Source organism: Anomaloglossus baeobatrachus, chromosome 2 (assembly GCF_048569485.1).
Source record: "Anomaloglossus baeobatrachus isolate aAnoBae1 chromosome 2, aAnoBae1.hap1, whole genome shotgun sequence".
In the NCBI taxonomy this organism is placed as follows: domain Eukaryota; kingdom Metazoa; phylum Chordata; class Amphibia; order Anura; family Aromobatidae; genus Anomaloglossus; species Anomaloglossus baeobatrachus.
Genome location: NC_134354.1, coordinates 710801943 through 711851058, shown reverse-complemented (window position 1 = coordinate 711851058; position 1049116 = coordinate 710801943). Strand labels below are relative to the sequence as shown.

General features: G+C 45.7%; 1 protein-coding gene across 1 annotated transcript; it reads right to left on the bottom strand.

The window, feature by feature from the left end:
- Positions 1–79282: 79282 nt before the first annotated feature.
- TRPC4 (transient receptor potential cation channel subfamily C member 4) lies at positions 79283–604839 on the bottom strand. The gene is made up of 11 exons (XM_075337313.1): positions 604313–604839; positions 429547–429951; positions 331612–332130; positions 213382–213712; positions 104325–104464; positions 99594–99916; positions 92538–92733; positions 88927–89121; positions 87440–87481; positions 83049–83138; positions 79283–80065 (listed from the first exon to the last, which is right to left on the bottom strand). Exons 2-11 carry the CDS (start codon positions 429925–429927, stop codon positions 79379–79381), a joined length of 2904 nt encoding a protein of 967 aa, XP_075193428.1. The 5' UTR covers positions 429928–429951; positions 604313–604839; the 3' UTR covers positions 79283–79378.
- Positions 604840–1049116: the final 444277 nt, after the last annotated feature.

Here is a 1049116-nt window from a genome sequence, read left to right as displayed (position 1 = left end):
CAAAATTATGTCGTTACAGTGACAACCGTCGCATTAGCCGCTTGCCTCGCCTCGGCTCCGCCCCCGCACGGATTGGCCGCTCGCCCCGGCCCCCAGTACGCATTGGCCAGGCCCCGCCCCCTCACGCATTGGACGCTCGCCCTGGCGCCGCCCCCGCACGCATTCCCCGAACCCACACGGAGCCCCAACTCCCAGGTGACTGCTGCAGCCCGGAAGGCCACACCGGCAAGACAAAGCGGAGAAAAGCCAGATGTGTGAAACCACTAGCTTATCCGGCTCCCGGCACACGTGTGCCGGAGCCGGCGTAGGCTGGTAACCATGGTACACATTGGGTAACTATAGAAACCACTTTCCTTAGTTACCCGATGTGTAACATGGTTACTAGTTTACCCCGGCTCCCGGCACACGTCAGCACTGTCGCTTTCAATAGTTACTTACCTTTTCTCCACTTTGTCGGATCCAGCGCGCTCCCGTGCACTGTGTACACAACAGTGGCCGCGCGACTAGCTACAATCATGTGTTGTCATGTGACCGGAGCATGTGACCAGGACGTTGCGGTGCGGCCACTGTACTGTACACAGTGTATGGCTTCTTTTAGACGTCTGTGTTTAATCAGGTACCATATGTCATACCTGTGACATCCGTGTTTGCATGCGTGTGACAGGTACTGGAGAAAACACGGGTCTGTGAAATAAAAATATTTTTTTAGATTTACCTGCTTTCTCTGGCTCTGCTGCCTCCCGCTCCTGACCGCCTATCAACACACACACACACACACACACACACACACAAACACACTGAGCACATATACACACATAGCAGACACACATGGATACACTGAGCGCATACACACATAGCGCACATGTATATACACACACACTGAGCACATATACACACTGAGCACACACACATAGCAGACAGACACACACACACACACACACACAGCAGACACACATGGATACACCGAGCGCATACACACATAGCGCACATGCATGTATACACACACACACACACACTGAACACATATACACACATAGCAGACACACATGGATACACCGAGCGCATACGCACATAGCGCACATGCATGTATACACACACACACTGAGCACATATACACACATAGCAGACACACATGGATACACCGAACGCATACACACATAGCGCACATGCATGTACACACACACTCTGCTGTATACTCACTCAGCGATGCGGTCCCCGGCACTGAAGTCCCCAGTGCTGTTCCCGCTTACAGCTCCACAGGGCACTGAATATTCAGTGAGTATAATGAGCGGCGATAAAGAACAAGAGGCAGCAGAGCCGGAGACAGCATCGCTGGAGAGAACTAAATATAGAAAATATTTTTATTAAAAAGATCCGTTATGTTTTACACTGATGTCACACGGATCACATCAGTGTGCGATCCGTGTGACATCCATGCTGCCGGAGATGCCTGCGTGTGTGCGGGCGGGGTCATGAAAAGTCACACGGTCCGTGTGCAAACACGGACGTGTGAGGCACATCATAGAATAACATAGGTATGTGTGACATCCGTGTTAAAAACAGATGTCACACGTACCTAAAACACGGACGTCTGAAACAGCCTATGGCAGCTCGCCGGATCCGATAAAGTGGAGAAAAGCCGGATGTGTGTAACAACTAGCTTACCCTGGCTTCTGGCACACGTAGGCTGGTAACCATGGTACACATCGGGTAACTATAGAAACCGCTTTGCTTAGTTGCCCAATGTGTAACATGGTTACTAGCTTACCCCGGCTCTCGGCACACGTGTACCAGAGCCGGCGTATGCTGTTAACAAGCGTACACATCGGGGAGCTATGGAAAACGCTTTGCATAGTTACCCGATGTGTACCATGGTTACTAGCATACCCCGGCTCCCTGCCCAATCAGATTGTTGGTCTCCCACTGTCAAACACGCCAATGCGTGCTGCACAACAAGAGACCAACGAGCAAAACATGAACCATCATTATTCAAGACTTACTGATTATATTATTATTCAATCTGCTAACCTACATACACATTCTAGAATACCCGATACGTTAGAATCGGGCCACCTTCTAGTATATATATATATATATATATATATATATATATATATATATATATACATAAGATATATATATATATATATATATATATATATATACAGTTAGGTCCAGAAATATTTGGACAGTGACACAAGTTTTGTTATTTTAGTTGTTTACAAAAACATGTTCAGAAATACAATTATATATATAATATGGGCTGAAAGTGCACACTCCCAGCTGCAATATGAGAGTTTTCACATCCAAATCGGAGAAAGGGTTTAGGAATCATAGATCTGTAATGCATAGCCTCCTCTTTTTCAAGGGACCAAAAGTAATTGGACAAGAGACTCTAAGGGCTGCAATTAACTCTGAAGGCGTCTCCCTCGTTAACCTGTAATCAATGAAGTAGCTAAAAGGTCTGGGGTTGATTACAGCTGTGTGGTTTTGCATTTGGAAGCTGTTGCTGTGACCAGACAACATGCGGTCTAAGGAACTCTCAATTGAGGTGAAGCAGAACATCCTGAGGCTGAAAAAAAAGAAAAAATCCATCAGAGAGATAGCAGACATGCTTGGAGTAGCAAAATCAACAGTCGGGTACATTCTGAGAAAAAAGGAATTGACTGGTGAGCTTGGGAACTCAAAAAGGCCTGGGCGTCCACGGATGACAACAGTGGTGGATGATCGCCGCATACTTTCTTTGGTGAAGAAGAACCCGTTCACAACATCAACTGAAGTCCAGAACACTCTCAGTGAAGTAGGTGTATCTGTCTCTAAAGCCCACTTTACACGTTGCAATTAGTTGTACAATCGCATTTGCGATGTGACACGCCCAGGTTGCATATGGGATCTTATGAGATTTCACGTTGGTCGTTCATTTCCTGTCACACGAGCGTTAGTAGTCTATGTTAAATTGATCAATGTTATGTGCGATCCTTTAGATCATGTGATCTGTGACGTATGCATTGGACACCTTTTTTTTTTTTATTTATTGACTTGCCAAGCGTGTGTAATGTGTAGGGATGTGTTTTTACTATGTCATCTGCCATTCAGCTCTGCTACATGGCCGCTAACAGCAGACACAGACAGCCATGTAGCAGAGCTGAATGGCAGATGACAGCAGACACAGACAGAGCCGCACTGTCAGAATGAACTCGGGTGAACTTCACCCGACTTCATTGTCATGCTGCGGCTCTGTCTGTGTCGCGTCCTGATTAGCGGTCACCAGTGAAGGGCTCACCGGTGACCGCTAATCTCCTAAGTTACTGAAGTTAGCAGCCCTCTCTGATACTCACCAATCCCCGGCACTGCACGGCGTTCACACTGCTCCGGCGGCTTTTACTGTTTTGAAAAAGCCGGCCGCCCATTAAACAATTTCGTATTCCCTGCTTTCCCAGCCCACCGGCGCCTATGATTGGTTACAGTGAGACACGCCCCCACTCTGAGTGACAGGTGTCACACTGCACCCAATCACAGCAGCCGGTGGGCGGGTCTATACTGTGTAGTGAAATAAATAATTAAATAATTAAAAAAAAACGGCGTGCGGTCCCCCCCAATTTTAAAACCAGCCAGATAAAGCCATACGGCTGAAGGCTGGTATTCTCAGGATGGGGAGCTCCACGTTATGGGGAGCCCCCCAGCCTAACAATATCAGCCAACAGCCGCCCAGAATTGCCGCATACATTATATGCGACAGTTCTGGGACTGTACCCGGCTCTTCCCGATTTGCCCTGGTGCGTTGGCAAATCAGGGTAATAAGGAGTTATTGGCAGCCCATAGCTGCCAATAAGTCCTAGATTAATCATGTCAGGCGTCTATGAGACACCCTCCATGATTAATCTGTAAATTACAGTAAATAAACACACACACCTGAAAAAATCCTTTATTAGAAATAAAAACACAAACATATACCCTGGTTCACCACTTTAATCAGCCCCAAAAAGTCCTCCTTGTCCGGCGTAATCCAGGATGCTCCAGCGTCGCTTCCAGCGCTGCTGCATGGAGGTGACAGGTAATGAAGACAGGCGCGCGATCAGCTGCTGTCACTGAGGTTACCCGCGGCCACCGCTGGATCCAGTGACAGCGGGTAACCTCAGTGACAGCTCAGCTGATCGCGCGCCTGTCTTCATTTGCTGTGTGGAGGTGACCGGAGCGGCTGTGTCTGCTGCAGCTCCGGTCACCTCCATGCAGCAGCGCTGGAAGCGACGCTGGAGCATCCTGGATTACGCCGGACAAGGAGGGCTTTTTGGGGCTGATTAAAGTGGTTAACCAGGGTATATGTTTGTGTTTTTATTTCTAATAAAGGATTTTTTCGGGTGTGTGTGTTTATTTACTGTAATTTACAGATTAATCATGGAGGGTGTCTCATAGACGCTTAACATGATTAATCTAGGACTTATTGGCAGCTATGGGCTGCCAATAACTCCTTATTACCCCGATTTGCCAACGCACCAGGGTAAATCGGGAAGAGCCGGGTACAGTCCCAGAACTGTCGCATATAATGTATGCGGCAATTCTGGGCGGCTGTTGGCTGATATTGTTAGGCTGGGGGGCTCCCCATAACGTGGAGCTCCCCATCCTGAGAATACCAGCCTTCAGCCGTATGGCTTTATCTGTCTGGTATTAAAATTGGGGGGAACCGCACGCCGTTTTTTTTAATTATTTAATTATTTATTTCACTACACAGTATAGACCCGCCCACCGGCTGCTGTGATTGGGTGCAGTGTGACACCTGTCACTCAGAGTGGGGGCGTGTCTCACTGTAACCAATCATAGGCGCCGGTGGGCGGGGAAAGCAGGGAATACGAAATTGTTTAATGGGCGGCCGGCTTTTTCAAAACAGTAAAAGCCGCCGGAGCAGTGTGAACGCCGTGCAGCGCCGGGGATCGGGGATCGGTGAGTATATGAGAGAGGGGGATAGACTGACATGGACAGAGAGTGAGGGACAGAGATAGTGACCGACTGACAGAGATTAGTGACTGACAGACATTGTGAGGCGCTTCAGAACGCAGCTTTTCAGCTGCGCTCTGAAGCGGACCTTTTTTAAGCTGCGGTGCAGAGCGCACACCTGCGCACATAGCATCAGACACCAAAATCGTATGAGGGATGTCACACGTTACAATTGACTAGGTTCGTGCAACAAAACGCTCAATTCTAGAGAATGATACGATGTGTTTGCGATCAACGGTTTTGCGTTCAATCCTGATCGCAAGTAGATGTCACACGCAGATACCTCACAAACGATGCCGGATGTGCGTCACTTACAACTTGACCCCAACGACGGATTGTGAGATATATTGAAGCGTGTGTAGCGGGCTTAAGTCAACAGTAAAGAGAAGACTCCATGAAAGTAAATACAAAGGGTTCACATCTAGATGCAAACCATTCATCAATTCCAAAAATAGACAGGCCAGAGTTAAATTTGCTGAAAAACACCTCATGAAGCCAGCTCAGTTCTGGAAAAATATTCTATGGACAGATGAGACAAAGATCAACCTGTACCAGAATGATGGGAAGAAAAAAGTTTGGAGAAGAAAGGGAACGGCACATGATCCAAGGCACACCACATCCTCTGTAAAACATGGTGGAGGCAACGTGATGGCATGGGCATGCATGGCTTTCAATGGCACTGGGTCACTTGTGTTTATTGATGTCAAAACAGCAGACAAGAGTAGCCGGATGAATTCTGAAGTGTACCGGGATATACTTTCAGCCCAGATTCAGCCAAATGCCGCAAAGTTGATCGGACGGCGCTTCATAGTACACATGGACAATGACCCCAAGCATACAGCCAAAGCTACCCAGGAGTTCATGAGTGCAAAAAAGTGGAACATTCTGCAATTGTCAAGTCAATTACCAGATCTTAACCCAATTGAGCATGCATTTCACTTGCTCAAATCCAGACTTAAGACGGAAAGACCCACAAACAAGCAAGACCTGAAGGCTGCGGCTGTAAAGGCCTGGCAAAGCATTAAGAAGGAGGAAACCCAGCGTTTGGTGATGTCCATGGGTTCCAGACTTAAGGCAGTGATTGCCTCCAAAGGATTCGCAACAAAATATTGAAAATAAAAATATTTTGTTTGGGTTTGGTTTATTTGTCCAATTACTTTTGACCTCCTAAAATGTGGAGTGTTTGTAAAGAAATGTGTACAATTCCTACAATTTCTATCAGATATTTTTGTTCAAACCTTCAAATTAAACGTTACAATCTGCACTTGAATTCTGTTGTAGAGGTTTCATTTCAAATCCAATGTGGTGGCATGCAGAGCCCAACTCGCGAAAATTGTGTCACTGTCCAAATATTTCTGGACCTAACTGTATATATATTGGGAAAACTTTGAAAGTGTCCCCAAGTGCAGTGGCAAAAACCATCAAATGCTACAAAGAAACTGGCTCACATGAGGACCGCGCCAGGAAAGGAAGACCAAGAGTCACCTCTGCTGCAGAGGATAAGTTTATCCGAGTCACCAGCCTCAGAAATCACAGGTAAACAACAGCTCAGATTAGAGACCAGGTCAATGCCACACAGAGTTCTAGCAGCAGACACATCTCTAGAACAATTGTTAAGAGGAGACTTTGTGCAGCAGGCCTTCATGGTAAAATAGCTGCTAGGAAACCACTGCTAAGGACAGGCAACAAGCAGAAGAGACTTGTTTGGGCTAAAGAACACAAGGAATGGACATTAGACCAGTGGAAATCTCTGCTTTGGTCTGATGAGTCCAAATTTGAGATCTTTCGATCCAACCACCGTGTCTTTGTGCGACGCAAAAAAGGTGAACGGATGCATTCTACATGCCTGGTTTCATGAAGCATGGAGAAGGAGGTGTGATAGTGTGGGGGTGCTTTGCTGGTGACACTGTTGGGGATTTATTCAAAATTGAAGGCATACTGAGCCAGCATGGCTCCCACAGCATCTTGCAGCGGCATGCTAGTCTATCTGGTTTGCATTTAGTTGGACCATCATTTTTTTTTCAACAGGACAATGACCCCAAACAAACCTTCAGGCTGTGTAAGGGCCATTTGACTAAGAAGGGGAGTGATGGGGTGCTACGCCAGATGACCTGGCCTCCACAGTCACCAGACCTGTACCCAATCAAGATGGTTTGGGGTGAGTTGGACCGCAGAGTGAAGGCAAAAGGGCCAACAAGTGCTAAGCATCTCTGGGAACTCCTTCAAGACTGTTGGAAGACCATTTCCGGTGACTACCTCTTGATGCTCATAAGAGAATGCCAAGAGTGTGCAAAGCAGTAATCAAAGCAAAAGGTGGCTACTTTGAAGAACCTAGAATATAAGACATATTTTCAGTTTTTTCACACTTTTTTATTAAGTATTTCATTCCACATGTGTTATTTCATAGTTGTGATGCCTTCAATGTGAATCTACAATTTTCAGAGTCATGAAAATAAAGAAACCTCTTTGAATGAGCCAAACTTTTGGTCTGTACTGTGTATATATATATATATATATATATATATATATATATATATATATATATTTATGGTATATATATATATATATATATATATATATATATATATATATAGCATATACTATATATAGATGCACACACATAACCAGGTGTGAAAAAAATACAGCCAAGAAAGAAAACATAAGTTTTACTTTGTAAAGCTTGTCTTTATAAAGTAAAATGAAAGACTTCATTTTGCAAATGCAAAGCGAATGAACAAAATAAAAATGAAGAAAAACTCCAAAAATGGGTGCAAACAAAATTTTTGCCACTTTCCAAAATTGTGGGTAAACCAGTCTGTTTCATGAAAGTGATTCTCGTTCAAACCTGCCTGTGGCAAGTAACAGGTGTGGGCAATATGAAAATCACACCAGAAACCAGGCAAAAAGGGAAGAAGTTGACTTAATCTTTGCTTTGTGTGTCTGTGTGTGTCACACTAAGCATGAAAAACAGAAGGAACATAAGATAACTGTCTCAGGACTTGAGAACAAAAAATGTTGAAAAATGTCAACAATCTCAAAGTCAAAAGTTTATCTCCAGAGATCTTGATGTTTCTTTGTCCAAGGTGCACGACATAATCAAGAAGTTTACAATCCATGGCACTATAGCTAACCTCCATGGACGTGTACAGCAGATAAATATTGATAAATTGTTGCAACAAAGGATAGTCTGGATGGTGAATAATCAACCCCAATCACACTCCAAAGAAATTCAAGCTGTCCTGCAGGTTAAGGGTGCAGTAATGTCAGCGTAAACTATCTGTCACCATTTGCATGAAATTAAATGCGATGGAGGAGACCCAGGAGGACCCCACTGCTGACACAGAGACATAAAAAAAACAGACTGCAGTTTGCCAAAATATACATGAGTTAGCCAAAATCCTTCTGCGAGAGTGTCTTCTGGGCAAATGACACAAAGATAGAGCTTTTTGGTAAAGCACAGCATTCTAATGTTTACCCAAAATGGAATGAGGTATACAAAGAAAATAACACAGTACCTACGGTTAAGTATGGTGGAAGTTCAAAAATGTTTTAGATCTATTTTGTTGCTTTTGGCACTGAGTGCCTTGTCTGTGTGCAAGGTATCATGAAATCTGAAGATTGTCAAGTGATTTTGGGTTGCAAAGTAGTGCCCAGTGTAAGAAAGCTGGTTTTGCGTCTTAGGTCATGGGTCTTCCAGCAAGACAATGAGCCCAAACATACTTCACGAAAGCCCCCAGAATTGGATGGAAACAAAGCACTGGACAGTTTTGAAGTGGCAGCAGTGAGTCCGTATATAAATCCCATTGAACACCTATGATCTGAGATCTTAAAATTGCTGCTGGGAGAAGGCGCCTTTAACTATGAGAGACCTGGAGCAGGTTGCAAAAGAAGAGTGGTCCGAAATTCTAGCTGAGAAATTTAGGAAGCTTGTTGATTGTAATAGGAAGCCATTGATTCCAGTTTTTTATTCCAAAGAGTGCTCAACTAAATATTAAGTTGAGGATCCGGACCACGTTTGGGGTTTTGTGTAAAATTATCAAATTTGCCTTTTTTTACTCTGTTTTTTTTTTTTGTTGCTCCAATACAGACAAAGGAACTAAAAATGTGTATGATCAAACATATGTAATTGCGATCATTTTCTGGGGGACATTCTTTTCTGCAATAATATGAAGGGTTCCAATACTTTGCACCATGAATGTATCAAAACATCAATTTTTTAAGGTACACAAGTGTGGAGGTTTTGAAAGAACTTGGCAGGGAGGTTGTTCTAAACATTTTTGGAGAACTAAAAACAAATTTTCACTTCGCGCTTCCACTGCTGAGGTCAATTGCTGCACTTGATTAACAACGGACACTTCTAAATTTACATAGCTAAAGATTACTGCTCATCGCTACTAAAGATCATATGTACTTAAAATCACTACATGTCCTGTACATTTATCGGAAGATTTAAGAAATATTAATAAAGCGTTGTGAATCATCCTTCATCACACCATTTTACCGAAAGCTGTAAGGGAAATATAGGGGGAATAAACTTGTTTGGTTTGGAGCTAACATGATACCCCAAGTTTGTGGAAGAGGGAATTATATAAAAAAAAAAAAAAATATATATATATATATATATATATATATATATATAGAGAGAGAGAGAGAGAGAGAGAGAGAGAGAGAAGAAAGTAAATGGATTTTTATCTAAACACACCTGCCCCTACAGGTCTCAATCAAGAAAAACAAATATTGTTTTTTAAATGGTAAATATGCAATAATGCAGGTGCTTCTCAATAAATTAGAATATCATCAAAAAGTTAATTTATTTCAGTAATTCAATACAAAAAGGGAAACACATATATTATATAGAGTCATTAATAGGGATGATCGAATACCAAAATATCCGACTTCGCAAATATTCAACGAATAAGTCGCCGCTATTCGACTATTCGCGAATATTCGAGGCGCAATGTAAGTCTATGGGAAACCAGAATAATTTCATGTTGGACCTAATGGCGAGCTGGAAAAGGCTAAAAAGGCACAAACAGTATGGGCACAGCCTGTAGAAGGTTGGAAATCATCTGAATTCTCTCTCTCTCTCTCTCCTAGGCGCCAGGAAGTCAGAAACGAAAATGAAAGTATCGGAGCGGATGTTGTTTTATTCGTCAGATACCGAATGATGTGAATAGCCTGTTATCCGTTAGATATCGAATAGTGGTGAATACATTCACTCATCCCTAGTCATTAAACACAGAGTAATCTATTTCAAGTGTTTATTTCTGTTCATGTTGATGATAATTGCTTCTTTAGCAATGGCCTTTTGTGGCTTACCCTCCTTGTGGAGTGTGTCAATGACTCCCTTCTGGACATCTGTCAAGTCAACACTCTTCCCCATGCTTGTGTAGCCTACTGAACCAGACTAAGGAACCATTTTAAATGCTTCGGAACCTTTGCAGGTGTTTTATGGTAATTATTCTAATTTTCTGAGATAATGACTTTTGGGTTTTCATTGGCTGTAAGCCATAATCATCAACATTAACAGAAATAAACACTTGAAATAGATCCCTCTGTGTATATGCATTTCCCTTTTTGTATTGAGTTACTGAAATAAATTCACTTTTTGATGATATTCTAATTTGTAGAGATGCACCTGTATTTAACAATATTCACTTAAAATGATTAAGCACTAATTATTTTTACTATTTATTATTATAGCACCATTTATTCCATGGGGATTTTATAAAATATAGTTTATGTATGATATGTTTTTATAATTAGATTGATATATTATTGTATTCACTTAGTCCTCAGTCTTATATTCAAGGATTTTAGCTTTAATTATTAATAAAGTATGGAGACAATGATACAAAGTAAATCTGACAAAGAATGTTCACATGTCAGTGTTTCCAATATGTGTGACAGCCATGTTTTTCACGGATACCACACATACCCATTAAAATCTATAATGATCTTCACATGTCATGTTTTCACACAGATCATATGTTCATGTGAACCACACGTGGGTCCTTGTGAACCACATGGGGATATGTTAACTTTTTCCCGGCAGCATAGATCACACGACTCGTACAAGTCAATGGGTCAGTAAAATACATATAGAGCACAAGTATGACACACAGATGACACAGGTGCACATGGATGGCAACATGGAGGGTCAAAATGGAACATGACACAAGTGCGTTTTTTTATGCGCACAAGTGAATGGGGCCTAATGAAGTGCATATCGACATCTACACATGTGCAGGAATAAGTATGTAAAGCACCATTATAGCGTTTTTTTCAGTGCTGAAGGGGTACTTTAAATGTAAATCCCCTGCCCCCTGTCTTATACGTTTCTGCTGCCATCTTCATCTTTTTTTCAGCAGTGCTTTAGTCGGTCTCCAGCAATTTGTAATCTGCCAACTGCTCCAGTGTTTCATGTAGGGAGGGCACAGTCTTGCTTTGTTACAGGGGTCACATCAGACATTTGCAATACGGTCTTTGCTAAACACTCCAATCCGCTACTACCATTGTTGCTATTAGCAACCAGGGTCACATTCAATTTACTGGCCAGCCACTTCCCTGGTACTCGGGCCCCCATTGGGGTCCCCAAGCTCTTCATCCTGTCCTTCAGCTTCATTGATCACGGCAGAAATAACATTTTTTCAGTCAGTTAGGCCCTACTTTTCTCTCATGATCTCACTGACCTTCCGCTGACTAAGGGGGTTCATTAGGTCTCCACCAGGGAATGACCACCACCCGGGACGCATTGCATGTCCAGCACCTGGATTTGACCCACAAGGTCACACAAATTAAAGTTATTGGGGTTTTCCTCTACCACGTCTCTCAAGGCTGCTTTACACCAGACAATCTATCGTGCGATAAATCGTCGGGGTCACGGTTTTTGTGATGCACATCCGGCATCGCTGGCGCTGTGTGACACCTCCTAGCGACGCAGTATCGCTCACAAATCGTGAGTCGTGTACTGCTCGCTAGGTTCCATAATATCGTTTAATTTAGTTGTTCATCGTTTCCGGGGTAGCACACGTCGCTCCGTGTGACACCCCGGGAACGATGAACAGCAGCTCACCTGCGTCACGCGGCCGCCGCCGGCTATGTGAAGGAAGGAGGTGGGCGGGATGTTTACAACCCGCTCATCTCCGCCCCTCCACTTCCATTGGCCGGCGGCCGTGTGACGTCGCTGTGACGCCGAACGTCCCTCCCACTCCAGGAAGTGGACGTTCGCCGCCCACAGCGAGGTCGCACGAGAGGTAAGTATGTGTGACGGGGGTTACTGACTTTGTGCGACACGGGCAGTGATTGACGCAAAAAGGACGGGGGCGGGTACGATCGATTGTGAAATCGCACAATCGGTCGTACCATGTAAAGCAGCCTTCACAGACGCAGTCTGTTCCTCTCCCTCAGGGACTCTCCTCACACTAACTGACTTCTTAGCTGTCATTTTTTAAACTAAGCCCCTCCCCTTTCATAACCCACTCTAGCCCGGGAGCACCAGCGAAGTAGCTAATACATGGTGGCCAACTAGTGGCTGCTTAAACACATTACACCATAAGATAAGCTTTAAACATTACATTTTACACACAGTAGACATGCATGTCTGGGACGGCTGAGCCCTACACCCCCTCACAAGGTCGCTTGCATTCAGTTGTGATTAGCTATGAGCTCTTCTTCTAACCCAGTGGTGTTACAGCTGCCCATCAGTGCAAGAGCAAAACTTCAGCAAGCCCTATATGTGGGTGAAGCAATGGACATCCAGAGGATTTGTTCTGTGCATATTATACAGGATGCTACCAGCACATTTGCACCTTAATATGAGACTTTTCATCTGAAAAACTGAATATGGACACTGAAGCCCAGGTTAGACCACTTATGACATTTAAAGAAATTGACTGATACCACTGCATATACAATTGTGTACTCATCATTTTCCATATTGACTTGTGTTTGTATTATGATTATTTGTATGGTATTTTACGTGCACGGATTAGACGTACATATGGAATCCTGTGAAAAAACTGATCCGTCGCGTCAGTTACATCTGTTGTGCGTCCGTTTTACGATGGATCCGTCGTGATCCGTTTGTTTTTGGGACAGCCCAATAGAAGTGCCAGACATGCTGGGCATGCTCAGTAGAACATGACGGAATCCAGCACTGGATTCTGTCCTTTGACGGACTATGGTGGAATCCTGCACTATAGACAACCATTATACCTCTTGAAGGACTGCGACGGAATCCTGCGCAGTGCGATTTTTTGACTCTCCAAAAAAAAGTTACAGTGTCAGTTGCTTCCGCTCGATGGTCAGTCATTCCACGACTGATCCATCACGCGGTGGATGCAACGCAAGACCATCAGTCGCAATCCGTCGTTAATACAAGTCAATGGGGAAAAAACTGAATACTGCAAAATATTTTGCAGGATACCGTATTTTCTCAAGGCAACGAATTGTGACTGATGGAAAAAGACTGAAGTGTGAAAGTAGCCTTATGGTGGAAGAAAGTGTAGTTTTTCTTTAATTTGGTGGCACAGTATTAATTGAATAAATTATATGGCCTTAAATTTACACACTTCTATGTGCTAAAGCTAAATTGTACTGCCAAGCCAACTAAAAGCCACTTAAAACTTGACCAGACAGAGCTCTGGGAAATGAAATTCCCTTTAATTTCCATTCAGTGGATACGATATGGCAGCTCACATATTAATATGAAATTCAGGGGGTGGACAAAATCTGTCCTTGGCCTATGGTTGGGTGCCCCTCATGTCCTGAATGTTAGCATGATAGTTATTGGACGGACAATTAGTTACATAATACATCTGTCATGAAGGTGTCAGAGCCTGATGTGATCTTGAGGGGATTTGTGATCAAAGGGTTGCAGCGTATAATCGACTGCAGATCCTCTTTATTGCCCGTATGTCATCCTGAGTTGGAGCTTATTTAATTCCATCCAGTGCTGAAGGGGTTTAGGTTCCTTTCTATCCTGCTGTGATTTAACAAGTAGTTGTAACCTCAGCTGCATCAACTCCCTTCTGCTATAACTATCATTTATCATATCTCCCTATCTCATTTATAGTTCATTCTATACTGTCTAGTTTGAAGGAGCCTGTCTCTGGAGAAGCTCAGGCGTTTGCTTCTGTTGCAGCTGAGACGTTTCATGCTGAAGAAGCTGTGGAGTGCTATTTGTTGTGTTTTTCCCTACCTGTTTGCCTTACCTTCCTTGTGCTGTCTTATTGCAGTGGCGAGACTATCAGCTCACTGGCTGTCATTAATCAGGGTGCGTTCAGGTCCAGCGAAGGCCTAGGCAAGTGACAGTACACAGAGGGAAGGACCCATCTGGGGACATTAGGGATCAGACTCAGGTGAGTGTTAGGAGGTGACCCCACTCCCTCTCCTTAGCACCAGGGCTGTCTGTTGTATTGCTTCCCTGGTTTTCTCTTTTGTATAGTGTTGCTCGCAGGGAGTCCTCTCACTCCCAGCGTGACAAGATTCTTGCCAACACTACTGCTATGAGAGTTTTGAGGACCAGGTCAGAAAGTGAGCGGTCTTATGAAAAACTCACACCTAAAATGGGCATTTTGTGGGCATTCCTAGACATTTGGGAGGAAATTAAATGTTTTGATTATTCTACATGTTGGCAAATATGCCATTGTCCTGTTTAATCATGACCACCAGTTGTAGATTGTTTATTAATTGGTAGAAATAATGAGTGGTAATTGTTTTGAAATACATGAATTACACCCCTCCTTCAATAGAGCCCTAGATGACCTAGGTGCTGCCCTAACTCTAATCCTGCCCGTAAAACTAACAGATATGACAATATATTGTTTTTTTTTTAGTTTTTATACATGATGGAATTGATAGTTTTACAACTATAGAGCAACAGGATGGAGTCTATGGATTGAATGTAACATTGAAAATGTGTGTTTTCAAAACCTTTAATGGCTCATCCGATTAGGGGCATAAAATAGCAGAAAAGGGCCATGAATAAAGATGCAGGAAAAAAAGGTCAAAAGTAAAGGCCCAGTCACACTAAACAACTTACCAGCGATCCCAAAAATGATCCAACCTGATAGGGATCGCTGGTAAGTTGCTAGGAGGTTGCTGGTGAGATGTTACACTGCGACGCTCCAGCGATCCCACCAGCAACCTGACCTGGCAGGGATCGCTGGAGCGTGGCTACACGAGTTACTGGTGAGCTCACCAGCAACCAGTGTCCCAGCCCCCAGCCAGCAGCGCCGCGTGGAAGATGCTGCGCTTGGTAACTAAGGTAAATATCGAGTAACCAACCCGATATTTACCTTGGTTACCAGCGCACGCAGCTACACGTGCAGAGAGCAGGGAGCAGCGCACACCGCTTAGCGCTGGCTCCCTGCTCTCCTAATTACAGCACACATCGGGTTAATTACCCGATGTGTGCTGCAGCTACATGTGCACAGAGCACGGAGCAGCGCACAATGCTTAGTGCTGTCTCCCTGCTCTCCTAGCTACAGTACACATGGGGTTAATTACCGATGTGTACTCTGCTACACGTGCAAGAAGCAGGAGCCGACACTGACAGTGAGAGCGGAGGAGGCTGGTAACGAAGGTAAATATCGGGTAACCAAGGACAGGGCTTCTTGGTTACCCGATGTTTACCGTGGTTACCAGTGTCCGCAGAAGCCGGCTCCTGCTGCCTGCACATTTAGTTGTTGCTGTCTCGCTGTCACACACAGCGATCTGCCCTTCACAGCGGGACAGCAACAACTAAAAAATGGCCCAGGACATTCAGCAACAACCAACGACCTCACAGCAGGGGCCAGGTTGTTGCTGGATGTCACACTAAGCAACATCACTAGCAACATCGCTGCTACGTCACAAAAGTTGTTCGTTAGCAGCGATTTTGCTAGCGATGTTGCTTAGTGTGATGGGGCCTTAAGTCAACGAGAAGGTGGAGAAACTTTAGAAAAATGTCATCCATAAACCACAGGGATAAATTTGTTGCATCCAATCTAATTCTGAGCTGCCTAAAAGTATAACTGTATTAGTAAATCTGGAAGACCAGTGACCAGTGATCTACAGCTTGACTTACTAGTTGTTACTGGGAATTATATATAAAATACATTTCCCTACATACAACTTTATTGATGATGTGATTTAGATTTTGACCTCTGGCAGTAAATAAGACCTGTCACTATGAGTGAATTATTTCCAAGTGATGGAAAATGGTTTGCAGTCTGGCAAGTAGGGACATGTGAGGGATTGACTTCGATAATAATAGGTCATAGACAAAACTCATACAATACTGCATATGATTGTCCTCAACATAGACAAGTATGTTGAATGTATGGGATATATTTTTCCATTAGTATTTGTCGTATACTCTCAATCTTTATACTTATTAATATACTACATATTATTCCATCAAAGCCATCTATTATGTATTGGCTGGATTTTAATGCTGTTAGGCCACGAGCACACATTCAGTATTTGGTGAGTTTTTTACCTCAGTATTTGTAGCCAAAACCAGGAGTGGGTGATAATTACAGAAGTGGTGTCCGTGTTTTTATTCTACTTTTCACTCCTGGTTTTGGCTACAAATACTGAGGTAAAAAACTCACCAAATACTCCATTTGTATACACGACCTAAGTGTCTAATTTCAACGAATCGAGTCTAAACATTTGACAAGTAGATGAAAGATTTCTAAAAAAAACCATAGTATGATATTGAAATATCTGCCACATTAACATATGCCAGCTTGCCATTAGTGTCTGTGGATCATATAGAAACAGCCACATGACTCCCATCAATATAATGGCTCCTGTGTTGGCCACCTTTAGTATTGCTTTCATTTTTGGCATTTAGATAGCTATTGACAGAACAATATTTGGGGTGATTATTTGACTAGCAGCTATCTTACCTGACTCTCCCATATACAGAAATGCTTGTTCTGCCGAGCACGCCTGTGTTTTCTGAGGAAGCCACTGCCAGACATTATTGGCGGTGGCAATCTTTTGGTCCGAAGTTGGATTGCAATGCATTGACTGGCCACTGCTCTCCTGACATGAATGTTACAGCTTTATAGAAATACAGTATATCAAGCTTTTCACACTACGCACACTACGGTCATGAGACCTGCAGCCAGCCCTTGTATTGGGGTCCGAGATTGGACTAATGAACACTGAAATCTAAAAGAGCCCTAAGAGAGTTTGGGGACCTACATTTCTGTCATGGTAATCACTCTCAGGCACATTGCCTGACAACCTGCCCTGAAGCATGTGTGTGCAGTGTGTATGTGTGCTCTGCTGTCAATGTCAATGTCAATGTCGGTGAATGAGTACAGCATGCTAACTGTGCAGTAAGCAGTGACTGTAACCACTACCTGCGCTTCCACAATACATCAGGGGGAGCAGCTGTAGGGTGGATATAGCCCCCTGAATAAGCCCATGCGAAACACGCCACAGGGCTAGAGGTTAAGTGTCACAACTAAGGACAAATGAGTAGGTGTTATGGATTATTTGCACTTATGCTTTTGTGCCGCCCCGTGCTCAGCTGCAACCGAGCCGCTTGGGTCCGGACCTTCAGTGGGTGGCTCGAGGGTCTCCGGACCCGGGGGTCCTGCGGTCACTCCGACCAAAAAGGGGTTGGCGGTTTGGGGACGTAGGTGTATGGCCGGAGCCGTGTTTTACGTTTGTGACGCCACCCCCGGGATGTGGTGAAGGTGGACACCACCGCTGCAGTTACGGGGCACCCGGAGGAGATGGTATGCAGCAAGTTGTTAACCCCTCCGTGGGCAGGGATGGTGGCCCCGGGACCCGTTGGGGGTGTTTTGGCGGTGCAGGAAGATGGGCGGCGGGAGGGCACTGGTGTACTCACTATTAGAATGAAACACTCGAGTCTCTGGTAAACCAAGATGATGATGGTTGGTGCCCGCAGCCGGCTGCAGTCGGGTTCCCCCACCCGGTTTGTGGTCTCTGCCTTTCTCCTGCACCTGTTTGAGTTGTTGGACTACCTGCGCTTGCAGCGTCAGGAGTCCGCTCCCCGGCTTGTGGATGTCGGAAGAGCCCGTTTGCCCAAAGACGCTGGCCCGTGGGATCTCTGAGCCTTGGCGGTGGCTTTCTATGCCCCTCATTAGGCTGTTGTCTTCTATGAGGGACTTTGGGTGGGAAAGGACCTAAAGTCCAGACCACAATCAGTTAATTAACTCAGTCCAGTAGTTTCTAGACCTTGTTTCAGGGTCTGAGTACCCCCTCTTGTGCTCCGGTTTCCGAGTCGGTTCCTGGGACTACCCTGTCCTGGTCCACCATGGTTCCACCGAGCCGACTTCCCGGCTCCTGCAGACAGAGGCCTCCATATGCCTCCTAGCCAAAGGTGCCCGGGCTCCAACCCTGGCACCTGTCAGTCTGTCACAGGCCTGACCTACAGGCCTGACCTCCTCCACTCCACTCTCAAACTGAACTGTAACTGAACTGTTTGTGTTTTTTCTGCCTCAGGCTCTCTGAACTCCTTGGTGGGCGCGGCCAACCGCCTGGCTCTGCCCCCTGGTGTGTCTATCTGTGGCGCCCTGGACTAGCCAGGGGCCACAGGTAACAACACACACCCCCACCCCCAGCAGGTCACAGCAGTCATCTCTAGTGAGACCTGATTTCCTCCTTCGGGTTCAGACAGACACACCAGGTGGGTGGAGTCAGGCAGATGGACACGCCCACTGAGGAGTCTAGCTGGTCTGAGGCAGGAAACAACAGAGACAAGTCCAGGCAGAGGAAGGGAGAGGAGGTGTGCAGAGTGGCAGAAGCAGATAGGGGCCTAGGTTGGAGCCTAGGACCCTCTTGTAGTAAGTCAGGCAGACGCTAGTGGCCGTCTGCAGGGGCCGGGAAGACAGCCCTGGTGGAACCGTAGGTAGCCGGGACAGGGTGGTGGCCCGTCCAGTACCGAACCGGGGAGCCAGCTGGAAACCGGAGCACAGGAGGAGCATATAAAGAAAGTGCAGGGAAGGACGCACACTATTAGCCTGGAGTCAGGGGAGAAACCACAGCAGCCGACTGCGGGACCCGTCCATCCAGCCGTTTGTTTTAACAGAGACTCTGTATATGTTTTTGGCTGAGTGAGTACCACCGTGCCATCTGCCCCCACGACCCTGCACCCCACCAAACCCTTCCATCCACTTTCCAGTCACCATCATCGAGCCCCGGGACCACCAAAACCTTTTACCCACGGAGGGGAGAGAAACATCTCGGCTGCTCCCTGTCATCGCTCCCGGGATCCCCGTCCAGAGCAGCAGTGGTGTCCCAACCTCACCACAACCGTGTGTGGCATCACGGACTGACTTCCCAAACCCCAAAACTATTCCCCTTTCACTCATGGGCGAGGAGCGCCGCTCGAGTCCCCGGATCCGGCCCACCGCTCGAGCCACCGAGCAGCAGCAGCGCCGGACCCGAGCGTGGTGAGCGCAGCGTCCCCTCCCCGCCCGCGACACATCAAGCATTGAGGAAGGGGACTAGGGTTTAATGTGGTTGGCTGGTGTTACCTAATGAGGGGACTGGTGTTATGCGGGGCTCTATCTGTGGCTACCTGGCTTGTCCAGGGCGTCACACTTTATTTTACCTGGGAGTATGTTAGCATATAGATTTAACACTGCTAGTTTATATTCAAGTCACTTTTGCCCCTGGAACATTGAACTATATTGGGACTGTGCAATGCTTTTTTCTACAATACTCTGCTACCAAGAGCAATAAAATGATTATATAGCTGTCTTTCCAATAAATACAAGTAATGTCATACAAATGAAAAATACAAGTCACATATGCAATGCTTTAATTTACAGAAACTACTACCAGCTTTCTTTGTACAATTAATATCAATATGTCCAGTAATTAACCTAAAGTGGCTCATGGCTACAGAGAAAAATGTATCCTAACTCTTGTGGAATTTGCATAATTACGTCTATGAAATTGGGTGATGACTGATACATCACAAGCATTCTCTTACACCAGACACAGGTGCTTGTGCTCCAGGAGGGGGTAATGTACTGACCTTGTAGTAATAAGGTACAATACGGAATCACTATGGAATGTAGAGCCTGGAGACAGAGCACATTCCTGAGTACAGTCCTGGCTTATACCAAAGGTTTGTAACCGGCACATTGACGAGGTCAAGTCTAAGGAACCACCAATGACTAAACGAACATGAATAATGACTACACGAACATGAATAATGACTACACGTGGATTTTCATTGGAAGGTGTCTATGTGCGTATGATGCTGACTTGTACCCTAGATGTGGACAATTGGAAGTGTTTGGGGAATATACACTAATGATCAACATTTAAATTTCCACTTGTGAAGATTCCGAATTCTGTGGTTCAGACATCCATATAGAGGAATTATATCAACCATCTTGATACGCCTCTTACCACTTTTCAAAAAGTAGCTGAAGTTGGTGAGGACATCTACATAGTGACAAATTTACTATGATTTTCAACAAAATTATGCAAATTATAGAGGAAATTAATTTTAGCTCATAGTTAGCAATATCTCTGCATAGAAGTAAAGTCTGGCTACTTGCAGCCACCACCAGGTTGAGCTTACTAAATATGGATATGATTGAATTTTTTGACCATTAGTCCTTTAGTACGATAGTTAAATAGCATTTCCCTTCTGCATACTGCGCCAACAGCACAACTGGCCCTACATACTGATTTCAGGATTTTAACTTCCTGTCACTAAAATCCATGAACACTCTCAATGATTTCCTGTGCAGAAGGGTTTGGAGGCCTGCAGAGAAAATGTGATCTAATTTTTTTTATGTATCTGAATACAAGGTGGCTCAGTGGTTAGCATAGCAGTACTGTTGTTTTCCAGTGCTGGGGTCCTGGGTTCTAATCCCAAGAAAGATGACGTCCGCAAAGAGTTTGTATGTTTTCCCAGTATTTGTGGGTTATTTTGTGTCCTCTAACACTCCAAAAACATATTGATATGATGATATTTGTAAAGTGGCACTATATAAGCAAGAAAAATAAGTAAATACAGATCCACGATAATGGATGGTACTCTTAGATACTTGCTGGTGTAGCTTCAGTCACCACTTTGGGCACAGTGATGGCAGCTGTAACCCCCCTCATTCCCCCTGCACTGTCTTACAGCTGGCACTAATATTAAGCCTGCTTTCAGTCAGTGCCAGAGGTGTGGTTACAGCCGCTGCTCAATGTGCCTAGAGCGGTTATTACCTTGAAGACTGAAAACCTGAGGCTACTGGGAGAAATAAAGTTTATTTCCTCCCAGCAATGGTCATGAAAAAGATCAAAGGCGCAGTTCACATCTCAATACACAACTGGGGTGAATATAAAAACAATTTTATGTACATGGAATTTTATTTGATAAAATATATTTCTATAATGCTAGTAGACATGTACACTTTAAAAGAAACTTGCCACTCGCAGTAACGCTATTTACTTGCAGGTACAGTAGGTATTACTCTGTAGTGAAATAGTATGTAAATCCTATCTTGCTGACTTACTGGATCGGCGGCCACTGGGAAGAAATGAAGTTTGCAGTACGCTGTTATAGTCATTGCCTGCTATATAGTGAGCCCACTATAGTAATTGCACAGCACTTTGATTGACAGCTTGCTCTGCGCACACTGCTGCACATACGCTCTGCAGAGCAGGCTGTCAATCAGTGTGATGGGGTGTGATTACAGGCACTCGCTGTGCAGACAAAGGTGTCTGTAACCACTCACTGCACCGCACCTGATGATCAGAAGTCAACAGTTACACCAAGAATAAATTGTATTCTCTCCTTTTAGTTGTTACAACAATAAATAAGATGGCTACTCAGGATTTAAATGCTATTTACCTAAAAATTACCGCTTTTTCTGAAGTTAAATAATGTTTCTTGATGTGACAGGCTAGTTTTTAGTATGCATTTTTCTCTCACTACATTGCAGAAAAATTAGACCTTTTACAGTAAATGATCTGTGAATCGTAATTCTCTAGAGACCTCTAGTGGAAAAGTTGGATATTGTTTCAGCCTAAATGGTTTCTACAGTTTTAACTTAATATGTTAATAGAAATAAATAGTAGCCAAAATAAAAAGCCACTTCACTGACTAGAGAAATATCTCACCTTATCAATAGCTGAACTGATTAAATATTATTATTTTTTTTTCATGTTTTATAAAAGAAAAATCTTGCAACTTTTTTTCTTTAAAGAAGCTCTGCCAATAAGCTTTTTTAATAATTAAATGTGCATATCTGTGTATGTAATGCAGTGTGAGTGTATTAATATACTCAGCCCACTCTCTCCGTTGTTCAGCTCTAGTTTTCCCCTCTTATGTCTGATGTCACCTCTCTGCAGACTGTACAGGTTGCACTGCGCTCTGCGTGATTCAGAAGTGACTTTAAGGCCTCGGTTCCACTTGCGTATAGATTCCGTTGCGAGAGCATCTGAAGCAATATGCTAATGACCCTCTGCTGTGAGCGTCAGCCGAGGGTCATGCGACTATGATCTGATCTTGCAATCGGATCAAAGCTGCGGAAAAGAGGGAGGGAGCACGTTCTCCCCATCTCCTCTGCTACCTGTCTCTTCGAATATCGTACTGCAGTCAGATGACATACGAGTGCAGTGCGATGTTTCACACGCTCCCATACACTTTTATGGGGGTGAGTGAGTCAAGACTCGCTGCCAAACGCATACCGCTATGGCATGAGAAATCAATCGCAGATGGACACTGCCCCATAGTTTTGCACTGGTGCGAGTGCAGTCCGATGTTTTATCAGATTGCACTTGTCTGTTTTTAGATGACTAAATACTTATTTGCAAAAAAAAAGCTTGCCATGTCAAAAAAGGTGATTTTTTGGATTTGTTTTCTCATTGTGTCTTTCATGGCTGTGGTCTACCTATGATGTAAATTACAGGTCTCTCTCATCTTTTTAAGTGGGAGAACTTGCACAATTGGTGGCTGACTAAATACTTTTTTCCCCACTGTACATTAAAAAAGAAAAACTTTTCAGAAAAACTCACCGCATGTATGAAAATTCCAGACTCCATAAGTGAAACGGTTCTCATATGTAGTCGCCACCCCAAGCAGTATAAATAGACAAAAAAGGATCCTCCGAAATGAAAAAATATATGAAAAACCATATAAAATCCTTGATGCTTATTAGGACAAAGTTAAAAGAAATCCATCGGCTGGAGTGCTGTCTCTGATGTGTTTCCGGTGTCTCTTGCATCCTTAAGTCATAGAAGACTAAAGCGGGCTTTACACGCTGCAATATTGGTTCCGATATCGCTAGCGTGCGTACCCGCCCCCATCGTTTGTGCGACACGGGCATATCGCTGCCCGTCGCACACAAAATCGCGCACCCCCGTCACACGGACTTACCTGTCCTGCGATGTCGCTCTGGCCAGCATTCCGCCTTCTTTCTAAGGGGGCTGGTCGTGCAGCGTCACAGCGACGTCACACGGCAGGCATCCAATAGAAGCGGAGGGGCGAAGATGAGCGGGACGTAACATCCCGCCCACCTCCTTCATTCCGCATTGGCGGTGGACGCAGGTAAGGAGATGTTCCTCACTCCTGCGGTGTCACACACAGCGATGTATGCTGCCGCAGGAACGAGGAACAACATCGTTATTTAGAAAAAAACGATTTTTTGTTTTAGGACGACCTCTCCGCGGCAAACGATTTTGGCCGCTTTTGCGATCGTTTTAGGTTGCACATAAGTGTCACAAGCTGCGATATTGTTAATGACGCCGGATGTGCGTCACTAACGACGTGACCCCGACGATAAATCATTAATGATATCGTAGCGTGTAAAGCCCCTTTTAGGACGCAAGAGATGCTGGAAACGCATCAGAGACGGCACTCCAGCCTGAGTTTCTCAAGGAAGCGGTGATGTTCTGTGCGACATGCTGGTGTAGCGCAGACACACCTTTCTTGGAGAAGTAGTGGCGACTTGGCATCTGGTACTGGGGCATTGCGATTGACATAAGGTCTCGAAAATCCTCTGTGTCCACCAGGCGGAAAGACAGCATTTTGGTAGCCAAGAGCTTACAGAGGGTGAAAGTCAACCTTTTAGCTTTGTCATGGCTCAGAGGAAATGGCCTTTTATTGGTCCACAAATGAGGGACCGATATCTGGCTGGTGTTTTCAAATGGTGTGGAGTAGGGTGTCCCTGGAAAACTGCAGGTCTGTGAGGAAAGTGCAGGCAGAGACATGATGTTGCCTTCATCCAAAGTTGGTGCTCTTGATGTCTGAGAGAGCTGTACACCAGCACTTGTTTCACCTTCCAAACCAACTGACGACCTGCCAAGCAAACTGCCTGTTGCGGTTAAAGAGGTGGAAGGTCTGCGTGGAAAAACATGTGTGAGAGCTGTCCCCACAGTCATAGAGGATGAAAAGTGCGCGGATGCACTTGAAGGGGCAGACGGTGGTTGGCCCGCTCCGCTAGCCCGCATTGTATCACGGTGAGCTTCCCACTGGGACTTATGCTTGTTATTCATGTGACAATTCATGGAAGAAGTTGTCAAACTGGTGAGGTTTTGGCCTCTACTTATGGATTGGCAACAAATCTTACAGATCACATGATTTGATAGATCCTTTGCGATGTCAAAAAAGGACCAGGCTAGGCAAGGCTTAGAGCCCATGTGAAACTGCAGAGCCACCCCGACTTATGCTCAGAGGCAGAGTTATGGCTGAGGATGCAGTTGTTGACGTGCTACCAGTACTCAGACTCTGTCCAGGAAGGCGCAAGGTAACTTCGTCGTCAGTCGCATCCTCCTCCACCGCCTCTGGTGACCTCCTCGAGTGCCTGACTTAACAGTAAGTGGGATCTAGAACTTCATCATCAAGCGTTGTGTTTGCACTCCCCTCGCCCTCAGACCTAACCTCTTCCTTCCCTGACTGAATAGTTAAGTTGTCATCCCAATCAGGTATCTGCGTCTCATCGTCATCAGTAGGTTCCTCATTGTCTCCACCAACAGGTGTTACAGTTTGTGAGTGAGGGTGTACATTATGCTCAGAAACTTGGTCATCAGGGCCTGAATTGGACTCACAAAGCTTCTGGGCATCACTGCAGACCATTTCCTGGTCTGTACTCACTGTAGCTTGGGAGCAGACCTCTGATTTCCAGCCTATATTGTGACTGAACAGCTCTGCAGACTCAGCCATCTCTGTTACACCATACTCTGCAGGGTGGGTGGAGACTTGAGAGCTTGGAGAAAGCAAGTGTGATTGGGGTGACAACTCAGAGGACTGTTGTTTTTTGGATGTTGAAGTTGAGGTGGAGGAGAGGGCACTTGTTGGAGCACTTGAAATCCATTCTAGCATGTTCTTTTTTTGTGCATCATCTACCTTTGTTACAGTTGTTCGGTTTCGTAAAAAGGGTAGCACATCCGATTGTCCATGGAAAGTTGTAGACATCTTACTTTTGCTGGAAGATGGCCTTTCTTCAGCAGATGTTAATGTAGCTTTCCCACCTACCCCACGGACACAATCTTTTTTTTCCTTTTCCAACACGCCTCTTCCCCTTTCCATCAGCATCTGTCCTTTTGCCACTCATTTTGTTAGCAACAAGATTGGCCACTTAAAATGTGGTAGCAAAAATGGAGAGGTGGTGTACAATGCAGAGGTGGTCTAGCTTTATTGACATCTGAAGAACCAACACTGACTATCCCAGTCAATTTTAGTATGCCCCTAACAGTGGCAGCACAGTTTGCAATTAGAATTGCGTAGCAAAAATGGACAGGTGTGTACCATGCACAGGTGCTGTACCGTGATTGCCAGCAAAGGAAAATTTAAGTAGTATCCCAGTCAATTTTAGTATACCCCTAACAGTGGCAGCACAGTTTGAAATTAGAATTGCGTAGCAAAAATGGAGACGTTGGAGTACAATGCAGAGGTGGTCTAGCTTTATTGACATCTGAAGAACCAACACTGACTATCCCAGTCAATTTTAGTATGTCCCCAACAGTGGCAGCACAGTTTGCAATTAGAATTGCGTAGCAAAAGTGGGCAAGTGTGTACTATGCACAGGTGCTATACCATAATTGCCAGCAAAGGAACACTAAGGTAGTATCCCAGTCAATTTTAGTATGCCCCTAACAGTGGCAGCACAGTTTGCAATTAGAATCGCGTAGCAAAAATTGACAGGTGTGTACCATGCACAGGTGCTGTACCGTGATTGCCAGCAAAGGAACACTAAGGTAGTATTCCAGACACTTTTAGGATGGCAGAAAAAGTTTCAGTTTTTTGGGCAAATAAAATAGCATGGCAAAAATGGGCAGGTGGGTATAATGCACGGGTGCTGTGGGTCAGTGGACAGCAAAGGAACACTAAACACTAAGTTAGTATTCCAGACACTTTTAGGATGGCACAAAAGTGTCAGCTCTTTGGGCAAATAAAATAGCGTGGCAAAAATGGGCAGATGGGTACAATGCATGGGTGCTGTAGGTAGCAGGACAGCAAATGAAGCCTCACTTTCTATCTCTGCTAATGAAATAATGCAGCAAGGAATTGCCTGAGCTGAGGTAGGCAGACTCTGTTATCTAAAGCGTTTGCATGGACCTGCCTAGCAGCTATGGCTATGAACGCATGTAAATCTGCCCTGAAAAGGGCTGAAATATCCAGCAGTCCCTAATCCCTAAAGCGCTGTGTAGATTGCACTGTATCTTTAAAGCGCACACAGCAGAAGCATGGGCGGTGAGTGTCATCCACACGCAGAAGACAGATAATGGTGGCGACAGGGAAAATGGCCGGACAATAAGGCAAGAACATGTGACATGCACAGCCTATGACACATGCCCTTGCTTGTCTGGCAAAAATCCACTTAGCTGTGTGTGTGTCTGTGATTGGCTGACATCCTGGCCCGCCTTACTGCACGCGCGGTTAGGGAAAAAAAAAAATAGCGATTGCCATTATCTCAGCACTCAGCAGCAGCAAAGATCTAAACCCCGTCCCCCCGCACACTAATAGCGTGATTCACAGTGACTCACACTATTACAGTAAAAAGCCAGCTAGTAACTAGCTAGGCTTTTTGTTGATCGAACCGTTCTCGAACGTAACTCGAACTGTCGAGCTTTTAGCAAAAAGCTCGAGTTCGAACTTGATCTCGAACACCCCCAAAATCACTCGAACATGAAATTGGCGAACCTCGAACCTCGAACATTGCTCATGTCTATTCAGGGCCAGGTTTGAAACAGCTCAGGACTTAAACAGACACACAACAATAAGGAGGCCTCATAACTCTCATATCTGGAAATCCCAACTGCCACCTGACTATCCGGACTGTACCCTGTGTGTGAAATCTCAATCTTTTCCAATGGTTCCGGGGTCCCGCTCCACCTGTGGGGAGCAATAATACCTCAGCTGTGCCATCACCATCTGCCCTGGGAAACACGCAGCGCAGCAGTGGCCAACTTAGCTGCAAAACCACAGGTGGCGTCACAGACTTTATTCCACTGTAAATATAATCATCATCCCCTTTATTTATAAGACACCGCCAGGGTCACGGAGCCGGCCCCCGTCACCGCTGACATCCCCGGACTAGTCCGGCCCGGTTTCAAGTACCCCCCGGCCCTGGAGTTGGTGTGCCGCCCCCACGACAGCCGACAGGCTGCTTGGATCCGGATCCGCAGTGGCTCGAGGGGTTTCCAGACCCAAGGCGGGGTCGCGCGGCCTCTCGAAAATAGAAAGGGGGGGGAAAGAAAGGGTGGATTGGATAGTGTTCGTGACGCCACCCACGGGTCATGGTGGCGTCACGAACACTGACGCCAGGTAAACCAAAGTCTTGAATGCCTTGCAGCCTTGGTCCGAACATGTTGGGTCCATGCCCTTTTGGTGTTGCTGGTTGGACTGAAGTCTTGTCCCTTGGCGCTGTGTTTACACTTGGTGGATCCCTTTCACCTAAAACTACTTGGGTCCCGCTCACCTGCTTGGCTAGCAGAGTGAGCTTGCTCTCAGGGTTCACGCTTGGGATTTTCTGGACAGTTTTGGGAAGTCCTATCCCTCTTGTTGTGTTAGTACCTCGATTTTGGAGTGGGTAAAGAGCGGTTCATGAAGATTCCATCCTTGTCGGGTGAATTACTGGGCTGCATAATGCTACTTCCCAGCCCATGGTCCGCGTATGCCGTGATGCCCTGGCCCCTGCCCGGTTGTAGCACAAGGCCGCCGAACTGCCCTCCGTGGCAGTACCATGCCCCCTGTCACTACCCCCTGCGGCCAGGGTTCCAGCTCCTTCCAGGCCAGGCCAACGTCTGGCACCTTGGATGGTTACAGGAGCCCAGCTCCGCATCGTGACCTTTCTTGTCACTGCTCACTGGCACTTCTCTATAACAACTACTGACACTTCTGGCCCTCCTTCTACCATCCCTCCATCTGGGCAGCCCTATTCCTCTCAGGCTGCCCAATGGGTGTCTGGTGGGTGTGGTGGAGAGTGTTCCTCAGGATTTGTGTATACCTGTTCTTAGCAACACCAAAAGGGACAGGACCTGCAACCAAGGAGAAGCAGGTAACATGCAGAAGGGCAGATTGCACGGCACCCTTGTGACGACCTGATAGGCCAGGGCGTCTCATTGGGCATGTCCCAAACACACATAGAAAGAGGGACGCTGTGCAGCTTCAGGCCACAGCACCTACACTTGCGCAAAGAATGAGGCTTACAACTACCAGGCAGAGAGAAACTTCCCTTGCTGCTTCCAGGCTGACCGGGTCAATAACTCCTGGAATACACCGAGTACCAGTAAAAGTTAAAAGGAGACTCCGATCTGTGTCGTCCAGTTCTTGTCATCGCCCTCAGTCCTGCAGCCCCAATGTATCGCTTCATTCTACCATCATCATATCCTTGTTGCCCAGCTTCAACTGCGGGAAGCAAGACCACTCTAGCTGCACATCTGCCCCAGGGGACAGCGACAGCTGTGGCGGCTTTTACTTGGCCGCGTACAGCAGGTGGCGTCACGATAAAAGACTTTCCTCATCCTCACCCCATCCTCCACCACCCCCATCCTTCCTACCACCTTTCCATCTCTGTACACCTCGGGATCACGAAACAGGGCCCGGCCACTCCGTGATCGCACAGAGGATCTGCATCCCCGGCCTGGCAACGATTCGGGTTAACCCCCTCGACCCCAGGGTGTTACATCTACCCTGCTGATTTACATTATAATTTTTGGTAGACATTGATTCCAAACGCTGGTTTATTTATTTATTAATTACTGCCCCCCCTTGACTAGCTATCCCTACAGTGAATACAGGTAACAGCGGTTTTACTAGAGAAAAAACATTACATAGCCCTGAAAAGGACTTTTGTTTTGAAGGTGCAGCAGAAGTATACAATTAATTACTGAAATAACAATTAAACATGGCCTATATGCCTGCTCCAATCTAAGCTCTCCCTCTTATATCAAAGCTCCCTGAACTGCTTCCAGAGGAATATATGTTGATTGTTGAGCATCAAGTCACCAAGTCCCATATAAGACCCAATGATGTGATGCAGCTGACCAATCACAGTGATGCCAGTAAACAACATGGCTACAATATTACTATGTAACAGGCAATCCCTGCATGTTGATTGATTGTCTAACAGCTGCGAACCATGTGGGGTGGGGACTTAAGTACGCAGCTCAACCACCTGCGAAACTCGATCCAGTAACAAGTTTACACGAGCAACTTGATGCTCGATCGAGTACCGAGCAGTGCCAACCATGCTTGCTCATCACTACCGTGCACGACTTAATGAATTAGGAGCATTTGATTCCAGAAAACCTCCTTATCAAGACAGATATGAAAAATGGCAGTCTGGATGAACTGGGCCATTGTCTTTACAGTATAACTAGTGATGGGCGAGCACTAAAATACTCGGATGCTCGTTACTCGAGCTGAGCAATTTCTAATGCTCGGGTGCTCATCTTAAGAAGTGAGCTTAATGGAAGTCAATGAGAATCTCGTGCATATTTTCGGCAAACCCCCCAGGAGATCTGAGGAGGGCCTGGAAATCACTGAAATGGATGGAAACACTAATGAAATGGAATGGTAACAGCATGCGGAAGATGCCTGGATGCATCTCTGACTCCCAAGTTGCTGCTAAAAGAAATATTATCAGACTTTTACACCACTTTAATGGACTGACAGTAAAAGTACAAAACTGATGATGAAAAAGATTTTAATGGGCAAAACGTTAGGAAAGATTCATTCCTGTATAATTATATGTTTCTAAGGCAATTTTAACTAGAGATAAAACCTGCCTGCTCCACCCCTTTGGCTATAGTCACACTAAAGGGGGCTTTACACGCTGCGACATCGCTAATGCGGAGTCGTTGGGGTCACGGAATTTGTGACGCACATCCGGCCGCATTAGCAATGCCGTTGCGTGTGACACCGATGAGCGATTTTGCATCGTTGCAAAAACGTGCAAAATCGCTCATCGGTGACAATGGGGTCCATTCTCAAAAATCGTTACTGCAGCAGTAACGAGGTTGTTCCTCGTTCCTGCGGCAGCACACATCGCTATGTGTGACGCCGCAGGAACGAGGAACATCTCCTTACCTGCCTCCCGGCCGCTATGCGGAAGGAAGGAGGTGGGCGGGATGTTATGTCCCGCTCAGCTCCGCCCCTCCGCTGCTATTGGGTGGCCGCTCAATGACGTCGCTGTGACGCCACACGGACCGCCCCCTTAGAAAGGAGGCGGTTCGCCGGTCACAGCAATGTTGCCGGGCAGGTAAGTATGTGTGACGGGTCTGGGCGATGTTGTGCGGCACGGGCAGCGATTTGCCCGTGTCGCGCAACAGATGGGGGCGGGTACCCACACTAGCGATATCGGGACCGATATCGCAGTGTGTAAAGTAGCCTTTACAGTATGTGCGCACGTTGAGTATTTGGTTGCTGAAATTTCTGCACCATTTCTGCATCACTTGGCAGTAAAACTGCAGTGCAAAAATGTGCATTAGGTGCGGAGATCTCGCAGCCGCACCTAATTGCATTTCAATTATTCATGCGGATTTACTTGCGGAGATCCCGGCCCTCCGCTATGGAGATAGAGGCCGGGACGTCCGCAGGTAAATCGCGTGAATCTCCGCATGTTTCCCGCAGCTATTCCGCTGGAAACTCGCAGCTAAAAATAGCTGCGGCTGCCGGCGGGCAGCTGCGGGAAACATGCGGCCGTACCTGCGAATATATCCGCAGGTACGAGCGTCCCGTGGGCACATAGCCTTTAGGTTGAGTTCACATGTTCTGTATAGAGATGAGCGAACCAGCCGCGGTTCGGCTCGAGCTCGGTTCGCCGAGCCGAGGTCCCGTTCGAGTTCGGTTCGGCGACCGTTCGACGAACCGAACTCGAACCAATAGGAAAGAATGGGAGGCAATCACAAACTCAAAAAAACGCATTATAAATGTACACATACAGTTAATAAACATTGCCATAACACTTACCAGTGCCCGCGATGCGTCCTGCACTCTGTCTCCTGTCATTATTCCTTCCGATGATCGCTGCGTCCTCCCAATAACCAGCACTGACAGGACCTTCCGTGACATCGTCAAAATAGCCATGTGACCAGTCACGTGGCTATTATCTCATTGGCTACAGACTGGTCACATGGCTTTGACGTCATGTCCTGTCCTAGGTCCTGTCATTGCACTCTCCGGTACACGGTGCACATTTGTGTATCGCCGTGTACCGGCGACATGCTCTAGCACACGGTCGACTCCCCATTCCGTTAGGGACCGGCTGACACAGCCGGTCATTAACGGAGATCACCGTTGCCATAGCAACGCAGTTAGCGGTGAAGTCACTGCTAACCGCGGCTCCGGGAATCACATGATTGGAGCACCGTTGCTATGGTAACGCGTCTGTCAGCGTTACCGCTGTTACCGCTAACAGCCAGCAGCACTGATCTCTCACGGAGTGAAGGCTGCACGGGAAGCAGCATCTTCCCCCATGCAGCAGTGATGGAGCAGAGCTGCATTTGTTGAACGAGAAAGACAGAAGACCATGGATCGTGGAGGGGTGACAGGGGGTAATAAAGATGGAGTCTCTAATGTGTCTGTGTATTTATTTCTATTAAAGTATTTTTTCTCTGTGTGGTGTCTTTTTTTTAACCCTTTATTGGAGATTCTTAATGGCCGGGTCAAATGTGCCTGACATTAAGAATCTCTGGCTTAATACTAGCTAGTAAAACAAAGCTAGTATTAACTCATTATTACCCAGCAAGCCACCCGGCTTCAGGGCTGTTGGAAGAGTAAGATACAGCGCCAGATGATGGCGCTTCTATGAAAGCACCAATTTCTTGGGCGGCTGCAGACTGCAATTCGCAGCAGAGGCGCCCAGAAACCTCGGGCTAACCTGTGCTGCGGATTCCAATCCCCAGCTGCCTAGTTGTACCTGGCTGGACACAAAAATGGGGGGAAGCCCACGTCATTTGTTTTTTAATTATTTCATGAAATAAGTGAAATAATTAAAAAAAAACGGGTTTCCCTATATTTTTGGTTCCCAGCCGGGTACAAGTAGGCAACTGGGGGTTGGAGGCAGCCCGTGGCTGCCTGCTGTACCTGGCTAGCATACAAAAATATGGCGAAGCCCACGTCATTTTTTTGGTGGGCAAAAAACTTCTGCATAGAGTCCTGGATGGAGTATGCTGAGCCTTGTAGTTCTGCAGCTGCTGTCTGCTCTTCTCCATACAGACAGCAGCTGCAGAACTACAAGGCTCAGCATACTCCATCCAGGACTGTATGCAGAAGTTTTTTGCCCCCTGAAAAAATTATGTGGGTTTCGCCATTATTTTTGTATGCTAGCCAGGTACAGCAGGCAGGTACGGCTGCCCCCAACCCCCAGTTGCCTATTTGTACCCGGGTGGGAACCAAAAATAAAGGGAAGCCCTTTTTTTATTATTTCATGAATTTCATGAAATAATTAGAAAACAAGTGACGTAGGCTTCGCCCCATTTTTGTGTCCAGCCAGGTACAACTAGGCAGCTGGGGATTGGAATCCGCAGCACAGGTTGGCCTGAGCTTTCTGGGCCCCACTGCTGCGAATTGCAGTCTGCAGCCGCCTCAGAAAATGGCACTTTCATAGAAGCGCCATCTTCTGGCGCTGTATCCAACTCTTCCAGCACCTGCCTGCTATACCTGGCTAGCATACAAAAATATGGCGAAGCTCAAGTTTTTTGGCAAAAAAAATAAAAAATGCTTCCCTGGATTTTCCATTGCCAGTGAAGGTAACACCAAGCAGTGGGGGTTAGCAGCCAGTAGCTGCTTGGATTACCCTTAGCTAGCAATACAAAAAATGCAGCGGGAGCCCATATATATTTTTTTTAATTATTTATTGAAATAACTAAAAACAAAATGGGCTTCCCTGTATTTTGATTGCTGGACATCACAGTGCTGTAAAAATAAATCTTTAAAAAAAATGACGTAGCGCTCCACGGTATTTTTGATTCTCAGCGCAGATAAAGCAGACAGCTATGGGTTGCCACCCCCATCTGCCTGCCGTTACCTTGGTTGGCAATTAAAATACAGGAAAGCCCATTAATTTTTTCTATTTAAAAAATAGTTACAAAAAAAATGACGTTGGGTCCCCCATTTTTGATAGCCAGCTAGGGTAAAGCAGACGGCTGTAGCCTGAAAACCACAGCTGGCAGCTTTACCGTGGTTCGGGATCCAATGTGGAGGTCCCCCCAGGCTCTTTTTTTATAATTATTTTATAAATATTAATAATTACACAAAAAAAGTAGGGTCCCCCCCAAATTGGATCACCAGCCAAGGTAAAGCGGACAGCTGTGGTCTGGTATTCTCAGGGTGGGAAGGTCCACAGTTTTTGGGCCTTCACAGCCTAAAATTAGCAGGCCGCAGGCACCCCAGACGTGGCGCATACACTAGATGCGCCAATCCTGGCGCTTCACCCCAGCTCATCCCGTGCCCTGTTGCAGTGGCAAACGGGGTAATAAATCGGGTTGATACTAGCTGTAAAGTCACCTGAGATCAAGCCCAGAAGTTTGTGATGTCATGGCGTCTATTAGATACCCAACATCATAAACTGTCAGTACTAACAAAAAAATCGACAAAAGAAATTTATTTGAAAAAACAGTCCCCAAAACATTCCCTCTTTCACCAATTTATTGTAAGAAAAAAAATAAAGGGGTCCCACGACGACTCTGGACCGTCTAGAATATGGGGGAGACACTCAGGGAACGTATCCCCCATTTTCTAGGAGTGCAGACCCTTCATGTGAGGAGTGTGGGTGCAATGAATCTGCACTCACTCTCCCCGTGTCCACAGCAGCAGAGTCCATGTCGTAATGGTTGCTACCAAAGCTGCAATGCCCTGCACATGAGGTAAGGGCATGCCTAATCAGGAGAACTATTCTACATTTCCAAATATTGGTATTTGCTGATATTATTGCTATTCCACCTACTATATATTGGGGATAGGATCTTGGAGATGGATTACCCCTTTAAGTCCAGTTATCCAGCTGAATGAATACTTAACAGCAGAGCTCGCTATTTAGATGTGTTTTCTTGTGGCGTATAACGGACTCTCATGTTTGGTAGTCGTTCAGCAGGGAAACTATAAAAGCAAATCCCTCCATTTGGAAATGTAGTATATAGCTCTCCTGATCAATTATGTTCCTTACCTCATGAGCAGGGCATTGCAGTAATCATAATAATTTTTCATTTATATACCGTTATTAATTCCCTAGCGCTGTATGTCTTTGGAGTGTGGGAGGAAACCGGAGTACCCAGAGGAAACCCACGCAAACACAGGGAGAATATACAAACTCTTTGCAGATGGTGTCCTTGGTGGGAATTGAACCCAGGACCTCAGCGCTGCAAGACTGCAGTGCTAACCACTGAACCACCGTGCCACCCATTAAGCTTACAGATGCATAACCACCACTCACTGTGTCTGAACACAGGAACTTGAGCTGCCAGCTGCTCTGTGCATGCGGCAGTGTCTATTGTGAAGGAGAAGGCCGCGGGGGATCAACGCTGCACAGGTACCGTGGGACACCGGGGAACACCGGTGGGGTTATAGGGGGTGACCTAGAAGGGCCTGGCGAGGAGTTTTCTGTCGCATGTGTCATGGCACATGCGACAGATATCAGAAGAGTAGGGTGAATGCGGCCGGCGCGCTGCTGTGCGCGCGGCCATCTTGGATTTCTGGGAGGGCATCAGGGGGGGCACTTTGGCGACACCGGGGTACCGGAGGGGACCGGGTAGGAGATTTATCATGTTTGTTTATGCCAGATGGGAGATAAATAATTTTTTACCGACACTGTCATTTACTGTAACGTGATCATCGGTGTACGGTGTATACCTGTGATCACGTGAGCGGGGACCGGAAAAACCGTCCTGAATCATGATCTCCAGGGTCTCAGCTAGCCCTGAAACCCCGGAGATTTTCTGATGCTGGGGGGCGTTATTCACTTATTTCTGCCTGCTGTTTATAAACGGCAGATCAGAATAAGACTACATTAACACGACCGATCCATTTTTGCGGTCTGCAAAAAACAGTCCGTTTTTTTTCTCGGGTGCATCCGTGTGGCATCCGTTTCCGTTCCGTAGACGTTCCGTATGTCATCTGTTTGTCATCCGTGTGCCTTCTGTTTTTTTTGCGTACTGCAAAAAAACTGATGGAGGGAAAATACATAAATTTACCCAGGATCCATAGCTTCAACCTACATGAGACGGTCACATGTTCACTCCAGTGCCATTTTCTACTGCTTTTCACAGCGTAGAGCGCTCTGGTGATTTTCTTGTGCTTGTACACTTCATATCAGTCTTTTCTGTCATTATAATGGCAGAAAGACACATAATGTCCCACTCTCCTGCATTTTGTAATTTTGCACCCTTTGGTGCCTTTCATGTGGCACTAAGGGGTGCTTAGCTTTGTATTTAGCCAAAAAAATGAAAAAAAAAAATGACGTAGGGTTCCCCCTATTTTTGTAGCCTGCTAGGGTAAAGCAGACGGCTGCAGCCTGCAGACCACAGCTGGCAGCTTCACCTTGGCTGGTAATCCAAAACTGAGGCACCCCACGCTGTTATTTTAAATTAAATAAATAATTTAAAAAAAAAAAAACACGTAGGGGTCCCCCCAAAATTGGATCACAAGCCAAGGTAAAGCAGACAGCTAGGGTCTGATATTTTCAGACTAGGGAGGTCCATGGTTATTGGACTCTCCCCAGCCTAAAAATAGCAGGCCGCAGCCGCCCCAGAAGTGGCGCATCCATTAGATGTGCCATCCTGGTGCTTCGCCCCAGCTCATCCCGTGCCCTGGTGCGGTGGCAAATGGGGTAATATATGGGGTTAATACCAGATGTGTAATGTCATCTGGCACCAAGCCTTGGGGTTGGTGAGGTCAGGCGTCTATCAGATACCCGACATCACCAACCCAGTCAGTAATAAAAAAAAATAGACGACAAACACATTTTTATTTGAAAAAAACACTCCCCAATACATTCCCTCTTTAACCAATTTATTAGAAAGAAAAACAAATCCAGGTCTGGTGTAATCCAAGGGGTTCCCATGTCGATCCACACTGTCCCAGTCAATGAAGAGCAGGATTTTCCCCATTGGCTGGGAGAGCAGTGCAGTGACCTGAGCTAACATCAATGGGTCAGCCCAGATCACTGCAGGGCATGACAAGTGCGGCTGTATGCTAGGTACATTACCTGCGCTGATCTCCTGCACACTGACTTCAATCACACTTCAACACAGCCAAGTATCGCGAACAGCCAGTGACGTCACCGCTAGTCAGTCTCGGGTCGGAAGCGAGAGAAGGTGATGTGACAAGCGGCAGCCATGGAGGACAGGGACAGCGCTGAGGTCGGGACTTCATCACCGCAGGTAAACCGAGTGGGACGATGTGTGCAGAGTGCCAGGTGGGCGGAGCCTAGCGGTACCATGTGTGCAGAGTGCCAGGTGGGCGGAGCCTAGCGGGGTAATGTGTGCAGAGTGTCAGGTGGGCGGAGCCTAGCGGGGCAATGTGTGCAGAGTGCCAGGTGGGCGGAGCCTAGCGGGACCATGTGTGCAGAGTGCCAGGTGGGCAGAGCCTAGCGGGACCATGTGTGCAGAGTGCCAGGTGGGCGGAGCCTAGCGGGGTAATGTGTGCAGAGTGACAGGTGGGCGGAGCCTAGCGGGACCATGTGTGCAGAGTGACAGGTGGGCGGAGCCTAGCGGGGTGATGTGTGCAGAGTGTCAGGTGGGCGGAGCCTAGCGGTACCATGTGTGCAGAGTGCCAGGTGGGCGGAGCCTAGCGGGGTAATGTGTGCAGAGTGTCAGGTGGGCGGAGCCTAGCGCGGCAATGTGTGCAGAGTGCCAGGTGGGCGGAGCCTAGCGGGACCATGTGTGCAGAGTGCCAGGTGGGCAGAGCCTAGCGGGACCATGTGTGCAGAGTGCCAGGTGGGCAGAGCCTAGCGGGGTAATGTGTGCAGAGTGACACGTGGGCGGAGCCTAGCGGGACCATGTGTGCAGAGTGACAGGTGGGCGGAGCCTAGCGGGGTAATGTGTGCAGAGTGTCAGGTGGGTGGAGCCTAGCGGGACGTAATGTGCAGAGTGCCAGGTGGGCGGAGCCTAGCGGGGTAATGTGTGCAGAGTGCCAGGTGGGCGGAGCCTAGCGGGACGATGTGTGCAGAGTGACAGGTGGGCGGAGCCTAGCGGGACCATGTGTGCAGAGTGCCAAGTGGGCGGAGCCATGTGTGCTGGCGGCGGAGTGCGACGTGGGTGGAGCCTAGGAGGGTCATGTGGCGCTGAGGACGTCAGTGTCGTGGACTGCTTGGCTGGGGACAGGTGAGTGTGAGTGTGTGTGTGTGTGTGTGTGTGTGTGTGTAAATGCCGCGTGCAGGAGGGGGCGGAGTGAGCTGAGCGGGGAAGTGTGGGCTTCCTGCACGTAACTAGGATAAACATCAGGTTACTAACCAAAGCACTTTGCTTGGATACCCGATGTTTATCTTGGTTACCAGCTTCTGGCAAGCTGCCAGCGATGGCTCCTGCACACTGTAGCTGTAAAAAGCCCTGCTTTTTGCTGCTAGAACCGTTCTCGACCGTAACTAGAACTATCGAACTTTAGCAAAAATCTCGAGATCTAGTTTGATCTAGAACACCCCCCAAAATCACTCGAACCGCGAACTGGAGAACCGCGAACCACGCTCAACTGTAGTCCTGTAATCATCCTTGAGAATGGATCCAGCAGAGATCTGTGGAGTGGAGTGGAGCAAACACCACTTTTTGTCCATTGTTAAATAACTGAACACTGCCGGATCTGTTTTTTTTTTTAACACTGAAGTCTATGGAGAATGGATCCGTTACAAATTGCTATTTAGCCATACATTGTTCTTGCATTTGTAATTGATCATTTTTTTCTTACAGGATCCGTTTCAAATGGAAGATAAATAGCAATCCATTAATGGATCCGTTCTACATAGACTGCGTTGTTAAAAACACGGATCCAGCAGAAATGTTTTTGGCAACGGATGTCTGTAGGATCCATTCTAATGGATGATTACAGGACATGTGAACTCAGCCTTATTCTATACCCGGCGGCCGGCTGCAGTGCTCTCCAGCAAGTGATGTGAAGTGTAGAGCCTTCACATCAGATGCTGCTGCTGACTTCTATTTATCTGCACCACTGCTGAGAGCTCCCTGCATCTCCAGCTCCTCTATCCTGGGTTACAAAGCCCTGGACAGCACTGGATTAGTCTAACACTGATTGGTTGCAGTGCAGCCAATCAGCATTAGTTTCATATGTGTGGTAGGCAAGGAGCTGAGTTGTGATTGGTCAAGTGCCAAGCATCAGCTGCAAATTTTAGAGCAGCAGCCGGATATTGCTGGCTGTAGTGTGTGTGACAGTGTGAGTACATAAAATATGTCTGACTAGTTTGCAACCCACTGAGGCAGTGAGGGGAGGAGGTCCTCATGCAATGTGCAGGTGACACAGGGGAGAGGGGCCTTACAGTAAATTCCTAATTTACTGTGACCCTCCTCCCCCTCGTGTCACCTCTAATTTCCTTTTGGCCTCTCCCCATTGTGTCACCTCTAATGTATTGTGGTCCCTTCTCCCCAGTGTCACCTCTAATTTATTGTGCCCCTGCCCTTGTCACCTCTAATCTATTGTGTCCCCCTTGTCACCTCTAATTTATTGTGCCCCCCATGTCTCCTCTAATTTATTGTGGGCTCCCTTCCCCACTGTGTCACTTCTAATTTTTTGTGAGTCCCCTCCCTCCGTATAACCTCTAATTTTTTGTGCCCCCAGTGTCACCTCTAATTTATTGTGCCCCTTTGTCAATTCTACTTTATTGTACCCCCTTGTAACCTCTAATTTATTGTGGGCCATCTCCCCCATTATGTTTCCTCTAATTTATTGTGAGTCCCCTCCCCGTGTGACACCTCTAATTTATTGTGGGCTCCCTTCTCCACTGTGTAACCTCTAATTTACTGTGGACCCCTTCACTCACTGTATCACCTTTTATTTATTGTGGGCCTCCATTGTGTCACCTTTAATTTATTGTGGAGCCCTAACCTCACTGTGGTGGAGGGGCCCTTATGTAATCAGGGGTGATATGAGTAGTCAATCACGTGTAAGTGATTGAGGTCCCCCCAGCCCTGTGAAAAATATAAAATTTTCAATCATACTCATGCATGGGCACTACAATACTGTGACCTGGCTTCAGCAGGGCAGAGAGAAGTGTGCAGGAGCGCAATGGAGGAGATAGTATGGATGAAATAGAATATGTTATATACACAAAGTAGGGAAAGCGGACGGAGACCTGAAGCAAAGAGGAGGTGCCGGACAGAGACCAATGACGCCCATATGACCGGACTACCCTGCAGGTGATAGGTTCCCATTACAGATAATTTTAAAAAAAAACAAACATATCTGGTATCGCCATGTTTAGAAAAGTCAGATCTATCAAAATATAAAAGTAATTGGCATGATTGAAAGAAATGGTGCCCGGAGTCGTTGCGTGCGCAGATTGACACGCCGAGATCTCATCTGCGTATGCACCACCTCCAGGCGCCATTTTCCTTAAGTCCACTGCTGGGAGATCAATGAGATGGAGGCGGCACATGGGCAGATGAGATCTTGAGCCGAGAGCTCCATCTGCGCACACGCCGACTCCGGTCGCCATTATTTGAAGCCCACAGTGCCGACATAACATCTCACCTGCCGCACCGTCCTGCTCCACACAGCCTCCACCACAGCGAGCACAGCCCCCAGCACATCTAGCACAGCCCCCACTGCAGCCAGCACAGCACCCCGCAGCCAGCACAGTGCCCATTCTCCATCTCCTGGTAAGCTACATTCGCATCATTTTCCTCCCAAATTTTTTGGAGAAAATTTTTTGCTTTCTATTTCTATTTTTATCTTACCACAGTTAGTCTACAGGTACAGTTCCACTTAAGGTTTTGACGGACGAGTGCAATTTGATAAAACACTGGATTGCACTCACACCAGTGGTAATCAATCAGGCAGTTTCCTTCTGCTAATTTTTCCTCAGCTCTAATCGTACAGAGGATCAAATCGCAGCATGCTTGCGTATGGCTGCATAGATTGCACTAGACTTGCTAATGCAAGTCTATGGGTGCAAGAAAAATATTGCACGGTATTACATATAGGCCGCCCCTAGGCAGGCGAGCTGCTCGGATCCAGGATTACTGTGGATCGAGGGTCCCCGGACCCGAGGCTTAGAGGACACTCGATGAAGGGGGTCATTTACAAGGAGAAGTGTTCATGACGCCACCTGTGGGTTGCGGTAACGGGTATACCGTCGCTGTTGTGTAAGGGGGCCGGGGCTGATGAAATGGAGCAGCTAGATGTGAGTCCCTCCACAGGTAGGGAAGGCCCCGGTGCCCTCGTGGTGTTGGATGAGGTGGCTAGTGCAGGAACAGTCTATGAGACCTTTTGGTTTTGGATGAGGTGCACAATGCAGGAAACAGGGGCACAAACTGCTGGTTATTGTGGTGCTGGATAGGGTTGATAATGCAGGAAAACAGGAAAACACACTGCTGGTTATTGTGGTGATGGATGAGGGGGATGGTGTAGGAGACGGGGACCACACACAGTTTGTAAACCAAGTCCTTACTCACTCAGAGCTCTGGGACGCCCATTCTGGTCCCAGTACTATCAGTGCCATGTAGTGATCCAGTTGCTCTACCTTTGCACTTTGTGTTGAAGTATGTGGTGAGATTCCAAGCCTGAAACTTTAAGTTCTCCGGCTGTTTTACAGCCCCTTTGTCCGTCCGGCTTGCAGCGTGGACCTTGTAGGGCCGGTACTTGGAATCTCCGGGCCCTGGTCCGTAATTGGTGCTGCTATTGCCGCCGGATCTTTTGGGTCAAAGAGGGTTGTGAAGATCCCTCCCTGGGCAAGTTAATTATCAAGGCGCCTGAAGCTCTTCCCTGATCTAAGGCCCTGTGCTCCGTCCGTACACAGTTCCAGAGGGATTTGGGACATTGTCTTGGCGTCCACTGCCCCTCCTAGGCAGTGTCCTTGGCAAACTTCAGGTACAGGTCACCCCTGTCTGGCAATTGTCCACCTCTGCTCCTGGGTCACCGCTACACACCCAGCTGGCAGGATCCCCTCCTAGCTCCCCACTCCTGGGAGCTCTGTACTCCACTTCCACCTCCTCTCCCTTTGGAGCCCTACACTACACTCACTTGTCCCCACCCACCAGTCTATCTAGTCTAGGTAGCTAGGATTTTCTGTGTTGTGGTGGTAGTGGCACTGAGTTCCGTGGGACCTTGGGGGTAGGCCCTGCACCCTAGGTTAGAATGCAGTTCCCCTTGGTTAAGCATAGCTCGTCCGCGAGCTAACAAGCAGGCAAGGTTTTTATTAAACTGGAAACTAAAAAGTAAAGTTCCATAAATAGTCTTCCCACACAGGGGAGGCAATTCACTTAAACGTTACAATACCCCATCAACCCACCACCCAAAAAGGTCCTGGTTCCCCAAAACCCCTTTTCCTGGAGGAAAGTCACCAGTGACCAGGTCTGGGCCATCTCTATCCCAGACGTTTCCTCCAACCTTCCTCTCCTTGGTGACGGTAAGTAGTCCACTGGGTTAAGGTATACTCAGAATGGCACAACATAATTACAAGACAGTTTGTGGCTGCTGCCAGTCCTGCAGCCTAGGTCCATTTTTAAATTAACTTTTCTCAAATGTTAGATTTTTAGCATTTGGCAACTTTTCAAAATCAGGTTACTTATTAAGAAATTATTCATTAGCAGCTTATTCAATCAACATTTTCAATTATGCAGCCTGTTCAAGAAAAATAACAAACACAAACATAAAACAACAACAACTGCTGGGGTAGCTTGGTTCCGCTACCACAGCTGCATCTGGGAACCGATCCCGGTTCCCTGGCTGGCTTGGCGCAGGCTCTGCTTCTCATGCAGTTTATGGGCCTCCACCTGCCTTCTCCTGGTTGCCCGCACTTGGCGCTCCCGCGCCAGCTGGCGAATGGTAGCCTGACAGGCTGCATCATTAACATCGCCCACAGTCCCTATGCAGGATCGAACACCAGGCTCCCCATACCCGAGCAGTTCACGCTTGGATCTCCAATGGAGGGTACCTGCTGAGCTGATCATCGGCGACTTTGCTGTCGGCCGCCGGGTTTCCCGGAGCTGCCTCCTGCAGCACAGCCTGGATCGATCAAGTTGCTGAGTAAGGAACCACTGGGACCTTCTCCTCCAGAGAAGGTGATGTGGCCGGATCTGGTCGGGCCAGGAAGATGGGTAACACTTTACCCTTCCCCAGCGGACAAGGTGATGTGACTGCTTCTGGTCTGGTCAGGGGAATTGGTTCCACTTTGCCCTTCTCCAGGGAAGAAGGTGATGCGACCACTTCTGGTCTCGCCGTGGACGGTGGCGTTGCGGCCTGGTCTGGTCTGGCCATGGACGGAGGGGTTGCGGCCTGGTCATTGGCCGGGTCTGGTACCGGTAGTGCTGTAGGGTCAGCAGACAGGGATGGCATGGGTCTCGCTATGGTGGCAACCAGTGCGGCCAGGGAGGATTCAATTCCTACCTCTTCCTGCAGAGCCCATTCCTCGTGAGCTTGCACGGTTGACACAATCTCCCGCATTTCAGCACACCATTCCTCGATCTGCTCAATCATTTGCAGCTGCATCTGGAGGCACAGACAGTCGATCTCCTCTTCCAACCTGGCGGTGGTCCCGCCTCTGGGTTGCACCGGTGTCCGATCCCTCAGAGCAGACATATTCTCTCACTGGTGCCCAGAGACTTTTTGGCTGGGTTCTGGTGTCGCTGCGCCAGCTTCCGCCCTCACATCCTGGACACTCCCCAGGGGGCGGGGTTCTGGTTTCGCACCGTGGGACATTGATTTTGAGCCCTTTTTCTCTCAGTGATGGCGCAGTTGTCTTTTTGCATGAAAAATGGCGGCAAATTTTCAAACAAACAGTCACAATTCAGATAACACAGTTTGCTAAGGCGCACGTCACCCGGATTAGCGGGCCCAGTCCTTATCCTGTTCGTGACACCAGAAATTGAGGTGTGCCACCCCTAGGCAGGCGAGCTGCTCAGATCCGGGATTACTGTGGCTCGATGGTCCCCGGACTCAGGGTTTAGCGGACACTCGATGAAGGGGGTTATTTACAAGGGAGAAGTGTTCCTGAAGCCACCTGCAAGTTGTAGTAACGGGTATACCGCCGCTGCTGTGTAAGGGGGCCGGGGCTGATGGAATGGAGCATCTAGATGTGAGTCCCTCTGCAGGTAGGGAAGGCCCCCATGCCCTCGTGGTGTTGGATGAGGTGGCTAGTGCAGGAACAGTCTATGAGACCTCTTGGTGTTGGATGAGGTGCACAATGCAGGAAACAGGGACACAAACTGCTGGTTATCGTGGTGCTTGATGAGGGGGGACGGTGTAGGAGACGGGGACCACACACAGTTTGCAATACAAGTCCTTACTCACTCAGAGCTCTTGGACGCCCGTTCTGGTCCCGGTACTATCAGTGTCATGTAGTGATCCACTTGCTCTATCTTTGCACTTTGTGTTGAAGTCTGTGATGAGATTCCAAGCCTGAAACTTTAAGTTCTCCGGCTATTTTATAGCCCCTTTGTCCATCCGGCTGGCAGCGTGGATCCTGTAGGGCCGGTACTTGGAGTCTCCGGACCCTGGTCCGGAATCGGTGCTGCTGTTGCCACCGGATCTTTTGGGTCAAAGAGGGTCGTGAAGATCCCTCCCTGGGCAGGTTAATTATCAAGGCACCTGAAGCTCTTCCCTGATCTAGGGCCCGGGCCCCGTCCGTACACAGTTCCAGAGGGATTTGCTGCACCGTTTTGGCGTCCACTGCCCCCTCTAGGCAGTGTTCTTGGCAAACCTCAGGTACAGGTCACCCCTGACTGGCAATTGTCCACCTCTGCTCCTGGGTCACCGCTACACACCCAGCTGGCTGGTTCCCCTCCTAGCTCCCCACTCCTGGGAGCTCTGCATTGCACTTCCAGCTCCTCTCCCTTTGGAGCCCTACAATATACTGACTTGTCCCCACCCACCAATCTGTCTAGTCACCCACGGGCTGGTCCTGGGGCATGGGACCCTCCCCCCGCGGTCTGTGACTGTCAGCACTGGTGTGGATGGTAGTTGGAATTTTCTGTGTTGTGGTGGTAGTGGCACTGAGTTATGTGGGACCTTGGGGGTAGGCCCTGCACCCTAGGATAGGATGCAGTTCCCTGTAGCACCCTGAAACCTTCAGGGGCGCTACACATATGCATGGCATATGGATGGCATACACATGGCATATGTATGTCACACAGATGCTAGTTGAGAAAAACCTACATACTCGCAAAGCACTTGCATGGCACTCGCATGTCATACGGATGTTAGGCGAGAAAAAAACGTGCACTCGCATGACATACGCAAGACCATACGCATGACACTTATCCCACTTTTCGGGACGAGTGTCGGAGTGAATATTTGTACGCAAGTGGAACAGTACCCTACACCAAACAATCGGAAGTAGTACTCCTGTTTTCATTATTAATAATATTCATTCATGTTTTATTATATATGTGATGTCATTGTTTTTGTAAAGATCAGGCTTGATGTTCAGATGTAAGGGCTCCTCCACACCACTGTATAACTTATGAGTGCTGTCTGATGTTTTATCACACAGCACTTGTCCTAATGTTATACTGTGGTGATCCTGCGGCTGCAGGCACCACAGGGTACTGCACCTCACCCGAGGTGCGTTATTCATCTCGGATACGGAGGAGGTCATCACCGGTAAATCACCACCAACACATTCATCCAACACATTACATGGAAGCGCAGTCACTGGGACTGGGCTAGTGTAGGTGCTGGGGTGGCCATCGCAAAGTATGGGACCTCTTGCCCACTAGTTCAGCAACTCAGGAGGCGGGGCGCCAACAGGGGAGTTAGGAGCCATCTCACAGACACATAGCAGTTATCACCAGGCAGCGTCCGTGCAAGGTCGGACTCAGGAACAGACAAACAAGCAAAGACAAGCACAGAAAGGGGCCCGTGGTCTGAAGCTGGAGGCTCAACCCGGGTTCCTAGCAAGAAATGGGATCCCAGGGTTCGCAGGGAGTGTAGCAGACACCCTTGAACCGTTCCATGGCTCAGGAGCTGGGGTGGAGGGAAACCATCGAAAGGAGACACACAGAAGGAAACATTGGACTTGACCTCCGAAGTATCTGGGATCGGCTAAGCCCAACACAGCAGGACATGGCACTCCAAGGCAGAGTGACTTCAGTGAGTAAAAAGAAATTTAACTGCGTACTCTGTGTTGTTTCATCTTTACCGGCGCCCTCACCATCGTGCCCCGGCGCCGTAGGCGACTACTACTCCCAACATCCTCCCTGGGTCCTGAGCTCTGCCTGTGGAAAGCTGTACCATCCAAGCTGCATTATTATCCGCCCCAGAGAAGATTCCCCGCAGCGGCAGCTAATAACTGACTTCACACCATAGGTGGCATCACGATGACATTCTCCACATCCCCATCCCCTCTATTATTGACACCACCATGGTCACGGAATCAGGCCAGGCCACTGTGACTTTCCTCCTCCACTGTGACCACCCTCTCCTACACCGGCCTGATGACGAGTAACCCCCAAGACCCCGCGGGCGCGTCGATACTATAGGACTCTAATGGTCTGTGCATGTATATGGAAGTCCAGCAATATAATAGTTTGTGTGAATAAGCTTAACTTCAATAAGCTTTGCACACTAAAGCATAAGAACATTATGTCAAACTGCAATACTTTAAGAAATCAGCTCTCTTAAAATATCACAATAAGGTATTTTTTATTTCACCACCAGACAGGTATCAGTAATGGAATTTCCCTGTGTGTAATAAAATACATAGCAGTTGCTGTCTTCTGCTGCTGTGTCATTGCTTCGGCCCTCTTCATTAACAAAAGGAGTAAAATACAGTCACCAATAAGTATTTAACTACACACACAGACTCACTCTGATGGGTAGATAAAAAATGTCTGTCCTGTGAGGTGCAGTATATAGATCTGTCCTGTGTGGTGTACTATATAGAGCAGAGGTCTCAAACCTGGTGGAGTATAAAAGCCGCACATAGAAAAATTATTTGGGGGGCTGCATTCTTTGCAGGACATAGTGACATTTTTAGTGATACAGAATTTATTTTTCTATACACCTTTTGGATCACATTTTTTTAACGTTATTTGCTTGTTTACTATAGTAAACGTGTTATTTTTTTTTATTTATTTCGCTTTATAAATATATTGCACAAAAAAATAAAGGGAACACTTACACAAGGATTGTGTATTTTGGTGGTCCCTTTATTTTTTTGAGCACTACATACATATATTTAAAAGCATTTTTAGTGGTAAAAAAAAGTCATGCTTTATTTTTATTTTTATTTTTTTTACATTTTATCCCATTCTTGTAAGTAAAAAAATAACTTTTATTATGCCATTAAATCTTGTTAGTTGTACTCCGGCAATTCCATATTGACTGAAGAGGAGTCAAGACCTGAGGAAGGCGACAGAAGGCCGAAACGTGCTGTCCTCTATAACCTTGCCTCCTCTTCAGTCAACATGAAATTGCCAGTGTACTACTAACAATTTTTAATGGTATAATAAAAGTTATTTTTTACTTTCATTCTGAAGATTCTCAGCTGGATTATTTCTTTTTTCTCTTTGACAAATTGTGCGGTAGGCTGCCACTAGTCCTTTGCTTGGATCTTGGATACTGAATAGCAGGTTTATCCAGACAAACCCAACACATGGTGAGTGGTTCCTTTGTTTTTCTTTTTTTTGCCTTCTTGTAAGTAATATTATTTTACAACTAGAAGGTTGCCCAATTCTAACGTATCGGGTAGTCTAGAATGTGTATGTAGGTTAGCAGATTGAATATTAATATAATCATCAATTCTTGAATAATGATGGTTCATTTCTTGCTCGTTGGTCTCCCGCTGTGCAGCACGCATCGGCGTGTTTGACAGTGGGAGACCATCGATCTGAATGGGCAGGGAGCCGGCGTACACTGGTAACCATGTTACACAATCGGGTAAGTATGCAAAGTGCTTTGCTTAGTTACCCGATGTGTACCATGGTTACCAGCGTACGCCGGCTCAAGCACACATTTGCCAGGAGCCAGGGGTAAGGTGGTAACCATGGTACACATTGGGTAACTAATGAAAGCGCTTTCCATAGTTACAGGATTGTGTACCATTTGTTACCAGCGTACGTCAGTAAGCTGATAACTATGGTACACATTGGGTAACTATGCAAAGCGACAGTGCTGGTTTATTTTTGCTTGTTGGTCTCCTGCTGTGCAACACGCATCGGCGTGTTTGACAGTGGGGGACCAACGATCTGAATGGGCAGGGAGCCGGGGTAAGCTAGTAACCATGGTACACATCGGGTAACTATGCAAAGCGGTTTCCATAGTTACCCAATGTGTACACTGGTTAACAGCGTACGCCGGCTCTGGCACACGTGTGCCGAGAGCCGGGGTAAGCTAGTAACCATGTTACACATTGGGTAACTAAGCAAAGCGGTTTCTATAGTTACCCGATGTGTACCATGTTACCAGCCTACACTGGCTCCGGCACACGTGTGCCGGGAGCCGGGGTAAGCTAGTGGTTTCACACATCCAGCTTTTCTCCACTTTGTCGGATCCGGCGCGCTGCCGTAGGCTGGTTTCAGACGTCGGTGTTTTAGGTACGTGTGATATGCGTTTTGTAACACGGATGTCACACGTACCCATGTTTTTCTCTGATGTGCCTCACACGTCCGTGTTTGCACACGGTCCATGTGACTTTTCATGACCCCGCACGCACACACGCAGGCATCTCCGGCAGCACGGATGTCACATGGATCGCACACTGATGTGATCCGTGCGACATCAGTGTAAAACATACCGGAGAAAATATGGGTCTGTTTAATGAAAATATTTTCTATATTTACCTCTCTACAGAGATGCTCTCACCGGCTCTGCTGCCTCCCGCTCCTTATCGCCGCTTTTTATACTCACTGATTATTCAGTGCCCTGAGGAGCTGGAAGCAGGAACAGCGCTGGGGACTTCACTGCCGGGGACCGCATCGCTGGGTGAGTGTACAGCAGAGTGTGTGTGTATGTGTATGTGTGTACATGCATGTGCGGTATGTGTGTATGCGCTCGGTGTATCCATGTGTGTCTGCTGTGTGTGTATATACATACATGTGTGCTATGTTTGACACGGACGTCTGAAGGCAGCCGTACACTGTGTACAGGACAGTGGCTGCACCGCAACTTCCTGGTCACATGACAACATGTGATCGGAGCTTGTCGCGCGGCAACTGTAGTATACACAGTGCACGGGAGTGTGCCGACAAAGTGGAGAAAAGGTAACTATTAAAAGCGACAGTGCCGACGTGTGCGGGACCTGGGGTAAGCTAGTTACATCGGGTAACTAAGGAAAGCGGTTTCTATAGTTACCCGATGTGTACTATAGTTACCAGCCTACGCCGGCTCCGGCATACGTGTGCTAGCAGGCGGGGTAAGCTAGTGGCTTTTCTCCACTTAGTCCTGCCGGTGTGGGCTTCCGGGGCTGCAGCAGTCACCTAGGAGTCGGGCGTCTCCGTGTGGGTTCGGGAAATGCGTGCGGGGGCGGGGCCAGGGCAAGCATCCAATGCGTGAGGGGGCGGGGCCTGGCCGAGCGCCCAATACGTGCAGGGGGCCGGGGCGAGAGGCCAATCCGTGCAGGGGGCGGGGCCAGGCCGAGCGGCCAATCCGTGGGGGGGGGCTCGGCACCTGGGAGTCGGGCGTCTCCGTGTGGGTTCAGGGAATGCGTGCGGGGGGCGGGGCCAGGGCAAGCATCCAATGCGTGAGGGGGCGGGGCCTGGCCGAGCGCCCAATACGTGCAGGGGGCCGGGGCAAGAGGCCAATCCGTGCGGGGGGCGGGGCCAGGCCGAGCGTCCAATCCGTGCGGGGGGTGGGGCCAGGCCAAGCCCAGCGGCCAATCTGCTGTTTGTCACTGTAACGACACAATTTTGGAGCAAGACAGACAGACAGACAGACAGACCGACAGAATAAGGCAATTATATATATAGATTAGCACCATATTTCATTTTGGCCAATATAGTGTCACCATCCCACTTCTGTGTGTACTCAAATGCTCACTGCTCACAATTAAAGACAAAGTATTGCATATGGATTTTGTGGAGATGAAGTAAGTACACAGAGTGTTAAGGGTACTTTACACACTGCGACATCGCTAGCGATCTCGTTAGCGATGTGAAATTCTAGATCGCAAGTGCAATCTTTCGGGATCCCACATAAGTGATTTTACGCATGTGCGATCTTGAAAGATCGCACTTGCGATCTAGAATTTCACATCGCTATTGAGATCGCTAGCGATGTCGCAGCATGTAAAGTACCCTTTACACCTGCATTTCTGCCATAACATCACTCATGCCCTGACCAATGCAGTTTGATTGCAGCAGCAGTATATTTATAGAAGGACTGTAAAGTAATATACCCTGACTATATATCTATGATCCAAAACTATCCCTCCTCCAGCAGCCATCCCTACACTGAAGCAGCTAATAGCAATATTAATAGGGAAAAGAATAGATGTAGGTCTGAAAAAGACTTTTGGTTTTAGATAGCACCAGCAGGTTTGTAAGGCTAGAATCCCTGCCTACAGGCCTCTAATACATTAACCCTTCTCCAGAAACTCACCCTACACTAAATGCAGAATAAGAGCGGTATTATTAGATAATAGAATAGATATTTTAGGTAGCACAAGCACGGTCTGTAAGGCTAGAATCCCTGTCTACATGCCTCCAATACACTAAAGGCTGCTTTACATGCTACGATTTATCTGATGATATGTCGTCGGGGTCACGGTTTTCGTGACGCACTTCCATCATCGTTAGAGACGTCGTTGCGTGTGACACCTACGTGCGACTCCGAACGATCGCACATAGGTTGAAAATCGTTGATCGTTGACATGTCGTTCAGTTTCAAAATATTTTTCGTCGTTTGGAACGCAGCAGACATATTGTTACGCTTGACACCCTGCCAACGACGAACAAGTTCCACATGACCGCCTTGGTCAAACAATATATCGCTGAACGATGGAGCGTCGTTTGTGAGATGTGTACGTGTGACCGCTACAAAACGACCTAGGAGCGATCTCGGCAAATCATATCAACGATCTGGGCGTGTCACATCACTAACGAGATCGCTAGCGATATCGTTGTGTGTAAAGCAGCCTTAACTCTTCTACAGAAACTCACCCTACATTAAATGCAGAAAAAGACAAGTATTATTTGATAATAGATTTTTTTTAAGGTAGCACAAGTAAGGTCTATAACACTAGAATCCCTGCTCACAAGCCTCTAATACAATAACCTTTCTCCAGAAACGCATCCTACACTAATGGCAGAATAAGAACAGTATTATTAAAGAATAGAGTAGCTTTCAATTAACCCGGAAAAGTACTGTTGTATCAGCAGGTACTGTCCCTTTTCCAACAGAATATTTCCTTAAGCCCTACACTATTTCCAGGTAGAGATCAGCAAACATGGCGTCTCCGGGTCTTCTATAGACCCGATGACACTATGCAGCCAACCAATCACAATAATGCCAGTGCCCAAGATGGCTACGTCATTGCCATGTTTGATAGGCAATCCCTGGCTGATAAAAAGCTGGGAAATGTGGGCCCAGGGCTCAAGCATGGCATTCGAGCAGCAAAATGCTCCATCAAGTATTGAGCACATCAAGCACACTAATGCTTGATCATGTACTGAGCACGGTCGCCGATCACTATTTATAACCCATACTGGTAAAGGGATTGCAGAACAGAAAAACATGTGCTGCTATTGTCCAGAGTGTAGCATTGCAGCTCAAACATATGCAGAATTCACTTATTGGGAACCCGTCATGTCCCCAAAGGTCCTGAACTGATTAAGAAATTGACAATGTTTCTTTAGTAAAGAAGATAAAATTGCTCATTTTTATTACTTGTGTGATTTACAGATTAAATATTACCATATTTATGCACCATTCATTTTAAATAATGTTTCTTTATTAACGGCAAGTGATTAATTTTTCAAATTTTAAATGTATGTAAATGCATCCATATTAATGTTCTTAAAGTAAATATTTAATTTGTGATATTCTGAGAAGTTACCACTAGAGGGCACTGTGGCATAATAGGTAAAATCTTGATGATCTCTATTATCTGGTGCAGCGGTTGATCACATGCTTTGATTTGAAGCCTATTAAAAATAAAGTTACAGTATATTTGTTACATAAACAAACATAATTAGTGGCGATAGTATAAATATATACATATTACTTTATTCTTTTAAATTTGCTGGTTAGTTAGGGAATATTAACAGCTATTTAGTTTCTTTAAACCCTTCACCCCCCAGCGATTTTCTGTTTTTCGTTTTTGTTTTTTCCTCCATTCTTCCAAGAGTCATATCAGCTTGCGCATCGCTCTGATCAGCAGAAATGCTGTGCTCCTATGAATGCCGGCGCTCTGCCAGCATTCACTGGAAGTGAGTCGTGACTGCGAAAGGGGTCAGTAGCTAACCTCACGCTGTCATGGCAAGACATTGGCGCCCTGTGATCATGTCATGAGGCCGCCAATGGCTGGCGGGGAAAAGCGATCTCTGCCAGAGATCTCCGCGTTAGATTTTGACAGCACAATCTAACAGGATAACAGGTGCTGTTAGTCGCACATGTCTGCTGATCAGATTAGCAGGCATGTGCGGGGATGTGAACCCGCAGTAATGGGAGGGAGACAACCTTTGACAAATATATACATCTTCGGTTATGAAGAGCTTAATATTACTGCCAAGTAGTGATGGACGTGTGTGCTTAGCACTAGAGTTGAGCGCGGTTCGTGGTTCTCCAGTTCGCGGCTCGAGTGATTTTGGGGGCTGTTCTAGATAGAACTAGAACTCGAGCTTTTTGCTAAAGCTCGATAGTTCTAGATACATTCGAGAACGGTTCTAGCAGCAAAAAGACCAGCTAATTACTAGCTGGCTTTCCGCTGTAATAGTGTAAGTCACTCTGTGACTCACACTATTATGAAATTTCAGTGTATAGTGTGCGGGAACAGCGCATTCCGATCACTGCTGTATGATTTTTTTTTTTCCCTTGTCTTCCTTCCCTAAGCGCGCGCGTGTAGTGGGGCGGGCCAGCATGTCAGCCAATCCCAGACACACACACAGCTAAGTGGACTTTTAGCCAGAGAAGCAACGGCATGTGTGATAGGATGTCCATGTCACATGTCCCTGCATTATAAAACCGGACATTTTCCTCCAGCACGCCATTATCTGCCTTCTGCGTCCTTGGTGTCAGTCATCACTGGCGCAGCTCCTATCGCCGATACTGCTGTGTACGTTCCATACACAGCGCTGTACAGCTTAGGGATAGCACTTTCTATCAGTCCTTTTAAGGGCTCATACCGGCAGGGTCAGAGCCATAGGTGACAGGTCCGTGAAAACAGAGTTTAACAGCTACACAAGATGACAGCGTCTGTGTAGCTAAGGTCAGGGATTTCCTCGCTGCATTTCCCCATTAGGAGAGATAGAAAGGCAGGCTTCCTTTCCTCTACCCAGAGACCCACAACCCTGCCACTGTAGCCTCCTGCCCTTTGCACACTCAAGCTTATTGTTACTAAGCCACTATACTAGCAAACACTGAGTGAACTTAGTGGCATCCTAAACGTGGCTGTTGGACTTCTGTATCGTCCCACAAGTACAAAGATATTTGCAGCACGTTTGCCTGCATTGCACACTCAAACTCATTGTTACTTACTAAGACATTATAATACCAAAAATTGAGTAAACTTAGTGGCATACAAGAAGGGGCTGTTGTACTACATTAGTGCCCCACTGGTGCAAATCTATGTGCAGCACCTCTGCATGACACCCACCTGCCCTGTTTTTAATAAGCTATAATGATAGCAAAAAATACTGCCATTTAGTGGCATCATAGAACTGCCTGTTGTATTTCATTAGTGCCCCACTGGTGCCAAGCTATTTCTAGCACCTGTGCAGGACACCCTCATGCACATTTTGCTACTCTAATGTTATAGCAAACTCAGGGAATTCATTGCTGCATTTGATAATTCGGAGGGATAGAAAGTGAGGCTTCTTTTAGCTTTTCCTTCTGTTCATAGACAGCATCTCCAAGTCCACACCCGAAGAGCAATTTCTCCTCCACATGTAAGTGTGGAGAGGCAGCTAGTGCGCATGCGTGTGCCGATTTACCCCAGCCGCAGCCTAACTACAGTGTTTCGCCTAGTGAGTATGCTCAGCCTGACTGTGCCATTCCTGAGGCTAAGTCTTCATTCCGGGATACAGCGCATGCTCCCACACTTAGTGCGAAAAGCCTCTTTGCACAGGTACTTGCATTCCGTGCCGGGTCTAAGTCCTGTTTTGTGTCTAGACACCATGCTAAAGCTGATAGTCTTTTTTCAGAGACTCTATTTCATGCAACTGAGCATGCTCAGGCACTTACTGCATCAGAGACTAGGTCCGGTAATGAACTCTTTGGCCCTGTCCCTGATGTGGGGGGGCCCATATAGACCACAGGGCATCAGGTGTCCTGACGATGTGGCCAGGCCACTCCCAAATGGCTTGCAGAGGCCCACCCCTATGACTTGTCACCTCATTATTGATGGTCAGACGATGACTGGTGAGGTGTTTGTGTCGTGGCAGCCGTGAGGTCATTATTGAAGTTGCGGTTCCAAATAGGACGCTAGTAATGCCACTCATGACGTGTCACTCTGCTTTTGTCTCCAGGAGGTGCATTATGGTCCACCCTGGTTTGGGGCGGACCCAGGTTATAAAACGGGCTGGAGCCAACAAGGAGGTGCGCAGTCTTCTATTATGCTCCGAAAAAGCACACCACCATGTGTTGAACACATTGCGGCTTTAGGCCAGAGATAGGCAGGGATAGGGCGTCGATGCAGGCTGCCACCACAGTTGGTAACGCAGAACGGTTAAGACCAGCTCCTGTCCTACAAGTCCTGCTTGTGCAGCCCAGTGGCATTAACAGGCCTGCTTCTGCTGATGCGCCTGCTGTCCACAGGTGTGGCCCCAATGCACACGGTCAGCGTACTGAATGGCCCCTGTGATGTTAACAGGGAGTTCCTGGGCTGGGTGGGCGTGTGGACCCTGTGACGCTAACAGGGCTCCCAGTCTCCAGATCCGAGTGGCGTCTAACTCGGTTCAGGCAACTATTAGTTTCATAGCCACACAGATCTGTATCCTCCACCTAACCTTCCAGTTTCCAACCTCTCCTTTTCCATCTGGGAGCACGGTGGACATTGACTGCTGATGGGGATATATACCTTTCTCTTTCTTTTCATATTAATTTTCGTTATATAGCGGTAACATAGTATATACCACCTTATCCAAATCTGCCAGTCCCACCATAACAGATGGTGTTTCTTCATCAAATGTTACTTTTGCTTAACCAACAAACCCACGGACAAAAACTTTTTTCCCCTTTCCAACACACCTGTTCCCCTTTCCACCAGCATTTGTCATTTTTCAACTCATTTGGTATATGACCAAAAGTGCAACTCTGCAGGGACACCATACTCAATGCCATCTCAGCACAGCAGCCAGCCCTCGGTCCCTCAGATGTGGACAAGTGAAAGAGCATTTCCTCCTATCCATGACAAAGCGTTGAGATTCACTCTGTGCAGCACTGGTGTTTACTGGAAAAGCAGATCTAAGAATCCGTACCACCTTCTGCAGATACTCCTGTATACGTGCATCCCTTTCTATGGCAGGAATTATTTCGCCAAATTTTGTCTTGTACCGGGGATCTAACAGTGTGGCAACCCAGTAGTTAACATTACTTCGAATTCGTACAATCCGAGGGTCATGTTGTAGGTAGTACAGCAAGAAGGCGCTCATATGTCTTGTGCATCCAGGAGGACCAAGTCCTTGGTGTGTTGGTGGCAGAGAGGTGAGAATCGTGCCTTCTTCCTCTGCCCTCTCCCCCCAACCTCGCACAACCGAAATGTGAGCAAGCTCTCACTCATCTGCTGAGTCTTCTATGCTCACCGCACGTTCGTCCTCCATTTCTTCATGGGCTCCTGCACCTTCCTCAACAATTTTTGCTGATACTATGCGCCCTTGTTAATCCCTCTCCTTCACCATAACTGCCGCCTAGGTGCCACTCACCGTATGGACCTTGTAGATCTTATTATCCCTTCTGCATATGACTCCTCCTGTACTTCCTCACCTTCCTCTTGGACCAACACCTGACTCCGAATAATGCTTACAGTGTGCTCCATCTTGTAGATGACAAGAATTGTCACGCTGAGAATGGCATCGCCAGTGCTAAACATCTTCGTCGACATTTGTAAACTGTGTAGAAGGGTGCATAGGTCCTTGATCTGACACCACTCCAGCAGCGTGATCTGCACCACCTCTGGATCAAGTTAGCCCAGGGTATACGTCATACCGTATTTCAGCAGGGCTCTGCGGTGCTGCCACACACGCTGCAACATGTGCAGATTCCAATTCCTGCGTGTCGGAACATCGCATTTCCGACGTTTAACCGCCAGACCCTAAGACTTCCGGAGCGATGAAAGTTGTTGAGCTGCTGGGTGCGAAGGATGAAAGTGAGCACATAGCAGCGTGCCCGCTGCACAAGGCCATGTAGGCCGGGATGGTATTTTAAAAATTGCTGGAGAATCAGATTCAAGACGTGAGCCATACAAGGCACGTGTGTCACATTGCCCTGACGAAGGGCCGCAGACAGGTTTTTATCATTGCCGCACATGGCTGTTAAGTCACCAATGTAGTCCACTCAATCAATTTGTACTCCGGTCGCCAGGTGACAACATGTTTCTTTCGTGCATAGTGCTGATGATGGGAAAGGAGTCGATGCCTGCGGCGCAGGTGGACGCAGGTTATGGTCACCCACTGGGTTGCGTTACCTTGACAGATACAGAACCACAGGCTGAATGTAGGTGGTGGGTATCTCACAGATGAAGTACCATCATTCAGCTACAACCAATGGGAAGACACCACACCCTTTTTTAGGCCCCTCCTTTCTGCAGACCACTGCCAGACAAAGCTATGAACCTCTTGTTACTGTTACCCCCAGTTCAGTTTTATGAGTTTGTGTGCTTGTTACCTGACTACTTTTCCTGCTTGCTGTTTATGTATCTCGTTGGCCGATCCGCATTTCACCTCTGCTTGTTTTCTGATTAAGTCCTGGCCATCCCATTCTGTTCCTCTTCCTCAATTAATGTTTTTGACCCTGCATGACTACTATTCTCTGGAACTGCAGCCTTCCACAGGTATTGATCAACTTGGGCCCTGTGTAATTCCAAATCACTGTATAGGGGTTAAAGGGTTTCAGGGTTCTGGTTGTCCAGCTTGGTGAGTGGCTTGCCTCTAGCCTATCCTTTACAGCCCATCTGAGTGTGTTGATCCAGGCAGGCGTTACAACCGTGCCCTCTGCAGAAGGCCATGTAGGCCGGGATAGTGTTTTAAAAATTGCTGGACAACCAGGTTCAACACGTGAGCCATACAAGGCATGTGTGTCACATTGCCCTGAAGAAGGGTTGCAGACTGGTTTGCATCATTGTCGCACCCGACCTTCCCTGACTGCTGGTTGAGTGTAGACAACCATTGATGAAACTCGGTCTCACTCTCCAGAGCTAATTGTCCACAATTCCTCAGCGGTGTCTCACATTTCCCCTACATTTCAAAGTAAACATTTGACCGCCTGATGGCCTTGAGCTCTGCTGCCAGCATAGTAAGGAAGTGTGTGGGATTCCTTGGGCGCAGTTACAAGGAAGGGTGGCCTGACCACACAGGGTTTGGGCCGAGGTGGAGGACCCACACGAGGTTGAGGAGGCAGAAGCAGTGGAGGAACTTGTACATACAGAGGAAGGATTGACACACAAGTCGTGGGGACGGCAAGACTTGTACAGCAAACCCTTCTCCATCTCTCACCATAGTTACCCAGTGCCCAGTCAGCAACATGTAACTCCCCTGTCCATGCTTACTGGTCCAAGTATCTGTGGTGAAATGCACCCTGTCACACACTGAGTTTCTCAAGGAATCGGTGAGGTTGTGTGCGACCTGCTGTCGTAGCACGGGCATGCCTTTCTTGGAGAAGGAGTGACGACTGGCCATCAGCTCTTGGGGCACTGCAATGGGCATAAGGTCTCGAAAATCCTCGGTCTCAAAAGGGTGTAAAGGCAGCCTTTCTGTTGCCAACAAGTTGCAGATGATGAAACTCAACCTCTTAGGCATGTCATGCCCTTCGAAAATCATGTAAAACACAGCGAGGGGACTCCAACGACAGTCTCCCTCGTTTCCACTAATTGGGCCACACACACCCCACTTGACTGGCATCACTTGATCCCCCTTTTCAAAATGAAACAGATGCTTTGCATGAAGCACTCTCAAAAATACGCGTGCCTTTCGCGTCCCCTGGCTGAGCCAGGGGAAGAAAAGTCCTCTGAGAGCCATGACTTGTTCATCTTGGTTCTTTTTTCAAAAGCGAGGGGACTCCAACCACAGTCTCCCTCGTTTCCACTAATTGGGCCACACACACCCCACTTGACTGGCATCACTTGATCCCCCTTTTCAAAATGAAACAGATGCTTTGCATGAAGCACTCTCAAAAATACGCGTGCCTTTCGCGTCCCCTGGCTGAGCCAGGGGAAGAAAAGTCCTCTGAGAGCCATGACTTGTTCATCTTGGTTCTTTTTTCAAAAGCGAGGGGACTCCAACCACAGTCTCCCTCGTTTCCACTAATTGGGCCACACACACCCCACTTGACTGGCATCACTTGATCCCCCTTTTCAAAATGAAACAGATGCTTTGCATGAAGCACTCTCAAAAATACGCGTGCCTTTCGCCTCCCCTGGATGACCCAGGGGAAGAAAAGTCCTCTGAGAGCCATGATTTGTTCATTTTGGTTCTTTTAGAAACACAGCGAGGGGACTCCAACCACAGTCTCACTCGTTTCCACTAATTGGGCCACACACACCCCACTTGACTAGCATCACTTGATCCCCCTGTTCAAAATGAAACAGATGCTTTGCATGAAGCACTCTCAAAAATACGCGTGCCTTTCGCCTCCCCTGGATGACCCAGGGGAAGAAAAGTCCTCTGAGAGTCATGTCCACATTGTCAGTGGACAGACACATGTGCTTATCTGCCAGCAGACCCCCAGCAGCACTGAAGACAGGTTCTGAGAGAACACTGGCTGCAGGACACGACAAGATCCCCAGGGCGTATGTGGCATGCTCAGGCAATTTATCCAGATTGGAAGCCTAAAATGAGCAGGGCTCAAGTTGCACAATAATGGCATCGACAATTCCTTGCATATACTCATGTATCTGTGTGTCCTCCTCTTTTTCCTTGTCCAGCTCTTTTGTTTTCGCATGAGTATATGTCCTTGTCACTTTCCCATGTGTTTGTGTTGTGTTATGAGTTGTTTGTCACCTTTTGGACACCTTTGAGGGTGTTTTCTAGGTGTTTTTATGTGTTTGTGAATGCCTGCTGTCGAATGTTCGACGAACCTAACTCGAACGGGACCTCCGTTCGACGAACCGAACTCGAGCCGAACCACGACCGGTTCGCTCATCTCTACTTAGCACTTCTCAGTACTCGATCAAGCAATGGGGTGCTTGAGACACTCGATAATGGATCGAGTATCCCACATGTTTTGTGGCTTTTTTTTCAACCACTAAACATGCGGGGATTGTTTGTCAATGGTCACAGTAAGGCCATAGCCATATTTACAAGCTGGATCTCATTATCGGGTCTATTTAAGATCCAGTGATGCCATGCTCGGCTCACTGTACCCAGAAATAGTCTAGGGAGAGGTTTTGCTGGAGAAGGGACAGTGTGTTATAGTGGGACAGGATCTCCTGGTGCAACATTAAACTAAGTGTTCTTTTCAGGGCTAATTCAAGTAGATTCTATTCTATACTAATCCTGATGTAAATATTGTAAGTAAAAAGCAATTGTGCAAATAAATAAAAATATGGTACTTGCTAAACAGTATTTTTAATAAAAAAAAAAAAAAAAAAAAAGGTAAAGCCATCCCACTGCAACCAGGTGTGCCCAAAACGGGACAGTACCTAACACCTGCGTACTCAGTATCTGCGTACTCAGGAGAAATTGCACAATACATTTTATGGTGCATTTTTTTCCTGATACCCTTGTGAAAAAAAAGCTACCTGGTTCAAGTAACAGTTTTGGGGTAAAAAAAAAATATGTATTCATGGCTCAACATTATCAACTTCTGTGGAGCCCCTGGGGGCTCAAGGGGCTCAACAAATATCTAGATAAATTCCTTGAGGAGTCTAGTTTCCAAAATGGGGTCACTTGTGGGGGAGCTTCATTGTTAAGGCACCTCAGGGGGTCTCCAAATGCAACAAAACGTTCGCTAATGATTCCAACCAATTTTGCTGTCAAATGGCGCTCCTTCTTTTCTGAGCCCTGCCATGCGCTCAAACAATTACTTTCCACCACATATGAGGTATCTGCATAAATTAGATGGTTCATTTTTTCCTGATACCCTTGTGAAAAAAGCTACCTGGTTGAAGCAACAGTTTTGTGGTAATTTTTTTTTTTTTTCTTTTTGTGGCTCCACATTATAAACTTCTGCGAAGCCCCCAGGGGTTCAAAGTGCTCAACAAACATCTAGATAAATTCCTTGAGGGGTCTAGTTTCAAAAATGGAGTCATTTGTGGGGGAGCTCTATTGTTTAGGCACCTCAAGGGGTCTCCAAACCCGACATGGCATCCGCTAATGAGTCCAGCTAATTTTGCGTTCAATAATTCAAATGGCGCTCCTTACCTTCCGAGCTCTACTGTGCGCCCAAACAATTGATTTTTACCACATATGAGGTATCGGCGTACTCAGGAGAAATTGCACAATAAATTGTATGGTGCAATTTCTCTTTTTTACCTTGTGAAAATTAAAGTTTTATGGCTAAAGTAACATTTTTCTGTAAAAAAGTAAAATTTTCATTTTTTCCTTCCACATGGCTTTGGTTCCTGTGAATCACCTAAAGGATTAATAAACTTCTTGGATGTGGTTTTGAGCAGTGTGAGGGGTGCAGTTTTTAAAATGGGGTCACTTTTGGGTATTTTCTGTCCCTTAGGCTTCTCAAAGTCACTTCAAATGTGATGTGGTCCCTAAAAAATGGTTTTGTAACTTTTGTTGGAAAAATGGGAAATTCCTGATAAACTTTGACCCCTTCTAACTGCCTAACGAAAAAAAAAATTGTTTCGAAAATTGTGCTGGTGTAAAGTAGGCATATTGGACATTTTATTTAGCAACTATTTTGTGTGACATATCTCTCAGATTTATAGGCATACAATTTCAAAGTTTAAAAATTGCTAAATTTTCAAAACTTTCGTCAAATTTCTGAAATTTCCACAAATAAACGCAAAAAGTATCGGCCTAAATTTACCACTATCCTGAAGTACAATATGTCACGAAAAAAAAAAAAGTTAGAATCGCCGGGATCCGTTGAAGCGTTCCAGAATTATAACTTTTCAAAGTGACACTGGTCAGAATTGCAAAAAATGGCCCGGTCATTAGGGTGTTTTAGTGGCCGGGGGTGAAGGGGTTAAAGGCATGTAGGGATTTTAGCTTTACAGACCTTGTTGCTACTACTTAAAAAAAATCTATTCTACTCTTTCATAATACTGCTCTTATCTGCATTTAGTGTAAGTCAGGTTGCTGGAGAATGGATACTGTACTAGGTTCATGTAGGCAAAAACTCTAGAGTTACAGACCTTGCTACTGATATTTAAAAAATGTATTCTATGCAATAATAAAGCCAATCTTACCTATATTTAGTGTAGGGCAAGCTGCTGGATAAGGGGTGGTATATTAGAGGCATTTTGTCATGCTGTACAAAGGGCTGGTAAGACGTAGCAGCAGAGTAGTGAAGGAGAGTCAAAGTAACACTGTAACAGAAAGGAGGCTGAAGTACAGTAGAGTAACTTCAGCAGGCAGTTCACAGGCGAACTACCAGGGGGCAATACAATAGTCAAGCAGTCAGGGTCTAGCAAGGAAAGTCAAGTCACTGCAAAGGGAGGATCAAAATCAGGTCAGAAAACAGAACCAAAAAAGGGATGTCAGGAGATCAGGTATGCAGAGGGAAACACATGGAACAGAAGACAAGACAGGAGCGTGAGGAGACACAAACATGGGAAGGCGGAAGAACTAGGATGGGTAAACAACTGACAAGAGCAGAACGTCAGGGAATGGGATAGATAGACGAACAGGGGAGGGTACAGGTCAAGGCACGATAACAAGGAGTCAGATCAAACAGGAAATCTCCCAAGAGTCAGTCACATGCAGCAGAGTAAAACTATAGCCAGCACAGGAATGCAAGTGCAGCGACCAGATATAGTGTCTCCTGAGACCAGAATGAGGATGATGGGAATTAACTAGTAATGAGCCACCCTCCTAGCATTTGAGTTCGGTTCGTCAAACGGAGGCTCCGTTCGACGAACGTTCGACGAACCGTTCAACTAACCACTCGAACCCCATTGAAAACAATGGGAGGCAAACACAAACACATAAAAACACATTATACATGTACACATACAGTTAATAAACATTGCCATAACACTTACACGTCCCTGCGACGCGTCCTGCACTCTGTCTCCCGCTGCTTTTCCTTCTGATAATCACTGCATCCTCCCGGTAACCAGCACTGATGATAGGACCTATCGTGATGTCAAAATAGCATGTGACCAGTCACGTGTCTATTATCTCATTGGCTACAGACTGGTCACATGGCTATGACATCATGGTAGGTCCTGTCAGTGCAAGTCTCCGGTACGCAGTGATCGTACCAGCATCTCCGTGTACTGGTAAAATGCTCTGGCACATGGTCGGCTTCCCCGTCCATGCATGTGGGTGCTCTTTACAGAGTCAGCCACATGCAAGGACTGGATGCCACAGCCGATAAATAACGGAGATCACCGTTGCTATAGCAACCCGCCTGTTAGCGGTGACGTCACCGCTTACAGCACGCAGCTTCTGCTCACTCATTGAGTGAATAGACTGCATGCGAGCAGCAGCGTTCTTCCTCCCATACTGTGCTGTCTGATGTAGCAGAGCTGCATGGGTTGAAGGAGAAAGAAGACAGAAGACCATGGATCATGGAGGGCTGATAGGGAGTAATAAACATGGAGTCTCTAAGTGTGTCTGTGTATTTATTTCTATTAAAGTATTTTTTCTCTGTGTGGTGTCTTTTTTTTAACCCTTTATTGGAGATTCTTAATGACTGGGTCAAACTTGCCTGACATTAAAAATCTCTGGCTAAATACTAGCTAATAAAACAAAGCTAATATTAACTCATTATTACCCAGCAAGCCACTCGGCTTCAGGGCTGCTGGAAGAGTTGGATACAGCGCCAGATGATGGCGCTTCTATGAAAGCGCCATTTTCTGGGGCGGCTGCGGACTGCAATTCGCAGCAGAGGCGCCCAGAAACCTCGGGCTAACCTGTGCTGCGGATTCCAATCCCCAGCTGCCTATTTGTACCTGGCTGGACACAAAAATGTGGCAAAGCCTATGTTGATTTTTTTATAATTATTTCATGAAATTCCTGAAATAATTAAAAAAAAGGCTTCCCTATTTTTTTAGTTCCCAGCCGGGTACAAATAGGCAGCTGGGGGCTGGGGGTAGACACACCTGCCTGCTGTACCTGGCTAGCATACAAAAATATGGCGAAGCCCACGTAATTTTTTTGGTGGGCAAAAAACTTCTGCATACAGTCCTGGATGGAGTATGCTGAGCCTTGTAGTTCTACAGCTGCTGTCTGCTCTCCTCCATACAGATAGGCAGCAAACAGCAGCTGCAGAACTACGAGGCTCAGCATACTCCATCCAGGACTGTATGCAGGAGTATTTTGCCCCCCCAAAAAAATTACGTGGGCTTTGCCATGTTTTTGTATGCTAGCCAGGTACAGCAGGCAGCTATGGGCTGCCCCCAACCCCCAGCTGCCTATTTGTACCCGGTTGGGAACCAAAAATATAGGGAAGCCCTTTTTTTTTTATTTATTTCATGAATTTCATGAAATAATTAAAAAAAAAATGACGTGGGCTTCACCCAATTTTTGTGTCCAGCCAGGTACAACTAAACAGCTGGTGATTGGAATCCGCAGCTCAGGGTGCCCAAGCTTTCTGAGCAACCCTGCTTTGAATTGCAGTCCGCAGCCGCCCCAGAAAATGGCGCTTTCATAGAAGCATCATCTTCTGGGGCTGTATCCAACTCTTCCAGCTGCCCTGGTGACGGGTGGCTTTCTGGGTAATAATGGGGTTAGGGCTCGCTTTATATTATCAACTAAGCCCTAAATTCATGGTGTCACACCAATATTAGATATGGCTACCATGAATTTCTAGTACAGATAAAAAAAACACAACACACAGAAAAATATTTTTATTAGAAATAAAACACAGCACAATTAGTGACTCCATCTTTATTAAAATAAACAACCCCCCTCCGCAGTAATCCTGGGTCAAGGGTCCCGCGCCGTCCAATCCGGATCCAATATCATCTGATCGGTTTGCAGGAAGGCAAAGCGATCAGATGATGTGTCAAGTTCAAGGGCCTGAATCACATGACACAGCAGCTGATTGTATAAATGGCTTTTATACAATCAGCTGATGCATCAGTGCAAAAAAACCAAACAAACAAACTACACACTTCAGTGCAGACTCCTGTCTGACAGCATCAGCTGATAGTTTAGCTGGCTAGGCAGTAAAAAGCCAGCCTCACCGCTCGACTTATAGTGTCAGCTGATTCCGTCAGGTGACCACATCAGCTGATCATTGCAAGGTCTGAGAGAGAGAGAGAAAGAAGAGAGAGAGAAGATAGAGAAGAGAGAGAGAAAAAAGAGAGAAAAGAGAGAGAAAAATGAAGAGAGAGAGGGAGAGAGAGAGAAGAGAGAGAAGAGGAGAGAAGAGAGAGAGGAGAGAGAGAAGAGGGAGAAGAGAGAGGAGAGAAAGAGATAAGAGAGAAAGGAGAGAGAAAAGAGAGAGAGGAGAGAGAAGAGAGAGAGGAGAGAGAGAGAGAGAAGAGAGAGAGAACAGAGAGAGAAGAGAGAGAGAAGAGAGAGGGAAGAGAGGAGAGAGAGAGAGTGAGGGAAAAAGAGAGACTGAAAAAAAGAGAGAGAGAAAAAGAGAGAGAGAGAAAGAGAGAAAAAGAGAGAGGAGAGGGAGAGAGAAAAAGAGAGAAAAAGAGAGAGTGAGAAAGAGAGAGAGAGAAAGAGAGAGAGAAAAAAAGAGAGAGAGATGGAGAGAGAGAGAAGAGATAGATGAGAGAGAAGAAAGAGAGGAGAGAGAGAAGAGAGAGAGAAGAGAGGAGAGAGAGAGGGAAAAAGAGAAAAAGAGAGACTGAGAAAAAGAGAGAGAGAGAAAAAGAGAGAAAAAGAGAGAGAAAGAGAGAGAGAGAGAAAAAGAAAGAGAGGAAGGGAGAGAGAGAGGAAAAAGAGAGAGAAAAAGAGAGAAAAAGAGAGAGAAAAAGAAAGAAAGAAACAGAAAAAGAGAGAGGGAGAGAGAGAGAGAGAAGAAAGAGCAATGCAGCCTCATTCCGTTAACTGCTCCGATTTTAGAGGTGTGTCCCGCGGCTCACAGCTTATGTCCGGCTCCTCCCCTCAGTGCATAATTAAATGTAATTATAAATATAATTAAATAATAATAATTATAATTTAAAAATAAATTAAATTCTTTACCAGAACGGCTGGGACTTGAACTTGGGAACTAATGCTTCTTAGGCGGTAGCTCTATCCATTGAACCATTGCCTCTAATGAGAAGCATAGGCAGATTTGGTAATCTTTAGCTCTATACTGCAGGAGATAATCTAGAATGGATGGGCGGATGGGCGGCCAAACATCGGCAGTACCGCACTCATCACCGCAGACATGCAGGCACCACAACCCTCATCATCCTCCCCTCAGTGCATAATTACATTAAATTATAATTATAAATAAATAAAGTAATGTAACCCCTTCTCATGTACAGCACCATGGAATTAATGGTGCTCTATAAATAATAATAATAATAATAATAATAATAATATAATTAAAAATAATTTAATTTATTTCTTGGGACGGTCAGGACTAGAACTTGTGAACTAATGCTTCTTAGGTGAGTGATCTATCCATTGAGCCACTGGCTCTAATGATAAACATAGGAAGATTTGGTAATCTTGACGTCTGCATTGCAGACTGAAGTCTCTGGTGACAGCGATTGTGTTCTATGGTACTCCTGCATCTTCATGTAGCAGAGCTGACAGTGTCGTGTGGATTACGTCGGACCTGGAGGCGTATTTGGGGATTTTAATAAAATGGTGAAAGAGGGTGTTTTTTTGTCTTTTATTCCAAATAAAGGATTTTTCGCTGTATGTGTTTCTTTACTTTCAATTACAGTTTAATCATGGAAGGTGTCGCGGGGAGACGCCGGCCATGATTAACTCATTATTACCCCGATTGCCACCACACCAGGGCAATTCGGGATGAGCTGGGTAGAGTCCCGGGACTGCCGCATCTAATGGATGCGGCAATTCCGGGTGGCTGCTGGGTGATATTGTTAGGGTGGTGAGCTCCACATGTTGTGGCATTCCCCATCCTGATAATACCAGCCTCCAGCCGTGTGGCTTTATCCTGGCTGGTTTCAAATATGGGGGGAACCGCATTTTTTTTTTTATTTTTTTTTATTATTTATTTAGTTATTTTACTGCACGATATAGAGCCACCCGCCGGCGGCTGTGATTGGTGGCAGTGAGACAGCTGTCACTCATCGTGGGGGCGTGTCTGACTGCAACCAATCATGGGCGCTGGTGGGTGGGGAAAGCACGGAATAACTGATTGAATAATGAAGCGGCAGCCAATTTTAAAAGAGGAAAAGACGCCGCAGATTTCTGACAGCTGTGCAGCGAGACGCCCATGATCGGTGAGTAGGAAAGAGAGAGGGATTGTGCTGGGGACGCGCGACGCAGGACGCATGCAGATAGCAACGTGTGCACATAGCCTTACTGTGAAAAGCCACGCTTTTGGTGCTCGAACGTAACTCGAACTGCCGAACTTTTAGCAAATCGTTCGAGTTCGTCGAACGACTCGAACACCCCCCAAAATCACTTGAACATGAAATTGGCGAACCTCGAACCTCGAACATCGCTCATCTCTAGAATAAACCCCTGACATGACCAGGCCGGATCTGGGAAACTCTGGAGTAGAGAATACCGTTCCTGGATTATGACACATTTAATCAGTGATTCTAGCCTTACAGACTTTTTCTCTACTACGTAAATAATCTATTTGATAATATTACTGCTCCTAGCTGCATTTAGTGTAGGACAAGCTGCTGGAGAAGGGATAGTGTACTAGAGGCATGTAGGCAGGTATTCTAGCCTTAGAAACCTTGCTGCTGCTACAGAAAAAAAATCTATTCCACCTTTTCTTTATTTAAATATCACGCCACACCACCATTGCTGCTGTTTGCATGCAATACAAGACACAGAAGGAGGAATATACACAGAGGACGTTACCCATAAAGGCGCCCCCGTTTCACATGTCAATCAAAGTACAATGCATTTGTGAAACTTTCATCAAAGATATTTCAGCAATCAAGCATCGGATCTTTCTACAACAGACATGCCTGGATTCAGCATCTTACTGTCTGTATAGCACTGCATTTATCTCATATAGCAAAATCCTGATGCTTGGTTCCCTTTAAGCAATGGCAGGAGTAACAGTAACATTAGGTAATTTAGGACAAAGCCTGAATCTAATCTATTATAATTACTCTATATAAATGTTGATGACAGGAGCACAAGATAATGCAGAGAAGATTATTTTGTAAAGAAATACAGTTTGCCATGTGGCCACATAATTATAAGTGATTCTAGCAATGGTAATTCTAGCTGCCATTGTGGATTGATAGTCCACCCTCGCTCTATTACAGTTTGTCATTAGAAATAAAATATCCATGTTAGTGTGGGCACAAGTGTTCCCCATTAATATTTCATGTAAGAATATTAGAAAGCATTAATTTTCATGGCTACGTTTTGCTTAAAGTACCGTAAATATTCTGCTACAGCACAAAACTGTAAAAATCATTAAAATTAGTTAAATAGATAGGTACTACTGTATCATTAATGATTGCTCATTTAGGCCCAAGAACTTATAGTAAATAAATCTTGGAAATCATAACGTGAAGTAACCTCAGTTTTCCATGATTGCTCTGTAAAGTGCCAGCGATCGAGGGCGAGGGTCTTTGCAGAGGTCCTCAACCCACCCCAACACAGTACAGACACGGGGGGCAGAGTGGAGTAGGTGTTATGCCGTGATGTGGAGGTAATAGCTTCTGTCAGCTGCTGTCATTCACTCTCTGGTTTCCGTTCATTCAAAGGGGCCTCAGGCCCCATGCTCTCAGTAAAGAATGGGACGCAGGGTACAACTTGAATGCTTTTATTGCACAACATTCCAACAGTCATTTTCCATCTTTTCAGTACATTAAGATTGTCATCCTCCTTATCTTTCAGACACTTCAGTTCCAACAACCGGTTCGACCTTGCAGAGATGATGGGGTTACTGACCCTTCCTCTTCAGACCCACTCTCAACAAGGTGGTGGGACACTCGGCTCACGGACGGATAGACCACTTGCCTTACTGCCGCAACTGGTTTACCTCAGGTATCGGCAGATGACACCTCAGGTAGGAGCACCCCTTGGCTTAGGTCCCGCTGCACTAGATCCCTGTCTATCACTTTGCTATGTGAGCAAGGATGGTTGACCTTAGGGAGATCAACATCCACCACTGTGGAGACACCATCACGTGTTTCTCAACGCAGTGATTCTAGAGCAATGCCCCCTGGGAAATATTCAAAGCAAGAAGGCCTGCGGAGACACCATCACAATGGTCTCAACGCTGGCAGGAAACTAGCCAGGTCTTTCACCGAATGTTGAGAACATTGTGATGGTGTCTCCGCAGGCCTTCTTGCTTTGAATATTTCCCAGGGGGCATTGCTCTAGAATCACTGCGTTGAGAAACACGTGATGGTGTCTCCGCAGTGGTGGATGTTGATCTCCCTAAGGTCAACCATCCTTGCTCACATAGTCTTTTACTAGGCAATGTCCCACTAGCCAGATTCCTACTCCACACTGATGAGGAGCAAATACCCCGAAATGGCTGTCTGTGGATGGATACCATGTTTGGCATAGGTGGTCTCCTTGACTGTAGACTGCCCTTCCCGTGGTTGTTCCTTCCTGGTGAAAGACCTGGCTAGTTTCCTGCCAGCGTTGAGAACATTGTGATGGTGTCTCCGCAGACCTTCTTGCTTTTATCACTTTGCTATGACAAGGGGAATACCTTTTTTGATTTGCATACTTCCCAGGGGTCAATGCACCTAGGATTTCACTGTGTTGAGTGCCTTCACTGGCTGCCGGCAGTGTTTTCTTAGGCTGGTCTCCCCGAGATCAGTGATTGTTGTCTTGCTGGTCTACTAGACATTGCTCCCACCTGACCAGAATCCTACTCCACACTGATGAGGGGCAATACCCCGAAACAGCTGTCTGTGGAAGGATACCTGGCCTTGGTATTTCCCTTGTCATATCTTTAAACTCGTCAAGAGCTGGATATGGACTAAAAGGGCCACTTAATATGGTGGTTATGGTGGTCCCTAAAAAGAGCCACTCCTTGGCTAGATCCTTCCCGGAGGGATATCTGGCTAATTTCTGTGTCGAGACCCCTAACAGAGGCTCCACGGACCTTTTTGGATTTGGTGGCTGGAGGAATTTGTCCAAGGACCCGGAGGAGGGGAACAGATGCACACAGACAGGCAGCGGTCAAACAAACCGGAAAACAAGTGAGACGTAGGAGAACACGGTTGCTGAAGGGAGAGCTGATAGCTCCCTCAGGACCGGCGCACACCTCAGGGTGCGGAGCCCTAGGCTGATGTGCACTGCAAGTCCGACCATCAGACTCAATCGGACATAGGATTTCAAGTCTTCTGGCCCACACACAGAAGGGCGGCACAAGTAGCAGACTCGTGCTGCCTGCTATACGGGACCGGAATGGAACCATTCCCAGGACTCGGGTCCCAGCGAAGCTTCAGCCGTAGGGACTTACACAATACAGCGCAAGGAGGAAGGACTCACTGAAAGAAACACCGATTCTGGCCTCTGAACTATCCGGGATCGGCTGGAGCCCATGACAGCGAAGTCCGGCAGTCCAAAGGTGGGGACAACTCAGTGAGTAAAGAACTTTAACTGCAACCCCTGTGTCATCCAATCCTTCCTGTGCCGCAGCTGCACAGCAGTAGGGGACTATCACTCCACACATCCTCCCTGGGGCCAGAGCTCGGCCTCTGGAGAGCTGTACCATCTGAGCTGCATTATCATCCACCCCAGAAAAAGCACCCGCGGTGGCAGCTAATACTTAGCCGCACACCACAGGTGGCATAGTCACGAACCTAACATCATCCCCTACACCTTATTTGATGACACTGCCGAGTCACAGAACCAGCCCTGTCCGCTACGACGTCCTGTCCCAACCCCCCGAACCGCAGCTTGGTAATGAGTCACTTAACGGCCCCAGGGCGGGTATGTCAACTTGGCGTAGTCGGCAGGAACCCATACCCATCCTAACAGGTACTGTGTGCCTTAAACAGACTGTGCAAATGGCGTCCCTTAGAAAACAGCGGCCGCCATTAACCACGCGGCGCGCGGGAAACAAGGGGGCATGTCATTGTGAGCTGGGTTGTAGCATGGTGCAAGAAGCTGTGCCCGCCCCTACAGCTACAGAAGAAAAACGAAACTTACCGAAGTCCCTACCAGAATGAACATGACCCAAAAACCTGTTGTGCATGCTGAAGAAATAAAGCAGGGTCTGGAATGCTCTGAGCACGCCCAGAGCCTACGTTGGGAATTCAGGGCAGGTCCCCCATGTTGTTTCTCCTGATTTATTGCACTTGGTCGGAGTGATGCAAGGTGAAAATTGAAAAGTTTAATGTAAAGTGAAACGTGTTTTGCAAAGTGAAAAGTTTAATGCAAAGTGAAAAGTTTTATGTTTGAGAAAAATGTTTTTGGCAAAAGGGAATGTTTATTGCCCAAAGTGAATGTCCACTAGTTCAGCAACCAGGGAGGCGGGGCACCATCTAGCTGAAGATAGGAGTGATCACACACAACAGAGTGGAAGGAGAGGAGTGAGCGCCAGGCAGCATCTGTGCCAGGTCGGATTCAGGAACCGACAAGCAAGCAAGGACAAGAGTAGCAAGGGGCCCGAGGTCTGGAGCTGGAGGCTCGACCTGGGTTCTTAAGAAGAAGGGGGATCCTAGGGCTTGCGGGGAGTGCACCAGGCACCCGTGACCCATTCCACAGCCCAGGAGCTGGGGTGGAGGGAGACCATTGAAAAAAGACGTACAGAAGGAAATGCCAGCCTTGCTCTCCAAAGTATCTGGGATCAGCTGAGTCCCATCATAGCGAGACATGGCACATGGCACTCCAAGGGCAGAATGACTTCAGTGAGTAAAAAGAATTTGAACTGCTCCCTCCGTGTTGTCCCATCATTGCCGGCACCCTCACCATCGCGCCCCTGTGCCATAGGCAACTACTACTCCCAACATCCTCCCTGGCGCTTGAGCTATGCCTGTGGAGAGCTGTTCAATCCGAGCTGCGTTATCATCCGCCCCAGAGAGAAGACATCCTGCAGCGGCGACTCCTATATTAGCCGCATACCACAGGTGGCGTCACGAATAAGTACTCCCAGCATCCCCATCCCCATTTTTATTGACACCACCGGGGCCACAGAATCAGGCTTGGCCACTGCGGCATCCCAGAAGCAGAACCGCGACCCAGTAACGGTAAGCCCCAGACCCCGTAGGCGCGTCACTGAGATTTTGTTTATAGGCAGCAATCAGGCTGGGATCGGGACCTCTAATAAGACTTCTGCAAGCAACATCATTGGAGCAGGTCCGGATCAGCTTATCCCAATGCTATATTCTTGATGCCGCAAACAATAACAATTGCAGAATTTAGATTTTTGTAAGAGGGAGTGTATCGCTTCTCTCACCTCTCCGGCACCCCGGCAACATGATCACGCGGGAGCTGAGGGTTGTTATGGAAGCCAGAAGTGAAATGATGACCTCTGGGTATGTCAGGTACACTGGCCTATTAGACCCAGCCAGAAGCAGTGTCTAACAGGCGTTCCGTCAGTGAAAAACTTACATGTGTAATGCATTGCCATGCTTGCGCATAGCAATGCATTACCCCAGTGATCAAAGAAATAAAACTTAAAGTTCCATTAAGAGGCTAAGTAAAAATGATAAAAATGATTAAAAAATATAAACATATTTTTTTTTAAAAATCACAAAATAAAGAACAAAAAAATGTTAAAAATAAAAAGTGGACCCCCCCTACTTTATCATCATACTGCCGAAAAAAAAGTGGAATAAAATTTGATCAATAATTCGAATATAAATAATAATGGCATTGCTGAAAACATCATATTATCCTGCAAAAAAAGCCACCACACAGTGCAGTCAGCAAAATTAAAAATAATTACTCTCAGAATAGAGCGATGCAAAAACATTTTTTTTTTAGAAAATTGTTTTAATGCACAAAACATAACAAAAGATAGATTTAGTGCCTCTGTAATTGTAGTGAGCCAAAGTATAAAACTGTCTGATTATTTATACCACACGGTGAATAGTGTAAAAAAATAATCCCTGAATTGCTGTATTTTCTTCATTCTGCCTCCCAAAAATCAGAACAGAAAGCGATCAAAAAATATGTGCCTGAAAATAACACAAATAAAAACTTTGACTCATCCTTCAAAAATCAAACACTCACCTGACTGTTGGCAGAAAAATAGAAACATTATAGCTCTCAAAATATGGCTATGCAAAAAGATTTTAAAACTTTTTTTAGTGTGAGATATTTGTCAAACATAAAATCCTGATATAAATCTGGAATTGCTGTGATCGCTCTGACCCCAAAAATAAAGCTGTCTTTTAAACTAATCATGGTGAACGGTGTAAAACATAAATAAAACTAGTGAAGAAGAAAGGAGGAGGCACTCACCGAGTAAAAATCTTTGTTTATTCTTTAAATATAGACATAAAAAGGCTGGGAGGGATGCGGAGGGCGTTAGAGACGACGGCGGCTGTTTTGCGCTCACGCCCATGAGCGCTCGTCCCCTGCATCCCTCCCTGCTTTTTGATGTCTATTTTTAAATAAACAAAGATTTTTACTTGGTGAGTACCACCTCTTTTCTTCTTCTATTCTAGAGTTTTTACATGTGTTATAATGGAGAGTGCTGCACCACAAGTGTTTTTTTCAGTCTGCGTTACTTAAAAATGGATGAGGAGCAGTGAATATGGTTTTAGTGCCGCACTGTCTTCGTTATGGATAAATAAAACTAATTTTTCACTTGGTTTTGATTTGTTCATTCTTCCTCCCAAATATCGTAGTAAGGCTCAGTTCACATTTATCCTGCGCTCTATGTTGAGCACTTACACCAGGGTTTATATGTAAATTTCTAAAAGAACTGCTTCAGTCAGGACCTCCAATTGAACATTTACTATAATGACACAGATGGAGGCACTTTGGACTCTCTCTGGCTTATGTTCCAATGGTGTCTGTCTGTTTAGATATTATTATTATTCATAAAAGCGCGGTCACAGTTTTGTGCAGTTCTGAAAAGACAAGCACCGTCGAACAGAGATCAGAGTCCAAAGTATCCCTGCTGCCTCATTATAGTGAATTGATTAGTCATAGGTTTAATCTGAATCATATAATTCGAAGGTTTACATGTAAACCCTTGACATAAGTGGCCAGTGTAGCACACAGAATAAATATGATCCAAAATGTAATTTAAATTGTTCCCAGTAAAAGCTTCAACCCATTCCATAAAGACAAAAGAAGTCACCTATCTGTTATCTGTTAACGAAAATAAAGGGGGTTTACACGGTACTGGTAGCACAAAGACTATGGAAAAGTACAATCACTCCTCTATCTCCAGCAGCCAAAAGAAATCCAGCCAAATCTGTTGTGTCAAATCTAAAGTGCTCCTTTCCATTCTGAACCTCACAGTATGCCTAAAACGCAGTAAGTGTCAACATGTTTTTCAGTACAGTAGGAAGGACAGACACTTAATTACTGGGTATATTTCTCCAGATGCACAAGCTGGGCACAATATACAGGCACTACAATGTATGAGAACTACAATATATCAGCACTACAATTACAATTTTCATTCTGCAGCATCCCCTGCTTGTTTCTGGAAATCACCCATAGAGTCAAAATTGGCACTACACCCATAGATGAATTTCCTGAGGGGTGTCATTTCCTATTGGCACTTTGCTGCCCTTCCAATTGAGTCTGAAAACCTTTCAAGGAAAATCTGCACTCCAAAAGTCAAATAGTACTCCTTCCCTCCCAAACCCTGTTGTGAGGCCAATCAGTATTATAGAGACACATTTAATCAAATCAAAATTGTTTAACAAATTATTGTGCCATTTTTACTTATCCTGCCTGTGAAAATGTAAAAACTAGGCCTCAAATAACATTTTAGCGGAAAAAAAAATAATTATTAGTGATGAGCCAGTGTGTTCACTGCTTCTTATTTGGGCACGACATGAGTACCGAGTATAGTGGAAGTCAATGGGAAAACTTGAGCATTTTTAGATTCCAATGCTCAATTGAGTAACGAGCACTGGCGAGCACACTCACTCATCACTAGTAATTATGTTTTCTTTACCGCACAATTGCCTAAAATTCTGAGAAGCACCTGTGATGTCAATTTGTTCACCGCACTCCTAGATTAATTCACTGAAAGGTGTAGTTCATAATATAGGGTCACTTAAGGGGCTTCTGCTTTTCTGGCACCTCAGGCGCTTTGTCAATGTGACATGGCATCTGCAAACCATTCAACCAAATCTGCGTTATAACAGGGTACTCAATCCCTTCTGAGCTTTTCACTGTGCCTGCAAAGTTGTTTATGACCACATTGGGATACTGGTATATTGAGCAAAAACTACACAACAAAACTGTGCAGTCCATTTATTCTGATCATACCACAGCTCCTGATAGTTGCATTTGATGCTGCCAGTTTGGCACAAATCTGTGCACCCATTGACCCTCCTGCAATTCAATTGTGAGGTGTGACTTAATTTGCTATGGCAGCCAAGGGTCTGTTGAAGACCCCTGTGCCTGCCATTATGGTGCTCCTCTGACAACAAGCTTTTCGTTGGCATTCATTAGAGACCATGGTTTTTATACCCTAACCCTGACACTACAAAATTGCAGTATATAGTATTAGCGAACAGATGAAATTGAAGAATAAAAGTAAAATAAATGTTTTTTAAAAATATAGAAAAGAAAAAATCTAAAAATTATAATAAGCCCCTTTTCTATTATTTAGAAAATATACATAATAATAAAAAAAACCCGCATCGCTGAGCCCATAAAAGCCTGCTCTATCAAAATATAAAATTAATTAACCTGATGAGTAAATAAGAGAAAACAAAAAAACAACAATAAAACACTGGAATTGCAGTTTGGGGGGTCACTGCAACACAGCAAAAATGACAATAAAAGCAAACAAAATATATCTAACCCAAAATAATATTAATAAAGCGAATCAGCCCAGGACAAAACAAAACAAACCCTAACTCCACTAACCAAAAAGTGAAAACTAATTTACATTCCTTCTAAAGCTAGTGTGGATGATGCGTTCTACATCATCTACACTAGCCAACAGTGAGGTCCTGAGCAGGTGCACTTGGTGTGCCCTGCTCAGGGCAGATCAAAGTGCACCTGTGCAGGACCTCACTGTCGGCTAGTGTAGATGACGTAGAACGCGTCATCCACACTAACTTCAGAAGGAAGACGAAGATGGCCAAAAGAGGAGGCGCGTGACCCGGGGAAAGGAGACACCCATCCGACCAGCCTGCTCCGCACCGACCGTTAGGTAAGTATTATGAACATCCGGTGACAGGTTCCCTTTTAACATAATTTTTTTTCCCTTCCTATTTTCTAGCTATAAATTTGTGGTGCGTTTCACAATCCGGTGCGTCTTATACTCCAAAAATACAGTAATTGTTTTTTGATTTTGCAAACATTCACATAGTCACAACACTGCCACATTTTATTATATTATAGAGGAGAAGCTAAGCATAATAATATATAGATTTGTTGGAAAAGATTTAATATAACTTGAATTTGTGTGCGGTCCTACTAGTGATTCACAGCTATCTCTGTGTGTACAATGAAGACTGTCACTGATTAGAACCACCCACAGGACTCATCCAGACAAACACCAGAGATTTCAAAAATGCAAATTTACAGAATGATATCCCATAAAACTGTACATGAATCGGCTGCTTCTGCTCTATACACTCCTACTGGCAGATCAGACACCATTTTCAACATGACAGATTCACCTCTTTAAGTTCAGTTTCAGCAGCATTCGTGTATGTATTGCTAAATTCCCTGTCTAACCAGCCCTTTTAGTCACTTAAATCCATGTTTTAAAAAAGTATTTATCAGCTCCGTTTTTTCCTATGTTAATAAAGCTTTTGAGTAGTCAATGGGGTGCTAGATTTCTAAGACTAGTGGCCCTCTATGCGTGTTATCACGCTCCTGTGGGTGTGACTGCATGATTTGCAAGAGCAGATGTCTTCTCCAGCAGCCTGCCAATCTCGCGCATGCGCTCAGCTCTATTCAGCACCGTTAAGTGTATGCTTCCCAGCTTCAGAGGTGCACTGCGCATGACTAGAAGTGCAGAAGGTGACACCCACAAAGGAACAAAAAAACAGCTGGTTTCAGAAATTATGGTAATATTCTGCTGGGGTGGAGGTCATGGAAGACAATACAAGCTCTCTTTAAGTTACAGCCTGTAACAAGTCCAATCCATTGTGTACCATGTGCTTCATTTTAACCTAGTTTGTATAGCAGTAATGCAGTTCCAAATTTGTTATATTCAATGTTTACATAGTATAGCATTTCAGTGTGCAGCTGTGTTCGCTTTGTTTTTGACTAGTTCTTTCAGTATGCACCTGTTCACATTTGGCTGTTTCATGGATGTGCTGGTCAGGTATTTTATATTTATAGTATCTACGATCAGACTGAGCATTTTGCTCATCAGCCAAGGGCGTTTCAATAATAATAATTATAGCTTGATCCTACACAACCTTTAAATTGTAGATTTTTAGCCCAGGCATTGAAGGATAGGGTATCAACAATGGGGTATGGCTTGTCACTGTCTGTTTATCACTAATTGACCAAATTGTTTACCAATTTAACCTAGTTTCTAAAGGTATTTCTAAATTTCTTATATTCAGGGTGTACCTAGTATACCATTTCAGCGTGCAACTGTATACGCTTTAATTGTAACAAAATGCAAAGTTCAATTCACAAGGCTTTGAGTCTGAATCTCATCACAACATGAGCTGGCTCAATGTTTGCCAGACATTCGCAAAATGATTTGCAAGATAGGGAGGTGGGTAAAAAAATCACGGTGTCTGCTGCGCTGCTAGGAAATGATGGTAGTGTTGTAAATGAAGAGATTTTATTTAAAGATAGATATATATGCCATATCTATCTTTAAATAAAATCTCTTCATTTACAACACTACCATCATTTCCTAGCAGCGCAGCCGACACCGTGATTTTTTTACCCACCTCCCTATCTTGCTTCTCTCTATGGGAGCTCACGGGGCTGCTGCAGCTATTACAGGACTTGTTCATTAATGGTAATCTGAAGGGCTGGTGGGCCACCGACATTGTGTTCATGGGACCTTCCAAACCCAGAGGAGGAGCTGTAAACTGATGCTGGTTCGACGGCTGGGATTATCGATCGCATGAGCGGCCACCTAAGCCAGGACTCCTGGGGGTTTGAGAGCACGGAACCCCCGCTGGTGAGCAGCAGTCCACCCGACAATCTCCTTTAGTTATCCTCCAGTGTTGTACCTGTCGTACAACATTACTAGGTGAGTGTGACCATCACACTATTACCATTTGTGTTTTAAGTTTCCACACAGGAGCGCCCTTTTCTTTTTTCTAGCAAAATGATTTGCCTTCTGAGAAGAGTCATCTACTGTATATACCAAGCACCGAATAGTAATCTGATGCTTGACAATGAACAGTCCCACTTGATTAATGGGATCCAGTAAGCTGTTGGGAATGAGGCTTTACACAAGCTTCTTAACCTTTTCTGATAACAACCAGAACATTTTTGAATGCACCTGTGAAGTATAATTCTAGCTGAAATTCATAATATGTACATGATAACTAATGCAGTGTATTTTACCAAGTTAGTCTGTCATGTGTACAAATTATTTTTTTTCTGGCGTGAATGTATCAGGTATGGTATGGTATGGTATGGTATAGTATATTTGGTATGATCACCAAAGGTTGAAAAAATAATGATTTAACAGAAAACATTTTATTGGAAATTCTTAAAATTAGTACATAGAAAAGAGAGAGTGACTATCATGGTTGTCCTCTATAGGGTTTCCTTTTTCCATTGCCAACTATTTGAAAGATAACATTTCTACAGTTTCCATCCCAATCTGCAGAAGAGGCCAAAGCCAACACAGTCATAAAATTCCAATGATACAAACCATTTATTAAGGTCTTTTTACCACCACATTGTTTTCTCTTCCTCGAGAAGTCCGGTGAGAACTATATAACGTGAAGCATCACCTTATTTATAGTTCATACTTTTGGCTCCCATGTGGTTTTGTGCAATACACAATGAAACACCCTGTACATAGAAGAACATATTCTCTAATATTCCCTGAGCTTCATGTCCAATTCCATCTGGAGAACCATCTCACCATTAAAGTGAACCTGTCAGGTGCAATATGCACCCCAAGCCTTGAGCAGTTCTAGTTGCATATTACTAATCCCTGCCTAATTGTCCCTGTATACACTAGCATAGATAAAGAGATCTTTAGAAAACGTATTTGTAAACATCCTTTATGATATGCTAATGAGTGAGGGGACTAGTCACAAGGGCGGTATTTCCTGCACTTATTCCGCTCTCTTAGCATGTTAGCACGCCCACAGGGCCAGCATGTTATTCAATGTCCTTTGCCTAGCATCATCAGCGATGACGCATGTACCTGTGTTCATTGTCATCGCTTCAGAATGTCGGGTTTATGGTCAGTGTGCATGATCAGAATGCCCAGCACTTCCAGTCAAATGCACTAGACGTCTCTGAAGCTGGGATGTGTACACTCGGCTTCATAGTCTGCATGACTGGAAGTGCAGGGTATTCTGATCATGCGCACTGACCCTAAGCCTGGCATTCTGAAACAATGACAATGAACAAAAGTACGTGCATCACCACTGAAGGTGCTGGGCAATGGGCATTAAATATCATGTTAGCATGCACCTGTGGGTGTGCTAACATGCTAAGAGGGCAGAATGAGCGCAGGAACTATCTAGCAACTCATAAAGGATCTTTTGAAATACTTTTTCTAAAAATCTCTTTATCGATGCTAGGGTATACAGGGACAGTTAGGCAGGGATAAGCAATATGCACCCAGAATTGCTTGTGGCTCTGGGTGCATATTGCATCTGACAGGTTCCCTTTAATACATTGCAGTAGTTGCTTTTAATTACATCCTAACAAGAAAAATAATGTATAATAGTGTTAACAGTATTTTTTCATTGCGTTCGATAAGTATTTTGCATAGTCTAACATATGAAGGTATTTATATATGGATATATTTATATACTGATAGTGACTGTAAAGTTTCTGCAAAAAAATATATATAAATGCTAAATCCTTTTGCAAACTCTACAATCTCTATTGTGCATTCAAAACCCTATAGTCATATCTTTATAAATGGTCGTCATGCCCCAAAGTGACAATGCTTTAATCAGTCATGTAAGGAATTATTAAACATTCCAAATGCACTTATAATATCATATGTCTTATGTACAGATGATCACAGTTTAGTAATAGTATCTTCTTCTGTAGAGGATTTTTCTTGTGTGCTCTTTGTATCTGACAGTAATTCTTTACCCGATAAGTGGTCGATATCTTGGTGTTGCATTTCGTCTATGAAACTTAAGTCACCGGTAGAAGGCTCTAATGGTTGACATTCCGAGGTATCCTTGCTACCTTGAGTTACGGTGCATTGTTCATCCAGTTTGTGAACATTTAATTCAATGGTAAGTTCTTGGCTATTTACGGAGTTACATATTTTGTCTGTTGGGCTAGATATTTCTGGCTCTAGGATTTCCTCAGAAACTGAGTAGATTTTACTAGAACTCTGTTCTGTGTTAGTGGTCTTTACATGTGTGTGAAAAAGCCAATGGCTTTTCATGTCTTTGGCAAAATGAATTTTCTTCGGCTTTTCCTTAGCAGTCTCTGAAGCTCGGAGAGCAGTGCCATTGCTCACATTGTTATGCTTATCGGCTCTTATCTCTCCCGTTCTGGGATGAATCATCGTGGTTATGTCAAAGAAGCTGAAGTTTTTCTTCTCTGCTCTGCTTCTATTTTCAATGGGTTTACTTTTCTCTTCTGCCTCCTCTGATACATTGTTCATTTTAGTGTTGTGACCATGCAACTTATTTCCTTTTAATAATCCCAAGACTTCATAACGGAAGCTGGAAATATCTTGCTTTAGTTCCTGTGATAAATGAGAAAAAAAATCAGTGTCAACACCATGGTCATAATATAACCAAGTGTGTAGATCTTTATAAAACTGCCTCTAGTCTTTTATGCCTTCTCTAGAGACAGTCAAGCCTTAAAGCACCACTCCAGCGTTTTTTTTTGGGGTTTTTTTTTCAGCACTGGAGTGGTACTTTAAACCTAAGGGGTACTTTGCACGTTGCGACATCGCTACTGCGATGTCGGGGTCAAATCAACATTGACACACATAACGACGTCGCAACGTGTAAAGCCTAGATGCGCCGATAAACGATCGCAAAAGCGACGAAAATCGGTGATCTATGTAGCGTCGGTCATTGTCATAATGTCGCACCAATAGGAGATACAATGTTGTTCCTCGTTCCTGCGGCAGCACACATCGCTGTGTGTGAAGCCGCAGGAGCGAGGAACATATCCTTACCTGCGTCCACCGGCTATGCGGAAGAAAGGAGGTGGGCAGGATGTTTACGTCCCGCTCATCTCCGCCCCTCCGCTTCTATTGGCCGCCTGCCGTGTGATGTGGCTGTGACGCCGCACGACACGCCCCCTTAGGAAGGAGGCAGGTCGCCGGCCAAAGTGACGTCGCAGGGCAGGTAAGTGCGTATGATGCTGCCGTAGCAATAATGTTCGCTACGGCAGTTATCACAAGATATCGCATTTGCGACGGGGGCGGGTACTATCGCGCTCGGCATCACTAGCCGATGCTAGCGATGTCACAACATGCAAAGTACCCCTAAGTTCCTTGACCCATACTTACCCTCCGGGGTTTTCATCTCTTTTCTGCGTCTCTCCATCTTGTGCCTGTAACTTCTGACTGTTCGGTCAGTAGTTACTTCACAAGCTCTGAATACAAGTCTATAAGAGCCAGAATAAGGCCAGAACGAGGCTTTCATAGACTTTTATTGAAGAGTGACCTCCAACGCCCTCCATGAAACAGTGGAACAGCCGACAGGTCACAAACTACCGAAGACTGACTGGAATGGCGGTGATAAAACATGAAGACACCAAAGGGTGAGTATAAAGGCCGCTTTACACGCAACGACATTGCTAACAAGATATCACTGGGGTCACGGAATTTGTGACGCACATCCGGCCTCGTTAGTGATGTTGTTGCGTGTGACACGTACGAGCGACCGATAACGATCCCAAATACTCACAAAATCGTTGATTGTTGACACGTCGTTGATTTTCCAAATATTGTTGCTCGTTCTGGACGCAGGTTGTTCGTCATTCCTGAGGCAGCACACATCGCTACGTGTGACACCCCGGGAATGACGAACAACAGCGTACCTTCGTCCTCCGGCAACGAGGTGGGAGTGACGTTAATGTGGCTGCCCTCCACTTCTATTGGTGGCCCGCTGTGTGACGTCTCCGTGATGCCGCACGAATGTCCCCTTAAACAAGAGGCAGTTCGCCGGCCACAGTGACGTCGCTAGGAAGGTAAGTATGTGTGACGTGTACCTGCGATAATGTTCACCATGGGCAGCGATTTGCCCATGACGCACGCACAACGGGGGCGGGTGCGATCGCTAGCAATGTCGCAGCGTGTAAAGTGGCCTTAAGTGTAGAGTCCGGGAACTTAGATTTAAAGCATCACTCCAGAGGTGATATAAGAAAAAACTCTGGAGATGTGCTTTAAAAAGGATTAAAAATCTAATCATGTTATTATTTCTTTCATCAGCATAAATGTATGAACTTAAATTTATTGTCAGATACCGCAAGTATTACTATAAGACAAGACCCTGATGTCAACCGAGGCACCATACTATGATCTAAAAAAGTCTTCAGCTCACCTGCTGCCCGGACTGCTCAGCCTTGCGGGTGCCAGGATCCCACGGTCTATCCTGACCGGTAGCAGAGATGTGGGAAGGAGAGGGAGAGGGAGTGATCCAGCACAATTCCTCCTTGGTTTAAAACATTTAGGATCTTTATTGAAACTTCTTTAAAAACATGGTGAAGACCGAAAATAAACTTGCATAGTAAAGGCGCAATTCATGAGGGCTTTACGCGTTTCGGACTGAAAATAAAACCAACTAGTCCTTAGTCATTGACTAAGGACTAGTTGGTTTTATTTTCAGTCCGAAACGCGTAAAGCCCTCATGAATTGCGCCTTTACTATGCAAGTTTATTTTCGGTCTTCACCATGTTCGGTCTTCTCCCTCTCCTTCCCACACCATACTATGATCTGCACACTCTTTCAAAATTTCCTCCTTTTTGCAGGGATTGCTATCTTACAGAGGAACTTGCAAGAGCAGAATAGGGTAATATATCTCCATAGTACAGTATTGAAGTTGTATATACTATAGGCACATAGAGTATCTACTGTAAAACCATCTGTGTTACTAGATGAGACATTCGCCCTCCTCTCCCCCCATCTCCCCTTGGGCTGACTTCTCTGGAATCTTACAATCCTTCCATGGTCTATCACAGATAGGCACTCCGGCAGTGTGGCCCACTCTGACTTGCTGTGATGAGGTGGTACTGCAGTAGGGACTAACTGTGATAAGCGAGAAGGGGTTGTTCAGAGTGAGAGTCAGTGCAAGGGGGCCCGGTTTTAATGTTCAGATGTGTTCTTCTTGCCTGAATGACAGCTCATGCCACCCTTGCAATTGTAGGCCAAGTAGTAGATGCTACAGCTGCTATGGCCACAGTTCCCCTCCCCCACCCAAGGATCAAAACCATTAAATATGTAAATGTTAAAGTATGTTCTAGCTAATATTAACAGTTATACCATAAAGTCAGGGGAAAATTCAGCGCACTATATTGGATAAAATACTGCATGAATATAAGAAGGAACAAACACCTCACCCCCCTCACTCACATCATTGGTGCACAGTTATTATGTAAATGTTATTTATCAGTCTATTATTTACACTAAAGAATGATCATTTCACATTGGCTAATCTAAAGATGGAAACAACATATCTACAAATAAAGAAATTACAAAATCGTAGACCTGATACCTTAAAGTTTTCTTCTGTTAACCCTTCTTCGGTCTTCGCATCCCTGATCATTGCAGCAACATATCTCTTAACAAGATTTCTCATAACCTCCTGAGACAAAATAATGAGAAACTTGAAATGTTTCATTCTCCAGCATAATTAATAATTAAATTAAAGAAGATAATGATGCCATGAAACTAGTACAAAAGTGTCATTATGTAATGACAATAGAGGAACAATCTATTAAACCATGACTTCACCATAATTTGGCAAGAAAAGAAGAGCTAGCATTCTAAACACCATCTGACCAATGTTCAATTAGGACCCCCTGGTATGAACAGGTAAATAAACTCCTAAATCTGCTGGATAGCAGACACAAAGTCTAGGATTTGCATATACTGCTTTCTTTTCTTGCCTTTATATCATCTTTTGTATATTTTCATAAACAATGCCTACTTTTCGGATTATATAATTGAGATTTAATAGCTTAGTTCCTCTTGCTCTATAAACCACATCTTTAAAAGGCTAAATGTTACCAGTAACATGTGTCTATTTAGCCTGTATAAACGATTGGTGATGGCAGCTAATTTTTGTTGTATTATTGTGAAGCTTGGCAGTGACGGAACCAAGGTATGTGCTGTATATTCATGTGTTGGAATAAGATGTGTATATAGTATACATTCATTATGAAAGTGCCCGATATTCAGTATAGTAGCAAAAGCAGCCATTGCCTCTTCCATCAATTGTCGATCAATTGGGTATTGTCCTGAAGATTAGAGGCAGTGAAGTGCTGTTCATGGCAAATTGATGGCAGCAGTGGGAAATCTGTAGAGCAATAGGCAGCATTGGCAATACCACATCTACAGCCTGTGCAAATGCACCTGGGTACTGTAGGCAAGATAATATGGTAATAGTGCAGGAATAAATCAGGGTAAAGCTCCTTTAAAGCAGATATGCAGATGAGGTTGTACAATGATTTTTAAATCTAGCTTTATGTGACATCTATACATTTTCTTTTGAATTGCCTATGTTTTAGCTTTGCTTTATTGTATCAAATTATCTGTGACTAGGGATGAGTGGACCCATGGAAGTTCAGGTCCACCAAGTTTGACCGGACTTTAGTTAAAAGATTGGTTCGGGACCCCAGACCCCGAACCCCATATGAGTCAGTCAATGGGGACCTGAACTTTGGTGCTGTAAAATGTCAGTAAAATGGTTGTAGTAAGGATTTCAGGGCTGCAAAAAGATATCCAGTACTTTTTTTTTACACTGTGCCTAAGAATTTACAGGCAGGTAGTTGCTAACTATTTGCCTGTTGTGCCCGTCGCCATTCTCCACCGGCACAAACTAGTTGATCCTTCAGGCAATTCAGCAACTTAAGCTGACATCACATCAACAGAGCAGTAGCTTATTTTCTGCTCTGTGGATGGCGCTTGTCTGCTAACGTCATGCTGATTGACAGCTGGTTGCCCACTGTCTAACTGCATGAAGCTAGCTGTCAACAAGCATGATGTCAGCAGTCGCGCCCCGTCGGCAGAGCATCCTGGAAGAGGAAGAACTCCTCTGTTGACATGCATCACCGCCAGGAACTGTCAATGACATATCAGAGCCTCCATGGGTACAACAGGCAGGTACAAGGGAATGCTGATAAGTCTTTGGTTTTACCCAGAAAGAAACAAGATAGGATGCTGAAACTTTACATTTATTCCACATACTCTCCACTGATGTCAATACGCTTCTTACATCACTATTCAAAGTTCAGTAAGCCTAGCAAAAAGAAGGATTTCGGTTGTGCCTCAAACTAGGCATCTGTAGCATCCATGGCATCAGAAATGGTGTGAAATTTGGTACCCTTGAGGTGTTTCTTCAGGTTTGGAAACAGATGATAGTCGGAGGGAGCTAGAGCTGGTGAATAAGGTGGGTGGTCAACCAGCTTGAAGTCCAGCTCTGCCAGTTTTGCCATGGTCGCTTGTGCAGTGTGAGCGGAGGCATTTTCTTGCAGGAGCAAGATTCCTTTGGACAGCTTGCCGCACCTTTTGGCCTTCAGAGCTGCCTTCAATTGGTCCAAAAGTTCAATGTAATACCTTGCATTGATGGTGGAACCCTTTTGAATTTAGTCCACCAGCAGCACGCCCTCCTTATCCCCGAACACAGGCACAATCACCTTAGTGGTTGATTTCTGCTCCCTGAACTTCTTTGGACAAGGAGAACCACTGTGCCTCCACTCTTTTGACTGTTCCTTGTTTTCAGGGTCATACAAATAAATCCAGGTCTCATCCATAATGACCAGTCGATCCAGGAAGCTTTCATCAGTTCGGAAATGCTGTCAAATAATGACACAAACACGTTGACAGGAAATCCCCATGATGTCTGCTATTGCTTTAGCTGAAGTTCATCGATTCTCCAGTATGAGGTTGTGCACAGTATCAATGATCTCCGGAACAACAACCACTCTCGGTCGTCCAGGACGTTCCTCATCATTGGTGCTGAAGTGGCTTGTTTTAAATTTGGCAACCCAGTTCTTAACTGTGGAATATGAAGGGCATTGATCCCCCAATGTCTGCGACATATCACTATGAATATCTTTTGCGGACTTATCTTGCAGAAACAAGAATTTTATCACTCCTCTGCTCTCAGTTGCTGTGAATATCGCATTAGACTCCGCCATTTTTTTTCCTCGCATGCATAAAACACTGTTGCCATAAGCAACAAACACAAAATTTTGAAAACATGTATTAGACACATAAGGCTTTCATGTGATGTAACATTCGTTATCATAGAAAGAAAAAAAGATCACAAAGCCAAACACTTATCAGCAGCACCTTGTAGTAGCAACTGCCTACCTGTTATTTTTTAGGTACATAGTAAAAAAAAGGCAAGGACCATCCCTTTAAAAGCACGAGCTAACCAGGAAACCACATATAAATAACCCAGAACAGAATGCATACAATGATCTACATTTGAGAAAAAAAAAATAATAATTCTGCTGACATATGTATTTTTGTTGATTTTACCCAAATGAAAGGTGCTGATTCTAGATATGAATTAAAAAATATATGTAATACAACATTTTTTTCACAAATGTTTGACTAAAGGTTTTAAAGTCGAATATCTGGAGTAATAAGAAATTTTGAAGAAGCGATAGCCCATAAGGGTATTTTCACACTTGCATTTTTTTCCTTCAGTCGCAATCCGCCGTTTTGGAAAACAGCACAATCCGTTATCGGATTCCGCTGCTTCCAATAGACTTGTATGGACGGCGCATTGCGACTGATGGTCCTACGTTGCATCCGCCGGCCAGCGCTGCGTTGTATCCGCCGGGCGGAAAGAACGCAGCATGTAGCGTTTTTCTGCGCTTCCCAGAGGGTCAAAAAAAGCAATGTGCTGGATTCTGTCGGCGTCCGTCATTTTTATAATGGAAGCCTTTGGCGGCGGAATCTATCATTTGACGGATTCCTGTGACGGATCCATTTTTACACAACTGCACATGCTCAGTTGAGTAAATTGCTGAAAAAAAAGCTACAACGGATTCTGTTGTTTTGAAGTATCCGTCGCATCAGTTGTGCCACTATATGCAACGCATCCGTTACATCCGTCACACAACGCAATGCGACGGATGCCGCACAACGCAAGTGTGAAACTAGCCTTATATTTATGTTTCATGCGAAACACAAATCTAACCAAGAGAGCAATAGTTGTATAAATTTTAATTGATAAGGAGAATTTTTCTTTTTTTGAATAATTTGAAATTGTTACGATATAATAGTTAATAGTTGGGTGTTGTAAAACAACCACAAAAGTAAAAAGGACATATCAGGATCATTCTTGCACCGGCCACAACTGTTTGCATGCTGGATAACATACTCAAAAAAACCTTTTTAACAGTGTTAAATTTGCTTTGATGTATAAGCCTCTTGAAACACTATATGCACCCATCAGTTTACACGCTGCCTATATAGTCATAAAATTCCAACCACAGCAGGTTTTAGCTGCATATTAAGCAGTCTTCCTATTAGTTATACTGACCATATTCAATATTTCATTTTGCCCATTCAACATATCTAAATAATATAATTAAAATTATACAGTATATATTGTTACATTATTACCGTAAAAGTTCATAAATGTAAACAGTGTTTTGCGGAAAAAATGGACGTGACTGGAGGAAATGGATGTGATTCTTGGATTTAGCACACCAACATTCATAAAGATCACACGTTATCTTGCAGTCAATTGATGGAGAGCAATGTAATACATTACCCCCACCAATAATAACAAGCAAGAAAAAGAAGGTGATCAGAGGAATGTACACATACACAAACTACTTGGCCACAATATAGCTTACTGTTCTATAGTAGTACGTTTAATGTTATTAATTTAACTCGTGACTGTTTATGAAAAAGTTACATAACCTGGTATTGATTGTGTCTCCGAACATTGTCAGCAGCTCGTCTCTGTAAAGAAAAAAACAAAGACAAAATAAATAATTAAAATCATCTAAATAGGCCAACCGTGTTGTTTTTTAAAATGCCCCTTGCATTAGCCAACTGGCATCACAGGCAAAGAGGAGAGAAAGGGTCATAGGTCACTTAAAGGAGGATCATATCAAACTCCATGTATCACAATAGACAAATGCTGATTTAATGTTGCTCGCCTATTGTTAATATGAATATATACCGTGTTTTCCAGTTTATAAGACGTACTTTTTTCCCTCAAAACTGGGGGAAAAATGGGGGTGCATCTTACAAACTGCATATGGCTTACCGGGGTGGCAGTGGTGGCACAGGGTCAGCAATACAGAGGGCTCGGAGGGAGTGTCACTGCAGTGGAGCAGCTCAGGAGGGTCAGTGTGTGGCATTGGAGGGTCGGCAATACTGCGTGTTTGTGGGGTGTCACCGCGGCAGGCGCCATGGATCTGCCAGCAGGCTCGGAGGAGGTGGTGTGGCCGCTCAAGAGGGTCAGTGTGCGGCAGTGTAGGATTAGTGATACTGCTGGCTCCTGGCGTGTCGTGGTGGTGGCGGGTGCCATTGATTTGCAGGCTGCATTGAATCACCGGTGGTTGACGCAATGGACTTCAATAAAATGGCCGAAGGTCAATCTGCGCACGCAACACCTCCGTGGCAATTTTCTTGATGTCCATCTCGTCAACTGATTGCGATTCAAATCAGCTTACAATCTGTCGGCAGATCAATGGTGCCCGCCGCTGCAACACCCCGCATGCCCGCAGTATCGCCGACCCTCCGTTACCACACACTCAACCTCTTGAGTAGCAAAACCCCTTCCTCTGAGCCTGCCAGCAGATCAATGGCACCCACCTCCATGAAACCCGACAAACCTGTAGTATCACCAACCCTCCACACATTGACCCTCTTGAGCCATGACACCCCCTCCTCCGAGCCCACAGCATCACCTACCCTGCCTCCTGGGACCTTCCTTAGCTGCTCCACCACTGCCGCTCCCCCTTGGTGAGCTAATATAGGAGGCACTAAGATTTTAAAATGGACCCTCATTTTAACAGTAAAAGTTATTTTTTCCTATTTTCCTCCTTCAAATTTGGGGTGCGTTTTATAATCCGGTGCATCTTATAAAAAAAAAAAATATGGAACTTCTATCTATAATTACTTATTACCAATTTCAGCATAGGTAGTTTTTATCTATAATGGGGCAATTTATAAGTACACTCTTTGCAGAAGATGAGGTAGAAAAAGACAGGAAGAGTCTCTGAGATTTACATATTTTATGACTTGTAGCAAGCAACATTTTAGGGACTGGAAGAATGAATTGGGATCAAATCCTTATCAAAAACAAAAAACAATTCAGCGCAACAAGTATGAATATAATCTGAATAAGGTCTCATGTGTTTTTCTTTTTCTTTTTTTTTTTTTTTTTAAGTACTTACCCCTAATGCTCCAAAACTTTCAGGCTTTTTTCTTGAATACTTCTTGCATATTTGTTTCCGAATCCATTTACAAAAGTACCACAGTGATTTAGGACTTGGAATTATATTGAAAGGGGTAGGAAGTGTCCCTCCTTCTTCAAAGTAACTCATCCACAGTCTTGTTCTTGCGAACTTCCATTCAATATCTGCATGATCCTAGGGAGGTGATTTAAAAGAATTTTAGTGTAGGGACTTTCAAGACATGGGTTTCGAGCTTGCGCATTTTGGCTAAAATATCACCCAATACGTCACGGATATCATATATATAATGTTGCTGCACATGTTTTTTATACAAGATGCAGCTAAGCCCATTTTTGTTGCCCTTGCAAACTAGGGTGCTTGTCCAGTTGGGATGCAATTATATAGTGCTGCGCAGTCCACCGGATCTAATAGTGTCATCATCACTAACAGACTATAAGCCAGAAACTGTGCACTATATCTGCGTGACTGGCGCACTATGCAAGCCTTATCTGTATGCACTTCTAATACTAGGCAACCATCCGATCCATGAATTAATAGATGTCTGAGTGGATTTTTCATCAGTATTTTGCACTTGTGCAAAATAAAATTATCTATAATAACGAAGAGTGACAAGAGAAAGGGAAGTCATAATCAAACAGATACTATCACAATATAAAAGTCAAAAACTAAAAGGGCATTTCCATGGAAATACATTCATTATCTAAATTCTACCCTAGGAACAAGCAGTAATCAATGGAGGTGTCACCAACAAAGCAATGATAGGGAATTGAGAACTCCAACCATGGACGTAAGGCCTTCTGATCATAAGAATAAGGCCACCCCCGCCTTTATCATTCATTTTGTAACTTATTTTGGTAAATACAGACCCTTTCTACCTTTTTCATTTGTTTTGTGGCTTGTGTTGGTAAATATGACTGCCTTTTTTTCTGCTATGTTTTGTGATTTAAAAAGGAGGTTTACCGCAGTTTAGGATTTTACAAATTTATTTTTCCTAATTTATGATACCCTGATATCTGGACACACCATCAGACAATATTGATTGCTTCTTTTTGCTAAGCAGTGAGCACAGTCTTAAGGCCGCTTTACACGCTACAACATCGCTAGCAATTGCTAGCGATGTCGATCGCTAAAGCACCCACCCCCATCGTAAATGCGATTTCATGTGATCGCTGCCGTAGCGAAGATTATCGCTACGGCAGCGTCACACGCACATACCTGCTCTGCGACGTCGCTGTGACTGTCGAACCGCCTCCTTTCTAAGGGGGCGGTTCGTTCAACGTCACAGCGACGTCACAGCAGCGTCACCGAACCGCTGCCAAATAGAAGCGGAGGGGCGGAGATTAGCGGGACGTAACATCCCGCCCACCTCCTTCCTTCCTCATTGCGGCCGGACGCAGGTAAGGTGAGGTTCCTCGTTCTTGCGGTGTCACACATAGTGATGTGTGCTGCCGCAGGAGCGACGAACAACTTCGTACACCGAGCAGCAGCGATATTCGAGAATAGGGGGCCATGTCACCGATGAGCGATTTTGACCATTTTTGCGACGATTCAAAATCGCTCATAGGTGTCACACGCAAACACATCGCTAAAGCGACCGGATGTGCGTCACAAATATCCCTTACCCCAACGAGATCGCTTGAGCGATGTCGCAGTGTGTAAAGCACCCTTTATACGATTGTCTTATGAAGACAATCATTATCCATGTGTCTTCGTAGACCTCCCTGACTCTCTTTGTAAGATTGGCATCAATTCTGGTGTTCTTGATCCACCCATGAAAAACATGAACGACCAGTTATCTAAATGACCGCAATGTAATATACGATATCCCCTGCAACAGGCACCTCAATCCTGCTATCCGTAGCATCCATTATTGTTACAGCATTACATGATATGAATGTGCCATCCAAGTGCAGTATTTTACAAATATGAGTACACCCCTCACGTCTGTAAATATTTAATTATATCTTTTCATGTAACAATACTAAAGATCTGACACTTTAATGGAATGTAAACTAGTCAGTGTCCAGCTTGTATAACAGTGTAAATTTGGTGTATCCTCTAAAAAACTCAGGTCCCACCACAGTCGACGCTCGTGTTGCAAGTGAAACGAGCGTCGAGTGTGGTGGGACCTGGCCCTTACACATGGCTTGCTGGACTGGTAATTACATGTGCACTGCGGCACTTACGCTGTTGAATTCATAACTTGCTATTTTTGACACACTGATGTCTGTTATATCATTTGTTATGTACTCACTATTATTTATTGATAGTTTGCTACGGTAATTTTTATTGTTCGCACTGATGAATTTATTTATTGATTAGCAATTGTTACTTCTTTTGATATATGTTACAACGTACTTTCGTGTGCCATCCCAGCTGAATTTGCCAGGTGTCTCCCCCCCTTTTCCTTCCTTGTACCTGTTGTAGTTTTGTATTTATTCTTGTACCTTTTTATTATTCTTTGAATAAAATATATTTTTTATGGTGATTGGCATAGGCTTGCTTCTCTCTTTGGTGTTTAGATGAAGAATCTAAAAGAAAAGACCACTGCCTACTTCACCACCATAGGACCAACAGGAGTTAAAGAGCCTGGAGTTATAAGAACTCTTCACATCTATTACACGGAGTTTATAGCTGCATGATATCAGATAGTATAACTAGCTTTTACGCTATGTGCGCGCACTGTGGATTTACTGCGGATTTTACCGCGGATTTGCTGCAGAAAATGTTTCTAACATTTCTGCAGTTATTCCCCAGCAAAACCTATGGGTATAAAAAAATCCTGTGCGCACAATGCGTTTTTTTATACCTGCGGATTTACCTGCGGAATTTCCGCTGCGGAACTAATGAGCATGTCACTTCTTTTCTGCAGTTACCTGCGTTTTTTGCCATAGATAATGGTAAAAATCCACAGGGACCAACCTGCGGAAAAACAGTGGCAAATCCACACCAAAACTGCACCGAACCGCCACAAAACTGCATGCGGATTTCGTTGCGGTTTTGGTGCGGGTTTTTGCCACAAGTGCGGGATTCTTTCAGAGGGTCCGGATTTTCCTTAAAAAAAGTCAATTTCTAGTGCGCACATGGCCTCAAGGTATATTATTTCAACAACAAAAACAAACTTTAATGCCCCACTCCACCATTTTTTTTAATTTCAGCTCTGGAGTGGTAATTTAAATGTAAGTCCCCTGCCCCCTGTCTTATACTTACCTGCCGTCAACTTCATCTGTTTTCAGCTCATCTCAGTTGGTCTCTGGGGATGATTTGTGACCTGCTGGCAGCTCCAATGCTTCATGGAGAGAGCAGGAGGTCACAATTCAATACATCTCTATGAGAGCCTCGTTCTGGCTCTCATAGATTTGCATTGCTTGTGATGTAACTTCTAACTTCAGTCAGAAATTAAAGGAGCAAAATGATGCAGTGGGACCGGAGTGGCACCGAAAGGATGAAATCACCAGAGAGTGAGTATAAGACAGAGGGCAGAAGAATTCAATTTAAAGCTCCACTCCAGCGCTGAAAAATCAAAACACTGGATTGGTGCTTTAAGAATACCTAATAAAAGCAGCCAAGTATTACAAAACATGTCTTACAGCGATGAGCTGGTAGGAATTGTTCATCATGGCAATCAGCATGTTCAGAAGAACAACCAGGGAGATTACATTGTAGGTTCCAAACATGGTCGCACCAACAATTTCGGTGAACGTGTGATTAGGTTGTAATTTCGTGACATAAAGATTGATGAGTCCAAAAGCTGACCAAAATAGTGACTGCACTGTTTCAAATAATCTATAACAACGAAAAGTGACAGGAAAAAAGAAATCAAAGTCAAACAGATATTTTCACAATATAAAGGTTAAAAAGTAAAGGGCAATTCCATGGAAATATACATTTATTATCTAAATTCTACAATAGGAACAAGAAGTAATCAATGGAGGTTTCATCAACATAGGGGGAATTGAGTACTCCAACCATGGACATAAGACCCACTGAGGAGGCCCTGTGACATGGTGTGGGGCAATAGTTGTGGGCGAGGTCTGCGATTTTTTACGCTCCGGCACGCTACATAAAAGAGGGGGTTCTGGCAGGGTATATGGACTTCTGCTGCGAAAAAAATACACTTTTGCAGGCCACATGATGTTGATGGTTAGAGATGAGTGAACCTTAAAAGGTTTGTTTCGCTAGCAGCAAATGTACCAAGCCTACACATGTCCGAACCTTGCGCAAGGAGGTTTGGAAACACTGATTGGCAGTTTAAGACTCCGCCCACAACAGTCAGCAAAGAGCAGATCCCTTCCTGGGGAGGGTGGGTTCGGATTTTCAAACTTTTTTTTTGGTTGCACACTACATCTGATCATGCTGTTGTTCCCCCCAGTGTGAGCCAATCAAACACTGCAAGAGGCTCGCACAGGGCTGAGCACCGAGCGTACATGAGCACAATGATGCTCGTGCAAGTTACGTTCGCACATAAAGCATTCGTACTCTGAACCCCGAGCCCTGTTTTTTTAGGTGGTGTTTGTTCCGAAAACCGAACCTCAGGTTCACTCATCTCTAATGATGGTTTTGACTGGCCAGGACCACATGTTAACCAGTTCATCAATGGAGACCACTAGTTCTTTAAAACCAGTGCCTTATTCATCAACAGTTTGAGGGCATCTATGTAGATTAGATAGTGGGCACATATCTTTTAGTACATTTCATTAACAGAGATAATTTCTATACAGTCTTTTTACTTCCTCCACTTCACTTATTCCAGTCTCCACTAATTTCATTTTTTTTTCCATAGTTCGAGAACTATGACTTTTTTTATTATTTTGCATTCAGAGTTGTGTTAAGGCTTACTTTTTGTCAAATCGCCAATTTCAGGAAATTTTACTCGACCTAGATTCACCATGGATTGATCTGCTCATCTCTACTGCTCCATGATTGATTGCTTTAGGCAGTTGAAATATTTTTGAGCCACTAAACATGCGGGGATTGCCTGCTAATCACGTTAATTACTGGTATTATTGTGATTGGCCAGGCCACATCGCATCATTAGGTCTCTATACGACACTGTGATGCCAGGCTTGGCACACTGTACCCCTTAAATAGTGTAGGGAGAGTTTGTGCTGGAGAACAGATAGTGTATTAAAGTGATTCTAGCCTTACAGTCCTTCCTGCTGCAACATAACAAACCTATTCTAATCCAAAACTATCCCTCCTCCACCAGCTCTAACTACACTGATTGCAGTTAACAGTGCTATTAATAGGGAATATAATAGATGTAGGCCTGAAAAGGGCTTTTGGTTTTTGGTTGCAGCAACAGGAACTGTAACGCTATAATTCCTGCCTAGATGCCTCTAATGCACTCTTGCTTTACCAGCAGCTAGACCTACACTAAATGTAGCTAAGTGTGGTATTATTACAGAATAGAATACATTTTTACTTTGCAGCAGCAAGGTCTGTATTCAATCCTTGCCTAGATGCCTCCTGTACACTATGTTTTCTCCAGCAGTTCTCCTTACACTAAATGTAGCTGAGAGTGGTATTATTAGAGAATAGAATAAATTTGAATTAGCCCTGAAAAGTATTTTTGGGTTAAAGAAGAAGCAGCAAGGAATGTAAGGCAATTATCACTGCCTAGATGAGAGTAAAAGCTCCTGATATGGTAGGGTGGTAGTAACAAGGTTATTTTGATCTCTGTTATCATTTTTTAAGAGGTGAGTTTTCAGGTTATGTTTGACACCATTCAATGTCAAAAAGTTCAATTGCTTGGGGTAGTCAGTTCTGGAGAAACATACGAGAAATCTAGGAGATGATTATCTGAGGAGATCTTGTGAGAACTGAAGATTATGTGCGTCGAAGTGCTGAGAAAATAGGTCAGAAGTCTTTGGAGGTACGAGGTTATGAATGGTATTGTAAGTCATTGGAAGTATTTTGAACTGAATTCTCACAGTAGCCACTGCCCGTGAACGGACTGGCAAAGAGGAGAGTGGTGGATTAATTGAGTTAACAGCATGGTTATGGTGTCATGAAGTAGTTTGACTCTGACGGATTTAAGTTAGACTTGAGGGGTCTGCTCTGTTATGCCTCATTTCAGGATTCATTATGATGTGGAGACCTTCGGAACACCACCAGTAATAGTTCCTGCTCTGCAGTGGGTGCAACTGGTTCTTGTGAGTTAGCCCTGATCCATCCCAATACTCAACTTACCTCTCCCTGACCTCCTTTCCCTTGTACTGTTGTCTGCCCTGTCTCCCAGACCCCGGTCTTGTTCTGTGTCTCGGTCCCCTCCCGCTCTTTTGCACTTACTTGCTCTCCCAGCCTCTGACCTTAGGAACGTTTCCCCTTTTTGGCTTCTAACGAGACATTTTGGCTCCTGAGTCCTGACCCTTGTTCTTCCACCTGTTTACGGCTTGCTTACTCCCTTGTTTAGATGTGACTTCCTAGCTAAGACTTAGGCTTGCTGACTAGCCTTTCACTGGTGCGTGTGCCCCCTTGTGGGCTTTAGTCTAACTGCTCTTTGGAGTTCTATGTCCATTCTGCTTCTGCGCCCCCTGGTGGAAGACTGACATATGGATGGATTTAAGGGGCACATGAGAGCTAGAAACCAGATAAAATGTTTATGAGGTAAGTGGAATTTAGACCATATCTTTAAGTATGTTTAAAAAAAATAAATGCCAATATTGGCTAGTTTTAGCAAAGTCTAGTGATACCAGCCCCTTTACGATTCATGAATTTAACTGCTTAGTAAAATTTGTAGAGTTTATAGTTTAATCAGATAGGAGTATATGTGAGAATCTCAATACTCAGTAACCATGCTTCAAGTAATAGTAAAAAAAAAATGCTGGAGCTAGAAGAGATTAGGCTTTTAGCATATGTAACAGTGAGGTTTCCCCAGCTGCTGATGTTGGAGTGTAACCCGTCGTCAGAGTTGCCCCAACCCTCTGAAACTCTCTTCTGTGAGGCAATTAAACATAGCTGAGTTTCTGAAATTATTCACCCTCTATGACACAGATTTTATTATTAGTTTCTATGGAGCATTTAGAAAATCTTTTTACCCTTGACAGGTAAACTTTAAAATAATCGCCTTTTCAATTTCAGAAGGATAAAAAGAAATCCACTCTTATTTCAGATCCCGACTATATATTTTCACCGGAGTTCAGAGGACCCGCCCGAAGCTGGACAGAAATATGTTAATCATCTTCCAGCTTGCAATTGTAGCTGCGGGGATCCTTCATCTTGTGCTACATTAATAGTAGGCTGTTATTTATATCTATATCAATTATCCTGAGCATTAATTATATGACAGTTTTCTGAATCTATTTTTTTTAAATACTGGCTGACATCTTTCTGTGCCCTTGTTGAAATATTCCACACTTGACATAAGTTTAAAGGGAACCAACCAGCAGTTTTTTCACATATAAAGACAGGCAGTGCCATACTGACACTAGGATGCTGATACAATTCATACATTTAGTGTAGAGATTGGATGCTTGATTGCTGAAAAATCCTTTATTATCAAACCTTTAAAAATTACATCATTGGGGCAGTGACTTGAGCACCGGAGTGGGACTTTGTGGGCTGGGTCTCCATGAATGCTTCCTCCCCCTTGGCTCCCATCCTCTTCTTTATTTCATTTTTCAGAGTCAACTGCTGCCATTGGCGGCGCCTGCACGCGCATTGATAATGTGGCTTTTTTTCAATAAAATGGCGCCGGGATCGGCGCATGCACATACTGCTATCTCTGGAGCCATTTTATCGAAGACATTGTGGAGATGAATATGAGCGGTGGCACATGGGCAGATTGATTTTCTTCAGCAGCGTATGCGCCACTGCCGCTCATAGTTATCTTCGTACTGTCTTCAGTAAAATGGCAGCAGAGATCGGGTTACAAGCATGCGCCAATTCCTGTGCCATTTTATTGAAGAAAACATCACACTAGCAATGCGCATACGCCGCCAATAGCATCAATTTCGGTGGCGGTGCAAAATTTAAATAAAGAAGAGGAGGGGAGTGAAGAGGAGTAATCATTCCTGAGGACCAGACCACAAAGCGCCATCCCAATGTTCAAGCCACTGCACCAATGACATCATTTCTGAAAGATTGATGCAGGATTTTTCAGCAACCAGGCATCGAATCTCTAAACTGAAGGTATCATTTGAATAAGCCTCCTACTGCCTGTATGGCAGTGCTTGTACTTTATATGTGAAAAACCTGCTGGTTGGTTCCCTTTAACAACAGATTCTCAGGAAAGATGGATGGATAATAAAATTGATTGTTAAATAAATTGATAGATATAGATAAGATAGATGTTCAATGATAGTATTATTGTTTTGCAGCACAGGGGTTCTGGCTTCAAACCAAACCAAAGAAAACATCTGTAAAGGGTGCTTGACACGCTGCGACATCGCAAGCGATTGCTAGCGATGTCGCTGGTGAAAGCACCCGCCCCCGTCGGTTGTGCGTCACGGGCAAATCGCTGCCCGTGGCGCACAACATCGCTAAGAAGGGTCACACGTACTTACCTGCCTAGCGACGTCGCTGTGACCGGCGAACCACCTCCTTTCTAAGGAGGGGCGGAGATGAGCGGGCGGAACATCCCGCCAACCTCCTTCCTTCCTCATTGCCGGCGGCCAGAGGTACGGTGATGTTCCTCGTTCCTGCGGTGTCACACGTAGCGATGTGTGCTGCCACAGCAAAGACAACAACCTGCGTCCTGCAACAGCAACGATAATTGGGAAAGGAATGATGCATTAACGATCAACGATAAGGTAAGTAATTTTGATCGTTAACGGTTGTTCATGTGTTTAACACGCAATGACGTCGCTAACGAGGCCGGATGTGCGTCATGGATTCCGTGACCCCAACAACATCTCGTTAGCGATGTCATTGCGTGTAAAGTGGCCTTAAGGAGTTTGTATGTTTTCCCCATATTAGTTAGCGTTTCCTTCTTTTCACACTCCATAGACATATTGATAGGTATGATTCCAAAAGAACCCTATTTATTCAGCTATGCTTTTTTTTATACAGAAGGTCACTGCAAAACATATGCCATACAATATATATTTTGGGTTGGGACATAGATGTATTTGACTTCAAGACTATACAGTGGTGTTAGTGGAGCCTTCTGTCATAAATGTTTGGTTCATTCATTCTGTAGGAGCCAGAACTCTTAATGGTTGGTAGGGAATCAAATACTTATCTCTCTCTGCAAAATGTAAATAAATTTATATTATTTATTCAATGTGATTTTTTGGATTTTATTTTTGATATTCTACCTCTCATTGTTAAAATTAACCTACCTTTAAAATTATAGACTTCATGTCTTTGTCAGTCGGCAAACTAACAAAATCAGCAAGGATCAAATACTTATTTCCTTCACTGTATATGTGCATCCTATACTATGTATAAATCCATAAGATAAAATAATTGGGACTTGTTTCATTCCATGCCACCTTATTTTTCCCAAAAATATATCCTAAAAACACAGTATAGTGCCTCATGAGGATGACCAATGACTGCACCAAGAGTGCCTACAGGTGTATAATACAGAATCTTTGGCATTGTGCCTGATCTACAGTAAATATATGGATTTTCCATCTGCATAAGTCCTAAGTAAAAACAATGTAGTTTACTACAGTATAATAACAATATAGAGATATAGCCATTTTTAAAATGTCAAAAATATCCTGATACAGAATGATATGGTAATACATAAAATTATAACTTGACAACTTCCATGACTTTTGTTGTATTTAGTGTTAAAGGGAATCTGTCATATTCCCCAATGTTTAACCTGTAGATATAGGGTTAATCTGCAAGTAATAGCATTACAATGCTGTCCAAGTGCTATACTGATTACTGTCTGGCTACAGGGAGAAAATGTACTTTATTCCTCCACAGACCTGCCTGCCTTTAGAGGTGTTGCTGGAGCGGTTACAGTCACCGCTCAGTACACAATGAATGACTGCTGTAAGCACACCCCAACCCATTGACTAACAGCTTGCTCTGCAGCGCATCTATGCAGAGTGAGCTGTCAGTCAAAGTGCCACTGCTTTGCCATTATAACTAAAAGCCGGAGGCTTTCAGTGAGCACCTCAACAGCATTGCAACACTATTACAAGCATTATCCGGGACTAAGTACACTAATAGCTAGATAATTGCTGACTACCTGCCTGTACTGCCCGGCACTGACTCAGAGCACTCACAGACTGTTGATGTCAATTTTACAGAGCAGTGTCTTCTCTTATGCTCTGCTCTGTTGAAGGGACATCATGTTGATGTCACGATGCTTGACAACCGGCTCCCTGCTGTCTAACTGCCCAATCAACAGAGTAGAAGCGGAAGAGCTGCTTTCTTGATGAGAGGTGACATGAAGCAGGGGAATTACTGGCTAGACTGGCAGGGATTGTTCCCATGCAGGACAGGCAGGTAGTCAGAGCAACTACCTATCTGTAAAATAATACAAGTCTTAGATAACCCCTTAAAGCAGCAGAATAACCCTATATCTGCAGGTTAATAGAGTGAGGTGTTCCCTCTAACTTTCCTCATCGTGACATGTTTTTTGTGTGTTAGTGTAAGAAATGCTACATTTATACAGCATAACATTCTACAAAAAATCATAATAACAGTTTTTAAAAAAGGACATTTAATGTACAACTTACGTGGAGAAGGCATTATTTTGCTTTTCACAACGAATACCAGTACAATTCAAGCTAGTATCGTTATTGGTATCATAATTGAAGTATAGCTGATTTAATCCATTTGCGAAGGCCACTAATACAACACAGTAAATAAAGAGAAACTTTACAATGTCCAAAAGAATTCTTCCTAATGAGATCTGCAGAGGACCCAGGTGAGAATTGGCTGTGAACAATGAGATTAATCTCAGCGAGCTAAAAATATTTGCTATGGCAAATAATGCTTCTGCTACCAAGGTTGGATGCCACATGTCCCAGTGGCTACGTTCACAATGATCTTGACTGTACTAAAACAAGAGAAAATAGTAATAATGTTATTTTCAGACCAATCCATCCATTCATTCATTCATTATTAGTGATGAGCGGACTCACAGATAACTGAGACTGGTGGGTCCTTGTTATCTGGTTTTTAAAATCCGATTCTGGACTGGATGTCAGTCCCCATATAAGTCTATGGGAACCAGAGTACAGCAATTAAAAATGTTCATAGAAGGGATACGGGTATAGGAGCAAGTGCACTGTACTTAACAAGGCTCCATCGCGGCTCTACCCTGCTTCCAGGCCGCACATTCACTTCCAGGACCATGAATTAGCCTTCATTGCACATGCGCTCCCTTGCCTGCCCACCGGCCATTCTGGCGTCTGTGATTGGTTGCAGTCAGCCTGTGTGACAGCGTCTGCCTACAACCAATCACAGCAGCTGTCTGCAGGTCACTATCGTACAGTAAAAATAAAGCATGGGTCTCCCCAGTCTGAGAACACCAGACTGTCGGGCTTTATCTTGGCTGGGTATCAAATTTTGGGGAGGGAACCACACGCTGTTTTTTTAAATTATTTACTTAACTAATAAAAAAAAAAAGCCGCAAGCAGTTAATCTTATTTTTATACACAGCCAAGTTAAGCACACGGCTGGGGGCTGCAGCCTGTAGCTGTGTGCATCATCTGTGCTGGTATCATAATGTGGGGGGGACTCTATGCCAAATATTTTATTTATTTTTACTGTACAATTTAGACCCACAGACAGCGCCTGTGATTGGTTGCAGGCAGAAGCTGTCACACAGGCTGGGGGCGGTGGGTGGGGAAAGCAGTGCATATGCAATTAAGGTAATGAGCGGCCCTGGAAGTGAATGAGCGGCCACAAGATGGTACAGCCGATCTGCAGCTCCGGTAAGTATGAATTGCTTGCTTCATTCTTGTTTTCTTTATTTTTCTTTTTTTTTTTACATTCTGAGTTGCTGGATCCAGATCAACACCCGGAATCCCAAGCCTGGATTCCGGTACTTGGGTAGTTTGAAACCTCATGAATCCGGTTTTTTACAGTCCGGGTCTGCTCATCACTATTCATAACATATACATGTATATAGTAACAGGTTTTTTTTTTATACCTTCAAGTAATACTAAATCAAAGAATCATAGTATCAGCAATCTAAAATTGGCCATACATTTCCTAACAATTATAAGTCAGGAAATTCTTACTGGTTGTCACTTTTACATGTCATTTGTTAAGTAATGTATGTTCAATCAATGACGGCATATTTATTTTATAACTATGCACTCATCTTCATTACAGTGGGAGAGTATGAGGTCTGTCGTGACACCTATTGGGGGTCACAATTAGGGATGAGCAGACTCGGTGTTGGGGTTTGCTGGGTTCAGACAAAAAGTAGTTTGGTTTGGTACCAGAACTTGACCCAAAATTGACCCTGGACCCCAAACCCATAGACGTAAATGGGGACCTTAACTTTTGGGCTATAGACTGGCTGTAAAATGGTCAGAGTAAGGTCTACAAAAGGAAGAAAAATGGAGGTAAGGGCAGGACAGTTGCCCTGCAAACAAATGTGGATAGAGAAATTACTTAAAGGGGTTCTATCTCATAACAATCATAGAAAGTAAATGAATAAAATTAATTGTGCCACCACAGAGCCTGTTTTCAGAGTTTCCCCTTGAGACAAAATTTTAAGAGTGCCCCCACAGAGCACACAGAACCCCTTTAAATTATCAAACAATAAAAAACAAACAAAAAGAAAAACCACTTGAACCAGGAGGCAAGGTCCAAGTGAAGGAGGAGATTGAGGAGAAGGTGGAGGTTGAGGAGGAGGAGGTGGAGATGGACATGGCAGTGGAGGTGGAAGAGGCAGAGGAGGAGGAGGTGAGCAATATTTTTTAATTTTTTTTAAATTTGAGAAGGCCCCAAAACATTGGGAATGGCAAATAGAATAGACAAGGAATATGCTTAAATATTCAACACACAGAATGACTGCAGACTTATCATTTTAGACTGGACAACTCCTTTAATGGAGAGTCCAAGCTTAAAATTTTCTCCTTAAAGGGGTTTTCTGCTTGAAAACAACAAGTCTAGAGTTGGTCTGTGTTTCACAGTGTGTGACTGAAGAGTTGTGCATCGTCACATCACACATTTTTGAGTAAAAAATAAGGTTCCATTTGAAAAATGCCGTTAAAGTGGCACCTAATGAGTTAACATTTGTTACGTCCAACTGGGTATTACCAGATAGCAACTCCTACAGGGAGAAGAAGACCCCAGTGAAAACTATTTAATAACACCCTCTTGGACTTAAAAATAAAGTTAGCACATTAGGTGCCAAATATTTTGATTGCTGATATGTTCAGTTTACAACGTAGAGGTAAAATAGAAAAAAACAACAACACATTTTATACTCTCTGCAGCCGCTTTACATCGTATGTCCCAAAGTACCGCTACACTGAAAGACCGGATAACTGGAGGAGATGAACTCTATTATCCCTGGCAGCCTCCATATGTCACAGAGCCATGCCCGGCATGGCTTCAGTCATCATTCAGTACATAGTGAGCGCTACTGCAACCATGTACTGAGCCGACTGTCATCAGTGCTGGGGTGTGCTTAGCTTACAGCCGCCACTCACTACATACTGAGCGGTGCAGTAGCTACGCTGGCCCTATATCTACAACTGAAACACAGAGGCTGCCAAGAGGAATAAAGTTAATTTCTTCCTGGTAGCTGGGTTTTCAGTGCTGTGGCTGTGTGATTTTAGAATGTTATTAACCTGCAGATTAACACCATGTCTGTATTACAAAGAATACCATTGTAGTGTAAAAAAAAGTTATTGATAGCTAGTGATAAGCAAGCACTCAACTGAGAGAAAGACACTCAGAAAGCACCAATGAGTTCAACAGCTCTATAAGACTCCAGCTAAGGCTGGGGCCACACAGGGATTACTGTGATCCCCTCGCACGACACTCGGCTCACGCTGGCAGTACAGCAGAGCCAAGTATCATGCGAGTGTCCCTGCGACTGAGGTCCGATTGTGCGAGTAGACCTCAGCTGCGGGGGGCAGGCCGGCACTGAGGAGGGGCAGGCCGGCTCTGAGGAGGGGAGGGAGGGATTTATCTCCCTCTCTCCTCCGTAGCTGGCAATTGCCATTCTCGCCCTGCACCAGTGTACCGAGAGTGCAGTGCGATTTTTTTTCTCACCCCATAGACTTGAATGGGTGCGAGAGAAAACAGGACCGCATTACAGTCACAGCATGCTGCGATTGTTTTCTCAGTCTGATTAGGGCTGAGAAAATAATCGCTCAAGGGTGCTGACACATAGGTTAATATTGGTCTGAGTGAAATGTGATGTTTTATCGCACTCCACTCACACCGATTTTCATGCCGTGTGGCTTAGGCCTAAGTGAGGAGTCCATGCACTCAGCTGCATAAATCCCTGGTAGCTCAAATCATTGAAATTGTGTTCAGCCTGATTCTTCTAGTGCCTATACTTCTGTTCAGCCTGATCATTCTCATGCCTATACTTCTGTTCAGCTTGATCCTTCTGGTACTTATACTTCTGTTCAGCCTATTTCTCCTGGTGCCTATCCTTCTGTTTAGCCTGCCTATAATTCTGTTCAGCCTTAGCATCCTAATGCCTATACTTCTGTTTAGCCTGATCCTCCTAGTGCCTATACGTCCATACAGCCTACTCCTCCTGGTGCCAATACTTCTGATCAGCCTACTCCTCCTGGTGCCTATAATTCTGTTTAGCCTGATCCTCCTAGTGCCTATACATTGAGCCTTCTCCTCCTTGTGCCTATAATTCTTTTTAGCCTGATCATCCTAGTGCCTATACATTGTGCCTACTTCTCCTGGTGCCTATACTTCTGTTCAGCCTACTCCTCCTGGTGCCTATACTTCTGTTCAGCCTACTCCTCCTGGTGCCTATACTTCTGTTCAGCCTACTCCTCCTGGTGCCTATACTTCTGTTCAGCCTACTCCTCCTGCTGCCTATACTTCTGTTCAGCCTACTACTCATGGTGCCTATACTTCTGTTCAGTCTGATTTTCCCGGTGCTGAGAGAGAAAGAGATCCTGGTACTGATGCCGGGAGTTCTAAAGCTCTAAAGAGTCCAGCTAAGCGAAGAGTCCTTGCGCTCAGCTGGAGAAATCCCCAGCGGCTCAGATAATTGAAAGGAGCTGTATTGTACATTAACCTGAGTGCTCGAGCACTTCACTGTTCTTTACACAATCGAGCAGCCCAGTGCTCCACCCTAATGTTCAATCGAGTAACGAGCAGTGCAAGCACCCTCGCTCATTACTACTGATACCTATTATTTATATAACAGTAAAATATCAATATTGAAAAACCTTTTTAATTTCATATGTTATACAAGAAGTACATAATAAATTGTAAAATGTGTTTATATTATATCTTAACCGTACCTTAGCATATGCAACAATTTTTAATGAAATAGTTGCTAAATATAATGAATTCATTACAAAATCCATTAAGTTCCACCAGTCATGGATGTAATCCTGAAGTCCTCCGTCCCACATCTGTTTAATTTCAGCCCATATGATGCCTATTCATTGGAAACCAAAACACAAGAAATTGCAGATATTTATTATAATGAATTAAAATGGGACATAAATGCAATTTAATAATTCAGTGCATTATTTTCTAAACATTAACATTACAATATCTATCAGATAAAAAGTATATTATGCACAGAAGTAGTAAATCCCCATATGACCCTGTATGTGATTATTTCTTGTCTTTAAAGTGGTTTACAAACAATAGAAAATAAACATAGGTTGGTAGAACATGGTATAAACAGGGGTGCACAACCGGTGACCCAGGGGCCACATGGTAATACCCTTCTTTGTAACCCTCACCCATCTGCTCACAGATTTGCTTCATAGGTAGCTGCTAACACGTATTTTCCATGTCAGGTAGAGTAGTGGGTACGCAGCACCATAGGGACAAGTACTAATGGCCTAATAGAAGAAAAAAATAGTTCCTTCTACTCCAGAGAAGTTAGATAAAAACTTTCATTTTATTCAATTTACGTATATAAAAAATTCAACTCAAACATGGGGGGATGAATAGGAAACCGGTGAAGCGTTTTGAATGCAACTGCATTCTTTCTCAAAGCCTTCCTAAAGGCCTAATGTTGTGCACCTTGATCGGGGATTCTCATATATTGCTAATTAGGGGAGTCCTGTAGCACAGAAAGCAGTTAATAAGGTGAAGAAGTGGCCAAACATGAGTGCTGCTTGATTTATTGTGGTTTATGGAAGAAGGGAAACACTAGACTGAAGCATCGTCTCAACCTACAATGAAAGCTGAGTCCATGGTCCCCATCAGTGATTGACATCTATCTTTTCATGGACACTTCTACAAAGATAACTGTCAGTCACTGATAGGACCACCTACTGGACTACTGAATATTTTCTCATACAACTTTATACTAATGTGCTCAGTTCGCCCTGCTCTATAACATGATACAGATCAGACTGTATTTTCCTAGTGACTGGTTTGGACCGTATTTTCGGTCCGAGTGCAATCCGACAAAACATCGGATTGCACTTGGACCAATATTATTCAATGAGGTTGTGCACGTCAGATTTTTTTTATTTTGAAGAAACAAAAAAAAATCACAAAATGCATCCAAGAATCAGATGACACTCACTCAGCCATTCAAGTCTATGAGTCGGTGAAAAGAAATCGAGCCACACTCAGAGGCATTCGAGTGGTGTCCGATTTTCATGGACTGACAGAATAGAAAAGATAGAGAAACCCTTTTTTTATTCTTTTCCTTATCCAATAAAAACAGATCCCACTCTGATCACAGTCTGATTAGCATTATTGACTGATTTATTGGATGTACAAAATATGGAACCCAGTCATAAAGTATAGTATAGCAATTTACACATCTTTTAGTAGTGATACACAACAGTGACAGTTTTTTGGTAATATTTTGTATTTATTGTCCATTTCTTATTAGCTTTCTTCATATTTAGAGCAAAAATAAGAAAAAAATAAAATAAACAAACAGAGAAAGTTACTGGTTTTACTCTGTCTAGTGGACTTTTCAACAGGGATGCTATCAGTTGAGCAGCCTTACATGTTGTAGAACAGACTTCTGCACATAGGAGGGGTCTGACTACAATAACATACAATACAAGGTATAATCATTACAAAAGAACTATATTCAGGGATGAGCGAACTCGAATTGTACAGTTCAGAATTCATGCAGAACATCTAGAGTCCGGTGCTCAAATCCAAACACCGAAATTTCACGGAAGATCATAGTTCGATGCTAAATAAAGCTTGATGAAAGGATGTAGCGCAGCCAATCAACAAGCTTTTTGGCTCCGGGCGCTTCCACAGCCATCACAGCTATGCCAAGTATTGCCATGGCTGTGATTGATGGGAGCACCAAGTGACCCCACCTGTATAAACACCAGACCATTGGTGGTGCCACTATTTTGTACTAACTAGCATAGGGATAGGAAACTACTTGAGAAAGGGACAGTGAAAAGTTATAGTGGGCAGGGACGCAGTGGCGTAGCTACTGCTTTTGCCGCCCCCCTCCGTTGGCCGTTGATAATCCAGAAATTTTCAAAAATTTGGAAAACCATCAAAATATTTATTTTTCATGGAACTACAATCAAATATCTAATTGTAGACTGCTGCTATTAGTCCTAGACTTTCACCTTTTTACACACATGCAGGCCTATTATACACACACACAGCTCTGCTGCATACATACAGACACACACAGCTCTGCTGCATACAGACACACACAACTGTGCTGCATACATACAGACACAAAACTCTGCTGCATACAGACACACACAGCTCTGCTGCATACAGACAGACACACACAGCTCTGCTGCATACATACAGACAGACACACACAACTCTGCTGCATACAGACACACACAACTGCATACATACAGACAGACACACAACTCTGCAGCATACATACAGACACACACAACTCTGCAGCTGCTGCATACATACGGACACACACAACTCTGTAGCTGCTGCATACATGAATACATACAGACACACACAACTCTGCTGCATACATACAGACACACACAGCTCTGCTGCATACATACAGACACACACAGCTCTACTGCATATATACAGACACACACAGCTCTACTGCATACAGACAACGCTGCAGCATACATAGACACACAAGTCTGCTGCATACAGACACACAACTGCATACAGACAGACACACAACTCTGCAGCATACTTACAGACACACACAGCTCTACTGCATACAGACAGACACAAAACTCTGCAGCATACATACAGACACAAAACTCTGCAGCTGCTGCATACATATATATACATACATACAGGCACACACAACTCTGTAGCTGCTGCATACATGCATACATACAGACAACTCTGTAGCTGCTGCATAAATGCATACATACAGACACACACAACTCTGTAGCTGCTGCATACATGCATACATACAGACACACACAACTCTGTAGCTGCTGCATACATGCATACATACAGACACACAACTCTGTAGCTGCTGCATACATGCATACATACAGACACACAACTCTGTAGTTGCTGCATACATGCATACAGACACAACTCTGCTACATACAGACAGACACACACAGCTCTACTGCATACATACATACACACACACACACAACTCTGCTGCACATATAGACACACACGCGGCTTTTGGGGGCCCGCACACGTGGCTGCTGCAGAGCTGAGGCTGCACCAAGCACAGGGCAGATGTAGCAGAGCTGAGCCTGCACCAAGCACAGGGCAGATGTAGAGGAGCTGAGCCCACACCAGACACAGGGCAGATGTAGCAGAGCTGAGCCCACACCAGACACAGGGCAGATGTAGGGGAGCTGAGCCCACACCAGACACAGGGCAGATGTAGCGGAGCTGAGCCCGCACCAGACACAGGGCAGATGTAGCAGAGCTGAGTCTACACCAAGCACAGGGAAGATGTAGCAGAGCTGTGCCTGCACCAAGCACAGGGCAGATGTAGCAGAGCTGTGCCTGCACAAAGCACAGGGCAGATGTAGCGGAGCTGAGCCTACACCAAGCACAGGGCAGATGTAGCAGAGCTGTGTCTGCATCAAACACAGGGCAGATGTAGCAGAGCTGAGCCTGCACCAATACACGCGGCTCCTGGGGGCCCGCACACGCAGCTCCTGTGGTGGGGAAAGCCCATGCAGCTCAATGGGGTCCATAAACCGGGTGGCCGGAGGCCAGCGCTCTGCTGGGGGTTGCTGGCTGGCACTCCTTCATCTCTCTGGGACAGAGCAGGACGCTGAATGGTAGCTCCGCCCACAGATGAAGCTCAATCCAGCAGGGCACTGTGGTCTGCGTGCCTTAAAGAGACAGCAGCCACAGTTTCCTGCTGAGGACTCCGGTCCCCGGAACTCGGCCCGGGGGCAGCAGAACTTAAGGCGAGTGGCCAAAATGCCGCCCCCCTGACACGTGCCGCCCGGGGCGGACCACCCCCTCCGCCCCCCCTTTGCTACGCCACTGCAGGGACGGAACAATCACGGTCGCAGGTCACATATACCACGATGGGGGACAAATTTACCAGGATGGCAGACATATTTACCAGGAAGGAGCCCTTAATGCGGTACATTAGAACAGGATGGGGGACATTACTACATAATGGGAGGAGGGTAACTTGTATGTCTTTATAGGATTTAGAACGCTATATACTGTATATCCATACATATACATACATCTGACCTAGGTCTAAATTTTGCACCAGAGCCCATCGAACACTAGTTATGCCACTGACAGTGGGGTGGCTCTTAAAAAAACTGCTGTGTGGTCTTCCAGTGGGTGCAGGGTTGAGAAATGGGTAGAAGATGATGCAGGGATTATTATTATTATTATTTATTATTATAGCGCCATTTATTCCATGGCGCTTTACAGTGAAAGAGGGTATACATACAACACTCATTAACAGTACAAAACAGACTGGTATAGGAGGAGAGAGGACCCTGCCTGTGAGGGCTCACAGGAATGGGTGATGGTACAGTAGGTAAGGATAGAGCTGGTTGTACAGTGGTGTACTGGACTGAGGGTTAATGTAGGTTGTAGGCTTGTTGGAAGAGATGGGTCTTGAGGTTCCTCTTGAAGCTTTCCACGGTAGGGGAGAGTCTGATATGCTGAGGTAGAGCGTTCCAGAGTATGGGAGAGGCACGAGAGAAATCTTGTACGCGATTGTGGGAAGAGGAGATAAGAGAGGAGAAGAGAAGGAGATCTTGTGAGGATCTGAGGTTGCGTGCGGGTAGGTACCGGGAGATGTGATGAGGTCCTAGACCACACATTGAATCAAGGCCATTTGAGTGACATACCTAATTTGGAGAAAGAGGTGGTGTGGTCATGCTGCCCCAGCTGCACAGCAAAAGAGAGAACTGGGTATAAAACACCTGGTCATTAGTCAGTCCGTTGGCTGCTACTACCCACCATGCTGATTGACTGAACACACAAAAGGCAGTTCCCTTGAAGGCCATTACTTCAGGCTGTCTGCCGATAGCACGCTGTGCCATCAGAGCCTTAAGTGAGACATAATTGTTCTTAACCTAAGCACACCTGCATGATGAGGCATCTGAATGCAAAGCTGGAGCTGCAGTGGAGTACACTCCTGAAAAAAACATTAAAATCTGAGGCTCTTCCTACTCCCTCTACTGCTGCAATCTCAGCCTCTTTCTCCTCTTTCCAAGCAACAGGCCCACCTGGCTGATTGCAAAGAAGGAATGCAACAGCACCATGATCACCAGTGTCACCGAGCATCCACACACTTTCCCATGATAGCGTTCAGCTTTTGATCCATTAAACACTGGAGAGAAAGAGTACCAACGAGAATTGCTGGACCTTTCTCTGTAGGTGTTGCCTCCTCTTCCTACTCCGCTTCCTCCATCTCCTTCTCATCCATCAGCGTCACACCTGCACTACCAACGTAAGCATGTCCAAGGGGAAATGACAGAAGGTTGATCTGAAATTCATCTGTTTGGGGGGAAAATATTCACACCACGTCGGAGCTGTGAATGGGGATCGCACAACAGTCCGATGAGTAGCCTGATGGTGTTCGATAATGGGCAAAATCTCATAGCAGCTCTGGGTCTAGCTGGTTTGTCTCACATCACCTCGCACATCGCCTGCTGCATGTATTGAAATTGATGGTGGAGAGGTTCCAGAAAAATCAGCAGAGAGGTCAGAGCTCTACAGAAAGTGCGGGTCATCTGTACACACTTTCGGCATTCTCACCTTTCTGCAGCTCACTTGTCTGCACTGCAATGTAGTCTGTACCTGTCTACCTTCCCACACACTTCCTCATATGCAATGTACTGACAACTACAGCTGGTATATGCTGGAGAGACTATGCAAATGTGGTGCCCCTGACCAGCTCAGGCACCACTGAGTACTGCACCCATGCTGGCTGAGTACAAATAGGTAATCCCAAAGGCTGAGTAGGGTGTGTACGCACAGGCACACTTTAACCAGGTCACACACATACATTAGAGGGGACCCCTGGGCAGACCCAGGAGGGGGCGTGGCCTCCATATCTCAGCTAGTGGTTCTGTAGTGAAGCTGGGAGAAGGAGTTGTGCAGTGGCAGTCAGAGGAGAAGGAGTGGAGCAGCCGAGTCTGAGGTGTAGGGTTGAAGAGCGGAACACTGTCAGACCCTGCACGTGCAGTGGCTGCTGGCGGGGGAGAACATTACTACCAAGTCAGAGTGAAAGATGCCCGAAAAAAGAGAGCAATAAGAAGTTGAGTACGAGGACTCCTGGTAATGAATGCACACACGGGGTACAGGTCCCTAGAGCCATACATCCATTTAGTGGTCTGCTAAATCCTGCAGGTGGTGGGACTAGAGGTTCCACACCAACCATCACAGAACCCGAGCATCAACAGCAACGAGGGGGGCCCATAAGAAGGATCGAGCCTGGAGCCATCTTTTCCTTGGTCCACCCTGTCAGCAAATGGGTCAGAAAGGGGAGAAAAGGCAGCTGCAACTTCCCTGGATGAATCCCACGGTACTTTATGTCAGGGGTTGTCCGAAACAAAGGTGCTAGGAAGGCGAGTCAGCAGTCACCCCTATTTCAGCCTGAAGGAAACCTGGTTCTCCCTGGTTCATCCCAGCATCGCCTGGGTTGCCTCACTCCACCAGCAAAAAAGTGAGTAAACAGCTTGAAAGACACTTTGGACTGAGACTGCTTATTCCTGCAACCTGTGGTACTACACACATACACCCGAGCCCCTGGGGCCGGCCTCACTCTCGGGAGGCCACACCATCTAACTGCAAATACCATCAGCCCCAGACTCTCGTTAAACTGCAGTGGCGGTTCCCTATCACCCTGACCGCAAAACCGAGAGTGGCGTCACGACCCCTATGAAAGTGAACCTGACATATCTGTGGCCAGAAGGGCCCCTACAGAGAAGTCCCCGCAGTGTCATGCTGCAGCACTCTGGTGGGCGACTCATCTGGCATCACGAACAGGATAAGGACTAGACCTGTTAAGACAGGTGACCGTCTGCCTTTGGAGGTCCGAATGAAAAGCTTGAAATGCCGCCATATTGCCACCGTAGAAAGCGTGCCAAAGAAACAACACCAGCCCGCGCAAAAAGAAGTAACCGCCCACGAAGAGGCGGGCTATCCTGGAACCCTTGGACCTCTCTGACCACGCGAAAGGAAGAGATGAGGGTGGATCTGGCCTTGAACGCCAGGAATGTTGCAGTCGGGTGCAGGAAATGAAACTGAGAGGGTGTGGAAAGAGAACCTGGTTGAGCGGCAACGGAGAGAGGATGACATCTGCAGGCGGTGAGCCCGAGCCAGGCACTGCTGCCTGGTGGGACTGGGAGCTCGCCCAGTTCTGTGACCGGGTGCAGGCTCGGTCCCTCCAGCAAGTGATGGAGTGGCGCTCAGAGCTGCGGGAGAGGGCTGTGGTGATTTGGGCCCACGAGAGGCGGGACGCGCGACCAGTGCCGTGCCGAGAAGTGACCACCCAGACCCCCTTGCTGCTGTCCCTGGGTGAGTCCCACACAGCCCCTGCCCCACCTGGTGCGACACCCAGCGCAACACCCGGTGCGACGTCCCGTGCGGCGTTCGGTGCAACGCTGCGCCCGGCCAGACCAGACCAGGCCGCAACGCCTTCCACCACGGCCAGACCATACCAGGCCGCAATGATTTCTACCCCGGCCGGACCAGGCCAGGCCGCAGTGCCTTCTGCCCCTACCTGCAGACCAGAAGCGGTCACAGCGCCCCAGTCGCTGACTGGGGATGCCGCCCACAGGTTCCTGCCAGAAGCGGCCGAAGAGGCGGCTCAACTAAAAAGGGACTTGAAAACGCGGTTCCCGGCGCACCTGATGAACATGTACCTGGTCCTCAGGCTGCCATCCAGACCCAGTGCAGTTCCAGCAACCTCCATGTCAGAGAGGGGTCCACCACCCTGGCCCTCTGATGAAAGTTCATCCCCAGAGCTGCTGCCAGAGCAACCGGAGAAGTATCCAGCATGACTAAGGGGGAGGAGGGGAAGCATGTAGGCTGAACCAATGATCCCCGAACAGGCGGAGGAGGACACAGCACCCTTTGCAAGTGAGGGAGGCCCTGAGGTTGCGCTGTCGTCCCCCCACTGCTGGGAAGAGGTTACAACACCCTATGCTGAGGAAGAGGAGTTAACAGCCTACATGCCGAGCATGTACGTGACCTGGGAGCCGGCTGAAGACCAAGTGATGGTTATGAGAAGGCCATCCCACAGAGGACAGCGGCATGTGAGGGCAAGACGCCCCCTTGTGCAGCATACTCCAGAAAAAAAAGAGTGGAGGCCAGGGATTTGCAAGAGAAGAAGTCGCTGCGGCAAACCGGGATTCAGGCCCGAGGTCCTCTCCACTGTGGGGTGGCAGAAGAGTTCAATCTGCGTACAGGCTATGGCTTTATCATGGAGGCTGGCGTCAAGGAAGGCATATTCATCTCAAGGAGAGATGTGCTGTCACACCTGCCAAGAGGACACCCTGGTCGAGACCTGCATATGGGAGACATCATTGAGTACACCAGACACAAGGGTGAAAGGGGTTGGTTTGCCCTAGATGGAGTACCGCGCCCGTAGGGCTCAAGCTACAGCGCTGCAGTCTCCACCAGGTACCCAAAGTCACTACCACAAGAGAATGCATTAGAGACCGCACAAGAGAACGCATTAGAGACCACACAAGCTAACATTCCAAAAACAGATATACAAGATGAAGCTCAATATACACAAAACCTTGTAAATAGAATACATAGCCTGTCAAACTGAACAGATATTGCAACACATAAGAACACCAAAGTATTAGGCTAAAAAATTGAATTTTATTAAATACACTTTAAAAGACAAAAAGCGGAAAAATAAATAACACTGCATAAAAAACCCAGACCTGGTGCAAACAGAATATATGTATATATCAAAGTTGGTTAAAGGTAATTTAATAGAGGGTGGATCTAGATGACAAAAAGGTGAGCCCCAAGAAAAATAATAACAAACAGCAGGCAAAAAAGCCAAACATGCAAAAAAGCTAAAAAGACCTTTGTAAAGTGCCAAATGCTGGAAAAAAATTGCACTGCTTTAAACCAAAAGGTTTTGGTATTTATGTTTGGTCACAATAAGAGGGTCCCGACCAGTACATTGTGCAAACAGGTGGGTCCAAATAAGGTAAAGTGACCAGTGCAATTAATATATGCAGACAAAAGTATACATGGAAAGGGCAGACTTAATCAAAAGGATCCATTACCTCAAGAGAGTAAAGCACCAGGACAGGCAACCTCAACATATGTTTCCAAATGAGTCTTCGTCAGGAGGTGTGGCTTATTAGTGCAACGCAGGTTTATTTATACAGATAAGTGACCAATCCAGAAATCAAGGAGCTATCATATGACCCAATTCATTAAAGACCATCTAGAGCGGACAGAAAGTGTCAAAAGAGCCAATAGTAGCAGCTAATAGTGCCTGCGTTTCATTAACAGCGGGGGTGAGCCGCATACGTCATATAGAAGGGGGAATCCTGTTTGATCCGATCACGTCACTGGCGCATGCGCACTGGACCGCAAACCATAAAACAGGAAGTGCCATGCTTCGGGTAGTGCAGCCTCTGCGTCCCATGTCGCTAAGCAACCGGTGGGCGTGCACCTGTATAGAGCCGGAGCACAGACAATTCCATGGATGGCAGGCCAGCTAGACGCGCTCTGTGATCGGACAAAAGGCATAGCTAAGTGGGAAGTAACGGTGGTGAAAATCAAGGAGTCCCAGGTGACTGTCTAAAGCACACAATGTTGTATTGTGTGAACACCGGATCGCAGACAGCTATATACAAAAAAACTGCACCCAGAATACTCATAGATAATAAAGGGACAGACATGGCTTTAAAGAATACGGCCCTAGGAGATATGTTTAGGCATATACAACCATGTATAAAATATACAGAATAGAAGAAGAAACAGAAAAAACAGAGGGACGAATAATTGTGAACCGCAAGCAAGAAGAATTTTTTCTCCTCTTTTTTTCTTCTTTTTCTTTTTCTTTCTTGAAACAGGGAAGGGCAAAATACAGAGTACTCCTGCGCAGGCCATAGGATGACATCGTACAATCCAAAGGTCACAGATCAAGCACGTTAAATGATGGAAATGGTACTAAAAAGATAAATAAACATAAGAGAAATTACAAACAAAAAATGCACAAAACAGTATAAAAACCTGCAAAAAGAAAGCAGCCTAGCAGATCTTGTGGAACCCAAAAATATGAATTACAGAAAGGAAGCAAACCCAAAATTTTCGTTTAGACCTTTCGGAGAAACTGTATCCAGCCTATAAATCCAACGGCTTTCCACCTGGGATAGAGACCTGAACAAATCCCCACCCCTACTACCCAGCGTAACCTGGTCAATCCCCCTTATCTGTAGTAAACTCGAGTCACTGTTGTGATATGTCCTAAAATGTTTTGCCAAAGTTTTAAGTTGTTCAAAAGATTCCGCTGTCTTAGCCTTATCTATATCGCGGACATGCTCCCGCACAAGTCTAGCCAACGAGGAAGGCGGTAATGTGGTGAGTGATCTTCCTCCCCTTTTGGGTTTAAGATCAAATAATTTTCCAAATTTAAGTACATGTCCTGCTGTGGACATTTTTGTTAAACTGGTTACAGATGAGCTTGAAAATTTATCATTCACCTCAGGGGCCAAATCTAATATGTCTAACCAGGAGAGGAGAGTTTTGGAGGACATGGCAGCCTGGTCTGATGTAGTCTTCAAGCCTGCTGACAAGGGGGGGAATTTGGTCATTTGGCCGAAGGCCCTCTATGAGAGGCAGGCTTTTAGACTACTATCCGACCGGGTGTGCTATAAAAAGCTCTCCTCTGACCCCCTACCCAGGTTCCAACAGGAGCTGAATGACATTATCCTCGAGGCATTTAACAGGGGGATCATATCCAAGAAAATTTGTGATGCCATTACTTCGGTCAAGCCAAGGTTACCAACCTTTTACCTTTTACCAAAGGTGCATAAACACCCTTTGGACCCCCCTGGTAGACCCATAGTCTCGGGCAATGGGGGTTTGTGCGAAAGTGTCTGTCAATTCATCGATTTTTATTTGAAGCCAATTGTGTCCACCCTTCCGTCGTATCTCAAAGATACTACAGCTGCTTTAGCCAATTTCGATAATATATATCTGCAGGACAATATGCTTATGGTCACTGCAGATATAGAAAGCTTGTACACCTCAATTCGTCATTCTGATGGTCTAAAAGCAGTTTCTTGGTTCCTGAAAAATAGCAACTTGGAACCATCCCTTTCAGAACTTTTATTGATGTTATTGGAATATATTTTAACACATAACTGCTTTACTTTTAAAGACCAGACATACCTCCAGCTCCAAGGAACAGCAATGGGGGCGGCTTGTGCCCCCTCCTATGCTAATCTTTTCCTTGGAGCTTGGGAGAGGGAAATCTTTGTATGCAATCCTTTACAACAGACGGAACGGGTGCACAATTGGCTTCGATATATCGATGATGTGTGGTTTCTTTGGGAGGGCACTATACAGGAACTGCAAGCCTTTATGGACTGTCTTAATTCCAACACGATTAATTTAAAACTGACCTACCAGTTTGGTACCAGGCTCAGTTTCTTGGATATTGATATCCAGAGGACAGAATGGGGCTACCTAGATACATGTGTTTACCGTAAACCTACCTCTAGCAATGCCCTATTACGTGCCGATTCTGCTCATCCACCTGGAACAATTAGAGGGATTCCATCCAGTCAATTTTTAAGACTAAGGAGAATTTGCTCATCAGATGAGCAATTCCGGCAGCAATCAAGAGATCTTTATGATCGCTTTAGGGCTAGGGGCTATAGCCATAGGACGATACGTCATGGCTTTAACATCGCTAAAAAGTCATCCAGAAACGATCTACTTTATCGGGAACAGTCTAATATTTCAACAAATAAGGACACGGTTAGACTTATAACCACTTTCCACAGTCAATGGAAGGGTTTTCAAGCAATTATACACAGACATTGGAAAACTCTGTTCACTGATCCAGTTCTCAGAAAGATTCTTCCCCAAAGACCGTCGATCACTGCAAGACGATCTAAAAATCTGGGTGATATCCTTGTAAGAAGCCACTATCAGGCAGTCCCTACTAAAAGAACACCTGCCAATAATCAAGGCTTTTTTCCTTGCAGGATATGTAAAGCCTGCTGGAATTTAGTTAAATGTAAGGACTTTACAAACTCTACTTCTACCCGCACTTACCAAATTCTTCATCATCTCACATGTTCTTCGAAGGGCGTAATTTATTACGCCACCTGCCCGTGTAAAAAAATCTATGTAGGCATGACTACTCGTGAACTGAAGATAAGAGTGCGGGAGCATGTCCGCGATATAGATAAGGCTAAGACAGCGGAATCTTTTGAACAACTTAAAACTTTGGCAAAACATTTTAGGACATATCACAACAGTGACTCGAGTTTACTACAGATAAGGGGGATTGACCAGGTTACGCTGGGTAGTAGGGGTGGGGATTTGTTCAGGTCTCTATCCCAGGTGGAAAGCCGTTGGATTTATAGGCTGGATACAGTTTCTCCGAAAGGTCTAAACGAAAATTTTGGGTTTGCTTCCTTTCTGTAATTCATATTTTTGGGTTCCACAAGATCTGCTAGGCTGCTTTCTTTTTGCAGGTTTTTATACTGTTTTGTGCATTTTTTGTTTGTAATTTCTCTTATGTTTATTTATCTTTTTAGTACCATTTCCATCATTAACGTGCTTGATCTGTGACCTTTGGATTGTACGATGTCATCCTATGGCCTGCGCAGGAGTACTCTGTATTTTGCCCTTCCCTGTTTCAAGAAAGAAAAAGAAAAAGAAGAAAAAAAGAGGAGAAAAAATTCTTCTTGCTTGCGGTTCACAATTATTCGTCCCTCTATTTTTTCTGTTTCTTCTTCTATTCTGTATATTTCATACATGGTTGTATATGCCTAAACATATCTCCTAGGGCCGTATTCTTTAAAGCCATGTCTGTCCCTTTATTATCTATGAGTATTCTGGGTGCAGTTTTTTTGTATAAAGCTGTCTGCGATCCGGTGTTCACACAATACAACATTGTGTGCTTTAGACAGTCACCTGGGACTCCTTGATTTTCACCACCGTTACTTCCCACTTAGCTATGCCTTTTGTCCGATCACAGAGCGCGTCTAGCTGGCCTGCCATCCATGGAATTGTCTGTGCTCCGGCTCTATACAGGTGCACGCCCACCGGTTGCTTAGCGACATGGGACGCAGAGGCTGCACTACCCGAAGCATGGCACTTCCTGTTTTATGGTTTGCGGTCCAGTGCGCATGCGCCAGTGACGTGATCGGATCAAACAGGATTCCCCCTTCTATATGACGTATGCGGCTCACCCCCGCTGTTAATGAAACGCAGGCACTATTAGCTGCTACTATTGGCTCTTTTGACACTTTCTGTCCGCCCTAGATGGTCTTTAATGAATTGGGTCATATGATAGCTCCTTGATTTCTGGATTGGTCACTTATCTGTACAAATAAACCTGCGTTGCACTAATAAGCCACACCTCCTGACGAAGACTCATTTTGAAACATATGTTGAGGTTGCCTGTCCTGGTGCTTTACTCTCTTGAGGTAATGGATCCTTTTGATTAAGTCTGCCCTTTCCATGTATACTTTTGTCTGCATATATTAATTGCACTGGTCACTTTACCTTATTTGGACCCACCTGTTTGCACAATGTACTGGTCGGGACCCTCTTATTGTGACCAAACATAAATACCAAAACCTTTTGGTTTAAAGCAGTGCAATTTTTTCCAGCATTTGGCACTTTACAAAGGTCTTTTTAGCTTTTTTGCATGTTTGGCTTTTTTGCCTGCTGTTTGTTATTATTTTTCTTGGGGCTCACCTTTTTGTCATCTAGATCCACCCTCTATTAAATTACCTTTAACCAACTTTGATATATACATATATTCTGTTTGCACCAGGTCTGGGTTTTTTATGCAGTGTTATTTATTTTTCCGCTTTTTGTCTTTTAAAGTGTATTTAATAAAATTTAATTTTTTAGCCTAATACTTTGGTGTTCTTATGTGTTGCAAGATGAAGCTCAAGCAGAAACATCAGATGACAACACAAGTACAGTTCCAGATGACAACGCAATTACAGTTCCAGATGACAACGCAAGTACAGTATAAGACACCACTTTCCAGGAGCAGAGCACCGCCATGCCAAGCACCAGTGAGAGGAGGAAGTCCATTTAAGTCTGCAATGTTAAGTCTGCAATGTTAGTTACTAGTTGAAGCAACGTTAAAGTTCAAGAATGCGCCCACAAGAACTATTGTGAGAACTGTTTCCTTTTCATGCACCTGGTTTTTGTGCACTTTCAACAAATGGACCATAAGGTTATGAACTGGCTATAGCCACAAACTCTCACAGTGTATATAGTTACCCCAGAGGTACCAACCCAGGGCACGCCTGTTTATGGGGCGTGGCTCTGCACCACCAGGAAGCACGCCTGGATGGGGCCTGTTGTCCAAAAAGCCAATAGCATGCCTGTTTATGGGGCCTGGCTCACCAACGACAAGGGAGCACACCTGTTTATGGGGCCTGGCTCTCCACCACGCGGAAGCGGGTACGCCTGTTTATGGGGCCTACCTTAACCTCCATCCCCAGGAGAGGAAGATTGGAGGAAAGGTTGGGATAGAGCTGGCCCAGACCTGGTTACCAAAAGGACCGGTGACCTGCCTCCTGAGAGGTTTTGGGTGGGATACGGACTTGTGGGTGGTGGGTGGTGAAAAATGGTACCTGGTATAATGTTTTAAATTTTTAAATGTTTTTATGTGCATGCATTCCCTGTGTGGGAACTGTTGTATTAAAAAGAAAATGTTGTTGTCTTTGCAGCCCAAGGATGTGCTGAGGATAACTAAGGGGGAATGTGGCACCCCTGACCAGGTCAGGCACCACTGAGTACTGCACCCATGCTGGGTGGGTACAAACAGGTAATCCCAAAGGCTGAGTAGGGTGTGTACGCACAGGCACACTTTAACCAGGTCACACACATACGTTAGAGGGGACCCCTGGGCAGACACATCTCAGACATCTCAGCTAGTGGTGCTGTAGTGAAGCTGGGAGAAGGAGTTGTGCAGTGGCAGTCAGAGGAGTAGGAGTGGAGCAGCCGAGTCTGAGGTGTAGGGCTGAAGAGCGAAACACTGTCAGACCCTGCACGTGCCGTGGCTGCTGGCGGGGGAGAACATTACCACCCAGTCAGACTGAAAGACGCCCGAAGAAAGAGAGCAGTAAGGAGTTGAGTTCGAGGACTCCCGGTAATGAATGCACACACACGGGGTACAGGTCCCTAGAGCTAGACATCCATTTAGTGGTCTGCTAAATCCTGCAGGTGGTGGGATTAGAGGTTCCACACCAACCATCACAGAACCCGAGCATCAACAGCAACGAGGGGGCCCATAAGGAGGATCATCCTGGAGCCATCTTTTCCTTGGTCCACGCTGTCAGCAAACGGGTCAGAAATGGGAGAAAAGACAGCTGCGACTTCCCTGGATGAATCCCACAGTACTTTATGTCAGGGGTTGTCCGAAACAAAGGTGCTAGGAAGGCGAGTCAGCAGTCACCCCTGGTTCATCGCAGCATCGCCCGGGTTGCCTCACTCCACCAGCAAAAAGTGAGTAAACAGCTTGAAAGACACTTTGGACTGAGACTGCTTATTCCTGTGACCTATACCCGAGCCCCTGGGGCCGGCCTCTCTCTCGGGAGGCCACACCATCTAACTGCAAATACCATCAACCCCAGACGCTCGTTAAACTGTAGTGGTGGTCCCCTATCACCCTGACCGCAAAACCGAGAGTGGCGTCACGACCCCTATGAAAGTGAACCTGACATACCTGTGGCCAGAAGGGTCCCTACAGAGAAGTCCCCGCAGTGTCACGCTGCAGCGCTGTGGTGGGCAACTCACAAGCAGCAGGCTATAGTGGCATTTTAGCTGCAGCACGCATGGGTGAGTTGCTTTGCAGAACAACTCCCCTTTCTGACCAAGTGGGCTTTCATGCAGGACATGTGTGTAGTATTGCACTGATTCGAGTACTCCATGAACATGGCCAGTGCTAATGATTCTATCATCAGCATTACTATCCCACTTCAATGCCTCCTGTAAAAAATGCTGAGGGATGGTGGATAAGGTGTCATCCACACATAGTTTGCAGGGTGGGTTCCTAAACCAACAGCAGCAAGGTACACAACTGTGCAGCAAGGGGACATTTTTGGAGGAGGAGGGGAAACCGTGTTCACAGCAGGGTGGCAACAAAATCAGCTTACATTCATCACTGTAGCATGGCTGGGGGAAACAGAGGAGAGGACACAGACAACACACCTCTCACTAAGGACAGCTTGTTGCTGCCTCTGGGCAGCCTGGCATACTTGAGCGAATAGATGCTGCAGTGGCTGCATAATTACCGTTGAGTTGCCCTGATTTTTACCAGTGAGAATTACTGGGTGTCCACACTGCTGGATCACTGCTACAAGGAAAATATGCTATCCTTTCTTCCATCTCTGGAGCATGATTGTAAAATGCGGAAATACAAGCACATTCTGGTAGATGCACCACTGATGGCATTCCCACCTGACAGTTTGGGCTCAGTGAAACTACAAGATATAGGGTGAAGAGGAGGTCGTCAACATAGCTGGAGCACCAGCTCCACCTCGGAAGGGAAGGATAAGCTGGCTGAAATGTGGAAAAACATCCTCAGCATGCCACAACATCCAGCATTACTATCTGATACTGTCCGTATTAGCAGGAAGCAGCGTTTCAACACACATGGTAGAAGAGTATGCGTCCACACATCTCCACAAACTGAGTGATTGGTCTGCCCCATGTACCTTCTGGGTCTCCAAATTGGATACATGGTCTGAGTTGTGTACTGTTGGAACGTGTGTTTAGCAAGGCGGGGATGTGATCACAGACAGGTTTATCCGCCTGTCCACAGCCAATGTGGACAAACTCACATTCATTAAAATGAACCAGGTGTGGACCCCACAGGAATTGTCCACACCTTTGGCTTGTTAGAGAAGTATACCAGCCACACCCAGCCATTGTTATACCCCACCTCAGTTTGCTCATTCTATTTGCTATTCCAAATATTTTGGGGCCTCCCCAAATTAAGTAAAGAAAAGTGTTAGCTACATCCTCTTCGACCTGAACTGCCACATCCACCCCCTACTCAACCTCCTCCTCCATTTTGACCTCCACCTCCTGGTTCAAGTTTTGTTTCTTTTTATTCTATGTTAATTTAAAGGGGTTCATGTGTGCTCTGTGGGGAAACTTTGAACACAGGCTCTTTTGGTGCACTCTTAAAATGTTGGCTTTGTGGGGAACTTGGAAAACAGGCTCTGCGCCAGGCATTGTGGGGCCACTCTAAAAACAGACTCTGTGGGGGAACTTTGAAAACAAGCTTTATAGGGGCACTCTGAAAACAGGCTCTGTGGGGGCAGTTTGAAAACAGGCTTTGTGGGGGCAGTTTGAAAACAGGCTCTGTTGGGGAAGTTGGAACACAGGCTCTGTGGGAGCATTCGGAAAACAGGCTCTGTGGGGCTACTCTGAAAACAGGCTCTGTGGGGCTACTCTGAAAAACAGGCTCTGTGGGGGCACTCTGAAAATAGGCTCTGTGGGTGCATTCGGAAAACAGGCTCTGTGGGGCTACTCTGAAAACAGGCTCTGTTGGGGCACTCTAAAAACAGGTTCTGTAGGTGCATTTTGCAAACATGCTCTTTGGGGGCATTCTGAAAACAGGCCCTAAATACTCAGGCTGTGTGTAGAAACTCTGAAAACAGACTTTGTAGGGGCTCTCTTTAATTTTTAGCTCTGTGGCGGCACTCTAAATTAACCATGATGGCTAAAGTGATAGAATCCCTTTAAGTTATTTCTCTGTCAGCATTTGTTTGCAGGGCAATTGTCCTACTCTTATCCCCATTTTGCTTCCTTTTGCAGCCCCTTTTAGCCCTTAGGGCGGCTTTGCACACTACGACATCGCAGGTGCGATGTCGGTGGGGTCAAATCGAAAGTGACGCACATCCGGCGTCACTTGCGATGTCGTAGTGTGTAAATCCTAGATGATACGATGAACGAGCGCAAAAGCGTTGTTATCGTATCATCGGTGCAGGCTCCGACATTTTCCGCGACAGGTACGATGTTGTTTCTCGTTCCTGTGGCAGCACACATCGCTGTGTGTGAAGCCGCAGGAGCGAGGAACATCTCCTTACCTGCCGCCAGCGGCTATACGGAAGGAAGGAGGTGGGCGCCATTGGCTGCCTGCCGTGTGACGTCGCTGTGACACCGCACAACCCGCCCCCTTAGGAAGGAGGCGGGTCGCCGGCCAGAGTGACGGTCGCAGGGCAGGTGAGTGCATGTGAAGCTGGCGTAGTGATAATTATCGCTACGCCAGCTATCACAAGATATCGTACCTGCGACGGGGGCGGGGACTATCGCGTGCGACATTGCAGCATCGGCTTGCGATGTCGCAACGTGCAAAGCCGCCCATACTGTGTCCATTTTACAGCCATGTTACAGCACTTAAGTTCAGGTCCCCATTGACTTCTATGAGGTTCGGGGTCAAGTTCGAGTACTGAACCGAACTTTTAACTACAGTTCGGCATAAGCAGAACATCCACGGGTCTGCTCTTCCCTAACCATATTTTGAATGTCAAGAATTTCTTGCTGTGAATTTGTAATTTAAAACTTTCAACATGACCCATTTAAGATAAAATGAATTATAATTACACTTATTTTAGCATAACTAATATATATGTAATAAAATTTACAACAAAAAAATGTCTTTTATTATTATTATTATTATTATTATTATTATTTATTTATAGAGCACCATTTTATAAAACAATACAAGGTATATACAGTACATTTTGGACCTCGTCACCAAATATCAGTGTAGACAAAAAAAGGAGCAATCATCTGTATAAAATAATATGTGACCACTTCTTTCCTTCTCTATCAAAAGCTGATGTTCTCATTCTCTTGCCTTTTGAATGCAGTAATTTTTTGATAATATCTAAGTAGTTATGAGATACATGGTTTAATTCAAAAACATCAGAAAATCTTTTTTTCTGGATTATTACAAAGTGATGCTCAGAGCAGATTACCAGCGCTTTAACTATTGTATTTTTAGAATTGTGGGAAAGGAAAAAAAAATGAGCTGAACAACACAGGGAAAAGTTATTCCAAGTCTTCTTACAAGTGTCTCACAGTATATTACTCCATCTATTTTTAAAGACCAGATAAAAAAAAATACCACAGCTATAAAATATGCAGATAAAGATAAAAATGTACATTATTTATCATGTAAGTATTATTCATTGTGATCGTCATGTATATTAATAGCATTTTTTCATAAATTGTATGTCATTGTGATCTTTGGGAGTTTGGCTGCTAGGTCACCCAATAATAGCTATTGTCTTATATTATACTAATAAAATGTAGCAAGAGACAAGTATTTGCCTTAGTAGAAGATTCATCAGATCTCCTGACATATATGTATTATCAAACACTTAATATCAGGACATAAAACATCTCACTTACATCTTTTGTAGAATTTTATGTTGAACTGTTCTTTTGTTCTTTTGTTATTCCTACATTTTTTTTTTAAATTTTGACAATTGGGTGTTATCCGTTGTGGGGTGTCATACGCTCACACTAACACTGTCCAATCACAGCTGACAGTGTCAGATTATACAAGGACACACCCCTTTGACAAAGAGGATGTTAGCACAAAATTGCCAATTCATTTGCATTTCTCGGAAGAATAAAAATTGAGCAGTATAATATAGAATAACAGGAAGATATACTCCAGAATGCAAGTATTTACTGCAAGATATGTCAGAACAGGAGACAGGTCTCATGTGTGATACAGTCCCCTGAGCAGTGCATCCAATCCCATCATGTATGATATAGTCCACTCAGCTGTGCATCTCATCCCATTATGTATGATATAGTCTGCTGACCCATGCATCCAATCCCATCATGTGTGATATAGTCCACTCAGCTGTGCATCTCATCCCATTATGTATGATATAGTCTGCTGACCCATGCATCCAATCCCATCATGTGTGATATAGTCCACTCAGCTGTGCATCTCATCCCATTATGTATGATATAGTCTGCTGACCCATGCATCTAATCCCATCATGTGTGATACAGTCTGCTGAGCTGTGTATCTAATCCTCATCATGTGTAATATTTGGTAGTCTGCTGAGTCATGCATCTAATCCCATCATGTGTGATATAGTCTGCTGAGCCATGCATCTAATCCCATCATGTGTGATACGATCCTTTGAGCTATGCATCTAATCCCATTATGTGTGATATACACTGTGTGCAGAATTATTAGGCAAATGAGTATTTTGATCACATGATAATTTTTATACATGTTGTCCTAATCGAAGCTGTATAGGCTTGAGAGTCAACTACCAATTAAGTAAATCAGGTGATGTGCATCTCTGTAATGAGGAGAGGTGTGGTGTAATGACATCAACACCCTATATAAGGTGTGCATAATTATTAGGCAACTTCCTTTCTTTTGGAAAAATGGGTCAGAAAAGACATTTGACGGGCTCTGAAAAGTCCAGATGTCTTGCAGAGGGATGCAGCAGTCTTTAAATTGCCAAACGTTTGAAGCGTGATCACCGACAATCAAGCATTTCATGGCAAATAGCCAACAGAGTCGCAAGAAGCGTGTTGGGCAGAAAAGGCGCAAAATAACTGCCCATGAATTGAGGAAAATCAAGCGTGAAGCTGCCATGATGCAATTTGCCACCAGTTTGTCCATATTTCAGAGCTGCAACGTTACTGGAGTATCAAAAAGCACAAGGTGTGCCATACTTAGGGACATGGAAGGCTGAAAAACGACCACCTTTGAACAAGAAACATGAGATAAAACGTCAAGACTGGGACAAGAAATATATTATGACTGATTTTTCAAAGGTTTTATGGACTGATGAAATGAGAGTGACTCTTGATGGGCCAGAGGCTGATCAGTAAAGGGCAGAGAGCTCCACTCCAACTCAGATGCCAGCAAGGTGAAGGTGGGGTACTGGTATGGGCTGGTATCATCAAAGATGAACTTGTGGGACCTTTTTGGGTTTAGGATGGAGAGAAGCTCAACTCCCAGACCTACTGCCAGTTTCTGGAAGACAACTTCTTCAAGCAGTGGCACAGGAAGAAGTCGGTATCATTCAAGAAAAACATGATTTTCATGCAGGACAATGCTCCATCACATGCATCCAACTACTCCACAGCGTGGCTGGCCAGTTAAGGTCTAAAAGATGAAAAATAATGACATGGCCCCCTTGTTCACCTGATCTGAACACCATAGAGAACCTGTGGTACCTCATAAAAAGTAAGATCTACAGGGAGGGAAAACAGTACACCTCTCAGAACAGTGTCTGGGAGGCTGTGGTGGCTGCTACACACAATGTTGATCATAAACAGATCAAGCAACTGACAGAATCTATGGATGGTCGGCTGTTGAGTGTCATCATAAAGAAAGGTGGCTATATTGGTCACTAATTTTTTGGGGTTTTGCTTTTGCATGTCAGAAATGTTTATTTCTAAATTTTGTGCAGTTATATTGGTTTAGCTGGTGAAAATAAAGAAGTGAGATGGGAATATATTTGGTTTTTATTAAGTTGCCTAATACTTCTGCACAGTAATAGTTACCTGCACAAACAGATATCCTCCCAAGATAGCCAAATCTAAAAAACCCCACTTCAACTTCCAAAAATATTAAGCTTTGATATTTATGAGTCTTTTGGGTTGATTGAGAACATAGTTGTTGATCAATGATAAAAAAAATCCTCTAAAATACAACTTGCCTAATAATTCTGCACACAGTGTATTCCGCTGAGCCATGCATCTAATCCCATCATGTATTTATAAACTTTGTGTATCTAACTGTGTTATACATTCTGTGTATCTAACACTATCCTGTGTAATACACTTAGTGTATCTAATCCCATCCTATGTGATATATTCCATATATTTACCCCAGCATGGGGAGAGTCTGCTGAGAGGTGTATTTAATTTCATCGTGTAATACAGTCTAAATGTGTAATCCCAGCCCATGATGAACTCCACTGAGTCATGTATCCAATAACTGTACAAGATGCAGTCCGTGTATCAAATTCCTGCTTTTGATACAGTCTGTCTATCTAATTGCTGTGCATGATACAGTCCGCGTTTCTAATCCCTGCGCATGATACAATCTGTGTTTGTAGTCACTGCGCTTTTACTGCAGCTGTAATGTGAGCTAGCTCTACAATAGGCAAAGTTCAGCAGCTGCTCCCACTAGTGTTTAAATGTGGCAAGTATCAAAAAAGTGTTTATATTATTTTTTAGATTTTATACCATTAAAAAAGAGATTTTTTAAAAATTAAAACATTAATACTTTTTAGTTTATGAATTGCTGATTTTTTTTTTTAAAAAAAATTGATGACATATTTCCTTTAAGTAGGAGCCTCTGGGCGTCCTGCTTGCTGGTGGACTGAGCACTCCTGCACAAATGACAGATTGGAGGACTGGAATCGTTGGACCCCAGGCCCAAACTGTGTACTCTCTAATGTTGCTATATGAATCAGCTTTTCTTCTGAAGCATTATTGGGGAGGAGAGGCACTGAGAGTCTGAGCAGGGATTACAAGCTCCTATATAGAGCTTGTAAGTGCTGCGCTTATTCAGTCACTGCTTCTGGGTTGCATAGGAGGCCAATTCAAATTCATAGGCAAATTAATCATAAACAAGAAAATGAAAAATGAGTTGGTTCTGGAGAAAGGAGGGAATTTTCAATAAATACATAAATTGCAAATTGCTTGTTTTTACAAGCGTTGCGCAATTTTCAAGACCAAAAAAGTATTCTCTAAAATATAGATGATAATTTTTTGTTCTTCAGGAACATTTCCTCTCATTGTTACTTTTTATACAGTCTTTAATAGTTGTGCAATTTTGCTCATGTAAGAACATGGGAATAAGCGAATGTTTTGTCTTACTCTGCGACAGCTGCTCATAGATTTAGTATTTGAGGTTACGTTCTTATATTCACATGTTGCTATAAATATAGGTCTGTATCTGTGTACTTGTTATTGTACAAGGACTTTTGTGCCTAATGTTATTATCTGATTTTGTATAGGAAAAAAAGAAAAAAGAAATCCCCTTCCCAAATGCCATCCGTGTTGCCAAGGAAGTGAGAGAACTATTAAACATTTTATAAGGGAAGATACAAATTTAGCCAACATTAAATATTTATACTCAATGTTTCCTTCTTGGCATCACTTAAACTTTAAACTTCAGTGATAAAAATCATATTAATAATTGAGTTTTTAATCTGATTATGTTCAGTGTATGACACATTGTAATATTTTTTTACATCTAATCCAAAGGGCTGGTTTGAGAGTAATATAAGAAAATATCAACCATCATGTAATACCATCAGGGAGGTTTCTGATTGGCTCCAAATTTATTCTACAGCAGCACAATGACTCCAAACAATCAGCAAATGTCATTAAAGGGGTTGCCCACTACTAGGACAACCTCCTCTCATTCCCCATGTTTGGTGCCATTAAAATAAAAAGCTTACACTCGCCATCAATGCATGGTTCCAGCGGTGTTGGTGCTCAAGTTCCCGTGGCTCATGTGAGGTTGTGATGCCACAGGTGCCCCGCGGCCAATCACCACCGCCTTACATTTCCTCACCTTTGGACAAATGAGTAAACAACGAGCAGTGAGCGTTACGGCTAACCACTCCATTGTTCCACTGAACAATCACTTCCTGTTGAATAATTGTTGAGGATAAGAATTGAGTAACCAAAAGTACTTAATTCAGCCATTTCATAGACTCAGGTATATAGTTTAGTAGATGTAAACTAACACACATATTTATGAATGCTTTTGTTTCTTACTAACACGTATATATGTATATTGCATATTTAGTAATTTTCCTTAACACAGTATATACCAGCACATGTAATTTGAAGATGGCTGCCACATCCTGTATACACCCAAGATGATGAACAAAGGAGAATTCCTAAAGTTTAGACTGACCAATCCAACAGAGATTATGCAAATTCCTATACGTCCTGAGTCCAGCCGGCGATACTTGATTGGACTATACTTTGTCTACACCCCTTACTTCTCCTGAACTGTATAAAGTTTCAAACAATAAAGAGAGCAAGTTGCTCAGCGTCTATCATGGAGAAGGTTCATAACTGATATAGTGTCTGTTATTGTTCTTTCTTGCGTGCACTCATGACATTATAATTTGGAACAGCAGTCAGATCCCGAGAGACCGCTTGAGTCTCATTCTCAACATAATCATTCTTCCAAAAGTGTGGAGAAGGAAGTCGGTGGTGATTGGGCGCTGGGCTCCCGTGATGTCACACTCTGACATGAGGAAGTGACCACCAACACTACAGGAAATACGCCGGCACCGGGTCCAACTAGCAAGGGGAACTAAGGCCCAGGGGACTAGCCCCCTCACTCATTAGAATATGGTAAAAGATCTTTAGAAATACTTTTACTAAAGATCTCTTTATCTATGCTAGTGTTTACAGTGTGTCCACCCATATCTGATCCACCGCCATAAACTTGAACATCAATACGAATTGACACCTTGCATACAGAAATGCTATGATTAGATCGTAAATACTAGAGGTGGGGAGACAAAAAGGCGCAATAGGGTCTTACCCGATATAACCAGGGTGATGAGAAAGAAAGTAGGTACACTCACCTGATGGTGTTGTGCCAGTCACAACTCCTTTAAGCGCATGTGAGTGTCCGCGTGGTTAAAGCAGCAGCCCCGTAAATGCGTGGTGAAAAATGTATATACATACAGGAGGAAACGGGTATTTGCCGTGCTAAAAACCACTGAGGTAGAACTGATATTAAAATTTCTTTTTTCTTTTTTTTTTTTTTATTTATTTTTTATTGGAATGCTGAAATAAAAAAGAAATTTTAATATCAGTTCTACCTCAGTGGTTTTTAGCACGGCATATACCCGTTTCCTCCTGTATGTATATACATTTTTCACCATGATTAGATCGTGTAAAACTCACAAGGCTGCGGACGTGAAGCGATACCTCATGGAGACCTTCCTACAAGTCATTGGGTATGGTGGCTGCCTGAAGTGGCCTCCATGCTCACCTGACCTGACCCCACTGGACTTCTTTCTGTGAGGTCACATCAAACAGCAGGTGTATGCGACCCCTCCAAGAACATTGCAGGACCTACAATGACGTATTACAGATGCTTGTGCAAACGTATCACCTACTATATTGCACAACGTGCAGCAAGATACAGTATGCTGCCCAGGGTCCAGATGTGCATTGCAGCTGACTGTGGCCACTTTGAACATCAAAGATAAATGAGCGCCATATGCGTGACCAGCATTCAATGTTTTGTGTGGGTCATGGGTTTCCTATCATAGCATTTCTGTATGCAAGGTGTCGATTCGTATGGAATTGATGATGCCCTACAACTTTGTTATTCACTTTTTTTCTCTATCTCATTCCATTTTCGAGATAAACATGCTAACTCCGTTGTTTTCCACCAGGTGGTGCTATAGATGGTTTCATTGCATAGTGCATGGATACTTTACTATACCTAGACACAACTTCTATGCCTATAGCTGCCGCCATTCTCAAGTTAATGGTGGTGGACAGGATATGGTTGGATACACTGTATACAAGGACAGTTAGGCAGGGATTAGCAATATGCACCAGAACTGCTCGTGGCTCTGGGTGCATATTGGACCTGACCGGTTCTCTTTAAAATGTAAAGGTTTTTGTTATGCATTAACTGGTCCCCCACTCCCTCACTAGCTAGAAGTTCTATCACAAGTACTCAATGAATCTATGAGAGCCAGAACAAGGCACTTATAGACTTGTATTAAAAATGACCTCCGACGAGCTCCATGAAACTCTGAAGCTGCCGATAGGTTACTTTTCACCACAGACAAACTGCTGGATGAGAAGAAAAGGCTGTAAAAGGTGAATATAACACTAAGGGGTACTTTACACGCTGCGACATCGCTACTGATATATCGTCGGGGTCACATCGTTAGTGACGCACATCCGGCGCCGGTAGCGACATCGTAGCTTGTAACACTAATGAGCGATGATCAACGATCGCAAAATCATTCAAAAACGGTGATCGTTGACACATTGTTCATTTCCTTAATATCGCTGCAGCCACCGGTACGATGTTGTTCGTCATTCCTGCGACATCACAGATCGCTGTGTGTGACACCGCGGGAGCGACGGACATCTCTTTACCTGCTTCCACCGGCAATGAGGAAGGAAGGAGGTGGGCGAGATGTTACGTCCCGCTCATCTCTGCCCCTCCGCTTCTATTGGCCGGCCGCTTAGTGACGCCGCAGTGACGTCGCTATGACGCCAAACGCACCTTCCCCTTGAGGGAGGGATTGTTCAGCGGTCACAGCGACGTCGCTGACCAGGTATGTGCGTGTGACGCTGCCGTAGCGATAATGTTCGCTATGGCAGCGAGCACCAGATGTCGCACAAGCGACGGGGGCGGGAGCTATCGCGCTCGACATTGCTAGCAATCGCTAGCAATGTCGCAGCGTGTAAAGTACCCCTAAGAGCAGGGCACTTACAAAAGAAACACTCAAATGGTGCAATTAAAAAAACTCTAGAGCGGTGCTTTAAATCAATGTCTTTTATATGGGGAAAGATTTTAATACTTTTCAAAGTTTGCTTTCTCCTCTTTAGCATGAGGTCTCCACAGTTATTTTTTCTTCCCATGCTGGCCTTTATATCAGAATTGCAAAGGCATGAACTCAATTTATTTCTAACAATTTAAAGATTTGGATTAGAGAACTGGAAAAAATAATGCTTACTTCAGCACTGTCACATTTAACCTTCACATTTTACATAGTGCAAGTATTTTGAGTGAAACCCGTTATAAAAAAAGAAGCAAAAAAAAGCAAATGTTATTTTGATACAGAATAGCTAAGCACTAGAGGTGAGCGAACCGGCCGTGGTTCGCTCATCTCTAGTGCTTAGCTGAGCGAACCGGCCGTGGTTCGGCTCGAGTTCGGTTCGCCGAACGGAGATCTTGTTCGAGTTCGGTTCGGTGAACCAGTTCGGCAAATCACTCGAAACGCCTAGGAAACAATGGGAGGCAATCACAAACACATAAAAACACCTAGAAAACACCCTCAAAGGTGTCCAAAAGGTGACAAACAACTCACAACACAACACAAACACATGGGAAAGTGACAAGGACATATACTCATGCGAAAACAAAAGAGCTGGACAATGAAAAAGAGGAGGAGACACAGATATATGAGTATATGCAAGGGAACATCGATGCCATTACTGTGCAACTTGAGCCTTGTTCATTTTAAGCTTCCAATCTGGATAAATTGCCTGAGCTCGCCACGTACGCCTTGGGGATCTTGTCGTGTACTGCAGCCAGCGTTCTCTCGGAACCTGTCTTCAGTGCTGCTGGAGGTCTGCTGACAGATAAGCACACGCGTCTGTCCACTGACAATGTGGACACGGCTTACGGAGGACTTTTCTTCCCCTGGGTCATCCAGAGGAGGCGAAAGGCACGCGTATTTTTGAGAGTGCTTCATGCAAAGCATCTTTTTCATTTTGAAAAGGGGGGTCAACTGATGCCAGTCAAGTGGGATGTGTGTGGCCCAATTAGTGGCAACGAGGGAGACTGTGGTTGGAGGCCCCTCACTGTGTTTCTCAAAGAACCAAGATGAACAAGTCATGGCTCTCGGAGGACTTTTCTTCCCCTGGGTCATCCAGGGGAGGCGAAAGGCAGGCGTATTTTCGAGAGTGCTTCATGCAAAGCATAAAGGGGGTCAACTGATGCCAGTCAAGTGGGGTGTGTGTGGCCCAATTAGTGGCAACGAGGGAGACTATGGTTGGAGTGCCCTCGCTGTGTTTCTAAAAGAACCAAAATGAACAAGTCATGGCTCTCAGAGGACTTTTCTTCCCCTGGGTCATCCAGGGGAGGCGAAAGGCAGGCGTATTTTTGAGAGTGCTTCATGCAAAGCATCTTTTTCATTTTGAAAAGGGGGGTCAACTGGTGCCAGTCAAGTGGGGTGTGTGTGGCCCAATTAGTGGCAACGAGGGAGACTATGGTTGGAGGCCCCTCACTGTGTTTCTCAAAGAACCAAGATGAACAAGTCATGGCTCTCGGAGGACTTTTCTTCCCCTGGGTCATCCAGGGGAGGCGAAAGGCAGGCATATTTTTGAGAGTGCTTCATGCAAAGCATAAAGGGGGTCAACTGATGCCAGTCAAGCGGGGTGTGTGTGGCCCAATTAGTGGCAACGAGGGAGACTATGGTTGGAGTGCCCTCGCTGTGTTTCTAAAAGAACCAAAATGAACAAGTCATGGCTCTCAGAGGACTTTTCTTCCCCTGGGTCATCCAGGGGAGGCGAAAGGCAGGCGTACTTTTGAGAGTGCTTCATGCAAAGCATCTTTTTCATTTTGAAAAGGGGGGTCAACTGGTGCCAGTCAAGTGGGGTGTGTGTGGCCCAATTAGTGGCAACGAGGGAGACTGTGGTTGGAGGCCCCTCGCTGTTTTTTACATGATTTTCGAAGTGCATGACATGCCTAAGAGGTTTAGTTTCAGCATCTCAAACTTGTTGGCTACAGAAAGGCTGCCTTTACACCCTTTTGTCACCAAGGATTTTCGAGACATTATGCCCATTGCAGTGCCCCAAGAGTCGATGGCCATTTGCCACTCTTTCTAAAAGAAAGGGGTGCCCGTGCTAACACAGCAGGTCGCACACAACATCACCGCTTCCTTGAGAAACTCTGTGTGTGACAGGGTGCATTTCACCACAGATACTTGGAACAGTAAGCATGGACAGGGGCGTTACATGTCGCTGACTGGGCACTGGGTAACTATGGTGATAGATGGAGAAGTGTCTGCTGTACAAGTCTTTCCGTCCCCACGAGTTGTGTGTTTCAATCCTTCCTCTGTATGTACAAGTTCCTCCACTGCTTCTGCCTCATCAACCTCATATTGTTCCTGCAGCTCAGCCCAAACCCTGTGTGGTCAGGCCACCCTTCCTTGTAACTGCGCCCAAGGAATCCCACACACCTCCTTACTATGCTGGCAGCAGAAGTCAAGGCCATCAGGCGGTCAAATGTTTACTTTGAAATGTAGGGGAAATGTGAGACACTGCTGAGGAGTTGTGGACGGTTAGCTCTGTAGAGTGAGACCGAGTTTCATCAATGGTTGTCTCCACTCAATCAGCAGCCAGGGAATGCCGGGTGCGACAATGATGCTAAACAGTCTGCGGCCCTTCTTCAGGGAAATGTGACACACGTGCCTTGTATGGCTCACGTGTTGAATCCGAATCTCCAGCAATTTTTAAAACACTATCCCGGCCTACATGTCCTTCTGTCGAGGGCACGGTGTAACGCCTGCCTGGATCGACACACTCAGACGGGCTGTAAAGGATAGGCCAGAGGGAACCCACTCACCAAGCTGGACCCCCAGAACCCTGAAACCCTTTAACCCCTAAACAGTGATTTTGAATGACACAGGGCCCACGTTGATCAATACCTGTGGAAGGCTGCAGTTCCAGAGAATAGTAGTCATGCAGGGTCAAAACATTAATTGAGGAAGAGGAACAGAATGGGAGGGACAGGACTTAATCAGAAAACAAGCAGAGGTGAAATGCAAATCGGCCAACGAGGTACCTAAACAGCAAGCAGGAAAAGTAGTCAGTAACAAGCACACAAACTCATAAAACTAAACTGGGGGTAACAGTAACCAGAGGTTCATAGCTATGTCTGGCAGTGGTCTTCAGACAGGAGGGGCCTAAAAAAGGGTGTTGTGTCTTCCCATTGGTTGTAGATGAATGATGGTACTTCATCTGTGAGATACCCACCACCTGCATTCAGCCATTGGTTTTGCATATGTCAAGGTAACGCAGCCCAGTGGGTGAGCAAAACCTGCGTCCACCTGCGCCGCTGGCATCGACTCCTCTCCCATCATCAGCACTATGCACGAAAGGAACACGTTGTCACCTTGCGACAGGAGTACAAATTGACGTAGCGGACTACGGTGGTGACTTAACAGCCGTGTGCGGCAATGATGCAAATATGGCAGCGTGCCTTCGTCAGGCCAATGTGACACACGTGACTTGTATGGCTCAAGTGTTTAATCTGATTCTCCAGCAATTTTTAAAACAAAATCCCGGCCTACATGTCCTTGTACAGCGGGCACGCGTGCTATGTGCTCACTTCTATCGTTCGCACCCAGTAGCTCAACAACTTTCATCGCTCCTGAAGTCTTAAGGTTTGGCGGTTAAACGTCTGAAATGCGATGTTCCAACACGCAGGAAATTGAATCTGCACATGTTGCAGCGTCTGTGGCAGCACCGCAGAGCCCTGCTGAAATACGTTATGATGTATACCCTGGGCTAACTTGATCCAGAGGTGGTGCAGATCACGCTGCTGGAGTGGTGTCAGATCAAGGACATATGCACCGTTCTACACAGTTTACAAATGTCGACACAGATTTTTAACACTGGCGATGACATTCTCAGCGTGACAATTTTGGTCATCTACATGATGGAGCACACTGTAAGCATTATTTAGAGTCAGGTGTTGGTCCAAGAGGAAGGGAGGAAGTACTGGAGGAGTCATATGCGAAAGGGATAACAAGATCTACAAAGTCCAGACGGTCAGTGGCACCTTGGCGGCAGTCATGGTACGGTGGGGGAGAGGGATTATCAAGGGCGCATAGTATCAGCAAAACTGTTGGGGAAGGTGCAGGAGCCCAGGAAGAAATGGAGGACGAACTGGCGATGGGCATGGAAAACTCAGCAGATTAATGAGAGCTTGCTCACATTTCGGTTGTGCGAGGTTGTGGGGAGAGGGCAGAGGAAGGAGGCATGATTCTCACCTCTCCGCCACTAACACACCAAGGACTTGGTCCTCCTGGATTCTCAAGACACATGAGCGCCTTCTTGCTGCACTACCTACAACATGACCCTCGGATTGTACGAATTCCAAGTCATGCTGACTACTGGGTTGCCACACTGTTAGATCCCCGGTACAACACAAAATTTTGCGAAATAACTCCTGCCATAGAAAGGGACGCACGTATGCAGGAGTATCAGCAGAAGGTGTTACGCAATCTTACATCTGCTTTTCCACTAAACACGAGTGGTGCACAGAGTGAATCTCAACGCTTTTTCATCGATAGGAGGAAATGGTCTTACTTGTCCACATCTGAGGGACTGAGGGCTCGCTGCTGTGCTGAGACGGCATTGAGTACGGTGTCTCTGCAGAGTTGAATTTTTTGGTCATATACAAACTGAGTTGAAAAAGGACAGATGCTGGTGGAAAGGGGAACAGGTGTGTTGGAAAGGGTAAAAAAGTTTTTGTCCGTGGGTTTGGTGGTTAAGCAACATTAACATTTGCTGAAGAAGCAACATCTGGTATGGTGGGACTGGCAGATTTGGATAAGGTGCTATATACTATGTTACCGCTATATAAAAAATATTAAGAAGAAAAGAAAGAGAAAGGTAGATATCCCAATCGCCATTCGGTATCCACCATGCTCACAGATGGAAAAGGAGAGGTTGGCAACTGGAAGGTTAGGTGGAGGATACAGAGCAGGTTGACTCTCAAACAAATAGTAGCCTGAACCGAGTTAGACGCAACTCGGATCTGGAGACTGGGAGCCCTGTTAGCGTGACAGGGTGGACACGACGAGCCAGCCCCGGAACTCCCTGTTAACAACACAGGGGCCATTGGTTACGCTGTCCGTGTGCGTAGGGGACACACCTGTGGACAGCAGGTGCATCAGCAGCAGCAGGCCTGTTTATGCCACTGGGCTGCACTAGCAGGACTGGTAGGACAGGAGCTGTTCTTAAACGTTCTGCGTTACCAACTGTGGTGGCGACCTGCATCGATGGCCTATCCCTGCCTACCTCTGGCCTAAAGCCACAATGGGTTCAACACATTGAGGTGTGCTCTTTCGGAGCATAATAGAAGGCTGGGCACCTTCTTGTTGGCTCCAGCCCCTTTTATAACCTGGGTCCGCCCCAAACCAGGGTGGACCACAATGCACCTCCTGGAGACAAAAGCAGAGTGACACGTCATGAGTGGCATAACTAGGGTCCTATTTTGAACCGCCACTTGAATGATGACCTCATGGCTGCCACAACCAAAACACCTCAACAGTCATCGTCTGACCAACAACAATGAGGTGACAAGTCATAGGGGCGGGCCTCTGCAAGCCAGTTGGGAGTGGCCTGGCCAAATTGTCAGGACACCTGATGCCCTGTGGTCTATATGGGCCCCCCACATCAGGGGCAGGGCCAAAGAGTTCATTACCCGACCTAGCCTCTGATGCAGAAAGTGCCTGAGCATGCTCAGTAGCATGAAATACAGTTTCTGAAAAAAAGACTATCCGCTTCAGCATGCTGTCTAGGCACAACACAGGACTTAGACCCGGCACGGAGTGCAAGTACCTGTGCAAAGAGGCTTTTCTCAGTCAGTGTGAAGCCCCACAGGTGTTGTGTTGGTGCATTACCTTCAGGGACTCCACGTGGAGGAAGAGTCTGGTCACACTTAGGTTGCTTCTTTATATGTATTTTCGTGACTCCACTCTCAGTTATGCGGTCAGTGGGGACCGCCACTGCAGTGTAAGGTGACACCTGGGGCTGATGTTGGGTGCAGTTAGTTTAAGTGGCCTCCCGACAGTGAGTCAAGCCCCAGGGCCCTGTGTAAGTGTGTTGAGCTGCAGGTCGCAGAATGACTCAGGCACAGTCCAAACGAGCATGCGTTGTAGCCCAAAATTAAGACTTTGCCTCAGGAGTGACACAGTCAGGCAGAGCATACTCAGTTGGCGAAACACTGGAGTTAGGCTGCGGCTGGGGTAAATCGGCACACAAGAAGGAGCAACCGCGGAAACACTTCGTTCAATTGTGAGGGGAGTCATTTTGGAGTTTGGTGAGGAGTACCGTAACACCAGTGAGCAGCATCCTGTGCCACAGACCAACATTCTTCCGGTGCTGTCTATACTGTTAACAATGATAGGAGCATAAAGTCTGTATTTATGGCAACTGAACATCACAGTACCCGGGTACGGTAGGCTGTGCCCAGACAGTAATGCGTGCACGCAACACTTTGTTTTATTATGAAAACACATATCTGTTCTGGGTAGGACGACTATATAGACAATCACACTTGCTGCCTCTGCACTGTCAAATTGTCACGTACAGTTTAAATCATAGAGGGACAGCAACACATGTTTGTATTGAATGTTGATTTTCGTGATTTACATGACTGTGTTGCAGAGCTGTGTGGTTTGCATTCACACTGTTATCATCTGCCTTATCTGTGAGGCTTCAGCTAAAGGTCCAGTCACACTAAGCAACTTACCAGCGATCCCAACAACGATAGGGATCGCTGGTAAGTTGCTAGGAAGTTGCTGGTGAGATGTCACACTGCAACGCTCCAGCGATCCCACCAGCAACCTGACCTGGCAGGGATCGCTGGAGTGTGGCTACACGAGTTGCTGGTGAGCTCACCAGCAACCAGTGACCAGCCCCCAGCGCCGCGTGGAAGATGCTGCGCTTGGTAACTAAGGTAAATATCGGGTAACCAACCCGATATTTACCTTGGTTACCAGCTCACGCAGCTACACATGCAGAGAGCAGGGAGCAGCGCACACTGAGCGCTGGCTCCCTGCTCTCCTAGTACAGCACACATCGGGTTAATTACCCGATGTGTGCTGCAGCTAAATGTGCACAGAGCAGGGAGCAGCGCACACTGAGCGCTGGCTCCCTGCTCTCCTAGTACAGCACACATCGGGTTAATTACCCGATGTGTGCTGCAGCTAAATGTGCACAGAGCAGGGAGCAGCGCACAATGCTTAGCGCTGGCTCCCTGCTTTCCTAGCTACAGCACACATCGGGTTAATTAACCCGATGTGTCCTGCAGCTAAATGTGCACAGAGCAGGAGCCGACACTGACAGTGAGAGCGGCGGAGGCTGGTAACAAAGGTAAATATCGGGTAACCAAGGACAGGGCTTCTTGGTTACCCGATGTTTACATTGGTTACCAGCCTCCGCAGAAGCCGGCTCCTGCTGCCTGCACATTTAGTTGTTGCTGTCTCGCTGTCACACACAGCGATCTGTGCTTCACAACAACTAAAAAATGGCCCAGGACATTCAGCAACAACCAACGACCTCACAGCAGGGGCCAGGTTGTTGCTGGATGTCACACACAGCAACATCGCTAGCAACGTCACAAAAGTTGTTTGTTAGCAGCGATGTTGCTAGCGATGTTGCTTAGTGTGACGGGGCCTTAACAAGGGTATTCATGGTGGGTGATGTGTTTTGTCTATGTTTAGGAAGATAACTGGGAAGCTGTTGTGATGCGCCACTAGTAAGTTGTCTTCACACACACACACACAAACACACAATTACTGCTGCTACGCAGAGGGCTTAGCAAGCAGTAGGCAACTGAATAGATTGTTCTATTATTTCAATTATTTCAATTTAATTCATGGTTCTTATTGTTTGTTTTGGGAAAGTGAAACAATCATTTATGAACCCAACTGCAAACAGTGCTTTTCATGTTGCGTGGTTTTGCTGCATACTGTGGATCCCACCAAATACAAGACTTAAAATGAAGCATAAGTCGCAAAGGGAATTTTACTGTGCTACAATGCGGCCTAGCAGGGCTGTGCAACCACTGCCTGCATCATCACGTGCATCTGTGTGCTCTTCATCCTCTGTGACTGTGGGGACAGCAGTCACACATGTTTTTTCACACTGAACTTCCACCCCATTACCCGTAAGCGGGAGTGTGATTGGCAGGTCGTCACTTGTTTTTTAAGTGCAAACAGATGGTATTGTTGAGCTGTCAGACATCGAGAGAACCACCATTGGATGAAGGAAACATTATATCCACACCTGCACCTTCGTGAAAGATTGGCTGGACTACCTGCAGTTAATTATTGAGTTCCACAAATGGAAAGGAGTGTAGAATGCACAGGTGTTGTACCTTGCTTGGCAGCAAAGGAACACTAACTTAGTATTCCAGACAATTTTAGGATGGCAGAAAAAGTGTCAGCTCTTTGGGCAAATTAAATAGCTTGGCAAAAGTGGCCAGGTGGGTACAGTGCCCGTGTTCTGTGTGTACCAGGACAGTAAAGGAAGCCTCACTTTCTATCCCTCCTAATGAGGAAATGCAGCAAGGAATTCCCTGAGTTTGCTATAAAAATAGCGTAGCTAAATGTGAATGAGGGTTGAATGCAGAGGTGCTAGAAATAGCTTGGCACCAGTGGGGCAGAAATGGAGTACAACAGCCACTTTTTCGATGCCACTAACTGGCAGCATTTTTTGCTATTATTATAGCTTATTAAAAACAGAGCAGGAGGGTGTCATGCAGAGGTGCTAGAAATAGCTTGGCACCAGTGTGGCACAAATGGAGTAAAACAGCCACTTTTTGGATGCCACTAGCTGGCAGTACTCTTTTAAATTAAAATGGCTTTACAAAACTGTGCAGGAGGGTGTAATGCAGAGGTGCTAGAAATAGCTTGGCACCAGTGTGGCACAAATGGAGTTCAACAGCCACTTTTTGGATGCCACTAACTGGCAGCATTTTTTGCTATTATTGTAGCTTATTAAAAACAGAGCAGGAGGGTGTAATGTAGAGGTGCTAGAAATAGCTTGGCACCAGTGTGGCACAAATGGAGTACAACAGCCACTTTTTGGATGCCACTAACTGGCAGCACTCTTTTAAATTAAAATGGATTTACAAAATGTGCAGGAGGGTGTAATGCAGAGGTGCTAGAAATAGCTTGGCACCAGTGGGGCAGAAATGGAGTACAACAGCCACTTTTTGGATGCCACTAACTGGCAGCATTTTTTGCTATTATTGTAGCTTATTAAAAACAGAGCAGGAGGGTGTAATGTAGAGGTGCTAGAAATAGCTTGGCACCAGTGTGGCACAAATGGAGTACAACAGCCACTTTGTGGATGCCACTAACTGGCAGCACTCTTTTAAATTAAAATGGCTTTACAATAATATGCAGGAGGGTGTAATGCAGAGGTGCTAGAAATAGCTTGGCACCAGTGTGGCACAAATGGAGTACAACAGCCACTTTTTGGATGCCACTAACTGGCAGCACTCTTTTAAATTAAAATGGCTTTACAAAACTGTGCAGGAGGGTGTAATGTAGAGGTGCTAGAAATAGCTTGGCACCAGTGTGGCACAAATGGAGTTCAACAGCCACTTTTTGGATGCCACTAACTGGCAGCATTTTTTGCTATTATTATAGCTTATTAAAAACAGAGCAGGAGGGTGTAATGTAGAGGTGCTAGAAATAGCTTGGCACCAGTGTGGCACAAATGGAGTACAACAGCCACTTTTTGGATGCCACTAACTGGCAGCACTCTTTTAAATTAAAATGGCTTTACAAAATGTGCAGGAGGGTGTAATGCAGAGGTGCTAGAAATAGCTTGGCACCAGTGTGGCACAAATGGAGTACAACAGCCACTTTTTGGATGCCACTAACTGGCAGCACTCTTTTAAATTAAAATGGCTTTACAATAATATGCAGGAGGGTGTAATGCAGAGGTGCTAGAAATAGCTTGGCACCAGTGTGGCACAAATGGAGTTCAACAGCCACTTTTTGGATGCCACTAACTGGCAGCATTTTTTGCTATTATTATAGCTTATTAAAAACAGAGCAGGAAGGTGTAATGTAGAGGTGCTAGAAATAGCTTGGCACCAGTGGGGCAGAAATGGAGTACAACAGCCACTTTTTGGATGCCACTAACTGGCAGCATTTTTTGCTATTATGATAGCTTATTAAAAACAGAGCAGGATGGTGTAATGTAGAGCTGCTAGAAATAGCTTGGCACCAGTGTGGCACAAATGGAGTAGAACAGCCACTTTTTGGATGCCACTAACTGGCAGCACTCTTTTAAATTAAAATGGCTTTACAAAACTGTGCAGGAGGGTGTAATGCAGAGGTGCTAGAAATAGCTTGGCACCAGTGTGGCACAAATGGAGTTCAACAGCCACTTTTTGGATGCCACTAACTGGCAGCATTTTTTGCTATTATTGTAGCTTATTAAAAACAGAGCAGGAGGGTGTAATGCAGAGGTGCTAGAAATAGCTTGGCACCAGTGTGGCACAAATGGAGTACAACAGCCACTTTTTGGATGCCACTAACTGGCAGCACTCTTTTAAATTAAAATGGCTTTACAATAATATGCAGGAGGGTGTAATGCAGAGGTGCTAGAAATAGCTTGGCACCAGTGTGGCACAAATGGAGTTCAATAGCCACTTTTTGGATGCCACTAACTGGCAGCATTTTTTGCTATTATTGTAGCTTATTAAAAACAGAGCAGGAGGGTGTAATGTAGAGGTGCTAGAAATAGCTTGGCACCAGTGTGGCACAAATGGAGTACAATAGCCACTTTTTGGATGCCACTAACTGGCAGCACTCTTTTAAATTAAAATGGCTTTACAATAATATGCAGAAGGGTGTAATGCAGAGGTGCTAGAAATAGCTTGGCACCAGTGTGGCACAAATGGAGTTCAACAGCCACTTCTTGGATGCCACTAACTGGCAGCATTTTTTGCTATTATTATAGCTTATTAAAAACAGAGCAGGAGGGTGTAATGTAGAGGTGCTAGAAATAGCTTGGCACCAGTGTGGCACAAATGGAGTTCAACAGCCACTTTTTGGATGCCACTAACTGGCAGCATTTTTTGCTATTATTATAGCTTATTAAAAACAGAGCAGGAGGGTGTAATATAGAGGTGCTAGAAAAGCTTGGCACCAGGTTGGCACAAATGGAGTACAACAGCAACTTTTTGGATGCCACTAACTGGCAGCACTCTTTTAAATTAAAATGGCTTTACAAAAATGTGCAGGAGGGTGTAATGCAGAGGTGCTAGAAATAGCTTGGCACCAGTGTGGCACAAATGGAGTTCAACAGCCACTTTTTGGATGCCACTAACTGGCAGCATTTTTTGCTATTATTATAGCTTATTAAAAACAGAGCAGGATGGTGTAATGTAGAGCTGCTAGAAATAGCTTGGCACCAGTGTGGCATAAATGGAGTAGAACAGCCACTTTTTGGATGCCACTAACTGGCAGCACTCTTTTAAATTAAAATGGCTTTACAAAACTGTGCAGGAGGGTGTAATGCAGAGGTGCTAGAAATAGCTTGGCACCAGTGTGGCACAAATGGAGTTCAACAGCCACTTTTTGGATGCCACTAACTGGCAGCATTTTTTGCTATTATTGTAGCTTATTAAAAACAGAGCAGGAGGGTGTAATGTAGAGGTGCTAGAAATAGCTTGGCACCAGTGTGGCACAAATGGAGTACAACAGCCACTTTTTGGATGCCACTAACTGGCAGCACTCTTTTAAATTAAAATGGCTTTACAATAATATGCAGGAGGGTGTAATGCAGAGGTGCTAGAAATAGCTTGGCACCAGTGTGGCACAAATGGAGTTCAACAGCCACTTTTTGGATGCCACTAACTGGCAGCATTTTTTGCTATTATTATAGCTTATTAAAAACAGAGCAGGAGGGTGTAATGTAGAGGTGCTAGAAATAGCTTGGCACCAGTGTGGCACAAATGGAGTTCAACAGCCACTTTTTGGATGCCACTAACTGGCAGCATTTTTTGCTATTATTATAGCTTATTAAAAACAGAGCAGGAGGGTGTAATATAGAGGTGCTAGAAAAGCTTGGCACCAGTGTGGCACAAATGGAGTACAACAGCAAATTTTTGGATGCCACTAACTGGCAGCACTCTTTTAAATTAAAATGGCTTTACACAAATGTGCAGGAGGGTGTAATGCAGAGGTGCTAGAAATAGCTTGGCACCAGTGTGGCACAAATGGAGTTCAACAGCCACTTTTTGGATGCCACTAACTGGCAGCATTTTTTGCTAATATTATAGCTTATTAAAAACAGAGCAGGAGGGTGTAATATAGAGGTGCTAGAAAAGCTTGGCACCAGTGTGGCACAAATGGAGTACAACAGCAACTTTTTGGATGCCACTAACTGGCAGCACTCTTTTAAATTAAAATGGCTTTACAAAAGTGTGCAGGAGGGTGTAATGCAGAGGTGCTAGAAATAGTCTGGCACCAGTGTGGCACAAATGGAGTACAGCAGCCACTTTTTGGATGCCACTAACTGTCAGCACTCTTTTAAATTAAGATGGCTTTACAAAAATGTGCAGGAGGGTGTAATGCAGAGGTGTTAGAAATAGCTTTGCACCAGTGTGGCACAAATGGAGTACAACAGCCACTTTTAGGATGCCACTAAGTTTCCTCAGTGTTTGCTAGTATAATGGCTTAGTAACAATGAGCTTGAGTGTGCAAAGGGCAGGAGGGTACAGTGGCAGGGTTGTGAGTCAGTGTAGAGGAAAGGAAGCCTCACTTTCTATCCCTCCTAATGGGGAAATGCAGTGATGAAGTCCCTGAGCTTAGCTACACAGACACTGTTATCTGTAGCTGTTAAAATCTGTTTCCACGGACCTGACTATCTTCTATGGATTTGAACCTGCTGTAATTAGCCCTTACAAGGGCTAAAAGAAACTTCTATCCCTATTCTGTATAGCGCTATTTATAGAGCATACACAGCAGTATCGGAGGCAGGAGCAACGCCAGCGGTGACTGACACCCAGACGCAGAAGGCAGATAATGGCGTCCAGACGGGCAGATACCCGTTTTTATAATGCAGGGACATGTGACATGGAGATCCTATCAAACATGCCGTTGCTTCTCTGGCTAAAAGACCACTTAGCTGTGTGTGTGTCTGGGATTGGCTGACATGCTGGCCCGCCCCACTACACGGGCGCGCTTAGGGAAGGAAGACAAGCAAAAAAAAAAAAAATGGTGATCGCCATTATCTCAGCAGCTGTGATCTGAATGCGCAGTCCACGCACACTATACGCTGAAATTTCATAACAGTGGGAGTTACCGAGTTACTTACACTGTTAGAGCGAAAAGCCAGCTAGTAATTAGCTTGGCTTTTTGCTGCTAGAACCGTTCTCGAACGTAACTAGAACTATCGAGCTTTTAGCAAAAAGCTTGAGTTCTAGTTCGATCTAGAACAGTCCCCAAAATCACTCGAACCACGAACTGGAGAACCACGAACCACGAACCGCGCTCTACTCTACTAAGCACTAATTTATTGGGAAACTATTACACAGGTGCAAATCATAAATCCGGGGGAAAAACTAAAGTTCTGTGGAGTCAAAGGAAAATGTACTCACATCAATGCCGCCCTTTGTGCCCCCAAACAATAATGATATGCTAATTTGTGCCTCTACATAATAGCATAACTCCCAAATCCAGATACGTCAAGGCTTTGTCCCGACTTCCCAGACTTCTGACTGTAGTGCCTTCTCCTCGGAGGGCAGGGCCAGCATCGGAATGAACAAAGTCAAAATAAATAACTCTCTTCTCCTTTAATCTTCCCAAGACTATACTTCACAACCTCCATGTTTTCAGGCATCAGCTCTAGCTATGAGCCACAGCCCAGACTGATGAAGATATGCAGAAGCGGACAGCCTACCGGAGGAACCTCCAGTAATACCAGTCCTGGCTGCATTGAATTCCGGAGCTCTCACCTGAGCTCCAAGGTTCAGCCTGGACTGAACTCGGGGGTTTGCAGGACTGAACCGCGAGCGTCGACTGATTCCCCAGCGATTGCGGTTCAGTTCACGTCACAGCTGCAGACAAGCCGGGCTGAACTCCGGATGTTAGGAGGTCTATTGCCAATCATCTGTTGTCGATTGTCTGTCACTAGGTTATAGAATGAGCTATTGAAATTCATGGCTCACATTTACTGGGGTATTATTAAAGATGAATGAAAGGGTCCTCTATGCTTGGACAATAGCACGCAATAGACCACCAACCTTATTTTTTGAGTAGGGCATTAGAATTATTTTGCCTTAATTTGTACTATTGGGAATAACCCTTTATCACTCACTTAGGCCTAAAACACACGTCCTTGATAACCATGCACGTGTAATACGGGCCGTTTTTCATGTCTGTAATCCGTTTTTTGGTCCGTAAATAACGCACGTGTGGTGGCTGTGTGTCCGGCGTATGGTAACTAGAGTTGAGCGCGGTTCGTGGTTCGTGGTTCTCCAGTTCGCGGCTCGAGTGATTTTGGGGCATGTTCTAGATCGAACTAGAACTCGAGCTTTTTGCAAAAGCTCGGTAGTTCTAGAAACGTTCGAGAACGGTTCTAGCAGCCAAAAAACAGCTAAATCATAGCTTGGTTTCTGCTGTAATAGTGTAAGTCACTCTGTGAATCAAACTATTATCACATTTCAGTGTATAGTGTGCGTGAACAGCGCCTTCAGATCACTGCTGTTTCTATAATGGCGATCGCCATTTTTTTTTTTTTTTTTTCTTGTCTTCCTTCCCTAAGTGCGCGCGTCTTGTGGGGCGGGCCAGCATGTCAGCCAATCCCAGACACACACACAGCTAAGTGGACTTTGAGCCAGAGAAGCAACGGCATGTGTGATAGGATCTGCATGTCACATGTCCCTGCATTATAAAACCGGACATTTTCTTCACGGACGCCATTATCTGCCTTCTGCGTCTTTGGTGTCAGACATCACTGTCGCAGCTCCGTCTTCCTGAGTCCTATAGCCGATACAGCTGTATGCGCTGCATACACAGCGTTAGACAGCTTAGGGAGAGCACTTTATAGCAGTCCTTTTAAGGGCTCCAACCGGCAGGGTCAGAGAGCCATAGGTGACAGGTCCTGCAAACAGCAACAGCGTCTGTGTAGCCCAGGTCAGGGATTTCCTACCTGCATTTCACCATTAGGAGGGAATAGAAAGGCAGGCTTCCATTCCTCTACCCAGAGCACCACAATCCTGCCACTGTACCCTCTTGTCCTCTGCACACTCCAACTGATAACTAAGCCATTATACTAGCAAACACTCAGTGTACCTAGTGGCATCCTATACGTGGCTATTGGACTTTGCTATAGTCCCACTAGTGCAAAGACATTTGCAGAGCGCGTCTGCCTGCATTGCACACTACAACTCATTCTAAACAAGCCATTATACTAGCAAACACTCAGTGTACCTAGTGGCATCCTATACGTGGCTATTGGACTTTGCTATAGTCCCACTAGTGCAAAGACATTTGCAGAGCGCGTCTGCCTGCATTGCACACTACAACTCATTCTAACCAAGCCATTATACTAGCAAACACTCAGTGTACCTAGTGGCATCCTATACGTGGCTATTGGACTTTGCTATAGTCCCACTAGTGCAAAGACATTTGCAGAGCGCGTCTGCCTGCATTGCACACTACAACTCATTCTAACCAAGCCATTATACTAGCAAACACTCAGTGTACCTAGTGGCATCCTATACGTGGCTATTGGACTTTGCTATAGTCCCACTAGTGCAAAGACATTTGCAGAGCGCGTCTGCCTGCATTGCACACTCCAACTCATTAAAACCAAGCCATTATACTAGCAAACACTCAGTGTACCTAGTGGCATCCTATACGTGGCTATTGGACTTTGCTATAGTCCCACTAGTGCAAAGACATTAGCAGAGCACATCTGCCTGCATTGCACACTACAACTCATTCTAACCAAGCCATTATACTAGCAAACACTCAGTGTACCTAGTGGCATCCTATACGTGGCTATTGGACTTTGCTATAGTCCCACTAGTGCAAAGACATTTGCATAGCGCGTCTGCCTGCATTGCACACTCAAACTCATTTTAACTAAGCCATTATACTAGCAAACACTCAGTGTACCTAGTGGCATCCTATACGTGGCTATTGGACTTTGCTATAGTCCCACTAGTGCAAAGACATTAGCAGAGCACATCTGCCTGCATTGCACACTACAACTCATTCTAACCAAGCCATTATACTAGCAAACACTCAGTGTACCTAGTGGCATCCTATACGTGGCTATTGGACTTTGCTATAGTCCCACTAGTGCAAAGACATTTGCAGAGCGCGTCTGCCTGCATTGCACACTCCAACTCATTAAAACCAAGCCATTATACTAGCAAACACTCAGTGTACCTAGTGGCATCCTATACGTGGCTATTGGACTTTGCTATAGTCCCACTAGTGCAAAGACATTTGCATAGCGCGTCTGCCTGCATTGCACACTCAAACTCATTTTAACTAAGCCATTATACTAGCAAACACTCAGTGTACCTAGTGGCATCCTATACGTGGCTATTGGACTTTGCTATAGTCCCACTAGTGCAAAGATATTAGCAGAGCACATCTGCCTGCATTGCACACTCCAACTTTTTTAAACTAAGCAATTTTACTAGCAAACACTCAGTGTACCTAGTGGCATCCTAAACGTGGCTATTGGACTTTGCTATAGTCCCACTAGTGCAAAGACATTTGCAGAGCACGTCTGCCTGCATTGCACACTACAACTCATTGTTACTAAGCCATTATACTAGCAAACACTCAGTGTACCTAGTTGTATCCTAAACGTGGCTATTGTACTTTTGTCTATTCACAGTATTGGAACGATATTTGCAGCACGTCTGCCTGCATTGCACACTCTAACTTTTTTAAACTCAGCCATTTATAGTAGCAAACACTCAGTGTACCTAGTTGTATCCTAAACGTGGCTATTGTACTTTTGTCAATTCACAGTATTGGAACGTTATTTGCAGCACGTCTGCCTGCATTGCACACTCAAACTTTTTTAAACTCAGCCATTTATAGTAGCAAACACTCAGTGTACCTAGTTGTATCCTAAACGTGGCTATTGTACTTTTGTCTATTCACAGTATTGGAACGTTATTTGCAGCACGTCTGCCTGCATTGCACACTCTAACTTTTTTAAACTCAGCCATTATACTAGCAAACACTCACTGTACCTAGTTGTATCCTAAACGTGGCTATTGTACTTTTGTCAATTCACAGTATTGGAACGTTATTTGCAGCACGTCTGCCTGCATTGCACACTCAAACTTTTTTAAACTCAGCCATTATACTAGCAAACACTCACTGTACCTAGTTGTATCCTAAACGTGGCTATTGTACTTTTGTCAATTCACAGTATTGGAACGTTATTTGCAGCACGTCTGCCTGCATTGCACACTCAAACTTTTTTAAACTCAGCCATTATACTAGCAAACACTCACTGTACCTAGTTGTATCCTAAACGTGGCTATTGTACTTTTGTCAATTCACAGTATTGGAACGTTATTTGCAGCACGTCTGCCTGCATTGCACACTCAAACTTTTTTAAACTCAGCCATTTATAGTAGCAAACACTCAGTGTACCTAGTTGTATCCTAAACGTGGCTATTGTACTTTTGTCTATTCACAGTATTGGAACGATATTTGCAGCACGTCTGCCTGCATTGCACACTCTAACTTTTTTAAACTCAGCCATTATACTAGCAAACACTCAGTGTACCTAGTTGTATCCTAAACGTGGCTATTGTACTTTTGTCAATTCACAGTATTGGAACGTTATTTGCAGCACGTCTGCCTGCATTGCACACTCAAACTTTTTTAAACTCAGCCATTTATAGTAGCAAACACTCAGTGTACCTAGTTGTATCCTAAACGTGGCTATTGTACTTTTGTCTATTCACAGTATTGGAACGATATTTGCAGCACGTCTGCCTGCATTGCACACTCTAACTTTTTTAAACTCAGCCATTTATAGTAGCAAACACTCAGTGTACCTAGTTGTATCCTAAACGTGGCTATTGTACTTTTGTCAATTCACAGTATTGGAACGTTATTTGCAGCACGTCTGCCTGCATTGCACACTCAAACTTTTTTAAACTCAGCCATTTATAGTAGCAAACACTCAGTGTACCTAGTTGTATCCTAAACGTGGCTATTGTACTTTTGTCAATTCACAGTATTGGAACGTTATTTGCAGCACGTCTGCCTGCATTGCACACTCAAACTTTTTTAAACTCAGCCATTTATAGTAGCAAACACTCAGTGTACCTAGTTGTATCCTAAACGTGGCTATTGTACTTTTGTCAATTCACAGTATTGGAACGTTATTTGCAGCACGTCTGCCTGCATTGCACACTCAAACTTTTTTAAACTCAGCCATTTATAGTAGCAAACACTCAGTGTACCTAGTTGTATCCTAAACGTGGCTATTGTACTTTTGTCAATTCACAGTATTGGAACGTTATTTGCAGCACGTCTGCCTGCATTGCACACTCAAACTTTTTTAAACTCAGCCATTTATAGTAGCAAACACTCAGTGTACCTAGTTGTATCCTAAACGTGGCTATTGTACTTTTGTCTATTCACAGTATTGGAACGATATTTGCAGCACGTCTGCCTGCATTGCACACTCTAACTTTTTTAAACTCAGCCATTTATAGTAGCAAACACTCAGTGTACCTAGTTGTATCCTAAACGTGGCTATTGTACTTTTGTCTATTCACAGTATTGGAACGATATTTGCAGCACGTCTGCCTGCATTGCACACTCTAACTTTTTTAAACTCAGCCATTTATAGTAGCAAACACTCAGTGTACCTAGTTGTATCCTAAACGTGGCTATTGTACTTTTGTCAATTCACAGTATTGGAACGTTATTTGCAGCACGTCTGCCTGCATTGCACACTCAAACTTTTTTAAACTCAGCCATTTATAGTAGCAAACACTCAGTGTACCTAGTTGTATCCTAAACGTGGCTATTGTACTTTTGTCTATTCACACTACTGCAAATCTATGTGCAGCACCTCTGCATGACAACCTCGTGCTCTGTTTTTAATAAGCTATAATGATAGCACAAAATACTGCCATTTTGTGGCATCATAGAACTGGCTGTTGTATTCCATTAGTGCCCCACTGGTGACAAGCTATTTCTAGCACCTCTACATCACACCCTCATGCACATTTAGCTACGCTAATGTTATAGCAAACTCATGGAATTCATTGCTGCATTTCATAATTCGGAGGGATAGAAAGTCAGGCTTCCTTTAGCTTTTCCTTCTGTTCATAGACAGCATCTCCAAGACAAATTTCCCCTCCACGTCTAAGTGTGGAGAGGCAGCTAGTGCGCATGCGTGTGCCGATGTACCCCAGCTGCAGCATAATTACAGTGTTTCGCCTAGTGAGTATGCTCAGCCTGACTGTGCCATTCCTGACGCTAAGTCTTCATTTCGGGATACAGCGCATGCTCCCACACTAAGTGTGAAAAGCCTCTTTGCACAGGTGCTTGCATTCTGTGCCGGGTCTAAGTCCTGTTTTGTGCCTAGACACCATGCTAAAGCTGATAGTCTTTTTTCAGAGACTGTATTTCATGCTACTGAGCATGCTCAGGCACTTCCTGCATCAGAGACTAGGTCCGGTAATGAACTCTTTGGCCCTGGCCCTGATGTGGGGGTCCCATATAGACCACAGGGCATCAGGTGTCCTCCCAAATGGCTTGCAGAGGCCCACACCTATGACTTGTCACCGCATTATTGATGGTCAGACGATGACTGGTGAGGTGTTTGGGTCATGGCAGCCATGAGGTCATCATTGAAGTTGCGTTTCCAAATAGGACGCTAGTTATGCCACTCATGACGTGTCACTCTGCTTTTGTCTCCAGGAGGTGCATTGTGGTTCACCCTGGTTTGGGGCGGACCCAGGTTATAAAAGGGGCTGGAGCCAACAAGGAGGTGCGCAGTCTTCTATTATGCTCCGAAAGAGCACACCTCCATGTGTTGAACCCATTGCGGCTTTAGGCCAGAGGTAGGCAGGGATAGGGTGGTGGATGCAGGCCACCACCACAGTTGGTAACGCAGAACGGTTAAGACCAGCTCCTGTCCTAACAGTCCTGCTTGTGCAGCCCAGTGGCATTAACAGGCCTGCTGCTGCTGATGCGCCTGCTGTCCACAGGTGTGGCCCCTACGCACACGGTCAGCGTACTCAATGGCCCCTGTGTTGTTAACAGGGAGTTCCTGGGCTGGGTGGGCATGTGGACCCTGTGACGCTAACAGGGCTCACAGTCTCCAGATCCGAATGGCGTCTAACTCGGTTCAGGCTACTATTAGTTTCATAGCCACACAGCTCTGTATCCTCCACCAAACCTTCAAGTTGCCAACCTCTCCTTTTCCAACTGGGAGCACGGTGGACACTGACTGCTGAAGGTGATATATACCTTTCTCTTTCTTTTCTTATTAATTTTTGTTATATAGCGGTCACAGATTATATACCACTTTATCCAAATCTGCCAGTCCCACTGTAACAGATGTTGTTTCTTCAGCAAATGTTACAGTTGTTTAACCACCAAATCCACGGACCCAAATTTTTTTCCCCTTTCCAACACACCTGTTCCCCTTTCCAACAGCATCTGTCCTTTTTCAACTCATTTTGGGATATGACCAAAAGTGCAACTGTGCAGGGACACCGTACTCAACGCCATCTCAGCACAGCAGCCATCCCTCGGTCCCTCCGATGTGGACAAGTAAAAGACCATTTCCTCCTATCCATGACAAAGTGTTGAGATTCACTCTGTGCAGCACTGGTGTTTAGTGGAAAAGTAGATCTAAGATTGCGTACCACATTCTGCAGATACTCCTGTATACGTGCGTCTATTTCTATGGCAGGAATTAGTTCGCCAAATTTTGTCTTGTACCGGGGATCTAACAGTGTGGCTGGCAACCCAGTATTCAGGATTACTTCAAATTCATACAATCCGAGGGTCATGTAGGTAGTGCAGCAAGAAGGCGCTCATGTGTCTTGTGCATCCAGGAGGACCAAGTCCTTGGTGTGTTGGTGGCAGAGAGGTGAGAATCGTGCATCCTTCCTCTGCCCTCTACCCACAACCTCGCACAACCGAAATGTGAGCAAGCTCTCACTCATCTGCTGAGTCTTCCATGCCCATCGCCAGTTCGTCCTCCATTTCTTCATGGGCTCCTGCACTTTCATCAACACTTTTTGCTGATACTATGCGCCCTTGTTAATCCCTCTCCCTCACCATGACTGCCGCATAGGTGCCGCTGACCATCTGGACCTCGTAGATCTTGTTATCCCTTCCGCATATGACTCCTCCTGTACTTCCTCCCCTTCCTCTTGTCCCAACACCTGACTCCGAATAATAATTACAGTGTGCTCCATCATGTAGATGACCAGAATTGTCACGCTGAGAATGACATTGCCAGTGCTAAACATCTTCGTCGACATTTCAAAACTGTGTAGCAGGGTGCATAGGTCCTTGATCTGACACCACTCCAGCAGCGTGATCTGCACCACCTCTGGATCAACTTATCCCAGGCTATATGTCTTACCGTATTTCAGCAGGGCTCTGCGGTGCTGCCACACACGCTGCAACATGTGCAGATTCCAATTCCTGCGTGTCGGAACATCGCATTTCCGGCGTTTAACTGCCAGACCCTAAGACTTCCGGAGTGATGAAAGTTGTTGAGCTGCTGTGTGCGCACGATGGAAGTGAGCACATAGCGAGCGTGCCCGCTGCACAAGGACATGTAGGCCGTGATGGTGTTTTAAAAATTGCTGGAGAATTCGGATCAACACGTGAGCCATAAAAGGCACGTGTGTCACATTGCCCTGAGGATGGCCCGCAGCCAGGTTTGCATCATTGCCGCACACGGCTGTTAAGTCACCAACGGAGTCCGCTCCGTCAATTTGTACTCCGGTCGCCAGGTGACAACGTGTTCCTTTCATGAATAGTGCTGATGATGGGAGAGTAGTCGATGCCAGCGGCGCAGGTGGACGCAGGTTATGCTCACCCACTGGGCTGCATTACCTTGACAGATGCAGAATCTCTGGCTGAATGTAGCTGGTGGGTATCTCACAGATGAAATACCATCATTCAGCTACAACCAATGGGAAGACACCACACCCTTTTTTATGCCCATCCTGTCTGCAGACCACTGCCAGACATAGCTATGAACCTCTGGTTAATTTTACCCCCAGTTCAGTTTTATGATTTTGTGTGCTTGTTACCTGACTACTTTTCCTGCTTGCTGTTTATGTACCTTGTTGGCCGATACGCATTTCACCTCTGCTTGTTTTCTGATTAAGTCCTGGCCGTCCCATTCTGTTCCTGTTCCTCAATTAATGTTTTGACCCTGCCTGACTACTATTCTCTGTAATAGCGGTGTGACTCACATTTCCCATACATTTCAAAGTAAAACTTTGACCGCCTGATGGCATTGAGCTCTGCTGCCAGCATAGTAAGGAGGTGTGTGGTAGTCCTTGTGCGCAGTTGCAAGGAAGGGTGGCCTGACCACACAGGGTTTGCGCAAAGGTAGAGGACCCACACGAGGTTGAAGAGGCAGAAGCAGTGTATTAACTTCTACATACAGAACAAGGATTGAAACAACTCGTGGGGACGGCAAGACTTGTACAGCAGACCCTTCTCCATCTCTCACCATAGTTTGCCAGTGCCCAGTCAGTGACATGTAATGACCCTGTCTATGCTTACTGGTCCAAGTATCTGTGTTGAAATGCACCCTGTCGCACACAGATTTTCTCAAGGAAGTGGTGATGTTGTGTGCGACATGCCGGTGTAGCGCGGGCATGCTTTTCTTGGAGAAGCAGTGGTGATTGGGCATCTGGTACTGGGGCACAGCGACAGACATAAGGTCTGTAAAATCCTGTGTGTCCACTACGCGTAAAGGCAGCATTTCGGTAGCCAACAGCTTACAGAGGGATAGAGTCAACCACTTAGCTTTGTCATGGGTCGCAGTAAGTGGCCTTTTATTTGACCACATCTGAGGGACAGAGATCTGGCTGCTGTCTGTAGACGGTGTTGAGTAGGGTGTCCCTGGAAAAATGCAGGTTTGTGAGAAAAGTGCAGGCGGAGACATGATGTTGGCTTCATCTTGCCTTCAGATCTGTTCATCTTGTATCATTTTTAAAAAACACAGCAAGCAAGGGTTACTCCAAGCGGAGTCTCCCTTTTTTTCCAAAAATTGGGCCCCACACAGACACCTTATCAGTGGCAGCACTTGTGCCCTAGTTGCAAACAGGATGTTTTGATTTGCATCAAGCACATTCCAAATCCACAAGCATTTACTCTCCCCAGGATGACACAGGGGTAGTAAATTCCTTCTGGATCCATGACTTGTTCATTTTGATGAACGTCAGTCTGTCCACATTGTCACTGGACAGACGCGTGCGCTTATCTGTCAGCACACACCCAGCAGCACTGAAGACACGTTCAGAGACAACGCTGGCAGCTGGACACGACAAAATCTTCGAGGCGTAACTGGAGAGCTCTTGACATTTTTCTAGATTTGAAGCACAAAAGGAGCAAGGCTCCATTTGCAAAGTCATTGCATCGATGTTCATTTGGAGATACTCCTGTATCATCCTCTCCATCCGTTGACTATGTGTCAGACTTGTTGTCTCTGGTGGCCTTGCAAAGGAGGGTCTAAAAAAATTATGAAAAGATTCCATAAAATTGCTGTTACCAGCACCAGATACGGTCCTACTGGTACGGGTAGACTGTTGAAGATGACGAGGCCGTCCCATGTTTGTCAAGTTACAACTGGGAGAATCACTCCCTTCACCTGCACGGTTGTTTGGTGGAAAAGCCGAGCTAAGATCGAGTAACAGCTTCTGCTGATACTCCTGCATACGTGCGTCCCTTTCTATGGGTGGAATTATGTCACAAAATTTGGACTTGTCCCGGGGATCTAATAGTGTGGCAAGCCAGTAGTCATCATCACTTCTAATTTTGACAATACGAGGGTCATGTTGGAGGTAGTGCAACAAGAAGGCACTCATGTGTCTTGCGCAGCCATGCGCACCAAGTCCACGCTGTGTTTGTGGCATAGAGGTGCTAACCGTTCTTTCTTCCTCTGTCATCTCCCCCCAACCTCTTTCAACTGAAATTTGACCAAGGTCCCCCTCATCTGCTGAGTCTTCCATGTCCATGGACAGTTCGTCCTCCATATCTTCATGTCCTCCTGCACCTTCCTCAACATCTCACCTGCTACCATGCGCCCTTGTTGATCCCTGTCCCCCATGGTCCCATGCCTGCCGCGTTGGTGATGATGAACGTCTGGACCTTGGTGATGTTGTTGTGTCTTGCGCATATGAATCCTCCTGTAGTTCCTCCCCTTCCTGTTGTCCCACCCCCTGACTACGAATAGTGTTTAGCGTGTGCTCCAGCATGTAAATGACTGTAATCGTCATGCTGATAATGGCATTGTCAGCGCTAAACATATTCGTCGCCATGTCGAAACTGTGCAGAAGGGTGCATAGGTCCTTGATCTGAGATCACTCCATCAGGGTGATCTGCCCCACTTCTGCATCTCGTTGGCCCAGGCTATACATCATGACGTATTGCACCAGGGCTCGCCGGTGCTGCCACAGTCGCTGTAACATGTGGAGAGTTGAATTCCAGCGTGTCGCCACATCGCATTTCAGGCGATGAACCGGCAGGCCGAAAGACTTCTGGAGCGATGCAAGTCGCTCAGGTGCGGCGGTTGAACGGCGGAAGTGAGCACTGCAGACAGTTTCCGTGCCCTGGTCAGAAGGCCATCTAGGCCGGGATAGTGTGTTAAAAATTGCTGGACAACAAGGTTAAACACGTGAGCCATACAAGGCACGTGTGTCACCTTGCCCAGGCGAAGGGCCGCACCCAGGTTTGCAGCATTGTCGCACACGGCCTTACCAGGCTGCAGGTTGAGTGGAGACAACCATTTATCAAAATCAGTCTCCAGAGCTGCCCACAACTCAGTCGCTGTGTGACTCCTATTTCAAAGACATGTCAAGCTAAAGACCGCCTGATGCCGTTGCGCTCTGCTACCAGCATAGTAATGAGGGGTGCGTGATTCCTTCTGCGCAGTGAGAACGCTGGTGGCCTGACCAGGCAGGCTTGGGGCGGAGGTGGAGGACCCAGATGAGGTGGAGGATGCAGAAGCAGTGGCGGAACTTGGACAGACAGAGGATTGACACACAAGTCGTGGGGACGGCAAGACTTGTGCAGCAGACCCTTCACCATCTATCACCATAGTTACCCAGTGGCCAGTCAGCGACATGTAACGTCCCTGTCCATGCTTACTGGTCCAAGTATCGGTGGTGAAATGCACCCGTTCACACACAGAGTTTCTCAAGGAAGCGGTGATGTTGTGTGCGACATGCTGGTGTAGCGCGGGCACACCTTTCTTAGAGAAGTAGTGGCGACTAGGCATCTGGTACAGGGGCACAGCGACAGACATAAGGTCTCTAAAATCCTGTGTGTCCACTAGGCGGAAAGGCAGCATTTCTGTAGTCAACAGCTTACAGAGGGATAGAGTCAACCTCTTCGCTTTGTCATGGGTCGCAGGAAGTGGCCTTTTATTTGACCACATCTGAGGGACAGAGATCTGGCTGCTGTGTGTAGACGGTGTTGAGTCGGGTGTCCCTGGAAAAATGCAGCTTTGTGAGGAAAGTGCAGGCGGAGACATGATGTTGCCTTCATCCAAAGTTGGTGCTATCGATGTCTGAGAGAGCTGTACACACTCACTTGTTTCCCCTTCCAAACCAACTGACGACCTACCAAGCAAACTGCCTGTTGCGGTTACAGTGGTGGAAGTTGTGGGTGGAAAAACAGGTGTGACAGCTGTCCCCACAGTCCTAGAAGATGACGAGCGCGCGGATGCACTGGAAGGGGCAGGCGGTGGATGGTTCGCTCCGCTAGGCCGCATTGCAGCACGGTGAGCTTCCCATCGGGCCATATGATATTTATTCATGTGACGATTCATGGAAGAAGTTGTCAAACTGCTGAGGTTTTGACCTCTACTAAGAGAACCATGACAAATTTTACAGATCACATAATTTGGGCGATCTTTTTCTATGTCAAAAAAGGACCTGGCTAGGCAAGGCTTAGAGGCCATGCGACCTGTTGATCCACCCCGAATAATGCTCAGAGGCAGAGTGGTGGCTGAGGATGCAGTTGTAGACGTGCTACCAGTGCTCCGACTGTGTCCAGGAAGGCGCCAGGTTACTTCGACGTCGGTTGCATCCTCCTCCACCGCCTCTGTTGACCTCCTCGAGTGTCTGACTGTGGGTTGACAGTAGGTGTGATCTAGAACTTAATCATCAATTGTTGTGTTTGCACTCCCCTACCCCTCAGACCGAGTTTCTTCTTGCCCTGACCGAATATTTAAGTTGTCATCCCAATCGGGTATCTGCGTCTCATCTTCATCAGTATGTTCCTCATTGCCTATAACCACAGTTGTTGGAAAGGCAGCATTTTGGTAGCCAACAGTTTGCATATGATGAAAGTCAACCTCCAAGCCATTTCATGCCCTTCTAAAAGCATGTAAAACACAGCGAGGGGACTCCAACCACAGTCTCCCTCGTTGCCACTAACTGGGCCACACACACCCCACTTGACTGGCATCGGTTGACCCCCCCTTTTGACAAAGAAAAAGATGCTTTGCATGAAGCACTCTCAAAAATACGCGTGCCTTTCCCGTCCCCTGGCTGACCCAGGGGAAGAAAAGTCCTCTGAGAGCCATGACTTGTTCATCTTGGTTCTTTTAGAGACACAGCGAGGGGACTCCAACCACAGTCTCCCTCGTTGCCACTAACTGGGCCACACACACCCCACTTGACTGGCATCGGTTGAGCCCCCTTTTGAAAAAGAAAAAGATGCTTTGCATGAAGCACTCTCAAAAATACGCGTGCCTTTCCCGTCCCCTGGCTGACCCAGGGGAAGAAAAGTCCTCTGAGAGCCATGACTTGTTCATCTTGGTTCTTTTAGAGACACAGCGAGGGGACTCCAACCACAGTCTCCCTCGTTGCCACTAACTGGGCCACACACACCCCACTTGACTGGCATCGGTTGAGCACCCTTTTGAAAAAGAAAAAGATGCTTTGCATGAAGCACTCTCAAAAATACGCGTGCCTTTCCCGTCCCCTGGCTGACCCAGGGGAAGAAAAGTCCTCTGAGAGCCATGACTTGTTCATCTTGGTTCTTTTAGAGACACAGCGAGGGGACTCCAACCACAGTCTCCCTCGTTGCCACTAACTGGGCCACACACACCCCACTTGACTGGCATCGGTTGAGCCCCCTTTTGAAAAAGAAAAAGATGCTTTGCATGAAGCACTCTCAAAAATACGCGTGCCTTTCCCGTCCCCTGGCTGACCCAGGGGAAGAAAAGTCCTCTGAGAGCCATGACTTGTTCATCTTGGTTCTTTTAGAGACACAGCGAGGGGACTCCAACCACAGTCTCCCTCGTTGCCACTAACTGGGCCACACACACCCCACTTGACTGGCATCGGTTGAGCACCCTTTTGAAAAAGAAAAAGATGCTTTGCATGAAGCACTCTCAAAAATACGCGTGCCTTTCCCGTCCCCTGGCTGACCCAGGGGAAGAAAAGTCCTCTGAGAGCCATGACTTGTTCATCTTGGTTCTTTTAGAGACACAGCGAGGGGACTCCAACCACAGTCTCCCTCGTTGCCACTAACTGGGCCACACACACCCCACTTGACTGGCATCGGTTGACCCCCCCTTTTGACAAAGAAAAAGATGCTTTGCATGAAGCACTCTCAAAAATACGCGTGCCTTTCCCGTCCCCTGGCTGACCCAGGGGAAGAAAAGTCCTCTGAGAGCCATGACTTGTTCATCTTGGTTCTTTTAGAGACACAGCGAGGGGACTCCAACCACAGTCTCCCTCGTTGCCACTAACTGGGCCACACACACCCCACTTGACTGGCATCGGTTGAGCCCCCTTTTGAAAAAGAAAAAGATGCTTTGCATGAAGCACTCTCAAAAATACGCGTGCCTTTCCCGTCCCCTGGCTGACCCAGGGGAAGAAAAGTCCTCTGAGAGCCATGACTTGTTCATCTTGGTTCTTTTAGAGACACAGCGAGGGGACTCCAACCACAGTCTCCCTCGTTGCCACTAACTGGGCCACACACACCCCACTTGACTGGCATCGGTTGAGCCCCCTTTTGAAAAAGAAAAAGATGCTTTGCATGAAGCACTCTCAAAAATACGCGTGCCTTTCCCGTCCCCTGGCTGACCCAGGGGAAGAAAAGTCCTCTGAGAGCCATGACTTGTTCATCTTGGTTCTTTTAGAGACACAGCGAGGGGACTCCAACCACAGTCTCCCTCGTTGCCACTAACTGGGCCACACACACCCCACTTGACTGGCATCGGTTGAGCCCCCCTTTTGACAAAGAAAAAGATGCTTTGCATGAAGCACTCTCAAAAATACGCGTGCCTTTCGCCTCCCCTGGCTGACCCAGGGGAAGAAAAGTCCTCTGAGAGCCAGGTCCACATTGTCAGTGGACAGACACGTGTGCTTATCTGCCAGCAGACCCCCAGCAGCACTGAAGACAGGTTCCGAGAGAACGCTGGCTGCAGGACACGACAAGATCCTCAAGGCGTACGTGGCGAGCTCAGGCAATTTATCCAGATTGGAAGCCTAAAATGAGCAGGGCTCAAGTTGCACAATAATGGAATCGATGTTTCTTTGCATATACTCATATATCTGTGTGTCTCCCTCTTTTTCCTTGTCCAGCTGTTTTGTTTTCACATGAGTATATGTCCTTGTCACTTTCCCATGTGTTTGTGTTATGTTGTGAGTTGTTTGTCACCTTTTGGACACCTTTCAGGGTGTTTTCTAGGTGTTTTACTGTGTTTGTGATTGCCTGCCATTGTTTCCTATGGGCTCGAGTTCGGTTCGTCGAACGTTCGACGAGCCGAACTCGAGCCAGACCCCCCGTTCGGCGAACCGCCTCGAGCCGAACCGGGACCGGTTCGCTCATCTCTAATGGTAACCACGTGTGCGTGTGGAATGGCCGTGTGTGCGTGTGAAACTTAACTGACGTGTGTGTGTGTGTGTTGTCCGTGTGAAATGTCCGTATGTGATGTTAAATGTCGTTGATATATGCCGGCTGACAGCAGACAGAGTCGCGCGCTGAGAATGAACTCGGGTGAACTTCACCCGACTTCATTGTCATACCGCGGCTCTGTCTGTGTCAGGTCCTGATTAGCGGTCACCCGTGAAGGACTCACCGGTGACCACTAATCACCAGAGTGACTGAATGGAGTACCCCTCTCTCATACTCACCGTTCCCCGATCACCGGCGCTGCACGGCTGTTCTCTAAACTCCGGCGGCTTTTCCTCTTTTGAAAAGGCCGGCCGCTCATTAATCAATCTCGTATTCCCTGCTTTCCCCGCCCACCGGCAAATATGATTGGTTGCAGTGAGACACGCCCACACGTTGAGTGACAGCTGTGTCACTGCACCCAATCACAGCAGCCGGTGGGTGTGTCTATACTGTACAGTAAAATAAATTAATAAATAATTTAAAAAAACGGCGCGCGGTCCCCCCAATTTTAATACCAGCCAGATAAAGCCATACGGCTGAAGGCTGGTATTCTCAGGATGGGGAGCCCCACGTTATGGGGAGCCCCCCAGCCTAACAATATGAGTCAGCAGCCACCCAGAATGGCCTCATACATTAGATGTGACTGTTCTGGTACAGTACCCGGCTCTTCCCGATTTGCCCTGGTGCGTTGGCAAATCGGAGTAATAAGGAGTTAATGGTAGCCCATAGCTGCCACTAAATCCTAGATTAATCATGTCATGCGTCTCCCCGAGATACCTTCCATGATTTATCTGTAAATTACAGTAAATAAACACACACACACCTGAAAAATCCTTTATTAGAAATAAAAAACACAAACACATTCCCTGGTTCACCAATTTAATCAGCCCCAAAAAGCCCTCCATGTCCGGCGTAATCCAGGATGGTCCAGCGTCGCTTCCAGCTCTGCTGCATTAAGGTGACCGGAGCTGCAGAAGACACCGCCGCTCCTGTCAGCTCCATGCAGCAACTGAAGACAGCCGCGCGATCAGCTGAGCTGTCACTGAGGTTACTCGCTTCCACCGCTGGATGCAGCGGTGGCCGCCGGTAACCTCAGTGACAGCTCAGCTGATCTCGCTACTCAGCTGACCGGAGTGGCGGTGAGTAGCGCGATCAGCTGAGCTGTCACTGAGGTTACCCCCGGCCACCGCTGCATCCAGCGGTGGCCGCGAGTAACCTCAGTGACAGCTCAGCTGATCACGCGGCTCTATTCATTTGCTGCGTGGAGCTGACCGGAGCGGCAGTGTATTCTGCTGCTCCAGTCACCTCCATGCAGCAGAGCTGGAAGTGACGTTGGACCATCCTGGATTACGCCGGACATGGAGGGCTTTTTCGGGCTTATTAAAGTGGTGAAGTTTTTATTTCTAATAAAGGATTTTTCAGGTGTGTGTGTTTATTTACTGTAATTTACAGATCAATCATGGAAGGTATCTCGGGGAGACGCATGACATGATTAATCTAGGATATAGTGGCAGCTATGGGCTGCCATTAACTCCTTATTACCCCGATTTGCCAATGCACCAGGGCAAATCGGGAAGAGCCGGGTACTGTTCCAGAACAGTCGCATCTAATGTATGCGGCCATTCTGGGCGGCTGCTGACTGATATTGTTAGGCTGGGGGGCTCCCCATAACGTGGAGCTCCCCATCCTGAGAATACCAGCCTTCAGCCGTATGGCTTTATCTGGCTGGTATTAAATTTGGGGGGACCGCACGCCGTTTTTTTTAATTATTTATTTATTTTTATACTCCATAGTGACACGCCTACCGGCTGCTGTGATTGGGTGCAGTGAGACACCTGTCACTCAGCGTGGGGGCGTATCTAACTGCAACCAATCATAGGCGCCGGTGGGCGGGAAAAGCAGGGAATACGAGATTGTTTAATGAGCGTCCGGCTTTTTCAAATTAGAAAAAGCCGCAGGAGCAGTGTGAACGCCGTGCAGCGCCGGTGATCAGGGATTGGTGGGTATGAGAGAGGAGGGAACACTTCAGTCAATCGGGGGATAAGCGGTCACCGGTGAATCCTTCACAGGTGACCGCTAATCAGTACACGGCACACAGACAGAGCCGCGGCATGATAATGAAGTCGGGTGAAGTTCACCCGAATTCATTCTCATCCCGTTACTCTGTCTTCCGACATGTAGTAACAACATTTTCCATCACACACGGACATTTCTCATGGACAACATAACCACACATCCGTGCAAGGAACGTTTTATTTGGACTCCCATAGGCTAACATTATGTCCGTGTGTGCGTGCTCCGTCCCAAAAACGAACATGCTTCCGTGCCAAACGGAGCAAAAAACGTGGGACGCACATGAACACACGGAAGATCAAATAACACGCACGTGTGCCTTTAAACATAAAAAAACATATGTGCACGTTTGGTCGTATCTCCGGTATGTACGGAAACGGACCAAACACGCACGTTTTAAACGGATGTGTGTTGCAGGCCTTATGCATAGGATAGGTGAAAATGTGTTGATCAAGGGGGATCTGTCCACTGCGCTCACACAAGCGTATAAATTGGATCAGTACAATTTAATTTAAAAAAGGGATTACACTTGGACCAATCATATTCATTGAGGCATTCAATGTTTATTGATACAATGAATTATGTAAGATGGGAAACTCTAAATGGTCCTGTACAAAGATTAATAGCTGCTGAATAAAAAAAAAAAACAGATTGCATATGGACTGCGCACAGATAACAAGTGAGAAAAAATTGTCACACTTTTCTGGATTAGAATGGGATTTTTTTTTTATATGCTCGTGTGACACCAGCTTGATCCTAAGGAACGGACTCTGAAGTGTCCTGTTGGAGTGAATCAGTAGTCGCGCATGCGCACTTCTACTCTATTCTTTGACCATAAGGCAGCACAAAAGAGCCAAGTGCGGTGTATACACAGAGTAATCCTTGTTTCATCATTACCTACTATTTAGAGTTATTTTTAGCTTTATAAATGACTAAATCTTCTTCTATCTAACCAGTTTTCAAGTGAACACACTAAGTGTTATATACATCAGTGTTATTTGCATAAATTAAGACTTAGATGCATCTTTGCAACTAAATATAGAAGCGTTATTGCTTATCACTTCTTTCTTTGTGAAGCTTTTTCCTTAGGTTTTGTAAAAGCGTACAATGCTTTTATGCTGAACTCCACTGTTCTTTGACCAGTATAGTATAATGTTTGTTAAAGGAACTACAATCTATTGCGCATGTTTAACTTACAAAACATACCCTCAATATAAAAAAATTCCAAGATGAACTGAAATCACCACAAGACTTTCTTAACAGTTCTCATGGGGTATCTACGGAAATATACTTAAAGGGAACCTGTCAGGTCCCGATGCCCTCAGACAAGGCAGCATTCATATCTATATGAATAAATTCCCCCCTAACCATCCCTGTATAATGCTATTCACTAATATGCATGTGCAAAAAAAGGATTTACAAGCTCCGCTTTCCCTATGCTAATTAAGCCTGTGACTAGTCGATAGGTTATTAGATTAGTTCCCCCAGACTAGTCTGTCCGCCATCGTCAGGTTCTGGAAATCTCGCACATAGTCGCTGCTCATTTCAGCAGCGTCACTGCACCTCTGAAGCCAAGTTTAACACCTGCCTGGATCAACAGACTCAGGTAGGATGTAATGGACAGACTAGAGGGAAGCCCCTCACCAAGCAGGACCCCAGAACCCTGAAACCCTTTAACCCCTATACAGGGATTTGGAATTACACAGGGCCCTGGAGATCTCTACCCATGGAAGGCTGCAGTCCGATGAGAGTAGTCGTCAGGCAGGGTCAAACCAGGAACAGCAGAACAGGGAGAGAATCGGCAGGCAGAGGCGTAAACAGAAAACGTAGCAGTGGTCAGATCCGGGTCGGGCAGCGAGGTACAAAACAGCAGGCAGAAGGGTAGTCAACAACAAGCAAGTCAGCGCACAGGAATCACAAAACAAACAGCACATGAGCCAGAATCAGAACTATCTCTGGCAGAGGTCAGCAGACAGGAGGGGGAATAAGAAGGGTGTGGTGTCTTCCCATTAGCTGTAGCTGAATGATGGTACTTCAGCTGGGAAACATCCGCCACCTACAGTCAGCCAGCAGTACTGCAAATCCCAAGATAACCCAGCCCAGTGGATGATCGGAGTCTGCGCCCACCGGTGCTGCTGGCATCGACTCCTCTCCCATCACCAGCACCATCCACGGCAGGAACACGGCGTCGCCTGGCGATCGGAGCAGAAGTCGCTGGAGCAGACTCCGGCGGTGACGTAACATCAAGTGTACATGTCCTAGCTTCAGAGAGGCGCACTGTGCATGATCGGAAGTGCAAAAACTGTATTTTTTGTAATGCACCTCTCTGAAGGAGACACAGTGATGCTGCTGAAATTAGCTGCACGCATGCACGAGATTTCCAGAAGCTGGTGGTGATACCAGCTCATAGAAATAATGTTATCATGCTTGATAACATGGGAAGAGGGCCGACTAGTCTGGTTAAAGTGATGCACGACAACTAGTCAAAGCCCTAATTAGCATAGGAACAGCGGAGCTTATAAATTCTTTTTTAAAACATTCAGTTAAGTGAATAATAATATACAGCGCTGGTTAGGCAGGGAATTTAGTCATACAGATGTGAATCCTGCTAGGTTGGAAGGCATAGGGGATCTGATAAGTTCACTTTAAAACAAGTCAGTTCTTGAAAAAAAATAAATTGTGAACTAAATATAATGTAACATGACTAGTGATGAACGAGCACTAAAATGCTTGGTACTCAGATTGATAAATTCGGACTGCTTGGGTGCTCGTTAACGAGTATAATGGAAGTCAATGGGAACTTTGATCATTTTTCCAGAAGACCCTCCCGGGATGTCTAGGGGCTGGAAAATTGCTGAAATGGATAGAAACAGTGCTCAAATGGAATGGTAACAGCACATATAAGATGCCTGGACACATCTTTGACTCCATGATAGCTGCTGGGAAAGATATTGTCAAAGTATTATGCCATTTTTACAGACTGACAATAAAACATACAAAACCAAGGATAAAATATATTTTACAGGAAAAATGTTAGGAAACTGTATAATGACTTTTATATAATTCAAATTAAAAAAGAGGAAAAGAAAACCCCAAATGCTAAGATCTGCCAAAAATTTGATGGAAGACGCACTCCTTTATGTTTAATACAGAGTGTATCGGAGGGCCTGATTTACATTCCATTAAATTTATTAGGTAGTGGGACACTAAGTGGAAGGGCTGCCAAAAATTAGAAAAAGGGACTGCAATACTCACTGGAAGACACGTAGAGGAGGGCCCTAGGCAAACAATGTTTTTACCAATTTTAAGGAGTGGGACTTCTAGACTGGTCGAGCCTATGCTCTAAGTGCAAGGCATGTCCAAAATTACTAGGAGGAATTGCAATCCAGCCAGCAAGAGACGTAGAGGAGAGACTTCCCAAACGTACACCTCAAACACCCCGCCTATTCACCCTTCCACCAAAACTTCATCATGATTTACCACTTATGGTTCATGTAACCTTTTCCTTTCAAACAGATGTTTCGCAACTTTACGCCCCCACCTGTCAGACACCTGACACAAAATACAAATTATTTATTTACTGCCTGAGTTGGCAATATTGTGAAGGCACTAAAAAGTACCAATAACTAGAAATGTGGTTCACTGTGTAATTCAGAGCAGACACTGAAAAGTGCCAAGACGTTTTTAGCTAGTTCACTACAGCAAGCGCTACTAACTAACACTACCTACAAATGTGGTTGACTGTGTAATTTTCAGCAGACAATGAAAACTGCCAAGACCTTTTTAGCTAGTTCACTATCACCTTTACAGCAGGCAATACTAACAATACCTAGAAATATGGCTGAGTACCTAATTTTGAGTGGGCAATGAAAACTGACAAGACCTTTTTAGCTCCTTTACTAGCAAATTTACAACAGGCAGTACTAAATAACAATACCCAGAAATTTGGTTGACTGCGTAATTTTGAGCAGGCAATGAAAAGTGCCAAGATCTTTTTAGCTCTTTCACTAGCAAATTTATAGCAAGCAGTCCAACTAACAATATCTAGAAATGTGCTTTACTGCGTAAATTTGAGCAGGTAATGAAAACTGCCAGGACATTTTAGCTAGTTGACTAGAAAATTTACAGCAGGCAGTACTAACAATACCTAGAAATTTGGTTGACTGTCTATTTTTCAGCAGGAAATGAAAAGTGTCAAGACCTTTTTACCTAGTTCACTAGCAAATTTAAAGCAGGCAGTACTAACTAACAATACCTAGAAATGGGGTTGACTGCCTAATTTTGTGCAGGCAATGAAAACTGCCAAGACCTTTTTAGCTACTTCACAAGCAAATTTACAGCAGGCAGTACTAATTAACAATACCAAGAAATGTGTTTCACTGCCTAATTTGGAGCAGACAGTAATAAGTAGCAATACCTATTTACATCATTCATTGGCAACTCTTTAGCAGGCACTCACAAGTATCAATCCCTATTTCTATCATGAAATGCCGATTTTTGGCACACACCTTTCCCTACATGGCACGTCCCTATTCTACATTATCACTCTCCTATATTTCTCAACTACCTATCATTATACCCCTAGCTAAGCTATCTGTCTAGAAGCCCTGGTGGCAAAATCTTCCTTAATGTTTCACATTCACAAAATGGCGCCAATGCTGTATGTCTAAATTTTAGATGCAGACAGACATGTGACTTAACCAACCAATGACACAAGTCCTTGTGTCTGTCTGAACCTTGTGGATGTGATTGGCTGCAAGAACAACCATAAATAAAGTTAAGAAAATGCCTCTGCCTTCTCCTGAGTCCCCACCCCCTCCACTCATTAAACACATTCCCCTATCAGGGCACTACTAGGTACTGCATCCTGACCAAGATGCAGGTCCTACCCCCAGGGATTTGGAAGATCAGTGCCGGTACCACCAAGCACATAAACATCCCCAGTTTCCCTCTCCCAATCATGGGTGAGTGACTAGTCTGGGACCCAATGGATGGCCACCCAGAGGTGGAGCCAGTCCAGTCCACTAGCCAACAACCAGCTGGGAGGGGACAAAGACAGAAAGACAGAAGAGGAGTTTGGTAGTGACAGTTGGAGGGGACGGACGTGTCTCCAGATGGGGTCATGTAGCAGTGACCTAGGAGAGTGGTTGCCAGGAAGGATATAGCCAGATACCCCTGGACCCAGAGCACCAACGGGGCACAGGGCCCTAGGTCAGGCGACAACTTCAGGCAACCTGATTGAGCCAGGCACCGGAACAGAAAACCGACCCTACAGGGTTCATACTGCCCGCTGTACGGACGAGAGACTGCCGACAGACAGTAGGCGACCCCCAGATGCTTCAAGCCACGGAGTTCAACCAACCAGGGAGAGGTGCCAGGGAAAGAAGCTGTCAGGTCACCACACCGGCACTGGGACTACAGGGACCAGGGGTCTGAACCAGCCGTCCTCAGTGCCTCAGCTCAACACCGCTGTGCGTAAACAAAAGTTGCACTGCATCCGCAACGTGTGGTCTCCCTTCTTTCTGTGCCAGATCCCACCATCCATTCCCTGGGGCCCAGCCCTACTTGCGGAGGGCCTGTCATCCAGGCTGCCATCACCATCAGCCCCAGTGGTAACAAACTGTGCAGTGGCGATTCCATCACTATAACCGCAACCCGCAAGTGGCATCACAATATAAACTCTTCCATCTCCCCTGTACATATTCCCCATTAAAAAGCAACCCCCAGGGTCACGGAACCGGACATTGGCTGCTACACAACCATGACACAGCATCCCCTTACATATACGGGCCCAAAACCGAGTACCCCATAGTTCTGGGGCATCACACATACAGCACCACAATCCTATCCAAAAACATGTTGTTAGAAAAGCATTTTTTTTTAAAACATGATCAGTGATCAAACAAAACCAAACAATGCCGATTTTTGGGGGAAAGTGTTTGGGTTTTTCAGCCAAATAGGCTAACGCTCGTACCAAATTTGAAATTGGCGAACCTTTATCAAACAGGTTCGTTTATCGCTATACCTGATATGTACTGTGTAATGGCCATGTCTGACCATACAGGGATATGTTCAGATCATATCACATCTGGACAGGGGAGGATTCAAAGACAGTATACAAACATTAGAGCAGCTGATCACAGCTGATTCCAATTTTGTAACATTAATATTCCACAATCTATTGATTAAAATGAACTTTCTTTATGGGAAAACCCATTTAATTTTAATATAAAAAAAAATTCTGCATGAATAATGTAAGAAAAAAATATGAAAAAAATCACTGTTATCATAGACTGGAAGGATCTAAACCACCATCCAAATCAATGTTTACAACCTTACACAAATTTTTGTAACTTGTCAATGGGATGTGAACATTGTTCTGGATGGTGATCTGAATCTTGACAGCTGTGCTGTAACATAGAAATGGAGGAGCGCAGACTTGAAAGTATTTTGCTGCTGTTGTAAACAAAGCCGACATTGGGCATCTGCAACTTAGGGGTACTTTGCACACTGCAACATCGCTAGCCGATGATAGCGATGCCGAGCGCGATAGTACCCGCCCCCATCGCACATGCGATATCTTGTGATAGCTGACGTAGCGAACATTATCGCTACGGCAGCTTCACACGCACTTACCTGCCCTACGACGTCGCTCTGGCCGGTGACCCGCCTCCTTCCTAAGGGGGCGGGTCGTGCGGCGTCACAGCGACGTTACACGGCAGGCGGCCAATAGAAGCGGAGGGGCACAGATGAGTGGGACGTAAACATCCCGCCCACCTCCTTCCTTCCGCATAGCCGGTTGAAGCAGGTAAGGAGAAGTTCCTCGCTCCTGCGGCTTCATACACAGCGATGTGTGCTGCCGCAGGAGCAAGGAACAACATCGTACCTGTCGCTGCAGCGAAATTATGAAAATGATCGACACTACACAGATCACCGATTTACGACGCTTTTGCGATCGTTTATCGGTGCATCTAGGCCTTACACGTTGCGACGTTGTTACTGGCGCCGGATGTGCGTCACTTTCGATTGGACCCCGACGACATCGCAGTAGCGATGTCGCAACGTTCAAAGTACCCCTTAGACATTGGTAACTTGTTAAAGAAATCAGTCATTAATACCCTTACTCCCATTTTTCCAGTGTGCAAATGAGCCTTTTATGTAACAGTTCTGGTAAGTGTATTTTGCGTATGTCTTAAAATTTTGGCTAGAACATGTAGTTTCAATTCCAACAGATGGCATGATACATTAATGATGCCACACGGCAGTAGAAACATATAATGCTATCCGATTCAGGAGAGAAATGTATGCATACATATCAGCTGTTGAAATATCATTGGCAATAGCAAAACAAAGATGTAGAGCTTTAAAAGAGTTGTCCGCAAATTAAATTAATTAGGCTAATAGCAGGAAATGTATAAACACACACAAAAAAATAACCATAACTAAACTGTTAAATTCCCTGATGTTTTTTAGACCCTAGTGGACCCTATGTGCCATCTACCCACATAACTGCTGCTGCCAATCACTAGCCTCAGCTGTGGTGATATAAAGTCAGGCATGGACATGTGGAGTGTTGGTGGTGGGGCGGGGTTTAGATGTTATATTTGTCTTTCTTAAAAACTAACATATATATATTGGTATAGTGTAGTGGTTAAGGGCACATCTTTCAAGTGCACAATTTACTACATGGGAGACCGGGATTCGAAACCCTACCATACCAGTGGGGTTCCTTGGGCAAGACTCCTAAGACTAAATCCTGCTTTACACGGGACTTACGATCGTGCGATTTCACAATCTATCGTACCCACCCCCGTCGTTTGTGCGTCACGGGCAATTGATTGCTCGTGGCGCACAAAGTCATAAACCCCCCCGTCACACGTACTTAGCTCCTGTGCGACGTCGCTGAGGGCAGCGAACATCCACTTCCTGGAGTGGGAGGGATGTTCAGCGTCACAGCGACGTCACACGGTGGCCAGCCAATAGAGGCAGAGGGGCGGAGATGAGCGGGATGTAAACATCCCGCCCACCTCCTTCCTTCCGCATAGCCGGTGGGTGCCACGGGACGGAGGTAAGCTGCTGTTCATCGTTCCTGGGGTTTCACATGGAGCGGCGTGTGCTACCCCAGGAATGATGAGCAAACGGCGCTATTTTAATTAAACGAAATTATGAAACCGAGCGATGAGTACACGAATGTGCGTCACAAAAACCGTGACCCCGACGATCTATTGCACGATAGATCGTCTCGTGTAAAGCACCCTTAAGGCCGGTGTCACATGGTACAATCTATTCAGCGATCATACCCGCCCCCGTCGTTTGTGCGTCACAAGCAATTAGTTGCTCGTGGTGCACAAAGTCGTTAACCCCCTGTCACATGCACTTACCTCCCATACGACGTTGCTGTGGACGGCAATTATCCTATTCCTGAAGGGGGAGGGACGTTCGGCGTCACAGCGACATCACACAGTGGCCGGCCAATAGAAGCAGAAGAGCGGAGATGAGCGTGACGTAACATCCCGCCCAACTCCTTCCTTCCGAATTGTCCGTGGGACACAGGTAAGCTGCAGTTCATCATTCCCGAGGTGTCACACGGATTGATGTGTGCTGCCTCGGGAACGATGAACAACCGGAGCACAGAAGGAGGACCGACATTTTGAAAATGAACGACGTGTCAACGAGCAATGATAAGGTGAGTATTTTTGCTCGTTCACAGTCGTTTGGAGGTGTCACATGGTACGATATGTCTAACGATGCCGGATGTGCGTCACTAATGACGTGACCCCGACGACATATCTCCCAATATATCATACCGTGTGACTCCGGCATAAGACTAAGAGTGGCTTTACATGCTGCGACATCGCTAGCCGATGCTAGCGATGGCGAGCGTGATAGCACCCGCCCCTATCGTTATGCCGATATGTGGTGAGCGCTGCCGTAGCGAACATTATCGCTACGGCAGCGTCACACGTACTTACCTGCTCGGCGACGTCGCTGTGACCAGTGAACCGCCTCCTTTCTAAGGGGGCGGTTCGCTCGGCGTCACAGCGACGTCACTAAGCGGCCACCCAATCAAAGCAGAGGGGCGGAGATGAGCGGGACAAACATCTCGCCCACCTTCTTCCTTCCTCATTGCTGGCGTGTGGCAGGTAAGGAGAGGTTCCTCGTTCCTGCGGCGTCACATGTAGCGATGTGTGCTGCCGCAGGGATGAGGATTAACTTCGCCCAAGAGACAGCAGCGATAAGTGGGAGAGGACCCCCATGTCAATGAGGAGCGATTTTGGACGTTTTTGCAATGATCCAAAATCGCTCCTAGGAGACACACACAACGAGATCACTACAGCGGCCGGATATGCGTCACAAAATCCGTGACCCCAACTAGATCGCTGTAGCGATCTCGTAGCGTGTGATGCCCGCTTAAGACTAAAGGGTGGTTTACACGCTGCGACATCGCTAACAATATATCGTTGGGGGTCACGTCGTTAGTGATGCACATCCGGCGCCGTTAGCGACATCGCAGCGTGTGACACCAAGGAGCGACGATCAACGAGCGCAAAAACGTGAAAAATCGTTGCTCGTTGACACGTCACTCCTTTTCCAAATATCATTGCAGCTGCAGGTAAGATGTTGTTCGTCGTTCCTGTGGCAGCATACATCGCTATGTGGGACACTGCAGGAACGACAAACATCTCCTTACCTGCGTCCACCGGCAATGAGGAAGGAAGGAGGTGGGCGGCATGTTTCGGCCGCTCATCTCCTCCCCTCCTCTGCTATTGGATGGCTGCCGTGTGACGTCGCTGTGACCCCGCACGAACCGCCCCCTTAGAAAGGAGGCGGATCGCCGGCCAGAGCGACATCGCCAGGCAGGTAAGTGCGTGTGATGGGTGTTAGCGATGTTGTGCGCCATGGGCAGAGATTTGCCTGTGATGCACAAACGACGGAGGCGGGTACGTTTGCTAGCGATATTGGTACCAAAATCGCAGCGTGTAAAGTATCCTTTAAGGCCCCGTCACACACAGAGATAAATCTTTGGCAGATCTGTGGTTGCAGTGAAATCATGGACATATTGTTCCATTTGTACACAGCTACAAACGTGGCACTGATTGTCCACAATTTTACTGCAACCACAGATCTGCCGCAGATTTATCTCTGTGTGTGACAGGGTCTTAAGATGTCTACTTCCATTAAATAGGAACAAGTCACAAAGTCAGTCATTCTGGCTCGGACATCACCTGGATTAACAAGGTCCTCATCAGATGTTGAGGAATCAGGACAAAATGATGATAAATGCACTACTGGAACAAACCATACAGACACAAGGCAAGAGAACCTGGATCTAACAGAAATGCTATTACAACAGCAAACCAATGGAGAGAGGATTCATCAAGAGTACAAGATGAGGAAATTGTGGATGGATATAAGACCTGCATGCCCATTGACTGGGAAACAGCTATTTACTAAGGCCCCTTTCACATTGCGTTTTACCTTCCACTCACAGGTCGTGTCGGAGCATCCGTCCGAACCGCCCCTCCCCCACTCTGCAAAGCGTGCTCCGGACGCATGCGCCCGACAGGGCCATTCACTGCTATGGAGCGCAGTGCGTTAGCGTGTGCTCTGTTTTGTGCCATTTTGTGCATATATACGTTTCTGCAGACGGACACCCGAACGTAGGTGGTCTTCTGAAATCAAGTCATTAAGCGGCCGGCAAATAGAAGCGGAGGGGCGAAGATGAGCGGGATGTCAACATCCCGCCCACCTTCTCCCTTCCGCATAGCCGGTGGACGGCGGGCGCAGGTAAGGAGATGTTTGTCGGTCCTGCGGCTTCACACACAGTGATGTGTGGAGCAGCAGGAATGACAAACAACATCGTACCTGCGGATGCACCGACATTATGAAAATGAACGGCGTGACACAGATCAGTGATTTTTGACTGTTTCACGCTCTTTCATCTTCTCTTCTAGGCTTTACACGTTGCAACGTCGTTACCGGTGCCGGATGTGCGTCACTTTCGATTTGACCGCAACGATATCGCAGTAGTGATGTCACAACGTGCAAAGTACCCCTAAATGCCCCCCTTGGAAAATAAGATTGGAAACAAAGATCAAAGTGACACAAAGAGAAATCAGCCAACTAACAGAAATTCAGAAGGGCGTAAAGATCAAGGATAAGGCAAAAGTGGAAAATTATAAAGGCCTGACTCTATATGAAGCCCTAGAAACTGTAATAAAGAGGCTTACAGCACTTACTGCAAGGTTAAAGAGATATGCTAAAGACATTGAGACTAAGGGGGGCTTTACACGTTGCGACATCGCTTCCGAAATATCGTCGGGGTCACGTCATTAGTGACGCACATCCGGCGCCGGTAGCGACATCGCAACGTGTAAATCCTAGGTGCGACGATAAATGATCGCAAAAGCGTCGAAAACTGGTGATCTGTGTAGCGTCGTTCATTTTCATAATGTCGGGTCGACCGCAGGTAAGATATTGTTTGTCGTTCCTGCAGCTCCACACATTGCTGTGTGTAAACCCGCAGGAGCGACAAACATCACCTTACCTGCGCCCCGACGGCAATGCGTAAGGGAGAAGGTGGGCGGGATGTTATGTCCCGCTCATCTCCGCCCCTCCGCTTCTATTGGCCGGCTGATTAGTGACGTCGCGGTGACGTCGCTGTGACGCCGAACGCACCTCCCCCTTGAAGGAGGGATTGTTTGGCAGTCACAGCGACGTCGCCGAGCAGGTATGTGCGTGTGAAGCTGCCGTAGTGATAATGTTCGCTACGGCAGCAATCACCACATATCGCATGTGCTATCGTGCTGAACATCACTAACAATTGCTAGTGATGTCGCAACGTCTAAAGCCCGCCTAAGAATACCAGCGCAATGTTACTACAAGATTTATGAATGAAACATAGTATTGCTTGCAGTCAGGCACGCTGTCACACAGGCTAGAGGTGATGTCTGACTGCAACCAATCAGGGACGCTGGGACTGCTAGTGGGCAGGAAAAGCAGTGCATATGCCTGAAGATAATCAGCATGGGGAGATAAGGTATGCACACCAGTCCAGTGACTATGTAAGGGGAATACATGAAATAGCAGAAACTGCTGTGTGAATACTGACTTGAAAAATCCAATAGCTATATGCAAGAGTGAATATGTGAAAAATGGAATCTGCATTACTGCCATGAACATATGAATCAAGAGAAATTTAGCTACTGAATTGATCAATGCAATAGAGCCCCAACACTACGCCAAAGTATTTCTCTACGTTGGGGTCCCTAGCTTGTGTGTGTCCTCTCATGCAGTTAAAAAACCTACCGTGTATGGGAAGCTGAGACCCAGGCTATTTATGCGTATGATATGGATTGGCAATAGGTGTGGTTGGGGAGGGTTCACAAACGAAAAAATTCGTTATTCCTATTTGAAGATAATCAGCGGCCCAGGAAGTTGGGCGAGCAGCCTGAGTTACAGCTGCACAACCAGTAAGTATAAAATGCTTGCTTTATTCTTATTTTCTTTCTCTTTTCTTTGATTTTTTTATTACCAAAGTGGTGGGACCAACATCATTACCCAGAGTTTCCTGAGAACTCCGGGCCCGGGGTCGATCTCGGGTTCTTTTGAACCCGCGCCGATCTAGACTTTTAAATCACTAATCACGGCCAATATATAATAATATTGTACTCCTGTCATTACTAGGGATGAGTGAACCCAAACAATAAAGTTTGGGGTTCATGGAGAACACTGGGTGTCTAGGGCTCGAACTCGAATTTTTAGAAATAGTTCATGTCCGATTTCGGATTTCAGGGACTGTTTGTATGCTAATTAGAGATGAGCGATGTTCAAGGTTCGAGGTTCGCCAATTTCATGTTTGAGTGATTTTGGGGGGTGTTTGAGACGTTTGACGAACTCAAGCTTTTTGCTAAAAGCTCGAAGTTCGAGTTACAATCGAGAACAGTTTGATCAGCAAAAAGCCTAGCTAGTTACTAGATGGCTTTTCACTTTAATAGTGTGAGTCACTGTGAATCACGCTATTATCAAAATTCAGCGTATAGTGTGCGGGGGGGATGGGGATGGGGTTTAGATCAGTGCTGCTGCTGAGTGGTGAGAGAATGCCGATCGCCATTTTTTTTTTCCCCTAAACGAGCGTACAGTGGGGCGGGCCAGGCTGTCAGCAAATCACAGAAACACACACTGCAAAGCGGATTTTTGCCAGACAAGCAAGAGCATGTGTCATAGGCTGTGCATGTCACATGTCCTTGCCTTATAAGACACGGCCATTTTTCCCGTCGCCGCCTTTATGTCTCTGCTGCGTGGGGGTGACAGTCACCGCTCCCGCTGCTGCTTCTGCTGCAGTGTGCGCTATAGAGATACAGTGCAATCTACACAGCGCTTTATTGATTAGGGACTACTGGTTATTTCAGCCCTTTTCAGGGCTGATTTACAGGCGTTCATAGCAATAACTGGTCCGTGCAAACGCTGTGTAGGGATTTAGATAACAGTGTATGGCTACCTCAGCTTAGGCAATTCCTTGCTGCTTTTTTTTTTATGATTAGCAGGGATAGAAAGGGAGGCTTCCTTTGCGGTCCACTGACCCACAGCACCCGTGCATTCTACCCACCTGCCCATTTTTGCCACGCTATTTTATTTCCCCAAAGAGCTGACACTTTTTGGGGCATCCTAAAAGTGTCTGGAATACTAAGTTAGTGTTCCTTTGCTGTCCACTGACCCACAGCACCTGTGCATTCTACCCACCTGCCCATTTATGCTACGCAATGCTAATTGCAAACTGTTCTGCCACTGTTAGGGGCATACTAAAATTGAATGGGATAGTCAGTGTTGGTTCTTCAGCTGTCAATAAAGCTAGACCACCTCTGCAATCTACACTACCTCTCCATTTTTGCTACCACATTTTAAGTGTCCAATCTTGTTGCTAACAAAATGAGTGGCAAAGGAACAGATGCTGGTGGAAATGGGAACAGGCGTGTTGGAAAAGGAAAAAAAAGTTTGTGTCCGTGGGGTAGGTGGGAAATCTACATTAACATCTGCTGAAGAAAGGCCATCTTCCAGCAAAAGTAAGATGTCTACTACTTTCCGTGGACAATCGGATGTGCTCCCTTTTTTACGGAACCGAACAACTGTAACAAAGGTAGATGATGCACAAAATAAGAACATGCTTGAATGGATTGCAAGTGCTCCAACAAGTACCTTCTCCTCCACCTCAACTTCAACATCCAAAAAACAACAGTCCTCTGAGTTGTCACCCCAATCGCACTTGCTTTCTCCCAGCTCTCAAGTATCCACCCGCCCTGCAGAGTATGGTGTAACAGAGATGGCTGAGTCTGCAGAGCTGTTCAGTCACACTATAGGCTGGGAATCAGAGGTCTGCTCCCAAACTACAGTGAGTACAGACCAGGAAATGATCTGCAGTGATTCCCAGAAGCTTTGTGAGTCTGATTCAGGCCCTGATGACCCCATTTTTGAGAATAATGTAGACCCTCATTCACAAACTGTAACATCTCTTAGTGGAGACAATGAGGAACATACTGATAACGATGAGACACAGATATCTGATTGGAATGACAACTTAACTATTCAGTCAGGGCAGGAAGAGGTTAGGTCTGAGGGCTGAGGGCGAGGGGAGTGCAAACACAACGCTTGATGATGAAGTTCTAGATCCCACTTACTGTCAACCCACAGTCAGGCACTCGAGGAGGTCACCAGAGGCGGTGGAGGAGGATGCGACTGACAACGAAGGTACCTTGCGCCTTCCTGGAGTCGGAGTACTGGAAACACGTCAACAACTGCATCCTCAGCCACAACTCTGCCTCTGAGCACAAGTCGGGGTGGCTCTGCAGGTCAGATGGGCTCTAAGCCTTGCCTAGCCTGGTCCTTTTTTGACATTGCAAAGGATCTCCCAAATCATGTGATGTGTAAGATTTGTCGCCAAGTAGAGGCCAAAACCTGACAACTTCTTCCATAAATCGTCACATGAATAACAAGCATAAGTCCCAGTGGGAAGCTCACCGTGCTACAATGTGGCTTAGCGGAGCTGGCCAACCACCGTCTGCCCCTTTAAGTGCATCCACGCGCTCTTCATCCTCTATGACTATGGGGACAGCTGTCACTACTGGTTTCCACGCAGACCTTCCACTTCTTTATAAATAAATAAATCTTTATTTTTATATAGCGTTAAAATATTCCGCAGCGCTTCACATACATCAGGAATGCTGTCCCCATTGGGGCTCACAATCTAAATTCCCTATCTGTATGTCTTTGGAGTTAACCGCAACAGGCAGTTTGCTTGGCAGGTCGTCAGTTGTTTTGGATGGGGAAACAAGTGCTGGTGTAGAGCTCTCTCAGACATCAAGAGCACCAAGTTTGGATGAAGGCAACATCATGTCTCCGCCTGCACTTTCCTCATAGACCTGCAGTTTTCCAGGGACACTTTACTCAACACCGTCTCCACACAGCAGCCAGATCTCGGTCCCTCAGATGTGGACCAATAAAAGGCCATTTCCTCCGAGCCATGACAAAGCTAAGAGGTTGACTTTATCCCTCTGTAAGCTCTTCACTAGAGTTGAGCGCGGTTCGTGGTTCATGGTTCTCCAGTTCTAGGCTCGAGTGATTTTGGGGCATGTTCTAGATCGAACTAGAACTCGAGCTTTTTTGCAAAAGCTCGATAGTTCTAGAAACGTTCGAGAACGGTTCTAGCAGCAAAAAAACAGCTAAATCCTAGCTTGGTTTCTGCTGTAATAGTGTAAGTCACTCTGTGAATCACAATATTATGACATTTCAGTGTATACTGTGCGGGAACAGCGCCTTCAGATCACTGCTGTTTGTATAATGGCGATCGCCATTTTTTTTTTTTTTTCTTGTCTTCCTTCCCTAAGTGCGCGCGTCTTGTGGGGCGGGCCAGCATGTCAGCCAATCCCAGACACACACAGCTAAGTGGACTTTTAGCCAGAGAAGCAATGGCATGTGTGATAGGATGTCCATGTCACATGTCGCTGCATTATAAAAACGGACATTTTCCTCCAGGACGCCATTATCTGCCTTCTGCGTCTTTGGTGTCAGACATCACTGTCGCAGCTCCGTCCTCCTGAGTTCTATCGCCGATACAGCTGTATGCGCTGCAAACACACCGTTAGACAGCTTAGGGAGAGCACATTCTAGCAGTCCTTTTAAGGGCTCAAACCGGCAGGGTCAGAGAGCCATAGGTGACAGGTCCTGAAAACAGCAACAGCGTCTGTGTAGCCAAGGTCAGGGATTTCCTCCCTGCATTTCACCATTAGGAGGGAATAGAAAGGCAGGCTTCCATTCCTCTACCCAGAGCCCCACAATCCTGCCACTGTACCCTCCTGTCCTCTGCACACTCCAACTCATTATAACTAAGCCATTATACTAGCAAACACTCAGTGTACCTAGTGGCATCCTAAACGTGGCTATTGGACTTTGCTATAGTCCCACTAGTGCAAAGACATTTGCAGAGCACGTCTGCCTGCATTGCACACTCCAACTCTTTTTAACTAAGCCATTATACTAGCAAACAGTCAGTGTACCTAGTGGCATCCTAAACGTGGCTATTGGACTTTGCTATAGTCCCACTAGTGCAAAGACATTTGCAGAGCACGTCTGCCTGCATTGCACACTCCAACTTTTTTAAACTAAGCCATTTTACTAGCAAACACTCAGTGAACCTAGTGGCATCCTAAACGTGGCTATTGGACTTTGCTATTGTCCCACTAGTGCAAAGACATTTGCAGAGCACGTCTGCCTGCATTGCAGACTCCAACTCTTTTTAACTAAGCCATTATACTAGCAAACAGTCAGTGTACCTAGTGGCATCCTAAACGTGGCTATTGGACTTTGCTGTAGTCCCACTAGTGCAAAGACATTTGCAGAGCACGTCTGCCTGCATTGCACACTCCAACTTTTTTAAACTAAGCCATTTTACTAGCAAACACTCAGTGAACCTAGTGGCATCCTAAACGTGGCTATTGGACTTTGCTATAGTCCCACTAGTGCAAAGACATTTGCAGAGCACGTCTGCCTGCATTGCAGACTTCAACTCTTTTTAACTAAGCCATTATACTAGCAAACAGTCAGTGTACCTAGTGGCATCCTAAACGTGGCTATTGGACTTTGCTATAGTCCCACTAGTGCAAAGACATTTGCAGAGCACGTCTGCCTGCATTGCATACTCCAACTTTTTTAAACTAAGCCATTTTACTAGCAAACACTCAGTGTACCTAGTGGCATCCTAAACGTGGCTATTGGACTTTGCTATAGTCCCACTAGTGCAAAGACATTTGCAGAGCACGTCTGCCTGCATTGCACACTCAAACTTTTTTAAACTAAGCCATTATACTAGCAAACACTCAGTGTACCTAGTGGCATCCTAAACGTGGCTATTGGACTTTTGTCTATTCACACTATTGTAAAGATATTTGCAGCACGTCTGCCTGCATTGCACACTCCGCCTTTTTTTAACTCAGCCATTATACTAGCAAACACTCAGTGTACCTAGTGGCATCCTAAACGTGGCTATTGGACTTTGCTATAGTCCCACTAGTGCAAAGACATTTGCAGAGCACGTCTGCCTGCATTGCACACTCCAACTTTTTTAAACTAAGCCATTATACTAGCAAACAGTCAGTGTACCTAGTGGCATCCTAAACGTGGCTATTGGACTTTTGTCTATTCACACTATTGTAAACATATTTGCAGCACGTCTGCCTGCATTGCACACTCAAACTTTTTCAAACTAAGCCATTATACTAGCAAACAGTCAGTGTACCTAGTGGCATCCTAAACGTGGCTATTGTACTTTTGTCTATTCACACTATTGTAAACATATTTGCAGCACGTCTGCCTGCATTGCACACTCAAACTTTTTTAAACTAAGCCATTATACTAGCAAACAGTCAGTGTACCTAGTGGCATCCTAAACGTGGCTATTGTACTTTTGTCTATTCACACTATTGTAAACATATTTGCAGCACGTCTGCCTGCATTGCACACTCAAACTTTTTTAAACTAAGCCATTATACTAGCAAACAGTCAGTGTACCTAGTGGCATCCTAAACGTGGCTATTGTACTTTTGTCTATTCACACTATTGTAAACATATTTGCAGCAAGTCTGCCTGCATTGCACACTCAAACTTTTTCAAACTAAGCCATTATACTAGCAAACAGTCAGTGTACCTAGTGGCATCCTAAACGTGGCTATTGTACTTTTGTCTATTCACACTATTGTAAACATATTTGCAGCACGTCTGCCTGCATTGCACACTCAAACTTTTTTTAACTCAGCCATTATACTAGCAAACACTCAGTGTACCTAGTGGCATCCTAAACGTGGCTATTGTACTTTTGCCTATTCACACTATTGTAAACATATTTGCAGCACGTCTGCCTGCATTGCACACTGAAACTTTTTTAAACTAAGCCATTATACTAGCAAACACTCAGTGTACCTAGTGGCATCCTAAACGTGACTATTGTACTTTTGTCTATTCACACTATTGTAAACATATTTGCAGCACGTCTGCCTGCATTGCACACTCAAACTTTTTTAAACTAAGCCATTATACTAGCAAACAGTCAGTGTACCTAGTGGCATCCTAAACGTGGCTATTGTACTTTTGTCTATTCACACTACTGCAAATCTATGTGCAGCACCTCTGCATGACACCCTCCTGCTCTGTTTTTAATAAGCTATAATGATAGCAAAAAATACTGCCATTTAGTGGCATCATAGAACTGGCTGTTGTATTCCATTAGTGCCCCACTGGTGACAAGCTATTTCTAGCACCTCTACATGACACCCTCATGCACATTTTGGCTACGCTAATGTTATAGCAAACTCATGGAAATCATTGCTGCATTTCATAATTCGGAGGGATAGAAAGTCAGGCTTCCTTTAGCTTTTCCTTCTGTTCATAGACAGCATCTCTAAGAGCAATTTCCCCTCCATGTCTAAGTGTGGAGAGGCAGCTAGTGCGCATGCGTGTGCCGATGTACCCCAGCTGCAGCATAATTACAGTGTTTCGCCTAGTGAGTATGCTCAGCCTGAATGTGTTATTCCTGACGCTAAGTCTTCTTTTCGGGATACAGCGCATGCTCCCACACTAAGTGTGAAAAGCCTCTTTGCACAGGTGCTTGCATTCCGTGCCGGGTCTAAGTCCTGTTTTGTGCCTAGACACCATGCTAAAGCTGATAGTCTTTTTTTCAGAGACTGTATTTCATGCTACTGAGCATGCTCAGGCACTTACTGCATCAGAGACTAGGTCCGGTAATGAACTCTTTGGCCCTGGCCCTGATGTGGGGGTCCCATATAGACCACAGGGCATCAGGTGTCCTCCCAAATGGCTTGCAGAGGCCCACCCCTATGACTTGTCACCGCATTACTGATGGTCAGACGATGACTGGTGAGGTGTTTGGGTCATGGCAGCCATGAGGTCATCATTGAAGTTGCGGTTCCAAATAGGACGCTAGTTATGCCACTCATGACGTGTCACTCTACTTTTGTCTCCAGGAGGTGCATTGTGGTTCACCCTGGTTTGGGGCGGACCCAGGTTATAAAAGGGGCTGGAGCCAACAAGGAGGTGCGCAGTCTTCTATTATGCTATTATGCTCCGAAAGAGCACACCTCCATGTGTTGAACCTATTGCGGCTTTAGGCCAGAGGTAGGCAGGGATAGGGTGTCGATGCAGGCCACCACCACAGTTGGTAACGCAGAACGGTTAAGACCAGCTCCTGTCCTACCAGTCCTGCTTGTGCAGCAAAGTGGCATTAACAGGCCTGCTGCTGCTGATGCGCCTGCTGTCCACAGGTGTGCCCCTACGCACACGGTCAGCGTACTCAATGGCCCCTGTGTTGTTAACAGTGAGTTCCTGGGCTGGGCGGGCATGTGGACCCTGTGACGCTAACAGGGCTCACAGTCTCCAGATCCGAATGGCGTCTAACTCGGTTCAGGCTACTATTAGTTTCATAGCCACACAGCTCTGTATCCTCCACCAAACCTTCCAGTTGCCAACCTCTCCTTTTCCAACTGGGAGCTTGGTGGACACTGACTGCTGATGGGGATATATACCTTTCTCTTTCTTTTCTTATTAATTTTCGTTATATAGCGGTCACAGATTATATACCACTTTATCCAAATCTGCCAGTCCCACTGTAACAGATGGTGTTTCTTCAGCAAATGTTACAGTTGCTTAACCACCAAATCCACGGACCAAAACTTTTTTCCCCTTTCCAACACACCTGTTCCCCTTTCCAACAGCATCTGTCCTTTTTCAACTCATTTTGGGATATGACCAAAAGTGCAACTCTGCAGGGACACCGTACTCAACGCCATCTCAGCACAGCAGCCATCCCTCGGTCCCTCCGATGTGGACAAGGAAAAGACCATTTCCTCCTATCCATGACAAAGCGTTGAGATTCACTCTGTGCAGCACTGGTGTTTAGTGGAAAAGTAGATCTAAGATTGCGTACCCCATTCTGCAGATACTCCTGTATACGTGCGTCCATTTCTATGGCAGGAATTAGTTCGCCAAATTTTGTCTTGTACCGGGGATCTAACAGTGTGGCAACCCAGTATTCAGGATTACTTCAAATTCATACAATCCGAGGGTCATGTAGGTAGTGCAGCAAGAAGGCGCTCATGTGTCTTGTGCATCCAGGAGGACCAAGTCCTTGGTGTGTTGGTGGCAGAGAGGTGAGAATCGTGCATCCTTCCTCTGCCCTCTCCCCACAACCTCGCACAAACCGAAATGTGAGCAAGCTCTCACTCATCTGCTGAGTCTTCCATGCCCATCGCCAGTTCGTCCTCCATTTCTTCATGGGCTCCTGCACTTTCATCAACACTTTTTGCTGATACTATGCGCCCTTGTTAATCCCTCTCCCTCACCATGAATGCCGCATAGGTGCCGCTGACCATCTGGACCTCGTAGATCTTGTTATCCCTTCCGCATATGACTCCTCCTGTACTTCCTCCCCTTCCTCTTGTCCCAACACCTGACTCCGAATAATAATTACAGTGTGCTCCATCATGTAGATGACCAGAATTGTCACGCTGAGAATGACATTGCCAGTGCTAAACATCTTCGTCGACATTTGTGAACTGTGTAGCAGGGTGCATAGGTCCTTGATCTGACACCACTCCAGCAGCGTAATCTGCACCACCTCTTGATCAAGTTATCCCAGGCTATATGTCATACCGTATTTCAGCAGGGCTCTGCGGTACTGCCACACACACGCTGCAACATGTGCAGATTCCAATTCCTGCGTGTCGGAACATCGCATTTCCGGCGTTTAACTGCCAGACCCTAAGACTTCCGGAGTGATGAAAGTTGTTGAGCTGCTGTGTGCGCACGATGGAAGTGAGCACATAGCGAGCGTGCCCGCTGCACAAGTCCATGTAGGCCGTGATGGTGTTTTAAAAATTGCTGGAGAATTCGGTTCAACACGTGAGCCATACAAGGCACGTGTGTCACATTGCCCTGAGGATGGCCCGCAGCCAGGTTTGCATCATTGCCGCACACGGCTGTTAAGTCACCAACGGAGTCCGCTCCGTCAATTTGTACTCCGGTCGCCAGGTGACAACGTGTTCCTTTCATGAATAGTGCTGATGATGGGAGAGTAGTCGATGCCAGCGGCGCAGGTGGACGCAGGTTATGCTCACCCACTGGGCTGCATTACCTTGACAGATGCAGAATCTCTGGCTGAATGTAGCTGGTGGGTATCTCACAGATGAAATACCATCATTCAGCTACAACCAATGGGAAGACACCACACCCTTTTTTATGCCCATCCTGTCTGCAGACCACTGCCAGCCATAGCTATGAACCTCTGGTTAATTTTACCCCCAGTTCAGTTTTATGATTTTGTGTGCTTGTTACCTGACTACTTTTCCTGCTTGCTGTTTATGTACCTTGTTAGCCGATCCGCATTTCACCTCTGCTTGTTTTCTGATTAAGTCCTGGCCGTCCCATTCTGTTCCTGTTCCTCAATTAATGTTTTGACCCTGCCTGACTACTATTCTCTGGAATAGCGGTGTGACTCACATTTCCCATACATTTCAAAGTAAAACTTTGACCGCCTGATGGCATTGAGCTCTGCTGCCAGCATAGTAAGGAGGTGTGTGGTAGTCCTTGTGCGCAGTTGCAAGGAAGGGTGGCCTGACCACACAGGGTTTGCGCCAAGGTGGAGGACCCACACGAGGTTGAAGAGGCAGAAGCAGTGTATTAACTTCTACATACAGAAGAAGGATTGAAACAACTCGTGGGGACGGCAAGACTTGTACAGCAGACCCTTCTCCATCTCTCACCATAGTTTGCCAGTGCCCAGTCAGTGACATGTAATGACCCTGTCTATGCTTACTGGTCCAAGTATCTGTGTTGAAATGCACCCTGTCGCACACAGATTTTCTCAAGGAAGTGGTGATGTTGTGTGCGACATGCTGGTGTAGCGCGGGCATGCTTTTCTTGGAGAAGCAGTGGTGATTGGGCATCTGGTACTGGGGCACAGCGACAGACATAAGGTCTCTAAAATCCTGTGTGTCCAGTAGGCGGAAAGGCAAGATTTCGGTAGCCAACAGCTTACAGAGGGATAGAGTCAACCACTTAGCTTTGTCATGGGTCGCAGGAAGTGGCCTTTTATTTGACCACATCTGAGGGACAGAGATCTGGCTGCTGTCTGTAGACGGTGTTGAGTAGGGTGTCCCTGGAAAAATGCAGGTTTGTGAGGAAAGTGCAGGCGGAGACATGATGTTGCCTTCATCTTGCCTTCAGATCTGTTCATCTTGTATCATTTTTAAAAAACACAGCAAGCAAGGGTTACTCCAAGCGGAGTCTCCCTTTTTTCCAAAAATTGGGCACACAGACATCAGTGACCCCATCAGTGGCAGCACTTGTGCCCTAGTTGCAAACAGGATGTTTTGATTTGCATCAAGCACATTCAAAAATACGGCATAATTAACCGTCCCCAGCATGACACCGGGGTAGGTAGATAAAGTCTTTGCTGAACCATGACTTGGTCATCTTGGCTCCTTTTAAAAACAATGTAAGCAAGGGTTACTCCAAGCGGAGCCTCCCTTTTTTCCAAAAATTGTGCCCCACACACACCCACCCATTCAGTGGCAGCAGTTGTGCCATAGTTGTACACTTCACAGCTAGATTTGCATCAAGCACATTCCAAATCCACAAGCATTTACTCTCCCCAGGATGACACAGGGGTTGTAAATTCCTTCTGGATCCATGACTTGTTAATTTTGATGAACGTCAGTCTGTCCACATTGTCACTGGACAGACGCGTGCGCTTATCTGTCAGCACACACCCAGCAGCACTGAAGACATGTTCAGAGACAACGCTGGCAGCTGGACACGACAAAATCTCCAAGGCGTAACTGGATAGCTCTGGCCATTTTTCTAGATTTGAAGCCCAAAATGAGCAAGGCTCTATTTGCAAAGTCATGGCATCGATGTTCATTTGTAGATACTCCTGTATCATCCTCTCCAGCCGTTGACTATGTGTCAGACTTGTTGTCTCTGGTGGCCTTGCAAAGGAGGGTCTAAAAAAATTATGAAAAGATTCCATTAAATTGCTGTTACCAGCACCAGATACGGTCCTACTGGTACGTGTAGACTGTTGAAGATGACGAGACCGTCCCATGTTTGTCAAGTTAAAACTGGGAGATTCACTCCCTGCACCTGCACGGTTGTTTGGTGGAAAAGCGGATCTAAGATCGAGTAACAGCTTCTGCTGATACTCCTGCATAAGTGCGTCCCTTTCTATGGCTGGAATTATGTCACAAAATTTGGACTTGTACCGGGGATCTAATAGTGTGGCAAGCAAGTAGTCATCATCACTTCTAATTTTGACAATACGAGGGTCATGTTGGAGGTAGTGCAACAAGAAGGCACTCATGTGTCTTGCGCAGCCATGCGGACCAAGTCCACGCTGTGTTTGTGGCATAGAGGTGCTAACCGTTCTTTCTTCCTCTGACATCTCCCCCCAACCTCTTTCAACTGAAATTTGAGCAAGGTCCCCCTCATCTGCTGAGTCTTCCATGTCCATGGACAGTTCGTCCTCCATATCTTCATGTCCTCCTGCGCCTTCCTCAACATCTCGCCTGCTACCATGCGCCCTTTTTGATCCCTGTCCCCCATGGTCCCATGCCTGTCGCCTTGGTGATGATGAACATCTGGACCTTGGTGATGTTGTTGTGTCTTGCGCATATGAATCCTCCTGTAGTTCATCCCCTTCCTGTTGTCCCACCCCCTGACTCCGAATAGTGTTTAGCGTGTGCTCCAGCATGTAAATGACTGGAATTGTCATGCTGATAATGGCATTGTCAGTGCTAAACATATTCGTCGCCATGTCGAAACTGTGCAGAAGGGTGCATAGGTCCTTGATCTGAGACCACTCTAGCAGTGTAATCTGCCCCACCTCTGCATCTCATTGGCCTAGGCTATACGTCATGACGTAATGCACCAGGGCTCGGTGGTGCTGTCTCTGTATCATGTGGAGAGTCGAATTCCAGCGCGTCGATACATCGCATTTCAGGTGATGAACCGGCAGGCTGAAAGACTTCTGGAGCAATGCAAGTCAAGTCAGCTGCGGCGTGTAAACGGCAGAAGTGAGCAGAGAGTGACCATGCCCTGTGCAGAAGCCCATCTAGGCCGTGATAGTGGGTTAAAATTGCTGGACAACAAGGTTAAACACGTGAGCCATACAAGGCACGTGTGCCAGCTTGCCCAGGCTGCAGGTTGAGTGGAGACAACCATTTATTTAACTCGGACCGCAGAGCTGACCACAACTCCTCAGCTCTGTGACTCTTATTCCCAAGACATGTCAAGCTAAAGACCGCCTGATGCCGTTGCGCTCTGCTGCCAGCATAGTAATGAGGGTTGCGTGATTCCTTCTGCGCAGTGAGAACGCTGGTGGCCTGACCAGGCAGGCTTGGGGCGGAGGTGGAGGACCCAGATGAGGTGGAGGATGCAGAAGCAGTGGCGGAACTTGGACAGACAGAGGATTGACACACAAGTCGTGGGGACGGCAAGACTTGTGCAGCAGACCCTTCACCATCTATCACCATAGTTACCCAGTGGCCAGTCAGCGACATGTAACGTCCCTGTCCATGCTTACTGGTCCAAGTATCGGTGGTGAAATGCACCCGTTCACACACAGAGTTTCTCAAGGAAGCGGTGATGTTGTGTGCGACATGTTGGTGTAGCGCGGGCACACCTTTCTTAGAGAAGTAGTGGCGACTAGGCATCTGGTACTGGGGCACAGCGACAGACATAAGGTCTCTAAAATCCTGTGTGTCCACTAGGCGGAAAGGCAGCATTTCGGTAGCCAACAGCTTACAGAGGGATAGAGTCAACCTCTTAGCTTTGTCATGGGTCGCAGGAAGTGGCCTTTTATTTGACCACATCTGAGGGACAGAGATCTGGCTGCTGTGTGTAGACGGTGTTGAGTAGGGTGTCCCTGGAAAAATGCAGGTTTGTGAGGAAAGTGCAGGCGGAGACATGATGTTGCCTTCATCCAACGTTGGTGCTATCGATGTTTGAGAGAGCTGTACACAATCACTTGTTTCCCCTTCCAAACCAACTGATGACCTACCAAGCAAACTGCCTGTTGCGGTTACAGTGGTGGAAGTTGTGGGTGGAAAAACAGGTGTGACAGCTGTCCCCACAGTCCTAGAAGATGACGAGCGCGCGGATGCACTGGAAGGGGCAGGCGGTGGATGGTTGGCTCCGCTAGGCCGCATTGCAGCACGGTGAGCTTCCCACCAGGCCATATGATATTTATTCATGTGACGATTCATGGAAGAAGTTGTCAAACTGCTGAGGTTTTGACCTCTACTAAGATAACCATGCCAAATGTTATAGATCACATAATTTGGGCGATCTTTTTTTATGTCAAAAAAGGACCAGGCTAGGCAAGGCTTAGAGGCCATGCGACCTGTTGATCCACCCCGAATAATGCTCAGAGGCAGAGTGGTGGCTGAGGATGCAGTTGTAGACGTGCTACCAGTGCTCCGACTGTGTCCAGGAAGGCGCAAGGTTACTTCGTCGTCGGTTGCATCCTCCTCCACCGCCTCTGTTGACCTCCTCGAGTGTCTGACTGTGGGTTGACAGTAGGTGGGATCTAGAACTTCATCATCAATTGTTGTGTTTGCACTCCCCTCCCCCTCAGACCGAACCTCTTCTTGCCCTGACCGAATATTTCAGTTGTAATCCCAATCGGGTATCTGCGTCTCATCTTCATCAGTATGTTCCTCATTGTCTATAACCACAGTTGTTGGAAAGGCAGCATTTTGGTAGCCAACAGTTTGCAGATGATGAAAGTCAACCTCCAAGCCATGTCATGCCCTTCTAGAAGCATGTAAAACACAGCGAGGGGACTCCAACCACAGTCTCCCTCGTTTCCACTAACTGGGCCACACACACCCCACTTGACTGGCATCGGTTGAGCCCCCTTTTGAAAAGAAAAAGATGCTTTGCATGAAGCACTCTCAAAAATACGCGTGCCTTTCCCGTCCCCTGGCTGACCCAGGGGAAGAAAAGTCCGCTGAGAGCCATGACTTGTTCATCTTGGTTCTTTTAGAGACACAGCGAGGGGACTCCAACCACAGTCTCCTTCGTTGCCACTAACTGGGCCACACACACCCCACTTGACTGGCATCGGTTGACCCCCCTTTTGAAAAAGAAAAAGATGCTTTGCATGAAGCACTCTCAAAAATACGCGTGCCTTTCCCGTCCCCTGGCTGACCCAGGGGAAGAAAAGTCCGCTGAGAGCCATGACTTGTTCATCTTGGTTCTTTTAGAGACACAGCGAGGGGACTCCAACCACAGTCTCCCTCGTTTACACTAACTGTGCCACACACACCCCACTTGACTGGCATCAGTTGACCCAATTTTCAAGATGAAAAATATGCTTTGCATGAAGCACTCTCAAAAATACGCGTGCCTTTCCCGTCCCCTGGCTGACCCAGGGGAAGAAAAGTCCTCTGAGAGCCATGACTTGTTCATCTTGGTTCTTTTAGAAACACAGCGAGGGGACTCCAACCACAGTCTCCTTCGTTGCCACTAACTGGGCCACACACACCCCACTTGACTGGCATCGGTTGACCCCCCTTTTGAAAAAGAAAAAGATGCTTTGCATGAAGCACTCTCAAAAATACGCGTGCCTTTCCCGTACCCTGGCTGACCCAGGGGAAGAAAAGTCCTCTGAGAGCCATGACTTGTTCATCTTGGTTCTTTTAGAAACACAGCAAGGGGACTCCAACCACAGTCTCCTTCGTTGCCACTAACTGGGCCACACACACCCCACTTGACTGGCATCGGTTGACCCCCTTTTTGAAAAAGAAAAATATGCTTTGCATGAAGCACTCTCAAAAATACGCGTGCCTTTCCCGTCCCCTGGCTGACCCAGGGGACGAAAAGTCCGCTGAGAGCCATGACTTGTTCATCTTTGTTCTTTTAGAGACACAGCGAGGGGACTCCAACCACAGTCTCCCTCGTTTACACTAACTGTGCCACACACACCCCACTTGACTGGCATCAGTTGACCCAATTTTCAAGATGAAAAATATGCTTTGCATGAAGCACTCTCAAAAATACGCGTGCCTTTCCTGTCCATGGGCTGACCCAGGGGAAGAAAAGTCCTCTGAGAGCCATGACTTGTTCATCTTGGTTCTTTTAGAAACACAGCGAGGGGACTCCAACCACAGTCTCCTTCGTTGCCACTAACTGGGCCACACACACCCCACTTGACTGGCATCGGTTGACCCCCCTTTTGAAAAAGAAAAAGATGCTTTGCATGAAGCACTCTCAAAAATACGCGTGCCTTTCCCGTCCCCTGGCTGACCCAGGGGAAGAAAAGTCCTCTGAGAGCCATGTCCACATTGTCAGTGGACAGACATGTGTGCTTATCTGCCAGCAGACCCCCAGCAGCACTGAAGACAGGTTCCGAGAGAACGCTGGCTGCAGGACACGACAAGATCCCCAAGGCGTACGTGGCGAGCTCAGGCAATTTATCAAGATTGGAAGCCTAAAATGAGCAGGGCTCAAGTTGCACAATAATGGAATCGATGTTTCCTTGCATATACTCATATATCTGTGTGTCCTCCTCTTTTTCCTTGTCCAGCTCTTTTGTTTTCCCATGAGTATATGTCCTTGTCACTTTCCCATGTGTTGTGAGTTGTTTGTCACCTTTTGGACACCTTTGAGGGTGTTTTCTAGGTGCTTTTCTGTGTTTGTGATTGCCTGCCTTTGTTTAATATGCAGTTCGAGTTCGGTTCGTCGAACGTTCGACGAGCCGAACTCGAACGGGACCTCCGTTCGGCGAACCGGCCTCGAGCCGAACCGGGACCGGTTCGCTCATCTCTACTCTTCACCACCGAAATGCTGCCTTTCCGCCTGGTGGACACAGAGAATTTCTGAGACTTTATGTCCGTCGCAGTGCCCCAGTACCAGATGCCCAGTAGCCACTACTTCTCCAAGAAAGGTGTGCCTGTGCTACACCAGCATGTCGCACAGAATATCACCGCTTCCTTGAGAAACTCTGTGTGTGACAGGGTGCATTTCACCACCGATACTTGGACCAGTAAGCATGGACAGGGGCGTTACATGTCGCTGACTGGGCACTGGGTAACTTTGGTGAGAGATGGAGAAGGGTCTGCTGAACAAGTCTTGCCATCCCCACGACTTTTGCGTCAATCCTCTGTATGTCGAAGTTCCTCCACTGCTTCTGCCTCCTCAACTCATCTGGGTCCTCCACCTCCACCCCAAGCCTGCCTGGTCAGGCCACCCACGTTTTAACTGCGCACAAGGAATCCCACACACCTCCTTACTATACTGGCAGCAGAGCTCAATGGCATCAGGCGGTCTTTACCTTGAAATGTCTTGGAAATAAGAGTCACACAGCTGAAGAGTTGTGGTCAGCTCTTGCAAGCTAGTTTAGTAAATGGCTGTCTCCACTCAACCTGCAGCCAGGGAAGGCCGTGTGCGACAATGCTGCAAACCTGGGTACGGCCCTACACCGGGGCAAGGTGACACATGAGCCTTGTATGGCTCACGTGTTCAACCTTGTTGTCCAGCAATTTTTAACCCACTATCCCAGCCTAGATGGGCTTCTGCACAGGGCACGGTCACTCTCTGCTCACTTCCGCTGTTCAGCCACCGCAGCAGACTGACTTGCATCGCTCCAGAAGTCTTTCGGGCTGCCAGTTCACCACCTGAAATGCGTTGTGCCGACAAGCTGGAATTCGACTCTCCACATTTTGCAGCGACTGTGGCAGTACCGCCAAGCCCTGGTGCAATACATTATGATGTATAGCCTGGGCCAACGAGATGCAGAGGTGGGGCAGATCACGCTGCTGGAGTGGTCTGAGATCAAGGACCTATGGACCCTTCTGCACAATTTCGACATGGCGACGAATATGTTTAGCGCTGACAATGCCATTATCAGCATGACAATTCCAGTCATTTACATGCTTGAGCAAACTCAAAACACTATTCGGAGTCAGGGGGTGGGACAAGAGGAAGGGGAGGAAGTACAGGAGGATTCATATGCACAAGGGATACAAACATCTACAAGGTCCAGACGTTCAGCATCACCAAGGCGGCAGGCAAGAGACGGTGGGGGAGAGGTATTAACAAGGGCACATGGTAGCAGACAAAATGTTGAGCAAGGTGCAGGAGACCAGGAAGAAATGGAGGAAGAACTCTCGATGGGCATAAAAGACTCAGCAGATGAGGGAGACCTTGGTCAAATTTCGGTTGAACGAGGTTGGGGGGAGATATCAGAGGAAGAAAGCACAGTTATCACCTCACCGCCACAAACACAGCGAGGACTTGGTCCGCATGGATGCACAAGACACATGAGCGCCTTCTTGCTGCACTACCTACAACATGACCCTCGGATGATCCGAATTAGAATTAATGATGTCTACTGGGTTGCCACACTATTAGATCCCCGGTACAAGTCCAAATTTGGCGAAATAATTCCACCCATAGAAAGGGACGCACGTATGCAGGAGTATCAGCAGAAGCTGTTACTCAATCTTAGCTCGGCTTTTCCACCAAACATTAGTGGTGCACGGAGTGAATCTCCAAGTTGTAACTTGCCAAGCATGGGACTGTCTCGTCATTACCAGTTTAACCGTAACAGCAACTCCGTATCTGGTATTAGCAATTTTATGGAATCGTTTCATAATTTTTTTAGACCATCCAATGCAAGGCCACAAGAGACAAGAAGTCTGACACATAGTCAACGGCTGGAGACGATGATACAGGAGTATCTCCAAATGAACATCGATGCCATGACTTTGCAACTGGAGCCTTGCTCATTTTGGGCTTGAAATCTTGAAAAATGGCCTGAGATCGCCACTTACACCTTGGAGATCTTGTTGTGTCCCGCAGCCAGCTGAACGTGTCTCCAGTGCTGCTGGGTGTGTGCTGACAGATAAGCGCACGCGTTTGTCCAGTGATAATGTGGACAGACTAACGTTCATCAAGATAAACAAGTCATGGATCCGCAAGGACTTTACTACCCCTGTGTCATCCTGGGGAGAGTAAAGGCTGGCGTATTTTGGAATGTGCTTCATGCAAATCAACCTGTCAAGTTTGCAACTGGGGGACAACTGATGCCACTGAAGTGGTGTCTGTGTGGCCCAATTTTTGGATAAAAGAGAGACTCTGCTTGGAGTCCCCTTGCGGTGTTTTTAAAAATGTTTCAAGATGAACAAGTCATGGTTCAGCAAAGACTTTGCTTCCCCGGTGTCATCCTGGGGACAGTAAAGGCTGGCATATTTTTGAATGTGCTTAATGCAAATCAACACATCCAGTTTGCAACTGGGGGACAAGTGATGCCACTGAAGTGGTGTCTGTGGGGCCCAATTTTTGGAAAAAAGGGAGACTCTGCTTGGAGTCCCCTTGCTGTGTTTTTAAAAAGGAGCCAAGATGAACAAGTCATGGTTCAGCAAAGACTTTGTTACCTACCCCGGTGTCACCCTGGGGACAGTAAAGGCTGGCGTATTTTTGAATGTGCTTGATGCAAATCTACCTGTCAAGTTTGCAACTGAAGAACAAGTGATGCCACTGAAGTGGTGTCTGTGGGGCCTAATTTTTGGAAAAAAGGGAGACTCAGCTTAGAGTGTCCTTGATGTGTTTTACATGATTTTAGAAGGGCATGATATGCCTATATCTGTGTCTCCTCCTCTTTTTCCTTGTCCAGCAGTTTTGTTTTCGCATGAGTATATGTCCTTGTCACTTTCCTATGTGTTTGTAGTGTCTTGGGACTTGTTTGTCACCTTTTGGACACCATTGAAGTTGTTTTCTATGTGTTTTTATGTGTTTGTGTTTGCCTCCCATTATTTTCAATGGGGTTCAAGAGGTTCGTCGAGCGGTTCATAGAACCGAACTCGAACAGGGCCTCCGTTCGACGAACCGAACCGAACTCGAGCCTTCAGAGGCTTGCTCATCTCTAATGCTAATAAGGTTTGTTGAAAGGCTGCAGTGCAGCCAATCAACAAGCTTTATTGCATGTGGAAAATGCCTGCATGCTGCAGTGAACAACAAAGAAAAAAATGACATCATTTCACTGTCTATTTTTGATAACTAGCATAGGTAAAGCAGACAGCTGGGGCTGCATGTTTCAGCTGTCTGCTGTATCTTGGCTGGTTATCAATAATAGAGGGGATAGTGATAAATTCTGGGCATGCCATTGACCGGCAGTGACCTATAAAGCTTAGTTCTGGAATGTTCGCAGAACAAAGCCCCATGGGAATTAGTGGGCATCGTGGGTTATTACTAGAGATGAGCGAACCGGTCGCGGTTCGGCTCGAGGTTGGTTCGCCGAACGGACCTCCCGTTCGAGTTCGGTTCGTCGAACGTTCGACGAACCGAACTCGAACTGCATAGGAAACAATGGCAGGCAATCACAAACACAGAAAAACACCTAGAAAACACCCTCAAAGGTGTCCTAAAGGTGACAAACAACTCAAACACATTGGAAAGTGACAAGGACATATACTCATGCGAAAACAAAACAGCTGGACAAGGAAAAAGAGGAGGACACACAGATATAGGCATGGCACGCCCTTCTAAAATCATGTAAAACACCGCAAGGTGACTCCAAGCGGAGTCTCCATTTTTTCCAAAAATTGGGCCACACACACACCCACCCCTTCAGTGGCAGCAGTTGTGCCCCAGTTGTACACTTCACAGCTACATTTGCATCAAGCACATTCAAAAATACGCCATTCTTATCCATCCCCAGGATGACACCGGGGTAGGTAGCAAAGTCTTTGCTGACCCATGACTTGTTCATCTTGGCTTCTTTTAAAAACAATGTAAGCAAGGGTTACTCCAAGCGGAGTCTCCCTTTTTTCCAAAAATTGGGCCACACAGACACCCACCCCATCAGTGGCAGCACTTGGGCCCTAGTTGCAAACAGGATGTTTTGATTTGCATCAAGCACATTCAAAAATACGCTATTCTTAGCCGTCCCCAGGATGACACCGGGGTAGGTAGCAAAGTCTTTCCTGATCCCAGCTCTGTTCATCTTGGCTTCTTTTAAAAACACAGCAAGCAAGGGTTACTCCAAGCGGAGTCTCCCTTTTTTCCAAAAACTGGGCCACACAGACACCCACCCCATCAGTGGCAGCACTTGGGCCCTAGTTGCAAACAGGATGTTTTGATTTGCATCAAGCACATTCAAAAATACGCCATTCTTATCCGTCCCCAGGATGACACCGGGGTAGGTAGCAAAGTCTTTGCTGATCCCAGCTCTGTTCATCTTGGCTTCTTTTAAAAACACATCAAGCAAGGGTTACTCCAAGCGGAGTCTCCCTTTTTTTCCAAAAATTGGGCCACACAGACACCCACCCCATCAGTGGCAGCACTTGGGCCCTAGTTGCAAACAGGATGTTTTGATTTGCATCAAGCACATTCAAAATACGCCATTCTTATCCGTCCCCAGGATGACACCGGGGTAGGTAGCAAAGTCTTTCCTGATCCCAGCTCTGTTCATCTTGGCTTCTTTTAAAAACACATCAAGCAAGGGTTACTCCAAGCGGAGTCTCCCTTTTTTTCCAAAAATTGGGCCACACAGACACCCACCCCATCAGTGGCAGCACTTGGGCCCTAGTTGCAAACAGGATGTTTTGATTTGCATCAAGCACATTCAAAAATACGCCATTCTTATCCGTCCCCAGGATGACACCGGGGTAGGTAGCAAAGTCTTTGCTGATCCCAGCTCTGTTCATCTTGGCTTCTTTTAAAAACACATCAAGCAAGGGTTACTCCAAGCGGAGTCTCCCTTTTTTTCCAAAAATTGGGCCACACAGACACCCACCCCATCAGTGGCAGCACTTGGGCCCTAGTTGCAAACAGGATGTTTTGATTTGCATCAAGCACATTCAAAAATACGCCATTCTTATCCGTCCCCAGGATGACACCGGGGTAGGTAGCAAAGTCTTTCCTGATCCCAGCTCTGTTCATCTTGGCTTCTTTTAAAAACACATCAAGCAAGGGTTACTCCAAGCGGAGTCTCCCTTTTTTTCCAAAAATTGGGCCACACAGACACCCACCCCATCAGTGGCAGCACTTGGGCCCTAGTTGCAAACAGGATGTTTTGATTTGCATCAAGCACATTCAAAAATACGCCATTCTTATCCGTCCCCAGGATGACACCGGGGTAGGTAGCAAAGTCTTTCCTGATCCCAGCTCTGTTCATCTTGGCTTCTTTTAAAAACACATCAAGCAAGGGTTACTCCAAGCGGAGTCTCCCTTTTTTTCCAAAAATTGGGCCACACAGACACCCACCCCATCAGTGGCAGCACTTGGGCCCTAGTTGCAAACAGGATGTTTTGATTTGCATCAAGCACATTCAAAAATACGCCATTCTTATCCGTCCCCAGGATGACACCGGGGTAGGTAGCAAAGTCTTTGCTGATCCCAGCTCTGTTCATCTTGGCTTCTTTTAAAAACACATCAAGCAAGGGTTACTCCAAGCGGAGTCTCCCTTTTTTTCCAAAAATTGGGCCACACAGACACCCACCCCATCAGTGGCAGCACTTGGGCCCTAGTTGCAAACAGGATGTTTTGATTTGCATCAAGCACATTCAAAAATACGCCATTCTTATCCGTCCCCAGGATGACACCGGGGTAGGTAGCAAAGTCTTTCCTGATCCCAGCTCTGTTCATCTTGGCTTCTTTTAAAAACACATCAAGCAAGGGTTACTCCAAGCGGAGTCTCCCTTTTTTTCCAAAAATTGGGCCACACAGACACCCACCCCATCAGTGGCAGCACTTGGGCCCTAGTTGCAAACAGGATGTTTTGATTTGCATCAAGCACATTCAAAAATACGCCATTCTTATCCGTCCCCAGGATGACACCGGGGTAGGTAGCAAAGTCTTTGCTGATCCCAGCTCTGTTCATCTTGGCTTCTTTTAAAAACACATCAAGCAAGGGTTACTCCAAGCGGAGTCTCCCTTTTTTTCCAAAAATTGGGCCACACAGACACCCACCCCATCAGTGGCAGCACTTGGGCCCTAGTTGCAAACAGGATGTTTTGATTTGCATCAAGCACATTCAAAAATACGCCATTCTTATCCGTCCCCAGGATGACACCGGGGTAGGTAGCAAAGTCTTTGCTGATCCCAGCTCTGTTCATCTTGGCTTCTTTTAAAAACACATCAAGCAAGGGTTACTCCAAGCGGAGTCTCCCTTTTTTTCCAAAAATTGGGCCACACAGACACCCACCCCATCAGTGGCAGCACTTGGGCCCTAGTTGCAAACAGGATGTTTTGATTTGCATCAAGCACATTCAAAAATACGCCATTCTTATCCGTCCCCAGGATGACACCGGGGTAGGTAGCAAAGTCTTTCCTGATCCCAGCTCTGTTCATCTTGGCTTCTTTTAAAAACACATCAAGCAAGGGTTACTCCAAGCGGAGTCTCCCTTTTTTTCCAAAAATTGGGCCACACAGACACCCGCCCCATCAGTGGCAGCACTTGGGCCCTAGTTGTACACTTCACAGCTACATTTGCATCAATCACATTCAAAAATACCCCATAATTAACCGTCCCCAGGATGACACCGGGGTAGGTAGCAAAGTCTTTGCTGACCCATGACTTGTTCATCTTGGCTTCTTTTAAAAACAATGTAAGCAAGGGTTACTCCAAGCGGAGTCTCCCTTTTTTCCAAAAATTGGGCCACACAGACACCCACCCCATCAGTGGCAGCACTTGGGCCCTAGTTGCAAACAGGATGTTTTGATTTGCATCAAGCACATTCCAAATCCACAAGCATTTACTCTCCCCAGGATGACACAGGGGTAGTAAATTCCTTCTGGATCCATGACTTGTTCATTTTGATGAACGTCAGTCTGTCCACATTGTCACTGGACAGACGCGTGCGCTTATCTGTCAGCACACACCCAGCAGCACTGAATACACGTTCAGAGACAACGCTGGCAGCTGGACACGACAAAATCTCCAAGGCGTAACTGGAGAGCTCTGGCCATTTTTCTATGTTTGAAGCCCAAAAGGAGCAAGGCTCCAGTTGCACAGTCATGGCATCGATGTTCATTTGGAGATACTCCTGTATCATCCTCTCCAGCCGTTGAGTATGTGTCAGACTTGTTGTCTCTGGTGGCCTTGCAAAAGAGGGTCTAAAAAAATTATGAAAAGATTCCATAAAATTGCTGTTACCGGCACCAGATACGGTCCTACTGGTACGGGTAGACTGGTGAAGATGACGAGACCGTCCCATGTTTGTCAAGTTACAACTGGGAGATTCCCTCCCTGCACCTGCACGGTTGTTTGGTGGAAAAGCCGAGCTAAGATCGAGTAACAGCTTCTGCTGATACTCCTGCATACGTGCGTCCCTTTCTATGGCTGGAATTATGTCACAAAATTTGGACTTGTACCGGGGATCTAATAGTGTGGCAATCCAGTAGTCATCATCACTTCTAATTTTGACAATACGACTGTCATGTTGGAGGTAGTGCAACAAAAAGGCACTCATGTGTCTTGCGCAGCCATGCGGACCAAGTCCACGCTGTGTTTGTGGCATAGAGGTGCTACCCGTTCTTTCTTCCTCTGACATCTCCCCCCAACCTCTTTCAACTGAAATTTGACCAAGGTCTCCCTCATCCGCTGAGTCTTCCATGTCCATGGACAGTTCGTCCTCCATTTCTTCATGTTCTCCTGCACCTTGCTCAACATTTCGCCTGCTACTATGCGCCCTTGTCGATCCCTGTTCCCCATGGTCCCATGCCTGCTGCGTTGGTGATGATGAACGTCTGGACCTTGGTGATGTTGTTGTCCCTTGCACATATGAATCCTCCTGTAGTTCCTCCCCTTCATGTTGTCCCACCCCCTGACTCCGAATAGTGTTTAGCGTGTGCTCCAGCATGTAAATGACTGGAATCGTCATGCTGATAATGGCATTGTCAGAGCTAAACATATTCGTCGCCATGTCGAAACTGTGCAGAAGGGTGCATAGGTCCTTGATCTGAGACCACTCCATCAGGGTGATCTGCCCCACCTCTGCATCTCGTTGGCCCAGGCTATACGTCATGACGTATTGCACCAGGTCTCTGCGGTGCTGCCACAGTCGCTGTAACATGTGGAGAGTTGAATTCCAGCGTGTCGCCACATCGCATTTCAGGCGATGAACCGGCAGGCCGAAAGACTTCTGTAGCGATGCAAGTCGCTCAGCTGCGGCGCTTGAACGCCGGAAGTGAGCAGACAGTTTTCGTGCCCTGTTCAGAAGGCCATCTAGGCCGGGATAGTGTGTTAAAAATTGCTGCACGACAAGGTTCAACACGTGAGCCATACAAGGTACGTGTGTCACCTTGCCCAGGCGAAGGGCCGCACCCAGGTTTGCAGCATTGTCGCACACGGCCTTACCAGGCTGCAGGTTGAGTGGAGACAACCATTTATTAAACTCGGACCGCAGAGCTGACCACAACTCCTCAGCTGTGTGACTCTTATTACCAAGACATGTCAAGCTAAAGACCGCCTGATGCCGTTGCGCTCGGCTGCCAGCATAGTAATGAGGCGTGCGTGATTCCTTCTGCGCAGTGAGAACGCTGGTGGCCTGACCAGGCAGGCTTGGGGCGGAGGTGGAGGACCCAGATGAGGTGGAGGATGCAGAAGCTGTGGCGGAACTTGGACAGACAGAGGATTGACACACAAGTCGTGGGGACGGCAAGACTTGTGCAGCAGACCCTTCACCATCTATCACCATAGTTACCCAGTGCCCAGTCAGCGACATGTAACGTCCCTGTCCATGCTTACTGGTCCAAGTATCGGTGGTGAAATGCACCCGTTCATACACAGAGTTTCTCAAGGAAGCGGTGATGTTGTGTGCGACATGCTGGTGTAGCGCGGGCACACCTTTCTTAGAGAAGTAGTGGCGACTAGGCATCTGGTACTGGGGCACAGCGACAGACATAAGGTCTCTAAAATCCTGTGTGTCCACTAGGCGGAAAGGCAGCATTTCGGTAGCCAACAGCTTACAGAGGGATAGAGTCAACCTCTTAGCTTTGTCATGGGTCGGAGGAAGTGGCCTTTTATTTGACCACATCTGAGGGACAGAGATCTGGCTGCTGTGTGTAGACGGTGTTGAGTAGGGTGTCCCTGGAAAAATGAAGGTTTGTGAGGAAAGTGCAGGCGGAGACATGATGTTGCCTTCATCCAACGTTGGTGCTATCGATGTCTGAGAGAGCTGTACACACTCACTTGTTTCCCCTTCCAAACCAACTGACGACCTTACAAGCAAACTGCCTGTTGCGGTTACAGTGGTGGAAGTTTTGCGTGGAAAAACAGGTGTGACAGCTGTCCCCACAGTCCTAGAAGATGAAGAGCGCGCGGATGCACTGGAAGGGGCGGGCGGTGGATGGTTCGCTCCGCTAGCCGGCATTGCAGCACGGTGAGCTTCCCACCGGGACTTATGATATTTATTCATGTGACGATTCATGGAAGAAGTTGTCAAACTGCTGAGGTTTTGACCTCTACTAACAGAATCATGACAAATGTTACATATCACATGAGTTGGGCGATCTTTTTCGATGTGAAAAAAGGCCCAGGCTAGGCAAGGCTTAGAGGCCATGCGACCTGTTGATCCACCCCGAATAATGCTCATAGGCAGAGTGGTGGCTGAGGATGCAGTTGTAGACGTGCTACCAGTGCTCCGACTCTGTCCAGGAAGGCGCAAGGTAACTTCGTCGTCGGTTGCATCCTCCTCCACCGCCTCTGTTGACCTCCTCGAGTGCCTGACTGGGGGTTGACAGTAGGTGGGATCTAGAACGTCATCATCAATTGTTGTGTTCGCACTCCCCTCCCCCTCAGACCGAGCCTCTTCTTGCCCTGACCGAATATTTAAGTTGTCATCCCAATCGGGTATCTGCGTCTCATCTTCATCAGTATGTTCCTCATTGTCTATAACCACAGGTGTTACAGTTTGTAACAAAGGGTCAACATTATGCTCAGAAACTTGGTCCTCACGGCCTGAATCTGAGTCACAAAGGTTCTGGGCATCACTGCAGACCATTTCCTGTTCTGTACTCACTGTAGCTTGGGAGCAGACCTCTGATTCCCAGGCTATAGTGTGACTGAACAGCTCTGCAGACTCAGCCATCTCAGTTCCACCATACTGTGCAGGGCTGATGGAGACTTCAGAGCTGGGAGAAATCAAGTGTGATTGGGATGACAACTCAGAGGAATGGTGTTTTTTGGATGCGGTACTTGAAGTGGCTGAGAGGGCACTTGTTGGACCACTTGAGATCCATTCAAGCATTTTCCTTTTTTGCCCATCATCTACCTTTGTTCCTCTTGTTCGTGTCCGTAAAAAAGGGAGCACATCGGATTGTCCACAATAAGTAGTAGACATCTTACTTTTGCTAGTAGATGGTCTATCTTCAGCAGATGATAATGGAGCTTTGGCACCTTCCCCACTGACAAAACCTTTTTTGCCTTTTCCACCACGCCTCTTCCCCTTTCCACCAGCATCTGTCATTTTGCCACTCATGTTGATTGCGACAAGATTGTGGACTGAAAATGTGGTAGTAAAAATTGAGAGGTGGTGAAGATTTCAGTGGTGGTCTAGCTTTATTAACAGCAGAATAATAAAGAATAAATATCCCTGACAATGTAACTTAGTTATAATTAGTTGGAGTGTGCAACGCAGGCAGACGTGCTGCAAATGTCTTGGCACTAGTGGGACTATAGCAAAGTCCAATAGCCACGTATAGGATGCCACTAGGTACACTGAGTGTGTGCTAGTATAATGGCTTAGTTATAATTAGTTGGAGTGTGCAACGCAGGCAGACGTGCTGCAAATGTCTTGGCACTAGTGGGACTATAGCAAAGTCCAATAGCCACGTATAGGATGCCACTAGGTACACTGAGTGTGTGCTAGTATAATGGCTTAGTTATAATTAGTTGGAGTGTGCAACGCAGGCAGACGTGCTGCAAATGTCTTGGCACTAGTGGGACTATAGCAAAGTCCAATAGCCACGTATAGGATGCCACTAGGTTCACTGAGTGTGTGCTAGTATAATGGCTTAGCTATAATTAGTTGAAGTGTGCAACGCAGGCAGATGCGCTCTGCAAATGTCTTGGCACTAGTAGGACTATAGCAAAGTCCAATAGCCACGTATAGGATGCCACTAAAAAACACTTAGTGTGTGCAAGTATAATGGCTTAGTTATAATTAGTTGGAGTGTGCAACGCAGGCAGATGCGCTCTGCAAATGTCTTGGCACAAGTGGGACTATAGCAAAGTCCAATAGCCACGTATAGGATGCCACTAGGTACACTGAGTGTTTGCTAGTAAAATTGCTTAGTTTAAAAAAGTTGTAGTGTGCAATGCAGGCAGACGTGCTCTGCAAATGTCTTTGCACTAGTGGGACTATAGCAAAGTCCAATAGCCACGTATAGGATGCCACTAGGTACACTGAGTGTGTGCTAGTATAATGGCTTAGTTATAATTAGTTGGAGTGTGCAACGCAGGCAGACGTGCTGCAAATGTCTTGGCACTAGTGGGACTATAGCAAAGTCCAATAGCCACGTATAGGATGCCACTAGGTACACTGAGTGTGTGCTAGTATAATGGCTTAGTTATAATTAGTTGGAGTGTGCAACGCAGGCAGACGTGCTGCAAATGTCTTGGCACTAGTGGGACTATAGCAAAGTCCAATAGCCACGTATAGGATGCCACTAGGTACACTGAGTGTGTGCTAGTATAATGGCTTAGTTATAATTAGTTGGAGTGTGCAACGCAGGCAGACGTGCTGCAAATGTCTTGGCACTAGTGGGACTATAGCAAAGTCCAATAGCCACGTATAGGATGCCACTAGGTACACTGAGTGTGTGCTAGTATAATGGCTTAGTTATAATTAGTTGGAGTGTGCAACGCAGGCAGACGTGCTGCAAATGTCTTGGCACTAGTGGGACTATAGCAAAGTCCAATAGCCATGTATAGGATGCCACTAGGTACACTGAGTGTGTGCTAGTATAATGGCTTAGTTATAATTAGTTGGAGTGTGCAACGCAGGCAGACGTGCTGCAAATGTCTTGGCACTAGTGGGACTATAGCAAAGTCCAATAGCCACGTATAGGATGCCACTAGGTACACTGAGTGTTTGCTAGTAAAATTGCTTAGTTTAAAAAAGTTGTAGTGTGCAATGCAGGCAGACGTGCTCTGCAAATGTCTTTGCACTAGTGGGACTATAGCAAAGTCCAATAGCCACGTATAGGATGCCACTAGGTACACTGAGTGTGTGCTAGTATAATGGCTTAGTTATAATTAGTTGGAGTGTGCAACGCAGGCAGACGTGCTGCAAATGTCTTGGCACTAGTGGGACTATAGCAAAGTCCAATAGCCACGTATAGGATGCCACTAGGTACACTGAGTGTTTGCTAGTAAAATTGCTTAGTTTAAAAAAGTTGTAGTGTGCAATGCAGGCAGACGTGCTCTGCAAATGTCTTTGCACTAGTGGGACTATAGCAAAGTCCAATAGCCACGTATAGGATGCCACTAGGTACACTGAGTGTGTGCTAGTATAATGGCTTAGTTATAATTAGTTGGAGTGTGCAACGCAGGCAGACGTGCTGCAAATGTCTTGGCACTAGTGGGACTATAGCAAAGTCCAATAGCCACGTATAGGATGCCACTAGGTACACTGAGTGTGTGCTAGTATAATGGCTTAGTTATAATTAGTTGGAGTGTGCAACGCAGGCAGACGTGCTGCAAATGTCTTGGCACTAGTGGGACTATAGCAAAGTCCAATAGCCACGTATAGGATGCCACTAGGTACACTGAGTGTGTGCTAGTATAATGGCTTAGTTATAATTAGTTGGAGTGTGCAACGCAGGCAGACGTGCTGCAAATGTCTTGGCACTAGTGGGACTATAGCAAAGTCCAATAGCCACGTATAGGATGCCACTAGGTTCACTGAGTGTGTGCTAGTATAATGGCTTAGTTATAATTAGTTGGAGTGTGCAACGCAGGCAGATGCGCTCTGCAAATGTCTTGGCACTAGTAGGACTATAGCAAAGTCCAATAGCCACGTATAGGATGCCACTAGGTACACTGAGTGTGTGCTAGTATAATGGCTTAGTTATAATTAGTTGGAGTGTGCAACGCAGGCAGACGTGCTGCAAATGTCTTGGCACTAGTGGGACTATAGCAAAGTCCAATAGCCACGTATAGGATGCCACTAGGTACACTGAGTGTGTGCTAGTATAATGGCTTAGTTATAATTAGTTGGAGTGTGCAACGCAGGCAGACGTGCTGCAAATGTCTTGGCACTAGTGGGACTATAGCAAAGTCCAATAGCCACGTATAGGATGCCACTAGGTACACTGAGTGTGTGCTAGTATAATGGCTTAGTTATAATTAGTTGGAGTGTGCAACGCAGGCAGACGTGCTGCAAATGTCTTGGCACTAGTGGGACTATAGCAAAGTCCAATAGCCACGTATAGGATGCCACTAGGTACACTGAGTGTGTGCTAGTATAATGGCTTAGTTATAATTAGTTGGAGTGTGCAACGCAGGCAGACGTGCTGCAAATGTCTTGGCACTAGTGGGACTATAGCAAAGTCCAATAGCCACGTATAGGATGCCACTAGGTACACTGAGTGTGTGCTAGTATAATGGCTTAGTTATAATTAGTTGGAGTGTGCAACGCAGGCAGACGTGCTGCAAATGTCTTGGCACTAGTGGGACTATAGCAAAGTCCAATAGCCACGTATAGGATGCCACTAGGTTCACTGAGTGTGTGCTAGTATAATGGCTTAGTTATAATTAGTTGGAGTGTGCAACGCAGGCAGATGCGCTCTGCAAATGTCTTGGCACTAGTAGGACTATAGCAAAGTCCAATAGCCACGTATAGGATGCCACTAAAAAACACTTAGTGTGTGCAAGTATAATGGCTTAGTTATAATTAGTTGGAGTGTGCAACGCAGGCAGATGCGCTCTGCAAATGTCTTGGCACTAGTGGGACTATAGCAAAGTCCAATAGCCACGTATAGGATGCCACTAGGTACACTGAGTGTTTGCTAGTAAAATTGCTTAGTTTAAAAAAGTTGTAGTGTGCAATGCAGGCAGACGTGCTCTGCAAATGTCTTTGCACTAGTGGGACTATAGCAAAGTCCAATAGCCACGTATAGGATGCCACTAGGTACACTGAGTGTTTGCTAGTAAAATTGCTTAGTTTAAAAAACTTGGAGTGTGCAATGCAGGCAGATGTGCTCTGCTAATGTCTTTGCACTAGTGGGACTATAGCAAAGTCCAATAGCCACGTATAGGATGCCACTAGGTACACTGAGTGTGTGCTAGTATAATGGCTTAGTTATAATTAGTTGGAGTGTGCAACGCAGGCAGACGTGCTGCAAATGTCTTGGCACTAGTGGGACTATAGCAAAGTCCAATAGCCACGTATAGGATGCCACTAGGTACACTGAGTGTGTGCTAGTATAATGGCTTAGTTATAATTAGTTGGAGTGTGCAACGCAGGCAGACGTGCTGCAAATGTCTTGGCACTAGTGGGACTATAGCAAAGTCCAATAGCCACGTATAGGATGCCACTAGGTACACTGAGTGTGTGCTAGTATAATGGCTTAGTTATAATTAGTTGGAGTGTGCAACGCAGGCAGACGTGCTGCAAATGTCTTGGCACTAGTGGGACTATAGCAAAGTCCAATAGCCACGTATAGGATGCCACTAGGTACACTGAGTGTGTGCTAGTATAATGGCTTAGTTATAATTAGTTGGAGTGTGCAACGCAGGCAGACGTGCTGCAAATGTCTTGGCACTAGTGGGACTATAGCAAAGTCCAATAGCCACGTATAGGATGCCACTAGGTACACTGAGTGTTTGCTAGTAAAATTGCTTAGTTTAAAAAAGTTGTAGTGTGCAATGCAGGCAGACGTGCTCTGCAAATGTCTTTGCACTAGTGGGACTATAGCAAAGTCCAATAGCCACGTATAGGATGCCACTAGGTACACTGAGTGTGTGCTAGTATAATGGCTTAGTTATAATTAGTTGGAGTGTGCAACGCAGGCAGACGTGCTGCAAATGTCTTGGCACTAGTGGGACTATAGCAAAGTCCAATAGCCACGTATAGGATGCCACTAGGTACACTGAGTGTGTGCTAGTATAATGGCTTAGTTATAATTAGTTGGAGTGTGCAACGCAGGCAGACGTGCTGCAAATGTCTTGGCACTAGTGGGACTATAGCAAAGTCCAATAGCCACGTATAGGATGCCACTAGGTACACTGAGTGTGTGCTAGTATAATGGCTTAGTTATAATTAGTTGGAGTGTGCAACGCAGGCAGACGTGCTGCAAATGTCTTGGCACTAGTGGGACTATAGCAAAGTCCAATAGCCACGTATAGGATGCCACTAGGTACACTGAGTGTGTGCTAGTATAATGGCTTAGTTATAATTAGTTGGAGTGTGCAACGCAGGCAGACGTGCTGCAAATGTCTTGGCACTAGTGGGACTATAGCAAAGTCCAATAGCCACGTATAGGATGCCACTAGGTACACTGAGTGTTTGCTAGTAAAATAGCTTAGTTTAAAAAAGTTGTAGTGTGCAATGCAGGCAGACGTGCTCTGCAAATGTCTTTGCACTAGTGGGACTATAGCAAAGTCCAATAGCCACGTATAGGATGCCACTAGGTACACTGAGTGTTTGCTAGTAAAATTGCTTAGTTTAAAAAACTTGGAGTGTGCAATGCAGGCAGATGTGCTCTGCTAATGTCTTTGCACTAGTGGGACTATAGCAAAGTCCAATAGCCACGTATAGGATGCCACTAGGTACACTGAGTGTGTGCTAGTATAATGGCTTAGTTATAATTAGTTGGAGTGTGCAACGCAGGCAGACGTGCTGCAAATGTCTTGGCACTAGTGGGACTATAGCAAAGTCCAATAGCCACGTATAGGATGCCACTAGGTACACTGAGTGTGTGCTAGTATAATGGCTTAGTTATAATTAGTTGGAGTGTGCAACGCAGGCAGACGTGCTGCAAATGTCTTGGCACTAGTGGGACTATAGCAAAGTCCAATAGCCACGTATAGGATGCCACTAGGTACACTGAGTGTGTGCTAGTATAATGGCTTAGTTATAATTAGTTGGAGTGTGCAACGCAGGCAGACGTGCTGCAAATGTCTTGGCACTAGTGGGACTATAGCAAAGTCCAATAGCCACGTATAGGATGCCACTAGGTACACTGAGTGTGTGCTAGTATAATGGCTTAGTTATAATTAGTTGGAGTGTGCAACGCAGGCAGACGTGCTGCAAATGTCTTGGCACTAGTGGGACTATAGCAAAGTCCAATAGCCACGTATAGGATGCCACTAGGTACACTGAGTGTGTGCTAGTATAATGGCTTAGTTATAATTAGTTGGAGTGTGCAACGCAGGCAGACGTGCTGCAAATGTCTTGGCACTAGTGGGACTATAGCAAAGTCCAATAGCCACGTATAGGATGCCACTAGGTACACTGAGTGTGTGCTAGTATAATGGCTTAGTTATAATTAGTTGGAGTGTGCAACGCAGGCAGACGTGCTGCAAATGTCTTGGCACTAGTGGGACTATAGCAAAGTCCAATAGCCACGTATAGGATGCCACTAGGTACACTGAGTGTTTGCTAGTAAAATAGCTTAGTTTAAAAAAGTTGTAGTGTGCAATGCAGGCAGACGTGCTCTGCAAATGTCTTTGCACTAGTGGGACTATAGCAAAGTCCAATAGCCACGTATAGGATGCCACTAGGTACACTGAGTGTTTGCTAGTAAAATTGCTTAGTTTAAAAAACTTGGAGTGTGCAATGCAGGCAGATGTGCTCTGCTAATGTCTTTGCACTAGTGGGACTATAGCAAAGTCCAATAGCCACGTATAGGATGCCACTAGGTACACTGAGTGTGTGCTAGTATAATGGCTTAGTTATAATTAGTTGGAGTGTGCAACGCAGGCAGACGTGCTGCAAATGTCTTGGCACTAGTGGGACTATAGCAAAGTCCAATAGCCACGTATAGGATGCCACTAGGTACACTGAGTGTGTGCTAGTATAATGGCTTAGTTATAATTAGTTGGAGTGTGCAACGCAGGCAGACGTGCTGCAAATGTCTTGGCACTAGTGGGACTATAGCAAAGTCCAATAGCCACGTATAGGATGCCACTAGGTACACTGAGTGTGTGCTAGTATAATGGCTTAGTTATAATTAGTTGGAGTGTGCAACGCAGGCAGACGTGCTGCAAATGTCTTGGCACTAGTGGGACTATAGCAAAGTCCAATAGCCACGTATAGGATGCCACTAGGTACACTGAGTGTGTGCTAGTATAATGGCTTAGTTATAATTAGTTGGAGTGTGCAACGCAGGCAGACGTGCTGCAAATGTCTTGGCACTAGTGGGACTATAGCAAAGTCCAATAGCCACGTATAGGATGCCACTAGGTACACTGAGTGTGTGCTAGTATAATGGCTTAGTTATAATTAGTTGGAGTGTGCAACGCAGGCAGACGTGCTGCAAATGTCTTGGCACTAGTGGGACTATAGCAAAGTCCAATAGCCACGTATAGGATGCCACTAGGTACACTGAGTGTGTGCTAGTATAATGGCTTAGTTATAATTAGTTGGAGTGTGCAACGCAGGCAGACGTGCTGCAAATGTCTTGGCACTAGTGGGACTATAGCAAAGTCCAATAGCCACGTATAGGATGCCACTAGGTACACTGAGTGTGTGCTAGTATAATGGCTTAGTTATAATTAGTTGGAGTGTGCAACGCAGGCAGACGTGCTGCAAATGTCTTGGCACTAGTGGGACTATAGCAAAGTCCAATAGCCACGTATAGGATGCCACTAGGTACACTGAGTGTGTGCTAGTATAATGGCTTAGTTATAATTAGTTGGAGTGTGCAACGCAGGCAGACGTGCTGCAAATGTCTTGGCACTAGTGGGACTATAGCAAAGTCCAATAGCCACGTATAGGATGCCACTAGGTACACTGAGTGTGTGCTAGTATAATGGCTTAGTTATAATTAGTTGGAGTGTGCAACGCAGGCAGATGTGCTGCAAATGTCTTGGCACTAGTGGGACTATAGCAAAGTCCAATAGCCACGTATAGGATGCCACTAGGTACACTGAGTGTGTGCTAGTATAATGGCTTAGTTATAATTAGTTGGAGTGTGCAACGCAGGCAGACGTGCTGCAAATGTCTTGGCACTAGTGGGACTATAGCAAAGTCCAATAGCCACGTATAGGATGCCACTAGGTACACTGAGTGTGTGCTAGTATAATGGCTTAGTTATAATTAGTTGGAGTGTGCAACGCAGGCAGACGTGCTGCAAATGTCTTGGCACTAGTGGGACTATAGCAAAGTCCAATAGCCACGTATAGGATGCCACTAGGTTCACTGAGTGTGTGCTAGTATAATGGCTTAGTTATAATTAGTTGGAGTGTGCAACGCAGGCAGATGCGCTCTGCAAATGTCTTGGCACTAGTAGGACTATAGCAAAGTCCAATAGCCACGTATAGGATGCCACTAAAAAACACTTAGTGTGTGCAAGTATAATGGCTTAGTTATAATTAGTTGGAGTGTGCAACGCAGGCAGATGCGCTCTGCAAATGTCTTGGCACTAGTGGGACTATAGCAAAGTCCAATAGCCACGTATAGGATGCCACTAGGTACACTGAGTGTTTGCTAGTAAAATTGCTTAGTTTAAAAAAGTTGTAGTGTGCAATGCAGGCAGACGTGCTCTGCAAATGTCTTTGCACTAGTGGGACTATAGCAAAGTCCAATAGCCACGTATAGGATGCCACTAGGTACACTGAGTGTGTGCTAGTATAATGGCTTAGTTATAATTCGTTGGAGTGTGCAACGCAGGCAGATGCGCTCTGCAAATGTCTTGGCACTAGTGGGACTATAGCAAAGTCCAATAGCCACGTATAGGATGCCACTAGGTACACTGAGTGTTTGCTAGTAAAATTGCTTAGTTTAAAAAAGTTGTAGTGTGCAATGCAGGCAGACGTGCTCTGCAAATGTCTTTGCACTAGTGGGACTATAGCAAAGTCCAATAGCCACGTATAGGATGCCACTAGGTACACTGAATGTTTGCTAGTATAATGGCTTACTTAGAATGAGTTGGAGTGTGCAGAGGACAAGAGGGTACAGTGGCAGGATTGTGGTGCTCTGGGTAGAGGAATGCCTTTCTATTCCCTCCTAATGGTGAAATGCAGGGAGGAAATCCCTGACCTGGGCTACACAGACGCTGTTGCTGTTTGCAGGACCTGTCACCTTAACTCTGACCCTGCCGGTTTGAGACCTTAAAAGGACTGCTATAAAGTGCTCTCCCTAAGCTGTCTAACGCTGTGTATGCAGCGCATACAGCTGTATCGGCTATAGGACTCAGGAGGACGGAGCTGCGACACTGATGTCTGACACCAAAGACGCAGAAGGCAGATAATGGCGTTCGTGAAGAAAATGTCCGGTTTTATAATGCAGGGACATGTGACATGCAGATCCTATCACACATGCCGTTGCTTCTCTGGCTCAAAGTCCACTTAGGTGTGTGTGTGTCTGTGATTGGCTGACATGCTGGCCCGCCCCACAAGACGCGCGCGCTTAGGGAAGGAAGACAAGAAAAAAAAAAAAAAAATGGCGATCGCCATTATAGAAACAGCAGTGATCTGAAGGCGCTGTTCACGCACACTATACACTGAAATGTGATAATAGTTTGATTCACAGAGTGACTTACACTATTACAGCAGAAACCAAGCTAGGATTTAGCTGTTTTTTGGCTGCTAGAACCGTTCTCGAACGTTTCTAGAACTATCGAGCTTTTGCAAAAAGCTCGAGTTCTAGTTCGATCTAGAACATGCCCCAAAATCACTCGAGCCGCGAACTGGAGAACCACGAACCACGAACCGCGCTCAACTCTAGTTATTACACCATTGGATTATGTCATATCTTTCAGGATTTCTTTTAAATTAATAAAATGGTGAATGATTGAGTGTGGGGGAGTCTTTATTGAAATAAACTTTTTTTCCCTGTGTGTATGTGTTTTTTAACTGTACACTTACTAAGTTAGTAATGGGGGTGTCTGATAGATGCTTCTCGATTACTAACCCCTGGGCTTGATGATAGCTGTCAATTCATAGCTGACATCAACCCCAAAAGTATTTCCCTGATTGCCATTGCACCAGGCAATCGAGAACAGTTGGGTAAAGTGCTAGAATTAACACATTTAATGGATGCACTACTTCTGCGGCAGCTGCTAGCTGCTATTTTTAGGCTGGGAAGGGCCAAATACCCATGGGATTTCCCAGCCTGATAATACTTGTAACAGCTTTCTGCTTCACCTTGCCTGGTTATTAAAAATAAGAGGTTCCACTTACTATTTTTTAAATTTTTTTTTATCTAAATAATAATGCAAAAAAGAAACGGCATGAGTACCCCTCTATTTTTAATAACCAGCCATGGTAAAGCAGACATCAGAATGTTGCAGCATGCAGCTATCTGATTTACCTGTGCTGCTTATCAAAAATAGGGGAAACTCCACATCATTTTTTTAAATTTATTTATTCTCAATCCACATGTTTGCAGTTCAATTGTGTTGCTCTTAGTCCCCTTTTTGCTTTCTTTTTCAACCCAATAACCCTTACTATGACCATTTTACAGCACAGACGTCTGGGTCCCACTAAAGTCTATTCAAATCCGGTGAACGGTCAAAGGTTCTCTCATCTCTAGTCATCATTTATAGATTGCTAAATGGAAGGTAATCAATGGAGGACTTCAGTTTTAGGTGCTTTATAGGATTGTCCATCTGGGATATTTTATGCCATATCAATTGGATATTGTATAAACGTCTGCTTGGCAGATTTTAGAGCTCACATAGAAATGATTGGAGAAAGCCCCATATGTACATCCATGTTTCCAATTCCTGCAAACCAGGGTCCCAGTGGATCTCAGTGATCGGATCTCTCTAACTAATACTTATTCTAGTACTGTATGACTTTATACTTTGCAGTTATCAAACTATGGTAAGGGTATGGGTATGTTCGTACATTACATTACACTTTTGCAGCCTTTTTTGTACTGTAAACCAGAATGATAGCAGGAAAAACACTGCTTTTTGTTGCATTATACTTTTTTTTGCAGCATTTTATGTGTTTTTCACGATTTAAATTGAACTGGAGAAAAGCGCTACAAAAATGCTGAAAGATTTTACAAGCTTCGGCCTGGTAAAAAATAAATTCAAAATAGGTGGAAAAACAATAACGTGTGTTACGTTTTCAGAAAGCTCATTAATTATGATGGTGCTGTAAAACGTTACATATATTATGCACCTAATATGTAGCAAAAGCGCCACATGCACTTAAAAAAGCACATGTAAAATATGCAGTAAAAACTCACTGTATGAATAAGCCAAGTTTCTCACTTCTTTGTACCAAGATGTTAAATATACCGTATTTTTCGTTTTATAAGATGCACCGGATTATAAGACAAATTTAGAGAGAAAAAGGTAAAAAAAAAAATAAAAATGGGGTCTGTCTTATACTCCAGTGTTGTCTTACTGAAGGGGAGGGGGCAGCAGTGGTGGTGAAGCGGGGTCACAAGAGGCAAAGGCTGTGCTAGCAGTGGTGGTGGCTCAGTGGCGTCATCAGCAGTGGCTCAGTGGCGTCAGCAGCAGCGGCTCAGTGGCGTGAGCAGCTGTGGCTCAGTGGCATCATCAGTGACGGCTCAGTGGTGTCATCAGCGGCGGCTCAGTGGCTTCATCAGCGGCGGCTCAGTGGCGTCATCAGTGGCAGCTCAGTGGCATCAGCAGCGGCGGCTCATTGGTGGAGCAGGCCAGTGCAGTGAGCGTCTCAGTCTGTCCACGGTCCCGTTACAAATGATGGCGCCTGAAGTGGGGCATGTGCAGATGGAGCTCTCATCCAAGGGTTCCATCTTCGCACCCACTGACTCCTGGAGCGGCATGTGCGCAGATGGAGTTCTCATCCAAGAGCTCCATCTGTGCACGCACTGACTCCCAGCGCCATCATTTGAAACTGAGACCACGGACACACTGGGACACCTACCGCACAGCCACTGCAGTACGCACAGCCACCCGTCCGCTTGCACGCAGAGTGGCAGCCAGCAGGCCACCCACTCACCCTCTGGCACAGAGAGGCAGGGGGCACCGACAGGCACCCGGCTGCCCACACACAGGCACCCGGCCGCCCGCACGCAGCCACCCGGCGCCCTAACGCCCCCGGTCACCAAACAGAAAGCCCCCCGGTAAGCTTGAATTTTTAGACGCACCCCTCATTTTCCTCCCAAATTTTTGGGAGGAAAAGTGTGTCCTATAATCCAAAAAATACAGTAATACTACGTCTAATAATTTCTGTGGTTGACAAATTACAAGATCAACATAAAAAAATATTACTTTCTTAAGCTTCTTTTAGACAATAAAAATATTTGACATACTGCTAAAATTCATGTATTGTATTTAGTAATTCATTTACCCAAAACCCACGGTAATATCACCCATTCAATGAGCTCTGGTGCAGGGCCAGGTTGGTTTAAGTTGTATTCACTTTGTGAAGCACTTAGTAGACAGAACAGGAAAGTCAGATGTGATGCGGTGTGGCAGATGAATTTGATGAATGGTTTCCTGATAAAAAGTCCGAGGTTGCTTTTAGGAGCTATCAAGTAACACGCAGAGAAGACAGGGAAAAGTAGTCCGATTACTACACATGTCGCCATCTTCACTGCCCAATGCCGTCTCCTCCAGCCTGGAAATTCATCGTACCAGCGGGAAGCAAGCAGCTGCTGACAGTTAGGCTGAGCGACAAACTGAAAAACACAAAGGGAAATAACAAAAAAATATTTTACATGAATGTCTGGAGACCATTGTTAAAGTAAACTCCTCATATACTGTACATCAAACTGAACAATTGAAGTAATATGTCTATGATTTTAAAATGTGGCGTCATGTCTGGTAATCGGTAAAATAATAATATAACCTTAACTTATCCATTGAATCTCCTTCAGCTTCACTGCCATTGCTCCAGTGGTCTTTTCCTGCCCTGAATTTAAGATGTTATACCCTGCATTCAAGTGATTGCTGTAGATAATCACTGGATTCAGAAGTCACATGTTGGACATAAAAAGGTCAATGCTGATTGTCAATGATTGTCTACAGTGGTCATATGAAAGATGAATAATACATCATTGAGCAGAGTCCCACTAGATGATGGACATTTAACAGTGATGCTGGACATTTAACATTAAAGATGAGCGAACCTTTGGACCGTTGTTGCAGCCAACGAGCCTAGGTCCACAGGCTTGAGCTTGACCCAAACACAAGATCAAGTCACTGATTGGCAGTTTCAGTCTCCGCACACATACAGTCAGCCTTAAGCAGATCACTTCCAGGGGAAGGTGGGCTTTTTCAAACTTTTTTGTACACACTACATCCGATCACGCTGTTGTTACCCCCAGTGGGCGCTGTTCAAATGCTGCAAGCAACTCACAGGGCTGAGCACCAAGGATATCTGAGAGCACAGCTTTGCTTAGTTTTGTTCGCACGTACAGCATCCAATCCTCGAATCCGAACCTTGATTTTTAAATTTGGTGTTCATTTCAAAAACTGAACCTCAGGTTCACTCATCTCTATTTAACATGCAAGGGGGCTGATTCATGAAGACTGGCATTTCCTATATGAGTCTTGAAGAAAAGCCTCCTGGAATATGATGTACCGAATTAATTATGAAGTGCAAGAAGAACTTGTATCTGCTATAGTTCCTGGCATAAACTATAATGAATTTAAAGCGCTGTTATAGCACATAACCCCACACTTTTTATTTTGGATGAGCATCAAGGCTTATTCAAAGACTTTAAAAAGTTTGCTAAACTTTTTCGCAGCCAGGAATTTGCAAAAAATATCCAACTTTTATATTGCAGTTTTATAGCATACATCTATGTTCACACAGCATTTTCTTGCAGCTAAAACCTGCTCTCTTGGCAGTAAAAAAACGTAGGTTTAGCAGTAGTTTTTTTAGAGTGTAGATCATATGTGTGATTTTTTACAGTACATGTTTAATAAAGTCATTTTCATTTAACTCAAAGTAAAAACGCAGCAAAACCTATTTGCTGCATTCCTTGCAGGATGTTTCGCAATTTCTCATTGCTTTTTATGGAAGAAAAATGATGCAAAAAATGCTGAGAGAATTGACGAACTGCAGGTTTCAAAATTGCCAAAGTGCTCAAAATGAGTCAGGAAAAAAAACCAAAAACAAGTGTGTGCATGATATTTTTACAATCTCATAGCTTTTGCTGGCACTGTAAAGAGCAACTTCTTTTCTGCAATAAAAATGAGGCAAAAAAGTGTTGTTAATATGCTGTGTGTGAACATAGTCTATTGTGGCGCCCTGGACTAGCCAGGTCGTCACAGGTAACACACACACACCTCCACCCCCGCTAGAAAATAACATTAGCCAAACACAAAACCCTTGTTGCCTCCCTCCAGGGTCTGATGTCCACACCAGGTGGGGCGGAGCCAGGCAGTTGGCCACGCCCACTGAGGAGTTCACAGGCATGGAGGTGGGAATAGCAGGGCAGTTGAGTTGAGGAGGTTGAAGTGAGAGGAGTGAAGAGGAGAGTGTCTGGGTTGGTGGCCCAGGCACTGACAACAAGGTAGAGAGGCAAGAGAGGTGGATCGACGCAGAACCGTAGGACCGGGGTCGGGCGGTGGCCCGCCGGTACCGACCGGGGAGCGGAGTGAAGCCAGCACACAGGCAGGGCCATCGGACCCCGACTAGGCTTGGAGTCACCGTCAACAGTCAAATCCGAGTGTGACAGGAACCCCAGGGGTTTCCTAACAGCCAAAGACCCGTTAGAAGGCAACCGTCCACACCATGAGGGTATTCAGCCACCGCCAAAGGCTAGAGACCCAAGGGCCAGCGCCTGCGGGCAAACGGGCTCCTCCGGTATCCATACACCGGGGAGCGGACTACCGTTGGGAACCCATCGTAGTCAAACACTACATAAAGGTGCAGGGAAAGACAGCCGCCATCACCTGTCCAGGGAGAGACACTGCAGCCGGCTGTGGGACCCGTCCATCCAGCCGTTTGGTTTACCGGAGACTTTGTGCATCTCTTGCTGAGTGAGTACACCCGTGTCATCCGGCACCACGCCGCGCTGTCCGTGCAACCCTGCACCTCACCAACCCTGCCTCCCCGTCACACCACCGGGCCCCGGGACCACCAACCCCTACCCACGGAGGGGGGGAAACAACATCCCAGCTGCTCCCTACCATTGCTCCCGGGATCCCCGTCACCAGCAGCGGTGGTGCCCATCTTCACCACAACCCGTGGGTGGCGTCACGGACTAAATCCCCCAAATCAACCACCCTTTTCACTCACGGGTGAGGAGCACCGCTCGAGTCCCCGGATCCGGCCTACCGCTCGAGCCACCGAGCAGCAGCCGCAGCAGCGCCGGACCCGAGCGTTAGCTGCCTGCGATACTATTTTTTTACTTATTCCCCTTTTGTTTTCTTGTTTGGAAGTTATTTTGTGACTTTTCCCCTTTTGTTTTCCTGTTTGGAAGTTATTTTTTCATTAACCCTCCTTTTCCTGGTTCAAAGTTATTTTCTGACTTATCCCCCCCTTTTTTTCCTGTTTGGAAGTTATTTTTTGACTAATCCCTGTGCCAACATGGACTCTCATGGGTTAAAGTTTCTTAAAATTCAGCCAGACAGATGAAAGATTGTCTAGAGACGGGGGATAAGTCCCTCATTGTTTCTACAAGACTCTTGTTGACTCATGTAATTGTGTTGGCCACTGAAAGCCAGACGCATTGTTTCTCCAGACTCTTTCAGTAACCATTGTAACGTAGTTGTGTATTGCTAATGTGATTACCTTAGTAGCCATTGTCGAGTCGTGATTTGCAGACTTCATGTAGATACCTTCAGTCTTTCTATGCACATCATTTAAATGAACATTGTCCATGCAGCTTGAGATTCATCCAATGGGAGAGGCGATCTTGTCCAACCAATCGATGAGGACGCAGTGTATCCAAGGGGAAGGCTGTGGCTATAAAAGGGATTTCTTTAAGCCACCAGTTTTGTTGATGGATGCTGATGGATCCAGTCTAAGCTCTTCGGAGCTGACTAGAGGATCAGGATATCTTATGGCTTCAATCTAGGGACTCCAGTTCCGGTTGGAGACCATATCCACAGCCTAGGGATTTCGACTCCGGCCGCCAGGATTGTAACATCAAACCAGGACTACCTAAGGAGGACACTCAGGTTGGGACAGTTCAGTCACCTGTTACAGACTTTGCAGACCTCACACAGCTTCCTAAATCTGGCGTTATTCCTTCCTCGGTGGGTGCCCGCCAAAAGTGGGGTTCTGCTGGATTGGAGTAAGTGGCCCTGGAAGCTCTGAGGCATGGACATTCTAATCCCTGGTGAGCCAGCGGAAGGGTGCGACTCTGTTGCCTGTTACATTTGTGTGTTTTGCTGGTTATGTGTTATGTGCCGTTAATTGTTTGGGGATCCAATAAAGTCTAATTGTTGTGGATCCCTCACCCTGTGTTGTCTGAGTAGTGTTACGCCCACGGTTAAGGAGGCCAGCGTTCAGTTGGGATGAGCCCTGAGCCACGCTGTCTTTCTAAAGGCGGCGGGTTTTAGTGGACGAGAGCACCCACTGAGCCCCGTGTCTCCACAATTGGTGGCAGCAGTGGGATACTACTCAGCCTGGTTTACCCAGGGGAGCTGCAGCGGACTGGTGTTTTCGGACACCGTCCAGGGCTCAACAACCAGGGAGGCACATAAGCATACCCAGCAGGCCATAGGGGAGGCATTCAGGTTTCGGACGCTGCCATGTCCAACCCCACCAGCTCAGCCATGGGACAAGGACAAGAGAGGAGTTACGACCGCTGCAGTAAATGGATGCTACAGGATCTGTGCCAGAGGCGAAAGATTATCTACTGGAACGCTGAGACACGGTCAGACTTGATCCAGAAATTAGTCCGTTGGGATGCCCAAAATGATGCAGAGGACGATGAGGATCCCACCGATATTGACCCAGAGGATTTAAACTATGTGCCACATCATGGATCTAGTGACAATCGGGAATCAACTTTGTCCAAAATGGCCCAAGCCACAGCGTTGTTGGATGCATTGGGGCCTAGATCCTCAAGAGAAGAGAGGGCTTATGTTCTGGAATATGTTTATGGGATTCCAGCTGCATTACTGCTAACACCAGCTGGCCGAGAAGGATGGTCCCGCTACCCAGCAGAAGCTGCGCCAAAACAAAGGACTACAAACAGGGCCTGTGACTCGCCCCATCTATGGCGCTGTTATACATGTGGGCGCCATGGACATATAGATAAAGATTGTCTCCAAAACCGAGGCCGCATGCTTGGAGCCCATCTACCAGCTCAGCCGGTCAAGAGCCAGGGACTACGAGACACTGGTTCCTCCATTACCTTGGTAAGCCCAGTTATTGTTTCCCCAGAAGACCCTGTACCAGATTCCCAATTATCCATCTCCCTGGCTGAGGGCCAGCACTCAGACATTCCTCTGGCATGTGTGCAGTTAGACCTAAGGACTGACCAGGGAGAGGTCGAGGTGGAGCTTGTGGACAGCCTCCCCACACCTGGTATTTTGGGGACCAACCAGGAAGTGATCGATGTGGGGATTGTGAACAGCCTCCTCATACCTGTCATTGCGGAGACTGACCAGAGCAAGGCTGATGTGACGCTTATGGACACCGTCCCCACACCAGTTATTTCGGGAAAGGACCAGGGAGAGGTTGATGTGAGACTTGTGAACAGTCTCCCTATACCTGTCATTGTGGAGACTGACCAGAGCAAGGCTGATGTGGAGCTTATGGACACCGTCCACACACCAGTTATTTCGGGAAAGGACCAGGGAGAGGTTGATGTGAGACTTGTGAACAGCCTCCCCACACCTGTCATTGTGGAGACTAATCAGAGCAAGGCTTATGTGGAACTTATGGACACCGTCCCCACACCAGTTACTTTGGGGTCTGGCCAGGAAGAGGTCCATATGGAGTTTATGGACAGCCTCCCCACACCTGTGGTTTTGGGGACTAGCCAGGAGGAAGTTGAAGTGGGGTTCATAGATGGCCCCACCAAGCCTGTTGTTTCGGATACCACTCAAAGGAAAGTGAAAGTGGGGCTTGTGAATTACCTGCTTACACCAGTCATTTTGGAGAATGACCTAGGACAAGGACTATCCAGTCAATTTGAAGCAGCCGTCACCCACCTCCAAGCCAAGCAGGACCCCGATGTGGATCTTTCTAACATCTTTTCCAGGGATGGTTTGCATTCCTGGTCTCCATCATCCACTTCTGAGCCAAGAACCGTGAGTAAGCCTAACCACACTATGGCTATTGACTGGGGGAGGATTAATAGTGGGAGATTTGTGCAGGCCCAACTCGTGGACCCCACCTTAGCGCTTGTCCACAATATGGCTGCTCAACTTAGGGGAGGTAATCAGGGGGAGGTGTATAGATGCGAGCATCTGTTGCTGACCTCACCATTAAAAAGGACAATTCCGTCAAGAGGAGAAGGATGATCGGAAGCCTATCATGTCTGGCTAATATTAAGAAGGGGGAGGAATGTGACGACATGAACTCTCATGGGTTAAAGTTTCTTAAAATTCAGCCAGACAGGATGATAGATTGTTTATAGATGGGGGATAAGTCCCTCATTGTTTCTACAAGACTCTTGTTGACTCATGTAATTGTGTTGGCCACTGAAAGCCAGACGCATTGTTTCTCCAGACTCTTTCAGTAACCATTGTAACGTAGTTGTGTATTGCTAATGTGATTACCTTAGTAGCCATTGTCGAGTCTGTGACTTGCAGACTTCATGTAGATATCTTCAGTCTTTCTATGCACATCATTTAAATGAACATTGTCCATGCAGTTTGAGATTCATCCAATGGAAGAGGCGATCTTGTCCAACCAATCGATGAGGACGCAGTGTATCCAAGTGGAAGGCTGTGGCTATAAAAGGGATTTCTTTAAGCCACCAGTTTTGTTGATGGATGCTGATGGATCCAGTCTAAGCTCTTCGGAGCTGACTAGAGGATCAGGATATCTTATGGCTTCAATCTAGGGACTCCGGTTCCAGTTGGAGACCATATCCACAGCCTAGGGATTTCGACTCCGGCTGCCAGGATTGTAACATCAAACCAGGACTATTTAAGGAGGACACTCAGGTTGGGACAGTTCAGTCACCTGTTACATACTTTGTAGACCTCACACAGCTTCCTAAATCTGGTGTTATTCCTTTCTCGGTGGGTGCCCGCCAAAAGCGGGGTGCTGCTGGATTGGAGTAAGTGGCCCTGGAAGCTCTGAGGTATGGACATTCTAAATCCCTGGTGAGCCAGCGGAAGGGTGCGACTCTGTTGCCTGTTACATTTGTGTGTTTTGCTGGTTATGTGTTATGTGCCGTTAATTGTTTGGGGAGCCAATAAAGTCTAATTGTTGTGGTTCCCTCACCCTGTGTTGTCTGAGTAGTGTTACGCCCATGGTTAAGGAGGCCGGCGTTCAGTTGGGATGAGCCCTGAGCCACGCTGTCTTTCTAAAGGCGGCGGGTTTTAGTGGACGAGAGCACCCACTGAGCCCCGTGTCTCCACAATCCCCCTTTTGTTTTCCTGTTTGGAATTTATTTTGTCACTTATGCCATTTTGTTTTCTAGTTTAGAAGTTATCTTCTGACTTATCCCACTTTTGTTTTCCGGTTTGAAAGTTATTTTGGGACTCATCCCTTTTTGTTTTGCTGTTTGGAAGTTATTTTTTCACTAACCTTCCTTTTATTTTCCTGGTTCAAAGTTATTTTCTGACTTATCCCCCTTTTGTTTTCCTGTTTGGAAGTTATTTTTTGACTCATCCCCCTTTTGCTTTCCTGTATGGAAGTTATTTTGTCACTTTTCCCATTTATTTTCCAGTTTGGAAGCTATTTTGTCACTTATCCTTTTTTATTTTCCAGTTTGGAAGCTATTTTGTCACTTATCCCCTTTTGTTTTCTAGTTTGGAAGTTATTTTCTGACTTATCCCCTTTTGTTTTCCTGTTTGGAAGTTATTTTCTGACTTATCCCCTTTTGTTTTCCTGTTTGGAAGTTATTTTCTGACTTAGCTTCCAACTAGGAAAGCAATGGGGGAACATTTTATGACTTATCCACCTTTTGTTTTGCTGTTTGGAAGTTGATACCATTCTATGCAATATTTTATCAGTAAAGTAGCCTGTTTAATGGATGGAGACACTATAGCAAAATACTGAAGAGATTCGAGCATGAAAGCTAGGCACAATTATTACAGCTTTTCATAAAGTACCAGTTAGATCTCATTAGCCTGCACATTTTCTTGTACCCATAATATTGTAAAGTGCCATCTGTCAGTTAATGTATGGAAGAAGAATGTCTCCTAAAAGTTCTTTCATTTCACTTAATCATGTGTTCCCTTATTATAAATACATTATGCCGCTCAGTAATTGTTCATATAAATTGAGTCATAGACACACGATAACAGCAATTTTAGATGACAATGTCAAATTTAATTTGAAGCCTTCATCATTTATTTTATAGTTCTATTAAAAGTCTCCGTATACAGCGCTATTGTTCTCAAATTACATATGAAGTTCACAAAAGCACTTTCTGCTCTAAAGAGCCGTCTTTTCCAATTAATGTTCTCATAATTAGCTTAATGAAAAATAAGAATACTTTTTTGACTGTCTATTCTGACAGGTACAATCCACCTACATATTTCTCTCTGTCAATATTTGCAGCAAAAACGATTATCTGGCGTAGAGCTTTGAAGAATGGGGGAATGACATGAGTTCTCTGTTTTTGAGTAATTGGTTCTTAAAAGTATATGCACATGATGTCTTTTTCTGTTGGTTCTGCTTCAAAATCCGACTGAAAAGTGCCCAGAATCGCACAAAAGAATGTATATGTAAATGTCAATGTAAATATGACTTGCTGTGCGTATGTTTAGTCTTTAGAGTATTTATTAAAATAGTGTTCCAAACACAACAAGTGGCTAAAAGAAGTGAGTAGGCCATTCTTCGAGGTTTTTCCACTCTAATGACGCTTTATACTTTACAATATAAGGCCACCTTCACACTTCAGTGATTCCAGGAAGTATGACGTTCGTTTTCATATGTACCGGATATATGAACATACGCAAACCCATTAAATTCAATGGGCACACATCAGTGATTTCTCACTGATCATGTGTTCGTGTGTTCCACACGGCGACATGTCTGTTTTTCTCAGGCAGCTATATTGTCACAAGGACCACACACTGATGTGATCCTAGTGACACATACAGGAGAAAACACGTGTCTTTGAAATAAAATGAGTTTTAGGGATGATCGAATACTTCGATAATTCGGCTTCGCAAATATTTTCCAAATACCTCGCCGCTATTCGACTATTCATGAATATTTTCCAAATACCTCGCCGCTATTCAAGTATTCGTGAATATTCGATGCGCAATGTAAGTCTATGGGAAACCCGAAAAACAACTATTCGGAACTATTCGGGCTTCCCATAGACTTACATTGTGCATTGAATAGTCGAATAGTGGTGAGGTATTCGGAAAATATTCGAGAAGCCGAATAATCAAAGTATTCGATCATCCCTAATGATTTTCTGTACTCCCGTCTCCAGCCCTGCTGTCTTCAGCGCTGCTGTCACTTGCTTCCAGGCCCGCTCATTATTCTCATGAATATTCACTGCACTGCGGACCCGGATGCAGCAGCGCAGGAGACATCAGCATCAGGAAAAGGTGAGTAAAAAGTTCTTGTTCTCGATGTGCTATCACGGATAGCACATGGTGAACACCAAAATCACAGCACACAGATGGGCCATACACAACTTCAACATGGCCATGCAAAACCTGAACGTTTTTCACGGATGTGGGAAAGGGGCCTTAGACTACAGGAAAGCTGAAAAGATGCCACAAGCATTTAGTCAGCATTTTTGCATAAAAAACTGCTTGAGATCTTTTCTTTATTGAATTGAGTTTTAAAAAAAAAAAGAAAACTACAGAAAATGACACTAAAAAAGTTGCAACAAAAATGCTTAAAAACACTTTCCAGCATGAAAAACATTGAAAAAGTACTTAGGTGTTTTCTGAAATGTCTTCTTGACAAACCCAGCAATTTAGCCCGTCTGAAAGATGTGGCATGCACATCCAATAAAGGGTTTTTTAATTTAAAAAAGTATGGCTATGTCGTTTTGGAAAATTGTGACTAATTAATTAGCTTAAAACACTGTCCCTTAGGATGTATGATACCAGATATGCAGTAATTTGTCAAATAAAATGACCAAAGCCTAAAATTACCTACAGCCAAGGTGACTGCACCAAATTTGTATTGTAAACTAAAGATTATTATTATTATTATTATTATTATTATTATTATTATTATTATTATTATTATAGTGTAAGTGGGGTGTAATTTTATTGTGTGGGATGTATTTCTGATTTTGGTGTCTTGCAGGTCTGGAACATGCTTGTCTGGGAGGCCAAGCTCAAAGGAGGGAGGAATGTAAGGGGGGCAAACGGCCCAGCCCACCGCACCCAACCCCAAGCCCTGCAGACTCGCTGTATTTCCTTCATAGTGTATTGGATATTGCTAATGTATGATATGGTAAATGGCCATAAAATAGCCACGGCATGCTCGGCCACTTCCTTGGTGCTGACAGAAAGGAGAGGGTTAGTGGGAAGATGCATGGGAAACAAAAAAGGGCAACAGAGGGAAAATTGCAGGAGAGTTCCCAGGAGGAGAAATTGATAAAGAGCCCCAACTGAGTGTAGAATTTGTGGACCTTAGGGGCCAGTCCTGGATCATGGACATGCGGGATCCTGAGAACTGGGATTAGAGCAACTGCGTCCCCTGCTGTGGGGTAAAGTCCAACTGGTCGGGAAGGCAACCGTTCCATGAAGCTGATCCACATAGAAACCCCCTGGCGGCGAAGGCCAGTTGCACCCTCTGGAAAAGGGTAGGTCTGGTCCTGGACAGAAGCATAGCCCGAGGAGTGATATTGCTGTAAACCCTTCCAGGCAACATGCAAATCCCTGTGGGTGGGATGGAGGGGTTTAGGAGCTTAGATGATTTGGACTCTGCTAATGTGACCGCAGCCAGGGGGATGAGGAGCCTAGTGGAGCCTGAAGGTACTCGGGTGCCAGGGAAGCGGCTGGCCGCCAAATTATACTGTTCTGCGAAGAATGTGAAAAATATAAGAAACCCCTATGGGACTAATACCGGTGCCCTGAATGTCGAGTCTGTTATAAGTTAAATATGTTTGGTTAAGAAGAACTCTCTCATGTGCTGTTTCCTGACTCAGAAGAAGAGTGAGATGCAATGTGAAAGGAACAGTAATCCCCCTTCCCTTGGAGCAGAGACTGGGAGGAATGGGGTTAACCACCGGCCTGCTGCGGCCTGGTAACCCCTGTGCGTACGGCCACTACTGACTGCCAGCCTGGCTCAAACAAAAGCACCATTTATTAAATTGCACTTTACAAATGAAAAGGGTATACATAGTAAAAACAAGTACAATAATCATGAACAATACAAAACACAGACTGGTACAGGAGGAGAGAGGACCCTGCCCGCGAGGTTTCAGTCTACAAGATGAGTGGATCAATCTGCAGAGGATCAAGATCAAATTGAATTTCCTGAAATTCACAGTTTCACAAGAAATCCAATAATCTGTGAATTAATTTGCGAGGATCATGAAAAGTAAAAATGACATTTGATACAATGCTTGAGACTCAGTGAGTGTGTGAATGGCATCAGGTGTATCTGCTTGGGCTTCCCCTTAATGCTCTGCAGCAATCTATTCACATGGTCTAAACTAGCCAATCTGGAGGCTGTCATAGCCATTATAAAATATAGAGGCTAACTAAGGAATGCAATTTTATACTTCTGCAGTGTAGGGATAGGCGGTCAGAGCATACAGGATAAAAATGTAAAAAGGTCAAATGCGATCAATACAATAAACTGCTGGACTGTGAATTCGCACAGTGGCTCAGTGGTTAGCACTGCAGTCTTGTAGCACTGGGGTCCTGGATTCAAATCCCACCAAGAACAACATCTGCAAGGAACCTGTATGTTCTTCCTGTACTTGTGTGGGTTTCCACTAGGTTATTTAGTTTCCTACCACACTCCAAAGACATACAGATAGGGACTTTAGATTATGAGCCCCAATTGAGACAGTGATGTGTAAAGTGCTGTGGAATTAATAGTGCTATATAACTGAATAAATATTATTATTATTATTATTATATATTATAACTAAAGAGGGAATGTATTAAAACCCTCATTGCTAATTGTGCAACTAAAACCAAATTTTAAATTCATAGCTTGTGTGTCACTGAAAGTTTGATTCCTACATTTTGAGATATGCCAAGTTTTTTTTTCTTTAAAAATAGAAATATTTATAGTCCTGAAAATGAAATGTGACTGTTTACCTGCCAAAGTGGGTGCTTTGGTTAAAATGATATTTTCTCCTACTTCATTGTTTTAGTAATCTAAAGCCTGCTTTACATGTTACGATTTCGCATACGATATCGTATGTGATCGTAACCGCCCCCATCGTATGTGCGACATGTTCAATTTGTTGAATGTGCCATACATACGAGTAACCCCTCGTCACACGTACTTACCTGTCCATACGACCTCGATGTGGACGGCGAACGTTCACTTCCTGGAGTGGGAGGGGCGTTCGGCGTCACAGCGACGTCACGCAGCAGCCGGCCAATAGAAGCATAGGGGCAAAGCTGAGCGGGATGTAAACAACCCGCCCACATCCTTCCTTCCGCATTACCATCCGGGAGCCGCAAGACGCAGGTAAGATCTGTTCATCGTTCCCGGGGTGTCACACACTGCAATGCGTGCTACCCCGGGTACGATGAACAATCTGATGTTCAATTCATGAGGAATGAACAACGTGCGTGCGATGAACTCTTTACCGTTCAATCGCAATCGCACGTAGCTGTTACACACTGCAATGTACCTTACGATGTCGGATGTGCGTCACTTACGACGTGACCCCACCGACACATTGTACATTAACATTGTAAGATACATTGCAGCGTGTAAAGCGGGCTTAATATTTTACTTATGGTATACATATGCAAACAAAATACAGCATTCAGCTCAGTGCTGTTTTACAGTTTGCTTAATAACATTTCATTTACTTTATAAGGGAATGATTATCAAACAAAAAAGAAAGGCTAAAAAAAAATTAAAAGTAAAAGTTTAAGGTTTTGAAATGTATTGACTAGTTGGAATATGCATGTAGCAATCATAGTTCATAGCCAAATAACGGCCTTAAGGGCGCTTTACACACTGCGATATCGGTACCGATATCGCCAGCGTGCGTACCCGCCCCCATCGGTTGTGCGACACGGGCAAATCTCTGCCCGTGTCGCACAACATCGCCCGGACCCGTCACACTACTTACCTTCCCTGGGACGTTGCTGTGACCGGCGAACCGCCTCCTTTCTAAGGGGGTGGTTCGTTCAGCATCACAGCGACGTCACAGCAGCGTCACTGAACCGCCGCCCAATAGAAGCGGAGGGGCGGAGATGAGCGGGACGAACATCCCGCCCACCTCCTTCCTTCTACATTGTGGCCGCGAGTCAGGTAAGGAGAGCTTACTCGTTTCTGCGGTGTCACACGGAGCGATGTGTGCTGCCACAGGAACGAGGAACTACATCGTTACTGCTGCAGTAACGATATTTGAGAATGGACCCCCATGTCACCGATGAGTGATTTTGCACGTTTTTGCGACGATGCAAAATCGCTCATAGGTGTCACACGCAACGGCATCGCTAATGTAACCGGATGTGCATCACAAATTCCGTGATCCCAACGAGATCACTTGAGCGATGTCGTAGTGTGTAAAGCCCGCTTTAGAGTCTTCCAGCTATAGTGACCTGTGCAGACGTTACCAACATTTAGCCAGTAAAAATATTTTTCTTTCCTACCATGCCACTTTGTATTAATTCCTAAAAAGCATCTGAAGGGTTAATAAACTCCCTGACAGAAGCTTTGAATATGTAATTGGGTGCAGTTTTCAAAATAGTATCATTTTGGTTGGTGTCCAATGTTTAGTTCTCCATAGTTGCTGAAAAGCTGATTAGGTCCCTAAAAAAGAAGTTTTGAAATTTCCTTGAATAAATGTTTAGCACTGGCATTCCTGTGCCCCCCGCTTTCCTTGCCGCAAGGACACACTTTTACCACTGCATCTGGCTCTCACCTTGCTTCCCGGCGTCCCCGCACTTCTCCAAGTGGGTGCTTCCTGGTTCCTCCTCCTGGGCCCTGTGCACATGGCACAGGTCCTCTACAAGTGCTCCTAGGACATACGCGTGCACCGCTGCCCTTCTCTTAAAGAGCCAGTGTGCCATTCCTAAGGAGTGCCTCTCAGCCTATGCACAGGGTACTTAAGGCACTCTCCTACTAGGAGAGGGGTCTGATTAATGCCCTTGTTTAGTTAGCAGTTTGTGTTCTAGCTAGCTAGTTGTCAGGCCCCCTTCTCCGTCATGTCCTGCCTGTACCTGGTTCCAATCCACCCTACCCTGTTGATACCCGATTCCAGTCCATCCTGCCCTGCCCTGTTGCTACTAGGGACTGTGATAGTTCTGGCCGTGCCATCTGCCTCAGCCGCTCCAGGGGACCCTGCCTTTCTAGTGACTCAACCTGTCCATCTTAGCCATGTCATCTGCCTCAGCCACTCCGGTGGTCCCAGCCTTGCTAGTGACTATGCCTGTTCATCCTGGCCATGCTGTATGCTTCAGCTATCCTGGTGGTCGCTGTCTGCACTTGAGACTCAGCCTATCAGCACCTTTCCCAGCCCTGAAGGTCAGCTGCCACAGTCCTGGTCTCTGCCCTGGGAGTAGTATCTGGCATCCGCCTCTCGGTGGGTGCTTAGTCAAGACCCTACCACTAGAGATGAGCCACCCCCCCTAGCGTTCGAGTTCGGTTCGGTTCATCGAACGGAGGCTTTGTTCGACAAAAGTTCGACAAACCGTTTGACGAACCACTAGAATCCCATTGAAAACAATGAGAGGCAAACACATAAAAACACATAATACATGTACACATACAGTTAATAAACATTGCCATAACGCTTACAGGTCCCCGCGACGCGTCCTGCATTCTGTCTCCTGCCGCTTTTCCTTCTGATAATCACTGTGTACTCCCGGTAAGCAGCCCTGATGATAGGAGCTATTGTGACGTCAAAATAGCATGTGACCAGTCATGTGTCTATTATCTCATTGGCTATAGAATGGTCACATGGCTAGACGTCCTGCTAGGTCCTGTCAGTGCATCTCTCCGGTACGCAGTGATCGTTCCAGCATCTCTGTATACTGGCGAAATGCTCTGGCACATGGTCGATTTCCCCATCCATGCATGTTGGCGCTCTTTACAGAATCAGCCTACATGCAAGGACTAGATGCCACAGCCGGTAAATAGCGGCATCGGGAATCACGTGATCTGAGCACCGTTGCTATGGTAACCCATCTGTCAGCGGTGACATCACCGCTTAAAGCCCACAGCCTCTGCTCACTCACTGAGTGATTAGACTGCACGGGAAGCAGCAGTGTCTTCCTCCCATGCAGTGCTGTCTGATGTAGCAGAGCTGCATGGGTTGAAGAAGAAAGAAGACAGAAGACCGTGATCGTGGAGGGATGAGAGGGAGTATTAAACATGGAGTATCTAAGTGTGTCTGTGTATTTATTTCTATCAAAGTATTTTTTCTCTGTGTGGTGTCTTTTTTTTAACCCTTTATTGGAGATTATTAACTTGCCTGACATTAAGAATCTCTGGCTTAACACTAGCTAGTAAAACAAAGCTAGTATTAATCATTATTACCCAGCAAGCCACCCAGCTTCAGGGCTGCTGGAAGAGTTGAATACAGCGCCATATGATGGCGCTTCTATGAAAGCGCCATTTTCTGGGGCGGTTGCGGACTGCAATTCACGGCAGAGGGGCCCAGAAACCTCGGGCTAACCTGTGCTGCAGATTCCAATCCCTAGCTGCCTAGTTGTACCTGGCCGGACACAAAAATGGGGCGAAGCTCATGTCGATTTTTTTTTTTAATTATTTCATGAAATTCATGAAATAATTAAAAAAAGGGCTTCTCTATATTTTTAGTTCCCAGCTGGGTACAAATAGGCAGCTGGGGGTTGGGGAGCAGCCTGTACCTGCCTGCTGTACCTGGCTAGCACACAAAAATATGGCGAAACTCACGTCATTTTTTTTTTGTTTTTTGGCAAAAAAAATTAAAAATGCTTCCCTGGATTTTGCATTGTCAGTGAAGGTAACACCAAGCAGTGGGGGTTAGCAGCCAGTAGCTGCTTGGATTACCCTTAGCTAGCAATACAAAAAAATGCAGCGGGAGCCCATTTATTTTTTTTAATTATTTATTTAAATAACTTAAAAAAAAATATAGGCTTCGCTATATTTTGATTGCCTGACATCACAGTATTGTAAAAATAAATCATTAAAAAAATGACGTAGCGCTCCGTGGTGTTTTTGATTCTCAGCGCAGTTCAGCTATGGGTTGCCACCCCCATCTGTCTTGCGTTACCTTGGCTGGCAATTAAAATACAGGGAAGCCCATTAATTTTTTTTATTTAAAAAATAGTTAAAAAAGAAAAATGACGTGGGGTCCCCCCATTTTTGATAGCCAGCTAGGGTAAAGCAGACGGCTGTAGCCTGAAAACCACAGCTGGGAGCTTTACCGTGGTTGGTGATCCAATGTGGAGGTCACCCCAGGCTCTTTTTTATAATTATTTTATAAATAATAATAATTACAAAAAAAAAGTAGGGTCCCCCCCAAATTGGATCACCAGCCAAGGTAAAGCAGACAGCTGTGGTCTGGTATTCTCAGGACGGGAGGGTCCATAGTTATTGGCCCTTCACAGCCTAAAAATAGCAGGCCACAGGCGCCCCAAAAGTGGTGCATCAACTAGCTGCGCCAATCCTGGCGCTTTACCCCAGCTCATCCCATACCCTGGTGCGATGGCAAACGGGGTAATAAATAGGGTTGATACTAGCTGTAAGGTTACCTGACATCAGGCCCAGCAGTTTGTGATGTCATGGCGTCTATCAGATACCCAACATCACAACCTGTTAGTACTAACAAAAAAAAAGACAAAAAAAATTTATTTGAAAAAACACTCCCCAAAACATTCCCTCTTTCACCAATTTATTGTAAGGAAAAAAAATAGGGGGGTCCCACGATGACTCTGGACCGTCTAGAATATGGGGGGACATGCTCAGGGAACGTATCCCCCATTTTCTAGGAGTTCAGACCCTCCATGTGAGGAGTGTGGGTGCAATGAATCTACACCCACTCTCCCCGGGTCCACAGCAGTAGAGTCCATGTCGTAACGGTTGCTACCAAAGCTGCAATGCCCTGCTCATGAGGTAAGGGCATGCCTAATCAGGAGAACTATTCTACATTTCCAAATATTGGTATTTGCTGATATTATTGCTATTCCACCTACTATATATTGGGGATAGGATCTTGGAGATGGAATACCCCTTTAAGTCCAGTTATCCAGCTGAATGAATACTAAACAACAGAGCTCGCTATTTAGACATGTTTTCTTGTGGCGTATAACGGACTCTCATGTTTGGTAGTCATTCAGCAGGGCAACTATAAAATCAAATACCTCCATTTGGAAATATAGTATAGCTCTCCTGATCAACTATGTTCCTTACCTCGAGCAGGGCATTGCAGTAGCTTGCAGATGCATGGTTACCACCACTCACTGTGTCTGAACACAGGAAGCTGAGCTGACAGCCGCTCTGTGCATGCGGCAGCGACTATTGTGAAGGAGAGGGCCGCGGGGGATCAACGCTGCACAGGTACCGTGGGACACCGGGGAACACCGGTGGGGTTATAGAGGGGGGCCTGGCAGGGCCTGGGGAGAAGTGTTCTGTCGCATGTGTCATGGCACATGCGACAGAAATCAGAGGAGTCGGGTGAATGCGGCCGGCGCGCTGCTGTGCGGGCGGCCATCTAGGATTTCCGGGAGGGGGTCGGGGGGTGCACTTTGACGACACTGGGGGACCGGAGGGGACCGGGGAGGAGATTTATCTCCCATCTGACATGTTTGTTCATGTCGGATGGGAGATAAATATTTTTTTACCGGCGCTGTCATTTACTGTAACGTGATCATCGGTATACGGTGTATACCGGTGATCACGTGAGAGGGGACCAGAAAAACTGGCCTGAATCATGATCTCCAGGGTCTCAGCTACCCCCTGAAACCTCAGAGATTTTCTGACGCTGGGGGGCGCTATTCACTTATTTCTGCCTGCTGTTTATAAAAAGCAAATCAGAATAAGACTACATTCACACGACCGATCTGTTTTTGCGGTCCGTAAAAAGCGGTCCGTTTTTTTCATGGATTAATCCATGTGGCATCCGTTTCCGTTCGGTATACAGTTCAAATGTCATCCGTTTGTCATCCGTGTGCCTTCCATTTTTTTGTGTACTGCAAAATAACTATAGGAGGGAAAATACATAAATTTACCCAGGATCCATTGCTTCAACCTACATGAGGCAGTCACATGTTCACTCCAGTGCCATTTTCTACTGCTTTTCACAGCGTAGAGTGCTCTGGTGATTTTCTTGTGCTTGTACACTTCATATCAGTCTTTTCTGTCATTATAATGGCACATAACAGAGAGTAGTAGAGAATGGGTTTCACAGCCGCTCCAAAAGACTACTGGATTCTTCTCAGATTAATGTTTCTTTTATTTCATAACAGGTCAAGTCTACGCGTTTCAGGAGAACACAGCTCCCTTCTTCAGGACAAACCAGCAAAGAATCATCAAATCATTTGTCCTGAAGAAGGGAGCTGTGTTCTCCTGAAACGCGTAGACTTGACCTGTTATGAAATAAAAGAAACATTAATCTGAGAAGAATCCAGTAGTCTTTTGGCGCGGCTGTGAAACCCATTCTCTACTACTCTCTGTTATCTGCCTCATGGGGACCGCTGCCGGGACTTGGTGTTACATGCTGCTATAGGTGTTGTGACTGTCACAACCCGAATTGGTGAGTAGGATTATCCTTTGCTTCACCCTATATATATTGGGGTAAGACCCTATTGCGCTTTCTTTTTCCACAGTTTTCACTCATTATAATGGCACATAACGTCCCACTCTCCTGAATTTTGCACCCTTTGTTGCTTTTCATGTGGCACTAAGGCGTGCTTAGCCTTGTATTTAGCCAAAAAAGAAAAAAAAAAATAAAAAAAAATGACGTGGGGTTTCCCCTATTTTTGATAGCCAGCTAGGGTAAAGCAGACGGCTGCAGCCTGCAGACCATAGCTGGCAGCTTCACCTTGGCTGGTAATCCAAAACTGAGGGCACCACACGCCGTTATTTTAAATTAAATAAATAATTAAAAAAACGTGGGGGGTCCCCCAAAAATTGGATCACCAGCCAAGGTAAAGCAGACAGCTGGGTTCTGATATTATCAAACTAGGGAGGTCCATGGTTATTGAACTCTCCCCAGCCTAAAAATAGCAGGCCGCAGCCGCCCCAGAAGTGGCGCATCCATTAGATGCGCCAATCCTGGTGCTTCGCTCCAGCTCATCCCATTGCCCTGGTGCGGTGGCAAACGGGATAATGTATGGGGTTAATACCAGATGTGTAATGTCACCTGGCATCAAGCCCTGGGGTTCGTGATGTCAGGCGTCTAAGAGATACCCGACATCACAAACCCAGTCAGTAATAAAAAAAAAATAGACGACAAACACATTTTTATTTGAAAAAACACTCCCCAAAACATTCCCTCTTTCACCAATTTATTAGAAAGAAAAACAAATCCAGGTCTGGTGTAATCCAAGGGGTTCCCATGACGATCCATACCATAGTCAATGTCTCAGTCAATGAAGAACAGAATGTTCTATATTGGGTGGGAGAGCAATGCAGTGACCTGAGCTAACATCAATAGGTCAGCCAAGGTCACTGCAGGGCATGACAAGTGCTGCTGTCAGGAGGTTAGTGAGGTACATTACCTGCGGTGATTGCTGCACTCCTGACAGCAGAGCTGTCACTGAGTTCAATGACCGCCGCCTTCACAAACCAAGTATCACGGGAGCCTGTGACATTACCGCTAGTGACAGTCTCGGGTTGGCAGCGAGAGGAGATGTGACAAGCAGCGGTCATGGAGGACAGTGACAGCGCTGATGTCAGGAAGGCAGGACTTTATCACCGTAGGTAAGAAACTTTACTAATCTCCTGACGGCAGCTCTTGTCATCCAAGCGGCTGCTGACACTGCAGTGTGGGCAGCTGCAGACACCATACAGTGCGGGCATATGCTGACACTGCAGTGTGGGCAGCTGCAGACACCGTACAGTGTGGGCATATGCTGACACTGCAGTGTGGGCAGCTGCGGACACCGTACAGTGCGGGCATATGCTGACACTGCAGTGTGGGCAGCTGCGGACATCGTATAGTGCGGGCAGCTGCGGACACTGCTGAGCGGGCAGCTGCGGACACACTACAGGGTGGGCATATGCTGACACTGCAGTGTAGGCAGCTGCGGACACCGTACAGTGTGGGCAGCTGCGGACACTGCTGAGCGGGCAGCAGCGGGGCTGGAGCTGGAGCGAGACACAGACTGCAGCGGCATCCGACAGAAATCACACGGAAGTGCTTCTGTGTGGCTTTTGGGGATTTTTGCACATATAGCCAGGGTACACATTGGGTTACTAAGCAAAGCACTTTGCTTGGATACCCGATATTTACCCTGGTTACCAGCTTACCGCAGGCTGCCAGCGATGGCTCCCTGCACACGTAGCTGTGAAAAGCCACTCTTTTTGGTGATTGAACCATTCTCGAACGTAACTCGAAACTATCGAACTTTTACCAAATTGTTCGAGTTCGTCGAACGACTCGAACACCCCACAAAATCACTTGAACTTGTAATTGGCGAACCTCGAACCTTGAACATCGCTCATCTCTACCTACCACTAAAGGGTAAGCTGGGTTCCCCCTGTGGCTTAGTGCGTCCACTTTAGCTTGCCACTTTACCATATCTGGCGTTAAGCTTTACAAAATGAAAAATGACTGCTACAATTTTACAACTGGTAACATCCTACTAAAATTTAAGAATATTTTATAGATGGTGCAGATTTAAACCTGTGGCGCCCTGTGCCTAGTCGCCACAAATAATAGCTACATATATATTTCAATCTGTATAACATGTATTTTTAGCCTTTATGAGATATGTTTTTCTCTGCTGTTCACCACAAAACACACATTTGCCCTTACTCCCTTACTGGGGCTGTTCACTTGAGATATAACCATCGCTTGAGTGTGCGCCCTAGAAGGACATAGGGGTGGAGCTGACTTCTGAGGTAAATTCAGTCAGTCGCAGCCTGTGTGAATTGAGGAGTGTAATATGGAGATGGTCCTGTCCTGAGGTAAAACCTCTGGAGGGGCCAGCTAAACATTGGCAGGGTATCAGTCCCTAGGCCACCAGGACTTCCAAGATCGGTGGAAAACTGAGAGACTTCTATTAATATTTCTATAAGAAGCAGTGAAGTTTCTGGGAGCACCATGATATGTTTGAGTCTTGAACCTTCTGGAAGAAATAGCGAGGTTTTCTTTCAGGATTCAAGTCACCTGCTCTCCAGAAGGTACTAACAATCCAGATTGTTCTTGTCTTGGAAATCCCAGGATACCAAGATACCTATTCACAGGTATGGAAATAGCAGTGAGAGGAGGAATACATAACCACTGTACAACAGATAAGCCAACTCTCATCAAGGCAGGAAGAACCACCATCATTGTTAATAGTATGAGAAAAGTTCTGCAGAGCTCCAGTAAAAAGGTAAAAGCTCCCTGTCCTGTCACCAGGAACCAGTCCTAGTTGGGGGAGGCGAGAGGACAACCCTCCAGCACTGTGCATCACCACCTAACTCCTGGACACCTCCAGCAGTGCCCGACCATACTAAATCCAAACATCCCAACTGGCACCACAAACTATTTATTTATTTATTTTATTTTTCTCTCCCCCTTTTTAATATTATTTTAACCCCACTTACAAAAAGCCTGTTGCACGCGATATGGCCACATCACCACTTGGACCCACCACGGTTACATCAGAGGTCTACCGGCGGCAACACAAACCCAATGTGAAGTAAATTTGTTTATTAACTCTTGCGTGGTGTTACTATCTGGATTAAAGAGATAACCATTCAAAGTTGGAAAATTGCACATTTTTTTGAATTGTTACAAATTTCTGATATTTTTTATTAATAAACACAAACCATATTGATCTAAATTTGCCATGCTCATAAAATATAATGTAAAAATATCATGAAGAAAACTATCTCAAAATCAGTGGGATATGTTTAAACATCACAGAGTTATTGCCATAAAAAGTGACACGTCAGATTTGAATAATTTACCTGGTTAATAAGGTAATTTAATGAGATTTCAAAGATATCATCTAAACATTGCATACATTTGTATCTTAAAATCGGCATGTTCTTTGTGTGTCCTTCACTGTGTACTTTGCTTTCTGCAATGTATGGGGTAAATGACTCAAGAAAATGAATTGATCCTGCAGAAAAGCTGAAGTTCCCGTGTGGATAAGTTACAAAAAATAAAAACCAAATCTGCAAAATGTTCATTTACCCTAATGGTATGTTTACACGTTATATAATTGCTTTGGATATTGTTGCGGAAAGTTTTGCAGCTGTGCCATAAATTTGATTTGAAGCAATCCCAATAACATAAGTGTAAATAATCTAATATATAAAGCTGAGTGTATGTGTGCGTGTGTGCGTGTGTGCGTGTGTGTGTGTGTATGTCCGCTAAAGAAATCCGCACCGCTGCATTTACAATCACAAAATTTTAAAACAGCCACCTCATTTGACTCTGGTCATTATTCGGAGCTCTGATTGGTTGCTAAAGGCAATGAAGGGCATTCTTAGTATAAGAAGCTTATGTGTCAGTTAATATGATTTTGGTGGAAAGACGGATCGAGAAAGACAGACAGAGAGACAGGCAGAGACAGAGAGAGAAAAAGAGACAGAGAAAGAAACAGAGACAAAAGAGAGATAAAGAGAGACAGAGAGAGAAGCAGACAGGGAGAGACAGACAGACAGAGACAGAGATAAACAGAGAGACAATGAAACAGAGACAGACAGAGAGATAGAGAAAGACATAGGGACGGCTGGAGAAAGAGAAAAAGAGAGAGAAATAAAAATAAAGAGACAGAGAGAGAGAGGCAGACAGGGAGAGAGACATAGAGAAACAGAGAGAGACAAACTCAGAGACAGACATAGAAACAGACAGAGAGAGACGGAAAGAGAGAGACAAAAGACTAGAGTTGAGCAAGGTTCGAGGTTCGCCAATTTCATGTTTGAGTGATTTTGGGGGTGCTCGAGATCAAACTCGAACTCGAGCTTTTTGCTAAAAGCTAAAAGCTCGACAGTTCGAGTTACGTTCGAGAACGCTTCGATCACCATAAACGTGGCTTTTCACAGTAAGGCTATGTGCACACGTTGCATATCTGCATGCGTCCTGTGTCCCCAGCACAATCCCTCTCCCTTTCCTACTCACCGATCACGGGCGCCTCGCTCCACGTCTGTCACAAATCTGCGGTGTCTTTTCCTCTTTAGAAAATGGCTGCCGTTTCATTAGTCAATTAGTTATTCTGTGCTTTTCCCACCCACCGGTGCCCATGAGTTGTTGCAGTCAGACACGTCCCCAAGCTGAGTGACAGCTCTCACTGCAACCAATCAAAGCCGCTGGCAGGCCGGTCTATATCATGCAGTAAACTAAATAAATAAATAATAATAAAAAAAAATGCGGTTTCCCCCATATTTGATACCAGCCAGGATAAAGCCACACGGCTGGAGGCTGGTATTGTCAGGATGGAGAGCACCATGTTATCGGGAGCCCACCACCCTAACAATATCACCCAGCAGCCACCCAGAATTGCCGCATCTATAGATGCGACAGTCCCGGGGGACTCTACCCAGCTCATCCCGAATTGCCCTGGTACGGTGGCAATCGAGGTAATAATGAGTTAATCATACCAGGCGTCTCCTCGAGTTACTGTACATGATTATACTGAAAGTGAAAGTAAATAAACACACACAGCGAAAAATCCTTTATTTAGAATAAAAGGAAAAAAACACCCTGTTTCACCCCTTTATTAATCCCCAAATACCCCTCCAGGTCCGACGTAATCCACACGACACTGTCAGTGTCACAAGTGCTCTGTATCAGCTCCACAGAGCAATGAAGTGAATCGCATGGTCAGCAGAAACTTCAGCAATGTAGACTTCAAGATTACCAAATGTGCCTATTTTTACCAAAGGAGTCAGTAGCTCAGTAGATAAAGCGCTCGACTCAGAAGCATTAGGTCGTGAGTTCTATTCCCGGTCCTGGTAAAGATCTTAATTTTTTTTATTTTTAATTTAAAATTATAATTATTAGATATTTATAATTATAATTTAATTATGCACTGAGGGGAGGAGCCGGACATTAGCTGTGAGCTGGGACACACCTCTAAAATCGGATCAGTTCACGGAATGAGGCTGCATTGCTCTCTCCTCCCTCTCTTCTGTCTCTTCTCTCCTTCTCTCTCTCTTCACTCCCTCCCCTCTCTCTCTTCTCTTTCTTCTGTCTCTCTCTCCCTCTCTCTGTCTCTTCCACTCTCTCTCTCTGTATCTGTCTCTCTCTTTCTCTTTTTCTCTTTTTCTCTCTCTTTTTCTCAGTCTCTCTTTTTCTCTTTTTCCCTCTCTCTCTCTCCTCTCTCTCTTCTCTCTCTCTTCTCCCTCTCTCTCTCCCTCTCTCTCTCCTCTTTCCTCTCTCTCTTTTTGTCAGTCTCTCTTTTTCTCTTTTGCCCTCTCTCTCTATCTCTCTCTCTCCTCTCTCCTCTCTCTCTCTTCTCTCCTCTCTCTCTTCTCTCTCTTCTCTCTCCTCTGTCTCCCTCTTCTCTCTCTCTAATCGCTTCTCTTTCTCTCTTCTCTCTCCTCTCTCTCTTTCTCTCTCTTTTCTCTCTCTTGTTCTCTCTTTCTCTCTCTTTTCTATCTCTCTGTCTTTTTCTATCTTTCTCTCTCTTTCTTTCTCTCTCTCCTCTCTCTCTTTTTCTCTCTCTGTATTTTTCTCAGTCTCTCTTTTTCCCTCTCTTGCTTTCTCTCTCTCTCTCTCCTCTCTCTCTTCTCTCTCTTCTCTCTCCTCTCTCTTCTCTCTCTTCTCTCGCTCTCCCTCTCTCTTCTGTCTCCTCTCTGTCTTCTCTCTGTCCTCTATCTTCTCTCTCTTTTCTTTCTCTCTCTCTCTTTCTCAGCCCTGGCGATGATCAGCTGATGTGGTCACCTGACGGAATCAACTGACACTATAAGTCGAGCGGTGAGGCCGGCTTTTTACCGCCCGGCCGGCTAAACTATCAGCTGATGCTGTCGTACAGGAGTCTGCACTGAAGTGTGTAGTTTGTTGGGGTTTTTATTTTTCACTGATGCATCAGCTGATTGTATAAAATCATTTATACAATCAGCTGCTGTGTCATGTGATTCAGGCCCTTGAACCTGACACATCATCTGATCGCTTTACCTTCTAGCAAACCGATCAGATAATATTGGATCCAGATTGGTCGGCGCGGGACCCTTGATCCAGGATTACTGCGGAGGGGGGTTCATTATTTCAATAAAGATGGAGTCACTAATTGTGTTGTGTTTTATTTCTAATAAAAATATTTTTCTGTGTGTTGTGTTTTTTTTTTATCTGTACTAGAAATTCATGGTGGCCATGTCTAATATTGGCATAACACCATGAATTTCAGCCTTTGGGCCAGTTGATAATATACGGCTAGCCCGAACCTCATTATTACCCAGCGAGCCACCCGTCAAAAGGGCAACTGGAAGAGTTGGAAACAGCGCCAGAAGATGGCGCTTCTATGAAAGTGCTATTTTCTAAGGCGGCTGCGCACTGCAATTCGCAGCAGGGGTGCCCAGAAAGCTTGGGCACCCTGAGCTGCGGATTCCAATCCCCAGCTGCCTAGTTGTACCTGGCTGGACACAAAAATTGGGCGAAGCCCACATCGGTTTTTTTTTAATTATTTCATGAAATTCATGAAATAATTAAAAAAAGGGCTTCCCTATATATTTGGTTCCCAGCCGGGTACAAGTAGGCAGCTGGGAATTGGGGGTAGCCCGTAGCTGCCTGCTGTACCTGGCTTACAAGATAAGGCAGAAAAGGGGTTAATGCTGCGCATCAGCCAAATGAAGACGTATAATGTTGATGAAGATGAGTATTCTTTTATTTCATAGGTCTACGCGTTTCAAGGTGACAACCTCTTCCTCAGGACCAATGCATCAACAACAAGTTGTTGACTTGTTGTTGATGCATTGGTCCTGAGGAAGAGGTTGTCACCTTGAAACGCGTAGACCTATGAAATAAAAGAATACTCATCTTCATCAACATTATACGTCTTCATTTGGCTGATGCGCAGCATTAACCCCTTTTCTGCCTTATCTTGTATGCTCATCCACGTGGGGCTGCAGCAGACGCCATTATCTCATGCGCACTAGTGGTTGTGACTGTCACAACTGATCCAGGTGAGTGTATATTTTCCAGGTATACCCCACTGATCACTTTGGTGTTACACTATCAGCGCTCCTTATTTTCAGATCTATGCTGTACCTGGCTAGCATACAAAAACATGGCGAAGCCCACGTAATTTTTTGGGGGGGCAAAAAACTCCTGGATACAGTCTTGGAGTATGCTGAGCCTTGTAGTTCTTCAGCTGCTGTCTGTCTGTATGGAGGAGAGCAGACAGCAGTTGCAGAACAAGACGGCTCAGCATGCTCCATTCACTAGTGTATGCAGGAGAGCAGACAGCAGCTGCAGAACTACAAGGCTCAGCATACTCCATCCAGGACTGTATGCAGGAGTTTTTTGCCCACCCAAAAACTGACATGCGCTTCGCCATATTTTTGTATGCTAGCCAGGTACAGCAGGCAGGTACGGCTGTCCCCAACCCCCAGCTGCCTATTTGTACCCGGCTGGGAACCAAAAATGTAGGGAAGCCCGTTTTTTTTAATTATTTCACGAATTTCATGAAATAATTAAAAAACAAATGACGTGGGCTTCGCCATATTTTTGTATGCTAGCCAGGTACAGCAGGCAGGTACAGGTGTCCCCAACCCCCAGCTTCCTATTTGTACCCGGTTGGGAACAAAAAAATAGGGAAGCCCTTTTTTTAATTATTTCATAAATTTCATAAAATAATTAAAAAAAAATCGACATGAACTTCGCCCCATTTTTGTGTCCAGCCAGGTACAACTAGGCAGCTGGGGATTGGAATCTACAGCACAGGTTGGCCTGAGCTTTCTCAGCCCCTCTGCTGCGAATTGCAGTCCACAGCCGCCCCAGAAAATGGCGCTTTCATAGAAGCGCCATCATCTGGTGCTGTGTCCAACTCTTCCAGCTGCCCTGGTGACGGTGGCTCACTGGGTAATAATGGGTTAATACTAGCTTTGTTTTACTAGCTAGTATTAAGCCAGAGATTCTTAATGTCAGGCAAGTTTGACCCGGCCATTCAGAATCTCCAATAAAGAGTTAAAAAAAAAAGACAACACACACAGAAAAAATACTTTAATAGAAATAAATACACAGACACACTTAGAGACTCCATGTTTATTACTCCCTCTTATGCCTCCCAAATCCATGGTCTTCTGTCTTCTTTCTCCTTCAACCCATGCAGCTCTGCTACATCAGACAGCACTGCATGGGAGAAAGACGCTCACTGTGTGAATAGACTGCACGGAGAAGCAGTGTTCTTCCTTCCATGCTGTGCTGTCTGATGTAGCAGTGCTGCATGGGTTGAAGGAGAATCAACCCATGCAGCTCTGCTACATCAGACAGCACAGCATGGGAGGAAGACGCTTCTGCTCCGTGAATGATCAGAAGCTGCGTGCTGTAAGCAGTGATGTCACCGCTGATAGGCGGGTTGATACAGCAACGGTGATCTCTATTATTCACCGGTCGGGACAGCCGGGGAATGACGGAACGGGGAAGCAGAACCGGGAGCCGACCATGTGCCAGAGCATCTCGCTGGTACATGGGGATGCGCAAACGACCACCGTGTACCGGAGAGATGCACTGACAGGACCTAGCAATGACGTCTAGCCATGTGACCAGTCTGTAGCCAATGAGATAATAGACACGTGACTGGTCACATGCTTTTTTGACGTCACGGAAGGTCCTATCATCGGTTCTGGTTACCGGGAGGACATAGCGATTATTGGAAGGAAAAGCGGCGGGAGACAGAGTGTAGGATGCATCGCGCAGACAGGTAAGTGTTATAGCAATGTTTATTAACTGTATGTGTACATTTATAATGTGTTTTTATGTGTTTGTGTTTGCCTGCCATTGGTTTCTGTGGGGCTCGAGAGGTTCGTCGAGCCGTTCGCCGAACCGAACTCGAACACGGCCTTCGTTCGACGAACCAAATCGAACTCGAGCCTCTAGAGGCTTGCTCATCTCTAACAAAGACAGACAGAGATACACTTAGTACCAGTCAACGCTGCGTATTACAGCTAGTTTTGATTAAAATCTAAAATGGAAATTCAGTCAAAGAAATTAAATCTGCTCTTTAAACAAAGACAGTTTTTATATTTACCGTAGTCTCTTGTGAAACCATGAAATTGAGTAGTTACTAAAGACACAGGCCATTAAGACATCATTATAATAAAACTCAGCCTAGGAATACAGATAAATGCATCATATAAATGAATGCATCATCTTTTATCATCATTAACCCCGACAAATTGAAACATCAAATGTTGGGTCCTCGTTTTTGAAGAAAGCTCAGATATTGAGGGTGGATCTTTCCTGGCAGACACTGGTTCTGATACACTGTATTGTAGTATATAAAGTGATTGCATGAACGCAGGTTCAAGTCCCCAAAGAGGACCAAAAATTAGTTAAAAAATATATTTATTAAAATATAACAGTTCAAACAAAGAAATAATAAAAAAAAATACGGATGTGGAATTTTTGTGTCCATCGGGTGAGTACCCACAATGTGCTTTTGGTGAGTTTTTGATGCTGTGTCTTACAGTTAGAGCAAAGTGGACGGGATTTATAGAAATCTTCTGCCCACTGTGATTATTTTTCCTCAGTGTAAACAGACCTGCGGTGTGAGTTTCAAATCCACAACATGTCAATTTCTCATGCAGGTACACTGAGTTCTATGTGCAAATTATTTCCAAAGAATTGCATTCCATGCAGAAAATCCACAGGTAGAAAACGTAGTTGCATTTTTATTATCTTTCTTGGGTGCAAATGTATCTAAAAGACATGGTTGACACAGAACTTTATCATTAAAGTTTTGTCAAAGTAAAATAACAGGAAGTATCAAAACTAAAGCAACTTTACTTTAAAGGGAACCAATCACCAGGATTTTCGTATATAACCTAAAGCCAGTGCTATACTGGCACTATTAGGCTGATGCTATACATAGATTCTATACCTGTAGTGGTCAGTTCGGATGTTTAAATTTTGAAATCCAAGAAAGTAAAGTTTATAAAATCGGCAGCTTCTTGAGTGACAGCAGCTGAGGATCAGATAATATCTGGGGGACATTCATACTTATCCCCTCCCCCTGGTAAAATTAGCATGAGTATTATACAATTGACTTAACTTTTCACTTGCAGGACCTGTGTGAGGTCATACCCATGTAACCAGAAGGGGTGGAGCCTCAGCCAACAAACCTGATACCAGGAAGCAACATTTTTCTGTTGGCTGAGGCCATGTCCCTTCTGGTCACATGGATATGACATCACACATGTCCTGAAAGTGAAAAGATAAATCAATTGTATAATACTTATGCTAATTCCAACAGGGGGAGGGGATAACTATGAATACCCCCCCAAACGCAATAAAAATGCAAGCAACCTATATTACATAATAAGTGCATAAATTCTGCAACATCAAAAAGTCAACAATCATCGTAATAACGCAGCCTAAGGCGGGTTTTAACATTGCGACATTGCTACCGATATATCGTCGGGGTCACGTCGTTAGTGACGTACATCCGGCGCCGGTAGCAACATCACAATGTGTAAATCCTAGATGCGACGATGAACTAGCGCAAAAGTGTAAAAAAATCGCTGATCTGTGTCCCATCGTTCATTTCCATAATGTCGTTACTGCTGCAGATACGATGTTGTTTGTCGTTCCTGAAGCACCACACATCGCTATGTGTGACACCGCAGGAGCGACAAATATCTCCTTACCTGCGTCCACCGGCAATGTGGAAGGAAGAAGGTGGGCGGGATGTTATGTCCCGCTCATCTCCGCCCCTCCGCTTCTATTGGCCGGCCGCTTAGTGACGTCGCGGTGACGTTGCTGTGACGCTGAACGCACCTATCCCTTGAAGGAGGGATTGTTCGGCGGTCACAGTGATGTCGCCGAGCAGGTATGTGTGTGTGAAGCTGCCGTAGCGATAATGTTCGCTACGGCAGCAAGCACCAGATATCGCATGTACAACGGGGTACATGCGATATACAATTGCTAGCGATGTCGCAGCGTGTAGAGCCCGCCTAAGGTTATGTGCAAACATTGCAGATTTGATGCAGATATTTCCTGCATGAAATATGCACCTTCTGCCAGAAAAAACTACCAAAAAATGCATGCATTTTGTGTATTTTTGGTGAACTTTTGTGTCATGTATAGTTTTAATGAATAGAGTTGAGCGCGGTTCGAGGTTCGAGGTTCTCCAGTTCTAGGCTCGAGTGATTTTGGGGCCTGTTCTAGATCGAACTAGAACTCGAGCTTTTTGCAAAAGCTCGATAGTTCTAGAAACGTTCGAGAACGGTTCTAGCAGCAAAAAACCAGCTAATTCCTAGCTGGCTTTCCGCTGTAATAGTGTAAGTTACTCTGTGAATCACACTATTATGACATTTCAGTGTATAGTGTGCGTGAACAGCGCCTTCAGATCACTGCTGTTTCTATAATGGCGATCGCCATTTTTTTTTTTTTTTCCTTGTCTTCCTTCCCTAAGCGCGCGCGTGTAGTGGGGCGGGCCAGCATGTCAGCCAATCCCAGACACACACACAGCTAAGTGGACTTTTAGCCAGAGAAGCAACGGCATGTGTGATAGGATGTCCATGTCACATGTCCCTGCATTATAAAACCGGACATTTTCCTCCAGGACGCCATTATCTCTTCTGCGTCTTTGGTGTCAGACATCACTGTCGCAGCTCCGTCCTTTGTCCTATCGCAGATACAGCTGTATGCGCTCCATACACTTTCTAGCAGTCCTTTTAAGGGCTCAAACCGGCAGGGTCAGAGTTAAGGTGACAGGTCCTGAAAACAGCGACAGCGTCTGTGTAGCCAAGGTCAGGGATTTCCTCCCTGCATTTCCCTATTAGGAGGGAATAGAAAGGAAGGCTTCCATTCCTCTACCCAGAGCCCCACAATCCTGGCACTGTACCCTCCTGTCCTCTGCACACTCCAACTCATTATAACTAAGCCATTATACTAGCAAACACTCAGTGTACCTAGTGGCATCCTAAACGTGGCTATTGGACATTTGTCTAGTCACACTAGTGCAAAGACATATGCAGCACCTCTGCCTGCATTGCACACTCCAACTCATTATAACTAAGCCATTATACTAGCAAACACTCAGTGTACCTAGTGGCATCCTAAACGTGGCTATTGGACTTTGCTATAGTCACACTAGTGCAAAGACATTTGCAGCACGTCTGCCTGCATTGCACACTACAACTCATTATAACTAAGCCATTATACTAGCAAACACTCAGTGTACCTAGTGGCATCCTAAACGTGGCTATTGGACATTTGTCTAGTCACACTAGTGCAAAGACATATGCAGCACCTCTGCCTGCATTGCACACTCCAACTCATTATAACTAAGCCATTATACTAGCAAACACTCAGTGTACCTAGTGGCATCCTAAACGTGGCTATTGGACTTTGCTATAGTCACACTAGTGCAAAGACATTTGCAGCACCTCTACCTGCATTGCACACTCCAACTCATTATAACTAAGCCATTATACTAGCAAACACTCAGTGTACCTAGTGGCATCCTAAACGTGGCTATTGGACATTTGTCTAGTCACACTAGTGCAAAGACATATGCAGCACCTCTGCCTGCATTGCACACTCCAACTCATTATATCTAAGCCATTATACTAGCAAACACTCAGTGTACCTAGTGGCATCCTAAACGTGGCTATTGGACTTTGCTATAGTCACACTAGTGCAAAGACATTTGCAGCACCTCTACCTGCATTGCACACTCCAACTCATTATAACTAAGCCATTATACTAGCAAACACTCAGTGTACCTAATGGCATCCTAAACGTGGCTATTGGACTTTGCTATAGTCACACTAGTGCAAAGACATTTGCAGCACCTCTACCTGCATTGCACACTACAACTCATTATAACTAAGCCATTATACTAGCAAACACTCAGTGTACCTAGTGGCATCCTAAACGTGGCTATTGGACATTTGTCTAGTCACACTAGTGCAAAGACATATGCAGCACCTCTGCCTGCATTGCACACTCCAACTCATTATAACTAAGCCATTATACTAGCAAACACTCAGTGTACCTAGTGGCATCCTAAACGTGGCTATTGGACTTTGCTATAGTCACACTAGTGCAAAGACATTTGCAGAACCTCTACCTGCATTGCACACTCCAACCCATTATAACTAAGCCATTATACTAGCAAACACTCAGTGTACCTAGTGGCATCCTAAACGTGGATATTGGACATTTGTCTAGTCACACTAGTGCAAAGACATTTGCAGCACCTCTGCCTGCATTGCACACTCCAACTCATTATAACTAAGCCATTATACTAGCAAACACTCAGTGTACCTAGTGGCATCCTAAACGTGGCAATTGGACTTTGCTATAGTCACACTAGTGCAAAGACATTTGCAGCACGTCTGCCTGCATTGCACACTACAACTCATTATAACTAAGCCATTATACTAGCAAACACTCAGTGTACCTAGTGGCATCCTAAACGTGGCTATTGGACATTTGTCTAGTCACACTAGTGCAAAGACATATGCAGCACCTCTGCCTGCATTGCACAATCCAACTCATTATATCTAAGCCATTATACTAGCAAACACTCAGTGTACCTAGTGGCATCCTAAACGTGGCTATTGGACTTTGCTATAGTCACACTAGTGCAAAGACATTTGCAGCACCTCTACCTGCATTGCACACTCCAACTCATTATAACTAAGCCATTATACTAGCAAACACTCAGTGTACCTAATGGCATCCTAAACGTGGCTATTGGACTTTGCTATAGTCACACTAGTGCAAAGACATTTGCAGCACCTCTACCTGCATTGCACACTACAACTCATTATAACTAAGCCATTATACTAGCAAACACTCAGTGTACCTAGTGGCATCCTAAACGTGGCTATTGGACATTTGTCTAGTCACACTAGTGCAAAGACATATGCAGCACCTCTGCCTGCATTGCACACTCCAACTCATTATAACTAAGCCATTATACTAGCAAACACTCAGTGTACCTAGTGGCATCCTAAACGTGGCTATTGGACTTTGCTATAGTCACACTAGTGCAAAGACATTTGCAGCACCTCTACCTGCATTGCACACTCCAACTCATTATAACTAAGCCATTATACTAGCAAACACTCAGTGTACCTAGTGGCATCCTAAACGTGGCTATTGGACATTTGTCTAGTCACACTAGTGCAAAGACATTTGCAGCACCTCTGCCTGCATTGCACACTCCAACTCATTATAACTAAGCCATTATACTAGCAAACACTCAGAGTACCTAGTGGCATCCTAAACGTGGCTATTGGACTTTGCTATAGTCACACTAGTGCAAAGACATTTGCAGCACCTCTACCTGCATTGCACACTCCAACTCATTATAACTAAGCCATTATACTAGCAAACACTCAGTGTACCTAGTGGCATCCTAAACGTGGCTATTGGACATTTGTCTAGTCACACTAGTGCAAAGACATTTGCAGCACCTCTGCCTGCATTGCACACTCCAACTCATTATAACTAAGCCATTATACTAGCAAACACTCAGTGTACCTAGTGGCATCCTAAACGTGGCAATTGGACTTTGCTATAGTCACACTAGTGCAAAGACATTTGCAGCACGTCTGCCTGCATTGCACACTACAACTCATTATAACTAAGCCATTATACTAGCAAACACTCAGTTAACCTAGTGGCATCCTAAACGTGGCTATTGGACATTTGTCTAGTCACACTAGTGCAAAGACATTTGCAGCACCTCTGCCTGCATTGCACACTCCAACTCATTATAACTAAGCCATTATACTAGCAAACACTCAGTGTACCTAGTGGCATCCTAAACGTGGCAATTGGACTTTGCTATAGTCACACTAGTGCAAAGACATTTGCAGCACGTCTGCCTGCATTTCACACTACAACTCATTATAACTAAGCCATTATACTAGCAAACACTCAGTGTACCTAGTGGCATCCTAAACGTGGCTATTGGACTTTGCTATAGTCACACTAGTGCAAAGACATTTGCAGCACCTCTACCTGCATTGCACACTCCAACTCATTATAACTAAGCCATTATACTAGCAAACACTCAGTGTACCTAGTGGCATCCTAAACGTGGCTATTGGACTTTGCTATAGTCACACTAGTGCAAAGACATTTGCAGCACCTCTACCTGCATTGCACACTCCAACTCATTATAACTAAGCCATTATACTAGCAAACACTCAGTGTACCTAGTGGCATCCTAAACGTGGCTATTGGACATTTGTCTAGTCACACTAGTGCAAAGACATTTGCAGCACCTCTGCCTGCATTGCACACTCCAACTCATTATAACTAAGCCATTATACTAGCAAACACTCAGTGTACCTAGTGGCATCCTAAACGTGGCAATTGGACTTTGCTATAGTCACACTGGTGCAAAGACATTTGCAGCACGTCTGCCTGCATTGCACACTACAACTCATTATAACTAAGCCATTATACTAGCAAACACTCAGTGTACCTAGTGGCATCCTAAACGTGGCTATTGGACTTTGCTATAGTCACACTAGTGCAAAGACATTTGCAGCACCTCTACCTGCATTGCACACTCCAACTCATTATAACTAAGCCATTATACTAGCAAACACTCAGTGTACCTAGTGGCATCCTAAACGTGGCTATTGGACATTTGTCTAGTCACACTAGTGCAAAGACATTTGCAGCACCTCTGCCTGCATTGCACACTCCAACTCATTATAACTAAGCCATTATACTAGCAAACACTCAGAGTACCTAGTGGCATCCTAAACGTGGCTATTGGACTTTGCTATAGTCACACTAGTGCAAAGACATTTGCAGCACCTCTACCTGCATTGCACACTCCAACTCATGATAACTAAGCCATTATACTAGCAAACACTCAGTGTACCTAGTGGCATCCTAAACGTGGCTATTGGACATTTGTCTAGTCACACTAGTGCAAAGACATTTGCAGCACCTCTGCCTGCATTGCACACTCCAACTCATTATAACTAAGCCATTATACTAGCAAACACTCAGTGTACCTAGTGGAAGCCTAAACGTGGCAATTGGACTTTGCTATAGTCACACTAGTGCAAAGACATTTGCAGCACGTCTGCCTGCATTTCACACTACAACTCATTATAACTAAGCCATTATACTAGCAAACACTCAGTGTACCTAGTGGCATCCTAAACGTGGCTATTGGACTTTGCTATAGTCACACTAGTGCAAAGACATTTGCAGCACCTCTACCTGCATTGCACACTCCAACTCATTATAACTAAGCCATTATACTAGCAAACACTCAGTGTACCTAGTGGCATCCTAAACGTGGCTATTGGACATTTGTCTAGTCACACTAGTGCAAAGACATTTGCAGCACCTCTGCCTGCATTGCACACTCCAACTCATTATAACTAAGCCATTATACTAGCAAACACTCAGAGTACCTAGTGGCATCCTAAACGTGGCTATTGGACATTTGTCTAGTCACACTAGTGCAAAGACATTTGCAGCACCTCTGCCTGCATTGCACACTCCAACTCATTATAACTAAGCCATTATACTAGCAAACACTCAGTGTACCTAGTGGAAGCCTAAACGTGGCAATTGGTCTTTGCTATAGTCACACTAGTGCAAAGACATTTGCAGCACGTCTGCCTGCATTTCACACTACAACTCATTATAACTAAGCCATTATACTAGCAAACACTCAGTGTACCTAGTGGCATCCTAAACGTGGCTATTGGACTTTGCTATAGTCACACTAGTGCAAAGACATTTGCAGCACCTCTACCTGCATTGCACACTCCAACTCATTATAACTAAGCCATTATACTAGCAAACACTCAGTGTACCTAGTGGCATCCTAAACGTGGCTATTGGACATTTGTCTAGTCACACTAGTGCAAAGACATTTGCAGCACCTCTGCCTGCATTGCACACTCCAACTCATTATAACTAAGCCATTATACTAGCAAACACTCAGTGTACCTAGTGGCATCCTAAACGTGGCTATTGGACTTTGCTATAGTCACACTAGTGCAAAGACATTTGCAGCACGTCTGCCTGCATTGCACACTACAACTCATTATAACTAAGCCATTATACTAGCAAACACTCAGTGTACCTAGTGGCATCCTAAACGTGGCTATTGGACTTTGCTATAGTCACACTAGTGCAAAGACATTTGCAGCACCTCTGCCTGCATTGCACACTCCAACTCATTATAACTAAGCCATTATACTAGCAAACACTCAGTGTACCTAGTGGCATCCTAAACGTGGCTATTGGACTTTGCTATAGTCACACTAGTGCAAAGACATTTGCAGCACCTCTACCTGCATTGCACACTCCAACTCATTATAACTAAGCCATTATACTAGCAAACACTCAGTGTACCTAGTGGCATCCTAAACGTGGCTATTGGACATTTGTCTAGTCACACTAGTGCAAAGACATTTGCAGCACCTCTGCCTGCATTGCACACTCCAACTCATTATAACTAAGCCGTTATACTAGCAAACACTCAGTGTACCTAGTGGAAGCCTAAACGTGGCAATTGGACTTTGCTATAGTCACACTAGTGCAAAGACATTTGCAGCACGTCTGCCTGCATTTCACACTACAACTCATTATAACTAAGCCATTATACTAGCAAACACTCAGTGTACCTAGTGGCATCCTAAACGTGGCTATTGGACTTTGCTATAGTCACACTAGTGCAAAGACATTTGCAGCACCTCTACCTGCATTGCACACTCCAACTCATTATAACTAAGCCATTATACTAGCAAACACTCAGTGTACCTAGTGGCATCCTAAACGTGGCTATTGGACATTTGTCTAGTCACACTAGTGCAAAGACATTTGCAGCACCTCTGCCTGCATTGCACACTCCAACTCATTATAACTAAGCCATTATACTAGCAAACACTCAGAGTACCTAGTGGCATCCTAAACGTGGCTATTGGACATTTGTCTAGTCACACTAGTGCAAAGACATTTGCAGCACCTCTGCCTGCATTGCACACTCCAACTCATTATAACTAAGCCATTATACTAGCAAACACTCAGTGTACCTAGTGGAAGCCTAAACGTGGCAATTGGTCTTTGCTATAGTCACACTAGTGCAAAGACATTTGCAGCACGTCTGCCTGCATTTCACACTACAACTCATTATAACTAAGCCATTATACTAGCAAACACTCAGTGTATCTAGTGGCATCCTAAACGTGGCTATTGGACTTTGCTATAGTCACACTAGTGCAAAGACATTTGCAGCACCTCTACCTGCATTGCACACTCCAACTCATTATAACTAAGCCATTATACTAGCAAACACTCAGTGTACCTAGTGGCATCCTAAACGTGGCTATTGGACATTTGTCTAGTCACACTAGTGCAAAGACATTTGCAGCACCTCTGCCTGCATTGCACACTCCAACTCATTATAACTAAGCCATTATACTAGCAAACACTCAGTGTACCTAGTGGCATCCTAAACGTGGCTATTGGACTTTGCTATAGTCACACTAGTGCAAAGACATTTGCAGCACGTCTGCCTGCATTGCACACTACAACTCATAACTAAGCCATTATACTAGCAAACACTCAGTGTACCTAGTGGCATCCTAAACGTGGCTATTGGACTTTGCTATAGTCACACTAGTGCAAAGACATTTGCAGCACCTCTGCCTGCATTGCACACTCCAACTCATTATAACTAAGCCATTATACTAGCAAACACTCAGTGTACCTAGTGGCATCCTAAACGTGGCTATTGGACTTTGCTATAGTCACACTAGTGCAAAGACATTTGCAGCACCTCTACCTGCATTGCACACTCCAACTCATAACTAAGCCATTATACTAGCAAACACTCAGTGTACCTAGTGGCATCCTAAACGTGGCTATTGGACATTTGTCTAGTCACACTAGTGCAAAGACATTTGCAGCACCTCTGCCTGCATTGCACACTCCAACTCATTATAACTAAGCCATTATACTAGCAAACACTCAGTGTACCTAGTGGCATCCTAAACGTGGCAATTGGACTTTGCTATAGTCACACTAGTGCAAAGACATTTGCAGCACGTCTGCCTGCATTGCACACTACAACTCATTATAACTAAGCCATTATACTAGCAAACACTCAGTGTACCTAGTGGCATCCTAAACGTGGCTATTGGACTTTGCTATAGTCACACTAGTGCAAAGACATTTGCAGCACCTCTACCTGCATTGCACACTCCAACTCATTATAACTAAGCCATTATACTAGCAAACACTCAGTGTACCTAGTGGCATCCTAAACGTGGCTATTGGACATTTGTCTAGTCACACTAGTGCAAAGACATTTGCAGAACCTCTGCCTGCATTTTACACTCCAACTCATTATAACTAAGCCATTATACTAGCAAACACTCAGTGTACCTAGTGGCATCCTAAAAGTGGCTATTGGACATTTGTCTAGTCACACTAGTGCAAAGACATTTGCAGCACCTCTGCCTGCATTGCACACTCCAACTCATTATAACTAAGCCATTATACTAGCAAACACTCAGTGTACCTAGTGGCATCCTAAACGTGGCAATTGGACTTTGCTATAGTCACACTAGTGCAAAGACATTTGCAGCACGTCTGCCTGCATTGCACACTACAACTCATTATAACTAAGCCATTATACTAGCAAACACTCAGTGTACCTAGTGGCATCCTAAACCTGGCTATTGGACTTTGCTATAGTCACACTAGTGCAAAGACATTTGCAGCACCTCTACCTGCATTGCACACTCCAACTCATTATAACTAAGCCATTATACTAGCAAACACTCAGTGTACCTAGTGGCATCCTAAACGTGGCTATTGGACATTTGTCTAGTCACACTAGTGCAAAGACATTTGCAGAACCTCTGCCTGCATTTTACACTCCAACTCATTATAACTAAGCCATTATACTAGCAAACACTCAGTGTACCTAGTGGCATCCTAAACGTGGCTATTGGACTTTGCTATAGTCACACTAGTGCAAAGACATTTGCAGCACCTCTGCCTGCATTGCACACTACAACTCATTATAACTAAGCCATTATACTAGCAAACACTCAGTGTACCTAGTGGCATCCTAAACGTGGCTATTGGACTTTGCTATAGTCACACTAGTGCAAAGACATTTGCAGCACCTCTACCTGCATTGCACACTCCAACTCATTATAACTAAGCCATTATACTAGCAAACACTCAGTGTACCTAGTGGCATCCTAAACGTGGCTATTGGACATTTGTCTAGTCACACTAGTGCAAAGACATTTGCAGCACCTCTGCCTGCATTGCACACTCCAACTCAATATAACTAAGCCATTATACTAGCAAACACTCAGTGTACCTAGTGGCATCCTAAACGTGGCTATTGGACTTTGCTATAGTCACACTAGTGCAAAGACATTTGCAGCACCTCTACCTGCATTGCACACTCCAACTCATTATAACTAAGCCATTATACTAGCAAACACTCAGTGTACCTAGTGGCATCCTAAACGTGGCTATTGGACATTTGTCTAGTCACACTAGTGCAAAGACATTTGCAGCACCTCTGCCTGCATTGCACACTCCAACTCATTATAACTAAGCCATTATACTATCATACACTCAGTGTACCTAGTGGCATCCTAAACGTAGCTATTGGACTTTGCTATAGTCACACTAGTGCAAAGACATTTGCAGCACCTCTGCCTGCATTGCACACTCCAACTCATTATAACTAAGCCATTATACTAGCAAACACTCAGTGTACCTAGTGGCATCCTAAACGTGGCAATTGGACTTTGCTATAGTCACACTAGTGCAAAGACATTTGCAGCACCTCTACCTGCATTTCACATTACAACTCATTATAACTAAGCCATTATACTAGCAAACACTCAGTGTACCTAGTGGCATCCTAAACGTGGCTATTGGACTTTGCTATAGTCACACTAGTGCAAAGACATTTGCAGCACCTCTACCTGCATTGCACACTCCAACTCATTATAACTAAGCCATTATACTAGCAAACACTCAGTGTACCTAGTGGCATCCTAAACGTGGCTATTGGACATTTGTCTAGTCACACTAGTGCAAAGACATTTGCAGCACCTCTGCCTGCATTGCACACTCCAACTCATTATAACTAAGCCATTATACTAGCAAACACTCAGTGTACCTAGTGGCATCCTAAACGTGGCTATTGGACTTTGCTATAGTCACACTAGTGCAAAGACATTTGCAGCACGTCTGCCTGCATTGCACACTACAACTCATTATAACTAAGCCATTATACTAGCAAACACTCAGTGTACCTAGTGGCATCCTAAACGTGGCTATTGGACTTTGCTATAGTCACACTAGTGCAAAGACATTTGCAGCACCTCTACCTGCATTGCACACGCCAACTCATTATAACTAAGCCATTATACTAGCAAACACTCAGTGTACCTAGTGGCATCCTAAACGTGGCTATTGGACTTTGCTATAGTCACACTAGTGCAAAGACATTTGCAGCACCTCTGCCTGCATTGCACACTACAACTCATTATAACTAAGCCATTATACTAGCAAACACTCAGTGTACCTAGTGGCATCCTAAACGTGGCTATTGGACTTTGCTATAGTCACACTAGTGCAAAGACATTTGCAGCACCTCTGCCTGCATTGCACACTCCAACTCATTATAACTAAGCCATTATACTAGCAAACACTCAGTGTACCTAGTGGCATCCTAAACGTGGCTATTGGACTTTGCTATAGTCACACTAGTGCAAAGACATTTGCAGCACCTCTACCTGCATTGCACACTCCAACTCATTATAACTAAGCCATTATACTAGCAAACACTCAGTGTACCTAGTGGCATCCTAAACGTGGCTATTGGACATTTGTCTAGTCACACTAGTGCAAAGACATTTGCAGCACCTCTGCCTGCATTGCACACTCCAACTCAATATAACTAAGCCATTATACTAGCAAACACTCAGTGTACCTAGTGGCATCCTAAACGTGGCTATTGGACTTTGCTATAGTCACACTAGTGCAAAGACATTTGCAGCACCTCTACCTGCATTGCACACTCCAACTCATTATAACTAAGCCATTATACTAGCAAACACTCAGTGTACCTAGTGGCATCCTAAACGTGGCTATTGGACATTTGTCTAGTCACACTAGTGCAAAGACATTTGCAGCACCTCTGCCTGCATTGCACACTCCAACTCATTATAACTAAGCCATTATACTAGCATACACTCAGTGTACCTAGTGGCATCCTAAACGTAGCTATTGGACTTTGCTATAGTCACACTAGTGCAAAGACATTTGCAGCACCTCTGCCTGCATTGCACACTCCAACTCATTATAACTAAGCCATTATACTAGCAAACACTCAGTGTACCTAGTGGCATCCTAAACGTGGCAATTGGACTTTGCTATAGTCACACTAGTGCAAAGACATTTGCAGCACGTCTGCCTGCATTGCACACTCCAACTCATTATAACTAAGCCATTATACTAGCAAACACTCAGTGTACCTAGTGGCATCCTAAACGTGGCTATTGGACATTTGTCTAGTCACACTAGTGCAAAGACATATGCAGCACCTCTGCATGCATTGCATACTCCAACTCATTATATCTAAGCCATTATACTAGCAAACACTCAGTGTACCTAGTGGCATCCTAAACGTGGCTATTGGACTTTGCTATAGTCACACTAGTGCAAAGACATTTGCAGCACCTCTACCTGCATTGCACACTCCAACTCATTATAACTAAGCCATTATACTAGCAAACACTCAGTGTACCTAGTGGCATCCTAAACGTGGCTATTGGACTTTGCTATAGTCACACTAGTGCAAAGACATTTGCAGCACCTCTACCTGCATTGCACACTCCAACTCATTATAACTAAGCCATTATACTAGCAAACACTCAGTGTACCTAGTGGCATCCTAAACGTGGCTATTGGACTTTGCTATAGTCACACTAGTGCAAAGACATTTGCAGCACCTCTACCTGCATTGCACACTACAACTCATTATAACTAAGCCATTATACTAGCAAACACTCAGTGTACCTAGTGGCATCCTAAACGTGGCTATTGGACATTTGTCTAGTCACACTAGTGCAAAGACATATGCAGCACCTCTGCCTGCATTGCACACTCCAACTCATTATAACTAAGCCATTATACTAGCAAACACTCAGTGTACCTAGTGGCATCCTAATCGTGGCAATTGGACTTTGCTATAGTCACACTAGTGCAAAGACATTTGCAGCACGTCTGCCTGCATTTCACACTACAACTCATTATAACTAAGCCATTATACTATCAAACACTCAGTGTACCTAGTGGCATCCTAAACGTGGCTATTGGACTTTGCTATAGTCACACTAGTGCAAAGACATTTGCAGCACCTCTACCTGCATTGCACACTCCAACTCATTATAACTAAGCCATTATACTAGCAAACACTCAGTGTACCTAGTGGCATCCTAAACGTGGCTATTGGACATTTGTCTAGTCACACTAGTGCAAAGACATTTGCAGCACCTCTGCCTGCATTGCACACTCCAACTCATTATAACTAAGCCATTATACTAGCAAACACTCAGTGTACCTAGTGGCATCCTAAACGTGGCTATTGGACTTTGCTATAGTCACACTAGTGCAAAGACATTTGCAGCACGTCTGCCTGCATTGCACACTACAACTCATTATAACTAAGCCATTATACTAGCAAACACTCAGTGTACCTAGTGGCATCCTAAACGTGGCTATTGGACTTTGCTATAGTCACACTAGTGCAAAGACATTTGCAGCACGTCTACCTGCATTGCACACTCCAACTCATTATAACTAAGCCATTATACTAGCAAACACTCAGTGTACCTAGTGGCATCCTAAACGTGGCTATTGGACTTTGCTATAGTCACACTAGTGCAAAGACATTTGCAGCACCTCTACCTGCATTGCACACTCCAACTCATTATAACTAAGCCATTATACTAGCAAACACTCAGTGTACCTAGTGGCATCCTAAACGTGGCTATTGGACTTTGCTATAGTCACACTAGTGCAAAGACATTTGCAGCACCTCTACCTGCATTGCACACTACAACTCATTATAACTAAGCCATTATACTAGCAAACACTCAGTGTACCTAGTGGCATCCTAAACGTGGCTATTGGACATTTGTCTAGTCACACTAGTGCGAAGACATATGCAGCACCTCTGCCTGCATTGCACACTCCAACTCATTATAACTAAGCCATTATACTAGCAAACACTCAGTGTACCTAGTGGCATCCTAAACGTGGCTATTGGACTTTGCTATAGTCACACTAGTGCAAAGACATTTGCAGCACCTCTACCTGCATTGCACACCCCAACTCATTATAACTAAGCCATTATACTAGCAAACACTCAGTGTACCTAGTGGCATCCTAAACGTGGCTATTGGACATTTGTCTAGTCACACTAGTGCAAAGACATTTGCAGCACCTCTGCCTGCATTGCACACTCCAACTCATTATAACTAAGCCATTATACTAGCAAACACTCAGTGTACCTAGTGGCATCCTAAACGTGACTATTGGAATTTGCTATAGTCACACTAGTGCAAAGACATTTGCAGCACTTCTGCCTGCATTGCACACTACAACTCATTATAACTAAGCCATTATACTAGCAAACACTCAGTGTACCTAGTGGCATCCTAAACGTGGCTATTGGACTTTGCTATAGTCACACTAGTGCAAAGACATTTGCAGCACCTCTACCTGCATTGCACACTCCAACTCATTATAACTAAGCCATTATACTAGCAAACACTCAGTGTACCTAGTGGCATCCTAAACGTGGCTATTGGACTTTGCTATAGTCACACTAGTGCAAAGACATTTGCAGCACCTCTACCTGCATTGCACACTCCAACTCATTATAACTAAGCCATTATACTAGCAAACACTCAGTGTACCTAGTGGCATCCTAAACGTGGCTATTGGACATTTGTCTAGTCACACTAGTGCAAAGACATTTGCAGCACCTCTGCCTGCATTGCACACTCCAACTCATTATAACTAAGCCATTATACTAGCAAACACTCAGTGTACCTAGTGGCATCCTAAACGTGGCAATTGGACTTTGCTATAGTCACACTAGTGCAAAGACATTTGCAGCACGTCTGCCTGCATTGCACACTACAACTCATTATAACTAAGCCATTATACTAGCAAACACTCAGTGTACCTAGTGGCATCCTAAACGTGGCTATTGGACATTTGTCTAGTCACACTAGTGCAAAGACATATGCAGCACCTCTGCCTGCATTGCACACTCCAACTCATTATATCTAAGCCATTATACTAGCAAACACTCAGTGTACCTAGTGGCATCCTAAACGTGGCTATTGGACTTTGCTATAGTCACACTAGTGCAAAGACATTTGCAGCACCTCTACCTGCATTGCACACTCCAACTCATTATAACTAAGCCATTATACTAGCAAACACTCAGTGTACCTAGTGGCATCCTAAACGTGGCTATTGGACTTTGCTATAGTCACACTAGTGCAAAGACATTTGCAGCACCTCTACCTGCATTGCACACTCCAACTCATTATAACTAAGCCATTATACTAGCAAACACTCAGTGTACCTAGTGGCATCCTAAACGTGGCTATTGGACATTTGTCTAGTCACACTAGTGCAAAGACATATGCAGCACCTCTGCCTGCATTGCACACTCCAACTCATTATAACTAAGCCATTATACTAGCAAACACTCAGTGTACCTAGTGGCATCCCAAACGTGGCTATTGGACTTTGCTATAGTCACACTAGTGCAAAGACATTTGCAGCACCTCTACCTGCATTGCACACTCCAACTCATTATAACTAAGCCATTATACTAGCAAACACTCAGTGTACCTAGTGGCATCCTAAACGTGGCTATTGGACATTTGTCTAGTCACACTAGTGCAAAGACATTTGCAGCACCTCTGCCTGCATTGCACACTCCAACTCATTATAACTAAGCCATTATACTAGCAAACACTCAGTGTACCTAGTGGCATCCAAAACGTGGCAATTGGACTTTGCTATAGTCACACTAGTGCAAAGACATTTGCAGCACGTCTGCCTGCATTGCACACTACAACTCATTATAACTAAGCCATTATACTAGCAAACACTCAGTGTACCTAGTGGCATCCTAAACGTGGCTATTGGACTTTGCTATAGTCACACTAGTGCAAAGACATTTTCAGCACCTCTACCTGCATTGCACACTCCAACTCATTATAACTAAGCCATTATACTAGCAAACACTCAGTGTACCTAGTGGCATCCTAAACGTGGCTATTGGACATTTGTCTAGTCACACTAGTGCAAAGACATTTGCAGCACCTCTGCCTTCATTGCACACTCCAACTCATTATAACTAAGCCATTATACTAGCAAACACTCAGTGTACCTAGTGGCATCCTAAACGTGGCTATTGGACTTTGCTATAGTCACACTAGTGCAAAGACATTTGCAGCACGTCTGCCTGCATTGCACACTACAACTCATTATAACTAAGCCATTATACTAGCAAACACTCAGTGTACCTAGTGGCATCCTAAACGTGGCTATTGGACTTTGCTATAGTCACACTAGTGCAAAGATATTTGCAGCACCTCTACCTGCATTGCACACTCCAACTCATTATAACTAAGCCATTATACTAGCAAACACTCAGTGTACCTAGTGGCATCCTAAACGTGGCTATTGGACTTTGCTATAGTCACACTAGTGCAAAGACATTTGCAGCACCTCTACCTGCATTGCACACTCCAACTCATTATAACTAAGCCATTATACTAGCAAACACTCAGTGTACCTAGTGGCATCCTAAACGTGGCTATTGGACATTTGTCTAGTCACACTAGTGCAAAGACATTTGCAGCACCTCTGCCTGCATTGCACACTCCAACTCATTATAACTAAGCCATTATACTAGCAAACACTCAGTGTACCTAGTGGCATCCTAAACGTGGCAATTGGACTTTGCTATAGTCACACTAGTGCAAAGACATTTGCAGCACGTCTGCCTGCATTGCACACTACAACTCATTATAACTAAGCCATTATACTAGCAAACACTCAGTGTACCTAGTGGCATCCTAAACGTGGCTATTGGACTTTGCTATAGTCACACTAGTGCAAAGACATTTGCAGCACCTCTACCTGCATTGCACACTCCAACTCATTATAACTAAGCCATTATACTAGCAAACACTCAGTGTACCTAGTGGCATCCTAAACGTGGCTATTGGACTTTGCTATAGTCACACTAGTGCAAAGACATTTGCAGCACCTCTACCTGCATTGCACACTCCAACTCATTATAACTAAGCCATTATACTAGCAAACACTCAGTGTACCTAGTGGCATCCTAAACGTGGCTATTGGACATTTGTCTAGTCACACTAGTGCAAAGACATTTGCAGCACCTCTGCCTGCATTGCACACTCCAACTCATTATAACTAAGCCATTATACTAGCAAACACTCAGTGTACCTAGTGGCATCCTAAACGTGGCAATTGGACTTTGCTATAGTCACACTAGTGCAAAGACATTTGCAGCACGTCTGCCTGCATTGCACACTACAACTCATTATAACTAAGCCATTATACTAGCAAACACTCAGTGTACCTAGTGGCATCCTAAACGTGGCTATTGGACTTTGCTATAGTCACACTAGTGCAAAGACATTTGCAGCACCTCTACCTGCATTGCACACTCCAACTCATTATAACTAAGCCATTATACTAGCAAACACTCAGTGTACCTAGTGGCATCCTAAACGTGGCTATTGGACATTTGTCTAGTCACACTAGTGCAAAGACATTTGCAGCAGCTCTGCCTGCATTTTACACTCCAACTCATTATAACTAAGCCATTATACTAGCAAACACTCAGTGTACCTAGTGGCATCCTAAACGTGGCTATTGGACATTTGTCTAGTCACACTAGTGCAAAGACATTTGCAGCACCTCTGCCTGCATTGCACACTCCAACTCATTATAACTAAGCCATTATACTAGCAAACACTCAGTGTACCTAGTGGCATCCTAAACGTGGCTATTGGACTTTGCTATAGTCACATTAGTGCAAAGACATTTGCAGCACCTCTACCTGCATTGCACACTCCAACTCATTATAACTAAGCCATTATACTAGCAAACACTCAGTGTACCTAGTGGCATCCCAAACGTGGCTATTGGACTTTGCTATAGTCACACTAGTGCAAAGACATTTGCAGCACCTCTACCTGCATTGCACACTCCAACTCATTATAACTAAGCCATTATACTAGCAAACACTCAGTGTACCTAGTGGCATCCTAAACGTGGCTATTGGACATTTGTCTAGTCACACTAGTGCAAAGACATTTGCAGCACCTCTGCCTGCATTGCACACTCCAACTCATTATAACTAAGCCATTATACTAGCAAACACTCAGTGTACCTAGTGGCATCCAAAACGTGGCAATTGGACTTTGCTATAGTCACACTAGTGCAAAGACATTTGCAGCACGTCTGCCTGCATTGCACACTACAACTCATTATAACTAAGCCATTATACTAGCAAACACTCAGTGTACCTAGTGGCATCCTAAACGTGGCTATTGGACTTTGCTATAGTCACACTAGTGCAAAGACATTTGCAGCACCTCTACCTGCATTGCACACTCCAACTCATTATAACTAAGCCATTATACTAGCAAACACTCAGTGTACCTAGTGGCATCCTAAACGTGGCTATTGGACATTTGTCTAGTCACACTAGTGCGAAGACATATGCAGCACCTCTGCCTGCATTGCACACTCCAACTCATTATAACTAAGCCATTATACTAGCAAACACTCAGTGTACCTAGTGGCATCCTAAACGTGGCTATTGGACTTTGCTATAGTCACACTAGTGCAAAGACATTTGCAGCACCTCTACCTGCATTGCACACCCCAACTCATTATAACTAAGCCATTATACTAGCAAACACTCAGTGTACCTAGTGGCATCCTAAACGTGGCTATTGGACATTTGTCTAGTCACACTAGTGCAAAGACATTTGCAGCACCTCTGCCTGCATTGCACACTCCAACTCATTATAACTAAGCCATTATACTAGCAAACACTCAGTGTACCTAGTGGCATCCTAAACGTGACTATTGGAATTTGCTATAGTCACACTAGTGCAAAGACATTTGCAGCACGTCTGCCTGCATTGCACACTACAACTCATTATAACTAAGCCATTATACTAGCAAACACTCAGTGTACCTAGTGGCATCCTAAACGTGGCTATTGGACTTTGCTATAGTCACACTAGTGCAAAGACATTTGCAGCACCTCTACCTGCATTGCACACTCCAACTCATTATAACTAAGCCATTATACTAGCAAACACTCAGTGTACCTAGTGGCATCCTAAACGTGGCTATTGGACTTTGCTATAGTCACACTAGTGCAAAGACATTTGCAGCACCTCTACCTGCATTGCACACTCCAACTCATTATAACTAAGCCATTATACTAGCAAACACTCAGTGTACCTAGTGGCATCCTAAACGTGGCTATTGGACATTTGTCTAGTCACACTAGTGCAAAGACATTTGCAGCACCTCTGCCTGCATTGCACACTCCAACTCATTATAACTAAGCCATTATACTAGCAAACACTCAGTGTACCTAGTGGCATCCTAAACGTGGCAATTGGACTTTGCTATAGTCACACTAGTGCAAAGACATTTGCAGCACGTCTGCCTGCATTGCACACTACAACTCATTATAACTAAGCCATTATACTAGCAAACACTCAGTGTACCTAGTGGCATCCTAAACGTGGCTATTGGACATTTGTCTAGTCACACTAGTGCAAAGACATATGCAGCACCTCTGCCTGCATTGCACACTCCAACTCATTATATCTAAGCCATTATACTAGCAAACACTCAGTGTACCTAGTGGCATCCTAAACGTGGCTATTGGACTTTGCTATAGTCACACTAGTGCAAAGACATTTGCAGCACCTCTACCTGCATTGCACACTCCAACTCATTATAACTAAGCCATTATACTAGCAAACACTCAGTGTACCTAGTGGCATCCTAAACGTGGCTATTGGACTTTGCTATAGTCACACTAGTGCAAAGACATTTGCAGCACCTCTACCTGCATTGCACACTCCAACTCATTATAACTAAGCCATTATACTAGCAAACACTCAGTGTACCTAGTGGCATCCTAAACGTGGCTATTGGACATTTGTCTAGTCACACTAGTGCAAAGACATATGCAGCACCTCTGCCTGCATTGCACACTCCAACTCATTATAACTAAGCCATTATACTAGCAAACACTCAGTGTACCTAGTGGCATCCCAAACGTGGCTATTGGACTTTGCTATAGTCACACTAGTGCAAAGACATTTGCAGCACCTCTACCTGCATTGCACACTCCAACTCATTATAACTAAGCCATTATACTAGCAAACACTCAGTGTACCTAGTGGCATCCTAAACGTGGCTATTGGACATTTGTCTAGTCACACTAGTGCAAAGACATTTGCAGCACCTCTGCCTGCATTGCACACTCCAACTCATTATAACTAAGCCATTATACTAGCAAACACTCAGTGTACCTAGTGGCATCCAAAACGTGGCAATTGGACTTTGCTATAGTCACACTAGTGCAAAGACATTTGCAGCACGTCTGCCTGCATTGCACACTACAACACATTATAACTAAGCCATTATACTAGCAAACACTCAGTGTACCTAGTGGCATCCTAAACGTGGCTATTGGACTTTGCTATAGTCACACTAGTGCAAAGACATTTTCAGCACCTCTACCTGCATTGCACACTCCAACTCATTATAACTAAGCCATTATACTAGCAAACACTCAGTGTACCTAGTGGCATCCTAAACGTGGCTATTGGACATTTGTCTAGTCACACTAGTGCAAAGACATTTGCAGCACCTCTGCCTTCATTGCACACTCCAACTCATTATAACTAAGCCATTATACTAGCAAACACTCAGTGTACCTAGTGGCATCCTAAACGTGGCTATTGGACTTTGCTATAGTCACACTAGTGCAAAGACATTTGCAGCACGTCTGCCTGCATTGCACACTACAACTCATTATAACTAAGCCATTATACTAGCAAACACTCAGTGTACCTAGTGGCATCCTAAACGTGGCTATTGGACTTTGCTATAGTCACACTAGTGCAAAGATATTTGCAGCACCTCTACCTGCATTGCACACTCCAACTCATTATAACTAAGCCATTATACTAGCAAACACTCAGTGTACCTAGTGGCATCCTAAACGTGGCTATTGGACTTTGCTATAGTCACACTAGTGCAAAGACATTTGCAGCACCTCTACCTGCATTGCACACTCCAACTCATTATAACTAAGCCATTATACTAGCAAACACTCAGTGTACCTAGTGGCATCCTAAACGTGGCTATTGGACATTTGTCTAGTCACACTAGTGCAAAGACATTTGCAGCACCTCTGCCTGCATTGCACACTCCAACTCATTATAACTAAGCCATTATACTAGCAAACACTCAGTGTACCTAGTGGCATCCTAAACGTGGCAATTGGACTTTGCTATAGTCACACTAGTGCAAAGACATTTGCAGCACGTCTGCCTGCATTGCACACTACAACTCATTATAACTAAGCCATTATACTAGCAAACACTCAGTGTACCTAGTGGCATCCTAAACGTGGCTATTGGACTTTGCTATAGTCACACTAGTGCAAAGACATTTGCAGCACCTCTACCTGCATTGCACACTCCAACTCATTATAACTAAGCCATTATACTAGCAAACACTCAGTGTACCTAGTGGCATCCTAAACGTGGCTATTGGACTTTGCTATAGTCACACTAGTGCAAAGACATTTGCAGCACCTCTACCTGCATTGCACACTCCAACTCATTATAACTAAGCCATTATACTAGCAAACACTCAGTGTACCTAGTGGCATCCTAAACGTGGCTATTGGACATTTGTCTAGTCACACTAGTGCAAAGACATTTGCAGCACCTCTGCCTGCATTGCACACTCCAACTCATTATAACTAAGCCATTATACTAGCAAACACTCAGTGTACCTAGTGGCATCCTAAACGTGGCAATTGGACTTTGCTATAGTCACACTAGTGCAAAGACATTTGCAGCACGTCTGCCTGCATTGCACACTACAACTCATTATAACTAAGCCATTATACTAGCAAACACTCAGTGTACCTAGTGGCATCCTAAACGTGGCTATTGGACTTTGCTATAGTCACACTAGTGCAAAGACATTTGCAGCACCTCTACCTGCATTGCACACTCCAACTCATTATAACTAAGCCATTATACTAGCAAACACTCAGTGTACCTAGTGGCATCCTAAACGTGGCTATTGGACATTTGTCTAGTCACACTAGTGCAAAGACATTTGCAGCAGCTCTGCCTGCATTTTACACTCCAACTCATTATAACTAAGCCATTATACTAGCAAACACTCAGTGTACCTAGTGGCATCCTAAACGTGGCTATTGGACATTTGTCTAGTCACACTAGTGCAAAGACATTTGCAGCACCTCTGCCTGCATTGCACACTCCAACTCATTATAACTAAGCCATTATACTAGCAAACACTCAGTGTACCTAGTGGCATCCTAAACGTGGCTATTGGACTTTGCTATAGTCACATTAGTGCAAAGACATTTGCAGCACCTCTACCTGCATTGCACACTCCAACTCATTATAACTAAGCCATTATACTAGCAAACACTCAGTGTACCTAGTGGCATCCCAAACGTGGCTATTGGACTTTGCTATAGTCACACTAGTGCAAAGACATTTGCAGCACCTCTACCTGCATTGCACACTCCAACTCATTATAACTAAGCCATTATACTAGCAAACACTCAGTGTACCTAGTGGCATCCTAAACGTGGCTATTGGACATTTGTCTAGTCACACTAGTGCAAAGACATTTGCAGCACCTCTGCCTGCATTGCACACTCCAACTCATTATAACTAAGCCATTATACTAGCAAACACTCAGTGTACCTAGTGGCATCCAAAACGTGGCAATTGGACTTTGCTATAGTCACACTAGTGCAAAGACATTTGCAGCACGTCTGCCTGCATTGCACACTACAACTCATTATAACTAAGCCATTATACTAGCAAACACTCAGTGTACCTAGTGGCATCCTAAACGTGGCTATTGGACTTTGCTATAGTCACACTAGTGCAAAGACATTTGCAGCACCTCTACCTGCATTGCACACTCCAACTCATTATAACTAAGCCATTATACTAGCAAACACTCAGTGTACCTAGTGGCATCCTAAACGTGGCTATTGGACATTTGTCTAGTCACACTAGTGCAAAGACATTTGCAGCACCTCTGCCTGCATTGCACACTCCAACTCATTATAACTAAGCCATTATACTAGCAAACACTCAGAGTACCAAGTGGCATCCTAAACGTGGCTATTGGACTTTGCTATAGTCACACTAGTGCAAAGACATTTGCAGCACCTCTACCTGCATTGCACACTCCAACTCATTATAACTAAGCCATTATACTAGCAAACACTCAGTGTACCTAGTGGCATCCTAAACGTGGCTATTGGACATTTGTCTAGTCACACTAGTGCAAAGACATTTGCAGCACCTCTGCCTTCATTGCACACTCCAACTCATTATAACTAAGCCATTATACTAGCAAACACTCAGTGTACCTAGTGGCATCCTAAACGTGGCTATTGGACTTTGCTATAGTCACACTAGTGCAAAGACATTTGCAGCACGTCTGCCTGCATTGCACACTACAACTCATTATAACTAAGCCATTATACTAGCAAACACTCAGTGTACCTAGTGGCATCCTAAACGTGGCTATTGGACTTTGCTATAGTCACACTAGTGCAAAGATATTTGCAGCACCTCTACCTGCATTGCACACTCCAACTCATTATAACTAAGCCATTATACTAGCAAACACTCAGTGTACCTAGTGGCATCCTAAACGTGGCTATTGGACTTTGCTATAGTCACACTAGTGCAAAGACATTTGCAGCACCTCTACCTGCATTGCACACTCCAACTCATTATAACTAAGCCATTATACTAGCAAACACTCAGTGTACCTAGTGGCATCCTAAACGTGGCTATTGGACATTTGTCTAGTCACACTAGTGCAAAGACATTTGCAGCACCTCTGCCTGCATTGCACACTCCAACTCATTATAACTAAGCCATTATACTAGCAAACACTCAGTGTACCTAGTGGCATCCTAAACGTGGCAATTGGACTTTGCTATAGTCACACTAGTGCAAAGACATTTGCAGCACGTCTGCCTGCATTGCACACTACAACTCATTATAACTAAGCCATTATACTAGCAAACACTCAGTGTACCTAGTGGCATCCTAAACGTGGCTATTGGACTTTGCTATAGTCACACTAGTGCAAAGACATTTGCAGCACCTCTACCTGCATTGCACACTCCAACTCATTATAACTAAGCCATTATACTAGCAAACACTCAGTGTACCTAGTGGCATCCTAAACGTGGCTATTGGACTTTGCTATAGTCACACTAGTGCAAAGACATTTGCAGCACCTCTACCTGCATTGCACACTCCAACTCATTATAACTAAGCCATTATACTAGCAAACACTCAGTGTACCTAGTGGCATCCTAAACGTGGCTATTGGACATTTGTCTAGTCACACTAGTGCAAAGACATTTGCAGCACCTCTGCCTGCATTGCACACTCCAACTCATTATAACTAAGCCATTATACTAGCAAACACTCAGTGTACCTAGTGGCATCCTAAACGTGGCAATTGGACTTTGCTATAGTCACACTAGTGCAAAGACATTTGCAGCACGTCTGCCTGCATTGCACACTACAACTCATTATAACTAAGCCATTATACTAGCAAACACTCAGTGTACCTAGTGGCATCCTAAACGTGGCTATTGGACTTTGCTATAGTCACACTAGTGCAAAGACATTTGCAGCACCTCTACCTGCATTGCACACTCCAACTCATTATAACTAAGCCATTATACTAGCAAACACTCAGTGTACCTAGTGGCATCCTAAACGTGGCTATTGGACATTTGTCTTGTCACACTAGTGCAAAGACATTTGCAGCACCTCTGCCTGCATTTTACACTCCAACTCATTATAACTAAGCCATTATACTAGCAAACACTCAGTGTACCTAGTGGCATCCTAAACGTGGCTATTGGACATTTGTCTAGTCACACTAGTGCAAAGACATTTGCAGCACCTCTGCCTGCATTGCACACTCCAACTCATTATAACTAAGCCATTATACTAGCAAACACTCAGTGTACCTAGTGGCATCCTAAACGTGGCTATTGGACTTTGCTATAGTCACATTAGTGCAAAGACATTTGCAGCACCTCTACCTGCATTGCACACTCCAACTCATTATAACTAAGCCATTATACTAGCAAACACTCAGTGTACCTAGTGGCAGCCTAAACGTGGCTATTGGACTTTGCTATAGTCACACTAGTGCAAAGACATTTGCAGCACCTCTACCTGCATTGCACACTCCAACTCATTATAACTAAGCCATTATACTAGCAAACACTCAGTGTACCTAGTGGCATCCTAAACGTGGCTATTGGACATTTGTCTAGTCACACTAGTGCAAAGACATTTGCAGCACCTCTGCCTGCATTTTACACTCCAACTCATTATAACTAAGCCATTATACTAGCAAACACTCAGTGTACCTAGTGGCATCCTAAACGTGGCTATTGGACTTTGCTATAGTCACGCTAGTGCAAAGACATTTGCAGCACCTCTGCCTGCATTGCACACTACAACTCATTATAACTAAGCCATTATACTAGCAAACACTCAGTGTACCTAGTGGCATCCTAAACGTGGCTATTGGACTTTGCTATAGTCACACTAGTGCAAAGACATTTGCAGCACCTCTACCTGCATTGCACACTCCAACTCATTATAACTAAGCCATTATACTAGCAAACACTCAGTGTACCTAGTGGCATCCTAAACGTGGCTATTGGACATTTGTCTAGTCACACTAGTGCAAAGACATTTGCAGCACCTCTGCCTGCATTGCACACTCCAACTCATTATAACTAAGCCATTATACTAGCAAACACTCAGTGTACCTAGTGGCATCCTAAACGTGGCTATTGGACTTTGCTATAGTCACATTAGTGCAAAGACATTTGCAGCACCTCTACCTGCATTGCACACTCCAACTCATTATAACTAAGCCATTATACTAGCAAACACTCAGTGTACCTAGTGGCATCCTAAACGTGGCTATTGGACTTTGCTATAGTCACACTAGTGCAAAGACATTTGCAGCACCTCTACCTGCATTGCACACTCCAACTCATTATAACTAAGCCATTATACTAGCAAACACTCAGTGTACCTAGTGGCATCCTAAACGTGGCTATTGGACATTTGTCTAGTCACACTAGTGCAAAGACATTTGCAGCACCTCTGCCTGCATTGCACACTCCAACTCATTATAACTAAGCCATTATACTAGCAAACACTCAGTGTACCTAGTGGCATCCTAAACGTGGCAATTGGACTTTGCTATAGTCACACTAGTGCAAAGACATTTGCAGCACGTCTGCCTGCATTGCACACTACAACTCATTATAACTAAGCCATTATACTAGCAAACACTCAGTGTACCTAGTGGCATCCTAAACGTGGCTATTGGACTTTGCTATAGTCACACTAGTGCAAAGACATTTGCAGCACCTCTACCTGCATTGCACACTCCAACTCATTATAACTAAGCCATTATACTAGCAAACACTCAGTGTACCTAGTGGCATCCTAAACGTGGCTATTGGACATTTGTCTAGTCACACTAGTGCAAAGACATTTGCAGCACCTCTGCCTGCATTGCACACTCCAACTCATTATAACTAAGCCATTATACTAGCAAACACTCAGTGTACCTAGTGGCATCCTAAACGTGGCTATTGGACTTTGCTATAGTCACATTAGTGCAAAGACATTTGCAGCACCTCTACCTGCATTGCACACTCCAACTCATTATAACTAAGCCATTATACTAGCAAACACTCAGTGTACCTAGTGGCATCCCAAACGTGGCTATTGGACTTTGCTATAGTCACACTAGTGCAAAGACATTTGCAGCACCTCTACCTGCATTGCACACTCCAACTCATTATAACTAAGCCATTATACTAGCAAACACTCAGTGTACCTAGTGGCATCCTAAACGTGGCTATTGGACATTTGTCTAGTCACACTAGTGCAAAGACATTTGCAGCACCTCTGCCTGCATTGCACACTCCAACTCATTATAACTAAGCCATTATACTAGCAAACACTCAGTGTACCTAGTGGCATCCTAAACGTGGCAATTGGACTTTGCTATAGTCACACTAATGCAAAGACATTTGCAGCACGTCTGCCTGCATTGCACACTACAACTCATTATAACTAAGCCATTATACTAGCAAACACTCAGTGTACCTAGTGGCATCCTAAACGTGGCTATTGGACTTTGCTATAGTCACACTAGTGCAAAGACATTTGCAGCCCCTCTACCTGCATTGCACACTCCAACTCATTATAACTAAGCCATTATACTAGCAAACACTCAGTGTACCTAGTGGCATCCTAAACGTGGCTATTGGACATTTGTCTAGTCACACTAGTGCAAAGACATTTGCAGCACCTCTGCCTGCATTTTACACTCCAACTCATTATAACTAAGCCATTATACTAGCAAACACTCAGTGTACCTAGTGGCATCCTAAACGTGGCTATTGGACATTTGTCTAGTCACACTAGTGCAAAGACATTTGCAGCACCTCTGCCTGCATTGCACACTCCAACTCATTATAACTAAGCCATTATACTAGCAAACACTCAGTGTACCTAGTGGCATCCTAAACGTGGCTATTGGACTTTGCTATAGTCACATTAGTGCAAAGACATTTGCAGCACCTCTACCTGCATTGCACACTCCAACTCATTATAACTAAGCCATTATACTAGCAAACACTCAGTGTACCTAGTGGCATCCTAAACGTGGCTATTGGACTTTGCTATAGTCACACTAGTGCAAAGACATTTGCAGCACCTCTACCTGCATTGCACACTCCAACTCATTATAACTAAGCCATTATACTAGCAAACACTCAGTGTACCTAGTGGCATCCTAAACGTGGCTATTGGACATTTGTCTAGTCACACTAGTGCAAAGACATTTGCAGCACCTCTGCCTGCATTGCACACTCCAACTCATTATAACTAAGCCATTATACTAGCAAACACTCAGTGTACCTAGTGGCATCCTAAACGTGGCTATTGGACTTTGCTATAGTCACATTAGTGCAAAGACATTTGCAGCACCTCTACCTGCATTGCACACTCCAACTCATTATAACTAAGCCATTATACTAGCAAACACTCAGTGTACCTAGTGGCATCCCAAACGTGGCTATTGGACTTTGCTATAGTCACACTAGTGCAAAGACATTTGCAGCACCTCTACCTGCATTGCACACTCCAACTCATTATAACTAAGCCATTATACTAGCAAACACTCAGTGTACCTAGTGGCATCCTAAACGTGGCTATTGGACATTTGTCTAGTCACACTAGTGCAAAGACATTTGCAGCACCTCTGCCTGCATTGCACACTCCAACTCATTATAACTAAGCCATTATACTAGCAAACACTCAGTGTACCTAGTGGCATCCTAAACGTGGCAATTGGACTTTGCTATAGTCACACTAATGCAAAGACATTTGCAGCACGTCTGCCTGCATTGCACACTACAACTCATTATAACTAAGCCATTATACTAGCAAACACTCAGTGTACCTAGTGGCATCCTAAACGTGGCTATTGGACTTTGCTATAGTCACACTAGTGCAAAGACATTTGCAGCCCCTCTACCTGCATTGCACACTCCAACTCATTATAACTAAGCCATTATACTAGCAAACACTCAGTGTACCTAGTGGCATCCTAAACGTGGCTATTGGACATTTGTCTAGTCACACTAGTGCAAAGACATTTGCAGCACCTCTGCCTGCATTTTACACTCCAACTCATTATAACTAAGCCATTATACTAGCAAACACTCAGTGTACCTAGTGGCATCCTAAACGTGGCTATTGGACATTTGTCTAGTCACACTAGTGCAAAGACATTTGCAGCACCTCTGCCTGCATTGCACACTCCAACTCATTATAACTAAGCCATTATACTAGCAAACACTCAGTGTACCTAGTGGCATCCTAAACGTGGCTATTGGACTTTGCTATAGTCACATTAGTGCAAAGACATTTGCAGCACCTCTACCTGCATTGCACACTCCAACTCATTATAACTAAGCCATTATACTAGCAAACACTCAGTGTACCTAGTGGCATCCTAAACGTGGCTATTGGACTTTGCTATAGTCACACTAGTGCAAAGACATTTGCAGCACCTCTACCTGCATTGCACACTCCAACTCATTATAACTAAGCCATTATACTAGCAAACACTCAGTGTACCTAGTGGCATCCTAAACGTGGCTATTGGACATTTGTCTAGTCACACTAGTGCAAAGACATTTGCAGCACCTCTGCCTGCATTGCACACTCCAACTCATTATAACTAAGCCATTATACTAGCAAACACTCAGTGTACCTAGTGGCATCCTAAACGTGGCAATTGGACTTTGCTATAGTCACACTAGTGCAAAGACATTTGCAGCACGTCTGCCTGCATTGCACACTACAACTCATTATAACTAAGCCATTATACTAGCAAACACTCAGTGTACCTAGTGGCATCCTAAACGTGGCTATTGGACTTTGCTATAGTCACACTAGTGCAAAGACATTTGCAGCACCTCTACCTGCATTGCACACTCCAACTCATTATAACTAAGCCATTATACTAGCAAACACTCAGTGTACCTAGTGGCATCCTAAACGTGGCTATTGGACATTTGTCTAGTCACACTAGTGCAAAGACATTTGCAGCACCTCTGCCTGCATTTTACACTCCAACTCATTATAACTAAGCCATTATACTAGCAAACACTCAGTGTACCTAGTGGCATCCTAAACGTGGCTATTGGACATTTGTCTAGTCACACTAGTGCAAAGACATTTGCAGCACCTCTGCCTGCATTGCACACTCCAACTCATTATAACTAAGCCATTATACTAGCAAACACTCAGTGTACCTAGTGGCATCCTAAACGTGGCTATTGGACTTTGCTATAGTCACATTAGTGCAAAGACATTTGCAGCACCTCCACCTGCATTGCACACTCCAACTCATTATAACTAAGCCATTATACTAGCAAACACTCAGTGTACCTAGTGGCATCCTAAACGTGGCTATTGGACATTTGTCTAGTCACACTAGTGCAAAGACATTTGCAGCACCTCTGCCTGCATTGCACACTCCAACTCATTATAACTAAGCCATTATACTAGCAAACACTCAGTGTACCTAGTGGCATCCAAAACGTGGCAATTGGACTTTGCTATAGTCACACTAGTGCAAAGACATTTGCAGCACGTCTGCCTGCATTGCACACTACAACTCATTATAACTAAGCCATTATACTAGCAAACACTCAGTGTACCTAGTGGCATCCTAAACGTGGCTATTGGACATTTGTCTAGTCACACTAGTGCAAAGACATTTGCAGCACCTCTGCCTGCATTGCACACTCCAACTCATTATAACTAAGCCATTATACTAGCAAACACTCAGAGTACCAAGTGGCATCCTAAACGTGGCTATTGGACTTTGCTATAGTCACACTAGTGCAAAGACATTTGCAGCACCTCTACCTGCATTGCACACTCCAACTCATTATAACTAAGCCATTATACTAGCAAACACTCAGTGTACCTAGTGGCATCCTAAACGTGGCTATTGGACATTTGTCTAGTCACACTAGTGCAAAGACATTTGCAGCACCTCTGCCTTCATTGCACACTCCAACTCATTATAACTAAGCCATTATACTAGCAAACACTCAGTGTACCTAGTGGCATCCTAAACGTGGCTATTGGACTTTGCTATAGTCACACTAGTGCAAAGACATTTGCAGCACCTCTACCTGCATTGCACACTCCAACTCATTATAACTAAGCCATTATACTAGCAAACACTCAGTGTACCTAGTGGCATCCTAAACGTGGCTATTGGACATTTGTCTAGTCACACTAGTGCAAAGACATTTGCAGCACCTCTGCCTGCATTGCACACTCCAACTCATTATAACTAAGCCATTATACTAGCAAACACTCAGTGTACCTAGTGGCATCCTAAACGTGGCAATTGGACTTTGCCATAGTCACACTAGTGCAAAGACATTTGCAGCACGTCTGCCTGCATTGCACACTACAACTCATTATAACTAAGCCATTATACTAGCAAACACTCAGTGTACCTAGTGGCATCCTAAACGTGGCTATTGGACTTTGCTATAGTCACACTAGTGCAAAGACATTTGCAGCACCTCTACCTGCATTGCACACTCCAACTCATTATAACTAAGCCATTATACTAGCAAACACTCAGTGTACCTAGTGGCATCCTAAACGTGGCTATTGGACTTTGCTATAGTCACACTAGTGCAAAGACATTTGCAGCACCTCTACCTGCATTGCACACTCCAACTCATTATAACTAAGCCATTATACTAGCAAACACTCAGTGTACCTAGTGGCATCCTAAACGTGGCTATTGGACATTTGTCTAGTCACACTAGTGCAAAGACATTTGCAGCACCTCTGCCTGCATTGCACACTCCAACTCATTATAACTAAGCCATTATACTAGCAAACACTCAGTGTACCTAGTGGCATCCTAAACGTGGCAATTGGACTTTGCTATAGTCACACTAGTGCAAAGACATTTGCAGCACGTCTGCCTGCATTGCACACTACAACTCATTATAACTAAGCCATTATACTAGCAAACACTCAGTGTACCTAGTGGCATCCTAAACGTGGCTATTGGACTTTGCTATAGTCACACTAGTGCAAAGACATTTGCAGCACCTCTACCTGCATTGCACACTCCAACTCATTATAACTAAGCCATTATACTAGCAAACACTCAGTGTACCTAGTGGCATCCTAAACGTGGCTATTGGACATTTGTCTAGTCACACTAGTGCAAAGACATTTGCAGCACCTCTGCCTGCATTTTACACTCCAACTCATTATAACTAAGCCATTATACTAGCAAACACTCAGTGTACCTAGTGGCATCCTAAACGTGGCTATTGGACATTTGTCTAGTCACACTAGTGCAAAGACATTTGCAGCACCTCTGCCTGCATTGCACACTCCAACTCATTATAACTAAGCCATTATACTAGCAAACACTCAGTGTACCTAGTGGCATCCTAAACGTGGCTATTGGACTTTGCTAAAGTCACATTAGTGCAAAGACATTTGCAGCACCTCTACCTGCATTGCACACTCCAACTCATTATAACTAAGCCATTATACTAGCAAACACTCAGTGTACCTAGTGGCAGCCTAAACGTGGCTATTGGACTTTGCTATAGTCACACTAGTGCAAAGACATTTGCAGCACCTCTACCTGCATTGCACACTCCAACTCATTATAACTAAGCCATTATACTAGCAAACACTCAGTGTACCTAGTGGTATCCTAAACGTGGCTATTGGACATTTGTCTAGTCACACTAGTGCAAAGACATTTGCAGCACCTCTGCCTGCATTTTACACTCCAACTCATTATAACTAAGCCATTATACTAGCAAACACTCAGTGTACCTAGTGGCATCCTAAACGTGGCTATTGGACTTTGCTATAGTCACGCTAGTGCAAAGACATTTGCAGCACCTCTGCCTGCATTGCACACTACAACTCATTATAACTAAGCCATTATACTAGCAAACACTCAGTGTACCTAGTGGCATCCTAAACGTGGCTATTGGACTTTGCTATAGTCACACTAGTGCAAAGACATTTGCAGCACCTCTACCTGCATTGCACACTCCAACTCATTATAACTAAGCCATTATACTAGCAAACACTCAGTGTACCTAGTGGCATCCTAAACGTGGCTATTGGACATTTGTCTAGTCACACTAGTGCAAAGACATTTGCAGCACCTCTGCCTGCATTGCACACTCCAACTCATTATAACTAAGCCATTATACTAGCAAACACTCAGTGTACCTAGTGGCATCCTAAACGTGGCAATTGGACTTTGCTATAGTCACACTAGTGCAAAGACATTTGCAGCACGTCTGCCTGCATTGCACACTACAACTCATTATAACTAAGCCATTATACTAGCAAACACTCAGTGTACCTAGTGGCATCCTAAACGTGGCTATTGGACTTTGCTATAGTCACACTAGTGCAAAGACATTTGCAGCACCTCTACCTGCATTGCACACTCCAACTCATTATAACTAAGCCATTATACTAGCAAACACTCAGTGTACCTAGTGGCATCCTAAACGTGGCTATTGGACTTTGCTATAGTCACACTAGTGCAAAGACATTTGCAGCACCTCTACCTGCATTGCACACTCCAACTCATTATAACTAAGCCATTATACTAGCAAACACTCAGTGTACCTAGTGGCATCCTAAACGTGGCTATTGGACATTTGTCTAGTCACACTAGTGCAAAGACATTTGCAGCACCTCTGCCTGCATTGCACACTCCAACTCATTATAACTAAGCCATTATACTAGCAAACACTCAGTGTACCTAGTGGCATCCTAAACGTGGCAATTGGACTTTGCTATAGTCACACTAATGCAAAGACATTTGCAGCACGTCTGCCTGCATTGCACACTACAACTCATTATAACTAAGCCATTATACTAGCAAACACTCAGTGTACCTAGTGGCATCCTAAACGTGGCTATTGGACTTTGCTATAGTCACACTAGTGCAAAGACATTTGCAGCACCTCTACCTGCATTGCACACTCCAACTCATTATAACTAAGCCATTATACTAGCAAACACTCAGTGTACCTAGTGGCATCCTAAACGTGGCTATTGGACATTTGTCTAGTCACACTAGTGCAAAGACATTTGCAGCACCTCTGCCTGCATTTTACACTCCAACTCATTATAACTAAGCCATTATACTAGCAAACACTCAGTGTACCTAGTGGCATCCTAAACGTGGCTATTGGACATTTGTCTAGTCACACTAGTGCAAAGACATTTGCAGCACCTCTGCCTGCATTGCACACTCCAACTCATTATAACTAAGCCATTATACTAGCAAACACTCAGTGTACCTAGTGGCATCCTAAACGTGGCTATTGGACTTTGCTATAGTCACATTAGTGCAAAGACATTTGCAGCACCTCTACCTGCATTGCACACTCCAACTCATTATAACTAAGCCATTATACTAGCAAACACTCAGTGTACCTAGTGGCAGCCTAAACGTGGCTATTGGACTTTGCTATAGTCACACTAGTGCAAAGACATTTGCAGCACCTCTACCTGCATTGCACACTCCAACTCATTATAACTAAGCCATTATACTAGCAAACACTCAGTGTACCTAGTGGCATCCTAAACGTGGCTATTGGACTTTGCTATAGTCACGCTAGTGCAAAGACATTTGCAGCACCTCTGCCTGCATTGCACACTACAACTCATTATAACTAAGCCATTATACTAGCAAACACTCAGTGTACCTAGTGGCATCCTAAACGTGGCTATTGGACTTTGCTATAGTCACACTAGTGCAAAGACATTTGCAGCACCTCTACCTGCATTGCACACTCCAACTCATTATAACTAAGCCATCATACTAGCAAACACTCAGTGTACCTAGTGGCATCCTAAACGTGGCTATTGGACATTTGTCTAGTCACACTAGTGCAAAGACATTTGCAGCACCTCTGCCTGCATTGCACACTCCAACTCATTATAACTAAGCCATTATACTAGCAAACACTCAGTGTACCTAGTGGCATCCTAAACGTGGCTATTGGACTTTGCTATAGTCACACTAGTGCAAAGACATTTGCAGCACCTCTACCTGCATTGCACACTCCAACTCATTATAACTAAGCCATTATACTAGCAAACACTCAGTGTACCTAGTGGCATCCTAAACGTGGCTATTGGACATTTGTCTAGTCACACTAGTGCAAAGACATTTGCAGCACCTCTGCCTGCATTGCACACTCCAACTCATTATAACTAAGCCATTATACTAGCAAACACTCAGTGTACCTAGTGGCATCCTAAACGTGGCTATTGGACTTTGCTATAGTCACACTAGTGCAAAGACATTTGCAGCACGTCTGCCTGCATTGCACACTACAACTCATTATAACTAAGCCATTATACTAGCAAACACTCAGTGTACCTAGTGGCATCCTAAACGTGGCTATTGGACTTTGCTATAGTCACACTAGTGCAAAGACATTTGCAGCACCTCTACCTGCATTGCACACTCCAACTCATTATAACTAAGCCATTATACTAGCAAACACTCAGTGTACCTAGTGGCATCCTAAACGTGGCTATTGGACTTTGCTATAGTCACACTAGTGCAAAGACATTTGCAGCACCTCTGCCTGCATTGCACACTACAACTCATTATAACTAAGCCATTATACTAGCAAACACTCAGTGTACCTAGTGGCATCCTAAACGTGGCTATTGGACTTTGCTATAGTCACACTAGTGCAAAGACATTTGCAGCACCTCTACCTGCATTGCACACTCCAACTCATTATAACTAAGCCATTATACTAGCAAACACTCAGTGTACCTAGTGGCATCCTAAACGTGGCTATTGGACTTTGCTATAGTCACACTAGTGCAAAGACATTTGCAGCACCTCTACCTGCATTGCACACTCCAACTCATTATAACTAAGCCATTGTACTAGCAAACACTCAGTGTACCTAGTGGCATCCTAAACGTGGCTATTGGACATTTGTCTAGTCACACTAGTGCAAAGACATTTGCAGCACCTCTGCCTGCATTGCACACTCCAACTCATTATAACTAAGCCATTTATACTAGCAAACACTCAGTGTACCTAGTGGCATCCTAAACGTGGCAATTGGACTTTGCTATAGTCACACTAGTGCAAAGACATTTGCAGCACGTCTGCCTGCATTGCACACTACAACTCATTATAACTAAGCCATTATACTAGCAAACACTCAGTGTACCTAGTGGCATCCTAAACGTGGCTATTGGACTTTGCTATAGTCACACTAGTGCAAAGACATTTGCAGCACCTCTACCTGCATTGCACACTCCAACTCATTATAACTAAGCCATTATACTAGCAAACACTCAGTGTACCTAGTGGCATCCTAAACGTGGCTATTGGACTTTGCTATAGTCACACTAGTGCAAAGACATTTGCAGCACCTCTACCTGCATTGCACACTCCAACTCATTATAACTAAGCCATTATACTAGCAAACACTCAGTGTACCTAGTGGCATCCTAAACGTGGCTATTGGACATTTGTCTAGTCACACTAGTGCAAAGACATTTGCAGCACCTCTGCCTGCATTGCACACTCCAACTCATTATAACTAAGCCATTATACTAGCAAACACTCAGTGTACCTAGTGGCATCCTAAACGTGGCTATTGGACATTTGTCTAGTCACACTAGTGCAAAGACATTTGCAGCACCTCTGCCTGCATTGCACACTCCAACTCATTATAACTAAGCCATTATACTAGCAAACACTCAGTGTACCTAGTGGCATCCTAAACGTGGCTATTGGACTTTGCTATAGTCACACTAGTGCAAAGACATTTGCAGCACGTCTGCCTGCATTGCACACTACAACTCATTATAACTAAGCCATTATACTAGCAAACACTCAGTGTACCTAGTGGCATCCTAAACGTGGCTATTGGACTTTGCTATAGTCACACTAGTGCAAAGACATTTGCAGCACCTCTGCCTGCATTGCACACTCCAACTCATTATAACTAAGCCATTATACTAGCAAACACTCAGTGTACCTAGTGGCATCCTAAACGTGGCTATTGGACTTTGCTATAGTCACACTAGTGCAAAGACATTTGCAGCACCTCTACCTGCATTGCACACTCCAACTCATTATAACTAAGCCATTATACTAGCAAACACTCAGTGTACCTAGTGGCATCCTAAACGTGGCTATTGGACATTTGTCTAGTCACACTAGTGCAAGGACATTTGCAGCACCTCTGCCTGCATTGCACACTCCAACTCATTATAACTAAGCCATTATACTAGCAAACACTCAGTGTACCTAGTGGCATCCTAAACGTGGCAATTGGACTTTGCTATAGTCACACTAGTGCAAAGACATTTGCAGCACGTCTGCCTGCATTGCACACTACAACTCATTATAACTAAGCCATTATACTAGCAAACACTCAGTGTACCTAGTGGCATCCTAAACGTGGCTATTGGACTTTGCTATAGTCACACTAGTGCAAAGACATTTGCAGCACCTCTACCTGCATTGCACACTCCAACTCATTATAACTAAGCCATTATACTAGCAAACACTCAGTGTACCTAGTGGCATCCTAAACGTGGCTATTGGACATTTGTCTAGTCACACTAGTGCAAAGACATTTGCAGAACCTCTGCCTGCATTTTACACTCCAACTCATTATAACTAAGCCATTATACTAGCAAACACTCAGTGTACCTAGTGGCATCCTAAAAGTGGCTATTGGACATTTGTCTAGTCACACTAGTGCAAAGACATTTGCAGCACCTCTGCCTGCATTGCACACTCCAACTCATTATAACTAAGCCATTATACTAGCAAACACTCAGTGTACCTAGTGGCATCCTAAACGTGGCAATTGGACTTTGCTATAGTCACACTAGTGCAAAGACATTTGCAGCACGTCTGCCTGCATTGCACACTACAACTCATTATAACTAAGCCATTATACTAGCAAACACTCAGTGTACCTAGTGGCATCCTAAACCTGGCTATTGGACTTTGCTATAGTCACACTAGTGCAAAGACATTTGCAGCACCTCTACCTGCATTGCACACTCCAACTCATTATAACTAAGCCATTATACTAGCAAACACTCAGTGTACCTAGTGGCATCCTAAACGTGGCTATTGGACATTTGTCTAGTCACACTAGTGCAAAGACATTTGCAGAACCTCTGCCTGCATTTTACACTCCAACTCATTATAACTAAGCCATTATACTAGCAAACACTCAGTGTACCTAGTGGCATCCTAAACGTGGCTATTGGACTTTGCTATAGTCACACTAGTGCAAAGACATTTGCAGCACCTCTGCCTGCATTGCACACTACAACTCATTATAACTAAGCCATTATACTAGCAAACACTCAGTGTACCTAGTGGCATCCTAAACGTGGCTATTGGACTTTGCTATAGTCACACTAGTGCAAAGACATTTGCAGCACCTCTACCTGCATTGCACACTCCAACTCATTATAACTAAGCCATTATACTAGCAAACACTCAGTGTACCTAGTGGCATCCTAAACGTGGCTATTGGACATTTGTCTAGTCACACTAGTGCAAAGACATTTGCAGCACCTCTGCCTGCATTGCACACTCCAACTCAATATAACTAAGCCATTATACTAGCAAACACTCAGTGTACCTAGTGGCATCCTAAACGTGGCTATTGGACTTTGCTATAGTCACACTAGTGCAAAGACATTTGCAGCACCTCTACCTGCATTGCACACTCCAACTCATTATAACTAAGCCATTATACTAGCAAACACTCAGTGTACCTAGTGGCATCCTAAACGTGGCTATTGGACATTTGTCTAGTCACACTAGTGCAAAGACATTTGCAGCACCTCTGCCTGCATTGCACACTCCAACTCATTATAACTAAGCCATTATACTAGCATACACTCAGTGTACCTAGTGGCATCCTAAACGTAGCTATTGGACTTTGCTATAGTCACACTAGTGCAAAGACATTTGCAGCACCTCTGCCTGCATTGCACACTCCAACTCATTATAACTAAGCCATTATACTAGCAAACACTCAGTGTACCTAGTGGCATCCTAAACGTGGCAATTGGACTTTGCTATAGTCACACTAGTGCAAAGACATTTGCAGCACCTCTACCTGCATTTCACATTACAACTCATTATAACTAAGCCATTATACTAGCAAACACTCAGTGTACCTAGTGGCATCCTAAACGTGGCTATTGGACTTTGCTATAGTCACACTAGTGCAAAGACATTTGCAGCACCTCTACCTGCATTGCACACTCCAACTCATTATAACTAAGCCATTATACTAGCAAACACTCAGTGTACCTAGTGGCATCCTAAACGTGGCTATTGGACATTTGTCTAGTCACACTAGTGCAAAGACATTTGCAGCACCTCTGCCTGCATTGCACACTCCAACTCATTATAACTAAGCCATTATACTAGCAAACACTCAGTGTACCTAGTGGCATCCTAAACGTGGCTATTGGACTTTGCTATAGTCACACTAGTGCAAAGACATTTGCAGCACGTCTGCCTGCATTGCACACTACAACTCATTATAACTAAGCCATTATACTAGCAAACACTCAGTGTACCTAGTGGCATCCTAAACGTGGCTATTGGACTTTGCTATAGTCACACTAGTGCAAAGACATTTGCAGCACCTCTACCTGCATTGCACACTCCAACTCATTATAACTAAGCCATTATACTAGCAAACACTCAGTGTACCTAGTGGCATCCTAAACGTGGCTATTGGACTTTGCTGTAATCACACTAGTGCAAAGACATTTGCAGCACCTCTACCTGCATTGCACACTCCAACTCATTATAACTAAGCCATTATACTAGCAAACACTCAGTGTACCTAGTGGCATCCTAAACGTGGCTATTGGACATTTGTCTAGTCACACTAGTGCAAAGACATTTGCAGCACCTCTGCCTGCATTGCACACTCCAACTCATTATAACTAAGCCATTATACTAGCAAACACTCAGTGTACCTAGTGGCATCCTAAACGTGGCAATTGGACTTTGCTATAGTCACACTAGTGCAAAGACATTTGCAGCACGTCTGCCTGCATTGCACACTCCAACTCATTATAACTAAGCCATTATACTAGCAAACACTCAGTGTACCTAGTGGCATCCTAAACGTGGCTATTGGACATTTGTCTAGTCACACTAGTGCAAAGACATATGCAGCACCTCTGCATGCATTGCACACTCCAACTCATTATATCTAAGCCATTATACTAGCAAACACTCAGTGTACCTAGTGGCATCCTAAACGTGGCTATTGGACTTTGCTATAGTCACACTAGTGCAAAGACATTTGCAGCACCTCTACCTGCATTGCACACTCCAACTCATTATAACTAAGCCATTATACTAGCAAACACTCAGTGTACCTAGTGGCATCCTAAACGTGGCTATTGGACTTTGCTATAGTCACACTAGTGCAAAGACATTTGCAGCACCTCTACCTGCATTGCACACTCCAACTCATTATAACTAAGCCATTATACTAGCAAACACTCAGTGTACCTAGTGGCATCCTAAACGTGGCTATTGGACTTTGCTATAGTCACACTAGTGCAAAGACATTTGCAGCACCTCTACCTGCATTGCACACTACAACTCATTATAACTAAGCCATTATACTAGCAAACACTCAGTGTACCTAGTGGCATCCTAAACGTGGCTATTGGACATTTGTCTAGTCACACTAGTGCAAAGACATATGCAGCACCTCTGCCTGCATTGCACACTCCAACTCATTATAACTAAGCCATTATACTAGCAAACACTCAGTGTACCTAGTGGCATCCTAAACGTGGCAATTGGACTTTGCTATAGTCACACTAGTGCAAAGACATTTGCAGCACGTCTGCCTGCATTTCACACTACAACTCATTATAACTAAGCCATTATACTATCAAACACTCAGTGTACCTAGTGGCATCCTAAACGTGGCAATTGGACTTTGCTATAGTCACACTAGTGCAAAGACATTTGCAGCACGTCTGCCTGCATTGCACACTCCAACTCATTATAACTAAGCCATTATACTAGCAAACACTCAGTGTACCTAGTTGCATCCTAAACGTGGCTATTGGACATTTGTCTAGTCACACTAGTGCAAAGACATATGCAGCACCTCTGCATGCATTGCACACTCCAACTCATTATATCTAAGCCATTATACTAGCAAACACTCAGTGTACCTAGTGGCATCCTAAACGTGGCTATTGGACTTTGCTATAGTCACACTAGTGCAAAGACATTTGCAGCACCTCTACCTGCATTGCACACTCCAACTCATTATAACTAAGCCATTATACTAGCAAACACTCAGTGTACCTAGTGGCATCCTAAACGTGGCTATTGGACTTTGCTATAGTCACACTAGTGCAAAGACATTTGCAGCACCTCTACCTGCATTGCACACTCCAACTCATTATAACTAAGCCATTATACTAGCAAACACTCAGTGTACCTAGTGGCATCCTAAACGTGGCTATTGGACTTTGCTATAGTCACACTAGTGCAAAGACATTTGCAGCACCTCTACCTGCATTGCACACTACAACTCATTATAACTAAGCCATTATACTAGCAAACACTCAGTGTACCTAGTGGCATCCTAAACGTGGCTATTGGACATTTGTCTAGTCACACTAGTGCAAAGACATATGCAGCACCTCTGCCTGCATTGCACACTCCAACTCATTATAACTAAGCCATTATACTAGCAAACACTCAGTGTACCTAGTGGCATCCTAAACGTGGCAATTGGACTTTGCTATAGTCACACTAGTGCAAAGACATTTGCAGCACGTCTGCCTGCATTTCACACTACAACTCATTATAACTAAGCCATTATACTATCAAACACTCAGTGTACCTAGTGGCATCCTAAACGTGGCTATTGGACTTTGCTATAGTCACACTAGTGCAAAGACATTTGCAGCACCTCTACCTGCATTGCACACTCCAACTCATTATAACTAAGCCATTATACTAGCAAACACTCAGTGTACCTAGTGGCATCCTAAACGTGGCTATTGGACATTTGTCTAGTCACACTAGTGCAAAGACATTTGCAGCACCTCTGCCTGCATTGCACACTCCAACTCATTATAACTAAGCCATTATACTAGCAAACACTCAGTGTACCTAGTGGCATCCTAAACGTGGCTATTGGACTTTGCTATAGTCACACTAGTGCAAAGACATTTGCAGCACGTCTGCCTGCATTGCACACTACAACTCATTATAACTAAGCCATTATACTAGCAAACACTCAGTGTACCTAGTGGCATCCTAAACGTGGCTATTGGACTTTGCTATAGTCACACTAGTGCAAAGACATTTGCAGCACGTCTACCTGCATTGCACACTCCAACTCATTATAACTAAGCCATTATACTAGCAAACACTCAGTGTACCTAGTGGCATCCTAAACGTGGCTATTGGACTTTGCTATAGTCACACTAGTGCAAAGACATTTGCAGCACCTCTACCTGCATTGCACACTCCAACTCATTATAACTAAGCCATTATACTAGCAAACACTCAGTGTACCTAGTGGCATCCTAAACGTGGCTATTGGACTTTGCTATAGTCACACTAGTGCAAAGACATTTGCAGCACCTCTACCTGCATTGCACACTACAACTCATTATAACTAAGCCATTATACTAGCAAACACTCAGTGTACCTAGTGGCATCCTAAACGTAGCTATTGGACATTTGTCTAGTCACACTAGTGCGAAGACATATGCAGCACCTCTGCCTGCATTGCACACTCCAACTCATTATAACTAAGCCATTATACTAGCAAACACTCAGTGTACCTAGTGGCATCCTAAACGTGGCTATTGGACTTTGCTATAGTCACACTAGTGCAAAGACATTTGCAGCACCTCTACCTGCATTGCACACCCCAACTCATTATAACTAAGCCATTATACTAGCAAACACTCAGTGTACCTAGTGGCATCCTAAACGTGGCTATTGGACATTTGTCTAGTCACACTAGTGCAAAGACATTTGCAGCACCTCTGCCTGCATTGCACACTCCAACTCATTATAACTAAGCCATTATACTAGCAAACACTCAGTGTACCTAGTGGCATCCTAAACGTGACTATTGGAATTTGCTATAGTCACACTAGTGCAAAGACATTTGCAGCACGTCTGCCTGCATTGCACACTACAACTCATTATAACTAAGCCATTATACTAGCAAACACTCAGTGTACCTAGTGGCATCCTAAACGTGGCTATTGGACTTTGCTATAGTCACACTAGTGCAAAGACATTTGCAGCACCTCTACCTGCATTGCACACTCCAACTCATTATAACTAAGCCATTATACTAGCAAACACTCAGTGTACCTAGTGGCATCCTAAACGTGGCTATTGGACTTTGCTATAGTCACACTAGTGCAAAGACATTTGCAGCACCTCTACCTGCATTGCACACTCCAACTCATTATAACTAAGCCATTATACTAGCAAACACTCAGTGTACCTAGTGGCATCCTAAACGTGGCTATTGGACATTTGTCTAGTCACACTAGTGCAAAGACATTTGCAGCACCTCTGCCTGCATTGCACACTCCAACTCATTATAACTAAGCCATTATACTAGCAAACACTCAGTGTACCTAGTGGCATCCTAAACGTGGCAATTGGACTTTGCTATAGTCACACTAGTGCAAAGACATTTGCAGCACGTCTGCCTGCATTTCACACTACAACTCATTATAACTAAGCCATTATACTAGCAAACACTCAGTGTACCTAGTGGCATCCTAAACGTGGCTATTGGACATTTGTCTAGTCACACTAGTGCAAAGACATTTGCAGCACCTCTGCCTGCATTGCACACTCCAACTCATTATATCTAAGCCATTATACTAGCAAACACTCAGTGTACCTAGTGGCATCCTAAACGTGGCTATTGGACTTTGCTATAGTCACACTAGTGCAAAGACATTTGCAGCACCTCTACCTGCATTGCACACTCCAACTCATTATAACTAAGCCATTATACTAGCAAACACTCAGTGTACCTAGTGGCATCCTAAACGTGGCTATTGGACTTTGCTATAGTCACACTAGTGCAAAGACATTTGCAGCACCTCTACCTGCATTGCACACTCCAACTCATTATAACTAAGCCATTATACTAGCAAACACTCAGTGTACCTAGTGGCATCCTAAACGTGGCTATTGGACATTTGTCTAGTCACACTAGTGCAAAGACATATGCAGCACCTCTGCCTGCATTGCACACTCCAACTCATTATAACTAAGCCATTATACTAGCAAACACTCAGTGTACCTAGTGGCATCCCAAACGTGGCTATTGGACTTTGCTATAGTCACACTAGTGCAAAGACATTTGCAGCACCTCTACCTGCATTGCACACTCCAACTCATTATAACTAAGCCATTATACTAGCAAACACTCAGTGTACCTAGTGGCATCCTAAACGTGGCTATTGGACATTTGTCTAGTCACACTAGTGCAAAGACATTTGCAGCACCTCTGCCTGCATTGCACACTCCAACTCATTATAACTAAGCCATTATACTAGCAAACACTCAGTGTACCTAGTGGCATCCAAAACGTGGCAATTGGACTTTGCTATAGTCACACTAGTGCAAAGACATTTGCAGCACGTCTGCCTGCATTGCACACTACAACTCATTATAACTAAGCCATTATACTAGCAAACACTCAGTGTACCTAGTGGCATCCTAAACGTGGCTATTGGACTTTGCTATAGTCACACTAGTGCAAAGACATTTGCAGCACCTCTACCTGCATTGCACACTCCAACTCATTATAACTAAGCCATTATACTAGCAAACACTCAGTGTACCTAGTGGCATCCTAAACGTGGCTATTGGACATTTGTCTAGTCACACTAGTGCAAAGACATTTGCAGCACCTCTGCCTGCATTGCACACTCCAACTCATTATAACTAAGCCATTATACTAGCAAACACTCAGAGTACCAAGTGGCATCCTAAACGTGGCTATTGGACTTTGCTATAGTCACACTAGTGCAAAGACATTTGCAGCACCTCTACCTGCATTGCACACTCCAACTCATTATAACTAAGCCATTATACTAGCAAACACTCAGTGTACCTAGTGGCATCCTAAACGTGGCTATTGGACATTTGTCTAGTCACACTAGTGCAAAGACATTTGCAGCACCTCTGCCTTCATTGCACACTCCAACTCATTATAACTAAGCCATTATACTAGCAAACACTCAGTGTACCTAGTGGCATCCTAAACGTGGCTACTGGACTTTGCTATAGTCACACTAGTGCAAAGACATTTGCAGCACGTCTGCCTGCATTGCACACTACAACTCATTATAACTAAGCCATTATACTAGCAAACACTCAGTGTACCTAGTGGCATCCTAAACGTGGCTATTGGACTTTGCTATAGTCACACTAGTGCAAAGACATTTGCAGCACCTCTACCTGCATTGCACACTCCAACTCATTATAACTAAGCCATTATACTAGCAAACACTCAGTGTACCTAGTGGCATCCTAAACGTGGCTATTGGACTTTGCTATAGTCACACTAGTGCAAAGACATTTGCAGCACCTCTACCTGCATTGCACACTCCAACTCATTATAACTAAGCCATTATACTAGCAAACACTCAGTGTACCTAGTGGCATCCTAAACGTGGCTATTGGACATTTGTCTAGTCACACTAGTGCAAAGACATTTGCAGCACCTCTGCCTGCATTGCACACTCCAACTCATTATAACTAAGCCATTATACTAGCAAACACTCAGTGTACCTAGTGACATCCTAAACGTGGCAATTGGACTTTGCTATAGTCACACTAGTGCAAAGACATTTGCAGCACGTCTGCCTGCATTGCACACTACAACTCATTATAACTAAGCCATTATACTAGCAAACACTCAGTGTACCTAGTGGCATCCTAAACGTGGCTATTGGACTTTGCTATAGTCACACTAGTGCAAAGACATTTGCAGCACCTCTACCTGCATTGCACACTCCAACTCATTATAACTAAGCCATTATACTAGCAAACACTCAGTGTACCTAGTGGCATCCTAAACGTGGCTATTGGACTTTGCTATAGTCACACTAGTGCAAAGACATTTGCAGCACCTCTACCTGCATTGCACACTCCAACTCATTATAACTAAGCCATTATACTAGCAAACACTCAGTGTACCTAGTGGCATCCTAAACGTGGCTATTGGACATTTGTCTAGTCACACTAGTGCAAAGACATTTGCAGCACCTCTACCTGCATTGCACACTCCAACTCATTATAACTAAGCCATTATACTAGCAAACACTCAGTGTACCTAGTGGCATCCTAAACGTGGCTATTGGACTTTTGTCTAGTCACACTAGTGCAAAGACATATGCAGCACCTCTGCCTGCATTGCACACTCCAACTCATTATAACTAAGCCATTATACTAGCAAACACTCAGTGTACCTAGTGGCATCCTAAACGTGGCAATTGGACTTTGCTATAGTCACACTAGTGCAAAGACATTTGCAGCACGTCTGCCTGCATTGCACACTACAACTCATTATAACTAAGCCATTATACTAGCAAACACTCAGTGTACCTAGTGGCATCCTAAACGTGGCTATTGGACTTTGCTATAGTCACACTAGTGCAAAGACATTTGCAGCACCTCTACCTGCATTGCACACTCCAACTCATTATAACTAAGCCATTATACTAGCAAACACTCAGTGTACCTAGTGGCATCCTAAACGTGGCTATTGGACATTTGTCTAGTCACACTAGTGCAATGACATTTGCAGCACCTCTGCCTGCATTTTACACTCCAACTCATTATAACTAAGCCATTATACTAGCAAACACTCAGTGTACCTAGTGGCATCCTAAACGTGGCTATTGGACATTTGTCTAGTCACACTAGTGCAAAGACATTTGCAGCACCTCTGCCTGCATTGCACACTCCAACTCATTATAACTAAGCCATTATACTAGCAAACACTCAGTGTACCTAGTGGCATCCTAAACGTGGCTATTGGACTTTGCTATAGTCACATTAGTGCAAGGACATTTGCAGCACCTCTACCTGCATTGCACACTCCAACTCATTATAACTAAGCCATTATACTAGCAAACACTCAGTGTACCTAGTGGCAGCCTAAACGTGGCTATTGGACTTTGCTATAGTCACACTAGTGCAAAGACATTTGCAGCACCTCTACCTGCATTGCACACTCCAACTCATTATAACTAAGCCATTATACTAGCAAACACTCAGTGTACCTAGTGGCATCCTAAACGTGGCTATTGGACATTTGTCTAGTCACACTAGTGCAAAGACATTTGCAGCACCTCTGCCTGCATTGCACACTCCAACTCATTATAACTAAGCCATTATACTAGCAAACACTCAGTGTACCTAGTGGCATCCTAAACGTGGCTATTGGACTTTGCTATAGTCACGCTAGTGCAAAGACATTTGCAGCACCTCTGCCTGCATTGCACACTACAACTCATTATAACTAAGCCATTATACTAGCAAACACTCAGTGTACCTAGTGGCATCCTAAACGTGGCTATTGGACTTTGCTATAGTCACACTAGTGCAAAGACATTTGCAGCACCTCTACCTGCATTGCACACTCCAACTCATTATAACTAAGCCATTATACTAGCAAACACTCAGTGTACCTAGTGGCATCCTAAACGTGGCTATTGGACATTTGTCTAGTCACACTAGTGCAAAGACATTTGCAGCACCTCTGCCTGCATTGCACACTCCAACTCATTATAACTAAGCCATTATACTAGCAAACACTCAGTGTACCTAGTGGCATCCTAAACGTGGCAATTGGACTTTGCTATAGTCACACTAGTGCAAAGACATTTGCAGCACGTCTGCCTGCATTGCACACTACAACTCATTATAACTAAGCCATTATACTAGCAAACACTCAGTGTACCTAGTGGCATCCTAAACGTGGCTATTGGACTTTGCTATAGTCACACTAGTGCAAAGACATTTGCAGCACCTCTACCTGCATTGCACACTCCAACTCATTATAACTAAGCCATTATACTAGCAAACACTCAGTGTACCTAGTGGCATCCTAAACGTGGCTATTGGACTTTGCTATAGTCACACTAGTGCAAAGACATTTGCAGCACCTCTACCTGCATTGCACACTCCAACTCATTATAACTAAGCCATTATACTAGCAAACACTCAGTGTACCTAGTGGCATCCTAAACGTGGCTATTGGACATTTGTCTAGTCACACTAGTGCAAAGACATTTGCAGCACCTCTGCCTGCATTGCACACTCCAACTCATTATAACTAAGCCATTATACTAGCAAACACTCAGTGTACCTAGTGGCATCCTAAACGTGGCAATTGGACTTTGCTATAGTCACACTAATGCAAAGACATTTGCAGCACGTCTGCCTGCATTGCACACTACAACTCATTATAACTAAGCCATTATACTAGCAAACACTCAGTGTACCTAGTGGCATCCTAAACGTGGCTATTGGACTTTGCTATAGTCACACTAGTGCAAAGACATTTGCAGCACCTCTACCTGCATTGCACACTCCAACTCATTATAACTAAGCCATTATACTAGCAAACACTCAGTGTACCTAGTGGCATCCTAAACGTGGCTATTGGACATTTGTCTAGTCACACTAGTGCAAAGACATTTGCAGCACCTCTGCCTGCATTTTACACTCCAACTCATTATAACTAAGCCATTATACTAGCAAACACTCAGTGTACCTAGTGGCATCCTAAACGTGGCTATTGGACATTTGTCTAGTCACACTAGTGCAAAGACATTTGCAGCACCTCTGCCTGCATTGCACACTCCAACTCATTATAACTAAGCCATTATACTAGCAAACACTCAGTGTACCTAGTGGCATCCTAAACGTGGCTATTGGACTTTGCTATAGTCACATTAGTGCAAAGACATTTGCAGCACCTCTACCTGCATTGCACACTCCAACTCATTATAACTAAGCCATTATACTAGCAAACACTCAGTGTACCTAGTGGCATCCTAAACGTGGCTATTGGACTTTGCTATAGTCACACTAGTGCAAAGACATTTGCAGCACCTCTACCTGCATTGCACACTCCAACTCATTATAACTAAGCCATTATACTAGCAAACACTCAGTGTACCTAGTGGCATCCTAAACGTGGCTATTGGACATTTGTCTAGTCACACTAGTGCAAAGACATTTGCAGCACCTCTGCCTGCATTTTACACTCCAACTCATTATAACTAAGCCATTATACTAGCAAACACTCAGTGTACCTAGTGGCATCCTAAACGTGGCTATTGGACTTTGCTATAGTCACGCTAGTGCAAAGACATTTGCAGCACCTCTGCCTGCATTGCACACTACAACTCATTATAACTAAGCCATTATACTAGCAAACACTCAGTGTACCTAGTGGCATCCTAAACGTGGCTATTGGACTTTGCTATAGTCACACTAGTGCAAAGACATTTGCAGCACCTCTACCTGCATTGCACACTCCAACTCATTATAACTAAGCCATTATACTAGCAAACACTCAGTGTACCTAGTGGCATCCTAAACGTGGCTATTGGACATTTGTCTAGTCACACTAGTGCAAAGACATTTGCAGCACCTCTGCCTGCATTGCACACTCCAACTCATTATAACTAAGCCATTATACTAGCAAACACTCAGTGTACCTAGTGGCATCCTAAACGTGGCTATTGGACTTTGCTATAGTCACACTAGTGCAAAGACATTTGCAGCACCTCTACCTGCATTGCACACTCCAACTCATTATAACTAAGCCATTATACTAGCAAACACTCAGTGTACCTAGTGGCATCCTAAACGTGGCTATTGGACATTTGTCTAGTCACACTAGTGCAAAGACATTTGCAGCACCTCTGCCTGCATTGCACACTCCAACTCATTATAACTAAGCCATTATACTAGCAAACACTCAGTGTACCTAGTGGCATCCTAAACGTGGCTATTGGACTTTGCTATAGTCACACTAGTGCAAAGACATTTGCAGCACGTCTGCCTGCATTGCACACTACAACTCATTATAACTAAGCCATTATACTAGCAAACACTCAGTGTACCTAGTGGCATCCTAAACGTGGCTATTGGACTTTGCTATAGTCACACTAGTGCAAAGACATTTGCAGCACCTCTACCTGCATTGCACACTCCAACTCATTATAACTAAGCCATTATACTAGCAAACACTCAGTGTACCTAGTGGCATCCTAAACGTGGCTATTGGACTTTGCTATAGTCACACTAGTGCAAAGACATTTGCAGCACCTCTACCTGCATTGCACACTCCAACTCATTATAACTAAGCCATTATACTAGCAAACACTCAGTGTACCTAGTGGCATCCTAAACGTGGCTATTGGACATTTGTCTAGTCACACTAGTGCAAAGACATTTCCAGCACCTCTGCCTGCATTGCACACTCCAACTCATTATAACTAAGCCATTATACTAGCAAACACTCAGTGTACCTAGTGGCATCCTAAACGTGGCAATTGGACTTTGCTATAGTCACACTAGTGCAAAGACATTTGCAGCACGTCTGCCTGCATTGCACACTACAACTCATTATAACTAAGCCATTATACTAGCAAACACTCAGTGTACCTAGTGGCATCCTAAACGTGGCTATTGGACTTTGCTATAGTCACACTAGTGCAAAGACATTTGCAGCACCTCTACCTGCATTGCACACTCCAACTCATTATAACTAAGCCATTATACTAGCAAACACTCAGTGTACCTAGTGGCATCCTAAACGTGGCTATTGGACATTTGTCTAGTCACACTAGTGCAAAGACATTTGCAGCACCTCTGCCTGCATTTTACACTCCAACTCATTATAACTAAGCCATTATACTAGCAAACACTCAGTGTACCTAGTGGCATCCTAAACGTGGCTATTGGACTTTGCTATAGTCACACTAGTGCAAAGACATTTGCAGCACCTCTGCCTGCATTGCACACTACAACTCATTATAACTAAGCCATTATACTAGCAAACACTCAGTGTACCTAGTGGCATCCTAAACGTGGCTATTGGACTTTGCTATAGTCACACTAGTGCAAAGACATTTGCAGCACCTCTACCTGCATTGCACACTCCAACTCATTATAACTAAGCCATTATACTAGCAAACACTCAGTGTACCTAGTGGCATCCTAAACGTGGCTATTGGACTTTGCTATAGTCACACTAGTGCAAAGACATTTGCAGCACCTCTACCTGCATTGCACACTCCAACTCATTATAACTAAGCCATTATACTAGCAAACACTCAGTGTACCTAGTGGCATCCTAAACGTGGCTATTGGACATTTGTCTAGTCACACTAGTGCAAAGACATTTGCAGCACCTCTGCCTGCATTGCACACTCCAACTCATTATAACTAAGCCATTTATACTAGCAAACACTCAGTGTACCTAGTGGCATCCTAAACGTGGCAATTGGACTTTGCTATAGTCACACTAGTGCAAAGACATTTGCAGCACGTCTGCCTGCATTGCACACTACAACTCATTATAACTAAGCCATTATACTAGCAAACACTCAGTGTACCTAGTGGCATCCTAAACGTGGCTATTGGACTTTGCTATAGTCACACTAGTGCAAAGACATTTGCAGCACCTCTACCTGCATTGCACACTCCAACTCATTATAACTAAGCCATTATACTAGCAAACACTCAGTGTACCTAGTGGCATCCTAAACGTGGCTATTGGACTTTGCTATAGTCACACTAGTGCAAAGACATTTGCAGCACCTCTACCTGCATTGCACACTCCAACTCATTATAACTAAGCCATTATACTAGCAAACACTCAGTGTACCTAGTGGCATCCTAAACGTGGCTATTGGACTTTGCTATAGTCACACTAGTGCAAAGACATTTGCAGCACCTCTACCTGCATTGCACACTCCAACTCATTATAACTAAGCCATTATACTAGCAAACACTCAGTGTACCTAGTGGCATCCTAAACGTGGCTATTGGACATTTGTCTAGTCACACTAGTGCAAAGACATTTGCAGCACCTCTGCCTGCATTGCACACTCCAACTCATTATAACTAAGCCATTATACTAGCAAACACTCAGTGTACCTAGTGGCATCCTAAACGTGGCAATTGGACTTTGCTATAGTCACTCTAGTGCAAAGACATTTGCAGCACGTCTGCCTGCATTGCACACTACAACTCATTATAACTAAGCCATTATACTAGCAAACACTCAGTGTACCTAGTGGCATCCTAAACGTGGCTATTGGACTTTGCTATAGTCACACTAGTGCAAAGACATTTGCAGCACCTCTACCTGCATTGCACACTCCAACTCATTATAACTAAGCCATTATACTAGCAAACACTCAGTGTACCTAGTGGCATCCTAAACGTGGCTATTGGACATTTGTCTAGTCACACTAGTGCAAAGACATTTGCAGCACCTCTGCCTGCATTTTACACTCCAACTCATTATAACTAAGCCATTATACTAGCAAACACTCAGTGTACCTAGTGGCATCCTAAACGTGGCTATTGGACTTTGCTATAGTCACACTAGTGCAAAGACATTTGCAGCACCTCTGCCTGCATTGCACACTACAACTCATTATAACTAAGCCATTATACTAGCAAACACTCAGTGTACCTAGTGGCATCCTAAACGTGGCTATTGGACTTTGCTATAGTCACACTAGTGCAAAGACATTTGCAGCACCTCTACCTGCATTGCACACTCCAACTCATTATAACTAAGCCATTATACTAGCAAACACTCAGTGTACCTAGTGGCATCCTAAACGTGGCTATTGGACATTTGTCTAGTCACACTAGTGCAAAGACATTTGCAGCACCTCTGCCTGCATTGCACACTCCAACTCATTATAACTAAGCCATTATACTAGCAAACACTCAGTGTACCTAGTGGCATCCTAAACGTGGCTATTGGACTTTGCTATAGTCACACTAGTGCAAAGACATTTGCAGCACCTCTACCTGCATTGCACACTCCAACTCATTATAACTAAGCCATTATACTAGCAAACACTCAGTGTACCTAGTGGCATCCTAAACGTGGCTATTGGACATTTGTCTAGTCACACTAGTGCAAAGACATTTGCAGCACCTCTGCCTGCATTGCACACTACAACTCATTATAACTAAGCCATTATACTAGCAAACACTCAGTGTACCTAGTGGCATCCTAAACGTGGCTATTGGACTTTGCTATAGTCACACTAGTGCAAAGACATTTGCAGCACCTCTACCTGCATTGCACACTCCAACTCATTATAACTAAGCCATTATACTAGCAAACACTCAGTGTACCTAGTGGCATCCTAAACGTGGCTATTGGACATTTGTCTAGTCACACTAGTGCAAAGACATTTGCAGCACCTCTGCCTGTATTGCACACTCCAACTCATTATAACTAAGCCATTATACTAGCAAACACTCAGTGTACCTAGTGGCATCCTAAACGTGGCTATTGGACTTTGCTATAGTCACACTAGTGCAAAGACATTTGCAGCACCTCTGCCTGCATTGCACACTACAACTCATTATAACTAAGCCATTATACTAGCAAACACTCAGTGTACCTAGTGGCATCCTAAACGTGGCTATTGGACTTTGCTATAGTCACACTAGTGCAAAGACATTTGCAGCACCTCTGCCTGCATTGCACACTACAACTCATTATAACTAAGCCATTATACTAGCAAACACTCAGTGTACCTAGTGGCATCCTAAACGTGGCTATTGGACTTTGCTATAGTCACACTAGTGCAAAGACATTTGCAGCACCTCTACCTGCATTGCACACTCCAACTCATTATAACTAAGCCATTATACTAGCAAACACTCAGTGTACCTAGTGGCATCCTAAACGTGGCTATTGGACTTTGCTATAGTCCCACTAGTGCAAAGACATTTGCAGCACCTCTACCTGCATTGCACACTACAACTCATTATAATTAAGCCATTATACTAGCAAACACTCAGTGTACCTAGTGGCATCCTAAACGTGGCTATTGGACTTTGCTATAGTCACTAGTGATGAGCGAGCATGCTTGTCACTACTCGGTACTCGCACGAGTATCGCTGTACTCGGGCTGCTCGGCGGGGACCGAGTAATCTCGCGATACTCGTGCTGTACTCGTGGTCTTCATTTCTGCATGTTGGCGCTCTTTTGAGAGCCAGCCCTCATGCAGGGATTGGCTGGCAGACCACTGCAATGCCACAGCCCTGTTAGTTGTGGAATTGCAGTGATTGGCCGGCCTGCACAGCGTGACCGAGCCTTTATATCGGCCGGCGCGCTGTGCTCTGCTCACAGCTATCCAGACAGTGAGTGCAGGGAGAGTGTCGCTGATTCAGGGAAAGCTTTGCGGCCCTTTATAGCTTTTTCAGTTGCAGGGCTGCAAACAGTGTGACCAAAAGTCCTTCTCAGGACTATTCTAGTTGTATACAGGCAGGCAGGGTATAGCCAGGTCGGAGTACAGTAGCAGAGTCCTTCTCAGGACTATTGTTGCTATATACAGGCAGGGTATAGCCAGGTCTGAATACAGGCTAGTGACCAAAAGAGTCCTTGTCAGGACTATTGTACCAGTATACAGGCAGGCAGGCAGGCAGGGTAGTGGTGACCGTATACCAGCCTTCATCATATCTGGGGCTGGTGTACACAGTGTAAAACAGTCCAGATAGTGTCTGACTTGTCTGTAATTGTCGCTCCCCAAAAAAACCTGTTAGGTTCTTATTGCGTCCGTGCTTGGTTTTTAAAACCGCACGTGTGTGCCTGTTGGTGGCAGCGTACAGGTGCACTTGTGTGCAATTTCCAGAAACTTTTATATAACGCACAAGTAGTGAATATACACGTCAGCAGTGCACAGCATTGCAAAATGCGCAAGGGCATTGGCAAGGAACAAGGAAGTGGACGTGATGGTGGTGCAGGCAGAGGCCGAGGTCGTGGGCAAGCTCTAATTTCGCCACAACAAAGGGCCACATCTAGTCGCTCGCACGTCCTGTCCCAAATTCTTGGGGACCGCAGCAGTACACCGCTCTTGAACCAAGACCAGTGTCAACATGTTGTTAGTTGGATAGCAGATAATGCTTCCAGTCAGATTGGCACCACCACAAACACTCTGTCTTCCACACGGTCAAGTGTCAGTAGCCGTGATACTGCACCGCACATTTCTGAACCTGATCCTCCTTCCTACCACCAGGCTGAGTACACGTCCTCCTCGGACATTAATGATCCCACACTTGGACACTCGGAAGAGCTGTTCACGTTTCCATTCACACATTCTGGCCTCTCGCCAGCTCATATTGAAGTGGGTCATGAGGAGATCGTCTGTACAGATGGCCAAATATTTGAGCAGCCACGTTCTCACGAAGTTGGCAACGTGTCTCAACAAGTGGTGGACGATGATGAGACACAATTGTCAGCAAGTCAGGAGGAGGAGCAGGGTGCGGAAGAGGAAGACGACGTGGTGGATGATCCAGTAACTGACCCAACCTGGCAGGAGGATATGCAGAGCGAGGACAGCAGTGCACAGGGGGAGGGAGGCGTAGCATCACAACAGGCAGTAAGAAGCAGGGTGGTGGCCCCAGGCAGAAGTCAGGCAACCGTTCCCCGGAACAACACGACGACACAAGGTGCCTGTACAAATGTTAGGTCTTCCCGAGTCTGGCAGTTTTTTAAGTTGGATCCAGATGATTCAAAAAAGGCCATTTGCAACACCTGCCGTGCCAGCATCAGCAGGGGTACCAAAACTAGCAGCCTGACCACCACCAGCATGATCAGGCACATGTCAGCCAAGCACCCGACTTTGTGGGAAGTACAATAGAGTCGAGGAGCAGTGCTTGCTGATGTCACTGCTACGTCTTCGCTGGTTGTGCATGCGAGCCAATCCTCTGTCCATGCTGCCTGCGAACAAGCCTCCTCCACTCCTGCACCTGCAGTTGCCTACGCAGAAAGAACACCATCATCAAGCACGTCCTTGTCCCAGCGCAGCGTTCAGTTATCCATTCAGCAAACCTTTGAACGCAGGCGCAAATACACTGCCAACACCCCACATGCCACAGTTCTAAATGCTAACATTTCGCGACTGCTTGCGCTGGAAATGTTGCCTTTTAGGCTGGTGGAGACAGAAGCATTCCGTGACCTGATGGCGGCAGCTGTCCCACGTTACTCGGTCCCCAGCCGCCACTATTTCTCCCGGTGTGCCGTCCCCGCGTTGCATAACCACGTGTCACAAAACATCACACGTGCCCTGAACAACGCTGTTTCACCCAAGGTCCACCTAACCACAGACACGTGGACAAGTGCTTGTGGGCAAGGCCGCTACATCTCGTTGACGGCACACTGGGTTAATATTGTGGAAGCTGGGACCCAGTCTGAGCGAGGGACGGAACACGTCCTTCCCACACCAAGGTTTGCAGGCCCTACCTCAGTCAGTGTTTCACCCACACTCTACAGCTCCGGAATGTCATGCTCTTCAGCCTCCTCCTCCTCCTGCGCATCCTCATCCACTGTGCCCTCCACACCAGTCACAAGCTGGAAGCACTGCAGCACTGCCTCGGCGAAGCGGCAACAGGCTGTGCTGAAGCTAATCTGCATAGGTGACAAACCCCACAATGCAGAAGAGCTGTGGACAGCTCTGAAACAGCAGGCAGATCACTGGCTCACACCTCTGAACCTAAAGCCAGGAAAGGTCGTGTGTGATAATGGCCGGAACCTGGTGGCGGCTTTGAGGCGAGGCCAGCTGACACATGTTCCATGCGTGGCCCATGTGCTCAACCTCGTGGTTCAGCGGTTTATAAAGTCATACCCAGAGCTGTCTGATCTGCTGGTAAAAGTTTGCCGCCTGTCTGCACATTTTCGAAAGTCACCTACTGCTTCAGCCGGCCTTGCCGGCTTTCAGCGCCGTTTGCATCTTCCGGCTCACAGACTGGTGTGTGATGTCCCCACGCGTTGGAATTCAACTCTGCACATGTTGGTCAGGATATGTGAGCAGAAGAGGGCAGTTGTTGAGTACCTGCATCACCTAAGCCGTCGGGAAATGGGTCAAACTCCACACATAACACCTGAGGAGTGGAGATGGATGTCAGACCTATGTATCATCCTCCAAAACTTTGAGGACTCCACCAAGATGGTGAGTGGTGATGACGCCATTATTAGCGTCACCATACCGCTACTCTGCCTTCTAAAACGGTCTCTGCTGAAAAACAAACATGATGCATTGCAGGCGGAGCGCGATGAGTTGCAGCAAGAAACAGTAGTGGGTGTGGGTGATAATACACAGCCCAGCCTCGTCTCATCACAACGTGCAGTGGAGGACTATGACGAGGAGGAGGATGAAGACATGGAGCAACTCTCCGGCCAAATTGAGGATATGACATGCACACCAGTCATATCCTCAGTTCAGCGTGGCTGGCCAGAGGACAGGGTAGATGAGGAGGAGGAGGAGGAGGAGGAGGACAGCATGTTCAGTCATCTTGTTGGTCAGGCTACTGAAGTCCTGGCTGTTAAGAGTCTGGCGCACATGGCTGACTTTATGGTAAGCTGCCTGTCTCGTGACCCTCGCGTTAAGAACATCTTGGCCGACAATCATTACTGGTTGGTAACACTGTTAGACCCACGCTACAAGGAGAACTTTTTGTCTCTTATTCCCGTGGAGGAGAGGTCAACCAAAATGCAGCAGTTCCGGAAGGCCATACTCACGGAAGTAGGCAAAGCATTCCCCTCACAAAACGCTAGCGGCATAGGTCAGGAATCAGTGGACAACCGAGGCGTACAGCCGAGAGAGGCACAAGTCCAATCCGCCAGAGGTAGGGGAACAGTCTTTAAGATGTGGGACAGTTTTCTCAGCCCCTCACGTACCACAGCCCCTGAGGTGCGGGGTAGTGCCACAAGAAATCCTAAGTTTGCCCAGATGCTGAAGGAGTACCTTGCAGATCGAACAACTGTACTCCGATATTCCTCTGTGCCTTACAATTATTGGGTATCCAAGCTGGACACGTGGCATGAATTGGCTCTCTACGCCTTGGAAGTCCTGGCCTGCCCTGCTGCTAGCGTTTTGTCAGAGCGTGTTTTTAGTGCCGCAGGTGGAATCATTACAGATAAACGCACCCGCCTGTCAACTGAAAATGCTGACAGGCTGACTCTGATCAAGATGAACAAGGGTTGGATTGGGCCAGACTTCACCACACCACCAGCAAATGAGAGCGGAATTTAAAGTTTGCCATGTACCTCCACTCACCCATGGGTACACAATTCTGGACTTTGGATAATCGCTGGACTGCTCCTCCTTCTCCTCATGCGCCACCATGATGATGACCATTACAAATTGCAATACTTAGGCCTTTGTTTCAGGTATACCCCCAGTGGTAAATTTTTTCGCCCATTCTTTGCAGAATGGACATTACAACGACAGGAGACCCGCTCCTTTGCAATGGGAACAATGTTTTGAGGCCCTCATGCACGTCTCTACCCAGGGACAACATGGAGCCTCCCAATTTTTGGCTGCCCTGCCTAAGGGCTATACTATAATACACACACTTCCTTAAAATGGACACTTAATGTTTTGAGGCCCTCATACACGTCTCTACCCAGGGACAACGTGGAGCCTCCCAATTTTTGGCTGCCCTGCCTAAGGGCTATACTATAATACACCCACTTCCTTAAAATGGACACCTAATGTTTTGAGGCCCTCATGCACGTCTCTACCCAGGGACAACGTGGAGCCTCCCAATTTTTGGCTGCCCTGCCTAAGGGCTATACTATAATACACCCACTTCCTTAAAATGGACACTTAATGTTTTGAGGCCCTCATGCACGTCTCTACCCAGGGACGACGTGGAGCCTCCCAATTTTTGGCTGCCCTGCCTAAGGGCTATACTATAATACACCCACTTCCTTAAAATGGACACTTAATGTTTTGAGGCCCTCATGCACGTCTCTACCCAGGGACAACGTGGAGCCTCCCAATTTTTGGCTGCCCTGCCTAAGGGCTATACTATAATACACCCACTTCCTTAAAATGGACACTTAATGTTTTGAGGCCCTCATGCACGTCTCTACCCAGGGACAATGTGGAGCCTCCCAATTTTTGGCTGCCCTGGCAAAGGGCTATACTGAAATAGACCCACTTCCTTACAATGGGCACTTCAGGTTTACAGGCCATCATGCACGTCTCTATCCAGGGACAATGTGGAGCCTCCCAATTTTTGGCTGCCCTGGCAAAGGGCTATACTGAAATAGACCCACTTCCTTACAATGGGCACTTCAGGTTTACAGGCCATCATGCACGTCTCTATCCAGGGACAATGTGGAGCCTCCCAATTTTTGGCTGCCCTGGCAAAGGGCTATACTGAAATAGACCCACTTCCTTACAATGGGCACTTCAGGTTTACAGGCCATCATGCACGTCTCTATCCAGGGACAATGTGGAGCCTCCCAATTTTTGGCTGCCCTGGCAAAGGGCTATACTGAAATAGACCCACTTCCTTACAATGGGCACTTCAGGTTTACAGGCCATCATGCACGTCTCTATCCAGGGACAATGTGGAGCCTCCCAATTTTTGGCTGCCCTGGCAAAGGGCTATACTGAAATAGACCCACTTCCTTACAATGGGCACTTCAGGTTTACAGGCCATCATGCACGTCTCTATCCAGGGACAATGTGGAGCCTCCCAATTTTTGGCTGCCCTGGCAAAGGGCTATACTGAAATAGACCCACTTCCTTACAATGGGCACTTCAGGTTTACAGGCCATCATGCACGTCTCTATCCAGGGACAATGTGGAGCCTCCCAATTTTTGGCTGCCCTGGCAAAGGGCTATACTGAAATAGACCCACTTCCTTACAATGGGCACTTCAGGTTTACAGGCCATCATGCACGTCTCTATCCAGGGACAATGTGGAGCCTCCCAATTTTTGGCTGCCCTGCCTAAGGGCTATACTATATAATACACCCACTTCCTGACAATGGACACTTAATGTTTTGAGGCCCTCATGCACGTCTCTATCCAGGGACAACGTGGAGCCTCCCAATTTTTGGCTGCCCTGCCTAAGGGCTATACTACAATAGACCCACTTCCTTACAATGGGCACTTCAGGTTTACAGGCCCTCATGCACGTCTGTATGCAGGGGCATTGGTGAACCTCACAATTTTGGACTGCCCTGGCAAAGGAAAATACTACAAAGACTCACTTCCTCAAAATGGGCTCATTAGACTCAAGAGGCCTTCATGTACGTCTCTTCTCAGGGACATCGGAGTGCCACACAATGTTTTCACGTAAAATCTTTCATGTATTAATCTCAAAAAGTAACATACACCAGCTCTATCTCACTATTGGGTATGTGCCCTTAACATTTCTGCCATGAAAAATCATTTTGGGGTCATTTTGGAAGGTTTTCTGGTGAGTCCGTAAAAATGGCGTGAAACGCGGACAAAATTGTTCACAGCTGTGACTTTTGAGTGATAAATGCTTCAAGGGGTCTTCCCCATGCTGATGCCATGTCATTTGAGCACTCTTCTGAGACTTTTGTGACATTTTTAGGGTTTCTCCATGCTGCCGGGGGGTCATTTCACAAAAATACTCGGGTCTCCCATAGGATAACATTGGGCTCGTTGCTCGGGCCGAGTACACGAGTATCTTGGGAGGCTCGGCCCGAGCTTCGAGCACCCGAGCTTTTTAGTACTCGCTCATCACTAATAGTCACACTAGTGCAAAGACATTTGCAGCACCTCTGCCTGCATTGCACACTACAACTCATTATAACTAAGCCATTATACTAGCAAACACTCAGTGTACCTAGTGGCATCCTAAACATGGCTATTGGACTTTGCTATAGTCACACTAGTGCAAAGACATTTGCAGCACCTCTGCCTGCATTGCACACTACAACTCATTATAACTAAGCCATTATAATAGCAATTTTTGCTGCCAGTTTAAGGGCCGTAGTTGCATTGTCAGGGATATTTATTCTTTATTATTCTGCTGTTAATAAAGCTAGACCACCACTGCAATCTACACCACCTCTCAATTTTTACTACCACATTTTCAGTGCACAATCTTGTCGCAATCAACATGAGTGGCAAAATGACAGATGCTGGTGGAAAGGGGAAGAGGCGTGGTGGAAAAGGCAAAAAAGGTTTTGTCCGTGGGGAAGGTGGCAAAGCTCCATTATCATCTGCTGAAGATAGACCATCTACCAGCAAAAGTAAGATGTCTACTACTTACCGTGGACAATCCGATGTGCTCCCTTTTTTACGGACACGAACAACAGGAACAAAGGTAGATGATGGCCAAAAAAGGAAAATGCTTGAATGGATCTCAAGTGGTCCAACAAGTGCCCTCTCAGCCACTTCAAGTACCGCATCCAAAAAACACCAGTCCTCTGAGTTGTCATCCCAATCAAACTTGCTTTCTCCCAGCTCTGAAGTCTCCATCAGCCCTGCACAGTATGGTGGAACTGAGATGGCTGAGTCTGCAGAGCTGTTCAGTCACACTATAGCCTGGGAATCAGAGGTCTGCTCCCAAGCTACAGTGAGTACAGAACAGGAAATGGTCTGCAGTGATGCCCTGAACCTTTGTGACTCTGATTCAGGCCGTGAGGACCAAGTTTCTGAGCATAATGTTGACCCTTTGTCACAAACTGTAACACCTGTGGTTATAGACAATGAGGAACATACTGATGAAGATGAGACGCAGATACCCGATTGGGATGACAACTTAAATATTCGGTCAGGGCAAGAAGAGGCTCGGTCTGAGGGGGAGGGGAGTGCAAACACAACAATTGATGATGAAGTTCTAGATCCCACCTACTGTCAACCCACAGTCAGGCACTCGAGGAGGTCAACAGAGGTGGTGGAGGAGGATGCAACTGATGACGAAGTTACCTTGCGCCTTCCTGGACAGAGTCGGAGTACTGGTAGCACGTCTACAACTGCATCCTCAGCCACCACTCTGCCTCTGAGCATTATTCGGGGTGGATCAACAGGTCGCATGGCCTCTAAGCCTTGCCTAGCCTGGTCCTTTTTTGACATAGAAAAAGATCGCCCAAATTATGTGATCTGTAAAATTTGTCATGGTTCTCTTAGTAGAGGTCAAAACCTCAGCAGTTTGACAACTTCTTCCATGAATCGTCACATGAATAAATATCATATGGCCCGGTGGGAAGCTCACCGTGCTGCAATGCGGCCTAGCGGAGCGAACCATCCACCGCCTGCCCCTTCCAGTGCATCCGCGCGCTCGTCATCTTCTAAGACTGTGGGGACAGCTGTCACACCTGTTTTTAAACCCACAACTTCCACCACTGTAACCGCAACAGGCAGTTTGCTTGGTAGGTCGTCAGTTGGTTTGGAAGGGGAAACAAGTGAGTGTGTACAGCTCTCTCAGACATCAATAGCACCAACGTTGGATGAAGGCAACATCATGTCTCCGCCTGCACTTTCCTCACAAACCTGCATTTTTCCAGGGACACCCTACTCAACACCGTCTACACACAGCAGCCAGATCTCTGTCCCTCAGATGTGGTCAAATAAAAGGCCACTTCCTCCGACCCATGACAAAGCTAAGAGGTTGACTCTATCCCTCTGTAAGCTGTTGGCTACCGAAATGCTGCCTTTCCGCCTAGTGGACACACAGGATTTTAGAGACCTTATGTCTGTCGCTGTGCCCCAGTACCAGATGCCTAGTCGCCACTACTTCTCTAAGAAAGGTGTGCCCGCGCTACACCAGCATGTCGCACACAACATCACCACTTCATTGAGAAACTCTGTATGTGAACGGGTGCATTTCACCACCGATATTTGGACCAGTAAGCATGGACAGGGACGTTACATGTCGCTCACTGGGCACTGGGTAGCTATGGTGATAGATGGTGAAGGGTCTGCTGCACAAGTCTTGCCGTCCCCACGACTTGTGTGTCAATCCTCTGTCTGTCCAAGTTCCGCCACTGCTTCTGCATCCTCCACCTCATCTGGGTCCTCCACCTCTGCCCCAAGCCTGCCTGGTCAGGCCACCAGCGTTCTCACTGCGCAGAATGAATCACGCACCCCTCATTACTATGCTGGCAGCAGAGCGCAACGGCATCAGGCGGTCTTTAGCTTGACATGTCTTAGGAATAAGAGTCACACAGCTGAGGAGTTGTGGTCAGCTCTGCGGTCCGAGTTTAATAAATGGTTGTCTCCACTCAACCTGCAGCCTGGTAAGGCCGTGTGCGACAATGCTGCAAACCTGGGTGCGGCCCTTCGCCTGGGCAAGGTGACACACGTACCTTGTATGGCTCACGTGTTGAACCTTGTCGTGCAGCAATTTTTAACACACTATCCCGGCCTAGATGGCCTTCTGAACAGGGCACGAAAACTGTCTGCTCCCTTCCGCCGTTCAAGCGCCGCAGCTGAGCGACTTGCATCACTCCAGAAGTCTTTCGGCTTGCCGGTTCATCGCCTGAAATGCGATGTGGCGACACGCTGGAATTCAACTCTCCACATGTTACAGCGACTGTGGCAGCACCATCATGCCCTGGTGCAATACGTCATGACGTATAGCCTGGGCCAACGAGATGCAGAGGTGGGGCAGATCACCCTGATGGAGTGGTCTCAGATCAAGGACCTATGCACCCTTCTGCACAGTTTCGACATGGCGACGAATATGTTTAGCGCTGACAATGCCATTATCAGCATGACGATTCCAGTCATTTACATGCTGGAGCACACGCTAAACACTATTCGGAGTCAGGGGGTGGGACAACAGGAAGGGGATGAACTACAGGAGGATTCATATGCGCAAGACACAACAACATCACCAAGGTCCAGACGTTCATCATCACCAAGGCGCCAGGCATGGGAGCATGGGGGACAGGGATCAACAAGGGCGCAAGGTAGCAGGCGAGATGTTGAGGAAGGTGCAGGAGGACATGAAGAAATGGAGGACGAACTGTCCATGGACATGGAAGACTCAGCAGATGAGGGAGACCTTGGTCAAATTTCAGTTGAAAGAGGTTGGGGGGAGATGTCAGAGGAAGAAAGAACGGTTAGCACCTCTATGCCACAAACACAGCGTGGACTTGGTCCGCATGGCTGCGCAAGACACATGAGTGCCTTCTTGTTGCACTACCTCCAACATGACCCTCGTATTGTCAAAATTAGAAGTGATGATGACTACTGGCTTGCCACACTATTAGATCCCCGGTACAAGTCCAAATTTTGTGACATAATTCCAGCCATAGAAAGGGACGCACGTATGCAGGAGTATCAGCAGAAGCTGTTACTCGATCTTAGATCCTCTTTTCCACCAAACAACCGTGCAGGTGCAGGGAGTGAATCTCCCAGTTGTAACTTGACAAACATGGGACGGTCTCGTCATCTTCAACAGTCTACACGTACCAGTAGGACCGTATCTGATGCTGGTATCAGCAATTTTATGGAATCTTTTCATAATTTTTTTAGACCCTCCTTTGCAAGGCCACCAGAGACAACAAGTCTGACATATAGTCAACGGCTGGAGAGGATGATACAGGAGTATCTACAAATGAACATCGATGCCATGACTTTGCAAATGGAGCCTTGCTCATTTTGGGCTTCAAATCTAGAAAAATGGCCAGAGCTATCCAGTTACGCCTTGGAGATTTTGTCGTGTCCAGCTGCCAGCGTTGTCTCTGAACGTGTCTTCAGTGCTGCTGGGTGTGTGCTGACAGATAAGCGCATGCGTCTGTCCAGTGACAATGTGGACAGACTGACGTTCATCAAAATGAAGAAGTCATGTATCCAGAAGGAATTTACAACCCCTGTGTCATCCTGGGGAGAGTAAATGCTTGTGGATTTGGAATGTGCTTGATGCAAATCAAAACATCCTGTTTGCAACTAGGGCACAAGTGCTGCCACTGATGGGGTGGGTGTCTGTGTGGCCCAATTTTTTGAAAAAAGGGAGACTCCGCTTGGAGTAACCCTTGCTTGCTGTGTTTTTAAAAGAAGCCAAGATGAACAGAGCTGGGATCAGGAAAGACTTTGCTACCTACCCCGGTGTCATCCTGGGGACGGTTAATTATGGCGTATTTTTGAATGTGCTTGATGCAAATCAAAACATCCTGTTTGCAACTAGGGCACAAGTGCTGCCACTAAATGGGTGGGTGTGTGGGGCACAATTTTTGGAAAAAAGGGAGACTTCGCTTGGAGTAACCCTTGCTTACATTGTTTTTAAAAGAAGCCAAGATGAACAAGTCATGGTTCAGCAAAGACTTTGCTACCTACCCCGGTGTCATCCTGGGGACGGTTAATTATGGCGTATTTTTGAATGTGCTTGATGCAAATCTAGCTGTGAAGTGTACAACTGGGGCACAAGTGCTGCCACTGAATGGGTGGGTGTCTGTGTGGCCTAATTTTTTGAAAAAAGGGAGACTCCGCTTGGAGTAACCCTTGCTTGCTGTGTTTTTAAAAGAAGCCAAGATGAACAGAGCTGGGATCAGGAAAGACTTTGCTACCTACCCTGGTGTCATCCTGGGGACGGTTAATTATGGCGTATTTTTGAATGTGCTTGAGGCAAATCAAAACATCCTGTTTGCAACTAGGGCACAAGTGCTGCCACTGATGGGGTGGGTGTCTGTGTGGCCCAATTTTTTGAAAAAAGGGAGACTCCGCTTGGAGTAACCCTTGCTTGCTGTGTTTTTAAAATAAGCCAAGATGAACAGAGCTGGGATCAGGAAAGACTTTGCTACCTACCCTGGTGTCATCCTGGGGACGGTTAATTATGGCGTATTTTTGAATGTGCTTGATGCAAATCAAAACATCCTGTTTGCAACTAGGGCACAAGTGCTGCCACTGATGGGGTGGGTGTCTGTGTGGCTCAATTTTTTGAAAAAAGGGAGACTCCGCTTGGAGTAACCCTGGCTTGCTGTGTTTTTAAAAGAAGCCAAGATGAACAGAGCTGGGATCAGGAAAGACTTTGCTACCTACCCCGGTGTCATCCTGGGGACGGTTAAGAATAGCGTATTTTTGAATGTGCTTGATGCAAATCTAGCTGTGAAGTGTACAACTAGGGCACAAGTGCTGCCACTGAAGGGGTGGGTGTGTGTGGGGCACAATTTTTTGAAAAAAGGGAGACTCCGCTTGGAGTAACCCTGGATTGCTGTGTTTTTAAAAGAAGCCAAGATGAACAGAGCTGGGATCAGGAAAGACTTTGCTACCTACCCCGGTGTCATCCTGGGGACGGATAAGAATAGCGTATTTTTGAATGTGCTTGATGCAAATCTAGCTGTGAAGTGTACAATTGGGGCACAAGTGCTGCCACTGAAGGGGTGGGTGTGTGTGGGGCACAATTTTTGGAAAAAAGGGAGACTCCGCTTGGAGTCACCTTGCGGTGTTTTACATGACTTTAGAAGGGCGTGCCATGCCTATATCTGTGTCTCCTCCTCTTTTTCCTTGTCCAGCTCTTTTGTTTTTGCATAAGTATATGTCCTTGTCACTTTCCCATGTGTTTGTGTTGTGTTGTGAGTTGTTTGTGACCTTTTGGACACCTTTGAGGGTGTTTTCTAGGTGTTTTTATGTGTTTGTGATTGCCTGCCATTGTTTCCTATGCAGTTCGAGTTCGGTTCGTCGAACGTTCGACGAGCCGAACTCGAACAGGACCTCCGTTCGGCGATCCGACCTCGAGCCGAACCGGGACCGGTTCGCTCATCTCTATTAATGAAGTCAATGGGTGGAAAGGCTAAAAATTCAGGGAAAAAAAGCACAAAAAAATGACTCGCTGCAGGTAATTTTGCACCAAATCTGCAAGGGAAAAATAAGCACTTCAGAATTTTCATTGATTTTGCTGGCATGAAGATAGACATACAGATTTGGGCCACAATCTGCACCAAATCTGCATTAAACAAAACTCACTTTGCACACAACACCTATAAGTCCCATCTACCAAAATATAAAATTAATTAACCTGATTGGTAAATGTGGAAAAAAAATTAAGACTCAAGAAATGTTGGTTTTCACTTGGTGCAAATCTATGAAAAATTCCATTTAACCCAAAATATCAACAATAAAAATATCAGCTCATGGTGCAAAAAACAAGCAGCTTATACAACTACACAAATGTAAAAATGCAATGTTCTGGATCTTGGAAAATGGCAACACAAGCAAAATTTAAAGGGAACCTGTCAGGTGCAATATGCACCCAGAACCACGATCAGTTCTGGGTGCATGTTGCTAACCCCTGCCTAACTGTCCCTGTATATATGTTGCCCCTGTGCCAGCAGCTGAGCTGCTCGGATCTGGGTGCTCGGTGGCTCGAGGGTCTCTGGACCCGGGGGTCGTGCGGCCACTCGAAATGAAGGGGGAATATTTACAAGGGAGGTTATAAGTTCGAGACGCCACCCGTGGTATGTGGTAATTTAGGAGTACCATCGCTGCAATTGGGAGTACCCGGGGTTGATGGAGTGGGGCAGCCAGGTGTTGTGACCCTCCATGGGTAGGGGGGGATACCCCGGGGCTCGGTGATGGTTTGGGAGTGCTGTTGGGTGGAATGGGGTCACTTGTGTACTCATTCAGTCCATTAAGCTGACACCGACAACTGGATAAACCAAAGTTCTGGATACCACTGCCGCCGAGGGGAGCTTAGTTCAGGTCCCGTCCCCAATGGTGTTACCTGGTGATCCGTCATAGTATACAACTTGCCGGGTCCCGCTCCCCACTATGGCTAAGTGTGGGAGCTTGCTCTCAGGGTTCACGCTTGGGATTTTCTGGACCATTTTGAGTGGAAAGTCCTATCCACTCGTTGCGCTAGTACCCCGATTCTGGAGTGGGTGGGAACGGCTCTTGAAGACTCCGTTCTCCTTGGGTAAATTGTCAGGTTGCCTGAAGCTACTCCCTGACCTAGCGTCCACGTACCCTGTCGTGCCCTGGTCCCAGCCCGCTGATGGTGCAAGGCCGCCGGCTGTCCTCCTCGACAGATCCGTGTCCCTTGCCATGATCCCCTGCGACCTGTGGTCCAGCTCCTCTAGCCCCAGACCACCATCTGCTACCTAGACTGTTTTCCTAGGAGCCCTGCTCCTGACCTCCTCTCACATCTGCTCTCTACACACTTCTCCCCACTACTCACACTTGACACCCATTACCTCCCTCCTCCAACCCCCCAGGTGGGCGACTCTATTCCACTCAAGCCATCCACTGGTGTGTTTAGTGGGTGTGGTGCAGGGTGTATCTAGGGTTTTGATTAGCTGATGTAGGCAACACCATGTAGTTAGGGACCCAAAACCAAGAAGGAGGTGGATACTGCACGGGAGGAAAGATTGTGCAATACCCTGATAGTCCAGGGGCATCACAAATACACTAGCATAGATAAAGAGATCTTTAGAAAAAGTATTTCTCACCCTTCCGCTGGCTCACCAGAGCTTCCAGGGCTACTTACTCCAATCCAGCAGCACCCCTTTTTTGGCGGGCACCCACCGAGACTGGAATAACGCCAAATTTAGGAAGCTGGCTGAGGTCTGCAACGTCTGTAGTCAGGTGACTGGATTGTCCCAACCTGGGTTTCTTCCTTATGTAGTCTCTGGTATGATGATATAATCCTGGCAGCCGGAGTCGAAATCCCTAGACTGTGGTATGGTCTCCAATCGGAATCGGAGTCCCTAGATTGAAGTCATGTAGCCAAGTGATCCTCTAGTCGGAGCCAAAGTCCCTAGACCGAGTCCACAAGGCATCCTGGTTCTGATCCCCTAGCCAGCTCCTAAGAGCTTAGACTGGATCATGCAACATCCATCAACAACCAGGTGACTCCAAGAAGTCACCTTTTATAGCCATAGCTTTCCCTTAGTATATACTGTGCCCTTATCGGATTGGTTGTACAAGGTTGCTTCTCTTATTGGATGAATTTCAAGCTATATTCAAATATCCAGAGACAAGGGTGAGACAGGTAAATTACATCACATCTAGCAATTCACTTAGTAATACAATGGGAAGTTCTCATAATTGAGTTATCTGGGTGTCTGGCCTTTAGTGGCCAAAACAATTACATGAGTCAACAAAAACTTCAATACTAAACTCCCAAGAGTCTTGTAGAGCAATGAAGGATTATCCCCCATCTATAAACAAACTGTCTTCATGTCTGGCTGAATGTTAAGAAAGTTAACCCATGCAAGGCACTCAGAGACCATGTCGTCACACCCCCGTCCTCTTATATACCCCCATCCTGATAAATACCCCCATCCTGCTATATACCACCATCCTGTTATTTACCCTCATCCTGATATATACCCCCATCCAGATAAATACCCACATCTTTCTCATATACCCCAATTTTGCTATATACCCTCATCTTGCTATATAGCCCCATTATGCTCATATACCCCCATCCTGCTCATATACCCCATCCTGATATATGCCCCCATCCTACAATATATCCCCATCCTGCTGTATACCCCCGTCCTGCTCATAATATTCCCCCATCCTGGTATATAGCCTGTATCCTGTGGCAAAGAAAAAAATAAACGTATACACTCACCTTTCCTCACTCCCTGCAGCATCGCTCGTCTTCCTGTCTGTGTCAGCAGCAGCACCGCTGACCTGTGTGGAGCCGTCACCGTTCCCCTGCAGCATCGCGATGTCCTCCTGTCTGCCGACCGCTGATGTATGTGGAGACTAGCGGTGCGCACAGGGATGACGTCATCTCTGTGCTCACCACTCTCTACACAGATCAACTGGACGGCAGACAGGAGGACATCGAGGTGCGGCAGGGAACGACCGGTGAGTATACCGTACTTATTCACTGCCCCCGCGCTGATCATGATGCGCGGGTGGCAGTGAGTATAGCCGCACATGATCATTTCAGGCTGTAGTTGCCAGGGGTGATCACGCGGGCCAGCTGCTAATTATACACGCATCCCCCGCCCATCCTCTTGCCCACCTTTAGCGCTGAGAGATAATGGGCGGGAAGATGCATGCATATGAAATTTGCATACCACGTGGTCACGGCAGGTGTTGTACAGCCTGCTCGTGCCGTCGATGACCCGCTCCACCGCAGCACCCTCATTCCCTCGCAGCCCTACATTCAGACTATAAGATGCACCCCCCACTTTCCCCCAACATTTGGGGGGAAAAAAGTGCGTCTTATAGTCCAAAAAATACGGTACTTTTATCTAAGGGGTAAAGAAATTCAGAGGTTTGTCCAAAAAAAGTGGCGCACTTTTTGCGCCATTTTCCGCGATCCGTAAAGTTCTTCTTTTTTGGGATCTTTGGCTCAGTGACAGCTTATTTTTTAGCTTCTCAAGCTGACATTTTTAATGGTACCATTTTAGCGCAGATACTAGGTTTTGATTGCCTGTTATTGCATTTAGCGCAACATTTACGGCAACCAAAAATGTAATTTTGGCTTTGGAATGTTTGTACTGCTATGCCATTTATTTTAATAGATTAACTGATAGATCAATTAATTTAATTTAGATTAATTGATTTTCTATTTTGATAGATCGGGCATTTCTGAATGCGTCAACACCAAATGTATGTATATTTTTTATTCTTTTAACCCTTTAATTTTTAGTAAACTTTTAGGTTTTTGTAATTTTTTTTCACTTTTTAAAACTTTTTTTTATTACTTTTTTTATTTTTTTTATTTTACTTGTCCCCCTGGGGGACTATAAGGATCAGCAGTCTGATCGCTCATTTATTTCTGTTGATCACAGCTACACAGCTGTGATCACCAGAAATACTCACCTCTTGTTACAGGCATCACTGAGCCAGGTGAAACAGGAAGTGAGTCCTGTGAGCTACATGAGTCATCACATGACCCTGTGCTACCATGACAACCATCGGCTCACAGTGATCACATCACGGCGCCACCGATGGAACCAGGTAAGTGAAGATTTACCATGACAGGCATTTAAATCGGTCTGTCACATTTTGACAGCGTGATTTAATGGGTTAAAAGGCATGAGTGTATCACGGATCCACTCGTGCCTGTGAGGCACACATGTCAGCTTTTCAAATCAGCTGATTTGTGCCCACAGCAGCCGCAGGTGATTGCACCTATATGGCTTAGAATGTCATCTTACAGCCCGCGGTCCTTAAGGGGTTAAAGAGCATCTGTCAGCAGATTTTTGCTGTGTAATCAGAAGACAACATGCTGCAAAGGTTAACACACAGATTTCAGCCATGCATCTCTTATTACAGTGTCTGCTGTTGTTTTTCCTGAAATGTTTGTTTTAGCTTCAGTACATTATAATTGCTGGACTAAGTCAGCTAGAGGTCAGCTAATCCAGCATGCCTCCTACTATGATAAATAGCTCACTGTGAATAGAAATGTACATACAGAGCCTGGTGTGGGCAGTGACAGATTTCTGAGCTCATAAATGCATGGATAATCTAAAAACTACATGGATAATCTACATGGATAATCTAAAAACTCTGGATCTGTCAAAACCTCTGCACCCAGTAAACTAAGTGATACATTGTTGGATTCAGGCTCTCTTGCCTACATCATGCTGCTCACAGATCAGGTAGCAAAAACCTTCTGACAGATTACTTTTAAGAATGGTGTTCAAAACATCAGTCTAAACCCTGCTTTACACGTTGCAATTTCACATACGATATCGTATGCAATTTGCAACGCCCCCATCGTATGTGTGGCACATTCAATTTGTTGAACGTGCCGCACTAACGATTAACCCCCGTCACATACTTACCTGTCCATACGACCTTGCTGTGGGCAGCGAACGTCCACTTCCTGGAGTGGGAGGGACGTTCAGCGTCACATCAACGTCATGCGGCAGCCGGCCAATAGAAGCAGAGGGGCGGAGATGAGCGGGACGTAAACATCCCGCCCACTTCTTTCCTTCCACATTGCCGGCTGGAGCCGCGGGAGGCAGGTAAGATCTGTTCAATGTTCCCGGGGTGTCACACACTGCGATGTGTGCTGCCTCGGGAACATTGAACAACCCGATGTGCAATTCGTCAGGATTCAACGACGTGTATGTGATGAACGTTTTAACGTTCAATCACAATCGCACGTACCTGTCACACACTACAATGTACCTTACGATGCCGGATGTGCGTCACTTACGACGTGACCCCGCCGACACATCGTAAGATATATTGTAGTGTGTAAAGCAGGCTTAAAGGGTGCTTTACACGCTACAATAAATCTTACGATGTGTCGGCAGGGTCACGTCGTAAGTCACGCACATCCGGCATCGTAAGTATGATTGTAGCGTTTAAAACCTCCGTGCAATTGCGATTGAACGAAAATCTGTTCATCGCATGCACGTCGTTGATTCCTCAAAAATTGAACGTGCGATTGTGTAATGTTCCCGAGGCAGCACACATCGCAGTGTGTGACACCCCGGGAACATTAAATGACTGCTTACCTCCATCCGCGGCTCCCGCCGACAATGCAGAAAGAAGGAGGTGGGCGGGATATTTATGTCCTGCTCATCTCCGCTCCTCCGCTTCTATTAGCCTGCTGCCGCGTGACGTCGATGTGACGCCGAATGTCCCTCCCACTCCAGGAAGTGGATGTTCGCCGCCCACATCGAGGTCGTATGGACGGGTAAGTACGTGTGACGGGGGTTAATCGTTTGTGCGGCACATTCAACAAATTGAACGTGCCGCACATACGATGTGGGCGGTTACGATCGCATACGATATCGTATGCGAAATCGTAACATGTATAGCAGGCTTTAATGAATCAAGGCTGAAGAATTTTTGTGACTGTCAGTTTTCTATTAAATTGTTCTGGATTTTTAAGGGGGCTTTACACGCAGCGACATCGCTAACGAGATGTCGTTGGGGTCACGGAATTCGTGATGCACATCCGGCCTCGTTAGCGACGTCATTGCATGTAACACATACGAGCGACCGCTAACGATGTAAATTACTCACCAAATCGTTGATCGTTGACACGTCATCCATTTCCCAAAGATCGTTCCTTGTTCTGGATGCAGACTGTTCGTCGTTCCTGAGGCAGCACACATCGCTACGTGTGACAACACAGGTACGACAAACATCACCTTACCTTCGTCCTCCAGCAACGAGGTGGACGTGACTTTCCTTCGGTTGCTCTTCACCCCTCCGCTTCTATTGGACACCTGCTGTGTGACATAGGCAGGTAAGTATGTGTGACGGGTCCTAGCGATATTGTGCGCCACGGGCAGCCATTTTCCCGTGATGCACAACCGATGGGGGCGGCTGCTTTCAAAGTAAAGCAGCATTTAGAGTAAAAAACAGACCACCAATGGAAATCTGATAAATCTTATTAGAATAAATTACCAATGGGTGCAACAGGATTTATTAGTATTTGTTAAAATACACATTAGCAAAGCTTTTATGGGTTTATACTATGCAGAATTAATTTCTCTACCATGGAAAGAGCCTTGTTGATTAATTAAATAGATTGTCTGTATTACATAACATCTGTCAGTTTGACATTGTGTTTCTGGAGGAAAAAGAATGACAAACGGGTCTGTGTCTACAAGACACTACGTGGTGTCATTTCTCTTTAAATCACTTTGGAGTAAGCATATGGACACAGTTCAGTAAGTGCATTGCGCAATTCTTGTATTCTGTATTTATAGATGGGAGTGGGAGTTTACATACTGATTAGATCATCAACATACTGTATATAGAATGTTACAAGAAACAAATGTTAGCCTTCTGTGAAATATTGAATCACATGTCTGATAAAAAGCAAAAACTTCAAAGAGGGCTCCAATAATCAAGCTAAGTGCAACTGTAAACATAATGATACAAATGTATGCATTCTTTTGCCTCGATTAGCAACTGTAAACGATTAACACTTTGAAAGCAAGTAGGGTTAAAGGATGTAAGAATGTTTTAGGACATTTGTTGCCACATCCCTGTAGAACTGATAGGGAAGGCTTTTTTCAAATACCTTGTTAAGCCAATTCTGCCTCTGAGCAGTGCTATTGCGGTCTGCTCATCCCCAAAAATGGACCTCTGGGCTCAGTGACCTCTGAGATCCAGTAATGTCCAGATCATCTTTCAGTTGACCCGATATCACCGCGTCTGGCCCCAGTCTCCCTGAGTGACTGGGCTGTGGGCGAAGTCTCTCCACTCATGACAGCCCATCATTTCGTGTGTGCTCTCCTTCACTGTAGAGCGCTGCAAGCAAGAACTATGACGCTGGGCTGTGATGAGCGGTGAAAATTTGCCCACAGCCCAGTCACTCAGGAAGACTGGTACTGGCCTTGGTGATGTCAGGTCAACTGGAATTTGATCTCAGAGGTCACGGAGCCTGAGGGTCAATTCATGGGGATAAGCGAACCACAATTGGCTGAACAAGGGATTGGAAAAAGCCTTCCCTATCAGTTTTACAGAAATGACCGATTATCGTCAAACTGTCATTAGGATAAACCTTCATAAGTCATCTATATAGGCATGCAGATCATAGAAAATTGAATGAAATGATACCTCGATATCCATACCTCTTATATGTAAATGAGCTGTTAAGATCTATGGGCCGGACATGGATCTCCCCGAGGTTCTGACTCTAGAGTTAATTGCACGCGTTACCATTGTGAAATATATAGATCAGGAGAGCAGACATTAGACATTACTCTTTGTGTAAAGTATACAGTTTTTGGATTTCTTATGTCTTTCTTATTTTTTTATGTTTCTATATGTTTTTGTCAGATAAGACTTTTTCTTGCATTATCAAAGGAGAGAGTTTTTGCTACATTTGCTGAGAAATCACTTTTCTGTCACAAAGGCAAAATGTGACTACCATGATAAGGAAAGCCTACAACCTGTATTTTGGCTGCAGGAAAGGAGATCAGGATAAAAGTTGAGCTCCACACATATGCTGCAATAGATGTGCATCACATCTTACCAAGTGGTTGTGTGACGCCCTGATAAAATCAGGTTGTTACAGGAGACTGCATCCATCTTCCAGATGCAGGACTCTCTCTTCCTTGTCCTACCAACACAAACCCACACACAGGTACTTACACCAGTCACAAAAGCCAAGTCACCCCCCCCAAGGACAATAGGGACACACCAGTGGACAGGGCCAGGCAGATGGTGACGCCCACCTAGGGGTCCTGTGGTGTTAAGGGGAGGGAACAAGACAGTCAAGTAGAACAGATGAGTCTGAGCAGTGGAAGTGAGAGGAGTGAAGTGGTAGTTGGGGGTTGTAGCTCCTGGACTACCGGACTACCTGAGCTGACTAGGTGGCAGACGGCAGAGCAGGGCCACAGGCGACGGAGATACGGTCACGGGAAACCTTAAGTGGACCGGAGCAGGGTTGTAGCCCGCCAGTGCCGACAGCGGGAATCCGGTCCGGAGGCCGTGCACAGTCGGGGTGCCTGGACCCCAGGGCGAGAACACCTGCAAGCACTTTGTCAATTAACCAGCAGGGGACAAGATTCCAGATCTTGTCCCACGAGCAGTCCAGATAGAGCGAGACGGAAGCCCAATGTGGGGGATAGGGCGTCTGGTGCAAGTGCCTGCAAAAATCCCAAGGGTTAGATCTCACGGGCGACAGCTCCCACAGCAAAGACACCGGGAGTGGACTTTTCCCGTTCCATGCGGACTAGTCAGCACACGAGACACCAAACTAGAGTGCAGGAGGAAGGGTCCCTGTTCTGTTCACCGGTGTGCGGGACCCGAGCACACCCCTGCAGAGGCTACCGGTATCCGGCACTTGGTTTACTACTTGGACTTTGTGTGACTTTATTCAAACTGTGAGTACACCAGTATCATCCGGACCAGCCTGCAGACTGTGCCCCAGCACTGCACTCCACTTACACCTGAGCCCCGGGACAACACCTCCCCTACTCATGGAGGGGATACCATCCTGCTGCCCCGCTCCATCAGCTCGGGTATCCCATACCAAGGAAGCGGCAGTATCACCAACTATCACCGCAACTCAAGGGTGGCGTCACTGACAAACTCTCCCCTGTAAATAACCCCTTTATTAGGTTGTGGGTGACGGGCTGCTGCACGAGCCCCGGATCCGACTGCCACTCGAGCCACAGCCACAACCCCGGATCCGAGCGTATTGAGTAGCTCCCCCTGTTGTGGTCTGCACCCCCGCCCGTGACAGTTGTGTGGGAAGAGGCAATCTCTGCTTTCTACAGTCCCAATGATTTTGAGAGAGCCAACCAATCACATAACCAATTGCGAATTCTATATGGTGCTACAAATGAGGAAAAGCGTTCAAGGAAGAAGTGAACTTTACAGAATCCAAACATTCTATTTGGAATATGCCCAGTACCACATACAGAAAAACTGCCAGTTGTAAAGCACCAGAAATATTTTCAATCAAGTCAATTGAGGAAGAACAGGGTGCTTGGTGTCATGATGAAGCAGCTTCCTCTCATGAGCCAGACTTTCTATCAGCAACTTTACCTGAACCATACCTTATAACACAAAGTGTACTGAACAATCTTGTTAGAGATTTGGATCTCCCCAAGTTTATGTCTTCTTCGGTTCTGTACTACAGCCGGTGAATCTCCTAGCAGGCAATGTTTGGATTTCTTTGTTCCGCAACCATGGTAAAGATCTTGTCCAATACTTCTTCATAGAAGGTGATCTTGTCGCATGCTACTGTAATGGGATCAACAATTCAGACTGCATCATTAATGTAAAAATGGATTTGAATACTGTTTCAGCAATTGCCCACAAGGGGGCAGTGTCAGACTGTGCAATCACAAACACAGAGCTGGGAAATCCCCTACTGCAGCGTGTGTGTGAAAACCAGGAAGAAAAAAAAGTGCGGGAAGGTTGTTCAGCTCCAGAGCTCAGCCAGAGGAGAGCTGCGTGTGGTCTCCCTGAACAGAGGGCTCTTTTGCCACCGGAGTCTTGGAGAAATCACCCTGTGGAAGTGGTTTCTGCCATTCCCGGTCTGCAGGACTTTGTTTTCACCAAGGATCTAACCGGACTGCAGAGCATCGCAACCAGAGTGTAAGTGCAGGGGCTGTGACCTCCCTTCTTCTGCTCGGCGTGCCCCGGGACTAAAAGACTGATTAGAATCCGTTACCAGCGGGGGAAGATCAAAGGAAAAGACCGAGGAGCTGCATCCCTTCAGCGCTGCACCGGGACCCATCATCGTGAGACTCCAGGCCTGCGACGTGGGAGCGGCATCTTCTTCCGGGATAGACTGGTACGTGATTGTAGGGAAAGTTAGGGAAAGTTGCCGCCATTTCTTTGTTGTTGTTTTTCCTTTCTTCTTGCTGCGTACCCGGAAGGAGTGAAAATCCAGGGACTCCACTATACTCATGTGCGCAGATAGTTCGGTTGATTGTATTATAAATATGTTTCCTAGTAAAGAAATGTTACTACCGGTAAAATCTGAGTATGGGGATTTTGTTGGAATAGAGCATACACACACACCCGCGGCCCTACCACCGGTCGCTTCATGTGGCGTAGTCGGCAGGATGTGTGACCAACAAAATCATCCCCCGGTAGTAACTTATAACCGGACAGCTCCCCCGCCGTCTATTGTCAATCAGGTGAGGAAGTTTGACGGACGGAACTATCCTGTAACTGAATGGACTGAACAACTTAAGATAGTGGGGGAAATGTATAACACTGATCCTAAGACCTTAGCAGAAATGGCCATGCTAACATTAGAAGGGGAAGCGTGGACGACAGTCAGGCTGGAGACGGTTAGGGGCCAGCGTACGTTGGATGACTTGGTGCGGGTGCTGGAGAACACCTATGGGCCGACCACATATGCGGGAACATTGCGCTATATGTTCTTCCGGCGTACTCAACTCGAGTCGGAGGACATTCCTCAATATGCCAATGCCCTTCAAGTGCTACTAGAACAAGTCGGTAGAAACGAAGAACAGATAGCTAGTACGGGTACCCGTGACCTGGTGTTGAGAGATCAGTTCGTGACCGGATTGAGAGACCCGTACCTTAACCGCTCATTGCAAGATCTACTCCGGATAAATCCGGCCTTTACGTTCGCTGAGGCCAAACAAGAAGCTATAGAACATTCAAGGGGACCTGTCGTGGAGACACAGACATATACTGCGGCTTGCAGGTCCATATCTGGTATCGGGACTCCGAACAGCAACACGGAAGAACTGAAACAGATGGTGGCAGAGTTGCAGAAACAGGTGTTACAGCTCACCTTAGACCAACAGGCGGGCCGGCAACCGAGACAACAACCCAGCCGGCCGATGGGAAGATGCTGGACATGCGGCGATCCCCGCCATAGAGCCAACCGTTGCCCCCAGAACTTTCAAGCTCCTCCACAGTCCGATCTACCAGAACCAGCAAGTCATGTCTCACAACAGTGGCCGCCTTTAAACTAGACGCCCCTGCCAAAGAGGCTCACTCGGCAGGGGATGCCAAAGAGAGGGGTGTAGGAAAACAGAGCCAGCCACGAAACAAACTTGCATCAAATAGCCCCACCCTGGAAGTATTACTGGAAGGGATCGCCGTACAAGGGTTAATGGATACTGAGTCTCAGGTATCCACCATCTCCGAGCAGTTCTACGAAGAATGTCTAAAGCCGCGGGTTGCCTATGACCCTGATACCGCCATCAAGATCAAAGCAGCCAATAATCTACCCATTCCGGTGACGGGAGTTGCCTGGATGAACACCGAAATCTGTGGCCAAGATCTCGGGAAGAGAGGGATAATCGTGGTCAGGGAAGGCTTTGGATCAGAAACGCCCATGATTATTGGGATGAACATCTTGAAAGACCTGAATCTGGTGTTGTTTACCAAGAAGGGGCCCAAGTACTGGCAAGAAGTGACCGCACATAGGGCCACCCGCCGTGCCTTTCAGCAAGTGGTCCGGACCTGCAACCTCCAGCGAATGACAGAAGAACAACTGCCGCTGGCCACGGTCACCGTACCCCGCCATACTAGGATCACCTTACCAGCTGGGAAAGAGACAGTTATCTCACTACCCCTTAGCACCATGAGACAGCTTGAAGGCGTGGAGGTGCTGATTGAGCCGCGCTCCCCGAAGGAAGGGAAGCTGAATCCACTAGTCGCTCGAACTCTAGCAGTAGTGAGAAAGGGAAGAATTCTTGTCAGGCTGGGCAACACGGCTAACGTGAGCGTTGACCTAGAAGCCGGGACACAGCTCGCCCGAGTCTACGCTCTAACCGAAGAAGTGAACCCTATGAGCCCCCTCCAGTTTGTACCGTCTACAGAGGGAGATTGGACAGTGACGGTCTCTGCCATGGCCGCTGTCGCGGGTGACACCAACGCGGGGCGAGAGCTACGAGAGAAGTGTCAGTTGGACGTATCCCAATACTCCAAACGGGAGGTGTCCCAGGTGGAAGAGCTACTTCAAGAGCATCAGGCGTCCTTTGCCCGGCATGACACCGACTTTGGGTGCACCACCAGTATCAAGCACGAAATCCCCACCGGTGACACTGCTCCTATCCGTGAAAGGTACCGCCAAATTCCTCCCCAGCAATACCAAGAAGTGAAAAATCTCCTGAATTCCATGTTACACGCGGGAGTGGTACGAGAAAGCCAGAGCCCCTGGGCGGCACTGGTAGTGTTAGTGAAGAAGAAGGACGGATCCCTGAGATTATGTGTGGACTACCGCCGTTTGAATGCTTGCACCATCCGGGACTCGTACCCTTGCCAAGGATCGAAGAATCCCTGACAGCCCTGAAGAAAGCCAAATACTTCTCTTCGTTGGATCTGGCCAGCGGATATTGGCAGGTACCTATGCATGAGAAAGATAGAGAGAAGACTGCTTTCATCTTACCCATGGGCCTGTACGAGTTCGACCGGATGCCCTTTGGTCTGAACAACGCGCCGGGGACTTTCCAGCGGCTGATGGAGCGCTGCTTGGGAGACTTCAACTTCGACTTCACCCTCATCTACCTGGACGACATTGTAGTCTATTCGGCCACATTTGAAGAACACCTGCAGCAGCTGGGCCGTGTGTTCAGTAGGTTGAGAGAACATGGCCTGAAGTTGAAACCCAGCAAGTGCCGTCTTCTGCAGCCCGAGATCAATTACCTGGGCCACCGGATCTCAGCTGAAGGTGTCCAGCCATCTTCAGAGAAGATAGCCGCCGTACGGGATTGGCCGCAGCCCACAAACGTCAAGGAGGTCAGGGCTTTCCTGGGGTTGGCCGGCTACTACCGCCGGTTCGTCAAAAACTTCGCCCGACTTGCTGCACCCTTGCATGACCTGCTTCGAGGGACCACCAACAGCCCCAGAGGACGACCCATCAGCTGAGGACCCAGCCAGGAAGAGTCCTTCCAAGCCCTAAAGGGTGTCTTAACGTCTCCCCCCATCCTGGCATATGCGGACTACAACCTGCCCTTTCAACTACACACCGATGCCAGTCTACAGGGTCTAGGGGCAGTACTCTCACAGGTACAAGAAGGCAAGGAACGGGTCATAGCCTATGCCAGTCGGTCCCTACATGAGGGCGAGAAGAACCCCACCAATTATAGCTCGTTCTGGCTGGAGCTGTTGGCCCTAACGTGGGCTATGGCGGAGAAATTTGCAGGGTACCTCACGGGGACCGAAGTACTAGTCCTGACCGATAACAACCCGTTGGCCCACTTAGAAAATGCGAAGCTCGGAGTCATGGAGCAGCGTTGGATGGCTTGGCTCTCCAAGTTCAATTACAAGATCAAATATAGGGCTGGAGCTGAGAATCAAAATGCGGACAGCCTGTCTAGAGTGTCATACCCCTTACTCAACCGAGACCGGGATGAAGAATTAGAAGGGGACGAGACGCCTGACTTTGCAAAGCTCGCCCAACAGATGGTGGATTACCGCCAGTTCGTTGTGGGCGAAGCTGGAACTCCAGTGGGAGTCGCCTTGCCACCCCAGGAGTGGTGCAGGATCCAGGACCAGAACCCTGAATGGGCTCTACTCAAACAATGGGTGAAGCGGCAGCAGAAGCCTCCCGCCGATATACGGGCACGACTGTCTACCGGGACCTTGACCCTGCTCAGTCAGTGGGACCGGCTGATTCTGAGAGAAGGAGTGCTATACCGGAAGGTTCTCTTGTCGCACATGCTGGAGGAATGCACACAAGTTGTGGTGCCTGATCAATTGGCCCATGAGATGGTGGCCCAAGCCCACAAAAGGAATGGACACTTCGGAATAGACAAGACCTTTCGGTGGATTCAACAGTCCATCTATTGTCCGGGGCTCCGCAAGCTGGTTGAAGACGTCTGCCAGACCTGTCGCACCTGCGAACTACACAAGTCCCCTGAGCAGCGTGCACCTGTTCAGACAATTAAAACATCCAGGCCCCTTGAGCTGTTGATGGTGGACTATCTGCTGATTGGGACGGCGAGCAGTGGCTATCAGTACTGTCTAGTCATGGTGGATCACTTCACAAAATTCGCTGTCGCTGTCGCTACCAAAGACCAGACGGCTGAATCGGCTGCTCAGGCCATCTGTCGACAGTTCATCCATGTCTACGGGTGCCCACAGAGGTTGCACTCCGACCAGGGGGCTTGTTTCGAAGGCCGAGTCATCGAAGAGCTGCATCGGATGTATGGGATCCAGAAGTCGAGGACCACTCCTTACCACCCACAAGGGAACGGTGCATGTGAACGCTTCAACCGGACCCTACTCCAGCTGATCCGCACCTTGGCCGATGATAAGAAAGACCAATGGCCCCAATTCCTTCCTGATCTAGTATGGGCCTACAACAACCAGGTCCACTCTGTGACTGGCTACACCCCACACACCCTTCTCTTTGGCCGCCCCGGAAAAGGGGTCCATGACCTGAACCTATTCCGCCCTGGAGATGATGTCTGCCATAACTACCCCTCCTGGCTAAATGCTCACCGACAGAAGATGGAGACTGTACACCGGCTGGTGAGCCAACAAATCCGGGGCCAGATACATGCTGACCCACTCCCCGTGCAAGAGCAGCCCTTGAAGTTGGGACAGCTAGTCCTGCTCCGTATCAAGAAGCCCCAAGGGAAACTTCGAACCAAGTGGGAGACTGAGGTCTACCGGGTAATCGAACGCCCCTACCCCAACGGGCATGTATACCGAGTGCGGGGTGAAGACAGTCGCAGCATCCGCACTGTGCACCGAAATATGTTGCGTCCCTGCCGATCCCAGCCTGACTCCCCTACCACAGTACCCGGAGGGGGTGACGCTACCAACACGACTGACGTCACGGACGTTTCCCAGCATAGTGATCACATTGACTCTGGGATTGGTGACCCACCTACACAACCCAGTTCTTCCCCCGGAGTGCTGACTGAAGTGGGGCGTAAAGACAGTGACAGGGAGGGGAACAACCGACCCTTGAGACGCACTGACCGCACCACTGCTGGGATCCCGCCCGGGCGGTCTTACAGGGACCAGTATGTATGGCCCACTTCTCAACCAACCCCTGTGACATCTGCAGTCATCGCTGCCTGGGAACCGACGGTAGTTGACAGGGACTGCCAACCTTTAAGTGGGGGGTATGTAATGGGATCAACAATTCAGACTGCATCATTAATGTAAAAATGGATTTGAATACTGTTTCAGCAATTGCCCACAAGGGGGCAGTGTCAGACTGTGCAATCACAAACACAGAGCTGGGAAATCCCCTACTGCAGCGTGTGTGTGAAAACCAGGAAGAAAAAAAGTGCGGGAAGGTTGTTCAGCTCCAGAGCTCAGCCAGAGGAGAGCTGCGTGTGGTCTCCCTGAACAGAGGGCTCTTTTGCCACCGGAGTCTTGGAGAAATCACCCTGTGGAAGTGGTTTCTGCCATTCCCGGTCTGCAGGACTTTGTTTTCACCAAGGATCTAACCGGACTGCAGAGCATCGCAACCAGAGTGTAAGTGCAGGGGCTGTGACCTCCCTTCTTCTGCTCGGCGTGCCCCGGGACTAAAAGACTGATTAGAATCCGTTACCAGCGGGGGAAGATCAAAGGAAAAGACCGAGGAGCTGCATCCCTTCAGCGCTGCACCGGGACCCATCATCGTGAGACTCCAGGCCTGCGACGTGGGAGCGGCATCTTCTTCCGGGATAGACTGGTACGTGATTGTAGGGAAAGTTAGGGAAAGTTGCCGCCATTTCTTTGTTGTTGTTTTTCCTTTCTTCTTGCTGCCTACCCGGAAGGAGTGAAAATCCAGGGACTCCACTATACTCATGTGCGCAGATAGTTCGGTTGATTGTATTATAAATATGTTTCCTAGTAAAGAAATGTTACTACCGGTAAAATCTGAGTATGGGGATTTTGTTGGAATAGAGCATACACACACACCCGCGGCCCTACCACCGGTCGCTTCACTACAACATCAACAATTTAATGGAGATGGAAGTCCTGAAGATAAGTCCTCATAATCCAGAGGTATGGAGGCTCTTCATCAATTCATCCAAAACAAGCCTAAGAGTCATCGTGCTGTATAATGGAAATGTGCTACCTTCAATTTCAGTTGGTTGCACAGTTGACATGAAAGAATCCTATGGCAACATGAAACAGCTGTTGAGGTGCCTGAACTATTACCATCATTTGTGGCCCCTATGTGGCAACTTAAAGGTGGTTGCCCTCTTACTTGGTCTCTAGGGTGGATGCACAAAGTATGGCTACTTTCCGTGAGTGGGATAATTGTGTGTAGAAGAGAATATCACTACAATAAAAGAGACTAGCCTGTTCAACATTCGCTTCAGCCAGAGAGTAAAACTGTCCTGCATCCAGCACTTGTTGATCCACATAAGATTTTATTACCACCATTGCTTATAATTGGGCCTAATAAAGAACTTTGAAAAAGGAATGGATAAAAATGCAAAAGCATTCAGGTATTTAATTGATAAATTTACAAGGTTGAATGAAGCAAAGATAAGGATTCTTTATTGGACCTCAGATTCGATGAGACAATTGTCTGTTTGTTGAAGGAAAGGAAAAGGTGGCATAGGTAGCATTTACATTCATGGTTACTAATTTTTAAGGAAACTCAAGAGCAGATAACTATAAACAGTTGGTGGAAAATCTACTCAAAACATATAAGCAACTTGGCTATAACATTTCCTTAAAGGTTAATTTCTTACATTCGCATTAATCATTTTTCCCACCAAACTGTGAAGCAGTTAGCAACAAGCAGGGTGTTATGATCGCAAGGCGAACAAGGGATTAGTGAGCTCACTAGCCGCATCACACAGAAAAACCAGTGGGCCTTAATTTCCGGACCACACCTGGTTTTCCCCAGAGCCTCTGATGGTGAGGGTGTTGCACTGCAGGTGTGAGACCGGGTACCACTCAGGAAGACTTATGCTGAGATGACTGGCCCCTAGGGTACGTATACAGACAGTCTCTGAAGATAGGAACAGCAGCATCTGGGTTCGTGGATTCAGCTGGTATGGATGGATGGATGGTTGTGTGTGGTAGCAGTGGCCGTTGAGGATACTTGCGGCAGCGGGTACCAATCCAATCCAATTACCCACAATGTTTGATAAACTGGTAATCATTAGGATATATTTAAATAATGTTATTGATTGAAATCCCCACTCACTTTGACCTTCTGAGTCCAGTGGGCAAAAAGACGAAGGAATGACAGCCCACCCACTAGTCCCCATGCCATAGGCTGAGAATTAAGGCCCTGTTACACGCAGCGACGTATCTAATGATATATCGCCGGGGCCACGGATTCCGTGACGCACATCCGGCATCATTATTGACGTCATTGCGTGTGACACGTACGAGCGACCACTAACGATGGAAAATACTCACCAAATAGTCCATCGTTGACACGTCATTCATTTTCTAAAAATCATTGATTGTTGAAGACGCAGGTTGTTCGTCGTTCCTGAGTCAGCGCACAACGCTACGTGTGACACCTCAGGAATGACGAACTACAGCTTACCTGCGGCTGCCAGCAATGCAGAAGGAAGGAGGTGGGCGGGATGTTCCAGCCGCTCATCTCCGCCCCTCCGCTTCTATTGGGCGGTCGCTTAGTGACGCCGCTATGACGCCGCATAAACTGCCCCCTTAGAAAGGAGGCGGTTCGCCGGCCACAGCGACGTCACTAGGCAGGTAAGTTCGTGTGACGGCTCCTAACATTATTGTGCGCCACGGGCAGAGATTTGCCCGTGACGCACAAATGACGGGGGCGGGTGCTTTCACCAGCGATATCGCTGCGTGTGAAGCCCCCTTTAGACTTGTAGTATATGTGTTTTTCATGGATGGAAAAACACAAGTTGTGACAAAAACATCCAGGCCTTTTAGAAATGCTGTTATAGTGTCTACTATTACTACATTTTGTAATAGGGCATTCCACAGTCTTACTGCTCTAATAGTAAAGAACCCTTTCCTATATAGCTAACTGAAATCATCTTTCCGCCTTATGCAATGAATGCCCCCTGGTCCTTTGTAAGGTCTTTGTAAAGCGGGCTTTACACACTGCGATATCGGTCCCAATATCGCTAGTGTGGGTACCCGCCCCCATCTGTTGCGCGACACGGGCAAATCGCTGCCCATGGCGCACAACATCGCCCAGACCCGTCACACATACTTACCTGCCCGGCGACGTCGCTGTGACCAGCGAACCGCCTCCTTTCTAAGGGGGCGGTCCGTGCGGCATCACAGCGACGTCACTGAGCGGCCGCCCAATAGAAGCGGAGGGGCGGAGATGAGCGGGACGTAACATCCCGCCCACCTCCTTCCTTCCGCATAGCCGGTGGACGCAGGTAAGGAGAGCTTCCTCGTTCCTGCGGCGTCACACGGAGCGATGTGTGCTGCCGCAGGAACGAGGAACAACCTCGTTACTGCTGCAGTAACTATTTTTGAGAATGGACCCCCATGTCACCAATGAGCGATTTTGCACGTTTTTGCAACGATGCAAAATCGCTCATAGGTGTCACACGCAACGGCATAGCTAATTGCGGCCAGATGTGCGTCACCAATTCCGTGACCCCAACGAGTTCGCATTAGCGATGTCATACCGTGTAAAGCCCCCTTTAGCAATACGTTATGTGCCAGTCCTTTGTATTGATCACACATGTATTTATACACATAAATGAGATCTCCTCTGAGATGTCTTTTTTCTAAGATAAACAAACCCAACTGTTCCAACTTCTCATCATATGGGAGGCCTTCAATTCCTTTCAATATTTAGTTTCTGCTTTTGAACTGACTCTAACTTCCTGAATTTTTAGTCCATTTTTATGCTATAAGTTATCTAAAAAGTCTGTTATTTTGTCTTGTAAAATATGCTGTTTGTTACCTCCCATTATCATCTATTTTGCCCTAGCAAAATATGTTGAGTTCACTTGAACTTCAATAAAATCTGCTGCTCATGCCTATTAAGTACACAGCAAGTAAGGTTGAGTCTTGGAACATGCCCATTGATAAATACCATGCTAGAAACTCTTCTACCGACAGCATGTTTCTGGATGTATGCCCCTAATCAGGAAAGAGCAGAGTCTAGCAGGCTAAGTTCCATGCCTTTAACAGGGGGGTCATTCTGTGGGACTGCAGACTTCTGATTTCTTACAGTATGTGGTCCATGCAGTGGCTTAATTCCCCGATATTGCTAGAGAGAGTATTGGGTTACTTGACCTCAAGTATGCAATTTGCATTCTTGCAGTTTTGAGCAAACTAGAAATGCTCATCCTCTCTCAATAGAAATTCACAGAGAAGAAGAACACATCAGGTCAGAATGATAATGGAGGTATGCAAATCAGATGCTTGCAGCCATGTGACTTTCCGCTCTCACCGGCAGCACCAGAGAATCCTGCGCTGCTCTCTGTGAGGATTCTGATGGATGCAATCACATAAAGTGACTGTAAACTTTGATTTCAAGCCAGTGCAATCTCTTTTAAACAAAATGGGAGGAAATTCTAGTATTCCTTAAAGAAGTGGTTCACCCATATTCATTACTGGCCACAATGATATTATGTTGAGAAACAAGGTTTCTCTCAAATACCTTGTGTTGCGAATAACGTCGGACTGGCTACTGGAGGAATCTCCTGTAATACCAGGCCTGGATTCACTTACCTGTATTGCACTCCGGAGCTCTCACCTGAGCTCCAGAGTGCAGCCTAGACTTCACCGTGAGCGCCGAGTGATTGATTCCCCGATGATTGCGGTTCAGTTCATGACAGCTGCAGACATCCTGGGCTGATCTCCGGTGCTCTCACCTGAACTCCGGAGATCAACCGGCCAGTCTGCAGCTGTTATGAACTGAACCGCAGTCACCGGGGAATCAATCACTCGGCGCTCGCGGTGCAGTCCTGCAAACTCTGAGATCAGACCAGGCTGCAGCAGAGAGCTCCAGAGTGCAAAGCAGGTAACTGAATCCAGGCCTGGCATTACTGGAGATTCCTCCGGTAGCCAGTCCGACGCTGGTTGCCAAAAGTGCCTGTGAGTGGTCCTATTGCGGACCACTCTTCCCCATATTTCCATGACTTCAGGGATCCAGTGATGTCACGTCAACTTCCTGTTCCCTTGACACCGCGACCAGCCCCAGTCTTCCTGAGTGACTGGGCTGTGAGCAGAGTTTCACCGCTCACCAAAGTCCAGCATCGCTCTTGCTTGTGTGTTCTGCAGTGAAGGAGGAGGGAGATCATGGGCTGTTACCCTGGGCTGTGATGAGCGGTGAAACACTGCCCACAGGCCAGTCACTCACGGAGGCTGGGGCTGGCCGCGGTGATGTCAGGGGAACAGAAAGTTGATGTGACATCATCGGATCCCCGAGGTCACGGAGCTTGGGGGTCAGGCTATGGGGAAGTGCTGTCCGCAATAGCACTGCTCACAGGTAGTATTGGCAACACAAGGTATTTGGGAGATACATTGTTTCTCAACATAATATCGTAGTGGCCAATAATGAATATGAGTGAACCACCCTTTTAAATATAGCAGCTATTGGATCTATAAAGAATGCTCCATGGGAGAAAAGCATGCAATCCAACTTCTTTGCAGAAGGAAAGCAATTTGCAAAGAACCTTCTAGGAAAGGTAACAACCCCTAAGGCCTAAGCCACACGGCGAGAAAATTGGTGCGAGTGGAGTGCAATAAAACATCGCATTCCACTCGGACCAAATCTAGCCTGTGTGTCAGTGCACATGAGCAATTATTTTCTCAGCCCTAATCGGACCAAGAAAACAATCGCAGCATGCTGCGATTGTAATGTGAGACTATTTTCTCTCGCACCCATTCAAGTGAATGGGGCGAGAGAAAAATCGCACTGCATGCGCGGTACACCGGTGTACCACGAGTGCAGAATGAGAATCGCAATAGCCGGCTACGGAGGAGAGAGGGAGAGAAATCCCTCCCTCCCCTTCACAACGATGGCCAGCCCCTCCTCAGAGGCGGCCCGCCCCCCGCAGCTGAGGTCCACTCACACGGTCGGACCTTAGACGCAGGGAGACTCGCATGACATGCGGCTCCCGCTGTACTGCCAGCATGAGCCGAGTGTCATGCGAGCATCGCAGTAGTGACCCGTGTGGCCCCGGCCTAAAAGTCAGTGTCCAACTAATTTCTGACTTAGCATTTATCCCTGTCCATTTCGCAAAGCTCTTTAAAGGGTTAGGCATTGATTATTAGGGTATCCACTTCTCCTAGGTGGTACTTTGTAGCATAGTCTCCTACAGCCAGTACTACCCCCATGTTTTTAAAGGAAAGCATGCATCTTTTTTTTTTACCTGATTAAATCCTTTAATGATAGTAACATTGTGCCTATCCAATTGAAAAAACTGGTGGGAAAAATGAATCAGGGCATGACCTACATTAATCTAAGTAATTCAGTATGTTTAAACTCAGAAAATGTCATAGATTTTATTTTTTTTCTGTAAGAAAGCCAAATGTGAGCTAAATTTCAGCAAAAAGCACAGCATATTTTTTACATTTGCAAAAAAACTCTTTATATGCATATAATACAATTGCATTCTGTTATAAATGAGTGCTTACCTCTTTTTGATGATACTTAATTGCCAATTTTAATCGGGCAAGGTCATTACCATTCTGCTCTTCCAATATGCTACCATCATCCCTGTAATTGAGGATAATTTCCAGTTCTCTTGAGCTCCTTGTCTGATCCAGCAGGTCTTTAGCAAATTGCTTACATTGCTTTGATAGCTCCTCATATTCGGATTTAAATTCATTTTCTACTTTGCTTAATTCCTGTAGCTCCCAGCTCAGCTGGAATGCTGTGAGGAAAGGATCTTCACTTGACAGTGCTATTAAAGAAGGACTCGCCAATGCCCTGTAGATGTTAAGTCTTGATCGAGAGTGCCGTAAACTGTCCACATCAGATCCGGAAATACATTCCACACAGTTACAGCGCACCTCATGTGGTCTGGGGATTGAGACTCCTTTTTGAACAAGATGCTTTATAATTTCATAATTGTTTGTATGAGCCGCCAAAATAATTGGGGTGATGTCTGGAGTGAATTCAGAAAACTGCTTATCCAAAAGGATTGGAGGAACCTGCATGAAAACAAAATGCAAAATATATTACAATATTATATTATATATTGAAAATTACAGAATTTCTCAAAATGTATTATATATTTTGGAATAAATTGAAAAGTTTAAAGCAATTTGGCTGGCTTACTATATTTATCACCTCAATACTAGAGAGGAGAATCACGGTTAATGCCGCACTGTCCAAGAATGAAAAAAATGTTGATTATATCAAATATCTTCTTTTATTCGGGTCTACGCATTTCTGTGCCACCCTCATGCCAGCAGCTAACGCTGCTCGGATCCGGATCTGCGGTATGGCTTGAGGGACTCTACCGGACCCAGGGGTCGCGCGGTCACTTTGAATAAATGAGGACGTATTTGTACGGTTGTTGTTGAAAACTGTCTGTGACGCCACCCACGGTATGTGGTGAGGTGTAGCACCACCGCTGGTACTGTGGGACTCCTGGGGGCGATGGGCTAGCAGCTGGATGTTAACCTCTCCGTGGGCAGGGATGGATGCCCCGGGGCCCAATGTCTCTGTGCAGGGGATGGTAGCGGCAGGGGCCGGCGCAACCAGTCAGGCCGGGGATGTTACTCACGGTTGAACAAATCACACAAGTCTTTTGGTAAACTAAGGTGATGGTGGCCGGCTGCTGCGGCCGGGGGTGTATTTATTGTCCCACACCCGGGCTGGTGGTCAATGCCACTTTCCTCTGCACTCAGTGTTTTCTGTGATAGACTTCCCGGTGTGTAATGCAGGAGTCCGCTCCCGGTCCTTTGGTTGGGAGCCGTGCCCGTCAGACGCAGACCCGTGGGATTTACCGGGCCCTGGCGGATGCCCTATCCCTCTCGGTGGGTGGTTGCCTACTTTTCAGGACTTAGGTTGAGACAGGACCTAAAATCCTGCCCTCAATTGGTTAATTAGCTTGGCTGTGGGTGCCGGTCCTGGCTTCAGGGTCCAAGTACCCTCTCTAGTGCACGGTTTCCAGGTCGGTTCTCCGGTGTCGGTACCGGCGGGCTACAACCCTGCCCCGGTCCACCTCGGATGTCCAGCAGCCATCTTCCCTGCTGGCACTGACCACTGTCTGCCACCTAGCCAGCACGCCGGGGCTCCAACCCTGACGTCTGTTAACTTGAACTCCTACTACTCAACTACACACTTGACTCCAAACTCCACTTAACTAACTGTTTTCCCCCCCGGGCTCTCCAGACCTCTAGGTGGGCATTCTCCTTCCGCCTGGTCCTGCCCACTGGTGTGTCTGTCCTTCCCTGAGGGGGTGACTAGGATTTTGTCGGCTGGTTTAACCCTGTGTGGGATAGGTGTTATGCGGGGGTGTCTATACTGTGTGACCATCTGGTTTTGCCAGGGCATCACATTTCAGAGAAACTCAGGGGCACTTTGCACACTACAACATCGCAGATGCGATGTTGGTGGGGTCAAATTGAAAGTGACGCACATCCGGCGTCGCAGGCGATATCGTGGTGTGTAAAGTCTTTTTGATACGATTAACGAGCGCAAAATCGTCGTAATCGTATCATCGGTGTAGCCTCGGGCATTTCCATAATTTAGGAAGGACCGATGTTACGATGTTGTTCCTCGTTCCTGCGGCAGCACACATCACTGTGTGTGAAGCCGCAGGATCGAGGAACATCTCCTACCTCTGTCCTGCGGCTCACGCCAGCTATGCGGAAGGAAGGAGGTGGGCGGGATGTTTATGTTCCGCTCATCTCCGCCCCTCCGCTTCTATTGGCCGCCTGCCATGTGACGTCACTATGACGCCGCACGACCCGCCCCCTTAATAAAGAGGAGGGTCGCTGGCCAGAGCAATGTCGCAGGGCAGGTGAGTGCATGTGAAGCTGGCGTAGCGATAATGTTCGCTACGGCAGCTATCACCATGATATCGCAGCTGTGGCGACTATCGCGCTCGGCATCGCGAGCATCGGCTTGCGGTGTCGTAGTGTGCAAAGTGCCCCTCAGTCTCCTTCCTCAGAACAAAAGACAAATCAACAGTCTATGGTTGTACAGAAAAAGTACCTATATATACACATACATGACAAAGACATGCCTACTGTAATTTAATATAAAGATCAGACTGTTAGCAATATACTTGTCTTTAAAGGGAACCCGTCAGCAGATTTTGGCCTATAAGCTGCGTCAATCACCACTGGGCTCTTATATACAGCATTTTAATATGCTGTATATAAGAGCCCTGGCCACTGCGTAGAACATAAAAATCACTTTATAGTACTTACCTAAACAGTCGCTGCGGTGGAGTTGGGCCATAACGGCGTCTCCGTTCTCCAGTGCCGGCGCCTCCTCTTTCGCCCATCTTCATCTTCCTTCTGAAGCCTGTGTGCATGATGCATCTTATGTCATACACACTTGCCGGTCTCAAGCAGGCGCACTACAATACTTTGATCTGCCCAGCTCAGGGCAGATCAAAGTGCGCCTGCACAGGACCTCAAAGCCGGTGAGTGTAGATGACGTAAGATGCGTCATGCACACCGGTTTCATAAGAAAGACGACAAAGATGGCCGAAAGAGGAGGCGCCGACACCGGAGAACGGAGACGCCCATATGTCCGAATGTCACCGCAGCGACTGTTTAGGCGAGTACTATAAAGTGATTTTTACGTTTTATACAGCAGCCTGGGCTCTTATATACAGCATGTTAGAATGCTGTACATAAGAGCCCACTGGTGGTGGCCGCAGCTTATAGGCCCCAAATCTGGTGACAGGTTCCCTTTAAATTACATTTTCTCATTTAAATTATAAAATGTGTATTTTCGGCAGAAAAATTATAATATAATAAAAGAAAAAGGGGGGTTGGAACCCTAGAATTTTGTGTTATACTGGGTCACAAGCTAGGAAAGTTGTCCTAAGCTATATAGCAGCTCAATAAATAAAGTGATTTAAAGTGTCAGTAGTATGGTATTATGGGGCCAAAATAGATAAATAGTTAGTGTCAATATTTTAAATAATTTATTTAGATGAAGATTTATAAAAAAAATATGTAGAAATGTAAAAAATGTGAGAAAAATGTATTGTGTGATGTTCACCAGTGATGATTTTAATAAAAGTAAAAATAAAATGAAAAAATGTATTAAAAGAAAAAAGATCATAGTGTGTTTAAATTGTTGAGGCGAAGTCTGAACAATAAAGGACATAAAAAGGTTTACTCAAGATCAAAAAAAGAAGAAAAAAAGTGGAACAAAGCAAAAAAGAAAAAATATCGAAATAAAAAATGAAGGGTTACAACCCTGAACTTCTGGGTATAATACTATCGTATATCATTAGTTCTCCAGTCCACAAAAAATGAGGATTTAAGAATTGGATCAGAGTTGACAGAATTTGTTCATTGTGAAATTAATTCTACTGATAGTTGAGCAATTCCATATTATTAATAAAATGAAAAATGTGTAGAGATGACATAAGGATTTTTTATTTTTTTATTATATGTAACATAAGAATATGTATCCTTAGCTTTGTAAATTGATCGTTCAACCTTATACCCAGATGGTTTGAACGATGTGATAGAGAATGTTTAAATGTATATGGATTTATTTTGTCTGTTTGAATTTTTTTTTTTGTTTATTTTGTCTCTTATTTTTAAGTGCAATATAACTGGAAGTGATTCTTTCATATAAGTGCATGAATTTTAAACTATTATCTAAAAAAAAATTGTGTTTTAAATCTGAATAATTTATTATATGTGTTTTATATCACCGCATATTTTAAAGACCAAAATATATTTTTTTATATATTTTTTCTTTCTTAATAATTACATTTTTTATTTTTATTTTCATTCATAATTTGTATCATTCATGCATAGCAGCAATATTATTTGCTTGCCCCTATACACGATCCATATAAGGATTTCATCACAAGAACCCCCATTTACCTCTTGAGGTGGAGTGATAATCTAATTAGAAGCACACATCCATGTTTCTAATACATGCCTACATGATACACACAGATAGATCAGTCTATAAATTAGATTTTCTAAATACCAGCAATGTAGACTATACCTGATGAAGGCTTTTGTTAGCTGAAACGCATTGTCCGTAATTGTCAGTTTTTTTTAATCAAACCTAACAATAAACCTTTGCTCTTGAGGTATTTACAAACTTGCACTGATATCCCATTCATTCTCCGGAAGCGCCGAAAGGTATTTATTCTATTTACGCCATTACCCACCCAGGGTGAGGCAACTCAGCACCGGACACTGAGAGCTTATGCTAATTCCCACAGTTGAGAATACATTTCTGGCCAAATTGCAGGGCCCCTATGAAGTGGTATAGAAACTTGGAGAGGTGAACTACAAGGGTCATCAACCTGAAAGATGGAAGTGTTACCAAGTCTATTATGTGAATCTTTTCAAGTGGTGGCAAGACAGGAAGCATGTTGAGAATTCTTCTTTGGTGGCTAAGCATTGAAGATGTCACCATGGCCGAGTCACGGTCAGAAGCTCAAAAACAGGGCCAAGCTAAGAGTTGCTCCAGCAGAACACAGACCTGTCCTTGGAATTGCCTGGGTATACCCAGACTATAGAACACAAGATTCTGATGGAGCCCTATGTGTGGGTGAACTTGAAGTCCTACTGGATTCCACAGACCCAGCGAGAATTGATCTTCAAAGAAGTGAAGCAGAAGCTGAATCTAGGAGTCATTGAGGAATCCAATGCCTCGTGTTGATGAGCCGATCGAGAGGATTGGGAAGGCATGGTATATAACCACTTTGGATTTAACGCAAGGATATTGGCAAATTCCCATGTCAGAAGAAGCCAAGGGAAAGATAGTCTTCTCTATGCCTGACCAATGCTTCCAATACACCAAGATGCCATTTCAGATCCTGTCCCATAGTAATTATGCAGCGATATACCTGGAGAACATTGTAATCTTCAGGACAGATTGGAGAAATCATCTGGGAAAGGTCCAAGTGTTGCTTGATGCTCTAGGGAAGGCGGGTTTTTTTTTATAAATCCTCAAAAAATATGCCATGTGGAAAGAGGAGGCCAAATACCTTGGCTATGTAGTGGGTATAGGCAAAATTAAACCCCAAATCAACAAAAAGGATGCAATCCAGACTTGGTCAAGACCACTTGAGAAGTGGTTGGGACTTTTCTAGGAATCATAGCGTAGTACGGAAAGTTCATCACAAACTTTACCATGGTGACCGCACCCCTGACTGACCTTAAAGAGACAATGTTGGCTATGGCCAAATGGACTTTGGAGGCGGAGATTGTCTGTTAAGAGTTGAAGGTAGCTCTATGTAAACAACCGGTCCTGGTGGAACCCAACTTCAAGAAAGAATTTGTGGTGCAGACGGATGCCTGAGAAGTCATATTAAGAGTGGTTCTTTCTCAGGAGATAAATGAGAAGAACACTCTATTTTCTACCTGAGTAGAAGGCTGTCAGCTTGAGAAAAGAACTATTCTATTGTAGAAAAAGAGTGCTTGGCCATAAAGTGGGCAGTTTACCCATTGCAATGCTATCTTTTAGGCTGGACTCACATGAGCATATGGCATCCGATGCGAGAGCATCGGATGCGATATGCTAATGTCCCCTGGCTCAGGCTTTGCTGCGAGCATGAGCCGAGTGTCATGCGACTGTAACCCGATCTTGCGATCGAGTCACAGCTGTGAAGCTGAGTACAGGCGCTGTGGAGGAGAGGGAGGGGTTAATCCTCCCATCTCCTCCACTGTCATCCTGTGCGTATATCACACTGCACTGGGATAACATCCGAGTGCAGTCTGATGTATCTCTCGCATCCATTCACTTGAATGGCTGCGAGAGATACGGCTGTAGCAGAAAATCGCAGCATGCTGCCGCTTTTCTCGCATCCAGAATCTGGATACGAGAAAAGCTGACCAACAGCTCAACCTCATTACCTAACATTGGTCAGAGTGCAATGCGAGAATTTCTCGCATTGCACTTGTCCGATTTTCACGCACGTGTGAGCGTACCCTTAAGCTGAAGATTTGGATTAGTATCAGATCATGCCCCACTCAGGTGGATGAGGGAATAAAATGGAGAAATGCTCAATTGACCCACTGGTTTTTAGGTCTGCAAGGTTTACATGTTGACCATAGAGACGGGAAGCTGCATGGTCTTTATATGGAGGTTTCTACACCTCCAGTGGGACTCCTGTGAAAAGGAACCATGCATTATCCTTAGTGAATGATTCTGCAGCTAATATGGACCTGTTATTTTCTGTTACGTTTTTCCCAGGGAGCGGTTTATTTGAACTGAAATAAACAAGACAGACTTTTAAATTACAACTGTTTTTGTGATTACCTCAACCAGCAGCCAAGTGAGTAGCATCATCACACACCTGAGAAAAAAATAATCCTGTCAACTAATGTGTAACTTTCAACTGAGCAGATTACATGGATGTGTGCTGTCCATGAACCACACGTACACCCATTATAGTCAATGTGCCAGTGCACATGGCCGATTTTCCATCCACACTGAATAATGGTCTACATACATGGAAATTTCACAGAATGCACTATTTTGGTATTATACAGTATATGGACCTGAATAGTGTATGTAAATAGCAGGCTGCTCCGGTGTTCGTTCGCTATGCAGACACGCACATAGAGCAAGACAAGTCCATAATTTGCGAACATGAATTACCCAAGTTTTAGTATGGATGTCTGAACCCAGCTTCAGTCTGAATAAATCCTCTAGACACTGATATTTTTATGCTGCTTGGTCAATTTTGTTGAATAAATTGAGCAAAAAGTGGAAAATAAGTCAACAGAGAATTGAAAATACAGACAATATACAATTACATGGTCAGTAACACCAGAAACGACTGGAGCAGAAGCCGTTTATCTGCTATTTTTATCAGGACTTTGACAGCCTTGAAAAGCAAATGCCAGGTTTGCAGACAGAAATATAAATAGAAGCTGAGCTGTTATCAGCGGCGTAATTACCAGATTTCACTGGCCATTGTGCAAAATCTGAAATGCCAACTATATAACATTTATCATTTTACAGAGCAACCTAATGGAATAGGACAACACGGTCTAATAACTCACAGACATAAGAAACAATGTCCCTATTGTAGAATTTACCCAACACGGAAACTCACGAATGTTTTTGTAGCTTTCACCATTAATTTATAAAGTAATAATTCTAGAAATGTATATATTTTGTTACTAGAATTTATATAGCACCAACATACTACGCAATGTTGTATAGAGAATAAATCCTTTTGTCTTGATACCCAGTGGGATTCATAATCTAGTTTCTTCATATTTGCATGCAAGAACCTTCATCATGAAGCAAATGTGGACCAGACATGTCCATATATCACACTGATAGCCCATTGTTTCCAGTGGGCAAAAAATTGGCTTATTTCAATTCAGAATATTTTCACAAATATGTTCACAAGAGTAAATTTGGTTTCTTTGAGTCAGAAACAATTACTTTTTGCCTCCTAAAATGTTTTTATTTTTTTGTTTGCCGACATAGCTACAGTATATAAGGACTTTTTTGTAGGAGAAGTTGTACTTTTTAAGCTCCACTCCAGCTTTTATTTTATTTTTCAGTGCTGGAGTGATGCTTCTAATCTAAGGTCCCTGACCCTAATATTATACTAACCTGCTGGCGTCCTCACTTTTTATCGGTACCAGCCCAGTCACGTGGCACCAACTTGTGACTACAACTTCAGACTGCTAGAATTCAGAGTTAATGGTCACAAACTCTCAATGCATCTCTATAAGAGCTAGAAGGATGCTCTCATAGACCTGCATTGAAAGTGATCTCCGGTGTGCTCCGTGAAACACTGGAGAGATCTGACAGGCCACAATCTGGTGAGATTGACAGGAGTCATAGGAACAGAAAGTAAGCACAGCGGTGGGTAAGGATAAGACTAAGTGCAGGGTACTTAGATTAGAAGCAGCACTATAGTGGTAATATACCAAAAAGCCCTTAATGTAATTATTTATTACATTGTTAACTAACATGCTGTATTGTAGGAAAAAAGGTGAAAAAAATGCTTAATGCTCTGTAACGAAAATTCAAATTCCATGTAGCTCTGGGCAGGTACTGTCTCGGGTGATTAGGGGACACAGGGAGACCTATGCTGGCCCCAAGACTGGGATCCCTGTGCTCACCCTCACCCCGGAGGTACCCTTAATAGTAGGGAGGTCTGGGTCCCTGACTGGGCCCTCTTTCCTGTTGGGCCCTGACCTAATACTCCCAAACCCCCAACCAAGGGTTGGGCAGGACACAAAGTAATATACCTCCCACAAGACAAAGGGGTAAAACTGAAACACACACCACAAATATTCACAGAGGGGAGGCAAAAAGACACCAGAGTGGATAAACCAAAGGGAAAGGGGAAAGTCACTTCAGGGAACTCTCCTACAGGACAGACAACAAAATGCTAGTCACCAAACAGAGGATTGTCACGGATGCCGGGGTATCACAACTGCAAGCAGAAACTATCATCAGCGGTCTCCTGCTACACTCCGCAGACTTAAATAGGAGGAGACCAGCTGTAGAAGATAATCAGCAACCTGGCTCTCAGAAGAGTAGCACACTGCTCCAAAAAGGATTAACTCCTGCACAGCTGGGAGCAGTGAAACAACTCAGCCGATGCCAAGGCGAGCTGAGCAATTGAGAGACCAAGTTGCCTGTCGGACTCTGCAATGTGAACAGAGTCCAACGCCATAGAAGTAATCCGTGAGTGCGGATCCAGACAGCACATGACAGATACCAAAGTCACTGGTGGGACACATCCAGTATAATATACTTGAAAGGAGAAAGATGGTGAAGACATATACAATCCAGGAGATGAATTATAAAATAAAAAAACATTTGCATGTTTTTAATATGATCTGAATAAAGGTTTTTTATTTTAATCATCTCCTGGATTGTATATGCCTTCATCATCTTTCTCTTTTCAGGTACCTGTATATGCTGTATTGTAGTATAATCTATGGTGTTGAAAAACCTTTAAAAACTCTTTGCAGGGTGGAGCAGAAAAAAAATAAATTTGCATTTTTTGGAGGGATGTCTCTTCCATCAGTTTAGATAAGAGAGCAAAATGGAATGCTAGTTTTATTCAGCGGGTCAGCATGTTTACAGCTCCGCTAAATTGATACAATTTTTGGCACTAAATTCTGAAAGCCAAAACATGTTTATATATCGATCAATTTATATATCGATGACATAATTTGCAGGTCAAGGTACATTTTTATGGGGCATTTTTGTGTCAGTTTGGTGAAGTATAACCTTTTGGTTCACTTTTTAGTCTTTTTCTGAGGAAAACATGATGAAAAAAAAAATTATGCCATTGATTTTTTTTAGTTACAATATTAGGAAACATTTTAATAATTCAGACCATTATTGATGCAGCGACACCCCTTTTCTTTTTTTTTTCTTTATTTATATATTTTCAAAACGTTTTACATTTTTTTAATTTATCTATAAACTTTTTTTAATTGACGATTTGTAGTCAAATTAGAGATATGAACCGGTTATTAGTTACTCTTCAATATGGCACCGCACTGGCCTTTCAGCAATTTTTTACATTAAATCTGCTTTTCATGTGCTTAAAAAGGATCAATCAGTTATAAAAATTGCAAAAACAATATTACATGAAATCATAAGACTATTGTCATAAATATCCCACAAGAAAATTAGATGATTTCCCAATAGTTGTGTAGGTTTATCTTTTATTTGACCAGAGGGATATCAAATCTGGTGAGAGTCTCTTCTCTGGGAAAACAGCAACTGAGAGCGCGGCACATCTCAATGGCAAAGTGGAGCCTTTTGCTCAGGTCTGGTAGGATATGACATACTTAATCTTTTATCTATTTCATGGTCCATAAGAGAACCATAAACTTGATAAATTAATTCACAAATGTACCTTAATGGGCTGATATTCAGCACAATGCAAATCTGAAAATGTACTTTACCTAAACTTCACTATAGACACAAGATCACCATTATTCAGTTACGTAATAATAATATGTTTCTGGATGAGGAGGATACAGTTGCTTCTAAAAGATTAATGTCATGATTTACTCCTGGCTCAGCTGCAGCTGAGCCTTTTTTTTAGTTTCACTTCTAATACAGGTCACCTTAGGGGTTAATCCTTCCTGCCTCGTTCTGGAGGTCAGGCTGCTTTATTAGGGCACTGTTTCTCTGGGACTACGCCAGTGATATTTCTGGCTCTGCTGTGTTCTGCTCATGAGTGACCTGTTGTCTGCCCTGCCCCCCGTTTGACCTCCGTGTTCACCTGACCTGTTGTTAACTTCCTCTGTTCTCTGTTACGTCTTGTCAGTGTCTCTCCTGCTGTCTCCCTGTTCGTTCCTTAGCTGTTTACCTTGATTCTGTCTTGTCTTCCCATTCTCCCTCGCTTCTGAGTTCTGATTTCCTGGCGACTGACTATTTGCTTCCCTTTGACTATGTTTAGACTTTTCCCCTGTGTATTTACAAGACCTCATGTTGTGACACGGCTTTCTGATGATTCTACTGCCATCTGGTGGGCTTGACTAGTATTACCTCTGCTAGGGAATTCTCTGCTCATACGTTTTCTCCACTCTAACGCCCTCTAGGGGTTTACCAGCTAACTACCTTCTCAGGTAGTTTCAGGAATCCTCTCTGTCCCACATTACTGCGCTGTACTGCTATTGTACATCTTAGAGTACAGCGTGACAATTAATCTGCAAAAGTAGGACATACTGTCGTGATGTGACTGCAGGATAGTGAGGGACAGGGGGCTCCTATACTGTTCCTCACTCTATTAGACCCTAAACTATCCCTGTCATCAGGATTACCCCTAATGGTGGCAAGGCCTGCTCTCCCCCAGAGAAGTAAAGGGCAGGAGTGTGATGGAAACGCAGATGTAGACAGACAGGGAAAAGCAGAAACTCAAACACACTACAAACTCACTGAAGCACACTGTGACAAACTAAGAAGGTAAACAAAAGAAGTAAGTGAGCAACAAAAGGACAACAAGGGTTAACACCACAACCAGTTACAGGAATAATGCACAACAACCACCATTAAATCTGTATCAAACTACCTCTAAAAACTAGTATAGATAAACTATAGTCGGCACTAATGGAAGAGTCCAGCCAGCATATATAGGAGGGGAGTGTATGTGAGTGGCTCTCCCACAGTTTGTTATTAAAGGCGATTTAGCAAGCAGCTCAGCAGAGATTAACCCTTGCTAGCCTGCCTATAAACGACTAGTCTGTGGGTCAAAGACATCTTGCTGGAGAAAATACTTCCTTCATGTCTCATAAAGAGCTTCTTTGTTAATCATTGTGAATTCTATTTTGCATTTCTAATCATGTCGTGCCATGTAAACAGCATATATGCTTGTAAATTTTCAATGTATTTATTAAAAAAATTGTATTTTATATTTTCACCTATAAAACACCATTGTCCTCTCTTGCTTGTATGTCTAATAAAAACTTGGCAAATTGTGGTGGGTACTGTAATGCTGGCATCCCTGCACTACCATGCATCTCTCCAACAGGGATGCTGATTTACTCACTGCCACGTCCGGACTACGACCTCCCAAGCACAACTACGGCCGTCCATGAGCTCCTTTGCTGCCTCCTCCTCCTGGGACCTGTGCACACTGCACAGGACCCCCGGGAATGTGACTTGTGTGCGCACACACATGTCCTGCCCTTACAGGGCCAGAGCACCATTTTCCAGAAGTGCCTCTCAGCTTATACCTTGGGGGCACTAGATACTTAAGGCATTCTCTCACTAGGGGAGGTGCCTGTGCAACTCCTTTAGTTAGTCAGTTTACCTGTCTGCTAGGTAGTCATCAGGTCCTGTGCTAATGTCCAATTATGTATAACTGTGTCCGCCTTCCTATACCTGTCTGACCCTGTCGTGGCAAGCTGTCTTGTTTGCCTCAGCCAGAAATTGTGCTCGCCTGCACCTGTGTCTGTCCTAGTGTTCCCTGTCTTGGGGGTCAGCTGCCACAGTCCTGGGCACAGACTAGGACTGGAACCTGGCTTCTACCTCGCTGGTCTCTTAGTCAAGCCCCTCCCACATCAGGGTAAGCCCAGGTTCCCAATGTGGTGCAGTGGGTCCACTCCTACTACTGCTTCCCTTAAAACCAGCGAGCATTACTAACTGCATGGCAAATAACTAGCACCCTGCAGTCACAGAGTTATCCCTCTGTCTAACCACTGGTAAGTGACATCTAATGGGTAACTAGGTAATTGCTCAGCTACTGACCTGCTACATACACTCCCTTGCAGTGCTGACTGCTCCTTAAATTTATGATGGAACCAAGGTGTTTATGTTAATTACAAACAATGTTCATTTTATGATCTTTACAAAATATTATATATAATGATGACACAGCCCCTTTAAGCTGGATGATAATAGGATGTAAGAATGCAATGTAATTACAGTAGTTTATGGAGCAGTAAGTCAGACATACTGTGACATCTATAGGCAGTATCTGCTGATGAGTAAATGTAAGCAGCATGTACTCGAAGTAGCCTACAGAGTTCAAAAGAAACAGAAGGCGAGATAATTATTCACCAAGCCTAGGGACACAGTACAACTAGTAAATGTAAAAAAAATGTGAAAAATATATATTTTTGCTGAACCAGACAAGGAAAACATGTTATGCTATAGATACCATATATAGTAAAATACGATATATAGTACACAACAAAACGTTTCTCAAATATTTGTACAACGTTAAAAAGGTATTCAAATTATTGCAATTATTTTCATTAATAATTATAATATATACATATATTCTTTAGAACTTATTTCACAAAAGTTAAAACTATACAATTACATATTAAGGGCAATATACAGTGACTTAAAAACGTATTCCTACCTGTGAACTTTTCCACATTTTGTCACATTACACCCACAAATTTAAATGTATTTTATTGGGATTTTATGTGATATACCAACATAAAGTAGCAAGTGTGACACCTCCGAATGACTGTGAATGAGTAAAAATACTCACCTTATCGTTGCTCGTTGACACGTCGATCATTTTCATAATGTCGTTCCTCCTTCTGCACCCCGATTGTTCGTCATTCCTGAAGGAGAAGACATCGCTACGTGTGACACCCTGGGAATGACAAACACAGCTTATCTGCGTCCCGCTGGCAATGAGGAAGGAAGGAGGTGGGCGGGATGTTCCGGCAGCTCATCTCCGCCCCTCCGCTTCTGTCGTGGGCGGCGGGGCGCTGCGCTCGCTAACGCTCGGGTCCGGTGCTGCTGCTCCTGCTCGGTGGCTCGAGTGGTGGGCCGGATCCGGGAACTCGAGCGGCGCTCCTCGCCCGTGAGTGAAAAGGGGGGTTGTTTGTTTGGGGATTTAGTCTGTGACGCCACCCATGGGTTGTGGTGAAGATGGGCACCACCGCTGCTGGTGACGTGGATCCCGGGAGCGATGGTAGGGAGCAGCTGGGATGTTGTTTTCCCCCTCCGTGGGTAGGGGTTGGTGGTCCCGGGGCCCGGTGGTGTGACGGGGACGCAGGGTTGGTGAGGTGCAGGGTTGCAGGGACAGCGTGGCGCTGTGCCGGATGGCACTGGTGTACTCATTCAGCAATAGATGCACAAAGTCTCTGGTAAACCAAACGGCTGGATGGACGGGTCCCGCAGCTGGCTGCAGTGTCTCTCTCCCCGGACAGGTGATGGTGGCTGTCTTTCCCTGCACCTTTTGTGTACTGTGAGCTCGTTTTGCCCGCAGGCGCTGGCCCTTGGATCTCTAGCCTGTGGCGGTGGCTGTATATCTTCACGGTGTGAGCGGTTGCCTTCAATCGGGACTTGGTTGTTAGGAAACCCCTGGGGTTCCTGTCACACTCGGATATGACTGTTGCCGGCGGCTCCAGGCCTAGTCGGAGTCCGATGGCCCTGCCTGTGTGCTTAGCTTCACTCCGTTCCCGGGTTCGGTACCGGTGGGCCACCGCCCTGCCCCGGTCCTCACGGCTCTGCGGAGTTCCACCAACTCCTGCAGACGGCCACCACCGTCTGCCAACCTTGCTGTCAGTGCCTGGGTTCCGACCCAGACACTTGCAGTTCGTGACCTCTCACTTCCACCTCCTCAACTGAACTACTCCTTTTCCTGCCTCCAGGCCTGTGAACTCCTCGGTGGGTGGGGCCAACTACCTGGCTCCGCCCCACCTGGTGTGGACATCAGACCCTGGAGGGAGGCAACAAGGGCTTTAGACTGACTAATGTAACTGTCTGGGGGGTGGGGGTGTGTGTGTGTTTTGTCTGTGGCTTCCTGGCTAGTCCAGGGTGCCACACTTCTATTGGGCGGCCGCTGTGTGACGTCGCTGTGACGCCAAACGTCCCTACCCCTTCAGGAAGAGGATGTTCGCCGCCTACAGCGACGTCATTAGGGAGGTAAGTACGTGTGATGGGGTTAAAGATATTGTGCGACAACGAATTGCCCGTGTCACACAAATGACAGGGGCGGGTGCGATCGCTCATGCAATCGCACGATATATCGTAGCATGTAATGAGGCCTTAACAGGTTTTCCTGTAGGATTGAACCATATTTAGCTTCATCCATCTTCCCATAAACTGACCAGCTTCCCTGCCCCTGCTGAAGAAAAGCCTCCCCACAGTATGAAGCTGCAACCAACATGTTTGATGGAGGGAATGGTATTTTCAGGTTGATGTGCAGTGTTAGTTTACTGCCACACATAGCGATTTTTATTTATCCTAAAATGTTCTATGTTGGTCTCATCTGACCAGAGCACCCTTTTCCACATTTTTGCTGTGTCTCCTACTTGGCTTTTTGAAAACTGCAAAGGTGACTTCTTATGGCTTTCTTTCAAAAATAGCTTTCTTCTTGCCACTCTTCCATAAAGATTTGTGGAATATATGACCTGAGCTGTGGTCTCTGCAGCTCCTCCAGAGAGACCATGGCCTCTTGGCTGCTTCTCTAATTAGTTCTCTTCTTGCTTGGTATGTCAGATTACATGGACGGCCATGTCTTGGTAGGTTTACAATTGTGCTGTACTCCTTCCATTTGTAGATGATTGATGTGTCACTTATTAGGCTGTGTGCTGCTGTGTTAATACAATGAGTGTTTTATCAGAATCACTGTTGATTTTACTGCCCTTCAGATTCCTTGTCTAACCATGCCTCCAGCATGGATTAGCAGCTTACTGCCAATATACAATGTACATGGAAAGTTGTAGTGTCGGCAAGTTACCTTTCAGAACTCTGCTACATCTAAAATCTCTGTGTCACACGTGCTGCACCCAGTTTTCTAAGTGGTACATCGCTGAAATTAGGGTATTTTTCAATACATTATACTAGTCTCAGATGAGATAGTAACATACATTGACAGATTCCCTTTAACAATCTATGATGTACACTTTTTATCATAGCTTGATAAGGAAAATAGGAAACCAGCTCAGAAGCTGAGTCTACTTCATACCAGCCAGATGTCAGCTGAGTTACACAGCCAGCATCAACTTGTAACTGCAGTGATTGGAGCTTGCTCCAATTGCTGCAGCTTAAAGCACTGGTCCGATATACAAAGTAATATTCATCATAAATCTCTATCTATTTAATACAATAATCTAAACTATTCTCTAATATACTTCAATTAAATATTCCCTCTCTGTCCCTAACTACAATATCTAACTGACTTTCTTATTTTATTTACTATTTTCTTTTTTTGTTGACATGTCATTTGAAAATCCCAGTGCATGCTGAGGTACTCAAACAAAGCATCATCAGGGGGAAAGGCTGTGATCAGTGCTGCAGCCTTTGCCCCCTTCCTGAAACAAAGCGTCATCAGTGATGCTCATTTTAGGGGCTGGGCTAGTCTCAGTGTGCTATGTACACAATGATAGCATGCTTTCTCTTGACAGCTTAGATCAGTAGTAACAAGCCTGCAACAGAGCGGAGAGCATTTTCAGTGCGCAGTATCAGAATACTTGGCACGCAGAGATTAACACCACTTCCACAAATGAGATCACTTGTGGGAACAGTATTGGTCTCTGCACACTGGGTAGTCTTACAACTCACACCAACAATGTGGTCTTCTCTGGTGCTGGCTCATTACTACTGATCTAAGCTGGCAACGGAGAGCGCGCTGTTAATGTGCACATAGCTCAGTGAACTGGGACTAGCCCAGACCCTAGGATTATTGTCACTGGTGATGCTTGATTTCAGGAAGGTGGCAGAAGCTATGTCAGTGACTGCAACCCATGCCCCTGATGACGCTTTGTTTGAAAATTCAGTGGTATTCTCAAATGAATACAAAATACAAAAGCCACAGGTAATCTTATCCTATATAGCAGGTTCCTACTTGCCCATACACAGGAGGTTTTTAACCTAGAGAGAGGCTTCAGCATAGCGTCAGGGACCCAGTTACGAGATATGCCGTGAAGGGGCAACTGGGCAGATATACAAATGGCCATTTATATATGCTAAATATCTCATTTTTCTCAGATTTTCCTTAGCAGTAATGCAGGTCCATGTTCACATATTCATGGTTTCCATACTTTAGCATTATCAGAGTGCAAACTGTTTTTTTGTATTTTATGTCATGTTCAGTTATGCACCTGTTCACACGTCAGGTCGAGGAGTGCAGTCAGTCTTTTTTGTCTGTATTCTCAAATGAAGTGTTATCAAAAAAGGAAATAGTAAAACAAGAAAGAAATGAGTTACATAGTGTAGTTAGGGAACAAACGGGATAAAGTATATTAGAAAATAGTTTACATTATTTCATTAAGTAGATAGGGATTTATGATGACAATTACTTTGTATATCAGACCACCCCTTTAACCATTTGAATGCCACTGTCAACCTGTGAATATCTCATAATGGCATTTATATGCTGGTGGGGAAACAATGCCTTACTATGGCAGCTGGAGGCAAGCTTTTGGCCTCTGTAACTTCGAAGCTCAAACACATATTCATGGGAGAACTGTAATTTCTCTATATACTTCAATACAATGGTTTTGCAGCATATAATATATACAGTGGCAACCAAACGTTTTGCATTTTTTAAAAGTGTGATTACTTCTGTCTAGCTGTTGTGTTGCCATTTTTCCTGATGATTTTAGTAAACTGGAAGTAAATGGTTGTCAGCTCTAAGGATGAAAATTGTGTTTCACATTGTTTTGTCCCTTTAAGTGTTAGTTTTCCACATTTGCTGGGCCAAATAATTTGCATATTGTGTCATGGGTAGTCTAATTTTGCCTAAATTTTATTTTTTTTTGTGTGTCTGTTTTCCGGACAAAACATGACAAAGACAAATTTATCACCAGATGTCAGGAAGCTTATTATTCTGAGAGTGAAGTCAAGCAAAAGCCAAAAAGAGGTAGCTATGGGATTCAACTGTTCTCAGAGTCAAGAGTCGAAAGAAAGAAAGAAAGAAAGAAAGAAAGAAAGAAAGAAAGAAAGAAAGAAAGAAAGAAAGAAAGAACGAAAGAAAGAAAGAAAAAGAAAGATCAAGAAAGAAAGAGAAAGAAAGAAATTTGCTTGGATACAGCACTCTGTGAACAGACAGCTCCTTTAGCAATGACCTTTTGTGGCTAAGGCTGGCTTTACACGCTGCGACATCGCTAGCCGCCGCCCCTATCGTTATGCCGTTATGTGAAGATCACTGGCGTAGCGAACATTATCGCTACGGCAGCGTCACACGTACTTACCTGCTCGGCGACGTCGCTGTGACCGGCGAACCGCCTCCTTTCTAAGGCATCACAGCGACGTCACTAAGCGGCTGCCCAATCAAAGCGGAGGGGCGGAGATGAGCGGGACGAACATCTCGCCCACCTTCTTCCTTCCTCATTGCTGGCGTGTGGCAGGTAAGGAGAGGTTCCTCCTTCCTGTGGCGTCACACGTAGCGATGTGTGCTGCCGCAGAGACGAGGATCAACTTCGCCCAAGTGACAGCAGCGATAATTGGGAGAGGACCCCCATGTCAACAAGGAGCGATTTTGGACGTTTTTGCAACGATCCAAAATCGCTCCTACGAGTCATACACAACGAGATCGCTACAGCAGCCGGATGTGCGTCACAAAATCTGTGACCCCAACAAGATCGCTGTAGCAATCTCGTAGCGTGTAAAGCCCGCTTTACCCTCCTTGTGGAGTGTGTCAATGACTCCCTTCTGAACATGAAGTCTGCAGTCTTCCCCATGTTTGTTTAGCCTACTGAACCAGATTAAGGGATCAATATAAATACTCAGGAAGCCTTTGCAGGTGTTTTGTGGTAATTATTCTAATTTTCTGAAATAACTTTTGGGTTTTCATTGGCTGTAAGTAAAAATCATCAACATTGACAGAAATAAACAATCGAAATAGATCACTCTGTGTGTAATGACTCTATATAATAAATGTGTTTCACTTTTTATATTGAATAATTGAATTAAATTAACTTTTTGATGACTGTCTACTTTATTGAGATGCACCTGTTCTCGGAGAACCCTTAAAAAACTTGTAAACTTCAAAAATAGAGCAGTTGCTAATAGGAACTCCTCAGGTTTCTGCTTTAAATTTCAAAAAAAGACTGAGAAATGAAACCTAGTCACAGATTGCCCTGATTTTTTTTTTCTTGCTTTAGATTTTAAACTAGTTTTTTAGCCATTTAATTGTATATGGGTTCCTATCAAAGAAATGTAATGGTTTTCCTATTTAATAGTAAGGCTATGTGCCCATGGGACAATGTACCCGCGGATTTTGCTGCGGAAAACCCGTGGATTTATCTGGATTTTCCAGATAAATCCGCAGGTTTACACAAATATAGACACTCTCCATGTTATCCCATGGGATTTGGGGAGTGCTGTATCAATGTTGGAGTATGTGCGGCTGCGGAATATGCTGCGGATTTCCCGCAGCTGCACGTAACTGCATGTCAATTATTCATGTGGAAATATCTTCAGATTTCCCGCCTCTCTACTATGGAGATACAGGGTGGGACTTCCGCAGGTATTTCCGCACTTGTCCCGCACGTTTACCGCAACAAATATGCTCGAATCCCGTAGCAATGGATAGCTGCGGATTCCGAGCAGCAGCTGCGGGAAACCTGCGGACAAACCTGCGGCAAAATCTGCGGGTACGTTGTCTCGTGGGCACATATTCTTACAGTGTTTTTTTTTCTCTCTGAAACTAACTTTTTGACATTTGAACAATAATGTAAAAAAGAACATAAGCGTTCACCTATCCAGAACTCTATTTACTGCCTGCAGAAATAATCAGATTATAGGATTAGGCTAACAACTGGATTTGTTAAATTTCTGCCATTTCCATACAGACAGGGAATAAATCATTGATCTGTAGAGAGACATATTTACTGATCTAGAACACAAATGTAACACTTTTAGACTAGCACTTCCTTATCAGATGTCTCCATATTCAATTATTCAAAGTTGAATGGTTTTAGTCTGTTGGCAGAATGTGTATCTCTCTTAATTAATGGTATAGCCGTCCAGCATTCTCTCCTGTTATTATACTATGTTGATAGTGCAAAAGATTCAAGATCAAGAACTAAACATTATACTTGGCTCTTGCAGTGAATATCACATATAATCATTTCAGCTGCTAGAACTAGCATCAAATAATTTGTAGCTATTTGAAGCCGCGCCAAGCCCTGAGAGGGTAAGATACAGATGAGCAAGAAGAAAAGCCAGTGTAATTTAAAATGACAGCAATTGGTACAGCTATGGGGTATAGCTCCAGGCAAGAAAATAAGTATCTGTGGGAGGAGGATACTATACTTAAGAATGACAACCATATTGAGCAACAACAAAGCGAGAAATGTGAAGATTTCTTCATTGCCTCATGATTCTAAAGGACAGGAAAGTTAAAAGCCTATAACATTTGTAGCGTATGTAATGGCATGATGCATCCGTGGAAAAACTAAAATGCATCAATTTTCATGCTACGCTATGACAAACATTACAGGTAATTGACTGATATAACAAGTTATCCTCTGGCACTACAGATGTTATGTACACATAAAAGCTTTGTCCCCTGGAAAACCCCATATTAACAGAGAAGAAACTTGGAATTATGAAACAGAAATTCTATATTTTATACCTTATCTTAGATGGGCAAACCTGCAGAAGTTTGGGTCTCGCAGGACCAGCCAGACTTAAAAAAATAAAAAAAAGGCGTACCTGAACATGAGCATGGATGCCAAACCCCATGTCACAAAAACCTGGTGACAGATTCCCTTTTATTAAGTTTCAGACACTAAGTGTTTCTGAGTCCTATAACTTAAAGAAGGGCTCTCATCAAATTTGTATCAACTTAAAATATGGCAGTCATCATATTATATACCACTGTGTACTTACAATTGCTTATATTCCCCTTCTACCCAGTTAATTCTTCTCTTTTCAATTAGGTCTATGACATCACATGATTGAAAACACACTAGCTGAATCCTTCTAAGCTCTATTACGGTAATTAACAGCAAATGTCTTTGCCTGGCATGAGTCATCACTGCAAAGTCCATGGCAGGGGGGAGGAGGGTGCAGCTGAGTCAGGAGTTGAAAAGAGGGATGACTCAGTGTTATATAAATGATGATTGCAATATTTTAAGAGGATAACAACTTTGATGGCAGTACCTCTTTAATGTCCACTCTCTGAGAAGCAGACACAAATATTATGAAGTGGTATTGGGGCTTTGCTTCTGCTAACTGTGAACTACTGAATACAAGGCAGATACAGCTAAGGATTTAACTTCATGAACAATTTATGCACAGTCCCTTTCCTGTTTTCTTTATCTCTGCACTGTCCAAAATCTCCACATTGTAATTAGTGAAATCCCTATCCTCCATCTGATACAACATCATAACTGTTCAATTTCCCTATACAGCTGTAAGCTACTTTTTGTTACATTTCACAGATTTTACTGCCAGTTTTAATGCTGCATCTAAATAATATTCAGAAAGATCAAGCAGGGGACAGTAACCATATATATTTATGCTGCTGTCTCTTAGCTAAATATGTCGTCTCTCAGTATGCTATGATATCATCTCAATCTCCTGACACTCGCTGTGCTACTGTCAAATCAATCTTCTCCCTAGCTCTCACTGTGCTGTTGTATGTTAGCACCAACTCTCTCCAGTCACAGCTCATACAAGAATACAGGTAGGAAGGTAATTTTTAAAGGTGGTCACTTCATTGGTCAGTGCAGAAGTTGCAGCCTGTATAGTCTTGGCGGACATCTCAGGCTTTGTACCTTCCAGTAAAAGCAAATCGACAAAAGGTAACTGTGCAGCAATTTAGTGACTCTCTGCAAGAAAATTATCCAGGCATGTGCTCCAAAATAAGTCATAAATCTATGTCACCCAGCTACGGCAAGCCTCTGAGACCATGCCAGAAGCATGGTCTGAGAGGCTTCTGTCAGTCTAAAACGGACAGGTATAATCCATTGCAATGCTGGTGCAATGAAAAGAAGGACAACAATGAGCAGAGGACAAATGGTGCCCAGAGTAAGGGGTACTTTGCACGCTGCGACATCGCAGGCCGATGCTGCGATGCCGAGCGCGATAGTACCCGCCCCCGTCGCAGCAGCGATATCCTTGTGATAGATGCCATAGCGAACATTATCGCTACAGCAGCTTCACATGGACTCACCTGCCCTGTGACCGTCACTCTGGCCGGTGACCCGCATCCTTGTTAAGGGGGCGGGGTCGTGCGGTGTCATAGCGACGTCACACGGCAGGCGGCCAATCGGAGCGGAGGGGCGGAGATGAGTGGGATGTAAACATCCCGCCCACCTCCTTCCTTCCGCATATCCTACGGAAGCCGCAGTGACGCCGGTAGGAGATGTTTCTCGCTCCTACGGATTCACACACAGCGATGTGTGCTGCCGCAGGAGCGAGGAACAACATCGGACTGTCGCGTCAGCGTAATCATGGATTACGCCGACGCTGCACCGATGATACGATTACGACGATTTTGCTCTCGTTAATCGTATCATCGAGCCTTTACACACTACGATGTTGCATGCGATGCCGGAACTGCGTCATTTTCAATTTGACCCCACCGACATCGCACCTGCGATGTCGTAGTGTGCAAAGCCCGCCTAAGTCTGCTGCTTCAATAGGGGATGGATCCATCAAGGATTTCAACTGAATGACGTATTTCAGAGATATAGATGTCTAGAGGTGAAGCTATTCTCCTTGCAGAATCTGACACACCATTCCAGCATGCCAGTGGTGAGGAAACTTTTTGCCGCAATGATCCTCTTGTAAATATTCAAATTCTCTCTTCAGTGAGGAAGTAGTAGAACTCTAGTGCCACTTATTGGAGGTAGTAATCCTAATAGTCAAAATTGACCCTTTAGTGAGCCTTGTCATATGACTTATGATTTATGCCAGATCAGAATCTCAATTTGCAGACACGTTGTTTCGGGATGATTGTCCCTCATCAGTGCAATGTATGAGATCTGATCTGGCTGTATGAAAGGCTAAGACAGGGTCTAATGGGGAAGCTATTCTCCTTGCGGAGACTGACACACCATTCCAGCATGCCAGTGGTGAGGAGACTTTAAACCGCAACACAATGCTCTTCTTTGAAATATGCAGAGATTTAGATGAAAACCCTGATATACGTACCCTGCATGGAGCACAGGATAAATGTGAATTGATTCCAGATGTTATGTACCAAAAATTGCAACCAATAGCATTTGACTCAATTCACAAAAAAACAAGTCCCCACTCAGCTATGTCATCTGTTAATGGAAATATAGGGGCTTCCCCATTATTGGTAGCACAAAGGCTTTGGAAAAGCGCTGTGGCTACCCCAAAAAAAAAAACTAGCAAAATCTGCACTCCCAAATCCAAATAATCACCTCCCTTCTGAATGCCACAATGTGTCTTAACCACAGTTAACATCCCATCCACGTTTGACATTGTTGTAGTGAGGAAGTCCGCTTAATTTATGGGGTTTGTGTCTCTAGAAGCATGACCTAGACACAATGTATGGGCACTACAATGTACTAGGCACTATAAAGGGCTTATTTGTAGGGATGATCGAATACCAAAATATCCGACTTCGTGAATATCCAACGAATAGGTCACCGCTATTTGACTATTCGCGAATATTTGACGCACAATGTAAGTCTATGGGAAACCATAATAATTTCACGTTGGACCTAACAGCGAGCTGTTGTCACTAAGGAAAAGGCCGTGATTGATGGGAAAAGGCAGAATCTCTCTCTCCTCTGTGGTGCTGGAAGCCGGAGCAGTGGGGACTATATTTGTATCGTTCCCGGAAGCTGGGGCAACGTGTATGTAGAAGACACTTTGCGGCCAAACCAATCACAGTAACACCACAAGAAAGATGGCTGCGGCATTACTGTGAGAGCAAGCAACATCAGATGTGTTCATTGGCTGGAAAACAGGCGCCAGGAAGTCAGAAATGAAAATGAAAGTATCGTTGCGGATGTTGTTTTATTCGTCGGATACTGAATGGCGCGAGTAGCCTGTTATCCATCGGATACCAAATAGTGGCAAATACATTCCCTCATCCCTACTTATTTGTAATTTTTAATTCAGCAACATTCACTGTGTTTGACTTCATGTTTGTTTTGCAGAGACAAAATCTTCACTATACCCATAGAACAATTCCCATAGGAGTGTAATTTCCAAAATGGTCACTTATGGGGTTTATGCTGTTCTGTCACTTAGGGGCTCGTCAAATGGAGTCCACAAACTATTTTGGAAAAAATCTGTGCTCCAAAAGTCAAATGGCACTAATTCACACCCGAGCCCTGAGGTGTGGCCAAACAGTTCTGTAGAGTCAAATTTGAACTATTCCCCATTCAGGAGAAATTGTATAACACATTATGGGTCCAATTTTTACCTATTCCATTTATGAAAATTGGAAATCTTGGGTTAAAACAACATTTTAGTGGTAAGAATGTAATGATTTTCTCCATCACCGTTCATTAGTATAATATTTTGTGACACCTATGGTGTCAATAAATGCACCTCTAGATGCATTTTTTGAAAGGTGTAGTTTGTAAATTGGGATAACTTCTTGGGGTTCTTCTTTTTTGGCATGTCAGTGACTTTGCCAATCTGACATGGCACCTGAAACTCCTTTCCTTCTGAGCTTTGCACTGTGCCTCAAAAGTAGTTTTCCACCACATATGGAATTGCACGACATATTGTACAGTCCATTTTTTGCTGTACAAAATTGAAAATTTTAGACAAAGCAACATGTTTGTGGGAAAAATGTATTTTTTAATTTTTCACAGCTCAATGTTATAAAACACTGTAAACCAACTGGGGGTACAAGGTGCACATCCTTCCTCTAGTGCAGGGGTGGGCAATTAATTTTCCCATGGGGCCGCATGAGAAATTGGGATGGTTTTAGAGGGCCAGACTAATCTAATTAACTCAGTTTTACCCAATACTGTATATAGTATATATACACTAACCCTTCATATACAAACAGTAAGTTACGGACTGTGTGACCCCTCGTGGCCCTGCACGCACACATGTCCGTTTTTCTCTGGCAGCACTGGTGTCACACGGATCGCACACTGATGTGATCTGTGTGACATCAGTGTGACAAGTACCACAGAAAACACTGGTCTTTTTAATAAAAAGATTTTCTATATTTACCTCTCTCCAGCGCTGCTGCCTCTGGCTCTGCTGTCTCTGGCTCTGCTGTCTCTGGCTCTGCTGCCTCCCGATCCTTATCGCTGGTAATTATACTCACTGAATATTCACTGCAGTGAGCAGCTGGAAGCAGGGACAGCGCTGGGGACCGCATCGCTGGGTGAGTATACAGGTGTGTGTGTTTGTGTGTGTGTTGAGAACCTGGAAGCCGGAGCATCTCGGGGACTCGTCACAGTTCCCAATGAACTCTGATGAACCCATGAAGCTGTAGCGTGGGTGTCGCAGGGTGGTCATCAGAGTTCATTGGAAACTCTGATAACCTCCTGGAGGTCACTGTGCTTGCAGAATACTCACCTGTCCCTGCGGTGATGTCCTCAACGGTGCTGTGCCCAGTGCTGTCATCGCGATGCTCCGGCTTCCAGGTCCTGAGTGCGGTGAATAATCAATGAATGAGCCGTGGTCAGGAGCGGGAGGCAGCAGAGCTGAAGAAAGCAGGTAAATATGGAAAATCTTTTTATTTCACAGACTCGTGTTTTCTCCGGTACCTGTCACATGTATGCAAACAGGTACCGGAGAAATGCAATCAGGCTCTGTAATGGCGGTACGGAGCTGCAGGGGGCGGGGAGGGAGCACGTGGTACCCGATGTAACTCCAGTACCACTCACAGTTACGGGCTTTTCTCTCTCTCTGTGTATATATATATATATATATATATATATATATATATACATACACATACACACATACACTATATACATATATACACAAACAATCCCCATATACTACATCACTACACCCCCATATACACCTGTAATATACATCACTACACCCCCATATCCACCTGTAATATACATCACTACACCCCCATATCCACCTGTAATATACATCACTACACCCCCATATAAACCTGTAATATACATCACTACACCCCCATATACATCTGTAATATACATCACTACACCCCCATATACACCTGTAATATACATCACTACACCCCCATATACACCTGTAATGTACATCACTACACCCCCATATACACCTGTAATATACATCACTGCACCCCCATATATACATGTAATATACATCACTGCACCCCCATATACACCTGTAATATACATCACTATACCCCCATATACACCTGTAATATACATCACTACACCCCCATATACATCTGTAATATACATCACTACACCCCCATATACACCTGTAATATACATCACTACACCCCCACATACACCTGTAATATACATCACTACACCCCCATATACACCTGTAATATACATCACTGCACCCCTATATACACCTGTAATATACATCACTGCACCCCTATATACACCTGTAATATACATCACTGCACCCCTATATACACCTGTAATATACATCACTGCACCCCTATATACACCTGTAATATACATCACTACCCCCCATATACACCTGTAATATACATCACTACACCCCCATATACACCTGTAATATACATCACTGCACCCCTATATACACCTGTAATATACATCACTACACCCCCATATACACCTGTAATATACATCACTACACCCCCATATACACATGTAATATACATCACTACACCCCCATATACACCTGTAATATACATCACTGCACCCCTATATACACCTGCAATATACATCACTACATCCACATATACATCACTAGACCCCTATATACTACACCTGTAAAACTACATTGCCATATACTACATCACTACACCCAAATATTGCTCACCAGTTACCTCCCCCCCCCCTCCACTCCACTCCACTCCCCCCATTGTCCCCTCAGGTTACTAGTCACCATTCACCTTTCAGGCACTCAGGCACCTCCGTACGGGCTCCCGCTGACATCCTTCTTCTCTTGTACGGCCCCCCGCTGAGCTGCTTCCTCTCTACATAAAGACCCCGGCTGCTGCATCGTCTTTCCCTGCTGGGCGGGAAATTTTCAAATGACACACACGCGCGCCGTACTGACAACATCAGGGCGCACGTGTGTGTCACAGAGAAAGTGCCGGCAGGCAACAGAGGACAGATTCCTGCGTTCCGCTGCTGCACTGTGCGGCGCTGCAGGATCTGTCCTCTGTTCCCTGCACGCCGGCACGCAGCGTGTGATGAGGGCAATCTGACCACGGGCCACCCGGAGCCTGGAGCTCTGAACAACAGGTCAGATTGCCCTTATCAGTGACCAGCCAGCAAGGACGCCCGGAGCCAGGTGGGCCGGTCACAGAGAGTAGGCGGGCCGGATGTGGCCCGCGGGCCGCCCCTTGCCAAGGTCTGCTCTAGTGGGTCTAGCTTCCATGAGTCACATGTGCAGAGGTTTCCACTGTTTAGGCACATCAGAGGTTCTCCAAACACAACAAGGTGCCCACTAATGATTCCAGCCAATTTTGCTTTCCAAAACATAATTGGCACTCCTTCCCTTCTGAGACCTGCCGTGCACCCAAACAGCAGTTTTCCACCATATATGGGGTATCAGCATACTCAGGAGAAATTGTACAACAAACCATATGGTGCATTTTCTCCTGTTACCTTTGAGAAATGCAAAAATTGGGGTTAAAGTCACATTTTAGTGCGAAAAAGTAACATTTTCATTTTTTCCTTCAACATTGTTTTAGTTCATGTTAAGCACCTGAAGGTGTAATCAACTTCTTTGATGTGGTTTTGAGTAGTTTGAGGGGTGCAGTTTTTTGAAAGGTTTCTTTTGGGGGTATTTTCGTTCATATAGGCCTTTGAAAGTCACTTCAAATGTGATGTGGTCCCTAAACAAAATGGTTTTGTTGGAAAAATGAGAAATTGCTGATAATCTTTAAACCTTTCTAACTTCCTAACAAAAAAAAATGTTTAAAAATTTGTGCTGATGTAAAGCAGACTTGTGGAAAATGTTATTTATTAAAGGGGACCTGTCAGCAGATTTGGCGACTATAAGCTGTAGCAACCACCAGTGGGCTCTTATATATAGCATTCTAACATTCTGTATATAAGAGCGCAGGCCGCTGTGTAGAACGTAAAAATCACTTTATAATACTCACCTAGAGGGTGACACGGTGCAGCCTGGTCAGATGCATGTGTCCATTCTCAAGTACCGGTGCACTGCAATACTTTGATCTGCTTTGCTCAGGGCAGATCAAAGTGCGCCTGCGCAGGACTTCAAGGCCGGCTAGTGGGGATGATGTAGGATGCGTCATGTACTCAGGCTTCAGAAGAATGGGGACAAATATGGCAGAAAGAGGAGGTGCCGGTACTGGAGAACGGAGACACTCATCCGACCAGTCTGCACCTCACTGTCCTTTAGGTGAGTATTATAAAGTGATTTTTATATTCTACACAGCGGTCTGGGCTCGTATGGACAGTGTGGAGACACGGGGCTCAGTGGGTGCTCTCGTCCACTAAAACCCGCCGCCTTTAGAAAGACAGCGTGGCTCAGGGCTCATCCCGACTGAACGCCGACCCCTTAACCATGGGCGTAACACTACTCAGACAACACAGGGTGAGGGAACCACAATAATTAGACTTTATTGGATCCCCAAACAGTTAACGGCACATAACACATAACCAGCAAAACACACAAATATAACAGGCAACAGGGTTTCACCCTTCCGCTGGCTCACCAAGGATTTACAATGTCTATGCCTCAGATGTTCCAGGGCTAATTACTCCAATCCAGCAGCACCCCGCTTTTGGTGGGCACCCACCATGACTGGAATAAAACTAGATTTAAGAAGCTGGCTGAGGTCTGCAAAGTCTGTAACAGGTGACTGAACTGTCCCAACCTGAGTGTCCTCCTTAGGTAGTCCTGGTATGATGATACAATCCTGGCAGCCGGAGTCGAAATCCCTAGGCTGTGGATATTGTCTCCAACCGGAACAGGAGTCCCTAGATTGAAGCCATAAGATATCCTGATCCTCTAATCAGCTCCTAAGAGCTTAGACTGGATCCATCAGCATCCATCAACCACCTGGTGGCTTAAAGAAGTCTTTTTTATAGCCACAGCCATCCACTTGGATAGACTGCGTCCTCATCGGATTGGTTGGACAAGATTGCTTCTCCCATTGGATGAATTTCAAGCTGCATGGATAATGTTCATTTAAGTGGTGTCTACAGAAAGACTGATGGTATACATGTAGTCTGGAAGTCACCGACTAGACAATGGCTACTAAGGTAATTACATTAGCAATACACAACTACAATACAATGATTACTGGAAGAGTTTGGAGAAACAATACGTCTGGCTTTCAGTGGCCAACACAATTACATGAGTCAACAAGAGTCTTGTAAAAACAATGAGGGACTTATCCCCAGTCTATAAACAATCTATCATCCTGTCTGGCTGAATTTTAAGAAACTTTAACCCATGAGAGGCATTGGGTGTCCATGTCGTCACATTCCTCCCCCTTCTTAATATTAGCCAGACATGATAGGCTTCCAATCATCCTTCTCCTCTTGACGGCTTTGTCCTTTTTAATGGTGAGGTCAGCAACAGAGGCTTGCATCTATACACCTTCCCCTGATTACCTCCCCCAAGTTGAGCAGCCATATTGCGGACAAGCACTAAGGTGGGGTCCATGAGTTTGGCTTGCATACATTTCTTACTATCAATCTTCCCCCAGTCAATAATCACAGTCTGGTTAGGCTTACTCACGGTTCTTGTCTCAGAAGTGGATGATGGAGACTGGGAATGTGAATTATCCTTGGAAAAGATGTTAGAAAGATCCACATCAGGGTCCTGCTTGGCTTGGAAGTGGGTGATGGCTGCTTCAAACTGACTGGATAGTCCTTGTCCTAGGTTATTCTCCAAAATGACTGGTGTGAGCAGGTAATCCCCAAGCCCCACTTTCACTTCCCTCTGAGTGGTATCCGAAACAACAGGCTTGGTGGGGACATCTATGAACCCCGCTTCAACTTACTCCTGGCTAGTCCCCGAAACAACAGGTGCGGGGAGGCTGTCTATAAACTCCATATGGACCTCTTCCTGGTCAGACTCCAAAGTAACTGGTGTGGGGACGGAGTATCCATAAGCTCCACATCAGCCTTGCTCTGGTCAGTCTCCACAATGACAGGTATAGGGAGACTGTTCACAAGTCCCACATCGTTCACTTCCTGGTTAGTTCCCAAAATACCAGGGGTGGGGATGCTGTTCATAAGCTCCACATCACCCTTGCTCTGGTCATTCTCCACAATGACCAGTATGGGGAGGCTGTTCACAATCCCCACATCGATCACTTCCTGGTTGGTCCCCAAAATACCAGGTGTAGTGAGGCTATCCACAAGCTCCACCTCGACCTCTCCCTGGTCGGTCCTTAGGTCCAACTGCACACATGTCAGAGGGATGTCCGAGTGCTGGCCCTCAGCCAGGGAGATGGGTAATTGGGAATCTGAAAAATGGTCTTCTGGGGAAACAATAACTGGGCTTACCAGAGTGATGGAAGATCCAATGTCTTGAAATCCCTGAGCCTGTATATCACCGCCCTTGACCGTCTGGATGTGGGGATGGAGGTTGGCTGGTGTACGGTGTCCAGCCTGCCGTAGGGTGTGGACTGGATAAACCACTTCCTCAGCTATTGGTGTTCCTTGGGAGTAGCATTCCTCAGGTCTCGTTGGTTCATCTTGGCATATGTTGACTGGTTGGAGTGGCAGACGGGCTCCAAGCATGCAGCCTCGGTTTTGGAGACAATCTTTATCTATATGTCCATGGCGCCCACATGTATAACAGCGCCATAGATTGGGTAAGTCACCGGCCCTGTTTGTAGTCCTTTGTTTTGGTGCAGCTTCTGCTGGGTAGCGGGACCATCCTTCTCGAGCGGCTGGTGCTAGCAGTACGGCAGCTGGAATCCCATAAACATATTCCAGAACCCAAGCCCTCTCTTCTCTTGAGGATCTAGGCCCCAATGCATCCAACAACGCTCTGGCTTGGGCCATTTTGGACAAAGTTGATTCCCGATTGTCACTAGATCCATGATGTGGCACATAGTGTAAATCCTCTGGGTCAATATCGGCAGGATCCTCATCGTCCTCTGCATCATTCTGCTCATCCCAACGGACTAATTTCTGGATCAAGTCCGACCAAGTCTCAGCGTTCCAGTAGATAATCTTTCACCTCTGGCACAGATCCTGTAGCATCCATTTACTGCTGCGGTCGTAACTCCTCTCTGGTCCTCGTCCCATGGCTGAGCTGGTGGGGTTGGACATGGCAGCGTCCGAAACCTGAATGCCTCCCCTATGGCCTGCTGGGTATGCTTATGTGCCTCCCTGGTTGTTGAGCCCTGGACGGTGTCCACGAACACCAGTCCGCTGCAGCTCCCCTGGGTAAACCAGGCTGAGTAGTATCCCACCGCTGCCACCAATTGTGGAGACACGGGGCTCAGTGGGTGCTCTCGTCCACTAAAACCTGCCGCCTTTAGAAAGACAGCGTGGCTCTGGGCTCATCCCAACTGAACGCCGGCCTCCTTAACCGTGGGCATAACACTACTCAGACAACACAGGGTGAGGGAACCACAATAATTAGACTTTATTGGATCCCCAAAATATTAACGGCACATAACACATAACCAGCAAAACACACAAATGTAACAGGCAACAGAGTCTCACCCTTCTGCTGGCTCACCAGGGATTTAGAATGTCCTTGCCTCAGAGCTTCCAAGGGCCGCTTACTCCAATCCAGCAGCACCCCGCTTTCGGCGGGCACCCACCGAGATAGGAATAGTGCCAGATTTAGGAAGCTGTGTGAGGTCTGCAAAGTCTGTAGCCAGGTGACCGGATTGTCCCAACCTAAGTGTCCTCCTTAGGTAGTCCTGGTATGATGATACAATCCTGGCAGCCGGAGTCGAAATTACTGGAAGAGTTTGGAGAAACAATACATCTGGCTTTCAGTGGCCAACACAATTACATGAGTCAACAAGAGTCTTGTAAAAACAATGAGGGACTTATTCCCCGTCTATAAACAATCTATCATCCTGTCTGGCTGAATTTTAAGAAACTTTAACCCATGAGAGGCATTGGGTGTCCATGTCGTCACAGACAGCATGTTAGAATGCTGTATATAAGAGCCCACTGGTGACAAGTTCCCTTTAACGATTTTGTGTGACATAACTCTCTTTCACACTGGAAGGACAATTGTCTTTCAGCAGCTCAGAGTATTTCAGGAAATGAATGTTGAGATGTTGTACTAGGCCAAAAGCTGGAAAAAGCAGGTTTCTCTTGCAGCACAGAGTATTTAAGGGTAATGATAATCTTGTGGCTGGTCACAGGCTGAGAGTTACACAGTGGAAAAAGAATTGTCTTCTAGCAGCACAGAATATTTCAGAGGTATGATAATATTGCGGCTTCTTTCAATGGTTGTAGCCACAGCACAGAAACTGGGAATTTTCACACCTGAGTGCAGGGACTCCTCGCTCACCTGGACTCTTTTAGAGTTGAAGAGCTGAAGAACTCCAGCTTTTTTTCTCTCTCCCTTTTCCCCTCTCTCTCTCTCTCCAGACCTCCAGAGTGGGTCTGCCAAAAAAATGTTCGTGTTTCTCATTGACTTCCATTATGCTGGTTGCTCACGAGCACTCGAGAGTTACAAATTGCTCCAAATTGCTTGAGTAATGAGCACTGGAGCATTTTAGCGATTTTAGTACCCATCACAAATTATTAACCTTTAAAACTGCTCTAAGGAACTATAGTAATAGAAATATAAAAATACATAACTGTTATCCACCAAACCAAACAGAAAAGGGAAAGAGAGGGAGGCATGTGGAGGGTCCAGACAAGTGATTTTATTAGAAAAAAAGTCCTTATTTCAAAAAAAGTCTTTTGCTTTCAATTAAAGTGAACTTGTGGCCAGGTAAGAAGGGAGAATAGAACAGCCGTGCACAATGCCTTATCAAAGTAAGAGAGTGGATACACTGTGACTGTAATCATTATATGATATCAATTTTTAGCTATCCATTAGCTATTATTTTTTCATTATTATAGGTACATAATTCTGTACTAATTATTTTTATTATAATGTAAACTATATGGACAAAAGAATTGTGATACTCTTCTTAATCAACAGATTTTCACGCCATTACTACAAGTGTACAAAAGCCAGGTATTTAGCCATGCCGCCTTACTTTGCAAAGTTTTATGAAAGAATAAATCTTGAACAAGAGCTCCCTGCATTCGAGAATTTAAGCATATTACTGTAATAGGATGTCATTGCAGTACGTGCAATGTCTTTCCTACCAAATATTCCACCATCAACTGAGTGGTATTATTAATAAGTGGAAGCATTTAGGAGCCACATCAACTCAGTTGCAGAGCTGGGACGCAGAGTGCCGAGGTGCATTTTGCATAAAAATCACCAACACTGCCATCTCAAAGACTCAATATACAGTTCTAGATGTCTCTACCATTAAAAAAAGCACAAAAACCTTGTGTAAAGAGCTTTAAGCCTTGGACTTCCATGGCCAATCGGCTGCATGTGAGCTTTAGGCCGGTGTTACACGGGACGATATATCATGCGATCGCATTAGCGATCACACTCGCCCCTGTCGTTTGTGCGTCACTGGCAATTTGTTGCCCGTGTCGCACAAAGTCATTTACCCCCGTCACACGTACTTACCTTCCAAATGACCTCGCTGTGGGCGGCGAACATCCTCTTCCTGAAGGGGAAGGGACGTTCGGTGTGACAGTGATGTCACACAGAGCTCGCCCAATAGAAGCAGAGGGGCGGAGATGAGCAGGATGTAACATCCCACCCACCTCCTTTCTTCCGCATTGCCGGCGGGATGCAGGTAAGCTGTGTTCGTCGTTCCCGGGGTGTCACACGTAGCGATGTGTGTTGCCTCGGGTACGATGAACAACCGGCGTGCAGAGGGAGGAAAGACTTTATGAAAATGAACGACGTGTCAACGAGCAACGATAAGGTATTTTTGTTCGTTCACAGTTGTTCGTAGCTGTCACATGCTACAATATCTCTAAGGATGCCGGATGTGCGTCACGGAATCCGTGACCCCGACGACATATTCCCCGATATATCATAGCGTGTGATGCCGCCCTTACATCACCAAGCACAATACCAACTATATCACAGAGTGATGAAACACTCACCACTATTGGTCGGACTCTGTAGCAGAGAAAACAAGTGTTGTAGAGTGACAAATCATGTTTGTCTATTTGGTAGTCTGGCGGACAAATCTGGGCTTGGCAAATACCAGAAGAATGCTATATGGTTGACTACTTTGTGTCAACTGTAATGTTTGGTCGATGTGTAAAATTTGAAAGATGATGAATAATGCTATGGGTTTCTTTATAGTCATTGGCCATAGCTCTTAGTTCTAGTTAAGAGAAATCCAAATACTTGAGCATACCAAGACATTTTGGACAATTATAGATTCCAGCTTTATGGGAACCGTTTTGGGAAACCCTGATTCTTTTTCAGCATTTCTGTGCCCCAGTACACAATACAATGTCCATAAAGACATGGTTGAGGGAGTTTTGTGAGAAAAGACTGGCCAAACAGAGACTTTACCTTAACCCCACTAAACACCTTTAAGATGAACTGGAACAGGGATTGCCAGACAGGCTCTTTCCTCCCACATCAGTGTCTGACGTTATAGATTTTCTGGATGAATTTTCTCCAATTTCAACAGAAATACTCCAAAATCTTGTAGTAAACTTTAACAGATAGTGTAAGCTATTTTATCTGCAAAATGGTGACCAATGCCAAAGTATGACAAGTCGGTTTAAAGTAGGATGTCATCAAATATCCAACAGGAGTAATGTGTAGGTGTGTTAAAAACATTTGTCCAAGGGGTGTATGTTTTTATATACAATACTCAAACTTTTTACTGTATGTCCAGTTTACTCTTTAATAGTATGTATGCAACATATGCAAGTATATGCTAAATATGTGCGATAGATGCAGGACCCACCTCTGGGAGCCACCTCAGCCCTGCCTGGTACATTCTGACTGAGAATGAAGGGAGGTTTCATAGTTTCATAGGTATTTATACTCTCTCTATTACTATTTACTACTATGAAAGTTAAGAAATCTAGATAAGTGGTAATTCTAGAGGTGCTGTGCATATGTAATAAATGCCTAATATACCAAAACCCTTTTAGATTATAACATTCTGATAGCCTGCAGTTGGAACCTGGGAAGTTTTTGAAGATGGATTCATACATCTCACATTGATCCCCTCATAGTGATTGCAAGCAGCTGGAATTCTTAACGGCATATTTTTGTAAAGGAAAACATGGAAAAAATATTTAAGAACCCCCCCAGCTTTTGGGGATCCACAATGTCCATGTTTCCCATGGATGTCCATACATTTGAACTTGTAGCCAACAGTGAAATGATGACAGCCATGATGAATAAGCTTGATTTTTACAAACCATTTATTATACAATTATTATAGATCAGGTCCCCAAGCTAAAAAATTTGGCTCCTACTGGTGAAGGTTCTTGGACACTGCTACACATTGTGTTGCTAGCTTGTCCCAAGCAGTATCGGACTGGGGTGCCTAAAGGCCGCTTTACACGCTACGACATCGCTAGCTATAGCTAGCGATGTCGTGCGCGATAGCACCCGCCCCCGTATGTGCGACATTTGGTGATCGCTGCCATAGCGAACATTATCACTATGGCAGCGTCACACGCACATACCTTGTCAGCAATGTCGCTGTGACCGCCGAACAATCCCTCCCTCAAGGGGGAGGTGCATTCGGCGTCATAGCAATGTCACTACGGCATCACTAAGCGGCCGGCCAATAGAAGCGGAGGGGCGGAGATGAGCGGGACGTAACATCCCGCTTACCCTCTTCCTTCCACATTGCTGATGGACACAGGTAAGGAGATGTTCGTCGTTCCTGCAGTGTCACACATAGCGATGTGTGATGCCGCAGGAATGACGAAAAACATCGTACCTGTGGCAGCAGCGATATTAAGGAAATGAACAACGTGTCAACGAGCGACGATTTTTCACGTTTTTGTGCTCGCTGATCGTCGCTCATTTGTGTCACATGCTGCGATGTTGCTACCAACGCCGGATGTGCGTCACTAACGATGTGACTCCGACGATATATCGGTAGCGATGTCGCAGCGTTTAAAGCACCCTTAAGGCCCACCAGAAAAACTGACTCTAGGTTCCCACTTTAAAATTCAGTGCTCAGGGTAGGTTCGTGCTGATCTAGTATTTGTTAGGAGGCTCAGAAAAGGAGACAATGTTTTAGCATTTCAGAGTGCAACTATCTCCTTGTTTGTCATTTTTTGTAATGTTCAGTTATGTACTTGTTAAGACCGCAACACACATCCATTTAATTTGTACGTGTGCGGTACGTATTTGCACGTACCGGAGACACGTACACACGGAGACCCATGTTGTTCTATGGTAGATGGCACACAAACGTAAAATCACACGGAACGTGTGTCCGTGTGATAAGTACGTGTGTGCCCCTTTCTACACGGACAACATGTCCGTTTTTGGCCGGCATCATGCAGGCACGGACCCGCTAAAGTCTATGGGTCCGTGCCTGCACGGACCGCACACGGAGTATGTCCGTGTTCAGCACGTTTCGTGCGTGTGCGTTTTTACACTAGCGATCTTATTTTTTTTTTTAAATTAAATTCAGTATACTTACCTTTTTTTCTGCTGTTCTCAGTCATACTTACATTGGCGCTCGGTTTTTTTCTTCCCCCGGCTCATACCGCTCCCCGATCACCAGCGCGGCGAGGAACAGCTGTGCAAAGAATACGCGGCAACAATTACTTTGAAAATGCCGGCCGCTCATTAATCAATCTCGTATTCCCTGCTTTCCCCACCCACCGGCGCCTATGATTGGTTGCAGTCAGACACGCCCCCCACGCTGAGTGACAGCTGTCTCACTGCACCCAATCACAGCAGCCGGTGGGCGTGTCTATACTGTGCAGTAAAATAAATAAATAAATAATTTAAAAAAATGGCGTGCGGTCCCCCCCCATTTTAATACCAGCCAGATAAAGCCATACAGCTGAAGACTGGTATTCTCAGGATGGGGAGCCCCACGTTATGGGGAGCCCCCCAGACTAACAATATCAGTCAGCAGCCGCCCAGAATTGCCGCATACATTATATGCGACAGTTCTGGGACTGTACCTGGCTCTTCCCGATTTGCCCTGGTGCGTTGGCAAATCGGGGTAATAAGGAGTTTTTGGCAGCCCATAGCTGCGAATAAGTCCTAGAATAATAATGTCAGGCATCTCCCCGGCATTTTCAAAGTAATTGTTGCCGCGTATTCTCTGCACAGCTGTTCCTCGCCGCGCTGGTGATCGGGGAGCGGTAAGTATGAGAGAGGGCTGCTAACTTCAGTCACTCGGGGGATTAGCGGTCACTGGTGAATCCTTCACAGGTGACCGCTAATCAGTACGCAGCACACAGAAAGAGCCGCAGCATGACAATGAAGTCGGGTGAAGTTCACCCGAGTTCAATCTCATCGCGCAACTCTGTCTGCTGTCAGCCGACATGTATCAACGACATTGTGCAACACACAAACGGACATTCCACACGGACATTCCTCGTACACATACACGGGCATTTTACGCACAAACACGGACATTTTACACGTACACACGGCTTGCATACGCCATCACACGGATGCCATACGTACCGGAGAAACGCCCCAAAAAAACGGAACACGGACACGTACGTTTTTTTTGCGGAAGTGTGTTTTAGGCCTAACATTGCACTTTTTTGAGTGCCGTCAGTTTTTTGTCTACTGTAATTTGTTAGGCGGCTCAGTAGTAAGTTTCATCATAGTCACTGAAATAATAGGAGCAACATGCTGCATACTTTTTTTCCCGAGTTTTAGGAGTTCAATTTTTCTCTTCCTATATGAGTAACAATACAAAAAAAAACCTGAACACCAAAGTGATCCTGAGGGTTTATATCATTTAAGGGGTTGTCCTTTATAAAAGATTATTACTCCAGACAAAAAGTAAAACTGAGCTTCTTTGGCATGCGTATTTTTGCTATACAAAAAATCTTCAAGAACATGACTGAGGTGTTCATCCTAAAGTGTATTTTTAGTCGTCTTTACAAGTATCTTTCTTTCTTTATTATTGTGCGTGTTAATTGTCAGATTCTTTTGAGCTGAAGATGCAACAAAAATGGACTGCTGACTTCTTTTAACCATGTTTTATCTTTGAAAAACTAAAGCAGTTAAAAGTTTCAGAAGAGTGAACTTATGTACTAGTCATTGTTACATTGCTGTTCACTAATTCATTTTTTTTTGCAGTTTTTTTTTCACTTTTTCACTTATTTTACAGGCAAAATCCAGTAAGAGACCTACCATGATATGTTGCCTCTTGCCGCAGATCTGGTCTTTGTTGATTGGCTGCAGTGGCAGCACAGATATAGCATACATGTAATCAAAAATAGAAGAAGGGGTGTTAACATGTTTAGAAATGAAAAACTGGTACCACAATTGTGAAAAAGTGTACAAATTTTATTACAAAAATACAAGAATTTTAGTCACATGTGGTAAACGATAAGAATTGTACAGACATAGTAAAAACCAGATCTATAGGAGACCAGAGGAGGAGAAAGAGGTCCCACGATAGGGAGACAGGCTACCCTGAACAACAATGGGGGACTGTTGCTTAAATACCAGGAAAACACAATAAATATATCACATTAACCAAAGTATGGTATAAATTCCCTGGATCAATAGAACACAAGTAGTGGTACACTAACAAAATCCACAAAAGGTATGATCAAAAACAGGGCCAGTATAGAAACATTAGCACCACCAAGAGTGTATATATGTATAGTAACAACAACACACATAATAAAACAGTGGTGGTAGAGTGGCACCTGCAGACATACCCATGGTGAGTGTAACCCCCCTAAGGGCAGTTTGTCAGCCTTACACATGGGACCGGTCCCGACACGTGTTTCGCGTGTGCTTTGACGGTGGTGCTAATGTTTCTATACTGGCCCTGTTTTTGATCATACCTTTTGTGGGTTTTGTTAGTGTACCACTACTTGTGTTCTATTGATCCAGGGAATTTATACCATACTTTGGTTAATGTGATATATTTATTGTGTTTTACTCGTATTTAAGCAACACTCCCCCATTGTTGTTCGGGGTAGCCTGTCTCCCTATCGTGGGACCTCTTTTTCCTGCTCTGGTCTGCTATAGATCTGGTTTTTACTATGTCTGTACAATTCTTATGGTTTACCACATGTGACTAAAATTCTTGTATATTTGTAATAAAATTTTTGTACACTTTTTCACAATTGTGGTACCAGTTTTTCATTTCTAAATATGTTAATGTGACGCCCTGGGCAAGCCAGGGGTCACAGGTCATGACACCACCACACCCTACACCCCGGATAGGTACACCAAAGCTTACACAAAATCCTTGTTGCCTTCCTCCAGGGGCTGATGTCCACACCAGGGGGTGGGCCAGGCGGTTGGCTCTGCCCACCGAGGAGTTCACAGCCCTGGAGGCGGGAAAACCAGCAGCTAAGCTAGGGAAGTGAAGTGAAGTGGTAGAGGAGCTAGAGAGAGGAGTAAAAGTGGAAGAGAAAGTGACAGTTGAGAAAGCCTGAAGTTGGTCCGGGTGTGTGCCCCGGACTAAGAACAGCGAGGTCAGCAGACGGAGGTGACTGTCTGCAGGAGAGGCTACTCGGAGGTTGCCGAAAGGACCGTGGACGGGTGGTGGCCCGGCGGTACCGGAGCGGTATACGAAGAGAAGCCAGCACCATTGGCAGGGGCCTTTCGGATCCCGGCAAGGCTAGGAGTCGCCGTGAATTTGCCAAATCCGTCAGTGAAGGGGACCTCTGGGTCTCCCAACAACCAAGTCCTGATTGAAGGCAACAGTCCAACCGTTAGAGAGAGACACCGCCACCGCCAAGGCACCAGTTTCTCAGGGCCAGCGCCTGCGGGCAAAGAGGGGCTCCTCCGGCACATATCCAAGCCGGGGAGCGGGTTACCGGTGGGAACTCATCGCTACCAACATTTCATTAGGTGCAGGGACGGAGAGCGTCACCATCAACTACCGGGGAAAAGCAACAGCAGCCGTCCGTGGGAACCGTCTTTCCAGCCGTGTGTTTTACCGAGAACTGTGTCACCGTCTCAGGCTGAGTGAGTACCACAGTGCCGTGAGGCACAGCGCTGCCCCCGCGTCCCTGCACCCCACCAAGCCCTGCACCGGCCCTGCCATCCAGCATCCCCCACCTCATCACTGGGCCCTGGGACAACCACCCTCTACCCACGGAGGGGAGAACTAACAACTTTGCTGCTCCCTGTCACCGCTCCCGGGATCCCCATACAGAGCAGCGGTGGTGTCCATACAATCACCACAACCGTGGGTGGCGTCACGGACAATAAACTATCCCAACAACCAAACCCCTTTCACTCACGGACGAGGAGCGCCGCTCGAGTCCCCGGGATCCGGCCCATCGCTCGAGCCACCGAGCAGCAGCAGGCCGCAGCAGCAGCGGCAGCCGGACCCGAGCAGTGGGAGAGCGCAGCGTCCCCTCCTCCGCCCGCGACAACTTGGCGTCACGAACAGGATCTTACCGCTCTGCCGTTGGGTAGAGGTGCGCCTTGTGACCGCCAGAGGTGTCCGGCCGGAAAATTTCAGAAGCCGCCATCTTTGGCGCGAAGAGTTCCCGCTCGAGCGTCTTCTCGAGTAGCAGAGGCGCGAAGGCCAAAACCCCGCCACGATAGAGGAGGGGACGGAAAGAGGCTAAGGGGGACGAAATGGCGACTGGGTGCATGTAGCCATGGCTATAAAAGCAAGGACGCTGGGACCCTGCAATTTGCTGAGCCTTGCAGAAAGATGTCTGTTCCCCCTACTTACGCGGAGGCTACCGAGCCGGTGCCCAGGACAGCGGCATGGCTGAGGGCTCGAACGGCAGGGATCTGCTGACACTACCGGAACCAGATCTACAGGCTGATGGAACAGTGGACCGCGGAGGTGGAGGATGCAGCTGCAGTTGCATGAATGTATGGAATGGAGGCCATGATGGAGGAGCTGGTGAGTGACCCATGCCCCTGTGTCCCCGAGGGACCGGCCGCTGCGGCTGAGGGACCCGGTCTACCCTTTGGCCCCCATGCCACCTCCGTCCTCCTTGCCCGTGCACCGCACTGCACCTGGCCCGTCGGGCGTATTCCCCTCCATGACAGTGGTGGAGAGAGTGGCTAGCCTGGAAGCTGCGGCAGCTGGCGGCAACACGCCTGACGCAGGGACGGACGATAGTGATTCCAGGCCTGATACCGAGCCCGTTTCGGAAGAGGATGAGGCAGTCGTCGCCCTGCATGGCATGGAGGCCACATATATCCCTCAAAGTGGAAATAACGGGTATCGGGCGGCCCTTCCTCGCCGTGCTTGCTATGCACTGGAGGGGCTGGTGCCTGTGTTCTTCCACCCAGAGTCGGGTGAGGAGGACGAAAGTGCACAGTAAAGGCAGCGGAGCACCGGTGCACAGTCCCCGTTGGGACCACCTGTGTTTGTTCAAAAGTTTTGAAAAGTGTTGAAAGATAAAAATGAAAATAATTACCGAAGTCTCAGCTGATTGTTAACCGTGATTGGAACCGGCCGTTGCCGGCACCGTTGTCCCCGTAGGGACGCTTCAAAAGTTGCATAGGGAACTCTCTATGAACAGGCCCGAGAACTTGCAGGGCAACCACAAACATTAGTGGCTTGTAAATAAAAATGTTGTGCTGCAGCACCGTTACCGCCTCCGGAGAGGTAGGTTGGAGGGAGGGCCCGCAGTGGAGCAGGCTGGGGCCCAGCCACCACAGGAACCGGTGGCTACCCTCTGGAGGGGAAGGACAGATCCCGTTCGGGTAACTGGTTCAGGACTGGGGTCAAGGGGTGCTGCCTGGGTTTTAGGGGCAGCATCAGGGCCAGGTTACTTGGGTGGGAGAGAGCGGCAGCAGCAACCGTTTTAACGTTCCGTAACGTTTAAGAAAAGTGCCTCCCGTTGTGGGATGAAGTTATTATACTTGTCTTGTGTTTTTTATCTTTTCAGAAAAATAAAACCGGTGTTGGACGGGCAGCCCGCGGACGGTCTGCATTTTGCTAAGGGGGAATGTGACGCCCTGGGCAAGCCAGGGATCACAGGTCATGACACCACCACACCCTACACCCCAGATAGGTACACCAAAGCTACACAAAATCCTTGTTGCCTTCCTCCAGGGGCTGATGTCCACACCAGGGGGTGGGCCAGGTGGTTGGCTCCGCCCACCGAGGATTTCACAGCCCTGGAGGCGGGAAAACCAGCAGTTAAGCTAGGGAAGTGAAGTGAAGTGGTAGAGGAGCTAGAGAGAGGAGTAAAAGTGGAAGAGAAAGTGACAGTTGAGAAAGCCTGAAGTTGGTCCGGGTGTGTGCCCCGGACTAAGAACAGCAAGGTCAGCAGACGGCGGTGACTGTCTGCAGGAGAGGCTACTCGGAGGTTGCCGAAAGGACCGTGGACGGGTGGTGGCCCGGCGGTACCGGAGCGGTATACGAAGAGAAGCCAGCACCATTGGCAGGGGCCTTTTGGATCCCGGCAAGGCTAGGAGTCGCCGTGAATTTGCCAAATCCGTCAGTGAAGGGGACCTCTGGGTCTCCCAACAACCAAGTCCTGATTGAAGGCAACAGTCCAACCATTAGAGAGAGACACCGCCACCGCTAAGGCACCAGTTTCTCAGGGCCAGCGTCTGCGGGTAAAGAGGGGCTCCTCCGGCACATATCCAAGCCGGGGAGCGGGTTACCGGTGGGAACCCATCGCTACCAACATTTCATTAGGTGCAGGGACGGAGACCGTCACCGTCAACTACCGGGGAAAAGCAACAGCAGCCGTCCGTGGGAACCGTCTTTCCAGCCGTGTGTTTTACTGAGAACTGTGTCACCGTCTCAGGCTGAGTGAGTACCACAGTGCCGTGAGGCACAGCGCTGCCCCCGCGGCCCTGCACCCCACCAAGCCCTGCACCGGCCCTGCCATCCAGCATCCCCCACCTCATCACTGGGCCCCGGGACAACCACCCCCTACCCACGGAGGGGAGAACTAACAACTTTGCTGCTCCCTGTCACCGCTCCCGGGATCCCCATACAGAGCAGCGGTGGTGTCCATACAATCGCCATAACCGTGGGTGGCGTCACGGACAATAAACTATCCCAACAACCAAACCCCTTTCACTGACGGGCGAGGAGCGCCGCTCGAGTCCCCGGGATCCGGCCCATCGCTCGAGCCACCGAGCAGCAGCAGCAGCGGCAGCCGGACCCGAGCAGTGGGAGAGCGCAGCGTCCCCTCCTCTGCCCGCGACATCTTGACGTCACGAACAGGATCTTACTGCTCTGCCGTTGGGTAGAGGAGCGCCTTGTGACCGCTGGAGGTGTCCGGCCGGAAAATTTCAGAAGCCGCCATCTTTGGCGCGAAGAGTTCCCGCTCGAGCGTCTTCTCGAGTAGCAGAGGGGCGAAGGCCAAAACCTCGCCCCGATAGAGGAGGGGCCGAAAAGAGGCTAAGGGGGACGAAATGGCGACTGGGTGCATGTAGCCATGGCTATAAAAGCAAGGACGCTGGGACCCTGCAATTTGCTGAGCCTTGCAGAAAGATGTCTGTTCCCCCTACTTACGCGGAGGCTACCGAGCCGGTGCCCAGGACAGCGGCATGGCTGAGGGCCCGAACGGCAGGGATCTGCCGACACTACCGGAACCAGATCTACAGGCTGATGGAACAGTGGACCGCGGAGGTGGAGGATGCAGCTGCAGTTGCACGAGTGTATGGAATGGAGGCCATGATGGAGGAGCTGGTGAGTGACCCAGGCCCCTGTGTCCCCGAGGGACCGGCCGCTGCGGCTGAGGGACCCGGTCTACCCCTGGCCCCCATGCCACCTCCGTCCTCCTTGCCCGTGCACCACACTGCGCCTGGCCCGTTGGGCGTATACCCCTCCGTGACAGTGGTGAAGAGAGTGGCTAGCCTGGAAGCTGCGGCAGCTGGCGGCAACACGCCTGACGCAGGGACGGACGATAGTGATTCCAGGCCTGATACTGAGCCCGTTTCGGAAGAGGATGAGGGAGTCGTCGCCCTGCATGGCATGGAGGCCACATATATCCCCCGAAGTGGAAATAACGGGTATCGGGTGGCCCTTCCTCGCCGTGCTTGCTATGCACTGGAGGGGCTGGTGCCTGTGTTCTTCCACCCAGAGTCGGGTGAGGAGGACGAAAGTGCACAGTAAAGGCAGCGGAGCACCGTTGCACAGTCCCCGTTGGGACCACCTGTGTTTGTTCAAAAGTTTTGAAAAGTGTTGAAAGATAAAAATGAAAATAATTACCGAAGTCTCAGCTGATTGTCAACCGTGATTGGAACCGGCCGTTGCCGGCACCGTTGTCCCCGTAGGGACCCTTCAAAAGTTGCATAGGGAATTCTCTATGAACAGGCCCGAGAACTTGCAGGGCAACCACAAACATTAGTGGCTTGTAAATAAAAATGTTGTGCTGCAGCACCGTTACCGCCTCCGGAGAGGCAGGTTGGAGGGAGGCCCCGCAGTGGAGCAGGCTGGGGCCCAGCCACCGCAGGAACCGGTGGCTACCCTCTGGAGGGGAAGGACAGATCCCGCTCGGGTAACTGGTTCAGGACTAGGGTCAAGGGGTGCTGCCTGGGTTTTAGGGGCAGCATCAGGGCCAGGTTACTTGGGTGGGAGAGAGCGGCAGCAGAAACCGTTTTAACGTTCCGTAACGTTTAAGAAAAGTGCCTCCCGTTGTGGGATGAAGTTATTATACTTGTCTTGTGTTTTTTATCTTTTCAGAAAAATAAAACCGGTGTTGGACGGGCAGCCCGCGGACGGTCTGCATTTTGCTAAGGGGGAATGTGACGCCCTGGGCAAGCTAGGGATCACAGGTCATGACACCACCACACCCTACACCCCGGATAGGTACACCAAAGCTACACAAAATCCTTGTTGCCTTCCTCCAGGGGCTGATGTCCACACCAGGGGGTGGGCCAGGCGGTTGGCTCTGCCCACCGAGGAGTTCACAGCCCTGGAGGCGGGAAAACCAGCAGTTAAGCTAGGGAAGTGAAGTGAAGTGGTAGAGGAGCTAGAGAGAGTAGTAAAAGTGGAAGAGAAAGTGACAGTTGAGAAAGCCTGAAGTTGGTCCGGGTGTGTGCCCCGGACTAAGAACAGCAAGGTCAGCAGACAGCGGTGACTGTCTGCAGGAGAGGCTACTCAGAGGTTGCCGAAAGGACCGTGGACGGGTGGGGGCCCGGCGGTACCGGAGCGGTATACGAAGAGAAGCCAGGACCATTGGCAGGGACCTTTCGGATCCCGGCAAGGCTAGGAGTCGCCGTGAATTTGCCAAATCCGTCAGTGAAGGGGACCTCTGGGTCTCTCAACAACCAAGTCCTGATTGAAGGCAACAGTCCAACCGTTAGAGAGAGACACCGCCACCGCCAAGGCACCAGTTTCTCAGGGCCAGCGCCTGCGGGCAAAGAGGGGCTCCTCCGGCACATATCCAAGCCGGGGAGCGGGTTACCGGTGGGAACCCATCGCTACCAACATTTCATTAGGTGCAGGGACGGAGACCGTCACTGTCAACTACCGGGGAAAAGCAACAGCAGCCGTCCGTGGGAACCGTCTTTCCAGCCGTGTGTTTTACCGAGAACTGTGTCACCGTCTCAGGCTGAGTGAGTACCACAGTGCCGTGAGGCACAGCGCTGCCCCCGCGTCCCTGCACCCCACCAAGCCCTGCACCGGCCCTGCCATCCAGCATCCCCCACCTCATCACTGGGCCCCAGGACAACCACCCCCTACCCACGGAGGGGAGAACTAACAACTTTGCTGCTCCCTGTCACCGCTCCCGGGATCCCCATACAGAGCAGCGGTGGTGTCCATACAATCACCAGAACCGTGGGTGGCGTCACGGACAATAAACTATCCCAACAACCAAACCCCTTTCACTCACGGGCGAGGAGCGCCGCTCGAGTCCCCGGGATCCGGCCCATCGCTCAAGCAACTGAGCAGCAGCAGGCCGCAGCAGCAGCGGCAGCTGGACCCGAGCAGTGGAAGAGCGCAGCGTCCCCTCCTCCACCCGCGACATTAACACTCCTTCCTCTATTTTTGATTACATGTATATTATGGGGTTCATGTATACCTTTATCAATATGAGGTCTGTTACACTGGGTTTTTGTTTGCTTAACAGATATAGCATATGTCTACTGACTGCAGCCCCCAGCCGTGCGCTTATCTTGGTTGTATATTAAAATAAGAGCAACTGCATGTGGCTTTTCTTTTAAATCCAATTTTGATATCCAGCCATGCTAAAGGCCGATATCTAGGTGCTGGTATTCTCAGACTGGGGAAGCCCATGGTTATTAGTCCCCCAGCCTAAAAATAGCAGCCTGCAGCTGTCTGGCTATATCTTGATTGGGTATCAATTTTTTTTTTAAGTAAAATATTTTTCTGTGTTTGTCTTTATTTCTTTTTACTGATAGGGTTCATGGTATGGAGTCTTATAGACCCCTATTTATCACTATTCCAGGGCTTGTTGGCAGCTCACAGCTGTCATTAACCCCATTTTACCCCTATTGCCACCACACCAGGGCAATCATGATGAGCCAGGTAAAGTGTCGGGATCATCACATTTAATGCATGCGCCAATCCTAGGCAGCTGCAGGCTTCTATTTCTAGGCTGGGGGCCCAATAAGCATGGGTATCCCCAGTCTAAAAATACCAGCCCCCAACTGTTGGGCTTTATCTTGGCTGGGTATCAAATTTGGGGGGAACCGCACACCGGTTTTTAAAATGTATTTATTTATATATTAACAAAAAAAAAAGCTGCATGCAGTTCCTCTTATTTTGATACACAGTCACAATAAGCACATGGCTGCAGCCTGCAGCTGTGATATTATCTGTCTTGGTATCAATACAGGGGGAGGACCCTACAACATTTTTATTTATTTGTTTATCACCAGTGTAAGGACACAGACAGCATTTGTGATTCCAATCAATGACAGATGCTGTCTCAGAGGGTGGGGGCGTGATCTAACAGCAGCCTATCAGAAACGCCGGTGGAAGGGGAATGCAGTGAATATGTATGAGGGATAATTATTGGCCCCAGAAGTAGCGCTGCTGACAGTAGACTCGGTAAGTATGTATTGCTTTAACTTTTTTCTTTCTTTTACAGTCCCGCTACACCATTTTACAACACATCACTTCTGCCTCTCATTGAATTTAATGGGTTCGGCTAGGATCGTCGATTGAATCGGCGATCTCAGGTGGGTTCAGCAATCCTGAACCTTGGCAGGATCACTCATTTATAGACATAACAGTTTTTTTTTTACAAATGTCTGATTTTTTTTTTCACCACTTAAATAAAATAAAAATTCTGCTTGTTTGGTATCTACATTATCATAATGACCTAGAGAATTATATTGGTAGGTTATTTATACTGTAAAATGAATGCTCTATATAAAACCAAAAGCAACTGCACCACACATCATGATAAAATGGATGGTCTCATTGAAAAGTACACACTGCATACACCCACAAAGAAGAAGGATAACTGGATCTCTTGACAGCAAAGACCATGAAGAAAATGGGGACACCCTATCACCATCATAGGAGATCAGTAAGGAAGGAATGTTATTTCATGATCTAGAGGGCAGGAACTGTAGCACCCTTGCGGTGCCAGTTGCCACAAATGTAACCCGTGGAAATCCAAACCCCAGAATACCCGTGCTAGCAAGTACACCAGCACCCTTAGGTCACATACACAACCCCAACACCAGACTAAGAGACTGCCTAGTCATAGGTAAAAGGGGAGGGCACTGATTGGATGGTAGCCACCCAACCTGTAGGGAGAGACCCAGTGAGGGGGAGGGGTGAGTGGTCAGTTGGGAAGCTGGTAGGAAGCAGTGAGTAGTCTAGTGATGAAGTGAAGGAAAGAGAAGTGAAGTATAGGAGTTGTGAGGAGAAAAGAGTGAAAAGTACAGAAACTGACCTGAAGAACCACCGGAGTGCTGTAAAAGGAGTGAGAGACTGTGGAGTATAGAACCAGGACTCCAGGCACCGTGGGTTACCTGTGAAAGTGCAAAACTCCAGGAAGCACGGGAGGCCTGTGGAAGTCTAAAATCAAAGCTTGCACGACTCAGCACAAGGCGGGGTGCAGACCCTAGGACAGTGGGACACTTTATGGACAGCTGTTAACTGAATTGCTAGGCAAGAAGATCTCCAGGGTCCATCGCCAATGAAACAAGCCCGAAGCACAAGCAGCTAAGAGAAGACCGGGGACTGAACCCCTTAAATATTCCAGGCTGGCTGCATTAGGGCCAAGGCTAAAGAAAAGGGACTTCCAAGTAACTCCAGGCCATGGGAGTCCAACCACAATGAGTATGAATGGAGGACAGCCAACCCAAGTCACAGCTGGCACAGAGAACAAGGGGAGCGGGTACACCTGGAACCGACACCCACCGGTTTAAGTGCCAAAGTAAACAAGGCAAGTTGAAACTGCAATACTGGTGTGGACTGTCTCCTTAATGGACGTTCACTCACACAGGCGATTTCCCAGTACTATCCCCATCATTTACTGCTGGGGCCTGTCCCTGCTTGCGGAGGGCTCCAAACATCCAGGCTGCATCACTCCACCAGCCCCAGCAGAAACATGCAGCGGCGGCCCCAAATAACCTGGCCGCACACCACAAGTGGTGTAGTCGAGAACTCTTATATTTTCCCCTTTTCTTTTATCAAAAAAACTCTTTCTTTTCTGAGGGACGGCACCCCAAGGGCCACGGTACCGGGTCGCGACCACGACTGACTCCATTGCGCACCACAAGCCCGGGACCAAGTACCCCACAGCCCTGGGGTGTCACAGAAGCAGGAGAGGAAAGCAGAAGAGTGCAGCTGTGTTGGGCAAACAGGAAAAATCAGCTTTTGATTGGGTGGAGGATAGGAGAGGGTAGTGGGGCTAAGGAAATAATGCATGAAGCTGCAGTACTCACTTCAGGTCAGCAGTGTGGCCTCTGGAGCCTCCACCAGTCCTCTCCTGCTACTGCTGACTACAGAGCTTTGCTGCCATAGCCATGCAGAAGAGAGAGGGGGCAGAATTTCTTTACTTCTTCCTTTTCGTCTTGCGGCTGTCTTTATAGGGATCTCCTAGCTGCATTTAGAAGCAGCCTGAGACTCCACATCAGGTCTGTGCTGCGGGATGGGGTGCACAGTTGTAAGATTCCTGGATAAGAAGTAGTGAGTGCAGTGCAGGGGAATGGGAGTGCTGAGTCTCCCTCCTCTTCTACAGCCTACTAGTGATGGGTCGGTTGAGACTGATCAGAGACAAAGAACCGGCTGTAAATGGTGGGAGACGGCACCAAGTGAGAGACACTAAATTCTCATAATGGCTCTTATGGGGTGTAAAATTCCAGTGTTTGGAGGGTAAAACCCTGTCCACCTCTACAAACCCCGCCCACTTATCAATTTCATTGGCTCAATGCAAGTGGGTGGGATATTGGATGCATTAACACCATCTTAAATATGTGTTTGACTGGGGTGAACACCTATTTAATAGGGATCCATTTAGGATCCAAAAGATCTGGCTCTTTTTGGTGAGCAGTGCCAAGGGAGCTAGATCACCAAGAGGAAACGGACTGCCCATCACTACATCCTACCCACAAACTCTCACTCAGGAAGACAGGAGATCTGGCCGGTGCACATCTCTAATGATGCAGCCTGGACCTTCTCACCATCTGATCCCCACCTCTCCAAGCAAAGCATATAACAGACAATAATAAGTAAGATACACATCTGCCCAGATTTTCTCCCCTCTTTTGATAGACAAGGAGGGGCAGAGCTTAAATTGGACATGTGTTGTGAACGGGGGCCGGGCCGCTGCAGGGGGCTGCTCAGATCCGGGTTTGTTACTGCGGCTTGAGTGGTAGCCAGACCCGGGCTCTTACAGCCGTCCGTCCTCACAACCGTAGGAAGGGGGTATTTTCAGGGGATTGGTTTGTCAGTGACGCCACCCATGGGTTGCGGTGCGAATTGGTAGTGTGAAGCCCCACAGGTGTTGTGTCGGTGCATTACCTTCAGGGACTCCACTCGGCTGGATCTTGTCACTGGTAGGAAATCTTCTATTTGTCGTGACGCCACTCTCAGAATTGCGGTCAGTGGGGACCGCCACTGCAGGTTAAGGGACGCCTGGGGCTGATGGTGGGTGCAGTTAGTTGTAATAGCCTCCTGAGAGTGAGGAAAGCCCCAGGGCCCTGTGTAGATGTGTAGAACCACAAGGTGCAGAATAACTCCACACACGCAGAATGTCTTTCAGGGTTTTTACTCACTTCAGATGGCAGGGTGAGTAACCCGGGCGTAGCTGGGATGAACCAGGCGGGAACCAGGTATCCTTCAGGCTGACTTCTGATGGTGACTACCAACTCGCCTTCCTTAGCCCTTGGTGGTTTGGGGTAACCCCGACTTTTAGTCCCTATGGGGGTCACCCAGGGAAGTTGCTGAAGCCTCTCTCCCCTTCGTTTGCCGTGTGCTTGTTGCCTGGGCCAGATCACTCCAGCTTCTTGCCTCCTGTGAACTGTGGGCCCTAACTGTGGCTACGTGGCTGCGGCTTTTGTGGTGTTGTGGTGTGGGCTTTGAGGGCCCCACACCGGCAGGTTTAGCAGGGAAAGGTGGATCTATCCCCGCTCCGGGATCTGCCGCCCGTTTGGGCCTGGTTCTCCCTAGCAGTCTCCTTACTTCCCACTCTGTGCTCTCTCTCTAGCTGGAGATGGGTTTCGGGTAGCCCTCCTAGGTGACCGTTCTCCCCCGTCGGTAGCCACTGCGCGGACGCTGTCAGACTACAGCAGCCCAGGGGAAGGGGTCAGCTCTCCTCGGAGCTCCCTGAACTCTGCACTGAACCGGCTCACATCTGGGACCTTCCCTGCTGCTCCTGTCAGAGCTTTACTTTCCTGCTCCTCACTCCTCCACACTCTGCTGCAGACTGTTTACTCCTCCTTCTCTTTTCCCTTTTGTGCCTGCCTACGCCACCTAGCAACCAGACTCTCTTACCACACCCCTTGAGAGGAGATGGAGGCTTTTGGCCCCCTCCACTATTCCAGTGGAGGTGAAGGCTTTTCCCCCTCCTGGGGTCCCCAGGGGTCCTCTCATAGGTACATGTGTGAGACCTGATCACTATGCGCCTGTGTAGTCACACCTCGGTCAGCCTTCTGGATTACCTGTATTGTACTGTCCCCAGCATGGGTGCAGTACTCAGTGGTGCCTGACCAGGTCAGGGGTGCCACATTCCCCCTTAGTTATCACCAGGACGTCCTCGGGCTGCAAGACAACATTTTAAAATGCATGCATAAAACATTAAAACATGGTAAAACTTTTAAAACCACCAGGCACCATACATCACCACCCTCCACCCACAAGTCCGTTAACCCACCCAAAACCCTCTCACGTTGGCCGCGCCTTCAGCCACTTCTGGCAGGATGTAGAGGCGGCTTTCATGGGCTGGTGGTTTCAGGGTATACCTGGCCTGGTGGATCCGCGCCTTCAGCCTCTTCTGGCAGGATGTAGAGGCGGCCTCCACAGTTGGTGCTGACCAGGTACCCTCTTTGTGGTGGAGAGCCAGGCCCCATAAACAGGCATGCTCTCTGGTTGCAGGTGAGCCAAGGCCCTATATACGGACGTGCCCCCTGGTTGCAGACGAGCCAAGCCCCTAAACAGGCTGACTCTGGTGGCGGTGGTGCCCTCTGGTGTAACTATTTACACTGCGAGAGTTTGTGGCTATAGCCAGTTCATAGCCTTAAGGTTCATTTCTCACATTAGTTTATGTGGGCACATACTTAAACTTTAAAACGTTGCAAAAACTTCAAAACTGGTAACTTGCTGTATTTCTTATGTTATTTACATGGATTCCTCCTCACCAGGGCTTGGGCCTGTAGGGCTGCGGCACCTGCTGCTTTCTCGCTCTCTGTCGTCATCAGTGGTAGTCTCATCAGTAGGTTCCTTGTCTTTTCTTTCTCTGTCTTCATCTGTTTCTTTTCCGGTGTCTGTTTCTTTATCTTGTAGCATGGTAAACTCCACTGAATCTCCCATCTTTAAGTTTCTGCCAGGGTGTCCTCTGGGCAAATGAGCTCTAACGTCTCTTCTATTGACGAAGATACCTTCCTTTATACCAGGTGCAACGATGAATCCGTATCCTGACTTCAGGCTAAAGTCTTCCACTACTCCTCTACAAAGGGGTCCTCTGACCTGTGCTTTGGCTCTTCTCAGGAACCGTTTTTCTTCTAGGTCTCGGGCCGTGACTTCTCTCTGCTCTGGGGATGGTGGTGCAGGGAAAGACTGGGTTCTGCTACGGCGCCGTGTCTTGCGGGTTGGATTCTGCGAGGTGCAGCTTACAAGCTCCCAGGTGAGGCTTTTGGGCAGATCTTCTTCAGCAGACGGTGTCAGGTCTTCTTCATCCCAGCGGGAGTATGGCAACATCTCTGGCTCTGGGCATGGATCCACTGCTGGTATCTCCGTGGTCAGCTCCTCAGCCTCCTGGCCTCCTCTCCCCCTTAGTTCTTCTGAGCACTCCTTCGGTGGCAGTGCTGGGGATGGGCTTTCTTCAGCAGACCCAGACGGGGAACTCTTTGGCGTGGTTGCTGCAGGAGTTGTCGGAATCCTCTTGGGGGTGTGCGGAGGGAGCATGTACTGATCCACCATCTCCTGTGGGAACTTGGCCTCCATGTCAGCCTTCAGCTGCCAGTATGCAGGGTCCTCCCCCAGCGTGGGCCTCCTAGCAGGGACCTCCTTGGACTGGGGAGCAGTGTCTGCTCTGGCCTTGCAGGCCGGGGAAAATGGTGATGCAATCTTGTCTTGGCGGGCCGCGCCTGGCATGGCGGCGGCCTGGTCTTGGCGGGCCGCGCCCTGTATGGCGGCGGCCTGGATCGGCGTCGCAGCTGCGATGGGATCTTTGCAGGCTGGGCTGGGCGTCGCTGCAGCGATCGGAGCTTGGCGGGCCGCACCTGGCCGGGCTGCGGCCTGGTTCAGCACCTCACTTGCGGCGCGGACGAGCGTTGCTGCTGCGGTGGGGTCTCGGCGGGCCGGGCCTAGCATGGCGGCGGCCTGGGTTAGCGTCACACCTGCGGCGCGGATGAGGGTCGCGGTGGCAGCCGGTTCTTTGCGGGCCGGACTGGGCGTCGCTGCAGGGACCGGGTCTTGGTGGGCCGAGCAGGGCATCGCTGCGGCGGCCTGAGCTTGGCGGGCTGCACCTGGCGTGGCTGCGGCCTGCTTCAGCGTCGCCGCGCCGGACGCCTCTTCAGGGACCGCGGACGTGGCAGCAGGGGTCGGGGCACTCGCGCTGGCAGGGGTATCACTGGACTCACCCATCGGTGGCAGCATCGGGGTCTGAGTCGTCACCGCCCGGTCTGGCACTCGGCGCGCGGCTCTCCCCTCATAGGCCTGAACCGCCGCGGTCATCCACAGAAACTCCGTCCGTCCCTCTCTGATCAGCCTTCCGACCCTGGCTTCCAGTTGGTCGCAGAACTCAGCAAGCTCCCGACACCACCAGGCAGCGGAGCCTGGCTCTGGGTCTCTGCACTCAGACGCCATTTTCTCTAATAGCAAGCTGCTGGCTTCTTTTCCGTTCCGCCGTCTCTGGACGCTTCCGCTCTCTTCACAAGCGAGGTCAGAACTCTGCAGGGGATCTGTGGGTAGCCACACCTCTTCGTGGGCGGTAACTTCTCCCAGCGCGGGCTGCTGTTGTTTTTCAGCGCGCTTTTCATGGTGGCAATATGGCGGCGCTTCCAATTTTTCAAGCGGACCGCCCAGGCACATGGTCACCTGTCTGAACAGGTCTAGTCCTTATCCTGTTCGTGACGCCAGATGTGAAGCCCCACAGGTGTTGTGTCGGTGCATTACCTTCAGGGACTCCACTCGGCTGGATCTTGTCACTGGTAGGAAATCTTCTATTTGTCGTGACGCCACTCTCAGAATTGCGGTCAGTGGGGACCGCCACTGCAGGTTAAGGGACGCCTGGGGCTGATGGTGGGTGCAGTTAGTTGTAATAGCCTCCTGAGAGTGAGGCAAGCCCCAGGGCCCTGTGTAGATGTGTAGAACCACAAGGCGCAGAATAACTCCACACACGCAGAATGTCTTTCAGGGTTTTTACTCACTTCAGATGGCAGGGTGAGTAACCCGGGCGTAGCTGGGATGAACCAGGCGGGAACCAGGTATCCTTCAGGCTGACTTCTGATGGTGACTACCAACTCGCCTTCCTTAGCCCTTGGTGGTTTGGGGTAACCCCGACTTTTAGTCCCTATGGGGGTCACCCAGGGAAGTTGCTGAAGCCTCTCTCCCCTTCGTTTGCCGTGTGCTTGTTGCCTGGGCCAGATCACTCCAGCTTCTTGCCTCCTGTGAACTGTGGGCCCTAACTGTGGCTACGTGGCTGCGGCTTTTAGTTGTTGTGGTGTGGGCTTTGAGGGCCCCAAACCGGCAGGTTTAGCAGGGAAAGGTGGATCTATCCCCGCTCCGGGATCTGCCGCCCGTTTGGGCCTGGTTCTCCCTAGCAGTCTCCTTACTTCCCACTCTGTGCTCTCTCTCTAGCTGGAGATGGGTTTCGGGTAGCCCTCCTAGGTGACCGTTCTCCCCCGTCGGTAGCCACTGCGCGGACGCTGTCAGACTACAGCAGCCCAGGGGAAGGGGTCAGCTCTCCTCGGAGCTCCCTGGACTCTGCACTGAACCGGCTCACATCTGGGACCTTCCCTGCTGCTCCTGTCAGAGCTTCACTTTCCTGCTCCTCACTCCTCCACACTCTGCTGCAGACTGTTTACTCCTCCTTCTCTTTTCCCTTTTGTGCCTGCCTACGCCACCTAGCAACCAGACTCTCTTACCACACCCCTTGAGAGGAGATGGAGGCTTTTGGCCCCCTCCACTATTCCAGTGGAGGTGAAGGCTTTTCCCCCTCCTGGGGTCCCCAGGGGTCCTCTCATAGGTACATGTGTGAGACCTGATCACTATGCGCCTGTGTAGTCACACCTCGGTCAGCCTTCTGGATTACCTGTATTGTACTGTCCCCAGCATGGGTGCAGTACTCAGTGGTGCCTGACCAGGTCAGGGGCGCCACAGTAGCACCGCCGCTGCCTGGTGATGGGATGCCCGGGGCTGATGGAGCAGGGCAGCAGGATGGAATCCCCTCCACTGGTATGGGAGGTGTAGTCCCCAGGGCCCGGTTGAACGGGAGTGGTGGTTGCGGAGAGGGTCATGCAGGGTTGGACCAGGGATAGATGGTGTACTCACAGTTCCAAAGAATTGCACACAAAGTCCAGTGGTAAATCAAATTGCCAGTGACCGGTTGCCTCCGGCGGGTGTATTCGGGTCCCACACCCTGGTGTAGCAAACAGGAGTGCCTTCCTCCTGCACTCAGTGTTTGTGTCTTCACTGGGATGACTCCGCTTGGAACGGGAAAGTCCACTCCCAGTACTTTGTATGTTGGGAGCTGTGGCCCATGAAATCTGACCCTTGGGATCTCTGTGGGTTCTGGCGGACACCCTATACCCTGCGTTGGGCTTCCATTTCACTCTCTGGGTTTACTATGGAACCCGGCTGGTCAATTGACAAGGGGCTTGAAACCTTCCTTGCCCTAGGGTCCAGGCACCCAATCTGTGCACGGCCTCCGGACTGCATTCCCACTGTCGGCACCGGCGGGCCACAACTCTGTCCCGGTCCACTAAAGGTCTCCCGTGACCGGATCTCCATCGCCTTTGGTTCTGCTTGCCGTCTGCCACCTAGTTCGGATGTCCAGGGGCCCCAACTCCTAGCTCCGCTGCACTTCACACCCTTCTCTCCCTCTCTCCGCACTGAACTGACGTGTTCCCTTCCCTGACACCTCAGGACCCCTAGGTGGGCGCTCCCTGGTCCCGCCCACTGGTGTGTCCCTATTGTCATGGGCGTGACTAGGCTTTACTGGCTGGTGTTGTGCACCTGAGTGTGGGTTTTATGGTGGACTGCCAAGGATCATGGAGTTTTATACCTGAGAGATTTGTACAACCTCTGTGACTACCTGGTTTTGCCAGGGCGTCACACATGCAGCATATGTGTTGCATGTTGAGAAGAGACAGGGCCCACCAGAGGATCCACCAATTTCTCTGTGGGCCAGTCTGAGTCCTGTCGCAAGTGGGATTACAACTCATACAAGACAATTCTGATAAAGACAAAAAATTCTATATTCACTACCAGAAATTATAGTGTAGTGGGAAACTTCAGAACTATTACAAATGCCTGATATTAACTATTAATCATTGTACACGGGGTAAATAATGACAAAATATAGGAGAAATATTTGATCACTTTTTTATGAGGAGCACAAGAAAAGCATTTATAGCTTGGTATTCACCAAATACAATAACATATTGAATATGAAAGCTATTGTTTCAATAACATAATCTTTCCTTCACAGATAAAAAGGCTTCCTATTCAGAAGCCAATTTTTGTTGTTTCAGGAAGTAGAAAGATTTCCATTCATTCTGCTAAATACTGCCAAGACCAATAATGGTTTCTAGGAACCCTAAAATATACGAACATAAAATTGTGACTATATATAGCATATAGGAACATAATATGATAGAAATTGCCTATATGAAGTTTGTTGCATAAGCTTACCTTCTTTGTTTTATGAAGCATGGCTTAAAAGGGAACCTGTCAGGTGCCATGTGCACCCAGCCAGAACCACGAGCAGTTCTGGGTGCATATTGCTAATTCCTGCCTGTTCTGTATCTAGTAGCATACATAAACATATGTATAGAAAAAGTAGGCAAGGGACTACTTGCAAGGGCACTAGTTCCTGCTCTCATTCCCCATCTTAGCATATTAGTACACTCACAGGGGGCATACCAACATGCTATTCAATACCCATTGTGCAGCGTCATCAGCAGGGATGTGCGTACCTGTGTCCACTGTCATTGTTTCTAACAGCGGACTCAGATACGTGCGTCACCACTGGTGATGCTGCATTGAATAGCATGATAGCACACCCACAGGGGCGTGCTAACATGCTAAGAGGGTGGAGTGAGCGCAGTAACTAACACCCTTGGACTAGTTCCTGCGCTCATTAGCATACCATAAAGGATCTTTAGAAATACTTTTTCTAAAGATCTCTTTATCTATGCTACTAGATACAGGGACAGTTAGGCAGGGATTAACAATATGCACCCAGAACTGCTCGTGGTTCTGGGTGTATGTTGCACCTGACAAGTTCCCTCTAAAGCTATAAATGTCAATATCCATTAAAGGGAATCTGTCCCCCTTTTGAGCTATTACCATAATATACTCAGTGATTAGCACTGCAGTCTTGCAACACTGGGGTCCTGGGTTCAAATCCCACCAAGGACACCATCTGCAAGGAGTTTGTTCTCCCCGTGTTTGCGTGGGTTTCCTCCGGGTTCTCCAGTTTCCTCTCACACTCCAAAAACATACTGATAGGGAACTTAGTTTGTGAGCCCCAATGGGGACAGTGTTGCCAATGTATGTAAAGCGCTGTGGAATTAAAAGCGCTATATAAATTTAATAAATATTGTTGTTATTATTATTATTATAGACATACAGGTTGTATAGAGCTGAATTTAGCCATACCTGTATGTCACCTGAATGATGGCTTGTGCATTGCAGTACATTATATCAGCGATCAGTGCACTAAAAAGGTAATATCCCATATAAGGACTAAGAAAAAAAACTTGAAAAAGTAAAAACAAAAATGTATAAATACTTTTTAAAAAAAATCAGAAAATAAAGACCACATTTTTAAAAAATATTCCAATAAATACAGATTTATGTAGAAAAGAAAAAAAGAAGTACGCATATTTGGTGTTGTCGCCTCTGTAACAATTCAATTTATAAAACTGTCACACTAGTTAACCCCTTCAATGAACACCATAAAAAAACACCAAAAACTGCCTTTTCAACATACAGCTGAGGGGAATTAAAATCAATAAAAAAAATCATATATAAATAAAAATGGGACCACTGAAAACATAATCTTGTCCCACAAAAACAGTTCTGTCAGTGAAAATTCTAAAAAACTATAGCTTTCAGAATACAGCAATGCAAAAACATTTTTTTTTCTATAAAATTGTTTATATGGTGTGAAAGCGGCAAAACGTACACAAACTATATAAATCGCTGTATTTGTACTGACCTGAAGAATAAAATTGTCTTATCACTTTTATGACATCATAAAACTCATTAAAAAAATCCTGAATTGTTGTTTCTTCTTGATTCTGCCTCACAAAAAGCGGAATAAAAAGTGATAAAAAAATTAGGTGGCCCGAAATAGTACCAATAAAAACTCCAATTCATCCCACAAAAAACAAGCTCTCACTTGACTTTGTTGGCAGAAAAATAAAAAAAACTATAGCCTTCAAAATTCAGTGCTGCAAAACACCTTTATTTTGTAAAAAAAGAAACATTTTTTTAGCATGATGATAGCCATACCTAAAAAAAAATATATAAATCTGGTATCACTGTAATCATACTGACCAGAGGAAAAATGCTGCCTAATCACACGGTGTAAAAAAAAATAAATAAAGCCAATTCTTCAGTTTTCTTGATTTGTTCATTCTATCTCCCAAACATCTCAGTATGGCGCAGCTCACATTCATTCTGCGCTCTATGCTGAGCACTTACACTGGGGGTTACATGTAAGGCTATGTGCCCACGTTGCGTTTGTCCCTGCAGAAATTTCTGCAGTGATTTGACAGCACATGTGTGCTTCAAATCGCTGCAGAAGCAGTGCGCAATGAATGCAGTGAAAAAGCAAATTTCATGCACTCTGGATGCAGTCCCCACCATAGACAGAGCGGGACCTGTAACCAAAGCGAACGGAATAAGTGACATGTTGCTTTTTAGAACGCAGCGATTTGACAGCATGCAAATCGCTGCGTTCTAAAACATAACGTGCGCATGGATTATGCACAATCTTCACGCAGGGACATGCAGTTACGCTGCAGTGCAATACGCAGCGTAACTGCATGCAAATACGCAACGTGGGCACAGAGCCTTAATCTCAGAAAAACATAATTTAAAAAAAAATCCCAACAGAAAATTTAATGTAATGAGGCAGAGGGAGTCAGTTTGAACACCCGTCTGGTGTTCAACGTTTTAGGCATTTTTTTATGCATGCACAAAAGTGTGGTCATAAACAGTTTTGTTTGCCTTTAAAAATACCGACACCACTGAACAGAGGCCAAATGGAGTTGGGAGTAACTCTGCTATCATTATAGTAAATGGATCCATCAGAGGTTGCACCTGAATTACATATTTCAGAGCTGTAGATTGAAACCCTGATGTAAGAGAAAGCCATGGACCCCATAGGGGGGAGGGGCGACATGACCAGAGGGAAGGGAGGGAGTGAGGGGTTAATAAAGTTATAATGAGGGGCATTATGGGAATATATAGGGGATTGGTGGAGAGAAGGATCCCTGTAGGGAGGGGGGGGGGAGTATAAAAGTGATGAAGGAGGGTCTTACCTCCCCTTTTGGATTCCGGACGGCGACAGATTGGAGACCCAGGACCAGGACCTAGGAACCAGCATGGCGGACCTCCAGGAGTTGAACAGGCTGATCAGAGCGGCGATGGCGGTGCACGGGGCCCAGGCAGTGCAGTCCCACATCAGGGCTGCCTTGGTTTCCCCGTCGGCACCTGCCCCTCGCTCCCCCTCCAGCCGCGGGCGGCGTTCAAGGCCCCCGCTCAGGTACTCTCCGGGTGCAGGGGGGGCGAGGAGGCCCAGCGAGAGCCCCCCTCGGGACCCTCCGTGGCGGGGCGGGCGGCAGCAACTCCCAGCGTCTGCCCCGGCCGCCGGGAGGAATCTCCGGCGAGGCCGCGGCGGCCGAGAAAGGGGCGTGGCCAGCCCGGGGCCTTCTTCCGATGTCAGGCCTCGGGCTGGAGTGCAGAGCCCAGTGGCGTCTCCCGGCCGGGAGCGAGCCCGGCGATGGAATGAGGCCAGCGGTGGCCTGGAAGGAGGCGGGCCCGGCCTGGGGCCTACTTCCGGTCCCAGGCCTCGGGCTAGATTTGACAGGCCGGCGGCAGCCCGGGAACCGGGCCGTGCCCAGCGAGGACCGGAGGCACGGAGAGGGGGCGTGTCCAGCCTGGGGCCTGCTCTGGACGCCGGGCCCCCGGCGGTGGGGCACGTCCCGGCGGCTGCTTCTGGACAGGAGCGTGCCCGGCTTGCGAGTGAGGCCAGCAGTACCCCCCGAGGACGATGGGGGGGCCGGGCGCAGGCAGCCAGCAGGGGGGCCGGTGTGGGCAGGCGTCACCCGGATACCTGTACAGCTGCGGAGGGCGCCAGGTCCCTCAGGTCATCTGCACTGCGCCCGGCGGCCGCGGTCTCCCTCGGGAGGGGGAGGACCCAGCGGGAGGTCTCGGTCGGAGGCCCTGGAGGGCAGGAACCGGCGGTGGGGAGCCCCCTGAGCTCGGGGAGAGGCTCCTCCAGGAAGAGGACTCGGTCGGCGGCGGCCCAGGGGACAGGACGGTCTTGTGGGCTGTCGCCGCACAGAAAGCAGAGGACGCCCACCGCCAGTGCCCACGCGGCTGCCCAGGAGGGTGGCTGTGGTGGAGGGGACGCATCGGCTGCATCCTCTGGAGCTGGGACGGTGGAGGACGGCTACAGTGAGGAGGAAGAAGGAGCCCTCAGGTCGGGGGATGAATTAGAGGAGCCGAGGGCGGACGACATTGCGGTATCGAATTCAATCTCCGCGTCACGGTCGGGTGAGCTAGCCGTGGATTCGGCATTGCTTGCGGCGTGGGGTGCTGGTGCTGGGGAGGTGGCTGCGGGCACGACAGCGCCAGAGGGGTCAGCTTTGCTTAGCCAGTTGCTGGAGCTTTTGCAGGGTTTAGCGCGAGCGGCGGCGGCGGCGGCGGCCTGGACGGGGTCGGCGGTGGATGGCGCAGCGGCGGCTAGTGGCGAGAAGGCGCCGGTGGGGGCGGGTGTAGGTAGCGGAGTAGTGGAGCCTGCAGGCGATAAGGCGGGAGACAAGGAGAAGGAAAAGGAGGATGAGGTGGTGCGGCTGGATGATAGGGCTAAGAGCGAGGTGTATGTGTGCTTTGAGGGACCGCTAGGGGCGCACCTCAAAAAAGAGGTGAGGGAAAAAATTTGGAAAGGGGAGTATGTGGAGATATTTTCCCTGCTACCCCTGGAAAAATTTAACCTAGACAAGGTGAAGCCGAGCGATTCCAAGAAGGAAAAAGAGGAGGAAGAAAAACGCCGTTATAGGCTCATTCCTCGTTCCTTTTCCAATTGGTTGCAGGCGTTCGCCATTTTGGCTAGCGTGGTAGGGGAAAAAGAGCCGGAGCACTGCTCGGCTCTATTCGGCTATATGGATGCAATCGGGGAGGCGTATCGCACGTAAGGGGGCTTGGCATGGCTGCGGTATGATGAGCAGTTTATGCAGCGGAAGGCGTTGCGGCCCGGCATGCGGTGGGATCATAAGGACATTTCCTTATGGATGCGCTTAATGGCGGCCCCGAGCCAGCCCTTTCGTGGCGGTGCCGGGGGAACGGGAGCCGGGCCCTCGGGGATCCAGAAAAAAGGATTGTGCTGGCAATTTAACGAAGGCCAGTGCAAATTTGGTGCAGCGTGTAGGTTCAAGCATGAGTGCTCCGGCTGCGGGGGGGGGCATAGTTTGTCCAAATGTTTTAAGAAAGGGAGAGGCAAGGCCAGGGACGGGTCTGGTAAAAGGTAGGACGCCGGTGAAAATAGAGGCGATGGCGCCGTTTTTAAGTAGGTATCCGGACAGGGCAGCGGCGTCGCTTTTGCAGCTTGTTTTTTTGTACGGTTTTCGGATTCCGTCGGCGGTTGAGGCATTTCCTCCGGTTTGTCGTAACTTACGGTCAGCAAGGGACCACCCTATGGTTGTGGGTGAGAAGTTGGGTAAAGAGGTTGAGCTGGGCAGGATGGGGGGCCCATTTGAGAGCCCTCCGTGCAGTAATTTGGTGGTGTCCCCGCTGGGGGTGGTGCCAAAGAAGGAGCCGAACAAATTTCGGCTCATTCATCATCTTTCATTTCCGGAGGGGTCGTCTGTGAATGACGGCATTGCGCCGGAATTGTCGGCGGTGTACTACGTCTCGTTCGACAAAGCGCTGGACTTGGTACAGGCGGCAGGACGCGGTGCATTGATGGCAAAGGCGGATGTAGAATCGGCGTTTCGTTTGTTGCCGGTGCATCCGGAGAGTCAGCACCTTCTGGGTTGCTGGTGGAACGGGAAGTTTTATGTTGATCGTTGTTTGCCCATGGGCTGTTCGATTTCTTGTTCATATTTTGAGGCTTTTAGCTCCTTTGTTGAGTGGGTGGTGCGGGACGTGTCCGGCTTGTCATCCATTATTCATTATTTGGATGATTTTCTCTGTGTTGGTCCGGCGGGTTCCATGGTTTGCGCTGGTTTGTTGTTCGCCCTGCAGAGAGTGGCGGATCGTTTCGGGATCCCTTTGGCGCGGGAAAAAACGGAGGGGCCGGCGCCGGTTATGCGGTTCCTTGGGATTGAAATCGACTCGCTGGCCATGGAATGTAGGTTGCCAGAGGACAAGATTGTGGATTTGCGGAGTGCGGTTGCAGCAATGCTGGCAGCAAAAAAAGTGCGGCTTAAGGTGGTACAGTCTTTGCTTGGAAAGCTGAATTTTGCATGCAGGATTATGCCGATGGGGCGTGTTTTCGCCAGGAGGTTGGCGACAGCTACGGCAGGCGTACGGTCCTCGGCGCATTTTGTGCGGGTCACGCGGGAGATCAAGGCAGATTTGTTGGTTTGGGACGTCTTCTTGCGGCATTTTAACGGCCGCACTTTGTGGTTGAAGAAGGTGGTGCCCAATGATGCTCTGGAACTGTATACGGATGCGGCCGGGTCGGCGGGTTTCGGCGCCATTTTTCAGGGTCATTGGTGTGTGGGAAGGTGGCCCGAGGATTGGCGACAGGGTGGCCTGGTAAAAAATCTGGCCCTGCTAGAGTTGTTTCCAATTGTGGTGGCGGTGGAGTTGTGGGGGTCGCAATTTTCGGGACGTAAAGTGTGCTTTCATTGCGATAATCAGGCAGTTGTACATGCAATAAACAACTTGTCAGCGAAATCTGGACCGGTAGTGGCATATTTGCGGCATTTGGTGCTCAAGTGTTTGCTATGGAATATTCATGTGGTTGCAAAACATGTGCCGGGGGTTGATAACAGGGTGGCTGACGCTTTATCTCGTTTTCAGTTCCACAGGTTTCGGGAGTTACTGCCGGGGGCAGACGAGATCGGAGCGGTGTGCCCAGAGGACTTGTGGAGCCTGGTGAGGCAGTGATTGCGGGTTTGATTAGGAATTCGGTGACCGAGGTGACTTGGTGCCGTTATGCTAAAGTGTGGGTTGAGTGGCAGGCAGTGCTGGGTGAGATGTTTGGTAACGGGCGAGTGGATTATTTATTGGCGCTCTTGGCATTGGTGAGTGAGGATTTTAGGGCTGGGAGGTCAGCGTCGGCTGTGGCGATTAGGGTGGCGGCCGTGGCCTTTTGGTTAAAGGTTAGGGGTGAGCAGGACGTTTCACGGGACTTCCGGGTAAGGCAGGCATTGAAAGGTTTTCGGAAAGGGGTGAAGTTGCGGGACACTAGGCGGCCCATTTCGTTGGGCTTGTTAGGCGTTTGGTGGATGGTTTGCAGGGAATTTGTGTCTCAGCGTATGAGACGGTGTTGTTTGAAACGGCTTTTGTGTTAGCTTTTTTCGGGGCTTTTCGGATAGGAGAATTGGTGAGCCCGTCAAGGGTTCGTGGGGGTGGTTTGCTATTCGAGGATGTGTCGGTAGTGGGACAGAGAGTGGAGTGTCGGCTTCGGCGGTCCAAGACGGACCAGATGGGTCGAGGCAGGTTAGTAGTGCTGTATGCGGTGCAAGGGGATGGCTTGTGCCCGGTGCAGTTGGTGAGTAAGTTTTGTGGTCTGCGGGGCGGTCTTCCGGGCCCGCTGCTACGTCACGAGGACGGGGCTTGGGTGTCTCGTTACCAGTTTGTAGCAGTGCTGAGGAGTTGCCTGCACTGGGCGGGTGAGCGCCCAGAAGATTACGGGTCCCATTCGTTCAGGATTGGGGCGGCTACTGAGGCTTCTCGTTGGGGCCTTGGAGATGACATGGTGAGATGGATTGGTCGGTGGGAGTCCTCTCGTTTTCGTGGTTATGTGCGCCCACAGTTATTATCTCATTGAGGGCTCTGGTTGGAGGTTTTTTTTTTGTTTGTTCTGCCGTTGGGTTTTGTTGTTCTTTGTTGCAATCTGGAATGCTGGTGTTGTTTTGTTAAAATTGTTTCCTTTATTGTAGGAGTGTGTCTGATCTGGATCCTGGGGCACTCGTTCATTTTCTGGGGGGCCCGTCGGGCCGACGCTCGCCCGAATGGTCGGCAGTTGGGTGTGGACAGATTGCTGGCATCGGTCAAATGGATTGGAGTGCGTGGCATGGAATGGAGCAGGGTCGTGCCGGAATTTGAATATTATTGCAGGATGGACAGACCTCCGAATGTGTTGGTTTTACACGTGGGGGGGAATGACCTGGGTTCGCGGGCATCCCGTGATCTCATTAGGGACATTAAGATCGACCTACTGCGTTTATGGGCAAGGTATCCGGGCTTGATAGTGGTGTGGTCGGATATTGTGGCCAGATTATGGTGGAGGGGGGCTCGGTCGGTTGAGAAGATTAATCGCGCCCGGGCACAAGTGAACAGGGTGGTGGCGCGTTTCGTGCGGAGAAACGGCGGTTTGGTGGTGAGGCAAGTGGACCTGGAATCGCCGAAGTGGCAGTTTCGGAGGGGTGATGGGGTCCATCTTAATGACATTGGTTCTGATTTATGGGCCCTGGGTTTGCGGGATGCTGTGGAGCAAGCCTTGGGTGTGTGGCGGGTCCAGGCCACGTAAGGTGTCACGTGTCCTGTCCTGTGGCGGGGGTAGGTCTGGTCCAGAAGCAGTTGGAAGGGTTTGGTAGCTGGACCGAGAGGCACTGTCTTGGTATGGTGTCTCTGGGTTCCGGGAAATTGCAGGCACGGGGTTCTGCAAAGTTTGGGGGGTATTAATCCGTGGGGTGATTAATACCTCATCTCTGGGTCGGAGTGTAGCGGCCAGGGATATTGGTGTAGGAAAGGGTTTCTGGACCGGGCCTACATAGGGTTTCATGTACCGTTTATTATTATTATGTGTTACCTATTATTGTGTGTTTGGGGTCGCCCGTTGGACGGCGCCCCCTTTGTGTTAGTATGTTAATAATAGGTAATAAAGGCTGCTGTGGCCAATTTGTTTAACCAAGTCTCATGCAGTCGGTGTGTTATTTTTAGGTTAAGTTTGGGGGGTATAGTAACCATCACGACCGGAGAATCCTTCCTCAGTGGTCAAGAAACCATGGACCCCATAGGGGGGAGGGGCGACATGACCAGAGGGAAGGGAGGGAGTGAGGGGTTAATAAAGTTATAATGAGGGGCATTATGGGAAGATATAGGGGATTGGTGGAGAAAAGGATCCCTGTAGGGAGGGGGGGGAGTATAAAAGTGATGAAGGAGGGTCTTACCTCCCCTTTTGGATTCCGAACGGCGACAGATTCCCGCCCACCCTCCCCTTTTTGTGTTGGTGAGTTTGTTTAACTATGTTCAAAAAGAAAAAAAAAAAAAAAAGGGAAAGTAACAATAAAAAAAAAAAAGAAATTATTATAAAAGGGATGTATGTTTTGTCGCAGCAGCGGGGGTAGGTCTGGTCCAGAAGCGGTTGGAAGGGTTTGGTAGCTGGACCGAGAGGCACTGTCTTGGTATGGTGTCTCTGGGTTCCGGGAAATTGCAGGCACGGGGTTCTGCAAAGTTTGGTGGGTATTAATCCGTGGGGTGATTAATACCTCATCTCTGGGTCGGAGTGTTGCGGCCAGGGATATTGGTGTAGGAAAGGGTTTCTGGACCGGGCCTACATAGGGTTTCATGTACCGTTTATTATTATTATGTGTTACCTATTATTGTGTGTTTGGGGTCGCCCGTTGGACGGCGCTCCCTTTGTGTTAGTATGTTAATAATAGGTAATAAAGGCTGCTGTGGCCAATTTATTTAACCAAGTCGCATGCAGTCGGTGTGTTATTTTTAGGTTAAGTTTGGGGGGTATAGTAACCATCACGACCGGAGAATCCTTCCTCAGTGGTCATACTCAGCATAGACCACAGGATAAATGTAAACTGATCCACAATGTTCTGTACCCAAATTGCCACTAAATTGCATTTAACTGAACCCACAAAAACACAAATCCCCACTCATGTCTGACATCTGTTAATGGACACACTGGTAGCAAAAAGGCTCTAGAAAAAATGTTACGAAATTCAGCTAAATCTGCACTAGTTAGCGCTAGTTTTATACAGTTAAATATGATGAACATTTGCAACACTGTCATTTTAAAATGTCCTGAGGAAGGGATCATTTCAAAACTTGTAGACCTTTCAATAAAATGAATTCAAATATTTATACAAGTACAGCACAAGATATTTGATGTAGTACAGCAACTGCCATCATTAATATCTAATTTGATTTGGAACTCTTTATCTATTGCTGAGCTGTGACATATTAATATATTGAATCAAAATGACTCTAAAATAGCTGCTGTATCCCCTGCCTAGGCTTTTACACGGGCCATGAAAGAGCCTCCTGATTGGCTGCAAAATTCAATGGGATGTGGTAGCTGCAAGATATTATGGAGAAGCTGCACCTGAGATTATGTCAGCCTTGTATGACTGATGCAATATCCTGCAACGTGCAAAGGCATTTTTTTGGCAATTCTCACAAACACTGTTTTCATGAAGTTACACAACACAAGTATTGAAAATCTGGATAGAAAATATCAGTTAGATAAAAATTTGTATTTTGATGTATATAGAAGAAAATCATATGGCAACCTGTTACAAGAATGCCATATCAGAAATAAGAATATACGGTGTGAGGTAGTGACCACCTATATTGTAAGTGGTCGCTATGTATTGCAGTGGAGGAGGTCCTCTGCAATATCAACCCTGTAATTGTTTACTATGGGACTTCTAGTTCCACAAGTCTTGGTAATGTATTAAGGGTCAGGGTCCCTTAAAGAATAGCCAGAGTGCTGGACGGCTCTGGTTATTCACATACCTCCACCCAAGGGTATGTCTGGTCTGATATAAGAGACTGTTTGTTTACATGGTCTCTCTGTATGATTGGAAGCAGATTACTTCCTGAAGGCACCTTGTGAGCTGACCATGTGGGTTTAGAGCCGGCTGCGTATATTCCCTGGAGACACATGGTTAGGAGGCCAGGTGTATGGAACCAGTGGTCACTCTGTACTTAGAAAGCTGGAGTCCTTCTGAGGATCTGAACTGGCAGGAGTCAGGGTCTGAGAGCAAGTCACAATTCCTGGTTGATGATCCCAGTGAGGCAGTCTTCCTAGGTGTCAGTGGGAGCCCTGCTCAAGCTGCAGAAAGGTAACATCACACAATAGGTTGTGTATGGACTGAGGTTAGTGAGTGGACAGTGCAATACTTCCACTTGGATACAACAGCTGGGTTGTATCCAAATGCTTTGTGGGCGTACCAGTGAATGAAATAGACTGTGTAACATATGCATTTCTATAAAGCCGACTACTTTGATACCGCAAGAAGGTCTTTGTTTATGAATAAACTGGCCTGTTTAAATAGAAAACCGTTACTGTGTGCCTTAATCTAGCACCAAAGCGAGTACCTCCCAGTACATTCAGTGAGCACAGCCTCACAACGGTTATATCTCAGCATAAAAATCTGCAAATCATATCCAGTGATGTGGTAATGTGAGAAAACCAGGTACTACAAAAAGTGCACTTTGTTTACGTGCATGCACGAATGTCCTATATCCAATCATACACTTGATCATATTATCTGCATTTGACCTTTTCCCACCTTTACAACTGCAAAAACTTACTGTGGCCCTTATTCATTCATGCCTGGACTACTGCAACTTTATTCTGATCGGTCTTGCTCTAACCAAACTTTGTCCTCTCCAATCCATCCTGAATGCAGCAGCTAGGGTCATACTTCTACTCAGCGGTTTCACTGTTCCCTTCACCATGTGCCAGTCATTGCACTGGTTGTTCATTTGCTATAGAATATAATACAAACTTATCACTCTCACCCTAAAGCTCTCCACGGTTCTGCACCACCCTACATCTCCTGCCATCTCCATCTATCACCCTATCCATATTCTCTGTTTCTCAACTTATCTAAACCTCACATCCTTCATAATCTGAAGTTCGCGCCTCCGTTTGCAAGACTTCTCTCATGCTGTGCCAATTTGCTGGAATGCCCTACCCTAGATAATCTAACACCTAGCCCCCATGTTTTTAGGCTTTGTTTATAAGCATAAATTGAAAAAAAACAGGGACCATTCTCGTAACTCATTACAACAATGTAAGCAACAACTCCCATAACCATGTCTTAAATACCCAGAAAGAAAGGAGTCTTTGAGTTTTGCTATAATACCAATGAAGCATAGTACCCAAATGAACAACAAGGAAGTATGCAATTTAAATAGTTTATTCAATGTCGTGTTCCAGGATGCATAAAATTACAAATATATGGTGGGGTATAGTGCGCGAAGGGGAAAGAACCCCACATGTCTCTGGTATTTTAAGACAGATATATTATATTGCAGTTAAAGGGTGCAAGGGAATGTTTAAAAAGTTTTTAATAATGGTGCCAGACAAATGGAACTATAGTTCAACTCCACAATGATTATAACCCAAGTGCATCAGTAGTAGTTCACACACATGTCTAAATAAGCAACCAGTTCCACTCATCCATAACTGATCGCGCTTTATCCGCCTATTGCCAGGGCCACACGTGGGAACGGCGTCCCAACACGTGTTTCACATTGCTACGCTTCCTCAGGGGTTGCACAATTTCTTTAGATAAGCCTATCATGCCAACTCACTAACTTAATTCTCCTGTGTTCCCTCTTTCTAAATTTTACTCAGAATCTGGTCCCTCCTATTCATCTGCCTCCGCATCATACATGCACCCAACAGTGCATGGATCATGCAGCTTTTGAAATGCCCTATTTATGACAATGATGGCTGGAAAAGCATGTTCTACCTTTTGTATTCACCCTATTACCTAGATTGAGAGCAAGGTCCTCACTCCTCCTGAAACTGTTGAATTATGTGTTAACCCTAGAACGTGCAACCATAGAAATCTACACTTTCACATACCTGGGGCCTTTTAGGCCTGTGTGCAAATAACATGGAGTAACTCAAATAGAAATACTTTTCAAAGTTTATTTGAGATGTGAAACATCAGAATTATGTGCATAAAACAAAAAAAAAAGTAATTATAAAACGCCCAATATATGCATTCTATACCATTCTTATTTATTTATATATATATATATATATATATATATATATATATATATATATATATATATAAAAAAATTGTCTAAACGTTTTTTATATACAAGTTGTAGTAAACATGGTGCAGGAATAGTTCTTTTCAAAAACTTTCGTTTTCAACATTACTGATTACCCCAACAAGTTTCACATATTATTTTTTCAGAAGAATGATTCTTGCAGACATTTTGACTACAAGTTGTACAGAAACGCTCAGATTTCCTTCCTTCTTTGCTGGACAAATATAACAGCATTTTCTTTTTTTTTCTCTTGGCTCTGGATGTTCCTGAAAATGTATACCACATCGGATCATAGCTTCCGTAATTTGCCTTGGCAAGTATTTCGTGTTGCTTCGCTCCATCATGGTATGCACCAAAAGTTCAAAGATAAAGTAAGACAAGATAAAGACAAAGTCTTCCCCAGCAACAATACAGACAAAAAGACTGAGGATCACATGCAATCAAGTACAGGCTTAAAAGGCCCCAGGTATGTGAATATGGGGGAATCCCAAAAAAGTTGTTTTATCGAAATGCCTATAACATAAAAATATATGAACAACTGTAAATAACTAACAACTATATACCTGAGGAATACCTAGAGTTTCAAATTTCTAACTAAAGTAATCTTGCAGAAAATAGAAAACAAGTAAGCTAGCAGGCCAGCGAGGCCCCAGGTATGCGTTCTAGGGTTAAGCCCTTATTAAACCAGCCAAAAATTGTTTGTAAAATCACAATATCATTTTAAAGACAGCCATATTAGCAATGTGTAATAGTGGCTAGTGATCATAATATTGTTTAATTCTCGCGAAACCAGATCTTTCAACTTGCTTAAAAATTATCGTATGTTGGCATAAAATGTCACCATGTATTAAGTCTCTAAAACCTGTATACATGCTTTGGTGAATGATTAGCGACTTTCCATCGACTGCAAAAGCAATCATTTGAGCAAACATTTGCTTTTGTAATAATGAGCTTGTACGCATGATAACGACACGATAAGTATTCGCTCTTCAATCGCTATCGTTAAAAAATCCTACTGTCTAATCACACCTTAACCTTGTATTGTCTTTATTGTCTGAACATGTTCCTGCAGAATTGTAAAGTGCCACAGAATATGTTGGGGCTATATATTATTATTTATAAAGCACCATTGATTCCATGGTGCTGTATAAGAGAAGGGGTTACATAAATAATACAGATAAAAAAGTGCATCTCAATAAATTAGAATATCCTCAAAAAGTTAATTTATTTCAGTAATTTAATACAAATAAAGGTAAATGCATATATTATTTAGAGTCATTACACACAGAGTGATCTATACAGATCTGTATAGACTTTTAGGTAGGTGTCAACATTACTGAGTGTAAAATCATTTTTTCAGTTGATCTTATATAATATTCTAATTTTCTGAGATAATGACTTTTGGGTTTTCATTAGCTGTAAGCCATAATCATCAACACTAACAGAAATAAACATGTGAAATAGATCAATCTGTGTGTAATGACTCTTTATAATTTGTGTTTCCATTTTGTATTGAATTACTGACATAAATTAACTTTAACTTTGAGGATATTCTAATTTATTGAGATGCACTTGTAACCTACAGTAGAGAAACTGGTACAGAGTGGAGAGGACTATATAAATATTATATTATTATTATTATTATTATTATTAATAATAATAATACATTTCTAACTACATAATTGCAGAGACAAAATAAAACTTTAGGATAAAACAAAGGAGGAAATTCCAGAGTGCTAAATATACAATCACTTTGGCTGCCCTTTTTTATTTTCCTTTATCTTGGACCTATATAAGGGGTACTCGGGATATATAAAAAAAAACAATTGTACTGTCTCTGCACTAAACTTCAAACATGAGCTGCACAGTTCTGTTCCAAATCCTCACACTACCTGTAATTCAGTGTTGCAATAGAGCTGTTCTTTGCTGTTCCCCTTCCCCTCTGGGACGTTACATAATACATCGGGCGGCATGGCCTGCTACATACTAATGGTAATAGTCAGCCCCTGATAATAGCTGCTTCCTTACATTCCAAGAGCGTGACCACACCTTACCATGCCCCCTGCTCTTAGACAGAACAAAAGCAAAAATATTACGTAATGCAACAGCATTATGCATCTCATCTTTATAGTTTATTAGAGCAGAAACAATAGAAGACTTCTTTATCTTCCCAAAGTGTCCCTTTTAGGCCTAAGGCACACGGCATGAAAATCGGTGCGAGTGGAGTGTGAAAAAAAAAATCGCATTCCACTCGGACCAATTTTAGCCTGTGTGTCAGCGCACATGAGCGATTATTTTCTCAGCCCTAATTGGACTGAGAAGACAATCGCAGCATGCTGCGATTCAAATGCGCGACTCTGTCTCTCGCAGCCATTCAAGTGTATGGGGCAAGATAAAAATCGCACTGCACTCGCATTACACCGGTGTACCGTGTGTGCAGAGCAAGAATCGCAATAGCCGGCTACGGAGGAGAGAGGGAGAGAAATCCCTCCCTCCCCTCCTCAGAACCGGCCCACCCCCCGCAACTGAGGTCCGCTCGCACAGTCAGACCTCAGTCGCAGGGACACTCGCATGACACTCGGCTCTGCTGTACTGCCAGCGTGAGCAGAGTGTCATGCGAGGGGATCGCAGTAATCCCTGTGTGGCCCCAGCCAAAAGGAAGTAAATGTGCTAACAACTTCATGTTTGTCAATTGCTATCGCTGAGGGTGTGATGCTCTCGATAACAGAGAGAAGTAGGTTAAATATAATTTCACTGTCTGATTATACAGATCTGCAGATTTTTTAAAAAAAAATTCTTTACAACAAAATGTCATTAGATAGGGGGTCTAAGAGAGTGTGTGGGAGTCTGTTTCACACTGTGTGAAAGCCCTGTTTGGAATAGATAATTGCCTTTCATCTTAGTCATGTAAAAATCTCCAGAACAAAAATGATGGACAACTATCTGCAAAGTAGAAGCAGTCATAAGATAATAATTTACTGTTTGCATTTGTTCAAATTCTATGATTGAATATATTCCCATAACTGCCTTAACATACATTTTAATTACATATTAAATAAGTGTAATGGCTGGAACATTTGTGTGTGTTTCATTTGAAGCTCGTTCGATACACTGTTTAAAAGTGTTTTCCCACAAGTAAGTTAATTTTAATAAATAGATCTTGGAATAACAATAAGTTCCACAATTGGATCTGTTTAAAAAAATGTTCCTGTGCTGAGATAATCTTATATATGTCCCCCTGCTATGTACTGTGTACTAGCCATATCTGACTGTACAGGGACATGGTTTGATCATACCACAGCTCCTGGAGAGGTGATGAATCAAAAGAGTATAAAGACATTACAGCACAGGATCATAGCTGATTCTTTTTGTGAGGTAAAACATTTCCCTGTCTGATGTAAAAAAATGTTTCACCTCAACTAAAGAATTATTTGTGACCCCATACTGTAATGTCTGTATACTCTTTTGTGTCCTACCTGGCCCAGGAGCTGTGGTATGATCAGATCATGTCCCTGTATAGTCAGACATGGCCATTACACAGTACAAAGTGGGGTGCACATATATAAGATTATCTCAGCTCAGAAACATATTTTTAAAACGTATTATTATTCTAAGATCTATTAATTAAAATGAACTTTGTTAATTGGAAAATCCCTTTAAATATCTGAAACTTCTTTTTGGGGGGTAGATCCTACTTAAATAGTTCTTGGGGGCTTAGTCAGGTATCCCCAAAACGCCATTCAAAACCAGGAAAAGAACAATTTTCGGAGAGTGAAAGCCACGAAAGCCACAATAAGTAAGCCATTACCTTACATGCTCTCTTTTTCTTAGAAGAACTTTTCCCTGTCAGTTCCAGGTTAGTATGGGGATTTTCAGGAACATTCTGGAATCTGACACACAACCTCTTTCTACTACAGATAGTTAATATCCACTTGGAGTTATAAGACCATCCTTAAGCAGCAAGAGGTCCTGTAAGAATATGGACAAGCTATCCAAAATGTATCCGCTTATTAAGGGGGGGAAAAATAGGTGTGCTGTTTTAAAAGTAAGGAAATAATTATGGCTTCTAAGCTAGACATAAGAAAAAAAGTGAATTCTTTTTTGGAATCTGCAACAAGTTTGTTAGGGTGGAGTCAAACACGCGAGTCTCGCATCACCTGACATGGCTGGCCACCCGCCAGAAAGGAGCATCTCAGCTGCATAGAAATACATACAGCTTACCCTCTCCTGTCTGCTCCCGCATGATAACCTTGTATGCGGCTTGATTCATACGTCCTTCGCAAAGTTTCATCTGCGAAATTTCCAGCCTTGCTGACGCATCCCCAGATTATCACCAATTCTCCACCAAATTTCACAGAGGGTGCAAGACACTGTGACGTTTACGCCTCTCCAAGTCTCCGTCTAACCATTAGACGACCAAGTGTTGGGCAAAGCTGAAAATTAGACTCAGAGAAGATTACCTTACTCTAGAAACTGGGCATGAATCAGGCAGATTAAACTTTGAGAAGGACAAATGAATCAAGCCACATGCAAGGTTTTCCTGGAAAAACAGTTCCTTACTTCTGCTCTAGCAATCTTCCCCAACTCTGAGGACTGTTTTTTCCAGCAGGACAATGTGCAATGCCACACAGCTAGGTCAATCAATGTGTGAATGAAGGACCACCACATCAAAACCCTGTCATGGCCAGTTCAATCTCCAAACCTGAACCCCATTGAAAACCTCTGAAATATAATCAAGAGGATGATGGATAGTCACAAGTCATCAAACAAGGAAGAACTGCTTACATTTTTGCACCAGGAGTGGCATTAGGTCACCCAAAAGCAGTGTGAAAGACTGGTGGAAAGCATGCCAAGACGAGTGAAAGCTGTGATTAAAAATCCTGGTTAATGCACAAAATATTGATTTCTGAACTCTTCCTGAGTTAAAACTAGAGATGAGCCACCCCCCTAGTGTTTGAGTTCGGTTCGTCGAACGGAGATTCCGTTCGACGAACTCCTTCGTACTTTATTGAAAACAATGGCAGGCAAACACAAACACATAAAAACACATTATACATGTACACATACAGTTAATAAACATTGCCATTACACTTACAGGTCCCCGCGACGCGTCCTGCACTCCTGTCTCCTGCCACTTTTCCTTCCAATAATCGCTGCGTCCTCCAGGTAACCAGCACTGATGATAGGACCTTCCGTGATGTCAAAATAGCATGTGACCAGTCACATGTCCATTATCTTATTGGCTACAGACTGGTCACATGGCTAGATGTCATGCTACGTCCTGTTAGTGCATCTCTGCGGTACGCGGTGTTCGTTTGAGCACCACTGTGAACCGGCGTCGGCTTTTGGGTGAATGTGGGTGCTCTTTACAGAGCCAACCCACATGCAAGGACTGGCTGCTACAGCCGGTGAATTGTCGCACCGGGAATCACGTGATCGGAACACCGTTGCTAAAGTAACCCACCTGTCAGAATACTTTAGCAATGGTGGCAGCGGTGACGTCACTGCTTAAAGCCCGCAGCCTCTTCTCACTCTCACTGAGTGATTAGACTGCACGGGAGCAACAGCGTCTTCCTCCCATGCAGTGCTGTCTGACGTAGCAGAGCTGCATAGGTCGAAGGAGAAAGAAGACAGAAGACCAGGATCGTGGAGGGCTGATAGGAAGTAATAAACATGGAGTCTCAGTGTGTCTGTGTATTTATTTCTATTAAAGTATTTTTTCTCTGTGTGGTGTCTTTTTTTTAACCCTTTATTGGAGATTCTTAATGGCTGGGTCAAACTTCCTGACATTAAGACTCTCTGGTTTAATACTAGCTAGTAAAACAAAGCTAGTATTAACCCAGTATTACCCAGCAAGCCACCCGGCTTCAGGGCTGCTGAAGAGTTGGATACAGCGCCAAATTCTGTCAGGTGACCGCATCAGCTAATCATCACCAGATCTGAGAGAGAGAGAAAAGATAAAGAGAGAGAGAGAAAAGAGGGAAAGAGAGAGAGAGAGAAAAGAGGGAAAGAGAGAGAGAGAGAGAAAAGAGGGAAAGAGAGAGAGAAAAAAGAGGGAAAGAGAGAGAGAAAAGAGGGAAAGAGAGAGAGAGAAAAGAGGGAAAGAGAGAGAGAGAGAAAAGAGGGAAAGAGAGAGAGAGAGAGAGAGAGAAAAGAGGGAAAGAGAGAGAGAAAAGAGGGAAAGAGAGAGAGAGAGAAGAGGGAAAGAGAGAGAAGAGCGAAAGAGAGAGAGAGAAAAAAAGAGGGAAAGAGAGAGAGAGAAAAGAGGGAAAGAGAGAGAGAGAGAGAGAAGAGGGAAAGAGAGAGAGAGAGAAAAAAGAGGGAAAGAGAGAGAGGGAAAAAAGAAGGGAAAAAAGAAGGGAAAAAAGAAGGGAAAAAAGGAGGGAAAAAAGGAGGGAAAAAAGGAGGGAAAAAAGGAGGGAAAAAAGGAGGGAAAAAAGGAGGGAAAAAAGGAGGGAAAAAAGGAGGGAAAAAAGAAGGGAAAGAGAGACAAGAGAGAGACGAGAGAGAGAGGAGAGAGCAATGCAGCCTCATTCCGTGAACTGCTCCGATTTTAGAGGTGTGTCCCTCGACTCACAGCTGATGTCCGGCTCCTCCCCTCAGTGCAGAATTAAATTAAATTAAATTATAATTATAAATAAAAAATAATTATAATTTAAAATTAAAAATAAATTAAAGTAAATTCTTTACTGGGGCGGCCGGGACTTTAACTCATGAACTAATGCTTCTTAGGCAGTAGCTCTAACCATTGAGCCACTGCCTCTAATGAGAAGCATAGCAAGATTTGGTCATCTTGACCTCTGCATTGCAGAGTGAAGTCTCCGGTGACAGCGCGGCTCACTTCAGGTGCTGCATGGAGAGGACACAGAGCTGTCGTGTGCTACGGCACTTCCTGTCATCTTCATGTAGCAGAGCTGACAGTGTCGTTTGGATTACTTCGGACCTGGATTGTTGTTTGGGGATTAATTAAGTGGTAAATGAGGGGAGTTTTTGTCTTTTATTCCAAATAAAGGATTTTTCATTGTGTGTGTTAATTTACTTTCACTTTCAGGTTAATCAAGGAAGGTATCTCGGGAGACGCCTGCCATGATTAACCCCGTTATTACCCCGATTGCAACCGCACCAGGGCAATTTGGGATGAGCTGGGTAGAGTCCCAGGACTGTCGCATCTAATGGTGCGGCAATTCCGGGCGGCTTCTGGGTGATATTGTTAGGGTGGTGGGCTCCCCATAATGTGGCTCTTTCCATCCTGACATTACCAGCCTCCAGCCGTGTGGCTTTATCCTGGCAGGTATCAAAATCGGGGGGGAAGCGCAGGTTTTTTTTTTTTTAATTATTTATTTATTTTACTGCACGATATAGACCCGCCCACCAGCGGCTGTGATTGGTTGCAGCGAGACAGCTGTCACTCATCGTGGGGGCGTGTCTGACTGCAACCAATCATGGGCGCCGGTGAGCGAGGAAAGCAGGGGGATACCTGATTGAATAATGAAGCGGCAGCCATTTTCAAAAGAGGAAAAGCCGCCGGAGATTTGCAACAGCCGTGCAGCGAGGCGCCCGTGATCGGTGAGTAGGAAAGAGAGAGGGATTGTGGTGGGGACGCAGGACGCATGCACATGCATGCACAAGCAAGCACAAGCAACGTGCGCACATACTTACTATGAAAAGCCACGTTTTTAGTGATCGAACTGTTCTCGAACGGTAACTCGAACTGCCGAACTTGAAGCAAATCATTCGAGTTCGTTGAACGACTCGAACACTGCTCAAAATCACTCGACCTTAAAAGTGGCGAACCGTTCGACTCGAACATCGCTCAACTCTAGTTAAAACATTATTAGTATTGTTGTTTCTACATGATTATGAACTTGTTTTCTTTGCATTATTTGAGGTCTGAAAGCAATGCATTGTTTTGTTATTTTGACCATTTCTCATTTTCAAAAAATAAATACAAAATGTACTGCTTGGAAATTCGGAGACATCTTGTCAGTAGTTTATATAATAAAAAAAGAATTAACATTTTACTCAAAAATATACCTATAAAAAAGAAAAAAACAAAAAAACAAAAAAAACCCAGAAAAACTGACAATTTTGCAGTCTCTTAATTTTTGCTAGAGTTGTATATATCAGTCCCCTCAGTATACTGCACATTATCAGATGATATTTGCAGACACAGTGTCTGCAATTAAATGCAGACGTGCTAACTTAAACCCCATTATAGTGACAAATTTAACTACAACGTGACCATAGTGCTGCGCACATGCCATCTATAGCAGAGGTCCCCAACTCCAGTCCTCAAGGCCCACCAACAATGCAGGTTTTTGGGATTTCCTTAGTATTGCACAGGTGTTAATGTAATTACCTGCCCAGGTGCTAGTTCCAACAGCAGTGCAATGCTAAGGAAATCCTGAAAACATGCACTGTTGGTGGGCCTTGAGGACTGGAGTTGGGGAACCCTGATCTATAGGGATGATGGTGGCGTCAGAGGCACAAAATTTAAATAAAGGGGAGGAAATTTTTATTGTGAAATCACTTTGTTGCTGGTAAAGAGCTTTTAAGGGTTTGGATACAGTGCTAGGAGACCTCAGAATCTGCATTCTTACAATTCTTGATTAAATCAATTCAAAATCAAATTTTAGGGAAACGTTTCTTAAAACAAAAGTAATTCAGATTTGAAAACATTGGCCATTTTTAAGCCTCAGTGCACACGATTTCTTTGTCCAAAACAGATAATTCAGAAGAAGTGACAGGCTCCTATAAGCACAGGAGGTATTATTAGGAGATAAATTAATTGAAAGTCATCCTTGAACATACTCAACACTTTAGAACAATTAAAAAATTTGGGTTTATTGGGGGGACAGGGGTTAACATTGGAGGGCACGTTGGTGTTGCAGGCATTTGTGAGTAAAAAATCTATTTTTGCAAAAGGTTTTTGTAAGAGTATTGCCACCTTATGTATTTATGACATATTCCTAGAATAAATGCATAAAAATCTTCTATTTTACTCAAATTAGTTGATGCAAAAATGAATACATCCCACATTAAAAATTACTACATCTAGTATTTTGAATGCCATCCATTATTGTGAAGGTCTAGCACGAAGTCATCTAGGCATTGAATGAACAAGTTGATGACATATTGCAACATTTATTTTATTGATATTCTACAAGAATGACCTCTTTTAGAGCATGGATGCAAGATGGAGAATGATAACTGTCCCTTCAGAATTTCCCGTTGATGATGGGTTTGGTTTAGATCAGGAAACATATTTGGTCACTGAATCACTTTCAAGCTATTTTTCTAAAAAATATAACATGTACCATGGATAATTATCATGCTCGTGAAGTGCACGGCTACCAGAAGCATGGAGTGATGGCAGCATCTGTCTTTCATTATAGAGCAGTACATCTGTGAATTCATGATAGCACCAATAAAACGTAGCTCCACATAAAGACACCAACAAAACCATACCCTTGATAGACCTGTACTTTTCTTAAGAGACAAGTTGAGTATCACTCTCCATCCAGCATTCAGGCTCTAAAAAAATTGTTCTTGAAGAATACTAAGATCATTGTTGCAATATGTCACCAACTTGTTCATTCCATGCCTAGAAGACTTATTGCTGTCTTGACAACTCATGGAGGTCATACAAAATACCAGATGTAGTTGTTTTTGATGTGGGGTGTATTGATATTTCCATTAAGTAAAACTGAAGATTTTGTAATGAAAGTTATGTTATTAAATGTTCTGTAAAACACAGTTTTGGCAACATATTGGAAAAGGTTTTTGTATTCAATGAGATACAGTGGAACCTTGGTTTACGAGAACAATCCATTCTGGGACTGTGCTTGTTAACCAAGTTACATGTTCAGCAAAGCAAGATTTCCCCTAGGAAATCATTGCAATGCAGACAATTCGCTCCACAACTTGTTAAATGTCCCATCCTTGTCCCCTATTGTGCCATTGCACACAAGTACAAACACACAAACACGCACAAGCATGCACAAGCACGCACATATTATGCTCACCTTACCTTCCATTCCATCGCCGGCCTCCTGGGACTTGCTGTTCGCCAGTACGGGCTATACATCGGGTAACCATCACGACGAGGGAGGAACTTCTGCACCCAGAGCGCTGACGTCAAAGGCAGGAGGCGCTTGCCTCTGATTGGCCAGCGCGCTGCCTTTGAGGGGAAGTACCTGCTCATCTCGATGCTTGCCGATACACATCCTGGAGCGGCGAACTACAAGACCCAGGAGGCCGGCGATGGAACGGAAGGTACACATATTATGCTCCCCTTACCTTCCGTTCCATCCCCGGCCTCCTGGATCTTGCAGTTCACCCATGATCCAGGATTCCTCCCTCGTCGCGATGTACCGGCGAACTACAAGAACCATGAGGCCGGCGATGGAATGGAAGGTAAGGTGAGCATAATACTGTGTGTGTATGCGTGCGTGTTTGTTTGTGTGTGTTTATGCATGCTTTTGTGGACTGCAAGAGCAGGTCAGAGCGCGGTGGATGTACGGCACTGGAAGTGTGTGCACTGAGTATTTTGCTCGTACAGCAAAGCTTTCTCGCAAACCGAGTTACAAATTTACAGAAAGCTTTGCTTGTTAAGCAAAATTCTCGTTAACTGAGTTACTCGTTTAGCGAGGTTCCACTGTATTGATTAAAAATTTTACTTTTCAAAGGTGTACTCTTGTTTATGGTGAGCACTGTATAAATATCAATAATAAAGCTAAAAAATAAAAAGAGTATAAAATGTTTACTTTTTTCATGTTAATTTGTGTAAAAGTATTATTTTGCTTGCTATTATATGTATGGTTGAGTGTGTTTTTACTCTAAAATTACTATTGGGGTACTGGCCCACATTAATTTCAAAAACACAATATTTTACATTTTAAGCAAAATGGATGAGATTAATAAAAATCTCATGTCCATTATGCTTCTGCGAAACACTTTTCCACACTGTAGCATGTAAATTTCTCTTGAGGGTATGCTGAGATTTCTGTATGGAATTTCCCCATAGACTTGTATTCGGTGGCCCTGTGACATGATGGCAGTGCAGGGTCAGCTGAAGTCCCATGTTGCTGCCATGATGTCACGCTTTGACACATGGAAGATGCATTCAGACCAACCAATGTATGGATGCATGACAAAAAATACAAACAACAGTACAACAGGTAGGTGGTTACACCGGGGACACAATAACAATGGATGACCCGTAGCTCTAGTGAGTGGGGTAGATGGACACCTCCTGCACTCAGCTGCCACTGACCCTACGATCCTGACCAGGTTTTATACAGTTTCCTCAACTGTCGCCTAACAGGAACCTGAGACCCGAAGAAAAAACCCTTTACTGGCCCTGACTAGTGCATTGGCTGGTGGCAGATGCTAGCTCCACTGATGCACTAATATACACAGAGAAAGGAAAGATGAACAGGGGATAAAGAACCAAAATAGAGAGGATACAAAGTATAGAAGATCCACAGCAGCTTCCTTCCACCAGGGCGACTTCCATACAAATGGATTGCATAGTCAGCAAAGACCTGGCTATTTAAGCACAAGGGGGTGTGTCTTCAAAACAGGTGCAGCTGACCTTAAGTGCAGCAGAGTTGCAAACAGAAAAAAGGCATTAACTATTTCAGTGCCAAAGGAAATCAAATGACATTTAAATGTAGAGCCCTATATAGAGATAAGGGGTTTCTGTCCTACAGCTGCCACGAGTCTCCAAAAACAAGGAGACAATCGTGACTAGAGATGAGCGAACCAGCCGCGGTTTGGCTCGAGCTCGGTTCGCCGAACCGAGGTCCCGTTCGAGTTCGGTTCGGCGAACGTTCGACGAACCGAACTCGAACCAAAAGGAAAAAATGGGAGGCAATCACAAACACATAAAAACGCATTATAAATGTACACATACAGTTAATAAACATTACCATAACACTTACCGGTGCCCGCGATGCGTCCTGCTCTCCGTCACTATTCCTTCCGATGATCGCTGCGTCCTCCCGATAACCAGCACTGACAGGACCTTCCGTGACGTCGTCAAAATAGCCATGTGACCAGTCACGTGGCTATTATCTCATTGGCTACAGACTTGTCACATGGCTTTGACGTCATGTCCTATCCTAGGTCCTGTCATTGCACTCTCCGGTACACGGTGCACATTTGTGTATCGCCGTGTACCGGCGACATGCTCTAGCACACGGTCGACTCCCCGTTCCGTTAGGGACCGGCTGACACAGCCGTTCATTAACGGAGATCACCGTTGCCCTAGCAACGCAGTTAGCGGTGATGTCACCGCTAACCGCGGCTCCGGAAATCACATGATCGGAGCACCATTGCTATGGTAACGCGTCTGTCAGCGTAAACGCTGTTACCACTAACAGCCAGCAGCACTGATCTCTCACGGAGTGAAGGCTGCACGGGAAGCAGCGTCTTCCCTCATGCAGCAGTGATGGAGCAGAGCTGCCTTTGTTGAACGAGAAAGACAGAAGATCATGGATCGTGGAGGGCTGACAGGGGGTAATAAAGATGGAGTCTCTAATGTGTCTGTGTATTTATTTCTATTAAAGTATGTTTTCTCTGTGTGGTGTCTTCTTTTTAACCCTTTATTGGAGATTCTTAATGGCTGGGTCAAACGTGCCTGACATTAAGAATCTCTGGCTTAATTCTAGCTAGTAAAACAAAGCTAGTATTAACTCATTATTACCCAGCAAGCCACCCGGCTTCAGGGCTGTTGGAAGAGTTGGATACAGCGCCAGATGATGGCGCTTCTATGAAAGTGCCATTTTCTGGGGCGGCTGCGGACTGCAATTCGTAGCAGAGGCGCCCAGAAACCTCGGGCTAACCTGTGATGCGGATTCCAATCCCCAGCTGCCTAGTTGTACCTGGCTGGAGACAAAAATGGGGCGAAGCCCACGTCATTTGTTTTTTAATTATTTCATGAAATAAGTGAAATAATTAAAAAAAACGGGCTTCCCTATATTTTTGGTTCCCAGCCGGGTACAAATAGGCAACTGGGGTTTGCATACAAAAATATGGCAAAGCCCACGTCATTTTTTTGGTGGGCAAAAAACTTCTGCATACAGTCCTGGATGGAGTATGCTGAGCCTTGTAGTTCTGCAGCTGCTGTCTGCTCTTCTCCATACAGACAGACAGCAGCTGCAGAACTACAAGGCTCAGCATACTCCATCCAGGACTGTATGCAGAAGTTTTTTGCCCCCTGAAAAAATTATGTGGGCTTCGCCATATTTTTGTATGCTAGCCAGGTACAGCAGGCAGGTACGGCTGCCCCCAACCCCCAGTTGCCTATTTGTACCCGGCTGGGAACCAAAAATAAAGGGAAGCCTTTTTTTATTATTTCATGAATTTCATGAAATAATTAGAAAACAAATGACGTAGGCTTCGCCCCATTTTTGTGTCCAGCCAGGTACAACTAGGCAGCTGGGGATTGGAATCCGCAGCACAGGTTGGCCTGAGCTTTCTGGGCCCCACTGCTGCGAATTGCAGTCTGCAGCCGCCTCAGAAAATGGCACTTTCATAGAAGCGCCATCTTCTGGCGCTGTATCCAACTCTTCCAGCACCTGCCTGCTATACCTGGCTAGCATACAAAAATATGGCGAAGCTCACGTCCTTTTTTTGTAGTTTTTTGGCAAAAAAAAAAAAAATGCTTCCCTGGATTTTCCATTGCCAGTGAAGGTAACACCAAGCAGTGGGGGTTAGCAGCCAGTAGCTGCTTGGATTACCCTTAGCTAGCAATACAAAAAATGCAGCGGGAGCCCATATATATTTTTTTTAATTATTTATTTAAATAACTAAAAACAAAATGGGCTTCCCTGTATTTTGATTGCTGGACATCACAGTGCTGTAAAAATAAATCTTTAAAAAAAAATGACGTAGCACTCTGCGGTATTTTTGATTCTCAGCGAAGATAAAGAAGACAGCTATGGGTTGCCACCCCCATCTGCCTGCCGTTACCTTGGTTGGCAATCAAAATACAGGGAAGCCCATTAATTTTTTCTATTTAAAAAATAGTTAAAAAAAAAAATGACGTTGGGTCCCTCCATTTTTGATAGCCAGATAGCGTAAAGCAGATGGCTGTAGCCTGAAAACCACAGCTGGCAGCTTTACCGTGGTTGGGGATCCAATGTGGAGATCCCCCCAGGCTCTTTATTTATAATTATTTTATAAATATTAATAATTACACAAAAAAAGTAGGGTCCCCCCCAAATTGGATCACCAGCCAAGGTAAAGCGGACAGCTGTGGTCTGGTATTCTCAGGGTGGGAAGGTCCATAGTTATTGGGCCTTCACAGCCTAAAAATAGCAGGCCGCAGGCACCCCAGACGTGGCGCATCCACTAAATGCGCCAATCCTGGCGCTTCAACCCAGCTCATCCCGTGCCCTGGTGCAGTGGCAAACGGGGTAATAAATCGGGTTGATACTAGCTGTAAAGTCACCTGAGATCAAGTCCAGCAGTTTGTGATGTCATGGCGTCTATTAGATACCCAACATCATAAACTGTCAGTACTAACAAAAAAAAAATCGACAAAAGAAATTTATTTGAAAAAACAGTCCCCAAAACATTCCCTCTTTCACCAATTTATTGTAAGAAAAAAAATAAAGGGGTCCCACGACGACTCTGGACCGTCTAGAATATGGGGGGGAGACACTCAGGGAACGTATCCCCCATTTTCTAGGAGTGCAGACCCTTCATATGAGGAGTGTGGGTGCAATGAATCTGCACTCACTCTCCCCGGGTCCACAGCAGCAGAGTCCATGTCGTAATGGTTGCTACCAAAGCTGCAATGCCCTGCTCATGAGGTAAGGGCATGCCTAATCAGGAGAACTATTCTACATTTCCAAATATTGGTATTTGCTGATATTATTGCTATTCCACCTACTATATATTGGGGATAGGATCTTGGAGATGGAATACCCCTTTAAGTCCAGTTATCTAGCTGAATGAATACTTAACAACAGAGCTCGCTATTTAGATGTGTTTTCTTGTGGCGTATAACGGACTCTCATGTTTGGTAGTCGTTCAACAGGGAAACTATAAAAGCAAATCCCTCCATTTGGAAATGTAGTATATAGCTCTCCTGATCAATTATGTTCCTTACCTCATGAGCAGGGCATTGCAGTAATAATAATAATTTATTCATTTATATAGCGTTATTAATTCCATAGCACTGTATGTCTTTGGAGTGTGGGAGGAAACCCACGCAAACACAGGGAGAACATACAAACTCCTTGCAGATGGTGTCCTTGGTGGGAATTGAACCCAGGACCTCAGCGCTGCAAGACTGCAGTGCTAACCACTGAGCCACCGTGCCGCCCGTTCAGCTTACAGATGCATAACCACCACTCACTGTGTCTGAACACAGGAATCTGAGCTGACTGTGCATGCGGCAGCGTCTATTGTGAAGGAGAGGGCCGTGGGGGGATCAACGCTGCACAGGTACCGTGGAACACCGGGGAACACCGGTGGGGTTATAGGGGGTGACCTGGCAGGGCCTGGGGAGGAGTTTTCTGTTGCATGTGTCATGGCACATGCAACAGAAATCAGAGGAGTAGGGTGAATGCGGCCGGCGCGCTGCTGTGCGCGTGGCCATCTTGGATTTCTGGGAGGGCATCAGGGGGAGAACTTTGGCGACACCGGGGGACCGGAGGGGACCGGGGAGGAGATTTATCATGTTTGTTCATGCCAGATGGGAGATAAATAATTTTTTACCTACATTGTCATTTACTGTAACTTGATCATCGGTATAGGGTGTATACATGTGATCACGTGAGCGGGGACCGGAAAAAACGTCCTAAATCATGATCTCCAGGGTCTTAGCTAGCCCTGAAACCCCGGAGATTTTCTGATGCTGGGGGGCGTTATTCACTTATTTCTGCCTGCTGTTTGTAAACGGCAGATCAGAATAAGGCTACATTAACACGACCGATCCATTTTTGTGGTCTGCAAAAAACAGTCCGTTTTTTTTCACGGGTGCATCCGTGTGGCATACGTTTCCGTTCCGTAGACGGTCCGTATGTCATCTGTTTGTCATCCGTGTGCCTTCCGTTTTTTTTGTGTACTGCAAGAAAACTGAAGGAGGGAAAATACATAAATTTACCCAGGATCCATAGCTTCAACCTACATGAGACGGTCACATGTTCACTCCAGTGCCATTTTCTACTGCTTTTCACAGCGTACAGCGCTCTGGTGATTTTCCTATGCTTGTACACGTCATATCAGTCTTTTCTGTCATTATAATGGCAGAAAGACACATAAAGTCCCACTCTCCTGCATTTTGTAATTTTGCACCCTTTGGTGTCTTTCATGTGGCACTAAGGGGTGCTTAGCTTTGTATTTAGCCAAAAGAATGAAAAAAAAAATGACGTGGGGTTTCCCTAATTTTTGTAGCCAGCTAGGGTAAAGCAGACGGCTGCAGCCTGCAGACCACAACTGGCAGCCTCACCTTGGCTGGTAATCCAAAACTGAGGGCACCCCATGCTGTTATTTTAAATTAAATAAATAATTAAAAAAAAAAAAACATGTAGGGGTCCCCCCAAAATTGGATCACCAGCCAAGGTAAAGCAGACAGCTGGGGTCTGATATTCTCAGACTAGGGAGGTCCATGGTTATTGGACTCTCCCCAGCCTAAAAATAGCAAGCCGCAGCCGCCCCAGAAGTGGCGCATCCATTAGATGCGCCAATCCTGGTGTTTCGCCCCAGCTCATCCCGTGCCCTGGTGTGGTGGCAAACGGGGTAATATATGGGGTTAATACCAGATGTGTAATGTCACCTGGCATCAAGCCCTGGGGTTGGTGAGGTCAGGTGTCTATCAGATACCCGACATCACCAACCCAGTCAGTAATAAAAAAAAATAGACGACAAACACATTTTTATCTGAAAAAACACTCCCCAATACATTCCCTCTTTAACCAATTTATGAGAAAGAAAAACAAATCCAGGTCTGGTGTAATCCAAGGGGTTGCCATGACGATCCACACTGTCCCAGTCAATGAAGAGCAGGATGGCTGAGTGCCAGGTGGGCGGAGCCTAGCGGGACCATGTGTGCAGAGTGCCAGGAGGGCGGAGCCTAGCGGGACCATGTGTGCAGAGTGCCAGGTGTGCAGAGTGCCAAGTGGGTGGAGCCTAGCAGGGTAATGTGAGCAGAGTGCTAGGTGGGCGGAGCCTAACGGGACCATGTGTGCAGAGTGCCAGGTGGGCACAGCCTAGCGGGGTAATGTGTGCAGAGTGCCAGGTGGGCAGAGCCTAGAGGGACCATGTGTGCAGAGTGGCAGGTGGGCGGAGCCTAGCGGGACCATGTGTGCAGAGTGACAGGTGTGCAGAGTGCCAAGTGGGAGGAGCCTAGCAGGGTAATGTGAGCAGAGTGCTAGGTGGGCGGAGCCTATCGGGACCATGTGTGCAGAGTGCCAGGTGGGCAGAGCCTAGCGGGGTAATGTGTGCAGAGTGCCAGGTGGGCAGAGCCTAGCGGGACCATGTGTGCAGAGTGCCAGGTGGGCGGAGCCTAGCGGAGTAATGTGTGCAGAGTGCCAGGTGGGCGGAGCCTAGCGGGACCATGTGTGCAGAGTGCAAGGTGGGCGGAGCCTAGCGGGGTAATGTGTGCAGAGTGCAAGGTGGGCGGATCCTAGTGGGACCATGTCTGCAGAGTGCCAGGTGGGCGGAGCCTAGCGAGGTAATGTGTGCAGAGTGCCAGGTGGGCGGAGCCTAGCAGGACCATGTGTGCAGAGTGCCAGGTGGGCGGAGCCTAGCGGGACCATGTGTGCAGATTGCCAGGTGGGCGGAGCCTAGCGGGACCATGTGTGCAGAGTGCCAGGTGGGCGGAGCCTAACGGGACCATGTGTGCAGAGTGTCAGGTGGGCGGGGCCTAGCGGGGTAATGTGTGCAGAGTGCCAGGTGGGCGGAGCCTAGCGGGGTAATGTGTGCAGAGTGCCAGGTGGGCGGAGCCTAGCGGGGTAATGTGTGCAGAGTGCCAGGTGGGCGGAGCGTAGCGGGACCATATGTGCAGAGTGCCAGGTGGGCGGAGCCTAGCGGGACCATGTGTGCAGAGTGCCAGGTGGGCGGAGCCTAACGGGACCATGTGTGCAGAGTGTCAGGTGGGCGGAGCCTAGCGGGGTAATGTGTGCAGAGTGCCAGGTGGGCGGAGCCTAGCGGGGTAATGTGTGCAGAGTGCCAGGTGGGCGGAGCCTAGCGGGGTATTGTGTGCAGAGTGCCAGGTGGGCGGAGTCTAGCAGGACCATGTGTGCAGAGTGCCAGGTGGGCGGAGCCTAGCGGGACCATGTGTGCAGAGTGCCAGGTGGGCGGAGACTAGCAGGACCATGTGTGCAGAGTGCCAGGTTGGCGGAGCCTAGCAGGGTAATGTGTGCAGAGTGCCAGGTGGGCGGAGCCTAGCGGGACCATGTGTGCAGAGTGCCAGGTGGGCAGAGCCTAGCAGGACCATGTGTGCAGAGTGCCAGGTGGGCGGAGCCTAGCAGGGTAATGTGTGCAGAGTTCCAGGTGGGCGGAGCCTAGTGGGACCATGTGTGCAGAGTGCCAGGTGGGCGGAGCCATTGTGCTGGCGGCAGAGTGCGAAGTGGGTGGAGTCTAGCGGGGTCATGTGGCGCTGAGGACGTCAATGTCGTGGACTGCATGGCTGGGGACAGGTGAGTGTGTGTGTGTGTGTATGTATGTGTACATGCCGCGTGCAGGAGGGGGTGGAGCGAGCTGAGCGTGGAAGTGTCGGCTTCCTGCACACGTAAGTAGGATAAATAAATCGGGTTACTAACCAAAGCGCTTTGCTTGGATACCCGATGTTTATCTTGGTTACCAGCTTCTGGCAGGCTGCCAGCGATGGCTCCTGCACACTGTAGCTGTAAAAAAGCCCTGCTTTTTGCTGCTAGAACCGTTCTCGAACGTAACTAGAACTATCGAACTTTAGCAAAAAGCTCGAGTTCTAGTTTGATCTAGAACAGCCCCAAAAATCACTCGAACCGCGAACTGGAGAACCGCGAACCGCGCTCAACCCTAATCGTGACACATGATTTGTTTTTTGTGAATGCCGGCAGAGTGCCAGCACTCACAGAATTTCTCCCGACCAGAGCGATTCTGAAATTATCCGACTGTGCAGTCATAGGAGGACTGGTAAAATCAGTATAAGAAATTAAAAAAAAGAGTTTTAAAAAATATTAAAAAGTAAAAAAAAACTAAAAAGTTCAGATCCAATCCCTTTTGCCCCATTGAGAATAAAACAATAATAATAATAATAATAATAATAATAATAACACACATATTTGGTGTAGAGTTGAGTGATGTTCGATTCAAACGGTTTGCCAATTTCAAATTCGAGTGATTTTGGGCGGCGATCGAGTCGCTTCAAGTTCGGCAGTTCGAGTTAGGTTCGATAATGGTTCGAATCACCAAAAGCGTGGCTTTTCACAGTAAGGTTATGTGCATCCTGCATCCCCAGCACAATCCCTCTCTCTTTCCTACTCACCGATCACGGGCGCGGCGCTGCACGGCTGTCACAAAGCTCCGGCAGCTTTTCCTCTTTTGAAAATGGCTGCCGCTTCATTATTCAATCAGGTATTCTCTGTCTTCGCCCACCAGCGCCCATGATTAGTTGCAATCAGACACGCCCCCACGATGAGTGACAGCTGTCTCACTGCAACCAATCACAGCCGCCGGCGGGTGGGTGTATATCATGCAGTAAAATAAATAATTAATAAATAATAAAAAAAAAATGCGGTTCCCCCAATTTTGATACCAGCCAGGATAAAGCCACACGGTTGGAGGCTGGTATTGTTAGGATGGGGATCGCAACATTATGGGGAGCCCAGTACCCTAACAATATCAGCAGCCCGGAATTGCCGCATCCATTAGATGTGACAGTCCCGGGACTCTACCAGCTCATCCCGAATTGCCCTGGTGTGGTGGCAATTGGGGTAATAGGGTTAGGTTAATCATGACAGGCGTCTCCCCAAGATACCTTCCATGATTAACCTGTAAGTGAAAGTATATAAACACACACAATAAAAAATCCTTTATTTGGAATAAAAGACAAAAAAACACCCTCTTTCACCATTTTATTAAAATCCCCAAATACCCCTCCAGGTCCAACGTAATCCACAAAGGTCCCGCGACGCATGCTACATGAAGCTGACAGGAGTGCCGTAGAACATGAGCGCTCTGTATCAGATCCACGGAGAAATGAAGTGAGCCGCGCTGTCAGCGGGGACGTCAATGAGGTAAGGCCTGCGTGTGCAGTGATGATGGGGGTTGTAGTGCCTGCGTGTGCAGTGATAATGGGGATTGTAGTGCCTGCGTGTGTGCGAGGATAATGAATGCCGTAGTGCTTGCGTGTGTACGAGGATGATGGGGGTTGTAGTGCCTGCGTGTTTGCGAGGATGATGCATGCCGTAGTACTTGCGTGTGTGCGAGGATGATGGGGGTTGCAGTGCCTGCGTGTGCGTGATGATGAGGGTTGTAGTGCCTGCGTGTGTGCAAGGATGAGTGTGGTACTGCCGGTGTTTGCCTGCCCATCCATCCATCCATCCGCCCATCCATCCGCCCATCCATCCATCCGCCCATCCATCCGCCCATCCATCCATCCGCCCATCCATCCATCCGCCCATCCATCCATCCATCCATCCACCCATCCATCCATCCATCCGCCTATCCATCCATCCATCCATCCATCCATCCATCCATCCATCCGCCCATCCATCCATCCATACATCCATCCGCCCATCCATCCATCCATACATCCATCCGCCCATCCATCCATCCATCCGCCCATCCATCCATCCGCCCATCCATCCCTCCATCCATGCAGTCCATGTGAAAAGAGACCGAAGGCACTCACCAAATATGCGGTAAAAATAAGCTGTTTTATTCGACCATCAGGTCAGGGGGAAAGTGGCCTTTCATTGGAATGAGCACCGTGGCCAGAATGCAATGAAACTTACAAGCCATATAATGCATGTATAATCCTGAAATAGGAACATTGAGCGGTTAGCTGCTGAATGGTGCCAGTGTTTCCTCCTTTCAGCATCCATTCATCCATCATTGCAGCTGAACAATCTGCTTCTGGATTCTCTACTGCAGTATAGAGGTCAAGATTACCAAATCTTCCCATGCTTTTCATTACAGGCAGTGGCTCAATGGATAAAGCTACTACCTAAGGAGATTTAGCTCACGAGTTCGAGTCCCGGCCGTCCCGGTAAAGAATTATAATTATTATTTATTTATAATTATAATTTAATTTAATTATGCACTGAGGGGAGGAGCCGGACATCAGCTGTGAGCCGCGGACACACCTCTAAAATCGAAGCAGTTCACGGAATAAGGCTGCATTGCTCTCTTCTCTCTCTCCTCTCTCTCTCTCTCTCTCTTTTTCTCTCTCTCTCTCACTTTTTCTCTCTCGCTCTTTTTCTCTCTTTCTCTCTCTCTCTTTTTCTCAGTCTCTCTTTTTCTCTTTTTCCCTCTCTCTCTCTCCTCTCTCCTCTCCCTTCTCTCTCTCCTCTCCTCTTCTCTCCTCCTCTCTCTCTCTTCTCTCTCCTCTCTCTCTTCTCTCTCTCTTCTCTCTCTCCCTCTCTCTTCTCTCTCCTCTCTCTCCCCTCTCTCTTTTCTCTCTCTTTCTCCTCTCTCTTCTCTCTCCTCTCTCCTTCCTCTCTCTTCTCTCTCTCTCCTCACACTCTCTCTTCTCTCTTCTTCTCTCTCTTCTCTCTCCCTCCCTCTCGCTCTTCCCTTTTCTCTCTCTTTTCTCTCTCTCTTTTCTCTCTCTCTCTTCTCTCTCTCTGTTCTCTCTCTCTGTTCTCTCTCTCTGATCTCTCTCTCTCTGTTCTCTCTCTTTTCTCTCTCTTTTCTCTCTCTCAGACCTGGCAATGATCAGCTGATGCGGTCACCTGACAGCATCAGCTGACACTATAAGTCGAGTGGTGAGGCCGGCTTTTTACCGCCCGGCCGGCTAAATTATCAGCTGCTGCTGTCGGACAGGAGTCTGCACAGAAGTGTGTAGTTTTTTCTGTTTTTGTTTTTTTTCACGAATGCATCAGCTGATTGTATAAAAGCCGTTTATACAATCAGCTGCTGTGTCATGTGATTCAGGCCCTTAAACCTGACACATCATCTGATCGCTTTGCCTTTCAGCAAACCGATCAGATGATATTTGATCTGGATTGGACGGCGCAGGACCCTTGACCCAGGATTACTGTGGAGGGGGGTTCTTTATTTTAATGAATATGGAGTCACTAATTGTGTTTTGTTTTATTTCTAATAAAAATATTTTTTTGTGTGTTGTGTTTTTTTTATCTGTACTAGAAATTCATGGTGGCCATGTCTAATTTTGGCGTGACACCATGAATTTCGGGCTTAGGGCCAGTTGATAATATACAGCTATCCCTAACCCCATTATTACCCAGCGAGCCACCCATCACCACGGCAGCTGGAAGAGTTGGATACAGCGCCAGAAGATGGCGCTTCTATGAAAACGCCATTTTCTGGGGCAGCTGCGGACTGCAATTCGCAGCAGGGTTGCCCAGAAAGCTTGGGCACCCTGCGCTGCGGATTCCAATCCCCAGCTTCCTAATTGTACCTGGCTGGACACAAAAATTGGGTGAACCTCATGCCATTTTTTTTTTTAAATTATTTCATGAAATTCATGAAATAATTTTAAAAAAAGGGCTTCCCTATATTTTGGGTTCCCGGCCTGGTACAAATAGGCAGTTGGGGGTTGGGGCAGCCCGTAGCTGCCTGCTGTACCTGGCTAGCATACAAAAACATGGCAAAGCCCATGCAATATTTTTGGGGGGCAAAAAACTCCTGCATACAGTCCTGGATGGAGTATGCTGAGAATTGTAGCTCTGCAGCTGCTGTCTGCTGTCTGTCTGTATGGAGGAGAGCAGACAGCAGCTGCAGAACTACAAGGCTCAGCATCCTCCATCCAGGACTGTATGCTGAAGGGAGAGGCAGGGGGAGCAGAACTAGAAGGCTCAGAATGCTCCATTCACTAGAGTATGCAGGAGAGCAGACAGCAGCTGCAGAACGACAAGGCTCAGAATACTCCATCCAGGACTGTATGCAGGAGTTTTTTGCTCCCCAAAAAAATGACGTGGGCTTCGCCATATTTTTGTATGCTAGCCATGTACAGCAGGCACCTACGGGCTGCCCCCAACCCCCAGCTGCCTATTCGTACCCACCTGGGAACCAAAAAATATAGGGAAGCCCTTTTTTTTAATATTTGACGAATTTCATGAAATAATTAAAAAAAAATGACGTGGGCTTCGCCCAATTTTTGTGTCCAGCCAGGTACAACTAGGCAGCTGGGGATTGGAATCCGCAACACAGGTTGGCCCGAGCTTTCTGGGCCCGTCTGCTGCGAATTGCAGTCTGCAGCTGCCCCAGAAAATGGCGCATTCATAGAAGCGCCATCATCTGGCGCTGTATCCAACTCTTCCAGCAACCCTGAAGCCAGGTGGCTTGCTGAGTAATAAGGGTTAATACTAGCTTTGTTTTACTAGCTAGTATTAAGCCAGAGATTCTTAATGTCAGGCAAGTTTGACCCGGCCATTAAGAATCTCCAATAAAGGGTTAAAAAAAAGACACCACACAGAGAAAAAATACTTTAAAAGAAATAAATACACAGACAGACTTACAAACAAGAAACAGGACCTAGCATGATGTCTAGCCCTGTGACCAGTCTGTAGCCAATGAGATAATAGACACGTGACGAGTCACATGCTATGACAACGTCTCGGAAGGTCCTATCATCAGTGCTGGTTACCAGGAGGACGCAGCGATTATCGGAAGGAAAAGCGGCGGGAGACCAAGTGCAGGACGCGTCGCGGGGACCTGTAAGTGTAATGGCAATGTTTATTAACTGTATGTGTATATGTATAATGTGTTTTTATGTGTTTGTATTTGCCTGCCATTGTTTTCAATGGTGTTCGAAGGAGTTCGTCGAAAGTTCGCCGAACGTTCACCGAACGGAGCCGCTGTTCGACGAACTGAACCGTACTCGAATGCTGGGGGGTGACTCAACACTAATTTGGTGTTGCCGAGTTCAGAAACGCCCGATCTATCAAAATGTAAAATCAATTAATCTGATCAGTAAACTGGGTAGCAAGAAAAAAATTGCAAATGCCAAAATTATGTTTTTTTAGTCACTGCAACATTGCATTAAAATGCAATAGCAGGAGATCAAAACATCACATTCTCAAAGAAACTATAGGTAAAAAAAAAGTCAGCTCAAGACACAAAAAATATGTCATCACTGAGCCCCAGATCCTGAAAAACAAGAACTTTTGGGTCTCAGAAAATGGCGACAAAAGCGCTTTTCTTTTTTTTTTTGTACAAAGTTCTGAATTTTATTTGACTACATAGATGAAAGTAAAACTCTACATGTTTGGTATCTGCGAACTCATACTGACCTGGGAATCACAATGTCAGGTCAGTTTTACCCGATAGTGAACATGGTGAATAAAAACCCGAAAAACAATCGTGCAGTGGCATTTTTTTGCAATTTCACCACACTTGGGATTTCTTTACATTTTATCAGTGCACTAATGGTTTCTTTCAAAAGTACAACTCATCCTGCAAAAATTAGCCGTCTTACTGCTATATTGACAGAAAAATAAAAATATTATGGCTCTTGAAAGAAGAGGAGGAAAAACGAAAACGAAAAATGGAAAATCGCCAGGGGATAAAGGGCGTTGTCTCATGCTCTTTTTTCGGGAGCTCACAGATCCTCTTGCTGTGTAAGAGGTCTGATCCTGAAGACTGACAGCTCAAACAAGGCATGATTGCACCGCCAGACTTAACTGTGAAGCAGGGGTGGCTTTAGCTCTGCCTCATTGGAGGTGCTCATGGGACTAAAGTTGGCCAGATCACTGGATGCCTGAAATTACACTCTCCCTGCCTAGAAAGCCATCCAACATTAATAGACTGCAGCAGTGGTTGGTAATCTAGGTAGTAAATAGTAAACTATACAATTCAATATCCCTACTGAGAATGGAGAATTTTAATAATACGGAAATTGCAAAGTTGATTTATTTACAAGCACATTGAAATTTTACTCATTTAACAAAATAAGACAAGTAACTACTGTATATATCTAATATATAAAGCTGAGTGTATGTATGTGTATATGTGTGTGTGTGTATGTATGTATGTCTGCTAAAGGAATATACACCGTCGCTTTAAAAATCACAACATTTTGCACAGACACCTCATGTGACCCAGGGAACGTCATGTTTTGACATGAAAATTAAACCCCGCACTTTACAGTTACTCTGAAAAAAACCTGCCTCCATTAAAGTCAATGGAGCTGGGAGCTACAGGTTATTAATAGAAGCACTGATTGGTTGCTATAGGAACAAAGGAAATTGTTAGTACAAGAAGCTTATGTGTGAGCTAATAAGATATCTATGGGGAGACGCATAGAGAGACAGACGGGGAAAGAGACAGATGGGGAAAGAGACAGACGGGGAAAGAGACAGACGGGGAAAGAGACAGATGGGAAAAGAGACAGATGGGGAAAGAGACAGACAGACAGGGTAAGAGACAGACAGAAAGGCACACAGACAGACACAGACAGACACACACAGAGACAGACAGACAGAAAGAGACAGACACAGACAGAGACAAACAGAGACAGAAAGAGACAGACAGAGAGACAGAGACAGACAAGCAGAGACTGGGAGAGAGTCAGAGTGACAGTTACTATCCCGGGCAATGCCGGGTACAACAGCTAATGTATATATATATATATATATATATATATATATATATATATATATATATGTAGCTATATATATATAATGTTTTCTTTCCTTAAGTCCCGGTAGATTGAGTAACTACATTGTAATTGCAATTAATGTGTTACTGAGGTTTTGTGTATCACAGGAAAAAGAGAGATATTTCCCTTGGTAGGTTTTTAGCCTCATGTCCTCAAGGCCTATATTCTCTAGTAGTCGTGTGATATTTGTATACTTATGTGAATTAATTCCATCAGCCATATTACTAATTATCTTTCTAAGAATATTTTCCTGAGAAGGAGGACAGCGAGAGGAGGGAATGGAATTTAAAAATCTAAATTAATTAGTAGAGTGCCCCCAGCAAGTGATGTGTACTTTACTTTAAAAGGGTAGGCAGGTTATGTTTATAATTATCTGCTTGTTGCATTTCGCCTTCTTGGCTTAGTGCTAATAATACAGTGTTTGGAATCAGAGTTGTAAATGGAAAAAAAACAACGTGGATATACTAAGCAGAACTGTACAGTGGCCAAGTATATGAACTACTTAGGGAGAATAGAAGAAATAGAAGATTAATATTTATCCTGTATGATGCTGACACATTCTGCAGAACATGCTTTCATTCCATGGAATCGGAGTATATTCATGGTTTGTAGCCAGAGAGACACATAGGTCTAAATATAAGCTGTATACACAAAATATTACATTATTGCAGAAGCCAGATTGTTGCAGTGGCAACCTGAGTTCGTCATGATGACCTCTGGATCAACCAGCTACAGCAAGCCTGTTAGACAATGGCAGGAGCATGGCCTAAGAGGCTTCTGTAAGTGCAGCTCTCACAGGTATAATATATGGCAACATTGTTACATTTCAATGCATTATATCAGCAATCAGAATAATGAAAGTTACTCTTGAGTAAATTAAAAAAGTAAAAATAAATGTAAAAAATTGTGAAAATATTTTAAAAGGTCACAAAATAAAGATTTTTTTATTTTACCAATAAATATGTACATTTATGTGAAAATAAAAAAAAAAAAAAAAAAAAAGACAGGTTGGTATTGCCACATCCGTAACAACCCAAGCTATAAAATTGTCACCCTGTTTAACCCCTGAAGTGAACACCTTAAAAAAATAAACAATGTGACAAAAAACATTGCTTTTTCATAAAACCGCTGAACAAAAAGTGGAATAAATGCAATCAAAAAGTCAAAATGTATTTAAAAATGGTATTGCTAAAAATGTCATCCTGTCCTGCATAAAACAATAGACCAAACGGCTCCATCAGTAGAAAAATAACAAAAAGTTAAAGCTCACAGAATAAATCTATGTAAAAACAATTATTTTTTCTATAAAATTGTTTTTATTGTGCAACACCATAAAAACATAAAAAAATCAATATAAACATACTATTGCTGTAATCATACTGACTCAAAGAATTAAGCTGTCTTTTTGCTTTTACCTCACGGTGAATGACAAACCCCCCCAAAGAAAAAAAATCCTGAATTCTTGTTTTATGTTCATTGTGCCTATTAAAATTGGCATAGAAAGCGATCAATTAACATTATGTGCCCTAAAATGGTACTAATAAAACATCAACTGGCCCCACAACAAACAAGCCCTGACATGACTCTTTTGGAAGGAGTACCGAAAAATTATAGCTCTCAAAATATGGTAAGGAAAAAAAATCCTTTTTTTTTGTAACAAAAAAAACAACCTCTTCATATTGCGTGATAGTAGCCAAACATAAAAAAAAATAGGATACAGTGATACCTTGTATCACTGTAATCACACCGACCGGAAGCATAAAGTCATCTAGTTACTTAGGCAGCACGAGGAATGATATAAAAAAAATAAAACCAGTTCTTGACCTGCTCTTGATTTGTTTATTCTGCCTTCTAAAGATTCCAGTAAGGCTCAGCTCACATTTATCCTGTGCTCTATGATCATGTGTTTCAGATATTTAGATGAATATCGCATGCCAGTAATGTGGAGACTAAGCTGCAATGCTACTCTGGGAAATATGCAAATTGTTTCTTCAGGGAGAAAGTAGCCAAACTCTAGTGCCAACTATTGGAAGTAGCAATCCTAAAAGTCAAAATTGACCCTTTAACAATCCTTGTCATATGACTTTAGGATTTATACCAGATCAGAACCTCAATTTGCAGACACTGTGTTTCATGGTGATTGCTCCACATCAAGCTGCCTCCTGATCGGTGAGAATCGTTCTAGGACTCTCATACAATAAGGGGAAACTTTTCCACAAGACTGTCTGTGGTCCAGGCAGTAAGGTCTCTCACGGGAACAGCCACCACAAAAATTGTGTAGTGGTTAATGACTGTCATAGCATACATATATCCAGAACAACTGGGCTCCAGTTTGACATGGTCAATGGCTACAAGCTCCAAGGGGCTCTTGCTCATGATAGGGTGAAGAGGAGCTTGCTGATTAGGTCTTTCACCCCTGGCCACGCACAGCCCGCAGCACAGCTCACCACCTGCAGTAAGCCCGCAGCATCGCCCTTGCCTCCTTTGACCCTTTTTCCACCAGCCTCAGTAAGCTACATTCAGATTATAGGATGCACCCCTCATTTTCCTCCCAAATGTTTGGGAGGAAAAGTGTGTCTTATAATCCGAAAAATATGGTAATTGTTTTTTCCGTAGTTTTACATTCCTCAGTTGTAATAAGCAGAAACTTTGCACAAATTAGTAAACACATTTTACAACATGAGATAAGTCTATTTTCCTATAACGCAGTAAGAAAATTAAACAAATAAACTTTTGTAACACTGATCAATAATAAAATAATTATCCTACCTGCTTCTCTCCACTTGGCTTTTTGTGATTTAATAACAGCTCAACTGCTCCAACCACTTCTTTCCTTATGGCGTGTAGTAAAGCATCTCCAACATAGACATTATAACTTAGCAATAGCTCGATCAATTCAAGGTTTTCATTTTCAATGGCAATTAATAGCGCTGTTCTTCCCAAGGGGTCAATGCAATTAATATTGATTCTGAAATAAATTTCGGCTTCTTCAAGTGACTGCTTCACGCTGGCGTAATCACCTTTCTCCACCGAGTTTAGGTAGGCTTTCTCATAAGGGGACAGTGCAGACTCTGATCGTACAATGCGGAGGGGGATCCGATCTTGAAAATGAGAATTGTTGCTTTTACTTTTGTAGTAAAACTGAGCCATACTTTATGCCATCATATATAGTCTCTGCAAAATAGAGAAAAATATCAGTTAGCGTCAAAAGATTTTTTTATTATGATGCACTTGTAGTATATTATGATATTGTGATTTAAAAAGATTTTCCACAATTTAGCGGTGCTTTACACGCTGCAACATCGCAAGCAATGTCACTAGCAATCGCACCCGCCCCGTCGTTTGTGCGTCACGGTCAAATCGTTGCCCGTGGCGAACAATATCGCTAGGACGTGTCACACATACTTACCTTCCTAGTGACGTCGCTGTGGGCGGTGAACAACCTCTTTTTGTAAGGGGGAGGTTCATGCGGCATCACAGCGATGTCACACAGTGGCCCGACAATAGAAGCGGAGGGACGGAGAGCAGCCGCATGAAGGTCACGCTCACCTCGGAGGACGCAGGAACGCTATTGTTCATCGTTCCTGGGGTGTCACACATAGCGATGTGTGCTGCCTCAGGAACGACGAACAACCTGCGTCCTGCAACAGCAACGATATTTGGGATTAGAACGACGTGTCAATGATCAACGATTAGGTGAGTATTTTTGATAGTTAGCGGTCACTTGTAGGTGTCACTCCCAACGATGTCGCTAACAAAGCCGGATATGCATCACAAATTCTGTGACCCCAGCGACATCTCGTTAGCGATGTCGTTGCGTGTAAAGCGGCCTTAACATAAGGATAGACTATGAATTTATACTTGGTAGGGATCTGACTTTGGTACCTCCATCAATCACAGAACAAAGCAGTAAACTGCATAGTAACATTAGTGTGAGTATGGCAGCAGGGTACAGTCTGTTGGGGCAGCTCAACTCTACCCAGAATCGTTCATATGAATGGGCTGAGCTAATACTCCAGGCACAGTCATAACATTGAAAAGGTCTCAACTGCCCTGTCCCTTCAATATGTTGATTAATGGTGTTTTTTAAAGTTAGCCCCTACTGATTATATGCAACGTAATAATGGCATATAAAGGTACCATCAACTCTAAATTCTAATATCTCTTTTAAAGGGAACCAACCAGCAGGATTTTCATAATAAAGTAAAAGCTAAAACAGGACAATTACCCAAAACACACTTGCAGGCACTATGTCAGGTTACGTAGCCTCTACAATCACCCAAATGTAACTCAACTGAGATGGTATGGCGTACAGTCATGGCCAAAAATGTTGGCACCCTTGAAATTATTCCAAACAAAATTAGTATTTCTCCCAAGAAATTATTTCAATTATTTATGTTTTTTTTATACATATGTATATTTCATTTGTGTGTATTGGAATGACAAACAAACAGACAAATAAAGTGAAATTGGGCAAAATATCACAAAAAACTCCAAACATGGGCCGTAAATTTTTCATATCACCTTAATATATGGTTGCACACCCTTTAGAATAAAAAACTGCAATCAATCGCTTCCTATAACCATCAGCAAGCTTCTTACACCTCTCAACTGGAATTTTGGACCACTCTTTTCTTGCAAACCTTCCAGGTCTCTCATATTTGAGGGGTGCCTTCTCCCAACAGCAATTTTAAAATCTTTCCACAGGAGTTAAATGGACTAATTGCTGCCACTTCAGAACTCTCCACGGCTTTGTTTCCACCTATTTCATTGGGGTCATTGTTCTGATGGAAGACCCATGAATTAGCATGCAAACCCAGATTTCTGACACTTGGTACTACATTGCAATCAAAAATCATTTGGTAATCTTCAGATTTCATGATGCCTTGCACACAGTCAATGCACCCAGTTCCAGAGGCAGCAAAACAACAACAAAACATTTTTTAACTTCCACCGTATTTGACTGTAGGTACTGTGTTCTTTTTCATTGTAGACCTTGTTCCATTTTTGGTAAACAATCGACTGATTACCAAAAAGCTCTATCTTTCCACAATACGCTTTCTCTGGCCTCCAACACACATCCATGAAAAGCACGCACGTGTCATACGGTCCGTTTTTCAGGTCCGTTTTCCATTTTTAAGTCCGTTTTATGGTACGTGTGGCATCCGTGTGTATTGCGTATGCTAGCCGTGTGTGCATGTTGAATGTCCGTGTGTGCGTGAGACACGTAAGTGACATGTCCGTGTGTTGTCCGTGTGAAATGTTCCATGCGTGATGCACAATGTCATTGATACATACCCGCTGACAGCAGACAGCGACGTGCGATGAGAATTAACTCAGGTGAACTTCACCCGACTTCATTGTCATACCGCGGCTCTGTCTGTGTCACTTACTGATTAGCGGTCACCCATGCAGGACTCACCGGTGACCACTAATCCCCTGAGTGACTGAAGTGATTAGCACGATTAGCGCTGCTGTCACTCAGGTTATCTGTGGCCAGCTGGATCCTCCACCCGAGACCACAACTCACCTGTGACTTCATCGCTGTCACTCGGGCGACTTGCAGTCACAGTTGGAGGATCCATCGGTGGCCGCGAGTAGAGTTGAGCGCGGTTCGCGGTTCGAGGTTCTCCAGTTCTAGGCTCAAGTGATTTTGGGGGCTGTTCGAGATCGAACTAGAACTCGAGCTTTTTGCAAAAGCTCGATAGTTCTAGATACGTTCGAGAACGGTTCTAGCAGCAAAAAGCAGGGCTTTTTACAGCTACAGTGTGCAGGAGCCATCGCTGGCAGCCTGCCAGAAGCTGGTAACCAAGATAAACATCGGGTATCCAACCAAAGCGCTTTGGTTAGTAACCCGATGTTTATCCTAGTTACGTGCAGGAAGCCCACACTTCCCCGCTCAGCTCGCTCCGCCCCCTCCTGCCCGCGGCATGTACACATAAATACATACACACACACACACACACACACACACACATGGTCCCGCTCGGCTTACCTGCGGTGATGAAGTCCCGCCATCCCGACCTCAGCGCTGTCACTGTCCTCCATGGCCGCCGCTTGTCACATCACCTTCTCTCGCTTCCGACCCGAGACTGACTAGCGGTGACGTCACGGGCCTCTCGCGATACTTGGTGTGAAGGCGGCGGTCATTGAACTCAGTGACAGGGGCTGTCAGTGTGCTGGAGATCAGCGCAGGTAATGTACCTCGCTGACAGCAGCACTTGTCATCCCCTGCAGTGACCTGGGTTGACCCATTGATGTTAGCTCAGGTCACTGCACTGCTCTCCCAGCCAATGGGGAACATCCTGCTCTTCATTGACTGGGACAGTGTGGATCGTCATGGCAACCCCTTGGATTACACCAGACCTGGATTTGTTTTTCTTTCTAATAAATTGGTTAAAGAGGGAATGTTTTGGGGAGTGTTTTTTCAAATAAAAATGTGTTTGTCGTCTATTTTCTTTTATTACTGACTGGGTTGGTGATGTCGGGTATCTGATAGACGCCTGACCTCACCAACCCCAGGGCTTGATGCCAGGTGACATTACACATCTGGTATTAACCCCATATATTACCCCGTTTGCCACCGCACCAGGGCGCGGGATGAGCTGGGGCGAAGCACCAGGATTGGCGCATCTAATGGATGCGCCACTTCTGGGGCGGCTGCGGCCTGCTATTTTTAGGCTGGGGAGAGTCCAATAACCATGGACCTCCCTAGTCTGAGAATATCAGGCCCCAGCTGTCTGCTTTACCTTGGCTGGTGATTCAATTTTGGGAGACCCCTACGTGTTTTTTTTTTAATTATTTATTTAATTTAAAATAACAGCGTGGGATGCCCTCAGTTTTGGATTACCAGCCAAGGTGAGGTTGCCAGCTGTGCTCTGCAGGCCGCAGCCGTCTGCTTTACCCTAGTTGGCTACAAAACTAGGGGGAACCCTACGTCATTTTTTTTTTTCATTTTTTTGGCTAAATACAAAGCTAAGCACCCCTTAGTGCCACATGAAAGGCACCAAAGGGTGCTCCACTTTTTCTCCACTTTTTCTCCATTTTTTCTCCACTTTTTCTCCACTTATTCTCCACTTTTTCTCCACTTTTTCTGCACTTTTTCTCCACTTTTTCTCCACTTATTCTCCATTTTTTTCTCCACTTTTTCTCCACTTTTTCTCCATTTTTTTCTCCACTTTTTCTCCACTTTTTCTCCACTTTTTCTCCACTTTTTCTCCACTTATTCTCCACTTATTCTCCACTTTTTCTCCACTTTTTCTCCACTTTTTCTCCATTTTTTTCTCCACTTTTTCTCCACTTTTTCTCCATTTTTTCTCCACTTTTTCTCCACTTTTTCTCCATTTTTTTCTCCACTTTTTCTCCACTTTTTCTCCACTTTTTCTCCATTTTTTTCTCCACTTTTTCTCCACTTTTTCTCCATTTTTTTCTCCACTTTTTCTCCACTTATTCTCCACTTTTTCTCCACTTTTTCTCCACTTTTTCTCCACTTATTCTCCATTTTTTCTCCACTTATTCTCCATTTTTTCTCCACTTATTCTCCATTTTTTCTCCATTTTTTCTCCACTTTTTCTCCACTTTTTCTCCACTTTTTCTTCACTTTTTCTCCACTTTTTCTCCACTTTTTCTCCACTTTTTCTCCATTTTTTTCTCCACTTTTTCTCCACTTTTTCTCCACTTTTTCTCCATTTTTTTCTCCATTTTTTCTCCACTTATTCTCCATTTTTTCTCCATTTTTTCTCCACTTTTTCTCCACTTTTTCTTCACTTTTTCTCCATTTTTTTCTCCATTTTTTCTCCACTTTTTCTCCACTTTTTCTCCACTTTTTCTCCACTTTTTCTCCATTTTTTTCTCCACTTTTTCTCCACTTATTCTCCACTTTTTCTCCACTTTTTCTCCACTTTTTCTCCACTTTTTCTCCATTTTTTTCTCCATTTTTTTCTCCACTTTTTCTCCACTTTTTCTCCACTTTTTCTCCGTTCTTTTTCTATGGTCGGTCTACCCATTAGCTCTGCCATGCATAGTGTAGCTCTACACCTACTGCACATGTTACTTTATGATTGACATCTCTTTCGTACCAGAGCTGTCTAAGCCTACTCTGACCCCATATTTGTCATTACTATATTGTCCTTGTACTGTATTATGACATTTGTATCATGTGTTTCATTTCTTGCTGTGTTGCAATTTTTGTGCTGCATCCCAATTGTACCTCTACATTGTTCGAGTTTATGTTATTGTTCTCTCACTCTTATGTGATACTGAGTATTGTCATTTTTCATGATTACATGCAGATAAGTCCAATCTGACGAAGGCTCAGGCCGAAACGTCATTTGTAACTTGTTTTGGACAAAAACATATATGCTTATGAAAAATTTTTTTTCTTTATACGGACCAATAAAGAGTGATTTTGGATTACTATCCGTTGTGACTTACTGACTTAGTCTGGGAGATTTAGAGTGCCGAGGTTACTCACTAATTTTATCTATTATTACCTCTGAGCACATATATACCAGTGAGCAGAGCTTCCTCTACAGTAGTTCTCCTGATTAGGCATGCCCTTACCTCATGAGCAGGGCATTGCAGCTTTGGTAGCAACCATTACGACATGGACTCTGCTGCTGTGGACCCGAGAAGAGTGAGTGCAGATTCATTGCACCCACACTCCTCACATGAAGGGTCCGCACTCCTAGAAAATGGGGGATACGTTCCCTGAGTGTCTCCCCCCCATATTCTAGACGGTCCAGAGTCGTCGTGGGACCCCTTTATTTTTTTTCTTACAATAAATTGGTGAAAGAGGAAATGTTTTGGGGACTGTTTTTTCAAATAAATTTCTTTTGTCGATTTTTTTTTTTTGTTAGTTCCTACAGTTTATGATGTTGGGTATCTAATAGACGCCATGACATCACAAACTGCTGGGCTTGATCTCAGGTTACTTTACAGCTAGTATCAACCCGATTTATTACCCTGTTTGCCACTGCACCAGGGCACGGGATGAGCTGGGGTGAAGCGCCAGGATTGGCGCATCTAGTGGATGCGCCACGTCTGGGGTGCCTGCGGCCTGCTATTTTTAGGCTGTGAAGGCCCAATAACTATGGAGCTTCCCACCCTGAGAATACCAGACCACAGCTGTCCGCTTTACCTTGGCTGGTGATCCAATTTGGGGGGGACCCTACTTTTATTGTGTAATTATTAATATTTATAAAATAATTATAAAAAAGAGCCTGAGGGGACCTCCACATTGGATCCCCAACCACGGTAAAGCTGCCAGCTGTGGTTTTCAGGCTACAGCCGTCTGCTTTACCCTAGCTGGCTATCAAAAATGGGGGGACCCAACGTCATTTTTTTTTTAACTATTTTTTAAATAGAAAAAATTAATGGGCTTCCCTGTATTTTGATTGCCAACCAAGGTAACGGCAGGCAGATGGGGGTGGCAACCCATAGCTGTCTGCTTTATCTGCGCTGAGAATCAAAAATACCGCGGAGCGCTACGTAATTTTTTTAAAGATTTATTTTTACAGCACTGTGATGTCCAGCAATCAAAATACAGGGAAGCCCATTTTGTTTTTAGTTATTTAAATAAATAATTAAAAAAAATATATATGGGCTCCCACTGGATTTTCTGTATTGTTAGCTAAGGGTAATCCAAGCAGCTACTGGCTGCTAACCCCAACTGCTTGGTGTTACCTTCACTGGCAATGGAAAATCCAGGGAAGCATTTTTTATTTTTTTTGCCAAAAAACTACAAAAAAAGGACGTGAGCTTCGCCATATTTTTGTATGCTAGCCAGGTATAGCAGGCAGGTGCTGGAAGAGTTGGATACAGCGCCAGAAGATGGCGCTTCTATGAAAATGCCATTTTCTGAGGAGGCTGCAGACTGCAATTCTCAGCAGTGGGGCCCAGAAAGCTCAGGCCAACCTGTGCTGCGGATTCCAATCCCCAGCTGCCTAGTTGTACCTGGCTGGACAAAAAATGGGGCGAAGCCTACGTCATTTGTTTTCTAATTATTTCATGAAATTCATGAAATAATAAAAAAAGGGCTTCCCTTTTTTTTGGTTCCGAGCTGGGGACAAATAGGCAACTGGGGGTTGGGGGCAGCCGTACCTGCCTGCTGTACCTGGCTAGCATACAAAAATATGGCGAAGCCCACATAATTTTTTCAGGGGGCAAAAAACTTCTGCATACAGTCCTGGATGGAGTATGCTGAGCCTTGCAGTTCTGCAGCTGATGTCTGTCTGTATGAAGAAGAGCAGACAGCAGCTGCAGAACAACAAGGCTCAGCATACTCCATCCAGGACTGTATGCAGAATTTTTTTGCCCACCAAAAAAATGACGTGGGCTTCGCCATATTTTTGTATGCTAGCCAGGTACAGCAGGCAGCCACGGGCTGCCTCCAACCCCCAGTTGCCTATTTGTACCCGGCTGGGAACCAAAAATATAGGGAAGCCCGTTTTTTTTTAATTATTTCACTTATTTCATGAAATAATTAAAAAACAAATGACGTGGGCTTCGCCCCATTTTTGTGTCCAGCCGGGTACAACTAGGCAGCTGGGGATTGGAATCCGCAGCACAGGTTAGCCCGAGGTTTCTGGGCGCCTCTGCTGCGGATTTCAGTCCGCAGCCGTCCCAGAAAATGGCGCTCTCATAGAAGCGCCATCATCTGGCGCTGTATCCAACTCTTCCAACAGCCCTGGAGCCGGGTGGCTTGTTGGGTAATCATGAGTTAATACTGGCTTTGTTTTACTAGCCAGTATTAAGCCAGAGATTCTTAATGTCAGGCACGTTTGACCCGGCCATTAAGAATCTCCATTAAAGGGTTAAAAAAAAACACCACACAGAGAAAAAATACTTTAATAGAAATAAATACACAGACACATTAGAGACTCCATCTTTATTACCCCCTGTCAGCCCTCCACGATCCTGCTCTTCTGTCTTCTTTCTTTCTAGTGTAGTAGTAGTGACGATTGTAGTGAGGATGAGGTTCACCAGCCCATCACTTGGGGCTGGGGAACCTCATCCTCACTACAATCCTCACTACAATCCTCACTACAATCCTCACTAGTGTAGTAGTAGTGACGATTATAGTGAGGCTGATGTGCACCAGCTCATCACTTGGGGCTGGGGAACCTCATCCTCAGTACAATCCTCACTACAATCGGGAAGCAGCGTGCAGCCTTCACTCCGTGAGTGATCAGTGCTGGCTGTCAGCGGTAACAGCGGTAACGCTGACAGACGCGTTACCATAGCAATGGTGCTCTCGGAGCCGCGGTTAGCGGTGCTGTCATCGCTAACTGCGTTGCTATGGCAACGGGGATCTCCGTTAATGACCGGCTGTGTCAGCCGGTCCCTAACGGAACGGGGAGTCGACCGTGTGCTAGAGCATGTCGCCGGTACACGGCGATACACATATGTGCACCGTGTACCGGAGAGATGCACTCGCAGGTCCTACATGACGCGTCATAGTCATGTGACCAGTCTGTAGCCAATGAGATAATAGCCACGTGACTGGTCACATGGCTATTTTGACGTCACGATAGGTCCTGCATCTCTGCTGGCAGTGCCGTCACCGGGAGGATTCAGCGATCATCGGATGGAATAGCGGCAGGAGACAGAGTGCAGAAGGGATCGCGAGGACCGGTAAGTGTTATGGCAATGTTTATTAACTGTTTGTGTACATTTATAATGCATTTTTATGTGTTTGTGATTGCCTCCCATTATAGCCTATTGGCTCGAGTTCGGTTCGTTGAACGTTCGACGAGCCGAACTCGAACGGGACCTCCTTTCGGCGAACCGACCTCGAGCCGAACCGGGACCGGTTCGCTCATCTCTAGCCGCGAGTAACCTGAGTGACATCATCGCTGATCGCGCGGCTCTCGTCAGTTGCTGTGTGGATCTGGTAGGAGCGGCGGTGTTCTTCTGCAGCTCCTGTCACCTTCATGTAGCAGAGCTGGAAGCGATGCGGGACCTCCATGGATTATGCCGGACATGGATGGCTTTTTCGGGCTTAATAAAGTGGTGAACGAGGGTTTTTGTTAGTGTTTATTATTCCAAATAAAGGATTTCTTCGGGTGTATGTGTTTATTTACTGTAACTTACAGATTAATCATGGAAGGTATCTTGGGGAGACGCCTGACATGATTAATCTTGAACTTAGTGGCAGCTATGGGCTGCTGCCATTACCTCCTTATTACCCCGATTGCCAACGCACCAGGGCAAATTGGGAAGAGCCGGGTACAGTCCCAGAACTGTCGCATCTAATGGATGCGGCTATTCTTGGCGGCTGCTGGCTGATATTGTTAAGCTGGGGGGCTTCCCATAATGTGGGGCTCCCCATCCTGAGAATACCAGCCTTCAGCCGTTTGACTTTACCCTGGCTGCTATCAAAATGAGGGGAACCGCATGTCGTTTTTTTTAAATTAATTATTTATTTATTTTCCTGCTCGATATTGACACGTCCAACGGCGGCTGTGATTGTGTAATACTATTGTATGTTTTGAGGATTTCGATAGCGTTAGGGCAATGACAGCCAGAGACGAGTTTGTGGTACAAGATGTTTTTATGATATGTAACCACGGTAGATACACAACGGAAATACACAGTATAACAAACACAAAAAAAATACCTTTCTGAAACGGAGCGAAGGGGATTCCCGGGGCCACGCACCGGACTCCCCCAGGGAGACCACCAGAGCGAACCCCTATACAGGGACTGTCCGGCAATCAACCCCGGAAGGCCTAAATGCGCCGCAGCCGGGACACAAGGGGCAAGCGGTAAAGTCCAGAAGTGTCCGTACGGAATGAAAGTCCAGAATGGTTATGAACCGGAAGAAACCGGGCAGACGTGCTGACAAAAGACGGCAGACGGAGTCCGGGCACAGTTTGAAGAAACCGGGTATGGTCCAGAGTCGGTCGGTAGATTTCCAGGAGGATCCAAAGGTAATCAAGTAGCAGCAGCAGCAAAGCAGGAGCACACAGCAAGCAGTATACTCAGGCACTGGACTAAGCTTAGAGGCGGCCTTTTAAGCAGCTGGACAGGAAGTAGGGCAACAGAACACAAAACTCCATGTTAACCGAGGGCAAGCTTTTTCAAAAGAGGACTGGAAAACCCGGAAACCTGACAGATTGGTTGCAGTGAGACAGCTGTCACTCAGCGTGGGGGCGTGTCTCACTGCAACCAATCATAGGCGCCGGTGGGCGGGGAAAACAGGGAATACGAGACTGATTAATGAGCGGCCGGCTTTTTCAAAATAGTAAAAGCCGCCGGAGTTTTTTTAACAGCTATGCAGCGCCGCTCCGGTTTTCGGGGAACGGTGAGTATGAGAGAGGGGGGAGACTGACCAACATGGACAGAGAGAGAGAGCGACAGACAAGACAGAGAGACCGACCGACGGACTGAGGGAGATTGACCGACATACACAGAAAAAGAAAGAATGACCGACATCGCTAGAAAAAAAGAACAAAACGTACACGGAGCATACGGAGATGTATCCGTGTCACATACGTGTGCTCACGGACCCACAGACTTCCATTGGGTCCGTGTGTGTGTCTTCCGTGCAGAAAACGGACATGCTTCCGTGCAAAACGGAAACACATACGTATCACAGACACACGGACCATATGGAATAACGCACATGTGACCTCAAACATAGCATAACATTGGAGCATGTTTGTCCGTGTCTCCGGTATATACGGAAACGGACCAAACACGCACGTGCTTCACGGATGTGTGTTGGAGGCCTCTGAAGGATTTTAACTTATGAACATTTTGGCAAACTGCAGTCTAGCTTTATAGTGTCTCTGTGTTAGCAGTGGGGTCCTCCTGGATCTCCTACCATAGAGTTTCATTTCATTCAAATGTCGACAGATAGTTTGCACTGACCTTGATGCACAATAAGCTTGCAGGACAGCTTGAATGTCTTTGGATCTTGATTGCTTATGCTTATCTACTATCTGGACTATATGGCATTGCGAATTTTCATCATAATTTTTCTATTGTCCACTTCAAGCGAGATTAGCTTAAGTGCCATGGGTTGAAACCTTCTTGATTATGTTGCACACCATGGATAAAGGATCATCCAAATCTCTGGAGACGGACTTGTAACCTTGATACTGTTGATATTTTTTAACAATTTTGGTTCTCAAGACCTCAGACAGTTCTCTTCTCCTTTTTCTGTTCTCAATGCTTACTGTGGCAAACACAGATACACAATGCATAGATTGAGTCAACTTGTCCCTTTTATATCAGGTTTCAGGTGTGTTTTCCTATTGCCCACACCTGTGATTTGCCACAGTTGAGTTTGAACAAGCATCGCAATCATGAATCAAAGTTGTTTACCCACAAATTTGTAAAGATGCAAACAATTTTGTCCAACCCATTATTTTCAAAGCATGTGTAATTGCTATAATTTTCTGGGAGAAATATTTCATTTTCTGGAACAATTTCAAAGTGGGTAACAATTTTGGCCATGACTGTAAGTGCCATCACTGAAGGCAAAGCAGTCAAGTACTCAGCACCTCTGTAAACTCTAACAAGATGGTGGGAAATCTATTCCAGGTGTCTACATTCAAATTGTCTCTTCAGGGAGGAAGGAGACAAACTCTAGTGCCACCTATTGGAAGTAGCAATCCTAAAAGTCAAAAGTGGCCCTTTAACAAGTCTTTTCATATGACCTAGGATTTATGCCAGATCAGAACCTCAATTTGCAGATTTGGTGTTTCGGGATGATTGTCCCTCGTCAGTGCAAAGTATGAGGTCTGATCTGGCTTTATGAGAAGCTATAGTGGCATTTAAGGGGAGAACTTTTCTCCTTGCGGAGACTGACAAACCAATCTGGCTGTCAGTGGTGAGGAGCTTTATAGCTACAATGCTAGATGACTACATGATAATGCTATTTGTGAGAATGCTGAAGATATATTTGGCTGTCATATAAGTCAAAGGTTGTCGAAGATAAAGTTTAACACATTCTCGGTAATTGTGCATGTTTCTTTACTCTTTGTTTCCATGATTTACTCTGTGGTTTTGCTCCCTTAAGTCTGAATTAGCAAGGTGCACATTCCTATAAGATAAACAATTTCATGAACAGTTATGTCCAAACTTTTGATGAGGACTGTATACGCAGTCACGTAGTCATCAGAGACCTGCATACATACTATAATGTATTGCAGAAACCACAGATTAGCTTTGTTTAGCTTGTAAAATATATACCATGTTATGTGCTTTATAATTTATGAATTTCTTATAATTTAATGAGGCTTTTTATACTCCCAAGTGCAGTACATCGTGTGATTACATTTCCAGTAATATCTTCCTAATTAGAGGGTAAACTGTAGAAAACAAACCCCTAAATTCCTGACAAGATTTAACAGAACACTTATATACAGCTCGTGATTAGAACAGCACATAGATGACTCATAGACCGAGGACTGAAATAAAATGTCAACCCACAGAATCACAAACCTGCCCGTGCCTGGATTATAAATCCTTCTGTCTATGATTACTGTCAATGCTCACAGTTGCCAACCGTATAGAAATTCCAACAACAGCCGTAAAAATGGGGCACTTTTTTGCCCTATCAATAAAATAAATATTAAGGTGTCCATGATTTTTTGAAGCTGAAGAAATCTTTACAGATTATTCTGACTGTAATTATCATCATTTTAGCTTACAGTGAATGCAGCTGATGTCTTCATTTTAAAATGATGGGCTGTAGACACATATCCATTATAATGATTTGTAATGGTTTTCCAATGCGTCTGTAAAAAAATATTGTCTATCCGTGATTTTTTGATAATCTGTCCAGAAAAAATAAAAAGTCAGGTTGGCAGAGGTCCCTGATCTTTCTTCTTTCGAGAGCCACATTTCGCTCTGTGCAAAGAAATCATATAAGCAAAATTTCAACCATTGATGTGTCGCGGGCAGAGGGGTTGGGAACGCCGCTCGCCTGGGGGTTTGCTGGCGCTTGGGTCCAGTGCTTCTGCTCCTCGGTGGCTCGAGCACGGGGCCGGACCCGGGGGCTTGAGCAGCGCCTCCTCGCCCACGAGTGAAAAGGGGGGAGGTTTGGTGGTGGGATGTTGGTTGTGACGCCACCCACGGGGTTGTGGTGATGGTGGGCACCACCGCTGCTGGTGACGGGGGTTCCTGGGAGCGATGGCAGAGAGCAGCTGAGGTGTTGGCCCCTCCGTGGGTAGGGGCTGTTGGTCCCGGGGCCCCGGTTGGGGGTTGGCGAGCAGGGGATAGGTGCAGGTGCCGATGCGGGGAGGCAACGTGGATGCGGAGGCAGCGTTACGGTGCAGCGCTGTGCCGGATGGCACTGGTGTACTCACTCAGGTAGACAACAACAGAGTCTCTGGTAAACCAAATGGCTGGATGGATGGGGCCCGCAGCCGGCTGCGGTGTCTTCACTCTCCCCGGACGGGTAAATGGTGGCTGTCGTTCCCTGCACCTATGTTTGACCCCTATGGATTCCCATGGGTGGTCCGCTCCCTGGCTTGTATGTGTCGGGAGAGCTCGTTTTGCCCGCAGGCGCTAGCCCTTGGATCTCTGGCCATTGGCGGTGGCTCTTATCCTGACGGGTTGGGCTGTTGCCTTCTGACGGGACTTGGTTGGGAATAAACCCCTGAGGACCAGACCACAATCAGAGAATTTGACCGTTACGGCGGCTTCCGAGCCTAGTCGGGGTCTGAGTACCCTGCCTTGGTGCTTGGCTTTGATCCGCTCCCTGGTTCGGTACCGGTTCTGCAGACCTCCACCAACTCCTGCAGACGCCACCACCATCTGCCAACCTTGCTGATAGTGCCTGGGCTCCAACCCAGACACTCACAGTCCTTCCTCCTCTCACTTTCACCTCTCCCTTCAAAACTCAACACTGAACTGACTACTTTTCCTGCCTCCAGGCCTGTGAACTCATCGGTGGGTGGGGCCAACCGCCTGGCTCCACCCCACCTGGTGTGGACATCAGACCCTGGAGGGAGGCAACAAGGGTTTTGTTTGATGTGTGTTCCTGACCAGAGGAGGGGGTGTGTGTGCATGTGATGTTATTCTGTGACCCCTGGGGTCCAGGGCATCACAAATGAATAACTCCAACACCTCAGGTTGCGGATTACAGGGAATTATATTTGAATTTCCCTCTTCCTGAGCTGAATCAGCAGACTGATTGGCTCTGATGGTGACAAGGTGCTGAGGGGGATCAGAGGGATGAGAACGACTAAAGATGACCTCCACCACACCCAGGGACACTGAAACAGAATCCCCATGGTGTGCTGCAGATGGGGAGGGAACGATTGGAAAAGGGGCAGGGCCAAAACTGGCACTCTGTTCCTCCTTCCTATTGTAAGAGAAGCAGAGGGAACGCTTGGGATGTCTGTTAGGGGGGTGGGACAAACACGACAAACACCGACCCCCCCACCATCAACATACCAGAAGCCAGCGGCGCTTCAAAGGGAAACACTGCTGCTGTGACTTGCGGTGCAGATGTGCTCACCACCAGAGGAAAGCTGAACTCAGTAAACAGCTGAGCCAACCAGCCCTCACCTTCCTGCTGCACTCGGGACCGCAGGGCCTCCACCAACTGTGGATCCATGACAAAAACACTGCTTCCTCCAGCCACAGAAAAACCGTGCCACCGGGTCCCAAATACCATGGGGGAAAGAGGACAAACCAAGGAAGTAGCAGGTATTTATATGGTCTCAAGAGATCCCATAGGCTACAGGGCTGGTAGGAGGATCCTTAGGGATGTCCCCTTCCCGCACAAGGCCCCGGGCTGGAAGCACCATTGGGGTTTAGGACAACACAACCCAGATATGGGAGGAGGTATCAGGAAAAAAGGAAGTAGGGAGGAAGACACCACACAGTGTGGGGCACTTTCTTTAAACATTACACTGTCCACCAGGTGACTGTGGGTGACCATAAAGTGTAGGCACCACTGTGTGGGCCATAGTACAATGTGGAGGACATTATATTCTACATAGGGGAATTATACTGTGCTTTGGGGACTTTTTTAGTGTGGATAAGAGGTTGTGGTAATATACTGAGTCTAAAGAGATGTGGCCCCATGCGCTCACTGGTGTGTCCCCTTAATGTTCTGCATTGCTGAGTGCACAATGTAGACAAATCAGAAGTTTAAGACAGCCACACACTGAAGCGGAAGATGTCTCCATCAAAAAGAAAGAAGCATCAGACTCTAGCATGCGCCAGCAGGTGGGTGCATCATTCCCCGCTCTCATCAGGGGCTCCTCTGATGTAGTCCTTTGGGGCCGATAGGTTTTCATGAGCACCAGGCTGATGACCACAATGTCTGTCATGATGATCCTCCTGTGGATGGCGGCTGCGAGCTGTCATTCATAGGAGATTGTGATTTTAGCTACACAAAGCAGTGCTGATGCTGATACACTACTCTGTACAGCACAAGCAATCAGATGATCGCCAAGTCCACTAAGGGGATTAGTAAAAACAGTAAAAAGAAAATAAAAATAAAATATGAAAAAAATTCAAGAAAAAAAAAGTTCAAATCACCCACTGAAAATAAAGCAATAAAAAAAACACATATTTGGTATCGCTGTGTTCAGAAATGTCCAATCTATCAAAATATCTAATAAATGTATCTAGTCGATAAACAGTGTAACGAGAAAAAAAAATAAAGCCCCCAGAATTTCAGCTTTGCTTCCGCCGCAGCAACAAAAAAAATTTAATAACAAGCAATCAAAGCATTATACATATCGCAAAAAATTTCAATAAAAACATCAGCTTAGGACTTGTTAACAATAAGTCCTCAAACAGCTCCATATCCTATATAAAAACTGAAAATGTTACAACTCTCGAAAAGTCACAACACAACCAAGATTTTTTTTTCCTACACTTTGAATTTTTTTTTAGCAATTAAATAAAAACGGAACGACCTAGAGAAACATATTGCCAGGTCAGGTTTAAGGTAAAATGAGCACTATCGATAACAAACTGGAGGATTTCATTTTTTTTCTATTTTGCCACGCTTGGAATTTTTTCCCATTTACTATGACATGGTATGATAAAATGAATGTTGTCATTCAACAGTACAAATCATTCCGCAAAAATCAAGTCCTTGCATTGCTATATCGACAGAAAAATAAAAAGTTATGGGTTTAAGCAGCATTTTGTCTTCTAGTTTTTAAACATTTTGAGTGTATTATATGCAATTTACAATAAATAATATATGGGCAAAAAATGTTTGTTGACGTTATTTATGCTTCTTTACGAAGAAAATAAAAAGTGCTTCATACTTCTCACACAGGGAAAAAATTGCACCATCATGTGTAAAAAAAAATTGCAGCTGCTTCTGTTTGTACCACCAGCTTTCTAGTCCTCGACTTAGTCCAATTAATTATAAAGCTTTTTTTTTAGTCTAATGCTTAAAGAATGGATGTATTAAACTTGTAGACAGAGAATAGTATAGTTCATGAGATACAGTTGACGCACAATGTAGTACGTGCAGTACAAATTGAAAGCAGTAAAGTACATACATTAGAGGCAGAGCAGTATATGTACTGCAGGTATAGGGCAGAACAATATAATACATGAAATGCAGGAAGAGATCAGCCAAGTACATGTATTATTGGATTGAAAGTCAGCTGAATATTATACAGTATGTGGTACAGGTATGGTAGAGAGGAATACAGTACATGTAGTATATCATATTTTTCGGACTATAAGACGCACCGGACCATGAGACGCACCCTGGTTTTAGAGGAGGAAAATAGGAAAATAAAATTTGAAGCAAAAAATGTGGTCATGACACGCTCTTATGGGGCGAGGATCTGCTGCTGACACTGTTATGGGGGTAATGGCCCCAAATTCTTTACTAAGGTACCCCAGCCTGGTAATGATCCTCCTGCCTTGTACATACAGTATATGTCTCTCATCCTGGTATAGCCCACATCCTGCTATATACCGTCATCCTGGTATATGGCCGCATCCTGCTATATATGACATATGGCCGCATCCTGGTATATACCCCATCCTGGCATATGGCCCCATCCAGCTATATAACCCATCCTGGCATATGGCCCCATCCTGCTATATACCCCCATACTGCTATATACCTCCATCCTGCTATATACCCCCATCCAGCTATATAGCCCCATCCTGCTCATATACCCCCATCCTGCTCATAATATACCCCCATTCTGTTCATAATATACTCCCATCCTGCTCATAATATACCCCATTCTGTTATATGCCCTCATCCTGCTATACACCCCATCCTGCTATATACCCCCATCCTGCTGTATACCCCCATCCTGGTATACGGCCCGCATCCTGTGGCACATAAAAAAAAAAATGTTCATACTCACCTTACCTCACTCCCTGCAGCATCGCTCCTCCTCCCGTCTGTGTCAGCAGCAGTGCCGCTGACCTGTGTGGAGCCGGCCACGATCCCTATAGCATCGCAATGTCCTCCTGTCTGTGCCGGCGGCGGCTGTGTGTGGACACGTGCGCACAGCGATGGCGTCATCGCTGTGCACACTGCTAGTCTCCACACAGCCGCCGCCGGCACAGACAGGATGACATCGCGGTGCTGCAGGGATCGTGGCCGGTGAGTATACTGATTCACTGTACCCCGCGCTGATGATGATGCGCGGGGGACAGTGAATACAGCCGCACATGATCACTCCAGGCTGTAGTTGCCAGGGGTGATCATGCAGGCCGGCTGTTTATCCCTCACCCATCATCCCGCCCACCTGTCAGTGCCGGCTTCAGCGCTGAGAGATGATGGGCGTGCATATTAAATGAGCGGGTCCATGCTGTCACGGCAGGCGCTGCTACAGCCTGCTCGTGCCGCCAATGACCTGCTCCACCACAGTAGCCTCATTCCCCGCAGTCCTACATTCAGACTATAAGATGCACCCCCCAAGTTCCCCCAACATTTGGGGGGAGCAAAGTGCGTCTTATAGTCCGAAAAATATGGTAGCTATATGTCACTACAGTACATGTAATACAGCTATAGATCAATATGGTACATCTAGTACATGTAAAGAGTAGTATAGAAAATATAGTACAGGTAAATAGAAGTTCAATACATGTAGCACAGGTATAAAGCAGTAAGATACATGTAGTACAGGTAAAAAGGAGTACAGTTCATATAGTACAGGTAGAGAGTAGTACAGCACATGTAGTACAGGTGGAAAACAGTGTAGTACATTTAGTACAGAGAGCAGTATAGTGACTGAAGTAAAATTATAGAGAAGTACTGTACATGTAGAACCAATAGAGAGCAGTCTAGTTAATGGAGTAAACGTAAAGATCCTTTGTGTGTAGTGAAGTAACACTAAAAAAAGAAAAAAAACAAATTGGACATATTTTCGCATAAAATCCCAACATAAAAAATTGTTGCCACTTTCCAAAATTTTAGGTAAACAACTTTGTTACAAGCATGTGATGCTTGTTTAAACTCACCTGTGGCAAATAATAGGTGTGAGCAATATGAAAGTCACACCTGAAACCAAATAAAATGAAAAGTTGACTCAATCTTTGCAGTGTGTGTCTGTGTGTGCCACACTTAGCATGGAAAATAGAAAGAGGTGAAGAAAACTACGTTAGGACTTTAGAACCTAAGTTGTTGAAAAATATCAACAATATTAAGGTTACATGTCCATCTCTAGAGATCTTGATGTTCCTTTGTCCATGGTGTGCAGCATGATCAAGAAATTTACAACTCATGCCACTGCAGCTAATCTCCCTGGATGTGAATGGCAGAAACAATTTGATGAAAGATTGCAATGTAAGATAGTAAAAATGGTGGATAATCACCCCCAATCAAGATCAAATGAAATTCAAGTTGTCCTGCAGGCTCAGGGTGCACTGGTGTCAGCACAAACTAGCCATCCACATTTTAATAAGATAGCAGGAGACCCCCACTGCTGACATAGAGACATACAAAAACTGCAGTTTACTAAAATGTATGGGAGTAAGCCAAATTCATTTTTAGATAGCGTCTTGTGGACAGATGAGACCAAGATAGAACTTTTGGTAAAGTACATCATTCTGCTGTTTACTGAAAACAGAATGAGCCCTACAAAGAAAATGACACTGTACCTACTGTCAAATATGGTGGAAGTTCAAAAACATTTTGGGGTTGTTTTGCAGCCTCTGGCATTGGGGTCTTGACTGTGTGCAAGGGAGCATGAAATCTGATGATTACCAAAAGATTTTGGGTTACAATGTAGTGCCTAATGTCAGAAAGCTGAGTTTGCATCTAAGGGCACGCTCACACAAGTGTGAAAAACAGACAATTGCAATGCAAGAAAATCTCACATTGCACTCTGACCAATGTTAGTCAATGAGGGAGAGCAGTTGGTCAGCTTTTCTTGCATGCAGATTCTGGATGCGAGAAAAGTCGCAAAATGCTGCAATTTTCTGCGAGAGCTGTATCACTGGCACCCATTCAAATGAATGGGTGCGAGAGAAACATCGGACTGCACTCGGATGTTATCCCAGTGTAGTGCGATTACGCACAGGCTGACAATGGAGGATATGGGGTATTAACCCCTCCCTCTCCTCTGCAGTGCCCACCCTCAGCTTCACAGATGTGACCCGATTACAAGATTGGGTCACAGTCGAATGACACTCGCAGCAGAGCCTGAGCCGGGGGTCATTAGCATATCGCATCTGATGCTTTCTCATCGGACGCCATACGCTCGTGTGAGTCCAGCCTTACGTTGTGGCACTTCCAGCAGGGCAATAATCCCATACTTCAAGAAGCCCCAGAAATGGATGGAAACAAAGCACTGGTAAGTTCTGAAGTGCCAGCAATGAGTCCGGATCTAAATCCCATTAAACACCTGTGGAAAGAGCTTAAAATTGCAGTTCGGGGAAGGAACCTTCAAATATGAGGGACCTGGAGCAGTTTGCAAAAGAAGAGTGGTCCAAAATTATAGTGGAGAGGTGTAAGAAACTTGTAGATGGTTATAGGAACCGATTAATTGCAGTTATTTATTCCAAAGGGCGTGCAACTAAATATTAAGTTGAAGGTGGCAACAATTTTGTACAGCCCATTTTTGGAATTTTGTGTGAAATTATGTTCAATTTGCATTTTTTCTCTATTGTTTTTGTGTTATCAAATACGCATAAAGGAAATAAACATGTGCAGAAAAAAATGTGTGTAATTGCAATAATTTTCTGGGGAAATATTTCATTTTCTGAAACAATTTCAAGGGTGCCAACAGTTTTGGTCATTACAGGATGTAGTACAGAAGGCAGACTAGTGAACTGAATAAAGGTGAAGATCAGCATAGTGTATATAGTACAGAGAGCAGTGAATGATGTACTCATAGAGAACAGTACACAACATGTAGTGCAACTATAGAGCATTACTGTAAATGTAATACCGTTAGACAGCAGCAAAGTACATGTAATATAAATAGAGACTGTATAGTATATGCAGTAAATACAAATAGCAGGACACTTCATATAGTGCAAGTAGCAGGATAGCAACTTGACTAATGACTGTAATTATTATAATTACTTGACTCATATTTTTGTAAATCGTATCCAGAATTGGAATTCATATCTGGGCTAAATTAACATACTTATGAACATGTGTTTATATACGTGTGTGTAGATATACTATGTATGGATCTGTGCAGTACAAGTGCATCTCAATAAATTAGATTATCGTCAAAAAGTTGTTATTTCAGTAATTCAATACAAAAAGGGAAACGCATATATTATATAGAGTCATTACAAACAGAGTGATCTATTGCAAGTTTTTATTTCTGTTAATGTTGATGATTATGGCTTACAGCCAATGAAAACCCAAAAGTCATTATCTCAGAAAATTAGAAAAATTACCACAAAACACCTGGAAAGGCTTCCTAAGTATTGAAAATGGTCGATTAGCCTGGTTCAGTTGACTACACAATCATGAGGAAGACTGCTGCCTTGACAGACATCCAGAAGACAGTCATTGACGCACTCAACAAGGAGGGTAAGCCACAAAAGGTCATTGCAAAAGAAGCTGGCTGTTCAGAGTGCTGTATCCAAGCATATTAATGGTAAGTTGAGTAGAAGGAAAAAGTGTGGTAGAAAAAGGTGCACAAGCAACCGGGATAACCAGAGCCTTGATAGGATTGTTAAGAAATGGTCATTCAATAATTTGGGGAGATTCATAAGGAGCCGACTGCTGCTGGTGTCAGTGCTTCAAGAGCCACCACACACAGACGTATCCAGGACATGGGCTACAAGTGTCGCATTCCTTGTGTCAAGCCACTCATGACCAATAGACAATGCCAGAAGTGTCTTACCTGGGCCAAGGAGAAAAAGAACTGGACTGTTGCTCAGTGGTCCAAGGTGTTGTTTTTAGATGAAAGTAAATTTTGCATTTTATTTGGAAATCAAGGTCCCAGAGTCTGGAGGAAGAGTGGAGTGGCCACAATCCAAGCTGCTTGAGGTCTAGTGTGAAGTTTCCACAATCAGTGATGGTTTGGGGAGCCATGTCATCTGCTGGTGTAGGTCCACTGTGTAGACCAGGAAATTTTAGAGCACTTCATGATTCACTCTGCTGACAAGCTTTTTGGAGATGAAGATTTCAGTTTTCAGCAGGACGTGACACCTGTCCACACTGCCAAAAGTATCAATACCTGGTTTGATAACCACAGTATCACTATGCTTAATTGGCCAGGAAACTTGACTGACCTTAACCACATAGGGAATCTATGGAGTATTGTCAAGAGGAAGATGAGAGACACCAAACCCAACAATGCAGACGAGCTGAAGGCTGCTATCAAAGCAACCTGGTCTTCCATAACACCTCAGCAGTACCACAGGCTGATCGCCTCCATGCCACGCCGCATTGATGCAGTTATTCATGCAAAAGGAGCCCCGACCAAGTATTGAGGCATTTACTGTACAGACTTTTCAGTAGGCGCCAACATTTCTGAGTTTAAATCATTTTTTCAGTCGGTCTTATATAATATTCTAATTTTCTGAGATAATGACTTTTGGGTTTTCATTAGCTGTAAGCCATAATCATCGACATTAACAGAAATAAATACTTGAAATATATCACTCTGTGTGTAATGACTCTATATGATATACGTGTTTCCCTTTTTGTACTGAATTACTGAAATAAATTCACTTTTTGATGATATTCTAATTTATTGAGATGCACTTGTACGTGTGTGTGTGTTCTCAATCTGTAATACAGTCATAAAAGTGTAATAGTGCTATTTTAGAGAATTCACTAAAATGTACAGTATATATTATTCATGTCTAAGTGACTGACATAAATAGATGAGCGCTATTCATGGTTACCTCTGTCCGCCCTGAAGACACTAAACAGAGTTCAAACAATCAACCTCAACCATTCAGCTCCATTTATTCATAAGCCAAGTACAGAAGAGACCCCGCTACTCATGATCGGTGGGAGTCCAAGCAGTGAGACCCCCAGATATCTGACATTATTTGTTCTAAGGAGAGATGATAAAATGCCTTGGAAAAACACCTTTAACATAAAGTACATCCGAACAGAAATATGTTTATTCTGTAATACACTGACTATTCCTCGCTGCTGCAGTTCCAGCCTGAGCCATAGTCTTATCATTTACATAAATCTTAGTTCCGTCATCATAATCTATTTACATTTTCAGAGATTTTCTTAATAAATTCCCTATAAATGTTTCTCAAGCAATTTCTATTTCAGTTTCTTTCCATTGCCCCTGTGTAATGTCATTATAGAAAATCCCCAGGGAATGTCTTATGAATACAGAGAAGAGCTAGACAACAAAAACATGCCAATGCACCCTCGAAGAAATGGAAATGCAGCATTAAATGATTCTGTGGTTTATATCATTAGTGATCAGGACACGACACAGACAGCTGCTTCCAGCTACAAAACTCCCGGACTCGGCAAGACAGTGAAGACAGCCATGTCCACCGCGTTCTGCCTGGAGGCAAAGTTATATGAATCTCTTCACTCTCTTACATAATATGCATCGGCAAGAACAAATGAACAAGAATTACTTTATGTTTGACTTCAGCACACAACTCTGTCAAATTTAAAAGGTCTCATGTTCAACCCATATGAGGCTATAAATGCCGGAAAAAATGTTTATAAAATTTAGTCCTCAGTGGATGAACCTTTAACAGCTAATTGAAAAGGTATGGACCATTGAGGACTATCACATTTTTTCTATCTACTGGTTAGCACGGTACAAAGCTATATTTTACCTCTTAATTTTTCTACTTAAAATGTACAGTACTCTATCAGGGCATACCGAAGACTAGGACACACAGAGGTATTTGATGAAGATTGTGTATCAGGCCATTCAAATGCTGCTTTAATTACTTTTTGAATACTGTTGATTTATCCTCTTCAACATTCGTGAGCCATGCTAAGCTCTGAGAGAGGGTCGGGAGCCACAATAAGTTCTGAGAGAGCGTTGGGAGCCACATTAAACTCTGAGAGAGGGTCAGGAGCCACATTCAGCTCTGAGAGAGCGTCACGAGTCTCATTTAGCTCTCAACCATCACAGTAGTGATATCCAGAGCCCTTATTACTCGTATGATAACAGCCAAAGCTTTTCCACAGAAATCACATTGAGGCAGGAGGAGGAAGGAGACCTGAAGGGTGATAGCATGAACCTTGGGTGTTGACAGGAATATCGAGCGGAAACAATGGTGAAGCTAGAGACTGACCATTTGAAAGAGCTGCCCCAAACAATAGGAGCGAGAGGACAGAAGTCTAGTGGCCAAGCCCATAACTGTTAAGGTAACAGGTTAATATTGACTGGTGAGTGAACATAGTTGGCTTGCCCTGGTGGATACTTCCAAAGCATCTGAGAGATGCGTCTCTGCTCTTCCATAGCTCTGCCATACCCATACTCCCTTCTCTATGAGAAGAGACATGGTGCCATAGAAAGGGAGGTGACAGTCATAAACTCTACTGTTGTGATGGAAGGGTTTGCATTGGGACTCACAGGACCATTAATATAGGGAGCAAATCAGTGGGAACTAGGAATGTGTAGGAGAATGATTGAGACTGAAGAAATGATCTGCAAGTTATGTCCCAACTATCTCATATGTGACGTTGTTATAGAGAAACTGTTGAATAAATACTTGTTTAAAATGAGCTGGTGATTTCCTGAGTTGTCATCTGGTCCTGGCCAGCCGAACCAAGCAGTGGCATGCGGTCTATGCAGGCAAATGGCCCACACGACACAAGTCTACACACCCAGCCAGGAATGAGTTATTCATGTAGCGTGTCAGGGTGTCTGGAGTCTTTTCCTCGCACATGACTATTGTCCAATGACATGCTAGAGATACATACTGTACCTTGCAGCAATTCACAATGTCTATTGATATGTTTTACCTGGAATTCCCTCTCTCAGATCATGACTAGAGATGAGCGAACCGGTCCCGGTTCGGCTCGAGGCGGTTCGCCGAACGGGGGGTCTGGCTCGAGTTCGGCTCGTCGAACGTTCGACGAACCGAACTCGAGCCCATAGGAAACAATGGCAGGCAATCACAAACACAGTAAAACACCTAGAAAACACCCTGAAAGGTGTCCAAAAGGTGACAAACAACTCACAACATAACACAAACACATGGGAAAGTGACAAGGACATATACTCATGTGAAAACAAAACAGCTGGACAAGGAAAAAGAGGGAGACACACAGATATATGAGTATATGCAAAGAAACATCGATTCCATTATTGTGCAACTTGAGCCCTGCTCATTTTAGGCTTCCAATCTGGATAAATTGCCTGAGCTCGCCACGTACGCCTTGAGGATCTTGTCGTGTCCTGCAGCCAGCGTTCTCTCGGAACCTGTCTTCAGTGCTGCTGGGGGTCTGCTGGCAGATAAGCACACGTGTCTGTCCACTGACAATGTGGACCTGGCTCTCAGAGGACTTTTCTTCCCCTGGGTCAGCCAGGGGAGGCGAAAGGCACGCGTATTTTTGAGAGTGCTTCATGCAAAGCATCTTTTTCTTTGTCAAAAGGGGGGCTCAACCGATGCCAGTCAAGTGGGGTGTGTGTGGCCCAGTTAGTGGCAACGAGGGAGACTGTGGTTGGAGTCCCCTCGCTGTGTCTCTAAAAGAACCAAGATGAACAAGTCATGGCTCTCAGAGGACTTTTCTTCCCCTGGGTCAGCCAGGGGACGGGAAAGGCACGCGTATTTTTGAGAGTGCTTCATGCAAAGCATCTTTTTCTTTGTCAAAAGGGGGGGTCAACCGATGCCAGTCAAGTGGGGTGTGTGTGGCCCAGTTAGTGGCAACGAGGGAGACTGTGGTTGGAGTCCCCTCGCTGTGTCTCTAAAAGAACCAAGATGAACAAGTCATGGCTCTCAGAGGACTTTTCTTCCCCTGGGTCAGCCAGGGGACGGGAAAGGCACGCGTATTTTTGAGAGTGCTTCATGCAAAGCATCTTTTTCTTTGTCAAAAGGGGGGGTCAACCGATGCCAGTCAAGTGGGGTGTGTGTGGCCCAGTTAGTGGCAACGAGGGAGACTGTGGTTGGAGTCCCCTCGCTGTGTCTCTAAAAGAACCAAGATGAACAAGTCATGGCTCTCAGAGGACTTTTCTTCCCCTGGGTCAGCCAGGGGACGGGAAAGGCACGCGTATTTTTGAGAGTGCTTCATGCAAAGCATCTTTTTCTTTTTCAAAAGGGGGCTCAACCGATGCCAGTCAAGTGGGGTGTGTGTGGCCCAGTTAGTGGCAACGAGGGAGACTGTGGTTGGAGTCCCCTCGCTGTGTCTCTAAAAGAACCAAGATGAACAAGTCATGGCTCTCAGAGGACTTTTCTTCCCTGGGTCAGCCAGGGGACGGGAAAGGCACGCGTATTTTTGAGAGTGCTTCATGCAAAGCATCTTTTTCTTTGTCAAAAGGGGGGGTCAACCGATGCCAGTCAAGTGGGGTGTGTGTGGCCCAGTTAGTGGCAACGAGGGAGACTGTGGTTGGAGTCCCCTCGCTGTGTCTCTAAAAGAACCAAGATGAACAAGTCATGGCTCTCAGAGGACTTTTCTTCCCCTGGGTCAGCCAGGGGACGGGAAAGGCACGCGTATTTTTGAGAGTGCTTCATGCAAAGCATCTTTTTCTTTGTCAAAAGGGGGGCTCAACCGATGCCAGTCAAGTGGGGTGTGTGTGGCCCAGTTAGTGGCAACGAGGGAGACTGTGGTTGGAGTCCCCTCGCTGTGTCTCTAAAAGAACCAAGATGAACAAGTCATGGCTCTCAGAGGACTTTTCTTCCCCTGGGTCAGCCAGGGGACGGGAAAGGCACGCGTATTTTTGAGAGTGCTTCATGCAAAGCATCTTTTTCTTTTTCAAAAGGGGGCTCAACCGATGCCAGTCAAGTGGGGTGTGTGTGGCCCAGTTAGTGGCAACGAGGGAGACTGTGGTTGGAGTCCCCTCGCTGTGTCTCTAAAAGAACTAAGATGAACAAGTCATGGCTCTCAGAGGACTTTTCTTCCCCTGGGTCAGCCAGGGGACGGGAAAGGCACGCGTATTTTTGAGAGTGCTTCATGCAAAGCATCTTTTTCTTTGTCAAAAGGGGGGGTCAACCGATGCCAGTCAAGTGGGGTGTGTGTGGCCCAGTTAGTGGCAACGAGGGAGACTGTGGTTGGAGTCCCCTCGCTGTGTCTCTAAAAGAACCAAGATGAACAAGTCATGGCTCTCAGAGGACTTTTCTTCCCCTGGGTCAGCCAGGGGACGGGAAAGGCACGCGTATTTTTGAGAGTGCTTCATGAAAAGCATCTTTTTCTTTGTCAAAAGGGGGGGTCAACCGATGCCAGTCAAGTGGGGTGTGTGTGGCCCAGTTAGTGGCAACGAGGGAGACTGTGGTTGGAGTCCCCTCGCTGTGTCTCTAAAAGAACCAAGATGAACAAGTCATGGCTCTCAGAGGACTTTTCTTCCCCTGGGTCAGCCAGGGGACGGGAAAGGCACGCGTATTTTTGAGAGTGCTTCATGCAAAGCATCTTTTTCTTTGTCAAAAGGGGGGGTCAACCGATGCCAGTCAAGTGGGGTGTGTGTGGCCCAGTTAGTGGCAACGAGGGAGACTGTGGTTGGAGTCCCCTCGCTGTGTCTCTAAAAGAACCAAGATGAACAAGTCATGGCTCTCAGAGGACTTTTCTTCCCCTGGGTCAGCCAGGGGACGGGAAAGGCACGCGTATTTTTGAGAGTGCTTCATGCAAAGCATCTTTTTCTTTTTCAAAAGGGGGCTCAACCGATGCCAGTCAAGTGGGGTGTGTGTGGCCCAGTTAGTGGCAACGAGGGAGACTGTGGTTGGAGTCCCCTCGCTGTGTTTTACATGCTTTTAGAAGGGCATGAAATGGCTTGGAGGTTGACTTTCATCATATGCAAACTGTTGGCTACCAAAATGCTGCCTTTCCAACAACTGTGGTTATAGGCAATGAGGAACATACTGATGAAGATGAGACGCAGATACCCGATTGGGATGACAACTTAAATATTCGGTCAGGGCAAGAAGAAACTCGGTCTGAGGGGTAGGGGAGTGCAAACACAACAATTGATGATTAAGTTCTAGATCACACCTACTGTCAACCCACAGTCAGACACTCGAGGAGGTCAACAGAGGCGGTGGAGGAGGATGCAACCGACGTCGAAGTAACCTGGCGCCTTCCTGGACACAGTCGGAGCACTGGTAGCACGTCTACAACTGCATCCTCAGCCACCACTCTGCCTCTGAGCATTATTCGGGGTGGATCAACAGGTCGCATGGCCTCTAAGCCTTGCCTAGCCAGGTCCTTTTTTGACATAGAAAAAGATCGCCCAAATTATGTGATCTGTAAAATTTGTCATGGTTCTCTTAGTAGAGGTCAAAACCTCAGCAGTTTGACAACTTCTTCCATGAATCGTCACATGAATAAATATCATATGGCCCGATGGGAAGCTCACCGTGCTGCAATGCGGCCTAGCGGAGCGAACCATCCACCGCCTGCCCCTTCCAGTGCATCCGCGCGCTCGTCATCTTCTAGGACTGTGGGGACAGCTGTCACACCTGTTTTTCCACCCACAACTTCCACCACTGTAACCGCAACAGGCAGTTTGCTTGGTAGGTCGTCAGTTGGTTTGGAAGGGGAAACAAGTGAGTGTGTACAGCTCTCTCAGACATCGATAGCACCAACTTTGGATGAAGGCAACATCATGTCTCCGCCTGCACTTTCCTCACAAAGCTGCATTTTTCCAGGGACACCCGACTCAACACCGTCTACACACAGCAGCCAGATCTCTGTCCCTCAGATGTGGTCAAATAAAAGGCCACTTCCTGCGACCCATGACAAAGCGAAGAGGTTGACTCTATCCCTCTGTAAGCTGTTGACTACAGAAATGCTGCCTTTCCGCCTAGTGGACACACAGGATTTTAGAGACCTTATGTCTGTCGCTGTGCCCCAGTACCAGATGCCTAGTCGCCACTACTTCTCTAAGAAAGGTGTGCCCGCGCTACACCAGCATGTCGCACACAACATCACCGCTTCCTTGAGAAACTCTGTGTGTGAACGGGTGCATTTCACCACCGATACTTGGACCAGTAAGCATGGACAGGGACGTTACATGTCGCTGACTGGCCACTGGGTAACTATGGTGATAGATGGTGAAGGGTCTGCTGCACAAGTCTTGCCGTCCCCACGACTTGTGTGTCAATCCTCTGTCTGTCCAAGTTCCGCCACTGCTTCTGCATCCTCCACCTCATCTGGGTCCTCCACCTCCGCCCCAAGCCTGCCTGGTCAGGCCACCAGCGTTCTCACTGCGCAGAAGGAATCACGCACCCCTCATTACTATGCTGGTAGCAGAGCGCAACGGCATCAGGCGGTCTTTAGCTTGACATGTCTTTGAAATAGGAGTCACACAGCGACTGAGTTGTGGGCAGCTCTGGAGACTGATTTTGATAAATGGTTGTCTCCACTCAACCTGCAGCCTGGTAAGGCCGTGTGCGACAATGCTGCAAACCTGGGTGCGGCCCTTCGCCTGGGCAAGGTGACACACGTGCCTTGTATGGCTCACGTGTTTAACCTTGTTGTCCAGCAATTTTTAACACACTATCCCGGCCTAGATGGCCTTCTGACCAGGGCACGGAAACTGTCTGCAGTGCTCACTTCCGCCGTTCAACCGCCGCACCTGAGCGACTTGCATCGCTCCAGAAGTCTTTCGGCCTGCCGGTTCATCGCCTGAAATGCGATGTGGCGACACGCTGGAATTCAACTCTCCACATGTTACAGCGACTGTGGCAGCACCGGCGAGCCCTGGTGCAATACGTCATGATGTATAGCCTGGGCCAACGAGATGCAGAAGTGGGGCAGATCACCCTGATGGAGTGATCTCAGATCAAGGACCTATGCACCCTTCTGCACAGTTTCGACATGGCGACGAATATGTTTAGCGCTGACAATGCCATTATCAGCATGACGATTACAGTCATTTACATGCTGGAGCACACGCTAAACACTATTCGTAGTCAGGGGGTGGGACAACAGGAAGGGGAGGAACTACAGGAGGATTCATATGCGCAAGACACAACAACATCACCAAGGTCCAGACGTTCATCATCACCAACGCGGCAGGCATGGGACCATGGGGGACAGGGATCAACAAGGGCGCATGGTAGCAGGTGAGATGTTGAGGAAGGTGCAGGAGGACATGAAGATATGGAGGACGAACTGTCCATGGACATGGAAGACTCAGCAGATGAGGGGGACCTTGGTCAAATTTCAGTTGAAAGAGGTTGGGGGGAGATGACAGAGGAAGAAAGAACGGTTAGCACCTCTATGCCACAAACACAGCGTGGACTTGGTGCGCATGGCTGCGCAAGACACATGAGTGCCTTCTTGTTGCACTACCTCCAACATGACCCTCGTATTGTCAAAATTAGAAGTGATGATGACTACTGGCTTGCCACACTATTAGATCCCCGGGACAAGTCCAAATTTTGTGACATAATTCCACCCATAGAAAGGGACGCACGTATGCAGGAGTATCAGCAGAAGCTGTTACTCGATCTTAGCTCGGCTTTTCCACCAAACAACCGTGCAGGTGAAGGGAGTGATTCTCCCAGTTGTAACTTGACAAACATGGGACGGCCTCGTCATCTTCAACAGTCTACACGTACCAGTAGGACCGTATCTGGTGCTGGTAACAGCAATTTTATGGAATCTTTTCATAATTTTTTTAGACCCTCCTTTGCAAGGCCACCAGAGACAACAAGTCTGACACATAGTCAACGGATGGAGAGGATGATACAGGAGTATCTCCAAATGAACATCGATGCAATGACTTTGCAAATGGAGCCTTGCTCCTTTTGTGCTTCAAATCTAGAAAAATGTCAAGAGCTCTCCAGTTACGCCTCGAAGATTTTGTCGTGTCCAGCTGCCAGCGTTGTCTCTGAACGTGTCTTCAGTGCTGCTGGGTGTGTGCTGACAGATAAGCGCACGCGTCTGTCCAGTGACAATGTGGACAGACTGACGTTCATCAAAATGAACAAGTCATGGATCCAGAAGGAATTTACTACCCCTGTGTCATCCTGGGGAGAGTAAATGCTTGTGGATTTGGAATGTGCTTGATGCAAATCAAAACATCCTGTTTGCAACTAGGGCACAAGTGCTGCCACTGATAAGGTGTCTGTGTGGGGCCCAATTTTTGGAAAAAAAGGGAGACTCCGCTTGGAGTAACCCTTGCTTGCTGTGTTTTTTAAAAATGATACAAGATGAACAGATCTGAAGGCAAGATGAAGCCAACATCATGTCTCCGCCTGCACTTTTCTCACAAACCTGCATTTTTCCAGGGACACCCTACTCAACACCGTCTACAGACAGCAGCCAGATCTCTGTCCCTCAGATGTGGTCAAATAAAAGGCCACTTACTGCGACCCATGACAAAGCTAAGTGGTTGACTCTATCCCTCTGTAAGCTGTTGGCTACCGAAATGCTGCCTTTACGCGTAGTGGACACACAGGATTTTACAGACCTTATGTCTGTCGCTGTGCCCCAGTACCAGATGCCCAATCACCACTGCTTCTCCAAGAAAAGCATGCCCGCGCTACACCGGCATGTCGCACACAACATCACCACTTCCTTGAGAAAATCTGTGTGCGACAGGGTGCATTTCAACACAGATACTTGGACCAGTAAGCATAGACAGGGTCATTACATGTCACTGACTGGGCACTGGCAAACTATGGTGAGAGATGGAGAAGGGTCTGCTGTACAAGTCTTGCCGTCCCCACGAGTTGTTTCAATCCTTGTTCTGTATGTAGAAGTTAATACACTGCTTCTGCCTCTTCAACCTCGTGTGGGTCCTCTACCTTTGCGCAAACCCTGTGTGGTCAGGCCACCCTTCCTTGCAACTGCGCACAAGGACTACCACACACCTCCTTACTATGCTGGCAGCAGAGCTCAATGCCATCAGGCGGTCAAAGTTTTACTTTGAAATGTATGGGAAATGTGAGTCACACCGCTATTACAGAGAATAGTAGTCAGGCAGGGTCAAAACATTAATTGAGGAACAGGAACAGAATGGGACGGCCAGGACTTAATCAGAAAACAAGCAGAGGTGAAATGCGTATCGGCCAACAAGGTACATAAACAGCAAGCAGGAAAAGTAGTCAGGTAACAAGCACACAAAATCATAAAACTGAACTGGGGGTAAAATTAACCAGAGGTTCATAGCTATGTCTGGCAGTGGTCTGCAGACAGGATGGGCATAAAAAAGGGTGTGGTGTCTTCCCATTGGTTGTAGCTGAATGATGGTATTTCATCTGTGAGATACCCACCAGCTACATTCAGCCAGAGATTCTGCATCTGTCAAGGTAATGCAGCCCAGTGGGTGAGCATAACCTGCGTCCACCTGCGCCGCTGGCATCGACTACTCTCCCATCATCAGCACTATTCATGAAAGGAACACGTTGTCACCTGGCGACCGGAGTACAAATTGACGGAGCGGACTCCGTTGGTGACTTAACAGCCGTGTGCGGCAATGATGCAAACCTGGCTGCGGGCCATCCTCAGGGCAATGTGACACACGTGCCTTTTATGGCTCACGTGTTGATCCGAATTCTCCAGCAATTTTTAAAACACCATCACGGCCTACATGGCCTTGTGCAGCGGGCACGCTCGCTATGTGCTCACTTCCATCGTGCGCACACAGCAGCTCAACAACTTTCATCACTCCGGAAGTCTTAGGGTCTGGCAGTTAAACGCCGGAAATGCGATGTTCCGACACGCAGGAATTGGAATCTGCACATGTTGCAGCGTGTGTGGCAGCACCGCAGAGCCCTGCTGAAATACGGTAAGACATATAGCCTGGGATAAGTTGATCCAGAGGTGGTGCAGATCACGCTGCTGGAGTGGTGTCAGATCAAGGACCTATGCACCCTGCTACACAGTTTTGAAATGTCGACGAAGATGTTTAGCACTGGCAATGTCATTCTCAGCGTGACAATTCTGGTCATCTACATGATGGAGCACACTGTAATTATTATTCGGAGTCAGGTGTTGGGACAAGAGGAAGGGGAGGAAGTACAGGAGGAGTCATATGCGGAAGGGATAACAAGATCTACGAGGTCCAGATGGTCAGCGGCACCTATGCGGCAGTCATGGTGAGGGAGAGGGATTAACAAGGGCGCATAGTATCAGCAAAAAGTGTTGATGAAAGTGCAGGAGCCCATGAAGAAATGGAGGACGAACTGGCGATGGGCATGGAAGACTCAGCAGATGAGTGAGAGCTTGCTCACATTTCGGTTGTGCGAGGTTGTGGGTAGAGGGCAGAGGAAGGATGCACGATTCTCACCTCTCTGCCACCAACACACCAAGGACTTGGTCCTCCTGGATGCACAAGACACATGAGCGCCTTCTTGCTGCACTACCTACATGACCCTCGGATTGTATGAATTTGAAGTAATCCTGAATACTGGGTTGCCACACTGTTAGATCCCCGGTACAAGACAAAATTTGGCGAACTAATTCCTGCCATAGAAATAGACGCACGTATACAGGAGTATCTGCAGAATGTGGTACGCAATCTTAGATCTACTTTTCCACTAAACACCAGTGCTGCACAGAGTGAATCTCAACACTTTGTCATGGATAGGAGGAAATGGTCTTTTACTTGTCCACATCGGAGGGACCGAGGGATGGCTGCTGTGCTGAGATGGCGTTGAGTACGGTGTCCCTGCACAGTTGCACTTTTGGTCATATCCCAAAATGAGTTGAAAAAGGACAGATGCTGTTGGAAAGGGGAACAGGTGTGTTGGAAAGGGGAAAAAAATTTTGGTCCGTGGATTTGGTGGTTAAACAACTGTAACATTTGCTGAAGAAACAACATCTGTTACAGTGGGACTGGCAGATTTGGATAAAGTGGTATATAATCTGTGACCGCTATATAACAAAAATTAATAAGAAAAGAAAGAGAAAGGTATATATCACCTTCAGCAGTCAGTGTCCACCGTGCTCCCAGTTGGAAAAGGAGAGGTTGGCAACTTGAAGGTTTGGTGGAGGATACAGAGCTGTGTGGCTATGAAACTAATAGTAGCCTGAACCGAGTTAGACGCCATTCAGATCTGGAGACTGTGAGCCCTGTTAGCGTCACAGGGTCCACATGCCCACCCAGCCCAGGAACTCCCTGTTAACAACACAGGGGCCATTGAGTACGCTGACCGTGTGCGTAGGGGCCACACCTGTGGACAGCAGGCGCATCAGCAGCAGCAGGCCTGTTAATGCCACTGGGCTGCACAAGCAGGACTGTTAGGACAGGAGCTGGTCTTAACCGTTCTGCGTTACCAACTGTGGTGGTGGCCTGCATCCACCACCCTATCCCTGCCTACCTCTGGCCTAAAGCCGCAATGGGTTCAACACATGGAGGTGTGCTCTTTCGGAGCATAATAGAAGACTGCGCACCTCCTTGTTGGCTCCAGCCCCTTTTATAACCTGGGTCCGCCCCAAACCAGGGTGAACCACAATGCACCTCCTGGAGACAAAAGCAGAGTGACACGTCATGAGTGGCATAACTAGCGTCCTATTTGGAAACGCAACTTCAATGATGACCTCATGGCTGCCATGACCCAAACACCTCACCAGTCATCGTCTGACCATCAATAATGCGGTGACAAGTCATAGGTGTGGGCCTCTGCAAGCCATTTGGGAGGACACCTGATGCCCTGTGGTCTATATGGGACCCCCACATCAGGGCCAGGGCCAAAGAGTTCATTACCGGACCTAGTCTCTGATGCAGGAAGTGCCTGAGCATGCTCAGTAGCATGAAATACAGTCTCTGAAAAAAGACTATCAGCTTTAGCATGGTGTCTAGGCACAAAACAGGACTTAGACCCGGCACAGAATGCAAGCACCTGTGCAAAGAGGCTTTTCACACTTAGTGTGGGAGCATGCGCTGTATCCCGAAATGAAGACTTAGCGTCAGGAATGGCACAGTCAGGCTGAGCATACTCACTAGGCGAAACACTGTAATTATGCTGCAGCTGGGGTACATCGGCACACGCATGCGCACTAGCTGCCTCTCCACACTTAGACGTGGAGGGGAAATTTGTCTTGGAGATGCTGTCTATGAACAGAAGGAAAAGCTAAAGGAAGCCTGACTTTCTATCCCTCCGAATTATGAAATGCAGCAATGAATTCCATGAGTTTGCTATAACATTAGCGTAGCTAAATGTGCATGAGGGTGTGATGTAGAGGTGCTAGAAATAGCTTGTCACCAGTGGGGCACTAATGGAATACAACAGCCAGTTCTATGATGCCACAAAATGGCAGTATTTTGTGCTATCATTATAGCTTATTAAAAACAGAGCACGAGGTTGTCATGCAGAGGTGCTGCACATAGATTTGCAGTAGTGTGAATAGACAAAAGTACAATAGCCACGTTTAGGATACAACTAGGTACAGTGAGTGTTTGCTAGTATAATGGCTGAGTTTAAAAAAGTTTGAGTGTGCAATGCAGGCAGATGTCCTGCAAATATCGTTCCAATACTGTGAATTGACAAAAGTACAATAGCCACGTTTAGGATACAACTAGGTACAGTGAGTGTTTGATAGTATAATGGCTGAGTTTAAAAAAGTTTGAGTGTGCAATGCAGGCAGACGTGCTGCAAATAACGTTCCAATACTGTGAATAGACAAAAGTACAATAGCCACGTTTAGGATACAACTAGGTACAGTGAGTGTTTGCTAGTATAATGGCTGAGTTTAAAAAAGTTTGAGTGTGCAATGCAGGCAGACGTGCTGCAAATAACGTTCCAATACTGTGAATTGACAAAAGTACAATAGCCACGTTTAGGATACAACTAGGTACAGTGAGTGTTTGCTAGTATAATGGCTGAGTTTAAAAAAGTTAGAGTGTGCAATGCAGGCAGACGTGCTGCAAATAACGTTCCAATACTGTGAATAGACAAAAGTACAATAGCCACGTTTAGGATACAACTAGGTACACTGAGTGTTTGCTACTATAAATGGCTGAGTTTAAAAAAGTTTGAGTGTGCAATGCAGGCAGACGTGCTGCAAATAACGTTCCAATACTGTGAATTGACAAAAGTACAATAGCCACGTTTAGGATACAACTAGGTACACTGAGTGTTTGCTACTATAAATGGCTGAGTTTAAAAAAGTTTGAGTGTGCAATGCAGGCAGACGTGCTGCAAATAACGTTCCAATACTGTGAATTGACAAAAGTACAATAGCCACGTTTAGGATACAACTAGGTACAGTGAGTGTTTGCTAGTATAATGGCTGAGTTTAAAAAAGTTAGAGTGTGCAATGCAGGCAGACGTGCTGCAAATATCGTTCCAATACTGTGAATAGACAAAAGTAAAATAGCCACGTTTAGGATACAACTAGGTACACTGAGTGTTTGCTAGTATAATGGCTGAGTTTAAAAAAGTTAGAGTGTGCAATGCAGGCAGACGTGCTGCAAATAACGTTCCAATACTGTGAATAGACAAAAGTACAATAGCCACGTTTAGGATACAACTAGGTACACTGAGTGTTTGCTACTATAAATGGCTGAGTTTAAAAAAGTTTGAGTGTGCAATGCAGGCAGACGTGCTGCAAATAACGTTCCAATACTGTGAATTGACAAAAGTACAATAGCCACGTTTAGGATACAACTAGGTACAGTGAGTGTTTGCTAGTATAATGGCTGAGTTTAAAAAAGTTAGAGTGTGCAATGCAGGCAGACGTGCTGCAAATATCGTTCCAATACTGTGAATAGACAAAAGTACAATAGCCACGTTTAGGATACAACTAGGTACACTGAGTGTTTGCTACTATAAATGGCTGAGTTTAAAAAAGTTAGAGTGTGCAATGCAGGCAGACGTGCTGCAAATATCGTTCCAATACTGTGAATAGACAAAAGTACAATAGCCACGTTTAGGATACAACTAGGTACACTGAGTGTTTGCTAGTATAATGGCTTAGTAACAATGAGTTGTAGTGTGCAATGCAGGCAGACGTGCTCTGCAAATGTCTTTGCACTAGTGGGACTATAGCAAAGTCCAATAGCCACGTTTAGGATGCCACTAGGTACACTGAGTGTTTGCTAGTAAAATTGCTTAGTTTAAAAAAGTTGGAGTGTGCAATGCAGGCAGATGTGCTCTGCTAATATCTTTGCACTAGTGGGACTATAGCAAAGTCCAATAGCCACGTATAGGATGCCACTAGGTACACTGAGTGTTTGCTAGTATAATGGCTTAGTTAAAATGAGTTTGAGTGTGCAATGCAGGCAGACGCGCTATGCAAATGTCTTTGCACTAGTGGGACTATAGCAAAGTCCAATAGCCACGTATAGGATGCCACTAGGTACACTGAGTGTTTGCTAGTATAATGGCTTGGTTTTAATGAGTTGGAGTGTGCAATGCAGGCAGACGCGCTCTGCAAATGTCTTTGCACTAGTGGGACTATAGCAAAGTCCAATAGCCACGTATAGGATGCCACTAGGTACACTGAGTGTTTGCTAGTATAATGGCTTGGTTAGAATGAGTTGTAGTGTGCAATGCAGGCAGATGTGCTCTGCTAATGTCTTTGCACTAGTGGGACTATAGCAAAGTCCAATAGCCACGTATAGGATGCCACTAGGTACACTGAGTGTTTGCTAGTATAATGGCTGAGTTTAAAAAAGTTAGAGTGTGCAATGCAGGCAGACGTGCTGCAAATATCGTTCCAATACTGTGAATAGACAAAAGTACAATAGCCACGTTTAGGATACAACTAGGTACACTGAGTGTTTGCTACTATAAATGGCTGAGTTTAAAAAAGTTTGAGTGTGCAATGCAGGCAGACGTGCTGCAAATAACGTTCCAATACTGTGAATTGACAAAAGTACAATAGCCACGTTTAGGATACAACTAGGTACACTGAGTGTTTGCTACTATAAATGGCTGAGTTTAAAAAAGTTAGAGTGTGCAATGCAGGCAGACGTGCTGCAAATATCGTTCCAATACTGTGAATAGACAAAAGTACAATAGCCACGTTTAGGATACAACTAGGTACACTGAGTGTTTGCTAGTATAATGGCTTAGTAACAATGAGTTGTAGTGTGCAATGCAGGCAGACGTGCTCTGCAAATGTCTTTGCACTAGTGGGACTATAGCAAAGTCCAATAGCCACGTTTAGGATGCCACTAGGTACACTGAGTGTTTGCTAGTAAAATTGCTTAGTTTAAAAAAGTTGGAGTGTGCAATGCAGGCAGATGTGCTCTGCTAATATCTTTGCACTAGTGGGACTATAGCAAAGTCCAATAGCCACGTATAGGATGCCACTAGGTACACTGAGTGTTTGCTAGTATAATGGCTTAGTTAAAATGAGTTTGAGTGTGCAATGCAGGCAGACGCGCTATGCAAATGTCTTTGCACTAGTGGGACTATAGCAAAGTCCAATAGCCACGTATAGGATGCCACTAGGTACACTGAGTGTTTGCTAGTATAATGGCTTGGTTTTAATGAGTTGGAGTGTGCAATGCAGGCAGACGCGCTCTGCAAATGTCTTTGCACTAGTGGGACTATAGCAAAGTCCAATAGCCACGTATAGGATGCCACTAGGTACACTGAGTGTTTGCTAGTATAATGGCTTGGTTAGAATGAGTTGTAGTGTGCAATGCAGGCAGATGTGCTCTGCTAATGTCTTTGCACTAGTGGGACTATAGCAAAGTCCAATAGCCACGTATAGGATGCCACTAGGTACACTGAGTGTTTGCTAGTATAATGGCTTAGTTAAAATGAGTTTGAGTGTGCAATGCCGGCAGACGCGCTATGCAAATGTCTTTGCACTAGTGGGACTATAGCAAAGTCCAATAGCCACGTATAGGATGCCACTAGGTACACTGAGTGTTTGCTAGTATAATGGCTTGGTTTTAATGAGTTGGAGTGTGCAATGCAGGCAGACGCGCTCTGCAAATGTCTTTGCACTAGTGGGACTATAGCAAAGTCCAATAGCCACGTATAGGATGCCACTAGGTACACTGAGTGTTTGCTAGTATAATGGCTTGGTTAGAATGAGTTGTAGTGTGCAATGCAGGCAGACGCGCTCTGCAAATGTCTTTGCACTAGTGGGACTATAGCAAAGTCCAATAGCCACGTATAGGATGCCACTAGGTACACTGAGTGTTTGCTAGTATAATGGCTTGGTTAGAATGAGTTGTAGTGTGCAATGCAGGCAGACGCGCTCTGCAAATGTCTTTGCACTAGTGGGACTATAGCAAAGTCCAATAGCCACGTTTAGGATGCCACTAGGTACACTGAGTGTTTGCTAGTATAATGGCTTAGTTATCAGTTGGAGTGTGCAGAGGACAAGAGGGTACAGTGGCAGGATTGTGGTGCTCTGGGTAGAGGAATGGAAGCCTGCCTTTCTATTCCCTCCTAATGGTGAAATGCAGGTAGGAAATCCCTGACCTGGGCTACACAGACGCTGTTGCTGTTTGCAGGACCTGTCACCTATGGCTCTCTGACCCTGCCGGTTGGAGCCCTTAAAAGGACTGCTATAAAGTGCTCTCCCTAAGCTGTCTAACGCTGTGTATGCAGCGCATACAGCTGTATCGGCTATAGGACTCAGGAAGACGGAGCTGCGACAGTGATGTCTGACACCAAAGACGCAGAAGGCAGATAATGGCGTCCGTGAAGAAAATGTCCGGTTTTATAATGCAGGGACATGTGACATGCAGATCCTATCACACATGCCGTTGCTTCTCTGGCTCAAAGTCCACTTAGCTGTGTGTGTGTCTGGGATTGGCTGACATGCTGGCCCGCCCCACAAGACGCGCGCGCTTAGGGAAGGAAGACAAGAAAAAAAAAAAAAAAAATGGCGATCGCCATTATAGAAACAGCAGTGATCTGAAGGCGCTGTTCACACACACTATACACTGAAATGTGATAATAGTTTGATTCACAGAGTGACTTACACTATTACAGCAGAAACCAAGCTATGATTTAGCTGTTTTTTGGCTGCTAGAACCGTTCTCGAACGTTTCTAGAACTACCGAGCTTTTGCAAAAAGCTCGAGTTCTAGTTCGATCTAGAACATGCCCCAAAATCACTCGAGCCGCGAACTGGAGAACCACGAACCACGAACCGCGCTCAACTCTAATCATGACACTCACATTTGTATTCAGTGCTTTTTGAAACTGATCAGAGGAGATATGACTGATAACAAGACGTTTGGATGAGAATAGCATAAGTAATATACAACAATAGATAATATAAAGCTGCTTGACCTTGCAACCAAGGGTGAAGAGTGATTTCTGCTATGTTGGTCTTTCTGTGAATCATGAATCATTTATTACTCGTTATAATAACTCTTGAATATTCACCTTAGGTCTAAGCTAGGGCACACTGCTAATACCTGATCATGCAAAATTCTAGGTTTGATCCCAGGCGAAGTTGGAGTGAATTCTGGACAAGATTCTTGATATCACTATATTATTTATGGGTTCCTCTTTTTCTCTCGGCTAATTAAAGCTAGATATTTAAATAACTCTAAATATGTAGTTAATATCCAAAACTGGACTAACATAATTCTCAGAATAGAATGATGTGAGCTGATAACCTTAAATCTGTAGTTAAAGATTGAAATCCAGCCATGTGTGCTGTATATACCATATTTTACGGATTATAAGACACACTTTTTGTCTCAAAAATATGGGAGGAGAATGAGGGGTGCATCTTATAATCAAAATGTTGCTTATAGGGGATGGTGGAGAGGTGTTGCAGGAGCAAGGCCACGGGCGATGTGCTGGAGCTGTGCTGGGGCTATGGGCTAAGGGCGCTTTGCTGTGTTAGAGCTGTGGGTGATATTCTGGAGCTGCGGTCGATGTGTTTGGGCTGCAAGCTGAGGGCGTTGTGCTGGAGCTGCATGCAATGTGCTGGAGCTGCGCTGTGCTGAATCTGTGAGCTAAGGGTGCTATGCTGGGGCTTCGGGTACCATCCTGAAAATATCGGAGGTGCAGACTTCAAAATAATGGTGCCTAGAGTTGGCACGTGTGCAGATTGAGCTCTTGGCTCAGGATCTCATCTGCGCACGCGCGACCTCTGGGCACCATTTTCCCTAAGTCTGCTGCTGGGAAATCAATGGTCTGAAAGCGGTCCATGTGCAGATAAAATCTTGAGCTAAAAGCTCCATCTGTGCATGCATCAACTCCGGGCGCTATTATTTGAAGTCCGCAACACTGACATTTGCAGGCTGGTGCCTGCAGCCCCACCACAGTTCAGCACATTCGGCCCACAGCTCTGGCATAGTGCAGCTCCTGCACAGCTCATGCTGCTCCAGCACATTGCCAGCAGCTCTAGCACAGCGCCAGCAGCCCCAATACAGCCCCCACAGCATCACCCTATTCCACCACTGCCCATGACTCCTGTAACCATGCTCTACCACAGCTGCTGCCCGCTCCTGGAAAGACAACACCAGATTGTAAGACGGACCCTATTTTTTTAACCATTTTTATTTATCTTAATTTGGGGTGCATCTTATAATCCAGTGTGGCTTATAAACCGAAAAATGCAGTAAATCTACGTATGGTAGTGTGACGCCCTGGCAAAACCAGGTAGTCACAGATGACTGTACCCCCCACCAAGGGTTCAGGAATCGCCGCCTCCTTGGGAATTAACACCACACATCCCACACATAGGAACATCAGCCAAAAAATCCTAGTCGCCCCCCCATAGCAGCCAGGACACACCAGTGGGCGGGACCAGGCGGATGGGAATGCCCACCTAGGGGTCTTGAGGTGACAAGGGGCTGGGAACAAGTTCAGTTCAGTTGAAGTTTAAGTTGAAGTGGGAGCTGGAGTTGGAGGAGAGCAGCCAGTCAAACAGTGAGGAGTCTGCAGCGTGGTCAGGGTTGGAGCCCTTAGACCACGGGAGAACCGACTAGGTGGTAGATGGCGGTGTAGGGCCACAGGAGATGGAGATCCGGTCGCGGGAGACCTGAAGTGGACTGGGGCAGGGTTGTAGCCCGCCGGTACCGACAACGGGAATCCGGTCCGGAGGCCGTGCACAGGCAGGGTATCTGGACCCCAGGACGAGGCAAGCTTCAGGCCCCTTGTTAATTAACCAGCGGGACAAGGTACCAGGCCTTGTTTCTGAAGAAAGAAGCCCAGATAGAGAAAACCGGCAGCCCAACGCGGGGGATAGGGTGTCCGTCAAGAACCCATTAAATCCCATGGGTCAAAGTTTGTGGGCAATGGCTCCCTCTGCGTACAAAGCTGCAGGGGAGCGGATTTCTCCCGTTCTAAGCAGGTTTAATCAACACACAGCAAGACACAAGAGCAGGAGGAAGGGTCCCTACCTTGCAAACCTGTGTGCGAGACCAGCACCCCCTTGAGGAGGCAACCGGCATCCGGCCTTGGTTTACAGTGCAGACACTGTGTGGATTATTCCTAATCGTGAGTACACCGGTGTCATCGGTCCAACCTGCCGACGGCGCCCCAGCACTGCTCCCTACCTACACCCGGGCCCAGGGACTACACCTCCCCCTACTCGTGGAGGGGATACCACCTTGTTGCCCCCACACCATCGGTCCCGGACGCCGGCCCCGAGAGGCAGCGGCGGTGCCACCATCACATCACAACAACCCACGGGTGGTGTCACAGACATTCTCCCCTGTAAATACTCTCCTTTTTCACTGTTGCGAGCCCCGGGTCCGGTCACCACTCGTGCCCCAGACACGATCCTGGATCCGAGCGTTACTCGAGCAGCCCCAGTTGCCGCAGCGGAGGCGGCACCCATCTGCAACAGTAGCTTTACCTTCTTCATCAAGATAATAGTTGCTGCTTACATGTCTTATAACTGTTGTTCATAATTTCCATGAAGGATCCCAAAGGCACCCAGCGACCCTCATTAGAGCCTCCAACATATGTGTGAACACAGACTAACACTGTCAGATTTATCATGTGGCTTCATGTTTTATTTTGTGAACTTAAAATGGCAAATTCCTACTGGAAATATAATTAGATTTCATCTTCAGAGAGTGCGATAATCCGGTCCGTTTACTTTATATTAAAGTCTATCTATTTCATACTTGAATCAATTAAGCTGACATTTACATCCATAGATGTTGGTATAAAAGGGTATTTGTATTTATATCAGTTACAGCTTTGCTCAAGTCTCTTGATATAAAGCGTCAACTTTCCAGAATCAAAGCTCACAGTAAATTGGTTTGTGTCTGTTCCAAGTGAGGGGATTTGTTGAGTTTGTATTTGGGAAATATAAATCCTTTTGAACCTTGACAGATACTTTGCAAACTGAATAACAGGAATCACAAGTATTGAAAATGATAAATCTGAGCTCAGTGTACGGATATTACAAAGATTTAAACTGGAAAGTGACAAAACCTTGAGAATCAATACACAGCATGTGACTGCATCCAATATTTCATTGGTCATTAATCTCATCATTGGCTTGACTGACGACTCCAAGCCTAGACTTCCCTCAGAACATGTCTGTAATCAGAAAGCCATAGTAAAAATAGTTTTCTTCCTTGAGATCTTTTGAAATATTTTTCTTAAATATTATATGTATAGATTATAACAAATTCCTGTAACTTTTACAGAGCAACATAAAATTGAGAATTTATTAGAGGCATTCTCCGGAAGAACACACGGCTACTATGAGACCTGTGAAGAATGGCAACCCCTCATAGGTTCCATCAGACTGTGTGGCGGGGAGAGAGGTCTCATACATGGTGTAGATGGCTGTACATTCCTCCTACATGGTTTGGCGAGTTGTGGGATCAAGTAGGCTTTCAGGAGGGCTGTGGGGTCAATCATACATGGTGTGGGGGCCTGTAAAGGCATTATACTATGTGGTGAGCTTTGGGGTCAATTATAGATGGCTTGGGGAGTGGTGTGAAGCCTTCATATTGTATGAGGGGATTTATTGTATTGGGGCTTTGGGACCATCATACTGTGTGTGAGGGGTGTCTGTGAGGTCATCATACTATGACAACATCATACTGATTGGGCTTGCTACAGCGTCATCGTACTGTGCGTGGCAGTAGTGTGATAGCAAATTATGTGGGTGTATTCACCGTCAGATTTAATACTGTTTGTTCGGACATTTTGGGGAGCATCATACCCTATAAGATCTATGAAAGGGGTATTGTTGTGGGTAAGAACACTAGGGGGCTTTAACCCCTTAGTGACGGAGCTAATTTTCACCTTAATGACCAGACCAAATTTTGCAATTCTGACCAGTGTCATTTTATGAGGTTATAACTCTGGAACGCTTCAACGGATCCCAATGATTCTGAGATTGTTTTTTTCTTACATATTGGACTTCATGTTAGTACCAAATTTTGGACAATATTTTTTGCGTTTATTTATGAAAAAAATTGAATTTTGGCAAAAATGTTCAAAATTTAGCAATTTTCAACTTTTCAATTTTTATACCGTTAAACCAGAGAGTTCTGTGACACAAAATAGTTAATAAATAACATTTCCCACATGTCTACTTTACATAAGCACAATTTTGGAAACATTTTTTTTTTGTTAGGAAGTTAGAAGAGTTCAAAGTTAATCAGCAATTTCTCATTTTTACATCAAAATTTACAAAACCATTTTTTTAAGGACCACATCTCATTTGAAGTGACTTTGAGAGGCCTAGGTGACAGAAAATACCCAAAAGTGACACCATTCTAAAAACTGCACCCCCAAAGTACTCAAAACCACATCCAAGAAGTTTATTAACCCTTCAGGTGCTTCACAGGAACTAAAGCAATGTGGAATGAAAAAAAGCAAAAAATTAAATTTTACCTAAAAATGTTGCTCTAACCCAAATTTATTAATTTTTAGAAGAAATAAAACAACAAAATGGACCCCAAAACTTGTTACCCACTTTCTTATGAATGCACCGATACCCCACATGTGGTCAGAAACCTCTCTTTGGAGAAATGGGAGGGCTCGAAACAGAAGGAGCAATATTTGAATTTTGGAAAGCAAATTTGGCTGAAATAGATTGCGGGCACCATTTTGCATTTACAGGTTCGCTAAGGTACCTAAAGAGTAGAAACCCCTCACAAGTGACACCATTTTGGAAACTAGACCTCTCAAGGCTTCTATCTAAGGGTATAGTGAGCATTTTGGACCCACAGGTACTTCACAGATTTTGATAACATTACGTTGTGATATTGAAAATTTTCATTTTTTTCTCAAAAATGTTGCTTTAGAATCATTTTTCTCACTTTTTCAAGTAATAAATCCAAAAATTTGACCCCCAACATTTGTTACCCACTTTCGCAGTGTGATACCTCACATGTGGTCTGAAACCTTTGTTTGGACAAATGGGAGGGCTTTTAACGGAAGAAGCAATATTTGAATTTTGGAAAGGAAATTTGTCTGAAAAATATTGCGGGCACCATGTCGCATTTGGAGGGCCCCTAAGGTACGTAAAGAGCAGAAATCCCCCCACACGTGACCCCATTTTGGAAACTAGGCCCCTTAAGGAATTTATCTAGATGTTTGGTGAGTCTCCTGTTCAACCAGGTAGCTTTTTTTTTACAAGAGTAACAGAAAAAAAAATTACCATGAAATTTATTGTGCAATTTTTCCTGAGTTTGGCGATACCTAATATGTGGTGGAAATCAACTGTTTGGGCACACGGCAGGGCTCGGAAGGGAAGGAGTGCCATTTGACTGCAAAATTGGCTGGAATCAATAGCGGACGCCATGTTGCATTAGGAGAGCCCCTGAGATGCCTAAACAGTGAAGCTCCTCAACATGTGGCCACATTTTGGAAAATAGACCCCCAGGTGTTTCACAGAAGTTTATAATGTTGAGCTGTGAAAATAAAAAAATACATTTTTACCACAAAATTGTTACTTTAACTAGATAGCTTTTTTTTAGTAAAAAGAAAAAAGTCAGCATAAAATTTATTGTGCAATTTCTCCTGAGTAAGCTGATACCTTATGTGTTGTGGAAATCAACTGTTTGGGTGCACGGCAGGGCTCGGTAGGGAAGGAGCGACATTTGACTGCACAATTGGCTGGAATCATTAGCGGACGCTATGTCGCATTTGGAAAACCCCTAAGGTGCCTAAACAGTGGAGGTCCCCAACAAGTGACCACATTCTGGAAACAAGACACCTCAAGGCTTTTATCTTGGTGTATAGTGAGCATTTTGAGTACTTCATAGAATTTGATAAGCTTAGGTTGCCATATTGAAAATTTTCATTTTTTTTCCACAAAAATGTTGCTTTAGCATCAAATTTCTCACTTTTTCAAGAGGCAACAACAAAAAGTAGTCCCCACAGGTTGTTGTCCAATTTTTATGACCGCAGGGACACCTCACATGTGGTTAAAAACCTCTGTTTGGATAAATGGGAGGGCTTGGAATGGAAGGAGCATCATTTGAAGTTTGGAAAAGTTGAAATAAATTGCGGTCACCATGTCACATTTGCAAGGCACCTTGGGTACCTATACAGCAGTAACCCCCCACAAGTGACCCCCATTTTGGAAACTGGACCACTCAAGGATTTTATTCAGGAGTATAGTAAGCATTTTCAATCCACAGGTACTACACAAAAATGTTGCTGTAGCAACAAATTTCTCACTTTTAGGCTATGTGGCCATGATCCAGCAACACGGCGTCTAGTACACAGTGTCAGCCTTTCTGCAGAGATGTGAGTGTTGTCTACGGGAGAACGCAGCTGCCCATGCCCACGATTTGGGTTCAGGCTCCTGTGGACTTTAGTTCTATTTTACCTGCAGAGAACACTCTTGTCTTCACAGCATAAAATGACATGCTGAGGCTCGGGAAGCTGCACCACAGGTCGATTTATGCTGTGGAGAAAAGAAGTAGAGTGGGCAGGAGATTTCTAAAAATCCTTCCACTGTGCTTCTACTGCACAATGCAGCGTTATGGATGCAGGGAAAACACTCTGCGCTCACAACGCTGCAAACCCTGATTGTGGGCACATAGCCTAAAATGCTACAATGGATGAATGGATAGATGTCAAACATAAAATAATGTCCCACCCCCTGCATATTCTAAGCTGGTGCCCTTTAGTGCTTTTCATGTGGCACTAAAGGGTGCCTAGCCTTGTATTTAGCCTCCAAAACAATAACAATTAAAATAAACGACGTGGGGTCCCCCTTATTTTTGATATCCAGCTAGGGTAAAGCAGACAGCTGTAGCCTGCAAACCACAGCTGTCAGCTTCACCTTGGCTGGTGATAAATTTGGAGGGCTCCCCAGGCTGTTTTTTTTAAATTATTGATAAATAAATAATTTAAAAAAAAACTTGGGTCCCCCCCAAATTAGATCACCAGCCAAGGTGAAGCTGACATCTGAGGTCTGGTATTCTCAGGGTGGGAAGAGCCATGGTTATTGGACTCTTCCCAGCCTAAAAATAGCAGGCCGCAGCCGCCCCAGAAGTGGCACATCTATTAGATGCGCCAATCCTCGCGCTTCGCCCCAACTCATCCCGTTGCTCTGGTGAGGTGGCAAACGGGGTAATAAATGGGGTTGATACCAGCTGTAATGTCACCTGGCATCAAGCACAGCAGTTAGTGATGTCACAGCGTCTATCTGATACCAGACACAACTAATTGATAGTAATAAAAAAAAAATGACAACAAAAAAAATTTTGAAAAAACACTCCCCAAAACATTCCCTCTTTCACCATTTTATTGAAAAGAAAAAAAATCGGGTTCGCTGTAATCCATTTTGGAATGGAACATGTCCCCCATTTTCTAGGAGTGCAGACCCTCCATTTGAGGAGAGTGGGTGCAGTATCATTGCACCCACACTCCCCGGGTCACAGCAGCAGAGTGCAAGCATCAGCCAGCATTTCTGAAAGCAGGAAGCTGGCTGTCAGCTGCTCTACACATGTGACCAGCGTGCATTGTGAAGGAGGGGGGGGCGCGGGGGATCAGCGCTGCACAAGGTACGGGGGTCACCGGAGGACACCGGGGGAAAATAGGGGGTGACCTGCGACAGAAATCAGAGGAAGAAGTGGCTCGAGGGTCTCCAGACCCGGGGGTCTCGCGGACACGCCGAATAAATGGGGGGAATGTAGATGTACGAGCTAGGCCGTATTAAGTTTGTGACGCCACCCATGGTGTGTGGTGAGATGGGATACCGCCGCTGCTGTTATGGGGCACCCGGGGGAGATGTAATGGGAGCTAGATGTTAACCCCTCCATGGATAGGGATGGTTGCCCCAGGGTCCAATGTCTTAGTGCGGGTATAGCGACGGCAAGGAAATGTTTTATTACTCACAGTCAATGAATCACATGAGTCGTTGGTAAACCAAGGTGCTGGTGACTGGCACAGCGGCAGGTTGCATTCGGATCCCCCACCCGGGCTGGTGGTCTCTATCCTTTTCCTCTGCACTGACTTTGTGTAAGGTGTACTTCCTAGTCTGGAACTCAGGAGTCCCCTCCCGGCTGGATGTGGCCTAAGGAGGCATGCCTGCAGACGCTGGCCCGTGGGATCTATGGGCCCTGGCGGTGACCTCCTATCCCTATCTGTGGGCTGTTGTCTTCTATAAGGGACTTTGGGTGGGTCAGGACCTCTTGTCCTGGCCTCAATCGGTTAATTAACCAGGCCGCTGGTTTCCGGTCCTGGATTCAGGGTCCGAGTACCCCCCTTTGTGCTCCGGTTTCCGGGTCGGTTACCCGTGTCGGTACCGGTGGGCTATAACCCTGTACCGGTCCACCTCGGTTCTGCCGAGCCGTCTTCATGTATCCTGCTGACGGAGACCACCATCTGCCACCTAGCTAAAGGCACCAGGGCTCCTACCCTGGCACCGTTCAACTTGAACCTCCTCTGCTGGAGCTACACCTAGCTCCAGCCCACACTCCTCTCAACTTGAACTCCAAACTTGATCTAACTTAGACTGCTTGTTTTCCCGCCCCGGGCTGTCTAAACCCCGGGGTGGGCATGTCCACCGCCTGGCCCCGCCCACTGGTGTGTCTATCTTTCCCTAAGGAGGGGTGACTAGGGTTTCAGGTCGGCTGTGTTTTTCCTAAGTGAGGGAAGGGTGTTGTGCGGGGGCCTATCTGTGACTACCTGGTTTTGCCAGGGCGTCACATTTCCACTTGGTTTAATACAGACCGTCCGCGGGCTGTCCGACCACCAACATTTATTGAACAGGAACTGGAAAAGATGAAAAGGGTAAAACACAATACAAGTATACTAACATATTTACATCGAAGTACATTTGGTTTCTTCTCTTACGGGAGGCACTTTACTTAAACGTTGCACATTTAAAACCAGGACGTGACAGACCGGGTCCTTCTCACCTCACCAATTTAAAACAATCTGCCCCCTGGTGCCACCGCTAAGCACTGGTGCGCACCCCTTGCCCAAGTCCAGGGTAGGTCTGGGTGTTGCCCACACGGGCTGGATAAAAAGTTCCTTACCCGGCAGTCCTTTTTCAAGGGCCCCACATCCAGGGACCCCTGACCTGGAGGGTAGTCACTGGTTTTGCTGGTGACAGGGCCTCTGCCAACTCTACCGCAGGCCTTTCCTCCAATCAGCCTCTCCAGAGACTGCGGCAGGTGAGAAGGTTGGTCAGGGACTATTTACAAGACCCAAAAGTTCTTGGGTTGACCTGCAAGTTCAAAGCCATTGTCTTTTAACTGAAAAATGGGAACAACAGACGGTCCCAATGGGGACTTTGCAGGGCAGGTATCCGGGAACCACTACCACTGCTGCATGGGGCTGTATGGCTCACTTGGCCCCCGGAGCTTTGAACTTCCATTGGGAACGGAGGTGGGATAGCAGGTAATGCCACTGCTCCTGGGAGCAGTGCCGGCCGCCACTCTCCCATCACGTAGGAAACAGGCTCCAGCTCCGGGCAGGTCAGCGAGGACGAAACGGTCTGGGTACCTTTCTCCCGTCGTGACACTGTGAGGGTAGCTCGGCTTTCACGGGCCCACACAACGGCCACCATTCTCCGGACCTCCGCTTTCCACTCCAGCAACTGTTGCAGAGACTGTGACCTCACCCGGACACAGAATCTCGCCAGCTCCCGCTCCAGCCAGGCAGCGGTCCCCATCGGTAAGCGACCTGACTCGCGTTCCTCCACAGGGATCTTCGTTCCACCTTGCGGTGCCACCGCTCCAGCGGTCGGCGTGGCGCCAGCATCAGGTTTAGGGGCAGACATCTTCCCGCTTCTCCCCCTTGGTCTTTTGCCGACACTCTCTTTTGCGGCTTGTTAGTTTCGTTTTACGACCTCGGGGTTCTCCTTCAGGCCGTGTTCCCAGGGGGCGGGGCTTTGGTTTTGCGCCCTTTTCTTGGGGAAGAAGACGCTGGGCTGTAGTTTTCACATCCAAAAATGGCGGCTAAAATGGCGACTTCTGAAAAGTTTTCAACGGATCACCGCTGACTGTCCAATTTAAGGCGCACTTCCACCAGGTAAGTGGATGGGTAAGAATCCTGTTCGTGACGTCAAGTTTTCGGGTGTGCCGCCCCCGTGCCAGCATCCGCTGCTGCTCGGATCCGGACCTCCTAAAGGGGGTGGCTCGAGGGTCTCCATACCAGGGGGTCTCGCGGACACGCCGAATAAATGGGGGGGACGTAGATGATTTTTTGTCGTACTCCACTCACACCGATTTTCATGCCGTGTGGCTTAGTCCTAAGTGTTATTTAATGTCTGGACCACAGTTACAAGCACCATAAATTTACAGCAAGGTGCTGAATGAGTTAAGGAGAAAATTAAAATTAGATTTGAAAGTGATCTGTCAATAAAATCAATCCTAATATTCCATCTATATGAGCATGTACAGTTAGGTCCAGAAATATTTGGACAGTGACACAAGTTTCGCGAGTTGGGCTCTGCATGCCATAACATTGGATTTGAAATGAAACCTCTACAACAGAATTCAAGTGCTGATTGTAACGTTTAATTTGAAGGTTTGAACAAAAATATCTGATAGAAATTGTAGGAATTGTACACATTTCTTTACAAACACTCCACATTTTAGGAGGTCAAAAGTTATTGGACAAATAAACCAAACCCAAAAAAAAAATTTTTATTTTCAATATTTTGTTGCGAATCCTTTGTAGGCAATCACTGCCTTAAGTCTGGAACCCATGGACATCACCAAACGCTGGGTTTCCTCCTTCTTAATGCTTTGCCAGGCCTTTACAGCCGCAGCCTTCAGGTCTTGCTTGTTTGTGGGTCTTTCCGTCTTAAGTCTGGATTTGAGCAAGTGAAATGCATGCTCAATTGGGTTAAGATCTGGTGATTGACTTGGCCATTGCAGAATGTTCCACTTTTTTGCACTCATGAACTCCTGGGTAGCTTTGGCTGTATGCTTGGGGTCATTGTCCATCTGTACTATGAAGCACCGTCCGATCAACTTTGCGGCATTTGGCTGAATCTGGGCTGAAAGTATATCCCGATACACTTCAGAATTCATCCGGCTACTCTTGTCTGCTGTTATGTCATCAATAAACACAAGTGACCCAGTGCCATTGAAAGCCATGCATGCCCATGCCATCACATTGCCTCCACCATGTTTTACAGAGGATGTGGTGTGCCTTGGATCATGTGCCGTTCCCTTTCTTCTCCAAACTTTTTTCTTCCCACCATTCTGGTACAGGCTGATCTTTGTCTCATCTGTCCATAGAATACTTTTCCAGAACTGAGCTGGCTTCATGAGGTGTTTTTCAGCAAATTTAACTCTGGCCTGTCTATTTTTGGAATTGATGAATGGTTTGCATCTAGATGTGAACCCTTTGTATTTACTTTCATGGAGTCTTCTCTTTACTGTTGACTTAGAGACAGATACACCTACTTCACTGAGAGTGTTCTGGACTTCAGTTGATGTTGTGAACGGGTTCTTCTTCACCAAAGAAAGTATGCGGCGATCATCCACCACTGTTGTCATCCGTGGACGCCCAGGCCTTTTTGAGTTCCCAAGCTCACCAGTCAATTCCTTTTTTCTCAGAATGTACCCGACTGTTGATTTTGCTACTCCAAGCATGTCTGCTATCTCTCTGATGGATTTTTTCTTTTTTTTCAGCCTCAGGATGTTCTGCTTCACCTCAATTGAGAGTTCCTTAGACCGCATGTTGTCTGGTCACAGCAACAGCTTCCAAATGCAAAACCACACACCTGTAATCAACCCCAGACCTTTTAACTACTTCATTGATTACAGGTTAACGAGGGAGACGCCTTCAGAGTTAATTGCAGCCCTTAGATTCCCTTGTCCAATTACTTTTGGTCCCTTGAAAAAGAGGAGGCTATGCATTACAGAGCTATGATTCCTAAACCCTTTCTCCGATTTGGATGTGAAAACTCTCATATTGCAGCTGGGAGTGTGCACTTTCAGCCCATATTATATATATAATTGTATTTCTGAACATGTTTTTGTAAACAGCTAAAATAACAAAACTTGTGTCACTGTCCAAATATTTCTGGACCTAACTGTAGGTCATAGGAAGCTAAATAAACTGATACATTGATAACTGCAATCTGATTATTCCAGAGAAGTCTATGTTTATCTTATATGTAAATGAGCTGTTAAGATCTATGAGCCGGACAGAGATCTCCCTGAGAATCTGCCTCCAGAGATTATTTTAAATATCAACGGAGCATTGTCATATATACCATTGGTGTGACGTCATAGGTCCACCTCCGAGATGGACCTATGACATCACACCAATGGTATATATGTCCAGTTTGCTTCTTTGTCTGTAGATTTGATGTTTCTTGTGCCTGTTTGTCCTGAAGAAGGGAGCAGTCTCCTGAAACGCGTAGACCTGAGCATGAAATAAAGCGACATTGATCTTATCATCTTTACCAGTGGTCATTGGCGCAGTGTGAAATTAACCCATTCTCTACTACTCTCTGCAATCAGTCTGTGGGTTGCTGCTGCCGTGGCCTAGTTTTCATGCCTTTACAGTAGTTGTGACTTTCACAACTCGACTTGGTGAGTGACCTCACTTGTGTTTACCCTGTGTGTATTGGGGTAAGACCCTATTGCGCTTTCTCTCCACAGCTCCATCAATTCCATAAGCCGACTTTTGATTGTCCAACATCTGAATGGAGACTGTCAATCTTTAAATTGGCCATATTACATCTATTGGAACCATGGCAATAGTCATAATGGTTCCGTACTTGTATGTCCTTGTCTGTTAATGTAGTTTGTTCACACTTTAGGCACTTGTAATTAGAACAGAGGTGGTGGTTACCCCAACTAGTGGAGTTGAGTGTTAATATAGGGACAGCCGCCGTGGAACAGGGGGTATCCAAAAAATTAAGATATCCTCCATTGACAGAAAGGGGGAGACAGAGTGCATTTAGTTAGGCTCTGTCCCCAACCTGCCTGACCAGAATTATCATCAGGTCTGTATACTTCCCACTATTGAGGTTTTGTTGTGTGTTCACCTGCACCTACACTCACTTTTTTAGTGTCCATGTGTGTATATGTTTGCATGGTCAAATTTTTTTTATCTAATTTATTCAATAAACATGTATTTTTAAAGAAGTTTTTGTGAGTATGCAATATCCATATTCCCGGCCATATTCTGACTAGAGGGGCACAGAACCACTCAATGCAAGTGTAGTGAATGAGGCTTCACCGCTCTAGTCACAATGTGGCCGGAAGTATGCGTAATGCAGCATGATTGCCATTCCAGGATCTGAAAACAGCAAATCCTCATAGTGCATTCGATGTGAGGATTCATAAGTCTGAAGACACATAGGCGGGCTTTGCACGCTGCGACATCGGTAACAATGTGTTACCGATGCTGCAGCGATAGTCCCGCCCCCGTCGCACGTGCAATATCTAGTGAAAGCTGCCGTAGCGATTATTATCGCTACGGCAGTTTCACACGCACATACCTGCCGTGCGACGTCCCTCTGGCCGGCGACACGCCTCCTTCCTGAGGGGGCGGGTCGTGCGGCGTCACAGCGACGTCACACGGCAGGCGGTCAATTGAAGTGGAGGGGCGGAGATGAGCAGGATGTAAACATCCCGCCCACCTCCGTCCTTATCATTGCAGCCGGGAGGCAGGTAAGGTGATGCTCCTCGCTCCTGCGGCTTCACACACAGCGATGTGTGCTGCCACAGGAATGAGGAACTACATCGCACCTGTCGCTGCACCGGCATTATGGAAATGTCGGAGCCTGCAGCGATGATACGATAACGACGCTTTTGTGCTCGTTCATCGTATCAAAAAGGATTTACACGTTGCGATATCGACTGCGACGCCGGATGTGCGTCACTTTCGATTTGACCCCATCGACATCGCACGTGCAATGTCGCAACGTGCAAAGCCGCCCATAGAGTGATTGCAGACTTGTGGATTTAGACCAGACAACATCTTTAAAAGCAGATGCCATGTGAATGGCTTTAATGTGAAATCTGTCTTTATAGGGGTGAATCCATGACTAAAATTTATTCACTTCTCATAGGAAAGGGGATAACTTACTTATTGCTGGGGGTATGAAACTAGAACCCAGTAGAACTTGGCTCTGGATCCCAAAAACAGGACTTTGCATATGCCATCTCCACTCTATTCTTTATTTATGAGACTGACAGAAGATTCAAAGTAAAGCACTTGGTTTTTCGAGCAGATCAATAGACAATGAAAAGAGTGAAAGTTAAGCATGTGTAGCATCCACGGGGCCTTTGGGTACTCATCACCGGGCCAGTGGTTCCTTGGGGTAGCTGTGACTGGCCTAACCCGGTTTCGGGACCCCGTTGGCTATATGTTAAATAAGAAGAGCAAACGAACAAATGTCCACTACAGAAGTGGATAGAAGGAGGCTGACGGGCCCCTGGGAAGTGTGTCAACGGTTACAGCGGTGACTGGGGTCTCAGCTTCCTCCGTCGCCGACCCTTCCTGTGACAAGTCCTCTTCCAGGGGCAGTACTGGATGGGGAATGAGGATGCTTCACAGCGCCACCCACGGTATGCGGCCAGGAACTAGCCGCCGCTGCACAGTCTCTCTCCGGGGAAGGTGTTATGTGCAGCCAGGATGGTATCGCTCCCCAAGGGCGGAGCGGGGTACCCTGGGAGGTTGTTGAGAACGGGCGCGGACGTCCATGGGAGCACCAGAGTGCAGGGCAGCGGCAGTTACTCACAGAGTCACCAGGTGAGGGTTCCAGTCACTTTATTTACTGGTTCAGGTGGTATCGCACCCCGGGTGCTGGTCCTCACCATCAGAGACTCCGGTCGCTTCCCGGGCAGGTCAGAGGCTGGATCTGATTTGGTAATCTGTGGCCTTTCTCCTCCATGCACAACTCTGTACTCTTCCCCGGTCTCGGTCCACACGGCTGGCAGCCTGGGCCTCTTGTGGGTCAGACTTCTATCCCCCTCTCTAAAGCTCCCTCTCTGCTGTCACACCTTGGCCACACGAACTAGGGCTCTGTACCTCTCTTGTGCCCAGTGCCGTCTCTCTGGTCACTACTCCTTTTTAGTCCACGATTACAGGTGCTGGGTCCTGTCTCTCTAGATGTTACTGGCCCCAAGCTTGGTGGAGCTGTCTATTCGGTGTTACATCCAGACAGCTCTGTTCTGCCTCCCTGAAGGCCTGACAGCCTCCACTTCAGGGAGCTACACCACTGTGCGTCTGCTCTGTCTCATGTCCAAGCTTATTCTGAGGTAAAGTGAAACTGTTTTCTAGTCCTAACTGCTCATGACCCCACTTTTGCAAGTTTTTATGGCAACCTGGATCTGCTAAGAACTGACTGAGTCACCTCCTGTGTCTGTGGAAACATTGTTAACCCTTTCCTAGTGACTGCTTCTCCCTGCTGTATTGTGGTGTGAGGTGTGTGTACAACTTACTAGATTAGCATCTTGACCTGCCAGGGATGGATATAATGATATACCCTGTAGCGACCAGTTTCAGGGGCGCTACACATGCACACTTTGACTCCATATAGCCAGGGTTTTGCAGGACATCATCCTTTAGATCATTTCAAGGGAATCTGTCACCAGATTTTTGCTCCCTCATCTGAGAGCAGCATAATAGAGAGACAGAGACCCTGGTTCCAGGGATGTGTCACTTACTGAGCTGTCTACTGTCATTTTGATAAAATCAATGTTTTCTCTGCTGCAGATCTAACAGTTAGGTTGCGCTCACATGAGCGTATGACCCGTACGATTATCGGATCCCATCACTCGGCGCTGCCGCACACTCTTCGGACAGGAGCATGTCAGTTGCATGTTTTTCATACGCTTCTGTGAGCGCACCCTTTTACATCGCTCATGAATATGCTGGACTACCTGGCAGCACACAAAGTAGTCCTTAATGATCTATGATGCCCTGGCAAAACCAGGTAGTCACACATTAAGCCCCTGCATAACACCTTCCCTCACAGGGTTACATACAGCCGACCTGAAACCCTAGTCACCCCCCTCAGGGCAAGACAGGGAAACCAGTGGGCGGGACAAGGCGGTTAGGGAACGCCCACCTAGGGGTATAGACAGCCTGGGGAAGGAAAAACAGTAGTTCTAGTTGTAGTTCGAGTTCAAGTCAGTAGTAAAAGGCGAGAGTTCGAGTTGAGAGGAGTGGAGGCTGGGGCTAGGTGTAGCTCCAGCAGCGAAGAAGCTAAAGTTGAACGGTGCCAGGGTTGGAGCCCTGGTACCTTGGCTAGGTGGCAGATGGTGGTCTGCGTCGGAGGCGACGGGAAGACAGCAGCCGGAGATCCGAGGTGGATGGGACATGGTTGAGCCCGCCGGTACCGACACCAGAGACCCCGACCTGGAAACCATGCACAAAGGGGGTACTCGGACCCCGAAGCCAGGACTGGAACCAACAGCCTAGCTAATCAACCAATTGACGGCAGGATTATAGGGCCTGTCCTAACCAAAGTCCCAAAAGCAGACAACCACCCACAGAGAGGGATAGGGCAACCGCTAGGGCCCATAGATCCCACGGGTCAGCGTCAGCGGGCATGGCTCCTCAGGTACACAACAATCCGGGAGCGGACTCCTGTGTTCCATACCGGGAAGTCCAACACAAGCAAACACAGTGCAGAGCGAAAAGACGGCGACAACCAGCCCGGGTGGGGGACCAGACTACAACCGGCCACGGCGGCCGTCCACCAGCACCTTGGTTTACCAAAAGACTAGTGTGATTCATTTAATTGTGAGTAACCAGACATCCCCTAGTACGTCCGGGCGAGCAAGCCCTTGCCATCGCCATACCCTGCACAGAGACACTGGGTCCCGGCGCAACCATCCCTACCAATGGAGAGGTTAACATCCAGCTGCTACTACATCGCCCCCGGGTTTCCCACAACAGCAGCGGTGGTGTCCCACTTCACCACACACCGTGGGTGGCGTCACAAACGGAATATGGCCACGGCCGTACAGCTACGTCCCCCATTTCATTTGGCGTGTCCGCGTGACCCCCGGGTCCGGAGGATCCCTCGAGCCCCACAGTGGGTCCGGATCCGAGCAGCCCGGCTGCTACAGGCGTGGGGGCGGCACAGATCTACTGCTGAATAATCAGTGATTTTATCAAAACTACACTAAGCAGCCCAGTAAGTGACACATCGTTAGAATCAGGATCTCTGTCCCTACATTATGCTGCTCTCAGATTACATGGCAAAAACCTGGTGACAGATTCCCTTTAAGATTCCAGTGGTAAGTCTCATAGCAATCAGTGGGCTAGCTCCTATTCCATACATAAGGGTTGACTTTGAAACTTGTAAATGCCCCTCTAACTGAGGCCAGGACTGCACGTTTTCCTCAGAAGGGACATACAGATCCATAAAAAAAGAAACTCAGTAGGAAATTCTCTATTTGGGTTTGGGTTCGTGTGTCCTCTGTATTTAAAATGGCGGCACATGGATGAGAAAATCCGTGGGGTAAATCAAGCCAAATAGTGAGATGCCAACTTCATTTTTCTACAGGTTTTTTATAGGTAGAAAAGCAAAATTAGATGAAGAACAATAATTTGGAATTCTAGAAACAGTATTTCCAGAATTTTCAGAATTTTGTTACAATAGCATGATAATAATAAAATAAAAATATTGAAATAATACATATATACTTAACAAACGTCATACTTGTTAATTTCTTCAGCACAAAATAAAATATAGAGCAGTACATTTCAGCTATCTTGGCCATCAGACACATAAGTCTCAAGAAACTCCTAAATTTTAATTCTCAAGATTACATGGAGAATATAATCTTCTGGAAATGGCAGCATAAGATCTATCCTTGGGAAAAAAAAAATCTATTATAATTATAAGGATAATTTATGAATAAATATACATTCTAAAAACACATTTAAGAAGATAGTACCATGAAGCATTGTACTGTGTTCAGAAGCAAAGTGCTAACATTAAGAAGTGAACCCATGTAAATGCCTTTTTCTTAATCTCCTTTTAATAAATTAGAAGGCGGCTTTTTATAATCAAGCAGATGGCGTCTGCAGAGAATGTTTAAATGAATCCAGAAACATTTAATCAAACTTCAGAAGAGTAACTTTGATCGCATTCATAAGAACAGCGTTGTAAAAATTAGAAATTCAGAAAGCTTTTTATCATCTCTGTATTTTCTTTTTTGCTTTTCATGTGAGCTGTTTCATACTGTGTGAATGACTATTTGTATAAGTCTACTACCGTACATTAAAGGAAAAAAAATACTTTGTACCTTATTAATTAGCATATAGAGGTGATAAAATAAATATAGTATTATTTTATTTTTACATTTGCTCTTAAACCAATGGCTTATATAAGGAACAAAAATATAAACAGAACATTTGTTTTTGATCCAATTTTTTAAGAACTGAACTCAAAGGTCTAATATTTTTTTTGTGTACACAAAAGGTCTTTTTCGCTCAAATGTAGTTCCCAAATTTGTCTAAATCTGTGTTAGGCCCCCTTCACACGTCATTGATTCTGGTACGTATGTGCTAGTTTTTATACATACCAGAATCACTGACATATGCTGAGCCATTATAATCAATGGGTCTGCACACACATCAGTGATTTTTCACTGACGTGTCTCCATGTGGCATACGTGCGTGTCCGTGAGCTCCACATGGAGACGTCCATTTTTTTCTGGCATCACTGATGTCCCATGGACCACACAATGGTGTGATCCATAAAACACATACCAGAAAAATCACGCACATGTAAAATATAATGAGTTTAACGCTCACCCATCTCCAGAGATGCTGTCTTCAACCACTGCTACCTGCTGTTTCCAGGCTGGCTAATTATGCTCATACACGACCCGGAAGCAGCAGCAGAGGGGAGATTGCGGTGGCCGGAGACAGCATCGCGGGAAACTTCAGCCCCACGGATAGCAGCAGCATGGACAGGTGAGTATAATACACTAATACACTATTGTAATGCATATTTGTAATAGATGTTTGGATGGTCTTTTATGGATCATATGTTATTTTTATAGCCTCCTGATGAACCATAATGGGGAAATGCGTCGAGGCGGGCGTTATATGGGTATTATCACATTACAGTAGACCTTGAAGTGGACCTTTTCCATACAGCAAATGGACTACCAGTGATGGAGATGTCCACAGAAATGCTAAATATTGGATTGTGGCGGTTCGCCTAGTGTATCTAATATATAAAGCTGAATGTGTGTGTGTATGTGTGTATGTCCGGGATTGGCATCTGCACCGTCGCAGCTACAGCCACAAAATTTTGCAAACTCACACTTCTGGACCACGAGAGCATCATAAGCTATGTTTTGAGGGGAAATTTTAACCCCGCGATTTACAGTTATTCGCCAAAAAACCTGCCTCCATTAAAGCGAATGGAGCAGGGAGCCACAGTGCAGCCAGAACTTCAGCAGCCACGCCCTTATATGGAATGTTGGCGTGTCACAATGCAGCCAGGGAAAGAGACAGACACAGACAGGGAAAGAGGCAGACACAGACAAGCTGAAAAACAGACATAGACAGGGTAAGAGACAGACACAAAGAGACAGACACAGACAAAGAGACAGACTGACAGGGAAAGAGAGGGAAAGAGAGAGACAGGTTAAGAGACAGACACAGACAGGTAAAGAGACAGACAAAAAGACAGACACAGGAAAAGAGACAGACAGGGAAAGAGAGGGAAAGAGACAGACAGTGAAAGAGACAGACAGGGAAAGAGAGGGAAAGAGACAGACAGGGAGAGAGACAGACAGGGAAAGTGACAGAGATAGATAGACAGACAGGGAAAGAGAGAGATAGACAGACAGGGAAATAGACAGAGACAGTCAGAGACAGACAGGGAAAGAGACAGACAGACAGACAAAGAAATAGAGAGACAGACAGAGAGATATATACAGAGGGGGAGACAGACAAAGAAAGGGAGAGAAACAGAGAGACAGTTACTATCTCGGGCAGCGCCGGGTGCTATGTTGTGAGGCGAAATTTTAACCCAGCACATTCCAGTTTACCAATCAATTTTGCCCCTATCTACATAATGGGGAAAAAGTGAAACGAAAAGTGTTGGGGGCAAATTGACAGCTGCCAAATGTGAACAAGGAGGACTTAAAGAATGAGAGCGATGGCGCCAAAGAGTATATACCGTACAGTTGCTAAGGTGGGGCCCCGACATGGGATACTCACCACACTCGGGGATATGAACACACACACAAAATGCGCCACACACTACCAGATGCTTGAACACATATACCACCCTCAGCATACATCTCACCACACATACACCAACCTCACCACATAATCGCCCTAAACACACACAAGTCTGGTATTATCCAAAAATAAAAATCTGATTAATAAGCAGCCAAACTACAAGAACAACAAATGTACCACATAGGAAATACGGCAGCTGTCAGTCACATGACCTGTCTATTGTGTGTATGTGTGAGGTAATATATACTGTCAGGGGGAGGGCTTTCTGTTGCCTGGAGATTTATCAGGCTGCCAACAGCAACCAATCACAGCTTAGCTTCTATTTTGCTACAGTTAATTAATCTGAGCTCTGATTGGTTAATATAGGCAACAATTTAATAATTACATTTCTATTTGTTTTGTGGTTTTTGTGTGCAGAATACATTTTTGTTAATACATTCTATTTTGTTAACAGCAGTTATTAACCCGGGCGAAGCCGGGTAGTACAGCTAGTACATGATATATATCAAGGACTTTCTTTTATATATGAAGCTAAGTATTGCTCATTGAGGATTTCCTTATTAATAGTATACACAATATGTCCTTCTGTGGATATGGCCGAATTGGTTTAAATCCGATTTTCTGTTCAACCCTGCCTTCTGTAATATATTTGGGACCATTGGATTACCAAATTTATATACAAAAGTATTCATCTAGATATTTTGGTTATCATAAATATTGTGACCCATATGATGGAAGGCTGGCTTAAATAGGGTGGATTTTCCATATACCCTTGAGTTCAGAACTCTTTAATTGCACATGAACTGAACTTTTGCATTATCAGCTGATGATTCCACTGTCATTCTGAATATGTTTTACTGTGTGTTATATATCGCACATAAATGTGTGTGTTTTAATATTCTTGATGTAATAACATTTTGTATTGGTAAATGTTGTGAATTGATTAGGAAGAGCCCAATAACCATTGACCTTCCCAGTCTAATAATATCAGCCCACAGCTGCCTGCTTTACATTTTGCTGGTTACAAAATTCAGGGAGACCCCACAGTTTTTTCCATTTATTTAATCATAAATGCTGACTAATAAGTCCCACAGGGTGCAATTGTCGCAGACGGGTGCCGCCTCCGCTGTGGCTTTGGGGCTGCTTGAGGGCACTCGGATCCAGGATCGTGTCTGGGGCTCGGATGGTGACCGAACCCGGGGCTCGTGCAACCGCCCATCCTCGCAACAGTGAAAAAGGGGCTATTTACAGGGGAGTTAGTTTTTGTCTGTGACGCCACCTGTGGGTTGTGGTGATGGGATGGTGGCACCGCCACTGCCTCTTAGGGCCAGTGTCCGGGACTGATGCTGTTGGGAAGCAAGGTAGTATCCCCTCCACGGGTAGGGGAGGTGTAGTCCCGGTGCTCAGGTGTAGATAGTGAGCAGTGCTGGGACGCCGTCGGCAAGTTGGACCGGGTGACACCGGTGTACTAACGATTAGGAATAATCCACACAGAGCCTTTACTGTAAACCAAGGCCGGATGCAGGTTGCTGTTGGAGAGGTGTGTTGGTCCCGCGCATGGGTTAGCAAAGTAGGGACTCTTCCTCCTGCACTTGTGTCTTGCTGTGTGTTGAATAAACCCGCTTTAAACCGGAGAAATCCGCTCCCCTGCAGCTTTGTACGTAGTGGGAGCCGTTGCCCGCAAACTCTGATCCGTGGAATTTTAATGGGTTCTTGGTGGACACCCTATCCCCCGCGTTGGGCTGCTGGTTTGCTCTCTCTGGGCTTCTCTCTTTGGAAACAAGGCCTGGTACCTTGTCCCGCTGGTCAATTAACAAGGGGCTTGAAGCTTGCCTCGTCCTAGGGTCTAGGTACCCCGCCTGTGCACGGCCTCCAGACTGGATTCCCATTGTCGGTACCGGCGGGCTACAACCCTGCAGCTGTCCACTTCAGGTTTCCCATGACCGGATCTCCGTCGCCTGTGGCCCTACACTGCCGTCTTCCACCTAGTCAGTTCTCCCATGGTCCAAGGGCTCCAATCCTTACCACACTGCACTTTAGCTCCTCACTGTCACTCCACTTCCACTACTCTACTCAACTCAACTCCACTCAACTGACTGGTTCCCACCCCTTGTCACTTCAAGACCCCTAGGTTGGCATTCCCATCCACCTGGTCCCAATCACTGGTGTGTCCTGGCTGTCATGGAGGGGCGACTAGGCTTTGTGGCTGGTGTTCCTGTGTGTGGGATGTGGTGTTAATTCCCAAGGAGGAGGCGATTCCTGTACCTGTGGTGGGGGGTACCGTCATTGGTTTTGCCAGGGCATCACACAATTTTAATATATGTCTGTCGCTCTGTCTATGTGTCTGTCGCTCTGTCTATATTTCTGAGCTGAGCTTTGTCTGTCGCTATGTCTGTATTTCTCGGACTTAGGTGTTGTGTACCCCTTTGACCTCTGGCAGCTCAGAACTTGCATTCATTATGGGTAAGCTGTTTCGAAAAATAGTTGATAGGTGATTTTGTTAATAGGTTAGCATGTTTATGCAAGAATGCTGATCTGTATTACCAATGATTTGTTTGTGTATACAAGTTTTGCTTTAGGAGCCACTATGGCTCAAATGATGCATGTCTTTCAGGGAGTATCATAGCATACTAAGGCTTTTCATTTGTTTGCTGCTTTTGCTTTGAGGGGGCACTAATTTGGAGCCCTTCTTGTATGCCATATACGTTTTGATGATCAATTTTAATATATCATGGGAATTATGTGCTTTATAAAAATAAAGTTTATATTTTATGATAATGGTACTCCATGTGTGTTCTACACACATATTGAGAATTATCTGTCTGTCATTCTGTCTATATGTCAGCCGCTGTGTTGCTCTGTTAATATCTGTTGCTCTGTTGCATTGTCTACCTGTCATTCGCTCTGTCTCTATATATCTGACTCTTTGTTGTTCTGTCTGTCTATATATCTATATCTATATACAGTTTATATATATATATATATATATATATATATATATATATATACATATATAAATCTCTATAAAAAAAGAGAATCTCTTCTCTAATGATTAATGTAAAAATCCTTCATTGGTATGCCAATTCAAATGGATATACATATTAAAATTGTTTAAAAAGAGAAAATAAGAAAATGTGTAGGGTATAATATAAAAACATTGTTGTCTGAATTAAACCATTACATTGGTTGTAAATATATGATGGAAACACACACACACAGAATACAATGGCATGTAAAAGTTTGGGCACTCCTGGTCAAAATTACTATTAATCTTATTGTGAACAGTTAGGCAAGTTGGCGATGAAATAATCTCTAAAAGGCATAAAGTTAGAGATGACTAATTCTTTCGTATTTTAGGCCCCCCAAATTATTTACATATTTTATATTTGAAAAATTACAAAAAGGAAAATGACCCGATGCAAAAGTTTGGGCACCCTTGTGTAAATCATACAATGACAGCATGCAGGGAACAAACCAGCCACTGAAAAAAGCATCACTGATGCCACTTTGTTTCAGGGAAAGGACAAAGGCTATGTCAGAAACTAAACCCTCTGCCCCCTGATGACTCTTCATTTGAATATCCCAGCATGCACTGGAATTCTCAAACACAGCATCATCAGACAGAAGTAGGGAAAAAATCAATAGTAGTGTAGTTAAGGAATGGTTATTAATTTAACTCAGTCATATTAGAAATTTGTTTAGAGTGGGGCAATAAATAAACATTTAAATTCAAATTTCTTTAGCCTTCAAACCACTCCTTTAATGTTGATCGTCTAATGTAATTAAAAAACTATTTTTAACAGAAAAAGAGCATATAATGAAACCTTATTAAATTGTATACCATTTTCTGATATAAGTAAAATTTGAAAATAATCCAAAGGTTGTCAGCATTTTATCTCTTTCTGGATTTATTTTTATGTTATCCCGGTTCTGAAATGGCGATTTTCTATTATTTTTTTTGCTTTTTCAAGTCATTAAACTCATGCTATTGCCAAACATCTATATATTTTTTTCATTTATTTAAGTTCTGAAAAACAAAAATTGAAAATCTATAAAAAAATAAGAAGCCCACATCATAAGGGGCTGATATTAGCTGAATAATGCAGCCAGTATCTGCCGGCAATGACCCAGGCTCAGTTCCTTAACTTGCATCAAAGAAAGAAAACAGTATATGGAAGTTATATGTTGGGAAGGGGTTAAAACTATACTTCCATTCTGACATGAATTCAACGTAAGCACACCGGTCTCATCTGGCTTTCATATGTAACTAAGCTATTAAAAATCTATTAATACAGTATATTCTAGATGCCTAAAAGCCCATGGGACTCTTGGGGTCCAAGTCCCATTAAAACCACAGGGCAAATTTTGAAAGTAAAGATATTCTTAAGAAAACAAGAAGATTGAACATTCAAGTAATGAGTTTAGCAAACCTGTGTAATCTAATGATATTTTTTTTGATAAATGTAATTTGTTCTTAAAGAAATTTAGATAACAAGTTGACACATTTTTAATTAAAATAGGTATTTTGGGCTCTTGTTCTTGAGGTGAATAAATTGAGATAAAATTGATCACACAAAGCCAAGAGTTATATATCACACAGATAACATTTACTAAAATCTTTCTTGATAATGAGAGTATTCAAACCAAAGTATACAGCAGTTTTTGCAAATGCTAAGATATATGCAAACAATGAATATATGAATTATATACTGAATTATAGCATATACTTATAAAATAGATATGTTAAGAAACCACAAATTGTACAACTTGCACTTTTTCATACTTTCTTTATTCTGCCCCTTTCACACTGCATTCTGATCTTTGTTCAGTGGTTCCATCAGGGCTTCCTCCGAACCCCCCCCACGCAAAACGGGTTTCAGATGCATGCGCCGACAGGGCCATTGACTTTAATGGTGCAGAGGGAGACAATTTGTGCTCTGTCATGCACCATTTTTGAGCATATACACTTTCTGGAGGGCGGACGCCCAGATGTAGTAGACTGTCAAAATGACATGCTGAGATCTCAACTGAACACACGCCACCTCTGGGCATCATTTTCCTTAAATCCGCTGCTGGGAGATCAATGGGCCGCAGGTAGCACATGCGCAGGTGAGATCTTGAGCCGAGAGCTCTATCTGCGCATGCACCAACTTCAGGCACCATTATTTGAAGCCCGCACCACCAACAGAGCATCTGACACACCCATCACACCGCCCTGCTCAATACAGCCGGCACAGCCCCCACTGCGGCCAGCACAGCCTCCAGCGCAGCCAGTATAGCCCCATTGCAACAAACACAGCCCTCACTGCAGCCAGCACAGCCCCCACCACAGCCAGCACAGCCCCCACCACAGCCAGCAGAGTGTGCAGCTGCCAGTACAGTGCCCATTCTCCATCTCCCAGTAAGCTACATTCGGATTATAAGACGCACCCCATATTTTTTGGATAATAAGATGCAATTTTGCTCCCAAAAATTTGGGAGGAAAAGTGCATCTTATAATGCAAAAAATATGGTAGTTGTTAAGATCTATGGGTCAGACATAGAACTTATTTTAGATGAAAGGGGATGATACCAGTGTGAGACATGTAATGACTGACAGTTTGCTCTCCTGATTAACATGTCTCACACTGGCATCACTCCCTTTTATTTATAATAAGCTCTTTGTCCAGTCCACAGCTCTTAGCTCTTAGATAATTTGCAGATTAATAAAAAAGTGGGTGTCTCTGGAATAAGATATTGCATCACAGATATCCCTATTTAATTTTTTTTTTCAAATTCCTATGAAATACATGTCCATATAGATGGCTTAGGAGGATTGAGCCTACTGACAGATGCCCTTTAAGTTTGTATTCTTTTAGCCCAGGAGAGATTGCTTAATAAATAATAGGTTAAATGTCCTACTAGTGAAATGTCACCTTGTCGTGGCAGGTACGCACATTAAATTGTCCAATTCGTCTGCTAAATACCTTCATTTTAGTGAGACGTGTATTCTATATAGTTGACATGCAGTTTAGGTTTCATATATTCAATGATTTCATACATCCCTGAGTAAACAGAGTGCGGCTGTATTCTTTGGTAGGTATATCACTGGTGTCATTGTACAGCACTAGAAATAGCTGTTACGATTAAGATCGATAGATCGAAAACTGTCAACATGGACTGCTTTCCGTGACCTGTAAAGATGTTTTTATGAATTTGAAATAAATTGGATTTTAAGGAATACTGGAATATTCTTTTTTGGATTTGTACTACAAATAGGTATATAAACACAATAACCCCAACCTGTGCTGAACCCCTATGCTGCCATTATTTAGTAACTACTATTGTTTATACTACATACTTTCCTAAAGCAATCATCAGTTCCATTAGAATAAAAGAAGTAAAGCCACAGAAATGTAGAATAAACTACAATGGAATTTGAGAAAATCCGCTAAAGTATGATCCATTCTGAAATTGGTACAATAACAGCAGTATCTAAGTAAAGGTATGTTTCTTTTGCAAACAGGAACATTCCTTTCCCGTGGTGCTACATCTTATTTATAAATATTTAGCTTTCAGATGGTGCCTGTGTTTTATTAGGTTAACCACAATGACTTATAATTAGATTTTTAAGACACTTGCGTTATATAACTACCTGAGTGGGGCACCGGGCCTTCATAAATACCAAACAGTTAAACCTACCATCGTGCCAAATACTCTCCAGAGAAGCTAAACATGTACTTTCACAAGAAATGCTTTTTGCGTCAACATTCTGCAGAATCCTAAATTGGCATCCTCATGGGTTCACCATATATTTCATTGTTATATTCCTATTACTGTGACCTTTCACTTGCTTTGTCTTATTTGTAGATACTTTTACTTTTGTCTTCACATGAGTCCAATGATGTGAACAAGACAAATCTTGCTTATATCAGATTTTTAAATTGTTTCATCTGTTAACTGGCCTAGAAGTTAAGGTATGAACAGCTGAAATATCAATTATTTAAGATGGCAGCATTCCCGTAGCCTCTTGGGTCAAGCTTCTTGGCAAAAAAAGCATTATAATATGAAAACAAAGTTGTTTACGAGCTTGGAAATTTTTAATGTAACGTTTAGTTCTAAAGAAGAGAACATTGAACACCTTTAAAGAGAACCTGTCAACACGATTTTGTATTGTAAAGTAAAGACATGGCTCAAATGGCGCTGCGGTACAGATTAAATTGATACCTTTGGTGAATTAATCCACTTTGTTGTTCTTCTTTAATCATTACTTGAGGTCTTCTGCTAATTAGTTTTCAGTGCACAGGGGCTGGACTTTACACTGGGTCTTTGTCATGATTTTAGCATGGCTTTGACTTTGCAGAACCAGTGCATGTATGTTGCCTCCAAAGCTAGATCCGAGGAGAGGGGCCTGTTCAGTTGTTTCTCGTCCCAGAGGTCACGTTGCCATATCTTGGTGTTGTGTTACCTCTGCCACGCCGCCAGTAATAGTTCCTGCTTTGCAGAGTGTAACTTGTTCCTGTGAGTGTACGCTGATCAAGTCCCGCTACTCAGTACCATTCTCCCTGACCTCCATCCCTCCTGCCCGGCCTGACCTTCCTACTCTCCTGATGCCGGTCCTGTTCTGTGTTCTCACCTCCACTCCCTCCTCTGTGCTTACTTGTGCTCTCTGACCTCCATCTCTCCTGCCTAGTCTGTCATCCCTGTCCTCCTGACCCTGATCCCATTCTGTGTTCCTACCTCCGCTCCCTCCCCTGTACTGACTTGTTTTCTCAACCTCTGACCTTGGTTTTGTTCTTTGACTTTGGCTTGCTTATCCCTCGGTACAGACGTGACATCTGTCAGGGCCGGGAGTACTGGTGGGCCCAGGAGGTGGATCCACTGGACCTTGCACCCCACCGGAGGGCAGGGCACATGGCAGCCGGAGCACTGACGAGGCAGGGACAAGTATAAGCAGGTCACCAGAGTCACAGAGTTCTTTAGGACAGTAATGTAAACTGGCACAGGTACCAGAGTGCAAGGACAAGAAGTCAGCAGGACACGGTACCAGGGGACCTGAGCACCTAGCTCATAAGACTAGCTACCAGACACGTTGATCAGGCCCCGCCCACATGGAAAGGCAAGTCTTATATACCCAGCACAGCCCTATGTCATTTCCTGCTTCAGGTGTGCTGGGCCTATAAGACCAGGAGAGTGGGCGCGGCCTGGTCCTATACAGAACCATGTGGCTAAGACTCAGAGTCAGACTCCTGAGACCAGGAACAGGACTCAGGGGAGCAAGAGCGGGAGCGGCAGCCATGACTGGTGAACACATGGACTGGATCAGTGGGTAAGGAGCGGTGCTGGGACACGGGGAGCGTGACAGTACCCCCCCCTGAAGCCCCCCTCCCCGCGGCCGGGACATGTAGGCGCGCCGAAGAGGGGCAGCAACGTACTTCCGGGACAACCAGGACCGGGCCTCAGGACCGCAATCCACCCAATCGACCAGGAAGGACTGCTTACCCCGGACCGTTTTCATGGCCACTATGTCCCGTATTGGGGAACCCATGTCAGCGGCAAGGGAAGCAACGGAAAGGGGAGGATTGTCAGAAACAGGACTGGAGTCTTGGACGGCCGGATCGGGCGTCTCGGACTGGGTACAGGACAGTGTCTCATCCTCGGTAGCCGGTGGCATCACAGTCTCAATTGTCAGGGATGGTGGAACGTCGCTGGAGTGCGTCGTCTCCTCTGGTTCCGGTGGCACCACAATCTCAATTGTCAGGGATGGTGGAACGTCGCTGAAGTGCGTCGTCTCCTCTGGTTCCGGTGGCACCACAGTCTCAATTATCAGGGACGGCGGAACGTCGCTGGAGTGCGTCGTCTCCTCTGGTTCCGGTGGCACCACAGGTACAAGTGACAAGAGTTGTGGCACGGCACTGGACTGAGTCGTCACCTCTTCAGGGGTCGGTGGTTCCAACGGTTCAGGTGACAGGGACTGAGGAACAGGCTGTAGGCATTGGTCATGACACAAGGGTCCCCAGCGGATGATTTCTCCAGTACGCCAGCTGACCGTAGGTTCATGTACCCGCAACCAGGGTAAACCCAGCAGAAGTGGATGAAACATGCATGGCAGAACATAGAAGGTGATTTCTTTGGTGTGTAGCGCACCGATACGCAGTTTCACAGGTTTAGTGACAAACAGGATGGGATCAGAGAGGGGTTCCCCATCCACAGAGGCTATCACAAGCGGTGTCTGCAGCGGGGTGACAGGTAACTGGTACTTGTTGACTGTGGCCTGGTGGATGAAGTTACCCGCTGCCCCGGAGTCGAGATATGCCTCTGCCGTGAAGCGGGTTTCTCCTGTTGTCACCTGTACGGTCCATGTCACTGGAACCAAAGGGATTTCGGTGGCAAGGGTGGCGGTTCCCACCATCCCTTGGACCTGGGGTCTACCTGGTGTCTCCGGGCAAGAACGGAGCATATGTGAACCGTCTCCGCAATAGAAGCACAGGCCCCAGGCGAGCCGTTCTGCACGGCGTTGCTTGGCCTGGGTCAGACGGTCCACCTGCATGGGTTCTGGCGATAAGTCACGGAAAGGCAGAGACGAGGGAACGGTAGGTCTCTGCGGGAGCAAGGCATGGCAAGGTGGTCGCTTCTCCTGGACTCTCTCTTTGGTATGCTCCTGAAAGCGGAGGTCAATCCGGGTGGCCAGGGAAATCAAAGCGTCCAAGGTGCGGGGAACGTTCCGGCCGGCGAGTTCGTCTTTGATGCGTCCAGAGAGACCCTCCCAAAAGGCCGCCGTTAAGGCCTCATTGTTCCAGCCCAGCTCTGAAGCAAGCGTGCGGAACTGTATGGCATACTGGCCGACTGTTTGGGTCCCTTGGCGTAGCCGGAGGAGCGTAGAGGTCACTGCGGTAGTTCGTCCGGGTTCGTCGAAGGTGCCCCTGAAGGCTTGCAGGAACTCCTGGATGTCGGTGATCATCGGGTCCTCGTTCTCCCACAGGGGGTTAATCCAGGCCAGGGCTTCGCCTTCCAGGTGTGACATCAGGAACGCCACCTTGGCCTGGTCTGAGGCAAACAAGTGTGGGAGCAACTGGAAGTGCAGGGAGCACTGGTTCAGGAAACCGCGGCAGGACTTGGGATCCCCTGCATAGCGAGGCGGAGCAGCGAGGCGAAGTTGCGAGGCCGTGGAGGAAACTGGTTCGGACCTGGAGACTGGTTGCTGCGTGGACTCAGACGAGTCGGCAGTCTGCAGCGTATATAACCGATGGTCCACGGACGCCAGGAATTTCAGCATCCGGTTCAGGGTTTCACGCTATTGTGCCAGCTCCTGGCGCAGCTCAACCAGCTCTGATGTTTGTGCTCCAGCGGGATCCATGGCCTGATCAATCTGTCAGGGCCGAGAGTACTGGTGGGCCCAGGAGGTGGATCCACTGGACCTTGCACCCCACCGGAGGGCAGGGCACACGGCAGCTGGAGCACTGACGAGGCAGGGACAAGTATAAGTAGGTCACCAGAGTCACAGAGTTCTTTAGGACAGTAATGTAAACAGGCACAGGTACCAGAGTGCAAGGACAAGAAGTCAGCAGGACACGGTACCAGGGGACCTGAGCAGCTAGCTCATAAGACTAGCTACCAGACACGTTGTTCAGGCCCCGCCCACATGGAAAGGCAAGTCTTATATACCCAGCACAGCCCTATGTCATTTCCTGCTTCAGGTGTGCTGGGCCTATAAGACCAGGAGAGTGGGCGCGGCCTGGTCCTATACAGAACCATGTGGCTAAGACTCAGAGTCAGACTCCTGAGACCAGGAACAGGACTCAGGGGAGCAAGAGCGGGAGCGGCAGCCATGACTGGTGAACACATGGACTGGATCAGTGGGTAAGGAGCGGTGCTGGGACACGGGGAGCGTGACAACATCCCGGCATAGACCTTGGCTGATTGACTTTTCCTGCATTTGTGTTAGCGCCCTCTAGTGGGCATCTGTTTTACTACACTCAGGAGTTCTTCCTTTACCTGAGTCCCAGCACCCCCTAGTGATAGCTTTACAGTCCTCTCCTCCCTGTCTTTGATTCCCCAGCCCCTCTGCAAGCAGCTGATATGTGAATGATCTGCCTCCCCTATTTGAAACCTCAGCATGCCTGTCATTCACAGACCAGAGAGAGGCAGAAGGACTGGGGAATCACAGACAGGGAGGAGAAGACACAGTCCGGCCCCTGTGTACTGAAATCTAATTACCAAAAAACTTCAAATGGTGATTAAAGGAGAACAACAAAGTGTATTCCTTCACGAAAGCTATAGATTTATTCTGTATTTCAGGATGTCTTTACTTTATTTTGCAAAATAGGGATGACAAGTTCCTTTTAAAATATCTGTCCTATGTGGGAAAAATAATGTATCGAGGGGTCTGATCTGAATAGTACTCACATGTCATGGCACTGCAAGCATATACATTATCCATCAAAAGAGATTTGTTTTAAAAATCTCCTAAATTCCATCATCATATTTGACAATACAAATTGCATACATTATTGAAAAGATTCTTCAGTGCGGATGAGTCTGGTGTACTTATTTTGTAAATCCATGTCAGAATAGCTGTAGAACCTTTTTTTGAAAGCTTAAGCTTAATTTTTGCCTACCTAGACTGACTGACAGCACCTCAATGTCTTTCATACCTCCTGCTGCTGAGATCTCACACTGCTCAGTTCAAGTAGAGATAGGAGAATCAATATGCAGGTCTCAGGACCATAATTCAGGTCAGTAATCTGTGACAGCTCCAACGGGACACCGAAAACTCTCATAGACAGCAACCATTTTGATAGATTATACAGTAGAGTTAAGTGCTGTAGTTTTCAGACTTAATATATGAATTGATTACATACCACTGAGCATAACATCACTGCCATGAAAGTCTACCATAATCCACGTATAATATGCATGTATCTTAGCTTCATTGCTAAGATTAGTGTTCTGAGGTCGATGAGATAATCATCCCCATGTTAGCCGCATTCTCCATGAAAAAGTACTTTATAACCTCGGTCTGCTGAGCGCTGAATACAAGTACTATTTATTCAATTGGAATAGATAATGTATATTTTTAACCTCTTCACGACATTTGACTTACACTAATGTCATGATTGGGGAAGAGTTACCATAAAATTATATTTACGTACATCATGGCAATCGTATTGGCACAGCGCTGTGGCCGTCTGTTTGCCACTGGGAGATTGGCGTAAGTTAAAGCCGAACTCCAACTGTCAAAGCCAGGGACAGTCCCTGCACTACCCCTGGCTGCTTAAGCCCCTAAATGCTATGATCAATATCATTCCAGTATTCAAATGGCCTTCTTTGCTTCCAAGCCTTGTCATGCACCCAAACAATAGTTTTCCACCACATATAGAGTATCTTTGTACACAGGACAATTTGCACAACTGGTTTGTCCATTTTCTATTAAAAAAAAAAAGACAGTTTGCACTCTGATAAGGCTAAATTATGGAAACCATGAATGTGTGAACATGGACCTGCATTACTGCTAAGGAAAAGCTAAGAAAAATGAGATATTTAGCATATATAAATGGCCATTTGTATATCTGCCCAGTTGCCCCTTCACGGCATAACTCGTAACTGGGTACCTAACGCTATGCTGAAGCCTCTCTCTGGGTTAAAAACCTCCTGTGTATGGGCAAGTAGGAACCTGCTATATAGGATAAGATTTCCTGTGGCAAGTGAGGGAGGGGTGCACGGTCAGAAGGTTTGACCCTCTTAATATAGACAAAAAGACTGACCGTGCACCCCTCCCCCACTTGCCACAGGAAATCTTATCCTATATAGCAGGTTCCTACTTGCCCATACACAGGAGGTTTTTAACCCAGAGAGAGGCTTCAGCATAGTGTAGGTACCAAGTTACGAGATATGCTAAATATCTCATTTTTTTTAGATTTTCCTTAGCAGTAATGCAGGTTCATGTTCACACATTCATGGTTTCCATACTTTAGCATTATCAGAGTGCAAACTGTCTTTGTTTGTATTTTATGTTATGTTCAGTTATGCACCTGTTCACACCTCAGTTTGGTGAGTGCCGCCAGTCTTTTTGTCCATTTTCTATTGTCACCCTTGTAAAAATGAAAACATTTGGGGTTAGATCAGTTTATTGTGGTAAAACTGTATTTTTCATTTTCAGGGCTCAATGTTATAAAATTCTGTGAAGCACTTGGGGGTTCAAGGTGCTCACCACACATCCAGATAAATTCCTTAAGGGGTCTAGATTAAAAATGTGGTTATTTGTGATGCTTTCCCCCTTTTTAGGCACATCAGGGGATCTGCAATTGTGACATGGCATCTGCTAACGATTCCAGCAAATTTTGAGTTCCAAAGATCAAATGGTACTTCTTCCATTAGCCCTGCCATGCACCCGAACAGTAGTTTTCCACCAGATATAGAGTACTCTGGTACACAGGACAATTTGCACAACAAACTGTTTTTTTCCATTTTCAATTTTCACCCTTGTAAAAATGAAAACATTTGAGGTTAAATCAGTTTTTTTGTGGTAAAAATGTATTTTTCCATTTTCACAGTTCAACATTATAAAATTCTATGAAACACCTGGGGGTTCAAGGTTCTCAGCATATCTCTAGATAAATTCCTTGATGGGTCTAGATTCCAAAATGGGTTTATTTATGGGGGTTTCCCTTGTTTAGGCAAATTAGGGACTCTCCAAATGTGACAGGGTGTCAACTAACGATACCAGCTAATTTTAGTTTCCAAAAATCACTAAACATCTAGATAAATTCCTTGATGGGTCTAGATTCCAAAATGGGGTTATGTGTGGGGTTTTCCACTTTTTAGGCACATCAGGCGCTCTCCAAATGTGACATGATGTCCACTAATGATTTCAGACAATTTTAGTTTCCAAAAATCAAATGGCGCTACTTTCTAGTTTTCAACTAAAAATGGGGTATCAGCATACTCAGAAGAAATTACACAACAATTGTATGGTTCATTTTCTCTTCTTACCCTTGTGAAAATGCAAAATATGGGGCTAAAATAACATTTTTGTGAGACAAAGTAACATTTTCATTTTTTTCGTTCCACGTTGCTTTAGTTCCTGTGAAGTAACTGAAGTGTTAATAAACTTTTTAAATGTGGTCTTGACCAGTGTGAGTTGTGCAGTTTTTAGAATGGTGTCACTTTGGGATAGTTTCTGTCATATAAGCCCCCTCAAAGTCACTTCAAATGTGATGTGCTCCCTAAAAACAATGGTTTTGCAAATGCTATTGTAAAAATTAGAAATTGCTTATAAACTTTTAACCCTTTTAATTTCCTAACAATAAAAAAATATGTTTCAAAATGATGATTTGTAAAGTAGACATGTGGGAAACTATTTTGTGTAACATAACTCTCTAGTTTAAGGGCATAAAATTTCCAAGTTTGAAAATTGCGAAATTTTTAAAATGTTAGATATTTTCACAAATAAACAAAAATATTGTCGTAAATTGACCACTCACAGGAAATTCAATATGTCAGAGAAAATAATCTCAGAATCACCAGTATCCATTGAAGTGTTCCAGAAATATTGACTCATAAAATAACACTGGTCAGAATTGAAAAGAATTGCCCTGGTCAGGAGAATGAAAACAGGCTTATGAATGAAGGGGTTAATAGTGAATAATAGCAGAATTGCAATTCTGATACAGATGACATCAATCATATAATTAATTTGTGCAAATATAGTTCCCAATCCTTTCACTTTTTCTCAGTATTAATATTTAATTAATATTTTTGGCCCCAGACTTCTGCACTATTTTGCTAATCAGAGGTAATATAATTATATCCTATAAAAATCATTGGCCCAGAAATCAGGTTTAGCTGCATGTTTTTTTTATTCCTGTAAATCAGTTAAGACATGCTCATTATTAATTTACATTAAGTTTGCCTTATTAGCCCCTTTCAAAGGTGTCTAGAAAAGTGGATTTAGATCTGAAGTGTATAAAAATGTGCAAGAATTATTGTTGGCATGCAGCAGTTTTATGTGAAGAGTTGGAATAAGTCAGTGAAAGTGTTCAACTACTAGCAAGTTGCAACAAAATATAATACCTTAAGGCTATGTGCCCACGGGGGAAAGTGTCCTGCGGTTATATCCACAGGACATTCCGCAGGAGTTCCCAGAAAACCGCAGCACAACTTTGTCTGTTTCCATGCTGGGGTTTATTTGTGGAATGTCCTGCGGATATGGTGCGGGCATTCTGCACTGAGGATACAGTACCATGGCTTCAGCACTGCATCCCCAATGCAGAACAAGTGCTGAGTGATCGGGGCGTTCATACCTCCATCACGCAGCACTTCTCTCCCGTCTCCGGCCGTGTTTACACTGTGAAGTAGAGGGTGGGCGGGCCTGAACTAGCTCCGGCTGTCACATGACCGGAGCTCGTGCAGGCCCCGCCCACCTCCTCCTTCCTGCTCCTGTGCACCGAGGGAAAATGACCAGGTGTCTGCTATCAAGGCAGGTAAGTATGGGCCAAAGCAGGGGATTTCCGCAGGTAATGCCGCGGGAATAATTGACATGCAGTTATGTGCGGCTGCGGGATATCCGCAGTATATTCCGCAACCGCACATTCCGCAACGTGGACAAAGCACTCCCCATGTCCCATAGGATAACATGGTGAGTGTCTGTACATGCTGAAACCTGCGGATTTATCTGGAAAATCCAGATAAATCTGTAGGTTTTCCGCGGCAAAATCCACAGAAGCAAGCTCCCGTGGGCACAGGGCCTAAGGCCGCTTTACACGTTGTGATCTCGCTAGTGAGATCGCTAGCATGCGTACCCACCCCTGTTGTTTGTGCATCACGGGCAAATCTCTGCCCGTGGCGCACTACATCACTCAGACCCGTCACACTACTTACCTGCCTAGCAATGTCGCTGTGACCAGCGAACAGCCTCCTTTATAAGGGCCCGGTTCATTCGGCGTCACAGCGACGTCACTAAGCAGGCGCCCAATCGAAGCGGAGGGGCGGAGATGAGCGGGACGAGCATCCCGCCCACCTCCTTCCTTCCTCATTGTGGGCAGCCGCAGGTAAGGTGAGGTTCCTCATTCCTGCGGTGTCACACATATCGATGTGTGCTGCCGCAGGAACGACAAACAACCTGCGTCTTGCAACAGCAATGGTATTTGGGAATGGAGGAGCGTGTCAACGAGCAACGATAAGGTAAGTATTTTTGCTCGTTAGCGGTCGCTCGTACATTTTACACGCAAAGACGTCGCTAACGAGGCCGGATGTGCGTCACGAATTCCATGACCCCAATGACATTGCGTTAGCGATGTCGTTGCGTGTAAAGTGGCCTTTAGGCAAGGCAGAGCAATATTCCTTCACACCACCATCACCCCAGCCTAAAAGGTATAGTATGTGTAATTCAGGGCAGACATACCATTGGTATAACCTGTGCAGCCGCAAGGGGGACCATTTCCAAATCAGGTAGGACTGTGCTTTATCATAAATTATTGCGAAGGACCAATATTTTTTTCTTGCTAAGACGCCCTTTTCTGTCTATGTACAACAGTGATAACTTTGTATCTAACAATCAATCTACAAGCGGAACCTAAATAATCACTAAGTCCCTGGCAAACTATCGTAATTTTGATTTAATATACACAACAAGCTTGTAAATTGTCTCTTCACGGAGGAAGTAGACGAACTCTAGTGCCACCAATTGGAAGTAGAAATCCTGAAAGTCAAAAGTGATCATTTAACGAGCCTTGTCATATGGCTTAGGATTTATGCCAAATCAGAACAAGAGATGAGCGAAACTTTTTGGTTTGCATTCGCCAATTTCGGATTTGGTACAAGCCTTGGCCGGTTTGTTCAGGCTCGGCTTGCCGAACACTTTGCCCAAAAGTCGGCAAAGTTTGGTAAGTTTTTGTTTGTAGAAAACCCACTCCCATCCCCATCACAGTCATGTCGCTTATTGGCATGGCTGTGATTGGCCAGGAAAATCACTGTAAAAAAAGGAAGCAAAATGGTGAAGCATGACAGAGAGAGACAGACAAGGAAAGAGACAGAGAGACAAAGACAGATGGGGAAAGAGACAGACAGAGATAGAGACAGACCTGGAAAGAGGCAGACCTGGAAAGAGACAGACAGAGAGGCAGACAAAGACAGACAGGGAAAGAGATGGGGAAAGAGACAGACAGGGACAGAGACAGAGAGAGACAGACAGGGAAAGAGACAGAGAGAGGTAGACAGGAAAAGAGACAGATGGGGAAAGAGACAGACGGGGAAAGAGACAGACGGGGAAAGAGACAGACAGAGAGACAGACAAGGACAGACAGGGAAAAATGAGGAAAGAGACACACCTGGAAAGAGACACACCTGGAAAGAGATAGATGGGGAAAGAGACAGACCTGGAAAGAGACAGACAGGGAAAAAGACAAACAGCAAAAGACACAGACAGCAAAAAAGACAGACAGAGGGACAGACAAAGACAAACATGAAAAGGTGGGGAAAGAGACAGACAGGGAAAGAGACATATCGGGGAAAAAGAGATACCAGGGAAAGAGACAGACCGAGGAAAGAGACAGACGGGGAAAGAGATAGACAAGGAAAGAGACAGATGAAGACAGGCAAGGAAAGAGACAGACGGGGAAAGAGACAGACAAGGAAAGAGACAGATGGGGAAAGAGACAGACAGGGAAAGAGACAGATAGAGACAGACAAGGAAAGAGACAGAAGGGGAGACAGACAGACAGGGACAGGGACAGACAGGGAAAGAGACAGACGGAGAAAGAGACAGATGTGGAAAGAGACTGATGGGGAAAGAGACAGATGGGGAAAGAGAGATGGAGACAGACCAGGGAGAGAGAAAGAAGGGGAAAGAGACAGATGGGGAAAGAGACAGACGGGGAAAGAGACAGACAGGGAAGGAGACAGAGACACATGGGGAAAGAGACAGAGACAGAACAGGGAAAGAGACAGACTGGGGAAAGAGACAGACCGGGGAAAGAGTCATACGGGTAAAGAGTCAGATGGCGAAAGAGTCAGACACAGAGATAGAGAGAGAGACAGACACAGAGATAAAGAGAGACAGACACAGAAATAAAGAGAGACCGACAGACACAGAGATAGAGACAGACACAGAGACACAGAGATAGAGAGACAGATACAGAAACAGACAGAGAGATAGACACAGACATACACAGAGACAGACAGGGAAAGAGACAGACAGAGAGACAGAGACAAACAGACAGAGACTGGGAAAGAGACAGAGACTGTTACTATCCCGGCCAATGCCCGGGTACTACAGCTAGTAAATAAAATAAAATGGAGTAGGGTCCCCCCTTTCTTGATACCAGCATAGCTAAAGCTCATGGCTACAGACTGCAGCCACAGCCATGCGCTTATCTTGGCTGTGTATCAAAATAGGAGGAATGACATGCGTTTTTTTTAAAAAATTATTTAAATAAATAATTTAAAAAAATAGTATGCAGTCCCTCCAATTTTAATACCCAGCCAAGATAAAGCCCAATAGCTGGGGGCTGGTATTCTCAGGCTGGAGAGACCCATGCTTTTTTGCCACCCAGCCTAAAAATAGCAGCCTGCAGTCACCCAGGATTGCCACATCCATTAGATATGACAGTCCCGGTACTTTACCCAGCTCTTCCCGATTACCTTGGTGAAGTGGCAATCAGGGTAATATGGGGTGAATGGCAGCTTATAGCCCCCAGCTGTTGGTCTTTATCTTGGCTGGGTGTCAAAATTGGGGGGACCACACGCCATTTTTTTAAATTAGTTATTTAAATAATTTTAAAAAATCTGCATGCTGTTCCTCTTATTTTGATACACAGCCAAGATAAGTGCAAGACTGGGGGCTGCAGCCTATACTTTTGGGCTTTATCTGTGGTTTTATGAAAAAATGAGGGGACCCTACGCCAAGCCAATTTTATCTATTTTATTCCACAACAGACCCACAGAGAGGGTCTGAGATTCCAATCAATTACAGATGCTGTCTGGGCCAATCAGAGATGCCAGTGGGCGGGGACAGCAGTGAATATGGATGAGGGATAATCAGTGGCCCTGGAAGAACAGCTGCGGGAGCAGATACAGCTGCAGGAGCAGTTACAACCGCGCCGGAGACTCAGTAAGTATGTCCTGCTTTATTTTCTTTCTTTAACAGTTCTCTACACCATTTTACAACACATACATTTGGCCTCCGATTGAATTCAATGGTCTCAGTATGTTCACTGAACTGTTCGGTGAGCACTAAGAGACTCGGTAAGGATCGTCAAACCGAACTTTGAAAGGTTTGCTCATCTCTAATCACAGTCTCAATTTGCAGACACGGTGTTTCGGGGTGATTGCCCCTCGTCAGTGCAAAGTATAAGATCTAATCTGGTTGTATGAGAAGCAGAGATGGGGTCTATAACAAGCTGTGGCATATCTGCAGTATATTTAATACACTAATACTTTACAATTCAGTAAATGTATAAAAATAACACAGAAATGTACTCTAAGGATACTTTTTTTTCCTTACACATTATGTTCAATGTCTATTGATTTTTTTTTATTTTTCATTTTCATATACAATCCCTTCTTGTCTGTCTAGAAACACTTGCAGAAAGCCAAGATTTCTGGGCTGGAGCTCAAAGAAAACTTCCATGCTAATCATCACTCCAATCATATTAGATTTTAGAAAAAAAGGCATGATTAATTACTAAAGATGCTTCAGTCTAAGATGGAAATGATATAATCAAGCGTTAGTATACAGTCTTTTATTACACACATATTGAACATTTCAGGAGTAATGAATGTAATACCTAAAAATATCAGAATATACAAAATATATAACATAAAGCATATCCATGATGGTTATGATTATCTATTACTATGGGATTTTTGTATTCATAATATGACAAGAATAATAACAGCATATGGATTAAAGACAAAAATATAGGTCAATTTTAGCTACAGGGTAATAATAGCATTTCCTCAAAAAACACATTCACTGGACTTGTTCTGACTGAGGATGAAGATGGATGCTCAGAGCGGAGCTCCAAACAGCAACTTCCATTGAAACATATGAAAGCTGCACCAGCAAAACCTAATTTGTAGTCCCTGATCGTCAATGTCATGCAAATAGCATGGCGAGCCAGTTCAGACCAACAGATGTCTGAAGCACCACAAAAAACACCCAACAACTACACTACAAACAAAGGGAAACACCAGGAACACAATAACAATGGTGAGCCCTGGTGCTAGTGAGAGGGTAGGTGGACACCTCCTGCCTTAACCAGGCGCTGTAACCTCTTATCCAGACCCTATAAAGGCTCCATACTTGTCGTTGAGCAGGAATACCTGAAGCCCAAAAAAATCCCTACTATAGTCCTAGCTAAGGATTATGGTGGTATGGCTCACTAAGCCCGCCAATGCACTAACACAACAAGAGGGTAGGTGAGACAAACAAGGGAATGCAACAAAAAAATGGAGAATATCCAACTTCAGGATGAATCCTCAGTAGATCCTTCCCCAAAGGGGGCCAGCATGGCTCTGTATGATCAGCAAGGCTTGCTGGGAGACCTGGCTATTTAAACAGAAGGTGGACATGGCTACAGAGCAGCTATAGGTGACCTTAACTGCAGGAGAGCTGCTGGCAGAAAAACTGACATTAACTACTTCAGGACCAAAGGAAACAAAACAACGTTTAAATGCAGAATCCCATATAGGGATGAGGTGTTCCAGTCAAAAAGATGTCATAGTCACCAAAACAGGGAGAAGACTGCGACAGCCAATTTGAGGAAGGCACAATGTTCACAGTTATAACATCTTCTCAGACTGGATAAAAGTCCCTTAAACCCTTTTTTCAGCCAGGTATAAGTCCCCATATCTTCCACTGACTCTTGAAATTCTAATGATACAGTATATGTGAAATATAAATGTTAGGAAAACACAATTAATACATGATTTCCACCTCTGACACCTTATACACCACCTTTACTATGGTAATTTAGAGTGTAATTTAGTGGAATCATATGTCTGCTGACCCAAATGAGTGACATCCTGGACATCCTGTAATATCATTCAGCCAAGTATCATATAACATGAATAATATGCCACATACGGTAGTTGAAAGGGAACGGAAGTCTTGTGCGATGGGAAGAACCCTCTGATGGGTGGACCCATGAAGAAGTGTTGGATAACGCAGTGTCAATGATGGACTGTATATAATGAATGAAATTATCTTAAGTAGACACAAGTTGATGACCCAAATCCTTTGGAATTGTGCACATTCTGACCTATGTCCATGAGAGCAGGCATTAACTTTCTTACAGAAGGCTGCTAAGTACAGAACTTTCCTACTTTTTTCACCTTTTATTTTTACAACTGTTTTGCATCTTTTATGCATGTGTGACGCCCTAGACTATTCGGGTCGTCACCGTATTCTGCACAATCTGCCCTCCCCGTGCAGGACCCCAAACCCCCATGGTTCTGGGTCTCAATCCTGCAGTACTGCCTTCACCAGCATTCACAAATCCTAGATACACGTTGCATTACACCTGTCAGGCACACCAGTGGGCTGCTTAAGCAGGAATAGGGCCGCCCACCTAGGGGTCAGGCAGAAAGGTGGGAGGTGTCAAGTCAGTTCAGTGGTAGCCCTCGAGCTGTGAGGAGCTCTGAGGAAGCTGGGAGTTGGCGCTCCCAGGGGAGAAGTAAAGTAGGTCGCAGACGTTGGTCTGGCACGTCGGGCTAAACGGACCCTAGGTCGGGGAGAAGCTTCAGGCAACCCGGCAATTAACCTGCGTAGGACAGGGCCTTTATGGACTGTTCCCACCAAGCTCAGAGATCGGAGGCACTAGCGCAACAAGGGGGATAGGGCTTTCCTAACAAGCAGCCCACTGAAATCCCTAGCGTGAGCTCCTGAGAGCAGGCTCCTTCACTTAGCCACAGTGGGGAGTGGGGCCTGGAAAGCTCCAAGCTACCGGGCCACTACGGACAATCTAAACTGTGTGCCGGGAAGCAGGTTACAGACCACCGGCAGTGCTGCAGGGGATGGGACCCGGACGAGCTCCCCTCGAGAGGCAACGGCAGTCAGAGACTTTGATTACCCTGTTGTCAGCGTCTGCTTCATTGCTGAATGAGTACCCGATTGACCCCTGCACTGCATCCCCGCATCACCATCCAGAGTCCCGGGACCTACCCCTACCCGTCGAGGGTAACGTCATCTTGCTGCTCCACTCCATCACCCCGGGTACTCCCAATTACCGCATACCACAGATGGCATCACAAACTAAACCTATCCCCTGTAAATAACCCCCTTATACATTTGAGTGTGGACTCTAGCTCCTGGGTCCGGAGACCCTCGAGCCACAAGTAATCACCACCCACGGATCCGAGCGGTTCGATCCGCTGCAGGGGCGGCACACATGTCTGTAATTTTCTTATCTTTGTTATGCATATTAAGCACTTTACTGTTTTGGGTTTTTTTGTTTTTTTTAACAGCCTAAAATGTTAATAGCTTTGCCTTGTTACCCCAAAGAACCCAAATGTATCCATAAAGACTAAGTGATAGTTTGTGCATTTGACCTGTGTGTGGCCTGCAGGCAATAAGTACATTGACATGTGCAAGTGTCGCGGGCGGAGGATGGGACGCTGCGCTCTCCCACTGCTCGGGTCCGGCTGCCGCGGCTGCTGCGGCCTGCTGCTGCTCGGTGGCTCGAGCGATGGGCCGGATCCCGGGGACTCTAGCGGCGCTCCTCGCCCGTGAGTGAAAGGGGGTTTGGGTGTGGGGATTGTTTATTGTCCGTGACGCCACCCACGGTTGTGGTGTTTGAGTGTACACCACCGCTGCTCTGGCTGGGGATCCCGGGAGTGATGGTATGGAGCAGCCAGTTGTTGTGTTGCCCCTCTGTGGGTAGGGGTTGGTGATCCCGGGGCCCAGTGATGGAGTTGGGATGGTGGACAGGCGGGCTATGGGCCTGTGGAGGTGCAGGGGCGCAGGGGCAGGGCTGTGCCGCACGGCACGGAGGTACTCACTCAGCCAGTCAACACGACACAGTTCTCGGTAAACAAACGGCTGGTTGGACGGGTCCCTCAGACTGTTGCACTGTTGATATCCCCTGCAGGCGACGGTGACGGTCTCTTTCCTGCACCTATGTGTTGTTGTTTGGTTGCGATGGGTTCCCACCGGTAACCCGCTCCCCAGCTTGGATATGAGCCGGAGGAGCTCCACTCTTGCTCGCAGGCGCTGGCCCTGGGAAACTTGTGCCTTGGCGGTGGCGGTGTCTCCCCTCTACGGTCGGACTGTTGCCTTCAATCGGGACTTAGTTGTTGAGAGACAGCCGTCCCCTTCACTGACGGATTTGGCAAATTATGGTGACTCCTAGCCTTGCCGGGATCCGAAAGGCCCCTGCCCTGGTGCTGACTAATCTTCGTATACCGCTCCGGTACCGCCGGGTCACCACCCGTCCACAGTCCTTTCGGCAACCTCCAATCAGTCTGGCCTGCAGACGGTCACCGCCGTCTGCCAACCTTGCTGTCTCAGTCCGGGGCACACACCCGGACTAACTTCAGGCTTCTTGCTGTCACTACTCCTACTTTCCTCCTTTACCACTTCACTTCACTTCCTTTCACTTTCAACTCTCAACTCTATCTGCTTGTTTACTCCTTCACTTCCCTAGCTTAACTCTTCACTCAAGCTCTGCCTGAGCTAAACTGCCTGGTTTTTCCCGCCTCCAGAGCTATGAACTCCTCGGTGGGTGGAGCCAACCGCCTGGCCCACCCCCTGGTGTGGACACCAGCTCCTGGAGGAAGGCAACAAGGATTTTTGTTTGACTTAGGTGTACCTGCAGGGAATGTGGGGTGCGTGTGGTGTTGTGACCTGTGACCCCTGGCTTGCCCAGGGCGTCACATTCCCCCTTAGCAAAATGCAGACCATCCTCGGGCTGCCCGTCCAACAGTTTTATTTTCCTTTTGTTTTCTGTAAAAATATGAAAAACGGTAACATATTTACAATTTATGGCATCATCCCACATCGGGAGGTTCAATTCTTAAACGTTGCAAACGGTTTACGGTTACGGTCTCCGCTCTCTCCCACCCAAGCAACCTGGCCCTGATGCTGCCCCTAAAACCCAGGCAGCACCCCTTGACCCCAGTCCAGCACAAGTTACCCAAGCGGGATCTGTCCTTCCCCTCCAGAGGGTAGCCACCGGTTCCTGTGGTGGCTGGGCCCCAGCCGGCTCTACTGCGGGCCCTCCCTCCAACCTGCCTCTCCGGAGGCGGCAACTGCGGAAACGGTAACGGTAAAACAACTTATTTACATGCCACTTAACGTTTGTGGTTGCCCTGCAAGTTCACGGGCTTGTCCATGGAAAGTTCTCCATGCAACATTTTAAACGGTCCCCTCGGGGACAACGGTGCCAGCAACGGCCAGTTTTCCAAATCACAGTTAATCAGGTGACTGTTCGGTTATCATCTCATCATTTGTAAACTTTTTCAAACTTTTCAAACAAAACTCAGTGGTGGTCCCAACGCGGACGGTGCAGCGGTGCCCCACTGCCATTACTCCGGATATTCAGCTTCATCCGAGGGAGGGGGTGCAGAACTCACTCGGCTCTCCTGGCTGCCCCTCAGTTTTGCATCTAGGGCGAACCATCCCATCTCTCCACAGTGCCGGGTATGCTGTACAATGTCACCCGGCATCAGGTTACGGCCGGGGTGCTCCTCGGGCAGGTGGGCATTCACATCCCGCCGGGCTATAAACACTTCGGCCTCCAGGCCCGGTTCGTAGATAAACCCATAGCCCCGGCGGACATCAAACCGCCTCACTTGTCCTTCATACAGCGGGCCCCGGACACGGAACGTCGCCTGGCGGAGGTTCTCCTTCTCTCGGATTGCCCGTGCCACCAATTCGGCTTTCTTCTTTTCCCTCTCACCGATCTCCGGACCCAGCGGTACCGGCTCCCTGTCCCAATACGGTGCTGCTACGAGCTCCGGCGCACGGGTCGGGCCCCGCGGGACATTCTGGACGCTGCCCACTGTCAGGGATCTGGGCGGCAGGTCCCGCGGCGTCTTGGCCTTGGACGCCGCCTTGCAGCGACAACCCGACGCTACCTCAGCCGAGGTGTGGGGGATGGGCACAGGGGCTTTCCGCAGCTGGGCCTCCGGCTCGGAACGGGTCATCAGCTCCGGCTCGGGGGACTTCTCAGGGGCTGCCTCCGGTGCAGACTTCGGGGCCTTCCATGGCAGCACCTCCGACTTGCTACGGGCTCCGGCTACAGGTCGGCCCGCCAGGGGCGGGCATGCTGGCTATCGCTACCGGTTGCGGTGGCAGCGGGCCTAGTGGCGGGGTCACAGCTATCGAGACGGGTGGCGAGGGAGTCAACAGAGCGAGAGGGCTTGGACCGGGTCCCGCAGCCGCGATTGACCGGCCCTTCAAGGGCATCGGGGCGTGGGTCACTCATCCTCCCTTCCTCGGCTTCCTCCTCGCGTCTCCGCACGGTCGCGATCACGTCCGCCATGTCGGCCTCCCACTCCTCCATGAGGAGCTGCATCTTGACCTGCAGCCTTTGGTAGAGCTGCGCGGTCCGGATCTCCACCCACGCCGCGGTTCCCGGCGCGTGGGCTACGGTGCTACGGGACGGCATCCACATTCTGCTGGTGACTTCTTCCAGGAACAGGGTGACTGCAGAGTCCTGGCGTCCCTGCTTTTATAGCTGCGCTCACATGCATCCAGCCGCCATCGCGTCCCCCTTAGCTTCTTTCCGGCCCCTCCTCTATCGGGGCAGGGTTTTGGCCTTCGCGCCTCTGCTACTCGAGAAGACGCTCGAGCGGGAACTCTTCGCGCTAAAGATGGCGGCTTCTGAAATTTTTCGGCCGGACACCTCCGGCGGTAACAAGGCGCACCTCTACCAGACGGCAGAGCGGTAAGATCCTGTTCGTGACGCCAAGTTGTCGCGGGCGGAGGAGGGGACGCCGCTCTCTCCCACTGCTCGGGTCCAGCTGCCGCGGCTGCTGCGGCCTGCTGCTGCTCGGTGGCTCGAGCGATGGGCCGGATCCCGGGGACTCTAGCGGCGCTCCTCGCCCGTGAGTGAAAGGGGGTTTGGGTGTGGGGATTGTTTATTGTCCGTGAAGCCACCCACGGTTGTGGTGATTGAGTGTACACCACCGCTGCTCTGGCTGGGGATCCCGGGAGTGATGGTATGGAGCAGCCAGTTGTTGTGTTGCCCCTCCGTGGGTAGGGGTTGGTGATCCCGGGGCCCAGTGATGGAGTTGGGATAGTGGACAGGCGGGCTATGGGCCTGTGGAGGTGCAGGGGCGCAGGGGCAGCGCTGTGCCGCGCGGCACGGAGGTACTCGCTCAGCCAGTCAACACGACACAGTTCTCGGTAAACAAATGGCTGGTTGGACGGGTCCCTCAGACGGTTGCACTGTTGATATCCCCTGCAGGTACGGGGACGGTCTCTTTCCTGCACCTATGTGTTGTTGTTTGGTTGCGATGGGTTCCCACCGGTAACCCGCTCCCCAGCTTGGATATGAGCCGGAGGAGCTCCACTCTTGCTCGCAGGCGCTGGCCCTGGGAAACTGGTGCCTTGGCGGTGGCGGTGTCTCCCCTCTACGGTCGGACTGTTGCCTTCAATCGGGACTTAGTTGTTGAGAGACAGCCGTCCCCTTCACTGACGGATTTGGCAAATTATGGCGACTCCTAGCCTTGCCGGGATCCGAAAGGCCCCTGCCCTGGTGCTGACTAATCTTCGTATACCGCTCCGGTACCGCCGGGTCACCACCCGTCCACGGTCCTTTCGGCAACCTCCAATCAGTCTCGCCTGCAGACGGTCACCGCCGTCTGCCAACCTTGCTGTCTCAGTCCGGGGCACACACCCGGACTAACTTCAGGCTTCTTGCTGTCACTACTCCTACTTTCATCCTTTACCACTTCACTTCACTTCCTTTCACTTTCAACTCTCAACTCTATCTGCTTGTTTACTCCTTCACTTCCCTAGCTTAACTCTTCACTCAAGCTCTGCCTGAGCTAAACTGCCTGGTTTTTCCCGCCTCCAGAGCTGTGAACTCCTCGGTGGGTGGAGCCAACCCCCTGGTGTGGACACCAGCTCCTGGAGGAAGGCAACAAGGATTTTTGTTTGACTTAGGTGTACCTGCAGGGAATGTGGGGTGCGTGTGGTGTTGTGACCTGTGACCCCTGGCTTGCCCAGGGCGTCACACAAGACATTGACACTTACTGCCCTTTCCATAAGTGGTGGCAGTTTTGAGTGTCTTGGGTGTGTGGATTAGTTAGGGTATGTTCTGTGTTCAATCTGTAGCCTAAGAGGCGGACGATTGTGAGATTAAGCTGTGAAATGTCGTGCACCCATTGTAGTTCCTCATCCCATGGAAGTTAAGTGAGGCCTGAGTGTGACACCGGTGTTAGGACTCAGGCAAGGATCACTTTAGTGATTCGAAACATTCGTGAAATGGGTTTCTTAAGGTGTTTGTGATATTAAATTCTGGAATTGTTTCCCTCTCAGGTTGCACATTAGTTGATGACCAATTAACCGCAAACTTACAACGTAGACACAAAAGGATTCACCTCATGTTCTAAAATAAACTACAATTTACTAATGAGCTTGACGTATCCACAGAATAGCAGGTACATGACTTATTTTTTACATCTTATTGTTTCCAGTAAAAACAAAAAACATAGCTGTCAGATTTGTAAACCAATACTTTATACAGTATCCAGCAGTTGCACAAATTAGCTATGATCCTCCTTCTTTGATCTTAGTGCTTTTTTCCTTCTGCCTTCAGCCTACTTACAGTCTACAATTTATGCCTTGGCTTTGCTATCTAGACATTTTTTTCTGAACTCAAAGTCCAGCTTACACATAGCCTTTGTACCATATGCCTTTTCTGTCTTAGGGTCCCCAAAATCCCATCATCACCCTCCAGGTGACAACCACTGAAGGTGCTCCTTTCTCTTCTTTCCCAAACCTCTGTCCTAGTCTCAGGATCTGAGAGTTAACTGCAGATTCTCAGCCACATAACGAGTATCAGAAATGGTTTAGGAGCATGCTATTCTTGTCCATTCTAACACACATCCACCCTTTGTGCCTCCTTGTCCTTGCTCCTCAATCTTCCAAGATGGTAATTCTCAATTCCCTACACAACTTCAACAACAACTATTTGTAGACAAGACTATTCCCGTTCTTACAAATTTCTAATAACTTAATTACTACTCAATTATATCTCATGTAACAAAAATGTGAAGTAAATAGTGTCAAAACTTCACACCCAACATTGGAAATATGCCCTACAATTACAGTCTATTGTATATACTGTACAATTTTAGCATTTTAGCATTTTTGTGTCACGCTGTACAAAGGGCTGGTAAGACATAGTACAGCGTATTCCCCACTAGGTGGCAACAGTTAACAGGCGAACCACCAAGAGGCAATAGAATAGTCAAGCAGTCGGGATCTAGCCAAGAAAGTAAAGTCACTGCAAAAGGAGGATCAACATCAGGTCAGAAAACAGAATTAACGTCAGATTCCAGAAGATCAAGCAAGGAGAGGGAAACACAAAGGGCGCAGGGAACAGAAGACAAGACCAGAGATTGAGGAGACACAAACACGGGAAGGAGGATGAACCAGGATGGGTAAACAACAGACATGAGCGGGAAGTCCGAGACTGAGACAGACGGACGAATGGGGGAGGTACAGGTAAGGGCACGGCAACAAGGAGTCAGATCAAACATGAAATCTCATCAGAGCCAGTCATAGGCTGCAGAGCAAAACTATAAGCAGCACAGGAATGCAGATTCAGGGACCAGATATATTGTCTCCTGAAACCAGAATGAGGCTGATGGGAGTTAACCCCTGACATGACCAGGGTGGGTCTGGGAAACTCTGAAGCAGGGAAAACTGGTCCTGGATCATGACATTTTGATCCCAAAACTCCTCCCAACTACAAGATTGACCAGATGTAACACTTCAGGCTACACTACAACTTATTTATATTGTAAAACTGCAGTAAATGCATCAATATAAAAAATGGTAATACAGTGTTTGAAAAATTTTAACTTTTGATCAAGAAGGGCAGATTTTTTTCAGGGGGTGACCGATATCTTTCACTCCTTTATACATAGAATTCATTTGATGTTTTTAGGTGTTTCCATTGCAATTCCAGTGGATTTACCTTTTACTCTGCTAGATACTGATCTTTTTCTCTTAGACCTATTACAAGTGGAGAAGTGACTCCGAATGAAGAGCAAATCTTCCGTTATTCTACAACATGACTGATTAGTCAAACCATGCCCCATTCCACTTAAGTATCTTGCTTCCTATTTAATTTTTAACTCTTTATCTTGGCATAGGAATATTTATTCTTCAGATGTAGAGGTAGACTTTCTTATCCATAGTAGAATATTTTTCAATTGCACTCAACAAACAGTTACCTTTAAAACCCCAAATAGAGGCCAAATGATACCATAGTGTTCCTATTTCAAAAAAAAAAATGATAATAATAAAAATAGTAAAAACAAATATAGCAAGTACAAATAACCTTTCAGACTAGATTAAAACCCTAGAATCTAACCGCCAACTAAATAAAACTGATATTTTCCAGGATACAATAGTTGAAGCTCAGACAAGATCTTAGAAGCATCTTAATGGCAGATTACCATAAGCAGCTTAATTTCTTGCTCATTTCTTGTTTTGCTGTACCTTGTAAAACAAAAAAAAAAGGAAATTCATGGAAACTAGAATTAAACTGAAACATAAAAATCAAGAATCTCATATCTTTTAGGCAATGATAATTGCTCTAAAATCATAAGCCCAAAGAATGGAACAGATAGCTTCAATGCCTTCATCTCAAAATTATATAACCTAAAAAATGATCCATAAATGACTCCTTCTTCCTCACAGATAATTGTGGACTTCTTGAAAGAAGTTTCTCTCACGATATTCTGACAAGAAGTTAGAACTAGAGATGTTAAAGCTTATTTGTGTGGAATTGAATTCCACTTGGATTTTACAAACATTCACATTCTGGTGAAAAAGGGTTTGTTGTAGTTTGCTCTGTGTGAACTAAAAAAAAATGGCTGTCATCTTGCTAAACAGTAGAGGGCTGGGAAAAGGCGAAAAAGAAAGAAAAATTCTACTTACTGCACTGCACACCTCTATGGTGAACCCCGCTGCCCATAGCCTCCATGCCACCATTGTGTAGCATCTTTACCCTGGTGTTCACCTTAGGCAGGGGCTTCCAGCTTTGACTAAGCCCTAGAATTTACTGCATGCTCTGCAGGGCCTACTCTTAGGGTACTGTCACACTTTAGCGACTCAGCAGCGATCCCACCAGCGATCTGACCTGGTCAGGATCGCTGCTGCGTCGCTACATGGTCGCTGGTGAGCTGTCAAATAGGCAGATCTCACCAGTGACCAGCCCCCAGCCAGCAGCGACGTGCAAGCGACGCTGCGTTTGCACAGAGCCGGCGTCTGGAAGCTGCGGATACTGGTAACTAAGATAAACATCGGGTATGGTTACCCGATGTTTACCTTAGTTACCAGCGCACACCGCTTAGCTTAGTGTGTGCAGGGAGCAGGAGCCGGCACTGGTAGCGTGAGAGCTGCGGAGGCTGGTAACGAAGGTAAATATCGGGTAACCACCTTGGTTACCCGATGTTTACCTTGGTTACAGCTTACCGCAGGCTGTCAGACGCCGACTCCTGCTCCCTGCACATTCAGGATTGTTGCTCTCTCGCTGTCACACACAGCGATGTATGCTTATCAGCGGGAGAGCAACAATAAAAAAATGAACCAGGGCTGTGTGTAACGAGCAGCGATCTCACAGCAGGGGCCAGATCACTGCTCAGTGTCACACACAGCGAGATCGCTAATGAGGTCACTGCTGTGTCACAAAAACCGTGACTCAGCAGCGATCTCAGTAGCGATCTCGCTGTGTGTGAAGCACCCCTTAGCCTAAATTCATGCCCTATAGTAAACAACAGGTAAGAGATGCTGATACTCAGCCCTGGCTTTTAAAAATAAGTACATAAGTACATGTGCAAGTAGGGAGCTGATGGCTATGTGCTCCATCAGCTCCCTACTTGTGTGTTAACAGTACTGGAGTCCCGGGAAGGCTGATACTGTTGAAATATATTATCCTTGTCACTACTAATTGTCCTGAGGAAGGGGGCTGTGATCCCTGAAACGCGGTGACCTGTACCAAGCTAATACAATAAAGACATGGAATAATTTATTTCGTCTTGAATTGGTGATAAGTGCGGCGTGACATGGCACCCGGGTTTCTACAAATATCTACTCTAAGTACTTCGGGGCTGCAGCTATTTCACCTAGCTACCACATGTAAATAGGAGTTGTGACTGGTACAACCCCTATCGGTGAGTGCATCTTACTGATTATTATCTTGGTTTTATCTGGTAAGACCTTATGCACGTTGTGTTCCACTTTACTGTTAAAATGTTGTGAGACGTTGCAGCCTATTGCTGGACTAGTTCATATACCACTATAAAGCACTAACCACCAAGATCTTCTAGATGTATGCAAGCTAGCACTGAAGACTTGATAAAGATATATGAAATATCACCGGCACCGAGTAATAGAAAGTGAAGATATATAAAGACAAGGGTATTACTGATGAACAGCAGCTGACTGGCTAAGGAAATCCACAGGGTCCTAAAGGGAAAGGGATGAAAACCAAACAGAAATAATATAAGGTCAGGGAGCAGTTTGGGCAGCCAAACGGTGTGACCCTCTATAGTCGGACACAACAGGACTGTCACCTGTGACACACCCAGGACAGTAGATTCACATGACTTCAGATGATGCTTTATCATAATGCCCTGCACCACATGATATTGGACAGCTAACCAGGTGGGACTATGATAAGCAGCATAAATGCCCATGCACGGAATACAGTGGCCATTTTAGGGTGATTTATGATAGAGGATGCTCAGTTCATATTTTACCAGTAGAGACAGGTAGTGAAAGCAATGAAATATTGGACAATTACTTCAGGCAGTAATGTGTTGCACAACTGCAGCAGTGAAGATGTGAATCATACAGAGATTTAATTGTTTATGGAATAGAGCAGAGGTGGTAGCAGCAGATCCAGTGTGATTGATCTATGATATGACGTAGCTGGCATCTGTCCTGCTGCATTTGAATTAAAATTGCACATATTGTTTTTCTTCATTAAGAACCAGAATGCAAAAAGCAAACCAGCAGATATTTTGACAAAAAAAAATTAAAAAAGGAGGGGGATAATTGTTCATAAAATACAAAAGAAAATTCATTAAGATGCAGACATTGAAAAAGAACCTTACATGTGCCCCACGCCATCCTGGATTCTTAAGGGCGCTTTACACGCTACAATATATTTTACGATGTGTCGGCGGGGTCACGTCGTAAGTGACGCACATCCGGCATCATAAGTTACATTGTAGCATGTAACAGCTATGTGCGATTGCGATTGAACGGTAAAATGTTCATCGCACATCGTTCATTTCCTAAAAATTGAACGTCAGGTTGTTCATCGTACCCGGGGTAGCACACATCGCAGTGTTTGACACCCTGAGAACGATGAACAGATCTTACCTATGTCCTGCGGCTCCCGCCGGCAATGCGGAAGGAAAGAGGTGGGCGGGATGTTTACGTCCCGCTCATCTCCGCCCCTCCGCTTCTATTGGCCGGCTGCCGCGTGATGTCGATGTGACGCCGAACGTCCCTCCCACTCCAGGAAGTGGATGTTCGCTGCCCACATCGAGGTCGTATGGACAGGTAAGTACGTGTGAGGGGGGTTATTCGTTTGTGCGACACGTTCAACAAATTGTACGTGCCGCACATACGATGGGGGCGGGTACGATTGCATACAATATCGTATGCTTAATTGCAAGGTGTAAAGTAGGCTTTAGTCATGCACAAATGCAACATTTCTTATTTTTGGTGAGGGGGTTAATTTTTCTTTTAAATATAAATAAATGTATTAAAAAATGTGTATATTTAACTGTGCACGTTTGTTTTTACACTCCTGTACAACTTGTCCAATTTGAAACCATACATGTTAGGCCATGTTCACACATTGCATCTCTTCTTAACCACAAAGATGCAGTGTTTTGACCCCAAAATACGGATCAAAATCGCATAACAAAATGCATGTGTTTTGACGCGTTTTTACTGCATTTTCCTCAATGTGTTTTTTAAGTCATGTCTATTGACTGAAAGGGTTCAAAAACGCAGGAAAAACGCAAAAAGAATTGACATGCTGCTTCTTCAAAAAAAAATCATGGCATATGGAGGGCCATACGCACCTTCAACATGTCCATGAAAAATGTGTGTGTTTTTCACTGATGTGTCAAAGAGGTCTAAAATACATAACAAATGTTTCACACAGCACATTATAATTTGAACCAGAAATCCATTGCATCTTCAATAGTAAATATGCCCCAGTGCCTCTCATATAAGGGGACTTGTGCCCTGCATTAAACATCCAAACTATTAATTTAACCCCTTCATCCCCGGGCAATTTTCCAATTTTTGCTTTCGTTTTTTCCTACCATTCTTCCAGGAGCCATAACTTTTTTATTTTTCCTTCAATATAGCCGTATGATGGCTTTTTGTTTTTTTGCAGGACTTGTTGTACTTTTGAATGACACCATTCTTTCTGCCCCATATTGTACTGGAAAAAGGTAAAAAATTTCAAGTGCGTTGAAATTGCAAAAAAAAAAGTGAAATTCCACAATTGTTTGTGATTTTTTTTTTATTTACTGTGTTCACTATTGTGAAAAACTGATCTGACATTATGATTTCCCCGGTCAGCACGGGTTCATAGATACCAAACATGTATAGTTTTACTTCTATCTAAGTGGTGAAAAAAAATAAGAAGGTTGTAAAAAAAACAAAACAAAAGAATTGCGCTTTTGTCACCATTTTCCAAGACCTACAGTGTGTACATCGCCCTGGCCAAAAACTGATGCTCTAGCAGGATACAGCTAAACCCCCACTAAGTGGAGACATCACAGGTGCAGGAGAAGCACATCACACACACACCTTCATGGAATGGAGGGGAGGTGACTGCTAGATGATAAAACTGCACACAAGTGGCTTGCATAGAGCGCTGTTCACATGCAGATGACACAGTCACAAACCCGCAGCCTATTAGGTAACGCCCTTCTATTAGATCAGGCGGGCTGCCAAGCCGTACTCCACTGTATATCATGCACGGACAGACACTCTACAATGCAAGGCCCAACAGAAAGGGGCCTGGCTGTATCCTGTACAAACAAAAAAATATGAGGTTTTTGTTGGTATTTATGGCCATAAAACGTAAGCCTACACCCTCGTCAAGGGACCTCATGTCTGTAGGTCCCTACACTAAATATAAAAAAAAGCAACAATAAGAGGATAATGTCCTCCAAAAATCAAGTATTACTCACAGCAAGTTGGGCTGCAGTGTGTACATCGCCCTGGCCAAAAACTGATGCTCTAGCAGGATACAGCTAAACCCCCACTAAGTGGAGACATCACAGGTGCAGGAGAAGCACATCACACACACACCTTCATGGAATGGAGGGGAGGTGACTGCTAGATGATAAAACTGCACACAAGTGGCTTGCATAGAGCGCTGTTCACATGCAGATGACACAGTCACAAACCCGCAGCCTATTAGGTAACGCCCTTCTATTAGATCAGGCGGGCTGCCAAGCCGTACTCCACTGTATATCATGCACGGACAGACACTCTACAATGCAAGGCCCAACAGAAAGGGGCCTGGCTGTATCCTGTACAAACAAAAAAATATGAGGTTTTTGTTGGTATTTATGGCCATAAAACGTAAGCCTACACCCTCGTCAAGGGACCTCATGTCTGTAGGTCCCTACACTAAATATAAAAAAAAGCAACAATAAGAGGATAATGTCCTCCAAAAATCAAGTATTAGGGTATGTGCGCACGTTGCTTTTTACCTGCTTTTTACCTGCTTTTTTGCTGCTTTTTCTTCTGCGCTGTTTAATGCCAAAATGGATGTGTTCTTCTATTCAAGCAAAGTCTATGGGAATTTGGGTTTCTTGTTCACACTATGTTGTTCAAAATGCTGCCTTTTTGAGGCAGAACTTTGGTCAAAAACTCAGCTTTTCAAAGAAGCAACATGTCAATTGTTTTTGCCATTTGGGTTTTGCACTGCAAAGTTTAGTTTTTGACCAAAGTTCTGCCACAAAAAGGCAGCATTTTGAACAACAATAGTGTGAACAAGAAACCCAAATTCCCATAGACTTTGCTTGAATAGAAGAACACATCCATTTTGGCATTAAACAGCGCAGAAGAAAAAGCAGCAAAAAAGCAGGTAAAAAGCAGGTAAAAAGCAACGTGCGCACATACCCTTACTCACAGCAAGTTGGGCTGCAGTGTGTACATCGCCCTGGCCAAAAACTGATGCTCTAGCAGGATACAGCTAAACCCCCACTAAGTGGAGACATCACAGGTGCAGGAGAAGCACATCACACACACACCTTCATGGAATGGAGGGGAGGTGACTGCTAGATGATAAAACTGCACACAAGTGGCTTGCATAGAGCGCTGTTCACATGCAGATGACACAGTCACAAACCCGCAGCCTATTAGGTAACGCCCTTCTATTAGATCAGGCGGGCTGCCAAGCCGTACTCCACTGTATATCATGCACGGACAGACACTCTACAATGCAAGGCCCAACAGAAAGGGGCCTGGCTGTATCCTGTACAAACAAAAAAATATGAGGTTTTTGTTGGTATTTATGGCCATAAAACGTAAGCCTACACCCTCGTCAAGGGACCTCATGTCTGTAGGTCCCTACACTAAATATAAAAAAAAGCAACAATAAGAGGATAATGTCCTCCAAAAATCAAGTATTACTCACAGCAAGTTGGGCTGCAGTGTGTACATCGCCCTGGCCAAAAACTGATGCTCTAGCAGGATACAGCTAAACCCCCACTAAGTGGAGACATCACAGGTGCAGGAGAAGCACATCACACACACACCTTCATGGAATGGAGGGGAGGTGACTGCTAGATGATAAAACTGCACACAAGTGGCTTGCATAGAGCGCTGTTCACATGCAGATGACACAGTCACAAACCCGCAGCCTATTAGGTAACGCCCTTCTATTAGATCAGGCGGGCTGCCAAGCCGTACTCCACTGTATATCATGCACGGACAGACACTCTACAATGCAAGGCCCAACAGAAAGGGGCCTGGCTGTATCCTGTACAAACAAAAAAATATGAGGTTTTTGTTGGTATTTATGGCCATAAAACGTAAGCCTACACCCTCGTCAAGGGACCTCATGTCTGTAGGTCCCTACACTAAATATAAAAAAAAGCAACAATAAGAGGATAATGTCCTCCAAAAATCAAGTATTAGGGTATGTGCGCACGTTGCTTTTTACCTGCTTTTTACCTGCTTTTTTGCTGCTTTTTCTTCTGCGCTGTTTAATGCCAAAATGGATGTGTTCTTCTATTCAAGCAAAGTCTATGGGAATTTGGGTTTCTTGTTCACACTATGTTGTTCAAAATGCTGCCTTTTTGAGGCAGAACTTTGGTCAAAAACTCAGCTTTTCAAAGAAGCAACATGTCAATTGTTTTTGCCATTTGGGTTTTGCACTGCAAAGTTTAGTTTTTGACCAAAGTTCTGCCACAAAAAGGCAGCATTTTGAACAACAATAGTGTGAACAAGAAACCCAAATTCCCATAGACTTTGCTTGAATAGAAGAACACATCCATTTTGGCATTAAACAGCGCAGAAGAAAAAGCAGCAAAAAAGCAGGTAAAAAGCAGGTAAAAAGCAACGTGCGCACATACCCTTACTCACAGCAAGTTGGGCTGCAGTGTGTACATCGCCCTGGCCAAAAACTGATGCTCTAGCAGGATACAGCTAAACCCCCACTAAGTGGAGACATCACAGGTGCAGGAGAAGCACATCACACACACACCTTCATGGAATGGAGGGGAGGTGACTGCTAGATGATAAAACTGCACACAAGTGGCTTGCATAGAGCGCTGTTCACATGCAGATGACACAGTCACAAACCCGCAGCCTATTAGGTAACGCCCTTCTATTAGATCAGGCGGGCTGCCAAGCCGTACTCCACTGTATATCATGCACGGACAGACACTCTACAATGCAAGGCCCAACAGAAAGGGGCCTGGCTGTATCCTGTACAAACAAAAAAATATGAGGTTTTTGTTGGTATTTATGGCCATAAAACGTAAGCCTACACCCTCGTCAAGGGACCTCATGTCTGTAGGTCCCTACACTAAATATAAAAAAAAGCAACAATAAGAGGATAACTTGCTGTGAGTAATACTTGATTTTTGGAGGACATTATCCTCTTATTGTTGCTTTTTTTTATATTTAGAAGGGCGTTACCTAATAGGCTGCGGGTTTGTGACTGTGTCATCTGCATGTGAACAGCGCTCTATGCAAGCCACTTGTGTGCAGTTTTATCATCTAGCAGTCACCTCCCCTCCATTCCATGAAGGTGTGTGTGTGATGTGCTTCTCCTGCACCTGTGATGTCTCCACTTAGTGGGGGTTTAGCTGTATCCTGCTAGAGCATCAGTTTTTGGCCAGGGCGATGTACACACTGCAGCCCAACTTGCTGTGAGTAAGGGTATGTGCGCACGTTGCTTTTTACCTGCTTTTTACCTGCTTTTTTGCTGCTTTTTCTTCTGCGCTGTTTAATGCCAAAATGGATGTGTTCTTCTATTCAAGCAAAGTCTATGGGAATTTGGGTTTCTTGTTCACACTATTGTTGTTCAAAATGCTGCCTTTTTGTGGCAGAACTTTGGTCAAAAACTAAACTTTGCAGGGCAAAACCCAAATGGCAAAAACAATTGACATGTTGCTTCTTTGAAAAGCTGAGTTTTTGACCAAAGTTCTGCCACAAAAAGGCAGCATTTTGAACAACATAGTGTGAACAAGAAACCCAAATTCCCATAGACTTTGCTTGAATAGAAGAACACATCCATTTTGGCATTAAACAGCGCAGAAGAAAAAGCAGCAAAAAAGCAGGTAAAAAGCAGGTAAAAAGCAACGTGCGCACATACCCTAATACTTGATTTTTGGAGGACATTATCCTCTTATTGTTGCTTTTTTTTATATTTAGTGTAGGGACCTACAGACATGAGGTCCCTTGACGAGGGTGTAGGCTTACGTTTTATGGCCATAAATACCAACAAAAACCTCATATTTTTTTGTTTGTACAGGATACAGCCAGGCCCCTTTCTGTTGGGCCTTGCATTGTAGAGTGTCTGTCCGTGCATGATATACAGTGGAGTACGGCTTGGCAGCCCGCCTGATCTAATAGAAGGGCGTTACCTAATAGGCTGCGGGTTTGTGACTGTGTCATCTGCATGTGAACAGCGCTCTATGCAAGCCACTTGTGTGCAGTTTTATCATCTAGCAGTCACCTCCCCTCCATTCCATGAAGGTGTGTGTGTGATGTGCTTCTCCTGCACCTGTGATGTCTCCACTTAGTGGGGGTTTAGCTGTATCCTGCTAGAGCATCAGTTTTTGGCCAGGGCGATGTACACACTGCAGCCCAACTTGCTGTGAGTAATACTTGATTTTTGGAGGACATTATCCTCTTATTGTTGCTTTTTTTTTTTTATTTTCCAAGACCTGTAGCGCTCTCATTTTTTGAGATCCGGGACTCAGTGATGGTTCGTTTTTTGCGTCTTGAGCTGATGTTTTTAATCATATAATTTCTGCGTAGATGCGATGTTTTATGCAGTGTTGCAGGGACCAAAAATAAATGTAATTTTGGCATTTGGAATTTTTTCTTGCTATGCTGTGTGCCAATCAGATTAATTGGTGTTAATTTTGATAGATTGGGCATTTCTAAAAGCGGTGATACCAAATATGTGTAATTTATTATTATTATTATTATTATTATTATTGTTTTATTTTCAATGGGGCAAAAGGAGGGTGATTTGAATGTGTAGGACTTTTTTTTCATATTTTTTTAAAACTTTTTTTATTTTTATTTTTTTTTTACATATTTAATGATTTTACTAGTCCCCCTAGGGGACTTTATCACTGCACAGTCTGATCGCTTTAGCATCGCTCTGATCAGCAGAAATGCTGTTCTCCTCTGAGTGCTAGCACTCTGCCAGCATTCACAGGAAACACGACATGGCAGTTACAGGGGGTCATCATCTGACTCCACGCTGCCATGCAAACCCATTGGCGCCCCGTGATCGCTTCATGGGGCCACCGATGGCAGCGGGGAACAGTGCAATTCTTGCCAGAGCGATTCAGATTTCACTGTCAGAGTTTGACAGCGCGATCTAAGGGGTTAACAGGAGTTGGTGGATTGGAGATCCATCTGCACCTGTTAACTGGACATGTCTGCTGATTGAATAAGCAGACGTGCAGGAAATAATTCGGGCTCGCCACATAAACCAGCATTAAAGGGACAGACACGGCCAAGGATGTACAGGTACGTCTTTGGTCATGAAGGGGTTAAATGTAAAAAATACTGTTTCCTGTCTTGGCACAGCTAGGTTTCTTACCTTTATTGCCTAATTATTTTCAAAAATGGTACGTTTTTTTCCAAAAGAAATATTGTTTCAGCCATTTGTGAAAAAAACCAAATCATTAATGATTGAATCTTTTGAACTTCAAATTTTTCAGGTTCATCAAATTTGTACAAAAAAAAATAAAGTACCAGTTAACTAAAGGGAATCTGTTACCAGGTGTTTGCCACCTAATCTGAGAACAGCATGATTTAAGGGCAGAGATCCTGATTCCAGCGATGTCACTTACTGGCCTTTTTAATGTAGATTTTATAAAATCACTGTTTAATCAGCAGTAGATTATCATTACAAGACTACTTTGAGTGCTGCCAGGTAGTACAGCGTATTCATGAGCTTTCTATAACTGCGAAATCTGCAGCAGAGAAAACATTGAGTTTATAAAAATGACAGCAAACAGCCCAGTAAGTTACACATCGCTGGAATCAGGATCTCTGTCTCTACATTATGCTGCTCTTAGATCAGGGAGCTAAAACCTTGTGACAGATTCCTTTTAAATTTTAGTGAATCACAATACTGCAAAGCCTTCAATTTCTCTGAAAAGATGGATATAACACACTGAAGTCTCCTACGACAACAACTCCTTTCCAGCTCTTTAATGTGAATATGGCCTTAGTAATGTCAAAGTGACCATAGAAATCATGGTAATCACATACAACCCCTGGCAAAAATTATGGAATCACCTGGCTCTGAGGATGTTCATTCAATTGTTTACTTTTGTTTACAAAAAGCAGATCACAGACATGGCACAAAACTAAAGTCATTTCAAATGGCAACTTTCTGGCTTTAAGAAACACTAAAAAAATCATGAAAGCATTATGTGCTAGCTAGTAAAGGTTACTTTTCAAAACCAAAAAGGAGAAAAAATTATGGAGTCGTTCAATTATGAGGTAAAAATTATGGAATCACCCTGAAAATTTTCATTCCCAAAACCAACATCTGCATCAAATAAGATCTGCTCGTTAGTCTGCATCTAAAAAGGAGTGATCACACTTTGGAGAGCTGTTGCACCAAGTGGACTGACATGAATCATGGCTCAAACACAAGAGATGTCCATTGAAACAAAGGAGAGGATTATCAAACTCTTAAAAAAGGTTAAATCATCACGCAATATTGCAAAATATGTTTGTTGTTCACAGTCAGCTGTGTCTAAAATCTGAACCGAATACAAACAACATGGGAAGGCTGTTAAAGGCAAACATACTGGTAGACCAAGGAAGACATCAAAGCTTCAAGACAGGAAACTTAAAGCAATATGTCTCCAAAACAGGAAATGCACAACAAACAAATGAGGTACGAATGGGAGGAAACTGGAGTCAATGTCTGTAACTGAACTGTAAGAAACCGCCTAAAGGAAAAGGGATTTACATACAGAAAAGCTAAACAATAAAAAGATGACTGGCCGAAGAGAACATGTAAATTTCCACACTCATTGATGATATGGGGCTGCATGTCAGGTAAAGGCACGGGGGAGATGGCTGTCATTACATCTTCAATAAATTCCCAAGTTTACATTGAAATGTAGGACATTTTTCTTATTTCATCAATTGAAAGGATGTTTAGGGTGATGAAATCATTTATCAAGATGATAATGAATCCTGCCACAGAGCACATAAGAAAGAAGAAAACACATAAGGTCAATGACATGGCCTGCAAATAGTCCGGATCTCAATCCAATTGAACGTCTTTGGTGGAAGTTGAAGAAAATGGTCCATGACAAGGCTCCAACCTGCAAAGCTGATCTGGCAACAGCAATCAGAGGAAGTTGGAGCCAGATTGATGAAGAGTGCTGTTTGTCACTCATTAAGTCCATGCCTCAGAGAGTGCAAGCTGTTATAAAAGCCAGAGGTGGTGCAACAAAATACTAGTCATGTATTGGAGTGTTCTTTTGTTTGTTTGGTTTTCATGATTCCATAATTTTTCCTCATAATTGAGTGATTTCATAATTTTTCCCCCCTGTTTGATCTTGAAAAGTAACCATTACTGAGTAGCACATTATGTTTTCATGATTTTTTTTAGTGTTTCTTAAAGCCAGAAAGTTGACATTTGAAATTACTTTAGTTTTGTGCCATGTCTGTGATCTGCTTTTTATAAACAAACGTAAACAACTGAATGAACATCCTCAGAGCCAGGTGAGTCCATAGTTTTTGCCAGGGATTGTATGTGATTACCATGATTTCTATGGTCACTTTGACATTACTAAGGCCATATTCGCATTAAAGAGTTGGAAAGGAGTTGTTGTCATAGGAGATATATCCATCTTACCATGATTCCATAATTTTTGCCAGGGGTTGTAGTAGTAACCCAACAGCCCATTTAATAACAGTGCACTGAGAATTTTCAATTTATTTTTTAAATTAAAAAAACAGTCCATAAATTATCCCTCATTGTAATCTTTGATCACACACACGGTTCTGTGCTGAACACCGACTAAAACTTACGGTGTTGCAATCAGAGGTAACATCATCCTGCTGTTATTGAAAAAGTTATATGCACCATATTCCATAACGCACTCCATTTCGTCCCTACTGTTATGCTTAGAAATGGAGGCCAATTGTGGCTTGTGCTTAGTAATACTACTTTTTGGATGGCTGGTGATGGTAGTGGTGCTTCAACTGCTGCAACCAGATTTTTTTTTTTACTTTTGCTTTACTTTATCTGTTGCCACTGCAATTCACCATGCATATTGTACAACACTATAGTTAATGCTAAGGCGGGCTTTGCACACTACGACATCGCAGGTGCGATGTCGGTGGGGTCAAATTGAAAGTGACGCACATCCGGCGTCGCAGGTGATATCGTAGTGTGTAAATCCTAGATGATACGATTAACGATCGCAAAAGCATCGTAATCGTATCATCTGTGTAGCGTCGGCAAATTCCATAATTACACTGACGCGACGGTCCGATGTTGTTCCTCGCTTCTGCGGCAGCACAAATCGCTGTGTGTGAAGTCACAGGAGCGAGGAACATCTCCTACCTGCGTCACCGCGGCTCCCGTTGGCTATGCGGAAGGAAGAAGGTGGGCGGGATGTTTACATTCTGCTCCTCTCCACCCCTCCGCTCCTATTGGCCGCCTGCCGTGTGACGTCTCAGTGATGCCGTACGACCCGCCCCCTTAATAAGGAGGAGGGTCGCCGGCCAGAGCGACGTCGCGGGTCAGGTGAGTGCATGTGAAGCTGCCGTAGCGATAATGTTCACTACGGCAGCTATCACAATGATATCGCAGCTGCGACGGGGGCGGGGACTATCGCGCTCGGCATCGCAACATCGGCTTGCGATGTCGCAGCGTGCAAAGTACCCCTTATTTTGCTTAACAATCTTTTGAAGCCCAGTTATTCAACTCTTGAGAAAAAGGACGTAACAAAAATGCAAGGTATTTAGGTACATGTGCAGAAAGCAAAATGTGTCAGCAGGCCGCTGTATAGGTGTAAGGCTATGTGTTCACACTGCATCTTTGCTGTCAACACACTACATCTTGTTTTGGCTACATCTTGGCTGCGTTTTTTACATGTATGTTCTCCATGTGCTATAATGAATAGCACACAGAAATCAGGAACGTTTTACTCACCTGTACCCAGCGCTGGTGTCTATGGTGCTGCTTTTTCTGGTACTGCGGTCACACTTGCTTCTCAGTCTGCGGTGCAGTGAATATGTAATGAGCATAATGAGCAGGACCCAGAAGCAACCAAGAAAATAGGAATGCACAGCTAGTGTATGTCCTTAACATAATAACAATAATATCATAAAAGTGAGGGTGCAATAGCGTACAAGAACCTAAGGACATATGAAGAAAAAAGCGTAGGCCAAAAGAGCGCTAAACTCACTTGTGAGCTGAGTGCTCTTTTGGCCTACGTTTTTTCTTCATAGAACTCAGAAGCAAGTGACACCAGCGCTGGAGACAGGTGAGTATAGAAATTAATTTTATTTCAAAGACACATGTGTTCTCTGGTACTTGTCACATGGATCACATCACTGTGTGGTCCATGTGAAATTAGTGCTGCTGGAGAAAAACTGACTTGTCTCCATGCGGAACACATGGACATGCGTATGCTCCATGTGGACACATGGTCCATGACAAATCTCTGAAGTATACACAGACCCCTTGATTTTAATGGGTCTGCATATGTCCGTGATTTCGGTATGCATAAAAATGACGACATACGTACCGCAACTACTGACTTGTGAAGGGGCCTTAGACACTTTTTTTTGTTCACGGTGCATACAAGGCATGGATTTGTGAAATGGAGCATGACTTAAAATGCATATATTGTGCCAAATTATAGCAGAATTTTTTATCTAAAGCAAGCCATTTATGAAATGGTGTAAAGTTAGACTGCAGTGATCACGTCAATAGTGTTGACATTGCAGGAAGGGCACCTTTTCCAGAAGGGAGTCTCTCCCTCTCCCTTCTCGTTCTCTCCCTCTCTCATGCTCCCACCCTTCGCACTGCCCTTCCCTCTTCTTGTCCCAATCCCCTTCTTCTCCATCTTCTAATCCCTCTTGCTCTCCTTCCCTTTCTCCTCGTCACCCTCACTTCCAACCCTTCCTTCTTTCCCTCACCTTTTCTCTCTCCCACCCGCTTCCTTTTTTCTCCCACTGGACGATCACATCTTTTAAAAACAATTGGACTACTTGCAATTTGCAGTGAATAACATGGAAATAATTACAGAAATTGGCAAATTTGAATTTCAGAAGGGTCAATCTCTACCTTTAAAGGCCCCGTCACATGCGATATCGATAACGATATCGCTAGCAAGCGTACCCGCCCCCGTTGTTTGTGCATCACGGGCAAATCGCTGCCCATGGTGCACGAAATCGTTAATAGCCGTCACACGGACTTACTTGCCTAGCGATGTCACTGTTGCCGGTGAACCGCATCTTTCCTAAAGGGGGTGGTTCATGCAGCGTCACAGTGGCGTCACTAAGCGGCCACCCAATAGAAGCGGAGGGGCGGAGATGAGCGGCCATAACATTCCGCCCACCTCCTTCCTCATTGCCGACGGCCGCAGGTAAGCTGCAGTTCGTCGTTCCCGAGGTGTCACACGAAGCGATGTGTGCTGCCTCGGGAACGACAAACAACCTGCGTCCTCTACAATCAACGATTTTTTTAAAATGAACGACGTGTCAACGATGGATGATTTGGTGAGTATTTTCCATCGTTAATGGCCATTCGTTGGTGTCACACGCAACGATGTCACTAACGATGCCGCTTTTGTGTCACGGAGTCCGTGACCCCGGCGATATATCGTTAGATACGTCGTTGTGTGTGACAGGGCCTTTACACTTCTAATAGTAGCAATAAGTCCAGCTCACCATCCAGCGCACCATCTGTGCAGAGTCTGGACAAAGCCCCTGCCACGGCCTGATTGAATAAGTAAAACAGGAAAGTACATCTCCAATAAACAATTTCTTCTTTATTTCTCGAGAATTTCAAGTACAAGGGACATCAAAACTCCCACAATGAAACCATTATAATGGCGCATGCATCATACAGCATGATGCATACGCCATTAGGCGTACCTACAGACTTTTCTGCAGGTATTTCCACAGGTTCACGCAGTAACTCCCCGGAATCCGCAGCTATCCATTGCTGCGGTATATCTGCGGAGGTTTTGCGGTAAACCTGCGGAAACAGTGTGGATTTCGTGCGGAAGTCCCGCCCTGTATCTCCATTGTGGAGGGGTGGGAATTCCACAGACATTTCCGCATGAATAATGGACATGCAGTTACGAGCGGCTGCGGGAAATCCTCAGCATTTTACGCAGCCGCAAATATCACAGCATTGATACAGCACTCCCCAAATCCCTTAGGATAACATGGGGAATGTCTGTACTTGCGTAAGCCCGCGAATTTATCTGGAAAATCTTTTCCGCTGCAAAATCCACGGTTACTTTCTCTCATGGGCACATAGCCTTACAGCGGTTTGTGGAAGTTTTGATGACCCGTGTACTCGAACTTCTCAAGAAATAAAGAAGAAATTGTTCTTTAACACTTGAACCACAAATCTAAATTCTAGTTAACAAGTGGCATTAGTATCAAATGATACTGTAAACTATATTTGCATGATATGTTTACTTCATTCTGCATTGTGTTGTCCGCTATATGAGTTTATCTTTCTTTTCTAGTCTATTAACATTAGTTACAATATTTATTGATATTTCATTATGTAATGTATAATAATCCATCACCGCCAAGCCCAACGGACACAAAAATAATGATCTGTCTTAAGACAATGTTTTCTTAATCGACACTCAGCACAATCAATTACTGTCCTGGCCTTTCACTGAGACTAAGTAGCAGTCTGGTTAAATACAGATAAGCAAATATTCAGCTCTACTGATCCTTTTTCTTTGTATATTTACTTTTGCTTTTCTGTTGCATAAATCATAATGAGCCATAAAATTAAAAATTTGGGGGCTGGTTAATTATTAGTTATAAACATGAAATAATTTCCATAATTTTCTCAATTTTGCATTCTAAGACATTTCCATCAATTTAATTAGCATTTCATTAAGCCGTTACCACTATATCAATGTACATTTTTTTTTTTTACTCAGTGTCTTTCATCAGGTGCCATCTCTTTTAAGAGACCTCCCAGAAACAAAATAACAGTATTATTGAATAAAAGGTAGTGAAAGTTTAGTTTGCTGGATTCTAGTTAATAGTTCAATTTAGGGACCCAAAATTGACCCTGAACCCCATATAAGTCAATGGGGACCGGAGTTTTGGTGTTCTAAAATAGATGTAAAATGGTCAATGTAAAGGCGATGGGGCTGAAAATGGAAGCAAAATGGCGGTAAAGCAGGCTTAACACACAGCGACATCGCTAGCGATGTCGCTGGTGAAAGCACCCGCCCCCATCGGTTGTGCATCACGGGCAAATCGCTGCCCGTGGCGCACAACATCGCTAACACCCGTCACACAGACTTACCTGCCTAGCTACATCGCTGTGGCCGGCGAACCGCCTCTTTTCTAAGAGGGCGGTTCGTTCTTCGTCACAGTGGCATCACTAAGCGACCTCCCAATAAAAGTGAAGGGGCGGAGATGAGCGGGACGAACATCCTGCCCACCTCATTCATTCATCATTGCGGGCGGCCGCAAGTAAGGTGATGTTCCTCGTTCCTGCGGTGTCACACATAGCGATGTGTGCTGTGGCAGGAACGACGAACAACCTGCGTCCTGCAACAGCAACGATAATTGGGATTAGAACGATGTGTCAACGATCAATGATTAGGTGAGTAATTTTGATTAATGGTCGTTCGTGCGTTTCACACACAACAACGTCGCTAACGAGGCCGGGTGTGCGTCACGAATTCCGTGACCCCAACGACATCTCGTTAGCGATGTCATTGCGTGTAAAGCCTGCTTAAGAACAGGACAATTGCTCTTCAAACCAATGTGGTAGTGAATAAATAAAAAAAAATAAAATAAAATAATAATAATGCTTGGGTTTCTTCCTATTTTTGAGAACCAGGGAAGGCAAGCAGTTATAAGACACACAGGAAAAAAATAGTTTTTTGAATAAAGACTCCCCCAAACTCTCTTGTTCACCAATTTATCAATTAAAAATAAATCCTTGAAGTTCCAAAGTAATACAATGGTATTCCATGTTACATGTATACAATGTTCCATGGCGCCCATTGAATCCTATGGAGCTTTCTCAGAATGAGGCGTCATAGGTCAGTCGTTGTCAGCAGCAGGTACAGAATTTCTCATGAGAATGAGAAACTTTCGGTCTGAATTTTGAGGATGTCTTTATAATTAATAACTTGGTAAACAACGGAGTGTTGGGGAGTCTTTATTCAATAAACTATTTTTTTCCTGTGTGTGTTTTTAAACTATAAACCTACCGCATGAATAATGGGGGGTCTGATAGATGCCTATTCATTACTTTTTCCCTGGCCTTCATGCCAACTGTCAATTCACAGTGATATCAACCCAAAAGTATTACCCATACTGCCATCGCACTAAGGCAATTCAGAATAGCCTGTGGGCTGCTATTTTTAGGGTGTGGAGGGCCAAATAACCATAAGCTTTCCCAGGCTAATAATATTAGCCCCCAGCTGTGTGCTATATCTTGGCTGGTTTTCAAAAATAGGGGGGATGCTATGCTGGTTTTTTTTTTAAATTACTTAAATAAATAATTTTAAAGAATGGCATGGAATTCCCCCTATTTTTGAAAACCAGACAAGTGAAAGAAGACAGATGACGGCTGCAGCCCACAGCTGTCTGCTTTTCCTGTGCTGGATATTAAAAATAGGGGGACCCCACGTCCTTTTGTTTTTATTTATTTAGTTCACAGCAGTGTACAGGCATCTTCCCCATACCGAAAAGCTTGTTGATTGCCTGCAGTGCAGCCTTTAAACAAGTTTTATCAGCACATGAAAAGCACCAAACCTCTAAACTCAGACACAGACTTCCTTGAAAAGTCTGTGTTTGAGTTCGAGCCCTGGACACGGTTCGAGTTCACTTATCCCTATAGCAGAACATATTCTTACCTTTTCTGTGCTTCACTTTCATACTGAGAAAAAAGTAGTATTCTTCTAATTGTTCTCTTTGCACCACCACTCTGCTTACTTGTTATGGTTTTGAAGATGTATCATTCAGTTGGTTCCCGATCAGCAAATCATTTTGTCCACTGCTCAGGCTTTCCCTTGAGAAGTGTACTCTATAAGGCTGGGGCCACACAGGGATTACTGTGATCCCCTCGCATGACACTCGGCTCATGCTGGCAGTACAGCAGAGCCGAGTGTCATGCTAGTGTCCCTGTGACTGAGGTCCGACTGTGCAAGCGGTGTACCGCGAGTACAGTGCGATTTTTCTCTCGCCCCATACACTTGAATGGGTGCGAGAGAAAGAGTCTTGCATTACAATCGCAGCATGCTGCGATTGTTTTCTCGGTCCGATTAGGGCTGAGAAAATAATTGCTCATGGGTGCTCTGACATAGGCTAATATTGGTCCGAGTGGAATGCGATGTTTTATCGCACTCCACTCACACCATTTTTCTTGCCGTGTGTCTTAGGCCTAACAATACTGAACCTGACCAGCCAAGACTTTTACTGTCCTTCAGTTCCAGGATTAGCCCACTCACTTGTCTCATGGTGTTTGCAAGCAGGACTGCTACTCTGAAATATAATACTAGGTATGTCTAAAAGCAGATACTATGACATTGCTGCTTTATTCCTTCTTACTCCCCCTTATATGACCTTTAATTGGTCCCTGTCTACATAGTAAAGTCATATTAGCTCAATCTGAACTTATTTTACAAGTAAGTGCATATAAACTACTGAAATGGGGCATATGTGTTTCCTACAAGGTGAAAAGGTAGACTAGAAATACCAAGTATGACAAATTATACTATCTTCTGGGGACTAGTTAAACATAATAAGGTATTTGTTAAAGGCTAACCTAGTGATGTGAATTTTCTATGCTGTAGGTTTGGGTGAGTAGCATGGAACGTAGACAATAGTGCAACAGAATGGGTCTGCATGGATGTCATATGCATCAGCAAAGACCAGAACAGTAATGTATGCAATACAGAAGACAAAAAGGCAGAGCAGAGTGTATGGATACACTAATTAATGGTACCACTATTGAAAACTAATATCTTCTGAAAGAAGAGCAGTTTATCATAGGAATAATTGAGAACCAAAAGCAGTCTGATATCTTCTAGAAGGGCAATTATTAATAGTGGCAGTGTAATAGGGATGTACATGTACTCTGGTATTTTCTAGCAGGGCTATGGATAATAGCAGCAATGCAACAGATAATTAATTGCAGTCTGTTATCTTCCAGAAGGGCAATTATAATGGTAGCAGTGTAACAGAGATCTACATGTACTTTAATATTTTCCAGCAGGTCTGTAGATAATAGCAGGAATGCAATAGAGAATAAACTCCCATCTGGTATCATCCAGCAAGGCAATGATTAATCTCAGGATAACATTTCAGATGATAAAATTTCAGGTGAGTAACAGTATTTCTCCTAAGAAGCAGTGTCTTTGTAGGGAACTGTTAACTTGGACTGAATGAATGGCATGTACTTTATAGAGCATGGAAGTAGTTGGGTGAAATCCTGACATGGGTTGTGGCTTAGTAGCTGCAGATGGCCTTGTAGGGAAAGATTATCCTGGGTGTATTCTGAAACATAAAGTCCGAGTGTTTGACAGAGATGTTGTTAAATCATCTACGACACCAGGGCACATGTGCAAGTACAACTCCTGAGTCCATGGTATTTATGCCACTGATTACAACATATCTTGGTGCGCTATATGCTGCAAAATAATTCATACTGTTGTACCTATAAAAGTCAACGTCAAATTAATACTTTTGTAGGAGTATGGTATATACCACAGTGTAAGATTTATATTTCTATTATTTTCAATAGTCTAGGTTGGAAGAGACGTTGAGCACATGTAATCATTGCCTAAAGAGCATGCTGCTTGCTTGGCAATGTCTACACTTATCATGTTTATAAATGAAGACAATTGCAAGCCATGAAGTAAATTGCTGTCCTTGTGTATCAATTCCCAGCTACACTAAGCATGAATGCTAGGCCATCTGTTGTACTGCAGCAGTCAGTATTTTCTACGTTATTATTATGTGGTTGTCTCAATACAAAGAGTTTTGTTGTCACTAACTAAAAGTAATGTTATCCCAAATGCAGCATTATACAGGAACAGTCTGAAAATTAGAAATGAATGACTTTATAGAATCCTGCTCAAATTTTGTAAAAATCTGTATTCTAGAGAATACAGACTTGTTTTTTGTAATTCATTATACGTGCAGCTGCCATCTTTCTGTATAAAGGTCTGGCAAAAGGTTAAGGTGAAAACAAGAACATATTCCCTTTACTGCTCACCTCCGTACCTTCTCCTTTAGCTTGATGGTCACTCTGGGACAGGGATTCTGGACCGGACACGAGCAGGCTCTAGAGTATACTGTGCATGCTCCAGGACCTATTCACCACAAGAAATCATAGCCTAATGTAAAGAAAGGATCACAGAGAGGCAAAACCATGGAGGAGCAAAACACCGGACAGTGAGCTGAGAGCAGCCAGAGAGGTGAATGGTGAGGTGAGTCTAATCATTTGTTCATTTTTACACATTATGGTGAATGCAGATTTAATTTGTATTCTCAGTCAGCTAAGAACCGTACCGTGTTGATGAGATTATATATATATATATATATATATATATATATATATATATATATATATATATATATATATATATATATATATATATACATATATATATATATATTATATACACTCACACACACAGCTCTGGCAAAAATTAAGAGACCACTGCAAAATTGTCAGTTTTTCTTATTTTTCTCTTTAGATGTTTGAGTAAAATGTAAATTGTTCTTTTATTCTATAAACTACTGACAACGTCTCCAAATTACCAAGCAATAGATTTTGTATTTATTTTCTGAAAATGAGAAATGGTCAAAATAACAAAACAATGCACAGTGCTTTCAGACCTCAAATAATACAAAGAAAACAAGTTCATAATCATTTAGAAACAACAATACTAATAATGTTTTAACTCAGGAAGAGTTCAGAAATCAATATTTTGTGGAATAACCATGATTTTATTCACAGCTTTTATGCGTCTTGGCATACCTTCCACCAGTCTGTCACACTGCTTTTGGGTGACCTTATGCCACTCCTGGTGCAAAAATGTAAGCAGTTCTTCTTTGTTTGATTGCTTTTAACTATCCATCTTCCTCTTGATTACATTCCAGAGGTTTTCAATGGGGTTCAGGTCTGGAGATTGGGCTGGCCATGAAAGGGTTTTGATGTGATGGTCCTTCATCCACACATTGATTGACCTAGCTGTGTGGCATGGCGCATTGTGCTGCTGGAAAAACCAGTCATCAGACTTGGGGAACATTGTATGTGGTTTGATTCATACATCCTTCGCAAAGTTTAATCTGCCCAATTCCTGCCCAATTTCTATAGTAAGGTAATCTGTGATGAGTCTAATTTTCAGCTTTGTCCAACACCTGGTTGTAATGGTTAGACAGAGATCTGGAGAGGTGTACAAGCCACAGTGTCTTGCACCCACTGTGAAATTTGGGGGAGGATCGGTGATGATATGGGGATGCTTCAACAAGGCTGGAATTGAACCAATCCAATTTATACAGCCAAAGAAATAAAACCACAGATGTCCACAAATTAAGTTATCTGTAACAATGAGAAATGACGAAGAGAAAAATTGAACATACTTACTAAAATCTGTTTCATGCTTGGTACAAAAGCCTTTGCTGGTGATGACAACTTTAAGAAACCTCCTGTATGGAGAAATTAGTTGCATGCATTACTCAGGTGTGACTTTGAACCATTCCTCCACAATAACACTCTTCAAATCCTGAAGGTTCCATGGGTTTCTTCTATGAACTCTGCCATACATGTTTTATTGGATTCAGGTCAGGTGATTGGCTGGAACATTCAAGCAGTTTTATTTTTTTTTCTCTGAAACCAGTAAAGAACTTCCTTGTCAGTGTATTTGGGATCATTGTCTTGCTGAAATGTCCACCCTCACTTCATTTTCATCATCCTAGTACATGGCAGCAGTGGTTTATCAAAATGTCTCGGTTCATTTGTCCATTAATCATTCCTTCAACTATATGACATTTAACAGTGCCATATGCTGAAAAAATAGCCCCACCCATGATCTTCTCATCTTCAAACATCACAATTGGTATGGTGCTAAAAGTCTCAAAACATAGTGCGTATTATAGCATCCAAAGAGTTCAACTTTTGTCTAATCTAACATGACTATTCTCCTAGTGTTTCACAGGCATGTATAAATATTGTTAAATGCACTTGAACATGCTTTTGATCAGCAATAGAGTTTTGCAAGTTGAGCGTGAATACAGCCATGGAAGATGAATGCATTACTTATTGTTTTTTTAAACAATTGTTCCTGCTGATTCCAGGTTTTTATATAACTCTCCACAGGTGGTCCTTTTCTGTCTGATATCTTGTAAGTAGCACCTGGTCAAGGCTGGTTTATTGTGAAATGATGTTCTTTCCACTTTTGGTTTATGGTGTGAACAGTGCCCACTGAAACCTTCATAGTTTAGAAATTCTGTAGCCAATGTCATCAGTATATTTCACAACAAAGGTCTTGAGACAGCTCACTGATTTTACCCATCATGATGTTTCTTGTGTAGCATCTTGTTAGTGAGACACCTTTTTACAGGTCATCAGTTAAACTAGCTGGTATCATTATTACACATCACTAACTTTATGGACATCTATTGTTTGATTTCTTTACTGTGTGGATTGGATGGGTTGTTACTGATATTTCATATCAATAGCAACTTTAGAATCATATACTACTGACATGTTTATTACTTACTTCACCTGCTGTGTAATAATGAGAAATAACACAAGAAAAACGTTTTGAAAACATGAAGAAAGAGAAGTGTAAAAAAGCCATGGAAGGCCCTGACACAAGCTGAAATCTATCAGTAATTAGAAAGCAATTCTGCCACTTAGTGAAAAAAATATCAGCCGGTTCAAATGATGCCCTATAAAAAGGTGTCTCATTAGCACCGTGCCACATGAGAAACATCCCATAATGGGTAAAACCAATGAGCTGTCTCAAGATTTTTGCAACCTTATAGTTGGAAAACATACTGATAGCATTGATTACAGAAGAATTTCTAAACTACTGAAGGCTCCATTGAGCTCTGTTGGAGCCATTATCTGGAAGTGGAAAGAACATCATTTTACCATAAACCAGCCACAATCAAGTGCTCCCCACAAGATTTCATACAGAGGAGTGAAAAGAATTATCAGAAGAGTTGTCCAAGAACCAAGGACCACCTGTGGGGAGGTATAGAAAGACCTGAAATCTGAAGGTACAATTGTTTCAAGGAAAACAAAAGCTTATGTACTTCATGGCCTATATGCATGTTCAGGGGCAGATTAAGGGGTACTTTGCACACTACGACATCGCAGGTGCGATGTCGGTGGGGTCAAATCAAAAGTGACACACATCCGGCATCGCTGTCGACATCGCAGTGGGTAAATCGTTTTTACTATGATTAATGAGCGCAAAAGCATCGAAATCATATGATCGGTGTAGCATCGGTCATTTCCATAATTTCCGATGTTACGATGTTGTTCCTCGTTCCTGCGGCAGCACACATCGCTGTCTGTGAAGCCGCAGGAGCGAGGAACATCGCCTTACCAGCGTCCCGGCTGCAATGAGGAAGGAAGAAGGTGGGCGGGATGTTTACGTCCCGCTCATCTCCACCCCTCCGCTTCTATTGGCCGCCTGCTGTGTGACGTCGCACGACCCGCCCCCTTAGGAAGGAGGCGGTTTGCCGGCCAGAGCGACGTCGCAGGGCGGGTAAGTGCATGTGAAGCTGCCGTAGCGATAATATTCGCTACAGCAGCGATCACAAGATATTGCAGCTGCGACGGGGGCGGGGACTATCGCGCTCAGCATCGCTACCATCGGCTTGCTATGTCGTAGTGTGCAAAGTACCCCTAAAAGTATAGATACCTACAAAAGCATACCCAGTGGCATTTAATTATATTATTGAGTACCACTGGATATGCTTTTTAGTTATGTTTCTTTTTTGGTTGGTGCCTATTTACATTTGTGGAAGTTGCTGGTCAGTTTTCTAATATACAGTAGTAAGAGTAGAGATAAGCAAACTTGTCAAAGTGCGATTCAGTTAGTGTTCACTGACTTTCCCTGGTGTTCGCCAAACAGCTCGATTAACAGCTCAACGAACATATCCAAACACCATTGAATTCAATGGGAGGCAAAATGTATGTGTTAGTAAGGGCTAGGGAGGCTGGTGTTAGTAAGGGCTAGGGAGGCTGGTGTTGGTAATTGCTAGGGGGCTGCAAAAGAAAGAAAATAAGGAATAAAGCAGGACAGTTATACTTACCGAGTCTCCCGTGCAGCTGTCACATTACTTCCGGGTCTGCTCATTGCCCCTCATACATATTCACTGCTTCCCCTGCCCACCAGCAGTCTTGGTGTCTTAAATTGGTTGCAGTTAGACCACGCCCACAACCTTTGTGACATCGTCTGTGATTGGTTGGAATCACACACACTGTCTGGGTCCCATAATGGATTGTAAAAATAAATATATTTAAAAAAAAGTGTAGTAGGGTCCTATTTACTGATACACAGCGCAGATAAAGCATATAGCTACAGGCTACATATCTCACCATTCACTTCAGCTTCAAACGTGATACTACCTTCATTTTGTAGACAACCATCTTGGCTATCTCATACATAAATTTGACTTGCAACTATTTATCATATGATTAATTATGCATATTCTTTTCAGGTCACTGCATTGTTACTGCTTTGCTCCTAAAAATCTAAATTTTATTTTTTATTACTGTCTGAATCTTTCTGGACACGCTCTTGTTCAGTCTCAACCGAAATCTGATCCCAGGTCTATTCTATACATTCCCGATGTTGGTGCATACCGGTTCACTCACTTAGGTATGTATACAGATTTTTCTTCATCTTTACCCACAAGTGTTAGATTGAGTTAAAGTCGGGAGACTGTGGAGACTAATCCAGCACCTCTACTTCATTGTACTTGAACCATTTCTTGACCAATTTCAACGTATGCTTTGGGCCATTGAACACTATGTTTCATACCCATAGTACTTGAGTATAGTAAGTAACTTGTCAAGTAGGGTACTTACCTGTTGCTCAGAATTGAGAGCATCATCGATCTTGGTCGAATATCCAACGCCTTTAGCTGTGAAACAACCCCATATCATCAGGCTTTCGCCACTAAACTTGACAGTTCCTTCAATTTTTCAATCCATTAGCCCCTTTTCCCTTGTTTATTACAGACCAATCTGCATCCATCTGAGCCTAGTTTATTAACTTTCACTTATCGCTCAAAGTCACCCGTTTCCAATTTTCTATTGTCCACTTTTCGGATTTTTTTGCAAACTCGAGCCAACACTTCTTATGACAAAATTGAAGTTGAGGCTTCTTCAGCTTTTTTCAGGGCACCATTCCAGACTTGTGTAATGTGTGTTACACAGTGTTTGTATGGACATCTGTAGTTGCACTATTACGAAGCATGAAAGTCACCTTCACTTCCATGTGTTTCACACCAGAACCGATGTGCCTTGTGATGAGCCAATTTTTGACTCTATTATTATTATTATTATTATTCCTGGACATCCACTTCTTGGCTTTTAAATGGATGGACAGACTTCACCTAATTTTCTTCCAACTGTCTTGGCACTAACATGATGCAGTTTGTCAGTTTTCTTGGCCACAAGACTGCTATCCACGAGCGGGATGATCTGATTTCTCTTTTCTTGGGAAATCATCTTCATGGATGCTCTTCAATTCGAACCAGTGACCTTTCACTTGGGACTCAACTGTGTAACACACTGAACAATTAGGAAATGGGAGAACGCATTGTAATTTTTAGTATTATTGAAGAAAAAGAGTTTTCCACTATCATGTGCAAAAGAGTAACAATGCAGGGACATGACAAGAATATCCATAACTAATCCTATGCTAAATAATGGCAAGCCAAATTTGCACATGAGACAGCCATGATGATTGTCTATAAAATAATGGTAGTCTGTGTAGTGGATGGGAGATATGGAGCCTCCATGTTATGCTTTTGTTCATCAGTGTAATTAAAGGAAGCATGAATGGACACATGTACTGATATATTTTTGAAAAAAATATGCTGCCATCCTCCATCAAGGTTGATGAAGATGAAACGAGGGTGGACATTTCAGCAAGACAATTATCCCAAACACACAGCCAAGGAATCACTAATCTGGTTTTAGAGAAGGAAAATAAAGCTGCTTTAATAGCCCAGCCAATCACCTCACCTGAATCCTTTAGAAAGATTATGGAAGTAACTAAATTTCAGGGCTATTAGAATGAGCTCATGCAACCTTCAGGATTTGAAGAGTGTTTGTGTGGAAGAATGGGTCAAAATCACACATGAGATGCAACCAGTTTCTGCATACAGGAGGCATCTTGAAGGTCTTATCAACAAGATAGGGTTTTCAGAGACGTATTAAATAAATTTCAGTAAGCATGTTCAATATTTTTTTTCTATTTCTCAATATTACACATCCCTAAATTCATGGGCATGTATAGTTTTATTTGTTGGCTTGTGTGTCATACTTCTGAATTCGAACCCATGAGTCTGTGCTCTGTGGTTAGCTTCTCTGTCTGCCGGACCGCAGCAGATTCACTTTTTATTGAGGTATTTAATTTCTCTTATCCTTGCTTTAGTTTTGGGTAACAGGTGTATTCATTTACTAGTTTGCCTGTCCAATCACCTTTTGGGTGCAGCTTTAAATACCTTCCTCCTATGGGTATTTCCTGCTGGTTATATACTCATTTTGAAGTCCAGCCATATGGCTATTAGTTTCTTTCAGTCAGACCAGATAGGATACGTCCCACTGCTGTTTATGTTCTTCACTCTGCGCCTATATTTTGTTTATTGTCATTAAGGAGACAGCATATTCTTTAGCAATATTCCTGCTCTGTGGTGTTTGTATTTTGTTTTTTGTCTTACTCCCTCTGGGATCACTTGCTACTTCAGCACATCTTCCCGTCTGTATGTAATTTGCATTCTGCTCTGCCCTCTGGTTCCTTACACAGGGTGGGCTCCCCAGTATACATCAAAACCACGCAACAGGAAAAGGACTCTAGGCAGCTGGGTTGATAAATGATTGTTTAACTTTCCCAAAACAAACAATAAGAAGCATGCATAAAACTGAAAGAATAGAGCAATCTATTCACAATTCCAAAAGCCTACACCCCTATGCTGCGACACTCGTAATGGCAATTTATACACCCTGCTCACCAAATTTGGACTAACCAAGGAACTGTGTAAACAGTTGCCTACTACCTGGTAATCCCTCTGCGTTGCAGGAGTAATTGTGTGTGTGTGTGTGTGTGTGTGTGTGTGTGTGTGCGAACACGACTTCCCAGTGGCGCATCACAACAGTTTACAAATTATCTACCTAAACATAGACAAAACCCATTACCCCCCCTGAATACCCTTGTTAGCTGAAGCCTCACAGATAAGGCAGATGATAACAGTGTGAATGCAGACCACACAGCTCAGCAACACAGTCCTGGAAATCTTGTAAAGCAACAGTCAATGCAAACATGTGTCGCTATCCATCTATGATTTTAACTGTAAGTGACAATTTGACAGTGCAGTGGCAGCAAGTCTTATTGTCTATATAGTCGGCCTAACCAGAACAGATATGTATTTTGCTAATAAAACAAAGTCTTGAGTGCACGCAATACTGTATGGGCCCACCCTACCGTACCCGGGTACTGTGGTGTCCAGTTGCCATAAATATAGACTTTACGCTCCTCTCACGGTAAACAGTATAGACGGCACCGGAAGAATGTTGGTCTCTGGCACAGGATGCTGCTCACAGGCGTTACGGTCCTCCTCACAAAACTCCAACACGACTCCCCTCCCAATTGACTGAAGTGTTTCCGCGGTGGCTCCTTGCTGTAACACACACCTTTAGCTTTTCCTTATGTTCATAGACAGAATCTCCTCCGCTCTCCAAGTCCACAGCCAAAGACCGTTTTGCTATTGCTATAGTGACCAAACAGACAAAGGCAGATGCCAAAAAACAGCAGCCCCTTGTGTGTAGTCTGCAACAATGCATGCAATGAACGGCAAATAAGCATGTTGCATTGACATTGGATAAAGCTGATCAATACACCCTGACGCTATCAATTCATATCCATGTGACACTTCATGGACGAAGTACTCAAAGTAGTGAGTTTTTGGCCTCTACTTAGAGATTGGTGACAAATCTTACAGATTACATGACTTAGGTGATCCTTTGCGATGTCAAAAAAGCCCCAGGCTAGGCAAGGCTTACAGCCCATGCGACCTGCAGAGCCACCACGACTTCTGCTCAGAGGCAGAGTTGTGTCTGAGGATTCAGTTGTTGACGTGCTTTCAGTACTTTGTCTCTGTCCAGGAAGACGCAACGTAAACAAGTCGTCAGTAGCATCTTCCTCCACCTCCTCTGCTGACCTCATCGACTGGGTGACTTTGGTTTGACAATAAGTGGGGTCTCCAACCTCATCATCATCCTGTGTGTTTTCATTCACCTCGTCTTGAGTCCTCCGAGACAACCTCTTAATGCCCTGACCAAATAGTTAAGTTGTCATTCCAATCAGGTATCGGAGTCTCCTCAGCATGTTCCCCATTGTCTCCACCAGGAGGATTTACAGTTTGGGAATGAGGGTGTACATTATGCTCAGCACCTTCTTCAGCGGGGCCTGGATCCGACTCACAAAGCTTCTGGGCATCAGTACAGATCATTTCCTTGTCTGGACTCACAGCAGCTTTGGAGAAGACCTCTGATTCCCAGGCTATAGTGTGACTGAACACCTCTGCAGACTCAACCATCTCTGTTACCCCATACTCAGCAGGGCTGGTGGAAACCAGAGCTGTTTGGAAGCAAGTACGATTGGGTTGACACCACAGAGGAATGCAGTATTTGGGATATTGAACTTGAGGTGGAGGAGAGGCCACTTTATGGAGCACTTGCGATCCATTGAAGCAGCTGCTGTTTTGGTGCCTCATCTACATTTGGTATCGATGGTCGTGTCCATGAAAAAAGGGATCATATCAGATTATGCACCGGAAGAAGTACATCAGTTATTTTGGCTGGTAGTTGGTGTTACGAATCGGTGCCGCCGTAGATACAAGCAGCCTGCTGCGGTTCCAGTTGCGCCCAGGTGTCAGCTGCTATTTTTCGCTGTGCCTTGGGTTGTCCAGCTGGCTGCTTTCTCCACCACGTCTAAGTGTGGAGAGGCGGCTAGTTCGCATGCATGTGCCGATTTACTCCAGCCACAGCCTAAGTCCAGTGTTTCGCCTAGAGAGTATGCTCAGCCTGACTGTGCCATTCCTGAGGCTAAGTCCTCAGTTCGGGCTACAGCGCATGCTCCCACACTTAGTGCGAAAAGCCTCTATGCACAGGTACTTGGACTCCGTGCCGTGTCTAAGTCCTGTGTTGTACCTAGAGAGCATGCTGAAGCTGATAGTCTTTTTTCTGAGACTGTTGTTCAGGCTACTGAGCATTCTCAGGCACTTGGTGCATTAGAGGCTAGGTCCGGTAATTAACTCCTTGGACCTGTCCGTGACGTGGCAGGCCCAGATAGGCCACAGGGCATCAGGTGTCCTGATGATGTGGCCAGGCCACTCCGGCTTGGCTTGCAGAGGCCCGCCCCTATGAATTGTCACCTCATTATTGTTGGTCAGACGATGACTGGTGAGGTGTTTGGGTCGTGGCTGCCATGAGGTCATCATTGAAGTGGCGGTTCCGAATAGGCCGCTGGTTATGCCACTGATGACGTGTCACTCTGCTTTTGACTCCAGGAGGTGCATTGTGATCCACCCTGGGTTGGGGCGGACCCATGTTATAAAAGGGGTGGAGCAAACAAGGAGGTGCGCAGTCTTCTATTATGCTCAGAAAGAGCACACCTCCATATGTTGAACCCATTGCGGCTTTAGGCTAGAGGTAGGCCGAGATAGGGCGTCGGTGCAGGCCGCCACCACACTTGGTAATGGTTAAGACCAGCTCCTGTCCTACCAGTCCTGCTAGTACAGCCCAGTGGCATTAACTGGGCTGCTGATGCTGCGCCTGCTGTCCACAGGTGTGGCCCCTACACACACGGACAGCGTACCCAATAGCCCCTGTGTTGTTAACAGGGTGTTCCTGGGCTGGGTAGGTGTGTGGACCCTGTGACGCTAACAGGGTTCCCAGTCTCCAGATCTGAGTGTCGTCTAACTTGGTTCAGACTACTATTAGTTTCAGAGCCATCCAGCTCTGTATCCTCCTCCTAATCTCGTGTTACCAGCATCTCCTTTTCCATCTGTGAGCACGATGGACCCCGACTGGCGATTGTGATATATACCACCTTATCCTAATCTGCCAGTCCCCCCGAAATAGATGGTGTTTCTTCAGCAGATGTTACTGTTGCTTAACCACCAAACCCACGGACACAAACCTTTTTCTATTTTCCAACACACCTGTTCCCCTTTCCACCAGCATATGGCCTTTTGGCACTCATTTTGTATATTTACTAATTTTCAACTCTACAGGGGCACCATAGTCAACACCATCTCAGCACAGCAGCCAACCCTCGGTCCCTAGAATGTGGACAAGCAAAAAACCATTTCCTCCTAGCCATGACAAAGCGTTGAGATTCACTCTGTGCAGCACTGGTGTTTAGTGGAAAAGCCGAGCTAAGATTGCTTATCTGCTTCTGCTGATAATCCTGCATATGTGCGTCCCTTTGTATGGCAGGATTTATTTTGCCAAATTTTGTCTTGTACCGGGGATCTAACAGTGTGGTAACCCACTAGTCAGCATTACTTCGATTTCAGACAATCCGAGGGTCATGTTGTAGGTAGTGCAGCAAGAAGGCGCTCATGTGTCTTGCGCATCAAGGAGGACCAAGTCCTTGCTGTGTTGGTGGCAAAGAGGTGAGAATCATGCCTCCTTCCTCTGCCCTCTCCCCCCAACCTCGCACAACCGAAATGTGAGCAAGCTCTCCCTCATCTGCTAAGTCTTCCATGCCCATCGACAGTTCATCCTCCATTTCTTACTGGGCTCCTGCACATTCCTCAACAGTGAGGCTGATACTATGCACCCTTGTTAATCCATCTCCCCCACCGTCCCATGCCTGCCGCCTTGGTGCTGCTGACCATCTGAACCTTGTAGATGTTATCCCTTGCGCATATGACTCCTCCTGTAATTCTTCCCATTCCTCTTGTCCCACCACCTATCTATGAATGCTGTTTAGAGTGTGCTCCAGCATGTAGATCACCGGAATTGTCATGCCGATAATGGCAACGTCAGCGCTAAACATCTTCATCGCCATTTTTAAACTTCGAAGAAGGGTGCATAGGTCCTTGATCTGAGACCACTCCATCAGCGTGATCTGCCCCACCTCTGGATCTCTTTAGCCCAAGCTATACATCATATCATATTGCAGCAGGGCTCGCCAGTGCTGCCACAGACGCTGCAACATGTGGAGATTCAAATTCCTGCGTGTTGGCACATTTTAGGAGGTGAACCGCCAGACCGAAAGACTTCTGGAACGATGCAAGTTGTTGAGCTGCTGGGTGTGAATGGTGGAAGTGAGCACATAGCGACCGTGCCCGCTGCAGAAGGCCATGTAGGCAGGGATGGTGGTTTAAAAATTGCTGGACAACCAGGTTCAACACCTTAGCCATACAAGGCACGTGTGTCACATTGCCCAGGCGAAGGGCCGCACCCAGGTTTGCATCATTGTCGCACACGGCTGTGAAGTCACCACCGGAGTCCGCTCCATCAATTTGTACTCCGATCGCCAGGTGACACCATGTTCCTTTCGTAGATAGTGCTGATGATGGGATTGGAGTCGATGCCAGCGGCGCCGGTGGCCACAGGTTCCGCTCACCCACTGGGCTGGGTTACCTTGAGATATGCAGAACCACTGGCTGACTGTAGGTGGTGGGTGTCTCACAGCTGAAGTACCATCATTTAGCTACAACCAATGGGAAGACACCACACCCTTTTTTAAGGCGCATCCTGTCTGCTGACTACTGCCAGACATAGCTCTGAACCTCTGGTTCTTGTTCTGCCCAGTTCTGTTTTGTGATTTTTTTGTGCTGACTACGGCTTGTTTCATGACTACGTCTCCTGCCTGCTATTTATGTACCTCGTTGCCCGATCTGCATTTGACCTATGCTTGTTTTCTGATTAAGTCCTGGCCGTCCGATTCTGTTCATGTTCCTCAATTCATCGTTTGACCCTGCCTGACTACTACTCTCTCGGACTGCAGCCTTCCACAGGCATTGATCACCTTGGGCCTTGTGTAATTCCAAATCCCTGTATAGGAGGTTAAAGGGTTTCAGGATTCTGGGGGTCCTGCTTGGTGAGTGGCTTCCCTCTAGCCTATCCTTTACAGCCCATCTGAGTGTGTGGATCCAGGCAGGCGTTACACCATGCACTCTGCAGAAGGCCATGTAGGCCGGGATAGTGGTTTAAAAATTGCTGGATAACAAGGTTCAACATGTGAGCCATACAAGACACGTGTGTCACATTGTCATAGCGAAGGGCCACACACAGGTTTGCATCATTGTCGCAACCGGCCTTCCCTGGCTGCTAATTGAGTGGAGACAACCATTGATGAAACTCGGTCTCGCTCTCCAGAGCTTACCATCCACAACTCCTGAGCGGTGTGACACACATTTCCCAGATATTTCAAAGTAAAGAGTCGACCACCTGATGCCGTTGAGCTCTGCTGCCAGCATAGTAAGGAGGTGTGTGGGATTCCTTGTGCACAGTTACAACGCCGGTGGTCTTAAAATACAGGTTTTGAGCGGAGGTTGAGGACCTAGACGAGGTTGAGGAGGCAGAAGCAGTGGAGGAACTTCTACATACAGAGGAAGGATTGACACACATCTCGTGGGGACGGAAAGACTTGTACAGCAGACCCTTCTCCATCTCTCACCATAGTTAGCCAGTGCCCAGTAAGCGACATGTAACGCCCCTGTCCATGCTTACTAGTCCAAGTATCTGTGGTGAAATGCACCCTGTCACACACAGAGTTTCTCAAGGAAATGATGTTGTGTGCGACATACTGGTGTAGCGCGGGCACACCTTTCTTGGAGAAGGAGTGGCAAATGGGCATCGGCTCTTGGGGCACTGCGATGGGCATAAGGTCTCGAAAATCCTCTGTTCAAAAGGTTGGAAAGGCAGCATTTCTGTAGCCAACAGTTTGCAGATGCTGAAAGTCAACCTCTAAGCCATGTCATGCCCTTCGAAAATCATGTAAAACACAGCAAGGGGACTCCAACCACAGTCTCCCTCACTTCCAAAAATTGGACCACACACACCACTTCACTTGCATCAGTTGTCTCCCAGTTGCAATCTTAAAAAGATGCTTTGCATGAAGCACTCTCAAAAATATACCAGCCTTTCGCCTCCCCTAGATGACACAGGGGTGGAAAAGTCCTCTCTAATCCATGTCTTCTTCATCTTGGTTCATTTTTTTTTAAAAAAAGGGGACTCCAACCACAGTCTCCCTCGTTTCCAAGAATTGGGCCACACACAAACCACTTCACTGGCATCAGTTGTCCCCCAGTTGCAATCTTAAAAAGATGCTTTGCATGAAGCACCCTCAAAAATACACCAGCCTTTCGCCTCCCCTGGATGACACAGGGGTAGAAAAGTCCTCTCTGATCCATGACTTCTTCATCTTGGTTCATTTTTTTTTAAAAAAAGGGGATTCCAACCACAGTCTTCCTTGTTTAAAAAAATTGGGCCACACACACACCACTTCACTGGCATCAGTTCTCCCCCAGTTGCAATCTTAAAAAGATGCTTTGCATGAAGCACTCTCAAAAATACACCAGCCTTTCGCCTCCCCTGGATGATACAGGGATAGAAAAGTCCTCTCTGATCCATGACTTCTTCATCTTGGTTCATTTTTTTTAAAAAAAAGGGGACTCCAACCACAGTCTCCCTCGTATCCAAAAATTGGGCCACACACACACACACACACACACACACACACACACACACCACTTCACTGGCATCAGTTGTCCCCCAGTTGCAATCTTAAAAAGATTCTTTGCCTGAAGCACTCTCAAAAATACACCAGACTTTCGCCTCCTCTGGATGACCCAGGGGTAGAAAAGTCCTCTGTGATCCATGACTTCCTCATCTTGATGAACGTTAGTCTGTCCACATTGTCAGTGCACAGATGCGTGCGCTTATCTGTCAGCACACCCCCAGCAGCACTGAAGACATGTTCCGAGAGAACGCTGGCTTCGGGACACGACAAGATCCCCAAGGCATAAGTGGCGAGCTCAGGCAATTTATCCAGATTGGAAGCCTAAAATGAGCAAGGCTCAAGTTGCACAGTAATCGCATCGATGTTCACTTGCATATATCTGTGTCTACTCCTCTTTTTCCTCATCCAGCTGTTTTGTTTTCGCATGACTCGCATGACTATATGTCCTTGTCACTTTCCCATGTGTTTGTGGTGTCTTGGGAGTTGTTTGTCACCTTTTGGACACCTTTGAAGGTGTTTTCTATATGTTTTTCTGTGTTTATGTTTGCCTCCCATTGTTTTCAATGGGGTTCGAGAGGTTCGTCGAACGGTTCTCGAACGGGGCGTCCGTTCGACAAACCGAACTCGAGCCTTCAGAGGCTCGCTCATCTCTAGTTATTACCGAGTTACCGACATCTGGTAAGAAATTCATATCAACAGCACTTTTAGGAATATTTTTACGTAGAAAATTGGTGGTGTTTAATACTTATTACACCCTACCAAGTTTCTTATATTTTATATTACCTTTGATGTATGCAAAGCTTCATGAAACAACACACACTATTTGATTTTGAAGTCTGTAACTGTAAAGTGAAATATACATATCGTTACAAAATAAACTAGTGCTAGCCAACACATTTGTCAGTAATATCCAACCGTGAAAATCGATTTTTACATTGTGCCAGTCCTCTGGTGATTATCAGAAATTCCTTCACAAAAATGAACAAAAAAGATCAGGCACTTCTTTCTATATGTCAATTTTTAAAGTTTGTCTTTATTGTCTCATAAATATTAAGTGAATATTGGATTTTTTAAAATGTTAACAGCCAATTACATTCATTAATGTCATTAATGTCATTAACTTCAAAATATATAAACATTAATTGACAGTTTTTGGAAACAAATAAAGGCAATAAATATATTGCAAGTCATGTCTACAATTCCTCTGTTTTTGTACTACATTATCTAGATTTCAGATCAACTTTGCTACCTAGATTTATCAAGACCAGCATGAATACAGCTGGTCTTGATGAGGAGGTATGTTAGGGTACGTGCCCACGATCCAGATATGCTGAATCCTGGATGCAGCATGTCCTTTCCTGCAGGGCCGCGAGTGCTCTCTGCAGGAGACTGCAGCTGCCTGTGCCCATGATCTGGGTTCGAGAAGCTGTGGACTTTATCTCTATTCTCCCTGCGGAGAACACTCGCAGCTCTACAGCAATAAATTGACATGCTGCAGCTCAGGAAACCCCACCGCAGGTCAGTTTACGCTGCAGGAAAAACAAGCACAGTAGGGAGTTCTAGAAATCCCATCCACTGTGCTTCTACTCTACATTGTGGCGTAGCGGAAATACAAAATGTTGTAAACCCTGATTTTGGGCACGCAGTCTTAAGCGGGCTTTACACGCTATAATATCGTTAATGAATTATCGTTGGGGTCACGTTGTTTGTGATGTACATCCGGCGTCATTAACGGTATCGTTGCGTGAAACAGTCAGGTGCGACCTAAAACAATTGCAAAAGCGGCAAAAATAGTTTGCCGCGGAGAGGTCTTCCTAAAACAAAAAATCATTTCCTTTTAATTAGCGATTTTGTTCCTCATTTCTGCGGCACCACACATCGCTGTGTGTGACACCGCAGGAGCAACGAACATCTCCTTATCTGCCTCCACCGGCTATGCGGAAGGAAGGAGGTGGGCGGCATGTTTACGTCCCGTTCATCTCCGCCCCTCCACTTCTATTGGACGGCTGCCGTGTGACGTCGCTGTGACAGCGCACGAACCGCTTCCTAAGAAAGGAGGCGGTTCGCCGGCCAGAGCGACTTCGCAGGACAGGTAAGTCCGTGTGACGGGGGTAAGCGAGGTTGTGCGCGATGGGCAGCGATTTGCCCGTGTCGCACATCCGACGGGGGCGGGTACAATCGCTTGCGATCTCGCTAGCGAGATTGCAACGTGTAAAGCCCGCTTTAGAGTCAGACTCATTATGCGGTGCTCACCTTTTAATGAATGGTGTTTCAGAAAAGTCACATGCGCCTCTGTGCTCCTTGTCACTAATCGACTAGATTCATGGTGTAAGGCACAGTGCAAATCATCATCAATTAGACAAGGTGTGGTGACTTGCTCCCCTTACAATTTGACAAAGCTGGGTAAAATTGGTGTAAAAATGACAAAAGGTGCAAAAATTTGGAGCAACCTTGATTTGCAAAAAGTTTGCTACTTATCATAGTGTTTTATGCCAGATTTTTGTCAAAAACACTTGGCTGAATAAAGGCCATATTCTTATTTTAGATCACCACTTTGAGAAACCTTTTTATAAAACCTTTTTAAAACCACAGCAACAAAACCCCTCAATGTTACTTTCATGTGCCTCTTTATGAAGCCTTCTTGATTCCCGACAGAGTCTTCTTTTGCTTCCAGCCCTGAGTGCTAAGTGTGTTTGTTTGTCCCAAGTAACATTTTGACTATGAACTATGATGCCTTTAAGCAAAAAAGTACATTAAAGCCGCATATTAGAATTTTGAATTATGCAAATTGCAAAACTAAAATCCTAAATATGTCAGGTTCCATCAAGTGTTTTTGTTTTACTTGGAGATTATAAATTATAAATTAATTGGATCAAGAATAATTTTTAAGCAGAGAGAAAAACAAAATATGTTTGAGTTATGTTATCATGGAATCTTTACGGTCAGGAAATTTGATTCATTTTTCTTGAAAGTAGACACAAAAAAAAATTAATCAAACAGTCTAATCTGATCAAGAATGGAAAAGTAAGTACTAGAAATAAACTAAAAATAATGAATAACATCACACGTACTGTACACTTAGAAGAATGATTAGAGGAAATCAAATTACTGACTACTATATTGACCTTCAATAATGGTAAATTTGATATCCTAAGTTTGACTGTTGCACGTCCCTGCCCAGAGAAAAGCCGATGCTTGGAGCCGTCTGATTTACAGGACTAGTGTTACGGGGGGCTGTCTGATAATAACTTAAAGGAGTATCAGACAGTCAGGGTCCACCGTGCAAAGACTTTGCTGCAGACTATGGCAGAGTGCAATACCTCTGTTAACTCACAGAAGGATATAATAAGTAAGTAAAGCAATTCCTCCCTTACTTGGAGGGTGTGTGGAATGATCTCTGTTAATAATCACAGAGACAAAGGCAATGTGTGCGAAATGGCACCTACCTAGGTCCGCTCTTCTAGTGGTGCAAAAGAGACGAACAGCAGCGTAAGCCGCACAAAGCTCCTACCTGTGTTCGCTCCACTAGTGTGCGAGGACACGAACCACTAGATATGGCACCTGCCTAGGTCCGCTCTTCTAGTGGTGCAAAAGAGACGAACAGCAGCGTAAGCTGCACAAAGCTCCTACCTCTGTTCGCTTCCCTAGTGTGCGAGGATACGAACAACTGCCAGACGCAGTATAAGGAACGTTACCCTAGCGGCAACGTCCACCTACGAGTCGAATCACAAGGCCCAGCCAGACCATGTGCCTCAGGCACCTGCCTATGTCCGCTCCCCTAAGAGGTAAGGATACGGATAGCAGCCGAAGCTGTAAGGTATAAGAACGCTACACTGCCGGTAGCGCTCACCTAGCATAGACAGAGGAATGCCTAGAGGAACGCGCACAGAGCGTCTACTCTTATGCATGAACCAAGAGGACTGAGCGCCATGCGGCGTGTGTCAGGGTCTTATATAGACTCTGTGCCTCATCCAAGATGGAGGACACCAGAGCCAATCCGCTGCCAGAACGACAGGAGTGACGTCATGCTGGCCTATCACCGAGCAAGGCGTCACAAGCACATGACCTTTGACCAATCGGCATAGAAGGTGTCAGAGACATGTGACCTCGTGTCAGCGATGATGTCACCCGCACATGTGCAATGGCTCCAAGATAGGACTTAGTCTCCGGCGCTCGCACATGTGCAGTAGCAAGAAATCTGGACTTAGTCTCCAGCGCTCGCACATGTGCAGTAGCAAGAAATCTGGACTTAGTCTCCAGCGCTCACACATGTGCAGTAGCAAGAAATCTGGACTTAGTCTCCAGCGCTCGCACATGTGCAGTAGCAAGAAATCTGGACTTAGTCTCCAGCGCTCGCAGCAACCGTAACAACTAGTATGGACATGACCAATAGTCACTATTCAGCATAACAGAAATAAAAGTCACAGAATTGAAAAAAAAGTCCTCGGAGATCTAACACCCTCCTGAACAATATAATACTCTAGCCTTATTAATATCGCTTTAGAATTTGGAATTTACAGGTTTGAATCCCAAAGCATAGCTTCAGACAAAAATGGAAGATTCATCTATTACCAGAAGTAAGAATTCATTCAACTCAACTCCCCATAGTCTAATACATATAGCGGCCATACTTTTCAAGATCTACAAAGCTTTTCAATGAGGATGCTCCAAGCATTAAGTTATTGAGCCACTCAAAAATAGAAATTAAATTGTATCCCCCTTACAAGTATTTTGCAGTAGAGGAAGAAAAACTTTGGGAAGATATCTGGTGGCCAATAACAATGTTAATCAGTTGTCATTTTCTTGTTGTGGACTGAATGGTGGTGATAATTTCCATTTTAGTAGCCTTTGGCATGTACAATTTTGGAGTTAGAATAGGTGTTAAGGTGGGAACTTTGGTTGCCAGAAGAGGAGACTATTATAGGAGAAACCTTCTTTACATGCAATTGTTCTATTTGCATTTATTGTTGGTGCATCCAAAGTTGGTGCAATTGTAATACAACATTTACATAACCATTACCACCAATACACCTGTTTAGAAAATAGCATTTCCAACAAGTAAAAATGCATCAATTGAGTGTCAACTGTATATCATAGTCAACATCCTTCTTCATTGCCCATGATTGTTTTTGGCACCAATCATGACCCCTTAGATATTACTGTCAATAGCAACAGCGACATCTAGATAGTTAATAGAGTGAGAGTGATCCCTCTTTAACCCCATTGGCACCTTGATATTGTGCTTGTATGGTCCCAATGGCAGCTATACAATCCGAGGCCAAGTAATAGTCTCAGGGTCTGCCAACTATGATGGCCTGTTGAGATGTTAGTAACATTAAAGTGGGAAAAAATAAAATTTTTAATTTCATTCATCCCACTTTGCATTAATTCGTGTGAAGCATCTGAAGAGTTAAACTACCTGACAGCAGTTTTTAAAATTGTAACCATTTTGTAGGTTTCCAATATTTAGGCCCTTCAAAGTCACTTCAAAGCTGAATAGGTCTCCAAAATATTGCTGAGCAGAGGAATGGTATAATAAAGGGACATTTAAGTAAACCAAAACTGAGCTTAGAGAGTTAATCCTTAATTAGCCTTGATTAGTGGTGTGAAAGTTTTATTGTGCCAAAATCCATGTAGGATCAGAGGCCTGGTGCCCTCAGTCTCTGGAGCAGATTCCTTAGATTTTGTAGTGAGTCATAAATCCTCCTGACAGATTTCGTCCTGTGTGGATAGAGTTAAACATTGTAATGAAGTTGTATTACCAGACCCCTCGTTGATTTTGTAATCTGAAGTTGCCTTTTAATATTACACTTTTCATGTGGTTTATGTTGTGTCCTGAAGCACAGAAATGTTTGGCCACAGGTAAATGAGGTTTTTTTGTCTGTAATTGTGTGCCGGTGAGATCTCATCCTTGAACTCAGTCTCTGTCCTGTTTCTCCAACATAAAAACCCCCAATAGGACATATAGTGCACAGGATTAAGTGCACCACATTGGAGGAGCAAGTGAATGTCCCAGGAATCTTATATTCTTCCTGTATGTTAGGGATCTGTATCCGGTCTTTCGTCTCTACATGAGAGCAGGTTTTGCAGCTCTTCACATTGCAAGAATAAGTTCCTTTTGGTGTATTTGTGGGGATAGAACTTTGGATCATGATGTTTCTTTCATTAGGAGGTTGTTTATAGCACAGCAATGGAGGATCTTTGAATATTGTTTTTAACCAGTTATCCTTGTGTAGAACATGTGTAGATTATATTACACATCTGACAGGTTCCTCTCAGAGCTTCAGCTTCCATTTGACAGGAGCCAGTGTTGCAATACAGCAGAGCTGTGAAAGCTGCAGCTGCTAATGTGTTTCTTATGAGACGAAGTTCAGTTTCACTGTTCTGTGTTAGTTACATGTCTCACACAGGTAACATCCCATTTTATTTCAAATAAGCAGATTCTCATGAAGAACAGTGTCCTTCAATAGTCAAAAAATCTTATTAAGAGATAAGAAAAATATGGATTTCTCAGGAATAATACATCTGATTAAAGATATCAAGGTCCTACTGACAGATTACCTTTAAGTTGGTCCAGAGTTATTTTCAAATTAACCCCTTCACGACTGGTCAATTTTTTTTTTTTCCTTTCCGCTTTTTTTTTCCGCCATTCTTCTACTGAGAGGCGTAACTTTTTTATTTTTCAGTCAATATGGTCATGTGAGGGCTCATTTTTTTGTGGAATGACCTGTACTTTTAAATTAAACCATAAATTTTATGATATAGTGTACTGCAAAACGGCCAAAAAATTCCAAATGCAGAAAAATTGCAAAAAAAGTATGATAGCACTATTGTTTTTGAGATATTTTATTCACTGTGTTTACTATATGGTAAAACTGATATGTGGGTGTGATGCCTCAGGTCAGTGCGAGTTCGTATACAGCAAACATGTATAGGCTTAATTTTATATAAGGGGTTAAAAAAAATCGGAAGTTTGTTTGAAAAAAGTGGCGCACGTTTTATGCCATATTCGGTGACCCGTAGCGTTCTCATTTTTCGGGATCTATGGCTCAGTGACAGCTTATTTTTTGCGTCTCGAGCTGACGTTTTTAACGGTACCATTTTTGCACAGATGCTACGTTTTGCTCGCCTTTTATTGCATTTTGCGCAAAAGTTGTGGCGACAAAAAAAACGTTGTTTGGAATTTTTTTGCCGCTGCGCCGTTTACTGATCAGATTAATTGATTTTATATTTTTATAGATAGGGCGTTTCTGAACGCGGCGATACCAAATGTGTGTATATTTTAACCCTTTAATTTTCAATGGGGCAAAAGGGGGGGTGATTTGAACTTTTAGGTTTTTTTTTAATTTTTAAAACTTTTTTTTTAATTTTACTAGTCCCCCTAGGGGGCTATAGGGCAGAGCGATCTGATTGCTGATTGCTATCTGCTGATCACAGCTACACAGCTGTAAACAGCAGATACGGTCACTTTCTGTTTCACTGGGCTCTGGACCAAGTGAAACTGAAAGTAGTTCATGTCTAGTACAGGAGTCATCACATGAGCCTGTGCTACGATGACAACCACCGGAAGTCACGTGATCACGTCAGTAAAAGTAAAAGGTAAGTAAAAGTTTACCGCAATTGCAATTATAATGGCGCTGTCACATATTGACAGCGCCATTACAGGGGTTAAACGGCACGAGCAGATAATGATTTTGCTCGTGCCTAGCAGGCACACATCTCAGCTGTGAAAATCAACTGAGATGTGTGGCGATCGCGGCATGCTGCCATCGGCAGACCACGGGCAGTAACATATGACTGCTAGGACGAAATATTACTGCCCACGGTCGTTAAGGGGTTTTAACCCCTTCACGACCATGGACGGATATATCCGTCATGGATCGTGTCCCGGTAAGCCCCGCCCCCTGCCGCGGGCAGGCGGCGTGGATCGGCACACATATCAGCTGTTTTCAACAGCTGACATGTGTGCCTACATGTTCCGAGTGGAATCGCATTCCACCCGGAACATTAACCCCTTAGATCTCGCTGCCAAATTCTGGCAGCGAGATCTATATGCGCGCGGCCATCTTTTTTTCTTACCGCCGCCCCCTCCGGACGTCACGTGAGTGATCACGTGACGTTCGGTGGTTGCCATCGTAGCACAGGGTCATGTGATGACGCCTGGTGCTACGAAGTTTCACTTTCATTCTTCCTCGGCAGGGAGCAGAGGAAGAAAGAAAGTGACTATTTCTGCTGTTTACAGCGGTATAGCTGTAATCAGCAGATAGCAATCAGCAATCGGATTGCTGATCGCTATAGCCCCCTAGGGGGTCTAGTAAAATAAAATAAAAAAAGTAAAAAAAAGTTTTAAAAAATTAAAAAAAAAAACAAAAAACCTAAAAGTTCAAATCACCCCCCTTTCCCCCCATTGAAAATTAAAGGGTTAAAAAATATACACATATTTGGTATCGCCGCGTTCAGAAATGCCCGATCTATCAAAATATAAAATCAATTAATCTGATTGGTAAACGGCGTAGTGGCAAAAAAATTCCAAACGCCAAAATTACGTTTTTTGGTCGCCGCAAGTTTTACGCAAAATGTAATAACAGGCGATCAAAACGTAGCATCTGCGCAAAAATGCTACCATTAGAAACATCAGCTCGAGACGCAAAAAATAAGCCGTCACTGAGCCATAGATCCCAAAAAATAAGAACAATACGTGTTTCGGAAAATGGCGCAAAACGTGCGCCACTTTTATTGGACAAACTTGTGAATTTTTTTTAACCCCTTAGTTACAAGTAAACCTATACATGTTTGGTGTCTACAAACTCGCACCGACCTCAGGTATCATACCCACACATCAGTTTTACCATATAGTGAACACCGTGAATAAAACATCCCAAAAACTATTGTGCCATCACACTTTTTTTGCAATTTTTCCACACTTGGAATTTTTTTGCTGTTTTCCAGTACACCATATGGTAAAACTTATGGTTTCATTTAAAAGTACAACTTGTCCCGCAAAAAACAAGCCCTCATATGGCAAGATTGATGGAAAAATAAAAAAGTTACGGCTCTCGGAAGAAGGGGGGCAAAAAACAAAAACGCAAAAACGGAAAGTGCCCCGGGGCTGAAGGGGTTAAGGGACATAGGTTGAAAAAAAAAATTGGCTCAATATGGGATTAAGAAAATTACCCAATATGACTAGTTTTCTTGCAAAAAGTTACAATGTTGGAGGCATATAACATCAACAATTCAGATAAGATGAATAGGTTATACTAAAGTTCTAATTATAAATACCAATGTACCAAGCGCCTGCCACCCAGTCAAGATCAAAAACAGCAATGGACATGTGAAAAAAACAAATGAAGGCAAAATAATAGTTATTATTAGATCTAAAAAAATAACACTGGAAGTTTGGATGTTTTTCTAAGAACTTAAAAGCGTTGAAAAAGAGAGTGTGTCATTGTAGTCAACAGTAGAATAATAAAAAGAGAATATTTGATAAGTTGTGAAACTTGGTATTTCTAAGTTGTGACAGCAAAGAGAAAAATACATCAGCAGTGTCTTGAACTTCTTTTATTCTTTGGGGTGATTTATTTTAAATTGTACTATACTAGAAAGGGAAAGGTCTTTGGTCTAAAATGTTATATTTGTCTCCAAGGTGTAAATGGCTAAAGGTATAAGCTATACAGTAGTTTTACCCTCGTGGAACTGGTAGGGCACCAAGCTAGCAGGCTTTCTAGAGTATTGGAAAGGGCATTATGTTATTGCTTCCAAGACTTTAGCCTCACAGGACTTCCACAATGAGCAATCTTCTCCTTTTAAGGCCCTGTCACACACACAGATAAATCTGTGGCAGTTCTGTGGTTGCAGTGAAATTGTGGACAATCAGTGCCAGGTTTGTGGCTGTGTACAAATGGAACAATATGTCCATGATTTCACTGCAACCACAGATCTGCCAAAGATTTTTCTCTGTGTGTGACAGGGCCTTTAGTTCCTTATTAGGGATGATCGAATACCTCAAATTTTCGGCTTCGCAAATATTTGCCGAATAGGACGCTGCTATTCGACTATTCGTGAATATTCAATGCACAATGTAAGTCTATGGGAAATCCGAATAACAACTAATAGGAACTATTCGGGCTTCCCATAGACTTACATTACGCATCGAATATTCGCATAGTGGCAACGTATTCGTCGGATATTCACGAAGCCGAATATTTGAAAAGTTGACATATACCCTATTTTTCAGATAATAAGACGCACTTATACTCCCAAAAAATTGGGAGGAAAATAAGGGGTGCATCTTGAAATCCAAATGCACCTTACAGGGAGGTGGTGGAGAGGGGTCGCAGGAGGCAGGTGCTGTGCTGGGGTCTGTGCATCGACAGGCTGTGCTGGGGCTTGTGCAGCAGCGAGCTGTGCTGGGGTCGGTGCAGTGTTGGGCTGTGCTGGGGCCTGTGTGGCGATGGGCTATGCTGAGGCCTGTGCGGCGACGGGGGTGTGCTGGGGTTTGTGTGGCGGCTGGCTATGCTGGGGCCAGTGTGGTGGCAGGCTGTGCTGGGGCCTGTGCGGTGGTGGGTTGTGCAGGGACCAGTGCAGCAGTGGGCTATGAGGCAAGGGCATTCTAGAAATGTTGGCGGTGCGGGGTTCAAATAATGGCGTCCGGAGGTGGCGCACGTGCACAATGTTACGGGGGGCTGTCTGATAATAACCTAAAGGAGTATCAGACAGTCAGGGTCCACTGTGCAAAGACTCTGCTGCAGACTATGGCAGAGTGCAATACATCTGTTAACTCACAGAAGGATATAATAAGTAAGTAAAGCAATTCCTCCCTTACTTGGAGGGTGTGTGGAATGATCTCTGTTAATCACAGAGACAAAGGCAATGTGTGCGAAATGGCACCTACCTAGGTCCGCTCTTCTAGTGGTGCAAAAGAGACGAACAGCAGTGTAAGCCGCACAAAGCTCCTACCTGCGTTCGCTCTACTAGTGTGCGAGGACACGAACCACTAGATATGGCACCTGCCTAGGTCCGCTCTTCTAGAGGTGCAAAAGAGACGAACAGCAGCGTAAGCCGCACAAAGCTCCTACCTCTGTTCGCTCCCCTGGTGTGCGAGGATACGAACAACTGCCAGACGCAGTATAAGGAACGTTACCCTAGCGGCAACGTCCACCTACGAGTCGAACCACAAGGCCCAGCCAGACCATGTGCCTCAGGTACCTGCCTATGTCCGCTCCCCTAAGAGGTAAGGATACGGACAACAGCCGAAGCTGTAAGGTATAAGAACGCTACCCTGCCGGTAGCGCTCACCTAGCATAGACAGAGGAATGCCTAGAGGAACACGCACAGAGCGTCTACTCTTATGCATGAACCAAGAGGACTGAGCGCCATGCGGCGTGTGTCAGGGTCTTATATAGACTCTGTGCCTTATCCAAGATGGAGGACACCAGAGCCAATCCGCTGCCAGAACGACAGGAGTGACGTCATGCTGGCCTATCACCGAGCAAGGCGTCACAAGCACATGACCTTTGACCAATCGGCATAGAAGGTGTCAGACATGTGACCTCGTGTCAGCGATGATGTCACCCGCACATGTGCAATGGCTCCAAGATAGGACTTAGTCTCCGGCGCTCGCACATGTGCAGTAGCAAGAAATCTGGACTTAGTCTCCAGCGCTCGCACATGTGTAGTAGCAAGAAATCTGGACATAGTCTCCAGTGCTCGCAGCAACCGTAACACACATGGAGTTCTTGGCTCAAGATCTCATCTGCGCATGCACCTCTTACCCATTGATCTCCCAGGAGCAGACGTAAGAAAAATGGCCCCCAGAGGTGGCGTGTCCGCTGATGAAATGTTGGCTTCTCATTGAGCCGATAGCTCAATCTGCGCTTGCACCGTCTCTGGATGCCATTTCTTTGAAGCCTGCGCTGCCGACAGTTTCTGAAAGTTTCCAATCTCACAACATTTGGGACACTCACCACCTGTACTGCCTGTAATGCCCGCAGCATCACCCTGTTCCACCACCACCCCTGCCTCCTATGAACCTGGTCCATCACCGCTGCCTCATCCCTCTCGGTAAGATACCACCAGATAGTAAGACAGACCCCTCTTTTTTGTTACTTTTTTTTTCTCTAAATTTGGGGTGTGTCTTATAATTCAGTGCGTCTTATAAACTGAAAAATAAGGCTTGTTTCCTTCAGGACAAACTGTAGTTTTGAATGATAACATTAAGTTTGCCATATAATATACATAAAAGTAAGAAAACAATTTTCAATTGAAAAAAAGTTCTGCCATTGTAAAAAAAAAAATAAAAACAAATAATAAAAAAACACAATGTTCTTTGTATGGCCAATTTTATCAGGAAAAACTATGTTCAGGTCAGTGTAATTATAATGGCACCAAAAATATATTGATATTTTTCTTTGTAAGTAATGGACTTTCTTTTTCAGAAATCTAATATATAAAGCTGAAAGTGTGTGTGTATGTATGTGTGTGTGTATGTATGTATGTGTGTGTGTGTATGTATGTCCGGGATTGACATCTGCACTGTCACAGCTACAGCCACAAAATTTTGCACACTCACACTTCTGGACCCCGAGAGCGTCAAAGGCTATGTTTTGAGGGGAAATTTTAACCCCAAGCTTTACAGTTATTCACCAAAAAGCCTGCCTCCATTAAAGCGAATGGAGCTGGGAGCCACAGTGCAGCCAGAACGTCAGAAGAATGTGCAGCCATGCCCTTAAATGGAATGTTGGCGTGTCACAATGCAGCCAGGGAAAGAGACAGACAGGGAAAGAGGCAGACACAGACAGGGTAAGAAACAGACATAGACAGGGTAAGAGACAGACACAAAGAGACAGACACAGACAAAGAGACAGACTGACAGGGAAAGAGACAGACAGAGAAAGAGAGGGAAAGAGAGAGACAGGTTAAGAGACAGACACAGACAGGTAAAGAGACAGACAAAGAGACAGACACAGGGAAACAGACAGACAGGGAAAGAGAGGGAAAGAGACAAGGTAAGAGACAGATAAAGACAGGTAAAGAGACAGACAAAGAGACAGACACAGGGAAAGAGACAGACAGGGAAAGAGAGGGAAAGAGACAGACAGGGAAAGAGACATGGAAAGTGACAGAGATAGTTAGACAGACAAGGAAAGAGACAGGGAAAGAGATGGAGACAGACAGAGACAGTCAGAGACAGACAGGGAAAGAGACAGACAGACAAAGAGAGAGAGAGAGAGAGATATACAGAGGGGGAGACAGACATTATTATTACATTTATATCTATTTGTTTTGTGGTTTTTGTGTGCAGAATACATTTTTTTTTAATACATTCTATTTTGTTAACAGCAGTTATTAACCCGGGCGAAGCCGGGTAGTACAGCTAGTTGTAAATAATGTTGCTTTGCGTCGCCATTTTCTGAGATCTGTAACATATTTATTTTTCTGTTGATGGTGCTGAGTGAGGGCTTGATTATGCATCATAAGCTTTATAAATTGCTTATTATTGCATTTTTTTTATGGAGGTAAAGTGCCCAAAATATTTTGACATCTGGCGCCTGGCATCTTCATCTTCTCTATTATGTTGCGCAGCAAAAATATAATTTTGTGACGTAGTTAGCTCAGAAGACTACACTCGAGAAGATGCCAAAGATTACAGCGTGAAGACCAAAATAGCGAACAAAAATGAAGGCGACAGGGCCATGAGCAGTTCTGGGTGCATATTCCTAATACCTGCCTAACTGTTCCAGCCTATAGTAACATAGATAAAGGGATCTTTAGAAATAGTATTCCTAAAGATCCTTTATGATATGCTAATTAGTGCAGGGACTAGTTACACGGGTGTTAGTTCCCTTGGCTAGTCGGCCCCCTTAGCGTGTGAACATGCTAATGAATGCACAGAATCAGAGGATGGTCACGCTCACCTCTGCTGCCATCATGTCCGACACTGGACTTTGGCTCAGTGCGCATGATCCCGGACTTCCAGTCATGTGCACTATGAAGCCGGGTGTACGCGTCCCAGCTTCCAACTCATGTAGTGCGCATGATCAAAAGTCCAGGATTATGCGCACTGAGCCAAAAACCAGCAGGCAGCAGAGAGGTTAGTGAAACCTCTGCGCATTCATTAGCATGTTAGTACACCCACAGGGACGTGCTTACATGCTAAGGGGGCCGACTAGACAAGGGAAATAACACCCTTGCAACTAGTCTCTGGCCTAATTAGTATATAATATGGCATCTTTAGAAGTACAGTTAGGCAGGGATTAGCAATATGCACCCAGAACTGCTCTTGGTTCTGGGTGCATATTGCACATGACAGGTTCCCTTTAAAGGGTTAAGCTCATCACAAATAGTTAAAGATAAGCTGTTCTTGCATTTTCTTTGGGGTGCTAGTTTTCAATGAGTGCTTTAGATGCGCTTTACCGCTGATGACTTTTTGGTAAATATTGTTCAATATCTAAGGATTACTTCTGTCGGAGATTAGATAACGGTCGGCTGTATAGAAAAGTATCGCTAATTATGTAAAGTAACAGATGTTTGAATGAGTAAGTATTCTGGTTGCCATAGCAACGTCATTGATACTTACTGACCTTTCATGCTAATAGTAACTAGTTGTTATATAAATTAAAAGAAATAATTATTTGATGAATTGTAATGTATCTAATGAAAGCTTTGTAATGCTTCAAAGGGCTTAGAGGACTGGAGAGCACAGGTGGATGGGGTCTTATGAAAACAGATATATGGAAAAAGTACAATTTACATAACAATAATAATCATTTGTATTTATATATTGCCAGAATATTTCACAGCATCGTACAATGCCGAAAAAAAAAATCAGACATATCAGATCAATAAATCAAACAATTAGTATGAAGGGCTTGAGCACAAGAGTTAACAATTAGGGATGATCGAATACCTCAAATATTCGGCTTCGCGAATATTTTCCGAATAAGTCGCCGCTATTCGACTATTCGATGCGCAATGTAAGTCTATGGCAAACCCGAATAACAACTATTCGGAACTATTTGGAAGGCTTCCCATAGACTTACATTGCGCATTGAATATTCACATAGCGGCGAGTTATTCGACGAGTTATTCGGAGAATATTCGCAAAGCCGAATATTTGAGGTATTTGATCATCCCTATTAACAATCTAAAGGATAAAGGGATGGAAAAAATGTTAGTATCTGTTTTAAATAATAGTGGCAGGATATGACTGACTCACAAGGTCAGTAATATGATGCTCTGAAGCCAAATAGTGATAGAGCATAGTAGTAAATGCTTCGGCACTCAAACATAAAATAAAAAAGAGAAGTTCTTTTCTATAGTGCTTTTTGGCCGTCAGAATAAATTAAAACCCAAAAATATTGTTCTGAAAAGAAAGCGCTCCAGTTGCTTTTTACCCCAAACAATAATAAATAGAGAAGAAAGGGGTTAAACATAATCTGTTGTAACAAGGTTGATACCTCAGGATTGGAGAATGACCATCGTGGTACCGATTTTTAAGAAAGGTACGAGGGTGGATCCAGGCAACTACCGTCTGGTAAGTCTGACATCGATGGTGTGCAAGGTTTTTGAGGGCATTTTAACAGATGACATGCAACGATATGTTAGAGAGATTAATATATTAACTGATAACCAGCATGGATTCATGAAAGATAAGTCGAGTCTAACCAACTTGTTGGGGTTCTATGAGGAGGAAAGTGCAAATCTGGATATTGGTAATGCAGCTGATGGGATTTATTTGGACTTTGCAAAGGCATTTAATACTGTACCACATAATAGCCTTATACTCCTAAAACTCCAGAAGCAAGGACTAGGGGAAACTATATTGAACTGGCTAAGGAACTGGTTAAAAGATAGGAAACAAAGAGTCATTATAGATGGTATGTTCTTTAAATGGGCTATACAGTAGTCAGCAGTGGGGACCGCAGGGATCTGTGCTAGAATGGATTATTTTTAATCTCTTCTATAATGACCTTGTGGATGGGATTGATAGTAAAGTGTCAGTCTTTGCTGATGATACCAAACTATGTAGGATATTTAAAATGGACAATATTACAAAATGATCTGGATAAAATATCAGAATGGAAAGACACTTTGCAAATGAAATTTAATGTTGATAAATGTAAAGTAATGCACCTAGGACCGAGTAATCCTATTGATGCTTATACATTAAATGAGCTAAAAAGTAAACTCGGGACTACAGAAAAGGAGATGGACTTGGGTATTTTCATTACAAGTAGAGTTGAGCGATGTTCGAGGTTCGCCAATTACATGTTCAAGGATTTTGGGGGGTGCTCGAGATTGAACTCGAACTCGAGCTTTTTGCTAAAAGCTCGACAGTTCGAGTTACGTTCGAGAACGGTTCGATCACCATAATCGTGGCTTTTCAAAGTAAGGCTATGTGCACATGTTGCTATCTGCATGTGTCCTGCGTCCCCAGCACAATCCCTCTCCCTTTCCTACTCACCACGGGCGCCTCGCTCCATGTTACAAACTTGCGGTGTCTTTTCCTCTTTAGGAAATGGCTGCCGCTTCATTAGTCAATTAGATATTCCATGCTTTCCCCGCCCACCGGCGCCCATGATTGGTTGCAGTCAGACACATCCCCAAGCTCAGTGACAGCTGTCTCATTGGAACCAATCACAGCCGCCGGCGGGCGGGTCTATATCGTGCAGTAAAATAAATAAATAAATAATAAAAAAAAGCAGCAGGGGTGCTCAGAAAGCTTGGGCAACCTGAGCTGCGGATTCCAATCCACAGCTGCCTAGTTGTACCTGGCTGGACACAAAATTGGATGAAGCCCACGTTGTTTTTTTAATTATTTTCATGAAATTCATGAAATAATTAAAAAAAAGGGCTTCCCTATATTTTTGGTTCCCAGCCGGGTACAAATAGGCTGCTGGGGATTGGGGGCAGCCCGTAGCTGCCTGCTGTACCTGGCTAGCATACAAAATCATGGCGAAGCCCACGTAATTTTGGGGGGGGGGGGCAAAATACTCCTGCATACAGTCCTGGATGGAGTAGGCTGAGCCTTGTAGTTCTGCAGCTGCTGTCTGTCTGTATGGAGGAGAGCAGACAGCAGCTGCAGAACGACAAGGCTCAGCATGCTCTATTCACTAGTGTATGCAGGAGAGCAGACAGCAGCTGCAGAACTACAAGGCTCAACATACTCCATCCAGGACTGTATGCAGGAGTTTTTTGCCCACCCAAAAAATGACGTGGGCTTCGCCATATTTTTGCATGCTAGCCAGGTACTGCAGGCAGGTACGGCTGCACCCAACCCCCAGCTGCCTATTTGTACCCGGCTGGGAACAAAAAAAATAGGGAAGCCCTTTTTTTAATTATTTCATAAATTTCATTAAATAATTAAAAAAAAAAATCGACATGCGCTTCGCCCCATTTTTGTGTCCAGCCAGGTACAACTAGGCAGCTGGGGATTGGAATCCACATCATAGGTTGGCCTGAGCTTTCTGGGCCCTTCTGCTGCGAATTGCAGTCCGCAGCCGCCCCAGAAAATGTCACTTTCATAGAAGCGCCATCATCCGGCGCTGTATCCAACTCTTCAGCTGCCCTGGTAATGGTGGCTTGCTGGGTAATAATGGGTTAATACTAGCTTTGTTTTACTAGCTAGTATTAACCCCTTCACGACCGCGGGCAGTAAAATTACGTCCTATTTTAACGTGACTTAACGACCAGGGACGTAATTTTACTGCCTAAACTTCATTTGATTGCCGTGGCCATAGCAACGGCTTTCAAATGATGTCCCCTGCTGTTTCTTACAGCAGGGGACCTTTGCTTGACCCCGGGGGGGCGGCATCGCCACCCCCTATCGACGATCAATGTGATTGGCTGTTCAAATCTGAACCGCCAACCACATCGATCGCACTAATTTCGGCAAAAATAATGCCCGAATTAGTGCGATACTGTGAGATCCAGCTATGAGATGCCGCAGCTGCTGCAGCATATCATAGGTGGACCTCAAACATGCCGCCCCCAGCCCCTGCAGCACTGATTGGAGCGATCGTGCTATGACGCACAATCGCTCCAATCAGTGTGCAGTGGGGCGGTCTGATCTGCCGGTGGCTGCCCTCCCCAGGCCTGTGCTGGCCTGCGAGCCCTCCCCCAACATGTCTGCAGCGTGCAGTGGCTGGTACTTGTGGTACCACGCCACCGCTGCTGCTGCCGCCGCCGCCGTAGCTGAGGTCACCGCTGCTGCTGCACGTGAGTACTGTGCTCACTTTGCAGCCCGTGCGCGCTCCCGTGGTGCCCCTGCGTGCTGCCGTGATAGTCCCTGCCCGTGCCCCCCTGCGATCTGCCCCCCCGACATCCCGATCTGCTCCCCCTCCCGCCCCGACATCCCGATCTGCTCCCCCCGCGATCTGACTGCCTCCCCCATTATCTCTATTCTGCTTCTGCAGCTCCCTCTCCGGTCTCCCCCTCTGCTCTCCCCCCTCTCCCTCTGCTCTCCCCCCCCCCTCTGCTCCCCCCCCTCTGCTCTCCACCCCCCCTCTGCTCTCACCACCCCCTCTCCCCCTCTGCTCTCCCCCGACGTCCTCTTACCTGTCTTCACCGGCCCGATCACATCTGCCTCCATCGCTGGGTCCTTCCTGGGCATTCTGCTGATCTGCCTGCTGTTCCTGTAAAGCTGTCCATCTCTCTGCCATATGTTCCTCTACAGCTCTTCTGGTCAGTAATCCTCTGGGTACTGTGAGTATAACTTTTTTTTTTCTGTATCCCCTGTCAATTTTTACACCTCATCCGTCCGTGCATCCCGCTGAGCGCTGATCAGGGATGCAGATAATGGATCTGCATCCCTGCTCAATTTTTGGCGTGACTTTTTTCCGTATCCGCAACGCTTTTTGTATTCCATCCGTCCATGCGTCCCGCCGAGCGCTAATCAGGGATGCAGATAACGGATCGGCATTCCTGCTCAATTTTTGGCGTGACTTTTTTTTCCCGTATCCCCGACGCTTTTTGTATCGCATTCGTCCGTGCGTCCCGCCAAGCGCTTATCAGGGATGCAGATAACTGATCTGCATCCCTGCTCAATTTTTGGCGTGACTTTTTTTTCCATATCCGCAACGCTTTTTGGATCGCATCCGTCCGTGCGTCCCGCCAAGCGCTGATCAGGGATGCAGATAACGGATCTGCATCCCTGCTCAATTTTTGGCGTGACTTTTTTCCGTATCCGCAACGCTTTTTGTATCCCATCCCTCCGTGCGTCCCGCCGAGTGCTAATCAGGGATGCAGATAACGGATCGGCATCCCTGCTCAATTTTTGGCGTGACTTTTTTTCCATATCCCCGACGCTTTTTGCATCCCATCCGTCCGTGCGTGCCGCCGAGCGCTAATCAGGGATGCACATAACGGATCGGCATCCCTGCTCAATTTTTGGTGTGACATTTTTCCGTATCTTCGACGCTTTTTGTATGGCATCCGTCCGTGCATCCCGCCAAGCGCTGATCAGGGATGCACATAACGTATCTGCATCCATGGTCAATTTTTGGCGTGACTTTTTTTTTTACGTATCCCCGACGCTTTTTTTATCGCATCCGACCGTGCGTCCTGCAGCGGCCGATCAGTGCACTGCGTCTGTGCGTTTGAAAAGTCAAATGGTGCTCCTTCTCTTCTGAGCTCCGCCATTTGCCCAAACAATTACTTTCCACCACATATGAGGTATCTGCGTACTCAGGAAAAATTGCATAATACGTTTTATGGTGCATTTTTTCCTGATAGCCTTGTGAAAAAAAAGCTACCTAGTTGAAGCAACCGTTTTGTGGTAAAAAAAAAAAAAAATTCTTTTCACGGCTCAACGCTATAAACTTCTGTGAAGCCCCCAGGTGTTCAAAGTGCTCACCAAACATCTAGAACAATTATTTGAGGGCTCTAGTTTCCAAAATGGGGTGACTTGTGGGGGAGCTCCATTGTTTAGGCACCTCAGGGGGTCTTCAAACCCGACATGGCGTCCGCTAATGAGTGCAGCTAATTTTGCACTCAAAAATTCAAATGGCGCTCCTTGCATTCCGAGCACTGCCGTGTGTCCAAACATTTGATTTCCACCACATATGAGGTATCAGCGTACTCAGGGTAAAATGCACAATACATTTTATGGTGCATTTTTTCCTGTTACCCTTGTGAAAAAAAAGCTACCTCGTTGAAGCAACCGTTTTGTGGTAAAAAAAAAAATTTTTCTTTTCACGGCTCAACGCTATAAACTTCTGTGAAGCCCCCAGGGGTTCAAACTGCTCACGAAACATCTAGAAAAATTATTTGAGGGCTCTAGTTTCCAAAATGGGGTCACTTGTGGGGGAGCTCCATTGGTTAGGCACCTCAGGGGGTCTTCAAACCCGACATGGCGTCCGCTAATGAGTGCAGCTAATTTTGCGTTCAAAAATTCAAATGGTGCTCCTTCCTTTCCGAGCTCTGCCGTGCGCCCAAACAATTGATTTTTACCATATATGGGGTATCAGCGTACTCAGGAGAACATGCACAATAAATTGTATTGTGCACTTTCTCTTTTCTCCCTTGTAAAAATGAAAATTTTATGGCTAAAGTAATATTTTTGTGTTAAAAAGTAAAATTTTCATTTTTTCCTTCCACATTGCTTTGGTTCCTGTGAAGCACCTAAAGGGTTAATAAACTTATTGGATGTGGTTTTGAGCAGTGTGAGGGGTGCAGATTTTAGAATGGGGTCACTTTTGGGTATTTTCTGTCACCTAGGCCTCTCAAAGTCACCTCAAATGTAATGTGGTCCCTAAAAAAAAATATTTTGTAAATTTTGTTGAAAAAATGAGAAATTGCTGATGACCTTTGACCCGTTCTAACTTCCTAACGAAAAAAAAAATTGTTTCGAAAATTGCGCTGATGTAAAGTAGACAAGTGGGAAATGTTATTTAGTAACTATTTTGTGTGACATATCTCTCAGATTTATGGGCATAAATTTTCAAAGTTTGAAAATTGCGAAATTTTCAAAATTTTTGCAAAATTTCCTAAATTTTCACAAATAAACGCAAAAAATATCGGCCTAAATTTAACACTGACATGAAGTACAATATGTCACGAAAAAACAATCTCAGAATCACCAGGATCCGTTGAAGCGTTCCAGAGTTATAACCTGTCAAAGTGACACTGGTCAGAATTGCAAAAAATGGCCCGGTCATTAGGGTGTTTTAGTGGCCGGGGGTGAAGGGGTTAAGCCAGAGATTCTTAATTTCAGGCAAGTTTGACCCGGCCATTAAGAATCTCCAATAAAGGGTTAAAAAAAAGACACCACACAGAGAAAAAATACTTTAATAGAAATAAATACACAGACACACTTAGAGACTCCATGTTTATTACTCCCTCTTATCCCTCCACTATCCATGGTCTTCTGTCTTCTTTTTCCTTCAATCCATGCAGCTCTGCTACATCAGCAGCGCCGTATGGGAGGAAGACGCTGCTGCTCCCCGTGCAGTCTTTTCACACCGTGAGTGAGCTGAGGCTGCTGGCTGTAAGCGGCGATGACACCGCTGACAGGCGCGTTGCTATAGCAACGGTGATCTCCGTTTTTGACCGGCTGTGGCAGACGGTGAATAACGGAATGGGGAAGCAGAACAGGGAAGCCGACCGTGTGCCAGAGCATGTCGCCGGTACACGGAGATACACAAACAATCACTGTGTACCGTAGAGATGAAATGACAGGATTTAGCATGACGTCTAGCCATGTGACCAGTCTGTAGTAAATGAGATAATAGACACGTGACTGGTCAGATGCTAATTTGACGTCACGATAGGTCCTATCATCAGTGCTGGTTACCGAGAGGATGCAGCGATTATCGGAAGGAAAAGCGGCGGGAGACAGAGTGCAGGACGCATCGCGGGGACCTGTAAGTGTTATGGAAATGTTTATTAACTGTATGTGTACATTTATAATGTGTTTTTATGTGTTTGTGATTGTCTCCCATTGTTTTCAATGGGGTTCAAGAGTAGAGTTGAGCGCGGTTCACGGTTCGAGGTTCTCCAGTTCATGGCTCGAGTGATTTTGGCGGCTGTTCTAGATCAAACTAGAACTCGAGCTTTTTGCTAAAGCTCGATAGTTCTAGATATGTTCGAGAACGGTTCTAGCAGCAAAAAGACAAGCTAATTACTAGCTGGCTTTCCGCTGTAATAGTGTAAGTCCTTGTAAGGGATAATACCGGCAGGGTCAGAGCAATAGGTGACAGTCAGGTCCGTGAAAACAGATTTTAACAGCTACACAAGATGACAGCGTTTGTGTAGCTAAGGTCAGGGACTTCCTCGCTGCATTTCCCCATTAGGAGGGATAGAAAGGGAGGCTTCCTTTCCTCTACCCAGACCCACAACCCTGACACTGTACCCTTCTGCCCATTGCACACTCAAACTCATTGTTACTAAGCCATTATACTAGCAAACACTAAGTAAACTTAGTGGCATCCTAAAAGTGGCTGTTGGACTTCCATTAGTGTCCCACTGGTGCAAACCTATGTGCAGCACCTCTGCATTGCACACTCAAACTCATTGTTACTAAGCCATTATACTAGCAAACACTGAGTAAACTTAGTGGCATCCTAAAAGTGGCTGTTTGACTTCCATTAGTGTCCCACTGGTGCAAACCTATGTGCAGCACCTCTGCATTGCACACTCAAACTCATTGTTACTAAGCCATTATACTAGCAAACACTGAGTAAACTTAGTGGCATCCTAAAAGTGGCTGTTGGACTTCCATTAGTGTCCCACTGGTGCAAACCTATGTGCAGCACCTCTGCATTGCACACTCAAACTCATTGTTACTAAGCCATTATACTAGAAAACACTGAGTAAACTTAGTGGCATCCTCAAAGTGGCTCTTGGACTTCCATTAGTGTCCCACTGGTGCAAACCTATGTGCAGCACCTCTGCATTGCACACTCAAACTCATTGTTACTAAGCCATTATACTAGCAAACACTGAGTAAACTTAGTGGCATCCTCAAAGTGGCTGTTGGACTTCCATTAGTGTCCCACTGGTGTAAACCTATGTGCAGCACCTCTGCATTTCACACTCAAACTCATTGTTACTAAGCCATTATACTAGCAAACACTGAGTAAACTTAGTGGCATCCTAAAAGTGGCTGTTGGACTTCCATTAGTGTCCCACTGGTGCAAACCTATGTGCAGCACCTCTGCATTGCACACTCAAACTCATTGTTACTATGCCATTATACTAGCAAACACTGAGTAAACTTAGTGGCATCCTAAAAGTGGCTGTTGGACTTCCATTAGTGTCCCACTGGTGCAAACCTATGTGCAGCACCTCTGCATTGCACACTCAAACTCATTGTTACTAAGCCATTATACTAGCAAACTATGCTAATAGTTTAAGGGCCGTAGTTGCATTGTCAGGGATAGTTATTGTTGTTTATTCTGCTGTTAATAATGATAGACCACCGCTGCAATCTACACCACCTCTCAATTTTTACTACCACATTTTAAGTGCACAATCTTGTCGCAATCAAAATGAGTGGCAAAATTATAGATGCTGGTGGAAAGGGGAAGAGGCGTGTTGGAAAAGGAAAAAAACGGTTTGTCCGTGGGGAAGGTGGCAAAGCTCCATTAACATCTGCTGAAGATAGACTATCTTCCAGCAAAAGTAAGATGTCTACTACTTACCGTGGACAATCCGATGTGCTCCCTTTTTTACGGACACGAACAACTGGAACAAAGGTGGATGATGGCCAAAAAAAGAAAATGCTTGAATGGATCTCAAGTGGTCCAACAAGTGCCCTCTCCTCCACCTCTACTACCGCATCCAAAAAACACCAGTCCTCTGAGTTGTCATCCCAATCACACTTGCTTTCTCCCAGCTCTGAAGTCTCTATCTGCCCTGCACAGTATGGTGGAACTGAGATGGCTGAGTCTGCAGAGCTGTTCAGTCACACTATAGCCTGGGAATCAGAGGTCTGCTCCCAAGCTACAGTGAGTACAGACCAGGAAATGGTCTGCAGTGATGCCTAGAACCTTTGTGACTCAGATTCCGGCCGTAATGACCAAGTTTCTGAGCATAATGTTGACCCTTATTCACAAACTGAAACACCTGTTGTAATAGACAATGAGGAACATACTGATGATAATGAGACGCAGATACCAGATTGGGATGACAACTTAAATATTTGGTCAGGGCGAGAAGAGGCTCGGTCTGAGGGTGAGGGGAGTGCAGACACAACAATTGATGAGGAAGTTCTAGATCCCACCTACTGTCAACCCACAGTCAGGCCCTCGAGGAGGTCAACAGAGACGGTGGAGGAGGATGCAACTGACGACTAAGTTACCTTGCGCCTTCCTGGACAGAGTCGGAGTACTGGTAGCACGTCTACAACTGCATCCTCAGCCACCACTGTGCCTCTGAGCACTAGTCGGGGTGGATCAGCAGGTCGCATGCCCTCTAAGCCTTGCCTAGCCTGGTCCTTTTTTGACATAGCAAAAGATCGCCCAAATTATTTGATCTGTAAAATTTGTCGTGATTCTGTTAGTAGAGGGCAAAACCTCAGCAGTTTGACAACTTCTTCCATGAATCATCACATGAATAAATATCATATGTCCCAGTGGGAAGCTCACCGTGCTGCAATGCGGCCTAGCGGAGCGAACCATCCACCGCCTGCCCCTTCCAATGCATCCGCGCGCTCTTCATCTTCTAGGACTGTAGGGACAGCTGTCACACCTGGTTTTCCACGCACAACTTCCACCACTATAACCGCAACAGGCAGTTTGCTTGGTAGGTCGTCAGTTGGTTTGGAAGGGGAAACAAGTGCTTGTGTACAGCTCTCTCAGACATCGATAGCACCAATGTTGGATGAAGGCAACACCATGTCTACGCCTGCACTTTCCTCACAAACCTGCATTTTTCCAGGGACACCCTACTCAACACCGTCTACACACAGCAGCCAGATCTCTGTCCCTCAGATGTGGACAAATAAAAGGCCATTTCCTGCGACCCATGACAAAGCTAAGAGGTTGACTTTATCCCTCTGTAAGCTCTTGGCTACCGAAATGCTGCCTTTCCGCCTGGTGGACACACAGGATTTTAGAGACCTTATGTCTGTCGCTGTGCCCCAGTACCAGATGCCCAGTCGCCACTACTTCTCTAAGAAAGGTGTGCCTGCGCTACACCAGCATGTCGCACACAACATCACCGCTTCCTTGAGAAACTCTGTGTGTGAACGGGTGCATTTCACCACCGATACTTGGACCAGTAAGCATGGACAGGGACGTTACATGTCGCTGACTGGGCACTGGGTAACTATGGTGATAGATGGTGAAGGGTCTGCTGCACAAGTCTTGCCGTCCCCATGACTTGTGTGTCAATCCTCTGTCTGTCCACGTTCCGCCACTGCTTCTGCCTCCTCCACCTCATCTGGGTCCTCCACCTCTGCCCCAAGCCTGCCTGGTCAGGCCACCAGCGTTCTCACTGCGCAGAAGGAATCACGCACCCCTCATTACTATGCTAGCAGCAGAGCGCAACGGCATCAGGTGGTCTTTAGCTTGACATGTCTTGGAAATAGGAGTCACACAGCGGATGAGTTGTGGGCAGCTCTGGAGACTGAGTTTAATAAATGGTTGTCTCCACTCAACCTGCAGCCTGGTAAGGCCGTGTGCGACAATGCTGCAAACCTGGGTGCGGCCCTTCGCCTGGGCAAGGTGACACACGTGGCTTGTATGGCTCACGTGTTGAACCTTGTTGTCGAGCAATTTTTAACACACTATCCCGGCCTAGATGGCCTTCTGAACAGGGCATGAAAACTGTCTGCTCACTTCCGCCATTCAACCACCGCTGCTGAGCGACTTGCATCTCTCCAGATGTCTTTCGGCCTGCCGGTTCATCGTCTGAAATGCGATGTGGCGACACGCTGGAATTCGACTCTCCACATGTTACAGCGACTGTGGCAGCAGCGCTGAGCCCTGGTGCAATACGTCATGACATATAGCCTGGGCCAACGAGATGCAGAGGTGGGGCAGATCACCCTGATGGAGTGGTCTCAGATCAAGGACCTATGCACCCTTCTGCACAGTTTCGACATGGCAACGAATATGTTTAGCGCTGACAATGCCATTATCAGCATGACAATTCCAGTCATTTACATGCTGGAGCACACGCTAAACACTATTCGGAGTCAGGGGGTGGGACAACAGGAAGGGGAGGAACTACAGGAGGATTCATATGCGCAAGACACAACAACATCACCAAGGTCCAGACGTTCATCATCACCAATGCGGCAGGCATGGGACCATGGGGAACAGGGATCAACAAGGGCGCATGGTAGCAGGCGAAATGTTGAGGAAGGTGCAGGAGAACATTAAGAAATTGAGGACGAACTGTCCATGGACATGGAAGACTCAGCGGATGAGGGAGACCTTGGTCAAATTTCAGTTGAAAGAGGTTGGGGGGAGATGTCAGAGGAAGAAAGAACGGTTAGCACCTCTATGCCACAAACACAGCATGGACTTGGTCCACATGGCTGCGCAAGACACATGAGTGCCTTCTTGCTGCACTACCTTCAACATGACTCTCGTACTCTCGTATTGTCAAAATTAGAAGTGATGATGACTCCTGGCTTGCCACACTAGTAGATCCCCGGTACAAGTCCAAATTTTGTGACATAATTCCAGCCATAGAAAGGGACGCACGCATGCAGGAGTAGCAGCAGAAGCTGTTACTCGATCTTAGCTCGGCTTTTCCACCAAACAACCGTGCAGGTGCAGGGAGTGAATCTCCCAGTTGTAACTTGACAAACATGGGACGGTCTCGTCATCTTCATCAGTCTACCCGTACCAGTAGCACCGTTTCTGGTGCTGGTAACAGCAATTTTATTGAATCTTTTCATAATTTTTTAGACCCTCCTTTGCAAGGCCACCAGAGACAACAAGTCTGACACATAGTCAACGGCTGGAGAAGATGATACAGGAGTATCTCCAAATGAACATCGATGCCATTACTTTGCAAATGGAGCCTTGCTCATTTTGGGCTTCAAATCTTGAAAAATGGCCAGAGCTCTCCACTTACGCCTTGGAGATTTTGTCGTGTCCAGCTGCCAGCGTTGTCTCTGAACGTGTCTTCAGTGCTGCTGACTGTGTGCTGACAGATAATCGCACGCGTCTGTCCAGTGACAATGTGGACAGACTAACGTTCATCAAAATGAACAAGTCATGGATCCACAAGGAATTTACTACCCCTGTGTCATCCTGGGGAGAGTAAATGCTTGTGGATTTGGAATGTGCTTGATGCAAATCTAGCTGTGAAGTGTACAACTGGGGCACAAGTGCTGCCACTGAAGGGGTGGGTGTGTGTGGGGCCCAATTTTTGGAAAAAAGGGAGACTCCGCTTGGAGTAACCCTTGCTTACATTGTTTTTAAAAATGATCCAAGATGCACAGAGCTGGGATCAGGAAAGACTTTGCTACCTACCCCGGTGTCATCCTGGGGACGGTTAAGTATGGCGTATTTTTGAATGTGCTTGATGCAAATCTACCTGTGAAGTGTACAACTGGGGCACAAGTGCTGCCACTGAAGGGGTGGGTGTGTGTGGGGCCCAATTTTTGGAAAAAAGGGAGACTCCTCTTGGAGTCACCTTGCGGTGTTTTACATGATTTTAGAAGGGCGTGCCATGCCTATATATGTGTCTCCTTCTCTTTTTCCTTGTCCTGCTCTTTTGGTTTCGCCTGAGTATATGTCCTTGTCACTTTCTCATGTGTTTGTGTTGTGTTGTGAGTTGTTTGTCACCTTTTGGACACCTTTGAGGCTGTTTTCTAGGTGTTTTTATGTGTTTGTGATTGCCTGCCATTGTTTCCTATGCGGTTCGAGTGGTTCGTCGAACGTTCGCCGAACCGAACTCGAACGAGACCTCCATTCGGCGAACCGAACTCGAGCCGAACCGCGACCGGTTCGCTCATCTCTATTCAAGAGGTTCGTCAAACGGCTTGCTGAACCGAACTCGAACGTGGCCTCCGTTTAACGAACCAAGTCGAACTCGAGCCTCTATAGGTTCGCTTATCTCTAATCGGTATTAGTGTTCTTGCGGCCAGCCCTGTACTTTATGATGAAATCATAATTCACTAACCTTGCAACCCAGCGTTGGTCCAATGCTCCCAGCTTTGCCGTGTCCAGGTGGGTCAACGGATTATTATCCGTGTACACGGTGAACTTCGTGAAAGCGATGTAGTGTTTAAACCAAAACTTAAAACCAAACTTGAGCCTCTAGAGGCTCGCTCATCTCTAATTACAAGTAAGCTGAGCAGCAGCACTCAATGTCAGGCAGCAGCTGCTAAAGCAAACAAGATGTTAAGGTATATATAAAAAGAGATTAGATCCCGTGCTCCCAACGTATTGTTACCTCTCTATAAATCACTTATAAGACCAAATCTGGAATATGGGATCCAGTTTTGGGTTCCACATTTTAAAAATGGCATTCAGAAGGTAGAGTCAGTTCAAAGGCGACTAGCCAGACTACTACAAGGAATGGAGGCCTCCCATATGATGAGAGGTTGAAAAAGTTAGATATGTTTAGTTTAGAAAAAAGACGTCTCAGAGGAGATCTCATTTTTATGTATAAATACATGTGTGGTCAATATTAACGACTGGCACATGACTTATTCCTTCTGGAGACAATACTAAGGAATAGTACATCAGTTTCATCAGGATCAATATTTATGTAATACTGTTTACATTTGGTGAAATCAGATGACAGATCCTCTTTAACTCTGATATCTCTGGCCAGGCCTTCAACACTCAACTCTATGTTTAACTCTATAATACAATACACAATACATGCAGGGAGAGACCTGTCACTCTAGGGCAGTGGGGCAAGGAGAAGCCGCTAGGTACCCGAATGTTTAGCCTCTTATGTGGCTCTGACCTTGGAGGCCGTCTTTTTCTCTGAAACATCGCAACGTGGCTCGAACTGCATATATCAGCTGTCAGGTTTCCTATGTAAATTTTAAGCTATAATAATTTTTGGTCCCACAAGATCCTATATTAATGATTTTTCTATCCACTATCTCTTTGGCTTTTATAGTAATTGTCTTTTTTTCTCATTCTCTTAATAATAAATACGCTTATTCTCTTTTGGCTAGTTTATGATAATTGAACTCTACACAATTTAGCCAAGTACACATTAGGGAAATGATTATGATAGGCTAATCTCTGATAATCCATTTGTATTATTGTACATAGAAATAAGAAAATTAGGAACAAAGGAAAAATGGTTATTTTTGATCCCATGATAATATTCTGACCAACAGAAAGCTTAAGAAAGCATAGAATTAACAAAAGCCTTGTAAACTAGACAAACAAAACTTCTTAAAGTGATACCGTATATACATAATAAAAATGTATAGTATAGTTAGGTATATGAATGCTATTAATATAGAGACGGGAGCAAAGAGGTATCTGACAGAGGTTAATCTCTAACGGGAACTAAAGATCCGCATGTTTAAATCCAAAGTATCCCAACGCCATCTATTTTGGGGAATCCGCGGTACAACCCTTGGCTCAAAATGAGATATTTGTCCAAATCTGCTGAAATCATTGAGTTCAGCCAAAATACATCTAATGTGTAAGAGACCCTTAGGCCTGATGATGGTTAATGGGCTGAAGAGAACAGAATGGTTTTTAACAGGGACAAATGCAAAGTCTTGCATCTGGGAAAAAGAAATGTTAAAAGCATGTATAGAATGGGAGGAATAGAACTAGGTGATAGTGTACCGCCCCGCGCTCGGCTGCAGCCGAGCCGCTCGGGTTCGGGCTCATTTGGTGGGTGGCTCGAGGGCCTCTGGACCCGGGGGTCACGTCGCTCTACAAGGGGTTGCTGGCGATCTCGATGGGGGTGGTTAGGTAGGTGTACGGCTGGAGCCGTGTTTGAGCTCGTGACGCCACCCACGGGACGTAGTGAAGGTGTAGACACCATCGCTGCAGTTACGGGGGCACCCGGGGAAGATGGTCGTGCAGCAAGATATTAACCCCTCCGTGGGCAGGGATGGTGGCCCCGGGAACCGCTTGGGGAGTATAGTGGCTGGGCGGTGCAGGGCGGTGCGCGGCCGGATGGCACTGTTGTACTCATGATTATTGACACACACAAGTCTCAGGTCAACAAAGTTGATGGTGGTCGGTGCCCACAGCTGGCTGCGTCTTGTCCCCCACCCAGGTTGGTGGTCTTGGCCTTCCTCCTGCACCTTATTATGTTTGTGTAGACTGCTTGTGCCTCAGCAACGGGAGTCCACTCCCCAGCTGTGTATGTGTCGGTGGAGTCCGTTTGCCCGCAGACGCTGGCCTGTAGGATCTCTCTGCCTGTGCGGTGGCTTTCTATACCCCTCAGTGGGCTTTTGCCTTCTGTCGGGACTTGGGATGGGAAAGGACCTAAGGTCCAGACCTCAATCAGTAAATTCGACGTGGTCCAGTGGCTTCTGGGCCTTGTTCTGGGTCCGAGTACCCCCTGGTGCTCCGGTTTCCAGTCAGTTCCCTAGTTCGGTACCGGCGGGCCACTACCCTTTCCCGGTCCCTTACGGTTCCACCTGGCCGTCTTCCCGGCTCCTGCAGGCCAGGCCACCGCCTGCCTCCTAGCCAAGGTATGCGGGTTACGACCCCCACACCTGTCAGTTTTTCCCACTGCAGACCTGTCACCACAGGTCTGCTGCACTCTCCTTCACTCCTGTCACTAATCTGACTGCACTGAACAACTCAACTGAACTTTACTGAACTCCTTGAGTTTCCTGCCTCCGGCCCTCTGGACTCCTCGGTGGGTGTGGCCCGCCCCCTGGTGTGACCATTAAGCTCAGAAGGAGATGACTAGGTTTTAATGTGGTTGGCTGCTGTTACCTTTTTAGGGGGATGGTGTTATGTGGGGCCTATCTGTGACTACCTGGCTAGTCCAGGATGTCACAATACCACCGGAGAAAAGGACTTGGACATAATAGTGGATCCCAGATTCAACATGAGCCAACAATGCAGAACTGCAGCTAAAAAGGCCAACAAAATTCTGGGATGTATCAAAACAAGCACTGAATGTAGATCAAGAGAGGTAATTATTCCCCTATACTTTGCCATTGTCAGACCCCATCTGGAATACTGTGTGAAGTTCTGGGCGCCCCAATTCAAGAAAGACATTGATGTATTGGAGCAAGTCCAGTGAAGAGCAACCAAGATGGTAGAAGGTCTGCAAACTATGTCATATGAAGAACGGCTAAAAGAACTAGGGATGATTAGTTTGAAAAAGAGAAGGCTAAAAGGAGACTTAACAGAGGTCTACAAATATCTGAAAGGTAGTCACAGTGCAGAGGGAACTACCCCATTCTCATTAGCAGAAGGAAGTACAAGAAGCAATGGGATGAAACTTAAAGGAAGGAGATTCAGATTAGAAATTAGGAAAAACTTTCCGACACTGAGGGCAGTCAGGGAGTGGAACAGGCGACCACGGGAGGTGGAGAGCTTTCCATCAATTGAAATCTTCAAGTGGAAACTGGATAAACATACAGTTAGGTCCAGAAATATTTGGACAGTGACACAATTTTCGCGAGTTGGGCTCTGCATGCCACCAGATTGGATTTGAAATGAAACCTCTACAAGAGAATTCAAGTTCAGATTGTAACGTTTAATTTGAAGGTTTGAACAAAAATATCTGATAGAAATTGTAGGAATTGTACACATTTCTTTACAAACACTCCACATTTTAGGAGGTCAAAAGTAATTGGACAAATAAACCAAACCCAAACAAAATATTTTTATTTTCAATATTTTGTTGCGAATCCTTTGGAGGCAATCACTGCCTTAAGTCTGGAACCCATGGACATCACCAAATGCTGGGTTTCCTCCTTCTTAATGCTTTGCCAGGCCTTTACAGCCGCAGCCTTCAGGTCTTGCTTGTTTGTGGGTCTTTCCGTCTTAAGTCTGGATTTGAGCAAGTGAAATGCAATGAATCTGGGCTGAAAGTATATCCCGGGACACTTCAGAATTCATCCGGCTACTCTTGTCTGCTGTTATGTCATCAATAAACACAAGTGACCCAGTGCCATTGAAAGTCATGCATGCCCATGCCATCACGTTTCCTCCACCATGTTTTACAGAGGATGTGGTGTACCTTGGATCATGTGCCGTTCCCTTTCTTCTCCAAACTTTTTTCTTCCCATCATTCTGGTACAGGTTGATCTTTGTCTCATCTGTCCACAGAATACTTTTCCAGAACTGAGCTGGCTTCATGAGTAGAGATGAGCGAACCGGTCCCGGTTCGGCTCGAGGCCGGTTCGCCGAACGGGGGTCCCGTTCGAGTTCGGTTCGTCGAACGTTCGACGAACCGAACTCGAACGTATAGGCTATAATGGGAGGCAATCACAAACACATAAAAATGCATTATAAATGTACACAAACAGTTAATAAACATTGCCATAACACTTACCGGTCCTCGCGATCCCTTCTGCACTCTGTCTCCTGCCGCTATTCCATCCGATGATCGCTGAATCCTCCCGGTGACCTGCACTGCCAGCAGAGAAGCAGGACCTATCGTGACGTCAAAATAGCCATGTGACCAGTCACGTGGCTATTATCTCATTGGCTACAGACTGGTCACATGACTATGACACGTCATGTAGGACCTGCGAGTGCATCTCTCCGGTACACGGTGCACATATGTGTATCGCCGTGTACCGGCGACATGCTCTAGCACACGGTCGACTCCCCGTTCCGTTAGGGACCGGCTGACACAGCCGGTCATTAACGGAGATCACCGTTGCCATAGCAACGCAGTTAGCGGTGACGTCACCGCTAACCGCGGCTCCGGGAGCACCGTTGCTATAGTAACGCGTCTGTCAGCGTTACCGCTAGCAGCCAGCAGTGATCACTCACGGAGTGAAGGCTGCACGCTGCTTCCCGATTGTAGTGAGCATTGTAGTTAGGATGGAGGTTCCCCAGCCCCAAGTGATGCCCCTCACTACAATCGTCACTACTACTACACTAGAAAGAAAGAAGACAGAAGAGCAGGATCGTGGAGGGCTGACAGGGGTAATAAAGATGGAGTCTCTAATGTGTCTGTGTATTTATTTCTATTAAAGTATTTTTTCTCTGTGTGGTGTCTTTTTTTTTAACCCTTTATTGGAGATTCTTAATGGCCGGGTCAAACGTGCCTGACATTAAGAATCTCTGGCTTAATACTGGCTGGTAAAACAAAGCCAGTATTAACTCATGATTACCCAACAAGCCACCCGGCTCCAGGGCTGTTGGAAGAGTTGGATACAGCGCCAGATGATGGCGCTTCTATGAGAGCGCCATTTTCTGGGACGGCTGCGGACTGAAATCCGCAGCAGAGGCGCCCACAAACCTCGGGCTAACCTGTGCTGCGGATTCCAATCCCCAGCTGCCTAGTTGTACCCGGCTGGACACAAAAATAGGGCGAAGCCCACGTCATTTGTTTTTTAATTATTTCATGAAATAAGTGAAATAATTAAAAAAAACGGGCTTCCCTATATTTTTGGTTCCCAGCCGGGTACAAATAGGCAACTGGGGGTTGGAGGCAGCCCGTGGCTGCCAGCTGTACCTGGCTAGCATACAAAAATATGGCGAAGCCCACGTCATTTTTTTGGTGGGCAAAAAACTTCTGCATACAGTCCTGGATGGAGTATGCTGAGCCTTGTAGTTCTGCAGCTGCTGTCTGCTCTTCTCCATACAGACAGACAGCAGCTGCAGAACTACAAGGCTCAGCATACTCCATCCAGGACTGTATGCAGAAGTTTTTTGCCCCCTGAAAAAATTATGTGACTTCGCCATATTTTTGTATGCTAGCCAGGTACAGCAGGCAGGTACGGCTGCCCCCAACCCCCAGTTGCCTATTTGTACCCGGCTGGGAACCAAAAATAAAGGGAAGCCCTTTTTTTATTATTTCATGAATTTCATGAAATAATTAGAAAACAAATGACGTAGGCTTTGCCCCATTTTTGTGTCCAGCCAGGTACAACTAGGCAGCTGGGATTGGAATCCGCACCACCGGTTGGCCTGAGCTTTCTGGGCCCCACTGCTGCGAATTGCAGTCTGCAGCCACCTCAGAAAATGGCATTTTCATAGAAGCGCCATCTTCTGGCGCTGTATCCAACTCTTCCAGCACCTGCCTGCTATACCTGGCTAGCATACAAAAATATGGCGAAGCTCACGTCCTTTTTTTGTAGCTTTTTGGCAAAAAAAAAAAAAATGCTTCCCTGGATTTTCCATTGCCAGTGAAGGTAACACCAAGCAGTGGGGGTTAGCAGCCAGTAGCTGCTTGGATTACCCTTAGCTAGCAATACAAAAAATGCAGTGGGAGCTAACATATATTTTTTTAATTATTTATTTAAATAACTAAAAATAAAATGGGCTTCCCTGTATTTTGATTGCTGGACATCACAGTGCTGTAAAAATAAATCTTTAAAAAAATGACGTAGCGCTCCGCGGTATTTTTGATTCTCAGCGCAGATAAAGCAGACAGCTATGGGTTGCCACCCCCATCTGCCTGCCGTTACCTTGGTTGGCAATCAAAATACAGGGAAGCCCATTAATTTTTTCTATTTAAAAAATAGTTAACATTCCCAAATTTTCCCCTGGGACGAGAAAACAAGCTATTTACTAGATGGAAAGAGAGGGGAGTCAGGAGAATGATAGATGTTATGAATGTGGAGGACAGGAGGTGGATGACAGGTCGGGAAGTGCTGGATAAGTACAACCTTAATAGCTCACATGTCATCCAGTATGAACAATTGAAACATGGAATAATAGGAGACCTGGGTGTGGTTGGAAGAGAGCTGAACAGAAGTTCGATTGATGAGTTACTGGAATGTGATGTAACAAGTATAAATGTCTCTAAAATTTATCGATCGCTAAGGGGGGTGCTTATCTCTCGGGAGGATAGTCGGACTTTAAAAGCGTGGGGGAAACAATTGGGAAGGGAAGAAGTGGTGGATGATATACTGAGAGGATGGGTACAAGTGCGGAAACACATTACCAATGAGAGATGGAGAGACACTCAATTCAGAATTCTACATAGGGCCATTATAGGTTTCAACATACCAGGTAGGGATAGGTGGTGTCCTAAGTGTCAAAAAGAAAAAACGGATATGCTGCATGGGCTATGGGAATGTGAGACAATCGCTAGGTTCTGGAACCAAGTCAGACTATTTGCCCAGTCAACATGGGGAATTTTCAGCAAACTAGACTTAATGGTGTGGATTTTCCACTCCTTTGAGGGAGGAGTAGGAGGAGGACCGAGCACGCAGGAAAAGAGGAAATACGCAATAATGCATGACATAGCCTTGATAGCTAAGCGTTGCATCTTAAAACACTGGATTCAAAGGGAGGGCCCATCCATAAAGGAGGTTGTGGGCGAACTACACAACCTTCTGAAGTGGGAAAAACTAGAAGCGGAGAGGGATAAAGATGGGTTGACAGCCAAGTTTTTTGTGAGATGGAGACATTTTATTGAAAGCCAATTCACACAGGGAGAAATAATTAACCTGATGGCACCTTTTGTTCACTCGGAGTGGTATATCCTGAGCGATATCCAGGACAGCCTGGGTAAACTGAGAATCACCTAGGAGGGGGCTCTGGCGGGAGGGGGAGACGAGACGGTTGGGAATACCAAGACACGCTAGCAAAATTGAAATCATTCAGGGACGACACAGAGATTTAACGAATTGTATTGCATATGTTATATTATATTTCATTACCTATGTTTTGGTTTAATGTTACTGTATACTATCTTAAATCGAACAGCAACATGGAACTCCAAATTGGGGTATCACCCACCTCTATGTCACATTTTGTCAGACGAATGTTCTTCTTTTGCAATGATACTTGTCATGTTTTTACAAATTTGAAAAATCAATAAAAAACGTTTTGGAAAAAAAAATAGTTAAAAAAAAAATTACGTTGGGTCCCCCCATTTTTGATAGCCAGCTAGGGTAAAGCAGACGGCTGTAGCCTGAAAACCACAGCTGGCAGCTTTACCGTGGTTGGGGATCCAATGTGGAGGTCCCCTCAGGCTCTTTTTTATAATTATTTTATAAATATTAATAATTACACAATAAAAGTAGGGGACCCCCCCAAATTGGATCACCAGCCAAGGTAAAGCGGACAGCTGTGGTCTGGTATTCTCAGGGTGGGAAGGTCCATAGTTATTGGGCCTTCACAGCCTAAAAATAGCAGGCCGCAGGCACCCCAGACGTGGCGCATCCACTAGATGCGCCAATCCTGGCGCTTCACCCCAGCTCATCCCGTGCCCTGGTGCAGTGGCAAACGGGGTAATAAATCGGGTTGATACTAGCTGTAAAGTCACCTGAGATCAAGCCCAGCAGTTTGTGATGTCATGGTGTCTATTAGATACCCAACATCATAAACTGTCAGTACTAACAAAAACAAAAAATCGACAAAAGAAATTTATTTGAAAAAACAGTCCCCAAAACATTTCCTCTTTCACCAATTTATTGTAAGAAAAAAAATAAAGGGGTCCCACGACGACTCTGGACCGTCTAGAATATGGGGGGGAGACACTCAGGGAACGTATCCCCCATTTTCTAGGAGTGCGGACCCTTCATGTGAGGAGTGTGGGTGCAATGAATCTGCACTCACTCTCCCCGGGTCCACAGCAGCAGAGTCCATGTCGTAATGGTTGCTACCAAAGCTGCAATGCCCTGCTCATGAGGTAAGGGCATGCCTAATCAGGAGAACTACTGTAGAGGAAGCTCTGCTCACTGGTATATAGGTGCTCAGAGGTAATAATAGATAAAATTAGTGAGTAACCTCGGCACTCTATATCTCCCAGACTAAGTCAGTAAGTCACAACGGATAGTAATGCAAAATCACTCTTTATTGGTCCGTATTAAGAAATTTTTTTTTTCATAAGCATATATGTTTTTGTCCAAAACAAGTTACAAATGACGTTTCGGCCTGAGCCTTCGTCAGATTGGACTTATCTGCATGTAATCATGAAAAATGACAATAATCAGTATCACATAAGAGTGAGAGAACAATAACATAAACTCGAACAATGTAGAGGTACAATTGGGATGCAGCAAAAAAATTGCAACACAGCAAGAAATGAAACACATGATACAAATGTCATAATACAGTACAAGGACAATATAGTAATGACAAATATGGGGTCAGAGTAGGCTTAGACAGCTCTGGTACGAAAGAGATGTCAATCATAAAGTAACATGTGCAGTAGGTGTAGAGCTACAGTATGCATGGCAGAGCTAATGGGTAGACTGACCATAGAAAAAGAACGGAGAAAAAGTGGAGCATAAGAGGAGAAAAAGTGGAGAAAAAAGTGGAGAAAAAGTGGAGAAAAAGTGGAGCATAAGAGGAGAAAAAAGTGGAGAAAACGTGGAGAAAAAGTGGAGCATAAGAGGAGAAAAAAGTGGAGAAAACGTGGAGAAAAAGTGGAGCATAAGAGGAGAAAAAGTGGAGCATAAGAGGAGAAAAAAGTGGAGAAAACGTGGAGAAAAAGTGGAGCATAAGAGGAGAAAAAGTGGAGAAAAAGTGGAGATTAAGAGGAGAAAAAGTGGAGATTAAGAGGAGAAAAAGTGGAGAAAGTGGAGAAAAAAATGGAGAAAAAGTGGAGAAAAAGTGGAGATTAAGAGGAGAAAAAGTGGAGCATAAGAGGAGAAAAAGTGGAGAAAGTGGAGAAAAAAATGGAGAAAAAGTGGAGAAAAAGTGGAGAAAAAGTGGAGAAAAAGTGGAGAAAAAGTGGAGAAAAAGTGGAGAAAAAGTGGAGAAAAAGTGGAGAAAAAGTGGAGAATAAGAGGAGAAAAAGTGGAGAAAAAAGTGGTGAGAACGTGGAGAAAAAAATGGAGAAAAAGTGGAACACCCTTTGGTACCTTTCATGTGGCACTAAGGGGTGCTTAGCTTTGTATTTAGCCAAAAAAATGAAAAAAAAATGACATAGGGTTCCCCCTAGTTTTGTAGCCAGCTAGGGTAAAGCAGACGGCTGCAGCCTGCAGACCACAGCTGGCAACCTCACCTTGGCTGGTAATCCAAAACTGAGGGCACCCCACGCTGTTATTTTAAATTAAATAAATAATTAAAAAAAAAAACACGTAGGGGTCCCCCAAAATTGGATCACCAGCCAAGGTAAAGCAGACAGCTGGGGCCTGATATTCTCAGACTAGGGAGGTCCATGGTTATTGGAATCTCCCCAGCCTAAAAATAGCAGGCCGCAGCCGCCCCAGAAGTGGCGCATCCATTAGATGCGCCAATCCTGGTGCTTCGCCCCAGCTCATCCCGCGCCCTGGTGCGGTGGCAAACGGGGTAATATTTGGGGTTAATACCAGATGTGTAATGTCACCTGGCATCAAGCCCTGGGGTTGGTGAGGTCAGGCGTCTATCAGATACCCGACATCACCAACCCAGTCAGTAATAAAAAAAAAATACACGACAAACACATTTTTATTTGAAAAAACACTCCCCAAAACATTCCCTCTTTAACCAATTTATTAGATTGAAAAACAAATCCAGGTCTGGTGTAATCCAAGGGGTTGCCATGACGATGCACACTGTCCCAGTCAATGAAGAGCAGGATGTTCCCCATTGGCTGGGAGAGCAGTGCAGTGACCTGAGCTAACATCAATGGGTCAGCCCAGGTCACTGCAGGGGGGTGACAAGTGCTGCTGTCAGTGAGGTACATTACCTGCGCTGATCTCCAGCACACTGACAGCCCCTGTCACTGAGGTCAATGACCGGCGCCTTCACATCAAGTATCGCGAGAGGTCCGTGACGTCACCGCCAGTGTCAGTCTCGGGTCGGAAGCGATAGGTGATGTGACAAGCGGCGGCCATGGAGGACAGTGACAGCGCTGAGGTCGGGATGGCGGGACTTCATCACCGCAGGTAAGCCGAGCGAGCGAGCGGGCGGGCGGGCGGGGGGGGTGGGGGTGGGGGTGGGGGGGGGGTGGATGTGTGTGTGTGTGTGTGTTTGTGTATGTGTATGTATGTGTACATGCCGCGGGCAGGAGGGGGTGGAGCGAGCTGAGCGGGAAAGTGTGGGCTTCCTGCACGTAACTAAGATAAACATCGGGTTACTAACCAAAGCGCTTTGCTTGGATACCCGATGTTTATCTTGGTTACCAGCTTGTGGCAGGCTGCCAGCGATGGCTCCTGCTCACTGTAGCTGTAAAAAGCCCTGCTTTTTGCTGCTAGAACCGTTCTCGAACGTATCTAGAACTATCGAGCTTTTAGCAAAAAGCTCGAGTTCTAGTTCGATCTCGAACAGCCCAAAAATCACTCGAGCCTAGAACTGGAGAACCACGAACCACGAACCGCGCTCAACTCTATTCATGAGGTGTTTTTGAGCAAATTTAACTCTGGCCTGTCTATTTTTGGAATTGATGAATGGTTTGCATCTAGATGTGAACCCTTTGTATTTACTTTCATGGAGTCTTCTCTTTACTGTTGACTTAGAGACAGATACACCTACTTCACTGAGAGTGTTCTGGACTTCAGTTGATGTTGTGAACGGGTTCTTCTTCACCAAAGAAAGTATGCGGCGATCATCCACCACTGTTGTCATCCGTGGACGCCCAGGCCTTTTTGAGTTCCCAAGCTCACCAGTCAATTCCTTTTTTCTCAGAATGTACCCGACTGTTGATTTTGCTACTCCAAGCATGTCTGCTATCTCTCTGATGGATTTTTTCTTTTTTTTCAGCCTCAGGATGTTCTGCTTCACCTCAATTGAGAGTTCCTTAGACCGCATGTTGTCTGGTCACAGCAACAGCTTCCAAATGCAAAACCACACACCTGTAATCAACCCCAGACCTTTTAACTACTTCATTGATTACAGGTTAACGAGGGAGACACCTTCAGAGTTAATTGCAGCCCTTAGAGTCCCTTGTCCAATTACTTTTGGTCCCTTGAAAAAGAGGAGGCTATGCATTACAGAGCTATGATTCCTAAACCCTTTCTCCGATTTGGATGTGAAAACTCTCATATTGCAGCTGGGAGTGTGCACTTTCAGCCCATATTATATATATAATTGTATTTCTGAACATGTTTTTGTAAACAGCTAAAATAACAAAACTTGTGTCACTGTCCAAATATTTCTGGACCTAACTGTATAGCTGGGATGATTTAGGAAAACCTGCACTCACAGGGGGTTGGACCCGATGGCCCTTGAGGTCCTTCCAACTCTACCATTCTATGATTCTATGATTCTAGGCCAGAATTAGATTTCTGTCAGCAATTTAACTAAAAACTAAGAATTCTGCAGATTTTTGTGTATTCTGATCCCAATGTACTAGAGATGGACACATTTACTTGAGTAGAATTGAATTTTAGTGGAATTTAAAAAAAAACCAACAATCAGTAGTCTCCAGAATTGAGATATATTTTGTAATTCGCTCTGTACAAATTTAGCAAATTAGAAGCATGGCTGGCAAAAGATAAAAAAAACACTGTATAACAATTGTATGTATATTTTGAAAAAGTCCTATGTTCACCGAAAAGAAAAAATATACCTTAAAATTACCTGGTGTAAAGATTACACGAAGGAGACTCTGAGATGTGTTGTCACTTTAAATACCCATATTGACCTAATGTTAGGGTTTAAAGGGACAGCTGTCATGGAATGGGTTCACCAATTAAAGCCTAGGGTGCATTAAAGCTCCGTTGATAGGTAGGGTGCAATAGGGTAAAGCTCAGGTTAATTATCAGATACAAATTTCTCCCCTTTTTTATGATGACTTATATGTACTGTTTGTTGAGTAGATATTATGACTTCAATAGTCGTTTTAAAAAAATTATTAAAAATTAATTTTTAACGTATATTTTTTTTCTTTTTGGTGAACATACAAAAGGTAAAAAAAGGAGGGAAAAAAGCTTATAATCACCGCAGTACTCTCCTTTTAAGGCACCTCCATTATTTGTACTCCCCATATTCATCTTCTTACTGCTTCCACATGCTGCTTCTACATGCTTGAGCAAAGTCAACCTGGGCCAATATGTGGCCAGAAGACCAGCGTACAGTAGGCATCGTAATGTCACTGTGACTTTACATGGTGCATGAAAACACCAGGAGGAGAATAGGTATGATTGCCGCATTGCTGTAGTATATGGGATTTTCCTGAGGAAAGAGAAGGTCCTCTCTGAAATGCATAGAAATAAATCACTATTGACCTACTCCTGGATGTTTCTCTGACTACGGCAGCATGGCAATCATAAGCATTCTTCTTCTCCTGGTGCTTGCTATTACATTTGTGGGGTTATTGCAGCCATCATTTTGGTAATTTCCAGTTGGTTATGACTCAGACAACTTGCCAAGGTGTGCATTTCCAACTTTAGTTTCAATCATCTTTCTTGGATAAAACCCCAGATTTTGCTTTTTTTTCCTCCAGCTCACTGCATGTCGTTACATGGCGCATGCACAGAGATGTCATGTTACGACTCTACGCATGAACGACATAAGGTCATGGTGACGACGTGCAAAGTTACCTAATAATGCATATTCTAGACCTGAACTTTCGGACACAAATACACATCCACAGGGTCATCCCGTGCCTTGTCATGGCCGGACGTCCTAGCTTACTTTGAAGATGCAGAGCACAATGGTAGTAACAAGATGCACTAAGGTCCTAAGGGGAAAAGTGAGCTGTGAAGTGAACTCTGTGGTCTCTCCAGACCCAAAAACATAAGGGATATTCATTTTTCAGAGAATAAATTCACTCCAAATCAAATTTCCCAGTAAAATCAGTTTGATTTTGGTAAATTTGAAAATCGACAGATCTGCTCAATTTACCACCTATTTTTTCAGGATCCCTTCCTGGGCCGGTTATATATGAAATTGTCAGTGGTTCCCACACTGAGTACTCCATACAGTTTCCTAGATATACAGTTATATGCCTTTTTTAATAAACAAGCATATGATTCAGATTGATTAATGTCCTAGTGAACTATGTTTACCCAACTTCAATACTTTATGAATTATATTTTTCTGTCTTATTCAGGAAAGAACTAGAATTCTTTTTACTAAATGCTATTGCAAAACAAACAACTAAAAGTAATGAATCCTTTCTGCCGGGTAACTATGCCATAATGGCAAATATGATCACCAACTGAGACCCCATTTACTGACTCCGTGAGAAGCTGTCAATTAAATGGGTAGGGGGTCCGGTTATGGATGGGAAGAATAATCTCATGTACTACATGATGCACATACACAAATGTATAACTCAATCTCTAAAACCTTAAAGACAATTCATTTATGAACCATTTCTTTTACAACTAAAGAAAATGATGGGTTTTTTTAAAGAAATACAACCAGCAAATCTATAGGAAACAATATTCTCTTTCCCTTTAAGTGTTCTTTATTGAATGGCCATAAATAGCTGATTGACTGACACTAGCTCTTGGCTACACACAAGAAGTGAGAAAACCCTTTGTACACATCACACTGTCACACATCATTTTGCAGCTCTTATGTAGCACAGAAATTGATGTATTTAGATAAACTATTTATTCATAGAGAACCCTAAGGAAAAACTAATGGAGATATATTAAAATTACTGCCACATAGCTTCACAACTGATCGTTAATATAAAGAAGTCGGGGTTAGATTCCCAATAAATCACTGTCCTGAAAAATTAGAAGGACAGTCTATAAACACTGCTATACATACCACCATTTACCAAATATAATATATTCAATCATTGGATTTATTTAGCTATGCGGACAAAGAAAATAATTTACTATACGTTGCAATAAGTATTTCTACAATATTGAAATTGCAATATCAAGAAGGAAAAATCATGGCGCTCCTACTCGATGCTGAATTAATCGTGAGGTTTTGAAAATGTTGTTTCCATTTTTTTTCATCATTTGGTATGCATATGACCGAAAAATGGAAACAAAATTTTTATTCAATATCGAGTATGAGCACCACACGGCATAATTTAAATACTTGTATGACTTAGCTGTTATTAATGAGGATATTAATGGTTGTCTAAGTTATGCTCTACCACACTGAATGCACTTGGGCAGCAAATCATCAAGATCCGCCGCTGGCAGCTCCCTTTGCACTTGTCATCCAACAATGTCCCAGATGTGCTCGATGGGAGACAAGTCCAGAGATGCTGAAGGTTATGACAGCACTCATAGATGTCACAGGCTGCTAACTGAAGCATGAGCAACATGCAGCATGAGCTTCTTATGTTGATTTATGGCTCCTGGGAGACTTTCATGTTCCCTTGTGAAGGTCCGCCCCATTAGCATGTTAGCACGTCCCTTTGGGTGTGCTAAAATGCTAATGAATGTGCAGCGTCAGAGGATGATCTCACTAACCTCTCTGCTGCCATCACCACCCGACATCTGCTGCCATCGCCACCCGACACTGGATTTTGTCTCAGTGCGCATGACCCCGGAGTTTCGGTCATGACCCACAGGGGCCTGCTACCATGTTATTCAATGCAGCATCATCAGGCTGATGCGTGTACTGCTGATCTGAAGTCTCGGCACTGGTCATGCGCTTGTGACCTCTCTGAAGCTGGGACGCGTATACCCAGCTTCATACTGCGCATGACTGGAAGTGCGGGGCATTCTAATCAGCGAAGGCAATGGACATAGGTACGCGCGTCACCACTGATGATGCTGCATTGAATAGCATGGTAGCACACCCATGTGGACGTGCTAACATGCTAAGAGAGCAGAATGAGCACAGGAACTAACTTCCTTGCAACTAGTCCCTGTGCTTATTAATGATAAAGGATCTTCAGAAATACTTTTCATAAAGATCTCTTTATCTATTGAATTAGAAATATACAACCAGAACTGCTTGTGGTTCTGGGTGCATATTGTACCTGACAGGTTCACTTTAACTTTAATGTTTTTCTTGGTCTACCTGTATGCTTTCCTTTTACAACCTTCTCATATTTTTTTACCTATTCATATCTCATTGGACCTACCTGTAGCTTTGTCATAGCTCGTCTCATTTTAGTTTTCTATTTTGAAGCCATTGTATGATGAATGCTTTATGTTGTCTCAATTGACAGCTACTGTGTTGGGGCCATGTCATTTTACCAAGCCAAATAGCTTCATAAGGTCGATGAGTGCTCCTTTTTTATATCAGACCAATTATGATTTTTAGACTTGTGCCAGTATTTGTTTTAGAAATTGAAATTCTAAAGTAATACCAATTTTTTTATTCTCTACTTAATCTCTAATAACAAATTACTTATCATTCAGCCATCAAATAACAATTGTTTTCTTCAATTTGTATATTTGCTATATGGTGAAAATAAACCTGAAAGTTTTGCATTTAGGCCCCCTCCAAAAATGCAGCAAGCCTGTACCTATATGTTGTCTCTAAAGAATACAAACAACATTTTTTGTGCCATTTTTTAACACTTTCAATGTCGGTGTATTTTGGTGTCTGTTTTTCTAAACATAACAAGTTTTAGGTAAAGAGTTATTTTCATGCATTTTCCCACAGGTTCTCTCTAGGAAAGGACAACATGAAAGATTAATTTGTATTTAAAAAAAAATCCATAACAAACTGGAGAATGGTGGTTTTTACAACTGAGGAAGAAACGTATGTAAAGAAAAAACTCTCTGTGAAAGAAGACTAAAATGGGTAAAGTTTGCTAGAGGTTATTGGAATCTTAACATTCTTAGTATCCATAGGTCTTCATAATCATGGCAATTTTATTTAACACAGTGGAGTAAAACGAAAGCTTATGTGATCCCATCAGCTTAATAAGATTGTAGAGTGAGAGGAAGGACCTAAGTACCGTTTCCTTTTGTGAAACATATAATCCAAGGAAGGCAGCAGTTTGTAATTTAATTAAGAAATGCTTCAGTGTTCAGGATTAGACACTAATGATGTAAAGTGCTAATAATGCCCAATAACACACCACACCAGAATGTAGAAAGTGAATGTACACAGACATCATTCCATTTTGACATCGGCAAGACTTGTCTAATGACACATTGTAGAATACAGCATGTAACCATTATATGAAGGCAAAACCTTCATCCCCTGAAGTCCCAAGACTGAAAAATAACTGTCTTTCACCAGACAGGCTCCTTTAGTAAACAACATCAGTACATTAAAGAATAGATCCACCAAGATTGAGATTTGCAGTTAATAATACTGAATTTCACTTAGAGGATAAATGGAGAAGAGAGTTTTTAAAGAAGTACTCCTATAAAATTTGTTATTGCCCAAACCGTTTATGTAATGATGTAAAGATCAATAATACACTCATCAATTTTCCTTTCCTAGTCTTTCCAGGTTTCTAGCACCGCTCTGGTCCTCTTCTCACTCATATAACTGCAATCCTGACTGGCTGATCACACTGAGGTTCATGTGTCCACCAGATGATGCTTTACAAAGTAAGTCTAAAAAGAGTCAGAACGAGTCTCCATATGGTTACATAGACACGGTTATGGTTAGAGACATGCATAAATCCCAGTGTGATCCAGAAAGTCAGAATTTCAGGCACATGAGTGAGAAAAGGACCGGACTGGTATTGCTAAGGAAGAGCTAAGGAAGACAGCGATTGGTGAGTATATTAAAGTGGTTCTCCAATACTGTAATAAAATAGCCCCAGCATGTAGTTCAAATGACAATCTGTCTTAAGCCTGCTTTACACATTACAATTAATCGTGCGATCGCATTTGCACCCGCCCCCATCGTTTGTGCGGCACAGGCAATTTGTTGCCCGTGTTGCACAATCCTGTAACCCCCCCATCACACGTACTTACCTTCCAAACGACCTCGCTGTGGGCGGCGAACATCCACTTCCTGAATGGGGAGGGACATTCGGTGTCACAGCGACGTCACACAGCGGCCGGCCAATAGATGCGGAGGGGTGGAGATGAGCGGGACGTAAACATCCCGCCCACCTCCTTGCTTCCGCATTGTCGGCAGGACGCAGGTAAGCTGTGTTCATCGTTCCCGGGGTGTCACACGGAGCGATGTGTGCTGCCTCGAGAACATTGAACAACCGGACGCTTGATTTTTAGAAAATGAGCGACGTGTCAACGATGATGCACATGGGAGGCCATGGAGAGGCGAGGGAGCACACAGTCTGGCGGCGGTTTTGAATAGGTTGGTGTCCCTGCTGAAGGGGAGAGGCAGGATAGCGCACTACACTTGCCAGCAACTTAAGTGGGTGGAACTTCATTGGTATTCTATCAGCACTATAGGTGTGATAGTGACTCTTGTCACTTCCTAGCATGCATTGTCCAGTGGCTGGTCTGCTCTTAAGTGACAGCAAACCTCTCGATTATACCTGTATGCATTTTGAAAGACAGGATGAACGAGAAGGTGAGTATTTCTGCTCATTCATAGCTGTCACATGCTACGATATCACTAACAATGCCGGATGTGCGTCACTTACGACGTGACCCCGCCGACATTTCGTTAGATATATCATAGCGTGTAAAGCCCGCTTAAGTCTCAAATCAAGACGTGATGAAATCTGAAGAATCACAGCTCCTGTGACCTGTGTCTCAGCTGACAGAAAAGCTGCATCCTAAACCTACATACCTCCATGAGCTGATGAGAAGGGCTAGGAGATCAGAATTAAAAAAAAACCTCTACTCCTTGGCTGATGGAGCAGGGAGGATTGGGGCTGGAGAAAAAAAAAACCCCTTTGTGTTAAGTGAACCAAGGAAAAGATGTATTTCTTCTGATGTCACAGCCCATCCCCAGTAGCTCACTGAGTTTCCTGTGCTGATGACACAGCTCCTCTGTCAGTTGGGACACAGATCTTGGGAGCTGTCTTTCTTCAGAGTAGAGTCCATCGTGGAATGTGCCTACGACAGCCTGCCATTTGAATTATGTAATGGGGGATTATTTTATTACATTCTTCTGGAACACATTCAAAAGAACGTATACTACATTACATACAAATTTACACAGGATTGGGGAATAAAACATTTTGTGAGCGTGTGCCTTTAATGATTTCTATTGTAGTAATAATTAGAACAAAAAAATTGCCATGTAAAATGTAATATTGATATCTCCCATGATCATAATGCAAAATACTTAATTGATAACCAATTCTGTTTTGTAACATTGAATAGTAGTTATTTACTTTTCAATACATTTTACAATAGAGTTCATATTAAATTTGGAAACAAATTAAAATGCATACACCATACAGTTTTAAAGATTAAAAGGATTGTTCCATAAACAATATATATCACCTATAATCAGGACTAGTGATAAATGTATGATTGCTGGATATCCTACAATTAGGACTACCAATATTCACAAGAACTAGGGTCACAAGTTCCCAAAAGAATTACCGTAAGTGTTAATTAGGCTAGATTTATACTAATACAGTGATCTCTGGCAGACCACGCTTTTATACATATCTGAAAAAGATGAATACTGCCAAGCTGAAGGCTAAATAATGTCCACTTTGACTCCATTGAAGTTATTGGCAGTGTGAGGTCTCTGTGGATATTTCCATTCAAAATCCTGTTTTTTGTGGATCCTGACATAAATGGAGGCATAGTGCCTGATGGACAGCTCTTTAGTAGTGTGGGCATAGCTTAATTATATCTGACCACTTTTTTTTTTATAACTGTCCAATGACTTTTTATAGTAATTGAACAAAGTGAATGGCTAGTGGATGCTCATACTGATTAACTTCATTCACACAACAGACTTTGGGCTCACTTTGCTTGGATCAGTGGGGATTCTCAATAGACAACCCTCTAAGAATCATAAATTTATCACCTATTCTGTAGAGAGTTAAAACATGTTTTTTATGGGACAACCACTTTAACTCATTTACAACTTGGCAATTCAGATATAACTTCCATTAATATGAATGAAGTGACAAGTTCCTCCACCCTTAATATATATAAGGTCAAAGAAACTCACAAAGTAAAGAGCATTATACCAAGTTCACAGGTCCCGGATCTGTCACAGATTTGCAGTGCAGATTCTGCACCTCAAAACTGCAGCAATTTCCTGTACAATTCAAATAAATGGATTTCCAAAATCCTACTGAAGTGAACGCACGCAGCGTGCTCATTATTATGCAAATTTTCATTGCAGTTTTCACCCTATTCAATGCTAAGATGGAGCAGGGAAAAATCCTTTAAAGTAACCTGTCACCAGGTTTTCCCCATATAAACTACAAGAGATGAGCGAACCCGAGGTCCTCAAAACCCAACTTTTCCCAAAAAGCAGAGTTGAGTTCGGAGGATTTACATATGAACACCACTCATGTGAGCATTGCTGTGCTTGGGTGTGCTTGATGCTCAGCCCAGTGTGAGCCGCTTTCAGAATTTGAAAAGCTCGCACTGGGGGTAACAATTGCGTGATCAGATGTAGTGTGTACAAAAAAAAAAAGGAAAAACCTTGCCCATCCGTCCCCGGAAGTGTTCTGTTTATAGCTGGCTGTATATGGATGGAGACCCGAACTGCCCAATTAGGGACTTCCATTGGGGTTCAGGTCAAGTCCAGGTTCCAAACTAAACTTTATCAAAAGTCCGGCTGCACCCGCTGAACTGAACCTTCACGGGTTCGATTATCTCTAGCACCTATCTGTATGTCTTTATATACAGTATTCTAGAATGCTTTATTTAAATCCCCAAGCTGATCTGTATAACATAATAGCTTTCATTGTACTCACTTATTAGGCAATCCAATCTGATAGGCATTGCTAGTCTTCATCCGGCACTTCCTCCTCATGTGCAGGTGTCTGTGGCCTTTACCTGTGCAGTACAGTACTTTACTCTGCCCTCGACAAGGTAGAGAAAAGTGCAGGAGCGCGATGGAAGACACTATGTGGATGAAGTAGGATGCAACATCCACATGAATCAAGGAGATAGGAAGAGTCAGAATAAGACCAGTAACACCCATCGCACCAGACTGTCCCGCAGCTGAGTATAATATCAGGTCATTTTTACATTATACAGATTGGCTTGGGTACATATGTACAGTATTCTAGAATGCTGTATATAAAGGCATACAGATGGTGGCCATACTTTATATGGGAAATTCCTGGTGACAAGTTCCCTTTAACCAAATCCCCAATGCAATATACACTTGGAACCTGTGGATTTGATTGCGGATTCATAATGGATTAGTAACCAAATGTGCAGCAGAGATTTTCCGCAATATGTGAACATAGCCTAAGTGTCGACATACTGCAGTTTTAGAGATCATGAGTTATCCTCCTTTATTAAAAAAATCTCTGAGAAGTAAAAAAAAAAAATAATAAAAATCTCAACTACGTATTTAAAGGGAACCTGTCAGGTGCAACACGCACCCAGAACCACGAGCAGTTCTGGGTGCATATTGCTAATCCCTGCCTAACTGTCCCGGTATATAGTAGCATACGTACAGTAAAGAGATCTTTAGAGAAGGTATTTCTAAAGCTCTGTTGTCATATGCTAATTAATACAGGGACTAATCGCAAGGGCGTTACTTCCCTTGGCTAGTCGGCCCTTTTAGCATGTAAAGACACCCCTGTGGGCATGCTAATATGCTAATGAATACACAGTATCAGAGGCATGGTCAATCTCACAGCTCTTTGTTGCCACCGACCCTGATGCTGGGTTACCGCTCAGTGAGCATGATCGAAGTCCCGCACTTCGAGTCATGCTCAAACTGCTGTAGTGCGCATGACCGGAAGTCCGGGAACATTCTGATTGTCCGCACAGAGCCGAAAACCAGCGGTGGTAGAGCAGGTGAACACTACCATGACTCTGACGCTGTGCTTTCATTAGCATGTTAGTGCGCCCACAGGGGCATGCTTAAATGTTAAGGGGGCCGATTAGCCAAGGGAACTAATGCTCTTGCAACTAGTTCCTGTGCTCATTACCATATGATAGAAGATCTTTAGAAATACTTTTTCTAAAGATCTCTTTATCTATGCTAGTGTATACAGGGACGGTTAGGCAGGGATTAGCAATATACACCCAGAACTGCTCGTGGATTTGGGCACATATTGCACCTGACAGGTTCCCTTTAACCCTGAAGAATAGCTAATATTGTGTTTAATGTAGGATGATAAGTGCTCAGTGGCAAACACCTCCCTGCCCCCTGTGAGTATTTAATAGGAATGAGAAATAGATGGCAATCAGACAAGGTTAGTCAGCTACTTACTATTAGGTATAAAATAATTCAGCAGTAAAACAATATAACAATGTATCAGCATTACAAATTAGAATAAAAAATATTCCAAAACAATTATTTTTCCTCATTTTTGGTTTTGAAGCCTTCCTGCAGGTGTCAGCGTTCCCCAGCCTTAAACCACAGTACGACAGACTAAACCAGTCCGCTATGTCTGCCGAATGTATACCATATAGAACATTTTACAAACCACGTTACTGCGTAAAATAGATAAAAAAACATCCAATAATAGACAACACAATAAAGGGATGCATAATATAATAGTAGAAGACATCACATTCCAAATCAAGGTATTAAAAAATAATGGAGAATAAGTTATTTAGTACTTACTTGGTTTAATTGCAATTTTCTGATATCCACAAGTGAAGTTGACGGATTCTTTAGACCAGATTTTTCCAAATGAAACTTCGTTAGAAAGATTTATAGTATTTGTAGTGTGATCTGTTCTTCATGGCATAAGACTGAATGGTCTTGTTTTTTTTCCTTAATATCTAGAAGCTTTTCGGAGGCGAAGAGATAAAATCAATAGAGAAGTTAATAGGAATATCCCATGCTGACTGTAAAAATGCCATCAAGTCATCTCCATGCTCAGCGTCTTGCTGTAGTTAAGAAGCGTGCACATGAAATGAAGATTAGCATTTGCACTTGTCTGGACTGCTGCTAGAATACATTGACTTATATGGAGGCTGCGTCTTTTCCAGCTGTAAAGTATCCGCCTCTCGTTGGTGAAATCCCTTAGGGTATCCCTTCATGCTGTTTTGATCTCCCTCCTTTCCCATTCGATTATCCTTCTCTCCCACTCACTGAGTAGTTTTTCCTTCCTCCTACTGACTTAAAGCTCCTTTCTCGCATCTCCCCTATTGCTCAGTGATCACTTGCTACTGATTTGCTGGCTCCATTTGCCTGCCTGGTATGTTTTCTCATTCTGTCACTCACAGCAATATCTGCTGAGCACCTTACAGACACGCAGAGCAGGAGGAAAAAAAAAAAAGAAAAAGTATTCTGGTTTTTAATCAGGTCATTGCTATTCTATTGAATTTAAGTCTGTTTATTTAAGACAAAAAGGAAATAAAATAAAAAGACAAAAGGTATAAAAATAAAATAAAAAAAGATAAAAACACAATGAAAAAATCTAACGATAAAAAAATGATAAAAAATAAAAAAATAAAAAAATTAAAAGACAAATAAAAATTATAAAAAACACAATTAAAAATATAAAAAATTAAAGACCATTAAAATAGATAAAACATAATAAGATGAACACAAAAAATATAAAACATAAAAAGATAAAAACATAATTAAATGATATAAAAAATAAAAAGACTATTAAAAAATATAAAAAGGAAAATATAAAAAACACAATTAAAAAATAAAAGTTTAATTAAAATAGATAAAAAATAAAAGGATGAACCCAATTAAAAAATATAAAACATAAAAAGATAACACAATTAAAAAATAAAATAAAAATAAAATAAAAAAATAGACAAAATAAAAAGATAAAACACAATTAAAAAATATAAAAAATAAAAACACAATAAAAAATAAAAAGATAAAAACACAATAAAACTTGTAAAAAATAAAAACACAATTAAAAAATATAAAAAATAAAATACAATTAAAAAATATACAAAATGAAAAACACAATTAAAAAGTATAAAAAATAAAAACATAATGAAAAATATAAAAATAAAAATACAATTAAAAACATATAAAAAAATTAAAAGATCAAAACAGAATGAAAAAATATAAAAAGACAATTAAAAAATATTAAACATAAAAAATAAAAACACAATTAAAAAAATATAAAACATAAAAAGATAACACAATTAAAAAATAAAATAAAAAAACTAAAAAATAGACAAAATAAAAAGATAAAACACAATTAAAAAATATAAAAAATAAAAACTCAATAAAAAAACAAAAAGATAAAAACACAATAAAACATGTAAAAAATAAAAACACAATTAAAAAATATAAAAAATAAAGTACAATTAAAAAATATACAAAATGAAAAACACAATTAAAAAGTATAAAAAATAAAAACATAATGAAAAATATAAAAATACAATTAAAAACATATAAAAAAATTAAAAGATCAAAACAGAATGAAAAAATATAAAGAAGACAATTAAAAAATATTAAACATAAAAAATAAAAACACAATAAAAAAAATGGAAAACATAAAAAGATAAAAGCACAATTAAAAAATCTAAAAAATAAAAACAGAATTAAAAAATATAAAAAATAAAAATATAAAACCAGACTTAAAAAAATATAAAAAATAAAAAGACAATTTAAAAAAATATAAAAAGTAAAAAGATAAACACACAATTAAAAATATAAAAAATAAGAACGCAATTAAAAAAAATATAAAAAATAAAAAGGATAAAAACACAATTAATAATATGTAAAAAAATAAAAAGATAAAAATACAATTAAAAATATAAAAATAAAACACAATTAAAATATATAAAAAAATAAAAATATAAAACCAGAATTAAAAAAAATATAAAAAATAAAAACACAATTTAAAAAAATTATAAAAAATAAAAAGATAAGCACACAATTAAAAAATCTAAAAATAAGAATGCAATTAAAAAAATATAAAAAATAAAAAGAGAATAAAATAAAAAAAATAAAAAATAAGAAAGTAATTAAAAAACTAAAAAACGTAAAAAGATAAAAACACAATTAAATAATATAAAAAATAAAAGCAGAATTAAAAAATGTAAAAAAAAACAAAAACACAATTAAAAAACATAAAACATAAAAAGATAAAGAAAATAATAAAGAAAAAGATTTGAATAAAATGGCAGTGATATATTTTGCTTTATACAAACTGCGGTACTGTTTTAAATTCTGATTTTTTTTCTTTTCTTGTTCTCTGCCTACAGGATTTTGGAACTGACAGCATATCTGTACACAGTGTTGAATTGCATTGAGAGTCCTATGGGGAATGCAGTGTACATCTGCCATGAGAATTGTTCCAAAACCGTAGAATATGACTGTGAAACCTGTTTCATGAGAATTCCATTTTTTTTCAGATTTTCAGGATGAAATTGAGGAAATTGCATGTTTCTAGTAGTCATCCAGGAGTAATTCCGTCTGTGATAGGTAATGGATGTTTTCAAAGCGTCTCCCATACACAGTTTTTAAATTTAACGTCAATCCTATTCATTTCCCCGGGAATACAGTCGTGCTTTACAGAACAGTTCTGAAGGATTTAGAACAAATCATATACAGCCTGGAAGGTTGGACTGTTTCTTCCATTTCACATAGAAATGTCATGTGTATTATAGTACTTCAATGAAAAGGTATTTTCTTCAGATCTTATTATAAGTCATAGAAATGCGTTAGAAGTCTTCTGGAGAAATGTTACATTGACTTAACTCTGTATTCGCAGGGTTATATTTGCCAGTAGACTCACAACCACAGGGGCCATGGGCAGCAGAATTATTGGGGAACATTTAAAGAGTGCATTATTTATTTATTATTTATTCAACTAGCTGTTCACAGTGAATGTGTACGCATACATCGATGCCATCAACATGCAAACCCCATTGCAAATTAGATTTTGTTAGCCAAACGTACAAACTTTCTGCAGTTCCTGGAATAAACCAATGAAACAAGAACAATTAAAATTGCTCAACACAACTATGATAACGAGTGGGTCCTCCAAATTCAGCAGAAAATGGCACTATTACTACAGTCTTAAATTTATATTTATACAGTATCTCTCCTGTAGAGTGTAAGCTCTTTAGATCAGTGGGGTCCTCTCTCTCTTCCACAGAGTGTAATCTCTTATGGTCAGTGAGGTCCCTTCTCCTCTCCTGTAGAGTGTAAGCTTTTATGGTCAGTGGGGGTCTCTCTTTCTCTCATTCTCTCTCCTGTACAGTGTAAGCTCTTATGATCAGAGCGATCCTCTTGTCTGTCTCTGCCGAAGAGTGCAACATCTCTTGGTCAGTGGAGTCTTCTGTCTCTCCTTTAGAGTGCAAGCTATTATGCTCATGGTGGTCCTCCTGTCTCTCTCATCTGAAGAGTGCAAGCTCCTATGATCAGTGGGGTCCGCTCTCTCTCTCTCTCTCAGACAGAGTGTAAGCTCTTATGGTCAGTGTGGTCCTCTCTCTTTCCCTTGTAGAGTGTAAGCTCTAATGATCAGTGGGGTCCTGTCTCTTTCCCCTGTAGAGTTTAAGCCCTTATGGTCAGTGGGGTCCTCTCTCTCTCTCATTCTCTCTCCTGTAAAGTGTAAGATTTTATGATTAGAGGGATTCTCTCATCTGTCTCTGCTGAAGAGTGCAATATCTTATATTCAGTGGGTTCTTCTTTTTCTCCTCTAGAATGCAAGCTGTTAGGATCAGGGTGGTCCTCTTGTCTCTCTCATCTGAAGAGTGTAAGCTCCTATGATCAGTGGGGTCCTCTCTCTCTCTCAGGCAGAGTGTAAGCTTTCATGGTCAGTGTGGGTCTCTCTCTTTCCCTTGTAGAGTGTCCTCTCTCTCTTCTGTAGAGTGTCATCTCTAATGATCAGTGGTGTCCTCTCTCTTTTCCCTGTAGGGTGTAAGCTCTGATGGTCAGTTGGGTCCTCTCTCTCCGACAGAGTGTAAGCTCTTATGGTCAGTGGCGTCATCTCTAACTCCAGAAGAGTGTAAATGGGGTCCTCTTTCCTTTTCTGTAGCTTGTAAGCTCTTATGGTCAGTGGGGTCCTTTCTCTCTCTCTTTCTCACTCTCATTCTCTCTCCTGCAGAGTATAAGCTCTTATGATCAGAGGGATCCTCTCGTCTCTCTCTGCTGAAGAGTGCTAGATCTTATGATCAGTGGGGTGTTCTTTCTCTCCTTTAGAGTGCAAGCTAATATGATCAATGTGGCCCTCCTGTCTCTGAAGAGTGCAAGCTCTTATGATCAGTGGGGTCCTCTCTCTCCTGTAGAGTGCAAGCTCTTATGATCAGTAGGGTATTCTTTCTCTCAGGCAGAGTGTAAGATCTTATGGTCAGTAAGGTCCTCTTTCTCTCCCCTGTAGAGTGTAAGGTCTTATGGTAAGTGCGGTCTTCTCTCCTTTAGAGTGTAAACTCTTGCAGTCAGTGTGGTCCTCTCTCTCTCCTGCAGAGTGTAAGCTCTTATAATTGGTGGGGTCCTTTTTCTCTCTTCTGTACAGTGTAAACTCCTATGGTCAGTGCGGTCCTCTCTCTATCTTGTAGCATGTAAGCTCTTATGTTCAGTAGATTTCTCTTTCTCCTGTAGAGCATAAACTCTTACATTTAGTGGGGTCCTCTCTCTCTCCTGTAGAGTGTAAGCTCTTATTGTTGGTGGAGTTTTCCCTCTCTCTTGTAGAGAATATGCTTGTATGATCAGTAAGGTCCTCTCTCTCTCTCTCCTGTATAGTGTAAGCTCTTATGGTCAGTGGGGTCCTCTTTCACTCCTATAGAGTTTAAATTTTTATGGTCAGTGAGGCTTTGTCTCCCTCTCTCATGCAGAGTGTAAGCCCTTAGTGTGGTCCTCTCTCCGGCAGAATGTAAGTTCTTATGGTCAGTGGGGTCCTCTCTCCTTTCTCTCCTGTAGATTGTAAGTTCATGGTGGGTTGGGTCCTCTCTTTCTTTCCTGTAGAGTTTAAGCTCTTATGATCAGTGCGGTTCTCTCTCTCCTGTACAGCATAAGCTCTTATAGTTGGTGGGGTCCTCTCTCACTCTTTTGTAGAGTGTAAACTCTTATTACCAGTGTCCTCCCTCTCTCTCTTGTTAACTGTAAGCTCTTATCGTCAGTGAGGTCCCTTTTCTCTCCTGTTGCATGTAAGTTTTTATGGTCAGCAGGGTTTTGTCTCTCTCATCTTTAGAGCATAAGCTATTATGGTCAGTGGTGTCCTCTCATCTCTCTCTACTGTACAGTGTAAGCTCTTTTGTTCAGTGGGCTCCTCTCTAATCTACAGTGTTAGCTTTTATGATCAGTGTGGTCCTCTCTCTCTCCTGTAGAGTGGGAGCTCTTATGGTCAGTGGGGTCCTCTCTCTCCTGTATAGTGTAAGCATTATGCTCAGTGGGCTCCTCTCTCCTTTAGAGTGTGAGCTCTTATGGTCAGCAGGGTTTGTCTTGCGCTCTCTCTCATCTCCTCCACGGGTATTTTCCAAGCAATTACAAGTTTTCCAGTATTGAGATTCAAACAAATGTATTCACTGCAAATCCAACTTTTTGGGAAAATTTAATGAAGATAGTTAACTTGAAATGTCATCTCTATATTCAAACCTTTTGTGAAAAGAGGTTTTAACACTTAGTGGTGTTCCTTTGTCTGTTGTGACCTGCTGCAAATTTGATACTTAGCCAGACACCAGCTTTTGGCAGCTGTTTGTCCTACAGTTCACCACTATTCATGGTTCGTGAAGAGTAGTACAAAAGTTAAGACATCACTGTTTTGCACAACCAATGAAACGGATATAAAAAGATAAAAGTCATTGAATATTCCTAGAGATACAGTTGGAATCAAATTTCGAAAGTGCAAAGTTACAGGAACAGTGGCTGCACTAATGTATGTCACAGACAGAGGAAGCCATCACCGCTTTTTTTTAGATTCTAAGTATGGAGGTGATCAAAAACTATTGTGTGACTGTAAAAGACCTACAATCTCATATGGTGGCATCAGGTAATGAGATTTCAGTTTGCACAATAAGGAGCATTCTAAACACTGAAGGTCTCAATGCCTAGGCTTCAAAACGTCATCTATACTGACCCAAAAGCAAAAAAAGGATTGGTTCTAGTGATGAGCGAGTATGCTTGTCACTACTTGGTACTCGCACGAGTATCACTGTACTCGGGCTACTCGGCAGGTACCGAATAATTTCGCGATACTCGTGCTGTACTCGTGGTCTTCATCCCTGCATGTTGGCGCTCTTTTGAGAGCCAGCCCTCATGCAGGGATTGGCTGGCAGACCACTGCAATGCCACAGCCCTGTTAGTTGTGGAATTGCAGTGATTGGCCGGCTTGTACAGCATGACCGAGCCTTTATACCGGCGGGCGCGCTGTGCTCTGCACACAGCCATCTCATATTCCCTGCTTTCCCCGCCCACAGGCGCCTATGAATGGTTGCAGTGGGACACGCCCCCACGCTGAGTGACAGGTGTCTCACTGCACCCAATCACAGCAGCCGGTGGGCGTGTCAATACTGTGCAGTAAAATAAATAAATAAATAATTTTAAAAAACCGGCGTGCGGTCCCCCCAATTTTAATACCAGCCAGATAAAGCCATACAGCTGAAGGCTGGTATTCTCAGGATGGGGAGACTCACGTTATAGGGAGCCCCCCAGCCTAACAATATCAGTCAGCAGCCGCCCAGAATTGCCGCATACATTATATGCGACAGTTCTGGGACTGTACCCAGCCTTTCCCGATTTACCCTAGTGCGTTGGCAAATCGGGGTAATAAGGAGTTAATGGCAGCCCATAGCTGCCAATAAGTCCTAGATTAATCATGTCAGGCGTCTCCCCGAGAAACCTTCCATGATTAATCTGTAAATTACAGTAAATAAACACACACACCCGAAAAATCCTTTATTAGAAATAAAAAACAATAACAAAGTCCCTCATCACCAATTTATTAACCCCGACAAAGCCCTCCATGTCCGGCGTAATCCACGGACCTCCAGCGTCATGTCCAGCTCTGCTGCATGCAGGTGACAGAAGCTGCAGAATATACCGCCGCTCCTGTCAGCTTCACACAGCAACTGAGGTGAGTAGTGCGATTAGCTGCTGTCAGTCAGGTAACTCACGGCCACCGCTGGATCCAGTGGTGGCCGCGATTAACCTCAGTGACAGCTCAGCTGATCGCTATACTCACCTCAGTTGCTGCGTGGAGCTGACCATTGCGGCGGTGAGTAGCACGATCAGCTGAGCTGTCACTGAGGTTACCCGCGGCCACCGCTGCATCCACCGCTGGATCCAGGTAACCTCAGTGACAGCTCAGCTGATCGCGATACTCCCCTCAGTTGCTGAGTGGAGCTGACCGGTGCGGCGGTGAGTAGCGCGATCAGCTGAGCTGTCACTGAGGTACCCGTGGCCACCGCTGCATCCACCGCTGGATCCAGGTAACCTCAGTGACAGCTCAGCTGATCGCGCGGCTGTCTTCAGTTGCTGTGTGAAGCTGACAGGAGCGGCAGTGTATTCTGCAGCTCCTGTCACCTTCATGCAGCACAGCTGGATGCGACGCTGGAGGACTGTGGATTACGCCAGACATGGAGGGTTTGTCGGGGTTAATAAATTGGGGATGAGGGACTTTGTTAGAGTTTTTTATTTCTAATAAAGGATTTTTTGGGTGTGTGTGTTTTTTAACTGTAATTTACAGATTAATCATGGAAGGAATCTCGGGAAGACGCCTGACATGATTAATCTAGGACTTATTGGCAGCTATGGGCTGCCATTAACTCCTTATTACCCCGATTTGCCAACGCACTAGGGTAAATCGGGAAGAGCCGGGTACTGTCCCAGAACTGTCACATCTAATGTATGCGGCAATTCTGGGCGGCTGCTGACTGATATTGTTAGGCTGGGGGGCTCCCCATAACGTAGAGCTCCCCATCCTGAGAATACCAGCCTTCAGCCGTATGGCTTTATCTGGCTGGTATTAAAATTGGGGGGACCGCACGCCGTTTTTTTTATTTATTTAATTATTTATTTCACTGCACAGTATAGACACGCACACCGGCTGCTGTGATTGGTTGCAGTGAGACACCTGTCACTCAGTGTGGGGGAGTGTCTCACTGCAACCAATCATAGGCGCCGAAAAGCAGGAAAGCAGGGAATACGAGATTGTTTAATGAGCGGCCGGCTTTTTCAAAAGAGGAAAAGCCGCCGGAGTGTAGTGAACAGCTGTGCAGCGCCGCGGCAGTGATCGGGGAACGGTAAGTAAGAGAGAGGGGGGAGAATGACCGACAGACTGTGAGAGGGGGACAGACAAGACAGAGAGAGACCGACAGAGCGAGACCGACCGACGGGAGATAGAATGAAAAAAAAAATGACCGACATCGCTAGTAAAAAGCACAAAACGTGCGTTTTGGACATCGGAGTGCCACACAATGTTTTTACGTAAAATCTTTCATGTAATAATCTCAAAAAGTAACATACCCCAGCTCTATCTTACTATTGGGTATGTGCCCTTAACATTTCCGCCATGAAAATTCATTTTGGTGTCATTTTGGAAGGTTTTCTGGTGAGTCCGTAAAAATGGCGGAAAACTCGGACAAAATTGTTCACAGCTGTGACTTTTGAATGATAAATGCTTCAAGGGGTCTTCCCCATGCTGTTGCCATGTTATTTGAGCACTCTTCTGAGACTTTTGTGACATTTTTAGGGTTTCTACATGCTGCCAGGGGTCATTTCAGAAAAATACTCGGGTCTCCCATAGGATAACATTGGGCTCGGTGCTCGGGCCGAGTACACGAGTATCTTGGGATGCTCGGCCCGAGCCTCGAGCACCCGAGCTTTTTGGTACTCGCTCATCACTAATTGGTTCCAATATGCTTAAAATCATATAAATAAGGTACAGCAGTTCAGGGATTCTGTTCTGTGAAGTTATGAATAGAGATGAGCGAACCGGTCGTGGTTCGGCTCGAGTTCGGTTCGTCGAACGGACGTCTCGTTCGAGTTCAGTTCGACGAACGTTCGACGAACCGAACTCGAACCGCATAGGAAACAATGGCAGGCAATTACAAACACATAAAAACACCTAGAAAACACCCTCAAAGGTGTCCAAAAGGTGACAAACAACTCACAACACAACACAAACGCATGGGAAAGTGACAAGGACATATACTCATGCGAAAACAAAAGAGCAGGACAAGGAAAAAGAGGAGGAGACACAGATATATGAGTATATGCAAGGAAACGTCGATGCCATTACTGTGCAACTTGAGCCCTGCTCATTTTAGGCTTCCAATCTGGATAAATTGCCTGAGCTTGTCACGTACGCCTTGGGGATCTTGTCGTGTCCTGCAGCCAGCATTCTCTCGGAACCTGTCTTCAGTGCTGCTGGGGGTCTGCTGGCAGATAAGCACACTGACAATGTGGACATGGCTCTCAGAGGACTTTTCTTCACCTGGCTCATCCAGGGGAGGTGAAAGGCACGCGTATTTTTGAGAGTGCTTCATGCAAAGCATCTTTTTCTTTTTCAAAAGGGGGGTCAACTGATGCCAGTCAAGTGGGGTGTGTGTGGCCCAATTAGTGGCAACGAGGGAGACTGTGGTTGGAGTCCCCTCTCTGTGCTTGTAAAAGAACCAAGATGAACAAGTCATGGCTCTCAGAGGACTTTTCTTCCCTGGGTCATCCAGGGGAGGTGAAAGGCACGCGTATTTTTGAGAGTGCTTCATGCCAAGCATCTTTTTCTTTTTCAAAAGGGGGGTCAACTGATGCCAGTCAAGTGGGGTGTGTGTGGCCCAATTAGTGGCAACGAGGAAGACTGTGGTTGGAGTCCCCTCGCTGTGTTTCTAAAAGAACCAAGATGAACAAGTCATGGCTCTCAGAGGACTTTTCTTCCCCTTGCTCATCCAGGGGAGGTGAAAGGCACGCGTATTTTTGAGAGTGCTTCATGCCAAGCATCTTTTTCTTTTTCAAAAGGGGGGTCAACTGATGCCAGTCAAGTGGGGTGTGTGTGGCCCAATTAGTGGCAACGAGGGAGACTGTGGTTGGAGTCCCCTCGCTGTGTTTCTAAAAGAACCAAGATGAACAAGTCATGACTCTCAGAGGACTTTTCTTCCCCTGGCTCATCCAGGGGAGGTGAAAGGCACGCGTATTTTTGAGAGTGCTTCATGCAAAGCATCTTTTTGTTTTTCAAAAGGGGGGTCAACTGATGCCAGTCAAGTGGGGTGTGTGTGGCCCAATTAGTGGCAACGAGGGAGACTGTGGTTGGAGTTCCCTCGCTGTGTTTTACATGATTTTCGAAGGGCATGACATGCCTAAGAGGTTGAGTTTCATCATCTGCAACTTGTTGGCAACAGAAAGGCTGCCTTTACACCCTTTTGAGACCGAGGATTTTCGAGACCTTATGCCCATTGCAGTGCCCCAAGAGCCGATGGCCAGTCATCACTACTTCTCCAAGAGAGGCGTGCCCGCGCTACCACAGCAGGTCGCACACAACCTCACCGATTCCTTGAGAAACTCTGTGTGTGACAGGGTGCATTTCACCACAGATACTTGGACCAGTAAGCATGGACAGGTTAGTTACATGTCGCTGACTGGGCACTGGGTAACTATGGTGAGAGATGGAGAAGGGTCTGCTGTACAAGTTTTGCCATCCCCACGAGTTGTGTGTCAATCCTTCCTCTGTATGTAGAAGTTCCTCCACTTTTTCTGCCTCCTCAACCTCGTGTGGGTCCTCCACCTCGGCCCAAACCCTGTGTGGTCAGGTCACCCGCGTTGTAACTGCGCACAAGGAATCCCACACACCTCCTTACTATGCTGGCAGCAGAGCTCAACAGCATGAGGCGGTCGACTCTTTTCTTTGAAATGTCTGTGAATTGTGAGTCACACCGCTGAGGAGTTGTGGACGGTAAGCTCTGGAGAGTGAGACCGAGTTTCATCAATGGTTGTCTCCACTCAACCAGCAGCCAGGGAAGGTCGGGTGCGACAATGATGCAAACCAGTCTGCGACCCTTCTTCAGGGCAATGTGACACACGTGCCTTGTATGGCTCACGTGTTGAACCTGGTTGTCCAGCAATTTTTAAAACACTATCCCGGCCTACATGGCCTTCTGCAGAGGGCACGGTGTAACGCCTGCCTGGATCGACACACTCAGAGGATAGGCTAGAGGCAAGCCACTCACCAAGCTTGACACCCAGAACCCTGAAACCCTTTAACCCCTATACAGTGATTTGGAATTACACAGGGCCCAAGTTGATCAATACCTGTGGAAGGCTGCAGTTCCAGAGAATAGTAGTCATGCAGGGTCAAAACATTAATTGAGGAAGAGGAACAGAATGGGATGGCCAGGACTTAATCAGAAAACAAGCAGAGGTGAAATGCGGATCGGCCAACGAGTTACATAAACAGCAAGCAGGAAAAGTAGTCAGGTAACAAGCACACAAAATCATAAAACTGAACTGGGGGTAACAGTAACAAGAGGTTCATAGCTTTGTCTGGTAGTGGTCTGCAGACAGGAGGGGCCTAAAAAAGGGAGTGGTGTCTTCCCATTGGTTGTAGCTGAATGATGGTACTTCATCTGTGAGATACCCACCACCTACATTCAGCCTGTGGTTCTGTATCTGTCAAGGTAACGCAACCCAGTGGGTGACCATAACCTGTGTCCACCTGCGCCGCTGGCATCGACTCCTTTCCCATCATCAGCACTATGCACGAAAGGAACACGTTGTCACCTGGTGACCGGAGTACAAATTGATTGAGTGGACTACGTTGGTGACTTAACAGCCGTATGCGGCAATAATGCAAACCTTTCTGCGGCCCTTCGGCAGGGCAAAATGACACACGTGCCTTGTATGGCTCACGTGTTGAATCTGATTTTCCAGCAATTTTTAAAATACCATCCCGGCCTACATGGCCTTGTGCAGCGGGCACGCTGCTATGTGCTCACTTTCATCCTTCGCACCCAGCAGCTCAACAACTTTCATCGCTCCTGAAGTCTTAGGGTCTGGCGGTTAAACGCCGGAAATGCGATGTTCCGACACGCAGGAATTGGAATCTGCACATGTTGCAGCGTCTGTGGCAGCACCGCAGAGCCCTGCTGAAATACGGTCTGACGTATACCCTGGGCTAACTTGATCCAGAGGTGGTGCAGATCACGCTGCTGGAGTAGTGTCAGATCAAGGACCTATACACCCTTCTACACAGTTTACAAATGTCGACGAAGATGTTTAGCACTGGCGATGCCATTCTCAGCGTGACAATTCTGGTCATTTACAAGATGGAGCACACTGTAAGCATTATTCGGAGTCAGGTGTTAGTCCAAGAGGAAGGGGAGGAAGTACAGGAGGAGTCATATGCAGAAGGGATAATAAGATCTACAAGGTCCAGACGGTGAGCGGCACCTAGGCGGCAGTCATGGTGGGGGAGAGGGATTAACAAGGGCGCATAGTATCAGCAAAAATTGTTGAGGAAGGTGCAGGAGCCCATGAAGAAATGGAGGACGAACTGGTGATGGGCATGGAAGACTCAGCAGATGAGTGAGAGCTTGCTCACATTTCAGTTGTGCGAGGTTGGGGGGAGAGGGCAGAGGAAGGAGGCACGATTCTCACCTCTCTGCCACCAACACACCAAGGACTTGGTCCTCCTGGATGCACAAGACACATGAGCGCCTTCTTGCTGCACTACCTACAACATGACCCTCGGATTGTACGAATTCGAAGTAATGCTAACTACTGGGTTGCCACACTGTTAGATCCCTGGTACAAAACAAAATTTGGCGAAATAATTCCTGCCATAGAAAGGGACGCACGTATACAGGATTATCTGCAGAAGGTGGTACGGATTCTTAGATCTGCTTTTCCAGTAAACACCAGAGCTACACAGAGTGAATCTCAATGCTTTGTCATGGATAGGAGGAAATGGTCTTTTACTTGTCCACATCTGAGGGACCGAGGGCTGTCTGCTGTGCTGAGATGGCATTGAGTACGGTGTCCCTGCAGAGTTGCACTTTTGGTCATATACCAAATGAGTTGAAAAAGGACAGATGCTGGCGGAAAGGGGAACAGTTGTGTTGGAAAGGGGAAAAAGTTTTGGCGGTGGGTTTGGTGGTTAAGCAAAAGTAACATTTGATGAAAAAACACCATCTGTTACGGTGGGTCTGGCAGATTTGGATAAGGTGGTATATAGTATGTTACCGCTATATAATGAAAATTAATAAGAAAGAGAAAGGTATATATCCCTATCAGCAGTCAATGTCCACCGTGCTCCCAGATGTAAAAGGAGAGGTTGGCAACTGGAAGGTTAGGTGGATGATACAGATCTGTGTGGCTATGAAACTAATAGTTGCCTGAACCGAGTTAGACGCCACTGGGATCTGGAGACTGGGAGCCCTGTTAACGTCACAGGGTCCACACGCCCACCCAGCTCAGGAACTCCCTGTTAACATCACAGGGGCCATTCAGTACGCTGACCGTGTGCATTGGGGCCACACCTGTGGACAGCAGGCACATCAGCAGCAGCAGGCCTGTTAATGCCACTGGGCTGCACAAGCAGGACTTGTAGTACAGGAGCTGGTCTTAACCGTTCTGCGTTACCAACTGTGGTGGCGGCCTGCATCGACGCCCTATCCCTGCCTACCTCTTGCCTAAAGCCGCAATGGGTTCAACACATGGAGGTATGCTCTTTCGGAGCATAATAGAAGACTGCGCACCTCCTTGTTGGCTCCAGCCCGTTTTATAACCTGGGTCCGCCCCAAACCAGGGTGGACCACAATGCACCTCCTGAAGACAAAAGCAGAGTGACACGTCATAAGTGGCATAACTAGCGTCCTATTTGGAACCGCAACTTCAATAATGACCTCATGACTGCCACGACACAAACACCTCACCAGTCATCGTCTGACCATCAATAATGAGGTGACAAGTCATAGGGGCGGGCCTCTGCAAGCCATTTGGGAGTGGCCTGGCCAAATCGTCAGGACACCTGATGCCCTGTGGTCTATATGGGCCCCCCACATCAGGGGCAGGGCCAAAGAGTTCATTACCGGACCTAGTTTCTGATGCAGTAAGTGCCTGAGCATGCTCAGTAGCATGAAATACAGTCTCTGAAAAAAGACTATCAGCTTTAGCATGGTGTCTAGGCACAAAACAGGACTTAGACCCGGCACGGAGTGCAAGTACCTGTGCAAAGAGGCTTTTCGCACTAAGTGTGGGAGCATGTGCTGTATCCCGAAATGAGGACTTAGCCTCAGGAATGGCACAGTCAGGCTGAGCATACTCACTAGGCGAAACACTGTAGTTAGGCTGCGGCTGGGGTAAATCGGCACACGCATGCGCACTAGCTGCCTCTCCACACTTAGACGTGGAGGAGAAATTGCTCTTCGGGTGTGGACTTGGAGATGCTGTCTATGAACAGAAGGAAAAGCTAAAGGAAGCCTCACTTTCTATTCCTCCGAATGATCAAATGCAGCAATGAATTCCCTGAGTTTGCTATAAAATTAGCGTAGCAAAATGTGCATGAGTGTGTCATGCAGAGGTGCTGCAAATAGATTTGCACCAGTGGGACACTAATGGAAGTCCAACAGTCACTTCTTGTATGCCACTAAATGGCAGCATTTTTTGCTATCATTATAGCTTATTAAAAACAGAGCAGGAGGGTGTTATGCACATAGATTTGCACCACTAATGGAGTACAACAGCCACTTCTTGCATTCCACTAAGTTTACTCAATTTTTGGTATTATAATGTCTTAGTAACAATGAGTTTGAGTGTGCAATGCAGGCAGACCTGCTGCAAATATCTTTGCACTAGTGGGACAATACAGAAGTCCAACAGCCACTTTTATGATGCCACTAAGTTCACTCAGTGTTTGCTAGTATAATGGCTTAGTAATAATGAGTTTGAGTGTGCAATGCAGGCAGACGTGCTGCAAATATCTTTGCACTAGTGGGACAATACAGAAGTCCAACAGCCACGTTTAGGATGCCACTAAGTTCACTCAGTGTTTGCTAGTATAATGGCTTAGTAACAATGAGTTGGAGTGTGCAAAGGGCAGGAGGGTACAGTGGCAGGGTTGTGGGTCTCTGGTTAGAGGAAAAGAAGCCTGCCTTTCTATCCCTCCTAATGGGGAAATGCAGCGAGGAAATCCCTGACCTTAGCTACACAGATGCTGTCATCTTGTGTAGCTGTTAAACTCTGTTTTCACGGACCTGTCACCTATGGCTCTGACCCTGCCGGTATTAGCCCTTAAAAGGACTGATAGAAAGTGCTATCCCTATTCTGTACAGCGCTGTGTATAGAGCGTACACAGCAGTATCGGAGATAGGTGCTGCGCCAGCGGTGACTGACACCAAGGACGCAGAAGAGATAATGGCATCCGGACGGGCCAATACTCGTTTTTATAATGCAGGGACATGTGACATGGACATCCTATCACACATGCCGTTGCTTCTCTGGCTAAAAGTCCACTTAGCTGTGTGTGTGTCTGGGATTGGCTGACATGCTGGCCCGCCCCACAAGACGCGCGCGCTTAGGGAAGGAAGACAAGGAAAAAAAAAAAAAAATGGCGATCGCCATTATACAAACAGCAGTGATCTGAAGGCGCTGTTCCCGCACACTATACACTGAAATGTCATAATAGTGTGAGTCACAGAGTGACTTACACTATTACAGCGGAAAGCCAGCTAGGAATTAGCTGTTTTTTTGCTACTAGAACCGTTCTCGAACGTATCTAGAACTATCGAGCTTTAGCAAAAAGCTCGAGTTCTAGTTCTATTTAGAACAGCCCCCAAAATTACTCGAGCCGTGAACTGGAGAACCTCGAACCGCGAACCGCGCTCAACTCTAGTTATGAAACAAGAATGAAAGTTTTTAGCTCTATGGATCAGTAGTTTGTCTGGAGGAGGTAGAGTGAACCATATGCCGAAAAGAACACTTTGCCCACCAGTGGTATCAAGATTGAGGTCACAGGGGTATTGTCTGTGACGAGATCAGAGAAAAGAAGTCCTCTCTACTACAGCATTAATCGGCAGAAGCTGATTGATGATGCCCTACAATTTTTGAACTCACTTTTTTTCTCTATCTCGTTCCGTTTTTGAGATAAAAATGCTATCTCCGTTGTTTTCCACCAGGTGGTGCTATAGGTGGTTTCATTGCGTAGCGCATGGCTACTTTACTATACCTTGACACCACTTCTGTGCCTATAGCTGCCGCCGTTCTCAAGTTAATGGCGGTGGACAGGATATGGGTGGACACACTGTATACAGCATGTTAGAATGCTGTATATAAGAGCCCAGGGGTGGTGGCTGCAGCTTATAGGGCAAAAAACAGGTGACAGGTTCCCTTTAAAATAGGCAGACTAACTGATTACAAGTTTGTAGACTTCTGTGATGCTCTTTACACGACTCCCTTAGTTTAACATGTCGCTATGATCAAATTATTTACAGCCCAGATCATTTTCATTTTTTTTTTAATTTTCTGTTGAGCTGCACTTCAAAAGCAATTTCTAATTTTCATTAGTTGATTTTCAGTAAATTTAAATAGAAAATTATTTTAGTTAAAAATTATTTAACTGACAATGGTGGGTTTTTACTCTGTGAGTTTATATGAGGAGTTAATGTATAATACATCTAAGGTCACATTTTACAATGTTGATGGTTTTTCTTTGCTCTAGAAGAAAATTATTGATTGTGACTTGTCCTAATCTTATTTATGTTTCATTTTTTGTCTAGCATTAATTCTTTATCTTTAGTGTAAAAGTGATGAGTCACGACATATTCTTATTCTGGATGATTAGCCAAAATTCGCTAAGAATGTAATTGGGAGAATGGATTTTACAGTCTATGATGTCTGATGGATGGACAGCACTACATGAATCGGGTAGTACAGAGCAGTCATCTGTGCCAGAACTCACATACCAATTACCATTACATTTATTCATTCTTTGTTCCTAATTTCATCTCTAAGGCGGGCTTTACACGATGCGACATCACTAGCAATTGCTAGCGATGTCAAGCGCGATAGCTCCCGCCCCTGTCGTACATGCAATATCTGGTGCTTGCTGCCGTAATGAACATTATCGCTACGGCAGCTTCACACGCACATACCTGGTCGGCGACGTCGCTGTGACCGCCGAACAATCCCTCCTTCAAGGGGAAGGTGCGTTCGGCGTCACAGTCACGTCACCGCGACGTCACTAAGCGGCCAGCCAATAGAAGCGGAGGGGCGGAGATGAGCGGGACATAACATCCCGCCCACCTCCTTCCTTCCACATTGCTCGTGGACACAGGTAAGGAGATGTTTGTCGTTCCTGCGGTTTCACACACAGCGATATCTGCTGCCACAGGAACGACAAACAACATTGTATTTGCAGCAGTAACGACATTATGGAAATGAATGATATGACACAGTTCAGCAATTTTTTTCACTTTTGCGCTCGTTCATCGTCGCACCTAGGATTTACTCATTGCGATGTCGCTACCGGCGCCGGATGTGCGTTACTAACAACATGACCCCGACGATATATCGGTAGCGATATCGCAACGTGTAAAGCCCACCTAAGATTTTGCCAGTATGATATAAATTTTCACATATTCTATTATTAAATAAATGGTGTAACAAATCCCTTAATGCATCTCTTAGGTGCATAATGTTATTTATGGGGGAGCTGGGGCTGTAGTTTTCATTATGTAAAATAAATATATGTTTTGCATTCATACAGCTGTTATATAAGCTACAACTCCCACCTTATATTGGGTAGTATTCACACAATGCATGGAGCTGAGTTGTAATGTAAATGGAATTATTTTGTTTAAAACAAAGCAGTCGCTATGGCTTTTACTTTTTTTTAATCAAAAACAATGTTACTAAGTACCCTATGTTATTTATATGTACTAATACTATTTAATTACTGCTGGGTCTATGTTCATTTTGTTTCTGTTTTAGGTTTTGATTGTTAAAAGGCCACTATGTGAACATGCTCCTACACGTTGCATGTGTACCAACTTGTGCTCCAGCCCATGTCTTTGCTGGTTTTGCTGTAGTTTCTTGTATTTTGTACAAACAGCTCTCACCTCTTTGAGCTAGGCATTTCATTTATATAGTTTCCCAAGGGCAGGTGTCTGAACAGTCGGGCCCTGATACTGTTCTGCCCCCATCTGCTTAGACACAAGGTGAGGGTTTAATATGAAAATATAGGACCACCACAATTGGGATAGACCTTGTGGCGATGGGATGGATTTTATTCTTTAAAAAAAAACAAATAGTGTTTACTAAGTGCCCTATATTTTTTACAGTATATGTACTATTACTTTTTACTTACTGCAGGGTATATGTTTATTTTGTTTCCATCTTAGGTTTTGACAGTTATTACAATAGCCTGCATAAGTTTTTAGTGGCGCAGGATGGAAGTTGTAGGTGAGGGATTGACTCTGACACCCTGGCACGCTACATGAGGACCTAGTCCTGACTGGGTGTGTAGACTTGTGCCATAGAGGCTGGGAACTCATGCAGGCCACATACTGCCAATGATGTCAACTGGCCAGGACCAGATGGCGACTCGCACTCACAGGGAGACCAGCAGTTTACTTTAACCAACAACTCTTTACTGTTCGGTTCATTCTCTGTCACATCTTCACGTTCCACATTGCGGGCACATATCTTCCAGCTTGTTACAGTTTTGCAATTCATTATCAGACACAGTTCAACTTCCCACTGGGTTGCTTCAGATCTACTGTACCTGGTCTTGTGAGTCCCAATACAACCCAGTCCAACATTACAGCACACTGTGACAGCTTCTTAAGGGTCACATCATAACTTAGGTAATGCTTTGGACTCCAGGACATTCAGTTGGACAACACTAGGGTAGGTGACTACTTTCACACACAAGTTCAGATTAATCCGGTACCTTGAAGGTTTAGGGGCCTGGCAACAAGAGTCCTATCCTCTGTCTCCTATTGTCTGTTTGAGGATTTGTCTCTTCTTTCAATGCTGTTCATACCCTGTGTCTTGGTCAACACTTGAGAAATAATGCTATCTTGCCTTCCGTATCTTCTCCATCTCCTCTGTTACCACCAACCACCCACAGTATGCAACCTTAATGACCAACTGACTATACGTCACTCACAATCGCTCACTAGGTCTTCACTGATTCTTTTGGAATGAACCATCACTTTCCCTTTCACTTGACTCCTCTTATGGTGGGCTAGGCCCAACACTTAAATGTTAGGCTATGTGCGCACGTTGCGTACAGTCACTGCAGAAATTTCTGCAGCGATCTGAAGAGCACACGTGTGCTTCAAATCGCTGCAGAAAATGTCCGTAGTGAAAAAAAAAAAAGCCGATTCCATGCGCTCTGACTGCAGCTCCTCCCATAGACAGAGCAGGGGCTGCAGGCAAAGCGCACGAAAAAAGTGACATGTCACTTCTTAGAACGCGCGCTTCGGGCAGCAGCCGAAGCGCTGCGCTCTAAGACGCCACGTGCGCACGGCTGCTGCATAATCTTCATAGATTATGCAGGGGACGCAGGACGCATGAAGTGACGCTGCGCTACAAAGCGCAGCGTAACTGCATGTAATTACGCAACGTGCGCACATAGCCTTATTGTCACTACAGTCCAGCAACTTCCTAAACAAGTGCTATGCATTACAATGCCATGCACAATACTTAGTACATGCTATGCCTCATGTTATACATCACATTATTCCTGGAAAAGCATTCCTTGGACACATGAAACTAATATCAATCTGCACCAGAATGATGGGACGAAGAAGATATGGAGAAGGCTTGGAACAGCTCATGATTAGGGATAAGCGGACCCATGGAAGTTTGGGTTCGTCAGGTTCAGACGAACTTTAGTTAATAGTTTGGTTTGGGACCAGACTTGCTCCCAGGCCTCATATAAGGCAATGGGAACTCAAGCTTCTGCGCTGTAAAATATTTGTAGTAAGAGCTATCAGGCTGCAAAAGTAAGCAAAATTGGGGGCAATTACTCTGCAAACAAATGTGGATATTGGATAAATTTAAAAAAAAAAAATGAAGTTGGCTCCCACCTATTTTATGATAACCAGCACAGGTAAAACAGACAACTGTGGGCTGCAACCCTCAGCTGTCAGCTTTATCTTGGTTGGTTATCAAAAATATAGGGGATCCCACCCCATTTTTAAAAATTAATTAAATAACTAATTTAAAAAACAGCATGGGCTCTGCCCAATTTTTGATAGGCAGCCAAAGTAAAGCAGACAGCTGGGGGCTGATATAATCAGGCAGGGAAGGCTCATGGTTATTTGGCCCCTCACAGCCTAAAGATAGAAGCCCACAGGCTTGTCCGATGTGATATGATGCAGCAGTGGTGTCCTGGACTTCAGCATTCGCACAATCAATTCTTCAAGGCCCCTCTTGAGGTGCCTCATAAGGAACACCCACGACATCAGGTGTTTCTTGCCGGACTTCAGCTTTCGGCTCATCTCAATGGGACCCAATGACTTCCTCTATCACGCCACGTAACCGCACTTCACTATCAGGCCACAACATATTAGATCAAGAGCAAACAACCATACATGTCACTAAGCATCTATAGGAGATGTAATATTAATAAAATATATGGGTAATGCATGTTATATTACAACATGGGTTGTGGATATGTAAAGGACCTCACGGAACAACCTATAATATAAGGCACCAAACACTAAACAGAACCAAATAGAGTCAAATGCAAAAATATTTATTGACTATCAATATACAGTATATATTAAATCTTTTTGGCTGCTGTTTAATGTGCACCTAGTATTTCATGCATATTATTATTATTATTATTATTATTATTATTATTATTATTATTATTAATAATAATAATAATAATAATAATAATAATAATAATAATAATAATATAATTGTGAACATATCTGTAATATATCCCAAAAACATATACTCTTTCATTGCTTGTGCCAATACAACTTTTTGTATGAAAATATTGTTGGATTTTAGAGGACATATTTTGTTGTGTTTCATAACGGGCTTATTTCTCTGCTTTGCAAATCTTTCTAATATCTAGATATTAAAGCCAAATACAATTTTATTACTTGTGGAACAGATACAGATAGACAGGATTTCTCAGCCAGCAGATCCATCGGTGCATTAAATGATTACACCGACAGCTGCAGACCTGGCTTCAGACAGCCATTCCTGGAGCTGAATGTTTTTCTTTATAGTATATATTCATCTGACCTTTAAACTCATCCTATTAACGTTTTTGGCAATTCCTTTACAAGTTTCCACCTTGTGTTAATATTAGCCATGTGATTTCTGGGCAATGAATCTATTCCCCTCTGTGAATACAAATCTGAATGAATTAGTGTATGTTTTTATGTGGACATAAAATCAACAATGTTAACAATGATGAATAATAATTGTTATAGGGATAGTACAGGTTTGACCAGTAAAGACTATTCTTTATGGGATGGGAGATTTTGATGAAATGGATCTAAGTGATTTTTGCCTTACTTGTACCTAATTTCATTTACCGTATTTTTTGCTTGATAAGACGCTCCCCAAATTTGGAGGAAAAAAGGTAGGAATAAAAAAATGGGATCCGTTTTAAAATCCGGTGGAGTTTTATCAGGGAGAGAGGGCAGCAGCGGAGCGGGGGTCACAGGAGGTAATGCTGCCAGTGGAAGAGAAAGGGGCCCAGATACTTACTGCGGGCGCTGCTCTGTGCGGGGCGGATGACACGGCTCTGCTGTGTGGGGCTAGTTACGCGGCTCTGCTCTGCACTGCGCGGGAGGCGGTGAGCCATTGGCCATTCTGAAGATGTCGTCGGTGTCGACGGTGAGGGCTTCAAATAATTGCGGCCGATGTAGGCACATGCGCAGATGAGAGCTTGAGCTGAGAGCTCCATCTGCGCATGTGCTGACCCTAGGCGCCGTTATTTGAAGCCCTGACTGTCGACCACCAACATCTTCAGAATGACTGCCCGCTGCACAGAGCAGCTTGCGCAGCCCCGCACAGAGCAGAGCAGCCCCGCACAGAGCAGAGCAACCCCGCACAGAGCACAGCTGCGCCGCTCGATGCACAGAACAGCGCCGCACAGACCAGTGTGGGCAGCACACGGCATAGCATTACCCCTGCCTTCTTTGACCTCTCTTCACTACCCCCTGGTAAACTACATTCGGATTTTAAAATGCACCCCTCATTTTCCTCCCAAATGTTTAGGAGGAAAAGTGCGTCTTATAATCTGAAAAATATACTACATATTAAATTTATGTCCTAGTTCCCATATGTTAATTCTTATTATTTCTTTATCCAAGTAATTTGTTTTCATTTAAGCTTTGAATATGGAAAAAAGCAGATGTGCCAGTGAATTTCACAATAAAAAATGAATACATTGTTGCATTGTTACCTTAATTAATAGACTAATAGGAAAACAACGATGGCTAACCTGGAAGGAATTTGTTAGCTTTGTGGGCTACTAATAGGGGACAGAACAATCCTTTATTCAGTCTTTGGTCTGGATCTTCTAGTGCTGACTAGACTTCATGTGCTCACGCCCCATGTCACCAAGTGAGGCAACGTCTACCATTGACCTGCATTATACCTCATGGGACCACATGTGGCTTAGGGCGGCATTACACGAGACGATATATCGTGTGATCGCATGAGCGATCGCACCCGCCCCCGTAATTTGTGCGTCACGGGCAATTTATTGCCTATGTCGCACAAGTCATTAAACCCCCGTCACACATACTTACCTCCCTAACGACGTTGCTGTGGGCAGCGAACATCCTCTTCCTAAAGCGACGTCACACAGTGGCCGCCCAATAGAAGCGGAGGGGCGGAGATGAGCGGGACATAACATCCCACCCACCTCCTTCCTTCTTCATTGCCGGCGAGACGCAGGTAAGTTGTTGTTCGTTGTTCCCAGGGTGTCACACGTAGCGATATGTGCTGCCACGGGAACGACGAACAACCAGCGCGCAGAAGGAGGAACGACATTATGGAAATGAACGACGTGTCAACGAGCAACGATAAGGTGAGTATTTTTGCTTGTTAACAGTCGTTCGGAAGTGTCACACGGTACAACATCTCTAACGATGTCGGATGTGCATCATGAATTCTGTGACCCCGACGACATATCGCACGATATATCGTACCGCGTAACGCCGCCCTTAGCAGCCTGGAAGATGTGGACTTTAGAATGAAGAGAAGATTGAAGAGAAGAATGATCTAAAGAACCATTCGAATGGGGATCTGGGAGGGTAGTTTATATGGCAGGACAGGTGATTCACAAGCGAAGGACAGGTACGTGTAATATTTAGGTTTTTAATCCCTTCCTTGTGCTTAAAAGAATCCAGGAAAATTAAAACAGCACACATCCTGTGGAAAACCGTGGTGCTCGTGGATAATGAACGTAGAAATGAAGGAAGCTTCCAGCACTCACTTAATTAAAAAATCAATATCATCATCAAGTGAGTCAAGAGGTCTTCCATAATTTCCCGGAACACGAAGGCTGGCCCTTTATTTTGCATGCAAATCAAATCCCAAAAATGTGGAAATCATAATTTTACAGAAAATTCCTAAGAAATTTGATTAGACTCACTCATCTCTAGACACAAGTCAGAATTACCTCCTAACCTGACCACTACAGTAGAACCCATCCAGCGACAACACAGGGACAACTTCTGTAGAAGCGATGGAAGCATTGTCAGTCCTGTTGAGAGACAACGCTAAGGACATAGCCAATGCCAGGTGAGGGCATATTTTATATTGCTCACTAGGTAAAACTCTTCTATGTGGGTACTAAGAAATACAACTTTTAGTGCAATAAACAATCAGCTTCTGTGTAAAGAAATCATTTATCATCCTCCCAACAAAATCTAATACTGGGAAACTTGTGTTGTTGACGCCAATTGTACATGAATATGGCAATTTGCCAAGTCAGTGAACAGATGCTTACATTGTGCAGGTGTTTACAAATTATTTTAAGATCTGAAATCTGTTCTCCTGGAAACCAAATAGTAAAGAAATAATTCAAGTTGTATGGAGAAGATCAGGGCATGCATCAGAGGATAAGCAATAACTGAACAATGGGTAAATTCTAGAACTTTACGACAAATCAATTGCTTAATAGATATAAACATATGAGCTCTGCCATATTTTATGCAATTAAACAATTTGCAATATAATTCTGTAAAAATGTCTTTTTTCCTAATACAGCAAAACTCGGCAGCTGACCACATTGGTTAAACAGAATTTCTGAGTAAAGTAATATTTTTCTTAAAAAAATGAAAAAATCCATCAAGTGGTTCAAAAGATATTAGCATTTTTATGGCCGTTACCAAGGGGCATGGCTCACAGGAATCACTGTGGAATGTTATAAGTCCGCTCTGGCTAATTAGCCTGCAAGAACCGCCCCCTTAAAGACCATAAAAAGTAGAACAAAATTACGAGACCCATATCTCTAGAGCCATATTGCGGATTTAAAAAAACATACAAGACACTGGATACTCAGGGAAACAGCAGCAATAAAATAAGAGAAAAAATGGCTACTTTTGACCTGGTAAGTTAACAGATCCTTTTTAAAGATCTTCATGACCTTGCTGCATTAGGTAAAAAATGTATTTGTGCCGCCCCCATGCCAGCAGCCGCCGCTGCTCGGATCTGGATCTTCTAAGGGGGTGGCTCGAAGGTCTCCAGACCCGGGGGTCTCGCGGACACACCGAATAAAAAGGGGGGACGTAGATGTATGGGCTAGGCTGCATTAAGTTTGTGACGCCACCCATGGTGTGTGGTGAGGTAGGACACCACAGCTGCTGTATTGGGGCACCCCGGGGAGATGGAGTGGCAGTTAGATATTTACCCCTCCGTGGGTAGGGATGGTTGCCCCGGGACCCAGTGTCTTTGTGCAGGGTATGGCGATGGCAAGAGCCGGCGCGCCTGAGCGAGTAGGGGGATGTTTGGTTACGCACAGTAAATAAATCACATGAGTCTTTCGGTAAACCAAAGGTGCTGGTGGCCGGCTGTCGTGGCCGTTTGCATTCAGGTTCCCCACCTAGGTTAGTGGTCACTGTCCTTTTCCTCTCCACTGACTTTATGTAAGGTGGACTTCCTAGTCTGAAACTCAGGAGTCCACTCCCGGCTGGATGTGGCCTAAAGAGCCATGCCCGCAGACGCTGGCCCGTGGGATCTATGGGCCCAGGCGGTGACCTCCTATCCCTATCAGTAGGCTGTTGTCTTCTATGAGGGACTTTGGGTGAGACAGGACCTCTAGTCCTTGCCTCAATCGGTTAATTAACCAGGCCACTGGTCTCTGGTCCTGGCTTCAGGGTCCGAGTACCCCACTTGTGCTCCGTTTTCTGGGTTGGTTCCCCGTGTCGGTAGCGGTGGGCTACAACCCTATCCCGGTCCACCTCGGTTCTGCCGAGCCATCTTCCCGTCTCCTGCTGACGGAGACCACCATCTGCCACCTAGCCAAAGGCACCAGGGCTCCTACCCTGGCACCGCTCAACTTGAACTTTCTCTGCTGGACCTACACCTAGCTCCAGCCCACACTCCTCTCCACTTGAACTACAAACTGAAAGCTTAACTGCTTGTTTTCCCGCCCCGGGCTGTCTAGACCCCGGGGTGGGTGTGTCCAAGTGCCTGGTCCCGCCCACTGGTGGGTCTATCTTTCACTAAGGGGGGGTGACTAGGGTTTCAGGTCGGCTGTGTGTTCCCTAAGTGAGGGAAGGTGTTATGCGGGGGCCTATCTGTGACTACATGGTTTTGCCAGGGCGTCACATATTACCCCTAAAGTTTGTGGGATATTTCATATAGTATGAAAAAAATAATTGCAGAGTGTATTCCACATACAATACAATATCCTTAAATTAGTCCTAAGAACATATACTACTTTTTCTCTAAAACTAAAAATGTTTTGATGTTCTACCCCATCCATAGGATAGAAGATAAGTCCCTGATCACTGGGACCCCCACCAATCCTAAGAATGATGCCTTTAAGAGTTCCATATGAATAGAGCGAAGATTGAGCAAGCACACTTCACCTTCATTCACTTTCAATGGGAGTGCCAAAGGATCCCCAGCGATCGATCTGAAACTTATTTCTCGAAGTACAAACCCTATAAGAAGATGTCACAAGAAACGTCCCACTATGTAGTCCTATCGTGACAAAGGATGGAAGTCTTGGGTGACGTAGTCATCTGTCGGACCCCGGCATGCTGCATGAAGATAGAAGTCCCAGCTGGGTGGTTGGTGTTGCACTACGGAGGCGATACACCATTGCAGCTTCCAGGTTGCCAAAGGTTTCAGCTGGTCAGTACTAGATGGTACACAGTTCATTGAGGGAGAAAAGTTCCTTAGGCCGAAAACACACTTCCGCATAAAAAAAGTACGTGTCTCACGTTCTGTTTTTCGGGTCCGTGTTCCGTTTTTAGGTGCGTTTCTCTGGTACGTATGGCATCCGTGTGATAGCGTATGCTGTCCGTGTATGCATGTGGAATGACCGTGTGTGCATGTGGAATGACCATGTGTGCATGTGGAATGACCGTGTATGTGTACGTGGAATGTCCATGTGTAATGTCCGTGTGTGTGATGCACAATGTCGTTTATACATGTCGGCTGACAGCAGACAGAGTTGCGCGATGAGAATGAACTCGGGTGAACTTCACCCGACTTCATTGTCATGCCGCAGCTCTGTCTGTATGCCGCGTACTGATTAGTGGTCACCCGTGAAAGATTCACCGTTGACCGCTAATCCCCTGAGTGACTGAAGTGAGCAGCCCTCTCTCATACTTACCGTTCCCCGATCTCCGGCGCGGCGCTGCATGGCTGTTATAAAAACTCCAGCGGCTTTTACTATTTTGAAAATGCCGGCAGCTCATTAATCAATCTCGTATTCCCTGCTTTCCACACCCACAGGCGCCTGTGATTGGTTGCAGTCAGACACGCCCCCCATGCTGAGTGACAGCTGTCTCACTGCACCCAATCACAGCAGCCGGTGGGCGTCTCTATACTGTGCAGTAAAATAAATAAATAAATAAATAAATAATTTAAAAAAACCGGCGTGCGGTCCCCCTCCATTTTAATACCAGCCATATAAAGCCATACGGCTGAAGGCTGGTATTCTCAGGATGGGGACATCCACGTTATGGGGAGCCCCCCAGCCTAACAATATCAGTCAGCAGCCGCCCAGAATTGCCGCATACATTATATGCGACAGTTCTGGGACTGTACCCGGCTCTTCCTGATTTGCCCTGGTGCGTTGGCAATTGGGGTAATAAGGAGTTAATGGCAGCCCATAGCTGCCACTAAATCCTAGATTAATCATGTCAGGCGTCTCCCCGAGATACCTTCCATGAGTAATCTGTAAGTTACAGTAAATAAACACACACACCTGAAAAAATCCTTTATTTGCAATAAAAAACACTAACAAATACCCTCGTTCACCACTTTATTAAGCCCGATAAACCCCTCCATGTCCGGCGTAATCCACGGAGGTCCAGCATCGCATCCAGCTCTGCTACATGAAGGTGTCAGGAGCTGCAGCAGACACCGCCGCTCCTGTCAGCTCCACGAAGCTACTGAAAAGAGCTGCGCGATCTGCTCAGCTGTCACTGAGGTAACTCGTGGCCACCGCTGGATCCTCCAACTGTGACAGCAAGTCGCCTGTGACTACATCGCTGTCACTCGGGCGACTTTACTGCACAGTATAGACATGCCACTGTCACTCAGCGTGGGGAGCGTGTCTGACTGCAACCAATTACAGGCGCCTGTGGGCGTGGAAAGCAGGGAATACGAGATTGATTAATGAGCGGCCGGCATTTTCAAAGTAATTGCCGCGTATTCTCTGCACAGCTGTTACTCGCCGCTGGTGATCGGGGAGCGGTAGGTATGAGCCGGGAAGAAACAGACCGAGCGCCAATGTAAGTATGACTGCGAACATCATGAAAAAAGGTAAGTATACTGAATTTAAAAAAACAAAAAAAACAAAAAAACATCGTTCGTTTAAAAACGCACATGGATGAAACTTGCTGAACACGGACATACTCCGTGTGCGGTCCATGCAGGCACGGACCCATAGACTTTAGCGGGTCCGTGGCTGCGTGCTGCCGGCCAAAAACGGACATGTCGTCTGTGTCGAAAAGCGCAAACACGTATTTACCACACGGACGCACGTTCCGTGTGATTTTACGCGTTTGTGCCATCCTCCATAAAGTAACATTGGTCTCCGTGTCTCCGTGTCTCCGGTACGTGCAAAAACGTACCAAACACGTACCGGAGGCACGGATGTGTGTTGCGGGCCTTAAAAACTTAGCTTTACTGAACATAAACTTGAATACAATGATATACATTGGATAGTGGGCACAAATCTTCTCGAATGTTTCATTGTCACAAAGCATCAGATCAGTTATTGCAACCTCCATAAGTCCTTTTCTGCTGAACACCACCCAGTCTACTACTACCTCTCAGTCCCTGAAAGTCATTCTCCTCTTCAAGCAGTTACACATCTTTTTCCTCTTAGGTATAAGTTGCCAATACTGGATGATTGAGCTATAAGCTACTTACTACACCTAGGGGATACCCACTAAATACACTCACTTCATCCCTTGCCATGCTCTATCTTGCACCAGAACTCCTTGTTGTGGGCGAGGAGGGCACACACTGCGCTCACCATGCTCGGGTCCGGTGCTGCTGCTGCTCGGTGGCTCGAGTGGTGGGCCGGATCCCGGGGACTCGAGCGGCGCTCCTCGCCCGTGAGTGAAAGGGATGGTTTGTTGGGGTTTGGGATGTCGGTTTGTGACGCCACCCATGGTATGTGGTGAGGTTGGGACACCACCGCTGCTCTGGACGGGGATCCCGGGAGTGATGACAGGGAGCAGCCGAGATGTTTTCTCTCCCCTCCATGGGTAGGGGGATTTGGTGGTCCCGGGGCCCGATGACGGGGACGGTAAGGTGAATAGCGGGGTTTGGCGAGGTGCAGGGTCGCGGGGGCAGCGCGGTGCCAGCCGGCACTGTGATACTCACTCAGCCAGTAACGTACACGGAGTCACTGGTAAAACAAACGGCTTGATGGACGGGTTCCGCAGCCCCTGACCCCAGGTTGGTAGTGTAAGTCCTTTCCTGCACCTTCTTGTACGCTCCTCCTGTGCTCCAGTTTCCAGCTGGCTCCCCGGTTCGGTACTGGACGGGTCACCACCCTGTCCGGCTACCTACGGTTCCACCAAGACTGTCTTCCCGGCTCCCGCAGATGGCCACTACCGTCTGCCTGACTGGCTACACGAGGGCCCTAGGCTCCAACCTAGGCCCCAGTCTGCGTCTGCCTCCCTGCAGACCTCCTCTCTCTTCCTCTGCCTGGACTTGTCTGTGTTGTTTCCTGCCTCAGACCAGCTAGACTCCTCGGTGGGCGTGTCCATCTGCCTGACTCCACCCACCTGGTGTGTCTGTCTGAACCCGACGGAGGAAATCAGGTCTCACTGGAGATGACTGCTGTGACCTGCTGGGGGTGGGTGTGTGTGTGTGTTGTTACCTGTGGCCCCTGGCTAGTCCAGGGCACCACATTCCCCCTTTGTTAAATGCAGACCGTCAGCGGGCTGCCGTCCATCACCGGTTTTATTTTCACAACTGAAAAAGAAAATAAACAAGCATGTTCAGAAATCTTCCCTTACGGGAGGCATATCACTTCAACCGTTGCAACAACAATTAAACATTTTAAATAATAACAACGGAACGGGTTTTTCAGTCACCCACCCAAACAACCTGGCCCTGATGCTGCCCTTAAGAAGTGGGCAGCCCCCCTTGACCCCAGTCCAGGAACGGGCCTAGATTTGTTAACGGGACGGGTACTTCGCTGCCGTTGCGGCCGGGCGGACTGCCGGAGCTGTCGTCATCTCCGTTGCGGCCGGGCGCCATCCATGCCCCCTTGGTTTCCTTCCTGCACCTCCTCTTCAGGGGCGGAGCTTTGGCTTTCGCGCCTCCACTGCTCGGGAAGACGCTTGAGCGGGGAACTCCTCGCGCCCAAGATGGCGGCTTCCGGAAAATTTTGTCCGGACATCTCCGGCAGGACACAAGGCGCACTTTTACTAGGCGGTAGAATGGTAAGATCCTGTTTGTGACGCCAAGTTGTCGCGGGCGGGGAGGGCGCACGCTGCGCTCACCACGCTCGGGTCCGGCGCTGCTGCTGCTCGGTGGCTCGAGCGGTGGGCCGGATCCCGGGGACTCGAGAGTCGCTCCTTGCCCGTGAGTGAAAGGGGTGGTTTGTTGGGGTTTGGGATGTCGGTTTTTGACGCCACCCACGGTATGTGGTGAGGTTGGGACACCACCGCTGCTCTGGACGGGGATCCCGGGAGCGATGACAGGGAGCAGCCGAGATGTTTTCTCTCCCCTCCGTGGGTAGGGGGATTTGGTGGTCCCCGGGCCCGATGACGGGGATGGTAAGGTGAATAGCGGGGTTTGGCGAGGTGCAGGGTAGCGGGGGCAGCGCGGTGCCAGCTGGCACTGTGTTACTCACTCAGCCAGTAACGTACACGGAGTCTCTGGTAAAACAAACGGCTGGATAAAGGGGTTCCGCAGCCGGCTGCAGTGTTTTTCCCCTGACCCCAGGTTGGTAGTGTAAGTCCTTTCCTGCACCTTCTTGTATGCTCCTCCTGTGTTCCGGTTTCCAGCTAGCTCCCCGGTTCGGTACCAGACGTACCACCACCCTGTCCGGCTACCTACGGTTCCACCAAGACTGTCTTCCCGGCTCCCGCAGACGGCCACTACCGTCTGCCTGACTGGCTACACGAGGGCCCTAGGCTCCAACCTAGGCCCCAGTCTGCGTCTGCCTCCCTGCAGACCTCTTCTCTCTTCCTCTGCCTGGACTTGTCTGTGTTGTTTCCTGCCTCAGACCAGCTAGACTCTTCGGTGGTCGTGTCCATCTGCCTGACTCCGCCCACCTGGTGTGTCTGTCTGAACCCGAGGGAGGAAATCAGGTCTCACTGGAGATGACTGCTGTGACCTGCTGGGGGTGGGTGTGTGTGTGTGTTGTTACCTGTGGCCACTGGCTAGTCCAGGGCGCCACATTCTCTCTCTCAGTCACTCATTACTTTGGTCAGTGCCCTGATTTGGCTCCTCTAGATCACCCTGTTTCATGGTCACCTCCTTCTCTTTCTCAGTTGTTCCCTATTGTCATCGGTCACGCTATCCTATGTAATGGTATCCCTCTCTTCAGGATACCCATGTCTTGCAGCTTTGCTGCAACTTTGACCTGAGATCTGTCTATGTCACAGGCTGGGCCTTATATGAGGTTCTAATAGAAACTGTCTCTCACTAGCACCTCCTCTATAGGATAATCCCAAATGTTAACTGTTTCTGTCCCTGCTGTCTGTTGCAGGGCAGACTTAACTTTTGACCTACATTTTTACACGCAAAACTTGTAATACATTACCAAAATTTAACTCTGTCTTAACCTACATATAGGACTGCTTTTCCATATGCATTATACCTGATTACATATTACTAAACATGTAAATGTGATGCCCTGGCCGGGCCAGGTAGTCACAGATAGGGCCCCGCATTACACCTGTCCCATAACAAGGTGACAGCAAACATTTAAACCCTAGTCACCCCCCTCAGTGCTTGATGGACACACCAGGGGGTGGAGCTAGGTGGTTGGGCACGCCCACCAAGGAGTTCGGATGGCCTAAGGCGAGAAAAGACGACAGATCAGTTTGAGAGTTCAGTGCAGGAGGTCAGGCCTGTGTGACAAGCCTGTAGAAGACTGACAGGTGCCAGGGTAGGAGCCTGGGTACCTTTGGCTAGGAGCCAGATGGAGGCCTCTTTCTGCAGGAGCCGGGAAGATGGCTTGGTGGAACCGTGATGGACCGGGACAGGGTAGTGGCCCGCTGGTACTAACCCGGGGAACCGACTCGGAAACCGGAGCACAAAGGGAGGTACTCAGACCCTGAAGCTAGAACCAGAAGCTACTGGGGGCTAGCTAATTAACTGATTGCGGCCAGGACTATAGGTCCTGTCCCACCCAAAGTCCTGACTGAAGGCAACAGCCCAACGAGGGAGATAGAAAGCCACCGCCACGGCAGAGCGATCCCAAGGGCCAGCGTCTGCGGGCAAAGGGCTCCTCAGGCAACCACAAGCCGGGGAGCGGACTCCTGAAGTTTCAAGCGCAGGTAGCCCACAATCAGAAAACAGGTGCCGGAGAAAGGCAGAGACCACCAACTGGGTGGGGGACCAGACTGCAGCCGGCTGCGGGCACCGACCACCATCACCTTGGTTTACCAGAGACTCGTGTGTTTACTAATAGTGAGTACATCAGTGCCCTCCGGCCGCCCATCTCCCTGCACCGCCCAACTCCCTCAATGGATCCCGGGGCCACCATCCTTACCCACGAAGGGGTTAACAACTTGCTGCGCAGCATCTCCCCCGGGTGCCCCGTAACTGCAGCGGTGGTGTCCACCTTCACCACATCCTGTGGGTGGCGTCACGAACTTAAACACGGCTCCGGCCGTACACCTACGTCCCCACACCGCCAACCCCTTTTTGATCGGAGTGACCGCAGGACCCTCGAGCCACCCACTGAAGGTCCGGACCCGAGCGGCTCGGCTGCCGAGCACGGGGCGGCACATAAACATTACACATCACATCACAATAACGTAATACACTTTACATATCACAATAATGCATTATATAATTCACATTACATAACATTAACACGATTGGTGTCTTAAGTGGGAGGCATGACAACTAGTCCACCTCCTTACATAGTACTAACCAGGGGCAGACATCTCGCAGGTGCAGCCAGTACAGCTGCATTGAGGCTTAGAGATGGAAGGGGGCTCGCCTACACTGGTGACTATTTCTGATGGATGCGCATCCTTGGACACACATTCAGCTGTATTGTAAAGGGCGCAGGCGACCCACCAGGATCCTGTACTGCTATACATCCAACCTGCACATCAAAGGTTGGCAGCTGACATCGGCGTGCCCATGACTGTGTCGAATGTCTATGACGTCATGCGCTGAAGTCGCTTGCATGCCAATGGCAGTGGCTGGCTCCTGCACCAGCTGTAGAACAGGATGCTGCACAACGAGGATTCGGAGGAAGGTGAGTAGAATAATTTTTATGTGTTGGACAAAAACAGGGCCTATTATCTCAGGGATGGGTCCAAAACTGGGCACATCAAGCCAGGAAGATTACCACAATGGGGCACAATATACCAGGATGGGGCCCACTATAGCAGGAATGGACGCAGGATGGGTCACATTATATCAAGGAGGGGACCAGTATGGGTCAAAATTATACCTGGAAGGGGTAGAAATTTTTTTAGAGGAAAGGGGGGGAGCCCTCATTACGCCACACATTACCCCAAACAATACCAGAAGAAGACATCACTTACTCCCCTCCTTCTTGTCTTCTTTTCTGTTATTGTTTGGGGTAATGTGTGGTGTAATGAGGGCCCCCGCCTTTCCTCTAAGGTACTACCAGTTTTTTGTTGACAGTTAGGGAGTATGGTGAGAACACCTTACTGTCCTCTCAGCCATTTATTAATTTTCTGTGAATAACTCATTGTTGCATATTGGAACTTTAGAGTCGATGTTTACAGACGGTTAGAGTTGAGCGCGGTTCGAGGTTCGAGGTTCTCCAGTTCTAGGTTCGAGTGATTTTGGGGGCTGTTCGAGATCGAACTAGAACTCGAGCTTTTTGCAAAAGCTCGATAGTTCTAGATACGTTCGAGAACAGTTCTAGCAGCAAAAAGCAGGGCTTTTTACAGCTACAGTGTGCAGGAGCCATCGCTGGCAGCCTGCCAGAAGCTGGTAACCAAGATAAACATCGGGTATCCAACCAAAGCGCTTTGGTTAGTAACCCGATGTTTACCCTAGTTACGTGCAGGAAGCCCACACTTCCCCGCTCAGCTCACTCCGCCCCCTCCTGCCCGCGGCATGTACACACGTACACGTACACGTACACACACACACACACACACACACACACACAGACGGTCCCGCTCGGCTTACCTGCGGTCGGCCCGGGGGCAGCAGTCCTTGGCACTGGAAACTGTGGCTGCCGGCCCTTTAAGGCCACTGTGTTCTCCTGCATTGAGCATCATCTGTGGGCGGAGCTACCGCCCGGCTCGGTCGCACAGATGAAGGAGTCACAGTGCCAGCCAGCGACCCCCAGCACATCGCTTCCCTCCGGCGCTGTGTGGGCCCCATCTGCACCGTGACCTGATCAGTATGTGGGACATCACTCCCTCCCCGCCTCTCCCTGTCCCCCCGTGCGTGTGTGGGCCCCGCAGAGCCGTGTGTGTGTGACCCCCGGAGCCGCGTGTGTGGGCCCCGCAGAGCCGTGTGTGTGACCCCCGGAGCCGCGTGTGTGGGCCCCGCAGAGCAAGGTGTGTGTTTGTATGTATGCATGCAGCAGAGCAGTATGCGTGTCTATATGTATGTATGTATGCAGCAGAGCAGTATGCGTGTCTGTATGTATGTATGTATATATGCAGCAGAGCAGTATGCGTGTCTGTATGTATGTATGTATATATGCAGCAGAGCAGTATGCGTGTCTGTATGTATGTATATATGCAGCAGAGCAGTATGCGTGTCTGTATGTATGTATATATGCAGCAGAGCAGTATGCGTGTCTGTATGTATGTATATATGCAGCAGAGCAGTATGCGTGTCTGTATGTATGTATATATGCAGCAGAGCAGTATGCGTGTCTGTATGTATGTATGTATATATGTAGCAAAGTAGTATGCATGTCTGTATGTATGTATATATATATGCAGCAGAGCAATATGCGTGTCTGTATGTATGTATGCATGTATGTATGCAGCAGAGCAGTATACGTGTCTGTATGTATGTATATATGTAGCAGAGTAGTATGCGTGTCTGTCTGTATATATATATGCAGCAGAGCAATATGCGTGTCTGTCTGTATGTATGCATGTATGTATGCAGCAGAGCAGTATACGTGTCTGTATGTATGTATGTATATATGCAGCAGAGCAGTATGCGTGTCTGTATGTATGTATATATATATATGCAGCAGAGCAGTATGCGTGTCTGTATGTATGTATGTATATATGCAGCAGAGCAGTATGCGTGTCTGTATGTATGTATGTATATATGCAGCATAGCAGTATGCGTGTATGTATGTATATATGCAGCAGAGCAGTGTGCGTGTCTGTATGTATGTATGTATGCAGCAGAGCAATATGCGTGTCTGTCTGTATGTATGCATGTATGTATGCAGCAGAGCAGTATGCGTGTCTGTATGTATGCATGTATATATGCAGCAGAGCAGTATGCGTGTCTGTATGTATGTATGTATATATGCAGCAGAGCAGTATGCGTGTCTGTATGTATGTATGTATATATGCAGCAGAGCAGTATGCGTGTATGTATTGTGAGACTGTGACCGGGGTTATCTATGACGGCCGGTATGTCTCGCCCCGGTTGTGCTCACTCCATGATAATCCACTATAGGGTTAATGCTGTTTCCCTACAGGCTGAAGGGAGGGTTAAATAGATTCAGGAACAAGGGCAGGTGTGCCGGGTGTGAGGGAGTGATCACATCTCCCTGAGTTCTCTGCCGGAAAGGCACATATGTACTATTGTGGACTTTTTCTTTGGAATAAACCGTGTGCTGTGAACCTTGATGCCTGGATCCCGTGTCTTCTGCAGCGCAGCCGACGACGCTACCTCACATATGGTGGAGAATGCGGGCAATGACAGCCGGTGAGGTGTAGCATCCATCCCTGGTGACCCAGCTGCGCATGTCCTGGATTCGAGCGGCTATACTACAGCCCAAACCCGGCGACGCCATGGAGGACATAATAAAGCATTTGGCTCAAGCTAATGCACAGCAGCAACAGGCTAATGCACAGCAGCAACAGGCTAATGCACAGCAGCAACAGACCAATGCACACCTGCTCCAATCCTTGCAAGTGCAGGAAAAAAAATTCCAAGAACAGATGGATCAGGCCAATGCACGTCAGCAGCAAGCCTTGCAATTGCAGGAAAAAAGGCACCAAGAACAGATGGTTCTCCTGGCCAAGTCGATCCGTGCCGGACCGGCAGCAACAACCCAGGGACCGGGTGACGACGGCAGCGTCCGGAAAGCGGTGAGACAAGCGTTGCAAAAGATGACCCCGGGTGATGATGTGGAAGCGTTCCTGGCGGTGTTTGAACGGGTGGCCGAGCGGGAAAAGCTGCCGACCCCGCAGTGGGCTGAGGTATTGTCACCCTATCTGACGGGGGAACCCCAAAAAGCATACCTGGACCTCTGTACCGAGGACGCCATTGACTATGTGACCCTGAAAGCCGAAATACTGGCTCGGTTGGGGGTGAATACCTATGTACGGGCTCAGCGGGTAAATCAGTGGTTCTATGAGGAAGCCAAACCCGTACGCTCCCAGGCCTATGACTTGTTACATCTTGTAAAAAAGTGGTTGCAGCCTGACACTCTGAGCCCGGCGCAAATGGTGGAAAGGGTAGTAGTGGATCGTTTTGTGCGCACTTTACCCGTCACCGTTCAACGGTGGGTCGGACAGGGTGACCCGAGTACCCTGGACCAATTAGTGTCCCTGGTAGAGCGGCATGTGGCTACGCAGGACTTGATACGGGACACTGAGACTTTGCGTACCGCCCGTCGGTCCGGCCCCTCCAAGCCTAGGGCCAAGGACCCACCGCTGACACCGGTGCGGGAGTCCGCTACCGTCCCGTCTGAAGCCGCACCCTCCGTCCCTGAGGTCCGGAAAACTATGTACCCTAAACGACAAATCGTCAAGGGGGTGTCCTTCCCTATTAGATGTTGGCGGTGCCAGCGGGTGGGACATATGGAAGCCCAGTGTCCACTCACCACGGAGCCCATGGATTGTGGGGTTACCCGGCGGGGTTCAATGTATGCTCAGGTGGTGTGTACCGCTGACCTGGTCTACCCAGAGACTGAGCCCCACTTGTGCCAAATTCAGGTGAATGGATGTCCGGTTACAGGCTTGTTGGATTCCGGAAGCTTAGTGACCCTTGTGCGATCAACCCTAAGGGCTAAAGTAAAGGCCACAGGACGTACCGTGGGGGTGGTTTGCATACATGGGGACCGCCGAGACTATCCCACGGGGATAGTCACCATCACAGCACCTTGCGGTCAGGTGCAACATGAGGTGGGACTTATTAATACTCTTCCCTATGATGTGATCCTAGGAAGGGATCTGCCCTATTTTTGGACTTTATGGAAGGGACCTCCTAAGTCCCCTCAGATATTGGTCAGTCCGGGACCTGAGCCCTACAATCCTGAATCCGGGACGCCTGCCGTAGGGGTCCCGATGATAGGGACAGGATGTGAACCTGATAGGTCGCCCCTAGAGGTATTGGCAGGAGAGGCTGAGACGGTCGAGCCCATCCCGGAGTTGGAGGCGTCCCCGGATACGTTTGGGACAGCCCAACTCCAGGACCCTACATTAATACATGCCCGGAGTCGGGTGACAGTAGTTGACGGGGTGGCACAGCTGCCTGGTGCCCAGGTAAGATACCCCCATTTCGCTCTTAAGCTGGATTTACTCTACCGGGTAGATGAAATACGGGGCGTAGGGGTAGAGCAGTTGGTGGTGCCCCAGCCGTATCGCCGGCGGGTCCTCGACTTGGCTCATAAACACCTGATGAGTGGTCACCTAGGGGTCAAGAAAACGCAGGAGCGAATATTGCAAAGGTTCTATTGGCCCGGGGTCTTTGGGGAGGTAAAACGGTTCTGCGAAACCTGCCCGGAGTGTCAGCTTACCGCACCCCTGACCCACTTTCGTAGTCCGTTGGTACCGTTACCCATTATAGAAGTCCCTTTTGAACGGATAGGGATGGATCTGGTGGGGCCCCTCGTAAAGTCTGCTCGAGGGCACCAGCATATCCTAGTGATCGTTGACTATGCCACCCGGTATCCAGAGGCGATACCTCTCAGACATACTGCAGCCAAGCTTATAGCTCGGGAGTTGTTTGCTGTGTTCTGCCGGGTGGGGTTGCCCAAGGAGATCCTTACGGATCAGGGGACCCCATTCATGTCTAAAGTGACCAAAGAGCTATGCCGGCTACTCCAGATCAAGCAGTTGCGTACGTCCGTGTATCATCCTCAGACGGATGGTTTAGTGGAACGATTCAATAAAACCCTGAAAACCATGCTCAAAAGGGTGATTTCCAAAGACGGGAAAGACTGGGATATGATGCTTCCCTATTTGATGTTTGCCATCCGAGAGGTGCCACAGGCATCCACGGGGTTTTCGCCTTTTGAATTGTTATACGGGCGACATCCCCGGGGATTGTTGGACCTGGCAAAAGAAACCTGGGAGCAGGAGCCCACCCCCCATAAAAGTGTGATTGAACACATTTTGGGTATGCAGAACCGCATAAGCGCGGTCATGCCAATTGTGAAGGAGCATTTACAGGAGGCTCAGGCCGCGCAAAGCGGCCGCTACAATAGACAAGCCACCGTGCGGACCTTTAATCCCGGGGATCGGGTGTTGGTATTGATTCCCACGGCGGAGAGTAAATTCCTGGCTCAGTGGCAAGGCCCCTACGAGATAAAGGAAAGAGTCGGGGTGGTTAACTATAAAGTATTGCAGCCTGGTAGGCGGAAACCTGAACAAATATACCATGTCAACCTATTAAAACCGTGGCAGGAACGGGAAAGCCTGATGGCTGTTTTTTCCCCACCTCCCTCCTCTTCGGGTCGTTCACATCCGGCTCCAGCGACCTCTGGAGAGGACGAACCGGAAGTAAGGATTGGAGAAGCCCTCACCAAGACACAGAGACGAGAGGCCAGACGGTTGGTTCAGCAGAACCCCGATGTCTTCTCCGAGCTGCCCGGTAGGACCAGTCTGATACGACATGATATTGTCACCGAGCCCCACCTGAAGGTACGCCTGAAGTCATACCGAGTACCGGAGGCTCGACGACAAGCCATATCGGAGGAAGTAAAGACAATGTTACGCCTGGGGGTCATCGAAAAATCCCGGAGTGAATGGGCTAGTCCGATTGTCCTAATACCAAAACCCGATGGCTCCTTAAGGTTCTGCAATGACTTTAGGAGATTGAACGAAATATCCAAGTTTGATCTCTACCCCATGCCCCGGGTGGATGAGCTGATTGATAGGCTGGGACAGGCGCGATATTTTACCACGCTCGACCTGACCAAGGGGTACTGGCAGGTGCCACTAACGGAGTCCGCCAAGGAGAAAACCGCTTTTGTTACGCCGGAGGGTCTCTTCCACTATGTTGTCTTGCCTTTTGGGTTACATGGCGCTCCGGCCACGTTCCAGAGGTTGATGGACTTAGTGCTGGAACCGCACCAGGCGTATGCATCAGCGTACCTTGATGACATCATTATTTACAGCTCCGATTGGCAGACCCACTTGGAACAGGTACAAGCGGTGGTAGACGCGCTTCGAACAGCCGGATTGACAGCCAATCCCAAGAAATGTGCGTTGGGACTCACAGAAGCCCGCTACTTGGGCTACGTAATAGGCCAAGGAGTGATTAAGCCCCAAATTAACAAAGTTGAGGCGATCCAGAAGTGGCCTAGACCCCTGACCACGAAGCAGGTGAGGGCCTTCCTGGGTATCGTGGGGTACTACAGGAGGTTTGTAAAAGATTTTGCGGGACTATCGGCCCCCTTGACGGACCTTCTCAAGGGCAAGAAGTCCGTCATGGTGCGCTGGACTCCGCAGGCCGAGGACTCCTTCCGGGCCCTGAAGGGGGTCCTGTGCGGACAGCCCGTTCTTGAAAACCCTGATTTCCGGAAAGAGTTCATAGTACAGACTGACGCCTCGGAGGTCGGCCTGGGGGCAGTGTTGTCTCAGGTGGTTCAGGGGGAGGACCACCCCGTCACCTTCTTAAGTAGGAAACTCACCCCTCCTGAGCGGAATTATAGCGTAGTGGAGAAGGAGTGCCTGGCGATCAAGTGGGCCTTGGAGTCCCTACGCTATTACCTGCTGGGACGTCAGTTTCGCTTGGTGACGGATCACTCTCCACTGGTCTGGATGAGGTCCGCCAAGGAACGGAATGCCCGGGTTACCCGGTGGTTCCTTTCTCTGCAGAACTTCCGGTTTACGGTTGAACACCGGGCCGGTAGGTTGCAGGGCAACGCCGATGCCTTGTCCCGCGGCCCGTGTTTGATGGCAGGAGTTCAACCCCGCACGCTTGAACTGAGGGGGGGGGGGTGTGAGACTGTGACCGGGGTTATCTATGACGGCCGGTATGTCTCGCCCCGGTTGTGCTCACTCCATGATAATCCACTATAGGGTTAATGCTGTTTCCCTACAGGCTGAAGGGAGGGTTAAATAGATTCAGGAACAAGGGCAGGTGTGCCGGGTGTGAGGGAGTGATCACATCTCCCTGAGTTCTCTGCCGGAAAGGCACATATGTACTATTGTGGACTTTTTCTTTGGAATAAACCGTGTGCTGTGAACCTTGATGCCTGGATCCCGTGTCTTCTGCAGCGCAGCCGACGACGCTACCTCACAGTATGTATATATGCAGCAGAGCAGTGTGCGTGTCTGTATGTATGTATGCAGCAGAGCAATATGCGTGTCTGTCTGTATGTATGCATGTATGTATGCAGCAGAGCAGTATGCGTGTCTGTATGTATGCATGTATATATGCAGCAGAGCAGTATGCGTGTCTGTATGTATGTATATATGCAGCAGAGCAGTATGCATGTCTGTATGTATGTATATATGCAGCAGAGCAGTATGCATGTCTGTATGTATGTACATATGCAGCAGAGCAGTATGCGTGTCTATGTATGTATGTATATATGTAGCAGAGTAGTATGCGTGTCTGTATGTATGTATGTATATATGCAGCAGAGCAATATGCGTGTCTGTATGTATGCATGTATGTATGCAGCAGAGCAGTATGCGTGTCTGTATGTATGTATGTATATATGCAGCAGAGCAGTATGCGTGTCTATGTATGTATATATGTAGCAGAGTAGTATGCGTGTCTGTATGTATGTATATATGCAGCAGAGCAGTATGCATGTCTGTATGTATGTATATATGCAGCAGAGCAGTATGCGTGTCTATGTATGTATGTATATATGTAGCAGAGTAGTATGCGTGTCTGTATGTATGTATGTATATATGCAGCAGAGCAATATGCGTGTCTGTATGTATGCATGTATGTATGCAGCAGAGCAGTATGCGTGTCTGTATGTATGTATGTATATATGCAGCAGAGCAGTATGCGTGTCTATGTATGTATATATGTAGCAGAGTAGTATGCGTGTTTGTATGTATGTATGTATATATGCAGCAGAGCAATATGCGTGTCTGTCTGTATGTATGCATGTATGTATGCAGCAGAGCAGTATGCGTGTCTGTATGTATGCATGTATGTATGCAGCAGAGCAGTATGCGTGTCTGTATGTATGCATGTATGTATGCAGCAGAGCAGTATGCGTGTCTGTATGTATGCATGTATGTATGCAGCAGAGCAGTATGCGTGTCTGTATGTATGCATGCAGAGCAGTATGCGTGTCTGTCTGTCTGTATGTATGTATGTATGTATGTATGCAGAAGAGCAGTATGCGTGTCTGTCTGTATGTATGTATGCATGTATGTATGCAGCAGAGCAGTATGCGTGTCTGTCTGTATGTATGTATGCAGCAGAGCAGTATGCGTGTCTGTCTGTATGTATGTATGCAGCAGAGCAGTATGTGTGTGTCTGTCTATATGTATGTATGTAGCAGAGCAGTGTGTGTGTGTCTGTCTATATGTATGTATGCATGCAGAGCAGTATGTGTGTGTCTGTATGTATGTATGCAGCATAGCAGTGTGTGTCTCTGTATGTATGCATGTATGATATGTATCTATGTATGTCAGTGTATATGACTGTATAGATTTGTCTGTTTATATGTATTTTTGTGAGTTTGTCTTTAAATATGTATATGTACGTGTATGTATCTGTGTATGTGTGTGTGTCTGCGTGTGTATGGGACCCACTGGGACTCTTCCGCCCGGGGCCCACAAAAACCTGGAGCCGGCCCTGCCTGCGGTGATGAAGTCCCGCCATCCCGACCTCAGCGCTGTCACTGTCCTCCATGGCCGCCGCTTGTCACATCACCTTCTCTCGCTTCCGACCCGAGACTGACTAGCGGTGACGTCACGGGCCTCTCGCGATTCTTGGCTGTGAAGGCGGCGGTCATTGAATTCAGTGACAGGGGCTGTCAGCAGTGCTGGAGATCAGCGCAGGTAATGTACCTCGCTGAGAGCAGCACTTGTCATCCCCTGCAGTGACCTGGGCTGACCCATTGATGTTAGCTCAGGTCACTGCACTGCTCTCCCAGCCAATGGGGAACATCCTGCTCTTCATTGACTGGGACAGTGTGGATCGTCATGGCAACCCCTTGGATTACACCAGACCTGGATTTGTTTTTCATTCTAATAAATTGGTTAAAGAGGGAATGTTTTGGGGAGTGTTTTTTCAAATAAAAATGTGTTTGTCGTCTATTTTTTTTTATTACTGACTGGGTTGGTGATGTCGGGTATCTGATAGACGCCTGACCTCACCAACCCCAGGGCTTGATGCCAGGTGACATTACACACCTGGTATTAACCCCATATATTACCCCGTTTGCCACCGCACCAGGGCGCGGGATGAGCTGGGGCGAAGCACCAGGATTGGCGCATCTAATGGATGCGCCACTTCTGGGGCGGCTGCGGCCTGCTATTTTTAGGCTGGGGAGAGTCCAATAACCATGGACCTCCCTAGTCTGAGAATATCAGGCCCCAGCTGTCTGCTTTACCTTGGCTGGTGATCCAATTTTGGGGGACCCCTACGTGTTTTTTTTTTTTAATTATTTATTTAATTTAAAATAACAGCGTGGGGTGCCCTCAGTTTTGGATTACCAGCCAAGGTGAGGTTGCCAGCTGTGGTCTGCAGGCTGCAGCCGTCTGCTTTACCCTAGCTGGCTACAAAACTAGGGGGAACCCTACGTCATTTTTTTTTCATTTTTTTGGCTAAATACAAAGCTAAGCACCCCTTAGTGCCACATGAAAGGCACCAAAGGGTGCTCCACTTTTTCTCCACTTTTTCTCCACTTTTTCTCCATTTTTTTCTCCACTTTTTCTCCACTTTTTCTACATTTTTTTTCTCCACTTTTTCTCCATTTTTTCTCCATTTTTTCTCCACTATTTCTTCACTTTTTCTCCACTTTTTATCCATTTTTTCTCCACTTTTTCTCCACTTTTTCTCCACTTTTTATCCATTTTTTTCTCCACTTTTTCTCCACTTTTTCTCCACTTTTTCTCCACTTTTTCTCCACTTTTTATCCATTTTTTTCTCCACTTTTTCTCCACTTTTTCTCCACTTTTTCTCCACTTTTCTCCACTTTTTCTCCACTTTTTCTCCACTTTTTCTACATTTTTTCTCCATTTTTTCTACATTTTTTCTCCATTTTTTCTCCACTTTTTCTCCACTTGTTATCCATTTTTTCTCCATTTTTTCTCCACTTATTCTCCACTTTTTCTCCACTTTTTCTCCATTTTTTCTCCACTTTTTCTCCACTTTTTCTCCACTTTTTCTCCATTTTTTTCTTCACTTTTTCTCCACTTTTTCTCCACTTTTTCTCCATTTTTTTCTCCACTTTTTCTCCACTTTTTCTCCACTTTTTCTACATTTTTTTCTACATTTTTTCTCCACTTTTTCTACATTTTTACTCCACTTTTTCTCCTTTTTTTTCTCCACTTTTTCTCCACTTTTTCTCCACTTTTTCTCCACTTTTTCTCCATTTTTTCTCCACTTTTTCTCCACTTTTTCTCCATTTTTTTCTCCACTTTTTCTCTACTTTTTCTCCACTTTTTCTCCACTTTTTCTCCACTTTTTCTCCACTTTTTCTCCACTTTTTTCTCCACTTTTTTCTCCACTTTTTCTCCACTTTTCCTCCACTTTTTCTCCACTTTTTCTCCACTTTTTCTCCACTTTTTTCTCCACTTTTTTCTCCACTTTTTCTCCACTTTTTCTCCACTTTTTCTCCATTTTTTTCTCCACTTTTTATCCACTTTTTCTCCGTTCTTTTTCTATGGTCAGTCTACCCATTAGTTCTGCCATGCATACTGTAGCTCTACACCTACTGCACATGTTACTTTATGATTGACATCTCTTTCGTACCAGAGCTGTCTAAGCCTACTCTGACCCCATATTTGTCATTACTATATTGTCCTTGTACTGTATTATGACATTTGTATCATGTGTTTCATTTCTTGCTGTGTTGCAATTTTTTTGCTGCATCCCAATTGGACCTCTACATTGTTCGAGTTTATGTTATTGTTCTCTCACTCTTATGTGATACTGATTATTGTCATTTTTCATGATTACAAGCAGATAAGTCCAATCTGACGAAGGCTCAGGCCGAAACGTCATTTGTAACTTGTTTTGAACAAAAACATATATGCTTATGAAAATTTTTTTGTCTTAATACGGACCAATAAAGAGTGATTTTGCATTACTATCCGTTGTGACTTACTGACTTAGTCTGGGAGATTTAGAGTGCCGAGGTTACTCACTAATTTTATCTATTATTACCTCTGAGCACCTATATAGCAGTGAGCAGAGCTTCCTCTACAGTAGTTCTGCTGATTAGGCATGCCCTTACCTCATGAGCAGGGCATTACAGCTTTGGTAGCAACCATTACGACATGGACTCTGCTGCTGTGGACCCGGGGAGAGTGAGTGCAGATTCATTGCACCCACACTCCTCACATGAAGGGTCCGCACTCCTAGAAAATGGGGGATACGTTCCCTGAGTGTCTCCCCCCCCCCCCCGATATTCTAGACGGTCCAGAGTCGTCGTGGGACCCCTTTATTTTTTTTCTTACAATAAATTGGTGAAAGAGGAAATGTTTTGGGGACTGTTTTTTCAAATAAATTTCTTTTGTCGATTTTTTTTTTTTTTGTTAGTACTGACAGTTTATGATGTTGGGTATCTAATAGACGCCATGACATCACAAACTGCTGGGCTTGATCTCAGGTGACTTTACAGCTAGTATCAACCCGATTTATTACCCCGTTTGCCACTGCACCAGGGCACGGGATGAGATGGGGTGAAGCGCCAGGATTGGCGCATCTAGTGGATGCGCCACGTCTGGGGTGCCTGCGGCCTGCTATTTTTAGGCTGTGAAGGCCCAATAACTATGGACCTTCCCACCCTGAGAATACCAGACCACAGCTGTCTGCTTTACCTTGGCTGGTGATCCAATTTGGGGGGGACCCTACTTTTATTGTGTAATTATTATTTATAAAATAATTATAAAAAAGAGCCTGAGGGGACCTCCACATTGGATCCCCAACCACGGTAAAGCTGCCAGCTGTGGTTTTCAGGCTACAGCCGTCTGCTTTACCCTAGCTGGCTATCAAAAATGGGGGGACCCAACGTCATTTTTTTTTTAACTATTTTTTAAATAGAAAAAATTAATGGGCTTCCCTGTATTTTGATTGCCAACCAAGGTAACGGCAGGCAGATGGGGGTGGCAACCCATAGCTGTCTGCTTTATCTGCGCTGAGAATCAAAAATACCGCGGAGCGCTACGTCATTTTTTTAAAGATTTATTTTTACAGCACTGTGATGTCCAGCAATCAAAATACAGGGAAGCCCATTTTATTTTTAGTTATTTAAATAAATAATTAAAAAAAATATATATGGGCTCCCGCTGCGTTTTTTGTATTGCTAGCTAAGGGTAATCCAAGCAGCTACTGGCTGCTAACCCCCACTGCTTGGTGTTACCTTCACTGGCAATGGAAAATCCAGGGAAGCATTTTTTATTTTTTTTGCCAAAAAACTACAAAAAAAGGACGTGAGCTTCGCCATATTTTTGTATGCTAGCCAGGTACAGCAGGCAGGTGCTGGAAGAGTTGGATACAGCGCCAGAAGATGGCGCTTCTATGAAAGTGCCATTTTCTGAGGCGGCTGCAGACTGCAATTCGCAGCAGTGGGGCCCAGAAAGCTCAGGCCAACCTGTGCTGCGGATTCCAATCCCCAGCTGCCTAGTTGTACCTGGCTGGACACAAAAATGGGGCGAAGCCTACGTCATTTGTTTTCTAATTATTTCATGAAATTTATGAAATAATAAACAAAAGGGCTTCCCTTTATTTTTGGTTCCCAGCCGGGTACAAATAGGCAACTGGGGGTTGGGGCAGCCGTACCTGCCTGCTGTACCTGGCTAGCATACAAAAATATGGCGAAGCCCACATAATTTTTTCAGGGGGTAAAAAACTTCTGCATACAGTCCTGGATGGAGTATGCTGAGCCTTGTAGTTCTGCAGCTGCTGTCTGTCTGTATGGAGAAGAGCAGACAGCAGCTGCAGAACTACAAGGCTCAGCATACTCCATCCAGGACTGTATGCAGAAGTTTTTTGCCCACCAAAAAAATGACGTGGGCTTCGCTATATTTTTGTATGCTAGCCAGGTACAGCAGGCAGCCACGGGCTGCCTCCAACCCCCAGTTGCCTATTTGTACCCGGCTGGGAACCAAAAATATAGGGAAGCCCATTTTTTTTAATTATTTCACTTATTTCATGAAATAATTAAAAAACAAATGACGTGGGCTTCACCCCATTTTTGTGTCCAGCCGGGTACAACTAGGCAGCTGGGGATTGGAATCCGCAGCACAGGTTAGCCCGAGGTTTCTGGGCGCCTCTGCTGCGGATTTCAGTCCGCAACCGTCCCAGAAAATGGCGCTCTCATAGAAGCGCCATCATCTGGCGCTGTATCCAACTCTTCCAACAGCTTTGGAGCCGGGTGGCTTGTTTGGTAATCATGAGTTAATACTGGCTTTGTTTTACTAGCCAGTATTAAGCCAGAGATTCTTAATGTCAGGCACGTTTGACCCGGCCATTAAGAATCTCCAATAAAGGGTTAAAAAAAAGACACCACACAGAGAAAAAATACTTTAATAGAAATAAATACACAGACACATTTGAGACTCCATCTTTATTACCCCCTGTCAGCCCTCCACGATCCTGCTCTTCTGTCTTCTTTCTTTCTAGTGTAGTAGTAGTGAGGATTGTAGTGAGGATGAGGTTCCCCAGCTCATCACTTGGGGCTGGGGAACCTCATCCTCACTACAATCCTCACTACAATCGGGAAGCAGCGTGCAGCCTTCACTCCGTGAGTGATCAGTGCTGGCTGTCAGCGGTAACAGCGGTAACGCTGACAGACGCGTTACCATAGCAACGGTGCTCTCGGAGCTGCGGTTAGCGGTGACGTCACCGCTAACTGCGTTGCTATGGCAACGGTGATCTCCGTTAATGACCGGCTGTGTCAGCCGGTCCCTAACGGAACGGGGAGTCGACCGTGTGCTAGAGCATGTCGCCGGTACACGGCGATACACATATGTGCACCGTGTACCGGAGAGATGCACTCGCAGGTCCTACATGACGCGTCATAGTCATGTGACCAGTCTGTAGCCAATGAGATAATAGCCACGTGACTGGTCACATGGCTATTCTGACGTCACGACAGGTCCTGCATCTCTGCTGGCAGTGCTGGTCACGGGAGGATTCAGCGATCATCGGATGGAATAGCGGCAGGAGACAGAGTGCAGAAGGGATCGCGGGGACCGGTAAGTGTTATGGCAATGTTTATTAACTGTATGTGTACATTTATCATGCATTTTTATGTGTTTGTGATTGCCTCCCATTATAGCCTATTGGTTCTAGTTCGGTTCGTCGAACGTTCGACGAACCGAACTCGAACGGGACCCCCGTTCGGCGAGCCGACCTTGAGCCGAACCGCGACCGGTTCGCTCATCTCTACAGACGGTATGTTAAAATGTTACATATGAGCACCTTAGGGGCACTTTGCACACTACAACATCGCAGGTGCGATGTCGGTGAGGTCATGTCGAAAGTGACGCACTCCCTGTGTCGCTCTCGACATCGTAGTGTGCAAATCCTAGATTACACGATTAACGAGCGCAAAATCGTCGTAATCGTATCATCGGTGAATTCCATAATTACGCTTCACCGCGGCTCCCGTCGGCTATGCGGAAGGAAGGAGGTGGGCGGGATATTTACATCCCGCTCATCTCCGCCCCTCCACTAATATTGGCCGCCTGCTGTGTGACGCCGCACGACCCGCCCCCTTAATAAGGAGGCGGGTCGCCGGCCAGAGCGACGTCGCACGGCAGGTGAGTGCATGTGAAGCAGCCGTAGCGATAATATTTGCTACGGCAGCTATCACAATGATATCGCAGCTGCGAGGGGGGCGGGAACTATCGCGCTCGGCATCGCAGCATCGGCTTTCAATGTCGTAGTCTGCAAAGTACCCCTTAGAGTGTATGTTTACATGTGGTATCTATTTGCCATATTGTATTGTTTCACCCTGCAGGTCAATTTATCATTGTTTACATGCTGCAATAGCTGGGGTAGCCAGTGATTTGCTAATAAGTGTTTACATACCTCTTTATGCATAATTAATGTGTGATATCTTTTATAGTGCATGGTGCAATAGGCTATCAATATCCTGCACCTCATGAACATTTTTTGAGTTACATCCTCTTATCTATATGTATACCTCAGACACGTTTATTATACACGACATCTTTTTGTTATCAGTGGTGTAGGAGATCTCTTTCCGAGGTGCATATTGATGGTGCTATGTGCAATTAATATTGGCTGCTTCAGCTACGCAGCTGTATATTATTATTATTATTTTCATGTTGTGCTAATCATCACAAAGGGTGATTTTGTTTACGTTTTGACATTTTGTCCTTTTAAATATATCTATTGAAAGTTACATTTTATATACCATTGCTTTATACCCCTAATTCTATGGTATTTTTATCTTCTCTATTCAAGAGGCTACACAATAATGGGTAAGACTGCTGACTTAACAGATGTTCAGAAGGCAGTCATTGACACACTTCACAAGGATGGTAAGCCACAAAAGGTCGTTGCTAAATAAGCTGGCTGTTCACACAGTGCTGTATCCAGGCATATTAACTGAAAGTTGAGCGGAAGGAAAAAGTGTGGTAGGAAAAGGTGCACAAGCAACCGGGATAATCACAGCCTTGATAGGATTGTTAAGAAAAATACATTAAAAACTTTTTTGGAGATTCACAAGGAGTGGACTGCTGCTGAAGTCAGTGCTTCAAGAGCTACCACACACAGATGTATCCAGGACATGGGATACAAGTGTCGCATTCCTTGTATCAAGCCAATAATGACCAATAGACAACGCCAGAAGCGTCTTACCTGGGCCAAGGAGAAAAAGAACAGGACTGTTGCTCAGTGAGCCAAGGAGTTGTTTTCACATGAAAGTAAATTTTGCATTTCATATGGGAATCAAACTCCCAGAGTCTGGTGGAAGAGTGAAGAGGCCACAATCCAAGCTGCTTGAGGTCTAGTAGGAAGTTTCAACAATCAGTGATGGTTTGGGGAGCCATGTCATCTGCTGGTGTAGCTCCACTGTGTTTTAACAAGACCAAAGTCAGCGCAGCCGTCTACCAGGAAATTTTACAGCACTTCATGATTCCCTCAAGCTTTTTGGAGATGGAATTTTAATTTTCCAGCAGGACTTGGCCCCTGTCCACACTGCCAAAAGTACCAATACCTTGTTTAATAACTAGAGTATCACTGTGCTAGATTGGCCAGCAAACTCATCTGACATTAACCCCATAGAGAATCTATTGAGTATTGTCAAGAAGAAGATGAGAGACACCAGACCCAACAATGCAGACAAGCTGAAGGCTGCTATCATATTGTAACGCGTTGTGGGTTCAGCATCCTTTCTCAAACAGCATGATACTGTGTTTGAGAAATGCTGCTGAAGCCGAAACGCGTAACAATATTATGTATTTTTCCTGAATGGATTGAATAAATAAATCTTCATAGCTTCTGAAGAAATTGGAGTTATATTTTCCTATATATATGTCCTTAAACATGGTGCCATTCTTGGGACTCCTAGAAAATGGCCACCGCTCGGCGCATGCCCCTTTTGAGATTAAATTAAGCTGCATCCCCTTTGGCAACTTCATATTGTGAAACGCGTATGTTAGTTACATCACCGGTAGATTTCTCCAGACATGTGCGTTCCCATAGAATGCCACCGGCGGGATGTACTTACCGGACAGCAATCAAAATGAGCACTCCCAGAAAGCAGATGATCCACTTCATGATGCACATTTCCTTTCTATTATTTAGCAATACCTTATTTAAACCACTCCCCTTGAGAAAGCATACAAGAAAAGTGTGTTGGGCCTGTTATCAGCAATTTATCCATTCATTAATCTATCCATTCATTTAATATGGGTAAGTTTTTATATGCATGGCACTTTAGATTTACATTTTATGCCTTTGAACCCATGCTAGTTGTATTCCTTATTCATACTGAGATATACAGTAATTGAGGTGATATTGTTCATGTAATTATGCTATTTGTACTATATTTCAGACCACACTACTACTTAGTATGATATTAGAAACACTAGTAACTTATGATATTAACTTATTAATATAGTGCTTATAGGCATGTCGACCTGCTTCAAATATATTTAGTTTTTAATTAACATTGTGCATATAGGCATGACAGCCTGGCAGAATTTTTTTTAATAATATTCTTATATATGCTACTTCACCTCTGATGGCTGTATATGAATAATATTTATATGCTAATGTACCTCCAGGCCTTGTGGTCATTTTTTGGACTTCCTTTAAAATTTACCTTTTTCATGTTTTCACCATGTAATGTTTTGTGTGCAATAAATTAGTTTTGTAATCGTAATTGAATTTATTCAAATATACTTTTCCAGTTTGTATGTGCGTGTGTGTGGTTTTTTTTTTCATTTTATAATTACTAGGTTACTGATGGAAGTATCTGACAGACACCTCTCCATTACTAACCTCAGAGTTTGATGCCAGCTGACATTACATAGCTGACATCAATCGAATGAGCCTATTACCCCAATTGCCAACCCACCAGGGAAATCGGGAGGAGCCAGGGTGAACCACCAGAATTGGCACATCTAATATGATGAGCCAATTCTGAGGTGGCTGCGGGCTGATATATTTAGGCTGGGGAGGGGCAAATAACCATGGGCCTTCAAAGCTTAATAATACCAGCCCACAGCTGTCTGCATTACCTTGGCTGGTGATCAAAAATAAGGGAGACCCCACGTCATTTTATTTATTTATTTATTTTTTATTTATTAGGTTAAACCAGGCTAAACACTATTTAAAATATAATATTACCAGTTATGTATATTAGATTTTATGACAGGGTGTTGATCCAGGGAACTAGTCTGATTGCCGTATGTGGAGTCAGGAAGGAATTTTTCTCCCCATTGTAGCTTATTTGACACATTGGGGTTTTTTTTGCCTTCCTCTGATCAACATGTTAGGCTATGGGTTGAACTAGATGGACTTAGAGTCTCCCTTCAACCTTAAAAACTATGAAACTATGAAATGAAATAGGGAGAACCCCACACTAGTTTCTTTAAATTATTTCTCTAATGATTGCTCTGGACTAAAGGAGCTAGAGTACAGACTAGTGGCCAAGCCCCTTAACTATTAAAGTATTTGGTTATCCTCACTGGCGTGTGAACGTAGTCGACTACCTAAGCGGACTGTCTCCGAGCATTTGGAAGCACAAGGCTTTTCAGTGCCCATGATAATAAGACTTTTAATGAGACTAGACATGGACCAGCTGGAAGGTAAGGTGACTGTCACAAACAGTACTGTTGTGTTAGGCTAGATTGTGCTGGTGTAACTGACGGCCAAGGGGTTCTTTATCAGGGTACAATGGGCAATGGAACAAGAATAAGAACAGACATTTTCGGAGAACTTGGATTTATGAAGAGGTTACTCTGAAAGCACTCAAAAAGAGTACAGAAAAAAAATGAAACACATATTACTGAATAGGATAACTGAAGTGAGCACTAATATATATTATGAGTACAAGCCAAAAAAATATATAATACATAAGGATAAAGGCTGCACATCAAACTTTGATAATAGTATTAAGCATATTGAAAAATATTGAAACATACAATAAAAAATGCTACTTGCTAACTTGAAAGTGTGAATAATCAAATGCATACCTGTCATGAATATTAGGAAAAAAGAGACATTTAGCAATCGCATTAATCAATGTAACTGAGCCCCAAAACCTCGCCAAGGTATATCTCTATATTGGGGTCCCTAGCTCTATGACCCTAAATGTGTATGATCTCATTGCAATTAAAAACTGCTGTGTGTGGAGAGTGGTAACCAAGGACTTACTTATATAGGAGATGAAAAAAAACCCCTTCTGAATGTGAACACAGCTCCGCCCCTGTCGGCCATGTTTTTTCCATCTCCTATATAAGAAAGTCCTTGGTTACCCCTCTCCACACATAGCAGTTTTTAATTGGAATGAGATGACACACAGTTAGGGTCATAGAACTAGGGACCCCAATATAGAGATATACCTTGGCGAGGTTTGGGGCTCAGTTACATTGATCAATGCAATTGCCAAATGTCTCCTTTTTCCTAATATTCATGGCAGGTATGCATTTCATTATTCACACTTTCAAGTTAGCAAGTAGCATTTTTCATTGTATGTTTCAATATTTTTCAATATGCTTAAGGCATTATACTATTATCAAAGTTTGATGTGCAGCCTTTATCCTTATGTATAAAATGAAACACACACCTGGTCAAAACTAACAAGGACCACTGGGCTGTACTACTGACACTGGATCAAGGTATTGCAGTAGATAGAACAGCAATTTACCTAGCTTTCACTCCTTATTTCCCTTCAGTTGTGTAGCACGATGGTTAACACACTTATAAGCTCTGTATAACCCACTGTTATTTACCTACTAGTGGGTTTTATATGGAAAGAGAAGTTCACTGCATTTTGGATTCAAAATCTATAGGACAACTGAATGTTGTGTGATCGTTTATGGCCTATTTGTACTAGTTTGGCGCCAAAATGAAGGATTGTGTGCCCGCTACCGCCAAGTTACCTATGGCGGGCCTTAGCTCAAGGCTTACGTGGGGAAGAATTTAGCAGATCTTTTCCCCATAAGGGATCTGTGGAACCAAGTCAGACTATATCATTTATTACACACAGAAGAGGTCCTTCTGGTGGGCTACTGGTGAATCCTCAGGCCTTGTTAATGATAAAACTTGAGGGGGATTGAGCTCCACAATCAATCGTTTCCAGGAACAGTCTTTCACTACCAATAAGACCAACATGGCACTGCAGGCAGTCCTCACTACTCTAGTACTTTCCATGCTGGCAAATAGGACAATCTCTATACTTTGGATATGGAGCACTCAAGAAAACATGGAGATAACTCTCACATGTTCTTAGGCCTTGATCGCCTCCCATGGTCTGACTGTCTCACCAGCTCTACCAAAGATTCTCTTAGGTAGGGCTCAGTAGAGACCTCTGGTGAAACTTACAGAACCAGCAACATTGGGGTCAACCCAGTGGAAGCTGAGAATGTGTCTGATGATGTGCTGTAAAATTGGACCTTATCGAAAGTTATGTGCCTGCTATTCCATGAGTGAAGTTGTAACTGAGGAACTGTCAGAACCATTAAGTAAAGTACAGTTATTTAAGTTGAGCTGGTGGTCTTCTGAGTTCTCTTATGGTCTTAGCCAGCCAAGAAGAATGACAGCATGCAGCATAAACGAACACACAGCCCACTCAGCCCAAGTACAAATGTTGCGGGGGGGGGGGGGCACTGCCGCTTCTCTGGGCCCTCTCGGATCCGGGTTCGCTGCTGCGGCTCGAGTGGCGACCGGACCCGGGCTCGCACGGTCGTCCGTCCTCACAACCGTCGGAAAGGGGGGATATTTACAGGGGAGTTGTGTCGGTGACGCCACCCGTGGGTTGCGGTGAGGGATGGTGACACCGCCACTGCCTTGTGATGGGGCGCCCGGGGCTGATGGAGCGGGGAAGCAAGATGGGTGGTGTAGTCCCGGGGCCCGTGGTCGGTACACGGGAGTAATGGCTGCTGCAGGTTGTGTGCTGGGTTGGACGGGGGGGTCAATGGTGTACTCACAGTTCAGTAATCTCACACAAGTCCACTGGTAAACCAAGTTGCCAGTGACCAGCTGTCGTTGGAGGGTGTATTCGGGTCCCACACCTGGGTTTAATATATAGGTGTCCCTTCCTCCTGAACTTGGTGTTTGTCTCTTCTGTCGGACGACTCCGCATGGAACGGGGAGGTCCCCTCCCGGTACTGAGTTTGTTTGGGAGCTGTGGCCCGCGAGAACTGACCATTGGGTTTTCTGTGGGTTCTGACGGACACCCTATCCCCTGTGTTGGGCTTCCGTTTCTCTCTCTGGTCTTCGGGAGAACAAGGCCTGAAACCTCGTCCTCTGATGGTTGATTAACAAGGGGCATGCAACCTTCCTCGTCCTAGGGTCCAGGCACCCCGTCTGTGCATGGCCTCCAGACCGGATTCCCGCTGTCGGCACTGGCGGCTTACAACCCTGCCCTGGTCCACTTAAAGTCTCCCGCGACCGGATCTCCGTCACCTGTGGCCCTGTTCACTGAATGCCACCTAGCCGGGTAGTCCACGGGCCCCTACCCCTGACTCCACTTCTCTGTCAGCTTGACTACTTCTTGTCTCAACTTCAACTCCACTTAAACTTAAACTGATGTGTTCCCACCTCTGACACCTCAGGACCCATTGGTGGGCATTCTCATTCGCCTGATCCCACCCACTGGAGTGTCCTTATTATCATGAGGGGGCGGCTAGGCTTTAATGGCTGTGTGTTGTATCTGGGTGTGGCTTTTGGCGGTAACAAGGAGGGTGGACACTTTTGTGACTACCTGGTTTTGCCAGGGCGTCACACTCCCCCTTGGTTAAATACAGCCCATCCTCGGGCTGCCCTGCCACTGACGTTTATTTTTCAGCTTCTGAAATCGGAAAAAAGTTTAACAAACATATAAAACATTGAAAACATTTTAAAACTTTTCGTCGCTTACGGGAGGCATATCACTTGAATGTTGCAATAAACAAACAAACAGCATCTCCTCCTTCTGTTTCACCTGCCACCCAAAACACCTAAACCCACCCTCGGTGCCACCGCTAGTCACAGCTGTCATACCGTCCCGAGATCCTGTGGGTGTCCAGAATGACCGGGTAAAAGTCCCTTACCCGCCAGTCTACCCCAAAAATTCCATGGTCCGGAACCCTTGGCCTGGAAGTTAGCCACTGGTTTTGTTAGTGACTGGGCCTCGACCGTCTCTACCGCAGGCACTTCCTCCAACCAACCTCTCCAGGGGTGTTACAGTCCTGGTGGTGGGGTAACAAGAAGGTAGATGGGGGTTATTTACAAGGCCCAAGAAAGTTTTTGGGTGGCTTCTCCAGTCCTGAAGCCATGGTCCATTTTAACTCTTAAAACAGGGGAAAAACAGCAGTAAACTAAAGAAGGGTAGCCGGTATCCGCTACCTACTCCTTATCTTCATATAAGTGATGGTGGGAGGCAAGGCAGGGTGTTTCATTCACCACAAACCACTTTTTGATGTCCAGGGCAAACCACCCTCGCTCTCCACAATGCCGTGTGTAGCTCACCATATTCCCGGGTTCCAGATTACGGTCTGGGTGGCCAGTTGGCAGGTGCGAGGCTACATCCCTCCGGGATACAAACATTTCTGAATCCCATCCCGGCTTGTAACTGAAACCCCACCTTTTCTGGGGGTCAAGATATCAGACCTGTCCTCTGTAGGTCGGGCCCCGGACCCAGAAGGTAGCCTGCCACAGGTGATCTTTATCCTTATAAGTGTGGGCAAGCACATCCGCTTTACGCTTCTCTCGGGCAGCGATCTTCCTGCGCAGCTGCTGTTGCTGCCGCTCCCAGTACGGGGCACGGGTTCCGTGCTCCGCCTCCTGCTCGGGAGCCAGGCCCACACGGATGCCCTCGGCAACGGCGACGACGGCCTCTCACATTGCTGTGGGCCCCATCGATCGGTGACCTGCTCTGCCTCTCTGCAGGTACATCCCGGCTGCTCCAGAGCCGGGCAGACTGCCGGAGTCAACGTCATCACTGTTGCAGCCGGGCAGACTGCAGCAGCCGATGTCATCACTGTTGCAGCCGGGTGGACTGCCGGAGCCATCGAAGACGTCCTCGGGGTTGCGGTCTTGCTCGGAGCCAGATGGGATGTCGACAGGTTGGCGGCCTGGCTTGGGGCCGAGACAGGTGCCGGATCAGTGGTGCAGGCGATGCCCGAGGTCCCTGTTGTTGGGTCCTCCTCTCTAGATAAGACGGATTCCGCTACCGCTGATTGGGGTAGAGGGTTGATCGGGGCACTGGCCACGGACACGGACGACGAGGGAGGCGACGTGGCGGATGGGGGCAGGCCGGACCCCTCAGATGGGACGGCCGGTTTCTGGGGAACATAGGGGTGTGGGTCACTGCTTACCCGCTTCTCCGCGGCCATTTGCATCCGCTTGCCCGGACAGCTGTAGCCAGGCCCTTCATTTTGGTTGTCCACCTCATCAGGATGAAGTGAGCCTGGATCCTTCGGCACATCTTCTCCATCTGCTCCTCAATCCAGTCAATGGTCCCAGGCATGGGACTCTCCACACGCTGGTTGCCGGACCGCAGAGACATCCTGCTACTCTAGTGTCCTTTATCTCTTTGGATCACATGCCACTCCTTCCTGCTCTCCCCCTTAGTTTTTCAAGAGGTAGAGCAGAAAGCAGGTTTCAAATTCCGCGCCAGGCCACAAAGAATCCAGATGTTTGTTAGTAAATCCTTTCTTTATTTATTTTTTCACAGGTCTACGCGTTTCGAGGACATATCCGTCCTCATCATCAGGACAAAGTACAAAGAAAGACTATCAAGTTAGTCTTTCTTTGTACTTTGTCCTGATGATGAGGACGGATATGTCCTCAAAACGCGTAGACCTGTGAAAAAATAAATAAAGAAAGGATTTACTAACAAACATCTGGATTCTTTGTGGCCTGGCACGGATTTTGAAACCTGCTTTCTGCTCTACCTCTTGGAATATATCTACACTGCGGGACCGCTGCCTTCCACATTTACTACGTGCCTTCATAGGGGTTGTGACTTGCACAACCCCTTCAGGTGAGTGTACTAACCCACACTTGCCCCTACGTGTCATACCGGGTAAGATCCTATTTTGTGCCTTTTTTTCCACAGTTATCCTCCCCTTAGTTTTTCGACAGTAGTCTCGTGGGATCCACTGTCCTTTACACTTCCTGCTTGGGAGTCACCAGGTTCCGCCCACGTTCTTAGGGAGCAGGGCTTCAAATTCGCACTTTTTTCGGGGAAGAAGATGATGGTGTTGTTGTTTTGGCACCAAAGATGGCGGGAAAGGTGGCGGCAGTTCAAAATTTTGCAACAGTTCACGGTCTACTACTCAAAAGAAGGCGCACGTCATCCAAATCTACAGATGGGGTAGGAATCCTGTTCGTGACGCCAGGTTCAGGTTGTTGCGGGTGGGGGCCGCTGCTGCTTCTCTGGTCCCGCTCGGATCCGGATTCGCTGCTGCGGCTCGAGTGGTGACTGGACCCGGGCTCGCATGGCCGTCTGTTCTCACAACCGTCGGAAAGGGGGGATATTTACAGGGGAGTTGTTGTGTCGGTGACACCACCCGTGGGTTTTGGTGAGGGATGGTGACACTACCTGGTAATGGGGTGCCCGGGGATGATGGAGCAGGTCAGCAGGATGGGATCCCCTCCACAGGTAGGGGAGATGTAGTCCCGGGGCCCGTGGTCAGTACACGGGAGTAATGGCTGCTGGAGGTGGTGTGCCGGGTTGGACGGGGGTCTATGGTGTACTCATAGTTCAGTAATCTCACACAAGTCCAGTGGTATATTAGGTTGCCAGTGACCGGCTGCCATTGGAGGATGTATTCCGGTCCCACACCCGGGTTTAGTAAACAGGTGTCCCTTCCTCCTGCACTCTGTGTTTGTCTCTTCTGTCAGATGACTCCTCATGGAATGGGGAAGTCCACTCCCGGTACTAAGTTTGTTTGGGAGCTTCGGCCCGCGAAATTTGACCCTTGGGATTTTTGTGGGTTCTGACGGACACCCTATCCCCCACGTTGGGCTTCCATTTCGCTCTCTGGGCTTCGGGAGAACAAAGCCTGAAACCTCGTCCTCTGCTGGTTGATTAACAAGGGGCATGCAACCTTCCTCGTCCTAGGGTCCAGGCACCCCGTCTGTGCATGGCCTCCGGACCGGATTCCCGCTGTCGGCACCAGTGGCTTACAACCCTTCCCCCGTCCCCTTAAGGTCTCCCGCGATCGGATCTCCATCGCCTGTGGCCCTGTGCACTGTCTGCGGGTAGTCCAAGGGCCCCTACCCCTGACTTCACTTCTCTGTCAGCTTGACTACTCCTTGACTCAACTACAACTCCACTTAACCCCTTCACGACCGGCCGATTTTTCGCTTTCCGTTTTTTTTTTTCGCCATTCTTTTTCTGAGAGACGTAACTTTTTTATTTTTCAGTCAATATGGTCATGTGAGGGCTCATTTTTTGCGGAACGAGCTGTACTTTTAAATGAAACCATCAGTTTTACCATATTGTGTACTAGAAAATGGCAAAAAAATTCCAAATGCTGAAAAATTGCAAAAAAAGTGCGATAGCACTATGGTTTTTGAGATATTTTATTCACTGTGTTCACTATATGGTAAAACTGATGTGTGGGTGTGATGCCTAGGTGTGATGTCAGGTCAGTGCGAGTTCGTAGACACCAAACATGTATAGGTTTACTTTTATATAAGGGGTTAAAAAAAAATCGGAAGTTTGTCCGAAAAAAGTGGTGCACGTTTTACGCCATATTCCGTGACCCGTAGCGTTCTCATTTTTCGGGATCTTAGGCTCAATGATGGCTTATTTTTTGCGTCTCGAGCTGACGTTTTTAACGGTACCATTTTTGCACAGATGCTACGTTTTGATCGCCTCTTATTGCATTTTGCGCAAAAGTTGTGGCGACAAAAAAACGTCATTTTGGCGTTTGGAATTTTTTTGCCGCTACGCCGTTTACTGATCAGATTAATTGATTTTATATTTTGATAGATCGGGCGTTTCTGAACGCGGCGATACCAAATGTGTGTATATTTTTTATTTTTTTAACCCTTTAATTTTCAATGGGGCGAATGGGGGGTGATTTGAACTTTTAGGTTTTTTTGTTTTTTTTTAATTTTTTAAAACTTATTTTTTAACTTTTTTTTTTTATTTTACTAGTCCCCCTAGGGGGCTATTGCGATCAGCATTCCGATCACTCTGCAGTATCTGCTGATCACAGCTGCAAGGCTGTAAACAGCAGATACGCTGTCTTTCTCTTTTGCTGTGCCCCGGGCACAGCGAAAGTGAAACCAAGTCAGGTGTAGTACAGGAGTCATCACATGACCCTGTGCTACCATGACAACTATCGGGAGTCACGTGATTGCGTCATGTGACTTCCGGTATCGGGCGGTAAGGAAAATATTACCGCAATCGCGCTTATAATGGCGCTGTCATGTATTGACAGCGCCATATAAGGGGTTAATCGGCACGAGCAGATAACGATTCTGCTCGTGCCTAGCAGGCACACATCTCAGCTGTGAAAATCAGCTGAGATGTGTGCCGATCGCGGCATGCTGCCGCCGGAGGACCGCGGGCAGTAACATTATGTCATTTAGGACGTAATTTTACGGCCCGCGGTCGTTAAGGGGTTAAACTGACGAATTCCCGCCTCTGAAACCTCAGGATCCCTAGGTGGGTGTTCTCATCTCATCCACCTGATCCCGCCCACTGGTGGGTCCTTATTATCATGAGGGGGTGGCTAGGCTTTACTGGCTGTGTGTTGTACCTGGGTGTAGGTTTTAGTGGTAACAAGGAGGGTGGACACTTTTGTGACTACCTTGTTATGCCAGGGTGTCACACACACACAACCAGCCTTCACCGATTGTTTCATTTTGGGTGATGGGGCATCCAGAGTCAATCCCTCACCCACAACTACTGCCCCGCGCCACTCTAAATATATATATATATATATATATATATATATATATATATATATGTGTGTGTGTGTGGGTGCCTTCTTCGTCTAAAGATAATGACTTTAAAGGTTAAGAGTAAATTTACTGTGGACATGTACATATTCTGGGTTTAAAATATTTTTTATTTTCAAAATTTGTGGGGAAGTACAAAATTGAGTTGAATTATCATTTCATTATTCACTCTTATGTTCTATAACCTTACCTTTTAAGTACTATAAAAATGGGAAAGGGATTAAGGATAGGAAGAGGACTATGAGGTTGAGGAGAGTAGTGAAATTTTTATTGGGGAAACTGGTAAGAGGGGGAAGGAAAAAGGGAGGGAAACTGGGAAAGGGAGAACAATACGTTGATTGCAAGTTGAGAGAGAATATGAGGATAAAACAGATACAACAATTATAATTGAGGACCATGAAATATATCACATTTGTCAATGTCTGGAGGAATTCAGTATTATATGAAAACCCGAGTTGAAGGCTATAATACGATCAACACAAACAACCAAATGTTAGAATTTAGTTAGTAGGATCATCAGATCTTCATGTGACGCCTTGGCGATATTGATTCCATGGATTCCACTGCCGGAAATATTGAGGAAGATTATTGTTAATAGTTGCGTAATGTTTCTCAAAATTGTTGTGTTGGGCTAATGCTTCAATAAGTTGTGTGATAGGTGGAGGGAGGGGATTTTTCCAATTGGCTTCAATAAGGGTGGTGAGGAAGATGTGGATAATAAGAAATTTGAAGGGTGGGTTAATCTGGTCAAGGTCTAGAGAGAGAAGAGCTAATTGGGTTGTAATGACTATGTTGGAATGGGTGATTTGATTAATCAGTTTGGATATTTCTATCCAGAGTTTTTTTAATATTGGACAATTCCAGAAAATATGCAGTAAGCTACCGGTGCCATTATAGTTCCTCCAGCATGAGGAGTTGTTTTTGCTACCGTATTTTTTGCTTTATAAGACGCACCTGATTATAAGACGCACCCCAAATTTGGTGAAGGAAAAGAGTAAAAATGTTTTTTTAATGTTAAATGGGGTCCATCTTATAATGCCAGTGTCCGTCTAACAAATCATATAGGGTATATGTCCCTCATAGCCCCCCATCCTAAAATTAGCCCCCTTAATCTGGATATGGCCCTCTTATATTGAATAAAGCCCCCTTGTGCTGGCACACGTCCCCCAGTGCTGCCACATGTACCTCATTAATGGCACACGTCCCCTATTGATGGCATACGTCCCCTATTGATGGAACACATCTACTATTGATGGCACACATCCCTTATTTATGGCACATGTCCCCCTGTACTGGCAAATGTCCCCCTGTACTGGCACACATCCCCTACAGCTAGCACACATCTCCTATAGATGGCATAGGTCTCCTACAGCTGGCACATGTCTCCTATGGATGGTACACGTCCCCCTGTGCTGCCCATGGCCCCCTATGGATGGCACACGTCCCCTTGTGCTGCCCATGGCCCTTTATGGATGGCACACATCCCCCTGTGCTGTCCATGGCCTCCTATGGATGGCACACATCCCCCTGTGCTGCCCATGGCCCCCTATGGATGGTACACGTCCCTCTATGCTGCCCATGGCCCCCTATGGATAGCACACATCCCCTTTGCTGACCATGGCCCTCTATGGATGGCACACGTCCCCCTGTGCTCCCCTTGGCCCCCTATGGATGGCACACGTCCCCCTCTGCTGCCCATGGTCCCCTATGGATGGCACATGTCCCCCTGTGCTGCCCATCACCCCCTATGGATGGCACACATCATCTGTGCTGCCATGGCCCCCTATGGATGGCACATATCCCCCTGTGCTGCCCATGGCCCCCTATGGATGGTACATGTCCCCCTGTGTTTGATATGGCCCTCATACTGCTGCCCATAGTAAAATAAACTCTTTACTTACCTTCTCCAGCGCTGTCCTCCCTCGTGTCTCCCTCCGTGCTGCTGAGCTCCTACACATCTTGCTTCTCGGTGCTGGTCATGTGATCAGCACAGCAGAGTTACATCATCTCTGCATGCCTGATCACAGTGGCAGCAGGGAGACACCGGGAGATAAGCGCTGGAGGCAGTAAGTAAAGCATTTTTATTTTAGGATGGGCAGCAGCATGGGGGCCATAGCTAACACAGGGGGGGCATGTGCTATGAAAGGGGGGCACAGGCATATATAATATGCGCCACTCCCCCAGCCCATCACCGTGGTGCAGTTTCAGCACCACGGTGATGGACAGCGGCAGTACATATTATATGAGCGGGAGCAGGAGATCTCCTGCTGCCTCCTGCAGCCTCTACCAGCCTGACTCAGCCGCCAGTACCGCTCCAGAGGTGCCCCCACCTCCCTTGGGCCCTGCAGTATATAATCCGTATATTCGGATTATAAAACGCACCCCCTTCTTCCCCCCAAAATTTGGGGGAACAAAAGTGCGTCTTATAATGAAAAAAATACAGTAATTTGATGGAGCCTGAATGAAGTAAAATACCATCGGGTGAGACGTTTGTAGTGCAATTCCAAGAGAGAAGAGCAAATAGTTGAGGAATTTGTTGCTTTTAAACCAATTTGCCAATTCTCTTCAGAAAAAGATTGTTTTAGGTCCTTCTCCCAATCAAGCACATATTTCAGTTTCTCGAAATTTAGATCTTCTATTAAATGTTGATATATTTTTTTGTTTTTCCAGATAGGCACACTATTTGGGTTGCAGAATAATGTATCAATTATATCTAGGAGGGGATTATTATTATTAAGGATTTTACGTCGGGTATCTTATGCTTAATTTTAATATCCAGAAAAGAGACAAAATCCGAACCATCATTAATGTTACTTATTTTGTTTAGTTTTGAGTTGTGCCATGAGGTCGGTATCTTCTAGTTTGCGAGAATAGCTAGGAAGTTGAGACTAAAGTTCTTAATTTGGTTATATTTGTTTACTTTAGGAGTTTTGTTAGCAAGGAGTTTCCATGCCTGTAAAGAGGCTCTCAACGTGGGGGGATCAGGTGAAGGGAGAGATGGCTTGAAAACATGGCATAAAATAAGATGTTTAAGGGGACGATAGTTGTTAAAAAATAATTCCAAATCCACCCAGGGAAATGTGTATGAGTCTCCCACCCAACCTTGGCTTTGTTTGATTAAATTAGCGTTGTAATATCCTATTAAACTTGGAACACCAATACCACCCCCTCCCCTTATGTTTGATTAGAATAGTTTTGTTGACCCTTGCACTTTTAACACCCCAAATGAAGTAGTTTATTATTTTTTGTAGCTTGTTTATGATCTTGGTAGGGATATGGATCTAAATAAGTAGAGTTCATTTTAAGGCTAACTATTCTCCCCAGCCATGAGAGTTCTGATCTTAAGAAAGTTTTAAAGTCTATTTTAATGCCATTAATTAGTCGATCAGTGTTCACATCTACTATGTTCAGTACATTTTTGGTATTCTGTATTCCTAAATAAGTAATAGAGGTGTCCTTGTAAAGGCAGAACAAGTCTTGATTAGACTAATAGTGAGATCATCGAGGTGAAATTGGAGGATTTGGGATTTTTTTGCGCTTACTTTGAACTATAAGATTTTCGTGAAATTATCGAGGGCCTTAATCGATTCTAGAACAGATGGAGCTGGGTCTGAAAGGGAGAGGATAATGTCCTCTGTAAAGAGTCCAATTTCATGATGTTTGGTTTTAGTAGGGATTCCTTTGATTTTATCATTGGTTCTGATAAGTTGAGCTAGCGGTTCAATTGCGAGGACAAACAGGAGAGGGGAGAGAGGACAGCCTTGGCGGGTACCATTGGTGATACCATGTACATATTCTGTATAGATGGATGTGGACCGTCACAATACATTTCTCTGATAGATCCCTGTATGAGATTTCTTTCATTATCGTGGCATAGCCTCTCAATGTCTCTATTTACCTGTAATATAATCCTTAGACTTTAACTTAAATGAGCATAATCAACACAATGGCCCCTTGCATGTTATTTTAACAGGTATTTGCTGCCAGTTTTTGTGCCAAATTCTTCAAACGCAGTTCATAAATATTCAGGAGTCAACAATAGTTTTTGTTTTTGTCTTCAACCTTTTTAACAATTTGATTAACAAAAAAAATTACTCATTTTGCAAAAATTGCATCAAAGAAACTGGCATACATAAAATAAATGCTGTCAAGACTGGTGTACTTCTGTGACAAAATTAGCAACTTTTTGGAAAGTCGCAATTGATGAATCAGTCGAAAACAATTCGAATCCCCACTAATAATGGCAATCATAAGAAAGAGCAAATTAATACATAAAAAGGTGCAGATTTGATGAAATATTAGGAACAAATAAAAAATAGGTGGAAAACAAAAAAACTAGACAAAAAACAGGCACAACGGCAATAATAAATCAAGCCCAATGACTTCTATGTTTGGCCCATTTCTGCCAAAGACACATGCAAAAGTATTTGGAAAGTATATGTCCGATCCATTGCCTTTTTATGACCACAGCAAGCAATAACATTCAACATTCACTGTTCTTGGGCCCATAGAAATAAGGGCACAATGGCAGTTCTGGCTAAATGTTTCACTTCTGCGTTCAGCATTGCTGTAATTTCATTGACTTGCGTTATTACATTTTCTGATGAATTCGCTCATAGACTCTGCTTGTGACAACAAATAAAATTAGTCCTGAAATAAATAGTATTATGATTTGTGTCCATATGAATAGGAATAGGAAGTAGCTGGAGCTCCATAAGGTAACTGGGCATTAAGTAAATTGTTCATGTAAAGTTCCAGACAGGGTCTTCTTCCAAAAAAATAGTTGCCTTACAGTTGAGTCTTTTTATTGGGTCTCCAGTAACTCGTCATTCTGTAAGCAAATAAGAAATTGTATAGGGTTTGCTACACATTAGGTATAGATGAAAGTCACACCAAAGTAGCAACTTTTTTATTTTTCAAACTTTTGTAAAAATTTAGTAAAATAGTAATTTTCCAATGGGCCCCTATGAGGAAGATTGACATTCTTAGTTTTATTCCATTGGCTTCAGGATGTTAACCCCTTCACCCCCGGCCACTAAAACACCCTAATGACCGGGCCATTTTTTGCAATTCTGACCAGTGTCACTTTGACAGGTTATAACTCTGGAACGCTTCAACGGATCCTGGCGATTCTGAGATTGTTTTTTTCGTGACATATTGTACTTCATGTCAGTGGTAAATTTAGGCCGATATTTTTTGCGTTTATTTGTGAAAATTTAGGAAATTTGGCGAAAATTTTGAAAATTTCGCAATTTTCAAACTTTGAAAATTTATGCCCATAAATCTGAGAGATATGTCACACAAAATAGTTACTATATAACATTTCCCACTTGTGTACTTTACATCAGCGCAATTTTCGAAACAATTTTTTTTTCCGTTAGGAAGTTAGAAGGGGTCAAAGGTCATTAGCAAATTCTCATTTTTCCAACAAAATTTACAAAATAATTTTTTTTAGGGACCACATTACATTTGAGGTGACTTTGAGAGGCCTAGGTGACAGAAAATACCCAAAAGTGACCCCATTCTAAAAACTACACCCCTCACACTGCTCAAAACCACATCCAATAAGTTTATTAACCCTTTAGGTGCTTCACAGGAACCAAAGCAATGTGGAAGGAAAAAATGAAAATTTTACTTTTTAACACAAAAATGTTACTTTAGCCATAAAATTTTCATTTTTACAAGGGAGAAAAGAGAAAGTACACAATACAATTTATTGTGCATGTTCTCCTGAGTACGCTGATACCCCATATGTGGTAAAAATCAATTGTTTGGGCGCACGGCAGAGCTCGGAAGGGAAGGAGCGCCATTTGAATTTTTGAACGCAAAATTAGCTGCACTCATTAGCGGACGCCATGTCGGGTTTGAAGACCCCCTGAGGTGCCTAACCAATGGAGCTCCCCCACAAGTGACCCCATTTTGGAAACTAGAGCCCTCAAATAATTTTTCTAGATGTTTGGTGAGCACTTTGAACCCCTGGGGGCTTCACAGAAGTTTATAGCGTTGAGCCGTGAAAAGAAAAAAAATTTTTTTTTACCACAAAACGGTTGCTTCAACTAGGTAGCTTTTTTTTTCACAAGGGTAACAGGAAAAATGCACCATAAAATGTATTGTGCATTTTCTCCTGAGTACGCAGATACCTCATATGTGGTGGAAATCAAATGTTTGGACACACAGCAGTGCTCGGAAGGCAAGGAGCGCCATTTGAATTTTTGAGTGCAAAATTAGCTGCACCTGTTAGCGGACGCCATGTCGGGTTTGAAGACCCCCTGAGGTGCCTAAACAATGGAGCTCCCCCACAAGTGACCCCATTTTGGAAACTAGAGCCCTCAAATAATTTTTCTAGATGTTTGGTGAGCACTTTGAACCCCTGGGGGCTTCACAGAAGTTTATAGCGTTGAGCCGTGAAAAGAAAAAAATTTTTTTTTACCACAAAACGGTTGCTTCAACTAGGTAGCTTTTTTTTTCACAAGGGTAACAGGAAAAATGCACCATAAAATGTATTGTGCATTTTCTCCTGAGTACGCAGATACCTCATATGTGGTGGAAATCAAATGTTTGGACACACAGCAGTGCTCGGAAGGCAAGGAGCGCCATTTGAATTTTTGAGTGCAAAATTAGCTGCACCTGTTAGCGGACGCCATGTCGGGTTTGAAGACCCCCTGAGGTACCTAAACAATGGAGCTCCCCCACAAGTGACCCCATTTTGGAAACTAGAGCCCTCAAATAATTGTTCTAGATGTTTGGTGAGCACCTTGAACACCTGGGGGCTTCACAGAAGTTTATAGCGTTGAGCCGTGAAAAGAAAAAATTTTTTTTTTACAACAAAACGGTTGCTTCAACTAGGTAGCTTTTTTTTTCACAAGGGTAACAGGAAAAAATGCACCATAAAATGTATTGTGCATTTTCTCCTGAATACGCAGATACCTCATATGTGGTGGAAATCAAATCTTTGGACACACGGCAGTGCTCGGAAGGCAAGGAGCGCCATTTGAATTTTTGAGTGCAAAATTAGCTGCACTCATTAGCGGACGCCATGTGGGGTATGAAGACCCCCTGAGGTGCCTAAACAATGGAGCTCCCCCACAAGTCACCCCATTTTGAAAACTAGAGCCCTCAAATAATTTTTCTAGATGTTTGGTGAGCACTTTGAACACCTGGGGGCTTCACAGAAGTTTATAGCGTTGAGCCGTGAAAAGAAAAAAAAAATTTTTAACCACAAAACGGTTGCTTCAACTAGGTAGCTTTTTTTTCACAAGGCTATCAGGAAAAAATGCACCATAAAATGTATTGTGCATTTTCTCCTGAGTACGCAGATACCTCATATGTGGTGGAAAGTAATTGTTTGGGCGCATGGCGGGGCTCAGAAGAGAAGGAGCGCCATTTGACAGCAAAATTGGTTGGAATCATTAGCGGACGCCATGTCACGTTTGGAGACCCCCTATGGTGCCTAAACAGTGGAGCTCCCCCACAAGTGACACCATTTTGGAAACTAGAGCCCTCAAATAATTTTTCTAGATGTTTGGTGAGCACTTTGAACACCTGGGGGCTTCACAGAAGTTTATAGCGTTGAGACGTGAAAAGAAAAATTTTTTTTTTTACCACAAAACGGTTGCTTCAACTAGGTAGATTTTTTTTTCACAAGGGTAACAGGAAAAAATGCACCATAAAATGTATTGTGCATTTTCTCCTGAGTACGCAGATACCTCATATGTGGTGGAAAGTAATTGTTTGAGCGCATGGCGGGGCTCAGAAGAGAAGGAGCGCCATTTGACTTTTCAAACGCACAGACGCAGTGCACTGATCGGCCGCTGCAGGACGCACGGTCGGATGCGATAAAAAAAAGCGTCGGGGATACGTAAAAAAAAAAAGTCACGCCAAAAATTGAGCAGGGATGCCGATCCGTTATCTGCATCCCTGATCAGCGCTTGGCGGGACGCACGGACGGATGCGATACAAAAAGCGTCGGGGATACGGAAAAAAAAGTCACGCCAAAAATTGAGCAGGGATGCCGATCCGTTATCTGCATCCCTGATCAGCGCTTGGCGGGACGCACGGACAGATGCGATACAAAAAGCGTTGGGGATACGGAAAAAAAAGTCACGCCAAAAATTGAGCAGGGATGCCGATCCGTTATCTGCATCCCTGATCAGCGCTTGGCGGGACGCACGGACGGATGCGATACAAAAAGCGTCGGGGATACGGAAAAAAAAGTCACGCCAAAAATTGAGCAGGGATGCCGATACGTTATCTGCATCCCTGATCAGCGCTTGGCGGGACGCACGGACGGATGAGGTGTAAAAATGGACAGGGGATACGGAAAAAAAAAAAAAAGTTATACTCACAGTACCCAGAGGACTAGCAGGAGGATCACTGACCAGAAGAGCTGCAGAGGAACAGATGGCAGAGAGATGGACAGCTTTACAGGAGCAGCAGGCAGATCAGCAGAATGCCCAGGAAGGACCCAGCGATGGACGCAGATGTGATCAGGCCGGTGAAGACAGGTAAGAGGACGTCGGGGGAGAGCAGAGGGGGAGAGGGGGGGTGAGAGCAGAGGGGGGGTTGAGAGCAGAGGGGGGGGAGCAGAGGGGGAGGGGGTAGAGCAGAGGGGGAGACCGGAGAGGGAGCTGCAGAAGCAGAACAGAGATAATGGGGGAGGCAGTCAGATCGCGGGGTAGCAGATCGGGATGTCGGGGGGGGTTGGGGGGGTTGGGGGGAGCAGATCGCGGGGGGGCACGGCAGGGGCTATCACGGCAGCGCGCAGGGGCACCACGGGAGCGCGCACGGGCTGGCTGCAAAGTGAGCACAGTACTCACGTGCAGCAGCAGCGGTGACCTCAGCTACGGCGGCGGCGGCGGCAGCAGCAGCGGTGGCGTGGTACCACAAGTACCAGCCACTGCACGCTGCAGACATGTTGGGGGAGGGCTCGCAGGCCAGCACAGGCCTGGGGAGGGCGGCCACCAGCAGATCAGACCGCCCCACTGCACACTGATTGGAGCGATTGCGCGTCATAGCACGATCGCTCCAATCAGTGCTGCAGGGGCTGGGGGCGACATGTTTGAGGTCCACCTATGATATGCTGCAGCAGCTGCGGCATCTCATAGCTGGATCTCACAGGATCGCACTAATTCGGGCATTATTTTTGCCGAAATTAGTGCGATCGATGTGGTTGGCGGTTCAGATTTGAACAGCCAATCACATCGATCGTCGATAGGGGGTGGCGATGCCGCCCCCCCTGGGGTCAAGCAAAGGTCCCCTGCTGTAAGAAACAGCAGGGGACATCATTTGAAAGCCGTTGCTATGGCCACGGCAATCAAATGAAGTTTAGGCCATAAAATTACGTCCCTGGTCGTTAAGTCACGTTAAAATAGGACGTAATTTTACGGCCCGCGGTCGTGAAGGGGTTAAGGTCCTACTATTGTGATCAGTTGATCTTTAATTCATGATCTTCCCTAATAACAATATTTCGTTTAGTTCACTTCATTATGAGTATAATTTCTAATACATGTGATGGTTCCATAAAATGGTGTAAATTCTCATGAGTTTTATGAAGTTAATGAATTTCTCATGAATTTCTAGCTTTGACAAAGGCTCTATGGAGCCGAAACATTGCACTTTTATTAGTCATATACAGTGTGCTGCCTGTCTTTGCATTTAGATAGATAGATAGATAGATAGCTACATAGATACATAGATATATAGATGATAGATAGATAGCTAGATAGATCCAAAATCAGACAGCAGTCCAATCAAAATAAACAATTGAAACGGAATTATTAGCCCATAGGTGTGGCTATACAGTATATAATTTATAGTTAGTACCCAGGTATTGCTATTTCTGTAATGTTATACTTTATACTCTGTTACATTTGTGGCCTTTTGTACACCTCCTTACTGCCACTTTATTGGTGTTTAATAGGTAAAACTGAATCAGATTATCAGATTAGTTATCATAGGGCTTTTGCCCTTATTCTAAATGATAAATTCTAGATGCACTGACAAACAGCGTTGCAATCTCGTGAGTAGAAATGAGTGGTTCTGTCAAGGCAGCAAACGAGCCTAGCTCTACTGGCTTGAGCGTGACCTGAAACCCCCGATCAAGTCACTGATTGGCAATTTGAGATTTGAGTCTCCTCCTATATACTGCCAGACATAAGCAGAATACTTCTGGGGGAGGGTGGGTGGACTTTTTCAAACTTTTTTTTTGTTGCACACTAAATGTGATCACGCTGATGTTACCCCCAGTGTGTGCCGTTCAAACACTGCAAGCGGCTCGCACAGGGTTGAGCACCAAGCATACCTAAGAACAGCTTTGCTCATGCAAGTTTTGTTCGCACGTAAAGCACCCAAACTCCAAACCCGAACCTTGATTTTTAAATTTGGTGTTCGGTTCGAAAACCGAATCTCAGATTTGCTCATCAGCACTCTTGAGCAACTAGGCCCTTCTGAGTTCAGTCCCATTTGGGACATGTGTATTAAGTGTTGAACCCCAGAGATGTGTTTTCATGGGAAAACAAATGAGACATTTATTAATGTATAGAATACACATGTGTATAATTATGATCAATTATGATACATTGAATTGTTTTTATTGTTAATAGTTATGTATTAACCTACAATTAATATCCCCGGATGCATTGTGCACTTACGCATCTTTGTTTGTCACAGTAATATGCAATCATGTTTAATATGAAATGATGTACTTTAATTACTTAGTCATTATAGCAGCCTGAATTTTGCTTCAGAAAGTCTTGTTGTTTCTTAGCACTGAATCATCGCTACATCTAGGGCTTAACAAAGCCTGGATTCAGTTTTGAATTCTGAATGGAGAACTGTCTGATTTTAGGAATATAGATTGTGACTAGCGTCGGACTGGCTACCGGAGGAATCTCCAGTAATGCCAGGCCTGGATTCAAGTTCCTGCATTGCACTCCGGAGCTCTCACCTGAGCTCCGGCATGCAGCCGAGACTGTACCGCGAGAGCCGAGTGATTAATTCCCCGGCGATTGCCTTTCAGTTCATGTCAGCTGCAGACAGGCCGGGGTGATCTCCGAGTTCAGGTGAGAGCACCGGAGATCAGCCCGGCCTGTCTGCAGCTGACATGAACTGAACCGCAATCGCTGGGAAATCAATCACTGTGTTTGTCGTTCCCAAGGTGTCACATGGAGCGACGTGTGCTGCCATGGGAACGATGAACAACCGGAGCACAGAAGGAGGACCAAGATTTTGAAAATGAATGACGTGTCAACGAACAATGATAAGGTGAGTTTTGTTGCTCGTTCACAGTCGTTCAGAGGTGTCACACGGTACGATATCTCTGGCGATGCCAGATGTGCGTCACTAACGTCATGACCCCGACGACATATCGCCCAATATATCGTACCGTGTGACGATATAGTGTGATTAGTTTACAGCTAATATAGTGACTTAGCAGTGATATATATAGTTAAAGTCATTCATCTTTGCTTTTCCATTTCACCATGATTAAGGCATAGCCATATGCCACAGTCGAAACACATTGGTTTAGAGCGGGGCACTTTGGCAATTTGCTTACAATTATTGTAATGCAATGGTCTGTCTGGATGTTTTAACTTTTGATTCATAAAAAACTGTTTTTCCGTCTGCTACATTGGTTTTCCTGAATCGCTGGATTTCTGCTGCTCTTCTTTGGATTTCTACATGGCCTGGAATCGGGCCACTTGGTGCTGATCCAAAGAACTGCATAACAAGGTGGAAGGGTGAGCTAACTAGATTTTTGTGCTTGCATATAATAATTATGCCACCCATCCCAGCCACTTTCTGAAATAATTTCCTCCATTCTGACACTCTCCTTTAATAATGTACCCCATCCTGTAATAATTTCCTCCGTCTTGGTAACTTCCTGTAATAATGTACTAAATACAGGGCCTCTTCCTGTAATAATGTCCTCCATACTCGGCCCCTTCATGTCATATTGTACCACAGCCTGGTCCCCATATGTCCTCTACCCTGGCCCCCTTATAATCCTCCATCCTAGTCTCCATATGTCTCTCAATCTGGTCCTCATATGTTCCCTATCCTGGTCCCCATATACAGTCCCACCCTGGTCCTCATATATTCTACATCCTGGACCCCTACAATCCCCATCCTCGTGCCCATAGGTCATTCATCCTGGTCCCCATATAATCCTCCATCGTGGTACACATATGTTATCCATCCTGGTCTCCAAATGATCCCCCATCCTGGTCCTCATATAAGCTGCATCCTGGTCCCATATGTCATCCATCCTGTTCCCCATATATTCCCCTATCTTGGTTTCCATATGTCATCAATCCTTGTTCTCTTATAATCCTCCATCTTGGTCCCCATATGTCATCCATCCTGGTCCCCTTATAAATCCTCATCTTCGTCCCCATATGAATAATACATGTCAGCAGTTCAGCATCATCCTCTTCTTGCTTCATTAGTGGCGCAGACGGGCCGGTGCATACCAGTGATGTCATATAGTGACGCGATGTGCCCACTAAAGTCTGTTATCAGCCTCTGAAAGGCTGACGCCAGCTATCTGCACGCTGCTGTCACCTGCTAGTCTCTATTAGGCCAATGGCTGATGCTGGCGATGTGCGCATTGAGCCCCCCCATGTTTGGTGACTGCCTTAAGACCCAACCCTAGCCCGTCCCCAGTGGGGAGGCCAAACTGGTTGTGTGTATGAGTTGGTGTGTTGTGGAACCGGTACCGACCTCCTCTAGATCCAGGATGAGTACTGCACCTTAAGTGAGGTGCAGTACCCTGTGGCAGCTGAAACAGGCACAGGCATCGTGAGTCCATTACTGGTGCCGCTCTTTTGTCACAACTTCTGGCTCTATATGCTGCTGTGCTCCGGGCACTTTGTGTGGGCCTGAAGGCTTGAAATCCTCCGCCCGGTGGATTCTGCTAGTGGGACATGCAGTGCCCACCAGCCTAGGGCTCTGCACTCTGTTCTGTGCGCTTGGTCCTGAGGGAGCTATGGTGCAGCTCTCCCCTCAGCGACCGTGTTCTCCCCACGTTTCACTTGTTCCTTTGTCTGTGCGCAACTAACTGTCTGTGTGTGTGTGTGTGTGTGTGTCACTTTACTCTCCAGTGTGTGGCTCCAGTCCCCCCGGGTTACTAAACTAGTGGGTGGGAGGTCCCATACTCCCATACCTTGTGATGACCATCCAAGTGACCCTACCCTAACCCAGTCCCGGTGAGAGTGAGCAACTGTGTGTTTTGGTGTATTGTGGTGGTTTACCGGCAATGACCTCCTCCGCACCCTGGATGAATACTGCACCTGTGGTGAGGTGCAGTACCCTGTGGCAACTGAAGCCTCCGGGGCACCACACAATCATCTGGCCCATCAAGACTCAAATAATTGGTGCCTCCCAGAGATACGCTGGGGACACCTTTGCAAGGTGCACACACTTCCACTAAAAGAGACAGAAATCGCGCACGCCCCCTAGCCTGGAGACAAAGAAATCCAACGCAGCATACACATGGCCTGGGGCCTAAGCGGAGCTGGAGACCAGCACACACGTGGGAGTCTGTGGGGGGGGTGAGTTGGGGACAACACCCCATGTGGGCGGCAACAAAGGGACATAAAGGACCATGTGACACGTGGGTGGCAATGAGAGGCAAGCTGAGAACCATGCAGCATAAGGATGGCTATATGGGAGTGCAGATTGCAGCTGCACGGTATTGCCGCATTTATTAAATGTGACAATTCCGGTGCGATATTGGCTCTTCTCGGTGGCCTGGTGCGGTGCTAATCGGGATAATGAGAGGTTAATAGCAGCGCACTGCTGCTACTAAGCCCTAGGTTTGTGATGGCACAGGCATATCTCAGATACCTGCATCACACAAACCTGTAAATGAATGTAAATAACCACAGACACAGAGAAAAGTCCTTTATTTGAAATAAAGTACAAAACGCACCCTCCTTCACCACTTTATTAACCCCCAACACAGCCCTCCAGCTTTGGCTTAATCCACAGGAGGTCCTACGATGACACATCCAGCTCTGCTACATCTCAGATTGAGCAGCAATAGAGCACGACTGCCAGCCTATTACTGAGCCGCGATAAGCGATGACTGCAGGCAGAGACTGTCAAAGGCTGGGGGCGCATCAGCCTGCAACCAATCACAAATGAGAGGATGGCCAGTGGGCAGGGAAAACACGGAAAGCTGTGTGTATGTGATGCACAGTACAGGAAGTGAATGCGCGACCCGGAAGCAGTGTGCCGCAATGACACCGAGTCTCGGTAAGTATGAAACTCTCATTTATTTCTTGTTTTGTTTATTTTTATTAATTGCCGAATCCAGCAATCCGGAATCCCGTGCCCGGATCCAGCACACAGATAGCGCTGAAACTGCACGGATCTGGACTTTTACAGACTTTTTCAGTCCACTCAGCCCTACTCGGAATACATCAAAAGCAAAAGCAATACTTTTTCTAGAAAAATGTTTTTATTGTGTGAAAGTGGCAAAACATACACATTTATTTAAATGTAGTATTGCTGTAATCATACAGACATAAAGAGTAAAACCGTCTTTTCACTTTTACCACAAGGTGAACAACATAAAAAAATAAAAAATTCTGAATTGCTGGTTTTGATTCATGCTGCATTCCAAAAATCTGAACAGAAAATTATCAAAAATTATGTGCCCGAAAATGCTACCTGTACAAACATCAACTCATCCCGCAAAAAACGAGCCCTCACATGACTATAGACATATAGAGAAATAATAACTCTCAAAATAAGGAGATTTAAAAGTAAAGAAAAACCTAAACATTTTTTAGTGTTATTGGTATCAAATATAAAAAATCTATAAATCTGGTATTGCTGCAAGCTTACTGACCCTAAAAATAAAACCGTCTAATCACTTATACAGCATGGTGAACGAGATAAAAAATAAATAAAACTGTGATGATAGACACTATGTGGTGCCCCTGAGGCTACCGTCGCCACAGAGGTACTGCACCTCAGCCGGAGGTGTGGTGCCCCATCCTGGGTAAGAATGAGGCCATATACCAATTCACGTACCAAAAACCTGCAGACACCTAATTGTTAGCTCACACATTAGATCAGGGCCAGGGCAGGTCCCATTAATGCTCGTCGACCAGTAGTCTGGTTATAACACTTAAGCTCCGTGCACTGTCTCTAGAACCAGCCTGGGGTGGAGCTTGGTGGATAAGGTATCTGGGGTGAGTGGGCAGAGCTAAGTTGACAGTTGACAGGGTCAGTTGAGAGCTGGGAGGAGACCAACTAGAGGTGAAGACCCTTGGGGTCTTCCTCGACCCTGGTGATGCTGAAGGGAGAATCCCAGCGACTTAGGGGAAGTGTGCCAGACTCCCCTATAGTCTTGTTCCACAAGAAACATCTCAAAGTGGATGGATTTTGTCACAAACGGGGTCCCGGTCCCTAGGCTAGGAAAAGACATTAGAACTTTCTAATAACAGCGGAGGCCAAGGTGGCTGCATGCACCTTTGGGCCACAAGCAGCACACAAATCCACTGGAAAGGGGTCGCAGAGGATCAGGGACCCAAGCAGTCAGAAATCCCTTTAAAGATCTGTGACTCCTGGATCAGGGCACTGTGTGTGGAGGTGCAGGAGTGGCGGGTGAGAGTCAGCACAAACGAGACGACCAGGAAAGGCAAACAAAGGGTGTACCAGTCCTGGCCTCGGACTTACTTGGGATCGACGGATGCCCATTACTGGGGATCCCAACATACCATGGTGGATTAAGCTGGTACAGTGAGTAAAAGACTGTGGCTGAAAAGCCATGGTGTCGTCTATATTCCTCCTGTGTCACAACCCATCATAGACTTTTCATTTTTCCAATGCTTGCCCCCGGGGTCCCACTCCAACTGTAGGTAGCAAGAACACCTCAGCTGCGCCATCACCACCTGCCCCGGGGAACATGCAGTGCAGCAGCAGCCCACATAGCCGGAAAACCACAGGTGGCATCACAAACTTTATTTAATTGTAAATACAACTCCCATCATCATCCCCTTTATTAGAAAAGACACCGCCAGGGTCACGGAACCGGGCCCCGCCACCGCTGACACCCCGGACTAGTCTTGCCAGGTTCCAAGTATCGCCTAAGGCCCTGGAGCTGGGCGTGCCAATTACGAGCAGTATGAATAGAAGGGTAGTAAGACAAGCCAGGAAGTAATGTATAAGATTCAGGAAGCAGACGAGACATTGTCAGGAAGAGGTCCGAGGTCAGAAGCCGAGAGGTAATGTATACGGTTCAGGGAGCAGACAGACATGGTTAGAAAGAGGTCCAAGGGCAGACGCCAGGATCAGAACACTTACACCAGACAGGAGCCAAAAGCACACTGACCAAACAGGAAGTACAACTGGCAAAGTTCAGACAGTGCAAGCCCAGTAAAGAAACAAAGCAATCACCGGGAACGAGGTGCACCTGTAAATGCACCTCCCGAAACCAGCATGGACCCTAGTGCTGAAAGACAACTCGTACGCAAGTGCACAAGACACATTGTAGAGCATTTTCAAACGCAAAATGCTCCACACAGCGGAGTTGTGACAAAAGCATTCCAGATGCAAAATGTTCCGCACAGTGGAAATGTCCGCACAGTGGAAATGTGACAAAAAACAATTCTTGACCTGCTATTGATTTGTTCATTCTGCCTCCCAAAGATCACAGTAAGGCTCGACTTTCATTTATCATGGACTCTCTGCTGAGCACTTACATCAGGGTTGCCATGTAAATCACTGAAACACATGATTCAGACAGAACCCCAATGGGACATTTACTATAGCAAGGCAGATGGAGACACTTTGGACTCTCTTTGGCCTATGATCTTGCAATGCTCATCTTTTTGGACATGTATAAAAGTGTACTTGACCTCCTCTTTTGTACACTTCTTAAAAGCCAGACAGCAACAAAAAGAAAACACAGAATCCAGAGTATCTCTGCTGCTTCCTTAGTAAGTGGATCCCTTGCAGGTTTCATATGAGTCACATATTTTGTATATGTAGATGGAAAACCAGATGTAAGTGCTCAGCATAAAGCATGGAATAAATGTGAACTGATCCAAAATGTTCCATATCCCAAAAATTCCACCAATAAAATCTTCTACTCAACCCATAGTCAGGTTTGTCATATGCTAACATAAATATAGGAGTTTTTCGCATTACTGGTAGCACAAAGGCGATGGGAAACCCGCTATGGCTCATCGTCTACAAAAAAAAATCCAGGAAAATCTGTGCTCCCAAGTACAAATGTCATCTCCCTTCTGAGCCTCACAGTGTACCTAAACTGTGGTTACCATCCACTGGTCTGGCATTTCTGTAGTGAGGAGAGCCTGACGAATTTAAGGGTTAAAGGTCTCAAGAAACTCAAGTTGGCCACAAAATATAGGCACTACAATGTACTGGGCACCGCAATGACAGATATCCATTTTCACTTTGCAATATCCATTGCTACTTGCTTCTGGAAAATACCCATGGAGTCCAAATCATCAATACAATCATAGTTGAATTCCTAGAAGTGTGTAATTCCATATTGGGATCACTTGCTGAAGATTTCTGCTCTTCTGGCACTTAAAGGCTGTGTATATAGACAAACTATTGTAGGAAATTCTGCACTTCAAAAGTCAAATAGGACTCCTTACCTCCCAAGTCTCGCCATGTGGCTAAATGGTATAGTACAGTCACATATGGGTATTGTTATGTTCACGAGAACTTGTGTAATATCTATGCAATTATGTGTATCTATTTCTCCTTGTGAAAATTTTAAATCTGGAGCTAAAACAACATTTTAATTGTAAAAATGTGACTATTTTTCTTCACTGCCCAATGACATACATTTTGTGGTCTCAATATGCTCACCTATGTTTTCTTCACTTCCCAGTAGTATACAATTTAGTGAAACATATGTTGTGTCAATATGCTCACTGCACCACTAGATTAATTCATTAAGAGGTGTAGTTTGTAAAATGAGGTCACTTATGGGGGTTCTGCTGTCTTGAAACCTTAGGGGCTCTGATAATTTGACATGGACTCACAATCTGTAACAGTCAAATCTGCACTTCAATATGCACAAATATGCACTCCTTCCCTTCTGAGCTGCCTGAAAAATAGTTTATGTCCACATATGGGGTACTGCCGCACTCAGGTGAAATTGCGTAACAAATGATATGGTCCATTTTCTCCTGTTACCCTTGTGAAATTTAAAAATATAGGCCTTCAGCATCATTTTTGTTAAAAAACCCCGTAATATTTCATTTCCACAGCCAGCCCAATATTATAAAATTCTGAGAAGCACCAAAGGGTTCAAGATGCTCATCACATCCGTGGATAAATTCCTTGAGGGGTGTAGTTTCCAAAATTGAGGCACTTTTGAGAGGTTTCTGCTGTTTTGGAACCTTTCTAGCTTTTCAAATGTGACATAGTGTCCGCAATCTATTCTGAACAATTTTGCACTCCAAAGACAAATACCGCTCCTTCCCTTACGAACTATACCGTGTGCCAAAACAAGAGTTTCTGACAACATATGAGGTATCCCTGTACTAATGAGAAGCTGCACAACAATTTAAGTGGCCCATTTTATCTCATTATCCCTAAAAATGAAAGATTTGGGGTTAAAACAACATTTTTTGTAGAAAGAAAAAATTCATTTTGAATTTTCACAGTCCAATGTTTAAAATTTTGTGAAGCACCTGCCAGTTCAAGATGTTCAACACACCTCTTGGTAAATTCTTCAAGGGGTGCCGTTTCTATAATTGGGTCATTTGTCCTCTTTCTATTCTAGCCAATTTTTCACTTAAAGGGGGCTTTACACGAAGCGATAACGCTAGCGAGTGTACCCGCCCCTGTCGTTTGTGCGTCACGGGCAAATCGAGGCCCATGGCGCACTATATCATTAGGAGCAGTCACACGGACTTACCTGCCTAGCAACGTCGCTGATGCCGGCGAACCACCTCCTTTCTAAGGGGGCGGTTCGTGCGGCGTCACAGCGGCGTCACTAAGCGGCCGCCCAATAGAAGCGATAGCCATAACATCCCACCCACCTCCTTCCTTCCTCATTGCCGGCAGCCGCAGGTAAGCTGTAGTTTGTTGTTCCCGAGGTGTCACACATAGCGGTGTGTGCTGCCTCGCGAATGATCAACAACCTGTGTCCTCAACAATCAACGATTTTTTTAAAAATGAAGGACGTGTCAATGATGGACGATTTGGTGAGTATTTTCCATCGTTAACGGCCGCTCATTGGTGTCACACGCAACTATGTTGCTAACAATGCCGGATGTGTGTCACGGAATCCGTAACCCCGGCGATATATCGTTAGATACGTCTTTGCGTGTAACCGGACCTTAAAAGTCAAATGGCACTCTTTTCCTTCTGAGCCCTGTTTTCCCCCACATATGTGATATTTTTGTCGACTGAAGAAACTGTACAACAAATTGTATGGTCCATTTTCTCCAATTACTCTTGTGAAAATGAAAAATTTGGGGCTAAAGAAACAATTTTTGTGGTAAAAATATGATTTTCTATTTTCACTGCTCAATGTTATAAAATTATCTGAAGCACCTGAGGATGGAAGGTTCTCACCACTCTTCAGGGGTTTAGTTTCCAAAATGCGGTCACTTATGAGGGTTGGCTTCTGTTTAGGCACATCAGGGGCCCTGCAAACACAACATGATGTCTGCTAACTATTCAAGCCAATTTTGCGTATCAAAAGTCAACTTCCCTTTCAAAACCACTGTGCATCCAAACGGTAGTTTTCCACTACATTTGGGGTATTTGTGTACTCAGAGGATATTGTGCAATAAATTATATATTCCAGTTTCTCATTATACTCATGCAAAATTTGAGGCTAAAGCAACATTTACGTGGTGTAAAATTAAAAAGTGATTTTTTTTCTGTCCACATTGCTTTAATTCCTGTGAAACCCCTGAAGGGTTAATAAACTTCTTACATGTGGTTTTTAGCAGTTTGAGGGGTGCAGTTTTTAAAATGGTTTCACTTTTGTGCATTTTCTTTCATCTCAGCCGCTAAAAGTCACTTGAAATGTGATGTAGTCTCTTAAAAAATTACGTTTATAAATTTTGTTGGAAAAATTAAAAATTGCTGATAAACCTTTAACCCTTCTCACTTCCTAGCAAAAAAAATATGTTTTAAAAATGAAGTAGACATGTAGAAAATGTTATTTATTAAGTGTGATATAATTATTTGATTTTATGGCACAAAAATTAAAATTTTGAAAATTGTGAAATTTAATTTTTTTTATCAAATTTTCAATATTTTACTAAATAAATGCAAATACCATATTTTTCGGATTATAAGACGCACTTTTCCTCCCAAAACTTTGGGAAGAAAATGAGGGGTGTGTCTTAAAATCCAAATGTAGCTTACCAGGGGTTTGTACAGAGAGGAGGGCAGGGAGATGCTCCGATCAATGCACTGTGCTGCCGCTTTGTTCTGTTTGGAGCCGCTCTGTTCTGCTCTGTGCACGGCTGCTCCGTTCTGCTCGGCTGCTCTGTGCACGGCTGCTCTATTCTTCTCGACTGCTCCGTTCTGCTCGGCGCTCGGCTGCTCCATCACCATCCCCACACAGAGCAGAGCGACACTGGCCCCGCACTGAGCAGCACCCGAAGTGAGTATCTGGGCCCCCCTCTATACTACTTGCAGTACTCCTGTACCGCCCCTGCCTCCTGTGACCCCTGCTCTTCTGCAGGCTCCCCTCCCTGGTAAGACACCACCAGATTATAAACAGACCCCATATTTTTTTTTTACCTTTTTATCCCCTACAAATTTGTGGTGCGTCTTAGAATCTGGTGCGTCTTATAAAACGAAAAATACGGTAATATCAAGCAAAAAGTACTACTAACATGACGTACATCATGTTACAAATAATAATATCAGAATCACTGGGATATGTTGAAGCATTCCGGATTTATTATCGCATGAAATTACTCTGGTTCAGAGTTGAAGAATGAGGCTCTGTCAATAACATACAAAGTATCTCAGTCCTTAAGTGTTTAAAGAGAATCCGTCACCAGGTTTTTGCTCCCTAATCTGAAAGCAGCATAATGTAGGGACAGAGACCCTGATCCCAGCAATGTGTCCCTTACTGAGCTGTTTGCTGTCATTTTGATAAAATCAATGTTTTCTCTACTGCAGATCTAGCAGTTATGCAGAGCTCATGAATATGCTGGACTACCTGGCAGCAGGCTAAGAAGTCCTGTAATTATAATCTACTGCTTATTAAACAGTGTTTTTATAAAAACTACACTATGCAGCTCAGTAAGTGACATTGATGGAATCAGCATCTCTGTGTCACGACTCCTCTTTGCAAAGCATCTTGCAGACTAGATGATGCTCTGCTGCATTTTCCTTAATTACATTCCTGACTAACTATTCCTCTGTGCAAAACATCTTGAATCTGGAGATGCTCTGCTGCCCCTTTGGAGATGCTTACTGACTAGCTGCTTGTTTGACAGTGCAGGATTCCATGTTGGTGCTGATTACTCAGGTTTTCCTCCTTACTGGTAATTGCTCAGGCTTCTTACAGAGCATGCTCGTCCAGAACTTTGCCAGTTGTATTTTCTGGTTCTGCTGTTGTGCTGTTCCCTCTGCTAGTGTTCTGATCTATATGCTCTGCCCCGGATTCTTATTTGACTTTTCTCTGCCCGTTCCATGTTTCAGTCGTGACATCCTGCCTATTGAACTCAGACCGTAACCTGACCACGTCTCTGTTTTCTCCCTGACCCTATTACATGCTCTCTTGGATTTCTGGCTCTCGTATATTGACCTGACTACACCTCTGTTTACTCCTTGTGTTCATACGTGTCCCCCCATTACCAGACCCTAGCTTTCCTGAATCCTGACTACTCTTCCGTCTATTCTGCCTGTAAGTAGTGACTTCATCACACTGTATCTCTACATTATGCTGCTTTCAGATTAGGTGGCAAAAACCTTTAATAGGATTAATTTGGTGTTTTCAACCTTAAAAATCGTAAATAAACATATTAAAAAAAATGTACACATATTTCTAAGTAAGCAGTACCTGAACAGCAAAAGGGATGTTAAATCACAATTACAATAAAAATAATAGAAGCATTCATTATTTTGTTGACATTTTTTAAACTGTTACTTTGTGAAAAGCTCTAATCTTGCGCCTATTTACATATTTATGATCTTCTTGTGCAGCTCTGCAGAGTCACATTTTTGGCTTTGTGAAAGAAAAATGCTTTTCAGCTGAATTATTGACTTGTGACTATATACTATATAACTTGCCAATATGGCTGGTGTGAAGACCTTAGAAAGGGTGCATGCATGCTGATAACTTATAAAAGAATTTCTCTCTCGAAGGAAATGATTTGCAAACAAAGGGGAGGCCTAACTATCAAAACTTTTTTACACAGTGTGTTTGGAGCATGGCTTGCCATGGGGAAATTGTTCTGGGAATGACTTTGTCAAAACACACATTTTCCAATATTCATTACACACTGTTCAAAGTTTCTTCATATTTTGGCTTAAGAACAAATAGTTTAAAGAGAACCTGTCACCAGGTTTTTGCTATATAATCTGAGAGCACCATAATGTAGGAGCAGGGGCTGTTGTTGTGAATGTCATCCAAGTGGGTACTGGTGTGGATTTCCCTCTGGTGGCCAGGAAGTAATGAAGCTAAGTATGAATCTGTGATTCAGACAGGTGTTGGAGTTAATTGGAAATCCAGGAAATACTATTGCAAATCAGCCCAGTGTATTTTGGAGAGCATTCTCTGCCTGGTGGCTGCCGGTGTTCATATGTTCCTGCTGCTCGTAAAGATGTCTGGGAGTTTTCCCTTCAGTTTCTCCCATTGTTTCTGTGCCTGAATCTATTCCAGATAAGTCTGCTAGTTTCTGTGCTTAATTGCTCAAATTGCACTTAAGGTTGTTTCTGCTTATTCTATTTGGTTCTGTGTTTGGTTTCTTGTATGTGAGAATCTGTCTCTCTGCTTCTGTGAGCAAGACAATTCCTCCAGCAAGAAAGTGAGCTTGTTCCCTGTTCATTTTTTGTATTATTTGCACTTTAGAATATTGTTTGTTTTGTGATTTTGTTCCTTCCCATTATATCTGCAGTTCTGTTTAATGTGTCTGGCACAAGAGTACCTGATATAGTGAGTGAGAGACCATGTGGTCTTTAGTATTTTTTTCCTATCAGGAGTTTGGTATTTTGTGCAGGGTTTTTTACTGGCCACAATCAGTTATCTGTCCTATTGTATCTAGTAAGTCAGGCCTCACCTTTGCTAATCTAGATTTTCTATCTGTGTATTGTGATTTCTTACATCACCATTGTTGCATGTTCGGGGTTTGCTATTTCTTTGCAGACTGCTTTGAGGCAAGTTAGGATTCCTCATTTCTATCTTTGAGGAGTAGCAAGTTTCTCAGGCAGTGACGAGGTGTCTGGATGTGTTAGGAACATCCCACTGCTACTTCTAGTGTTGTCTGATAGATAGGGGATTGCGGTCAGCTTAGTTTCCAACTAGTCTTGTGGTTTGATTTTTCCTGATTAATGGGATTTGTTGTGATCGTCCATGGTTACCAATTCATAACAGGCTATTGCTTTTTCAACACAATAAGCATTTTATCAGCAGAAGATTATCCTTACAGGACAACTTTGCATGTGCAGGGTAGTTTAGCCAGACCCCAGCACTGATAAACATCTCTCTGTCACTATAAAATGTGCACAGAGAGCTGTGGCGTGAGTTGTATGGTGCACAGCTCAGAAACTGATCTCTTCTAGATCTGCAGTAGAAAAAACTGTGACTATCTCAATTTCTTCATCCAGTATCCTAAGTGAAACATCACTAGAATAAGGGGCACTTTGCACACTACGACATTGCAGGTGTGATGTCGGTGGGGTCAAATCGAAAGTGACGCATATCCGGCGTCACTCTCGATATCGTAGTGTGTAAATCCTTTATGATACGGTTAACTAGCGCAAAAGCATCGTAATCGTATCATTGGTGTAGTGTCGGTCATTTCCATTAATTAGGAAATACTGATGTTACGATGTTGTTCCTCGTTCCTGCGGCAGCGGCAGCACACATCGCTGTGTGGGAAGCCGCAGGAGCGAGGATGACTCAGAATGACTTCCTGGTCCACAAGTTCCCTCTAGAGGCAAACTAAGCAGAAGTTATATTTATCTGGGCTGATAGAGGAGTCCTTATAGTAGATGTAATTAGCAACACAGAACAACTGGCCCCAGAGTTTAGAAGACCAGAGAAACTACTTAACCCTAGGAGCACTGGATAAAGGAGGATCTTCACTTCCAGCAGTGTTAACTTGACTAAGTGTATTTGTAGCCCTGAGATGTGATCTCCTCACACCAGAAATAGAAGGGATGACTCTCTGTTATGGTACCCTCATGACACCTGCTCACAGATTCCCTCTAAATGCTATAATTAAAACCCAAAACTATAATTTAGACATTAGACAATACTCCATAATTCAAACTCTGGACCAGATGCTAAAATAAGTTGCCCAGATTAAAACATAATTCCATTCCAAAATTTACCTTATAGATCAAACTCATAATAACCCAAACCAATAATTTGTACTGAGAAAATGCCAACAATCAGGCCCTAGACCTCAAAACACAGGTCTAAGGATACAACACCCTTTATTATAGGTGTGTAGAATAATTAGGCAGCTTGTTTTACTCATGCTAAATGGGTCAAAAAAGGAGATTCAACTTACTCTGAAAAATCATTTTTTTTAAAGTCTTAAAGAGAGATACATACTATATACACTTCACTCATTAAACTGGCTTATATTGTCATATCAGGAAATGCACAAAGAGGATTATACAACAACAATATCTTTAGAGGATAAAAAATGTGCAATAGAACCCACTCAGTAATAAAACATACATTTTTAATAACATACTTTAAAATACAGGATAAAAAAGCAAAGTAGCCACTTGTTACAGAGAGATGCAGTATTCTTTAAATTGCTAACATATTGGGACAAAATCATCAAACGTTTTGTTGCAAATAGTCAACACAGTTGCAAAAAAAGTGATGAGAAAAAATATGCACATTAACTGCAAAATATTCGATAAGAATCAAACATGAAGCGACCAGGATGGAGCCCATTATCCTCCAGTGCTGTCATATTCCAGATCTGCAATCTCCCTGGAGGTGCAGAAATACAAAGTGTTCAGTGCTCAGAGGCATGACAATGTAATGGAGGCTGAAACCTGACCACCAGTGAACAGACACAGAAGTTGAAACAACAAGACTGAGCCAAGAAATATCTGGACAGGTTTTTCACAGTAATCTCAGGCTCAGGAGGCCCATGGTTATTGAACCCCAAGCCTAAAAATAGCAGACTGCAGCCACCCAGAATTGTCACATCCATTAGATGTGACAATCCTGGCACTTTATCCAGCTCATCCTGATTGACCTGGTGCGGTGGAAATCAGGATAATATAACAGTTTAATGAGAGCCCAAAGCTGCCAATTAAGCTCTAAATTAGTAATAGGGAGGGTCTATGACATCCAACCCATTACTAATCTGTAAGTGAAAAAAAATAAACAAACACTTAAAAATGTTTTATTTGAAATACAATACAAATATCCCATTTTCTTTCACCCTTTTATTAATCCCAAAAACACCCCTGCAGGTCTGACGTAATCCACACAAGGTCCCATGATGATCCTGATCCGCTATATCCTGAAGTCACAGTATGCGAGCACAGAACATGTCCGCATGCTGTGGCTGCAGGCAGAGACTGACTTAGCTGCAGCTGTTCAATGCCCGTGGCTCTTCTCACGCTAAATATCACAAGAGATAGTTAATAGACAGAGATAGCTAGAAAGCTTGTACAACTATATTGCAGAGTTAATAAATAATTTTAGAAAAAAAATGTGGCGTTCCCTCTAATTTTCCTAACCAATACAGGTAGAGGAGTAGCTGAGTGCTGCAAACCTCAGCTGTCATCTGTACTTTGGCTGCTTTTGAAACATAGAAGGGATCCCAAGCTAATGTTTTAATTATATAAACAAATAATTAGAAAAACAGCATAGGGTCCCCCCAATTTTTCAGATTAGTAGATTAGTAATCATAGACCATCCCCATTACTAATCTAGGGCTTAGTGGCAGCTGTAAGCTGTCATTAACTTCTTATATTACCCTGATTACCACTGCACCATGGTAATCGGGATGAGCTGGGTAAAGTGCCAGGATACAAGAATAAAGCCGCATGGGGTCCCTGGTACGACTTGATACACAGCCAAGATATTGCGCACAGCTGGGGGCTGCAGCCTGTAGCCATCAGCTTTACCTGCGCTGGTATCAATATGCGGGGGACCCTATGCCAATTATTTTTTTTATTTTTTTATTTTACAATTCCCTTGGGTAGACAGACAGCTACAATGAGGGCAACCAATCAAAGACGCCAGCAGTCTGACTGCCCAATCACAGACGGTATCACAGATGGTAGAGAAGCAGTGCATATACATGAAGTATAATGAGCAGCCCCGTAAATAGTGTTACAGCCATGCAGAGACTGGTAAGTATATCCTGCTTTAACCATTTTCCTTCCTTTTTCTTTTTACAGTTATTTCCCTGGCCAATCACAGCCATGCCAATACTTGACATGGCATGGCTATGATAGGGCCAAAAGTGGATGGTTTCTGCAATAGTGTAACCACATACAGTTACCAAACAAAACCGATCTTTGCAGTTTTTCGAATAAATGTTTGTGAATCCGAGCCCAAGCCAAATGAGCAGAATTTGAAATTGGTGGACCGTTTTCTAACAAGTTCTCTCATCTCTAGTTATTGAAAAGAAAGGCGGCTATGTTAATCAATTTTGAAATGTTAGAAATGTATTTTTCTACATTTAAAGGTGTTTGCTTTTGATTCTCTGTTTAACAAATGTCAATAAAAAGTTGAGATGAGAAAATGTATATTTATCATTTCGTGGCATAATAATTCTGCTCACTATTACATAGTTAAATAGGTTGATAAAAGACCTAGGTCCATCTAGTTCACCCTTCCTCCACCAGTTCTACATTTTGTCACTAAGTCATTTATAACCAACAATGTTGTGTGTACTGAGGAAATCATCCAGCCCTTTTTTAAAAGCTGTTCTAGTATCTGCCATTACTACCTCTTGTGGTAGGGCATTCCACAGTCTGACTGCTCTAACTGTAAAGAACCCTTTCCTATTTAGCTGATGGAATCACTTTTCTTCCTCTCGCAGTGTATGCCCCCTGGTCCTTAGTATTGTCTTTGTAAGAAATAAGTCATGTGCCAGTCCTTTATATTGACCACACATGTAGTTATACATATAAATGAGAACTCCTCTGAGATGTCTTTTTTATAAGCTAAACATATCTAACTTTTTCAACTTGTCATCATATGGGAGGCCTTCCATTCCTTGTAGTAGTCTAGTTAGCCGCCTTTGAACTGACTCTAACTTCTGAATGTCCTTTTTAAAATGTGGAGCCCAAAACTGGATCCCATATTCCAGATGTGGCCTTACAAGTGATTTATAGAGGGGTAACAATATGTTGGTTTCATGGGATCTATTCTTTTTTTATACACCCTAAATCTTGTTTGCTTTAGCAGCTGCTGCTTGACATTGAGTGCTGCTGCTCAACTTATTTGTAATAACAATACCCAATACCCTAGTCCCAAGTTTACTTCCATTTAATGTATACGCAGCTATAGGATTACTCCGTCCTAGGTGCATTACTTTCTATTTATCAACAATTAATCTCATTTGCCAAATATCTGCCCATTCTGACATCTTATCCAGATCTTTAATATCCTACATAGATTGGTGTCATCAGCAAAGACACTTTACTATCAATCCCATTCACAAGGTCATTAATAAAGAGATTAAAAAGAATCGGTCCTAGCACAGATCCCTGCGGCACCCCACTGTTAACTATAGCCCATTTAGAGAATGTACCATTTATGACTACTCTTTGTTTCCCATCTTTTAGCCAATTCCTTACCCAGTTGCATATAGTTTCCCCTAGTCTTTGCTTCTGGAGCTTTAGTATAAGGCTATTATGTGGTACAGTATCAAATGCCTTTGCAAAGTCCAAATAAATCACATCAGCTGCATTACCAATATCCAGATTTGCACTTACCTCCTCATAGAACCCCAACATGTTGGTTAGACATGACTTGTCTTTCATGAATTCATGATGTCTGTCAGTTATTATATTATTTTCTGCAATATATTTTTGCATGCCATCCCTTAAAATGCCCTCAAAAACTTTGCATACTACTGATGTTAGGCTTACTGGACGGTAGTTGCCTGGATCCACCCTCTTACCTTTCTTAAATATCGGGACAAAATCAGCAATCCTCCAATCTTGAGGCACCAACCCTGTTACAGCGAGTCTAACAAGATGAGATACAGCAGTCAGCCGATTACTGAGCTGCATTCCCTCAATATTCGTGGATGAATGCCATCTGGCCTGGGGGATTTGTCAATGTTTAATTTACTCAGACGCAGGCGTACTTCTTCTTGTGTTAAATTAATTATATCGGGTGGTGAACTTTGATTTTTGACTTGTTAATGATCCCTGGAACAGTCAGTTCCTTGGTGAACACGGATGAGAAGTGCCTATTTAATATCTCAGTCTTTGCTTTGTCCTCTATAACTAACTTGTTATTATAATTTAAGGGGCCGATATTATCCTTTGTTTTCCTTTTGGCATTATTGTATTTATAAAAGATTTCCTATTGATATCTTTATACTTCTGAAATGCTATTTCTGTATTCTCAGCCTTCAAAATTTGAAACGCCCTTTTGTTTTTGTTTTGTTATACTATTAGTTTTCGAATAATTATACACCCAGAGATGCTCTCTTAAGAAAGCCAAAACCTCTCTTTTACTTTTTAAAATATTCAGGTTTACTAAGTTTTTGGATTTACCAACAGCAGTGTAGTCTTTCAATAATAAAATTAATCATCAAAAATACCAATTGCTTAATAATTAAGTTTCATTGTAACTATATAGAGGAAATTGCTTTTATATACTTCTGTGATCCCAAAGCTTGTTTGGTCTAGCTGACTACATTGATTTTTAACAGTCGGTCTTATGTTGTATTTCTCTGCATTATTTTCCAATTGGATATCAGATTGACTGCCAAGTGGGATTTAAGTAAAATATAAACAGTTTGATTTATGACTTGGATAGCATTTTAGTATAACTGTTCCATTCAAGGTAATTTGTACAAGGGGCAAGATTTTCCCAGAAGATAAATGTTTTGCTGTAAAGTAAAAAAATCCTCCCAAAAGATTAACATCAATGATGATAAAACCAATTGTCAACATCAAAAGCTTGTTCTGTTCTCTTTTTAAGAGTTTGAAGTATTACTTCTGACATGTCTACAAAACTAGAAATAAACAATATTAGTCGACTATAGGTTCAAACAGTTTCTAGATTAATACAAATTGTTCTACTTGTAATGGCTCTTTACGAAAAAAAGTTGCTACATTTTATTAAGATCCCTGGAGAGTAGATCAGTTGGTTATAACATTATCATAATGAATGGGGGATACCATGTCTTATATCTGAGTTTGGGATCCATATTAAAATGTCAAAAGAACGTTACAGATGTTGCAAACATTAACTTAACAAATAACACAATACGCACCATAATGCAGCAAACAAAAAATATTGTAATGCAAGCTAATATATAAAGCTGAGTATGTATGTATGTATGTGTGTGTGTGTGTGTGTGTGTGTGTATGTGTGTGTGTGTGTGTGTGTGTGTGTGTGTGTGTATGTCCGCTAAAGGAATCCGCACCGTTGCATTTACAATCACGAAATTTTGCAGAGATACTCCATGTGACTCAGGGAACGTCATAGACTATGTTTTGATGGGAAAATTTAACCTTGTGCTTTACAGACTCCAAAAACATGCCTCCATTAAACTGAATGGAGGTGGGAGCTATAGCTATTAATGGCAACTGTCAGTGGGTGCTATAGGAACAAAATAAACTGTTAGTACAAGAAGCTTATGTGTGAGGTAATATGATGTCGGTGGGGAGACGGATAGAGAGAGATAGAAAAAGACAGACAGACAGACAGAGACACAGAGACAGACATGGAAAGAAACAGACAGAGACAGCCCAGGCAAAGAGACAGAGACAGTTCAGGCAAAGAGACAGCCCGGGCAAAGAGACAGTCCTGGAAAAGAGACAGCCCTGGAAAAGAGACAGCCCTGGAAAGAGACAGCCATGGAAAGAGACAGACCTGGAAAGAGACAGAAAGGAAAGAGACAGTCAGACAGACACACACATAGAGACATGGCAAAGAGACAGCCTGGCAAAGAAACAGCCGGGCGAAGAGACAGACCTGGAAAGAGACAGCCGGGCAAAGAGACAGACCTGGAAAGAGACAGACAGGAAAGAGACAGGCAGGAAAGAGACAGTGAGACAGACACACACATAGAGACAGACACAGAGGTAGAAAGAGACAGACAGACACAGAGATGGATATAGATAGACTGATACAAATACAGACAGAGAGAGAGAAACAGACAGAGACATAGACACAGACAGACAATGAAAGAGACAGACAGACAGCGACACACAGACAGAGACTGGGAGAGAGACAGTTACTATCCCGGGCAACGCCCGGGTACTACAGCTAGTTTTTACATAAAATAATATACAGTAAAATATTATTTGTGTGACAGATATTTTACAATGAGCTTGAAATAGATTTTAATAAGATACAGCAACTTTCCAGAGAGTGGGAGACTAGGCAAACTAGAAGAGAGAAAGCAGAAAAAGTAAACAATGAAGATAAGACAATGAAATAAGACAATGAGACAAGCCGGAGCAAGAGATGGAGCAGTAGTAAAAAGACAGACCAGTGATTGATACTACCATGTTTCCCCTGAAAATAATACACTGTCTTATTATTTTTTGCCTTGAAGAAAGTGTTAGGGCTTATTTTTGGGATGGGGCTTATTTTTGGATAAACATGGATTGGTGATAAGTTTACCCCCAAAAGAAGGTAGACACCCACCAGGGGGATCACACTTACCAGACTACAGACATCTGCAGTGCTCCTAGGTCCTTCTGTGTTCCACAGCGGATGCTCTCTGCAGGTCTTTGTGTGTTCCACAGCAGTCCTCCCCTGCTTCTGTCTGGCATCCCTCCGCTCACACACATTACACACACACATTCGATCTCCGTAACATCAAGGGGGACCTGGGACGCTGTGAAATGTCAGGACCTGTGGTGGAAAAATTAAAGTGTTCCACCTCAGGTCCTCGCATGTGTGTGTGTTGTGGGATGTCTGTGTGTTTGACAGCGGAGCGATCCTGGCCCGATGTGTGTGTATGAGTGAACCTGTCAGTGATGTAGATCACTCTGGGAGAGCCCATACATCGTCGACACCTGCCAAATGTAGCTATTTGAGGACTAGTGAGTGCAATTGCGGGGTCCATCTTTTCTCTTTTGGGTCTGTCTTCTTTCTTTTGGGGGTGTCTTCTCTCTTAATGAAGTGTCCTGCTGTATTCTTTAACTTTTTTAGCTGCATGGACACTTAATTCTTGAACTGCAGCTAGGGCTTATTTTTGGGTTAGGGCTTATATTTAAGGCATACTCCAAAAAAGCCAAAAATTCCAGCAAGGGCTTATTTTTGGGAAGCACGGTAGCAAAAATGAAAAAAAAAAATAAAAGTACACTAAACTAATCCAAAACAAGAAACAAGGGAATAATCTTGGGAGAAGGTCAAGGTCATGATGGGAAACACGGTCAACAAAATAGCAGAAAACTGTACCCTGGCTTGATCTTCTGGTAAGGGAACTATGGCAAACACATTCAAAAATTAATTTCAGGAACACAAAAATACAGAAATTAAAATATTTTATTATTTATTTAAAATATAAAATTAGTGTACCATATTGTTATGCGCAGGAGAAGACCAATCCTGTTAGGACTCGCATCGGATCGGCAATAGCGCAGTCACAGACGCGTTTGTAACAAGCCACCACTGCTAAGCAAGTACATAAGAGCCGGTATATTCTTCACCCACTTTTGAAAGGAAGGGGGGGGCTTTCACAAAGCTGTTCCCAGACTGCTGAATGTAATGATCATAGTTTGTAGAGAAGTCACAATTGTATTTCAGCTATTGTAAGATGACTAAAAGGGGTATTTCCATCTCCAAGATCCTATCCCAATATGTAGCAGGTGTAATAATAATAATATTAGTAAATATGTCCAATTAGAAATGTTGCATAGTTCTCCTGATATAGCCATGTCTCTAACCTCAGCTTAGGCATGTATCCATGCTTATGTCCACTCATATAGTGACAGTTAGTGTGATGTCTGCCTGGGACCACCGTCTCAGGATGGCTGTCACAGATAGACTAGAGGCTAACCACCCACTCAGCAGGATTCCGAGGTTCCTGAAACCCTTTAACCCCTGTATAGAGATCTGGAATTACTACAGGGTCCAAGTGGTCGCTGTCTATGGAAGGCTGCAATCCAGAGTAGAGTAGTCGCAGGCAGGGTCAAAATCAGGAGGTACAGAAAAGTGACAAAATCAGCAGGCAAGAGAGTGGTCAGGAAATCTGGCTAAGGTCAAAACTGGAGATGGCAGCGAAGTACCAAAACAGCAGGCAGGAGAGTCGTCAGAGAGCAGGCAGAGGTCAAAATACAGAGATCAATCATAAGCGCAGGGTGTGAACCAGAGACACAGCAATAATATCTAAGACTATATCTGGCAGCAACCAGCAGACTGGAGGAGGAATAACAAGGGTGTGGTGCCTTCCCATTGGCCCTTGGCTGAAAGGTGGTAACTTCAGCTGAAAGGCTTACGCTACCACAGTCAGCCAGTGGTACTGCTGGTCCTAGTGAAGCCCAGCTTAGTGGATGGGAGGAGCCTGCATCCACCAGAGCTACTGGTACTGACTCCTCCCACATCACCAGCACTGCCCCCAGTGGGAATACGGCGGCGGAATCTGGTGATCGAAGCAGTAGACGCAGGAGCAGACTGGTGGAGACGTGACCGTTACTTGCTCATGGTCGTAACCATGCATGCCTAAACTGCAATGCCCTGCACATGAGGTAATAGACATGGCTATATCAGGAGAGCTACACTACATTTCTAATTGAAAGTACTTGCTACTATTATTATATAATGCCTACTATATATTGGAATAAAATCTTGAAGATAGGAATACCTCTTTAAGGCCATTTTCACATGGTTAATATACATCTTAGTTATTATGTGACTACAATACAGCTGTGTGAATCAGGTCGAAGATATTTCCTGATAAAACAGTAAAAACAGATGATGGGTTTTCCTATATAATTCATTAAATATACTATACAGAAAAATGTCCTTCCAAATATTCAATTTCTAAGCTGTATTGCTATCAATTAGCATTGGAAATTAGCATGCCTGATATAACACAACAAATCTGAATAAGCAATTTTCAGGCATGGATGGTAGCAAACAGTAAAATTGTTAAGTAAACTGCTAAATCTTTCAACCATAAAGTACAACAGATTAAGGTCATACATAAGGCCAGTAGGCACAATGTGTCAAATACAACATTGCGCTCCATGCATTACCATACTGTATATACAATTTATAAATAATTTATTAAATTTCTTAAAAAAAAAATAATGTGTCGGCTGAAATAGGTTGAAAGATTTTACTATCAGAAAAGAGGGTGATGGCGATGCTGTGAGTACCATAAATATTTTTTTATTTTTTTTTATTTCTATAATGCCAATATATTTCGCAGCACTTTGCAATTCAGAAAGGACATGTTCAAACATGAAAAACATAGTTCAACGCAACCTAGGAGGAGTGAAAGCTTTGGTTGCAAGCTTCTAGTCTATGAAGAAATAGGGGTGAACCAAAACGTAAAAAGAAGGTCTATGCTCATATAAAGCCATAAAGTGAGTTATTGTGTCTCTTATGCCGGCGTCACACGGTACGATATATCGGGCGATATGGTGTCAGGTTCACGTCGTTAGTGACGCACATCCGGTATCGTTAGACATATAGTACCGTGTGACACCTCGGAACGACTGTGAACGAGCAAAAATACCTTATCATTGCTCGTTGACACATCGTTCATTTTCAAAAAGTCGGTCCTCCTTCTGTGCTCCGGTTGTTCATCGTTCCCGGGGCAGCACACGTCGCTCCGTGTGACACTCTGGGAACGACGAACACGGCTTACCTGCGTCCCGCCGGCAATGCGGAAGGAAGTGGGCAGGATGTCCCGCTCATCTCCGCCCCTTCCGCTTCTATTGGCCGGCCGCAGTGTGACGTTGCTGTGACACCGAACGTCCCTCCCCCTTCAGGAAGAGGATGTTCGCCGCCCACAGCGAGGTCGTCCAGGAGGTAAATACGTGTGACAGGGGTTCACGACTTTGTGCGCCACGGGCAACTAATTGCCCGGGATGCACAAACGACGGGGGCGGGTACGATCGTTCGTGCGATCGCATGATAAATCGTCCCGTGTGACGCCGGCATTAAACTTGACTAAGATTTGTCCTGATCTGTTGTACATTGTAAAGACATTTGACCAAATTCTTCCAAGTCTTTGTACCAGGAAAACCTTTACTGTTGTCACACCAGTTTTCGCTAGCCTCTCCAAAATGGGCGGTGTAGACAGGACAAGGCATAGTTATACCCACTCAACTATTTTATGTTGAGTTGTGGCATAACTTACAGAAAAATCTTACGCCAATCTTTGACTTGTAGATTTGTGGTGAAGAGCATAGAGGCACTCCTGATTCATTAAAAGGCTAGCTGTCTGTCACTCCACCACGGACTCTCATAAAGACTGATATCAAAAATACCAGTCTTCATTCAGGGCCATTGTGCCTCTAAGCTAGCTTTTTTTGTATAAATAAATTAACATAAATTAGACTAACTATTTCAATTCACTCAGTTCCATCACTATTTGAATCACCCTCCCCTGCAATTGCTCTAACGCTGCCATGTTTTTTTTTGCCCCAAAAGAGCACACAATGGGGCACTTACAATTTCAATTACAATATCTAATTTTTAAATAGAGTAATCTTAGAGTAAACAAAATGAACAAAATTTAGACGAAATGTAGACGAAATTTATCACACTGGCTCATGCTGTACGATAATTCCAGTGCATCTTTAGAATGTCAAGGCATCAATTCCTCCAGCAGTTTTCATCACAATTGTGGTGATGAGCCTCTATAAATTCGTGGAGGAGGACAAAAAAATATAATAAACCATGAACTATATATCCTTTATTGGAGGGAAGGGGTGCATGGGAATACACTAGAAAAAAGGAACACCTAACCCTTGCCCCAGGGATTTGCTGTATGTGGGTGCTCTGGGGAACAGCTGACCACCTTCTGCCTCTGGCTAGCTCACTTCCTCTGTGTTCCAGCTGTTGTGCTGCTGATCCCGCTACCTCTGCATTGCTGTCCTCGCTCTGTAGGGCACTTTGCCAGGTTGGGTGAGAGACTTCTTTGTCCAGCACTTGTTGACTTAACAACATCACTTGTTGGAAACAGTGTCTCATCATTGGGCGGCATGGTGGCTCAGTGGTTAGCACTGCAGTCTTGCAGCGCTGGGGTCCTGGGTTCAAATCCCACCAAGGAGTTTGTATGTTCTCCCCATGTTTGTGTGGGGTTCCCCCGGGTTCTCCGGTTTCCTCCCCCACTCCAAAGACATACAGATAGGGACTCTAGATTGTGAGCCCCAAAGGGGACAGTATTGCCAATGTATGTAAAGCGCTGTATAATTAATAGGCTATATAAATGAATAAAATTATTATCATCATCCACCGCACCGTTTGAGACACTAATTGCCGTTGCAGATCGTTGTCTTCTTCTGAATGTGGCTGCTCAAATATTTGGGCATCATTACACATGATCTCCTCATGTCTCACTTGAAACATGTGTGGCGCCCCTGACCTGGTCAGGCACCACTGAGTACTGCACCCATGCTGGGGACAGTACAATACAGGTAATCCAGAAGGCTGACCGGGGTGTGGAACACAGGCGCATAGTGATCAGGTCTCACACATGTACCCATGAGAGGACCCCTGGGGATCCCAGGAGGGGGAAAAGCCTTCACCTTCACTGGAATAGTGGAGGGGGCCAAAAGCCTCCATCTCCTCTCAAGGGGTGTGGTAAGAGAGTCTGGTTGCTAGGTGGCGTAGGCAGGCACAAAAGGGAAAAGAGAAGGAGGAGTAAACAGTCTAGAGTCTGCAGCAGAGTGTGGAGGAGTGAGGAGCAGGAAAGTGAAGCTCTGACAGGAGCAGCAGTGAAGGTCCCAGATGTGAGCCGGTTCAGAGCAGAGTCCAGGGAGCTCCGAGGAGAGCTGACCCCTTCCCCTGGGCTGCTGGAGTCTGACAGCGTCCGCGCAGTGGCTACCGACGGGGGAGAACGGTCACCTAGGAGTGCTACCCGAAACCCATCTCCAGCTAGAGAGAGAGCACAGAGTGGGAAGTAAGGAGACTGCTAGGGAGAACCAGGCCCAAACGGGCGGCAGATCCCGGAGCGGGGATAGATCCACCTTTCCCTGCTAAACCTGCCGGTGTGGGGCCCTCAAAGCCCACACCACAACACCTAAAAGCCGCAGCCACGTAGCCACAGTTAGGGCCCACAGTTCACAGGAGGCAAGCAGCTGGAGTGATCTGGTCCAGGCGACAAGCAAACGGCAACCGAAGGGGAGAGAGGCTTCAGCAACTTCCCTGGGTGATCCCCATAGGGACTAAAAGTCGGGGTTACCCCAAACCACCAAGGGCTAAGGAAGGCGAGTCGGTAGTCACCATCATCAGTCAGCCTGAAGGATACCTGGTTCCAGCCTGGTTCATCCCAGCTACGCCCGGGTTACTCACCCTGCCATCAACTGTGAGTAAAACCCCTGAAAGACAATCTGCTTGTGTGGAGTTATTCTGCGCCTTGTGGTTCTACACACCTACACAGGGCCCTGGGGCTTGCCTCACTCTCAGGAGGCTATTACAACTGACTGCACCCACCATCAGCCCCAGGCATCCCTTAACCTGCAGTGGCGGTCCCCACTGACCGCAATTCTGAGAGTGGCGTCACGACAATCCTAGAAGAAGATCTCCTACCTGTGACAGGATCCAGCTGCGTGGAGTCCCTGAAGGTAATGCACCGACACAACACCTCTGGGGCTTCACATCTGGCGTCACGAACAGGATAAGGACTAGACCTGTTCAGACAGGTGACCATGTGCCTGGGCGGTCCGCTTGAAAAATTGGAAGCGCCGCCATATTGCCACCATGAAAAGCGCGCTGAAAAACAACAGCAGCCCGCGCTGGGAGAAGTTACCGCCCACGAAGAGGTGTGGCTACCCAGAGATCCCCTGCAGAGTTCTGACCTCGCTGGTGAAGAGAGCGGAAGCGTCCAGAGACGGCGGGAAGGAAAGAGAGCCACAAGCCTGCTGCTGCAGAGAGAAGAGATGGAGTCCGGACGTGGATACCCAGAACCAGGCTCTGCTGCCTGGTGGTGCCGGGAGCTTGCTATCTTCTGCGATCAGCTGGAGGCCAGGATCATGCGACAGCTCAGTGAGGGACGCACGGAGCTTCTGGAGATGGCTGCGGCGGTTCGGACCTACGAGGAGGGAGCCGCGCGACGCCTGCCAGATCGAGCGGCGACGACTCAGATCCCGATGGTGCCACTGATGGGTGAGTCCAGAGTTGCCCCGGCCAGCGCAAGTGCTCCAACCCCTGCTGCTACGACCGCGGTCCCAGAAGAGGCGCCCGGCGCGGCGACGCGGAGCCAGGCCGCAACCACGCCAGGTGCGGCCCGCCAAGCCCCGGCCGCCGCAGCGATGCCCTGCTCGGCCCACCAAGACCCGGTCCCTGCAGCAACGCCCAGTCCGGCCCGCAGAGAACCGGCAGCCACCGCGACCCTCATCCACGCCGCAGGTGTGACGCTGACCCAGGCCGCCGCCATGCCAGGCGCGGCCCGCCAAGACCAGGCCGCCGCCATGCTAGGCCCGGCCCGCCGAGACCCCACCGCAGCAGCAACGCTCGTCCGCGCCGCAAGTGAGGTGCTGAACCAGGCCGCAGCCCCGTCAGGTGCGGCCCGCCAAGCTCCGATCGAGGCAGCGACGCCCAGCCCAGCCTGCAAAGACCCCATCGCAGCTGCGACGCCGATCCAAGCTGCGCCAGAAACGCCCATCCAGGCCGCCGCCATGCCAGGCGCGGCCCGCCAAGACCAGGCCGCCGCCATGTCAGGCGCGGCCCGCCGAGACAAGATTGCACCACCATTTTCCCCGGCCTGCAAGGCCAGAGCAGACACTGCTCCCCAGTCCAAGGAGGTCCCTGCTAGGAAGCCCACGCTGGGGGAGGACCCTGCATACTGGCAGCTGAAGGCTGACATGGAGGCCAAGTTCCCACAGGAGATGGTGGATCAGTACATGTTACCTCCGCACACCCCCAAGAGGATTCCGGCAACCCCTGCAGCAACCACGCCAAAGAGTCCCCCGCCTGGGCCTGCTGAAGAAAGTCCATCCCCAGCACTGCCACCAAAGGAGTGCTCAGAAGAACTAAGGGGGAGGGGAGGCCAGGAAGCTGAGGAGCTGACTCAGGAGATACCAGCAGTGGATCCATGCCCAGAGCCGGAGATGTTGCCCTATTCCCGCTGGGATGAAGAAGACCTGACACCGTCTGCTGAAGAAGATTTGCCCAAAAGCCTCACCTGGGAGCTGGTAAGCTGTACCTCGCAGAATCCAGTCCGCAAGACACGGCACCGTAGCAGAACCCAGTTTTCCCCTGCACCGCCATCCCCAGAGCAGAGAGATGACATCACGGCCAGAGACCTACAAGAAAAAAGGTTCCTGAGAAGAGCCAAAGCACAGGTCCGAGGACCCCTTTGCAGAGGAGTAGTGGAGGACTTCAGCCTCAAGTCAGGATACGGGTTCATCGTAGCACCTGGTATCAAAGAAGGCATTTTTGTCAATAGGAGAGACGTCAGAGCTAATCTGCCCAGAGGACATCCTGGAAGGAACCTGCGTACAGGAGACTCCGTACAGTTTACCCTGCATCAAGGAGAAAGAGGCTGGTATGCCCTAGATGTAGTACCATGTCCCAAAGAAGAAAGGAAAGACAGCCATAAAGAAAGAAAAGACCAAAGACCTAATGAAGAGACAACTACAGATGAGGAAAAAGGTCAAGAAAGCAACAGGTGCCGCAGCCCTACAGGCCCAAGCCCTGGTGAAGAGGAATCTGCTTAAGTTAAAGTAAAGCAAGTTACCAGTTTGAAAAGTTTGTTTTGCAACGTTTACAAGTTTAAGAATGTGCCCACATAAACTGATGTGAGAAATGAACCTTAAGGCTATGAACTGGCTATAGCCACAAACTCTCGCAGTGTAAATAGTTACACCAGAGGGCACCACCACCACCAGAGTCAGCCTGTTTAGGGGCTTGGCTCGTCTGCAACCAGGGAGCCCGTCCGTATATAGGGCCTTGGCTTACCTGCAACCAGAGAGCATGCCTGTTTATGGGGCCTGGCTCTCCACCACAAAGAGGGTACCTGGTCAGCACCAACTGTGGACGCCGCCTCTACATCCTGCCAGAAGAGGCTGAAGGCGCGGATCCACCAGGCCAGGTATACCCTGAAACCACCAGCCCATGAAAGCCGCCTCTACATCCTGCCAGAAGTGGCTGAAGGCGCGGCCAACGTGAGAGGGTTTTGGGTGGGTTAACGGACTTGTGGGTGGAGGGTGGTGATGTATGGTACCTGGTGCTTTTAAAAATGTTTTACATGTTTTAATGTTTTATGCATTTTAAAATGTTGTCTTGCAGCCCGAGGACGTGCTGGTGATAACTAAGGGGGAATGTGGCGCCCCTGACCTGGTCAGGCACCACTGAGTACTGCACCCATGCTGGGGACAGTACAATACAGGTAATCCAGAAGGCTGACCGGGGTGTGGAACACAGGCGCATAGTGATCAGGTCTCACACATGTACCCATGAGAGGACCCCTGGGGATCCCAGGAGGGGGAAAAGCCTTCACCTTCACTGGAATAGTGGAGGGGGCCAAAAGCCTCCATCTCCTCTCAAGGGGTGTGGTAAGAGAGTCTGGTTGCTAGGTGGCGTAGGCAGGCACAAAAGGGAAAAGAGAAGGAGGAGTAAACAGTCTAGAGTCTGCAGCAGAGTGTGGAGGAGTGAGGAGCAGGAAAGTGAAGCTCTGACAGGAGCAGCAGTGAAGGTCCCAGATGTGAGCCGGTTCAGAGCAGAGTCCAGGGAGCTCCGAGGAGAGCTGACCCCTTCCCCTGGGCTGCTGGAGTCTGACAGCGTCCGCGCAGTGGCTACCGACGGGGGAGAACGGTCACCTAGGAGTGCTACCCGAAACCCATCTCCAGCTAGAGAGAGAGCACAGAGTGGGAAGTAAGGAGACTGCTAGGGAGAACCAGGCCCAAACGGGCGGCAGATCCCGGAGCGGGGATAGATCCACCTTTCCCTGCTAAACCTGCCGGTGTGGGGCCCTCAAAGCCCACACCACAACACCTAAAAGCCGCAGCCACGTAGCCACAGTTAGGGCCCACAGTTCACAGGAGGCAAGCAGCTGGAGTGATCTGGTCCAGGCGACAAGCAAACGGCAACCGAAGGGGAGAGAGGCTTCAGCAACTTCCCTGGGTGACCCCCATAGGGACTAAAAGTCGGGGTTACCCCAAACCACCAAGGGCTAAGGAAGGCGAGTCGGTAGTCACCATCATCAGTCAGCCTGAAGGATACCTGGTTCCAGCCTGGTTCATCCCAGCTACGCCCGGGTTACTCACCCTGCCATCAACTGTGAGTAAAACCCCTGAAAGACAATCTGCTTGTGTGGAGTTATTCTGCGCCTTGTGGTTCTACACACCTACACAGGGCCCTGGGGCTTGCCTCACTCTCAGGAGGCTATTACAACTGACTGCACCCACCATCAGCCCCAGGCATCCCTTAACCTGCAGTGGCGGTCCCCACTGACTGCAATTCTGAGAGTGGCGTCACGACAATCCTAGAAGAAGATCTCCTACCTGTGACAGGATCCAGCTGCGTGGAGTCCCTGAAGGTAATGCACCGACACAATACTTGCGGGGCTTCACACATGTAGGGTGTGTTTTTATAATATCTATTTTCTAGACAGTTGCAGTGCTGGTTTGTGCTGTTAGGAAGGTAATGTGTTGCACTGTGGTGTTTGTTTGGCACTTCTGAGCAGGTATGTTGTGTTGGTTTGTTGTATTTAGAGCTAAGCATGGTGGTATTTATTTGCTTAACACTGCTGGATGTAATATGGGTGCTGTATTAGGGTATGTGCACACGATCAAGACTCTCGAATTTCCTCCGCAGGAGACCGCAGCTGCTTGTGCTCATAATCCTGGCTCAAGCAGTTGCAGTCTCTTTCTTTTGCTCTCCCTGCGTCTCCGCAAAAAAAGAATTGATATGCTGCGGCTCAGAAAGCTGCACCGCAGGTCATTTTACACTGCGGACAGTACACACACAGTGGGCACGGGATTTCTACAATGGTACTAAAAAGCCTCTGTGTGACGGAGTAAGGAGACAAATAGAATCTGCTGTACATAGCAGAGGGTTGCAGTGGCAGCAAGCCTCGTAAAAGGTTAGGTGAGTATTATAAAAAAAAGGATAACAATTTTGCCCTCTATGGTTTAGCAAAATGGCGATGCAGCTGGATGGCCTCTCTCTGAATTCCGCATAAAAAGGGGAGGAGAAAGTGCTGCATAAAATATGGAGCAAAACCAGGATAATGTTGTGATATAAAGACAATCTTTTATTGTAGAAAAAATTTAAAACCATTTAAAAGGGACAAAACACACTCAATGACACGGTATGAGACTCCCCAACCAACCCACATAAAGGAATTTAGTTGGATTTTGGTACAATTATAACTTTGCTGTGTATATTCCTTTATGTGAGTTGGTTGGGGAGTCTCATACCGTGTCATTGAGTGTGTTTTGTCCCTTTTAAATGGTTTTAAATTTTTTCTACAATAAAAGATTGCCTTTATACCACAACGTTATCCTGGTTTTGCTCCATATTTTGTGCAGCACTTTCTCCTCCCCTTTTTATGCTTAGTACTACTATTGCACGGGTGAGCATCCGTTTTAAATATTATATTGATATCTTGGCAGTGAACCCATTGTTTTCTTTCTTACGCTTTCTGAATTCCTACATAACGAATTACAAAAAAATATATATATATATATATATATACAAACATATATACATATACAATACATCTATATATATAATTGCCTTATTCTGTCTGTCTGTCTGTCTATCTGTCTGTCTATCTGTCTATCTGTCTGTCTGTCATGCTCCGAAATTGTGTCCTTACGGTGACACAAAGCTGATTGGCCGCTGGGCTCGCCATGGCCCCGCCCCCCCACACGGATTGGCCTCTCGCCCCGGCTCTCTGCAGGCCCCGCCCCCCTCACGCAATCCACGCTCGCTCTGGCCCAACTGACACGGAGCCCCGATCCCCAGGTGAGTACACACACACACATCAGATCACACTCACTCTCACACTCACATCCACACATCACAACATGCTGGGATATCGCTTGCTTCTACACCGGCTCCGTCAGGATCCCGGCAGCGCCAGACATAACCTTGCGATGCTGGGATCTTCACGGAGGCCGTGAAAGCTGGTAACCATTATACACATCGGGTAACTAAGGTCCCTTAGTTACCCGATGTGTATCATAGTTAACAGTGTACAGCGGCTCACACTCACTCTCACACACACCTCACACACACATCACACACACATCACATCGCATCCACACATCAAGGTCCTGCAGCGCCGGAAAATACAGACACATAACAGCACACACATAACAGCACACACGTACACACACACAAATCAGATCACACTCACACACACACACACATCACATCGCATCCACATACTCACAACATCCTGGGATATCGCTTGCTTCTCGGCCTCGATACTGTGCTGTTGTGATCTTCCAGGACCTGCCGGAGGATCACATGGCCAGAAGCATGTGATATCCCCGGATGTTGTGAGTATAAGCGCGTATGTGCGATATCGTCAGTGTCTGTGTGTGTGAGTGGATGCGATCGGGTGTGTGTGAGTGTATGCGATCGGGTGTGTGTGAGTGTATGCGATCGGGTGTGTGTGAGTGGATGCCATCGGGTGTGTGTGAGTGGATGCCATCGGGTGTGTGTGAGTGGATGCGATCGGGTGTGTGTGAGTGGATGCGATCGGGTGTGTGTGAGTGGATGCGATCGGGTGTGTGAGTGTCGGCAGAGGAGCACGGCGTGCTGGAGGAGGCTGGGAGCAGAGAGGCTGATCATGGGGAAGGCTGGGAGGAGAGAGGCTGATGGTGGGGGAGGTTGGGACGAAGGAGGCTGATGCTGGTGGAGGCTGATGCTTGGGGAGGCTGGGAGCGGAAGGCTGATGCTGAGGGAGGCTGGGAGAGGGACGCTGGGAGGAAGGAGGCTGGGAGGAGAGAGGCTGATCCTGGGGAAGGCTGGGAAGGGGAGGCTGATGCTGGGGGAGGCTGGAAGGAGAGAGGCTGGAAGGAGAGAGGCTGATGCATGGGGAGGCTGATGCTGGGGGAGGCTGGAAGGAGAGAGGCTAATGCTGGTGGAGGCTGATGCTTGGGGAGGCTGATGCTGGGGGAGACTGGGAGGGGAAGGCTGATGCTGAGGGAGGCTGGGAGGAAGGAGGCTGGGAGGAGAGAGGCTGATCCTGGGGAAGACTGGGAACGGGAGGCTGATGCTGAGGGAGGCTGGAAGTAGAGAGGCTGATGCTGGGGGAGGCTGGAAGGAGAGAGGCTGATGCTGGTGGAGGCTGATGCTTGGGGAGGCTGATGCTGGGGGAGACTGGGAGCGGAAGGCTGATGCTGAGGGAGGCTGGGAGAGGGAGGCTGGGAGGAAGGAGGCTGGGAGGAGAGAGACTGATCCTGGGGAAGGCTGGGAAGGGGAGGCTGATGCTGGGGGAGGCTGGAAGGAGAGAGGCTGATGCTGGTGGAGGCTGATGCATGGAGAGGCTGATGCTGGGGGAGACTGGGAGCAGAAGGCTGATGCTCAGGGAGGCTGGGAGGAAGGAGGCTGGGAGGAGAGAGGCTGATCCTGAGGAAGGCTGGGAAGGGGAGGCTGATGCTGAGGGAAGCTGGAAGGAGAGAGGCTGATGCTGGGGGAGGCTGGAAGGAGAGAGGCTGAGGCTGGGAGGAGAGAGGCTGATGCTGGGGAAGGCTGATGCTGAGGGAGGCTGGGAGGGGAAAGCTGATGCTGGGGAAGGCTGGGAGGACGGAGGCTGGGAGGAGAGAGGCTGATCCTGGGAAGGCTGGGAGAGGGAGGCTGATGCTGGAGGAGGCTGGAAGGAGAGAGGCTGATGCTGGCGGAGGCTGATGCTGGGGAGGCTGGGAGAGGGAGGCTGATGCTGAGAGAGGCTGGGAGGATAGAGGCTGGGAGAGGTAGGCTGAGAGAAGAGAGGCTGATGCACACACACACACACACACACACACACACACACACACACACGCGCGCGCACTGCACAACACACCACACACACACACACACACTGGGAACCACAAACAACTGCCCTACACAGACACCCACACATACAGACAACGCTGCACACACAGACAACGCTGCACACACAAACACCGCGGCACACACAAATATACGCACATACCGCACAACACACACATTGCTCAAAACATACCTCCCCCCAAAACACACCACACACACACAAACCGCGCAACACACACACAACGCTACAGACACACAGCGCTCCACAAACAACGCAACACACGCAACACACATACAACACCGCTCTCACCCCCCGTCACACCCAGACAACACCCAGAACATGTACAGCGCCTACACAAACACTTGGTAACTACAGACAACAACATCTCTCTCTATATATATATATATATAACAAAAATCATACATGAACTACACAATACGTAAATTCTAGAATACCCGATGCGTAGAATCGGGCCACCTTCTAGTGTATATATATATATATATATATATATACATATATATATATATATATATATATATATATATATATATATATTCTGGAGATTACAATTTTTTGTAAAAAAGAATAAAAAAAAAGTTCTGCTTGCATAAATTTGTTCATCTCTACTAAGTAGAGAAACGTTGAGAAGACTCGAGCTAAAACAAATTTCTATCATATTATTGGTTCAGGTTGCTGCTCTCTGCTATCTTCTACATCTCAACAACTCCAGATTGATGGCTTTGTATACCACAAGTCTATCACATTACTGAAAGTCCTTTAATTGCCTGGAAAATACATGTATAACATTTAAAGGTCTCCTAGAACTGTACCAAATCACTTTGGAGCTCTTTAATGTTAACACAGCTTTAGTCATTCCCATATGTCGTCATTTGGTTAGGGGAAAGCGGAGGTAACCAGTGGTACCTAACAGCCCATTCAACAACAACCTGCACTAACACACTTTTTAGGCTTCTTATATGATAAAAAAATGGTCTAAAATTATCCCATTTTTGGACGACATATCTGTCTTCCTGGTCTTTATACACAAATGGTGCGAACAGGAGAAGCCACTCTTTTTTAACACAGGCTAGAAAAAAACAAAATATCCCTGTTTAAGGCTGCTTTCACACATCCGTTTTTTGCAGTGCGGCTCAAAAACCTATGCAACGGATGCGGCGAATAAAACGGATCCGTTGCATAAGTTTTTCCATGCGGCACGTCCGTTTTTTTGACGGATACGGCTTGATTCTGAGCATGCGTAGTGTAAAAAAATGCATCCGGCGACCGGATGCGGTTTTTGACGCAGGACGCCGCATCTGGCGTCCTTAGGCTTGCATTGTAAATTGCGCCGCATCGCAACGGATTTGGCGCAATGCGTTTTTTTTCGACGCACAAAAAAAGTGCCAGGCATTTGTCACGGCCAGGTGGACAGGCACACCCAGGAGGTGGATCCACTGGGCCGAACTCCTAGATGGTAGTAAAGAGTCCGGTAGCTGGAACACTATAAACAGCAGAACAGTCCGTGCACACGAGTATAGCGGAGAAGTCCCTGGGACCACGGAGTCAAGGGTGGTAGTCCGGGTGACGCAGCTCAGGTTCGGAAGCCGAGATGATGTCAGGCAGGGTCCCCGGAACCTTTGGAGCGAGATGACGGGTCACCGCAGGGATCCGAGATGGTGCGGACTGTCAGGATGGCAGATAGACAGCGTTCGGGGTTCAGGATACGGCAGGACTGGATGGCGAGGCAGGCACGGCTCTACAAGAGAGATAGGTGAGTATATGCACAGAGACACCAGGAGACCTGACTCCTAGCTTAGGAAACACGAAGATCAGGCCCCGCCCCCTTGGACAATAAACCCCTTTATACCCTGTACCTGTTTAGCCTCATTTCCTGTTAATGGACGCTGGCCCTTTAAGAAAGGGTCAGTGACCGCGCGCGCGCCCTAATGCGCATGCGCGCGGCCCGGGTGCCAGAAGCCAGGGAAGGAAGCTGAGAGGAGGACGCAGGGGAGCCGGCCAGGGCCTGGGAAGCCGTCGGGCGCCGGGATCGGAGACCAGGGGACCTGGGAAGGACGGGCACCGGAGGCTGGAGAGCGGGGAGCGTGGCAGGTGAGCCGGGGAGCGGGGCTGAGGACCCGGGGAGCGGAACAGAGGACCCAGGAAGGGGAGCCGAGGACCCGGGGAGCGTGACAGTACCCCCCCCCCCCCACGCCCCCCTCCCCGCAACCGGGACATGAAGGCACGGATTAGAGGAGTGCCTACGTTCTCCCTGGGCTCCCAGGACCTATCCTCTGGACCATACCCTTCTCAGTCCACCAGGAAGAACTGTCGACCTCGTACGGTCTTCATGGCCACGATATCCCTTACCGCATAGATGTCGTCATCGGCAATAGGTGGAGGAGCCGGACTGGCAGCAGCGGAGAAGGGACCAAGGACAACCGGCTTGAGCAGGGAGACGTGGAATGAGTTGGGTATCCTCATCGTGGCCGGGAGCTGTAGCTTGTAGGAGACCTCATTGATCTTGTTGAGGACTTTAAACGGCCCAATGTAGCGAGGACCCAGCTTGTATGATGGTATCTTCAGGCGGACGTACTGGGAAGCAAGCCAGACGAGATCTCCAGGAGAGAAACACGGAGGGTTCAGACGTTTCTTGTCTGCGTGTCTTTTCATCCGCAGGGAAGCACGCCCAAGGGACGCTTTGACAGAGTCCCAAATGGTTGCAAAGTCACGGGCTACTGTATCTGCAGCAGGGACATCCGAAGAAGGGGATACAGGCAATGGGATGGAAGGCTGAAGTCCGTAAACGACATGGAAGGGAGAGCTGGAGGACGACTCACTGATGTGGTGGTTGTGGGAGAATTCAGCCCAAGGAAGAAGAGCGGACCAGTCGTCGTGATGGGCGTTAACATAGTGACGTAAGAAAGAGGTCAAGATTTGATTGACCCTCTCTACCTGGCCATTAGACTGAGGATGGTATGCAGATGAAAAGTCCAGAGTCACTCCCAGATGTTTACAGAGAGCCCTCCAGAAGCGGGAGGTGAACTGAGTTCCTCTGTCGGATACGATGTGTAATGGAAAGCCATGCAAGCGGAAGATGTGTTGTATATAGGCGTCCGCGAGTTCCTGAGCAGAGGGCAGTCCAGCCATAGGGACGAAATGGGCCATTTTAGAGAACCGGTCCACCACGACCCATATGACTGTGTGTCCGGAGGACAATGGCAAGTCCGTAATAAAGTCCATTGCTATGTGTTGCCACGGAACTGAGGGTATCGGAAGAGGCAGAAGACGGCCATATGGGAGGTGTTTGGACGTCTTGTTCCTGGCACAAGAGGAACAGGCGGATACAAAAGCAGCGACGTCCGTGCGAAGGGATGGCCACCAATAATGACGTACAATCGCACCCCATGTCTTTTTCTGACCAGCATGACCGGCTGTTTTCGAGGCATGACCCCAGTGTAAAACTTTTTTCCTGTCTACCTCGGAGACATAGGTCTTCCCGGGCGGTATCTGGGCCAGGGTGACAGGGGCCACCGGAATGATTTTACTAGGACAAATGATGGGTTGGGTAGTCTCTTCCTCCTGCTCCATGGGCATGAAAGACCTGGACAAGGCATCAGCGCGTACATTCTTGTCCGCGGGTCGGAAGTGAAGCTGGAAATCAAACCTGGCAAAGAATAGGGACCACCTGGCTTGCCGTGGGTTCAGACGCTGAGCGGACCGTAGGTATTCCAAGTTCTTGTGGTCCGTGTAAATAATCACGGGGTACACTGCACCTTCCAGGAGGTAGCGCCATTCCTCCAAAGCCAGTTTGACTGCCAAGAGCTCTCGGTCACCGATGGTGTAGTTGCGTTCAGGCGCTGAGAAGCCCTTGGAGAAGAATCCGCAAGTCACCATCTTCCCGGAGGAGGACTTTTGCATGAGCACTGCTCCGGCTCCTGAGGAGGAGGCATCCACCTCCAAGGTGAACTGGCGGTTTAACTCCGGACGGTGAAGTACAGGAGAGGAAGCAAAAGCCCGCTTCAGAGAGCCAAATGCGGCGTCAGCCGCAGGTGACCAGTCCTTTGGATTAGCCTCCTTCTTAGTCAAAGCGGAGAGAGGAGCAGTCAAGGCAGAGAAGTGAGGGATAAACTGGCGGTAGTAGTTGGCGAATCCCAGGAAGCGTTGGATTGCCTTCAGTCCAGAAGGAGGAGGCCAGTTGAGAATGGCGGAGACCTTCTTGGGATCCATCTGCAGGCCAGTATCAGAGATGATGTACCCCAGAAAGGGGAGAGAAGACTGCTCAAAGACACACTTCTCATGCTTTGCGTACAGACGATTCTCTCTCAGTCTTTGTAGAACCAGCTGTACGTTTTCTCTGTGGGTTTGGAGGTCCGGAGAGAAGACAAGGATGTCATCTAGATACACTACCACACAGATGTAGAGAAGGTCCCGGAACACGTCGTTCACCAGTTCTTGAAAGACGGCAGGAGCGTTACACAGGCCGAAGGGCATCACGCAGTATTCATAATGTCCATCGCGCGTATTGAACGCGGTTTTCCATTCGTCACCAGAGCGGATGCGTACCAGATTGTAAGCACCCCGAAGATCCAGCTTGGTGAACACACAAGCTCCTCTAAGCCGGTCAAACAATTCGGGAATGAGCGGCAGAGGGTACTTGTTTTTTACGGTGATTTGATTCAAACCCCGGTAGTCTATGCATGGGCGTAAGTCGCCCTCTTTCTTCTTGACAAAGAAGAAACCTGCTCCAGCAGGAGAGGAGGATCTCCGAATGAACCCCCTTGCCAGGATCTCTGAGATGTAAGCAGACATGGCCCTTGTTTCGGCTGGAGATAAAGGATATATCCGTCCTCGTGGTGGTGTTGTTCCTGGGAGCAGATCGATGGCACAATCGTATGGACGATGTGGCGGCAGTACCTCGGATTCCTTTTTATCAAAGACATCTGCAAAGGACCAATAGGCCGAGGGCAGCCCCGGTAGGTTCTCTGGAACCGGAGGTCGTCGGATGGGTTGTATGGACTTTAGGCACCTCTCATGACACGAAGAGCCCCATCGGGTGATTTCGCCAGTGCCCCAGCTAACTGATGGTTCGTGTGTCCGCAACCATGGAAGTCCCAGCAGGATCTGGTGGGACATATGTGGGAGGACGTAGAAAGCGATGTTCTCGGTGTGAAGGGCACCGATACGCAGTTCGACCGGCCTGGTGATCCAGGAGATGGTGTCAGAGAGGGGTCTCCCATCCACCGAGGCAATCACTAGGGGCTTGTCGAGTGGAATAACAGGCACCCGGTACTTGTCCACCGTGGCCTGCTGGATGAAATTGCCTGCTGCCCCGGAATCGAGGTAGGCATCAGCCGTGAACCGCATCTCTCCCGTTGTCACTTGCACTGTCCATGTAACCGGGTCAGAGAGAGTCCCAGCACCTAGGGTGGCCTCTCCTACCAACCCTAGGCTTTGGAGTTTCCCGGCCTCTCTGGACAGGAGCGTAGCAGGTGTGTGCCCTCACCGCAGTAAAAGCAGAGACCCTTGGCGAGCCGCTCTGCTCGACGTTGTTCAGACTGACGCACTCGGTCGATCTGCATGGGCTCGTGGACGGGAGCCCCAGCTGTCAATGACTGAAGTACGGAGGGTTTCTGCGGAGGAGAGGAATGCCATACTGGACGTCTCTCACGGGACACTTCCTTGGATCGCTCCTGAAAGCGAATGTCCACTCGAGTCGCTAGGGCAATCAGGGCATCCAGGGTGGTCGGTACGTCACGACCCGCCAGCTCGTCTTTAATTCGCCCTGAGAGTCCTTCCCAGAAGGCGGCGGTTAGGGCCTCGTTGTTCCACCCGAGTTCTGAGGCCAGGGTGCGAAACCGGATCGCGTATTGACCCACCGTCAGAGTCCCCTGACGTAACCGGAGAAGAGACGAAGCAGACGCGGAGGCGCGTCCGGGCTCATCAAAGGTACCACGGAATGCCTGCAGGAAGTCCTGGATGTTCGTGGTCACAGGATCCCCCTTCTCCCACAAGGAGTTCATCCACCCCAGTGCCTCACCCTCTAGATGGGACATGATGAAGGCGACCTTGGCTTGGTCGGAGGCAAACAAATGCGGCAGCTGCGTGAAATGGAGGGAGCATTGGTTTAAGAATCCCCTGCAGGTCTTGGGGTCTCCGGCGTACCGGGGTGGTGAAGCCAACCGAAGTCTGGTGGTATCTGAAGAAGTCGCCACAGGAGCTGGATCCGTGGATTGACTAGTGGAAGCCCGAGATGCTGAAGACGTGACTGCCGCTTGTAGCGTGTTCAGGCGGGCGTCCACAGAAGACATGAATTGCAGCATGCGGGTCTGAGTCTCACGCTGGCGTTGGAGTTCCTCCTGTACGGCTGCTAGTGCTGCAGCGGGATCCATGGCCTGATCTTACTGTCACGGCCAGGTGGACGGGCAGACCCAGGAGGTGGATCCACTGGGCCGAACTCCTAGATGGTAGTAAAGAGTCCGGTAGCTGGAACACTATAAACAGCAGAACAGTCCGTGCACACGAGTATAGCGGAGAAGTCCCTGGGACCACGGAGTCAAGGGTGGTAGTCCGGGTGACGCAGCTCAGGTTCGGAAGCCGAGATGATGTCAGGCGGGGTCCGGAACCTTTGGAGCGAGATGACGGGTCACCGCAGGGATCCGAGATGGTGCGGACTGTCAGGATGGCAGATGGACAGCGTTCGGGGTTCAGGATACGGCAGGACTGGATGGCGAGGCAGGCACGGCTCTACAAGAGAGATAGGTGAGTATATGCACAGAGACACCAGGAGACCTGACTCCTAGCTTAGGAAACACGAAGATCAGGCCCCGCCCCCTTGGACAATAAACCCCTTTATACTCTGTACCTGTTTAGCCTCATTTCCTGTTAATGGACGCTGGCCCTTTAAGAAAGGGTCAGTGACCGCTCGCGCGCCCTAATGCGCATGCGCGCGGCCCGGGTGCCAGAAGCCAGGGAAGGAAGCTGAGAGGAGGACGCAGGGGAGCCGGCCAGGGCCTGGGAAGCCGTCGGGCGCCGGGATCGGAGACCAGGGGACCTGGGAAGGACGGGCACCGGAGGCTGGAGAGCGGGGAGCGTGGCAGGTGAGCCGGGGAGCGGGGCTGAGGACCCGGGGAGCGGAACAGAGGACCCGGGAAGGGGAGCCGAGGACCCGGGGAGCGTGACAGCATTGTTCTATCCGGACGCCGCATTGGCTAAATATGCCGCATCCGGCAAAAACCAGACGCAACGCAAGGCCATGTGGCACAATACGGTGCTAATGCAAGTCTATGCGGAAAAAACGCAACCGGCGGCAAAAAAACGGTTGCGTTTTTTCTGCAAAGCGCCGGATTGTGCCACTCAGCAAAAACCGGATGTGTGAATGCAGCCTAAGATGTATCAAGGGCTTTTTTCTTTGCTAAATGAAGGCAAGCAGTCCGAAAATTATTCTGATATTTAGGGAGCAGGAACGGGTTAAATGATTTTACAGTGCAGAGATATTGGCTTCTCAACTAGGATTAAAAAAGTTATTTATTTTTTGAGATCCCTAAAAGCTTAATATTTTCAAAATGATTAAACACTTACAATGAACTTAAGTTAACTTACATAATATTTACACGGCACAGTGAAAAGCATAAAAAAAGACAATAGTAAAATTGATGTTTTTCTACATTTTGTCTTAAAAAAAGCAAGCCATCATATAGCTTTGTCAACAGATAAATCAAAGGGATATAGCCCTTGAAATCTTTGCTGAGAAAATTAATACTAAAAGGTTTGATCCTCCTGATGGCTCAGAATAACTTTTATTTATGGAAACTGAAGAATATCATCTTTTCTTCCTGCACCAGAAGCTCATAGTAACAAAATCCCTGTCATCTGAAATGTTGAATTACTTTCTTCTGTTATTACAATTAATTCCATAAAAATCATAAAACTCCATGAGACATCCATCTTCTAGTCCCCAGCTAGTATTGTATAATTCTATATTCATTTACCCTATGTTACGGACCTGATTCATGTTTATCTACAAGTTTATTAGGTATATTATGGATGATAACAAAAAAACACATTATATCCTAATTATAAACTCTTCAGAGATACATAAAGTAGATTAATTTTGTTGCTTTTATTGCTACACTATATAAGCTGTGCTCAAATGAATCATTGTGCCATTAAAAAATGACCTGAGGTGACACCTGTAATGGTCAATATGGTATATTTAACAGGTTTTAGAGTATAAGATTGGTTTAGAAGAGTGTCTTAAGGCCCCGTCACACACAGAGATAACTCTTTGGCAGATCTGTGGTTGCAGTGAAATCATGGACATATTGTTCCATTTGTACACAGCCACAAACCTGGCACTGATTGTCCACAATTTCACTGCAACCACAGATCTGCCAAAGATTTATCTCTTTGTGTGACAGGGCCTTTAAGCTTGAAGTCAAGGGAAAAGGAAAAAAATCATCATTTCCATCTGATAATAATTGAAAATAAATTTGGTTTCTGTTGGCAGCAGAGGTCAAAGATCTTTGGACAACCAAGGAGTGGAGAGGAGGAAGACATACAGTAGGACCAACAGAAACAGGGAAGCAGGCCCTGATGGATGGGGCACTCTGACAAGGAGGAAAAAGTTTTTGAAAATAGTGAATGATTACCTAGCTAACCATACCACCATCCTCTATGATTCCTCCGTGCTGTACAGCTAGTTGGTATCCAAGATGGACATGTGGCATGAACTATCCCTCTACACCTCGGAGATGATGGCCTGCCCTGCCCTGCAGCTAGCATTTTGTCTGATCAAGATTTTAGTGCTGCTCGAGGCATAGTAACCGATAGACACATCTACCTGTTAACTGAAAATGCTTACAGACTGTCTCTTGTCATTGTTGAGGAGAGCCATAAGATGAAATACTTGATTAACCTCTGGACATAGAGCACTGTGAGAAGTGTGTTCAATGAAATGAGTTCTCTATACATAAGCCAGTCAGTTTTTAGAAGAACCCAAGATGGCCCCCGATGACATTACAGACCCTACCATCAGCATGGATCAACCAGATGACGTCCCTCCCATCCCCATGGATTCATCCACTGAAGTCAGACCATCAATAGCAACACAGATTGCCCCATTGGCTAGCCCATGAACTGTTCCACTAAATGGGCATATCTGAACTTGTGTACACCCCTAGCCTATATCAAGAGGACGCATGCTCTGTACTCTCGCTGTCTGGTGCTATCTTAACTGTGATCAAGAAGAGATTTCACATCCGACTGTGTTTGGTGTGAATTCTTTACGCATGCACTTGATCCACACCAATTAGACCAGGCAGTTGGCAACTAGTGATCTCTTATTAAGAGTTCACCCTAACATCATAATTAACAAAGTATGGATTTGCCCAGACTTGTCAACCCCATTGCATGACAGCAGCCAAACCTAAAGGCAATTGTAATGTTCCTTTTATGGTTGTGTATTCCCATGCACCACTTCCTGCCTAAACAAGGCTATATAGTTCTTGTCTTCTTCTTTTTATTGTCTTCACTCTGCTCCTCAACCAAATCAACAGGGTCATAATGTGCCCTTCGCTCTTAATTTTTTTTTTTTTTTTCTTCAACTTTTTATTTTGAAAAAAAAATTTCAACATGTTTTACAACAACAGAAACAAAGCAAGTATACAATTATCAGAAACATTTCCCAAATATGCATTCAAATACAGTGTATAATAGACTTATCAGAAGGCAAATGAAAGGTGAATTGATTCTTATCACATACTAGGCTCAGAAAGGAGAGAATTCAGGGCCAGGCCAAAGGGGACTCGATGGTACATTCACATAACCCCTGACTAGAGTTGAGCGCGGTTCGTGGTTCGTGGTTCTCCAGTTCGCGGCTCGAGTGATTTTGGGGCATGTTCTAGATCGAACTAGAACTCGAGCTTTTTGCAAAAGCTCGGTAGTTCTAGAAACGTTCGAGAACGGTTCTAGCAGCCAAAAAACAGCTAAATCATAGCTTGGTTTCTGCTGTAATAGTGTAAGTCACTCTGTGAATCAAACTATTATCACATTTCAGTGTATAGTGTGCGTGAACAGCGCCTTCAGATCACTGCTGTTTCTATAATGGCGATCGCCATTTTTTTTTTTTTTTTTTCTTGTCTTCCTTCCCTAAGCGCGCGCGTCTTGTGGGGCGGGCCAGCATGTCAGCCAATCCCAGACACACACACAGCTAAGTGGACTTTGAGCCAGAGAAGCAACGGCATGTGTGATAGGATCTGCATGTCACATGTCCCTGCATTATAAAACCGGACATTTTCTTCACGGACGCCATTATCTGCCTTCTGCGTCTTTGGTGTCAGACATCACTGTCGCAGCTCCGTCTTCCTGAGTCCTATAGCCGATACAGCTGTATGCGCTGCATACACAGCGTTAGACAGCTTAGGGAGAGCACTTTATAGCAGTCCTTTTAAGGGCTCCAACCGGCAGGGTCAGAGAGCCATAGGTGACAGGTCCTGCAAACAGCAACAGCGTCTGTGTAGCCCAGGTCAGGGATTTCCTACCTGCATTTCACCATTAGGAGGGAATAGAAAGGCAGGCTTCCATTCCTCTACCCAGAGCACCACAATCCTGCCACTGTACCCTCTTGTCCTCTGCACACTCCAACTGATAACTAAGCCATTATACTAGCAAACACTCAGTGTACCTAGTGGCATCCTATACGTGGCTATTGGACTTTGCTATAGTCCCACTAGTGCAAAGACATTTGCAGAGCGCGTCTGCCTGCATTGCACACTCCAACTAATTATAACGAAGCCATTATACTAGCAAACACTCAGTGTACCTAGTGGCATCCTATACGTGGCTATTGGACTTTGCTATAGTCCCACTAGTGCAAAGACATTTGCAGAGCGCGTCTGCCTGCATTGCACACTCCAACTCATTAAAACCAAGCCATTATACTAGCAAACACTCAGTGTACCTAGTGGCATCCTATACGTGGCTATTGGACTTTGCTATAGTCCCACTAGTGCAAAGACATTTGCATAGCGCGTCTGCCGGCATTGCACACTCAAACTCATTTTAACTAAGCCATTATACTAGCAAACACTCAGTGTACCTAGTGGCATCCTATACGTGGCTATTGGACTTTGCTATAGTCCCACTAGTGCAAAGACATTAGCAGAGCACATCTGCCTGCATTGCACACTACAACTCATTCTAACCAAGCCATTATACTAGCAAACACTCAGTGTACCTAGTGGCATCCTATACGTGGCTATTGGACTTTGCTATAGTCCCACTAGTGCAAAGACATTTGCATAGCGCGTCTGCCTGCATTGCACACTCAAACTCATTTTAACTAAGCCATTATACTAGCAAACACTCAGTGTACCTAGTGGCATCCTATACGTGGCTATTGGACTTTGCTATAGTCCCACTAGTGCAAAGACATTAGCAGAGCACATCTGCCTGCATTGCACACTACAACTCATTCTAACCAAGCCATTATACTAGCAAACACTCAGTGTACCTAGTGGCATCCTATACGTGGCTATTGGACTTTGCTATAGTCCCACTAGTGCAAAGACATTTGCAGAGCGCGTCTGCCTGCATTGCACACTCCAACTCATTAAAACCAAGCCATTATACTAGCAAACACTCAGTGTACCTAGTGGCATCCTATACGTGGCTATTGGACTTTGCTATAGTCCCACTAGTGCAAAGACATTTGCATAGCGCGTCTGCCTGCATTGCACACTCAAACTCATTTTAACTAAGCCATTATACTAGCAAACACTCAGTGTACCTAGTGGCATCCTATACGTGGCTATTGGACTTTGCTATAGTCCCACTAGTGCAAAGACATTTGCAGAGCACGTCTGCCTGCATTGCACACTACAACTCATTGTTACTAAGCCATTATACTAGCAAACACTCAGTGTACCTAGTTGTATCCTAAACGTGGCTATTGTACTTTTGTCTATTCACAGTATTGGAACGATATTTGCAGCACGTCTGCCTGCATTGCACACTCTAACTTTTTTAAACTCAGCCATTATACTAGCAAACACTCAGTGTACCTAGTTGTATCCTAAACGTGGCTATTGTACTTTTGTCAATTCACAGTATTGGAACGTTATTTGCAGCACGTCTGCCTGCATTGCACACTCAAACTTTTTTAAACTCAGCCATTTATAGTAGCAAACACTCAGTGTACCTAGTTGTATCCTAAACGTGGCTATTGTACTTTTGTCAATTCACAGTATTGGAACGTTATTTGCAGCACGTCTGCCTGCATTGCACACTCAAACTTTTTTAAACTCAGCCATTTATAGTAGCAAACACTCAGTGTACCTAGTTGTATCCTAAACGTGGCTATTGTACTTTTGTCTATTCACAGTATTGGAACGTTATTTGCAGCACGTCTGCCTGCATTGCACACTCTAACTTTTTTAAACTCAGCCATTATACTAGCAAACACTCACTGTACCTAGTTGTATCCTAAACGTGGCTATTGTACTTTTGTCAATTCACAGTATTGGAACGTTATTTGCAGCACGTCTGCCTGCATTGCACACTCAAACTTTTTTAAACTCAGCCATTATACTAGCAAACACTCACTGTACCTAGTTGTATCCTAAACGTGGCTATTGTACTTTTGTCAATTCACAGTATTGGAACGTTATTTGCAGCACGTCTGCCTGCATTGCACACTCAAACTTTTTTAAACTCAGCCATTTATAGTAGCAAACACTCAGTGTACCTAGTTGTATCCTAAACGTGGCTATTGTACTTTTGTCTATTCACAGTATTGGAACGTTATTTGCAGCACGTCTGCCTGCATTGCACACTCAAACTTTTTTAAACTCAGCCATTATACTAGCAAACACTCACTGTACCTAGTTGTATCCTAAACGTGGCTATTGTACTTTTGTCAATTCACAGTATTGGAACGATATTTGCAGGACATCTGCCTGCATTGCACACTCAAACTTTTTTAAACTCAGCCATTATACTAGCAAACACTCACTGTACCTAGTTGTATCCTAAACGTGGCTATTGTACTTTTGTCTATTCACACTACTGCAAATCTATGTGCAGCACCTCTGCATGACAACCTCGTGCTCTGTTTTTAATAAGCTATAATGATAGCACAAAATACTGCCATTTTGTGGCATCATAGAACTGGCTGTTGTATTCCATTAGTGCCCCACTGGTGACAAGCTATTTCTAGCACCTCTACATCACACCCTCATGCACATTTAGCTACGCTAATGTTATAGCAAACTCATGGAATTCATTGCTGCATTTCATAATTCGGAGGGATAGAAAGTCAGGCTTCCTTTAGCTTTTCCTTCTGTTCATAGACAGCATCTCCAAGACAAATTTCCCCTCCACGTCTAAGTGTGGAGAGGCAGCTAGTGCGCATGCGTGTGCCGATGTACCCCAGCTGCAGCATAATTACAGTGTTTCGCCTAGTGAGTATGCTCAGCCTGACTGTGCCATTCCTGACGCTAAGTCTTCATTTCGGGATACAGCGCATGCTCCCACACTAAGTGTGAAAAGCCTCTTTGCACAGGTGCTTGCATTCTGTGCCGGGTCTAAGTCCTGTTTTGTGCCTAGACACCATGCTAAAGCTGATAGTCTTTTTTCAGAGACTGTATTTCATGCTACTGAGCATGCTCAGGCACTTCCTGCATCAGAGACTAGGTCCGGTAATGAACTCTTTGGCCCTGGCCCTGATGTGGGGGTCCCATATAGACCACAGGGCATCAGGTGTCCTCCCAAATGGCTTGCAGAGGCCCACACCTATGACTTGTCACCGCATTATTGATGGTCAGACGATGACTGGTGAGGTGTTTGGGTCATGGCAGCCATGAGGTCATCATTGAAGTTGCGTTTCCAAATAGGACGCTAGTTATGCCACTCATGACGTGTCACTCTGCTTTTGTCTCCAGGAGGTGCATTGTGGTTCACCCTGGTTTGGGGCGGACCCAGGTTATAAAAGGGGCTGGAGCCAACAAGGAGGTGCGCAGTCTTCTATTATGCTCCGAAAGAGCACACCTCCATGTGTTGAACCCATTGCGGCTTTAGGCCAGAGGTAGGCAGGGATAGGGTGGTGGATGCAGGCCACCACCACAGTTGGTAACGCAGAACGGTTAAGACCAGCTCCTGTCCTAACAGTCCTGCTTGTGCAGCCCAGTGGCATTAACAGGCCTGCTGCTGCTGATGCGCCTGCTGTCCACAGGTGTGGCCCCTACGCACACGGTCAGCGTACTCAATGGCCCCTGTGTTGTTAACAGGGAGTTCCTGGGCTGGGTGGGCATGTGGACCCTGTGACGCTAACAGGGCTCACAGTCTCCAGATCCGAATGGCGTCTAACTCGGTTCAGGCTACTATTAGTTTCATAGCCACACAGCTCTGTATCCTCCACCAAACCTTCAAGTTGCCAACCTCTCCTTTTCCAACTGGGAGCACGGTGGACACTGACTGCTGAAGGTGATATATACCTTTCTCTTTCTTTTCTTATTAATTTTTGTTATATAGCGGTCACAGATTATATACCACTTTATCCAAATCTGCCAGTCCCACTGTAACAGATGTTGTTTCTTCAGCAAATGTTACAGTTGTTTAACCACCAAATCCACGGACCAAAATTTTTTTCCCCTTTCCAACACACCTGTTCCCCTTTCCAACAGCATCTGTCCTTTTTCAACTCATTTTGGGATATGACCAAAAGTGCAACTGTGCAGGGACACCGTACTCAACGCCATCTCAGCACAGCAGCCATCCCTCGGTCCCTCCGATGTGGACAAGTAAAAGACCATTTCCTCCTATCCATGACAAAGTGTTGAGATTCACTCTGTGCAGCACTGGTGTTTAGTGGAAAAGTAGATCTAAGATTGCGTACCACATTCTGCAGATACTCCTGTATACGTGCGTCTATTTCTATGGCAGGAATTAGTTCGCCAAATTTTGTCTTGTACCGGGGATCTAACAGTGTGGCAACCCAGTATTCAGGATTACTTCAAATTCATACAATCCGAGGGTCATGTAGGTAGTGCAGCAAGAAGGCGCTCATGTGTCTTGTGCATCCAGGAGGACCAAGTCCTTGGTGTGTTGGTGGCAGAGAGGTGAGAATCGTGCATCCTTCCTCTGCCCTCTACCCACAACCTCGCACAACCGAAATGTGAGCAAGCTCTCACTCATCTGCTGAGTCTTCCATGCCCATCGCCAGTTCGTCCTCCATTTCTTCATGGGCTCCTGCACTTTCATCAACACTTTTTGCTGATACTATGCGCCCTTGTTAATCCCTCTCCCTCACCATGACTGCCGCATAGGTGCCGCTGACCATCTGGACCTCGTAGATCTTGTTATCCCTTCCGCATATGACTCCTCCTGTACTTCCTCCCCTTCCTCTTGTCCCAACACCTGACTCCGAATAATAATTACAGTGTGCTCCATCATGTAGATGACCAGAATTGTCACGCTGAGAATGACATTGCCAGTGCTAAACATCTTCGTCGACATTTCAAAACTGTGTAGCAGGGTGCATAGGTCCTTGATCTGACACCACTCCAGCAGCGTGATCTGCACCACCTCTGGATCAACTTATCCCAGGCTATATGTCTTACCGTATTTCAGCAGGGCTCTGCGGTGCTGCCACACACGCTGCAACATGTGCAGATTCCAATTCCTGCGTGTCGGAACATCGCATTTCCGGCGTTTAACTGCCAGACCCTAAGACTTCCGGAGTGATGAAAGTTGTTGAGCTGCTGTGTGCGCACGATGGAAGTGAGCACATAGCGAGCGTGCCCGCTGCACAAGGCCATGTAGGCCGTGATGGTGTTTTAAAAATTGCTGGAGAATTCGGATCAACACGTGAGCCATAAAAGGCACGTGTGTCACATTGCCCTGAGGATGGCCCGCAGCCAGGTTTGCATCATTGCCGCACACGGCTGTTAAGTCACCAACGGAGTCCGCTCCGTCAATTTGTACTCCGGTCGCCAGGTGACAACGTGTTCCTTTCATGAATAGTGCTGATGATGGGAGAGTAGTCGATGCCAGCGGCGCAGGTGGACGCAGGTTATGCTCACCCACTGGGCTGCATTACCTTGACAGATGCAGAATCTCTGGCTGAATGTAGCTGGTGGGTATCTCACAGATGAAATACCATCATTCAGCTACAACCAATGGGAAGACACCACACCCTTTTTTATGCCCATCCTGTCTGCAGACCACTGCCAGACATAGCTATGAACCTCTGGTTAATTTTACCCCCAGTTCAGTTTTATGATTTTGTGTGCTTGTTACCTGACTACTTTTCCTGCTTGCTGTTTATGTACCTTGTTGGCCGATACGCATTTCACCTCTGCTTGTTTTCTGATTAAGTCCTGGCCGTCCCATTCTGTTCCTGTTCCTCAATTAATGTTTTGACCCTGCCTGACTACTATTCTCTGTAATAGCGGTGTGACTCACATTTCCCATACATTTCAAAGTAAAACTTTGACCGCCTGATGGCATTGAGCTCTGCTGCCAGCATAGTAAGGAGGTGTGTGGTAGTCCTTGTGCGCAGTTGCAAGGAAGGGTGGCCTGACCACACAGGGTTTGCGCAAAGGTAGAGGACCCACACGAGGTTGAAGAGGCAGAAGCAGTGTATTAACTTCTACATACAGAACAAGGATTGAAACAACTCGTGGGGACGGCAAGACTTGTACAGCAGACCCTTCTCCATCTCTCACCATAGTTTGCCAGTGCCCAGTCAGTGACATGTAATGACCCTGTCTATGCTTACTGGTCCAAGTATCTGTGTTGAAATGCACCCTGTCGCACACAGATTTTCTCAAGGAAGTGGTGATGTTGTGTGCGACATGCCGGTGTAGCGCGGGCATGCTTTTCTTGGAGAAGCAGTGGTGATTGGGCATCTGGTACTGGGGCACAGCGACAGACATAAGGTCTGTAAAATCCTGTGTGTCCACTACGCGTAAAGGCAGCATTTCGGTAGCCAACAGCTTACAGAGGGATAGAGTCAACCACTTAGCTTTGTCATGGGTCGCAGTAAGTGGCCTTTTATTTGACCACATCTGAGGGACAGAGATCTGGCTGCTGTCTGTAGACGGTGTTGAGTAGGGTGTCCCTGGAAAAATGCAGGTTTGTGAGAAAAGTGCAGGCGGAGACATGATGTTGGCTTCATCTTGCCTTCAGATCTGTTCATCTTGTATCATTTTTAAAAAACACAGCAAGCAAGGGTTACTCCAAGCGGAGTCTCCCTTTTTTTCCAAAAATTGGGCCCCACACAGACACCTTATCAGTGGCAGCACTTGTGCCCTAGTTGCAAACAGGATGTTTTGATTTGCATCAAGCACATTCCAAATCCACAAGCATTTACTCTCCCCAGGATGACACAGGGGTAGTAAATTCCTTCTGGATCCATGACTTGTTCATTTTGATGAACGTCAGTCTGTCCACATTGTCACTGGACAGACGCGTGCGCTTATCTGTCAGCACACACCCAGCAGCACTGAAGACACGTTCAGAGACAACGCTGGCAGCTGGACACGACAAAATCTTCGAGGCGTAACTGGAGAGCTCTTGACATTTTTCTAGATTTGAAGCACAAAAGGAGCAAGGCTCCATTTGCAAAGTCATTGCATCGATGTTCATTTGGAGATACTCCTGTATCATCCTCTCCATCCGTTGACTATGTGTCAGACTTGTTGTCTCTGGTGGCCTTGCAAAGGAGGGTCTAAAAAAATTATGAAAAGATTCCATAAAATTGCTGTTACCAGCACCAGATACGGTCCTACTGGTACGGGTAGACTGTTGAAGATGACGAGGCCGTCCCATGTTTGTCAAGTTACAACTGGGAGAATCACTCCCTTCACCTGCACGGTTGTTTGGTGGAAAAGCCGAGCTAAGATCGAGTAACAGCTTCTGCTGATACTCCTGCATACGTGCGTCCCTTTCTATGGGTGGAATTATGTCACAAAATTTGGACTTGTCCCGGGGATCTAATAGTGTGGCAAGCCAGTAGTCATCATCACTTCTAATTTTGACAATACGAGGGTCATGTTGGAGGTAGTGCAACAAGAAGGCACTCATGTGTCTTGCGCAGCCATGCGCACCAAGTCCACGCTGTGTTTGTGGCATAGAGGTGCTAACCGTTCTTTCTTCCTCTGTCATCTCCCCCCAACCTCTTTCAACTGAAATTTGACCAAGGTCCCCCTCATCTGCTGAGTCTTCCATGTCCATGGACAGTTCGTCCTCCATATCTTCATGTCCTCCTGCACCTTCCTCAACATCTCACCTGCTACCATGCGCCCTTGTTGATCCCTGTCCCCCATGGTCCCATGCCTGCCGCGTTGGTGATGATGAACGTCTGGACCTTGGTGATGTTGTTGTGTCTTGCGCATATGAATCCTCCTGTAGTTCCTCCCCTTCCTGTTGTCCCACCCCCTGACTACGAATAGTGTTTAGCGTGTGCTCCAGCATGTAAATGACTGTAATCGTCATGCTGATAATGGCATTGTCAGCGCTAAACATATTCGTCGCCATGTCGAAACTGTGCAGAAGGGTGCATAGGTCCTTGATCTGAGATCACTCCATCAGGGTGATCTGCCCCACTTCTGCATCTCGTTGGCCCAGGCTATACATCATGACGTATTGCACCAGGGCTCGCCGGTGCTGCCACAGTCGCTGTAACATGTGGAGAGTTGAATTCCAGCGTGTCGCCACATCGCATTTCAGGCGATGAACCGGCAGGCCGAAAGACTTCTGGAGCGATGCAAGTCGCTCAGGTGCGGCGGTTGAACGGCGGAAGTGAGCACTGCAGACAGTTTCCGTGCCCTGGTCAGAAGGCCATCTAGGCCGGGATAGTGTGTTAAAAATTGCTGGACAACAAGGTTAAACACGTGAGCCATACAAGGCACGTGTGTCACCTTGCCCAGGCGAAGGGCCGCACCCAGGTTTGCAGCATTGTCGCACACGGCCTTACCAGGCTGCAGGTTGAGTGGAGACAACCATTTATCAAAATCAGTCTCCAGAGCTGCCCACAACTCAGTCGCTGTGTGACTCCTATTTCAAAGACATGTCAAGCTAAAGACCGCCTGATGCCGTTGCGCTCTGCTACCAGCATAGTAATGAGGGGTGCGTGATTCCTTCTGCGCAGTGAGAACGCTGGTGGCCTGACCAGGCAGGCTTGGGGCGGAGGTGGAGGACCCAGATGAGGTGGAGGATGCAGAAGCAGTGGCGGAACTTGGACAGACAGAGGATTGACACACAAGTCGTGGGGACGGCAAGACTTGTGCAGCAGACCCTTCACCATCTATCACCATAGTTACCCAGTGGCCAGTCAGCGACATGTAACGTCCCTGTCCATGCTTACTGGTCCAAGTATCGGTGGTGAAATGCACCCGTTCACACACAGAGTTTCTCAAGGAAGCGGTGATGTTGTGTGCGACATGCTGGTGTAGCGCGGGCACACCTTTCTTAGAGAAGTAGTGGCGACTAGGCATCTGGTACTGGGGCACAGCGACAGACATAAGGTCTCTAAAATCCTGTGTGTCCACTAGGCGGAAAGGCAGCATTTCTGTAGTCAACAGCTTACAGAGGGATAGAGTCAACCTCTTCGCTTTATCATGGGTCGCAGGAAGTGGCCTTTTATTTGACCACATCTGAGGGACAGAGATCTGGCTGCTGTGTGTAGACGGTGTTGAGTCGGGTGTCCCTGGAAAAATGCAGCTTTGTGAGGAAAGTGCAGGCGGAGACATGATGTTGCCTTCATCCAAAGTTGGTGCTATCGATGTCTGAGAGAGCTGTACACACTCACTTGTTTCCCCTTCCAAACCAACTGACGACCTACCAAGCAAACTGCCTGTTGCGGTTACAGTGGTGGAAGTTGTGGGTGGAAAAACAGGTGTGACAGCTGTCCCCACAGTCCTAGAAGATGACGAGCGCGCGGATGCACTGGAAGGGGCAGGCGGTGGATGGTTCGCTCCGCTAGGCCGCATTGCAGCACGGTGAGCTTCCCATCGGGCCATATGATATTTATTCATGTGACGATTCATGGAAGAAGTTGTCAAACTGCTGAGGTTTTGACCTCTACTAAGAGAACCATGACAAATTTTACAGATCACATAATTTGGGCGATCTTTTTCTATGTCAAAAAAGGACCTGGCTAGGCAAGGCTTAGAGGCCATGCGACCTGTTGATCCACCCCGAATAATGCTCAGAGGCAGAGTGGTGGCTGAGGATGCAGTTGTAGACGTGCTACCAGTGCTCCGACTGTGTCCAGGAAGGCGCCAGGTTACTTCGACGTCGGTTGCATCCTCCTCCACCGCCTCTGTTGACCTCCTCGAGTGTCTGACTGTGGGTTGACAGTAGGTGTGATCTAGAACTTAATCATCAATTGTTGTGTTTGCACTCCCCTACCCCTCAGACCGAGTTTCTTCTTGCCCTGACCGAATATTTAAGTTGTCATCCCAATCGGGTATCTGCGTCTCATCTTCATCAGTATGTTCCTCATTGCCTATAACCACAGTTGTTGGAAAGGCAGCATTTTGGTAGCCAACAGTTTGCATATGATGAAAGTCAACCTCCAAGCCATTTCATGCCCTTCTAAAAGCATGTAAAACACAGCGAGGGGACTCCAACCACAGTCTCCCTCGTTGCCACTAACTGGGCCACACACACCCCACTTGACTGGCATCGGTTGAGCCCCCTTTTGAAAAAGAAAAAGATGCTTTTCATGAAGCACTCTCAAAAATACGCGTGCCTTTCCCGTCCCCTGGCTGACCCAGGGGAAGAAAAGTCCTCTGAGAGCCATGACTTGTTCATCTTGGTTCTTTTAGAGACACAGCGAGGGGACTCCAACCACAGTCTCCCTCGTTGCCACTAACTGGGCCACACACACCCCACTTGACTGGCATCGGTTGAGCCCCCTTTTGAAAAAGAAAAAGATGCTTTGCATGAAGCACTCTCAAAAATACGCGTGCCTTTCCCGTCCCCTGGCTGACCCAGGGGAAGAAAAGTCCTCTGAGAGCCATGACTTGTTCATCTTGGTTCTTTTAGAGACACAGCGAGGGGACTCCAACCACAGTCTCCCTCGTTGCCACTAACTGGGCCACACACACCCCACTTGACTGGCATCGGTTGACCCCCCCTTTTGACAAAGAAAAAGATGCTTTGCATGAAGCACTCTCAAAAATACGCGTGCCTTTCCCGTCCCCTGGCTGACCCAGGGGAAGAAAAGTCCTCTGAGAGCCATGACTTGTTCATCTTGGTTCTTTTAGAGACACAGCGAGGGGACTCCAACCACAGTCTCCCTCGTTGCCACTAACTGGGCCACACACACCCCACTTGACTGGCATCGGTTGACCCCCCCTTTTGACAAAGAAAAAGATGCTTTGCATGAAGCACTCTCAAAAATACGCGTGCCTTTCCCGTCCCCTGGCTGACCCAGGGGAAGAAAAGTCCTCTGAGAGCCATGACTTGTTCATCTTGGTTCTTTTAGAGACACAGCGAGGGGACTCCAACCACAGTCTCCCTCGTTGCCACTAACTGGGCCACACACACCCCACTTGACTGGCATCGGTTGAGCCCCCTTTTGAAAAAGAAAAAGATGCTTTGCATGAAGCACTCTCAAAAATACGCGTGCCTTTCCCGTCCCCTGGCTGACCCAGGGGAAGAAAAGTCCTCTGAGAGCCATGACTTGTTCATCTTGGTTCTTTTAGAGACACAGCGAGGGGACTCCAACCACAGTCTCCCTCGTTGCCACTAACTGGGCCACACACACCCCACTTGACTGGCATCGGTTGAGCCCCCCTTTTGACAAAGAAAAAGATGCTTTGCATGAAGCACTCTCAAAAATACGCGTGCCTTTCGCCTCCCCTGGCTGACCCAGGGGAAGAAAAGTCCTCTGAGAGCCAGGTCCACATTGTCAGTGGACAGACACGTGTGCTTATCTGCCAGCAGACCCCCAGCAGCACTGAAGACAGGTTCCGAGAGAACGCTGGCTGCAGGACACGACAAGATCCTCAAGGCGTACGTGGCGAGCTCAGGCAATTTATCCAGATTGGAAGCCTAAAATGAGCAGGGCTCAAGTTGCACAATAATGGAATCGATGTTTCTTTGCATATACTCATATATCTGTGTGTCTCCCTCTTTTTCCTTGTCCAGCTGTTTTGTTTTCACATGAGTATATGTCCTTGTCACTTTCCCATGTGTTTGTGTTATGTTGTGAGTTGTTTGTCACCTTTTGGACACCTTTCAGGGTGTTTTCTAGGTGTTTTACTGTGTTTGTGATTGCCTGCCATTGTTTCCTATGGGCTCGAGTTCGGTTCGTCGAACGTTCGACGAGCCGAACTCGAGCCAGACCCCCCGTTCGGCGAACCGCCTCGAGCCGAACCGGGACCGGTTCGCTCATCTCTACCCCTGACTGTATAAAACAGAAACAGCCGTTACGGTAGAAGTCTTCCCGGCCTCATATCTGGTATGTGTCCCCAAGAGCGTCCCAGAGGGACCAAGTCGCTGTGCTCTTAATTTTTAATGTGTTTGTATGTTGCCCTAATGCTGCCAGAAAACTAGTCAGGTCTTTCACCGGGAAGAAACAACCACGCCACGGGAAGGGCAGTCTCCAGTCAAGGAGACCACCTATACCAAACATGGTATCCATTCACAGACAGCTGTTTCGGGGTATTTTCCCCTCATCAGTGTGGAGTAGGAATCTGGCTAGTGGGGGCAATGCCTAGTAAAAGACTACTTAAGCAAGCATTGTTGACCTTAGGAAGATCAACATATCCACTGCGGAGACACCATCACGTGTTTCTCAAAGCAGTGATTCTAGAGCAACGCCCCCTGGGAAGTATGCAAATAAGAAAGCCGCGGAGACACCATCACGTGTTTCTCAATGCTGCCAAGAAACTAGCCAGGTCTTTCACCGGGAAGGAACAACCACAGGAAGGGCAGTCTCCAGTCAAGGAGACCACCTATACCAAACATGGTATCCATCCACAGACAGCCGTTTCGGGGTATTTGCCCCTCATCAGTGTGGAGTAGGAATCTGGCTAGTGGGGGCAATGCCTAGTAAAAGACTACTTAAGCAAGCATTGTTGACCTTAGGGAGATCAACATATCCACTGCGGAGACACCATCACGTGTTTCTCAACGCAGTGATTCTAGAGCAACGCCCCCTGGGAAGTATGCAAATAAGAAAGCCGCAGAGACACCATCACGTGTTTCTCAACACTGCCAGGAAACTAGCCAGGTCTTTCACCGGGAAGGAACAACCACGGGAAGGGCAGTCTCCAGTCACGGAGACCACCTATACCAAACATTTTGTTTTTCTTCATTGAATTGGTCGGTGGCTGACCCCCACCATGCTATGCACCCCAATTTGGGATGTATTCCATCTGTCTAGATTTTGGCGGTTGGTGACTGTTCACATTGTCATCAGGCCTTGTCCACAGGCTATTTACTTCATGAAGCATTTGCTTGGACACACCTTCTCATCTCTAGAACAACTATTAAGAGGAGACTTTGTGCAGCAGGCCTTCATGGTAAAATAGCTGCTAGGAAACCACTGTTATGGACAGGCAACAAGCAGAAGAGACTTGTTTAGGCTAAAGAACACAAGGAATGGATATTAGACCAGTTGAAATCTGTGCTTTGGTCTTTGGATCCAACCACCTTGTCTTTGTAGAAAAGGTGAACGGATGGCCTCTACATGCCTGGTTCCCACCATGAAGCATGGACGTAGAGGTGTGATGGTGTGGGGGTGCTTTGCTGGTGACTGTTGGGGATTTATTAACAGAACCAGCATGCCTACCACAGCATCTTGCAGCGGCGTGCTATTCCATCTGGTTTGCGTTTAGTTGGCCCATCATTTATTTTTCAACAGGACAATGACCCCAAACACACCTCCAGGCTGTGTAAGGACTATTTGAATAAGAAGGAGAGTGATGGGGTGCTACGCCAGATGACCTGGTCTCCACAGTCATCAGACCTGAACCCAGTCGAGATGGTTTGGGGTGAGCTGGACCGCAGAGTGAAGGCAAAAGGGCCAACAAGTGCTAAGCATCTCTGGGAACTCCTTCAAGACTGTTGGAAGACCATTTCTGGTGACTACCTCTTGAAGCTCATCAAGAGAATGCCAAGAGTGTGCAAAGTAGTAATGAAAGCAAAAGTTGGATACTTTGAAGAACCTAGAATATAAGACATATTTTCAGTTGTTTCACACTTTTTTAGGTATTTCATTCCACATGTTTTAATTCATAGCTTTGATGCCTTCAATGTGAATCTACAATTTTTAGAGTCATGAAAATAAAGAAAACTCTTTGAATGAGTAGGTGTGTCATCACCCATTTTCAGAGTGCCGAATATGTTTCATCCACCTTAGACTTGCATTCAAAAAATGTAAAGATGTACTTCGCTCAACAAAGAAGACACTGTGTGATTCAGCAAGTCATAAATGCGTTCAGAAAACTTAAGAAGAATTTAGACCTGTAAGTGTGATACTGCACTCATTGCACATATACAACGAATTGCTATCTGATTTTACCAGCATGGTCTATTATAGAGCACCTAGTACAGGGTTAGGGCTTGCTCAGTCAAGCATGTTTTAGGTCACATACTATCCGTGTGCGCAACGGACCACAAACAGACTGCACACTGACCAACTTTGTCATATACACTGACAAGATATTTGAGCATTCTTGAATATGAGCTACCTCGTTCACTCAAGTACTATGGGTATGAAAATGTCGACAAAGTGTTCCAACAGGACAATGATCCGAAGAATATGTTGCGATTGGTGAAGAAATGGTTTAATGCTGCATTGGCCCAGACAGACCCCAGACATAAACCCCATAAAACACTTGGGAGTAGAGTGGAAGAAAAACCTCTATTACATACCCATGAGCACACCAGTGTGCACCAATATTAGGATCGTGTAGAAGAAACCTGGGATCAGATTTCGGTCAAGACAAGCTTGAATCTGATGGAGAGCATGCCCAGAAGGGTCGAGGCAGTGTTGAAAGCCAAAGATGGATTCACAAAATACTAACAAAATGATAAAAATTGAAATTTAGATTTTTAGGGGCAAAATAGTAACAATGCAGAGACATGGCAAGAATCTGCATGCTAATCATATGCTAAATTGTGGCAAGTCAATGTATATACATGAGATAGTCTAGATGGCCAAGCCTGAAAGTCAAAAGTTCAAAACATTGTTACCCTTATGCTTGTCACTGTATGTTAGTGCTAGTGATGAGCACAACAGTGCTCGGTACTCAAATCAAGCATATCAGACACTCGGAAATGCTTGACTTGAATACCGAGCACAATAGGAGTCAATGGGTGACTCAAGCATATTTTTCCCGAATCCCTTTTCTGTTACCTGCCCTGACAGTGCACCCAACTACAACAGTACCCTTCATCCACAGACAGTAGACATCACCTGGCAACCTCAGTTTCATCTTTCCAGCCACCACAGTCCCTATCATCCAAATGCAGTTGACATTGCCCCGCCATCCAAATGTTCCCCCTCGGCCAAAGTAACAGAGCTGTTAGTTCTATTTGAGTCCCCCTTCCAGAAAAGAAAAACAGAGAGATTTATTTTCCTGAACTAACTGAACAGTTACTTTGGCCGCGAGAGGGGGGGCATTTGGACAGCACACATGGAATAGAATTTGCCAGACAATGCCAGCTGTACCTGTACGAGATGGACTGTTTCCATAAAGAGAGAATGGAGGTTGCCGGGCAAAGTCTGCTCCCAGTGGATGATTGGGACTATGGTGGCTGGGGGCTGTGACAGGGCAGGTTATTGAATGGCAATCATTTAGCTCTAGCACCCACAGTACTCGATCGAGCACAGAGCGTTCCGAGGACCCTGGCGCTTGATCGAGTACTGAGCAGTATCGAGCATTATTACTAGTTACTGCACATGGGGCTCTTTCTACACAAAGGAATTAACTGCATAGAAAAATAACATCACATCATGCACTACACTCATCCAATTTACAGGCCATAATATTCTATGCAATTAAAGGCAGCTCTTATATCCATCTACAATGCAAACAAGCACAAGGACCTGAACATGAAGCCAATAACATCCTCATTATTCATAAATAGCCTCTTCAATTTCAGAACTGGTAGGGATCCCAAAGAGACAGACCCCATTAATTATACTGTTATAGCATAACCTTGTTATATTCAAAACTGGAAATACCTCTCTAAACTCATCTAAGGGAAAGAATTGAAGTTTCCCAAAGCAATCAAACAATCTAAAGGGTTGTGCTCAAGTTGAAAAGTTATCTCTTATGCATGTGATAAGGGATAACTTTTCGATCACTAGGATTCTGACTGCCAAGGCCCCATAGATCCCAAGAACCGGGGTTTAACGAGGCCTGGATGTATTGAGTGCTCTACCACTCTATTCATTCTTAACCTGAGCACCAGAAATTGCTGAACACAATGCTCAGCTGATCTTTGTGGCTCCTATTTGTCACATCCCCACCGGAGTCCGCTCCTGTGACTTCTGCTTTGGTCAGGAGGCACAGCTGTATTCCCGCTGTGGACAGTGCTGGTGATAGGAGAGGAGTCAGCGCCAGTGGCTCTGGTGGGTGCAGGTTCCGCCCACCCACTAAGCTGGGTTTCCCTGGGACCTGCAGTACCACTGGATGACTGTGATGGCAAGTGTCTTCCAGCTAAAGTTACCACCTTTCAGCTACAGCCAATGGGAAGACCTTCTTACCCCTCCTGTCTGCTGGTCACTGCCAGATACAGTTTTATATTCCTGTAAGTCTCTGGTTCTTGACCTGCTCTGTATATTGATCCCTGTGTTTTGACTCCAGCCTGCTCTCTGACTAGAGTTGAGCGATGTTCGAGTCGAACGGCTCGCCAATTTCATGTTCGAGTGATTTTGGGTGGTGTTCGAGTCGTTCAATGAACTCAAACGATTTGCTTAAAGTTCGGCAGTTCGAGTTACGTTCGAGAATGGTTCGATCACTAAAAGCGTGGCTTTTCATAGTAAGGCTACGTGCGCACGTTGCATACCTGCATGCGTCCTGCGTCCCCAGCATAATCCCTCTCTCTTTCCTACTCACTGATCACAGGCGCCTCGCTGCACGGCTGTCACAAATCTCCGGCGGCTTTTCCTCTTCTGAAAATGGCTGCCGCTTCATTATTCAATCAGGTATTCCCTGCCTTCCCCGCCCACCGGCGCCCATGATTGGTTGCAGTCAGACACGCCCCCACGATGAGTGACAGCTGTCTCACTGCAACCAATCACAGCCGCCGGCGGGCAGGTCTATATCGTGCAGTAAAATAAATAAATAAATAATAATAAAAAAAAAATATGCGGTTCCCTCCAATTTTGATACCACCCAGGATAAAGCCACATGGCTGGAGGCTAATATTGTCAGGATGGGGAGCGCCACATTATGGGGAGCGCACTACCCTAACAATATTACCCAGCAGCCGCCCGGAATTGCCGCATCCTTTAGATGCAACAGTCCTGGGACTCTACCCAGCTCATCCCGAATTGCCCTGGTGTGGTGGCAATCGAGGTAATAACGGGGTTAATCATGACAAGCGTCTCCCCGAGACACCTTCCATGATTAACCTGTAAGAGAAAGTAAAGAAACACACACAACAAAAAATCCTTTATTTGGAATAAAAGACAAAAAAACACCTCATTTACCTCTTTATTAATCCCCAAACAACAATCCAGGTTCGAAGTAATCCACACAATGCTTTCAGCCCTGGTACATGAAGATGACAGGGAGTGCTCTGTGTCCTATCCACGCAGCATGTGAAGTGAGCCGCGCTGTCACCGGAGACTTCACTCTGCAATGCAGAGGTCAAGATAACCAAATCTTCCTATGTTTCTCATTAAAGGCAGTGGCTCAATGGTTAGAGATACTGCCTAGGGAGCATTAGTTCACAAGTTCAAGTCCCGGCCGCCCCGGTAAAGAATTTAAATTATAATTATAATTTAATTTACTTTAATTATGCACTGAGGGGAGGAGCCGGATATCAGCTGTCAGCCGCGAGCCACACCTCTAAAATCGGAGCAGTTCACGGAATGAGGCTGCATTGCTTTCTCCTCTCACTCTTCTTTCTCTCCTCTCTCTCTCTTCTCTCTCTTCTCTATCTCTCTTCTCTCTTCCCTCTCTCTCTTCTCTCTCTCATCTCTCTCTTTCTCTCTCTGTCTCTCTCTCTTTTTCTCCGTCTATTTTTCTCTCTTTTTCTCTCTCTCTTTTTCTCTCTCGTTCTCTCTCGTTCTCTCCCTTTCTCCCTCTCTCCCTCTCTCTTCTCTTCTCTCTTTCTCTCTCTTCACTTCTCTTCTCTCTCTCTCTTCTCTCTTCTCTCTCTTTTCTCTCTCTCTTCTCTCTCTCAGACCTGGGATGATCAGCTGATGCGGTCACCTGACGGAATCAGCTGACACTATAAATCGAGCGGTGAGGCCGGCTTTTTACCGCCTGGCCGGCTAAACTATCAGCTGCTGCTGTCGGACAGGAGTCTGCACAGAAGTGTGTAGTTTTTTTTTTTATTTTGCACTGATGCATCAGCTGATTGAATAAAAGCCGTTTATACAATCAACTGCTGTGTCATGTGGTTCAGGCCCTTGAACCTGACACATCATCTGATCGCTTTGCCTTCCAGCATGAAATTCATGAAATAATTAAAAAAAAAAAGGGCTTCCCTATATTTTTGGTTCCCAGCCAGGTACAAATAGGCAGCTGGGGGTTGGGGGCAGCCCGTAGCTGCCTGCTGTACCTGGCAGCATACAAAAACATGGCGAAGCCCACGTAATTTTTTTGGGGGGCAAAAAACTCCTGCATACAGTCCTGGATGGAGTATGCTGAGCCTTGTAGTTCTGCAGTTGCTGTCTGCTGTCTGTCTGTATGCAGGAGAGCAGACATCAGCTGCAGAACTACAAGGCACAGCATGCTGCATCCAGTCCCTATAGCGTGCACAGTATTTCCCTCTAGAACACGCTCCACCGCTGCCTGCTATATTGTGCCTTGGATCTCACGATACTTCACAGGAACGTACAGCACGCCCTTGTCCTGTCGTCACGCCGGATTGCACAGCGCATGCGTACATTGCGTGTCAGGCACCTGCGTTCCATAGCCCGGAAGGCAGTGTGCCTACAGCGCAATGCGCATGCGCGCACTCACGTCACTTTTACCCAGCTTTCCCCCACCCGGATGCTGCTAAGACGCCTTAGTATACACCACCAGTATATAAACCTCCCTCCTTCCGCTCTGTCCTTTGGGCTCCTTCTATCTGGTCACATGCTGCAATAGGTAAGGCTACTAGTCCTATCTCTGGTTCCACCCTGTTTATCCCTCTTTGTAACGCAAATTTGCCTACCCCTTTCCCTAACCGTAGGCATCCCGGATTACCCCGGTCTTTATACCGCTTCCTGATTAGGTATGTCCTCTGTCCTATGGATTATACCACACATATATGTTTCCTACAGTCAGTTTTCACCATTCTTTTTCTATCTCCTCAGCCTGGTTATCTCATGGGGTGTTTCCCCTATTACATGGTCACCTAGCATTTTGTGGTCTGTATACCGTCTCTTGATTAGGTATGTCCTCTGGTCCTATGGACTGTACCATATACATATATGTTTCTTGTCTGCTAGCTCTCATCATTTACTGTCGATCTTTGCAGCCTTGCCAAACACATGGGGTGATTCCCCTACTATATGGTCATCAAGTACAGTCCACAGGCTTCTCTTTCTTGACGTATCCCATCGTCATATTGTTGGTATGTCCTTTCCATTTTTCCTACATTGTACTCATACTATACCTAACTCCATTATATATTTTGCCTTTTCTAGCAATCACCTTTTATTGCATCCTTTTGATGTGAGCCCCTACATAATACACATTATATCCCTAACACTGGTACGTATCCATATTTCCACTACCTGTAACCATACTGTTTCATGTCTTCCTTCTACATTTTTTCAATTCCTTCTCCTTTTTATGATCTTAGCCCGTATAAACCCTTATCCTGACTACATTTCGAACCACGGATTTTCTATAGCTTTGTGCTGTGCCCCCATCCTACATGTAAGTCTATATAGAAGTTCATCTCCTGATTGCGTCACATTATATACATTGTATATAATTCTCACTTCTTTTCCTTACAGTACGTTTCACATATACTGTGTGTGCAGGACTCTTCCTTAATACTATAATATTAAACGGGTAAGCCCCGCCTCCTCCTTTTGTTTCCTCGTTTCTCTTGTTCTCTTGACTTACATTTCTCTTTTTCCTTTTCTTTTCCTTTTTTCCCCTTTCCTCCCTCTTCTCCTTCTCTCTTTCTTCTTTTCTCTTTTTTCCTCTCCTTGTTACCATATATTCTTCTCCTTCACACCTGATGTAGATTTTATTACACACCCCGTCACCCATGCACGGTAATTGATCCCCTCCTCTCCTCTCCCTTTTTCCCATGTATCATCCCACATACGCTGTGTTGATATGCTATGCATTTATATCATGATGTTATTGTAAATTGTGCCCTTTTTGTATTTCTGTACAATACCGTTTCAGCATCTTATGTCCCTGGTGAAGGCTCACATATGAGCCGAAACGTTGGACCTCACCCTGCTTGTTTTGCCACACATTGACTGCATTGAATTTTTTCACGAATAAAATACCAGCATATTAAAAGCAACTTGATTGGATATTCTCCTTTTCTTCAATTGTGTGCCGGGTTTTCTAATATATTGTATGCTGGAGGGAGACACAGGGGGAGCAGAACTACAAGGCTCAGCATGCTCCATTCACTAGTGTATGCAGGAGAGCAGACAGCAGCTGCAAAATGACAAGGCTCATCATACTCCATCCAGGACTGTATGCAGAAGTTTTTTGCCCCCCCCAAAAAATGACGTGGGCTTCGACATATTTTTGTATGCTAGCCAGGTACAGCAGGCAGGTACGGCTGCCCCCAATCCCCAGCTGCCTATTTGTACCCGCTGGGAACCAAAAATATAGGGAAGCCCTTTTTTTTTAATTATTTCACGAATTTGATGAAATAATTAAAAAAAAATGACGTGGGCTTCGCCCAATTTTAGTGTCCAGCCAGGTACAACTAGGCAGCTGGGAATTGGAATCTTCAGCACAGGTTGGCCCGAGGTTTCTGGGCCCCTCTGCTGTGAATTGCAGTCCGCAGCCACCCCATAAAATGGCGCTTTCATAGAAGCGCCATCATCTGGCGCTGTATCCAACTCTTCCAGCAGCCCTGAAGCCGGCTTGCTGGGTAATAATGGGCTAATACTAGCTTTGTTTTACTAGCTAGTATTAAGCCAGAAATTCTTAATGTCAGGCAAGTTTGACCCAGCCATTAAGAATCCCCAATAAAGGGTTAAAAAAAAGACACCACACAGAGAAAAAATACTTTAATAGAAATAAATACACAGACACATTAGAGACTCCATATTTATTACTCCCTCTCAACCCTCCACGATCCTGGTCTTCTGTCTTCTTTCTCCTTCAACCCATGCATCTCTGCTACATCAGATAGCACTGCACGGGAGGAAGATGCTGCTACTCCCGTGCAGCCTAATCACTCAGTGAGTGAGCAGAGGCTGCGGGCTGTAAGCGGTGATGTCACCACTTCCACCGTTACTATAGCAACGGCAATCTCCGATCACGTGATTCTCGGTGCTGCTATTTACCGGCTCTGGCAGCCAGTCCCTGCATGTGGGCTGACTCTGTAAAGAGCGCCCACATGCAGGAACGGGGATGCCGACCATGTGCCAGAGCATCTCGCCGGTACACGGAGATGCTGGAACGAACACCGCGTACCGGAGAGATGCACTGACAGGACCTAGCATGATGTCTAGCCATGTGACCAGTCTGTAGCCAATGAGAAAATAGACACTTGACTGGTCACATGCTATTTTGACGTCACGGAAGGTCCTATCATCAGTGCTGGTTACCGGGAGGACGCAGCGGTTATCGGAAGGAAAAGCGGCAGGAGACCGAGTGCAGGGCGCGTCGCGTGGAACTGTAAGTGTAATGGCAATGTTTATTAACTGTATGTGTACACGTATTATGTGTTTTTATGTGTTTTGTGTTTGCCTGCCATTGCTTTCAATGGGGTTGGAAGGAGTTTGTCGAACGTTCGTTAAACATTCGTCGAACGGAGCCTCCGTTCGACGAACCAAACCGAACTCGAACGTTAGAGGGGTGGCTCATCTCTATTTCTGACTACTCTTCTGCCTGACATTTTTGTACCTTGCTGCCATCTCTGGTTTTGCCCCCAGTCTGATTTCCTGACTACGCTCATGCCTGACGTTTTTGTCCCTTTTCTGTATCTCCTGGTTTGGACCCTGCCTGATGATTACTCTCCTCTGGACTCAGCCTTCTACAGGTAATGATCTCTTGGTCCCTGCATTAATTACATATTTCTGTATAGGGGTTAAAGGTTTTCAAGGTTCTCGGGATCCTGCTTGGTGGGCGCCTTGCTTCTAGCCTGTCCATGATAGCCATTCTGAGACTGTGGTTCCAGGCGGACGTTACACTATTACAGTGAATGAAGAGGAAGTGCACATGATCAACATTCACTGCATTCAGCTTGGTTTCGAGATCATGGGTGCTACTGCAATTGGACCCCAGCCATCTAAAAGTTATTACCTACAATTTTTATAAGAAATAATTTTCAATCTTGAGAATACCTTTTAACGTGATTGATTGCCTTGGGCCATTTCTATACTTTTACATCAGCTTAGAGAGGTATTTCCGTTTTAAATTCTACTGTAACAAGTTTATGTCATATCAATCTATTTAACACTTACATTTTTCTACGATCATTTGGAAAATTTGAGTTTTTCCTTGCACCAGTTTTGATAAATCTTCTCCATTGATGGGGATTGACAAATGTGAAAAACTGAGGAGCCATCGGCAAACATGTAATGTTAATGTAATGAAGTAAGTAAATAGTGGATTGGGCCTTGTAGGATGTGTAAGTCCTTGACATAATTAATAACCATTATTTTTATAATGCATACACACGCACTGTCACTAAGGCACTGATCTTGGCGAGCAGGCATGAGGAAAATTGGGTATTTCAGATGCTTTATTTTTCTTCTGCAGCCCTAGTGAACTAGTATTACATAGAAATAATCCTTTGTGTCTATAGGGAAAATGTTGTTCGGAGATGTTAACAGCTCCATAATCACCTTTGTACAAAGCAGAAAGCTTTTATAAATGAACACGTAGTCTGATGTTTATTAGGATGCACACAAAACAGCTTTGTTCACATTTGGAGCTATTAATGTTTAATACTCACTGAATTATTTCTCTTGATATTGCACATCACTTTTGCAAATAATGAAATTAGAATATGTAATAATCTGTACCGTAGCTACTTATGTTTACGTAGATTGCTTTTGAAATGTAACCTCTGAAGACTTGCATCAAGCTGGGGGAAAACAATAACTCACAAAAGCAGGTACCAGACTAAAGGGTGCTTTACACGCTGCGATATCGCTAACGATTTATTGTCAGGGTCACGGTTTTTGTGACGCACATCCGGCGTCGTTAGCGACATTGCAGCGTGGGACACGTACCAGCGACCTTCAACGATCGCAAAAGTGGTAAATGGTAAAAATCGTTGGTGTTGGAGAATTCGTCCAAACACCAAATATCGTTGTCTGCTGAGTAGCGATGTTGTTCCTCGTTCCTGCGGCATCCCACATTGGTATGTGTGACACCGCAAGAGCGACGAACATCTCATTACCTCCATCCACCGGCAATGAGGAAGGAAGGAGGTGGGCGGGATCTTCCGCCCGCTCATCTCCGCCCCTCCTCTGCTATTGGATGGCTGCCATGTGACGTCGCTGTGACACCGCACGAACCGCCCCCTTAGAAAGGAGGTGGATCGCTGGCAACAGCGACGTCACAGGGAAGGTAAGTCCGTGTGATGGGTGTAAGCGATGTTGTGCGCCACGGGCAGCGATTTGCCCGTGACGCACAACCGACGGGGGCGGGTATGCTCGCTAGTGATATCAGTACTGATATCGCAGCGTGTAAAGTACTCTTAAGGCTATGCACCCACATTGCTTTTTTATGTGCTTCTTTTCTGCACACAAAAAAGCATGAAGGAAAAAAGCAGCTGAAAAAATCACACATTTTTTATTGCTTTTTTGCTGTTTTGTGGTGCTTTTTTTAGTCATGGCGATCGGGGAGGTTTAGGTGCTGTACCCCCGAAATCACCGCCGGGTTACCAGCTAATGTTACAGTCGGGACCTGGCTCTCACTACCCGGAGTGGTGCTCGAACCACTCCCAGCAGTTTAACCCCCTGAATTCTGCGATCAGTGCGATCGTAGCATTCAGAACGCAGGGAGCGGAGTTTCTTATCTCTCCCTGGCGATCGGGTTCCTGACTATGTAGACATTTCCAGAAAAAGCACCATTCCAGCATTTTGTATTTTTTCACCTCTTGAGTGGTGTGTCTAATCTAAGTTACCTGCCCCCATTCTTATACTCACCCGCCGCCATCGTCATCTTCCATCACAGCGGCTTCTTTTGGTCTCTGGCAATTTGTGACCTTCCGGATCACTCCAGTAATTACGAGCTCCATCCAGATGTAAAGTGTACAGAGGTAGAACAGCACAGCTCTGAATTTTGGTTCGTGGTCACTCCTTTTAATTCAGTTATATTTTTTTTCATTTCTGAAGCATCTTATACCACATGTACTACCAATACCAGTAGAACAAACCCGATTGAGTAGTAATACGGAGAATAGTGATGAGCGAGCACTACCATGCTTGGGTGCACGGTATTCGTATTGAGCAGCTGGATGCTTGGACGGACTCAACTCATGTACCGACTACAAGGGAAGTCAATGGGGAGCTCAAACATTTTTCCAGAATGCTACTCAAGTTCATAGTATCATAGTATCATAGTATCATAGTTTTTAAGGTTGAAGGGAGACTCTAAGTCCATCTAGTTCAACCCGTAGCCTAACATGTTGAACCAGAGGAAGGCAAAAAAAACCCCAATGTGGCAAACAAGTTCCAATGGGGAAAAAATTTCCTTCCTGACTCCACATCCGGCAATCAGACTAGTTCCCTGGATCAACACCCTGTCATAAAATCTAATATACATAACTGGTAATATTACATTTTTCAAGAAAGGCATCCAGGCTCTGCTTAAATGTTAGTAGTGAATCACTCATTACAACATCATGCGGCAGAGAGTTCCATAGTCTCACTGCTCGTACAGTAAAGAATCCTCGTCTGTGATTATGATTAAACCTTCTTTCCTCCAGACGTATCGGATGCCCCCGTGTTCCAGTCAAGTTCTTTGACCATTTCCCGTACCTGCGCATTACAGCAATTTGCTCTGCCCGCAACATGGCAGACAAAAGTGCACGTGCACAGGAGAGCAATGTAGGACTGTGTGAATGAAGTATGATACGCCATCCACACAGAGCCGGGAAAGAGGGCGGGAATCACAGGAAGATAGGAGGTGCCAAACCGAGACCAATGATGCCATCAGACTGGACCGCCCCACAGTTGAGCATGAGTATAATAAAAAGCAGTTTTTATTGTTCTACAGATCATCTTGGGCACTTACTGTACATACAGTATTCTAGAATGCTATATAAAAGGGCTGACTGGTGGTGGCCGCAGCTTATAGGGGACAAATTTGTGGACAGGTTCCCTCTAAAAATAAAATTACAGCATTAGAATAAACTCAATTTTGTATGATCCTGATTCTAAGAATCCAATCAGTCAAAATAAAAAATAAAATAACAAAGATCAGTAAATAATATAATGAAAAAAAAACAAGAAACTACCAGATTTGTGATTATTCAGTCACCACTCTTCCCTCTAAACATGCAATACAGAATATTAAAATATTGTATGTACCTTAACTTAGAAACAATAAAATCATCAGCTTATAATGTGAAAAAAAAAGTCCTGACACAGCTCAATTGATAGAAAAGTATATATTGTTACACAAAATGGCGGCATTAACCAAAAACCTTTATTTTCTGAATTCCTAAAAATTCTTTAAAAAAATTCCCTACATAAAGAACAAAAAAAGTTAAAATTACTCTAGTATCAGTTTGGTATCACCGTATCACTGTAATCCTACTGACCTGGAGATAATGATTCAGAGTAATGTTTACCACAAAATGTACACTGCAAAAAAAAAATCCAAAAATCTATAGAGGAGTAGGATTTTTTTTCAGTGACTTGGAAATATTTTACCTTTTTTAAGTACGTTGGATGTTAAAACAAATGGCGTAATTCAAAACTACAATATGTCCTGCATAAAACAAGACCTTGTACATCTATGTCGGTGGAAATAAAAAAGTTATGGCTCTTGGAAGAAGAGGAGACAAAAATTTAAGCACAAAAACAAAAATTGGCTGTAGATGGAAGTGGTTACAGCACAATTTAGCATGTTAAATTAATGGTATGGCCATAATAGTGCGATTATGTGGATTAAATAAATACCTTTACTGCTAAAAATCTGCATCCTTGTTGTTTAATCTACATTTGAAGTTTTAATCTAATAAGCTTTTAGTGCATAGGGGAGGAACTTTTTGTAGAGTCTTCGGTTCCTGTCCCAGAACCTCTGTCTGCCTCTGATTTCTGTATATTCCTCCTGTTTGAAAGATTGCACTGGTGCCGTCCTCGCTGAGGGGAGATGCCTGCGCAGATTGACCTCCCAATGGTCTTTAGCAAAATGAATGATGCCAGTGATGGTGCATACGCAGATTGTGGTCTCAGCTCAATAATGGCGCCATTTTACTGAAGACCGTCAGGAGGTCAGTCTGCGCAGATGCCACCACTAGTGCCATGTTATTGAAGGCTTCTGGAAAGATCAATCTGTGCTAGCACCATCCACAGGAAGGACTGCACTGGGGCAGTCTTTCAAACAGTAATCAGATACAGACACCAGAGGCAGGCAGAGGGTCTGAATAATGACCCGGAGATCCCTACCCACACTCCTGCCCCAATGCACCTAAACTTTTTTACACCAAAACTTCAAATGCTGATTAAAGAACAAGCAGGGTGTGCATTTCATCAGTAATGGTATCTATTTCCTCCTTAAAACACCACCATTATGGCCATTCATTTACTTTAACATGCCAAATTTTGCTGAGAGGTTCTCTTTAAAGCTTAGTTTTTCATTGCTGAATCATTGGATTACTACAAGGCAGGTGTGGCGCCCTGGACTAGCCAGGTCGTCACAGATAACACTCAAACACCCCCACCCCCATTAGACAGGGACACCAGCCAAACAAAAACCCTTGTTGCCTCCCTCCAGTGTCTGATGTCCACACCAGGTGGGGCAGAGCCAAGCGGTTGGCCCCACCCACCGAGGAGTTCACAGGTCTGGAGGCGGGAAAAGTGTCAGAGCAGTTTGGGAGTTTGAGGAGTGAGGAGCAAGCACTAGAGTGTCTGGGTTTGTGGCCCAGGCACTGACAGCAAGGTTGGCAGACGGTGGTGGCCATCTGCAGGAGTGGTGAAGCAACGCGGAACCGTAGGACCGGGGTCGGGCGTTGGCCCGCCGGTACCGACCGGGGAGCGAAGTGAAGCCACCACACACAGGCAGGGCCTTCGGACCCCGACCAGGCTTGGAGCCGCCGACAATAGTCAAATCCGAATGTGATCGGAACCCTAGGGGTTTCCTAACAGCAAAAGTCCCAATTGAAGGCAACCGCCAACACCGTGAGGGTATACAGCTACCGCCTAAGGCTAGAAACCCAAGGGTCAGCGCCTGCAGGCACACGGGCTCCTCCGGTACCCATACACCGGCGAGCGGACTACCGTTGGGGATCCATAGTAGTCAACTGAGAATATCAAGGTGCAGGGAAAGACAGCCACCATCACCTGTCCGGGGAGAGACACAGCAGCCGGCTGCGTGACCCGTCCATCCAGCCATTTGGTTTACTGAGGACTTTGTACATTTCTTACTGAGTGAGTACACCCGTGCCATCCAGCACTGCGCCGTGCTGTCCCTGCAACCCTGCACCTCACCAACCCTGCCTCCCCGTCACATCATCGGGCCCCGGGACCACCGACCCCTACCCACGGAGGGGGAAAGCAACATCCCAGCTGCTCCCTACCATCGCTCCCGGGATCCCCGTCACCAGCAGCGGTGGTGCCCATCTTCACCACGAACCGTGGGTGGCGTCACGGACTAAATCCCCCAAACCAACCACCCCTTTCACTCACGGGCGAGGAGCACCGCTCGAGTCCCCGGATCCGGCCCACCGCTCGAGCCACCGAGCTGAGGCAGCAGCGCCGGACCCGAGTGTTAGCGAGAGCGCAGCAGCGGCGGCGTCCTCCCCGCCCGTGACAACTTGGCGTCATGAACAGGATTGAACCCATCTACTTACCAGTAGAAGTGCGCCTTGTGATCTCCGCCGGCGGTGTCCGGCCGAAAATTTTGAAGCGCCGCCATCTTAGCGCGAAAATCTCCCACTCGAGCATCTTCTCCGAGCAGGGAAGGCGCGAAAGCGAAGCCCCACCCCCAACAAACGGGAGTGCTGAAGAGAACCAAGGGGGGCAGGTGTGTGTCTGCCTAATGTAGCCGAGGCTATAGGAAGCGGGGACGCCAGGACTCTGCAAGATATCCCGTTCCTGGAGGCCGAGCAAGTATGATGTCTGTCCCATCCAGCAGGCCCACGCCCGGAACAGCGGTGTGGGTGGAGGCTCAGGTGGCCCAGTTAAGCCGCAGGCTGCAGACCCGGCTCCAGCTCCTGGTGCAAGAATGGGAGGCTGGAATGGTGGAAGTGGTGATGACCGTGCAGGCCCGTGAGGTGAAAGCAGAATCAGAGGCGCGGGTGAGTGACCCACGCCCCTGTGTCCCAGAGGGACTGGTTGCTGTGGCCGAGGGGCCCAGTCTGCCGTCGCTCAGCCTGCTGCGTTCCCCGCTGCCCGTATTGGTCGGCGCCACCCCACTGGCCGGCCCGCTGCTCCTGAACCCGACAACAGATGACATCACTCCCGCCTGCGAAGATCCACCTGCAGGTGCTGCCCGCGAATGACAACTTGCCCGGCCGGCCCCGACTTCGCTCCCCTGGAAGGTGCCCGCTCCCCAAAGGGAGCCATCCATCTCGGAGGCGGCCACGTCCGAAGAGGCCCCGGCAGTCCGCTCGGCCAGTACAGAGGTGGAGGGTAGCCCGCCTCCAGCCCAGAAGGTGACGCTGACCGCACTCAAACTCCAGGCCTTGGCTGAGGCTGCGGAGGGTTGCCGCTACAAGGCATCAATGCAGGCCGCGACACAGCGGTGCCTCCCTAACCAGAAGGTGCCGGTCGTGGCCCGCATCGGGGGGTACCAGCTGGGCCAAACCCCCGCGCTGGAGGAGCCGCCATGTTGGGAGCGGCAGCCAAACCTGATGGGCTGGGAGACAGAGACCTGGGAGAAAGAGAAGGCTGCTATCCTGGCCCACACCGTAGAGGCAAAGGATGCTCTCAGGAGAGCCTCTCCCGAAGCTCAGGGCCCGATCTTTGAAGGTCAAGTCTGGCAGTTCTTCCCCCGGCGTGGATGGGGGTTTATTCACGAGCCAAGCCTGGGGGTCGAGGTGTTCTTCTCCAGACGAGATGTGCACAACTAGCTGTCCCTGGGCCATCCGGAGCATGACCTTTGTGCGGGAGAGTTGGTCACATATACCTGTCACCTGGGAGAGAGAGGCTGGTTCGCCCTGGATGTCCAGAGAAGGGTGAGCCATGATGACCACGAGCAGCCCCGGTCACCTCCTCCGCCATACAATCCTAGGGCAGATCCGGAGGAAGCGAGTGGTGATGGTGATCTCCAGTAGTGGCAGCGGTCCACCGTTGCAGGCAGTTGTCCCCCGTTGGGACCCTCAGCAGTTTAATTGAATGACATTAATCAACTGTCACCTTCATCTGATTGGCTACCTGATTATTCCGGCCGTTGCCGGCAAGTTGTCCCCGGAGGGACTTTATGTGTTTACAACCTGCATGAGAGACTACTCATGGACATGGCCGAGAACTGGCAGGCCACCAACGAACTGCTGGGCATGTAAATAATTTTTTGGGATGGAAGCCGTTGCCGCCTCTGGAGAGGCAGATTGGAGGATGGGCCCGCAGCAGAGCAGGCTGGGGCCCGGCCACCACCAGGGCCGGTGGCCATCCTCCGGGGGTCAGGGGTCCCCCAAGGACGTGGGGTCCCCTGAAGTGACAGCCGGGTGCGAGTGACCGTACCCGTTCACGCTCGGGCAGCCTGAACCTGGACTGGGGTCAAGGGGTGCTGCCCACTTCTTAGGGGCAGCATCAGGGCTAGGTTGCTTGGGTGGGAGAGCGGAAGACATCCGTCCGTCCGTCTGTTATTATTAAAAATGTTTTTGTTTATATGTGCAACGTTTAAGTGTCCTCACAAAACTGCTTACATGTTTAAAAAGTTTTATATGTTAATTTATATTTTTACAGTTTTTGAAAATAAAATAAAACCGTTGATGGACGGGCAGCCCGCGGACGGTCTGCATTTCATCAAGGAGGAATGTGACGCCCTGGACTAGCCAGGTCGTCACAGATAACACTCAAACACCCCCACCCCCATTAGACAGGGACACCAGCCAAACAAAACCCTTGTTGCCTCCCTCCAGTGTCTGATGTCCACACCAGGTGGGGCGGAGCCAAGCGATTGGCCCCACCCACCGAGGAGTTCACAGGCCTGGAGGCGGGAAAAGTGTCAGAGCAGTTTGGGAGTTTGAGGAGTGAGGAGCAAGCACTAGAGTGTCTGGGTTTGTGGCCCAGGCACTGACAGCAAGGTTGGCAGACGGTGGTGGCCGCCTGCAGGAGTGGTGAAGCAACGCAGAACCGTAGGACCGGGGTCGGGCATTGGCCCACTGGTACCGACTGGGGAGCGAAGTGAAGCCAGCACACACAGGCAGGGCTATCGGACCCCGACCAGGCTTGGAGCCGCCGACAATAGTCAAATCCGAATGTAACCGGAACCCCAGGGGTTTCCTAACAGCAAAAGTCCCGATTGAAGGCAACCGCCCACACCATGAGGGTATACAGCTACTGCCTAAGGCTAGAGACCCAAGGGCCAGCACCTGCGGGAAAACAGGCTCCTCCGGTACCCATACACCGGGGAGCGGACTACCGTTGGGGATCCATAGTAGTCAACTGAGAACATCAAGGTGCAGGGAAAGACAACCGCCATCACCTGTCCGGGGAGAGACACAGCTGCCGGCTGCGGGACCCGTCCATCCAGCCATTTGGTTTCACGAGGACTTTGTACATTTCTTACTGAGTGAGTACACCCTTGCCATCCGGCACCACGCCGCGCTGTCCCTGCAACCCTGCACCTCACCAACCCTGCCTCCCCGTCACATCATTGGGCCCCGGGACCACCGACCCCTACCCACGGAGGGGGAAAACAACATCCCAGTTACTCCCTACCATTGCTCCCGGGATCCCCGTCACCAGCAGCGGTGGTGCCCATCTTCACCACGACCCGTGGGTGGCGTCACGGACTAAATCCCCCAAACCAACCACCCCTTTCACTCACGGGCGAGGAGCGCCGATCGAGTCCCCGGATCCGGCCCACCGCTCGAGCCACCGAGCAGCAGCAGCCGCAGCAGCGCCAGACCCGAGCATTAGCGAGAGCGCAGCAGCGGCGGTGTCCTCCCCGCCCGCGACACAGGTATTAATATATAATTATTTTTTTTTACTGTCTCCATGAATGCCACTAGTGTCATTATTAAAAACATCCATACAGGTTCCTTTTAACTTGTGTCTGTACACAGCTTCGTTCAGCAGATTAGAAATAAAAATTAAGACATTAACCTCTAATAGGCTTCTACAGTCAGGGTTTCCTCGCTCCATGGTACACATATGAGGTTGGCCCAAGGCGGTAGTTGTGGGCAAGGAGCTCCTTAGCAGTCCTCTTTTGGTGGTCTGCATCCTGACCACCTCGATAGAGCAGGGATGGGTCACTGTGATTCTGCTTGGGTGTGTGGTCTTTGTGTGTGCAAGTCACATCTGTGATTTGCCCATCGTGCAGACCAGAATTCTTCCACTGAGGATAGTTTTTAAATAGTCTTTTACTATAAGTTTCATATGGTACGTCCAACACATCGATACTAGAACCACAATACTTGAACACATTCTGTACAGCATAATTGACTTTAAGGCAAACTTTCATGTGAGACTGCTCCATAACTCCTGGTACTACTGCTGCTATTTGTCCATCCTCCTCTTCACTGCCTTACACCACAGTCCCACACGATAAAGTCATATAGTCCTCACTGTCCAGGGTCTCACCCCACTCACAGTGGCCCATTTTCTATAATGGTGTTCACTGCCTTCAGACTTCCTTGTCTACTGTTGTCTTGGTGCAAACCTGTTCACCCAGGTCTATAGTAAGCCTCATCTTGAGGACTAGTACCACTGGAGTCAGTCCACTGACCTGAAAACATCTGCAGAGTTTGGGTTTGGTAGTCATGACTTGGAAATGGAGGTAACCCGCTACCCATCCCCGACTGGAGTCCTTCCCATGTGCTCTGTTCCCAATTTGAGGTTCAGATCATGCCTGCCACAGACACCCACTTTCTACACCCTAAAGTATTGTTGGACTTGCAAATCTCTCCTCCTCTCTATATTACCCACTTGTACAGTTTTTCGCACTCTAACTACAACTGACTAAACCAGGATGGAGTCAGGCTGTATCCTGCAGCTGGCTCCTTCTCCTGTGGGCAACCCACAGAACTTAAATGTTCCCTACCCAAGTCCACCTGTCACTAGGCAGAACCTGTTCTCTTTTCCAGACAGCAGTACCTAAACTGGCCACTAGATGACAACTCTTATACTTTATGCATCTATTCACTGCATGAATTAACACAAATAATATTATTGTAACACAATGATGATCAGTGTCTTCAGGGCAGGCGCACGTGGGCCTAGTCACCCTTTTACACATACATCATTTCCCTGGTGAGTAGTGCAAATTCAGATATTCAGTGAATGAACAATACAGGTGATGTAAGATTTAGAATTGAGCTCAGCGCATTTATTTTTTTCTTGTCAGTTTTTCCTTGCCAATTATACTGCACATTCCTCATAGAAGCCATGTGCTGTGCCTTTTAATTAGAACCCAAAAATTGGGCATCCCTTTAGGGATGCAAATGTCAGATACACTAACATTTTATGTACATAAAGTAATAATGCACCTTTCTAGAAAACATCATTAGTTTCACATCTGTTGACTAGTTCAAACGAATAGATAAAATGACTGAATCTAAATTAGGCTTCCAATTACCAATAAAACTTTTAGATCAAAATTACTAAATATGAATCTGCATCTAATTAGTGAAGTATATAGTGACTCAAAAATAACTTCTTACAAAGTATCATCATGTATAAAATACAACTTTCTAGTAGATTACTTAACATGAGCAGAACTTTTTGTAAGGTCAGTATCTGTCAAAACAAAAAATAAAAAAATAATTTCTAGGTAATCAGTATGTTATGCCCAGTTTTCATATTAATGTTATGATTGGATGATTTACCCAATAAAAGCCAAGTAGCAAAGGGTAACCTAGTGACGCCTAATTGGGAGTCTACAGGCTTCATTGTGTCCTTATGTTTCTACTATATAGAAATGAAATAGACTAAAAATATAATCTAATAATTAAGTGACATTTACATAAAAATAGAACATTTTAGATTTATTTTCTGTTTATAAATTTTAACCTGGCCTTGACCAAATGTGATACACTAACAACTAAAAGTGTAACAATGTTTTGAAATTTTGACTTTCAGGATTCATATCTCACCATTCCCTACAGCTTTGATTGTAAGACTACCTTCATTTTATAGACAATTATCTTGCCTATCTAATGGAAAAATGTACTTACAACTATTTAGTATATGATTAGTTATGCAGATTCTTGTCCTGTCACTGCATTGTTACTGTTTTGCCTCTGGTGCTGGAAAAATCGATTACGTCCTATACAGTGTGTCCAACCATATCCTTTCCACCGCCATTAACATGAGAACGGTGGCAGCTATTTGCATAGAAGTGGTGTCTAGGTATAGTAAAGTAGCCATGCGCTACGCAATTAACACTAGAAGTCCCAGGAATTTCAAGCTCCATAGGGTTTCAATGGTAGAAATGTCAAATGACCCCTCTCTGAAACTTCTAGTGTTAAACCATCTATAGCTCCACCTGGTGGAAAACAATGGAGTTAGCATTTTTATCTCGAAAACGGAACAAGATACAGAAAAAAAGTGAATTACAAAGTTCTAGGGCATCATCAATTCAATACAAATCGGCACTTTGCAAACAGAAAAACTGTGATTAGAACGTGTAAAAAGGGGAATTACCCTATTATGCAAATAAGTGTGCAACGTCATACCTGACAAAATGCTGTAGACTGCTAATAGTACATACAGTACATGGGGTTACCCAACAGACCAGTGTCATGCTGTTCTCTCCAGCGCGACTCATCCATGTTTAAACAGATGTTTTTTCCTTTTAGCACCTGATGGGTTAATGCTTCTTTGGCATGTGTGCTTGGAAGCACTCCCTCAGGTGCTGGCAGTTACTAATTAGTCTTTCCTTTAAATAGTCCCACTAACCTTCACACAGTGCTGGTTATATTCACGTCTCCGTTTTGGAGATCACGACCATACTTATGTGCATTTTATACATTCTAATCATAGCTTTTCTGTATGCAAGGTGTCGATTCGTATTGAATTGATGATGCACTACAACTTTGTAACTCACTTTTTTTCTGTATCTCGTTCCGTTTTCGAGATAAAAATGCTAACTCCGTTGTTTTCCATCATGTGGCACTATAGGTGATTTCATTGCATAGCGCATGCCTACTTTACTATACCTAGACACCACTTCTATGCCTATAGCTGCCGCTGTTCTCAAGTTAATGGCGGTAGACAGGATATGGGTGGACACACTGTATACTACAAATTACAACTGACATTTCCTAATATTTAAATGTGTTATTAGGCTGATTCCCAAGTGAAAGGTTACTGGTTCTAATCGAGGAACACCATGAAGAAGATTTCCCAAGAAAAGAAAAACAGCATCATCCAGCTCATCGATAGTGGTCTCTTGGCCAAGAAAATTGCCAAATTGCATCATGTGAGTGCCATGACAGTTGGAAGAATATAAAATGAAGTCCGTCCATCCATTTAAAAACCAAAAGGTGGACAGTGAGACAAAATATTGTAGTCAACAAGTCGGCTCATCACATGGTTTATCAGTTCTGGAGAACCACACGTAGTGGAGGAGGCTCATATGCTTCATAATAGTGAGATCACAGACATCCATGCAAGCACCGTGTGATGCATGTTACACAAGTCTAGAATGGTGGCCCGAAAAAAGGTGAATAAGCTTCAATTTCAATGTCATCATAAAAAGCATTGGCTTGAGTTTGCAAAAAAAGTATAAAAAGTTTATAGTAGATGATTGGAACAGGTGATTTGGAGTGACAAAAGCCAATAGACTAGGCTCTTGTAAATTCACCACTAGGGGGACCTGGAACTCTGGTTGTGTAATAGGACTATGAATCCACAAGGTATCACGGAAGGAAATAACCAAAAGATTCAACAGAGAAGTCGTAAAAGCAGGGTCAGACCCAGGAGGTCATGCAGTACAAGGGAGTAGGTGGAGTCAGTGTCAGGGGCAAGCCGTAGGTCGGGAACCAGGAAAGCAAGCAGTAGGGGTGGAGGGACGGAACAACAAACGGAGCAGAAAAGGAAGACCGAAAGGTAAGACAAGACAGAGGGGACAGGAATCAGGGAGAATGGACGAAACAGGGAGGATGGGAGTCAGGGAGGTAGGATGCAACGAGGAAGACGGGAGTAAGGGTGGTCGGATGAGGTAGTGGGCAGAATCAAGAGAACTTACAGAAACCAGTCATACATGCTACATATGTAAAACATAAGGAACCGTGGATAACAGTTAAAGGCAACAACTCAATAATTTACTATATTCATGAATAAAAGAGTCTTTAGATTTACCAAAGTATGAAAATACCCAAAAGACACCGTAATTCAAATGTATAAACATTTTAATTTTTATAAATGCATAGGGTATACATAAACAATGATCAAGAGGAGAAAACCAGAGTGAGTAAGTGATAGAGGGGAAGAAACCCCACGTGGCCCAGGGAAGGATGTCAGATCTCACAGCGGATCTGCACTAGTGTTTGGATAAGCAAAAAGGTATCCACATGCAAGTGCAAAGGATTGCTAGCAAGAAGAGACCCAAGGTCTAATGCATAGCAAAAACAATGGAAAAGCTTACCTAACTGGCAGATCACCAATTCACCCTGGTATACACGTGGGGACCGGCGTCCCAACACGTGTTTTGCCTGAAGTGCTTCGTCGGGGGACAGATAAAATAGGTGCAAAGTACGGGGTTTATAAAAGGACCTTAATTGTCACAGTGCCGCCTCTACGGCGGCGCGTCATGGTATGATTCACCACTACGGATCGCGCTGTGGCTCGGCGTCAGCAGCGAAGACCGGATGGAAAAAGAAGAAGAACAAGAACTTCCGGTCACATCCTCTTCCGGTTCGTCGCTGCTAAAGGCGCCGCCACAGAAGCGATCAGAGGGGCGGGTACCGCACCAGCGACACGTCACAGCGCCGCCTCTACAGCGGCACGTCATGATGTGATTCACCGCTATGGATCGCACCGTGGCTCAGCGTCAGCAGCGAAGACCGATGGAGGAAAAACTTCCGGTGACGTCACCAGCTCTTCCGGTTCTTCGCTGCTAAGGACGCCACCACAGACGCGGTCTTTGGTAAATCTAAAGACTCTTTTATTCATGAATATAATACATGCTACATAGCAGGGCTATAACTGGCACTGAACTGATGCAGGCGACATCCTAATAAAGCGGCATTATCCCAGGAATGAGGCATGGAAGGATAGGCTCCTCCCACCGGCCTAGAACAGGGAAACACTGACCACAGGACCAGGTGATAAATACAACTTTGCAACAGCAGAGTCCAAACTGAGTCGTGACAGCTCTGATGGGTACAAATGAGTCTGGAAAAATGGGGTAAAGTTGCTAATAGATAGAGAAATTGAAGGAACTGTCAAGTTCAGTGGAGGAAGCCTGATGATATAGAGTTGGTTCACAAAAACGTTGGATAACTGACCAGAATTGATGGTGGTCTTAATACTGACCTATATGTGAGTATCCTACAAGATGAGTTACTTCGTACACTCGAGTACTATGGATATGAAAATGACAACATAGTGTTCCAGTAGGACAACAACCCAAAGCACACATCAAAATTGAAGAAGAGCTAATTCAATAATAAAAGTCCCTTTGATATTCTCTCTACTCTTCCTCATTTCCAGTCATCAGGGAGGTGCAGGAGGCTTTAACACTCAGCGCTCACAAGAAGGAAGTTGCTGTTATCCATCATGCAATACAATCAGGGAAGCATCCAATTAGCTCTAAATGTATTCTACATTAGGATAATGACCACAAATATACAACTAATGTCATTAAGTATCTATCTAAAGAAGAACAAGGAGTAGTGATGAGCGAGCATGCTTGTCACTACTCGGTACTCGCACGAGTATCGCTGTACTCGGGCTGCTCGGCGGGGACCGAGTAATCTCGCGATACTCGTGCTGTACTCGTGGTCTTCATTTCTGCATGTTGGCGCTCTTTTGAGAGCCAGCCCTCATGCAGGGATTGGCTGGCAGACCACTGCAATGCCACAGCCCTGTTAGTTGTGGAATTGCAGTGATTGGCCGGCCTGCACAGCGTGACCGAGCCTTTATATCGGCCGGCGCGCTGTGCTCTGCTCACAGCTATCCAGACTGTCAGTGCAGGGAGAGTGTCGCTGATTCAGGGAAAGCTTTGCGGCCCTTTATAGCTTTTTCAGTTGCAGGGCTGCAAACAGTGTGACCAAAAGTCCTTCTCAGGACTATTCTAGTTGTATACAGGCAGGCAGGGTATAGCCAGGTCGGAGTACAGTAGCAGAGTCCTTCTCAGGACTACTGTTGCTATATACAGGCAGGGTATAGCCAGGTCTGAATACAGGCTAGTGACCAAAAGAGTCCTTGTCAGGACTATTGTACCAGTATACAGGCAGGCAGGCAGGCAGGGTAGTGGTGACCGTATACCAGCCTTCATCATATCTGGGGCTGGTGTACACAGTGTAAAACAGTCCAGATAGTGTCTGACTTGTCTGTAATTGTCGCTCCCCAAAAAAACCTGTTAGGTTCTTATTGCGTCAGTGCTTGGTTTTTAAAACCGCACGTGTGTGCCTGTTGGTGGCAGCGTACAGGTGCACTTGTGTGCAATTTCCAGAAACTTTAATATAACGCACAAGTAGTGAATATACACGTCAGCAGTGCACAGCATTGCAAAATGCACAAGGGCATTGGCAAGGAACAAGGAAGTGGACGTGATGGTGGTGCAGGCAGAGGCCGAGGTCGTGGGCAAGCTCTAATTTCGCCACAACAAAGGGCCACATCTAGTCGCTCACACGTCCTGTCCCAAATTCTTGGGGACCGCAGCAGTACACCGCTCTTGAACCAAGACCAGTGTCAACAGGTTGTTAGTTGGATAGCAGATAATGCTTCCAGTCAGATTGGCACCACCACAAACACTCTGTCTTCCACACGGTCAAGTGTCAGTAGCCGTGATACTGCACCGCACATTTCTGAACCTGATCCTCCTTCCTACCACCAGGCTGAGTACACGTCCTTCTCGGACATTAATGATCCCACACTTGGACACTCGGAAGAGCTGTTCACGTTTCCATTCACACATTCTGGCCTCTCGCCAGCTCATATTGAAGTGGGTCATGAGGAGATCGTCTGTACAGATGGCCAAATATTTGAGCAGCCACGTTCTCACGAAGTTGGCAACGTGTCTCAACAAGTGGTGGACGATGATGAGACACAATTGTCAGGAAGTCAGGAGGAGGAGCAGGGTGTGGAAGAGGAAGACGACGTGGTGGATGATCCAGTAACTGACCCAACCTGGCAGGAGGATATGCAGAGCGAGGACAGCAGTGCACAGGGGGAGGGAGGCGTAGCATCACAACAGGCAGTAAGAAGCAGGGTGGTGGCCCCAGGCAGAAGTCAGGCAACCGTTCCCCGGAACAACACGACGACACAAGGTGCCTGTACAAATGTTAGGTCTTCCCGAGTCTGGCAGTTTTTTAAGTTGGATCCAGATGATTCAAAAAAGGCCATTTGCAACACCTGCCGTGCCAGCATCAGCAGGGGTACCAAAACTAGCAGCCTGACCACCACCAGCATGATCAGGCACATGTCAGCCAAGCACCCGACTTTGTGGGAAGTACAACAGAGTCGAGGAGCAGTGCTTGCTGATGTCACTGCTACGTCTTCGCTGGTTGTGCATGCGAGCCAATCCCCTGTCCATGCTGCCTGCGAACAAGCCTCCTCCACTCCTGCACCTGCAGTTGCCTACGCAGAAAGAACACCATCATCAAGCACGTCCTTGTCCCAGCGCAGCGTTCAGTTATCCATTCAGCAAACCTTTGAACGCAGGCGCAAATACACTGCCAACACCCCACATGCCACAGTTCTAAATGCTAACATTTCGCGACTGCTTGCGCTGGAAATGTTGCCTTTTAGGCTGGTGGAGACAGAAGCATTCCGTGACCTGATGGCGGCAGCTGTCCCACGTTACTCGGTCCCCAGCCGCCACTATTTCTCCCGGTGTGCCGTCCCCGCGTTGCATAACCACGTGTCACAAAACATCACACGTGCCCTGAACAACGCTGTTTCACCCAAGGTCCACCTAACCACAGACACGTGGACAAGTGCTTGTGGGCAAGGCCGCTACATCTCGTTGACGGCACACTGGGTTAATATTGTTGAAGCTGGGACCCAGTCTGAGCGAGGGACGGAACACGTCCTTCCCACACCAAGGTTTGCAGGCCCTACCTCAGTCAGTGTTTCACCCACACTCTACAGCTCCGGAATGTCATGCTCTTCAGCCTCCTCCTCCTCCTGCGCATCCTCATCCACTGTGCCCTCCACACCAGTCACAAGCTGGAAGCACTGCAGCACTGCCTCGGCGAAGTGGCAACAGGCTGTGCTGAAGCTAATCTGCATAGGTGACAAACCCCACAATGCAGAAGAGCTGTGGACAGCTCTGAAACAGCAGGCAGATCACTGGCTCACACCTCTGAACCTAAAGCCAGGAAAGGTCGTGTGTGACAATGGCCGGAACCTGGTGGCGGCTTTGAGGCGAGGCCAGCTGACACATGTTCCATGCGTGGCCCATGTGCTCAACCTCGTGGTTCAGCGGTTTATAAAGTCATACCCAGAGCTGTCTGATCTGCTGGTAAAAGTTCGCCGCCTGTCTGCACATTTTCGAAAGTCACCTACTGCTTCAGCCGGCCTTGCCGGCTTTCAGCGCCGTTTGCATCTTCCGGCTCACAGACTGGTGTGTGATGTCCCCACGCGTTGGAATTCAACTCTGCACATGTTGGTCAGGATATGTGAGCAGAAGAGGGCAGTTGTTGAGTACCTGCATCACCTAAGCCGTCGGGAAATGGGTCAAACTCCACACATAACACCTGAGGAGTGGAGATGGATGTCAGACCTATGTACCATCCTCCAAAACTTTGAGGACTCCACCAAGATGGTGAGTGGTGATGACGCCATTATTAGCGTCACCATACCGCTACTCTGCCTTCTAAAACGGTCTCTGCTGAAAAACAAACATGATGCATTGCAGGCGGAGCGCGATGAGTTGCAGCAAGAAACAGTAGTGGGTGTGGGTGATAACACACAGCCCAGCCTCGTCTCATCACAACGTGCAGTGGAGGACTATGACGAGGAGGAGGATGAAGACATGGAGCAACTCTCCGGCCAAATTGAGGATATGACATGCACACCAGTCATATCCTCGGTTCAGCGTGGCTGGCCAGAGGACAGGGTAGATGAGGAGGAGGAGGAGGAGGAGGAGGAGGACAGCATGTTCAGTCATCTTGTTGGTCAGGCTACTGAAGTCCTGGCTGTTAAGAGTCTGGCGCACATGGCTGACTTTATGGTAAGCTGCCTGTCTCGTGACCCTCGCGTTAAGAACATCTTGGCCGACAATCATTACTGGTTGGTAACACAGTTAGACCCACGCTACAAGGAGAACTTTTTGTCTCTTATTCCCGTGGAGGAGAGGTCAACCAAAATGCAGCAGTTCCGGAAGGCCATACTCACGGAAGTAGGCAAAGCATTCCCCTCACAAAACGCTAGCGGCATAGGTCAGGAATCAGTGGACAACCGAGGCGTACAGCCGAGAGAGGCACAAGTCCAATCCGCCAGAGGTAGGGGAACAGTCTTTAAGATGTGGGACAGTTTTCTCAGCCCCTCACGTACCACAGCCCCTGAGGTGCGGGGTAGTGCCACAAGAAATCCTAAGTTTGCCCAGATGCTGAAGGAGTACCTTGCAGATCGAACAACTGTACTCCGACATTCCTCTGTGCCTTACAATTATTGGGTATCCAAGCTGGACACGTGGCATGAATTGGCTCTCTACGCCTTGGAAGTCCTGGCCTGCCCTGCTGCTAGCGTTTTGTCAGAGCGTGTTTTTAGTGCCGCAGGTGGAATCATTACAGATAAACGCACCCGCCTGTCAACTGAAAATGCTGACAGGCTGACTCTGATCAAGATGAACAAGGGTTGGATTGGGCCAGACTTCACCACACCACCAGCAAATGAGAGCGGAATTTAAAGTTTGCCATGTACCTCCACTCACCCATGGGTACACACTTCTGGACTTTGGATAATCGCTGGACTGCTCCTCCTTCTCCTCATGCGCCACCATGATGATGACCGTTACAAATTGCAATACTTAGGCCTTTGTTTCAGGTATACCCCCAGTGGTAAATTGTTTCGCCCATTCTTTGCAGAATGGACATTACAACGACAGGAGACCCGCTCCTTTGCAATGGGAACAATGTTTTGAGGCCCTCATGCACGTCTCTACCCAGGGACAACGTGGAGCCTCCCAATTTTTGGCTGCCCTGCCTAAGGGCTATACTATAATACACCCACTTCCTTAAAATGGACACTTAATGTTTTGAGGCCCTCATGCACGTCTCTACCCAGGGACAACGTGGAGCCTCCCAATTTTTGGCTGCCCTGCCTAAGGGCTATACTATAATACACCCACTTCCTTAAAATGGACACTTAATGTTTTGAGGCCCTCATGCACGTCTCTACCCAGGGACAACGTGGAGCCTCCCAATTTTTGGCTGCCCTGCCTAAGGGCTATACTATAATACACCCACTTCCTTAAAATGGACACTTAATGTTTTGAGGCCCTCATGCACGTCTCTACCCAGGGACAACGTGGAGCCTCCCAATTTTTGGCTGCCCTGGCAAAGGGCTATACTGAAATAGACCCACTTCCTTACAATGGGCACTTCAGGTTTACAGGCCATCATGCACGTCTCTATCCAGGGACAATGTGGAGCCTCCCAATTTTTGGCTGCCCTGGCAAAGGGCTATACTGAAATAGACCCACTTCCTTACAATGGGCACTTCAGGTTTACAGGCCATCATGCACGTCTCTATCCAGGGACAATGTGGAGCCTCCCAATTTTTGGCTGCCCTGGCAAAGGGCTATACTGAAATAGACCCACTTCCTTACAATGGGCACTTCAGGTTTACAGGCCATCATGCACGTCTCTATCCAGGGACAATGTGGAGCCTCCCAATTTTTGGCTGCCCTGGCAAAGGGCTATACTGAAATAGACCCACTTCCTTACAATGGGCACTTCAGGTTTACAGGCCATCATGCACGTCTCTATCCAGGGACAATGTGGAGCCTCCCAATTTTTGGCTGCCCTGGCAAAGGGCTATACTGAAATAGACCCACTTCCTTACAATGGGCACTTCAGGTTTACAGGCCATCATGCACGTCTCTATCCAGGGACAATGTGGAGCCTCCCAATTTGTGGCTGCCCTGGCAAAGGGCTATACTGAAATAGACCCACTTCCTTACAATGGGCACTTCAGGTTTACAGGCCATCATGCACGTCTCTATCCAGGGACAATGTGGAGCCTCCCAATTTGTGGCTGCCCTGGCAAAGGGCTATACTGAAATAGACCCACTTCCTTACAATGGGCACTTCAGGTTTACAGGCCATCATGCACGTCTGTATGCAGGGGCATTGGTGAACCTCACAATTTTGGACTGCCCTGGCAAAGGAAAATACTACAAAGACTCACTTCCTCAAAATGGGCACATTAGACTCAAGAGGCCTTCATGTACGTCTCTTCTCAGGGACATCGGAGTGCCACACAATGTTTTCACGTAAAATCTTTCATGTATTAATCTCAAAAAGTAACATACACCAGCTCTATCTCACTATAGGGTATGTGCCCTTAACATTTCTGCCATGAAAAATCATTTTGGGGTCATTTTGGAAGGTTTTCTGGTGAGTCCGTAAAAATGGCGTGAAACGCGGACAAAATTGTTCACAGCTGTGACTTTTGAGTGATAAATGCTTCAAGGGGTCTTCCCCATGCTGTTGCCATGTCATTTGAGCACTCTTCTGAGACTTTTGTGACATTTTTAGGGTTTCTCCATGCTGCCGGGGGGTCATTTCACAAAAATACTCGGGTCTCCCATAGGATAACATTGGGCTCGTTGCTCGGGCCGAGTACACGAGTATCTTGGGAGGCTCGGCCCGAGCTTCGAGCACCCGAGCTTTTTAGTACTCGCTCATCACTAACAAGGAGTCCTGAATGTTATGATCCGGCCCCTACAGAGCCCTGATGCCAATATCCAGTTTGTCTGGGATTACATGAAGAGACTGAAGTATGTGCACACGTCTACAACCATGGAAGATCTGTAGTTAGCTCTCCAAGATGTCTGGAACAACCTCCCACCAAGTTCCTTAAAAAAAGTGTGCTCAAGCATCTAGAACAATTTATGCTTAGATGCTGCCTTGAAGGCAAAGTATGGTCGCACCAAACAATGATTTAATTTAGATTTCTCTTAATCAGTTGATAAAAATAAACACTCTATTTCTGAAAGCATTTTTAATTAGCAGCATTTTTTCTACACCTGCCTAAACGATTTGCACAGTATTGTATAAATGTATTTTTTTTTACACTTTTTCAAGTTAATGTAAAAAAAATCTGGAAAATTTTCTTATTTCTTTTTAACCTATTATCTACCAATGTCCTTTTTTTGGGACGCCTAACCTTTTGCTTCTAGCAACTAAGATTTTATAATTAGGTCCAATTTTTTGTGTTGTGTTTGTAAAATGAATGTTTTCAAAACAGGAAATCATGTCATTGTCATTTTTAATTGAATATTTTTCCACCCAGAGAGCTTTCAAAACACCTATTTTCAAGGTTTTTTCAAAATTTGCAAAAATTTGGCAAATTATGTTTCTGATTCATTAGGATCCAAATCAATAAAAATTTGTCATTTAATAAAAAAAAATGAAAATTGCTAGTTTGGCAAGAAATGGGTTATATTTCTTTAAAGCTTCATTTAGCGTAGCATAGGAAAAACAGAGCTTATAATTATAATTTTTAAACATTGAGATAAGTGAATAACATTATACATGTGACAGGGGGCTCCTATACTGTCCCTCATGCTATGTGTTGCTATAGTTGACCTCCGGATTACCCATGAAGATGGAGACACCGGAGTCCCATGCCTTACCATTCTCCTGACCAGATCTAATTTGTTACTCCACCTAGGGAAGGAAGGGGCAGGGGTGTGATGGGAACAAAGATTAAAACAGACAGGGGAAAATCAAGACTAAGGCACTCTGCAAACTCAGGAATAAACAGTAAGAGACAAAGGAGAAAAGCAGGAGCAGGAAGATAGCAGCAAAAAGACATCAAGGGTTAACACTAGGGAAGCCCGAATAATTCAGAATAGTTGTTATTTGGGTTTCCCATAGACTTACATTGCGCATAGAATATTTGCGAATAGTCGAATAGCGGCGACCGATTCGGCAAATATTCGCGAAGCTGAATATTTGAGGAATTTGATCATCCCTAGTTAACACGACAACTGCTCACAGCAATAATGTACAGCAACCACCAGTAAGTCTGGATCATATCACCTCACCAGACCAGTATAGTTCAGCTATAGATGGCATTAATGGAATAATCCAGCCAGCATATATAAAAGGGGAGTGAACGTCACTGCATCCCCCACAGCATGTGATCAAAGAATTAGAGATTAACTCTTGCTAGCCTGCCTTAGTCTGTGGGTTGATGCCCGAGTCTGTCTGTGCTGATCACAGACATCAGAGAAGTTAGCAGGCAGAGTGCCAGAATCTGTAGTTTTCACAGATCCTGATTTCTCCATAACGGTTGGTGATACCTGCAAAAAGTTCTTTGTGACAGCTGGTAAGGCAGGGAATTTAGTCATACACATGTGAATGCTGCTGGATTGGAGGACATGGGGGACCTCACAGGTTTCCTTAAACAATATTACCATTTCACAAATGGTACAGGACCCCACAAGAGGGGGAGCACTACTAGACCTTGTACTAACCAATAGGCTAGACCGCATATCAAATATACAAGTTGGGGGTTACTTGGGGAGCAGTGATCACAAAATATTAAGTTTTCATGTATTCTTTAGTAAGATGTATAGTAGAGGGGCTACAAGGACACTAAGCTTCAGGAAAGCAAATTTTAAACGGTTGAGAGATGATCTTAGTGCAATAAACTGGGATGATGTACTAAGTAATAAAAGTACACAAAGCAAATGGGAGACTTTTATGAACATCCTGAATAGGGCTTGTGCGGAAAATATACCCTATGGGAACAAACATGCTAGAAATAGGAAACCCCTATGGCTAAATAGAGCTGTAAGGGAAGCAATAAAAGAAAAACAGAAAGCCTTAAAAGAATTAAAGAGGGTAGGTAGTGATGAGGCATTATATAATTATAGAAAATTAAATAAAATATGTAAAAAGCAAATTAAGTTAGCTAAGTTTGAGACAAAGAGACTCATTGCGAGAGAAAGTAAAAATAATTCTAAAATATTCTTTAACTATATAAACAGTAAAAAACTGAAAAGCGATAGTGTTGGCCCCCTTAAAAATAGTCTTGGTGAAATGGTGGAAGGGGATGAGGGTAAAGCCAACCTGCTGAATGACTTTTTTTCTACGGTTTTTACACAAGAAAATGCCATGGCAGATGACATGACCAGTGATACCATAACTACACCCTTGAGTATTACCTGCTTAACCCAGCAGGAAGTACGCCGCCGCCTCAAAATCACTAAGGTTGACAGATCTCCGGGCCCGGATGGCATACACCCCAGAGTACTACAGGAATTGAGTTCTGTGATAGATAGACCATTATTTTTAATCTTAACAGATTCCTTAATAACAGGGTTGGTACCACAGGACTGGCGCATAGCAAATGTGGTGTCAATATTCAAAAAGGGGACAAAAACTGAGCCGGGAAATTATAGGCCGGTAAGTTTAACCTGTACGGTTGGTAAAATCCTTGAGGGTTTCTTGAGAGATGCTATACTGGAGTATCTCAAGAAAAATAACCTTATGACAGAGTATCAACTTGGGTTTATGAGGGATCAATCCTGTCAAACTAATTTGATCGGCTTCTATGAAGAGGTAAGTTCAAGCCTGGACCAGGGAAATGCAATGGATGTTGTGTATATGGACTTTTCAAAAACGTTTGATACGGTGCCACACAAAAGGTTGGTACATAAAATGAGAATAATGGGGATAGGGGAAAATATGTGTAACTGGGTTAAAAACTGGCTCAGTGATAGGAAACAAAGGGTGGTTATTAATGGTACGTACTCGGACTGGGTCTCTATTCATAGTGGGGTACCACAGGGGTCAGTATTGGGCCCGCTTCTTTTCAACATATTTATTAATGACCTTGTTGGGGGCATGCAGAGTAGAATTTCAATATTTGCAGATGATACTAAACTCTGCAGGGTAATCAATACAGAGGAGGATAATTTTATATTACAGGGAGATTTATGTAAATTGGAGGATTGGGCTGAGAAGTGGCAATTGAAGTTTAATGTAGATAAATGTAAAGTCATGCACTTGGGTAGAGGAAATAAAATTTATAATTATGTACTTAATTGAGGAACACTGGGTAAAACAGACACAGAAAAAGACTTGGGTGTATGGGTGGATGGTAAACTTCACTTTAGTGGACAGTGTCAGGCAACTGCTGCCAGGGCTAATAAAATAATGGGATGTATTAAAAGAGGTATAAGTGTTCATGAAAAAAATATAGTTCTACCTCTGTACAAGTCACTAGTGCGACCGCACTTAGAATACTGTGTACAATTCTGGTCACCGATATATAAGAAGGACATAGCTGAACTGGAGAGGGTGCAGAGAAGAGCGACCAAGATTATTAGAGGAATGGGTGGGCTGCAACACCAAGACAGGTTATTAAACTCGGGGTTATTTAGTTTGGAAAAACGAAGGCTTAGGGGGGATCTAATGTATAAATATATGAGGGGACAGTACAGAGACCTTTCCAAAGATCTTTTTACACCTTAGCCTGCGACTGGAACACGGGGGCATCCGCTACGTCTTGAGGAAAGAAGGTTTAATCATAATCACAGACGAGGATTCTTTACTGTACGAGCAGTGAGACTATGGAACTCTCTGCCGCATGATATTGTAATGAGTGATTCCCTACTAACATTTAAGCAGAGCCTGGACGCCTTTCTTGAAAAATGTAATATTACCAGTTATGTATATTAGATTTTATGACAGGGTGTTGATCCATGGAACTAGTCTGATTGCCGGATGTGGAGTCAGGAAGGAATTTTTTCCCTATTGGAGCTTGTTTGCCACATTGTTTTTTTTTTTTTGCCTTTCTCTGGATCAACATGTTAGGCTATGGGTTGAACTAGATGGACTTAGAGTCTTCCTTCAACCTTAAAAACTATGATACTATGATACTATGAATATAAGGATCCAGATTAAATCCGTTAAGGGACAAAAAAAGTTGTGTCTACATAACTTTTTTGCCAATGGATTGCTGCTGGATCTGTTCTCACGGATCATTACTGGACATGTGAACTTGGCCTAACTCCCCTATGTCTTCTCTCTAATCTCTTCTAAATAGTAACACCATGGTCACCAGGCTCTGGACCCAAAATCATAATAAGAAGTATTCAATAAATTCAATGCAAACCGAATTTCTTGGCCAAATATTGACAAATTTGAATTACAGCAGATTCGCTCATCACTAATATCTACCCTAAAGTTATGAGTTGCTCATTAAGTTGATAAAATGATATGAAATAGTGATTACATTATTGTCTTGGATAAAGCAGGTAAATGATATTAAAGATTCAAATTAATTCTGACTGTGATAAAAAAAAAAACTATCTATACATAAAAGGATCTATCAATCTGCGAACAAAATTGCACAGTATGAGAGAGAAACTATTCATTAATTTTGATAAAGATGCTTAATGATGGCACGTACCATCGCTTATTAGTAATATGGATGTCAGATGAAACATGAAGAGTTATAAGTAACAATTCAGGTTTACTGAACTTCTCTCTTTGTTATATTCTATTGTGTTTAATAACTTTTTCTAAACATTGTAATGGTTATATTACATCTCAAAGACATTGATTTGGATCTTTAAACTCATCAGGTGATTGATTCTTACAATAATCCATGGCACTCCCTGGCATAGCTCTGCATCATGGTATGCCTTGCCTAACAATAATCGAAAGACAGCTGAGACTGTCATCTGTAATCCTGCTGTAAATGCCAGAAACACAAAGCACTCATGCAATTCAATCATTTAAATGTTGCAATTAATCAATGAAAAATTATCTAAGGAGAGTAAGAAATGGAAGAAGCGTCTGTCATGATGCAGGACCGGTATTCTCTGCTCCAGAGTTTCCCAGACCTGGCCTGGTCATGTCAGGGGTTTACTCCCATCAGCCTCGTTCTGGTTTCAGGAGACCCTATATCCGGTCTCTACAATTTCATATCTGGTCTCTGCAATTTCATCCTGGTGCTGGTTATAGTCTTGCTCTGCAGCCTGTGACTAGCTCTGGTAAAAATTCCTGTTTGATCTGACTCCTTGTTACTGTGCCCTGACCTGTACACTCTGTGGAGCCCCACATTACCTTCAGGTCACTTCAGGGTCTTCAGGGACTCCACGTGCTGGGATTCTTCTGGCCACAGGTAGGTCAGGTTAACTTCTATGGGAATCGTGACGCCACTCTCGGTAATTGCGGTCAGGTGGTGACCGCCACTGCAGTTTAGGGAACGCCTGGGGCTGATGGTAGATGCAGTCAGTTGTTGTAGCCTCCCAAGAGTGAGGCTGGCCCCAGGGCCCAGTGTAAGTAAGTAGTACCACAGGTCGCAGAAGAACTCACACACAAGCAGCAATGTCTTTCAGGGTTTTTACTCACTTATCTGGTGGTAGATATGAGATACCCAAGTGATGCTATGATGAACCAGGTGGAACCAGGCTTCCCTCAGGCTGAGATAAGGGTGACTGCTGACTCGCCTTCCTGCACCTTTGTTTCAGATCAACCCTGACTTGAAGTGTATCGTGGGATGCATCCAGGGAAGTTGCTGCTGCCGTTCTCCCCTTTCTAACTCGTTTGCCGACAGCGTGGACCAAGGATAGATGGCTCCAGGCTCGATTCTCCTTGTGGGCCCCCTCGTTGCTGTTGATGCTGTGGGTTCTGAATGGTTGGTGTGGTACTTCTTGTCCAGCCCACCGGAAGGATTAAGCAGCTCCACTAAATAGATTTCTGCTCTGGGGACCTGTACCCCGTGTGTGCGTTCATCACCAGGAGTTCCCGTACTCGACTCTGTACTTCTCCCTCTATTCAGGCGTCTTTCAAAGCATCTTTGTGGTGATGCTCTCCTCCGTCAACAGCCACTGCATGTGCAGGGTCTGACAGTGCTTCGCACTTCGGCCCTGCACTTCAGACATGGCTGCTCACCACCTTCTCCTCTGACTGCCACTGCACAGCTCTCCTCCCAGTTACACTACAGCACCAAACTAACTGAGATGTGAGGGCTACGCCCCCTCCCTGGGTCCGCCCAGGGGTCCCCTCTAATGTGTGTGTGTTTCTGGTTAAAGGGTGCCTGTGTGTTCACACCTTGCTGAGCCATCAGGATTACCTATTTGTACTGACCCAGCATGGGTGCAGTACTCAGTGGCGCCTGACCAGATCAGGGCACCACAAATCCCCCGTTCGTCCGTCTGTACTAATCCTTGACTTCCTGCTATTGTCTGTTGTTTGTGTTTCCCTCTGCATACGTGATCTCCCGGCTTTCGACTCGGTTCTTTTTTCTGGCTTAATTTTTATCCTCCCTTTGCAGTGACTTACCTTTCCTGGCAAAGACCCTGACTGCTTGACTACTCTATTGCCCCCTGGTGGTTCACCTGTTAACTGCTTGCTGAAGTTACTCTGCTGTACTTCAGCTGCGCCTTTCTGTTACAGTGTTTCTTTGTCTCTCCTTCACTACTCTGCTGCCACCTAGTGGGGAATGCGCTGTACTATGTCTTACCAGCTCTTTGTACAGTGTGACACAGCTCCTTTCTTTTATCACCACTGACATAATTGCAGTTATCTGTTATCTGATGTTTATGGCTGGCCCTACAGAATAGATGGCCTTCCGCTGAACGATGCTTCAGACAATTGTTTATCCAGTCAGCCATCTCAGCAGACTCTCCCATACAAAGGAGCGCTCACTGGGTCATCAAGTTGATACCCGGCTCAGAGAAGGTGTGGCACGCCGATTGCCAGTGATCAATTTTACTTGCGTCTTTCAGGTGCGAATACAATTGAAGATCTGACCGCCGGCAGGGGAATGTATGCGGATACAGTAAGAGGATCACGGAGGAATGTATGTGGACAAAGTATGGAGAGTGAGGGGTAATGGGTGTGGACACAGTATTGGGAGCACAAGTGGAATATATGAGGATACAGTATGGGGAGTGAGGGGGGAATGTATGTGGAATGAGGAGTGAGGAGGTATGCATGCAAACACAGTATGAGAAGTGAGTGGGAATATATTCAGACAAAGTGTGAGGAGTGAGGGAGGAATGTAAACGGACAGAGTATGAGGAATGAGGGGGCGGGAATGTATGTGGACACAGTATGAGGAGTGAGAGGTGAAGTGTATGCTGTACAGTATGAGCAGTGAGGAGGGAAGGTATGTGGACACAGTATAAGGAGAGAGGGAGGAATGTATGTGGACAAAGTATAAGGATCAAGGTGGGGATGGGTGTAAACTAGTGTTGAGCGGACCAGGATCCTCAAAATCCGGATCCGCACGGTTTGAGAGCCCGATCCGAGTCCGACCAGTACCCAGGATTCGGGGTGCACGATCCGGATCCGTTTTTGTTTTTTTTTGTTTCTCTCTCTCTCTCTCTCTCTCTCTCTCTCTCTCTCTCTCTCGTTCCGGATCCGGCTCCCCATTGATTTACATGGATGCGGATTCCGTATCGGATCCAGACTTCTGCGGCAACCCAATCCGGATCCGCCGGACCCGGATTATAACCGATCCGCTCAACTCTAGTGTAAACACATAGTAATAGAAAAAGACATGGACGCACATCCAAAATTCATAAGTTGATCTAAAGCCGCTAGGTAAAAGATAAAAACCTGAACATGAGGTTCTTGGTTTAACATTCTGATCAGACATTATGAAGCCCCCTCCCACATCATTGCAAACCTCTGAGTGGGTCTTCGGTGCAAACACAATATGCAGAGAGAGGAAGTATTGGTACAGACACAGTATGGAGAGCGCAATGGGAATGTGTGTGTGACACAGCATGAGGCGTGAGGGAGATGAGTGCTCAAATAGTGAGGAGACAGAATGGGGTGAGAAAAATATGAAGGGGCATAAAATAGGGACTGTGAAGTGCAGCATGCAGTACAGAAAGAGAGCAGCATGGGGGACAGTGTGAGGCTATAGATAGGATGGGACAGTATGTCAAGGAGGTGTAGTGTGATGAGGGGCACAGTATAGAGATTAGGCAGTATGGTGAGGATACAATGTGAGAGTATAGTGTGAAGATGAGTCCTAGTATGGAAAGGAGAGGGCAGTATGGAGGGCATGTACCATAAGATGGACATTGTGGGGGTCATATTTTGTGCAGGAAACACAGTGAGGTACAATTATTTATTCAGGGGCACAGCATAGGGCAGATATTTTTTATTAAGGAGCATTATAATGGCACTGCTATTTTTAAGGGTATCATGGCAAATATGCTGCAGAAGAGCAGAGAAGATGGAAGTCTGCAGTGACGAGCCATGGATGTGAAAAGTCATCATGGAGTCTGGACAAGATGAAGAAATGAAAAAGAATGACTTTGATCAGAGACAATATCATCTGTAAGGTATTTGGATGTAAGTGATTATTAGTGATACTGACTAATTCTCATCAGTACTGTTGTTTCTGTATGGTATGCATTCTGATGATAACTGATAGCAACAACTCTCAGTATCTCCCTACCATTGTTAAGAATGATTCAAATTGTCTCTCCAGTAAAGGAGACAAACTCTAGCACAGCGCCACCTATTGGAAGTAGCGATCCTAAAAGTCACAAGTGGATTTTTGACAATCCTTTGCAATATGACTCAGGATATATAAGCCAGATCAGAATCCCAATTTGCAGACACGGTGTTTCGGGGTGCTTGCCCCTCGTCAGTGCAAAGTATGGGGGTGTCTGATCTGGCTCATGAGAAAGCTATGTGGGGACCACGGGGGAACACTATTCTCCTTAAGGAGACTTTGCAAGCCAGTCTGGCTGCCAGGTAAGGGGGACTTATAGCTGCAATGCCCCTAAAATTCCACGGGGGAACACTATTCTCCTTAAGGAGACTTTGCAAGCCAGTCTGGCTGCCAGGTAAGGGGACTTATAGCTGCAATGCCCCTCTGGGAAATATTCAAATTGTCTCTCCAGTAAAGGAGACAAACTCTAGCACAGCGCCACCTATTGGAAGTAGCGATCCTAAAAGTCACAAGTGGATTTTTGACAATCCTTTGCAATATGACTCAGGATATATAAGCCAGATCAGAATCCCAATTTGCAGACACGGTGTTTCGGGGTGCTTGCCCCTCGTCAGTGCAAAGTATGGGGGTGTCTGATCTGGCTCATGAGAAAGCTATGTGGGGACCACGGGGGAACACTATTCTCCTTAAGGAGACTTTGCAAGCCAGTCTGGCTGCCAGGTAAGGGGGACTTATAGCTGCAATGCCCCTAAAATTCCACGGGGGAACACTATTCTCCTTAAGGAGACTTTGCAAGCCAGTCTGGCTGCCAGGTAAGGGGACTTATAGCTGCAATGCCCCTCTGGGAAATATTCAAATTGTCTCTCCAGTAAAGGAGACAAACTCTAGCACAGCGCCACCTATTGGAAGTAGCGATCCTAAAAGTCACAAGTGGATTTTTGACAATCCTTTGCAATATGACTCAGGATATATAAGCCAGATCAGAATCCCAATTTGCAGACACGGTGTTTCGGGGTGCTTGCCCCTCGTCAGTGCAAAGTATGGGGGTGTCTGATCTGGCTCATGAGAAAGCTATGTGGGGACCACGGGGGAACACTATTCTCCTTAAGGAGACTTTGCAAGCCAGTCTGGCTGCCAGGTAAGGGGGACTTATAGCTGCAATGCCCCTAAAATTCCACGGGGGAACACTATTCTCCTTAAGGAGACTTTGCAAGCCAGTCTGGCTGCCAGGTAAGGGGACTTATAGCTGCAATGCCCCTCTGGGAAATATTCAAATTGTCTCTCCAGTAAAGGAGACAAACTCTAGCACAGCGCCACCTATTGGAAGTAGCGATCCTAAAAGTCACAAGTGGATTTTTGACAATCCTTTGCAATATGACTCAGGATATATAAGCCAGATCAGAATCCCAATTTGCAGACACGGTGTTTCGGGGTGCTTGCCCCTCGTCAGTGCAATACTGGAAGTTGTAGATTCATGCGATACAAATCTATATGGGCCTGACCTGCCATTACAATTACTGGACCATCTACTGATAGGAGTTTTTGTGATGTATCCCTGTGCTGATGAGAGTTTTGATGCTGTGTTTCTGAACTGATGGGCATTATAGGGATGTGTTTCTGTACTGCTGGTGGTTCTGATGAACACATTTTTTACTGCTGGTGGCTCTGATGATAAATTTTCTTAGTGCTGGTGATTCTGATAATGAATTTCTCTACTGCTGGTCATTCAAGTGATGAATTTCTGAACTGATAAGGGTTGTGATGCTGACCTTATGTACAGATGGGGTTTATAGTTGTGTATTTCTGTATTACTGGTGGCTGTGGTGATGTATTTTTGTACTGTTATTAGTTCTGATCTTGTGCACACATAACAGTTCATAATTTTGTAAGGTTTGTTAATAAAGTATTGTGATGTCTAACAAGTTAAGGGTAACTACATTTTTATTTATGTTAGGAGCATTACAGGGGTTGTCCAATTTTGTTATGAGTCTGCCTTAACTTTATGACTGCAGACTTTTCAATTCTCACAGCTTTTGCATTGCATGCTGTCAGGATACTCTGGTGCTGGCGGTGAGAGTAGGAGATCACCAAACTGCAAATATGCGATTTACATAAATGCAGTTATGTGCCGACATGATATGTGCTTGCCTTATGCAATGAAAATGTATTGAGTAGGGTTCGACTTGTCTAGTTGGGATGTGGCCGGAAGTATACAAATTGTAAACTCTCATGACCATCCACACTCACCACTGGCATGGGAGAATCCGAAAAGTGTGCAGTGCATGTTGTGAATATTCAGAAGTCTGCAATCACCTAGAGTAACTGCAGACTTTCATCTTAAACTTGGACAAGCCCTTTAATTATAAAATTAAGCACTGTTGCATGGCAATCCTTATAGTGTTTAATATACTTACTGTCAGGATTCAGCTCTGCATTCTGGTTCCAACATTCATCACACGGACATTCCACTCATATGCAATTTTCATACTTACAGTCATGTGACAACTAGCTTTTCTTCCTACTTCTCTCAGTTTTTCACTGAGCATTGAGAGAATTAAGGAAGAGTAGCTTATCGGTACGTACGTGACTGTAAGTGTGCAAATCACATATGACTGAGCGGTCACACAACAGCCACCCAAACCGCTTCGGGGTGAGGGGAGGAATGCCAACAGAGGGGAGGGATGCCAACAGAATCCTTGCCTTGAGTCCCGGGAAGCCTTAGGCTCTGTTCACACTAGAAAAAATGATTTTTCTCAAGAAATTTCTTGAGAGTCTGAAAGATTATTACACTTGCGGTAAAAAAACCGCACCAATAATGCACCGAAAGCTGCATTATTTTTTACCTCATTTTTGTGCGTTTCTGATGCATTTTTTGTGAGTTTTTGGTGCGTTTTTTTCCGCAGGTTGGTCCCTGAATTTTTTTACAATTATCTCTGACAAAAAATGCAGGTACCTGCGGAAAAGAAGTGACATGCTCATTCTTTTTCTCAAGAAATTCTGCAGAAAGAATGTTCTTGAGAAAACGCAGTGTGCGCACAGATATTTTTTTTCCATAGGTTTTGCTGGTCAATGTCTGCAGAAAGGTTACAACCATCTTCTCAAGAAATTTCTGCAGCAAAAACGCAAAAAAAAGACGTGGGTAAAAACACAGTGTGCGCACAGGGCCTAAATACACCTTTGCACTATATATTGCATAATATCTGAGGTTTACTTTTTAAGCCACACAAATTAAACATAGTAAACTTGATGTAATTAAAAAAAAACATTTGTTTTGTTAAACAAGAATCATAAGAATTAAAAAACACATTTTTATCAATATAACCTGTGTTACAAAACTACCTTACATCATTATAAAAGTCTTCTATACAGATTGCCAGATTTATATTCCAAATTGATGCCTATAAACCGTGCAACTGAAACCAGATCTTACAATTGTCTATCAGAAAAAGTGGAGTTGAAATGCAGAAAAGCGAGAAAAATAAAGAACATAATCCTGAAGGCCAAAAACTGTTTTGCTGTCATACACATAGTCATATTATGGATTTATAGAATCTCAACTGTACACTACAATACTAAAAGGCTTTACTATATAAATGTCCCTAATTTTCTCTTTTCGATAAGGGTGCAATACTCTGTGAACAGCCAGCTTCCTTAGCAATGACCTTTTGTAGCTTACCCTCCTTATGGAGTGTGTCAATGACTGCCTTCTGGACATCTGTGAAGTCATCAGTCTTCCCCATGATTGTGTATGTAGCCTACTGAACCAGACTAAGGGATCATTTTAAAGGGAACCTGTCATCAGAAATTTAGCTTGAAACCTAAACGTTTCCCCCTCTGCAGCTCCTGGGCTGCATTCTAGCAAGGTTCCTGTACTTTTTGTGGCCCCTTTTAAACCAAATTAAATACTTTATAAACTTGTACCTTTTGCTATGTAAATTTTGTAAATCGTCCATGAGGGCGGTCTCTCTGGTGACCGTTGCTGTTCCTCCAGCACATTGACGCCGTCCCCCCACGCTCCATTTCATCCATCAGGAAGCCACCCACTGCGCCAGAGGTGCCGCCCATGCCAGGATCGCTGGTGATGTGTGTCACAAGCATGAGATTATGGGTGGCGCTGTGATGCATCGCAAGTGCCCTCCCATAATCTCGTGGACGCGCTTTCCCCCACTGCCTCCAGCTTTCTGCGCAAGCGCTCGCCGGCCATATGACCCGACATCACCTCCTTCCCATCTTACCCTGCAGCAGGGCAAGATGGGAAAGAGGTAAAGTTGGGTCATCTGGCTAGCAAGCGCTTGCGCAGAACGCTGGAGGAAGAGGGGAAAGTGCGGTCACGAGGCTATGGCGGGACTTGCTGATGACACTCACAGCACCGCCCATAACCTCGTGCCTGCGCAAAACATCACCAGCGGTTACACGTGCACACAGTGCACAGTCCCGCTACAGTCGCACAGCGCATGCGCGGGACCACGGGCGCCCAGGGGCGGCGTCCTGAGATATGAAATTCAGCGTTGGGGGGGCGGCGTAAATCTGCTGGAGGAACAGCAACTGTCACCAGAGAGCCCGCCCCCATGGACGATTTACAAAATTTACATAGCAAAAGGTACAGGTTTTTAAAGTATTTAATTTGGTTTAAAAGGGGCCACAAAAAGTACAGGAACCTTGCTAGAATGCAGCCCAGGAGCTGCAGAGGGGGAAACTTTTAGGTTTAAAGCAAAATTTCTGATGACAGTTTCCCTTTAAATGCTTAGGAAGCCTCTGCAGGTGTTTTGTGGTAATTATTCTAATTTTCTGAGATAATGACTTTTGGGCTTTCATTGGCTGTAAGCCATAATCATCAACAGTAACAGAAATAAAACACTTGAAATAGATCCCTCTTTGTGTAATTACTCTATATAACATATACGTTTCCCTTTCCGTACTGAATTACTGAACTAAATTAACTTTTTGATAATATTCTAATTTATTGAGATGCACTTGTACATACTGTACATATACAAACGTGCATGTAGGCATTTCTTTTAGGACTACATAACACCTATAAGATATATAGGCTACATATGATGCACAGTATAGGCTAATAGGCATTGGTGGATTTTCCTGAGGAAGAAAAGGGGATATCTCTTCGAAAAGCATTGAATAAACCCCCCATATTGCTTTATTAATGGAGTGATTCTTTGTACAGCAGCGTGGAGTACACTACAATTATCCTGTTTTTGTTAGGCTAAGGTGGCATAGATACACTTGGCGCTAATGTGCCTGAGATCAAGTTGAATTATACCACAATACATTATATCAGTTTAAGGGTTATTCCCATCTCTAAGATCCTATCTCAATATGTAATAGGAATGACAATAATAATAATAATAATAATAATAATAATAATAATAATAATAATATGAGTTAATACCTCCAATTAGAAATGTTGTATAGTTTTCCTGATATAAACATGTCTCTTACCTTATGTGCAGGGTATTTCAGCTTAGGTATCCATGGTTAGGACTGTGAGCAACTACCTAATTGTCACTATTTGAGTGGACGTAACCATGGATATCTAAGCTACAATGCCCTGCACATGAGATAAGCAAAACAGTCAATCAGGAGAACTACTGTATTTTGAATTTTATAAGACACACAGGATTATAAGAAGCACCTCAAATTTAGAGGAGAAAAATAGGAAAAACTAATTTTTAATGTTAAAATAGGGCTCCGTCTTATAATTCTAGTGCGTCTTATAATAGCTCACCAGGGGGCAGCGGCTCAGGAGGGTCACAGGAGGCAGAGTTGACTATGCTGTGGGCTCGGAGGAGGGGGTTTTGCGGCTCAGGAGGGTCAGTGATATTGTGGGCTTGGGGATATTGTTGCAGTGGGTGGCATTGATCTGCCGGTGCGCTGCAGACTCCTCTTTAAACTGCCAGTGCTCGACGCTATGGACTTCAAGAAAATTGCCGCAGAGGTGGTGTGTGCAGAGATTGGTCTCCGCGGCCATTTTCTTGAAGTCTATCATGTCAAGCGCCGGCAGATCAATGGTGCCCGCCTCCGCCACCTCATACCCCGGACCCGCAGTTATCACCGACCCTCTGTCTTGTGACCCTCCTGAGCCTTTTCACTGCAGTATCACCCCCACCTCTGAGCCCTCAGTATTTCCCACCCTGTCTCTTGTGACCCCGCTCTGCTGCCCCAGTAAGGCATATCCGGATTATTAGATGCACCCCCATTTTGATCCCAGTTTTAGGAGAAAAAGTGTGCCAAATAATCCGGAAAATACAGTATACTACATTTTCAATTGAAGGTATTTTCTAATATTATTATTAATACACCTACTTCACATTGGGATAGGATCTTGGAGATGGGAATACCCCTTTAAGTACAGCTATATTGTTATTGTATCTTCAGTAGCAGGCACGAAAGAAGAAGAGGAGTGGAGAGGTTTCATTACACATATTCACTAGGTGATACCAATTGTAATTGCCCATTTAAATGAAGGTGAAATCCTTTCCATCTGACCCCGGATATGTCTTATGGAGGAGCATTAATTAGTAAATGCATTGTGTTTATACATGAGCCTTTCGTTCCTTAGAAATACCTAAGTCGTTTCATTGCTTCCCATGGTTATTACCAACCACAAAACCCATTAAGATAAGAAACTCATTTTAAACATTTTTTCAGCTGCTTCTGCATTAGCTGCCTCTTACATTTGTTTTCTCCATTATTAATAACTAGAATGAGAATGGAGGAAATTCAATAATCTTGTTTTCAACCATTATGTCAAATAAAAGCTGGAACTTATATCCTTATATTACTTTAAAGACATTTTAGAAAATGTCTTTGTGAAAATATATAGATCTAAGGAGGCCATATTTGTTTTTCTGGATTTTCTAGCATTTTCAATGGCTGACATCGTATTAAACTAGTATAGGTGCATTACTCTATTGCCACAGTGATGTTACAGCACTATGATAGCAAAACACAGTTACACAACATAACTTAACTGAGAATGAACACTAGTATTCACTTCTGTGGCAAAATGACCATTTGGTCTAGGCCTCAAGTGCGGCTACAACCTTTGCACTTCCCATAGCTATACTCATTAGATTCCTCTCATTAGTGCTTAGAAAAGCACTTAGTATAGCAGCGATTGTCCTTTCTGACCTACTGCAACCATGAAGCACATTCAGACTTCAGCGTCCTGCTATGTTCCTGAGGAATTGGAGCCCTCTCTTCATGGAAAATGGTTTTGTATTCACTAAAATTGTTAGTTTTGCACGCTGCAGCTACAGTTAGGTCCAGAAATATTTGGACAGTGACACAAGTTTCGCGAGTTGGGCTCTGCATGCCACCACATTGGATTTTAAATGAAACCTCTACAACAGAATTCAAGTGCAGATTGTAACGTTTAATTTGAAGGTTTGAACAAAAATATCTGATAGAAATTGTAGGAATTGTACACATTTCTTTACAAACACTCCACATTTTAGGAGGTCAAAAGTAATTGGACAAATAAACCAAACCCAAACAAAATATTTTTATTTTCAATATTTTGTTGCGAATCTTTGGAGGCAATCACTGCCTTAAGTCTGGAACCCATGGACATCACCAAACGCTGGGTTTCCTCCTTCTTAATGCTTTGCCAGGCCTTTACAGCCGCAGCCTTCAGGTCTTGCTTTTTTGTGGGTCTTTCCGTCTTAAGTCTGGATTTGAGCAAGTGAAATGCATGCTCAATTGGGTTAAGATCTGGTGATTGACTTGGCCATTGCAGAATGTTCCACTTTTTTGCACTCATGAACTCCTGGGTAGCTTTGGCTGTATGCTTGGGGTCATTGTCCATCTGTACTATGAAGCGCCGTCCGATCAACTTTGCGGCATTTGGCTGAATCTGGGCTGAAAGTATATCCCGGTACACTTCAGAATTCATCCGGCTACTCTTGTCTGCTGTTATGTCATCAATAAACACAAGTGACCCAGTGCCATTGAAAGCCATGCATGCCCATGCCATCACGTTGCCTCCACCATGTTTTACAGAGGATGTGGTGTGCCTTGGATCATGTGCCGTTCCCTTTCTTCTCCAAACTTTTTTCTTCCCATCATTCTGGTACAGGTTGATATTTGTCTCATCTGTCCATAGAATACTTTTCCAGAACTGAGCTGGCTTCATGAGGTGTTTTTCAGCAAATTTAACTCTGGCCTGTCTATTTTTGGAATTGATGAATGGTTTGCATCTAGATGTGAACCCTTTGTATTTACTTTCATGGAGTCTTCTCTTTACTGTTGACTTAGAGACAGATACACCTACTTCACTGAGAGTGTTCTGGACTTCAGTTGATGTTGTGAACGGGTTCTTCTTCACCAAAGAAAGTATGCGGCGATCATCCACCACTGTTCTCATCCGTGGACGCCCAGGCCTTTTTGAGTTCCCAAGCTCACCAGTCAATTCCTTTTTTCTCAGAATGTACCCGACTGTTGATTTTGCTACTCCAAGCATGTCTGCTATCTCTCTGATGGATTTTTTCTTTTTTTTCAGCCTCAGGATGTTCTGCTTCACCTCAATTGAGAGTTCCTTAGACCGCATGTTGTCTGGTCACAGCAACAGCTTCCAAATGCAAAACCACACACCTGTAATCAACCCAGACCTTTTAACTACTTCGTTGATTACAGGTTAACGAGGGAGACGCCTTCAGAGTTAATTGCAGCCCTTAGAGTCCCTTGTCCAATTACTTTTGGTCCCTTGAAAAAGAGGAGGCTATACATTACAGAGCTATGATTCCTAAACCCTTTCTCCGATTTGGATGTGAAAACTCTCATATTGCAGCTGGGAGTGTGCACTTTCAGCCCATATTATATATATAATTGTATTTCTGAACATGTTTTTGTAAACAGCTAAAATAACAAAACTTGTGTCACTGTCCAAATATTTCTGGCCCTGACTGTATCTTCTTTAAATCTCACCAAAGATTTTCTATGGGATTCACGTCAGGTAACTGTGATAACTAGAGATGAGCGAGCCACTGAAGGCTCGAGTTCGGTTTGGTTCGTCGAACGGAGGCTGCGTTCGAGTTCGGTTCAGCGAGCTGTTCAACAAACCTCTCGAACACCATTGAAAAAAAATGGTGGAGAGAGAGAGGGGAGAGAGAGAGAAGAGAGAGAAGAGAGAGAGGTGAGACCAATGCAGCCTCATTCCGTGAACTGCTTCGATTTTAGAGGTGTGTCCCATGGCTCACAGCTGATGTCGGGCTCCTCCCCTTAGTGCATAATTAAATTAAATTATAATTATAAATATCTAATAATTATAATTTAAAATTAAAAATAAAAAAATATTAAATTCTTTACCGGGACCGGGATTAGATCTCACGACCTAATGCTTCTGAGGCGAGCACTCTATACACTGAGCTACTGACTCTATTGATAAAGATAGGCACATTTGGTAATCTTGAAGTCTGCATTGCTGAAGACTCTGCTGACCGCACGATTCACTTCATTGCTACGTGCAGCTGATACAGTGTGATGGTGTTCTACGGTGCTGCTGCATCTTCAGGGTGCAGAGCTGACAGTGTCGTGTGGATTACGTCGGACCTGGAGGGGTATTTGGGGATTAATAAAGGGGTGAAACAGGGTGGTTTTTTGTCTTTTATTTCAAATAAAGGATTTTTCGTTGTATGTTTATTTACTTTCACTTTCAGTTTAATCATGGACGGTATCTCGGGGAGACGCCTGGAATGATTAACTCATTATTACCTTGATTGCCACCGCACCAGGGCAATTCGGGAGGAGCTGGGTAGAGTCCCCCGGGACTGTCGCATCTAATGGATGCGGCTATTCCGGGCGGTTGCTGGGTGATATTGTTAGGGTGGTGGGCTCCCGATAACGTGGTGCTCTCCATCCTGACAATACCAGCCTCCAGCCGTGTGGCTTTATCTTGGCTGGTATCAAATATGGGGGGAACCGCATTTTTTTTTTTAATTTATTTATTTATTTTACTGCAAGATATAGACCCGCCCGCTGGCGGCTGTGATTGGTTGCAGTGAGACAGCTGTCACTCATCGTGGGGATGTGTCTGACTGCAACCAATCATGGGTGCCAATGGGCGGGGAAAGCACGGAATAACTAATTGACTAATGAAGTGGCAGCCATTTTCTAAAGAGGAAAAGACACAGCAGATTTGTCACAGATGTGGAGTGAGGCGCCCGTGATCGGTGAGTAGGAAAGGGAGAGGGATTGTGCTGGGGACGCAGGACGAATGCAGATAGCAAAATGTGCACATAGTCTTACTGTGAAAAGCCATGTTTATGGTGATCGAACCGTTCTCGAACTATCGAGCTTTTAGCAAAAAGCTCGAGTTCGATCTCGAGCACCCCCCAAAATCACTCAAACATGAAATTGGCGAACCTCGATTAACTCTAGTGATAACCAATCTAGAATCTTCAAGGACTTCTGAAAACAAGCGTTGGTGGATTTTGGTATTAATGTCCCTTTTGAAGATCCAATGTCACCAAAGCTTTAGCTTCCGAACAGAAGTAATGGTATCTTTTAGTAAAATTACCTGATACTTGATTGAAGCTATTTATCTCTCCATTAAAGATGAGAGAGTACCATAATATTCGTAATCGCTATACACATAACATGTACTTTGTAATACTCGTGTGTTCGTTACAGATAGTGAGTACAATGCAAGTCAATGGGAAATGCGAGTAATTTTCTGCTGGACCCAACAGAGTGGTCTGGGTGCCTGAGGAAGAGGCTGAAATGGATGGGAAAGTGATGAAAGTGAATGGGAAGAGCCTGGAGAATATGCCTACATGCAGTTCTGACTCACATATGGTTTCTGGGAATGAGGATGTCACAGTATTATGCAACTGATTCTCTCTCCAAGCGCTTCCTACTCACCGATCACGGTGCGGCACGGCTGTCACACTGCTCTGCTGCCTCTCGATCTTCTTCCCTACTTCTCATTAGCCTCATCACGATTGACTGCTTCTCCCTGTGATTGGTTGCAGTCAGACCTGCTCCCAAGCTGAGTGACAGCTGTCTCACTGCAACCAATCACAGCCTATGGTTGGCGGGTCTATATCATACAGTATAATAAATAAATAATTTTAAAAAACGGCGTGCGGTCCCCCCAATTTTTATACCCAGCCAAGATAAAGCCTCTCAGCTCAGGGATGGTATTCTCGGGCTTGGGAGACCCGCATTTTTGGGAACCCCCAAGCCTAAAAATATCAGCCAGCAGCTGCCCGGAATTGCCACATCCATTAGATGTGACAGCCCAGGAGCTTTACCTCACTCATCCCAAATGCCCTGGTGCTGTGTCAATCAGGGTAATAAGGAGTTAATGGCAGCCCATAGCAGCCACTAAGTCCTAGGTTAATCATGGCAGGCTTCTATGAGATACGCCCCATGATTAATCTGTTAGTGAAAGAAAATAAACACAAACACCAAAAAATCCTTTATTTGGAATAAAATACAAAAAAGACCCTTCTTTCACCACTTTGTTAACCCCCCATACAGACCTCCATGTCCGACGTAATCCACATGAGGTCCCATGACGGTCCTGGCTCTGCTACATCTGAGCCTGGAGAGACTGGTAGGGAAAAAGAATAAGAGGCACAGCGGGAGCAGCGTGACAGCCATGCTGTGCCATGATCGGTGAGTATGAGGCGCTTGGAGAGAGACGCTGGCAATGTATTGTGTACAAAATGGTGGTTGACAGCCAATCACAGTAATACTGCAGCCAGATGGCTGCGGCATTACTGTGATTGGTTAAGAAGCCCAACATGTTTAGTAGCTGCAAATAAGCCGCCAAAATAGCTGGGCGGGACATCCGAATATAGCAAGACGAATACACCATTGCTCGCAATATAACGAATAGCCCGAGTACAGTACTATCCTGCAAATAGCGATTAGTAACAATTACACTCATTCATCACCACTCTCCACACACTGCAGATTTTCAGGGCCAAAGGATGCAAAGCAATCCCACATCATCACCGAGACATTACCATGCTTCACTTAAGGCATCAGGGAATCCCCACCATGCTTCACTGTAAGTATCACTAAGCCACTGCCATACATCACTTTAGGCATCACCAAGACACCGCCATGCTTCACTTAAGCCATCACTAGAGATGAGCAAAACTATGAAGGTTCAGTTCGGGTTCGACGACTTTCCTAATGTCTGATGAACAGTTTGTCAAACAGTTCAATGAACTTTCTCAATACTATTGAATTCAATGGGAGCAAAATGTATGTGCTAGTAAGTGCTAGGGGGACACCACCTTTGCTGCGATTACAGCTGCAATTCACTTGGGGTATGTGTCTAAGTTTTCCACATCGAGAGACTGAAATTCTTGCCCATTCTTCCTTTGCAAATAGCTGGAGCTGAGTGAGGTTGGATGGAGAGCGTTTGTGAACAGCAGCTTTCAGCTCTTTCCACAGATTCTCGATTGGATTCAGGTCTGGACTTTAACTCGGCCATTTTAACATCTGGATATGTTTATTTGTGAACCATTCCATTGTAGATTTTGCTTTACTGTATGTTTGGGATCATTGTCTTGTTGGAAGACAAATCTCTGTCCCAGTCTCAGGTCTTTTGCAGACTCCAACAGGTTTTCTTCAAGAATGGTCCTGTGTTTGGCTCCATCCATCTTCCCATCAATTTTAACCATCTTCCCTGTCCCTGCTGAAGAAAAGCAGGCCCAAACCATGATGCTGCCACCACCGTGTTTGACAGTTAGGATGGTGTGTTCAGGGTGATGAGCTGTGTTGCTTTTATGCCAAACATATCATTTGACATTGTTCCCAAATAGTTCAATTTTGGTTTCATCTGACCAGAGATCCTCCTTCCACATGTTTGGTGTCTCCCAGGTGGCTTGTGGCAAACTTTAAACGACACTTTTTATGGATATCTTTGAGAAATGACTTTCTCCTTGCCACTCTTTTAAAAAGGCCAGATTTGTGCAGTGTACGACTGATTGTTGTCCTATGGACAGACTCTCCCACCTCAGCTGTAGATCTCTGCAGTTCATCCAGAGTGATCATGGGCCTCTTGGCTGCATCTCTGATCAGTCTTCTCCTTGTTTGACATGAAATTTTTGAGGGACGGCTGGGTCTAAGTAGATTTACAGTGGTATGATACTCCGTCCATTTCAATATGATCGCTTGCACAGTGCTTCTTGGGATGTTTAAAGTTTTAGAAATCTTTTTGTAACCAAATCTGGATTTAAACTTCTCCACAACAGTATCACGGACCTGCCTGTTGTGTTCCTTGGTCTTCATGATGCTATCTGCACTTTAAACAGAACACTGAGACTATCACAGAGCAGGTGCATTTATACGGAGACTTGATTACAAACAGATGGATTATATTTATCATCATCAGTCATTTAGGACAACATTGGATCATTCAGAGACCCTCAATGAACTTCTGGAGTGAGTTTGCTGCACTGAAAGTAAAGGGGCCAAATAATATTGCACGCCCCAATTTTCAGTTATTTATTTTTTACAAAAGTTTAAAATAAGCAATACATTTTGTTCAACTTCACAATTGTGTCCCACTTGTTGATTCTTTACCATAACATTAACATTTTTATCTTTTTGTTTGAAGCCTGAACTGTGGGAAAAGGTTGAAAAAGGGGGCCAAATACTTTCACAAGGCACTGTACAACATTTGCTATGGGGGTTGAACAATTTGAATTAGAAGTGTAGAATTACATGCAGTAGGGTAGTACCAAGTAGTAACAAGTTTTGGCATAGATCACATTAGCATAGAATATAAATATAAAAGCCAAATATGATGGTATGTCAAATATTTATATATCATGTGAAGTAAACCAAGTGAAATTCTTAAGAATGGTTGCTGCTAATATGCACAATAAAGTATTGATTCCTTTGAAGACTTCAATAAGTGGAGTCCTCAAGAATTCATTTTGTCTCTGTATCATCCAAATACCAAAAGTGTTATACAGCAGAATGTCATTTTCCTTGTATGGATTGAGGAAAAATGCTATTGTTTTTGTTGTTTGTTTGCAATATCACTTCAAGGTCACATCACAAGGTTAATACAATTTTTTCTTTAATGCATAATCCATGTCACAAACAAAGACCCATTAGCCGGAATCTTGTAAAACATAATAAACTAAAAATAAAAGACTGCTGTTTTATGTTTTGCAACTAAGGTTTAATAAGGTAAAGAAGTCAAGCAAATAAGGTAAAAAATATTCCGTCTACTGCAAAAAAAAATAAAAATTAAAGAAAGTGTACTCTGTCTATTGCAAAAAATAAATAGCCCATAAAGCAGTAAAGCCATATAATACACTAATTTCCTAGCACAAGTAAACAATATGAAATTAGTTTAACTTTTGCATTCACCTGATATGACTTTCTTCTTATAAAATAACAATTCTAGAGCATATTATGCTAAAATTCTTTGTTGAGATGTCATACTGCTATTCCACCAGGATTTGTAAGAATAAATTGGTAATTAGTGCCTACTATTTCCTTGTCAACAGAGAATGTCCACTGTTAAATATACGCTCGCAGTATCAGGGTATGTAGAGAAAAATAATTCCCTGAAAAAGACATCAAATCCCCCCAAAATAGGTCAGAAATATAAGCAGCTTACTAATACCAGGTTACAATAGTAATGTACTGCTGGATGGAGCAGGTCTCCATGATAATTAATTGATTAACACCTTTAAAGGGAACCTGTCACCAGATTTGCGGCCTATAACATGCGACCACCACCAGTGAGCTCTTATATACAGCATCCTAACATGCTGTATATAAGAGCCCAGGCCGCTGTGTAGAACGTAAAAATTACTTTATAATACTCACCTAAAACGGTCGCTGTGGTGGAGCTGGGCCATATGGGCATCTCCATTCTCTGTTCTCCGGTGCCGGCGTCTCCGCTATCGGCCATCTATGTCCTCATTCTGAAGCCTATGTGCATGACGTGTCCTACATCATATGTACTTCACATGTTGCGCAGGCACACTACAATACTTTGATCTACCCTGCTTAGGGCAGATCAAAGTGCGCCTGCACAGGAATCCAATGTCGGCAAGTCTGGATGACGTAGGACTTGTCATGCACCCCGGCTTCAGAAGATGGTCAACAAAGATGGCCGAAAGAGGAGGCACCGGCACTGGAGAATGAAGACGCCCATATGACCCAACTCCACCGCAGTGACCATTTAGGTAAGTATTATAAAGTGATTTATACATTCTATACAGCGGCCTGGGCTCTTATATACAGCATGTTAAAATGCTGTATATAAGAGCCCACTGGTGGTGGCCGCAGCTTATAGTCACCAAATCTGGTGACAAGTTCCCTTTAAGGTGGATAAACTAAATGGTATCAAATAAAATCTAGACACTAAAAACCTAGATAAACCTTTCCTATAGCCACCAAATAAATCATGGCCAACAATAAACTGTATGGGTTCCTTGAATAGCTAGCTATATAGATGACCGTATTTGTGGTCCAAGTATGATCAAACAAAACATAGAATCACATTTGGACCAATGTTGTTCTATGGGGCCCTACACAAGTCCAAAAATGGCTGCATTCCTGAGTTGTTGCTATAAATCGGAACCCAATTGGTTATGCACGTCAATGGGCCCATGGAAATAAATGAAACACACACAGGTGAGATCTAAGCGCCGTCTGATTTTCAGAGACCGACAGAATGGAGAAGATAGAGATTTTGTTTTAGCTTCTCCACCTCTGAGAAAATTGGATATAATTACGATCAAACACTAAGTAATTATTCTCATTTTCTCAGATGAGAAAAAACAGTCATCTGTACCTAACCTAAAGGAGTGATGGGGATTTTCCTGGTGGTGTAGTTCAGTTTATTACCTTAGGGAATAATTGTTACAGCCCTGGAAACTAGGGCCAAGAAGAGGTTTATGGTAAAGTGGTTACTAATGAATTTAAAGTGGTATTACTGCAACATCTGAACTGATATCTCATGTATTTTTTCATCATTGCTGGATGCAGGCAGGCTCTGTGGTGTTGGTAGGTGGAAACAGAGTGTATGTCCTTGTGAGGTGCGCATATATAATTCTGGGCTGTCCATCTGATGTAATATTATGTCTGTCACAAGTGTGTTGCGTTCAGCTTAGACCTTTCTGGTATCTGAGATTAGAAGGTCATGGCGATTTGCAGATTGCAGGTTCTCTTTAAAATGAGTAGAATGAATTTAACTTCATCTGTTTCTAAAGGGGTAAGAGTTCCTTTTTGACTCTTCTGAGATTCCATTTAGCTCTAATCTCAGCTGCTGCACCGTAATACCACTCCCCTTCATTATTTAAACTCACTACTGGCTCTCCCATAAGCCAGTGATACTTCTTCTATGGTGACCTCACAAGAGAAGTTGTCCTTGTGGAAGCTGTGGATATCCGTTTGCTGTTTTATTCCCTTGTGTGTGTCTCTCTTCCAGTGTTGTTTTTTTGTAGTAGTAAGACTACCCTCTTGATGCTCAGCTCACTAGCCAGGGCTAACCCAGGGTCAGTAAGGGTTAGGCACGTGATTGCACATGGGATATGGACTCATCTAGGGATGATAGACAGTGCAGGATTCAGCCTCACATGAGTGCTTAGGGGTCTATACCCCCTCTCCCTATTGCTAGGGCCAGTTTGTACTTATTTTCCTTTCCATTGCACCATATGTTGGGCGTCGTCTCGCTCTGGTGTGACAGTGTCAATAATAGGCTTTAAGCCAGCATGGTGCACCATAACGTATCAGTGTGACTGGCAATATATACAAGCCTTATCTTAGGAACCAGTCACGCACCCACACCCATACATCCCAACTTTTGCAGAACAAAAGAAGGCACAAACTACACTTCTCACATAGCAATCTTCGGAAATTTTTGACCATGCCCTGAGCCACACTCACAAACCACAGCCTTTTACCATTTCATCTACCACTGGCAAGAGGAGATGTCAGATGGGGCGTTGGCAGGGAGGGACACTTAGTAAAAGCGGCAGGGATTCAAGGCATAGACCCACATCTGCGACTGTCCTGCTGTATCTCGGACTATTGGCACCAATTTTTTCTTTCTTTATTCATTCATTCATAGTTGTAGCATCCATATCTTTCTAACTTTTATGTAAGCTTCACTATGTAAGGTCTTGCTTTTTTGTCTCTGTACATCCATGCTCACATGTAGTGTAAATACTGGATTTTTTAAAACAAATGCCTTTTCCCCGGAGATGAGCGAGTACCGTAATATTCGTATTTGCTATACTCGTAACGAGTACTTTGTAATATTCATGTATTCGTTACGAATAGTGAGTACAATGCAAGTCAATGGGAAATGCAAGTAATTTTCTGCTGGACCCAACAAAGAGGTCTGGGGGCCTGAGGAAAAGGCTGAAATGGATAGGGAAGTGATGAAAGTGAATAAAGAGAGCCTGGAGAATATGCCTGCATGCATTTCTGACTCACATATGGTTTCTGGGAATGAGGATGTCTTAGTATTACACCACTTATTCTCTCTCTCTCTCTCTCAGGTTCATACTCACTGATCACGGCGTACCGCGGTTGTCACACTGCTCCTGCAGCCTCTCTTCTTCCCTACCCGCTCATTAGCCTCATCACATATTTACTGCACCCGCTCATTAGGCTCATACACATTCACTCCTTCCCCCCGCACATTGGTGGCCGTGATTGGTTGCAGTCAGACCTGCCACCAAGCTGTGGGCGGGTCTATATCACACAGTAAAATAAATAAATAAATAATTTAAAAAAGACATTGTGCGGTCCCCCCAATTTTGATACCCAGCCAAGATAAATCCTCACAACTGAGGGCTGGTATTCTTAGGCTGGGGAGACCCACGTTATTGGGAACTCCTAGCCTAAAAATATCAGCTGCCTGGAATTGCTTCATCCATTAGATGCTACAGTCCCTGGACTTTACCCAGCTCATCCCGATTGCTCTGGTGTGGTGGCAATAAGGGTAAGCAGTGCACAGCTGTCATCAAGCACAGAATTAGTGATGGGAAAGGGTCTTCTATGAGACCCCCAACACTAATCCTATAAGTAAAAAGAAATACACATACACCGAGAAAAAACCTTTATGTGTAATAAAATTCATAACCACCCTCTTTCACCATTTTACTAACCCCAGTAACACCCAAGTACAACGTAATCCACACGAGGTCAACAACGGTCCTGGCTCTGCTAAATCCAAGCCTGGACAGACCAAATACATGTGCAATCTCTCCAGGCTCTGGGAAACACTGACAAGAAGGACCCAGCTGACAGCAGTGACGTCCCTCAGTTCATCGGAGGTCATAGACGGGTTTCCACGGTATGACCTCTGGTGACCTGATGCACTCTTAAAATGCGGGGCCCTGTCCTGCACCCTGCCAGTACTTTAACAGTGACAGCGCCAGCATGGAGGTGCGAGCTGCCCCGCACTCCCTGGACGGCATTGTGTTAAAGTGTGAGGCCGTGTTCCACTCCCCGCCAGCACTTCAACAATGTCGTCTAAGGAGAGCGGTGATCACAGCCTGTAATTTGCTGTCTGCTGCCTGGGGTGTCTCGGCAGCTCCTCGTGGCAGAGCACACAGCTCTGCCAGGAGGAGCTGCTGTGGACCGAGGTCAGTACATGCTGCAGCGAGTGGTGATCACAGCCTGACATCGGCTATCAGCTGCCTGGGGTGTCTCAGCAGCTGTTCATGGCTGTAGTATTTACTGACCTCGATCCCCGGCAGCTCCTCCTGGCAGCGCTTTTTTCTCTGCCAGAAGGAGCTGCAGAGACACCCCAGGCAGCTGACAGCAGCTAGCAGGCTGTGATCAGGTCTGACTGCAACCAATCACGGCCACCGGTGTGCAGGGGAATGAGTGAAAATATATGAGCCTAATGAGCGGGTACATTGAATATGTGATGAGGCTAAAGAGTGGGTAGGGAAGAAGATATACAGCGGGAGCAATGTGACAGCCGCACCGCACTGTGATCGGTGAGTAAGAAGCACTTGGAGAGAGACGCTGGCAATGTAATGTGCACAAAATTGAGGTGGCCAGCCAATCACGTTATTGCCACAGCCAAGATGTTTAGTCTCCCTCTCTGTCTGCCTCCCTCTCTGTCTTTTTGTCTGTCTCCCTCTCTATCTGTGTCTGTGTCTCTGTTTCTACGTGTCTCTGTCTCTGTGTCTGAGTCTCTGTATGTGTGTCACTGTCTGTGTGTGTGTGGGTGTGTCTTTGTCTCTGTGTGTCTGTGTGAATGTGTCTCTGTCTCTATCAGTCTCTGTATGTCTGTCACTGTGTGTCTTTGTGTCTGTCTCTGTCTGTTTCAGTCTCTGTGTGTGTCTGTGTCTCTGTCTCATTGTGTGTCTCTGTTTATGTGTGTGTCTCTGTCTATGTGTGTGTCTCTGTCTCTGTGTGTGTGTGTCTCTGTCTCTATATGTCTCTTTCTCTGTATGTGTCTGTCTCTACCGATATTATATTACCTCACACACAAGCTTCTTATACTAAAAATGTCCTTTGTTGCCTATAGCAATCAATAGCAGCTACTATTAATGACCTGTAGCTCCCAGCTCCATTGACTTTAATGGAGGTAGGTTTTTTGGTGAATAACTGTAAAGTGCGAGGTTAAATTTTCCACTCAAAACATAGTCTATGACGTTCCCTGAGTCAAGTGAGGTGTCTGTGTAAAATTTTGTGATTGTAAATGCGACGGTGCGGATTCCTTTAGCGAACATACACACACACACACACAGAAATACATACACTCAGCTTTATATATTAGATTAAAATTCTTTAACTTGGGAAACAGTAAGCACACGTATGATAAGAGAGAAAAAAAATCGTCCCGCTTTTATGGATTAGAGTGCCACTGATTTAATTTACGCTTGTATGACCCAAGCACATACAGTTGAAAGTTTACATCCACTCTCTATAAAGACACATCTGCATGTTTTCCTCACAATCTGACATGAAATCAGAATAAACCTTTCCCGTTTTAGGTCAATTAGGAACCAAAATTATTCATATTTGCCAAATGCCAAAATAATAAGAGAGAAAGAGTTTTTATTATTTTCTGCAAAGTCAAAAGTTTACATACATTTCATTAGTATTTTATACCATTGCCCTTAAACTGTTTGACTTGGGTCAAACATTTTGGATATCCTTCCACAAGTGTCTCACAAGAGTTGGTAGGAATTTGGGCCCATTCCTCTTGACAGAACTGGTGTAACTGAGCCATGTTTGTAGGTCGTCTTGCTCGCACCAGCCTTAGAAGCTTTGTCCATAAATTTTCAATAGGATTGAGATTAGGGCTTTATGATGGCCACTCCAAAACATTGACTTTGTTATCCTTAAGCCACTTTGTAACCAGTTTGGCAGTATGCTTTGGGTCATAGTCCATTTGGAAGACCCATTACTGTCCAAGGTTTATGTTCCTGGCTGATGTCTTGAGATGTTGCTTCAGTATTGCCACATAGTCTTCTATCCTCATGATGCCATCTATTTTGTGAAAATCACCAGTCCCTCCTTCAGCAAAACAACCCCACAACATGATGCTGACACACCTGTGTTTCACAGTTAGGATGGTGTTCTTAGGCATCAAAGCTTCTCCCTTTTTCCTCCAAATGTAACGATGGTCATTATGGTGAAAAAGTTCAATTTTAGTTTCATCAGACCACAGGACATTAATGTGGCTTTTGTATGTTTCTTTTGGAGTAATTGCTTCTTCCTGGTAGAGTGGCCTTTCAGCCCATGTTGATACAGTATTTGTTTCACTATGGATAATGACACAATCTTACCAGCTTCCGTCAGCATCTTCACAAGGTATTTTGCTTTTGTTCTTGGTTTGATATGCAAATGTCTGCATTAAAATACATCCACAGATGTGTCTCTAATTAACTCAGGTGTTGCAAATAAACCTATCAAAAGCCTACAAAGACATGACATCATCATATGGGTTGTCCCGTATTGCTTAAAGGCATAGTACTCTTAGTATGTAACTTTTGCGTAGCAGAAAGTAATAAAAATGCCTTAAACATTCTCTCTCTCTCTCTCTGTCTCTCATTATTTTAGCATTTGGCAAATATAAATAATTTTGGTTTCTAATTGACCTAAAACAGGAAAGGTTTATTCTGATTTCATGTCAGATAGTGAGAAAAACATTAGGAACAGGAGGACAAGGAGTCATTGCTGAATGTGTATAAATGTATTAAATATTACAGCAAAGTGCAAATGAGCATAACAAGTAGAGTTGAGCGCGGTTCACGGTTTGAGGTTCTCCAGTTCGCGGCTCGAGTGATTTTGGGGGCTGTTCTAGATAGAACTAGAACTCGAGCTTTTTGCTAAAGCTCGATAGTTCTAGATACGTTCGAGAACGGTTCTAGCAGCAAAAAGCAGGGCTTTTTACAGCTACAGTGTGCAGGAGCCATCGCTGGCAGCCTGCCAGAAGCTGGTAACCAAGATAAACATCGGGTATCCAAGCAAAGCGCTTTGGTTAGTAACCCGATGTTTATCCTAGTTACGTGCAGGAAGCCCACACTTCCCCGCTCAGCTCGCTCCGCCCCCTCCTGCACGTGGCATGTACACATACATTCACACACACACATACACACACACACATGTCCCCAGCCATGCAGTCCACGACACTAACGTCCTCCTGGCACTCTGCACACATGGTCCCGCTCGGCTTACCTGCGGTGATGAAGTCCCGACCTCAGCGCTGTCACTGTCCTCCATGGCCGCCGCTTGTCACATCACCTTCTCTCACTTCCGACCCGAGACTGACTAGCGGTGACGTCACGGGCCTCTCGCGATACTTGGCTGTGAAGGCGGCGGTCAATGAACTCAGTGACAGGTGCTGTCGGCAGTGCAGGAGATCAGCGCAGGTAATGTACCTCGCTGACAGCAGCACTTGTCATGCCCTGCAGTGACCTGGGCTGACCCATTGATGTTAGCTCAGGTCACTGCACTGCTCTCCCAGCCAATGGGGAACATCCTGCTCTTCATTGACTGGGACAGTGTGGATCGTCATGGCAACCCCTTGTATTACACCAGACCTGGATTTGTTTTTCTTTCTAATAAATTGGTTAAAGAGGGAATGTATTGGGGAGTATTTTTTCAAATAAAAATGTGTTTGTCGTCTATTTTTTTTTATTACTGACTAGGTTGGTGATGTCGGGTATCTGATAGACGCGCGACCTCACCAACCCCAGGGCTTGATTCCAGGTGACATTACACATCTGGTATTAACCCCATATATTACCCCGTTTGCCACCGCACCAGGGCGCGGGATGAGCTGGGGCGAAGCACCAGGATTGGCACATCTAATGGATGCGCCACTTCTGGGGCGGCTGCGGCCTGCTATTTTTAGGCGGGGGAGAGTCCAATAACCATGGACCTCCCTAGTCTGAGAATATCAGACCTCAGCTGTCTGCTTTACCTTGGCTGGTGATCCAATTTTGTGGGACCCCTACGTGTTTTTTTTTTTTAATTATTTATTTAATTTAAAATAACAGCGTGGGGTGCCCTCAGTTTTGGATTACCAGCCAAGGTGAGGTTGCCAGCTGTGGTCTGCAGGCTGCAGCCGTCTGCTTTACCCTAGCTGGCTACAAAAATAGGGGGAACCCTACGTCATTTTTTTTTTCATTTTTTTGGCTAAATACAAAGCTAAGCACCCCTTAGTGCCACATGAAAGGCACCAAAGGGTGCAAAATTACAAAATGCAGGAGAGTGGGACATTATGTGTCTTTCTGCCATTATAATGACAGAAAAAAGACTGATATGAAGTGCACAAGCACAAGAAAATCACCAGAGCGCTCTACCCTGTGAAAAGCAGTAGAAAATGGCACTGGAGTGAACATGTGACCGCCTCATGTAGGATGAAGCTATGGATCCTGGGTAAATTTATGCATTTACCCTCCTTCAGTTTTTTTGCAGTACACAAAAAAAACGGAAGGCACACGGATGACAAACAGATGACATACGGACCGTCTACGGAACGGAAATGGATGCCACACGGATGCACCCGTGAAAAAAACTGGACTGTTTTTTGCAGACCGCAAAAATGGATCGGTCGTGTTAATGTAGCCTTATTCTGATCTGCCGTTTATAAACAGCAGGCAGAAATAAGTGAATAACGCCCCCCAGCGTCAGAAAATCTCCGGGGTTTCAGGGCTAGCTGAGACCCTGGAGATCATGATTCAGGGCGGTTTTTCCGGTCCCCGCTCACGTGATCACAGGTATACACCGTACACCGATGATCACGTTACAGTAAATGACAGCGCCGGTAAAAAATTATTTATCTCCCATCTGGCATGAACAAAGATGATAAATCTCCTCCCCGGTCCCCTCCGGTCCCCCGGTGTCGCCAAAGTGCCCCCCCTGATGCCCTCCCAGAAATCCAAGATGGCCGCGCGCACAGCAGTGCGCCGGCCGCATTCACCCTACTCCTCTGATTTCTGTCGCATGTGCCATGACACATGCGACAGAAAACTCCTCCCCAGGCCCTGCCAGGTCACCCCCTATAACCCCACCGGTGTTCCCCGGTGTCCCACGGTACCTGTGCAGCGTTGATCCCCCCACGGCCCTCTAATTCACAATAGACGCTGCCGCATGCACAGAGCGGCTGTCAGCTCAGCTTCCTGAGTTCAGACACAGTGAGTGGTGGTTATGCATCTGTAAGCTAAATGGGCGGCTCAGTGGTTAGCACTGCAGTCTTGCAGCGCTGAGGTCCTGGGTTCAATTCTCACCAAGGACACCATCTGCAAAGAGTTTGTATGTTCTCCCCGTGTTTGCGTGGGTTTCCTCCGGGTACTCCGGTTTCCTCCCACACTCCAAAGACATACAGCGCTATGGAATTAATAACGCTATATAAATGAATAAATTATTATTATTACTGCAATGCCCTGCTCATGAGGTAAGGAACATAATTGATCAGGAGAGCTATATACTACATTTACAAATGGAGGGATTTGCTTTTATAGTTTACCTGCTGAACGACTACCAAACATGAGAGTCCGTTATACGCCACAAGAAAACACATCTAAATAGCGAGCTCTGTTGTTAAGTATTCATTCAGCTGGATAACTAGACTTAAAGGGGTATTCCATTTCCAAGATCCTATCCCCAATATATAGTAGGTGGAATAGCAATAATATCAGCAAATACCAATATTTGGAAATGTAGAATAGTTCTCCTGATTAGGCATGCCCTTACCTCATGAGCAGGGCATTGCAGCTTTGGTAGCAACCATTACGACATGGACTCTGCTGCTGTGGACCCGGGGAGAGTGAGTGCAGATTCATTGCACCCACACTCCTCACATGAAGGGTCCGCACTCCTAGAAAATGGGGGATACGTTCCCTGAGTGTCTCCCCCCCATATTCTAGACGGTCCAGAGTCGTCGTGGGACCCCTTTATTTTTTTTCTTACAATAAATTGGTGAAAGAGGAAATGTTTTGGGGACTGTTTTTTCAAGTAAATTTCTTTTGTTGATTTTTTTTTTGTTAGTACTGACAGTTTATGATGTTGGGTATCTAAAAGACGCCATGACATCACAAACTGCTGGGCTTGATCTCAGGTGACTTTACAACTAGTATCAACCCGATTTATTACCCCGTTTGCCACTGCACCAGGGCACGGGATGAGCTGGGGTGAAGCGCCAGGATTGGCGCATCTAGTGGATGCGCCACGTCTGGGGTGCCTGCGGCCTGCTATTTTTAGGCTGTGAAGGCCCAATAACTATGGACCTTCCCACCCTGAGAATACCAGACCACAGCTGTCCGCTTTACCTTGGCTGGTGATCCAATTTGGGGGGGACCCTACTTTTATTGTGTAATTATTAATATTTATAAAATAATTATAAAAAAAGAGCCTGGGGGGACCTCCACATTGGATCCCCAACCACGGTAAAGTTGCCAGCTGTGGGTTTCAGGCTACAGCTGTCTGCTTTACCCTAGCTGGCTATCAAAAATGGGGGGACCCAATGTCATTTTTTTTTTAACTATTTTTTAAATAGAAAAAATTAATGGGCTTCCCTGTATTTTGATTGCCAACCAAGGTAACGGCAGGCAGATGGGGGTGGCAACCCATAGCTGTCTACTTTATCTGCGCTGAGAATCAAAAATACCGCGGAGCGCTACGTCATTTTTTTTAAAGATTTATTTTTACAGCACTGTGATGTCCAGCAATCAAAATACAGGGAAGCACATTTTGTTTTTAGTTATTTAAATAAATAATTAAAAAAAATATATATGGGCTCCCGCTGCATTTTTTGTATTGCTAGCTAAGGGTAATCCAAGCAGCTACTGGCTGCTAACCCCCACTGCTTGGTGTTACCTTCACTGGCAATGGAAAATCCAGGGAAGCATTTTTTATTTTTTTTGCCAAAAAACTACAAAAAAAGGACGTGAGCTTCGCAATATTTTTGTATGCTAGCCAGGTATAGCAGGCAGGTGCTGGAAGAGTTGGATACAGCGCCAGAAGATGGCGCTTCCATGAAAGTGCCATTTTCTGAGGCGGCTGCAGACTGCAATTCGCAGCAGTCGGGCCCAGAAAGCTCAGGTCAACCTGTGCTGCGGATTCCAATCCCCAGCTGCCTAGTTGTACCTGGCTGGACACAAAAATGGGGCGAAGCCTACGTCATTTGTTTTCTAATTATTTCATGAAATTCATGAAATAATAAAAAAAGGGCTTCCCTTTATTTTTGGTTCCCAGCTGGGTACAAATAGGCAACTGGGGGTTGGGGGCAGCCGTAACTGCCTGCTGTACCTGGCTAGCATACAAAAATATGGCGAAGCCCACATAATTTTTTCAGGGGGCAAAAAACTTCTGCATACAGTCCTGGATGGAGTATGCTGAGCCTTGTAATTCTGCAGCTGCTGTCTGTCTGTATGCAGAAGAGCAGACAGCAGCTGCAGAACTACAAGGCTCAGCATACTCCATCCAGGACTGTATGCAGAAGTTTTTTGCCCACCAAAAAAATGACGTGGGCTTCGCCATATTTTTGTATGCTAGCCAGGTACAGCAGGCAGCCACGGGCTGCCTCCAACCCCCAGTTGCCTATTTGTACCCGGCTGGGAACCAAAAATATAGGGAAGCCCGTTTTTTTTAATTATTTCACTTATTTCATGAAATAATTAAAAAACAAATGACGTGGGCTTCGCCCCATTTTTGTGTCCAGCCGGGTACAACTAGGCAGCTGGGGATTAGAATCCGCAGCACAGGTTAGCCCGAGGTTTCTGGGCGCCTCTGCTGCGAATTGCAGTCCGCAGCCGCCCCAGAAAATGGCACTTTCATAGAAGCGCCATCATCTGGCGCTGTATCCAACTCTTCCAACAGCCCTGAAGCCGGGTGGCTTGTTGGGTAATAATGAGTTAATACTAGCTTTGTTTTACTAGCTAGTATTAAGCCAGAGATTCTTAATGTCAGGCACGTTTGACCCGGCCATTAAGAATCTCCAATAAAGGGTTAAAAAAAAGACACCACACAGAGAAAAAATATTTTAATAGAAATAAATACACAGACATATTAGAGACTCCATCTTTATTACCCCCTGTCAGCCCTCTACGATCCATGGTCTTCTGTCTTTCTCGTTCAACAAATGCAGCTCTGCTCCATCACTGCTGCATGGGGGAAGACGCTGCTGCTCCCCGTGCAGCCTTCACTCTGTGAAGGCTGCACGGGAAGCAGCGTGCAGCCTTCACTCCGTGAGTGATCAGTGCTGCTGGCTGTCAGTGGTAACACTGACAGACGCGTTACCATAGCAACCGTGCTCCCGGAGCCGCGGTTATCGGTGACGTCACCGCTAACTGCGTTGCTATGGCAACGGTGATCTCCGTTAATGACCGGCTGTGTCAGCCGGTCCCTAACGGAACGGGGAGTCGACCATGTGCTAGAGCAAGTCACCGGTACACGGCGATACACAAATGTGCACCGTGTACCGGAGAGATGCACTCGCAGGTCCTACATGACACGTCATAGTCATGTGACCAATCTGTAGCCAATGAGATAATAGCCACGTGACTGGTCACATGGCTATTTTGATGTCACGATAGGTCCTGCATCACTGCTGGCAGTGCTGGTCATCGGGAGGATTCAGCGATCATCGGATGGAATAGCGGCAGGAGACAGAGTGCAGGAGGGATCGCGGGGACCGGTAAGTGTTATGGCAATGTTTATTAACTGTATGTGTACATTTATCATGCATTTTTATGTGTTTGTGATTGCCTCCCATTATATCCTATAGGTTCGAGTTTGGTTCGTCGAACGTTCGACGAACCGAACTCGAACAAGACTTCGGTTCGGCGAACCGAACTCGAGCCGAACCACGGCCAGTTCGCTCATCTCTAATAACAAAAGGAAAGAAGTAGCTAAAAAAATCCAGAAATTGTCCTACAAAAGTGCATATGCAATTACAATTAGCATTGAAGGATAATACACATGCAGGACAAAGAGAAACACCACTGCATGGAATAGCTTACAGTGTGCCCCAAAATGTCTTGCAAATGCATGTACAATAATAGTAGCTAACAATAGAATATACATGAGCAAGACAAATGAACACCAATTGCAAGAAATCTTGGGTCATTTGTAAGGCCAGTAAAAAACAGGGTCATATGTATCAAGATAATAAGCAGCCATAAATATGGAGTGTATAAATGGTAAATTACATACAGTCCAAATAGACTGAAATCTAAAAGTATTGCTAGTTACCTAAAAGGGAACCTGTCACCAGATTTTTCCCTATGAAACGAAAAGAATCACCTTCTAAAGCTCCTGGGTTGCATTCTAGGAAGGTGCACCTTGGCCATAACTCCCTCCCCTTTTAGACACCAAAATTAACTTTATAAAACTTGGCCCTTAGGTATGCTACTTACCTTTGTGGGCCACAGGGGCTGGCTCATTATATGCTCCGTTCCCCCCTCCTGCCGCTGATCGCCGGCCTCCTTCCTTGATTGACGGGATAAATCCCTCTGTCATCCTCCTCATCGCATTTTCAAATCTTGCGCCTTAGGTCTGCTCGCGCAGGCACAGTTCACTCTGCCATATCTCGGGCAGAGCGCCCGTGAGCTAAATGCGCAGGCGCGAGATTATGGGAAGTACTAGGATGACGCTGGTGAGGTGTTTGCTGTGCATGACCTCACCAGCGTCATCCTAGTACCCGCCCATAATCTCGCGCCTGCGCAATTAGCTCACCAGCGCTCTGCCCGAGATATGGCAGAGTGAACTGCGCCAGCAGACCTAACTGCACAGGCGCGAGATTTGAAAATGCAACGAGGAGGATGACGGAGGGCGTCATCCTGTCAATCAAGGAAGGAGACCATCTATCAGAGGCAGGAGGGTGGAAACGGAGCAGAATATGAGCCAGCCCCTGTGGCCCACAAAGGTAATTAGCATACCTAACGGCCAAGTTTTATAAAGTTATTTTTGGGGTCTAAAAGGGGAGTCAGGGCAGAAGATGATTCTTTTCATTTCATAGGGAAAAATCTGGTGACAGGTTCTCTTTAAGTAAAAACAGAAACCAGGGTCCAAGGTGGTGTGCCCCAATGCACATTTCATGGCCTATGGGGTCGCCTGCCACTTCATCAGGGAGACAAGAGAAAGTGGGTCAAGTGAGAAAACCATGCAGATGTGTGTCTTTTTAGATAGAGTTGAAACCAGAAGTTTACATACGCTATGTCATGTAAAGCTCCCAACACATATCATTAACATAATGCTCAAATTCAATGAGAACAGAAACAAAAAAAAGGTGATATGACTCAGTAGTAAAAACAGGATGATGACTAGAAATGTGGTAGTAAAAACATCGCTGTAACAGGGCCTAGTTTAGTTTTCTTTGCTATGGCACCTCTCACACCTTATCTGCTCCACTGGTATCATGATGTAACTGTGCTTTGGCTATAGAAGATGCATTGACAACAAAAAAGACTCGTAAACTACTTCCTCCAGAGTAATACTGTTCATTACACACAGATTTTCAGTATTTTATATTCACACAAATTCATCATTGATTCTGTTGCATTTCAGAACAAGAAGAAAATTAGCACCATCCTTCCGTCTGGTACAGAAAATAATGAGACAAGCATTAAGGGTTTTCTGTATAGAAAGTTGATATTTTTCTCTGCTATGGTAGTAATTTTCTTTCTGTTGAATGTGAACATCAAAAGAAATCTGCAGAAAACTGGTTTTCGATGAACATTTGCAACTTCAGGAAAGGCATCTGCTGAAAATTAATGAGGGCACAAGTCTGTCTGTGAGTTTGACATTTTATATCTCTTAGTAAGAGGTAGTTATTAGTAATGGGAAAAATTTCTTAAAGGACACAAACCTAATATGACTGCTGATAAATGTAAATAAGAACTAAAGTTGCTTTGACTTTTTATCCTCCATTTACACTGCAAGATTATCGTAAATGAGTGTTTCTAGAATTGCTCGTTTTCTGAGGATCTTGCAGTTTAACCAGGTTGACAATCACCCAATAAATGAACAGAAACTTGTCAATCCTCTGAATCAATCTGCGGAGGACGATTAGTGCCGCTGGTTGGTTTGTGCTGTGACGCCCTGACCGGGCCAGGTAGTCACAGATAAGCCCCTGCAAAACACCTTTCCATCACAGGTGACATCAGCCAACCTTTTAAACCCTAGTCACCCCCCTCAGGGCTAGATGGACACACCAGGGGATAGAACCAGGCGGTTGGAAGACACCCACCAAGGAGTCTAGACAGCCCGGGGTGGGAAAACAGTTAGTCTGGAAGGAGTAGTGTTAGAGTTCAAGTTGGAGAGGAGTGTGGGCTGAAGCTGGGTGCAGCTCCAGCAGAGGCGAATACCCCAAATTGAACGGCGCCAGGTTAGGAGCCCTGGTGCCTTTGGCTAGGAGGCAGACGACGGTCTCCATCTGCAGGAGCCGGAAAAACGGTGGAACCGAGGTGGACCGGGACAGGGTAGTGACCTGCTGATACCGACCCGGGGAACCGACTCGGAAACCGGAGCTCACAGGGGGGTAATAGGACCCTGAAGGCGTGACCAGAAGCGACTGGAACCGGTTAATTAACCGATTAAAGCCAGGACTAGAGGTCCTGTCTTACCCAAAGTTCCTATTAGAAGACAACAGCCCACCGAGGAGGATAAAAGGCCACCGCCAGGGCTCAGAGATCTCACGGGCCAGCGTCTGCGGGCAAGGGCTCCTTAGGCCACATCCACCCAGGAGCGGACTCCTGAAGTTGCAAGCACAGCCAGTCCACCATTTTACAAAGGTGCAGGAGAAAGACAGAGACCACCAGCTGGGTGGGGGACCAGAACGCAGCCGGCTGCGGGCACCGACCACCATCACCTTGGTTTACCAGAGACTCGTGTGTTTCCTTCAATAGTGAGTACACCAGCACCCTGCGGTTGCCTATCTCCCTGCACCAATCCCCAACGGATCCCGGGGCCACCATCTCTGCCCACGGAGGGGTTAACAACTTGCTGCATAACATCTCCCCCGGGTGCCCCGTAACTGCAGCGGTGGTGTCCAACCTCACCACATACCGTGGGTGGCATCATGATCTTAATACCGCTCAGCCCGTACATATACGTCCTACATCCACCACTATAACTCCCTTTTTGATTGAAGTGACTGCGAGACCCCCGGGTCCGGAGACCCTTGAGCCACCCACAGAAGGTCTGGATCCGAGCAGCTCGGCTGCTGAGAGCGGGGCGGTACACCTCGATTTCTGGTATCACTTACCTTGTGGCCATCTTGCCGCCATTTTTGGGGGCGAAGATTCCCACCCAGAGTCTTCTTCCCCGAGAAAAGGGTGTGAAAGCCAAAGCCCCGCCCCCTGGGAACATGGCCGGAATGCAAGGCCGGAAGTTGCAAAAACGAAACTTACTGGCCTAAAAGAGGAGTGCCAGAAAAAGACCAATGGGGAGAAGCGGGAAAATGTCCGCACCTAACCCTGACGGCAAAGTGGCGCCGGCCACTGGAGCGTCGGCGCCTGCAGATGTGCCTGACGATGGGAATGTGGCGGCTCTCGCTCCAGTGGCAGGAGCGGGGGGAGCTTTGGCCCCGACGGTCACCCAGGTAATGCCAATCTCCTTGCCCTACCTGCCCGGTGCTGCCTGGCTACCCCAGTACGATGGAAAGCCTGATGCCTTGCAGGTGTTCCGGAAGAAATATGCACGATTCTCGATTTGTACGCTATGACTGGCACGCAGCGTGCAGCGGTAGTACTTGGGCAGCTGACCGGCGCAGCCGAGCTGGAGGTAGTGACTTGGGTAGATGCAGACCGGGTCTCGGTAACCGCCATTTTAGATAAACTCCAGATTGCTTTTGAGACCCGCATGGAAGCGGAGTTACGGATGCAGTTCTATAACTGCTGACAGCGGCCGCGGGACAGTATCCGAGACTACGCCTTGCGGCTACAGACGGCCTTGAGTACGCTGAGGCGGGTGGACCCCATCAATGAGGTTGACAGTAACAAAATGCTGGTAGAACAGTCCGCTGAAGATCGTAAGCAACTACGGCTGTGGTCTCTGGAACACACAGACTTGAACTTTGCAGTCCTAAAGGAGTGGGCTATTAAAGCACTACAGACGGCTGATGCTGGTGTTCCTGACCTGCCATCTGGGCCGGCGCTGACATTGCTCCCGTCTCGGTAGCAGCCCCCCCTGTTGGCCTTGCCGGCCCCTACAGCAACCCCCGGGGCTCCGGAAGATCTGTCGTCGCAAGTCCAGCGCCTGAGTGATGATGTCACCAGGATCCTCGCCGCCCTGCAGCTACCGACGAAGGTCAAGCTCGCCAACAGCCCGCAAAACATCCTGTGGATGCGGCGGAGTAGGAACAACGAGAAACGGTATGGACCACCTGTCTGCTACGAGTGCAACAGGACCGGTCACTACTCCCGTCGGTGTCCTTTAAACGAGCAAACCCTGAGACCAAGGGCTAATCCTAAGAAAAAGACCCTCAAGGCCCAGCTGATTGGCGGGATCGGTATGTTTGAGGTCGCTCCATCATCTCCCTGGCTGTGGACGGTATCCCATTCCCGACCTTAGCCCTTCTTGACACCGGATCACAGGTAACGACTATACCTTATGTATTATACCAAAGTTATTGATCTGATAGTGAACTTGCCCCTCCAGATGACAGTTTGACCATCATTGCGGCCAATGGACTCCCTATGTCCCAAGTGGGGTTCAAGGAAGTGACTCTGACAGTGGGGCGAGTGGAGTTGAAACGTCAGGGAATGATTGTGGTACAGAATGACCCCAGTGATCGTAACCCAAAGTTGGTTCGTGGGACCAACATGATTGACAACTGAATGGGAGAGGTCCTGCATCTGTTGCAAAAATTGTCTGCCACTGCAGGAGGGGGCCAGCAGAGGGCTCTGCAACGTGAAATCCGGGCTCTCCTGCAGTGGCAGCAGGTGAGCATGACAGGTGGAGATCTGTGGTGTGCAAGTGATGGATGCGGCGCCTCTAGTGGTGCCTCCGCGGAGCGAAATGATGATTTGGTGCAGGGCAGCAGTAGGTCCACGGGGACATGATTACCCAGCAGTGGTGGAGCCTTTTCCTTCGGAACATTGGCTCACAGTAATGGCAGCCAGAGGGTTGATTGATGTCAAGAAGGGGAGGGTGCCTGTGAGAGTGATGAACTGCGGAGAGGAAGAGGTTAGGCTGCCCCGCTACGCCACCATTGCTAAGTTGTTCTCTGTAGACGCAGACGCCATCCATGTAGCAACCTCCACCATCATCGCATCACAGTCAGATAGTGACACCCCGCCCAAACAGGTAGAGGAGTGGTGCCGGGAGCTGCATGTCGGCACCGAATCTACACCCACACATCACAAAGAGGGGGTGTATCGGGTAGTGCAGGAGTTCGGGCAGGTATTCAGTAAACTCCCGTTAGATTTCGGAAGGATTAAGGGGGTTCAGCACCATATCCCTACAGGCACACATCCACCTATTAAAGAGAGGTACAGGCCGATCCCACCTGCACACTACCAGTGCACCAAAGAAATGTTGAGGAACATGAAGGAGGCAGGGGTCATCCGTGATAGTTGTAGTCCCTGGGCAGCCCTGTTGGGCTTGGTAAAGAAGAAAGATGGTACCCTGAGAATGTGTGTGGATTACCGGAAGATTAATCAGATAACGCATAAGGATGCTTACCCTCTTCCTCGCATTGAAGAGTCGTTAGCCACAGCTGAAGACTGCTAATTATTTCTCTACCCTTGACCTCACTAGTGGCTACTGGCAGTTGCGGAGGAAGACCGCGAGAAGACTGCGTTCGCTACCCCAATGGGACTCTGAGAGTTCAACAGTATGCCTTTTGGGCTGTGCAATGCCCCGGGAACCTTCCAGAGGCTCATGGAGTGTTGCTTGGGGCATCTCAACTTCGAGACTGTTCTGCTGTACCTGGATGATGTGATCATTTATTCCAAGACATATGAAGCCCATCTGCAGCACCTGGCAGAAGTGTTTGCAGCCCTCTCCAAGTACGGGATGAAGTTAAAGCCCTCTAAGTGCCACCTGTTGAAGCCAAAAGTGCAGTACCTCGGGCAGGTGGTGAGTACTGAAGGAATGGCCCCGGACCCCGAGAAAATCACTGCCATCCAGAGTTGGCCGCAACCCACCACGGTAAAAGAGGTGAGGTAGTTCCTGGGCTTGGTGGGCTACTACCGTCACTTTATCAAGGGGTACACCAAGATGGCAGCGCCCATGCAAGACCTCCTCGTCGGACAGACCAAGAATGGCAGAACTCCTGGGCCCCCGTTTGCTTGGGGCGAGAAGCACAAGGAGTCCTTCCAGCAATTAAAATCGGCCCTGACGGGGGAGGAAATCCTGGCCTATCCCGACTATGGACTCCCGTTCATTCTTTACACAGACGCCAGCAACGTGGGCTTAGATGCTGTCCTGTCCCAAATGCAAGATGGCAGGGAGGAGGTGATCGCCTACGCAAGCAGGAAGCTTCGGCTGACGGAGAGGAATCAAGAGAATTACAGCTTTTTCAAGTTGGAGTTTTTGGCACTCGTTTGGGCAATAACAGAAAGGTTCAAACATTACCTGGCATCGGCGAAGTTCACCGCTTACACGGACAACAACCCTTTGACGCATCTGGACACAGCAAAATTGGGGGCCCTGGACCAGCAAGGGGTGGCCCGGCTAGCCTTCTATGACTTCACCATTAAGTACAGGGCCGGCCGCAAGAACACCAACGCAGATGCATTGTCCCGAATGCTGCACCTACCCAATGAAGGGGTGGAGGAAGATGATTTGGAGGAAATCGAGCTGCCCGCGTTCCGTCAGCCGAGGGACGAAAAGCCCTATGTTGGACAGCAGCAAGCGAACTTTGACCTGATACCCTGCCAAGGGTGGCAGGAAGCTCAAGATCAGGAACCCCCGGTCCAGCTTGTCAAAATGATGATTGCCCAAGGTACTTCTTGACTAGAACCTACAGCCCCCCTTGAAGCTCAACGGTTGTAGAAAGAAAGGGACCGCCTTTACCTGCAGCAGGGAAAGCTGTACAGTGGATTGATCAACCCAAAAATGCACGTGAAGGTCCGCCAGCTGGTGTTGCCACAGGCGTACGTACCCAAGGTCCTGCAGGCTTACCATGACGGAGCCGGACACTTCGGCTGGAAGAAGTTAGAGATGATACTGAGGGAGCGCTTCTACTGGAGTGGGATGCGAGAGTCCTGAGAGGCCTGGTGCAGAGAGTGTGGCCCCTGTGCGCTGAGAAGACGGGATGAAACCAGTCAGAAGGCCCCGCTGCAGCCGATTGTTACTTGCCAGCTGTTGCAGTTGGTCGCTCTGGACCATGTCAAGCTTATGCCTAGCCGGAGCGGATATACATATGCCCATACCATCGTAAACCACTACTCCAGGTTCATGGTGGTGGTCCCCATCAAGGATTTAACAGGCTGCACTGCAGCCAGGGTCTTTCAGGCGTACTTCTGCTGGCCGCATGGTTACCCAGAGAATGTGCTCACAGACCAGGGCCCGGCCTTTGAGGCAAAGGTGTTTCAAGAGTTCTGGAACTTGTACGGGTGCAAGAAGATCCGGACCACGGCTTACCATGCCCAGATTAACGGGATGTGTGAGAAGATGAGTCACCTGGTCCTTAACCTCTTCAAGACCCTGCCCTTGAAAAAACGAAACTTGTGGCCTGAGAAGCTGCCCGACCTGGTGGACATGTACAATGATATCCCCTGCAGCTCCACCAAGTGCACGCCTGCATACCTGATGAAAGCCCGGCCTGGAAGGCTGCCGGTGGATCTAGATTTGGATGTCAAGGTACCTGAGACACTTCCCCCCACTGCCAATTGGGATATCAAGCGACAGAAGCAGTACCGGCAGATCCAAGAGTATGTGGAAAGGAACCTGCGCCAGAGTCGGGAGAGGCAACAGCAACGCTTCAACAAACAGGCTTAGGCTGCCCCTTTCGGACCCGGAGATGTGGTGCTGAAGAGGAAAAGGAGGACGCACAAGTTCGATGATCAGTGGGAAAGGACCCCCTAGGTCATCCAACCTACCGGATAGGAGGATAGGAAGACGTATCTAATCAGTCGTGACCAGGGGAAGACCATGGCCACTGTTTCCAGGGACCACCTGAAGAATTGTCCAGAGCCCCTGAAGTTGGTAGAAGAAGTTCCCACTCCTACGCCGAGCGTGGAAAAGAAGAAAGAGGTGATCCACACAGTGATGGGTGATTTTCCGGCTGATGCAGAATGGTGCGGTGATAGTTCCCGTTATAATGTTCCCACAACCCGTGGAAGAGATAGAGCCAGAGAGGTCCGCCAGCGAGCCACCAGAACGAGCGCCCAGGGATGCACCTACACCACGCCCCTGCAGGTCTCTGCCCGCCATACCTGACACTAGAGAAGAGGGACTTGTTGTCCCCTCTCCTCCACTAGCCCCACACGAGAGCATTGGGCCCAGAAGGTCCACACGCCATAACTTCAGTCAGGCCCGCTCAGATACTGGAAGACCACAATCTAGGGGTGTTGCATGTTGATCGTGTATGAATGTATGAATGAATGCCAATTAACCGAGATTCTCCCCTGATTCAGAGTATTAAAGTGGTAGTGGTTTCCGGCTACCAACCAGTTCAGTTCCCCGTTGGGACCCTTTGATGTTTCCCGTTTAAATGCACTTATAAAAAGACACGGCTGAGAACTTGCAGGCCAACCCATAAACTGTTGGGTCTTGTAAATAGCCCCAGACCACCCTTTTCATCATGCCGCAGCCTCCGGAGAGGCTGGTTGGAGGAAGGGCTTGCGGCAGAGTAGGCCAAGGTCTCATCACCATGGAAACCGGTGACTACCAGCCGGGTCAGGAGTCCCCTGGACGTGGGGCCTCTGAGAGAGACTGCCGGGTAAGGAACTTATTACCCGGTCCGGGTGGTGACTAGGGAAAAGGGGTGCGCACCAGTGCTTAGCGGTGGCACCAGGGCTAGGTTTGTTTGGGTGGGCTAAGGTGAAAAGAACCCGACCCTGTCCCGTCCCGGTTTTACAAGTGTAACGTTCAAGTAACATGCCTCCTGTAAGGGAAGAAAAACAAATTTGCTTAAATGTACAAATGTTATTATACTTGTATCTGTTTTAAAAACTTTTATCTTTCTCAGTTAAACAAAATAAACTGGTGGTGGTCGGACAGCCCGCGGATGGTCTGTGTTTAACTAAGGGGAAGTGTGACGCCCTGGCCGGGCCAGGTAGTCACAGATAGGCCCCCCTCAGGGCTAGATGGACAGACCAGGGGGCGGAACCAGGCAGTTGGAAGACGCCCACCAAGGAGTCTAGACAGCCCGGGGCGGGAAAACGGTTAGTCTGGAAGGAGTAGTGTTGGAGAGGAGTGTGGGCTGGAGCTCCAGCAGAGGCGAATACCTCAAATTGAATGGCGCTAGGGTAGAAGCCCTGGTGTCTTTGGCTAGGGGGCAGACGGCGGTCTACGTCTGCAGGAGTCGGGAAGACGGCTCGGTGGAACCGAGATGGACTGGGACAGGGTAGTGGCCCGCTGGTATCGACTCGGGGAACCGACTCGGAAACTGGAGCACACAGGGGGGTAATCGTACCTCGAAGGCAGGACCAGAAGCGACTGGAACCGGTTAATTAACCGATTGAGGCCAGGACTAGAGGTCCTGTCCCACCCAAAGTTCCTATTAGAAGACAACAGGCCACCGAGAGGGATAAAAGGCCACCGCCAGGGCTCAGAGATCCCATTTGCCAGCGTCTGCGGGCAAGGGCTCCTTAGGCCACATCCAGCCAGGAGCGGACTCCTGAAGTTGCAAGCACAGGCAGTCCACCATTTTACAAAGGTGCAGGAGAAAGACAGAGACCACCAGCTGGGTTGGGGGACCAGAACGCAGCCGGCTGCGGGCACCGACCACCATCACCTTGGTTTACCAGAGACTCGTGTGTTTCCTTCAATAGTGAGTACACCAGCACCCTGCGGTCACCCATCTCCATGCACCCCGGGGCCACCATCCCTGCCCACGGAGAGGTTAACAACTTGCTGCATAACATCTCCCCCAGGTGCCCTGTAACTGCAGCGGTGATGTCCAACCTCACCACATACCGTGGGTTGCGTCACAAACTTAATATGGCTAAGCCCGTACATATACGTCCTACATCCACCACTATAACTCGCTTTTTGATTGAAGTGACTGCGAGACCCCCAGGTACGGAGACCCTCGAGCCACCCACAGAAGGTCCGGGTCCGAGCAGCACGGCTGCTGAGAGCGGGGCGGTACAGTGCAAACAAACCTTTCTGAGTTATCGTGAAACACACAAGCCCATAGATATCAATCAGAGAATATGAGGGATAATCTCCGTCATATCTGTTTCATCTGGTGACCATTGTAACCAGAGACAAGGCAGAACGGAGCCAAAGCCGAGCAATGGGCGTAGTGACACATGACTTTCCTTTGCAGGGCAACCAAGGGTTAATTTAACTGCAGGGTGCAGAGCAGGCTTTTTGTGGAGTCAATAGTTTAAGGGGTGGGTTAATAGAGCCAGGGGAGGTTAGAAGGGGAGGGGAAGATATACTGTATATATATGTTCAGAAGAGAGGAGGGCCGCAATATCGGCGTGAGGAACCAGCAGAGAAGGTCCCGCCGTATATTCAATTTTTTGTGGAGGAGGAGTTGGGGTAATGGCTTATAACGTTGTTTGTTCGGGTCATTTCGGCGAGGGGGGTTCTTGGAGTTGGTGGAAAAGTTGGGGTGGGGTTGATAAATTGGATGGATGGGGACCCTCGTTTAGGGACAAGGTTTTCCAGCAACAGAGGTGCCCCGAGCTTGTGGTCGCAAATGGGGGCAAAAATGCCGGATGGTTTATAAATAATATTTGGTTGTACGTCAGGTGTTTTGAGGCTCCAAGAACCTCCCTTGCATATAAATAGTTATTTAATTTTGTAATGTTTGTTAATAAAAGGGGCCAATCTGGCCAATTTATCCATCAATGGTGTTATGCTTTCATTAAGGGATGGGCAGCGGGAGTTGAATGGGTTAGTGGGGTAGACAAGATGGTTGGGAAGCCTCGGCAGTACGGCAGTCAAGGCTTAGCCATGGGATGTTGCTTGTCCTAAGTGATACAGAGACAAGCAGGGAATCTGGCAAGGGAGCCACAAAGTTTGAATTTGTTTGGAAGCTGCAGATTCTGCCATGGTTTTGGTAAACTGTACCAAAATCCTCGATAAATGGGAATTTGTTGTAGACTTTGATTTCCTCTTTGAGTTCAGTGGGAAAATCTACAACAGATCTGTAGCATACACTGACTTGCTGCCCCTATAAAATTCACACTGCATGTATTTTATTGCATAGTTATTCTCTGGAGTTCATGGCTGAGAGTTTTATTTTTTTTTTAAGTACACAGTACTGTTGCAAAAACACACATATCAATCAATTTTAACCGAGGAATATGAAATTATAAAGAGTATAGGTACATCCATAATGCAAAGTCCAATCTGCCCAAAAGAGCAGGTTTTTCCCTCCTGATACCGATGGAAAATATTAGTATATTATTAACAGATGGGTCATGATGTGGAATCTATGATTGGATATCATCATTATGGATATCTATCATTATGGTAGGGTGGGACCAGAATGGGGGACACTATTATAGGAGGGTGCCAGGACAGGGAACATTATTACAGGATGAGGCCATGACATAAGAATTTTATTACAAGAAAAGGCCAGGACGGGGAACAGTATTACAGAAAGGGACCAGGACATAGATCATTTTAACAGGATGGGGAACATTATTACAGCAAGGCACTAGGATAGGTGACATTATTACAGAAATGGGCCAGTACAGAGGACATTATTACAGAAAGGACCATGACAGGGGACATTATTAGAGGGTGGGCCCAGCGCAAAGAATGGTATTACAGGATGGTGGACATAATTACAAGAAAGAGCCACGACAGTGGACATTATTACAGAATGGGACCAAAATGCAGTACATTATTACAAGGTGGTGCTAGGACAGGGCACATAACTACAGAATGAAGCCAGGTTGGGGGACAATATTACATTAAACACAGATGAAAAAAAAAGGGCGGCACGGTGGCTCAGTGGTTAGCACTGCAGCTTTGCAGCGCTGGGGTTCTGGGTTCAAATCCCACCAAGGGACACCATCTGCAAGGAGTTTGTATGTTCTCCCCATGTTTGCGTGGGGTTCCTCCAGGTACTCCAGTTTCCTCTCATGCTGCAAAAACATACTGATAGGGAACCTAGATTGTGAGCCCCAATGGGGCAGTGTTACCATTGTATGTAAAGCGCTGTGGAGTTAACAGCGTTATATAAATGAATAAATATTATTATTATTATTATTATTAATAAGAAAAAGACAAACTGCACATCCAAAAATTATACTTTGATCTAATTCCGCTAGACAAAAAATTATATAACTGAACATGAGGTTTTTGGTGTAACATTCTGATCAGTAACTATATGAAGCCCACTGCCACATCACAGCAAAACTCGGAGTGGGTCCCTAACCTTTTGATGCCTTAAAGTTGCAGCACCACACACCAACCACCTCATCAGAGCCATCGGCACTAGGGGACCCCACACCGTTTTGCTTTGTTTTTATATATATATATATATATATATATATATATATATATATATATATATATATAAAGAATTTATTTACATTTAAATGAATAATAAAATTTTATTTCAATAATCAGCCAAGATAAAGCAGACAGCTGCGGGCTGGTATTATCAGGCTGGAAAGTTCCATGGTTATATGGCCCATGGTTATTTGGCCCTTCCCAGCCTAAAAACATCAGCCCACAGCTGTCTCAGAAATGAAGCTTCCATTAGATAACCCATTACTAACCCAGTAAGCGTGAAGTTAAAAAAGATCTGCTTCACCTTGGCTAGCTATTAAAAGTTGCGGACACCAAGCTTTTTTTTTTTTTAAATTACTACATTTTTTCAACAGCGACCTGGGAGTCAGAGATGCATCTGTAAGTCTTCCCCATGCATTATTTTGGCCTCCCTAGCCCTCAAGCAAGGTCTGCCAAAAAAATGCTTTAGTTCCACCTAGAGTTCTATTAAATTGATTACTCAAATTGAGTGGATCCGAGTGTCTGACCTGCTCGATTCTAGTAACAAACACTCGAGTATCTTAGTGCTCGCTCACTACTAGTAAATATACTCTTAAACACTAGAAGTGCTGTTTTTTATGATATTCCTTGGAGTTCATGCTTAGTTCACACTGCAACCACCTTATTCACATCGCTACATGGAAATTACTGGAATCCGGTCTTTTTTAATGTCTTGTCTGTATCCCATCTACACTATATATAAAATTTGGTGGAATACTTTGTTGGTAGTCTGTATTGCTTTTGTCTTTGCTTTCAATACAAATATTATTAGGTTTCAGCAGAAAAAACATTGGCTTCTTATCTCAGCTAATGCATCCCAACTCTACTAAAAGGATTACTTGCTGCTGCAAAGTCACAGCCTTCCCAACCTGCCTGTATGGTGACATTAGTTCTACTATCAATAACCAGTACAGCCAGCTGAGCCAACTCTGCGTGATGTCCACAGGAGAAATAATGAGCTAACAATATGGAGCAAAAAATCTAACCCTGCTTTTTGTACATTTGCTAGGAGTGAATTAGTTAATCTTCTCCATGATGTGTTCCCAAGCCAGAAAATCACAAGGGAAACTTCAGTAGCTAAATAACAATTTTTCATTAGTTTTTTTTTTAGGGGGGGTGGTTTCACAAAAAGTTCAGCTTATCTCTTCCTATGACATTGAAAAGTGATCTTTTTAAGCAGGTGCAATTTTGGGGATGGTCAGGGGCAGTAGTCGCGGGTGAGGGGCGAAGTTCTTTGGGGGTCCATACCCTGGCCATCTCCACAAAGCAAGGGGGAAGGGGTTGGTTGTGTTGATCCTGGCTGGGTATGTAGACTTGATGTGTGCAAGCCATACCTTTCATTAGACCATCGTGCAGGCCAGGACTTTTCCAATGGGGAGTTAAAGACAAGCATACTGATTTCTTTCTGAACAGTCTTTTACTGACACTTTGGCACTGTGCACATAACACATGAACAAGTTATTTACAGCATGTTTAACTTTAAGGCACAATTTTAAATTAGGCTGCTCCATCATTCCTGCTACTACAGTTGTTGGTCGCCCATCCTCCTTCTTATTGTTTGGCATCACATCTTAAAATGATGTAGTCCTCCCTAGCCAGGGACCAGTCCCACCTAAAGGAACCCGATCTCTATAACGGTGTAGAACGCCATTAGACTCGCCTCATCTACTGTATCTCTCTGTGCTGACCTGTTCGCCCAGGTTTATGCCACGCCTCCACTTGAGGACACATACCACTGAAGTCAGGCCACTGACAGGGGAACCTCGGTAGAATTCGGGCAAGAAACTTGAGACTGTAGAACACGTCTCCAACTGAAGTACTTCCCGGCCTCTCAGTTCCCGCTGTGACCTAAGGGTCAGGTAACAGATGCCACAAACCCAACTTATTACTCCCTAAGTTATCTATCTGGCTTGCACATTGCTCCTACTTTGCTATACTACCCACTAGTACAGCTTTTTACTTACTGGCTGAACCAAGATGGAGACAACCTGTTTCCTATGGCTGGCTCCTCCTCCTGTGAGCTACCCACAGAGCCTAACTGTTTCCTGCCTATAATCCTTTTGATGCTAGACAGATTCTAATCTTTACACCTAGGAACACTACCTTAAACCCACCACTAGATGGCCACACTTACACTCTATGCATGAATACAATGCATACACAATAGATATATGGAACAGGGCCACTATCAGGGCATTACAACCATGACTGGTGAATGGGGCCCGGTGAAGAGGGGGCCCCGGGATGATTAACTAGCTTTATTAAGGTATAGCAATGGCACGTACCAAGCTTTGGCTATGTGACCTTTGTCATGGACAAAGTCGCCATGGAGCACCAGCTTCAAAGTGATGGTTTTGATAATGCTCGTACAACACTAGAAAATTTCTTATTTTTTTTAATGAGACATGAGCCAAGAGGGTTATCCAAAGAGAGTAAAAGTCTTATAGAAGGATGTCATCTTCTCCTTTTTAACTTAAAGGGATTTATATATCTATTTTTAGGGATCTGACTTCATTTAGGGTATTGGACTTGGATTTGAATACATTGAATAAAATTAGAGATGTGGTCTTAGATCTGTATTAAAGGGATTTTCCTGGTACATCATTGATAATATATCCATATTAGATTGGTGGGGGTTTGACAACCGACATATAAATCAATTTACTGTAATTTCATCTGACTTTTTCCAGATATAAATACTTTGAACAGGTCTCAAAAGTGCATCTCCATTCTATGCGTAGCTGTCACTCTCGGGTACTGCAGAACAGCTTCTTTTTTGCAGCATTCATGTTGATGGATGGAGAGTATGATCAACCATAGGAAAAATCCCTGTAGCCTTCTTCCTGTGACACTATTTTTGTACGCACTATTCTAGATTTCTACATTTCAATACTGGGATTTCTGCTTGAAAATAGGACTTTGGGAAAATTGCTATATGATGTATACATGTGCACATCTCCCCTAGGTTCTGGTGTCAATTAATTAACCAAAGTTTTGGATCACGGGAACTATGTATTTGGGTTTTCTCACACTGGTGATGATTCTCTCATGCAAAAGAATTGGATGCTGTATGCAAATGACACTTGTCTCAAACTCTGCTCCAAGTGTGAGCCAAGTGTCAATCACTGTGATCCAATTCATGCTAGAATCAGATCATTGGTGAGGAGAAGATGGAGAACTGAATTTCTCCATCTTCTCCATTGTCTGTGTTGTTAGCATATATCGGACTGCACTCAGATGACATCTGAATGCAGTCCAATGTTTTGCAGACACCCATTGATGTGAATTGGTGCGAGACGTCTGAAATACGCTGCCTCATGTAGCAATTTATTTTTTATGCTGAATAGGCATGAGAAAAAAAAGCGCTGTTGGGCACTGCCCCATAATATAACATTAGAGCAAGTGCTATCAGATAAAACATTGAGTAGCACTCATCCGATGTATACACCAGTGTGTGCACCCTTTCCTTGCTAGTTTTAGTTTCTCGAGGGTTTTGGGTTGATTGTGGCTAATCACCTGCCATACTCATGTATGTTTTAAAAAGTATTGAGAGTTTGCTCACTGGTGACTCTCTGTGCTTCAGGGAAAACTGCAGTGAGTAAAGCAGACATCTTTCCAGGCTGACTCCACCCAGAAATTGCCCGAAGAAGCAGCACAAAAGCGTCCCAAAAAATGAACATAGTGCACAACGTCAAATGAAACCCTGAAACAGTTAAAAGAAGTGCCATTTTTATTCTTACTTGGTACATGGATGCCAGGAATGCAACACACAGAAAGGAAGAATCAGTGGTGACTTCAACACATTTTTATTAGGCAGCAACAGGGACATGGGAGAATGAGTAAGCAACAGGCAATGTAAGAATACAAGGCAAAAGACATCAAATGGCAGTTAGCAGGTTTCACAGTTACAGTCGAATGATCAAGCACATGCAATCACTGAACATTATTACAAACAAATTCACTTAACAATAACCCAACCTGGTCCCATCCCGGCTTAGTTGGATGATTCTCTGGAACAAATCTGTGTTTCTCAGTCTCTGGTTCTTGATATCTAATATTGCTTGATTGCATAGGCTGAACCTCTTTTAGTGATGGTGTTCAGATTCCTTTGGTGATGATATTAGGTCTTCGGGTTCCATTGGCGATGATATTTAGTCTCTGGATTGATTCGGCAATGATATTCGGTCTTCGGATTCCTCTGGCAGCGGCATGCAGTCCTTAGTTTACTCTGGTAATAGTATACAGGCTTCGATTTATTCTGGCAATGGTATGCAAGATTCAGGTTCCTATGGCAATGGTATGCAGGATGTGGGTCTCACTGAGCTCAGTGCTGTTCCAGAAGATTCCCCTGCAGATGAAAAGGAGATTCTCTGCAGTGCACAAGATCATTCCCCTGATGATCTTGGTGCCAACTCCAGTTTACAGCTGCGAGCCCTGCTTTTATATTTGGTAACTGCACCACAGAGGTCAACTGACTTGGTGTTCCCTTCTAACTCGTCCCTTAAGGAAACACTCTGGAAAGATTGGTTCCTGGTGACCCTGATCCTCCAGCAGATGGCGACATTGAAGAACAGATGCCATGGAGCACTAATTCACAGCACAACAAATAAACACTTTTTGTCTGCTACTTGGCAAAAACCATGTGCGCAATACTAAATCGAATGCGCTGAATCCAAATCTGAAGTTAGTTTTTTTGTAGCACGTCAGGATATTAAGTTATTCCAATTTTTGTGAAAATTAAAATAAGCAATTAATAAAGATACAGAATCGTTATGTCCCACAGTTTCACAACATGTATTATCATTTTTATTGAAAAAGAAGTATAGGTAAATAAACCAAAAAACTTAAAAATCACTTATAGTAGCTTAAGAAATCGCCTTGAACTCAGCAGAGTACTTTTAAAAGTGCTTCAGGCACTTGCTTTTGCGCTTGTGAGTGGTCCTAGTGGCCCGTTGCAAAAACCAGCAGTAATCGCCCATCATGTTGGGGTTAAAGCGACCTGGGTATCTTTTTTCCATAGTAGAAATGTCCTGGTGGAATCTCTCACCATGTTCGTCACTGACATTACCCATATTTGGAGGAAAGAAGTCAAGATGTGAATGTAGGAAATGCATTTTCAATGACATTCGGGCACCATGCATTTCGTATGCTTGAAGCATATTGTCTATTAGTTCAGCATAGTTTTCTGCTCTTTCGTTTCCAAGGAAGTTTTGAACTACTACTATAAATGCATCCCATGCAGTTAGTTCAAGTGGGGTGAGTTCTTTCTTGAAGATTTCATCATGGATTAGTTGGTGGATTTCAGGACCAATAAAGATTCCTGCTTTGAGTTTGGCCTCAGTTTTCAATGCACTAAACTTTTCCTTCAGATACTTAAATCCATTCCCTTGACGATCCATTGCTACTACAAAATTTTTCATTAGTCCTAGTTTAATGTGAAGAGGTGGAAGATAAACTTTAAGTGGATCGACAAGTGATTCGTGTTGAACATTGTGCTTACCAATCTTATGTTCATCTCTATTGGGCCACTGTTTAATTTTATAATGGTTGTTGTCATCTCGACTGTTCCATAGGCACAGAAAGCACATATGCTTAGTGTAACCTAACTGCAAACCAAGGACTAGTGCAACAACTTTGAGGTCAGCACAAATGTTCCATTGATGTTCTGAATATTTAATCAATTTCAGAATGATCTGCATAGAAGCATAGTTCTCTTTCATTCCAACCGCATGTGCAATGCCTTCAACAATGCCTGAATAGGCGTATGGCCTTTTCTAAGTATAACTCAAAATCTGGACGTGCTGTGCAAATTCTGAGTTCATATTTGGAATCAGCATGTTCAAATTAGTAAAGAACACATGTTTTACCCTCAGTAGCAAAATCATTGTTTTGCTGTGTTATGATTATCTTCTTCTGGCCACCCTTTTAGATACTATGAAAAGCTGCCCACTGTCTATACCTCACTGTGTAGACATTAACAATACCACCAGCATCTAAAAGACATTATGTGCACATAGCCTTATTTTTATTTGGGACGTTGTGCACTAGGTCCAGCTTTCTTGAGATAGCATGTACGTTATATATAATTAAGTATGTATATATGTAAGTTACCAGCCACATGGCTTAGGATTTTCTTTAGTGTTTTTATTTCTACTGAACTGCACAAAGAGCAAATAGAAAGGTTGCTGCCAATTGAATTAAACTTGCCCAGTGTGGACTGTATTCTAGAAGTGCTTGAAGTTCCCATCTGTCCCAGTTGACATAAATCCCATGAGCTAATCCCCTAAACTGTTACTATATCTTTATATTAGAGACGAGAAGGTGGCCCGATTCTAACGTTTCGGGTAGTCTGGAATGTGTATGTAGGTTAGCAGATTGAATAATAAGGTAATGAATGGACTGGACGGGTTAGGGTTAATTTAGTATTCTTATAATTGTTTATTGGTTTTAAAATGACAAACAACAGAAGGAACAGTTTTAATAGATGAGTCTAATGTTTAATGATGTCCATGGCTTGTAATGAAAGAAGGCCATGAACACTGTAAAGTTAAGTAAAAATATGCTGATGCTGTGATGTAGCCCAATGCTGGTATGTGCCCCCATCGTGCTGCAGCCACCATCCTGACATGTGCCCCTGTCGCGGGCGGAGGGGCCGCGCTCGCTACGCTCGGGTCCGGGGCTGCTGCTGCTCGGTGGCTCGAGCGGTGGGCCGGACCCGGGGACTTGAGCAGCGCTCCTCGCCCACAAGTGAAAAGGGGGTGGTTTGTTTTGGGAGATAGTTCGTCATGCCACCCACGGGTCGTGGTGATGATGGGAACCACCACTGCTGGTGACGGGGATCCCGGGAGCGATGGTATTGTGCAGCTAGGATGTAGTCCCCCTCCGTGGGTAGGGGTTGGTGATCCCGGGGCCCGGTGGTGATACGGGGAGGCTGGATGGCTGGGGTGCAGGGTTGCAGGGGCAGCGCGGCGCGGTGCCAGATGGCACAGTGGTACTCACTCAGGTACAAATTCACAGAGTCTCTGGTAAACCAAACGGCTGGATGGACGGGTCCCGCAGCCGGCGGCAGTCTTTTGCTCTCCCCGGACAGGTTGATGGTGGCTGTCTTTCCCTGCACCTGTGTATGTCTGTATTGACTCTGATGGCTTCCCAATGGTAGTCCGCTCCCCGGCATATAGGTACCAAAGGAGCCCGTTTTGCCCGCAGGCGCTGGCCTTTGGATCTCTAGCCTGTGGCGGTGGCTGTGTATCCTCACGGTGTGGACTGTTGCCTTCTGTCGGGTCTTCGGTGTTAGGAAACCCCTGGGGTTCCGGTCACTTTCGGATTTGACCGTTGTCGGCGGCTCCAGCCTAGTAGGGGTCCAATGGCCCTGCCTTTGTGCTTAGCTTCACTCCTCTCCCCGGTTCGGTACCGGCGGGCCACCGCCCGACCCTGGTCCTACGGTTCCGCAGAGATCCACTAACTCCTGCAGACGGCCACCACTGTCTGCCAACCTTGCTGACAGTGCCTGGGCTCCTACCCAGACACTAGCAGTTTCTCACTCCACTTCCAATGAACTCCAAACTCTAACTCCTCTGAACTCAACTGACTGCTTTTTCCCACCTCCAGGCCTGTGAACTCCTCAGTGGGTGGGGCCAACTGCCTGGCTCCGCCCCACCTGGTGTGGACATCAGACTCTGGAGGGAGGCAACAAGGGTTTTGTTTGACTGGTGTGAACTGTCCAGGGGAGGGGTGTGTGTGATGTTATGTTTGTGGCTACCTGGCTAGTCCAGGGCGCCACATTCTCCCTTGGTGAAATGCAGACTGTCCGCGGGCTGCCCGACAATCACCGGTTTTATTTTTCTGCAAAATATAAATTAACATGGAAAACAGTCAAACATAAGTATACTTTTCATTCCTCCCTTACGGGAGGCTCAGCACTTTAACGTTGCAAAACATATAAGAATATTTTTAATAATAACGGACGGGTTCATATTCCTCCGCTTCCCCACCCAAGCAACCTATACCTTGATGCTGCCCCTAAGAAACGGGCAGCACCCCTCTTACCCAGTCCAGAAGCAGGAACTCGGTTCCAGGTCACCCAAGCGGGAACGGGTACGGTATCTCGCACCTGGCTGTCATTTCAGGGACCCCCGGAGGATGGCCACCGGTCCTGGTGGTAGTCGGGGCCCAGCCTACTCTGCTGCGGGCCCTTCCTCCAATCTGCCTTTCCGGAGGCAGTAACGGAACACAGCCCAGCAAATTATTTACAAGACCACAAGTTCGTGGTTGGCCTGCAAGTTCTCGGCCTTGTCTCTGAAAGGGGGTAGTAGAAACACAAGGTTTCTACGGGGACAACTTTTCTTCTTTTTCGGACGGTAAAATCAACTTGTTGACAATTACAAACTCGGATGATTAATGTTCATTCATTCATTCAGTTAAAACACGGTGCTGAGGGTCCCAACGGGGACAACTGGGTTGCAACGGAGGACCGCTGCCATTATTTGAGGTCGCCTTCCTCATACTCTTTCTCCAACTCGACATCCGGACGGCACGGTGGGGGAGGGGACTGGGATCGCATCTGGACACCGCGGCCTTCCCTCTGCTTTACATCTAGGGCAAACCAGCCCCTCTCTCCGCAATGTTGGGTGTAGGTCACCAGGTCGCCCGGTTGCAGGTCCTGGGTGGCCCGTTGGTAAATGAGAGTTCACATCCCGGCGAGCCACAAATATCTCGGCCTCCAGGCCCGGTTCATAGACGAAGCCATATCCCCGCTGAGGGTCAAACCGCCTGACCTGGCCCTCGTGGATTGGGCCCCGCACCCGGAAAGTGGCATTGCGCAGATTGTCCTTTTCTTTTATGGTGCGAGCCAGCACCTCGGACCTCTGCTGCTCTCGGGCGGCAATCTCGCGGCCCAGCGGGTTCGGCTCTCTGTCCCAGTAGGGGGCGCTTGCGTGCCCCTGCACGCGGGTTGGGCCCCGCTGGGCTTCCCCCACACCGGCCACGACTGGTACTCTCTTTGGGGGGGTCCTGCGGTGACGCGGCCTGGACTGCTGCTTTGCAGCGGTGATTCCGCGCAGCCTCAGCCGAGGCGTGGAGTTTGGGGACAACAGGCCTCACCTGCTGGGCCTTCCTGCTCACAGCTCCTGCTTCTTCCGTAGCCGGACGGACTGCCGGAGCTGGTACTGTCTCGGGTGCGGCCACTTCCGGGACTGACGTCTCTTTTTCGCGGACGGGCACCTTCCGCTGGATCTTCCATGGCAGCGGGAGCGGTGCGGGTCGTTCGCGGTGTAACGATGTGGGGCCCCGAGTGTATGGGGGCCACACGTCAGGTATCGGGATTAACGCACACCGGAAAAATTTGTCTCTTTAACAGACCATATGGTTTATTAACAGCTCAAATAAACCATGCTAGGTCCCATAACAGAAAGATGCCATGCCTTGGCTTTATCCTCAAAGTCCAACACATAACGTAAAGTTCACACACTCTTGGACTTCCTCACACGTGTCACTGACCCTTGTCAGTACTTGGCTTTATCCTTAAAGTCCAAACACGTGTCACTGACCCTTGTCAGTACTTGGCTTTATCCTTAAAGTCCAATCTGGGTTACCTTCCTCTGAAGGCTGCTAGTGTCCTTACCAAGTTCCCCCTGGCTCCAGCCAAGCTTTGCACATGGACCTAAAAGCCCCTTCCTTCAGGAGAAGGTCTCTTGAGCAGAGCAAAACACCCTGCTTCTGCTCTCCCCGTCTCCAGTACACACACTGGAAGTCTAGAGCCAGTCTCTATCTAGACTGCCCTAGACACACTCCACCTAGATTCAGAGACAGGATTGCTTTAACCCCTGGAGCCACACCCACAGGTGGTAAGGAGTGTGTAATCAGCATCACACACCCTTCCATGGCTCTGCATGTAATGCAATCCTGTGGAACCACAGATCCCAGCCAACTTCACATTGCAGAGCACCCATGCTTCTGCAAAACATACCGGCCCTTTGTAATACAGCTGGTTGATATGTCACAGCGGGCAACGCCTACAGGTTGGTCCTCCAGGGCGGACAGGCTGAACTCCGCTACCGGTGTCGGGGGCAGCGGGCCTAGTGGCGGGGCAGCAACAGCCGGTGCAGATGGCGGGGGAGGCAGCAGGGTGAACGGGCGTAGACTGGGCCCCTCAGCTGCAGCGACCGGTCCTTCAAGGACACAGGGGCGTGGGTCACTTACCCGCTCCTCCAGCACTGTCTCCACCTCACGTCTCCGCATGGCCGCTGCCACCTCCTCCATTTCAGCCACCCATCTTTCCATCAGAAACCGGACTTGGGCCTGCAGGCGGCAGCACATTTGCGCGGTCTGGGCCTCCACCCACGCCGCTGTTCCTGGCGTGGGCTCCAGGATCTCAGCATTGCCGGACGGGACGGACATAGTGGCACTTGTGCTTCCAGTAACCGGATGTGTGCAGAGTCCTGGCGTCCCTTCTCTTATGCCTTCGGTTACATCAGGTACACCTGCACCTGCCCCCCCCTTGGTTCTTTCTAGCACTTCCCTCTTCAGGGGGCGGGGCTTCACTTTCGCACCTTCCCTGCTCGGGGAAGACGCTCGAGCGGGAAATCTTCGCGCCAAAGATGGCGGAACTTCAAATTTTTCGGCCGGACGCCGCCGGCGGGGATTGAAAGGCACACTTCTACCGGTAGGTAGATTGGTTCTATCCTGTTCGTGACGCCAAGTTGTCGCGGGCAGAGGGGCCGCGCTCGCTATGCTCGGGTTTGCGGCTGCTGCTGCTCGGTGGCTCAAGCGGTGGGCCGGACCCGGGGACTCGATCAGCACTCCCTGCCCACGAGTGAAAAGGGGGTGGTTTGTTTTGGGAGATAGTTCGTAACGGCACCCACGGGTCGTGGTGATGATGGGCACCACCACTGCTGGTAACGGGGATCCTGGGAGCGATGGTAGGGTGCAGCTAGGATGTACTCCCCCTCCGTGGGTAGGGGTTGGTGATCCCGGGGCCCGGTGATGAAACGGGGAGGCTGGATGGCTGGGGTGCAGGGTTGCAGGGGCAGTGCGGCGCGGTGCCAGATGGCACTGTGGTACTCACTCAGGTACAAATTCACAGAGTCTCTGGTAAACCAAACGGCTGGATGGACGGGTCCCGCAGCCGGCTGCAGTCTTTTTGCTCTCCCCGGACAGGTTGATGGTGGCTGTCTTTCCCTGCACCTGTTTATGTCTGTGTTAACTCCGATGGCTTCCCAACGGTAGTCCGCTCCCCGGCGTATAGGTACCAAAGGAGCCCGTTTTGCCTGCAGGCGCTGGCCCTTGGATTTCTAGCCTGTGGTGGTAGCTGTGTATCCTCACGGTGTGGACTGTTACCTTCTGTCAGGTCTTGGGTGTTAGGAAACCCCTGGGGTTCCGGTCACTTTCGGATTTGACCGTTGTCGGCGGCTCCAAGCCTAGTCGAGGTCCGATGGCCCTGCCTTTGTGCTTAGCTTCACTCCGCTCCTCGGTTCGGTACCGGCGGGCCACCGCCCGACCCTGGTCCTACAGTTCCGCAGAGATCCACTAACTCCTGCAGATGGCCACCACCATCTGCCAACCTTGTTGACAGTGCCTGGGCTCCTACCCAGACACTAGCAGTTTCTCACTCCACTTCCACTGAACTCCAAACTCTAACTCCTCTGAACTCAACTGACTGCTTTTTCCCGCCTCCATTCCTGTGAACTCCTTGGTTTGTGGGGCCAACCGCCTGGCTCCGCCCCACCTGGTGTGGACATCAGACCCTGGAGGGAGGCAACAAGGGTTTTGTTTGACTGGTGTGAACTGTCCATGGGAGGGGGTGTGTGTGATGTTATGTTTGTGTCTACCTGGCTAGTCCAGGGCGCCACACCCCCATCCTGCGGGGTAATGTGTGCGGGGGGCAGAGCCGAGCGGGGCCATGATGCTGAGCACGTCAGTGTCGGGAACTGCATGGCTGGGGACAGGTGACTATCCAGGTGTGTGTGTTCAGTGTATACATGCAGAGGGCGGAGTGCGGAGGGCGAAGTGTGGGGGGCAGAGCTGAGTGGGGTAATGTGTGCAGGGGTGGAGTGCGGGAGGGTGGGGCCAAGCGGGGCCATGGCACTGAGGACATCAGTGCTGGTGACTGCATGGCTGGGGACAGGTGACTATTCGTGTGTGTGTGTTCAGTGTATACCTGCGGAGTGCGGGGGGAGGTGGAGCCGGGTGGGGTAATGTGTGCGGGGGGTGGAGGCGAGCAGTGGCTATGTGTTGGCTGGATTGCCAGTGTGGGCTCCCGGGGGTGCAGCACTCACTGGGAAGTTGGGGCTCCGTGTGGGTGCGGGGAAAAGTGTCGGGTGTCGTCCTGGTCCAAGGTCCAGGTCTGTACTCTGCCTGTGTGAATTCATTGAGCTTCTAATCTCCCCAGTCTAGCATTTAATTGAATGGCCTGGTGTGAAGTCATCTGTGTGCCATATTGTGCATAGGTGACATCTTGCCTGCCCGGCAAATCATAAGTCAAGCCTGGGACGCCAGAAGGTAAAGAAATTTTTGCAGCTCAAATCCATGACCAGAAAGCACTGACACGTAATGAATGAAAAATAGAAAAATCTAAATTGAATCAATATTTGCTGTCTCCACCCATTGCCTTCAAAACAGCATCAATTCTTCTTGGTACAATTCCACTGTTTTTGAAGAAAACCTAGTGGTGATGTTTTTCCAAACATTTTGGAGAACTAACCACAGAATTTCAGTGGATGTAGGCTTCTCGTTCTGTCTCTTTGGTTTCTACATGTAATCCCAAACACTCGATGTTGGGATGAGGACTTTGTGGGGGTATGATCACTTCCAAGACTCATTGTTCTTTACGCGGAAGATAGTTGTTAAAGACACCGAATGCCTATTTGGAGTTATTGTCTTGCTCCAAAATAAATCTGGAGCCAGTTAGATGCCTCCCTGATGGTATTGCATGGTGACTAGGCAGAAGACCTAAGGTTAGTTTTCCAGGATATTTGCAGTAACCTCCCTGCTGAGTTCCTTCAAAAACTGTACAAGTATATCTAGAAGAATTGATGCTTTGATGCTATTTTGAATGCAAAGGGGGGTCACGTCAAATATTGATTTGATTTAGATGTTTTTTCTGTGTTTTTTTTATTACTTTACATTTTTCTATCAATAGATAGAAATGAACCTTTAACATTTCTTGTTTTGAAACGTTTTTTTATTGTGCAGCATTTTTTCCACGCCTGACTAAAACTTTTGCCTTTCTACTTATACAATCATAAATTATAATATAACAGACAGACATTCTACATGTGCAGCCATTTCAGATGCACAGGGGATCATGGAGGAGGGGGTCTAGTCATATTGCATGTCAGGAAACTGCTCTCCCCATGGGACATTTATTTTTCCTCCAACTTGTGCTTAGTGGGTGACTTTACATATTGATAATAATTTGCTTTTTTGAGTTGTGGTCTCACCTTTGATTCAATATCACAATATGTGGCATTGTAGGCAGAAACCCTAGCAGTGACATAAAGGCTGAAGTGCTAAGTATAGGTGTTTTTTCTCTGCCTGAAGATCTAAATGTTATTCTTTTTCTTTAAAAGCATATAGTACTGGTACACATTCATATACCTCTGTCTCGGGGTCCTTTTGTGCCGCCCCTGTGTCAGCAGCCGAGCTGCTCAAATCCGGATCCGCAATGGCTCGAGGGGTGTCCGGCAGGGGTCGTGCGGCCACTCAAATGAAGGGTGTATTTACAGGGGATAGTATTAGAGTTCGTGATACCACCCGTGGTATGTGGTAATGTGGAGTACCACCGCTGCAGTTGAGAGTACCCGGGAGTGATGGAGTGGGGCATCCAGGTGTTAGAAGCCTCCACGGGTAGGGCAAATGCCCCGGGACTCGGTGATGATGTCTGGGAAGTGCCGTTGGGTGTGAAGGGGTCACTTGCGTACTCACTCAGTCCATGAAGCTGAAACCGACAACTGGATAAACCAAAGTTCTGAATACCGCTGCTGCTGAGGGGAGCTAGTTCAGGTCCCGTCCCCAATGGTGCCGCCTGGTGATCCGTGACCTGCCTCCTGGCACTAAGTTTACTTCTCTGTTGGTCCCGGTAGTATGGAACTAGTCGGGTCCCGCTCCCCAGTATGGCTAAGTGTGGGAGCTTGCTCTCAGGGTTCACGCTTGGAATTTTCTGGACCATTTTATTGGAAAGTCCTATCCCCCTCGGTCCGCTAGTACTCCGATTTAAGAGCGGGTGCAGAGCAGATCTTGAAGGCTCTGTTCTCATCGGGTAAATTGTCAGGTTGCCTGAAGCTACTCCCTGACCTAGGGTCCACGTACCCCATCGTGCCCTGGTCCCAGCCCAGAGATGGTACAAGGCCGCCGGCTGTCCTCCTCGACAGTTCTGTGCCCTTTGTCAAGATCCCCTGCGATCAGGGGTCCAGCTCCTCTAGGCCAAGACCACTGTCTGCTACCTAGACAGTTCCTAGTGCCCTGCTCCTGACCTCGTCTCTCCTTCACTTCCAAACTACTTCTCCTCTTCTGACACTCCTGATACTCCTGACCTCCCCTAACCAACCCCCCAAGTGGGCGACCCTATTCCACTCAGGCCGTCCACTGGTGTGTCTGGTGGGTGTGGTGCAGAGTGTTCCTAGGATTTTATAAGCTGTTGTAGGCAACACCATTTAGTTGGGGACCCATAACCAAGAAGGAGGTGGATATTGCACAGGAAGGAAGATTGTACAATACCCTGTGACGACCTGATAGTCCAGGGGCGTCACACTTTTCTAATATCACACAATCAACAGAGCAAGAGATGAGTGAACAATCCAAAGAAATTACATGCAAATCATAAGGTCCATAAAATAATTCACCACACAAAGGGTAAAATAGTCCAGCAATGAAATAAAGGTCCCAAAGATGAGTCACACTCCTCCAGCAGCCTTTTCAAGGGAAACCAGGGTTCATCAAAGTCTCTCTGGGGTGCTGGCCTGAGCCTCAGCTTCCCACACAGAGGATGAATCTTAAGGCCACGTCTCACTAGGCAACATCGCTGCTGAGCCACGTTTTTTGTGACACAACAGCGATCTTGCTATCCATGTCGCTGTGTGTGACATCCAGCAATGACCTGGCCCCTGCTGTGAGGTCGCCAGTCGTTGCTGAATGTCCTGGACCATTTTTTGGTTGTTGCTCTCCCGCTGTGAAGCACACATCGCTGTGTTTGGTAGCGAAAGAGCAACGATCTGAATGTGCAGGGAGCAGGGAGCCGGCTTCTGCGGACGCTGGTAACCAAGGTACACATCGGATAACCAAGCAAAGGCTTTGCTTGGTTACCCGATATTTACCTTGGTTACCAGAGTCCGCAGCTTCTAGAAGCCGGCTCCCTGCTCCCTGAACAAGTAGCCAAGATACACATCGGGTAACTATAAGCAAAGCGCTTTGCTTAGTAACCCAATGTGTACTATGGTTACCAAGCACAGCGTAGTTACACGGGTCGCTGGTGGCTGGTGGCTGATCTTTGATCGCTGTGGAGATCTACCTGTTTGACAGCTCACTAGCGACCATGTAGCGATGCTCCAGCGATCCCTGCCAGGTCAGATCGCTGGTGGAAATGCTGGAGCGTCGCTAAGGCTATGTGCGCACGTGTGCGCTCTGCACCGCACCTAAAAGGTGCGCTTCAGAGCGCAGCTGAAAAGCTCCGTTCTGAAGCGCATGGTGCCGGCAGAGAACGTGGGCTCTGTATGCTGCCTCTCCCTATAGACAGCATGCAAACCGCACGGAAGAAGTGACGTCACTTCTTAGAACGCAGCGATTTGGGCAGCAGCCGAATCGCTGCGTTCTAATATGCCACGTGCGCACTGCTCCTGCACAATCTCCATAGACTGTGCAGGGGACGCAGGATGCATGCAGTTATGCATAGACTGTGCAGGGGATGCAGGATGCATGCAGTTATGCTGCGCTGCAGATCGCAGCGTAACTGCATGTAATACGCACATAGCCTTAGTGTGATGGTACCTTTACTCCTTCTACCTTGTCCTTCTCAGGAAGAATCCCAATATCCCCCTGGTATGCAGACAGGTTGGATGAGGCACTGTAGCGTTGATTTCCAGTATTTGGACAGCTGGGGAGTAATGAATGGACAGTTAGGAAATGTCAACAGGGGTTCAATAAAAGGCATGCAAATAGTAAAGCCAGCTTTACACCTTACAATTAGGTGTGCGATCTCGTATGCGATGTGACACGCCCAGGTCGCATATGCGATTGAATCAGATTGCACGTAGGTCGTTCATTTGCTGTCACACGTGCGTTAGTAGTCTATGTTAAATTGATCAATTTTGTGTGCGATCCTTTAGATCATGTGTTCTGTGACGTATGCATTGGGCACCCTTTTTTTTTTTTTTTATTTATTGACTTGCCAAGCGTGTGTAATGTGTAGGGATGCGTTTTTACTATGTCATCTGCCATTCAGCTCTGCTACATGGCCGCTAACAGCAGACACAGACAGCCATGTAGCAGCGGTGAATGGCAGATGACAGCAGACACAGACAGAGCCGCACTGTCAGAATGAACTCGGGTGAACTTAACCCGACTTCATGGTCATGCTGCGGCTCTGTCTGTGTCGCGTCCTGATTAGCGGTCACCAGTGAAGGGCTCACCGGTGACCGCTAAACTCCTGAGTAACTGAATTGAGCAGCCCTCTCTCATATACTCCCCGATCCCCGGCGCTGCACGGCATTCACACTGCTCCGGCGGCTTTTACTATTTTGAAAAAGCCGGCCTTCCATTAAACAATCTCGTATTCCCTGCTTTCCCCGCCCACCGGCGCCTATGATTGGTTACAGTGAGATACGCCCCCACGCTGAGTGACAGGTGTCACACAGCACCCAATCACAGCAGCCGGTGGGCGTGTCTATACTGTGCAGTGAAATAAATAATTAAATAATTTAAAAAAACGGCGTGCGGTCCCCCCCAATTTTAAAACCAGCCAGATAAAGCCATACGGCTGAAGGCTGGTATTCTCAGGATGGGGAGCTCCACGTTATGGGGAGCCCCCCAGCCTAACAATATCAGCCAACAGCCGCCCAGAATTGCCGCATACATTAGATGCGACAGTTCTGGGACTGTACCCGGCTCTTCCCGATTTGCCCTGGTGCGTTGGCAAATCAGGGTAATAAGGAGTTATTGGCAGCCCATAGCTGCCAATAAGTCCTAGATTAATCATGTCAGGCGTCTATGAGACACCTTCCATGATTAATCTGTAAGTGACAGTAAATAAACACACACACACCAGAAAAAATCCTTTATTAGAAATAAAAAACACAAACATATACCCTGGTTCACCACTTTAATCAGCCCCAAAAAGCCCTCCATGTCCGGCGTAATCCAGGATGGTCCAGCGTCGCTTCCAGCGCTGCTGCATGGAGGTGCCAGGAGCTGCAGCAGACACAGCCGCTCCGGTCACCTCCAAGCAGCAACTGAGGTGAGTAGCGCGATCAGCTGAGCTGTCACTGAGGTTACCCGCTATCACTGGATCCAGCGGTGGATGCAGCGGTGGCCGCGGGTAACCTCAGTGACAGCTCAGCTGATCGCGCTACTCACCGCTGCTCCTCTCACCTCCACGCAGCAACTGAGGTGAGTAGCGCGATCAGCTGAGCTGTCACTGAGGTTACCCGCGGCCACCGCTGCATCCACCGCTGGATCCAGTGACAGCAGGTAACCTCAGTGACAGCTCAGCTTATCGCGCGGCTGTCTTCATTAGCTGTGTGGAGGTGACAGGAGCGGCTGTGTCTGCTGCAGCTCCGGTCACCTCCATGCCGCAGCGCTGGATGCGACGCTGGACCATCCTGGAGTACGCCGGACAAGGAGGGCTTTTTGGGGCTGATTAAAGTGGTTAACCAGGGTATATGTTTGTGTTTTTTTATTTCTAATAAAGGATTTTTTCGGGCGTGTGTGTGTTTTTTACTGTAATTTACAGATTAATCATGGAAGGTGACTCATAGACGCCTGACATGATTAATCTAGGATTTAGTGGCAGCTATAGGCTGCCAATAACTCCTTATTACCCCGATTTGCCAACGCATCAGGGCAAATCGGGAAGAGCCGGGTACAGTCCCAGAACTGTCGCATCTAATGTATGCGGCAATTCTGGGCGGCTGTTGGCTGATATTGTTAGGCTGGGGGGCTCCCCATAACGTGGAGCTCCCCATCCTGAGAATACCAGCCTTCAGCCGTATGGCTTTATCTGGCTGGTTTTAAAATTGGGGGGGACCGCACGCCGTTTTTTTTAATTATTTAATTATTTATTTCACTGCACAGTATAGACACGCCCACCGACTGCTGTGATTGGGTGCAGTGTAACACCTGTCACTCAGCGTGGGGGCGTGTCTCACTGTAACCAATCATAGGCGCCGGTGGGCGGGGAAAGCAGGGAATACGAGATTGTTTAATGGGCGGCCGGCTTTTTCAAAACAGTAAAAGCCGCCGGAGCAGTGTGAATGCCGTGCAGCGCCGGGGATCGGGGATCGGTGAGTATGAGAGAGGGGGTAAGAGGGATAGACTGACATGGACAGAGAGAGAGGGACAGAGATAGTGACCGACTGACAGAGATTAGTGAATGACAGACATTGTGAGGCGCTTCAGAACGCAGCTTTTCAGCTGCGCTCTGAAGCAGACCTTTTTTAAGCTGCGGTGCAGAGTGCACACCTGCGCACATAGCCTCAGACATCAAAATCCTATGAGGGATGTCACACGTTACAATTGACTAAGTTCATACAACAAAACGTCCAATGTATGAGGAATAAACGACGTGTATGCGATCACCGTAATTTCGTTCAATCTTGATTGCACGTAGGTGTCACACGCAAATACGTCACGAACGATGCAGGATGTGCGTCACAACTTGACCCCGACGACGGATTGAAAGATTTATTGAAGCGTGTAAAGCAGGCATTAGGGAGCTAAGTTAATTAACCTGCAGACAAGACAAGGCATAGACAGAATGAACAAGGCAGCACACCTAAAATATGAACATACACAAATTGATACACAACCCACAATATCACATCATCACAGCCTCTATATACCAGTATATTTGCGGTAAAATGAAAAATTGATATTTTTTTTATCTATACAATTTTTACTCTGCCACTGGATCCAGTTACAGAACCTTGCTGTATCTTTTTTGCTTCTTCCTTTTACACACTCAGTACTGTGAAGCATAATATGTGACATTTCCTTTAAACTGGCTTCATTTTACTACTAACTGCTGACTTATCTAACAAGTTAACAAGTGGGTCGTTCATGGTTGATCTGGCACAAAAGCCAGCTCCCGTCAGTGAATGATAGGAGCCGGAACCCCAGTGAAAGCTGCTTGCATACATACATACATATACATACTATATAAGGATAAGGCTGCACATCAAACTTAGATAATGGTATAATGCCTCAAGCATATGGAAAAATATTGGAAAATACAATGAAAAATGCTACTTGCTAACTTGAACATGTGAATAATGAGTTGCATACCTGCCATGAATATTAGGAAAAAGGAGATTTTTAGCAATCGCATTGATCAATGTAACTGAGCCCCAAAACCTCGTCAAGGTATATCTCTATATTGGGGTCCCTAGCTCTGTGACCCTAACTAAGTTTGATGTGCAGCCTTATCCTTATATAGTATGTATTTTTTGGCTTGCACTCAGAATATATATATATTAGTGCTCACTTCAGTTATCCTATTCAGTTGGCTGATGTGCCTGTCTCAGGGTGGGGGGGTGTGTTGTAGTACCTGTGACAACCTGGCTAGTCCAGGGCGCCACATTCCCCCTTGGTTAAATGCAGACCGTCCGCGAGCTGCCCGTCCATCACCGGTTTTATTTTTTTTATTTTTAACTGCAAAAATATAAAAACATCAACACAGTTTATGCGTTTTAAATCTTCCCTTATGGAGGCAGGTCACTTTGAACGTTAAAAACCACATAGACATACATTTTTAATAATAACGGACGGACGGCTTCCGCTCTCCCACCCAAGCAACCTAGCCCTGATTCTGCCCCTAAGAAGTGGGCAGCACACCTTGATTCCAGTCCAGATCCAGGCTGCCCGAGCGGGAACGGGTATGGTGACTCGCACCCGGCTGTCACTTCAGGGGACCCCATGTCCATGGGAGACCCCTGACCCCCGGAGGATCACCACCGGTTGCGGTAGTGGCAGGCTTGGGCCATCACTTCCCTCCAGGCCCATCCTCCAAAGTTGCCTCTCCGGAGGCTGCAACGGAAACATACCCCAACTTATTTACAATCCCGCCAGTTCGTGGGTGCCCTGCAAGTTCTCAGGCATGTCCATGAAGAGTTCCTCATGCCAACGGTACAAAGGGTCCCTACGGGGACAACTTGCCGGCAACGGCCGGGTCAATCACGGTGTCAATCAGGTTATTTTCTCGGTTGATTCACTCATTTACTCATTTACACACTCAACATATAACACCCCTAAATGGTAGTTTCCCTGTACCTAAGTGGGGGTCGGCCTAGGTTGGGGCGTGTGGACCTTCGGGGCCCACTGTTAGTGGGGACAGGCAGTGGGGCGGAGGAAACAACTGGCTCCTCTTCCCGTCTATCGTGTGGGGCAGGCGGAGACACAGGGGAGCTGGGTACAGGTGCATCCCTGGGCACTGGTTCATTGGCGGCTACTTCCATCTCTTTTTCCTCCACAGGTTGTGGGAACAGTAGCACGGGAAGAATCACTGCGCCGTTCTGCGTAGGCCAATCTGCCGGGAAATCGCCCATCATGGTGTGGATTATCTCTTTTTCTTTCTCCCCAGCCGGTCTGGGGGCCGGAACTTCAGTTGCCACCCTCAACGGTGGTGGGCACCTCTTCAGGTGGTCCCTGGAAACCATGGCCGAAGTCTTCCCCTGGTCACGACTGATCTGGTAGGCCTTCCTGTTCTCCCATTCAGTGGCTTGTATAACATACGGGGTCTTCTCCCATTGGTCATCCAGCTTATGGGTTCTTCTCTTTCGCTTCAGTACTACATGCCCAGGCTGAAAGGGACCTGCAGGGGCCTTCCTGTTGAAGCACTGTTCTTGCTGTCCCCGACTCCGGCACAAGATCTTTTCTACATATTCTTGGAACTGTCAGTACTGCGCCCTCCGAGGGGCGTCCCAGTCAGCAGTGGAAGGAAGGGCCTCTGGAGCCTCCAGACCCATTTCTAGGTCCACCGGCAACCGGCCTGGTCAGTCTCTCATTAGGTACGCGGGCGTGCACTTGGTGGAGCTGCTAGGAATATTATTGTACATGTCTACCAGATCGGGCAGCTAATCCGGCCATAAGTTCCGCTCTTCCAACGGCAGGGTCTTAAGGAGGTCCAAGACCATATGGTTCATCTTTTCACACATGCCGTTAGTCTGGGCGTGGAACGGGGTGGTCCGGATCTTTTTACAGCCGTATAACTGGCAGAATTCCTGAAACACTTCTGCTTCGAAAGCTGGACCCTGGTCGGTCAGCACCCTCTCCGGGTACCCATGTGGTCGACAAAAGTAGGCCTGGAAGGCTCTGGCTGCAGTACGCCCGGTCAGATCTTTAACTGGGACAACCACCATGAATCTCAAATAGTGGTCTACAATGGTCAGAGCGTAGGTGTATCCGCTTCGGCTAGGGGTGAGCTTAACGTGGTCGAGGGCGACCAGCTTCAGTGGCTGATGAGTAATTATTGGGCGTAGGGGGGCCTTCTGGCTAGCTTCGTCCCTTCTTCTCAGCGTGCAGGGACCACACTCCCGGCACCAGGCCTCTACCGACTTCCGCATCCCACTCCAATAGAACCGTTCCCTCAACAGCATCTCCAGCTTCTTCCACCCAAAGTGCCCGGCTCCGTCATGGTATGCTTGCAGAACAGCGGGCACGTTAGCCTGGGGAACCACCAGCTGGCAAACCTTCTCATGGGTCTTCGGGTTGATCAATTCCCGATACAGCTTCCCCTGGTGCAGGTACAGCCGGGCTCGTTCCCTCCACAGTCATTGGGCCTCGGAGGGGCGGCCGGGTCTATTCCGGCAGAGCCTTGTTCCACCAGGGTCTTGACCAAGTGGACAGCAGGGGCCTGTTCCTGGGCTTCTTGCCACCCTTGGCTGGGCAGCGGGTCTAAGTTCACTTGTTGATGGACATGCAACTTCTCAGCTGGTGGCTGGTGGAACGCAGGCAACTCGATTTCCTTGAGGTCATCATTGTCCGTCCCCTCTCCCAACTGGTGGGGCATCCGGGACAGTGCGTCTGCATTAGCATTTTTACAGCCGGCTCGGTACTTGATGGTGAAGTCATAGTTAGCCAACCTGGCCACCCACCGCTGCTCCAATGCACCCAGCTTAGCTGTATCCAGATGGGTTAGCGGGTTATTGTCCGTATAGGCAGTGAACTTGGCTGCCGCTAGGTAATGGCGGAATCGCTCGGTGATGGCCCACACCAGTGCTAAGAGCTCAAGCTTGAAAGAGCTGTAGTTCTCAGGGTTCCTTTCCATAGGTCGGAGTTTCCAGCTAGCATAAGCGATCACCTTCTCCCTTCCGTCCTGGACCTGGGATAAGACTGCTCCTAAGTAGAGTTGAGCGTGGTTCGCGGTTCGAGGTTCTCCAGTTCGCGGCTCGAATGATTTTGGGGGCTGTTCTAGATCGAACTAGAACTCAAGCTTTTTGCTAAAGCTCGATAGTTCTAGATATGTTCTAGAACGGTTCTAGCAGCAAAAAGACCAGCTAATTACTAGCTGGCTTTCCGCTGTAATAGTGTGAGTCACTCTGTGACTCACACTATTATGAAATTTCAGTGTATAGTGTGCGGGAACAGCGCATTCAGATCACTGCTGTATGGATAATGGCCAGCAGCCAGCCAGCCAGGGTCTTTACCAGATGCAGGTTTCCCTCTACTCCCCATGGGTCCTCTGACCAGTTCACCCTAAGTGAATCACTTTGGGAAATCCCTGCAACAAAGGGCTGATCCTTATGCCAGTTAACCCCCCTTTAAGTAAATGTATGCCCGCCCCCTGGAGATACATTAGCCCAGAGCAAGCACAAGAGACCACCTCTGTCTAACAGGCCAGTCCCTGCCACATCTCAGTATATCCTGGCAAGGCCATTGATACCTATATCATCGGTGCACTCCCTTCATCTTCACATGACAGGGCTCTCCTGTTGGATTAATTAGGTGACATATAGTGGCTTTTGCCCTCTTTTTGCCCTCTTTGGACAGTAAATGTATGCCCGCCCCCTGGAGATACATTAGCCCAGAGCAAGCACAAGAGACCACCTCTGTCTAACAGGCCAGTCCCTGCCACATCTCAGTATATCCTGGCAAGGCCATTGATACCTATATCATCGGTGCACTCCCTTCATCTTCACATGACAGGGCTCTCCTGTTGGATTAATTAGGTGACATATAGTGGCTTTTGCCCCCTTTTTGCCCTCTTTGGACAGTTGTTTGGACTGGGGTGTCCCTTCGATGTATGACGCCACTGCACGTGTCATTTGGCGACCCCTACTGGCTGACACTGACATTTCAACATATTGGTCACAGTGCATTTACTGATTTACTTACCTTTTTGGGTGGTGACCCACACAGTTTCAAGTTGGTGCAATTCGTACCCTTACTCTAATTTCTTAGTCTGATAGAACTCTCGATAAAGGTCCCATCGAGACCGAAACGTTGAGACAGACATTTCCTTTTCACAATAAAAAATCAAAGATACCCAGACTGTGTTCATTATCCTTCTTGTATTGGAGTGCCGGAGATCTTTTTTGTAATTGGTTGCTTCTTTTCTCCAGAGCACCCTACCACTCAGTGAGCCAGGTCTATTCGATATAACAAACACAGCGTGGACTTGGTCCGCATGGCTGCACAAGACACATGAGCGCCTTCTTGCTGCACCACCTCCAACATGACGCTCGTATTGTCAAAATTAGAAGTGATGATGACTACTGGCTTGCCACACTATTAGATCCCCGGTACAAGTCCAAATTTTGTGACATATTTCCAGCCATAGAAAGGGACGCACGTATGCAGGAGTATCAGCAGAAGCTGTTACTCGATCTTAGCTCGGCTTTTCCACCAAACAACCGTGCAGGTGCAGGGAGTGAATCTCCCAGTTGTAACTTGACAAACATGGGACGGTCTCGTCATCTTCAACAGTCTACCCATACCAGTAGCACCGTATCTGGTGCTGGTAACAGCAATTTTATGGAATCTTTTCATAATTTTTTTAGACCGTCCTTTGCAAGGCCACCAGAGACAACAAGTCTGACACATAGTCAACGGCTGGAGAGGATGATACAAGAGTATCTGACTCGCCCACCCCAGGGCTATGGGACACCCGGTGCCGGGCCGGACTAGTCCGATGGTAGTCAGTGGTGGCTGGGCCCGGCTCCGTGGCCCTGGTGGGTGTCAGTGCAATATGTGGCTTGACTTGGTGATGAATAAAGTTGTGTTCGTGACGCCACCTGTGGTATGCGGCTATTAAGCCGCCGCTGCTGTGTAAGGCCTCCGGGGTGATGATATGGCAGCAATGATGGTACTGCTCCCCACAGGTGGAGCAATGCACGGGGCACTGTTGGTGCTCGTGAGAGTCTATGGTGTAGTGGAAGTCTAAGCAGCAAAAATAACAGAGACCACTCCAAGGGTGCAGTTCAAGTTCTTTACTCACAATTCTTGTCAAAGCCGGCAGGAACCCTTGGACTGCTGGGACCACTGTCAGGGACCTCCGCCGTTTCTGGGTGATTCTTGGAGCAAAACCCGGTGCCCTTCTCTTAAGTGTCTCTGTATTCTGCTGTCTTCCTAAGCCTTGCCTTTTATAGGGTAAACCTGGCTTGGCCTCCACAACAGCCTCCAGGCTGGGGGGTCACCTGTCGGCTGATTACCCCTTTTCTAGAGGTGCTGCTGTGGGCTGTGGCCCGGGGAGTCTACAACTTTCCCTGGGCCTCGGTTTTTACTGTTTGGAGATGATTTTGCACTCCTCCGGTTTCTAGGGACCGTCCCCTGTTGCAGCTTGATCCCTCCACCGATGTTCCTATGGAACAGGCCACCGCAGCTTTACATCTACCCATGGCCCTGGGACCCCTTCTGTTCTCTGCTTGGTGGCACCTGGACCCTCTGAGTCCCAGGATCTTCACCAGGAAGCGTCTCTTTCTTCTTTTCAGCTCCTGACTGACTTGGAGCTCTCTTTCCTTTCACTTCTCCTCCTTGCCTGCCTCCTGCAGGCCTCCTTCTCCTTCCCCACCCTCTCTCTATCTTCAACTGACTAAACTTGACCTTCCTTTCTTTGTCTGCTCTCTTGTGGCTCCTCCCACCTCCCCAGTTGCTCTGATCTACCCTATAGGAGCAGGGATGGGTCTTACGGCCCCTCCCAGCATGCAGCATGGGAGGGTACTGCCACTATCCCTGGTCCCAGTGTGTTCCTAGCAATGGGTGTAGTGTGGATTTACCAGGGGACCGGTGTTCACTCCCTTCCTCACCCAGAATGGGCATCACACCGCTGGATGGGGTGCAATGACCTGTGGCGACGGAAGCCTCAGGGGCGCCACATATCTCCAAATGAACATCGATGCCATGACTTTGCAAATGGAGCCTTGCTCATTTTGGGCTTCAAATCTTGAAAAATGGCCAGAGCTCTCCACTTACGCCTTGGAGATTTTGTCGTGTCCAGCTGCCAGCGTTGTGTCTGAACGTGTCTTCAGTGCTGCTGGGTGTGTGCTGACAGATAAGCGCACGTGTCTGTCCAGTGACAATGTGGACAGACTGACGTTCATCAAAATGAACAAGTCATGGATCCACCAGGAATTTACTACCCCTGTGTCATCCTGGGGAGAGTAAATGCTTGTGGATTTGGAATGTCCTTGATGCAAATCAAAACATTCTGTTTGCAACTAGGGCACAAGTGCTGCCACTGACGGGGTGTCTGTGTGGCCCAATTTTTGGAAAAAAAGGGAGACTCCGCTTGGAGTGACCCTTGCTTGCTGTGTTTTTTAAAAATGATCCAAGATAAACAGAGCTGGGATCAGGAAAGACTTTGCTACCTACCCCGGAGTCATCCTGGGGACGGTTAAGTATGGCGTATTTTTGAATGTGCTTGATGCAAATCTAGCTCTGAAGTGTACAACTAGGGCACAAGTGCTGCCACTGAACGGGTGGGTGTGTGTGGGGCACAATTTTTGGAAAAAAAGGGAGACTCCGCTTGAAGTAACCCTTGCTTGCTGTGTTTTTTAAAAATGATCCAAGATGAACAGAGCTGGGATCAGGAAAGACTTTGCTACCTACCCCGGTGCAATCCTGAGGACGGAAAAGGATGGCGTATTTTTGAATGTGCTTGATGCAAATCTAGCTGTGAAGTGTACAACTGGGGCACAAGTTCTGCCACTGAAGGGGTGGCTGTGTGTGTGTGTGGCCCAATTTTTGGAAAAAAGGGAGAACTCCGCTTGGAGTCACCTTGTGGTGTTTTACATGATTTTAGAAGGGCGTGCCATGCCTATATCTGTGTCTCCTCCTCTTTTCCTTGTCCAGCTCTTTTGTTTTCGCATGAGGATATGTCCTTGTCACTTTCCCATGTGTTTGTTTTGTGTTGTGAGTTGTTTGTCACCTTTTGGACACCTTTGAGGGTGTTTTCTAGGTGTTTTTCTGTGTTTGTGATTGCCTGCCATTGTTTTCTATGCGGTTCGAGTTCGGTTCGTCGAACGTTCGAGGAACCGAACTCGAACGAGACCTCCGTTCGGCGAACCGAACGCGAGCCGAACCGGGACCGGTTCGCTCATCTCTACTCCTAAGCCTACATTACTGGCATCGGTATAGAGGATGAACAGGAGACTGTAGTTGGGGTACGCCAGGATTTCTTCCCCAGTCAAGGCCGTCTTCAGCTGACGGAAGGACTCTTCATGCTTTTCTTACCACGCCAACAGGGTTCCAGGGGACCTGCCACCCTTGGTCTGTCCCACGAGGAGGTCTTGCATGGGGGCGGCCATCTTCGTGTACCCCTTAATGAACCGGCGATAGTAGCCCACCAGACCCAGGAACTGTCTCACCTCTCTCACCGTGGTCGGCCTCAGCCAGTCCTGAACGGCAGTGATCTTTTCGGGATCTGGAGCGACGCCTTCCGCGCCCACCACATGTCCGAGGTACTACACCCTGGCCTTCAATAGACGGCACTTGGAGGGCTTCAATTTCATCCCGTACTTGACAAGGGACGCGAACACCTCCGCTAGGTGCTCCAGGTGGGCTTCATACGTCTGTGAGTATACAATTACATCGTCCAAGTACAGCAAGACGGTCTCAAAATTTAGATGTCCCAGACAGCATTCCATCAGCCGTTGGAAGGTTCCAGGGGCGTTGTACAGCTCGAACGGCATGCTGTTGAACTCACAGAGTCCCATGGGTGTAGCGAAGGCAGTCTTCTCACAGTCTTCGGGTGCCATGGCCACCTGCCAGTACCCACTGGTGAGGTCCAGGGTATAGAAGTAGTTAGCGGTTCTCAGCGCGGCCAATGACTCTTCAATACGGGGCAGAGGATAGGCATCTTTATGCGTTATCTGGTTAATCTTCCGGTAATCCTCACACATCCTCATGGTGCCATCCTTTTTCTTTACCAGCACCAGCGGGGCGGCCCAGGGACTACAGCTATCCCGAATAACCCCCGCCTCCTTCATGTTCCTCAACATGTCTTTGGTGCATTGGTAGTGTGCGGGTGGGATAGGTCTGTATCTCTCTTTAATGGGGTGATGCTCGCCAGTGGGGATGGGGTGTTGGACCCCAAAATCTAGTGAATGTTTGCTGAAAACCTGCTCGTACTCCTGTACCACCCGGTATACCCCTTCTTTGTGATATGTGGGGGTAACATCAGTGCCTACATGTAACTCTTGACACCACTCATCTAAAAGCTCAGGGGATGTGTAGTGACTGGCAGAGAGCGGTGAAGTCGGGGGAACGGCCTCCTGGATGGTGTGGGGATCTAGGGTAAGCAGCTTGGCAAGGGTAGCGTATTGGGGAAGCCTGACCTCCTCCTCCCCACAGTTTAACACCGTTACGGGCATTCTCCCCTTCTTAACGTCTACTACCCCTCGGGCGGCCATTACTGTGGGCCAGTGTTCGGAGGAATGGGCTCTACCATGGCTGGGTAATCACGCCCCTGGGGACCTACTGCTGCCCTGCACCAAATCATCATTTCACTCCTGGGAGGCACAATCAAAGGGGCCGCATCCATCACTCTCACTCCCCCAATCTCCCCTCCTGTTGAGTTCACTTGCTGCCGATACATCAAGGCCCGGATCTCACGCTGCACAGCCCTCTGTCGGCCTCCTGCTGCGGTGGCGGCCAGCTGCTGCAGGAGGGTCAGCACCTCACTCATGCAGTGCTGCATCACATTAGTCCCTAGCACTACCTTCGGGTTATGGTCGCTGGGCTCATTCATTATCACAATCATTCCCTGGTGCTGAAATTCAGCCCGTCCCATGGTCATGGCCACTTGTTTGTATCCCACTTGGGTCAAGGGGAGTCCACCAGCTGCGATCAGTGTCATGCTACCGTCTGGAGGGGCAAGTTCATCATCCCCCTAATACCGCTGATAGAGTGTGTATGGTATCGTGGTTACCTGGGATCCAGTGTCCAGGAGTGCCATCATCGGGATGCCGTCTACTGCCAGAGGGATGATGGGATGGGCTCCAATGTACCGGTCCAGCCAGTCTGGGGGGCCACTGGGTTCTACTCCTGAGGATTGGCCCTTAGCCCCAGGGGTTGCTCGTTTAACGGACACCGTCGGGAGTAGTGGCCGGGCTTGCTGCACCTGTAACAAATTGGAGGTCCATACCGTGAGTCATTGGCCCTTCTCCGCTGCATCCAGGGGACATCCTCCAGGCTGTCGGCGAGCTGCATCCTCCCCGGGGGCTTGGATCTCATCGGAGGCTGGAGTGCGGTGAGGATCTTGGCGAGGTCTCCATCCATGCGACGGACCTGGGCAGCCAGCTCCTCCATCATTCCGCTAGGGGCTGCAGGGGCTGAGGGAGCTGGGAGAGGAGGGGCTACCAAGATGGGAGCCGTCTCAGCTGGCCATGGGGCCGTTTCAGGGACGTCGGACGCTGGGGTCTGCAGAGCATTGATGGCCCGTTCTTTCAGCACGGCAAAGTCAATGTTAGGGTGTTCTAGGGCCCACAGCTGGAGCTTCTTGCAGTCCTCCGGGGATCCCAGCCCCTGCATGAACTGCTCGACTAACATTTTGTTGCTGTCCGCATCATTAATGGTATCCACCCGCTTCAGCGTATGGAGGGAAGTTTGCAGGCGTAAGGCATAGTCTCTAATACTATCTGCAGGCTGCTGTCGACATTGATAAAACTGCATCCGCAGCTCGGCTTCGTTGCGGGTCTCGAAGGCAATCTGAAGTTTTTCAAAGATAGTGGCCATGGAGGACCAGTCCCCCTCGGTCCAGGTCTCCGTCTTCTACTCAGCCGCGCCGGTTAGCTGCCCCAGCACTACTGCTGCACGTTGCTGATCGGTCAAAGGATACAGTTCAAGGACCGGGTTAAGCTTCTTCCGGAAGACCTGTAAAGCATCAGGTTTCCCGTCGTACTGCGGCAGCTAGGTAGCTCTGGGCACTTAGGGCAAGGAGAATGGCATCACCTGAACAATGGCGGGGGCCACGGGCTCCCCTGCTCGTGCGACCGGAGCACGGGCTGGCCCATTTCCATCCACGGGTGCCGCTGCGGCTGGGACCGCTGCTCCTCCAGCGGCTCCGTCAGGCGCAGACATCTTGTTACCGCCCCCCCTTGGTCTTTTCTCAGCACCTCCTCTTCAGGGGCGGGGCTTTGGCTTTCGCTCCTCCACTGCTCGAGAAGACGCTCGAGCGGGAAAATCTTCGTGTCCAAGATGGCGGACTCTTGACATTTTTTGTCCGGACACCGCCGGCGGGGCACAAGACGCACTTCTACCAGCTAGCAGAACAGTAAGATCCTGTTCGTGATGCCAAGTTGTCGCGGGCAGGGAGGACGCCGCTGCGCTCTGCTCGCTAACGCTCGGGTCTGGCGCTGCTGCGACGGCTGCTCGGTGGCTCGAGCGGTGGGCCGAATCCGGGGACTCGAGCGGCGCTCCTCGCCCGTGAGTGTAAGGGGGTAGTTTGGTTTGGGGATTTGGTTCGTGATGCCACCCACGGGTTGTGGTGAGGTTGGGCACCACCGCTGCTGGTGACGGGGATCCCGGGAGCGATGGTAGGGAACAGCTGGGATGTTGTTTTCCCCCTCCGTGGGTAGGGGTTGGTGGTCCCGGGGCCCGGTGAGGTGACGGGGAGGCAGGGTTGGCAAGGTGCAGGGTCGCCTGGACTGCGCAGCGCGGTGCTGGATTGCACGGTTGTACTCACTCAGCCACAAATGTACGCAAAGTCTCTGGTAAACCAAACGGTTGGATGGACGAGTCCCGCAGCCGGCTGCTGTGGCTTCTCCCGGACAGTTGGTGGTGGCTGCCTTTCATTGCACCTTTTTGTGTGTTCAGTCCCGATGGATTCCTACCGGTAACCCGGTCCCCAGCGTGTATATGTGCCGGAGGAGCCCTTTTGCCTGCAGGCTCTGGCCCTTGGAACTCTAGCTGTGGCGGTAGCTGTATTTCATTTTGCTGGTCAGACGGTTGCCTTCAATCGGGTCTTGGCTGTTAGGAAACCCCTGGGGTTCCGGTCACTGGCGGATTTGACCTCTAATGGCGACTCCAAGCCTGGTCGGGGTCCGCAGGCCCTGCCTGTGTGTGCTGGCTTCACTTCGCTCCCCGGTTCGGTACCGGCGGGCCACCGCCCGTCCCCGGTCCTACGGTTCCACTTTGATCTACCTCTCCTGCAGACGGCCACCCCCGTCTGCCAACCTTGCTCTTAGTGCCCGGGCCACACACCCGGACACGGTCAGTTTACTCCTCACTTCTCACTCCTCTCTCTTCCACTTCCCTAACTGAACTCAATTCCTTTTCCCGCCTCCAGGACTGTGAACTCCTCAGTGGGTGGGGCCAACCGCCTGGCTCCACCCCACCTGGTGTGGACATCAGTCCCTGGAGGGAGGCAACAAGGATTTTGTGTCTGGCTGATGTGCCTGTCTCAGGGTGGGGGTGTGTGTTGTAGTACCTGTGACGACCTGGCTAGTCCAGGGCGCCACAATTGTGTCCCACTTGATGTTGATTCTTCACCATAACATTTAATTTTTTATCTTTATGTTTGAAGCCTGAAATCTGGAAAAAGGTTGAAAAATTCAAGGGGGGCGAATACTTTCGCAAGACACTATAATGTATGTGTGACGCCCCTGGACTATCAGGTTGTCAAAGGGTATTGCACAATCTACCCTCCTGTGCAGTATCCACCTCCCTCTTGGTTATGGTTCCCTAACCGAATGGTGTTGCCTACATCAGCAAATCAAATCCTACATACACCCTGAACCACACCCACCAGACACACCAGTGGACGGCTTGAGTGGAATACAGTCACCCACCTGGGGGGGTTGGGGTGGGGAGGTGAGGAGTGTAGTCAGAGAATGTGAGTTAGTCAGTGGTGGTGAGAGAGTAGCCCTCGAGCTGTGAGGAGCTCTGACGAGGTTGGGAGCAGTGACTCCCAGAAGGAAACTGTCTAGGTTGCAGACGGTGGTCTGGGCCTAGATCCCCAGTTACAGGGGATCATGGTTGGATTTGTCGAGCAGGACAGCCGGCGGCCTTGCACCATCACTGGGCTGGGCCGAGGCACAATGGGGTACGTGAACCCTAGGTTGGGGAGTAGCTGCAAGCAACCCGATAATTTACCCGTGGAGAACGGAGTCTTCAAGATTCGTTCCCAACCACTCTAAAATCGGGGCACTAGCGCAACGAGGGGGATAGGACTTTCCATCCAAAATAGTCCAGAAAATCCCAAGCGTGAGCCCTGAGAGCAAGCTCCCACACTTACCCATAGTGGGGAGTAAGACCTGGCAAGTTTCACACTACCAGGACCACCAGAGAAGTAAACTTAGTGCCAGGAGACAGGTCACGGATCACAAGGCAGCACCATTTGGGACGGGACCCGAAGTAGCTCCCCTCAGCGGCAGTGGTGTCCAGAGACTTAATTTACCCGGTTATCCATGTCTGCTTAATGGACTTAGTGAGTACAAGAGTGATCCCTGCATCCTACGGCTTTATCCCCACACCGAGTCCTGGGGCATCCTCCCTACCCGTGGAGGGTCACAACACCTGGCTGCCCCCCGTCATCACCCCAGGTACTCCCCATTGGAAGCGGCGGTATTCACCCCAGTTACCGCGCCCCACGGGTGGCGTCACAAACTCTATAATCCCTTGTAAATACCCCTTTCATTTGAGTGGTTGCACGACCCACGGGTCTGGAGACCCTCGAGCCACTTAGATCCCGGATCCGAGCAGCTTGGCTGCTGCCACGGGGGCGGCACATATGTATCCACCTGTGTGAGAACACATTATATAGGGGTCCATTTGGAATCTAAAAGAATCCGCTTTTTTTAGTGAGTGGAGCCAAATAAAAAAGCACATACATCATGACTCGCTGTCCAGTGGATTGTGTGGGATTTCTGGGACTCTGAAAAGGACTATTACGTCGTGATCTGGCACTTTGGATTATTGGGAGGTGCCCCCGAATCTGTTTTATTTGGACTTGTCGTGTGCTGTTCCTGTATTCCTGTTAGTAAACCTGTTGGATCATCCTCGGCCTGTTGTCTCTTCTTGCTCTGCTGTACACCCCATCACAAACTGGTTGGCAGCGGTGGGATCAGAGCAGAAGGAATGGAGGACAACTGCCCATCAACAGCTGGAACCAGAACCTCAGAGTACAAGAACTGGACTGCGGTGAACCTACAAACAAAGGCCCGTGAACTGGGAGTAAGCTACAAGGGACTCTCCAAGGAGCAGCTGATTGAGGCGTTGGAAGGAGTTTGCTCACAAAATGACGCTGAGGAAGGATCCTCCCAGCAAACGGAAGAAAGATGGCAGCCGGAGGTAAATACCCAAAAAAGTCAGTGGGTTGTGTGGTACGAGGAGGAGATGGCCTTGCTGGGAGAGGAGACCACCATAGAATATAAGATGAAGGTCATGCGTGGAGCTAAAGAGAAGGAGCGCAGGATGGAGGAGATGGCATTGCTGGATAAGCAGCTTGCTGTGGAAGCCGCTAGAGGTTCCAGACAGACTGTAACCCCATCACCCACCATGAGGGAACTTCCTAGAGTGTCCCGCAAAGACTTCAAGCAGTTTAATGAGGCTGCTGGTGACATTGAGGGCTTCTTCCAGGACTTTGAGCATCAGTGTCGATTAATGGAAGTCCCAGAAAGGGAGCGCGTCCGGCATCTGGTTGGGCTCTTAGAGGGTGGAGCTGCCGCAGCCTATAGAGCTATGGACCCTCGGTGGAACTGTGAGTATGCGGATATTAAACAGACTATTCTAGAACATTATGCTGTAACGCCAGACACTTACAGGACTCAGTTCCGTACTTTAGCATGTGATGAGGAAGTGTCTTTCAAGATGTATGCCCACAAACTCAAACATCTGTGGCATCATTGGTTGGAAGCAGAGGAGGCCTTAACCTTGGAGACCGTCCTCCAGGTCCTCCTAAAAGAGCAGTTTTACTTCAAGTGCCCCGCTGAGATCCGGGAATGGGTGCGTGAAAGGAGACCAGCCACTGTGGAGGAAGCTGCAGCTCTAGCTGATGAGGCTCTCACCATCAAGCCTCGGTGTAAAAAAACTACTACTCAGCGAGAAAAAAAACCACCAGCCCTCCAACGCTGGCAGCCCCTGGTCCTTCTGGCCCCAATGTTCACCATCACCCTAGACCGTCAACTCATGGGGACCTTCGTGTGACTGTGCCTCGCATTACTCCTGCTCCACCTTTGGGAATACGACGTGGAGGAAGAAACCCAGGAGCGCAGATGTTATGGATGTGGGCAGCCTGGGCACATGCAAATCCAATGTCCAGGTGTTCGGAGGCAGAACAACTACTGACCGCCTTTGCCTGTTCATTATCTACAGAAACCTTCACCAGGAGAAAAGCTTGATTCTGAGCCTGATGTGGGGAATCTTCATTGCCCCTTTGTCGGTGCGGTAACCAGAAGTCAAGCCAAGGGAGCAGCCCATGTGGATGTGTACAACCCATCCATGGAAATGAGGCCACCAGAACTGCCATTACAGCCGGTGAGTGATTCTTCTTGTGGGGATAATATGAATGTTACTTGGGATAAAGTTCAGTTCAGACAAGAAGTAGAGACTGACCCCACCCTTGCTAGTTTTAGAGCTCGAGCTGAAATAGGGCAGCTAGGGGAGAACGGAGAAAGAATTATCAGAGAAAATGGACTTCTGTATCGGGTTGCCAATGCCGACTCCCTAGATAAGCCCTGGACTTATAGCAAACAGCTGATTGTTCCTCAGAAGTACAGAATTCCCCTATTACACCTGGCTCATGACATTCCTACTGCTGGCCATCAAGGCAAAACCCGCACCGAGAGACGATTGACTCAAATTTTTTATTGGCCGGGGATTTCCCAAGCAGTGGCGCATTTCTGCCGAACTTGTGACATATGTCAGCGTAGAGGGCGACCCGGAGATCACCCAAAGGCACCCCTGCAACCACTCCCTATAATAGAAGAACCCTTTCAAAGAGTAGCTGTTGATATCATTGGACCTCTGGCTAAACCAAGTAAATCTGGAAAGCAGTACATTCTCACTGTTGTGGACTATGCCACCCGATATCCAGAAGCCGTGGCCTTGTCAAGTATTTCTGCAGCCAAGGTGGCCGAGGCCTTGGTTATTATTTTTACCAGAGTAGGATTCCCCAGTGAGATCTTATCGGACCAAGGTTCCCAGTTCATGTCAGAGTTGGTTCAGTGTCTGTGGCGCACCTGTGGAGTACGAGCGATCCGAACGACCCCGTATCATCCCCAAACAAATGGACTTTGTGAACGATTCAATGGCACGCTGAAGAATATGCTGAGGGCCTTCACGGACCGAGATTCAGACTGGGAGACGTACCTACTCCATCTCTTGTTTGCCTATCGGGAAGTTCCCCAGGAGTCCACTGGGTTCTCCCCCTTTGAACTACTCTATGGAAGAAAGTTCCGAGGACCCTTAACCCTGCTCAAGGAATACTGGGAGGGGTAAGTTGAAGATACAGGAGCCCCTGTTGTCCCTTATGTCCTAAAGCTGCGAGAAACCCTGGCCCAACTTGCTAGTTTTGCCCAGAGTCATTTGCGTATGGCTCAAACCAGACAGAAGACATGGTATGACCGTAAAGCACGCTATCGGGAGTTTGTAGAAGGACAACAAGTCTTAATGATTGTTCCCCATTGGCAGAATAAACTGCAGACCACATGGGAGGGTCCCTTCCAGGTTCTCAGAAAACTGAATGATACCAATTACCTTCTTGCTTTAGATGATCAGGGGCTAAGACAAAAGACTGTCCATGTGAATATGATTAAGGAGTACCATGACCGGAACATTCCAATGATAGCAAGCTGTTGGTTGGCTTCAGAAGATGGTCAAGAGGATGAGGACTCTCTACCTGATCTCGTGGAAGCAGCAAGAGCCCCATCCACTGTGGAACAGGTTCCTCGGGAGATCACCTGGATTCCTTACAGAAAATCCAGATGCTGGAAGTGCTTCAACAGAGACGAGCTGCTTTCTCATCCCAACCAGGTCGAACCACCGTCACCCAACATCATGTGGACACTCAGGGCATCCATCCCATACAACAGGCTCCTTACCGGGTCCCTGAATCAGTTCAAAACACCATGCAGCACGAACTGGAGGAGATGTTACAGCTTGGGGTAATCCAGACCTCCCATAGCCCTTGGGTCTCCCCTGTGGTGTTAGTACCCAAGAAGGATGGGTGTTACGAGGGGGACCCGGGGAAGCGTGCCAAGATGGGAAATGGATAGCTTCCGCCGGTCAAGGTCCACTGTGCGGTGTAAGGGACCGCTGCTATGGTCAGGAAAGAGTGAGCGGGTTGCTGCTAGTGATCATCTGGAACGTCACAGACGATCTATCTACACCGGTCCGCCCTAACCCGTGAGGGTTGTATGGCTCGGGGCTTCTCGTACGGTGTACCTGTTGCACGGGGACGCACAGAGGTGCCTACACACGTGTGCCAGCGGGAGTCACAGGAATATGGCACGGGGGTAGCACAGAGGTGCCCACGCACGTGTGCTTCAGAAACCAAGTGAGTCCGACAGAGACTCGAGGAGCTCACCTGGGACAGGAACACAGCCTGCTAAACGGGATACTGCCGGAGCAGCAAGGCAGGGGCAAGACCTGCAAACTAGGTGCTGCCTGAACAGCAAGGGCAAAGCCCACAAAAGACAATAATGCCTCAGCAGTGGCGTGGCAGCACGCTGCCAGACATCCAAACATAGAAGGACGGTCGCGCACCGCCATGATGGCAGGGGGAGCTTTTAAGGAGGTGTAGCTCCACCCAAGGGCGGGCGCGAGACGGGCGTGACCAAATCAGGGTTCGTGACGTCCTGGCCCAGCCAGTCAGGATTCAGCACATCACCAGCCTCGTCATGGGGCCGTGTGATATCAGTGAGCGAATCAGAAGACGTCACGTGGAGCACATGCTCATCTTCCTGCCTCTGGGTCATAAAGGCGGGATCCCCGGTTTCACAATGTGCAGAGACATGGGAAGTCTTGCTGCTTCCCTGAGCATCTATTCTCTGCACACTGCGCAACCTCCAAGAGCCTCCATGATGCTGAGCAGGAGAGCTCGTGGCAGGCAAGGGATGGGAGACCGCTCTATTCCTTGCAAGGGGAGAACCACTAGGTGTCACCCTTCTGCTGTGTCTCTGAGAAGGCAACTCCTGCAGACTGCGCAGTCTCCCAGACCTTTGGTGCTGCTGAGCAGGAGGGCTCGTGGCCGACAAGGAATGGGGGACCACCTCATTCCTTGCAATAAGAGAGCCACGACGTGTAACAGATGGGAGTACTCAATTTTGTGTGGACCATCGGCGACTAAACGACCATACCGTCAGCGATCCTTACCCAATGCCTCGTATTGACGAACTTCTAGACCGACTGGCTGGGTCCCGATATGTCACTACCTTGGATCTCAGTAAGGGATACTGGCAGATCCCTCTAACGGAGGAAGGGAGAGAACGGTCCGCTTTTATAACCCCCTTTGGTCTGTATGAATTTCTAAGCATGCCTTTTGGAATGAAAAATGCCCCGGCCACCTTCCAGAGAATGGTGGACCAGATCCTCCGGGGATGTGGTGACTTTGCTTGTGCCTACTTGGATGATATTGCCGTCTTCAGCCAGACGTGGGAGGAACATTTGAATCAAGTAGCCGTTATTCTGGACCTGATTATTGCAGCCGGCCTAACCATTCGACCTGATAAATGCCAATTGGGGATGGGGGAAGTCCAGTACCTAGGGTAAAGAGTGGGAGAAGGGAAGCTCCGTCCTGAGCCTGCCAAAATCCAGGCTATTAGAGACTGGCCTGTACCCCAAACTAAGAAACAAGTTATGGCTTTTCTGGTACTGCCAGTTATTACCGAATATTTGTTGCTCATTTCAGGACTGTGGCCAAGCCTCATACCGACCTGACCAAGAAAACAATGCCCCGGCTGGTGATCTGGACTCCAGCCTGTGATGAGGCTTTTAACCGGCTGAAGGACGCTCTGATCTGCGATCCTGTCCTGGCTGCTCCAGACTACAAGCGGAGATTTATTGTGCAAACGGACGCCTCTGCTTATGGACTGGGAGCTGTTCTCAGCCAGGTGAATGCAGCAGGGGACGAACACCCCATCGCCTATCTCAGCCGGAAACTGCTGGACCGAGAAGTGGCCTATGCAACTGTTGAAAAAGAATGTCTGGCTGTAGTGTGGGCCCTTAGGAAACTAAGGCCGTATTGTATGAGCGAGAATTCACTGTGGTTACTGATCACAATCCCCTCACCTGGCTGAACAGAGTCTCTGGGGACAATGGACGCTTGTTACGATGGAGCCTGGCTCTGCAGCCCTATAACTTTACTATACAGTATAGAAGAGGCAGCCAACACCAAAATGCAGATGGACTGTCCAGGCAAGAGGAGCCTTGAGTCCTGTCAGCCATGCCTGCATGTACTTAACCAGCGACCTGTAGAGGTCCCTAGTACGTACACAAGTTGGGAGGGAAAAGGATTGTCATGATGTATGTGCTTTTCTCCATCCCATATTTTTTGTATAAGATGCCATGTGATGTATTTTACCTTCTCACTGTATTTGCTGTAATACTATGTCAGGATGTGATGTAACTTTCCTTTGGTTGTACTTACTGAACACTTTGAAATGTCTTGGGTAACCATACCTTCCCCCCATCTCCTGTGTCTCTGGGCCCATAATGCAGCCACACAGCCTGGGGAACTTCCCATTGTTTCGTAAGCAGTGGATAACGCCAACTACACAAACCTGTAGACATCTCGGAGCCAACCTTCTAGAATCTTCTAGTGGGCCCAACCATTGCATAGACCCCTACCCTTGAGGGGCGGGCCCACGAGCTCAGACAATACACTCCTGTTTCTAAGTGCAGTTGGGAGCTGAGTTTTGAAGAGGAAGGGAGCGAGATCTGATTCTGCGGACAGATCTCGCCATCCAGTGGATTGTGTGGGATTTCTGGTACTCTGAAAAGGACTATTACGTTGTGATCTGGCACTTTGGATTATCGGGAGGTGCCCCCGAATCTGTTTTATTTGGACTTGTTGTGTGCTGTTCCTGTATTCCTGTTAGTAAACCTGTTGGATCATCCTCGGCCTGTTGTCTCTTCTTGCTCTGCTGTACACCCCGTCACAACATATATATAAGTGAAAATAAAATAGAGTGGGAAAAAAGCCTACGCCACCCCTTAGACTATGTTCACACGTAGTGTTTTTGTAGCATTTTTGCACTTTCTCATTGCTTTCAATGTTGAAAAAATTCAGCAAAAAAAAAGCTTTAAAAACGCTGAAAGAGTTGACATGCTGTTTGCTTAAAAAAAATGCAACAGTTTTCCATTTCAATCTGGAAAAAAAACAAATAGTGTCCATTAGAAATATGACATATTCAAGATATTGCTGGTACTATAAAATCAGCTTTCAATTTGCATAAAACCCATGAAAAAAATGCTTCAAAAATGCATCGCGTGAACATAGCTGGATATAGCTGGATATAGCTGGATCATCTCACTGTATTTACCCATTGCATAGGAGTATAGTAGATGACATAGAAGTGAGGGAAATACAACTACACCCACCAGTAGTCACCAATAAATTTAATTTTCCCATTTTACTACCATCTCTGGGCTTGTAGTGTGTGACATGGTCAGACACATCGTGTTTATCTTATGAAGGAGGGACTAGGAACCTCACAAAGTCCATGTGGGCAATACAAGAAATGCTAAACATTATAAGGAAGAGGGACTTCTAAACACCCTGTATTAGAGACAAAAGAGGGGCTCATACACATTCTGTTAAAATTGTCATGTGGTGGGACTCCTAAAGCTTATGCAGTTTGTGCAGAGGCTGCCAAAAATCAGAAAGGACTGCAATACAACTTGGAAGACACATAGAGGAGGGCCTCAGAATACAATTTTTCCACATTATTAAGAGTGGGACTCCTAGAAACCTAAAGCTTATTCAATATGTGCAGAGGTTGCCAGAAATTAGAAAGATGTTTCTTGTGGCACATTGGTAATGAGACACCTTTCTATAGACCACCAGTTGAGCCAGCTGATATTTTTCCCTAAGTAGCAGGATTTCTTTTCGATTACTGATAGATTTTATCTGGTATCATGACATTCTATGGCTTTTTTTCAAATCTCTTTCTTCAGGTTTGCAATACTATTTCTCTGTGTAATTTCTCATTATTACACATAACTTAATTTAGGGATATTCATGGTTTGATTTATTTGCCTTTGTGGATTGGATGGGTTGTCACTGACATCTGGTAAGAAATTCATGTCAATAGGAGCCTTAGAAATATATTTACTTATTGTTACTTATTTCACCTGCTGTAGATATTGTATTGATTGAGAATAGCCCCTTAACATACCGCCAATATGCCTTTTGACGGCAGCAGTTAAGAGTATGTATTCCTCAGCCTAAGCAACACTCAGGAAAAAGGGTATAGCACCCCAGAGTTGGAATTTCAGCTACTGGGGTATCAAGTATGTGAGATGGGATAGAAATGTCCTTCCTCGGTCCCCTCCGGTTGCCCAGTGTGATCAAAGCTCCCCCCCGGTCTCCCTCTTCCTGATCGCCTAAAATGGCAGGCACATGCGTTGTGTGCCCGCCGCTAGCATCCTCCTCCTCTTATTTCTCTTTCATCTGATATGTCAGAGAGAGAAAAGTTCTCTGCAGGTCACCCCAGGTCACCCCCTGTCCTCCCCAGGTACCTCTTGCAGCCCCGAGTCCTCTGCGGCCCCTCCTCCTCATCTTCTGAAAAAAATGGTGAGCGCATGTGCAGGGAGCAGCTCTCTGTGAGCAGTGATAGTGGACTTCAGTGACGTCAGTGAAGTGACATCACTGAGGTTACTGTAGTTCATACTGCTCTCAGTGTGCCTGCAGTAATCTAAGTGAGGTCACTGCATTCACACTCTTCACATGGAGTGCCTGCACTTCCATAAAGTGGGGGATGTGTTCACACAGCATGCCCCCATATCCTGGAAGATCGAGTCGTCATGAGACCTCCAAAATGGATTGCGGCTGATCGGATTTTTTTTTTTCCAATAAAATAGTGAAATAGGGAATGGGTTGGATATTGTTTTTTGTCAAATATTTTTTTGTCATCTTTATTTTTCAATATTGATTATCAATGTCGGATATCTGATAGACGCCCCGACATTACTAACCCCCGGGCTTGATGTCAGCTGACATTACACAGCTGGTATCAACCCCTTATATTACCCTGTTTTCCACCTCACCAGGGCAATGGGATGAGCTGGGGCCAAGTGACCAGGATTGGCTCATCTAATGGATGTGCAACTTCTGCGGCGGCTGCAGCCTGCTATTTTTAAGCTGGGAAAGGCCAAATAAAACAAAGAATTCGGAACTCAAATTTTGCATGAGTGAATCAATAATTTTAATGTGGCAAAAATGGTGTACAACAATGTGTGGATAGATTTTTATAAATCCCATGCCCACTGTGCTTGGTTTCTCCGTAGTATAAATTGACGTGTGATGTGGCTTCCTCAGCTGCATGATGTCAATTTATGCGGTGGAGACAAGAGTGTTCTATGCGGGGAGAATAGAGCTAAAGTCCGCAGCAGCCCGAACTCTGATCGTGGGCATGAGTAGCTGCGTTCTTCCATCAACAAAACTCACATCTCTGCAGGAGGACTGACACTGCGACTGCATCCTAGATGCAGTGTCTCTGGATTGTGGACATATAGCCAAAAAGTGAGAAATTTGATGCTACAGCAACTTTTTTGTAATGTACCTGTGGCTTCAAAATGCTCACTATACCTCTGAATAAAATACTTGAGGGGTCTAGTTTCCAAAATGGGTTCACTTGTGAGTGAGCTCCACTGTTTAGACTTCTAGGGGGTTTCTTCTATATAGGTACTCTGCAGATGCGACATCATGCCCACAATTTGCTGCTTGCATTCCGAGTCCTTCAGATTGTCAAAACAGAGGTTTTTGACCACATATGGGGTATATCAATGCTCATAAGAAATTGAGTAACATACTGTGTGGTCCACTTTTGGTGTTGTCTCTTGAAAAAGTGAAAAATTTAGTTCTAACGCAACATTTTTGTAATAAAAATTAAAATTTTCAACATGACCTAAGGGTATGAAATTCTGTGACATACCTGTGGGTTAAAAATACTCACTATACCCCTGAATAAAATCCTTGAGGGGTCTACTTTCCAGAATGTGGTCACTTGTGAGGGAGCTCTATTGTTTGGGGACATCAGGGGCTCTCCAAATGCAACATGACATTCGCTAATGATTCCAGCCAATTTTGCAATTTTTAGAGCCCTGTCGTGGCCCAAACAGTACATTTACACCATAAACGAGGTATGAGAGTACTCAGGAAAAATTGCACAATAAATTTTATGATGCATTTCTTCCTGATATCCATGTGAATAAAAAAGCTAACTGGTTGAAATAACAATGTTGTGGTAAATGTATTTTTTTATTTTCACAGCTCAACGTTATAAAATTTTGTGAAGCAACTGGGGGTTTAAGGTGCTCACAAAATATCTAGATAAATTCTTTGAAGGGTCTATTTTCCAAACTGAGGTCACTTGTGAGGGAGCTCTAATGTTTAGGCATACCAGGGGCTTTCCAAACGCGACATATAGGATCTGCTAATGATTGCAGCCAGTTTTGCAGTTAAATGTCGCCCCTTCCCTTTCGAGCCCTGCTGGGCACCTAAACAGTTGATTTCTACCACATATGAGGGATCAGTGTACTTAGTAGAAATTGCACAATACATTATATGTCATATTTTTTCCTATTACCCTTGTGGTTGAAGTAAAAAATTTGTGGTAAAAATTCATTTTTTATTTTCACAGCTCAACATTATAAAATTCTGTGAAGCACCTGGGGATTCAAAGTGATCAATAAACATTTAGATAAATTCCTTGAGGGATATAGTTTGCAAAATGGGGTCACTTATGGGGCTTTCTACTGTTGAGGTACCTTAGGGGCCCTACAAATAAAACATGGTGCCAGCAATCTATTTCTGCCAAATTTGCTTTCCAAAATTCAAATATTGCTCCTTCCGTTCTGAGCCCTCCCTTTTGTCCAAACAGAACTTTCTGACTATATATGCGATATCACTGTGCACAAAAAAAAGTGAGTAACAAACTATGGCACACTTTTTGGCGTTACCTATTGAAAAAGTGAGAAACATGGTGCTAAAGCAAGATTATTGTGAAAAAAATGATAATTTTCAAAATGACAGCCTAATTTTATCAAATTCTGTGAAGTACTTGTGGGTTCAAAATGCTCACTACAGTCCCTGACAGACGTTCTGTCACTTATTCATGTTATGTAAATAAAAGCTTATAACTAGTGTTGAGCGAGTATGCTTGTCACTACTCGGTACTCGCACGAGTATCACTGTACTCGGGCTACTCGGCGGGTACCGAGTAATTTCGCGATACTCGTGCTGTACTCGTGGTCTTCATGTTGGCGCTCTTTTGAGAGCCAGCCCTCATGCAGGGATTGGCTGGCAGACCGCAATGCCACAGCCCTGTTACTTGTGGAATTGCAGTGATTGGCCGGCCCTCACAGAATGACCGTGCCTTTAGCCCGACACTTCCCCGCTCGGCTACGGCCCCTCCCGCACTCCACTCCGCGTGTATATATATATGCACGCTTACACACACACGCACGTTTTTTTTTTTAATTTACAGTTTTATGGTTTCTACATGCTGCCGGTGGTCATTTCACAAAAATACTCGGGTCTCCCATAGGATAACATTGGGCTCGGTGCTCGGGCCGAGTACACGAGTATCTTGGGATGCTCGGCCCGAGCCTCGAGCACCCGAGCTTTTTAGTACTCGCTCATCACTACTTATAACCTGACTTTAGATTCATCCATTGGTTTTATAAAATTACTTTTTTGAAAGCTGAAACTCTCCCAAATTTGGTTTAGGTTATGAAAATAAAGTTGCTGCAAAAACTAAAATATTGATCATTTAATGAACACAGAAAGGTCAGATTTTGGCAAGACAAAAGTTTTGTCGCCTAGTCATATAATGCACCCAATCCTAGTTTACATCACTTGTGCTCACTAAATGATCGGTTAATTAGTGGTTGTGTATAAAAAGAAACCCAGCACCCCAGATCTTCACTTGAACTGCAACTTAACCTCTGACAATGTTGCGGGCGAGGGCCGCTGCCGCCTCTCTGGGCCCCCTCGGATCCAGGGTTCGCTGCTGCGGCTCAAGTGGTGACCAGACCCGGGCTTGCGCAGCCATCCATCCTCACAACCATCGTAAAGGGGGATATTTACAGGGTATTTGTTGTGTCGGTGACGCCACCCGTGGCTTGTGGTGAGGGATGGTGACACCGCTGCTGCTTGGTGATGGGGTGCCCGGGGCTGATGGAGCGGGGCAGCAAGATGGTATTACCTCCACAGGTAAGGGAGGTGTAGTCCCGGGGCCCACAATCCGAACACAGGAGTGATGGCTGCTGGAGGTGGCATGCCAGATTGGACCGGGGGGACAATGGTGTACTCACAGTTCAGTAATTTCAGACAAGTTCAGTGGTAAACCAAGTTGCCAGTGACTGGCTGCCGTTGGAGGGTGTATTTGGGTCCCACACCCGAGTTAGTGAACAGGTGTCCCTTCCTCCTGCATGCTGTGTTTGTCTCTCCTGTTGGACGACTTTGCATGGAATGGAGAAATCCAGTCCTGGTTCTGTGTGTATTTGGGAGCTGTGGCCCACGAAATCTAACCCTTGGGATTTCTGTGGGTTCTGACGGACACCGTATCCCCCGCGTTGGGCTTCTGTTTTGCTCTCTGGGCTTCAGGAGAACAAGGCCTGAAACCTCATCCTCTGCTGGTTAATTAACGAGGGGGCATGCAACCTTCCTCGTCCCAGGGTCCAGGCACCCCGTCTGTGCACAGCCTCCGGACCGGATTCCCGCTGTCGGCACCGGCGGGCTATGACCCTGCCCCGGTCCACTTGAGGTTTCCCGCAACTGTATCTCCGTCACCTGAGGCCCTGTTCACCATTTTCCACCTAGCCGGGTAGTCCAAGGGCCCCTAACCCTGACTACACTGCCCAGTCTCCGCTTCACTGTCTGCACGTCTACTTCCACTCAACTGTCAATTTCAACTGTCAACTATTTTCTGTTGTGTTCCCACCTCTTAGACCTCAGGACCCCTAGATGGGCATTCTCATCCACCTGATCCCTCCCACTGGTGTTCCCTTATTATTATGAGGGGGTGGCTAGGCTTTAATGGCTGTGTGTTGTACCTGGGTTTGCGTTTTTGGTGGTAACAAGGAGGATGGACACTTTTGTGACTACCTGGTTTCGCCAGGGCAACACACTACATGCCAAAAATCCACCCTGTGATCAAAGCCTTGATTATCAAGAGGCTGAAGACCAGATCCACTGCAGAGGTGGCTGGCACCTTTAATGTGTCTCAGCGTCAAGTACAAAGAATTAAAAGAAGATTTGAAGAGACTGGAGATGTTTTTGACAAGCCTAGGTCCGGCAGACCCTACAAGACAATTGCTCAGGAGGAATGTTTGTTGGTTAGAAAATCCAAAACCAGCCCCTCTTCCACTGCAGCAGAGCTCCAAAAGGCCTGGTCACCTCAAGTTCCTGTCTCAACTAGAACAGTTTGTAGGATTCTGTCTCGAAATGGCCTCCATGGTCGAATCAGTGCCCAGAAGCCAGGACTAAACAAAAGGCAATTAAAAAAATGTTTGGCATTTGCCAAGTCCCACAGCCTACTAAACAGATGGTCACTGGAAAAGTGGCAGAAGGTGGATTTCTCTGATGAATCTTCAGTTGAATTACACCACAACCACCGCAAATACTGCAGGAGACCTACTGGAGCCCGTATGGATCCAGAAAACAGTTAAGTTTGGTGGTGGAAAGATCATGGTCTAGGGTTACATTCAGTATGGGGTGTGCGAAACATATGCAAGGAGGAAGGCAATATAAATAGCCTAAAATATCAAGAAGTATTAGCTACTTCTTACGTTCCCAATCATAAAAGGGTTCAAATTCTGCAGCAGGATGGTGCTCCATCTCATACATCCATCTCTACAACAAAGTTCCTCCTGGCAAAGAAGATCAAGGTGCTCAAGGACTGGCCAGCCCAGTCACCAGACATGAACATCATTGAGCATGTTTGGGGTAGGATGAAAGAGGAAGCTTGGAAGACAAAACCAAAGAATCTAGATGAACTCTGGGAGGCATGTACTTCTTAGGGAAATATACTAGTGAGCTTACTGTGATCCTTGCAAGGGCCCTTGAGATCGGTTTGATTGATAAGAAAATGTATGACGGTCTGTGCAGGAAATATCCTAAAATACAGACTTTCTACATCTTACCTAAAATACATAAAGATGCTGTCAATCCGCCTGGGCACCCGATCGTGTCCGGCATTGAGGGGTTGTGTGACCCCATATGCAAGTTTATTGATTATGATCTCAAACCAATGGTGGAAACACTACCCTCATATGTCCGTGACACGACGGACGTCCTTAGGCGCATTGACGGTATCTTTTTGGAAGATGACATGACTATCGTTACCGCTGATGTAGAAGGTTTGTATACATGTATAGCACATGAAGACGGACTTAGAGCTGTCCGCTTCTTCCTTGAGATGTCCGGTCGTGGTGGCAATATGGGTGAATTGATCTTAGAGCTGCTCCGCTTCGCCCTGATACACAGCTTTTTTGTCTTTAAAGACATTTTTTATTTACAGAAAAGCGGCACTGCAATGGGTGTAGCCTGTGCGCCTTCGTACGCCGGCCTCTTCCTTGGATATTGGAAAAGGTTGGTTTTTGGCGACGGGGGTGTGGGGGCCGCTACCCATGTGCAGTGCTGGTGCTGGTATAGTTTCATTGATGATATTCTTTTTGTGTGGCAGGGCCCGGCGGAGCAGCTTGATCAATTTATGGGGCCATTAAATAAGAACAAATTCAACATCAAACTTACTTATAAATGCAGTAATCGCATGGTCGACTTCCTGGACATCAAAATTTTAGTTGATGACAGGGGGTCGATCAAGACGGACGTTTATCGTAAAGATACATCCGTCAATGCATTATTGCATGCCTCTTCCGCCCACAACCCATCCACTATTCGCGCCATCCCAACAGGCCAATTCTTAAGGATGAAGCGGATATGCTCATCCGACAGAAATTTTGAGATACAATCATCCGATCTCAGGGCTAGATTTTTAGACAGGGGTTACAGTAACAGGAACACCAAACACGGGTATAATAGAGCCAAGAAAACCCCTAGGACACATCTACTTGCTTATGCCCACAAACGACAGGAACCCTTTGATCCAGTGGTGAGATTTATCGTGACTTACAATGAGGAATGGGACACTATGCGGGACATAATGATGAAGCACTGGTCTGTGTTATTGACGGACCCGGTGCTGGCTAGAAATCTCACACATCGCCCATCAATGACATCTAGGAGAGCAAAAAATTTGAAAGACCTATTGGTGAGAAGCCATTATGTCCCTCCTAAGATAAACATCTTTGGCTCAAGGGGCCCCTCACAGGGTTGTTTTCCCTGCGGACATTGTTTAGCTTGCAGCAATGTCCTCGCAGTGCACATTTTTATTCTTCTGACGGTAAGAAAAATTATGACATCAAGCAATACATCACGTGTGGTACCACACACGTGGTGTATTTTGCCACTTGTACTTGCTCCCTGATATACGTGGAGCTCACATCATGTGAGCTCCGCGTAAGGGTCAGGGAGCATGTCCGGGACATTGCTGCAGCTAAAACAATAACAGATACTACACTTCTGAAAACCTTACCAAGGCATTTTAAAATTCACCACTCCTGTGACCCCTCAAAATTAAAAATCAGAGGTATTGATGTGATAGATGGGGGGATCAGGGGTGGTGACCTTAAAAAGCGCTTGTCACAATGTGAAACCAAGTGGATTCTCACATTAGATACTATGGTCCCCATGGGACTTAATGAGTCCATTAGCTATGCCCCATTCCTGTAATTCAGCGATTATCTCCTCCACCCATTCTCCTACTCTTATTTCCTCTGAGTGACCACATCTGCCCCGTTTGTAACTTTTGTTTTTGTTGTTTTTGATTTTAACCTTTCATTTTGTCTCTGGTCCCGTTTTTAATGCTGGGTATATCTGTTTTTGGCTTTTTTCTTATATAGGCACCTTTATCATATAATGAAATTTTAAGGATCCTTGGGAGATTTTTGTGGATTCTGGTGGCCTTATGACTTGAAGCAATGTGTACCTTCCATTATGTGTATACATGCTGTGTCCATCCCGGTTTTCATGTGCGCATGCATGGGTCCTCTGGCCTCTCTCCATGTTCACTACTGCTGTCGATATGCTGTGCACATGCGCGGGAGCTATAACGACGCGTCCTCGCTCCCGCACATGCGCGAGATAGCGTGACGGCGGAGTGTCACGCAAGACTTTCCAGGTGGACCCACGCATGTGCCGTTATGTGACTTCCGTGTTCGACCATCGGCGATATCATTTAAAAACCGGCATTTCAGGAGTTTGCATCATGGCATCCCATCCCTGAGGAAGAATTAATACTATCGAAACGTACGTCGGGCAGCCTTGGGGCCACCTTCCTCTGATCATCTGGCACTACTAGTACCATGACATTGAATCCTCCATCGGCAGCAAAAGGGTATGACCCTTGTTCTGGCAGGAACCACTTTTGATGGACTAATCTCAGACTTATTATGGACTATACCTGGATATTTGAGCGGTATACCCTGTGCAATGATTGGCTATGTATATATGTTACACACTGATTTAGTCAGGGTCCCTTTGGACTGCTGGGTTCATATATGATTCGCTATATCTATACTTATATTGACATTGTCTTATATGCGATAGAAATAACCTGCAGAAGGGCTCTCTGACTTTGTATATTGAACCGATCATTATTTAATGTTGGGGACTCGATGTTATACTTATATATAGTATCCGGATTGATCTAGGTCTTTTAATTAATTTGTACAAACTTTTACAAAGATTGTCACCTATTTTTCAATAAACAATGTATTTTTGCACTATAAGGCTATGTGCACAGGTTGCCTACTGGCCCTGCAGAAATTTCTGCAGCGATTTGAACAGCACACGTGCGCTTTAAATCGCTGCAGAAAGAGTCCGTAGTGAAAAAAAAAACCCCGATTCCATGCGCTCTGACTGCAGCCCCTCCCATAGCCAGAGCAGGAGCTGCAGGCAGAGCGCAGGAAAGAAGTGAAATGTCACTTCTTAGAGCGCACGCTTTGGACAGCAGCCGAAGCGCTGTGCTCTAAGACGCCACATGCACACGTCTCCTGCAAAATCTTCATAGATTATGCTGGTGACGCAGGACGCATGCAGTTACGCTGCGGTGCAGATCGCAGCGTAACTGCATGCAAATACGAAACGTGCGCACATAGCCTAAAACCTCGTTTTGCTCTCCTTTACAAAATATGATTGTGAGTTTGTGCGACCCGTGTGGCCCTAGGACATATAGGACCCTCGGGAATTTATTTAGTATGGTTATCTGGAATTTTGCTCTAATATGAACATCATTGAGCATATTTGGGGTAGGATGAAAGAGGAAGCTTGGAAGACAAAACCAAAGAATCTAGATGAACTCTGGGAGGCATGTAAGACTGCATGCTTTGCTATTCCTGACGACGTCATCAATAAATTGTATGATTCATTGTTGAACCGCATGGATGCAGTCCTTCAAGCTCATGGAAGTCACACAAAATATTAAATATGGCTCTAATAACACCACAACTTCATTCACCAATGTTATGCAACATATCTTTGTATTAGAAGTTAATTTTTGAATTCACATTACTTTCTGTGGGCGACAAAACTTTTGTCTTGCCAAAATCTGACCTTTCTGTGTTCATTAAATGATCAATATTTCAGCTTTGCAGCAACTTTATTTTCATAACCTAAACCAAATTTGGGAGGGTTTCAGCATTCAAAACAGTAATTTATGAAACCAATGGATGAATTTAAAGTCAGGTTATAAGCTTTTATTTACATAACATGGATAAGCAACAGAACTTCTGTCAGGGACTTTATACCTCTAGATAAAATCCTTGAGAGGTCTAGTTTCCAAAATGGGGTTACGATTGGGGCATTTCTGCTGTTTAGGTACCTTAGGAGCCTTACAAATACAACGTGGTGCCCACAATTTATTTCAGCCAATTTGCTTTCCAAGATTCAAAATATTGCTCATTCTGCTCCAAGGCCTCCCATTTGTCCAAACAGAGGTTTCTGACTTCATGGGGAGTATCAGCACACTCAGAATAAACTGGTAACTGGTAATAAACATTTTGGAGTCTATTTTGTTGTATTATTTCATCTAAAAGTGAATAAATTGGGGCTAGAGCAACATTTTTCAGGTAAAATTATCATTTTTTTTGTTTGATTACACATCACTTTAGTTTCTGTGAAGAACCTGAAGGTTAATGAACCTCTTGGGTATGATTTTGAGTACATTGAGGGGTGCAGTTTTTATAATAGTGTCAATTTTGCGTATTTTCTGTCACCTAGGCCTCTCAAAGTCATTTCAAATACAATGTGGTCCCTAAAAAATTGGTTTTGGAAATTTTGTTGAAAAAATGGGAAATTGCTGATGAACTTTGAACCCTTCTAACTTCCTAACCCCAAAAAAATTTTGTTTTAAATAAATAGAGATGTGGGAAATGTAATTTATTAACTGCTTTGTGTGACATAACTCTCTAGTTTAAGGGCGGAAAAATTAAAAGTTAAAAATTTCCAAATTTCCAATTTGTTTTAAAAAAATATCGTCTTAAATTTACCATACCACTATCATGAAGTGCAATATGTCCCAAAAAATATTCTCAGAATCACCGGGATCTGTTGAAATGTTCCAGAGTTATTACCTCATAAAGTGACGGTAGTCAACTTTTTAAAATTTGGACTGGTCAAAATTGGCTTTGTCTTTAAGGGGTTGATTTGCACTCCCAAAATGAATATAAATATTTAGCAACTCTAACCCATCCCTTCTCATTTACATTTTAATAACGACTTTTGTTACCAACCCAAAATTACAATATTCAACATATAGTACAGTTAGGTCCAGAAATATTTGGACATTGACACAAGTTTTGTTATTTTAGCTGTTTACAAAAACATGTTCAGAAATACAATTATATATATAATATGGGCTGAAAGTGCACACTCCCAGCTGCAATATGAGAGTTTTCACATCCAAATCGGAGAAAGGGTTTAGGAATCATAGCTCTGTAATGCATAGCCTCCTCTTTTTCAAGGGACCAAAAGTAATTGGACAAGGGACTCTAAGGGCTGCAATTAACTCTGAAGGCGTCTCCCTCGTTAACCTGTAATCAATGAAGTAGTTAAAAGGTCTGGGGTTGATTACAGGTGTGTGGTTTTGCATTTGGAAGCTGCTGCTGTGACCAGACAACATGCGGTCTAAGGAACTCTCAATTGAGGTGAAGCAGAACATCCTGAGGCTGAAAAAAAAGAAAAAATCCATCAGAGAGATAGCAGACATGCTTGGAGTAGCAAAATCAACAGTCGGGTACATTCTGAGAAAAAAGGAATTAACTAGTGAGCTTGGGAACTCAAAAAGGCCTGGGCGTCCACGGATGACAACAGTGGTGGATGATCGCCGCATACTTTCTTTGGTGAAGAAGAACCCGTTCACAACATCAACTGAAGTCCAGAACACTCTCAGTGAAGTAGCTGTATCTGTCTCTAAGTCAACTGTAAAGAGAAGGGTCCATGAAAGTAAATACAAAGGGTTCACATCTAGATGCAAACCATTCATCAATTCCAAAAATAGACAGGCCAGAGTTAAATTTGCTGAAAAACACCTCATGAAGCCAGCTCAGTTCTGGAAAAGTATTCTATGGACAGATGAGACAAAGATCAACCTGTACCAGAATGATGGGAAGAAAAAAGTTTGGAGAAGAAAGGGAATGGCACATGATCCAAGGCACACCACATCCTCTGTAAAACATGGTGGAGGCAACGTGATGGCATGGGCATGCATGGCTTTCAATGGCACTGGGTCACTTGTGTTTATTGATGACATAACAGCAGACAAGAGTAGCCGGATGAATTCTGAAGTGTACCAGGATATACTTTCAGCCCAGATTCAGCCAAATGCCGCAAAGTTGATCGGACGGCGCTTCATAGTACAGATGGACAATGACCCCAAGCATACAGCCAAAGCTACCCAGGAGTTCATGAGTGCAAAAAAGTGGAACATTCTTCAATGGCCAAGTCAATCAACAGATCTTAACCCAATTGAGCATGCATTTCATTTGCTCAAATCCAGACTTAAGACGGAAAGACCCACAAACAAGCAAGACCTGAAGGCTGCGGCTGTAAAGGCCTGGCAAAGCATTAAGAAGGAGGAAACCCAGCGTTTGGTGATGTCCATGGGTTCCAGACTTAAGGCAGTGATTGCCTCCAAAGGATTCGCAACAAAATATTGAAAATAAAAATATTTTGTCTGGGTTTGGTTTATTTGTCCAATTACTTTTGACCTCCTAAAATGTGGAGTGTTTGTAAAGAAATGTGTACAATTCCTACAATTTCTATCAGATATTTTTGATCAAACCTTCAAATTAAACGTACAATCTGCACTTGAATTCTTTTGTAGAGGTTTCATTTTAAATCCAATGTGGTGGCATGCAGAGCCCAACTCGCGAAAATTGTGTCACTGTCCAAATATTTCTGGACCTAACTGTATATGTCCAAAAGTATGTGAAGTCACCCCTCTGCCTTTGATTGATTACACTGCTTTGCGCTGAGTACGACACAGTAGAGCAGTGAATAAAGATCATTTTTAGAGGTATGCTAGGGATGCAGAACCACATAGAATGGATCGTTAGGATTCCAATTAAGAAGAACATAATGTTCTTGAGTCAGTTTCCTTTGAAAAAGTGATTTGAAGTGGGTTGCAATCCCAGATACAACCTAAAGACAGGGTGATGTAGTTTTGTAAGAATGTATATATATTTCTAACCCTGGATAACCCTTTTAAAGTTTTCACAACAGTTTTTCTTTTCTTTATTAAGGCTGAGTTCACATGTCCTGGATTCACCCGTTATACCTGAGTCACACTTGTGAGTGCCACGGGGAAGACTATTCTCCTTGCAGAGACCTAACAAACCAGTCTGACTGCCAGTGAGTGGACTTATAGTTACAATGCCCCTCTGGGAAATATTCAAATTGTCTCTCCCGGAAGGAGACAAACTCTAGCGCCACCTATTGGAAGTAGCAATCCTAAAAGTCAAAAGTGGCTTTTTTAACAAGCCTTTTCATATGGCTAAGGATTTATGCCAGATCAGAACCCCAATTTGCAGACACGGTGTTTCGGGGTGATTGCCCCTCATCAGTGCAAAGTATGGGTGTCTGATCTGGCTTATGAGAAGCTATGTGATCTCACTGAATAGGGTGTTTTCCTTTGGACACCAGCACTATTTGGGTCTGCAGTGTACTATTTATCGACAGGATCCCCTCTTTGAATCAGCCATTTTGCTACAGAGGGTTTTCCTCAACCACCATTGTAGTTTACTATTGGCCTCCTGAGGAACCCTCTTCTTGGAGAAACACGTTGAGGCTTGAAATTTCCATTCTGTTCACGTCAATGAGATAAGTTTTTGATTTTTCCTCCCTACTGTCCACCTGCCACACTAACTTGTCTGTTGCACTTATCTTAGGCACTGCCCCTTTTTTTCGGCAGGGACTTCAGGGGCAGCAGGGAGAGTCGTCGCAGAGTGGGGGCGCCATATCATATTTTTAGTGTGCCAACCTCCGCTGTTAGGCAGTGCATAGATAGGCGCAGCTATTGAAATCTAGCAATCTATCCTGTGCACGTTTAGTAATCACGGTGTGGTTTTAAGTGATTTAATAAAGTATTTAAGTTTTATAGGGACAGTCTATGTGTATGTATATTGTTATTCCCTAGCTGTTATCACATATATGAGTCAAGCTATAATGGAGACCATAGGGAAGACTTTTCTCCTTGCGTAAACCTGACAAACCAGTCTGGCTGTCAGTAAGGGGACTTCTAACTACAATGCCTCTCTGGGACTTGTGAGTGCTTTGCGCATATATTCCATCACCCGGCTTGACCACACACTCAGCTGACAGGAGCGGGTCAGCTGCATGTATCTCTATGCAACTGAGATGCTCCTGTCCAGAGAATGTGTGGTCGTGCCGGGTGATGCTGTGGCGCCCTGGACAAGCCGGGGGCCACAGAGAACAACACCAACACACCCCACACTCCCGGTCAGGCACACCGAAGTCAGACACAAACCCTTGTTGCCTTCCTCCAGGGGCTGATGTCCACACCATGGGGTGGGCCAGGCGGTTGGCCCCGCCCACTGAGGAGTTCACAGTCCTGGAGGCGGGAAAAGCGGGCAGATAGAGTTGTGAAGTGAAAGAGAGAGGAGGAAAGTGGTAGAAGAGCAGCCTGAAGTTGGTCCGGGTGTGTGGCCCGGACGGATCAGCAAGGTTGGCAGACGGTGGTGACCGTCTGCAGGAGTGGCTTATCGGAGTTTACCGTAAGGACCGTGGACGGGCGGTGGCCCGGCGGTACCGGACCGGTATGCAAAGAGAAGTCAGCACCATCTGGCAGGGGCTTGCGGACCCCGGCAAGGCTAGGAGTCGCCGTGAATTTGCCAAATTCGTTAGCGAAGGGAACCTCCTGGGTTTCCCAGCAGCCAAGTCCCGACAGAAGGCAACAGTCCAACCGAGAGAGGGAAACACAGTCACCGCCAAGGCTAAAGTTCCCAGGGCCAGAGCCTGCGGTCAAAGGGGGCTCCTCTAGCCCATATCCAAGCTGGGGAGCGGGTTACCGGTGGGAACCCATTGGAACCGTTTACAGTACGTAGGTGCAGGGAAAGGCAGTCACCATCAACCTGCCGGGAGAAAACAACACCGCAGCCGTCTGTGGAACCCGTCCATCCAGCCGTGTGTTTTACCGAGAACTGTGTCCTCATCATTGGCTGAGTGAGTACCACCGTGCCATGCGGCACAGCGCTGCTCCCGCGACCCTGCACCCCACCAGGCCTCGTAACCCGCCTGTCATCCATTCCTACCCCATCACCGGGCCCCGGGACAACCAACCCCCTGCCCACGGAGGGGAGAACTTACATCAAAGCTGCTCCCTGTCACCGCTCCCGGGATCTCCGTCCAGAGCAGCGGTGGTGTCACCAATATCACCACGACCGTGGGTGGCGTCACGGACAATAACCAAATCCCCACCATCCAATCCCCACCCCCTTTTCACTCACGGGCGAGGAGCGCCGCTCGAGTCCCCGGGATCCGGCCCACCGCTCGAGCCACCACCGAGCAGCGGCAGCCGCAGCAGCGGCCGGACACGAGCAGTGGGAGAGCGCAGCGTCCCCTCCTCCGCCCGCGACAATGCGATATGAGATACGCGCGAGGCACTTGCAAGCGTGACTCGAGCCTTAGAATGGATCCTGGAGCGATCCATTGGGAAAAAAAGTTGTGCAAAGACAACTTTTTTTAACAGATCTGGTCTCCATAGACTCCAGTGTTAATAAAATGGATCTAGCTGACATTAGTTATTTAACAGACCAAAAAGTTGTGTTTGCAGAACATTTCTCCCCACGGATAGCTGTAGGATCCGTTCTAATGGATGAGCATGGGACATGTGAACTCATCCTTAGTCTACTGTCACTTTAATGTGTTTTCTCCAGCTATGAAAAACAGTTTAAATATACTAATCAGACTCTGATCTGACTTTCATCAGAGTTTGGTCAGAGTGGGATCCGTTTTTCTCACATAAGAATTTAAAAAAAGCAAAAAACAAAAAAAAAAAAATTTCTCCATCTTCTTCATTCTGTCAGTTGTGAAAATCGAACTGCGTTTGGATGTCATCTGAGTGCAGTCCAATTTTTTTTTATGGACTCATAGGCTGAAATGGCGTCAGTCCGAGGAAAAAAAAAAATCAGACATGCCCCCTGCCTTATTGACTAACATTGATCTGAGTTCAATACGATGTTTTGTCGGATCGCAGCAAGATGGAAATTACGGTTGTCTCAACGAGCCATAAAGCAAATAGACAAGAAATAAATTTGGCATCTTAAACAATAAAGCATGAAAAATGCTGTGGTTTAAAACTAAAATCAGCATGTAATTTAATCATGAGATTTCTGACTTTCACTGGAACGGTAAAGTATGCCATATTAATGTAATGATCACTGCTCAATGCTGAAACAGTCATTGCTCGCTTGTCTTATGGCTCATTTCCCAAAATGTATGATGGCATCACGTGGAGCGGAGTGACAGATGAGAACAGTAAAGCAGACTGTTTCACACGGCTCAGTATGCTACAGAAGACACAACATCTTGCATTGTTTCCAGGCTGAGATAATCAGCGACTGTTACAAGACACGTTCCAGTTTTCCTGTAGTTTATGCAGCCGAACAATATTTCAATCTGTGCTTGAAGCTAATCATAATCAAGCAGTTACTATGGTAACCTGAGTGTAGGTGGCGTTGTTATAAGAAATTGCACATGGTTCCTGTTGCCTAGGAAACCAGCTTCTTTATTTTTATCAGTGCGGCTGTTTTTACTCGGCATTAGAGCGTTGACTAAATCCTTTTCACCTCGGGTCATGATGGCAACGACTTTTTTAAACTGAACTCAATTGAAATCACTCGAACCAATTATAGCTCATAGTGACGATAGTGATCTCATGTTGCTTGGGCAGGTGCCATAGTGTACGGCTTTCCTCTATCGAAGGCACTAGGGCTATTTTCATCAAAAAGCTGAGGATTCACTTTCTTTTTACCAAGTTAAGTGTATTATTCAGAGGACCCATCCAAATGTTTATATCAGAGAAGCCATCTCGCTATATTATGTGTGCACAACAACAGATCCACTTTATAATCTTGTTTGCCTTTTACTTTTACATATTTTCTATGCAGAATGTTATTTTTGCATACAAAAAGCGCTGATTTACATGAGATGTACAGATATAAGATATAGGAGTTCTTCAAGAACTGAAAAAACTAAATAATTAAATGAAATGTCAGTATAAATAAATTCTTAAATGCATTTAATTAGCAAATCACAGTTGTATTGTTTAGGAAGGTAATTACTATAGAATTAAATGGGCCACAGCTTTGTTCAGGGAGGGAAACCTGACCTAGAATGTTAGGATAGGAGCTTCTGAGCATGTGCAGTAGGAAGCTCCTCCTTCCATAATATGTAGGAAGATGTGCTCCGCTAATACTACTAGAGATACCAGGGTGCTGAGGTGAGAAGAGGATGCTCACATTGCTGTCTACCCTATATATGATCTAATACTGCAGATACCAGGATACTGAGGTAAGAAGAGACTGCTCACATTGCTGTCTACCCTATATATGATCTAATACTGCAGATACTTGGGTGCTAAGGTAAAAAGAGGCTGCTCACATTTCTGTCGACCCTGTAAATGATCAAATACCTGAGATAGGGCACTGAGGTAAGAAGAGGCTGCTCATACTGCCATCCACACTGTCTATATTATTCAATCCTGGAGATACCAGGGTGCTGAGGTAAGAAAAGGCTGCTCACACTTCTACTCAATCCTATCTAATTTAATACTGGAGATACCAGGGAGCTGGGGTAAAAAAAAGGCTGCTCACCCTTTTACTCCATCTTATCTAATCTAATATTAGAGGTTCTAGGGGCATTAAGGTAAAAAAGAGGCTGCTTAGGGTGGTGTCACACACAGCGACGACGACAATGACATCGCTGCTACGTCACCATTTTCTGTGACGTTGCAGCGACGTCCCGTCGCTGTCGCTGTGTGTGACATCCAGCAACGACCTGGCCCCTGCTTTGAGGTCGCCGGTCGTTGCTGAATGTCCAGCTTCATTTTTTGGTCGTCACTCTCCCGCTGTGACGCACACATCGCTGTGTGTGACAGCGAGAGAGCGACGAAATGAAGCGAGCAGGGAGCAGGAGCCGGCGTCTGGCAGCTGCGGTAAGCTGTAACCACGGTAAACATCGGGTAACCAAGGGAAAGCCTTTCCCTGGTTACCCGATATTGACCTTCGTTACCAGCGTCCGCCGCTCTCGCTGCCAGTGCCGGCTCCTGCTCTCTGCACATGTAGCTGCAGTACACATCGGGTAATTAACCCGATGTGTACTGTAGCAAGGAGTGCAGGGAGCCAGCGCTAAGCGGTGTGCGCGGCTCCCTGCTCTCTGCACATGTAGCTGCAGAACACATCGGGTAATTAACCCCGATGTGTACTGTAGCTAGGAGTGCAGGGAGCCAGCGCTAAGCAGTGTGCACATGAAGCACAGCGACACGTGTCGTTATGATCGCTGCTGCGTCTGCTGTGTTTGACAGCTAAGCAGCGATCATAACAGCGACTTACAAGGTCGCTGTTGCGTCACAGAAAATGGTGACGTAACAGCGACGTCGCTGTCGCTATGTGTGAACCCAGCTTTACACTACCAACCACCCTGTATCTCTGATCTATTACTCAAGATACCAGGGTGCTAAGGCAAGAAGAAGCTGCTCACACTGCTGTCTAATGTATATATGATCTAATACTTCAGATACCAGGTTGCTGAGGTAAGAAGAAGCCGTTCACACTGCTGTGGGCCTTTTCGTTTTGAATAACAATGTTAGTATCTCCATGTTACAACACATGAGCTTCCTAACGTACATGTTGACAGGCTCCTTTTCTAATATTCTATTATAGATTTCTGACATTGTAACAAGGTGTCTGCCATTTTAATTCAACAGTGATTTCCTCCCTAGATAAAACTATTGTGATTTGCTAATTACATGTATCTGGAAATTAATTTATAATACTATTACCGCCAGTTATTCTTTTCTATTCCCAGACAACCCCTTTAAGGGGTCATGTACGTTAGATATACAGTGACAAGCAAAACGGTACCAATGTTTTGAACTTTTGACTTTCAGGCTCCATATCTCACCATCCACTGCAGCGTTGAGATGATCTTCATTTTATATACAATCATCTTGGCTATCACATATATAAATTTTACTTGCAACTATTTAGCATATGATTAGTTATGCAGAGTCTTGTAATACCACTGCATTGTACTGTTTTGCTCCTAAAAATCAAAATTTTAATCTTTATTATTTTGTTAGTATTTTGTAAGTTTCCTTTAGCTTTCAACAGTGCCTGAATCCTTCTTGGCATGCTCTTGATCAGATTTAAGCATGTCTCGAGACTCTCTAAAAAAAATCTGATCTCCGGTCTCTTCTACACGTTTCCAATGTTGGTACATAATGGTTGACTCATTTGGGTATGCTTACAGCTTTTTTTGCAATTCTAACCCCAAGTATTCAATTGGGTTGAGGTCTGGGGACTGTAAAGGCCAATCCAAGACGTCTACTTCATCTTCATTGAACTATTTATCCACCAATCTCGACGTGTGCTTTGGGTCGATGTCTTGCTGGAACACTATGTCGTCATTTTCATACCCATAATACCTGAGTTATGAATTAACTAATCTTATAGGTTACTCACATATCTCATATTATTAGGCTTCCTCCACTGAACATGACAGTTCCTTCAATTTATCGATCTTTTTGACCCGTTTTCTTTTGTTTCTTCCAGACTGACCAATTTCACTTAGAACAAATTCACTGCACTCATCGTTTGTTTTCCAAAAAGAAGTAAACGTTTTAAAGTGACTATAAAGTCATTCAAAGTTTCGACCCCACCTGAGTCTTAGTCAAGAATCGCTTGGAGATGAGTGGCTGGAATATAGAAATTGAGTGGATAATAGCATAGGTAAGGAATACTTTGAGGATATACCGTAGGTCCTGGGTTTTGCAAGCGCAGCAGCGCTGTTGCTGGTTGTAATGTGTATCAGGATGTCTACTTTACAGCACAATTTTTGATACATTTTTTTTTGTCAGGAAGTTAAAAGGGTTTAAAGTTTACAGCAATTTCTAATTTTTCCAACAAAATTTACAAAACCTTTTTTAGGGACTACATCACATTTAAAGTGTCTTTGAAAGGCCTAGGTGGCAGAAAATACACTAAAGTGACAACATTTTAAAAACACCACCTCTGAAACTGCTCAAAATCGCATCCAAGAAGTTTATTAACCCTTTAGGTGCTTCACAGGAACTAGATCAATGTAGAAGGAAAAAATAAAAAATTTACTTTTTCCCACAAAAATGTTACTTTAGCCATAAAATGTGTTGGGCGATTTCTCCTGAGTATACCAATTCCTTACATGCGGTGGAAATCTTTTGTTTGGATGCCCTGTAGGGCTCAGAAGGGAAGGGACACCATTGGAATGTTTGAATGCAAAATTAGCTGGAATCATTAGCGAACACCATGTCGCATTTGGAGAACTCCTGAGTAGAGATGAGCGATGTTCGAGGAAAGCCAATTTCATGTTCGAGTGATTTTGGGGGGTGTTCGAGACGTTCGACGAACTCGAGCTTTTTGCTAAAAACTCGACAGTTCGAGTTACGTTCGAGAACGGTTCGAGCACCAAAAACGTGGCTTTTCACAGTAAGGCTATGTGCACACATTGCTATCTACATGCGTCCTGCATCCCCTACACAATCCCTCTCTCTTTCCTACTCACCGATCACGGCCGCCTCGCTGCACGGCTGTCACAAATCTGCGGCGTCTTTTCCTCTTTTGAAAATGGCTGCCGCTTCATTATTCAATCAGTTATTCCGTGCTATCCATGCCCACTGGCGCCCATGATTGGTTGCAGTCAGACACGCCCCCACGATGAGTGACAGCTGTTTCACTGCAACCAATCACAGCCGCCGGCGGGCGACTCTATATCATGCAGTAAAATAAATAAAGAAATAAATAATAAAAAAAAAAAAATGCAGTTCCCCCCATATTTGATAACAGCCAGGATAAAGCCACATGGCTGGAGGCTGGTATTGTCAGGATGGAGAGCACCACGTTATCGGGAGCCCACCACCCTAACAATATCATCCAGCAGCCACCCGGAATTGCCACATCCATTAGATGCGACAGTCCCGGGACTCTACCCAGCTCAACCCAAATTGCCCTGGTGCAGTGGCAATCGGGGTAATAATGCCAGGCGTCTCATCGAGATACCTTCCATGATTACACTGTAAGGCCCGTTTCACACGTCAGTGAAAAACAGTGACGTTTTTCACTGGCGTGTAAAACACGCACATGTCCCTGCGTGTGCCGTGATTCACGGCACACGTGGGTTGTCTAAGTGCAATCTGGGCTCCGTTCTCCGTGGCCCGTGACTGCACTTAGAAAACAACTCACCTGTGCGCGCTCCCGCTGTCCATGGTGCTGATCGCTCCCGCGGTGCAGCATCCGGCCGGCGGTGACCCCCGCAGCAGCTGCTTCCGGGTCGGCTGTGTTGCGCATAATGAATATGCGCGACAATAATGAGCCGGCTCAGAAGCAGCAGGGAGAACGGGCTGCAGAGGACATCGCTGGACGCCGGGTGAGTAAAAATGATTTTTATTTTAAAAGCACGTTTTTTTCTGGCACGTGTTTCACGGACCACACCACTGCGTGGTCGGTGGTACATCAGTGATGCCAGAAAAAAATGGACATGTCTCCGTGCGGCAATCATGCACACGTGGTTACGCCGCATGGAGACACGTGCAGTGAAAAATCACTGACGTGTGAGCAGACCCATTCATTATAATGGGTCTGCGTATGTCAGTGATTCTGGTACGTTTTAAAAAAAAGCACAAACGTCCCAGAACCACTGACGTGTGAAAGGGGCCTAAGTGAAACTAAAGAAACACACAGCGAAAAATGCTTTATTTGGAATAAAAGACAAAAAAAAAATCCTCTTTCACCATTTTATTAAAATTCCCAAATACCCCTCCAGGTCTGAAGTAATCCACATGACACTGTCAGCTCTGCTACAGAACATGAGTGCTCTGTGTCCGCTCCACGTAGCACATGAAGAGAATCGCTCTGTTACCTCAGACTTCAGTCTGCATTGCAGATCTCAAGACTACGAAATCTGCATATGTTTCTCATTGGAGCCAGTGGCTGAATGGATAGAGCGCTTGCCTAAGAAACATAACTTCAAGAGTTCAAGTCCCGGCTGTGTCGGTAAAGATTTTTTTTTATTTTCAATTTTAAATTAATTAATTATTATTCTTTATTTATAATTGTATTTTAATTATGCAAAGAGGGGAGTTGCCGGACGTCAGCTGTGAGCCGCTTCACGGAATGAGACTGCATTCATTCATTCTTTCTTTCTCTTTCTTTCTTTCTGTCATTTTTTATTGCACTGATGCATCAGCTGATTGTATAAAAGCCGTTTATAAAATCAGCTGCTGTGTCGTCTGATTCAGGCCCTTGAACCTGACACATCATCTGATCGCTTTGCCTTCCAGCAAACTGATCAGATGATATTGGATCCGGATTGGACAGCGCGGGACTCTTGACCCAGAATTAATGCGGAGGGGGATTCTTTATTTCAATAAAGATGGATTCACTAATTGTGTTGTGTTTTATTTCTAATAAAAATATTTTTCTGTGTGTTGTGTTTTTTTTTTATCTGTACTAGAAATGCATGGTGGCCATGTCTAATATTGGCATGACACCATGAATTTCGGGCTTAGGGCCAGTTGATAATATACAGCTAGCCCTAACCCCATTATTACCCAGCAAGCCACCCGTCACCAGGGCAGCTGGAAGAGTTAGATACAGCGCCACAAGATGGCGCTTCTATGAAAGCGCCATTTTCTGGGGCGGCTGCAGACTGCAATTCGCAGCAGGGGTGCCCAGAAAGCTTGGGCACCCTGAGCTGCGGATTCCAATTTCCAGCTGCCTAGTTATACCTGGCTGGACACAAAAATTGGGCAAAGCCCACGTCATTTTTTTTTTAATTATTTCATGAAATTCATGAAATAATTAAAAAAAATGGGCCTCCCTATATTTTTGGTTCCCAGCCGGGTACAAATAGGCAGCTGGGGGTTGGGGGCAACCCGTAGCTGCCTGCTGTACCTGGCTAGCATACAAAACATGAAGAAGCCCACATAATTTTTTTGGGGGGGGTAAAAAACTCCTGCATACAGTCCTGGATGGATTATGCTGAGCCTTGTAGTTCTGCAGCTGCTCTCTGTCTGTATGGAGGAGAGCAGAAAGCAGCTGCAGAATGACAAGGCTAAGCATGCTCCATTCACTAGTGTATACAGGAGAGCAGACAGCAGCTACAGAACTACAAGGCTCAGCATACTCCATCCAGGACTGTATGCAGGAGTTTTTTGCCCACCAAAAAAATGACGTGGGCTTCGCCATATTTTTCTATGCTAGCCAGGTACAGCAGGCATGTACGGCTTCCCCCAACAACCCAGCTGCCTATTTGTACCCGGCTGAAAACAAAAAAAATAGGGAAGCCCTTTTTTAATTGTTTCATATATTTCATGAAATAATTAAAAAAAAAATCGACTTGAGCTTCGCCACATTTTTGTGTCCAGCCAGGTACAACTAGGCAGCTGGGGATTGGAATCCGCAGCACAGTTTGGCCTGAGCTTTCTGGGCCCCTCTGCTGTAAATTGCAGTCCGCAGCTGCCCCAGAAAATGGCGCTTTCATAGAAGCGCCATCATCTGGCGCTGTGTCCAACTCTTCCAGCAGCCCTGAAGCCGGATGGCTTGCTGGGTAATCATGAGTTAATACTAGCTTTGTTTTACTAGAAATTCAAGAAAAATTGAGTCATATTCCAAAAATACATATAAATTTATTAGACATAGTTAATATTTCATACATTAAATAATCAAGAACAGGGGAAGGCAAAAGGGGGGGGGAGAAGAATAAAGTGCAAGGGTAGGGCAGCAATCACCACAGATCAAGGTTCATGGCAAGCACTATGTCAAATTTCATTGTGGACAACAGCATGCACACAGAATGACAGCGTTTAAGCAGACCGCACGGGGTACAAAACCACAGCTAGTGTAAATCGCGGGCACGGGAGACAACCCAGCAGGAGTGATGTAAATTAAAGGCCCATGGGAGCTATGGTCAAGATGCACAGGCAGTTGGGAGCACTCACTGTGTTATCACATGTAATTTAAAGTGCCACATATACATGGGGCTCACAATCATAGCGTGTGCTGCATACCATTATAGGGAAACGTATTCCCATTCCCTTCAAGGGCTAACAGGACGTATAAAAAATGCTGTGGTCCTATATAGAAAAAGGTAGAGGGTTAATTGTGCTTACCCATATATGACTTAGTAGTTAGAGCTGTCCAGGGGGCCCCGACACAGCGTTTCACATAGGGCTTCCTCGGGGGGCCAACAACTCTCACTACTAAGTCATATATGGGTAAGCACAATTAACCCTCTACCTTTTTCTATGTAGGACCACAGCATGGTCTTGATTGTACAGCGGACCTTGTTATAACCGTAATGCTGAATTCTCACCGCTGGGACGGGAGTAGAGATGAGCGAACCGGTCGCGGTTCGGCTCGAGGTCGGTTCGCCGAACGGGGGTCCCGTTCGAGTTTGGTTCGTCGAACGTTCGACGAACCGAACTCGAACCAATAGGCTATAATGGGAGGCAATCACAAACACATAAAAATGCATTATAAATGTACACAAACAGTTAATAAACATTGCCATAACACTTACCGGTCCTCGCGATCCCTTCTGCACTCTGTCTCCTGCCGCTATTCCATCCGATGATCGCTGAATCCTCCTGGTGACGGCACTGCCAGCAGAGATGCAGGACCTATCGTGACGTCAAAATAGCCATGTGACCAGTCACGTGGCTATTATCTCATTGGCTACAGACTGGTCACATGACTATGATGCGTCATGTAGGACATGCGGGTGCATCTCTCCGGTACACGGTGCACATATGTGTATTGCCGTGTACCGGCGACATGCTCTAGCACACGGTCGACTCCCCGTTCCGTTAGGGACCGGCTGACACAGCCGGTCATTAACGGAGATCACCGTTGCCATAGCAACGCAGTTAGCGGTGACGTCACCGCTAAACGCGGCTCCGAGAGCACCGTTGCTATGGTAACGCGTCTGTCAGCGTTACCGCTGTTACCGCTGAGAGCCAGCACTGATCACTCACGGAGTGAAGGCTGCACGCTGCTTCCCGATTGTAGTGAGGATTGTAGTGAGGATGAGGTTCCCCAGCCCCAAGTGATGAGCTGGGGAACCTCATCCTCACTACAATCGTCACTACTACTACACTAGAAAGAAAGAAGACAGAAGAGCAGGATCGTGGAGGGCTGACAGGGGGTAATAAAGATGGAGTCTCTAATGTGTCTGTGTATTTATTTCTATTAAAGTATTTTTTCTCTGTGTGGTGTTTTTTTTTAACCCTTTATTGGAGATTCTTAATGGCCGGGTCAAACGTGCCTGACATTAAGAATCTCTGGCTTAATACTGGCTAGTAAAACAAAGCCAGTATTAACTCATGATTACCCAACAAGCCACCCGGCTCCAGGGCTGTTGGAAGAGTTGGATACAGCGCCAGATGATGGCGCTTCTATGAGAGCGCCATTTTCTGGGACGGCTGCGGACTGAAATCCGCAGCAGAGGCGCCCAGAAACCTCGGGCTAACCTGTGCTGCGGATTCCAATCCCCAGCTGCCTAGTTGTACCCAGCTGGACACAAAAATGGGGCGAAGCCCACGTCATTTGTTTTTTAATTATTTCATGAAATAAGTGAAATAATTAAAAAAAAACGGGCTTCCCTATATTTTTGGTTCCCAGCCGGGTACAAATAGGCAACTGGGGGTTGGAGGCAGCCCGTGGCTGCCTGCTGTACCTGGCTAGCATACAAAAATATGGCGAAGCCCACGTCATTTTTTTGGTGGGCAAAAAACTTCTGCATACAGTCCTGGATGGAGTATGCTGAGCCTTGTAGTTCTGCAGCTGCTGTCTGCTCTTCTCCATACAGACAGACAGCAGCTGCAGAACTACAAGGCTCAGCATACTCCATCCCGGACTGTATGCAGAAGTTTTTTGCCCCCTGAAAAAATTATGTGGGCTTCGCCATATTTTTGTATGCTAGTCAGGTACAGCAGGCAGGTACGGCTGCCCCCAACCCCCAGTTGCCTATTTGTACCTGGCTGGGAACCAAAAATAAAGGGAAGCCCTTTTTTTATTATTTCATGAATTTCATGAAATAATTAGAAAACAAATGACGTAGGCTTTGCCCCATTTTTGTGTCCAGCCAGGTACAACTAGGCAGCTGGGGATTGGAATCCGCAGCACAGGTTGGCCTGAGCTTTCTGGGCCCCACTGCTGCGAATTGCAGTCTGCAGCCGCCTCAGAAAATGGCATTTTCATAGAAGCGCCATCTTCTGGCGCTGTATCCAACTCTTCCAGCACCTGCCTGCTATACCTGGCTAGCATACAAAAATATGGCGAAGCTCACGTCCTTTTTTTGTAGTTTTTTGGCAAAAAAAATGCTTCCCTGGATTTTCCATTTCCAGTGAAGGTAACACCAAGCAGTGGGGGTTAGCAGCCAGTAGCTGCTTGGATTACCCTTAGCTAGCAATACAAAAAATGCAGCGGGAGCCCATATATATTTTTTTTAATTATTTATTTAAATAACTAAAAATAACATGGGCTTCCCTGTATTTTGATTGCTGGACATCACAGTGCTGTAAAAATAAATCTTTAAAAAAATGACGTAGCGCTCCGCGGTATTTTTGATTCTCAGCGCAGATAAAGCAGACAGCTATGGGTTGCCACCCCCATCTGCCTGCCGTTACCTTGGTTGGCAATCAAAATACAGGGAAGCCCATTAATTTTTTCTATTTAAAAAATAGTTAAAAAAAAAAATGACGTTGGGTCCCCCCATTTTTGATAGCCAGCTAGGGTAAAGCAGACGGCTGTAGCCTGAAAACCACAGCTGGCAGCTTTACCGTGGTTGGGGATCCAATGTGGAGGTCCCCTCAGGCTCTTTTTTATAATTATTTTATAAATATTAATAAATACACAATAAAAGTAGGGTCCCCCCCAAATTGGATCACCAGCCAAGGTAAAGCGGACAGCTGTGGTCTGGTATTCTCAGGGTGGGAAGGTCCATAGTTATTGGGCCTTCACAGCCTAAAAATAGCAGGCCGCAGGCACCCCAGACGTGGCGTATCCACTAGATGCGCCAATCCTGGCGCTTCACCCCAGCTCATCCCGTGCCCTGGTGCAGTGGCAAACGGGGTAATAAATCGGGTTGATACTAGCTGTAAAGTCACCTGAGATCAAGCCCAGCAGTTTGTGATGTCATGGCGTCTATTAGATACCCAACATCATAAACTGTCAGTACTAACAAAAAAAAAAATCGACAAAAGAAATTTATTTGAAAAAACAGTCCCCAAAACATTTCCTCTTTCACCAATTTATTGTAAGAAAAAAAATAAAGGGGTCCCACGACGACTCTGGACCGTCTAGAATATGGGGGGGAGACACTCAGGGAACGTATCCCCCATTTTCTAGGAGTGCGGACCCTTCATGTGAGGAGTGTGGGTGCAATGAATCTGCACTCACTCTTCTCGGGTCCACAGCAGCAGAGTCCATGTCGTAATGGTTGCTACCAAAGCTGCAATGCCCTGCTCATGAGGTAAGGGCATGCCTAATCAGGAGAACTACTGTAGAGGAAGCTCTGCTCACTGGTATATAGGTGCTCAGAGGTAATAATAGATAAAATTAGTGAGTAACCTCGGCACTCTAAATCTCCCAGACTAAGTCAGTAAGTCACAACGGATAGTAATGCAAAATCACTCTTTATTGGTCCGTATTAAGAAAAAAAAATTTTCATAAGCATATATGTTTTTGTCCAAAACAAGTTACAAATGACGTTTCGGCCTGAGCCTTCGTCAGATTGGACTTATCTGCATGTAATCCTGAAAAATGACAATAATCAGTATCACATAAGAGTGAGAGAACAATAACATAAACTCGAACAATGTAGAGGTACAATTGGGATGCAGCAAAAAAATTGCAACACAGCAAGAAATGAAACACATGATACAAATGTCATAATACAGTACAAGGACAATATAGTAATGACAAATATGGGGTCAGAGTAGGCTTAGACAGCTCTGGTACGAAAGAGATGTCAATCATAAAGTAACATGTGCAGTAGGTGTAGAGCTACAGTATGCATGGCAGAGCTAATGGGTAGACCGACCATAGAAAAAGAACGGAGAAAAAGTGGAGAAAAAGTGGAGAAAAAATGGAGAAAAAAATGGAGAAAAAGTGGAGAAAAAGTGGAGAAAAAATGGAGAAAAAGTGGAGAAAAAGTGGAGAAAGAGTGGAGAAAAAGTGGAGAATAAGAGGAGAAAAAATGGAGAAAAAAATGGAGAAAAAGTGGAGAAAAAGTGGAGAAAAAGTGGAGAAAAAGTGGAGAAAAAGTGGAGAAAAAATAGAGAAAAAAATGGAGAAAAAGTAGAGAAAAAGTGGAGAATAAGTGGAGAAAAAGTGGAGAAAAAGTGGAGAAAAAAATGGAGAAAAAGTGGAGAAATAGTGGAGAAAAAGTGGAGAAAAAGTGGAGAAAAAAATGGAGAAAAAGTGGAGAAAAAGTGGAGAAAAAGTGGAGAAAAAATGTAGAAAAAGTGGAGAAAAAATGGAGAAAAAGTGGAGAAAAAGTGGAGCACCCTTTGGTGCCTTTCATGTGGCACTAAGGGGTGCTTAGCTTTGTATTTAGCCAAAAAAATGAAAAAAATAATGACGTACGGTTCCCCCTAGTTTTGTAGCCAGCTAGGGTAAAGCAGACGGCTGCAGCCTGCAGACCACAGCTGGCAACCTCACCTTGGCTGGTAATCCAAAACTGAGGGCACCCCACGCTGTTATTTTAAATTAAATAAATAATTTAAAAAAAAACACGTAGGGGTCCCCCAAAATTGGATCACCAGCCAAGGTAAAGCAGACAGCTGGGGCCTGATATTCTCAGACTAGGGAGGTCCATGGTTATTGGACTCTCCCCAGCCTAAAAATAGCAGGCCGCAGCCGCCCCAGAAGTGGCGCATCCATTAGATGCGCCAATCCTGGTGCTTCGCCCCAGCTCATCCCGCGCCCTGGTGCGGTGGCAAACGGGGTAATATATGGGGTTAATACCAGATGTGTAATGTCACCTGGCATCAAGCCCTGGGGTTGGTGAGGTCAGGCGTCTATCAGATACCCGACATCACCAACCCAGTCAGTAATAAAAAAATAGACGACAAACACATTTTTATTTGAAAAAAACACTCCCCAAAACATTACCTCTTTAACCAATTTATTAGAATGAAAAACAAATCCAGGTCTGGTGTAATCCAAGGGGTTGCCATGACGATCCACACTGTCCCAGTCAATGAAGAGCAGGATGTTCCCCATTGGCTGGGAGAGCAATGCAGTGACCTGAGCTAACATCAATGGGTCAGCCCAGGTCACTGCAGGGCATGACAAGTGCTGCTGTCAGCGAGGTACATCACCTGCGCTGATCTCCTGCACTGCTGACAGCCCCTGTCACTGAGTTCAATGACTGGCGCCTTCACACCAAGTATCGCGAGAGGCCCGTGACATCACCGCTAGTCAGTCTCGGGTCGGAAGCGAGAGAAGGTGATGTGACAAGCGGCGGCCATGGAGGACAGTGACAGCGCTGAGGTCGGGATGGCGGGACTTCATCACCGCAGGTAAGCCGAGCGGGACCATGTGTGTGTGTGTGTGTGTGTATGTGTGTGTGTGTGTGTGTGTGTGTGTGTGTGTGCGTGTGTTTGTGTGTGTGTATGTGTACATGCCGCGGGCAGGAGGGGGCGGAGCGAGCTGAGCGGGGAAGTGTGGGCTTCCTGCACGTAACTAGGATAAACATCGGGTTACTAACCAAAGCGCTTTGGTTGGATACCCGATGTTTATCTTGGTTACCAGCTTCTGGCAGGCTGCCAGGATTGCTCCCTGCACACTGTAGCTGTAAAAATCCCTGCTTTTTGCTGCTAGAACCGTTCTCGAACGTATCTAGAACTATCGAGCTTTTGCAAAAAGCTCGAGTTCTAGTTCGATCTCGAACAGCCCCCAAAATCACTCGAGCCTAGAACTGGAGAACCTCGAACCTAGAACCGCACTCAACTCTAGACGGGAGCTAACCCGCAATTTGGAGTAGCTCCTTACATTTTTATACGTCCTGTTAGCCCTTGAAGGGAATGGGAATACGTTTCCCTATAATGGTATGCAGCACACGCTATGATTGTGAGCACCATGTATATGTGGCACTTTAAATTACATGTGATAACACAGTGAGTGCTCCCAACTGACTGTGCATCTTGACCATAGTTCCCATGGGCCTTTAATTTACATCACTCCTGCTGGGTTGTCTCCCGTGCCCGCGATTTACACTAGCTGCGGTTTTGTACCCCGTGCGGTCTGCTTAAACGCTGTCGTTCTGTGTGCATGCTGTTGTCCACAATGAAATTTGACATAGTGCTTGCCATGAACCTTGATCTGTGGTGATTGCTGCCCTACCCTTGCACTTTATTCTTCCCCCCCCCCCCTTTTGCCTTCCCCTGTTCTTGATTAATGTATGAAATATTAACTATGTCTAATAAAATTTATATGTATTTTTGGAATATGACTCCATTTTTCTTCAATTTCTATGATGTCTGGAGTCTCCATATGTGAGAAATAACATGTGTCAGATATATTTGATTTCTTTGTTTTACTAGCTAGTATTAAGCCAGAGATTCTTAATGCCAGGCAAGTTTGACCAGGCCAATCAAAGAATCTCCAATAAAGGGTTAAAAAAAAGGCACCACACAGAGAAAAAATTCTTTAATAGAAATAAATACACAGACACACTTAGAGACTCCATGTTTATTACTCCCTGTCAGCCCTCCACGATCCATGGTCTTCGGTCTTCTTTCTCCTTCAACCCATGCAGCTCTGCTACATCAGACAGCGCTGCATGGGAGGAAGACGCTGCTGCTCCCCGTGCAGTCTATTCACTCAGTGAGTGAGCGAGCAGAGGCTGCAGGCTGTAATCAGTGACGTCACCACTGACAGATGGGTTGCTATAGCAACGGTGATCTCGGTTATTGACCTGCTGTGGCAGCCGGTTAATAATGGAACGGGGAAGCAGAATGGGGAAGCCAACCATGTGCCAGAGCATTTCGCCGGTATACGGAGATGCTGGAACGATCACCGCGTATCGGAGAGATGCAATGACAAGACCTAGCATGATGTCATAGTCATGTGACCAGTATGTAGCCAATGAGATAATAGACACGGGACTGGTCACATGCTTTTTTTGACGTCACGGAAGGTCCTATCATCAGTGCTGGTTACCGGGAGGACGCAGCGATTATCGGAAGGAAAAGCGGTCGGAGACAGAGTGCAGGACGCGTCACAGGGACCTGTAAGGGAAATGGCAATGTTTATTAACTGTATGTGTGCATTTATAATGTGTTTTTATGTGTTTGTGTTTGCCTCTCATTGTTTTCAATGGGGTTCGAAAGGTTCGTCAAACGGTTCGTCGAACGGTTCGTCGAACGGGGCCTCCGTTCGACGAACCGAACCGAACTCGAGCCTTCAGAGGCTTGCTCCTCTCTACTCCTGAGGTGCCTAAACAGTAGAGTTGAGCGCGGTTCGAGGTTCTCCAGTTCGCGGCTCGAGTGATTTTGGGGGCTGTTCTAGATAGAACTAGAACTCGAGCTTTTTGCTAAAGCTCGATAGTTCTAGATACGTTCGAGAACGGTTCTAGCAGCAAAAAGACCAGCTAATTACTAGCTGGCTTTCCGCTGTAATAGTGTAAGTCACTCTGGGACTCACACTATTATGAAATTTCAGTGTATAGTGTGCGGGAACAGCGCATTCAGATCACTGCTGTATGGATAATGGCGATCGCCATTTTCTTTTTTTTTTTCCTTGCCTTCCTTCCCTAAGCGCGCGCGTGTAGTGGGGCGGGCCAGCATGTCAGCCAATCCCAGACACACACACAGCTAAGTGTACTTTTAGCCAGAGAAGCAACGGCATGTGTGATAGGATATCCATGTCACATGTCCCTGCATTGAAAAAACGAGTATCTGCCCATCCGGAAGCCATTATCTCTTCTGCGTCCTTGGTGTCAGTCACCGCTGGCGCAGCGCCTATCTCCGATACTGCTGTGTACGCTCTATACACGCGCTGTACAGAATAGGGATAGCACTTTCTATCAGTCCTTTTAAGGGCTAATACCGGCAGGGTCAGAGCCATAGGTGACAGGTCCGTGAAAACAGAGGTTAACAGCTACACAAGATGACAGCGTCTGTGTAGCTAAGGTCAGGGATTTCCTTGCTGCATTTCCCCATTAGGAGGGATAGAAAGGCAGGCTTCCTTTCCTCTAACCAGAGACCCACAACCCTGCCACTGTACCCTCCTGCCCTTTGCACACTCAAACTCATTGTTACTAAGCCATTATACTAGCAAACACTGAGTGAACTTAGTGGCATCCTAAACGTGGCTGTTGGACTTCTGTATTGTCCCACTAGTGCAAAGATATTTGCAGCACGTCTGCCTGCATTGCACACTCAAACTCATTGTTACTAAGCCATTATACTAGCAAACACTAAGTGAACTTCGTGGCATCCTAAACGTGGCTGTTGGACTTCTGTATTGTCCCACTAGTGCAAAGATATTTGCAGCACGTCTGCCTGCATTGCACACTCAAACTCATTGTTACTAAGCCATTATACTAGCAAACACTGAGTGAACTTAGTGGCATCCTAAACGTGGCTGTTGGACTTCTGTATTGTCCCACTAGTGCAAAGATATTTGCAGCACGTCTGCCTGCATTGCACACTCAAACTCATTGTTACTAAACCATTATACTAGCAAACACTGAGTGAACTTAGTGGCATCATAAAAGTGGCTGTTGGACTTCTGTATTGTCCCACTAGTGCAAAGATATTTGCAGCACGTCTACCTGCATTGCACACTCAAACTCATTGTTACTAAGCCATTATACTAGCAAACACTGAGTGAACTTAGTGGCATCATAAAAGTGGCTGTTGGACTTCTGTATTGTCCCACTAGTGCAAAGATATTTGCAGCACGTCTGCCTGCATTGCACACACAAACTCATTGTTACTAAGCCATTATACTAGCAAACACTGAGTGAAGTTCGTGGCATCCTAAACGTGGCTGTTGGACTTCTGTATTGTCCCACTAGTGCAAAGATATTTGCAGCACATCTGCCTGCATTGCACACTCAAACTCATTTTTAGTAAGCCATTATACTAGCAAACACTCAGTGAAGTTAGTGGCATCCTAAACGTGGCTGTTGGACTTCTGTATTGTCCCACTAGTGCAAAGATATTTGCAGCACGTCTGCCTGCATTGCACACTCAAACTCATTGTTACTAAGCCATTATACTAGCAAACACTGAGTAAACTTAGTGGCATCATAAAAGTGGCTGTTGGACTTCTGTATTGTCCCACTAGTGCAAAGATATTTGCTGCACGTCTGCCTGCATTGCACACTCAAACTCATTGTTACTAAGCCATTATACTAGCAAACACTGAGTGAACTTAGTGGCATCCTAAACTTGGCTGTTGGACTTCTGTATTGTCCCACTAGTGCAAAGATATTTGCAGCACGTCTGCCTGCATTGCACACTCAAACTCATTGTTACTAAGCCATTATACTAGCAAACACTGCTGCCAGTTTAAGGGCCGTAGTTGCATTGTCAGGGATAATTATTGTTGTTTATTCTGCTGTTAATAAAGCTAGACCACCGCTGAAATCTACACCACCTCTCAATTTTTACTACCACATTTTAAGTGCACAATCTTGTCGCAATCAAAATGAGTGGCAAAATGACAGATGCTGGTGGAAAGGGGAAGAGGCGTGTTGGAAAAGGAAAAAAAGGGTTTGTCAATGGGGAAGGTGGCAAAGCTCCATTATCATCTGCTGAAGATAGACCATCTTCCAGCAAAAGTAAGATGTCTACTACTTACCGTGGACAATCCGATGTGCTCCCTTTTTTACGGACACGAACAACTGGAACAAAGGTAGATGATGGCCAATAAAGGAAAATGCTTGAATGGATCTCAAGTGGTCCAACAAGTGCCCTCTCCGCCACCTCAACTACCGCATCCAAAAAACACCAGTCCTCTGAGTTGTCAGCCCAATCACACTTGCTTTCTCCCAGCTCTGAAGTCTCCATCCGCCCTGCACAGTATGGTGGAACTGAGATGGCTGAGTCTGCAGAGCTGTTCAGTCACACTATAGCCTGGGAATCAGAGGTCTGATCCCAAGCTACAGTGAGTACAGACCAGGAAATGGTCTGCAGTGATGCCCAGAACCTTTGTGACTCAGATTCAGGCCGTGAGGACCAAGTTTCTGAGCATAATGTTGACCCTTATTCACAAACTGAAACACCTGTTGTAATAGACAATGAGGAACATACTGATGACAATGAGACGCAGATACCAGATTTGGATGACAACTTAAATATTCGGTCAGGGCAAGAAGAGGCTCGGTCTGAGGGTGAGGGGAGTGCAAACACAACAATTGATGAGGAAGTTCTAGATCCCACCTACTGTCAACCCACAGTCAGACCCTCGAGGAGGTCAACAGAGATGGTGGAGGAGGATGCAACTGACGACGAAGTTACCTTACGCCTTCCTGGACAGAGTCGGAGTACTGGTAGCACGTCTACAACTGCATCCTCAGCCACCACTGTGCCTCTGAGCACTAGTCGGGGTGGATCAGCAGGTCACATGCCCTCTAAGCCTTGCCTAGCCTGGTCCTTTTTTGACATAGCAAAAGATCGCCCAAATTATGTGATCTGTAAAATTTGTCATGATTCTGTTAGTAGAGGGCAAAACCTCAGCAGTTTGACAACTTCTTCCATGAATCGTCATATGAATAAATATCATATGTCCCAGTGGGAAGCTCCTCGGGCTGCAATGCGGCCTAGCGGAGCGAACCATCCACCGCCTGCCCCTTCTAGTGCATCCGCGCGCTCTTCATCTTCTAGGACTGTGGGGACAGCTGTCACACCTGGTTTTCCACGCAAAACTTCCACCACTGTAACCGCAACAGGCAGTTTGCTTGGTAGGTCATCAGTTGGTTTGGAAGGGGAAACAAGTACGTGTGTACAGCTCTCTCAGACATCGATAGCACCAACGTTGGATGAAGGCGACATTATGTCTACGCCTGCACTTTCCACACAAAGCTGCATTTTTCCATGGACACCCTACTCAACACCGTCTACACACACCAGCCAGATCTCTGTCCCTCAGATGTGGACAAATAAAAGGCCATTTCCTGCGACCCATGACAAAGCTAAGAGGTTGACTTTATCCCTCTGTAAGCTCTTGGCTACTGAAATGCTGCCTTTCTGCCTGGTGGACACACAGGATTTTAGAGACCTTATGTCTGTCGCTGTGCCCCAGTACCAGATGCCCAGTCTCCACTACTTCTCTAAGAAAGGTGTGCCCGCGCTACACCAGCATGTTGCACACAACATCACCTCTTCCTTGAGAAACTCTGTGTGTCAATGGGTGCATTTCACCACCGATACTTGGACCAGTAAGCATGGACAGGGACGTTACATGTCACTGACTGGGCACTGGGTAACTATGGTGATAGATGGTGAAGGGTCTGCTGCACAAGTCTTGCCGTCCCCACGACTTGTGTGTCAATCCTCTGTCTGTCCAAGTTCCGCCACTGCTTCTGCCTCCTCCACCTCATCTGGGTCCTCCACCTCCGCCCCAAGCCTGCCTGGTCAGGCCACCAGCGCTCTCACTGCGCAGAAGGAATCACGCACCCCTCATTACTATGCTGGCAGCAGAGCGCAACGGCATCAGGCGGTCTTTAGCTTGACATTTCTTGGGAAAAGGAGTCACACAGCTGAGGAGTTGTGGTCAGCTCTGCGGTCCGAGTTTAATAAATGGTTGTCTCCACTCAACCTGCAGCCTGGTAAGGCCGTGTGCGTCAATGCTGCAAACCTGGGTGCGGCCCTTCGCCTGGGCAAGGTGACACACGTGCCTTGTATGGTTCACGTGTTGAACCTTGTTGTCCAGCAATTTTTAACACACTATCCCGGCCTAGATGGCCTTTTGACCAGGGCACGAAAACTGTCTCCTCACTTCCGCCTTTCAACCGCCGCAGCTGAGCGACTTTCATCGCTCCAGAAGTCTTTCGGCCTGCCGGTTCATCGCCTGAAATGCGATGTGGTGACACGCTGGAATTCGACTCTCCACATGTTACAGCGACTGTGGCAGCACCGCCGAGCCCTGGTGCAATACGTCATGACGTATAGCCTGGGCCAACGAGATGCAGAGGTGGGGCAGATCACCCTGATGGAGTGGTCTCAGATCAAGGACCTATGCACCCTTCTGCACAGTTTCGACATGGCGACGAATATGTTTAGCGCTGACAATGCCATTATCAGCATGACAATTCCAGTCATTTACATGCTGGAGCACACGCTAAACACTATTCGGAGTCAGGGGGTAAGACAACAGGAAGGGGAGGAACTACAGGAGGATTCATATGCACAAGACACAGCAACATCACCAAGTTCCAGACGTTCATCATCCCCAACGCGGCAGGCATGGGACCATGGGGGACAGGGATCAACAAGGGCGCATGGTAACAGGTGAAATGTTGAGGAAGGTGCAAGAGAACATGAAGAAATGGAGGACGAACTGTCCATTGACATGGAAGACTCAGCGGATGAGGGAGACCTTGGTCAAATTTCTGTTGAAAGAGGTTGGGGGGAGATGTCAGAGGAAGAAAAAACGGTTAGCAACTCTATGCTACAAACACAGTGTGTACTTGGTCCGCATGGCTGCGCAAGACACATGAGAGCCTTCTTGCTGCACTACCTCCAACATGACCCTCGTATTGTCAAAATTAGAAGTGATGATGACTACTAGCTTGCCACACTATTAGATCCCCGGTACAAGTCCAAATTTTGTGACATAATTCCAGCCATAGAAAGGGACGCACGTATGCAGGAGTATCAGCAGAAGCTGTTACTCGATCTTAGCTCGGCTTTTCCACCAAACATCCGTGCAGGTGCAGGGAGTGAATCTCCCAGTTGTAACTTGACAAACATGGGACGGTCTCGTCATCTTCAACAGTCTACCTGTACCAGTAGCACTGTATCTGGTGCTGGTAACAGCAATTTTATGGAATCTTTTCATAATTTTTTTAGACCGTCCTTTGCAAGGCCACCAGAGACAACAAGTCTGGCACATAGTCAACGGCTGGAGAGGATGATACAGGAGTATCTCCAAATGAACATTGATGCCATGACTTTGCAAATGGAGCCTTGCTCATTTTGGGCTTCAAATCTTTAAAAATGGCCAGAGCTCTCAACTTACGCCTTGGAGATTTTGTCGTGTCCAGCTGCCAGCGTTGTCTCTGAACGTGTCTTCAGTGCTGCTGGGTGTGTGCTGACAGATAAGCGCACGCGTCTGTCCAGTGACAATGTGAACAGACTAACGTTCATCAAAATGAACAAGTCATGGATCCACAAGGAATTTACTACCCCTGTGTCATCCTGGGGAGAGTAAATGCTTGTGGATTTGGAATGTGCTTGATGCAAATCAAAACATCCTGTTTGCAACTAGGGTACAAGTGCTGCCACTGATGGGGTGTCTGTGGGGCCCAATTTTTTGAAAAAAGGGAGACTCCACTTGGAGTAACCCTTGCTTGCCGTGTTTTTTAAAAGGAGCCAAGATGAACAAGTCATGGTTCAGCAAAGACTTTGCTACCTACCCCGGTGTCATCCTGGTGACGGTTAAGAATGGCGTATTTTTGAATGTGCTTGATGCAAATCTAGCTGTGAAGTGTACAACTGGGGCACAACTGCTGCCACTGAAGGGGTGGGTGTGTGTGGGGCCCAATTTTTGGAAAAAAATGGAGACTCCGCTTGGAGTAACCCTTGCTTACAGTGTTTTTAAAAAGGAGCCAAGATGAATAGAGCTGGGATCAGGAAAGACTTTGCTACCTACCCCGGTGTCATCCTGGGGACGGTTAAGAATGGCGTATTTTTGAGTGTGCTTTATGCAAATCAAGCTGTGAAGTGTACAACTGGGGCACAACTGCTGTCACTGAAGGGGTGGGTGTGTGTGGGGCCCAATTTTTGGAAAAAAGGGAGACTCCGCTTGGAGTAACCCTTGCTTACAGTGTTTTTAAAAAGGAGCCAAGATGAATAGAGCTGGGATCAGGAAAGACTTAGCTACATACCCCGGTGTCATCCTGGGGACGGTTAAGGATGGCGTATTTTTGAATGTGCTTGCTTGATGCAAATCTAGCTGTGAAATGTACAACTGGGGCACAACTGCTGCCACTGAAGGGGTTAGTGTCTGTGGGGCCTAATTTTTGGAAAAAAGGGAGACTCCGCTTGGAGTAACCCTTGCTTACAGTGTTTTTAAAAAGGAGCCAAGATGAACAAGTCATGGTTCAGCAAAGACTTTGCTACCTACCCCGGTGTCATCCTGGTGACGGTTAAGAATGGCGTATTTTTGAATGTGCTTGATGCAAATCTAGCTGTGAAGTGTACAACTGGGGCACAACTGCTGCCACTGAAGGGGTGGGTGGGTGTGTGTGGGGCCCAATTTCTGGAAAAAAGGGAGACTCCGCTTGGAGTAACCCTTGCTTGCCGTGTTTTTAAAAAGGAGCCAAGATGAACAAGTCATGGTTCAGCAAAGACTTTGCTACCTACCCCGGGGTCATCCTGGGAACGGTTAAGTATGGCGTATTTTTGAATGTGCTTGATGCAAATCTAGCTGTGAAGTGTACAACTGGGGCACAAGTGCTGCCACTGAATGGGTGGGTGTGTGTGTGGCCCAATTTTTGGAAAAAAGGGAGACTCCGCTTGGAGTCACCTTGCGGTGTTTTACATAATTTTAGAAGGGCGTGCCATGCCTATATCTGTGTCTCCTCCTCTTTTTCCTTGTCCAGCTCTTTTGTTTTCGCATGAGTATATGTCCTTGTCACTTTCCCATGTGTTTGTGTTGTGTTGTGAGTTGTTTGTCACCTTTTGGACACCTTTGAGGGTGTTTTCTAGGTGTTTTTATGTGTTTATGATTGCCTCCCATTGTTTCCTATGCAATTTGAGTTCGGTTCGTCGAACGTTCGACGAACTGAACTCGAACGAGACCTCCATTCGACGAACCGAACTCGAGCCGAACCACGACCGGTTCGCTCATCTCTACTAAACAGTGAATCTCCCCCACAAGTGACCTAATTTTGGAAACTAAACCTCTCAAGAAATTTAGGAATGTATCTAGATATTTGCTGAGCACTTTGAAACCCCGGGTGCTTTCACGGAATTTTATAACATTGAGCCATGAAAATAAAAAAATACATTTTTACAAAATTGTTACTTCAACAGGATAGATTTTTTTTCACAAGGGTAACAGGAAAAAATGTGCCACACAATTTATTGTGCAATTTTGACTGCGTACGCGGATACCTCATATATGATGGAAATCTACTGTTTGGGCGTCTCGCAGGGCTCGGAAGGGAAGGAGCAGCATTTGAATTTTTGAACACAAAGTTAGCTGGAATCATTAGCGCATTTAGGCGTGTTCTCCTCACTACAATAATGCCAAAGATGTGGACGCTAACTGTGGTTTATGCACATTGTGGGGCTCTGAAAAGAGGTAGTCATTTGGATTTTGGGAGCACTAATTTTGTTGCATTTCTTTTTTAAGGGGGGAGCCATAGCATTTTTCCAGAGCCTTTGTGCTACCAGTAATGCAGAAGCCCTCTATATTTTCATTAATTAATAACGGACCTGAGTGCCTAAATGAGGACTTTTATTTTTGTGGGTTCAGGTAAATGTTGTTTGATGGCGATTTTGGTGCAAAATATTTTGGATCAGTTAACATTTATCTTGAGCTCTATCTTTTGCTGAGCACTTATATCGAGGTTTCCATCTACATATCCAAGACACGTGATTCAAAGGTGAACAAAACTGTTAATGACAGCACTTTTGTGCATACCTAAAAAAAGGCGTAGAAAGATGGACACCGCCGGACCACAGACCAAACGTGAGGTCAAATTATCTCCCCCTGCCTCATTACAGTGAATTTTTCCTTGGAAATTTTGTCTGAATCATATTTTTCAGAGATTTAGGGTATGTGCTGTATGATTTTGTTGTTTTTTTTAGGTTTTTTTAGGTATCACAATAAAAAACAATGCAGTAATAATCATCCAAATTCCAGCGGACAAATACCAGGACTCAATAGTTGTTCTTATAATAAATTTCCTTTTGTAAAGTAGTTTTATTTGAAACAAAGTAGTTAAAAATCAATCCACACATTGGGCAAAGAACAAGTGTCGGATAGGGGTAGTAGTCTCCCGTACTACGCGTTTCGGCGTGGATGCGCCTTCTACATGGTCCTCCATGTAGGACCATGTAGAGGGCGCATCCACGCCGAAACGCGTAGTCCGGGAGACTACTACCCTTATCCGACACTTGTTCTTTGCCCAATGTGTGGATTGATTTTTAACTACTTTGTTTCAAATAAAACTACTTTACAAAAGGAAATTTATTATAAGAACAACTATTGAGTCCTGGTATTTGTCCGCTGGAATTTGGATCATTATTACTGCATTGGACTTTCGTGGCTGGCTCCTGCCCTGCTTTCCTTGTGGACTCTATTTCCAGACCATACTAAAGATCCAGACATCAGGGAGTACCGGTAAGCAGGCTGGGGGAATTTGTTTTTTGTGTTATTTTACAATAAAAAACACTTATTTTTGCAAAATAAAGGTTTTTTGCAACACTGAATTTTGAAGGCTATAGTGTTTTATTTTTCTGCCAACAGACTCATGTGGGCGCCTGTTTTTTTCATGATGAGTTAGAATTTTTATTGGTTCCATTTTTGGCCACATAATATTTTTGCCGCTTTTACAACATAAAAAGTATTTTCTAGGAGAAAAAACATTTTGCATTCCTGTATTCTGAGAGCTATAACTTTTTTATATTTTATATTGGTGCTTAATGTCAGCTTGTTTTTTTTTTTTTGTGAAACAAGATGATGTGGTCAGCGGTACCATTTTTATTTATATATGACTTTTTGATCGTTTTTCATTCCACATTTTTGTCAGCTGTATGATGAAAAGAAAGGTTTTTTATTTTTTACAGTGTTCACTGAAGTGGTTAACTAGTGTGACAGTTGTTACAGATGCGGCAATACCAAATATATGTCTTTTTTTTTTTTACACAACTATAACCATTTATTGAAATTTTTTTTTTTAGTTTTTTTTTCTTTATTTCCTGATTTTTTTAAAAAAATATTTTAATTTTTTTTAAAACTTTTTCATTTAGTCTCTTTGTGGGACATTAACCCACATTATGCTGATTGCAGCGGCAATGTTCTACAGTGCTTGATCACTGCAGAACATCACAGCTGTTAGAACTGCTACAGGCTTTCCGTAGTCAGGTGACCCGGAGGTCATCATGATGACATCGGTTGACCATGACAACAATCGGCACTCGCGACCTGAGGTGAGGTCAATGAGATTAATGAGGTCAGTTTACCTGTGGTCACAGGTGGGGTACCATGGGAACCTCCAGCTATGACAGCAGATCATCTCAGTGATGTCCTAGCTCATCGCTGCGGCTAAGGCCCGTTTCACACATCCGGCATTTCACCGGATGCCAGATACGGCACGCATGCAGTACAGTAGATTCATTTACAGTGGAAGTGCGACACTATGTGGACAAATGTGGTTGTGCAAGAAGCACACAACCGCATGGTGTCGTGCTTCCACTGTAAATGAATCTACTGTACTGCATGCGTGGCGTATCTGGCATCCGGTGAAATGCCGAATGTGTGAAACGGCCCTAAGTCAGTCTCTGCCTGAAGCCCACAGCATGCAGACATGTTGTGTGCTCGTGCGCTGTGACTTCAGTATGTACATAATAGAGCTGGGATCGCTGTGGGAATTTGTGTGGATTGCATCAGAACTGGGTGTTTGGGGTTAATAAAGGGGTGGAAGAAGGTGTTTTTTGTAATTTATTTAAAATATAGGATTTTTTCAGAGTTTGTATTTATTTCTTTTCACTTACATTATTTGTAATGGGGGGTCTCATAGATACCTCCCATTGCTAATCTAGAGTTTAGTGGCAGCTATAAGCTGCCATTAATCCCTTATTACTCACATTGCACCGCACCAGAATAATTGGGATGAGGCTGCTAAAGTGCCAGGATTGTCATATCTGAGGAATGGAAAAACTCTGGGCGGCTGGTGGCTGCTATTTTTAGGCTGGGGGGGTCCCAATAACCATTATTTAAATAATTTTTAAAAAATCTGCATGAAGTGCCTCTTGAGCTATGTATGCACGTAGCATATTTGTGGTGACCACAAAGATGCACGTTTTTGGTCCCAAAAAAAATGCTCGTCTACATTTCTTGTTGCGTTTTACTACATTTTTTTACAGCATTTTTGCCCAGAGCGGGTTTTAAGTCAAATCTTTTGACTGGAAGGGCTCAAGAACGCTGGCAAAAATGCAAAAGAATTGACATGCTGCATCTTTGTGGTCTCCACAAAGACGCAGCTAAAAAAATCTGCAACGTACGAACAGCAAAAATGAAATCTCATAGACTTTACTGAGGAAGGAAATGCATGCAGTTTTGGGACCAAAACTGCACCTAAAAAACGCACAAAAACGCAACAAAAAACGTAGCGTCCGCAAAAGGCCTTATTTTGATACACAGCCAAGATAAGCACATGGCTAGGGGCTGAAGCCTGCACCCATATTCTTTATCTGTTCTGGGTGTCATAATATGGCAATTTATTTATTTATTTTTACAATGCTATAGAGATGCAGACAGTGTGTGTGATTGAAAGCAGTCAGACACCCTGTCACGCAGGGTGGGTGTGCAGTCTGATTGCAACCAATCACATATGCCGGGTCTGCCAGTGGATGCAGTACATATGCATGAGGGATAATGAGCGGCCCTGGAAGTAGTGTTACAGCCACACTGAGACTGGTAAGTATAGCACTCCTGCTCTAATCCCCTAGTTGGAACTTACCGGTAGATTCCAGGCACCCGCAAGGATCAGCAGCCCGGGCGGCAGGTGAGCTGAAGAAAATCCTTTTCTTTCCACATCTAATCCCCTAGCCCTTTCTACCACTATTTTAAAGCACATGATTCGGGTCTTAATAGGACTATATAGAGATTGGTGTCTAGGCAGATATCTGGGATTAATTCCAGGCCTGGGGTTTTGGGTTTTTTTTTTTTGTTTTTTGTTTTTTATGGTTGGACCAGCTGATCCCAGATATCTCCAGGTTAGCCATTCACTAGTGCAGACATTTTAACACCAAATTTGCATCTCCTGGGCAAAAACCGCATTGAAATGGCATCAAAACCGTCTTTGGGCATTTTTTTGTCAAGAGATGCAGATTTGGTGCTGACATTTATATACTATATTCCTGCACTGAATTTGCATTTCCTGGCCAAAAAAAAAAATCGCATCAATTCAATACCGCATCAAAAGTTTTCAAAACTGCATGTTTTGAGGTGTTTGACAGAAGATGTACAGTAGATTTGGACATTTGGTGCAAGAATATGGTGCATAAATTTCAGCACAAAATCTACATCTCTTGGCCAAAAGTGTGGTTTTCTACCAGGAAATGCAGGTCTGTGAACTCAGTTCACCTTATGTAAGGTCACTAAGTTTAATGAGGTCACCTGAGGTCAGTTTCCCTGTGGTTACGCATTGGGTGCCGTGTTAACCTCCAACTATGACCACTGATAAACTGAGTGAAGTCACCTCCACAGCTGCATTTAAATAAGTCTCTGCCTGATTCCCACTGCATGTGGACATGTTGTGCGCATGCTGTGACTTCAGTATGCATGTAGCAGAGCTGGAATCATCATAGGACCTTGTGTGAATTACATCAGAACTGGGTGTTGGGGGTTAATAAAGGTTTTTTGGTTTTTAATCCAACTATAGGATTTTTTTGGTATTTGTGTTTATTTCTTTTCACTTACTGTTTAGTAACAGGGTGGTCTCTTAAATAACATTACTAATCTTGGGCTTAGTGGCAGCTGTGAGCTGTCATTAACCCCTTATATTAAACCAATTGCCAACACACCAGGGCAATCGGGATAAGCCGCGTAAAGTTCTGGGATTGTTGCATCTAATGGATGTAGCAATTCTTAGTAGCTGCAGGTTGCTAGTTTTAGGTTGGTGGGCCCAAAAACCATGCGCCTCCCCAGCCTGAGAATACCAGCCCCCAGCTGTCAGTTTATCATGGCGGGGTATCAAAATTGGGGGACTACACACTTTTAAAAATTATTTATTTAAATGATTAAAAAAAAAAAAAAAAGGCACATGAGGTCCCTCTTATTTTGATACACAGCCAAGATAAGCAAATGGCTGAGGGCCCTAAACCAATTTATTTATTTTTACACCACTATAGCTACACAGTGTGTGCGATTCCAAGCAGTCAGACACTATCATGAGGTTATATAAAAGTGAATGATATGAATATAGTTACAGTAATTGCCGAAATTTTGGGTCCCTTGAAATTGTTCCAAAAAATAAAGTATTTCTCACAGAAAATGATTGCAATTACACATGTTTTGTCATAAACGTTTATTTCCTTTGTGTGTATTGCCTTATCATTTGTTAGACTTTTCATTGGTAGGCTCATTATTCTTAAGGTTGTATTCATCCTTTACCTGTGCAATCAGCTTTTCTAAAATAAGATTAAGGCTCAGTGTAATTTTGGGAGTCCTTTTGCATTTATGTATTGCTTCACTTGGTAAATAATTCAGTAATATAGCCCCATGGTACAGAACAAGCAGGAATTTATTAAGGCTCTATGCACATTGGCCCTACCATGTGCTTGAGGCCAAATGCTATGTTATGGAAAAATAAACTAAATTGGAATACATAACATTAGTTCATGTTATTTAGGCTAAATTTAATATCATGATAAGATCAGACTTAATATCATTGTGTCCAAGTAATGAATGGATGGCTTATGTACTGTATGCAAAAAAAAAACAACCCTACAGAAAAGAATGTGTAGGGCAACGTAACTGAAAAAGTAAAATAAAATAGCATATTTTATAAAATCAATTAAAACAATACATATGGGTGTGCATACAAGAATAGCGCAACAGGAAAAAAATGAACTGGCGAGTCAGAGATATAAAAAAAAAAAAAACAGTCAGTGAAATAAGTGTAAATAATATTCATGAATATACATGATGGTGGTACAATAACAGACAGTAACAGAAGAGGACCATAAGTGCATAATGGCAAAGAGTATTTTTGTAATTGTTAACGGAAACTCACAAAAAATATATGACGGGTCCTATCAAATAGACCATAAAGTGCATAATGGCAAAACAAGTATTATATAACCGAATGGCCACAAAAAAGTATATAAAGGGTCCAATAGGAAATGTAAAGAACTCCCAAAAATATAGAAAACATAGAGTACATCAGAAACACTAAAGTGTACAGTGGCATAGGAGACAAACTCAGCAGTCAGGCAGAACAAACCAGACACGCGTTTCACATATAGCTTTTTCAGGGGTGTATGCAATAGACTGCAGCAAATAACAAAACAGATTGGAGTATTGGAATGTCTGTTAAGGAGGGGACAATTGGATATAAAATAATATGAAACCAATTGTCACACAAAGTCCGCCAGGCAGATGACAAGGCCGCTATGGGACTGGAGGACTAAATACAGCAACTCAGGAGAACCCAAAGGAAATTAAGTGGATGTTTAAGGGCACACCCCAAAGTGTAGCGTGTCCCTGTTAACCTCACAGGTACATGGGTAAGGGCCACGTGTGTAGGGACACGTCAAAACCAAAAGGAATTGCAACAGGTATCGGTCACAAGTGTAGGAACCCGTCAGACTAAGAGGTAATCCAGTTAACATCACTGGGAAACCTAGGACGTTAGCGCTGAACCGGTGACATGCGTACAGGGGCAAGTCTGACTGTGTACTGGTACAAAGGAATCAGTCACGTCATTCTCCCGGACGAAGCGGTCTATTATAACATTGCGAAACGCGCGTCGGAGGTTTCCAGGCTGTAAGGGACACATCGGTGGGGTTACGGTTTCATGGGTGAGACTTTATTATAATTCTTCGTTGTGTAGGCAATATCCCCCTTCTTCATACCCTGCCTACACTATGGCTGGGATATGGAGCAATACAATGAATTGAATGAATGAATATGTGCAATAGCCCTAATCCCTCTAATTGTTGCCTTCTATTTATATATATTTATTAATTTATTAGAAAAAGAGAACAAGAGTTTTTAGAGTGCACAAGTAACAAAATTTTATTAATACACACAGGTGGGGGGAATCCAAACAGTCATTTAAAAACATGTAAAAACATTAATGGCGGTTATCCCCTACATTGGGACATAGTGCAAAAATGCATCGTCAGTACATGAAACAAATATACAGCACGTGTTAAATGGTGCGGAGGTGACACCTGGGTATTGTTTAAACAGGCCGCAAAAAAATGGCGCTTTGTCAGGTCATATTACAAAAAGGTTCCCTATTTAACACCAGACCTCAGGACGTGTCAGTACATGGCATAACATGATAACACACTTATTTATACATACAAAGGTACTACATTGGATATCAATTAATGTGTTGCCACGACACTCCCAGGACATTCTGATGAGGAAACATACTGCATTAAATGAATGCGGCCATGAATAAGTGAAGATCCCAGTCATTAACCACACACATAAAAAACACTGCAAGGTCGCCCATTACCAGTATAACCAAGTGAGGGGGAGCGAACCGCCAGTAGCTGCAGCCTCAAAGGGACCTACGTACGTTTCGATATTGAATGTCTCAAATCTTCATCAGGGAAGAGGCGTACGGTGCCGTCATTCCCCTGTCACTGGCTTTTAAATATACCGTAGTGATTGCCGCGGACCCGGAAGTCTCGCTCGCGGCAATCGCACCTGGTGCCGGACGAAATCCCGCGAGATGACGGCCATCACGTCATCTTCGCGCATGCGCGGGAGTGGGGACGCGTCACCAAGGCTCCCGCGCATGCGTGCGACGTGCAGATGGCCCCAGCTACGCGAGCACGAACGGCCACAGATGCGATCGCACCAAGACAACCGGATATCGTGGCAAGTGTAAACAAATCACCCTGCAGTATACAGTAACAAAATAACATGCATGGTTTTACAAAAAGATAAGACCACATCATACAAGGGAATCCAAAATTAGTTGTTCATATGATTGAGGAAACGTGATGAATTCCAAACGGCAGGCATGTGATCATTTTCTAAGTCCTATTGAAAAAGGACATGCATAAATCAATAGATGAGCCAGAACAATGGGGAGAGATGCACACAATAGAGGCAGATTAAAAACAGTTAAAAACATAAATAAAAAGGACAAAGGATACAGGTGAGAGAGCAAATGGCAAAATCAGAATGAACAATAGGTATGATCCCGAAACGGGACATGAAATATAAATATATATATATAATATGTATGATCCATTATGTACATAACGGTGACCACAAGAATAGCAACAGCGGAAATTCAAGAAGTCAAACGCTTAACTAGGGGGCGGATTATGCAGGATCAAGGATACATCAGCACTACAGGAAAGGGGCATAGCTTACTGATTCGTTTAGGCCCTTAGGGGTCAGTGTGTCCAGGGTCACTATCCATTTGGTCTCACACTGCGCCAGGCGTTTCTTGAGATCACCACCTCTGATCCCCCCCACTACCACATCAATCCCCCTTATCTTCAATTTTGAGGGGTCGCAGGAGTGGTGTGATCTGAAGTGCCTGGGCAGTGTTTTAAGTGTTGTAGGGTCCACCTCCGTTTTGGCCGCAGCAATGTCTCTCACATGCTCCCTGACCCTAATGCGGAGCTCCCTAGAGGTGAGTCCCACATAGGTCAGGGGGCATGTACAAGTTGCAAAATACACCACATGTGTGGTTGCACACGTGATGTAATGTTTGATGTTATAAATTTTTTGTCCATCAGATGAACAAAACGTCTGACTACGAAGGACATTGCAACATGCCACACAGTGGCCGCAGGGAAAACAACCCTGTAGAGGACCATGAGAACCAAAGTGATTGACACGAGGTGGAACATAGTGGCTCTGGACCAACATGTCCCTCAAATTCCTAGCTCTCCTAGATGTCATAAGGGGATTCTGGGTGAGCACACTAGCCAAGATAGGGTCGGTCATTAAACCGGCCAGTGTTTTTTTAAAATCCGGCGTATAGTCTCCCATTCCTGACTGTGTGTTCCAATGAACCGCACCGCGGTGTCACGTTCTGCCGGTTTCTTCGGGGCACCAGTGAGTAATTGCAATCGGGGGGTTGTTTTGGCCCGATTATAACCCGCCCTGATGCTCCTACCACTGTACCCCCTCTCGCGGAAACGATCCCTAAGGTCAGCCGACTGGGCCTCAAAGCTATCATTGGAAGAGCAAATTCGCCTCATCCTCAGATATTGCCCGGTGGGAATGGCACGAATTGTAGATGGATTGTGATCAGATGTAGCATGTAGCAGAGCATTGACGGAAGTCGTCTTCCGAAAGACGTCCGTCTGGATCACTCCCCTCTGATCCACCTTAATCAAGATGTCAAGGAAGTCTATCCTTTGTCTACTACTTTTATACGTGAGCTTAATATTGAGATCATTGATGTTTAACTGTCTCATAAATGAATCAAGCTGCTCGGCTGTGCCCTGCCACACAAATAATACATCATCTATGTATCTAAGCCAACACTGCACATGGGCGCTAAGCCCGGGGCCCTCGTCCGCAAAAATCTGCCTCTCCCAGTAGCCCAGGAAGAGACCTGCGTACGAAGGCGCACAGGCCGCGCCCATAGCAGTGCCGCGCTGCTGTAAATAATAGATGTCTTTAAAGACGAAGAAGTTGTGTGACAGTACAAACTCCAGCAGCTCGATAATCAGCTCACTCAATTCTCCATTCCGACCTGACATCTCGAGAAAGAAGCGGACAGCCCGTATTCCATCCATATGAGAGATGCAGGTGTATAAGCTCTCAACGTCGGCTGTAACAAGGATCATATCCTCTTCCAGAGAGATGCCGTCAATGCGCCTAAGGACGTCCGTGGTGTCCCGGACATAAGAGGGTAACGTTTCAACCAAGGTTTTTAAATGATAGTCTATAAACCGACAGATGGGATCACATAAACCCTCTATGCCCGACACAATCGGACGACCAGGCGGATCGACGGCATCTTTATGGACTTTAGGCAGTATATAAAATGTAGGGACTCTGGGATATTTTTTACACAGTCCGTCAAACATTTTCTTGTTGATCAGGCCGGTATCCAGAGCCCTACGAAGTATGCCGGTAAGTTCAGTGGAAAAGACAGTCAAAGGATTGGAGGGTAATTTCCTATAAGTGCTTTTATCCCGAAGTTGTCTAAGAACTTCCTGTTCATACTTAGCGCAAGACATCACCACAATGTTACCCCCTTTGTCAGCAGGTTTTATCACAATATCGTGGAAACCCTGCAACTCAATCAGAGCCTTCCTTTGGGCGTGAGTCAGATTGTCCTTTTTCCGACTAGTCGGAATATTTTTGAGATCCTCACTCACCATCTTAGTGAAGATCTCAATTGCAGGGCTAATAGCCAAAGGGGGAAACTTAGTTGACTTTGGTAGGAGAGATTCTGGGAACATACCTGTTGCTGGGATCTCCTGTTCCTGGAGTAAGTCCTCAAGATTACGTATGGCCTCACGTTCCACCACACTGTCGGACCCGTCATTCCGCTTATAAAAAAGTTTTTTGAGAATTAGTTTTCGTGAGAACAGGTTTAGGTCCTTCAAAGTTGAGAACAAGTGGAAAGTATTAGAAGGAGAAAAAGACAGACCACGTGAGAGGACCTCCACCTGAGCCCCAGTGAGTACCCGTTGAGATAAATTAAGTACCTGGAGTTTATTCCCCTGACGTTTGTTCTTATTATATGTCACTGGTGGTCGGGTTCGCTGTTTAACACGTGCCCCGACAGTATCTCCAGGGTCCATGGAGCTCACTGAGGCCCCGGAAGAGGAACCACCTGCTGAGGTCACAGATACTAATGACGAGGATCTTGAACGGGGGTTCTTGTTAGTAGTATCCCCAGTACGTCCTCTAATAGTGTTATTTCTCCATCTATATGCCCTCCGTAGGGTATAATCCTGGATATCCCTATTCAATTTCTTCAATTTGAAGGTCCTAATTTCCTGCTCCCATTTCTCCAACTCCTTATCAATCTCGGCGTAAAAACGGGTAACGACAGTTGGTGTACACGCCTCTGTTAAGTTTTTCTCCAGTGTCTCTAATTCCGCTTCAATTGAGGCCAATGAAGCGGAATTATGATCCCACAACAGACCCAGGAAGCCCCGAGAACATGTTTGTGCAAGTTCTTCCCATTTTGTTTTAAAAGTTTCATCTTCCAAAGGGAAGGAAGGGAAAACCTGCACCCGGAGACCCCTGGGTACTAAATCTTTCTCCAAGTACTTTCCCAGAAAAGCTTTGTTCCACCAAAGTCTGGTGCGTTTTTTGAGTAGTTCTTTGTATTTGGTCATGATCGCCTCATCAGACTGATTGCCATTGCTCACATCACCTGTGACCCCACCGGTCTTAAGGACGTCGTCCAACTGTGACTGCCAGGTGCTATCCCTGGCCCGAAAGGTCATGGCGGCTGGAGATAGATCTGTGGTGAACAGAACAAATATAGTTAGGAGAAGAATACTCCAAAATACCATCATAACAGTAAGGTTGAGCCCAGATTTTTCTGGGACACAACCCAATTAGCACAAACTCATAAACTTATTAGAAAAAGAGAACAAGAGTTTTTAGAGTGCACAAGTAACAAAATTTTATTAATACACACAGGTGGGGGGAATCCAAACAGTCATTTAAAAACATGTAAAAACATTAATGGCGGTTATCCCCTACATTGGGACATAGTGCAAAAATGCATCGTCAGTACATGAAACAAATATACAGCACGTGTTAAATGGTGCGGAGGTGACACCTGGGTATTGTTTAAACAGGCCGCAAAAAAATGGCGCTTTGTCAGGTCATATTACAAAAAGGTTCCCTATTTAACACCAGACCTCAGGACGTGTCAGTACATGGCATAACATGATAACACACTTATTTATACATACAAAGGTACTACATTGGATATCAATTAATGTGTTGCCACGACACTCCCAGGACATTCTGATGAGGAAACATACTGCATTAAATGAATGCGGCCATGAATAAGTGAAGATCCCAGTCATTAACCACACACATAAAAAACACTGCAAGGTCGCCCATTACCAGTATAACCAAGTGAGGGGGAGCGAACCGCCAGTAGCTGCAGCCTCAAAGGGACCTACGTACGTTTCGATATTGAATGTCTCAAATCTTCATCAGGGAAGAGGCGTACGGTGCCGTCATTCCCCTGTCACTGGCTTTTAAATATACCGTAGTGATTGCCGCGGACCCGGAAGTCTCGCTCGCGGCAATCGCACCTGGTGCCGGACGAAATCCCGCGAGATGACGGCCATCACGTCAATTGAAGATAAGGGGGATTGATGTGGTAGTGGGGGGGATCAGAGGTGGTGATCTCAAGAAACGCCTGGCGCAGTGTGAGACCAAATGGATAGTGACCCTGGACACACTGACCCCTAAGGGCCTAAACGAATCAGTAAGCTATGCCCCTTTCCTGTAGTGCTGATGTATCCTTGATCCTGCATAATCCGCCCCCTAGTTAAGCGTTTGACTTCTTGAATTTCCGCTGTTGCTATTCTTGTGGTCACCGTTATGTACATAATGGATCATACATATTATATATATATATTTATATTTCATGTCCCGTTTCGGGATCATACCTATTGTTCATTCTGATTTTGCCATTTGCTCTCTCACCTGTATCCTTTGTCCTTTTTATTTATGTTTTTAACTGTTTTTAATCTGCCTCTATTGTGTGCATCTCTCCCCATTGTTCTGGCTCATCTATTGATTTATGCATGTCCTTTTTCAATAGGACTTAGAAAATGATCACATGCCTGCCGTTTGGAATTCATCACGTTTCCTCAATCATATGAACAACTAATTTTGGATTCCCTTGTATGATGTGGTCTTATCTTTTTGTAAAACCATGCATGTTATTTTGTTACTGTATACTGCAGGGTGATTTGTTTACACTTGCCACGATATCCGGTTGTCTTGGTGCGATCGCATCTGTGGCCGTTCGTGCTCGCGTAGCTGGGGCCATCTGCACGTCGCGCGCATGCGCGGGAGCCTTGGTGACGCGTCCCCACTCCCGCGCATGCGCGAAGATGACGTGATGGCCGTCATCTCGCGGGATTTCGTCCGGCACCAGGTGCGATTGCCGCGAGCGAGACTTCCGGGTCCGCGGCAATCACTACGGTATATTTAAAAGCCAGTGACAGGGGAATGACGGCACCGTACGCCTCTTCCCTGATGAAGATTTGAGACATTCAATATCGAAACGTACGTAGGTCCCTTTGAGGCTGCAGCTACTGGCGGTTCGCTCCCCCTCACTTGGTCAACTGGTAGTGGGCGACCTTGCAGTGTTTTTTATGTGTGTGGTTAATGACTGGGATCTTCACTTATTCATGGCCGCATTCATTTAATGCAGTATGTTTCCTCATCAGAATGTCCTGGGAGTGTCGTGGCAACACATTAATTGATATCCAATGTAGTACCTTTGTATGTATAAATAAGTGTGTTATCATGTTATGCCATGTACTGACACGTCCTGAGGTCTGGTGTTAAATAGGGAACCTTTTTGTAATATGACCTGACAAAGCGCCATTTTTTTGCGGCCTGTTTAAACAATACCCAGGTGTCACCTCCGCACCATTTAACACGTGCTGTATATTTGTTTCATGTACTGACGATGCATTTTTGCACTATGTCCCAATGTAGGGGATAACCGCCATTAATGTTTTTACATGTTTTTAAATGACTGTTTGGATTCCCCCCACCTGTGTGTATTAATAAAATTTTGTTACTTGTGCACTCTAAAAACTCTTGTTCTCTTTTTCTAATAAGTTTATGAGTTTGTGCTAATTGGGTTGTGTCCCAGAAAAATCTGGGCTCAACCTTACTGTTATGATGGTATTTTGGAGTATTCTTCTCCTAACTATATTTATTAATTTGTAGTATTACATGTCATGCTCCCGATGTACACCCCTTGAATTTAATACGGATGTGTCCGCCTCTTGTGGAATTAAGATAGGGTGGGTTTCCATTCCCTACCTTTCCCCTCTCTTTTCCTTGGAACATCTACGGCACCTTGTTTTTAATTGTGTGAATTTTTTCCATATATTTCTATTTATATTAATTATGATGTTTAATAAAATTACTATTTTTACCATAGCCATTTAATCTCCGTTTTTTCTTCTGCTGTGTTTCATATTCCTCAAGGAGAGGCTTGATGATTAATGAGTTATTTTTCTGAGATTTTGTGCATTCTTGTAATTTTGTTGCATACGTGCATAGAGGGCACGTCAGACAGAGTAGGCTACCCAGTTAGCGTCACTGATCACCCGAGGACTGGTACACACACACGTCTGCCACTGACACTGCAGATTAGTCACGTGCGTAGGGGGCACGTCAGACCATGTGAACCCTGACCCTCACCATGCCAAGACACAGATGTACTGAGATTCGAATACCTGGTACAAGCGCCTAACCCTAAAAACACATACACACTGGTAGGACAATGGTTAACCCTCACCATACCAAGGTACATATGTGCACAGATACGAATACCCGGCACTGACGTCTAACCCTGAAGTAGTCACTGTCCTTATCCATACACACACGTGCCACAAGCACTGCAGGAAAATGGCGCTGGAACCCTATCACTCTAACAGCCAGGATAGCAGCCTTAGCTGTCAGCATGCAGTATGACACTCGCGCGCCGATTGGCTGAGCTACAGACCTTTTAATGCCGTCTCCCTGGCCCAGACCACATGGCATGTGGTAATGGCGTTGGCTGCAGCCATACAGAGGCTGCCATGTCATTGCTGAAGTCAGGATGACCAATCAGCGGCTGCCTTGTCATTGATGACATCACGCACATGCTCAGTATGGCTGTATAAGCACTTAGGCTCAGGATAGTACAAAACTCTAGCCACCTGATGCCTCAAGCGACGGTCAGATGACGCTGTGGAGTTAACCAACCCCAATGTGGGAGTCAATGATGAGACTGGACCGGTTTGAGGCAAAACAGAACCCCAAACCGTAACAATGTCTCTCATTGAGATAAAACTTTGTAATGATTCCAGTCACAATATGGTGTATTTGTCATGATCCAGGCCGGCTTTACTCTGCTGCCGGTTATACCCAGCTCTGGCCTGGTCATGTCAGAGGTTAACTTCCCTTGCCTCGTTCTGGATCCCAGGACGCTATATGTTGCCTCTCTACCTATGGCTCAGTGCAAGTGATATTTCTGCCTTGCAGCATGTATACTGGTTCTGGTGAGTGTTCCCGATCTGTTCTGCCTCCCTGCTACTGTGTCCTGACTTGTACCCTCACCCGTTTGTCTGCCTGTCCTGGTCCCTGACTTCCTGCTCCTGTCTGTGGTTTGTGCTTCCCTATGAATACCTGATCTTCCAGCTTTCAACTCAGTTCTGTTTTCAGACTGGATATTGATCCTCACTTTGCAGTGACTCGACTTTTCTAGCTAGACCCTGACTGCTTGACTACTCTATTGCCCTCTGGTGGTTTGCTTGTTAACTCCCTGCTGAAGTTACTCTGCTGTACTTTAGCTGCATTTCCGTTACAGTGTTTCTTTGTCTCTCCTTCACTACTCTGCTGCCACCTAGTGGGGAATATGTTGTACTACGTCTTACTAGCCTTTGTACAGCGTGACAGTATACCTTTGAAGAAATTAAGCACAATTGGGCAAACTTAAAGACAGAAAATTAAAAGTACACTTTGTTAAAATTTGAAACACTTCCAGTCAGAAAGATGCTACCCATGCTTCATACTATAGTCGTGGCCAAAAATTTTGAGATTGAAAATATTTTTTCATTTTTACAAAATTTTCAACTTCAGTGTTTTATATCTTTTAGTCAGCTGTTTCTATGGTTACTGAAGTACAATTATAAGTATTTCATAAGTCTTTATACTTTTATTACAAATATATTGTTTATGCAAAGACTCAAAATCTATAGTGTTAACCCCTGTTTTTCTAAACTGCTGTAGTCCTGCAGTTGGCATGCTGGATAAACTTGTGGGCCAAATCCTGACTGCTGACAATCCATTTTTATTTATCAGTGCTTAGAGTTAATCACAATTTCTGTGTTTTTGTTTGTCCTCCTACTTTTTGAGGATTGACCCCAGGTTCTCAATGGGGTTGTGATGTGGCGAGTTTCCTGGCCACAGACCTAAAATTTCACTATTTCGTTTACTGAGCCATCTCGTTATCATCTTTTCCTTGTGACATTTGCTTTATCATGCTGAAAAAAGCATTGGTTCATTACCAAATTGCTTCTGGATCATTAGGAGAAATTTTATTTTGTGAAGGATATTTAGATACCATTCTTTACTCATAACTAAAGATGAGCCACCACCATAGTGTTCCAGTTCGGTTCGGTTCTTCGAACGGCGGGTGTGTTCGTCAAACGTTCGACAAACGTTCGTCGAACACTTTCGAACACCTTCGAGCACCATTGAAAACAATGGCAGCCAACACATACAAACATGCACAAACACGAGCACACACACACACACACATTTTATGCTCACCTTACCTTCCGTTCCATCACCGGCCTCCTGGGACTTGCAGTTCACCGGTACAAGCTGTGTATCGGGTAACCATCGCGACCGATGCCGGAACTTTTGCTGACAGAATGCTGACGTCAAAGGCAGGAGCCGCTTGCCTCTGATTGGCCAGCGCGCTGCCTTTGAGTAGCATCTGAAAGAGGAAGTTCCTCCCTCGTCGTGATGGTTACCCGATACACATCCTGTAGCGGTGAACTATGTGTATCGGGTAACCATCACGACGAGGGAGGAACTTCCTCTGTCAGACATTACTCAAAGGCAGCGCGCTGGCCCATCAGAGGCAAGCGGCTCCTGCCTTTGACGTCAACGCTCTGGCAGCGGATGTTCCAGCATCGGTCGCGATTGTTACCCGATACACATTTTGTATCGGCGAACTGCAAGTCCCAGGAGGCCAGTGAGGAACGGAAGGTAAGGTGAGCATAATATGTGTGTGTGCATGTATGCTTGTATGCTTGTGTGTGTTTGTGTGTGTTTGTATGTGTCTGTGCATGTGTGGAATGGCACAATAGGGGACCAGGATGGGACATTTAACAAGTTGTGGAAGGAATTGTCTGCATTGCAAAGATTTCCTATGGGAAATCTTGCTTTGCTAAACGAGTAACTTGGTTAACAAGCACACTCCCAGAACGAATTGTTCTTGTTAACCAACGTTCCACTCTGTTAGCATTCAATGACAGTATTACTGTGAAAAGCCAGTTACGCTTTTGGTGATCGATTGTTATCAAACATAACCTCGAACTGTCGAACTTGCAGCTAATTGTTCGCGTTCGTCGAACGACTTGAACATTGCCTAAAAAACAGGTCGAATTTGAGATTGGCGAACAGTTCCATTCGAACACTGCTCATCTCTACTCATAACAGTTTTCTTAGGCAGAATTATGAGTGAGTCTCCTTCCTTGGACGAAAAGCAATTCCACACGCATAGTTTCAGGATTCTTTACGGCTGGCATGGCACAGAACAATTGGTAGTGCTCAACTTTTCTTCTTTGGAAAATGATTCTTTCAGATGTAACAAACACTTCTCCATTCTGGCATCCACTATGGTGGCTCATGAACCAGGAAAATGAGAATCTCCTCCAGCAAGCACTCGAATCTTGGGTGCCTCTTGAGATTACTAGGTCTCTGTGATATTATCACTGTGCCGAATAACACACATCATAACATCATGTGAAGTCTAGTGAGTAGGAGTCTAGTAAATGCAAGAAACACCAAGCATGCTGGTGTTTGAGTGCTAGGTTGGGAAGCTTCGCAGTGCCAGGTGCTACAGAGCACCGAACAGAATGCTGGACCATAGTAGCATAAATCTTTTTGCTCATCTTTACTCATTATGTTTATTTCTTGCTTCCATTAGTTGGACATGATCAGGATTATTGTTAACCCCATATAGGGGTTGTCCCAACCACCAGTTATTTTTATTATAAGAACTAATGATTAATATTAAGTTCCACAATTGATTGTGTTTTTAAAAAAAATGTTCCTATGCTGATATAATCTTATATATGTGCCCCTGCTGTGTACTGTGTAATGGCCATGTCTGACCATACAGGGACATGGTCTGATCATACCACAGCTCCTGAAAAGGGGAGGGCGAAAAAGAGAGTATACAGACGGGATTGCACCTGACTTTTTGTGAGGTAAAACATTTCCCTATCTGGTTTTAAACATTATTTTACCTTAAATAAAGAGTTATATGCTATCCCATGCTGTAATGTCTCTATACTCTTTTGTGTCCTCCCCGACCCAGGAGATGTGGTATGATCAGACCATGTTCCTGTACGGTCAGACACGGCCATTACACAGTACATAGCAGGGACAGATATATAAGATTATCTCAGCTCAGAAACATTTATTTATCACATCCAATTATGGAACTTATTATTTTTCCAAGATCTATTGATTAAAATTAACTTTATTAGTGGGAAAACAACTTTAAGGACCAAGAATATCCTAGAGGGAATGTGTTAGCACAGAAAATAACCTGCTGTTTAATCAGGTTATGTATTTTTCCATTTTCTTTTTCCAAGTTTTCCATATAACTATTGTTATTACTGTATTAATAATAACGCTGAGATCATCATGACAACAAATCCATTATCGAGTTGCCCTTTGAGTGTCTATTATTCTAAAAGTGTTGTCAAAAGTGTCAAATGTGCATCCAGCGTGGAGCGTTTTGATAAATGTTGGACAATTTCAGCATGACTAAATATCTCATCTCATCCATTGTATAGTATATTAGGATGTTGCAGAACTCTGTTATGCTATGATTACATTTAATTTGCATAAATCACAATATTTTAACCCCTTAAGGACACAAACAATTTTCATTTTTGCAATTTTATTTTTTCCTCTCCTTTTTCAAATAGCCATAACTTTTTTGTTATTCTGCTAACATCTAAACCAGAAAAAGAGGAATTAAATTTAACCTAAAAAAAATCTGAAAAATTCACAGCGAGAAAGAGCAACAATGTTTTACTTGCCCAGGCCACAGAATCAAATGCAATAACAGGATGCAGCAAAACTCCTTAATAAAAATGGAGGATCAGGTGCTAAAGACTAATGGAGCAACCCCCCACACACTGCCAATCAATGGAGGAGGTGATTGTGTGATGCCCCTGGACTATCAGGTCATCACAGGGTACTGCACAAGCTGCCCTTCAATGCAGTATTCTGCCTCCCTCTTGGTTCTGGGTCCCTATCTAAATGGTGTTGCCTCCAACAGCAAATCAAATCCTAGAAACACCCTGCACCACACCCACCAGACACACCAGTGGATGGCTTGAGTGGAATAGAGTCGCAAACTTTTGGGATCAGGGAGGGGATGTGAGGAATGTAGTCAGTCTGTGAGTGGAGAGAGAGTTGGGAAGTAGCCCTTGAGCTCTAAGGAGCTCAGAAGAGGTCAGGAGTGGTGTCTCTTGAAAGAGCTGCCTAGGTTGCAGATGGTCGTCTGGGCGTAGAGGAGTCGGACCCCCGGTCGAAGGGGATTGTGACAATGTGTCTGGACCTGTTGAGGAGGACAGCCGGCAGCTGAGCACTGTCAGCGGTCTGGGACCGAAGGCATGACAGGGTACACGGAGCCTAGGTCGGGGAGTAGCTTCAGGCAACCCGACAATTCACCTGAGGAGAACGAAGCCTTTACGATCTGTTCCCACCCACTCCAGAATCGGGGCATTAGTGCAACGAGGGGGATAGGACTTTCCAATCCAAAACGGTCCAGAAAATGCCAAGCGTGAGCCCTGAGAGCAAGCTCCCACACTTAGCCATAGTGGGTAGTGGGGCTAGTTCCATTCTACTGGGCCACCAAGTTGAAGTCAAACTTAGTGCCAGGAGGCAGGTCACGGATCACCAGGCAACACTATTGGAGACGTGACCCGGACGACCTCCCCTCAGCGGCAGCGGTACCCAGAGACTTGGTTTACCCGGTTGTCAGCATCTACTTATGAACTGAGTGAGTACGAGAGTGACCCCTGCATCCCACGGCACCCCTACACCGAGTCCCAGGGCATCCCCCCTACCCGTGGAGGATTACAACACCTTGCTGCCCCACTTCATCACCCCGGGAACGCCCAACGGCAGCGGCGGTACTCCCCAAGTTACCGTACACCACGGGTGGCGTCACAAACTATATATCAACTCCCCTGTAAATATCCCACTTATATTTGAGTGGTCGCATGAGCCCCGGGTCCGGAGACACTCGAGCCACAGCGAACCCGGATCCGAGCAGCTCGGCTGCTTCCACGGGAGCGGCACAATTGCTTAGTATTAAAATGGCACACAAATTGCTTGCATAGAGTGCCGTTTACACATGTAGGTGCACAGTGTCTGGCTCACAGCCTATTAATGACGCCCATACTATTAGACTAGGCGGGCTGCCCAGCACTATATACGTGCACCACAGAGGAACAGAGACCCTAATTTACAAGGCCTACATTAATGGGCCTGGCTGCATCTTGTATAAAGATATAAGTGCAAAAAAAAAAAAAAATATATATATATATATATATATATATATGAGGTATTAGTTGATATTTTGGCCAGAATACGGACGTGTGGTACCCCTGAGGCTTCAGTCGCCACAGGGTACTGCACTTCACTTAAAGTGCGGTACTCATCCTAGGTAAGGAGAGGTTAATCGCTGGTGTTTCTCATATTCACAAACCACACAGATAGGTGCTTTCCCATTGGGGGAATGGCCTGGGGTAGATATGGGGGGGGCCATCACGAAGCATGGGACTTTCCCAGTCACTGGGACAATCACCTGGGGGTTGGGCACCACTTGGGGAAAAGGGAAAGAGCATCAATGCACATAGTCAACCGCGGGCACAGCTTGGCGTTAGGAGCAAAGTCAGGACTTCGGTCCAGACATATTCTCTCTCTACCTTCACACTTCTTGGAGCGCCATAGGATCCGCGGCTTGGAGCAGGTAACTTAGCTCGGGTTCCTCACAGCTACTGGGGATTTCAGGGTCTGTGGAGAGTGCAGGAAACATCTGCAGCCCGTTCCACATTACATATACAATGGGATTGGAGGGACTCTGACCAGAATGGACTCACAGTGGGAACACCAGTGGTAACCTCGAATTGTTTGGGATCGACTGGGGCCCAGCACGGTGGAGACCGGTACTCCGGGAGTGGCAACTGGGACTGTGAGTAAAGAAACCTTGAAAACACAGAGACTGTGTCCGCCTGTACTTACCGGCACCGGCGCCCCGCGCTTAGGCGCCAACGGCCACGACTACTCGCCCTCATCATCCTCCCCGGGGCTCGCTCTACCTGTGGGGAGCAGAACCATCTTTGCTGCGACACCACCAGCCCCGGAGGACATCACCCGCAGCGTCGGCTAATCCCTGGCCACATACCACAGGTGGCGTCATGACACAAATCATCCCCATCATCCTACCCCCCTTTTATTGTACGCCAAGGGGCCATGAAGCTGAGCAGGACCACCCGTGACATTCCCACACCAGACATCACCAGGCCCGGTGACGAGTAAAGTAAACCTCTTCTCCCGTGGGTGCTATAGAAGCCCATAACCCAACGTCAAGGGTCCTCCTTCTTGTGAGTCCCTACACTAAATTTAAAAGCTAAACCACAACAGACATTAGTTTTTAGCTGGACAGGTTGTAGCTATGAATGACACAATAAAGGTAAATGTCAAACAAATTCAAAAGGTGCTGAAATAAGACAAAAAAGCTATTTTACCATTGTTTAAAAAATGTCTCCCATAGGACATAAACTCAAAGAACATCACGAAAAAAGAAGCAGCCATTACCAACACAAGACCATCTTACCAATGTACCAGCAGGACACAGCCGGCACCCCATGATAAAAGGTGGGGGCAGAGCATGTGTAAAATACTGATGAAGCAACCACTCACAACATATCAATTCATGGAGGCAGCTGCTAATATTAGACATACACACAGATAAGGCTTGCATATGGCGCTAGTCACACACGTACGTGTGGCGCACAGTGTCTGACTTACAGCCTATTGATGACGCCCATACTATTAGATCAGATGTGCTGCCCAGCACTGTATAAGTACATCCCACAGGACAGACACCCCAATTCAACCAACCAACACAAAAGGGCCTGGCTGCATCTGGATAAAGGTGGACATACAATTTTTTTGAAAAACATTTTGTCATGGGGGTGTATAGATGGAACAAGGGCTCTTAGGTTGACTCTAAGACTGGGACCCCTGAGCTGTCCCTTATCCTGATGGTAGACTTGATGGTTGTTAACATAGTCAGGGGCGAGCCTCTAACGTGACCCTGTCTCCTGTCCAAGACCTGATACTACATTCCCCACCCAAGGAGCGAGTCAGAGACCCAGTTACCAACACCACACAAATAATCACAGACAAGGATAAATGAAAACTCCTGCATACTGCACTCAAACACAAAGGGGGGACAAATATGTGAACTGGGGAGCAACACAAAAAGGGTAGAAGATAACTACACAACTGGAGGACTCACACACCACGCTGAACTGCAAACTGATGATCCCCGTGCAACAGAAAGCAAAGAGCTACAGTTAGGTCCAGAAATATTTGGACAGTGACACAAGTTTTGTTATTTTAGCTGTTTACAAAAACATGTTCAGAAATACAATTATATATATAATATGGGCTGAAAGTGCACACTCCCAGCTGCAATATGAGAGTTTTCACATCCAAATCGGAGAAAGGGTTTAGGAATCATAGCTCTGTAATGCATAGCCACCTCTTTTTTAAGGGACCAAAAGTAATTGGACAAGGGACTCTAAGGGCTGCAATTAACTCTGAAGGCGTCTCCCTCGTTAACCTGTAATCAATGAAGTAGTTAAAAGGTCTGGGGTTGATTACAGGTGTGTGGTTTTGCATTTGGAAGTTGTTGCTGTGACCAGACAACATGCGGTCTAAGGAACTCTCAATTGAGGTGAAGCAGAACATCCTGAGGCTGAAAAAAAAGAAAAAATCCATCAGAGAGATAGCAGACATGCTTGGAGTAGCAAAATCAACAGTCGGGTACATTCTGAGAAAAAAGGAATTGACTGGTGAGCTTGGGAACTCAAAAAGGCCTGGGCGTCCACGGATGACAACAGTGGTGGATGATCGCCGCATACTTTCTTTGGTGAAGAAGAACCCGTTCACAACATCAACTGAAGTCCAGAACACTCTCAGTGAAGTAGGTGTATCTGTCTCTAAGTCAACAGTAAAGAGAAGACTCCATGAAAGTAAATACAAAGGGTTCACATCTAGATGCAAACCATTCATCAATTCCAAAAATAGACTTGCCAGAGTTAAATTTGCTGAAAAACACCTCATGAAGCCAGCTCAGTTCTGGAAAAGTATTCTATGGACAGATGAGACAAAGATCAACCTGTACCAGAATGATGGGAAGAAAAAAGTTTGGAGAAGAAAGGGAACGGCACATGATCCAAGGCACACCACATCCTCTGTAAAACATGGTGGAGGCAACGTGATGGCATGGGCAGGCATGGCTTTCAATGGCACTGGGTCACTTGTGTTTATTGATGACATAACAGCAGACAAGAGTAGCCGGATGAATTCTGAAGTGTACCGGGATATACTTTCAGCCCAGATTCAGCCAAATGCCGCAAAGTTGATCGGACGGCGCTTCATAGTACAGATGGACAATGACCCCAAGCATACAGACAAAGCTACCCAGGAGTTCATGAGTGCAAAAAAGTGGAACATTCTGCAATGGCCAAGTCAATCACCAGATCTTAACCCAATTGAGCATGCATTTCACTTGCTCAAATCCAGACTTAAGACGGAAAGACCCACAAACAAGCAAGACCTGAAGGCTGCGGCTGTAAAGGCCTGGCAAAGCATTAAGAAGGAGGAAACGCAGCGTTTGGTAATGTCCATGGGTTCCAGACTTAAGGCAGTGATTGCCTCCAAAGGATTCGCAACAAAATATTGAAAATAAAAATATTTTGCTTGGGTTTGGTTTATTTGTCCAATTGCTTTTGACCTCCTAAAATGGGGAGTGTTTGTAAAGAAATGTGTACAATTCCTACAATTTCTATTAGATATTTTTGATCAAACCTTCAAATTAAACGTTACAATCTGCACTTGAATTCTGTTGTAGAGATTTCATTTCAAATCCAATGTGGTGGCATGCAGAGCCCAACTCGCGAAAATTGTGTCACTGTCCAAATATTTCTGGACCTAACTGTATATCCGGCATAGAGCCCAAGCCTCCAAAAGCTTATAAAGGCTAGAGATGGTGATCAGCAGTCTGAGCTTCCAGCAGCTGATTACAGGCCAGCACAAAGTAACTCCCGTGGTGTTGGAGAGCAGTGAAGCCAGAACCTGCCGACGCCCATGGCAGGCCGTGCAACCAAAGAATCCCAGGTAGCTTGTTGGACTCTGCAGCGTGAACAGAGTCTGATGACGCCATGACACCCAGCGAGTGTAATGCAGAACACCGCATGACGCATTTATTTCCAATAAAAGGATGAAAAATGTTAAAATGTATTATATATAAGTTATTGGTTCATATTTTTGCCAAAATACACATCCTCACAACCCAACATCAAGGGTCTCCATACTTGCGAGTCCCTACACTAAATTGAATTAAAAACGTCTCACATAGGACATAAACTCAAAAAACATCACTGGAAAAAATGCAGCCTTAGGCCTCCTTCACACATCTATGTCTCCAATATGTGTGATGTCTGTTTTCCGTAAACACCAACGCATGTAGACCCATTAAACTCAATGGGTTTACTCACCAATTCGTGTTTTCATATGGACCATGTGGCACACATGCCTGTTCCACACAGCAACATGTCCATTTTCTGCCAGCAGCATGAGTGTCACACAGACCCGCACACTGATCTGATCTGTGTGACATCAATGTGGCATGTACTAGAGAAAACACATCAATTAAAAAAACATTTTTAAACAAATAATGAGGATCTCAAATGGCGACTCCAAATCAATCCAGCCGATTTCTGCATAAAAAAACCCTCAAAAAAACATTTTATCAAATGCACATACATATGGTAACATTGTTGTGCATGCTGTATAATCAAAAAAACTTTGGACTATGTGTTTTGGCTTTCTCTAAAGCCTTCGTCAGGTCAATATTGAGTTGAAAAAATATATACATTAAAAAATATCCACATACATAAATGTCTGCATACTGCTCTGTTGTGATCCAGTGACCGAGGAGGATCAGAAAAAGAGCAATAACTCAGAAACCCAGAAAATAACCCGAGTGGCTGGAACCTTAACGGACTGCAGACCTAAGACTATGTGCGCACTGGAAAATAGAATTTTCTCAAGAAAATTCCGCAGGCATTGAAAGATTACCGCACCCGCGGTAAAAAAACGCGGCAAACCGCACCCGAAAACCGCATGCGGTTTGCCGTGGTTTGCTGCGGTTTTACCGCGGTATTGTTCGCGGTATTGCCGCGGTTTCACCGCGTGCAGTTTTGTACATGTGTTTTATTGCATTCTTTTATATCCTTCTGAGATAGATAGTAGATAGATAAATAAATTTACAGATAGAAGAATAGATAGAGGGATAGATAGATAGAGAGATGGATAGATAGAGGACAGATCGCTGCATTTCTCACGGTCGGTAGTGAGTTCACATTACCGGAAGTGGGAAATGCACTGTGGTTACCTCTCTGCTGTCTCGCTGCGAGCCTGCATTCAGCGCTGTGACAGTGTCAGTCGCGGCTGGATGTAAGCAGCGCAGGAGCTGTGGATTACGTCGGAGCTTTGTTTCGGGAGGGGTTAATAAATGGGTGAACGAGGCTTTTTTGTGTTTTATTTAAAATAAAGGTTTTTTCGGTGTGTGTGTTTTTTCACTTTACTTACGGGTTGATCATGTCATCTGTCACATAGACGCTGCCATGATCAAGCCTGGACTTAGTGGCGGCGATCCGCCGCCATTAACTCCTTACATTACCTGGATCGCTACCGCATCACGACATCTAGAAGAGTCGGGGACACTCCGGTACTGTTGCATAATGGATGCGACAGTCCCGGGGCAGCTGCGGCTGATATTCTCGGCTGCGGGAGGTGCGAGGGAGGCGGGGGACATTAACCCTGCCCTTTGCCCTCCCCAGCCTGAGAATACCGGTCCACCGCTGTGTGCTTATCTCGGCTGGACGGTAAAAATACAGCGGAGCCCACGTGTTTTTTTTTTTATATGTCCGTTTGCTGTCTATGTGTATTCTATATGTCTGTGTGTGAGTGCGATCTGTGTGTATTGTATGTCTGTGTCTGTGATGTGTGTGTTCACTCTCTGCACCGCTTCCTCTTCCTGTCATAATGACATCACTTCCCTGCAAACTGCAGGCAAGCGATGTACATTACCGCAGGTAAACTGCGAAATATATAATATAACGCAGGAAAACGCAATGAACCGCACAGAATTTGCTGCCTGCGTTATTCCCTGCGGGATTTCACGATTACATTGCAGTCAATGGAGTGAAATCCCGCAGCGACGTGCGGAAAATAATTGACATGCAATTGTTTTTGCTGTGGGAATCCCGCAGCAAAACATGCAGCTGTCAAAATCCGCCTAGTGTGCACAGCATTTTTTTTCCCATAGGTTTTGCTGGTGATTCACTGCAGAGATGTTATGAACATTTTCTGCAGTGAAACATGCAGCAAAACCGCAGGAAATCTGCTGCAAAAACCGGCAAGTGCGCACAGGGCCTAATACTGACACACAACTAGAAGTAACCATGGTACGAGCCTACGATGACCTAGTCGTCTTGACACAGCCGGAGAACTAAATACTCTAACAGAGAGAAATGTAGAAAAGCTAATCTGCTGTGGAGTAGTCCCCAAAGATATAGATACCCCTCACAGGTAAAGATTACGGTAATATAGGAAAACAGAATACGTAGCTAGAGAACAGAGTCAGCAAAGATGAGGCCCAAAACTATGTGCACAGGAAAGAATAGGAAAGAGCACTGACTGCTGTAATACCAGCACGCCTGACAATGAAAAATACTGAGCCTGAACAGGCTCTCCCCCGCTATATCAGTACTCTGGTGTTACTGGGATCCAAGAAAAACATTGATATAGAGAGGTGACTGAATATTGCACTAAGCATGACAAAACACAATACATAACAAAATATGGAGCAAGGTACACAGATACTCCCAGCAGGGAATAATCCAATTCCACCAGGAACATCACACAGGCAAAATCACAAGAAAGTGAAAAACCATAAGCAAAGGTACAAGACCAACTTATCTGAGAGGAGTTCTGGTAGACACAGAGAACAGGGCTGGTTTCAGGAAGTCCTCAGAACACAGGAAATACAGTTGAGCACCGGCAAGGAACAAAAGGAAGCTACATAGTTATATAGGCCTAAACCGAATGGCCTGATTGCAAATCCAACTCAGCTGTTCAGTTCCCACTCAGCAAGTCAACTGCATTAACAGCACTGACCACAAGAAGGAGCCCCAAACTAGAATCTAATTCAAATGTATTCACAACACTGCTCCTCCAGTTTAAAACCTCTCTGTTTTCTGCTCTCTGGAAGCGGCTAACCGCTAACAGAGAAGTTATACCTAATATTGTTGATTTTTATCTTCATCCTGGAGAAGAGGTTTTTGATTCCTGAAATGCGTAGACCTATGAAATAAAGAAGAATTTTATTAAATAAACAGTTTATTCATTTGGCAGCTCGTTCTCCCTCTCCAGCACTGAAGTTTTACCTCTTGTGGTAAGGCATTCCACAATCTGACTTCTCTAACTGTAAAGAACCCTTTCCTATTGAACTGCCGGAATCGCCTTTCTTCCACTCACAAGGAAAGCCCCCTGGTCCTTAGTATTGTCTTTGGAAGGGATGTCATGTGCTAGTCCTTTGCATTGACAACACATGTATTTAAGTTTAGCAGGATTAAGGACCGCACACCGGGAGATGGTGACTTTGTCAGGGAGCAGTGATGTCATACGGGCACTGATCTTCAACTGGTACTTTAGGTAGGTGTTCAATCTGGCTGAGTAGTATTCAAAGGGCTGCTGTCTTCCTCCATGGCAAACGGGTAGAATGACTTCTGGGCTGGAGATGACGTGATGGTACTCTGCAGGTGACTGTGACTCAGGTGACTGTGACTGCAGCACATCTGAATGTGGGGTGATCTTGTAAACTGTTAGATTCATCTCCAGATATCTTGCCACTTGAAGGAGGGTGTCTTGGTCCTTATTAGCTGTAGTTTGCATGTGGGCTCTCAGAGACCTGATACAAAGGGCTATACCCAGGTTTGAAAGAAAGGGCAATGGGTATAACTTGGGGTCAGGAGAGCACTCAAATTCTAAAAACGAAGATCCCCTAAAACCCCGGGGAAAGAGAAGAGAGCACAAAAGTGTTTGGAAACTAGCAAGCAGCACCCCCTGACTACATATACACAACTAGAAACAACAGTGGAGCGTATCTACTCTACCTCTCCTGTGCTCACCCTGTAACTGGGGGCCCTAAACTCTCCCTCATGAAGAGGCCTGGGAGGGAGTGACATGGATTGTGACATCTACATTCAGGAGGTATTCAATCTGTCACTGGGAATACGGATTATATAGGGACCCCTGGGCTGACCCTGTAACTAGGGACCCTGTACTCGCCCTCATCTCGACGGTAGACCTGATGGTGGTCAGGGCCGAGCCTCCAGCGTATCCCTATCTCCTGTCAGACCCTGATAACTATCCCTATACAATACCCCACCCAGGGCTGGGCAAAACACAGAGTGACAGAAAGAAATCTACATTCAGGACAAGAAATAATGGGGTGGGCTTACGTGGACACAGTGCTCCACAGACAGCACACAAGTCCACCCTATATATCAGCTTATATCATTTCATTTTCACAGACAGGCAAAATACACATAGTGTAGTTACTAGATTCAGAATTACATCTCTTCAAATCATCTCAATACTTTCACTATATTGACATTCAATATAACATCCTGTACCTTCAATCAATTCTCATCTAATCTCCCCCCCTTGGGAGAATTCTCTTTTTCAACATAAATGTGTCACTTACAAGTAAACTTCACAGAAGATGAAATAGAAACTAACACATCTCTTTTTTTTTTTCTTCCCAATTTCAACCCTACGGTGTTTCACACCAAAAACTGCGTACATTATACATACAAACATCTTCCAGGAAAAACTAGAGCACCAATGTCACTTGGGTGATAATAAGGTACACTCACCCTCACTTTAAACCTGCAAACCTGGTTCCATTACTGGCCAGAAGGAATCCCCAGCTTTAATTTGGGTGAGCCCATACAAATCAGCATATGTGGCAGAGTGGGTTTTCTGGATTTGGCACATCTTCCTATAGAAAGGCATGGGATGCAAATCAGGATCAGGGAGAGAATTCACAATACATACACCTCCATGAGGACGGTCCATCCAATACTCAATAATTCTGATTAAGGCCAAAGTTTAGGCTTCTTCCCCAATGTATTAAATTCCAGGTAAGAATACATTGACATCCACTAAAACAAGACCAGTGAGTACGCATACAACGTTCAACTCACTGCTTAGCAGGAAAACCGTACCAGGTAACAGTCAGGGAATTTCCACCCTCCTTTTCCATAACACTGCACCTGTACATAGAAAACCCCCTCCTTGCAAATCTTCTATCCACAAAGACCAGGTCCAAGGCCTTATCAAACATCAATCATTGATGACACGTCACTCATTGGAGTATATATCTCAGTGTTCCTTCACAAGGACTGCAGCCTCCTGAGGCTTCCATGTCACATATTTAGGGCATTCTTGTCCGGGACTATAGGAATAATGGTGCGATGCCATGTGTGGGCTGACGTCCTCAAATAAGGACAGCACCTGTGCTTTATTTCTATAGCTGGAGATTGTGGGTTTGGTCTCTGCTGGGGACAGTTTTGGTGGTGGGGTGGATCATTGTTAAATCATTGTCATCTTCCTGCCTCCCCTCGGTGGCTTCTATTGCTCCAGCAACAAATAGGCCAGTGGCCTTGGGTCTTAAATTGGCTGAAAAAGGGAACTAGGTGCGGCCCGACCTGAAATGGCATCTGGAGAAGCTAGAGAGGGCGGGACATAGGGCATGCCCTCTGCATTCACGACAGGAAATAATGGGGTGGGCTTATATGGACGTGGGACCCCACACACTGCACAAGTTTCATGCCAATCAGGATTTTGACTTAGACAAACCGCACAAGTCCAACCCTCTGGGGATGACATTTAGGGTGGTGGGCGTTGCTTTCTAATGGGCTTGGCCATTTCCTGAGGTGCCATTTTCTGAGCTGGTGCAATATAGAAATATCTACTATCTTCATCCCATTCCTCTTTCCATGCCAATTTTCTAACATCTTTTGACGTTCTATAGCATGCCTCAGCATCCATAAGGAGATCTTTATCTTTCAAAATCCCTCACTTATTTAACAAGACATCTTTCCATTCTTGCTCCTCTAATCTCCCTCTCTTGGCAGTGATCCCTGCCACCTTGAGGAGCGACTTCATATTTTTAACATTTCTAACATCCACAGAATACACAGATTTCTATCTCAGTCCACAACACAAACAGGCTGTCCTACCATGAAGAAGTGTTAAATGGGTGATCAGAAACTAAATTCACCCTCACTATATCCTAAGTACTGGTAAACTGTGTTAACACTACATTAACCACATGAGGACGGTCCATCCAATACTCAATACTCACTGATTAAGACCAAAGTTTAGGATTTTACTAATGTATTTCTTAAAAGACATCGCCATCCACCAAACAAACAATGAGCCAGTGTACAAACGTTCAACTCACTGCTTAGCGGAAACTGTACCAGGTAACAGTCAGGGCTCTTTCACCCACTTTTTTAACTCTGCACCAGTACCTTTAAAACCCCCCTTTCAAGTCCTCTTTCCATGGAGCAGCAGGCTCTCGGGCCTTATCAAACATCAATTATTGATGACACGTCACTCATAGGTGTATATCAGCAGTCAGTATACCTTCTGACTCACAGTTAATTTTTTCCTTACAAAGTACAAGTTTCAATAAATTCTGCTGCTATTCACCGTGACACTTCCTCATTTCTGGCATAAGCGAACAAAGCACAGGACTTCCTGTTTTCCCATAAGTAGCATGTAACTACCTCTGCTTCAACAGGTTTCAACAGGTAAACACAATGACATAACAATAAGGACACTATATATACCATCCAGGTGGCTGATCTCACCTGCACATATAACCATATATATATATAACCGGCGTATATAACAACTTCCTCATTTTCCTTTACCGTTAACTCAGAGAAAAACGAAACTTGGAACTTCTGCTTTCTCCAGAGCAGACAAAAACCCAAACCACATTACATTACGTGATTTAGAATTACATTTATACAGACAGCTTAAGGTGAACCTGACCACCTTGGTGTGGGATCTCTTAGGACGGCTTATCTCATGCGAGATGGCGGTCATTAGGTGTCTAGACTGGGACAGCCCAACCCCCCTTTCGAAATGCAAGTACACACATGAGGTTTGCAAGGTGAGATTAGACAAATTTTCTCACCTGCATTTGGAGTGCGCATCTCCATCCCCTCTCACACAGTTGCCTTTCGAATCAAGGTGTCAGCATGGCCGTCCGTCATCCAGACTCCGTCCTAAGGTTCGTTGGGCACCACTGTTAATGTCGGCCATAAATTTACTGTGATGCAATCTAATCATGCATCTACCTTAAACTGTCTGCAGTCCAAATTATGAGTCAATTGTGGTAGCATGCATACCACTCTCTTCTACACACACCAGAGACGTACTCGGATATGAATAGAAAGTAAGACTGATTTAATACGGAAGTGGAAAATACATTTAAAGGGAACTATTGACTAGGTGCCAAGAATACGTAACACGTCTCCTATTGGATAAAATAGAACAGCTTTTCTGTGATATACAATTTACTGTGATGTGCTTGGTTCCTCATTTATATTAAGCAATGTTAGCATGATTCACTTGTCACAAGACTCTGACTGTCTGAGTCTTATAACAAAGAGATATAGGTGTGGTACAGTTCAAACACCATCTTAAATCCTGTTCTTTTTGGATATCTCTATATAACTCTTATATACTCATAATAGTTCATAATCTTGTCCATAACAATATAAATGAGATCTCCTCTGAGATGTCTTTTTAAAATCTAAACAAATGCAACTTTTGCAACCTCTCATCATATGGGAGGCCTTGAAATCCTTGCAATAATCTAGTTGCCACCTTTCAACTGACTTTAACGTCTGAATGTCATTTTTAAAATGTGGAGCTCGGAACTGGATCTTATATTCTAGATGTGGCCTTACAAGTGGTTTACAGAGGGTTACTAATACATTGGGATCACATGATCTAATCTCTCTTTTTATATACCCTAACATATTGTTTTCTTTGCAGCTGCTGCCTGACTTTGAGGAATGTTTCTCAGCTTACTTGTAATCAGAATACCCAAGTACAGAATACCCAATACTGAGGTGCCAACCTTGTTACAAGAGAGTCTAAGAAGATAAGATACAGCGGTCTGTCAATTACTGAGCTTAATTCCCTCAATATGCATAGATTTATGCCATCTGGCCCAGGAGATTTGTCAATATTTAATTTACTAAGGCATAGGCGTACTCTGTCCTGTATAAATTCTGGATGGCGACCGGTCCATGCAGCTGGTTTTGAATCCCCTATTAAATCAATGGCTGGACCATATATGACAAGCTTTTCTCCCCCCCCCATTCACGTTTTGTGCCTCCCCTATTTCCTCATAGACTGTAAGCTTACGAGCAGGGCCCTCACTCCTCCTGGTATCTTAATTTTGTTATTTTGTATTGTCTCATATTGTCTGTACATGTCCCCACTGAATTGTAAAGCGCTGTGGAATATGCTGGCACTATAGACATAAAATGTATTATTATTATTATTATTAATATTTTTATTACTAAATCAGTTATATCAGTGGGGAACTTTGATTTTTGCCTTCTTAAATGATCCCTGGAACAGTCAGTTCTTTGGTGTACACTAATGTAAAGTGCTTATTTAATATCTCAGCCTTTCCTTTGTCCTCCATAATTATTCTGTTATAATTTTTTATGGGGTCAATACCATCCTTTTTCTTTATTTTAGCATTAATGCATTTTTAAAATGAGGGTGATTATTTTAATGTTGTTGGTGATTTTTGTTTCTTTCAATAGCTAATTTTGCTAGCTTGATTTTTTTTTTACATTTCCTATTGAGAATTTTTATTTCTGAAAGGCTGTTTCTGTATTCTCAGCCTTCAAGATTTTGAATGCCCTTTGTTCTACTTTGTACTTTCTTAAATTTCTGTACTATTTTAACCCCTTAATGACCGCGGGCAGTAATATTCTGTCCTAGCGGTCATAATGTTACTGCGAAAAATCTCAGCTGATTTTCACAGCTGAGATGTGCGCCTGCTAGGCACGAGCAGAATTGTTATCTGCTCTGGCCGTTTAACCCCTTAAATGGCGCTGTCAATATGTGACAGCACCATTATAACGGCATCGGCGATAAACTTTTACTTACCTGCCGACACCGGAAGTCACGTGGCATGATCACGTGACTTCCGGTGGTTGACATGGTAGCAGAGGGTCATGTGTTGACTCCTGTACTATGCATGAATTACTTTCAGTTTCATTCGAGTGAAGCAGAAAGTGAGAGTATCTGCTCTTTACAGCTGTGTAGCTGTGATCAGCAGATAGGGCAGAGCGATCAGATTGTTGATCCATATAGCCCCCTAGGAGGACTAGTAAAATAAAAAAAAACTTTTAAAAAATTAAAAAAAATAAAAAAACCTAAAAGTTTAAATCACCCCCCTTTCGCTCCATTGAAAATTAAAGGGTTAAAAAAATAAAAAATATACACACATTTGGTATCACCACGTTCAGAAATGCCCGATCTATCAAAATATAAAATCAATTAATCTGATCAGTAAACGGCGTAGCGGCAAAAAAATTCCAATCGCCAAAATGACATTTTTTTGTCGCCACAAGTTTTGCGCAAAAAATAACAGGCGATCAAAACGTAGCATGTGTGCAAAAATGGTACAGTTAAAAATGTCAGCTCGACACGCAAAAAGCAAGTCGTCACTGAGCCATAGATCCCGAAAAAGGAGAATGCTACGGGTCACAGAATATGGCGTAAAATGTGCGCCACTTTTTTCGGACAAACTTTTGATTTTTGTTTAACCTTTTATATAAAAGTAAACCCAGGGTCGGACTGGGGTGTGAGGGGCCTACCAGGGAAATTGCCTCTAGGAGCCTGCACTATAACTATTGTAAACGTTTTTATTACTTGTACATTTTCGGCTTCTCTCAGTATAACGTGAGCCTATTAGCAAACTACAGTGCGCATAGAGCCCTGTCCTGGGCCTGTAGATAGCACAGGATTTCTTGTAGCATTTTATGTGGTTAATAATGGAATCTGTTATTTACAGTCAGTCGCAGTTTTTCTTACACACGAACATTCCTTGTCCTAGGAAAACCACCGAGTCCATCAGCCAAACAATAATCAAAGAGAAGCAGAACATTATCCAGCATCTTCACATGGAAACATTTACTAACTTTAATCCCCCTCTGCCTCCATCTATCTGGGAAATCCCCTGTAAGGCCTTGTGCGCACTAGGCGTTTTTGCCGCGTTTTTAGCGGCGCTTTTTACCGCGTTTTTGTGCTGAAAACGCAGAGACATTGCTTCCCCAGCAATGTCTATGGGTTTTCATAAGTGCTGTCCGCACACAGCGTTTTTTTGTAGCTGCGTTTTTGTGGTGACCACAAAAATGCAGCATGTCAATTATTTCTGCGTTTTTCACTGCGTATTTCACCCATTGAGTTCAATGAATGTTCAACAACGCAATGAAAAACACATATAGCCGCGTTTCTATGACTAAAAATGCAGCTATAAACACAAGGGGTGGGCAGTAAAGTGACGTGTACAGGAAGAGGATTCCTTCTGTTGGTAAACACAGAAGCATGAATCCTCCCGGCACCGGCACCGCTGCCTCCACCTCCCGTCCTGTGCCATGTCAGCTCCGTGCAGCGCCATGTCTGGGCGGGAGGTGGAGGCAGCGGCGAAAACCAAAGTGAACAGTAGAAAAAAAAAAATGTCATATATACTCACCTGTCTGCAGGGTCCCGGTGCCATGCCCGCTCCCAGCTCCTGTCTCGGTACCGCCGCTCTGGCTGTGTGCAGTCTCCCCGGGGCAGGACCTTGCTTGCAGGACCTGGCGGTGGATCACCTGATGCAGTCACCTGACGCATCAGCTGATCGAAGACTCGACCGGCTTTTTCGCGCCCGGCCGGCTATCAGCTGATCCTGCCGTCAGGAGACTTCATCAGCTGATTACCGGCAGCTCCTACAGCGATCGGACGGGATCAGACTCCTGTCCAATCGATCGCTCCAGGAGCTGCCGGTAATCAGCACAGCACATAAGTGAGTATTATTTTTTTTTTTTGCACTGATGCTTCAGCATAATCTGCTTTTATACAATCAGCTGATGTGTGATGTGATTCAGGCACTTGATCCTGACACATCATCTGATCGCTTTGCCTTCCAGCAAACCGATCAGATGATATTGGATCCGGATTGGACGGCGCGGGACCCTGACCCAGGATTACAGCGGAGGGGGGTTCTTTATTTCAATAAAGATGGAGTCACTAATTGTGTTGTGTTTTATTTCTAATAAAAATATTTTTCTGTGTGTTGTGGTTTTTTTTTTTTATCATTACTAGAAATTCATAGTGGCCATGTCTAATATTGGCGTGACACCATGAATTTCGGGCTTAGGGCCAGCTGATAATATACAGCTAGCCCTAACTCCATTATAACCTAGCTAGCCACCCGGCATCAGGGCAGCTGGAAGAGTTGGATACAGCGCCAGAAGATGGCGCTTATATGAAAGCACCATTTTCTGGGGTGGCTGCGGACTGCAATTCGCAGTGGGGGTGCCCAGAAATCTTGGGCACCCTGCACTGTGGATTCCAATCCCCAGCTGCCTAGTTGTACCCGGCTGGACTCAAAAATTAGGCGAAGCCCACGTCATTTTTTTTTTTTAATTATTTCATGAAATTCATGAAATAATTAAAAAAAAGGGCTTCTCTATATTTTTGGTTCCCAGCCGGGTACAAATAGGTAGCTGGGGACTGTGGGCAGCCCGTACCTGCCTGCTGTACCCGGCTAGCATACAAAAATATGGCGAAGCCCATGTCATTTTTTTTTTCTTTTTGGGCAAAAAACTGCATACAGTCCTGGATGGAGGATGCTGAGCCTTGTAGTTCTGCAGCTGCTGTCTGCTCTCCTGCATACACTAGTGAATGGAGGATGCTGAGCCTTGTAGTTCTGCAGCTGCTGTCTGCTCTCCTGAATACACTAGTTCTGCAGCTGTCTGCTCTCCTGCATACAATGAACATTTTGAAGAAGGAAATGACATCAGACCTTTATTTTTTCTTTTTCATCAACAATCTTTAATGGCATTGTGCACTGATTAAAAACGCAGTGAGCAAAAACGCAGCAAAAAACGCACCAAATCGCGGCAAAAACGCATGCGTTTTTGCCACGTTTTTTAGCCGCGGGTGCGTTTTTTGAGACAAAAATGCACATAAAAACGCAGCGTGAAAAAAACACCTAGTGCGCACATACCCTAAGGGGCACTTTGCACACTACGACATCGCAGGCCGATGCTGCGATGCCGAGTGCGATAGTGCCCGCCCCCGTCGCAGCAGCGATATGTGGTGATAGCTGGCGTAGCGAAAGTTATCGCTACGCCAGCTTCACACACACACTCACCTGCCGTGCGACGTCCCTGTGGCCGGCGACCCGCCTCCTTGTTAAGGGGGCGGGTCGTGCAGCGTCACTGCGACGTCACACGGCAGCCGGCCAATCAGAGCGGAGGGGCGGAGATGAGCAGGATGTAAACATCCTGCCCACCTCCTTCCTTCCGCATATCCTACGGAAGCCGCAGTGAGGCCGGTAGGAGACGTTCCTCGCTCCTGCGACTTCACACACAGCGATGTGTGCTGCCGCAGGAGCGAGGAACAACATCGGACCGTCGCGTCAGCGTAATCATGGATTACGCCGACGCTGCACTGATGATACGATTACGACGTTTTTGCGGTCGTTAATCGTATCATCCAGCCTTTACACACTGCGATGTCGCATGCGATGCCGGAAGTGCGTCATTTTCAATTTGACCCCACCGACATCGCACCTGCGATGTCGCAGTGTGCAAAGTGCCCCTAAGGGTGCGTGCCCAGCCGTCGACGATCAGTGTTTGCAGCATGTTGGCTATAGCATGGTTCAGCTGCATCCAAAACGCTGCGTTGTAAGTACAAGCACAGTGGAGGGATTTCTAGAAATTCCGTGCCCAATGTGATTCTTATTTCCACAGCAAACACTGACCTGCGGATCTTCTTTCTAGACCGCCGCATGTCAATTGTTTGCTGCGTAATCGCATGCTCCTCCGTATGGAGAACACAAGTGAAAGACCGCAGCGCACTGAAGCCTGATCTTGGGTACAAGCAGCTGCGGTCTCCTGCGGAGGAGACCCACGGCCCCGCAGGTCAGGACCCGCACCATGCAGAACACAGTGAGTCCTGATCGTGGGCACATACCCTAAGAGTCAGTATGTGGTGGTGTGAAGCATTACCACCCAATACACTTTTCCATTTGGAGACTGTGGTGAATATTTGTCTTCACTATAGTTTCCAAACTAGTGTTACATGTTGGATAAACCCTTCTCTAGTCCTGTGTATTCTGAAAACACTGCTCTATAGACAGATCGGGCTTTTTTTTTTTTTTTACATATACAGTATTTATACTGAAGCTCCTCCTGTACTATCATCACATATAGAGGCCGCCAAAGAGTAATTACATATAGCCTAAGATAATGACACTGACACTGGGGGTACAGGATAATGACACTGACACTGGGGGTACAGGATAATGACACTGACACTGGGGGTACAGGATAATGACATTGACACTGGGGGTACAGGATAATGACACTGACACTGGGGGTACAGGATAATGACACTGACACTGGGGGTACAGGATTATGACACTGACACTGGGGGTACAGGATAATGACACTGACACTGGGGGTACAGGATAATGACACTGACACTGAAGGTACAGGATAATTAAGTCAGCCTGCAGCGACGGCTCCGTGCACCGGACGGGTCACTGAGGGGGTCTGTGGCTTGCGGTCTGGAGCACCGCGGGAACAGAGGAGAACAAGTGAGAATGATTTTTTTTTTTTTCTTCGGCTCCTTCTGAGCGCTTACCACTCCCTCTGCAGCCCTGCGCGTCCTCTCCTCTGCTGCTCCGGCGGCGGCAGTGTGATGACGGCCGCTGTGTCAGTGCGGGGATGAGCAGCTCCTCCACCTCCTGTCACCGGCCGCACTGTTCACATGTACGCACGTCTGAAGGATGCACATACATTTGAATAGCGTGCGGTGCAGGACCTATGGTGAGTCACATGACTGTCTGTGATGTCACCGCAGGTCCTTCTGCACCCGCAAAAACTGCAGCGATAGTACAGAACTTGTGCTATCACTGCAGTTTGTAATTGAAAGGCTGGGGGGCCCTCAGAGCGTGGGAGGGGGGCCCATCAGAGCGTGGGGGCCCTGCCCAGTCTGCCGCACATAGCGCCGGCTGTGAAAAACCGGCGGCCCCGCGGCGCTGTACACAGCTCCGCACTAATTAAGGCACGTGGGGCCCACTGAGGCCCCGAGGCCTACCGGGGGATTCCCCGGTACCCCAGCGGGACAGACCGAGCCTGAGTAAACCTATACATGTCTAGTGTCTACAAACTTGCACTGACCTGAGGCATCACACCAACATATCAGTTTTACCATATAGTGAACACAGTGAATAAAATATCTCAAAAACAATAGTGCTATCGCACTTTTTTTGCAAATTTTCTGCATTTAGATTTTTTTTGTCATTTTCCAGTACACTATATGGTAAAACTTTAATTTTTTTAATTTAAAAGTACAGCTCGTTCCCCAAAAAATGAGCCCTCACAGGACCATATTGACTGAAAAATAAAAAAGTTACATCTCTCAGAAGAAGAATGGTGAAAAAAACGGAAAGCAAAAAATCGTGAAGGGGTTAAATTGCAGGTGTTGTATTTAAATTGATGTACTCTTATACTATATATACTGTTCATCATTAAGCAGATTAATGATCATATACTGTATACACTGTATATAGTTATACTGTACTTAAATTGTTGTACTGTAATTACTTAAATTGCAGTTAATAGGAACAGTAGAGGTCAAGATAAGATCTGGGAGATCAAGCAACATTTCTGTGAAAGCTGCTCGTAGGATTGCTTGAGAGGTAAATCAGAACCCTCACGTAACTGCAAAAGACCTTTAGGAAGATTTAGCAGACTCTAGAATTGTGGTAGATTGTTCTACTGTTCAGAGACACCTGCACAAATATGACCTACATGTAATATTCATCAGAAGAAAACCTCTCCTCTGTACTCACCATAAAATTCAGCATCATAAATATGCAAAACAAAATCTAAGCATAGTTGATGCATTTTGGAAACAAGTTTTGTGGACTGATGAGATTAAAATAGATTAGTTTGGTCACAATCATCAAAGGTACTGTATGCGTGAAGAAAAAAGGGCACAACATTTCAGGAGAAAAATATGTCGCCAACAATTAAGCATGGGGGTGGATGAATCATGCTTTGGAGTTGTGTTGCAGTCAATGGCACAGGGACATTTCACAGGTTCATCATATATCTGTAAATAAGTGGAAGTTACAAAGAGGATGGCTTCTAAAAATGGATCCTGTTTAGGATACAAATGATCCTAAACACATGTTAAAATCCACAACAGACGACCTCAAAAGGTGCAAACTGACTGATTTACAATGGCCCTCAGTTGTGAATGTCATCTGAGTGGGTGCTGGTGCGGAGCTCCCTCTGGTGGCCAGGAATGGTATTAAAGCTGAATCTGTGACCCAGACAGGTGTTGGAGTTAATTGAGAATCCAGAAAATCCTATTGCAAATCAGCCCAGTGTATTTAGGAGAGCATTTTTTGCCTGGCGGCTGCCGGTGGTAGTGCTTCCTGCCTGCTTCTGAAGATGTCTGGGAGTTTTCCCTTGAGCTTCTTCCATTTCTTCTATGCCTGAATCTACTCCAGATAAGTTTGCTAGTTTCTGTGTTTAATTGCTGAAATTGCACTTAAGGTTGTTTCTGCTTTTTCCATTTGGTTCTGTGTTTGGTTTCTTGTATGTTAGAAGCTGTCTTTCTGCTTCTGTGATCAGGGCAATTCCTCCTGCAAGAAAGGGAGCTTGCTCCTTGTTCATGTTTGGATCATTTGCACTTGAATATTATTTGTTCTGTGATTTAGTTCCTTCCCATTATATCTGCATTTCTGTTTAAAGCGTCTAGCACAAGAGTACCTGATATAGTGGGGGAGAGACCGTGTGGTCTTAGTATTTTTTTCCTATCAGGAGTTTGGTATTTGTTCCAGGGTTTTTTGCCGGCCGCCATCAGTTATCTGTCCTGTCCTGTTGTATCTAGTAAGTTGGGCCTCACCTTTGCTAATCTATATTTTCTATCTGTGAATTGTGATTTCTTACATCACCGTCGTTACATGTTGGGACCTTGATATTTCTTTGGGACTGCTCCGAGGCAAGTTAGGATTCCTTATTTCCATCTTTGAGGTGTAGAGAGTTTCTAAGGCAGTGACGAGGTGTCTAGGTGTGTTAGGAACATCCCACTGCTACTTCTAGTGTTATCTGATAGATAGGGGATTGCGGTCAGCTCAGTTTCCAACTACTCTTGTGGTTTTGTTTTTTCTTGATTAATGGGATTTTTTGTGATCGTCCACGGTCACCAGATCATAACAGCACTCACAGTCCCCTGCTCTGAACATCATAGAAAATTTGTAGCTACACCTCAAAAGAGCAGTGCATGCAAGACGAGCAAGGCATCTCACAGAACTGGAAGATTTATCCAAGGAAGAATGGATGAAAATCCCTCAAACAAGAATTTAAAGACTCTTGGCTGCTACAAAAAGCATTTACAAGCTGTGATACTTGCCAAAAGGGGTTCTACTAGGTACTAACCATGGAGGTTGCCCAAACTTTTGAATTGGCCAATTTACTTTTTTTTCTTTATTTTAAAATGTAAAAGATTAAAACTTTTTTTGCCTAAAATACAAAGGATATGTGTCATCTTTACGTTTATGGCTTTTAGAGATTATTTAATCGTCAAGTTGCTTAAGCGTTCACAATAACAGTAAATTTGACCAGGGGTGCACAAACTTTTACATGCCACTGTATTGTCATTACTGATGTCTTGTTGTATCAGATCATAAAATAAACCTAAAAAATTACCGCAGCTCTAGCCATAACTCTAGCTCTGGCTTCATCCTGTTAACTAGACGGTAGCACCTCTAATAAGCCGATTGAAGCTTCTCCCCATGCGCTGGCTGTAAGTTAACGGCTAATTCAGATTTTAGCACAATCTAAGTTTATATAAAAAGACAATTATGTAGGATTAAGCAGATTAATGATCACCTGACTTATACATGTGTATTAATGTTATTAAGTAGTTAAGGAGTCACAAATCTTAATGTTATTATTACACACATAAGGTGACATGCTGAAACATGATTGCTGCCACATGTAGGCACTTTATCATGATCTTCATAATATAGCTTGGATATCACAGAGACCTACCTTGGATGTAATTAAGAGCCATATGGGTTTACAAAATCCATCACGGACGTACCATGTGGCCAACTGTCATGTTATAACTGCTAATGACTTATGGGATGTTTTTAGCTGGTTGTCAGACTGGCAGGACTAAAGGCCGCTTTACATGCTTCGATTTATCTGACGATATCAGTAGCGATGTGACACACCCAGATCGTAGTTACAATTTGCCGAGATCGCACATAGGTCGTTTATTAGCGGTCACACGTAACGATCTCACAAGTGGCGCAAAATCGTTCAGCGATATATTGATTGCACAAGGCGGTCGTGTGGATGTTGCTCGTCGTTTGCAGGGTGTCAAACGTACCAACATGTCTGCTGCGTTCCAAACGATGAACAATATTTTGAAAGGGAACGGCGTGTCAACGATCAACGATTTTCAACCTATTTGCGATCGTTCGGAGTCGCACGTAGATGTCACATGCAGTGACGGCGCTAATGATGCCGAATGTGCGTCACGGAATCCGTGACCCTAACGACATATCGTCAGATAAATTGTAGCATGTGTGGCGCCCTGGACAAGCCAGGACGTCACAGGTACTACACCAACACATCCCACACCCCGGTCAGGCACACCTAAGTCAAACAAAAATCCTTGTTGCCTCCCTCCAGGGGCTGATGTTCACACCAGGGGGTGGGCCAGGCGATTGGTCCCGCCCACCGAGGAGTTCACAGTCCTGGAGGCGGGAAAAGCAGAGCAGATTAGTTTGGAAGTGGAGAAGTGAGGTGGTAAAAGAGCAGTCTGAAGTTGGTCGGGGTGTGTGGCCCGGACGGAACAGCAAGGTTGGCAGACGGTGGTGACCGTCTGCAGGAGAGGCCTATTGGAGCTAGCTGTAAGGACCGTGGACGGGCGGTGGCCCGGCGGTACCGGACCGGTACGCAAAGACAAGCCAACACCAACCGGCAGGGCTTACGGACCATGACAAGGCTAGGAGTCGCCGATGAAATTGTCAAATACGTTAGCGAAGGGAACCTCCGAGGTTTCCCAGCAGCCAAGTCCCGATAGAAGGCAACAGTCCAACCGTTAGAGGAAACACAGTCACCGCCAAGGCTACAGTTCCCAGGGCCAGAGCCAGCGGGCAAAAGGGGCTCCTTCAGCACATATCCAAGCTGGGGAGCGGGTTACCGGTGGGAACCCATTGGAACCATCTACACTACACAGGTTCAGGGAAAGGCAGTCACCATCAACCTGCCGGGAGGAGAAACACCGCAGCCGTCTGTGGGACCCGTCCATCCAGCCGTTTGTTTTACCGGAGACTTTGTGTTCATGATTGGCTGAGTGAGTACCACCGTGCCGTGCGGCACAGCGCTGCCCTCGCGACCCTGCATCTCACCAGGCCCCGTAACCTGCCTGCCATCCATACCTACCCCATCACCGGGCCCCGGGACAACCAACCCCCTACCCGCGGAGAGGAGAACCAACATCCAAGCTGCTCCCTGTCATCGCTCCCGGCATCCCTGTCCAGAGCAGCGGTGGTGTCACCAATCTCACCACAACCGTGGGTGGCGTCACGGACAATAAATCCCCAAAACCAAACCCATTTTCACTCACGGGCGAGGAACGCCGCTCGAGTCCCCGGGATCCGGCCCACCGCTCGATCCACCATCGAGCAGCAGCAGCCGGACCCGAGCAGTGGGTGAGCGCAGCGTCCCCTCCTCCGCCCGCGACACATGTAAAGCGGCCTTTACACTTGTATTTTTCCTTCAGCCTTCGGCGTAGTTTTCATTTGAAGTAGCCATGTTTATTTCTCTAATCCTGGGAAAACCCTTTAAATCAAAACTCATAGCAAAATAATAGTGATAATGGCAGTAAAAGCAGATACATTTTTTGCATGCAGTATACTGTCTCATTTTATCAGATGCATTGGTAATATATTTTTGAGTTAGTATAGCATGTCAATTCAAAGTGAGGACTAAAACATAACTTTTACTATGTATCTCTAAAATCAATCATGAACATACAAAAAGTGCAGTACATAAATATAAAGTTAAAATAATTGAATAAATGAATTATCCACGATCTCACCCAATCCTTCACCACGAGCAGATAGACCGTACACACCGATCTGATGATATTTCCCAGGCAGAAGATATGTTGGCAAGTCCGAAGGTGAAAAAAATATATCTAACCCCTGTCATGCCCCATGCAGATACTTCCTCCTTGACAAGGACACACCCAAGTGTGATGGCTGTCCCCAAAAACAGAAAACAGATTAGGCCCTCCCGACTTGTTTCCCTCTCAGGTCAGAGAGTTCATCTGGGGAGATAAGAGAAGGAGTAATATTAACCTGCAGTAGCAGGGATCATTACATAAATGTACCACGCATGTGATGTGTGCAAGTAAACAGTGGCACTGACCTGAGAGGGAAACGCATCAGAGAGCCTTTTCTGTTTTTGAGGACAGCCATCCCACTTTGGTGCTGCCCTTGTCAGGGTGGAAGTATTTGCATAGGGCCTGACAGGGGTTAGATATATTTTTTCACCCTTGGACTTGCCAGCATATCTTTTGCCTGGGAAATAATATCAGATCAGTGTGTACAGTGTATCTGCTTGTGGAGAAGGATCGGGTGAGATCGTTGATAATTCATTTATTCAATTATTTGCACTTTTTTTGTTTATGCACTGCACTTTTTGCATGTTCATGATTGATTTTAGAGATACATAGTAAAAGTTATGTTTTAGGGTGCGTGTCCACGATCAGTGTTTGTAGTGACCATAGCATGTCAATAGTTGGCTGTGGATTCACATGCATCTTCCGTAGGGAGAATACAAGTGAGAGACCGCAGCGCACTGAACCCTGATCGTGGGTACAAGCAGCTGTGGTCTCCTGCGGATTTGACTCAAGGCCTGGCAGGTCAGGACCCGCTGCATTCAGGACGCAGTGAGTCCTGATCGTGGGCACACACCCTTAGTCCTCGCTTTGTATTGATTATTGATTGGACTTTTGGGCACAATTTGATTCTGCTTTATAGGAAATTGGCTTTGTTAGTATAGCATGCAATAAGTCATGTCAACCCAGCAAAGTGTGAATGTAGTGAGTGCTCTGTTGTGTTTTGCTTGGGAAGTCACTGTGCTGATCTATTCTTCATCTGCTCCGGATTCCCGAACGTTGTATTGTTCTGCACTTCACACAGAGCAAGGGAACAGAAAACCGACAACTGTAATTATAGCAACAAGACACAGGTACTCAATACATTCAACACAGAATATGACACGCTAGTCATCTCTTCATTTCCATATATGTCACTCTCGCAGTGCAAAAATAACAATGATAGAAGGGAAAGGCGAAAGATGCTGATCCATGCAACTTCAATAACTTGTAGGGTTTTCTCATATATGAAGATAATGTAATAAATTGTTAAAAAGAAATACTGTTTGATCAAAAAGCGTAAAAGCCATCCCAATGAGACAAGGTGTACCCAATCGGGTGGGTCCTACTTTAGTATAAAAACCTAACATTGCGTCAATGAAATCACTGTAAATAAGAGCAGAAAAGGACAAAGCTCGAAATACAGCCAGCCTTGGATTACACCAGACCTGGATTTGTTTTTCTTTCTAATAAATTGGTTAAAAGAGGGAATGTTTTGGGGAGTGTTTTTTCAAATAAAAATGTGTTTGTCGTCTATTTTTTTTTATTACTGACTGGGTTGGTGATGTCGGGTATCTGATAGACGCCTGACCTCACCAACCCCAGGGCTTGATGCCAGGTGACATTACACATCTGGTATTAACCCCATATATTACCCCGTTTGCCACCGCACCAGGGCGCGGGATGAGCTGGGGCGAAGCACCAGGATTGGCGCATCTAATGGATGCGCCACTTCTGGGGCGACTGCGGCCTGCTATTTTTAGGCTGGGGAGAGTCCAATAACCATGGACCTCCCTAGTCTGAGAATATCAGACCCCAGCTGTCTGCTTTACCTTGGCTGGTGATCCAATTTTGGGGGGACCCCTACGTGTTTTTTTTTAAAATTATTTATTTAATTTAAAATAACAGCGTGGGGTGCCCTCAGTTTTGGATTACCAGCCAAGGTGAGGTTGCCAGCTGTGGTCTGCAGGCTGCAGCCGTCTGCTTCACCCTAGCTGGCTACAAAACTAGGGGGAACCCTACGTCATTTTTTTTTTCATTTTTTTGGCTAAATACAAAGCTAAGCACCCCTTAGTGCCACATGAAAGGCACCAAAGGGTGCAAAATTACAAAATGCAGGAGAGTGTGACATTATGTGTCTTTCTGCCATTATAATGACAGAAAAGACTGATATGAAGTGCACAAGCACAAGAAAATCACCAGAGCGCTCTACGCTGTGAAAAGCAGTAGAAAATGGCACTGGAGTGAACATATGACCGCCTCATGTAGGATGAAGCTATGGATCCTGGGTAAATTTATGCATTTACCCTCCTTCAGTTTTTTTGCAGTACACAAAAAAAATGGAAGGCACACGGATGACAAACAGATGACATACGGAACGGAAACGGATGCCACATGGATGCACCCGTGAAAAAAAATGGACTGTTTTTTGCAGACCGCAAAAATGGATCGGTCGTGTTAATGTAGCCTTATTCTGATCTGCCGTTTATAAACAGCAGGCAGAAATAAGTGAATAACGCCCCCCAGCGTCAGAAAATCTCCGGGGTTTCAGGACTAGCTGAGACCATGGAGATCATGATTCAGGACGGTTTCTCCGGTCCCCACTCACGTGATCACAGGTATACACCGTACACCGATGATCACGTTACAGTAAATGACAGCGCCGGTAAAAAATTATTTATCTCCCATCTGGCATGAACAAACACTTCTTCTCCACCTTTTCTCCACTTTTTCTCCATTTTTTCTCCACTTTTTCTCCACTTTTTCTCCACTTTTTCTCCACTTTTTCTCCATTTTTTCTCCACTTTTTCTCCACTTTTTCTCCACTTCTTCTCCACCTTTTCTCCACTTTTTCTCCACTTTTTCTCCACTTTTTCTCCACTTTTTCTCCACTTTTTCTCCACTTCTTCTCCATTATTTCTCCACTTTTTCTCCACTTTTTCTCCACTTTTTCTCCATTTTTTCTCCATTTTTTCTCCACTTTTTCTCCACTTTTTCTCCACTTTTTCTCCACTTCTCCATTTTTTTCTCCACTTTTTCTCCACTTTTTCTCCACTTTTTCTCCACTTTTTTTCCACTTTTTCTCCACTTCTTCTCCACTTCTTCTCCACTTCTTCTCCACTTTTTCTCCATTTTTTCTCCACTTTTTCTACATTTTTTCTCCACTCTTTCTCCACTTTTTCTCCATTTTTTCTCCACTTTTTCTCCACTTTTTCTCCACTTTTTCTCCAATTCTCCACTTTTTCTCCACTTTTTCTCCATTTTTTCTCCACTTTTTCTCCACTTTTTCTCCGTTCTTTTTCTATGGTCGGTCTGCCCATTAGCTCTGCCATGCATAGTGTAGCTCTACACCTACTGCACATGTTACTTTATGATTGACATCTCTTTCGTACCAGAGCTGTCTAAGCCTACTCTGACCCCATATTTGTCATTACTATATTGTCCTTGTACTGTATTATGACATTTGTATCATGTGTTTCATTTCTTGCTGTGTTGCAATTTTTTTGCTGCATCCCAATTGTACCTCTACATTGTTCGAGTTTATGTTATTGTTCTCTCACTCTTATGTGACACTGATTATTGTCATTTTTCAGGATTACATGCAGATAAGTCCAATCTGACGAAGGCTCAGGCCGAAACGTCATTTGTAACTTGTTTTGGACAAAAACATATATGCTTATGAAAATTTTGTTTTTCTTAATACGGACCAATAAAGAGTGATTTTGCATTACTATCCGTTGTGACTTACTGACTTAGTCTGGGAGATTTAGAGTGCCGAGGTTACTCACTAATTTTATCTATTATTACCTCTGAGCACCTATATACCAGTGAGCAGAGCTTCCTCTACAGTAGTTCTCCTGATTAGGCATGCCCTTACCTCATGAGCAGGGCATTGCAGCTTTGGTAGCAACCATTACGACATGGACTCTGCTGCTGTGGACCCGGGGAGAGTGAGTGCAGATTCATTGCACCCACACTCCTTACATGAAGGGTCCGCACTCCTAGAAAATGGGGGATACGTTCCCTGAGTGTCTCCCCCCCATATTCTAGACAGTCCAGAGTCGTCGTGGTACCCCTTTATTTTTTTTCTTACAATAAATTGGTGAAAGAGGAAATGTTTTGGGGACTGTTTTTTCAAATAAATTTCTTTTGTCGATTTTTTTTTGTTAGTACTGACAGTTTATGATGTTGGGTATCTAATAGACGCCATGACATCACAAACTGCTGGGCTTGATCTCAGGTGACTTTACAGCTAGTATCAACCCGATTTATTACCCCGTTTGCCACTGCACCAGGGCACGGGATGAGCTGGGGTGAAGCGCCAGGATTGGCGCATCTAGTGGATGCGCCATGTCTGGGGTGCCTGCGGCCTGCTATTTTTAGGCTGTGAAGGTCCAATAACTATGGACCTTCCCACCCTGAGAATACCAGACCACAGCTGTCCGCTATACCTTGGCTGGTGATCCAATTTGGGGGGGACCCTACTTTTTTTGTGTAATTATTAATATTTATAAAATAATTATAAAAAAAGAGCCTGGGGGGACCTCCACATTGGATCCTCAACCACGGTAAAGCTGCCAGCTGTGGTTTTCAGGCTACAGCCGTCTGTTTTACCCTAGCTGGCTATCAAAAATGGGGAGACCCAACGTCATTTTTTTTTTAACTATTTTTTAAATAGAAAAAATTAATGGGCTTCCCTGTATTTTGATTGCCAACCAAGGTAACGGCAGGCAGAAGGGGGTGGCAACCCATAGCTGTTTGCTTTATCTGCGCTGAGAATCAAAAATTCCGCGGAGCGCTACGTCATTTTTTTTAAAGATTTATTTTTACAGCACTGTGATGTCCAGAAATCAAAATACAGGGAAGCCCATTTTGTTTTTAGTTATTTAAATAAATAATTAAAAAAAATATATATGGGCTCCCGCTGCATTTTTTGTATTGCTAGCTAAGGGTAATCCAAGCAGCTACTGGCTGCTAACCCCCACTGCTTGGTGTTACCTTCACTGGCAATGGAAAATCCAGGGAAGCATTTTTTATTTTTTTTGCCAAAAAACTACAAAAAAAGGACGTGGGCTTCGCCATATTTTTGTATGCTAGCCAGGTATAGCAGGCAGGTGCTGGAAGAGTTGGATACAGCGCCAGAAGATGACGCTTCTATGAAAATGCCATTTTCTGAGGCGGCTGCAGACTGCAATTCGCAGCAGTGGGGCCCAGAAAGCTCAGGCCAACCTGTGCTGCAGATTCCAATCCCAAGCTGCCTAGTTGTACCTGGCTGGACACAAAAATGGGGCGAAGCCCACGTCATTTGTTTTCTAATTATTTCATGAAATTCATGAAATAATAAAAAAGGGCTTCCCTTTATTTTTGGTTCCCAGCCGGGTACAAATAGGCAACTGGGGGTTGGGGGCAGCCGTACCTGCCTGCTGCACCTGGCTAGCATACAAAAATATGGCGAAGCCCACATAATTTTTTCAGCAAAAAACTTCTGCATACAGTCCTGGATGGAGTATGCTGAGCCTTGTAGTTCTGCAGCTGCTGTCTGTCTGTATGGAGAAGAGCAGACAGCAGCTGCAGAACTACAAGGCTCAGCATACTCCATCCAGGACTGTATGCAGAAGTTTTTTGCCCACCAAAAAAATGACGTGGGCTTCGCCATATTTTTGTATGCTAGCCAGGTACAGCAGGCAGCCACGGGCTGCCTCCAACCCCCAGTTGCCTATTTGTACCCGGCTGGGAAATAAAAATATAGGGAAGCCCGTTTTTTTTAATTATTTCACTTATTTCATGAAATAATTAAAAAACAAATGACGTGGGCTTCGCCCCATTTTTTGTCCAGCCAGGTACAACTAGGCAGCTGGGGATTGGAATCCGCAGCACAGGTTAGCCCGAGGTTTCTGGGCGCCTCTGCTGCGAATTTCAGTCCACAGCCGTCTCAGAAAATGGCGCTCTCATAGAAGCGCCATCATCTGGCGCTGTATCCAACTCTTCCAACAGCCCTGGAGCCGGGTGGCTTGTTGGGTAATCATGAGTTAATACTGGCTTTGTTTTACTAGCCAGTATTAAGCCTGAGATTCCTAATGTCAGGCACGTTTGACCCGGCCATTAAAAATCTCCAATAAAGGGTTAAAAAAAGACACCACACAGAGAAAAAATACTTTAATAGAAATAAATACACAGACACATTAGAGACTCCATCTTTATTACCCCCTGTCAGCCCAATAAATCCCCAATAAACCAGCGCTGATAAGAGGTTTTTAATAGAGGCTTAAATTATAAGCAGCAATTTCAGCGTTCCAAGTGCCTTTAAATGAATTTGAAGAAACTGCACTTCAGGATTGTAGTGAGGATTGTAGTGAGGATGAGGTGCCCCAGCCCATCACTTGATGAGCTGGGGCACCTCATCCTCACTACAATCCTCACTAGTGTAGTAGTAGTGACGATTGTAGTGAGGATGAGGTGCCCCAGCCCATCACTTGAAGAGCTGGGGCACCTCATCCTCACTACAATCCTCACTAGTGTAGTAGTAGTGACGATTGTAGTGAGGATGAGGTGCCCCAGCCCATCACTTGATGAGCTGGGGCACCTCATCCTCACTACAATCTTCACTACAATCGGGAAGCAGCGTGCAGCCTTCACTCCGTGAGTGATCAGTGCTGCTAGCGGTAACAGCGGTAACGCTGACAGACGCATTACCATAGCAACGGTGCTCCCGGAGCCGCGGTTAGAGGTGACGTCACCGCTAACTGCGTTGCTATGGCAACGGTGATCTCCGTTAATGACCGGCTGTGTCAGCCGGTCCCTATCGGAACGGGGAGTCAACCGTGTGCTAGAGCATATCGCCGGTACACCGCAATACACAAATGTGCACCGTGTACCGGAGAGATGCACTCGCAGGTCCTACATGACGCGTCATAGTCATGTGACCAGTCTGTAGCCAATGAGATAATAGCCACGTGACTGGTCACATGGCTATTTTGACGTCACGATAGGTCCTGCTTCTCTGCTGGCAGTGCCGGTCACCGGGAGGATTCAGCGATCATCGGATGGAATAGCGGCAGGAGACAGAGCGCAGGAGGGATCGCGGGGACCGGTAAGTGTTATGGCAATGTTTATTTACTGTATGTGTACATTTATAATGCATTTTTATGTGTTTGTGATTGCCTCCCATTATAGCCTATTGGTTTGAGTTTGGTTCGTCGAACGTTCGACGAACCGAACTCGAACGGGAGCTCCGTTCGGCGAACCGCCCTCGAGCCGAACCGCGACCGGTTCGCTCATCTCTAGTAAAGAGTACAAAGGACAATACAAGGAAATATTGTGATACATAAATGTATCACTCCTATAATACTTTTGTCATTCTTGGGGCATAAGTAGTTCAATTAAAAGGTACAAAAAAATAACAGAAAAACAAGAAAAAAACAAGAAAAAAGAAAATAAGCAGGAATATACACTGTGTGCAGAATTATTAGGCAAATGAGTATTTTGATCACATGATACTTTTTATACATGTTGTCCTACTCCAAGCTGTATAGGCTTGAGAGCCTACAACCAATTAAGTAAATCAGGTGATGTGCATCTCTGTAATGAGGAGGGGTGTGGTGTAATGACATCAACACCCTATATAAGGTGTGTTTAATTATTAGGCAACTTCCTTTCCTTTGGCAAAATGGGTCAGAAGAGAGATTTGGTGGGCTCTGAAAAGTCCAAAATTGAAAGAGGTCTTGAAGAGGAATGCAGCTGTCTTGAAATTGCCAAACGTTTGAAGCGTGATCACCGAACAATCAAGCGTTTCATGGCAAATAGCCAACAGGGTCGCAAGAAGCGTGTTGGGCAAAAAAGGCGCAAAATAACTGCTCATGAATTGAGGAAAATCAAGAGCGAAGCTGCCAAGATGCCATTTGCCAAAAGTTGGGCCATATTTCAGAGCTGCAACGTTACTGGAGTATCAAAAAGCATAAGGTGTGCCATACTCAGGGACATGACCAAGGTAAGGAAGGCTGAAAAACGACCACCTTTGAGCAAGAAACATAAGATAAAATGTCAAGACTGGGCCAAGAAATATCTTAAGACTGATTTTTCAAAGGTTTTATGGACTGATGAAATGAGAGTGACTCTTGATGGGCCAGATGGATAGGCCAGAGGCTGGATCAGTAAAGGGCAGAGAGATCCGCTCCGACTCAGATGCCAGCAAGGTGGAGGTGGGGTACTGGTATGGGCTGGTATCATCAAAGATGAACTTGTGGGACCTTTTCGGGTTGAGGATGGAGGGAAGCTCAACTCCCAGACCTACTGCCAGTTTCTGGAAGATAACTTCTTCAAGCAGTGGTACAGGAAGAAGTCGATATCGTTCAAGAAAAACATGATTTTCATGCAGGACAATGTTCCATCAGATGCATCTAACTACTCCGCAGCGTGGATGGCCAGTAAAGGTCTAAAAGATGAAAAAATAATGACATGGCCCCCTTGTTCACCTGATCTGAACCCCATAGAAAACCTGTGGTCCCTCATAAAATGTGAGATCTACAGGGAGGGAAAACAGTACACCTCTGGGAACAGTGTCTGGAAGGCTGTGGTGGCTGCTGCATGCAATGTTGACCATAAACAGATCAAGCAACTGACAGAATCTATGGATGGTTGGCTGTTGAGTGTCATCATAAAGAAAGGTGGCTATATTGGTCACTAATTTTTTGGGACTTTGTTTTTGCATGTCAAAAATATTTATTTCTAAATTTCGTGCAGTTATATTGGTTTACCTGGTGAAAATAAACAAATGAGATGGAAATATATTTGGTTTTTATTAAGTTGCCTAATAATTCTGCACAGTAATATTTAGCTGCAAAAGCAGATATCCTCCTAAGATAGCCAAATCTAAAAAAAAACACTCCAACTTCCAAAAATATTAAGCCTTTATACTTATGAGTCTTTTGGGTTGATTGAGAACATAGTTGTTGATCAATAATAAAACAAATTCTCTAAAATACAACTTGCCTAATTATTCTGCACACGGTGTAAGTTAGTATATGTACAATGTGGCCATTTCACAGAAAAAACCCTGTAATAAAGTAAATAAGTAAATCGTAGTAGTACATTAAAACTCCTTAAGCACTGGGCGATTTTTCATTTCTGCACTTTCGTTTGTTTTACACTTATTCCAAGAGCCATAACTTTTTCATTTTTCAATTGATATAGCCATCTGAGGACACTTTTTGTGATATGAATTGTACTTTTAAATGACACCATCTATTATATTATATGATGTAATGGTAAGAGGGAAAAAATTCTATGGCAAAATAGCAAAAACTAAAATAGCAAAAATGTGAATTTCTGCGTTTGTTTATTTTTTTTTATTTACAGCATTTATTTTACCATAAAACTGACCAGACAGTATGATTCTCACCAAATTGGTGTGCGAAGTGACCCCACACTGGAACTTCACAGAACACGTTAGCAAGGCTTTGTGAGTTACAGAGGGCAGTGATTTAATACCAGCTACAATATGCCCATTGGTTTTCTGGTCAGACTTTGCACACAAGAACCAATGAGTGGGCATGGATGTCTGGCATCTGTGCAATTCTAATAAACTTTGAGGAATCTACCAAGTTAATGAGCTTTGTTTGAAACCAAGAGGTTGCTCCCAGGATAGAGCGGGTCACGAACGAGGAACGAGACCAGACTGGGTTTAAACACAAACTTTTTATAATCTGATAAAGGCAATAGGGATGTAAAGCAAATATAAACACAAAAAAATGTACAGGCACCCGGCTACTGAACTGGGATCAGCGTACTGGGCTAAGGACTGACTCCAATGGGACAGGAACAGTTTACCTAATCAGGAACTTCTGGAATACTACAAGATGTAAATCACTGTGTGTACGAATGTATGAAGGAGCTATCCCTGGACCAGCACACCAATTAACAATCATAGCTGAAACTCTAAAGGGCACTTTACATGCTGCGATATCGCTATCAATATCGCTAGCGAGCGTACCCGCCCCCGTCGGTTGTGCGTCACGGCCAAATCGCTGCCAGTGGCGCACAACATCGCGTACACCCGTCACACGGACTTACCTTCCCTGCGACATCGCTTTGGCCGGCAAACCGCCTCCTTTCTAAGAAGGCGCTTCGTGCGGCGTCACAGCGACATCACACGGAAGCCGTCCAATAGAAGCGGAGGGGCGGAGATGAGCGGCCGGAATATCCCGCCCACCTCCTTCCTTCTTCATTGCCAGTGGACGCAGGTAAGGAGATGTTCGTCGTTCCTGCGGTGTCACACATAGTGATGTGTAATGCCGCCTGAATGACGAACAACCAGCGGCATGCACCACCAACGATATTGTGAAAAGGAGTGACATGTCAATGATCAACGATTTTTGACGTTTTTGCGATCGTTGATCGTCGCTCCTTGGTGTCACACACTGTGATGACGCTAACGAAGCCGGATGTGCGTCACAAACACCGTGACCCTGACGATATATCGTTAGCGATGTCGTAGTATGTAAAGCACCTTTAATTCCCCGCCTTTCCCCCACACATATAAGCAGCACAGGAAAGTACCCCGAGGTTAACCAATTGCTAGCAGAGATACACCAACAGTACTACAGCAATGGCGGCTGCGTAAAATATATTAGACCTGATCTGGCGCCAAACCCACTATTGAGTCAGCATGCACACTTGTCAGCAAAAACAAAAAGATATAGGCCAGGCCTGAGCTCTGGACTCATTGTTACATGTATTTATCTCCAGGGGGTCTCCAGGCAAAGGGATATCCGTTTTGTGTCTGGCTCTGCAACAGTTCTATATGGCACCAACAATCACCAAGGACAGTTCTCCTAGGGCGGAAGTGACAGACTGATAGCAAGGCCTCAGATACAGATCGCCTTGCTTCTGCAGCTGATTTTTCTCTCTGGCAGCCATTTATATCCACTCACAAGCAGCTGAGTGGACTCTGCTTGTACAGCAGTCAGCGGTCTCTCTCTCTCACTCCAGGCCTGCTAGCACGGACCAGGACACCAGCAGCCACCTCTCTCTCCAGTCTCTCTGCTCTCAGTCTCTCCTTTTTCCTTCCCACTTCCTGTCATTTCTCCTCACAGCATTCTCCTCTAACCCTGAGCAGACCTCCCTCTGATGGACAGAAGGAGATACTGCAGCTGGAGTATTTGCAATATCAGCACTCTCACATTTGAGGACTCTATAATCAGCATAACATTCCCGCTTCTGTGTTTACTCAAAGCTCACTGCTCAGAATTAAAGAGGAAGCTTTGCATGTGGATCACGTGGAGATAGAGAAAGAAAGTACACAGGGTGCTACATGCTTGAATAAAATAGAAAATATAATAGATTTGAATTACCCATGAAAAGGCCTTTTGGATTAACAGCAGCAAGGTCTGTAAGACTAGAATCCCTGCCTACATGCCTCTAATACACTATTCCTTCTCAGAGAAGCTAGCCGCACACTAAATGCAGATAAGAGCAGTATTATTAGAATATATTGGTTTTATGTAGCAGCAGCAGTAGCAGCAAGGTTCGAAAGGATGAAATCCTTGCCTACATGTCTCTAATACAATATCACTTCTCCAGCAGCTCTCCCTACACTAATTGCAACTAAGAATGGTATTAGAGAATATAATAAATTTGAATTAGCCTTGAACGGACTTTTATTTGTACGTGGCAGCACAAAGGACTATAAAGTAATAATCCCTGACTTGATGCCTCTAATATGCTGTCCCTTCTCCAGCAACTCACCCTATACTAATTCCAGCTAAGAGCAATATTATTACAAAATGTTATCTATTTAAATTGGCCTTGAAAGGACTTCTGGTTGTACATGGCAGCAGCAACTTTTGGAAAGGCAATATTCCCTGACTAGATGCCTCTAATACACTATGTATGCTCCGGAAGCTAACTCTACACTAACTTTAGACTAAGAGCGGTGTTATTAGACAGTAGAATCAATTGGACTTAGGCCTGTACTTTTGGTTGGAGATGGCAGAGCCAAGGACTATAAGGCAATAACCCATGACTAGCTGCCTCTAATACACTGTATCTTCTCCAGCAGCTCTACCTTCACTAATTCCAGCTAAGAACAGTATTATTAGAAAATAGAATCTATTTGACTTAACCCTGAAAAGGACTGTTGGTTTAATGTAGCACCAGCAAGGACTGTAAGGCTATTAAATGCTGTAACACACTGTCCCTCTTCCAGAAAAAGCTCTCTCTACAGAATTTTCAGTTACAGTGGGTAGAGCATGGCGTCATTGGGTCTATATAGATAAGATAACGCTATTCAGCCAGCCTACCAGAGTAATGCCAGTACATGGCTATTGCATTACTGTGATTGGAAGGTAATCCCCGCATGTTTAGTGGCTGAAAAACAACCATGAAACATAGATGGCTGGGACTCCAGCATGGCGCTTGAACACCCCTGAAACTTGCCTGAGAATCCAGTTTGCTGAGCACCCCAATGATCGATTAAGTAAAGAGCAGTGCTGAACACATGCTCTCATCACTAGCTATCACTAAATGTTATAGTGCAATTTCTATAACTGTTTATAATTCGCAATAGTGTTTAGACATGTCTTACTTATTTGAATTGTTGCTTTTTCCTCTAAATAAATACCAGAAAATTGTCATAACAAAATATAATGCATCTTTATATTTGCAAAAATAATACTGTTTTAAAGTACTGAAACTTTTATGCATTAGTTAAGCCTGCTTTACACGGGACGACCGATTGTGCGATTTCACAATCGATCGTACCCGCCCCCGTCGTTTGTGCATCACGGGCAAATCGCTGCCCGTGTCGCACAAAGTCGTGAAACCCCCGTCACACGTACTTACCTGCTGAGCGACCTCGCTGTGGGCGGCGAACGTCCACTTCCTGAATGGGGAGGGACGTTCGGCGTCACAGCGACGTCACACAGCTGCCTGCCAATAGAAGTGGAGGGGCGGAGATGAGCGGGATGTAAACATCCCGCCACCTCCTTCCTTTCGCATAGCCGGCGGGAGCCGTGGGACGCAGGTAAGCAGAGTTCATCTCTCCCGTGGTGTCTCACGTAGCGACGTGTGCTGCCACGGGAACGATGAACAACCGGCACAAGTAAAAATAAATGATATTATGAAACTGAGCAAGAAGTACACGACTCACGATTTGTGAGCGATACTGCGTCGCTCAGAGGTTTCACACGAGACGACGTCATGTACGATGCCTGATGTGCATCACGAAAACCGTGACCCCAACGATGCATCGCACGATCCGTCGTCTCGTGTAAAGCACCCTTTACATTAACTGAAAGTGCTCATCCCCTTGCAATTTTTCACATTTTGCTAACACAACCTGGACTTTCATAGTTTTTTTCAGGGTTTGCATCAGTTCATGTAAAGAAAATGCTTACAACTGTGAACATTTTGTTTTCACTTTATTGCAAAAAACAAATAGTACAAAATAACTCAGCACTTCACAATGCATAAGTATTGATCCCAGCTAATGTCATGATTTTGTAGAGCCTGTTTTTGCTGCAATTACAGCTGCAGGGCACTTTGGATAAGTCTCTATGAGCTTGCCACATCTTGCCACTGGGAATTTTGCCCATTCCTCAAGGCAAAACTGATCCAGCGCTCCTTTAAGTTAGATGGTTTCCTATGGTGAACATCACTCTCCAAGTCTTACCACAGTTTCTCAATTGGATTAAGTTCTGGGCTTTGTCTAGGCCCAGTAGCATAACTAGAGTTTGATGGGCCCGATGCTAAATTTGGACCTGGGACCCCACCGTACACCGACACTCGGGTTATGGGATAATGACACCGACACTTGGGGTACAGGATAATGACACAGACCGTCAGCTCTTTCCCTGAGCACCTAGCTTTCCCATGCTCTAAAATCCCTTTTCTATCAGCCTCCAGCTTTCCTATGTTCTGATTTCCATCTTGTCCTTGGCACCCTGCTTTCTCATGCTGTGCTATACATCTTTCCCTTAGCACCCAGCTTCCCCATGCTCTGCTGTACATCTTTCCCTCAGTACATAGCTTCCCATGCTCTGCTATACATATTTACTACAGCACCCAGCTTTCCCTTGATATCAGAGCATGGGAAAGCAGGGTGCTGAGGGAAAGAGCCTCTTTCACCAAGCTTTCCCATCCCAAGCTTGTATCTTTGTCTCCCATCCTTGTATATATGTCCTCATTCTTGTTTATTATCCCCTTCCTAGCATATACAGTATTTCTGCCTCTTGGTATATATGTCCCCATCCTGGTTTATTTGTCCCCATCCTTTATATATGTCCCATCCTAGGCCCCTCCTAGTATGTATATCCGTTTCCTGGGCACATTCTGGTATATATGTCCCCATCCTTGTTTCTGTCCCCTTCCTGGTATATATGTCCTCCCCCTGATATATATGTCCCCATCCTGGTTTATTTGTCTCCTTCTAATCATATATGTCCCCATCCTGGCCCCCTCCTGTTGTACATATATCCCCTTACTGGGCACATTCTGGTATATACAGTATATATAGGTAATTGTTTGAACCAGAATTTATTAGGTGCTTCATAGCAAAAACGGTGAATATATATGAACATGGCAATTTTTATTTATTTTATCAAATAAATTTAATTTTTGACTAGCTATTTTTCACCTCACTTCTCCAAGTTAGAATATAAAGTGTTAGTGTGTTAGTGCACCACACACAAATCGGATTACAAAACTAATTAAACACAAATTATAATGTAACAAAATAGACAAAAAGCAAAGGGCGGTGAATACTTTCACAAGGCACTGTATATGTAACAGTAAAATGAAACCTCTTTGGTATCATGGAAACAAGAGCCAACTAAAAATGTTCATTATCAGATTTTAATTAGGGGGTCAAAATCAATAAGAAATGACTCATTCTATAACTGAACCTGTTAACATTTTAAATTATATAATATAATAATAATAATAATAATAATATTTATTCATTTATATAGCACTATTAATTCCACAGCGCTTTACATACAATTACACACTTGTTGCTTCAATTAAGAAAGCTACTGTTTATTGAGCTGTTTATTTTTGTAAGTATTAATTTCCCAATAGGTACGTGTTTAAGTGTATGGGGATGATAAGAAGAGGTGGCATAAAGGATGGGACTACCTGCAGTTTTGTTAAGTTTTATTCAAGATGTAAATGCTTTAAAATGAATTGTAGCAAGTTTTGCCTGCTCTAATCTTGGCCAAAGTGCTATTTTTATCCATTAAATTAATTATATCTGCATTACATTGATATTAAAGGAATTAGAAATTACTGTAAATAATTACAATGGATTTGAAATTTTTAACATTTTTTCTGAGATTCATTGCAACCATTATATAAAAAAGTATGAATTCAGCAACTTTACATTTTCCCATTTTACAGTAATCCTCAATTAGTTCTAATATATTATATCCCCATGGCTCATTTATTTCTTAAAATAACTCAGTAAGAGAGAAACAAAGCCGCCTATATTACATGTAATGATGTATTTTCACTGCACTACTCCCAGAAAGACAGAAAAGTAAATACTCTCTATAAGTTATTAATATTATTTATTTATTATAATGCCATTTATTCCATGGCGCTTTGCAGGTGAAAAAGTTGGGGGGCATACATTAACAAGTGGAATACTCATGAACAATACAAGGCACAGGCTGGTACAGGATGAGAGAGGTCCCTGTCTGTGGGGGCTCACCGTCTACAGGGGATGAATGAGGATACAGTAGGTGAGGGTAGAGCTGGTCATGCAGCTCTATGGAGGACTTACTGCAGGTTGTAGGCTTGTCTGAATAAGTGGGTCTTCAGGTTCTTTTGAAGGTTTCCACAGTAGGTGAGAGTCTGATATGCTGTGGTAGAGAGTTCCAGACTATGGGGGAGGTGCGGGAGAAATGTTTTATGCGATTGTGGGAAGAAGAGGAGATAAGAGGGCGGACGAGCAGGTGATCTTGTGAAGATCGGAGGTTGCGTGCACGTAAGTACCGAGAGACTAAGGGGCACTTTGCACACTATGACATCGCAAGCCGATGCTTGCGATGCCGAGTGCGATAGTCCCCGCCCCCGTCGCAGCAGCGATATCATGGTGATAGCTGGCGTAGCGAACATTATCGCTACGGCAGCTTCACATGCACTCACCTGCCCTGCGATGTTGCTCTGGTCGGCGACCCGCCTCCTTATTAAGGGGGAGGGTCGTGCGGCGTCATAGCGATGTCATACGGCAGGCGGCCAATAGAAGCGGAGGGGTGGAGATGAGCGGGATGTAAACATCCCGCCCACCTCCTTCCTTCCGCATAGCTTGCGTGAGCCGCAGGACGCAGGTAGGAGATGTTCCTCGCTCCTGCGGCTTCACACACAGCGATGTGTGCTGCCACTGGAACGAGGAACAACATCGTAACATCGGTCATTTCAAAATTATGACCGATGCTACACCGATGATACGATTACGACGATTTTGTGCTCAGTAATCGTATCAAAAAGGCTTTACACACTACGATATCGCCTGCGATGCCGGATGTGCGTCACTTTCAATTTGACCCCACCGACATCGCACCTGCGATGTCGTAGTGTGCAAAGTGCCCCTAAGTCACAGATGTATGGGGGAGACAAGTTGTGGATGGCTTTGTATGTCATGGGTTTGTGTTAGTGTTAGTTCTGTCTAATCTCTTTAGCCAAGAGAAGTCCAAACTAAACATCTGAGTCAACTATAATTTACTGTATGATAGTACCGTCCAGAAAGAGGTACATCTTGTTGCCTGTGATTACTTTTACGCTTTTTTTTTTAATCAAAAGAGTGTTTACTAAGTAGCCTAGGTTATTTATATGTACAATTACTTTTGCTTATTTACTTACTGTAGGGTATATGCTCATTTTGTTTCTATCTTTGTCTGTTAAATAGCCACAGTGTGAGCATGCTCCAATAAGTTAATGTATTATACGCATATGTAGTGCATTATGTATTATACATGCACCAAATGTTATACTGCAAATTATTCTTTTGGTTTTCCACTACAATATCGCAAACCCAACAGTGATATACTTACATCCATATTCCTCCCATCAGGGTATCTAAATAGAACAATTCATAGACACCATCTTCTGTCAACTGAGTGTTAAGCACTTAATAAGAAGACATATGAAACTGTCCTTTCACCATCCAGTTAAGAACCATGACTTCTAGGCAAGCTGATCTAAACTATCAGGCTCATTGGCCTATCCTAGACTGTTAGTTCAGATTAGCAGACACACTAACAGTCAGGAAATTGTGGTCTAGACTGTACAAAACAGATGTGCAAAGCTGATCTTACTGTTGTCAATAAGACATACTCCTACACTCTCTAACTTTGTCCAACCAGTAGTGTGTTAGACTCTACAGAGACCCACCCTAGTGTAAAGAGGAAGGGTAACACTAAAATGTATTCCCCAAATCCCATTCCATCCACTTGACCACTGCAGGCAAACACAGGCCTTAGGGTACCGTCACACTTTAGCAACGCTCCAGCGATCCCACCAGCGATCTGACCTGACCCTTCGCTTGGTTACCCGATATTTACCTTGGTTACAGCTACCGCAGGCTGACAGAAGCCGGCTCCCTGCTCTCTGCACATTCAGATTGTTGCTCTCTCGCTGTCAAACACAGCGATGTGTGCTTCACAGCGGCAGAGCAACGTCCAAAAAATGAACCAGAGCAGTGTGTAACGAGCAGCGATCTCACAGCAGGGGCCAGATCGCTGCTCAGTGTCACACACAGCGAGATCGCTAATGAGGTCACTGGTGCGTCACAAAAACCGTGACTCAGCAGCGATCTCACTAGCGATCTCGCTATTGGAGATGTACCCCTTAGTCATCAGTAGAGATGAGCGAACCGGTCCCGGTTCGGCTCGAGGCGGTTCGCCGAACGGGGGGTCTGGCTCGAGTTCGGCTCGTCGAACGTTCGACGAACCGAACTCGAGCCCATAGGAAACAATGGCAGGCAATCACAAACACAGTAAAACACCTAGAAAACACCCTGAAAGGTGTCCAAAAGGTGACAAACAACTCACAACATAACACAAACACATGGGAAAGTGACAAGGACATATACTCATGTGAAAACAAAACAGCTGGACAAGGAAAAAGAGGGAGACACACAGATATATGAGTATATGCAAAGAAACATCGATTCCATTATTGTGCAACTTGAGCCCTGCTCATTTTAGGCTTCCAATCTGGATAAATTGCCTGAGCTCGCCACGTACGCCTTGAGGATCTTGTCGTGTCCTGCAGCCAGCGTTCTCTCGGAACCTGTCTTCAGTGCTGCTGGGGGTCTGCTGGCAGATAAGCACACGTGTCTGTCCACTGACAATGTGGACCTGGCTCTCAGAGGACTTTTCTTCCCCTGGGTCAGCCAGGGGAGGCGAAAGGCACGCGTATTTTTGAGAGTGCTTCATGCAAAGCATCTTTTTCTTTGTCAAAAGGGGGGCTCAACCGATGCCAGTCAAGTGGGGTGTGTGTGGCCCAGTTAGTGGCAACGAGGGAGACTGTGGTTGGAGTCCCCTCGCTGTGTCTCTAAAAGAACCAAGATGAACAAGTCATGGCTCTCAGAGGACTTTTCTTCCCCTGGGTCAGCCAGGGGACGGGAAAGGCACGCGTATTTTTGAGAGTGCTTCATGCAAAGCATCTTTTTCTTTTTCAAAAGGGGGCTCAACCGATGCCAGTCAAGTGGGGTGTGTGTGGCCCAGTTAGTGGCAACGAGGGAGACTGTGGTTGGAGTCCCCTCGCTGTGTCTCTAAAAGAACCAAGATGAACAAGTCATGGCTCTCAGAGGACTTTTCTTCCCCTGGGTCAGCCAGGGGACGGGAAAGGCACGCGTATTTTTGAGAGTGCTTCATGCAAAGCATCTTTTTCTTTTTCAAAAGGGGGCTCAACCGATGCCAGTCAAGTGGGGTGTGTGTGGCCCAGTTAGTGGCAACGAGGGAGACTGTGGTTGGAGTCCCCTCGCTGTGTCTCTAAAAGAACCAAGATGAACAAGTCATGGCTCTCAGAGGACTTTTCTTCCCCTGGGTCAGCCAGGGGACGGGAAAGGCACGCGTATTTTTGAGAGTGCTTCATGCAAAGCATCTTTTTCTTTTTCAAAAGGGGGCTCAACCGATGCCAGTCAAGTGGGGTGTGTGTGGCCCAGTTAGTGGCAACGAGGGAGACTGTGGTTGGAGTCCCCTCGCTGTGTCTCTAAAAGAACCAAGATGAACAAGTCATGGCTCTCAGAGGACTTTTCTTCCCCTGGGTCAGCCAGGGGACGGGAAAGGCACGCGTATTTTTGAGAGTGCTTCATGCAAAGCATCTTTTTCTTTTTCAAAAGGGGGCTCAACCGATGCCAGTCAAGTGGGGTGTGTGTGGCCCAGTTAGTGGCAACGAGGGAGACTGTGGTTGGAGTCCCCTCGCTGTGTCTCTAAAAGAACCAAGATGAACAAGTCATGGCTCTCAGAGGACTTTTCTTCCCCTGGGTCAGCCAGGGGACGGGAAAGGCACGCGTATTTTTGAGAGTGCTTCATGCAAAGCATCTTTTTCTTTTTCAAAAGGGGGCTCAACCGATGCCAGTCAAGTGGGGTGTGTGTGGCCCAGTTAGTGGCAACGAGGGAGACTGTGGTTGGAGTCCCCTCGCTGTGTCTCTAAAAGAACCAAGATGAACAAGTCATGGCTCTCAGAGGACTTTTCTTCCCCTGGGTCAGCCAGGGGACGGGAAAGGCACGCGTATTTTTGAGAGTGCTTCATGCAAAGCATCTTTTTCTTTTTCAAAAGGGGGCTCAACCGATGCCAGTCAAGTGGGGTGTGTGTGGCCCAGTTAGTGGCAACGAGGGAGACTGTGGTTGGAGTCCCCTCGCTGTGTCTCTAAAAGAACCAAGATGAACAAGTCATGGCTCTCAGAGGACTTTTCTTCCCCTGGGTCAGCCAGGGGACGGGAAAGGCACGCGTATTTTTGAGAGTGCTTCATGCAAAGCATCTTTTTCTTTTTCAAAAGGGGGCTCAACCGATGCCAGTCAAGTGGGGTGTGTGTGGCCCAGTTAGTGGCAACGAGGGAGACTGTGGTTGGAGTCCCCTCGCTGTGTCTCTAAAAGAACCAAGATGAACAAGTCATGGCTCTCAGAGGACTTTTCTTCCCCTGGGTCAGCCAGGGGACGGGAAAGGCACGCGTATTTTTGAGAGTGCTTCATGCAAAGCATCTTTTTCTTTTTCAAAAGGGGGCTCAACCGATGCCAGTCAAGTGGGGTGTGTGTGGCCCAGTTAGTGGCAACGAGGGAGACTGTGGTTGGAGTCCCCTCGCTGTGTCTCTAAAAGAACCAAGATGAACAAGTCATGGCTCTCAGAGGACTTTTCTTCCCCTGGGTCAGCCAGGGGACGGGAAAGGCACGCGTATTTTTGAGAGTGCTTCATGCAAAGCATCTTTTTCTTTTTCAAAAGGGGGCTCAACCGATGCCAGTCAAGTGGGGTGTGTGTGGCCCAGTTAGTGGCAACGAGGGAGACTGTGGTTGGAGTCCCCTCGCTGTGTCTCTAAAAGAACCAAGATGAACAAGTCATGGCTCTCAGAGGACTTTTCTTCCCCTGGGTCAGCCAGGGGACGGGAAAGGCACGCGTATTTTTGAGAGTGCTTCATGCAAAGCATCTTTTTCTTTTTCAAAAGGGGGCTCAACCGATGCCAGTCAAGTGGGGTGTGTGTGGCCCAGTTAGTGGCAACGAGGGAGACTGTGGTTGGAGTCCCCTCGCTGTGTCTCTAAAAGAACCAAGATGAACAAGTCATGGCTCTCAGAGGACTTTTCTTCCCCTGGGTCAGCCAGGGGACGGGAAAGGCACGCGTATTTTTGAGAGTGCTTCATGCAAAGCATCTTTTTCTTTTTCAAAAGGGGGCTCAACCGATGCCAGTCAAGTGGGGTGTGTGTGGCCCAGTTAGTGGCAACGAGGGAGACTGTGGTTGGAGTCCCCTCGCTGTGTCTCTAAAAGAACCAAGATGAACAAGTCATGGCTCTCAGAGGACTTTTCTTCCCCTGGGTCAGCCAGGGGACGGGAAAGGCACGCGTATTTTTGAGAGTGCTTCATGCAAAGCATCTTTTTCTTTTTCAAAAGGGGGCTCAACCGATGCCAGTCAAGTGGGGTGTGTGTGGCCCAGTTAGTGGCAACGAGGGAGACTGTGGTTGGAGTCCCCTCGCTGTGTCTCTAAAAGAACCAAGATGAACAAGTCATGGCTCTCAGAGGACTTTTCTTCCCCTGGGTCAGCCAGGGGACGGGAAAGGCACGCGTATTTTTGAGAGTGCTTCATGCAAAGCATCTTTTTCTTTTTCAAAAGGGGGCTCAACCGATGCCAGTCAAGTGGGGTGTGTGTGGCCCAGTTAGTGGCAACGAGGGAGACTGTGGTTGGAGTCCCCTCGCTGTGTTTTACATGCTTTTAGAAGGGCATGAAATGGCTTGGAGGTTGACTTTCATCATATGCAAACTGTTGGCTACCAAAATGCTGCCTTTCCAACAACTGTGGTTATAGGCAATGAGGAACATACTGATGAAGATGAGACGCAGATACCCGATTGGGATGACAACTTAAATATTCGGTCAGGGCAAGAAGAAACTCGGTCTGAGGGGTAGGGGAGTGCAAACACAACAATTGATGATTAAGTTCTAGATCACACCTACTGTCAACCCACAGTCAGACACTCGAGGAGGTCAACAGAGGCGGTGGAGGAGGATGCAACCGACGTCGAAGTAACCTGGCGCCTTCCTGGACACAGTCGGAGCACTGGTAGCACGTCTACAACTGCATCCTCAGCCACCACTCTGCCTCTGAGCATTATTCGGGGTGGATCAACAGGTCGCATGGCCTCTAAGCCTTGCCTAGCCAGGTCCTTTTTTGACATAGAAAAAGATCGCCCAAATTATGTGATCTGTAAAATTTGTCATGGTTCTCTTAGTAGAGGTCAAAACCTCAGCAGTTTGACAACTTCTTCCATGAATCGTCACATGAATAAATATCATATGGCCCGATGGGAAGCTCACCGTGCTGCAATGCGGCCTAGCGGAGCGAACCATCCACCGCCTGCCCCTTCCAGTGCATCCGCGCGCTCGTCATCTTCTAGGACTGTGGGGACAGCTGTCACACCTGTTTTTCCACCCACAACTTCCACCACTGTAACCGCAACAGGCAGTTTGCTTGGTAGGTCGTCAGTTGGTTTGGAAGGGGAAACAAGTGAGTGTGTACAGCTCTCTCAGACATCGATAGCACCAACTTTGGATGAAGGCAACATCATGTCTCCGCCTGCACTTTCCTCACAAAGCTGCATTTTTCCAGGGACACCCGACTCAACACCGTCTACACACAGCAGCCAGATCTCTGTCCCTCAGATGTGGTCAAATAAAAGGCCACTTCCTGCGACCCATGACAAAGCGAAGAGGTTGACTCTATCCCTCTGTAAGCTGTTGACTACAGAAATGCTGCCTTTCCGCCTAGTGGACACACAGGATTTTAGAGACCTTATGTCTGTCGCTGTGCCCCAGTACCAGATGCCTAGTCGCCACTACTTCTCTAAGAAAGGTGTGCCCGCGCTACACCAGCATGTTGCACACAACATCACCGCTTCCTTGAGAAACTCTGTGTGTGAACGGGTGCATTTCACCACCGATACTTGGACCAGTAAGCATGGACAGGGACGTTACATGTCGCTGACTGGCCACTGGGTAACTATGGTGATAGATGGTGAAGGGTCTGCTGCACAAGTCTTGCCGTCCCCACGACTTGTGTGTCAATCCTCTGTCTGTCCAAGTTCCGCCACTGCTTCTGCATCCTCCACCTCATCTGGGTCCTCCACCTCCGCCCCAAGCCTGCCTGGTCAGGCCACCAGCGTTCTCACTGCGCAGAAGGAATCACGCACCCCTCATTACTATGCTGGTAGCAGAGCGCAACGGCATCAGGCGGTCTTTAGCTTGACATGTCTTTGAAATAGGAGTCACACAGCGACTGAGTTGTGGGCAGCTCTGGAGACTGATTTTGATAAATGGTTGTCTCCACTCAACCTGCAGCCTGGTAAGGCCGTGTGCGACAATGCTGCAAACCTGGGTGCGGCCCTTCGCCTGGGCAAGGTGACACACGTGCCTTGTATGGCTCACGTGTTTAACCTTGTTGTCCAGCAATTTTTAACACACTATCCCGGCCTAGATGGCCTTCTGACCAGGGCACGGAAACTGTCTGCAGTGCTCACTTCCGCCGTTCAACCGCCGCACCTGAGCGACTTGCATCGCTCCAGAAGTCTTTCGGCCTGCCGGTTCATCGCCTGAAATGCGATGTGGCGACACGCTGGAATTCAACTCTCCACATGTTACAGCGACTGTGGCAGCACCGGCGAGCCCTGGTGCAATACGTCATGATGTATAGCCTGGGCCAACGAGATGCAGAAGTGGGGCAGATCACCCTGATGGAGTGATCTCAGATCAAGGACCTATGCACCCTTCTGCACAGTTTCGACATGGCGACGAATATGTTTAGCGCTGACAATGCCATTATCAGCATGACGATTACAGTCATTTACATGCTGGAGCACACGCTAAACACTATTCGTAGTCAGGGGGTGGGACAACAGGAAGGGGAGGAACTACAGGAGGATTCATATGCGCAAGACACAACAACATCACCAAGGTCCAGACGTTCATCATCACCAACGCGGCAGGCATGGGACCATGGGGGACAGGGATCAACAAGGGCGCATGGTAGCAGGTGAGATGTTGAGGAAGGTGCAGGAGGACATGAAGATATGGAGGACGAACTGTCCATGGACATGGAAGACTCAGCAGATGAGGGGGACCTTGGTCAAATTTCAGTTGAAAGAGGTTGGGGGGAGATGACAGAGGAAGAAAGAACGGTTAGCACCTCTATGCCACAAACACAGCGTGGACTTGGTGCGCATGGCTGCGCAAGACACATGAGTGCCTTCTTGTTGCACTACCTCCAACATGACCCTCGTATTGTCAAAATTAGAAGTGATGATGACTACTGGCTTGCCACACTATTAGATCCCCGGGACAAGTCCAAATTTTGTGACATAATTCCACCCATAGAAAGGGACGCACGTATGCAGGAGTATCAGCAGAAGCTGTTACTCGATCTTAGCTCGGCTTTTCCACCAAACAACCGTGCAGGTGAAGGGAGTGATTCTCCCAGTTGTAACTTGACAAACATGGGACGGCCTCGTCATCTTCAACAGTCTACCCGTACCAGTAGGACCGTATCTGGTGCTGGTAACAGCAATTTTATGGAATCTTTTCATAATTTTTTTAGACCCTCCTTTGCAAGGCCACCAGAGACAACAAGTCTGACACATAGTCAACGGATGGAGAGGATGATACAGGAGTATCTCCAAATGAACATCGATGCAATGACTTTGCAAATGGAGCCTTGCTCCTTTTGTGCTTCAAATCTAGAAAAATGTCAAGAGCTCTCCAGTTACGCCTCGAAGATTTTGTCGTGTCCAGCTGCCAGCGTTGTCTCTGAACGTGTCTTCAGTGCTGCTGGGTGTGTGCTGACAGATAAGCGCACGCGTCTGTCCAGTGACAATGTGGACAGACTGACGTTCATCAAAATGAACAAGTCATGGATCCAGAAGGAATTTACTACCCCTGTGTCATCCTGGGGAGAGTAAATGCTTGTGGATTTGGAATGTGCTTGATGCAAATCAAAACATCCTGTTTGCAACTAGGGCACAAGTGCTGCCACTGATAAGGTGTCTGTGTGGGGCCCAATTTTTGGAAAAAAAGGGAGACTCCGCTTGGAGTAACCCTTGCTTGCTGTGTTTTTTAAAAATGATACAAGATGAACAGATCTGAAGGCAAGATGAAGCCAACATCATGTCTCCGCCTGCACTTTTCTCACAAACCTGCATTTTTCCAGGGACACCCTACTCAACACCGTCTACAGACAGCAGCCAGATCTCTGTCCCTCAGATGTGGTCAAATAAAAGGCCACTTACTGCGACCCATGACAAAGCTAAGTGGTTGACTCTATCCCTCTGTAAGCTGTTGGCTACCGAAATGCTGCCTTTACGCGTAGTGGACACACAGGATTTTACAGACCTTATGTCTGTCGCTGTGCCCCAGTACCAGATGCCCAATCACCACTGCTTCTCCAAGAAAAGCATGCCCGCGCTACACCGGCATGTCGCACACAACATCACCACTTCCTTGAGAAAATCTGTGTGCGACAGGGTGCATTTCAACACAGATACTTGGACCAGTAAGCATAGACAGGGTCATTACATGTCACTGACTGGGCACTGGCAAACTATGGTGAGAGATGGAGAAGGGTCTGCTGTACAAGTCTTGCCGTCCCCACGAGTTGTTTCAATCCTTGTTCTGTATGTAGAAGTTAATACACTGCTTCTGCCTCTTCAACCTCGTGTGGGTCCTCTACCTTTGCGCAAACCCTGTGTGGTCAGGCCACCCTTCCTTGCAACTGCGCACAAGGACTACCACACACCTCCTTACTATGCTGGCAGCAGAGCTCAATGCCATCAGGCGGTCAAAGTTTTACTTTGAAATGTATGGGAAATGTGAGTCACACCGCTATTACAGAGAATAGTAGTCAGGCAGGGTCAAAACATTAATTGAGGAACAGGAACAGAATGGGACGGCCAGGACTTAATCAGAAAACAAGCAGAGGTGAAATGCGTATCGGCCAACAAGGTACATAAACAGCAAGCAGGAAAAGTAGTCAGGTAACAAGCACACAAAATCATAAAACTGAACTGGGGGTAAAATTAACCAGAGGTTCATAGCTATGTCTGGCAGTGGTCTGCAGACAGGATGGGCATAAAAAAGGGTGTGGTGTCTTCCCATTGGTTGTAGCTGAATGATGGTATTTCATCTGTGAGATACCCACCAGCTACATTCAGCCAGAGATTCTGCATCTGTCAAGGTAATGCAGCCCAGTGGGTGAGCATAACCTGCGTCCACCTGCGCCGCTGGCATCGACTACTCTCCCATCATCAGCACTATTCATGAAAGGAACACGTTGTCACCTGGCGACCGGAGTACAAATTGACGGAGCGGACTCCGTTGGTGACTTAACAGCCGTGTGCGGCAATGATGCAAACCTGGCTGCGGGCCATCCTCAGGGCAATGTGACACACGTGCCTTTTATGGCTCACGTGTTGATCCGAATTCTCCAGCAATTTTTAAAACACCATCACGGCCTACATGGCCTTGTGCAGCGGGCACGCTCGCTATGTGCTCACTTCCATCGTGCGCACACAGCAGCTCAACAACTTTCATCACTCCGGAAGTCTTAGGGTCTGGCAGTTAAACGCCGTAAATGCGATGTTCCGACACGCAGGAATTGGAATCTGCACATGTTGCAGCGTGTGTGGCAGCACCGCAGAGCCCTGCTGAAATACGGTAAGACATATAGCCTGGGATAAGTTGATCCAGAGGTGGTGCAGATCACGCTGCTGGAGTGGTGTCAGATCAAGGACCTATGCACCCTGCTACACAGTTTTGAAATGTCGACGAAGATGTTTAGCACTGGCAATGTCATTCTCAGCGTGACAATTCTGGTCATCTACATGATGGAGCACACTGTAATTATTATTCGGAGTCAGGTGTTGGGACAAGAGGAAGGGGAGGAAGTACAGGAGGAGTCATATGCGGAAGGGATAACAAGATCTACGAGGTCCAGATGGTCAGCGGCACCTATGCGGCAGTCATGGTGAGGGAGAGGGATTAACAAGGGCGCATAGTATCAGCAAAAAGTGTTGATGAAAGTGCAGGAGCCCATGAAGAAATGGAGGACGAACTGGCGATGGGCATGGAAGACTCAGCAGATGAGTGAGAGCTTGCTCACATTTCGGTTGTGCGAGGTTGTGGGTAGAGGGCAGAGGAAGGATGCACGATTCTCACCTCTCTGCCACCAACACACCAAGGACTTGGTCCTCCTGGATGCACAAGACACATGAGCGCCTTCTTGCTGCACTACCTACATGACCCTCGGATTGTATGAATTTGAAGTAATCCTGAATACTGGGTTGCCACACTGTTAGATCCCCGGTACAAGACAAAATTTGGCGAACTAATTCCTGCCATAGAAATAGACGCACGTATACAGGAGTATCTGCAGAATGTGGTACGCAATCTTAGATCTACTTTTCCACTAAACACCAGTGCTGCACAGAGTGAATCTCAACACTTTGTCATGGATAGGAGGAAATGGTCTTTTACTTGTCCACATCGGAGGGACCGAGGGATGGCTGCTGTGCTGAGATGGCGTTGAGTACGGTGTCCCTGCACAGTTGCACTTTTGGTCATATCCCAAAATGAGTTGAAAAAGGACAGATGCTGTTGGAAAGGGGAACAGGTGTGTTGGAAAGGGGAAAAAAATTTTGGTCCGTGGATTTGGTGGTTAAACAACTGTAACATTTGCTGAAGAAACAACATCTGTTACAGTGGGACTGGCAGATTTGGATAAAGTGGTATATAATCTGTGACCGCTATATAACAAAAATTAATAAGAAAAGAAAGAGAAAGGTATATATCACCTTCAGCAGTCAGTGTCCACCGTGCTCCCAGTTGGAAAAGGAGAGGTTGGCAACTTGAAGGTTTGGTGGAGGATACAGAGCTGTGTGGCTATGAAACTAATAGTAGCCTGAACCGAGTTAGACGCCATTCGGATCTGGAGACTGTGAGCCCTGTTAGCGTCACAGGGTCCACATGCCCACCCAGCCCAGGAACTCCCTGTTAACAACACAGGGGCCATTGAGTACGCTGACCGTGTGCGTAGGGGCCACACCTGTGGACAGCAGGCGCATCAGCAGCAGCAGGCCTGTTAATGCCACTGGGCTGCACAAGCAGGACTGTTAGGACAGGAGCTGGTCTTAACCGTTCTGCGTTACCAACTGTGGTGGTGGCCTGCATCCACCACCCTATCCCTGCCTACCTCTGGCCTAAAGCCGCAATGGGTTCAACACATGGAGGTGTGCTCTTTCGGAGCATAATAGAAGACTGCGCACCTCCTTGTTGGCTCCAGCCCCTTTTATAACCTGGGTCCGCCCCAAACCAGGGTGAACCACAATGCACCTCCTGGAGACAAAAGCAGAGTGACACGTCATGAGTGGCATAACTAGCGTCCTATTTGGAAACGCAACTTCAATGATGACCTCATGGCTGCCATGACCCAAACACCTCACCAGTCATCGTCTGACCATCAATAATGCGGTGACAAGTCATAGGTGTGGGCCTCTGCAAGCCATTTGGGAGGACACCTGATGCCCTGTGGTCTATATGGGACCCCCACATCAGGGCCAGGGCCAAAGAGTTCATTACCGGACCTAGTCTCTGATGCAGGAAGTGCCTGAGCATGCTCAGTAGCATGAAATACAGTCTCTGAAAAAAGACTATCAGCTTTAGCATGGTGTCTAGGCACAAAACAGGACTTAGACCCGGCACAGAATGCAAGCACCTGTGCAAAGAGGCTTTTCACACTTAGTGTGGGAGCATGCGCTGTATCCCGAAATGAAGACTTAGCGTCAGGAATGGCACAGTCAGGCTGAGCATACTCACTAGGCGAAACACTGTAATTATGCTGCAGCTGGGGTACATCGGCACACGCATGCGCACTAGCTGCCTCTCCACACTTAGACGTGGAGGGGAAATTTGTCTTGGAGATGCTGTCTATGAACAGAAGGAAAAGCTAAAGGAAGCCTGACTTTCTATCCCTCCGAATTATGAAATGCAGCAATGAATTCCATGAGTTTGCTATAACATTAGCGTAGCTAAATGTGCATGAGGGTGTGATGTAGAGGTGCTAGAAATAGCTTGTCACCAGTGGGGCACTAATGGAATACAACAGCCAGTTCTATGATGCCACAAAATGGCAGTATTTTGTGCTATCATTATAGCTTATTAAAAACAGAGCACGAGGTTGTCATGCAGAGGTGCTGCACATAGATTTGCAGTAGTGTGAATAGACAAAAGTACAATAGCCACGTTTAGGATACAACTAGGTACACTGAGTGTTTGCTACTATAAATGGCTGAGTTTAAAAAAGTTTGAGTGTGCAATGCAGGCAGACGTGCTGCAAATAACGTTCCAATACTGTGAATTGACAAAAGTACAATAGCCACGTTTAGGATACAACTAGGTACAGTGAGTGTTTGCTAGTATAATGGCTGAGTTTAAAAAAGTTAGAGTGTGCAATGCAGGCAGACGTGCTGCAAATATCGTTCCAATACTGTGAATAGACAAAAGTAAAATAGCCACGTTTAGGATACAACTAGGTACACTGAGTGTTTGCTAGTATAATGGCTGAGTTTAAAAAAGTTAGAGTGTGCAATGCAGGCAGACGTGCTGCAAATAACGTTCCAATACTGTGAATAGACAAAAGTACAATAGCCACGTTTAGGATACAACTAGGTACACTGAGTGTTTGCTACTATAAATGGCTGAGTTTAAAAAAGTTTGAGTGTGCAATGCAGGCAGACGTGCTGCAAATAACGTTCCAATACTGTGAATTGACAAAAGTACAATAGCCACGTTTAGGATACAACTAGGTACAGTGAGTGTTTGCTAGTATAATGGCTGAGTTTAAAAAAGTTTGAGTGTGCAATGCAGGCAGACGTGCTGCAAATAACGTTCCAATACTGTGAATTGACAAAAGTACAATAGCCACGTTTAGGATACAACTAGGTACAGTGAGTGTTTGCTAGTATAATGGCTGAGTTTAAAAAAGTTTGAGTGTGCAATGCAGGCAGACGTGCTGCAAATAACGTTCCAATACTGTGAATTGACAAAAGTACAATAGCCACGTTTAGGATACAACTAGGTACAGTGAGTGTTTGCTAGTATAATGGCTGAGTTTAAAAAAGTTAGAGTGTGCAATGCAGGCAGACGTGCTGCAAATATCGTTCCAATACTGTGAATAGACAAAAGTAAAATAGCCACGTTTAGGATACAACTAGGTACACTGAGTGTTTGCTAGTATAATGGCTGAGTTTAAAAAAGTTAGAGTGTGCAATGCAGGCAGACGTGCTGCAAATAACGTTCCAATACTGTGAATAGACAAAAGTACAATAGCCACGTTTAGGATACAACTAGGTACACTGAGTGTTTGCTACTATAAATGGCTGAGTTTAAAAAAGTTTGAGTGTGCAATGCAGGCAGACGTGCTGCAAATAACGTTCCAATACTGTGAATTGACAAAAGTACAATAGCCACGTTTAGGATACAACTAGGTACACTGAGTGTTTGCTACTATAAATGGCTGAGTTTAAAAAAGTTTGAGTGTGCAATGCAGGCAGACGTGCTGCAAATAACGTTCCAATACTGTGAATTGACAAAAGTACAATAGCCACGTTTAGGATACAACTAGGTACACTGAGTGTTTGCTAGTATAATGGCTGAGTTTAAAAAAGTTAGAGTGTGCAATGCAGGCAGACGTGCTGCAAATATCGTTCCAATACTGTGAATAGACAAAAGTACAATAGCCACGTTTAGGATACAACTAGGTACACTGAGTGTTTGCTACTATAAATGGCTGAGTTTAAAAAAGTTTGAGTGTGCAATGCAGGCAGACGTGCTGCAAATAACGTTCCAATACTGTGAATTGACAAAAGTACAATAGCCACGTTTAGGATACAACTAGGTACACTGAGTGTTTGCTACTATAAATGGCTGAGTTTAAAAAAGTTAGAGTGTGCAATGCAGGCAGACGTGCTGCAAATATCGTTCCAATACTGTGAATAGACAAAAGTACAATAGCCACGTTTAGGATACAACTAGGTACACTGAGTGTTTGCTAGTATAATGGCTTAGTAACAATGAGTTGTAGTGTGCAATGCAGGCAGACGTGCTCTGCAAATGTCTTTGCACTAGTGGGACTATAGCAAAGTCCAATAGCCACGTATAGGATGCCACTAGGTACACTGAGTGTTTGCTAGTATAATGGCTTGGTTTTAATGAGTTGGAGTGTGCAATGCAGGCAGACGCGCTCTGCAAATGTCTTTGCACTAGTGGGACTATAGCAAAGTCCAATAGCCACGTATAGGATGCCACTAGGTACACTGAGTGTTTGCTAGTATAATGGCTTGGTTAGAATGAGTTGTAGTGTGCAATGCAGGCAGACGCGCTCTGCAAATGTCTTTGCACTAGTGGGACTATAGCAAAGTCCAATAGCCACGTATAGAATGCCACTAGGTACACTGAGTGTTTGCTAGTATAATGGCTTGGTTAGAATGAGTTGTAGTGTGCAATGCAGGCAGACGCGCTCTGCAAATGTCTTTGCACTAGTGGGACTATAGCAAAGTCCAATAGCCACGTATAGGATGCCACTAGGTACACTGAGTGTTTGCTAGTATAATGGCTTAGTTATCAGTTGGAGTGTGCAGAGGACAAGAGGGTACAGTGGCAGGATTGTGGTGCTCTGGGTAGAGGAATGGAAGCCTGCCTTTCTATTCCCTCCTAATGGTGAAATGCAGGTAGGAAATCCCTGACCTGGGCTACACAGACGCTGTTGCTGTTTGCAGGACCTGTCACCTATGGCTCTCTGACCCTGCCGGTTGGAGCCCTTAAAAGGACTGCTATAAAGTGCTCTCCCTAAGCTGTCTAACGCTGTGTATGCAGCGCATACAGCTGTATCGGCTATAGGACTCAGGAAGACGGAGCTGCGACAGTGATGTCTGACACCAAAGACGCAGAAGGCAGATAATGGCGTCCGTGAAGAAAATGTCCGGTTTTATAATGCAGGGACATGTGACATGCAGATCCTATCACACATGCCGTTGCTTCTCTGGCTCAAAGTCCACTTAGCTGTGTGTGTGTCTGGGATTGGCTGACATGCTGGCCCGCCCCACAAGACGCGCGCACTTAGGGAAGGAAGACAAGAAAAAAAAAAAAAAAAAATGGCGATCGCCATTATAGAAACAGCAGTGATCTGAAGGCGCTGTTCACGCACACTATACACTGAAATGTGATAATAGTTTGATTCACAGAGTGACTTACACTATTACAGCAGAAACCAAGCTATGATTTAGCTGTTTTTTGGCTGCTAGAACCGTTCTCGAACGTTTCTAGAACTACCGAGCTTTTGCAAAAAGCTCGAGTTCTAGTTCGATCTAGAACATGCCCCAAAATCACTCGAGCCGCGAACTGGAGAACCACGAACCACGAACCGCGCTCAACTCTAGTCATCAGGTGACCAAAGAATGGGATGTGATTGCTTCCCGTTTGTGTGCAGACCAGTAAAGCAGTAAATGCTTCAACCACGGGTTTAGTGAAGCTAAGTCAGCCTTATTTCAATATGCAATCACATTCCCTTCTATTTTTTATGTTTTTTAGAAGCCAGACTACCTCATAAAAATGATACTTAAAGTATTTTATCAAAATAAGCATTTTTCAAGGGTAAGATCAGTGCTGGGTGAATGTGCTTGCTCTGCTCATTTCTCAAACGAGCATCTAAGTATTCAAGCACAACTCGAGTACCAACTATAATGTAAGTCAATGGGAAACTCGATGTCATGTGGTGCTCAGCTTTGCACTCTCTGGGTGTCATGGTGGCGTCGGACTTTATTCCCACAGTTGCTTAGCCTGACTCAGGAGTTGGTTGTCTTAGCCTCACTGAACTCCAGTCCCACAGATGTTAATTCCTGCTTGCTTTGTGAACCGCTGTTAGGAGCTCAGGCTGCTTTGACCACTCACAGTCACCTTCATTCTTTATAAAGGTACTGGATCCGGTTGCTCCTCGCCGAATATAGCTCAGCGTTGCTTCAACGATACCGGTCCTCATTGTAGTGATCCAGATCCTGGTGATCTGTCGTGTTCTTTCTTGTGTGGTGTGAAAATATCCCTGTTGGAAGTTTTTTCCTCACTGTGTTTTATTTCTTCCTGGGCATGTATTGTTTTTCCCCTGTGCCTGATTGCAGTGTGCATGTGTTTTGTTTTTTCTCCTGTCTGTGGTGTTTGTGGGCTTTGCTTCTCCAGTTCTGGCCCTCTCCCTGGGATGAGGGAGGGGGGGGTATAAGATCACGGTTTGGACTGGAGTTAGGGTCAAGCTGGTGGCCCAGACCAAATTACCATAAAGCTTACCTCTAGAGAAATAGGAGCCAGCACGATCTGAAAATGGCATGCATCATATAAAAAGTGTAAATTCACAGATTTATTCCAACTGTACTATAATAAGAAAAATTAGATTTTTAGGAAATAATTGATCAATTCTTTGAGCCACCCCTGCCAACATCACGGCAAATCTCAATAGGGGGGTCCTACACTATATTATGTATTTCATGTGCCATACGGCCTCCTTGATAAAGTTAAAAGCAGAACCATAATGGAGCACACATACCTGTAACCTGTATATAGCCGCTTCCAATTATTGATAGAGGCCAGCCCAGGTCCCAGCATGTGGAGCAAGCTCTACACATACCAGGACTATATCAGAACTGACCCTCCCAGTGCCAGACAGCAACCATTGATAAAGGCGGACCAGATCCAAGTATGGTGCTTAATTCCATTATCCTCTAGGATATGGAACAACGCAGGGTTCTTAGTCTGAGGGCCACGTTAAGGGTCACTGCTCCAGTTACCTCGGTACTCCCATGAAAGTCGAGCATTGTGAATATCAGGTGCTCGAGACTTAATCGAGTAACGAGTGAGCACGATTGTTAAGATATACAGTATCTACAATATTGTCAGTTTGTTTGTTGTATTGCAAGTAGTGAAAATAGCCTTAAACTGAGGGTTCTTATAGTGTGCCACAAAATTGGGGATCATGTGTCTTTGAAGGAACTGTTTGGGACACCTACTTCTAATCCTTTTAAATTGGAAACTCACTTCAATCTCTACCATATCTGTTAAACTTAATCAATCAGCCTGTTTGCATTTCTCTATTCACCCCAGAAAAAAATCTTTGTTGAAATGGTCATCAGGTCTGTGTTCTTGTTATGGATCATACTCCTCCTGTTGACAAGCTGTTTGGCACTATTCTCATTGACTTTCTTCTTACTTTGATTTCAAATACCTAAAATATATCTGCTGAATGCTTACTTATGTTTATTGAACTCAAAATGAATGTTTAGTATACGATTTTTTCTTGTGTCTGTCTTGGCATTTAAGTGATATTTTTAGTATTAGATTTGTGGCATAAAGCAATGGATTTGATTATTACAACATTGGTGTCCTGCACATCTTTTTATAGGTACATTCTTAAAAGCAGTCTGTCATATCAAAAAATGCTATAAACCTGCAGATGTGAGATTAATCTGCAGGTTAATAGAATTCTATAGCTGCTTGTCTGCTGCACTAAAAAGCCCGTGCACTGGAAGGAAATAAACATAGAGGTGTGGCCAGGGCAGTTTCAGTCTTTGCTCAGTACATAGTGAGCGGCGGTTGTAACCACTTCCCGGCACTGACTGACAATTAGTTCAGCATTATATCAGTACACAGCCGACTGTCAGTCAGTGTCGGAGGTGCTATTATAGCCGCTGCTCACTATGTGCTGAACAGTGACCGAAACTGCTCTGGAAGCACCTCTATGACTGAATGCCTGAGGCTATTGAGTAGAAATGATCCAACCTCGCAAGGTTTGGTTCGTGTTCGCCGACTATGTTCGCTGAATGGTTTGACGAACATATCCGAACCCCATTGAATTCAATGGGAGGCAAAACCAAAGGCATAGACATCACTTTTGGGGTGGGAGGCAAAAGCTGCTAAAACAGCTCAAACCATTTTAAAGTGCAGCCACACAGTTGTGTCACAGACATTACAGTGCTGTGCAAATTAATTGAGACAAAGCATTTTTTAAGTAAAATCATAAGTTGGTTACCAGTCAGTGATTCAAACCAGTTTTAACTGCTTTGAAAAGGGAAATGTGGAAGAAAAAGGAAAACGACACCAAGAACTGATAAAACACATCAAAAATAGTAAAATGAATGCAAGAAAAACAAGTAAAGACTCCAAAGAGACTTGTTCACTGCAGGTATTGATATTAGCGATTCCACTGTACAGCGCAGGCTTCTGGAAGTCGGTCGGAGGGCAACAAAGCCCATAAAGAAACAACTTCTAACATCTCCAATGAAGCCAAAACGACTCGCATGGGCAAAAAAATATAAATCTTGGACATCTAGCCAGTGGAAAAATGTAATTTTCAGTGATGAAACCCATGTTTTTGTTGAAGAAGCAAAAGTGAACCAAACTGATCATATACAACAAACTGTAAAACGCCCTCAAAAACAGATGTATTGGGGCTTTTTTTACAGCTGATGGTGCAGGGAGCTTATTTCCTGTTGATGGGATGATGAATTCATCCAAATTCATAGACGTTTTAAAATGTTTTATTGCGCCATTCATGCATAAATTTGAAGGGATATTCCAACAAGATTTGGCTCCAGGCCACAATTCCAAGTGTGTGAAGAAATTCCTGGAAGAAAATAAAGTAAAAGTGCTGGACTGGCAATTCACCAGACTTAAATCCTTTAGAAAATGTGTGGAGCATTGTGAAGAGACGTCTTGGCAAAATGGACTGTACAACCAAAGAACGCAGGATAAACAGCGCCATACAAGTGTGGTTCCATGAGGAAGAATTGAAGAATTTATGCAACAACTTGGTAGAATCAATGCCAAAATGCATTGAAAATCTCATATCTGCTAAAGGAGGACATGTTTCTTACTAAAATTGGTATCTAACAGTGCATTATAACATTTTATTATTAAATATTCAAAATATGTGTTTTGTTGATTTGTTCCAATTAATTTGCACAGCCTGTAGCTTCCCAGACTACTAACATAAGAAATATTGAGGTGGATGAGTGACAGGTGTAAGCTTGGTGCTCTGAGACCCCTGCCTCAACAGACAAAACACAACTTGGAGACCCAACTATAGTGTGTCCACCCATATCCTGTCCACCGCCATTAACTTGAGAATGGCGGCAGCTATAGGCATAGAAGTGGTGTCTAGGTATAGTAAAGTAGTCATGCGCTAAGCAATGAAACCACTTATTGCGCCACCTGGTGGAAAACAACGGAATTAGCATTTTTATCTTGAAAACGTAATGAGATAGAGAAAAAAAGTAAATTAAAAAATTGTAGGGCATCATCAATTCAATACGAATCGACACCTTGCATATAGAAATGCTATGATATGAAACCCATGACCCCCCCAAAAACTTTGAATGCTGGTCACGCATATGGTACTAATTTAACTTTGATGCTCAAAGTGGCCACCGTCAGCTGCAATGCACATGTGGACTTTGGACAGCATATTGTATCTTGCTGCACGTTGTGCAATACGTTTGCACAAGCATCTGTGATACGTCATCGTAGGTCCTGCAATGTTTGTGATGGGGTCGCATACACCTGCTGTTTGATGTGACCTCACAAAAAAGAAGTCCAATGGGGTCAGGTTAGTTGAGCGTGGAGGCCACTCCACACAGCCACCATACCCAATGACTTGTAGGAAGGTCTCCATGAGGTATCGCTTCACGTTCGCAGCCTTGTGAGTTTTACACATTCTAATCATAGCATTTCTGTATGCAAGGTGTCGATTCTTATTGAATTGATGATGCCCTTGTAATTCACTTTTTTTCTCTATCTCGTTCCGTTTTCAAGATAAAAATGCAAACTCCATTGTTTTCCCCCAGGTGGCACTATAGGTGGTTTCATTGTGTAGCGCATGGCTACTTTACTATATTTAGACACTACTTCTATGCCTATAGCTGCCACTGTTCTCAAGTTAATGGCGGTGGACAGGATATGGGTGAGCACACACACATAATATCAAATTGTAAAAGTAACAGCGGTGGACACACCGTTTGATTGTTGCACATCGGTCAGGTCCAAGTCCATGGTGTGTTGGTGGAGGGATAACACTCAAGTTTGCTTTCTCCATCCCCACCCACCAACCATGGATAACAGAGAAGGATTCAATATATCTTCTTCATCTCCTGACTGTTGTGTACCCATCACCTTTTCCTCCTCTTCACCATTTATAACTAGGTTCCTGCACCTTCACTAACAGTTTGAATGGTACCATGAACGTCCCTCAATCGCTGTACTCCACCTTCCATCTGAATTTGAAATTGGTGAACCTTTTTCGAACAAGTTCACTCATCTCTACTACTGAGAGGGATAAAATGTATTTTCTCTCAGTAGTTGGACTTTCAGTGTGGCAGCTGGGCATCTTTAGAATGCTACTAACCTGCAGATTAACCCAACATCGGAAAGATAATAGCGTTTTTTTCTGACATGACAGGTTTACTTTAAGCTTTGGATGCATACAGAAAATTTACAGTTGAAACCAGAAGTTTCCATCCACTATCTAAAAAGACACATCTGCATGTTCTTCTCACGATCTGACATGACATCAGAATAAACCTCTCACATTTTAGGTCAGTTAGGAACCAAAATTATTTATATTTGCCAAATGCCAGAATAATGAGAGAGAATGTTTTAAGACATTTTGTATTACTTTCTGCAAAGTCAAAAGTTCTATCTATTTCATTAGTATTTGGTACCATTGCCCTTAAACTGTATGATTTGGATTAAACATTTTGAATATTGTTCCCCAAGCTTCTCATAATAGTTGGTAGGCATTTGGGTCCATTCCTCCTAACAGAACTGGTGTAACTGAGCCATGTTTGTAGGTCGCCTTGCTGGCACCGGCCTTTTCAGCTTTGCCCATAAATTTTCAATATGATTGACATCAAGGGATTTGTGATGGCCACTCCAAAACATTGCATTTGTTATCCTTAAGCTACTTTGTGACCAGTTTAGCAGTGTACTTCAGGTTATTGTCCATTTTGAAGACTCATATCCGCTCAAAGCTTTAAGTTCCTGGCTGATGTCTTGAGATGACGCTTCAGTATTGTCACATAAACTTCTTTGCTCATGATGCCATCTATTTTGTGAAGTGCACCAGTCCCTCCTGCAGCAAAACAACCCCACAACATGATGCTGCCATCCCTGTGTTTCACAGTTGGGATGATGTTCTTAGGCTTCCAAGCTTCTCCCTTTTTCTTCCAAATGTAACAATGGTCATTATTGCCAAACAGTTAAATTTTACTTTCTTCAGACCACAGGACATGTCTCCAAAATAAAGGTCTTTGTTCCTGTGTGCATTTGCAAACATTAATCTGACTTATGTTTCTTTGGAGTAATGGCTTCTTCCTGGCAGAGTGGCCTTTCAGCCCATGTGAATATGACTCGCCCACCCCAGGGCTATGGGACACCCGGTGCCGTGCCGGACTAGTCCGGGGGTCGTCAGTGGTGGCGGGGTCCTGGTGGGTGTCAGATAAATATGGCTTGGTGACTTGGAGTTTGAATAAAGTTTGTGTTCGTGACGCCACCTGTGGTATGCGGCTATTAAGCCGCCGCTGCTGTATGAGGCCTCCGGGGTGATGGAATGGCAGCAATGGTGGTATGCTCCCCACAGGTGGAGCGGTACCCCGGGGCACAGTTGGTGCTCGTGAGAGTCTATGGTGCAGTGGAAGTCTAAGCAGACGGAATAACAGAGGCAATGCCAAGGGTGCAGTTTCAAGTTGTTTACTCACACATCCTGGTATGCGCACATTGGTGCCCTCAGACGACTGGAACCCACTGTCAGGGACCTCCGCCGTTTCTGGGTGATTCCTGGAGTGAAAACCGGTACCCTTCTCTCTAAGGTGTCTCTGTCTTCAGCTGTCCTCCTAAGCCTAGCTCTTTTAGGATGAACCTGCTCGGCCTCCACTACAGCCTCCAGGCTGGGGGGTCACCTGTCGGTTGAATGTCCCCTTTCTAAAGGTTCTGCGGTGGGCTGTGGCCCAGGGAGTTTACAACTTTCCCTGGGCCTCGGTTTTTACTGTTTGGAGATAATTTTGCACTCCTCCGGTTTCTAGGGACCGTCCCCTGTTGCAGCTTGATCCCTTCACCGATGTTCCTGTGGAACAGGCCACCACAGCTCTACAGCTATCTGTGGCCCTGGAATCCCTTCTTGTCTCTGCTTGGTGTCACCTGGACCCTCTGAGTCCCAGGATCTTCACCAGGAAGCGTCTCTTTCTTCTTCTTAGCTCCTGACTGACTAGAGCTGTCTTTCCTTCTCTCCTTCTCGTCTGCCTCCTGCAGACCTCCTCCTCCTTCCCCACTCTCTCTCAGACTACTCAAACTTGACCTTCCTTTCAGTGTCTGCTCTCTGGTGGCTCCTCCCACCTCCCCAGTTGCTCTGATCTACCCTATAGGAGCAGGGATGGGTCTTACGGCCCCTCCCAGCATGCAGCATGGGAGGGTAGCTGCCACTATCCCTGGTCCCAGTGTGTTCCTAACAATGGGTGTAGTGTGGATTTACCAGGGGACCGGCGTTCACTCCTTTCCTCACCCAGAATGGGGCATCACACCGCTGGATGGGGTGCAATGTCCTGTGGCGACGGAAGCCTCAGGGGCCCCACAAATACAGTACTCGTTTCACTGTCGATAATGACACATTCTTACCAGCTTCCATCAGTATCTTGACAAGGTATTTTGCTTGTGTTCATAGGGTTGATATGCAAATGTCTGACCAAAGCCCATTCATCTCTGGTACACAGAACCCATCTCCTTCCTAAGCGGTAAGATGGCAGGACATTCCCATCTTGTTTTTATTTGCATATAATTGTTTGTACAGATGAATGAGGCACCTTCAAGTATCTGGAAATTGCACCCAAGAGTGAACCAGACTTATGAAAGTCTACATTTCTCTTCCTGAGATCTTGGCTGAGTTCTTTTGACTTTCCCATGATGCTGCACAAAGAAGCAGTGTATTTCAGGTGTGCATTAAAATACATCCACAGGTGTGTCTGTAATTAAATCAGATGTTACCAATAAACTTATCAGAAGCTTTCAAAAACATGACATCATCATATGGGCTGTCCCATATTGTTTAAAAGCATAGTACTCTTAAGCGGGCTTTACACGCTACGATATTTCTAGCAATTGTTAGCGATATCGTACGCAAAAGCACCCGCCCCCGTCATACATGCGATATCGTGTGATCGCTGCCGCAGCGAACATTATCGCTACGGCAGCGTCTCACGCACTTACCTGGTCGGCGGTGTCGCTGTGACTGCTGAACGATCCCTCCCTCAAGGGGGAGGTGCGTGCGACGTCACGGCGACGTCACCTCGACGTCACTTAGCAGCCGGCCAATCAAAGCGGAGGGGCGGAGATGAGCGGGACAAACATCCCGCCCACCTCCTTCCTTCCTCATTGCAGGCGGGACGCAGGTAAGGTGAGGTTCCTCGCTCCTGTGGTGTCACACACAACGATGTGTGCTGCCGCAGGAACGAGGAACAACATCTTTAAACAACCATTAACAATTTTTTGTTTTAGGATGACCTCTCCATGGTGAACGATTTTCACCACTTTGGAGGATGTTTAAGGTCGCTGGTAAGTGTTACACGCTGCGATACCGTTAATGACGCCGGATATGCGTCACTAACGACGTGACCCCGACGTTAAAACATTAACGATATCGTAGCGTGTAAAGCCCCCTTTAGTGTATGTAAACATTTGACTTTGCAAAAAGTAATAAAAATGACTTAAAATATTCTCTCTCTCTATCGTTATTCCGGCATTTCATAAATATAAATAATGTTGGTTCCTAATTCACCTGAAATGGGAAAGGTTCATTGTGATTTCATGTCAAATAGTGAGAAAAACCTGCAGATGTGTCTTTTTAAATAGTGTATACCCTTAGCATATATCCTAGGTCATATGAAAAGGCTTGTTAAAAGGCCACTTTTGACTTTTCGGATTGCTACTTCCAATAGGTGGCGCTAGAGTTTGTCTCCTTTCCTGAAGAGACAATTTGAATAATTCCCAGAGGGGCATTGTAGCTATACGCCCCCTCACCACTGACAGCCAGACTGGTAAGGAGAATAGTCTTCCCCCATGGTCCCCACAAAGCTTCTCATAAGCCAGATCAGTTACCTACACTTTGCACTGACGAGGGGCAATCACCCCGAAACACCGTGTCTGCAAATTGGGATTCTGATCTGGCATATAACCTAGGTCATATGAAAAGGCTTGTTAAAAGGACATTTTTGACTTTTAGGATTGCTACTTCCAATAGGTGGCGCTAGAGTTTGTCTCCTTTCCTGGAGAGACAATTTAGATGGTGTATGGAAACTTCTGGATTCAACTCTATTTGTTTTCAAGGGTGAAGATTTTGTTTTTTGTGAATATATAAGCAGGAATAATAATAGTAATGCTGTCTGTCTTTCCTGAGTGCTCTAATACAAACTACTGTCTGGTAACATAAAGTGACTGATGCTAAGCACTAAGTCACTCCAGAGCTGTAAATTAACATGAATTAAGCGTGTACAAATTTACAACAGTAAAATAGAACAAGCCAAGTCTGAAATTGATAGATATATATTGCCAGTAGTGGCTCACAGTGAATTAATGTCTGGGAACAATTGCTGTTCAATATCTCCAGCAAGTTTGCAAAGTTAGAAAACTATATATTCAGCATTTTCCATTACAACATATTGCTCACATTTCACAATTTTATTTTAGCTTTACCAGCCAAGGCTGAAGCATTTTAGTGAGCTGTACCCAAGGTTAACTGTTCCAGTCTGCTTACACTTATTTTATTCTCTAATTTCTTATTAGGGATTTCTGGTCCTGGTTATTATATGGATAACGCAATGCAAATGCAAAACATTATTTCTTCTTTAAGGCCTGCGACACACATCCGTGCCGCCGGCACGTGTTTGCCATTTTTTGCACGTACTGGTGGCACGGAGACACGTTCAGCAATGCTACCCTATTGTAGCAGGCACACACACGTAAAACCACACGGAACGTGTGTCCGTGTGCGTTTGTACGTGTGTGCGTTTTTCTAAATGCTGACATGTCAGTTTTTTCTCTGGCAGCACGGGTGTCACACGGCCCGCACCCGTACCACACGTGGGTAGTGTGGATGCGGTCCCGTGTGACACGCGCCGGAGAAAACAACACGTGTCAGTGAAAAAAAAACAAAAACATTTACTCACCTTCTCCAGCCCTCCTGTCTCTGCCTCTGCTGCCACTTGCTGCCGACCGCCGCTCATTATTCTCATTTAATATTCACCTCACTGCCTGGCAGCAGCAGCAGCGGGGAGACGGCAGGGCTGGAGACCGAAGATCAGCACCACGGACAGCAGCGCGGACAGCAGGAAGGACCGCGTGAGTATGTAAATTACCGGTTCTACGTGTGCTTTCGTGGATAGTACACGTAGAACACACGTGGCCCGCACGTACCAGAGACACGTACTTACCTTCACGCAACATGCAGGGGAAATACGTGTCTCTCGGCACGTGCGTGATTTTCACGTGAGTGTGGCAGAGGCCTAAAGCATATATTTTATTCTAAATGGACACTAAACCAGTCTAGTAGAGGAGAGGATGCTTTCTTTCATCACATGCTGGGTTTATGTATTCATTAATTATGCAAACTGGAACTTGAAGCTGCTCTTGTCTTTTTAATGTTGTCTATCACAGTGAAATATAAAACATAAAGAACTCTACTGTCGTCTTAAGGCGGCTTTACACGCTGCAATATCGTTAGTGAATTATCGTCGGGTCACAGTGTTTGTGACGCACATCCGGCGTTATTAATGATATCGCAGTGTGTTACAAGTACGAGCGACCTTAAACGATTGCAAAAGCGGTCAAAATCGTTTGCCGCGGAGAGGTCGTCCTGAAACCAAAAATCGTTCTCTGCTTATTAGCGATGTTGTTCCTTGTTCCTGTGGCCCCACACATCGCTGTGTGCGATGAACATCTCCTTACCTGCCTCCAGCGGTATTGAGGAAGGAAGGAGGTGGGCGGGATGTTACGTCCCGCTCATCTCCGCCCCTCCGCTTCTATTGGATGCCTGCCGTGTGACGTCGCTGTGACGCCGCATGAACTGCCCCCTTAGAAAGGAGGTGGTTCGCCTTCCAGAGTGACCTCGCAGGGCAGGTAAGTCTGTGTGACGGGTGTAAGCGAGGTTGTGCGCCACGGGCAACGATTTGCCCATGTCGCAAAACCGACGAGGGCAGGTACGATCGCTTGCGATATCGATAGCGAGATCGCAGCGTGTAAAGTGACCTTTACTGTTTTTAAGAGGATCTTTTACCAGATTTCACAATATAAACTGCATACATTATTAAAATTATATCCTAGACCTAATAAGACTGGTGTACTTACTTGGAAAATCTATATACCATACTCAATGTTAAAATTGCAACACCAAGAAAGAAAAATAGTGGACTATGGAAATCACAGGAAGGATAAATAAATTAATGATATGCAAATGAAGAAAAATGGAAACATTTTCAACATATGTTCATTTATTCAGTATTGAGTTCAAGGGGAATAGGTGGCACTAGAGTTCGTCTCCTTACTCCCTGAAGAGACAATATGAATATTTCCCAGAGAAGCATTGCAGCTATAAGACTCCTCATCACTGACAGCCTGATTGGATTGTCAGTCTCTGCAGGGAGAAACGTTTTCCCCTTAGACCCCACTGCAGCTTCTCATACGGCCAGATCAGATCTCATACTTTGAACTGACGAGGGACAATCATCTTGATACACCGTGTCTGTAAATTGAGGTTATGATCTGGCATAAATCCTAGGTCATATGAAAAGGCTCGCTAAAGGGCCACTTTTGACTTTTAGGATTACTACTTCAAAATAAGTGGCTCTAGAGTTTATCTTATTCTTCCCTGAAAAGACAATATGGATCTACCCTGTGATTTCCTAATTGAATATTCTATTTACACCTGGGTTTGCACATCCTTCCTTGCAAGATTATTGAGATCCCAACCTCTTATCTAGCTCTGTTACGCTACTTGTTGCTCCACCAAACCATAGTGCTGTTCCTGTGCACTGACCTCTGGCTATCATCTGACTATAGACTGACTATACTACCTGCCCGTGCTACTCCTAGTGGTTTCAATAATAACACTCAAATCTAGACTCGGATCGTAACACCAAGGGTATTCAGCCTCCACTCTCACAGCCTCATGGACAGCTAAAGTTTATACTAAGCAGAGTGAGATCTCAATAGGGAGAAATAGACACTGAAAAGCTATCAACCAGGCTAAGCTTGACTTAATCTGTCATAGAGGATTATACAGCCATTTCCCACATGGATTTTCAAACATTCACTACTGAATGCTGAATGCGCATACCATTGGTTCTCGTGCTAGCCATTGCCAGAGTGCTAAGGACATACTTTGTGTGCGGGGTAAGCATGCAATGCGCTTCTGTCCCTCAAAAGAAGAGAAGCAGCAGTGTCACTGTCCTCAGTGCTGTACATGCATCCCGATACTGTGTGCCACCCCCCAGTGCTTTGTGCCACTTCCCAGTGCTGTGTGTAACCCCCTGGTGCTGTGTTCCATCCCCTAGTTTTGTGTGCTACCCCCAGTGCTGTGTATTTCCCTATGCTGCACACCCTCAGCGCTGTCTATGTCCCCCAGCGCTGTTCACGCCTCCCAGAGCTGTTCATGCCCCCAGTACTGTCTTTGCTCCTCAGCCCTGTCCATGCCCCCCTAGTAATGTCTGCTCTACCTAATTCTTTCCGTGCTACCGAGTAATGTTCTTGCTCCTTAGAGGTATCTGTGGTCCCCAAGTGCTGTTTGTCACGCCCAGTGCTGTCCATGTCCCCTGAGGCTGTTCGTGTACCCCCAGTACTGTTTGTACCATCCAATGGTATCTGTACACCAACAATGATGTCTGTGCCCCCCAGTGCTCTTTGTTCCGCACAGTCATGTCTATGCCTCTCAGTGATATGTATGCCCTCCAGTGATATCTATGCATTCCAGTGATGTCTGTGCCCCAGCATCTGCTGGGATGTATATGCCCCCAGCCCCTCATGTGATGTATATGACAGAGGATCTCCTGTTATGTTTATGCCCTAGCACCTGTAGTGATGTATATGCCCTAGCCCCTCCAGTGATGCATATGCCCCACCATGTCCTGTGATGTGTATGCTCTAAGTGTCTCCAGTGATGTATATGGCCCAGCATCTCCTGTGATGTATATGCCCCAGCGTCTCCTGTGATGTATTTGCCCCATTGTCTCCTGTGATGTATATGGCCCAGGATCTCCTGTGATGATATGTCGTGCCCAGGGAAGGGGGTACTCGGTCCTGGGCGGTTGCAAACGGGAATGTCACTCTGGTGGCCATTGCCCGGTCCCGTGCCCTCTGGCTTCTTTTGTAAAAAGGGGTATTTACAGGGGTGAATATGTTCCGCCCCCGTGCCAGCAGCCGGTGCTGCTCGGATCTGGACCTACGGTACGGCTCGAGGGGTTCTCCAGACCCGGGGGTCGCGCGGACACTCCGAATGAAAAGGGACGTATTTATACAGGATTGGTTGTAAAATGTCTGTGACGCCTCGTCTGTGGTGAGATGCAGAACCACCGCTGCCGTTGCGGGGGCTCCCGGGGATGTTGGGCTGGCAGCCAGATGTTAACCCCTCCGTGAGTAGGGATGGATGTCCCAGTGTCTCTATGTTAAGGATGGTGATTGCAAGGGCCAGCGCACCCGACCAGGCCAGGGATGTTACTCACGGTCAAATAAAGCACACATGTCCTGTGGCAAACCAAGGTGATTGTGGCCGGCTGCCGCAGACGAGTGTATCTGATCCCACACCCGGGTTGGTAGTCAAAGTCTCTCTCCTCTGCACTCGTTGTGTTGTCGTTAGGACTTCCCGGTTTAAAACACGGGAGTCCGCTCCCGGTCCTTTAGTTGGGAGCCGTGCCCGTCTGACGCTGACCCTTGGGATCTACGGGCCCTGGCAGTTGCCCTATCCCTCTCGGTGGGTGGTTGTCTACTTTTCTGGACTTAGGATGAGACAGGACCTAAAATCCTGCTCTCAATTTGTTAATTAGCTAGGCCGTCGGTGCCGGTCCTGGCTTCAGGGTCAAAGTACCCCCTCTGTGCACACTGTTTCCGGGACGGTTCTCTGGTGTCACTACCGGCAGGCTACAACCCTGTCCCGGTCCACCTCGGATCCCCGTCAGCCGTCTTTCCGTCTCCTGCAGACTCTGGCTACCGTCTGCCACCTAGCCAAGGTGTCAGGGCTCCGACCCTGGCACCTGTCAGTTTCCACCTCCACTCTCCTTTGAACTCCAACTTTTTCCAACTGTTTTCCCGCCCCAGGCTCTCCAGACCCCTAGGTGGGTGTCCCCTAACCATCTGGTCCCACCCACTGGTGTGTCTGTCCTACCCTAAGGGTGGTGACTAGGGTTTCAGGTCGGCTGATTTAACCCTTTGTGGAATAGGTGTTGTATGGCAGCCTATGTGTACATCTACCTGGTTTTCCAGGGCGTTACAAATTAATGTCATGTGACGCCACCTGCGGGTTGCAGTTAAGGATAGAGAACCCCTGCTGCTAAATGTGGGTACTCCCAGAGCTGGTGGTGATTGCAGCAATGGTGTTAGGCCCTCCGCAGGTAGGGCTATGCCTGGGAGATGATGAGGGATAATAACGGAGACCACACCAGATTGTCTTTAACAGTCTCTACTCACTTGGACCCAGTTGTTGCTGGTTCAGGTCCCTTGGAGTATCAGTGCCAATGTAGTGACCCAGTTTTCTCTGTCCCCGGCATTCTCTGTTGGTTGGGTCCTCATAGCGTGGAGCATTGCGGCCCGACTGTCCCTTTTGGGGTACAGTCTCCTTCTCCGTATGGCAGGCAGTGCGGACCCTGTGGGGAGGTAAGTGTCTGAACCCCGATCCTAGTTTACTGCTGATGCCCCCTGATTATTTGGTTCCATAAAGTCCATGAAGGTGTCCTCACCGGGCAGGTATTTATCAAGCTGTTTAGAACTGGCGCCTGATCTAGGGCCCCGTGCGTGCTCCGGTCTCAGCGGTATCTCCGGTACCTGACCTGGCGACCTCTCTCCTGTGCCCCTGGGTCACCGCTGCAAGGACCCAGCTCAGGCACGTCCGCCAACCTCCTGTGTGCCAAACTTCTCTCTACTCTCTACTGACTGCTGACCCCTCCCACTAGGCTGGCTAATTCCAGGGACTCGTTCATTTCCATGGTGACCATCCCCTTAAATGGTTAACCCTCTCTGCCCGGTGTGGAGTGGAGAACTTGGATTTTGGTTGTGCTTTGGTGGTATCGGTACTGGTACTCCAGGTCCCAGGGGGTAGATCCTGCATCCCCAAGAGAATACAGTTCCTTGTAGTGCTCTGAGTGGCTCAGGGGCACTACATATGCCCCAGTTCCTCCAGTGATATATATGCCCCAGCATCTCCTGTGATGTATATGCCCCAGTGTCTCCTGTGATGTATATGCCCTAGCTCCTGTGATGTATATGTTCAGCCCTTCCTTTGATGTATTTCCTCTAATATCTCTTGGGATGTACATGCCTCAGTGTCTCCTGTGATGTATATGTCCCTAGCTTTTCCTATGATGTATGTGCCCCAAGCCACTTCTGTGATGTGTATGCCCCAGGCTCTTCTGTGATGTATATTCTCCATCTTCTCCTTTGCTGTATAAGCCCCCAGCATCTCCTGTGATGTATGTGTGCCCCCATGTCTCATGTGATGTATATACAGCAGTCCCAGGGTCTCCTATGTGATGTGTATGATTTACCTACCTTATTATCACAAAGTGTTGACTGTGCTCCAGACCAAGACAAACCTGGAAAAGCAGTTGTGAGAAGAATTATGATTAGAGTTGAGCGGATTGCTAATAATCCGGGTCCAGCGGATCAGTGGCAGGTTGACAAGGAAGTCCGAGATCCGATCCGGAATCCGAGCCAATATATGTCAATGAGGAGCGCAATCCGGGACGAGAGAGAGAGAGAGAGGGAGAGAGAGGGAGAGGGAGAGAGAGAGAGAGAGAGAGAGAGAGAGAGAGAGGGAGAGAGAGAGAAAGAGAGAGAGAGGGAGAAAGAGAGAGAGAGAGAAAGAGAGAGAGAGGAAGAGGGAGAGAGAGAGAGAGAGGGAGGGAGAGAGAGAGAGACAGAGAGAGAGAGAGAGAAAGAGTGAGAGAGAAAAAAAAAATATATTGCCGAATCCGGATCTTGCACCCGGAATCCCGCATCCGGGTCGGACCCGGATCTACCGCTGACACCGCACAGATCCGGATTTTTCCAGTCCGGGTCCGCTCAACACTAATTATGATCAATATCACCTAACATTGCAGCTGCACCAAAAAGAAGCAGCTGCAGCCACCACAAGTAGAGGTGAGTTAATAATTGTTTGAGCAAACATAGCAGGATCATTTTCAAGTTGATAATTTTGTTTAGCCCCCAAAGGTTGGTAGAAATTTCCAAATGGCCCTTGGCAGGTTAAGGGTTCTTGACCTCTGCCCTATAGCATGCTTCAGATTACATAACAAAAACCTGCTGACAGATTTAGTTAAGGCTAAATTTACTCATACTTAACATACAGCACACTATCTTGTATTGTGTAATTCCTAAAGGAAAGGTTCAGTGATTTATTAAAATTGATTTATTGTATATTACGAGCAAGTTAGTTTCATTATAATAGAAATTGGATGTGATTGACAGGTTTTTGTGTAGTTCGGTGTATAATCCAGCACTATAACTAAACTATATTGATCAGTCAGAGGATGCCATTAACTACATACTAGCATGTAGTTTATCACGAAGAGTGCAAACACCTTACCTATGCGGGGACTGAATAAATCATTATAAGTAATCAATAGTTCTCAATAAATCAGGGCCAGTCGCACCAATGCAAAATTGTGGTGGAATCTATCTCTTATTGGTATTTTAATGTTTTTTGTTTTGATCCTTAAATATTATAATGTAGAGAAAATATATTTTTTTCTGCTACAAGAAAGAGAAAATAGGAACAGACAATTACAGTTAGAATTGATCTAATCACCATTGTAATTACATGTTGGAAAGTAAAATCCATCAGGTACTTATCTGTATGCAGCAGAGGAGGAAATAAAAGGCCAAATCTATGAATGAGCAGAGCAGAGGTGAAAAGGTTGAAATGCAACAGAAGCCAGACTGGCCTGCAAACAATGTAACTGCTGCACAATGTACTATAATTGGCCAGCAAAAAAGCAATATTCCAGAAGGTCAAAGTGGCATTTGTCCATGGAGTATATAGACGCAGTGTAATATATGGATCACTTCTCTACCATTCTAATGTTTTTAGCACCCACCAGCATGAGGGCCTGGGGGAAGCCATTACCCCTGCACCCGCTATAAATATACTTCTGGCAGTGATCATTAGCAGAGGCAATTAATATGAGGAATCTTTTTGGCTATTAAGTACCCACAATCATGACACCTTGTGGCATAGGGACATAAATAGTCTTGTCTAGGACTCTATGATGCACACTTACACCAGGATGATTGTGAAGGAATAGTAAAACACAAGTTACTAATATTTTATACTTACAATATATTTTTAAAAATAAACAACAGCTCTCCATCCTCAAGAACAGATAGATTTTTAATTTCAAGATGTATAGCTCATTGAGTAGGTTACCATCCACCTTGACAAGCTATCAGCCATGATCGGTCAAGGAGTGCAGTACTTATAAGTAGGGATGAGCGAACCCTGGATTGTAAAGTTCAAGCTTTGTACCAGACACCTAGTGCTCAAATACGAACACAGACGTTTCACAGAAGTCTGTGTTCAAGTTCGTAGTTTGATGTTGAGTAAAGCTCGTTGAACACTTCTGCAGCCATCACAGCCATGTCGCGGTATTGGAATGGCTGTGATTAGCCGGCTTTCTACGTGCGTGGGTGGCACTCTGATAGGGACAGGAGGACGCTGCTTGAAAAAGGGACAGTGATAGGTTACAGTGAGGGTAGTCGGCAACAGTTATTCTTAAAAAAATGGCTGTGGTGGCACTCTTAAAAAAAGGCTCTGTGGGGGTCCTCTTAAAAAAGGGTCTGTGAGGGAACTTTAATGAAGGCTCTGTGAGGGTACTCTTAGAAAAGGGTATGTGGGGGGAATTTTAATAAAGGCTATATGGGGAACTCTTAAAAAACTCTCTGTGGGTGTGCCCTCAAAAAAGGCTCCATGTGGGAATAACCTTAGAAAAGTGTCCGTGGGGGGAATTTTAACAAAGGGTCTGTGTGCCACTCTGCACCAGGCTCTGTGGGGGTACTCTTATAAAAGGTGTGGGAATTTTAATAAAGGGTATGTGGGGGTACTCTTAAAAAGCCTCTGTTTGTCCACTCTGCATCAGGCACAGTGGGGGTACCCTTAAAAAAGGGACTGTGGGTATAATTTTAATAAGCTGTCTGTGTGGCCACTCTGCACCAGGCAACGTGAGGGTACTCTTAATCCCTTCCCAACCTTGGACGTACTGGGTACATCCTATTTGTTCGGGAATTTCCGACCCTTGACATATCCAGTACGTTCTGGCACAGGAGCACAGGAGGTGGGCCCACGCAATTGCCGGCGAGAGCTCAGCTTACATAACAGCCAAGCTTTGACTATCACAGTCAGGCACAGTCCCCATGTTATCCCTGACTGTTTAACCTTCTAAATGCCGTGATCAATATATCGATTACAGCATTTATGGGGCTGGGAGAGGGAGTGTTCTTCCAGTCCAATTGGTGCCCCTGCAACGTCATTGCGAGGGTCCAATCATTGCTATGGTAACGCGAGGTTGTTTTGACAACCTCCGGTTCACCCAGCTAAAGAGAGCCTCTGGAATCATGCAAGGAGCAGGATCTCAGAGGCTAGTGTCAGTGCTACACTGACAGGTGTAATATATTGTATTGCTGCTGCAAAAGAATCAATCCATGAAAATATTTTGAATGAAAGTAATAGGTAAAAAATAAGCCACCATACAGGTCTGTCAGCAAAAAAAAATAAAAATGCTATAGCTCTGAGAATACAGGAATGCAAAATCATTTTTTTATTTCTATAAAATAGTTTTTATGGTGTAAAAGTGGCAAAACACGTATAAATGTGGTATCACATTAATCGTGCTGACCTGAAAAAATAAAGTTGTGTTACCAACCATTTTGTAAAAAACAAAAAAAACAAACAAAAAAAAAAACAACAATTTTATGGTGATGATCATTTATACAGCACAGTGTATTGCGTAAGAATAAATAAATAAAGCCAACTCTTATCTGCTGTTGATCTTTTCATTCTGTCTCCCAATGATCGCAGTACGGTGCAGCTCACATTTATTCTGCACTCTACACTGAGCGACTACTCTGGTGATTACATATAATGCTCTAAAAAAAGTGACAAGACTCCCAACAGAAAATTCACTGTATTGAGACAGTGGGAGTCACTTTGAACTCCCATCTGGCGTGTGATCTTTTTCTGCGTGCACAAAAATGTGGTTATCAACAGTTTTATTCACCTTTGAAAAACCATACAGCATGGAACAGAGGCTGAACAGAGTCCAGAGTAATGCTGCTGCCTCATTAGTGAATGCTCTATTGGGAGTTCCAAACTGATTCAGGTATTTCTGAGATATAGATGGAAACCCTGATGTAAGTGCTCAACCTGGAGAAGAGAGCCCAGAATAAATGTGAACTGATCTAAACTGTTTTGTATCAAAATTGCCATAAAATAGCATTGAGATAGAAAGATAGGTTGATAGATAGAGGGATAGATGAATAGATGGATAGATACAGTCATATGAAACAGTTTGGGCACCCCTATTAATGTTAACCTTTTTTCTTTGTAACAATTTGGGGTTTTGCAACAGCTATTTCCGTGTCATATATCTAATAACTGATGGACTGAGTAATATTTCTGGATTGAAATGAGGTTTATTGTACTAACAGAAAATGTGCAATCCGCATTGACACAAAATTTGACCGGTGCAAAAGTATGGCCACCCTTATCAATTTCTTGATTTGAACACTCCTAACTACTTTCTTCTGACTTACTAAAGCACTATATTGGTTTTGTAACCTCATTGAGCTTTGAACTTCATAGGCAGGTATATCCAATCATGAGAAAAGGTATTTAAGGTGGCCACTTGCAAGTTGTTCTCCTATTTGAATCTCCTATGAAGAGTGGCATCATGGGCTCCTCAAAACAACTCTCAAATGATCTGAAAACAAAGATAATTCAACATAGTTGTTCAGGGGAAGGGTATAAAAAGTTGTCTCAGAGATTTAAACTGTCAGTTTCCACTGTGAGGAACATAGTAAGGAAATCGAAGAACACAGGTACAGTTCTTGTTAAGCCCAGAAGTGTCAGGCCAAAAAACCCCAGAAAGGCAGAGAAGAATGGTGAGAACAGTCAAGGACAATCCACAGACCACCTCCAAAGACCTGCAGCTTCATCTTGCTGCAGATGTTGTCAATGTGCATATTTCAACAATACAGCGCACGTTGCACAAGGAGAAGCTGTATGGGAGAGTGATGCTAAAAAAGCTGTTTCTGCAAGCACGCCACAAACAGAGTCGCCTGAGGTATGCAAAAGTACATTTGGATAAGCCAGTTACATTTTGGAAGAAGGTCCTGTGGACTGATGAAACAAAGATTAAGTTGTTTGGTCATACAAAAAAGCGTTATGCATGGAGGCAAAAAAACAAGGCATACCAAGAAAAACACTTGCTACCCACAGTAAAATTTGGTGGAGGTTCCATCATGCTTTGGGGCTGTGTGGCCAATGCCGACACCGGGAATCTTGTTACAGTTGAGGGTCGCATGGATTCAACTCAGTATCAGCAGATTCTTGACAATAATGTGCAAGAATCAGTGACGAAGTTGAAGTTACACAGGGGATTGATATTTCAGCAAGACAATGATCCAAAACACCGCTCCAAATCTACTCAGGCATTCATGCAGAGGAACAATTACAATGTTCTGGAATGGCCATCCCAGTCCCCAGACCTGAATATCATTGACAATCTGTGGGATGATTTGAAGCGTGCTGTCCATGCTCGGCGAACATCAAACTTAATTGAACTGGAATTGTCTTGTAAACAGGAATGGTCAAATATACCCTCATCCAGTATCCAGGAACTCATTAAAAGCTACAGGAAGCAACTAGAGGCTGTAATTTTTGCAAAAGGAGGATCTACAAAATATTAATGTCACCTTTATGTTGAGGTGCCCATACTTTTGCACCGGTCAAATTTTGTTTAAATGCGGATTGCACATTTTCTGTTAGTACAATAAACCTCATTTCAATCCAGAAATATTACTCAATCCATCAGTTATTAGATATATGAAACTGAAATAGCTGTTGCAAAAACACAAATTGTTATAAAGAAAAAAGGTTAACATTAATAGGGGTGCCCAAACTTTTTCATATGACTGTAGATAGATAGATAGATAGATAGATGGATAATGGACAGATAGCTAGATACATAGATAATGGACAGATAGATAGATAGATAGATAGATAGATAGATAGATAGATAGAGGGATAGATAGTTAGATAGATGGATAGATAGATAGATAACGGATAGATAGACAGATAATGGATAGATAGATAGATAATGGATAGATAGATAATAAATAGATAGATAGATAGATAGATAATGGATAGATAGATAGATATAGGGATAGATAGATAGATGGATAGATGGATAGATAATGGATAAATAGATAGACAGATGGATAGATAGATAGATAGATGGATAGATAGATAGATGGATAGTGGGATACATAGATGGATAGATAGATAATGGATAAATAGATAGATAGATAGATAGATAGAGGGATAGATAGATAGATCCCCCACAGTCCCTATCCTGGATGTGCCCCATCCATCCTTCCTACAGTCCCCACCCACCATCCCCACAGTCCCAGTCCCTAATGTACACTTGCTTTGGCAAAACTAATTTGTATTTGGTCCTGCCAATAAAGCTTTATTTGATTTGATTTGATTTGATTTGATAGATAGATAGATAAATAGAGAGGTAGATAATGGATAGATAGATAGATGGATAGATAGATAGATAATGGATAGATAGATAGATAGATAGATAGATAATGCCCCATCCATCCTTACTACAGTCCCCACCCTGGATATGCCCCATCATAAGCCATGGACTTCCATAGCTCCCACCCTAGATGTGCCCCCACAGTCCCCACTCTGGATGTGCTCCATCCATCCTTCCTACAGTACCCACCCACCATCCCCACTGTCCCAGTCCCTAATGTACACTTGCTTTGGCAAAACTAATTTGTATTTGGTCCTGCCAATAAAGCTTATTTGATTTGATTTGATAATGGATTGATAGATAGATGGATAGATGGATAGATAATAGATAGAGGGATAGATAGATGATAGATATATGGATAGATAGATAAAAACAATAGATAGATACATAGATAGATAGATAATGGACAGATAGATAGATAGATAGAGGGATAGATGGATAGATGGATAGATAGATAGATAGATAGATAGATAGATAGATGGATAATGGACAGATAGATAGATAGGTAGATAGAAAGAGGCCTCCAAGATAGCCTGGCAGTGCTGGAAACATTCAGCACCACATGGGCTTTGTCCATCAACCAAAAGAAGACCAAAGTCATGGTGTTTCAGAAGAGGAACCAGAACAAAATACCCAATCCCTCCTTCACATTAAATGGCACCATGCTGGAGAAGACCAGCAACTATACCTACCTTGGTCTGGAGCTAAGCAATAACGGGAGCCTCAAGCAAGCAGCAGAAGCCCTGAAAGGAAAAGCGTGAAGAGCCTTCTACGCCATCAGAAGACAACTGCACCACCTCAAACCAACTGTAAGAGTCTGGCTCAAGATATTTGACAGCGTCACCCCTATACTGCTGTATGGCAGCGAGTTATGGGGCCCAGCGACCTACCCAGACCACACAAAGTGGGATTCCAGCCCAACCGAAGTCTTCCACATGGAGTTCTGTAAATATCTTCTCCAAGTCCATCGCAGCACCTCAAACATAGCCTGTCAGGCAGAACTGGGCCGATTCCCCTTATGGCTCAGTATACACAAGAGGGCGCTATCACACCAGGCGCACATACAGAACAGCAACCCCAGCTCCTACCATCATAAAGCCCTGCTGAGCCAGAGCCCAGAGCAAGCCAGGAACTGCAGCAGCCAGTACAGCAAAAGTCAGCAACACACCCTGACAAAAGCCCAAATAAAAGAGATCTCAGAGAGCTGCAAGATGCAATACATAGAGAACTGGAAGAGTGAATTAGAGATCTCCCAGAAACTCACCATCTACCGGTCACTGCAGAGGGACTACTCTCTGGCCCCATACCTGGAAAGGTTACGCCACCCCAAAGACAGGCAGACCCTGAGCCTGTACAGACTGAGTGCCCACAGCCTAGAGGTGGAAACAGGGCGGCACCGATAAACATACAAGCCGCGGGAGAACAGACTGTGCCAGCACTGCCAACAGGGGGCTCTGGAGGACGAGACGCATTTCCTACTGCACTGTGACAAATACCCAGCAGTGAGGGCCTCCCACTTCCAGAAATTTACCACCCATACCCCAGACTTTCCATTCATGGACGAGGAGAGGAAACTCCGCATCCTACTGGGGGAAGAAGAATCAATGGTGGAAATATGTCTCCACTTGTCATAAGCTGAGAGGAACATAAGGCCCCTAAAAGGACTTTCATAGCCCAAATTGTGCCTCCAACTCCCCATAACCCTGATCCCCTCCCACCACACTTACTGTATTTCTCTTGCTTTGGCAATACTAATTGTATTTTGGTCCTGCCAATAAAGCATATTTGAATTTGAATTTAGATAGATAGATAGATAATGGACAGATAGATAGATCGATAGATAGAGGGATAGATAGTTACAGTAGATAGATAGATAGATAGATAATGGATAGATAGATAAATAGTTAGATAGATGGATAGATAGATAGATAATGGATAGATAGATAGATAGATATAGGGATAGATAAATAGTTAGATGGATGAATGGATATATAGATAATGGATAAATAGATAGACAGATAGATAGATAATGGATAGATAGAGGGATAGATAGATAATGGATAGATAGATAGATAGATAATGGATTGAAAGATAGATAGATAATGGTTAGATAAAAAAGGATAGATAGATGATAGATAGATAGATAAATAATAGATAGATAGAGGGATAGATAGATAGATAGATAGATAGATAGAGGGATAGATAGATGATAGATGGATAGATAGATAAAAAGGATAGATAGATAGATAATAGATAGAGGGAAAGATAGATAGATAGATAGAGGGATAGGTAGATGATAGACAGATAAATAAAAAAAAGATAGATAGATAATAGATAGATAGAGGGACAGAGGGATAGATAGATAGATAGATAGATTGAGGGATAGATAGATAGATAGATAGATAGATAAAAAAGGATAGATGGATAGATAGATAGCTATATAGACAGACAGACAGTCAAACCGATGTCAAGCACATATATAATGTCCCACCTCCCTGTATATTCTAAGCTGGCACTTTTTAGTGACTTTCATGTGGCTCTAAAGGGTGCCTAGCCTTGTATTTAGCCAAAAAAAAAAATAATTAAAAAAAAAGCGACGTGGGGTCCCCGCCATTTTTGATAGCCAGCTAGGGTAAAGCAGAAGGCTGCAGCCTGTAGACCAGAGCTGGCAGCTTTACCTTGGTTGGGGATCCAATTTGGAGGCCCCCCAGGCTCCTTTTTATAATTATTTATAAATAATTAAAAAAAAAAAGTGGGGTTCCCCCCAAATTGGTTCACCAGTCAAAGTAAAGCTAACAGCTGTGGTCTGGTATTCTCAGGGTGGGAAGGTCCAGAGTTATTGGCCCTTCCCAGCCTAAAAATAGCAGGCTGCAGCTGCCCCAGAAGAGGCGCATCCATTAGATGCGTCAATCCTGGCGCTTCGCCCCAGCTCATCCTGTTACCCTGGTGCGGTGGCAAACGGGGTAATAAATGGGGTTGATACCAGATGTGTAATGTCAACTGACATCAAGCCCAGCAGTTTGTGATGTCATGGCATCTATCAGATACCAGACATCACAAACTGTCAGTAATAAAAATAGAAAAAAAAATAGACGACAAAAAAAAATAAATTACTTGAAAAAACACTCCCCAACACATTCCCTCTTTCACCAATTAATTGTAAAGAAAAAAAAATCCCCTTTAATCCATTTTGGAAGTACCACGACGACTCTGGACCTGGTCACAGCAGCAGTGTGCGTGCAGCCAGCACAGCTCTCACTGAACACAGGAAGCTGAGCTGACAACCGCGCTCTGCACATGTGCCCAGCGTTTATTGTGAAGGAGGAGGGATTATGGAGGATCAACGCTGCAAAAAGGTACAGACACTGGGGGAACACCAAGGAACATCGGGGATATGGGGGGGTGACTTAGCTGGACCCAGAGAGGAGTTTTCTGTCGCATGTGTCATGGCACATGCGACAGAAATCAGTGGAAGAGGGTGAATGCGGGCGGCGCCGTGGTGTGCGCCCTGCCATTTTGGATGATCAGGAGGGGGCATAAATGCAGTGAGGCATCTTCTACAGGCTGTGCCCATACTGTTTCAGCCTTTTCCCATCCATTTCAGCCTTTTCCTCAGTCACCACAGGTCACTGTTAGGTCCAACATGAAATTATTCTGGTTTCCCATAGACTTACATTGGGCGTCGAATATTCGCAAATAGTCGAATAGCGGCGAGGTATTTGCCGGATATTCGACGAAGCGAATATTAGAGTATTCGATCATCCCAATTAATAAACTTCTTGGATGTGGTTTTGAGCAGATTGATGTGCTTAACTTTTAGAATTGGCACTTTTAGCTATTTTATGTCACCTTTAGCTATTTTTAGGCTTTTGAACGTCACTACAAATATGATGTGGTCCCTAAAAAACGGTTCTGTAAATTTTGTTGGAAAAATTAGAAATATCTGATAAAGTTTAACTCTTCCAATAAAAAAGTGATGTTTAAAAATTTGTGCTGATGTAAAGTAGACATGTTAGAAATGTTATTTATTAACTATTTTTTGTGACATAACTCTCTGGTATAAGGGCATACAACTTCAAACTTTGAAAATTCCGACTATGATGAAGCTAAAACAAATATAATAAAAAGCTATCAAAATGTCATATACTGTATACTACAAAATTATATTTAAAAAAAAAATACAGCCAAACAGACAAACAACCCTTCACCTAGTTTGATTGATGAAAAAAAGTTATACAGTTAGGTCCAGAAATATTTGGACAATGACACAAGTTTTGTTATTTTAGCTGTTTACAAAAACATGTTCAGAAATACAATTATATATATAATATGGGCTGAAAGTGCACACTCCCAGCTGCAATAAGAGAGTTTTCACATCCAAATCGGAGAAAGGGTTTAGGAATCATAGCTCTGTAATGCATAGCCTCCTCTTTTTCAAGGGACCAAAAGTAATTGGACAAGGGACTCTAAGGGCTGCAATTAACTCTGAAGGCGTCTCCCTCGTTAACCTGTAATCAATGAAGTAGTTAAAAGGTCTGGGGTTGATTACAGGTGTGTGGTTTTGCATTTGGAAGCTGTTGCTGTGACCAGACAACATGCGGTTTAAGGAACTCTCAATTGAGGTGAAGCAGAACATCCTGAGGCTGAAAAAAAGAAAAAATCCATCAGAGAGATAGCAGACATGCTTGGAGTAGCAAAATCAACAGTCGGGTACATTCTGAGAAAAAAGGAATTGACTGGTGAGCTTGGGAACTCAAAAAGGCCTGGGCGTCCACGGATGACAACAGTGGTGGATGATCGCCGCATACTTTCTTTGGTGAAGAAGAACCCGTTCACAACATCAACTGAAGTCCAGAACACTCTCAGTGAAGTAGGTGTATCTGTCTTTAAGTCAACAGTAAAGAGAAGACTCCATGAAAGTAAATACAAAGGGTTCACATCTAGATGCAAACCATTCATCAATTCCAAAAATAGACAGGCCTGAGTTAAATTTGCTGAAAAACACCTCATGAAGCCAGCTCAGTTCTGGAAAAGTATTCTATGGACAGATGAGACAAAGATCAACCTGTACCAGAATGATGGGAAGAAAAAAGTTTGGAGAAGAAAGGGAACGGCACATGATCCAAGGCACACCACATCCTCTCTAATACATGGTGGAGGCAACGTGATGGAATGGGCATGCATGGCTTTCAATGGCACTGGGTCACTTGTGTTTATTGATGACATAACAGCAGACAAGAGTAGCCGGATGAATTCTGAAGTGTACTGGGATATACTTTCAGCCCAGATTCAGCCAAATGCCGCAAAGTTGATCGGACGGCGCTTCATAGTACAGATGGACAATGACCCCAAGCATACAGCCAAAGCTACCCAGGAGTTCATGAGTGCAAAAAAGTGGAACATTCTGCAATGGCCAAGTCAATCACCAGATCTTACCCCAATTGAGCATGCATTTCACTTGCTCAAATCCAGACTTAAGACGGAAAGACCCACAAACAAGCAAGACCTGAAGGCTGCGGCTGTAAAGGCCTGGCAAAGCATTAAGAAGGAGGAAACCCAGCGTTTGGTGATGTCCATGGGTTCCAGACTTAAGGCAGTAATTGCCTCCAAAGGATTCGCAACAAAATATTGAAAATAAAAATATTTTGTTTGGGTTTGGTTTATTTGTCCAATTACTTTTGACCTCCTAAAATGTGGAGTGTTTGTAAAGAAATGTGTACAATTCCTACAATTTCTATCAGATATTTTTGTTCAAACCTTCAAATTAAACGTTACAATCTGCACTTGAATTCTGTTGTAGAGGTTTCATTTCAAATCCAATGTGGTGGCATGCAGAGCCCAACTCGCGAAAATTGTGTCACTGTCCAAATATTTCTGGACCTAACTGTAGTTCTCAGAAAATGGAGACACAATTTTTTTTCAACGTAAACCTATTTTAATGCCTACAATGTAATAACAACAAAAAAATAATTAAAAAAAAATCTCTACATTTGGTTCTGTCATAATTGTAATGACACAGAAAATCTTATTGTTGTGTCATTTTTACTGCGCAACAAACATTGAGAAACAAAACTGAAAAATGTCTAATTCGCTTATTTTTTCACCATTTTACTCCATTTGTATTTTTCTTTTTACATTTGTTAGTACATTATATGGTAAAATGGTGTCACTGAAAACTACAATTTATAATAAGTCCTCATGTAGCTATGTCAACATAAAAATAAAAAACCTTAAGGCTTTTGGAGGAAGGGAAGGCAAAAACAAAAGCGGAACAACAAAAAAATGCCTGTTTCCTTTAAGGTTTAAAGGGGTATTCCCATCTCCACAATCCTATCTTAATATGTAGTAGGTATATTAATATTAATATTAGTAAATACATCCAGTTAGAAATGTAGTATAGTTCTCCGGATTTTCAATGTTGCTTACTTCATGTTCAGGGCATTGCAGGACCTTAGGCATCCATGATTATGACCAAGCATATAGTTAAAGTTAGTTAGTTGCTAGTGGTCATAACCATGCATACCTAAAGTCCTGCAATGCCCAGAAAATAAGGTAAGTGACAAAGAGAATTAGAAGAATTATGCTACATTTCTAGTAGGTAGTATTTGATATGAGGGGCTGCTGATAAGTCTTTGGCTTTGTGATTTTTTTGTTTCTAGAATAACGAATGTTACATCACATGAAAGCCTTAAGTGTCTAATATATGTTTGCAAAATTTTGTGAATGTTGCTTATGGCAACAGTGTTCTACGCACGCGGGAAAACAAAAGAGCAGAGTCTAATGCAATATCCACAGCAACTGGGAGCAGAGAAGTGATAAAATTCTTGTTTCTGCAAGGAAAGTCCACGAAGGGTATTCATAGTGATATGTTGCAGACATTGGGGGATCAATGCCCTTCATATTCCACAGTTAAGAACTGGGTTGCCAAATCTAAAACTGATCACTTCAACACCAATGATGAGGAACGTCCTGGACGACCGAGAGTGGTTGTTGTTCCGGGGATCATCGATGCTGTGCACAAACTCATACTGGAGAATCAACAAATTTCAGCTAAAGCTATAGCAGACATCATGGGGATTTCCCGTGAACGTGTTTGTATCATTAGCCATGAACATTTGGACATAAAGAAGCTATCTACAAAGTGGGTCCCCAAATGTTTGATAACAGATCAGAGAAGCAGGTGAGTGAAAACTTCCCGGTCCATTTGTTAGCGTTTCCAGACTGATAAGAACTTCCTGGATCGACTGGTCACTATGGATGAGACCTGGATTTATTTGTATGACCCTGAAAGCAAGGAGCAGTCAAAAGAGTGGAGGCACAGTGGTTCTACTCATCCAAAGAAGTTCAGGGTGCAAAAAACAGCCACTAAGGTGGTGGCGTCTGTGTTCTGGGATAAGGAGGGCGTGCTGCTAGTGGACTACCTTCAAAAGGGTTCCACCATCGATGCAAGGTATTACATTGAACTTTGGACCAAAGGCGCGGCAAGCTGTCCAAAGGAATCTTGTTCCTGCAAGATAATGCCTCCGCTCACACTGCACAAGCGACCACGGCAAAACTGGCAGAGCTGAGCTTCCAGCTGGTTGACCACCCACCTTATTCACTAGATCTAGCTCCCTCTGACTATCATCTGTTTCCAAACCTGAATAAACATCAAAAAGGTACCAAATTTCACACCATTTCTGATGCCATGGCTGCTTCAGATGCCTGGTTTGAAGCACAACCAAGATCCTTCTTTTTACCAGGCTTACAGAACTTGGAATACCAATGTAGGAAGTGTGTGGAGATGAGTGGAAAGTATGTGGAATAAATGTAAAGTTTCATCATCCTATCTCGTATTTTTCTGGGTAAAGCCAAAGACTTATCAGCAGCACCTCGTAATATTATTATTATTATTATTATTATTATTATTAGTAGTAGTAGTAGTAGTAGTAGTAGTAGTAGTAGTAGTAGTACACCTTCTACATATTGGGGATAGGATCTTGCAGATGGGAATACCCCTTTAAAGAGAGTATAGTGGGCAATCTGATCGACCCAACAATGATATTGACTGCTTTTCTGTTTTCACCTGCAATTTATATCTGAAGGATGTCAGCAATATAACAGAAACATTAGAACAATATTGACTTGCCAATGCGTAAAATATCTACATTTCTTGAACATCTCATGACTGCCAATTTTTGGATCATAATTTACCCTCCTCTGTAGCTACTCGGAGGAGCATCTTTTTAATAAATGTTGGCACAAACACTGTATTCGGCACGCAGCCTATTCTAACAAATTTTGAGCCTGAACTAAAGAACTTTCAGTCTCCAGATTGTCTCTCAGGCCCAATAGCTACAATTACCGGTGTTGTGATGACCTATTATAGCGTGTTTTTTTAATTTATTAATAATTCATTTTACTTTCTTATATTCAAATATCATTCTGGCTCAGAACTTCCTATAACATGTATTTTTAATCTGATGAGTCGGTTAGAGAAGAGGAGATGTAAAAAGACGGTGAAATAATTTGTTGTGAAACATGATAAAGTTGCTGGACACTGTCTGGAAATCTATAATCTTTGTACAAAAATTCACTATCTAATGCAGAAGGCATACTTCTGTCAAAGTCAAGATGAAACTGTTTGATTGGCCAAAGCCAGGATCGATCCGTTTGATTGGCCAAAGCCGGGATCAAACCATTTGATTGGCCAAAGCTGGGATCGAACTGTTTGACCCGGCCCAAAGCCGGGATCGATCCGTTTGATTGTCCAATAGGCTTTTAAAAAAAAACAAAAAACAAAAGTTTAGCCACTGCAGAAGTAATTGGGGCCTCATTTACTAGAATTGACTCACAGTAAAATCGTTCTTGTTGCCTGTAGCAACCAGAGTGCAGCTTTCAGCATTGAAGCTGTAGAGGAAAAGTGAAAGCTGAACTCTGTGATTGGTTGCTATGGAAATCTAGACCCTTATCAAGCATAACCAATAATATAATACTGAGCGCAGTCTTCTGTCCAAAGCAGGGATGGTCGGCGCATGCGCAGTTCTAAGTGCACATTGTAGTTGAATTCTTCAAAAAAATGGCGCCGGAGTCAGCGTATGCGCATACCGTGAACTCCGGCGCCATTTTATTGAAGACACTGTCTCTGCGAATATCACCAGTCACCAGTTTGTTTCAGATGATATTCACAGAGACAGTGTCTTCAAGAAAATAGTGCTGTAGATTGTGGTATGCGCCATTTTATCGAATGATTTAACTACAGCATGAACATAGCACTGTGCAAGCGTCGGCCATAGGGATAATGATTGTAGCCATGACACAAAAATTAAACAAAAGGGAAGAAAGCAACCACCGGAGGAATAAATGAAGAAGGCCCGAACCACAAAATCCCGCACCAACGAGGCCACAGACCAAAGAAAGACCACAGAGATTACAAAAAAATGTGGTTTACAGACACATTTTTGCACAATAAATACACTTTGCTTTCAGCTAACGCTTCAATGAAATTAAATCTGTGCTAATAAAAATGCTTGACACCCGGGCATAAAATGGGTTCCAGAGCTAGTATCATATAATGCACTATGACCATAATTCAGTAAGATTAGCATTTCGTGCAGCAGTCTTAATGAAGGACATGCTGAAATAGGACATGCCAAATTCATTGAGAGGAGCATAACGCTAATATTTTATCAGTGGTGTGCGCCTCTGTTCACCTTTCCAGAATTGCTACTCCAGTTGGGGAATGGAGTAACATTTCTGAAATAAAAAAAATTGTGCCACTTTTGAAGAATTTTATGTAGCCATGACCCTTAGTGCCCCAACTTCTCTCTAGCTCTGCCCACTTAGCAAAGCTGGGCAAAAGTGTTGTGAGAATGCCAAAAGGTTCAAAATTATGTGCAACTTTGTGTTCTGTAAAAAAACTTCTTTCAACGAAGAATGTCAAGATATTTTAAATGCTGTATTTCAAACTACGTTTCCATTAAATCCCTTTTTTACAGTTTAAGTCGTCTTTCTCTCTGAAGAAACTTTTTGCATATGTTAACTATAGCATCATCTATTGGATGTAGCAGTCCAAGTAATCAATATTGACTATTTAATGAGCTTAGTATAAGAGGCCAAACCAGACACTCCATTTTCAGACACTTGTTGTGGGGTGTTTACCCCTCATTAGTGCAAAGCACGACGTTTTATTTGGCTGGATTAGAGGAGAGGACTTTGAAAGTCTAAGGAGTAACATTTCCCTTTGTGTAGGTGTGCTAAATCAGTCAAAGGGAACTTATAAACCATGCAATGCTTCTCTGTGAATTTAAATATCTAAATAGGTTGCTTATTTAGAGAGTTTATAAATACAGTATATGTATTTTCTGTCACCAGATTCCACAAAACAAATTGCATACATTAGAACCTTAGCGACATCCGCTAAACATGTGTAGGTGGCCGAGTCATGTCCACGCCTATGGAAAAGTGATATTATATTATGGATATAATGTATATGAAAGTGTATTGTATTTAATTTAAGATGTTTTTAGAAGTTCGCTGCTGTGTCAGCGATGTAGCCATCTAGTGACCCCAAGTTTCATATATTTTATTGCAAGCGATGTATAATGTAAGTTGCTGGCCTATCGTGCTGTGTCAGGCAGGAAACATAGTGTCGAGAGCCAGGGGTATTGTAGATAAAGGGTTATAGATAGGATAGATATATTATTAATAGCATAGGATGTTTTAGTGTAGTGTAGTGTAACTAGGCACCAAGTGTGCAGGAATGGGGTGTCAGTGGTACTTAGTGAGTTTGATAGGATAGAACAGGAACAGATGCAAACAGCTCAGTGGTAATCAGGGAGATGGCGACAAGGAGGGAGGAGTGAGGAGAGAAGGATCAGGAAGACAGGAGAGTTATGCGGGTGTCACACGGTACGATCCATCATGCGATTGCACGAGTAATCGTACCTGCCCCCGTTGTTTGTGCGTCACGGGCAATTAGTTGCCCGTGGCGCACAAAGTCGTTAAACCGCCGTCACACATACTTACCTGCTGAGCGACCTCGCTGTGGGTGGCGAACATCCTCTTCCTGAAGGGGGAGGGACGTTCGGCGTCACAGCGACATCACACAGCGGCCAGCCAATAGAAGCGGAGGGTTGGAGATGAGCAGGACGTAAACATCCCGCCCACCTCCTTCCTTCTGCATTGCCGGCGGGAGCCGCGGGACGCAGGTAAGCTGTGTTCATCATTCCCGGGGTGTCAAACAGAACGATGTGTGCTGCCCTGGGAACGATGAACAACCAGCGCCATTAAAAATAAACAATTATTTAAAAATAAGAGACAAGTAAACGACTCACGATTTGTGAGTGATTCTGTGTCGCTCCGAGGTGTCACACAAAACGACGTCGCAAGCGATGCCGGATGTGCGTCACGAAAAGCGTGACCCCGACGATGCATCATGCAATAGCTCGTCTCGTGTTAGGAGTAGTGAAGCTGCAGAGGTCCAAGTGAGCAGACAAGGCCATAAATGAGGGCCTGTCTGGGATGGGAGGAATTCTCCCATGTGTCAAGACCTCACCCTGTGGATGGGCTGTGGAGCATCTTGAGATCGGTAGGACATCAGGGCATAGAGACCACCAGCGGGATCCTGAACTGGTCGGGAGCTGGTATGTCGTCTGAGGGCCCGAGTGAGATACAGATACTGCTAGGAAAGGTTACGAGAGGAACGGGAATTGGACTCGGTTTCTGGAGGATAGTAACCAAAATCAAGTATCAGTTAGGTAGAAAAACCCTCAGGGAGAGTGGCGGCAGCACGAGAAAGCCTGTCTGTCTGAGATAGTGAAGATGTGATGAAAGCAAATCTGAAAAGAGTTGTTTTACAACGAGACTTGTGTGTGTGAATTATGTAGTCCTCCACGTCTATGATGAGGATTATCAGTAAGATGGAGGTAACACTGGATGTTTTGTAAGTGCCGCACACCCCAACAGGAGCACCACATGAGCACATACATTAAGTGAAGCCGTGGAGCGAGTGACAGTCGGCTCAGATAGGGCTGCCCTCATCACATGTACAGCAGACATGCTTTATCATTATATGCACTGAGCTCATTAGCTAAGCCCACTCCATATAGCGTGAGTGCTGGCTAAATTATTTAACCGGCACTGAAAAGTAAAGGATAGGATCAGAAACAAACCAATTTTTCAAAATCCTCTCGAGTATTATTTTAACTTTACATGAAATTACAGAAAACTTCTAACTTTGTATGAAAGACGGAGTACCCCCTGAGGGTATAAGTACACCAGAGTGGGTGCTTCTGCTTGCTTTTTACTGTTGTTGGTTATTATTTGGAAGTATATGCGACTTTAGAATGACAGGTTTACTTTACAATCTGTATTCCCAGAGAAAAATATGGCGGAAAATAGAATTCATCACTTCTAACAGCCACAATTCTTTTATCAGCCAAGACAAATGACTGACAGCCCCTGACAATGGCACTGCTAGAATAGCTAAGTCTGCAAATGGCGTAATCCGAAGTGACAGTTACTTTGCCGGAAGCTCCAGAAAAGTGAACATAGATGCACAATGCGAAAACAGAAATACACAGAAGAAAATGTTATGTGCAAACCTCATTTGATTGTTCTGTTTATTGCCGAGTTCTGTAGGGTGAATAACATTGGAGTCTTTGGGGTTTAGTCTTATTTCCGATCTTACTGGTAACTCTGATAAAATACATGCCCTTAACATACCGAACACTGAGTCAGACAGTCTGGTGTTTTTCTCTGTTTCCTTTTGGGATATTATACAAGTAAATGTTGTTTTCAGAAAATGCAGACAATAAAACTCAGGCGCCATATGAAAAGTTAATTTGAAGGCAATGATAATGTTTTATCTACTGTAATTATCACACAGTTACAGTTTATGAAATCATCACCAAAATACAAATAGCCTTTCTGAGGAGGAGAACTTTATATTGTAATCTCAATTATAATTATTAATTATATTTATAATTAGCCCATTATTTTAACAAATCACCAGAGGTTAAAGCACCATATATTGCCAAAATCAAAAATTGTTCAAAATAACTAGGCTTATCTAATCTGGGATATTTATAGAATATTTATAGGATATGCTAATAAAGATTGAGTAGATGTCCCAGCATGCTGATTACATAAAGTGGAGTAAGTCACAATAGTGTGATCACTGCTCTATTCCTGACAGTGCTATAGGCCCCATTCTTGACACAGTGTCACTGTCATCTCCCTGTTTTTGGAGACTAGTGGCAGCTTGAGGACTGGAGCCCCTTATCTATCTGGGACTCTGCATTTAAATGTTGTTTCATTTCCTTTGGTACTGAAGTAGTTAAATGTCAGTTTTTCTGCTAGCAGCTCTCCTGCAGTTAAGGTCAGCTGCACCTGCTTTGTAGACACACCCGCTTGTGTTTAAATAGCCAGGTCTCCCAGGAAGCTTTGCTGACTATACAAAGCCATGTGTATTAAAGCCGCCTTGGTGGAAGGAACCTGCTATGGATCTTTCATAAGTTGTACCCTCTCCATTTTTGCATGTTTACCCCCTGTTTATCTCTGCTTCCCTCCTGTCTCTTTAGTGCATCAATGGGTTTAGTTAACCTGACCTGCCTCTCACTAGTCAGGGCCTCTATAGGGTTTCTCAAGGACTCAGGGTGCTGCTCCGCAACAGTTGCAGAAACTGTATAGGGAGGGAGTGGCTGGGAGAGTAGGGACATCTCAGGTGAGATTAGGAGGTGTCAATCTACCCTCTCACTAGTCCCAGGGCGCACCATTTTTATTGTGTCCCCGGTGTTCCCCCCTTGTCTGTGGTGTTTTGAGGTGTGTTTTTTGTTGTGCGTCTGACCTCAGTTGGTTGGATCGCGTTTGACACACACATTGCATGACAAGTAGAATCCCGTTTATCAAACTTTTTTTAAAGTATATGCCATCAAACTCGTTTTTTCACAAGGAACCATGAATTCGGTTGTCACTCACCTATCCCGGCTCCAGCGGGTGGTCCTGCTACCTTCTCCTATTGCTGCATCTCTTTTCAGTAGTTCAAGCTGGATTTTGCAAGGAACTCGTAGACCACCTATGATATCATTACTAGCAATGAGTGAACCCATGGATAATCGAGTTTTCTGAACCAGCAAGAGAAAAACAAAAATCGGGATCGGTGAGCGAACTTGACGCCGAACTTAACCCCGAACAATGAACCCCCTACAAGTCAATGAGGAGTCAAAGTTCGAGGCTAGAAAATGGCTGTAGTAAGGTCTAGGGAATTACAAAACCAACCTGAATGGGAGTAAGAGCAGGACAATTGCCCTGCAAATAAAGGTGGATAGGTTCATGACTTAAAGGGCTTTTATCACCCTATTAATTATGGTTACAAAGCAAGTAAGTGAAGCAACTAAAAATTTTAACAGTTAGGGTAAGTTCACACAGTGCGTTTTTGCGCATTTTTCGGGTGCGTTTTTGGCCTCAAAACTGCATGACTTTGCTTCCCCAGCAAAGTCAATGAGTTTTCATTTTTGCTGTCTGCACACAACTTTTTTTTTTAAGCTGCGTTCTTGAGCTTAAAAAAAAATGGACATGTCAATTCTTTAATGCGTTTTTCTGCGCTTTCCCCCCATGCAATGCATTGTAAAAACGCAGAAAAATGCAGAGATCAAAAACGCAGCAAAACGCAGCCAAAAAAGCACCAAATTGCAGTAAAAACGCATGCGTTTTTGCCGCATTTTTTTGCCGCGGGTGCGTTTTTGTGCGTTTTTAGCGGCCCAAAACGCACAAAAACGCAGCGTCAAAAAAACGCAGCGTGTGCACATAGCCTTACCCCACAGAGATGAATTTCAGAGATTGTCCAAAGACCTACAATTTAAAAAAAGTACCCTTGCAGAGCCTGTATTCCCAGTTCACCCACACAGTCAAGATTGCCAGACTTTCTCCACAGAGCAATACGTTTAACCAGTTTCCCCTATATATAGCCTGTATTCCCAGTTCACTCACACAGTCAAGCATGCCAGTTTAACCACAGAGTGTAAGTTTCATATCTAGGCCACAACACAGCCTTTTTAAACAGTTGCCCCACACAGCCAAGTTTGCCAAAGTTTAATCTCAGAGCGTAAGTTTAAACCATAGGCCTCCACAGAGCCCTCTTTAAACAGTTGCCACACACAGGCAAGATTGCCACACTTCCTCCACGAAGCAAGATGTTTAACAAATTTGCCCCATGTAGTTTGTATTCCCAGTACACTACAGAGCTAAAATTAACAGAGTTGCCCACAGACCACCAAATTTTAAAACAGGCACCTTAAAAGTCTCTTTAACAGGTTAACTCTCACAGCCAAGATTGCCCGAGATCCACCACACAGCACCCATTGTTTAAAAAGTCCCCTAAACAGCCTGTTTACCCAGTTGATACTCACAGCTTTGATTGCCCGAGACCCATCACACAGCACCCTATTAAAACAGAGATGGGCTATGGAACCCCATCCAACAGAGTGCTCAAAATCCAGAAGTGGCAGGTGCTGACTTGTTGAAGTTCACTCACTGCTTTGCTTGTTTTCAAGGGGGTAAGATTGACGAAAGATGGCCATGCTCCTCAGGTGCCAACTCTGCACTTTCACCGATTCTGTGACTGCCTGTTTTAACACATCCCAGACAGGAGTCAATTTTCTGCTTCAGTGGTGAACAGTCTAGATACCGAATTTAAAAAGCTCATATTTGAATTTGGAATCAAGCTACAGATACTCAAGCTAGACTTGCAACTGCCAGTCCCGGCATTTACACTTGAATTGGCTCACTCATGCTACTCATTGTATATCCCGTGAATCCCAAGCATTTATTTTGAAAAAAATATTGTTCAAAGCTGTCAGCTCTGTATGACTATGACAGCTTTAAATAATGAAAAAAGACTGCTTCAATTTTTGTGTTTGGTGGTACTGTGGCCACTAAGAGATTACGCTGCCTGTTCACACTTGTTTTGGACAGCTACGCAAAGTTGCATGATGCAATGCAGTATAAAGTTTCACAGATACAGTGGAACCTTGCTTAGCGAGAACAATCCTTTCTGGGACTGTGCTTGTTAATCAAGCTACTCATTCAGCAGAGCAAGATTTCCCATAGGAAATCATTGCAATGCTGATAATTCGTTCCACAACTTGTTAAATGTCCCATCCAGGTCCCCTATTCTATCATTCCACACATACACAAACGCACACAAACACATACAAACACACACAAACACACACAAATACACACAAATACACAAGCACGCACACAAACGCACATATTATATGCTCACCTTACCTTCCATTCCATCACCAGTCTCCTGGGACTTGCTGTTCTCCGGTGTGGGCCATGTATTGGATTACCATAACGATGAGGGAGGAACTTCCTGCCAGAGCGCTGACGTCAAAGGCAGAGCCGCTTGCCTCTGATTGGCCAGAGCGCTGCCTTTGAGTAGCGGTGACAGGAACCAGGAAGTTCCTGCTTCGTCGCTATGGATGCCGATGCACAGCCTGGAGTGGAGCGGAGCGGCGAAATACAGGACCCAGGAGGCCATCGATGAAACAGAAGGTACACATATTATATGCTCACCTTAACTTCCGTTCCACCGCCGGCCTCATGGTACTTGTAGGTCGCCACGAGCACGTTGCGATGTACCCGGGAACTACAAGAACCATGAGACCGGCGGTGGAACGGAAGGTAAGGTGAGCATAATACTGTATGTGCGTGCGTGCGTGTGTGTTTGTGTGTGTTTGTGCGTGCATGTGTGTGTTTGTGTGGATTGCAAGTGCGGGTCAGAGCGGGGTGGATGGACGGAACCGGAAGTGTGTGAGGATTTTGCTCGCACAGCAAAGCTTTCTCGTAAACCGGGTTACAAATTTACAGAAAGCTTTGCTTGTTAAGCAAAATTCTCGTTAAGTGGGTTACTCGTTAAGCGAGGTTCCACTGTATTCACAGAGCAAGGCACGCTGTACACACAGTTTTGTTTGTTTGGCTTGAAGTGGCCCACCCATGCTGCTCAGTGTGTATCTCGTGAATTCGAAGCATTTATTTTGAAAAAACTATTGTTCATTGCAGGCAGCTCTGTCTGAATATGGCAGCTTTAAATAATAAACTAAAGGCTGCTTTACACACGATATCGCTAGCGATCTCGTTAGCGATGTGACACGCCCAGATCGTTGTTACGATTTGCCGAGATCGCACATAGGTCGTTATGTAGTGGTCACATGTACACATCTCACAAACGACGCTACATCGTTCAGCGATATATTGTTTGACCAAGGCGGTTGTGCGGATGTTGTTCGTTGTTGGCAGGGTGTGAAACGTAGCAATATGTCTGCTGCGTTCCAAACAATGAACAATATTTTCAAACTGAACGACGTGTCAATGATCAACGATTTTCACCCTATTTGCGATCGTTTGGAGTCGCACGAAGGCGTCACACGCAACGACGTCGCTAATGATGACAGAAGTGCGTCACGAAAACCGTGAACCCAATGGCATATCGTCAAATAAATCGTGTTTGGTGTTACTGGGGCCATGATGAAGAGGTGATTCGGCCATGTTTCAGTGATGGAAGTAATCATGGTACCTTGACGTAGTAGTGAGCATCCAGCAGGGCGGCCACTCAGTAATCAGTACTGGTAACAGTCAGGGGAAATTGGCGGTTACTTAGCAGTCACTGCAGCAAGGATTTGCCCATGTTAGCCACGCTGACTTGAAGCAACGACAAGCTGTCGTCAGTTGGAAGTGTATTGCAGTTTAACATCTTCTAATTTCCCCCCCTCCAGAAAACCTATTTTTAAAAGGCCCCTAGACAGCATCTTTACCTGATTGACCCCCACAGCCCAAATTAACCAAGAGCGAACACTCTTACACAAGTTCAGATTAAGGGGTACTTTACACGTTGCGACATCGCTAGCATCGGCTAGCAATGCCGAGCGCGATAGTCCCCGCCCCCGTCGCACATGCGATATGTGGTGATTGCTGCCGTAGCGAACATTATCGCTACGGCAGCTTCACACGCACATACCTGCTCAGCGACGTCGCAGTGACTGCTGAACTATCCCTCCTTCAAGGGGGAGGTGCGTTCGGCGTCACAGCGACGTCATGTCAACGTCACGTCGACGTCAGTAATCAGCCGGCCAATAGAAGCGGAGGGGCGGAGATGGACGGGACATAACATCCCGCCCACCTTCTCCCTTCCGCATTGTCGTCGAGACGCAGGTAAGGTCATGTTTGTCGCTCCTGCGGGTTTACACACAGCGATGCGTGGAGCTGCAGGAATGACAAACAACATCGTACCTGCGCTCGACACGATATTCTGAAAATGAACGACGCTACACAGATCACCGATTTTCGACGCTTTTGCGATTGTTTATCGTCGCACCTAGGATTTACACGTTGCAATGTCGCTACCGGAGCCGGATGTTTGTCACTAACGATGTGACCCCGATGATATTTTGGAAGCGATGTCGCAACGTGTAAAGCCCCCCTTATACTCAGCCTGTAACAGAGAATGATTATAACACCGCCTGTATGCAGCTGTGTTGTACAGCTACGCAGAGCTGTGGGATGCAACGCAGTATAAGTGTCGCGGGCGGGGAGGACGCCGCCGCGCGCTCACTAACGCTCGGGTCCGGCGCTACTGCAGCTGCTGTGGCTGCTGCTGCTCGGTGGCTCGAGCGGTGGGCCGGATCCGGGGACTCGAGCGGCGCTCCTTGCCCGTGAGTGAAAGGGGTGGTTGGTTTGGGGGATTTAGTCCGTGACGCCACCCACGGGTTGTGGTGAAGATGGGCACCACCGCTGCTGGTGACGGGGATCCCGGGAGCGATGGTAGGGAGCAGCTGGGATGTTGTTTTCCCCCTCCGTGGGTAGGGGTTGGTGGTCCCAGGGCCCAGTGGTGTGACGGGGAGACAGGGTTGGTGAGGTGCAGGGTTGCAGGGACAGCGCGGTGCGGTACCGGATGGCATGGGTGTACTCACTCAGTAAGAGATGCACAAAGTCCTCGGTAAACCAAATGGCTGGCTGCAGTGTCTCTCCCCGGACAGGTGATGGCGGCTGTCTTTTCCTGCACCTTTGTGTACTTGTTTGACTGTGATTGATCCCCAACGGTAGTCCACTCCCCGGTGTATGGATGCCGGAGGAGCCCGTTTGCCCGCAGACGCTGGCCCTTGGGTCTCTAGCCTTAGGCGGTAGGTGTATACCCTCACGGTGTGGGCGGTTGCCTTCTATCGGGTCTTTGGCTGTTAGGAAACCCCTGGGGTTCCGGTCACACTCGGATTTGACTATTGTCGGCGGCTCCAAGCCTGGTCGGGGTCCGATGGCCCTGCCTGTGTGTGCTGGCTTCATTTCGCTCCCCGGTCGGTACCGGCGGGCCAATGCCCGACCCCGGTCCTACGGTTTCGCATTGCTTCACCACTCCTGAAGACGGCCACCACCGTCTGCCAACCTTGCTGTCACTGCCTGGGCCACAAACCCAGACACCCAAATGTTTACTCCTCACACTTCAAACTCCAAACTCTAACTGACACTTTTCCCGCCTCCAGGCCTGTGAACTCTTCGGTGGGTGGGGCCAACTGCTTGGCTCCGCCCCATCTGGTGTGGACATCAGACCCTGGAGGGAAGCAACAAGGGTTTTGTTTTTGGCTAATGTTACTGTCTAATGGGGGTGGGTGTGTGTGAGTGTTACCTGTGACGACCTGGCTAGTCCAGGGCGCCACATAAGGATGAAGAGATATTGTCACAGCAAGGCAAGCTGTGAAAAATTATGCTTTTGGCTAGATTAAGCTAATAGACTACATCTTCTGTATGCTGTTTGGTAACGCTACACCAAGCTGCGGAATGCAACACAAAATAAGGTTGCAGAGCTATTTTCCCAGCAAGACTGTAATGCGCCATTATTTGACCAGACTCGCTGCACGCTAGCAAGCAAAATGTGTCAGTCGCACTGGGGATATCCTTCAGCCACCTGCTGGTCCTGGAAAGGGGGCACTTTTACAGAGTGATTCCCAGGAAGTAAACAGTGTGGCAGCTAGCGATCGGGCACATAACAGTGGTGGAAAAATCACACTAAAAAAATAACTAAATGGAAAAAGGGAAAAACCTTAGGCTGATACCACAGCAGAAACAAAATGGAAGCTGAACAAAGTTGTGAACAAAGGAAAGCTGAACCATACAGCAGCAGATGCATGAGGAAAACCTCAGAGAGCCAGCACAAGCAAACCAACCAAACCACCCACACAATTGAATTAATCAGCAACTAAGTGAGGCAGATTGCAGGTTTAGATCTGTCTCCTAGAACTCATGTGTAGTGTTGAGCCACCCCTGTAGTGTTCAAGTTCAGTTCAGTTCGTCGAACGGCGGCTCAGTTCACCAAACGTTCAACGAACACCTTCGAACCTCATTGAAAACAATGGCAGGCAAACACAAACACATAAAAACACATTATACATATACACATACAGTTAATAAACATTGCCATTATACTTACATGTCCCCGCGATGCGTCCTGCACTCTGTCTGCCACCGCTTTTTCTTCCGATCATCGCTGTGCCCTCCCGGTTACCAGCACTAATGATAGGACCTTCCGTGACGTCGTCATAGCATGTGACCAGTTACGTGTCTATTATCTCATTGGCTACAGACTGGTCACATGGCTACATGTCATGATAGTTCCTGTCAGTGCATCTCTCCAGTATGCGGTGCTCGTTTGAGCATCTCCGTGTAAGGACGAGATGCTTGGGCACATGGTCGAATCCCCGTCCATGCATGTCGGTGCTCTTTACAGAGTCAGCCCATATGCAAGGACTGGATGCCACAGCTGGTGAATAGCGGCATCGGGAATCACGTGATCGGAGATCACCGTTGCATTAGTAACCCACCTGTCAGATTACTGTTTCAACGGTGGCAGCGGTGACGTCACCGCTTACAACCCGCAGCCTCTGCTCACTCACTGAGTGATTAGACTGCACGGGAGCAGCAGCGTCTTCCTCCCATGCAGTGCTGTCTGATGTAGCAGAGCTGAATGGGTTGAAGGAGAAAGAAGACAGAAGACCACGATCGTGGAGGGTAAGAGGGAGTAATAAACATGGAGTCTCTAAGTGTGTCTGTGTATTTATTTCTATTAAAGTATTTTTTCTCTGTGTGGTGTGGTTTTTTTTAACCCTTTATTGGAGATTCTTAATGGCCGGGTCAAACTTGCCTGACATCAAGAATCTCTGGCTTAATACTAGCTAGTAAAACAAAGCTAGTATTAACCCATTATTACCCAGCAAGCCACCCGTCACCAGGGCAGCTGGAAGAGTTGGATACAGCGCCAGATGATGGCGCTTCTATGAAAGCGCCATTTTCTGGGGTGGCTGCGGACTGCAATTTGCAGCAGAGGGGCCCAGAAACATCGGGCTAACCTGTGCTGCGGATTCCAATCCCCAGCTGCCTAGTTGTACCTGGCTGGACACAAAAATGGAGCGAATCTCATGTCTCTCTCTTTATTTTTTTTAATTATTTCATGAAATTCATTAAATAATTTAAAAAATGGCTTCCCTATATTTTTAGTTCCCAGTCGTGTACAAATAGGCAGCTGGGGGTTGGGGGCAGCCGTACCTAACTGCTGTACCTGGCTAGCATACAAAAATATGGCGAAGCTGCCTATTTGTACCCGGCTGGGAGCCAAAAATATAGGGAAGCCCTTTTTTTTTAATTATTTCACGAATTTCATGAAATAATTTTAAAAAAATGACGTGGGCTTCGCCCAATTTTTGTGTCCAGCCAGGTACAACTAGACAGCTGGGGATTGAAATCCACAGCGCAGGCTGCCCAAGCTTTCTGGGCACCCCTGCTGCGAATAGCAGTCCACAGCCGCCCAGAAAATGGCGCTTTCATAGAAGCGCCATCTTCTGGCGCTGTATCTAACTTCTCCAGCTTCCCTGGTGACGGGTGGCTTGCTGGGTAATAATGGGGTTAGGGCTAGCTGTATATTATCATCTGGCCCTAAGCCCGAAATTCATGGTGTTATGCCAATATAAGACATGGCCTCCATGAATTTCTAGTACACATAAAAAAAACACAACACAGAAAAATATTTTTATTAGAAATAAAACACAACACAATTAGTGACTCCATCTTTATTGAAATAAAGAATCCCCCTCCACAGTAATCCTGGGTCAAGGGTCCCGCGCCGACCAATCTGGATCCAATATCATCTGATCAAGGGATGGATGGATGGATGGATGGAGGGATGGATGGATAGAGGGATGGATGGATAGAGGGATGGATGGAGGGATAGAGGGATGGATGGAGGGATGGAGGGAGGGATGAAGGGAGGGATGAATGGATGGAGAGATGGAGAGTGGGATGGAGGGAGGGATGAATGGATGAAGGGAGGGATGGATGGATGGATGGATGGGAGGGCAAACTCCGGCACTACCGCACTCATCACCGCACACACGCAGGCACTACAGCACGCATCATCACCGCACTAACACCGACACTATCGCCCCAATCATCACCGCACTGAGGCATTACCTCAGTGACGTCCCCGCTGACAGTGCGGCTCACTTCAGTTGCTGCGTGGATCTGACACAGAGCGCTCGTGTTCTACTGCCGCTCCTGTCAGCTTCATGTAGCAGAGCTGATAGTGTCGTGGGACCTCTGTGGATTACGTCGGACCTGGAAGGGTATTTGGGGATTTTGATGAAAGACGGTGTTTTTTTGTCTTTTATTCCAAATAAAGGATTTTTCATTGTGTGTGTTTATTTACTGTCACTTACAGGTTAATCATGGAAGGTATCCCGGGGAGACGCCTGCCATGATTAACCCTTTATTACCCTGATTGCCACCGCACCAGGGCAATTCGGGATGAGCCGGGTAGAGTCCCAGGACTGTCGCATCTAATGGATGCGGCAATTCCGGGCAGCTGCTGGCTGATATTGTTAGGGTGGTGGGCTCCCCATAACGTGGCGCTCCCAATCCTGACAATACCAGCCTCCAGCCATGTGGCTTTATCTTTGCTAGTATCAAAATTGGGGGGAACCACAGTTTTTTTTATTTTTTAATTATTTATTTATTTATTTTACTGCACAATATAGACCCACTCGCCGGTGGCTGTGATTCGTTGCAGTGATACAGCTGTCACTCATCGTGGGGGCGTGTCGGACTGCAACCAATCATGGGTGCCGGTGGGCGGGGAAGGCAGGGAATAAAAGATTGAATAATGAGCGTCAGCTATTTTCAAAAGAAGAAAAGCCGCCGGAGCTTTGTGACAGCGCCCGTGATCGTTGAGTAGGAAAGAGAGAGGGATTGTGCTGGGGATGCAGGATGAATGCAGATACACAACGTGCGCACATAGCCTTACTGTGAAAAGCCACGCTTTTGGTGATCGAACCGTTATTGAACGGTAACTCGAACTGCCGAACTTGAAGCAAATCGTTCGAGTTCGTCCAACGACTCGAACACTGCCCCAAATCACTCGAATTTGAAATTGGCGAACGGTTCGAATCGAACATCGCTCATCTCTACTCATGTGACTCGCTGAGGCAATGCCCATTCCCCACCCTCAGTTCACAGAACATCGGAAGGAAAAGAAGAGAGTGGAATAGAAGGAACATCCCACCATCTGATTGTGTCAAGGGATACAGCGTCCCATATCTGCTGCCAATAGCTCACACCAGGAGACCCAGCGTCCCAGGGTTCCTGAGTGACACCAACGCTGGAAACAGTGGCGTGCCACCTCCCAGTGACCCTCAGGGAACAACATGCTCGGTCAGAGTGGGCACTCATTCAAGCTCCACCCCTGACAGTAACACCCCGCCCCTTGTGGTTGGGGAAGGGTGATGGGTGACCCCTTGGGAAGCCAGAGCACACATGGGAGCACAACGGACTCGATCAGGTACAGAACCATCAGACCTTTCAAAGGCACGCTGTGAATAAGTATTTTTGGTTAGAATCAACTAATAGATTACACCACCTCTACAATGTTTGGTAAAGCAACGCAATGCTTTGGGATGTAATGCAATATAAGGTTGCAGAGCTATTGTCACAGCAAGGCACACTGTGAAAAATTCTGTTTTGGGTTAGCTTGAGCTAATAGATTATACCGCCTGTATGCTGTTTTGTACCGCTACGCAAAGCTGTGGGATGCAACACAGTATAAGGTTGCAGAGCTATTACCATAAGAGGGCATGCTGTGAAACCCTCTATTTTTGCCCAGATTGAGCTAATAGATTACACAACTTGTGCACTGTTTTGTACTGCTACGCAAAGCTGCAGAATGCATCGCAATATCAGGTTTTAGATCTATTGCCACAGCAAGGCATGCTGGAAAAAAGTATTTTTTGGCTACATTAAGCTAATAGATTACACTGCTGTTTTGGACTGCTACACAAAGCTGCAAGATGTAGAGCTGTATTAGATTTACAACTAAATACACCTATCACTGTCCTTGACTCCAACAGCGTACTCTCCCTATTCTAGTGAAGGCAAAATGGCATTGCGGCCCGTGATCCGGCCTTTATACAGGCAGAGTCACAGGGTGAGCCACCCAATCACAGCCATACTAATACTTGGCATAGCTACAATGGTTCCGGAAGTGTCCACAGCCTAAAAGCTTGCTGTTGGCTGCTCTGCAGCCTTTCAACAAGCTTTATTTGGTTTACAAACCCAAACAGGAACCTGACATACAGGCAGAAGTCTGAGTTCGTTATTCAGCACCGGACACAAGGTGTTTGGTACAGACACTGAACTTTACAGTTTGGCTTTATTTGTCTCTTATCATCCCCGAATGCCTTTTATGACTGACTCAGACAGCTATGGGCTGTCTGAGTATTTGTATCTTTGCATTCAGTTGTCATGTGTGCAGTACCTCTAGATTTTTGCTTCAACATCCATTTCTTTAAGTTGAATAATCATTTCTTAAGTGAATTCCTGATAACTTATCATCTAGCTGGATTTATTTCTTTGGGCATATCTGTGTTAATCATTCATATGCTGTAAGCATACCAAACCCTTCCCTGTTAATATTAGTGCAGTTTATATTATCATATTGCTGTAACAGTGTGTAATCTTTTCAGCAAGCTAGGATCCCATATGTCTGTTCATCACTACTGCCTGCAGTTAACCATTTGCTTGCTGATTGTGTGAAGCCCCACAGGTGTTGTGTTGGTGCATTACCTTCAGGGACTCCACGTGGAGGAACAGTCTGGTCACAGGTAGGGAACCTTCTTTTAGGATTGTCGTGATGCCACTCTCGGTATTGCGGTCAGGGTGACCGCCACTGCAGATTAAGGGGTGCTTGGGGCTGATGGTGGGTGCAGTCAGTTGTAGTGGCCTCCCGAGAGTGATGCAAGCCCCAGGGCCCTGTGTAGGTGTGTGGAACCACAGGTCGCAGAATGACTCAGGCACAGTCCAAACAGTCTTTCAGGGTTTCAACTCACAGTAGATGGCAGATGATTAGCCAGGCCCTTCTGGATTACCTGTGTTGCACTGCCCCCAGCATGGGTGCAGTACTCAGTGGTGCCTGACCAGGTCAGGGGCGCCACATTCCCCCTTAGTTATAACCAGCACGTCCTCGGGCTGCAAGACAACATTTTAAAATGCATAAAACAGTAAAACATTTAAAACATTATAAAACCACCAGGTACCATACACCACCACTGTCCACCTACAAGTCCGTTAACCCACCCAAATCCCTCTCAGGAGGCAGGTCACCGGTCCTTATGGCAACCAGGTCTGGGCCATCCGCTTCCCCAGACCTTTCCTCCAATCTTCCTCTCCCGTTAGCCGCGCCTTCAGCCACTTCTGGCAGGAAGTAGAGGTGGCTTTCTTGGTCTGGTGGTTTCAGGGTATACCTGGCCTGGTGGAGCCGCGCCTTCAGCCTCTTCTGGCAGGATGTAGAGGCGGCCTCCACAGTTGGTGCTGACCAGGTACCCTCTTTGTGGTGGAGAGCCAGGCCCCATAAACAGGCGTGCTCCCTGGTCACAGGCGAGCCAGGCCCCTAAACAGGCTGGGTCTGGTGGTTGTACCTCTGGGGTAACTATATACACTGCAAGAGTTTGTGGCTATAGCCAGTTCATAGCCTTAAGGTTCATTGATAAAGTGCACAAAGCCTGGTGCAAAGTGGCCATTTCTCACATTAGTCTATGTGGGCACATTCTTGAACATGAAAACATTGCAGAACTGTAAACTGTAACTCTCTTCAGTTTACTGTACTTGCTTTACACGGATTCCTCCTCACCAGGGCCTGTAGGGCTGTGACACCTGTCATTCTCCACATTTCTGTCGTCATCTTCATCTGTAGTGGTGTCATCATTTGGTTCCTTGTCTTTGTTGGTATCTATTTCCAGTTCTTTATCTTCTTCTGTTTCTGTTTCTTTTTCGCTGTCTTGTTCTTGTTCTATTATCTCTTTTTGCTTTTTCTCTTGTGCTGTTTCTCTAGATTTTGGGATTGGTATAGAAACAGCTGGACTGTAGTCAGGTTCTTTAGGACATGGTGTAACGTTGAGCGCATATCATCCTCGTTCTCCTTGATGTCTTGTGAATTCTACTACGTCTCCCATCTACAGGTTTCTTCCTGGATGTCCTTTGGGTAAATGTGCTCTTACATCCCTTCTGCTCACAAATATGCCTTCTTTCATGCCAGGTGCAACGATAAAGTCATATCCTGATTTTAAGCAGAAGTCTTCCACTACACCACGGCAAAGGATTCCCCTTTCTTGGTAGCGAATCTTTCTTTGGTGTTGCTTATCTTCAAGGTCTTTAGCTGTTACATCATACCTGTCAGGAGATTGCTGGGCCGCGGCTCGTCTTGCGCGGGCGCGGCGTGAGCTCTAGTTGTGGGACTACTCTTTACCGCAGGCTCCAAGGGCACGTACATACTTGGTATGGTGATAGCTAGAGGTTCTTCTTCTGAGGGTGTCAGGCTCTCTTCATCCCAGCGGGAATACGGCAGCATTTCTGGCATCAGCTCCTCAGCCTCCTGGCCTTCCCTCCCACTTAGTTCTCCTGAGCACTCCTCTTTCGGCTGCGCTGGGGATGGATTTTTGTCAGCAGGCCAAGGTGGTGGACTCTTTACTGTGGATGTTGCGGGAGTCTTCCTGCGGGCATGTGGAGGGAACAGATACCGGTCCACCATCTCCTTAGGAAAATGAGCCTCCAGATCCGCCTTCAGCTTCAGGTATTCGGGGTCCTCACTCGGTGGGGACGGGAGGTCCAATTCCTTGGGCTGGGGAGCGGTGTCTGCTCTGGCCTTACAGGCCGGGGTAGATGACCTTGCGGTTTTGTCTTGGCGGGCCGCGCCCTGCATGGCGGCGTCCTGGTCTTGGCGGGATTGGATTGAAGTCGCTGCAGTAACCGGTTCTTGGCGGGCCGGGCCTAGCATGGCTACGGCCTTGGTCAGCATCACTCCTGCGGCGTGGATTAGCGTTGCCGCTGCGGCGGGGTCTTGTCTGGCCGAGCAGGTCATCGCTGCGGTGGCCTGAGCTGGACGGGCTGGGCGTCACTGCTGTGATGTGGATGGTCATCGCGACTGCGGCGGGATCTTGGCGGGCCGCACCTGGCATGGCTGCGGCCTGGATCGGCATCGCTCCTGCGGTGTGGATTGGCGTCGCTTCTGCGGTGTGGATGGACATCGCGGCTGCGGCCTGGGTTTGGCAGGCCGCACCTGATGTGGCTGCGGCCTGGCTCAGCGTTACCGCGCCGGGCGTCTCTCCAGGGACCGCGGGCATGGCAGCAGGGGTCGGGGCACTTGCGCTGGCAGGGGCATTAGATGACTCACCCCTCAGCAGCATCTCCGGTGTTCGGGCGGTCGCTGCTTCGTGCGTCGCTTGCCTTGCCATTCACTTCTAATGGGCCCGAGCGATTCCAGCCATCTCACTGAGTTCTGCGCATGCTTCCCAGATCTGCTGCAGCACCTTCGCCTCCAGCCTCTCACACCACTGGTCCAGCTCCCAGTTTCACCAGGCAGCGGAGCCCACCTCTGGATCGCTGTGTGTGAACGCCATTTTCTCTGCGGCGTCGCTGCTCTCCATATCTTCTCTCTGTAGAAGGCTTGTCACTTCCTGTAACTCTTCTCCCAGCAGCAGGCTTGTGGCTTCCTTTCCTTTCCGCCGTCTGTGCACACCTCTGCTCCCATCACTTGCGGGGTCAGGACTCTGCAGGGGATCTCTGGGTAGCCACACCTCTTCGTGGGTGGTAACTTCTTCCAGCGCGGGCTTCTGTTGTTTTTCAGCGCGCTTTTCATGGTGGCAATATGGCGGCGCTTCAAACTTTTTAAGCGGACCGCCCAGGCACATGATCACCTGTCTTAACAGGTCTAGTCCTTATCCTGTTCACGACGCCAGATAAGATGCCCCACAGGTGTTGTGTCGATGCATTACCTTCAGGGACTCCACGTGGAGGAACAGTCTGGTCACAGGTAGGGAACCTTCTTTTAGGATTGTCGTGACGCCACTCTCGGTATTGCGGTCAGGGTGACTGCCACTGCAGATTAAGGGGTGCCTGGGGCTGATGGTGGGTGCAGTCAGTTGTAGTGGCCTCGCGAGAGTGAGGCAAGCCCCAGGGCCCTGTGTAGGTGTGTGGAACCACAGGTCGCAGAATGACTCAGGCACAGTCCAAACAGTCTTTCAGGGTTTTTACGCACAGTAGATGGCAGGTGAGTAACCCGGGCGTAGCTGGGATGAACCAGGCTGGAACCAGGTATCCTTCCAGCTGGCTGATGAGGGTGTATACCAACTTGCCTTCCTTGGCCCTTTTGTGTTTGTGGTGACCCCAACTTGAAGTCCCTACGGGGGTCACCCAGGGAACTTGCTGCTGCCTGTTCTCCCCTCGTTTCAACCCGTTTGCTTGTAGCCTGGACCAGGTCACTCCGACTGCTTGCCTCCTGTGAACTATGGGCCCTCTCTTTGCTACGTGGCTGCGGACTCTGGTGGTATGGTGTGGGCTTTATGGGCCCCACACCGGCAGGTTTGGCAGAAGAAAGGTGAATCTATCTCTGCACTGGGACCTGTTACCCCTGCGGGCCTAGTACCTCCCTGGCAGTCCCCTTACTCTGCCACCCCTTCGCTCTCTCTAGCCTTGGGTGGATTTCGGGTGGCACTACCAGGTGACCGATCTCCCCCGTCGGTAGTCACTGCGCATACGCTGTCAGATTGTGACAGACTCCAGGGTCTGCTGCATGCGACTGCTCTCCCTTAGCTACACTCACTAACTGGCTCCCTTCTCCCTCCTCTCCTGTTCTTGCCTACGCAACCTAGGAACCGGACTCTCTACCACACCCCTTTAGTGGACATGGAGGCCATACCCCCTCCTGGAATCTCTCAGGAGTCCTCCAAAGAGTAGATGTGTGAGACCTGATTACTATGCGCCTATGTAGTCACACCTCGGTCAGCCTTCTGGATTACCCGTGTTGCACTGCCCCCAGCATGGGTGCAGTACTCAGTGGTGCCTGACCAGGTCAGGGGTGCCACATTCCCCCTTAGTTATCACCAGCACGTCCTCGGGCTGCAAGACAACATTTTAAAAGGGGCACCACAATTGCATACGTCTGTGGCATTGACCATCAGTCTACTGATAGCATACAACAGCGTACAAATCTGCCATTAACCAATGATTGCTGCATACGTCTCTGCCATTGATCATTAGTCTGCTGACAGCATACAACAGCATACAATTCTGCCATTAACCATTGATTGCTGCAAGTCTTGAACTGACTATGCATTCCTGTATTTATACATATTCCTGACTCTGCTTACCACATGAGCCCATAACATCAATCCCCTGGAGTGATGTAACATCATTAATAGGGATGATTGAATACCTCAAATATTCAGCTTCGCGAATATTCGACGAATAGATTGCCACTATGCGAATATTCGATGTGCAATGTAAGGGGGGCTTTACACGTTGCGACATCGCTTCCGAAATATCGTCAGGGTCACGTCGTTCGTGACGCACATCCGGTAACGCCATCGCAACGTGTAACTCCTAGATGCGTCGATAAACGATCGCAAAAGCGGCGAAAATCGGTGATCTGTGTAGCGTCGTTCATTTTCATAATGTCGTGTCGACTGCAGGTACAATGTTGTTTGTTGTTCCTGCAGCTCCACACATCGCTGTGTGTAAACCCGCAGGAGCGATAAACATCTCCTTACCTGCGTCCCGACGGCAATGCGGAAGGGAGAAGGTGGGCGGGATGTTATATCCCGCTCATCTCCGCCCCTCCGCTTCTATTGGCCGGCCGATTAGTGATGTCGCGGTGACGTCGCTGTGACGCAGAACGCACCTCCCCCTTGAAGGAGGGATAGTTTGGAAGTCACAGCACCGTCGCCGAGCAGGTATGTGCGTGTAAAACTGCAATAGCGATAATGTTCGCTACAGCAGCAATCACCATGTATCGCATGTGCGACGGGGGTGTACCTCTTAGTCTATGGGAAGCCCGAATAGTTCAGAATAGTTGTTAGTCTGTTTTTCCATAGACTTACATTGCGCATCGAATATTCACGAATAGTCGAATAGCGGAGACCAAAGCCAAATATTTGAGGTATTCGATCATCCCTAATTATTAAATGAAAGCTGCATGAGTGGCAACATTGCTTGTCATTTTGCATTAACTCCAATCATTTAATTCAGATTTTCTTTGAGCCGATTACTTGAATGTTTTTCTTTTAGAACTAAACTACCTTGCCCAACTAAATAAATTATTCATTTTACAAAACTTTAATCATTCCTTATTCAACGCTGTGATGTGATTACTAATGCGTCAGATAACGTCAGGATTTTGTCATAAACACTGAACTTTAGAGTGAAAGGAGGTAAAATCAACCATAAAAATGTCCAATAGCTAGAAGGCTGCAAAAGTCTAGGTGAGAAATTAGGGCGTTAATTAAAATACTCACATTCTTGTGAGATGGGATGCCATTATCTGTGCATTAGGGAATAGATAAAATGTACATGAAATGAAGAATATAAACAGTGAAATGTGACATAAAATAGCAGAATAAGTAAAGACTTTATTCATGAAGAGTCAGGTCAGGAGTTAGGTCAGCCGGCAAAGGTAGATTTCAATGTGATTAGCATGTGGATAAAACGTAATGCCCAAGGATGTCAAGGAACATTGAAGAGCTGAAGAAAAAAGGCAATGAGATATTGAAATTTGAAGAAAAAAAAATCATCGACATTTAGGTTTTAGAATCATGTTTTAATCAAAAATTAAAAGCGGAGAATTTGTAAAGTTAAAGGGAACCTGTCACCACTTTTTCGTCCTATAAGCTGCGGCCACCACCACCGGGCTCTTTATACAGCATTCTATCATGCTGTATATAAGAGCCCAGGCCAAGGGTATAACATAAAAACCACTTTATAATACTTACCTAACGGTTGCGCGGTGGGCCTTATGGGCGTCTCTGTTGTCCGGTGCCAGCGCCGCCTCTTTATGCCAACTTTGTTCTCCTTCTTCTCTAGCCGCGGTTCATGACGGGTCTGACGTCATCCACACTCGCCGGCATTCAGGTCCTGAGCAGACGCAGGACCAACGAGTGTGTATGATGTAGCCGCGTCATGCATACAGGCTTCAGAAAGAAGATGAAGATGACCAAAAGAGGAGGCTGCGGCACCGGAGAACGAAGACGCCCATAAGGCCCACCGTGAGACCATTAGGTAAGTATTATAAAGTGTTTTTTATGTTATACCCCCGGCCTGGTCTCTTATGTACAGCATGTTAGAATGCTGTATATAAGAGCCTAGTGGTGGTGGCCGCAGCTTACAGGACAAACAGTGGTGACAAGTTCCCTTTAATCTTTAAATGTTACTGCTGTGCTCAATAATTACATTTGTGAGCACAGCAGTATATAGAAGAGGGCCTCTATGTTAAAGATCAAGTGTTTCTCATTTCAAGATGTTTTATAGCTAATGGACAAACATCTCCCCTTAGTTAGCAGTAAACCAGTTGCTTTAAAGAGAAAGTCCTGCACAGATTGATGTATAGTTTTATGTGAAAATATTCAGTATACCCTCTGTTTAAATCATTTAAACCTTTGTTCTTTGTGGGATTTTCAGTTCCTGTTGGTTAGAGATGAGCGAACCGGTCCCGGTTCGGCTCGAGGCCGGTTCGCCGAACGGGGGTCCCGTTCGAGTTCGGTTCGTCGAACGTTCGACGAACCGAACTCGAACGTATAGGCTATAATGGGAGGCAATCACAAACACATAAAAATGCATTATAAATGTACACAAACAGTTAATAAACATTGCCATAACACTTACCGGTCCTCGCGATCCCTTCTGCACTCTGTCTCCTGCCGCTATTCCATCCGATGATCGCTGAATCCTCCCGGTGACCTGCACTGCCAGCAGAGAAGCAGGACCTATCGTGACGTCAAAATAGCCATGTGACCAGTCACGTGGCTATTATCTCATTGGCTACAGACTGGTCACATGACTATGACACGTCATGTAGGACCTGCGAGTGCATCTCTCCGGTACACGGTGCACATATGTGTATCGCCGTGTACCGGCGACATGCTCTAGCACACGGTCGACTCCCCGTTCCGTTAGGGACCGGCTGACACAGCCGGTCATTAACGGAGATCACCGTTGCCATAGCAACGCAGTTAGCGGTGACGTCACCGCTAACCGCGGCTCCGGGAGCACCGTTGCTATATAAACGCGTCTGTCAGCATTACCGCTAGCAGCCAGCAGTGATCACTCACGGAGTGAAGGCTGCACGCTGCTTCCCGATTGTAGTCAGCATTGTAGTTAGGATGGAGGTTCCCCAGCCCCAAGTGATGCCCCTCACTACAATCGTCACTACTACTACACTAGAAAGAAAGAAGACAGAAGAGCAGGATCGTGGAGGGCTGACAGGGGTAATAAAGATGGAGTCTCTAATGTGTCTGTGTATTTATTTCTATTAAAGTATTTTTTCTCTGTGTGGTGTCTTTTTTTAACCCTTTATTGGAGATTCTTAATGGCCGGGTCAAACGTGCCTGACATTAAGAATCTCTGGCTTAATACTGGCTGGTAAAACAAAGCCAGTATTAACTCATGATTACCCAACAAGCCACCCGGCTCCAGGGCTGTTGGAAGAGTTGGATACAGCGCCAGATGATGGCGCTTCTATGAGAGCGCCATTTTCTGGGACGGCTGCGGACTGAAATCCGCAGCAGAGGCGCCCACAAACCTCGGGCTAACCTGTGCTGCGGATTCCAATCCCCAGCTGCCTAGTTGTACCCGGCTGGACACAAAAATAGGGCGAAGCCCACGTCATTTGTTTTTTAATTATTTCATGAAATAAGTGAAATAATTAAAAAAAACGGGCTTCCCTATATTTTTGGTTCCCAGCCGGGTACAAATAGGCAACTGGGGGTTGGAGGCAGCCCGTGGCTGCCAGCTGTACCTGGCTAGCATACAAAAATATGGCGAAGCCCACGTCATTTTTTTGGTGGGCAAAAAACTTCTGCATACAGTCCTGGATGGAGTATGCTGAGCCTTGTAGTTCTGCAGCTGCTGTCTGCTCTTCTCCATACAGACAGACAGCAGCTGCAGAACTACAAGGCTCAGCATACTCCATCCAGGACTGTATGCAGAAGTTTTTTGCCCCCTGAAAAAATTATGTGGCTTCGCCATATTTTTGTATGCTAGCCAGGTACAGCAGGCAGATACGGCTGCCCCCAACCCCCAGTTGCCTATTTGTACCCGGCTGGGAACCAAAAATAAAGGGAAGCCCTTTTTTTATTATTTCATGAATTTCATGAAATAATTAGAAAACAAATGACGTAGGCTTTGCCCCATTTTTGTGTCCAGCCAGGTACAACTAGGCAGCTGGGATTGGAATCCGCACCACCGGTTGGCCTGAGCTTTCTGGGCCCCACTGCTGCGAATTGCAGTCTGCAGCCACCTCAGAAAATGGCATTTTCATAGAAGCGCCATCTTCTGGCGCTGTATCCAACTCTTCCAGCACCTGCCTGCTATACCTGGCTAGCATACAAAAATATGGCGAAGCTCACGTCCTTTTTTTGTAGCTTTTTGGCAAAAAAAAAAAAATGCTTCCCTGGATTTTCCATTGCCAGTGAAGGTAACACCAAGCAGTGGGGGTTAGCAGCCAGTAGCTGCTTGGATTACCCTTAGCTAGCAATACAAAAAATGCAGTGGGAGCTAACATATATTTTTTTTAATTATTTATTTAAATAACTAAAAATAAAATGGGCTTCCCTGTATTTTGATTGCTGGACATCACAGTGCTGTAAAAATAAATCTTTAAAAAAATGACGTAGCGCTCCGCGGTATTTTTGATTCTCAGCGCAGATAAAGCAGACAGCTATGGGTTGCCACCCCCATCTGCCTGCCGTTACCTTGGTTGGCAATCAAAATACAGGGAAGCCCATTAATTTTTTCTATTTAAAAAATAGTTAAAAAAAAAAAATTACGTTGGGTCCCCCCATTTTTGATAGCCAGCTAGGGTAAAGCAGACGGCTGTAGCCTGAAAACCACAGCTGGCAGCTTTACCGTGGTTGGGGATCCAATGTGGAGGTCCCCTCAGGCTCTTTTTTATAATTATTTTATAAATATTAATAATTACACAATAAAAGTAGGGGACCCCCCAAATTGGATCACCAGCCAAGGTAAAGCGGACAGCTGTGGTCTGGTATTCTCAGGGTGGGAAGGTCCATAGTTATTGGGCCTTCACAGCCTAAAAATAGCAGGCCGCAGGCACCCCAGACGTGGCGCATCCACTAGATGCGCCAATCCTGGCGCTTCACCCCAGCTCATCCCGTGCCCTGGTGCAGTGGCAAACGGGGTAATAAATCGGGTTGATACTAGCTGTAAAGTCACCTGAGATCAAGCCCAGCAGTTTGTGATGTCATGGCGTCTATTAGATACCCAACATCATAAACTGTCAGTACTAACAAAAACAAAAAATCGACAAAAGAAATTTATTTGAAAAAACAGTCCCCAAAACATTTCCTCTTTCACCAATTTATTGTAAGAAAAAAAATAAAGGGGTCCCACGACGACTCTGGACCGTCTAGAATATGGGGGGGAGACACTCAGGGAACGTATCCCCCATTTTCTAGGAGTGCGGACCCTTCATGTGAGGAGTGTGGGTGCAATGAATCTGCACTCACTCTCCCCGGGTCCACAGCAGCAGAGTCCATGTCGTAATGGTTGCTACCAAAGCTGCAATGCCCTGCTCATGAGGTAAGGGCATGCCTAATCAGGAGAACTACTGTAGAGGAAGCTCTGCTCACTGGTATATAGGTGCTCAGAGGTAATAATAGATAAAATTAGTGAGTAACCTCGGCACTCTATATCTCCCAGACTAAGTCAGTAAGTCACAACGGATAGTAATGCAAAATCACTCTTTATTGGTCCGTATTAAGAAAATTTTTTTTTCATAAGCATATATGTTTTTGTCCAAAACAAGTTACAAATGACGTTTCGGCCTGAGCCTTCGTCAGATTGGACTTATCTGCATGTAATCATGAAAAATTACAATAATCAGTATCACATAAGAGTGAGAGAACAATAACATAAACTCGAACAATGTAGAGGTACAATTGGGATGCAGCAAAAAAATTGCAACACAGCAAGAAATGAAACACATGATACAAATGTCATAATACAGTACAAGGACAATATAGTAATGACAAATATGGGGTCAGTGTAGACTTAGACAGCTCTGGTACGAAAGAGATGTCAATCATAAAGTAACATGTGCAGTAGGTGTAGAGCTACACTATGCATGGCAGAGCTAATGGGTAGACCGACCATAGAAAAAGTAGAGAAAAAGTGGAGAAAAAGTGGAGAATAAGTGGAACATAAGAGGAGAAAAAGTGGAGAAAAAGTGGAGAAAAAAGTGGAGAAAAAGTGGAGAAAAAGTGGAGAAAAAGTGGAGAAAAAGTGGAGAAAAAGTGGAGATTAAGAGGAGAAAAAGTGGAGAAAAAAGTGGAGAAAAAGTGGAGAAAAAGTGGAGCATAAGTGGAGAAAAAGTGGAGAAAAAGTGGAGAAAAAGTGGAGCATAAGAGGAGAAAAAGTGGAGAAAAAAGTGGAGAAAAAGTGGAGAAAAAGTGGAGCATAAGAGGAGAAAAAGTGGAGAAAAAGTGGAGAAAAAGTGGAGCATAAGAGGAGAAAAAGTGGAGAAAAAGTGGAGAAAAAGTGGAGCATAAGAGGAGAAAAAGTGGAGATTAAGAGGAGAAAAAGTGGAGAAAAAGTGGAGCATAAGAGGAGAAAAAGTGGAGAAAAAGTGGAGAAAAAGTGGAGAAAAAGTGGAGAAAAAGTGGAGCATAAGAGGAGAAAAAGTGGAGAAAAAGTGGAGAAAAAGTGGAGAAAAAGTGGAGAAAAAGTGGAGCATAAGAGGAGAAAAAGTGGAGAAAAAAGTGGAGAAAAAGTGGAGATTAAGAGGAGAAAAAGTGGAGCATAAGAGGAGAAAAAGTGGAGAAAAAAGTGGAGAAAAAGTGGAGAAAGTGGAGAAAAAAATGGAGAAAAAGTGGAGAAAAAGTGGAGAAAAAGTGGAGAATAAGAGGAGAAAAAGTGGAGAAAAAGTGGAGAAAAAGTGGAGAATAAGAGGAGAAAAAGTGGAGAATAAGTGGAGAAAAAAATGGAGAAAAAGTGGAGAAAAAGTGGAGAAAAAGTGGAGCATAAGAGGAGAAAAAGTGGAGAAAAAGTGGAGAAAAAGTGGAGAAAAAGTGGAGCATAAGAGGAGAAAAAGTGGAGAAAAAAGTGGAGAAAAAGTGGAGCATAAGAGGAGAAAAAGTGGAGAAAAAGTGGAGAAAAAGTGGAGCATAAGAGGAGAAAAAGTGGAGAAAAAGTGGAGAAAAAGTGGAGAAAAAGTGGAGCATAAGTGGAGAAAAAGTGGAGAAAAAGTGGAGAAAAAGTGGAGCATAAGAGGAGAAAAAGTGGAGAAAAAAGTGGAGAAAAAGTGGAGAAAAAGTGGAGCATAAGAGGAGAAAAAGTGGAGAAAAAGTGGAGAAAAAGTGGAGCATAAGAGGAGAAAAAGTGGAGAAAAAGTGGAGAAAAAGTGGAGAAAACGTGGAGAAAAAGTGGAGAAAAAGTGGAGCATAAGAGGAGAAAAAGTGGAGAAAAAAGTGGAGAAAAAGTGGAGAAAAAGTGGAGAAAAAGTGGAGAAAAAGTGGAGAAAAAGTGGAGAAAAAGTGGAGATTAAGAGGAGAAAAAGTGGAGAAAAAGTGGAGAAAAAGTGGAGCATAAGAGGAGAAAAAGTGGAGAAAAAAGTGGAGAAAACGTGGAGAAAACGTGGAGAAAAAGTGGAGAAAAAGTGGAGAAAAAGTGGAGAAAAAGTGGAGCATAAGAGGAGAAAAAGTGGAGAAAAAAGTGGAGAAAACGTGGAGAAAAAGTGGAGAAAAAGTGGAGAAAAAGTGGAGCATAAGAGGAGAAAAAGTGGAGATTAAGAGGAGAAAAAGTGGAGAAAAAGTGGAGAAAAAGTGGAGCATAAGAGGAGAAAAAGTGGAGAAAAAAGTGGAGAAAAAGTGGAGAAAAAGTGGAGATTAAGAGGAGAAAAAGTGGAGCATAAGAGGAGAAAAAGTGGAGAAAAAAGTGGAGAAAAAGTGGAGAAAGTGGAGAAAAAAATGGAGAAAAAGTGGAGAAAAAGTGGAGAATAAGAGGAGAAAAAGTGGAGAAAAAGTGGAGAAAAAGTGGAGAATAAGAGGAGAAAAAGTGGAGAATAAGTGGAGAAAAAAATGGAGAAAAAGTGGAGAAAAAGTGGAGAAAAAGTGGAGCATAAGAGGAGAAAAAGTGGAGAAAAAGTGGAGAAAAAGTGGAGAAAAAGTGGAGCATAAGAGGAGAAAAAGTGGAGAAAAAAGTGGAGAAAAAGTGGAGAAAAAGTGGAGCATAAGAGGAGAAAAAGTGGAGAAAAAGTGGAGCATAAGAGGAGAAAAAGTGGAGAAAAAGTGGAGAAAAAGTGGAGAAAAAGTGGAGCATAAGAGGAGAAAAAGTGGAGAAAAAGTGGAGAAAAAAGTGGAGAAAAAGTGGAGAAAAAGTGGAGAAAAAGTGGAGAAAAAGTGGAGATTAAGAGGAGAAAAAGTGGAGAAAAAGTGGAGAAAAAGTGGAGAAAAAAGTGGAGAAAACGTGGAGAAAACGTGGAGAAAAAGTGGAGAAAAAGTGGAGAAAAAGTGGAGAAAAAGTGGAGCATAAGAGGAGAAAAAGTGGAGAAAAAAGTGGAGAAAACGTGGAGAAAAAGTGGAGAAAAAGTGGAGAAAAAGTGGAGCATAAGAGGAGAAAAAGTGGAGATTAAGAGGAGAAAAAGTGGAGAAAAAGTGGAGAAAAAGTGGAGAAAAAGTGGAGCATAAGAGGAGAAAAAGTGGAGAAAAAAGTGGAGAAAAAGTGGAGAAAAAGTGGAGATTAAGAGGAGAAAAAGTGGAGCATAAGAGGAGAAAAAGTGGAGAAAAAAGTGGAGAAAAAGTGGAGAAAGTGGAGAAAAAAATGGAGAAAAAGTGGAGAAAAAGTGGAGAAAAAGTGGAGAATAAGAGGAGAAAAAGTGGAGAAAAAGTGGAGAAAAAGTGGAGAATAAGAGGAGAAAAAGTGGAGAATAAGTGGAGAAAAAAATGGAGAAAAAGTGGAGAAAAAGTGGAGAAAAAGTGGAGCATAAGAGGAGAAAAAGTGGAGAAAAAGTGGAGAAAAAGTGGAGAAAAAGTGGAGCATAAGAGGAGAAAAAGTGGAGAAAAAAGTGGAGAAAAAGTGGAGAAAAAGTGGAGCATAAAAGGAGAAAAAGAGGAGAAAAAGTGGAGCATAAGAGGAGAAAAAGTGGAGAAAAAGTGGAGAAAAAGTGGAGAAAAAGTGGAGCATAAGAGGAGAAAAAGTGGAGAAAAAGTGGAGAAAAAAGTGGAGAAAAAGTGGAGAAAAAGTGGAGAAAAAGTGGAGAAAAAGTGGAGATTAAGAGGAGAAAAAGTGGAGAAAAAGTGGAGAAAAAGTGGAACATAAGAGGAGAAAAAGTGGAGAAAAAAGTGGAGAAAACGTGGAGAAAACGTGGAGAAAAAGTGGAGAAAAAGTGGAGAAAAAGTGGAGAAAAAGTGGAGCATAAGAGGAGAAAAAGTGGAGAAAAAAGTGGAGAAAACGTGGAGAAAAAGTGGAGAAAAAGTGGAGAAAAAGTGGAGCATAAGAGGAGAAAAAGTGGAGATTAAGAGGAGAAAAAGTGGAGAAAAAGTGGAGAAAAAGTGGAGAAAAAGTGGAGAAAAAGTGGAGAAAAAGTGGAGCATAAGAGGAGAAAAAGTGGAGAAAAAAGTGGAGAAAAAGTGGAGAAAAAGTGGAGAAAAAGTGGAGATTAAGAGGAGAAAAAGTGGAGCATAAAAGTAGAAAAAGTGGAGAAAAAAGTGGAGAAAAAGTGGAGAAAGTGGAGAAAAAAATGGAGAAAAAGTGGAGAAAAAGTGGAGAAAAAGTGGAGAATAAGAGGAGAAAAAGTGGAGAAAAAGTGGAGAAAAAGTGGAGAATAAGAGGAGAAAAAGTGGAGAATAAGTGGAGAAAAAAATGGAGAAAAAATGGAGAAAAAGTGGAGAGAAAGTGGAGAAAAAAATGGAGAAAAAGTGGAACACCCTTTGGTACCTTTCATGTGGCACTAAGGGGTGCTTAGCTTTGTATTTAGCCAAAACAAATGAAAAAAAAATGACATAGGGTTCCCCCTAGTTTTGTAGCCAGCTAGGGTAAAGCAGACGGCTGCAGCCTGCAGACCACAGCTGGCAACCTCACCTTGGCTGGTAATCCAAAACTGAGGGCACCCCACGCTGTTATTTTAAATTAAATAAATAATTAAAAAAAAAAACACGTAGGGGTCCCCCAAAATTGGATCACCAGCCAAGGTAAAGCAGACAGCTGGGGCCTGATATTCTCAGACTAGGGAGGTCCATGGTTATTGGAATCTCCCCAGCCTAAAAATAGCAGGCCGCAGCCGCCCCAGAAGTGGCGCATCCATTAGATGCGCCAATCCTGGTGCTTCGCCCCAGCTCATCCCGCGCCCTGGTGCGGTGGCAAACGGGGTAATATTTGGGGTTAATACCAGATGTGTAATGTCACCTGGCATCAAGCCCTGGGGTTGGTGAGGTCAGGCGTCTATCAGATACCCGACATCACCAACCCAGTCAGTAATAAAAAAAAAATACACGACAAACACATTTTTATTTGAAAAAACACTCCCCAAAACATTCCCTCTTTAACCAATTTATTAGATTGAAAAACAAATCCAGGTCTGGTGTAATCCAAGGGGTTGCCATGACGATGCACACTGTCCCAGTCAATGAAGAGCAGGATGTTCCCCATTGGCTGGGAGAGCAGTGCAGTGACCTGAGCTAACATCAATGGGTCAGCCCAGGTCACTGCAGGGGGGTGACAAGTGCTGCTGTCAGTGAGGTACATTACCTGCGCTGATCTCCAGCACACTGACAGCCCCTGTCACTGAGGTCAATGACCGGCGCCTTCACATCAAGTATCGCGAGAGGTCCGTGACGTCACCGCCAGTGTCAGTCTCGGGTCGGAAGCGATAGGTGATGTGACAAGCGGCGGCCATGGAGGACAGTGACAGCGCTGAGGTCGGGATGGCGGGACTTCATCACCGCAGGTAAGCCGAGCGAGCGAGCGAGCGGGCGGGCGGGCGGGGGGTGGGGGGGAGTGGATGTGTGTGTGTGTGTGTTTGTGTATGTGTATGTATGTGTACATGCCGCGGGCAGGAGGGGGTGGAGCGAGCTGAGCGGGAAAGTGTGGGCTTCCTGCACGTAACTAAGATAAACATCGGGTTACTAACCAAAGCGCTTTGCTTGGATACCCGATGTTTATCTTGGTTACCAGCTTGTGGCAGGCTGCCAGCGATGGCTCCTGCTCACTGTAGCTGTAAAAAGCCCTGCTTTTTGCTGCTAGAACCGTTCTCGAACGTATCTAGAACTATCGAGCTTTTAGCAAAAAGCTCGAGTTCTAGTTCGATCTCGAACAGCCCAAAAATCACTCGAGCCTAGAACTGGAGAACCACGAACCACGAACCGCGCTCAACTCTACTGTTGGTGACTGACAACTCTCATCGTATGAATACTTATACATAGAAGTATCAGTCACTGATAGCATCTCCTACTGGACCAAAAAATTCCAGAAAGAGCTGTGGTTTATATGATTAACACATACAGTAGCTGCACCGCATTTTCCTGTTGCTAATTATTAAAACTAGGGAACCTGTCATTACTAGTTCATTAGTTGCAGTTGTGTATGTTTTTCCCTGAAAAGTTGCAGCATCATTCTAGACCTATTAGTCTAGAGGAGCAGGGTGGGAGGACTTGCTTCAGACTAGTCATCCGAGATGCATAGTCCCCTGACAGCTTTGCAACATATGAAACACCACCCAAAGAGAAAGTGTTGTTGATTTTTAAATCCCATTTTGTTTTGGGTATTTTATGGTACTATATGTGTACATGTTCTGCATTATTTACACACATTCCCTGAAGAAAAAGGTGAAACACGCGTCGGGATACAGGACAGCCAGGCTCGGCACAACAATTACAGGCTAGCACGCTTCACATTACACGGTAATGCAATTTGAGAAACTGAACTACAGGCAATTATATGTTATCTTAGACGGGCTGTAACCTACATTAACTGGTCACAAGTATAGCTATAATAGAATTAGGTTGCAGTAACCAATTATAAGGTATGATACACCTAGACAATTGCTTAGTGGTTAATAGTAAATAAGCTATTCAGTTATCATCATTAAAATTGTTTATATTTGTACTGAGAAGTTGAAATTGATTGAACTATCATAGAGCAATGGCTCTGTCCCTGTCTGGAATGATTGACCCTAGTTTAGCTTTATGTACGTATAATGTTTTTACAATTTTTGATAAATAAAAAAAACCTTTTAATGGACATTAGCACCGTCCGAATTCTTTCTAGTGGTTAAATTATATATTCGGTGTGGTCCTCATGCACTTATGTTAGCATATAAGGATGTAGGATGCAATTATTTACTATTGCATGAGTAGTACGGTACCAGTCTCTGATAGTGATGAGAAGGCATTTTTTATAATGAAATACCTTAAGTCCAGTAGCTTTTTGCATGCGAAAAAAGGTAAATCTGAGGATATTCCATTTAGATGGTTGTCTCTGTGAAATATAGGTGGAAAATAAACAGCATTTTTTATTTTCTCAAGATCTGTGCTGTGGGTGATGTTACCAATGGGGGCAGCCAGCTTTCTGTGATCTTACATCTGTTTTTAGTCTAAGAGCATGCTTTTTGACTCCTGGTGACTCCAATCATCTACTAGCAAAGTATGCAAGAGAGTATTTTTATGATATTATATTGATTTAGTAAGTTAGAATGAAAATAAGCAAATTTGCAGTAGACTTGCTTTTTTACCTGTTGACATTCTATTGCAATGAAAGTTTTATTTTTTTATAGAGTACAGCTGTTTTTTAAGGCAATCGACCACCAGACCCTGGGCAAATATGTGCAGTGACTACATTCCAGGAGATGAGCAAACACCTAATATTTTAGCTCTCTCCACCATTAATTCCTACACCGCAGTTAGTTGTTCACCTTCATTCCCCTCCCACTCAGCTTTTGACAGGGTTCTTAAAATCACCGGTCCTTACTACCCCACAGCATCAGCAATTTCCAGAGCAGTTCTCTTTATCATGGCTCTCTGGTCTGAGCCATGCGCTTGCTCAAAGTTCATGTTATACAGTACAGACCAAAAGATCAAAACTATGAATTAACACATGTGGAATGAATTACTTAAACAAGTGTGAAACAACTGAAAATATGTCTTATATTCTAGGTTCTTCAAAGTAGCCATTTTTTGCTTTGATTACTGCTTTGTACACTCTTGGCATTCTCTTGATATGCTTCAAGATTTAGTCACCAGAAATGGTTTTCCAACAGTCTTGAAGGAGATCCCAGAAATACTTAGCATTTGTTGGCCCTTTTACCTTCACTCTGCGGTCCAGCTCACCCCAAACCATCTCGATTGGGTTCAGGTCTGGTGACTGTGGAGGCCTGGTCATCTGGCATAGCACTCCATCACTCTCCTTCTTAGTCAAGTAGCCCTTACACAGCCTGGAGGTGTGTTTGGGGTCATTGTCCTGTTGAAAAATAAATGATGGTCCAACTAAACACAAACCGGATGGAATAGCACGCCGCTGCAAGATGCTGTGGTAGACATGCTGGTTCTGTATGCCTTCAATTTTGAATAAATCCCTAACAGTGTCACCAGCAAAGCACCCCCACACCATCACACCTCCTCCTCCATGCTTCACGGTGGGAACCAGGCATGTAGAGTATATCCATTCACCTTTTCTACAAAGACACGGGGGTTGGATCCCAAGATCTCAAGTTTGGACTCATCAGACCAAAGCACAGATTTCCACTGGTCTAATGTCCATTCTTTGTGTTCTTTAGCCCAAACAAGTCTCTTCTGCTTGTTGCCTGTCTTTAGCAGTGGTTTCCTAGCAGCTATTTTACTATGAAGCCTGCTGCACAAAGTCTCCTTTTAATAGTTGTTCTAGAGATGAGAAGGTGTGTCCAAACTTTTGGTCTGTACTGTATCTATATGTAAATATAGTAATAATAATGTAGACTGAGCACAAACTGACAGCTCTGTTAATGTGTTGTAATAGGACAGAGATCCCAACCAGAGCTTTTACCCAAGGATGAGCACCCGCCTCCCAAGCAACCAGGAAGTAAGGAGACTGCAAAGCTGTGAGCTACTCAAGAGACAACTTGAGAAAAAACCTTTAATATCATAGCAATTTATTCTGACTAAACTGGTATAACAATAATTTTTGTTGTACATTGTTGATATGTTTGACAAAATGATAGCAGATCATTTGTGGAATGCATTTATTGGTGTTATACATGTACCTAATTCATACAAGGGTAAAGAAAAAAATAAAGCCTACAAAACAGCAACTACACCCACAAATTACTGGTTCCTGTGCAGACTAGAAAAACCCTAACCAAACAACTAAAAACACCAATCAAGCAGTTTCTCATTCCTCCTGAGGAACCCGAGGGAAGTATGCTATCCACAAATAACCAAGATAGGGAAAGTGTACAGATGCAGACAGGTGAGGAAACTTAAAGCATATGCACAAGGGATGACAAGGAGTATAATAAATGAAAGCAAGAAAAAACTCCAACCAACTTAACTAGGGAGAGAGGAAAGATGTTGACAAGGTAAATGGGAAAACACAGAGAAGTAAAACATCTGGTCTCTGCCTAGCAGGCAAAATCCCTTTGTTGCAGAGTTGCATCTCATGAGCAAACAACCACTAAGAACTATAGCCAGCAAAAAATGCTGGTGCAAGGTGACTATAAATAGCCCCACCCAAGCTGTGATAGGACAGAGGCAAAATAGGAAAGTGAGAAACACTTGATTAGCAGCAAAATCAAAGATAAGAGAACCAACAGCAGTTGAACAGAGACTGACTAGGCTGTGACACAGCAAGGAAGGAAACTGCCCATGCAGCAAAAAAGCACAGGATTGAGTCCCAAAACTGAGATTGTAAGAATGTCACCCCCAACAAACCAAATATCATGCTGTGATTTTAAGAGACGGTGCTCCCACCATGTTCTATATTGTGTAGACTAGCCAGCAGAGTCAGTACTCCCTTCTGAACTGTAAGTCCTTTATCGATCTGCACATCCAATAGGGTTTAGCTTTGGCCTCAGTAGTTAGAGCATGGTAGCCATGCGGTCCAATTAGTGGAGGCTAGTTAGGTTGCCAGCATAGTGTAATTGAAAGTTAATCCCTATTGTAAGATTTAACATTGTATGGAGACTTGTTGGGGCCCAGCTATTTGGTATGGCCCAGCTAGAATTTGCAATGTTTGTTAATTATACTTCATCGTTGATTTACTTGTGTATCTACTGTCTGTAATTAAAACTGTTACCTTGTTTCTGCACCCTTGTCTCTTGTACCGTAATTGAGCCTTGCCCAATGGTGGTATCCTAGCCTCGATTACAAGGGTTGCCATGCACCACAATTTGGGTTGCACCTGTCTTGATTCTGGCAATTGGTGGCTGTTCACATTCAGCCATAAGGCCCTGTCCACAGTCTATTTACTTCAAGTAGCATTTTTTTGTGCCTGTCCCGCCCACAGCCATGATTCAGTCATGGGTACGGGATTGAAAAACACCAAGTAAGTGCTGCTAAGAACAGTTCTACTTTTCATATGTGAGGCCGTATGGCACATTTTATATAAAAAATATTTTAGAGTAGGACTGCCCCAATGAGATTTGCCGTGACGTGGCAGGGCAGCTCAAGAAATTGCAATTTTTTGCCAAAAATCTAAAATTTTAATAAGTACAGTTTGGAATTTTTAGTGCAGTAGTGCACATTTAGTGCTGGCTATCTTGTTTTTTTCTTGTTTTTTACAAGTGTTGCTGTGTGCAGGACGTGGTCACAAAGATGGAGGCAGGAAACAGCAATGGCGGGAATGCTAATGTCAATGTTGATTTTAACGTTGATGCTAATGTTGGTGGGGGCGCAGTAGGCAATGGTGGAACCCCTGAAAGGACTCTTCTAGTGATCTCGATATTTAATGTGGTACCTAGATTTGATGGCCACAACATTACACTGCCCAACAGGGTGCCCAGGTTACAGGGTGACATAAAGATCTATAATATCGTCCCAGTCCTGCAAGTGGACATCACTTTGTCTGCCATGGAGAGTGAGGCTCACAGAAACATCTGTCTGCAACCATGGTCCAAAAGCAGTACTCTGAAACAGTTAGTGAAGTTCCTGGAAGAGATCTACAGTGTGACAGCTAGTGCAGAGGACCATTGGGTTAAATTCCTATGTGGAATGGATTGAGAAAAAGGAATCTCCCAGTATGCGACGGCATTGCAAGAAGTGCTAGCAAAGGTGCAGAAGAAGGAGGCAGATGGAGTCAGCAGTATGCTGCCCGCAGACTAGAATCTTCGGGAACAATTCATTCTGGGATTCTATAGTGTAAGGTGGGTCCTGTCAGAATGAGCTTGGACAGATCTTGCCCTTACATTTCATCAAATTCTAGCTAAGCTGGTGACCCAAAGCAAAGAAGAAAGCTACTCTTCCGGGGTGGTGCAGATCTAGACTGCCTCTCCTGCGGAGGAATCCAAACAGGGAAGAAATGCTGGTCAAGGTGGTACAAGATGTACAGAGCTCCCTAACCAATATGCAAGAGAAGTTGAACCAAATGGAACAGAAATGGGAAATCTATCCACCACCGAAGCTTCCTACTTTATATCAAACCTGCTAGGCTTATCCCCCCAGCTACCTTGACGGAGTCAAGTTACTCAAGTCTGCCATGCCCCTGCAACCCTTCCCCTGCCCAATCATTCTGTGGTCTGTGCTTACAAGTCCCTCCCCATCAGTCTCCAGAGACTGGCAGTAAGGGCCAGGGCACCCCCCAGCATAAAGAGACAATCAGTGTTAGAGATGGGAAAGCAAATGACACTTTGCTAGGGGGTTCTGAAAGGATCTACAAGGCCAACAAGAGCCGCCTTTAAACTCACAATACCCGCAGTAGTGGGGCGCACTGCAGTGGAGGCGAAGAGACAGGCTGCTCCTCAAAGTCCTGAACATCTGGTTGCAGGGTGTTACATTCTGCTTGACAAATTCGAAGGTGTCCCTGTGGACTGTTTGGTGGACACGAGGTCCCAAGTAAGACAATGCCCGAGTCGTACGTTAACCAACCCTTCCAAGCACTGTCTTAGCCAGAAAGTGAGATCCTGATCCGGGTGACTGCTGCTAACCAACAGCCGATTCCAGGCACAGGGGTCATGTGGATGAATATCTGAATCTCCAGGCAAGAAGTAGGAAGGAAAGGAATTCTGTTAGTTACAGAGCCTACACAGGAAGACATGCCCATGATAATAGGGATTAACATTCTGCGTGAACAAGACCAGATCATGTTTATAAAGTGGGGACCCAGCTACTGGAAATGTGTCACTTGACACAAGCCCCTCAGGAAGCGATCCAGTGATTAGTTCATATCTGTAGGATGCAGAAGAGTATTCCAGCACACCAGTCTATGGGGGTTGTCCAGGTCCCAAGAAGGGAACCTGTGACCCTGCTCCCTGGACAAGAGACCATGCTGACACTACCTGTGGGGATCTACTGCAACCTACAAGGTATGAAAGTGTTTGTTGAACTATTGACCCCTGGGAAAGTGGCCCAACAAGTTATGATAGCCCACACATAGGCTGTGGTCCAACAAGGACGAGTACGCATTAGAGCTGTGAATGTAACGTTCAGAGAGGTCTCCTTGCCACTGAAAATAAAGCTTGCTATGTACAGTATATCTGCATAGAGATGTAGTAGTGAATCAGAAGGAGGTAACCTTGACTTTGGTGGACTCTGGTGGTTGCTGCTGGAACAGTAGAGATGTCAACAAAAAAAGAGGTCAACCTGTATGAGGACACTTCCACAGCAATATTAAATTCACAATGAAAAAATTACCAATCTATTTTTTCAGAAGGGAGACAACAAATCCAATACTATTCATAAATGTATTTATTGTGGAAAATAATAATAACAAACAACAATACCAACACCATTAAAATTGAGATGTATGCAGAGTATTAATGTAGAAATAGGACAAACAGCATCCAAATTAGCACATGAAAAAAATTCATAACCAATCATGTAAAGTGACAAGTGCTTCAAGCTTGCTAAAAAGTCACTAAAGGCAGAACCTGCCATATAAAGAATCCAAAGTGCAAAGTGCAATTGCACATAACCCTATGGACAAGGCAAAACTGCTCTGTAACCTGCAGCTATAAGAGCATAGAGTCCACCATAATGGAAGGTATACTGATGAACACGTGCTGCCACCCGGTAAACAAAATCACACTGCCATATAATGGCAGAACTAAACATGTGCTAGCTGCGGTGCACAGCACGATCACGGTGCAAAGATGTGAATATTCAATCGCATACCGCAGCGAGCACAATAAAGATAGTAAATTACCTGGGTGTAGAAGTATATAAGTGCTGTAGTCCTATACATCCCGACGCGCGTTTCGCACCCGGCTTCAACAGGGGGCGTGCCAGGCAAGAGGAAACACGGAAATTAAGTACGCACATCCAACCAATCAGGGGAACAGAAGCGCTCGCGTGAGACACGCTCCCTTCTCATTAAAAGGACTTCCTGTCGGGCAGCTCCTGGAACGCAGCCTGCGTGTCAAACACCAGAAATGGTGCAGCGACGCAGGTCGGTCCCATACTACGCGCCCTTCATTAAGTTCCGAGAGGATAATGTCCGCGCGAGCGCATACCCCTGACGGCACAGCTGGATGTACAAATACAAGACATCAAATAAGTATCAAAAAGGTATCAAAAAAGTATCAAAAAAGTATCAAAAAGTAGCATGTGTTCTAACTATGTGTGTATCAACACCCCATATAAGGAAAACACACTCATTTCCCAGAGAGGGCTATACATAAAACAGGAATTATGTACCAATACAGATACTGAAAAATACGTGCAAAAAAGCACATGTGTGCCACTATAATGGTGATATTAAACATATTCACATCAAATCCCCAACATAACAGAATTAGTGACACTTGTATGTCCACCGATGTCAGAAACGAATATGCACAGGAATCCAGATGATCATAACTTGCTAGTAGGTCATACTTCTTCCAAAAATACATATAGTCCAATAATGTTCCGTTTCCAGATACAGTAAATATATCTCTATGAGGCGGAGGAAGATGAAAAATAATTAGAAAAAATTAGAAAAAACACATGCAACAACAGATAAATCCCGAGTTACTCTGACCTAACACTATACATACACAATTAAAAACATTAAAACAGAAGTTAAAAACACTAAGAATGGGCGAATCAATAACAAAAATTATGATTCACAAAAAGGCCCCAAAACCCAAGGTCTCATTGAGACCCTGAGGGTTGAGGGTACCTGCTGGAACAGTAGAGACTCTGACTCTAAAGTGGAATGGAAGAGCCACCTTAGAACAAATAGAGTAGGCTGTGAAGTCCTTTCGCCCCGAGCGCATACAGGCGATAGAAGCTATGCTGTGGCGGAACCAGCTCATGTTCGCATGCCATACCAACAAATTTGGTTGTACTGAGGCCATCAGCCATGAGATGCAGATGGGAGACACTCACCCAATTCAAGAATGATATTGGTAAATCCCTATCAAGAAATGAAGATCTTATTGAGACAGGTGCTGGAGTTGTCAAACAGAGTTTTGCACAAACTTCGCCAACTGTCATGGTGACATTGGACGCTGTTCAGAATGCAGCTAGTGAACTCTGCCTGTGGTGTCTGGGATCAACACAGGTAGAATCAGGCGTCAACCTGCTGTGTACTGATTCATAGGCAGGCTAGCAAGAGTTAATCTCTGTTGGTCTGCTTGCTCTTTTGGTCACATCCTCTTTATGCTGTTTGAAACCTTCCACCCATGGCAGCTATAGTTTATACTACGTTGGTTTGTGAGGTGTGGTGTCCCAGATTTACTGATGAAAGTTGTGCTCATTGCTTAGTTTGGTTGTGGAGTTTATCCCTGTTGTTCTATATCTTCCTTCCTGCTTTTGTTTTTCCTCATGAACCTCTTATTGACTTTACTTTTGTGTATGCATGCTGTGTGGCAGAATTTTGCTTTTTCCATGTCTGTCTTTTATCTGTGGTTTTCATCACACTCCTGTCCCATCGCTCCCTGGGGGAGGGGGAATCAGATCAAGAGTGGTCAGGAGCAGGGCAAGAAGGAGACTCTGGTCTCTTGACCATCAGGAGTATCCATGAGGTTTGGGATAGAAGAGGGCCGCCTAGCTTAGGGACAGCCTAAGAGCCCAGGTTCCCTGCTATCTGTCAGGGCCAGGTGGACGGGCAGACCCAGGAGGTGGATCCACTGGGCCGAACTCCTAGATGTTGGTAAGGGGTCCGGTAGCTGGAGAACTATAGACAGCAGAACAGTCCGTGCACACGAGGATAACGGAGAAGTCCCTGGGACCACGGAGTCACTGGTGGTAGTCCGGGTGACGCAGCTCAGGTTCGGAAGCCGAGATGATGTCAAGCGGGGTCCGGAACCTTTGGAGCGAGATGACGGGTCACCGCAGGGATCCGAGATGGTACGGACTGTCAGGATGGCAGATGGACAGCGTTCGGGGTTCGGGTTTCGGTCAGGACCGGATGGCGAGGCAGGCACGGCTCTACAAGAGAGATAGGTGAGTATATCACAAAAACACCAGGAGACCTGACTCCTAGCTTAGGAAACACGAAGATCAGGCCCCGCCCCCTTGGACAATAAACCCCTTTATACCCTGTACCTGTTTTGCATCATTTCCTGTTAATGGACGCTGGCCCTTTAAGAAAGGGTCAGTGACCGCGCGCGCGCCCTAATGCGCATGCGCGCGGCCCGGGTGCCAGAAGCCAGGGAAGGAAGCTGAGAGGAGGACGCAGGGGAGCCGGCCAGGAACTGGGAAGCCGTCGGGCGCCGGGATCGGAGACCAGGGGGCCTGGGAAGGACGGGCACCGGAGGCTGGAGAGCGGGGAGCGTGGCAGGTGAGCCGGGGAGCGGAGCTGAGGACCCGGGGAGCGGAGCAGAGGACCCGGGGAGGGGAGCCGAGGACCCGGGGAGCGTGACAGTACCCCCCCCACGCCCCCCTCCCCGCAACCGGGACATGAAGGCACGGATCAGAGGAGTGCCCACGTTCTCCCTGGGCTCCCAGGACCTATCCTCAGGACCATACCCCTCCCAGTCCACCAGGAAGAACTGTCGACCCCGTACGGTCTTCATGGCCATGATATCCCTTACCGCATAGATGTCGTCATCGGCAATAGGTGGAGGAGCTGGACTGGCAGCAGCGGAGAAGGGACCAAGGACAACCGGCTTGAGCAGGGAGACGTGGAATGAGTTGGGTATCCTCATCGTGGCCGGGAGCTGTAGCTTGTAGGAGACCTCATTGATCTTGTTGAGGACTTTAAACGGCCCGATGTAGCGAGGACCCAGCTTGTATGATGGTATCTTCAAGCGGACGTACTTGGAAGCAAGCCAGACGAGATCTCCAGGAGAGAAACACGGAGGGTCCAGACGTCTCTTGTCTGCGTGTCGTTTCATCCGTAGGGAAGCACGCCCAAGGGACGCCTTGACAGAGTCCCAAATGGTTACAAAGTCACGGGCTACAGTATCAGCAGCAGGGACATCCGAAGAAGGGGATACCGGCAATGGGACGGAGGGCTGGAGTCCGTAAACGACATGGAAGGGAGAGCTGGAGGACGACTCACTGATGTGGTGGTTATGGGAGAATTCAGCCCAAGGAAGAAGCGTGGACCAGTCGTCGTGATGGGCGTTGACATAGTGACATAAAAAAGAGGTCAAGATTTGATTGACCCTCTCCACTTGGCCATTAGACTGAGGATGGTATGCAGATGAAAAGTCCAGAGTCACTCCCAGATGTTTGCAGAGAGCCCTCCAGAAGCGGGAGGTGAACTGAGTTCCTCTGTCGGATACGATGTGTAATGGAAAGCCATGCAAGCGGAAGATGTGATGTATATAGGCATCCGCGAGTTCTTGAGCAGAGGGCAGTCCTGCCATAGGGACGAAATGAGCCATTTTAGAGAACCGATCCACCACGACCCATATGACTGTGTGCCCGGAGGACAATGGCAAGTCCGTAATAAAGTCCATCGCTATGTGTTGCCACGGAACTGAGGGTATCGGCAGAGGCAGAAGACGGCCATATGGCAGGTGTTTGGGCGTCTTGTTCCTGGCACAAGAGGAGCAGGCAGAGACAAAAGCAGCGACGTCCGTGCGAAGGGATGGCCACCAGTAGTGACGTACAATCGCACTCCAAATTCTCTTCTGACCAGCATGACCGGCTGTTTTCGAGGCATGACCCCAGTGTAACACTTTTTGCCTGTCTGTCTCAGAGACATAGGTCTTCCCGGGCGGTATCTGGGCCAGGGTGACAGGGGCCACCGGAATGATTTTGCTAGGACAGATGATGGGTTGGGTAGTCTCTTCCTCCTGCTCCATGGGCATGAAAGACCTGGACAAGGCATCAGCGCATACATTCTTGTCCGCGGGTTGGAAATGGAGCTGGAAATCAAACCTGGCAAAGAATAAGGACCACCTGGCTTGCCGTGGGTTCAGTCGCTGAGCAGACCGCAGGTATTCCAGGTTCTTGTGGTCCGTGTAAATGATCACGGGGTACACTGCTCCCTCTAGAAGGTAGCGCCATTCCTCCAGAGCCAGTTTGACTGCCAAGAGCTCTCGGTCACCGATGGTGTAGTTGCGTTCAGGCGCTGAGAAGCTCTTGGAGAAGAATCCGCAAGTCACCATCTTCCCGGAGGAGGACTTCTGCATGAGCACTGCTCCGGCTCCTGAGGAGGAGGCATCCACCTCCAGGGTGAACTGGCGGTTTAACTCCGGACGGTGGAGTACAGGAGAGGAGGCAAATGCCCGCTTCAGAGAGCCAAACGCGGCGTCAGCCGCCGGGGACCAGTCCTTGGGATTAGCCTCTTTCCTGGTCAAAGCGGAGAGAGGAGCAGTCAGAGCAGAGAAGTGAGGGATGAACTGGCGGTAGTAGTTGGCGAATGCCAGGAAGCGTTGGATTGCCTTCAATCCAGAAGGAGGAGGCCAGTTGAGAATGGAGGAGACCTTCTTTGGATCCATCTGCAGTCCAGTATCAGAGATGATGTACCCCAGGAAGGGGAGAGAAGACTGCTCAAAGACACACTTCTCGTACTTGGCGTACAGGCGATTCTCTCTCAGTCTTTGTAGAACCAGTTGTACGTTCTCTCTGTGGGTCTGGAGGTCCGGTGAGAAGACAAGGATGTCATCCAGATACACTACTACACAGACGTAAAGAAGGTCCCGGAAAACGTCGTTCACCAGTTCTTGAAAGACGGCTGGGGCGTTACACAGGCCGAAGGGCATCACGCAGTATTCATAGTGCCCATCGCGCGTATTGAACGCGGTCTTCCATTCGTCCCCAGAGCGGATGCGTACCAGATTGTAAGCACCCCGAAGATCCAGCTTGGTGAACACACGAGCTCCTCTAAGCCGGTCAAACAATTCGGGGATGAGCGGCAGAGGGTACTTGTTTTTTACGGTGATTTGATTCAAACCCCGGTAGTCTATGCATGGGCGTAAGTCGCCCTCTTTCTTCTTGACGAAGAAGAAACCTGCTCCAGCAGGAGAGGAGGATCTCCGAATGAATCCCCTTGCCAGGCTCTCTGTGATGTAAGTAGACATGGCCCTTGTTTCGGCTGGAGACAATGGATATATCCGTCCTCGAGGTGGTGTTGTTCCAGGGAGCAGGTCGATGGCACAATCGTAAGGACGATGTGGCGGAAGTACCTCGGATTCCTTTTTATCAAAGACGTCTGCAAAGGACCAATAGGCCGAGGGCAGCCCCGGTAGGTTCTCTGGAACCGGAGGTCGTCGGATGGGTTGTATAGTCTTCAGGCACTCCTCATGGCACGAAGAGCCCCATCGGGTGATTTCGCCAGTGCCCCAGCTGACTGACGGTTCGTGTGTCCGTAACCAGGGAAGTCCCAGCAGGATCTGATGGGACATGTGTGGGAGGACGTAGAAAGCGATGTTCTCGGTGTGCAGGGCACCGATACGCAGTTCCACCGGCTTGGTGATCCAGGAGATGGTGTCAGAGAGGGGTCTCCCATCCACAGAGGCAATCACGAGGGGCTTGTCGAGTGGAGTAACAGGCACCTGGTACTTGTCCACCGTGGCCTGCTGGATGAAATTGCCTGCTGCCCCGGAATCGAGGTATGCCTCAGCCGTGAACCGCGTCTCTCCCGTTGTCACTTGCACAGTCCACGTAACCGGGTCTGAGAGAGTCCCAGCACCTAGGGTGGCCTCTCCTACCAACCCTAGGCTTTGGAGTTTCCCGGCCTCTCTGGACAGGAGCGTAGCAGGTGTGTGTCCTCTCTGCAGTAAAAGCAGAGGCCCTTGGCGAGCCGCTCAGCTCGACGTAGTTCAGACTGCCGCACTCTGTCGATCTGCATGGGCTCGTGAATGGGAAGCCCAGCTGTCGATGACTGAAGTACGGCGGGCTTCTGCGGAGGAGAGGAATGCCGTACCGGATGTCTCTCACGGGACACTTCCTTGGATCGCTCCTGAAAACGAATGTCCACTCGAGTCGCTAGGGCGATCAGGGCATCCAGGGTGGTCGGTACGTCACGACCCGCCAGCTCGTCTTTAATTCGCCCCGAGAGTCCTTCCCAGAAGGCGGCGGTTAGGGCCTCGTTGTTCCACCCGAGTTCCGAAGCCAGGGTGCGAAACCGGATGGCGTATTGGCCCACCGTCAGAGTCCCCTGACGTAACCGGAGAAGAGACGAAGCGGACGTGGAGGCGCGTCCGGGCTCATCAAAGGTGCCACGGAATGCCTGCAGGAACTCCTGGATGTTCGTGGTCACAGGATCCCCCTTCTCCCACAAGGGGTTCATCCACGCCAGTGCCTCACCCTCTAGATGGGACATGATGAAGGCGACCTTGGCTTGATCGGAGGCAAACAAATGCGGCAGCTGCGTGAAATGAAGGGAGCATTGGTTTAAGAATCCCCTGCAGGTCTTGGGGTCTCCGGCGTACCGGGGTGGTGAGGCCAAACGAAGTTTGGAAGTATCTGAAGATGTCGCCACGGGAGCTGGAGCCGTGGACTGACTAGTGGAAGCCCGGGATGCTGAAGACGTAACTGCCGCTTGTAGCGTGTTCAGGCGGGCGTCCACAGAAGACATGAATTGCAGCATGCGGGTCTGAGTCTCACGCTGGCGTTGGAGTTCCTCCTGTACGGCTGCTAGTGCTGCAGCGGGATCCATGGCCTGATCTTACTGTCAGGGCCAGGTGGACGGGCAGACCCAGGAGGTGGATCCACTGGGCCGAACTCCTAGATGTTGGTAAGGGGTCCGGTAGCTGGAGCACTATAGACAGCAGAACAGTCCGTGCACACGAGGATAACGGAGAAGTCCCTGGGACCACGGAGTCACTGGTGGTAGTCCGGGTGACGCAGCTCAGGTTCGGAAGCCGAGATGATGTCAAGCGGGGTCCGGAACCTTTGGAGCGAGATGACGGGTCACCGCAGGGATCCGAGATGGTACGGACTGTCAGGATGGCAGATGGACAGCGTTCGGGGTTCGGGATTCGGTCAGGACCGGATGGCGAGGCAGGCACAGCTCTACAAGAGAGATAGGTGAGTATATCACAAAAACACCAGGAGACCTGTCTCCTAGCTTAGGAAACACGAAGATCAGGCCCCGCCCCCTTGGACAATAAACCCCTTTATACCCTGTACCTGTTTTGCATCATTTCCTGTTAATGGACGCTGGCCCTTTAAGAAAGGGTCAGTGACCGCGCGCCCTAATGCGCATGCGCGCGGCCCGGGTGCCAGAAGCCAGGGAAGGAAGCTGAGAGGAGGACGCAGGGGAGCCGGCCAGGACCTGGGAAGCCGTCGGGCGCCGGGATCGGAGACCAGGGGGCCTGGGAAGGACGGGCCCCGGAGGCTGGAGAGCGGGGAGCGTGGCAGGTGAGCCGGGGAGCGGAGCTGAGGACCCGGGGAGCAGAGCAGAGGACCCGGGGAGGGGAGCCGAGGACCCGGGGAGCGTGACACTATCCCATTGAGTAATCACAATAAGAGTCGAAGTAGTGGATGGGACTGTCCGGTTCTGTGTGGATTACAGAAAACGTAATGTGTGTACTGTCTGAGAGTTGTACCCCTTACCTCGAATCGAGAAATCCTTGGCAGTGCTGGGTAAGGCCAAGTACTTTTCCACGTTAGATCTGGCCTGTGGATACTGGCAGGTACTGGTGGCGTCAAATCACAAAACTATCCTATGGGATTATTCGCGTTTAATCGGATGCTGCTTGTGCTGTCCAATGGCCCAGGTATGTTTCAGCGGCTGATAGAGAGGTGCCTGGTTTATCTGAATTTTGAAGTTACCCTTATCTACCTGGATGATATCATCTTATACTCCATCTCCTTTAAAGATCATATCGCTTAGCTTGGGCAGGTACTTGGACAACTGAGTGCCCAGAATCTAAAGGTGAAACCGAAGAATTGCCACCTCTTCAAAAGAGAGATCTAGTATCTAGGCTATATGGTGTCACAAGATGGAGTCTTACCTTCTCAGGACAAAGTAGGCGCTATACAGCAGTGACCGATGCCCCAAAGCTTGAGAGAAGTGAAGGATTTCCTTGGACTAGCCGGATATTACCATTGGTTCATTAAGGACTTCACAAAGCTAACCAGTCTGCTGAATCAGTTGTTCAGAGAGAAGTCCAAAGCATCAAAAAACAAAAGTGTCCCTTGGACTCAGAAACAAAATGAGGCATTCCAGGCTCTGAAAGATGCTCTCACGTTGACCCCAATTCTGGCTTATGCAGACTTTGTTAAACCGTTCCTCCTGTATATAGACAGCAGGCTATACAGGGGCATACTAACATGCTAATGGAGCCGACTAGCCAGGGGATCTAACGCCCAGGGGACTATTCCCCTGGCTCATTAGCATATGATCAAATATCTTTAGAAATACTTTTTCTAGAGATCTCTTTATCTATGCAAGTGTATACAGTAAAGGGACGGTTAGGCAGGGATTAGTAATATGCATCCAGAACTGCTTATGGTTCTGGGTGCATAGTGCACCTGACAGGTTCCCTTTAAGTATTCAAAATTCACCCACTGATATGACTCATAGGTTTAGTTGTTGCCTGCTATTGTAGACATTGTCTAAATTCTAAAGTACTAAAGTACACTCACCACCAGAGAGAAAATTACATTTTTGTAATTAGAAAAAAATTGACATTTTTTTAATTTGTTTTTAGTAATTTTATAAGAACAAAACAATCTGATTATTTCTTCATCTCTAGAATACAGGGACATAGAGTAACACTGCTATGTACAGACATACTGTATCTCAATGTGCCTGTATAATCTGCTTCTGGGTTCACTGCCTTCAATAAAGCTCAAGTATGCCATATTTGCCTATCTTACTCATTTCTAGAGCGGCTATCTGCAAACATGGAGTTTGCAAGCTTGAAACTCGGGGATACAAGAAAAGAGAATTATTTATTTAAATTATGCATGTGTGCAGATGCTAGTCCCACCCCCTGAGGAGAAGCTATGAAGCTGGCGAAAGAGAGTGAGAGGCAGTCAGCATAAAGCTTTAATGTAGCAGGACTGAGCCTTAACAATTGGGATAGTCCTGCTGAATCTTGGACGGTTGCGACTTATAAAACTGTATGGGACAGCTGTTTTTAGGGCTTCCATGGACAGACTTTGTGGAAGTCACTCCACCATGGAGATCCCACACTAAAACTGAGCTTCACCCTTTAACCCTTATACAGGGATATGTATATACAACAGAATGCACTGGGTTGCTTCCATTGATTAGTTGTTGAGTGATTGAGTGATGTTCCAGAGGAGTATCGACAAGCCCTGCCTAAACCAGAAAGTGAAGATACAGGGTAAAATTTGGAAACAGATCAGGCCAGCTGAGGTCAGAACCAGGATGGAGTCATAGGTAAAAATGAAAAATGGACATTTAAGTCTGTCCAGGGTTAGTGTGGCACCCATGGGGCAGGGGTTAAATGCCGGTGATGTCGGGTCAGGGATGTCACGGGTGGCCCTGCCCGACTTCATGGCCCCGAGGTGTACAATAAAAGGGAGGAGGATGGAGAATGGGATGATGGTGGAATTATGGAGGTTGAGGAGGTTGGGAGTTGTAGTTGTCTCGTGATGCCACCTATGGTACGCGGCCAGGGATTAGCCGCCACTGTGGGTGATGTCCTCCGGGGCTGGTGGTGTCGCAGCAAGGATGGTTCTGCTCCCTACAGGTGTGAGTGGGCCCCAGGGAGGATCATGGAGGACTGTAATGGCCGTTGGCACCAGAGCGCGGTGGCCAGAGGGACATACAATCCCCCTGTCCTGCTGATTCTGGTGATACAACGTAAAGTCTGTTCCACCCTAGGGCTCTGCACCCTGAACTGCCCAGTCCTGATGGAGCAATGAAGCTCTCCTGTTATGATTCAGGGACTGAGGAGGATCAAAAAATGCGGAAACCCAAAAGGTAACAGAGTGGCTGGAACCTTAACGGACTGCAGACCTAATCCTGACAAACAACTAGAAGTAGCCATTGGACGAGCCTACGATGACCTAGTCGTCTCAACACAGCCGGAGAACTAAATATTCTTACAGAGAGAGATATAAGAAACCTAATCTGCCTCAGAGCAATCCCCAAAGATATAGATAGCCCCCCACATGTAAAGACTACGGTGATATAGGAAAACACAATACAATCTAGACAAACAGATTCAGCAAAGGTGAGGCCCAAACTATCTTTAGAGGAAAGGATAGGAAGGAGCACTGTCTGCAGCCGTAAAACCCTAATAAATACCAGCACGACGGATATAGAAAATCCCTGAGGCCAAACGGCCTCTCCCCCACTAGATCAGCACACAGATGTTAATGGGATCCAAAAACACTAATATATATGAGGGACTGAATTAATACCAAGCATGACAAAACACATTGCAGAATCATGGAGCTAAATATGCAGACACTCCCAGCAGGGAATGATCCAATTCCAGCAACAACTCCACACAGACAAAATAGGAATCAAGCATAGTATCAAAGCAGAAAAAACAACAAGAAAGTGGAACCAATAAGCAGAAGCACAAGACCACTTATCTGAGACTGAGAGGAGTTCTGGTAGTGAGCAGGGCTGGTTTCAGAATGTCCTTAACATGCAGGATATCCATTGAGCACCGGCAAGTAACAGGAGGAAACTGCTCAGTTATATAGTCCTATCATAAATGCCTGATTGACAGTCCTTCACAGCTGTGTGGCTTTCATTCCACAAATCAACTGCACCTCCAGCACTGACCACAAGAGGGAGCTCCAAACTGGAAAACGCATTAACAACACTCTCCTCTTGGCCACCGTATTGTCTTCTTTGTCCCACAGCAGCTACCGAAAAACCCGTCTGCTCCTCTCCTCTCCTGCTGGATAACTGCTCACTGCTGTGTCAGCTTCTAACTCTCCCTGGTGGTCGCTCCTCTCCTGGTTCCTTAGTGGATGGCAACCCCCCATGTTTGGGACTTTCTTAAGACTCGACATTATCCCGGACCCCAGTGGGGAAGGCAACCTGACTGTATGTATGAGTTTGTGTGTTGTGGAACCGATACCAACCTCCTCTGGACCCATGATGACTACCGCACCTTTAGTGAGGAGCAGTACCCTGTGGTGACTGAAGCCCCAGGAGGGCCACATTAGCAACAGTAATCTATCAAGTAGTAACAAAGCTGATATTGAAGAAAATCTTCTGAGGAAAGTATCATCTTATGAATGGCAAATCCCAGCAGACTGCAGGCCATTTAAATGAGGTGTGGCCCTACCCATACTTCACAGCAGACACCTAATTACACCTCCTTATTTACTACTGTACAGAAACATACACTTGTCAGAATAGGTAACATTTCAAGCCCCATCAACACCAATATGTGTGGTGTAACAATGTGTGCTTTTCTGATGATGGTAGGATTTTTGACCCCTCCGTCATCAATGTCATCAAAAGTGTAAGTGCAGTGCTGCACAATAACAAAGACAGAGGTGGTTGAAGCAGGTTCAAACAACGAAGGAACATTATTGTGTTCATTCTATTGATTCATCTACTATATCACTGCTTTGAGGGAGATTGTATCTTCAGCTGCATTGGACAACATATAGGGGGAAAAAGTCGCGTGGATCTTGGTGGTGAGGGGGTTGAATTACCCAGTGGAATTTGATAAGTCACAATCACAATCTTACAGTTTTCAGGAAGTCAGAGACAGATATCCTGTCTAGAGTTGAGCGCGGTTCGTGGTTCGTGGTTCTCCAGTTCGCGGCTCGAGTGATTTTGGGGCATGTTCTAGATCGAACTAGAACTCGAGCTTTTTGCAAAAGCTCGGTAGTTCTAGAAACGTTCGAGAACGGTTCTAGCAGCCAAAAAACAGCTAAATCATAGCTTGGTTTCTGCTGTAATAGTGTAAGTCACTCTGTGAATCAAACTATTATGACATTTCAGTGTATAGTGTGCGTGAACAGCGCCTTCAGATCACTGCTGTTTCTATAATGGCGATCGCCATTTTTTTTTTTTTTTTTTCTTGTCTTCCTTCCCTAAGTGCGCGCGTCTTGTGGGGCGGGCCAGCATGTCAGCCAATCCCAGACACACACACAGCTAAGTGGACTTTGAGCCAGAGAAGCAACGGCATGTGTGATAGGATCTGCATGTCAAATGTCCCTGCATTATAAAACCGGACATTTTCTTCACGGACGCCATTATCTGCCTTCTGCGTCTTTGGTGTCAGACATCACTGTCGCAGCTCCGTCTTCCTGAGTCCTATAGCCGATACAGCTGTATGCGCTGCATACACAGCGTTAGACAGCTTAGGGAGAGCACTTTATAGCAGTCCTTTTAAGGGCTCCAACCGGCAGGGTCAGAGAGCCATAGGTGACAGGTCCTGCAAACAGCAACAGCGTCTGTGTAGCCCAGGTCAGGGATTTCCTACCTGCATTTCACCATTAGGAGGGAATAGAAAGGCAGGCTTCCATTCCTCTACCCAGAGCACCACAATCCTGCCACTGTACCCTCTTGTCCTCTGCACACTCCAACTGATAACTAAGCCATTATACTAGCAAACACTCAGTGTACCTAGTGGCATCCTATACGTGGCTATTGGACTTTGCTATAGTCCCACTAGTGCAAAGACATTTGCAGAGCGCGTCTGCCTGCATTGCACACTACAACTCATTCTAAACAAGCCATTATACTAGCAAACACTCAGTGTACCTAGTGGCATCCTATACGTGGCTATTGGACTTTGCTATAGTCCCACTAGTGCAAAGACATTTGCAGAGCGCGTCTGCCTGCGTTGCACACTACAACTCATTCTAACCAAGCCATTATACTAGCAAACACTCAGTGTACCTAGTGGCATCCTATACGTGGCTATTGGACTTTGCTATAGTCCCACTAGTGCAAAGACATTTGCAGAGCGCGTCTGCCTGCATTGCACACTCCAACTCATTAAAACCAAGCCATTATACTAGCAAACACTCAGTGTACCTAGTGGCATCCTATACGTGGC

Bases quoted from the DNA above. Each gene is read 5' to 3' on its own strand.
- TRPC4 (XM_075337313.1), bottom strand. From the start codon at position 429,927: ATGGCTCAGTTTTACTACAAAAGTAAAAGCAACAATTCTCATTTTCAA. The intron at 99,917-104,324 runs GTACGGTTAAGA...CTCTTGTTTTAG, and splicing joins AAATTGTTGCATATGCTAAG to TACAGTCAAGATCATTGTGA. The intron at 83,139-87,439 runs GTTATGTAACTT...ATTTTGTCTCAG, and splicing joins GGAGACACAATCAATACCAG to GAGGTTATGAGAAATCTTGT.